The 1,153,433-nt window shown below is 38.1% G+C and overlaps 1 protein-coding gene and 1 long non-coding RNA gene across 2 annotated transcripts; one reads left to right on the top strand and one right to left on the bottom strand.

Moving 5' to 3' along the window:
• The first annotated feature begins 115,393 nt into the window (after positions 1 to 115,393).
• Positions 115,394 to 129,216, top strand: LOC107526914 (uncharacterized). The gene is made up of 3 exons (XR_001602231.2): positions 115,394 to 115,532; positions 124,881 to 125,057; positions 126,993 to 129,216. It is a non-coding gene; the product is annotated as an uncharacterized LOC107526914 (long non-coding RNA).
• Positions 129,217 to 193,899: 64,683 nt separating this feature from the next.
• DPP10 (dipeptidyl peptidase like 10) lies at positions 193,900 to 736,059 on the bottom strand. Its single transcript, XM_087819898.1, has 26 exons — positions 735,989 to 736,059; positions 607,325 to 607,439; positions 586,884 to 586,979; positions 480,864 to 480,958; positions 455,592 to 455,666; positions 315,196 to 315,248; positions 315,013 to 315,094; positions 286,218 to 286,338; positions 275,966 to 276,120; positions 269,229 to 269,326; positions 260,549 to 260,672; positions 250,995 to 251,033; positions 246,302 to 246,409; positions 236,764 to 236,855; positions 236,330 to 236,377; positions 233,360 to 233,481; positions 232,107 to 232,154; positions 223,418 to 223,513; positions 223,241 to 223,310; positions 209,733 to 209,927; positions 208,979 to 209,033; positions 200,995 to 201,094; positions 200,684 to 200,742; positions 200,499 to 200,571; positions 196,493 to 196,566; positions 193,900 to 195,009 (listed from the first exon to the last, which is right to left on the bottom strand). The coding sequence occupies exons 1-26, from the start codon at positions 736,055 to 736,057 to the stop codon at positions 194,875 to 194,877; spliced, it is 2,397 nt and encodes a 798-aa protein (XP_087676024.1). The 5' UTR covers positions 736,058 to 736,059; the 3' UTR covers positions 193,900 to 194,874.
• Between the last annotated feature and the right edge of the window lie 417,374 nt (positions 736,060 to 1,153,433).

Here is a 1,153,433-nt window from a genome sequence, read left to right as displayed (position 1 = left end):
AAAAACAAAATAAACATATAATTGAAACAAGTATTTCAGATAGTTATAACTGTCTTAAAATAAAATAAGTGTGTGTAATTAAGTTTTACAGCAGGTATAGGGTGTTTTGTTTTGTTTTGTTTTGTTTTGATAGAGTGGTAAGAGAAGAGCATTTTGAGGATATGTTTGAAGTGAGAACTAAGGAGATAGAGATAGTCATGCAAATATATGGGGAAATACAATGTAGGCCAAGTAAACACAAAGGCAGAGTTAAAGACACAGAAGAAAAAGCCCAGTGATCTCAGGTGTAGTAGGAGAGGAGAAAATAAGATGGGAAAATTCAGATATAAGTAGGGCCAGATTATGTAGGGTCTTGTAGACCAATAAAATCTTTGAAATTTATAATATAGTGATAGAAAATGTCAGATATATTGTATATGGAGAAATAATGTGACATCATTTATTTAAAAAAATATTACTATGAAAGAGAATAAGCCTGAAATTTGAAGGCCACTTCCATAGATATTGAAGTAGCCTAGGTTTGAACTGGAAAGGTAGTATTGCAGGTGGTGGGACATGGATCTATGCTCACTAAAGAGCCAAAAGGAGCTGCAAATGAATTATATTTGGTGAAGAGGCAAAGAGAGGAATGGCACAGATCTATACCTAAGAATATAATTGCTGGATCAAACATAATTCTATGTTTAACTTCAGTTCTATTAGCAAGGAACTTTCTCAGCTTTTGTTCATCTGAGAAACGTAAAATTTTCCTTCATTTTTGAAGAATAGTTTTGCTGGATATCAAACTTTTGATTGATAGGGTTTTTTCCAGCACTTACATACCATTCCACATCCATCTGGATAACATGGTTTCTGATTAGAAATTAGCTATAAATATCATTGAGAATTTCTTTAATACAACAAATTGGTATTCTGTTGTTTTTAAGATTGTCTCTGTCTCTGTTTTTCAACAGTTTGATTATGATGTGCTGGAATTTTATATCTTTGCATTGATTCTAATTGGAGTTTTTTGAACTTTTTGGATGTGTAGATTCAAACCTTTAAGAAATTTGAGAAGTATGTCATTACTATTTATTGAAATGTTCATTTTGCCCCTTTCTCTTTATCTTTTCCTTTGGAGACTGGCATGTTTTTTTAAATATTGTCCTACAGGTTCCTTAGGCTCTGTTCACTCTTCTTCTTTTTTCCCCTCCCTGCTATCCAGACTTGATAATTCCAATTGACATCTTCAAGTTGGATGATTATTTCTTTTGCTTTCTCAAATTATCTGTTAACTCCCTCTAGTAAAATTTTATTTCTGTCATTAAAATTTAGAGCTCCAAAATTTCTATTGAGATCTTTTATTATTATTTCAATGTTTTAGTGATACTTTTTGTTCATACATATTTTTGGTTTCTTCTATTTTTTTTGACCATGGTTTTCTTTAGCCATTTAATCATTTTTAGGACAGTTAATTTAAATATTCTGTCTCAGGGTAGAAAAAATCACTCAATCAGAGATCCAAAAATAAAAAACACACAATTAAAACACAGAAGGATAGTTTAAAGGAGTTGTGAAACAAGATGAAACATAACAATATTCACCTTATAGGAGTGCCAGAAGGGGAAGATAATAAGCAAGGGATAGAAAATTTGTTTGAAGAAATAATGGCAGAAAGCTTCCCTAACCTGGACAAGGAAAAAGCCACACAAGTTCAGGAGGCAGAGAGTCCCAAACAAAAAGAACCCAAAGAGGCCCACACCCAGACACACTGTAATTAAAATGCCAAAAGTTCAAGACAAAGAGAGAATCTTAAAGGCAGCAAGAGAAAAGCAAGCTGTTACCTACAAAGGAGCTCCCATATGGCTGTCAGCTGATTTCTCATCAGAAACTCTACAGGCCAGAAGGGAATGGCATGAAGTACTCAAGGTAATGCAAAACAGGGATCTGAAACCAAGACTACTCTATCCAGCAAGGCTATCATTCAAAATAGATGGTGAAATAAAGAGCTTCCCAGAGAAAAAAAGGGCTAAAGGAGTTGATCACCACCAAACCAGCACTGCAGGAAATGTTAAAGGGACTGCTGTAATTAGAAGTGGAAACAGAAGCATTGCAAGAAATGTTAAAGGGGCTGCTGTAATAACAAGAAGAAATAGAGAAACATAGGCATAAAGAATTTAAATGGCAATAAATAAGGACCTATCAATAATAACCTTAAGGACTTTAAGGGCGAGATCAACAGCCATACAGTCATAGTTGTGAACTTTAACACCCCATTTACTTCACTGGATAGACCTTCCAGACAAAAACTCAATACAGAAACAGTGACTCTAAATTGCATACTAGATCAGATGGATTTAATTGATATTTACAGAACATTTCACCCCAAAGCTACTGAATATGCATTCCTCTCAAGTGCACATGGGTCATACTCAAAGACAGACTACATGTTAGGCCACAAAATAAGTCTCTACAAATTCAAGAAGATTGAAATCACATCAAGCATCTCAGGTCACAAGGGCATGAAGTTAGAAATCAACTACAGTAAAAACACTCAAAAACATTCAAACACATGGAGGCTAAATAGCATGTTATTAAACAGTGAATAGGTTACCAATAAGATCAAGAAAGAAATCAAAAATTTCCTGGAAACAAATGAAAATGAACACACAACAACTCAAAATGTACGGGACACAGTGAAAGCAGTCCTGAGAGGGAAGTTCATAGAACCACAGGCCTACCTCAAAAAGCAAGAAAACATTTTAATAAACTATCTAACCTACATCTTAAAGAATTAGAAAAGCTCCCCTGTGAAGCTGCCTGGACCAGGGCTTTTGTTTGCTGTTAGTTTTTTGATTACTGCTTCAATTTCATCAGCTGTTATTAGCCTATTCAAGTTTTCTGATTCTTCCTGATTCAGTTTTACATGATTTCACTCATATGTGGAATCTAATAAACAGAAAAAACTGAGGAACAAAAGAGATCCAGAGATATAGAAGCATGGAACAGACTGATGAATCTCAATGGGAAGGCGGTGGTGGGAAGTGGGTAGAGGGAGATTAATCAAAGAACTTATATGCATATATGCATAACCCATGGATACAGACAATAGTTTGGTGAAGGCCTGGGAGAGGGTGGATATGGGGAGGAGGAGATCAATGGCGGGGGAAATGGAGATATTTGTAATACTTTCAACAATAAAGATAAATTAAAAAATAATAAATGTTCTGTCTAATAAATCCAATGTTTGGTTTTTCTGAACAAGTTTCTGTCAATTTATTATTATCATGTGAATGGGCCATTCTTTCCTATTTATTTAATGCCCTGTGATTTTTGTTAAAAATTGGGCAATTTTGAATGTTTTAATGTAGTAACTCTGGAAACAAGTCCTCCAGACAATCAAATTCTACCCCAGAATTTGCTGGTTTTAATTGTTTAGGGCTGCAGTTGTCTAGCTGGTGAAATTTATAGACTATTTGTGCAAAGACTGCATACCTTTGGTGTGTGGTTACTGAAGTCTATGTTTCATTATCTTAGCTCTCATCAGTCAACATGGTACAGATTTCCTTAAACACCTGTAGTCAAAAAGAAGCAAAAAAAATTACCTTCCTAGATTTTCTGATTCTCTCTGAGCTGGGGCATCTCTTCAAAGCTAGGCCAGGCCACATAAAACTCTGTCTTAGCTTTCATTTCTTGCACTTGAAAAACCCACTGATCCTTCAAACATGCATCCCTAGGGTTTTCTAAGTTCTGTTCTGAGCCTGCTTTAAGTCCTAGGGGTGAACATTTCACTCCATCTTTCCTCTAGAAAACTGTGACATTCTGACCCTTATTTTCTTCAAGAAACTTCCTCCTATGCTGCTTGTTTCCCAGGTATTGGAATTGTCTGGTGCTCACCTCATTCACTGTCCCTTGCTTCAGGCAAGTAGAGTCAGTGTATGTCTTTAAACCTTTTGCCCATAAAACTACTATGACCTGACTAGGGGATGGAAGACAGAGAAATACATGTCAGGCTCTGCACTGGTTCCTCATGGAACCACCAGTACTATACACTGAATATTTATATTCCCCCAAAATGTATATGCTGAAACCAAACTCATAATATGTCACTGTTTGGAGGCTGGGTCTTTGGGAAGTGATTAAGTAATGAACATGGAGCCCTCATGAATGAGACGAATGCTCTTACAATAGAGACCCCAAAAGCTCCCTTGTCCCTTGCACCACGTGAGGTTATAAGAACACGGCAACCCAGAAGGGAGTTCTTACCAGAACCTGACCATGACTTCCAGTCCCCAGAGCTGTGAGAAATATATTTTTTTGTTGGTAAGCCACCTCATCAATGTCTTCTGTTACAACAGCACATACTAAGACAACCAGACATGTCAAAACACAAAACCATAGTAGTTTAAAAATAAGCTCCTAAGAGCACCCAGCACCAGCAAGCTGCACCAAGAATGCGGGCCACCATCCCCAGGGCTGCCGTCCCTGCTGTGCTAGAGATGTGGGGTGGTAATGACATGGGTGAAAATGTCCCAGGGCTCTCTTAACAAATTTTAACTGCCTTTCCTCATTAGGCAGTCCCATGGCTGTTATAAATTTTGGATTAGATTAGGTTCCAGAGTTTCACAACAGTTGATTCTGTCAGTCTGTACCAGCCTGTGGTTGCTTCTGTGGAGAGACCTATTATTTAAGGACCTTCCTCTCCCATTTCCTGCGACATCACGCCGGGTCTCATTACCTCTAGGTCTAAGGGCTGCACCTTATCTTTTCTTTCTCTGATGCACAAGGCTTCTAGAAAAGAGAGATTGTACTTGGCTTAGATCAACTGATCATCATGACTTGATAAAGCAAGTTCATAGATCACCAGTGTCATTTCCATATACTGAGATGAATTAAGGTATCATCTAGGAATATTTTTCACATTCCTGCCCAGAGCAATTTCTTTGCATTACTTTATTCTGTCTCATTTTTCAATTTTGGAGTGGCCTGGAAATATGTTTTTGATAACTAATATAATTAAATCTTTATTATTATGCTTTAATTTTCATTTAATAGAAATATTTAAATTCATTATGTATTACATTTTTTAGAGCCACAAAATGGATTAAAGAGAAGTTATCTATTTCCAAATAGAGTATTTACTGACGCATGTCCTCTAGATCTATTTCATTCTTCTAAAATAATTGTCCTTTTCTATATATTATAAATTTTTTCTAGTGTGCCTCATATTGCTTACCAAAGCAGGCTTAAACAAATTGTGTTAAAATAAAAATAAAAAATTTAAGCGAAAGAAGGAAACAACAGAGGAATGAAGGATTTTTAAAAGACAAATTAAAAGCAAAATACAAAGTGAGTTTCAGCCTTTCACTGTGGTGGTATATGACTTGCTTTAACAGACCTGAATGAGATAAGAGCACTTCATCATGGGTATAGAAAACACACACACACAAGGCACACGCACACACACACGGTAACACACACAAGGCACACGCACACGGTAGCTGTCCCGTTTGAAAATATTCTTTAGGTGCTTGCTAATGCCAAGAGAAAAATTCACTTTTTGCATGTTCATTTTGGAAACTACTAAAGCAGTGAACTTTTTGAAGATTTTGAAAATGTCTGAAATATATTTGTTTTTTGTAGAGCATAACTTTGAACAAAAGTAACAGCTTCACCCTCTCGCCACAGATGGAGCTCCTCAAATGCTTGAAAAAGCACCTTTTTTCTACTTTAACAGAAAACCAAGTTCTCATACCATAGCCATGTGCTGCTTTTCAAAGACACGCAGTGACAGTCAAGATTCTTCCCTGAAAGTTTTCTCAACAAGCACAAAAGTCATCAGCTTTATCATTTTAAAAAAGACTGTGCTGAGAAATGAGAGCCGAGTGCGAAAGTTTTTTTCTACCACACAGAAGTGTGTTGGCTTTCAAGAAGACAAGTCTTATTTGAATTACAGTTCAAGTCCAAACCTTACTTGGCCTACAGTCAAGTGTGTCTTTCTTAAAGAAAAAAAAAAAAAAGCTCACTCTTGAAACACTTTTAAAGATACAATTTTATCCATAAGTTGGCTTACCAGACAGATATTTTTAACAATGGGAATGAGTTCTCTCTTTCAGTAAGAGGCCCTGAAATCACTCTTGTTGATTAAGCTCCTGGGATAACCGGCCAATATGGAAAGAAGACAGTCACTCCTGAAGTCCTTACAAACCTTCAGATGTTGAAGGGGGAAAGGGCTCCAGCAGGACTGATACAAAATTACTTATCAATTTTGTTTTGAAGGGAGAAAATTGCAAACATTTTTCTCAAGTTATTTCCAACTTCATGACACTAAAGTTGAAGGCTATTCCATGATTCTCCTCTCACTCCTATAAACTGTATCAAATGTGTTGACTTAGCCAAAGGGCTCGCCCATTTCAGGACAAAAGTTCACTGCTACTTAAAACTTAACTTAGTAATAAAACTCACATTTATTATTAAATTGGAAGCTCTGAAATAACAGCTTGAACAATGCTTAGCATTCCCTGATAGTCCTGGTCTCAGAACACATGGTGGATGATGTAAACCCACTTCAACAATATGCCTGTGAGCGCAGACATCCTCTTGTCATAGAGAGGCCCACACGTGATTTCTGGAACGAGAGTAATTTTTGAATTGAGATTGATGATCCGCTTGGAGATTATTCTTTACATGGTATAAATATAAGTGGGTTAATTCTTAAATACGTTGAAATGGTACTGCTTGTGTACAGAAGTGCATTTTCCAGCCTCCAGAACTGTGAGGGAAAAACCTGTTGTTTAAGTCACTCAGTCTGTGATATTTTGTTTTGGCCGCCAGAGTGGACTAATGACACTCCTAAGAAGAGCGGGGGGGGGGGGGGGGGGGGGGGGGGGCTCTAACAGATACCATGGCTTCTTACAAACATGTATTAAAACTATAAATAAATGGCATTAGGATGGCGCATTAAGCATGTAAAAATACGTAGAAAGACAGGCACATGCTTGACAATACACCGCACATGTAAACCAATTTCAAATTAAACTAATGACACAAACTGAAAAGCATCGTTTGAAGCCTTTTATATGAGAATTTGGGGGAGGGGATTATTTCTTGAGCAGTTCTCAAAAAGTTTAAAATAGAAAATCAAATATTAAGGCTATTGTCTATACTGTAATTAATATGTTCACATAAATAAAGTAAAAAGAGAAAACAAGTATTCAAGATATTTTCAATACACGGGTAGGCAAACGTGGGTTTACAGTTGTGAGTGCCATTTTTTGACTTAATAAAGCTGTTGTCATAATCATAACCTGAATATTTTTTCCGTATGAATAACTGTAAACCTATTTTACCCACCCCTGTATACATGACTAAGAGAGGATTAACATTCAAGTGACCTGGAAAAAAACTATAAGTCAAAAGAAAAATATTAAACTCATATTAGAAAAATGAGATAAAGAAATAAATGGAAAATACATATTACCAGTTAGAGAGGTCTCTTATTTAATTTGACCAGGGTTAGCAACAAAAGCCACCAAAAAATGCACAGAGGTGTTTTTCAGCGAGGTTGAGATTGCTCACTTGCCTTTTTCAGCATATCCAAGAACTGGTCCAGCTTAAGGTGGAATATTCAGGGTTATACTAAAATTTTAAATGTTAGCATATACGAAATGTTGCCATAATGCAAAAAATAAGAATATTCACAAACTATTGATGAGGTTATAAGTTAGTAAACCTAATGTGAGAGAAAATTCATAATCTATCAGAAATTCAACACTTTATTGTTGCATAATTCAAGAAAATGGAAACAATGTGAATTACCTTTAAATAAAATGGATATATAAATTGTAGAATATTCATTCAGTGATATAAAGCACTTAAAGTGAAGACTGCATGTACTAACATGGGTAAGTCTGAAAACATAATGTAAAAACAAAATCAGCAGGAAAATATAAATATCATATTAACTCTTATTTATTAAAAATAAAATATTATAGCCAGGCCGGGCGTGGCTCAGTGGTTGAGCATCGGCCTAGGATCCAGGAGATGGGGGTTCGATTCCCGGTCAGGGCACAGGCCCTGGTTGCGGGCGAGGCAGCCGATCAATGACTCTCTCATCATTGATGTTTCTCTCTCTCTCTCCCCCTCCTTTCCTCTCTCTGAAATCAATAAAGGTATGTTTAAAAATAAATAAAATAAATAAAATAAAAAATTATAAAGCAGCTGTCATGGCTCAGCGGTTGAGCATCCACCTATGAACCAGGAGGTCACAGTTCAATTCCCTGAGGTCAGGGCACATGCCCAGGTTGCAGGTTCAATCCCCAGTCGGGGGCTTGCAAGAAGCAGTTAATCGATGATTCTCTCTCATCACTGATTTTCTTTTTATTTTTTTTATTAAGTTTATTGGGGTGACATTGGTTAATAAGAGTATATAGGTTTCAAGTGTATATTTCGATTATACACGATCTCTATATGGCATTATGTGCCCACCACCCAGAGTCAAATCTTCTGTGACCATATATTTGACCCTCTTAACCCTTTACTACCCCCATCCTTTACTTGGCCCAATATATTCAAAATATCAGTTCAATATATCAATATAAAAATAAGATATTTCACATGATTTTGTACTGTTTTTAAAATCGTGATTTAAAAAAATTCCTTACTTTTTATTTATTATTTTTCTTTATTGTTGAAAGTACTACAGATGTCTCCCCTTTTCCCCCCCATTGAACCCCTCCACCTGGCATCTACTCCTGTCACCCCCCCAGGTCTCCTCCATATTGTCGTCTGTGTTCCTAAGTTATATAAATATATATCCATGTTCTTTGATTACTCTCTTCCCACACACTCTCCATCCGCACCTTCCTTCTGAAATTCGTCTGACTGCTCCATGGTTCTAGATTCTGTATCTATCTAGTTTATCAGTTTACTTTGTTCGTTAGATTCCACATATGAGTGAGATCATGTGGTACTTGCCTTTCTCTGCCTGGCTTATTTCACTCAGCATAATCCTCCCCAGGTCCCTCCATACTGTCCCAAAGGGTAGAGATCCTTCTTCTTTACAGCTGCGTAGTATTCCATGGTGTAAATGTCCCGCAGCTTTTTATCCACTCATCTACTGATGGGCACTTGGGCTGTTTCCAGATCTTAGCTATTGTAAATTGTGCAACTATGTACATAGCGGTGCATAAGTTCTTTCTAATTGGTGTTTTGGGTTTCTTAGGATATATTCCTAAAAGTGGGACCACTGGGTCAAATGGCAGGTCAATTTTTAATTTTTTTAGGAAACTCTGTACTGTTTTCCATAGTGGCTGCCCCAGTCTGCATTCCCACCAGCAGTGTACTAGGCTCCCCTTTCTCCACACCCTCGCCAGCACCTGCCATTTGATGATTTGTTGATGGTGCCATTCTTACAGGTGTGAAGTGATATCTCATTGTGTTTTAATTTGCATCTCCCCGATGATTAGTGACTGAGCATTTTTTCATATGTCTCTTGGCCATCTGTATTTCCGTTTTGTAGAAATGTCTAGTTAGGCCCTTTGTCCATTTTTAATTGGATTATTTGTCTTCTTTTTGTTAAGCTGTATGAGTTCCTTATATATTTTGGAAATTAACCCTTTATCAGATGTGTCATTGGCAAATATGTTCTCCCATACAGTGGGCTTCTTTTTCGTTTTGTTGATGGTTTCCTTTGCTGTGCAGAAGCTTTTTATTTTGATGTAGTTCCATTTGTTTATTTTCTCCTTTGTTTCCCTTGCCCTAGGAGATGTATTGACAAACATTGCTATGAGAGACGTCTGAGATGTTGCTGTCTATTTTTTCTTCTAGGATTTTTATGGCTTCACCACATATTTAAGTATTTTATCTATTTTGAATTTATTCTTGTGGATGTTGTAAATTGATGCTCTAGCTTCATTTTTTCTGCATATACCTTTCCAACTTTCCCAACACCGTTTATTGAAGAGTCTGTCTTTACCCCATTGTATGCTCTTGCCTCCTTTGTCAAATATGAACTGACCGTAATGGTGTGGGTCTATTTCTGGGGTCTCTGTTCTGTTCCACTGATCTCTATGCCTGTTCTTGTGCCAGTACCAGGCTGTTTGGATTACAGTGACTATAGTATAATTTAATATTGGATATTGTGATCCCTCCAACTTCGTACTTTCTCAAGATTGCTGAGGCTATTCGGGATCTTTTTTGGTTCCATATACATTTTTTGAGTGTTTGTTCTAGACCTGTGAAGTGTTTTAATAAGGATTGCATTGATTTATAGATTGCTTTGGGTAGTATGGACATTTTTTTGTTAATTCTACCAATTCATAAACACAGTATATTCTTCCTGTTTATATCTTCTTTTACCTCTGTTTTCAAAATCCTGTAGTTTTCCATGTACAGGTCTTTTACCTCCTTGGTTAAGTTTATTCCTAAGTATCTTAATTTTTTTGTTGCAATGGTAAATGGGATTTCTTTTTAAGTTTCCCTTTCTGTGAGCTCCCTATTGGCATATAAAAATGCCAGGGATTTCTGGGTGTTAATTTTGTATCCTGCTACATTGCCAAATTCATTTATTAAATCTAATAGTGTTTCGGTGGAGTCTTTAGGTTTCTCTATGTACAATATCATGGCATCCGCAAATCATGACAGTTTTACTTCCTCTTTTCCAATTTGAATGTCTTTCATTGTTTATTCTTGTGTGATGGCTGTTGTGAGGACTTCCAGTACTATGTTGAATAAGAGTGGTGAAAGTGGACGTCCCTGTCTTGTTCCTGTTCTTAGGAGAAATGATTTTAGTTTTTGCCCATCAAGTGTGATGTTGGCTGTAGGTATGTCATATACGGCCTTTATTATGTTGAGGTATGATCACTCTATTCCTACTTTGCTGAGAGTTATTATCAAAAATGGGTGTTGGATTTTGTCAAATGTTGATCTGATCATGTGATTTTTGTCAATTTGTTTATGTGATGTATCACATTTATTGATTTCCCAATCAATTGTACCAGCCTTGCATCCCTGGAATAAATCCCACCTGGTCATGGTGTATGATCTTTTTGATATATTGCTGAATTCAATTTGCTAATATTTTTTTAAGGATTTTAACACCTATATTCATTAGGAATATTGGCTGTAGTTCCCTTCCTCTATAGAGTCCTTATCTGGTTTTGAAATTAGGGCAATCCTGGCCTCATAAAAAGAGCTTGGAAATGTTCCTTCCTCTTGAATTTTTTGGAATAGTTTGAGGAGAGAAAGTGTTAGTTCTTCTTCGAATGTTTGGTAAAACTCCCCTGTGAAGCCATCTGGCTCAGGGCTTTTGTGTGCTGGGAGTTTTTTGATTACTGCTTCAATTTCATTAGTTGTTACTGGCCTATTCAAGTTTTCTGATTCTTGCTGATTCAGCTTTGGAAGATTTTATGTTTATAGGAATTTGTCCATTTCACCCAGGTTGTCCAGTTTGTTGGCATATATAGTTGCTCATAGTATTTTCTTACAATCCTTTGTATTTGTGTTGGGTTAGTTGTTATATCCCCTTTCATTTCTGATTTTGTTTATTTGGGTCCTTTCTCTTTGCTCCTTGATGAGTCTGGCTAAAGGATCATCAATCTTGTTTATTTATCTTTTCAAAGAACGAGCTCTTGGTTTCATTGATCTTTGCATTGTTTTTTAGTCTCTGTCATTTATTTACACTCTCACCTTTATTATTTCCTTCCTTCTACTTGCTTTGGGCTTTTCTTGTTGTTCTCTTTCTAAGTTTTTAAGTTGTAGGGTTAGATAATTTATTAGAAGTTTTTATTGTTATTTGAGGTAGGCCTGTAGTGCTATGAATTTCCCTCTCAGGACTGCTTTCATTGTGTCCCACAGATTTTGGGTTGTTGTGTGTTCATTTTCATTTGTTTCCAGGAAGTTTTTTATTTCTTTCTTGGTCTCTTTGGCAACCCATTCATTATTTAATAACATGTTATTTAGTCTCCATGTGTTTGAATGTTTTTATTATAGTTGATTTTTAATTTCGCACCATTGTGATCTGAGAAGATGCTTGATATGATTTCAATCTTCTTGAACTTATAAAGACTTGTTTTGTGTCCTAATATGTGGTCTATCTTTGAGAATGTCCCACTTTCACTTGAGAAGAATGTATGTTCTGTATCTTTGGGGTGGAATGTTATGTAAATGTCAATTAATTCCATCTGATCTAGTGTGTCATTTAGGATTGCTGTGTTCTTGTTGATTTTTTGTCTAGAGGATCTATCCAGTGATGTCAGTGGGGCATTAAAGTCTCCTACTATGATTGTATTGCTGTCAAGCTCTCCCTTAAAGTCCTCCAGAAGGTTTTTTATGTACTTGGGTGCTCCTATATTGGGTGCATATATATTTACCAGGGTTATATCCTCTTGTTGGATCCATCCTTTTAGTATTATGTAGTGACCTTCATTGTCTCTTGTTATGGCCTTCATTTTGAAGTCTATTTTGTCCGATATGAGTATTGCTACCCAGCTTTTTTTTTTTTTCTCATTTGCATAAATATTTTTTTTTTCATCCCTTCGCTTTCATCCTGTATGAGTCCTTTGTTCTGAGGTGGGTCTCTTGTAGACAGCATATATATGGGTCATATTTTCTTAACCATTCAGCTACCCTATGTCTTTTGATTGGAGAATTTAAGCCTTTTACATTTAAGGTTATTATTGATAGATGCTTATTTATTGCCATGCTTTATTTATGTCTGTGTTCCTCTCTTTCTCTACATTTCGTCTTCTTCTTCTTACACCAGCTCCTCTAGCATTTCTTGTAGTGTTGGTTTAGTAGTAATGAACTCCTTTATCAGTTTTTAGTCTTTGAAGTTCTTTATTTCACCATGAATTTTGATTGATAGCTTTGTTGGATAGGGTAGTCTTGGGTTCAGTACCTCATTTTTTCATTACCTTGAATACTTCATTCCACACCCTGCTGACCTGAATTGTTTCTATTAAGAAATCAGCTGTGAGTCTAAGGGGTGCTCTTTTGTAGATAACTCTGCCTCTCTCTTGATGCACTTAATGTGTGCCATTTTAATCATGATGTGTCTAGGTGTAGGTCTTTTGGGGTTCATTTTGATTGGGACTCTCTGTGCTTCCTGAACTTGAGTGACTTTTTCCTTCACCAGTTTAAGGATGTTTTCTGTTATTATTACTTCAAACACATTGTCTAATCCTTGCTTGGATTCTTCTCATACTGGGACCCTTATGATGTGGATATTGCTATTTTGTTCATGTCGTCCCAAAGCTCCCTTAAACTGTCTTCTTGCTTTTAAATTTTTTGTTCTAATTACTGTTCTGATTCATCACTGATGTTTCTATCTCTCTCTCTCTCTTCCTTCTTCTCTTTGAAATCAATAAAAACATATTTAAAAAAATAAGTCAAGATTCCTTGCTCAGTTCCCATACCTAAGTCATATTTCAGATGTGGAGCTGATTGACATATCTTAAAAATAAGTAAATGAATATAAAAAAATAAAATATTATAAAATGTGTATAAGTATGCAGATATAGTTGAAAATATGCATATGGTGTACAACACAAATTTTTTGTAGTGATTGCCTATGAGGAGAAAGGGAGGCATCATAACAATACATACAATTTGAAAAATTTACACCCATGCTTGGATGTACTTCAACTGACTGGTGAGTACATTAAAATTCTGTATTTTATTATAAGTTCTGTCTTTTTTAGGTATTTTTTAAAATAAATACATTTTAAAATAAAAAGGATAAGAAGTGACATAAATGTACAATCATCTGTTTTATAGATTAAATTTTATGAAATAAAGATGTAACATGAAATATTAAGATTTTCCATTTATAAGTCACGTATAAAATCATAGTCTAACAAATCTAGAAATATGATTTAATATATAATATATGCATGTGTATATAGATTATATATAATTCATTTTCATTATGTATCAGTTCTTATATCATTAGTTTTAATTTTGATCTCATATAGTTATGTTTTAACAAAATGTTTTATACCAATAATGATAAAGTAAAAGAAATAACTGTCATAACTCTTTAAAAAAACCCAACCCTATGAGTATCTTTCAGCGACTTTCAAAAAGTACTCATTGACATCATTTAACAGTAGAAAACTTTGCAGAACAGCACATTTGACCTAATTAGATGTTGAATGTGAAATCTAGATTTCCATTTCTGGCAAGAAGCCATTCGCTGGAATTGATTTTCAAAAGCATATCCTTCTCATCACCTTCCCTTGAGCGATATGGATTGATTCCATTAAGCTCCCTTCCCAATCTGCAGCTCCTCTAAACTCATCTATCTATGGATTGTATTTGCGTCAGAATGAAATGGAGCCTTGTAGAGATGGTATTCTGGTGAAAGGTGAGAAAATAAAGGTTCCATCCAGTGACATCAGAAAAACACAAAGCTAGCCTGACTCCTATTCATAGTGAGAACTTGGCTTTAATTGTGGGGTTCTTATCATTCATACTGAGGATGAAAATTTAAACTTGCTAATAAAAATTTAAAGGAAACAAAATTGGGAGACTATTGAGAAGTTATTGAAAAAAAAATTACTATTTTTTTTATGCAGTGCAAACAAAAAGAAATGTTTTTCTGAATGTGTGTGTGTGTGCTGAAAACATTTCTGTGTGTGTTGTTACAGATTATCTATGTTATATTTTATTTTTGACTTTGATTTTCTTGGTATCACAGCAGCTTTTACCATAACAGCATTTCACACAAATCATTTTGAAACTGAGGGCTCTAATTTCAACTTGTCAAGAACGAAGAGTTGAAATGTGAGGAAACTACCTGACAAGAGGCAGATATTTGCAGACCAAGAATAATATTCACTACTCCTATTGCAAATCCGATGTGTAAAATTATGGCTGTCTTGGTGGTGATCAGCCTTTGAAGCACTGTTTCTACAAAAGGATCTCAGATAAACATCTTTAATAAAACTCTTGTCTCTCTATGGGCCTGTTCTTCATCACCCTGTGATTCTCGGATTCAATTTTATACAAATGCATACATAACATATCTAAATTCCAGTTTTTGTAACTGTCTCCTGTTCTATTTCTCAGTACTCTCATGGTATCGTGTATATTGTCTTGCTACTCTAATTTAACTATCAAGGCAGTATGCCCGCTGTAAAAACTACTTCATAGAGCTGCCTAGAGACTTGAAGAGGGCCCAACTGGAACTATGTGCTTGAACAGTCTGCTCTGGTTTATATAATTTCTCAATTACAGTGTTTTTTTATTTGTGAGAAGGCATTAAAATATTGTTCTTTAAATACAAAATATATCTTAGGTGAATAACATTTATTTATTACATCAGTCACCTCCTTCATGTGTATGATGCTTAATTCTATGTGTCAATTCGACTGGGCATGGGGTACCCAGATACTTGGTCAAACATTATTCTGGGCATTTCTATGAGAGTGTTTTTGGGCAAAATTAACATCAAATTAGTAGACCGAACAAGGCAGATTGATCCCATATGTGGGTGAACCCCATCCGATCAGTTTATGGCCTACATGGAACTAACAGGTTGAGCCTTTCACAAGAAAGAGAGACTTCTTCTGCTTGGTGATCTTTGGTCTGGAACATGGGCTTTTCCTCTGCCTTTGAACTCAAATGAAAATATCAGCTCAGCTCTTCCTGGTTCTGAAGCCTCTACACTTTCAGTCCCTCCACTGGAACTATACCATTAACTCTCTGCAGAGGCTCAGCTTGTCAACTGACCCTGCAGATTTTGGGAATTGCCAGCCTCCATGATCACATGAGCTAAATCTGTGTAATCAATCTCTCTATATATATTTACATCCACTTTGTTCAGTTTCCCTGGAGAACCCTGACTAATAGTAATATAGTGTGAATGACTTTACCAATTTAATAACTAGTGAGAGGCAAGTCAAAATTTTGAGTAATAAATTAAGATTATTATATTCTTGCCAGATGTCCAGAGAGAGAAACTCAGAAGACATTAAAACAGATAAGAGTAGACTGGTATATAACAAATTATTCTCTTTTAAATTACTTCAGATAATTATAAATGAGAAACTTGAGATGAATTTACTATTTTGTCTACCCTCTTCATTTAAAATGTTGAGCAATCATTGACGAGTGTTTTAAGGAAAAATGAAATAAATAATATAATCAATAAATACAATAAAGTTTTGATATGACTCAAATCTGCCAGATTTCACCAATATACATCTGCCATAATCGCTCATTACAATCATTTTTTAAAATTTATATTTTTTATCTTAATTCTTATTTATCACCTTAGGCTTAGACTTTCTACTTATCGTTAAAGTTGACTTACAACAAAAATAAGTAACTAAAATTGGATAAGCATTTCCCTTCATTAGACTTTTTTCCTCTCATGCACACTTGTATTATTCAAAGAAATCCCAATTTCAGAAAAAATATAACATATTGTTGGTTTCAACATTTTTTAAAACACAATAAACAAAATGGCAGAAACACAATAAGCATTTCATTTTCTGTGAATTCCAATTTACATGTAAATCTAAGGCTTGAATATACAAAGTACACTTAAATCTCACTACTGGGAGAGGCCACATAGATGAAAAATTAGAAGTGAAGATAACTTGACAACCATTAATAAACTATAATCAGCTTATTATTATTTATAAGACACATATTCCCCAAACAGCAGAAACAGTCTTCAAGTACACACTGAACATGGACTAAAATAAACCATATTTTAGGCCATAGAAGTCTCAATATTTTTAATGGATTTAAATCATTCAATGTATATTATCTGTCTGCATTACAATTAAATTAGGAATTAATAACAGGAAGCTATCTAAAAAATCTCAATATGGGAAAAAAATACCTCTAAATGGCCTATACTATGAAAACATCAACATATTAATTCCTAAGCCCCAGAACAGTGTTTAAGGGAAATAAGTGTGGAATTAAACATACTTATTAACACAAAATTAGAAAGAGCTAAGAATTGTCTGTTTGGAAAACTGAACTCCAAGCAAATTAATGTTATATAAATAATCAAAAGTTTAAATAGAATTAATTTTAATTTGAAATTTTTTATTGAATGTGAGTTATTGATTTTTAGTCAGGGAGTAAAAAGGACCCTGAATCTCTGCATATGAAATAAAAATATACACATACATGATTTAAATTATTTTCAAAAATGTTTTTCTAACAGGTTTCAGCTCAATTAAAATTGACGTTAATTGGATTTGATAGAGAAAAAACACAGGCCAAAGAGAATAAGGTAATTTAGGCCTGAGCCTAGGGTCTTAGAAAAACAATGTGGCGTCATGAAATTGTGCCCTGGTTTTAAAATGATGAGGAGTTAAATTAAGTATCTCTGTCTTCATCGATGAAGAGGTGTTTTAAAGCATCTTCTCCTAATATTTTAATTCCAATTTGGGGATATCTTAATAAATGTCTTTTAGATTTAAATCGTGTTTTAACTAATTAATTCATGATGATGAAAACTTTTATTAATTTACGTTATGCTAATTCTTTGTGCTTATGTGTTTGATCTGCAGGGTAGCAATGTTTCTTTACTACAAAATGTAAAATTAGTATTAAAGTCCACATACAAATTTGATTTTCTCCATTAATCATAAATTTCTAAAGCTTTATGTAAATGTGATGGAAAACACAGAGTGTTAATGCAATGGCAATGGGTTATAACTGTAAAAACTGGCTTTATTTAGGAAATGGTTACACAGGACCAAGATACTCCAGAAATCACATAAATCTACTAAAAAGCTTCCACTTGTACCTTTTCTGCCTTTGGTTTAGCATTTTTCAGTTATTGTATTTTAAATTTAATCAAGCTTATTAGTTATATTCGGGTTGTAGTTTATAACATTCTTAATAGCCTTGAATGATTTCTAAATCCATAAATTATGCAATAATAGATGTTTATATTCAGTCAATGGCCTCAGAGAAACTCAATTTTTTAGCATACTTGCCCATAATTTATGTGGGAATACTCCTAATATGGATGGAAAGACTGGATTTTTACCCATGAGGGAGAAAAAAGTTCAGGCAAAATTTAAAATGCTCGAATTAATATGCTCTCATTGTTCATATGGAATTCAAAGATACTGGATATCAGCTTGATTCTCTGAAGGAAAGTGAAGATTTGATTGATACTGGGTCAAGATAGTGCTAATTGAAGTAATGATTTGGCTTCATGTATTATAGCCTTTGGTATAATAGCAGATAACAGAATATATTAAGTTGGTAAGGAAATGATATATATGTAAAATGAAAAGAATCTTTAGCTTATAAATAAGAACAATATATATAATAAAGCTCTAATATTAAGATAAGATTCATTAGAGCTAAACTGAATTGATAATGAAAATATTTGGGTTTTAATATTACTAAAAATTAAATAATAGGAGGAAGATTTGGTTAATTCATCCAGATACACACACATATACACACACACTCTTAGAAAGATAAACATGTAATTATATATTTTCATTTTAATTATATCCTTTATTAGTAATCAATGTTTACAAAATAAAAAGAAATAAGGTAGGGTACAGTTACATAGTCAAGTATTTAAATAGAAAAAATATATATTGCCTATAGTAAATTAGAAAGATCAATATAACTTTACAATAATAAAAGTAAAAGAAAACACCCCTGTTTTTAGCTTTTTCCACTGAAACGGATCAGAAGCACTGCCATCCACAATGGCCTCAGTGCTCAGATTCTAATGTATTTTTCTGTAAAATTTTTACAAAAATATGCAGGGCTCTCTAGAGAAATGTTCTTTTTTTTTTTTATTCCATACCTGAAGCAGGAGGGCACAAAAGAAAGCCTGATATACTCAGTTGTGCTGTAAACTAAGAGAGCTTTCAGGCTATTCCAGTCATTGCAAAAGCCAGTCCAAAGGGAGCCTCTACTAGTCAAAGTTGATAAAATTTGTAGATGCATACAGTAATGACTAAAGCTAACATGTATATGAAATCTGAAAATCCATAAATTCATACTTATACACATATATCTTTTAAGGGCTATATGATCTTATGATTGTGAAGTAATGGCAAATACCATGAGGCCTAAAGGTCTTTAAGTTATAGTACTTAGGATTCATCAAATTTATTGTTCTCTAGATTAAAAGAAGGAAAAAACCCACATTTATCCACCTTAAAAATTCCTCAACTCAGTGGGAGTTAGAAACTTCTTAATGGACAACTGCAGAATCTATAAAGGACCACAGTGTTTCTCCAGGAGAGTAAAGCAGTGGCGACCTCTTTGTTAATGTAAACGTGTAACTTTGAGAATACAGGGCAGGAATAGTGTGTGTGTGTGTGTGTGTGTGTGTGTGTGTGTGTGTGTGTGTGCGCGCGCTTGCGTGCATGCATGGCAGACTTCCTCATTTTATTCTTCATTCTGTGGATTTGTATATATATACAAATATATTGTACATATTCATGAAACTACAAATGTGCCTTTTCTAAGATTTTCACTTTTATCATCATAGACCCTTGTAGTCATGGATTTCTTTAGAGCTGGGGAAGGTACAGCTGCTAGACCGCTGTACACTGGTAGAAGATAAAAACTGTCACAGTCACGAGTCATGATGTCACTGTTGCCCTGATGGTTTTCCTCCATGGCATTTGAAATGCACCCATTACCTCCCAATGTGGTCTTATCTAGCACTTCCCTGAATTATGATTTACATTATTAGGGAGCACATCAGATGTGACCCTGCTAGATTAAAAAATTGAAGGGCAAAATGTTTGGTTTGTGTGGTACAGACAATCCAGATGAAAAAAGGTCAGGTAAGAAGGGCAAGAATAGGTTTTGGAGTTACTGGGTTATAAAAACTGTCTGAAGCCGAGTTGGAACTTGAGGGAGACGATGATGGGCGGGCAGAATTTGACTCAGCTAAAAAGTCTGGAGGACACTAGAGGTTGTACGAATAGAGTAAAAGCCCAGCTGCACAGGAGGGTAAACCTGAGGGCGGTGGAGAGGCCGACCTCGCCGCAGCCGAGGACGTGGTGTGGGAATAAAGTCTGCCACGCTGAGAACGGGCAGAGGCTAATTATTTGCAAGGCAGCCAGGCTCTGTCACTTAGGTTTGACAGAAACTCAGATGTGATCAGGGGAGTGGGAATCTTTATAGTATCAATGGGGAGAGCTTCAGTTATGTTCTCGTTGAAGATTATTGACATGAGGAAGCTGGCGGTGAGCGATTAAGGGGGTATCACACATGACTGATTTAGAGAGCATGCTCTGCTTTCTTTGGTTGGTCCTAAATTGGCAGTGGGGGTAAAAATGGGAAAGCTGGGAGCCATTGACCAAGCTCTGATGATTCTATAGACGTATGGTTTGGTTCCTGGGCTTCTTGTGTGATTCTGAGTTTTGGGGGCATATATGATCTGGCCACTGTCCATGTGTATATCTAGTCTTTCTATTGTGAATTATTAAAAAATGAGCTTAGAAAAAAGTGAAGGCCCTTGAGAATCAAAGAAGTTAGGTAAAATTAATTTCTTACCTCACAGGTTTGAGTCGTCAACTCTCATTCTATTATGAAATGATCACAATGTTATAGTATAAGAAAAAGAACTTTACTTTTTGACTAGCAAAAGCATTGGGTGGCACTTTGGGTTGTGAGAATAGGGTGAGCAAAGGCTAATATAACTTATAATTTAAGTAACTGAAGCAAAATTCTCTAAAGACATTTGTTTAACCTAAAAGTATAGGAGTTTTCTATGGGTTTTCTATCTAATCCTCACTGTTTCAACTATACAGTTTAATATGGAATTAAAATTTTGTATTTGCTATCTGTTTAATTTTTTTTATCGATCAACAATTTTAGTGTCATCTGAACACTATCAGATTATCTATTTTTCTAATTCTTCTAAAAGCTTAGAATCATTACTGAGTGAAGTACAGTTCACCATAGTTACATCAGGATTTGTTTTATATTTGGTTGATTCAAAGCCATCGTTTGTTTATTTTTTGTTGTTAATTCTCACCTGGGGAGCTAACCACTGAGAACACTGGTCAGGGCAAAGCCATCTTGATCCTTCGTTATTTCCGTGGTTATCAGGTTTTGAAAAATTTTATTTTTATGTCTCCATAGAAGATTAAAGAAAAACCAAAAGCTTAAATGAAGTTTGATACAAATTAAAATTTAAAGTTCTGGAGTAAATCCAATCTGTATTATCTGAAAATTTCATTTTTCTAGGAACGCTATGTTTCTTGTTAATGTGGATAATAATTTATTTTCTAGATCCTGATGTTTTCCTTGAAAAATATAAAAACCTAAAAATAAATGCTTTTACAGAACTCATAGCTGTAGTTTCTAAATAAAGATTTTACTTAATTATTTCTCTTACTAACTTTATGTTTGGTAAAAAAAAGAAAAGGAAAAAATGTTACCTTTATATTTCTGTTTATATTTCAGTCTTAATTAGAAATAACTGCATTTTATTCAGTACTGAGGAGGGTTAGACATGGGGTTGGTTAGAAGCAAGGTCTGGGGAACCCAAACTACTGAAAGTCAAAACTCAGAAAGGAAACCCAAAGAATGCAAAACTTGTGCTTAAAAGAAAGTGACTTTTTGTTGTGGTTCCATTCAGCAGTGGCTCCTGGCAGTGAAAGAGAAAACACTGATCATGCAGACAAAACATGGCAGTTCATGATGTTTCAGAACTGAGCATATTCTAATTTACACAGGAAACTTATCAAGGTTGTAAATAATCTGGTCAACCGAAGCAAAACTCTAGCTAGTGTTGTGAGTAGGTAAATGCAGATGTCAGAAACAGAAAGCCTCATACAAACTTCAGGGTTTAGGTTTCAGTTTTGGCTTTGATTTGTGTATTTATTTATTTATTTATTTATTTATTTATTTATTTATTTATTTAAAGCATTTGTTAAATTCGTACTGGAAATCAAACTGGAGTGCAAAATGGCATGTGCTACTTAGTGCACTCCTGCCCCAGCCCAGCAAGTAATCTTAAGGACTCAATACAGAGCATAAATTTGAAATCCTTCAAATGGAGGTTTCACTGTTAGGAATAAGACATACTTGGTTTAGAAAGTCTCTAGTGTCTTACCAGGAATAGGCTCAGCGAGATATCTTCTCTGACTATAGACAACATAAAAGTTTATTATCTGTAGAGAATATTAAAAAGATAACAAAACTGACTAAAAGTCAGTCTGATCTTGTTATCACCACGCACTGGCAATATCAGTGACCCTAATGGAGCTGACAACTCCTATTGCCAATTCTCCCCACCTACCACCTTTGTATCTCCCTTGGTCCATGGGTGCCTAAAATTCATCTCTGATCGACACTAGATCTGAGATTTATAGGCAGGTAGATTTATTTTAAAACCCTTTAGAATTGGAGGACTGAAGCTGTTTACATATTTCCTATTTTGACATGACTTGCTTTGGATATAAAAATAATACAGCTTTCAATGCCACGAAAAATAAAAGGTTAAAGAAAACAACTATGACATTCTTTTACAGGTTACAAGGAAACCAGAAAAAATATCTGCCTTGTAATTATTTTTAAGTAAATGAACAATAAACATTTGTTGTGTAAAGCAGCTGAGATTTGGGGATTGTTTGTTACAGCAGCTAATGATTTCAACCTTAACTAATACATCCTTGAGTATTGTGTACGGAAGCCCTCTTGCCAAAAATAGATAACCTTTTCTATTTATTGTGTGTGTGTATTTGTGCTTTTATATGTGAATGAGCAATACATGTTTACTGTGTGGTCTTTGACTTTTTGGATCAAATAGGGAAAGCTTGACATCATCAAATTCCATCAGCCACTCAAAACCCAGAAGTTTCCTCCCCACTTGCTTTTTCATTTTTGTGTGAGAGTGGATATGGGGAAGAGATTGACTCAATTTTCAAGATACAGCACAAAATAATGATTGAGAGTACAGGTTCTGAAAACAGCCTGTCTACAGTTGGAACCTGGCCGACTAGCAAGCGAGCCCGCTGACACGCACACCCAAAGCCACCCTCTTTCCACCTTCTCCTTCTTTCAAATATAAAATTCTAGTCAGTAGAACTGCAGGACTGTTTGAATGTAAAGTAAATACTACATATTTTTCAGCACTGGGGCAATGAGATAAACCAATGATAAATAGCAATGTATTCTGAGAGAACTAAACCTTTTTATGTTGCTCGGGTTCAGTGAGTATTACAAGTGAAACCAGTTGGAATATGAGACATAGCTGTAGAACTGCTATAAACACTTCGGGCTTTGCAGTTCAGTTAAAATTCATCTCATTTTCATCTCAAAGCTGGTGAAAATACATAGCAGTAAATCAGTTGTTGATTCTCGCTGTGATAGTCAATAGTACATTTGCAATTATATCAATGCAAATTTCCTGAAAAAATATTTTCTTTCCTAAAGAAAGTACAGATTATTCTTGTGGTTTCTTAATAGTTACATAAACACGTACATATATACGCATGCCTTGGTATCTCCATTGAAAATTGCAATCAAACTCTATTTTAGATTATTAAAAATTGTCATTTTATATTTAAAAAATGATGAATCAACAATCATTTTACTGTTTAGTTGTAAATTAACTAACAGGAAGCATTTGAAGTCTGAAAAGAGCAATATATTTTGTAGTTTTTATATACTTTATATTTTTCTGATATATTTTATTATATTTTTCTATGTTTTCCAATGATTGCCAATGTCAGTAAATAAATTAAGAAAGAAATAACAAGCCTTTTAAGTTTTATATTTTGGGCCAAAAAAATGTAATAGTGCTAACTTATTTAATTTCTTTCATTCACAATGTCAGTAACACATTATGGTTGATCTCACCATTATCATAATAACAAATCAATTAGTAGCCCTTTAATGTTTGTATTATAGCCTTTGATTATAAAGAATAGATCAGACTATTTTGAAGATGTACCTCCTTCATCCCTTCAGGAAAACATGAATATATAACACTAACCAAGATATAATGGTATTTTGAGCCTGGATTATGTTTATATTATGCCAATATGATTATAAGATATAATTTTTTAAAATTTTATAGAGGAAGTATCCCATTTAGGAAAAAGGGCCTAGGTTTCATGACAGTCATAATGTAGCCCTTCCACTGGTTATAAATTTTAAGCATTTATTTGAACTAAAAAATTATTAATTAAAGTTAAATAAATTTGAGCTGTATATATAATGTACTGGGTTATGAATACTGGGCTATAAAAATTTAACTATCTCAAGATTTCATCAGCACTAGTTAGCTTTATGTAAATTAGTCTTTATAATTATACTAAATAAACCTGAATTCACTTAAAATGATATTAAATTGTTCAGAAATGGTTTTTAATAGTCCTGGAATCAAATTCTTATGCAGCATATTTTCTGACCGGAAAAGGCAAAAGCAAATAAACTAAAATAGTGCTAAACAAAACATTGCTTTCTAATTTATGCCCCATAAAAATGAATGTTTGTGTAAGGGCATTTATTAGAACATAATGTTAAAATGTTGCAGTCTCTTTCAAGGAAATTTTTTAGTGCAATATCAACAAATAAATATTAAATTGCAAGCATAGATTAATGATAAAGAATGGATCATGAATACAAGTGCAATAGTAGTAGGCAAGAAATAACTCAGGCAGATTTAAACAGCCATTCTAAAAAGAACTTTTTTTTTTTTAGTACAGCCTAGAGAAAAGCTTTCGGGACCAGACATTTATTTGGCTATCATTTATTAAATAGTATATACTGGTTAGCTATAATCCTATATATTGGTTAGCTAAAATACTCCTCTAATAAGAGATGCCTCATTTTTTAAAGAATCTAAACTAAATACAAGCAGACCTTGACCTTTTTTCAGTTATCTTAGAAAAAGTATTATCAAATTATCAAATTTTAGTGTCTTAGCTTTACAACTTAGAATGATATTTTAATTTATAAAATTAAATATAAAAATAAATTGTTTAATTAGGTAAATAAAATCTCCCTTTCACATTATAAATGTATTCTTAATTTTACCACCTAAAATGCAATATTAGGTCTATTAGTACAAGGGCATAGTATGTGCTTAATAAATTAGATTATCATCTAATTTATGTGTTTAATAAATTAGTTTTATGAAATATATGCAATTGTAGGTTCATTCAAGTTAAAAAATGTTGTAATTCTCATAAGTAACAGTGATTTTTCTGACAATTCAATTATGTATTTTGTAAGTTTGTCTCTTTCACTTTCACCAACAAATTTGAAAATGTAAAAGGGTAGTAAGGAAATAAGTTAGTATAATTAAATACAATTCAAATAACTTGCTTGATTGCTTACTATGTAGTGGTGCCTCAAGCAGAGACCCGAGTTAAGCTTATGCCAGTGTCATGACTGCATTTCAGAATGACTATCATGGCGTTCACCTGGTAAACGGGTGGGATCAAATGAAGACTGGGGTGTTGAAGAGTGTATTTGTAGTAGTAATGAAGAAAAAACTAGTCTCTCTGAATGTTTAAAAAAAAATAAAAGCATTTTATAGCCAAGAAAGTTTACAAATTAAACTAGGTAGATGGATAAGCATAGATAGATAAATACTATCTATAAGTACGTGTATATAAACATGTGGATGTATATAAACTCCATTGGGTATATTCATAATGTAGAGCTGCATATTTCGTTTCACAATTATCTTATAAAGCAGATGCTACATTATTCCCAGTTTGCAGATAAAAGAATGGAGGTCCAGATAAGTTAACTTTAAACAATTACACAATTAAAAGTAGTAGATCTCTCATTTAAATAAGCAGGCAGACTTTATATAAGATCATTAATTGGACTAATAAGAGGCAAGTCTTTTCCAGTCCTCCGCTTCTAATCAGTAGATTTAGTCCTGCTATCCCTTTTCTTGCCATTAAATTCCATTCTGTAAGATTTAGCTTCAGTTTCCCATATATCACTTCTATATCTTTAGCAAGATGAACCTAAAACCTAAGTGGCAGTGAACTTTGGTCTTCTTAGTTCATGCCAGCTTTCTATCCACAGAGTTTATTATTTCAAAACCAGCTGAAAGTCTGAGTGCGGTCATGACTTGGGCAGGTTGGTTTCTAAGAACCATAATTTCATTGCCTGAAATTCCCACTGCTTTGACCTGACCAAAGGGTTCTAAACCCTTGATAATAAGATGCTACATAACAGGCCGCTTACCTTACTCCTCATAGTGATCAGGGCATCACGGAGACAAAGGAATGCTCTTAAATAATATCATACTTGTTTCAAATATATTAACCAACCTGCCCATTTTGAGCAAGTGTTCCGTTTTCATTTGTTTTGTCAGATTTTTAAAACAATTTTCTCATCTTTATATTGCAGTCACCAATCAAACTAATTAAATACCTCAAAATTACCCCATCTGTCTACTGCAAAGCAAACAGGAAGTCAATTCACCTTAAGAGCCTTTAGAGTGACAGACCTACTATTTAGAAAAGTAATAGAATATATTTTACATAAGAAAAAAACAACATCAAAGGGAATAAATAATAAAAGGCATATTTCAAATGGAATTAAAAACAGAATAGATGACTCTTTTTTCCCTTCTGTGAGACAGCAGTCTTTTCATATTAAATGTTAAAGGTTAGGTAAACAATGAAATAGAGAGCAAAAGCGAGATATCATCATTTAGGTACCTGGCAACATCATTGAACTAGGTTATTTTAGCATTCAAATATTTTTCAATAAAAACACATCTCATCACAAGTCATTATAGAGTTTTCCTGCTTTGTGATAGTTGTGGTGATAACAAAGGTAAATCAACCATTTAGAAAGAAAAAGGTAATCTAGATAAATGAGATGAGAAAGATTAACTGTCTAGGTCAAATAAGGCATCTACTTGACACATCTCTTTAGTTAGTGATTTTCTCAAAGATAAGCGAGAAAGCTTTCATCAGGCGGGACTTTTACAGGATTAGTGCGTTCAGCTCTCAGTCAGCAGCTTCTGGGGATGGAATGACTTGATCGGTCCCTTGTCCCTTACCTACCTGGGTGCATGTGCGGTAGCCTCTCTGACAGTCAGATAATTTCAGAAAGGTAAAGAACCACAAATAAGGTAGGGCTTGCTGGAGGAAGCCAACAGGGTCACACAGGACATCTGTCTTTTGCTGGCAGATTTTGCATTTGTGAACATAAATTGATAGTAAAGTTTATCAAAACAATATTCCAAGATACACTATTATTTAGAGGGTAAATATAAGCTTCTTTACCATCTATATTGGAGTAGTTTTGTTTATAAGGAGGAGACTAATGTCACCTGACCATTCTAGTAAATTACTATATATATATATATATATATATATTCTCTCTCTCTCTCTCTCTCTCTCTCTCTATATATATATATATATATATATGTATATATATATATATATACATATATATATATATATTCCCTACCTGAGGACATGTTTATTGACTTTTAGAGAGAGTGGAAGGGGAAGAGAGAGAGAGAGATTGACATGAGAGAGAAACACTGATCAATTGCCTCCTCCATGTGCCCTGACCAGGAATCGAACCTGCAACCTAAGGATGTGCACTGACAGCAAATTGAACCCGCCACCTTCCGGTGTAAGGAACTATGTTCCAACCAACTGAGTCACACTGACCAGGGCAGTGCAGAAGTTTAAGGAAAAAATCAGCTTAAGATGATTAATGTTCTAAACATCAACAATATGTTTTTCAATTATCTACAGCTATTAGGATTAAGCGAGCTTATGTTTGGACATCTTTTAATTCAAATATAAATGTGGAGACAAAAAAATGAAAAGATCCTATAGTGACCCCTTGTATTGTCTTCACCCAAGAGTTCAAATGTTATTGTTCAAGAAATAGCAATTTGAACATGTGGTACTTTTAAGGAATGAATGACAAATAGAGAGCAGTTGATGGCCTAAGACAGAGTTAAGAACAGTTAGGTTCAGATGGTCATTAATCCCTGGAAAGTGTTTTGGGCTAGTTACTGTCTCTAAAGATTGAAATGAGAAATAATGCAGTGCTATGAGTTTTTTTATTGCAAAATTGATAGTTACAATAGCAATTGCCAAATTCATATGAAGGTTTGCCCATGTTAACTTACTTAAGTAGGTTTATTATCTAGCTCATAAATGTATACAAAACATAAAATAATCAGCAGCCACTTGAAGTCCTGCTAGCTATTTACAGGACATAAAAATAGTAGAGATAAAGTACTTAGCAGTTTTATTGAGCATTTCATAAACTGTGATTACATCCAATCTTTGACAACTCTCAGCTGTGCAACCTTGGGCAAATTACTCTTTGAATTTAATGTCTTCAACCATATAATGGAGTAAATAATAAAGGTAATGTAGAAATGCTGCACAGATTGACTAAGCCTACATATATAAAGGCTTTAGCATAGAACATTATGCACACTTAGGCTCCATGAATGTTATCTCAGCTCCTTTAGTTCTCTAATCACTTGGATATCCAAGTGTAATGGATGAAATGGTAACAAATGTGCTCACTATCCTCCAAGAGTTCTCAACATATATGAAAATGAGCTCCAAAGAAAATAGTTTCTCCGAATGTTCTAAAAAAAATAAAAGTATTTTATAGCCAAGAAAGTTTACAGATTAAGCTAGGTGGATAGATAAACATAGATAAATAAATAATATCTATAAGTATGTGTGTATATATAAACAGATGTATATAAACTCCCATCTGGTGTATTCATAATGTAGAGTAGCGTATTAAAAAATCTGAAAAATCTCATAATAAAAAAGTGTATTTAATTTTTAGAGTTGTTTTGCTTTAACCCCATGAAATGTTTATTAACATCTTTTAAGGAAGTGTTCAAGGAACAGACAGTAATAGGTACAGACTTAGCCTTTGCTGAAGTTAGTTGATTCACTACGTTATGTTAATAAAAAGTATCTTGAATTTGTGCAAGATCTGAACCCTGCGTGTGTACATTATCATAATTAATTAAAACTATCACATGAAAGAGGTATTTAGGATTGAATTGTAACAGCAACAGAAAGTCTGAGGTACTGGAGAAGACCTCATGAAGGAGACCCACTGCATCTGGGTCTTGAAGTCCACACATTTGAAAAGTTATCAGGTATCATTTCTTGAGACAGTCGAAAGGCCCAGGTACAAGTCATGGTCATTTCGCCACATGTCTGAAAGAGTTGTGTCAGAAGCACAATCTGCTAGACCTCACTTACTTCTGGCTTCTGTGGTAAGGTTGCAACTCACTCCAGAGTGTCTCAGACATGCTCTGATCCCAGCCCTGTTGGGCAAAATCAAACTTGCTTGTTTTGACATATAGATATATACTGTGTCTTTACCTATCTAAACTTCATTTAGCAGAAATGGATAATTAGGGGTGAGTGGGATTGTTACACACTTTTGACCGAGAACACTACCTTTTATTCAGAATGCACCCACACCATCAATAAGGCTGCTAAGTTAGTAATACTTGTTCTTTAAACCTCGAGTGACACTTCAGGGGGGTCTGAACAGGGAAACTTCCCCAGTAACTCTCTCGTTTTTATATTTCTCAACATCCCTTTGCCCCTCTCCCCTGACATATACACATTAACCCTTGGGTGGTTTCCCTAACCCATTGGAAATATGTTGATAGATTAGTTTAGGCCCCAATTCCATATGTATGTATTCTAAAAAAAGATATAGAAAAAAATTCAATATTCACAAGGTGATGCTCTTTAGTATTTGTCTTATGAGGCGTATAAGATGGGTCCATAGTCTCGGCAAAGGAAAGAAATTATTGCAAGTCATTATGAACATTTTCTCCAGGAATTTGTATAAATTTATGGAAGACCGTGAAATAAGAACGGCCAAGCAACAGAGACACCTGCGTTGCACGGCTGAGATTCAGTTCGCTGTTATGACATCACCTTTTAGCTCTGGCACAGAATCTAGGTCCATGTGAGACAACCTTCATGGTCTCAGCAAGGAGTGGGTAACACAGGATTGGATATGAAAAAGTGGTAGACAAACGATTTCATTTACTCAGGACATTACATTATAAAGGTGCTTTAATAATGGCCCTTGTGGTTCTAGCACTTTCACCCACTGAATCACCAGTGATTTTCAACCTTTTCATCTCACTGGACACATAAACTGATTATTAAAATTCTGTGGCAAACTAAAAAGTGTGTTATGTTTTTTGCCAACCTGACAAAAAAAAATAGGTGTCATTTTGATTTTGTCACAGTGCATAGCTATTTTTGTGTTGGCTGTTATAATTTTTTAAAATTATTATTTGACAATCTAAGGGAAAAGAGGTCAGTTCCCTTGACTAAATAGTCAGATATTGCATGTTTTAAAAATGTTTGTGGCACACCAGTGTTCCTGCCTCAGCGCAAAGGTTGAAAATCACTGACTGAAACAAATACGATTGTGTTAATTCCGAAGCCATTCATACCAGGCACTATTCTGGGTGCTAGAGAGAGGTGTCTTCAGGTTGCCTACAGTTTAAGCAGGTTTAAAGGAACAAGAGGCACACTGAAGGAGGAATGCCTCGCGTGATTGCTGGGTTTGCTAGTTTTCTATCTAGGACATATTCAGTATAACTAGGCAAGTTCACCTTCGCTGCCTCAACCTGTATAATAAATGTTGGCATCATGGTATCTCCAGAACTTTAAATATCATGCCTGATCCATAGATAAGAAGCCAATTTACTTCAATAAGAGTCCAGTGATTCTAGCCACAGTATCTGGACAACCTTTGATAGTAAAGCCATCTCCTTGGCTCCCTATATAATTCCTCTCATCTCTAGGGCACCCTCTGTTACACTGTACTTATATTTCCAAGATTCCATGACTTAGTAGAAACATCTTATAAACTAAATTCCTTCCTTCCAAAGGCCATGCTTTTTAAAATCATACAGACAAGAGCAGTGGCTCCTACTAAGGATGAGGATCTTGTTAACATAAGAAAATATTCAGACTTGTGAAGAATTTTGTGAGTTTATTTGAGCCAAACTGTCGACACTGTGAAGGGAAGCAGAAACTCAAAGGATTGAGATAATGCTCCAGAGAATGGCAATTCTGCACCTTGTCTTATATATTACAGTCAAAGGGGGAGATGTAAGTGGGTTCCATGAAATTCACTGGTGATAGATTAGGGAGGCGGGAGAAAGCAAGGCGGGGAGACCTCTGGGACTGGATAAAAAAAAATGATAGACACACACTTCTTTACTTAGGTGGGTGCAGGTTAGTTAACAGTCAACAATCAACAATGAGGGGATCTGTGGTCTCTGCAGAGTGGTGCCTGTGTTTTCAAGGGTCTGGAAAAAGGAAAATTACTTTGACATCCCAACAATGTGTTATTGTAGATACAAAAAAGACAATAGACAGTCTCAGTTAAGGTAAAGATTGACCTTTGTCAGGGAAGATATCGGCCCAGGACATGACTACCCACCATAAACTGCTTTTTAACTTAAAAAGTTTTAATTTCAGGCCATCCTTTGTGGTTATTTTAATTCTCTGAGTTTGCAAGGTTGCCACACAGGCTTTCCCTGAGCTAGTCAGGTTAGCATGTAGCCCTTTTTCACCCACAACCTTAAATTTCCACTTGCAGAAAAGTGAATTTCATATATAATATCTTATCATGTGTGGTCCTTTGTGCCCACAGCCAGTAGAATTGTCAATTCAAATAATCCAATACACAGCCTACTTACATAAAAAAACTTTTTAAATGCCCAGTTTTCAAACAAAGCTCTATGAGAATGATTCTAGGACTTCCAGGGTGTAAATTACCCTGAGATGAGATTTACAAGAACTCTCGGCATTTAACAACTCCATCTTAGCCCCTGAATTAAGACTTGACCGAACTTTAAGATGACTTCTAGCAACATATGGCCATGTCCCCGAGCTGACCAACTTCCCTTTGAGTTCCTTTCCAGAAAAGCTCAGGGCTGTCAAAAGGATACTTGACAATAGGCCTCTCACCATCCTTTCTTAGAGCATTTACTAAAAAGACCTCACAACTGTGAATGCTTCCTATGTCCCTTTGAGATGTGTATGTATCTCCTACAATGCAGGAGTATTACTCTCAAGGACCTGAAAGCCATTTCTTTACAATATGATCACCAGGAAAGATCCTAGCCTCTGGGGGCTGATGGAATCCTAACTTAGATAATTGCCAGCCAGAGACCCAGCTGACCTAATGGCATTTTTACCCTGACCAGCTCTCTGTAATTTTTCACTTTCCTGACTCTACTTGTGCTCCCCCTCTCTACTCTCTCATCCTCTTTTTAAAAAATCTTCACCTGAGGATGTGTTTTATTGATGAGAGAGAGAGAGAAACATTGACTGGTTGACTCCAGCATTTGCCCCTACTGCACCCCTGTGGGGAATCAAAACCCCATCCTAAGTATGTGCCTTGACCTAGAATCCAACCTGCAACTTTTGATGTCTGAAGGATGCTCTCACTAACAGAGATGCCTGGCCAAGGCTCCCTCATCTCCTTCAAAATGCCCAGTTACCTTTGTGTAAATCAGCTTAGAGCTCAGCTCTTTCCCCTACTGTCAGCAATTTTTGAATAAAATTTGTTTTCACAGCTTTAACTAATGTTTAGTATACTTTAACTTCATCAGGCCCACTACAGGATGGAAAACTTCATTAACACACATAAAGTCTATTCTTGTGCCAAAAAATGTCCATGGACATCAGAAGTCCTGCAGAAAACACTGACAGCCTTGGTATTTACTCCTGAGCAGTTTTCTTAATTTTCAAAATGGACTTATCTAGGCCTAAGATCATATGTTGTCTTAGTGTCAACCAACACCCCCTTCAAGGCCAGAGTTTTCATTTAACAAAAGGGACCACATCATAGTGCTAAAAAACTAGTTACCTGACTTATTGGACTTACCAATATGCTCTGGGCTGTCTACTAGATCTCAAAGTAACATTTGTATTTTCTTACAAATAATCTATTTTTCTTCCAAGTACCTAACCCAGTCCATTAGAGAGAATGGACCATCAATTCTTAGAATACAATGTGTAACTGGGTAGAAAAATGGGAATATGTGTCCACTTGTCATGTATACTTTTTAATATGTCTTTATTGATTTCAGAGAGAGGAAGGGAGAGGGAGAGAGAGAGAGAAACATCAGTGATGAGTCATTGATCGGCTGCCTCCTGCCTCCCCCCACCGGGATCAAGCCCACAACCACTGGAATCGAACCTGGATCTCCTGGATTGTAAATCAATGCTCAACTGCTGAGCCATGCTGGCTGGGCTCCACCTGCCATTTAATTTAACTTAAACAATTCCATCTGCACATTTACCCATCACATGCCTTTCCCTGTCACTACTGCTTTCCCCTGCCCATGTCAATCCCAAGCATTATCCTTATAATTTATTACTGACTTTCCAAGTTTTACACCAAGATGAACTCAGATCACTCACCAACTGAACAAACTCAAAATATCTCTAATTCATGATATTCAGAAGCACTCCAACTGTTTTTAGGAATTTTTTTTTTTACTTTACCTGACATTTTAATCAGTAACTCTTTTAAGAAACCACACAGCATTAGCATCAAGTTTATTCATTACTATCTATAAAGGTGATATTGTAACTTGAGGGAAATATTCATTTATATAAAATGAACCTAGAAAAAGAAATATTGGCTGCCTCAAAACTCTGTCCTTGATGATCTTTTTTCTAGTACACAACTTGAAATTATTATCTCATATAAGAGAAGATTAGGAAAAACAGAAGTATAATAAATTAAAAAGAAGACTCCCTCAGAAAACAACTATAAATTTCACTCACCTAATGCCAAAAGGAATTAATCAAAGGAAGTTTTGAATGGGTACACTTCCATCTGCATAAATTAGATCCTAGTGCCAATTCTCCCCAAATTCTTATAATGCTTTTTCTATTTGACTCCATAGTTGCTACACTCAGTTAACTATTTTTTTCATACTGCTACTCACAAATACTACAGCCCAGGTGTACTCTAATCACCAGATTTTATATTTGGCCCTACACTTAGAATCCTTATAAACTTTCCAGATCCTTTTCAGACTCCAGATTCTACAAAGTTTATTTTTGTTGTTTGTTTTTTATCAGTTTGTATTGAAAATTTAGACTCTGTTTTATCTCTGTTTTCTTATTTTGGTAAAAGCATTTCTGGTTGAAAAACAACATGACTTCAACCAGAAAGTAAGGAGTTGAGGACATCTACAACTGTGGGAAAACAGGACAATCTGCCAGGTAAATTATTTGTGGCAGGTTATATCCGTTAGTAGATATATGTGCCTGAAACAGTTAATTCAGAACAGAGGAATGTTAGACTTATTTTAATTAATATAACATATAGACTTAGACTCATAATTTGTGGATCAGAAGAGAAACATTTAAAAATACCCAGATAGGGCTTTTTGAGCATAACTGGGCCAGTTATTCAACTGTTGATGCAAAAGATTTTAAAGATCTGAAAATACGATGGTATTTTTCATCATCTCTTCTTTATAATGATCACAACTTATTTTGTATTTCTGCTACCTTTAATGGGAATAAAATGTTTATACTGCAAAAACACAAAAACAAAAACAAAAAAAACCCACAGCTATCATCTCTGAGGTTCGATTCTGCTGTTGTGCTTTGTGATGGCAGGGCCGAGGCTCAGCAAATCATTTCCCTTCATGGTCTCATTCCGTCAGTCCGCAGAGCCTGAGAGGGTGATTGGAAAGGCCTTTCCCTTTTTCTTCCCCTTTCTTTTGCGTCTTCTTATTCCTGCCAAGTGTCACCCAGGCACCCAGGCACCCAGGCACAGCTGGTTCCAGCCAGCAGCCTTTTCAGCGCACAGACCGCCGATCGCTGTGTCCACCTGGAGACGTCAGCCCGCCCGCTGCTGCCCCCCTCAGGGCCTGGCGCGGCCTGTGGGCCCGTCCTCTGAGCTGAGCAGTGCAAGCTCCAGCTGAGCAGAAGGTCTTTCTTGTTTTTGTCTTTTCACCTCCTGTGTCTCTAGTAAACAATTAGCTTATTAAATTTTGTATTTTAAGAAACTGGTAAGTTTTCTGTTTCCTGACTGAACTCAAACAGATAAAATAATCCATAGAAAGAAATATATGCTATTCAGTATACACAGGTAGACACACACACGCACACAAGTTTCCTGAAACAATATTCACCCTTAGTGTGCATATATATATATACTCTGTTTTTTATTATTTTATTCTATATTTTGTTTTTTGAAACTACTAGTAACAATGTGCAACATTGATTTTACAACCCACTATTAATTCTTCCTGAAAATATTGATGCATACGAAACACAACTGTGCAGTGTAACGCCAAGATCTTTGCCCACATGGTGGCTTAAATCAAATATTTGATTTGTATGATGGAACTTTATGGAAATTTTCTAAATTTGAATATGTTCAGGAAATTGGAAATAACAAGAAAATAGATTAAAAGATCATGAAAAGTGAAATTTCAAAATAAAACTAAAAACTCAAACTATACAAAGAAACTCTATTGGGGTGATCTGCATTAACCGTCTAAATCTTGCAATGGATGTACTAGAAAGGCTGAGTGCCAAAGGCGATTCTCTCTCTCTCTCTCTCTCTCTCTCTCTCACACACACACACACACACACAGTGGTGGGGACGAGCAAATTTGCTTTCTCTACTTGAGGGGAGACATCCCTCTTCTCCTGCTCGCAGACATCCCTGGCTCACTGGCCTGCAACTCAGATGCCCTTGATTCTAGGCTGTCAGACTCGACCTGAAACAGCACCGCCCTTCCCGGCCCTCCAGCCTGGAGATGGCAGATCCCGGTAATTCCTTCTCTTCCCAACGGTGTGAGTCAACCCCTATCATAAATCTCCTCGGAAATGTGTCCACATATCCTACGGGTGCTATGTCTCTGGGGAACCCTACTACACCCACCTAACCGTCTTTGTCCTTTCCATGCAGCTCAGGGATCATCTCCTGGAGAGAACATTCTCCGCAGCTCCTGTGTGGGTTCAGTAGAAGGCTCGCGCAGCCCCTGGGAAGCTGTGACACGCACCGTAAACTCCCCGGGAATTGCCTGGGTTGCCTGGCTTCCCCCTGCGCCGGGAGTCCTCCAAGGACAGAGAGGTTATCTCACTCATCCGAATGTCACCGCTGCCTGGCCCAGCGCGACGTTCATAATATCTACGCAAGAGCTTTGCCGTTGGAATGAGCTTCCTGAAGACAGATCACCAGCAATTTCAATCTGTTCTCACCGATGTTGGTAGCGCCAGGAGTTCAGAAGACAAACAGCGGGATAAATTTGTCTTCATGTGTCCACCACTCTTAATTTCTTTGCCCTATGTTTTTTTAAATGCCCCTAACATTTAGCTCTTGGGGAAAGTGGCTCATCACGCGAGTCCTCTGGCCCTCGCCTCCGGGCCCCGCTTTCCTGCCGCGCACACCCAGCCCCTCTTCCCACGGGAGCAGCCGGCACGCGGTGCACGCCACTGACTGCCTCCCGCCCGCCCCTGGCAGCTCTCCTCGCAACTGAAATTTAAATGGAAAGTATTCCAAAAAACATTCATGACCTCCAGAAGATTTACCAGTTCTCCTGCTGTAGGTAGTAAATGAAAAGTTATTTTTCTGTCTCCACACAAATTCCGTCTGACAGATGGTGTTTTGTTATTTTAGGAAAGTAGCAGTCCACTGAGTTTTTAAGGGGCTCCTTTAATAGTCCCATTGCAACATTTCCATAAATCTTTCCTTACTCTCTAAGAGAACAATACAGTAAATTCTCCCATAGCATAACTACAAAGAGACCAGCATCTCTTCGGTTAGGAAGATGAGATTAAGAAAACTGATATGAGAGACCTCTGTACGCCATCGATAGTTCAATAATATGTATGCAAACAAGGAGACTTCGGTTTTCCACATACGTTTCCTGAGAGATAATTCTTCATGGCATTAGCATATCTCCTTGGAACTAGATATTTAAAACTGTTCATGTCCGTTAGGGTAGGTAGCTCTGCTTTCCTAATGTGATATGCTTCTTGCTTCTTGCATTTTTCAAATGGGAGCTGATAACGCTGAGTTTTATGGTTAACACTACTCTTTGTTTCCCATGAAGCAAACTGGGGTAGTCAAAACTCATGTCACCTGGGGAGCCAAAGGTCCATCTGAAAATTTGAACCAAAGAGATGATATTACTTTATTGATGAATCCCAGGAGAGAGCAATCGTGTCATAATTGACACATCGCACAAGGACTAGACTTTATGATCTGAAATTAGAGATGATTACCAACAGGGGTGACTGTTTAAGGTCATTATATAATGATCCTGTTCAAGAAAAGGAATGAGAGTTTTGCAAAACCAGAGAATGTGCAGGCAACAGAAATTTACACGTTAAGTAAAAGAACGTCAGAATATTTTTAAAAATATGTTTTTATTGATTTCAGAGAGAGAGAAAGGGAGGGGGGAGGGAGGGAGAGAAACATCAATGATGAGAGTCATTGATCGGCTGCCTCAGGCACGCTCCCCACTGGAGACTGAGCCACATCCCAGGCCTGTGCCCTGACAGGAAATCAAACCGTGATCCCCGGTTCGTGGGTCAATGCTCAACAACTGATCCATGCTGGCCAGGCTGAATTTTTTTTTTTGGTGAGCATAAGATACCCAATGTGTCATTTTAAGTAGATTAAAAGAAAAGTTACTATATTGAATTAAAACATAGGTTGGAATTGGTAGTTTTGCATTGAACATGGTGGGACAAAAGTACATCTACAGTTGTTCATATATAAAATAATACAATAATTAAGAAATAATATTACAAAAATAAACTCTGTGGTTTGCATCGTCACAACTGTTAACCTACTTTTGCTCCACCCTGTATATAAAAGTGTCAAATAATAAGTAAAATAAATGTAAATGAGCTAGACTGGCTTGATATATTATACACATTTAGATCTAAAATAACATCAGGAGTCTTTTAAAATTGGGAGTATAAATTGGTGCAAGCTTTTTGTTGGACATTTTGTTAATTACTAAGTTTTTAAAAACTGCTGGCTAATTTTTTGACCCTACAATTCCACAGCTAAAAGTAGGCTTCAACCCGGAGCTACAAGGTAACACTTAACAACGTTGTTATTGAAGTGTGGCATTAGCATGACAAAGATAATTCAAAAATAACATACTAAGGACACAGTGTCTGTGCTTACACAACCCTAATCAAAATGCGAGTTACTTAGCCCGAGAGTGGCTCAGGTGGAAGGAGCATCGCCCCTTACATTCAATTCCCGGGAGGGGAACGTACCCAGGTTAATTGCTCTGTCCCTGGTCAGGGCACACATGCGAGGCAACCAGTTTCCAATTGATGTTTCTCTCTCTCAAAATCAATAAAAATTAAAATTTAAAAAAGTAAGAAAAGTTCCCCAGGCTGGCTGATAAACTTCTGTTCTCACTAATAGGTGGAGAGTGTGAGGCAGCCCTGTTGGTGATTTACTGACTTGCACTCCGGCCGACCGTCGGGTCAGTGGGAGAATCAGGGATCTACTGGTGACTTGTCTCATGGTCAAGCAAAAAGGCCTGGACTCTCAGACCGCCCAAAGCAGAAGCGCCCCTTCTCATCAGCCACCTCCCTGGGAGCTCGCATTCCTGCCCACACCCGGATCACAGTGGGTTCCGAGTTGATTTTTGTTAGGTTGATTCATATGGACTTCTTAGGCCCTTTTGTGGGTCGGAAAGTGTTGAATATTCACAATTCATGTTCTTAAGCCTATGTATTCACTTTTTGATATTACCTTCCCATCGCCATATAAAAAGCGGTTTGATATCCCAGCTACTCCCCCTTCAAGTATGTGCAGAGCTGCTGAGATCCCAATGATCAGAAATTAAACAAGAAAAAACCACCAGACTTGGGTTAACAGGGATAAACAGAAGGCGAGTGGATAAAAAGCTGTGCTACATGCGCACGATGGAATACTACGTGGCCTTAAAGAAGAAGGAATTCTCACCTTTGCGACAGCCTGGATGGGCCCAGAGAGTAGCGAGTATTATGCTAAGTGAAACCAGCCATAACAGAGAAGGACAAATACCGTATGATCGCACACATATGTGGAGTCTAATGAACAAAATAAACTGGCGAACAAAATGAAAAGAGCGGCGTGGATTCATGCACAGACTGACAGCCGTCAGAGGGGAAGCGGGTTGGGGTCTGGATGCGAGAGTGAAGCACTTGACAAAATCATATGTGCACATAACACTTAGGTACAGACTACAGTGTGGTGACAGCCAGCGGGAAAGGGGAGGGGCCAGGAGGTGGGCAAACGGGGGGACATGGGGACACAAAGAGACTTTGGGGCGATGGGTGCACAATGCAGCCTGCAGATGATCGTTTATTTACTGTACACTTGAAACCTGTATGATTATGCAGACCAACGTCACCCCAATAAATTCAATTGAAAAAAAATAGTTGCTAAATGGGCATATGTTGCATTGTGCTTGCATTTGGGGATAATATTTTTCTATTTCTTTTCAGATAGTTTTTGGTAACTTAAATGTGTCTTTGTTTCCAAAAACAGTAACTAAACGTAACCGTTGAGTTTTGTTTTGTTAATTGTATCTCTCATACTTATGTTCCTAATAGAAGAGATAAATTCATTCACAAAGAGCTTTTTCATGTCCTGATAATATAGGGGTATAGGAAGCTACCGAGGACTTTAGGTATACTTGAAATAAATACTTTCCCAACTAATTTGTCCGAGGAATAATTCCTCCCTACGGGACTTGGACACTAGCTCTCGTAAAGAAGCAGCAAATCGGGCGCTCAGCCTGAACCTTTACTTTCAGGAGTTTTCAATATTGTGAAGAAAGCCTAGCAGCTGAGCCAAGCAGCTGTCCAGAGAGGAAGTCTATATCCAGTAGCCATTAAAGATAAGAACTGAGGTTCTTAAAACGGCTCTTAGACAGCTGTGCCTTGACCAACAGACTCTCTGAGGCCAAATCACTTTCTTGGATATTGGCCAACAAAATAAAAAAAGCCTTTAAGGTTTGTAACTTATATTTGAGAAGGCTTTGAAGTGAATGAAAATAGAAATTGCTGGTCTGGGTTCTCAGTGTTGAGTGAGGGGCAGGCGACCATGGCAATAGCAGAGGGCGCGTGTTCCACAGAGTGACCCCAGCAGAGAGGAGAGGAGGGGGAACAAAGGCAGGGCTTTTTTTTCTTTTTGCTTAGGCAATGTTATGATTTTGTCTTGATTCATCAGTCACTCAGTGACCTTGTCTAATGTGGGTGTCATATGGAATGATGTCAGACAGAAAAATAGCAAGGCCCAGATGAGTGCCAAGCCACCCACGCTCTCAGGACCTGCCTTGCTCTTGTCCATGCCATTTATTCAACCAACATCTAATAAGCATGTCATAGGTATAGGCTCTAAGGTTATAAATATACATTTGAATAGCTTCAGCCCTCAAAAAAGAGTTGAAGTTTAATGTTACAGACTAGAAATTAGAATTACATGTTGAGCAGGTGGCCCAAATGAAGCAAGTTTCAGAGTGGCGGGGGTGTTCAGTGAGAGGCCTAGAGAAGGGGTGGTATTTAACCGAGGCAAAAAGGCGCATAGCTTTTCCAGTTTCAAATAAGGAAGGACACTGGGCAGAAGTAGCCCCTGGAGATGTTCAGCGTGTGAAGTGCGCTCTGATCACTCAGGCAGAGCTGAGAGAGGACCTCGGTGTCATCTCCTTTAACCTTAAGGAACTATGGAAGCATTTCATACAAAGACAGCTTATTCATATTTTTCTGAGTATTTAGTTTGTAGAATGGGGTAAATTATATATGGGTTCCCCACTGGCCTCCAAATGATGTTAATCCTGTGGAACCAAGGGCCCTGGAGGAAAGAAAACTGGTTTTAGGGAGACAGAAATTGTTTAGTGTTTTTAGTAATTTCACTTGGTTTTGTAGAAAGATGAAAACAATTGGGAGATCACGTATTAGTATTTATTAGTATTAGTATTAATATTAGTATTAGTATTAGTATTAGTGTTAGTATTAGTAATGCTCTGGTTTTATATTTTAATGTATTTTTATTGTTGAAAGCATTACAGATGTCCCCCATTTTTTCCCCATTGACCCCCTCCACCCCACAAAGTAGTAATTCTTTCATAATTTTTTATTAGTCTACCACTGAATACAAAATTTAAAACATTTTGTCAGTAAAACATTGTTAAGTGCTAAAAGCACCACCAAACGAAGCATGGCAACTTCTCAAAAGGTCTAAAATAAGATGGTTCTAAATTTTCTTTAAGAATTTAAGAGGCATCTTGTGTGCTGATAAGGAAATGAGGTAGATGACCTCTCAGTGTTCTTTCTAGACTAGAAATTATATGTTAATGTATTCTAATAAGTCCTTGTAGTTAACACAATAGGGAAGGACTTCTTCCTGAACTCTGTGTTATTTAAATTATTTTTTCTGTAGAATTAAGGATAATTTTACTTTAACATTAAATTGGGTGTAAAATTGGTTCTAAGGCTTTTTAAGCAAAATGGCCATCAATGATCTTTACCTTTTTTCTGATTTCAGAAGTAATACATACTTATTTTAGAAAAATTAAAAAATATGAAAAAATTCAAGAAAAAATAAAACCCCATAATTTCACCTAACTATGTTTCTGCTCGAAAATTTGACATTGATTGATCCATCACACTTAAAACATAAAATCACTGCAAGCAACGTTCAGTTCATACCCTCCCCAGATTCAACTCACCCTCACCTAAAGGTTCGAAGGCCCCACCTAAATCTCCACTCCTTTAAATGTCATTGTCTCTCCCTCATCGCACCTGCTCTCACCTGTCGCCACAAGTCAGTGTTTTTAGGTCATTTTCCCATTCTTTTCACCTCATACACAATGAATAATAGGGTTGAGAAAGGACAGCATCAATTGCTTTTTATTTCTCAAACTCCTTTCTCCTCCCCCAAAGCTTATGGACCGTGAAATGCCATCCACTTAAAAGAGTCCACAAATATATTCAAGAAATCAAGTGGTGCAGACGCTCAGGAATCCGCTTAGCTGCCTGGGGTAGAGACACCAGGGTTGCAGACAGCCCTCTAAAAACAGTGAACAGCAAAGGAAAGAGAGTCTCCTGCACAGAACCCAGTACAAAGTAATGCGCTCCATTGTATTACATTCGTAAAGGCAAATTTTTTCTGTCTAGGACTTAATTTGGAAGCAAACAATTTTTAAAAACTTAAATGACTTATAATTCTTTCAACGAAGAAGTTAGAGACAGTGTGGAATGCAGCACAGGCTTTAATTTTAGGCGAGATGCCAGCAATGAGACTAAATAAAGTATAAGAAAGTACAATAATTTCCCTATTAGGACTTTCCCCCCTTGATTAAGAAAAAGAAACTCTTCAAAAGGAGACACTTAACCACGGCACCCGAATGAGATCGGACAGTATTTCAGGGAGTAGCCCTTTGTTCCAGGGTGATCTTCATTTTCTGCCCAGTGGCTCCCCTCCTCCCCTTCTTTCCATCCTTCAGCACCTTCGGGGATAATCGTTAAGTGCCGGGCATGGTGCTAAATGCTCTCCGTGGTGGCAAGACCTTCTCGTACAACATCTCATTTAATCCCCATTATAAACGTGAGGTACGTACTATTATTATATGGATTTTATAGCTGAGGAGACAGATGCCCAGAGAGTCCTTTGCTTATGTCACACTGCCAGTGAGTGTCACCAGTCTGCCTGTCATAAGAGCTGTCATGGGTAACGCCGAAGAGAGGGCCTAACGTGATTCTCTTTAATAACATTTTATTGTGGATATCATATGCATCACTAGCATATTCCACATATGTTTTTAACTCTTGGGGTGATATGAATACGTTCATTATTTTGATTGTGTTGGTGGTTTCACACACTTACCTCAAAGCTTATCAAAATTAAACCTTAAATATATGCTGATGTAGCACAAGGACCTATTCTGATAAGTACAGTGATTCAATTAATATGTCGTTAGGATGACGCGATTGTTAGTGGTCGTACTAGCCGTAATAGTATAGGAAGCTAAAAACGGGAGAGAAAACAGACATAAAAATGCTATTTGCCTTTCACCGAGTACCTGCTTGTTTTCGATGTTGTTTTATACTCTCTGAGGGAGATGGAGAGGGAGTAGGGGGGAGCTAAAAATCTTAACTTTCACCCATGAAACAAACTTACATTAATAATCCAATAACAGGCCGGGCTTGTACGAGGTGCTGTGGGGGGGAGCTGTGCGGATGCAGCTCTGCTCCCCCGGGCGCCCGCCGAGGCTGCTGCAGGGCAATAAAGAGCAAGCAGGGCAGTGTGATCCCCTTCAGTGACTTCCGCAAATTTCATTCTATATCTACGTGGTATTTGAAACTTATTTAACAGAATGTGCAAAGGACATCTATTTAAAAGAGTTATAACAGGGAAAACTAGTTTGAACACAGAAGGTGCTAACATCTCCTTCTGTGAGTGCTGCAGATTTAGTTTCAACATTGAAGATCATTGGAAAATGTGAACCATTTTGAGTGTTTGTGCATTGAAATCTCTTTTCTTAGGGGAATAACATTGACTAGAATTTATTAGTATCTTAGAATCATGAAGCCATGAAACATCAGGACTGGAGAAAAGACGTCTGAAGTCATCAAGCACAGTTCTGTTTATGGATGAGAAATCGTTTCGGCTCACAGAGACCTGAGTTGCCCAGTGCCACCTAATAGGAGAGGACAATTACGATGCTCCTCGGCTACCTCTTAGCTCCGATCTCCTCACTGTCCCCTGAGCTACCTACCTAGTTCACATTTTCAACACCCATTACTATTAGTTAATGGGAAAATGTTATTGATGGTCATTTTTAAAATACCAGCTGAAATTTTCAGCATATAAAAATCACAAGAAGCTGTTTTAAAGCCTTAAAGTAAGACTGACAAGATTATGTGGTAACTTTATGGTTCTTTGTCACAAGTGCAACAAAACACTTACATATTTTTCAAATTGGTGACAAGTGGCAGCATTCACAAAATACACACAGGCTTCTGGCTCGAGGTGGCAGAGTCACTTTAATTTTCCTCTCCAAAGTCTATTAAAGTGATAATAAAGAAATGATAAAAATAATGATAATAGCACTTAAAATGGGAGTTTTGAGTACATCAGGAGGCAGCTGACTGATGATATTGACAAACTTCTGAAAATAGAAATCATGTGGGATCATATTGATGGACAGCCCAGAAGAGAGAAAACCTCAGCTAAAATCATGCCCTGAAAGCGTTGCTCTTGCAGTGGACAGGCCCACCCTTCCCACCCAACAAAGCCTCAGAGTTTTTGAGTTTACAGATGGCAAAAATAAGCTGTCAGGTGGTAAGGAGAGTAGTATGTTATTTAGAGAATCCCATGACAGTTAATCCCTCCAAACTTTCCCCACACCACCATCTCGAAAAATATAGAGTGACAAGAAAGGGCGGCCTTCTGCTATGGAACAGTTCTGAAAAAGTACTCTTTATAGAAGTTGGCTTATTGGATCAGGGATATTAAAGGCCACAAAATGGGTTTGGGAAACTCAGAGCATCGCACTCTTTAAGAATTAGGAGGTTAGGCTTTCATGCCTGGGTGTTTACCACCGACCGAAACCAGAATAGCCCTGGGTAAGGACAAGTCCTGCCGGCTTACAGAGAGCTCACCGTTCACTCTGCAGTTCCAGAGGAAGAAGAGGCTGTTGTAAAAACGGTTACCTAGCAGGAAAGTAAACTCACTCCAGCTCTGATGATTGCCTACCTTGTCTGTCATTTACAAGAGATAACAATGAAAACCCGTTGCACAAGAAAAGAAAGGCTGAGAGTAACAAATGGCTAGCTGTGTCAGTCAGGGTGGGGTAGGGTCTAGTACAACCACAACAAAAAACGGCAAAATCTCAAATAATGATACTTCCATCTTGAATATTCCTTGTTTTAGTGACAGAAGGAAAAAGAGCTAATGCACCAATAAGCACACGCTCAGCCTTCAGGTGTTACACGTTGTTTGCACGCAAATTATATGCACTGGTACTAATTCTACGGCCCTACTAGCAATCAGGAGCCTCAAGCATGTTGATGTGAAACACCCCAAGCAAAGGACTAGGAGGGGGAGAGCTGGAGTCACTTGGTGAACAACAGCGATGACCCTGGAAGAAATAAAAGCTTAGGAAAGTGAAAGTAGTAATTTTAAAATTCTGGCCCTGGCTGGGTTGCTCAGTTGGTTAGAGCATCCTCCTGACACACCAAGGTTGCAGGTTTGACTCCCCGGCACACACAAGAATTAAACAATGAATGCATAAATAAGTGGAGCAACGAACCAAAGTTTCTCTCTCTCTCTCTCTCTCCTAAAAGTTATAAATTATGTCTCTATAGAGCTTTTCATTTGCAACTCTGGATATTAGAAGGCAGTAGAATAATATGTTTAAAATTCAAGGAAAATATTATTGAATCTATAATGTGATGCTCTTAAAAAGTATTAATCAAATGTAATGGTAAAATAAATTATTGTATTGTATGAATGCCCTCAGATCCCTGAATATAAAAAACAACACATATTACTTGAGGGAACATGCTAATAAAGAGAAAGGCATCTAAAAATTTAAAGGCATAGGATTAAATAAGGGATAACTGAGCCATAATTTCAGGGTTAAAACCTAAGGGCGAGAGCCAAGTTATAAACCCAGAATGAGTTAGCTCCACGAAGGATTTTTTCAAGAAGAAAGTAGGTTCTAGGTGACAAATGTTCTGAGTGGGAAGCTGGAAGTTCTTAATGATATAATGAAGCACTTATATTCCTTTGTTCCACAAAGGAGACGAAACAAAGGCAATTTATAAAGTTCAGGAAGATTTTAAAAATGTTTCAAAAGCTATGCTCTAAATATGAAATAAAAAACCTCAAAACCCAACAACCTTAAATAAGATCCATGTCTTAGATTTGAGGGGAACCATTTTGCCTTTGACCTTGAAGTGTTGTCCTTCACAGGTACATGTTACCTAAGCAAATAAGTAATATTTAAGCAACCATAATATTGCAAATGCTATTTATTGATTGTCCTTTTTTTTTCTTTTTCTTTTTTTTTTTTTTTACAAATAATCAACTATATGCAAACATGGAAGACTGAATTATTGTAGAATAAGAAAATGTCATTAACTCAACTGTGCCTATAGTATTTTTTATAACTATGTTGTAGGATCTCAAGAGAATTTAGCTAAACATGATGGAAAAGGTTTATTATTTAACTGGCACAGTAATTTATAAAACAGTAAAAATAATTTAACTGACTATACTTGGTAGAAGAAGGGAATTGGAAAGAAAAAAAATGAATATACATATTTATCACATATATTATATATATTCGTTATATACATATATATTAATTTCACAGGAACAAGGAATATAAAAAAGGACTTGAGATTTTCTAAGGAAGATATCACGTACAAGTTTTAGTTATACAGACTTGATTTTTTTTCCGCCTCCCTCCACAAAACCTACCCTAGAGATGGTATTTAGTACTCTGAGTCTGTATACTTTTGATTTTCTCACTATTGAACTGAAGGTACACGTGGCCTTAAACTAAGCACTCATATTGCTATTGTCAAAATATATTAATCCAAGAATGCTAATGACAACCCTTTAAAATGTCCTTTAAAAACATATATATACTGATTGATTGATTTTAGAGAGAAAGAGAAACATTGATTTGTTTTCCCACTTATTTATACTTTCATTGGTTGATTCCTTTACGTGCCCTGACCTGGATCCAACCTGCATTCTTAGCCTATCCAGTCAATGCTCCAACCACCTGAGCTCCCTGGCCATGGCTACTTATTGTTCTTTACACAAATCAGCATTAACTCAGTGACAGAATCTTAGCATTTGAAGGGGCCTTAAAGATTTCATCCCCTGCCACTACACCATTAGATGTGGAAAATTAGGCACAGAAACACATAGAGAAGGCTCAGAGCTAAGTATTAAACTCAGCCCCCCTGCCTGCGTTCCCATTTCAGTGCATAGAGCCCCCCGACCTATTTCCTTCACAACTCTCTTCCTGACTCTTCACATAACATGTATCCACAACTTCTTTCAAATTAATATTCGAAATATATTTCAAGTTTGCTCGCTTCTTCCCATCTTAATCACAACCTCACTAGTCAGTGAGTCAACAATTATTTGCACCTGTGCCTGGTGCAATCCCATTTACTGGTGTGAGAGCAAGAGTCTCTAGGCTCACCCAGCTTACATTACATTGGGAGCAGCAACTATTTAAAATAGCATGAAATGAATCCAACAAAAAAGTGATAAGTGATATAAAGAAAATAAAATCCCTGTTCAGGTAATCAGTTTTTTTGTAATTCTTAGGGAGCACTTCTCTTAGAAACTCCGAGAGCACCCCGATCGCACTACACGGTCGGCTTTGTCACTGTGGTGTCCTGTGCTACGAGCCCTCCAGCTGAGACAGGCGAAGGCCGGCAGAGGCTGGGGATGATCCGAGCCCCTGCCTTCTGGGGCCGCGCTGGAAGGAGCGCTGAAGACATGCTCACCCGTGAAACTACCATAACTAGAATATTGTGTTTTTTAAAAAACTTTTAAAATCTTTGAAAAATGCCTTAAAGACATACCATAGATGAAACATTTATTAAATAAAATTTACTAAATTCCCAAGAGACTTCCGAGTCTGTGAAACTGGAGTCACAACGGGCTCCTGCCCCCCCCTCCCCCATCACTCTTTAATTTCCCCATTTTGTGTCACAGAGGCTAACGTCCAAATGAATGCTGACCAGTGGTTGGAAGTCCCTTCCACTCAGCCTCAACCTGTGGGGTGAAGGCTTTGCCCAGCTGTGGCAGAACATTGATGGAAAAGCCTGTGCCCCACACAGACATCTAAGGAAACCTATTTCTCTTCCTTGACAGCGGTCACCATGTCTGTCTCTTTGTTTTCATACCCTATCACTATAACTAGACTGAGGTGCTCAAATACTTGTTGAAAAAGAAAATTAAATAAAAACTCTTGTATTTTCAATTACCTAAATCCTAACCATCAGTAATGGGCTGAACAGTTTCCCTGCAGGATTCATTTCCTACGGAGAACCTCAGGGTGTGACCTTATTTGGAACTAGGGTCATTGCAGATGTAATTAGTTAAGATAAGGTCATGTTGGGCTAGAATCGCCCTTCAATGCAACAGGGCAGATGCCCTTATAAGAAGAGAAGTGACTCAGAGACAGATATGGGTGGAGACAGAAATTGGCATTATTCTGCCAAATGCCAAGGAGTGCCAAGGAATGCCAGCAAGCCTGAGAAGCCAGGAGAGAGGCAGGCGACAGACTCAGCCTCTGGGCCCCAAAGGAGGAACCGACCTTGCCAACACCTCATTTTCTCGGGACTTCTAGCCTGAACAGAGAATAAATCCCCTTTGTTCTCTGCTTCCCAGTGTGTAACTTTGTTACCGAAGCCCAGGAAACGAATCCTCCGTCTTTCCAGATTCAGCTCGAAAGCTCTCCCACCCTTAAACCGTCCCTGATTGCCACTGGGCCGCGCTCTCGGGGGGGGGGGGGGGGGGGGAAGCCCTGTCTTGCTCTTATTTGTGCCTTGCTGCCGAGAAGAGCAGCAGATGAGGAAATTCAGCACTGCTTTTGAAAAGACAACCTCTGTTCCCTCTGGAAGCAATCTTCTCCTCTTTTGAATGCTCACTGCGCTTAATAAAGGAATGCAGAGGCTGGTCCAAGCCAGCATCAGAACAGAATAGTGACTCCGCTGAAAAAATGCGGAGCGAAAATTGCAGTTCGTAATAGATAACCAATAACTCTGGACTGAATTTATACACACGCCCTACGGCGGCATTAAAGTGTTTTTTCATGCTTTTGAGGCTCTCTGGCAGGCTTGTGAGCATTGTTGCAGGAAGCACTTACTTTTTCCAGGAACCCTCGAAATGCACAGTGGGGTGGAGAGGGTGTCCTAGGCCGAGAGCAGCCTCCTTCCCTCCCGCTCAGGCCCCGGTGTTGGCTGAGGGGGGCTGATGTTCCCCAGCGCTGCTCTCTCCTAGGAAACCCAGCTTGCGTTCCCTTCCTTGGGGTCATTACAGCACCCTACATCTGGAAGTGCAAACCATGAGAACCGGCGGCAGGGGTCCCTCTGGCCCAGGGGCGGGGAACAGTGATATAAAATACTAGGTGAGAGCAGAAAGTTTGATATTTTATTTGCATTCTCGGAAAACACCTTAGGGACTGAAAAAGAAACCACCTCTCCTTCTTTACTGTTCAACTTATGACAAAATACCATCGTAGGAAATCTTATTTCTTTCCCTGGATTTTCTGTCTCCGTTTGCAGTTTCCCTGGCAAGCTTATTGTGACAAGATAGACCCAGAGAATGGCTGATATTCTCATGAAAAATACAAACCTTAATGACACATTTTACGGTGTATGACTTGAGACGCTCATCTTCGAGTGTGCATTATGCTCAGTATCATCATTGTTTTGGTATCAAGATATGATTGATATTAGATATTATACCTAGTGTTTTGTCATCTCTAAGATGTAACTTTTAAAATTGGATTCTTTCGAACATTTACCAACGGCACATTATTATCTCTGGAGGAATGACTATTTGGATAATTGGGAACTCTAAAACGTTGATGCAGGGATTTATGATTTGGATAAAATTGCCTTCTACAACATGAATTTTTGAGAGGCCGGAAAAATTCATACATCCCCAAAACACTCAGAACTTATGAAGTGTATCAAGATATATTCAGATTTACACTGAGGCTTTATTGCGTTTTTCATTTAACAGAGTTGTGCCTCCTTTGATCGGTGATCCCACAAGACCCAGCCCAGCACAACCAGCACAGAAAACCGAAACGTGTGCATTTTCATGCTCAATGAAATGCAACTTTTAGACGCTCAACACTGTTTCACAAAATGTCTCATGTGAAGTTAAAATATTTTTAAAGAAGATAATTTAAAAATTAATTTTACATTTCAAACAATCTTATCGCTTCATATTTTTTTACAGTGCTAATAGTTCCACCATTCCCATCTTAATCTGTAATTTTTGCTCTGGCTATACTAATAAAAAAAAAATTGTTCAACTTTTAATTGTTATAATCTATTCTTCATCACTGTACTTTATTAATAAATGTCTTCTCATCAAACTTCTGAGATTCATTAACCCAATATTTTTTTCATGGTCCAGATGATATTACTGAGTTCAAAATAGATCGGGTATAAGCCAAAAGTTAGAAATGCCATATAGAGGCAACTCTGTCACTCACGATATCCTCTCACCAATTCCTGCAACAGAGATGGAGATTGACTGAGCTCATTTTACGTGTGTGGCATTGCTTGAAGGACTGCATAGAATTCAAGGAAGAAAGAGGAAGCAACACATCAAAGAGATTAAATTCTGACATCAAGAAGGTGAAACACCTTGCCTTATAAGGCAATTTGTGTTTAAGTTTCCCCTGAGTAATTCAATTACTAGTTGTAAAAGGAAATGGAGGTGAGAGGGTTTCTGTGAACTGAAAACAGTCTACTGTGAATAGGAGTGGCGCTGAACTTCATCCTGTCTGTGATTTCAGAGCCAAAAAGATAGAATTATTGGGGGACCAAGCATTCTGATCTTCGAACGTCTGATCTTTGAGCTTCTGATCTTTGAGCTTATTTCTCTGAAATGGCTTTAAAACGTACAAGAATGTTTTTTTCAGATCATTATGAAAAAAGACAGTAACAGGTGTCCCCCACTTTTTGAAAGTTTGCTTCATATCACTTTGCTTTTTAGGAAGGTCTTCCTTAGTACCTGGTTTTGTTAAGCAAAAGATGCTCAAAAAGGATTTTTGCTTTTAAGACAAAAGACAGGAAGCATAAATGGTATTCGATGGTGTGTTTTTGTGGTTGTTGTTTTCTCAGAAGCCATTATAGATGAAGTGACACATCCAGCAGAAAATGTGACCCCCACCAAACGCCTTCCCTGGAAACAAAACTCAGAATCTCAGCCATCAAGCTGCTCTGGCTTTGAACTGTATCTGTGAGCATGAGTTTTATCTCGATTTATTTGTTCACCCATTAGCAAGATGTGTCCTAAGGGAATTGCTTCTTTACTTTATACCATCAGCTTAGAAAGGTTTCATAGGAACTCTGTACCCTTGGACAGCAAGGGAAGCCTGGAAATCCCTTGGCCCTAGAAAATCTAAGACAAATGGCCACAGACAGTAAGGAGAGACATGGGTAGCTTTCTTAGAGGAAGCTCCAAAGAACAAAAGCAGTGCCAGTGAGGTGTGAACAATCGCTTTCTATTTCCACTCGTGGTTTCCTAATTCCTCTTTTTAAAGAAACCCATCCCTGTGTCATAAATGTCAAGCCTGAAGCAGGAGTGTAGAGGCTGTGCCTGTGAGCAGTGTCCCTGGCCCCACGGTCCTGGGGGCAGCCTGGGCTCCCGCTGGAGGCAGGCGAGGCTGGGGCGGCCCTCGTCTCCCCCGCTCACCTCCCTGCTTCCACCACAGGAGCCTGGCTTTTACCTCATTCTTTTTTCGACGTTGGCCTTCTGTATAATGCTGTTTCCAACAAAAAGATTTTGAAGAAGAAAAAAAGTTTAACTATTGATCTATTCTAATTCATTTTAAAGATGAAAAATATGAAAATTTATAGAGATCAAGTAGTTTCACAAGGTCACAGCTGAGGATTTTAAAAGAAAATTGAGGACAAATTAAATTTAATTTTCACAGTTGAAAAATTATTTTATATAGTCCCAATCCCTATTAGGCTTATCTTTTATTTTTCCTTCTCTTTAATCTAGACCATCAGGAGAAATTATGAAAATAGTCTTCTTGCTTTGCGGCTCAATACTCATAAGTACAACCATTCATGAAAGACTCCAAGATGCACCAGTAAACAAAACCCAACTAAAATAAGTAAATTTATTTAATCATATAAATTACTTGAGAGACTGTACATATATATATACACATATATATATGTTTTAGACAATGTTTTTAAAAAACAAATTCATAAAATACTTTTAAAATAAATTTTGCCAAAATACTTATTAGCATGTGTTCTGATAAGATTTACAGCATGGGAGAAAACATAAAGTTGCCTTAGTTCTTTGTGTCTGAAACTTTTCAGAGCTCTGTTTATCAATAACTGGAAAAATCAGGTTAGTTTAATGTGTTTTCACCATCATTTTATCTTATATTTCAGATAGACAAGATTCTCACCAAGAATATATTTCTAGTTTGTTGGTATTTGATAAAAATGTAGTCCAAGTGAGATATAAAAAACAATGTCATTATGTATAGAAAATTATAATAATATCAGGAAAAACCTGGATCAAAATATGCACTTTGTTACTTGGCAAGCAGTGTCATTTAGTATGCGACATATTTGCAAACAAATAAGCCTATAAACCCCACCCAGTGGGAGGCACAGAGTAGCTCTAGCCTAACATAATAGAATGACTATGACCTCTGTAGTCAGACAGGCTGAACTGCAAAGCTCAGCTCTGAAACACAACTTTCTGAACCTGTTTTCTCCTGTGTTTAATGGAGGTAGCAACACCTGTAAAGATGAGAAAATAATTAAATGAAATGATAAAATACACAAATATAATAACAATGTTCTTGCAATAGGGTCCTGTAAACAAATATTAGGTCCAATTACATGCTAATAGTAAGACCAAAACTAGAATGGATAGTAGTAATAATAGAAATGGGTGAAGTCATATATTTCTAGGAGGAGGCAGGTAAAAACAACACCTTACCATCTCTTCTCTCTCCCAGTATTCCATAAGGAGACAATAAAGGAATTTATAAAATGGCTTACACCAAGACAAATAGAATGGGAAAATACTGATCCATAAATTAAAATTTTTAACAGTTATTGGAAGATGGAAAGGGAGTGATGGAGCTTTCCCCTTGGCCATGCGCACAGGGGCTACAGCCGGAGAGGATGCTTGTCTGTCGGCAGAGCTTGGAGACACTTTACATTTAGCAGTCAGGCTGCACTGTGGACGGGAGTGTGAGCTCAGGCTTAAATCACAGGTCTCATAGGACACAAGTAGGTGGGAGCAGTTCATTCCATGTGCACACACAGAACACGCCTGAAGTCTAGTAGCCATGCTTAAACAAACTGTTCTTCTTTATAAACACACATTTAATACCTGGGGAAAGCAAGATTTCTGGAGGAGAGAGCTCCTAAGCTGCTCTCAGCACAGCTGCCAGCCTCACCCCTGAGCCTGTCAACAAGCCATTTGTAATAGTGAACATCCGGCCTCTCTACTGCTCCACACATGCGCATAAATCCAAAACAAAGCTTCCATAAACCTTTGAAGAAGTCCTATAAAGTGAGAGGAGTTCATAATTAAATAGAATGAAAGAAAAAGAATTTAAGAAAATAAGCTCAGGGAAATCTAAAAAAAAAAATTAAAAAATCTATAGACAAAAACAGGCTCTATGATACAGAAAAATTGAAGAACTAGATATTAAAATTATTATTGCCAAAATAAAAGAAACAATTGATAAAATAGATGACTGAGGTGAAAAAATGTCCTGGGAGATAGAACGAAAAGATCATTCAGAAAATGAAAGAAGAAGTTAAGAACAAAGAGGACCGTCCTTGAGAACATACAGGCAGGTATTCCAGAAATACAGAATAGAAAAAAAATCATAGAATGGGGTGGGAGGGATTATTAAAGAAACATTTAAGAAAATTGTCCACATCAGAAAGGATACTTGAGCATTCAAATTGAAAGTATACAAGGAATACAAGGCACGATGTCTGAAATTAAAACTGGAAATCAAGATGTGTCAGTTTTAAATTGCAGAATTCTAAGGATAAAGTGAAGTCCACAAAACCATTAAAGTAGGAAAAAATAGGTCAGTTACAAAGGTATGAAATAGAGAGTGGCCTCAGCCTTTCTCTTAGCAACAATGAATGTAGGAAGACAATGAAGAAAAAACCTTCAGAATTATGAGAGGGGGAAAAAAATTCAGCCAAGAAGACTTTGACAAGCTACAATAAAGTAAAAAGACAGGATAAAGACATTTTCATCATGAAAAGACTTAAAGAATTACCTTTCTGCACACTTAGGAAATTACTCGAGGATATAGTCTAGTAAGATAAGAGATTGATATAATTAAAAGGGAGACATAGACTCTGGAGAGCGGAAAAGTAAGGGCTGTGATGACAGCTGTGTAGCAGGCCTGACATCCTAAATTAGAGCACAGGGAGGAGCGTCCGGGAGGGATTTCTCTTGAAGCAAAGGGATTCTTTAAGCGGAGATCTTGGAACTTTTTCAAGAGATGGAGAGAGAGCAGTTTAAGTACTTTACCTGAAGCTGCAAACATGGCCAAAATAAAATCATGAATTAAAAGCAAAACAAAAAAGCCACCTTGCAAGGATGGGTATGATAGCCTCGTATGGGGAGGTCACATGGAACCTATGAGCTATTTCCTAATGATGAAAGAAAACAGCGTAAATTAAGCCTAAAACCAAACAACAGCTATTGTGTCCAGAAGAAGGGAGTGGGAAGAAGGGGCCACCCCTGTGGCTTTTCAACCCGAGCCTGTTCTATGATTGTGGTCTTTATATCAGAATTGCATTGATAAAATAATACGTTTAAGTGGCCCTTTTATGTCTCCAAGACAGGTTTTCCATAAGCCGTCCATGACACGTTTCCATGGGCAAATGCTTTATTACTGAATCTTTTCTGGGAGAAACCAGTTACACAGTCTTCTGAGCTGCCCAAGGAAGGAAAAGAGCCAAACAGGGTGATTTCAGATGAAAGTCTCTCCTGCGGCTAATCCTTTAAGATCTGATCTTGACTACACCCAAGGGAACTGGGCTTTTGCACTGCCCTGGAGGTTCCAGACCGTCTCTGCTGAGGGCTGCCCTGGAGGAGCATGAGAGGGACACGGCGGTCTTCGTGCATTTTTGTCTCTCTGGTGTTGCAGGCAAAGTGAAGGTAGTAGTCCTTGGGTAGTCGCCTAAAGGGAGACAGGTGCTCATCTTTGGAAACCCAAGAACAGGCAACTGGGGCAGGGGACCCAGAAATGGACAACAGGTCTGCTGGGATGTTGGTGGACACTGCTGGTGTCCACTGCAGACTGCAACTCAAGATTGTTGGATTTGATAGTCCAGCCTGGGTTTGTAGTTTAAAACTAAGAGAGTCTTAGCCAGTTTTAGTAGTAAGGGGTCATTCTCCCATCTTCCCTGAACACATTTTAACCTTTCCTGTTTTCAAACAACTCAAGCCATTAACATGTACATAATTTACTAAAAGCTGTCACAAAAACAGGCTGTGAGAAAGGGATTGGGCCAGTTAACATGATTAGGTTGTGGCTTGGGAAGTCGGGTGGTCCAGTGTTTCAAGAAACTTTTCTAAGAGGAGCTGATGCTCATGTGGGAAGTATGATTAAGCCTTGTCTAAGCAAATAAGTGAGAGAAAGGTCTTGCCAAGGAGAAGTCACAGATGTGAGCCAGGTGCAGAGGGGGACATCTGACTGAGCTTGGCACATTTTGGGAACTGAAAGTTCTTCAGAGCAGAAGTAAGCATCCACTCATCAACCTATTTTCACAGGCCGTTGGCTAATGACAGAAAGGTCTGATCAGGAAAGTAGGCCCAGAAGAATCTCCGATGTATTCATCTTTACCTGTTGTTTTGATTTCTTTTATGTATTTAAAACCAATAACATTTTGTAATGAGTCACTCAACCGATTACCTTCAAACCCGCAAGCAAGTTGCCCAGTCCACTTCTCATAGAAAGTACAGTGTGAAAGCATTGGTCTGCCACACGCAGCAGGGTGAAGAAATAGGAAAGCGCACTTCAACCAGCACTATCACTCACCTTTAAACACTGTCGCTAATTCTAACTTCGCTATGCTTGCTACTTATGAACCATATTGCACTGGGAAAGTTGTTTTCCCTTTCAGAGATGAATGTTTTTCTGGTTATAAAATAAGGATGTGTGTGTGTGTGTGTGTGTGTGTGTGTGTATTATAATCACAAAGTTATTGTGGATTGAGACCGTATACACAACAAATTAACCAAGGACATGACTCATGTTAGGTGCTAAACAGGTTACTTACAGTTTGTTTCCTTTTCCAGATTCTGAACCCTGCTTACCTCCCATAGCTTCAGGAAAAGACTATTTCATAATTGAGTTTTATGTCCAGAAACCCTGCTCGTGTTATACGCATTACTCATTCTGAGAAAAATTAAGATAGGTATTAGGATTATTCCACTTCACATGAGAAAATTAAGGAGCAAAGAGATTGTGTAGCTCTCCTGATGCCACACACTGGGTAGGAGAGAAAACCTAGTGTTATCCTAGGTGATGCTGACTAAAACCTTGAGTTTCTTTCATGACAACAAAGGTTATTTCAGCATCTGAGGTAACTGAGAATCAGCCATAAGTGATGCTTGGATGTGGAGATTTATTTGAAAGGTTTTCAAGATGTCCTTTCAAAAGATCAGAGAAAAATAAAACATCAGAGCTTATTTGGGCATCGGCAATACTGCCCACACCAGCTGGCAAAAGTGATCCTTTGTATTTTATTAGGTGGGTAGGGTATGTAAATATTATACGTGTGATAATTGAAATGAACACGATGCTTCCATGCTGATACAGGGTGAGTCACCCTAAATTGTTAAAGTTGTAAAAAGCGTTTTACAGTCATGTTAATTTGTTTTCAAGCTAATCCAAGACACAAGATCAGAGTGCGGCACTCTAACAGGTATGAAATTTCCTGTGAGACAGGATTATCTAATTCTGACTCACTTACTGCCTTCGAAAATTAAAAAAGGGAAAAGGCCTTTTCCATAGGACCCGACTGTGGAAGGTCCAGTAGAAGCGGACACTGAGGTGCAGTTAGGAGGGAACAGCTTAGGGAGGAGTAACATCTGTGAGAACAAAAGGGAGGAACAGCATTGGGCTGTGAGTGTCAAAAGTATGACGCAAATATAACAAGTTCCCTGCCAGCACAGAGGGGGCTAGTGAGCAGATATGAGAGTAATCCTGCAATGAGCTGAAATAGCGACAATCTGTATCACAGCCTTTCCCAGGCTTTGGGTGAGCTGCCCCAAGGAGATCAAGATCTCAACTCAAAAGCTTAGGCAGACTCGAAGAGGTTGTCAGCAGGAAGGAAAGCACTCCTCAAAGCTAGACAAGTCTTTCCTTGAAGGGGAATCTGAGAATTACATCCCTCTGTGTTTGCCACAGTCCACCCTTCGTACCCCGTGAATTCACTTATCTCCATGCATTTGAATGACAGCTATTTATGGGGAAGAAATTTAGAAAAGGAAGGCAGTGGCTTCAATTGTTCTCTCCTTCCCATCCCAGGGCCCCAGCTAGTGCTCATCCGTCTCTTTCTTTTCCACCCTCTCAGGTCCCTGTGCCCCTCACCTCTGCTGTCTAAGTGGGGGGCTTACTTTATGATGTATCTCACCTTCATTCTTGATGGATCTGAGTTCCTGGCAACCATAGTCTTCTCAGGTTAATGACCTGCACTTACTCATTTACAATAACTATTGGGCAAGGGAGTACTGAGCGGCACCCAACTTTGTCACCAGGAATTCACACAAATTCCTCACTCCCCCTGTTGCATAATAGCTGCTCTTTACACTTCTTATGATCAGGTTCAGCCATCAGCTTGCTAAGCAAAGCACTGAACCCAGTCCCTGCTCCCTGGACACGGGAGTCCAAAGTGCCAGCTGGTAGTCATTGCTTTTAGCTCAGTAGGATGTTTATTGTGTCTACTGGCAAGAGTGTACTCCTTGCGGATCAGGATCTTGAATCCTGCAGAACCAAGAGCTGAGGGAACGAGAAGCACAGAGTGTCCTCATGCAGCACTGGAACTGGGTATGACAGTAACTGGCACCACTCCTGCTTCCCAGACCTATGTATTCTTTCTGCTGGAGACACAATGCCATAAAGAGGACTTTAATTTCCAGAAGACAATAACCCAGGCTCATAGAGCATTGCCTGCCGGCTGGTATATCAACTGCACCTTCAACAGGCCATTGTGATGCTCCACCAGCTACAATATTATTGGGGTATACTATTATTGAGGTCAGCTATGAGTTTGAGGGGATTCCAAACTCATACGCCTATCCTCGCTCTCCCTTTGCTATGAAGTGGGACCAATCAGAAGCAGCTACCTGGTGACACAGCATAATACTACATGTTGTGTGCTTAGTTGGCAGTGTCTCTCTGGTAGGTGCTCTCTGCTGCATACTAATGTGTGAAACAAAGATCTTTATACTTTGTGCCTAGTCTCATAGATCCAACCAAATGTTTCTACCTTAGCCCTCTTGGTCTTTGATCTTCCACAATTCCTATTCTAGGCCTTTGATCAGCCCAGTAGGACATCTGCAACTTTTCATGAGTCTGTATGGGTTCCCTTCCTGTGTATTTCTAATCACTTCTACATAAAGTAGATGCCAGGTGAAAGATTGGCAATGAGGCTTTTCTTGAAGGGTGAGCTGAGCTGCACATCTTCATGTCTGTCATGAATGGACATTTATTTTTGTAATTTACCCAACATCCCTTCCCCTTTTATTTGGTAACAAGCTTTCCTTTTTCTTTAATAACCCCTTTCTTACCCTTTCCTAATAAGACTTCTGTTCCAGTGGATCTGTTCTACTTCTCCTTGGCTACAGGAACATGTGGTCAGACTGGCCAATAATACTCTCTTCAGAGTATTTAGTTTTAAATGTATGACAAAAGAAAAGAAACTTTAGCTCTTGGCAAATTCTATTCCCTCCCCCCCCCCCTTTTTTTTTGCAGTGGTCCACTGTTGACTGTCCTGCAAGTCATAGTGTTCTATAAATTACCTCAATATCTTTGCAACAAATTCCTTTTCTGTTTCAGAAGTTAACCAAAGTAAATTTCTATTGCTTCTTATAAAATCCCTAAGTAATATGAAACTGATAAATTGCACTAGAACTGATATTCTGGAAAAATGTGTATTTACAAACTAAAAAAGGTGTTTTATTCTAGATGGATGCAAACCTACTAATGCACAGATGGCCTCTTTGTATTAATGAAAGAAAAATAAAAACATTCAAGAGCCCTTCTTGGTATCTCCTTTGTGCAGAATTAACCTTGAGCCCCTTTGCTTGAGTCAATTCTTCAGGTAATTTCTATCACATAACGGACAGACAGAAAATAATATAGCACACAAATATTTTTGAAATGAAGAAACATAATGCTGGTTATGTTATAGACTGGAGTGGGACACAGCCTATAGTGACTTTGAGTTGAGAGAACAGAGTAGCAAAAATAAAGTTATAATTCTCTTGGAAATGACAGAAAAGAGATTTTTTCAAAGTATAGCTGAGAAAAGCTACATATGAATAAGCTTTGCTTTTGAAAAGAAACAATTTAGTTTATTCAGTTGGTTCTAATTGTAAAGTACCAAAGTTAATCAAAGTAATTATTCCAATTTCAGTACTGAAAGAACCATTAAAGGGAAGAAAGACTCCATTTTAGAAGGACACAACTTTAGCATAAACTTTCAAAGGAATTTATTCATACTTTAAATAAAAAGCTTTCTTAAATGCACAATTTTATAGAACTGAAAGCTTTTCACAATTCCTTAGATAATCTGTTTGATAAAAAGAAAGAAGCTTGAATCGAAATGTTATGACTGGATATGAAATGTTGTCATGGGAAAACAGAAATGAAAATTTTATATATTAATAGAAAATACTGTTGACAATGTACATGGCCCTGAATGTGCCTGAAAGGCCTTAAGGCCATCCACTCAATTTCCTAGCACAGTCTTGTCTATCTCCAGGCATATGGGATGTGGGATGTTTTCACCAACAAGCATAAAGGAAAATTCCAGGTTTCCCTTGGAAGCCACTTCAGGACAAGATCACCACTGTGGTAGGATCATCCTAGCACAGTTGATCCTGTGTAAACACTGGAAACAAAGTAGGACACAATTACTGCTCCATGCCACTTAACATACAATCAATTAAATGTAAAAATCTGGAAATGTACTATTTTCTTATTGGACTTTTTTTTTAATTGAATACCTACTATAGTAGATAGCGATTGGTCACCTCCACAATTTCTACTGAAGATTCATACGGTTTCCAGGTAGTAAGATTTACCTCAGTTTCTAGAAATTGAGCATGCAACTAGACCTAATACAAACAATTATCCTACAATGCTGGCTACAATTATCAATTAAGGAGGGGCAGTTAACCTAAATTGCTCTAATTTAGTTAATGTAAGAAGAGTTAATAGGGATATTGAAGAAAACACAAAAAATGCCACTCTCTCTTGTTTTTGGCAGTAAAAGGTCTAGTATTTTTGCAGCCATATATGGTCTGGAAAGAAAGTAACCCTGAGGAGATGAGAGTCAAGAGAACAGCATAGAGCCCTGGCCTGTGTGGCTCAGTTGGTTGGGCATCATCATGCACGGAAAAGTTGCTGCTTTGATTCCTGGTGAGGGCACATGCCCTGATTGAGGGCTTGAACCCCAGTAGGGGGCATGCAGGAGGCAGCCCATTGATGTTTTGCTTTCACATCGGTGTTTCTCTCTCTCTTCCTCTCTTCTTCTCTCTCTAAAAATCAATTTTTTTAAAAAAAGAGAGCGAACAGGAGAGAAATAGGGCCAGAGTTCTGACATGCCAGAAGCCTGCTCTACCTATTAATCCCTTTGAATTCCTTAAAATAAAATTATTTTTACATTTTAATTCAGTTTGAATTTATTTTCTGCACTTAAAGGCAAAAATATCTTAAATCATATGAAATTGTTACTGGAAATGGAGAGTGTTCTAAGAAGATTATCCTCAATTAAGATATAGAGGAGAAAGGTATTGAATTTTCCTCTATTGCATGTGAGAAATTGATGATTATTGCTCTCCGTTGGTGAAATAGTTGATAAATTGTGGTCTGTCTAATATTCAGACGTGGCTTTTCGCTTAGCAAGGCTGCATCATTAGGGAGCACAGCTCAAAAAATCAGCATGCTGTTACTTATTGCTATTTCTACTGAGTTCATTCACCGCATGGATGAGCTGCTTTGAAACTGGCCTGACTGAAAGGAGAAGATCAGCATCTCGAATAAGGGAGGCCCTTCCTGCCATGAACTGAAATTCACGTTAATGAGATTTCAGTATTTTGAGTAATTTTGGAAGTTGAAGGGTTAGATATTCTACCTCAAAATCTAACCTGAGTTCTGGTAGGATTTAAAACTGGGACACAGGAAAAGACTGATTCCTGCATGGAGTCTCCAGTGTCCACCTGTCGCTCTTGGGACATCTTAATTCCTCATGCTGTGGCCTCCTCCTGGAAGGATCTCCTCAACTTTGCTTCCACTTCCGTAAGAAGCTTTCCAGACCTATTGACAAAGCCAAATCCTTCTGGGATTTCCTCTAAAAGTAATATATAATTTGCCTATTCTTCTTAGCCTTTATGATGTTTTATAAGTATGATTTTTTTCATTTAACTGTATGATTATTTAATATTATCAAATAATATTAATATTTCCCCCAGGAGATTTCAAGCATTTTGAAGGCCAATACATGTCTACTTGTGCACAGAATTACCTGAGGCAACAGTGCTTAAAAAATATGTTTTGAAAGAATGAATAAAAACATTCCAATGTGATACTTAAAGCACATTTATGCTTTGATTATTTAACCCCATATGCCTCCCTCATAACGTCATTATAAATCCTATTACAGCCTGGCCGGGTGTGGCTCAGCAGTTGAGTGTCGACCTAGGATCCAGGGGATCGGGGTTCAATTCTGGGCAGGGCACATGCCCGGGTTGGGGGCCCTATCTCCAGTTGGGGGGTGCAGGAGGCAGCCGATCAATGACTTTCTCATCATTGATGTTTCTCTTTCTCTCTCCCTCTCCTTTCTTCTCTCGGAAATCAATAAAGATATATTTTTTAAATAAATAAATAAATAAATAAATAAATAAATAAATAAATAAATATTCTATTGCAAACTTAGAAGCAAAAATGCTTAATGGCTTAACTGTATGTATTCAATTTTGACAAAACCACGATAAAATTGTCTGCAACCCTAGCCTGTTTGGCTCAGTGGTTAGAGCATTGGCCTGTGGACTGAAGGTCTTGGGTGCGATTCTGGTCAGTGGCACGTGCCTAGGTTTCAGGCTTGATCCCTGGCCCGTCAGGGCGGTTGTGGGAGGCAACCAATTGATGTGTCTCTCTCACATCGATTTTTCTCTCTCTCTCTCCCTTCCACTCTCTCTGAAAAGCAATGGGAAAAAAATGGCTGCAGTCTCAAGGAAAAATATGCTATTCTTCCTTATGCTGGTCTAACGTGTGACAGAAAGATTATTCGTTTTTAAGTCAGAGTAGGAAAATCCTAGGTGTCCTGTTGCCCCACACGTAGTTTACTTGTGTCCAAGAAAAACCAGGGCTGGGCAGCTGTTGCAATAGAAAATAAGACCTCAGTACAGAAAGAACTGTGCTTACCCCAAACACAGCATGGGAAGTAGGAATTCAGGGCCACAGGGCAGGCTAGGGGCCAGAGGAGGGAAAATCACTAACAGGAAACATCAGGGGTAAAGGAGTATTTCTGGCCAAAGGGACTTCACAGGATTCTTGCTGACGGCAAGCCTGGTTGACCAGATAACCTGTACGGCATGGTGGGGATCAGACATTGGGGTGAGGGCTCTTTACCAACTGACTTAACATGATTCTGCCCAAGTCGGGCGATGCAGCTTCGACAGGGACAGACACTGAATGTCGAGGTCTGTAGGGCTTAGAGGGGCCAGGCTAAGGTTTAGTTAAGAAGAGAGTGCGTCCATAGTTTAAGAAAAAGCATAACCCTCCAAAACTTCTGTTTCTTCATCTGTAAAGGGGTCACGAAAACCCCATCAAACTCCCTCCACCGGGTTATTTAGAAAATTATATAGTGTCAGTTATCAAAAACTGCAGGCACTTTTTTCAAATAAACTTCAGATTCCTCGCCCTGTTTCGGCGCCCCCGAGAGATCCAACGAGAGGCAGGCAGTTTGCGGTTGGAACCCCAGGAGCGTGTTCTTACCGCTGCAATGACACCTTTACAGCTGCTTATTACACCACACGCTTTCTTCCTGGAAAACTTGTGAACTTAATTCACCTGATCCTATGAAAGCGGCCCACATGCCAGTCACCACGTTGCCAGGTGGAGAATGAAGGGACTGTTGATCTCTTCTATATGTACACTCAAGGATTTAGGGCAGGTGAGAGACACACTGGCTTTGCAGACATAATTTCTGTCCAAATTCTGCCTCTACCACTGAACTGTGACTTCGAACAAATCTTTTCATTCTCAACCTGTTCTTCATGGAGATGCTGGGAAGATTAGAAATAGTGATACAGAATCTGGTACAGTTCCAGTGCCTAGTTAGTGCATAACAAGCGGTAACCGTTGGAGCTGCTGTTGTTATTATCATTAGAAAATGTCACCTTCACGAGATTCATGATATAGAAAAAGCCATACATGGTAAGTGTATGATGCAACTATGTTGCATGATTATGAATTCTTATATTTATTTTTCACTGAAAAGACCTCTGCTTTATAGAGATTATATATGTACTCATAATACTCTTCAGAGAAAGATACTTCATATTTTTCTTTACAAATAGGACATATGTATCCAATTCAGTATAAAGTATGTGATAAAACTGGGCTTCCAGAATATGTTAATAATTATAGTTACCATTCTACAACTCTTGGTAGGTATCCCTTTACAAAAATTAGCCCTATTTTTAGCTATGGATTTATTACCATGGGGCGCTTCAAAGATGAAAGACATAGGTGCAGCTATATGCCATGTGCTATGGAGATAAATAAGACACCTTGTCTCCAACACTTCTAAGCAATACATGATACACTGCATTACATTGCTTAATTATAGGTATGATAATACATATATACACAATGCATTAGAGATGTAAAATAGAAAGTCACAATATTTGTCATTTATTATTTGAGTATTTGCTCAGAACAAATATGCCATAGGTCAGGGACTGTACCTATAAACTGTTGATTTAACAATGTCCCTTAGTGACTATTTTAATCAGCAGAACTCTGAGAAAGATTTTGACAAGCATTACACATTAGTTTTGCACACGTTAGGAATTCTATAAGCAATTGTTAAATTGGATTGCCATTGAAATTTAATAGTGTTATGTAATGGAAGTTACTTTTATCTATATGAACACACAGATAGGTTAAAGAATTTTAAACAAGGTTAATTTAAAATATAGGGGGGAAGTTAAAATAAAATAATAAGTTTAAATTAAATATTAATAAATGCAACAACTAGAGCAGCACATATTTTAATGTTTTAAAGAGGTGATCTAAGGGTCAAAATTCAAATTATTAATGTGTCAACTATGAGAGAGGTGGTAAATGAACCATGAAAAAATTAGTCCAGATCTACTAGTTATAAGCAACATTTGCATGGATAATCTGGCTTCAGAAACATATCATTTTGTTATATGAAAAAGTTTTATAAAAGATAAAGAGAGGGATATAAGATAAAAAGGAAAAAAAATGGTGGAAGGGTATAATAAATTGAGTTGTAACCTTCTAAAAGATATATCAAACTGGCACCTGTAAATGTGATTTGAAAAAGGGTATTTGTGGATTCAATTACATTAAAGATCTTGAGGTGAGATTTTCCTCAATTTAGGATGTGTCCTAAATAGAATTACAGGTATCCTTATGGAGTCAGAAACACAGAGACCCAGAGGAGGAGGCCATGTGAACATAAAAGTAGAGACTGAAAATATGAAGCTACAAGCCCAGGAACGTAAAGAGAAAGGGGCTTGTGGAGATCCCCAAAATTGTAACCAACTGAGACAGAACTGCAGGTGGCCTGGGAACCTCACTTGTGGCTACCATGTGAAGAGTGGTCTTGTTGAGCACTTTGCTCTTTCATTTGTGGAATATGACATTAACTCCGTGTAGTTAGTGTTATAATTGAAGGACTTTGCCATTACCTTGTGGAGTCTATATTAATTCTGGATAGTTAGTGTCAGAATTAAAGTGAGTTGTAGGACACTCAGTTAGTGTCAGAGAATTGGTTTAGTACACATTGAGAGAACCATTGTTCAGACAGTGTGCTCTGGAGAGAAGGCCAAATGTATGGCTGGACAACATTTTGCTGAAGAGATCAGGCATGTGATTTATGGCTACAATTAAGTATCTCAGGAGAAGCCAAGAATAGAAATGAGGTTACACAGGAAATATTTTTTCAGGAGTTTTTTCTAATGACATGGACCCTGAGACAATACATAGGAGACCAACAATGTTTTTGAGAATATTTTATCAGCAAAAACACTAACATATTTGACTGAAAGGGCTGGAAACAGGACATAGTGACGACACATATAATTCAAAAATTCTACTGGCAGGAATGAGGTCATAGAGCTGCTCAGCTGCAAATATATGCTACCATATAGGAAAAGAAAGAATGAGACTAAGGGAAGCAAGGACAGGGGCAGGGCTACCGAATTCTCAGAGGACAAGGCTTCAAGCCAAAGAGGATTATTCTTAGGCCTTGAACCCTAATAAATCGTCTCTCTTAGGTTTTTTTTTTTTTTTAATATCTTTACTGATTTCAGAGAGAGGAAAGGAGAGGGAGAGAGAGAGAGAGAAACATCAATGATGAGAGAGCCATTGATCGGCTGCCTAGCCCGCAACCCCGGCATGTGCCCTGACCAGGAATCGAACCCCGAGCTCGTGGATCCTAGGTCGATGCTCAACCGCTGAGCCACGCCCGGCTGGGCTCTCCTAGGTTTTGAACTTGCTTTTGACCAATGACCCCTTTGTTCTTTCCGTTTCTTTTCCCTTTTGGAATGGGTATGTGTATTTATGCCTGTCCCTGTATTGGATTTTAGAAATAAGTAACTTGTTTTTTAATCCTATAGGTCCACAGATAGAGAGGAATTTTGCCCCAGCCTGGACCATACCCAGAGCCTCACCTATACCTGGTTTAGATGATTGAGATGATGATATTTGGGTCTTTTGTACTTATATTTCGATGAGATTTTGGACTTATGTTATGATAGGTTGGAGCTTTCAAGAATATTAGAATGGCTGAATGTATTTTGCACATGGAACAGATGTAAATTTTTGAGACCTAAAGACAGATCATAATCGGTTGAATTGTTGCTCGCTCCCCACCACCTGCCAAAAGCTACCTGGAAACTGTGAATGTGGCCTTATTTGGAAAGAGTCTTTGAAGACTCAATTAAGAATCCTGGGTTTAGGTTGGAAACTAACTCTAAAAAAATGTCCTTATAGAGAGCAAAAATACAAAACACAGAGAAGAAGGGTTGCCAGGAGCCACCAGAACCTAGGAGAGAGGCATGGAACAGGTTCTCCTTCAGAGCCAACACCTTGGTTTCGGACTGATGACCTCCAGAATCCTGGGGGAATACATTCCTGTTGTTTTAGCTGCTCACGTTGTAGAAATTTCTTATTGTAACTCAAGAAAACTAATCCGTGGGGACAAAAAAGAGAACTGGATAGACTCATTAGTAGTGCATCATTACACTACAAAGGCCAAAAGGTTGTTCCACATTTATCTTCTCAGCAAAATGACCCAAAACAAATATTCAAGGAGAGCTCAACCCACTGATTACACCTCCCACGGCTTGCCAATGCACAAAGAAATAGTTGATGTTTTCAGTATATGCCTTGGGAAAGTTGAAATTTTATCTTTGTCTCTTGATTTACACTAAACAATCAACTAAAATGCTTAACAGGGAACTAAGTTTTTTTCTTGGAGAGGACGATAATTGAGTTATTTCTGAGACTGATACGAGTAAACATTGACAAAAAGAACAAGAGAAAAATAGCAAAAGAAACACATAAAGAGGTTTGAACCAGAGGGATGAGATGGAGAAGTTCAGATACAATTAATAATAAATTTAGACAGAAAAAAATCCCTTCTGTAAAAATTTATAGTATGGATTCACCAAGAAAAAAAGACTGTAAAAGATTTCTATTCCAGCAGAATCATATTCTAAATTCAAATGTGTTTCTTAATTCCTAATCACAGGTACATCATTCTGTATAACACACATTAAGCAGAGAGAAAAGCAAAAGTATAAAACGTGTGAAGTTTATGAAGAGCAACCCAGAGGCCGTTTGTTGTGAATATAAGGACCACATGCATATCCGGCAGGGCAATAAATATTGCAGGTGAAATTGAATAATGATTTCACTGTCTACTTGCTTTCTGTACAAGAGATACACATGGGGTTTGAACACAGCCAGTATTTACAATGCAATATAGAGTGTAAGTCACAGTCTAAGATGGGATTTCTGAAATATCACCGATGCACTAATTTACTGCTATTTTCACAAGAAAACTAAAATCATCAAACACAACCAATCCAGACTGAATGTTCATGGCAAATCTCAATTACAAATCATGTTTTCCTCCGTAAACTTTATTTTGCTCTAAGGACAGCTTCAGAGGTTTTGAAGGAGAGAAGAGAAATAAAAAGGAATAATATTCACTGTTTACGTAGAAGAATGCCATTTGAAAGATTTATAACTGAATCGGAAATTGATGATCCTATATATGCTACAATCTACACAGGCATTTTTTGGTCAAAAATCCTATAAAAGAATGCTGTTTTGTCAATCCTCCAACTATATCTTATTTGTCAGAAAAATAGTTGCAGAGGATAGATGCCAGTTACTTTTATAAACACGAATCTACAAATCTAAGACTCAAAGAAATTTCCAGGCCATTGAGAATTCAATGGATTTTAAGTGTTATGTGAAAAGAACTTCTGTTTCAGAGATCTGTGCCAACCTGAAAGAATCCCCAGCCAACGCACGGCTTCCAAGCTGGTTCCTATGCGAATGTGCAAGGTGTTTGCCCCCTTATTGCCCGGGCGGTGGTGGTTAGGGGTGGCTAGGCAGAGCCTGGCAAAGTGGGAGACGCAGACATGTGCAGGAAAGCAGTGTTTGACGGTGCCAGATGGCAAGTCCTAACCAGCGTGAATATTTACTTAAGCAATGGAGTGTTGACACTTGTTATTTGAGTCGATGAAATGAATAAAATGACATTTAAAAAATTCTCCATGGTAAAGAGGCTGAAAAGAAATAGATCATGTTAACAGTATATTACTTAAGTTTAAATAAGGGAAAAAACAGTCAAGCATATACTCCTATGAGAGTTTGTAATAACACATTCTATTAATAAAATAATAAAATGCACAAATTAAAAAAGCGTATGTTATCTGTCAACATGTTGCTTTACACAAAGCTAGATACAACAAGACAATTATTCTCTGCTTTATAGGAAAGAGATGGTATGATATAGCACTACACGGATTTGTGAATTTTCTAGTAGATTGTGTGCATGGTGTGTGTGTGTGCATGGGTGTGCTTGAGGAAGAACAAATATCATAAAATCAGAAACACTAATTCCTATAACTAACTATCATTTAGCATTTTTTGAAAGTGGTATTAAGTTACTTTGTATGTTTTTGTAAATTTAGGTAGGTTGGGGAAGAGGTATATAGGCATGAGTGATGGGGCAAGTGGAGGTGGTTCTTTGGAAAAGGCAATGGGCATTCATGGCTCCTGCTGTGTGAACTGGCTTTGAAGTAACAGCCTGCTCTGTGTGATGGTTACTTCTATGTGTTAACTTGCCAGGGCCCTGTGGTTCTCAGATAATTGGTCAAATATTATTCTAAATGTTTCTGTTAGGATGTTTTGGGATGAGTTTAAGAGCTAAATTGATAGACTGAGAAAAGCAGGTTGCCTTCCCTAACGTGAATGAGCCTCTTCCAAACATTTGGAGGTCTGAGTAAAGCAAAAACGATGACTCTCCTGACTAAGAGAGACTTGCTCCTGCCCAACTGCCTTTTGGCTGGATCAGTCTTCAAAGAAACTGAAACATCAGTTCTCTCTGGGTGTTGAGCCTGCTGGCCTTTGGACTGAAACCACGCCTTTTGTTCTCTTGGCTCTCAGGCCTCCAGATTCGAAATAGAGTGACACCATGAGGGCCCCTGAGTCTCCAGCTTTCCAACTGCACATCTAGCTTGAGACTTCTCAGCTTCCATATCTCAAGAGCCATTTTTTTTATAATAAATCCCTTGCTATATTAACACATAGCTATATGTCACATATGTATCTCATAGATTATCTCATAGATACATATTTTCTATATAGAGATGTATCTAAAAGGTTATCTATCCATCATCTATCTATCATCTATCATCTATCATCTATATCTATCATCTATCTATATCTATTTATCGTCTATCTATCTATCTATCTATCTATCTATCTATCTAATCATCTATCTATCATCTATCTATCTATCTATCTATCTATCTATCATCTATCTATATCTATCTATCATCTATCTATCATCTATCACCTATCTATCTATCTATCTATCTATCTATCTATCTATCATCTATCTATCATCTATCATCTATCTATCTATCTATCATCTATCTATCTATCTATATCTATCTATCATCTATCAATCATCTATCTGTATCTATCTATAACTGTCTATCATCTATCTATCACCTATCATCATCTATCATCTATCTATCTATCTATCTATCTATCTATCTATCTATCTATCTATCTATCTATCATCTATCTATCTATCATCTATCTATCATCTATCTATCAATCTATCAATCTATCTATCTATCTATCATCTATCTATCTATCTATCTATCTATCTATCTATCTATCATCTATCTATCATCTATCATCTATCATCTATCTGTCATCTATCTATCATCTATCTATCTATCTATCATCTATCTATCTATCTATCTATCTATCTATCTATCTATCTATCATCTATCATCATCTATCTATCTATCATCTATCTATCTATCATCTATCTATCTATCTATCTATCTATCTATCTATCTATCTATCTATCATCTATCTATCTATCATCATCTATCTATCTATATCTATCTATCTAATCTATCTATCATCTATCTAATCTGTCATCTATCTATCTATATCTATTTATATCTATCATCTATCTATCACCTGTCATCATCTATCTATCCATCCCGTTGGGTCTGTTTCTCTGGACAACCCTGACTAACACTGTGCAATCTAATTCAGGTAATTTTTCTTGTATGCTTTGTTTCTTTAAGGTTCACATGCGGGTTGTGTAACTTGCTATCAGAGTTTAATTTTGTTACTCTTCTTGTAATTCTACTCTGTCCAGAATAGCTCTGTTGACCATTATCTGGAAACACTTGTTTAGTGATTATTGCAATCAGATATTCTCTCCTAACTGGACCTAACTCAGAATGTTTTTTTCTTTCTCTGAATGTTTATATGACTAGTATATTAAACCATAACTTTGATTTAATGACCATTAAATCAAGAGTGGGCAAACTGTAACCCCTGGGCCAAATCTGGCCTGCCACCTACTTTTGTAAATAAACTTTTACTGGAGCACAGACATGCCCATTCATGTATCTATGGCTGCTTTTGCCCAACAAGGCTCGAGCTGATAGGTGCATCAAAGATCGTATGGCACACAGAAATACTATCTAGCCCTTTAGAGAAATAGTTTGCTGACCCTTAATTAAATAAGTCTCTAGTTGGTTCATTCACTTCTCTTCAGATGTAATGTATACATACTGAGAGAAATTATCCGATTTTCTGCATATTATGTGTTCCTATTGTCCCTAATGGAATTCATGGTAAGGCAGGTGCTTAAAAATGGATGGAAACCTGGCTTTTTGACTTGGAAGTGAGAAAAAAACAAGTAGAGAAGAAAGAAGAGTTGAGATATTAAAGAAATGTAATATGTCTTCTTGGGTTCTAAGAAGCTGCTATGTTGTATTATAGTGAGGTTTTCTTTGGTTCTTTGAAAGGACTTTTCTTGCTAAATGATGGGCTTTTTAGGGCAGAAGCAATATGTATTTTTTAAATATCTAATCACCAAGCAAGTGCAATGTCTTGTTCAGAGTAGATGTCTAATAAATGTTTTTAATGAGTGAATGAAAACAAGTAACTGAAGCAAATGGCCAAAGGTCAGGAACATCCTAGGATGCTGTTGGAACATAAAAGTGAGAGAGGGGATGGTGAAAAATCAGGCCAGAAAATTAGGCAAACATCACATTATAAAAGGTGTAGTAAGATAATTTAGGGCCCAGCCGGGTGTGGCTCAGCGGTTGAGCGTCGACCTAGGATCCAGGCGATCCGGGTTCGATTCCCGGTCAGGGCACATGCCCCGGTTGTGGGATACAGCCTATTAATGACTCTCTCATCATTGATGTTTCTATCTCTCTCTCTCCCTCTCCTTTCCTCTCTCTGAGATCAATAAAGATATATTAAAAAAAAAAAAAAAAAAGATCATTTAGGGACTTCCATTAATCATCCAGGTGATGGAATGACCACTGGAGAATAGTAATAGAAATTATAGGTCCACTTGTGTTTAGATGGATCACCTTAAAAGGTTCACATTAGCATGTTAGCGTAGATGTTATTGAATAAAAAGTAGAAATTAATTAGATGAAGCAAATAAGAATACACTATACATTCCACAAAACAAATAAATTAAAAATGTTAAAGTATATTTAAAATTCATTTATAAATGTATTTATAAAACTAAATAAATAACTCCCCACATGTGTAGCACAATCAATTTACCAGATGTTTTGGGATCGCATCTCTCTGTAACCTCTACCCAGAGATTATATCTTATTTATATAAGCTGCTGCTTCCGGAAAGTATGTCCCCATAGGAAGCTTTATTAACTGCCACTTTGTCTAGCAGACAGAACTATAAATCTCAAGTTAATAGGGCATATTGATCCAGTTTTGTTTTATGTTTGAAATTTCCTACAGATCAGTTGGATCCCTTAACAAGGTCAAGGCCACAGACAAGCAAAATGTGAAATGACCGAGAGCTGACATAGAGACCTTGCTTAACTCAGCAAATTTTTACATAATGGAGTTTTTCCAATTTATGCACATTTTGTTTTTATGAAAATATGCTTCTTACACAAAGTCACATTCCCACGAGAGATCAGAATAATACAATGGAAAGATAAAGAACATTGGAGTCATTTTTTGGGTGTAATTTCCAGCACCACCAGAAACAAACTGTGATTTTTGATTAATTTTTAACTTTTCTGTGCCTCAGTTTCCTCATCTGCATAATGATGGTGCCATACCTCCTCAACAATATTCTTATGTAAATTACAAATGAGGTGCATGTAAGCAGTATAATTAAACAATAAAATTACGTATAGAGTGTTTGAAAGCATATTTTTAAGTCTATTTAGCTAAATTCAATTGCACATCAGGGTGTAGTTTCACTAGTAATAAAAATACACAACTATATAATACATAGATTAATCAATTTTCATAAACATAAACTCATGTATGTTTTAATAGAAAAAAATCTCATTGTAGTCAGAAAGTGTTTGCCTCTTGCAAAATATCCTAGTCTTTTCCTGCAGTCATATTATGCAGAAAGGAGAGAATGTTGAAAATGATATTTCAAATATTATTTATTTTCTACTTTTTTTTTTTTTTTTTGCACCCTCAAAAGAACAAAAACATCTGAGTTCTCTGGAAGCACTGTCATGTTGTAATTTTTTTAATTCACCCCACCACATACATACAGAGCTCCTCTGACACTTATTCTAGAAAATTTTAGCTTTTCAAATACATTACTAAAACCTACTGGAATTAGTTTCTTTTCTTCCCAGCCTTCTGAGCCATTTGCTATATTGCAGACCTTAAGCTCCTATTTTCATGTGAACTACTGAGAAAACCATGTGTGGCATATTTTAAAAATAAAAATAAATGACTAAACTTGATCTCATTAGACAAGTTCAAACATTCACATAACAGTGAAAATACTCAGAGTGTTTACTCAGTTTCACTTCTTTTAAAAGCCACTCTCTAATTATTTCCATTTTGTTTGTGACCAATTCCCCCAGTAGCTTGAATCGGTGGCCTCGTAATGAAAGCTGATTGCCCATTCAATCCTTGTACAGACCTGCTAAGTTTAGTTCAGTACTGCATCCGTCCATATCACGATCCCCAACCAAATGCTTTCCAAAGAAGTGTCAGCTTATATTTTTTCTCGCTGAGGTAAAATGAAAACTAAAGGAAAAAAGGCATTGTGGTGATTTGCTGTATGCAAGGGAGAAGCTGTTAAACCTGTATCTACTCGCACGTGCATATTCCACTAACATAAACATGAGTCAAAACGACAGTTTCATTTTTTCTCAAGTTGCATCAGAAAAAGAAACAGCTGCAAGGTAATCTTGCTCTGTATTATTAAAAATGTTGATTATATAATATTCGTTTATTTAAATTTGTGATTTGGGAAGGGGATGGTTTTATTTTGTAGAGAAGACAGGTTATAAAGACATAGGGAATGGGGAAACTTTACTAATATAGACAGAAATAATTGTATATTTTTTATTTTAGTTCGAATTGATTTTTTATGTGCCACTGAAGTTTCTTACCTGTAAACACTGGGTATAGCTTCGGGATGTGTGAGTGAATGTTCATGGGTTGAAGAGGGAGGAGGGTGCTTTGTAGCAGGGCAACCCACTTTCCGAGCCCATTTCGCAAGGCAGAGTTCAGGTCACCAGCTTGCTGTGCAGTGGACACACAGGGACTTACCTCTCTTTGACTCCTCCTAAGGGCTACTGTCTCCTCCAATTAATTTTCTCTAACTTCAAGACTTGCTAATCCAGTCTGGTTACAATACCTTCATCAAGTTGCTCTCCCACCATCTGAAAGTGCTCAGTGGTTAGAATTATGTTTTAGATAGGCCACTTTGGCAGCTGAATATTAGAATAAATTTAAGAGGGTCAAGTCATCGGCCAGAAAGACCAAGGAAGCAGCACTAGCAAATAGACATATAACAGAACCACTGAGGTCGTTTTATATTTTTCTAAAAGCCATGTTAGAAAAGTAAAATGAAAGAAATCAAATCAATTTTAAGGATACATTTTATCTAACGCAATATATTCAAATATTGTCATTTCAACAAAAAAATGTTATAAAGTTATTCTTGAAATCGTCTACATCTTTTTAAATGCTCTATTCAACTTCAGGGTGCAGGTTATTTTTTCAGCTGGTCGCTGCATGCGCCAGGCGCCTTTAGAGAGCTCAGTGGCCACAGGTGACGGGCTGCTCATGTGGCACAGTCGGAGCTAAAACTTGCTCCAATGGCCCAGGAGAAAGGATCAGGGCCCCAGCAGATGAGCTGTGGCCGCGGGGAAGGGAAAGTGATGTGTTAGGTGAAATCGGCTGGTCTCGGGGACCTGTTGGGGTCACGGGTGTGTGGGAAGGAAGAGGCAACACATTTTCTTATTTGTTCCTTATTTTTCCCCCCAGTAGATATTATGGGAAAAGAAAGGAAAAGTCAGTTGCAAAATATCACATGATACTTAAGACAAGGAAAGATATTAGATATTTCACAAGCAACTACTTCACCATATGTGTTGGAAAAATCAGTCAAATAAATAGAAAACATGTGGAAAATATAATCATTTTACTACTAGTTTGGGAAATTGTTTATTAATCATTTTATCACAGCACAATCATATATCTATATAAGCTTTAACCAAAGGTCATTTCTTCCATATAAATTACTATTTTTAGAAAACATGTCCCTTTGGAGAGCTTTGTAACTGCCACTTTGTGTCAAGGTTGCAGACAAATAGAAATTGTCCAAGTGGTAGTGTATATTGATCTGTTTTTTGTAGCAAATTTCATTAAGAAAAACAGGTCTTATAACAACTTCAATAAAACAAAAACATAAGAAGTTTCAAATAATCAATTTTAAAATTAGAGATTTTCTTTAGTGTTTTTACATGATGAATTTTTTCAGTTATGTATATTTTGCTTTCATGTAAAGGTACTTATGAAATAAAGACAGGAAATGAATATTGGGACAAAATAAGAGTGGAATCAGAATGAATTGGGCTTATCTCTTCAGCATCATTGCAGCCTACCGGGGTGGCTTTGGGCATATTATTTAACTTCCCTGTGCCTCGATTTTTCCATGTGCAGCACATGATATACTACATATTGTGGAGGATTCTTGTATAAATTAGAGAAAATACATATAAATACCTAACGTATGTAATAATTTAACAAATGTAAAATACATAATATATAATAGGCTCCCAAAATACTGTATAACTATTCACATGAATAATGATTTCTGATTCTATGTAACTTTGTGTATAAGAAAGCATAGATTAACATCAAAAGAAAAACCTGGTGAACATTCTCATAGATAATTTGACGGCTTTTCTATCTCTTCAGATAAATTTTTTTTAAATCAGTGTTTCTGTTTTCATTAGTACTACAGAAATACATATCTCTGCATTACATGGGAGAGTCAATTTTTAAACCCCAGCCCTGAATAACTTCAATGGGAAGGAAAGATATTTCAAGGCAATCAGATAAAATCTGTATTTTTTATTCTAAATAATCAAAGTTCTTCACCAACATTATCGCCAAAGCCAATTTGCTAAAATGAGAGGAACTTAAAGGTGCGCTTTTAAGTCCTGCTCATCCACTTTCTTTGTTAGGTTCTCAAAAAAAGAAATCAAAATTCTCTCTGTGTACCTCCGTAGCCTGAATGCTTTTTCTTCTAGGCCTTCCCCTGAAACAGCCACATGCCTGCTTCCGCGTTGAACTCTGAATCCATTGCTGCTTTTCTGTGGGTCCCAAGCTGAAGTCTTTGTAATAAATGTGTGATTAGCTTACTAAAATTCACTAGGTCAGTATTTACCAAACAGTTTTTGATAAACGGAAAGCATTTAAAAAATCTCACTTCATCACAGTCCAATGCTTTAAAAAATACAATTAAAGTGAATTCCTAGAAAAAGAAACAACCAAGATCACTAATATACAATCTCAAGGTTTTTTCATCTCTTAGAGTCAATAGGAATTTAGATTTTAATATAATCAAATAAAAAATAACATAGGTAAATTATTAAATACGGGGTGTATACTCACTTGGAATAATTATAAAGGCAAAATAGATTTCACTTTCAAAATGTAGCAGAATCTACAGCTATCAGTTGTTAAAGCGTGTATACATTTTTTGGGACACCCTGTATATGCAGTGTTAATTGCAACTATTAATAATCAAGTAATATAGAAAATGTTACATACATTTTTTGTCACTCTATACTCATAACTAAGTGGATATTTTAAAAAGATATAACAATTCTCCATATTAAATACCTGCAGTCACACTTTAAATGCTACATATATTAACAATCAAATATTAATATGATAAATGAGCTTGCTTTTCCTTTGTAATATAGGCTGGATTGACTATTGTCTTACAGAAAATAGTGTGTAGATGAGCTGCTTTAATGTCGTTATTGTAACACCCATAGTGGAGAACCTGGGATACAGTGGTGTGTTCATGGGACTAGAAGGGCTTTCAAAGCAATTTCCGTAAGTTAAAATTATTCACTTAGACTTTTATCCAAAATGTAGCAGGTGATGCTTTATTTTAAAAATCTATTGTCAATCTTTCATCAATAGCTAGTCTCAGTTCATTCTGTAAAAATTGAAGTTAAATTAAGTTGTCTTTTGACTAACAGATTTTGATGATAAACGTTCTATGCATGGATACTCTCTGGATGGAAATGAAACTCAGAATGGTCTACCAGATTGTGAACGTGTTTAGAAATAACTCTTCATGGATAGATAATACCGTGATCACCTACTTGATTGAAAACTATTCTTACATTGTGGAATATCATAATTTTAAACCTCTGTTCTTACAGGTTTCTAAACTTTGCTTTTGGGCCCTTTTAAATCACATACTATTGAAAAACATCTGTTATTTTTTCCTTGCGTGGAAATGTTAAAATCGTTAAAAATTATCAATATAAACAAATAATCAAGCATAGCTGTGGAAAGTATATGCTTATGTCAGGACAAAACTGATGTCCTTCTTTGCAATAACACTTGCAAAACAGTGTTGTCCCATAACTCAAACATCATTGACAGGGTTTTTCTTATTATTACTGTCTGTACCTTTGTACTCAATAAGTTCCTTATTATGTTTTGATATCATCATGTAATAAAGAGAAGGACCTTAACTATAATACATATTTTTAGGTGATTCACAGTTTTTACTAAATCACTACCATATTTTAGTGTAGCTGAGATGTTTTTTATTGTTTGTTGTTATGGCTAACAACACTGGCTAACTAAACCAGGGTGTTTTCCTATAGTTATAGCTGGGTCATAAGAAGTGAAGTCCAGTTTTTCGTAGCAATAATTCCTCCATGAGTAAAGCAGTGCCTTGATTCACATTTAACATAAAATTCTGAATCCGCACGTGGTAGCCAGCCTCCAAGACGGCCCCCAAGAAACCGCGCCGCTTAGTGCAGTCACTCTGTGTGGTTCCTTCCCCACTGTGCCAGTGTTGATCTGCGTGACCCATGGCATGGGGCCACTATGATGGTATGTACCTTTCAAATTAAATTATAGGACTAGAGCTTCTGTCTTGAGTGCATTCTTTCCCTCAGTGTCTCTTGGATCACTCACCCCGAGGGAAACAATTCTATAAGAAGTGCTAGAAAGAGGCCACCTGGCGAGGGAATGGCCAAGAGCTAGTGAGAATTGAGGCCTGTATAACCTGAGCTGTTGGAAGCAAATCTTTTGGCCCCATTTGAGTCTTCAGATGGTTGAAACTTCAGTTTAACCAGAACCTCCTAAAGCATCCTAAGCCAGAACTACCCACTCATAGGTCCCACATTCCTGAAGCATGGAAATGGTGAGAAGATAAATGTTTGATTTTTTAAAGCTGTTAAGTTATGGGTGATTTGTCACACAGCAATAAGTAACTGATGCACTGGCTAGCTAAACCATAGTCTTCTCCTATCTTTATAGCTGGGTCACCAGAAGTAAAGTCCAAAACAACGTAATATTACAGTGTTACGCCCTTCAGAGCTAGTTGTTTGTTAGCAACGAAGCTAAAGAAAGTGATCCTTCCTTCTGATCATCATAATATCAAAAGAACTGCTGTTTTAACAATGGCTAGTCACTGTAAAATGAAATTAAAAATACTTTGATGCCTTTATGTGTTCTAAGAATTAATATTCCATATCCTGAAACCACTTCTTAAGTATGTCAGGCTAGGGTATAACAGTTAACTCAAACCTGACCCACCTTCTTTGCCACAGATACACCCAACATTTATAGGCACGTGTCTTTGATACAATCTTTATCTAATGCCTCAGCATTTTATATGGTTTTTTAGTCTTCAACTTGGTGTACCACTTTATAAGGAGCCTTTGTAGAGCCAATGTGTATATTTGAATTATTAAACATAAGCTTCCTTTGAGTTTTTAAATCAATATATTTTCTTTCCAAATTTCTTTATGGTTGAATGTGTTTCTTTTTATTTTGCATATAAATGTTACTTAAATTATAATAGATTACTTCATTAGCCAGTAAATGCTGTTATTTTAGCTCCTCATTATGAATCAAAAATAAACTCAATATTTGAAGGATCACACTTTTGAGTAAAATTAGTATCATTATTTTGGTTTTTATTTGTTAGGATCAATTGCAAAATTGCCATTAGCCTTATTAATATGGCTGCATACAAAATAACTCATACTAATTCCTGATAAAAATAATATGAACTTGTTTTAACATATATAATTAGGGTGAAAAATAAATAATATAAATTATACATTCCTAATTTAGCTAATATTATAAAACTATTTAAAAAAGTCTTTGTAGCCCTGGCTGGTTTGACTCAGAGGTTAGAGCGTCAGCCCTCGGACTGAAGGGTCTCAGATTCTATTCCTGTCAAGGACACTACCTTGGTTGCAGGCTTGATCCCCTGCCTTGGTCAGGATGTATGCAGGAGGTAACTAATCTGTGTCTTTCACACATTGATGTTTCTCTCTCTCTCCCTTCCACTATCTCTGAAAAGCAATGGAAAAAATATCCTCAGGTGAGGATTTAAAAAAAAAGAAAGAAAAATAAGTCTTTATAAAAAAGTATTTATAAAATGTAAGTTATGCAGATAACTAAATACTTAAGCTTCTTATATTTTTCATACATTTAAGTTTCACTTAACAGATTAATCTTAAAATATAAATGAGTAGAAATTAGTTCAGATCAGATACAATTTATCATGCAAGATTGTCAACACCCAAAGGAATCTGTTTCTTGTTCAATGAGACGAGTCCTTGATCATGTGATTTGAGTGTTGCGGCAATGTTAAATTACTATAAAATTCTTAAAACATTTCCAACTTTTATATCATCTTGTCATGACCTTAGAAACAGTGCATTGACTAGCACCAATCTACAGACAGGACTTGTCCTATATGATCTTTAATAGTTCTTCTGAATTTGGCTCTTTTGTATGAAAGATAGAGAGCCTCAAGTGATATTTGGTGTAGACCAGTAAACATAATTCATATTTAAAATCAACTATTTTTGATTAAATTTATTGGGGTGACATTGGTTAATAGGATCATATGGGTTTCAAATGTACATTTCTATAAGATCTGTATATTGCACTGTGTGCCCACCACTCACAGTCATATCATCTTCCAACACCATACATTAGATTTAGATAAATTCAAAATGTCCATATTAGAATGAAGGGATGTGGGAAACTGTCATTTATCCATTTTTTAAAAAAATTTCTTTGGCATGTGACTGCTTATCCCAGTTGGTTGTGTTACTTTACTAAGGATGAAGTCATTTATTTACTTTTTAATAAACCTGATAAACTCTAATCATACAAAGCATTGGTCTATCCAATGACAAAAATTAAAAAAACTTAGTTGTGAGATTGCTGTCCTTTATTCGATGGGAAACAATGCAAGGACTGGGGGAGTACAGCTCTCTTCCTGAGGGAAGTCTGGGCAAGAGCAAATTTTATACGGAGTTACAAGCAGCCAGGCAGAAACAGGGCCTGACTGGCTGGGGTTGCATATCTGACCTTATTTAGGAAGGTCAAGGAACAAGGAAATAAGTACGGAGTTAGGAGATGGCCTGGTGTTTGGGGATGTCTGACTGAATATCTATATTTCAGGTAAATGGATTTACAGGAACATGAAAGTTCAGTTTGCTGAAGTGGCACCCACCAAAGGAATGGCTCCACCTTGGGCCTAGGCATGTACTTCATCACATTTTTATCATTAACTCCAAAGAACTTTTGTCCAACAATCCCTCAAAAAAAAAAATAGAAGAGCTGGCCTCTACCAGTAAAATGCATTAAAATCCTTATTTAGAATGAATTCATAACATAGTACTCTATAAGCAAGGCTGCATATTGGTAGTCCAAACTTATAATACATCTTAAGGCGATGGTTTTTTCCTGGTTTTGAAAATGGTTATGCAGCTGTAAAAAAGAAGGGTCTCTTACCCTTTGGGACAGTGTGGATGGACCTGGAGAGTATTATGCTAAATGAAATAAGTCAGGCAGGGAAAGATAAGTATCGCATGATCTCACCTGTATGTGGAATCTAATGAACAAAATAAACTGACAAACAAAATAGGTCCAGAGACATAGGAGCATGGAACAGACTGACAGATCTCGGAGGGAAGAGATTAACCAAAGAACTTATATGCATATATGGATTACTTATGGACTCAGACAATAGTGTGGTAAAGCCCTGGGGCAGGGTGGGAACTGGGTGGAGGGGGGCAAAGGGACAGGAAATGAGGGACATCTATAATACTCCCAACAATAAAAATAAGAAAATTTAAAAAAACAAACAAAATTGGTTCCAATCCCAAATTCACCATTCTCTGGCTATGTGGCCATGAAAAAAATTATGTGGTCTGAACCTGAGCATATGTAAGAAAAGCAGATATAATATGTAGGATTTTTTTGTGAATTCAAATGCACATAACATACTTTGATTTGTTTTAAAATATGACAGAAATTCCATAAATGGAAATAATTATTAAAAGAAACTATAATGATCATCATCTCTAGAAATTGCAAGGACTAGCATTTTCTTTCTTCTATACAGTTTTATAAAGTCAGAAGAAAAAAAAGTATAAATTCCTGGCTTTAAAAAAAAAAAAAATCAAAGATCTGGCAATATTGGGCCATGTTAGAACTATTGCATGGTAAGAATTGGTTGTACCTGCCCCCTTTAGATGAGACGTGTTCCACCAAACCTAATTTTTTGGAATCTGGCACATTTCCTCCACATTAATGACCACCTTCACCACAATACTAATTTAAACATTATTTCCCAGTTAAAACCTATATTTACCTAAAGGCTTTGTAATAGTCAATTTTTATTTTTTTGGAACTTTATCTTGAAGAATAATTACCAGATATTGAGTTGATCTGTACTGCTCACAGCAATGTTCAAATGGCTGAGAATGTACCATAAATAATTTTTTCAGGTTAATAATCATCAACTATTATTTATTTCATTTCTTTTGTGAGCTAGTTCTGTATTACTTGCATTCCCTATACTTGCATTATTACTCTACTGCACAACCTTGTAAGAAAATATTATGGTTTTGTCGTGTTTTGCTTTTTCTTTTTTTTCTTTTTTGCATAACCCACATGACAAAGTTTCCATGACATGATCCAATTTGTAGGCTGCTTGACACACTCATTGGTGCTCTTTCCATATCCTAAATTACTAACAGAGAAGAGAGTAGAAATGGGAAAGAAGCAAATAGAGTAGAAATGAGAAAGAGGCAAACAGATTTTTAGGTGAAAGCAACCTTAGACCCATGTAGCATTGAAGCTGTGCTCAGTACAGAGGCTTATTTAATTCAAAAATTCTATCCTTGACATACTGGGGAATGAAATCAAAGTCAAATATATTTCACTGAGCTCTGTCTGGGTGGCTCGGTTGATTGGAGCGTTGTCCCACACAATAAAAGGTTGTGAGTTAGATACCTGGTCCTAGAAGAGGAGACAAATTGATGTTTCTCTCTCACATTGATCTCTCTCTCTCATCAATAAAACATGTCCTCAGGTGAGGATAAATATATGTTGTATTGGTTTTATTATGTATCTTAAATGTTCAAAAAAAGTATGAGGGCAATTATAATTAAGTTATTAATGTGTACATACAAGCCACTATCTTAATAAATAAAACAATACCAATAGAATTTAAAATCTTTGTGTACATTTCTATAATCCAAAAATCGTTCCCTTTTGAATTGGCAACTCTACTATATTGTCATTTGTAATTTCTATATTTTAATATGTAATTATATATATATATAAGTATATATCCTTTTGAAATACAAAAGTATTACGCTGAAAATGGATTTACTCAACCCTAGTTCTTAGCTAATTATCCAATTCTAGATTTTAAATTATTCCTTGCAGTCCTCCAAAGATACGCTACTGCATCTGGCTTCCATTTTTGTGATTGAGTAGTTAGTTATTCACCTTTGTACATTATCTGTCTTTCTCCCCCCTCTGGCTGCTTTGGAGTTGTATAGTTTTACTCTGATATCTCTAAATATTTCTTGTTATTTAACCTTCTTGGAATTAATTATAATTCCTGAATATTACTGTGTTTCATCAATTGAAAAATTCTCAGTTATTTTTTTGAAATACATTCTCTCACTGCTTCTCACTACTATAGTCTTCTTGTATTCCAATTAGATGTATATTGGATCTTCTTATTATATCCCCTGTGGTATAAACCTTCCTTAATAGGTCTTTTTGGGTCTGAGTGTTGCATTCTGCATCATTTCTAAATGTATTTGTCAGTACACTAATTCTCTCTTTTAATGTTTTCTTAAATTGTTTAACATATTGGTTTGTTGTTGTTTTTCATTTTTACATATGCCAATTTGTTTTTGAAAGCGATGTTCAGGTTTTTCATTCAGAATATCTCTTTAAATAGATATTCATAGCATGTCAAGTCTAATTCTGGAATTTGTTCCTTTTGTTGTTTGCGCTTTCTGCTGACTCTTTCACAGGCTGCTTGTTTCAATTGGTTTGTAATTTCTGTTGGTAAGCTCTTCAGCTGATCTTATCCAGTGGAAATCCCAAAGTAGCCAGGTTGAGCTTGAGTTTCCTTAGAGAATATTTATATTTGCTTCTTTAAGGTTCTCTGAGGAAGTGCTTCTCAGTCTTTAATGTGTGTGGTAGACAGAACAAAAGCCCCCAAAATGTTCACAGCTTACTTACCAGACTATGTGCACATGTTATCTTTTATGCCAAAGGATTTTGCAGATAGGGTTAAATTAATGATGATGGATTATGCAGGTGGATCCAATGTAATCACAAGGGTTCGTATAAGAAGGAGGAAGTAGGGTCATTGTAAGGGAAAGGGGCGTGATGATGGAAAGTGGAGAACAAGGGAGAGGTCTGGAGTGTTACACGGATGGCTTTGAAGACTGAGGAGGGGCTGCAAGCCTAGATATGCAAGCAGCCTCTAAGAACCTGAAAAGGTAAAGTGACAGATTCTCCCCTAGAGCTTTCAGAGGAAACATAGCCTTCAACTCCTTGGTATTAGGACTTCTAATCTTCAGTAAGATAATAAATCTGTGTTGTTTTCCCCTAAGTTTGTGGTTACAACAGTCTGTTCCTCTAAATGTAACAGAGCAGCAAAGCAAGGAGCATGCGAATCACCTTGGGATCTTGTTAAAAATAGAATCTGATGGTAGGTCTAGGAAGGAGTAAGATTTCCTGTATTTCTAACAGGTTCTCAGGTGCCACAGATGCTACCATGTGTTTGTAGATCATGTCTGAGTATCAGGACTCTAGGGTAATATTAGCCTGAGAACACATTAAATAAAATTCTCCTCTTGAGTTTTCCAAGACTCTGCAGGTCTTTGAAGTCCAAACCTCAAACACCACGTGAAGGCAAAAATTTTTTAGCACAAATTTTATTGTAGGTAAGGTCCCTAACTTTGTGAAAAGGTCTCATTTAACTTCCCTCCTGGTGTAAACTCAATGACTTGTCTCTGTCTCTTGAAGAGGCCTTAAAACACAAGGCATTAAATTTATGGCCTAAGCAAATACAAGTAAGAAAACCTTTATCTCATTTCTTATTTACTCTGCTGGTTTCAGCTCCTCTGTCATTTATTTTTTATTTTTTTGGTCTTTATACTTTCTTGTTATTTCAGATATGCACTTATGAGGATATCTGTTGCATTGTATCCAGTATTTCTAGTAATTTTTGTAGCAAGAGGTGTGTTTTTTTGGTTTGTCTGTTTGTTTTTATTTTCAGAATGTTTAATCTATAATCCTAGAAACTCAAGTCTTCAATTATATTTGCAAATTCAAAGATTCTCTACTCATTTCTCAATAAATATCTTCTTAACTATTTCTGTTTGCTTTTAGGTGATTCTTGCCAATAAGACCAATTAATTGCTAATTAAAACCTTCATGTCCTAAATAATAGTTAATAGTGGTTTTGAGAAGTATAAGTCAATATCAGAGAGAACAAGTGGTTAATACAATTAATGGGTATGTGGATTGCTTTAAATATTTGGACTAAAAAAAGAGATGTCAAAGAGAAAACTTAGGGAATCTATGTTTTCTGTTAATTTTTAATCACTAACCTAAATCTTTATAGATTCAATGAGTCGTAGACTTTATAGACATTAATTCGTTCAGTTGATTTTCACAACTTTGTAGAGTAAGGATCATCCTGATTTTAGACATGAGGGAACTGAGACTCAATAAGGTAAAAACTAAGACTAAAAATAAAAGATAAGGTAAAAAAAATAAAATAAAAAAATTAAGCTTTTTTAGAGAGCCTTCCTAGAAATGTGAGTAGGAACTTATACATTTCAGATAACATTAATATTTACTGTGAATCTAGTTGTGACAAGATCAGAAGGTGGAAGATCAGCTTGAAAGGTGGAATCAGTAGTGTAATTCAGGTTGTAAAACTGGGTAAAGGACACCTCATTTAAAATGGAATCAGGCGTGAAAGAGGAGCTTTCATGCACTACCACTTGATGTCATTACCACCCCCACAGGTAGAAACATCAATTACAGACTCCAACAGGAACAGACATACCTCGCATTCCCAATCAGAGATATCTGCTTCGACATCCAAGCAGGAGGAAGGAAGATTTCCTCTTTTCTCAGCAACAAGAGCAGCCATTGGGGACCATTGCAACTCAGTCAATATGAAGCCATCATTATTATGAACTCTTGTGTTCCTCCAATGGACTTTCATTTAAAGCACCCTCTTCCAACTTCCTGTTCTTTTCTCTACAAAGTAACATTCCTCTTTTGTTTGCTCTACTTGCATACAGTGTTTGCTATAGCATGCTTGGCCAGAATTGCAATTCTCTGCTATTTCCAAATAAACCAGTTTTTGCTGGTAAAAATAACTGCTGGTAAAAATAACAGTTATATATATATATATATATATATATATATATCTTGGTTTCAGAGAAAGGAAGGGAGAGGGAGAAAGAGAGAAACATCAATGATGAGAGTCATAGATCGGCTGCCTCCTGCACGCCCCCTACTGGGGATCGAGCCTGCAACCCTGGCATGTGCCCTGACTGGGAATCCAACTGAGATCTCCTGGCTCATAGGTCGATGCTCAATCACTGAGCCAAGTCGGCTGGGATACCTGCTTTATGTTTAAGGTCAACAAGGTCTTTCTCATACCAAGATTATCCTCTTTTCACTATTCAATATTTGGTCTAAAGCCATCCAAAATAGAGCTATGCAAATGACTTTGGTTGCTGTGTGGAATTCTACTTACAAGTTACTTATGCAGTCTGATCGTCTCTTTCATATACAGCCAGTTGACAAATCAATTGGGAAAAATATTTATGAAAATAATTTGGCAAAAGCAAAAGTATGTATGTATGTACATGTGCAAATAACTTTTTGAATACATGTACACACATAGAAACAGAAACACATACCTACATACTCTGCTGCTGATTGTTGCTATTAAATCCACATGGATCACAAATTCCTAACCTAAGCTTCTCAACATAGGCTACATCTTACTCCTCCAAAGGGCATTATCTTTGCCCAACCACTCCATCAATCTCAGTAGATCACTTCACTGAGATCCGTCATTAAGCATAAAATTCTTTGATTTCTCCTGCCCAGTCTTACATAACTTTCTAAACCCAGAAACATTCTCCAGTTATAAAGGGTCAAGTACCACATTGATTTCATTCAAAACCATTTCCTCACATGTGTGTTTAATCCCAACACCTTCTATCTCCCAGAGATTGAGTTCTATTTATTATTTCTGCAGCCTTTTTACTTTTAATTCCTCTCTCTGACTACATTTCTTTGTTAATTATGCATAATGCTCTCTCACCCTAAAAAACAAATCCTCCTTTGCCTCCTATGTCACGTGTCCTGTAAGATACTGTTTTATCTTTATCTCTTTTCACTTAAACTTCACATGCACACACTCATACAAAACACACACAAAACAACTATCCTCTGTTATCTCACCTGACATTTACTTTTCAACATGTTTGGTTAGTTATTATTTTCAAAAAGGAACTATTTTTTTTTTTCTTAAAAGAACTGAATTTAATAGATATTTTTCTCACAGTATGTTATATAATTTTCCATTATATTTGGCATCATTAATTACTCCACACTTGAGAAAAAGTCTCCTTTCATAACTACTTCTAAGTTTTTCTTGGGAATTATTACATAGTTGCCTTCCATGGATTTCTGTCTATGAGTCTCTGCTTTTACAGTTTATCATACTTTAGAATTTTAGGTGATCCCTTCCACTCTCATAATTTCAACCTGCTCTTCAATGCTGATTACTCATTAGTCCATGTCTCTTATCTGCCCTCTTTCCACCAAGCTTCAGTTATGCTCTCTCACTCCCCGATGGCCAATTTCCTCTGCATGCCCTACAAGTACTTCACATTGTCCAGATTCAAATGAGATTGATTTTCTTCCCCTACTTGCTCTTACTTCATATATCAGTCAAGAGTGCCACTGTTAGTCAGTCCACATCTCAGAATCACCCTTGGCCACACTTTTCTTCACTCTCACAATTAATTCAACAATGTTCTTTAGTGGTTTATATCCAGTCAGGAGAGAGAAACTACATAGTAATTTGAAATGGAAAAACAATGTAAAGAATTAACTATATCTTAGAATAAAAGGAAGGATAACTCTAAAAAAAAATACCCTAGGGCTTAAGGAGAGTATCTAAGAAAAAACAAACCTGAATCAGTTTCTTTTCCAAGAATGGGTTGGAGACCTCATTGGAACAAGTATGGTGGCAGCTCCCCAGCTGATAGAGAAGTTCTCTGGTTTCAACTAGACAAAAGCTAGTTTATACTTTCCAAGCAAACAGAGAATACCTGTCCAGGTAGGTAAAACTTGTGTTTGAGATTTTTAAGCAGGGAACAACCTCTGAGGTACTGGCAACCAAACCTGGTTCGAAGGTCAACAAACAAGGTCAGGGCTTTGAGAGCTGCTGAATGACTGGGTTAAGTGAGGCCTGACGTATGTGTGAGGTGTTACTTGATACACCTCAGGTTAACCAAGGCACATAGTTGGGTGCATAGAGGGCTGACTCGGGAGCCTGCTCACTGAATGGCTAGTGTAAGTGTCCTCAATGGAAAGACTGTAGTGAGGTCATAACCAGGCCAGAATTGGGGCTGCCAACTTATTGATGGACTGCATGCCCTGGGTGTACAGCTCTAAGGCAGAAGGAAGGAAAAGCCTAGAGAAGCACATGAAAACCAGGAAAAGAAATACCCTCTTTATTCAGATTCCTTCCTATGTCCTATTTACTGCTAATGCCTAATATCATGCTTACTGTAAAGATGAATTATTTACAGGGTCAAACTTTATTACCATACAGCAATATTCATAACTGTCAAATGCATATTATTTTAAGTATATTTTGAATTTGTATATGAATACCCTTTTCTCTGTCATTGTCTTTCTTTATGGCCGCCCAAATTTAAAACTGTCTCTGCTGATCCAACTAAATGACTTGCCTCAACAGGAATTCTAAGTCACCCTTCTTCGTAAACATCTTCAAAAATTATTCATTACTCACACAAAAACTCCAAACATATTATCCAGCAAATAAGCTTCATTCTCTATTTTCTAGCCATATCACTTAGCACGCATTGGCTGCATTTGCCATGCAGTGCATACAACAAGGAGGCTGGTTTTTCCTCAAGCGTTTGTGAGCGAGCTGGTATTGTTTGATCTATGTGAGCATAGTTAGGCTTTCTGCGGCTGTTTACGGCCAGTTCTACTTCAAAAATTTCTTTTTGCATCAGCAGGCTACTGAGATGACATTAGCGTCATGGTAAGGTCAGAGATGCAAGACAGGATATGAAACGGTACAAATCCATCTTCTGGCATCCTTGTCCTAGCAGGTCACAAGATATGTCAGAAATTAAATAGATGGGAGATATCTGTCTCCCATGAATATGATGGTGGTAGAGAAAATATTTCTGAAAAACTTAATCTATTAACCTCTTGTATTATTTCCACCATCACCAATCTGCTAAAACACTATTCTGACAAGTAACATGTAAGATGCATTATGACACCATACCAGCAGAATTCCAAAGAAAACCAAAACAGTAAAGATTTTAGCTAATGTGTACAAACTTCTCCCAGCTACATTCATGATTTGTTACAGTTTTTGAAGTGGTGGAAATAACTTACAGAGCTTCTGATGATTTCATGTTATCTATAAATCTCAGTTCAAGAACTTCTGTTACAGAAAGTATCAATCAAATGCACTCTTTCAGGGTATCTTGTTGTTCTTTGGAAGAAATAAAATTTAAGACTCTAGTGGTATTTTGCATGCTTGCCACAGTCATCGCCCCAAACATAGTTGCCTTTCTATTTTTACCCCATGCATCTCCATCTGCAGCTCCTGTGTAATGCCCAGAATCACGTGCTTACTTTGTAGTCCTTTGTCAGCCTCTCCTCTCCATTTGTTCTCTGTTAGCAGTGGGTCCATGGGCCTCATATTCCAACTCATATCTTCTAGAATCCTTACACATTCCCATTTTAAGAGAATCAGGGCCTTACCACAAAATACGCATACCGAGTGTGCTGCTCCTTGGCTAATTCCTGCTTACCAATGGTTACTGAAAAGAACTGGTCTTGCAAAAGAAACCTAGAAGAACAGACTCTTAAATCATGAAACAGAACTTGAAATGTTGGATTAAATAGTAATTGGCTATTTTGCACAACATCTAATTTAGCCAGCAAAAATAAAGAAGAGCAAATGGAAAATAAAAAAATAAAAGCTTGAAGGAAACAAAGAGCACAGCATCCTTAGATTAAGCATAGTATCCTGACAAAAGAGTTTAGAAAGGTGCTTTCTGAACTAGGAGTGGACAGATAAAAGATGAACACCTGTTGCTAGACAAGCGTGCACCTGCCGAGAACCCTCTTTGATAACAGAAATCTGGATCATTTCGCCTTTCAGCCAGGCAGCCTGTCCTAAGGAGCGCTCACTCCGCGTCCCCGTTCACCCCTCCTCTGAGAGAATCGTCCATTCTATTTTCATCTTGCTATAGGAAAGCTGAGTAGTGGTAAGTGGGGGCTCCTGAGGAATGGTGGGGAGACTACCTCAAATTAGTAGTTCCTAGGGCCAGACCAAATATTAGAGAAATAGGAACAGTGGGGGAGATTTACAACCATTGCCAGTCAGTTGTATTTCTTAGCACCTACTGTGTAAACAGCAGTGAGAACGGATATAAGGTTATCCTTAAACTTAAGGTGTGATCTTCCCTTAATATATTTAGGTTCTTTTTAACTATATCCCAGAGGAGTTTCACTGGGCCTTAACAATTTTCCCTTTTCTTGGCATGCTCACAAACAGAAATGCTAGGGAGATTTTAGAACTAGTTGGCACCCCTCTTTCTCCCTTTCAGCTGACACTCTGAGACTGCTTGTTTACTAACCCAGGGTCTTGGGATGCAAAACCCCTAAGATAGTCATTCCCATTCAGTGCATTCTCAAGTAGGTTCTGCCTAAAATAATGTTTGCCTGGGTCTGCTACAGCCACAACTATAAACAAATCAAATAGTTTGGCAAAATAAATACAGTTTCTTCATATGACAACTGTTTGCACCATTCATCATCAAATTATAAATTGCATGGGAATTGGAAATATAAATCTCCTTGTTCTGATCTATGAGGCAATTACAGGAGATCTATACCTCTATTTAGATGGAAATGTTATGTAGAAATATACAGTCATCATTTATTTATAAAAGGGTGGGTTTTTTTGTGTTAGCTATTTTTACTTACTAAGTTAAATATTACATTAGCAGATGTTGAGCAGTTTTATATATATCCAAATAATGTTTTATTTATTCAAAATTATATAAACTTTGGCACAATCTGACTTTTATAATAAAATATTGTTTTGATGAGTGCTGAGTACCATCAAGATAAAAATAAAATATAACATTAGTAAAATTATTGAGTCTGTTTGTTATCGGAGAATTGCACTGCTGGAATTTCTCTGTTGCTAGTGGGAGTGAGGTTGTTGCAATATCTTGAGAAAAAGAATTTTCTAAGACTCACACGGGAGGGTGAGTGATTTTTATTCATGTGTAGTTATATCCCTTGGCTTCAAAAGTCCCATTTCCCTTAAACCAGTCCTGAAAAATATGTAGTTGGGGATCTAGCAGAGCCCAAAGCAAAGCCAGTGTTTAGAGTTTCTGTTCCATGGTCGAGTTGAGTGTGGCACAGCATCAGGCTAATCACAGTCCATTTGCCCATTGTGCGTGGGTTCACATGGCCATGAACCATGTGGGTGAGTGCAGAACATGAGAGCCCTGCAAGGTAAGACTCAGGTTCGAGCAGCAAGAGAGAGAGGCCAAGAGGGCCAAGAGAGGGAACCCCCTTTGTTTAGGAGTTAAGTATCTCAGATTTCTAGCCCTTGCCATGGCCATCCCTTTCTGACCAATGACTCATTATCAGGTGTGAGTGATAGACAGACAAGCAATTTCCCACGTCACCCAGACCTTACTAGGCACGTGTCTATTGTCCAGTTCCTCCTTCCATCAATCTACGGGAACAGACCTGGAGAGTGTTAAACTGCAGCTTCCTGGCACAAACAGCATGCCTATATTATCTGGCCTTCTCTTCACTTCTTTCCTGTTAATTAATAACCAGATTATTACAACCCTGTCATACTGAATTAAAGAAATGCATCCTCTCTAGGACAGCAGGTATATATTATAAGTCAAAGGATGCTGGTAAACTCTAACCTTTGTTCCAGGCAGCAAGGATATGATATCCTTTAATAGAAAATCATTATTAATCTATATTACAGACCTTTATTAAATATGTTTAAGAAAGTTTATAAGATGTATAGAATAGTGTATAACATTAATCCCAGACCCATTTAGGAAAGACAGAAATTTGGAAGTTTTATTTGAAATTTTTGTCTCTTAGTTTCATCAATTTGTCTGTTTGATATAAACCCTTCTTAAACTGTATATGTCTGGGTATAAAAACTATGATCTGGGATAGAATAGTCTCCAGGAAGGTTCCTTAGGGCTTGTTAATACTCTTAAGAAATAAGCAAGAGTATTTGCTTTTCCTGTGATAAATATACATTGCCACTAATTATCTCAGAAAATATTCCTAACAAACATTGTCTCTAACCTCATATACCAAACATCACCATTCTGTTGACCTTTGTCTTCTTTACATAAGACATTTGAAATTGCTAAGTTTATTTGATGAAAATATAGATGACGTTGGAACAGAAAGTCAGTTGTTTGCCCGAGAAACCATCTATTTCCAAGATAAGGAGGGTTTGGGGCCTCCAGGTTGTACATATAAGTAAGAAAGGCTCTGAAGAATCTTTTTACAACCCAAAGAGAACCTGTAAGCTAAGAATAAATTATATGTCATCCTTTTGTGATTAATAAAGCAAAGAATTATTTAAAATGCTAAATTAAAAACAGCTTTATTGTTATTGTGTACTTTGTCGATCAATAGAATCTGGTTTCTATCATGAGAAATTCAATGAAAATGTGCATTAAAAATAGGTTTCTTAATTCAGACCATTGGAGACTCCTCTTTTTTACCTTGTTGCTCTTTATTCCTGACCAAAAAAAAATGATTGGCTTGAATTATGTAGGGAAATGCCTGGATATGTTCATTTATAAAACAAATATTTATTGAGGGGACCATGTGCAAGGCACTTGATCCAGACACTGGGAACTCAACAGTAAACAAACATGCACACAGCGGCAGATCTTCAGCCATATTCAAGTGAGAGGAGACAAAGAAAAAAAATGAATGGAATTTAGACAGGAGCTCCAAGATTGTGGAAGCTACATTGATACTATCCCAGGACCAATCTGGAATTACAACTAAAACATAGAAAAACCATCCTGAAAACCAACTGAAGATGTGCCGGAGAGCACCCTCATAGCCAAGGAGGAAAAGTGGAGACCACAGAGAGACTGGTAGGATGTGCGGAGGCACGAGAGGGCTGGCTGGGCTCCCACAGGCAGCAGCTGAAGGTCCAGAGGAATATCTCAGCTGTGGGGGGTCCCACTGAGGACTCTGGGGCCTAAACCCCAGGCTGGGCTTCCCAATCCAGAGCACCAGAACTGAGAAAGGTGCTCACATAACATCTGACTGTGAAAAGCAGCTAGGTTTCTGTCTGTCAGGGAGAGGCAGCTGGAATTATAGGTACCCTCTGAAAGAGCCAATACACAAAATTACCTGTGCAGCCACTCACCTTGGGCTCTGGTGGAGGGGGCGGTGGAGTGGACTGGAGCTGTGTGGGGAGAGTCTGGGGTTGTGGGCTCTGGAGCGTGAGATCAGCAAATACCCATATGGATTCCTATGCCAAGTCATTCCCCTAGACTGTGGAGGACATCTTTCTCAGGCAGCCAGTTTTAGGCTTTTGCCTGAGGGGGGAAGCAATTGCCCCATACTGCTGGAAAGCCTCTGCCCTACCCAGAGGAATTTCTATAGCCTGAGGCTTGTTAAGAGACTGATAACAACCAGCTGCCCCACCCTGTGGAGACTCTGCTGCCTGAGGCTCATTAAGAGAATCAGATTAATCAGTCTGCAGGCAGAGGCAGACTTCAGAGTGCTTTGAATCTTTGCTTGATCTGCTTTGAGACACAGGACTTAGAAAAGCAGATTTTGGTGTGCATCTTAGTCCTGTCCAAACACACCCAGCCCCAGAGACTGATAACAACCAGCCCCAGTGGAGGAGACTTCAAGCCTAGGGTTCTTGATAGCTCCAAACAGGGTACTCAGGGCCAGTCACAAACTGCCTCTGACATTGGCCTGTACCAGAAATCCTCCAAAAAGACTGAGAGTCCTAGCAGATCTACTTAATACTTAGAAACATACCCCAAAAATAGCCAAAATGAGGAGACCAAAAAACAAGCCCCAAATGCAAGAACAAGAGATGTCTCCAGAAAAAGAGCTAAATGAAATGGAGATAAGCAATCTGTCAGATATAGAGTTCAGAATACTGATCATGAGGATGCTCAACAGCATGAAAAAGACATGGAAACTATGAAAAATGACCAGTCAGAAATGAATGACATAGCAGAAATAAAGAATACATTGGAAGGAATAAACAGCAGATTAGAGGAAGCTGAGGATCAGATCAGTGAGTTAGAAGACAGGGTAGGAAAATTACTCCATCAGAGACCCCAAAACAAAAAAACAATTAAAAAAAACACAGGAGGACAGTTTAAGGGAGCTGTGGGACAACATGAAACTTAACAATATTAGCATTATAGGGGTGTCAGAGGAGGTTGAAAGTAAGCAAGGGCTAGAGAACCTGTTTGATGAAATAATGAAAGAAAACATCCCTAACCTGGTCAGGGGAAACGCTGCACAATTTCAGGAAGCACCGAGAGTCCCAAGCAAGAAGAATCCAAAGAGGCCCATGGCCAGACACATCATAATTAAAATGCCAAGAATTCAAGACAAAGACAGAATCTTAAAGGCAGCTAGAAAAAAGAAATCTGTTGCCTACAAAGGAACCCCCATAAAGTTGTCATCTGACTTCTTATCAGAAATACTACAGGCCAGAAGGGAATGGCATGGAGTATTCAAGGTAATGCAAAACAAGGATCTGAAACCAAGACTACTCTATCCAGCAAGATTATCAATCAAGATAGATGGTGAAATAGCTTCCCAGACAAAAAAAGGCTAAAGAAGTTTATCACTACAAAACCATCATTACAGGAAAAGTTAAAGGGACTGATGTAATTAGAAATAGAAAAAGAGAATGAGAAACATAGGCATAAAGAAATAAAATGGCAGTAGATAAGTATCTTTCAATAACAACTTTAAATGTAAATTGGTTAAATGCCCCAATAAAAAGATATAGGGTGGCTGAATGGATAAGAAAACATGACCCAAATATATGCTGTCTATAAGAGACCCACCTCAGAACAAAAGACTCACACAGGATGAGAGTGAAGGGATGGAAAAAATTTTTCCATGCAAATGGAAATTAAAAAAAAGCTGAGGTAGCAATACTCATATCAGACAAAATAGACATCAAAATGAAGACCATAATGAGAGACAAAAAAGATCATTACATAATACTAAAGGGATTAATCCAACAAGAGGATACAACCCTGATAAGCATATATGCATCCAATATAGGAACACCTAAACTTATTAGAAACACTTCTAGAGAGGAGTTTAAGGATGTGATCAACAGCAATACAGTCATTCTAGGGGACTTTAACACCCCGTTGACTTCACTGGATAGGTCTTCCAGACAAAAAAATCAACAGAGAAACAGTGACCTTAAATGACACACTAGATCAGATGGATTTAATTGACATCTACAGAACATTCTACTCCAAAGCTGCAGAATATACTTTCTTCTCAAGTGCACACAGGATATTCTCAAAGATAGACCATATGTTAAGATACAAAACAAGTTTCTATAAGTTCAATAAGATTGAAATCATATCAAGCATCTTCTCGGACCACAATGGCATGAAATTAGAAATCAACCACAGTAAAAACACTAAAAACACATTCAAACACATGGAGGCTAAAAAGTATGTTTTTAAACAATGAATAGGTTACCAAGGAGATCAAGAAAGAAATCAAAAACTTCCTGGAAACAAATAAAAATGAACACACAACAACTCCAAATCTATGGGACACAGGGAAAGCAGTCCTGAGAGGGAAGTTCATAGCAGTACAAGCCTACCTCAAAAATAAGAAAAAATTCTAATAGAATCTCTAACCCTATAACTTAAAAACTTAGAAAGAGAACAAGAAAAGCCCAGAGTAAGTAGAAAGAAAGAAATAATAAAGATTGGAGCAGAAATAAATGACAGAGAGACTACAAAAACAGGACAAGAGATCAATGAAACCAAGAGCTGGTTCTTTGACAAGATAAACAAGACTGATGAACCTTTAACCAGACTCATCAAGAAACAAAGAGAGAGGACCCAAATAAAATCAGAAACGAAAAACGTAAAATAACAACTGACCCAAAAGAAATACAAAGGATTGTAAGAAAATACTATGAACAACTATATTCCACCAAGCTGGACAACCTGGATGAAATGGTTGAATTCCTAGAAAAATACAGCCTTCCTAAACTCAATCAGGAAGAGCCAGAAAGTCCAAATTGGCTGAAAACTGCAGATGAAGTTGAAGCAGTAATCAAAGGACTCCCAGCACACAAAAGCCCTGGCCCTGAGGGCTTCACAGGAGAGTTTTACCAAAATTCAGAGAAGAATTAACACCTACCCCCCTTAAACTATTGCAAAAAATCCAAGGGGAAGGAACACTTTCAAACTCTTTTTAAGAGGCCGGCATTAGTCTAATTCCAAAACCAGATAAAGACACTGCAAAGAAAGAGAATTACAGGCCAATATTCCTGATGAACATAGATGCTAAAATCCTCAACAAAATATTAGCAAATTGGATCCAGCAATATATTAAAAAGATCATACACCATGACCAAGTGCTTTATGGGTATCTGGGTGCAGTTCTGTTCTTCTTATAGCTCTCAACTCACTAGACTCTCACAGGGGGCTCAGAAAAGCCACCAGCAAACTCTTTCTGCTTGGCAACAGTGCCCTGGGTAGTGCTCCTACTAGTGGCAGGTGTATTGCACACTCGTGATCAACTAGGATGGGGACTTTCCAGGGAGCGGGCAAAGGAGAATATAGGCTGACGTGGCTGCATAGGAGAGTTAAACTTGAATCCCATGTATAACCTTCATAACCTTGAGTGAATTTAAAAGATCTGAGCTTCACCCTCTTCATGTTTAAGATAAGCGCAGCCATTTTCTATTTCCCTTGGTTGTTGAGATGGTTAACTTAAACAGCATAAAGAGAGTATAGTGGTCTGTAAAGTAATGTGCACGTGAATGGCATTATTTGCAATGATGATGATAATAATATTAATAAATATTAAGTGTTTTTAACCATATAGGGGTTCACTCATGTTCCTCTTGATCTATAAAACTAAAATACCGCAGGTGATTCCAACCATACAGTAAATTGCAATTTCTTTCCTCCCTTTCCTATTTGCTTAACCAATGCCAGCCCCCACCACATTCAAAATCATTCTCTTTCATGTTTTACAAGCTAGACATATGGGCCTGTATTTTGAAGACAACGGTAAAATTAAAATCTACCACTTTGCTTTAAAACTTGAAAAGCCTTAACAGGATGGCATAACATTCACTTCTTTTTTATAAGAGAAAAATCATGCTGAACAGAATTGCATTACTTTCCTTGCGAATTGCCCGCAGAATGGTCTGTCAGCCACATTAATCACTCTGAGAAATGCATATTTCAAAGAGCTCTTTTAGAGTAGTCTAAATTTCATTTTTTTTAGAGTAAATGAGGGAGCAGTTTTTCGCCTACTTAAACTGAAGTATTTGCATTTCAATTGAGCTTTAGTTTTTTCACAAGAAAGTGGCTCCTTAAGTGGATTCTCTTGTTTTTAGATTTACTTACCAGTCAAGAGGATCCACTGGAAGCATGGCATTGAAAGTGATGATTTGATTATTTAGACTGCTGTAATGAAAAGTCTACGTCATGAAATCACATGGTATTGAACCACAAAAAAGAGAGTTCCAATCATCTCCTCCAACAATAAAAGCACTAATGGGTAGATTCTAAGGAACCAGAATATTAAACCACCGGGTTGTCTCCCCTCTCCCTCCTCAGAATCCACTTACAGGAGATATAAGAAAATTGTTGGAAACAAGCCCATTTTGTTTTTGTTTTGTTTTTTTAAATATATTTCATTGATTTCAGAGAGAGGAAGGGAGAGGGATAGACAGATAGAAACATCAATGATGAGACAGAGTCATTGATCGGCTGCCTCCTGCACACCCCGGACTGGGGATTGAGCCTGCAACCTGGGCATGCTCCCCAACCAGGAATCGAATTGTGATCTCCTGGATCATAGGTCGATGCTCAACTGCCGAGCCACACTGGCTGGGCGAAACAAGCCCACTTTAATAACTTGTCTCAAAAGCTGACCTTTAAAAACCCTCTGGCATGTCTATATGCTCAGTCCTAACTCCTAAAACTCCAGGCTGTGGTTTTGGAGATAGGGCTGAGCAGACATATAAAGTATTTCAGTCCTAATGGGTAGAAGATGTCCATTGGTTCTTCAGTACGCTAAGGGGATAAGACTGCCAAGGACAAACATTTTCTAACAATATATCTTGATTAAGAACAGCCACTGACAGTAAAGGAAACACTCATTATTAAGGGAAAGGATGCCAATCTTAAAAGAAATGTTCACCAGGACAACATAAGTTTGATTAACTGATTCTGCCCAATAGGTAGATTGAGTAGAGAACCATTTTTCCTCAGCTATAGGGCCATGTGAACCTGTATTCTAACTTTTAAAAAGTTATATTATAAGCATATGACCTTAAAGCCTTGCTTTAAACATGAAGAATGGCGTGTCGCTCCTGCAAGTATGGTTTGTGGTCGTATTACTCTTACTCTCAGAATTGTTTGGTTAGTAATCTAAATGTGCTTTCTTGTGTGTGTTCATAGAGCAATTTATAGGAGAAATAATTATCAACCAACTAGTTTCAGAGCATAATTGCAAACGTGACCTTTTATTAATGTGTCCCATGGAGGCAGCCCTGTGTGCGCCATCCCCTCACTGTGATAAGGGAGCAAAGCAATCACACTTGCCTGCGAGTCTGCAGAGACTTAGGCTCCTGAAGCCCCTGTGCTCTCTCGTGTCTCTGCGGCTTTGCGATTGCTGGATCTCTACCTAAAAGACATTCCATACTTTTTCCATTTTAAGAAACCTATTTATCTTTCAAGACCTGTTAGGAGAGTCATCTTTTAAATGGAATTCTCTCTGGTTTCCCTGGAGAGTGAACACAGCCTTTCCTAAACTGCTCCGCCATGGAGAACATATTGTTGCATACAGGTTTCACTCAGCAGTTGGCTTCCCCTCTACCTTCTGAGCTCCTGCAAGTCTGAGCCTTGTTTCCACTACAAAACTTCTGGAAGCTCTGCCCCCAGTTCATAATAAACCTTGGAGAAATAATTACTGGGAGGAAGTAAAGGAGGCAAGGGGCAAGGTAGATAAAGGAAAAGTCAGATGAATGACTACTGTAGGCACCAGGCAGTACAGACTTACCTCATTCTATTGCTCTTCACTTGTGCTTTGCAGATACTGATTTTTTAAAATTTTTATTTTATACTTTTTAACAAATTCTGAGTTTTTGGCAACTCTGCATTGAGCAAGTCTATTGGTATCACTTTATAACATGGTTTACTGAATATTTTAAGCCCACTTCTCAGAAAAACAATTTTCTTTCAAAATATTGAAATACTGCTCATTGATAAGACACCTGGTCATTCAAGAGCTCTGATGGAGCTGCACAATGAGATTAAAGTTTGCACACCTGCTAACACCACATCCATTCTGCAGCCTTTGGAGTAAGGACTACTTTTGAGTTTCAAGTCTCATTATTTAAGGAATATATTTTGTAAGGTTATCACTGTCATAGATAATGATTCCTCAGATGGATCTTGGCAAAGTAAGTTAAGAACTTCTGGAAAAATTCACCTTTCCAGATGCCATTAACAACATTAGTGACTCATGGGAAGGGGCCAAAGTATCAACATAAACAGGAGTTTGGAAGAAGCTTATTCCAACCCTCATGGATGACTTCAGGGGGTTTAAGACTTCAGTGGAGGAAATAACTGCAATGTGGTAGAAACAGAATAAGAATTAGAAGTGGAACCTGAAGATGTGACTGAATTGCTGCAATTCATCATAAAATGTTAACAGGTGAGAAGTTGCTTCTCAGATGAACAAAGAAAGTTGTTTCTTGAGAGATGAAATGCATTCCTAGTAAAGATGCTGTCAAGATTGTTGAAATGGCAACAGAGGATTTACATATCACATAAATTTAGTGGTTAAGGCAAGAGGAGGCTTGAGAGGATTGACTCTAATTGTGAAAGAAATCTACTGTGGGTAAATGCTATCAAACAGCATCACGTGCTACAGATAGGTCAACAGTGAAGTAAATTGATACAACAAGTTTTATTGTTGTTTTATTTTAAGTAATTGCCAAAGCCAACCCAACCTTCAGCAACCACCACCTGAACAGTCAGCAACCATCAAACTGAAGCAAGACCTTCCACCAGCGAAGAGATTGCTACTCACTTAAGGCTCAGATAATTGTTAGCATTTTTTAGTAATAAAGTATTTTTAATTAAGGCATGTACACTGTGGATTTTTTTAGATGCAACATTATTGTACTCTTAATAGAGTATAGTGTAAACATACTCTGGAAGCCCAAAAGGTTCGTGTGACTCATTCTGTTGCTATATATATTTACTTTACTGGGGTCTTATAAAACTAACCCCGCAATATCTCCAAAGTATGCTTGTACAAACACAAGAGGATACCTGTTCTGACATTTGCACAATTGCATCACTCACATCACCAAAATTTGGCCACAGTATCTGAATTAACATAATCTTAAGAAACTCGTGTTTTTAAAGAAGTTCAGAACTTTAAGAAGCTGAAGAAATCCTACTATGAGTCAATCTTATAATGATATTAAATAATGTTATAAAACCTGAATAAATATACATAGACGTTTTTACTGTGGAAAAAAATACCAGCTAATGAGTGGGAAAGATTAATAACATTTTTTATGTCTCCCTTAATTATTCTTACGCTGATGATCGTAATGTTAAATAAAAATACATAACCCTCGCACTGGGTATCCTGGAAGACTTGTAACTAGTTTATAATCTAGTTGAGGTGATAATACATATTGTCTTAAAAAATGATTTTGAATAAATTTCCGACTAGATGTTGAGGACAGAAAATGAGACTTTATTTTTAGCCTCGAACCAGTCATGTCTAACTTGGTGAACCATCAGAAAATAGGACCCCTCCATGGGACTCAATTATAACAGAAGGGGCTAAGAATCCTCCAATGAAAATATTCATACACAAGAATATATGATCATGATTGAAATCAAACGCAAAAATATTGAGAAAATGTTAGTAAAGAAGAAATTGAGTTATGGAGGCTAAATTAATAAAAACATTCTGAAGGGCTAGTGCCATGTAGAAACACAAACCCAGAGGCCGTGGTTGGGACTGTGTTCTAATAACTAGCCATTGATGGGCATTGCAGGTATCTCACAATAAAACAAAACGTTTGTGCTGCCAAACTACACAAAATGTGAGGAAAAGTTGCTATGTAGTTAGTTAAAATGAACATTTATCAGATGATGGTTATCTTTCCATTATTAAGTTGGCTATATATGAAGTTAGGGTTAAATTAAGTATTGCCACAGACTTGCCCTCAAATATTTAAATATACACTTTTTAGATGTTAAGAAATACTTGCCTTCATGTTTGAGAATATGCTAACGTTTCTCAAGGCAACCCCAATCCAAATCAGAGAGCCACAATAAACTAATTATTGTCTTGAAAGCTGGCTAGTATTGTTTTCTTCTCAAAAATGTTAAGACATTTAAAAACAGTGATGACCTGTTGGGATACAGTACCATATTGAGCGTTTGTGTGTGTGCGTGTGTGTTTATTTTTAAAGGAAATGATATCTAATGCTTATCTTACTAAATATTGAATTATTTTCTGTTATGCTTATGAAATACTCTCTTTCTGATGAGCTTCCATTATAGATCACGGTAACTAGAATGATTTAATGTGCTATTTTGAAGCTATCATGCCACATACTTGCAGGGTTTTCAAGTAGCAGTGTTTTTCTTGGCCTGAAAACAAAAGAAAGTATAGAGATTTAGATCTCAATTTATATAACAATTAAATTTAAAGCAGTTGGCACTGAAACACAAACTCATTCACATATCTGTTGCTCACAAGGTAACTAGATTTACTCACCTCAAATTCAGCCTTTGTGAGTAAAAACTTAACTACAATTGCATTTCTTCCTCTGCCTCACACATTCCATTTTCTCGAGTATTTTCATTTCCTAACAAAATGCATTTTGTTAAATCCTGAGTTTTCTGAATTCTTAAGCAAAATAAGAAGGCTCATTTCAAAAAATTACCAAAGCCGCTTTTTAACCTTTCCTTCTGGGAAGGAATAAAGGCATCCTGTAAGTGATAACACCTAAGAAAAATCATAGAAATTATCTGAACCATTCTTTGTTAGAGAATTAGCAAACCTAAGTAATGATAATCTTTGAACACTCATATGCTTCAAGGGAAGTGTAAAATAGTTTTTTCATAGCCTATTGTTGTAAAAGTTTCTTCTAACACAATTTAGTCAATTTCCCCGTACTAAGAAACAGAAAGAAAGCCATTATCAAAGAGAGCCCCATTTTTACCACATCAACACAATGTGCAACTGGATTCAGTAAAAAATAGAAATTACTATGACAATTCAAAAATTAATGACTCAAATCTATAAAATATAATATCTTTACATAGATCAGTTCCTGGAAGATTGGGGTTGTTATAGTCTAGTTACAAGATAAATGGCTATGTCATCCATGAGTACCTGTTTCTATGATTACTGATGACCAATTATATAGATTTGACATAAATACATTATTTTATTTATTTTGTACAGTTCTTCTCTTTCAGGTCTTTTCAATTTGTAGATGGAATTAATTATAATTTCAGTAGTGGGATGTTCCAACTATATTCTGAAAAATTAGTATTTCTGAGCTTTCTTTAAAATTGTTGAGCTACTTGGACAGTGGTTTCTTGAAATGGCACTATCGAATTGGAGAGGCCCTTTCCCGAGCAAAGAGTTGTATACCTAATGACGGCTCCTAACCTAACCAAAAAATTCATTTTCACTGAGTGGGCATAATCTTTTTCACTAAATGTCTCATATTCAAGACCAAGTGTCACTGCTTTGGGGTTCCTCAGACAGAGTGTGACACCAAGGAAGAGACTCAACTGTTCTCATTTTGTATTTCGTAAAAATGTGCAATTCTATTTGTTTGGGGGCATCAAACAGCTCATAAATATTTTGCAGGGGAGAAAACCTCATAGGCAGTTGCAGAAAATATTCAGGATTTATCATGTCTATAAAGCGGGACATGGCTAGGACCTTTACTGGTAGAACATGGAAGGCAACAGAGTGGTACTTGATCCCAAGGTTAATGCACCAACTTGAGGGTGTCATTCGTGTTGAGATCTGTGTAAATGCCACCCCTGGTGCTCAGTGAGATTTCCATTGGGAACTCCCTAAATTCCTGAAACAAAGAGGATCTCTACAGAGGGGTGGAGTTCCTATGAGAGCATCTGGTAATCAAAAGAGAGAAGGGTTCCAGCTACACTTTAAATAACAGGTGCTTCCCACAACATTTTCATCCCAAGCTTCAGAAACCTTTCCCCATGGAGTTCGTTTTGTATTTTCTGATGTCTGAAGGTAGAGCTAGAGATGTAGGGAAAAGCACAGCTCTTAGGCTGGAACCATAGTACTTTCAGCTTTTCCAATACAGCCAAGGGGAGCTGGGGCTGAGGTGAAGACATAAAAGCTCAGTTTTGCTTCTGACTTGGTCACACCTTCTTCACTGCCCTGGTAAGTTCCTGCAATCACATCTGGGCATCTATTTTCTTTCTTTTCTGTGACATGCGCAATTACAATACAGTGTCACTGTAAAATTCTTCTTAGCAATTGAAATCACTGTAAGCGTTATAAGATGTTATAAAATGAATGCCATTTTTTATTTAAAAGGCTCACTTATGAACACTGGTTTGGATATTATGAATACATGACTTCTGTAAATATCTTTGTTATGTGACTCCTGGTCAAGGTGATATGTTCAAAGGTAGGAGTCATTTTGTTTGTTTGTTTCCACATACTATTGTGTTCTACATACTATTTTTGAATTGTGAACTTCATCAACAGCTGCTAATTGAAGGAAAAATTTTCCCAGTCTTTTAATGTACTATTTAATTAAATCAGCATTCATAAGAAAGCATTTGTGATTATATTCTGGTACAAGCAGAGACTGTTGCCTTGTTAATTTTCCTCTTCAATATAATCTGATCAAAATTGGACTATGAAAGTCCAACTTATCTCAAATCTGAAGGGTGCAAAGTAAAACTCTTGGATTAAAAATTTTTGAGATTAAAATGCTATTCCTGGTTCACAAATGCCTTGCTGTGTGGTCATAGGAAATGCTTGCTTCATATTAACTTTTTATTTCTTCCATCTTTCAAACTAGCACCATAATGCATTTCACACCTACTTTATTTAAAAAAAAAAAAAGGGTATTCACTCTTATTTCCAACCATAAAATAGAACCTTTAAGAGATTAATTCTTTCACTGAAAGAAACTGTAGAAGATAAATAAAATACATAAAACCATTGTTTCAAGACATAGGAAAGCAACCAGGGCAGGCAGGAGGTGAAAGTACACCAGGGGAGTCCCCACTTTTTGTCTTTCTTCAGAAAAATTGCCAACCACATTAAACATGGTAGCCTGAAGATTTGGGCAGTCACACTAGGAAAGGGAGACACTCTGGAGTTCAGAGCTACCAGTGTGACAAAAACTTAAGTGAAAAAAGTCACTAGAGTCAGGAAACCAAAAAGAAGGAAGACCAGAATGCATAGGTAATTCTCCACTTTAGATATTGTCCAGTTCTAAACTGTTCGTGCAAGCTGAGGCTCCTGAAAAAGCAGGTGAGGAACTGTATCTGAGGAGCTAAAAATCTGAGAAAAATATTTTGGCAGCCTTGCAACTAAGTTAGAATTCAGAACTAGCCATGGACGTAAAAAGAAAGAAATATCTAAGGAAGGGAGGAGCGTGGGAGGAAGGAAGGAAGAAACATGCAATTTCTGATGCTCAATTTCAAATTCAAAGGATCCAAAAAAAAATAAATGAAATAAAATATTCTTCTTGACACAAAAAGGCAGGATTTCTCTGAGGAAGGACTGATCTCTGCTCTCTCAAGTGTCAGGTGCCCCCAAGTAGTACACCGTCAATATTGAATTTACCAAAACTAATTTTAAATTTTAAAATGTCATTTCAATTTACCTTCTCTCAACTCAAAATTATGTGCAGAAAAAGACATTTTGTTTGCCTAAGGAGCAGGTCACTGGAACCTTGCAGAATCCCTTTGAAAGGCAAAAATTGTTTTATATCTGGGGAATCCAATATTTATTTGAGCCAGCAGAGTAGTCTGGGGCATAACAATGAAATATTTGGTTCAAACTGTGTTAAATAAAGAAGAGAAATGAAATACACACATGGGAATCTCATTGAACTTTTTATTTAAGAATGTGACTTTCACAGATATTCCTTATTTCTTATAGGTCTTTTTTCTCTCACATCAACTCAGTAACTAATCAGTGCCCTAAATGAATAACAGCCTCTTTGTGAAATATTAAGCCATATGAACCTATGCTCCCCAACAAATGTTTTCGTTGGCATTTTACCCTAAATCTTTGATGCAGAAAACCATTTTTATTGTATCAAGACTGAAATCACCAATATGATAGATTATTTCACTCTAAAGAATTTTATGACTGGCAAGGACTTAGAAATTTCCTTGTTCCCTACTCTTGTATATTAGAAAAATTATGTGAAATAGGTGAGCTGAGCTGATGAAGTTCACATAGCTTTTTCATGCTAAAATTAGAACCTGATTCTTTTTTCTTTAAATATATATTTTTTATTTTTTAAGTTGACACATAATATTATGTTCATTTCAGGTATACAATCCAGTTATTAGATGTTATGTAACTTATTAAGTGATCACCCCATTAAATCTAGTAGCCATCTGACACCATACATAGTTATTACAATATTATTGTCTACATTCCCTATGCTGTACTTTACAGCCCCGTGACTGTTCTGAAACTACCAATTTGTTCTTCTCAACCCCTCCACCTTTCAACCCATGCCGCTGACCCCCCTCCCATCTAGCTACCTCCAAAACGTTCTCTGTATCTATAAGTCTGTTTCTGTTCCGCTTGCTCATTTATTTTGGTGTTTTATTTTTTTTAATTTTTTTTAAAAATATATCTTTATTGATTTCAGAGAGAGGAAAGGAGAGGGAGAGAGAGAGATAGAAACATCAATGATGAGAGTCATTGATTGGCTGCAGCCCACAACCCGGGCATGTGCCCTGACCGGGAATCGAACCCCAATCGCCTGGATCCCAGGTCGATGCTCAACCGCTGAGCCATGCTCGGCCAGGCTATTTTGGTGTTTTAGATCTGTTTTGTCCGGTGTAAGTATTGCTGCCCCCGCTTCTGTTTTGCTTGTTTCCATTTTCATGAAATATTTTTTTTCCATCCTTTTGCTTTCAGTCTGCATGTGTTTCAATCTGAAGCGAGTCTCTGCAGACAGCGTAAGTAAGGGCCTTGTTTTCTTACCCATTCAGCCTCCATAAGTCTTTTGATTGGAGCCTTTAATCCATTTAAAACCAACATAATTTAAACCATTTTAAGCCAACATAATTGTTGATATATGTGTATTTATTGCCTTTTTATTATTCATAGTTTTTTTCTTTTTTCTTCTTCTTAAAAAGGACCCTTTACCATTTCTGGCAATACTGGTTTGGTGGTGATGAGCTCCTTCAACTTTTTCTTGTCTGGGAAGCCTTTATCTGTCCAATTCTCAATGACAGCTTTGCTGGGTAAAGTCATCTGGGTTGTAGAACCTTGTTTTTCATCACGCTGAATATTTTTTGCCACTCCCTTCTGGCCTGTAAAGTTTCTCTTGAGAAATCAGCTGACAGCCTTATTGGACCTCCCCTGTGGATAACTGTTTTTCTCTGGCTGTTTTAAGATTCTTTGTCTTTAGCTTTTGGCATTTTAATTATAAGGTGTCTCGGTGTGGGCCTCTTTGGGTTCACTTGGTTAGAACTCTCTGCACTTCTTGGACTTATATGTCCATTTTCTTCATCAGATTAGGGAATTTTTCCATCATTATTTTTTCACATAGGTTTTCAATTTCTTGCTCTCTCTCTTTCCCTTTGAGCACGCCCATGATATGAATATTATACTCTTAAAGTTGTCCCAGAGGCTCTATCTACTGTCCTTAATTTTTTTTTTATTATTATTATTTATTTATTTATTTTGCTCTTCTGATTGGGTCTTTAATGCTTCCTTATCTTCCAAATCTCTGATTTGATTCTCGGCTTCATCTCCTGCACTGCTGATTCCCTGTAAGGTAGTCTTCATTTCAGTTAGGGATTCTTCATTTCTGACTGGCCCTTTTTTATGTTTATCTTCCCATTATTATGCCTCCTACCTCTTTGTTGAAGTTCCCACTCAGTTCACTTACTCTTCCCCTAAGCTCCCTGAGCATCCTTAGGACCAGTGTTTTAACTCCACATCTGGTAGATTGTTGGTTTCCATTTTATTAAGTTCTTTTTCTGGAGTTTTATTCTGGTTTTTGTTTTTGTTTTTCCCCATTTGGAACACATTTCTTTGTGTCCTCATTTTGGGTGTCTCCCTGTGTTTGTGTTTATGTATCAGGTAGATCTGCTACATCTCCTATGCTTGGTAGAGTGGCCTTATGTAGTAGGTGTCCTGTAGGGTCCAGCACCACAGCCGCCCCAGTCACCCACACTGGGCACTCCTGGAACACCCCCACACTGTCAGTATGCACACCCTCCTGTTGGAGTTGCACCTTGATTAATGTCGGCATCTCAGTTGGATGGTTTTCCTCACAAGCCAGTTGGCTGCCAGAAATGGCTATGATACACCTTGGAGTATGAGCTGTGCAGGAGCTGACCCTACAGAGCAAGATTTCCTTCAGAGGGCTCTGGTGCCTGCTGAGCCTGCCCCTTGAGAGTGTCCCTTGTAGAGGAGATTGGGTGGCACTTTGACATGGCCTGAAGGTGAATACCGGATCGATCACTGTGGGGCCTCCTAAGAAGTTCAGACCAAGTTCAGCTGCCACCTGCACCCTGCTCAGGAACACCCAGAATGAGCTACAAAGTGGTCTACAGCTGGTGGCTATTTTTGCTAGGCATGGAGGTACCCAGGAGAGGCCAAGCTATGAACCAAGGTTGGCTGCCACTGGTGCTAGGCCTGGGCCATTTAGTAAGAGGTATGGAGCCTGCCAAGGCCGGATGCTAACTTTTTGAGAGATTTTAGGAAAGTCCAAAGCATGAGCCAAAAAAGAACATTTGTATAGAAAGGCCACTGGAAATGGCTTGGGTTGGGCCCCCAAGTTTGGTGGGGTGGGGCCTCAGGGAATCACCAAGGTGAAGCAAACAGTGTGAGCCAGAATGACGGAGACACAAATTTGGCCCCAGACTACAGGCTCTATTGGGGGAGGGCCCATAAAGAGGAACAGTAGCCTCTGCCAGCACTTATGTCGGGGTGAACACTGCCGCTCCAACTCTTGCCCTGATGCCAGACAGCTCAGTTCCTACTCATATGTTCCTTGGTTCCCCAAAGCTGGAGCTCAATTGAGTGAGTCCCAGTAAGTCTGTGTGTGGGTCCTTTAAACGACATGCCTGGGACCTCAGCAGCCTCTGTCTCACTCAGCCACAATCTCCACTTTTTTTCACAGCCAGAAGTTATGGGGGCTCTACTTCCCAGGACTAGACACCTGGACTGGGGGGGGGGGGGGCTGGCGTGGGGCTGTAACCTCTACTCCTCGCAGGTTACCTCTTTACCTGAGATATCCCTCTTGATTTTTATCTGCCACATATGGGTGTGGGACCAGCCTGTTCTGCGTCTCTGCCTTTCTTACTAGTCTCGATGTGGCTTCTTCTTATACGGCTTCTGTTCAGCTAGATTTCAGGTAGTTCTGTAAGGTGGTTGTTTGATAGCTGTGAATTTGATGTGGCTGTGGGAGGATTCAAATACTGCATTTACGTACTCTGCCATCTTGACAGAAACTAGAACCTGATTTTTGACCACTATTTTTTTTTTTCTTTTTCCAGGGGGTTACTGCACAACCAACATAAAAACAGCATCAAAATAGAACTCAAGCCCATTCTCTCTAAGCTCATTCTTCCAGGGCTATTCTACCATATTGAAGTTCCGCATTACGTTTTACATTAAGAACTACAACTTCAGCCAATAGTTTGATAACAGAAATTCTAAAAGCCATTGATTTAAGTAAGAGACAGTTATACAAACTGTCTCTTCTGAAGGGTTTCAGAAGAGACAGATTGTATAACTCTTGACAATCAGAAGTAGCTTGATAGAAGTTAGAGGGTAGAGAAATTTTAGATGGGAAAAATTGTTAAGGCTCGGTGTGGGAGGTCTTTAATGCAAGGTCCAGTCACATGGGCATTTTTGTGTAAATGCAGGATCTTAGCTTTGATAAGCGATGGTGGAAATAAATATTTCTTAGAATATCTCCAATACTCTGGCTAGGCTCTGAGTTAGTGGCTGGGGGAAATTTGTTCCTCACATGGCAGACCAAAGAGTTTTAATATTAAACTGTTTGGCTAAATGCTATTTCAGCGAAAATAAAAAGCATTGACTTATCTGGTTCCTGGGTGGTACTGCTATTTAGCCTGCTCGTCTTTTCCACCTCTATCACCATGGAAATTATATAAAAGGTCACTATAGACTCATTGGCAGTGAATGATGCCTATTCTAGAGGGCACAGCTGGGGTTCACAGCCTCAAAATCACACTCTATTTCTTCTTTCTGTTTTTCTCCCTCCCCCCACCCCTTTGACTGCAAGCTCATTAGCTCACTGAATTGAAAGTCCGTGCTCATGAGGCACACCCTGGCTTTCTTATTGCCTTGCCACACCCCCACCGCATTCTTGCCTTCCTGATTCACAGACTTGACTTTGCCTGTGGAATTTGTCGTATGCATTGCGACCCTAATGGTAGAGTTGAACAGGTCCCTGGGTATGAATGAATCAATACTAAACCTTATTTTTTTTTTTCATTTATTCCTCCTTGCCTTCTCTCTTCTTTTATGCATTAACAAACACCCTTGAGAGCTTGTGCTATTCTATGTATGACTCTGCTAAAGTCTGGAGATGCTAAGAAGGAAGATCTAGTCTCTACTCTCCTGGAGCTCCAGGTCCCCTTGGGAACACTTGAGGAGACAAAGCAGTGAGCACAAAGGCAGGAGACACAAGTGAGCTTTCTGTGTTCAAGAAAACCACAAACAGTAAAGCATGGGCCCAGCATAGGATCTGAGGGAGCGGATGACAGACAGGGGCCTGATTGTAGTGGCCGTTCTCAACTGAACCCTGAGCCTATAGGGATGAAATGATTTGTGAAAGGCCCCTCAGGACCTAAGTGGCTGAGCCATCTCTCAAACTTCACCTGACTACAAATTCTGCCTTCGTTAGAAATCCCACACTACCTTTATACAACCACTTTTAGCACCACGTTGTCTTTGATTTTAATCTTATTTCCTTTCATCCTTTTGAGAGCCTGACAGTTTTAATGAGATTTCTATTACTACAACCTCAAATTCCTAGGCTTGCTTTCCCCTCATAAGCCTAAATTTTTTTGAATTAAAAATCCAAAACAAGAAATATTATTTGCATTGTATATTTTACATGCATAATCCCTGGTTTTCATTGTCTTTGTCATCTTCTCTCCAAGTTAAAGCTCACTGGTACCTCTTATCCACACCTCGCTAAGTCCAGGGGCCCTTCAATTGAAGGTGGCAGGGGCTGCTTCCCTTCCTTGACTCCGACCCTCATGTTATTTGCTTACTCCCCAAATAGCCCCCTGAGCTGATAACCACTAGTGGAGGGCTACAATGTGAGGTCTATACACCTGACACCTTATACAGACGAGGGCACTGGAGGCTGACGTGTCCAAAAGAGAGAGTAGGGGAAAGCAACTTGAACTTCAGACTTCAGGTTTTGTGTTCGTATTACTACACCACAAAATCTAAAGTTTAGTTTTACAGCTTCTCAGCCTTGGCTCCTAGCCAGTTCTCCTGTTGCAAAACATCTTCAAAAACATATTTTGAGAGGCAGGGTGGGGGTGGGCGGCTTGAATTCTGGGTTTTCATTAGGCAATAGAGAGAGTTGGAAAGAGCGAGGATTTCAAACATGGAAACGGCCAGGCAGACAGCAAGTTCAATACTTTTCTTGAATCCCCGAGCACACTGAGGATGCAGAGCAATCACCAAATACAAAATGAGAAGGCAGGTGACTTTAGGAGCAGAGGCAAGAGCAGCACTGGCTTACCCGGGGAAGATGCACGCTTACACAGGGGAGGAGCGTCCATCTAAGGCACTGGTGGCTTGGGGAGAGGCCAGTTTATAAACAGTGTTGAGAGAGGGTGAAATCCCTGGAGACTGTGAACGGAGGTGGGGTCCAGACCCTCTCAATCCCATAATACTTTCCCAGAAAATATTAGGAGAGTCACCAGAAAGTCTTTCTCATATTTCACACTAGAACTGGGGGAGGGGAACAGCAGCTGCTTCAGGAGAGGTGGGAAACCAAGAAGGGACCTCACTTTGCAAAAGCCTTAATCTGTGCAGAGAAGGCAACAGACACCCCAGAGCTGGAAGTGCCAGTGGGAACCCGAGGCTGCCGAGAAAGTGCAGGAAAAATTCTTCTCACTCTGGGGAAGGACAGGGAAGAGCTTCTGGAGTCAGAATTAAGGGGAGAAAAGGGAGCATTGAAAAGACTGCATTCTCGAGGTTCAGGGCCATGGGGTGTGTCTGAGACTGAAAACAACGGAAAATGCCCCACAGTGATAACCCTTCCCCATGCTACAAATATCTTGAAACATGTAACTTGTAAGAGACAGACACTTGCAGAGGTACAGCCGATTGGAAAGCCCTAGATCTGAGAATGAAGAGACACTGGAAAAAACTATCTGACAAACCAGCCCCCATATTAAACCCAAAGTATCCCCTAGGTAATTTAACACCTGTGACACCCGAGGTAACATTACAACAACAAACTACAAACAAAGCAAAAACAACACATCAGACCCAGCCCAGGTTCCAATCAGATTAGCCCAACCCCCGGCCTCAAAGACCTAGTAAAAGGAAAAGTGTTCCCATTTCTAGGTTGTAAAATCTATTTACCTCAGTCTGATCTCTGCTACAAAAGATAACTGGTTTGTTTATTTATTTATTTATTTTTTAAATATATCTTTATTGATTTCAGAGAGAGGAAAGGGGAGAGAGAGAGAGAGATAGAAACATCAATGATGGGAGAGTCATTGACCGGCTAGCCCACAACCCGGGCATGTGCCCTGACCAAGAATCGAACCCTGATCTCCTGGATCCTAGGTCGACGCTCAACCGCTGAGCCATGCCAAGCCGGGCTAACTGGTTTATTTAAAAATAAAAAAGAAAGAAAGAAAAAGGAAAAGAAAATATAAAAATACAAAAAGGCAAAAAACACACCAATGTGCTCTTGAGAGACAAAGCGATTATCAGAATTCAATTCATATATGATTGACACATGTAGAAATTGATAGATGATTTAAAGTAATTGGGATCAGTATGCTAAAGAGTAATGAATAGTAATAAGAATTTGATGCCTCATGTATCATCTGATATGGCATAGGAGAAATGGCACATGACCAAAAATATATAACTTATAATGAGAAAACATCAGACACATACAAATCAAGGGATAGTCTACAAAATACCTGAAAAGTATTCTTTAAAGAATCAATGTTATGAAATATAAGGGAATTGCCACTATTTCTTAGTTCAAGAAGAAGACACACAACGCCTAGTACAATTGGGCTTCATGGATTGGATCCTGAAATGGAAAATTACATTAGTGGAAATCTGCTGAAAAATGAGTCAAGTCTGTGGTTTCATTAATAGTGTATAAATGCTAATTTCTATGCTTTGATAATTATAATGTGTAAGATCTTACCATTAGAGGAAGCTGGGTGAAAGGTATTTGGAAATTCCCAGTACTAGTTCCACAACTCTTCTTTAATTCAAAAACATTTCTAAATCAAAAGTACCCTACTGCCTATTAATATGTATTTATCTATATAGTCAAAAATATTTATTGAATGTCTGGTATATCCTGGACATTCTACAAGGCACTAAAGACATATTTCATAGCTTCATGGTTTTTATAACGTATCAAGTAAGGAAGATAATATACAAACCCACTAGCAGGTATTTTGTTACAAGCCTTGAAAGGAAGCTAGACTATAGCATGAGGAGCTATTATATGGATTTTGTGTCAGGTCAGTGATAGTCTACAAGCACATTACTATGCAAGCAATCCCAGAGCTCAAAAAATAGAACTGATCCCATAACAAATGAAAATGCTTGAATCACATGGTATATTAAAATCAGTTTGAAGCACACAGGAATAAGCAGTGGGAAGGAGATGGGTCAGTTAATGTACTCGAGGTAGAGTAGAGAGGCCTGAAAGGGCCGCACTCTCCACACTACCCGAAATCTGTGTATACACTGTTCCTGTGTTCTGTCTGTTCCTCAGCCACAGCGCCTTTCCCACTGGTGATATTTTTATGAGAACCAGAACTGAGGTTCAAGCAAAGTTCATTGACAGAACATCTTCTGTGGAAGATATCAATGACACTCTTGTTCTCTACAGGGACATCAACTGTAGCTTGCCCATCAACTTAAGGAACATCATGGGCTTTATTTTTGTGCTTGAACAGAGAACATATGGGACCAGAATGGGTGTGACCAATAGGTGGACAAATTAAAACCTTATGAATACGGAGCATTTCATATGTCTTTTTTATAGAATATTCTCAGTGAATACCTCTTACATGCAGTACCTACATTTAGAATATAATAAATATGTAATACCCTGGGGCCTCATGCGTTTAGGTATTTTTCAGCCCTCCCTTCTCTTCCTATCTGTGTGCACTTCTCGTAACCCTCTCTTCACCACTACCTTTGGCTTCTCCAGAAATAAATAAAAAGAAGGGTGGAACAAGTTTAGAAATGGTTTCGTTAGTAGAGTTGCACTGTGGTGTTAGTATTTGGCATACCAAGTTACTCAAGTGTTTCTTCTCATGAGACACTTTTGCGTGTTCTTCAAAGACCCCTACACACTACCAGGTAATCAATACCTGCAGTTGTTTCCATGACTAACTGTAATAGCCCTTAAGCTGCAGGCTCAAGAAACTCTTCACGGGGGGACCCCTCCACATAATCTTGTCAAGGGCAGATCCTTCCAAGATGGGACCCTTTCATAGGGCCAATGCCCAAACTATGAGGAACAAAGTGTTAGCTCATTTCTTGGTAGAACAGTTTGGCTCATTTCTTCTGTTCTGCAATGTCAGTATATTTTATGAGTTATACACAAGTTCCTGCATTCATCTGTTGAAGCCCAAATTCACTAAGCTAGAAGCAGAGCAAGTCAGGTCTACCCTCCCGGGAAGCACATGGCATACTGCCCTCTCCAAAGAGTTTCTCACTTGCTGGAACCTAACCAGAAGCAGAATGAAATAAGGGTTCCCAAATGTGCTTAACAATCTCTTCACCTCCCCTTCCCTGATGGTATGGCCTCTGCTAATACTCCTCACTGAAGAAAAAAAGTTGAATTTATATAAATGTATATATTTAAACCACACACTATTACTATTTTCCTCAGTTTATTTCACCACTGATTAATCCACCACTTACATAATTGATAGATATTCTTCCAGGTTGCCAGTTAAAACAAAAAAAAGTGTACTTTAAGGAAAAAAATATATATTTACTATATTTATTTTCTCTAAATATTCTGTTTATGTTTAGATAAAGTATATTGCAATGACTTCTATATGCTTCCAGATCACTTTGATATAATAAAAATCTCTAAACCTACCCATATTTCCCATTCTCACAAAAATAAATCCTAAAGCTCACTAGTAATACTAAGAATAAACCACTTGAACTTCTACTTGCAGTTTTTCAGGTTATGGCCACCTTGGGATACCATTAAGGCCAAGTTTCCAAGGATGGGGAGCCTGTGTCTCCACTGAGACAAAGCCAGGAGGTGATACGACAAAATGTTACCCAAGCAGGGTCCAAGGGTCAACACAACCCCTTCAACTGGAAAAATAAAAATAATAACAAAAACTCTACTTATGGCTCTCAGTTCATGATTTTCAAGTCTTTTATAGTTCCGCGCTACACAGGTGAGTTTTAAGCGTGGCACTGGCAAGGGGCTGTGCCTTGGGAGAAGCCTACGAAGTGACAACCTGCTGGTCCCCCTTCCCGCAGAGACACCCACCAGCTTGCACGGGGTCGGCCTGATTCGGGCACAGCCGGAGGGGGGGACTGGAAACGGCCAGCCTAAAGGCGCTGTGGAGGCCGAGCCGGCTCCCTTCCCCGGGGGCCAACGAGGTGGCGGGAGCAGAGGGCGCGGCCGGCTCGGCCCCGCAGCAGCCCCCGGGAGCCCCGATGGGCCGCGGCGGCTTCTCCAGGGGTCCGGCGGCGCCCTCCCCGCGGCGCCCCCCGCTCCTCCGGCTCCGCAGCGCTCGGGCCGCTCCGGCTGAGCTGGACCTGGAAGGCTCGCCCCAGGCGCCCCGCACCCCGAACGGTACCATTCTAGTCTCTAAAAGAGGTTTTACAGGCACAGCGCTGCTGCCGAGGTAAGTAAGGAATCGCCCCTGAAAAGCAGGAGGCAGAGCGGGGCGGGCTGACGCCCAGAAGGGGCGCGCCCCGGGGCGGGGGGCGCGGGGCGCGGGGCGCGGGGCGCGGGGCTCGGGGAGCGACAGGCCCGCGCCGGCGGGAACGGAGTCGGGCGCCCTGGAAAGGGCGGGGAGAGGGCCTCGCTCGTGAGAGTGGGAGAGCTCGCCGACGCTCCTGCCGCCCCGGCCGCGGCGGGGCCCCTCCCCGCGCAGCGGGGCCCCTCCCCGCGCAGCGGGACCCCTCCCCGCGCAGCGGGACCCCTCCCCGCGCAGGGACCGCGGCCGCGCGGGCGCAGAGCGCCTGGCGGGGCGGGAGGCGGCGCGGGGCCCGGGGCGCGGGGCGCGGGCCCTCCCCAGGAACGCGGCTCCAGGGGCGCCAAGGGCAGTGGGACCGCACAGCTCCGCGGGAAACAGCGCGCTCGTCCCTGTCCCTCCTCCAGGTAAAAGGACAGGGGCAGGAGCCAGGCCCACAGCTTCACCACGATTAGGTCCGGGGCCTCCGAATGATGAGCGAATAAATAATATTCATCGGAGTAACCGGTGAGGTTAAAAATGCATGAGGATGAAGGTTTAGGACGTGTCTGTTCGGCAGGTCAGCGCTGTCTTTGCTGTGCTCACGTCGGAGCGATGGAAGTAAGTTTAGTGAAATATTAAAGCTATTGTAGTCTTTCCTGCGAGGTTTCCTACATTCTGTTTTGCGTAACAGTACGTCTTATTGTTTAAAAACCTTGACATGTTTGCGGCAGTTTCACATATTTTTTTGAATGTGTGGACACTAAGCACTTGGTGTGATGGGTATTGTCTCCATTGAATTGGAAACATACCGAGACAGAGTTTTAATTAATGGTCACAGAGCTACTAACAGAGCATTCCCCAAACTTAGGGCTTCTCACACCTCAGCCCCTTAACGTAGCCCCAAAGGCCGTTCACTTCACTTCTTTTCAATCCCCATTTCCTCACTTGCGATGTATTACGATGTTGGAAAAATGAAATGCTGTATGTAAAGCGCCAAAAAGGTCTTCAGTAACCCCTGCTATCCTTTCTTTTGTTTCTTTTAGCACCTTTTTGCTTTTCTTAGTGTTTACTGGACTTTTGTTTTTAAATAGGTTAAAAGCCTGTGTCGCTGGAACCAAGTTTAAGTTTTACACTTTTTTACCCACTCTGCCTATCATTACCAAGCATATGTTTGCACAAACTACAATAATAACTTGGTTCTTCCCAGCTAACGTGTAAGGTAGACAAGGAAGATATTAGTATTCCTTTTAACTTCTTTTCAGATAAGAAATCTGAGCCTGGGGATTCCATGATTCACCCAAGCCCACATAACTAAGGACATTGAGCTGCAATTTTAAATTTGGTCTTCTGATTCCAAATCCAGAAGTTTTCTGTGCATATGAGGCTTTCATTTATCTATCTACATACTGATTTTTATTTATTAATTGTTGCTCTCAGGATTTCTTAAGCAAAATCAGAGGTGGAAGCTCAGTGTGTAAAGTAAATGACAGCGAATCTGCTATTGGTGTGAGGACACAGTGGCGTGTGGTAAGGGCAAGATCTCTGGAACCCCAAGGTTTCTGATGGGGTAGGATCGGGGTGACGCCCCACCCCACCCTTTTGTATTTTCACTACTTTCCAGGCGAGGCTGATGCTGCTGGATTGGAAATCAGACTTAGAGAATTCCTGTTCCAATTTCTTGCGACTCACGTGTGGTCTGCTGAATAGCAGCATCAGCCTCCCTTGGAAAGTTGTTAGAGACGCAGAATTTCAGAACTTACCCCAGGTCGGTTGAATTATAATTTGCATTTTACCAAGATTTGTATGTACATAAATGAGAAGCTCTATTTTGACACACTAGGTCTCAGTCCTAAATGCCCATTAGCATGACCTGGGGAGATATAAAAACATACCTGCTTGGGGCTCTGCTAAAAGATTTGATGTGCTTGATCTAGGGTATAGGCAGGCTTGAGTGGTTTTTAAAAATGCTTCCCAGGTGACTCGAGGGTGCAGAGAGGATTGTGAGCCACTGGCCTAGAACGCTTCATGTCCCACACTCGCCCGAGGTCAAGAACCGTCTGACAGCCTCTTTAGAAAGGAGGCTCTCAGGCACCTCGTGAAAGTGTTGGGTAGATCAAGGAGGGCCCAGGCATAGACAGGATAATTTTAACAGGAATTCTGAGCTTTCTTACTGTCGGATAAGTTTGAGAATTCTACTCCAGGATTCTACACATATCCCTAAAATTAGTGAACTGCATTTTGGTAGCATTCTTACCGACAGTAGCATCTTTACAGTGCCTCAGTCAACATTTTGAATTTCATTGAGTAATTTCAAGTCTTATACTTTATAAAAAATATATCGCGTTCCTCAGAGATCTGCATAATTTTAATGGAATGAAACAATTAAGTTTGAAAGATGGGAAATGTGACTCTAGCCCTGGCTGTGTCCTTAATTCCATGTATCAGTGTTGACCGTTCATTTATCATCCTTAGATGTCAGCTTCCTCAGCCATACATAGAAAAAGCCCACGGAATGAGGGTGGCTCTAAAAAGCGTCATCATTTAGGTGATGGTGATGAGATGTGTAGCAGCCATCAAAAGGTTAACTGCAAACATAAAAACATTCGATTTTAACATCTGGCACCTTTTGACCTATATTCCAAAATGTCTTTATTGATGTAGTCGAGTCTCAGCGCCCCCCTAAGACCTCCAGTAACAGCTTTTTCAAGCAAAGCTGAGCAGTCAGGGAGAACACTGTTTTGACCAATTTATAACAGTGTCTTAAAATGGGAAAATTGGGGCCCAGTCTTTTTCAGGTTTATAGCCCAGGCTGGGTGATTTTAAGGGAAGTCTCACAAAGTGAGGACTTGGTTGAGATGAGGCGGAGAACATATACAACCTAAAATTTTGGATTGATGGGCACTGTAACACTGTAAAGTGAAGTGAGGGTTTTGAAAAATTTTGGATTATAACACTGTAAAGTGAAGTGAGGGTTTGAAAGCAAGCCTTGATGGGAAAACTGTTCATTTTAAAAAGTAAATTCTGTAGTTGACATATACAACCATATATTTCCTGGAGCAAGCAACTAGTTGTTTTTTTGGTGTTTTTTGTTTTGTTTTGTTTTTTGCCATGTCCAGTATTATTTAGCAGAAAAGTGAGAAAATACTTTCCCTCCTAGGATAGTTTAGCACAAGAACAAAAAGTATGTTGGTTTAGGTTCTCAGCATTTAATTAAAATACATTTTACAGTTGGTCTTGTTGAATTAATCGTTTGGGTATCCAGAGGGTTTTGTGGTGAATCCTGGCTTCTTTCCCCTTCGACTGTGGCCAGCTTCTCTCTGTTTTGAGATCTGGGCTTTTCTGGCTAGATAACCCCGATTAGGGATCTTTTGTATCTACTCACTAGTAGGACATTCACCAGGTCCATCTCCTAAGGCTTTGGGGATCATGGTTATCCCAGGTCATTTACAAACTACGTTATTAAGTCTGAGAACGGTCTGCCCATTCAATCAGGGGTGAGGGCAGTTCTCACCTGACGCTACTGCTAACCTCTGCAGGAGCTCCCCCCCTCAGGCACCCAGGGGCCTGGCCTCCAGGATTCTTCGTTCAGGGCAGAGGCTGCCCACTGTGAAGCTGCCTGGTGTGGCAGGAACTTTCGTTCTGAGAAGTAAGAATCCAGAAGTATTTCGGATAAAGGCAACGGCTAGGTTAGAAAATGGAAACTGAGCATGTGTGCAAGCACTCAAGCTGAGAAAAAGTTTCGAATAGCAGGGGCTGTAAAGAGCAGGAACTAAGCATCTGCAAGGGAGGGGGAAAGGAAAATATCCTATATTAAACCAAGGCTGTGATTCCACAGACATGGTGAGTCCTTCATACGGTCATGTGTCGCTTGAGGACAGGGGTGCCTTCTGAGGAATGGATCCGTAGGGAATTCATCTTTATGTGGCCATCACAGGATGCACTCGCACAGACCGAAGTGGTACAGCCTGGTGCATACCTAGCTGTGTGGGCTAGCCTATTGCTCCTAGGCCACGGCCGGTCCAGCATGCTACTGTACTGAACACTGTAGGCAGCTGTAACACGATGATAAGGATGTGTCTATCTAAATATAGAAGAGGTATAGTAAAAATGCAGTAAAAATATAACAACTGGCACATCTGTATAGGACACTTACCAGGAAAGGAGCCTGCAGGACTGGAAGTTGCTCTGGGTGAGTCAGTGAGTGAATGGGAAGACCTAGGACATTACTGGGCACTCTTGTAGGCTTTATATATATTGTATACTTAAGCCACACTAAATTTATCTTAATTTTTTTTTAACTTTAGCTTAGTGTAACTGTTTTACTTTTAAACTTTAATTTTTTAAACTTTTTAACTCTTTTCTAACCACACATCATACAACACAAACACATTGCACAGCTGTACAAAAATGTTTTCTTTCTTTACATTCTCATTCTTTGTATATGATTTTTCTTTTTAACCTGTTTTGTTAAAATATAAGACACAAGCACACACATTAGCCTAGGCTGACACAGGGTCAGGATCCATCAGGATCACTGTCTTCCACTCCACATATGTCCCACTAGAAGATCTCCATTGACAAGAAGAGGCATGGGACTGTCATCTCCTATGATGACATTGCCTTATTCTGGAACACCCCTGAAGGTCCTGCCCCAGGGTCTTCTTGAGGAGGTGTCACTCTTTTCAGGAATATGTCTGTGGTGGTTTGCTTGGTTCGTTTCTTTTTTTTATCGTAAATTTGCTTATAAGCAGATATTGCAACATGAACAATCCTCTCTATTAAGGAAAATCGCTTGGTGTTGGGGTCCATGTTTTCAAACATTTTTTTTCCTTTCTCTTTCAATTTTGTTGTTTGTTGTTGACAGTATTACAGATGTTCCCCATTTTCCTTGCCTTTGCTCTCTCCACCCAGCCTCCACTCCAGCCCAGGCCTTCACCACACTATTGTCTGTGTCCATGGGCTATGCGTACATGCATGTATGTCCTTTGGTTAATGTCATGTTTTCAAACTTTTAAGGAGCTTATTGAGGGCTGCCAAAGCTTCTGCTAAACCTTTCACTATGTATTTCCCTGGGGAGGGAGAAGGGGTGTCCCTACAGTTTCCCTTTTTCTTGGTTCCTTTTCAGTTTGTGTTCCTGTTAGAGGTCCAATAAATTCTCATGAGTCAGTTCCTCAGAACCATCTCTTGGAGCTCTTCAATGTCATCTTTATCTACACCCAGGCTGAAGTTGTTTGGCATCTCAGCCACAGCCTTGCTGGTTATTTTCAACCTTGTGCTATGGCATTATATCAGCTATGACATCACTAGGAGACAGGAATTTTTCAGCTCCATTATAATCTTAGGGTCCCAGTATCTTATATAGTCCACCATTGAACTAAATGTCATTATGCGAACAGGGCTGTATTTACACTTGAACTCTCCAAACAACCCTGGCAATACATATCTTGTATCCATTTTATACAAATGGAAGGAACCTGAGATCAAAAGAAAGACCATGGGTCAAATGGTGGGTCAAATGGCAGTTCAATTTGTACTCTTTTGAGGAAACTCCATAGAAACCCGAAGCACCAATCACAAAGAACTTATGCACCCCTATGTTCATAGCAGCGCAATTTCCAATAGCTAAGATCTGGAAACAGCCCGAGTGCCCATCAGTAAATGAGTGGATAAAAAAGCTATGGGACATTTACACAGTGGAATACTACGCAGCTGTAAAAAAGAAAGATCTTTTAACCTTTGGGACAGCATGGAAGGAACTAGAAAGTATTATGCTAAGTGAAATAAGCCCGTCAGAGAAAGACAAGGACCAGATGATCTCACTTATATGTGGAATATAATAAACAAAATAAACTGATGAACAAAATAGATCCAGAGACATAGAAGCATGGAGCAGACTGAGGGATCTCAGAGGGAAGGTGTGGGGGGGGGGGGCAATGGGGAGAGATTTATCAAAGAACTTATATGTTTATAAGCATAACCCATGGACACAGACACTGATCTGGGGAAGGCCTGGGAGTGGGATGGATGCAGGGTGGAGGGGATCAATGGGGGTAAAAAGGGGACATCTGTAATATTTTCAACAATAAAGATAAAGAAACTTAAAACAAGAAAAGAAAAAGAAAGACCATATTTGTTGGGAATCACAGAACAATACGGACAGAGCCAGGCTACAAACTCAATGCCAGGGGCGCTCCTTCCTCCCGGCCGTGTTGTCTTTCTGTGCAATAGGATCTGAGTGCCTGTTCCCTAACTTATGCTGTCCTGAATTCAGTAGACCAGTCGCCTTTGCAGTGAAACAAAAGGAATTGACTAGCTTTAACATTTGTCTCAGAGAAGCCCGAAACATCATCAACATATATTTTGGAACTGTTGGATTCTACCTTGTGGAGAAAGTCCATCTGAATTTAAGGCAAAACAAGCAGAGCTAGGAGATAAAGGGTGTATTTATCCTAATTGTGTTGTTTGTGCCCTGGGCTTAGCTAGTCTATCTCCAAGACATTTTCAGAACATGAGCTAATCAATCCCTCTCATTGCTTAATTTTGCTTAAGTTGGATGTCTAAAAAAAGTCTGACTGATTAGAATTATGTACAAATTATGTTCTTTGGAAGTACATATAAAATAATGTTTTTCTTTAATTATTTTTTGCAAATTTTCTAAATTTGCCTAAATACACAATAAAAACATGTTATGCCAGTTACAGATTGAGTAATTCACTTTAACGGCATGAGTTTGATGTCATGTCCCTCTACTAATCTGAGCTCAAAACGTATTCATTCCTTAAACTACAGCTTAAAAGTTGCATTTTATTAAGAACATCCCTAGCTCCCCTATAAGAACATTTATTTATCTGGCCCTTCCCATAGTAAACTGTAAAGTATTTCTGAGCAGAGTTAGTGGTTTTTAATAAAATTACCCTATTGTTTTATTTTTTAAAATATTTCAAACACAAAAGATCCTACAATTAGGTATAAACTACCACCCAGCAAGAACCATGTTTCCATTTCTTAAGAGCCTGTAATCTTAGGAGTTGTCTATATTTCTAACAAACTTTTTCATATAAATATATCTATTTACTGTTTTAAATAATGGTAAATGAAAGCCAACTGTACACACAGTAATAAAACTTTATGTTTAAAACAATGCCTTGGTGAAAATTTACATTTTGGCATAGGTAGATGAACCTATTTTTTTTCTTTTTAAATTACTTATTCTATTATATGAATTTTCCCATTTGTTTAACCTAGCCCTTAATAATGGGATGCACACACACACACACACACACACAGATTTTCCATATAACACAGGCTACAATAAACATCCTCTTACACAAGGCTCTGCTAACCTGTAAAAACGTCTCTGTGCAATAATGTGTTTAAATAGATTTGTCCTTATGAAGAAAATCTGTCTGAGGGGTCACAAAAGAAAATCAGAGCAAAGAAACCAGGGGCACTGTATCTTAATTGTATTATTTGGGTCTGAGTCTAGCTAGTCTATCTCCAGGATATTTTGAGAACCTGACCTAATAGACCCTTCTCTTTGCCTGATTCTGTTTAAGTTGGAAGTCAAAACATTATAGCCGAACAAAGAGTATGTATATTTACATTTTGTGTTAACTGTTGCAAAATTGCTTTCACTAACTTGCCCTCCTACTAAAAGTTAGTAAGTGTTTAACTTATTTCTTCATAATGCTTGGCAATATCATATATTATAATTTTTTTTAAAAAATGCTGGTATAGTGTGATATGAGCTTATAACTTGTTTTATTTTATTTATGAGTCAGTTTATTCTAATTATGAGTGAATTGTTTCATTGGTTTATACATTTGATCTTAAATTTTTTAACTCCTTGGTTTTCCTGAGAAATAGAATGAACCATATGTGTAAGGAGAGAGAGAGAGAAGGAGAGACTATTTATTATTAGAACTGGTTTACATAGTTACGAAGGCTGAGAAATCCCACAGTTAGCCACCTGCAGGCTGGAAACCCAGAAAAGCCAATGGTATGATTCAATCCTATTCCAAAGGCCTGAGAACCGGGGGCTGCTAGTTTAAGTCCAGGAGCCCAGAGGCTGGAGAACCAGGAGCTCTGAGGTCTGAGGGCAGGAGACAACGAACAGCCCACACCAAGAAGAGAGGCGCAATGAACTTTTCCTTTGCCCTTTGCTTCCCGGTGCCCTCAGTGGCCTGGGCTGGATGGGGCTCACCCACAGGGAAGAGGGCCGGCCTCTAGACTCAGTCTCCTGAATCAAACTCTAATCTCTCCCAGAAACACCCTCACAGACACGCCCAGAACCTAGGTTTTACCCACTACCTGAGCATCTCTCAAGTTCACACATAAAATTATCGATCACACTCCCTACTCATATCCTTTGCCTCTTCTCTTTCCTAGTGAGCTTCTGACATCTTTCTTATTATTAGTTCTTAATTGCTTTTTTTGTGTTTCTCAATACCTTTATTTACTATTTTGACTTCTGGTATCCTTTTTTTTATGTATACATTTTTAATTTTACGTAATAAAAATTTATAAAATTTATGAATTCTGGAATTTTCTTTTTTATTTAGAAAAACCTTTTCTTCTCTAAGATAATAAAATATATTTCTCTGTATTGTACTCTGGCTTTATTTTCTTAGGGGAGAGTGGTATAAATCATCGTATAGCAATCTAGTATTATTTTATTTTTACTTTGTTTGCCAATTGTTCAGTTACCATTCAGTGAATAATTCATAGCTTTTTTATGGTTTTTAAATGATAGATTTATGATATGTTTACTTATCTATCTGATGACTTCTGTGCCAGCATCAAGTGTTTCTATTACTGTTCTATAATGTTTTAATGTATGTAGAAATATTACTATTAATTAAAATTATTTTATCATTATTTATTATCCTTATTAATTTTATAACTACTATGTATGCCTGCTCTTACATATGAGGTTTAGCATTTTTACATATGAGGTTTAGCATTAACTTGTTAAGTGTTAAAGAAAAATAATCAGCCAACATTTTATTTTATTATTATTATTATTTTTTAAATATATCTTTATTGATTTCAAAGAGAGGAAAGGAGAGGGAGAGAGAGAGATAGAAACATCAATGATGAGAAAGTCATTAATCAAGCCCGCAACCCAGGCATGTGCCCTGACTGGGAATTGAACGCTGATCGCCTGGACCCTAGGCTGATGCTCAACCGCTGAACCACGCCCAGCCAGGCCAACATTTTTTCAATCTCTTTAACTTTGAAAGAGTTGAAATGGTTACAACTCTGGTTGATTTTGAAAGAGTTGAAATGGTTACAACAGTTATTCTTATTGACCAAGTACAAGGTATTTAGGTAACTTATTTCATCTCCCTTTGTAAATATAGTAAATCAAAAGTGGTCACAAATTCTGTGTAGTTCCTCCCATCAAGGATGAAATCTATTTCTCTGAACCCTTGAATCCAGGCTGGCCTTGTGCCATGAGCCTGTCAGGGAGAAACACAAAAGAAGTAGCTAGCTTGCTAAATGATTAAAATTAAAGGCTTATATAACTAACTTAGCTGGGAAAAGAGACATGGAAGAGATGGTGTCTATGGGAAGAACAGATAGGTTTCTTTAGGAAAGACAAATGTTTTCTTAGAAGTACTGGGAGATAAGAAACTTATAGTAATGTTTGTCTATGGAGGTCTGAGTGGCCTTTTTTAGGGCCTTGAAACGCCCCAGAGAGGGAAAGTTTAGTGGGTTTACTTTAGAGCCCTCTCCTGGGAATACTACCCTCCCCAAAGAGGGAACGGATGGCAATCCTCATTCCCTAGAAGTTTCAGCTTTTAGTTGGATAAGGGAAGCTCTGAGACCTCCTTCCGCATCTGTTGAATCTCTAATGATTGCAGCTTAAAACAAACTTTAAACTAACTCTCGGGTTCTCAGTGGGTCTTTACAAAATTTTAGGTACAAATTAAAATAACCTGTGGCTTATCCTCATCCTTTTAGGACCTGCTGTGACCATGTGCATAAGCTTCTTAGAAGATACGAGACTCCCTGCAGGCACAGTAAAGGCCCTATCACCACCTGGAGCCGAGGTGAGCGGCTCCGTCTGAGGACAGCTGGCACTGCCAGCCAAGTCATGTGAGGGAAAGTTAGTGTCGCTTTCAGCCCGTAGGTTTAGAGGTAGGTAATGAACAGTAATGAACAACTGGTGGGTATGTACAGTGTCTTCCTCTAGGTCCTGGACCTTTCTTATTCATTTTTTTCTACAATTTATTTGCATGCATTTACCATTGTAAATGAAATCTCTGTTTCCAAGAGGCTGTTGTTTGTAAATATAAAAGCTGTATGTATTAGTTTTGTACTTGTACTGATGCACTTATTTAGAATTTCTAATAGGTTTTAAATGTAACTACTTAACTAAGCAACCATATAATATCATCATCTTTGTATAAGGATAATTTTGACTCTTTCTTAACAAAGATATTTTATGCACATATATACTTTCCTTGTGTATTTACACTAATACATTTTATACCAGATTTTTTAATCATGTTGCATGTTTTTATACTAGCATATGTTTTATACCATATTATATACATATATTTCTTAATATTAAGTCAGTCTTTATTTTGGAAAAAACTCCACTTTTCTACGGTATTTTCTAATTTAGTTTTTTGCTGGAGCCTATTTTATTTGAGACTTAAATCAATATTTTTAAATGAGTTTTCTTTCTTTGTACTTATATGTCTGGGTTTGAAATCAAGGATATGTTTGATTTTTTAAAATAGTTTTGACTTTTCCTTTGCTCTCAGTGCTCCAGACAAGTTTAAATAGCACCAGCATGATCAATTCCTTGAAATATTGATAACACTCACCTTCAATAACCTCTGGTTCTTGGCCTTTGCAGGATTTTAGAGATGCCATGGTGAGGAGGCGGCTGGTTAGTTTTTGAACATGCTCGGTTTCTCTCACTCAACTGGTCTGTTTTTGTTTCCTGTGACTTTGTGTGTTGATTTTAACTGTTTGCACTTTCCCAGACTCATTTATTATTTTCAGCTTTCTATTGATGTGAAGAAACGAATGAATTCTTTAATTTATTTCATTTCCTCTGTACCTTTGATTTTTTTCCATGCCCTTGCTAATCTTTCGTTTCTACTTTACTCCGTATCTCTCCCTGGTTGGACTAGATTTTATTGTTTGTGAAATAAACCACATTTGGACTTACATATTATTACTACATTTGTTTCAAATGTATTTTCTATTTCTTTCTCAATTAATTGTATCGTTCCTCTGCTATTATTTACTTTTCAAAATCCTTGACTGCAGTGCTTAAGTCGTTTGCCTTTTCCCTCTCGCTTTCTCTCTGCCTCTCTCTGTCTCAGCCTCTCTCTCCTTGCCTCTCTGTCTTTCTCTCTGTTTCTTCCTTCCTTTCATTTTCTTCGGGCCTGGTTGTTCAAACATTTTTGCTGCCTTTATGGTTTTTCAGTTTCATGGCCCCCACCAAAAGTGCAGGATTATGGAATAACATACTTAAAAAGACATACTTTACACAGTAAGACGCCATAATTCACATATCTGTATTATTTCTTTTTTTTTTTTTTTAATATATCTTTATTGATTTCAGAGAGAGGAAAGGAGAGGGAGAGAGAGATAGAAACATCAATGATAAGAGAGTCATTGATCAAGCCCTCAACCGGGCATGTGCCCTGACCGGGAATCGAACCCGGATCGCCTGGATCCTAGGTCGACGCTCAACTGCTGAGCCACGCCCGGCCGGGCACATATCTGTATTATTTCATACTTTGATAAAAATACATATTGTACCTCTAAATATACAGGATTTTTCTTTTCTAGTATCAAGGCAATTTCACACAGCGTTTCAAACGAATTGTTAGAAGACTGGCTCACATGTAACTTGTTCAAGTGAAGCCTGCATGTTTAGAACACTTAAAAAGCTCAAATAATTAAATATTAGAAAGAGAAAAGGAGACGTAATCATCCTCTCCAGCACATGTTTTCCTGTTGTTGCACTGATTTGATTCAGTGTGATCGCACTCCTGGCTGGAGAGCTCACAGGGAACCTGGTCCAAGCGCGCGGGCACTTGTCTCTTGCAGATCAGAACTAAAATGTGCCTTCCTTTTGGAATGACGACAACAGTGAAACTAAAAGTCGTAAAGGAAGTCTCCTGGCTGAGGTCTGAAGCAGCAGTTCTCACTCTGCAGCGAAACTGAAAGGGAGGCAGCAGCCCTCAGCCTTCCTCACCTCTCCTTGTGGCCACGTGGGAGCATCACGGGATCGTTCTTGGTTTGGTCTAACACGGGGCGTCACTTTGTCAGTAGGAGGAATCTGGTGTGCAAAAAGTGAAAAGGCAGTCTCTTTCAATCAGGCTTCTGATCACCGGAGAAACTATTTGTAAATCTCTTTTTATTTATTCCATTTTCTGGGCATTTTCAGGCTTCATGCAATTGCATGCATTAAATTTTCCACTTAGCTTGTAAGGATTTTAAACCTTTCTATGGTCACACAGTTTATCACTCACACTCTAAGAAATGCACTTGGGCCTAATTTCTCCCCAGTGAGCCTCAGGTAAAATTTCAACTTAAATTCCCAAGGGTTCCTGTATTCTGTCTATTTTTCCCCAAAGGAAAGAGCAGAAGAAAGAATGGGAGCAGACTCATAAATTATACTCACTTATTTTAACAAGAGAGTTAGATGTTACATGTTCTCTCACAACCGTCACCCGCATTCCTTACCGACATACAGGCCTCTTGCCTTGTGCAATTGGACTAGTCAGTGAATAGTTCAGTAGCATAATATCTCATTACAAGAGCAACGGCACAATTTAACATTCAAACTGGGATAGTTTTGAGAGGGATAAGAATTTCTATTGATAAATACAGTGGTGCCTCGGTTTTCGAACGTCTCCCTTAACGAACATTTCGGGTTAGGAACCCCGTAAACCCGGAAGGAAATGCTTCGGTTTTCGAACACGCTTCGGAAGTCGAACATGCCACCGGGCTTCCGTTGAGGGCAAGATCCTGGGGCCCAGCTGTCGTCTGTGGATCCCTCGGTTTTCCAGCGTTTCAGAACTGGAACAGTCTTCCGGAACGGATCACATTCAAAAACCGAGGGACCACTGTATGCTAGCAGCTAACATTGAGGTCACCAGGCAGTGACAATTCCTTCCTTCTATAAGCTTCTGGAACATTTTAGGTTTCTGTCAATCCCAAGTCTGTTCTCTTTGCCTCTCATGCATTTGGCAAGGTCCTTATAAAATGGATAACAAAATGTATGACAAAGAAATTGATGCTAATTTTTAGTAAAACATATGTTTTATAAGTTAAAACGATGATGTTATTTGTTTAAAAGTTAGCAACATTATACAAGGTGACTATATGGATATAAGTACTTGGGTGATTTTAAATGCTGTGTTGAAATTACATTGGCTAGTAAAAATGAGTTTATATAGCTGGCTGACAGATGTGAGATAAATAAGATTGCACGATTATGTTCAAATTGGGTTCAAACTTGCCCAAATTGTGCATATTTACAACTCCCTTCCAGGCCACATATATTGTAATAAGAAATGCCGCTTGCAACTAAACAAACAGCATCTTTGGGTTGGGTTGCCCATATTTTCCTTTTAAGGAACTCTTAGGGAATTGTGGAAGGTGTTTTTTGAGAGGATGGACAAGCAAGAAGTGGCAAGAGGATGAGCTTTGGATTATAAATAAAGGAAAGAATTCTTAGTTTGAGCATTAAGAACATTTACTGTATTCTGATACTTTAAATAGGGTAGTGTCAACTATCTATATGGCCCCAGGTCTGCCTGGTGGCCTTGCAGTACAGAAAGGAATGTTAAAACTGGAGAAGACAGAGCCATTCTCCCAGTGCAGCAGTTAGTGCACATTGCCAGGGGTTTCTCTGGATATGTCAGCCTGCTGCCTTGCTCCCGCTTGCTGCTCCTGCTGTCACCAGGATTGTTGATAACATCCCCGAGGGTTGGGGTAGATCATCAGTTTCACTATCTGATTTCTAATAAATCATTTCTTACTTAATCTTCCATAGTCAAATTATACTTTTCACAAATAAGATCACTAAGTGTTCTTTTTTTAACTGTTTGGTAAACTGAATTTTGCATTTCCCGAGATCAGACTGTGCTCCTGGAGGCCCCCTTTGAGAGATTCCTTTATAATAGCATCCCATAATGCTTTGAGAAAGCATGCCCCAAACTGGAGATGTGTATAAATGTGTGTCCCATGAGTTACTGAGTACACTGGATATCTAAAAGAATAATTAGCTGTGTATTTATGAATGGATACTAGACTGGAAGGACCAGAGAGACGAGAGCTTGCCCTCCCACATGATCTTGCTCTCAGGTCCATGAAGCTTTTACTTATAAACAAATGAGAAAAAGGCAAGACATTTAGATTCTCCTAGACATGTAAGTAAGATAGAGTTGGTTCCCAAAATCTTTTATTGTTGACTTAATTCAAGATTATTTTATTCATTCAATAAACATGTACAATAAACAGAGAACAAAACAGAGGGTTTCATCATTGAACTTACAGTCTACAAATGAAAATAAACAATAAAATATATATTGCGGATACATTTGAGCAGAGATCTGATTGAAGACTGTCAGCAAAACACTGAAGGTAGTGTGTAAGCAGGCAGAGCAGCACGGTGTATAGAGGCCCCAAGAGGACAATATATTTAACACTTTAAGAAGGTCAAGAGGCCTAAAGAGAGTGGACAGAAGTGTTAGAGATACAGCACAGGGCTTCAAGATATAGCCCAGGCATGCTGGGTTCTATAGACCCACAGACCCACTAAGGACTTGGACGCAAATAAACCGTTCACATGTGGCGCGGGTTGAATTGTGTCCCCTAAAACATGGGTATGAAAGTTCCAACACCCAATGTCAGGTAATTCACTTAATAAAATCATAAGGGTGATCTCCTAATTCAGTAGGGTTTGTGACCGTATTAGAAGATTCTCTCTCCCTCTCTCCCTTTCTGTCTCTAACGTGTGAAGGCTCAGTGAGGACACAACCATCAGCAAGCCAGGAAGAAAGCTCTCCTCAGAAAGCAAATTGACTGGTACCTTGATCTTGGACTTGCAGCCCCCAAGCTGTGAATAAATGACGTTAGGCCACCGTGGCTATGGTATTTTGTTCTGGCAGCCTGAACAGATGCATACAAAGTGCATTCCAAGAATTCTGAATAACTCACTCTCTCTGAATGCTCTGCGTTTCTAGGCAAGAAATAGCCATACCTTCCTAATCATATTAAAATATTGAAGTGAAATGACCTTACCACACCTCACCTGTCCTCCAGATTTTCAATATTACTTTGTTTTCATTATAATTGGAATGACTTTTTACTCGGAGTTCTTTCCTCCCACAGGGTGCCCCATTTTTAAAGAGAACAGATACAGCACATTGAGCTTAATTTTAATGTTCTCTTTAAAATGCTAATAATTATAGCTCAATTATTGCCATGATTTCCTTGTTGGAGTTTTCTCCCTTGAGTTGCTCTAAATTGTAAGTTGTATGAAATCACAGAGCTTGCCCGCTTATCTGCCTGGTCCATTGCCAGCGCTCGGCTTTCTTTCAGGACCTGTCGTTTGGAATGCTTCCCAGATGTACGCACCCCACTGTCTCTGCTAAAGCCGCCTGAACGTCACTCGCTTCCATCCCCTTTGACAGCACGTGGCCCTCATTGTGGCTGCAGAATCACATTTCCCAGTTTTCAAAACTGCTATTGTAAGGCTGCCTAGAAACGTTCAGGGGATTAGCGCGATATTCTTTGGGGATGTTTGGAGATACACTTGCCAAAGCTGTACGTGTAAAATTTCCAGAAGTTCTTATAAAGTAAATACAGTGATTTCAACACCACTCATTTGATGTTATCATTTAAAATCAGCTAAATGAAGCAAAGGGTAGGCAGACAGATCACTGAGACCATGTTTTAAGCAAAAATATATATGGTTCTCTTAATTATCTGTCATTGGAAATTTTTCATTCCTTTTAATTTTCTGAATATATGCATAATTTTTACTACACTGGAAAAAGAAGTTCACTCATTTTTTTATAACTACCCACACTCCTCTCTTATTCTCTCTTGGCACTAATTTCTAATTTCTGGATCAACTGGTGGGAATAGAATAGAAATGTTATGAACAGAATAGAAATTCAATATTATTGCTCCTTCATAAGTATATAACCTAGTTTTCTATCTTCTTTATTGTATATTAATGCATGCAAATAAAAAATAGTCTAATTATTTTCTTGATTCTACAGAATAACTCTTTCAGATAAAGGGATTTTCCAAGTGTTCAGGGTTGGACTTTTCATGTTGAATTAAGGTGATTTTCATCAAACCAGAGGCTTTTTTCCCAAGTCAGCTCATTCTTAAATCAGAATCGCGTATGTGGCCATCAGGTGTGTCCCCTGTGATGCTCACAGTTTGGGGGCTATTTTCACTGCTTGCCCTGGTGAAAACCTAGCTCATAAAGAACTGGGGTTTACCAGGTGACCCAAAGCCTTGTGACCAGTGGCTCTGCATCCAGCACCCCCCTTACCTCATTTCTTCATTCTATCTGCCTGCCCTCGGCTCCGTCTCACCCTCCAACTTAGGGTGGCTGTTGGTGAGGCTTTGTCTCCCTTCTCCACATTTCCAGACTTGCTGTTCTCGACTAGAAGTTACCCTTCATTCTTCTTTCATTCCCGTCTCACCACTGTCCCATATCACTGACATTCCATAAGTCCTGGCATGAGGGTGACAACGCTCCCTGAGCAGAGTAATCACACAGGCTCCTCTTCTCTGTGTGTTTGGCATTTTTGTTGTTGTGAAGTTCAAATATAATCTGGAGAAGCCTGAGGGGGAGGCCTAAGCACCAGAGGCCACATCATCATCGTATCTGGAAATCTGCAAATCAAAGTTATTTTTAAACCACGGAGAGCTTTCAGGATGTCGAAGGCTTAACAAATCTATCTCAGAATTAATATCCTATACATACAACATATAAACATGCTTTTCTAACACAGAAAATCTTATTGTGATAGACGTCTTTACATTATACACACTTACACACTGAATGTGAGATGTGTCCTCTTGGTTCTCAATTTATTAAAATGATATCCAGGTATTTCTGATAAAGACAAGATAATGTAGACCTGTTTTTCCTGTCCCTCTCTAGAGGGACACAACTAGAAACCCTAAAAGGGTCAAGAGACAACCACAGTAGAACTCTGAGAGGCAGTAAAAAGAGTTGATGTAATTGGGGCTGAGAAGAACAGTACAATCAAAGGGCGTCTTGCCTCCCTCTCGCCCCTCAACAGAGAGAAAGGACTTGCAGACCCAGCGTATCCTGGCCTAGCAACAAAAGCAGCTCATTCCTCCCCAAATAGAAGGGAGTTCTGACAGGTTCAGATGAGCTGGACACCACTACCAACAAAGGGGATTATTCAGGACCCCTGCCAGAAGTAGACTATCAGTGGAGGCACTCTCCCTTGGGGTTGAGAGCTCCCTCTTTCCTCTCGGAGATGCTGAAGTGTAACAGGATCAGATAGAGCCGACAAGAGAGAACCAGCCCAAGAAAGAGGCCTGGTTTAGGAATCCTCTTAGTCTTTGTTGGTAAAACTCTCCTCTACTTCTCAGAAACATTAGAGCAGTAGGAGACTGGTGGTGAGGGAGGTTTGGCCCTGTCACACTTGCTCCTTCACTGAAACACATCCCACTGCCTGGCTTGGGGAAAGCTCTTCTGCCCATTCAGGCAGCATCAACAGGGACCAATGGGAGCCCCAGAGATGCCCGATTAACCAAGTAGAGCAAAATACAACAACAAAGATTCTGAAAATCAAACTGCCATTGGAACCAGAGACCATGGAGCCGACCAGCACCCACATGTTAAGCCTAAAGAGATGACTACTGCTAAAATAAAAGATTCGTATAAGATCAGAGTCTCCTCACACAACAGAGAAACATCCAAGATAAATAGAAAATTAGCTATCATACCAAGATACAAGAAAATAACTTTAAGAAAAGACAATCAGCCCTAGCTGATATAGCTCAGCTGTTAGACTGTCACCCCTAGGACTGATTCCAGGGTTCGATTCTAGTCAAGGGCATGCACCTAGGTTGCAGACTTGATCCTGGCCCTGGCCTGGTCAGGGCACGTGTGTAAGGCAACCAATTGATGTGTCTCTCTCACATCAATGTTTTTTTCTCTCTCTCTCCCTTCCACTTTCTCTGAAAAGCAATGGGAAAAATATCCCAGGTGAGGACTGAAAAAAAAAAAGTTAACAACATGGACATTAAGATGAATCAAGTATTGGAATTATCAAATACTGAAATTTTAAGTAGCCATGAAATCTTTGAACAACCCTGTACAAGTTTTCTTTAAACAAATGAAAAATAAGAAACCTCAATAAAGAAGCAGAAATTGTTATTTTTTAAATTAGCCAAATGGAAATTTTAAAACTGAAAAATACAATATAGGAATAAAACTCATTGGATGTGCTTAACAACATAGGAGAAATGACCAAATATATATTCAATTATCTTGAGGACAAAACAACTGGATTCACTCAATCTAAATATCAGAGAGCAAATAGAATGGAAAAAATAAATAAATAGAGCCTCAAGGACAAGTGGTATAAAATCATAAGGGTCAAAGTTCATATTATCATGGAAGGTAAAAGTGGGTGGGACTGACCTGCAGAGTATTTGGAGAAATAAAAGTAAAATCTCCAAATCTGGTGAAAGACACAATCCATAAACCCAAAAAGTTGAGTAAACACAAAACAAGATAAACTGAAAGAAATCCTTGCCAAAGATAATTAAACTTTTGAAAACTAAAGACAAAGAAAAACCTTGAAAGCAGTCAGAGACAAGCAACACATTATCCAGAGAAGGACACAGATTCAAGTGGTAGATTTTTCATACAAAACCATGGAGGCCAAGGAAATAAAAATAACCTGATATTTTTCAAGTGCTGAAAAAAAGAAATCTGTTGCAAATTCTATTACTGGTGAAACTCTTCAGTAATAAATGAGGTACAAACAACTTTCTCTAAAGAAAGCAAACAACAAGAGTTTTTCATTAGCAGACGTATCCTTAGTGATTGGCTAAAGAAAGTTCTGGTACAGAAAAGAAATGATAATGAAGGAGATCGTGAAACATTAGGAAGGGATAGGAAGAACACAAAGAACAGAAAAATGGGTGCCTACAATAGGCTATCCTTTCTTCATCAGTTTTATAAATAACATTTGATAATTGAAACAAAACAATACCTGATACCTGATGACCAGGACAGTAAAACTTGAAAGTTGGGCAGGCAAAATGATCTAAGTGGAAGTGAAGTTTCCAAACTTCATTAAAAGTGTTGATACCAGAGATTATTATAAGTCTAAATGTATATTGTAAATCACATAGCAACCACTAGAAAAACCACGCAAAGATATATAGTCAAAAACATTTGGCATTCCTACACTTAAAAATTTTTAAGTATTCCATAGAAAGACAAAAAAAAAAAAGAAACAGGAAATAAGAACCAGAGGAAACAAATGAAAAGGCAGACTTATGCCATAACACACCAACAATCCCCCCAAAATAAATGTTTCAAATACACCAGTTAAAAATTGGAGATTCATAGAGTTGATAAACAAAAATGACAAACATATGCTGCTTACAAGAATGTCACATCAACTTCAAAGAAATAGGTAGGTTGAACACAAAAAAACACACACAGAAATGATATGCATGCCAAAAGACAGAGAGAGCCACATGAATGTCAAATAAAGTAGTCTCCAGAGCAAACAGAGGTGCGTTACATAATGCTAAATAAATCAATCCCACCAAGAAAGCGTAGCAATTCTAGAAAGCATAACAATTCTACATGTGTATGCACTCACAGTAGACACTCAAGATACCTGAAGCAACAACTGATAATGCTGTAATAAAAAATGGACATGATTATAGTTGGACATGATTACCTTCCAAGCAACCAAGAACTACTAGACAAAAAAAAAAAAAAAATCAACAAAAATATAGATCTGAACAATATAGTCAACCAACAGAATCTAACTTGCATGTAAAAAAAAAAAAAATCACCAACCAACAACAGAGTACACATATTTTAAGGCACCCATGGAAAATTCACCAAGATAGACCATATTCTGGGTCATGAAAAACTTCAACAAATTTAAAATAATTTAAATCTTACAGAGCCTATTGTTTTCTGTCTCTAATGGAATCAAGCTGGAAATCAATAATAAAGTAAGAACAATAAAAATCTATCAAAATGTTCATAATTTTTGAAAATCTGCATTTCTAAATAATCCATGTGACTCAAAGGATATTTAAAACTCCAAAACTAACTGGGGGGAAAAAGAAGCATAGCAAAATATGGAGGATGCTTCCAAAACGGTGATGAGAAATTTATAAAAACAAATGCTTACATTAGAAATAAGAAAAGTGATCAAATGAATGATCTAATTTCCTATAACAAGACACCAGAAAAATAAAAATAAATCCAGAACCAGCTGAAGAAAGGAATTAACAATTGCGATCAAAAGTCAAAAAAATTCAAAATAGTAAAACAACAGAGAAAGTCAATAAAATAAAAAGTTAGTCCTTTGAAATACACCCATCAAATTGATAAATCTCTAACAAGACTGAGGAGTATAAAATGAGAAAAGACAAAAATTGGCATTATCAGGAATAAAATGGAGAATATCACCAAAGGTCCTTCAACCATTAAAAAGTTAACAGGGGAATACTTGAGACAACTTTGCACTCATAAATTTGACAACTTAGAAGAAATGGATCAATTTCTCAAAAACCACAAACAACCATAACTCAAACAAAATTAAATAGACAATCTGAAGGGCCGTATAACCTTCAAAGAAATTGAATTCCTAATGTAAAAGCTCCCAAAACATAAATCTCCAAGAACATACGATTTTACCAGGGAATTCTCCCAAACATTTCAAGAATAATTAATCAAGCTTTACATAATCTTTAGCAATTAAGTGCTGACACTTGGCTCCTGGTGCCCTGGCACCCAACTATCCCCCCATGGAATTTAACAATCTCGATCCAGCGGGAACAAGTCCCACTGTAATTTCTGACCTGCAGGGATGGACAACCACAGGAAGCTGGGACACTCCTCACATATTTATTTCTCACAGTCATGGTGAAAGGTGTGTCTTCTGGACACTTCCAGGTTAGTGGATCTTGCATGATAAAGACCCTCTACCATTCAGCTCTCCCTATGCCTTGGGTACCTGCCTCTAGAGTATATCAGATCTGTTCCGACGTTTCTACTTTTGGTCCCTGCTTCAGCCAAGCAACCAATGAAATTGTTAAGAGTCCCTTCTAACCCCTCGGGCTGCTACATCAAATCCAGATTTTCTGTTTAGTGGCCTCATATTAATTAATTTGGTCCAATCCACTATTTTTTCCTTCCACTAATACCCCATACCCTTAATATTAATTCCCACACACATTCCCCAGATTTCTGTTCAGGTACATTTTTTAAATGTTACAGTGTTTTGATGTGTAGTTCATCTCTCTGTAATTTACACATTGACCTTACCCTTCTGGGCCGGCTGGGATATGAGCCTCGTCATAAGTCTTGAAGAAAAGGGGTGTGGCAACTAGTAAAGCAGCTACCTCTGGGGAGGCCATTATACTTTCTCCGGGCAAAGCTGGGTTAATCTCCTCAGACAGGGGTGGAACCCCTCAGAAAGGGGTTCCAGACTACTGGCAAAGAAGGCTCAGCAGAATTTAAGGGTCTGATGTCCCCATTTTCATTGGGATCTTCCCGTATGTTTCTATTCAAATTACCAAGGTCCCAATCAGTGCCCTCAATTTAACAGCATCTGAGACATTAGGAATTTAATTTGTGTTGTGATTTAGCCACTAATTAGATGACAGTCTGGGTTAGTTTTCAGAAATATCAGCCCTACAGCTGCAGGAAATAAGGTCTTCCTTCAGGGCAGACATAGAAGTTTGCAGATTACTTATGCAAAGCTTAAACTGGAAATTGGAGGTCCTGGCTTATCATTAATGCCCCCCGCTTTCTGCAGCAGTTAGGAGCAACCAACCAATCTCATTATATGTATCAGTTTGACAAAAAAATGCTCTAAGGTTTCAAATGCATGGTCACCCAGAAACTTGTCTTTTATAAGATTTGATTAAGAATATCAAATTGTATTTTGTACATGTCTACTGCCACAGGGACTATTAGTGTGTCTTTACCACCAGAAATAGTCATTAGTGACTTGAAATCTGATCCAATTAGAGAATCAATTAAAAAAAAATAGAAAAAATACAGAAACTCTTCCTTAAGATTTTGTTTTCAAAACAACTCTTTGTACCATCATCTGAACAAGTTAGTGTTCTCCAGAGAAACAATCATTTGGAAATATGGGTGTATTTACTTCAGGAAATTGGCTTCATGATTGTGTCAAATCCAAAACGAGTAACCAGTCTAGCAGGCTGGAAACTCTCAGGCAAGGGCTTATGCTTTTATTTCGAGGCAGAGTTTCTTCTCATAAAAATCTTAGTTTTCTCTCTTAAGACCTGATTAAATGAGGCCTACTCACATTATTAAATATAATTAAGTCAACTGATTATAGATATTAACAACCTCAACTAAATAATACCTCCAAAGCAATACCCGTATTAATGTTTGAATAATTGGTATTATAATCTACTGAGTTGACGACACATAAAATTAATAATTATACCATATGACCCAGCAATTCCTCTCCCATGTATACACTCAACAGAAGTAAAATGTACATTCGCACACAAACTTGTCCAAAAATGTTCACAGAAGCCTCATTCATAATAGCAAAATAAGTGGGAACTTATTATATCCATTAACTGATGAGTGGAGAAATAAATGTGGTGTTCCGGTACAATGACCATATGAAGCAATAAAGTACTGATATGATGCGTCAACATGAATGCACCTTGAAAAATATTATGATAATCTGAAGTCAGAAAAAAAGGCAATATATTGTTTAATTTATATGACGCATCTAGAATAGATTGATCTAAAGAGACAGAAGAGTTGCCAAGGCGTGGGTGAGATAAGAAAAGGGAGACTGCTAATGAGTGCATGGTTTCTTTCAGGGGTGGTAAACATGGTCTGGATTTAGATAGTGGTGACTATTGACAACTGACACTAATAACAATTGTGCATTTTAATGTACATAGGGCACATAGTGTTCAATAAATGGTTTTCCATGAAAAAATAAATAAGAGTATGGAATTTAAAAATACACATATGTCTGCTTCAAATGCCTTATTTTGTCCTATAACATATAAATGTATATTTTTTGACAATTTTTATGTGGGCTTTAAATATTTCTCTATCAATCAAAATTAAAATATTTTTGCATAATCATATGAATGATACACCATATATACTTCTCAGTTACAAACTCTCAAAATGGATCAGGAATTTAAAGAATCTTGTTAATTATTCTTCATTCATTATTCTATGGAGTTAATATTGCTTCCTCTCCTTTTTATATTATTATATCTAAGTCTATTTAAAGAGACTATAATTATGGTAACTAATCTTTCTTAAATTCTTACAAAACACTTAACTTGCTTTTCATAGAAAGAACTCTCTTCATGGTTCTTTTTAAACAGTTTACACCTTATTTAATGAAATTGTATGATTAAATTGGGAGTTCAAACAGACATAAACAGGAATATACCAAATAGTGGGAGGAGAAATACAAATGTATTAGTTCCTCTGTTTTGCAAAGACATGGAAAGCATACTGAACGTAATGGGCTGGTTAAAGGAGGTGAGTTAGAGAGAAGTACACCATACACACTTTACCTGTTGGAGTAACACTGGTAATGTCCAAGGGGCTAGGAAGTTGCAGATGATGAACACAGGTAGGTGCAGAGACAGGCAGTGGTGCTAGTTTGGGCTCCGAGGCTGGCGCAGTTTGAATTGTCTCCCCTCCCCCTTTACCAGTTGTATGTTTTGCACAAATTACTTAACTCTTCTGTGTGTCTGTTTTCTCATCTATGAAATGGTATAGAGTTATACATATATAACCCAGATTTTTATGAGAGTTAAATGTGGTTACAAGTAGATTTTATAGAATAGTGTTTGCCATATTGTCAGAGATCAATAAAAGTTAGAGGGGGGAAAAAAAGACAGTCTGTGTCTTGAGGAGAGTTCTAGAATGTATGTTAAAATGGGGAACTGAAGAAGTCCTGAGACTATGCCCTGTTTTTTTTAACTGTTTGTTTGTTGATTGCTAGATTATGTCATTCAGAGAGATATGTAGTTTCTGTGAATATTAAAACTGAGAAGATATATAAACTGATAAGTTGTGAAGCAACCCCATTCTTCCACTTATACGGAGAAGCAGAAAAAGGCATTTGACTGAGAAAAGAGTTAATGTAGTTCTTATATAGAGACAAAAATGCATAATCATATATCCTTCTTTTAAAATATATTTTTATTGATTTCAGAGAGAGGAAGGGAGAGAGATGGAAACATCAATGATGGGAGAGTCAGTGATTGGCTGCCTCCTACAGGCCCCCGACTGGGGATCAAGCCTGTAGCCTGGGCATGTGCCCTGACTGGGAATTGAACTGTGATCTCCTGCATCATATGTCGATGCTCAATCACTGAGCCATTCCAGGCCAGGCAATCATACATTCTTGAAAGTGGGAGAGTGACAGCTTTATTTCCTGATGTCTATGTAAGAAATGTTGAAACCTGTAGAAATGTTTTTTTCTGAAATCAATAATTTTAATAAGTTGTGAACAAGGTAAAAAAAAATAGCACTGAATATACATTTCATATTTTCCCATTGAATATCTATGTAAAAGGTGAAGGGTGCTGAATATAACAGAAACTTACATATTTATAACAATGCATGACAAATACAAAGAAGAAAATCAAAATGATGAAAAGCTATTTCGAAAAATATTAGCACACCCATTTGAAGGTACAGCATTTAATAAGCCAGCATGAAAATATCTTTGAAGCAACAGTTCCCCATTGACAATATTTCCCAATAAAGAAAATATTAAATTAAATTTTAAAAAATTTTCAGCCGGCTCTACACTTTGAAAAACTCAGCCCAGAGACTGCCAGTTAGAATCAGGGACAAGATACAGGTTAGCACAGAACCACTGTGACAAAGTGTCATAAGACTTTCAGCATGACTGCACAATCCATGCTATGGGCACAGTTGCTGCTTTTCAGAGCAAATGCTTTGTTTTAAACCATGAATCTTAGATCCACACATTATTATTTTCTGCCTTTGAATACAAGACATGTGAGGGAAATGACCTGCTCCCAAATACAATCAATAGTAGGAATTTCAAGTTGAAAGGAACAAGGCAGACCTACTGAGAAAGTCCGAGGTTATGTTATTGATTTAAAGTACAGTCATCACACATTCCTGCCATTTTATTGCCACCAAATGTTCACGAACACTCAAGTATAATGTGCTGTGGAGTGGATAAATTAAAAAAAAAAAAAATTAACAAAATTTCAGTTTTAAGAAACCATATTTCAAACAATGTTGTTATCACTTATATGTCTTTTTCTTTTCACCTACACATTCAGGTGTCCCCACAGTCTGAAGGTAGACCATTTCTAATAAACCTCCCTTAAGCTGAGATGATATAAAGTAAAGAAGCAATTATCTTAGGACACATCATGCTAACACAGACACAACAGCAATGGATATAAAGCCCAGATGCTCACTGACACAGTTCAAAGCTCTGGAGCTTCATGCTGAGTTGCTGAGTGTGGGTCCCAGGGAAATAGCTTGGTAGGGCCCCTTTCGCTGCTCAGGGTGCCACTGTCTCCATAATGGGTCTAATCTATGTCATAGGTGCCCTCACAGATGTAGGAGAGTTAGTTTAGCATGACCCTACGTCAGACACTTGTCTGTGAACCATCTCTGTGGCTGCTGTTTGGCCCAAGCCATGCCTCCCAGAAGGACCAACCTGCCACCGCCACCACAGCCCTTGACCAGGAAGGAACAAGGACGATGCCACTCAGAAAAGATGGAGAGCCAATTGGCACTTGGACACACTGCCAGCCAGACTCCTGTAGAGGATTTTTATGAGTTTATTTCAGCCGAACTGACAACAGCTGGGAAACAAAATCTCAATGGATCGAGAAGATGCTCAGGAGAATGGCAGCTTATTTCATACATTACATTCAGAGGAGGAGATGATGTGAACAGCAAACGGCACCAGGTGTCCGATCGTGCTTCAGCAACCTCAGTTCTTGAGTTCAGCTGGGAAAGAATTCAGCCAAGAAACTCAAATACAAGTGAAAGTTTATTCAGAAAGTCACAGAGGTGGAAGAAACACATTACAGAGGTGATAGAAAGGCCCTTGGGACTTAGGAGAAAGAAAGGCAAAGAAAACACGCCGAGGTGAAGGAGAGTGGGGAAGGCTTGCTCCAGAGAGAGAGCACCTGGGGAAACAAGAGGGTGGGAAAAAGAGGGGGCATGGGGGGGGGAGAGAGAGCCCTCTAGCCCCAGGGAAGAAGCAGGTGGAGAAAGGCATGGGAGTGCTCTAAAGAGGGAGCACACACTGGGTTCTTCATCTTGAGGGCTTTTATCTGCTTTTCAAAGACAGGGACCCTAGTTGTCCCAGGGGAGGGTCTCAATAGAATATTCATCAGCTTTCCGGGCATGTCCTTTCAGGGTCATGGTTTCTACTATCTGGTTGGCATCAGGGCAGGGGTTCATTAATTATTGCAGCTGGTCCTGATGTCAGCCATGGCATCACCCTGCTTGGACTTGCTGCTATTATGGGCCTGGAGCTGAAACACAATTGAGGACTAGATGTTAGTTTGACCAAAACTCTGTCTCTGTGGTCAACAGACTTGAGGCTTTGTTCTTAAAGTTATTTCATGCCTGTCAGAACCTAGTTGTCCTGAGGGCTTAGTGCTTAAGGGAGTGCTCATGTCAGGGCTTATATGGGAGTCATATGAGGCTTTTCTTCCCCCTCCCCCCTAGTCCTCTTCTACGTTGGCCTTCCAGGTGACTAGCGATATGCCAGAGGAGGAAAGGTCAGGGTAGGTTCTGAACAGCATGACCAATGATATGAAAGGTCAGCGAGTCTAAACTACATGACCAGTGATATGCTAGTGTTATCATCATAATTAGCTAGTTTATTAATATTATTTATAGGAAGAGAGCAAAGGGGAAGCCAGGCATTTTAAGCATGATCATCTGGGCAGCTTCACCAGAAAGCTACAGCTTCCCATTCCCCAGGGAACCACTGGTCCATTCCCTGTGGATCACTGGGGGAAGGGATTGAATCAAGGGGGAGTTGAGCGCATGCACAGTTAGTCAAGGTGACATAGGGAAGGTACTTGTTTGTCAGTCTAGCCTGGGGAATAATGGGCTGATTAGAAGGGTAGAGCCACTGCAAGCACCTGAAAAATCGGAAAGTTAAAATCCCCAGACAAACAGTTCCCTCTCTCCTGTGCTTGTTCACTCTTGCACTTGCCTGTGAGTTCCCCTGTTCTTTCTCCATAGCCATGTGGCCTTAAGCAGCTGAATGTCCCATGGCTGTGCAGACACCACACAATGGACTGCAGCTGGGAACACAAGCTAAGCTATCCAGATCCTGGATTGTACTATAATGTGGAACAGAAATTCTGGGCAGTGGCCTTAATTCTGGCCCTGCTGAAGACAACATTGGACTTCTTCCATGGCGAGGCAGATGGAGATGGGACCTTGAAGGGGAACCCCCCTTAATTTTACATTGTCAATAAAGCTTTCCACAAAACCCCATCCTCCAGTGGGGGCCTCAGGAAATTATTTTCCTTGTGGCCACATGATCAGCAATATGCTAAGGGAGGAGAGGTCACCTGAAGGGCAAGGTCCCACCCTAGTTTTGCCCATTGTTAGGTCCCTGGGCCTTTCCGCAGTGGCGGCTTTCAGCACCGGGTCTGTTGTTTCTGCCCTGTGCTGCCTAACATAAAATCCATTTGTAGGAGATTAAGGGGGCGGAAGAAAGCAAAGCGGGGACATCTCTGAGATTGAATAAGGAGTGAAATGGAGACACGTGTTTCTTTTACATCGGTGGGTACAGGACAGGTAACAATTAGCATTTACAGCACCCAGAGATGGGATGTGCTGGAGATTGTGTCCTGAGGGCTTTGAAAAAAAGGGATTTCTCTGACATTCCAAAGGTGTGTTAATTGTAGATACAAAAAGACAATAGAAAGGCTCAGTTAAGGTAAAAAATGACATTTGTCAAGGAAGATACAGGCCTAAGACATGACTTCCGGCCATGACAGGCTTTTGGTCAGGAAGTTTGAATTTCAGACCATCCTAGGTGGTTACTTTCCATCTCGAGGTTTGTAAGGCTACTGTGCAGGCCTCCCCTGCGCTTGTGGGGTTTGGAATGTGGCTCTTTCTTCATCCACACTGGTTTGGGACTGTTTCAGGTCCCAAATCAAGCCTTTTGAGTGGCTGAGGGCATTTATTGCCCTTTCTTTGTTACTTAAAAATCAACTCCCCATTTTTTGTTTGTTTTCTGAAGCTAATTTGAGTGAGTTTGTGTTGCTTTCTACAGAAAGAGCTTTGACCAAGAAAAGCCCATCGTTTCACTGGAGTTGATGAGAAAGGCAATAACTCCTGTGGTCAGGTCAGGTCTCCTCTATCAAATAATACAAAAGAGAAGCAATTGCATGAAAAATTCCAACAGAAAGTAGCTGAATTATTTTGGCCAGAAGTAAAGAAAGGAAAAAAATGACGTTTTTCTAAGTTTAATTACATATTAGATTCAATTTTTCCAGAGAATTCCAGTTCATAAAAACCTCTGGAACCAGATGTCCTTAGATGTTTTCTGAGGTAGATTCTATATTTAGAAAGATCTCATTTATGATTAAGCTAAAATCTCCTGATGATAAAATAATTTTCAATGAGTAAAAATTTATAAAGCCCAAAGCTCCAAGCACCTAACATTTTAAGAAAAAACAACAACACATGGACTCCAAAGTGAAGTCACTTGTGCTAAAGCCCGTGATACCCAACCTAGATTTAGTATCTGACCTAATTGCTGTTTCAACTCTTCTTAGAAATATAATCTTAATCAACCAGTCTTGGGTTTTCTGGCCAAGCACCAGTAGGGCTACCTGACCAGTGGGCCTTCTTCATCTCACTGCCATCCTACCCCCAAGAAAGAAGGGTCAATCTGCATGATAGAAGGTCTTGCAGGTCCCTTCTGCCCAAAAGAAGATTTCTTGCTCTAAGAAATTATCCCTTTTTTTCCCTTTTGTTAATAGCCCACTTGCCTCACCCTTTTTTCTATTTAAAAATCTTATATTTTGTTACACACCTAGCAGCACCCTTATAGTTGCTAGATGGGATGCTGTCTGATTTATGCATTGCTAAATAAAGCCAATTAGATATTCAAATTTATTCAGTTGAATTTTGTTTTTAACACTAAGTAAAGACTAATTGGTGGTGATAGACATGCCCCTTTTACCTCAGAGCCCTCTCTGTTCCCCAGAGCCAAAGAGGCACTCACATTATACCAGGATTTTTACCAGGTCTTTCTGAATACAAAATTATCCAAACCAATAAGAGCCTTCTCAGGGGCAGAGAGTTCTCCTGCCTAATCCCTGGTGTGCTTTAGGAGCCTTTTAATTTCCTAATCTGGTTTCTGCTCACTCTTTCCTTTTACATTTTTCGAGGACTCACTGATTCATCTATTCCACAAAAATTTATTAAGCAATCTCTCTCTGTGTGACCATCTTAAAGCTAGGTTTCTAAGAGGTAGGTATGGGAGGCAGTTTTTCTCTCAAGGAATTTGAGTCAAGAAAAAAGCAGAGAAAGAACTGAAATAAAATGCAAGGTGTGTGGGCACGCAGTGCTTTGAAGCAGAGAAGAAGGGTGCCTACCTTACTTCGTGTAGAGGTGGGAGAAGGAAAGTTTCTTGGAAGAGATAAAACATGAACGAGTCTTTATGTTTAGGACATGAGGGCCTTCCAATTACAGGAAACAGCATGTGAGCAAAGCCATGGAGATACCATATAATACAGCACGGTCGGTTTTGGGAGGCTGGGGTGATAAACACAGGCTAAGGTAAGAACTAGAAGGGTTTTATAGTCTATGCTTAAAAATTGAAATTTTGTCTTCAAGGCAAGTTGAAGGATGTAAACAGAAATGGCAATCCAATTTCATATGTCATGTGATTTTTCATGTTAAATAAAAATGAAAATAACAGCCACTATTGATTTAACATCCGTTATAGGTTAATACATCCCGTGCAGAAAAACTAATATCAAAAAAAAAAAAAAATGGACAGGGAGGTATAGAAAAGTTTGTCAAGTCTTAAAGATAAGGAAACCAAGGTACAAAGTGGTCAGAATTGCCTACGGTCAACATCAAGCTAACCATGCTCGATTCAGGATTTGAGTGCAGGCTGCATGAATCTTTACTGTGCTACTATGTTTATTTTTCCATGCTTGGCATGTGGTAAGTGAGCACAGCAAACATCTGTTGATGAATGAAGGACAAATTAATTAATTAATACATCATATTTTGAAAATAAACAGATTTTTAGTAGTCATTCCCCAGAACAAAGTTGTTCATAAGATTTTTGTAATATCTAAACACACAAATGATTTCAATTAAATTCTAGTACATGCTAGTAAAAAACAAGCTTAATGTATATAAACAATATTTTGCTTGGAGTCTGAGCCTATATTTTATCAAATAATCCGACCAAATGAATAATCTAATTACCAACATTGGTTTACTTATGCACATAGTTGTAATTAAGTATTCTAACCATCGGTCCTGAACCCAGCAACCTCCTCTATACTCTCCTTGAGCAGTCTTCTTGCATATCTGGCTGCAGATATGCACTGGGCGCAGGTCAAACTCCATGCAGATTTAGGAGAGCTAGCTCATGAGCCTTCCTTCCTTCTCACTCACTCTCTCTGAAACTTCTTTCTCCTAATTTTTCCTGTTTTGTTTTGTTTTGCTTTATTTTAACCTACTTTTATCGATGTCCATTTGTCCACTTTTTCTGGATCTCTGACCTCTTGGGTTTGGATTCCTCGTCTGCCTGTTGAACCAGCACAGCCTCTGTATGAGACCATTACATGCTGACCTTCCAGGACTTTCACTTTCTCCTTAAGTATGAGGAGCTCCAAAACCAAGCCACGCCGGCCTATGTCTCAGGGGTCCATGGGCTGGGCCTAGTTTTTTCTTACCTCCATTGTCATAGTAGAGGAAGTATATTAGTAAAACTTTATTTTAAATTATATATTTCTGTTTAGTTCACTTTTTCTATCTATATGATATATAGGCCATGAGAATTCATTTCAGAAAGGTTAGTGCCCAGAATCAAAGCATGTGGGTTTAGTAGGAACTCTGCAACTGACTTACATGCTGACTCAGATCAACACGGAGTTTTCTGTTTGTCTCTCTAAAACGGAGCAAGCAATGCTAGTCCTGCCTGTCCTTGGGTACTGCGATGTATGGTCAAAATGAAAGCATCCTTTAGCGGTAAGGTTAAAAAAATATCAGTATATTTAAGTGTACTATTCATGAATCAGAATTTAAGCAGGCTCATCTTCTTTTAAATACAGAAAATGTTTTTTTTTTGTTAACAATATGATAAATATCAAAGTTTTCGTAGGTCAAATATAGAATTAAAAAAAATAATGAAATAGGTATAAGTTTAAAAAAGAGTAAAAGATACTGTTCTATATTAAATGTCAACTATTAAGAATTTTTGTATAGAAACTTTGTTATATATATATATTGATTTCAGAGAGAGGAAGAGAGAGGGAGAGAGAGATAGGAACATCAATGATGGAAATCATTGATCAGCTGCCTCCTGCACACCCCCTACTGGGGATCAAGCCTGCAACCCTGACCAGGAATTGAACAGTGATCTCCTAGATCATAGGTCAATGCTCTAGCACTAAGTCACACCGGCCGGGCCTTTATAGAACCTTTAAAGCCAAATATATTTTTTGGTACTTCTCACTACTGATTGAAATTAGGCTTAACAAGAATATTGAAAACTGAAAGCAGTTACAATTTTCTTTTTTAATTTGATAAAGGCAATGAATATAATTTTATACCAGTATGTGTATACTTACAACTTTCTCTTTAATGTTGGGTAATTTCCCTTTTTCTTTTTATTAAATGTAGAACATTATTTAAAAGGGAGTTATGAAGTAAAGGCCGGAAATTCTAATAGCTGGAACTCAAGTTTTACAGCTTAGAGCTTAGTGGCTCAGAGCTTGGTAAATAAGCACCTCTTTGAGCCTTTTAAACAGTATTTGAGCTGAGTTAAGTTTATGAGTCGGCTATAAAATTATAATTTGGTTCTGAAAAGAAAACCACATTTAGTGGCACTCAAACGAATATAGTAACATTAAATCCCAACCTGGTTGTTTAGTCATTACAACACACCACTGTGAAGACTATTAGCAGCCCGAATTAAGGCATCAATCATCTATCAAGAACTGCAATAACCCTACCATAATTTTTATGCAATTTGCTCTAATGCAGGGGGGGCCATCTACAAATGAATTGGATATTAGGGGCTCTCTTAAGATGAGGCCACTTGGCAGGCATTCCCAGCCAGGCACTCTCCTCAGCTCCCTGGGAACAGACCCGGCACCTTTGAAGGACAGAGTGAAGCCTGGGCTGGTGTGCATTTCACACCCCCGGTGTGCCGCCGGGTGTGCAGGCCCATGGAGGCATTCAAACAGAATAACGCAGGTCACCGGGCGCTTCCAGGATTATGGACTCTTTCTCATTCAGGCCGTGCCATCAGGAACAGCAGCCTAGGTGGAGCAAGTAGCCTGCACTGTAGCCACTTTTTCAGTGGCTGCGTGGGCAAAGTTTCTGAAGAGCACAGTAACACATTAACACTGTGACCTACTGTGTTAATGGGCCTGACTTCCTCAACTGAATATCTCTCTAATAAATCAAGTGCACTTTAGCAAAACAGGTTTAAGGGCAGGGTATCATTTGGTAAATTTCCTCTAAGTCTCATACTTCAGTTTATCCTAATGTAGGCTTGAGTGTGTTCCAACTGATTTGTAAGTTGGGAAACTTACAGAAGATCAATCCACACCCCCAGTGAAATCATCCCGACCTCCTGCTTCATGCGGCAGCTGGGTGTGCAGCAGGGTGGAGGAAATGGGTTGACAGTTAATGGATGCACTGGAATAATACCAATTTCAAGGTCTCCAGAGAATATAAATAGCACGAGGGGGCAGGTGTTGGGGTAAGTAGCTAGGAGCATGGTGGTGATGAAGACATGACTGGTGGTGAGGACACCGTCCCTAACCTGGTATTGCCAAGGGGTTGTCAGGCAGAAGGCACCCCTTGCCTACTGCTTGATAGGAAGGATCAAAAATCTTCCTAAACTAGTACGCCTTCCAAAAGTTGGTCACTTGATTTAATTTTCTCATATTAGTCATTCACTTGAATTAGTGTATTGGAGCACAAAATATAAAGGTATTAGCAGTTGAGGGGCAATGTTTTAAATCACATTTAGGTACTTACACATTTGAGTGAAACAGTTAATTACTTTTCAAAGAAAAAAGTCCATGAAGACATGAGGTAGGGCTAGGTAAGTTTTAAGAAGAAATATGTTGGTGTTATTGAAAGAAATGTCTAAATTTTTATATTAGGCAAACATGGGTGGGGCACATTTAACATAGATCATTAGGAAATGAAGTGACTGATTTCCTAGAGAGAACTTGAAAATGAGCAGGATAGCACTGAAATAAAGGACTACTAATGATTCTTTAGCTGCTGTAACAAAAAAAATCCACCAACATTTTATATTTTGTTTATTTCTTGAACGCATTAAAGCCAAACAGTTGCTCTTAATTGGCCGGAGCTTCCCTCCAACTCATATTTTAGAGACTCGGTTGTTTTCTGTCTCACGGTCTCATCATTTTTGAGCACAGGGCTTCCCAGGTTAACAAGCCTCTCTCCATCAAGCTGCTGGAAAGGGAAAGAGTCTGGGAAATGAGCATAGAGAAAGCTAACTGACCTCTGACAGTGGCATTTTCCTGAGGACTGGGCCTGGCTCTCTGTCTCCAGGTCCAGTACAGTCATGTTGGTCTTTATAAGAGAGAGAGAGATGTGTGTAAAGTGAGTGATAAAAAGAGAAGAGCTTTTATTGTTGTTCAACTTTGGTAAAAATAAAAACGAAAAATTGCCTGTTGGTGTAGGGGAAATTGATATTTGAGTAAAGAGGGCTTCAGAACCAGATTGGACTTCGCTGCTCTGCTGCTATTTATATAGTTATTATGTGTGGAACTAGGGCTAAAGAATTCTACTGAATGAGTAGAGTGTGGAAAACAGCCTTTGCTCTCCTGGACTCCCTCCTGTCTCCAGCTATGCTGAGTTTATCAGTCCTACAAGTTATCCAGATTTTTCTTAGTTAAAACAACAAAAATACTAAGTCTACTTCTATCCTAATCCAAAATATCATGGAGATTATTGTGGAATTATTTAATTTACTTTTGGGGTAGATGGCTCAGCTGGAATGTGGGCTCAGCAGTCTGCTCTAAGTGCAATGGTCTTTAAAGACTGAATAATAATCTGGAAAATGTGACCCTGAAGTATATAAAGAGAGAGCCAAACTGGATGTTTATTAAGTTTTTTTTTAATGGTATTATTTATTTATTTTTAGCTTTTTAAATTTCATTTTATTTTTTCAATCACTATTTACTCCCTCTGTGCTTTCTTCCATCTCTACCCACCCTCCCACCATCCCTGCAATCACCACATGTTCTGTTTTGGGGGCACCCCTAAGTTTACATATTTGCTTCTAGCAAAGAATTTTTGAAAGTTATCACGTCTGATGTTGGGATCTCAGAGCTGGAAAACAGTCCCACAATGTGCACCCAGTATATTGGTTTGAGAACCCCAAACCCTGTGTCCACAAGCTTCAGGTGTTCCTTAGATTGAAAGTTATAGCAGAAAACCAGAAGCCTGATAAAATGTAATTCTTTATTGGAAGAAACAATGGAGAAAATAACAGTTTTTACTACGGTTAGGTCCTTTTTGGTTAATAAAAATTGTGTTCTGTTGATGTTTTTCTTGAGCATTCAATCTCTGTGGTGAGATATTGTTTCTGCTGAGTAATGTCAGATTGGTGCCTAATGTTGCGTTCCTAAATGCTTGTGGGAAACACTATTGTACAGTTAATCATTAAGGCTTGAGGATCATCATTAATTTTAAATCAAAGCCATAAAAAGCATGAAATGTCCAACAATGATGATCGGCTCCTTAAAAAGATGTGAAGATAATTGTGCAGATTCTTACAACTGCTCAGTCAGTTTTATAAGAGACATAGTGTTGGCGTTTGTCTCATGTTTCTCATAAGGGAAGCATTTATGCTCAGAGCATACGGTGAATCATCAAGACTTTGTCACAGAGAGTGGGCAGAAGGCAGAAGCCAGAGCCCCAGCGTTACCCAGCAGCTGTCTCTCTCATTTGAGGGACCCGCACATCCTCTCCTGGACACTTCTTGGGACAGCTGTTACAAATTCCTCACTTAATAATTGGGAAAACCTGGAAGAAATGTTCTTCAAAATAATTTTAGGAGCTGACTTAACATGAAATGGTTAGCTGGTCTTATTGCCGTTGTTTAAGAACGAGATGTTTCTCTTATTTGGAGAAGTAGTTCAGATTTTGAGGATTTTGTAGTGTCATTTCCTGCTTTAGATGATAAAGACAGCTTTTCTCAGCTATTGCTCAGTCTGCAGTGTGGTGCAGCGTGCCCCTGTGTAAGCGAATAGATTTACTGGCTATCATTAAGTTAAAAGAAAAGCACCTATGCCTCCACGTCAAATGTCTCGGCCTCGCCTTATGGAAAAGGAGACTAGTAATTAATTTCTTCCCTTGAGGAAGAGCGTATCAGGAATTAGAATTCTTCCCCAAGTAGCAGGACACCACCACTTTCTGCAAGAAAAACATTATTTAAACAAATTAGGGAATTTATGTTTCCTTCTAGTAGTAATGGTAAGTCACAAGCTAGGCTATCTAGTATAGATAGGAACCATGCTTCATGTTATCTATAACTCAGGCGACTAGCTCTCCTATCTATTCTCATGAAACTTGCTGTGCCTGCAACGATCCCATCTGAGTTCCCCGACAGTGGAAATAGCAAGGACAAGTATAAAAACAAGTAAAAAAGTTGGTACCTCCATAAAGCGTGCCACTCCTACAGAGAAACTCCCTGCAGCTCCGCCAGGCAGCTTCCACTAACGTCACACAGGCCAGGAGTCCATCCCATGGGCGTGGGCACCTCAGATGGGACTGGTAAATGCTGTTTCCCAACTGGGCACATTCAGTCTCAACAAATTCTGGGTTAGGCTGTTAAGGCAGAAGCAGAGAATAAATATTGATGAGCAGCTGGTGGGGTTTGTCACAGGGGGACTGGGAGAGAAATCTCTGCTCTGCTTCATCGCCCACCTTTCAGTCCATCTCCCGAAGAGAGAGGATTCGCCAACCTGATTGATTAGAGATTAAAACTAATTACGTCCTGTTTTACTAGAAGGCAGAGGTGCTGGTCCTAAAAGACTCAGACTTGCTTCTCGAATCGTCTCCTGCATCCTGTGCCAAACTAGTTGACATCCCTGGGCACACCTCATTAGCCAGAGCTCCACAGGGCAGGAGGAGGGAGACAGGGATTGTCGAGCCTCCAGAGAAAGAAGCTTAAGTGTTGCTTAAATCTTGAAATTTGAGTGATTTAGGAGTGTGGCCTGCTTTCTAGTTTGTTTGCCCATTTCCCTACCTTTTAACACAGCCCTTTTCTCACGCCGGCCCTACGCGCCCCTCCGGTTTTATTCCAGCCCTCAGCCACTGCTCCATCACCTCCTAATTATTCACTCTTCTCCTCCACTGAATGGATAGCCCCTTAAGGAAAGGACCATGGCTAGGCACTTTTTGAATTTTCAGGGACTAGCAGAATATCTGAATTCTTGATAATTATTATTTTTTTTAAATATAAAGGTGAAAACGAATAGCACTGAACCGTAAGTCCTAATCAGGTCAAAATATTATCTTTCATAAGAAGCTTGGAAACTCAAAAGAAGTCATAATCTTCATAAAGCATGTGTGAAGGAGACCCAATGGCAGTGGATTTCATTTTATTTTAAATATGTTTTTATTGATTTTGGGGGGGGCAGGGAAGAGAGAGAGAAGCATCGATCAGCTGCCACCTGCACGCCCCCTACTGAGGATTAAGCCCAGGACCCGAGCATATGCCCCGATCTGGAATTGAACCTACGACCTTTTGGTGCATGAGACAATGCTCAACTCACTGAGCCACGCTGGCCAGGGCGAGGCAGTAGATTTTACACAGGGGTGCGTGTCAGAATCGCCTGTGCCCCGTTGCACTGTCCACACTCAGATTCCCATTCAATAGATTTGGGTGGAACTGAGGCTTTTGTGTATTTATGTTTCCCGGGGATTTGGCTGCACAGATTAGACGGAGCTGGTGTGGCCGCGGCCCACAGGCTCTCCCCCGCCCACCCCTTGCGAGCGACTCCACTGCGGCCAGCTTTGTGCACAGGAGCTCTGAGCCTTGGCAGCTGAGCCATCTGGGAGCTTCCAGGACTCGAGATGCCCAGACTATAATCCGGGCAGCTAAACTGCAATCCCAGGAAGGGTCCCAATCCCCAACATATTTTAAAGCTTTTTGGGTTATTCAAATGTGTAGCCGTAGTTGAGATTCAATGACATATAGAAATTCTGTAAGAATTTTCACTTGAGGCTGCAAAGCAGCAACAGTCATCCCTCGGTATCTGCAGGGGATTGGTTCCAGGACCCCCTGGCAGATACCAAAACCTGAGGACCACGTCCCTTGTACAAAATTTCATAGTATGTGTATAACCTACCCACATTCATTTATATATTTTAAATCATTTCTAGGTTACATATAATACCTAATATAATGTCAGTACCATGTGAACAGTTCTTATACTATATTGTTTAGGGAATGATGACAGTAAAAAAGCCTGTGCATGTTTAATACAAAGCAACCACTGTAGCCCAAACTATGTAGTATACTTCAGCAACAATGTAACTTTAAAAAAATATTTTTAGCCCAGCCGGCATGGCTCAGTGGTTGAGCTTCGACCTAGGATCCAGGAGATCGGGGTTCGATTCCCGGTCAGGCCACATGCCCGGGTTGCGGGCTGCAGCCATCAATGACTCTCTCATCATTGAGGTTTCTATCTCTCTCTCTCCCTCTCTCTGAAATCAATAAAGATATATTTTAAAAAATAAAAGATAAAAAGTATTTTTAATCCTTGGGTGGTTGAATCTGTGAGTTCCAAATTTGGTGGGCTGACTATATGAGCAAATAATGCCATTGACAGTGACATTTCAGCTAGTACTTCAAACATGCTTAAATTCATACTGGGCAGGCATTGCCTGGGCATTACATGCCTACTTCATTCCAGGTGCCTCTTGCAGGCCTCTCCTGCTGTTTGATGCACGCCTGTGCCCCGGGTCTTTGGAGCTCTCAACCTTACCCTGCACCCCAGAATCTGTGAACCGCTGAGTGTCATTGATCTCCGGGGGATGATGATGACCCAGTGGCTCCCCTCATCCTTGTTCACGGTGTCCCTCTGGCAGTGGCCAGCCTCCTTTATCTTTTTCCATGACTTGGTTTTACCTCTGATACTTACCCTCCAGCATCTTCTCTTTGCCTTTTCCAGCTCGTTCTCTGCAGCCTTGATCTTGGTCTCAGTGTCCTGTGTGACGTAACGCTACATTTTGACAAATATTCACCAAAAGTCTGTAGGATTCCCCAGAGTAGATGCAAGTGGTGTAAGGAAATTAGTGTAGGTTTTTAAATAATTAGAGCTCATCTGATTTTTAACACGTTCCATTCCTCAGTCCTGTGTTGCTTTCATGTGCATACCCGCCCGGGGCCCTGGATGGGGCCTGTCCCTTTGGATGTCTCAGAGTCTTGCATCTTTTTGACGTTGGCCGGCCCTCACAATCTTTAAGGAATGCTTCCACATCAGTGAGTTTTTGTCTACAAAATGTAATGCTTAAGTAAATAAAGACCCATCTCGAATGACCCAGACACCTCCTGCTTTCCAGGGCTCATATTTTCTGGCCCATTGAACACCTGCACGGCCTCCACACTGTCATTAGGATGTCTTTCCGCTCACACAGTAGCTCCTCCTTCCAACTCTCGTTTTCTTGTTAATGATTTCACCAGCCTCTCGGAGGGGACAATTGATTTTTCCTGCTCCTCTATGGCAAACATGTTATGGGTTGTTTTGTACGATGCCTTTTTACATTCTTCACAAGCTGTCCCTCACCCAACAAGGCTCTGTCACCGGTCTTCTCCCCCAAATTGCAGGGTACTGTGCCCCTCCAAGAACACCTTGCAATGTGATTTCTCTGCTCAAAGGCTGTGAGTGACCCACCTCAACCAAGGACTAACTCCTGGGTCCTTCAAGGCCCTTCACAAAACCGTTTCCTACCCTTCCAAAGGGGTCCTCTGCTCTCCTCGCAGGGGACCCCACCTCGTGAACACAACTTGGGCTTTTCCAAATCTGTCGTTCTTGTTGGTTGTGACACGCTGTTTGAATATTATTTCTCCTTTGTATTTTTTCTAAAATGTCACCTGCTACATAAACTCTGCAGTCATCACAGCTGAAAGCGTTCTTTCTTCTCTGAGCACAAAATACTTCTGTGCTTTCTCATGGTACCTATTGCTTTCTTTTTCGAACTGTAACTATTTATGTGTACCTTGTTTTCATTAATAGACTAAACTACCTTTGATATCATAAAACTTACTCCTTTTATATACTCTCCCTGCACCATTATCACTAGCTTATCGGCCTTGTTTATAGTAGCTTGTGGATAATTATGTGTTGAATTCTTTTAAATAATTGAATATTGAGTTAATTAATTAATGCAATTAATTGATGAACAAAATATATCCCCTGAATAGAGTCACATGCTTGTATTAGGAAAAAAATGAACTTTTATTTTATAAGATATTTACATCTCTTTCTATATTCCCTCAAATATGTAACCATTTGAAACTGAACCAAATGCTAGCTTTCTGGCAGAAAATTATTGGGTAGCAATGTCATAAAAGTGAGACTGAGACTGTTTAAACATTCAAGTCCCAGAGAGTCAAATAGAACCTCTAGGCAACATGAGTTAGCTGTGAGATACATTTAAACATGATGTGCTTGGGATATTTGTGCAAACGTAATGAAAACTGAATGTTGATTTCCAGGCAGGATTGATATGGGGTATTAGATGCTCTACATTAAGAAAAGCCATATATGCCTTGGCAGGAACTTTGGGACTCTCATTTGAATCCAATATCTGGGGACCATATTTTTTTCTAACAGAATGTGTTGCTTTTATTATAGTGAACAACTGGAAAATATGGTATAAAATGTACTTCATGTAATCACTGAAGAACCAGTGGTTGAGGTAAATAAAACTCTCTGGGGTTGGAAAAATAATTTTGAAAAACAAGATATTATAGAAAACTACAGTTTGGAAAAGAGATTTCATATGAACCTATTAGAAACACACACACACACACACACACACACACTTGCACCAAAAATGATCAATAAATATAAATACATGGTGTCCCAAAAAATGCATACACACTTTAACAGCTGATAGCTCAATTTTGAAAATGAAATGTATTTTAATAAACACCGCTTTTATAATTATTCAAAGTGTATGTGTACATTTTGGGGGGACACCTTATATCATACTCTTTAAGTTACTTAAAATGTATAATACTCCAGTTCATTTCTGTTTTTGCTCATAAATTCTTCTCATCACTCCTGCTTTAGATTTCTTTTTCTTTATATTAGATGCATTTTCAATGGCTCGGTTTATGGGAGAAGTTCTTCATCCAAATATGAAACCTCTTTTATCATAAGAAAATATTTTTTGATAGCTATTGGGTTTTAGAACATTTTCAAAAGTAGAAAATTTTCCAAACTCTTCCTACTAGCAATAGCTCAATATTAGGTTTAGCTATACTATTCTCCAGCCTTTAAAAACAATTTTAAGGTAATTTTTCTATAATATCTCCTCATCATCAACTTTTACCATTCTTTTCATTTCTCTTTTTATCACATCATGTTTCTAAATTTCTATCAATTTCTAGGTAATGTGATTGCATTTATTCTGAATTATGAATTCTTCCAATATAGCCACATATTCCACAGCTTTGTGAAAGAAAGGTCCAAAGGTTGGGGAAAATTTAAGAAACTGCTTTATACTTCATATGACATGTCAGGTCTGTTGGTAAAATTAGGCAAAATTCTAGTGTTAAGTCTATTTCAAATGAATCATGATTCAACTATAAATAGAACTCACTATTTTTCTAGAGTTCTTCTGGAGAAATTTTGTGTGTGTGTGTGTGTTTTTACTTTTTATGACTTATTACAAGTCCCTTTGGTGTTTGACTTAGGGCTTAGCAAGGTATATTATATACAATTTGTGAAAAACTGAGATACCTTAATATAAAATATTGGTCACCATAAAATGGTTTTCTGTAGTTGAGGTTTTATTGATTGATTCTTACGGGTCCTATTGAGCTGAGAATTAAATACTGACAAATAGAAGGCCCCGATTATATTCTCTGTTGAAACAGAGGTAGTGGAAACATTCCTGGACAGGATAATACACGAATGTTTTTTTTCGAGCAAAACCCTTAAAAAATGAAGAAGGAATGCAAGATGTCAGAAAGAAATACTAGATTACTCCAATAAGAAAGAGGAAAGGAATCTTAATAGGTTATATGAGCTTCACGTCTTTGTTGCCAATAGTCAGGAACATATAAATGGTATTAATGGCCTGACAGAGAAGATGCTTTACATCTCTATAAGCAACTCAGAAACTGGTGTTCTCATTCCAAATGTATTGAGATGCTTCATGTCTATAAGATTAACTGGGAAGCATCTCTTTCTGGGAGGCCTAGCAGCACAGATTCATGCCCAGGGCTTTCAAAAAGAAGTCAGTGCACTTTTTTGCATTCTTTGCAGTAGGCAGTGATTATAAAAGCAACAACAAAAATGGTGCCATTGAAATGCTCTCTATTTTCTTTTTTGACTGATTCTAAAGGCAACATGGTAGAGGAGAGGGTGCCCCACCAAATAATTTTGTATCTTTCTGTGTAGCCGTGATGTTATCTCAACAAACTGATTCCAGTATGGAGGGGAAAACAAAAAACAAACAGACGAACCAAAAAACTTACTCTGGTCTCATTCTAAAGCCTTCCAAATGTACACTGTAAACATCCCTTAATATTTATACTTTTGATAATTTTGTAATTTTTTTACCTATCAAATGCCAAAAAGATCATTTCTGAGAGGAAAAGAAAGGCAACACATCATTCTGCAGATGCCAAGAAATAAGTCGAGATGATCCAAGATAAGATATACAGTGCTGAGCATAGAACTTATTCTTAAATGTAAGCAATTTATTTTGGAAAAAAGCATTATCTACTAGGAGGTTTCATTGCTGTGTTACATAAGTTGCCTTCTTTCTCACAAATGCCATCAATGGAGTGTTTTATTGGACTTGAAAGCAGTAGCACTTGACATCCTTGGATTTTGTACCTAGATAGTGTGTCAACCTGCAGTCCCCACATGATAGCGACTAGCCACAAGGGGCTATTGAGCCCTTGAAACGTGGCTGGTCCAAATTGGAATGTGCTGTATTGTAAATTACATGCCAGGCTTTAAAGGCTTAATACAATAAATGATATACAAATTTTTAATAGTGTTTATATTGATTAAATATCAAAATAAAAATTTTGGATGTGTTGGGTTAAATATGTAATTAAAATTAATTTTACCTGTCTTTTAAAAATGTTTTACTGTGGAAACTAGAATGTTTGATATCGCATATTCTCCTTATACTACTAATGAGTATTGATGACAGAAATTGAGCTATCCTTCCTTAAGATTCTCTCTCAAATTGATGTACACAGACATTTACAAACAACTCCTAATTGGCACAATCATCAAAAGAACCATAGTAAGATATTGGCAAAATGGAAGTTAATGTCATTTATAAAAATCTCCATAATTACCTAATGGTTAGAGTTCATTAATATTATTATTAACTGTCACATAATTGGCCATTTCTCCTTTGGTCTGAATTGAACAACTTGTTAATTTCTTCAGTCTGAGGGAAAAGGAACACTGATGTGTAGTGACTTCTTGGAGACTTGCACCAGCACCCTAGAATAAATTGGAAAAGCTTCTCTCTTCTCCATGTTTGGTTTCGTTTGGTTTTCCTAATTGTGTGAACTACAGCCATGTTCTGCCTAAACGTGGCCTACATTTTCTTCATTGCAAACCAGGCTTATGGATCCAAGGAAAATCAGAATACTAAGGAGTAAAGAAGAAATAGTGATAGGAGGTAGAAAGAACTCATTTGGTCTTCCTGTAAATCCAAAATCCTGCCGTGTACATATTAGAGTAAATATGCAAAAGGAAAGCTTGCTGCCTCTTCTGGGTCAGGCCTTGGAAAGACGCTCCCGCAGAGAAAGATAGAACTAGAAAGAGAGAAGGGGTGTGGGGCTCACCAGCCAGGCTGTCTTAGGGATGTGGTTCTGTTCTTTTTTCTAACTCTCCAGTTGTCCTAGCTCATAAAGAGAAAGTGGCTCTCAATAACACCTTCTAAAAACCATGAAAGGATGCATATATGCAAATGCATCAGGCAAAATTTACATAGTTATTTATAAGAACAATTTTCCTTTCTTAAGTGGTAATTTCTGATGGTTAAATCCACAAATTGAAAATGCTCAAGAAAAACGAATTTGGAAGAATTTGAACCACAGAGAATGTACTGTTAGCTGTATTATTTTAATTTTTTATAGGTGGAAATACTGCTCAAGGATGCTCTTAATTTTAGGGAGACTGGTTATCTGCTAAAATTTCCAGTAGGTCTTTCTAAAATCTTTGCTTGAAGGATCGCAATATCAAACCATGTTCCTGGCAGTGACCCACTGAAAACCAAATGCAAATCTGTGGTCCTTTGAGAAATGAGCCTATTTTTCTCCTGAAAATCTTTTTTAGGATTGTGGTTATCTCAGTAATGCTAGGGGATATGAAACCGATATCAATTGGCAGACACAACTCTCTTTTTATCTGAAATGATGTCCCATCAACTTTTCTCTGCAGACTCAGGATTTTTTTCCCCCCAGTCTTGGCACCCACTGCCTGTTGTAGTCCCATAACTGAGCCCGGGGTTTATTGAAAAAGGGATGATCCCAGTTAGCATAGAAGGTCCCAGAAGGAAGCAATGAGGAGCAGGTGTGTGTTATCTCGAGCCCAGCAGGCTGTCCTTCTACAGAGGCTCTGTCGGCAGCCTGGCAGCTATGCAGTGCATATGGAGCGGAGGCCAGATCTATGGCTCAGAACATGTGCCCGTATCACTAACTTCAGCCATGAGCTGCTGCTCACAGCGTCCCTTGCTTTTTGAAACTGGCTGCACCAGAATAAATCTTATTTTCTTATATCCACTGAAACACCTGATTTCTCAGTGCCTCTCTCTTTTTCTCCCCAGCCCCCCTAAGCAGATATTGCAGAGATCCATTCACCAGACAAACAGGTTATTTTGTGGTGACATCCTTGCAATGAGAGGATTTAACTGAGGTATATTTGCATTATATAAAATAACTTGCTCGATTGATTTTTGTCTTTGTGTTCCTCAGAGGTAGACCTGAGGCAAAGGTCTCTCCCAAGTCATTTATTTGAAAAATGAAGGGGATGGGGAACAAGACAAGGTAGGGAAGGCACATTATCAAGCCAGCTGCCACTGTGGAGCACTGCAGCCTATTGTACTGGGAACCCCTAGGAGCCAGTGTGAAGACCGTGCCTCCAGGTTGCACCACCCACGGGACCGGGAGATTGGTGCAATTTTTCATCACCTCCCTTTAGTCGTTGGTTAAGCTCTGCTCCCAGGTGGTCCTGAGGCCTTAACACAACTAGCCCCATGCTTAGGTCAATGACATTTGTTCACTAGCCAAAGACTTCAGTAAAGGAATACAGGTTCTAGCACTTAGGAGTCAGGCGAGCTTGCACAAAATTGATAAAGATAAGGAGATATAGGTGGGGAACATCTCTAACAGTTTTGTTATTCAATGAAACAATTAAATCTTTAGGGGAAAAAACTCTATAGGTTCAGGACTACACTAGGCCATTCTAAGTAGCTATGGCTTTATAGAGCCACATTGAGGAAGTGCAGAATTTTAAAGGGGATTTTACCTACACTCTCACTTTTTCCATCTCTGCTTCCCCTTTCTTATCTGCACAGAAAACATATGGCTTAAGTTGGATTCATATGGCTTAAGTTGGATTTTTTTTATACTGGTCAGTGCTGCCACAGTTCTCAACTTTTCTATAATCTAATTGATTATCCCTTAGTTCCTTCTAGGATCTGATTCAAAACTAACAGCAAAATTCCCTTAATATAACCAGAGCTATATTTTGTGAAAATTTTTCTGGTATCTCTCATTTTCCCATCCTGTGTGTGTGTTTTTTAATCCCTCCTTGATCTCATCCTAAAGATGTCCCTATTTTGGCCTTGACTAGTCACGACAATATTTCTATGAAAGTTTCTTTTTAAAACCTGTTTTAGATTTCTTTTTTACTAATTTAATTTTTTGTTCTCAATTACAATTGACATTCAATAAAATATTAATTTCAGGTGTACAGCATAGTGGTTAGACATATATATAACTTATGAAGTAATCTACCCAATAAGTCTAGTAGCCACCTGGCACCATACATAGTCAATAAAATATTACTGACTATGTGCACTATGCTGTATACTTTATAAGCCTGCTAAGATTCCCCATTTTATAGAGCCGTATTGATATAAAACAAACACATACAAATTCTTCATATGCAATGATTAATGATTCACTGATGCTTACTCAGTTATTTCCCCCATATATTTTTGAGGATTCGGGTATATACTTTAACATTTAAACCAGCATAGGCACATATCTTGAGGCTATAGGGAGCTTCTGTAGCATCTTACAAAGTATAGCATCTAAGTTCTTTCTTTCACATTAGGGACACCAGAGTATACTTCTATGATCCAATACTCTCATATTTGCCTTTACATGACCTTGTGTTGGCCACCAGCTGTTTCATACCATGTATTTTATAGCTCCCATTTCTAAATGAGACTCTTGCAAAATTAAATTTTAGAATGCTGTTTTCCATATGAAAATCTTTGTTTCCCTTTTTGGGAATCCTTTTTCAAAATGATTTATGGCTCAATTTTGAAAGTCTCACATTGAGTTAAGATTGAAATGGGTTGATATGTGTATATTGCTCTGATATAGATTAAGCTGTGAGAGAGCAACAATGGAAATGCCACCATCTAATTTATTTCACTTTCAGGTGATCAAAGAGATGTTCACACAAACAAGGCAATCACACTGTTTGAAACAGCCCTTTCAAATTTCCTGAGGCTTTTCTAGTGAGTCATTATGGTCTCATGGAGTTAAATTTAAGGAAATCAAAGGGAATGATAATGAATAATCCTACGAATGAACCCTTTCTGCATTTCTTTTTAGCTCTGAATTACAATGTATTCTTAGTAGATCCTAAAGTATAGTGTCCCTTTTATTTGTTCCACACACTGCTCCCTGAAGGTTTACAAGACTGTGGCAAGGAAATCACTGAAACTAAGGGCTGAGTAAAATAGATGTCTGAGCCCTTAACAGTAAAGGTAAGGAGGTCAAAGCCTAAGGAATCACATAGATGGCCAACATAGGATAAAATACCTATTAATCTCAGTAACATGGGAAGAAGTTTTTACATTCAACAAACTTAAAATGCAGCAAACTCATTAGGTGAATTACATTTTCTAAACTTCCTCACATGCTTACAAATATATTATTGGGAGAGACAATGAAAAGCCCTAGACATGCTACCAAATATTTCATCCTGTTTTCAAAAAACAAAACACACAAAAAATACTCAAAATAAAATATTTTGTCTTTTGAGATAAAAAAAAGTTAAAAATATACAACAGAGATGTTCAGATTAATTTTTGTGAGGCGTTTGTGTTGGTGATTATGAGTTACATGTGTTTGGATATGGCTGTGTTAATGATGGTCAGAGGTGAGAATGTTGAATTTTATATGATGCTGCAAACAGTGAAGGTTAAAAAAATCCCCTGACCTTTCATGTTCCTGGAAATGGCTTACTGCAAAACAAACAAACAAACAAACAAACAACCCACAAAATGTTTCCCCCTCATGACTTAGATAAGCTTCCTGGATATCTCCCATGTTTATCTATTACATTTTTATCCTAATAAATGATTAGCTTAATTGTTTTGTCCCTTCTGATTCAGCAAAACAAAATGCTTTGAGAGAGAGAGAGTTGCAAATGAACAATGGCCGTTTCATGTGTAAAAATATAAATTTCACCCTTGACACCTGCTTAGGAAACCAACTTTTTGTCTACAACAAAGAACCCCAGAGCCAGCCTGCTCAAAGTCAGACTTGCAGGAAACCAGATGCTATCTCCAGTGACAATCCAGGAAGCTAATCAGTAGCTTCTGTGAAAATCAGCCCACAAATGGCCAGAACTTGATAGTATCCCTAAGTTTTGTTACTATTTTCAACTTAGGACCATCACATGGACACCCTGCTTCTAATTCACCAGACTTCAGCTTCTCCAGGCCAGCAGCCTCCGATCAGGTCACACCTGAAGCCTTCCTTTTTTCTTATGTAAACCTTTCCCAATCCTCTGCTATAGCGAACTGGGAATAAAACCTTTGCTTACCTCATTTTGTTGGTCTTTATTTCCACAGCTTGTTAACCAAACTTCAATGAAGCTTCGTTCTTCCCCCCAGGTCTCTAAACTTTGCCACCCCCAGCTTGAGCCGGCATACAGGCCCTCCTGGGAGCAGACTGGCCTCAGAGAAAGACAGTGTCTGACCCACTCTCCAATCACAACATTCCTTTCATCCCACTCCCCACCCCCAGGTTTTTCTAGCTTTGTTCACTTCTCTCTATAAAAGAAAAACTGTTTTTGCTGAACCTTGATTCACCTGCATCTCTTACAGTCGGTGTTCCCCCTACGCAGTGGTTCCCTCCCTACTGCATCCATCCCTCCTCCCTTGCAGGAATCCTTCCACATAAAGTCTCTCTGTACTGAGTCTGGATTTGACTTTTTACTTGACAGAGGACTTATGGAAAAGTTGCCAATCTGTATGTGTATATAACCTATATTTAAAATGTTATTTTTGTGTGAGAAGACTAAAGATAGTTTCTGTATGGCATGTAGCAAAGTGGCTGACCAGAACCACCGATGATTGTAAAAGCAGAGTGTGGCTTACAGTTCTGCTGAAGCATGTATTTGGCAGAACAAGTTAAAGACAAGGGTTACAAAGGCAATGCGAACTTGGGTTTTATGGAGCCTATGTTTGCTTACTTTTAGGTGACAGGAACCAGGATGATGCACCATCAATGTATATAAACATTTCCATTATGTTTCCCAAAATTAATATTAAGATTAGAGCTGAGGAGTGCTTTCGCATACTAATTCTCATGAGTAAATTCATCTAGAGGGAACAAATTCAGGATTCAGGGAGAAAAGCTTTCTTTGGATGTCGTCAGCCAAATTCATAATTGACTTTTTTTTTGCATGTATTGAGTCTAAGGAGTTATGCACCTTTATTCCACTTTCATTAGAAAGACAAAAAATGTTCAACCTATCAACAAGAGGTGAACAGCTTCTATTTTCTTGATACTCTAAAAAGGATGTTTCAACATAAAAGTATGTTGAAAGCACTATCAGAAAAACTAGTGAGCCTCATTCACTCCTCCAGTCATGTCAGTGGTATTTATAAAAAGACAACCTGCTTGGGCCACAGTTAATACTTCTTTCCATCTTGCTAATTACAATAATATCACTTAACATTTACTTACCTTTTACTATTTGCCAGGCATCATCCTAAAAGCTTTTTGTGTAGTATTTCATTTAATGCTTACAAATCATTTATGATGTAGGTATTATTATCAACCTTATTTTTAAAAAATATGTTTTATTGATTTCAGAGAGAAAGAGAGAGGGAGAGAGAGAAACATCAATGATGAAAGTCCTTGATCATCTGCCTCTTGCACGCCCCCTGCTGGGGATCAAGCCCAAAACCCGGGCACATGCCCTGACCCGGAATGGAACCTTGACCTCTTGGTTCATAGGTTGACACTCAAACACTGAGCCATGCCGGTCACTCTCAACTGTATTTTATTGATTAGGAAATTCAGTCAGAGAAACAATGAAAACCATGTCTGCCCTGGCCAGTGAGAATCAGTTGGCTGAGAGTTGTCCCATGCACCAAAAGGCCACAGGTTTGATTCCCAGGGCACATGCCCCAGGTTTCAGGCTTTATCACCAGTAGGGGGCGTGCAGGAGGCAGCTGATCCATGTTTCTTTCTCACTGATATTTCTCTTTCTCTCTTTCCCTTTTCCCTCCTCTCTCTATAAAATCAATGAAAACATATATATATTTTTTAAGAATTTTATTTTTTTTAGTGTAACTTTATTGATTTCAGAAAGAAAAAGGGAGAGGAGAGAGAGAGAAACATCAATGATGAGAGAGTCATTGATCGGCTGCCTCCTGCACACCCCCTACTGGGGATAGAGCCCGCAGCCTGGGCATGTGGCCTGACAGGCAATTGAACTGTGATCTCCTGGATCCTAGGTCAATGCTCAACTACTGAGCCACACCTGGCCAGGGCAAACATGTTTTTAAAAAAACAAACAAAACAAAAAGCATGCCAAGGTCACACAGCTAGTAAAAGTTAGAGCTGAGAATTAAGCTCATACCAACTGACTTCATAGATATGCCACCCAATCACTATCTAAACTGCATAGGTTACAGAGATCGCTGGAATAGAATGGGCAATACCACCGTTTCAGCTGATACCTCATTGTGCTTGACCGGTAGCATCCAGTCCAAAATTTGCTTTTCTACAGAGTTCCACATCTAAACTGAAAGCCTTAAAATCTGTTATTCACTTGGCACATATAAAATACTTTCTTAATCATTACACAACCTTTTATTTTTGTTCCTTTCATTTTAAATACCATTTGCTTATTGCAAAAAAAATTTAAAAAATTTGAAAGTCATAAAACAAGCAATAGTAGTAATTTCCCCCAAACCAAACCTTACCTTATTCTTTTGTATCTTTCTAGTGGAATAAAATTATGTGTGTGTGATGGGGGTGGTGTGTATCTGTCAAAAAAAAATCAGTGCTTGAACATATTTTTAATACTAAAAGGGATTAATTGCCCACAATACATTGCTCACTTTGTTTTCTTTTCCACTTAAGAATGCATCTCAGACATATCCTCATGTGTGAAAATAATGATCTCCTTCATTCCTTTCAATAATTGCAGAAGTTTCTGCTGTAGGTAATTCACAGTATTTAGAGAGTGACATATTAATATAAATTTTGATTATTTTAAAAATTTTGTCATTGCAATATGCTAGAGTAAAGTCCTCACATATATAACTTGACATTTTTAATAGTGTAACGAGTGGATACATTTCCAGCAAATATTCAAAGGATGCATACTTTTTACTACAGACACTGACAAATTGCTCTCCAAGAGGGTTTAGCAATTTACACTGTCATCAACTATGTGAGTGAAAATTTCCCTGCACATTCTACAATACCAGATATAAACTACTTTTGACAAATAGGTGAAAATGTTATCACATTTTTTATGTTTTTGGTTTGTTTGCATTTTCCTGATAATTTATAAAAAGTAAATATTTTAACAGGCTTATGGTAATGCATACACATGCAGCAAATCTCTTTTGTAGCTAGGTTCTCAAATAAAACTATCTGCTACCAAGGAAAGCTCTTTTGCAAGTAGAAGCGAGCAGCTTGAGGTAATGTATATGCAATAGAAGACTACTTCATATAACAAGCATGGTCTCATGGGATAGAGAAAGGGTTGTTGGGACCTATTCACAAGAAGCTTAAATACAGGTTTAATCAAGAGACATTTCTGCACTCCTGGGTAGGGAAACGTTGCATCATTTGTCCAAAAGGATTTCAGAATTGTTATGAACCAATCTTCTATGTATCTCCTTGTCCCCTTTCCAAATGGAACTGCTATATGTTTGTCCTGTCCCTGTTTTACTTGAGGTGACAGATGACTTGTCTTTTTACTTCATAGGCTTCCAAGGAAAGAACTGCACATAGTCATGATACAGAAAATGACATGCTGAATGTTGAGATTCATGCAGTTATTGGATGACATTGACATTATTGATATGTTTTGGTTGTGATAAGGAATTTGCACATGGCAGGGAAATCAATGCTTGTGAACAAGAAGGGAAACTTTGGTAGACTGGACTGTATGTTCCCAGATCTTCACTTCCTTCCTGTAAATGTTAATATATCTACATACTTTGCTGCATGTCTTTGCAGTGCTTGCTTGACGAATACTTAAAGTATACATCCTTGTTTTTATGACTTTGGTATAGTCTCACGACTAGTTTTGGAGATCGTGTAAACAAAGTTTTTAAATATGTAAATCTTAACTTTGGTTTAGCATGGCCTCTTGGGTTTTAGCCTTTATTATAAAACAATTATCCCTGGTTAGCTATAAATCCCAGAGTAGAAGACATGAAACTAAATTGAACCTGAAACATATCCTAAGTAGAATTGTCCCAGAAGAGGAACTTCGGAGCATTTGAGTAATAAATAAATGCTTCTTGAGGATAAAGGGCTGTTTGTTACACAGCATTAGCTTGGCAGAACCTTGATTAGCATAACTATATAATTAAATGTCACATGGACCATATTATCAGCATTATCTAAAGAAGACTCAGAATCTTTAAGTAACCTGATCAAGATGATATATTAGTGAAGAGGCAGGCAAGACATGAACCTATATTAGAATACAAAAATGGGAAAGCGCTATTTTCCTATTATATATTACTGACTTCTTAAAAACTTTAAAGTCAGTGAACACAGTGGGGTGAGGGCAGTAACAAGGACGTTAATTCAGGAGGTAGGTAATGTCTTAAAGTAGAGTAAAATGAGAAAAGAAGGGTTAGAATTTAAGAAGGGCAAAATAATAGAGTGATATGTAACAGGTAACAAGAAGAACTTCAGGATAATTGAATTCTGAAGTATCGCCAAGACATTCCTTTTATAGCGCTGTGAAGTGGGATAAACCATTTAGCAAGCAGGTACTAGGTATCCCTCACTGTGGTGAATAAAGCAGAAATTATTGAGAAAATTATTTTCCTTTAGACAACACATACCAGTGCACTAAAATCCTTCTAATAGTGATTTTACCTTGGGGAAATAATACCTAGAAAGAGTAGCAGCAAAAGTTTTGAGAATTCTACAGTCTATGCTGTTCCCCAGACATGGTATGCATTTATTTTCAAAGACCTATTGTTTGATTTCTATATGTGAAGTAGGATGCAATTCTTGATCTAGTAAAAAAGGGAAACATTAAGTAAACCATCATGAAACAATGTATGTAGATAGTAGTGACTGAACTAATTCAACATAATGTTTGTGTCCACATATTAGTGATAAGGAAGTAGAATTGCTTAATACAGCAGAATACATAATAGTGTCAAGATATTAAAGAATTGGTAACACACACACACACCACTAACATTTGGAATAAATTTCTTTGGATATACTGATTATTTTATTAATCCTCATTGATGGCACGAGTGCTCAATTTACATAGTTGAATTGCCACCAAGCAACATTATGGAAGCACAAGCATTTTGCCCTGGCCTCCCGTAATGAAAATAACTTGGCTCGTGCCACTGGGTTTGGACTGCCTGTTGCTAAGCCTTTAGGCAGTTGTATCCAATACATGTGCATCAGTCAGAGTCCAGTCAGAAAACAGGAATGTGTGGAGGGATATCTTACACGCAGAATTGTGAAGGAGGTGGTTGAAGGTTAAAGGGAACCTATGAGATACACAGACGTAGCAAATGCGTAGCTCAGCTACTACTGACCTAAGAGCTGAGGGCACGTGAACAAGGAAAGGACAGGCTTAGAATATCTCTCTACCCCCATCTTGCATTCAGATCTCCTTGGAGAGGGTGTGGCTGCCACTAGAACACTTCCAGGGATGAAGAAACTTGCCAGAGGGAGGCCGCCAGGGCTCATATTTGAAGGGCCCGCCATGTGGTAGAAATATGCTGGATGGTGAGAGCCACCGCTGGTCTGTGAAAGTCCCCACAGTGAGTACCACAGACCTCCCATTTACGGATTTGTTGGCTATGGTGACCTCAAAATCACACCCAAAGCAAGAAACCCTTCCTCTTGCAGTGTGCCTCCTCCAGCAATTCCTAGGGACAAAGCCTAACACTGAGCCAGCTGCTAAAGAGGAATGTCTGCAGAGCACAGCTTAGGGACCACAGAGCAGGACAGAGAAGGGGAGATGCGGAGTGAGGGGCAATGGGTTGGGACTGCCACAGCGGGTATTGGGTAGATCGTGTATTTCCCCACCTCCAGGTGCTTTCCCTTTTTGGAACAGAATCAAATGTAGCCTCTTTCGTTTCATTGTCACATTTTACACAAGTCAAAACTCTGCCTGAAAAACTAAAAAGTGGGAAGTCAAAAAGTCTGTCCAGACTTGGCTCTGAGGCAACTCCAGCAGTCTGATTCAGTCACTCTTGCCTTATGCTAACTTATATAGCCATGCCTCCTGGTATGGTGGAGAGTTAGCCTAATTAGTCAAATAACTTTCCATGAAGTTATCAGAAATGCAAAATGACATGAATGTCTTATTTAGCTGCATATGTCTGGAAATACTGACAACTTGAATTTAATTATGCACATCTCTCTATAAAAAAGCAAGATGAATGAAGGGAAATGGAGTGCGTGTCAGCGCTCTTCAGTCCGCGTTGATGGAACAGGGAACATTCCACATAATTTAATGTTATATTAACTTTCCATTTGCTTCATTTCCATATGATTAATTGTATGATTTTTCACTAGAATGGTTTATCCTATATCTCATGCCACGAGAATCAATAAAGATCTCCAACTAATCAAGGTAGCAAATACTTCCATAACATAGATTTTTAATTTTTTTCTAATTCAGTTCATCTCAACAAAAGTACTCTTTTTTTTCAAATTAATAAACTTTGATTTTTAGAGAAGTTTTAGGATAACAGTAAAATCCAGTAGAAGGCCCAGAGAGTACTCATGTACCATTGCTCCAACACACACAGAGCCTCACCCACCATGGACATGTGTTACCACTGACAAACCTACGCTGACATATCGTCACCCGAAGACTATGGTTTACATTGGGGTTTACCCTTGGTGCTTCACATTCTGTGGGTTTGAACAATAGTATAATAACATCCACTGTTTTAGTATTATACAGAGTATTTTCACTGGCCCACCCCAACCCTTGGAAACCACTGACCTTCTCACTGTTTCCGTAGTTTTGTTCTTTCCAGTATTTCGTGTATGCAGTTAGAATCATGCAGTACGCAGTCTTTTCAGATTGGCTGCTTTCATTTATTAATATGCACTTAAGGTTCTTCCATGTTTTTCACGGCTTGATAGCTTATTTCATTTTACCATGAAACAATAGTCCATTGTCTGGATATACCACGGTTTACTTATCTATTTATCTACTGAAGAAGACCTCTGTTGCTTCCAAGTCTGATAATTATGAATAAAGCTGCTATTAACATCCGTGAGAAGGCTTTTGTGGGAACACAAGATTTCAGCTCATTTGGATGAATAACAGGGAATGTGATTGCTGGGTTATATGGCAAAAATATGTTTAGTTTTGTAAGAAACTTCCAAACCGTCTTACAAAGTGGCTGTACCATTTTGTGTTCCCACTGGCACTTAAGAGAGCTCCATGGTCTCACATTCTTGCCAGTGTTTGGCATTATCAGTGTTCTGGATTTTGACCATTTTAATAGGTGTGTAGTGGTATCTTGATTGTTTCCTTATTGTTGAGTTTTATGAATCAAAGTAGTTTTGTATAATTGAGTCTAGTGTGTTCTACAAAGTATAATTTCCACTTTATTTCTCTTGCTTTTACAATAATGTAGATGAAAAGAAAAATAACAAGGAATAGTACAGTAGATCAAACAGTCCTCCCAAGGCATTTGCAGACTTCTGCAGAGAACATATTAGTAAACAACATAAAGTACTGCGGCTACTAATAAGAATAATATTATTAATGATGATAACGGCAGCTGCTGCTACTTATTGAATAGTTATCCTGTGCCAGGCATCATACCAGGTGCTTCTTAATCATTAACTCATAAAGAAGTGAACAGTTTTTATAGATAAAATGAGGGCTTAGATATGGTTCAATCACTTTCCTGAGGTCACATATATAGAAAGCAGCAGACACAATATTCCCACAGAGGCCTGTCTAGTGAGACAAATCCCATTTTCCCACTGTGCTGCTCTGCCCAATCAAATCCTGTTGTATGGACTCTACATGCCACAGGCGTGCAGAGAAGAGCTCGTAGCAGCCACCGGTGCTCCCTGCCCCTAATTGCTCAGGGAACCATTTGAAAGAGGCCCGTATGCTTTTTGTCAAATGAAATCTTAAGCTCTCTGTTATCATCAACTGCGTGCACCTTTGCTCATCTCCCTGAATTCCCCAAACCTCTGTCTTATTACTCATTCCCTGTTTAAGGATTCTTCTCAGGTCCCGAGTGCCATGCGTATCTTGCTAGTCCCTTGGCACCTGTAGCAGAAGCAGCTATATTCCAGCAGCAGAATTCAACTAAACATTTAGTGTGACCAGGTGACAGAACATGCACACCCACTATGAAAGGAGTAGGTCACTGGATTCACGAGATGTGACCTCCTGTCTCCCCTCCTCCACGATTAAATAAACAGCCATATAACTACATACCAGATATAGGCACATTACTCCCTGAACTTTTGAAAGTACCCCTTAGCATATAATTCTCCTACATCACATGCTTTTTCTTCCCCACTCAAAGAAAACATCTCAGTTTTAATAATAATTATTTCCTAGCATTTATTTCTAATTTTCCACTTATGAATTATTTTACTTTTGCTTGCTCTCAAACTATATGTAAATTGACCATAATATGTATTTATATGTAACTTGTTTCTTTTGCTTAATTTTTTGGTAATCTTTATTTGTGTTACTCTGCATAACATTTATTTTTATAGATTATTTTTACTTATTTGTCCATCATATTGTTGACTGGTATTTAAATCATGCCAAGGTTTTTTGTTTGTTTGTTTTATTTGTTTTGTTTTTTGTTATTTATTAAAAGTGAAGTTATTAACATTCTTGAATATATATTCTAATGCAAACATATAATTTTCTCTAAGGCAGGATTCCTCAACCACAGCACTGTTGACATTTTGGTCTGGGTAACCTTTGTTGGGGTGGGAGCTGCACTGTGTGTTGTTAGACGTTTAGCAATATCCCTGGCCTCCGCTCACTAAATGCCAGTAGCACTTTTCTTCCAATGTGACAGCCAAAAATATTCCATAATCTAAATGTCCCCTGAGATGAGAACACCCGCTGCAGGGTATTGTGGTTATAATTAATTTTGCTAACCAGTTATTTCAGAAAATTAACCATATTTACACATGGGCCAGTTGTACTTGCTGTCCCCAAGTGATTGAGTGGGGTATGTGACTAGTTATAACCAGGAATTGTAAGATAAACAAATGTGTCTTCCCCAGGTTAGAACACTTAATTGCCAGTGCAAGACCTGCCTCATCCCCAAAATTGGTTTGGTACCTGACACGTCTGCAGAGGTTGCCAAGATACTACTAGAAGCAGAGCACCCCTGCCAACACTTTATAGACAAAGTGATGTGAGAGAAATCAATGTTTGCTTTGAACAACTGAGGCTTTGAGGGCCGCTTCTTATAGAAACTGTTACAGAATGTGTCATAGAAACTGATACCTGGAACTAGGTACGGTACCATCATAATAAAAAGCAAACAAACAATAAGCTACTAAAATATATGACATTTCAACAGAAAGAAAAGTGTCATTGGGAGTTGGAAAAAGGCAAGCCCATGGAATGGAGAGGCAAAATACTAGCAATATTTTTGCCTGTGATTTGAAAAGAAGATACTATATCTAATACACATTATGGTTTTAGGGAACATTGTATTTTCCTCCATTTATTTAGATCTTCTTTAATGATTCTCAGTAAGTTTATATTTTTGTCCATAAAATTCTTGGATATCTTTACTTAGATTTATTCTTAGGTATTTTTATGTTGATGCTATTGTCAATAGGGTACTTCAATTTCTATTTGTTCATTTACATAGAGAAAAACAATTGTTTCTTTAATATATTGATTTTATAGTTTTTATAAACTTTTAAAATAAAAATAACATTTAACTTAGATTCATTTACATATTATCTTATGCATATCATATAAATTGTGAATAATGACTTGTTTTTCTCTTTTTTAATTCCTTTTCTTTTATTTGTTTTTCTTGCCTTGTTCTACCTGTTAGTTACTCAAAAATGTTTACTATAAAATGTTTACAGTTATAACAGTAGTTCACTTTATATTGTTCCTTTTCTCAAAGGGAATGCTTTTTAATATTTCATCTTTAAGTAATACAGTTGTTATACATTTTTATACTACTAAATTATTACACCCCAATCACAGAAGAAATAGATGAATTTGAGTTTTATGAACGAAGCATAATTTAACTAATTAATTTGGTTAAAATTAATTAAAATAATGTAGAAATATTTCTTGGCTCTAGTCATATCTTGAAAACTACCTTTATGACAACTCTCTGATAAAACTTTTTATAATTATGACCATGTTCTATACCAGCAATTTTCAAGCAGTGTCCCACAGAATTTTTAAAACATGCAATGCCTGACTATTTCGTCAGGGGCACTGATCTCTTTTTCCTTAGAGAGTCAAATAAAAAATGACAACAGCCAACACAACAGCTGCCAGCTGGTTTAAATGTCCTTTCTTGAATCATAAATATATAGGTCATAGAATAAAGTTGCATCTTATTGGTCACATAGCATAATAAGGTGGCATTTGATTGGTGAATTCTTGGTACCAGAAATCCTGGTACCTGGCATAGGCACCTGGTTTTTTAAAAAGTCACTTTGGAATAAAAAGGGTAAGTAATTACTATTATTATTCTTTTTTGGTAAATCAATCAAAATTATACATATTTTTTGTCAGATCAGCAAAAAACATATTTTTTGTTGTGCCACATCATTTTTGTAATTAGCTTGTATGTTCCATGAGATGAAAAAGGTTGAAAAATCACTATTCTATACTGTGCTATCTACAGTGTGGCTACTGAGCCCTTGACATGTAACTTGTACAACAGAGGAACCATGTTTTTAATTTTATTTGTTTAATTAATTTAATTTAAATAGCCACGTGTGGCTATTGACTTTTGTCTACTGGACATCACAAGCTGGGAGCAATTTTCTTTACCAAGTAGAGGCCCTATGTTACAACTGGTGCCAAGAAAATAAAAAGAAAAAATCAGGGCACCATTTGAGAGTCTCTTTTATCTTCTCACATAAATCCCCAAATTTTTGATCATTGCAAAAGCAAGAGGAAGAAGTTTATTATTACCCTCAATAGACTGAAACATTCATTTCCAGGTGTGTTGAGGACACCCAATTGCTTTTCTAGAATATGTGTTATTTACTTTATATCAAGCTCTTCTGAAAATAAAGGTAACCTAGAAGAAGGACTTTGAAATCTCCAGGACTGCCAGGACAGGAAAGAAAAGAGCGTGAGAGACAGGCATCAATACGTATCATGTACTTTGCTTGACACTTTATAGACATACATATTATCTTGTTTATTTTTAACAAGTACGCTGCTAAATAGTTATGCATTTTTTAGCTTCTTATTGAAGTTTAACATACATGCAGTAATGTGCATACATTCTAAGTGTACACAAAGTAAACATACCCATGTAACCATCACCTAAATCAAAGAAGAAAATGTAAGCAGCATCCCAGGCACCACTGCGCATTCCCATCCTCGGCTTCTCACAACAGATGCATAATTTTAGTTGAATTCACAGGTATGAAACTGAAAATTCTCAAAGATAACCCAAGGCCACCTAATTATTGAACAAGGTATTTAAATATTGGCAATCGTTGCGGTCTTGTTTCAGGTCCTTCTGTGATCTGGCCGATGGCTATCTTCTTTCCAACTCTATCTGTCCCCAAATACTTTTGTTTTCCAAAAAAATCAGCAAATTTATTAGCTAGAGCCTTCTACTGACTTTCTTACAGCCTGGAATGTATTGAAGTATTTGTGTCACTCACTAACTCCTGTCATGCAGGACTCTGATCAATCATTTGCTCAGGGAACTCTGTATATAAAACGGCATGACCTGCAAGCGCTCAGTCTATCGTTAAGACCGACTTTTTTAATAGTACTTATCACTTCCTGGCATTATATGATATTTTTATGTGGTTGTCTGTTAATTGTCTGCTACTTCACTAGAATGTAAACTTTCTTAAAGACAGATAATTTGTCTGTCTTGTTACTGATCTAGCATTTTGCAGAATATTGTCTGGTGATGAGTGGGTTGCTCAATTAGTATTGGTTAATTGAATATCTCAGGAAAGAGGAGTGACAACTACAGATCAAATTAAAGTCAAAGCAAATGAGAAGAAATCATGAAAACCTGCTTGTAAAACGTTGGCTGTACACCATTTCCTGAAGTCAAGAATGGGATCCTTAAAACCTCAGCCTAATAGGATCGTAAGACTACAATGCCAAGCAAAATATCATGCTTAAACAGCATCAGAAAGAGAGCAAATACATACAATAGCATTCTTCCCCCCCCCCCCGAGTTCCATGTTTTTAGATTCCACGTGTAAGTGAGATCATACAGTGTTTGTGTTTCTCACATTCCACATATGAATCACAGATGGATTTCATTTACATTAAAAAAAAACAACACTAACGAACACACACATGTGAGCTTTACGATATGACAGATGTTGCCGGATTCACTTCCTAAATGCTTCACATGAAAAGGTGTCGCAGTTCAGGAAGGATGCCATGCTGCCTGACATGTAGCTTCAGCAAATGTTGGCTTCTGCATGGAACACAGGCAAACACTTAAGCTACAGGATCTATTCCGGCTTCAAAGAAATATACCCTTTCAGCTTCGTTTTGCAAGCAGATTCAATTGATGGACATTGTTGATTCTTTCTTTACAAAAACCTTTCAGGACCCACTATGTTGTTTTTGTTCTCTGTTTATTAATTTAAACCTGCCTAAAGTCCAGAGAAATGTAGAGGAAATCTTCAGGGATAACAACAGAAAATATGCACCTAAGCCCCAAGGATGTAATTTAGGTTAATACAATACTTCAGAGTGCATTGTATGTTCTGTTGGAAAGTAGTGATGTTAAAGAAAAATTACAGGGGAACACAGTTCCATGGACCTTATTTGAAGTCCTAATTGAAATATGCACTCTAGTGAGGTGGCCTGAGGTGAAAGGCCCAGCAAAAATCTCTGCCTTCAGCATGCCCCTGGGGCGCTGGACTCCCCCAACCATGCAGATCAAATATCCCCAGACCCAAAGCTTCTGACCAGCGGAGGGAATGGCACGCGGAGCTGAGGACGAGCAGCTCGGGGTCCTGAACCCCAGTGTACTGAGAGCGGAGACTGAAAGGTGAAATAGGCAGGTAACGGGCTGGCTGTGCCTTTTGCAGTTGGCTCCTTTTTTGGCTCCTTTTATTCCTGCCGCCAGGGATTGCTTTCAGCTCTCCTTTGGGAAAGAGCTGACTTAGGAAATGTCACACAACTTTCCAAAAATGACCAGTGACTAAGGAGAACAGAAGAATTTCCACTGCTAGTCTCAGATGAATTCCTACCTTTCCCTGAAGCTGCTCCTTTACCCTGATGGTGACTGCCCGGGAGAAGGGGGTGGGGGGACAGAAGGAGGGAGGGGGGATACACGGCCGGTGATGGAAGGAGACGTGCCTTAGGATGGTGAACACACAGTACAATATACAGATGAGGTATTGTAGAATTTTATTCCTGAAACCTATATAATTTTATTAACCAGTCATCCCTCTAAATTCAATTAAAACAAAAAAGGCTTAATTTGTGTGTATGTTTTATTACTAGACTTTTTTCTAAGTTTTGATTTTACAGAAAAATTTAGCAGATAGTGCAAAGACTTTCAATATGTCTCACATATAGTTTCCATTATTATTATTATTATTGTTGTTGTTGTTTTTAATCCTTGCCTGAGGATATTTTTTCCATTGCTTTTCAGAGAGAGTGGAAGGTGGGGGAGAGAGAGATTGATGTGAAGGAGACACATGGATTGGTTGCCTCCCACACATGCCCCAGGGCAGGAGTGGGGGTGGGTGGGGAGCAGGGAGTGAACTTGCAACCCAGGTACATGCCCTTGGCCAGGGATGGAACCCGTGACTCTTCAGGCGGGGGGCTGACACTCTAACCACTGAGGACACCGACCATGGCAGTTCCCTTATTATTAACATTATCTATTAGTTCACTGCATATGTAACTGTTAATAACCAATTAACAATTAAACATTATAATTAAAGTCTATAGTTGATTCAGATTTCCTTAGTTTTTACCTAATGTGTTATTTGTATTCCAGGATGAGATTACATTTAGTCACCACCTTTCCTTAGGTCCCTCACTGTGTGACAGTTTCTTAGATTTTGTTTGTTTATAATGTACTTGATAGTTTTGAATAGTACCTATCAGGTATGTTGTAAGATGTTCTTTTATTAGAATTTGATGTTTTTCTCATGATTAAACTAAGGTTATGAATTTGGGGAGGAAGAAAGAAGAGCCAAAGACACATTTACGTCACATCATATCAAGGGTACAAATGATCAACATGTTTTATAAATACGGATGTTGACCTTGATCACCTGCCTGTAAAGTTCTTCTTTCCCTCCCTTTCCATACTGTACTCTTTGGAAGGTCGTCACGGCTGCATGTGAACCGTGGAGAGGTGCACCTCCCACTCCATCGGGTGGGAAATCTGCATAATAAATTTGGAACACTTCTGCATGAGAGATTTTTGTTCTTTCTCTCCTATTTATTTATTCAATAGTTGGTACTATTTTCCTATTTCTATGTTGATTATAAATCATCATGTTTTTAAAAATTTATTGAAGTTTAACTAAAAAATCATAAATAATTAAACACATAGCTGAACTCAAAAGAAAGAGAAAGCTGCAATTTCCAAGAATAAAAAGACAAAAGAAAAATGTCCTTTCACATGTTGAGGAATTCCCTTCCATTCCTAGTTTACTGGGTGATTTTATTATAGAAGGGCGTTTGATTTCGACTACTGTCTATTATACAACAATTGTGATGATCGTGGCATTTCCCCCCTATTCTTGTTGTATATTACATAATTTTTCTTATGCAGCCTAACACTTGCATTTCTGGGATAAATCTTTCTTGGTCATGCTGTATAATCCTTTTAATGTGCTGTTGAATTCAGTTTGCTGGTATTTTATTGAGAGTTTTTACATCTATACACATAAGGAACAATACTTTGTAATTTTCTGTAATGTCTTTATTTGGCTTTTATATCAGTAATGTTAGGCTAATAGAATGAGTTAAAAAGATTTCTGCCTCGTGTTTTTGTGTGTGTGTTTTTTTTTTTTTTGAAGATTTTGAGAAGGATTGGTGTTATTTTCTCTTTAAGTATTTGCAATGGTTGGTAAAATTTATCATTGAAGATACCTGGACCAAGACTTTTCTTTGTTGAGGTGGTTTTGATTACTGATTTGATATCTTTACTTAAAGATTTGCTGAGATTTTTAAATTTCCTTTTGGGTTAGTTTAAGAATCTGTGTGTCTAGGAATGTTTCTATTTCATCTAGGTTATATAATTTGTTACCGTACCTTTGTTTAGAGTACTGTCATGATTAATTTTATTACTTCATGGTCAGTAATAATGTTCCTGCATTAATTTCTGATCTTTCTTATTTCTGTCTTCTTTTTTTTTCTCTGTCACTCTAGCTAAGCATCTTCCAGTTTTGTTAATCCTTTTAAAGAATCAAATTTTGTTTTGTTGGTTCTCACCATTATATTTGTATTCTTGATTTATGTTTTCTGTAATATTTATTATTTGCTTTCTTTTACTAGCTTTGGGGTTTAGTTCACTCTTCTTTTTCTTAGGTTTTCAAAAGAAGTTAGGCTATTGATTTGAGATGTTTCTTTTTTCTAGCATAGGCATGCACAGCTCTAACTTTATACTGCTCCCTCCCTTTGCTGCACCCCGTAAATTGTGGTGCATTGTGTTATAATTTTCATTCATATCTAAGTACTTTCTAATTATCCACAGGATGTCTTCTTTGACCCAACTGTTGTTTACAAGTATATTGTTTAATTTTTACATATTTGTACATTTTCTAGTTTTTCTTTCTTTTATTTATATCTATCTTTAGTCCACTATAGTCATAAAAGATACTTTATATGAATTCAACCTTTATAAACTTATAAGAATTGTTTTTTGACCTAGCATATGGGTGGACACTAAAAAATATTTCTATGTACTCTAGACAAATGTGTACTCTGATGTTGGGTGAAGGTTTCTGTACATGTTTGATACTGAGATCTTTCAAGGCCTAGTTGATTTCTAGTGTGGTTTATAACTTCTGTTTCCTTCTTGATCTGCTGTGTAGATGTTTTATCTACTATTTAAAGTGATGTATTGAAGTCTCCAACTATTACTCTAGAAACATTGCTTCTTTCAATTCTGTCAGCCTTTGCTTCATATATTTTGGGTTTCCATTTCTTTCTTGCGTATATCTTTATAATTATTATGTCTTTTTGATGAATGACACTTTTATTAGTTTGCATGTCTTTCTTTTTCTCTTACAACAAATTTTTACTTATAATCTATCTTGTCTCATATTAACTGAGCCACCTATATCAGAGAAGAAAGACTTGAAGCTTATCAGAGCATGGGACAACTCTCAGGGTAAGAAATTAAGGCCTAATCAATAGTCTTCCTTTCCAGGGTAAGGACCCTCACAATGTCTCTGCTGTGGGTTTTAGAGTATTTATGTACTTCTCTCTGTGTTGAGATATTTATTGCAACTCTCTCAATCTCATTTACCATTGCATATTGGATGTGGTGGGACAACTTGTCTTTGTAAGTTAATGGGTCTCGAGACCACAAGGAAACAACTGTAAGGTCAATGAAGAGACCACCATGCATCACTTAGGTAGCTTTGAGCTGGATACTTAAAAATTTATGGGTTGTAGCCTTTGGACAAGATTGAATGTTCACTGAAAAAGGGAGCGAGGGGAGAGTTGGTGCCAGAATGGACAACTATGACAGGAAAACAATGTTCACCATGTGTTTCATCTGACAATTTTTAGCCATCCTAGAGGTTGGCAGAGGCCCCTGATAGTTCTATTCACTAGGCAGTGAAGAAAAGTGACCTGGTTGTTGCAAATTGTAAGATTTAATTCTTTTTTATGGCTAAGGAATATTCCATTATATATGTGTACCACCACTTTTTAATCCACTCTCTTATTGATGAGTGGGTTGCTTTCATATCTTGGCTATTGTAAATAACACTGCAGTGAGCAGAGGGATGCATACGTCTTTTCAAATTAGTGTTTCTTCAGATGTAGGCCCAGAAGTGGGATCACTGGGTCATAAGGCAGTTCCATTTTTAATTTTTTGAGGAACTTCCATCTTGTTTTCCATACTAGCTGCACCAATTTGCAGTCTCACCAACAGTGCACAAGGGTTCCCTTTGTTCCACATCAGAATTATCAGAAAAAGTATGAACCCAATAAATTTGATAAAAAGGAAAAAAAGGAAATATCAAAAAAAGAATATTTTAAACTTGTCAGTGCTTCTCTTAAACAACTGGCAGTGTGAAAAATTCTTTTGTGTCAGAACTGGAACTTTAGAGCAAGAATGAGCCAGAGACATAGAATTAGTACAATCCCACTTGTTTTCCTCCCATAGTCGTGGTCTTATTTCTTCAATATTGAGCAGCACTGGCCACCACCAGGTTTAAGTTTGCATCAGTTAACCCAAGAAAGCATTAATGTTACCAAGTACAGATCACATTATTAACGCACTGGACAGTGTGTCTTCTCCCCATGCACTTTCACCAACAAGCAAGCAGCCAGTGCTCTCAGTGAAATATTTACCTATTTGCTGAACTATTTCATCAAAAGCCCATATAATTCACATTTACTTAATTCTTTCTTGCTTTCCTTTAGAAGATACTATAAAATTCTCATAATCCATTTTTTTCTTTATTAACATGGCTCTTTAACCTTTCTCCCAGGTCCACAGGGCATTCTTGGTAGCCTTTGCTCTACTTGCAGGGATAGAGTACAAGCTGATTTGTATGTTTGAGAGTGTTGGGATTCTCCAACTTCTCAGGCACTTTCAGTTCTTCTCAAATAATCACATTCAAAATTTTGAATGCCTGACCTTTGACTATTAGAGTCCTGGTCTTGATCATGAAATTCTATTACCTGTAGACTTCAGTTTTTCTTTAAAATGCACTGTACATATCTCACATTGCAGTTTTAAGTCATCTCAAAATACCAGATACAAGGGGAAACAATTTAAAATAAGTTTATGTGACAACACTAAGTTGTTTTTCCCCTTTTCTCTTGTGTTTTTCCTAATGTTGTCATTTAGCTATATGAGAAGTAAACCTTTACTTTTACTGTGCCTGCATTACTGAACACATTGAAAGTATTTCAAAGCAGCAGCCAAAGCTCTGCTTGCCATAGAGACATCTTTTATGCAGGAGGATACGGAAAGGTGATAGCTTCATCATCAACTCACCCACCCACCACGAGCTTTGACCTGCTACCACCTCAGTTTGGGCCATTGCGGGTTCCATAATCTCCAAGGCTCTCTAAGGATCTATTACCTGAAAATTAACTCCAATAACTATTTTGGATGATATTCTTTTATTTTTTCAAACTACAAGCAACATGGACTGGACTTGCTTGCTTCAGTTAATGGTGTTTTATTTTAAGAAACAGAGAATATAAAAGGCAAACAGTTTTAAAAGTTGTGTAAGCAAGTCTCTTGAACTGGAAACTCATTCAGGTCACAGTGCTGTCTCTAGCTGTCCTCTATCCCAGGGATACAATGCCTAAACTTATGTTCTCTTTGACTCTTAACAGTCATATATATACATTACACACATGCACACACAAACACATACGTACACACACATGTACTTCTCTTGCTCCATAGCTTCTTATTTCATCATTTTTCTCCTGTGAAGTAGCCTAGATTCTGTTGTCGATGTTCATCACTTTCTAGCTGTCACTTTTACGATAAAACTCACTAAGCCCTGATTATGTCAGCCTAGCCTGTCATAATCAAACATAAAGTACTTTTATTAAGGGGAACTTTTGTTTGAGATATCTCTTAATTTACTTTCTGACCCAAATATCACCATAGCTGACTTAGGTTTAGTATCAACTGATGCAAAATATGAAAATCAAGGCAAAATCACAGGAACTGATGCCCTGAGATGTGGCCTATCAGGAGGGTAAACATGGCAGAAGAAAGGCCTTCTTAAAGAGGTTCAGAGTGAAAGTGGTGAAAAATCATTACATTGTAGATATATTTGGGGATCTTGTTGATTAAGTAATAAATAGAAAGAGAAAAATAAAAGATGAATGAGAGATTTTTGACCTGAACAACCTGTGATCTGTAATTCACTTTACTGTAAGAGAGAATGACTGAGGGACAGCACCAAATGTGGCTTTGGTGTGAGAGGCTCATCAGACATTTCAGTAGATCTGTTAAATCAGAAGTTGGCATATAAGCATGAGGCTGTGAAATGAAATTTATGACTGTTAAGATTATAGGAGACAGGTATGTATTACCCTATATAGAGATATGTGATACAATTGTATAAAACAATAGCAAAAACAAATGAAGTGCTACCTTGCATTTGTATAGTACTTCATAATTTTTCAATAAGTGGTCACAACAATGTTCTGTTCTTATAACAATTGTGTCATAAAGATAGGGGAATTATTATCATCTTTTCAAGCAAAGAGACTGAAATACCAGCTGTTAAAGTTACTTACCTACAGATACATACTTGTGTAGACCATAGGAAATCTGGGATTAGTGGTTGGATTATCCCCACAAGCCTACTTGCTACCTCTACATTTTACACTACAGACAAAATGACATAAAGGAAGGACACAAATAAATTACCAAACATTACCAAGACTTCATATTCTATAAACTTTAAAAATAAATGATTTTCCTAACAGTTTTCTACTAAGAGTAATGATGACATGGGAAATCCGCTCAAACCCCTCGACCTGGAAGAGAGCTCTATGAGGAAGAGAGGCTTGTTTATGAGGTGAGGTGTGATGCTGTTTGCTTAGATATTAAGGTTATGTGTCTCTGCAATTGATTCTCCTCCAACATACATTGCCAGGTATTCTTTCCTTTGCAAATGGACAATCCAGTTCTTACAGTATTTGCACTGATGACACAAAGCCACAAGGCTGAATACTGGAAAAGATGAAAGCACATTTATTAAAAGTATTCATGTGGCTTCTCAAAAGGCAATGCAAAGGGCAGGGCTAAAGCCTAGTTCCTAGGGATATGAATTGAGAAAACTGTGTAAGTAGAAATTTGAACTTTCTTTTTTCTTCCTTTTCTTGTATTTCCTTTGTCTTACCCATTTGTTAATAAGGCAGTTCCTTGACTATTAATGGTAAAGATGAAGATACTGTTCCGAGAGTATTTTTAACACTCTTGAGCATAGTTGCTTACTCTCCCTTACCCCTTCCTTTGATGTGTACACCTTTGTTTTCTGTTGGGAACACCTCCTTCCTCTCTCAGTTGACATGGTTCATGTATGATTTAAGGAGAACCAGGCTTCTGCGTTTAGGGCATATCCTTTCTCCGGCCACTAGGAATACTCAGCATATGACATGAATACAAGATATGAACAATTAATATGTATTAAGATCCTAGAGAAATTGATTATCTTGGTCAGAAAATAAATACAAAAATCTATCATGTTTATAAAACTTGGACTTAAATGATTGTCTTTGAGACCTGATCTGTTTATGTAAATTATGTACTTTTACTGATCTATTTTTTTACAAGGAAGATTGCTCACGTATCATATTTTTTCAGACTAAAGTATTTCATTTGAAAACTGGGAAAGATGGGAGGATACTCTTTTTACTTATAGTCTATCAATTAGCTCAACTGCATTTCCAAAAACATTTTTAAGAGGTGGGATAAGACTATATTGTGGCAAATCACTAATTTTACTCCATCTTAAATGTTCAACTTCACATGAAATTATAAATTATATTTGCAGTATATGTGTTTGAATGTAGTGTTCACTAACTCAAGTAGGTCTCTCATTTCAGAAAATCAAAACATCTTCACAGAGTACCTTCTGATGTCTATTTCTACTAAATTCCAGGGTTTCAAAATGTATAAAGATGATAACTTTACTCAAGGATCTCACAGATTATATTTGCATATTTAAGCTTTCTTTTGAGCTCTGGTGAAAAATATGCTCTCATAATTTAAGATTTATGCTGCAAATTGAGTAGCTCTTTCATGGAGTCTGATTAAATAATGCTATTTCTTTTTCAAACAAATAATTTCTGCTTGCATATGAAAATTTGTTGAAGAGGTACAGTTCTGATAATAACCTTATCTCATTAACAATAAAGAAAAATACTCATTTAAAGATAACAATAAGACAAGCCACTTTCAATTATTTAATATTGTTTTTCTTTTTATGCCTTCTTCAGAGGTTTAAAGTTACCTAAATAAAATAATAATAATATAAAGACAGATTTTATAGGAAAAATATTCAGGATATTTAATCACAAGTAAGGGAAAGTTGTAATAGTACCTTTATTAGTGTATGATATTATATATCTGATAATTTCCTAAAGGAATACAACTTAAAAAAAACACACAACACCTATCTTACAAACTAAACATACTTTATAAAATAGCTGATTCAGAAAATGACATACAAAAATCAATAACTTTCATCTATGCAAAGAAAAAATAGCTACAAGAAAGAGAAGAAATGATTTAGTATAACAATCAAAAAAGAACAAAAATAAAAATATCTTGGTTAAGATAAGACATGCAAATCCATATAAGATAAATTACGAAACACTTCTGAATGAAACATAAATCCAAAAACATGCTGTGTTATTTCTTAAGAAGGCTTAACTTTATAAAGATAATACTTCCTAAGATAATTTATAAATTTAATACAATGCCTCAAAATAGTAAGTATTATCACTATCATAATTTTGGAATATGTGCCAGTAGAAAGCACGAAGAATATGTCCTGATAATCCTATGGAGTGATCTCCAGGATTTATTTTTGAGTAAAAAAATAAATTTAAGTGGAGCAATGTCTTAATGTTACACTATTTAAGAAGGTAGAGGTAAGGATCAATCTATGTACACTGTGAAATCATGCTGTTCCAAATGAATACATAAATCATAGTTTTAAATGCTACATATGGAGGAAGAATAAGTTGAGGGACGAAGAATAGAATCTAATTCGTATTCTTTTTTAATATCTTTAAATTTGAATAGTGAGAGTATTTTAGATTACTAATCCACCAAACTGAGAGTAATAAGCAGAGTTTAAACATAAGAAAAAGGTAAAGCCAATAATTCTAACTTTATATTGAGTATAAAGCTTAATTACATTGAAAGTTTTTTCCAGTGATTTTTAAATACAGTAATTTTTCATTATACTCCAAGGATTGAAAAAATTAAATAAATAATATGACTTACTAATCTTATTATTAGTGGCAAAGTGGGCATGTTTTCCCTGAGACTGTAATGTTGAATTATAGAGTAAAATAAATAAATATTTAGATTCATTCAGAACTAAAATGAGTACTGAAGTCAGGATATATTTAAATTTTATTGTAAGTCATAATTTTCAGTTCTGTCCCTTGAAAGAGCTTAGAAACAATGAACAACCCAGTAGCAATGAGCAATTCTGTTGCTCAAATTATAATGTATAAATACAATTTTGCACTGTAAAGAACCAAAGCTACGAGCCTGGAGAAATACAAAAAACACACAGAATATTTTGTCATGTCACAAAGGAAAAAGCTAGCACAGGCTGCATCGATTATGCCAAAAGAACTCAAGGACCAACTTAAAGAGGGTCCAGCGGTACAAAGGCATGCTTTGAACATCAGTTAGAGTAATTACTTCAATGGATCCAAACCCACAAAGTATATTTCAATTGATTAGTTCAAAACAATTTTTAAACTAAAATAATTCCTCAGTAAATTTGAAGAATGATAGGGAATCAATTTTTTTTGAAAAATTTTAATGAGAGAACTGAGTCACTTGTCATGCTTTTTTTACCATGTACTGTAGGAAAGTGTGTAATAACAATAATCTTTCTTTATAGAAATTTTTAAATTAACTAAGAAGGATGAGATACATGTTTTAAACTTTGGAACATTTAATGAACAAATGGATCAAGCTAAAGGTTATAAAAATTCTGTCAGAGCACAAAGAGACAATATCATATGGGCCTTTTGTGAAAAGACCCACATAAAGGAAAAAAAAAAAAAAACTTATAAATTATATGTCTGATAAGAGATACTAATATCCATAACATTAAAAGACTCTTAAAAAGACAACCCAATTAAAAAGAGGCAAATATTTTGATTCAAGATTTCTCTAAAGATATACAAATAACCAATAAGTAAATGAAATGATGTGAAATATTATTATTTATTAGGAAAAAATAAATTTAAACCATGAGATGCTGCACACCCAAAGAATATTTACATGGAAAATATCAAGCATTGTCAGGCTGTGAAGAAATTAGATTCAGTCTACATTGCTGGTAGAAATTTAAAATAATACAGCTATTTTGGAAAACAGTTTGGAAGTTCCTTAAAAGTTAAACAGAGTTCCTATATATCCAAGAAACTCTCCTCCTCGGTACATAGCCAGGAAAGTTGAAAGCGTGTCCACACAGAAATTTTTACATGAATGTTTATAGCATCATATTCATAAATAGCCTCAAAATGACAAAGCCCAAAATGTCCACCAAGTGATGAGGAATTGTGGTATATCCATACAACAGGATGTAATTTAGGGACAAAAAAGAATGAAGCACTGACACATGCTAGAACATAGATTGACCTTGAAAACAGTACTCTAAATGAAAGAAACCAACCACTAACGTCCCCATATTGTATGATTCCATAGATATTAAAATGCAAGAATAGGCAAGTCCATAGGAAAAGAAAGAGTAATATAGTGGCCTTCAGGAGTAGGGAAAGGGAGGCATGAAGGGTGACTGCAGAAAGTTATAAGGTTTCTTTCTGAAATGGTGGAAATATTCTGAAAATAGTGGTAATTTTTGTATAACTTTGTGAATATTCTAAAGACCATTGAATAATAATAGAGTTTTTAACTCATTAAAAATAAATTTAAGAAGAAAGTCATAGAAAGCATCTAGACATTAGACTCGATTAAATTAGGCTCAGACCACAGTGGCTTAGCAAAACCTTTCCTTTGACTAGAAGTTCAAGATGAAGGTCAAATAAAGGATGTGGTCATCTGTGGCTACGGCTGACCAATATTAGCCCCCAATATTGTGGGTGTGAGGGAAACAAGCTGTCATACCCTCTCTCTCAAAAGATTGTGCACATTCTTAAACTATGCTTTAAAAAGAATCGAGGTGTAGTTTTTAGCTGTAGACCTGTTTGAAAGTGAATGCATAAGAAATATAATCATTTTTTAATATTAAAAATATGAGTCTATCTTAACCAGCGTTTGACTGTTTAAGACTTAAGTCGTTTGGGTTCCCCACTGTCTGTAGGCAGGAGACAGGCTAGGAAAGCTGTGCTCCTCCCCAGAGCAGTCTTATCCATTCTTTCTTTATTCAGGTGGGGCTGTTCACTTGGATTGTCTCTTTATTGTTCCACTGTTTTATGGAGAACAAAAAAACCCCCAAACTGATCATTTTACATTTCAAATGTCTTCAGACCAAAGGAGACTTACATGGCCTTACTGGAAAGACCTGTGCACAACACGAAGGCATCCTGGGCTGTGAGCTGGGAGGGCCTGGGCTTGTGTCTCCTGGTGGGGGGTCAGTTGTTCTCTGCGTACAGAGGAATCAAGGGAGGCCAGAGAAATCACTGATGCCCAGAGTGGTGGGCTGGGCCACTGACAGCCAGTGCTCTCTGTATTCTCCATTTGTTCCCTTGCATGTTGCAGTCTCTTTGCTGCTTGGTGGGGGCCCCGAAAGCTGTCCTGAGAAAATGGGCTCCAAGCAGATACATTGAGAGTCGTTTCTGGGAGATGGCAATTGAAGGCTGGCATTGCCTGTCTCCTTCAGTCTTCTCTTCCCTTGAGGTTACTGCACGGAGTTGTGGGTTCCAGGTAGCAGGTGAGGGTAACATAGTTCTCATCTGCGCATGTGTGACATCATGGGAGGGAGAAATAAAGTTTTATTTCCTTAAAATATTGAAATTTATTTTTTTTCTTTTATTGCACTAAGTAGTATATCTTAATGTGATTAATCCATTGACTTTCAGTAACTCACTTAAGGTTCGTAAGCTTACAGTTTCCTCATGTAAATATTTAGATAGTGATTGTACTTATGCAGATGCTTTAAAAGTGTAATAAATAAGTCTATTAATGAGCTTATCCTAGTTCCAGGTACAAATTAAGCAAATAGTTTTAGCTATAATTATTAGCCTTATTATTATTATCTTCTTATTTTCTTAGCAAATTACGAATAGGTTAAAGTATAATGTAAATTACACATATTAAAAAGTGTACATTATTGGGGTATTATACTCAATGAAATAGAAAATGAAGGATAATTTGGGGTTTAAAGAGAATTAAAAAAATAAGAGCTATATTAGAACTTGATAAAAATATTAATAAAGATACAACAGAGAAAATTGCCACACATTGTACAGAGTTCAGATGAAGTTAAAAATTATAATTTCATACCCTAAAACATTAACTGCCTTTACTAATACCTTTAAACTTGGGGACAAAAGAAAAGCAAGTTAGTTAAGTGGTTTCCTGGGTGTGGGAATGAGAAAAGCATATCGAAAGAATGGTTAATAAAGCACAAAGAAAAATACTGGTTTGGGTCTAAGCTGAGTAGAGACTAAATTGAGTTCTGAAGTCAGCTGGTGAGCTAGGGACATTAGGTAATTTTATTTATTTTTTATTCTCTGGAAATATTTTAATAGGATGTGAATTCTTTCCTTCAGTTAAAACAAAGTGAACATGTCACAAAATAAGAAAACTAAACTGTTTTTTTAAATCAATGTGCCTCTACCAGGGGTGATTTGGATTGAGAAATAATTGTCAGCAGATAGCAGGGCTTCACTACAAATATTCCTACAACTGAGAGTGGAACAGAAAGCTGCATACACACCAACTGCTTTTTTTGACAGTGGGCGATGGAGGCTTTTCAATTTGGGCAAAACAAGTGCATTCCTTAGGGGCTATTTATTCAAGGGGGGTGAAGCCAAGGCACTAGCATATGCAGTGTGGGGAGCATTCTAAATGACTCCATGAATATTAAAACATGATTCAATAAATTGTACATTTTAGTAAGTAATGACTCAGCAAAAACATTTAAACTAAAATATCAAAGTACACATTAGATGTGTTAATCTGTTTAAGTGTAAAAAAAAAAAAAAAAAAAAAAGATCTTGATGCTGTACCAAACAGCACAGTACCTGGCACATAGCAGGCAAAAAACATCTTTGAATTATTTTATGATTTGAAGCCAACTATGAAGTTGAAATTTTCCATTTGTCTTGGCAAGAAAATTGGCAATTTGTTCTCCCCAAAGGCTCAAAATCCAATTACACCATACAGATTATTAAAGTCACACATGCTGTCCTAAAGGGATAGAGTTGGAGTGTAACGAGAACTGCACCCATTCAAAGTGCGTGTGAAAGGGGAGGCTGTGTTACCTGGGTTTCCTTAGCAGAACTTTTTCCCCCCCATTGGAATAGACCTAATGCAATCCATCAATCAGGAGAATTTATAGTGCGACTAGCAATTCAGGCCACACAGAGATCATCAAGCCATCATAAATCGTGTGAGAGCAAGTAAAGCCTGCTAAATGGGACAGTTAACAGAGCAATCAAGCTCCAGAACTGCTTGCCTGCAGTCAAAAGTGTGTCATGATGAAGAGGGGAGGTAAGAGAAAGAAAAAATATCTGCTCTGCTTGGCACCAGGGCAGTAACTCTTAGGAACCGAGGGTGTGTCATATGTTCGGGGTCTTCTGGGAGGAAAACTGTAGACACCATCAAGTGAAGGTTCTATGTAAAACCCCCAACCCACACTGTTCAATGCCTTGAGCTGTGCAACTAGCCAAAATGTCAGCAGTGAGGCTCCTATTAGCCTTGTTTGGGTGCACCTGTCTCTTCTGGGCCATATATCCATTTTCTTACCATTCCACTTGTTTCATCTCCACTAAGGAGGTTGCGGTTTCAGTTATATGACTTCCCAGTGTCCTTTATATCTAGTACAGAAGTTTGCAACCAAAGCCTAGACAAAGGGACTTGAAGGGAATTCTGCTTAAGACTTGTGGAGAAAATTATCTTTCTTGCTAAAAAAAAATAAAAAATCATTGGTTGCCTCTCTAGCCTTGGACATTGCTGTGAAATACAGATTTCCTGGGGTACCTGCAGTTATCTGGAAGCCAACTGAAGGGCACAAATAACAAACTGAAGCTAGAGAAGTGAAAAGGTGGGAGGAGCCTGGGATTTGATTCCCCCTTTGATCTGCTAAGCCACCCCTAGAAGCACCCAAGTTTAGCTCTTTTTTTATGTAAATGAAGTATCTGGTCATTCAAGCCAGTGCTTCTCAAATTTCACATTGTGTACAAAACGCTTGGGGATCTTGTTACCATTGTTTCTGATTTAATAGGTCCAGGGTGGTACTTGAAAGCCTGTGTTTCTAATAAACTCTCAGGTGATGTCCAAACTGCCCGAATATTAGGTCAGTAGTATTTAAAGCACTTTTAAGTTTGCATTCAGTTACTTGAAGCTAGATGCATACTATATGGTAACACAGAAGAGTGAGTAATTGAGTGAGACTTGAATGTTGAATCCAACCTAAGGATATGCACAATGAACCACAGGAATTCATCGTCTAAAAAATTCATAGATGTAATTACTGTGTGCGAGGGCCTTGAGGTCACCATGGTCTGTGTTCAAATCCTGATCTTGTCATTTATACACCGTGTATGAATAATGTTGGAACATTATTTGACCTCTCTGGATCTTGATTTCTTCATCAGAAGACACCACCATCCATCTCACATGGTTGCTTCGAGGATTAGTTGATATATAATGTGATAAAAAGCCTAGACATTGAACAAATGTGATTTCCTTTTTTATGATGCTATAGGCAGTATGGAATTCTGTGCTGTCAAGCTGCACTCACTCCAAAGATTACTTAGTTAAAATGGTGCGAGCCTAGATATAAAAGGACAGATGTGGTCATCAGCACAGACACTTTTTGAAATCAAGATACTGTATCAAAAGTCTGTGATGCTAGTATCAAGCTATCTTAAATTTAATCGAAAGCCTAACAGAAAAATAATCAGAATTGTACTTTGATATGACTTATTATTTCTTTTTAAAAAACTATCTACCTTCCCTTCGATGAGAGAAAAGATTTTTGAATTTGCAGCCTCTCTCTTCCAAAATTGCAGAAATATTGCCAAATGAAATGAGTGTAGATCTGATCAGTGGTCAACAAAACCTATTGCTTATAGTGTTAGAAAATTGGGAGGTAATGCAATTTTCCTAAGCCGGATTATAAATAGGATTGTGGATGCCAGGGAAGCTTTGAAATATCACAGCATGCTTTCTGGATTTGCAGTGTTTGAAGATTAGGTCATCTTTTCATGTTTACAAGACTGGGTGCTTTGATCAACACAATGCTTTGAGTGCCTCTAGGAATGATTTTGGAAGGTACTTGGCATAATGCCAGAGCATGGGATTTTGCTAATGACTTCCTAGACAGAGTTGTGGTCTGCTGGGGAGGGTTCCCATGAATGGGAATGACTCTTACATCTCTAACAGATGTGTTCTCTTGACAGTAGGCAATTCGTGTACCTTCAGTGTAGCTAGAGTGGTACAATGGCTGTCCTCTACCTCTTAGTGTTATTGCTATCGAATAACTCTCAAAAATATCTGGAACTATATGTTTAAATCTTCAGAATCCATCCTCACATGGGTGAACATGAGTTAAAACTCTCCGTATTGAAGGATTACTGAGGAGAATGGCTGAGAGCATAGGCTTCTAAGTTAGCTGGAGCTAGAGCTTAGACTATTCACCCATTAGTTATGCAAATATGGGCAAGTTCCATATTTCTCTGAGACTCAATTTCCTTATCTGTAAAACGGGAATTACAATACCTATTTTAGGACATGTTGAGAAGATTCAATTTGATAATGAGTATGGACACTTAGCAGATGCTTGGTACTTAGTGAGAATCTATAACTTTTACTTAGAAATTGCTGATTTGAACTTGAAAGCACTTCTTTATTCTCATTCTATTTCTTCATTCTATAATAATCACAATGGTAAGCTCCTGTGGGAAGAAAGGGTTTCCCCAGAGTCAACAGGTGATGCACGTGTCATTTGTTTAAGGATGTGATTTTAGGAAATAGGAGTGGGGGACTGAGAAAAGTGAAATGGGAGAGAGAAATAGAAAGTAAAGGTAGGCAGGTGTGGGCAGCTGAGTTTCATGAGCTGCTAAGGACCATGTAGAATGTCTGAGAGAAGAAAATGAGGAATAGATAGTCTTCTGCTCCTGTCTCCCATTAGTTGGGTTTTAATGGGGTATTAACCTTCTCATGTAGCTTTGAGGTGTGTGTGATGAGTCCATTGGTTCCAGCAGACAGACAACTTCAGTATCAGAGAATCCGCAGAACAGGAAGTGAACGGGTGCACAGGCGAGGTGTCAGGATGTATTGATGCAGTGCCCGTTGCTGCAGGGCGTGGAGGTGGAGAGCATGTGAGGGAGAACAAGATAAGTACTGCATACGTGATGATAGAAGCCATGTGCCCTCAATGAGATCTGAGAGCAAATCAATGCCAGGTGCCCACCACTTGAGGACAATGGCTTAAGTAATTGTCCTTATAGTCAAGATCACCTCATTTGAGTCACCTCATTCTAGTAGATCTATAGCTGGCATCCTCAAGACCCCCGATGGTGATGGATGTCTATGCTAAACATCCAATAAAAAAACACATCCTCAGGGCGAGTTGAGATTCAGGTTCTGAAGGGCACCCTTTTCCCTTGGTCATGTCAGGAAACTCAAACAGATCAGCAGCAGCTTCTTAGTGTCTAAAGGTTCAGTCAGGGACCTCCATGGAGGAAATGAGTGAAAGAAAAAATACTTTTGCTTTTCAAAATAGTTTCAAAAGTTATGTGTTTATCTCTGTGGATGATTTAATACAGCTTACCTGTTTTATTTTACAGTTTGGCTTGAGTTTTTTAACTTTAAGGGGGAAATATCACTTGAAAAGCTTGTTACTGGAGTTCTAGGAAACTCTTGGAATGCATGAATACATGTAAATAGTGGGATTATGACCAAAGGCAAATGCGTAAAAGGAAAAGTCCACTTCCACGATCCCTCTAATACCCGGTGTGTATGTGTAGGTGAGCATTCCTTTATCTAAAATGGCCCAGTTATTCAAACTCAAAATATCATGCAAATGAAAATTTTCACCTTCCTACTAAATAGTATGTCTTCATTTGAGATCTATTTAGCCTTTGCTGTGAAAGTGGCTTCCAGACAAATATCTTTCACATTATAAATTGTATTAAATTAATTGAAAAATAGATAAACACTGATGATAATAAAACAAGAGAAGTGATGAACAGTAAAAGGTAAATACGTTTTAAATGTTACTCAAATAGTCATTCAATAAAACCACATCTTTCAGACAACATAATTATATGCATCATAAAAATCTCTAGTGGTTGAAATTTAAAATATTGATTAAAAAGCTTCAGTTGGACTTTAAATCAGCCTCAAAAGAATTTTCCATCTTAATAAAATAGGCAAACTTTCTTTTGAAACATTACAACTTATTTTTTTAATGTGTTTACTATTCTTTAAAAAGAACTGAAATGAGTCTTTCAGAAAAGAGATTCTTTCCCATTTTAAATTGAATTCAATGGAGAAGTGAGGACACAATTCCAACTCATACAGAACAACAGAATATCCTCAAAATGACTCATATATTTCTAAATACCCAGATTTGGGGGTTGATCCTTTGACAAAATAGGAGGGCTACTGAGCAATTTTGTGACATTTTAAAGTTTCCTCCTGGTGTTCAGATGTCATTATTATCCAGCCTGTCCAAAGGAATTTTTAAAAACACAATATATTGCCTAGATTTATGTGAATTTTTATAGACTTTTAGACATCTTCTTGAAGACCCTTTAAGTGAAGTGCAAAGATACTCTGACTTTAGTCACCAAATTTAATATTCTCATGACTTAAATTGATCTCATACAGTCAAATTTAGTTTATACTCTCAGTTACTCACTACTGCACGTCAACACAGCACAGGATTTAATGCATTTTGTGCCTTCCTCTCAAGTTAAACAGCAAACACTGCTGTTTGTAAACTTTTTTTGCCAATGAATAAAAAATATCTCATTTCTAATTCTCACCAGGAGTAGTTAAATTAAACAATAACAGATGAATTGGGCAGGCACTGAATACTAAATAGGAACTGGCAAAAGAAATAATCCAGCTCTTTGCTTTTACAATGAACATGAGAATCGATTCTGCATTGAGAGAGAGAAGTAAAGGACCAAGTGTTTTTAAAAAAGCCTTCTCCACCAAAAGAGCAAAATAGCACTCAGTGGCATTGCATTGTTAACAAAAGTTCTTTATCAGAAACTATAATTTAATATTTAAGTATCTAATTTACATGTGACAAGGTATCATATCCAAAAAATTAAATTGCAACTAGAAAACTATTTACCACTAAAAACGATACCAAACACAACCCAAACATTTAGAAGAAAGCAATAGCTAGAATTTGAACTGGAAAAATGTTTCATCATATTTGGCTCATTAAACAAAGCATCCATTATAGCCTGTAAAAGAGCATTTCTTCTAATTCATCAAAAGTTTATCCTTTGTAGCATGAATAACATGTAAAGATAGATTTATTGACTGCATATGCACAAGTGTGTATATATATTGTGACCCACACACTCGTGTGTTGATTTAAAGATATCATATCTACTGATAACTGGCTGACCTTTGGAAGGTGCTAAAATCCATATTTCTACATGACCTTTGACCCATTTAATAATGTTTTTTTTTGTAAACAGAAATTACATAAAATACTCTGCTTTTTATTAACTGAATATTTTTTAAGCATAATAATAGGCAATGAAGGAATTGCACTTATTGTAAAGGTACAGTAAAGTGTTAGACTGCAGCTCAGCCACCAAAGATCAGGGAGTGCAGTACCGATAAGTTGTGCATTATATGCAAAAATGATGGCGGCCATTAAAATTAAAATGAGAACAACTAGTTACAGAACAAATAGGGGATAACAGAAGAAAACATGCACTATTCCTACTTTAATGCAAAACTAATTTCTCCCAGGAAACCAACCCTTTGACCTTCTTTGCACAAACACGTTCTGCACCCTTGGCAAAACAGTAGACTTGGACATCTGTATTCAAATTCTAGTTTATTGTCTCTGAGTGTGCTGTTCCAGTGTCATCTCCCTAAGCTGCCCTTTAAATTCTGCAGCATCTACAATAGTACAGTCTCTTGGTTAGATTTCATGGAGCCTCAGTATCCCCTTCAGTTCTCTATAAACAGAGTCCATTATTCATCTTCTTCCGGTTCCTGTGGTATCACGGATATTTCTTCCTTTAAACAATCACTGAAGAATCTGAGGATTGTGCTGTAGAGATGATACTTGCTATTCTCAGATATGTTATGCCCTTCATCCGGATAGACCTAAGATGGTGACGAGAAAGGAGATTTGAAGTCACCAAAGCAAGTATTGTTCTTCAGAATTCATTCTTTTACTCCAAATGGCAAAGGAACCTCAGGTAATAATAGCTAACCAAAATCTCACCTAATTCAACTCCAAGTTTTTTATATTAAAACTTTTACTCTTTATTATAATCATATCTTAACATTTGAGACAAAATACAATTTTTATGTATTTAAATTATTTGTTGGCAAAAAATTTCGGACAGTTTTTTCATAACTATAAGCTCTTGATTTCCCTATTCTCAGGCATTTAATTTAGAAAACTTGGAAGTGTAAATTCATTCACTGTCCCTTTGAAATGTATGTAAATCTTCTTTCAGTTTATTGACAGTTTTACAACCCAGGAAATGTCCTTCTCAAGAATGAGAAACCATCTCTTTGAAATATCAACATTGAAGGAGGCAGCACCCCTATCGCCCAGTCTCTGTGGGAGGGAAGAAGCCCTGCTCCAAGCTGTAAAACTACGTCTTGTCATAAAGATACAAGAAAGTTTACGTTGCCTTTTGGTAAAGCCAGTTACCAAATGCAAGTGGACTGTGAGTTCCTCCTCCCCAGCTTCAAAACTTTTGCAGCTCTTTGTTTCAACAGAGTCGAATTTAGCCTCTCTCCCTTATTGCAGTAGTCTTGAAAAAAGTCCTCCTTGTCTGTTTGATGTTGTACAGTCTAATGTTTACTCTGACAATATAAAAAACACTAGTGGCTTTTCCCCCTAATACAAATACAAATGTCCCATCAATTCCTGAGTATAAAGTGTTTAAGTGGTGCCTTGGTACCCTCTGAGTGAAGCCGCATACTCTTTCATGTTGTAAATGGTAGGACCCACGTCAATTTATCTATAACCTTAACCTGTCATAATCTTAACACTGTTCCCTGTGTTTTAGATATGTTGAACTACTTTTAGTTCTTCCAAATGTTAAGAAATTGAAATAACTTTTTTCCCTCCTTCAGACAAAGTTCCTTGAAGGTATGTGGTATGTCTTATCGACCTATCTAGCATAGTGACCTCTGTAAAGTAAATCCTTGATAAATATTTATTAAATATGGTTGAAGGCACAGATATAAATGGTTTTTTACTCTCTCATTTTTTCTTATAACATTTACTGAAACCACTTTTTAGTATAAGAGTGGTGAAAAATGAGGAAAAGACAAAGGGTTTAGGAGAGAAATAGAAAATTGTTCTTTAAAAATAATTCATTGTCAGTGATACAAATAAAAGTCTAGGAGAAAAAGATACTGCCTACGAATATTAGGTAATCGTAAAGCATGGGCTGATGCACATCCTCAGTATAATTAAGAAAAAAGAATACAATGTTTGATAGCTAAAAACACAGTAAGAGTAATAGTGTGGCGGATGGAGCTGCACAGAAGTTGTGTTCCAATTTCCCAACTAAAAACACCTAGGCAGAAAAACACATAAACACATTCTTCTGAAAAAGTGGCTTACCTGCATAGTATAATTCACTTCAGCTTTTATTAAGTGTTTGATTAATTCTGCTGAATGCTGGAAATGAACTTTTGCTGCAAGAAATTAAATTATGATATTTGAAGAGATATGTTTAGAAGGATTGGAACATTTTGTCTCTTTTTTTTTCCCAAAGAGGTTAAGTATTTTACTTTATATACATTGTACATTTCAAGACTTACACCTGACTTTAACTAGGAAGCCAATAGGTACAATAATAATAAAACTTTGAACTTCACATCAGAAAAAAATAAACTGAAATAGGAGCTACTACTAAGGCTCTACATATTGGACAGATATTATTTAGATTTACTTTGTTATCATTTATAATTGTTCACATTTTATACCATTATAACAATTTTAACATAGTAAATACTTGTCTGGAAATACAGCAAACCAGTTTCTATTCCTTTCTGAGAGTGACCAGGGCCCAATCTAAGTTAGATACTGGCATTTTCTTTTATTTTTAATTAGAAAAGAATACCCCATGTTGAGAAAAGAAAGTACACATCTTATTATTCAAAGGGTAAATATTTAATGCAGATCATGCTGGTTCTCCTGTTTTCTTCTAGCTTCCTTCTGCCTGAACCTAAGGTCCAGAACTCTGAAATCAGCAGCACAGCAGGTCGGGGTTGAGTAGCACCACTGGTCCTAACCAGCTTTGAAGACTTAGAAGATTCACTCTGACCTCTGCATCTCTGTATAACACTTTGCTCACATGCTGCCTGAGCTATCCATCCTATTCTGTGTACATCTTCAAATTTCTGTAAATAACCCTTTTTAAAAATTTATCTTTACTGTTGAAAATATTACAGATGTCCCCTTTTTCCCCCATTGACCCCTTCCGCCCCACACCCACTCCCCACCCCAGGCCTCCACCACACTATTGTCTGTGTTCATGGGTTATTCATATATGCTTATAAATTCTTTGGTTAATCTCTCCCCACCCCCCCTTCCCTCTGAGATCCCTCAGTCTGTTCCATGCTTCTATGTCACTGGATTTATTTTGTTCATCAGTTTATTATGTTTTTTAGGTTCCACATATAAGTGAGATCATGTGATATTTGTCTTTCTCTGCCTGGCTTATTTCACTTAGCATAATATTCTCCAGGGCGATCTATATTGTCCCAAAGAGTAAGAGACCCTTCTTTACAGCTGCGTAGTATTCCATGGTGTAAATGTCCCACAGCTTTTTGATCCACTCATCTACTGATGGGCACTTGCGCTGTTTCCAGATCTTAGCTATTGTAAACTGCGCTGCTGTGAACATAGGGGAGCATCTAACTTCAGCATTTTTAAGCGGTCTTTGTAAAACTAAGGCAGGCTTATCAATAGTTTAAAATCCTTCATTGCTCTAATTCTATGATACTAATTAATACTACTACACAGCAGAAAATAACAGCTTCCAAATGATCCTTTCAATCTTTTTTAAAATCTACCCCAAATCTTTTTCAACACCTTCCTGTTGTACTTAATGGGAAATGACCATGCCATAGAGTTTACAACTTGCTTTGTAAATTTAAGCTACTAGAAAATGCTAATGGAAGCAATAACTAAGGTAATGTGATCTCATATAGCTTATTTGTTTCTTGCAGGAAAACATTTTGCCTGGTATGAATGCAGCTGAAAAGATAAATGGATAAATGGACTTTCTCAGTGGATTATTTTCCTGCTTAGTTTCTGGTGCAAAGCCTGTTGACATTTGTCAGTTGTCCCCTTCCTAAAGCTAAACAGGGATGTTAAAGTCTAACTGACTGAGTGAACTGATTTGCTGTTAGCTTTTGAGGAACATATCAATAATGATTTATTATAGTATCATTGACTGAGCCACAAAGCCTGTATTGGGTGTGTGAGTAGTGTATGGATGAGTGTGTGTGTGCCCGTGTCTGTGTGCATGTGCAAATACACAGGTGCATTTCCTCTAACATGGCCAGTGCTGCACCTCTGCTGGCATTTTATCAGATGGGTGAAGCCCCAGGCCATGACTGAGGCAGACAGAAATAACGATTTACCTTAATAGCTGCAACATATTGACAGAGACTTGAATAGCACTAATATATTCTTCGGCAATTGCTAGATGTAAAATAATTTAATCTTGAATGTAATTTAATCCTACAATTGAAGCTTCAGAGCACAATAAGTGAGGGTCTCAATGTCACATTCAAATCCTCCTTCTATGAATTAATACTTGTGTGATTTTTGGCAAGTTATATAAATTCTAGGTATTTATTTTCCCAATTTGTTAAATAAAAAAAATAATGATACCTACAGTATTTTTGGGAAAAATAGGTAAGAGAATATTAAAAGTTTTTGGCATACTTTGTAACATATAGTCAATACTTAATAATTACTTCTTATTGTTATTAATATTAATATACATGTAACACCTTAATACCCTAGAACAGCATTCTAATGTCCTTCAAAATGTTTATGCTCTTTCATCAGGTTTCACCCAACACGGGTAGGGTATCATCTAAGTTGATTTTTTTAGATTTTATAGTAGTTTTAGATTTTCAGAAATGTGACAAAGACAGTACCAAGAGTTTTTGTATATCTCTTACCCAGTCTCCCTATTATTAAGATTTTACATTATTATGGTACATTTGTCACAATTTAGAAGCATTTAGACATCACGTCTCTTTAACTGTTTTTGATCTATGAATTTTTCAGACTTTGTTTTTGGTGACTTTGACAGTTCTGAGGAGTGCTGAGGTATTTGATAGAATGTCTTTCATTCGGGTTTGTCCAATGTTTTTCTCATTATTAGACTGGGGTTATAGTTTTTGGGACTAGGCAATGGACATACAGTGTCATTCTCATGAAATCACATCAGGGTGCATACTATCAATGTGACTTGTCACTGGTGATGTCAAACTTGACCACCTGGCTGACGTGTTTGTCAAATTTCTCTAAAGTTAGTCTTGAAGCAGATCACTAATTTCAGCTGACTCTAAAGTGGGGAGATTTAAGTTTTGCCTCTTTGAGGGGGAATAACTACATTAATAATGCAGAATTCTACCTAAAGGAGATTAGTCTCTTGTCCTCATTTACCTATTTACTTAAATATGTATATTTTATGTAATTTCACCATGGCCAGACATGCTTGAAAGTAAACTCAAGACCTGGCACGATCTTTGCTATAACTTTTTTTTAGTTATCTACTTTGTATAATGTACTAAAAATATTGTGGCAAGGCAGGCTGAACTAACAAAAACAAATTCATGATTTAGGAAATATTGATTCAAGGCTTTGACTGTTTTGCTCACTTGCCAGATAGCCCTATATAAATTAGTTTCCTCCTTGAAATTGATTTTTCTCATCTGTGAATGGGGCTATAACTTAGTCAGCTCTCTGTTGTAAAGTTTCACACAGAATAATAAAAAATATATAAATTCTTTATGTGACTATAAAATGATATTACTCATTAATAGTGGTATCAGTCACATATGTCACCAATGTTTAATGTGATGAATGAGAGGTGATAAAAAGTTTTTAACTTAAGTGGGCAACCACCTCAGAATTTTATCTCAATGCTGGTACCTTTCTGCTATCCTGTTGTTTTTGAGGTTTACTTAGGAGATATGCTGAATAACACCAGATAATAGTAACTAGCCTCATACCATTATTTAAATTTAAATTAATTAAAATTTTAAAAAATGAAAAATTCAGTGGCTTACTCATGCTAAACACATGCTTCTGAGCATATGCTTCTGAACATATGTGGCCAGTGGCTACTGTGTTCAGCAGCAAAGACTGAACACTTCTATCATCCAGAACATTTTATTGGACAGTGCTGCCACTGAGGCTCGTAACATCCTCTATTCTTAGTCCCGACTTCCGTCTTCACTTCCCATCAAGCATCAGATTTTGTGCTGCTCCGCCCTCTTCTTCAGTAGGTTTACAGGGCCTCCTTTAAACAAGTCCTTGAATGTACCCTTTTGTTCAAGGTCAGACCCCATCAATGACTTGCTGCAAATACAATACTTACTGTCAGCAGTCCCATGAATTATTAATATATTTTCTTCTTTTAAGCCATGGATATTATGTAGCACACTTGATGCCTACAAAGGAAAACACAGAAATCTATATATATAGATCTACCTATATTTGCATTTTGAATGAGTTTTTAGAACAGAAATACTCTTTTTTCTTCATTATTTTTAAATTAGTTACCTGGTATGTGCTTTCTTCTTTAGATGGCATACCAAGGTATCTTTCAGAGAAAGCAGAGGCTGGGACCCAAGAAAACAGAAATTTAAGAATAAACTAAAAACAATTGGACTAGCATATTTTGTTATTTAATTACTACATTTCACATTTAATTGTCATGTTCTAGTAAAATTTATTGAGTCAGAGAAAAGATAACAGTTGCAACCATCTCTGATAACACATGATAAATGAGCTCAATTGACCTCCTTTGCATTAAGATTTTGTTTTCTGCAAATCAATATGTTTCATTAGGTCATTCTATAGAAAGTACTCACCATACAACTTCAAGTCTGTGATGGGTGCAATCACTGATCCACATTTAAAAAGCTTTTCATCTGATTTTAAAATCATTGATGCAACATAACCACCATAACCCTGGCAAAAAAATTATATATGTCAATTATTCTTGTAGAGTGTTTTAGCTTTGGTCACTGTGGTTGCTAATATGCATATCAGAATGTCTCATCATGTCCCATACGTGAGCAAAGAATATACTAATAACACCATTGTTATTAACCTAATTATTAATAACAGAAAAGGAGCGAAGGGAAGGCCAAATATTATAGGCATGTCATTTGGGCAGCTTCACCGGAAAGCTACACTTTACACTCCCCAAGGGTCCAATGGAGGGGAGACAGACTCAAGCCCAGTAAAGCTGGATGACATAAGAAAGGCACTTGTCTGTCAGTCATACCTGGGAATAGGTCATTGGCCAGGATACATGTGGCAATTTCAAAGGCATGAAATTGGAAATATTTAATCCCTGGAGCAAACAGTTCCCTCTCTTGGAGCCTTGGTTTCTCTTGTGCTCTTGGTGTGTTGTGCTCTCCTGCATTTGCCCAGCCATGTGGACTCCATGCGCAATGGACTAATGGACTGCAACTAGCCTGACGTTGAACTGGACCCAGCTCCACCTCAGAATGGAAACTGTGGGCACTTGCTTTGCATAAAGCTCTACTGAAACCCCAACTACACTTCTTCCAGAACTGGAGTAAGGGAAATGGGACTTTGGAAAACCAGGGATGTAATTCCATGTAAATAAAAATGACTTATGCTCCTTTCTGTGTAGTCTCATAAAATTCTTTTTCTCAAAATGTCATTAAGTACACCACCTCCAGCACCCAGTGGGAAAAGCGATACCTCAATTTCCCTGATAACACTAAAATCACTTTGTACAGATAAACATTTTGAATGAGTTGTTTAAATTGTTATATAACATTATTTTAATAACATTAAGTAAAATACAAAATTAATCATATATCACCAAGTGTCAAAGGTTTGCTCTTTAATTTCATACCAAATATTTGCAAACTACTTTAGATAATTTGAATTATGTAAATATAGCACTTATTAAATTATATATCATTTTAGGCAAATCATATATATACACATATACATATATTTAGTGGATCACTTAATAATAATGATGGTTATATAGAATTAATAAAGGAGAATTAAATATTTAAAATCTATTATCATAAGCATAGATTCTTCTTTCAATTTCATACAACTAAATATTTGAAGGAAATGAGATACAGTAAATAATGTTACTGCTTATATGATTTGGATTATTGTTTAAATTTAATTTTAAAATATTTTCTTGAAATGTTTTCAACTAACTTAATTATAAATTCTTAGATAACTCAAGATGTTCAGTTTTTCTTTGTAGTCCATGATCTGGCCAGAAAAGTTCCAAGGGAGATTTTAACATTTACAGTAATATTAAGCTAAAGGAATGACCTACTAAGTTATCTATTCATTGTAGAAGTTCATTTTAAGCTGTGCTCTTGGCAGTGTTCTTCATCTTGCTGGATATTACAGTACCTTAGGAGGTATTAAAAATATTAACACTCAGGCCTTAGCACCAAAAATTCTGATGTAATTGGTACATAATGAGGTCTACTTTTGAAAAATTTCTAGATGATTCTAGTGCTTTTTAGTGCTATAAGAATCTGTTATTTTCACTAAATACTTGATATAATAACTACAGAGTTTCATTTATGCTTATTTAGTGCATCATTTAAATATTTGTACATAAAAGTCCAAAACGCAGTCAGATATTTCTGAAGTGGCAGAGAGAACGTATGTAAAGAGTAGCCGAATATTCCGCTCCAAAATATTCCACAATGGCATATTGGATTATATTGAACTATAGGTACTTAAAAAACAACAAATGCAGGGAGAAGCTTTCAATGAACTCCCCTAAAGACAGATCCCCCAAGAGGAACTCAATTGTTATAGATCCCTTCCCCAGGAATTCCATCAACCAGGGAAGACTGACTATTGTCATTAAAGAGGAGAACGGAAGTTGACACTATACCCAGAAAAGATTTGTCACAAACTGCATCTCCCATCTATTGTGCTAACGTCCCATTCATCTTTCTTTACAGTTATTTATCTCTCTTAAAAGGTCTATATTTTTTCTCGTTTCCCTATTAACATGTAAATTAAGCCTGAGTTCTAAGCTGCCTCAGAGAGTTAGTCATTTTTCTCTGGGTATCTCCCATGTAGACATGAGGTATACATGTCAATAAACATCTTTTCATTTTTCTCTTGTTAATTTGTCTTTTATGACAGAAGGTCTCAGCCAATAACTCAGAAGGGAAAAGGGAAAATCATTTTTCACTCCCCACATATGTCAATTTTGTACTGGAATATTTAGTTAGCACCCAGAAGCTTGAGCAAATCTTCTCCAACAATTAGGAGCTAAATGAAATAAAATAATCCTTTATAAGAGCCTTTGCTCAGTCTCTTTGAGGGAGGAAAAAAAAAAAGCCTTTGGTTAGCAAAATTTATAAGTAGCAGGCTTAATTGTGTTAACACATCTAAAGTAAGAAGTGGATGGGAGGAAAATAATTTCCTTCTACCCTTTTGAGTTCTTGGCTGAGATGCCTTGTAATAGACATAAATAAGGGAAAAACAAGCAGAAGTTTATTAGCATGTATAACTCCTATATATATGGGAAATAATCAGAGAAACTGAGTAATTCTGTGAAATAGCCCAGGCCACCATGTTAAATATCATCTGCAGCTAAACATGGTGTTGGGGGAAGTCCATTATAAAAGGATACCAGAAAAGAACCATAAACAAAGGTAAGGCTTGTTATGCAGATTTAAGTCAGAGCCTTTTCCATTGTTAAGAGTTCCTTATGATTTAGCGTCATCTTTCTCTTCCTGGTACAGAGATGGAGGCATGAATGGAGATTTTCTTTATAAATGTAAATGTCTCTTATAAAAGAATAACTTCTATTCTGTTTTCAGAGTAGAAATGTCTATTCTTTCTTAGCTCAAATTAATCCTTCACCAAAGAGGCATATTCTGGTGTGGCATATTTTGCTCCCCTTCAGAGGTGTGAAAGGGTAGGATGAGGCATGCAAAACAAGTAAATAAATAGCTGTCACAGATTGAGAGCATGCTGAACCCTTAAAAGTTCTGTCCCTAAAGAAAGCATTTTTGGTGTATTGCTTCTAGTTCTCTGTCATAAAAATGAACAAAGGTTTTACATCCAAGAGGCTTCAGGTATTTCCCAGCGAGCAATACAATTTCCACTCTGAGAAATGCATTTTAGATGATCACATCTTAGGTGATACTTTTCTCGTTCTAATTCCACAAGTGCCCAAGCAAAGTTCAACTGATTATGATTTTATCATATATATATATGGTTGTTTTGTGGATTGGAATACTCAGTTATGAGAGAATAGCTGAGTATTCCAATCCACAAAACATCTGTATGTCACATATATAAATAATATAAATTAAATAAATGGGTGTTATGGGTTTTTTACCTCAGTTTAACACGATCCTTGGAGGTTACTTATCTCCAGGAATTAAGAAGAATGGTGCTTTCTTAAGAAGGAGCTGACCCTAAAAGAACGCTGCTCAATTTGAATGTTAATTCAAAATACTTGGGAATCTTGTTAAAAATTATATTATGGGCCCGGCCGGGCGTGGCTCAGCGGTTGAGCATCGACCTAGGATCCAGGAGATCGGGGTTCGATTCCTGGTCAGGGCACATGCCCGGGTTGCGGGCTCGATCAATGACTCTCTCATCATCGATGTTTCTATCTCTCTCTCTCCCTCTCCCTTCCTCTCTCTAAAATCAATAAAGATATATTTAAAAAAAAAAAAAAGGGATATTATGAACCAGTAGATCTGTTGTGGGCCCCAAGATTTTGTATTTTTAAGAAACTCCTAGGGCATACCTAGGCTGCTGCTCCAGGTTTTGAATGGCAAATTCTTATAGCATAATAACGTACTACAAACAAACCAGACCATCTTCCTAGATCCAGTCAGCATTCCCTAGACCAGTGGACCTTTGAAAAATGTATCAATGCCCTTGAAAATCCAGTCTATGGAGAATAGGCTGAGGAGCTCTCCATGTGATTCTAGAGTGAAACTAAGGTTTTATTTTATTTTTATTTTATTTTATTTTAGTTTAAAATATTACAGGTGTCCGTTTTTCTCCCCAATGACCCATTCCACTCCATCCCCTCCCCCTCCCCAGTCCCTTTCCCCACCATGGTCCGTGTCCTTGGGTTGTGCATACACGCATATAAATTCTTTGGTTACTCTCTCCTTCTCCACCCACCCACCCTCTTCCATCCTCCTGACATTAGTCAGTCTGATCTATGCTTCCATGTCATTGAATCTATTCTGTTCATCAGTTTATTAAGTTCTTTAGGTTCCACATATAAGTGAGATCATGTGATGTTTGTCTTTCTCTGCCTGGCTTATTTCACTTAGAATAATATTCTTCAGGTCCATCCATACTGTCCCAAAGGGTAAGAGATCCTTCTTCTTTATAGCTGCTTAGTAGTCCATGAAACTAGGGTTTTAAATCATCACTGCTACACAAGGAGTTGTGTAGTAGTTGTGTAATATGAAAATTTGAGATTAATGAAGCTAAATACTCTAAAGCTTAATGATAGTAAAAGTCATTGAATAAGATTTTCTCTGTACCGTTTAAGAACCTAATGCAAAATGTTGCTTTAATTTGATATATCTTAGAGAAATAACTTCTAATTTTAAGAGAAAATCAACACTGGTAGGAATTAGAATAAATTAAACTTTTGCTCACCTTCCTTTCCACCACTTCATATTTATTCACCGAATGCAAAAATAAATCACAAAATTTTCCTGGAAAATATATTCCAGAAGAGGGTAGGCTAGAAATAAAGATGATGATTTTAATTTTCAATAGCTCACATCTATCAGAAAGATGATAAAATTGGTGGTCACCACATTGACTCTGCAGTCAATCAGAGGTTTTCGATTTGATTTGGGGGGTGGGTATGGGGAAGAGAGGGTCAATGGAGAGAAAAAAGAGGACATCTGTAAGACTTTCAACAATAAAAATAAATTTAAAAAGATAGAATGAAAAAATAGTCAGTATAGGCTGCTCTGTTTCAATTGAGCTGTCTTTTTACTGGTTGCTCAGTGATTAGATTTTCCATCCATTACAAATACATCAATTCCATTTGCAAAGCATCTTTGCATTACTTATAAAATTTTAACAAATTTATTTTACTTTTGTTAAATCTTGCTTACCTGTAGAATGTTTGTTAAATATTGAAATAAAATTGGATATTAAATGTCAGAGGTTTTCCATGCTGACTAAAGTTTACCTCTTCTCTAATGGTCATGTGATAGTTTTAGAATGCAATGCATTTATTAGTCATTGCTTTCCTGGTGTTTACAGGCTTAACATTGCAACAAGTAGAAAATCGGTAAGAGTATTGTTTAAAAATCTATATTATTTGACAGAAAGAGCATTCTTAGAAATACTATCATTCTATTTCGTAATCAGCTTACATCATGGTTAGAGAGCATAGATTGCTTGCTTTTCAAACTTAAAGATTGAGCTAGAACAAATTATACACAAAACAAAAAATATCGGCCAGTTTCTTTCAGTTCACTATTTAGCATTATGAATGTCAACCGTGAAATGGACCTCAAAACTTCTAAGTAAGTTTAGCTTCTGCTGGCAAAGTAAATGATAATGGATGGGGTTAGCTAGCTAGCTAGATGTAGATGTAGATGCAGATGCCGATGCACATGTAGACATATAAACCATAAAAAACAGAATACATTTCAGACCAAAAAGAAAACAAAGCAGGAACTTCAAATTCAATCAAATATTGCTGAATGTAAGGGAAAGAAGTTGATCAAAGATGGTGAATTCCTGGCCCCAGTGTTGCCATTCACCTTTCCTTTCCCAGTAATTATATTTGACTATAATTAATTATAGTTAATTACTTTATTTCAGGTTCTCCAAATATGCTCTCCTTCCTGAATCTAGCATCTACATGAGGTTATTCTCCTTTCCCTCTATTTGCTGAAAGAGTTTACCATACAGTTTATGTTCCACTTTCTCCATGAGGCTGTTTACAACCTTCTGAATCTGTTCTGATTTCCATGGCAATGATGTTCCTACAACTCACTTGGTCCTCATGTCGGTTTATGTGTACAGTAAGTAGAGCACTGAGTCTTTGTAAGTTACTACATATATCAGGACCATTAAGGAGTAAATGTTCTCTACTATATGGACTCTTATGGGGAGGGAGGTAAAGAAATAACATAAAATGTTTTGTCTTAGCCACTTTTAATGCACAGTTCAGTAGCATCAAGTGTATTCATATTGTTGAGAAACCCATATCCAGAACATTTTCATCTTGTGAGTCTGAAACTCTATACCCATGAAACAACTGCTCTCCTTTTCCCCCAACCCCAGGCCCTGACAACCATTATTCTACTCTCTGTCTCCATGAACTTGACCACTCTAGATGCCTCACATAAGGGGAATCACACAGTATTTGTCCCTCTGTTCCTGGCTCACTTCACCAAGTACAATGTCCTCATTGTACAGTGTCCTCAAGGTTCATCCATGCTGGAGCATCTGACGAGATTTCACACCACACACACTTTAATGTACCTAGAGTTCCCATTTCTTTGAAATGATTGCTTTCTTAGACATCTTCATTTTTTCACTAATATCTTTACTACTAATGAGGGTTTTTCATTTATTTATTTGTTTGCATTTATGTTGGGGGAATACTGTTCACGAAGTATTTTTATTAATCCCTTGAATATTATTTTAGAATTAAAAACAGTAAAGACATGGTGCCCTGCAGATATCTGAAGGGGGTAAGAATGGGAGTGATTTGTATTTTATTCATTTGTCAAGTAGCTTTTCATGGACTCAGCTGTCAGTGCACACTACTAAAACATATGCCCCAGGAAAATGACCAATTATTTTATGTCATATGTCTCTGGGTTCACTTATGAGTAGTAGAAAATACTTCATATTTAAATCCATGAGCACCAAGAATTTGCTTTGTCTAGAATAGTGCAAGATCTTCCTTTCATCTCTGTATCCTCATAGGGATATGTATAAACTAGGTATTTAATGAATATCTAGCCCAGTTGGATGTGGCTCAGCAGTTAAGCATCAACTTAGGATCCAAGAGAACTCAGTTCGATTCCCAGTCAGGGCACATGCCCTGGTTGCGGGCTCCATCCCCAGTCAGGGGCGTGCAGGAGGCAGCCGATCAATGACTCTCATCATTGATGTTTCTCTCTCTCTCTCCCTCTCCCTTCCCCTCTCTGAAATCAATAAAGATATATTTTAAAAAATAATAAATAACTAAATAAATAACTAAATTAATTTCTACATGAAGTTGACTTTATTGCTCTAAAAATAATGTTAAGCCTGAAATAAAAATTATTGCAATGAGACTTAAATATGGTGCAGGAAACACAGAAGGCATAACTATGCAAGACGTCATATTTCGGTTTCTATGCCATGTCAGTCTTCCCAAAGGCTTCAGGTCCTCGCTGTGCCTTAAATGATTTCTATAACTGGCCTTTAATTATTTATGTCCCAGCTTAAATATCACTTAAGCAGAGGGCCCTTAGCTGACTATTCAATCTAATAACATTGGCCCTTCTTGCAGTTAACTTTTATCCATCGATTTTTTTAAATAAGATTTATTACCATAGGAAACTATTTTCATTTATTTGTTTCCTATCTTTTTCTCCTCTAGACGATAAGCTTCATGAAAATGGAGCCTTTTTTGTCCTGTCATTATTCTAACACCAGGCACTAATTAGATAATAAATGGTTGCTGAATTAATAAATTATTGAATGCATATAACAGTAATTATAATATTACATTTTAAAGAATAATCTAGATAATTTATAGTAAATTGAGGAAAGTAATTATACATACACACACACACACACAATATTTCTACTATTTACCTTTCCAAAAATGCTTAATCTATTGGAGTCAATATACGGTAGTTTCAGTAAAAATCTGCAGTGAAAAAGAAAAAAAAAAGTTATATCTTCCTGAGTTAAATGCACATGGGAATTTGTTCTTGCTGCGCGCTCACACACAACACAAGTCAAACTGGAAGTACTTTTGGGGTTGCAGCTCTACTCATGTATAAAAGTTATATATTTCAAAATCTTGTTAGTCAAAGCAATGGTCCAGCAGTTTGGGCACCACCTGGTAACTTGTTAACAAATGCAGACTCTTGGGTCCCCTTTAAGACCCTTGGGCCCCATTTCAGACCCACTGAATCAACATCTACATTTTAACAATATTCTCATCAATTTTTTGTACTGTTTTAAAGAACCTACTAGATTTCTCAGGTCACTTTTTCATGTCAGTGTGGTAATGGTAACTGTGAAAACTCAGGAATTGTTAATTAACTAGAGAAATAACAGACATTGTTTATTGTGATAAATAAATAACATAGTTGTATAATTAAGGTCTCTTTTATTTTCATAAATCCAAAGTGAATTCTACTTCCACAGAGGAGGTATGATAATTCTTTTATTATGGTGCTAAGAGAGAAAGGTATTTGAAAAAAAATGCAGTAGTCTACATTTAGAAAATTGTCCAATCACTTAAATACAAATCTCTTATTCAACATCAGTCTTATAATATAGCATATGCCTATCTTCTGTCGTCAAAGGAAAAACAGCAGGAATATGTGCAGCCACTTACTTCACAGCTGCTATTTGGTCCTTTACTTCCACTGAACCTAACCTTCGGTGAATCTCCTGCAAAATCTTCAGGCCCTGGAAGCCACTTCCTCTGCCATCGAATCGCGCAATGATGATGTTATCCGTGTCCACCAGCACCGAGTCCCAGTCCACACGGAACTTGTCTGTAACCAGCTGGCTCCCTGGCTGTTCGTCCCTGCAACACCAGCACATTGGGCCAAAACACGAAAACTGATCATCTGGTAGGGATGTTAGCTTTCACCCTTATTGGTTAACCAAAATTATGAGAAAGAGATATGATGGCTATTAATAGTTCTAGTAATTCTTGATGATAAACTTGAAGCTTTAAATTCCATTTTCCTTTGTAAAATTTTAAATTAAAAATTTTTTTAATAAAATGAAAATATGAAGCAAGATTTAAAACTGTGCATGAAAGTTTAGTTTAATTTATTTTTCAAAAGGGAAAAATACACGTATTTTCCACTGGCATTTCTACAGAATGATCATCAAATTGACATACAAGCTCCTCTTTATTGGATTTCTTCCCGAGAGTGTCCTAGAAATGCCTTGCAAATGGTATGGAATTAATAATAATTTAACGAGAAATGTACAACCTTAAACAATGTCAGACTCAAAAAGGAACACTACCTTAATATTTCCTAATTTTTGTTTTGGTGGTGGTGGTGGGATTCTCACTGAGAAGAATTTAAGCAAACAGTGAGGAAGAACTCTTTTCCATCTCTAAAATCGACAGCAAGAAAAGGCAGCAGAGACACGTAAGTTTGAAAAATTTGAAAGTTAAAAGTAAAGGACTCTCCAATTATAAAGCATGGACATTCTCTCCGGAGGTAAAAGGTGATACAAATTTAAATTGTCAGATTCCAATGGTATTCATTATTATTTTTTTTTCCAACTTACAGAAAAGGTAAAAAGGCAAACTCTCATAAAATCCCACGATTGACTAGGTCCAAACTTAAGTATATGGTGAACACAGAGTGAGTGGTCCACGCAGTAGTTTTGAAGAGCCGAAAAACATCTAACTCTCTAAAAAGATTTCCATTTTTAGCTGCACTACAGACCAGAAACCTTCACCCTATTTACTGTCACTCTCCTGTAAGGACACCACAGTCCCCTGCTTCCTGTTTATGCAAATGCGTTACCTAGAAGCACCAATACCCAAGCTAAACATCATGAACAAGCTCTTAGGTTTCCAAATTTGCTAAAGAAAATAACTTTGGGGCAGCAAATGGAACAGAGAACATGCAGGGGTTGTTTGGGACCAGTGAGTCAAGCAAAGGAGGAGGGAAGGAACAGGGCAAAACATCAAACAACTAAAATTTATGGAAGGCTGTTTTGAGCTGAATTGCGTCTCCTAAAATTCCTGTGTGGAATCTCTAAGGTGTTGCACCTTAGAATGTGATTGTATTTGGAAACTGGGTCCTTACAGTGATGATTAATTTGAAATATGGCCATCAGGGTGGGCCCTAATCCAATCTGATTTGTGTCATATTAGAGGAGGAAATTAGGATGCACAGAGAGACCCTGACGGCATGTGTGCACAGAGGAGAAAGACCTTGTGAGAACCAGCAAGAGGGCAACCATCTGCAAACTAAGGAGAGTGGCCTCAGAAGAAACCAAACTTGCTGACACCTTGATAGTGGACTTCGAACCTCCAGAACTCTAAGGAAAGAAATTTATGTTTAAGATACCCAGCCTGTAATATTTCCTTGTTAGCCCTAGTAAACTAATATACATGCTTTCTGTGGTCCAAGCACTTTAGACCATTATCTTATTTACTATACACTATGAGCATTTTTTTAACCTTTGAGGAGGAAGTTACCTGTTTCATAACTTATTACATGTATTATGATTCCTACATCATAAACAAATGAAACCATGCCATGGAAGTTATTTAATCACAACCCCCAAATTCACTCCTAAATCCCATTGGTGACCCTGTGATCCAAATCTAGATCTGCTTTGTCTTCCATAGTATTTGCAATCTTATCTCCTCTTCTTAATTTAATTCTTCACTTTAAAATTTATTTTAGTTTTGGCAACCTTAGCTCCTGATCAGGTTATTGGGATGTCTTCCCACACATGTCCACATGTTCTAACCTAGGATTCTGATCGCCTAGTTCAGGGTGAAGTGGGGAATTGGTGTTTTCTTCCTGTATTTGCTATAATTGTTTACCATTTGAGAGACAGCATGTATCACTATGCCTAGTACAGTTTTTGGTACATAGGGACCATAGCAAATGCTTGTTGAACTGGACCCTTTCAGGGAAGGTAGGCTCAGGCAGAGTTTAAAGTAGAAAGGCCTTAAGAAGCTGTGAGTTTAATTTTTAACAGACACTGTATTTTGAAGCTTGGGGATTTATTGCAAATATTAGAAATCAAAACATGGTTCACAGAGGGCAAGATACAAGAATTAACTTTACCCTTTAAGTTGAATAAAAATATGACAGTCTGCTGGGCCACAGTGGCTCAGCGGTTGAGCTTCGACCTAGGATCCAGGCGAAAGGGGTTCGATTCCCAGTCAGGGCACATGCCCGGGTTGCAGGCTCTGTTCCCAGTCAGGGGCGTGCAGGAGGCAGCCGATCAACAATTTTCTCATCACTGGTGTTCCTTTCTCTCTCTCCCTCTCCCTTCCTTTCTCTGAAATCAATATATCAATATATATATAGACAGTTTGAGTCCTAACTTCTCTCTGAACATGGGCAAGATACAAAAACTCTAAGACTCTGTTTCCTTATGTTTAACAATAGTAAAATTCTGTCCTGTCTCCCTCAAGAAATTTTGTAAACATTAAATGGCATAATGCATTTGAAAATACTTTATGAATTACAGTAAGCAATATAAAACCATTGTTAGATTCATCAAACAACTGAAAGTGTTATTACTATTTTGTTGGAAGCCATTTTTGCTTATGTTGAGCATATTTCCTTACAGGTCAGAATAAAGAACAATATAAAGGATTTGGGCGAGTTGTGCAGAAATTAAATGGACCAATGATATCTAAACACACACACAAAAATTTAAAAGTTAATCAACATCTTTTGGAGCAATTACCACAGTGTAATTAATTGGGCAGGATTTTCCTACTTTAAACACTGGCAACAACTCTAAGGTAACTTAAATGTTTTGTTAATTTGGAAGATATAATTTTCGAATTTACATATGACCCATTGCATTGCACACAGCTATTTTAGGAATTCACAGCTAAGTGTAGACAAAATGTAAGTAGTCACAGACATTTTATGGCAGGCAACTAAATCATTTAAAAATGTACTTTAAAACAAGGCACATTCTTAAACTTTTACAATCCATGACTAGTTGCCGATTTTTTTAAAACAAATCCTTCAATCCTTTAATTATTCTTGAGATACCCGGGGAAAAGAGCACAATTTCCACTCCTTTGCTCATTTCTTTAAATTGTCATTTTTAATTTCAAACTTGTCTTTATGATGTTCCAATGTTATAGCACAAAATAATCTTAACATATTACCAGCTAATGATTTTAACACATTTCTCTTTCTGGGTTTGCTGTCCTTTGTTTTTTGGTGTATAATACTGGCATATCTCTTTCAGGGTGATTTATAAGTGAACATGGATTATAATGCTAATATTGCCATTATGAGGAACAACCAGATATTTGTAGGAGCAGGGTGGAGATTCTTCATAAAATATGAAACAAAAAATATTAGATTTTTTTTTTCTTACAAATAAAGACCAGAAAACACTACTGATTAGGTGAGGTCGGGATGGCTCGGTATTTGGTGGTAGGCATGCCCACGGGGCATGTACAGGACCGGACCACCCACCACGTGATGCACGGACACACAACCTGCTCCTACCTTGGCCGGGTAGACTAACGAGCTTCAGTTCACCCAGTTCCTTTTCGGTTTCTACTCCTGGTGTCTCCCTAATCTCTTTTGTACCTTATTTTGCTGTATTCTCTGTTTCAGAAATCTCTAGGGACCCACAGAAGGGTGTTTTGAGGTTGAGGCAGGGACATGCAATTCTGTTGAAAGCTGTGGTGAAGAGAACAGCTCCATCTTCTTTAAGCACTGGAAAGGTCACAGTGACAGGGAACTTGTCTATTTCCTGACACAGGCAGGGAGAGCGAATTAAGACTGTAAACTTGTCTTCAGAGTTAAGATCCTCGAGGGCCCAGTCCTTGTCTATTTTGCTGCTTTCAACACTGAATGTGTCCTTATAAATAGAGTCCAGGATGTAAAAATTTAATAAAATACAGAAAGATAGATGAGTAAAATGCACAATATCTAATAGATCTTTAAAATGACAGATCAAGGCACCTTTTTATGACATGGAAAATATCATCTGTGGTAAAACTGATTAAGGTGAAGAGATTTGTTCAGACTATTTATTTGGTCAGGTTCACAAAGTGCTATTTAATTTCATGAAAAGAGGGTTGAATTTAGATTTGAGTCCTGACTTTGTTACCAATATGCTGCATTACCTTGAGCAATTATATGCTCTTTTTATCTTCATTTATTGTTTTTATTATTAAGTAAATAATATCTTGTAAATAGTTAAGATTATGAACAGTGCATTTATTGAAAGCCCTTCTCCTAACCAGTAACATTTTGGTGAAAATAAATGGAAGAAAAATGTTTTCCAAGGAGAGCACTTTCCGTGACTGATCTATTGCATGACACTTTGTTTTTATCCTACATGGCAGATTTTTAAAACTGCTATACTATATCATGGATGAACCTTGAGGACATTATGCTAAGTGAAATAAGCCAGTCACAGAAAGACAAATACCATATTATTCCACTTATATGAAGTACCTAGAGAGGTCAAATCATAGAGACCAAGAGCAGAATGGTGGGGGCCAGGGGCTTGGGGAGAGGAATGAGGAATTATTGCTTAAAGAAGACATATTTTCTGTTTAAAAAGTCGAAATTCTGGAGATGGATGGTGGTGATAATTGCACAACAATGTGAATGTATTTTTTAATGCCACTGAACTGTATACTTAAAAGTGGTTTAGATGATAAATTTTATGTTATGTGTATTTTACTACAACAAGAAAAAAGCATAAAAATAGAAAAAATAAATAAAACTGCATATCTCTGTCCATTGGAGGGTGGAAGGAATGAACATAGGAGCATAGGATTGCTTATCTCAGTTCTTTGCTCTTTCTAGGCCTAGAATAGATAAGATACAGCTGCACACGTGCTAGATTAGAGCTGGAGTCACTGAGAACTGTGTTGAAATTTTACTTTAGATATAACCAACTCAAAGACAGTGTGAAAGGAAGGGTGAAGAACTTAATGGAAGACAAGATAAGGGAAAGGAAGCTGATGCTGCAAAGGGCCACTAAATTCTTAAGGAAAGTCAATTGCCAACACTTCCAATTTTGTTCTTTAGAACAGACTTTATTTCACAGTAGAACATAAGTTTTACATAGGGTAGCGGTAGTCTTAAAAATATTTGTCTTGCCTTAATCTGAAATTTACTTTGCAGAAATTCATAGGCAGAGATTATTTACTTGTAACATATGTACATCTAAAGTCTAATGAAGTTTGTCTTCCAATCAGAATATACATACAGATGCACACATTAGCTAAGGGCCTCTTGACCAATTCCTTCTATTTCTCATTTTATTATCCTAAGATTCCTTCTCATGAATGAATTGTCCCACACACAGAATGGCAGAATGAATTTTCTCATATGTTTACTAAATCATATGAAAAATAACATTATTTTTCCTGCCAGAGAACTCTTTCTTGTCCATATCTCCATCTTCTTGCATTAGGAATATTATTAGTAACATTTCCAAATTTCTGATCCATGGTTTGTTTAAAATAAAACTTCGAGCTGGCTTTCTTTTCTTCTGAGTTTTAACTAGGGAAGTGTTTCTTATGGTGAAGGTTGTTTACGCCTCTACCCAGGCCTTTCCTTATAGTTCTTAAGCCTCTGTTTCTAGTAGTGATTTTGATGAGGCCTTCCTGATAAAATTATGCTTAATGAATAAATTCTCAAATTGTATTACTCTCCATCACTTGTGTTCATACACATGCACTCATAGATCGTGTCTATAATAAACCTTTTAGAAAAACTGCCTGTGTTAATGGACTGAACTTTATAGGTATGTGGGAGTGTCACCACGGGCAAGGTGCAGGTGATATGTGGATAAAACCAAACTGAGTTAAGCCCTGGACCAGTGGCTTTTAACTAGTCACTTCTTTACACCTAAGTTTGCTAATCTTTGCTGCTTAGGATAATGACAATAGTGTCCACCTTGTAGAATTATAGTAAGTATGAAGTAAAATGGTAATAAGTATTAAGTGAAAAAGTATTAGGTGAAACTTATATATAAATTGCTTAACAAAGCACTTGTTTCCTGGGAGGTGCTAAATATTATTGACCCAGTTCTGATTAATGCTGTGAAACTGGATCTTTCCTCTTCTCACGGAAGCTGAGATCCCAAATTTTGCCATCAGGGGCAACTCTGCATTGATAATTCCTTAGCCTTTTTATGACAATAATCAAGTTTTTCCTATTTGGCTTCATTAGTCTAAATGAAGGAAACTTCGATTGCATTAAATTTTTCTACTGTTTACAGTGGATGAGTCTTTAAGATAATTTAGAATATAAAGATGTATGTATTTCTGTTCTTTTGTTTGCGTACTTGATTTCTTTACACACATAGTCATGTGTGTTTGTATATATGAGCATAATTTATGTGACTCTGTATTTGTAAGTCCTTTCTTCTGCTTCCACAGCTATATACTTACTCTAGCATGATAAAACCAAGATAATTTTCCCGGAAAATACCTCTCGAGATTATAGAATTTGTGAGAGAATTTCATCTTTATTTTATTTAAAAATATATCTTTATTGCAGAGAGAGGAAAGGAGAGGGAGGGGGAGAGAGAGAAAGAGAGAGAGAGAGACAGAAACATCAGTGATGAGAGAGTCATTGATCGGCTCCCCCTTGCACGCCCTGGACTGGGGATCGAGCCTGCAACCCGGGCATGTGCCCTGACCGGGAATCGAACCCCGATCGCCTGGATCCTAGGTCGATGTTCAACCGCTGAACCACACTGCCCAAGCTAGTCCTTATTTTTAAAGCATTGGTTTTTTTTAATGTGTTTTCTTTATATTTAAAAAGCTGCTCTGACTATACATTTAATGTTTTTTTTCTTAATCAGAGTTTTGATTTCTGGATTAGGAAGGGTATTTTGCATTAATAAAATGAATCTTTTTTCCCCCCTTACTTCCTCTATTCCTCCTTTTACTTCTCCCCCTTTCCTCTTATTTTAATAGAATAGTCTTCTTCATATCCGGGTCAGTTTCTGTCTACTAAGGACATTCTTCCTGGTCTTTGCTCTTTTGATTTCTCTTGACTAGAAGCCAGAGATTGTCTCCTGAGAGTGATACAAAAACTGCATAACAACTACCATTAGATCAGTGAAGAAAAGCAGAATCCAGTTACTCAAATAAAATTATTTATATTGTCATAGGAAGCCAAAAAATGAAAAGCATACCAGAACACAGATCAAAATACTGAACAGCATGGATATTAATGAGCCAGCTATAAAACTCAAAAATGGACTGTTAGTATTAGCCACACAAAATTAACCTCGGATACACATTTTAGCACATGAAAATAGCAGACAAGAACCAATAGAAAGGGGCCACAGGAATATCTTCCAGACAGAACTGTGCAATAAAATGGGAGGAAGCACCAAACTCTTAATGATCTCTGCTGTCAAAGTCCTACTACTGTACATTAATTCCTATCCATTGGCCAGTTTCCACTTAGAATCATTTCTAACAGAGTGAGCGAGGAGGGAGAAAGAGGAAAGGGTTTGATGATCTTTACTTTCAGTTGCTGAGAATGGCTATGAAAGCAGACAGTATTGGATAATAGAAAGAGCAGAACTTTTTAATCCAAAAAATCATAATGGAGGTATGCATAGGATTATGTATAAACACACTTTGAAGGGTTAACAGGACTTTTCCAGTTGGAAAAGGTAACTAAAGGTACTGAAAGACTGTGTAACGAACACAGAGGAATGCTTGAGAAGCTGGTATTTCCCAGAAAAAAGCAGTTTTAAAATGTATATATATATATATATATATTTGGAACACTGACTCTCTCCTTAGGGACTGGGTAGAGTCAGATGAAGAAAAAGAGAGAAGTAGGAAACAGATGAAGACATTTTTATGCTATGCTGGGGAATGTGGATTTCTAACCATTGGAAAAATGAGAGGATTTTAGCTAAGGGAGCCACATTTTCAGATATGAATCTCACAAAGTTTACCCTAGCAGCAGAGTGGACAGGCAACTAAAATATAGATGAGAGAGCAATACACTAAAATAAGGGGGTTGGGAGGAGAGTAGGTAGAGAGTAGGTAGCAGATTAGACTTGAAACATCCAGATAGGATGTCTGCCTGGTTTGGGCTTGGAACATGAAGAGTGTGGACTCTTGGACAACCACATTGATTCAAAGATCAAGTCAAGACACTATGACACCATGAGCACAACGTTATTCACAACTTTCAACAATACCCATATTGTTTGTTGAAAGTGTGTGTATAAAAAAATGTATTGATGTTATCTTGACTGTTTGAGATAAGTAGCTATATAATTTCACTCAGTACAAATGTTAAAAAAAATAATTATATAGAAAAAATATGACAAACAGCTCACTTCCATCAAGATGGCCAAGTTGTAGGGCTCTGATATGCATACCATTGATTGAGAGATGAAAATATCTAGAGGAAAATGAATAATGATCTCCAGTTGGAACTGTAATTGCAGCCACGTTCATCGTTCATCTGGGTTCTGGACATCACCCATTTATTCACTCAACACGTATTAGTGGAGTGACTCTTATTGCAAAAGCTAGTTGCTATAAAAACACAGAAATAAGTCTGGCACTGTTTAATATGTGGGTTACATAAATTAAAGATTTTAAATATTATTATTTTCTTAAGATATAAAATATTCCATAAGCCAGTCTATCAACTAGTTTTCTAAACACTCACATCTAGGCTGTAGATCTTCCCTTAGGAACATTGTTCCAAAATCTAGTGGAAGTCAAAAATTAGATACCATATCAAAACATCCTCACAAATATTTGGGTAAAATGGAATAGTGATAATATGACTGATTTGGTTTAAGATATACAGAGAGCCTTTAGACAGAAGGCTATGTAGTTTTATAAGAAGGCTTAGATTTAGGATTGTCAAAGGATACAGATGGACTGATGAGGCAAGTGAAAGAAAGCTTCAGTAAGGTAAGACTTCCTGGGTAATGATGAATTCATTAGTATTTCAAGAGAGATGAATTTAAGGATAGGAAACCAAGTCACAGGGCAAGATAGAGTGTGCTCCATTCCATAAATTAACTTGCTGAACAGTCACTGCTTCCCTGGCTAAACCTTTATCACCTCTAGGCATAGATAAATTGAACATAAAAGAGTAGAACATGGAAAAAAATGATGATTCCTTGGCATCGAACAAAACTTCCAGCTCAACAATGCTTCTCTTCATGGAAACAACAAACAAAGAAACACACAGCCTTTCATCTTTAATAACAGTACATCTGTCTGGATTGCTTTCTACCTTAGATTCATATATATGTGTTTATCAAGTAAACACCTGTAACTGCAGGTCATCCCACATAATCTCCAGTCTTGCAGTATTAAGAAAATTACAGGTTAGTCTGTAGGTTTTCATAAGATTCCCCTATGCTTACGCACTGGGGAGATATACCTAACCCATCTACAAAACTATCACAGATTTCAAGATTCTTGTCATCTTTTTGTTTCTCTACAGTCATTAGTACAGCTTCTTACGCATAAAAGCAACACAGTAAATGTGCATTGCATTAAATTACATACACATGAGTAGAAAACAAGAGTAACACAAACAACAGTTGAAGGTGATAAATGCTGAAATGAATACAGGTGCACTGTATTTCATATGTATATATGCATAAAGATCAGCTTGGACTCCTGGGTCCGTAAGGACTCCCTCTCATGGTAAACAGAAAGGCTGGAGAGAGACAATTAGACATCTGGAAGGAGCAGAAGTAGGGACGGAAAAGGGCTCATGACCACTGAATACTGAGGCCACTCAGATACATTTGCAGCCACAGTGCTTCTCAGATTTTCCATGACAGTAAAATATCCTGCTGCTATTGTTTCACTGGCCCTTTCAATGTCATGAAGTTAGGTTTGGGTTTTAGATAATATGGATACAAAGAGGTATTCAGAGGACCATTTCTTCTGAGGTTCAATAATGAGTCTTTAACAGAAAGGAGTTTGCTAATTGCCAGTGGTCACTTTCTTCAAGGCCAATTGTCCTTCTAGCTACTCAGGTATTTGCTGGAGCCTGTCTCCAACTCATGTATTTGCCATAGAATTTCCTGGTGGTAAACGCATCTGTGTATGCGACGTAAGAGGAGCATTCTGTTGGGAACTAGATACCCTGAAAGAATAGCAATAAAGTAATGATACCAAACTCCCGTAATCATCTCTCAGCCTCATTTCAGTGATAGTCACTTTACTTATTATTCCTCGCTAATTGCCCATTTAGGAAAAACTAATCCATTAGCATGATCTTCTTTTGTAGAGGGGGAAACCCACTTGCCACTGAAAACAGGGCTTAACCTTAAGGGAAAAAATGCATTTAATTTATAAGCAATCTAAGGAACAGTTATGAAACACTTCACGCGTAAGCCATCCTGACACAGGGGTTTCCGAGCACAAGGCTTTTAGGAATGATCACGCAGCTTAAGACCACAGATCATTTCTTAAGTTAAAACTTTAAAAAGTCCTCAGTTTAATTTTGTAGGTCATATTCTGCTAAACTTCTGAGTATTCATGTCTGAAAACTAAGCAGTCTGGATAAAGTAAATTAATATTTAGTATAATCAGCTTATGAAAGCTAATGGATTAATATTCATTTTCATTCTTTACATCACCAACCAAAAAAGTAACAAAGTAACTAATACAGGCTGACTAAATTGTTTTATCTGCTTTAGCAATGAATGCTTATTAAATAACTTTATGAATGCTAAACAATATATCAGATATATAGTGATAATTTTAAATACTAAAAATAGTGCTATTAATAATAAGTATGAGTATGGTTACAATTTATTAAACACTAAGTTCAAGTGTTTATGCTCTACCAACCCTATGGCGACATGTTCATATAAATTATGCCATGTCATTATCCCCGTTTATTTGTAAGGGAACAGAAACTTTGAAAAATTAAAAAATATGTTGGTAAATCTTTCAGTTGGGATTTGAACCCAGGCCTACCTGACTCCTCAGGCAATGCCTTTACTACCACCCTGCCTCTAAAATAGACCAGATTGTCCCTATCTAACAAGAGAAACTGAGTCTTGTGCTAGTCCTTACATTACTCTTATGAGCTAAAATCACCCACAGCAAAGCCCAAATCTGCTGCCAGGGCCAGCCAGCTGGCTTCTCTGACTCCAGCTACAGAGAATCTGGAACTCTTGTCTACTTTTCTCCCAAACTGTGACACTCCTCTGGAGCCAGTGGGTGTGCAAATGGGAATAAGTGTCTCTTCATCCATCTGAATACGTGAGCCATCCTTCAAGGGATACCTAGTAGGGCTCCGTTCCCTAAGAAACCATATTTTACAGTGAATTAAAAGAACAATCCCTCTTCCCAGAGGCAGATATGCCTGAAACAGAAGATGAAGTTGTTTTTTCCTTTTATGTTTCATTTTTATGCCTTAAATATTTTCTTTGATATATAGCACATGTACTTCAAGTAGGAATTAAAGGCAACAAGGTGGAAGAGAAGAGTCAAAAGAAAAAGTAGGATAAAAAAGAGCTCATAAGAACTGCCCCAGAGAGACACCAGGAACTTTGGGGACCTTCTGGTTGTTAGGGACAAACGAGAAAGATCTGGGCATGAGAAACAAATTGGAGTCAAAGCATTATCGTTTGGAATAAACACTGGGCTAAGGGAAACTATTAAGTATTGTATTTTCTGTATTATTTGGCTTTATTAGAATAAGATGGCAAATTGCCTTTACTTATTAAAACACCTAAATAAAATAAAATAAAAATCTATATAAAAGAATGAATTATAATCACATTAATTATAATCACATTAATTATTAATTAGCCCAGTGTGCTAGGCACTTCATATAATATATTTCATTTAATCTAAAAACAGCCTTAAGACATAGGCCCTATGGTAATGTGTGTTTACATTTGGAGAAACTGAGCCTTACAAGAGGTTAAGTAACTTCCTCAAGGGCGTACAGCTAGTAAATGAGAAAACTGGAACGGGAAGGCAGGCAGTTTGATTCCGCAGACTGCACACCGACGTCCTCTACATCTAGCAGTCATAACAAGTAATGTTATTTTCCTGTCTGTCATTCCTACTGAGCATCTGCTATAACCCTACACTGTCAGAGCGGTGTGCCCCCTGGGGTCTTAGTAAGGAAAATACCATAACTCTCAGGAATGCAGGGCTGCACCAATGCCAGACTCATCTGTTAGGGGCCTCTGTGCCCAGCACCATGTAGTCACAATACACTCACAGAAAGCATGGGCTAATTTAATTCTGAAGGCAATTCCCTGTTGAAAATTCCTAAGGGTCAAGTTTTCTGAGCATGAGAGGTGCTTCCTGCTGACCATGAATCCAGGGTTGGGGGGGTGGGGCGCGGGGGGACTGATAGTACTGATATAAGTGTAACCAAATATTTCAGCAATAAAAATAAATGTTTCCTCAATATCACATAAACAACTGATGAAGACCATAGGGCTCTATGTTGCAACATGGATGTGCCTTAAGGACACTGGGCTAAGTGAAGTAAACCAGTCGCAGAAGAGCAAAGACAGGATGATTGCACTTAGGCGAGGTGCTTAGTACAGTCAGACTCAGGAGCAGAGGCAGAATGGTGGTGGCCGGGCTGGGGGAGAAGTGGGGGTTGCTACTCAATGGTAGACAGCGCGTCATGCGAACCAAATGCGCCCTAGAGGTCTGCTGAAAAACCCTGTGCCTGTAGTAACGATCCTGTGTTATGAATGCAAACATTTAACAAGGTGGATCTCATGTTACATGTTCTTAACACAATACAAATTTGCTTTTATGGAATTTGATATGACAAATCTATCTCCAAGAAACAAAATTATACACCAATCAATATCATTTAAAATATATATAATTTGTTTTATGTCTGGTTGAGCAATCTCTAAGCAGACAAAACCAAATTATTTATTTCACTATACCCATTAGTAACATTCAGTTCAATCTGGGACGCAAGGACTAAAAATTGCACATCCCTCCATGCTGTTAATGGTTGTGTCCTTGAGGAATTCATAAAACTGACAGCTGCCCAGTTAACTACACTTCTTCTCTTTTGCTTTTTTGTTCATTTGTTTGTTTTTAAATCAGAATGCTGTCATGTGAGGCATAAGAAAAATTAGAAAATCTTTAGATTCCTTTTTTTCAAAAACAAATAAAATACTTACATTATTAACAGAAGAGCATACTTGTTTCGGTCCGTAAAGTCTTTGGGAAAGGACAACTGTAAAGGAAGTTCTTTTAAAGAAAGAGCAAAATATTAAAGATGTAGAGTCATTTACACGTAAAACTATAAGATGCAGAGAAAGTTGTTCTTAAATAGCATAGCATGCACAAAACTTTACCATAGTCATCAATATGAAGCATTTTAATTTCTGACTTTACTATCTTCTTCAGGATAGCTTCCTTCAGCATAGAATTGCTTTCCAATATAAAATATTCTACAAATCAAAAAGGGAGTGTAAATTACTAACTGCTATGTGTTGATCAAGAATCAGCACAACACAACAAATAATTATCCAGCTGTTCCATTTGGCAGCACTGTGCTAAGCAGTGATTAAATGCTCATAATTTCTCTTCTGGATTACTACACAAATTTTCTAACTGAATTCTAGTGACATTTTCTCCAGTTGTCCCTATACTTGGAATTAATATTTACATTTTCAAAATGCAAATCTGACCATGTTCCTCCTCAGCTTATGAATATTTAAAAGAATACAAAATTATCAAGCACCCAATGGGATGAAACTCACGAAGCCAGGATTCCCATACAAAATTACTAAGCATGTAAAAAATCAGAAAAATACCATAAATGATGAGTTCCAAATTTAATCAATAGAAATAACCCAGAAATAACACAAATCATACAACAGAAAGATGACGACTTTAAAACAGAGATTATAATGTTTTGTGTGTTTAATAAGATAAAAAAATAGCATGAGGATGTTAGGGAGAAATATGAAAGAAATGAAAAAAGAAAGAGACAAGTTAAATTTCTAAAAATAAAAACTGCAAAATTTGAGATACATGAAAACTATGAGCTCTAATATGAAAAAATACTGGCTGGAATTAATAGCATATTAGATAGTGCAGAAAAAAAATAATGAATCTGACAATGTAGCAATAGAGATTGTAAGAAATGAAACAATAAAAATTGAGAGGAAGAACTGACAAACATGAAAGAGCATCAGTAACTTGCTGGATTTTTACTGATATGTTAAATCTACAGATTTATTGGAGAAATTTTATTTATTAAAAATAAGGAGCCTTCTGGTCCATAAATATGTGTGTGTATATATATATATATATATATATATATATATATATATCCATTTGAGTCTTTAATTTCTTCCAGCAACGCTTGCTTTCATTATAAGGAAGGAATTTGCACTTTTTTGGTTAGATTTATTGAATATTATATGATTTCTGATGCTATTTTAAATAGTATTTTAAACTGCTTTTTAATTTTGCATTGCATCATACTTTATGAAATAGTTGATTTTGTACATTGATCTATACCTGTCACCACAATAAATTCACATGAAAAATTCATAATTTTTCCCCCCTTTGTTTAGAATATCTCTTTATTGATTTCAGAGAGAGAGGGAGAGAGAGGGATAGAAACATCCTGCATGCCCCCCACTGAGGAGTGAGCCCACAACCCGGGCACGTGCCCTGACTGGGAATTAAAACGCGATCTCTTGGATCCTAGGTTGGTGCTCAACTGCTGAGCCACTCCTGCTGGGCTATTTATAATACTTTTGTGAGTGGGTGTGGTTTTCATATTTTTGTTTGTTTATTTGTTTTCTGTTTTATTTAAAAGTATGTCTTCTCCAAATAAAGACAGTTTTTCTACATATATATATATTTTCTTTATTTCTTTATTTATTAGAAGACAACTAAGTCCTCTAATACAGTGTTGCATACAGGGGGTGAGAGCAGGTATTCTTTACTCTTTCCCAGTCTTAGGGGAAAAGCATTCAGTCTCCCAACATTAAATATAGTGTCAGTTGTAGCATTTTTGTAGATACCATTACCAAGTAAAGAAATTGCTTTTCTGAGTTATTAATATTTATTATTATTATTTTTTCAGATAAATCAATGCTTTTTTTCTAAATTCTTTGAGTCTACAATATACTGTAGTGAATTACATTGATTGTTGAATGTTGTAACTATCATGGATTCCTCAGGTAAACCCCACATAATTGCAATATGTAATCTTTTTATAAATTGCTGGATTTTATTTGCTAGTATTTAGTTAAGAAGTTTTGTATCTATATTCATGAGAAGAATTGATTTTTTTGTCTTTGTAATGTCTGTGTTGGATTAGGGATTTGGTTCATGCTGGCATTATATTTTCTAGGAGTTTATGTGGGCTTAGCACTATAGTAAATATTGCACAGAATGTGCCAGCAAAGCTAACTAAAAAGGGAGTTTTCCTTGTAGGAAGAAAGTTAACTGTGAATTAAAATTTTTAGTAGATAACAGGTTATTAAATATTGTACTTTTTTTGTTTGACTGTTTAAAAATTTATGTCTTTTAAGAAATTTACCTATTTCATGTCAAATTTATTGCCATAAAATTACTTTTAATGTTTCATTCCTATCATTCTAATGTCTGCAGAATCTGTTGTTAACATCATCTATTTCATTAATAAAAATGGGAATGATAGTGTACATTTTATATTATGAATCTATCTAGAATTTGATTGGTCTTTCCGAAGAAAAATCTTTCAGCTTTAATTATTTTTCTTTACTCTTTGTCTATGTTCCATATCATTCATTTCCACGCTCATCTGTATCATTTCCTCCCAACTTACTTCGTGTTCACTTGTTCTTTTTCTAGTTTCTTACCATGGAAGCTCAGGTGATTGATTTTAAAGTTTTCCTTTCTGCTAAAGTAACAATTTAGAGCCACACACTTCTGCCTAATCATAATGCTAGGTGTCTCCAAATTTGGATTGTGCTTTCGCCTTCATTTGGCTCAAACTCTTTTACATTCTTTCTGGCAGCCCTTCAGTGACACCATGTGTCCCGGGGCAGCTCCCTGGCCTTCGCTCATGTCCTGCAGGGCGGCCGCTGGGCCCGCTCGCCGTGGGGCCGCTGAGGCCTGGAGCCTGCCGGCGAAGGCGAAGCATCCCAGCGCCCGAGTCCCCGCTCGGCCTCACCTCTGCTCTTCTGCTTGCAGGGTCTGCTTGGTTTTTCATCTGCGTTCAGAACATTTCTCTACTGTCCTCGGGGTTGCTTCCTTCTGAAGGAAAGGCCACTGCCCATTCCTGGCTCTCTATTATGCCCCGCGTGGCATGGGTGGGTGCCCCGCGTGGCATGGGTGGGTGCCGTGTGTCGCATGGGTGGGTGCCCTGTGCTTCTAGGTTTCATGATTTAAGCTTTTGTCCATTTGTTTGTTTTTTATCCCTGGTCTCTGGTTCTCTGTTTGGCATGTATTCTGCTTGAGGTTGAGCGTTTTATATTTGTCATCAAATTTGGATTTGGGCACTATTTCCTCAGTTATTTTTCCATGTCTCCCTTTTCTGACACCAGTTAAAAATATAAATTAACCTAGGCTCTGTTCATCTCTTTCATTCTTTTTGTTTCAAATTCACTGATTTTTTTCTTTTGCAGCGTTTAATTTGATTTTAGTACTTTGCAGTGAAGTTTTTTTTCAGGTATTTTAACTTCAGAATGTTTCTTTTATTTATTTATTTGTTTTTTTAGAGAAGAATTCTTCTGCATTTTATTGCACTCTAACATTAAACAGAAGACATTTACATTATTTTTAGATAATCCATTGTTGCCCAGCTTGGCATACATTTGTAAAGACAAGGCTCATTCATTCACATATTTGGAATTAAAAAGCATTTGAAGTTGACCACAGCATAAGGAATCTTCTATTTCTAGAGTTCTAGAGATGATTATATACAAAAATTCAGTAGAATTTATTTTACCCATTTATCTGTCACTCCTAAGTCCCCCCCCCCAAAAAATATGGCTTTATAAAAAAGTAGTGTTCTATCATTCACAATATGAATTAAAAGCTTTGTTAGAATTTGAGAAGAATGTTTCTTAAGACACTATATTCTATTTTTCTCACCATATTAACTTTTTCTTGATATTTTAAACACATAATAGCAGATTTATTGTGTTTGTCACTGGTTCCATCATCTCTGTCATTGCTGAGTCTGTCTCTAGTCACTGGCTTGTTTTCCTAGCTTGAGTCACACTTTCTGGTTTCCTCCCACAGCCAGGAATGTTTGATTATATTCTCACCCTTAAGATGTTAACATTGTTGAGTTCTGGATTTTGCTGTTCTTTTAAAAATTACTGGGTTTTGTTCTTCCTGGCATGTGTTTTAGGCTCTTTGCAGGTCAGCTTAATCCTTTCAAACCTTTTAAAAACATCTCATTTAGGGTGGGTCTAGGTGCCCCTTGCTGCTCCAGCGGTTTGGCTCTGCTGCTGAACCTGCTTTTTCGGGGCTCCCTCCCGATCATGCCCCAGGCCTGGTGAGCCCTGAGTTTCCCGGCTCAGAGGCTGTCCTCCTCTGCGTGCTCTTGGGTGTTTTCAGCAGCAGATTCCAGGGGATCCCCGACAGCTCTATGCAGGCTTCTGGCGTTCTTTCTCCCTCTCTTCTTCCTCTCCAGTGCATTTTCACCTTCCCAATATTCTAAAAGCTTCGACCTTCTGAACTCCAATTTCTGTCTCCATTCTGACTCTACAATAACGCACTAAATAATTTCTCATGGTTTTTCTTTGTTATCAAATATCAAGGGGAAAAATAAACCCAATTACATGTAAACCAATTACATGAGCATAGGGGCAGTTGAGAAATGTTTCCTTCTAAATCAAAGGCCACTATTTGCTCATGAGATAAAATCCATCCACGGTCATAGGAAGATAGATTCTATTTAAGAAAAAGAAATATAGAAAATTTGAAAGCCATTTTAAAAATATTAAGAGCAGATAGCATTTTTTCATTATAAGTTCAGAAAACATGCTTAATACACATTTTTCTGTAAAACTTTGTGGAGAGAAGAGAGTGTTAAGACATAATTTTAAGGGTAGGATTGAGGAGAAAAGAGAAGAAAAATCAGAATAGAGAATTGAAAAGGGAAGTGACGGACTGATAAGAAAGTAGAAGTATAAAGTGGGGTGAGGAGACAGATGGAATAGGGGAGAAGGGAAAAGGGAGGGGAGACTAACATGAACATAAGGGGAAAGAACCGTATGCCAAATAAAGGAGACACATACAAATGTAAAGAAAGGAGAGGGAACGACAGGAATGTGAGGCAAAGGGCTTTTGAAATAGTAAAGTAAAATTTTACATATTATACCCTGTCTCAAGTCACGGAGCATTCTAATGAAGGGTTTCTTTTTCATCATAAAAGTAATATGTGTTCATTGTAGAGCGTTAGGAGAACACTCAAGAAGAAAGGACCGAAAAAAAATCAAAATCACCTGGAAGGCTGCCTGGTAGATGCAATGATTTTATTTAGCATTTGCTAATATTTTCTTCCTGAGATTCCCTATTCATTTTCAAATAGTTTTGTTCAAATGGCATACACGTTTGGACTCCTTAATTACTTAGAATTATAGTTTAAAAGTTTTTTGAAGAATTTACTTTGGTAAACATGTTTCTATTTTTTATTATTTTTTAATATTTCAGCTACAGTTGGCATTCAATATTACTTTATATTATTTCAGGTGTATCAGGTAGTGGTTGGACATTTATCTACTTTACAAAGTGATCCCCCAATAATTCTAGTACCCACCTGGCACCACAGTTCTTACAATATTATTGCCTGTTTCCCCTGTACTCTACTTTACAGCCCTGTGACTATTCTGTAATAACCAATTTGTACTTCCTAATCCCTTCACCTTTTCACCCAGCCCCCCAAGTCCCCTCCCAACATACTTTTATTTCTAATCCTAGTGGGAAACTAATGGCAATTACATTAGGGTAATTTGATGAAATTTTAATTTTAATAAAGGACTATTTACAAATATATGGACAATGGGCAGAGGAACCCAAGAACCAGAACAATAACCCAGGGCTTGAAGGACAGTGGCTAGGCCTGCAGGCCAAGGGGGGAGAGCAGTTACTTGGAAACGCTGGTGTGGAAGTTCCACAGTGACCTCCAGCCAGGAGCTGTAGCAACCTGGGTGACCCCACAAGGTAAGGTGGGGGGAACAGCTACTACAAACCACTTTCTCCTTTCTTCAGTCACCTCATGACTCAATTTAGCTGAACTCAGTTGGCATCCAAATGACAACAGAACCTAAGTCATCTGTACACACTACTTTTTGGGCAGAGACCAGGGGAAGAGAAAAGCAGAGTTAAGAGTGGTTCTAGAAGAGATTAACCAAAGAACTTATATGAATGTCTGCCTAACCCATGGACACAGACAATAGTGACATGAAGGCCTAGGGAGGGGGTGGGAGTGGCGTGGAGGGGGTCAGTGGGGGAAAAAGGGGGAAAAAGTATTATCTGTAATACTTTCAACAATAAAGAGAATTTTTTTAAAAAAAGTGGTTCTGGGAGGACAAATGGAAGATTTTCAGTACACTAATTTATATTCCATTAAAGTTCATTTACAAATCCACCTCTTGTGTTATTTATATTATGCTTTTTCACTCTCATCAATAGCACTGTTATAATTTTATCTAGAATTATTTTCTCAGTATAAACTATTAAAAAGAAAAATGCTGAATAAATAGAGATAAAAGATTTAAGGCTTATGATTTATTCAAAATATTTGCTATAATTTATATTTCTACAAGGAAGTTAAGAGATTCCTCATTATATCCTGATTAGCAATGCAAATTTTTTGTTATTAATTTGTTAGAGAAAATTACACAGCAGTATTTTACTTTGCATTCCTTTAGTAACTAGTGGGTTTAAAGGTTTTCCATTTTATTAAATAATTGTATTTTTCTGTTTTCAATTTTCTTTTCATGCCTTGTTCCACTTGTGGTCTGCAAATGAGTTATGACCCCTCAGTAGTGTAACAAAGACTAACCATAAGATCCATTAGCCCAAAGATTTAGTTCCAATTGAATGTACATTTCATCTTAATAATTGTCTTTAGAAAGGAAATTTAGGCACCTGACCATTGTTCACAGCTCCCTTTTATTTTTCCTTACCCTGTAATGATCAGAATAGGCTTATAAATGGGAAAATAGGAAAGATTTCCCTTAGATAAAAATTTTCATGATTTGTAGCTAAATTTATTAGAAAAAAATTGCCTTGTAATAGTATAATAAAATTAATTAAAAAATTTAAAATGAATTTTTAATAATCATTTTTGCAAAATATACAGTTGACACAAATAGTTGCCTTTTATTGAGTGCACCCTATGTTGCAAATATATCTTATTTCAAATCCCATAAAAGGTATGTGGCAAACTCATTTTATACACTGATTTTTCTATCTATAAAATTCAACCTACTTGCGATTTTATCAAATACACTGTCTTTATGATCATTATTGCTGCTGTTAGTGTTGATATTGAATAAATTTAATTTGCTTACCATAACCTTTTAAAGATTTATACTAATAAGTAGAAAATAAAAGATGGGCTAAAACATTTACAACCACACAAAACTCAATTATGAATTTAGAGATTTTGTCTTTTTCTAGAATAGGCAGGAGGTCTTCATATGGTGGTATTTGAAGAGTATAAAAGGTCTTCCTCTGTTCTCTAAAATTGACATTTCTAATTCAGCATTGCACTTTTTATGCCTACATCTCTCTTAAGTGTGGGCATCTCAGTAAAACTCCACTTAATATGGAAGTATGTGAGGTGAGAGACAGAAACAAAATAGAATAAGGTGCCGTCGTGCAGTAGTGGTTACAAACTCGATTCTGGAGTCAGACTGTCTCATTTGATTCCTGGCTCTGTCACCTGTTAATATGACTATAGCCAAGTTATTTATTCTCTCTGACTCAGTATCCTCACCTGTAAAATAGGGTAGTAAAATTAACTATCTCAGGAAGTGTCCTGAGGATTAAATAAATTAATAAATATAAGCCAAATTTATTAGATTATAGTGTCCTACAGTAAATCATTGGAGAATAGAGTATTGATTAAATAAATTTTTTAGCCCTACCAGTTGTGGCTCAGCAGCTGAGCATCGACCTAGGATCATGGAGATCGTTGTTTGGTTCCCGGTCGGGGCACATGCCCGCGTTGCGGGCTCGATCCCCAGTCAGGGGCGTGCAGGAGGCAGCCGATCAATGACTCTCTCATTATTGATGTTTCTCCCTTCTCTCTCTCTCTCTCTCTCTCTCTCTCTCCCTTCCTCTCTCAGAAATCAATAAAGACACATTTTAAAATAATAATAGTATATATTTTTTTGATTTCAAGAAGGAAAAGAAATATGAAAAAAAGTAAGAAGAATGGGTTGAAGGAAGCAATCTAGCTACTCATTTTTAAGATTAGCTCAACCATGTATTTATTTAAACACTCTACTATAAGCTCTTAAATATATTGCCCATGTCTTACCAGCAATGTACATCCAGCCTCTGTCATATGGCTTGGTAAATCAAGTGCTCATTCAATAGATGATGGACAGTTGAATAAATATATAAAAGAATGAATGAATGTATAAAACTAGAAAGCCCTGAATATATGGAACAAACAGAATAAAAAATATATAAAATAGTATGTATCTCATAATTGTCCCAAAAGTACACAAAACGTGTTGCTCTAGAGGAATAATTTATATGAGGCCCAGGAAAAAGTGAACCCAAAGCACAAAGGTGTTAGTAGACTGAAATATACTTGAAGAAGCCTCATCAATCACTCCTCTATTAATATAGACACAGTATTTCAGGTATGTAAGATCCAACTACAGTTGTATCATGGCTCAAACCACTTGCTTTACTGTTTTTCTTACATACACAAGGTCAAGTTGATGGTGCCTACACAGCTTTCCCCATGCGGGGGACTCAAAGAGTATGACGCTCAGAATAAATAACATCATACCTAACGGCAATGCCACCCATGACTATTCTGCATTGCTGTGTTCATGTACTTACTTGCTGGGTTGTCCGTGCTATGTAGGCTGACCATTGGGACCCCAGGACCTGGAGTTAAAAAATATATGTATAAACATTTTAAAGATATCTAGGTAATAATACTAAAAAGGCTACATAATGAAACAAAAACCAGACCAATTCCATTCTGTGGATATTTTATTCAGATAAATAAGAACATAGGGTGAAAGAAACTGTTTGCATAGATTAATGTTAAGGTCTCCCTTCTCCAAAATGCCCTATACTTCTATATTTCTATGGTTCTAGCCAATATTATGGCCTTACTCTCTTTTTCTAATTTTTTTATAGAATAGTCACAGATATTCAGAAAGTTGATTCACGACCCTGTGACTCCTCCCTCATCTGCTCAAGCAAGATTAAATTATATTTACCATTCAGCCAAAAAAGAAAGAAAGAATGCATGCATATTAGAATTATTTCATCCAAAAGATAAATAAAAATTAGGGCTAATTATTCAGGTTTAACTGTAAGAAACTTCACTTGTTTAGAAAACTCTATCTAAGGGTCTAATGCTTTTTCCTTGGTGACATTAAACAAGTACTTTTTCGATTACTTCATTTCAGACATGAAGAGTAAAAATAATTTAAATGAGTAAGTGTTGGTTCATTCCTCATGATGTCTTAAAACAAAACAGCCTAGGTTACCAACTGGAGCAGGAGCACTCAATTGATCACATTATAGGAGGACATGTCTCCCATTTTATTGCTGGAAAATACAATATCCTATTAAAGGGACAGGGATTTCTATCACTGTAGCCTAGAAATACTATACCTCCATTAAAGACTATACTATTTACAGATAGAAGAAGTAACTGGGGTGGGTGTAATTTATCAGAATTGAAGGGGACTAGACCCAGAAAATTATATTTCTGTATGTCCTGAATTTTTTAACAACCAAGCCATTATTTTAATGACTATTGTTTTCCTAAAGATAGCTAAATTAGTTTCTTACTATGGCATGACTTTGCTGATGTAAATATGTTTATCCACTTTTCTAAAAGGTCTATGTTCAAATAGCTCTTATCTATCATTTGTACTTACTCCCAACTCCTAGTTCTAAATGAAGTGTATGAATATAATTTGTATCTCAGTAAATCCATAATTTATAACTCTTTAAGAAAACATAAATTAAGACTATTAAATCATATAGCCAGAGAGTAATCATTACTAATGATAATAATAGATGCTGATCATATAAAATCAACAAAATAAACTTTATCGAGAATCATCTCTTACCTTTACAGTGTAATAAGAAATGTTGATTCATGGGACTAAAACTGGCACCAAAATATGTACACTGTTCTTTCATAAAATTACATGAAATGCATTGACGATTCAATAATCCTTCAGTAGAAGCACTGAGAAAAGAAAAAAAAAGTTAGAAATACTACCATTCCAGGCACTTGACTGTGTGGCATCTGTATTTAATTTAACATTAACAAGGGAGCTACAACATTACTTACATCGAGGTTGTTTGTAAGTTATGACTTACCGCACAAATGTAGTCAATTTCCATTCCTAATGTTAAGACAGGCATATTTTTTTCTCTATAATAAAATAAAATTGTGTACACCTGTATGTATGTAATATGTATGCATGTATGCTTATAAATAAAGAAACGGGTTTCCACAAATCTCAATAAAACTTATTTCTTACTGCATTTTCTGTATAGATATTTCTTTGTAGTCTTAAAAAGACTTACAGAGACTAGCATAAAGTCATCATCAATACACATTAATTGAAAGAACTAATAAATGCTTTCACAAGTCACACTAATACTTGCATTAAAATTTTCCACTGAATACCTGCACTGAATTTCTTGGTAAAAAAAGTTATTTTGATATCATAATATATATAATGTAAACAATTATACATACTTTGAGATATCAGGAAGGTAAGTAAAAAGAAAAACAATCAGCCCTTTATTTTACAAATAGTTGTGCTTAAGGTCAGAGGGATTGGGATATATCCCTAAGGTTAATTTAAATAGAGATGAATCATGATTTATCTATGCTAATAGATAAAAACACCATTGATGACACATTTAATAAGAGTTGATATGACAAAATATTCTCAATTTTATTTTGAAATGAAACATGATTTGGGCTATCCATTTGGAGATGAATGGCAGTCATGCCGATCTTGATGCGCAATACGCTGCAGGCATGGGGTGGGGACCAGTGTCGTGGGCATCAGAAGCACCTGAAGCTATCAAGCACTGTTCACAAAGTCACAACCTCATATCTGAAACATCCTGAGCTCAGTGTAATCCAAACTGCCCCTTTACCAGTAAAGGTGATTAATATATACTAGGGACTTTAATATATTAGCCAGTTTCAGCCTTATAAACTATAGTTCAATGTCATTAATTATATTCAGGATGTTGCGCAACCATCACCACAGAGAGGTTAAGAATGTGTACTATTTACATGCAGGTATTTAGTGACATAATTAGGATTTAAAGCCTTTACTCTCACTACTCCATATAACTTTTCAGATCCAAGTTCCCGAGAGGTTTATGTTGGTATTTTCTCATAATTTAGACTGTGGAATTACTGAAATAAGAAAGGCAAATTGTGAGACAAAATTGTAACACTGAAGATGGCAGCAGTTCTGTTTCTGCAGAGGGGTATCTAATCCCATAAATTGTCAGCCAATGATTATTTTTATGGCCTGGACAAGACATTGATTGAGTTTTCTGGATTAAACACTAACATTATCTTACAGTCAAGCCAACTGGCATTTCATGAGCTATTTAAGGGGAAATTTATTGGTACTACATTTTCTTTATAGCACAGCCTGCTCTCCTAGCACCAGTCACAGATATATTGAGTCTTCTGCCTCAATCACTGAAGAGATAAGTCAAGCACACAAATCTAAGAAGTCATTGTGATTCAAACCACATTTTAGGCTAATAAAGGGAAGAGAAATTGAGGAAGTTCCATGGGCTCAACCTGGCCAAGTCTAATCTTCTGACACTAATTTTCCTTTAAGCCTTTTATAAGATGAGAGAAATAAAACATTGGTCAAGTATTTCCACATCTTAAAGGATTGATCATGACTGCCAACGTCAATCATAGTATAAGTGTCAAGGAAGGTAAACTGCAGGTATCCAAAAAGAAAAAAAAGCGATCAGTACTTGAATCAAGACACTGAACCAAACTTAGAATCAGTGTTTTTAAATAAACAGCTGTCTTCCTTTGGAAGTAAGTAGGACCGAGAATATGGGTTCCAGACTCTAAGAGAAAAGACAAAGAAAATGAAAATGGCACAGTGGAAGGAGTGACAGAAAGGAGAGGCTTGCCTCAGATGAAAGCAATATATGCATAAGTCAGAGTATGCGGGTGAAATGGAAGGGTTAGGGCACTTTACACGTGTATTTTTACTCTCAAAGGAGAGTCTAGGCTACTTGGTAAGAATCAGCGGTGACACTGCTTCAAGCATGAATTTCCACTTGAGAATATGCCAGGGCAGCTTTGACACTTTAAAACTGTGGAATGGAATTTAGAAAGGTACATAAAGGCTACAATTAATAAGTTGCTTGTCAGGCAAAAACAAAACTCATTCTTGTGAGTTCCTGCTGAAAGCTTTCTGAGTGAGGAGACATTTTAATACTAAATAGGTACGACCTGAAGCCCCTTTTATGACTATAACTTTCCATCAGGAAAAGCTGGGCAGGTGACAATATTACCCATCCATTGGTTTACTGAATAAACAGCAAGCGTCACTGGTTTAAATAGCAGCCTTAATGGATTTTACACACTATGTGGAGGGAAAGAGAAACTTCCACCTGATCCCGTCTATGAAGAGCTCACAATACTTGTATTTCGTTCAGAAATAAACTGCATGTGTACAATATCAATGCACTGAGCTTTCAAAATGAGGTTTAGCAGAAGGCAGGCCAGAGGGGAAATATGTGAATGCCTGTGATGTTGGTGGTTAAGAGAAGCAAGCCTCAAAAAAAAAAAAAAAGAAAGATATTTTGAGATCATAAAAGCAGATGAAAAAAATAAAGGCGTAGAAAGATGGTCTCCACTCCAGTTCTAGCCCTTGAGGGTCAGAGCCGAGGGACTGGTCAGAGTGCATGAGGGTCTGTCCTGCAGAGTTGGCTCTCCCCTGGCCACGTCAAAAAAGCTTCAGAGTTTTCCGTCCGTCGCTGGGCCGTGCAGTGGCCACAGAGAAGCCCCCAGACACTCGGCTGCTTACCTGTACAGCTGCCTCCCTCGGGGAGAGGACTCGGTGCTCAGAAAGTAGCTGCGGGAGAGAGCGACAGGTCAGGCACAGAGCAGCACCGCCACCCTGCTGGCACTTGAACTTTTACACTGCCCGGAACAGAGAGAGCTTTCTTATTATTAACCACAGGGCTTTGATACAGGACTCTGAGCCACTGGGGAAATATTTTTTTTTTTTTAAATATTATCACACTTTTTCACGATCTCTCTCAATCTCTGTGTGTGTGTGTGTGTGTGTGTGTGTATAAGTATCTCTCTGGGTGAAGGAGAGAGTTTTTAAAGAAAAGGTTGCTATATGGACAAGTTGTTTAGACTAGGACAACAGTCGGCAAAACATAAATCTGGCAGAAAATAGTGCATTTGACAACCCTGACTTCCAACCTGACTATAGAACCCAAAAATGCTCACATTTTTTGAGTCGTTTCATCGTATGCCAAGATCTTTATCACTTCCCAGTTTCCTGATGTTAGATGCCGCACGGTAATTTGCTCACTTTTACTCTGCAAAGAAATACAAAATATTGATTTTTTAAAAAATTCAGAGAGTACCTCTCTGGTCAACACAAAAGCAGTCACTGACTGTGTCACTTTTAATTCTCTAATTCGCAACTACCACTCAGTTTCTTGTTGTCCGTCTCAATAATGCGCATACATTTATAAAAACATAGACCCAGGGAGGGCAGTGCCTTTATTCTTATGCTGTAGGAAAACCATGGAGGAGACACCTCCAGGGGAGGCTGCCCTGTGCCTCACCGGGTCATAGGATGTCAACCTGGCATTTGGTACAGACACAGGACTTTGCTAAGTCTCATCTGAATGATCGAGAGTGGTGCGATTTGGACAGCTTGAAATCAAACATTTCAGAACAAACTGTATTCTAAATAAATACTGAGGGTTGTATACTCTCAACCTTTACACCACGTGCATAGCTATAATATTTGCTATTTCCATCAATAACTTATTTCTCAGCTTAATCCATGTTGATGCTTATAGGTATAGATTACTTTCACTGTTATATGATATCATAATGTATAAATACAGCATAATTTATCTGTTTTTTGTTTTTTTTTTACTTTTGAATGCTTCCATATTTTTGCTTTTAAAAACAAGTTGCCTCTGAACACTTTTGTTACTGTCACCTGATGGCCGAGGCAGGGTTTTCTTGAGACAAGCAAGGAGAAGTGGGGCTGCCTAGTCAGGGGATAAGCGTGTCTCCTACTTAGCTAGAGGGTGATAAAGTACTTTCCAAAGTTATAGGCCACTAGCAATGTGAGTTTTCGTTGCTCCACATCTTTCCCACTTCCTCACCAACAGTTAGTTTCATCAGGCTATTTAATTTCTTGTCAAACTAATGAGTATGGGATTACATCTCATTTGTTTTCTTTTTATTGTGAAAATATTCAAACTTACAAAAAGGTTGAATGAATAGTACCAGAGTACTCTATACAGTCCTTACCTAGATTCTCCAAGAGTCAACATTTTGAATATTTGTCCCTCCTTCTTTTTCTGTTTGCTGAATCTTTTGGAACTAGTAAATATCAGGCAATTTAAGTTCTAAATACTTTAATATACATATCTTAAAATTAAAAATATTGTCTAATACAAGCAAACTGCATACTGTACTTATGAATATTCACATTAATAGCATTTATGTATATATTCTATACTCTTAATTTCCATAATTGCTCCAAGAAACCCAAGTAACTTTATATATACGTAGATATATATAGTTATAAATACACATAATATATGCACTTTATATATATTTTTAAAATATGAAACCCAATCAAGGTTACATATTGCATTAGGTTTGTCATATCATTTGGATCTTTTAAAGTAAAATAGTTATCCTATCTTTTTTATTTCTACAGCATTGACCACTTTTAAGCCTGTTGGTCCAGTGACCTTATAGACCAACAATTTTCAACGAGTGTGCCACAAAAAATGTCAAAACATGCAGTACCTGACTATTTAATCAGGGGCACTGACCTCACTGACCTCTTTTTCCTTGGATTGTCCAATTAAAAAAATGATAACAGCCAACACAACACGATAGACATCTGGTGTGGTTGGATCAAAATTATACTAATTCTTTTGTGAGATCATGAAAAAATATATTTTTTGGTGTGCTGTAGAATTTTAGTAATTAGTTTTGTGTGACATGAGATAAAAAAGGTTGAAAATCGCTGTTATAGAATATCTAGCAGTTTGGATTTATCTGATCGTATTCTTATGAATAAATTGAGACTAAACATTTTAGGCAAGAATATTAGATAGGTGACTGGATACCTCTTGTGCTTCATACAATTCCACCTCTTCCCACGCATTACAACGCTATTTACATAATAACTATGAGATGCATTCATTGTAAAAGTACATTTTGCCTTGTAATTAGAAGCATGTTATGTAAACAGCTTTTTCTCCATGAACTTTTCAGTCAGTAGTTTTAGCATCCTTTCCCTGAATAATTATTATTTCAAGGCAATTTTCTAATTCTAATATCCCTTCTATATTTATTAGGTAGCATTCTTCTGTAAAAATAACTTCCCCTAATTTTTCTCCTCACATGTTAACTCTCTCCCTTCTCTTCATATTACTATAGACTTAAATATTTTTAATATTACTTTCCATTACCATTGTTATTCTTTGGGATAATGAAATTGTTAAAATTTGGTTAGTGGGAACTCTTTCAACACAACCCTTCTATTCTTTGAAAATCATTATATTAGTCTTTGAGCACATCTTTGTTTTCTGCATGATATGTTCCATATCTTGTAGTCAATCATTTATCCAAAGAGTTTTCTTCTACTGGATTATGGTACTTAGATACCAAATTTAAGGTTAGTGTGCTCATTGCTACTCTAATGTAATTAGTTCTGGGCCTTTTCAGAGGATACAGTAATAGATAGATGGTGACAGATAAATAGGTAGGTAGGTGGGCAGATAGATAGATGGCTGATAGATTTCCAAGCTTTCTCTTTCTGTATGTATACACTGTATGTGTCTGGATTTTTAGTAATATCTTCAATTAAAATTCATATCAGTTTGATTTACATTTATGTATTGAGAGAGCTCTTGGTCTCATCACATTTTCACTAATTCCATATAAAAATTATTTATCTTCCTTTATGAGGGAGAGTTGGTATAACTAAAAGTTAATATTTGACCACTATAAATATAAATGTAAACCTATCAGACATATATGTATATATGTATAAATTAGAGAGAGTGTGGGACACACTCTATATTCGTCATAGTCATAGATTTTCCATCTTGCTATTATTACATAGTTCTTCATTGTGTAGATATACCATAATTAATTCAACTACTCTCCAGTGACGCACATCTCAAATGATGCTGAAGTGATGAATCATGTGTATATGCTTGTTTGTTGTTTAATGAGTAGAGAAATATTTTCAGGATATATTCCTCCATAAGGAAAGTATTGTTCGGCACATCTACCAGCAATATATAAGGTACCTGTTTTCACATGAACATGTTATGGAATATATTGTTCAGTGTTTGAATTTTTGCTAGTCTGAGAGGTGAGAAATGGTGCTGTGGTAAAAACCATGCCAACCAGAACTCCCTTCTGAAAGGAAGGACTTACTTTGTCAGTGGCCAGCGGTGTCCCCAGAAGAAGGAGCTCAGCTGTCCGTCTTCTCTGAGAATTGCCTAAGCTGAATAAAATGGCCTCGCCCAAGGTCATACCTCTTTTGAAGGGCAGCCCTGGTCCCAAGATAGCCTGATCAATATTGGAGCATAGCAGCCCTGCCTTCTTCCCCTAACTTGGGATTTCTCTGAAGGGCCATCTCAGTCCAGAACTCTGTGCAGTCAGCTGAGACCTTCATTTAGATGACACTGCTGCTTAAACTCTCCTGCCCAATCTTGATTCTTTCTCACCTTTCCAAAGTTATTAATCTCCTCTATAATAATTGCCCTGCAATCTTAATTTCACAGTTGGCTTCTGGTGAATTTAAACTTGTGACAGGTGTGTTGGAGAAATTTCATTTTGCATTTCTTTAAAAAAAAGTTGAGCATCTTTACATTTATGTATAACATAACATATAAATAATATTCTATTTGCATAATTGTTTGAACTAACTCTGTAAATGTTTTCTGTGCTATCATCGGATTTTTTGTGTTTTGGTCTTTTAATTTTTTAACAGCTCTTTATATCTTCCTATCCTTTTATGTGAGATATAAGCTGAAAACATGTCATCTTGGTTTATCATTTTACGTTTACAATGGTTATGGTCCTATTTTTCCAAAACAGTTTTTTTTTTTAATCTTTAAATGTTTTCTCTTAATCAAATTTACCAAAAGATTCTGTTATTGTTACTAGGTGTTGATGCATAGTTTAAAAGGCTTTCTTTAATCTAAGATAACAAGAAATTTACTGATGTATTTTATGAAGTACATGAAAGGTTTTATTTTTTAAATTAAAGCTTTGATCATTTTAGAGTTACAGTGATAGTATGGAACTATTCTTAACTTTTTCATAATAGATATTCAGTTTTAGCAAAACTATTTTATAAAAAAGTTAATTTCCTGCCCGTGATTTTGAAATGCCATCTTTATTACATATTAAATTTCCATAAGATAATATTTCTGTCCTATCCAGCAGTGTCTTCATAGGTAGGATTTCTGTACTATCTATGCTGTTCCACTGGGCTCTGTTTATTCATGTCTCAGTACCACACAGTGCCAGTTATACATTTTTTTGAATCCATATTATTATACCTTTCACTATAACCTCTATTTGGCTATTGTGTGCATATATGAAAACTTGATTTCTATATGCTGAATATTTATCCTGCTATCTCACTGGATATTTTCCCAAATCTTATGGCTGGCTGCTCATTCTTGTCTAATTTACATGGACTAATCCCCCAAAACAATATTATGTAGTAGAGGAGGAAGCATGGTCCTGTCTTGTTCCTGACTTTAATGGGAATGTATTGGTTGTATTGTCTTTTGGTTTGAGGTATAAATGTTTTATCACATTAAGAAATTATTCACCGATTTCTATATGTTTTTCATTTTTAAAAACCAATATTTGGCATTAAATTTTGTAAAAGGCTTTATGGCCACTATAAAGTAAAAGCCCATGCTGTAGGACAACTTGAATTTTGTTGGCGTTACCTATGAAAGTCTGGTAGGTTTCGCCTAAGAAATCACATGCACCTGGTGCTTCTTTACAGTAAAGTTCTTTGTAACATTCTGTTTCTTCTATGTCATTAGTCAGTTTAAGTTTTCTATCTTTTCTGGGGGCAGTTTTGGCTAAGTGTTTTGTCTCATGAAACTGTTCATTTCATTCAAATTTTCAAATTAAGTGGCATAGATTTCTGCAAAATACTGTCTTATGATCTATTAAAATGTCCTTTGTTAATTTCCCACTAGCCATTTCTAATTTTGTATTTGTCAGCATGTGTTCTTTCTCTCTCCCATCAGTGCATTTTTTTAAAGAGTAAGCATTTTTTCCAACTTATTAGCTCTAAATTGTACATTTTTTGTTTATAACCTATTTCATTTCTTCTTCATATTTGTTTCCATCTTTTTGATTTATGTTTTTTGTTTCTTTTTTACTAATAATTTTATGGCTATCTGAGTTTGGAATTCAATGTGTTTAATTTCATTTGAGTATTAAGTTTATGGAGCTATTTTTATCTGGAAAACAATGCATTTGATTTTTATCTGATCTCACAGTTCATTCAAATTTCTTATATTATATTCTGTTTAACTTTTGGAGCTCCTAGATAAGGGAAATATTGTAGTGTTTAAAAATACATGCTTTAATTTACTGTCTGTTCATCACGTGGGGTGAGCTAATTGTTTTCAGACAATGTGCTAATCAGATACAGCAGTGAAATTTAGTGAAAAATTGTATTGGGTTGATTAGGCCGTAGAATTATGCACTGGGTTCATCCTATTTTCTACAGGATTTGTGATGAATAAATATTCAAAATTGTTTCCAATGAAATCATCAGCTCTCATGAGCAACACTTGATAAGGCTGCATACAGAAGTTGAATGGATTCACCAACATACATAATTTTTCATTTAACACAATTTGGGAAGATGACAGGACAATTGCTTATGTTTATGAATTTAAACCACTTAACAAGATTAAAACACTGCTTCTTCCCCCATATTTGAGAAAAAAAAGTGGCCATGTCTTTGAGAAAGAAAACCTTTCTCCTAACTGTGGGCTGCACTGCAGGATGCAGGATGTAATAGTTTCAGATACTGGACTGCAGAAGTTAGAAATCTAAGTAAGGAATTCTGTGGGGGAAATGGAAGGGGGAAAGATTGGAAATGATCAAAAGTTTAACGGTCTGAGGTAAGAGAAGTTTTGCATCATTTTTTAATTTGGGAGCTACATAAACTGATATTAATACTACAGACTCTGCTCAGAAGAACAATTAATTTAGCTATATAGGTTTTTTAATAAGCCAATATGTATTTTTATTAATATTGTCTTTATAAAATATATAAAAGTAGAGAAAGTGCTCCCGAATTCTGCTTAAACATATTTAATTGAAAGTAACCTAGAAATATACATAACTATATTTATATTTAGAAATATTTACTTTTAATGTAGAGATTCTAGTCTCTTAATTAAAACTAAATGAATGATCCATAATATAAATAAGCTTGATGTATAGTGACATCCATAATTATAACAAATTGCTACTAAATCAAACATTGAATAATAATGTTAACTATGCCAACTAAATATTAATATTCTAACAAATTATTTTTCAAAACTGTTAAGCATTATGGAAAAAGTAGGCTTTAGATTAAAATTGAAATTCCAAATATAAGGATGAAATACTGTAGTTTATATAAAATTATAATAAGAAAACTATAAGAGAATACATGCATTCCTTCTACGTTTATTTTTTTTTAATTACTTTAACAAAAACCATTTTTGTAAAGGAGAATTAAACACTAAAATATCTGTAATGCAAACCATCACACTCTATAATGAAAATAGCCTGAAAGCACAAATTTTTTATCTTGGTTTTTAATTAATTGTTTTCATTCACCTACTGATTGTGTAAGAGAGCAAAGTGTTGACAAATTTTACTAATTTTGTTTAGTAAGATACTTCAAACAGAAAAATATATTCTCAGTTCCTAGGGAAGCTCTCAGATATAGCTAAGCATGAAGTACTTCTAGCTCAGCATCGAGGTGGTCTTCCTGACTGTGGGCTGCCAGGTCCTCTTCCTGTCATTTCTTACTCTCTGAGCACATCCACTCTAAGGGGAATCCTCTAGCATGTCAAGGGAGGGGAGAGAGAGTAAAAGTCATCGATGTTGGTGTGCATTACTCTTTAGACTGTAAATTATTATACTATTTTTGTAAATTATCATATAATTTATGGAGAGCCAATTTGGCACTCCATATCAAAACCTAGACAAATGCATATGTACACATATGCTCTGACTAGGTATCTTTTGATATCTATCAATATATTCTTTTGGGAGTTATTAAAAATAAAAATAAATATTTTTGCATAATAGTATATCTGAATAAATTATAATATTTCTAATATTAAAATATTAGAAATAACTTTAATGATGATTAACATGGATTCATTTAAACACAGTATAGTATATTTACTTGATGGAATGTTGCACAACTATTAAAATCACATTTAAGAATAATATTAAATATAAAGATTACATGTAAATGATGGTAGAAAGTGCTCATAAAAATATTTTTGAATAGTACAAATCTAGATGTGAGCTTTGATTATAATCTTTAGAGAAAAACATTTTTAATGTAAAAATGAATTAGAAATATATAAACCAATTGATAGTGTGAGAGCATGGTGTGATAAGATTGTGTTTGATTTTATTCTTTTGTTTAGTTTATTTTGTTTAGAATTTTACAAACTTTTATATTATATATTTCAATATGGCAATCATATGCAATTCATAAAAGAGCTTTTCTGTTAGCTAATAAAAACTGAGGCAAGGGGATTCAAACTATTTACTAAAGTTGTGTGTGTGTGTGCATGTGCGTGTGTGTAAATCTAGGCATAAACTGTATTTACCTAAGCACTAGCTCTGACTCATTAACAAAGTAAATTAATTTTAGCCCTGTTTCCAAAATACCCACAAGCAGTCAGGCAGGCCTGTTGATTTCTCAAGGCTGCAAAGCAGACTCTCTGAGCTGCAACCAGGACCCATCAAAATGTTTAAGAACAAAGTGGGGGCGTCTGCGCTCTGAGCTGCCCTGGGCCTTTGGGTGACAACGAGCCAGGCCGCGGGCAGGGCGGGTGCTGGGGGAAGGAAGGTATTTCTTCCCAAGACTTACAAAGAAACTCCTGTTCGTGGCATAAATATCTTACTTCCTACAAGCCACCATGAGCAGCCTCCCCCAGTTCCACGCTTTTTAAGACACCATTTCTCTTCATCGGTTGCTGAATAGGTTGCATATCTTGGAGTTGTATGTAATAGAAAGATGTATTATACATCTTTCCCTATCCTTCACTATAGCTTAAAATATTCACAATTTCTTGAATATAAAATACTGGGATTTAAAAATTCAAAAAGATGTCACAGTCAGTTGGAAGATTTGGAAAGTGTGATTAATTTTTTAGGCCAAATATCTCTCTGGTAGTTACAATAACATAATTTATTATTAGTTAGCAAAAGTTAACCAGCTAGTGAAGCTTCTTCCAGTTCACATAAAAGGAAAAGTTTCTTTAATCCCAGCTATCTGATATAATCATTTACTAGTTGGATATTGAATTACCAAAATTTGTACTTACATAAATGCATACATTTATTTAGAACATAAATAAGATCACATTCTACATTGGTCTACAACCTGTTTTTCAAGCTTAATGATATACTATGACAATTAATCTACCCTTCTATTGTGAAAATTACATATACTTCTAATTATTTATTTCAGCTTTTATTAAAATTAAAGTTAAAACATAATGAACTTGGACAAGTGTTTAATTTTAAGCTATTGACATGAGATTTTGAGAATTCAAGGCACTGAGCTGCACAATATAAATAATATAAATATAAATATAAACATATCAATAATGATAAAAGTTTGAGAATATGCACAAGACTTGAAGGTTCTAAGAACATAGAAGTATCCAGTTTGTTTATAGACTTTTAGCCACAATGATATTTACTCTATATTTTATAGGAATAAAGTTCATTCTTGGCTTGTTAGTTTGTACAACTTTCATAGAAGATTCCAATTTATCCGCAATGCTATATCTTTATAAATTCTCTTTTAATTGTGAGACTATGGTGTTAACATATTTAAATTTAAAAGAAACTTGATTTCTCATGAATATTTAAAATTGGCAATTAAATTTAAATTGACTCATTAACCTTGTCGTATTTAAACTATCAATTGTTAATTCACTGATTTTTTTATAATTAGATAAACTGTATAAACTATTTTCACTTGAAGTTTAGAGGAAAAAAAATACCATTTTCCTCTTTTTTTTGTCAGAAAGTCCATAAAAATATAACTTTCCATTATATTTTCTTATGTGGGCGTACCATACTTTATTTAAATACTCAGTTTTTGATGGACATTTAGGTTCTTTCAAGTAACTAAAAGTTTTATAAAAACTTGAATGTATTACTTGTAAAAATAGGTAGTATATATTTGTTGAATAGACAAAAAATATCTCGAGATTTTTCTCTGGTCCTTGCAAAGTAGGGGTTGGGTACCTGTCACTTATTAAATTCTATATACCAAGGCCCTCATCTACTAGCTGACTAACTTGTGTGGAATGCTGAGCCTGTTTTGTGGGAAGGCAGCCTGAATTACGGCTGGGAGTGAGGCTTCCTCTCCTAGCGGGCCCGGGTGCGAGCTGGCTGCACCCGCAGGCATGACCTGAAGGCCCGAATGCGACCAGCATCGAGCGTCGGGGCCGCGGTGCCATGAGGCCGCACTCACCTGGACGAGGAACATGGCTATGTGGTGGAACTCGCCGCGGCCCCCCTGCTTCACGGGAACCGTCATGAAGAATTTGCTGCCGTCCCTGGAAAACACGGGCTCCTCATTCTAAAACAGAAGCGGTGGAACAATCTCAACATGGCATATGGAATTTGGGCTGTCAACCATTGCTAAGTCATGCAGGGATTAGACTCATTTTATATTTACAATAAGTTTGGAAACGGTCAGTTTATTTTAAAAAGCGTATGATAATTTTTTTTAAGTGAACTCATTGCCTCCTGTGTATGTGTGTTTGAGTGATGGGAAGAATGGGGAAGTTTCTTAAATTGTGAATAGAAATGAGTTACAATTAAACTAAAGACAGTTTTTAAATTGCTTCAAAACGGAACTTTCACATCTTTACATAAGATGATTATAGTTAACAATTGCTTCTTTAAAACATAAGGAAAACGTTAAAATCTTCACCAGTTTATCAACATAATTTGTTTTTAACTTAGAAAAATTTATAACACACAATATTTAAAATTTTTTTCTGAAATCTTTCACTCATCAACTCTATTACTTGAAGATACATTTCTAATGATGTATAAACAAATTTATTAGAAATGCAAAAATCAAAAGACCACAAAATGGGAAGGAGTCTAATGAAAAACTTTAATTCATGTTTCCCATCCTCACTGCTCACCCATCCACAAATCCGAAAACACAGTTGATGATTTTTAAACTCAACTCTAGTGGAATGTTAAATCAATAGAATTTCTTTTGATAATTAAGTGATGGAAACTATACATATAGATTGCTTTCTCTTGCTCCAAGGGGAAACATTAAGAAAATGGATTTACCTTGGCAAAACATTGCATTCTTTCTTTTTGGATTATTGGGAGTGATTATGCTTTGATATGGTTTCTTCCCTAGGTCTTTAAATGTCTTCCAACCCCTTTTAGACTCTCTGGCCCTCCACTCTCTCTGATCGCATCTTCTTCCCTTCTCCTGCTTGCTCACTGTGCATGAGCGTGCTTCTGCTCCGGGCCTTGGCACCACGCACTCCCCTAGTCCGGCTCTTTCTCTTATATTCCATGTCACTGCTCTACTTATCAGTGAGGTGTTTCCTGATCACCTTAAATAAAAGGTCATCAAGAAAGCCAGATCATTTAACTCTATGTGAATCTCATCCCCTTTCACTTACTTTTTCCCCCTGTGATGCCTAACACCATTCAATATATTATATTTCATGTGGGTATGCATTTTTTTATATATGAATGTATTTGTGTATGCGTATTTAGGTGCATGGGTAGGTAGGGCTCCTATAGAATGTAATCTCCATGACATGGGAACCCTGCATTCTTCTTTGCTGTATCTCCAGAAGCTGGGACAGTGGCTGTCATAATTGTGCTTAATGATTATTTCCTGAATGAATAAGCAAATTAATAACTATTTTAATAACCTCAAGAGTCTGATTCTAACTTTATTAGTAAGAATATCCATTCATGGAAATATAAGAATAATATTTTACTTGTCTATTTCATGAACATTCATGAAAATATAAGATGATGTTATGCAAATAATTAAAAAATCTGAAGTAATAAATACCAAGGAAGGGGAAATTGCATTACTGGGTATATAATAAATACTTAAAAAGGTACTTTTGTGTAAATTACATCTTTCAACTATGAGAGAATCAATAACTCTTTATGTTTCACCTCTTCCTTCAGGATATATATCTTTCTATTCTTTTTTTTTAATATCTTACTTATTTTTTGCTTAAATACATGAAACAAAAACCATTTCCAAATATTCCTAGTTAGAGTCTCTCATAGTTAAGAAATCTCTTCTCAGAGATTCTAAAAAGTACCCCGTATTCATCTCTTTATGGCTTGGAGTGTACTCTATTATATGGTTGGCTTCTTTCACAAGGCAAGTAATAAATAAAGTAAGTTTGCAATTTTATTTTTTTTAGCTCTATAGCCTAGGACACAGTAGGTGTCCAACTCATAGTTGAATAGATACTGTATGTGTACCAATGACAAAAATATTTGTTATATATATAAGCACTCAATCTATCACATTTACTCCAACCTATTAGCTCGTCCCTTACTCAACATCCTCTATTTGTGTTTTGCTTTAAAAAAAATTGCTCTTTTACGGTATGAGAATATCTGAACATTCTCCTTTTCATATTAGTCCTCCAAATCTGGTACCTTAAAAATAGTTTAGTAAAGGAACAGATGGGAATATAATCTTAAATGCATAGTTGGGCAGGGGACAATATCTGGCTATAAACATACCACTTTAGGCGAAACCTTTCTTACAATCAAATAAAGGAAGTGAAGCCAATCTCACTGTCCATCCTCATGGCCTTAAGCAAGTCAGCGTTTATGACACACAGGGCAGTAAATTGGGGATGTCAGATTTTATCCCTGACCCAACAGTCTGTACGCTGGTCCTCACAACTGCAAGCCTCTTGCAGCTGGGCAAACATGCCTGCTTCTCTCTGCTCTCCCCACTCTCCAGAAAGTAAGGGAATAATGATTACAGCGCTTCACCTCATAACTACCGCCATCCTCACCTTTCCATTTCATCAAACTCTAAGTGTTGCATGAAATGTCCTTAGAGCTTCTGCAGAAAAAGTAAACTCTGACAAACTACCACTTGCATTTTCTTACTGAATAATTTATAACTGGTTTCTTTGCCTTAAAACGTTTCTATTAAAAATTCATAAAATTGGTATTTAAAATGTAGATAACATAATACCAAAAGAGCATGTGTTATGTTGATGTATACTAGACTATTATGAATGTTGCTGACAATAAAAAGATAGCAAAATAGGTTTAATAATTCAGAACAATTCAGAACACATCAATATCCATATATTATTGTTCGTTTTTTTTTAGTATTTAAAGTAATTTTGTGAGAGTCCATTACTGGCCACAAAAATCAAGGTTTCTGCCCCAATTTCATTTTGCCCATTGACTAAGAATAAACAATTCACATTAATACAGACAGATGATAGGTAATGTACACGTAAGTCTATATGTCTATAATTCAACCGAGCAAAAGTTTAGGCTATTTACACATTTTCCTTATTTATTCAGCAAATATTTATAGAACTTTTCTTATAACCAAATTCTATACTAGGCATTTGGTTCACAGTGGAGAATAAAAAATGCATAGCTTTCTTGTTCTTGTGAACTCAGTAAAAAAAAAAAAAAAAAAAAATCACAGAAATAATTGTATAGGTATTACACAAAAATTCCCCTTGACTTTAAAATAAATTGTATTGGGGGATGTAGTTATGTTAGAGTGGTTGGAGGAGGTGGCTTCTTAAGTAGGTGATTTAAAGTAAGGTTTGCAAAATGAGCAGCCTTCACATAAGAAAGTAGCTGAGGGACTTCTGTTCAGAAGAAAGGTTCATACAAAGGCCTTGTGAGTGTGAGAGCTAATGTGCCCAGAATGAAGGAAACAACTGAAAGGATGTGTGGCACCGAGCTGACAGTGCTTCCAGCTTAATTCCTCTAGACCCCTGAAGCATGTTGGTGTTTATCTGTGAAATCAAAGGACAGACAAAAGTTGTTTTAGTCATGAGAGTGAGGTATGAGGATGATGCGGGTAGTGATCAAATGTCAGTTTCGAAAAGGTGTGGAGAACAGCCTGGCAGGTGCCTCAGGGGCTGAGCGCCCAGCCTAGGAGGGGCTGCAGAGCCCGCGGTCCGACCCTGGGCAGTGTTTGTGCCCTGTAGAGAAGTACACTGATGCGAGATCTCTGAAAGTAAAACCAAAGACGTGGCGCACACAGGCAGATGAGCATGAGAAAGGGTTCGAGAATAACTACTGGGTTTATGCTTTTAATAGCTGGAGGGATAATGCTCCTGTGATCAGAAGGCATAAGACTGACTAGAAAAGAGACGTGTTCAGTTCGGACCTGCGGAGTGTGCAGTTACTTTTTTAGATTTAGGAGGAAATGTGGACCATGAACTGAGATGTTTCAGGTATCAGAGAGGTGAGTTGCTTGGGGGTCTCAGGACGTGGGTGGTCAGTGACACCACAGCTATGTACGAAAGCTAGGAAAAGAATATAAAATAAAAGATGACTGAAAATAACAAAACAAATCAAAGCCAACACAAACCAAAGCAAACACTCCTCTTTTCAAAAAGTAGTGATGCAGTTATTGTAAAATGGGCTCAGGCACATGTGGGCAATCTAGTTGGGTTTCCTTCTGCAATGTCCAGTACGAGACCATGTTGTGGAGACATTTGGTAGTTTTCCTCTTGTGATCGTTTAGATTCTAGACACATTTGTGTCACAAACTAGAACTGTGACTTAGCATATATTTAATGGAGGACGTGGCCATCTAAATAACCTCCACAAAACCAATTTACTGGGCAGTCTGAGCAATGTTAATGGTTTCTAGTTTTAACTTTTTCTCTTTCAGCTGAACAAAAGTTTACTTATATGAATGATAAAAAAAATGCATCATTGTTATTCTCCAATTTATATCCTATAAAAAACAGAAGCAATCTTTTCATAAATGATGTCACAGAAAGGCCAAGTCATAAATATTTTCAAGGAAAAGACAAACATGCAAAGCCTTAAAGTCATATTTCTAAAATAAATTCGAAACTTATCACATTCCAAATGGGTGAACTAGATGGGCACAATAGCCAAAATAGGACACAAAGGAACCACCTATACTCTACCTGTTTGGAGAGCCACGTGTCTGATGTCATCTCATATTTCTGAAACAAAACAATTAACTTTATGAAACATTTAAAGATCAAAATGAGCACTCACTGTTATTTCAGGCATTTTTCCCCCTCTCCTCAACTGGTGAAATACCATAATTTAAAATGAATGAGTAATTATAAAATTGGGATTAAACAGTAATCTAATTATAAAGTCTTTTCTTTGGTGAACTCCTTTAGAATTCCCAGTAGTATATCACCAGGATAAAATATCTTTTTCCAGCTCTCTTCCATACCTCACTCAAACTGTTTTGAACCACTAGACAGTGTGTCTTTTCACCTCTGGGCATCATCAGGAAAGAAAATTATTAAGTCCTTCAAAAGAACTGGGCAAATATCCAGGAACAAAATTAAAAGGTAGACATCCTTTCGACATTCAGTCAGATCTTCACCATAGTCATAAACATTTTCAATGACAAAATGTTATGTTATTTTATGATAATCTTGCAAAGAATCAAAAGCAAAATCATATTTCAAAAAGAAAAATTAGATTAATCTAACCTCAAGATAAATATATGTAGATGAAAAAAGTTCAGTAACACTGTTTACATATAGTAATTTATGAAAGACCGTGTAGTTTTCTGGAAAAAGTATTTTATAAGAAAAACGTGAATAAAGTAAAGAGTCATTCATAAAATTTCAATTCAAAACACTTCTTCCTCTTTATTTCTCCTTATTTCCACCTCAGCAATAAGTTCTTTATGTTTATAAAACACAGATACAAAACATATCCATTTCCATTGCTCGCTAGTATTGCTGTTTTATTAAAATCCATGAGATTCCAAAATTTCACATGCAGTTATTTGTTTTATTATTTCATTTATAGTGGAAAGTAAAATATTTTAACTATAAATGTAATTAAATATAATAGAATAACAATAAGGTTTAAAATCAATAACATGATAAGGTTCCTATGTCTATTTCTTTATTGAAGCATTTTAATATATCTTTGCAGAGATCTTACCTATATAAATTATCCTTCTATAGAAGAGATGATAGGCTAGCACTAACTAGAATATGTGTATTCCAATGTTTTTAATTTATTTTAATTTATTTTAGCTCATTTTGTAATTTTTAAAAATTTTGAGACATGTACAAAAATAGACAATAGCATAATAATCTCCCATAGACCCATCTCTCAGATTAAAAAATTATCAAAAATACACCATCTTTGATTTCATTGACTCCCAAATTTTATCACAGAACTATTTTAAAGTAAGCCCCAAATATAATTGTTTCACCTGTAAGTTCATCACCATGCATTTCTAATACATATCTTTAAATAGCCACAAGACAATTATCACACTTCGAATTAACAAATATCCAATAATATAGCCTAATATGCAATCTATGTTCAATTTTCCTTGATCTCAAAAAAATATCTTTTTTTTTAACTTTAAATTATTTTTAAATTTTAAGTTACAGTTGACATACAAAACAATAGTATATTAGTTTCAGGTATGCAACTCAGTGATTAGACTTTACATAACTTACTCAGTGATCATTCTGATAAATCTTGTACCCACCTAACATCATACATAGTTATTAAAATATTATTGGCTATATTCCCTATGCTGTAGTTTACATCCCCATGACTTTTTTGTAACTACCAATTCGTACTTCCCAATTCCTTCATTTTTATTACCCATCCTCTGCCCCCTTCCCATCTGGCAACCATAAAAATGTTCTCTGTATCTAAGAGTGTGTTTCTTTTCTGCTTATTAATTTGGCTTTTTAGATTCAATTGTTGGTAGATATTTATTTATTGGCATTTTATTATTTACATGTTTAATCTTTTTCTTCTTCTTCTTAAGTACATTTCATATAATGCTGGTTTAGTCCTGACGAACTCCTTTAGTTTTTTTCTTGCCTGGAAAGTGCTTTATATGTCCTACAATTCTAAATGATAACTTTTCTGGATAGAGTAATCTTGACTGTAGGTCCTTGCTTTTCATCACATTAAATATTTCTTGCCACTCCCTTCTGGCCTGCAAAGTTTCTGTTGAGAAATCATCTAACAGTCTTTTGGGAGCTCCCTTGTAGGTAACTAATTGTTTTTCTCTTGCTGCTTTTAAGATTCTCTCTTTGTCTTTAAACTTTGGCATTTTAATTATGATGTGTCTTGGTGTGGGCCTCTTTGGGTTCATCTTGTTTGGGACTCTTTGTGTTTCCTGGAATTTTATGTCTATTACTTCTCTAAGTTAGGAAAGTTTTATTATATTTTTGTGTGGATTCCTTGCTCTCTCTTTTCCTTCTGGTAATTCCATGATGTGAATGTTGGTACACTTGAAGTTGTCCCAGAGGCTCCTTATACTAGCCTCATATTTTTGGGTTATTTTTTCTTTTGGCTTTTCTGCTTGGGTATTTTCTGCTTCTTTAACATCCAAATATATGATTTGATACTGTGCTTCATCTACTCCACTGTTGATTCCCTGTAATGTATTCTTCATTTCAGCTAATGTATTCTTCATTTCTGATGGATTCTTTTTATGTTTTCTAGTTTCAGTCTTATGTTTCCTATCTCTTTGTTCAAATTACCATTAAGTTCATTTACTATTTCCCTAAGTTCATTGAGCATCCTCATAGCAAGTGTTTTGAACTGTGCACCTAGTAGATTGCTTGTCTCCATTTTATTTAGTTCCTTTACTGGAGGAATCTGTTCTTTTATTTGGGATATGTTTCATTGTCTCTTCATTTTGGCAGCCTCAATGTGTTTGCTTCTATGTATTAGGTAGAGCTGCTACATCTCCTGGGTTTGGTAGAGTGGCCTTATGTAGTAGGTGACCTATAGGATTCAGTGGCACAGGCTCCTCTTTCACATGAGCTGGACCCTCCATTTGCACACAACGCCTTTGTGTGTGTTGTGTACACCCTTCTGTTGTAGTTGACCCTTGATTACTATAGGAGGGATTTACCCCTGGCAGATCAGCTGCAAGGGCTGGCTGCAATCATCGTGGATAATCAGCTGTGCAGAGGTCCAACCCACAGAACATTACTTAGTTTAGCAAGGCTCTGGTGCTTGCCCCTTGAGTGTGTCCCTAGTGCAGATGGTTGGGTAGTGCTCCAGCATGGTCTGAAGCTCTCTGCCAGGTGTGCTGGTTCTGGGGCCTCCTGGGAGGTGCAGGCCAATGTCAGTGATTGCTGGTGTTCTGTCCAGGGCGACCTGGGATAATCTACAAAGTGATCTGCAGATGGATGCTACTTGTGCTGGTCTTGGAGGTGCCGAAGAGAGGCCAAGTTGCAAACCAAGGTCAGCTGCCACTATTGCTGAAGCTGGGGCCACTTAGCAACAGATATGGGGCATGCCAATGCCAGATGCTGCTTGTTTGAAAGATTTTAGGAAAGTCTGAAACATTACCCAAGACAGCCTACTCAAAGGAAAAGCCACTGGAAACAACTTATGTGGGCTTGCAAGGGGGTGAGGCAGTGTCTCAGGGAATCACCAGGGCAGGGAAAACAGTGATAGCCAGATTGATGGAGACTCAGATATGGGCCCACCCATGGGCTTTTTTGGGGGATATCTCAGAAAAGGAACAATGGCCTCTGCCAGCACTTCTGTCAGGGAGAAAGCTGCCCCTCCAGCTTTTGCCCTAATGTCAGACACTTCGGTTCCTCCCCACACTTCCCTGGTTCCTTTCAAGCTGCTGCCCCAGTAATGGAGCAATTCCAAGTATGTCTGTGTGTGGGCACTTTAAGAGGACTGTCTCCAGCAATCCTCATCTCACTCAGCCTCATTCCCACTGTTTTTTACAGTCAGAATTTATGGGGAATTTTCTTCCTGGTTCTGGAACTCTGGACTGGGGTTTCTGGTGTGAGGCTGGGACCCCTCACCTCTCAGCGGGGACATCCACAGCTGAGGTATCCCTCCTGATTTTTATCTGCTACAAGTGACTGGTTCCAGCCTGTTCTGAGTCTCATCTCTGCTCCTCCTACCAGTCTCCTTGTGGCTTCTTCTTTATATCCTTAGTTGTAGGACTTCCGTTCAGCTAGATTTTAGGCAGTTCTGAATGGTGGTTGTTTTGTAGTTTAGTTGTATTTTTAATGTTGTTGTGAGAGGATGCAAGTACTACATTTACCTACATAACCACCTTGCTGAAAGCCCTGCTACATTAAGTATTAGTAGTTGTTCCTCAAAGGTTTCTTCTCACCTGATTCGAGGTTTCACTCAACAATTCATACACAACTGGCACTATGGTCTTCCTTTCTTGTCTGGAGTTCCTGTCACCCCCATGACTGTCACTGTGCTCCAAGCACACTCACCACTTTCTGGCCACCACAGTATAATTTTTAAATGACTTATTAATCAGCTGAATAAGGAACCCTCCAAAACACTTTAATAAATACATGGTGAAATCCTAGACACCCTATAAACTGTTTAGGTGAAAGAGGATGATTGAAATACATTTTCTAATGAATACAAGCTAAGTGTGAAGAGCATCAGTCAAACTTAAGGAACAGCTGATTCATCTACCTCATTTCCACTTACTCTCATCATTTCAATCAAAGAACAATTTCTTCTTCTTTATTTCTCTCTATAATAGGCCATTAATAACTATGTTTTTAAAGTATTAAAGTATAATTTGCAAATAGTAAAATGCAAGTTATACTTCACTATTTACAGATCTGAAGCATATGTGATGAATTTTGAAATATTTATTTACATCCCATTAAGACATAAGAATTTTACATATCCTCACTCTCCCTCATGCCCCTTTCCAGAGATTCCAAAAAGGCAACCATCCTTCTGAATGCTTCCCCATATATTATTTTCCTGTTTTAGAAACTCAGGGAATTGAAATAATGTATTATGTCCTCGTTTATGTGGAGCTTCTTTCACACCATGTGTTTTTGAGATTCATTCATATTATTGAGTATGTCAATATTCTGTTTCTTCTTAGATTGCTGAGTAGAATTGCATGAATTCCGCTGTGTAGATACGACTCATTTTTTTATTCATTCTTAATGGACAATTAGCTATTGTAAATAAAGCTTCTCCAATGATTTTTTTTTTTTTTTTTTTAATGCATCCTTTGGTGGGCACAGGATTTTGTTTCTCATGTAAATATCTAGGGATGAAAACACTGGAGACCCCATATATATATAAACTTGTGTCCTACCCTGTAAATAACTTTGCATATTTTGAAAAATATTTTCTCTCAGTCTGTGATTAAGTGTTTAATTTCTGAATGGTGCCTTTGATGAGAATTTCCTAATTTTAATGATGTCTAATGTATTATTTTTTTCTTTTATGCTTAATGACTTTTTGCTTTTTCAATATAATAGAAATATCCCATAATATTCATCTAGAAGATTGACAGTATGAGTTCTTACATAGGGCAGCAATTTATCTCAAATTAATTTCAAAATATGGTATAAGATAAATCTCAAACGTCATTGGCTTTTACATTTGGTTATTAATTGTTCCAGCACCTTTTTTCTGTATTGAATTGTTTAGGCACCTGTGTTAAAAATTGATTTATTATACAAATATGGATCTGTTTCTGGAAGCTATTCAGTTCAATTGATATATCTGTGGGTCCTTATGTCTCTACATTTTTTCAGTTTCTGTGGCTTTCTAGTTACTCTTGAAATCAGATAGTACAACTCCTCCAACACATTCTTTTGCACCAGATTGTTTTGGCTCACCAGGTTTTTTTGCATTTTTATATACAATTTATTTTTTAAAAAAATTTAATTAAATTCATTGGGTGACATTGGTTAATAAAATTATATAGGTTTCAGGTGTACAATTCTCTAATACATCATCTGTATATTGCATTTTGTGTTTACCACCCAAAGTCATACCACTTTGAATGCACCTAATCTCATCCATATACATTTTAGAGCCTGCCTGTCTGTTTCTACAAAAAAAAAAAAAAAAAAAAAATTCTGCTGAGATTTTAATTGATACTCTATTAAAACTCTCTTTCAATTCTAGTAGAATTGACATCCACATTAAGACTTTTAATTTAAAAATGTGGCATAGCTTCTATGCATTTTAATGGTATTTTTGTTTATTTTCCATCATAATATTACTAGTACATAAAAATATTTTTTTGGTTCTTAATTCTAATTTTGAAACAAGTGCAAAGTTACAGAGAAGTTAAAGACCAGTTCAAGAATCATCTGCATATCCTTTAGAGATATTCCTCATTTATTTATATTTTGCTCTATTTGCTTAATTATTATATCTCTATATATAGTGTTTCTAAACCATTTGAGAGGAAAGTGTAAGTATAATTCTTCAAAAGCAATTAAAAGTTAGAAAATTGATTTTTCCTAAACAATTTGACAGAAAAATTTGAAGTACTTGATCAATTGTCCTTTAATTAATTCAGTAAGCATTTCTTTTAAAAATTAGAATAATATGTATATTTACATATTTTTAACAGTAAAATGAAGTCAGCAAATGGAATAAACAATTGACATTAGTACACTGACTTGTGAATTGTGACCTATTCTAGTGGTTTCTTGTGGATTTCTTACATTTTATTTATACAGTAATGCCATCCACAAATCAAGATACTTTGACTTCTTTCCTACCAATCATCTCATTTATTCCTTGCCCAGTTGCTCTGATTAAAATCTCTAAGTCAGAATTTATATCCTTACCTTATTGAGAATCTTAATGTGAATAAGAAAAGTATTCCACCACTGAATATGATATTTATTGGGGTATTTTGTGGGTATCCTATATCATATTGGGGATACTTCTTTCTATTCAATTATGTTGAAAGTTATAAATGAGTGTTGAGTTTTGTCAATTGCTTTTTTTTTAATCTTCTAAGATAATTATTTTTCATCTTTTTTTCTCTTAAAACATGTTACATTCATTGGTTTTCAATATCACTCTGAAACTCACTAGATAACCCCCATTTTGTCATGGTGACTATTCTCTATATTGCCAGGGATGATATATTAACATTTTCATGTGTTTTTTTTTAATGAATGGGTGTTCATTTGAGATATAAGTAAAAAATATTCTCTCTTGTAATGTCCTGTTTATAAGGGTAGCATAATCCTGTCTTTGGTAACAGGATACTGCTACCACTTTGATAAAATGAATTGAAAAGTTAGCTTCTTTTCCACTTTCTAGAGAATGTAGAAATAGAATTTATTCCTCCCCCTATTTTATTTAGATATACTTGACATATAACATTTTATAACTTAAGGTGTATAACACAATGATTTGATATATATGTATATTGTGAAATGATCACTACAAGAAGTTTAATTAACATCCATCACCTCACATAATTAGGATTTTTTTCCTTGTAATGAGGGCGTTTAAGATTTACTGTCTTAACAGCTTTCAAATACACAATACACTATTGTTAACTATAATCACCAGGTTGGTGTTAGATACCCAGAATTCATTTATCTCATAACTGGAAGTTTGTACCTTTTAAACACCTTTATCTAATTCCCCCATGCCCCACCCCACCCCTACCTCTGGCAAACACAAATCTAATCTCTGTTTCTATAAATTTGTTTTGTTGTTGTGTTTGTTTGTATTTTTAGATTCCACAAATAAGTGAAATCATACATTATTTCTGTTTCTCTGACTTATTTTATAAGGTCCACCCATATCATCACAAACAGTAGGATTTCCTCTTTTATGGCTGGATAGTATTTACATTGTGTGTGTATGTGTGTGTGTGTGTGTGTAAAACTTTTATTTATTTATTAATTTATTTCTGGAAACGTAGTTATTTTTCCATGTCTTAGCTATTGTACATAATGCTGCAATAAACTTGAGGGTACAAATGTCTCTTTATGATAGTGATTTTGTTTCTTTTGAATAGCCCATGTGCTGAATCACGTGGAAGTTCTATTTTTTATTTTTTGAGTATGTCCCATAATGTCTTCCCTAATGTGTGTACCAGTATACGTTTCCTCAACAGTGCACAAGAGGTCCCTTTTCTCTACTTCTTTGCCAGCCTTTGTTATCTCCTGTCTTTTGGTGAAAGCCATTCAATGGGTGTGAGGTGATACATCACTGTGGTTTAAATTTGCATTTCCCTAATTACTATGTTGAGCATCTTTTCATATACTTGTTGGTTATTTGAATATCTTCTCTTGGAAAAATGCCCATTCAGGTTCTTTGCTGATTTTTAAATATGGTTATTTATTTCTTTGGCTATTGAGTTGTATGAGTTCTTTATATATTTTATATGTTAACACCTTATGAGTGATAAGTTTTGTAAATATTTTAATTTTCCTTTTAAAAGAGTAAACAGTCTTCTGTCAGACACCTAATTCATAGGCAGATGAGCTTGATTGCTTCAAGGTTTAATTTAAAGGTTTATGGAAAGTGTTCTAAAACAGCCCTATTCCTAATGCTTTTTCTTTCTGGGCCCTGAATTGGATGCATAGGATTTTCAGCAAGGGCTTTCTATTTTTGCTATTCAGAAATCCAAAGTTTCCAAGCATTGTGCAACCTGCAGTTTCTCTCTTTGACTCTTTCCCCCTCAGGCATTTCTTGTACCTGCACAGGTAAGCAATGAGTTAAAGACTTAAGAGGTCCTTCATATAGATAGCTGGACTTCCTCTCATATAGCTCTAAATTCTGTGTTACTTGTCTTGCAAATTTCAGCCACAATAGCCTCAAACTCTGATTCCCTCCTGCCTACTTGAAGCAGTGATACCACTGTGCCTTTCTTGGGCATCATCTCCATTGCACTGAGATCTCAAAAATGTAATCAATAAGAAGTCATATCTACGTCCATCTTGTGTATTAACTTTAGTTCACCATCTATTTTCTAATCCTTCTGATGTCCAACATCTAAAAATAGGTTTTTAATATATTTTGCAGTTTCACAGTTTATTACAGCAGACATACTAGTCTGATAACATTTACTCCAACTTGACCAAAGACAGAAATTTGAAGATTCTGTTGTTAGGTAATTGGGGATCCTTTATCTAGTACTAAGTATATAACAATTTAAACTGAATACATCATTTCCTCTTCTCAGAACGTTGGCACATACAAATTTTACTCCAGAGTTTATAAAAACTGATTATAAAAATTTAAATACAACCTAATTTCAAAACAGAGTGGTTTCAAAACCATTTTTTTTTTTACTATTTTTACTTAAAGACAGATAAACTATCTGTTATTTAAGAAGACTAATCTAAATTACAAAAAATTGAATTTTTGGATTGTGTTTAAAGAAAACAGGAAAGAAACATTTTATATTCTCAAGTTAATCAAAGTCAAAATATAAAGAGACATCCCATATTTGAGAACGATACTAACATGGCTTAACTACCCTTTATACTAGACAATAATTCATTTTTTAGTTAGTTTGTTTTCTTCTGCTTATGATCTATACTGCTTGCTTCAAAGTTGGGAAGCTTTATGGGTTAAAGTATATACCAACAGAATGACTCTTCCTACTACCTTTTGAAGATAAATACTAAAGTCCTTGCACAAAGGATTTTTAGTGTCTATCTGAACGGCAGCATGAAGTCCTTCATTTTACGCATGTAAGAAGCAAGATACTCACTCTGCTACAAGCACCAGTTGTGGTCTCACAGACGGTGAGGATGGAGATGTTCTGAGGCCGGTTTAACCATCTGACCACCGTCTTGGTATTGTTAACCCATTTAACCATTGTGATGTAATATTCTCTAGTTGGAAACAAAATTAAAATTTACACTTAGAGCCAGAGAACTTGCATAGCACCAATAATGTAAACTGTTATATGCAAGATAAATGCAACACTGTAAGTATATAAGAATGTCATATCATAAGAATTTCTATTTATGTATATATAACATCGCTTTCTAAAAATATTCACCTATATAAATTCAAATGCATGTGTGCGTATGTATATGTATGTAAACACATCCATATACAGAAAATTTAAGAATAAAATTGAAAGTGAATAACTTCCCAGAAAGGAAATCCTTAGAAAGATAAAGGATGCTGCTAGAATAATCTTATCCTCTACTTATTAGTAGTAGCATTTGCAAATTAAGTATAATTTTTCTAAGCTGTATTCTATTTTATTCTTTTAAAATATAATCACTCAATTAAAAGGCAAAGCTTATTCTTGTCTTAAGTATTTTTTGTGCATGGCCTCCTTGTTATTTGGCTTTATGCATGGGGACTTGGGATACAGAGCTATGAATGGTTTGTTTTGGTGTTTGTCAGTTGTGGGCAAAGGGCCAGTCCCAGTCTTATTTATAGTATTTTTTACAATATTTTATACTCTTATTTATTTAAAACAGTTTAAAACAAAGAAGGAATCAAACTGAAGGAGAAGAGGGGATTCTTGACTATTTGGTACAGTGAGTATACTAATTTGGGGAGCCTACGAAGTCCTCAGGCTAGATTGGGAGTTTCTTTTTTTTTTCCTTTATAGCTTATATTTCTTTCATTGTAGATTCTGTTTGGAAACTTACATAATAGATCCCAAAACCCCCAACCCAAACAGAACAAAATTCAATCGTCAACATTGATTCAATTAATAACAAAAAGAACAAAGCAACAATCTTCCAACTAATTTGCCCAGTTTCAGAATAGATGAGATGCTTTAGCTATGGCTTGAAAAGTGCCATCTGTGAGTATTACCTTGAAATTAATCCACCCGGTTTTTATGTGACTTGGAAAAAAATCACCTGTGGGAGGAAAGCCTTGGGAGACAAATCACCTGCCCTTACACAGCTCTGGGTTAGACATTCAGCTACATGAATCTTACACTTCTAATATTACTGAGTGTCTACTGCTAACTCTGGCAAACCCATTAGCCCATCAAAGTGAAGATGTCAGGAGTAGGGCAAGCGTAACTTTTCATACTCTGAAGCCTGCCATATTTTCTTTACCAATCTCTTCAAGACATTTGGCAGCTTTCACAACCCAGCTAAGTCCCACTTGAAAATTGCCCAGAAACTCAGTCAAATCATAGCTTTCAGTTCCCCAAAGAGAGTTAAAGAGGCAAGGCAACTTTGAATCAAATATACAACTAGTTTAAGATTAATCTTTGGCCAAATCATTGGGCACTGAGATTCTTCAAAGAATGATGTCCTGTTCATTTTTCCTGAGTTTTGTTTTAAAGTTATTTATTTTGCATGCATTATTATATCTGGCATTGTGAGTACTAAACAGGGTAAGATAGAAGTATTTCACTTTAATAGTTTGATCTAGAAGATTTAACATGGATAAAATGGTAGTGGGTAATATAATCAATCAGGAAAGGAAATTAAGAGCCCTGTTAATAACTATACATTACTGGTAATTAGGGACATTCATGATACTTCCATGAACATAGATCCATTTATTAATTAGATTTTCTTGGAAGGCACAGGTATCCTTGGAAGAATAAGAGATGTAGACTAGACATGTGCAAGTGAAACAGAAAGAGAAAGCATGGTACTATCAAGCCCAGAGTGACAGGGCAAAATGACGCTGTTACATCCATGGTACAGGCTGAGAACAATGGGTCACAAAGGTGGGATGACTAAAAGATTTCAAATAAATAAAATATTGTCAAAGACACAGAGTAAGGAGAAACCCAAAACCAACCACTAACTCTACTCTTCAACCTGCAGATTTCTGAAGATAAAAGATAATCACTTTTACCTCTGCCAAATGTGACAAATACCCAGCCTGCAGAAAAATCTACATGATTCATTATCATAAAAATATTTCCTCAGGAATTCAATTATTTTAAATTCATACTTGTAAATTCCAATAAAGATACTAAATGATTGTAATACCTTAAACTCATAGTGTAACAGTTTACAAAATGTTTCTTTTTCAGATGAGATGAATGATCTAACTTCTACTGGGCCTGAAGATATTCAGGAAGGTCATTACCTTGGTCTCTGCGATGCTACATTCTGAAGAACCAACACAGACCTTAATTCAAATAAGGATAAGAGTCTGGACAAAATTAGCACTGAAGAAAAGTTGCATTCATGATCTGAATTTGTTTGATGAAGGCTCTTTAGCTGAGTCATTATTTTTTTTTAAATAATGGGAGTGTGGGATAAGGAATTGGAAAGATAAATTATGCTTTTTTCCAATAAAGTTATTCTTTTAATTTTTTTTTAGAACATAAAAATGAATTGAAATTTATTTTACATTCTTTGACTAGAGTATAAGCATCTGGTTGAAGGGAAGTTCTACCTAAAGATAAGACTACTTTGGGGACTTTTTCTACTATAATTATAAACATTGGTTGTTATAACTAATTAAATCAACCAACCAACCAATCAGAAGACTGAATCAAATGACCTAATACCTTCAAATTAAAAATAAATCTTGTTCTCTGGGGTGAGTGTCAGGGGATACACTTTATAAGGTATCTCAAGTCATAAGAGAAAATCATTCTACATTTATCTTCTTAAACATCTTCCCTATTTAGGTGCACATATATTCAATTAATTATTGTCATCATAGCAGTGTTTTTTAGAAATAAAAAGGCTATAGAGATGGTCATATATAAAGTTCAAGGTTAGTGAAAAATAGAAGAATCACAAAAAGAAAAGTTTATAACTACACTGACTAATAGAATAGAGCTCACTTATTGACTGGCATTGCACAGGTCATGTGAAATAAAAATAAAAATATAGTAGATGGTTAGATAACATACCAAAAAGAGTAAACATGTAAATTATTATAAAGTAAACTAATTATTTGGGTATTCTATTATTGTAAGTTGAAGCAGCATCTCAAATGATACTGGTAGCTATGCTATGAACACAATACAAACTCCAATCAGAAGAGTGGACATTTGATGACCTTCAACAGGGCATAGGAAAAGTATATTGCTAACAAATTAATTTATGTATGTTTATCTTTTTACATTGTAAAAATAACAAGAATTTAGTATTGTTTGGGGTTTATAGAAATACTGCCACTAATAAATATGGAAATATTGTTACTAGTACTGGAATAAAAAATAATATATTTTAAAACTTCAAAAAATATAAAGACTTTAAGTTAGCTTAGAAAAATTTAAGAATAACATGGTAAAGAAAATACAGAAGACAGGTAAAGGGAAATAAGTTACAGAGGGAAGCAAGTTTTACTGTAGGTAAACTTCATGTCCAAAATACACTAATATAAACAATGGAAACACAATCAGTTACATGATTCACAATGCACATAAGAAAAATATGGCAGGTTTTCAGGAGAAGCACAAGTACTACCTAGATAAATCATAGATGTATTAGTATATATAGAGACAGAGGAATTGAAGGGGCACACACACAAAGACAGAGAGAGGCTGAGACAGAGAAAGAGAGAGAGACAAGACACACAAACAGAACAGAGACAGAAAGAACACTTCTCGCATCGCTTCAGAAAAATCGTTGTGTTCTTGTGGACATCTCCAATACATCGCTAAAGTAATAACAATGACAAATTTCTTAAGGTAAATATTATCCTAAGTTATTTGTGTTGAATATTCTCCATTTGTCAGATTCATTCTCCAAATCTTCCTCACAGTTTCCAGAACTGGACTCTGCCACGAAGCTGCCTTCGCAACAGGAGTCTTCCGTAGGAGCTCAAAGCTTGAGGAGGGAGCTGAGGGTGCTTGTCTCCAGGACCCACTCTCTCTCAGGGCCGACTTGGCAACTATTGACCTGCTCTACCTGTGGACAGGTCCTACCAGCTGGTCCATCTGTTCTTTGGCCACAAGCCCTTCAGGTTTCATAAGTGGGCCTGCCCCTTACTTCTGCAGTCCTGGGGCAGTAATAACTTTCCGCTGTTTCAGACTCGATACTGTTTTCCAATTGTTTGTGAGTTTCTCCTTAATCCTGCGCATATTTTTGGTGGATAGTTCCTGAATTAACTACATTTCATTACCTCTTTTGGGTGTGCTACCTTTTTAATTACTAGGACCCTGATCAATAAATTATGAAAGATGAATGCTCTTTTAGATCTCAAGTATCTAACTAAGGATGGCATAATACTTTTCAGGGAACTTCCTTATGGCTAGAGTACTAAGATTAAATATTAGAGATACTGATAATCCTAAAACCAAATCAAGAAAGCTTTGAGTCACCCGGCCAGCGTGGCTCAGTGGTTGAGCATTGACCTAGGATCCAGGAGATCGGGGTTTGATTCCCAGTCAGGGCACATGCCCGGGTTGGGGGCTCGATCCCCAGCAGGAGTCGTGCAGGAGGCAGCCAATCAATGACTCTCATCACTGATATTTCTCTCTCTCTCTTCCTCTGCCTTCCACTCTCTGAAATCAATAAAGATATATTAAAAAAAGAGAAAGCTTTGAGTTTAGTTTCCCTTTGATGTGCATCTAGATGAATACAGCTTTTTAAAAAATTCACACCATGGATATCTCTATTTCTTTTTTCATGTTTGTATATTTCTGTGCCCATTCAAGTAATATGTGGCCTCACAGTGGATAAATGCAGATGATATAAATTTCACTGATTACCTTTTTTGTTTTTTCTATGAATTGGACTAGAGTTTTCACCAGGAACAAACGAGTAAGAAAATATATTTCTATTGGACTGGAGCATAGGACATATTTGAAAATACCAGTTTTGAAACCAATTTTGATCTGGAGTTTTCCAACAAGAAGAGTAAATCACACTTTGGTGCATTTCGCGTGCGACAGTCGGCACTTACATAAGATCAGGAGGCATAAAAAGCAAAATTGTTATGTACATTGTGTAGATAAGGTATCACATGACTTTGCAAATTATAGACCAATACATCTGAATTACATTTAAGTTCTTTTTCTTCACAGGGTTTTTCTCACTCCCAGTGGGATACAGCATATTATTTTGTGTACCGGACTTCCAACAGCTAAGGATACCTGATACCTCTTTGCAATGAATGACTAATTTTATCCCACTGTACCTCAAATATTAAAGAGATGTACACTTAACTAATACTCCAATAATGACAATTGTTTCTGTCTTTAGGAATATTTGTGTTTGATGATATTCTGCTGTGGCCTAGATGGTGAATTTATTATACTGGTGGTGGAAATAGGGCTCTTCTGCAGACTCATGAGAAAAGCATTTTGGGGAACCATGCACCGGAGGATGAGGTGTAGTGGTAAGATTTATTGGGGTAAAAATAAAGAACTGTCCCCAGGTGCCTGGTGTCTCATCCATGACCAGATGGCTAAGCTCTGTTTTGCTGCAGGGGCCTCTGGGGCCTCAAGTGAGCACTTGTCTTCACCAAGTCTAGGAAGACCAGGGCCCGGAAATTCTATGCCATTGGCCCAGCATTGGCAGGTCATCCAAAGCTTTTGTTAAGTTCAGTCCATGGCAAAGCTTAGTCCAGTTCAGTGTCTGCGCCCATCCAGCTGGCTGAGTCTCTGTTCCCAGCTCTGGTCCAGCGGGGGCTGCGCTGCTGCACCCAGACCCCTGCTTGGCGCAGTGAGCTCCAGGCCCACAGGGCTGCTACAGAGGGAGCGTGCACCAACCAACGGGCGAATGCCTGCGGGGAAGGTGTGCTACCAACAGGGGCCTTTGTCAAGCTTTGATTATATTATCTCAGGCCTACGAAAGAACGGGCTTTCTTTCAAACTAACCAGTCTCTTTCCTGGCTCTTCCACACCTTGTTCTGGGCCCTCCCCCTATCCAATCCCTTTCCTAGATCTTGCCAGTTTCACGCCCTCATACAATCTTACCCTTTTCTCCAGCTAGACTCCTCTCCTTTATGGTCACACCATGGCTCCCACTGCACTGGCTTTAAAGTAGAAGGACCTCCCCCTGCACCATCTTTCCCGTTTAATTTTAAAAAAAATGTGTTTTCAATTATTTCAGAGAGAGGAAAGGAGAGATAAAACATTGATGAGAGAGAAACATCAATTGGCTGCCTTCTGCACCCTCCCCCACTGGGGATCAAGCCTAAAACCCGGGCATGTGCCCTGATCAGGAATCAAACCAGCAACCTCCTGGTGCATAGGACTAGGACGATGCTCAGTCAACTGAGTCAAAACCCAGTCACACCAGCGGGCTCCCCTTTATTGTTAATTCCTACTTCCCAAAGTCCGGGTGAGTGTGCTGGTAAGTCTCCCCCAGAGACTGGAAGCCCATCCCTTCCTCCCTACATAGGGATTTGGGGGGGAGGTGTTAATCCCCTTGATGGGGATTTGGCTACCCCCTGGGGCGTCTAAAGCTGTAAATTCCAGACTTAATCCTGATTGTTACTCACAGACTCTATCAGGCCCAGACAGTCTCAATCCCTTCTCTTTTGTTAATTTCTAGCTGGCCACACTAACATTTAAAAACCCTTTCAGGTAACAAATTCAAGGTCAGGAATCACTATCTCCTATTAAAAAGGAACCAGGATATCTTAAAATTGACCTCCATTTTAAAGATTTAAAAAAACTGATGAAAATTATAAATTATTATATGAAGATTAGAGTATTCAGACCCAGAGAGAGGTAGAGTAAATTGCCCAAGATCGCAAAATTAAATGGTGGTAGAGATGTGACTCAAACACTCCAGTCTAGTACCCTTTTCTGTTAATTCAGAGCATCAAACAAATCAGAGAAAAATATAAGCATTAAGGATCACCTACAATATCAATAGTTTTTATAATTATTTCATTTGTGACCAAATCTTTCATGGCTTGTAGACTGAATTCAGAAGTAGAAGTTTCTATCTAATCTGGTCAACCCTACTGCATTCTATATGTCAATTCAGATGGTCTTTTAAGGTCTTCCATAACAACCTGGATGCACTGATCTGTAACTTGATGAAACAGGCTTTGCTGCATTTTCTAACACTGCTGGCAACTAATCCTGAGGTTCTATCTCAACCATTATTTTTTAAATGTCTGGGTCTCATCTTTTCCACTTATATTAAGTATTTAATGAGAATCCTTTCAGTGCAAACATTCCATAAATTTTTATTATCTTTTAAGTGGGAAAATTTTCCAGACACAGCAGGTTGCACTTTCTGTGAAGATCCCCAACTGTGATAAAATTTTTCTAAATATGTCAATGGGACAGCATTTGAGTGGAATTTTTTTTTTTTTGAATCAGTCATTCTGTATTGATTGATTGTTGATGTCATCAAAATAAATGTCAAGCTTACTCCCATATCATTCAATACAGTGTGAAACTATTTTCCTTAAACAGCTGTCTATCTCATCCCATCTTTAAAACTACTTTAAATTTTCAAAGAGCTACAATATAGGGTGTCCTGAAAAATGTACACACACTTTAACAGCTGATAACTCACTTAACTTTCACTCCTTTTAAGGTTCAACTGATTTGAAATAATGAGTGAAGCCAGGATAAACTTTGAACAAAGAAAATTTATCTTAAAGTTCCACTAGACTTTTTTTATAGAGATAAATAAAACATAAAGTTTATGGTACAAAACCAGCAACAGTCAATGAATTGAGGGCGCACAAATACCGCATGAAATGATTCTTGATATTTGCAATTCCCTTGCTTCATGTGATCAGCAGCGCCTGGACCAGAACAGTCAACAGTTTGAAAGCAAGCACTGACAAAAAAAATTTATTCATTTCTGTAGATTCTTTTAAATTTTGAAAATGAACTGTATGCTAATAAACACTGACTTTATCGTCTCTCATAGTGTATATACACTTTTTTGAGTATACCCTGTATTTGAAAGAATCACCCTTGAAGTTTGAGACCACTCTGGATTTCAAAATCCACATGGCTGTTTGAATTGGTTGTTTTCACTGGAGACTTTGCCCAGATATAAAATGCGTTTCTTTTTTCCCCCACTTAAACTTCTTAAAAGGAAGGCATTTTATGTAGAACAAAATCTCACTATTTTTTTCTGCCTGGAAAATAATGCTAGAGAATCATTGGTAAGTTGTGGGGAGAAAGTTGAAAAAAACTGCACAAATGTTAGGGAGATTATACTCTTTAAAAGAAGAAAATTTTTAAAAAAATGGATTGACTATTTTCAGGAGAAAAAAATCAATGGAAAATTATCCTTTGTTCCCATCTGTCTGTCGCATCTCCTGCAAAAGTTCTAATTCTCAGTATCAGTATATTTAGTCTTTTTGTGGTACTGCTAATCACCTTGAAATTTGAAAGTCTTCCTGTGGACAAGAGACTCGAAATGACTTCATTCCTGCACTAATGGAGGCAGCCTCCACCTTAGTTTCAAGTGGATTTGTTGAGCTGATCACATCACTCTCTAAATTGCAACAAAATGATAATTGGTGTTAAACTATCTATTCCCTGGTAAAGTGAAATTGAAATTGCATACCTTGATTTAAAGCTGTCGGGTGGCATGAGTTCCAAAGTATGAGTTGGTCCATATAGGTTTACAACATATAATTTGATTGTTGGGTTCACTTGACCTGCCTTTGAGAAAATGAAAGTTGTAATGCAAATACATCAAGCATTAGAATATATTGTGGAAAGAAAATGCTTTTTGATTATTTTATAATTTTGTGTTAGAATGGGGGGAAAGTTTAATTTCTCTCAAGCAGAAATGATTTTAAATTCAACAACTTGATTGCTTTCAATTGTTTTTGGAGATTGCTGCTTCTCAAAGCATTTTAGTGAGACAATTAAAGGTGCTAGAAAATCAAGATGACTTTACTCATTAGGTAGTGCTACTGTATCTTTTCCTAGAATGGTACCAGAGGGCTGACTTTACAAAAACTAGTAGATCGAGCAGCTACACATGTTATAGGATATAAAATGTAATGGGGAAAAGCTTGGCTAACTGAAAAAACCCAAAAAACAGAAAAAAAAAGCATACCAATCAAGGTGCCACATACTTAAAATTCTACAATACCTAAAGTATTCCATGCATTAATCATGCTAGGTTTTCTTTAAATTTATGAATACTAGATGGGGTACAAGTGACCCTTAGGAGGTGGGCCATGAGCACACTGCCCTCACTTAGTAGTTGGCATGAAGAGTAGAAAGACAGTGGTCAGAACCTGTAATTTGAGCTTCATAATAAAAAAAATTATTAAATAATACTAGTTGTAGAGCAGTTACTGTGTTTTTGCTTAATAATATCTGTTAAAGATTACATGAATTATCTCATTAAATGTTCCTACTACAGAACTAAGATGTAATTAAAGCCTTTTCCAGATGAAAATGGAGACACTCAGCAAACTGTGCAAGGTGAAATATCAGTAAGTGAAGAAGCAATATTTAAACCCAGGATGCTCCTAACTACTGTTGTTTTGCTTTAGTTCATTCTTAGGTAATGGCCACCAGAGTTTTTCTAAATATACTGTGAACTCTTAGGGGGTAGAAGTGGGAACTTTCACCAACATATCTCAAGCGTGTTGAATGAATGAATGAAATAATGTTCATGTGAATAAATAATTAACAGAATAAGTTGACTACTGTGGCTCAATATGTTGCTACCATTGTGGTGTGACTGGTGATTTAAGAGTTGACTGTGTGAGCTATACAAAGGAGGGCAAGGAAATAAAAATTGAGTGGAATTCAGAGACCTGACAAAAATCTAAAGCGAACAATAAAATTGCTTTAAAGATGACAAAGAATTACCCGTGTTCAAGAAATTGGCATCAACAAAATCCAGAGTTAAGTCAGGACCAGAAACCATACAACGCATCCCACCAATAGTTAGCAACAGCTCAAGAACTCTTTTGTTAGGTTATTAATTAGCATGAAGGGAAGGGAAGAAGGGTAGATTAGGGCAGTAAGAGGATTTGTAGGATCGTGAAAACACTCTGCATGCTACTATGAAGAGAGATAAATGTCATTATACATTTGTCCAAATCCTCAGAATGTAAAGCACCAAAATCGAACCTTAATGTAAACTATGGCTGTGGGGTCCTTATCATGGGTCAACAGGGCTTCATCAATTGTACCGAATGCACAGTTCTGGTGAGGGTGTTGATAATGGGAGAAGCTATAAATGGGAGGGAGCAGGAGGTATATGGCAAATATTTTCCACCCTCCCAATTTTGCTGTGAACCTTTAACTGTCTAAAAAATAAAGTCTATAAAGAAAAATGTCTAGCACACCCGTGGGAGTGTTTCAAACACAGGTGAGAAGTCTGGAGTCTTAGAAACAAGGCAGGAAAGGCTGTCACTACAGAAATGCAGTGACTATTAGAAGTGTTATGGAAATTGTTCCTATAGTAAAGGGCTTCCTGGAAGATAGGCTATGAACCTGCCTCATGCAGAAAGCTCTGGTGTCAGATTTTGTAAAGCTTTTCATTGTTCTAAAACCTTCCAGTGCCCAGGAATATTTGTCTTGCGAGATGTGGTGTTTGGCCACACCTAGGAGTTCTCTTTCACATCACTTTTGCTTTAATTAAATTGCTATTTTCCTCCCTGAAAATATTGGCCTTACCCATATATTTTTAGTCTAACCATTTCTCTAGCTTGATCAGGTATGTTAAAATTTAGAGCTGGGACACAGTATTTAGAAGTGCCATTCAAAGTGTTGTTCTCTGACCAGGAGCATCAATCAGTATCCCCTGGAACCTTAGAAACAAATTCATGGGCCCCACCCAGACCTATATTCAGACCCAGAAGCAGAATCTCAAAGTGTACGCCTAAAAATATATGTTTTAACAAGATTTAGATGACTATAATCAGTGTGCAAATATTAATAAAACACTGATATATAAATATTAATACATAAATGTCAGGATTTTTTATCAAAATTTGCATACTGATTATAGTCTTCTGGGACTCTTGTTAAATATATATAAATACAAATATATATAAAACAGTTGAGCAGTTGTCAAAGGTTAACCTGTTCCTGAATCACCCAATGAGCCTGAGGGTTTGGTAAACCACTGATTGCCGAGGCTCATCTCCAGTCTTTCTAATTCCAGATGGGACATGACAAATTTGCATTTCTAAAAATTCCCCAAGGAGGCCGACTCCACTGGTAAAAGAACCACATTTTGAAAACTGGTTTAGCTTTATCTGTGAGTCAGAGAACTTTGCGTTCAATTTTGACTGTTACTTGCTGTATATGGACCATGGCCAGGATGTTAATGATCCTCAAGCATTATCTAATTTGATTATAAAAACTGGGACAACTCTTTGAGAATAATATGTCACAAGTCAGAAGTTTTGAGCCGAAGTAGGTTTCCTTTAGGTAGATTAAAAATATCTCATAGTTTTGTTATATGGACTAACAAAAAAGATGATTTATAAAAGTACTAAAATAGTATATAATAGTGAATTAAAAATGACAGTTATTAAAGTCACTGACTTTTCTACTTAGTGTAAAATTGTGTTTCTGTATTTTTCTTTCAATAAACTGATTAAAGAAAAAGGGAAATTAAATTAAATTTGTTCTTTTTGTGAGTTCTTATCCATGTTACATAATTTTATGATGTACTTTGTCAAAGACATATATGGTTATTACCAACTCTTAAGGCAATTTTCTCAGGGTCACAGTACTATAAACTTTGACTTGCTCAGAACCACTGATATCCCAATTAGCTTCTCCATGAAAACGAATTAAAAGTTGTGTACACATGTGGCCAATTTTAGATAAAAACCAAACATCAAGCTGTTTGCAAATTTTAGCTATTCAGCATTTTGTAATCTTAATTAGATTTTTATCTTTCCAGGGAGTTTTGAAATGAAGTGCACATTGCAAATTCATCCGCACCTTTGAATATTTGCATTGTTTCGACAGTTTGGGATGAGAGGAGTTCGTCTATGTGCTTTCGCAGTCACATTTGCCACAAGGACTGCAAATCCACAGACTCCTTCCTCCATAATTCTGAAACACAAGCCTCAATAATAATTAACCTTATTTTACTGGCAACTAAATTGCCATTAAACCAGATAATGTTTTAATTAAGAACATTAACCTGAGGTTACTGAGATAGAACTGTGCATCTCTTTTGTGCTGAATTGCTAATGAAGGGTATTTTATGAGTTCTGAATCATGCTGAATTAAGTAAAATACAAATATATTTGTTTAGTGTAAGTATTTCATTAGTAAATCTGACTACACTGGGTATTTTCTGCACTCATTTTAATCTAGTTTAATTTGAAACACAATTTAGTGTGAACTCTATGCATTACTTCTTGTCTAAAATACCACGTTTTGAAAGTTTATTGCGTAAGTAAGAGCTACTCAAAACACTTTTGTTAGTGAAAAAACAGTACACTTTTTTTTAAAATCAGAGTAGAAAATAATAAAACTGAAAATTCAAGTACTACATCCAACATGATGGTGAAATTTAGTATGAGAACAAGGGCCGAAACCCAGACCTAGTTTCTTTGAGTCCTATAGTCCTAATGACATAGGTGGGACTCCTACTCACAGCCCCCTAGGACTTGGGATTCCTCCTCACAGCTTTGGCCACTACACTGTTTACTTTTAATACTCCTAAGTGGTAGTCATTAACCACACTCAGGACCTTCATCATGTATTATATACAACATGTATTACATATATATATATACATATACACACACATATATATGTCTATATATGGCAGGTGTGAGGCTTTCTAAGAATACTATTCATATAGGGTGGGGTAAAAATAGACTTACAGTTGCTTGTATGGAAAATAATACAATAAATAATAAATAATACAAGAATAAACTGTGTTTTGTAGACTCACAACTGTACTGTGAAGCTCCTTTTGCCCCACTTTGCACATAGCTACGTTACTGATAGTAAATGGAGCCAACAAAGCTCCGCATGTACTTGTTACCTTGACCAGGAGATATTTTGATTCCAGGCAGGTCTTCTGTGACATGCTAACCTTTGGTAATTTTATAGAGAGGGACAGCATCAATGGATTTATTTCCCTGTTCTTAAATAACTGTGTCTTTCTGAGAAGGACTTGGCCTTTCAGGAGCTCAGTGGGTTTATTTGTGAAAGAAGAGGCAGTTGTGAAGAGGCCCATGAAAGTCTCTCTGAAAACCTAAAGCATATTATTAGCTCACGTGATTTATACAGTTGATAAACATTTGCATTATTTTATGCTTACCGTTGCTATTAAGAAATACTAAATAACTAATAATTAATAACTTACTAAATAATAACAAAGTGTCCAGGTTTGTCAACCCCATATCTTCTGAATTACTGCTGATATATTTAAATTTCCCCAGGTGCATTTACTTGTTCATTTGTTTGCATCAGTCTTGTTAAAATTATGAGACCTAGGAATGTCCACATTCAAGCACCATTGGTCTATAAGTGAGAAGGAAACCTGAAGATGCAGCTATTCATATGGCTCTTAGATGTGAATCCTAAAATCCCCACTTTTTGGGGGGGGAAATGAATTATAAGAAAATCATCCCTTCCCGTGGCTGATTTTATTCTCTTTGTTCTGTGCACACACTGGACAGCTCTGTGTGCCTATCTTACCTATTGACATAAACTTTACACAATATGTCACTAGTTCTTCATTTTGTGTCCAAATGATTAGATGGCCTTTCACTACAATAAATAAATCAAACAGTGTGAGAATTCATAATGCATCTAGAAGGCTTTTCTGTTTTTCTCTGGAAAAAGCAGGAGCAATATCCTGTACAGGCACAAACTGTCAACCATAAAACACGGCTAAATCTATAACTGGAGAAACTGCAAGTATTTTTCTTGGATTACAATAAATATCTCTTAGCGAATATGTTTATTTTGCTGTCAGGTCAAACTGCTATTTTCTTCTGAAGAGTGACTTCCAGTGTATGCCCAGAGGAGACCCCAAAATAATGTTTCAAGATCCTGGGATGCGACTCCTCTCGCTCCCGCTGCCCTCCTTGGGTGGCACTCAGTCATCTAAGGCCACACCCGGCGGAAGGAAGACCGGGTGGGGAGAAAAACGGCACAGATCTCATTGCAGAAACTCTCCTCTGAGTCCTGACTCTCAATATTTAAGCCATTTTTTTCCATGTTGGGAAAACTTCAGTCCGGCAGGTGATAGGAAAATAGGGAAAGTCATACCTTTATTGTAGGTGTAGAATAATATGTGTGATAGGTAATTTGTCTGGTACTTTTCCCAGTTAATGCAATGCACAAATTGAAAAGCATAAAATCTATCGTGCTGGGAAATACAAAATACAGCTCGTTAAAGGAATGCCTTAAAAATGACTTCTAAAAGAAATCAGCAGCTGTGTCTTAGCTAATTAAGAGCTAAAATGTGCAACGTTAAATTTTAAAAGTTTGTTATGAGACATCTTGACTCATAGAGGGCATCACTCATGGGCCTTTTTTTCTTTTCTTACATAAACATGGGGAAAATAGACTTTTAAATAGAGACCTTAAGTAATTAAACATGGTACATACTAGAAAAAACAGCACACTCCCGGTATTTTTGCAACCTGTCCAGTAGCCTCCCTGCCCGCTTGCAAATAGTTTGGTACCTGGGCAGGGTTTCCGTATTTGCCTCACTCAGTCAAACAATTTCACCCTCGCTAAGCCTGGCCGTGGCTCTACCCCAGCATTTCATAAAGCATGTTCCAGAGTTTGCTCTGCCAAAACAGTGCTGGAGTTAATACTAATAAATCCTTTATGCTTAGTCTATTCTTTATTGGTGATTCTTTATGCTTCTGCAGATTCTTTATGCTTAGTCTACTTTTTATAGGAGATTTATAATACACATTAACATATAGTACATTAAGTGCTCTAAGAAATCATCTGAAAGAAGCTAGTTGTGTTTTTTTTCCAACTAAGAATTTCCAACATACTTTACCATAGTGCCTTTCCCCCCTTTATAACACCTGTTGACAACTCACAGAACATACCATTGCCCGGGCCTCAAGTGGGGGGGTGAGGAACGACAAGAATGAGAGCATCAGAGGGAAAGAAACACAGCCAAGTAAACGTCCCTACACCCCAAATCATCTTCCTCTCTTCCTATCCAAGCAGTGTGTACAGACGGCTGCAAGCTCCAAAATGCTATCTGTCCACAAGGGGGGCTTCTTTTTTTCTCCAAAGACAACTTGTTCATGAGCCGAGAAGACTATCAGTGAAATCACTGGTGCAGAGCAAGGGAAAACAAGCTAGCACCAGCACGTTACTTACCTTAGGATACGGGTACTGCTTTCCCTTGGGGTACAGCGCTCCAGTAAACCGAGGAACGACCATGTTAGGCACCAGCGAATCATTGATCATCAGGAAGGCAAGCCTTTCTCCATCTGGTGACCACCAGTGGGCGATGTGAGAATGCAGAAGCTCTTCTAGAATAAATGAGTGTTATTTGAAACCAACTGTAGAGATGTGGGCTCAGTGACCCACAAACATCTGTCCTGGAAATCTCCATTGCATATGTATATTTTTTATACAGTATGTTGTATCAACTTCATGAAGCATCCTCTGAGTTACCCCTTTTATCCCAGGAAAAGCAGATGCAAGGGAAGGAAGGAATGAAGCAGGAAAGTCCGGATCTCATGGCTTGGCAGCAATGTGAACAGAGGCGATGAAAGCACTACCAGAGTGAAAAGAATGAGAAGAGTAAATGAAGACTAAAATGTGGCGTGAAACCTTATTAACGTGGCCGTTCATTCACATACGCATTTAGCCGTATTTCCATTCTCTCACCATTAAACTATTTTAAGTTCTAAGGAAATAGAGAAAGAAATATACTGGCCTTGGCCAGTGTGGCTCAGTTGGTTGGGTGTCATCCCATGCACCAAAGATTGCCAGTTCCATTCCCAGTCAGGGAACATGACTGGGTTGTGGGCTTGATCCCAGTAGGGGGTGTGAATGCAGCTGATGGATGTTTTGCTATCACATAGGTGTTTCTCTCTCTCCCTCTCCCTCTCCCTTCCTCTCTCTCTGAAAATCAATTATATATATATACACATATAATTCATATGTGTGTATATATATATATATATATATACACACATATGAATAAGAAATATACTGGATATCTTTTGTGTGACCCTAGATCCTCTATCTACTTTTCTATACCTGCTTTCTGGCCCAGAAAGTTAACTTATATGAAGTACATCAGGAGGGCCCCCATGCCCTCTAGAGCATGGCCAGTAGTGTTCTTTAGCAAGGGATTGGAAGGAGCATAAAGCCAGAAGGCTTACTCCTTTAGCTCTATCCTGAAATGCCACTTTAGGCTTGCTGTGCGTTTTAAACGACGTCACTACTCCTCAGTGCAGCCACCTCTCCACAATTTTCTGCTTTTCTTGGTTTTCAGTGAGGGGCAAGCTGACATTTAAAACCATCCACCCGTGAGTCGAGGCCCTCCCCGTGGCCGCTCCGTCCCAGGCCTTTCAGGGTTCTCTGCTCGTACCCAGTCTAGTCCCGTTCCCAGGCTAGGCTCCACCCCTTCGTGTTGACATTTTGGTTTCTACTGTTCATGCCTCAAAGTAAAAGCACTTCCCACTGCACCATCTTGTCTTGTACAGAGCATGTGTTCAGCAAAAGAATTTCCAGCCTCCCAGCCCCAGTCATCCTGGTAGCCGGCAGGTTGGTCCTGGGCAGGCTGCACCCTGGGGAGACTCCTTCTGCCTGCTTGGAGGACAAGTCCCCTTCGCAGACAATGCAGCAGTCCCTCAGAGTGTGCGAATGAGCCTGTGAATGCCACAGCTTCCTAGTAAATCAAGCTTAATGGAATGCTGTAATTTCCTAATGAAGGAGGCCCGGTACCCGAGCCAGCCTCCCAGTTTATTAAGCTTAATATCTGATTCCACTTGCTCCCTTTCTTTATTAATACTACCTACCTATGCTAACCTTAAAGCTTGCACAAGGCAACACAAATCGGGGGCTCAAATGCACTTGTTTAAAGTTAAGATAGAGATCTTGGTGGGTAAGTACTGGGACCGTGACAGTTTAAGGGTGTCTGTGTAAACATGGGCAGTATATTTATGCCTTCTGGGCCAGCCTCATAAATAACACGTTTTATAGTGGAATGCAGCTATATGTGTCTAATTTTATGGCTGAAGAGTTTGAACCTCAGAATTCCCACAAGTCTGTCGACAGAGTCAGCCTCTAAAGGCATAAGGTTGGAGTGGAAGAAGAATCCCTCTATGTAGGAGTCTGCATCCTTAGGGAGGTGTTGGAGACCTAGTTGCTTGGGGTATCGGGGCTATCTCTTCTAAAGTGAGAGCAAATGACTTAGAACTGTACTTACACAGAAGTAAAGAGGGACTGAACCCTGGGTTTTGAAGAAAATATGATCCACTTTCGCGTGTGCTGCCTTGTTCCATTTCCCAGGTAAACTGTAAAGCTGCCAGTTCTGGGTAGAGTTGGAGCAAGATGGGGCCATGCAGCATATCGAGGCCGTGGCACAACCTTCCCTAGCACCTTTACTGTGTGACCCAGAAGACGCAAAGGCAATGCAAGCATCCATGACCAACAGATGCTGTGGGGCTTCTGACACTCACCATGCAATGATCAAACTACAGGCAATACAAGCTTCACAGAAAGGCCTGTTTCTCCTGTGCCGATAAATATTCTCTATTTCTAAAGCAGCTCTCTATAGGCCCTGGCGGAAGCAATTAGCCTGGCCGTGGGATAGCAAGTGCTTATGCAACCCAAACTGCCCATCACGAACCAACGGCTCTGATTCACTGACCATAAAACTAGACCCAAACAGCAACAGTCCACTGCAAGCAGAAGTGGGATATATGGGGTTGGACCTGAGCACGTAAGTCAGCTGCTCATGGTATTGCAGCCACTGCTTTATCTCCTCTCCTTTGTCTCACATCTATGCCTCAAGATGGGTTTCTAACACAAGTTGCAGAGGAATAAATGCCGGCCTGGTTAATGGGCAGGTTTGCAGGATATACTTGAACACGCCGGAGATGGACAGGCTCTGCACTACAACCTGAGTCAGGGGTGGCATCACAAGGCTATAGAAGCACAAATCCTCTGAGTTGGCAGACTTCTGAGCAAGATATTTGGTTTTCCACTGTGTGTGGAAGGAGACTTGGCTTGAAGCATGGATCCCTGACTCATGCATAATAACCAGTAAGTGGCTACCTGACCAGGAATATGAGAAGGGTAACATTAGAAAATTAATGAAAAGAAAATTCAAGGGGAAAATAATTGCACAGACTTATCAGAAGGGATAAAAGTGTAAAAACGTGAAGACATAAGTGTTCTGTTTAATGTCCACCAGGGCACATCAGCAGCAGAGGATGCTCTCAATAACCTGAGGGACAGTGTGACTACGAAGTGCACATCACTCTGCCTGGGGCCCCTACCTTACCTGCCAACAATAGTGGTTGTCACTAAACTGCTGCTATGGCCTTATTTCCCAGCAGTTCCAGCTGACTACCTGGTGGCTGACATGGGAACCCTCCATCAGGAAGCGTAGTGTTTTGTCATTACAGACACAGACGCATGTTCTTGGTGTGGATATGGCTTTGCTGCCTGCAGTTCTATCAGCACTGCTATGCATGGACTTACGGAGCAACATCCGTGACTATGATGCGCCTCACAGTGTCACTTCCAAACAAGAACTACTTTATAGCAAAAAGAATGGCAATGGGCTTGGATCCAGGCCATTCACTGTTCTCACAATGCTGCCCATTGGCTATATGTACCTGGCTAGTTAGAATAGTGACACAGCATGCTCCATCTGGGTTTTGGCACTATTTAGTTGACAATGACCTTGTTGTTGGGATGTCATCCTAGAGCATGCAGGTGTCCCTCCTACAGAGCCAGGAAAGCACAGATCTAGGAACTCAGGCGTGGAGTACAGTGTGCTCTTTCACTGTCACATCGCTAACCCACTGAACACATTTTGGTTTTTGTCCTCATGATAATGAGCTTGGTGGTTTTCGAAGTCCTTCTGCCTAAAGGGGAACCATCTCCTACAGAGAATATAGTCATAATTATGTCCCTGTGAATTGGAAGCTGAAATTTCCTCCTGACCATTTTGGGCTCAATCTGACTGGGAAAAATAAACTGACAGAAAAAATAGTCACTGAGCTGGGTCTGATATTAATCACATCTGCCAGGAAGAGATGCGTCTTTACAAGGAGGGCACAGAAAACTATATTTGGAACTCAGCAGATTCACGAATACTGCTTTGTTCAATTCCATCTCATTTTCCAATTTCCATTTCAGATGGATATTGTAGATTCTCATTAAGAAAAAGTGAAGGAACACGATTTGGCAGGGATGAAGTTCTGGTTTCACCCATCAGGTAAATAGCCTGTCTAGTCAAAATTCTGGCAGAAGGTAAAGGAAGAATCAAATAAGTTGATGAAGAGACACATGATTAGCAATTAAGGCCACATGATAAGCTTATTTCTTTTCTTAACTGGAACATTTCCCCCAGAACCTTACATAAAAAGCGAAAGTGTTGGCTATCGTTATAAATCTCAGACAGGTATATATACCTGGACTAATACCACTGTACAATGAAACAGTAGCAGAAGGGACCTTGTGTGCTCCTCTTTTGGGGACGGAAACTTTTTATTTGAATAATAAGATTACTCCCAGGGTTTCTGACTTTTGTTGGGAATGGCCAACCTGAAACCAGACAAATCAAATAAGAGAAGAAAGTTGGGGCATGGTATTTACTATTTGGTTCCTACCCATTGAAATCATGTAGGTGGGCCTGGCTGTGTTTCTCAACCAAAACTCACTGCTTTTATTATTGTGAAAACCACAGGGTTCCCCCTTCTTAGGTTCTGGTGACAGCTGCCTCCCCTTCCCGCTTCAGGTGTTAATGTCTAAACCGTTGTTGGGCACAGGAGGAGGCATATCCCTTGTGTTTCATAAGTGCCCCACTCATAGATAAAACTTCCAACACTATTTGGAATGATTCACACAAGTAACTTACAATGCAGATGAGGAAACCTAAGTCATCTGCATGGGGGAAGAAAGCTAAATGGCAACTGAGTGTAAACTCTAAGTCTTATGAGACTTGATCTTGTTACCCAAAATCAACGCTCAGGGTTTCTAAGAAGCAAAGCGGTTCCGTCCTGGGTGCTGCAATATGTGCACAAGCGCTTCTCAGGAATTAGAATGGCCCAGCTTTGAGGGCATCATTCATTTGAAACCGTATATTGTCTACTCTCATTTATTTGGAGTGACCTATGACTAAACTAGTTCCTCAGAACCATGTTAAAATAGCAGGGGAGCACAAATAAAAGTTATGTGGCTTCCTTCAGGTGCAAAAGCAAGGCTAACTGAAATGAGGAGATGAATAATAGAATCTTTAACATGAATTTTCTTCAGTGTCCTCTTTAATTGCAACTAATAGGGACGTTGCTCATGGATTAAAACTTTCCAGGTTAATTGTATTATTTATAATCAAAGTATTTTTAAAAATTGCATTCCATTCCATTTCAGTGCAGGTTGGACTCTTCCTGATTTAAAAATCTCACTGCCGAGCAGATAGAATTTTCGACACATGTTTTATGTCACAGACACTTCAAAACAGCCTCAACACAAAGGACTCACAGAAAACTAATATACAACCACTGTGTTCTGAAAAGTAAGCTGATTGTATCCATTTGCTGTTTATCACCTTAGACAGATAGGATTCCGCTGCTGATTTTTTTCCCTTTCATTTTCAGAATCTCACTGTCAACTTTCTTGAAAGAACTGCCTATATTCATAGCTTTCTCACTTCCCATTTATACCTCCATCCACTGCAGTCTTGCTTCTGGTGCCAACAATTGACTGATTTCGCTCTTGTCAAGTTCTGGTCGCAAATCCAACGGTAACTTTGGAGTTCTTAGCTTGTTCGCCCCCCAGAGACTCAGCAAGGCCCATTATCCCATCTTTCTCTGCCTTCCGTAGCTGCATTTCTGATGTTTTTTGCTTATCTGTCACAGTCCAGTTTTACTGGAATTTAGTAAGTGCTCAACACATATTTTTTGAATCAGGGAATAAATTTATGTGACTTCCTGTGTCCAAGGGAAGGCAAAATATATGGTGAAAGTAGGCCCTTTGCATTGTTATCAATAAAAAAGTAGCAATCACATTTTGTTGATAAAAATATTGCTTATCCTGTAATTTATTTCTCTCAGTTCTTTAGTCCTGTCATTCTTAAAGCTCAGTGCCAAGATCATTTCCTCCGTGAAGCTTCCTACACCCCCCTATCCTGTCAGACTTAACTCTGCTCATACCTCTGTTCACCTGGCTCCAAAAGAACAGTTTACAGTTTTTGCCCCAATAAGTAGGAAGCACCCGAAACACAGAAACCCCCACTCCTCATTGCTTTGCTCTCAGACAATGCTTGGCAGATACACGTGCACAATAACTGTTGGACTGAACTTCAGAGAAGAGTTCCGTAAAAATATGAGGGATATTTTAATATGCTTAAGTATAAGTCACTTGAGCATTTTAGTTCCATTATTTTATATGCTTAAACAATTGAAAGTGACAGTCATTTTTTGTTTTTATCTAATAGATTCAATACTATGGAAAAGCTTAAAGTCGTAAACTTGGCAACTGTGAATTTTACATTTTTTTAAAAAAACAAAACATTCATCTGACACTTTATGTAGTTAAGTTACCATGTTAAATACACTAACTTATATGAATAACATTAGATGTGCTTTGTGTGAATTTTATTAAAAATGATGTTTCATTTTGAGCATAATGCATTTTTCTTCTGAACTTCATCAGTTCTTTAAAATACATTCTATTTTATTTGTTTTACTTCCCTTAAGAATTGAATAATACCAGAAATAAAGAAGGAGGCTTTAAATGGCACTTTTAAAGGCTTGACATTAGTGACTGTGGTGGGGACAGTACCCGCACTTACATATTGGACTGGTCCTAAGAAGACTAAGCCGTGCCCTTAAAATCTGCCAAACAAACATTTTATTATCTTTTATGTGATTCCTTATCTAATCTTTTTATGACATTTAGGAGGCAAATTTCAATTAAAAAAGCAAGTGGAGCTGTTTTATATTACTCCTTGAGTCTCCCACACCTACTAATTCAGATTGTAATTGATTTCTGTAAAGTAATAAAAGGGAAATCTCCACACTAGATTATCACAGCCAGACTGTTGAAAATCATACGCATTCCTGGTAGAAATCACTGTGTTTTGGGAAGGATTTTTAAGGGAAAAGAGAAGCTGTGGATTCTGGGTGTTCTTGGCACACTGGACAAGCAAAGCGATTGTGGGAAGTTAAGGTACACGTGGGACCCTGGAAGCATAGGTTAGGATAAGGGATAAAATGTTGAGGGAAAATCAATGACATGAGTATGAGGTCCTAAAAAATATGCTTAAATCCCTCTTCCAAACCTTAACATGGATTCCCTTGGTAGGGTCCCTTCTCTTGGAACTAAAGCAGACTTAAGTCCACGAACAGTGGGGTTCAGAGTCCATGGCTGGGGAGAGACCAGTGAGATCTAACAGCTTAGTTGCATAATGTATGCTGTCCTTAAGGAAACAATGAAGGGCAGTGCACTGTGACAGGTGGGGCTGGCTAGGACTCCGCTCTGGCTTTGAAGACACATATTCAAGTGCCAGCTCTACCTCTCATGAGCTCTGAGGCCATGTCCCAAGTCGCTTTTCCTCCCCAAATCTTGGTTTCTTCAGTAAGTGACTAGATGTACTAGCATCACAAGGATTAAATCACACATCACAAATGGAGTTGCCTAGTGTACCTGGAACATAAGAGCCCAAAGGATTGAGCTTAATTTGAATGGCAAAAACTATCATTTTTCCATTTCTCCTTTGGAATGTGTCAGACCTACAACGTCATCACAGAAGTTTTTGCTACTTATTTGTCCTGCCTATCCCCTAGCACACTGTTCACTCATAGCCCAAATATATAGATTTTTAGTTTCTAATTAAAAAAACCCTTACAATTTGTTAGTTAATGATCTTTAACTTCTCTCCTTACAATTTTCTTAAAAATGTAAAACCATAAACTATCTGAAGACATCCCTAAAAAACAGAGGCCCAAGTCATCTTGATCACTGGTCAAGTCAGCACGGTTTACATCGAGCATACCCCTGGTTGACTAAAAGCTCTTTGATGTTGAGGATCACAACTTGCCAAGTGATGCATCATAGCAGCTCACTGTGAAGCACCAATGTTCCCACTAAACTATTTCTCTCCTCCTGATGTCCATACTTTTTATGAATCCCTGCTCACTGTGTCTGTCACCACTCTTTACTAGTGACACAAACCAGAAGCAAAGACCCATCCTTGTCTTCCATCTGCCCCATCCACTTAACCACAAAGATCCAGCTACTTTACTGCCTCATGAATGTGAGAATCCCCCCCCCCCCTTCTTCCTGCTTTAACCAGAGTCCTATCCTTCATTATCTCTGGAGAGAATGTAGAAAACGCCTTATAGCCCCTCACTAGTTCTTTCCGCCGTTCAATCCCAGCTTCACGATGCAGCCAAATGATCTATTTATATGAAACTAATCTTGACACTCCTTTACTTGTAAAGCTCTATTAGTTTCCCCATTTTCTAGCAGAAAATAATTGAAATCCCAGATTATTTTTAGGGGCACTATCCCTTGGTTCTTGCTGCCTTCCCTTTTCTCAAATTTCATGCCTCAATAATAACAAGGAGGCTTTAGTCCCTCAGCACTCACTCTGCGATTTCACCCCACAGGGCCTTTGCGAGCCTGAACTCTTGCTCGGGTTCCCCTTCCTAGTTCCTTCTTATGGTTCCTCTTCATCTTTCAGGCTCACCTCAGGGAGCTTCTCCTTCAGGAGATATTTGCAAATCCCTAGACTGACCTAACTCTCCCTCCATGTTCTTTGCAGAATCTTGGTATCACTGTGACTTGACAGCTTACCACCTTGCACTGATCCGGTGTCCTCACCTGTCAGGGCCTCACATAGCCCAACAATAGTTCAAAGATCAAGGGCATGTCTTATCCAGCTCCTCTGGGCCCGAGATGGTTAGCTCTGGCTACCTAGTTTACCAGAACTACCCAGGTTCATATTTGTTCTTCACCTGTTTCTTCAATTCGCTGGGCCACCCTGGGCCCTTCAAATAATTTATCTTTTTGAAACAAGAAAAGCAAAATTAGCTTCTGACTCTCTTAACCAAAGAACCCTACTTATTATTTTGGTATTTCAATTTTTCAAATTTCAAAGCATAAGTTATGACTATTTCCACAGCAGCTACCACTATTCCTTGAGATAAACTCTGGCCTCTCAAAGCTTTGATTATTTGATGCTGGCATATACACAAAAAATATTTTATATATATCAATATACATTCAAACATACACTATATATATCAAGGGAACATGATTCGACTTTGAGTGGTGGCCACATAGTGCAATATACAGATCCCGTATCATAGAAATGTAAACTTGAAACCTATGGGATCCTATTAACCAATGTCACTCCAATAAATGCATTAAAAATAAATAAATAGACACCCAGGGCTACAACATTTCTTTGTTGATAAAATAGCTCCACCCAGCAAAATCTGTCTCTTAATCTCACAGTACTTTGTTTTGTTCCCGGATGTATCTCAGACCCAGACAAGTGCTTGGGACATAGCAGGCCTGTAATAATATGTGCTGGATGAGAGACGGGGTGAAGAAATAAATGAGCTGAGTAATTTACTTTTCTTTAGAGAATTAAATCCATTGACTCTGAGGTGGAGAGATTGCTTTTGCCAATGTTGTTCCAGAAAATGTACTTTCTGGGGGATACTTAGCTTTATAATTTCTAGTGAAATAAACTAATTTAGTTTAAAGTTTGACATATTTGCCGCAATCGGTTGCAGAGTCCGAAACCTAGGTATTAAACTCGAGCTCTGAGTCTTCCCCAGGAAACAGGTGCCTCTAGCTCAGCTGACAATTGGTATGTAAGAAAACTGGACAGAGGTTTTCCTCTCCTGGTGTTTTCATATTCTCAGTTATTATTAAAAAGTAATTCAATAGATATTGCAAATAACTCTTTAAGCAGGTTTTATTTTCCTCCACATGCAATGGTTTCTAAAATATGACAGAATGTTCTTAATAAGAATGACTAAAACCAAATGGCTTTTTTGAGCAGTAAAGTTTTTTGTTTTTTCTTTTCCTAGAGAGTCAGAAAAATTCAACATCTAATTCCTGAGTGCTATAAGGTGATCACTCACTTTCATGAGTTACGCCTTACCAAAAATAAAATCTGTGTATCTATCTGGCCTCAACAAAATGTATATATACCAAATGTGGAATCACACAAGTAGATATAAATCACAACCGGTCACAATATGAGCACATGCAAAGATATGAGAGCATGAAGGCAATTTTGAGAGGAAATGAGGAGAAGAAATGGTGCTGAAAGTATTGCTCTGGAACGAGCAGATTTGTCTGAGAGATATTGTATTCAACTATGTCATTTGTGTTCTTTGGAAATGAAATCTATCCAACTCACCTTCATATAACCAGTCAGCAATCCCATTAAAAATAATCCCTTCTTTCCCAGAAGATGTCAGGCGCAATGAACTGCTCTTTATGTCAGGTTGATAGTAGATATTATTTTCAAAGATATAAATCTGGATCAGAAAACATGTAAAACAAACCAAAAACCCAACATATTAGGAGACTTTTTAAAAACTTTCTTATTATAGAACAATAGCTGAAGAGCCAAGTGTTTTATTTGTCTGTTTTCAATTTGCCTTTATTTAATGCATATATTTGTATTGCTTTTAATTATGAATAGCTGTCTCTTTCCCTATCATATCATTATCAAATTGTCATTTAGAAATCACATGACTCTCAGCATTGAAACTTTTAAATCCATATTTTCAACAAGTTTTCATCTTTAATAATCTCTTTCTTTTACCTTAAAATTGGCTTGGGTTTGAGATAATATTTTGCATACTTAAGGGACTGAAGACTATACTAGATATCATTTTAGTAAATCAAATGAGCTGATTGAAAGGCTTCAATTTTGGGTCTTTACTTTTATAAAAGTGTTAAAAATGCATTTCATAAGCTTTATAGAATCTCTCTGATTTTATTGAACTTGATACATAGATCCACTGACAAAAGCAAATGAAGTTAAAATTCCTTTCAACTGTTAAGTGAACCCACCTCACTGTGCCCCAATCTCTCTGGCAATTCTTTCCCAAATAGCAGAGCAGTGATAATGACCTGTGCCTTAGGGTTCAAGAAAAAATTTTAATTTGAACACATCACAGAGTCTTCCAAAATAATAACAACAGCTCCAATAATATCAACAATAAATAATATCGACAAAATATCAACAAAATAATATCAACAACAACAGTATAAATTATTTATAACCCACTCTAAAATATTTTTAACAATAAACATGTCAAACTGCTAGCCGATGTGATAATTTAGCCTCCACAGAACCATGTTTCATCCACATGTTGGAGAAATAGAACACTGTCCACTGCAAGGCAAATTGTTATTTTGATTGAAAATTCTACTAAGAAGGTGGAAGCTGGCCTAGCGTCCAAGTGTCCCAGCACGCTATAGGGTCATTACACAAAAGCAAATACAGCAAACCTGAGAACTCCTGAAATAACAGTTTGATTAATTATGAGGTCCTAGGTTTCTAATCTCAGTGTGCAGAGTGATGAAAGCAGTGTTTATATCCAGAAATTTTCACTGATATTCTGTTTTGATTCTGGTGAGTTGGCAAGCATTTAACAGTTGGAGTGTTTAATTAATCACTCCACCCCTACCTGATATTTATATTACAGGTAGGAATGCTAATAGAATAAAAATAATTTGGCAGGGGGGAAGAAAGAAATACACAGCAGTGTGTTTAAAAGTGTGGGCTTTATAATCAGACAGCCAAGGTTTAAAACCTCAGTGACTTGGGCACTGTTTTAAGCTTTCTAAACCTTAGTTCTCTTCTTTAATAAATGTGTATGTCTCACTCCTACCTTGGATATCTGCTGTGAAGAATAAATGAGATGATGGATATAGAACACATAGCACATGTGGCTACTACGAGAAACAAGGCTGACCTCACAGAGGATAATCTGGCTCAAAACCCTGAGCTTTTTGAAAAGTATAAACTCTAAATCAAAACAAAATCTCTATGGCTTCATCCAGTGTGTAAATTTTCCCAAACTATTGGCCAGTTCTAGATATTATGTTGATGTGAAAATTATCTGTTATGAGTAGTAGTAGAACAGTAGCAGCAGTAGTGACAGTGCCAGGCAGGGAAGGAGGAGAGGTATTGACAAATAATACTCGGTGTCCCTCAAAATGTATAAGCACTTTGAATGATTATCAAGTCAGTGTTTATTAACATACAGTTCATTTTCAAAATTTAAAAGAATCTACAAAATGAATAATTTTTCTGTCAATCCCTCTTTTCAAACTGATGACCATTCTGGTCCAGACACTGCTGATAACATGAAGCAGTGGAATCACAAACATCAAGAATCATTTCTCTCGGTATTTGTGCGCCCTCAATACATCAACTGTTGTGGTTTTGTGGTGTAAACTTTATCTTTCATGTATCCCCATAAAAAAAGCCTAGAGGCACTTTAGGATAAATTTTCTTTATTCAAAGCTTAGTCTAGCTTCACCCATTATTTCAAATCAGTTAAACTTGAAAAGGAGTGAAAATTAAATGAGTTATCAGCTGTTAAAGTGTATGTACATTTTTGGAGGACACCCTATATTTACTGCTTTTGCTTCATTTAAGAAGTTTTCAAGTAATAATAGAAAATAGTAAATAAGCTTATTATTGAATATCTATAGGTCAATCTTAGGCAAAAGTTTAAGGACTGTCTCTCAGGTTCTTAAAATTTTATGGAAGTTAATTTTAGTGACTTTCACAGTCCCTCATAAAAAAACCAAAAAACACACAAACAAAACCAACTTTATTTTAGCCACCTAAAGCTTAAGTTTTACATCTTTTGTATACTACTTCCACTTGCCTCTCACAAGCAATGTATGAAACAGTCACCCAAAGTCTTCCTGACTTAGAGGGAACCCCTCTTTGGATCTGAACCTTCCGATTAGGACTTGGGAGTAATGACAGTTCAGATCATCCGCACCCAGGCTACTTAAGCACACTTGACTATTATTAGGAGTAGGAGTGACAACTGAAAGGAACATTGTTCCAAATCCTCTGCTTTCTGAAGGGAACAGGCTCTAAGTCAAAATAATTAATAAAACCTCCACGATTTCATCAGATGTATAAATTATCCAAAATCACTGACCAGTAATTACATTTATATTTGAGAACAGATTGGATGATTTTCAGAATCAATAAGAAACTGACATCTGCTTCAATGCAAAAGAACAAGCACTAGGGAATCAGAATTTTAATGCCACTTGCTCAAAGCTGCAATACCACAGATTGTCCAAAAGATCATTTTTCCATGGACCAAAATTACTTGCTGCCTTCAAGAAAATGTACATTTATAATCTCCTAACCCCCTTTCAATTACCAAGGTATTTCCATGAATCATATAGTTTCAGATAATAATCACAAACTCTGAGCGCTACCTTAACAATATGAGAGCTGCAAACATTTTCAGGTAGGAGGTGGGCACTCTGATGAAATTAAACTGGATCCAAATGGCAATCATCAAGGGCTGTAGCTAGTTTTCAATCACATTGAAAATATGACAAACATTAATGTCATTTATCCTAATGTTACTGATTAAACTGTCATAATATTTTTGATACCATTAATCAATTCTTTCAGTGAGCCACCTGAATAGTGTAACAAATAGAAATGGGTAGCTGTGTGACCATTTAACTCTTAAATCTACAGAGCAACCCAACTACCCAGTTTTTCAAAATTAAGGATGTTAATACATTTACAAAATAATTCAAAATCGGTCAAGTCACCACTAAGGGCAGAGGAAGCAACTGAAATACTACATGCTGAAACATGACAAGTTGAGAAATATGTAAGAAATGTTCCAAGAAATCATTCTAATAAATGTGTTAGTCAACATTGCTAATTACCAAGTGACTGGACACCATATGTGTCACTGTTGTGCAGAATTTTTTCAGAGCTGATTTTCAGTTTTCTGCCACAACCACCAGCAATGCTTCAGATGGTGGTAAATAGGCATGGAGCAAACTCTCTCCCTACCCCCAACCAACTTGTGATGGATATACAGCAAGACATGAGCACTTGATGTTAAAGCTCGTTAAGATTTTTAGATTTTTAGAGTAATCACAGTGTAAATTAGCTTACTGTGACTGAGCCAACCAGAGACAATACCTGATATAAACACAGCAGATTCTTCCAAACTTTTAGCCAGCTTATAAGACAACAAACAAACAAAAAACAGCAAAATAAAAAAATATGTAATTGAATATTGGATCTATTTTAACTGAAATATTACTGAAACACTATTCCACCTTCACTGATTTAAGGGATTTTCATGATAATTTTCCTTTAGAAAACTGTGAATTATTTAAAATCCCCATGGATTGTAACGATGTAAGAGAATCTATAAAGTTACAGTCAAGTTCAGATAGTATTTGGATTGCCCTCTACTGTGACTTGTTTTCTGAGAAAAAATTATAATGAAGAAACCATCTCAGATAACATGTCACTGGCAGAGATGTGGTGAAAAGGGTGCTTTCCTATGTTGATAGTGAAAATACAAAGTGTTATGGCTACATGGGAAAGCAATACAGCAGTTGAAAACAAAACATATTTCATCTCATCAGCAATCCCAAACTTGGGACCTTGTCTTACAGGAAAATAAAAGCACCGATATGTAGAGAATGATGAATAGTGTGATATTTATTTCAGCAGTGTTTACGATGGCCAAAAAGAGAGGTCAAGGTGAAAACCCACTAAAATGAATGCCTGGATGGATTATGACCCATTCACATTATGTTATAACATTCAGGCTTTGAAGAGAATAAATTAATGCCTCATCAGCTGACTTGGAGAAGTTTCACTGAGATATTGTCAAGTGACAAAAGACACAAAATGAAAAAAATGATTTCAACATGAACCCACTTTTGTGCACCAGACAATGACAATACTAATAAAAACTTAGATAAGCAGGAGTCTCACCAACAGATATATATTGGGTATTGTGTATTGGAACTCAACTCCATGCCTGCCCTCTACAATCTTTTATCACCATAGGTCCTTAGAAGCCAGAAATATACATTTCCAAGACTCCCTTGAAAACTAGTATTCTCATCTTCTTTGCTAGATAGGTTCTAGTCTGCAAAAAGAAAAGGGTTGCTAATAAGGAACAGAAAGACATTTGCCTCTGGCAGTGGCTCTAGTACAGCAGCTTCAGTGTTAGTGGCTCATTGGCAGTTTATAAATAGACATAAAAATATAAAGGAGTTACAGTAATATATGTAATATCATGAAGAAATTATAACTATGGAAAAGTATATGCTTGCCTTTTAATATCAGTATGTGTTGGAAAGTAGAAGTCCAATGAGAGACAGAAGTGAAAAACATGTAGTCAAACAGAAAAGACTGGAAAACATACATTAAGTATAAAATATGCTAAAAAGAGTTGATCACATTCACACTTACATGGAAATTATACAAGTTAGTATATTTATAAATACAGTAACCACATTCATTTTAGTGGTAATAAAAATGATGGTAGTTCTACAGAAATTAGTCTGGCATGTGGGTACATGAACAGGTGTTTAGTTTTATTTAATTTGAAACAAATGACAGTAAGATTGTTTTGTAACTTAGAGCAGGGCTTTTCAACCTGGACACTGTTAACACTCAGTTGGACATTTCATTGTTGGAAGGACTGCCCTCACATTGAGAGTGAGTAGCAGGATCCTTCGCTTCTACATACTTGAAGTTGGTAGCAGCCCCTTCCCTCAGTGTGACAACCAAAAATGTCTCCAGACATTACCTAATGTCCCCTGGAGGAGGGAGAGGCGACATCACCCCCAGTTAAGAATACTAATTTTGAAGTAAATAAGTATTTTTTTTACTTTGAAAAAATTATGTATAGTTGGTATACAATATTTTGCCCTGCCCTTATAGACTTTTAACCTTCAGATAACCATCTCTTTGGCTCTTTTTGGATCATCAACCATACTCCAATCTCATCATACACTCTGTTCCAAAACAGGCTCCAAAATTTGTATGGAACCTTTGCCTTTTAATTTACCAAGAAAATATTTTAATTTCTAATCATGACAGCTTATCAATTTATTAATGAATTTAAATTAAAGTAAACTAAATATTTGTTATAAAATTAATTTAATGTAATGTTATTTTGGAAATAAATGACACAAGGGAAGATTTTCAGTGACTGAGAGTCATTATTAGGGACAGATGTTATCGTGTTTCAATAAAGACTTTCATTATATGAACAGTATTAAAACATAAATATGCATATCATTGTTTTTTATCAAGAGAGTGTAAGAATAAGCCATCATACACATAGATGTTGCAAGACATTTAAAAAATTTTAATAAGTAAAAAAATAGTTAAGCCATATTCCATTAATGGACCTGGTTCCAGTGAAGTAAAATTTTCCCCTTTCAGCAATATGCTACATTTCAGTCTAAAAAACATTTTCAACAACTTTTAAAAACATTTAAGTATAAACTTATAAATAAAAAGCCCTTATTTTGATTAATAGCAATTAGATTATTTTGGTAACAGGAAAAAATATAAGTAGACAAAAATGTCAGAGTATTTTGGTTTTACAAATAGAATAGCTAAAATGAAGATGAAAGCCAATAATAAGTGCTGACAAAGAGCTAAAGCAATTGAAACTTTCATGTACTTCTGGTGGGAGAGTAAATTGGTACAATGACTTTGTACATCTCTGTAACACTTTTTACAAAAGCAGAACATACATTTTATATATATATGACTCAGCAACTCCATCTAAGATATAGATGCCTCTCAATTGATGAAGGGGTTATGTACAGAAAAACCCATCATAAGTCGAAAATACCATAAGTCAAAATGCACTTAATACACCTAACTTACTGAACAGCATAGCTTAGCCCAGCCTACCTTCAATGTGCTCAGAACACAATATCCAGAAATCACTACTAATCCAGTACACTGTAGAGTATTGGATGTTTACCCTCATGCTCACATACTTGACTGGGAGCTTTGGTTTGTTGCTGCCATCATCAAGAGAGAGTATTTTAACCAGGAAAAGATCAAAATTCAAAATATAGTTTCTAGTAAATGAGAATCTCTTTTGCACCATTGTAAAATTGAAAATTTGTAAATCAAGCCATCGTATGTCAGGGACTGTCTGTATATACTAACACAAATGTATATGAATATACAGGATGTCCCCCCAAAATGTATACACACACTTTGAATACTTACAAAGGCAGTGTTTATTAAAATACATTTCATTTTCAAAATTTATCTATCAGCTGTTAAAGTGTACATACATTTTTGGGACACTCTGTGTATCCAGATGGATAACATATCAGTATATACCTAACACACACACACACACACACACACACACACACATACACACACACACACACATACACACACACACACACATATATATACATAAACATACATATGTGTGTGTGTGTATATACACACACACATATATATATATATATATATATATATATATAATTTCAAAGGTCACATATAAAAATGCTCATAGCAGTGCTGTGTATAATAGTCAGTTAAGATGTTACAAGTCAGGATAATGATTACCCTTGGAAAGGAGTAGTGACTAGTAAAGGGCAGAGCAAGGCCTTCTGGGATATGAACAATGTTCTGTTTCTACTCTGGGCATTATGTAGATGGGAGGGTTCACAAGGATTAGCTCTGCATATTTGCGGCATGTATGTTAAACTTAAAAGAAAAATGTTATGCAGAAATTTTATTAACAATCATAATTCATTTAAAATATCACCGCAAAGACTATGGATATATTGCTGAATGCCACAGTGCCTCATTCAACATTATAAAAATTCTGTTTCCTTAATTTACCAGTATGCAATAAAATCTGAATGTCCATTTATATAATTCAAAGTAAAGCTATGAACACAAGTTAAATAGTTTGATTACCTCTGACATTTTGACTTTGAATAAATCTCTCTGTAGGTTATTGAGTACTGCTTTCATTTCTCTGCAGGATCATCACTGGGATATAGAACAACTCATTCAAATCATTCATGTCACCTTTGCACCAGCACCTGACATTCTGGAGACATAATCACTATCAGAGGACTCTCATCCCTTGACATTTGCAATTATTCATATCAAGGAAGCCCTTTCAAAGAGTTCTTATTTCTTAAAACCGTTACAGAACATTACGCATTTTCAAAGAAGTGAAATATAACCCTTTGTCTTAAAGTCATAAATATGTAAGTCACTTCTCAGTTCCAAAGCCCTCTTATCCATACTTCAATTTCTGGAGGAAAATGGATACCAGGTAAAAGTTAGCAAAGAAAGAACTGAAGACCAACTCCAATCAATGAAGTTAACAGCAGACTCTTGGCAACATCAGTACATAAATCTCATTTAGAATAAGAGAAGATTTTATGATAAATAGATCATCTTAATAATTGAAAAAATAATAAAAATATTTATTGGCCCCAAGTATTCAACTGGGATTCACAGAAGAGAATCATTAACATTATTATCTCATTAAAAAATATTCTTATGAGCTGATGTATATGTATCAAAATGGATCCCTTTCTTCCTCTACTCCACTTTCTTTCATTTTTCCTTTATCACCCCATTATATTGCCTTATTTCATTTCTTATAGTCCTCCATCAAAAAGTGAATATGTATCTGTCATCTTTTATATGCTAGGCACTGTGCTCAGCCTGAGTTATACAAAGACAAAACCTTACAATCTAATGAGATTTCTAATGCAAGCACCTACAAATCACTGTCAGTGTAGCAGGTAAAGAAAAATAAAACCAATGTATGAGAACTTTAATTTAGGGTAAAATGTTACTGCCTAATATGTGTTATGGCAGAAGAACTTGAAAAATAAAAATGAAAAAAAATGTAGAAAAATGGAATTTCTATCACAGAGACATGGAACCGAACTCTGTCAGTGCTCTTTGAAAAACTGGGCAAAACACTTGTTAACCTCTCTGATATGTAGTATACTCACTTAGAAAGTGGTGGTACTAGCACTCTGGGTGGTCTACAGGGTTGAAGAAACCAAAATCAGGTTATGGATGCTGACCAATGTACCTGTACATAGACGGTCAAGATTAAAAAAATAATAGTTGAAGCTAGAGATTGGCCATTAAAGATATGATCATAATTTGAAGAGAATCAAACATTCTTATCAAGTTATCTTAAAAAGTTAAGCATCTGAAGATGGCAGGTTAATGACTTTATCCCCTTTTACTCCATATCAGTAACGTAGTGTACACATTTCCCCTTATTTGACCATTCAGTTCTGATTTCCCTTCTTATTTTGGAGGATTCTTCCATTAGGTGAGTATTGGGGGAAAGCAGTGCCTAGTTCCCAATCATAAAGACAAAAATCCAGATAAAACATCCCAAGGTGATGACCCCACCTTGACTCTGATTCTTGCAGGAATAAATTATAGCTGAGAAATTATGCACAAGAGCATCAGTGAAACCTCAAGGGTCCAGCAAGGGTGAGGTGAAATGCCCACTGAAGTAGTTGTCACATGCAGCATCTTCATTAATTTTACTCAATACATTCCTGTGTTCAACAATGCCTAGCTCCTCGTGGCTCCTGCTTGTTTTCTAGTCCTGGAGTTCCAACCTTCTCATTGATTCTGAAAACCTTCAGAAATCTTCTTAATGGATTCACTTCCTCCTGAAATAAACCTAAGCCAATTATCTTGCTTTGTTCTCGAAATCTTACTTGCCAGGTGGCATGCAACAGTTTAACCTTCAAACCCTCATAGGTAAGGAAATCCTTCACTGATATTTATATTGGGAGCAAACTGAGTTAACTCTTCTCTCTCATCCATCCAAGGATTAGCATAAAGCATGATGTATATATGCATTTTAGCCTCTGATGTTAAAGCAATTTGGTTTTATATTTGTATTGTAACTCTTTTTATTTCATTTCAAATGGAGAAAATTTTAAAAGAGATTCCATAGATGAATCTCTTTTAAAAGAGAGTTGAGGGAGATGGGAAGAAATTATCATATGCTTATCAATGAGTCTGTGCCTAATGCTTTCCAGTTTATAGGCATGCTGATAAGAAAACAAATTGAAAAATGCAGACGGTGGAACCAGGCTTGGCTATCTCCCATACACATTTTTCCCACAGCTCGCCTCTTTATTCTACTTCATGCAATTTCAAGGAGTCCGTGGCCACAAATGAAGAAATATAGGTATTTTTGTTTATTTTTCTGTTTGTAATGTAGAATCATATGAACACCTTTTACTACATCTTCCAAAAATATTGGATATCAGTAAAATAACCATAGGAATGAGGACTTAGTAATGAAACATCTATGTGTCTGAATTAATTTGTTTATTCTAGTTAATGTTCTTATGAACTTAAATTTAAATGAAGCAATGATGAACTGAGAATAAGAATTATCTAAATTCAAGCATAACTTGGAATCTAGAAGAAAAAAACACTTGAAATATGTCCTTACTATTTTCCCCCCTAAGAGGCTCTTGAGAGGTGGTGATTCCTTGTGCTTCAGTAATCTGACTGCTACAATAGGGTGTAATTAAACCCTCCCTATGAGTATGTGTAGCTACAACACAATCTTCCCTAATAACAGTTTACTTTGTGAATGAAAACATGTAAGAGCAATTTAAAAGGGTAATTTCTGATTCTTAGAAATTCATGATTGGTATTGGCCATAGATTATTACTCACTGTTCTCTCTCCCTTCTTTCTCCTCACTTGTTTATGTCTAAAAAATGACAAATCAAAATCTTCCTCTCAGTGCTTTGACTGTAACATTACCCAATTAAAGAATTATTCTATTACTCATCATTGCATAAAGAATAAAGGCTAGGGGGATTTCATGATGGTGGCAGAGTAGGTAGAAGGTAAACTCACCTCCTCCCAGGACCAAACTGGAATTAAAACTAAATTAAAGAACAATCAACCTGAATAACCAACTGAAGAGTGGCTGAAGAGGAGTATTATAATCAAGAACTTACAGAAGAAGCCATACTGAGACTGGTAGGAAGGGCAGAGACGCAAAAACGGCTAATCCCACTCCCACAGGCAGTAGCTGAGGTTCCAGGGGGTATATTTCAGCTGTAGGGGGTTCCCCTTGAGAAAGGTGGGGCCTAAACTCCATGCTGGGATCCCTAGCCCAGAGCACCAGAGCCAGGAAGAGGTGCTCACATAACATCTGGCTGTGAAAAGCAGCGGGTTTCTGTTTGCCAGGGAGAGATGGAGGCTACTGGAGATGCATGCACACTCCTAAAGGGCTAATGCACGAAATTTCATTCACAGCCACACACTCTGGATTCTGGTGGAGGAAGGGTGAGGAGGACTCGAGTCACTTAAGGAGAGTCTGGTGTTTCCAGCTCTGGGGAGGGAAGTGGGGGTACACCTCCAGAATCCATGTGTTGAGTCATTCTCTCCTACCTCAGACACCACCTTTCTGCAGTGGAGCACTCCTCTCTGAGTGGCATCAGTCTGAGGGAAAGCAATTGCCTCTTTTCCCACCTCACAGAGCTTAGTCCCTGCTGAAAAATCAGCAGCTGGAGTAAGGGTGTAGAGGTCTGGGCAGACTCAGAGGGTATCAATGATTGAGTTGTCTAGCTTTGGGGCAGGGCCATTCCCCCCACTTTCCCATGAAATGGCCTGGTGCTTCCCTTCATGGGAGATCCGATATAATCCTCCTCCTGGCTTCCAGCAAATCTACTTTCTGGTCTCTGGTGGTTCCACAAACTTGACCCCTAGTGGCTCCTCCCTGCTGAGGTCAAGCCAAAATCCAGGACAGACTGAGTCTTGTGGCTCTGGGGCAGATCCATACCCACCATTTTACCTGAAACCTGAACAGCACCTCCACCTCACAGGATATCTACTCACCCATAATCCCACATTTGCCAGAGGCTCTTTCAGTGACTGAGCCTAAAAGGCAGCTGGCAGTCAAAGGGATGTGGAGGGTGGAGGTGGATATTGTTGGAATGTCTTAAGACTTTTGCTGAACTGCCCCTGTACCAGGGCTGGTAAAAGTTGGCCTTGGTGTGCATCTTGGTCCTTCCTGCACCCACCCAAGTTCAGTAGGGACAGCTACAAACTGAGAATTACTTGGAGCTGCAAACAGGTTTCCAAGGGCCAGGCATAAATAGCAACTGACATTGGCCTGCACCAGAGTCTCTACCAAGTGGCCCAGAACCGATACACCCAGTGGCCAGCTTTAGACAACATCAAAGGAGGATCCAACAAGATTCATAAACAGCATATCCAAAAAAGGACCTCAGTAGGCACTAAGCTCTGCTGAGGCAAATTCCACTTCATGTGGTCTCATGCTGTGGTCAGAAATGAGACTCACAGCCAGCCTGAAGGTCCTTGCCACACAAGAATGGACAAATATCAATCAAGACTCAATTACAACAACAAGGGCCACATAACCCACACAAAGAACATTCCTAGAGCACTCAACACAGGTGATCAAGGAGACTGCACAACTGGGAGTCTCCTACTACAGAAAGCCATTCCACAAAGAGTGGGAGTCATAGCAGATCTGTCTAATACATAGAAACAGACACAAGAGGTATCCAAAATACAAAGACAAAGAAATAAGGTCTAAATAAAAGAATGAAAGAATTCTCCAGAAAAAGAGCTAAATTAAATAGAGGCAATGAAATGGAATTCTATCAGATATAGAATTCACAGTAATAACATTATAAGGATGCTCAAGGAAATTAGTGAGAACTACAAAAGCATGAAAAAGAACATAGAATCCATAAAAAGGATCTGTAAAAAATAAAGAATACCATATTTGACATCAATAATACTGGGAGGAATAAAATGATAATTGGATGAAGCAGAATTTCAAATTAGAGATTTAGAAGACAAGGTAGAAAAAATACACAGAATCAGAGAAGCAAAAAGAAAAACAAAAACATTTAAAGAGAATGAGGATAATTTAAGGGACTTTTGGGACAGCATGAAGCATAACAAAATCTACATCATAGAGGAATCAGAAGGAGAAGACAGAGAGCAAAGAATCGAGAACTTATTTGAAGAAATAACGATGGAAAAATTCCCTACATTGGCATAGGAAAAAGACACACAATTCCAGGAAGTGCAGGGAGTAACAAATAAGATGAACCCATAGAGGCCCACACCAACACACAACATATTTAAAATGGCAAAGGTTAAAGACAAAGAGATAATCTAAAAAGCAGCAAGAGAAAAGCAGTTAGTTATCTACAGGAAGCTCCCATAAGACTGATCAATGATTTCACAACAGAGAAGTTTCAGGCCATAAGGGATTGAAATGAAATATTTAATGTGATGAAAAGCCAGAACCTACAACCAAGACTACTTTACCCAGCAATAATGATGTTGGAAATACTTTTCAGCACTAAAAAGAGCTGAGCTATCAAGGCTGAAAAGATATGGAGGGTACAAATGCAAATACTAAGTGAAAGCCAATCTGAAGAGGCTGCAATTGTGTGATTCCAACTATGTGACATTCCGGAAAAGACAAAATTATGGAGACAGTAAAAGGACTGCTGGTTGTCAGGGGTTAAGTGGGGAGGGAGGAATCAATAGGCAGAGCACAGAGGATTTTTGAGAATGAAACAATCCTGTATGATCCTAGAAGGGTGGGGACATGTCATTATACATGTGTCAAAACCCATAGAATGTACACTAAGAGTGAGCTCAAATGTCAACTATAAACTTTTGGTGATAATGAAAATAAATAAATATATAAATAAATACATATGCCAATATATACTTATTACTGGGGAAATTATTTTTAAGTTTCTTAATGAAGAAATTTTAAAAATGAAAAAAGATAAGTTATGGAGAAAGACATAAGCACATGATAGTTATGTTAACTCATTCATTTACAATTCTACTACATTCCTAATATGTACCATGTCTATGAGACAACATTGGCTAAGTCTTAGCCTTTGTTGATAAATTCGCAGTTTAAAATAAGAAAGGTAAGGAAAAAGCTCATTAATTTACAAAATATGGTATCCCTACAATACAGTGGTGCACAAAACTATTAGCATGCGAGTGAAAGACAGGAGATAGTCTGAATCTGATTGAGGGAAACAGGATCAGAAAAGGCTTCAGATGAGACACGACAGTCTAGCTGAGCCTGTAAGTCCCAGTGGATTTTGCTAAGCATAGGAAGCTAAAACAATATTCCAAGCAGAGTAAGATAAGCCAGAAATGGTAGATTTAGAAGATCAGATGATGAAAGCACATGTATAAAAAACAGAAAGAAAAGAAGAAAAATGACAAGGCAAAGAGACTAGTGTAAGAGAGTGAGAGGGGCCAGACTATATATATCAAAGAATTATTTGAGAACTGGAGAAATTTGGGGAAACATATGGAGATAAGGAGATGCTTTCTGAATAGTTTTTCTTTGACTGGTTTGAATGATGGCTCTGCAATGCAGCTCCATCTAAAAACTGAGTAGAATAACATTAATCCATTTGTGGAGACACAAAGATGAATAAAGTGCATTGAAAAAAATTAATCGTCCCCCTACAACCATTCATTTCATTTTGAAAGAATCTGAACAATTATTTTCCATACGCTCTGCTCTGGTTGAGAAGCAGAAAGTGAAGTGGGATCTCAGCGATATCAATGATACTGTCATATTAGCAGCTAAGGCAAAGGAGATCGCAAACTGAATCTCTAACCGCCTTTCCTATATGGGTTTTCTGATTCTACAGCTATAGTACAGCAAACATGTAATATAGCCCCTGTTACGACTGACTCCTTTCACATTAGCCTTTGGTGGGTGGTGGACGTTTCCAAGTGTGATGCACATAATACTTTAATGTTCGAACAGACAATACAGAGACTAATAGAAGTAGAAAAATAGATGTGACAGATAACAGGATGCCTTTGGGGAAAGTCCAAATTCCGTTTCCACCGATGACTTGGTATCAGAACTCCTGAGGAGATGTAATATGATCAAGAAGCAAGAGGGCAGAGGGGTTCTGGGAGGGTGTCACAGCGCCTGCGCATTTCTGGGTCTGCAAGCGGAGGCTGGGATAAGAAAAGATGGACAGAGGTGATGGCTTTATTTGAACTTTCAGAAAGGTCTCCCTGAAAATCACTTTCTGGGAATTTAAAAGTAGTAAGAAGGAAAGGGGCCACAATGCAAAGTGGAGGAGGGGGACATTTGATGTAATACACCCCGATTTATTTCCTCAAAGTCACTTAGGCCACACAGGCTGTAGGTCTGCTGTCTAGAACCCTTCATCACACAGTTCAAGCAATAGAGTGTCCTTTTTTCCTTTCTATTTTTTAAATTTAAATTTTATTTTAGAGAGAGAGGAAGGGAGAGGGAAACATTGATTTGCTGTTCCATTTATTTCTGCATTCATTGCTTGCTTCTTGTATGTGCCCTGACGGGGGTCAAACCCACAACCTTGGTGTATGGGCACAATGTTCTAACCAACTGAGCTACCCGGCCAGGGCACAATAACATGCCCTGGAACAGCATTCATCCTACCAGGGATGACTATCAAGCTTCCTATGGATCACACCATCATAGCAATTAAGTCTCCTTGCCCCACGCTTAGTGATTGCCTTCCTCATACAGACTTTTGTTTTTAATCTTCACCCAAGGATATGTATATATTTTTTTCATTGCTTTTCAGAGAGAGTGGAAGGGAGAGAGAGAGAAACATCGGTGTGAGAGAGACATCAATTAGGTGCCCCCAACATGCACCCCAACTAGGGGACCGAGCCTGCAACTGAGGTACATGCCCTTGGCTAGAATCAAACCTGGGACCCTTTCATCCTGAGGGCTTAGGCTCTAATCACTGAGCAAACCCGGCTAGGGCCTCATACAGACTTTATCAACTAAATCTCTCGTATTACTTATTCCTGTTCCCGTCTGTCACAGCATGATTGTAACTAATGCCACTAACAATTGCTGCTCCAGCATGCTGTCATTCCTAGGATAATGCTCAGTACTCCCCAGCCCTTTATTAAATCAACCTTCCAAACTCTTTCACTTTGCAACTGAAAACTGGCACTGCAAAACCAACCAGATTCCTCCTACTCTGTATCTGCTCTGAAGGTCCCACCTCCCTCTTTGCCATAACTGAACCCTGGTGTCCTTGAGGATGTCATTATCCAGCAGCCCCTTCTAGTGACTCCTGCTTATAGCTCATACCTCAAGATACTCATTGCTCCCTCTTGCTCCTTTAGAACATGATCTTTTCCAGTCCATTGTTAAAAATCCTTCTCATATGAGGGTCATGTCGATCAGCTTTACCATTCTCTGCTCTTCAAAGTAGAGAAGTGATATTATAAAACACTAGTTCTAATAGGTGGCATTATATATAAAACATGAAAGCTCCACCTTCAAGGGCAGGGATGAACAAATCATGGTGCATGGGTGACACCTAGCCTGCCCTGTTTCTGTATGGCCTACGAGCTAAGAAAAGTTTTTGTAGACCAATATTTGCCATCGTTCTGATGAGAGGAGCACTTACTTGGAACCTCAATTAAGTAAAAGGTTTTCTCATAAAATAATTTCATTGTTCACATCAGTAGACATGAAATACAAAACACTGTACTTTATTACTTTATTTTTAATTTCTTCAATAAAATTTTATGGCAATAAATTTTTCCTCAATAAAATACTTGGTTTTTGTCATGTTATTTAAGTATCTACATAATACCCTCAATCTGGCCTACCATCCTACAAAACCAAAAACATTTTCTATCTTGCCCTTTACAGGAAGAGTTTTTCACTGTTGGTCTGGATCCTAGGATAAGACAACTAAGAAACACTGAGATAAACAAAATTAGATCATTTCTTTTTTCTTTCTTTACTTTAGGGTTCTTCAAAGATTTTACTAATTTGATTGAGATCCATGATATTATATTGCATTTCTTAAATGCATTTTACCATCCCGTTTTAAAATCAGAACATCTTGCAGATCAAAGTATTCAGAGTAAAGCTTTTAAAAATATTTTTTTAAAATAGGTCCTATTGCCTGGCCGGGCATGGCTCAGTGGTTGAGCAGCAACCTAAGATCCAGGGGATCACGGTTCGATTCTCAGTCAGGGCACATGCCCAGGTTGTGGGCTCGATCTCCAGTCTTGGGTGTGCAGGAGGCAGCTGATCAATGACGACTCTCCCATCATTGATGTTTCTATCTCTCTTTCTCACTCTCCCTTTCTCTCTCTGAAATCAATAAAGATACACACACACACACACACACATATATATAAAATAAAAAAAAAAAATAGGTCCTATATTTTAAATTAAAATGAACTGGTATATGGATCATTATTTGCATCCTCAAGGACCAATTATTTCATAGTTTTCAAACTGCATAAACTTCTCTAAGATGTGGGTCATTCATGTCAGCAAAGTTCAGTAGCAATAACAAAACTCATCTTGAAGAAATAAAATATTAAGGATTAACTAAAATCAGTGTGATCAAATTAGATCAAGAGTTTCATATTTTCCTTAAACACAGGGGTGAGGATCTCCCAAAGAAATGGATTGACCTTTACGTATTATCCTTACCTTAAGTACATGTCCACTCAAAACTTACATGCTACTTAACAGGGACGTCTTAGCCCTCAACCTGCTTTACTTCTCAGCTTTCACCATTTTTCCCTTGGAGTCACCATTTCTTATTCCTTTCAAATCATATATGAGACACTTATTCGGATCCTTTTTATAATCTGTGCCTCTTCACATGACCATGTTCTAATTTAGCTCAACAAAAATAATCCTTACACACACCACTTACAAATTGTGCAACTTTCCTTTCCATACCCACAAGTGTAATGGGTTTGTTTCAAATCTTTACTCGGGGGGAGTCAGGTCAATGGACAACATCCCACTGGGCCGCTCTGAAATAAATCCATTATACACACACCTGCTGGAGTAACCCTAAACTCCATTTCAGGTGCATAAGACTTCAGTGGCTCTCCACTTATAATCCCATTAAATATATAGCCAACAGTGCTCCAGGCCAACCAATCCAACCTCATTCTATCCCAGCATTTCTTTTCTTTTTTCTTCTTTAGATTCTCTGATATAACTAGCCAAATATCCAGACCAAATTCCATACCACATTTTTGCCAATACATGTCTCTTTTGCAAAGTCTCTTTGCATTTTCTGCAAATAGATGCACATCACGTTTAATCCTCAAATCAAGAAACCATGATTCTAAGAAAACAAACCCACTATTACCTCCCCTTAAAAATATGCATTCAGCTTGCTTTATGTGCATGTTATTGTGTTATATCCATTGCAATTTTGCCCCAAGTATTTCTTGACTTACCACCTTCTGCTTAGATGCCTCAGCAGTTCTTCAGTTTCACTACATCTGAATTCTCTCCAGTGACTAATGCACAGAAGATTCTAAAAACAAACTTCCCATTCTTTAAAAATTCAAGTGCCTTTTTTGTTTTATAAGAAATATTTTCCACATTTTACTAACTAAATTCTTGATGGTCATGATCTCTGGGAGTAAGAACATGCTACCAGAAAACTGAATTACTGAATAAATATTTTATTAACCATGTGAGTAAAACTGAATTAGCTTCTAAAATAATACATCTTAAATTTCGGAAATAAGATCAAAACAACCTAAAATCTCAAAAGTTTACAATGTTCTAGAAAAAAGTTAAAATGATTCTATATCATTAATCATTTAGGATGCACTTTCAGACTGACTTGCTTAAACTTTTCAAATATATTAGGTACAAAAATGTAAAGAAAAACCCACATTGTTTATGAATGCAGGATTTTACCTGGCATTTGACTGATAGAAATAAACAACCACCTATCCTTAAATTCTAAATTATTTAACAGATATATCTACATATGTATACATGTGCATGTGTATCAGCATCGAATATATCTATATCTATCTTCTATACATGCATAGATGATAGATAGATATAGATATAGATGTAGATGTAGATATAGATATAGATATAGATATAGATATAGATATAGATATAGATATAGATATAGATATAGATAGATATATAATGCTGATGCACTTTCTGCCCTCATTCCTATATGCATTTATTTTCCTGACTCTGGAGGAAAACAAAACAGCACCTTTCAAGACCTCACTTGAAAATTCAAGCACCCGCATTTAGGCTGAGCGGGAGACTTGGCTCGGTTGACTCACCCGGCGGCCCTGCCTCTTCCTGGCCCTCAGGGTGTGCCGCTGGCCGCCTGGCAGGCTCGGGCACGCAGGGGGCTCGTCCCCTGGCTGCTGAAAGACGGGGGTTTCTTTCACGGAGTCCGCACCCCACGCCCGCACCTCTGCCTCCAGCACAGCTGGCTGCAGGACAAACCCCTCAGAAACGGAGGGGCAGCCTTGCACCCCGCTGCTCACCTTCCTGTTCATTTTAAATCCCTTCCAGAATCTGCCTGGGTCTCTTCAAGCTTTGGAATCTTGGGGGAGTTTCTGTTTGTTTGTTTGTTCGTTTTCCTTTTTGTGTGTGTTTTTTGAAGTTTTGTCCAGAGGTTACAGCTCAGTTCCACGAGGACTCTTGGTTAGCGGCTCACTCCTCCACAGCAGAGCTGAGAAACCACTCACTCAACTTCAGCGCAAGCTCTGCCACTTGGACGCTGCTCTGGAAGTGGGATGTTACTTCCCAGCGTAAAATGTACCTTATTCCTAGTACAATATTGTTTTCCTTTTTCAATTGTTTCTTGATATCAAGTAAATGACAACTTTAAAAAGTGATAGTGATTTAAAACAAAAAACAACTCTATTTCTAAGAATGTATTCAAAGATCAGATGTATCAGTAGATATATATCATTATGCTTCCAGGGACAAAATAGTGCTTTTTTTTAGAGACATAAAGCCAGTTAGAATAAAAAAAGGTTAGAAGGTGGTGTAATTTTTCCAAGGGAAAGTTGTTTTGGAAGACTGAATATAGATAAACAAAAGGAAGTCAAAAAAATTAGTGAGCAGCCACTGTTGGCTCTGTTCACCCCCATGTTCTAGTTCAGCTCTAGGACATAAAATGTAATTATTAGAATAATTTTGATGGATAAATATTTGGGTGCCAATTTGTAATATAATTACCTTCATTCTACTCTTCATATCAGCGCACATTAGAAACAAAATATTAAATCTTTTAACATTTATTTTAAATGTTAGCCTTTTTTCTAACAAGTGCAGTTGAAGGTTAAAGCCACAATTGAGTTTTATTCAGCTTTAAATATGAATTCTTTATGTTTTTTGTTTCTTCTCAAAGTATAATTCATCTCCTCACATTTAAATAATATTACAGCATCAAATATTTTTTAGACTAAATTACCCATTACCCTACTACTCTCAACTAGCAATTATTAGTGCTTTATTATATGGGGTGGGGCAAAACGAGGTTAGAGTTGTTCATGTGGAAAATAATACAATAATTAATAACTAATAATAGAAGAATAAACTGTTTTTCATGCTCACAACTGTAAACCTACTTTTGTGCACATTGTATTATTCCCTCCCCACTTTACCCTTGATTATATTTCATATCTGTAACACCAGTAAAATCTCTTTCCATTTCATATGACATTTGCTGGCATACAGTTCAGAAAACAAGATTTATCTCTCTCTCTATATATATAAACTTGTCACCTTTTTCTGTATTTTAAAAGTACCTGATGTGCTTTCGTTTTCACATGTTGCATTAAAAGCAATTAATTTTGAGCTTTAAACTTTGTCTTGCTATCCTTAATAACTTTTATAACATATCTTTTAAAAATATAGGACATGTTCATAAATAATATTAAATTAAATACTACGAAAAATCTCTCTCAAACCCTAGTTTTCTGCCAGGAAACAACTACTCTTAACAGTTTCTTGTGAATTCTAGAATTTATTTAAGTTATATTTGTTATATACATATAATATATATTTTATATATTATATGTAATATATTATTATGTTGCTCATATTGACATCATACTAATTAATCATACAGACTTTTATTACTGAATGGCACTGCACATCTGCACATATAGAAGAATCATTTTGTTTTAATGGCTTCCTAATATTTTATTGTTTTGTGCACCCTAATTTATTTTACTAGTCTCCTAATGCTGATCTAAGTATTTTCTAGTCTTTTATTTTGCTTTTAAATTATATTCCAATTAATTTACTTTTTAAATGTCTTCAGGCATATGTGCAATATCTCTACAAGATAAATTCTACATTTGGAATTGCTAGATATATATTACCATAATTCTTATTGGAGATATTCTTAGAGCAATAAAAATGTGTGTGTGTGTGTAATTTGTTTTTGATTTCTAATTTAACTCCTTTGTGCTTCAAGAGCCCACTCTCTGTGATTCCCATTCTTTTATACTTATTGAGACTTGTTCTAGGGCCCAGTGTATGCACCTAAAAACACCAAACGTTCTGTAATTGCGGAGTACGGTGTTCTGCAAGTGTCAATTATGTCTTGCCGGTTGATTGCGCTGATCAAATCTTTTATACCCTTGCTGATTTTCTATCTACTTGTTCTCTCTCTTACTGTAAGAAAAGTGGTGAAGCTCAAATTGTCAATTTCTTCTATTTCTCTGTTTCCCAAAACCTGCTGAAGTATATATTTGCCTTCAATCTTTCCTTGCTCTGGGGAATTATTATTTCATGTTCCTTAGAGATTCCAGCTCCCGCTGTGGTTAAGAGTATCCCAAAAGATGAAGCTTCCTTCCTCATGTTCATTTCCTTTGCTGTTCTTAAGGAGGAGCGTGGAGAGGCTCCTCTACCAGACCATCTCAAGGGTGCCGAACTATTTCTGACACGAGGTGTCTTGACAGTAAAGCAGACTATGGTTCCCCTCAGGGAGTTCTCTTCATGCCATTTAATAAAACACAGTAAATCACTAGAGTACTGAACTTTTCCTAATTGGAATTCTTTTCCCTCAGGGCTGTGCAGGATGTTTCACAATAAACAATGGTATAATCTTATTTGGTAAGTTTTATTTAGACTGTTATGGAATATGACTTCCCATCACCATAGAATATGCTGTATGGTCGCAAGTAAGACTAACAGATGTGCGAAAGTTTAGTTGTAATGAAACACAGAGGAGCTAATACTTGGGAACATTTACTATCATCTCCATTTTCATTCCATGCCAGGTTTTTGCCCAGCAGGAGCTGTCCAACTTGTTCAGCACATTTCATTATGCACGACTTAGATTTATAGTTTAAAAATCTGCGATCAGGGAACTTCCATGGTTCTTTCTCCACAATTTATTATTTAATTCAATGTTAGGAGGAGCATGAGACAAGAAGCACCATAGAAGTTGCTATTTATGCTGGAAAACAAGCAGGGGAGCGAAGATCTGGTTGTTGCATTTACTGCACTATTCCTACGTAACTCAAAATTGCTTAAACATAAGTTAAGGGAAATGTATGAGTTGTCATTAGAACTAGGATGTGTCGGGTCTTCTTCCTAGTACAAACCAGCTTTTTACATTTCTGGTTTATTTTTTTCTTTCTACCTTTTCACATTTGGATGTACTATCTAAGTGAGAGTTTCCTGTTATTAAAAATACAAGCAAAAGAATTAAAGCAGGCGACTCCACGTAAGTCTAGTCTATTTCTTTCCTTATTGAGAATTCACTGCAGTCCTGCTTTGCCCTGATGTGTAATGTCGAAACTCAGCTTGCAGGTCACTTTCGCCAGGAAACTGCCCTGTCACCTCAGGAGGGCTCCCCCTGCAAGAGGAGGCCTATCTTGGGATCCTGCTCTTGCACGTGTTCCCAGAGGTGTGTATCCTCACTTTTAACACCATTTTTTTTGAGTTCCTGGAATACAGAAATTGCACCTTTTACATCCCTAATAAGCACCATGTTCATAGCAGTTAGAATCTGTCTAAACTTTTATAATTCATGCTGGATAAACCAACTAAAACACTTCAAACAGGGACAAAGACTACCACCTCCTCCCAAAAGAGAGAAGTAAATTGCGGATGTCCCATCATTAACGTGGTTCAATGTGTGAGAAAGTACTGAATTTTGTTTTGTTTTTCCAAACGTTGAAGAAAGTATTACACGCCCAGCATCGGTACAAGGTATTCTCAAACAGCACACCCTAGACGGGCAGCCTGCTTTCTTTCTTTATCTTTGTTTTTGCTGTTGTTTTTCCTTCAGATATAAGCCTGGCAACATTTCTGCTCACTCTCTAAATCTCTAGGGCTGGCCTGACCTAGAAACTGTCAGCATCTAAATATGTTCCATTTCCACATGCTGACCCAGGTTACAGCATCTTGCCCGTGGAGCTTCTTTTATTATTTTCTATGGAGAACTGACGCTTGCCACCTCCTCACCTCAGTATACACTTACCTGGGCGGTCAGGATTACGGGAATTGAGCTCCTGCCTTCAGAGAGTTTACTGTCCAAGGCAGTCAGCAATGTGAAGTCAGCACATGCTTAGCAAGTGACTTCTAACAATGCCAACGCAAACACTTCAGCAGCACTAGGAGTGCCGCCAAGAGTAGGCAAGTTGCTCAGATTTTTCCTTACATTGAAAGGTGCAACATTTAAATGGAGGAAAACAACCTAATGAGTGTTTATTAAAAAAAACAAACACAGAATTTATTTTGAAAAGCTTTGACTTTAGGTAGAAATGTCATAAATATGCTATTTACATAATCATAAGACACTAAGAGGTTTCTGGGAGTGCTTAGCTTGTGTGAGTGTGATTTTTACACAGCAATGCAAATTAATCTTCCTTTAAATTGTAGATTCTAATTGCATGTTTTTATTATTTTCTACACATACATAAACATTGTTACGGTATTCTAATTATATGAGAATGTATTTCCTATCACATTTACATACACACATAATCTATTAATGTAAATATATACCTTAACACACTGCAAATTTATCAGTTAAAATGACTGAGATATTTTAAGGGTGTTTTTGTTGTCGATTTTGTTAAACTGAAACATCACTATCTTATAAAGTTTCATCTAACATTTCCGGTCTAAATATTGAATAAAGAAATTATAGGAGCATCTTGATATTGGTTCTCCTGATGTGAAATTTGAATTGAGACCCAACAGACCGTAGGTAAACCTGGTTCTAGAATGTGGGCAGAGGAGTTGCTTTTATTTCCTGGAACTGAAACACAAACATTAGATGTGGCTACGGATTACATGAGAGGGTGACCTATTTTCAATGATCTCCACTAATGAAGATGAATGAGTTTTTCGAAAGTCCAAGTTCATTTATATGGGAAGCGGTCATTGAGACAAGCACCTGAGGATGCTCACGGTGTGAATTTTCTGGCTTCCTTCCCTAGCGAAGTGTGCTTGCGAGGAGCGAGCCCCATGCACACTGCAGCCAAGCGCTGACTCCTGCTGGCCCCCCATCTTCTCTGCTTCTAGCCAACTCAGGGGTGCTAGGGCTCGAAGTCCAAACTTTCATTCCAAAATGGACATGGTGGCAGCGGCCGGGTGTGTGTGACTATGTGTGCATGAGTGAGTGCGTGTGCTGTGTGTGTAATTGCATGTATATCTTATATTTGCATATGCTTATTACATATTTCTTGAATATATCTCAATGATAATTAAAGAATTACTCTTATTCTGAAAAACATGTATACATAATGGGTTATGAAGAAAACGATGTTGATTTTTAGTAGGAAACCTGAGATTTCAATGACATGTTTGAAAAATGCTACCTTAAACACCTACTATAAACCCACGAGGACTAAATTCATACTGGAAATGGCAATGGAATTGTTCAAAATTTCTATTAATGAAAACGCAAACAATGACATCAAGAAAATATAAAACTTCTTAGAGTTGCTAAACCATTGCCAATCGCTTGTTTTAATACAATTTTAAGGTAAAAATCTAGTAATAGTAAAGTGAAAAAAAATTGGAAAGTTTGATAATTTTATTTCTATTTTGAGAATTATGTAAATATTATACTTTCAAAATTATGGGTAATAAAATGTATTAAAGTGATTTTTTTGAACACCTAGACTGTGATAAGTAAAACCCTGGATATTTTTAATGCTTTATGCTATAGAAAGGATGGGTATGATGACTTTATTTTACTCTGAATACAGTAAAAAAATATTAGCAATAGCAAAGGAGTATATTTTATATTGTGTTCTTGTTACAAAAAAATGATACAGGGTGGTAGGACACTTAGAGGTGATGGATATGTTTGTCCTCAGTGAATGTAGTGATGGTTTTACAAGTGTATATCTGCATCTTATCACGCTTTATACATTGAATATGTATAGTCTCTTGTGTGTACTCAATGCAAAGCCTTTTGTCTATGTGAATCTTTTATTTGCACTCAGTAAAGTGGTTTAAAGAATTAAGAGTCTAAAATGATCATTTGTCTTTACAAAATAGTATAGAAATACACTTATATAACATTTTCATAATTTCATTTACTTGAATAAATATTTATAAGGCGATTTTTATTGTTGGTCTGCAATAAAACTTTAGATTTGAGTTTAAAACTTGATTTACTTACCTCTTAAATATGTTATCAACTCAGTTATGGATTGACAAAATAGTTCCCTGCCTAGTTCTCTGCCTCTAGACTCCACTGCTTACAGTCTGTCCAAACTCTCCTGCTAGACCTGTCTTCTCACCCTTGACTTCCTTTCACATTATACCATCCTCAAAACTTTCTCTGGTGTCCCATAATCCACTGAAATAATAGTCGGCCTTTCATTAATTTCTCAGCACCACCAGATACTTATTAAAACTCCATTTTGTCTTTTCCTAAGATGAGTTTTATGGATAAAAAGGTGGAGTAAAAGAAACGGGAGAGAAAGACAGTGAGAAGGGAGAGAGTGAGATATGCAGCACATTCTGGATCATGTCTGCTCTGGAAAGACTAAGTCAGTGGTGGAAAGCAGCAATGCAAATAAATAACAAATAACAACATATTAGATAATTTGAGATAAAATAGAAGAATATTAGAGGCCTGAGAAGTAAGCAATTTGCTTAGCATGTAGAAATGTTGGGGAAAACCTCTCAGCAGAGGAGGGAAAGGTATTTGACAGGGCTTTGATTACAACAATGCCTGGGCTTGCAAAGGGAATGACTGAGACCCGAAGGAGGCACGCAAATGATTCAATTCTAATTCTTTGAGAATATCAAACTATTATTTTAACATGATTTTAGATTCCTTCTAGGCTTGGAGAATAAGAGAGTCATTTAAAACCAAAGTTTTAAAGAATTTCCTCAAGACTCCTCAGGCACAAACATAAATTTATCTGGAGTTTTCTGGGTTCTGGAATTTGTGTCTGTAAATACATGGATCCATGCCTTCCCTGCATCAGTCCTAGCACCTTCATATCTAGTTTCTGCTGATAGTCTTCAGGATGATTATAATGAATAGATCTAGAAACAATTCTACATAGGTATATTAAATACATTGCTTTAAAATATCTCTCTATATACACATGATAAAGGCAAACATACTGGGTATAATCTACGGTGTTTAAACACTTGAATATTTTTTTCACCTTAAATCATTGGCTTTTCTTCATAATTATTAAATCAATTATTCAACCATTTAGTGCAGATATGAGTGGCAGTGCATAAACGGTGTTATATAGGATTCCAGTGTGAAACTCAACTGTAAAGATGCTTAAGCAGCTTCAGGTACAATGTCTGGCAACTCTGTGTTGGCTTCTCTCAATATTTTTGGCAAACCTTTGTTTCCTCAATGGCCCTTTAGTCTGGATCTATAAAACCATGTTAAGCATGTGAGAAATTAAAGACTAGGGATAACTTTTTATTTTACTGTTGATACTTTGCTATATTATAATTAGTTTCTTATTTTAACATTACATTTAACACGCAGTTTATATGTTTATGAAACTCATTCATCAAGACACAATGAAAGCTGTTTTTGCATGTCAAAAAAATATGTCTCCTATTCCAAGACACTAAGTATTGAACAGCTGATTTGGAAATATTGCTGAGTGGCCAACTATAATTAAAAAAAAAGGCTATCTCTCATGTCAATGACTCCTTAACTCTTTTCTACTTTCACATTCTCTTTTCTTTATCTCAATCACTTTGATAATTAAAAACTTAAAATAATCTCAGTTTAAAAAAATAAAAACTATTGATTAGAATTATATTACATAGAATGTAATATAAATAAAGCCAAGAAGCACAGTCAAATGCACTCAGTTTTCTACTCATGAAAATTAGGTGGAAGAGGGAAAATGACTTGGCTACTATCCTATGACCAACCACTGGCAGAGACTCTAGCCCAGGTATCTTCGCTTCCAGGGTATTTCAGGATCCAAACGTTTTCCCAATAAAGAGAAGCATTGCTTAGTAACAGTATATTATTCTACAGTCTTCCTGTGATGTGAAATTTCTAGTACTAGTTCCCTATCTCGCCATTTAGCTTAAGAAAGTATTTCTTAGGTTTATAAAATAAAATTAAAAAATAACAATAATATTCACCATATTAAGAGATATATTTCTTTTTCCCAAATAATTATCACAATGAAATGATAGTATAGATATTTCTATTTTATATATGAGGAAATTGAAGCCTATGGAGAATAAGAAACATACCTCAGCCCACCCAGCTGTTATTTAAGCAGCAATTCTAATTTTTAAAAATCTAGAGAATTTTAACTTCTTTTAAAAGATTCTGTTAAAGGTAAGAGTTAGGGTTGGTCAGTTTTCTACTGATGAAAATTAGGTGGAAGAGGGAAAATGACTTGGCTACTATCCTATGACCAACCACTGGCAGAGACTCTAGCCCAGGTATCTTCGCTTTATTAAAGGTATTATTAAAGGTAAATAAATAAACATATTGACAAGGATATCAAGAAATCTGATTTACTGAAAGAATTATTTAACATTAAAAACCACTCACACTTTAAAATGTAGTTCAAATTATATAATATAAAACTGTTAGGGCACTAAAGAAAAAGATCATATACCCACTATCACTGGTAAAAAAAAAAAAAGTCTTAAAAATATCATCGTTAAGAGATCTAAGAGACAAATACTCTTCATATCACACAGAAAACATTTATAAAAGCTATAGTAAGCCATAAGTCAAATCCAATCAATTTCAAAATCACTATTACAAAATCTGTCTGCACTCTATAAATTGTTTTAAAACTGATTACACATAATTGTGAATTTAAAAACAAACATCAGAGAATGCAAGATGGAAGTTATACCAAACTGGAATTATAACTAAAATACAGAAAAATCAATCTGAACAGAAGTTTTATAACCAAGGATTTACAGAAGAAGCCACGTCGAGACTGGTAGAAAGGGCGGACATTTGAAAAGGGCTGGCCCTCACCCACATGCGGCAGCTGAGAGCCTGGAGGGAGAGCTCAGCTGCAAAGTTTGCCCTGAAGAGCGTGGGGCTGGGTCTTCACTGCACACCGTGCTCCCCAGGCCAGAGCAGCAGCAGGGGGAAGGAGCACCCACATAACACCTGGCTGTGAAAACCAGCAGGAAACCCCACATTGTTTCTGGTTAAAGTGTAAACCATCACCTCTCTTAGAAACCCATTTGGCAATGAGTGGTCCAACTGAGCACACTCGTGCCACATGAGCAATACCACTTCCTGAGCAGTGTTCCCTCGACGCCTTTACGCGGGCACTGGGAGACGTACACGAATGTAGCATTGCTCAAACCGTTTTATACATAAATAATTTTCTTGTTAAGCTTGTGATAATTCCAAAATACGATTTTAAAATCCTCTCTTAAAAGAATATTGTCAAGGATAGACTTCTGTCTTAAATTGTTACCCTGAACAATGCTTTAAGAATACATAAAATTGACAAGATTATGTAATGGAAATGTCACAGAACTAAACCTTGGTATTCTTGACTCTCTTTTAGGTTTCATTATAAACTAGCAATGCTATGATAATAAATTAATAACTAGCATGATTAACTAGTAATCATGCACTACTTTGTAAACTTTTAAAATTACATGATAAAATAGTACTGGTATTACTTGATATATACTTAAATTAGAACACTAGATATAAGATATAAAGGTAAATAGAGAACATCTAATGTAATGACAGTTTTTACAAGGATGTGGCCCTGTGAACACTTCCCCAGGGCCACGCCTACAGTACCCGGTGCATCCCGATGCCCGAGCTTACCAGTTGCTGCCCTTGGACACCCCAGGCCGCATACTGCAAGACGGAGTTTTCTACTTCTGGAGGGTTTAACTCCCAAACTTCCCTTGAAAAAAGGTAAATATTTTTACATGAACAAATTGACGCCTACAACAGTAATTTAGTTAGACAATTTCTCATGAAGACCAGAAAAATCAAAGAACTTACCTAGTGTGTATGTTGTAAATCACATACGAAGCAGTGTAAGAGTAATGAAAAATCTGAAATTAAAAAAAAAAAAAGTTATTGACTCTAGCTTGAAATAAAGGCTCTATCTTAATGTGTACATATATTCTTATTAAATCACAGGAAATCCAAGACTCGGTTTCAGAGAGAAATCAAAATGTGAAATCTTCCAGTTCTGGAGTTCATTACCTTCTCTGAGCCTCACTGCAATAGCCTTCTAACTTTTTATGCAACCAGCAGTCACATCCCACTCTAAACTTAGTATAATTGAGATTATAATTCTATCTTGTTGAGAACATTTAGTGATTCCTCACTACCTGTAAAATAAAGCTACACTGCTTCATCGATGCCCAAGGATTCTGGTGTTTGGAGTCTACCTGTTTTCCCACCCTCACCATCTACTGCTCCCCTTCACCTAGCCTGTACTTCAACCACGTTAGACAAATGCCCCTTGTATATCCTGAACTTTTCCTGCTTTTTTTTCTTTTTTTCTAGACCATCCTACCCAAACTCAGGTGGAATATTTTCCTCTTCTGTTTGGTCTCTCTCACAGATTACTCTAAGTCTCAGGACACTCTCAGCCTGTAGTGTAAAATATATAACTATTTTAAGTAAATGTCTCCTTTTTCCCCTAGAAAAGGTCCAGTCGTGTATTACCTTTGCATCCTGTAAATTACCTATGCAGTGTCATGTTTGGATGCAACATGCAATAGATATTTGTTGAGTAATGATTCTAACGGGGGAAATCTCATAGAGCTTGAGGTGTTTATTGGTAGAAACAAAATGGGATGACCCTCCCCCCAACCCTTTCCTAGTGAGAGTTGAAAATCATCTATTAAGTGTTGCTTGCAAGTATGTGGTCTTCAAGAAATGTTAGTACCATCTTATAAAAAGCCCTGTTTCTTTTTAAAGGCCATCATTCCAAGGATCACAGAGCCCATGATGGGGTGACATTAAATCCCAAAGGTAGGACCATAGTGGATAATGCAAAAATATCTCTACGTTTTGGTTCCTAGCAATTAGAAGTTATGAAATAGTGGAACAGAGAGTAAATGAGGAAAATTGCAAAAGATGGCTTAGGGAAGGAGATGATAAATATGTTGTATTTCATTGAAAATTATTTTTCTCTAAGCTAAGTTGCCTAGTGAAAAAAATTTTTCTCTATCTAGCCATATTAACTTACGTTATTATTTTCAGGATTTACAGAACTTATACATCTATTTTCAGCATATAATTATAAAAGGCTTATTTCATTCCTGTAGTGGATGGCATTGCACAAATATTGTAACACTGCCAATTAAAACTCCCTAGATGTCAAATTGTTATTTCTTCTCAGTGCAATAATAGCTCCAATTAAACAGGATTGGCCACATATTTGGTAAAGTGATACTAGTGTTCTCTCTGCGGTGCAATGACAATCCTTCCCCTATTTGTTATAATACTGTGTTTTCCGGTGAAGCTTTATTTCTTTTGAAATAACTATGAAATTTGAGATTGCCTAAACTATAGAGTTGTAGATGTAAAAATGATTTCTCCTGGTGTCTAGTTTGACATTCACATTGTATTCTATACGATTCCATAATGAATACAAATTTTGAACCTTAAATTTACTACTATAGCTGACAGGTGAGAAATGTGACCACATCTATAAACATTTTTTTTTCTTTTAATCTCAGAAAGTTCCGTTGCCAAAGTGCACTGCCAAGTGAGCACTTGATCTTCAAAGCAGACAAATGTGTAAATGATATTATGGGTAAAAGGAGACCATTCATCCCATCTGTTAATCACCTCGCACTGTACCTGAATTCTAGGCTCACATCCATCTCAAGAGGAAAAATAGCTGCGCATTACCTTTTAGTCAGAGCCTGCCAAAAACCCACTGCGACAGCTGGATATAACCACTGAGTTTGCTCTCTTTCTCTGATGTCTGTCACAGAGGTAGCTAGCTCTTCTCAATGAATGAATCCAAAGGACTTAGCTGTCCTCCCAATGATGTGATTTGGAGAGGGGAAAACCGAATCCACTTCCTGTCTTGTAATTCTCAGCCTGACACAGCACTTGTTCCTCTGAGCTGGCGTGTTGAGGGAGAAGACCACAATAAAGAAGTTAACCTTGAAAGGCCTGCAAGCCCACAGCGGGTTGAAGTAACACATTGCAGGGTGTCAGCCTCCTCTGCTGGTGTCCTCCAAAGCCAGCACTTTGCCATCTGCAGGGAGTTAGAACCTAGCCCTTGACTCCTAGCTGAGAGCTCTCCCCTCTAAGTCCGCTGTCCTTGGGGGGGGGGAGGGTGTGTGTGTGTGTGTGTGTGTGTGTGTGTGTGTGTGTGTGTGCGCGCGCACTCCCAGCAGATCTCAAATACCTCTTGTTTTGTATCTTTCCGTAATTAAAATAGCATCCAATGCCCACCACAGAATATAATGAGTATGGGGTAGGAGGGATCTTCAACAGGGTTAGAGGTAGAGGTTTGTTTTTGTTTGTTGGCAGAGTGTCACGGCAATTTTAAAAGGGGGCTTTTCCTCTGAGACTTGGATTTAGCTTCAGTATTAAGGCACACTGGTCTAAATTCACTCTGTGTTAATTTGCATATCTCTCTCCTCCTTTGGATAGCATTTCTATTGTTGTTGTTTTTTTAAAAAAAATCCTTATTTCCTCTTATCTGAGGTTCTTTATGGCATCAGCAAGGTAAGTTTTGTTTCATGATGAGAGGTTATAATTGGAGTCACCAAGGTTAGATTCAGCCTTTTTCCTTTAAAGTTTGGCTGCTGCATAAGGAGAGCCAAACAGCATCTGATGAGATCCTTGGGGACACAGACATTTCATAGTCAAAAATCACATATTCATCCCATTTTTGCAAATAATATTCCACTGCTTGTTAGAGAGTGTGAATAGTTAATGGCAAAGGTAGTGGGAATGGGTCAAGACTGAGATGTAATATATAAAATCCTGATCAAAGCTTACTTTTGGGAGCTGGCCTTAAAATGTCCAATCATTCCATCTCCTGATGCCAAAAAGTATTTATTGGGATGTATAGAACATATCATATGATCCTGCAATGCAATATGATCCCCATCGTCTCCACATTGCCTTGGATCCCCAAGAAGAGGTTGATTTACTAAATGCTAATTACTAAGAGGGGTACAATCGATTCTCATCATCTGCTGCAGTTCTATTCTATAAGCCATCATGGACATTGAATTAGCAATGCTTGAATACCCATTGCTTCTAGGGGAGATACAAGGTTAGTTTGCTATGAGTCTCTGGTTATAACAGTTTCATCAACCAATCAATACATAACCTTGTTTCATGTATGTTTCTTTCTGAAGACACTGCATCTAAAATTTAATATCGTTAATTAATTAACACTGAACTCATGGCCAACAGCATTGAACTCACTCCTGAGCGAAGTTTATCTAACCCAAGGACTGTCTCTGTAAAGCACGTCACAGCCTTCTAGCACGTAGGAGCCCTAAAAACTACGTCAGCACTATGTCTGGGGGGTATTTTATTTTATTTTTTAAATATATCTTTATTGATTTCAGAGAGAGATAAGGAGAGGGAGAGAGAAAGACAGAAACATCAGTGATAAGAGAGTCATTGATCGAGCCCGCAACCCGGGCATGTGCCCTGACCGGGAATCGAACCCCGATCGCCTGGATCCTAGGTCTACGCTCAACCGCTGAGCCACGCCCGGCCGGGCTGGGGGGTATTTTAAATAGCAAAACCATCAACAAAAAGCATGAACATGTGAAATACACAGCACTAGTAAGATCATGAAAAGGACACTGTTTTACAGCATGAAAGCTGGAATAAGGCAGAGTGTGGCCTTGTTCAGCTGAGAACGTGTGCAGCACACAGCACAAATGTCCTGCTGCCCTGCACACGTAGATGACATAAAGTATAGTGAGTATCGATTTTGAGGTTACAAATGAATTCTAAAATTGGGCAAATTTGCAAATGTAAAATCTGCAAATAATGAAGTTTGACTATACTAATAACAGACATAGCCTGAGATATTACTGGAAGAAAGAAAAATAAGGCATCTTTGTGGCCTGCCAGAACTTGAATAAGAAAAGTATAGATGTTATCCAGAATGGTGGAATTCATGCTGTCTAAATTCATTTATCAACTATTTATTAAGCAACCTCTTTGACTCAAGCATTGCATTAGTGCTATTAAAAAAAAGATTGAAATAATAAAAAATTATCTTTAAAAGAATATAAAATACAATGGAATATCAGTTGATAATTTTTATTTACTCTTATATGTTGCCTGTCAGTTTATAAACACTTATGGAATATTAATCATGTGCAAACTGATAATAAACGTGATCCCTGTCCCCAAGGAGCTCTTGATGCAGTTGGGGTGACAAGGTTAAGAGACATTCCATTAGCAATGAGGCACTCTGTTACAGGTCATAGTTAAATTAGGACTTGCAGATTATAAACCTATAGGCTTTCCGAGAAGCAATTCATCTTATTGGCTTCAAGATAACATCATAAAGAATATAAGAGTTAGGCCTTGAAGGGACTAACAGAGCCGAGAAAAATGCAGCTAGTGTAGCAAACTTAAGTTAATCCTGCATATAACTAACAATTCTTCAAATGAGCTTTTGCTACTCACTGAACTCTTCTGAGTGGCTTACATATATCATTTAATATTTAAGCAGCCTCAAGGGTATATGCTATCATTCATAATGCACATGGTAGGCTCTGGAAGCCCTGAAAGTTTGAGTAGGAAATGAGGCCACAGTCTGCACCCGCGTCTGTCTGACGGCAGCTCATAGCGTGACTTACTCTCTCTGTTAACTCTCCTGGGAGCTCAGACAGGAAGCGTGGCTACAGCTTTGCAAAAGATTCATTCCTGAAAGACCTATTAAGCCACCATCCAAAGATTTATTGACAGGAGTAGGCGTGAGTTAATTGTGATTACCACAGTTAAGAGGGATTTCATTTTGGAAAGAAGACCCCATATATCAGATTAAAAATGTAAATCTCCGTCTCATTTAGCTGTTTTTCACAATTTTTTCTTGGAATATCAGTCACTGCCTACGACATCTATGGAGATTCATGTCAAGAAGAGTTACACTTACAAGAAAAAAGAACAGGGTACGTTAGTGATTTATTCTTGAACCAGATGTTTGTATCTGAGTGCCAAACTTTTTCCTGCACTGCAGTCACACTGCCCAGTTGTTCCAAATAGCATGTATTTTAAATAGCATGCATTTTCATGGCCTGGAGAATATCTGAAGGAGGCTTATGTTCCTCCATGGGCTCAAACAGTGAGGAAAACTAGCCTATGACGATGCAAGTTTCTAAGCAAATAGCATTTATGAAAGAACATCGGTGATGGAAAAGACAACAGAGGCAAAGGGCCATGTGTTTCCTTGGAAGTCAGTGTTACAACGGGGTCAAGCTTGCTCTAGAATAATGAGATCCCTTAGAGGATGCGTGAGCAGCGATTCTGTTGTTTAAGAAAACGGTCTTTATTACGTAGTGGAGAGTTAGATTATCAGGTAGGACACTCTAATGTAGTAAACGCAGTTCACAAAATTGCAAGCTTCAGCTCTACAAACAAATGTTCAAATATATAAAAAAAAGACTGTGAACATTTTGAACATTACTGGTTGAAAGGGAAAATAAATATGACAGGGAATTAAAGGTAGAATTTATACTTGTCAGTATTTTAATCTACTTTCATTTGTTCTCTCACTTAATGCTTACCATAAATTTTAAGATATTATCTATCCAGACACACAGCTGGTGAAACAGAGATTGGAACCAAGGTCTTACAGATTCCAAACATGCCACCACTGTGTCAGGGTGTTTCCACATGGGAGAACTGGGCGGGGTTCTTCAGCTGTCCCCATGCAGTAAGTGGCAGGCCATAAAGATGGGCCCACTACATATAAGTGCTGCTGAAGAAAATAAAGTTTGTGTTGCTTCAATTTGGCTTTATTTATGCCAAAATCTATGAAAAACAAATAAAAGTGAACTTGCTAAAGAAAGAAAGAAGAAACAGACCATCTAGCACAAAACCAACTTAGTTACTGTGTTAGGCGTCACAACGCAAAAATAGGATTTTGTTTTGTTATTTTATCATTCATAGTATATTCCCTGTGAATTGAATAGTGCATTCACTCAATTAAAACACGACACTGGGAGCATGCTATGAAAGCAGGCATCCTAACAAGAGATTGCATGACATAAGCATGTTTTCATTTAAAAAATTTATTAGAAGAAAATGGATAGCTGATGACTCAAGTCTTAAAAACAGACAGACATCAAATATTACCTCGGCATCATTTCTCACGTAGAACTATCGTGTCCAAGATATAATCTAACTGTCCTGCATATTAACCACAGCCAGCACAAGAATATACTTTATTCCATAGCAGGAGATCTTTGAGTTAGCAGAATAAATCATTTTCTGATATATCACTTATTAAATAAGTTAACAGTCATCATAGTCAACCCCCCTTCAAGTTGTTCTGAGAATGCAATGTTGTCTAGAATGCAGAATTTCATTTCAAAGACAGTCATAGCATCCATTTTCCAATCATTCATATATAACGTTACCGTCACCATAATATACTGCTGACTGAAGTACCAAACTCATTGATAATGCTACTCTTTGTTAAAAAAATCATGTTGCAGACCTTTTGCATTATTATGGAATATGAGCTACTTTCACACCAATTGGTGTTAAACTGTTTCCTATGTATCATCATTGAGAATATCTGCTTTGATAACCTGAATCGCACTTAAAGGTCTATTGCTACCGGCGGTGCAAGTAGGCTATCAACGTGAACTGGAATAAGCTTAAACATCATTTAACTACCTACAAACTAGTTTCCCTCTAGCATGTCAATGCAGAAATACATATATTGCAAAGGACAGAGTGAGGAAAGAGCCCTCAACCTTAACTTTAGTGCTAGGACTAGAAAGGCACTGCTTCCAAATATAAATACACTCAGGGCCCCATTACTGGAGCCAAGTATATTCTTTGGGAAAATGGTTACTCCCTTCTACAGTAACTTTGGTGAAATGGTTCTTTCTTCATTTCAATAAGGCCAAATTTTAGCTTGTGTTTTCTAGAGCAGGTAACTTAGAAATTTTAATTTACTAATCAGGAAAATGGAAAAGGCAAAATATTTCCAGCTGTTTTGTTATAAAGATTAGAGGGGAAATTATATGAAAATTATTTTTTATTACATGAACTTAGGCCAAGAGAATGTAGACATAAAAATTAAACAGTATTTCAATTGCAACTTGTTTATTTCTTTAATAAAACTCTTACTATCGAGCAGGAAAACCCCCACAAAACTTAAAATCAGTTGTATGGAATTGTATTAGTTACGTTTTACAAAATTATATTCCCATAGATAATTAAAACTCACCTGTGTTGAATGATTTTTTTTTCAATATTGGAAAAATTATAATAAATGTAATTTTCAAGACTGTATAATTTATATGGGTATTTACATATTAATAGCTACTTAGGTTGATCATATTTTTCATATATTATACAAAATACTGCAATTATTTTTACTGCATTTTTTTTTCACACCTTTAAGACATATTCTCAGAAGTACAATTTGAAGATCAGAAGATATACACATTTTACATTTAATCCATATTACCAAGTAATTTTCCAGAAAGGTTAAAAACAATTTATGCTGCTGTGTGCTACATAAGCGTCTTTTTTTCTTTAATGTCATAAAAAAGTAATATTCCTGATTGTGCTCTTTTGAATTGTTTGAATGGCAAAAAGAACAACACCTCATTATTTAGACTTGCAGTTTGTGATTAAGCTTGAGCACCTCACCACTAGCTTCCAATGCCTTGCATTTCTCCATTTGTGACTTATCTATCAATGTGTTTTTCATGGGGTTATTCATATTTTTCTTGTTGATCTCTAAAGGCTCTTTTTGTATTATGAGTGCAACAAGTATTTTATCCAATTGATGTTTGCCTTTTACTTTGTGTGTGTATGTCTTATAAGGAAATTTTAAATCTGTATCTGATTTTTTAAAAGTCATTTCCTCTTTTGGATCTTAGTAGCATGCAAAGGGAAGCTTCAGTAATAACATTATAAACTTTAAATAATTCTTTTTTCTAATACTTTAAAAAGCCATGATCTGTTCAATTCACTTAAAATTATTTTTGTTTAAGGTGTGAAGTATATATTCAGTTTGGTTCTTCATACCCCAAATAACCAGGCAGTTTTCTACTACAATTGTTTAAGTAATTTATGTTTCCTCTTGATTTTAATGTTACTCCTAAATTCTATATAGAAAGTTGATCATTTTCTGGACTACTTTGGTCTTATTTATTTATATGCCTTTCCTGATGAGGATCACCAAAAAACAACTTTAAGATATATTTTAACATCTGAGATTAGTTCATTTTCATCTTTTTTGTAACATATATGCTCTAAATCTTGACTATTTAAATGTAGATTTTAATATCCTGATTAAGTTCTAGCTAAATTGGGAATAGGATTAAATATTGTAGAATAAAAAATTATATTGTCCATTACCTTTAAAAAAACTCCTGAATCATTTCTTTAAAAACATATTTTTATTGGTCATAAACATAATACTTGCTCATGTTTTTATTTAGCAGCTTCTATCATCAGGGCAGTGTAATAGTGAAGACTGTGGCTTGGGTATAGATATGTACTTTTTTTTTTTTAATCCCCACCTGAGGATATTTTTTCCATTGCTTTTTCAGAGAGAGTAGAAGGGAGTGAGAGAGAGAGAGAGAAACATCGATGTGAGAGAGGCACATCGACTGGTTGTCTCCCACATGCCCCTGACTGGGGCCAGGGATCAAGCCTGCGACCCAGGTCCGTGCCCGTGGCTGGAACTGAGCCCGAGGCGCTTCAGTCCACGGCCAACGCTCTAACCACTGAGCCAAACCAGCCAGGGTAAGGCCGGATAATATTTTAAAATTTAAATACAGTTGATTAAGATAAGTGTTCTACAGCATGGCTTAAATTAAAGATCAAATATAAACATATAATATCAGAGACTTGGCTAGAAAACCAAAAATTACTCTAAATGCATTAGTGAAGATAAATGGTGCTCAACAGTCGCTGTAGAAGAAGAAAAATAGGAAAGAAAAAACAAAAATCTTTCAAGACAGTTTTTAAAGACAACTCCAAGAATTTCACAGAAATTGTTTCTGAAGTTTTATGTAAAAGTCCACTTCAAAATAATATATATATATGGATTTTTCATAGCTATTCCATGGCAATTCATGAAGAAAGGATACTCACACTTTTCAAAAAATGCTATTAGAATACTTGGATATCCATCTGCAAAACAATAAACCTTTCTCTTTTGCAACAGACATTAATCTTAACAAAAATAAATCAGAACTCTTAATGTAAGACCTAAAATGTCTAGAAAAAAACAATACTGGATAAAATCTTTGTAACTTTTGGTTAGGCAAAGTTTCTTGGGTACAAAGCCAAAAGCACCATAAATAAATGAAAAACTGAATTGGATTTCATCAAAATTAAGAAGGTCTGATATTCCAAAAAAATGTCACCTATTTCAAAATGAAAAGGTCAGTAAGAGACTGGGAGAAAAATATTTGCAAATCACATATGATAAAGGGTTTGTGTTCAAAACACATTAAAAAAAACCCTCATAATTCAACAATAACAAAACAACTGCCCCTCCCCACCCCCACCAAAGGGGAAATATTTGGACAAGCATTTATCCAAAAGTATATGGATAGTCATTAAGGCCATGATCCCAGTTTAAAGGAAATCTCATTAGGAAAATTCAAATATCATTGCACATTATTAGACTGACAAAATTAATAATAACAAAGATAATACAAAGTGGTTATTATAAGGAGCAAAGGGAAGTTTCAAATACTTCTGGTGGGACTGTCAAATAGTACTTCAGAAAATAATTTCACAGTTTTTTATAAAGTTAGATGTACACTTACCATATGATTCGGCAATTCTCACTCTAGTATTTATCAAAGTACAATGTAAATCTCTCTATACAAACACGTGTCTAGATGTATATCAGTATTTTAGCTAATCATCATCAACTTGAAATCACCCAAATGTCCCTCAACTGGGGACTGGATAAATAAATAAATAGTGGTAGGTTCTTACAGAATTAAATACTATTTTGTAAGAAAAAGGAACACACTACTGATATATATAACAGCATGTATGGACCTTATCTCATTATGTAAAGTAAAAGAAGCCAGATTTAAAAGGCTACATACTGCATGATTTCATTTAGATGACATTCTAGAAATTGCAAACTTATGGAAACTAAGCAAATCAGTAGTACCGTGGGCTGGGGTTAAAGAGCAGGAATGAGCACAAGGTGCCATATGGTAATCATTGGTGCAGGACACTCTTCTAGCTCTTGATTGTAGCGGCGGTTCCATGACTACATGTACTTGTTAAAACTGGCGCACCTACACACTAAAAAGGGGCAATTTTCTTGTATTTGAACCACATTTTAATATTTAAAAAAAACCCCAAATATGCCTTATTTGTCATCTGAGATTAAAGCCAGATTCAAAAGGTGAATAAAGAAATAGAGGGATATTTTAAGAAATTTCTAAATCCATCTGGACACCACCAAGAACAATTTGCTATATTTCAGTTGTCTTATTCTATGTTGCAAGATACGATTTTGCAAATAAATGGAGATATAGCTTTTAATTTTAGGATTTTTCTATAAATCTAAGATGTGCATTTTTTTCACATTTTAACAACTCTGAAATTGAGATGAGTCTGAAATTGAGATGACTCAAACAAATGGAAAGTCATAATTTCATTGCTTCCTGGAACACAAAATAATGGTGTATCTTTCAACTGATGATATGTCAGAGTGGATGAAGTACAGAAATTACTGTACTTTAGCCAACCTGCTGTGATAAAGGGAAGGACCCTTGCCAAAAGGGGCAGAGGCTAACATGCTGTGACCGCTGCTCTTTGCCGTGTGTCATCCCACAAGACAGCACGAATGACCTAATGGCAACTGCGAAAGGGCAAGGGCACAATCAACATGCGATGAGACTTTAGTATGTCATTGGAGTATTTAAAGCATAATTTCAGGGACTTATAAGTTAAAAATGAAATTTCTAAGTGCTTAGGCCACATAGCCAATAAAACTTTCTGCAAAGATGGGCAAGTTCAATCTGCCCTGGCCAAAGGCCATGTGACTGTAAAGTACTTGAAATGTGGTTAGTGCGACTAAGGAACTAAACATGCAATTTTATTTAATATTGATTAAATTTAAATGGCCATATGTGATTAGTGGCCTTGTATGGAACAGCACAGGTTTAGACACTGGGTCTGATCAGCTTTAGAATTATAAAGGAACGACCAATCAGTTGGTAGCCCTACTGCACAGCTCTGAAAATATCAGTGCTGCCTTGGCCTTGGTGGGCCTCATAGTCATCCCGGTTGGGATTAGAGAGCAGCCATAGCTGAGAAGGTGGCTACCACGGGAGGCAGTTGGGACAGCAACAGGGACACCAACTATCTCTCCTTTCTTACTTTCTCCTACAAGCTTCCAGGTTTTCATGAAATGAAGCAATCACTTTCCCAGCAGAGCTATTTCCACTAGTTCCAATTCTATTTTCAATTTTTTCTCAGTGTGTTAGTAGGAAGAATAACAAAATTGGGAGATATGTGGTAAGCATTATCATTAGTTATATTTTCTAGATATACAATAAATAATGGTACTGTACCCAGATCTGTACTGAGGTTAATCAGAGGTTCAAATCTTCCCCGATAAGGAACAAGAAGTTTGTAATCAGAAATTGACAATATTTTGTATCATTTCTGATTATTCTACTTTGACATTTTCCAGTATATTTTTTTATTTTATATACTATATTCTTTGGGATAAAAATGTAAGTAAATTAAAAATGTTTTCCAGTATAAAATAATTACTAAATTTAGATTTTTTTCCAAAGTATCTTAACATGTTTAAATTGTAAGAAATACACAGTAATTTGAATCCCAGTAAAACTAAATGACCTATCAAAGTTAACTTAAATGTGTTATTTTAAAACCATCACTGGCATACTGCATGCATGTATATAAATGCACACACGTATGTGTTTTATTGTAGATATATCAGGGTTTTTTAATAGGGTTGTTCAATTTGTTCTCTACACAAAACAACACAAAAGAGGAAGCTGAAAGGCAATCTATAATCTGGCTATCCTATGGCACAGAGCTGTGTTCAACCAGAAGAGAAAGCATCTTCCTCATCACACAACTACTGAGTCCTGGCCAAGCAGTGCGCCCATGGGTGCAAGTGCTCAGAAGGGACAAGGTTTCATAATTTGTCTATCGGGAGAGAAAGTACCAATTTAACATAAAAATGCACTAGCCCTGATGTGTTATTAAACATGTTCCGTGCATCTTGCTATATTTGTATATATTTAGGTCTTCATTTATTTGAATAAAGTCTTCAGAAAGGTTCTGTCAGAATTCATTACAAGTAACAAAATTGAATTTTTGTTAATTAAACCTAAAAGGGGTAATTAAAAAGGTATTAGGTATATCACAAAATAGTTGGGAAGACTAAGAAACCCAACAGGGGGCTAAGTTTCTAGGAATGTTGGTAGAAACTGGCTGCTTTTAAAAATGAAAACAATGAGACATTGCAACTGTATGGAGTGGAATAGAAAACTTCCACCTCTTTCACTTCACAAAAGCCATTTTGGTGCTAGGAACATGACTTATAACAACTCAGGCCAGTGAAAGTCAGACCCTCTGTGACAACCAACCTAGCAAAACTCAGACGCATGGCACAGAGCCTTTCCCCTCCTGCTGATCCATTCCAAACTGCAGTCCAGTCCATTGGTGGTCCAGGTTACATGCCTACATCCTAACTCTAGGAGATTTACATGTTGAGAACACATAGAAATATAGGAACTACAGAAAGGCAAATGAAAAGATGATGGGAAGCCAATTGAACATTTTATGTAAAAAAATAATAAAGTCAGTCTATAGCAAATGAATTATGAACTGGTTGCACACATTTCTCATTATGATTATTTTTGACTTTCACATGATGACAGAGAAAACGCTTGGTTTTTAAGAACTCTCTCAGAGCTCATCTTGGCCCAATAATTAGTCAGGAACTTGGTCGACAAATGTGGCTTTTGAAGGATATTACTATTTATAGGGGAAACTTTATTAATTCCAAATAGGTATAGCCCCATGATTAAAATAAAGCAAAACAGAAAAGAAAAAATACCCAATGCAACTATAAAAATACATTTAGAAAAAGATATACAACCAGACAGAAAATAAAAGGAAAACATAAAAACAAAAATTATAATGGGACCTTGGATAAAATGGTAATTTTAATTAGGCTATTGAACTTTAAATAGATTGAAGGCTTGTTTCCCAAGGGATATAGATGATATAAACATGCAATCTGAATTATTAGGTTCCAATACTCTATTTTCAGTAAAGTAATCCCCACCTCCCAGAGACATTTGTATAATAAAATTTTGGACCCAGGAAGAATGTTGTAACTTATTTAGCCTAAGCCTCTCATTTTTCATCCAAATATTTGATTTATTACTTTTTACAGTGACTATAGAAATGGTCACAGGAATGTAAAGAGCAAGGCGAGCAACTTGAAAACACTTCAGCTTGACTGTTGTAAACAGCCCCTCCATCTCTCACCCAATGCCAGAAAACTCAGTTCCTTCTCCTATATTCCTGATGCATCCTTTGAGCCATTGTCCCAGTGCTAAAACTCAGAGAGAGAGTGTCAAGCCTAGCAAGTCCAGGTGTGGGGCCTTCAGGAGGAACACCTGGGGCACCAGAAGCCCTCGGTCTCACTCAGCCACAGTCCCTGCTGGTTTCTATAGCCAGAAGTTCTGTGGACTGTTCTTTCTGGTTCTGGAACCTCCACCTGGGAGGCCTCCAGTCTCTACTCAGGGGGAACCTCTGCAGCCAAGATATCCCTCCCGATTTTTATCCATCACATGTGGAAGGGGCCAGCCATTTCCATGTCTCTGTCCTTCCTACCAGTCTTAGTGTGACTTCTTTATATTAGTTGTAGGGCTTCTGTTCAGCTAAATTTCAGGAGGTTCTGAATGATGGCTGTTCTGTAGTTTAGTTGTAATTTGGATATGGTTGTGAGAGGACACGAGTAGCACATTTACCTACATTGCCATCTGGACCAGACTCCTATTATAGTATCTTTAATGGCATTTCCTCCTGCTTCTTGGAAAAGGGATGTCACATTTTCATTCTGTTCTAGGCCCCACAATTTATGTAGCTGGTCTGACTATCACACTGAGAGTTAGATTTTGTTAGTATTATTTACTCTGGTGTTTTTTCTCACATCATTTTTTTTCAGGCACTTACATGAAAATTAATTTCATTTTAAAATATGTGAATAGAAAATCAGCTTCAGTGTCAAAACTGTTGCAACAATGAAGAAACCTAACACTCAGGAATGATCATGCTATCCACTGACATAGTTTTCATTAGTCCAACTATTTCTGTCAACTGATGATGACCAGAATGGCTAAAGCCACTACCTAAAAATTCTCAGATCTGCAGAGTCAGACTGGTGAAGAGGTAAAAACATAAGATTTGGAATCCAGAGTCCAATAACTAATGCTGGCTCGTCCATTCAGTCATTTAACCTTCGACAATATGCTCAAATTTGCTCACTATAGTCTCTCATTGTATAAAGGGAGGAATTTCAATTACATAATCCTTAAGTAGTTTCCAGTTACAAATTGGAAATGATGTATAGCAAATGCCCAGCTCACCAGATGCTACACAGCAGAGCTTCAACAAATGAAAGCAATTGTAAAATTCTAGGACAACCTATTTTGTAAATTAACCTCCATGCCATGGATTCTTAAGATTAGATGACATAATGACTGATACACTTTTTGCTTGTTTGTAAATACAAATTGGCAAAACTAGAAATGATGACATACAGAAAATAAGTAAATAAATTCTTAAAAATGACTCATGGCTTTATCACTTAAAATATGGTTAATGAATTAAAAGTCAAAACAGAGAAATATGCCTGGGTCTGGTAGAAAAGACAAATAATGAAAACTGAGGAGTTCTTCCTGGCAACAGTTACTGACTGAATTCATTACGCCAGGCAAAGGCTCAGTTCCTTTGGAGGTTTCTCTTGTATAGCAGATGTAAAAAAGTCCTCTATTATTATTATTTAATTATTATTAAGGCCATCATCTTATAACTTCACGCATCCTATGGAAATACTGTCTCAACATTGAATTCATAGTCATTTGGGAGAAATGTGACTAAGTAAAAACACTGACTTATAGCTAAATTAATAAAGATGATGTAAATTTTACTTCTCATATATTAATGCAGCTTTAGGACCTTGGACAAATTGCAGCTCTTCACAGATCTATTTTAATGTGAATTCTATTTGCATTTTGTAGCTAATTGGAAATACATTGAATCCTAAACTGTGCTTTTCAAATTGCTTTTAGTGTAGAGAAAAAGAAAAAAGCACTTTGTGGTAGGTGGGATGGAATTTGGTCAGGAAAAAACAGAGTTCTGATCTCATGTTTGCTAAAAGCTCACTGTACAACCTGGGACAATTTCCCTGTCTAATTCTTGCATTTGTGTAATTTATTTATAAAATGGGAGGTTGGACAAGCTTTCTTTCACATTTAATATCCCCAGGTACTTTCATTCAGCCTGTGATTCCTCATAGGGAGATTAGGAATGACTTTTTTTCAGTGCTTTTAAACTGTCCCAAGTTATAAATAAAGAGATATTCAAAGGCAATTCTTTTTTTATTTTTCTAAATTTATAGTGATCTGCCTCCTTCAGTGATCTTTAAGATTCAGTTCCTACAGCTCTAGGAGATTTGCGGCACCCAAGTTAACTGACAAGGTCATAGCTCTGCAAACATCACATTGATTTGATTGAATCAGCATCAATTACTCCCAAGTGATTGATAACAACCAGTGCCCACCATGGGTCATAATTTATAGACGATATTAACACTTTGAGGAGTGAAATATAGCAAGTCATAACTAATGTTTACTGCCAAATGAACATAAATGTAAAAAGAGAGAGATGTTAAGAGATCTAATTCATCCTTAAAAACAAATGCTGTCAAGTAGACCTAACCCTGTTAGGGAAAGAGATTGCGGTAGAAAAAGAGCAACTGACTGGGTAAACCTGGGACATTATACCGCATAAAAAAAGATACTGATGGGGCTGTGGAAAGGAGCTCTGGACAGAGCACATGAATTAATAATCAGTTATGTTCATTTCGGGCAGTTACCCTGGCCTTTTTCAGATTGCTGTTGCATTTGCTAAGCTTTCAGGATAGACATATATTGCTAGCATTTGGACACGTATGCCTAAACATCACAGCCATCCAGGATACGTGAATTCTTTCCTGAAATAATGGTCTATGCAATTCCTCTTGAAAGACTAATATATCATTGTCACATAAATGTCATTAGTTTGACTATCTTGGGATAACACAACAATTTAGGTATCACAAATAATGGTGAAAACTGGTGGCATTTCAGTTCATTTTAAATTTCTTCTTTGTGTTCTATGCTATCTCACTTTTTAATACACACACACATAATGTTAAAAAAGGTTTTCTGGCAATATTGAAATGAGAAATTAAAAAAGAATAAATCCCTAACTAAAATGTAAAAATTACCTCTTTCCTATCCAAAGATTTACCCTTTCCGTTTAGCGAAGAGGCCAGATGAGGGGAAACCGCATTTTCATATCTTCAGAACATAAACTATTAGCAGTATTCCCAAGCTGCTTCAGCCTCCAGTTGTTTATTACCCCAACATTTAAAAAAAATGAGTAATGTCTACATTTTAAAGTTAAGCCTAAGAAAAAGCAGTTCAAAATGGAGATAATATCTTGCAATGCATCAGCCTTACTGCCTTTCCCATAGTTAACAGCCAATCTCATTTTTTTTTACACTTCTTTCCCAGTCTTCCCCTAGAAACTTACTTGTCTTGAATAAAACCTAATTTTCCAAAGATTATAACCAACTCAGAAGGAAGGTGTTGAGCAATTATGTGACCAACCTCTTAATAATGTGTATATTTATTTTCTTTTGTTATTAATTTTAGTAAATGATAAGAATTATAAATTTGAAAGGAATTTACCAAAAATGACAAAGGAAAATAACCATACGACTTGAGAAATTCTCTCTATATACCTGACCCAACAATGCAGCAGAGCCACCTACAAGGAAGCAGAGGATGGTGTAAACAAGAAGTAAATAAATATAATCAATGAGCAGAACACAAATTGTGACTTTCAAAGTCTAAATTTCTATAATATAAGTGTTATGTCAGTCAGTGAGAAAACTTTCTGAAGGACTTGGCATACCCTGATTAAAGCAAAAAAAAAAAAAAAATATCTTGATACATGTATACTATTCATAAGTGCTTTTTCACATATAGCTCACAAAGAATACCTATTATAGGGGTTGTTTATATTGCTTCTTTTCTTCAACTGAGCCCCAAAATCTCAATTACAACTTTCAAGAATGCTTTTTTGGCCAAATACTTACAATTAAAAACATCTAAAGAAGTTACACATTTGGGATACTGTAAACATTACAAAAAGGGAATATATACTTTCATATAAAGTAATACTGAAATCTAAATTTCATCCTGTCTCTATCTCCAATTGATACATTTACAGAACAAAGGGTAAAATTACAGAATAAAAACTTAATTATTCTTCAAATATCTACTTGGAAGGAAAATTTACAAAGAAATTCTGAGAAAGATATGGGAATTTTTAAAATTGTAAAAGTTGGACTGAATTTCATGAGGAGATCTAAAAGTCAAAGTTGTAGGAATTAACATCAGGAGATGGCTTTTTCTACCCTGATAATTACTCTAATGAGTCTATCAGCTACTTCATCATGTCCATGTTAACATTTATTGTATCTCCTTTGCTCTCTGCTGTCTCAATGGTGACAAAGAGATTACACATTGGGATTGAAAGATATTGATTGGTCTATAAACAATAAAGACCATTATCTTGACTCTTAATGGGCAACCATACAGGAATTTATTTAAGAGAATGTAGGAAGAACCATGATCTTTTCCCATATGACAAGATATTCAAAGCAAATGATTTAATTTACATGCTTTCTGTGACTAATAAAAGAATAATCCCCAACCCCAAATGATACTGTTTTTTTTGCTTAGGCAATCATTGCTAATTTGGTACATTCCTGATCTTTCTATATTTATATGCTTTGGTACTTCTCTTTTTAAAGACATTTCCCAAATTATAATTAAGAAAAAAATTAAATGTTATGCTTATTTAATCTAATGTATATATCTATTGACATTGCAGTAGAGGGGAATTTCAGTCAATTTTTGTCTCTCCTGACCCAGGTACATCTTAAAAGGTCAATGCACAAAATTTTATTGCAGCCACTCACACTGGCCTCTGGCAGAAGGAGGGCAAAGTAGACTAGAGTTATGTGAGGACAGGCTGGGGTTTGTGGTTCCAGGGAGAGAGCTCAAGAGACAGTGGCCATGGTCCCTGTGCTGAGCCCCTCTCCCACACTGCAGATGCCATCTTTGTTGGGTGGAGCACTCCCCTGGTTACAGCATCAGCCTAGGGGAATACAATAGCCTCATCCTTTAGAACTGTTGGCACCCCACACTGCAGTGCCCATGTCCTATAGAGGAGTTAGATGTCTGGGCCCTGGGTATAGAAGTATGGGCTGACTCGGGGTGTCAGTGACCGAGAAGTGTGGCTCTAGGATAGGGGCCATTACCTCTGTTTTCCCCCAAGCCTGACTGGGAACTCCCCCTCTTGGGAAATCTACTAGGCTCATCCTATGAATTCCTAATGGCTTGCCCTGTCAAGTGTGGATTCTACTGGAGGTCTGGGAAGAATTCAGGACAGACTGAGTTGTGTGGCACTAAGGTGGGGGACCGTTTTTCTCTTGCACAACCCACTGGTGCACATCCCTCTGTTCACATGGCCAAATATTGGTCTGTTGGGGCCTGATAAACTCTGGTGGCCTCACCCTGTCAACTCCTTGAGAGAGCCAACAGGAAGAGGCAAGGGAAAGCAGATCTCAGTGTGCCTTGGGCTTTTTGCTGATGTGCCCCTTTGTTTGGTGCTGGTAGAAGCCAGCCATGGTGCACTGCTTGGTTTTTCCCACACATATCCAGGCCCAGCAGAGGCTGCCACAAACTGTGGTCATTTGGCAGCTCCAAATAGGTTGCCCAGGGCCAGTCACCAACAGTGTCTGACACTGACCTGCACCAGAGTCACTCCCAAGAATCCTCAGAACCAAAACATCCAGTGGCAAGCTTCAGACAACATCAGAACAGGATCCATTAGCTTCACAAGGAGTATATCCAAAGGGAAATCTTGGCAGCCACTAGACACTGCTGAGGTGAATTCTACTTTGTGTGGTCAGCACCTGCATAGAAGCTCAAACAGTATGGATGGGGTAGATTCTCAGAGTCAGCCAGCATGTGAGTTGACCCCATACACGGACAGGACAACAGCAATTGACTCAACTAGAACAGGGGGTCTCATGTAATCCACACAAAGGACATTCCTGGAACACCCAGCACAGGTGATCAAGGAGACTGTAGCACTGGGCGCCACAGAAAACTGACTACATAAGGCCACCCTACCAAGACTGGAAGTCATAGTAGATCTACCGAATCCATCAGATCTACCGAATACTTAAAAAAACCCAAAAATATAGAGAGGCAGCCAAAATGCAGAGGCAAAGAAGCACATCCCAAATGAAATAACAGGAGAAACCTCCAGAAAAAACTAAATGAAATGAGGGCAAGCACTCTTCCAGATATAGAGTTCAAAACAATGGTCATAAGACTGCTAAAGGAACTGAGCGAGAAGGTCAACAAATAAACAGCAAGCATAGAAAGGACATATAAACCATAAAGTAGAACAAGTTTGAAATGAAGAATATAATATCTGAAATGAAGAATACGCTACGAGGAGTAAGCAGTAGATCGGATGAAGCAGAGCACTGAATCGGTGATTTAGAAGACAAGGTAGCAGAAAACACCCAGTCAGAGCAGCAAAAGAAAAAAACAATCCAAAAAAATGAAGATACTTTAAGGTACCTTTGAGACAACATAAAGCATAACAGGATCTGCCTCCTAGGGCACCAGAAGGAGAAGAGAGAGAGCGAGAAATTGAGAAGGTATGTGAAGAAATAATGAGTGAAAACTTCTGAAACCAGGTGAAGGAAAAAGACACACAAGTTCCAGGAACAAATAGGATCCCAAACAAGAGGAACCCAAAGAGGCCCACACAGAGGCACATTATAACTGAAATGGGAAAAGTTAAAGACAGAGGGAGAATCTTCAAAGCAGAACGAGAAAGGCAGTTACCTACAAGGGAGCTCCCATAAAGCTGTCAGATGATTTCTCAACAGAAACATTTCAGGCCAGGAGAGACTGTTATGAAAGTGACAAAAAGCGAGGACCTACAAGCAAGACTACTTTACCCATAAAGGATATCTTTTAAAACTGAAGGAGAAATAAAGAGCATTCTAGACAAGAAAAAGCTAAAGGAGTTCATTACCACAAAACAAGTATTATAAGAAATGTTAAGGCCCTGGCCAGCACGGCTCAGTGGCTAAAATCAATGGAAAAATACCCTCACTCCTTAGGAGAGGATTTAAAAAAAAAAAAAAAAAGAAAGAAAGAAATGTTAAGGGAAATTCTTTAAGAAGAAGAAAGAAAAAAGAGAGAAAGATAGTTTTAGAAAATAAAATGTCAATAAGTACATACCTATCAAAATCACTTTAAATGTAAATGACTTAGATGCTCCAATCAAAAGACAAAGGATAGCTGGATAGATAAGAAAACAAGACCCATATATATGCTGTCTACAAGAGACCCACCTCAGAACCAAAGACACATGCAGACTAAAATGAAAGGAATCGAAAAAAGATATTTCACTCACATGGAAATGAAAATAAAGCTGAGGAAGCAATACTTATATCAGATAAGTTAGACTTCAAAACAAAGGCTATAGTAGGAGACAAAAAAGGATACCACATAACAATAAAGTGCTAATCCAACAAGAGGATATAACCCTTGTAAACATTTATGCACCCAACACAGAATAAAAATATAAAGCAAACCTTGATGGGCATTTAGGGAGTGATCAACAGTAATAAAGACATCATAGGGGATTTTAACAGGTTATGGACAGAAATGGGTAGGTCTTCTATACAGAAAATAAACAAGGAAATAGTGTGGCTTAAATGACACACTAGATCTGATGGATTTAATTGATATCTTCAGAGCATTTTACCCCAAAGCAGCAGAATATACATTCTTTTCAAGTGCACATGGAATTTTTCTAGGATAGATCACATGTTAGGACACAAAACAAGTCTCACTCAATAAAGTTGAGAAAACTGAAATCATATAAAGCATCTTCTCTGACCATAATGGTATGAAACTAGAAATCACTCTCAAGAAAAAACTGAAAACAAAATGAAAACATGGAGGGTGAGTTACATGTTACTAAATAATAAATAATAATAAGTAAGGTAAGGAAGAAATCAAAAGATACCTGGAAACAAATGAAAATGAGAACACAACACAAATCTAAGGGAAAAAGCAAAAGAGAGAAATTTATAGCATTACATGCCCACCTCAAGAAATAAGAAAAATCTCAAATAAACAATCTAGCTTTATACTTTGAGGTACTAGAAAAACAACAACAAACAAAGCCTGAAGTGAGTAGAAGAAAAAAAATAATAACAAGGATGAAAGCAGAAATAAACAAAATATAGTCTAAAAAAAAATAGATCAATTAAATCAGGAGTTGGTTCTTTGAAAAGATAAACAAGATTGACAAACTTGTAACCACACACATCAAGAAAAAAAAAGAGAAGCCCAGCTGGCATGGCTCAGCGGTTGAGCATTAACCTATGATCCAGGAGATTGCTGTTTGATTCCTGGTTGGGGCACATGCCTGGGTTGTAGGCTTGATTCCTGGGGGGCGGGGGGGGGGGGGGGAGATGCAGGAGGCAGCCGATCAATGACTCTCTCATCATTGATGTTTCTCTCTCTTTTCCTCCCTCTTTTTCTCTATGAAATCAATAAAGACATATTTGGGGGGAAAGGAGTACCCAAATAAATAAGAAATTAAAGAGAAGTAACAATTGAAACCACAGAAATAAAGAATGATAAGAAAATGTTAAGAATAATATACTAACATATTGGACAATCTGGATGAAATACATTCCTAGAAATACACAATCTCCCAAAACTCAATCAAGAAGAATAAAAGAATCTGAAGAGACACACTACACCTAATGAAATTGAAGCAGTAATCAAAAAACTTCCAACAAACAAAAATCCTGGACCAGATGGCTTCTCAGGTGAATTTTACAAAATATTTAAAGAGGAACTAAGAACTATCCTTCTCAAAAGGTTCCAAAAATTTCAAGAGGAATGATTCCCAAACTCATTTTATGAGGCCAGCATTATACTAATTCCAAAACCAGATAAAGATACTACAAAGAATGAAAATTACAGACAAATATCCCTAATTAATGTGGATGCAAAATTCCTCAACAAAATATGACCAGATCAAATCCAGATATATTAAATCCAATACATTAAAAAGATCACACACCATAATCAAGCAGAATTTATTCTTGGTATGCAAGGTTGGTGAAATATTCACCATTCAATTAACATGATATGCCACATAAAAAATGAAGAATAAAAATCACATAATCATATAAATAGATGCAAAAAATATTTTTTTTAAACCCAGCACTCATTTTTTGTAAAAGCTCTCAGCAAGGTGAAAATAGAGAGATCATATCTCAACATAATAAGGGTCATATATGACAAACCTACAATTAACATCATACTCAATGGAGAAAAACTAAAAACATTTCCTTTAAGATCAGGAACAAGACAGGGATGTCCACTTTCTCCACTCTTATTCAACATAGTACTGGAAGTCCTCACCACAGCCATCAGACAGGAAGAAGAAATAAAAGGCATCCAAATTGGAAAGGAGGAAGTAAAAATGTCATTACTTGCAAGTCACATGATACTGTATGTGGAGAACTCTAAATATCCCACCAAAAAATCTACCAATACTGATAAATTCAGTAAAGTAGCAGAATACAAAATAAATATCCAGGAATCAGTTGAATTTTTATACATCACTAATAAATTATCAGAAAGAGAAACTAAGAAACTACCCCATTTACAATTGCATCAAAAAACAACAACACACACCTAAGAATAACTTTACCCAAAGATGGAGATACCTGTACTCAGAAAATTATAAGACACAAAAGAAAAAAACTGAAGAAGATATAGATAAATAAAAGCATATACTGTATTTATGAATAGGAAGAAGTAACATTATTGAAATGTCCATACTACTTATAGCAATTGATAGATTTAACCCAATTTCTATCAAAAAATCAATGACATATTTCACAGATCTAGAAAAAATAATCCAAAAATATATATGGAACCAACCACACAAAAAAATGTATTCACAGCAATCTTGAGAAAAAGTAACAAGGTTGGAGGAATCATGCAGTATCGAACTATACAACAAGACCATAAAAGTCAAAACAGCATGGTACTTGCATAAAAACACACATATAGTACAATAGAACAGACTAGAGAGCCCAGAAGTAAGCCCACATTTATAAGGTCAATTAATATTTGCTAAAGGACACAAGAACATACAATGAGATAAAGACAGTCTGTTCAGTAAGTAGTGCTGGGAAATTTGGAAAAACGTGCAAAAAAATGAAACTAGAGCACCTGTTTATACCATGCAGAAGAATAAATGTGAAAAGCATTAAAGAAAATGTAAGACTCAATACCATAAAAGATCCTAGAAAAAACATAGGTGGTAAAATCTTGGACATTTCTCTTAGTAATATTTTTTCTGATAGTTCTCTTTGGACAAGGGAAACAAAAGAAAAACGAACAAATGGGACTGTGTTAAACTAAAATAATTTTTACAGAGCAATGGAAACCATCAACAAAATAAAAAGACAACCCAACAAATGGGAGAATATATTCACAAAATAATACATTTGATAAGGCATTAATATCAAAAATTATAAAGAACTTATACAATTCAACACACACACACACAAAAAGCAATCCAATTATAAACTGGGCAAAGTACCTAAATAGACACTTCTCCAAAGAGGACATATAGATGGCTAACAGACATATTAAAAGATGCTCAGTGTCACTGATCATCAGAGAGATGCAAACTGAAACGGCAATGAGATACCACCTCACAGCTGTCAGAATGAGTCACAAGTAAATGAACAAGCAACAAGTGCTGGTGAGGGTGTGGAGAAGAGGGAACCCTTGTGCACTGTTGGTCAGAATGCGGATTGGTGCAGCCACAGTAGAAAAATTAGGGCGTTTCCTCAAAAGATTAAAAATGGAATTACCTGCCTGGCCAGCATGGCTCAGCAGTTGAGCATCGGGCTATGGTCTAGGAGACTGAGGTTCAATTTCCCATGAGGAAACATGCCTGGTTGGGGGCTCGATCCCCAGCAGGAGGGGGCGCTCAGGGGGCAGCTGATCAATGACTCTCTCTCATCATTGATGTTTCTATCTCTCCCTCCCCTCCTCTCTCTAAAATAATATTTTTAAAAAATAGAACTGCCTTCTGACTCAGCGATTCCACTTCTGGCAATATATCTGAAGAAACCAGAAACACTGATTTGAAAGAAGATACGCACCCCTACGCTGCTGAGTCTGCATACAATAGCCAAGAGCTAGGAGCAGTGGGAGGGCTCATCAGTACATGGGTGGGTGAAAAAGCTGGTGTGCATTTACACGGTGGAATACTGTAATGAAAAAGGCGGGGACCGTACTTTTTGCAACAGCCTGGATGGAACAGGGGATTATTATGCTAAGTGATATAAGCCAGTCAGAGAAAGACAAACACCAAATGATTTCACTTATATGTGGAATCTAAGGAACAAAATAAACAAACAATAAAAACAACTCATAGATACAGGAAACAGACTGACAGCTCTCAGAGTGGAGAGGTTTGGGGGTCTTGGTGAAACAGGTGAAAGGATGAAGCAAAGAAAAAAACCTCGCAGACACAGACAATAGCATGGTGATTACCAGAGAGAAGGGGGGCTGGGCACGTAGAAGAAGGTAAAGGGGGGATACGTGGTGGCCAAAGGAGACTTGACTTGGAGCGGTGAACACACAATACATTAGACAGATGATGTATTACAGATCTGTACACCTGAAACTTGTTTGATTTCATGAATCAATGTCACCCCAATAAATTCAATACAAATAAAAACATATTTTATTTTTCCTAATTTTTAAAATAATAAAGGCAATTTCTTTAATTTATTATTTTATTATTCGGTTTGTAGCCTTTGTTTCGGTATATTTAGAATTTATTTTTTTAAATGTGTTTATGGTAATAAAAGTTTGTAAAATACTTATGATGACCTTAACACTGTGCAGGGCATGGTTGTGTAGGAAGAGGCTGGGTGTAACTAAGTTCTAGAGTCAAGGAATCCAGATCAAGTGTACTGATGTGTAAAAAATTCTAATGTAATTAGATATAATATAAAGAGAATATACTGAAGGGCTTTATTAATTATTAAATTTTATTAATAAAAGGGCTCTTAGAAAAATCCATGTTGATAGTTTGCTGAGTGGGATTGGTATTCAGACTGAATTAAAATTGTTCTTATTGTGCTACCTTGAGCAAGTCATTCAATCTTTCTATGGTCTAATATTTACAACAGCAAACTATGAATACCAGAAACTTTGTTTGTTGTAAGAATTAAATGAAATAATGCAGATAAGGCATTCTCTACAGGGCTTGGTCAGAAATAAATGAGAGCTATAATCAACACAAGTCTCCTCCTCTTCTGTACTCTGTCATCATTTCCATTATTTTTATTATCAATGTAAACCCAGGCTCCTCAAAAAATTAAAAATAGAGCTACAGTATGAACCAATAATCCTTCTTGCTGGTATCTACCCAACGCACTGAGAACATTTATTCATAAAGATACATGTACCCCTATGTTCATGGCAACTTGATTCACAGTAGCCAAGACATAGACGCAACTTGTGTCCTTCAGTGATTGATGGATAAAGACAATGTACATGTATATGATGGAATACTACGCAGCCAGGACAAAGGATGCGATACTGCCATTTGCAACAACATGGGTGGGGCGTGAGAATATCACACTAGGAATAGGGTTCATGAGTTGGAAAAGGGGGAACTGAGTTATCTAAGCAAAAGAAGTAGTAGTATAAGCAGTTAATTATGGATAGAATTTAGTGTTTGTAGGGAGAACAGAAGCAGGAAATGAGTCTGAAAATGCGAAGTCAGGAACATTGTTAGGAGCATTTATGGGATACAAAGGCGTTTGAATTTCATTTATACAGTGGAGATTCCCCAAGACATTTTTAAGTATGTGGATGGCAACTAGATTTATAGTTTTAAAAGCAAACTACCGGTACTAATGAGAATGGACTGAAATAGGGTACAGGAGGAGATAGAGTTTTATATCTCTCTTGGGTAGTCATCATTTGTTACTTTAAGAATACTTTTAAATTATTTTTTTCAACTTGTATCAGAAAGATTCTACTTTGTTTTATCCAACTGTCTGATTTCTAAAGTCCATACCTATACTGTAGCTACCTCAAATACTTGACCTAAATAGATATACTTTTGCCTTCATTTCCCTTGCTCTTTTCCTGTATTGTTTTCTCTTTTGACCTTTTTAAGAATATACCTAGGCCTTTGCCCTGGCCAGTTGGGCTCAGCCTGTGGACTGAAGGGTCCCAGGTTCGATTCTGGCCAAGGGCACGTACCTTGGTTGCAGGCTCGATCGATCCCCCGCCCTGGTGGAGGCAAAGGTGGGAGGCAACCGATCGATGTGTCTTCTCGCATCAATGTTTCTCTCTCTCTCTCTCCTTTCCACTCTCTCAGAAAAAGCAACAGAAAAAATACACTCCAGTGAGGATTAAAATAAATAAATAAGTAAATAAGTAAATAATAAATGTACATAGTCCTTTCAATTACTTGTAACTCCAGTCTAAATTGGGCATATCTTCCTAAACTAAATGATAATCTCACTTATTCACTGAATAAACATTTACTGTGTGTGAAGTATGGTCCAGTGTCTCTTCTCACTTGTGCTTTCCTCTCCGGTATCCCTTGTAGAGCATAAGTGTAACCTTCATTTTGAATATTCATTTTTTTAAGTAACTCTTTTAATTTTCATTGTGATGGTGTTTCTAGAAGAGATGATGAATCAGCAGACTGATTGATTGCCCTCCTCAATGTGGGTGGACCTCATCCAGTCCACTGAAGACGTGACTAAAACAAAAGCAGAATAAGAAAGGATTTGATATCTCTGCCTGACTGTGCAAGCTGGGACACTGGTGTTCTGCCTTTGGACTCAGGCTGGAGCTAGAATTTTAAACTCTTGTGTCTCCTGGTCCTCAAGCATTTTTATATGTATATATAAATATATCTTTATTGATTTCAGAGAGAGAGGAAGGGAGAGGGAGAGAGAGACAGAAACATTAATGATGAGTCAGTGATCGGTTGCCTCCCGCACCCCCGCCGCTGGGAGTCGAGCATGCAACTTGGGCATGTGCCCCAACCGGGAATTGAACCTAGGCCCCCAGGATCCTAGGTCCATGCTCAACCTCTGAGCCATGCCCGGCCAGGCTGGTTCTCAAGCATTTGAACTTGAACTGAAACTATTCTGTCGGTTTTCCTGGGTCTTCAGTTCCCATCTGCAGATGTTGGAATTCTCAGTGTCCATAATTGAGTGGTGATTTTTTTAATACTGAATATATCTTTTTCTCTCCATATAGATGCATGAATACATAAATAATACATGAATGATAGAAATAAGCAATATCTGTTTCCAGCTATTGGCTGCCTACTGTATGTCATATCCTGTGCTATACACTTTATTCACCAAATAATTAGTAATTTTCTTGGTTCTCAGTTTCCTCATCTATAAAATAGGTACACTAATTACATGGATATAATACATTTATTGGGATACTTAAATTCATTAAATTGTGTAAACTACTTGGAACAGTGTCCAACATGTACTCTGCACTCCATTAATATTAGCTTTTTATTATTTATCTTATCCCCATAAGACTTTACCAATATATTACAGCTGAGCAAAATCAGGCCTTGGAGATGAAAATGAATATGTCCAACATTGCAGACTAAGTCAATTTGGGGGAACCCATTCACATATGTCTGAGGCTTAAGGCATTCTCTTCACCTACAGATATCATTGACCTGATGGGCTTCGGAGAGGCTTTGAGAAAGGATCATTAATTTTTATGCTAGAGGGACACTAAAGTTTAATTCAGTCTGACTCTGATAGCTCCAAGTATTGAATATACCACTATTTGTTGGTAGAAAGATGGAAAACCTGCAAAACTTAAAACAGCTACTTTCCAATGCAAGCTGCCTGCTCATTCGTACTACGGCAAACTTTTCAGTATAAGTAAAGGCTAAAGAACATGGGTAAAAGACTGCGCCATTTCTCACCTTTTCCAAGCTCTACACAGTGTGGCCCAAGCAGGGGCATGCCTCTTCTCTCTGACCGACATCACTGCTCTATCCCATGAGTTACCCTTGTCATATCCATCCTTTTATCTTGCTCTATGTGAGAATACTTTCAGCCTCCAAGATGGCCATTCCTAAAAATCAGTCTGTTCCTTTCTCTACTTCCAACTATAGGACTTGAAAATGAAAATTACCATTTTCCCTCTAATTGCTTAATAAAAATTAACTTTCTACTTGGGTGCACCATTTTAGAAGATAATTAAGGGAGGGAAAGGGAAAGGGGAACAACACAAGAAATGGAAGGTCCCTGTTATGTTCTTAGAAAGCTTACAATGTGGCACCCTACCTTCATTTTCGGGATCATTAATTTCCTTCCAATTTACCAACTAGGAAGACTAATTTACACGTCTATTTCCATTGCACAAATATGGTTGCATGGATCGGTTCTCTTTCATTGGCTTGTTTGTTTGGTTTTCTTTTTTTAAATTGGAACGTGCAGTTTTCATTTAAAAACAATGTTTTAACCTTACTTAGTACTACGTGATGGAGACACAGAAATAGACAACAAGAATCAGACCCTTCCCCCAAGTTTCCAATCATCTTTAGGAGAGAAAACAAATCCACATGGAAATATGTTCTAATGCCATATGAATTTCTAGGCGGTGAGACAGCACAGGGCCTGGTGGAATAGGGCTCTGTCAGGGGGTCTGGGAGAGCCCCAGGGGGAAGGGACACGTGAAGTGAGTCTAGAAAACTCAGTAGGAGTTCTTTCTATCCCTCTTTTTATTCCTTTTTATCCAAGTGCTGCTAACAGGGGGAATGGTGAGCAAAAGCATTGGCAGGAGGGGAGCAGGGAGGGCCAGCCTCGGGCTGCCTCAGCCTGGCTCCCGCAGGGGCTGCCCCGGGAGGGCGGTGGGCGCGGCACAGCTGGAAACAGCTGGGTGTCTCTGGGGCAAGCGAAAACACTTCGGCTCTCTCGCCACCTTCACTTTCGGGATCATTAATTTCCTTCCAATTTACCAACTAGGAAGACTAATTTACACGTCCATTTCCACTACACAAATGCAGTTGCACGGATCGGTTCTCTTTCATTGGCTCGTTTGGTTGGTTTTCTTTTTTTAAATTGGAAGGTGCAGTTTTCATTAAAAAAAAATGTTTTAACTTTACTTAGTACTACCTGACGGAGACACAGAAGTAGACAACAAGGATCAGGCCCTTCCCTCAAGTTTCCAGTCATCTTTAGGAGAGGAAACAAATCCACATGGAAATAGGTTTTAATGCCATGTGAGTTTTTAGGTGGCGAGAGGCACAAGGCCTGGTGGAAACAGTCTGTGGGAAAGTGGAAACACTCAGGCTCCCGCCACCTTCCCCGGCGAAGGCCCGGTTATGGAAACATGATGCAGCACAGTCAGGACAGACGTCGCGTTAGTTGACTAATGTCCGACCCATCCCTGGCTGAGAGCCACTATTGTCCTGGTTCCTAGAAGCCTGGCCTGGGACTTTCAGAGGTACGGTTTTGCCCCCGGGGTGTGGTTTGTCCCCCAGGAAGATGGTTTTGCCCCAAGTGCATTGGCCCCACCTCAGTAATTAAAGGATGTCTCATCCCCTTGGGCTCCCCAGTTCTTCTTCAGACTGTCGGGATCTAGTGCGACCCTCCGCGGCCCTGATCTTTGCCATTACGGTGCCTTTCTAAGAAAAAAAAATAATTCTGAAAAAGTACAGGTTTTTTTTTTTCTGAAAGTGGGCTATATATCAAAATATATGAGACAGAAAAATCACTGTAGAAGAAACACAGAACGGATAAAAAGAGGAATCATGCTCATAATCAGGCTTATAAACAAACACTTCATTTATCAAAAAATGTATTTATATACATATGAAACCTATATATTCTATTAACCAATGTCACCCCAATGAATTCAATAAAAATTAAATTATAAAAAACAAAACAGTAAAAATACAATGATCCTTACTAGGTGCCAAGTGCGTTATTCCCTTACCACTGCCCCTATGCCAGCATGTATCTTTATCTTACTATTTATTCTTTAAATTAAATTTGTTGGGGTGACATTGGCTAGTAAGATTCCATAGGTTTCAGGGGTGCATTTCTATGATACATGCTCTGTATACGGCACTGTGTGCCCGCCGCCCAAAGGCAAATCTTCCATCACCGTACATTTCATTCCTTCCCCCTCTACTACTCTCCCTTCCCTTCCCTTCCCTTCCCTCTGTGACCACCATGCTGGTGTCTGTGTCTATGAGTTGTCCTTTTCTGTTGTTGTTCATTTGTTACTTTTGGTTTTATACCTCACATGAGTAAAATCCTAAGATCCTTAACTTTTTCTGGCTGGCCTATTTCACGTAGCATGATATCGACAAGGTCCTTCCATGCATCTCTTTATCTTAACACAGTCAAAAAGATAAAAGTTGCCGTGTCAAAAAAAATTACCAGTGAAAACTTGAAGATATTCCCGAAATGATTACATTAGCAGGAAAGATTTCAGCAGCACAGGGATTCAAGCTGAAGTGAGGGAAAGACACTTTTTTGTATCTAACAACTTCTGTGAAAACACCCCAATTGGTAAAATTCTGTGTGGCTAAGATATGTTGGTTTAAAATGTATTCTTAAAGAGAAGCCATCAAAGAGGAAATTGCCTATCATATTATAATACAGAAATTATTTGTCCCCACAAATTAGTACTGGCCACATGAAAAACTACCATGCACTGTGTTTTAGTTTCTGTTTTTTGCTAATATATCCAAATGTTCATTGAATGGACACACTTGACACTACAAACAAAAAATAAATCTTAGTTCTTTCATATCGGAGGAAATGTGATATTTGCCAGATGACCTTAATAGCAGCCAGCCTCCTTTGGAGGTATTAAAAGTGAAAACAAAAGATCATGGCTGATTAGAAGCCAGATATAAGGAGAGGACAGAGGAGAAGGAATGGAGGTATATTTATTTTTTTGCTATTTGAATTAATATGAAAAACTAAGGCAGTATACACTCTGAAAATATGGGGCACATTTCCACTCCATTTAAATAGTACAGGGTATAACACGGGGCACACAGTACTTAAAACTCCACACGGTGAGGAACTGTAAAATTTAATTGGATTCTCTCTTTTTTCATCATTGAAAGCAAAACACTCTTAACCCAGAAGGTTATTTCTAAAGCTAAGTAATCTTATTTTAAAAGGTAATCTAAAAGAATAAAAATATTAATAGGACATTCATCAATAGCTTCCTAAAAACAACATGTTCCTACAAGAGCATTTTGACATAAGAAATACAAAAATATGAATATAGAAAAATTTAATACTTGGTTTGTAAAATGTATTTTATGAAATTAATATTAACCATGGCTCATACTATTCTTCATAATAAACTTCCATCTTATTTTGTTGACTGTCACTTGATCCTGTCAGAATCTCTGATAATCCTTTTTATTGTTAATGAACTCAGGAAAAGTAATGTGAGAGTAGCTCCTCTCTTGTACGTTGAACAAGTGATCCAGGCACTTGGGTCATTTACAAGCATTAATGGATTAATGTCTCCAAGGAAAGATACATCATTTCCTTTCATTAATACTCTCAACCTTGCTGTTGCATTACCAGTTTCCTCTTTGCTCTCCCCATGCCATTGGAATATCTCTAGGCTTTACTATTTTCTTCTTACCAATGCTCAAGAAATCATTATTTAGGAGGAAAATCATAGCACGGACTCACTCAGGACTCACCTGTGCCATTACCTGGTCTCAATTATTGCTTTGCTTTCCAACTGAGTTGGCGTCTCTACTCCATTAGCCTATAAGTCTTGGCTCATTGTACCTTTTCTAGGGGCTAAGGAAACAGATGAATGGCGAGGATCCTCCATATGATTTCAATTATTGCTTTGCTTTCCAACTGGGCTGGAATCTCTACTCTACTAATCTGCAAACTCACTTCACTTTACCTTTGCTTTTATAGGTCGTCTTTATCACCCCCTACCTAATATAATTAATATAAATTAGCTAGTCATCTGAAGCTTCACATAGTTCCTTGGGGTAACTTTTAAATAAAGAAATCATAAAGGCTCACCATTCTTCTAGCTCTGGTGGGTCCTTCTCATTCATGGCCCCTTAAGTGAGTAACTGCTTTAATCTCTCTTAGAAAACTAGATTGGGGGAGGGAGAGGGAGGTCACTTGTTACCCCTCTGGACATACAAAGTAATAGCATAAAATAAGTTATTCTTTCTTACTAAGAGTAAAAGTGATGAGACAGCCTTCATTGGGTGTATGTAGTCACATCCTTACTTGAGATACCACAGTCTTTTTTGTTCATTAAATTATCTTTTATCATGTATTATTTTTAACACAGCATTTATAGTTATATTTTAATACCTTTTATTCCCTACAGTAAAGATATTGCCTTGAATAATACAGTCATGAATCACTTAACAACAGAGACATATTCTGATAAATGTGTTGTTAGGTGATTTTTTGTCAGTGTGCCAACATTATAAAGTATGCTTACACATTCCTAGACAGTATAGCCTGTTACACACCTAGGCTACATGCCATAGCCTATTCTCCTAGGGCACTAACCTCTACAGCACGTTACTGTACTGAATACTATAGGCAACTGTGTAACACAATGGTAAATATCTGTGTATTTAACATTAAAAAGGTACAGTAGAAAATACGGTGTAAAGATTGAAAATGGAACGCCTGTATAGGGCACTTACTATGAATGGGATTTTCAGGCCTAGAAGTTGCTCTGGGTGAGTCAGTGAGTGGTGAATGAACGGGTGTACTGTACGCTATTGAAGACTTTATGAACACTGTGTACTTAAGCTACACTAAATTTATTTAAAAATGTTTGCCTTTCTTCAATAATAAATTAACCTTAGCTTACTGTACCTTTTTCACTTTATAAACCTTTCAATTTTTTTTAACTTTCAACTGTTTTATAATATTTAGATTAAAACACAAAAACATTATACAGCTGTAAATATATTTTCATTCCTTATATCCTTATTTTGTGTTTTTTAAATTTTAAATAAAATATTATTTTTAGAAATTTTAAATGTTCTGTTAAAAACTAAGACAGGAACACACATACTATCCTGGGCCTACAGAGGGTCAGGATCATCAATATCACTGTCTTCCACTCCACATCTTGTTCCACTAGAAGGTCTTCAGGGACAACACCAGGCATGGAGCTGTCAATTCCTATGATAACAGTGCTTTCTCTTGGCACAACTCCTGGAGGACCTGCCTCAGGCTCTTCTTGAGGAGGTGTCACTTTTCAGAACTATGTCCATGGTTAGTTTGTTTCTTTTCTCATCACAGATTTTCTTATAAGCATATCATGCAACTGAACATCCCTCTCTATTAATTAAAACCTTTGGTGTTGGGGTCTGTGTTTTCAAACTTTTTAAGGGATTGTTGACGTCTGCAGAAAATTCTAATAAACCTTTCACTGTAATTTTCTTGGGGTTCCTTTTCTTCTCCTGCAGTTTCCTTTCCTTTGCCTTGTCTTCAGCCAACACATTCCTGTTCCACTTCCAAAAACTCTTCGTTAGTCAGTTTCCCAGGAACCATCCCTAGGAGCTCCGCAGTGTCACCATCAGCCACATGCAGTCTTGATTTTTTCAGTCTCTTCATCTTTGGCAAATTCTTCAAGTTACGGATACACTTCTTGAGTGTATTCTTCCAGATGCCATTCATATGCTCCTTGGTGACATCACCACGCCCAAGCAAGGTTCTTGATGGACAGAGATGTTGCAATCCTTCCAGAATTGTTTCAGTTATAGCCAAGGCAATGGTCTTCCTCACGTAGTGGGCTTTAAAAGCTGCTGTAATGCATGATCCATTAGTTTGATCAAAAGGGGTGGTGTTTTGAAGGAGAAACGCCACTCCGATATTGGAATGAAGGTCACCAATGAAAGAAGTATTTGTGGGAACATTATCAACAATAAGAAAATCATGAAATGTGTGTTGTTCCACAAACAGTACTTCCCCTTTAGCTGACACAGTAACTCAGGAGGGCATCTTGGAAGAGGTCATGGGTCATCCATGACAACTTGTTGCTCTTATAGTACACAGGCTGGTGTATGTACATTGATATGTTGAAAGGTCCTGGGGTTCTCAATGTGCCAGATCACAAAGGATTTCAATTTTGCCCCCAAGGAAGTCTTACTGTGTCCTTAAAAAGCCTTGAAACTTGGCATTGACTTGGCCTCTTTATGGAAGAAACTCCTTTCACGCATCCACTTCCAGAATAGGGAGGTTTCATCTATATTAAATATTTGTTCTGACCAGTACTTTTCCTCCACAATCAGCTTATTTAGAGTTTCCAAAAATTATTCAGCTGTCTTCCCACCAGCACTCTCAGACTCACCACTCACTTTCACATTATGAAATAAAGAATGATTCTTGAATCATTTAAACCAATTCAACACCATAAGTCAGGTCCAACTTTTTCTTTCAACATCACAAACAACCTTTTTTTGCCTTGGCCATAATCATCATGGTGCTGAGAGTGATATGTAAGGTATCTGGTCTTCAATCCAGATAAGTAGAAGTTTCTCCATGTCCCCAAATTTTTATTAGCTTTGTTGCCTTCAATGAAGCAGATCCTTTAGCAGCATTTGTCACTTTGTTCTTGTTTTTCAAGATCAGGACGATGGTGAAATGGGACATGCCTGCTTGGCAAACAATAACTATCACTGATTTTCTACCTTTATAAGTCTAATCACTTTTAATTTTATTTCTGGGTCAGTCACATGACATGGCCTCTTACTTGCCATGGCTACAGTAGATTTTGTACAGTTAAGGGCTGTGATGAACAAAACAACGTGAGAGTAAATCAAGCACAAGAGACAATGATGCAACCAAGAGACATGGTGAACAGGAGATGCATGAGGCTGCTGCTGGCCTAACAGGACATACTGTTTCATAGCAACCTTTTAAAACTATAAGTAGGTAGAGTACACACTAAAATAATGATAAAATTTATAGTATGGTAAATACGCAAACCATTAACAGTTGTTTGTTATCATTATTGAGTATTATGTACTGTACATAATTGTATGTGCTACACTTTTATACGACTAGCAGGGCAGTAGGTTTGTTTTGCACCAGCATCAGCAGAGACATGTGAGTAAAGTATTGCACTATGACGTTATGACGGCTATGTTGTCACTAGGCCATGGGAATTTCCCAGCTCCATTATAATCTTATGGGACCACCGTCATACACGGAGTCCCTGGTTGACCCAAATGCTGTTATTTGGCACATGACTGTACTACATCTGAAGTTTCTATCACAGCGCCTGTAAAATACCAGCCACTAAACTACTGTCTGTAGGAAGAACTAATGCATGACTGCAATCATTGTATAGCTGCTTGGAGAGCTTTAGAAAGCTTCCTAGTTGTGTTGGTATTACATCTTTTACTGCCTGCTTCAGAGCCTGCAATTCCAGTATTAGAAATGCTTTTATGCAAGGAACACTTACAGGGATACTCTTTAAATTGGCCACACTCATGAGAGAAGCAGTCTTCCTTCTCTTAATTCTCCACATCAAGCAAAGCAAAGGTTCTGATGGACCTTCAAACTTCTGTGTTACCTTCTTCCTTCTTTCTGCTCACACCTCTGGAGGCCGTAGAGATTGCAAATATTGAGATACATGTCTTGCATACAGAGCAAGGTGAATGATTTTCACTCATCTCAATTTGATGGGAATACTTTTTATTTTATGGTAACTGTAAAGTGAATATATCTTACTTCCTATTCATTACCCATCAGTTCTGATTAATTTATATACAATGATCATTCTCAACTGTTGAGACTGATCCAAGAGCAGCAGTGTGTATACATAGTGGCAGAAAAGGACATTTATAATGGTACAATTCAACCTCTTCAACTTAGAAAGAAGTAATTAAGGCTCAAGGTTGTCAACTTTATCAGACTTATATGAAAACAATTATTTATCCTGTCAAAATGAAATATTTTGAAAACAAGTTTCATTCAGAAGACCTAAGAATATTTTAAATTGGTGTCAAACAAAATCTATCAGTATAGCCATTCACACAATATTATCTGACCTATTAGTCAAGGTGGGCAAAACAAACATCTAAATGTATACTAAACACACACACACCTACTCATAAACACACACACACAAACATACTCTCCTCTATGGCTTAATGACATTGTATCTTAATCCAATGTATACAACACTGGTGTTTCAGCACAAATAATAGAGCAGATGGGACTGATTGAATTACTACAGCCCTTCTGAGAATCAGCTTTATTTTCTGTTTGTAAACTTGTGTTTCTTTATCTCTTCATGTTGTTGATGTGATTATAGAGTCCCCCATATGTTGAGTCCTCAAGTCTTTTCTTACCAAGAGGCAAGCTGTGCTTCCATTCACAGCACTGATAGCTCCATTGCAATAATCCTTAAAGATCCACGTAGAATGTGGTATTTTGTTTTTCTTGGTCTTCATAAACATATTAGGCTCAAGAGCAACATGCTACAGTCTAATTTCCACTATTCCCAGACAGAAGCAAGACAACTACAGTGACAGACTTACAATAAGCACTCAATAGCACTGTTGAATGAAACAGTAACCAGGAAGAAGGAAAGAGAGCAATGTGTGTGTGTGTGTGTGTGTGTGCGCGCGCGCTGGAAACGTAAATATATATGTTAATTAAATATCAGTTAGGATTATACTTGCCCTATTTAACAAAAGTCAACCATAGTCGTTTAACATGTTCAGGCTTTTCTATTTTTCCTGACTCTGATACTTACACTGTGCCTTTTGTCCCAATACCTGTTGCCTCATGATCATGAGACGGCTGTTTCAGCTTCACCTTAATGTTTTACGTAGGAAAAAGAAAAAAGGTAAAAAGAGTTGGCCAGATTTTCCCAGAAATCCCCAACAGAGTTCAGTTTATATAATACTGAAACAAAGTATGACACATGGCCAACCATTTTTGAAAGGGAGAGTGGAAACTTAAATAGGCTATAGAAATGCAAACTATGATCAGAAAAATCTAGATTATGTACATGTAGCTCAGCTTGTGAACAGGAGAAAAGGTCAATAGTGTACGTTTTCCTGCTACAAAGCACTTTATTGCAATGCCAGTGGACTGATCTCAAATTAGATATCCCTTTAGTACAGGAAGTAAGACTCCTTTATCAAGTATGCTTCATATTGCAAAATGAAAAAAAATCAAGATTCTTTTAGGACTTTACCCTTGCTCTAATGGAGAAAGTTAGGAAAAGAAAAAATTAACAGTGCAGATTTACTTTTGAAACAGTTTTCTTAATAAAATAATTTGTGATAAAGATTTTTATAGTAAAGAAGAAAGATATGACATGATTACTTATTACAGGTGAGTTTCATTTTCTGTGAATTCAGGCAAATTATTTCCCCTTCATAATCCAAATATTTACATGGGGAAATATCAAGGGTTTTGACTAAATAAGGGATGGCAAACACACATGATTACAGAGTCCAGGCGGGGGATCTAAAAAGAAAGTGGCTAGTGGGGATTGTGGGGGTCACTTATCTGAAAGGCGAGGAAACTTCTCAGCTCCAGCTTATCATGGCCATGCAAGAATGTGTACCAGGTCTAAATTTTCCAAATTAATTGAAAATTATCTTTTTTTTGGTCAAAATTCACCATTTTCAATATTGGTAAGTATAATGAAAAATTTTTAAACACAATGCAACAAAGCAAGACACATGTGAGAGTTGGAGTTGGCCTGTCATGAAAGAATTTAGGACTTCAAGGCAATATCAATTCTCAGGGCCCTTTTAGCTAAAATAACTGTGTCTACGCTTTCCATCTGATCCCATTACAGGATACCTTTCACAGCCTCACCAAAGAGAACACTTAACAGGAGGCAAGGCAGTAAGCCCAAGGCAAGTCCCTGTGCAATTTTCCTTTGGTACCTGATGCCTTTGGAATCTGACTTTTCTGGTCTACAGATTTTCCTCTGATTTGCTCAATATTGCAAAGAAAGAACCCAATTATATTGTTGGACATGATTATTTTTAACATAAATAATTACACCATTGGTGGATATAATTTACCCCAAATGTATTAAATTATGATGATGATTTATACTGGCCGCTAAATTCCACCTCACACAAACATTCCTATTCTAGGAATAACTACACTAAGGAAACATTTCTTCCCTGTGGATTAGACATGGTTAAGTTTTTCTAATTTACATGATGATTAACCACAGTTGGTGTGCAGCATGCAACTGGATTTGGAAATGTTAAGTGGATCGCAGAGAGTCAAATTCAACACACCTGGTCAGCCAGTCAGGGGCTGGGGTGACAATGACAGGAGAACCCAAAAAGATGAGCCCAAGAACTGAAGCTCCTCTAAGTAGACTTCTAATACATTTTTAAACCAAATATTCCAAAATGGAGTGTTTAGAAGATGATTTGATTTGTCCTGAGCTAACTCTGACCACATATGAAATACCTGATTAAGTCCATCAGTGCCTGGTACATAGTAAGAAATCGTATTTGTTAAATTAAGAGCTTAACAAAAGCAAAAACCTGAGGACAAGGCTAATGGTATTTCATGGAGACACACGCACACACATACACACTCTTGTCATCAGCTTTCTAAAAGTATGCTGAATATAGCTATATTTGCAAGCCAAAATAATGGTACTAAGAGTACAAGTAATTCTTGTAACTGAAAAAAGCCGTGGTGAACAAACCCACCCACTCAGTCTTCACCCACTATTCTGAGTCCGATATCTTACCTTTTATACTAAACCACCGTATCATGAGTTCATTTTTAAATCTTTGTGTAGGATACGTGTTTCAAAGTTTGTGCAGGTCAACAGACCTCTTGAGGCGCCAGTTTACTGCCTCTATGCAATTTTTCATGCCACCACTGTTCATTAGCAATCATGTTAATGATAAAGTACAATGACTTGATTATTTACGCTCTATGCAGTCAAAGTAGCCAATTTCACAGTGGAGTGTCTTGCGGAATTAAAAAAAAATTGTGCTGAGCATAACTCTGAACTAGAGTGATGACTTGTGCGTGTGTTAACACCTTGTATAAGACTAGCCCACTAAGCCTAGCAAGTTCAATGAACACCAATATTGTTACACTTGCTCTTTCCACCTATTTTCCCCCCCAGAGAATTTTATTGCTAGATCCAAGACTGGATTCAGTTGCTAAACTAGAGGAAATGAACTGAGTTGAGTTTATTCCTTCATTTTACCTTCTTTATGTTAAATAATTTAAATGACATCATACTTCATGGGATTTACTTATAACCTTTTGATTCTTAGTAGTGATCTACTGATAGACTTTCAGAATTGACAGATGGGGCCAATATACTTGATACTGAATATATAATTAAATTAATGACCAAATAAGATTTGGACAACTTATACAGACTTTTATCATTAGCATATTTTAATGCACGTGTTTGTGTGTATAAAGAGAGAGAGAGCGATTGAGAGATTTTATGGTTATGGCTCTGTGGAGGTTTGGAAAGTCCAAACTCTGATGGAATAGGGGGAATCAGGGAAGAGATGCACTTTGAGTCCAAAGGTAATGTGGTGGCAGAATTCCTTCCTGCTTAGGGTAGGTCAGTCTTTGTTCTATTAAGGCCTTCAACTGATTGGATGAAGCCCACCCATATTAAAGACGGTAATCCTTCTCAAAGTCCACATATTTAAATATTAATCTCATTTAAAGCAAAACAAAACAAACAAAAAACTCTTCATAGAAACATCCAGAAAAACATTTAACCAGCTAAGTTGACACATAAAATTAAACACTGCAGTGTCTTATCTGTTACATCTCATCAAATTGTATTTATGAGGCATTGTCTCATTTCTAGTTAAATATGTAACCATTTTGAAAACATAAGCTTGATTATGTTTTCTTGATTAGAGTTATAGCAATATGTAACGTGAAAATATCATTTCTAGTTCTCTTACCAAACCACTGCAAGTCCCATGACTTGAAAACCAGTGCCCTTACTCACCTTTTCTGTGTGTGCGGAAGATTTCTCTCTAAGTGATCAACTTAAATTCTGCATGAGCATTCTGCTCATTACTCCATCTGCCTTAGGGAGAAGTTCACTCCGAGGCCAGCTAGTAAGCTCTGTTTCATTATTTCAGACCCCGTGGCTGAAAAGCATGAGACTTTGTAAAACTGTGATACATGGAATAACATAAAAGAGGCTTTCTTTGGAGCCATCTGTATCCCATAATTTGCCTGAATCTGGCCAGTTGCTGAGCTATCACAGATCAGAGAATCCCTTCCATTTATTCATTCATTTATTCAGCTGTGTGACAGAGACTCTACTGGGAACTTGGAATACACAACAAAGACATCGCCTATATTAAGCAGCAGCAGAACCAATGATGCCCATATAAGTGGGAAAATGAACCCAATCAGGGAGCCCTGAGGGCTGTGAAATAAACAGGCAGGGTGACGGTAGAGGGGGACGTTTACGCTGTTTGACTTAGGCTGATTTTAAAAGGTTCCTCTGAAGAAATATTTGCAGAATGGGAAGAGCGACAATAAAGGTGGGGATGAGCTCGGCGTGTCTGATGCTTAGGAAGGGAGCCTGCGATGCTGGAACATGGAGAAAGGAGAGGAGCCCTGGCAGCAGATGTGGCCTGAGAAGCCCATGAGGACAAAGGACACGGAGGCTTGAGGCCACCGTCAGGCTCCTGCTTATTGCACCGGAATGACAGGATCAGAATGACTTGAAGCCAATAGGACAATGGGGGAGGGATCATTTAGGAGGCTGGATGCCAGGGAGATATGGTGGTTTAGGCCCATAGAGATAGAAAAAGCATTGGACTGGAGATACAGCAACCAGGATTTTTGCTGATGTAAGATTATTGCTCTCCATGCTGTATGCATATCATATCGCTTCACATATTTTCAAAGTTATTTTATAATTTGTATCTTGTTCGTCTTAATAATTCATTAAAATATAGGAAGAAAAATAGCTTTACTCTCATTTGATGAATAAATAGCTAATAGAATTAAATTAAAGATGAGGGACTGAAACTTTGTATTTTATCAATTAATTGGTTATAACACCCAGTATAAAAAAAATCTTTCCTGGAAGAAAAAAGCATATTTCATAGGGAAGGATTATCTAATTATCAAGGCAACTCCAACTGGCTGGGCCAGCTCTGATTGTGGGAAAGGGACCCAGCGATCTAGCAGTCACTGGAACTCTTCTGATGGCACCTAAGTTAGAAGGGAAGGGTCTGGGTCAGAGCTCAGCTGCCGCAGCTGGGTTTACCTGGCAGCTGATGTCCGATTTCACAGCTTTCTTATACTTACCTGCTCCTTCAAAAGCGTGATTAAATAAGCTAGGCCAAAGTGAGAGCACAGTATTGCCCTCACAAAATATGCAAAGAGCCCTGGCTGGTGTGTTCAGTGGTTGGAGCATCACTAGTACACCGAAGGGTTGGGGGTTTGATTCCCGGTAGGTGCGGGAGGCAGCCAACTGATGTGTCTCTCTCACGTGGATGTTTTCTCTCTCTCTCTGTCTCTCTCTCTTTCTCTGTCTCTCCCTCCCTCCCTCTCTCCCTTCCACTGTCTCTGAAAAGTCAATGCAGCTGTAAAAAGAAGGATCTCTTACCCTTTGGCACAGCATGGAGGGGCCGGGAGAGTATTATGCTAAGCAAAATAAGCCAGTCAGAGAGAGACACGTATCACACAATCTCACTCATATGTGGAATCTAAGGAATAAGATAAACTGAGGAACAAAATAGATCCAGAGACATAAAAGCATGGAGCAGACTAAGGGATCTCAGAGGGAAGGGGGGGGGAGCAGGTGGGGAGAGATTAACCAAAGAACTTATACGCTTATATGCATAACCCATGACACAGCCAGTAATGTGGGGAAGGCCCGGGGGGGCAGGGCAAGCAGGGTGAAAGGGGTCAATGGGGAAAAAACAGGACACCTGTAATACTTTCAACGATAAAGATACATTTTTAAAAAATCAATTAAGCATAAAAAATACCAGTGGGAAAAAACCCTCTAGTGAGGATTAACGGCAACAAGGAAAAGATATGCCAAGAAAGTCAGATTTTGTTTATTAACTATAAAGTTAATAGTATATGTATACAAGCCAGAGAGTCTTTTCAGAGAATAAATGTGAACAATCGGCAGGCAAAGGACACACAAAGATGAGGCGGGTCCACGGGGCGGAGGGTGCCTCAGAAACCAGGGCAGGGGCTAAGTTCCCATCTTCTCAGCCCCTCACCCCACCCATCACTTGTTTGTTGTTTTGTTCTGTTGTTTTGTGGGTGTGAGGGCGGGTGGGGGGTACCTCAGCCTCTAGGACTCTTCTTAGACATGCACAGCCGCTTAGCTTCGTGGGAGACCAGCACCTCTTTCCCCCCCGGGGGCCTCGCTGGTGCCTGCTAAGCCCTGGGTGCGCGCATCAGCGAGCCTGCCCGTTTTCCACATTCGGCAGCCTGAGGATGCACTTTGGGGCCAAACCAACCTGAGTGGGAACATGAACCTGGCCACTTACTAGACAAGGGACATGAGTAATTTATTTGCCCCTTCTAGCTTCCATTTTCTCTACTCTAAAAAAATAGCCGCATCCTTTCTATTAGTTTCGTTTTGTGTACATTTTCATCTATTCCTCGGTTCCTCCGGTTCAGGCCCGGGGCTGTGTGGAGAGGGAGCAGGCCCCGGCCTGAGCCGGGGGGCATGAGCCGCCTGCAAGGTCCACGTCTCCAAACTGTCCCACAAGGACTGCCTGAGGACTCTGTGACGTGCAGGCTCCCCGACCAAACCCGCGAGATTCTGATTCCTGGGTCTGCGAGGAGGTTCCAGAAATCTAACATTTTTAACAAGCACCTCAAAAGCTGTGAGGATTAATTTCCTGCTTATTATATTTTGAGGAAAAAGAAAACTGCAACAAACTTGAGCTTCGTTCACCTGTGACCTCTTGTCCACTCAGAGGTAAGTCTTGGTTCACTCTGGGTCCTAGTGGCCTTGTCACCCTTGACCACCCACCTCCTGGCATAACATATACCATCAGGACAGAAGCCATCTGTCGGGACTCTTTTCTTTCCTTCTGCCCTCCCCTGGGTGATACCATTTTTATGTGCATCACCTGACTTATTTCCCTGTTGCTGTCACTTGTCCCTTTATCCCTAGCTTGCTGCTGCTTTAGACTCCTCACTGTCCTAAGCGACATGGAAGCCTCTAGCTTCTCAATAGCGTAGCTGGGTTGCACTTCAGGCGAATATATTCTGAGTATTACATTTCCCCAGTACCATTTCCTCTATAGCTCCAGGTTAGAGTCGGCCCGGAGAGAAACTTGTGAAATATGAACAACAGAGAAACAGAAGCCACTACTTCAGAAGGTGACCAAAGGGAAGGCACAGGGGTGCATGGCACGTCTGTCTAATCTCATTTCTCTCTCTCTCTCTCTCTTTTAACTTGGTTGAAACATCTGACTCATTTTCTTTCCTTTTCATTAAATTTATTGGGGTGATGCTGGTTAACAGAAGTATACAGGTGTCAGGTGCACAATTCCGCAACACATCATCCTTCCAGTGCGTCCTTCCAAGGGCTGGCTCTGCTGACCAACGGCGGCCCCAGACCCACATGTCTGTGGGCCCACAGAGGGGGCAGCTCCTCAAGGCAACATTTCCTTATAGATCTTGCCTCAAATTTCCCCTGGGGAGCTCCTCTTTGGTGGTAGACTTGCTTGGTTTCTTTCATTTCCCTGCAAGCTCTTAACCTATCTGTCTGGCCTGGTGCTTCAGACAAACCTGTTAGTGATTTTTCTCCAACCTTCCTGCTCCCAATTAGAGACCTTCCCTTCATCCGCTGCTCCCATATTTGTGTAAGGTCCCATTCCCATAATAAATACCTATGCCCGCAATGATTTAAGTAGGTCTGTTTTATTGACTAAAATCAGACAAATACACTCACTGAACCAACTGAACTCTCAGTGCAGCCCCTTCATACTTTATGGTCCAGAGGGAGTCATCAAAGGAAAACTCAGTAAGGCAATTGAGACCTAACCTATTCTTTTTTAAAGCATACCGGATTATTTTGAGTGACCTGTGGGGGGAAAATACACAATCCTTCAGACACTCCTATTTTATTCCTAGAAGTCGATATTAGCATTTTAGGCACAACACTTTTACCTGACATTTGGACCTAGAACCCAAGAAGGAAGAAAGGAAAAGGCCAACTTCTGTCTCCAGAAGTGCTTTGCAGGCACTTGGATCTAGCCTGGGAGATAAATGCCAGTGATTGAAATGCATTGACAAAGGCGAGATTACCATTGCAAATTGTGTTAACCTACTTCCTGCATGGTTGGCCATCACCAAAAGAGTTCAGCCTTCCAGATTGCAATCACATAAAATATCAGAGAATTAAATCACCCATTACCAGCCCTTTAAGCACAGTCTTAGTAAAAGTACACTTAGAATTCTGAGTAAGTTTTGACTGAACAAGAAATGTGCAATCAACTGATAGACTTCAAATCTCATGGCACTTTTCTTTCCAAAGAATCACAAAGCAGTACCCATTAAAATTAGGCAGAACCACAGATGCATATGAAACTGCATATATCAGAGATTTTTACAAGACCTATTCAGACGAAGAGTGGGCTCTGCATTCCAAAGGTTTTATTAACTCTCAGTTTTCCCTCCTATGCCCTGTAGTTAAACCTAACATGGAAGCAAAAGTTTGGCTGTTATTCTACATTCCACCTTCTTATTTTACACAGTTCATTGCTTTTACTCTTAATTTACATTTGCATTACACCAACTAAATGTCATATATGCAGTGGTCACAAGACTTATACTGGAGGCCCAGGCTTGTAACATTCAGGCTTAATCGGGCTTCATACAAATTTGGTTTGACTGGTGCATCACCACCATTCCTATCAATCAGTGCGGGCTGTGTGCAGACCCACCTTAAGTAAGTAACATAGGCCCCTCACACTGATTAAAATGGAAATTTAATCACAGCCTTGTGCCTATAAAACATGTTATTTTTCTGGGCTCACTAGTCATTTCAATGATATTGTTAGTCTTAATTCTTATAAAATAACCTGTATGCATAATTTGGAGCTGCTAAATTTCTCCAGGGCTTAGAAATCCTCTCCTAATAATATACTGCATTGATTCTCCCAAACCCTGCATCTTGATCCTGCCATTATTGCACAATCTCCCTCTGTAACTTGCACTGTACTTTTCATGTTTTCTCAAGGCTCAATGTTCTGCCTCTTGTTTTATTACTTTTACTTTGTCTCCTCTAGTTTTTCATGTTTGTGCTTTATATCTCATTTTTTCATAGTTGTTGTAATTTAACTTAACACATTTAAATATAATTAAGTTACCCATTTCCAAACCATACAAAAAACATGGAACACCACTGCTTTACTCACCTCCCTACAGGTGATCTTGTGACCAGGTTTTCTTTTTTGTTTTGTTCATTAAGTTCTAAGAAGATTTTTTTTTTCATCTTCATAAAATTTCAAATTATTATTACTTTATCTAGTTATTTTTTTAGTTTTAACCACATATTTATCAATATCATTCCTCATAATTTCTTCTTGCATCCTTAGTACCATTTCCTTCTGCCTAAATTATACTTTTACCATTACTTTTATTGATAGATTTATTTCGGGGGGTTATATCTCTGCTTGGATGTTCAAAAATATATTTTTTTTCATCTTTGCTCATGAAAGGTATATTACTAGGCATATAATTTTCAGCTACTTCAGCTCACTGAAGATATTATTCCAGTACGTTTGGGTTTCTCCTGGTTGTTGGTGAGAGGCCTGGTTAGTGAATTGCCTATCTTCTATAGTCTGTCATTCCTCCAGAATCTTTGAAGATTCCATTATCTTTTAAATTCTACAATTTTATTATAATATATATAACTTGGGAATAGAAATCTATTTTCCTCTTTAAATTATTTCTCTACAATAATTTATCTTTTTTTAAAAAATTCAGGTATGTTGTGAGTTAATTATGATTTCTTTTTTAAATTTTATTTTTCAATTACATTTTGCATTCAATATTTTTTGTGTACGTTTCAGGTGTACAGCATAGTGGTTAGATTTCTTTAAGAAATTCAATTTTGGAGAAAAATGGAAAGAACAGTATTATGGAGACCTGAATGATCCTCTCTTTGATTCACCAACTCTCAGTATCTTGCCATGTTATCTGTTACATATCTTTTTCTCTGTTTCCACACAAACACACCAAAGTTCTTTTGTCAAACAATGTAAAGTAAATTAAATATGTCACAATATTTCAACATGTTTCTCTCAAGAACGAATGAGCACAACACCATTACCATGCCTAAGAAAAATCTATCTTAATAACATCTAACACATAGCCAATATTCCAGATTTCACCAGTTCCCATATATTCTTTTTATTTATCTTTTTAATCCATGATGCAAAAAAGTTAATACAATTTAATGACTGTTATGTCATTCCAGTCTCCTCTATTTTAGAATAGTTGATCTGATTTCCCCTTGTTTCCTGTAAAAATCCAGGCCAGCTGTTTTGCAAAACATATTATTCTATTAAAAATGAGGCTCCCCTCTCCCATTTTTCTTTCCTCTTTATTTTTATTTTTGGTTAGTATGGACACATGCATGATTTTTTTTTTTAATTCAACATGTTATTTTGTGTATTTCTTATTGATGCTACATGTTTCAAATTAGGTTAATAAATTCCCTATAAACAATATCCGTACTCTTTTGAATTGATCCTGTTAATCTCTGAGCCTTCCTTTGCTTTCTAGCATAACAAGATACTCCAGGCTCACCTTGTTCTTTCCTGTTTCAGACCTGAAATCAGCCATTACTTTAAGTTGCCCAGTTTTTACTACGTGTGAGATGAAGGGCATGATCTGGGCATTTGATGCATGACACGCTTTAACCAAAAGGAAAAACATATTGTTGGGACATAGAATAGTTGGATGGATTCAAGATGGATGAACATGTGCTCATGCTTGAAGGTATGTTGTGTGTGTGTGTGTGTGGGGGGGGGGGGTGTCTTTGCGTATAATATGATTATATTGATACTTCTAAGTAAAACCCAGTACTACAGTGTTTTTCTACCCTATCCTATTCCATATTTGTATCTCCCTTCTCCCCAAAATATCTATTCATTTACTCATTTGTTTTTTCCTATAATAAAGACACAAATAATTTGAGGGTGACTATGCCACTACAACTACTAACCACAAACCCACCAAAAACAGTTCATATTTGTGCAGTTGTCTTGGACTTTATAATATATATTTTAAAGTATATGTTTTGTGAATAACATTATGTAAATTAAATATTTTAATTAATTAGCATGTTTATTAATAAAATAATTATTCAAGTAAAAGTTACTTGAATTATGTATTTCTTAGTGTGGTATTTATTATTTTGATATTCAGTTAAGATCATTTATTTCTAATTGAATCTATTTTTTTTTCAAGCTTTTTAAATTTAATTTTTTAATATATAAAATATTTTCATAATTCCAACATCAAACTATCTAAACAGGGTTTTCAGAGAGGTCACACTCCCATTGCTCTTCCCTCTACCCTTTTCCATCTACTCCTCAGAGGTCACTGCTTCTCATTGATTTGTTTAGTCTTCTTTTGTTCCTTTTCACCAAAAAGGTACAGAGATATACAGATAGCTGGACATACAGGAATAGAGATATTGACAGAGAGATGGTAGTAATCACATATTTTTATTTCCCCTGATTTATTACACAAAAGTTAACATACTATAATCATTTTTTACACCATATATCCTGGAAATCACTTTAAATTGGTTCATAGAAAATATTTCTATACATATTTTATGGAAAAATAATATTCCATTGGGTGTTGAACATAAATTATCTTACCAGCCACTCAGGTTGTTTCCAGTACTTTATCAATACAACTAATGATGAAATTTAGAGCCTAGTGTATATGTTGCTTTTAGTTGTGAAGGAATATCTCCATGGTCAATTTCCAGACAGAAGGCTATTAAGAGAACTAGTTAGATATTTCCAGTTATGTAATTTTCATAGTTGATTTTTAAATCTATGTGACTGTGTTTAGAATATGAATCCTCTTATCAACAGCTGCCACCAACTACTTAGCTTTTCTTTAATATATTAACATTTACCTTTATCCCTCAGAGTGAAGTGAGCACAACTGAATCCAACACTCTAATAACCAAGTGCAAATTGAGGAGGGCAGTAATCACCATTTTTGCATATTGTGTATCTATTTGGGTTAGCTATCATAATCATCATTATATTGGACTGTTTTGGCACATGAATCTTCTTATCACACCATTAACTTTTATTTTACTCTTACAGTCATTATAAACCCCTAAGTATTTTCTACACTTATATCTTACATTTCATAGACGTGTAAGTTGATATTTTTATCCCAACAAGAATCTTGCTCTCATTTGTTTATATTAAAAATTATCTCATAATTTAGATGCATTGTGACATCTGTCAATACAGTATTGTCATCATTCTGTTATCTAATGCATTATCAAACCCTTCCAGCTTTAAGTCCGTGACAAATTTGGTTAAATTGCCAAGACACTGATAAAGGAGCTCACTGGACCAGACTGAGGACACTAACCTTCAATGGATCCAGAGACATTTCCTTCTAAATATTAAACATCTCTCTCAAGAGTACATGTACCCAGTTTGAATATCTCTAAGTCTTCCACGTTCTAGTTCATTATTCCCTTGCTATCATAACAATATCACAATACCTATATTCATTAAACCCTTTGCATTTCACTGGTTTATCCAGCTGGTAACTGACACAATAAGGCAAATGAATCATGCTTCAGAACACTATTAGTGTTTTCTTAAAAAAAAAAAAAAAAAAAAAGTTGTCTTTCTAACAGAGTTTCTTCATTTGTTAGGCCAAGCTATGGATCAGTAACTCTACTTACTGCATGACAACTATTTTGCATGTCACAATAGAGCGAGATAAACATTATCCATTCCCTTGATTACACAAGTGAGGAAACCGAGCTGTGGAGGAAGGCAGCTCGTCATGCAAAGCACAGGAACTTAAAGGCACCGTGGGAAAGGAGGTTGAGTCTCACCCAGTCCAGAGCTGCGACTGGCTGCACCCAACATTGTGGGTGTCCGTGCTTGCTGCCTTCACCCCCAATCCAGGCGAACCGCCTTCACAGTGCTTGCTTTAGATTTAGAGGGGTTGTTTCTGAGGGATTGGACAACCACAACAACAAAAATAGCAAGGGGATTGGGATAGGCTTTTGAAAATAATATCCAACCATTAATTAGTAGAGGAAGAAAAGTATTAGAAGGAAAAAAAGGGATAAGGGATGAAAAGATATTATTGGTATTCAAGAACTAAACACTTTACTTTGAAAAATTTATCTTTAAGCCAATTAAAAAAAGGTAAGAAGTAATCCTTTTAAAAAGTGCTTCAGCTCAAGGAAGAATAATGTATTATATTATCTTTCCTTGCGCTTTCTTCTCCGTGATCCTGAAGTGCTTTAGAACAACTCATATGAAAGGTAGCAAATGAAGGAAAAACTGAACTTCAAAGGGTCTTTGAAGGAGGCATTACGCTAACTAATTTACAGGCCCAATGCCTACACATGGGACTGTTTGAAGATCTGAAAGGTAACACTGCACTAGAAAACCAAAGGTGTAGACGATGGGATCTCATTTTCTTTCCAGGAGCTTTTATGAATGTTTTCCATCTTCAACTCAATTTCTGAACAACAAAAATCTAAATCATTTTTCCCAGAAAATGTTTCATGAAAACCTCATTCCTGCAAAATGCTCTGTCAAACTAAAAGGCAATAAGTAATTTTGGGAAGTCCAACTAAAGATCTGTGATGTACATTTCACATATTAAAGGCCCTGAAAAATGATAGAGAGAAATCTGCTCCTCAGACCCCAAGCCCGAAGGTATTGCACCGGGGGTTTTTTCTCTCTCTTACTCACAGCATTGACATAGTCTCACACTTGGGGAAATACCGTTCTATCAGCTCCTTCGACTAATCCTATCCACTCTCATTCCCCATCTTCCCTCCACCCTCAACTCCACTGTGCACCCTGCACCTCATCACTTCCACCTAGTAAGAGGTAGTCTTCCCATAAATAGTGAGCTCTGTTAGGGCAGAGGCCTTGCCCATGCTCACTGCAATATCCCCTGGGTCTCACACATCTACAGGCACATAGTAAGACTTCAACAGGGATATGGAATCAATGAATGTTTGATAAACATGCTGAATGAATATGAGCAGAGAGAAACTTAACACCAACCACAATACACTTATATCTCTTCTTAAGCACCCAAGGTATGAAAATTCACATGTAAATAAAACATATTTGAGGAGGTAAAATTCTGATTTGTTAAAGGATGGGCAAACTTATTCTATAAAGGGCCAAGCAGTACCTATTTTAACCTTGGCAGTTTACACATTCTCTGTTATAACTACTCAGCTTTGCTATTATACTGTAAAAACAGCCTTAGGTGATAAGAATAAAGGAATGGATGTGGCCATGTTCCAAGAAATATTGTATTTATCCACAACAGTGAGAGGTACTCAATATCATTAATCACCCACTAAATCAAATTCACTCTCTCTCTCTGAGAGCATGCACAGGGTCTTAATCTGAAGACCATGGACTTAAAGATAAGCTACAGAGGTTGTTAGCCCTGAAACTTTTTGCAAATGTGCTTGTTCATGGGCTTATTTGCATTTTCCTGGGTCCATGTTTCAATCAGATTTGCAAGGCAGCCTTGGACTACCCATAAAGTTAGGAACAATTTTTCCAAACTGGTATAAGCTCATCAACATCGAGGAAAAATATACAACATGCTTGGAGTTGAAGGGACTTCTTACCCTTTTCTGATATCAATTTCAGCATAAAGACTGAGTGGAAAAGGGCAATCGCTGAACATTGACTGGGTGGTAGGAGATCCTGCTGCAGTCCACACACACAGAGCATGCTTACACTCAGTGCCCACCGGGCACTTTCTCCCCTGTACTGAAAATGGATTTTCCTTCAGTTTACTTTATGATCAACAGGAAATCTATGTCTGCAGCTACTCTAGAATGACTTGGGTGAAGGATTCAGGAGAGGATTGATTCCATTATCCCAAAACTTAATGACGTTTGGCTATAAGTAGTTTTTATAAAGCTCCATGCACTAATTTAACAGTAGGAGTAAATTATGTGGTTCATTTTTTTGGGTTTCTCTTATGAGATTTTTTAAAAAATGCTCCCAATTCCTTTAAACCAGTATTTCCCCCAAAGTTTTCTGTTTTATATCTCTTCCAGACACCACTAATAGGTGTTATGGAAACCACATTTAACATTTCTCAAACGTGATTGTCCTTCAGAGACAGTAATGTTGTATTATACTTTGAATCACTGCTTTGACTCAAAGATGAAGAATGTAAAATTATTCACAGGTCACCCAAGAACATTAAAATTAGTTTGCCATCAATAAAGATAAAGTAATGTAATAAAAATCATCTTAAAGCAAAATAACAACGAAAAATCTCCAGCATTTAAAGAAATCTTTTTTAGAGGCATTGCCTACCTCTGTCAATGATCATTTTCCTCTAGAATAAAGTTTACAGAATAGAAATAAAAATATCCCAAAACAAATTCAACATATTCTCTTTTCTTCCAAAGAGGGTTAATGTCATGCATGTTAGAAGTGTACGGAAATATGAGGAAAATATTCATGCCTACTCAAGAGCCAGTTCTTGAAGGAAAATATGAGTCAATTGATCTCTAGTGTTTACCAAGTGACTACAAGTATATGGCCCTGGATATGGTACTAGTCCGCTTAAGAAGCCATGTTGAGATTGAAAATATACCTTCATAACCCAGTTGGGTGTGGTTCAGTAGTAGAGCATCGACCTAGGATCCAGGAGGTCGCTGTTCGATTCCTGGTCAGGGCACATGCCCAGGTTGCGGGCTCAATCCCCAGTTTGCGGCATGCAAGGGGCAGCCGATCAATGACTCTCTCATCATTGATGTTTCTCTCTCTCTCCCTCTCCCTTCCTCTCTCTGAAATCAATGAAAAAATATTTTTAAAAAAAGAAAATATACCTTCATAAATAATTTTTTCAATTTAACATTTGCATTATAGATTTTCCACTATAGAAATGTTCTTTACATGTTTCAAACTCCCTTTTGTTACCATCCATGAAGCTTATAGCCTAAAGAAATAGAAAGTAAAGTCAATGAAAAAATAATCTACCTCTAAAATTAATGGGGCTTATCTTCACCTTTTCCAATTTATAAATGTTTTGTGTCAACTTCGTATCATAAAACATTGCCTGTTTATTATCAAGAACAAGTAAAACATCATGCATTTGATTTATAGCCAGAAATAATTACCATAATTAAAATGTAATATTTTGTAATAGAAGGTTAATTGTAAATACAGTATTTATACTTATTTCCACTTTTTGAACACTGTCATTTCAGTTGAAAAGATACCCAAAAGAAAACAAAAAGTATTGGAATTGGTCTCTAAAATAGTTTACAAATTAATTGCTGCTCTGTGATTCAAAGAGATGCTTGAGTACCACCGTGTCAGCACCTTGTTTTCTTCATTTGGTGTTTGGTCCCAACAATCAGATGTATGTACAGAATGGATTGCATGGCATACATCAGTGTTGTCACCATCTCTCTACTCTTGGATGATAACCAGGTCATTTTGAAATATAAAGGGAAAATTATGTTTTCAGAATGGGCTTGAAATCTCTGGAGGTGTTAAACATTTGTGTTATTGGGAAATATCTCTTCTTATTAAAAATGACCTTCATAGAATAGGTTGGCCATACATTCCAATTTATGTCAACCATACTGGTGTAATTATGAATTGAGCTTTTTTTATTCTCAGAAAGTGACCTGACTTGGACAATAAATTACATGTTCACTCTATCCTAATACCATATTTCTCATGGAAATTATCTAAATGGCAAAGATCTGATTAGAGTTGAAGTTTCTGGGAAATAAGACATCACTGATCTTTACCGTAGATGAAGAAATGCAAATGTTAAAAGAGCATGCTCTTAAGCAAATGGATAGAGGATCATGACTCTCTAAGCAGTCCAGAAGTATCATCAACCAGAACTGTTAGTATGGACAGGCAGGAATTATGATTTTTCCATAAAATATGATGAACTTTCTGTCTGGTTGACAGTGTTTTGCAGGCTTGATTTCTAACCATACCATTCTATCTTTGTCTTGCTTTATTGTTCTAGGTGACCTTGTAAGATGTTTTAATCTGAAAAGAAAGACAAACGAATGTCTTATAAATCCTACTGCACACTTCCTGTTGGGGGACTAAAAGTTGGTAGCTACAGCTTCTGAATATGGGCAATCTGATCTCTTTAAGCTAAACACTATGTGTGCTAGGACTTAGATATTAACATTATTCTTCTGAACCTAAATAATAATTTGGTATCTGTGCAGAAAGTGAAAAGAGATAAAGTGAAAAGACAGGGTAGTTCAGCACACAGTGGTGTTGAGAGTACAAGTCTGAACCTGGACCAGTGCTCTGTCTAGAAAGCAAGGCTTGGTTTTCAGGTGGAACCATCCATTGTCCTAAAGGACAGCTGATATATGTCAATGGTAGTGAGCAAAGGTTCAGAAGATGTGAATGCCTATCCCTAAAGCAGTAGTCGCAGAATTTTGCAGCATGCTATATATAAAATATGAAGATACTTTGCTTTGAGGGTAAAACTGAACTCACAGAATTAATCTTCTTTTATAAATTATGTTTATTAAGAATATGGTTTCAGTGGAGCCCATTTCAATATCCTTTCCAAATTTTAAAAATTACTCTTTCATCTACTCAACCAAACATTAACCAATTCTCAAGTGTCCACTCTATTAATTTTTGGAAAATAAAGTTAGAAAAACTTCCATGTTCTTTGAGTTTCTTAAAGAAAACAGAATAATTACTGAACTCAATAAATGATAACAGGTATTATGATCGATGTTCACACAGAGGAAAGCAGGGGCATTGAGAAAGTTGATCTATGCCTAGGTCAGAAAAAAAGGTCACAGAGTATAAGACATTTGACAGAACCTTCATAGAAGGGCAGCTGACTGGAATAGCAAAGGTTTATACACACGATTCAGCAGGGGGGATGGCAGAAGTGTTAGAAAACTGCTGAGTTTGTTCAGAAAACTGTGAGTCCATACTTGAATATTGAGCATTTTTAAAAAATTAGATTTTATTGTTGAAAATATTACACATGTCCCACTTTTTTCCCTGCATTGATCCCTTCCACCCTCACCCACCCCCCAGGCCTTCCCCATGGTATGGAATGGATGAGAGAACTTTAAGGAGATAGCCATGCTAAGGATATTAGACTTGCTATCACAGGTAATGTGGGCACATAAAGTATTTTAAGCAAGGAGCACAAATGTGCAGACATGAATTTTAGAACTATACATAGTATAAACATTAAAAAAAAAAAGTGAGCAGGATCACAATAAAGGTATTTAACCTAGACTTAGGAAGGCTCCTCCCTGTAGGGGATATCTGAGCTAAACTTCAAAGAATGAATTCAGCTACTGAGACAGGTATTATAGATAGGAAACTGAGAGAAACAGGACTGTAAGAAAAGGTTCGGCTAGATCAAGAAGAAAATAGATTGTCATAACATATTTCTTCCTCCATTTATTATTGATGGTACGTAACTCAGGGCCACGAGGTCATAGCACTCTAAGGAGACTGTTCCAATCACATCTCAGTGAGGGACACCCTTCGCTGTTTTGTGGTGCACAGTTGTACAGAGGAATCCTAGAAAGTTTTAAAAACTGAAGTCACATGATTAGATTCGGCTGTTAAGTAAATCAGTAACTTTGGCTGCATAGTGAATACTTGATTAAAAGGAAGAATGATCAGAGCATAGAGTCCTCGTAAGACTAGTGATAGTAGAAAGAAAGAATTTCAGAGATCAAATCTTACAGTAAGTGAAACCAAGAGATGTAGAACAATGAGAGGTGACAACTTTGGCCTTTGAACCTGCTCTTCAGACAAGTCAGGATCTTTGAACATGCTCTTCCCACTGCTCATTACACTCTTCCCCCGACTCTTCATCACTTCCACCACAGCATCAGCGATAAGTCTGCCCAAACACCAGCTTCTCAAAGAAGGCTTCCCTACTCCTGACGGCCTCATGGCCATTTACAACAAAGGTAGTTCACGTCACTGACACATCTCACGCAATGTACATTTTACATAAAAAGTTACCTCCTTTCATTCTTTATCTACTTATCTGTTTAATGCTTTTTTGAAACGTTCACCCCTAATAGAAAACATATTATTTATCTCTTTACAGATTTATTTATTTTTTTAGTTTTCTTTTTCTATTTTATTTATATTTATTTATTTATTTATTTATTTATTTATTTATTTATTTATTCAATTGGTTGCTTCCCGTAATTGCCCTGAACTGGGACTGAATCCGCAACTTAGGTCTGTGCCCTGATCGGGAATCAAACCTGCAGACTTTCGGTGTAAGGGATGACACTCCAACCAACCTGAGCCACCTGGCCAGGGCTCTTTACAGACTTATTGTCTTTCCAACCCTAAACCCTCTACAAGAATATGAGTCTCATGGTGGCGGGAGTTAATCATGTCCATAATTATATCTTCATTCATTGAAAAATACGTTATAAATATTTAAAAATTATAAAAAATAATTGTTTTGTATTTATATGGATACTTGCATGATATACTATACATTTGGTTTCTCAAAAGGTCTTCCTTCTCTCAGGTGCTATGTACTACATTCATCATAACTGATTAAACACATTTCATATGTAAATAAATGTGGACACTTACAAAAAAGAATTAATGAATACAATAAGATTAAATAATGAAGTTAACATTGGGGGCACATGACAAAGAGAGAAGAGTCACATAGGACTTTCTGGGTTCCAATGTGGTTGATTGGGTGTAAGAGCAAGTTCATGGGGCTATAATTCACCAAACGTACATGCACTTCTTGGATCAAGTTTATGTACATCAGGCTCTTAATGGTGGTGTCCGGTTGGATGTATGAGTCTAAAATTCTGAAGCAGTCTGGACTGGAGTTAATAGCATAAGGTGGGGTTTGAACATGCCTAACTGCCCAAGGAGAGTGTGTACCATAAAATGAAACACTAGATAACACCAACGTTCTTCAGAAAGACAAAGAGCAGTCAGTCTCTAAAGGAGTCAGAGAAGGAACCATAGAGGGATGAGAGGTTAACCAGAAGGGTGAAGTTGTCTGGGAAGGCAGGAGCATAATAGGGCCCAGAGAGTGGTGGCCAGCTTGACCAAGTGCTACCAAGACAGTCAATAAGAGAAAAAATCTGAAAAACAATATGTACTAGTGCTGCAAATTATGACTCATATTTTATTTGTAGATAAAATTACAAAATTTATCAGCAATTACAAAATTGCTGATTTAACATTAGGAATCTGCTTTGAAAAAAATTTGAGGTAGAAATATATTTGTGGCACTCAATATGTATAATTTATTATTTATTTATTTATTTATTTTTCTTAACTTAGGTTAGAGCAGGGGTACTGGAGAGCTACAGCAACTTTCATACCTATCAGTTAAATGTCCATGGCCATGATACTTAATTCTCTGTGACTCAGTTATCTCACTTGGAAAATGGAAAAAATATAACAGTACCTATCACGTATATTTTATGAGAATTAAATAAGATAATACACAAAGTATTTAGCACATAATTATCACAAATAAAATTTTGTTTTTTGTACAAAATAATATTTTCATTACCATCATTGTCCAATCCCATCCCACAGCATGATCCACCCTGCTGCACAGAACATGAGCTTCAAAGCTATCTTGGCATAGATAAGGTAAATGAAGTTGGAGGCCCCAGACTGGAATCCCCAAGCTAACTTATGTAGTTTTAACAAACTTACTTTCCTATTTTATCTAAATCAGAACTCATTGAACCTAAGCTGGTTCGAATAATTTAGAATTTCTAAAAATTTCACAAGCCCTATATTAGAAAGGAAAGATCTCTAATTTTTGATATGGTTAGCTTAACAACTCAGAGACAAATTCCAGATATCCTTCACATCTATTTAATTGATACTTATGACATTACATTTTTCTAAATGTACTGTTAAATTCAATTCTCGAATATAACCTCCATATTAATTCCCTTTGAAAAGAGAAAGGAAAAGGAATTCAGAATAAAAGAATCTAATTTTGTGTTAAATAAATGACTTCTATTTTTACAAAATATTAGGTTTGGCATTCTTTTTCTTAATGCCATAAATAATTGCAATGATCTAAAACAGGTATGGCGTTCCAATTTGAAGCAACAGTTAATTACACTTTCAAATATGTTGCTCTACCTTTTTTCTTTGGCGATTATTCTTTTGCTTGAGTTTATATTTTTACAGATAACTGCAGCAACTTGAGAATAAGTTTATTTTGTAATGCTGAAATCTTATGAACAGAATTATATTTGCCTAGCCTGTGGAATCATGGGTCAGGCAGCTCATAACTCCAAATTATCCTATAATTTATAATAGTTAATCAAATGAGATAAACAATGTCTTTTAAAAAACACATGATTCTATTTTAGAGAAAAAACAGTATGAAATAAGACTGAAAAAGTGCCTCTGTATGTATTTGTGCATGTGTGCACTTGTTTAAAATTGACTTCTTGCCCGGCAGGGCATAGCTCAGCGGTTGAGCTTTGACCTGGGATCCAGGCTATCGGGGTTCGATTGCCAGTCAGGGCACAGGGCACATTGTGGGCTTGATCAATGACTCTCTCATCATTGATGTTTCTATCTCTCTCTCCCTCTCCTTTCCTCTCTCTGAAATCAATAAAGATATATTAAATAAATAAATAAATAAATAAATAAATAAATAAATAAATACATAAATACATAAATACATAAATACATAAATAAATAAATAATAAATAAAATTGACTTCTTTTATTATAGTGCATGGCCAGCAAATCTGCAGGTATAGTAAAAATTTAACTAGTTTTATAATTATGATAAATATGATCTTACCATTAAATATGTTTTAGCTTTGTATTGCTTCCTTGGTAGTTTTTATTAATTTTAGTACTAGCTAAAATTATTTAATTTGGTTTATTATTTTTTATAGGGGAAAGGAAAATGTTCATATTTTTATTCTCATTTGTTTAACATGTTATTTAATTTTATCTTTTTTTTTTTTTTTTTTAATTCTTGAAATGTTCTCAATGCCACCTTAAAAGTTTTATTCATTCCTGATTTTCCCCAGCTATTTCTGCGGTTACTTCTCTCTCCTGATGGCTCTTGGCCATTAAAAAAAAAAAAATTTAGACCCAACAGATTTTTACCTCTTCTCAGAACTACTGATGATTCTGAAGGCATTTGTCTGCAGAAGGGGTAGAAAGTACAAGCCACAGGAGGGGGATCACAGCCCCACTCAGACGGGGGGCTGTGCCGCTCTGAAGGGCCGGCGCTCTCAGCATGTCACCCTCCTTACCAAGGACATTCATCTCCTTAACAAGCCCCGGCACGGAGGTCACCACTCACTTGGCTGGGCCAGGGGAAGCACGGGGAGGGCGTGAGCAGTGGGGGTGCTCAGGCGGGGAAGCGCCTTGTCTGCGGTGACCCCCTAGAACGAGGGCAGGCATCAAGCAAGCTTCACTGGCCACAAGAGCAAGGGAGCTTAACAAAATATATGTTTTCTAATGCGCAAATGTTTCTGCTGACTTGTAATAATTTTCACTGATTCTCTTTTCTCTTTGTTTGCTTTTGTGCATCACCATTGATAGTTAAGAAAGGAAGTGAAAAAAAGCAGTGGGGGATTAGTAGGGCTATTTGACTAGTCTACCTAATAATTTAATATTTATTATTCACTGAAATGTTGTTTTATATTTAGATGTGTCCAGTGTTCAGTGCTGCCCAGGTACAAAAATCTCCCAGACTTGGTCATCCTGAAAGGGGTGGTCTCTGTCCTCACTGCGTGGGAACTCAGGAGACCTGCACTCTGGTCCCAAGTGCCTTATGCAAGTCACTTCCCCTCTTCAAAACAGAAATCCTTCCCCTATAAAACTGTGGAGTTCAGAGGCATGTTTATCCAACAGTCATCTATTGTCAGGGGGTAATTAAAAATGTGCTGTGACGATTCCTGCAGTCAGAGTGCCTGGGTGCCTGACACTAAATGGGCGGGTGCTTCCACGTGCACACACAGCTCCACCCAGTGAAGAAGGTCCCACTTAAAATGCTCTCAACAATTTGTTTGTTTTAATAATATGTTTTTATTTATTTGAGAGAAAGGGAGAGAGGGGGAGAGAGAGAAAAACATCAATGAGAGAGACACAGAAACATGGATGGGCTGCCTCCAGCAAGCCGCCCTCCCCTCCGCTAGGGATCAAGCCCGCAACCTGGGCACGTGCCCCGACCTGGAATTGAACAGGTGACCTCTTGTTCGACGCTCAACCACTGAGCAACACCGGCTGGGTCTCAACTATGTTTCTAAGGGATGTAGCTGGTCTCAAATTCTCAAATATACTTTTTTTTTTTTTTTTTGGTTAAATGACCTCAAGCCCAAAGATACATTTTGTGTGAAATTCACTAGAAAATGCATCATTATAAACATAATTTCATGTATTTATTTCTCCCACATGTATAGGGAAGTAGACTGTCTCTCTCTAGTTCCCACCAACAGCCTTTTAATTGCTGATGTCCTCTGCCAAAATGGAGCAAGCGAGAAGCATGTACTTTACAGACAGAAAGCCCCGGCTTGGAATCTTATGTCTATACTTCAAAGTTATAGTAGTTCTGAGAAAGTTAACAATCCTGCAGTTCTAAAACTGCCTAAGAGATGTGTTTTATTTTATTTATATTTATAGTCTCCCAAGGTGGCTTTTTAAAAAGATTTTCCCCTTATTTTATGTTATGTTATTTTATTTTATTTTTCCATCCCCATTTATCCCCCTATAACCTATTTCATCTCCCCCCACCCCCCACCAGCAATCATCACACTGTTGTCCATGCCCACGAGCTCTTTCTCTTTTGTTTTCTTTTTCGCTCAACCCGTCCACCCCATCCAACACCCCACTCCCCACCCTGCCCAGAGCTGTCTGCTTACTCTCTAGGAATCTGTTTCTATTTTGCTTATTAGTTTAGTTCGTTCATTAAGTTCCACATATGACTGAAATCATATGGTGCTTGTTCCTCTCTGACTGGCTTATTTCATTTAGTATAATGTTCTCCAGGTCAATCCACGCTGTCATAAATGGTAAAATGCTCTTCCCTTTTGACGGCAGAGTAGTATTCCATTGTGTGAATGCACCACAGCTGTTTTATCCACTCATCTACTGATGGACACGGGCTGCTTCCAAATCTTGGCTATTGTAAATAACGCTGCAGTGAACATAGGGATGCGTGTATTCTTTTGAATTAGTGTTTCAGTTTTCTTCTGATAAATTCCCAGAAGTGGAATTGTTAGGCCATAAGGCAGTTCCACTTTTAATTTTTTGAGGTAACTCCATACTGCTTCCCAATGGCTGCACAAATCTGCATTCCCACCAACAGTGCACTGGGATTCCCCTTTCTCCACACCCTCTACAGCACTTGTTGGTTGATTTGTTGATGAGAGCCATTCTGACAAGTGTGAGGTGATATCTCATTGTGGTTTTAATCTGCATTAATCTGATGATTAATGATGTTGAGCATCTTTTTATGTCTATTGGCTATCTACATGTCCTCTTTGGAGAAGTGTCTATTTAGGTCTTTTGCCCTTTTTTTTTAATTGCATATTTTGTCCTTTTGTTTTTGTTTTATAAGTTTTTTTATAAATTTTGGATATTAAACCCTTATCAGATACATCATTGCTGGGCATGTTGGCTTATCTTTTTCTTTTGTTGATGGTTTCCTTTGCTGTGCAAAAAATTTTTTGTTTGATGTAGTCCCATTATTATTTTTTTTCTTCTTTCCCTTGCCCAAGGAAAAAAATATCAGAAAAAATTATTGCTATGAGAAATGTCTGAGATTTTACTGCGAATGTTTTGTTCTAGGAATTTTATGGCTTCCAGTCTTACATTTAAATATTTAATCCATTTTGACTTTAGTACAGTGGTGTAAGAAGGTGGTCTAGTTTCATTTTTGCATGTATCTGTCCAATTTTCCCAACACCATTTATTAAATCAGTTTCATTTTTATAGACTACTAATAAACTATCAGAAAGGGAAACTGAAAAAAACAATCCCATTCACAATTGTTTCAAAAGTAATAGAATACCTTGGAATAAATTCAACCAAGGATGTAAAGACCTGTACTCAGAAAATTATAAGGCACCAAAGAAAGAAACTGAGGGAGATACAAATAAGTGGAAGCATATACCATGTTCATGGATAGGAAGATATCATTAAATGTCCATACTACCCGAAGCAATCTATAGATTCAACACAATTCCTATCAAGATACAAATGCCATATTTCACAAAACTAGAATATTCCAAAAATTTATATGGAAACACAAAAGACCCCAAATAGCCACAGCAATCTTGAGAAAGAAGAGCAAAGTTGGAGGAATCCTGCTACCTGATGTCAACCTATACTACAAGGCCATTATAATCAAAACAGCATGGTACTCACATAAAAACAGACATACAGATCCATGGAACAGAATAGAGAGCCCAGAAATAAATCCACACCTTTATATTCAATTAATATTTGACAAAGGAGGAAATACATACAATGGGCTAAAGATGATCTATTTAATAAAGGGATGTGTTTTAAAGAAGATAATGGTAAACACTTGATTTATTTTCTCATATATCTTTGACCTTTACTATTTCAGTACATGCTTTAAATTTTACCTCATATTACCTTTGCTGCTCAGCCTCAGGGATTTCTTAGGCTTTCCCTTCAGCAACCCATAAAATGGTTGGTAATTAATGCTCCTGGGTTTACCTTTAAATCCAGGACTGAGTCCACCCATCTCCCTCCTGCAGACACACATGGCAGTGCCTCTGAAGCGTGTGTTCTGTACCATTTCCCAGAGCCGCTCAGATGGATTAAGCTCCAGCTGCCGACAGTGCTAACAAGCTTGACTATGCACCCTTTAGAGTGTCTTTTCTTTCCTGTCCCACTTTCACATTGGAATTTCTAAGATCATCTCCCAAGTAATCTACTTCTACATAAATCCATGCTTCAGAGTCTGCTTGTGTGGGAATTCAAAATGAGACAATGATGCACTGGTTCTCAGTGTTAAAGAGGCTCAGAGAAGAAAGGTATGTTAGCAGTATCTGTTCACATTGTTGGGAAGGGATTTGCTGAATATGAAGGTTTGGGTTAGGAAAATGAAGTGGTAAAGAGGGAGCAGAACATGGGACTATTGAGCCTACTCTATTCTAGGCAGGGTGAGCATTTGAAACACAGAGCAGATTTTACTTGATGGAGAGGCAATAGTTATGTGAGATAAAGTTGGAGATACTTAGTTATAAAGAACTCATGGACACTGAGGCACAAGACTGATGTGATGATACAATGACACAAAAATTTATATCCACCAAAGACCAAAATGATATTCTATCAGCATATAAATCAGAAACCACAGGTACATTATGCCAATGTGAGCCTTCAAATATTTCCTGTGTGCTTACTAAACATTGGGCTAAGCATTGGGATTTCCTGAACTACATCCGTGAATATGAAACTCCTACCTGGTCAGCCATCAAAATAAAAATAAAAATAAAAATAGAAACCATCATGTCAAGAAAATTAAAAAAATGGGAGATTTATTTCCTGTCTATATAAAAATAGCATCCACACATCTGGCTTTCTTAGAAATCTCTTCAGCATCAAGTAGCAGAAACAAAACACTGAACACTACGAGAATGAAATTCCTCAGTGCCTTGGCTAAACAGGGCTTCTCTCAGCAGCAAAGTATGAAAGTCACAAAGCAGTCATGGTTACAATCATTAAAAATACTAAACACATTCTTTGTTCTATGTCCCATTTTATACAATTGATTTATTAACTTCACTGCCTTGTGGTAAGATTATTCCTAAAATTACCAGCTGTGATACTATTATTGTGATTGCATGAAAAGTGATAGATGTGGTAAAACAAAACAAAGCAAACAAAAAACAAGATCCATGCGTTCAGAATTTTTAATGCATCTAACTTTGTTAGGCATAACAGTATCTCTGTTTCATAATTTCATATAAATTCACAAATATGGTTAGAATATATATCAATACACATAGCTTTATGAAAGAAGTGCTATTAGTCCTATTTTACAGAAGAGGAAACTGAGGCTCAGATGACTTAAGTAACATTCTCTAGATCACTGTAACTTTGAAGTACAGACATGAGATTCCAAGCCAGGGCTTTCTGTCTGCAAAGTGCATGCCTCCCACTTGCTACATTTGGGCAGAGGATATAGCAGATTAAAAGTCTGTTCATGGGAACTGGAGAGATACAGTCTACTTCACTATACATGTGGAAGAAATAAGTAAAATTAAGGCTATAATGATGCATTTTCTAGTAGATTTCACAAAAATATTTAACTTCAGGCTTGACGTCATTTAGCCAAAACACATTTGTAAAATAATCCTGCAAACAGCTAACTAGGAACTCACCGCAGTAAACTAAAGAACTGCTCTATTCTAATTAAACACTTGTGTTTGCAGAATGAATTTCCATCTTTGGTCCAGGGGAAAAATCATGTCAAATAGTCACCAAATGCTTATAGTATTGGATCTTTTATTTTTGTAAATGAGATTAGGTTGGAATATTTTATGCCTCATCAAGATGTTAACTTGGGCATATTAAAAAAAGAAATCAAGTCAAGCATATAGTTAGAAGCTGGTGGGGATGTAAAAATATGAATCTTGGTTTAGACACATGTCTCACTATTTGTGCACAGTTCCCTGATGAAGGCCACAAGGAAGTATCACTTGTGGACGTCATTTACCTTCCATATTTTAATCCGTCTCATATTCCTAAAAATGTATTCTGAAAAGTTACATTTTCTCGACCATATGATCCAGTATCCCATTTCTGAGTATTAATCCAAAAAAATTGAAATCAGGATTTTAAAGAGATACCTGAACTCCCATGTTCATAGCAGCAGTGCTCACAATAGCCAAGATGCTGAAATAACCTGAAAGTCCATTGATGGACAAATGAATAAAGAAAACATGCTAACCACACAATGGAATATTGTTCAGCCTTGAAAAAAAAAAGAAATTCTGCAATATGTGACAATATGGGTGAACCCTGAAGATATTATGCTGAGTGACATAAGCCGGTCACAAAAAGAGATTCTGCATGACTCTGTGTGGTATCTCCCATAGCCAAGCGCATAGAATCAGGGTGGCCCGTGCTTTCCAGAGCTGGGGACAGGAGGAAATCGTAATTGCTAGTGGGCGGGCGTTATGTTTCAGTGAAGCACGAAAAATATGCTCTAGAGATCATTGCATCTGCAGTAAACAACGTGTCATAAACTGAAACATTTGAGAGGGTCGACCTTATCTTAAGTGTCCTTACTATGATAATATAAAATTAATAAAGTGAAAAAATAAAGGACAGAGAAAAACAAAAAAAAAACAAACAAAATCATAAATATAATATCTATGAAGATACCAAACTGCGAGTCAAGAGACATGTATTTTAGGTTTGGTTCGAACCTTAACTCTCCGTTCAACTTTGAGTAATGTCAGAGCCTTAAGAGATCTTGGAAACCATCGAGTTCACTGCTCTCATTACACAGATCGAGAAAAAAAAAAAAATAGAGACTCCTTAATGTGAAGTGACTGACTCGAGGCAACCCAACAAATAAGAGGCTAGCCTAACACAGGGCTCTGACTCCAAGACGAGGACCTTGTAAACGCTATAATATGGCTTTGGCAACATGATTCCAAAATTAAATCATTCTAAAATTAAATCATTCTAAAATTAAATCATTCTAAAATTAAATCATTCTATGATATCCTCATATCTGCAAGTTAAACAGATGATTCACACCAAGTAAATATTTTCTCTGAAGATGTTACAAAGTCTAACTGTTATAAAGGATTTTTACCTGAAGAAGAAAAAAATAGATCAGCCGTGTGCTCAAAGCCTGGGCTAGACACTAAATTCTGTCATCGACAGGGAAAGTAAGGTTTCCGAATCGGGCTTTGCATAGAAACCTTGGCAAAGCCACAATTACCTTGGCATTGGAGCCGGCTCCCTAACACAGTATATTTCATTCCCTTGAAGATATTAATTTACTCTTTGAAACATTCATTGCTTAGATTAAGATTGGGTTTTTGAAATGTGCTCCCACATAATTTACGCAGGGGGAAAACATGCCCTTCTCCCATTGTGCAGAATGTTAATTTGAAAATGATCTATTTTCTATAATCATTTTACATTTCATTCCCCTACTGAAAAGTAAAAATGTTGGTTATTTATTTCCCTCTTTAATTTCCTGCATGAAGTTATTTTTTGTTTTTTGTTTGTTTTATATGCACTACCATTCAAGAATATTAGTCACACAACCAGGCTTTTACTAAAATTCTATTTCCTTTTTACTGTGAGGATGTATGCTACATTGATTTGATATAATATAGATATGCAGAAGGAAAGATCTATCTCTTAAGATGCCAATTTCCAGCCATTGTCAAGTGGGTGAATTCATTTCCTGACAGGTCTGGGAATATCGATGCTCCACTAAGAGGCATGTGGTCTAAAGACGTACATTTTGGCCGCTATTATTGTTTCCGTCTCTCTTTCTTTCTTATTCTTTCTTTTTACTTATATTTTTATTATTATTATTAGCTTTTCTCCACCATCCTACTCAGTACTTGCGGTTTTGCAGTTCTCTTAAAGACATTAATGCAAAGCAGTCAGTTCCAAGTACTTGTATCCTGCTTGGGCCATGTCAGTGGGGCTGGAAGCTGAAATACAAAATTTGTAGGAGGCACATACCTTTTCTTCAGGTAGCTCAAGATCCCCTTCAATAATGAAGCTGCTAAACATTTACAAGCATCTTAAGAAAGGAAGGTCTAAGACTTGTCTTATTTAAATGAATAATCGCAAAATTTGATCTTTTTCAAATACTGAGGTGTTTGCTTCTGCAGTTCCTTGTTAGCTGTGGTGAGGCTGGATTTAGAATTCACCTCATATAGGACACCCACACCCACGCTGCTTGTGGCACCTGGCCTCCAGGCTGTCTCCATGGACTTCTCCTCCTGATGTTCTTACCCATATCCAGTCTTCTCCAACCCTGAATTGAGAGTTGACCTCCATAACTAACAGCTTTTATGAAAGTAATTTATGATTTCTGAGACTAGTCATACCGGCAGTGACATTTCCTCTACTGCAGGCTTTCTCTTGAATCCCTCACTCTGCAGAAACGACAGCTGCCCTATTGAGTCTCGAACAGCCCTCAGGAGAGGCCCATGCGGGGGAGACTGAAGCCTCCCTCCCACAGACGACCTGACGCCCACATGAGGGAATCGTTTTGGAAGCGAAGCCTTGAGCACCAGTCAAGCCTTGATGACCAGAGGCCTGGCTAACCTCTTAACTCTAACCTCATGAGAGATCCCGTCCACACAGGTAAGCCGCTCCCATGTTCCTGGTCCACGGAAACGGTGTGAGATAAACTGCTGTTTAAGCTACTAAATTTGTGGATAATTGGTTATGCAGCAATTGATAACCATTACACAGCATTTTCTTGATTTAAAATGCTTATATATTCTCTACGGATGTCCCAGTAAAGATGAGAATGTAGCTCACACCTCATTCCATGTTATTTCCCATCTATTCATCTGCTACCAGTCACTGTTCAGTAGTGTCACCATTAAGGATTGCATATACTCTATCCAGAGCTGAGCTGCTAAGTACTTTTTTTGACTTGAAACAATTTTGATTTCACTAAAGTAAATAATGTTTTTATTTATTTTTTTATTCTATGTAATGAAAACTAATTTATTTCTAAATTTTCCAAATGGATTTTAAATATTACAATAGGCTCTGGTATTCTATCCGTGTTTGCTTGCTTGCCTTTTATTTATCATTTATTATTTATTTATTTATTTATTTATTTATTTATTTATTCATTTATTTATGTATGTGTGTATGTATTAGCTATTTTTATTTCATCATCTCTGATTCACTCACTTTTAAGGAAGGGACAGTAAAAGTTGATTGTAAATTCTTATCACAGACCTAGTTTGAGGAGGATTATGATCCTCACAGTAACCAGAGTTACTCTGTAACCAGACAGTCATTTTATTTGGGATAACTGTGTGGCAATATCTGGGCACCTTTTCTCTTCATTTGCTCCATTTTCAGATAAGAGCTTTCCAAATTCCTTCTGGAGATAGTGCAATTAGGATTGTTGGGTCCCAGCTGAACAGAGAAGTTGGAGATGTCTCATCATGCAGAATAAAGACTTTAGCTATTATTTCCGGTGGTTAATAAGCACTGGTGCCCTCAGCTGACTTGTATCCAAGTCCACATATGCAAATGTGCTTTACTCCAGCATGCTTAGAAGTCCAGGCCACTCTGTTTTGAAAAATCTCTAAGCTTTGAAATAGTTACAATAAAATATGCATAATTTAATTAACCTCTGCATGATTTCTACATTTTGATTCTGGGCCTGTGTCCTGGGCTGCAATATATAATATACCAACTTGGGCTACAGCTATTTTATATTATACCCATTCAGTTGTCTTCAAACACCATAAATCAAACACTTTGAAGATATACTAGGCATAAGGCGAATATGCATTAGAATAAAACAGGGGTGAGGTGCAGCTTACAAGCTAGTGGGAGAGAGATGAATTAAACAAGAAATTAGATGATAATATTAAGTTGTAATAAGGGCTAACGGACATAAAAGGGGGAGAATGCAATGAAAGAGCTATCTGCATTTATTTATTTTTAAATTTTATTATTTTTTTCAAAATATCACAAATGTCCCCTTTTCTCCCATTGACCCTTTCCACCCCACATCCACTTCTCCCCGCAGGCCTTCACCACACTATTGTCTGTGTCCACGGGTTATGCATATAAGCATATCAATTCTTTTATCTCTTCTCATCCACCCCCCCATCTTACCTCCAAGATTTGTCAATGTGTTCCATGCTTCTGTGTCACTGAATCTATTTTGTTCATCAGTTTATTAGGTTCTTTAGATTCCACATATAACTGAGGTCATGAGATATCAGTCTTTCCCTGCCTGGCTTATTTCTCTTAGCGTAATATTCTCCAGGTCCATCCATACTGTCCCAAAGGGTATGAGATCCTTCTTCTTTATAGCTGCATAGTATTCCATGGTGTAAATGTCCCACAGCTTTTTTATCCACTCATCTACTGATGGGCACTTGGGCTGTTTCCAGATCTTAGCTATTGTAAACCATGCTGCTATGAACATCGGGGTGCAGATATTCTTTCTGATTAGTGTTTCAGGATTCTTAGGATATATTCCTAGAAGTGGGATTACTGGGTGAAAAGGCAGCTCCATGTTTAATTTTTTGAAGAACCTCCATACTGTTTTCCATAGTGGTTGCACCAGTCTGCATTCCCACCAGCAGTGTACTAGGGCTTCCCTTTCTCCACACCCTCCCCAGCACATCATTTGCTGATTTGTTGATGGTGCCATTTTGACTGGTATGAAGTGACACCTCATTGGGGCTTTAATTTGCATCTCTGTGATGAGTAGTGACTTTGAACATTTTTTCATATGTGTCCTGCCCATCTGTATGTCCCCTTTGGAGAAGTGTCTATTTTTTTGCCCATTTTTTAATTGGATTCTTTGTATTCCTCTTGTTGAGTTGTATGAGCTCTATGTACACTTTGGAAATTAGCCCCTTATCAGGTAAATCCTCAGCAAGTATGTTCTCCAACACCGTGGGGTTCCTTTGTATTTTGAGGTTGATTTTTTTTCTGTGCAGAAGCTTTTTAGTTTGATGTAATTCTATTTGTTTATTTTTTCCTTTATTTCTTTTGCCTTAGGAGATGTATCAGTGAAAATTCCACCGAGATGTCTGAGACTTTACTGTCTATGTTTTCTTCCAGGATTTTTATGGTTTCGTGACTTACACTTAAGTCTTTTATCCATTTTGAATTTATTCTTGTGCATGGAGTAAGTTGGTTATCTAGATTTGATAAATGAATTAAGCAAGGTAGATGGATACAAATTAACAAAATCAGTGGCATTCTTATACACCAACAATGAACTCTCAGAAAGAGAAACTAAAAAAAAAAAAAAATCCCATTTAGTATTGAAACTAAAAAGTAAGATACCTAGGAATGGACACAAACAAGGATGTAAAAGACCTGTACTCAGAAAATTACAGGACACTGAAAAAAGAAATAGAGAGGAATATAAACAAGTGGAGGAATATACCATGTTCATGGATTGGAAGAATTAATATCATTGAAATGTCCATACTACCCAAAACAATCTATAGGTTCAGTGCAATCTCTATTAAAATATCAAACCCAAGGACACAGACAATGGTGGGGAGAGGGACTCGAGAGGGGGGTAGGATGGGGTAGAATGGGCCACTGGGAAGATAAAGGGACATTTGTAATATTTTAAATAAAAAAATTAAATTAAAAAAAAGAAATATCTTAAATATATATAAGTATATATATATATATCAACAGCATATTTCACAGAGCTAGAATAAACATTTCAAAAATTTATATGGAATCAAGAAAGACACCGAATAGCCAAGCCATCTTGAGAAAGAAGAACAGAAAGGGAGGGATCACATTACTAATATCAAACTATACTACAAAGTCACTGTAATCAAAACAGCTTGGTATTGGTACAACACCAGACATATAGATCAACAGAATAGAACAGAGGCTCCAGAAATAAACCCTTGTCATTATGGTCAGTTAATATTTGACAAAAGAGGCAAGAGCATACAATGGAGTAAAGACAGTCTCTTCAATAAATGATGTTGAAAAAATTGGACAGATACATGTAAAAAAATGAAACTAGATATGTGTTTATTTTTATATACTCCTTTACAAATGCTCTCTAAAACTACTTGAGGATGTTTTCAACAGCCAAGTCATGCTATCTGGTTCATGTTGTGCTAAATGCTCATGTGTTTTTATTTTATTTTCATATAAACAGTTGTTAAATAGCATCTGTCCCTAGGTATTTGTATAAATATGGTTGTTTTCATTTGTGTGTTTTTACTAAATATGAGTTTTTACATCTATCTACATTAAATTTCCTCTTGTGTGAAGAGACTTAATTTCAGACACTACTGAGATATATCTGAATGAATTTTTTTTTCAAATATTTTGCCAGCTGTCCCATAGTTATGTCATCTCCAAACATGATGAGCATCCCTTCTTTGACATTAGTACCAACGTCATTGAAAAGATGGCAAAGCCACAAGAGTATATCATTTCATTAATCTTTAGGCTTTAGAATTTTTAAATATTTTCTGTGAATCTTTGGTTTTCCTTCTTATAACTATTTTCTGCCTCACTATTATTTTTATTTATTTTTTATTGAACACATAAAAGGAAATATATTTTTTAAAAATTGGTCAAACTGTCCTGCTAGGTATAATTTTAAAGGAATTTACTGGGTTGTTATAGATTATTCTTTTGGAATAATTCAGCTTATAGCAAATGAAGATTTTTAATGTGTATATAATTGTATTAAAGCACCTGTTTTAAGGGAATATACTGTACAATGAAGAAACCAGTTTGGGCATTTGCTATAAACTGAATTATTTTAAAAAATAATGTGCCTCACTTTTAGGTAGTTTAGAGTCACAGGCCACTCAAGAGCCATATCAGCCTGTGATGGACAAGGGCCCAGAATCGCATTGTGGCAGTTCTAATAGAGGCAGAAGAGGGACATTAAAAGCTCTCCTTCTTTCTTTTCTTTTTGCCTGATACGCTTTTCACCACTTCTTATCTCCCAAAGTAGTAAAGGACAAGGGTTTTTATGGGCTTAGAAAACAGGAACACAGATCTTAGTTTTACTGTGGGAATACTTGTCAGCCTCTCACCAGGCAAGCAGAAACCTCCTGAGAGCCAGCCCAGGAAACCTGCACTGACATTCGCATCCTGTGTTTCTAACTTTTTAATGATATCATTACAGCAGGAATGAGTGGAGCAAACAGATGAACCTGCTCTCCTCACTGCTTGAGGGATATCGCTTCAGAAATCCTGGGCTCATTGGAACTCAAAGTCCTCTGCTAATAGAGAGGTTGAGAGTCCTTCAGCCAAGTGTTTATGAGTATCTGTGATGTGCTGCCACATCCAACATTTCAGCTCTCAAGAAGAACGTGAGAGAAACAATTCAAAGGAAATTAATCAGTATGCAGTGACAAGGTACACTGGATAAAGCAGACAAAAAAAAAGTTAAGTACAAATATTGAGATATATATATAAGTATATATATACACATATATATGTATATATATATATGTGTATATATATATATTAATCTTCACCCAAGGATATGTTTTCATTGATTTTTTTAGAGTGAGAGAAAAGAGGGAGCGTCAATGTGAGAGAGAAACATCAATCAGTTGCTTTGCATACACACCCAGACCGGGAGTCGAACCCACAACCTTTTGGAGTACAGAACAGTGCTCCAACCAACTGAGCTATCCGGACAGAGTGGCTTACTTATATTTTTAAGTAGTATTTAGGTTTAGCTTGGTGTTGTCTTCTAGACTTACAATTTCAATTTGAATCTTATTTTCATTTTTTATTATATTTTTAAATTTCTAATTTTTTGTTTTTTTTAAAGAATGTATAATCTTTTATTTATATATCTTTTCTTTTTTAATTTATCTATCATTGAAAGTTTTACAGATGTCCACTTCCCCCCCCATTGGTCCCCTCCACCATCCTCCTGGGCCCTCCCCAGCCCTTCACCACACTATTGCCTGTGTCCATGGGTTATGCATGTATGCATATACACTATTTGGTTTATTTCTTCCCGAACCCCACCCCACTTTCTCTCTGCTATATATCAGTCTGTTGCATGCTTCAATGTCTCTGGGTCTATTTTGTTAGTCAGTTTATTTTGTTTATTAGATTCCACATAAAAGTGAGATCATGTAATCTTTATCTCTCTCTGCCTGGCTTATTTCACCTAGGAAAGCAGCAAAACAACAATAACAGAAACAACGGTGGTGCATTTACACAATGGAATATTATGCTGCTGTCAAAAAGAAGGATCTCTTACCCTTGAGACAGCATGGAGGGACCTGATTCTAATTTTTAGATAAAATAATGCTTGAGATGTTAAAGAAAACTTTTTAATTATATTCTATATTTGTAGTTTTCAAAAATAAAGATGTATGAGAGCACATATTGAGAAATGAATGTCTACTGCTTGAGTTTCCCCTACAGAACCTGAAAAAGCATGTTCTTCTTTCAGGAATTAAGATTACATCTCAAGATGTTATCAGTGCTTAAAAACAAACTTTACTGACCAATTATTCCTTAGACAATAAAATTTTAGTTTTTTGAGTAAACATCAAAAGGTATGTGTTAATTTTAAATGTCTAATAAAATGATGAATTAGGAATCAACATTTTTATTAACTTGTTTGTCAATTTTAATTTTAGCTGGAGATCTTCATGTTACTGATAACTCTATGTCACAAATTTGAGAGACACGATGTCATCTAATGCTATATAAAATAACAAAAGCATTAAAGTCATGAGATCTGGGTTCAAAAGTCATTTATTGTGACTTTTAATAAAATATTTAACCTGTCAGACCTTAGTTGCTGATTCAGCATAATCTATATAATACTTTTAATTCATGGTGTTATTGGTAAAATGAAAGAAAAGATGACTATTATCACATAGTAGGTACTCCATAAGTATTGATTAAACTTGCATTTTAAAAGCAAGGCCAAAGTTCCTATTCTTAAAATAATTTACTTTGGTAAATTTTACTTTCTTTGATCACAAGTTTGGAAATATTCTTGGCTGGAATATGTCATAATTTGACACTAAGTAGAAACTTTGGTCATCTGTTGGCTTTCGCTCTCTCTTCTTCCCTTCCATTTCTCTCATCCAAAGTTTAATCTATACCGAGGATTAGGGAAACAGGTCAAATGCCAACTCCCTCACTTAAATTTTTGAGGAAATATATTTCTCTTCAGCTCAGCATTGGCAGAATTAGATTGTGAGAAAAGCTAGAGTCTCGCAAAACTCAGAAAATATTTACCAAAAGAAAAACGAAACAGAAACCTCAAAATACTGGGATAAGGCCTCTTGGCTAAAGCAAAACAACAACCAAAACTCACAGTTTGGAAGGTTATTCAGTTACTAGGTAGTGTCATTAAGTCACTGAATTTAGTACAATTTCGGTGGTAGTTACGCTTAATTACCATGATGGGCAAAGACCCTACTAAAATCCGTGGGATAAATAAATGGCAAACCAAGTGATACAGCACCCATTTTCTAGAAACAAAGGATGACTGAGAGAAAGCTACAGACACAGTGGGTGAGTCACAAGTCTATTATAAATTCTGTAACCTTTATGAAGATTCTTGGCAAGAAAAAGGGGTTTAAGCAATGATAAATCCACCCTAGCCAGGGGGCTTGGTTGGTCAGAGCATCATCCTGTACACCAAAAGTTTCTGGGTTGGATTCCCAGTCAAGGCACATATATACCCAGGTTACGGGTTCGATCCCCGGTTGGGGGCTGTACAGGAGGCAACTGATCAGTGTTTCTCTTTCTCTCCCTTCTCTCTCTAAAAATCAATAAAAACATATCCTCAGGTGAGAATTTAAAAAATAATAAATCCAAAATTATGTATTTTAAACTACTTTTCAGTTACATATGTGCCAACTTCAATTTCTATGACGACGTTAGAAAGGAAATAAGAAGCAGGCCTTTGTTGTGGGAGATGGAGGTGTGTGGAACTATGGCATACGGTGCAGTTTCTTTACTTGCACAGGTGTCTTGCACAGCCGGTCAGGTAGGACCCAGCATGCTTACCGCTGGGTATTTGAGAATGAAATAATTTTAATACTGGAGAGCCCAAAAATGTGCTCATGTGCCGGACACTGAAACAACTTTCCTTCTTTTTTTCTTCTCTGCCTTATTTTCTTTTTTTCTTTCCATTTTTCTCCTCTCTTTCTACCCTTCTAACCACTTCCATCATCTTTATTTTTTCTCCCAGATTACAAAAAGGAATTGCCCTCTCTTGCTCGGAAACATCACTGGAGTAGTTCAACAGAAAATTACTTTAGGTGAGAACAGAACCTATTTATCATGCCTCCATAAGATTGTAAATACTGCAAAATACACTACAGTTAAACGCTGTATTTAGAAAAAAAATACGAGTGTTTAGGATTCCAAGAGTAGGAAATTAATGAGGATTTGGCCAGATGAGGAAATAGAGTTTATAAGAGAAGCAATGACTTTTAAATAAACTTTTATCTTCAACATTCCGGGAGACAGCATGAGGTGATAAAAACATTGGACCCTCCTGCTCGAAAACTGTGACACTCCTTCGAAGAACTGCATCCTCTTAGAAAAATTATGATACCCAATTTCTTTAACTCATAGTCTTCTCAGCATCAAAATGGGAGACACATGCAACTAGTATGTTTCTTATCAGCATTAAATAACATGGTTGGCATCTCCGACAGTGATTACACCCAATAAATGACTGTCAATCATCATCTGCTCAAAAAAGACAATCCAAAAATTCCTTTATCTTCTACCAGTATATCCATGACCTAATCCTCCATAGCAGGTGAACACCAGTGATTGTTTCTCTCTCTTACGTTATTACCTTCTGCTCATTCTCATATTCTCTTGTAAGATCATGAAAATCTCTCTAGAATTCACCTGTCGGCAATAAGTTATAAAAATTAGTAGTGTTTCATGAAGTCACTTATTAAATTAAAACAAATATTTTTAAAAATTAGAATAAAATACAGTAAAATATATCATAATTGATTAGGTAATTAATTTTTCCTAAAATTTTTGTGGTAGTAATATGAGATGAAATTGGAGACCTTCAGATTTTAAATGACCTGAGCAGTCTTATAAAGTTTTGACAATGGGGTAGGAAAGAGGTGTTTACTCAGTGTTTTCATAAACAAAAGGACCTGATGGAAGAGTATACTGGGCAATAATATTGATATTAGCACATTCGAAGAGAGTGGATAATATTTAAGAGCTCCTGTCAGATGTAGAGTCATGAAATGAAAAAGGCTTGGATTTAGGAGACGGCATCCAAGATGAAGTAGGCAGAATAAATCTGAGTGACATTTCCTTGAAGGAAGAGACAGCAGTTATGAATCGTGACAGCAGCTACCTTGACAGGACAGAACTACAGTGCCCGCCGGTTCGGGCTCAGAGATGTCAGGTTGCACAGAGTGGACAAGTGGTCTAGGTTGGGAGGGCTCCTCTGGGGTCCAAGGAGAAATGACAGGCATCAGAATTGCATTTAGGCAGCTTAATATTAAACCAGAAGTGGGATAGTCCTTTCTATAAGATATATTGTGTTAAGTCTGATGCCAGGAAACTAAAGTTTCTGAAGGATACAGTTGACAAATTCTGAAAAATAGGGTCCCGGCTACCCTGTCAAGAAGACAACCTTGAGAATCAGCTCTTACCACCCCATTTCATGAACAAGGTCTTCAGGTCACACAATATCAACTTGTTCAGAAGGACATCGGTATATCCTGAAAGATCGCACTGTTTCATTGATCGGCTGCCTCCTGCACGCCCCCGACTGAGGATCAAGCCATCAACTCAGGCATGTGCCCTGACCGGAAATCGAACCCCGGTCCCCTGGATCCTAGGTCCATGCTCAACCCCTGAGCCACGCCCGGCCGGGCTCACAGATGCAGATTCTGATGAAGTATTGCTGCTCTGAGATGTTTAAGATTTATTGTGTGCAAAGTGCGGCTTTAAAAATTGGTCAGCCTTGCCCATAGCAGGACTGGTGCTTTTTCTGCTCTTCTGAGTCAGGCTGACATGTTAATCGCTGTCAGGAAACCCAAAGAAAAGCAGAGCCCAGTGAGGGCCAAGTTCTTCCAGCCAAGCTTTGTTATTATGCCCAGAGGCTACACAGGAACCTGAGCAGGCACCTGTCTTACCTTCCTCTTCAGACACTGGGAAGAGATGAGGAAACAGATCACATCTATTTTCCTGGTCAGTGCCACTGTCAGAGTTGAGACTGGACTCCATTTGGAGATTTTTCCAAGTCACAACTCACAAACAATCTGGTACCCTTGTCACCAACTGGAGAATGATAGACTGTACCTTCATCAGGAAAAGTTGATGCAAATCTAGATTTCTCCCTCATTAAAATATATTCAGCTATCAGTTGGGAAATATACATGGATTTTTTTAATTTTTTAAGTAATAACTTCTAAAATGTTGACTAGGGTGAAAGCAATTAGGCCTCAAACATTCCAGGTAGAAGAGCAAATGTACCAGCTTTTTGGAAGGTACTATGTCAGCATGTTATAGGCCCCCCAAACACCAGAAAAGGTGTTCTCAGAGAGCCCCTGAGTTGAAGGGACAGGGTTGTCCTCACCTCCATTCTTGTCAGTCTCTTAGGAGGGAATTCAAACAAGTGACTCCAGATGACTGTATTGTAGTAAAGCCAACTTATTAAAGAAGTAAAGCAAGTAAACTTCTTAAACTACATTTAGCCTAGAGTGCAGGTCGGCTTCTCAGCTAGCCTGGCAAGCGAGTCCGGTGGGAGTTCAAGGGGCTATATACCCTTCAGTCTGTAGGTTTCAAAATTCCTCTGCTGTCCGGCCGGCGTGGCTCAGTGACTGAGCATCTACCAATGAACCAGAAGGTCACAGTTCGATCCCTGGTGAGGGCACATGTCCCAAACCCAGTAGGGGGTGTGCGGGAGGCAACCCATCAATGACTGTCTCTCATCATTGATGTTTCTATCTCTCCCTCTCCCTTCCTCTCTCTGAAATCAATAAAAACTTATTTAAAAAAAAAATTCCTCTGCTGGATATCTTGGTACAGATGAACTCTCAAGGTTTCCCTTTTACTTTGTTTTGGCTTTCCCATAATTTATGAACAGCATCTGGTGATTTTATCTTTAACAAGCCCTGAGACTGCTAGCTTCTGTTTAAATAGTGAGATGAAAACTCCCTTTTCTCTCCTAGTCCCCCCCCTCCCCACCTCCCCTGCTTTAGCAGTTCCAGGGTGATTTACACTATGCATTCTCTGGTTCAGGAGAAGAGGCATTAAAACTCCCCCTTCTTTCCTTCATTCTCTGGTTAGTAATGAGACAGGTCACTAAGCCAGGACAAGAGAACAGGGAAACTGAGATAGATAGCTAAACAAACTGACAGAACAATTTTCAGCAGATACGGCAGGTCACCTCCCTAGAGATAACATCTAGGTCTCAGTTGTATTTCAGCTCCAGGCCCAGAAAAGTAGCAAGGTGGGCGACACCAGGACCAGCTGCAATAACCAAGGACCCAATGCCGTGACACCGACCAATCAGTGAAGACCACGGCCCTGAAGGAGCACACCTGAAAAACTGATGACTATTTTGTTGAAACACTCCCCTGAGACCTCCCCTAAGATTCCCACCTATAAGAGAGAAAACAAGCCTCAGGACCCAGCATGTGCTCTCCTTCCCAGGAGCACACCAGTGCCTCCCTCTCGTCTTCTTCCCCCAGGGACATTCATCTCCTAAACTCTAGGACCCCACTAGGTTTGCAACCAGGGCAGCAATCGGCAGCAGCAGTTTGTACCAGAGAAAACCCCTGAACCTGTCCCCAAGGCCCCTTTTCTCTGACCTCTTAGTGAGCCCAAGCAGCCCAGCCTGGGCTCATTTCCCCAGCCCCTCCTCATTCCACTATTCCTATCTTTAACAAACATCCTGTAAAATTCACTTGGATTCATGTTGTGAAAATTTTCCTGCACAAACAAACCCACACACTCCCAGTTGGCACTAGGCAGACCCATTCAGGCCCAGGTCCCCTTTCCCGTGACAGTGAGTAGAGCCATTTGTCCTCAAGATAAGGTTTGGCAGCAAGCTGGCTGCATGTTTGGCCCTGTTTAATTTTCCTGTTTCAGTTTCTCTATCCCTCCTGCCCTGGGATTTTCCTAGCTCTCACTATCCTGTAACAACTGTACATAAAGAACCTTAATAATAACTATTTCTCTTAAATTATATACTTTTAACCTAGTTAATGATTATATTTCATGGAAATCTCTCAAGGAAATAAAGACAGAGACATAGGTTAATTTATATAAATTTGGATTCATTACAATATTACTGAAAATTGCCAGTGACTAACTGGCTTTTTCAGGATACTAAATGAATCCCTGGCAGGTACAATTAAAGAAATGTGCAAAGCTGTGACTTCCCCACAGCAATTGTTATATGATCTGTGTGTACTAAGCTGTGAAATGGGTGACCGCTGGACAAACTGACACCTTGCAAGCAGATGCCTTTATTTCTTCTCACACAGAACATCGTCTGTGAGGATGACCCTCTTTTCCTTTCAATGAGATCAGCAACTTCACATGAAATGGTAGGAGGAAAAAAATAAAGGCAAAATTTATCTGGCCCCAAAGGGGAAGTAAAATACTAAAGTATTTTGAAATCACGCTTTTAGGGGCAGAATGAGATCATCCTTTTCACTAGACACAAAACTAAAGGTAAACAGAACATAAAGCATTGAAATGAACTACGTAATGGGTGCAAATTTGATCCAAAGGTCTTTACAAGACGCTGTGTAAAAGGCATGCTGCCTTTGGAAACAAACACATTCCTGGAGCACTTTCTGAAGCATGCATCATGTTTTCACATGCAGAATCTTGCCATTCCATAGAAACAGCTCTTTCAGATAAAGACCATGTCTAATAATTCTTTGAGTCCTTAAAATATATACAGATCAATAAGATTAAGATAAGCATCAGTGCTTAGAGCCTTCTATCATAGTGACAAGCAGACTTTTACCTTAGACTTAAATTCCTGCTTGCATTCAGGGGTATTATTTATGAAAATCTTAACTTTTGAGGTAAAAAGAAAACTAAGAGGTGATTTAATACAAAATAAATTTAATTTCACCATTGAAGAAACAGAAGCCCTGAGAGGTCAAATGCTTTGCCTCAAGTTGTACAATTAGTTAGTGCTGTCCAACTAGTTAAGGATTAAGCTTTCTGCCCAGCCGGGCGTGGCTCAGCAGTTGAGCACTGACAGAGGATCCAGGAGATCGAGGTTCGATTCCCGGTCAGGGCACATGCCCGGGTTGCGGGCTTGGTCCCCAGTCGGGGGCCTGCAGGAGGCAGCTGATCAATGACTCTCTCATCATTGATGTTTCTATGTCTCTCTCCCTCTCCCTTCCTCTCTCTGAAATCAGTAAAGATATATTAAAAAACAAAAACAAACTTAGGCTTTCTATCTCCCTGCCTAATGCTCATTAACCCAAATAACAATTCCTTCTTTTGTCTCTATAGATTCCTATTTAATTACATAGAACTTCTATCAGGCGGTCAAAATTTATCATTATGATCAAGTTTAATAGAAATACACTTATGTAATGTGTCTGCATTACAGATTTCAGGTAATAAATCCCATATGTGGCAGTATTTAATGTGAGAAAGATGTAGCCTTTAATCATTGACTTATATGTGGGTAGTTATTATTGTGTAGTGATGTAATAATAACAATAAGAATATCTTAGGATAAGTTAATATCATTTTGAAGTCCAGATAATGGGAAAAGTGAGATACCTCACATTTTACATGGAAATGATTTTACCCGCATAAGTTCTGTGTTAAATTCTGGTCAACATTTTAAGATGATCTTTGGCAAGTTAGAGTACTTCCCATAAAAATCCACCACAGTTCAAAGAATTGGAATTAATGAATGCTTTTCTCTTTTAAGAAGTAGGTAACTGGGCCAAATCAAGAACTATTCTAACCTTCACTCGTCACAAAATGTCTCCTTAGAGTCTGAGTCCCTGTTGCACATTTGTGAAACCTGACGGTACTGTTTTCAACCAACCTTAGGCAACTGAGACAAGGTGCTGAGGGAGGCACTGCAAAGGTAGACTAATCTGTGACTGAACGTGAGTGGTGAAGACGGCTTGTACCCGGAGGTGGGAGAAGGTTACAGAAAGAAGTGGGGGGCATGGGCACCAAAAGTGAATTTCACTGTCTACCGTTTTGCCTGACAATTGAGTTCCCAGGCACCTGCGGCTGTAGAATCCAATTCTTCAGTCATCTTTGGAATTAGTCTGTCTTAGAAGAGGTTTCTTAGAGCCAAGCCCATGGTCCTGAAATCGGGGCCACAGGCCTATTTAATTGTAATTTCTGTATTTCTCAATCAAGCACATCACCCATTCTTTTTAGTTAGTGATGACATTTGAGTGTAACTTCTTATTTTTAGTTTTTTCTTTTTTTATTGACAAATACCAAGGGACCAGATTTCCTGTGCTGCTGGAGTCTGAGAGCGCATGGAAGCCACTATATGAAGAGGGATCAAAGGAGGCTTTTCTCCTAGGCTGTCGCAGAGGATGCATTATTGGCAGCCTAACAGGCTTTAGCACCAGGAAAACCACAGCTGTGAATGCAATTAACGGCCCTCGCATTTGCAAAAACACAGATCCATCAATGGCAACGATGTCTTTTTAAATGCATCCTAGATTTTGGAGGCAAGGTGATAATTTACAGGCAGAGCAGGATTGTGCTTAAAGCAGATGTATGTGTCTTTAATGTGTTATAATATGGGGTGGAGCAAGAGAATGGTTAATTCTACCATTAAACATTAAAATCTAAAAACAAAGAAATATTCTAACCTCATAAGTGCTAAAAAAAGACATGGAGAAGATAAATAAGTGAATGAACATGAAACAGAATGGCTTAAAGTGTTGATTGTATTTCTATGCACTAAGCATTAATTTTAAAAAGCCTGTTCACATCCGAGTGAGGACAAGCTATGACTATACATAGAGACTGGGCGAAAGGGATTCAGATTGGTGTCACTTAAATTGAAGCAATTTTTCAACAGCAGTTATGCTTTTGTGTAAATTTAAATTTGATGGTATCTGCTTATAGATTATTAATCAAACAGAAATATTCAAGTATGGTTTTCCTTCATAATTAAACTTTTATTTTGCATAATATGCCATTTGCACTTCATCTGCAGCTGCAATCTTACTGATATAAAAGAAATGTCAACTTCAAAGTTGCCATCTCTTACAAATTATGAATTCAGCTTTGTGGATTAATGTTATAAGTGGCCTACTCCTATGATAATTAAATGTGAAGGAACCATGCATTAGAGGCAATCAAGCAGAAATTGTTTCCCCAAAGGTGCACAAGAATAGATTACTTGAGTAACTCAGTCCTGTGCATTTTAATACATATATTGAAATCAACTAACACATTTGATAGGATTGATATGTATATAAAAATTTCAAGAAACCATCATTTTTATTGGTTTTCTCCCCAAAATATATGTTAATGAATATGATAAAATTTCTTAAAATCTGTATTATTCATGGGAGGGAAAATTCATTGCATTATTCTTTTAGCTATTAAAATATTACTGAATATGAAGTTTGTGCTTCTAGATGAAGTGAGCTCCTAACACACTTATCTTCACAAAATTACCAGCTATAAATGCTGGGTAAAATATTCAAAAAAAACAACTAAAGGCTTTGGAGACTCAATACAATAGGGTATTTCTGAGGCAGAATAGTAAGAAGCCAGGAGAATCCCTTGGCAAGTGGGATGGGGAAGCAGCCAGATAGCTGATTCAAGCTGGCCTCCTCCAGCTCCCTGACCCCCCTGCCTCCTTCTCCCTGGCACGACCACTGCCTTAAGGAGTAAGCCCTCAGGACAATGAAGTTCTGATCACCATCAAATAACCTCAGGAACAAAGCCTCTGGCCTGTTGACCATGTAGACAGCGTTTGGGTCAAACTAGAAGTAACATCTAGGCCTCAGTCATGTTCACAGCTACAGGCCCAGAAAAGCAGCAAAACCAGATGAAGCAACATCATGACTAATATCAGGACCATCTGCAATGACAAATGACTCTCTACCCTAGTGCTGACCTTAGAGACCAGGATCCTGAAAGGACACTCCTGGAAAGCTGATGAATATCCTATTGAGATCCTCCCCTGAAACCTCCCCTAAAATGCCCACCTTTAGAAAAAAGGTAAAAAGCCTTAAGACAAAGGACCCAGTGTGTGCGCTGTCTCTCTCTCTCTCCTATAGAGTACTCTGTCACCTTCTCCCCCTTCTTTCCTGAGGCATGTAGCTTTGCTTTCTTTCTCCAGGGCCCCCCTTTTGCCTTCTTAACTCGTTTCCTAAGTCCACACAGCCCAGCTGATTCACTTTTTCTGCCTCCATGACTTTCTTTATAAGGCCAAGGCACCATGCCCAGGCTTGACTCTTGCTCATGTTTTGAAAGGGCCAGACAGCTCCACCTAGACTCACTCCTGTTGCTATGATCTTAAGCCCTTCTTTGTTTCACTGTCCCCAGCTTTAAGAAACGTAGTCTCAAAATCACCTGGACATGTTTTGTGGAATCTTTCCTGTATGAAGTCAAGAACGGAGAGCCCATTGCCACTAAGATTTCTAGAAGGGAGTCAAAACTTGCAGAAAATTACCAGCATGTAGTAGGTCCCTATTTTGTTGGTGGTTTACTCTTTGGCAGATTCAGAGGAGATAGGCTAAAATGACTTCTGGTCAAAGGAGCTAGGAGAAGACCACTGGGGTAACAAGTCTTAGAAAGACTAGAGGGGACAAAGGAGAGACTCAGGAAAGAAAATCATCAATCATCAATTCAGTGCATAAACTCAGCCCACGTTACCACGTTTCTCACTAAAACATTCGTGAGAAATGGTGAGCAGAATTAAAGCAACTTACAACTAAAAATTACAAGATAAAGATATGTGAGTCACTATGCACTGCAGGGATGGCAGTCTATAATTTGAGCCTAAACAAGAAAATTGCCTGCTAAATTCAAAAGGAAAAACAACCCTCCAGGGGAAAAATTAAATAGAATATAGAGTCTATACAGAATAACCCTCACAATGTACAGAATGCAATCCATAATTACTAGATATAGGAAGGCCAAGAATGTGGTCCAATTCCAAGGTAAAAGATAATAAAAAAAATGCCACCCAGCCGGGTGGGGCTCAGCAGTTGAGCATCGACCTAGGATCCAGGAGATCTCGGCTCAATTCCCGGTCAGGGCACATGCCCTGGTTGTGGGCTCGATTCCCAGCAGGGGGCGTGCAGGAGGCAGCCGATCAATGACTCTCTCATCACTGATGCTTCTCTCTCTCTTTCTTCCTCTCCCCTCCTTTCTCTGAAATTAATAAAGTTATATTTTTAAAAAAATGCTAACCTGGATGGCTCAGAGCTAGAATGATCAGATTAGGATGGTAAAGCAGCTATTATGTTTGTGAGGTTGATGAAAATGTATTTACAATAAGTGAAAATAGGAAATTTCATCAAAGATACAGACAACATAAAAAAAGAAATAAAAGGAAATGTTAGAACTGAAATAAACATGAAATGAAATCACTGGATGAACTTAAATGAAGAGAACACAGAAAAGAACCAGCACGCTTGAAAATCTCTCAATAGATTCCATTAAATCAAAAGATGAGGGGGGTAAATAAATTAATTGAATTTGACAAAATTATGGGACATTTTGTATCTTTAAATGTCACTAAAAGAATACAGAATAGAGAAGAGCAATATAAACACAAAGTAAATTTTTAAAAGATACATATTAATGATAAAAGCAAAAGTAACAAAGTAGAAAAGATGCAAACAGTAGAGAAAAATCTGTTCATTAAAAAAATGAAGATTAAATTTTTCAACCAAAATACAAAAGCTAGAAATCACTAGTATTAAAAATGAAAGGTCTTTCATGCATTAAAATATTAAGTAATATTACAAACAGCTTTATCCCAAATAATTGTCATTTTAGTTGTAATAAAAAAATTCTTGAAAGATAAGAACAGAAGAAGATTTGACTTTGGGTGATGGGAACACAATGTGATATACAGATGATATATAATAGAATTGTACACTTGAAACCTATACAATTTTATTAACCAATGTCACCCCAATACATTTAATTTTTCTTTTAAAAGTGATACCCATAACTTTTACTTTCCTATCCAATGATATAGTTGGTATGCATCAATGGCATTTTGACAGTCAAAGATTATATAGCATTTTATTCTTAAAAGAGAAAAAGATAAGAATGGTGAAAGATCACTCAGAAAGAAGCAAATAACCTGAATAGCTCTATATTAATTATAAAAATGAACTAATAGTTAAATATCTTCTTACAAGTAAAACTACAAGGTAAGATGGCTTCATGGGTAGATTCTGCAAAGTATATGAGAAATAAATAAAATCAATTGTACGCAAAGCCTTGCATAAAAAAGAGAACTGATCTCAACTCATTGTGTGACTCTGACATTACCTAGAAATGGAAAGAAACATTGTGATAAATGGGATTTTTTAAATCAATAAATATTTAAATTTTTCAAATTTTAAACATGTAGGAACAAATGGAATACCAAATTAAAACCTGAAATGTCATATACTGCTCTTCACACTGTATGACACAATAAATGCCCAATGAATCAGAGATCTAAAATAAAGCTGAAATTATTCAATTATTTAAAAAACAGTGTTTTTTTTTTCTTTATATTCTAAGATATGAGAAATTCCCTATGTCTTATCCCAAAAGCATTAATAGGAAAAATCAACAAATTTTACTACAAAATTTTTAAAACTCTTATACATGCCAAAAATACCTAAGCAAAATGTGACAAATTGGGACAAATATCTGTATTTTGTATAATATATATACATATATATATATTTGTTTGTTTTATTTTTGTTTAAAATATTACAGATGTCCCTTTTTCTCCCCATTGACCCATTCCACCCCATCCCACTAGTATAATATATTAATAATTTTAACTTATATTTCAAAAAATGCTTTAAAATTACATGACAGACAGACTTTTAATATGCTTAATAAATAAAAAGTTTCAATGAACTGAGAGGAATAAAATCAGCAAACAAAGATATGAACAGACAGTTTACAGGAAAAAAATTAAATATCCTTCAAGCATATAAAAAAATGTTCAATTTCTTATAAAGAGAACAAAGTTATTAAAATTATACTGAGAATCATATTTTCCCCTAAGAGAACCACCCAAATTCTATGTTGGGCAACTTGATAAGCCTCTGGGAATAATATCTTTCAGAACAGTTGGGAATGCAACATGGAATGGAATTAGACATTCCTCAACTAACATGTATATTTATGTAGCTTTTGATCCACAAATCCTTTATTACAAAATCTCTTAAAAATATGTATCAAAATATGAGCTAATGTATGTCACTGGCTATTTTTTGACATTATTTTTAAGAGCAAAAGTTTAGAAACAACCCAAATGTACATCAAGAAATGACTGGTTATATAAACTATATGAATTACATCATTACAACAAATTAGTATGGATTTTAAAAAAGCCTGGAGCTATCTTCATATATTGCTATGCAGTGATCTCTAGGATATACGGATAGGCAGAAAAGAAATCAAGATGCACAACAGTGTTTAGAGTGCTCCTTTTGTGTAAGGAAATGGGGAGGAGCGTGCACAGATAGGTGAGTTTACAAACATATATTTAAATATGCTAAAAAAGGAAACACTAGATTAGAAATATAAACCAAATATCAATTAAAAGGTTAACCAATTAAGGGAGAGAAGGAAAAGTTTGGGGAAGACAGCAAAAAAGCTCGAATTTCTCACTTGACTGTGGGCCAAGCTAAGGTACAGGTCTACATCTTGTTGCTTTGAGAAATGAAAGAAAGCGAGAAAGGAGGGGGCAGGGGACCTGGATAGAATATTATTTATTTATTTTGTTTGGTTGTTGTGAGACTCCAGTGATTTCACCCATGAGAAACTGCAATGTTTGGAAGGCACTGCAATTACCAATAATAAACAAGAGTCTTGATGAATTGGCTAAGTAATAAAACATATTCCTATGTCTGTCAGTATGCTTGGGTTATTTTTTATTACATCTCTTCAAGATGTCCTTTATCTGTATCACCCATGACTGCAACTGAAATTGATATCTGGGTTACTCATTGCAATTTATTAAAATGAAAATTATTGGAAGTTCAATAATAGCAATCTTAACTGATTAATTGCCTTTTTAGCTCACACAGGCTTTGGGGACTTAGGAAATATTCCCTGAATGAATTTAATAACTGGCATGCTTCCCCTATAGCCATCAACTGAGTACTTTTTTCTAAACTACTAATTTCTATGGCAAGCAGGCCCATATAATAGTTACTCTGTATTAAGCCTATTGCTACTATATCTCTGCAAGTGTGGGGTTTTTTGTATAATTATGGTCAATGGGACACAAAAATAACAAATGGCTATGTTTTTATAAAACTAAAAACTATTGATCAGATCCCACTATATAGGCTGAAAAGTCTATTTCCTTAAACATTACATCATTCACCTGGTAGACAAAGTCATGAGATGAAGGATTGTGGAAGATCATGTAACCGGTACCTCACTACCTGGAACCCCAAATGAACACCCATCACACTTACTTATGGTCCATTAGTGGGAACTATTCTCAGAGCCTCACTATATGCCAGGCCGTTCGGCAGGGCTCAGAGCTCTGGTCAAAGCCTGGACAGCCGCTGCTGAGCAACAACTCCACACCATGGAGTGGGGGCATAGTGTTTTGTTAGTCACCAAATAGTGTCAAATGTAGCAGACAGTAGACACAGGCTCATAGTAATGCACTGGAGACACAAACCAGAAGAAAGGTGTGGGTTCTAAACTGGGTCAGCAAACTGTCTCTGTAAAGGACCAGATAGCAAATATTTCAGATTCTACAGGTCATATAGTCTCTGACTTCCTCCTTCCCTTTCCCTCTTTGCCTTCCTCCCCACCTCTCTCTCCCTCTCCCTCCCTCTCTCTTCTCCTTTTCTCTCTCTCTCTCTCTCCTTTTAAAAATGTTAACAATAGTCTTAATTTGCAAGTCATGCATAAACAGGCTACAGCCTAATTTGGCCAATGGGCCATATCTTGTTGACTCCTGCTCTAGATCAAGGCTCTCTGAAAGAACCTCCTGTGAAAATGGAAGAGTTTTATTCTGCACTCCCTGTTACAGTGGTCATAGCAATATGTGGTCACAGAGTATGTGAATGTGACTAGTGCATAACCCACAGACAAAGACAAGAGTGGTTAAGGCCTAGAGGGGTGTGAGGGGTGGAGGGGGTCAATGGGGGGAAAAGGGGAACTTCTGTAATACTTTCAATAATGAAGATAATTTAAGAAAAAAAAGTACTATTTGGCCAAGTTTTAATAAGTATTGTGAAAATAAACACATAATAAAAGGCTCCCAATATTTTGGGGAATGCTATAACTGACAACCCATTCTCAAAATTCACAATGTTTATATTAACATATAAAAGTCATAGCTGAATACGTCTTCTTGATAAACTGCAACTTGAGGTCTTATGCTAGAGGAAAAACGTAGTTCTTGCAAATTACAGATTTTCTAGCCCATTTTCAGCCTTGAAATTAAAGCTTTATAATAGTCCACAGTGTGTTTTTCTGAAATAGGCTCAATTAAAGTTAAAAATAAGTTTTAAAATACTGCTAGAAGCACTCTGCTGTGGTTTAAATGATGGTCAGCATGATAGAGCAATTTGGAAACCATTGACTTGGGAAACCTCATAGACACGGCTGTGGCAGAAATCGGTTTCTGGAAAATAATTCAGTTATTCAATGTATTTGCCAAAAACTTCACTCCCACAGACAAGATTCATAGCAAAAATCTTAGGAGAATAGTAAAGACCAATTTTCACTACTTTCCACTTTTTTCCTGGGAGAATAATTTTCCTCACAGGAAAGAAGCATCTTGTAGTGCTCACCGGTCTCCACGTGTCATCTCCCCCTCCCTGTGCTGTGCAGCAGGGACTGACCGTGTCAGATGTTAGCATGCTCAGCATCGCGTGGTAGAAACACACCAGAGGTGAAGGTTAAACACACCCACACATTCTGCACCTTTTCCCACTGAGAGGTGATGTCTATGCCTCTCTCCTTGAATTTGGACAGGCCCTGACTGCCCTGACCATTAGAATATGGTAGGAGTGTGCTGTGAGTTTTTCTACCAGACTCTAAAATATGATCAGCTTGAGGCTTCTCTGAACACTCTTGACCTGAGCCCTGAATGAACTGCCATGTGTGGCATTTAATCACTAGTCCCAGCAGCACACAGCCTCCCAGGCATCTATTCTAAGGCACCAGCCATCCAAGAGACTGTCTCCTCCAAGGCAACAGGAGAAGCCTTCTTACCAGCACATTTGCAACAGAATACCAGCAAGTAATATCTGTTGATGTCCAGTGGACATCAACCAATCCCCTGACCCATAAAATCATGATATATGTGCTACCCTGCTGATTTATGCCAGTAACCTTGGAGATGGCTTTTGTTATGCAGCAATAAATAACTAGAATTGAATGAAAGAGTCCTCAGGGAAAATGATTTTAAAAGGGCCAAGGAGAGACTAATTTGCTTGTAGTCCTGACAACAAAGAAATCTGAGAAAAGTCTTTTTGTTTGTATCATGACCTGGAACATGCAAAACCCAAAGCATGTATTCCTTTTTTAGTTGGACTTAAATCTCTTTCCTATTTAGGTTTAGTTACAAAAGCTTTCTAATCCTCAGATTCTCATTCATTAAAATGGAGATTACCATACTTGATCAGCTCACAGAGCTGCAAGATGATAAAATAATTTAAGTGCAGAGCAGGGATAAAAACAAGAGAAAATTAATGTTAACTGAGTGTCTAGTATATGGCGGGTTTGTTCCAGGTATTCTCCTTTCCCATTGCGGATTGGTGACACATGGGCAGGCTCAGGAGACTGAATGATATTAACTCTGAGATATTAGATGAACTGTTGACATCTCTGAGAAATTCTGTTATAATTTGACAATGAGGGAGAGTGCTTTTTTACCTACTGACCTCATTGAGTCATTTATATTGGGATTCAAATACATCGATTGCTATTAACAGACTTTATGAAGTTAAAAAGTGCTAGAAAATATGACATAGTGATGTTGGCCATGAAGGATGACAAGGAATCTATTATTTTTCTTGCCTGAAAAACCTCTAGATCCACATTTCAGTGTTAAGTCCAAGTGAATTGTGGTGAACACCATGCGATACACTTCTTCCTTGAATTGTACTTCTCAGTCACGCAGGAAGCCATGTTCTGGGATCACAGTAAAATTCAGACCCAACTTACTTAACAAATGCCTACCCTCAAATGACCAGGTGACCTTGCTGAACTTCCTAGAACATTTTAGAGCTGCTGAGTAAAATTAACTAGAAGAATAGGGTCACCTGCAGGAACCATTGAGAACCCTGTTCATGGCACACCTACAATTTTGTATGAATCCATGGTTGCTTTAATCTGTTCAGCAGGGTTATTTTGTGTAACAGAGGTTAGTAGTATGTGTGGCTAAGCAAAAAACTTGGTAGTGAAAATTCAGGTCAGAAATTGGAAACCTGTGCCCAAATTCTAACTCAAGTCCCTTTTTTTTGCTGTATGACCTTGAGAAGATCACTAAACCTTTGAGCTTCAACCTCCTAATCCACAGAAAGGTGATAATAAGCCCCGATTCACTGGCCCAATATTAAGTAAAATGACATAATGCATATAACAGTATAGGGAGATCTGCAAATAGGAGGTGCTTTTATAATACTACTACTAAGAGTGCTGGTTACCTTTTAGTCAAATTCCTTTCTGCAGCTGAGCTGGGCACAGTAGCCAGGAAGGGTCATTTATATACAAACATTCAGCTTTCCTACTAAGATAGAAACTCCACTACGTAAAACTCTAAAACATGAGCCTCGGTTATGGCCCTTATGTTTCTCTCAGGTGATTAGATAACGGAATATTTACAGGTACAGTAAGACTTAAGTAAAATGATGCATAACAAAACCAATATGACCACAGAAAAACTGATATAAACAAAAGTACCTACGGCATATTTCTGGTCACAAAAGCATCACCAAACTTCTAAATAAAGATGTAAAATACTTCTAATATTAAACATTGGGATAATTATGAAAAATACATACACTTAAGAAAGATTCAAAAAAACAAGTAACATCATTCATTTCTCACCCCCTTATTCCAGGTCTAGATTATGGGTGACCAGAGACTTTCCCAACAGCTCAGGGCACAAGGTGGGGCCCTGCTGTGGACAGGACACCCTTCCATCACAGCCCCCCTGACACTCACTCAGAGTGGGACAGTGTAGACACGCTGTCCATAATTCCTCCCATAATCTCTGGGGTGTGGGAGGAAACCGGGGTCCCACACAGACATGGAGAGAACTTGCAAACTCCACACAGGCAAGTGGCCCCAGCTGGGGATCCTTTTATTTCTCACCAACATCACAACCCCATGACGTTGAATGAAGTGATGTCCCTTGAGGGCCTGCTGTGTAAGAAATTCTGCTCTGCAACCAGTTACCTGTATACACATCTCTGCTTTGCCATGTCCCAGAAATTTGACTTTGGTCAAGTAATTTAACCTCTTTGGGCCTCATTTTCTTTATCTGCGCCATGAATATTTGCTCAACAATTACTTATTGAGGACGCCCTATGCCAGGTGCACTTTTCAGGGTGGAGGGCAGAAGTTAACCGAGGAAGGGAGGGAGAGAGTAAGGGGAGAAATAACTGTACAAAGGTAGGAGCTAATGAGCTAAAAAAGCTAGCAGTGGGTGATTCTGGGGGAAGAATAGATGAGGGAGGGCCAGTGGCAGTATTCTGATTCTTGCAACATCTGTGTATCTTTGAAATTATTTCCCAATAACGAAAAATAAAGAGAAAAGCAATAGGGCCAATGCATAAGACACGGGGTGGACGGGACCCAAGGCTGCTCCAGCAGCGCCTGAGCGGGCGGGAATGGAAACGTTCGCTTTGTTTCCTACAGCAGCTGAGCGACTCAGGGCCACAGAGAGGCTCAGTGGGGTTGAGTAATATTCCTGAGGCTAATTTAGGGATTTTCTCTTAAACAGTTCCCTTAAAATGTTTTAAAAACGTTTGGCTATCAGAACTCCCGACGTGAAGTTGATATTCAATAAATGTTTGTGTTTTTCCCCAACACCTGCACATGATCAACAGGATTCACGTGTGTTATGGGGTCAGTTGCTGCATCTGTGTGAATATTCTTTCAGGGAGTTTCTCAAAGTGCGGCTGCTAAAAGTTGGCATGAAAATGCGGTGGCGGCATAACACATGAAAAGCGGGTGGACTCTGAAGAAAAGTTCCTGGGTTCAAATCCCAGCCCTACGTTTACTAGCGCTGTCCTTCGGAACAATGCCGCCTCCATTTCTCTCTTATAAAACACAGATGACGAAATGTGTTTGTGACTTTAAAGAAGTCAACATTTATAAAATGCTCAAATCAGTGTCTGGCATGTAATAAACACTATTATGTGCTTGTTAGAAAAATAAAAACTATCTCAGGGAAGGAAGGCTTGATATGATATGGGTTTCTGGGCCCTACTCATGATCATGACTGGAAAAGTCAGAATCTCCTTGGCCTGGGGCATTTCAACAGCATCTCCAGGTAATTCTTAAAAACTTTCAAGTTTGAAGCCGCTGCTTTGGTTGTTCGGAGTCTTGATGAACTGATTCCACAGGGGCAGCTAATATAATAAAATCCAACTTTACTTTTTATGTCAGAGTCTTAGCTCTGAAAAATCTCCAAATCCTTGTGCGGCATTTCCCCCCAAACCAAATGAAATGAGCCTGTCAAACAAGCTTACTGATTACCACCCCGAATCCTGCTTCTGAGCATGAAGGCTTCCTTGCATTATTTTTTCAGGTGGCTTCTCTTCCTTGCTCTGTTTTCCCAGGATAACTGTTGTTCACTGTCCATTGATTTACTTGTCTGAGGACTGAGTGTAAACGGTGCTCCTGGGAGTCTGGGATGCAGCTCTACACCCTAAATTACTCACTGTGGCCTCTGTGCCTAAATGCAGAGAAGCTCTAATAGAAATGACAATAATGTATGACAATCTTAGTAGTGTTTTTATTTTTTTTTCCTAGAAGGGAATTTAGAGTTGCTGTAGAAAAGTTGCTGCTTTCCATAATTCTTTTGTCACTGGGGTAAATTTCTATAGTTAAAGTGGATGCCCTTATGTAGTACGAATGGGACCATCGTTTGAGGATAGTTTTCATGTTAAAGGTGACAAAGCCACAGAGGCCAAGGCACCGGCTGCAGTGGGCCTTTGAGCAAACGGAGGCATTGGAGCTGCCAACTTTCGCTGACCCTGAGAAGTCGTGACTTTGTGACCCTAAGGCTTAAAGGGACCTGAACTAGGCATTCACTGTTTTTATAGATGAAGTTCACATAGTACATAAAATAGAATTCAACTGCTGAACTGTCATTAATCATCATCATCTTCATCATCATCGTCATAATCACAAAATAATAACTGTTATGGGCTGGATTGTGTCACCCTGACCAAAATTCCATATGTTGAAGTCCTAACCCCCCAGTGCCCCATAATGGGACTGTATTTAGTGATAAAGTCTTTAAGGAGGTAAGTTAGTAAAAATGAAGTCATTAGGGTAAGCCCTAACCCAATATGAGTGGTGCTCTTGTAATGGAGAGGAAAAGGGGACACAGAGCCAGAGGAAAGACCATGTGGAGACACAGGGAAAAGATGGCCATCTACGGGCAATGAAGGGAAGCTTCAGAAGGAACCAGCCCAGCCGGTGCCTTGAGCTGGGATTTCTACCTGCCCATCTGTGAGGAATCAGTTTCTGCCGTGCAAGCCACCCCATCTGCATTACTTCGTTATGGCAGCCCTAGAGAACTAAGACAATAATAATAACTACAAAAATGCTAATATTTCATAGCACTTTACATTTTACCAAAGATTTACATTAAAGATCTCATTAAAATTTGCAAAAAATACATAATGCTTACTCTGAGACACATTGTCATCAGTGCGTTACAAATGAAGCAACTAAAGTGACTGACATGAAGTCCCATAGTTAATAAGCACTGAAGAAGGTAGTTCCATTCATGTTTTCTTACTTAAAAAATTAAACTGTTTCCTTGGGCCACCTGCTCCCCAGGATCTTGACTTTCGGTGTCCCCAGGTAGAAAGAGGCAGGAGAAGCAGTCTCCCTCTAGACTGACGCCCCTAGCTCTGGAAGTCAGGAAGCAGATGGGGCATCATCAGGGACAATTTCTGACAACTGTGGTTCGTCCACTGCCTCGGCCAGCATCCCTGCTGGGGCAGGGGAAGATCAGGGACTGTTTCAAGAACTACGCCTGTCCACTCTCACATTTGGCGGGAAGGGTGGCCTCATCTGAGGAACTCTCCTGACCCCTTTGAGGTTCCAACTTGAAATGGGGCAGAAACCAAAACACTAGTGGATACCTTTCCTGAATGTCTTACAATTCAGGCTCTATCACTGCTGGGTTATGGAGGACATGTGAGAGATTACCCTGTACTCTGACTCATTTTCAGAAACTGTGTGCTGCCAACTGCTGGGGTGAGGGAGATGCGCCTGGGATTGTGGGCGTACTTGGAGTGGGAGGCGCCGCTCAGATTGTGTGGGTGGTTTTCAGCAAATGTGTGTTATACTTAATGTCTCATGAAGTAATGCAGACATTGTCCACTTTGAAGCCCTGATAATTGTTTTACCCTTGTGGAAAGCCTCTCCTGCCCTTCCCTTTGCAAATCAACCCTACCTAGACATTAATGCTTGGTTCCTATTGTCTCCTAAAGGTTTTCTTGAAAAGTTCAACTGACGACTCTGAATCCCTACATTCAGCGCCATCAAACGTTCAAGGTAATCATATAATGCCAGTTCGCATTAAATAAAACATGCTCATTAGGTTACCCGGCAACTCTGCGCTTAGCCTCTAGTGACCACTTGAGGTCATGGACCTGAATCTCATTTCTTTCGTCTTCTTCATTAAGATGCTGCTAAAAACTTAGTGGAATTCATTTGGCAATTTATCCTGCCCTGCTCTGTGGCACTAAAGCAATGACTGTCTCAAAATATCGTTTCATTCTTTCATCACTGCCGAAATTTCCATGTATTTATATCTTTCTTGATAATTAAATTGCAATTTTCCTTAAGGCATTTTTGTCCCTATCAAGGATAAGGTGATCGTGTCTTTGAAGGATCATTGTGCTGTTTCTATGCTGCAATATCAACTTGTCACAAACAGAGCGGCTTAAAACAAAACATTTATTATCTTCGAGTCGGTGGGTCAAATGTCTGACCTGGGTTTCACCAGAATAAAATCAGGCGTGAGCAGGGAGGTTCTCTGGAGGCTGTAGGGAAGAAACTATTCCCTTGCTCACTCACGTTGCTGCAAGAATTCAGCTTTTTGCAGAGGTAGAACTACACGCAGATCACATTTGCTTGCTGCTTTTCAGCTGAGGGCATTTACCATCTTCTAGAAGCTTCAAGGCTGCCTACACTCTCTGGGTCACACCCTTCATCCATCGGTGTGACATCACTGTAAACAACGTTTCTGCCTTCGTTTTCCAATTTTAAAGGCCCATGTTATCACATCAGATTCACCTGGATAATCCAGTATCTCTATAGAGTAATCCAGTATAAACTTCTGTGGTTCCATGTAAATTTGCAGCATAATTTACAACAGCCAAAATTTGGAAGCACACCAAGTGCCCATCAATAGATGAGTAGATTAAAAAGCTATGGTACATTTACACAATGGAATACTATTTGGCCATAAAAAAGAAGAAAACCTTACCTTTTATGACAGCAGAGATGTACCTGGAAAGTTTTATGCTAAGTGGAATAAGCCAGTGAGAAGTAGACAGATACCACATGATTTCACTTAGATGTGGAATCTAATGAAAAAAATAAACAAACTGTATAGAAACAGACTCAGTTACAGAAAACAACTGACAGCTGTTAGAAGGGAGGAAGTTTGGGGGTCTGGGTAAAAAAGGGTGAAGGGATTAAGCAAAAAAACCCCACAAACTAAAACAAAAAACTTATAGACACAGAGAACAGCATGGTGATTACTGGAGGGAAAGAGGGTTGGAGGCAGGTAGAAAAAGGGAAAGGGGGATAAATGTGATGGAAGACTTGACTTTGTGTGGCGAACATCTAATACAATATACAGAATTGTGCACTTGAAACCTATGTAATTTTATAAACCAATGTCACCCCAGTAAATTCAATAAAAATTTAAAATAAAATAAAGATGAAACTCTAAAACAGTACCAAACTCTCATTTCCTTATGATGATGTTTAAAGATACATTTTATCCAAAAAAAATCATCTTTCTAAAAGAGCAGATTTTCTCATCGCAGGGCAAACATAACAAGCACCAACTGAAGAGTTCTCCTGGATTCATGGTCAATCAAGGAAGGTGAAGTTGATGCCCTTTAAAATAGAACCAAGTGTGTGCAGGGGGTGATTTTAGCAAAACCAGCTCTCAGGAAAACCACTGAGGGGATGCAATTATTCTACAGGGCCTCTTTCTAAGCCTTTTTGAGGACAGTGCCAGCTACACAGGGTGGCACAGCAGGTGAGTGAGCCGCCACTGACAGTCCTGCTGCAGAGAAGACTGAGTTCACGTGGACACTGAGAGGGCTCTGGAGGTCTTTTAAAACTAAGGAACTGCAGTGTCCATGATAAGATTATTGGAAAAAAGCATATTGGTCACTGGCATTTTCCAGGCACTGTTCCAGGTGTAATAGAAGCAGCCCCCATGGGCCTGCTACAAAGACGAACAAGACATTTACTCAGTGAACACTTCTGTGTGCTACATTGCAGGCAGCACAGCTATGGAAGCTCAGAGAAGGGTCCAGTGAACATCTTTAAGAAGATTTTTCTAGAGATAATGACCGTTTAAGTGCTGAAGAAGACACCCGAGCAGGTAAAGATGCAGCAGGCATTTGAATCGGAGGCAATGGGCAGGAGTGTTGGAGAAGGTCAAGCTGGAGAGAACCCAGTGAGAGGAGACTTAGTGTAAAGGCCAGAAGCTTATAAGGCTTTCATCATAAGACAAGCAAATAGTCATGGTTATGTCTCATATCAATTACCCTCAATTAAACGTGAAGATGATAAAGAAAGATCAGTGGGACAGAAAGAGTTCGCAGGCTCTCACTAGCTCAGGGAAGAGATGTTACTCCGTGAGAGAGTAGTACCAATGAGGAGGGAGAGGGCTAATCAATCCTGAGAATCAGGAGGCAGGACAGGGGTTGGAAAGGAGACGGGAAGGAGGGAGTCGGTGAAGAGAACAGAGTAAAATATGATTCCCAGGCCCTTGGACTGTGTGATTGACTAGAAGGTAAATTAGCTTTCAATAAACTCAAGAAAATTCTGGTATCTGGCATGGATTGTGCTTAGGATGGACATAGTTTTAATTAAGCTATAATGGCTCAAGGTGTAGAGACGAGACTAGCTGGAGTAAAGAGAGGGTTATTAGAAGATATATGCAGAGCAATAAAAAGATGAGCATCACACTGAACATTCAGAAGCTTAAAACTCCCGGGAGCCGGGCTGCCTGCAGGCGGGTGTCAGGAGGGCTCGCCTCCAGCGAGGACTCTCGGATCCTTGGGCACAGGCCAGCTCATGAATGTGACTCCTCTGGGGCAGCTGCTGTTTCCCTCCCACTAGCCGGCTTTCTCACGCTCTGCCCCGCATGCGATTTCAGCAGCTAGCATTTCTGCTTTCTCGGGAGCCTGCTTAACACACTCTGCTGAACGAACCTCCAAAGGGCCATGAGGACCATACCTGCTTTTTAGGCTCTAACACGCCATCGAGATACACCTCAGGCAATAATCGGTAACCTTATAGTAGGTTGTGATTACAGGTGAAACTCTAGATCCACCCTCTTTACTCTCTTTCCTGCCCGTGGCGACAAGAAACAATCATGGCTAACAAAAGTCAGTTATTTTCCATAAGACTGAAAGGTAACCCCAAAGCTTTTTAAAGATAATTTTTAAAAAACGGGATAACAATGGTAAACTTTAGTCTCATTAATAATTGAGTGGTTTCTTAAAAACAAAGCGACAACCCCAACCGACGCTAAGGCCCTAGCTCCCTAGAGAAATATCTTCAAACTCTCAGACAATTTCAAAAAAATTAGTCTGTACAGGGGCTCTTATATAGGTCAGGTGACCTTGATTCTGTCCCAAGAACACTATAAGAATTTTCATGTTAACACTATGTTCACAAATACATAGAGACAAATATATTTGTTTGCACACATCATGTCTCTATGTGTTTATAAAAGTATATATGTACATATATACTTACATATATGCACATATACACATATTACACACACACACACACACACACACACACTCTTTGCATTAACAGTCTGGCAAGCCAAGTTTAAAAAGTTTAAAGAACATAACTTTTTCACAGGTAATTCTAAACTGAGGGAATATTTCGGTAGAGAGATTGCATCAGAAGAATAAAAGACATGAGATTGGAAAATGTAGCTAAAGGGAACATAATAACTTACACCTGTATTTGTCCCACAAAAGATGAAAGACCTGTTTGTGGGTGTTAAGCTATGGTTGAGCCTTTAGCATACTTCTAAAACAAATGCATTTACTGTTAAATTGTTTTTAAATCTTGATATAATTTGGACATCTCTATAGCAACCCAGGTGTTTTGTTAGATGCTTTGATCTGTAAATATATCAAGCTTTTTAAAGCGTACAATACATAATACTGCAATTAGCTTTGGTTTGTTCAGACAATAGCTTGGTAAAGTACTTTCTATTTAAATTTAGTGATACAACTGTCCAATGGAAGAATGGCCCTTAAAAATTTAGACTAGAAAGGTGAAAATGATTTACTTATTTCCCTTTGGGGAGTGCTTATTTTTATTTTATAAAACACACACATGTGTGCACATGCACGCAAAGATTTTATGGGAAAATAGATAAAAGATTGTTCAGGAGGTTTTCTTTGGGTTTTGAGATTAGGAGTGATTTTTTTTTTGCTTTTAAATTTTTCTCCATTTTTCGTGTTTTCCTTAATGAATACATAGTTTTTCTACAATCAGATAAAAACAACTGTACACATTTTAATAACAAGAAGACTAAGCCATTATGATTAAGGGATAGCAAATTTACACAATATTAGTGCCCCTTTTCAGTATGCAGCTACTCCTAGCATATTTCTACACATTGCATATTTGATTAAATATGTTGGCAACATTCAAGGTGATGCAATGACTAAATGCTTTTATAGTTTTTGCATTTCATTGACTGGTAGTTAACATCTTCATACATCTAATTATTTTGCTTCCTGAGTGAGCTGAGTGAAAATAACTAGGCTGAGAGTGCAGGGATATGGGAAGTAGTCCTGGCTTCCTCAAACAAGCATCATGTGTGTGTGCCCTGCTCAAATAATTCACTCTGAATCTCCACTTACACTGGGGCTCACACCCAGCCACTCCCCTCTCAGCTTGGGGAGGGGGTCAGAGAGTCAACACAGGCCAGTGAAATGCTTCAAACACAGCTAAGAATGATCTCAGGCAGTATGTGAGACAAGTATCTTGAGGGACAATTCTGTGTCATTATAATATTATTATATTTATATTCATATTATCTGTTTTCTCAAATTACTTAGTCTTTTGCAGAATTCCTGTATTCATTTTAGTAGTTAGGTTAATAAATATAATTTAGAGAAAATCATTTCTAAATTTATGCTTTGAACAAAAGAACTTTATTTTCAGCTCCTTTTCTCCTGTGATTGGCATTTGTTTTCCTCTTTGATGATTAGAATAATTATACTTCAGCATTAACTTGGAACAAATACTCAGCATGCCCGGGAAGATGACAAGGCAAGATGGCAGATGGAGAAGGCCTGATTCCTTTAAGAGGAAATTCCTAAGGAAGATTCTGAAGTTTTCATCAAACATGCGGCCAAAGAAAGATAATTGTAGGCACAGATTCTCTGTGTGATCTGAAGTGGAGACTCCCTTTGAAATGCCAAAGCCTTTAATACTAGAAGTTTCAATCAAATATATATTCTTGATAAAATACATGACAAAATTCTAGCAGTGTAAAGAATCACTTTTTACACACCTGTCCTTGAAACTGTTGGGCCAGTTTAGGTGGGTATGAATTTAAGATTTTCTTCTTTATTTTGATTTTACTAAGGTCATGGGGTTAGTTTAAAGACTGCTCATTTTGGTTTAGCAGATATAGTTTCAGAGCCTTATTTATTGCACAGTTTCTATCAATGAACCTATGATAAATATCACCTGCACAATAAGAAAAGAGCAGGCACGAAAGGCAAGATTTCCTCCCAGCTGTCTTGATTTCTCTGCAGGAATGAAGACTCCAGAAAACAACACTTGAATGCTAGAAGAAACCCAATACCTAACATTTCCTCCTCAGACCATGACCTCAGGCTCTATTTCACACAGATCATTGTAGGGTAATTGCAAATGCAGTGAGAATGATTTAAACAAAACTTGGTGATATCAAAATTTGTTTTCTGATTATCTTTTAAGTTATTTAATTTTGAATAATTAGTATTCACATATGGAATATTATTTTATTTCAAATAAATTTTAGTTCATATTTGTGATAAAATTGATTCATAATAATGCTACTAATAATAAACAGGATTGTGATCATGAGCCAGCATCAACTGAGTCTCTTAGGTTCTCTCTGATTTCTGACTGCGACGACTGCATAGGCCCCTAGCCTGGGCTGGTGTTAATGCAACCTGCACGTGCGTGTAGCTATGAACACATATGTACAGTGGTCCATGCCAGATAGAATTACTTCTGTTAAGTAAACTCATCAGATGCAGGTGTAATTCTCCACTGATCATTTCTTGTTAGATCATATAAGTTTTGTTCCAAATAAACCAATAACATCATTCAATCTTGTAGATATGATCTAAGTATATTTTCAAATCAATCAATGCAATCTCCTATTAATGAATTATGTATCAATCGCTCTCCCTCTACAAAGTATAATTAAAATTTGGATATATCTCATTAAGTACGAATTAATTTTCAAAACCACTGATACTACAGAATAGTAATTATAATATATACAAACTCCAGCATACTATTGCCCTTCTAATTAAAATCAGATATCTCAGTTAGCTAATATATTATCAGGCAAACATGTGACATTTTAGAGCTTAAGATACAGTATTATATTCCTCTTAACTTTCAAAAACAATGAAATACATTCGCCCTGTGCAACACCAATGATTGGTTTTGAGTTCAGGTTTGAAAGCAGGCCACCTGGGTCCCACACCTGGCTGTATCAATTACTAGCTATGGGCACTCAGTTGCTTCATCTCCCTGTAATTTGGTTTCTCTTTTTTATCTGTAACTATAAACTAAGAATTAGTGAAAATACATGCCTCATATAGTTGTTGCAAAGTATAAGTAATGCAGTAAAAAAGGGTACTTGAAATACTATTTAAGCACATCTGGCAAAGGACAAACCTTTGTGTCATAGACAGTAAAAACATGAAGGAAAAGTGCTAAATATCCATAATAAAATATTAATACTAAATAAAGAGAAAGGCAGCATAACAAATTATTAAAATGCCAGAAAAGGATCAGTGGGACTTCTCATTAACTATGGCCAGTTCAGAGTCCGTTGTTCTGGCAATTGTCACTCAAGTTTATTCTTGAAAACTGTTTTCCAAGTGACAGGAAAAGGTGTTAAGAGAAAAGTAACAGGATGGAATGAACTGACCCCTGACAGCTTCATCTGGGTGAAATTTAGGTGGAAAACATAGCCAGGTTAGCTGCATGCAAATAAGCAGAAACAGAAATGGAAAAGGGGCGACCTAGGATCCCACAAAGCGCATGTGGAATTTTAAGTGTGTTTGCAGATGAATAGTGATGTCACTGAGGGCTTCTGAGTAGAGGAAGTGACGTGACTAACGCGAGGCTGCTGAGCGTTCTTTGTTAGGACTGAACAGGTAGAAGGTAAGAGATTACAGACAGGGACCTAGGTTAAAAATATTATTCCAAGCAATTTTACAGACTCCTGGTTTCACGAGTTACAGAAAAAATAAATTAAACAACAGCAAATGAGTGTGTGTGTTTAAGACTCAGATCTTAGACAATAATCACATATCCCTTAGACTCTCTAAGAAACATAACAAGAAAAAATATGTAAAACTACAGCAACACACCAACTTGAGCATAATTCAAAGGTAGGGGGAAAAAACAAAGCTCAAAGTATGCCTATGTGAAGAACAGGAGGGGGAGAAGAAAAACGAAAGTAAAGTTAAAGAAAAGCCCAGGCCCCTGAGAGCGGGTCTTTGCCTGGAGGAGGGATGGCAGGGAAGAGAGGAGAGAGCCAGTGGGGCTGTGATACTGAGCTAAAATCGTTGCCAAAGAGAAAGTGAGTGTGTACAGACCAAAAAAGAGTCCTAGTGGCTGAATATACTTATTCAGGAATGCACAAGCCATTTGAGGTTTCAATCTGAAAGCTATGCCTTTGCGAAAGAAGGTAAACAGAAAGGGGGAGGTGCTTTTAGAGATGATTGATGGAGAAAATTGAGCAAATGGGAAATCTAGGGTTTGACTTTCAAAAAACAAATGTGCCCTGGCCGCTTCGGCTCAGTGGTGAGAGCACTGCCCCATGGACTGAAGGGTCTCGGGTTTGGTTCCGGTCAAGGGCACGCACCTCAGGTGCAGGGCCAAGATCCCTGGCCCCAGTCCAGGGGCGAGTGAGAGACACAACAAATCTGTGTGTCTCTGTCACATGGATGTTTCTCTTTCTCTCTCTCCCTTCCACTCCCTCTGAAAAAAGCAATGGAAAAAATACCTTCCAGTGAGGATTAAAAACAAACAAACAAAAAACTCACAAAAAACAAATGCAATAGGTAAGAGGTCATCTACTCTCTCTCCCTTTCCAAAAGTGAAAACAAAACAAAATAAAAACAAGAAAACAAAAAAAGGTAAAGAAATATGAGAGAGAACCATTAGACATTGGGCATTTTTTTTTTAATACTCACCCAAGGACATGTTTTTTGTTTGTTTGTTTATTTGTTTGTTTTGGTTTTTAATTGATTTCAAAGAGAGAGAGAGAGAAATATCAATGTGAGAGAGAAACATGGGTTGGTGGCCTCCTGCACACACACCAAACAGGACCGAATCCACAACCTGGGTATGTGCCCTGACTGGAAATCGAACCTGCCACTTGCCACTTCTTGGTGTATGGGAGGATGTTCCAACCAACTGTGCCACACAGGCCAGGGCTAAACACTAGATATTATAAAGCACCAAAATACTTCCAAATGACTACATGAAAACTGCATAAATCTATAAAACACAATTACAATAAAATGGAAAACAAGAACTAAGGCTCCTAATCTGATGAAACTCCAATTCCTCATATATAACTACAAATACCAACCACGAAAAAAAAAATAAATAAATAAAATAAAATAAAATAAAATAAAAAACAAACAACTAAAACTCGATACCTCAAAATGAGTTCAATATTTGAAATTATGAAAAAATTGACTCACAAATTAAAATGTAAAAAACAATTAGACAATAAATAGGAAGAAATTTTTTAAAGTTTAAACTAAAAAATAAATGGGAAAAAAAGACAAAAATCATCTCAGACCTGAAAATCAAATTTAACAAATGTCAAGGGAGAATAGACTCAAATGAAAATATAATAAGGAGTTGAGGAAAGGCAGAAAAAAATGTGGGTAAGGTAAAATGAATTAAAAATATAAAATAGATGTTTTTAAAAAGGGGCTGAAATAGAATACAGGCAAACAAATATAATACAGAACATTAATAATATTTAAACTGAGATCCAAGGAAAGCTTTTGAAAACAATAGATCTAAATTTTCATATTGAAAGTGTCCCTGAATAACTGAAACAAATTGAGAATGAGCCATTTTAAGATATGTGTGATAAATTTACTAGACTTAATTGGTAAAGAAAATATCCTTGATGCCTTGAAGACTTTTTAGATCACATAACTTACAAGAGCAAAGGAATTAATCAGATATTATACTTCTCCAAAATATATTAAGTCAGGCAATAGTGGAGCAGGAGCAGGGAAAGAGAAATAAACTAACTGGTATCAAGTGCTTACTGTGTTTCAGATTCTATCTTTTTAATTTGCTTATATTTTTTACAATGTTGTACAAGTATTGAGTACAGACAAGATGTGAGCCCCAATCTGGTCAAAAATTCAGCATATTTTCATATCAATACTTATACCTATAACAATATCACTTCCTCTTTTTTCAATTTTATTTTTTTATTTTAATTTTTGAGGAATAATTAGTCAATATAAATGTATATTTTTAAAATGTACAACATGATAATTTGATATACATATACACTGTGGAATGATTAAGATCATCATGATTAAGACCCTAGACTTATATGTCTATTTCTTTCACCTGGTTAGGGAAGTTTTCTGTCATCATTTTTTCAAATAAGTTTTCAATTTCTTGCTCTCTCTCTTCTCCTTTTTCCATTCCCATGATAATAATCTTGGTATGCTTGACGTTGTCTCCTTAAACTATCCTCCCTTTTTTTGGATTTTTTCTTCTTTTTGCTGTTCTGATTGGGTGCTTTCTACTTATATTCCAAATCATTGATTTCACTTTCTGCTTCATCAAACTCTACTGTTGATTTCCTGTAATGTATTCTCTCTCTCTTTTTTTTTGCTTAATTCCTTTACCCTTTTCACCCAGCCCCCTAAACCCCTCTTCACTAACAGCTCTCAGGCTGCTTTCTGTATCTATGAGTCCATTTCTATTTTGTTTGTTGATTATTTTGTTCATTAGATTCCACATGTAAATGAAATCATATGGTGCTTGTCTTTCTCTGACTGGCTTATTTCACTTAGTATAATACTCCCCAGGCCCATCCATGCTGTCACAAAAGGTAAGATTCCCTTCTTCATTTCTGGCTAGTTCTTTTTTATTCTTCTATTTCCATTTTTATGTATCCCCTCTCTCTGTTGCATTTCTCACTAAGTTCATCTACTCTTCCCCTAAGTTCACTGAGCATCCTTGTAACCAATGTTTTGATCTCAGCATCTGGTAGGTGGCTTGTCTCCATTTTGTTTTAGCTCTTTTTCTGAAATTTTGTTCTGTTCTTTCATTTGGGACACTTCTTTGTCTCCTCATTTTGGCTGCTGCCCTGTGTTTGTTTCTATGTACTAGGCAGAGCTACTACATCTCCAGGTCTTGGTGGAATCGCCTAATGTAGCAGGTGTCCTGTAGGTCCAATGGCGCAGTCTTGCCTGTCACTTGACCAGGGCGTTCCAGGTGACCCTCCCATATGGGTTGTGTGCACTCTTCTGTTGTAGCTGAGTCTTGATTGTTGTTGGCACAAATGTGAGAGATTTACCCCCAGGATGATCGGCTGTTAAGACTAGGCACAATCACGTTGGAGGATGTGCTGTGCAAAGGGCCAACCCCTTGAAGCAGGACTGACATTAGTGGGGCTCTGGTACCTGCTGAGTTCACTCCTTTAGTGTGTCCTTTGCAGAGGTGGTTGGGTGGTGCTTCAAAGTGGTCTGAAGCTGTCCACTGGGTGTTCTGGCTTTGGAGCCTACCAGGAGGTGCAATCAAGGCCAGCTGCCACCTGTGCCATGCCTGGGGCCACCTGGCATAAGCAAAAAAGCAATCTGCAGATGGATACTATTGTACTGGGTTTGCAAATGCCTTGGAGTAGACAAGCTGTGAGCCAAAGCCAGCTGCTGATGGTGCCAAGCCTGGGGCCACTTAGCCATAGATACAGGTCATACAGATGTCAGATGCTGCTTGTTTAAGAGATTTTAGGCAGTCAAAAGAATGATCCAAAACAAAAGTTTGTATAGAAAAGCCACTGGAGATGACTTGGGTGGGCCTGTGATTTGGGTGGGGTGGGTTGTCAGTGAATCACCAGGCCAAGGTGGAAGTTAGGAAGGTTGATGAGACTCAGATATGGTGCCTGCCTGCTGGCTCTTTCAGAGGAATGTTCAGCAAAGCAATAATGGCCTCTGCCAGTACTCTGTCTGGGTGAATGCTGCCTTTTGAGCCCTTATCCTGATGCCAGACTTTTCAGTTCTCCCCTGTATGCCCCTGGCACTTTTCAAGCTGCTACCCCAGCCCTGGAGCTCAGAGTGAGTGAGTCCCTCAGTGAGTAAGACCGTGTGCAGGCCCATTAAGAGGAACCTGGAACTTCAGAAGCTCTCTTTCTCAGCCACAATGCCCACTGAGTTTCACAACCAGAAGATTTGAGGACTTCTTTTCCTGGCACTGAAACCCTGGGCTGGGGGCCCTGGTGTGGGGTTGAGACCCCTCACTACTTGCTACTCCAGAGAATTTTCACAGGCAAGCTATTCCTCCACACGTGGGTTTGGGGTCACCCTGTTCTGCCTCTCCACCTCTCCTTCCAGTCTCAGTGTGGCATCTTCTTTATATCCTTATGCGCAGGACTTCTGCTCAGGTGGTTCTGAATGATGGTTGTTCTGTAGTTTACTTGTTATTTACTTGTAATTTTGATGTGCTTATGAGGGGATGCCAGTACCGCGTTCACCTACTCTGCCACCTTGACCAGAAGTTATTATTTGTTCTTCTTTTTCTTATTGTTGTTGAGAAGGCTTAAGGTCTACTTTCAACAAATTTCAAGAACAAGTTATATACAGATTTCTGACTATACGGGAGGTTGGAGTTATTCAAGGGTCAATTGCACACAATTCAGGAATGCTAACTATATCACCATTCGTTATATTACATCCTCAGAACTAATTCTTTCTATAACTGAGAGTTTGTACCCATTAACTAGCATCTCCCACCACTTCCTGGCTATTGGAAATAATGCTGCAATGAACATGGGTGTGCAGATATCTCTTCAAGATAATGATTTTGTTTCCTTCAGATATATATCCAAAGGCAAATTTTTGAATTTTAAGGTAGTTGTATTTTTAATTTTTTGAGGAGCCATAATATTGTTATGAAGTTTGTACTAATTTACTCTATATCAGCAGCATAAAAGTGTTCCTTTTTTACCACATCCTTACCACAATTTGTTGTCTTTTTTTTGTTTTGTTTTTTTTGATAATAGCCATCCAGTTAGGTGTATGTTAACATCTCACTGTGGTTTTGATTTGCATTTCCCTGACAATTAGCAAATTATTAAGAGAAAACCCAGATCTGACAGATGACAATGATTCAGCAAGAGAGACACAGATAAATTAGGTAGTTTGCAGAGAGTGGTTATTATTTTAGACTTGGGAATCTCTGCTGATTAAAGAGACATGAAAACAGAAGGAGATGACAGAGAGTTAAAGCGATAGAGATACTTAACAACATGGGGGTGTCTTAGTGAGATAAAAATTGCTGAAGTGTGGAATTTGGGGGATCACGACTGATCATAAAGGAGTGCTGTTAATCGTGATGAAAGTGCATGGCTTGAGCTTTAAAATGATAAATTGAGTTAAGGTAGAGGAAAACATTTTGGAGACAAGTAAATCAAGGGATTGAAAGCCTAATATTTTAAAAGCATTTTGATGTTGAAGTCAAGTAGAACAGAGACAGGAGTAAACATGAAGATACACAGTGGCTCAGGATCTAAGGCCATAAACGCAGAACGTGAATGGCAAATGTGTTAGCAGATAATGACTACTGAGAGTGGGAGAGACCTGCACAACTACGGGACTTGAGCTTTAAAAAAATCCAGATTCTTGAAAGAGAAAAGGGGAGACGTGATATTAAAGGGGCAATGAGGGGCAAGTAAAGTATCAATTGCACATTCTGGCTCTAGAGCACATAGGGAACGGAAGAAAAAGTTGTCATTCCCGACAGAGGCTTCAGAGATTGTGTTTTCAACAAACAACTGTCAGAGTTTACAGAAAGGAAGGAGATGAAGGATATATTCAGAAAACAGCTTAAAGACATAGGGCAGTTTCGGGGAGCAAAGAAGAGTAATTCTAAAAGACTAAACAGAATGTTTTTGTTTGTTTTTTTTTGCTTTAGGAAAGGTTGAGAAGTGGCAGATTGATTTGGGGCATATATGTAAACCTTAGAATGTAAGAAAACCTACATAGAAACACTTATTTTTCTCAAAATTATTTCCAAAATACTTTAAAAAATTGAGAAAGAGATTAACATGTATTTGTATATTCTTTTTCCATAAGAAAATATAATATCCACTGCAAAATTTAGATAATTGTTCTTTATCTCAAATTAACAATTTTATTTCTAAAAATGGTTTACTTTATATAAAATAATTATTTTCTTTAATTTATTCCTTTATTAAAATACTTCTTACACATACTGTAATAAATTTCTCATAAAATTACTTAATTCTCTCAAAACAAAGTGTGAATATGTCCACTAGTTTTGGACATAACTTGGTGCTGTTCTATCTGCTCAGTGTAGGTGATGGGCTGGGCTCAGTTCAGCTCCTGTTCTAACAAAATACTGAAACGCCTGTACTCTTTGTCTTAGAAAGAACTGCCTCTGCTGACAACCTGCCTTTCTTCTGTTCACTTTCCCTGGGATGTGTGAAGGGAGAGAGTCCAAATGAACAGAGGTGTCAATATTATGAGTCTCCATATTATGACTCAATGAGGCTGATGATGCATTTAAAAACATCCCAGCCATTTTAGATGGAAGAGTAAATGGTTATGACAGCCATGGCTAGATGAATTTAACAGTGAGCATTACAACATCCACTCATTATTCATTCTTTCTTTTACATGCTCAAAGTGTCATTTTGCTTGAATTTTCCCCCCTCTACAATCCCGGTCTCAGCAGGTCACCACCACCTGCAGGTCTGGGGTGAGGTGAGGTAACACACTACTCTGAACAAAACTACCTGGAGGGCTAGATCTCTGCAAACTCTTCTTTTTAGGTACTTGGCAACAACAAACCAATATTTGAAGACTGTAAATACATTTCTAAAAAGAGAACTTGTAGCTTGTCTTATCTAGGAAAGCATGAAGACACTGTGGGCTCTTTTGCAGCAGTGAATTTTTGAACAGAGACCTCAAGCCTAAGAGGAAGAATTCAGAGCATGTGGTCCCCGTTAGTTCACACGGGGAAAGGGCTTTGTCTTTAGATTCATGTGCATTTGCCCAGAGACAGAGCAAGACAGAATTCTAAAACCATAAAACAATGTACCCTTTGCAGACACTGTGTCTGAGGATCACCGCACACTTAAGACAGAACATTAGAAATAAATTGATATAACTTTTTCACAAGAACTTAAAATGTTTTGACAGACTGTAATATCTGTCAAAGGGCCTGCTTGTGCAGTCTCTGCACTTGAACTTGTTAGATGTAGGATGAACTGCAGAATACTGTCTGAGCACTGCGGTTGGCAAGTTGGGGGCGGTCTCTGCCAGGTTGCACATAACCTGGAAAATAACCAGAATGCTTTCCACGCAGTTACAAAAACAAAAATGCAAACCACAAAATAATAATTTTGATTATTAATGGTAACTGAAATAAAGTCTAATGTACCGTTCTACCATTTTAGCATTATTTAAATGCTAAATTAATCTAAACACCAAGAGGTCTTATTCAAGTCTGTAAAATAGAAATGAAACTGCAAAACAAATAACGGCCTCTATTAGGTCACTCAATGATCCCACGCTATGCAGGATATTTTCATAAAAGTCTAATTCTGTCACTAATTGCTATTTTCAGAATACTGAAAAATTATAAAAATGTTAACATTAAAGGCCAGTTTAAAAAATGTTTTGTTCACATTAAATTGGCCACTTTAGAGTATTTTGCAATATTTTTAGGAAGCAATTTCATTTATACTGAACCCGCCTTCCCTGCAGCTTTCATATTTCCATTGGAGCTGGCATCCCCCGGAGCACATTTTTGTCAGTTTGAACAACAGGGAAATGATAAAGTTCAATAAGGGAGTGAATGTTCCAAGATACAGTATCCACAGTGAATCCGACCAATAGCTGAAGGCAAATTAAGGGCAAAAATACTACTTAAAACTCCACATACAATGAAATGCTCTAATGATTTTTTCTTTATCTCCCAAGAGATTTATCTTGTTTCTTAGTCTTATCTAGGAAAATGCCCTGTTTGACCTGGAAAACTTGATCAACTAAACCAGCTCAGTGTGGGCAATTCATTTGCCTAAGTACCTGTCTTTCACAAACACAGTGATTCATTATGATTAGAGCAGATAATGGCACTTAGTGTAACAGAGATACCAGCTGAGGAGGGAAACGAAGTCCTCCAAATGGCTGTAGGTCTCCGCGCGCACTGTGGACTTCCAGAAAAATTGCTAATCTATCCATGGCTCAGTTGCATGGCATCGTGCACCCAATACAATTTCCGGAATAAATAAAAATAACTCTTAATTCCATAGAGTAGATTTTTAAACTATGCAAACCTAACACAACTAATCATCTTAAATAGGGTATATTTAAGCGAGAGTTCTGTGTCATCTACATGACTTAGACAGGTCAGTGCTTTGCACTCTGCAGTGCAGACAGCAGACTCCACTTGGTTGCTTGCTAAGCATGGGCATTGCTCTTCCTCATGAACTAGCCATCAAATCATAATTTCAGACACTGCAGCCAGCATTTTAGCCAGCACTTGAGGTGTATTTGAAAACCTCTGACTGATGGTTCTCATTAGTAATGACCTCCGCCCTTATTCAGTCATTATTGAATCTGCTGTCCCACTGGATCCACCGTCACCTTCACACTGTGTCCCCTGAGGGCCGCTCTCAGGAGGGCACAAGGGCAAGGCCATCTCCGCAGGAGGTAGAATCCCCTGAGGGGCAGCTCTGGCTCAGTATTCCCCAAGGAAAGCCTGTCTGAAAGTTCCTCAGGTCTGCTCCACAGCCAGAGACACTTCCTAACCCTCACTTCTTCACTGTCCTTTCCTTCTTGGTGGTGGGGGGGGGGCAAAAGGGAGGGAGTGGGGATAGAAAAAGACTGCTTGGGGCCATGGGTGCAAGATGCAGTGTGCAGATGATGTTTTATTGAGTTGTGCACTTGAAATCTGTATGGTTTTGTGAACCAATGTCACCCCAATAAATTCAATTTAAAAAAAAAACCCACAAAACTGCACTGAGGTCTGAGGACCCTCCCTGGCTACTTCTGCAATTCCCTTTTATCCTTTGCAAGCTTCCCCTTAATAAACCTCTTGCAGGTCTAATCCCATCTTGCATCTGGTTTTGGAAAAGCATGCACACTATACTGATATATACCATACACAGTATAGTGTCTGATCAAGCGTATGCATTGCTATCGTCACTTAAGTAGCTCTCCTAGGTCCCAGAAGCATCAGTGATGATAGAATGAAGAGCCAGCCGGGTACATCAGGCTTCTAAGTCTCCAAGTCATGCCTTTTTCACTAGGCAATGGTCCCTCTATTGCCTGAGCATTAAACTTGCATTTAGGTTGACACTCAAAAACTTCACAATAAATAAAATCCCCATTCCTCTCAGCACCTGAAAAGGTCTTCCTAAAAATGAGCCCATGTGTTTCAGAATCAATGACACATCAGAGCAGGCTAATCGCTATTTTCTCTCTGACCTTGATCCATCCTGTTTTTCCAAAGGCCTTACAATCCATATTGAACCTGTGACCTCTGGAACATTTGAAATAATATTTTGGGTATCTCTGAGCTTTCTACAATATGCCCACAGATGCTAAACCCAGTCCAATAAGTTATGGAAAATTATGCCCTGAGGAAGGGATTCCTATGGAAGTTAGAAGGGCGATTGCAAGAAGTCAGGGTTAAGGCAATGGAGAAGACACTGAGTGAGGCAGTGCTTTAATTTGCAAACTCTGTGGAAGTTGAGGGTACTGTTCTTCACAGAAAAATCTCAATGATGGGCAGTTCTGTGGTTGTCCTGTGCAGAAATAAAATGGCAGCTGGTTTGGTAGTCAGTCTGAAACAGTGCTTCAGTTTTCATTCAAGGTGGAGGCGGAATAGGTGGAAGGCACATTCATCTCCCTGAATCAAACTGGAATTACAACTAAAATATAGAACAATCAACTGGAATAACCAACCTAAGACGAACTGGACAGAAGTCTTATCACCAAGGGTTTATAGACGAAGCCATGTCAAGATAGGAAGGAAGGGCAGAGACAAGAACAGGGCTGGCCCTGCTCCCACGGGCACGGCTGTGTCTGACACCGAATTGCAACAAAGCCCCTCTCAAGAGGCCCCAGAACAGAAACACCCAGTGGCCAGCTTCAGACAACATGGGAGCAGGATCCAATTAGCTTTATAAAGGGCATATCCAAAGGGAGATCTTGGCAGGCACCAGGCCCTGCTGGGGTAACGTCCGCTTCATGAGGTCAGCACCTGCACAGCAGCTTGTGCCCTGTGGTCGGGGCCCATGTTCACAGTAAGCCAGCCTGACGGTTGACCGCATGCATGAACACACAAATAACAACCAAGACGCAATTATAACAGAAGAGCTCACATAACCGAGACAAGAGACGTCACTGGAGCACCTGGTTCAGGTGATTAAGAAGACTGCGCCGCTGGGTTCCACAGGACACTTGCTACATACGGCTACCAAGGCTGGGAGACACAGAAGATCTTCCTTATACAAACACAAAGAGGCAGCCAAAACGGGGAGACAAATAAAATGTACTTCAATAACCTCTCATCAATCTTCTCATCATAAGTGACATGTTGAAAAAACACCTGCCCTACAACTAGAGTTCTTTTGACAGCATGTTATTACATTAGGTAATTAAGCACATGTACACACATCCTTCATGTGGTAAATTTTGATTTTAACATAATACAATTCCTAGAGTGCTTCAAAGTTGCAATTTTAAGGTTAGTATGAAGGTAATTGTTTACTTAGCAAGGTAGAAAGACAATGGTTATCACAATAACAAAATAAATAAATAAAAAAGTTTGAAAGGAGTTTAAGCATGGCTCTGTGACCTTGGGCAAGTGTTACAATATTTTATAATCTTCACCTGAAAATGGTATAAACATGTTAGCCTTACAAGGCTGTGCAAGCTTTATGTGTTATAACTTTATCATAGTTCATCAAGTGGTGAGCATAAAGCTGTTCTATCAATTTTTGACCCATTTCAGACAATGAAAATAGCTCTAAAATGTATGTTACCTTTGAGGAGAAAACGCTAGATATTAGCACCTTGGTCAAACTAATTACTCAGAATGCCCTTGTAGAAATGGATATAGGATAAGTTCTATTTTTTATTCGTTAAAACAAGATAAGAGTGTATAATGCATGGGATGAATGCCTGAAGGTGAGCACTTTGTCCAAGCAGAAAACTTCCAGTCGCACTATTATCTGGCACACAACTAAGATTCTGCTGTTCATGTCATTCATGGGCAAGGCACGGTCATAAATGTAATGGCACCTCTTCTCTCATCTCGCTAGTTTTCCTTTCTTATTTTTCCTATATTCATATTAAAAGTATACATAAAGACAGGTTTGCTCATCTTTTGTAAAACTGAGTTAAAGGTATAATAAAGAAATAAACTAAAAGTTAACCTTAGGTTATACTTTTAATACTCAGAAAAATTCTCTTTCCAAGATAGAAAAGACTGTGAAGGTTCTCAATTGGCTATTCAAGATTCACTGTGCGCTAATGGCACTAACCTAGAAACACACACAGGAAGAAAAATATGCACTGGCAATAGATTTGAAGAAACTAGAGAGACCCCCCCCCTCCCATGTATCCTACCCACCCCCTCACACACACACACTCGCCACAAAAGCGACACGCACATCGAATCAATATCAGGCTTCCAAATGTCAGCATTGGCCCTGTTTCCTCGTGCTAATATAAGAAGGTAGGAAAAGCAAAGGATAATTTAGGGGGCATATATTATAGGTAACGAAAAGCAACATAATCATGCGTTTCAAATTTCTAGAGAATAGTATATAAAACAAAAAGCAATACCTTTGAGAAAACTCAATCTTTCCTCTGATTTTTAGACTGGGAATAAGTTTCCATATCAACATCCATATCGAACATCAGAGACCAAAGTAAGGGCAGCAAGAACGATACACTGACACCTGGCCAGGCGCCTCATTCTCGGTTTCAGGGGCGGGAACGTCTGGGTGTAAGAGCGGAGACTAGACAGTCCCTGCAGCTCCCAGCAGGCGCTGAAGAGCTGGAGCCGCCGCTTCGGTAGAGGGGCCTTTCCGGAAAGGACACGGACAAGGAGCTCAGTCCCACGTGTGGTGCGTGGTTTCGAGTGAAGCAGGCAGCGTTTGCACAAGGGGCAAAGCCTATCATAAAAACCAATGAGAAGATATTTTTAAAAGATGATTTGATGCAAAAAAAGAGGCCTGCATTTGTGTTTTGTAATGTAAATATATTTTATGAAAGTATTTAAATACAAATAAGGATCCCCGCGGAAAAGCATAGTATGCTAGTCCCTTTGTATAAAAGACTCTAGGTGTGTATGTCTTTGTGAAGAGAGAATTTTCTGGAAGGACCCATGAGGAATCATTAACAATAGTTATCTTGGGGCACGAGATCATGTTAAGCCCCCAAGTTATCAGGATTGATTTGTGAACACAGCCTGGGCAAGGACAGCTCTGACCAATGCATGGAATAATTAGTGAGGGAGAGAAGTGTGCTTGATATATTTATTTTATCTCACCATCATTCAGCAGGTGCTCAAATTGCTGTTGCCTAAGAATAAATATTGGTCTTCACTGCACTTGTAAACCCAGGGAATAACATCTCTTGAGATGTCCTCAAAAATGATAAGTGGCTGTCTTAGTGGAAAGAGAATGAATATAACTGAAAACAAAAGTGAATCTCTTGTCATCATTTGCTTTTCTTATAGTGAACTCATATGAGGGCACATCTGTAATTGACATCTTCTTTTCTCACATGAGATGCAATTTCAGCAATTATGGCAAATTTTATCTCCCCAAGTTTCGCCAAATGTAATTGTCAAAATTCTATGTAGATAACATAGGGAGTTTGGAGGAAGGACACTTAAGCCATCGCTGGCTTTAAACCAAGGTACAGTTTTTTAGTAACCATATTTACAAACCTGGGGAAGCTGCTCATTTGTTTGTTTGTTTTGTTTTGTGTTGTATTGTTTTGTTTTGTGTGTGTGCATGTGTGTGTGTGTGTGGGCGTGTGTGTGTGAGAGAAAAAGAAAGGTGTCAGAGCTAAGAAGTTAAGCTGGGTCTGGTCCTCCCCAGCTACTCATTCCAGCTAAAACATTGAATTCGGTTAGTGGTGGCTTATTTAGGAAGTTGCTTAAGTAGTATAATAAAAATCATCTAAGGCAAAGTGCACCAAGCATAATTCTGGGAGCCAAAATAGCGTCGGCAAGAGCATCTTTCCAGCATAGTCATGAGCTTAAATCATGTACTTGTGGTCACTGTAAAAGAATCAGAAGAGATTATTTTGCTATAAAGGTCATAGCACAGGTAAAATAAATTATGCTTTTTGGTTTTTGTAAATACCAGCTTCAATTTACTCAATAATGCACTTAATCAGTGTCCTAATCCAATTGGAATCCTTTCTTTCTTCCTGTAAAAAGCTCATGCGAAAGTATTATACTCAATGATCAGACCATTTTATGCTAATTTCATATACTATATATGTATCCGTTCAAGATTACAATGAAAAATAGTTACACATTTCTTGAGGAGGAACTATACATGTGTGCAATGAAAGACATGAGATAGTTTATTAAAATATGCTAATATTCTTATTAATCTTAAAACAGTGATGATTCCCATTTACAAATATAATTTATACTGGCTTCATATTATTTAGAAGAGCAAGAGAATAGTTATGAGGAAAGATACGATCTGAATTTGAATATAAAAATTCATGGTAATGTTATTGTGTAATTTCATAATTTATACCGACTCTATCAGGCCTGTGATATCTATAAGACATGCTTTGAAAGTCAAATGACTAGAGACTTGCATATAAAATGATAATATCTGGAGAGCACATAAATAATGCAAGAGTTTACATTGAAATGCTCACATTAACTTTATCTGAATTGCTTTTGGCAAAGTGAATTCCCTTTAAATCCACTCATTTCTTAGGCCAGGCAACAACTATATGGAGGCTTTAGGTTGAGACTTCCACTCTTTTTATCTTCAACAAAGGTGCTTTTATTTTTAATCCTCACTGGAGGACTTGCTTAATGAGAGGGGGAGAGGGAGATCAGTTGCCACCCGCATGTGCCCTGCCTGGAGGTCGAACAGGCAACCTTTTGGTGCACAGGACAACTCTCAACCAACAGAGCCACTCCAGATGGGCAACATAGGTGCTTTTTAAAATTGTTTTTTGACCACTGAATTTACCACACCCTGAAACAAATACTGCCTGAGAAACATCTTTCACCTCCATCAACACAGGCATCGCTTGCCAAAGTCAACTGCAATCCCAGATAAAGATGAAAAATATGAAACCTACAGAGTGAACTACTCAGCAGCCTCACTTATCAGAAATATTGATGGGCTTGGTAATAATTCTTTAGTTGTGAGACCATGGTTTTCCTGGAGGAAGTCTTCCTAAAGTAAAGCCAATTTTATAGTGAAGTTATTTGAATTTGGGGGCAGAGGAGGCTGTTTAGCAGATTTTCCCTTTGTCTTTTCCTCCCATATTCTTTGCTAAGATAATTCTAGATGATGCCTTAATTTCAGGGAGGGAAACAAGCAAACAAAAAACCAAAAAACTATGCTATCCCACAGGGATAAATTATAATTGTTCTAAATGAATCATTATAATGTAATTCCTCTTGACCACAGATTTTGCCTTAATTGAAGTCCTCGAGGTAGGATTAATGTAATATATTGCTTTGTTGATAAAAAGAGGCAAACAGAACTGATACAGTCCTTTAGCCTTTAAAAAAACCTTGAAATTTTATTTTCTATCACCTTCACCACTCTGCTTGGAATAGAGATTAGACACTTAGTCCTATGGTAGCCCTTTTATAACAGCAAGATGCCACACATAAAGGGAAGGTTAAGAGCATTTAGACATGCCAGCCCTGCCATTGTGGAGACACAGAACAAATAACATTAGCTGCCTACTTACAGACCTCTACTTATGTAAAACTGATAACTCACAATTTTTATTAAACAACTGTATTTTAATCTTCTTTTACTTGTAAATGAAAGCATTTCTAGTTTATTCAGTTTGCAATGCGTTAGTCACTTGAGTGATTTGTTCTTAAGTTTGAAATTGATGTTGCACATTGGGCTTCTTACACTGTTCATTGTGGTCAAATCTTTTAAATTAGAGGTTCACATTGTGATAAGTAATTGTCATAATATGAAAATTTGACAGGTAGTATAAATATGTGAAGTGTGCAAGAGTAAGAATATATTAAAAATGATGAGTTACCATGGTTAACCAACCCCTATCCATGAGGCCAGTCATTGTTTGTCTGAGGAAATGTCATCTCAACATGCCAATATTGCCAGATATTCCAAGTTTACAAGAGAAATATGGATTTATACGCAAAATTTTACAATATTTAAATAATAACAACTAACTCTTTTGTGAAATTTTTTGTCAATATTTGAACCAACACCACAAAGGTCAATCTAAACACATCTGTGGGTGAGCCAGATCACTGTATTGGAATTAAATTCTTTAAACAAGAAGATTGAGGCAATGTCTTTTCGATATAGTTCACTTCGGCAAAATGATGAAAAAGGCCTTTCTTAGATTGTTTTTCCTACTTCACAATTACATAAATAGATCTTAAATTATCCCAGGCCATGAGCATTTCAACAGAAAGTCGGAACCAGCTGCAACCCTATATTTAGCTTTTTCACGTTCCTTTAAAAAAGCTTTAAAGTTGCTTCTCATTTCAACTGAAAAGTTGAGAAAGAAAATAGGTCCCATCCTAAACAGATGGCTACTCAGAACTTCATGCAAAAACCAATCATGGGAGTCAGTTCCTTCATGAAAACAGTTAGAAAACTCAGCAGGTATTCCTGTGTTGTGAAGTGCCCTGGGGACTGGCTCTTCATCTGGTTGAGTCATGTGCTATGCATAGTCCTGCGAACATGGAATTGAGCCCATTTTGTAAGTATCATATATTGAATTATAGCTGTCAGGTTTAAAAAATATTTTAGAGATGCGGTGACAATAATGATGCTAAAGAGATTTGTGTTATGAGAATGAAAACTGCTAATCGGGCTGAAGAAACAAGGCGGCTGCATTAGCCTTTGGACTGATCTGCTTCTTGCTGGCTCACTCGTGTCTCCCTAATTCACTATACAGCTGTGTAAAGCGCCTCCGTAAGGATGTGTCACAGAAGCCACTGATGATGATAGTGGAGTTTCCTTATTGCCTAACTACCATCTATTCTCTTTTTTAAAGATTTTTGTAATAACATTTGGACTACCTTAGGAATTTTTCTCTACTTCTTTTTGTATAAGTAAAATGATTTGAGTGTGACAAATTCCACCCAAGCTGCATAGATGGCCTTGATCTCTATACTGAGCAGCCTAGATAATCTCATCTTCATAGTAACTGGCTCAGGGATGTCATGAGGTAGGAGAGAGTAATACCGTTGGGGGAGTAAGCTATATAAAGGTGGGGGTAAGAGAGATTATGACATATAGAAAGACGCATTTCATCTAACATGACTGGAACACACAGTATATAGTAAAGAAGAGCCCTGGAGGAAAACAAAACTAGAGATATAGGCACAGTCTCGAACTTGCAAAGCATTATAGACCATGAAAAAGATTGAGACTTTATCCTAATGTGGTATCATTAGTTGATTTTAAGCACGTGATTGGCAGAGTCATATCTTTGTCTTTAAGAAAATCATTCTGGTTCCTGCGTGGAGAATGAACCAGGGAGGAGGTGAGGCGCCTTGGCCACAGAGCAGCCACTTAGGAGGCTATGGCAGTAATCCAGGTGAAAGATGGCAGAGACTCTGACCAGCGTGGCACTGCACAGGTGGAATTAACAGGCATGGGGAAGTGGCGTGCACATGCTTTGCCTCTCACAAGTCAATGTTTATAAAGTATAACAGAAGAGGTAGATAAGCTTGTAAGGCTTCAGTGAAAAAGCCATCTTGAAGTGAGGGAACAAAGAGACAATGCACGGAAATTAAGATATTTGGTCTAAACTTTGACCAATAAAAACTTTTGATAAATGGAGATGGAGGTGAGAGAAGCAACGTCTGTGAACACAGTAAAACTGGAAAGGACAAGGAGTGTTACGTACGGCAAAGAGTAACTACACACATTTGGGACACAAAGGGAACACTTACTGCAGATATAAAGACCACGTCAGAAAGCCAGTTCTGGGCTCATTGCGTTGGCCTTGACACCAGGTAGACTCATTGGTACATTCTTCAGCAGAAGGCACTGGCCCACTTAAGGTTTGCAGGAAATCAATATATTCAAACAAAGCTACGGTTTAATAGCATGGACCTGCAGTCGTAGGGCATGGCTCCTGGAGTCCCAGCTAAGAAGAGGCCTGAAAGGCACCTGAGTAAGTCTTTGCAGTGGAAATGCAATGGAAGCATTAGCTGGGTTGGTCGACATCAAAACATCACTGGAGAACTGGTAGTGATGGTAGGGCAAAGATAGCTGAGGCTTCACATTCTGTTAGTTAAGTGGGTACTGATAGCATTCACGTAAATAGAAAAATCAAGAGAATATTACATTTTGGTGAAAGAAGGATAATTGAATCAATATTTTAAATTTGTTATGATGTTATTGCCGTAGTTTCATAGAATCAAGTAACACTAACGGTAACTAAGATGGGAACGAACATTGTTTCCAAACGAGAACATAGCTGCTTCAAAGCACACATGTGTTTACACTGTGGACACATCAAACTGGGGCATGCGATTTACTGATGACCATTTTTATGTGTCTAATTCCTGACCTCCCTCCACCATCCATCATTAGATAGTAAATTCATGGAGGCCAGGAGTTGTGTCTTCTTTAGAATCATTAATGTTTGGAATATTAACGGGTCTTGAGATCTGTTGAGAAGGTAGCTAACGCCTTATATACAAAGCTCCTCATGACATCGTTGACTTCTCTGTCCTGAGGTGTGAGAAGTACCCCCTTGCAGAATGCCTTTGTCTCTGCACTTTGTATCCTAATTTGTCTACGTCACTCACTCCCGTACCAGCTCCTCCATGTATATATTTTCAGTACAAGGCCAGCAAAAGCACAAGTTCTGCTGGACCCCTGGTAACTGAGGAATCCTCAGAAACTTCTCTTTAGTCTCTGTTGATTATATTTTATTTGGCTTTCCTGGTTTGTAAGAAGAATCTAATGTACAGAAGAAAATTTGCCTGAAGGATCTCAAAGACTTAAATATCTAAATTTGGATTAAAATAAACAAACAAACATAAAACATAAAAGAATCAGAATAGACGATTATAACCTTCAGCTTATTTCCACCAGATTTTCTATTATTGCTTTCTAAATTCCAGGTACTTTTGAATTGCTTTACAATTTAATTATTTCTGCTTAATTGATATTTCTTGTTAGTTTGTTCGAACTAATCAGGATTTTATTGTGCGAACAATAAAGTGACATTTATTTGAGCACCTTTTTCAAGTCTAATTGGGTTATTAAGTAAAGTGCATTTGAACAATGAAACATAGGAATAGATTTTATTCTAACAAGTAAAGATTCCAATTCTATCCAAGACTATTAGGAGAGTGCTTTTCTTACAAGTAAAGAAATATAAAACATGCCCAATCCTCTAACAGTTTGCCCTAATAAAACCATTTATAAGTCATTTTAAGAAAAGTATATCTGGAGAAAAAAGAGTATTTGACAAAGGCTTATGAAAAAAATTTAGAAATGGCAAATAAGGCATTGTGTGTGTGTGTGTGTGTTTAATATAAACTACTACTATATCATGGAAGCCTTAAACATACTAATGTACAAAGGGATTTTTCAAAGATTTGAAGTTATAATAAAAAGGATTTCAGTGCTATAATTCAGCAAAAGCATCCTTCCAAATTGGCTTTATACATTGAAGCCAGATAGCTTTTAAAATAGTTCTCCAATTATTTAACAAAATGAAAGATAAAGAATGACCTCACTGGGAATTTTATAGTACGTTATCATTCATGTCTTGCTTAGAGTTTTTCTGTAGGACAATATTGGAATGGAAATGAATATGCTGTGACATTTGGTGTCAGGGATAAAGGGTAATATGCAGAACAAAAAATGAGTCAAGGAAAGAGTATCAAATTATAAGCTTCTCAAAGGTTAGGGTCACAGCATCCAAAGATTTCATGTTGGGTCTTCATCAGTCTTTGCAAATATTACTTCTGTTGGCAAGAGCCCAATGATTAACGTCCAAACTAAATCACATTTGTTTTTGTTTGATGAAGCTGCACTGTTGTAAACCTAACAGGAGGAGCTGAAAAGCCTGTAGTCCAGCAGATGTCTGTCTTCCCTGACATCTGCCTGTCGCCCAGCAGACCATCCAACTTTGACAGGTCTTCCAAAGGATTTAGACCGTTAGCTCCTCAAGCAACACTCATGAGTCCTTCACTGTCTGCAAAGAAAGGAGCTGAATGCAGGTGCAGAGCTAGTCTTTGAGAGGTTCAGCTGTCCGTGTCTTCCTTTTTACCTTGTCCCCCGCCCATATTTTATCAGAGCCACGATTATGTAATGCATCCTAGTGATACTAGATGGTTTTCTTTATTACCACAGCCAGAATGCAAAATAAATGAGGATTTGAAATGTTGAAGGAAAAGCTGGTATATAAAACACAGAGAACTGGAAGGAAGGAAATGCATCTCCTACCCTGTCATGAGGGGACCATGGATTTGTTATAGATTTTGGTTTATCCAGACTGAGAACACCTGCCACATACTGCAGGATGGTCTACATACATAAGGAAAAATACATACAAGCAGACATATGTACACAAAATATACATATTTAATATCGGGTTAGAACAGAGCTTACTGTTTTTCAACTTACTGATTTCAATTTTAACCAAGAAATGTTCATCTGACTGGAAACAGCCATTCAGGTGAAATACCAAGGCGAACGCTGTCAGATAACCAATACGGGGCTTCACCTGCCAGCAAAAATTCATGAATTCCTTGCAGTTTGTAAGTGATTGAGGATTTGCTTTGCCTAGTATCAAAAAATCATGTACTAGCATGGGAAATATAGTCAATGACACTGTAATAGCTACATATTATGCCAGGGGGTACTCGATTTATCAGGGAACAATCACTTCATAAGTTATCTGAATGTCTAACAACTTGGTGTACACCTGAAACTAATATAATACTGAATGTCCACTGTAGTTAAAAATTTAAAGAAAAATAAAAGAAAATCTTTTACTCTGTGAGCCTTTAAGTGATTAAAGATTTGGGATTCTTGATTATGTTTCATCACAACTAAGTTCAGAGATGGAAAACAATTAGCTGGTAGATGCATTAAATTTTTCCTGAAGCACTTCCATACTTCATGTCCCACATTCCTGCCAGGCCACGTCTCTCGCTGCTCTGCACACATGCTCGGACCTCCTGGGACACTGATGCTGTACAAGCCTTGAGATACTCTCCCACTTTATCTTTTTAACCCTAGAAAACTCCTACTTAATCTTCCACGTAGAGTTTTGAAGTTCTCTTCTGGGGATTTTCAGCTTTCTCTGACTCTCGAAAACCAGTCCTTGTTTCCATGTACCACAAATCTTGTAATGATACAAATTTCCCTACTAGAGTATAAACTTTTCAAATGAAAGCCAGAAATTATATGTAACTATTTTTATTCCTACTTCCTAGCACATTTCCTGATGCTTATTTTAAAATGATTGAGTAGATGTGTGGAAAAAAATGCAATTAGTTTTTCGAAAGGGATTAAGATACACGTGGCATTTTTAAACACTTTTGGAGGGGATACAATATTTCCTTCTCCCCCTGACATGGAACATTTTAAAGAATAAGATGAAAAAGTCCTTTTCTTGAGAATCTAAAGACCTAATATCTAGGCTAGACTCTGCCACTGCCTAGCTGTATGTCATTAGATTTTCCTGGGCAATAAACCAGGGTGTCCTCAAGTCCCCTCTTTGTCGTTTCTTGGGAACTCTAGCAGAGCACCTTCCTTGATCGGAAAGAAAGGCAACAAACGTTCATGACAAACTTTCAGTGGACATTCTTTCTTTTTATCAAACAGAAAATATGAGATGAAATAAAGCAAAGGGGAACGTCCCCAAACTATAACTAGCCTCATTCCCAACATTCAGTTCACCTCTGGCAGCAGGTGAGGCACATCTTAGGCCTGCTTCCATGTGGAGCCCCAACTTCTAGCAGCATGTGTTTGAACGCCACGTGCTATGCAAATGCAGCTGAGCGCTGGTCTCAGTATAACTGGCCTCGTTTGCGTTGACCCTCCCAGCGAGCCGGCCGAAACTGCGCCAGACCGAAAGCCTTCAGTCAGGCTTCTACTCTGGGTCGGACACAGGGCTTAGTTTTCGGATGTACAGTTAAATTTTGTGCTGTAATGAATACCGGGACGTCTAGACAATAACCCTCTGAGGTTCACAACCTTAACCAAGCTGTCTTGGATTTCCTGTGGCCGCGATCAAGATGACACTCTCACACCTAATTTTTAAAGATGTGAGTTCGTAGACGTTAACACAAAGCAAATGGGAAACTTGATCTCAGCGTGAAAGCACCTGCAGAAACAGCAGCTGCCTTTCATCACACTGTTCATGGACACCTATGTGGCGGGTAGCCCGGAGATTTAAATATGAAAGAAGAAATTAAAACAGTAACACCTGTAATTCCAGAAAACTGACTATATGAATAGTTTTCTAAGGGTTATTTAATATCCTATAATTAAACGCCATGAGTATTATCTTTATTATTGTTTTAGTGACAGAATATTATAAATAGTTTAAAGTGCATTTTAATTTGTCAGCTTTCACTATCTCACACTGAGAAACAAAATAAGCGTGGGAGTGTATCTTCAGCTTTTTTTTTTCTTTTGTCCCTTAACTATACAGCGAGGGGTGCGGGGGATACTTTGAATCCTTTCAGATAATTTTTCCTGTTTGAAGATACACTTTTTTTATTTTTATTTTTTTTAATTTTTAAATATATCTTTATTGATTTCAGAGAGAGGAAAGGAGAGGGAGAGAGAGAGATAGAAACATCAATGATGAGAGAGTCATTGATCGAGCCCACAACCCAGGCATGTGCCCTGACCGGGAATCGAACCCCGATCACCTGGATCCTAGGTCGACGCTCAGCTGCTGAGCCACGCCCGGCTGGGCTGAAGATACATTTTAGTTAAATAAAAAGCCACTTAATATTAATGCCATTTGCTCAGCAGGCATTCAAGTCAACATAATGACTACTTTCGCCTATTGTTTCTTGACAGTTAGGTTTCCTCTCTTAAATCTTTGTTATCAGCACCAGGGAGAGTAATGAGATGTTGGTGCTCATTAAAGGTATTGCCTTGAGTTGTTGACAGCAGTGGTCCCATTTCCACGGGCACCTGCAAGTCATAACTTGTGTTGCTTGATGTAAAAGAAACAACTCCTTTTCACAAACAGTGATGGAGTTCCTACTGCTTTCTACTACATTCGAGGCATGGTAGGGAAAATAAATGAAAGGAAACCAAACCATAGTGTCGCCCTCTGGGAGCTTATACTTGATGGTGGAAATGTAGCATGTAACACTGAGAGCCGTAGGGTTCCAGTGATATGGTACAGACCAGGTTAGAGAAAACTTGCACGGCGAAGCTAGAAGAAATACAGAATGGAAGGAATGAATGAACGTCTATGTACCCGGTTTGTTTTTACCTGCGAGTTTATCGTTTGTGACTAAAGCATGTTTGTGACTGAAGACAGCCTTGCCAACCGTGCCCAGCGGCAGTGCCATTCGGCTGTCAGGAACATCCACAGCTTTAGCCACCTGAACTTTGTTCATTTACTGAGCTGCTTCTGGGCCTGTCAAAGGGACCCTTGCCCCTTATTCTCAGAATAAAAGGCTAAGGCTTGGCTTAGGGCATATAATTTCAAACCAACTGGGTTTTCTGGCAGGCCCAGGTAGTGCCTGCCATCTGTCATGGCCTCAAAGGACCACGGGTGTCACCTGGAAGACTTCACCTCCACGCATTCCCGTCTTCCATGAGATTTTCCTGTGCTGAAGACCCCACCCTGACGCAATGGCCTCTGACTCATAGGAGATGCCCTCTTTGTTCTTCCAGTAAAGTCTGAAGACTCCTGTGTCCCCTGAGAGAGGTCTGCAGGCAGCAGTGGGCCATGGGTGATGGAAAAAATGGAATCTGTGTGCTTCCTGCCTCATGCCAAATATACTAAAGACTTGATAAAATCAACACAAACATTTTATGAATGGAACATAAAGTTCAGGTAGTCCTTTTTAAAGATAAAATTCCAAGAAAGATGTTTTGCTATTACAAAATACTTATTTTTCCTAGACACCATGGAGCAAAGAATTCTCCCACTCTCCCCAGCTTTTGGAAGTAACTTCATGGGAAAATGTGGGGTCACTATAGTTATATAATCACTATAGTTACACAGCCACTGCAGTTATTACACTAACTGTGGAGGGTCGCAGAGCCTTACAAGATCTGTGCCCCTATTAACCCTGACGTCGCCTCGTCCTGCTTGCTGACTCTCTCCCTCAGCTCTGGCCACACTGGGCTGCTTTGATGCTCCAAACTTTTATTCAGGACCAAAGTCTGCACATTCCCTCCGCCTAGGAAACTTCCCCAGGTCTGCACACCAGCGAGGCTCGGCCCACACCCTTACCTGTATGCCATGGCCATTTCCTCAGGAACGACGCAGAAACCACCCCACTGAAAACTGCACCCTCTCAATGGCATCTGCTTCCCTGCTTTATACATCTCTGTCTACTGCTCAGCAACACAAAGGAGTGACCCATTGATAATGCATGGCTATCTGGGTGGCCCTTAAGGGCATTCTACCCAATGGAGAAAAAAAAAGTTTATAAACTGTAGGATCCCACATCCGTACCATCCTGGAGGTAAGAAAATCACAGAGATGGGGAACACTGGTCACCAGAACCTGGGGAAGGGGCACAGCCTAGGAGACTCCTTTGTGGTCGCAGAATCCATGTCTGTGTTAATTGCAGTGGCGGTGCTTGTTACATGTGATAAAATGGAACTAGAAGGGCATAGAAAGGCATGCCAGAGTGAGAGGGTGAAGAAGCTGGTAAAATCAGAGTAAGATCTGTGGTTTACTAAGTGCTGCTGTGCAGGCCATTCTGATACATGCATTATTCCTGGTTTTGATAACGCATTGTTGTTATGCAAGATGTCACCACTGGGGAAAGCTTGGAGATGGACGTTGCAACTTTGTGAGTCTATACTTAAAAGTCAAAGTAAATGAAAAGTAAAAGTAAAAAATGCTCCCTAGCACCTATCACCATCTATGAGCTCGACGTGGACAATGGATCCCCGCCTGTTTTTGTTGAGAGCTATAACCAGGGCACATAGACCAACGCTGGGCACACAGGAAGCTATGAGTAGTTATTAAGTAAATTCATGATTAATGAATGCAGTTCACTTTTAAAAGCATCTTAACATTGTGATTAATATTGTGACCTTTGATTTTGATCCCAGTTCTGCTCTTCTCTAGAAGGTCTTCCTCAAATCTCTTGAACTTTTATTCAATTTTCTCATCCAAAAATTAATAATGCTTAAAAGGTTAAATTAAAATAACACACAGTAATACGGAGCTTGAGATAAACTTCTTGGAAACAAATACAGTAATATACTTCAGTAACCCTTACAAAATTAATATCATTTGACATAGTGATTTATCAGAAATGAGAACATAGTTTTAAGTGCCAGGCTGATCATCTCAGCATTACTGTGTCATGGGGAAATGTGAAATGACCTAAATGTATAGTCACAGGGAAAAGGTGTATACCTTTTCACATATTCTACAGAAATTTGAGGCATTTGTTCTGAAAACAAACCTCATTTTATTTTATAAATGAATAAGTGCAGATCTAATCCACAAGTCAATTAGTCAGATTTTAAATATCTATTCTTTATTTATATCATGACTTTCAGCAACATTCATTATTTAGAAAAATTCCCTATTCACACTATCTTTTGCTACATGGTTGTATTTTGCATAACACCTATAAACGCAGAAATAACTTTGTCAATTATAAGGGAGAGTAAGTGAGCATGTATCCCACTATTTTTGATCTCAAGGCATTATTAAATTCACAAATAAAGGTAATTAAGTTACTAATAAAATGCCCTACTCCCAGGATGTGTTATTATATAAGATAGGCATACATGTTGGGTAAAACGCAATTGCAAAGAAAAGAATAAAAAAAGTTTTCTCAACTGCATATATAAAGGAAAGTTATAACAAAGTGATACACCTATATTAAAATTATTAATATTTTTATTTGAAATATTACAGGCAAATTTTTTTCTATTCAAAAAGAAAAATGATTAAAGTCATTGTCAATTAGACACTTCATAAATTTAAGGGCAAAATTATACTTGCAAGAACCAATTTAAGGTTACAAATTACATGTGAAGAACCTCAATTATTTAATTTATCTCTTATAAGGATCAAATTTCATATGAATATTCTGGCTTTTCGTCATCTTTGCAAAGTACGATGACATATTCCTATTTTTTTTTTTTTTCAAATATATCTTTATTGATTTCAGAGAGAGGAAGGGAGAGGGAGAGAGAGTTGAAACATCAATGATGTGTCATTGATCGGCTGCCTCCTGCACGCCCCCTATTGGGGATCGAGCCGGAAACCCGGGCATGTGCCCTGACGGGGAATCAAACCGAGATCTCCTGGATCCCAGGTCAATGCTCAACCGCTGAGCCAGGCCCAGTGGGCGACACTTTCCTATTTTGAGACAGGATACTAAAAGGTTGTTAAGAAGAAGCAGGGATGATGCATATATCTTTTCAAAATAATGTTTTGGATTTCTCTGTATATATACCCTGAAGTGTTTAATTTTTTGAGGAAATTCCATACTGTTTTCCACAGCGGCTGCACCAATTTGCATTCCCACCAACAGCACAAGGGTTCCCTTTTCTCCACACCCTCACCAGCACATGTTTGTTGATTTGTTTATGGTGCCATTCTGGAAGGTGTGAGGGGATATCTCATTGTGGTTTTAATTAACAACTCTGATGATTAGTGACATTGAGGATTTTTTCATAGGTCTAATGGCCATCTGCATGTCCTTTTTGGAGAGGCGTCTATTCAGGTCCTCTGCCCATTTTTTAATTGGGATATTTGTTTGTTTTGGTGTTGAGTTGTATAAGTTCTCTATAAATTTTGGATTTTAACCCCTCATTGGATATATCTTAAGTGAATATCTTTTCCCATTCAGTAGCCTTTTCATTTTGTTGATCATTTCCTTTGCTGAGCAAACACTTTTTTGTTTGATGCAGTTCCATTTTTTATTTTTTTATTTTGTTTTCCTGACCCAAAGGGATATATTTTCCTCTTAAAGTTTTATGGTTTCAAGTCTTACATTAAGCTCTAATCTACTTTGGATACATGCACCCCTATGTTCATTGCAGCGTTATTTATAATAGCCAAGCTGTCGAAGCAACCCAAGTGTCCATCAGTTAACCAATGGATAAAGGAGAAGTGGTACATATATACAATGGAATATTACTTGGCCATAAAAAAGAATACAATCTTACCATTTGTGATAACATGGATGGATCTGCACAGTATTTTGTTAAGTGAAATTAATCAGACAGAGAAAGACAAATACCATATGGTTTTACTTGTATATGGAATCTAAAAAACACAATATACAAAGAAATAAAACAAAAACAGACTCAGAACAAACTCTGAGTTGCCAGATAGTAGGGGGGGTTGAAGGGCTGGGTCAAAAAGGTGAAGGGATTAAGAAGTCCCAATTGGTAGCTACAAAATAGTCACAGGGATGTAATGGACAGCACAGGGAAGATAGTCTAGTACATTGTAATAACTATATACCGTGCGAGGTGGGTACTGGAATTGTGAATGGGGACACTTTGTAAATTATATGATTGTCTAACCACTATGCTGATACTCGAACTAATATAAAATAATGTTGAATGTCAATTGTAATTGAAAAATAAAATAAAAAATAAATAAAGCAAGGAATCTGTTTTTTCTCCCTGGGTATTGAAGCTTTTACTCTCACCTCCCCCAATCATTCACTTATTCAGAAAACAAACAAATGACAATGGTGTGCACCTGCAGGGTCCTTGCTTTTGGGGATGCTACACAGGTTAAGCTCCAATTAGAGTCTTAAATGATCTCAAAGGCACAAGGGTAGGAAACTGCATAAAAATATAAACTAAACAGAATTAAGTATAAATAAGTAAAATTAAGTATGATTGTACAATACTCCATTACGTTTCAGGTACACTGAATTAAATCTCATACGTAAACTCAAATTCAGCTCTTAAAAATGAAGTCTGAATTGTTTTTACCATAAGCCTTGATCATTTTCTGACTATTTTTAAAAACTCATAGCTTCATTACTGTAATTACATTCTCTCCTCCCTCTTCCTTCAGAAATGCTAAGGTCCTTTCCATTTGGCTAAGTAAGAGGCCCCTTACACCGCACACTACCTCTGAGCTGGTTTATTACCAACACACAAGGTTTAACTGTTTTTCTTTTAAAAATAGGCCACATAATAACAATTAAAAGTTAATTAGTGCAAACTCCAATTAGAAAGAAGACACATTTCTTGGAATAATCAGAAAATACTACTTTTGGATTTCTTTTTAGATGTGCAGTATTCTGTTTGTTTCTACTTGAAGGTTTCTATTTCAGTAAGAATTATTATTGTTATTGTCTGCTAAAAAGTTATCCTGTATTTGATGCTGCTCAAAATGTATATGACCACATAAAGCAAACTCTACTGCTTTTGTTTGAAATTTCCAGCGAGAGGAGCCAGGGACTTTATATTCTGCAAGGTTTCAAACCTGACATATTAGTTGGAGAGTTGCACCTCTCTTTCTTCCTGTGTTTATGGTGTGAGATACTTCAGAGGGAAAATTTTTACCTTACTTGGGTTAATGAAAGGCTCTGAAATTTAACTATCCCAACACAGTTCACCCATGTAAAATTTTTTGCACAATGCCTCTAATGGAGATTTATCCATCCACCTTTTGCAAATTTCTAAAGAAAGTAGATGCTGCCTCCCAGATTGGCCCCTGAATTACTGAACAAGCAATTGTTGGAGAGGTTTTTTTTTTATGCTGAACCAAAATCCACCTTTCTGATGTCATTTAATATCATTGGCCTTAGTTTTACTTTGAGAAATACATCTAATTTCTATGTGTGATGATAGCCCTTCAATAATCAACATATCTATTATTCTACCCATATTTTTCCAAGTTTTCTCATCCCACAGCTACATCCCACAGCTAAGTGCTTCACTATCATTTCTAAATCTCTGAGAATTATGACTATGTTCTTTACCAGTGTCCAGTTGGGCACAGGATCCCAGGTGTTCTCCAGCTGGCACTCAGAGCACCAGAATGTGAACCCCCAGTGTTGTAGAGCAGCACCAGCAACAGAAATATAATGTTAACCCTACATATGTAGGTTTAATGTTTTTGTAGCTATATTAATAAAAAATAAAAACAGGTGAATCAATTACTAATATCTTTTACTTAATTAAATGTATACAAATATTATTTCAACATGTTATATTTATGATTCATTATTAATAGTTTACTTTTTTTCCTTTTACTAAGCCTTCAAAGTCTGGAGTGTGTATTTTTACACTTACAGCACAACTCAATTTAAACTAAACATATTTCAAGTGCTTGGTAGCCATATGTGGCCAGTGGCTAAAGTACCAGCCAGCACAGTTTTAGATAGTTTAATTTGAAGTTGGTCTAAAAACATATCAGTGCTTTTAAAGATCATGCGACAGTCTAAGTTTATATTGAGTTTATGATCAATAAAATACCAAAGTTGGCATATCAGTTACTATTCCTCATCTTATATTTTAAAAACTACATATTTTATAAAACACATGTGTTGACTTGGGCCAGCATTCCCATCTCTAGATTATCTGTAATTTTGATTCTGTAGTCTACTAATTCAACTTTCGATTCTAGCTTGCTATTCAAAACTTTTATAAATATTCATTGATTAATTCGTTTAAAACAGGTTTAATCACATTGAACAGGAAAGGACCATGGAAGATAATACAGACTTTACTGATATACTGATAAAGGCTTTCACACGTAATATTAATCAACCACCTACCTTCACCAGCACTCACACGTAATCTCCACCTAACACTGTTCAAAACCTTCATGCAATCCAATCCCCTCATTGCAGGTGGGTGGCAGCCAGTGACTCTCGCCCCCTGGTTTTCCTGGCCCACTGTGCTCTCCTCCCCCCTGAATCGCAGCTGCCCCTGGGCGATGAGAAGACGATAGTGGCAGGGAAGGCTTATGAGTCACAAACCTAGGTCAAAAAAGGTGTAGCCTCCACCTGCTCCCTTGCATCACCCGCTCTGGGAGAATCCAGCTGCTGAGCCAGGAGGACATCAGGTAGCCCATGGAGAGGTCCACCTGGAGGAAGCCTGAGGCCACAGTCAACAGCCAGGATTAACTTGGCAGCTAGGTGCGTGAGCCACCTTGGAAGCAGATACTCCAACTTCTGGCAGGCGTTCGGACAACCGCAACCCCATCCGACACCTGAGAGGAGCCATTAAGGACACAGATGGGACCTGTACCGCGGAGCCCTTCCAGATTCCTGATGCAGAGTCCATGAGTCTAATCAGCTACTGTTTAATCCACTAAGTGACAAAGTCATTACACTGTATTAGGTTAGTAGAACAAAGCCTTAACACCCAATATGACAGGATTTTGCTAATATAGTGTTTCTCCAAGTATTCTAATGATTTCATCCATAAATGGAAAAAAATATACATTCTATGACATAAAAAAGACTTGAGTGAGATAAATCAATATGCCAACAGTGGTTTTCCTCTAAAAGATAAAAACAAGCATTGTAATTATCTTCATATTTTTCAGTATTTTCAGATTCTCTGTCATAAACATATTATTTTCAAAATCAAAAGAAAATAAATGCCATGTGGGTGAAATAGTGATAAAATGATAAATATATCAATAGCCACTACAAAAAGGGAAAGTTGTAAGTACTATCTTCCAAAACTAAAGTTTTCTTCCTTCCTTTCTTTTGCTTTTCCCTCCTAGGATTCTTCTCTTTAACCAAGAAAAAAATCCAAAATGGATATTAATATATTTTTCATGCGTTATTACCCCTCTTTAGCACTAAGGAGGTTAACTAGGAAGGGAGTTTAGCAGCAGCTAAAACAGAACATAAAAAGTGTATTTTATGGGCGCTGGAAGGCAGCAGGCTCTGAGAGTCAACTTCAAGTTCCATATATTTGAATCAGTCCCTTTCCTACGCTTCAGTTTCCCTGAGTTTGTTATTAATAGGATTATTTGAAATATTAGTGTGCCCAAGAGTATGAATCTTAATAGCTTAGACAATCCCATGACCAGAACATCTACGCCCACAGACTTCTTAAATATGTGACTGTAATTGTAAAGCACTGAAGTATTAAGACCCAGAATTTAATTAGATAATTCACTAGAGAAGAGTTACTTTTTCATGCGGTAGTATCTGCAGGATTTATTTTACAGTGATTATTTCTTAGTTAAAATAGAAATTTATCATAAAGAGGGTCTTGTCTGTGGAGCTGCAGACCAGCAGGAGCATACCCTGAGGTGAGCGCACCTAACTCTAGGGAATGTCCACTGCTCTGCTGCAGAGATCAGCTCTGAGGACGGACACCTGTATTGCAACTCAAGCAGGTTAGACTTGGTTTCTTCCTTCTGTTAGACACAGTTTTAAAAACTTACTCAGGTTTCACTTTTCTATTCAGAAAGAGCTCATTCTCATGACGATGTATGCCCCGTTATGCCTACAGGACAGTTCCAATTAAGCCCAAATAACAGTTTATTTAATTAAAGTGTCTGATCCCAAACATAAGACATAATAAGGAAGTTCACAATATAAAATAAATAGTTAAATTATTCATTAGTCTATTTAATGTGTATCATTAATCCAAATAATAAAATAATTATAAATAGGCATTACTTGAAAATATTTTTTTAAATACTTGTTTCTACTTGTTTGTCTTTAGAAAAGAAATGTATATATCAAACACAATTGCCTTTTCAAAGATGGCTTAAAAATGCAATTGCTAAGTAATTCAAATGGGCTAATTATTTCAAACACTTTGGGGTAATGTATAAAGTAAACTGAATTTAAATAGTAAATACTATTTATGATTTAACATAACTCAGAATAACAGAAAAAATAACTTTTTCTGATATCGGAAATGTCAAATAGTAGATTACAATTCTCAACCACAAATATCCTTATCATCAAAATTCATAATATCTAGGTTTCCTTATATTTGAAATATATTTTTCTTCTGCAAGAATATTTTCAAATTTATGGCATTGTAATGCATTCTACAATAATTTAGTTGGCTATTTTTGAGAAACAACTTCTAAGAAGCAGGTATAAAAATAAAATGAATACATCTGGAGAAGTATAATAAATGCTACCTGAGTGTTGCAAATAATAATATGCAATATAAATTCCATTGGTCTTGTAGTTAGCAAATTAGAATACAGCTGATATTATTTGGAATAAATGGAAAAATAATTATGCTAGAGCAGAGAATGATTCTACCAAGACATGTAAAAGCTTTTTTAAAATAACAGTGTGATCAAAAGACCAGGGGCTTTGGCGCTAGAAAGATGGGTTTGTGTCCCAGCTCTTATGTTAGAGAGCAGCTCTGAGTTTCCTGCCTCTGCAAAAAAATGATATCACTAAAAAAGGGGTGTGGACTCAGGGAGGTTTACATTGACAAACATACTTTCAGGCGGGATTTGAGTTCTCAGCGAAGGTGTGGTCCCTCTACAACAGCCCCTTGTTGGAATAGTTGCCAAAGAGAAACAGGGTAAGGGCTAGGAAAGGGAGACTTAGAGGAATAATCCAAAGCCCAAATCTATTACTTATATAAATATACACTTTTTTTTACAGTGCAACCAGCAGTAGAATAGACACAGGTAGAGGAATAACATCTAGTAGGGAAAGGGGCAAGGGACTGCCCTGCTATTGACTGATAAGAACAGGTTCTACACTTGGCCTTAGTCAAAAGGCTGAGAAGCGATATCCAGCTATCAAACGATGGGGATATATTTCACAAACGTACACTGAATATAAGAAGACACATCAAATCATACATACTGTATGAACGTCTGTAGGTATCTGTCTAGCTAACGTAGGTAGACAGACAAAACTACCCAGGCTGCTTAAAGCTTGAACAGGGGTATCCCCTGTGGTGGGTACCCCTGGAAAGGAGCACAGTGACATTTTGGTTCTTGATCTGGGTGATGCTTACAGGGATGTGTTCAGGTTGTAAATATGCACTGGACTATCTTCATAATATGTGCGTGTGTAACATTTTAACCATAAATTTAAGTACAGAGAGCTTAAATATAAACTCACCTATTTTTCTCCATAGTCCATGCACTCCCCACTAAGCCACATATAACTATAACATGACAGACTAGGCATCAATCTTGAAGGGCAAATGACGCCAGAACAGTGACTAAGTCCAGAAAGGAAAAGTTTTGCATTAAATCCAACATCAAATTATTTTAAATTACTAATGAAAAATTAGTATATCATCTGTCTTAAATGATATTTTTTCTAAATTATTGTAAAGTATATAGTTAAGTTCTGGCTACTTAGATCTTTTCTCAGGTAGAAGACTTTGGATTTTAATAAATGGGACCCTCTAAACAGGTGATTTTCAATGCTAAGCATTCATCAGCACTGCCTGGAGAGCTTGTTAAACCACATATCACAGGCCCCACCCCAGGGCTTCTGTTTCAGTGCTTCTGGGCAGCACCCAGGGACCCGCATCGCAAGCAGCTGCCAGGTGACCCCGATGCTGCTGTTCTGGGACCAACACTGAGAACCGCTGTTCAGGGGGAAAAAGTTTCAATCCTGAGTCATCTTAGGTAAGTTTGGGAATTTCCTTTGTATTTCTTCCAAAAGTAAGAATGATATCAACTCCTATAAAGAGAGATTGTAAGGAATAAAAGAGTACAATAAAGACTTTGGCACAAAGTAGGTGCAGTATGAAAAAGGTGGTATTTTTAATTTTATTTCTAAGCTTTCCCTTCTTTGGAGTCTGGAAAGTCTTCAGTAGGTGGAATTGACCAGTCCACTGAAATTCAGGGGTCTCCAACCCTCGTGGCACACTGCAATCCCCTGGGGAGTTTTTAAAATGCCCATATTTGGGCTGTATCCCAGACCAGTTAAATCAAGATATCTTTAGGGTGGACCCTAAGCATTAATAAGTTTTAAAGCTCTCCAGGTGATTCTATGTTCAGCCAAGTTTGGGAATCAATGCTTTAGTTCTGCAAACTTTGACTGTTTACTATGTCCCATTTGCTGTAGAAAACTCTATGTGCATTAAAATGAATGAAGCCAAGTTCTTGACTTTAAGGGTCCTATAGTTTAGTCAAGGGGATGAACTCATAGATGGAGATGTTGGATATAATGATAGATAAATTACAATGTAAATATGAACCAGGTGCCAAGAAAGCACAGAGAAGGGCCACAGAATAGGTGCTTTCACCTGGCACCTTAAGAAAAGCTTGCTAGTCATTCTGGTTTATGAATTTATATATTAAGGTTTTATTGTTGTTATTGTTTTTAGTAACACTGTGCTAGACATTGTGTCAGACACAATTACAGTTGTGATAAATGTTATAAAGGGAACAAAGAGTCCTATGAAACTTATGATAGTGGATTTGACTGAGTCAGAGAAGTCTGGAACGGCTCTGATGTTTGAGGAAAAGTATGAGTAAGTTGACATCTAAAGAACAGAAAAGTTATTAAGGAAACACAATGGGGCAAGAGTTTACTCCAGGCAGAATTGTAATGAAGGCCCTATGATGAGAGGGGACATGGTGTTTCAAGGGACTGCAGGAAATCCCAAGAGTGGGGAGTGGTGGGAGGTGAACCTGGGAAAACAGGCTGGGCCTTGCAGGTTGTGTTATGACTTTAGATCTTTATCCCAGAAAGCCTTGGGGAGATTTAAACAGATAATGGCAATCAGATTGCTTTATATAAAGATCAGTTTAGCTTGAATGTGGAAACTGATTAAAAGGCACAGGGGTGATTGAAGAACAACCTGCTAGTGGGTCTTGACAAGAGATGATGGAAGCACATTATACCTCCATACCCAGACTTTTTTTTTTAATTGAAATATATTTGATATTTAACATTGTGTAGATTTAAGGTGTACAACCTGTTAATTTGATATGTTTAAATACTGTAATGTGATTGCCATGGTAAGGATAATTAGCACCTCTACCACGTTACACAATTATCCTTCCTTTTAAGTAGTTAGAATAATTAAGTCCTAGTCTCTTAGCAAGTTTGATAGGTAGAACACAATAATGTTGTCTAAGTTCACTGTACTGTGCATTGTATCTCTAAGGCTTATTTACTATTTGTTTTAAATGTGAACCCCCCAAAAAACCTGTCCTTTCTTCCCACCTGTCATCCCTGTTAGACATCATTTTATCCTCTGTTTTTACAAGTTTTGCTTTTTAAAATCCACATATAAGGGATATCATAGAGTACTTGTCTTTCTCTCTACGCCCCTTCATTTTTCCTTCCTCCAGCCTTCAGACATGGTTGGAGATGTGAGAATGCAGGCAGGAAAACTTCCCCTGAGTTACTGTAGATTAACAAGTGCTCATATTGATGGTCACAAGCCAGAGAGAAAAGCATTTCATGGGTTCTCTTTCCTTAGTCAAATAATATATTGTTTATTTTAGAAATATTTATCTCAAATACTTGTTACATCTTAAAAAACAGTTGGATAAACTCAATAATCTCGATATATAAAGTGGGACTATTTTTTATTTTTCTATTTATTTGACCTTTGATCATGCAAATTTTTAAAAAAATCTTCACCCAAAGATATACCTTTACTGATTTTTAGAGAAAGAGGAAGGGAAAAAAGAGAGGGAGGGGGAGGGGGAGAGAGATAGAGAGAGAGATGTGAGAGAGAAACACCTATCTGCTGCCTCCCGTTCATGTGCAGACCTGGGATCCAACCCGTAACCTAGGTATGTGCCCTGACTGGGAATCGAACCCGCAACCTTTTGGTGTATGGGAATATGCTCCAACCAACTGAGCCACCCAGCCAGGGCTGATCATGCAAATTTAACATCTAAAAGAAGAGGGAAATGTTAAAGATTATCTGATTTCTAGCTCCTTTCTCCAGTACTTCAGGGGCATCCATCTAAAGGTTCTCTTTGCTTTGCTTGGAGTCTGTCTCTGTAAACAGTCACCAACCGAGATGCCTACGAGGGCCAGGGGAGCACTGCCGTCGTGAGAGGAGCCTGGGCACGAAGGAGCTGAACTGCCCGGGGCAGGCCCATCTGCCATGAAGGCGCTCAGCAGAGGCGGCAGGTCCCGCACTATGGCCAGCAGCAGCCTTTGGCAAGATGCAGCCAGCCTTTACCTGGGCTTTTCCGGTTCCGTTCATTTGCCTCGTAATGAAGATAAAGACAAATCGCTGTACGATGCCAATTTGCTAGGGTGCAGCTATTGTTTCCTACAGAAAGACCTTGGGTAAATTCCTAAATCTGTCTGATCCTGCATTTTCTCTCTTTTCAAGGAGATCAGCTTTTCTCCTTGCTGAAATCAGGATAATAGCATCTACCTAAAACAATGCTTCATTAATTACAACTCCTATTTCCTTATTTTATGGATAAATGCGGATAAAAGGAGTAAAACACACCAAAATGATTTCAGAGGATGTCTGGATGGTAGGACTCTGTGCAATGGTTCCTTTCCACCTTTGTTAATGGGCATTATACACACGTGCGTGCGCGCACACACGGTAAGCAGGGCATGTAATTACTCTAAAACCATTCATAACCCCAAATTGCTGTCTCCGTAAAAACTGGATAGAAAATAATGACATTTCAAGTTCTTCTATAAAAACTATAAAACCTAAAGATTTATAGGTTTGTTTTTTCCTCTTTTCAAATTGTCAACCTCTGGGCAAGTCTGAATTGACGGCTATCCCTCAAAGACTCACTGCTGCCTCCATGAAGCCCCATGTTTCTGCTCATCTGGAGTGTTTTTCAGTCATATGCATTTACCTGCTCTTCAAAGGCCAGGATATGATTCCCTCTCCCACATGATTATCTTGTCCTACATGGTACATACATTTGGGCCTAGCCCTATGTTTGTTTCTTTCTTAAATGAGGTGCTTCAGCCTGCACATGCCCATGGGCACACACAAACTTACACAATGTCTGTCCCAGTTCACATCTCACAGATGATGGAGAAATACAATGAGTCATAAATGAAGTGGAATAAGATTGTATAATTCAGTTTCATTTTCTTTTTCTTATTAAAATAACCCAGGACCGATGTATCATAAACTATTTTTGTAAATTTAAACAACAAAAAAAGAGACAATAGTAAAAGTTGCTTAAAATGTTAATGGTGTTCATTTATATTTTGGGTATTAATTATGGTCACCTATAATCTTGGCATGTTTGTCCAATTATCCAAACCTATCTTAATTTTATACATTATATTCCAGAGTAGCCCGACGGTTATATATTCCCAATAGCAATGTATGAGTTATCCGATTTCCCTGCATGCTGGCTATCATCTGGTGTAGTCAATGTTTTTTAAATTTTAGCCATGATGCTATGAATATAGTGACAGTACTTGTTTTAATTTGCATTTAATAGCTAATGATGTTTATACTCTTATTTGCCATCTGTCCGCCTCTTCAGTGAAATGTCTCATGTCTTTGCCCATTTTCTGATTGTATAGTTTGCTGTTGTTTTTTTGTAACTCTTGAGTTTGACAGTTTATAGATATTATAATATATATAATATATATAACATATATATTATATATATTAGTCCTTTGTTGAATATCTGAATTACAGATATTCTCTCCCAATCTATACCTTATAATTTAATCTTCATAATAGGGTCTTTCACAGAACAATACTTTTCCTTGTATACAATATAAATTTGATATAGTGTAATAACTGTTTTCATAGCCAGAGATCCCAAAGATCTGCTTTTTTTCCTAAAAGTTTTATAGATTTACATTTCTACATTTAAATCTATAACTCATTTAGAGCTTTTATACAGTGTAAGACTTACGTCAGCGTAGTTTTGTTTGTGTTACCTATGGAAGTCCAATTGCCCTAGGACTATTTTGTGAGAAGTCTGTCTTCCCTCCATTAAATTGTTTTTGTACATTTGTCAAACATCAGTTAGGCATATTTGTACGGGGCATTTCTGGGTTCACTATTGTTTTTTATTGATTTATGTGTCTATCCCTCAGAAAGTTAAACTTAGCCTTAATTAGTGTAATTACTGAAACCTGATTTTTAAAAAAATGTTTACTATCAGTTTAATATAGCACTCATTTTAAGTTAAAATTATTTATAAATATAATATTATTTTTAAAAGGGGGGATGCTATGATATTTTTGTTTACAAAAGTGAAGTATTTTTCTTGGGGTTTTCAAAATGTTATTAAATAGAGAAAACACGGCAAAAGTTGAAGTAAAAGGCCAAGATGCATTATAGAAAAAAAAATGCCTTTGATTGCAATCTCCCTTACTTTTTCAGTGTAAATTAATTATTTAAAAAAAAACACATAAACTCATCTAAAAAATAGTACATGTGTAATCTAAATGACTAAAACCATCAAACAGAAGGTCCTCCGAGCTGTGAAATTTTATGTGCTCAAAAGCTTTCAGTGCATTATATGAGGCTTCCTGCCTTAAGTCTATAAATTTTTATAGTCTGTCCTAAAGCACATAAAACTTTCTTGAATGATTTCCAATCACTGATTTTCCACAGAAACTAATCTGCTGAACTGGCTTTTCAACATTTACTTTGCTTTATAACAGTGTGAATTACATCTAAGTACAAAATACTCAACAACCATACATACTGCTCTAATTGTGCTGTAGAGCTCACACGGAATCATAAAACCCCAAATGCAATTAGAATATTTTATTTGTTCAGAATTCATTTCTTGGCTTGTCCTACTTTCAAAATTTTCTACAACCACAAAGCTTATGCGTAAATACCACCAGAGAACCCATTCACCATGACCTAAACAAATGTCTCCACCAGTCCCTTCCCACTCTCCACACTGCCATTCAGGGCACAGCCGTTAAGAAAATTCCCTACTCTGTACACACATGAAACACTCAAGAACAATGTAAAGTTATCTCGAAAAGCTCAACATCCTACACTTGTCAGCCTAGCTAACCCGAAGCGCTCCCCTCTGAGAGAGAGGGACTCGGACCACCGCTGTATCAGGCAGGTTCTCCCGCGTATTTGATAGCCAGGTGTGGAAAAAAGACATCACCTAGAAATTTCTCTCGTGCAGTACTGGTCATCAGTGACCCCTGCTGCTATTAGATATGCCAAGTTTTCTCTAGATGAGTAGAAAGCCAAGGAAAACCAGGAGCCGTCACCTGAATGCATCGCACAGAAACGTTTTACAAAGGAGATCACTTCTTTACCTGTTTGACATCATACGCCAGAAGAACATATTTCAAATCTGGTGAAACTGAATGTCTTGATGCTTTGAAGGTTCCCTAAAACAAAACAAAACAAAACAAAACAATTATCTTTAATAACAGAGAGAGTACCATGTATTTGAATATATAAATATTTTTAAAAACTCAATTCCCATAACACTGTTAAATAAGCATCCTCATTCCTGTATTAAATGTGCACATGCATGTATGTCTGTGTGATTATACAGATGGGCACCAATACGTAGAGAGGCTATAGCAGATATTTCATTAAGAAAAACAATTGCTGCCATATCTTTTCTAGATGTTATTTTAAAACTATGTTAATATTTTCATTATAAGAAAAAAAAGGAAAAAACTCACTGAACTTCCTAAGTAACCAAAATGTTTTTGTATTCGCATGTTCATCAAAACGCAAAGAAGTAGTGGCATTCTGTGGTGTCATGATTTTATGACTGTACTTTTCCTACAGGTTGTATATTTATATTGAAAGAAGACACTTGTATTAAGGACAAGATCTCTTTAAAGTAAACTCCCAGAGTAAAATAGATTAAAACACAAAACACAAATACATAATTGATTATATATATAAATATATATGCAAAACAACACAGTATCTGATTGATGATGAGCCTATATATCTATAATAATTTTGTATATCTTATGTCAAGGCTGTTTTCACAGGACTGTTCTCCATGAAGAACAGAAACATGTGAAGTCAAGGTTTTCTTACTTAGAAATCACCAAAACACAATGGACAAGGTAAGGAACTCTGACTAATAAGTATTTGGGAAAGTTTGTGTGGAATAATAAAAAATATTTATTTGGCTTTGTTTCCAGGTTCTGGGCACAGAGCTCCTAAAGTCCTTGGAACTTCCTGAGCAATAGGAGTGTCTTTTGTTATTAATAACTAATCCCCTTTGAACATTCCAGGTTTATGCTAATGAACGACTTTCGGTTCGGGGTGCAGGGAGAGTGGCTAGATAGCTTCTGGATGGTGGCTGGCCCCCGGGGGATCCAAACCCCTCATTAGAGGATTAGAACATCCAATCCTGTGTGGAGGTCAGGGTGGGTAGAAGGTCTGGGGATGGAGTTCAGTCGTTTGGCTGATAATTTAATCAATCATGCCTAGGTAACAAAACCCGGATAAAAAAATCTCTCAAGGATAAAATCTGAAGATACTTCCTTATCACCAAACATATCAATGTACTGAAAGGATGGCACAACCCAACTCCCCAGTCACAGAGATTTGGGACCCTCTGAATTCACCCTATTTACCTTGTCATCTGGCTCTTCATTTGTATCCTTTATAAACCAGTTATCATAAATACAACTGACCCAAATTACTGTTTTCAATCCTCACTTGGTTGAATCCACTAATGGGAAGGACCTACTGTAGAGTCAAAAGTTATAAAAGAATGTTCCACTGTGTGTGGTTGGCACCCCCAATCCTGTGATGTTCAGGATTAACTATATAGCACTTTCTGTGAGTTAGTCTAGAGAAATATCAAACCTGAAGGGAGATTGTGGGGATTGTCAGATTTGTAGCCAGGTCCCACCTAAAGGCAGGTAGCCCGGGAACTGGAGATTTGAAGCTGTTATCTGAAGTGTGGCAGTCAGGACTCCTTAATCTGTGTGGTCTGCCCCGAGTCTGGTTAGTTAGTACCAGAATTGAATTGAATTGTAGTTCACCCAGGTGGAGTCAGAATATTGTGGTTGAAATAAAATAGTTTAATCTCGGTCAGATTTGCAAAGGAATAGAGTGGGCTGAGAGAAAACCCTATTATATGGCAATGCTAAAATTTACAGATTCCTCTTATATACAGATTGAGACAAAAGTAGGTTTACAGTTGTAAGGCCATGAAACTCAGAGTTTATTCTTATATTATTATTTATTAATTATTGTATTATTTTCCATACAAACAACTATAAACCTACTTTTGCCTTGCCTTGTCCACGCATCTTCCACAGCCCATGAATAAGGCACTTTATTTATTTATTTAAATATATCTTTATTGATTTCAGAGAGAACAAGGGAGAAAGAGAGAGACAGAAACATCAATGATGAGAGAGTCATTGATTGGCTGCCTCCTGCACTCCTCCCACTAGGAATCAAGCCCACAGCCCAGGCATGTGCCCTCACCGAGGATCTCCTGGATCCTAGGTTGATGCTCAACCACCGTGCCACGCCCGGTCAGGCAGAATAAGGCACTTTAGAAGAAGGTCAAAATAATCCCTGGCAATAATTCATACAATTTTTCCCCAAAAATCCATTTCAGTTTTTTCCTTTATTTCTCTTGCCCTAGGTGATATAGCTGAACATTCTGCTACATGAGATGTCTGATGTTTTCTTGCCTGTTTTAATTCTAGGATTTTTATGGTTTTACAACTTACATTTAAGTCTTTTACCCATTTTGAGTTTACTTATATGTATGGTGTAAGTTGGTGGTCTAGTTTCATTTTTTTGCATGTATTTGTCCAATTTTCCCAACACCATTTATTAAAGAAACTCTTTACTCCATTGTATGCTCTTGCTTCCTTTGTCAAATATTAATTGAGCATAAAGGTTTGGTTCCATTTCTGGGGTCTCTGTTCTGTTCCATTGATCTATATGTCTGTTCTTGTGCCAGTACCAGGCTGATTACAGTGACTTTATAGTATAACTTGATATCTGGTATGGTGATCCCTCCAACTTTGTTCTTCTTTCTCAAGAGTGTCATGGCTATTCAGGGTCTTTTTTGGTGCCATATAAATTTTTGCAGGGTTTGTTCTAGATCTGTGAAATATACCATTGGTATTTTAATAGGAATTGTATTGAATTTATAGATAGCTTTCTGTAGTATGGACATTTTAATTATGTTAATTCTACCAATCCATGAACATAGTATATTCCTCCGCTTGTTTATCTCTCCCTCTATCTCTTTTACCATCATTCTGTAGTTTTCCAAGTACAGGACTTTTACCTCCCTGATTAAGTTTATTCCTATCTTAATTTTTTTTTCTCGAAATGGTAAATGGAATTGATTTTTTTAGTTGCTCTTTCTGTATAAAAATGCCATTGATTTCTGGGTGTTAATTTTGTACCCTGATACATTGCCAAATTCATTTATTAAACCTAGCAGTTTTTTGGTGGAGTCCTTAGGGTTTTCTATGTACAATGTCATGTCATCTGCAAATAATGACAGTTTTACGTCCTCTCTCCAATTTGGATTCCTGTTATTTTTTCTTCTTGTCTGATCACTGTGGTTAGGACTTCCAGTACTATGTTGAATAAGAGTGGTGAAAGTGCCCGGCCTGGCGTGGCTCAGTGGGTGAGCATTGACCTAAGATCCAGGCGACCAGGGTTCAATTCCCGATCAGGGCACATGCCTGGGTTGTGGGCTCAATCAATGACTCTCTCATCATTGATGTTCCTGTCTCTCTCTCTCCCTCTCCTTTCTGCTCTCTGATATCAATAAAGATATATTTAAAAAAAAAAAAAAGAGTGGTGAAAGTGGACACTCCTGTCTTGTTACAGGCCAATATCTTTGATGAACATAGATGCTAAGATCCTCAACAAAATTTTAGCAAGTTGGATCCAGCCATGTATTAAAAAGTTCATACATCACGAACAAGTGGGATTTATTCCAGGGACGTAAGGTTGGTATAATATTCACAAATCACTAAATGTAACACGTCACATAAACAAACTGAAATACAAAAATTACATGATCATATCAATGGACAGAAAAAGCATTTGACAAAATCCAGCACTTATTTTTGGTAAAAACTCTCAGCAAAGTGGAAATAGAGGGATCATACCTCAACATAATAAAGGCCATATATGACAAACCTACAGCCAACATCATGCTCGATGGGCAAAAACTAAAACCATTTCCTCAAAAATCCATTTCAAAACAATGAAAATAACCAAAACAACAATAATGGAGCTACCACTGATATATTGTGTATCATAAGCTCTTCAAAATGCTTAGATTTTGCAGTTCTCAGTAATCCTCAGTTGTCCTCCTGACAACAGTGTGAGGCAGGTACCTTCATTCTTACCCTTTCTTTCTCTGCCTAACTTGTTTTATGAAACTTGATAGACATGAGTTTGTGGGGAATTTAGGGTGAAACTGAGAACTCAAGTTCATCTCTCTCAACAGTACTGCATCAGGTGTACTTTTGCACAGTAAGAGGAGGTTTATTGTTATTGAAAAACCAGTTAAGAGGGCAATGCCATCATTCTGTCCTATGGATATTAGAAAACTCCAATGTCACAATTCTTAAACTTTTCTCAAGTTCACAGAGGAACATACATCACAAAAGAATACAGGAGTAATTCCTTTCATAAATCCTGCATCATCTCACCAGCAGGAGTTTCTTTCTCTCCCCCTCCTCCAAAGAACTTCCCTGTCTGAAGTCTGAATCATTTCAAAGAAAGCTCACCTCCCCAGGCCCCCGCCACTCTCCTGTGATGTTCCTCACACAAATTAACTTCACCCGTTCACAGGTGCATCTGCACCTCCGGTAACAGCATTTTAGTATCTTTTATAGATCCTACATTTACCCAGTCTGGCACTTACTAATTATCACTATAGTGCCTCTAGCTTATTCAGGGCTCACATACTGGGAAACTTTCCAAATACTTTTCCAGGGGGTAAGCTGCTGAACTGTCCCTGACTTTAGAGTTTTATACAGGTCACTGGTGCTGCAAAGAGACTTGTTGATGATCACACATATAAGAAACACATCCTTGAAGCTTAGTCAAGGAACATTGGGAGTCTCAGGCAAGTCCCTCCTGGCATAAGCCATTAACGTTATCATCTGCTGCGTCTGGGAAATTAATTCTTCCCTGCAGCCACAGGAGATCCCTGCGTCTACACTGACCTAAATTACAGATATAAATATAGTTTTGTTGAGTGTCAGTTTTATATGGCTTCAAATTAGGGTTTCGGGAAGTTCATTGTTGCCAATAATGCTATTAGGTTACCTGCATAGTTAATCACCTCATTACTCTTGAATAAATGAATGTAGAAATATCTTGTACATGTGTTTACTGGCATTATACAGCAATGATGTCTACCAGTGTACTTTTTTACACTGAACGTGGTACAAAGGGCATTAAAATGCATGAACTCTGCCATCTAAGAATGTTCAATTAAAGCCAAGCAAGGTGAGAATAAACAGAGGAAAGTAAACATGCAGGTGGTTAACTAAACCAATTCAACAAGGAAGACAAGATGTTTGCTCAAGCTGAGAAACAAACACATGCTTCCAGGAAGCTTAGGAAAATTTTATAGTGCCTCTTCTGTATAATTTCATTCTATTTTGCCCAAACTCATTTATTGAAAATTCACAATATAAAAAGCACCATGATAGACACTGCAAGTGCTAAAAAGTTCAGAAACCAAGTCCACTAGAATCTTCTCTATTTCATATTGGGCCAGATGAGGTAAGTCCTACGTTTCTCTGTAGTCCACAGTAGAGCAGGGGTCCAACATCCAAAAGCCTTAATGCACTAGGTATGTAGAGAAAGAGCTAAGCTCTCTGGGTAAATTTAAGAAAAATGGAGTAGAAAGGATGCCAGAAAGAGGCAGCAGTCTCAGCTCCCAATAATCATTATCTTACAGGAAATGTATATAGAGAAGTTTCAGTTTTCCAAGTTTTCCAAGATAACCTAGAAATCAAGTTTTAATTTAGAATCTCATGATTTTTAAATTATAGCCCAATACTATATATATATATATATATATATATATATATATATATATATATATATGCCAGATTCTGCCTAACAGCTGCCAGTTGCTAATTTCCGGAAAGCAATAACAGCCATAAGAATGAGGGAGGGAAAAGAAGATGATATGGGATTTAAAGAACAGAATGGTATCCTTTTTATGTACTTGGTGATGATATACATAAAAACCTCACAACAAAGTTTTTTCCAGTTAAATAGAATTAGAGACAGCATTATGGGAATAACCTTCACGACACGAACAAGTAGCCTAAAAAGATTCTTGGAGAGCCCTGGCCCAGTGGTATTTTTGTTTAGAGCATCATCCTTACACCAAAAACGTTGCGGGTTTTATCCCCAGTCAAGGCACATGTACAGGAGACAGCCGATCAATGTTTCTCTCTCACACTGATCTCTCTCTCTCTCTCTCTCTCTCTCTCTCTCTCTCCCTCTCTCTTGCTTAAATCAATAAAAACATATCCTCAAGTGAAGATTTAAAAAAAATCCCGGAGAAGGGGTGCAGGCCCCATGGAGTCCTGCTAATATTAATAATTATGCATTATTACCAACATGAATATGGCAGAGCTGATCACTGTTTTCATAAACGGTGAAATTTAAAGCCAAGAAAGCAACAAAATCAGATTTGAATTTAGAACAATGACTCTGGTAGATGAGGGAGGGGCAAATGAGTTGGATCTGTTGCCATCATGAGGTCCTGAGACCTGGTAAGCGGCTCTCATGAGAATCCAGGCCAGCAACGCCAAGGTTCTGAGGCAGACGCAAGGCCACAGAGGGGGGTGTATTCAAGACGAAGGAGCTCACTGAGGAGACCTAAAGGCTGGGAAAGAGGGGTGTGCGCAAAACCAATCCTGGGTTTGTAAGTGTTGCTTTAATATTAGGTGAATCTTGCTATCGCAAGCTAAACTGGGAAAAAGCAAAATAAAAAAAAATTGAAGGAAATTTTAGACATGCACATTTTTGATATGTTACAGTTACAGTCCTTTAAGGATGTCCAACAGGGGTGTACAGGATTTTTGTATAAAAGCCTGGAGTTTAAGACAGACATCTGGGAGTGTCCTCATTAATTAGTTATGTGGAGTGTTAGATGAAAGCGCAAATCCACCCTCATCAGACAAGAGGGCGAAATCTCTCCAACCACAGGCTCTACCAGGGGTCCATCAGTGGCAATGCAGCTAGGATGCGTCCTGTTTACTATTACTTTTGCTCTTTACACTTGTGCCTTTTCTTTCTCTTGTACTTTTGTTCAACCTGCTCACCTGTTGCAATACCTTCACCTCCCCCTGCTCCTGATTCAAACTGTATTTCTCTAAAATATCATTCAAATTCTCCCATTACCCTCCCCTCTCCTTTTCAGCTCAAGTAATTAATCTGACCTCATATATATATGATTATATGTGCGGTTCATCTAATCGTTGATCACTATTTCATGATCGCTCTTCTAGGTTGTTTGGAGCTGCAATTTACATTTTTTATTGCCACAGTAATGTCCCCATTAAGAGGCTCTATTGCAATGATTCACTCTTGTCAGTAGCGTCATAACTAGAAAAAGAAATAAGATGATGGCCTCCCAAGCTGTCAGACATTGAAGATCACAGCAAGAAATTATTAGGCGTAAACTTAAATGTCAGAAGTGCCAGAAGATGTAATATATGCATGTGTATGACTTGAGCCTGAGAAAGGACCGAGCAAGGGAGGGGAACAGAGACGGGGCTAAGGTGCACACAGTTTGGTAAGGACTCTGTTGCCTTAAGACTGAGGAAAGACAGAAGCCCAGCAGCTGTGCAGTCCAGGCGGGTATTGTTTTAGATCTTGTAACAAGCTGGTGATAGAAATCGGTATAAGCATCTCTACCCCCAAAAATACTAGTCCAGAAACTTGAGCTGGATAACCCTCTAAGCCTGAAAGTGTAAGTGGGCACATTTTCAACAGTCAGAGAAAGATGGAAACAAGAAGGTAGGTCTCAGTGGGCACTATGGCCTTTTCTTCTTGCTCCCTCTACCTCCACCTGGCCAAACACTCCCTTTCTCTCTCTCTCTCTCTCTCTCTCTCTCTACACACACACACACACACACACACCCTTATGTTTAATACATTTGGGCTGTAACTTCCATCCTTACTCAATTTCATTTTTAATTTATTGACACCCAACAAAAATATTTAGGAAGGACATCTCTTATTCTAGGAAGGTAAAATAGTCATTTTTCAAATATGTGATTAAGTATATATTATGAATATGTTTCTTTTACTTTGCAGTCTGTAAGTGATCATGAAACAGGCATGAGGGAGGGTGTTAGAAGGTCGCTGAGCTTAAGGGGATGGGGAGAGGGAGAATGGTGACCCCTCAGCAGAGAAAGAAGAAAGAGGGTCTAGAGAAGCCAGAAGTGTGGGGTATGGGGAGTCCTTTTATTTGAAGGCAACGAGGAGTCCCTTTTCTCTGTCTGCCTTCAAATAAAAGGAAAGAAGGAGAGGCAAATAGATTGTTGTCTAGTGTGTAGCACTAAACAAAGCCATCACTGGTTTTGTTTGTTTGTTAGTTTGAAATATATCTTTATTGATTCCAGAGAGAGGAAGAGAGAGAGAGAGAGAAACATCAACGATGAGAGTCATTGATCAGCTGCCTCCTGCAGGCCCCCTGCTGGGTATCAAGCCTGAAACTCAGGCATGTGCTCTGACCGGGAATCGAACCTTGATCTCCTGGATCCTAGGTGGATGCTCAACCTCTGAGCCAAGCCAGCCAGGCACCATCACTGTTTTTATATACAAGAAACTTTAAAGTCAAATATTGTATTCAGTATTTTTCCATGTTCTCTTTTCTTAACTGCCTCTTTACTTAGGATAGTGCTTGAATGTGATTTCTTTGTAAAACCTACAACATTCACACTGTATAAACATAGTACGTGGCCTATTCTTTTTCTTGGCACCAAGCATCTTACTGATACGAGCTTATTTTATAAAACAACTCAGTGCAGAGAATGTCATGGTACAAGTAAGTAGTGTTTAAGACTGTTGAATCAGTACCTACTAACCTATGTAGAGTGGCCCACATATATCTTTCTTATTCAATAAATGTGAACAGCCATATTAATAGTTTATTGATTTGGATCATAGGCCATATACTAAAACATTTAAAAAACAATTTTTATTTTTAATAGAAGATGAAAACTAATGAACTCTGAATTCTATTAACCTTTATAAAGGGGGGCAGGCAAGGTGACTTTGAGAATACCAATATATTCCCACCTCAAAAAGTCAATAAAATATTAAACTTTAGATGAAAACAGAAGAGAAAGGATATTGAAGTTGCATATTTATACAAATAATTTCTTTGAAGTTCAGTTTTTGCTAGTCTACTGATTCCTCAAATTGTCTTCAGGATTTCTAATCGTATTTCCACCATTTCCCTCTTACATGAGGCAGTTACATTCAGGTACAGCTGCACTAAAGAATACACCATATATAAAGAAATTAAAAATTATGGAAGTCCTAAAAAATATCACATTAGAGTTTCTAGATGAGTTTTCTCACCATCTCATGCATTCAACATAATGCTGACAAGTTAAGATGGACGGACTAGAGTTCTCCAGTAGCAAGTTACTTAAGTTCAGTTTTGTTGTGATATTCCGTCAAGTAAATATTAGAGAGTATGACATCATAGACTGAAATAATAGAGTTAATACTTCAAAATATGATATGCACTGTCCAAGCATTTTTCAGTAATATGAATTTATTTCTAGCATAGGTGAGGAGATGGCTACTGCGAACCTTGCAATTCCTATATTTTTAAAAAGAAGGGAAAATGTAATGAGCAATATTTCTTTATGAAAAGAAAACTAAAATATTTTTCTTATGATTCCAGGCCCATTTAAAGTTGGTATGACATCACTAGCTTAGCATTACCACTAGTAATTCTTTCAAAATAAGAGAAATAGAAGTTAGTTACCAAAAAGAATCTTTTTTGTTGCAGATCTGATATATTCTGGTATATTCCTCACTAATATCACGTTTGCTCTTTATATGTTCCTCTCTATTTTCTATCTGTGATGAAATTATTGTATATACATAGTATAACACTTATTGTATTTTTCTATCTTAATGGACATTGGGTGTATAGAATCTGATTAATCATAACTTTTATCTTTTTCCACAGTGACAGTCACAATAAATTTAGAGAATAAAAATACAGAAGGGCTAGTAAAATTTTAATATCAGATAAAAAACAAATACATTGTGAATAATGACAGTGTTGACAGACCATATAACCTTGAAAACAACATGAAAAGAATGGGATATCTTATAGGAGTCACGAACATATGTGAACCAGAGCTAAATCGAAATATGCATAAACCAATAAGAGAATGCTGAAGGACAAAGGAAAAAAATAGGAAGATCGAGGACGGTCTGATGCCTCTATTACAAGTTCAAGGCCAACTAAGACAAAAATATGTTATTTAGGGAAACATATGCAGACCAAAAATAAATAATTCAGTTTGATATATATGAGGGTGTATATTTATGTATATTGTTTTCGGCTGCACATGTGCAACCATCTTCTTCTGGTATATATCTAGGGAGGAATGTGTGGGTAGCAGGACATGTGAATGTTCTACTTCACACAGTAATGACAAACTCTTACCAAAAGTAAAAACACAAATAACACTCCAGCTAGCAATCTTTCCAATACTTGGTAATATGAGTTAAGTTTTGCCAGTGAGATAGATGCAAAATATTATCCCCATTTCGACCACCATTTTTCTATTTATAAATTATGTTAAACGTATCTATTTATTTATTTATCAGTAATATGTGGTTCTTTTTTAAAAAGTTTATTTACACCTTTTGTTCATTTTTCAGTTGAATTGGATGACCTTTTTTTACATTAATTACATTAACTTTTCTCAGTTAACTAACGCTTTTTACCCTGCCTTTATCACTTACTACTTGGCATTCTTTAGTTTCCTAAAATATCTGTACACTCTAATTTTAATGAGGTTAGAATAGATACAGGATGCAAAGAACAAGGCAGAAAAATTAAGAGGAAGATTCTGAATATACAATTCATTTGAAAAAACAGAAAATAACAAGGCTCAGAGTTTTAGAGGATGTTAATAAATGGCCTATTTCACCTATGCTCAAGGTGCATAATAAAAAAAGTTCTCACCCTGGCTGATTTCCTCAGTGGTTAGAGCGTCAACCCATGGACTGAAAGGTCCCAGGTTCAGTTCCAACCAAGGGCATGTACCTCGGTTGCAGGTTTGAAGACCAGCCCCAGTTGGGGCGCATGGAGGAGGCAACCAATGGATGTGTCTCTCTCACATCGATATCTCTCCCTCTCTCTGAAAAGCAATGGAAAAAATATCCTCCAGTGAGGATTAAAAGAAAAAAAGAAGATTCTCCATTTCTTTCTTATTTGTCAGTATTCATTTGATTTGATAAGCAGAGATCAAAAATGTCCCTTCTCTGCTAATTTTTATTAAGTAGGAATTTACATCTCAATGATTTTATTCTACACATTTACTCACAACTCCTCTCATTGTCCCACGTTCTCTAACACTCATTATTCATTCCTTATTCCATCTGTTAATAATAGATACAGGTCTAGTTAGAAATGAGAAATACAAAAAACTCCTTACAGTGGATATAACAAATGGTGGTGAATAATTTCATTAAGGTTCAAGCTAAGTAGAAATATCTAAGGGAAAAATACTGGTGCACATGAGTATCACTATCTAAGTCCCAATTTTAAAAGCTTATGCAAAGAATCTCATAGAAAAGAAAAAAAAATTAACCAACTGCCAGTGTACCTATGACAAGATAATGCTCAATCTCACTCAAAATTAGGTAACTGCAACTCAAGAAACAACTAAGTGCCACTTTTCAATAACCAAACTGATAATAATTAAAATGTTGACAATATTCAGTGACAGCAGGAGTAGACTAACAGGTTATATCAAATACTATTGGTGGACCTGATTAATGCAATTTGACATTGTTGATTAAATTTCAAATTGACCTTTCCTTTGACCCAGCAATGCTACTGCTATGAATTTAACCCACAAATATATTTCAAAAATAGTTTCCCAGTGTATTTGCAGGTATATAAGAAGAAATAAATAAATGGTAGAGCAAGGAAATTCTATGTAGCCATTGACTGATAATAGAGGAAAACAAAAGGGTATAAAAAATCTTCAATTTACATTATTAAGTGGATAAAATTGTAGACCACCCATATTGTTGAAATTAAATATACACACACAAACATATATATTTTTAAATATATTGCTTATGTACAAATGGAACAAGACATACAGACATAGATTTGTAGAATTTTTTACTGGTACAAACGTGTGCATGACTACCTTCAAAAGGAGTACTGAGTAATATGGAGGAAACATTTGTCTTCTTTATATATGCAGGATACCACCTTTGCCCAATAGAACTTTCTGTGATAAGGAAAATGGTTTGTGTGTACATTCCCACTGTGGTAGTCACTGGTTTCATTCAGCTACTCAACACTTGAAATGTGGCTGGGGTGACAAAAAATGAAATTTCTAATTTTATATCATTTTAATTAATTTAAAATAAATTTAAATACCCCTTGTGATGGACAGTCATCACCAATACCTTAATAAAAATAGATTCAGAATATCTGAATTCTGAAGGACATTTTTAAAAGTAGAATAAATAAAAGAGATCCTATTTAAGGATAGTCCAGGAGTCTGAAGTAGTATGAAAGGCTTCATAATGTCAGACAGCATAGCTAACAGGTTAGCATTTTTATAAGTTTCTCCTAATTCCTGTAATTACCTTAACCACTGATGATCTGCACTAATGATTGTGGAGTTGCTATTATTTAGTTAAAACAAGTTATCTATTACCTGGAAAAAAAAGAAAGAAAGAAAGAGGGGGGGGCGGGGGGAGAAAAAGAAAGAAGAAAGAAGGAAGGAAGGAAGGAAGGAAGGAAGGAAGGAAGGAAGGAAGGAAGGAAGGAAGGAAGGAAGGAAGGAAGGAAGGAAGGAAGGAAGGAAGGAAGGAAGGAAGGAAGGAAGGAAGGAAAGAAAGAAAGAAAGAAAGAAAGAAAGAAAGAAAGAAAGAAAGAAAGAAAGAAAGAAAGAAAGAAAGAAAAAGAAAGGAAGAAAGAAAAGAAAGAAAGAAAGAAAGAAAGAAAGAAAGAAAGAAAGAAAGAAAGAAAGAAAGAAAGAAAGAAAGAGAAAGGAAGAAAGAAAAGAAAGAAAGAAAGAAAGAAAGAAAGAAAGAAAGAAAGAAAGAAAGAAAGAAAGAAAGAAAGAAAGAGAGAGAAAGAAAGAGAAAGAAAGAGAAAGATTTAATTAAGGTAAAAGTAAATTATTATACTTAGTTATATTGTATTGGAAAATCACTTATATTCCTTCAAGTTTTAGTAAAACTGAATGTTGCATATAAAATGCATGTAAACACATAAAGCCAGAGAATAGCAACAGAAAGAAAAAAATTCAAAAAACAATGACTCAAAACTTCAATTTGTTAAAAAATGTTAATTTACATATTCAAGAAGCTCAACAAATTCCAAGTAGAAAACATTAAAAAAGATCCTCACCTAAACTCATCATAGTCAAATTGACAACAATCAAAGAAAGACAAAGAAAAAAAATCTCGAAAGTGGCAAGAGAAAAATAACATCACGTACAAGGGATCTGCAGTAAGAGAAACAACTAATTTCTCTTACGAAACCATAGATGGCAGAGAGAAAAATGACACGTTCAAATACTGAAAGAAAAAGATTTCCAACAAATAATTTTATTTTTGTTATTTTTTAATATATATAATTTAATTTATTTTGTTGTTGAGAGTATTGCAGATCCCCCATTTCCCCGCTTTGTCCCTGTCCACCCGGCTCTCCCCTCGCCTCCGGCATTAACCTCACGCCTGCCTGTGTCCATGGGCTGTGCATGTGCCTGTAAGTCCTTTGGTTCATCTCTTCCTGCCCCTCCCCCAGTCGTTCCCTCTGGGATCCCTCAGTCTGTTCCATGCTTCCATGTCTCTGCACCTATTTTTATTCAGTTTATTTTGATCATTAGATTCCACATATATGTGAGATCATGTGGTACTTGTCTTTCTCTGCCTGGCTCATTTCACTTAGCATAACACTCTCCAGGTCCCTCCATTCTGTCCCAAAGGGTACGAGATTCTTCTTCTTTACAGCTGCATAGTACTCCATGGTGTAAATGTGCCACAGCTTTTTTACCCACTCATTTGCTGATGGGCACTTAGAATTTTATATGGAGCTAAACTCTCCCTCAAATATCAAGGAGCAATTAAGCCATTTCAAGATAAGCAAAAACAAAGCATTGGTTGCTACCAGGTCTGTCCTACAAGAAACACTAAAGGAATCCTTCAGGCTGAAATGAAAGGACACTAGACAATAACCTAAAACTACTTGTAGAAATAAAGTGGCCCAGTAAAGGTTAAGTACATAGATATTATAAAAGGCAGCATGAGCACTTTGCAACTCCTACCCTTTTTAGAAGACAGCTCATAAACAATAATTATAAAATTGTGTAGATAAGGTTATGCTATATAAAGATATAACCTGCACGGCAATAATAGTGTAAATAAGAGAGAAATGATGAGGATATGATATGTTGGAACAGTTTTGTATAGTATTTCCATGAAAAAATATACCAATTATAAACATATGTGCACCTAATAACAGTACCCCAGAATACACAAAGCAAAAATAGACAAAATTGAAGGGAAAAGGGGACAATTCAACAATAATTGGAAACTTCATAAGCCAAAATTCAGTAATGGATAGAACAACTAGGCAAAGGTCAGCAAATAAATAATAAATAATAAAGCCAGAGGATCTAACTGACAGGAAACACTATCAGAAGACATATTTCTATGAGGCACATATGGAATATTCTCTAGGATAGACTATATATTAGGCCATAAAATAAGTCTCAATAAATGTAAAATAACTAAAATAATGGAAAGTATATTATTTTATCACAATTGAATTAAAAGTCAATAATAGCATAAAAACTTGAGAAATTCACAAATATTTAAATATTCAATAATACTCAGATAATCAAAGGGGCAAAAAGAAGAACAAGGTAAGTAGGAAAATACTCAGAGAAAAATGTAAACACAAAGTAAAAAATTTATAAAATGCCACTAAAGTAGGATGTAGAAGAAAATTTCTAGTTGCAAATACCTGAACTAATAAACAAGACCAGTGATGTGGCAGGATAAAGGATAATTATGCAAAATCAGTTGCATTTCTGTACACTAGCGGCAAATAAGTCGAAGATGAAATGAAGAAAGCATTCCATTTAGAACAGCCACAAAAGAATCAAATTCCTATGAAGAAATTTAACAAAATAGTACAAGATCCGTACACTGAACATGCCCCTAAATTAAAGACATAAATAAACTGAAAGAAATTTCATTCCATGGGTCAAAAGACTTAATTTTGTTAAGAAAAACATATTTCTCCAATTAATTGAAAGGATCAAAAGAATCCCTATCACAATCCAGTTTCCTCTTGTTTGCTTTTTTGGGGAAAAATTTACCAGTTGACTTTAAAATTCATATGAAAATATAAGGGACCCTGAATAGTTAAAACAATCTTGAAAAGGTGAATAAACTTTAAGGACTTAGATCTTGATATGAAGTCTTATTACAAAACTATAAAATGAAGACTTAAGGATAGACATATAGACCAACAGAATAAAGAATCCAGAAATAAATCTGTACATGTGTGGTCAACTGATATATAAGATTGCCAAAACCATTCACTGAGGAAATAATAGCCTTTTCAAATTGTGCTGCATGGAGAACTAGATACCCATCTGCAAAAGAATAAATCCAGAACCCCTACCTCACATCATATGCAAAAGTAATGCACAATAGATCATAGAACTAAATGTGAGAGCAAATAATACTTTTAGAAAAAACCACAGGAGTAACTATTCATGATCTTGGGCTAGACAACATTTCCTTGGACTAACAACAAAGGACATAAGAAAAAATAGATAAATTTGACTTCATCAAAACCAGTCCAACAAGGAATTTGTATTTTGTATATAAGAAGAAAACATAAAATTCAGCTGCAAAGAGACAAAGAGCCCAATTAAAATAACAGGGTAAAGGGTTTTAACAAAAATTTCTCCAGCAAAGATACAAATGGTCAATAAGCACATGAAAAGATGCTCAATATCATTAGTAAATTAAGGAATTGCAAATCAAAGCCAAAATGAGACACCGCTTTTCATACCCTGAGATGGCTAAAATAAAAAAAGACAAGAACAAGCATTAACGGGGATGTGCAGAAATTTGATTCTTGTTATAACGCCAGTAGAAGAGTAAATATTTGAGATTGCTTTGGAAAATATCACAGTTCTTCCAAATGCTAACCCTAGTGTTACCCTATGACCCAGACTTTCCCTCAAGAGTAGAAATATGTCAATAGGAAGGAGAACATACACCTGCACAAAACTCGCAAACAAATGTTTATAGCGGCATTATTCATAATAGCTCATAGGTCAACCACCCCCAATGACTATTAAGTAATGGGTGGGTAAGCACATGAGGCATATCCATACACTGGAACAGTATTCAGCAACACAAAAGAGGGAAGCATGGACCTATCCTTAAACACGGATGAACCTTGGACACATGATGCTAAGTGCATAAAGACAGTCATAAACACCACATACTGTAGACTTCACTGATCTGAAATGTAGAGGGTATTCAAATCCAGAATGACACAGAGTAGATGAACAGTTGGCTGGGGCTGTGGAGGGGAAGGCAGGGATGGAGATGGCCTACTCACACAGGTGTCTTTTGGGGCATTAGAAAATGTTTTAAAATTGTATTGCTTGCAGCAATGGTTGCACAATTTTGTGAATACACTATAAAGCACTTTGATTGAGTGAAAATTATGGTCTGTGAAATATACTGCAATAAAGCTGTTAGAAGGAGAGAGAGAAAGAGAGCGAGAGAGAGAAGAAAAACAAAATTCAAAAGTAGAGGTGTTAGTGTAATTTCAGGAGTTAGAGTAATAGTCAGGAGTTAGTGTAATTTCCACACTGTCATTTCTTTACCAATTGTTAAAAGTAAACTCTAATTCACCTCTGATTTTCCCATTAGCCATGAACTAGAAAAAATATCAAATATAAAAGTCATTTTTCTTATCACATAAATGTTAATTAATTAACAGATGAAAATATTTTATGGACTAATGTGTAAGAAACGCTTCTTTCAATGTCTAGTAGGAACCAATGAATATATCTGAGGATGAAGAGAAGCTCCTTATCGCACTTACATTCTAATATCCTACAAATCAACAATGTTTCAAAACAGAGCCAAGTTATGAAGGCCAAGTAATGTTTTGTTCTTTGATCTTTGCTAAAAATAGGTATTCATTTCAAATCAGAGGATCTCTACTTGCTTGCAGTCTGATGGGCTCACACCTTTAGAGGGTGGGGAAGTCATTATTTTGATATATAAATTACTGTTTGCAGCTGATTCTAATTTTAGGAGATTATATTAAATCTTTTTTTTTTTCTCCTACACTCTCTCATGGGCTTCTCTGAATCAAATACTTAAATAAATGATGCTCTGTGAAAAAGGAAACAACTATGGTTAATTCATAAAATGTGCACTAGGTGCCTAACTTGTACTACACCGTCTTCACTCCAGTCACTGAAGGCACAAAGTTGGCCGAGGCTTGCTTAGCCTCTTCTCTTAAGAAATTCATAAACCAGTAAGAATTCTAATTAAAGATGTAAAAAAATGCATGTTAATTACTTAGTCAAAATATAGTAAAAAATGCCTTTGAATAAGCTTACATATTTCTGGATTTTGAAATCAATAAGAACATTAATTATATCAACTATTAATGACTCTTTTGAAATTAAAGTTTTAATGTTAACATCTCAAGAAAGGAACATTATGCCCTTAATAATGCTTGATAGATATCCCACTTATTTCCTAAATACTGCTTAATAGATACTTCAGTCCAACCGCAGCCTCAAACTTGATTCTCGCTCAGCATTCCCCATCTCAACGGTTAACGCCCGCTTTCATTAAGCCACATACAAAACCCCAGGAATTATTATCTTCAGTACCTCCCGCTTATAACCTTTCCACCTGCCACCAGCACACTTATTCCATTATCTTCTTGTTATTTTACTTTATTGTACTGTTATATACAGAAAATATATATATAAACATACATAGAGCAACTAAATGCTAAATATAGTCTACTATCCAGATTAGTTGGAAAATATTAAAACAGAATTGCTGACAATGCCATTTAAAAATCTAATAGACAATGTTGATTCTTCTATTTCTGGCCAACAAGAAGCAATTAGTAAACAAAGACCTGTTGACTTTATCCTCAAACAAATCCTCCATTTACCTACTTTCCATCTCCATCAGCACCATTCCAGTGGGAATGGAAACCCTCAATCTTCTCTCATCTGTGATACTGCTGTGGCCTTCAAACTGGTCTCACTGTTTCTACTTTCATTTCCCTAGAACGTATCCCTTGTTTTGTAGACAGAATGTTCTTGTAAAATATGACTCAGATATTGTGACTTTCCTCCAAATGTGAGTATTGCTCAGAAAATAAAACCTACACCTACAAAACTCAACATAATATTCCTCCAAGTTATCCCACTGGGTTCATCTTGTACCATTCTCCAGATCCTCTACTACTTGTATGTTTTCTGTTGGGATAGATCGATGCCGTTCCCACACAAAGTTCTTTCTAATCACTGTTCTTTCAGCTTATACAACTCTTCAGCCTGGCCTTGAAATGTTGCCTCCGCAGTGGGACTTTCCTAAGCACCTAAACATTTGCTGGCCCTCACCTTATGCTATTTTTCATTTGCCAAGGGCCCAATGCCAGCTGCAATTTCTTGTAATTTTGCTTGATATTTGTTTATCGCTGGCTTACCAAGCCTGCCTTGTTCACCATGTATCTCCAGAACTTGGAATATTACCTGACACACAGCAGGGCCTCAATAAGCAGTTGGCAAACAAACGAACAGACTAAGACATATGGGTCATTTCAACAATAACGCAGAAAAATTAGAAAGATGGTGAGGGAGAAAAAGCAATGCAAGATTTTAAGAAGGAAGAATATGAAGTGTAAACAAGATTATTTCAGACAAATCTACCATGGGAAAGAAGGAAAGAAAAACAGAGTGATGTATGACTTGGTGATATGCATGTGTGTGTATGTGTGTGTTTAATGCGGCCAAGGTGTTTTCTCTGTGTTCACGTAGGCAGTATTCCCAAAAGAACTGAAAATATTTGTATGGAAAGAATATATATACACACATATATACACACATATATATATATAACATATGTATGTTTAATTCAAGTGAATTTTGTAAAATGTTTAAGTAGGAAATACACAAATACACAAACTTTTTTTTATGTAAAACACCAAATGATTTTAGTTTATTTTATATTTCTTGACAAGGAATTTTGAATGGAACACTCATCTAGGTATATTAGAAGCAAAACTAGACAGGTAGTGGACAAATTTGTACTCTAGTCTGACTACCCTAGATGCAGTAAGTCACTTTATTTCTCTGGGTACCAGTTTCCTTCTACTTAAACTGAAATGGAAGACAAGGAGAATGCTTTCTAGCTCTATAATGTGCTGCCATTATTGTTTAAGATTTGCTGAAAATTAAAGTTTCGTGAATGTTCATCATGGTCCATGAGTAAGCTAAAATACTAGTCTATTTCTACTGTATGGAATAATCTGTACTCTGTAGTATAGACAGGCTACAAAAGTTCTGCTGGTGCATGGTTGTCCATCAATAGAGCTGCACAGGCCAAGGTGTTCTCAACTCCAAAAAATATAAAATTTTTCAGAAGAAAAAAGAAAAAGGCAGACATATTTATCAGATGCTCAAGGGCATATAACTTGTCTTGAATTAGTCAAAATGAACTGACTAATCCTGGAGAGAATCCAGAGCACTGACTTCTCGGGATGCTGAATTCCAAAGCAATTGTAATTAAATGCAGTATATCTGGCTGTCTGAGAGCTTCCATCACCCTATCTGATACATAGTAAAGCAATTTACACCCCTAAGCAGAAGAAATAAGAATCTTTAAAGAAAGAAAAACTGGAACTGTAATAATTTTATTGTCCATATTTAAGAGGATAAATCAGACAAGATTGAAAGAAGCTCTTTTGAAACGGTGATGTCCAATAAAGGGAAATATATATATACATACATACATATATATATATATATATATTTCAGTGTTTTAATTCTATTCAAAGGAGACCTTTAAATATATTACTTAAGTAATTTCGGTTTCTCTCAAGGATGACTTATTCAAGAATCTGCATAGGGATTTATATAGCCATCATATGGTTTTATTAGAAACACTTACACTGTTGAGAAAAAACAAGTTTTAACAAATAAGATACTTTGTCCCAGTGAATGAATTTGTTAGTAGCATCTCTTCTCCTAGAGCATTCACAGTGGTAATCTGGGGCGAAGCATAACATAGAGTGGTTTCTTACAAAGCCTTTCTCATTCAAGGGGAATGCATAAATAACTGTCGGAATTATAGAGTAATCACACCACACTTTGAAACATGTAGAGATAAGAGTATCTCGTCTCACACTTTAAATTAAAATTTGACCTAAGCTGACTCCCTGGGTGAAGATCAGAACTTTTCTTTCTAATTTTCCTGTTCTGATGACCATCACTTTAAAAACTATGCTGGAATTCATTTCCATACCCATCTACCCTACAGAAAAATGTAAACAAGCTAAAGATTCAAAGTAGATTGCTTTTCCTTCCTAAATGAATAAATATGAGAGAAGTATCCCAATCTTTGCTGAAATACATCACTTCATTTCTATTTACCTGAATGTATATAGATGGTATGAATAAAGTTAGATCCTTCTTTGATTACTAAGGGTTGGAAACTATATAAGTAATATGAAAAAATATAATAATAATTTTCAAAATTAATAATGTGACTAAATTACCTTTATATTTTCAAGATGAATAATAAAAATGAAAGAAATATGAATATATCTAATAATAAAGTGTGGTGGCTGCTACTGGGAAGGGCAGAGATATACCGCATCTGGAGAAAGTGCACCAATGCAAATAATTATGCTGGCTGGAGTCCCTAATGGCCATCAGTTTTTAACCTCTAACTTACAGATGGACACTTGTTTCCTGGGCAAAAAGTTGAAAGTAGTCAAAAAGTGATACTAACATACCCGAACAAAAAATCTTTCCATTGGAAGTATCCCCAGAAAATTATAAGGAAACTGGGCTCGCTCAAACTTTGGGCCTGTACCCTGCACTACCCAAAGGAATGGAATCCAAGACCAAACACCTCTGCTCATGCGTGCCGGGCTTCCCTGCAGAGCTGTCCATTGGAGAAGGGGGGAAGGGGAGACAAGTTTTTTAAAATATGGAAGCTATAAACCGTCCTTGAGGATCCTCCCTGTCAATTTCCCATTGAAGAGCCACTGCTTTGATCCCACCTTGAAAAACCACCTTCTAACCATCACATGGTTTCTCGTGTATGTCATTCTCGAACAGGGTTTCTCAGACCTGGCACTACTGACATTTTCAGCTGGCTGTTTCTTTGCCATGAGCAGCTGCCTTGAGCTCTATAGAAAGCTTCATGGAAGCCCTAATCGCTACTCACTAGCTGCCCTCAACTCCTTCCCTCCAGCCATAACAATTAGAATGTCTCCAAAGTTGTCAAATGTCTCCTAGGGACAAAAGTATCCAGGCTGAGAACCACTGGCCTGGAGAAAAAAGAAACTCGACTGTGATGTACACAGCAACATGCACGAGTGTACAGTTCCCCTGACGTCACTGGCTGATGGATATCCATTACGCTCCTGATGGCAATCACTGCTTGGTTACTGACAGGCACTGGGAAGTCCACATCATTTCCCATTACTATAGCCGGCATGTGAGGCTGCCTGGCCAGTCAGAAATTTATGACAGCCTTTAATTATTTCACATCTAAAAGGTGAAATTTTAGTTGCCTTTATCCGGTGATTCTTTACTTGCACTGCCGTAATTTTTCATAGGACACCTAATACCTTAAACATGAATCAGAAAATAAGTTCCTTAAGTTCAAGCTTGCACATAGAGTTGGATCTATCTTCCAACCCCCATGTACTCAGTGGCAGAACAAATAAAAATTAAATTAAAATATTACAATAGAATGGAAGCCAACTAATGCTATCAATATGCAAGGTAAGTCAATAAATATTCCCTGGATCTAGTCAAACCTACTATGATGTGATGACCTATAAATATATCATTGGACCAAAAAAATGTGTAGCTAATATTTTCCTTGGAATCTTTTTGCTGCCACACATAAATTTCACCTCTCTGATTTAGGCTATTTATATAGCATGTTTTAAAAAGATTACAGATTTTCAGGATCAAAGAAATGTATGATTCACATCTATTAGCTATCTCTTTCCATATTAGTTCATGAACTTCTTTTGGTTTTTGTAACCTGAACAAGTTTTAAGCACATGGCTTGGACCGTGTCTCTAATTCCATTTTAATTTTAAAAAGTGATGTGATAGAACTAATTGTGGCTGCTGGTGTTTTGTGCCAAGACAATTGGTGATATTCAATTTATTGACAGCAGAGAAAGGACAGCTAATACTTGTGAAACATTTTCCTCATTATGTCATTGTGAGGAGCTTTTGTTTGAAATAGTTCTGTCTGTAAGAGATAACATTTCCAAACACTTAGAAAGGATTAAGAGCAGTTTTGGGGCTAAGTCACCTTTTTAAATATAATTCCCCTTCAAAAAGTTATATGCCCTTTAATTTCTCCTTTATTAGAAATCCACCTATGGTCTATTCCAAAGATTGCCTTAGGGCAATTATTTCAGAAAAATGATTTACTTCTGTTTTATTTTTGCCAACCATGGCTATTATTTTTGCAATCTGCTAACCATGATTACATAGCTAAAAGTACCCACTATTCACATTTAAAATGTGTTTAAGCAGGGAAATGACAATGTGGTGTCATCTTAATTTTTAAAATAAATTGACAGTCACATTTTAGCAAGATATGTCTTAATAATAGGCCAATCTGTTATCACATTTTTGTTAATAATGTGTTTATTGTTTCAGTTGACTTGGCACACTTTTATTATAAAAGCTTTTTAGAGTAATCTGATCCAATTAATTATCATTATAATTAAAATATTGATACTTGTTAATGAAAAACCTGCAGTTTGAATAAAATTCTTAAACTCTGATAAGAGATTTTTTTCCAAAAGAAAGGCCTTGGATAGAACATAAATCCAAACTTTAGTCACACATAAGCTTTAAAAACACAACTACTTAATAGTGCTAGCTTGGAACCGGGAGGAAATGATTAAATGAGTTCCTTTGAAATCAGAAATCATGGTAATTTGTATTTATCTTTGCAGTTTTGGGTTAACTGGTTGCAAATATATGCCACACTCTCTGCCTACCCCTCCACTGAATTCTGACACCTCTCGGACTTATAAATTGCTTAATTATCTGTGTTGTGAGATGAATGTCTTTAGGGAGCCTATGAATCTCAGAAGATCAGTGAGTTAGAATATTTGCTAAATATGACTTTGTGGTAATTAAGAGGCATAACCTACATAGAGGAAAATAGAAAAAGATCTTAAAAGGATTTAAAAAGACTAAACATACAGGCACAGAGATAAAATGGCATGAATCAGCATATGAAGAGAAGTGCAATGAGGTGAGGTAGGGGTGGTGCGAAATACCAATAACAAAATTGAGATAATAAAATAATAACCAAAAGTTTTGTGTTTGTTTCTTTTTTGTCTGTTTCGTAATGGCTAAGAAAGCAAGGGATCAATGATGGAAAACATACATACTTTGTGACCAGAGAGAAGACCTCATGGACCCGTGTAAGGGGAACGGTTGTCAAAGAACAGTAACAAGACAAATATTCAGTGAAGTGCTGAGTGTCTACACCTAACTGAAGTGCTTGGCCATTGGCGGCTTCTATGACCCCCCAAAAGTGATACTTTATAATAAGGGGCACAAAATTGAAAATGCATTTAATTTTTTCTCCATGTTAATTTTATACAAAACCAAATCACATTGGCTTTAATCAGCAAATAATTACTATACCCTCTCATCAAAACCAATCCCTGCTTTCTGCCTCCTGTTCTATTTCCAATGGAGGGCTTTTGTTCCCCTGATTTCAGCAACTCACAATGATTCCTTAGCCTCTCCTCTAGTATCCTTGACTACCATCCAATTAAAATTATAGATATTGCTCTATACTGTTTACTGAAGTTTTTCATGTTATAGTATTTTCTCCCATAAGGAAAATCATATTCTTAAAAAGCAAGCAAATGACTTATACACACCCAGCATTCCACAAGTGCTATGAAGAGTTGCATCCAGAATGGGTATTCCTCTAATAGCTGTGTTACCTTATTAGTTTAAAAACAAAACTGTCATTCTCCGTTAGTAGTAACCCAACTGCTGAAGTATATAGGCTGGTTGGTTTAAAGTTTACCTAGTAGATATGTCCCCATATAATGATTTCATGATTTGCAAAGAGCGTTTTCTCTAAATATATAAAAAAAACACTAAACAACAGAATGTTCCACTCTACCTCTTCCACCTGACCTTCCTAATAGACATGAAGACTAACTGTTGATTCTAAATATAAAAGTAAGAATAATTTTTTAAAATGTAGCTGATGATTTATTTGATCATTGCTTTAATTCATTTAGGTCTTCTAAGGCCTCCTATGATGTTTTGTCTATATCATGAACTTATCAAATAGGCAATATGTTGAACCTTTAGTTACATAAAACAGTGAGCAAATAACTGTTCAATGGCGTTTGATAGCTAGATTTTGAACATTTGCAACAGCCAATTTGTTATCGTTTACTCTAAAGGTAGTTGTAGATAAATCTAACCTCAAGATAGGACTGAGTTTAATAGAAAGGCAAAGTTTGTATTTCTTTCTAAGAGTGAAGTACATACTTCATTAGGCTAAACAATGATTCTGGAGTAGAAAAGTGATATTGGTAGACTACTAAATTGTAGAGGGAAACCACATCAACTCCGACAGGTCAGTTTTAGAAAGGCTGCCTCCTGCTTGATCAGGAGAACCACAGCAGACTTGGAAGGAATGCAGAAGGACGGAAAAGTAGAGGGGCGAAAAAGGTAATCATAACTTGTTGGACTAGGCATTAAAAAACAAACAAAAATACCTTGGCATTTGTCTTACTATCCTTACATAAAAAATATTGGAAGAAATAAGGAATTATTCCTGGAAATATTGTTTACTAAAAAGGAATGGGAAGAAAATGAAGCAGACGGTCACATGGATATTTTCCATCCATAGAGATACTGATTCCAATGATATCCCAGCCCTAACTCTTCCCCTCAAATGCTTTGCAAGCGATAGAGCTGAAGAAAAGAACATTCTAAGCAACACTGACGCGCATAAAGTAATTAATTATTAATTACTTACAAAAGTTGTGTTTTCCAGTAATAATGTGGTAGCATTTGTTTCTATATTCAGTTTAATGACATGTCCGTTCTCGCTTTTATACACCACATCTGTATCTGCAACAACAAAGACGTTAACAATAGACGAGCGCATTGATTGGCAACATGACAACTGGGGGGCAGGAGACGTGCATAAAAACAGGCCCCTTAGAGTGGGCCTGGCGGGCTGCTGACCCAGCAGATCTCTGCGCCTGGCTCCCAGGACCCGCTGCAGGGACCTGGGCCGCCTGGCACCTGGCCTATTGCGCAGTGAGCACAAGGGTAGTGACAGGGCTGCTCACATCCCCGGTTTAACAAATAAAAATTAATTAAAATATGGGCAATCGGTGCCGCTCTGAGACAGGAGAGAAGGAACGAGGTGCAGCGCCTCCAGCTTCCGAAGTGGCTGTTAGTGGCTAAAGAGCGGCCTGGACCGCAGGGAGGGCTGCCTGTCACCCACTGCGCCACTCTGGGGCTGCTCCTCCTCAACCTCAGTCCTGCAGGCGCTCTCCTGTCTCCAGTCTTACCATCCTTCAGTTCCTGCTCCGCCTGCTTTTCCTTTGGGTTGAAATTTTGTCTCTGCTTTTGTATCTGGTTTGCGTGATCACAGATCAAAACCTCCGATGATAAGGCCCTTTTTTGTGCATAACATTCTTAAATGAAGACATTTCAAGCTAGACTAATTACCTCCAATTTTTATGAAGTACGGGAAAATTTTCAACAGATGTCTTATATTCATGCTGACCAGTGTTGCCTCCTTTAAAAAATCATGAAGAAGGTTTTGTACATACATGGTTTACCAAGTAGGTCAGTATAATGCCCTTATTTTAAAAGCCAGCTGAAGACTCTACTGATAAAATGTGATAAACATCAGGATTATAAAAACAAAAATTTCTGAAACCATTAGCATCACGTTGTATCTACTCTGTCAGCTTTAGAGGAATGATGTTTTTATTTAAAATAATTAAATTGCTTATAGACAGCTGTGGATTTTAAATATATTTTGAGTTACATTCAGCCACATTCATCAGGAAATTAAATCATCTTAAGAATACCTCAGACTAAAAATATCAGCCTGAGGAAAAACTGCCAGAGAGGATACTCACAAGCTAAAAGTTATATATATAAACGTAAGTAATGCAAATATATATGTCAATGTGTATATATTAAAGGGAAAGTACACAAAAGCAGTCTTAAGTATTTCTTTTCAATAATTATAATATCTTTCCAGTTTTACCCACTAACTTTTCTGATATTAATCAGCCGAAGGCCCTGCCCTTCTTGGAAGAAAGGCAATAATTAAGAAGACCTAGCCTGCTACTCGTAATGAGTGAAGTGACGGAAGCTGTGACCACGCCGATCCTGTCTTCATCTGTATTAAGGTAAACCACACCGCATGGAGGTTATCACTGTTCTATAGAAATGCCTGACACTTTGCCAAGCAAGATTTTCTAGCCTGTTTTCCAGTTACATTATAAAGAGAAACTCCTAAAAATTATATGATGGGAAGCAATCAATACTATAAAAAATGAAGCGTGTTTTTCTTTTTGTTTGTGTCTCACGCAGAGGACTGAGAGGTCAGTGTGACGCAAGGATGGCACAGAAAGCCAGGAGTTCTCCTTGAGCTTATTCACACAAGGACAGTGACATGTTAGACCTGTGGCCTGGGGGAAAGGAGGAAACAAATGGTATTTTAAGAAAGGAGGAAGAGAGACAGAAATATTTCAGAGTTACTCTGGGAGGCAGACTGCATAGACTACAAGATAGTCCTATGTGATCTTTAAAATAAGGCCTTGCAAAAATAAATAAAGAGGAAAATAAAATAAAATAATAAAATGAAATGAAATAAAATAAATAACTGAACACCTGTTGTAAGCTATAAATAAACTGGGTTACTATTATCATTAACTTCACCTGCCATCCTTTCTGGTGATACTGAACAAATAACAGGTTTATGCACATATTAAATATTTATTTTGATTCATATTTCTTTCCTATCTTCCCTTTGTTTTTCATCCAAAATTTATGATCACAGCCTAAAGGCAGCACTAGTCACTGTGCTACGTGTTCTTGTCTGTTGATTCCGGTAGCCTGCCTTCCTGATCTCAATTCATGCTTGTTTGAATCAACAGTCCAACCCCAGTCAATCCCCCCTGTTATTTTTCTTGATATTCTCAATTCTGCATAATTTCTTGATATTCATGAATGTTATCATCAGAGATTAGCAAGAAGAGACAAACAGCATGCCGTAACAAATCATTATTATAACAGTTTCCCAACAGGTTAGGAGCAAAAGGATTCCCCCCTCTCTACTGCACCATGGAGATACATATAGCAAAAAGTCGCTCTGCGAGCAGTTTATCTCCCAGGGGCAAACACACTGCAGAATTCTACACTGGGATGGAGTCGGGGCCGAGGGAGAAAGAAGAGCTGAGAGAGTCATTTCAGTGTGAGCTGTGGTTCTACAATGGAAGGGAGAGAGTAGCATGTGGCCTCCTGGTCTCTCACAGCAAGAGAAAACCCCAGGCAGGGGAGAGGTTGTATAAGAGGTAAAATAGGAAAATTCGTTTTTATTTCCCTTAGCACCAAAATGAAACTTGTTTAAGAAGATAAAGACCACCCTTACTATTTTTTAAAAGTAAATTTTGTTAGATAATTATTCAGACTTGAAAAAATCTACAGGAATTGAGATTTTATAAATGCTCTAGATCTGCTCTCCTGTGAATTCTACTGTCAATATTGCAGCAGTAGGATAATCATTTTTTAAAAAAAAAATCAAATGTAACCCTCTAGCTTAATATTTAATACAGATTTCTGCATAAATTATTTTAAAAGCTTCTAATATCTGCCATTATGAATTCTCTTTATTTTTTTCTGGTCTTTAAAATCTGGTCTTCTCGGTCTCATATTTATCCTACTTTACTGTTTGAGTTACAATCACTAGTGAAGTCTCCCAGTTTTGAAACTCCCGTTACTGCATTTAACAAATCCCTTTTGGGAACTAGATTTCAGAACTGTCACCTCGAATTTTGTTTAATGTTAGGTAATGAAATATGAGTGAATTAGATCAAGGACTGAAGTACATTAGCACAGGGAGATTAAGGTAGGTGTACTTTAAAATATTCTTAAAACACAGTATCATGCATGTCTATACAGTATTTTGATTAAATAAACCATCTTCCTTTTCAGCTCAATGAAAGTTAAGAGTCAATTATCCTGAGTGCACATTCACTTCAGTCAGTTTTTAAAATGAATGGTGTGAAAGATGCAACTGCGTGCCTCCTCTCTCCATCCCCAGCTCCAAGAATGCATTTTTGGTCTCTGTTCCCCTATGTTACTGTCATTTCTGTCCAATCCTTGTTCTGTATTTGTGTAACAAAAGAGAAAACAGTAGTATGTCCTAGTTTAAGATCTTTCAAGTAAATGCAATCTTTAATTGATGACTTTTCCATGCAAAGCAGCTAGTAAACACTTCACATCACCCCCCGCCCCCATCCACATCAACTGTCACGACCAAGGACCAAAGCAGATTTTACTTTCAGTTCTTGAAAAGTCTTGCCCATGAGGCTGTAACATAGGTTATAAATCAGTACAAAAACTCAATTTTTTCTTAAGAAAATTTATCTGCACCATGTGTTCCTAAAACGAAGCAAGTTTCTTAACTATCAAACAACTGTTTGCTTAATACTCACTCCAAGATGCTTTCCTCTCTGTGTCAGGTGCAGGGAGAGCCTGATCTATGTTCCTCTCTCACACACATGTTTCTCTCTCTCTCTGTCTCCCTCCCTTTCTCTCTCTTTCTAAAATCATTGAAAACATAATTTTTAAAAAGTCATCTTCTCGGTTATTGTTGATGTATTTGATAATGTAAGTATGCATTTAATTTTGACATAATTTGCTTTTAATGTTTCAAAATTAAATCTGTCATCTATCTGATAGCATTCTAATCAACCTGGTTATTAATATTACTCGTCTTCCTATGCTAGTTTCAAAAAATCTTTCTGGAAATATCATAAGTACTCCCCCCTCAGCACTCAGTGTGAAAAGGGATAACCTAGCTTCCCTGAAAATATTTATCTATTTATCTATCATCAATCATCTACCTACAGGGGGAGTTTACAAAAAGTGAAAAATATCAATTATTTGAGACATTTTAATACAAATATGATCTTCATCTTTTTAAAAACCTATTTTTGTTATACCTAAAATAAAAATTCTATAACATCATTTTAAAAATTTACACTCAAACAATGAAGTGAATAATTTTTTTAAAAAACTAAAAAAAAATGATGAAATAATTATAACAGAAAATGCTCTAATGGATTTAGGAAGGATATTTGCTAAAAAACAAATTAATATTTGATAATTAATTAAAAATATCAATGGTAAATCTAGAATTCTGAGCTAATCATAACTGAAACACAGCAGGCCCCTCAATCATCTCTCCTAAAACAAGGCTCAAAACTATGGAAAGTTGGCCTCACTTTTTAAAAAGACCTGAGCTCCATGTATTTACTGATCATAAGTGACTTTCTGTCTACCTCAAATCTTACTCCATACACAGTCTTCTTTCTCTCCAGACTTCTGGGAAGAGGTGACTTTTCTCCTTAGCTAAACAAAAAGCTGTTGTGTACCCAGCTCAGTATGCTCCAAGCACTTAAATATCTTTGATGTCTGCTACCTCCTGTCAGCTCCTTGGACTTTTTAACCATGTATATATTTCTTCTCAATATCATTAATGATAATAATCACCTTCATTTAGCTCTCCTGCTCTCCCCCAGGCTCTTATCCTCACACAACAGGCCTCGTGGGTCCTGCCTTACCCCATGCCTGCCTTACAGTCGTGCCCCACCTCCTAGCAGTGCAGCTTCAGTCCCGGCTCTCCTGAGACTGCGGGCTCCCAAACCCCCTGCGACTTCCCCCACACTTCCCCCACCTCACTCGGCTTCACAGGGTGTCGCAGCGATGAACAGAGGGTTTTTAAATCTTTTTCCCTTGACTTTGAACCATTACTTTGCCCTGGAATTCTTTCTTCAAAAATCTCTATATTCCACCCATCCAATTGCTATCTAAACAAAGACACCCTTCAAAGCCCAGTTCTGAGCCTTTTCTCCCCCCCAGCCACTACTCTCTGAGTGATCCTTTCTACTCAGAACTTCTATATCGATTTTTAAACTTTCCACTCAAGTTCTGACCTCTCCTATATGTCAGTTTTATATTTCCAATTCCATTTTAGATCACATATATGTCTTACAGATACATAAACCTCAATAAACTAAAATTAAACTCCTTATATTTTTGGATACACGCCTCCCTCAAAGTTTTATACACACACACGCACACACATGCACACACACACACACACACACACACACACATATATAACTTATGTTCATTACCCCTTTATTTCTTCATCTCTTAATATAGTCCCTTAAATACTCTCACTTGGAAGCTTTATTTATTTTTTTAAATTTTTCTTTTTTTTTTAATCGTCAAGTGACAATTTAGAGAGAGGGGCAAAGGGAGAGAGAGAGGAGAGAAACATGGACGTACCAGAGAAACATGGATCAGCTTCCTCCCTTATGCACCCAGACCAGGGATCAAAACCCGCAACCTGGGTATGTGCCCTGACCAGGAATCAAACCCATGACCAGCCAAGCCACACTGGCCAGGGCAGTATTTTTGTTTTTCTGTTTGTTTGCTTTAAATGTCTGCTATGCCTCTAGCTAATTCTCATCACATACCTTAACATTCTATGTAACATTTCCTAATCTCTCACATGCTCCAGGGACTCACAGAGCCCTGATAATAAACTATAAAAATTAAAGACTGTTACTTAGGTTACTCACTGTGTAACTTCAACATGCATTTGCATAGTATTATCGCCTGATACTCTAAACAACAGTTCATCTGTTGTTTACAGTTGTCCACATATCTCCTACTTCACTCCCACTCAGCTTTGCTGATGACACCCACTAACAATGTGCAGCCCCCATCCAGATTTTTCATCGTTTTCAAAGCACTGTTAAATTCCCCACAATTCTAAAGTTATCACTCGACCTCTCTCTTTTCTGAACTTCTATACCAGCCTTCAATATTTAGTCATATAATTCCTTTCAAAAATCCTTACTATTTTTATTTAGTTTTGATGTGTTTGTTCTGGGTTTTCATTCACTTTATAAACTCAAGAAAGGGCCTATTTCTTGTTCCTTTCAGAACTGAAACTGTTCACATCCTTTAAATCTTATTGTCTACATCGATATGAGTTTACTAGTCAACTGTCTGCAATAATATGACATTAATATTTCAGGAAAGTCTTGCCAGGGAAATGAGGTCGCAAATAACTTCAGTGTTTTGTTTCAGGAATTTGGAAATCCATTTACTTGAAAAATGGACTACTTAACAAATGTTCACTAAAGTAAGTATCTCTTTCTCTAAGAACAATACATCGCTCCACCAAATCACTGTTCACTATTCAAGAGCATCTCCCAAGCCCTCACCTCCCTAAATTCACGAATTCTAACCTCTTACAACACAAACTTCACCCAATCCTGATCAACACTGCTTATTAAAATACCTGTCAAAATAGATCCCAAAACACCTATCAGCATCGCCCCCTTACCCTTCGTTCTCCAGATGCTGCTCACTCATGGTCAAGACAGTGACACCCTGTGCCATAGGGAGCTCTAAACCCAGGTGTGGTTGTCCTGTCCCACAGGTGATTTGGCTGCTATGTTGGGGAAACCAGCCTCCGGCAGTTGTAACTTCTACAGTACACACTGTGGCACCTATTCCACTGAAGGATCCCAACAAATATTTTTCTTTGCTACAAGAGGAAGTATTTTCCCTGTATGTATCATTCACATTTCATTTTGTTCATTGTTATAACTTTATTAAAAATACATTTAGCACTACTGATAAAGATGCCATCCTTATTTTAAATTTAGCCAGGTTCCTGTGATCCCTCTTCTAGACCAGGCCTCGACCTTGACCTGCCTTTAGCAAGAACCCTGCTAAGTCAGTTTAGTGAGGATCCCCCTACCCTTGATAGGTCTGTCCCCTTAGCAATCTTCCAGCCACTGTTCCCTGCACTCTGCTCCTTAGCTGTAAATCTCCAGGTGTCTTTACTGTATTAAGAGTTGAGTTCAGTCTCTCTCCCCTACGGCAATTCTCTTTCCACTATTGTAACAGCCTTAAATGAAGGCTTCCTTACTATATCAACAAGTGTCAGAATATTTTTTTTCTCGAAAACAGTCTTACAAATCTAAATTTAAGTAACCTACTTTCATTATATCTTAAAACTAAATTTAAATTATAAGCCAATAAAATAATTAAATTAAATATAAATAATATACTTTTACAATATAATTAAAATATAAGATGTCTGATATAAGTTTAATAGTTTATATTAATGAAATATAATTTTATATTTAAATATATATGGAAAAACAGAGAGAGAGTTAGGTCTGCTAGACCAGGATTTGACAAACTCTGGCTATGGCTGTGGTCCAAGTCCATGCCCAGCAAATTTGGCCCACAGCCACGTTTATTCACTTACATGTGTCCATGGCTGCTCTCACATGGCAATGGCAGATTAGAGTAGCTGCAACAGAGAACTACGACTCAGAAAGCCTAAAATATTTACTGGCTGGTCCTTTAAAGGAAAAGTTCCTAACTCTGTGTTAGATTATTAATTGTTTGCCTCATTCAAGAACATATTTTTTACTTACTGTGCTTGTGTTAGTCACTACCATTGTAATGCCAGTGGAAAAATGTTCTTTTATCTCCCAAATACCACATACTCAAAAGAGTTTTTATTTTCCTACCTGGAAAGAGAAATATATTTGCCTCAAAATGATTTGAATTTCTGAAAAAATATAAAGGTAAGTATACAAAATAAATGCATTTTTTGTAAAAAAGGAACCAGAATGAAGGCCATCTTCATTGAAAAGTCATCATAATTGTAAGTAATCATCATTAATTCATATGGAAGTTTCAGTCCTATGAATGGCACTTCCGTGATAAAGAGCCCTTTTTAGGCTCAATAAAGACTCAGTTGATGGCCACTCAACTAAATGATGGTGTGTGTTTTTTATTTGTAGCTAAAATGCAAATAGCACCAGTTTCTACTTGATCATTTCATTCTTCATATTATTTGCAAAAAAGTTCACATAAAAGGAAAATAAAACACCCCTCTTGAGAATGTCAAATGTCTCTTCTCACCAGAAGATTTGTTTGCACAGCACAGAAGTAGCACAAGCACCACTTAGAACTGGTTTTTAACTTCCTTCAGTTAAAGCCGGCAGAAGGCAGGGGGGCCTCCCTGAAAGCTGCCTTTCCTCAGGCACATAGTGGAAGTCAGCAGGCAAGGGGGAGACAGAAGCAGACCCCTGCCCCTCTGCCCCGCGCATCTCAGCCACAGTGAACACCAACTTTAGTTGGGTGTCCACGCTTCTAAAGGTGTAAGCACCTGCACTGCAGAGGCCTTCAGAGAATAGAGCTTATTTTAAAGTAACATGTAAACTGCAATATACAGAGAGAGAAAATGAGGCCAGGTAAATATCTAAATCACTCCTCTCTTTAATTTTGTTTTTGTTTTGGTCAGACACTCACTTGTCACCATTTTTTTCTTCTCATTCTGAAAAGGTTCAACTGGGCTGATCTCAGCCTCCAAACGTACTTTTGGAAGATGGGTCACCAGGACTCCTATACAAGATGAGTGCTGGATGGCCAGGTATAGAAACCCAGGCACAGAAACCCAGGTATGGAGACTCACCGGGCAGGAAGCCCTAGATGGCCAGCAAGGGCGAAACTGGGCAAACAAGTACCTTGTCCCCGGGGAAAGCTGTCCTCCCCAACATAACCTGTCCTTCTAGCATATCCCTGGTCATGTGGTTTAAACCCCTTGAGGGTTGCCTTCCTAAAGATAACATCTAGGCCTCAACTGCATTTCAGTTCCAGGACCAGGTTATCAGGGAAACCAGACCAGTGACACCTTGGCTGCCTGAGGACCAGATGCATTCACTAATGACCCTGTCACTGACCAATCAGTGGAGACCACGACCTTGAAAGAGCCCAACTGGAAAGCTGATGAATATTCTCTTGAGAACCCCCCCCCCCAGACCTCCCTTCAGATTCCCACCTGCAAGAGAGATTAAGAGGCTCAGGACAAAGGATCCAGCCCATGCTCCCCACCAAGGGAGCAAACCAGCGCCATCTCCATCCCCATTCTTCCCCCTGAGGGGACCCCACAAGGTTTGCAACCAGAGGAGCAATGGGCAGTGGCAGATCGTTCCCATCCCCTTTTAATAAATTTATTTTTCTTCATTCACTGTCTGAAACGGCTATTTAGCTGCCCGCACACCAGTACATTAACTTTTCAACGGGAGTCGCTTTTTTATTTTATTTTTTATTTTGTGCTTCTGTTCCTGTAGGGCAACTCACTGGATGTGAAAATGCTGTCTGGCCCTTGCCACGTTGCCCAATGGTGATTCGTCTGCTGCTGTGAGTAATAAACTTCCTTTGTCTCTGATTCAAAGGCCACATGTTTATACAGATGTTAGTTTGCAAGCAGGGTGAAAGCTCAGATCCTTCCCAACTCTCAGTTAAAAGCTATCCTTCCTCATTTCTCAACATCTCCTTTTCTCTCAAGGTTTTAATTTTAACATTCATTTTTTCATCACTAATCAAATGTCCTCAAAGTGCACAGTGACATTTCATTAACTTAATTAATCTTTCATCAGACTTGTAAATTAGAAAAGCAAAACAAACAGTAGCTCATCACATCCAATTTATGCTTTCACCCTGCATCTCTGACTACCAGGTAGAGCTCTGAACTCCACTATTTAAATACCTGCATGTGTAGACTTATCCATTAATCACTTAGCTATTTTGTTACCCTCCTTTGAATCTTCCTGGGCAGTCCATGCAATTTATTTAATACATTTCCATTAACCATTGACAATGTCCTACTAAAACATATGAAGTCTCCAGTATCTCTGATAAGGCCACATCCTTCTACTCAGCTTCTTGCTGCAGTGAACACGGGGTATATCTATCTTTGCAAATACATGTTTTTGAGTTTTTCAGGGAGATACCCAGAGGAGGGGTGGCTGGGTCATATGGTAACTCTATTCTTAATTTTTTGAGGAACCACCATACTGTTTACCATAGCAGCTGTGTTACCAGAGAATTAAAATTTCTCTGTCACTTTTGGGAGGGAGGTTCTTGGGGTACCGCTGAAATAAGCATTTTCAGAAGCTCCCACGGGAGAGTGAGATGTGGTAAAAGCTCTATTTCTGTGGAGTTACATTCCTCGGGCTGTAAAGTCCCACGTCCCTTAAACCAGTCCTGAAAGAGGTGCAGCTGGGGTTCCAGCAGAGCCAAATGCAGAGTCAGTGTCCAGAGCTTCCAGAATTTCCATGGTGCAGCCGGGTGTAGTTCAGCATTCAGGCCAACTAAAGTCCACTAGTCCATCGTATGGAGTCCCAAATGCCGTGGGCCACGTGAGCAAATGCAGGGGAGCTTGACCCCTGCAACGTGAGTCCAAGGAACCCGATCTTCCAGAGAAAGAAGAGAGCGCACCTTCTCTCTTCAGAAGTTTAAATATTCAGGTTTCGCAAGTTTACCGTGGCCATGCCCATCCTCGCCACTAATTTGTTCTCAGCTGTGCCCTGCAGACCTGTAAGCACCTTTCCACACCATTCAGACCTTACTGGGCACGTATCTAAGCTGCCTTTGTCCAGTCCCTTCCCCATCCATCCCGGGGAACAGGCTTGGAGGGTGTTAAGTGCAACTTTCTGGCAAAGGTGTATAACGGGCTCCCCTTTACTCCTTTCCCGTTAAATAGTAACCACGTTATTACAACAGCATCATCGGTACCGGTCTGCATCTCCAACAGCACTGGGCGGGGGCTCCCTTTTCCCCGCCGCCTCTCCAGCACTTGTTGTTACTTGGCTTGCTGACAGGAGCCACTCTAACAGGTGTGAGGCATATCTTATTGTCGTTTTCATTTGCATTTTCCAAGTAGCTGGTTCACTGCAACATTATTCCCGGTGGCGAAGACTTGGAAACAACGGAAGAGTCCTCTGTTGGTGACCGGATAGAGAAGATGCGGAATACTACCCAGAAGAAAAGATGGAATACTGACATTTGTGGCAGCATGGATGGGGCCTGAGAATATCATGTTGCTGTCCGTGGAAATCAGACTCTTCCAAGGAACAGAGAGAAAAGCACTTCACAGGCCCACACAGGGGAAACTGTGGTGTGGCAAGGTTTATTCAGGGAGGCTGTCCCTGGGTTTCCAACTTCCCACCTCCCTTCCTCCTGTATGGAAAAAGCCCAGCCTTGCTTCACCGAGGCCCGAATAAGGCCAGAATCCAGAGTTTCCGCTTCATATTAAAGCTTGGTCCTTTGGAGCTTGCTTGGCCTACTGCAGGCCCCAGGCGGCCTAGGCTCGAAAGGCTGCGGGTGTTCCCAGGTAAGAGGGCACACGACCGAAAGGGCCAGTGCGTTACAGGGTGGGCAGGAAAGAGAGAGGGGGGGGAGAGAGAGGGAGAGAGAGAGAGGGAGAGAGAGAGACTTTGTTGAGAGAGAGAGGGAGAGAGAGAGACTTTGTTCCCTTGGGGTTATAACCAGGAGCTTTTCCAAAACAACCAATAAGCTTCCAGGCTTTTATGAGCTTCTGATGGATCCACCCCGACCAAGGATCCCTTCCCCAGTCAGACGGACAGGCCTCTATGGTCCAGCACCTGCCCCCGCACCATTTTGACTTCTTTTGCGCATGTCCTAATCTCCCCCTGCTCCACCCCCGTGGGGGTGATGGATAGTGGGCTGCTCCCTACATGGGGGACAGGGGGTAATGCCCTTGGAGGGACAATGCTATAGCTTCTGGTGAAACAAACAGGCTCAGTGCCCAATTCTCTTTGCTTCGTTCCTAATACATAGCTACCTACAGTAACAATGCTGAGCAACTAAGTCAGACAGAAAGTGAGAACCATATGATTTCACTCATGTAGAATATAAAGCTGGAAGCAACAAAGGAACAAACAAGACAGACAAACAGAAACTCACAGGCACGAGGACAGCATGGTGGTCACCAGAGAGAAAGGGGGACAGGGAGGAGTGAAAGGTGAGGGGCCAAATATGTGGCGATGGAGAAGATCTGCCCTTGGCTTGTAAACACACAGTGCAGCAGACAGACGATGCATCACAGAACCGTACCCTTGAAACCCATATAACTGTATTAACTAATGTCACTTCAATAATTTAATAAAAACATAAAAAGAATAGAAATAAATGCAATTTCTTGCCATTGGTCTTTTGGTTCAAGGCAGAGGTGAATCCATTACTTTTATCTATCCAATGCCAGCTCATCTTAGGCATATTTTCTTATCCTCTGAAATGTTTTTCCAGCCATGCCTAATATCAGCACACTCGACGACAAAAGAAAAAGATGGGAACAAAGACACTATCTTTCTGTGTGTGTTTTTCTGACTATAAATTAATATTTGTCATCATAAAAAAACTTGTATAATGTTAACATATCAAGGAAAATAACTGAATATTTTAATGTGTTTTCTTATAAAAGGCACAGTTGAGATCTCAATGTATAGCATGGTTTGCATCCCCTTTCTTCTCTTAAAATTATAGATTAGGGATTGCACCCCATCATTAGAAATCCTCCATTGGCTGCTTCAAAGGCCTAACACTTTCAGTCCAAACTGCTGTTATAGAAGGAAAAATAAATTGAAACATGACCATTGGAAATACAGAAGAGAAAAAAGTGGCAATATTTAAAATACAGAAAAAAGGGAAATGCAGATATTGTGGTCTTGAATATAGTTTTAGAAAGTAGCACTGAGGAATTTTGTTGTCTGACAATCTAATTCATACATCGAAACGACAGATGCTGTGACTTTCCCAACGCATAGTGGCACACCTTTGTCAATTCTGGCGTTTTCAGTTAAATCTCTAGAGACTAAACTGATCACTGCACTCCAAGGAATATATATTTGAACCATAAGGTGAGACTCAGTTGGACAGAAAATTGACTTGGGTGAATAAAATAGAAGTATTGCATTTATTTAAACAGAACCAACACTGAAATAAGTGACAAAAGGAATGATTAAAAATTTACATACTCAAGGACAATCAGATCCTGGGGTGGATAAAAGAAATATAAAATAGGTGAAGATACTTACAGGATGATTACCAGAATCAGAAAACTGTAGTTGGTTCTACGGGTAAGTTTAGTGGAAATGAGTCAATAACTTTGAGCAATAGGATTTGTTTCTGAATTTGAATGTAATTGTTTCTCAATCATATTCGGGCTTTTTTTTTTGCGGGGGTGGGGGGTTGTTGAGTGTTAAAGTTCAGGAGAAAAACGATGTTAAAATTCATTAAAGGAAAATACAGATGAGCCCAGTTCATATAATGGGTTCATTCATATGTCACATGCCTAGGATGTAACTTATTTATCTATAAATAGCTATAATAGAAATTGATGCTCTTAGAAGATTGGTCAGATAAGGATGCCTGGATAAGTCATTATTACCATTTTCTATTTCAGAGTAGACGGTGGAAGAAATGTAATGTATTATTTGTTTCAAGTATCAGAAGCCCCAACTCAAGTGGACTTAACCCAAAAAAGGATTATACTGTACATCTGGCTTCAGGTAAGGCTTGATGCAGGGGCTCAGATGAAGTCATAGGGGCATGGGTAACATCTCATTGTTTTCTTTGCAATGGCTCCACTCAGGCAGGCTTTCCCTTCACGGCCAGATGATGACTACAACACCTAGAAAGCCTACAACTTATTACTTTCAAGCCCAACAGGAACAATTAAGATTCCCTTTCCAGGATTCTCAAAGATGCATTGCTCTCATTGGTTGTGACTGGGGCAAGTACACATTTGTACCCTGGTGTTAGGGATATGCAGTGTACTAAGAGGCACGGGACTAAATCTCAGGCCCACTCCTGCTGAGGGCTGGGTTGTGCTGATGTTTAAGAAAATTTATTTTGTGAACACCAGAAAAGGGCTAAGATTACCTAGTGAAATAGACAATAGGTCTATCATACAATGTGTGTGCATTGATGATGACTGGTTTTACAACAAAAATGATGCCTCTCCAAAGTTACTGTAAATTAGCATTTCATCATATAGTAACATGCAGCACATCTAATTATAAGTGTGTGTGTGTGTATACACGCGTGTGTGTGTATAAGTGAGTACTTGGTAGAAGAATGGGTCCACGTAAGGAAATATATTTCATTAATTATTAAAATTCTGAGAAAATTTTCCAGTTTGTCTGCAGTCCTGCCATATTTCCAAGCTATGTTTGCCCTAGAGAAAAATGATTTTGCTTGAAGTAATAAGGCTTTAGTGGCCCATGGGGGAAGCTTGCCAGGAGGAATGTTTGCTTCTGCCAGGATGTGTAGTCAGAGATTCATTCTCCTGAGAGGAGAAAAGCATGTTGGCAGCAGATCAGTCTGGGGCTGCTGAGGAGATGGAGATGGATGCCCTGGAAGAGGCACAGATCTCCATCAAAGTTTCCGTCTCCTGTTGAGTTGTCAGAGTTATCAGATTTGCCAGGGAACAGACTGAATTTACAAGTAAGTCTTGTTAATAAGAATAAACTCTAAACATGCTATTTAAAAGTCAATAATGTTGTGCTATAACATCATCACTGTAAATATACTTTTTATACGGTGGTTATTTTCCTCAAATTATTGACCCCATTTCCCCATTCCTACCTCTGATCATGATTAAACCAATCTTGAATATTTGAATACTAAACATCCATCAGTAAGTTCAAGGTCCACCCATCACATCCACCATGATTCCTTTCTAAAGAATACATATAGTCTACGTGTGTATATATAAGCACATATAGTGTAATATAAATCATAATAAGGGGAGGGTATGTTTTAGAGATTTAAGATGAAATTCAACTCTTATACTTCCTAATTTTTGTATGGTTAAATTTACTATTTGTAATTTATTTTACCTTCTGAAATATAAAAGAAAAAAACAAAACAAAACACATGCCCCAAATAAGTTACTTGAATATAAAATACCCTCATGCATGAAAAAAATGCAGTTTCTCATACAGAGCATGTGACCAATAAGTGATCCTGGGTTTGCTGATGATGGAGGGAGCAATGCTGATTATGATGATTTATTTAGCATTTTTGATTCTCCACTTGACCTCTATTTTTCCTTACTATTATCAGACATTGTCATTAGCCTCTAAACTGCACATGTACTTTTTCTAAAAGGAAATATTCAAATTTTCTTATTTACCACATGACTTAGGCTAGCACTGCATACATAGTTGGTATTTATGTGTCTCATTGAATTAATGTCTAAATCTTCCCATTTTGAGCATTGTGCAATCACCATATATACATACACACACACGCACACACACACACACGTATATTATTATTGTTGAAAGTATTACAGATATCGCCCCCCCCCGTTGGTCCCCTCCACCTGGTACAAATCCCCCCCCCAGGTCTTAACCACACTACTGTCTGTGTCCATAGGTCATATATGCATCTAAGTTCTTAATTACTCGCCCCTCCCCACCCCTACCTTCCCTCTGAGATTCGTCTGACTGCCTCATGCTTCTATGTCTCTGTATCTAACTAGTTCATCAGTTTATTTTGTTCATTAGGTTCCACATGAATGAGATCATGTGGTACTTGTTTGATGCCAACTAGGAAAGAAAAACAGAGCAAATTCCCAAGGGTTAACTATGCACTCAGTGATGCTAAGAAGGGAAAAGAGGCAATTAAGGTCCAAAGCCACCGATGAGTGAAAACCAATTCAAAGTCATGACCTGATGAATAGATAAACAAAATGCAGGATACCCTTACTGGTCAATAAAAATAAATGAAGTAATGACACCTGCTACAAGAAGTATAAACCTTGAAAATAATCTAACTGAAAGCTGTAGATCATATAATTCAATGTATAGAAAATATCTTAATAGAAAAGTCCATATAAATAGAATGTAGATTAGCAGTTGCCAGGGATTGGGGAAAGAGGGGAATGGAAAGTGAGCGCTAGTGAGTACTGGGTTAATTTTGGGAGGCAATGAAAATATTTTGGACACAGTGGTGATGATTGGATAACTCTGGAGATATAGTAAAACACAAAAAATTGTGCTGAAAAGGAATTTTATGACATGTAAATTTCTTAGTAAAACATTATGAAAAAATAAATCAAAAAAATGTTGAAGATGATTGAAGAGAAGGCTGAGATGCCAAAAATTTAAAATAGCAACTTTTTTAGGTTCCTTTTGGCTATAATACCAAAACTGTTGATAGAAAAGAAAAGATGCACTTGTGCTATTTACTGCTATGTGTCCCAACTACTCAAAGTAAAGCTGCACACTCAATTTGTTTTTGTGTTATGATTGTTATCTGTAACAGCAACCGTATCATTTCCTTTGTGTTGAACCTTCTTATCAGCACTTCTCTTAATGCAGGGCTCTACACACAGTAGGTCATGAATAAGCCATGACTATTTAAGACATCAGTCATACAAATATACCAGATCATCTAGTTCCTTTATCAGTAACGTGTATACATTATTTCTATAAAAGAGTCCTAAGAAGAAAGTTGACAACACAATTGGTTCTAAAATATTTTGAAGACCTAGGAGGAACCAAAGAGGTCATCTTGTCCAATCCCTTCATTTCATCAAGGAAAAATTAGGCCACAGAAAGTGAGGAGAGTTTCTGTAACTCCTGGATTAAGGCTCCAAATCTATCCCAACTTCTGCAACACTGGCTATTTCTTAATGACTGGTACTTATACTGCTTCCTTAAGATCTGTGTATTCTGTTCCCTTTCCACTCAGTTCCCAAGTTTCAAGAATCTCCTTTATGAAGCTGAGTCACTACTAAGTGATCATTAACTCATGGATGAGCAGTACTTTAGTTATGACATAAGGCGTCTTCTCTACCCCTATTTCCAACATGGCCTCAGTTGACCTACAAGAGTCTGTTGGGGGCGGGACATAGGTACTAGTGCTCTATCTGTTTTTTGGGGTAAACACTGATGATAGAATTACTCTGAAAAAAACTGTGAAACAAATAGGTGCTTAGAGGCATTTTGGATACATATTTCCACACTATCTTCTAACTCGGTAGATGGTTCACAATTATCATCTTACTAATTCTTTAGTAAGAAAACTCTGGGTTTTCTTAAATTCTTCAAATATGATTTTTAAATAGTCAACATCATACTTAATTCAAGCCACCTGTTTGCACAGATGGCAGTTTGTTCACTTTCATGCAAGAGCTAAAGATCCAGGCCTGACAAAACACAAGAGTTAAACTGTCACTTTGCGTGGCTTCCCCAAGTTTAAAGTGAGCTGAAAAATCAGAGAGAACAGATGTCTCCCCTTAAACATCTCACTTCACCTCTTCTATCTCCTGGGATGTTTCTGAAAATGTGAGATGAGATTCATTGCACTGAACATTATGTTTTTGCTTCAAAAAGATGAACCTCCCTGTCCCTCTTCCTAATATGACACTTACTGTACACCTCATTAGGAAGATAAGACCCCAATCTGTGGTTCTTGCATCACTTCACCTGCACTTACCTTCTTCACAGCTGCTCTAGTGAACAGCTAAAAGCACAAATACGATAAACTAGTAGATAACCATGTTCACAGATGCAGATATGGTAGAAAAATAAGCACAATTTTTGTCCTATCAAAGTGTTCTGATTTAAGAAGTAAGATAATATACAACATTTTTCAATATATGGTTAAAACAGTCAGCTATTTTTAAGTGTTTACCACGTTCCTTAGAAATATGAAGGGGGAGACAAAGCCACCTAAAATCTAGTCAGTAAAATATAATAAAGTCACAGGGTACACATAAAAACCCAAAAACATTTTTTAACATCAATAATAGGAAAGGCATTTTGTTAGGCATTTATACTTATTTCATTTAATTCTCACAATAAGGGCCCTTGTACATAAGAGAAAGATTTAGCCTCAGGGAACTTAATTAACAGGCCTAACATAATTAAGAGAATGGTGGAGCCAAAACTCTGATTAGAGACAGATTTTAAATACAATTTGGCAATGGGGTTGAAATAGCTGTTCCAGGGGATGCTTGTACCTGATCTCTACCTTCTCTCAGCTCACACCCTGCCAGTGCTGACTGATGTCCTGACCTGCAGCACAGAGCCTGCAGTTCAAGGGACATCTTCAAAAAGTCCTTGCAATGTCCCAATCTGGGAAATAAGTGAGGTCTGAACATGGCAGATTCAGGAGCGTTTGCCTTCATGTCTATTCTGCAGTATGCACGCTATTGCTTCTTTGAGTCGTCAGTGCCAGGCATCAGAATCTTGTCAGAAGCCAATAATAGCAGCACAGTAGCATCTGGCTAACAGTGGAGCTAGTCCCTGAGTGACTGGTGTACACAGACCCACCTCTGAAGTTCAGCAAGGATGGGGTGTGAACCTCCATTTAATAATCTCAAACTCCAACAGGGTGAGCCCAAAGAGTCGCATTGAAACACATAATAAACCTGTCAAAAGCCAAAGGCAAGAGAGAAATCTGAAAGCTGCAAGAGAGAAGCAACTCATCACATACAATAGACCCTCAGCAAGATTATCAGCAGGATTTGGGTCAGAAACTTTGGAGGTCAGAAACCTGATGTATTTAAAACGCCAAAAAAAAAAAAAAAAAAAAAAAATCTGTCAAGACAGAAGTCTATATTCAGCAAAAGTGTCCTTCAAGGATGGTAACACAAATTTTTCTTAAAAGGTCCAAAGATAAAAAGGTTAAGGCATTGTTAAACAAAGCTACACATATTTGCCTGTTAATGCTTACTGCAGTGGTATTCAGATTTCTAATTATTATGGAATATTTTGCACAAAGCTTATTGAAATTACTTCCACATTTTTTCTTTATTCTCACAGTGAGATTTATTAACATCTCATAAAATAATGGTACACTATTCTTTGGACATATTGCCAAACATAATTTGTAAAGAGTTTTATTAGCTCCTTGAGGGCACTCCATATTTAATAACTATATTTGAGTAAACCAAAGTGAGTGGTTACCAATGTGAGGTGTCACTGTGCTCAAAGGTATTGGCTGGAGTATGGTTACTTCTTATGCTTACAGAATTTTGTGGCTGAATTCCTAAGAAGCACAAGTTCTCTGGTGTCTGTTTTTTAAATTTACCTGTATTGTTGAAAGTTAAAGACATTGCCCCTTTTCCCCCCATGGACCCCTTGCAACACATACTGCCCCCCCGCCTTCACCACATTATTGTCTGTGTCCATGTGTTATACATACATGCATATAAATTCTTTGGTTAATCTCTTCCCCCCCTCCCACTCCCCACCTTCCCTCTGAAATTCCTCAATCTGTTCCATGCTTTTATGTCTCTTTATCTATTTTGTTCATCACTTTATTGTGTTCATTATATTTCACATATGACTTGCTTTTCTCTAACTGGCTTATTCCACTTAGCATAATACTCTCCAAGTCCTTCCATGCTGTCTCAAAGGGCACAACATCCTTCTTTTTTACAGATGCATAGTATTCCATGGTGTAAATGTCCCACAGCTTTTTTATTCACTCTACTGATGGGCACTTGGCCTGTTTCCAGATCTTAGCTATTGTAAATAGCACTGCTATGAACATAGGGGTGCATATCTTCTTTGGTGTTTTGGGATTCTTAGTATGTATTCCTAGAAGTGGGATCACTGGGTCCAAAGGCAGCTCCATTTTTAATTTTTTGAGGAACCTCCATACTGTTTCCATAGTGGCTGCCCCAGTCTGCATTCCCACTGCATTCCCAGTGTACTAGGGCTCCCCTTTCTCCACACCCTCTATTGCACTTTAATAAAGTTCACTTTTGTGGTTATGGACTTTCACTGAATAATAGAAGAGTATGTGTTTATAATTGGTACTTCCCTTGTATAATGTATAGGCAATGCTGGATAATGACAGGATTTAGCCATTCCTGGGTTCAAGGACTTGGTATTTCATAGCACTCTGAATTCCAATTCCATTCCTAACAGAAACTTCAATCCCACTCTAACTTCAAACACACACTCAAGCCCACTGGGAATCCTAAATTCTAGGCTCTAATTGAGCCTGTACCCCATCAGTAAAGGCCTCTCTCTTCCACAGTAGTTTCATGAGGGAGTCAGTGATACGCCGGCCCCCAAGCATTGTTACATAATGTTCACACACACGCAGCTGTAGCTCTGTACATCAAATTACACAGGAAAATAATCTTTTTCCACATCTCACAAAAACAGTACCCTAAAACAACACTGAATAGTTCATTTAGGCTGAAAATATCATTACAATCTAAGTAGACATAAAGTTAACTGCTTTCTAGAGTGTTACATAAAACCACCTGCCCTCCTGTTGCTCTTGCTTACTCTCCATGGCAGTCAGAAAATTCATCCTGGAGCCACTGAGGTTTATTTTTGCCCATTCTGAAAAATTGGCTGATATTGATAACTGTTATAAAAAGTTTACCCCATGAGCCTCCTAGGCTGCCAAGAATGTAACTGGGCCGAATGGAGCGTTGGTGTTTAGCTTGCATCTGGTCCCGAGTCCAGGAGGCCTCACTCTTTGACCAGCATCAAGGGGCGCTTCTTTCATTGAGGGAAAACAGATGGCACATTTTGACTATAATGAAGTTCATTCTGAGAAACTCGCCCAGCTTGTCCAAACTGGTGGCAAGTTGGATAGGATTTCAAATACACAAACACCTGTAGGAGTTCAGTTTACTATCCCTGGCCCAAATAAGTAACTTTAGAAAATATTTATTGTGCATCTACTGCATATGAGACATGAGTCCATTCAAGACTTCACCAAACGTGATGTTGCATTGCTAGTACTGACCCTCTTTTCACTAAGCAAATGTAACAGAGCACAGTATTCTATAATAAATTCTTAGAACACCATTAGATCATGTTTTCATTTATTATGTTCATAATGGTTTTAGCAAAGCTCAGACACTATTAAAGTGGAACCTTAAAATATATCCTTTTGTCCCTGAGAGATACAACCATCTTTTCAAATGTCTTCTCAATATTCTCACATGTAATTTGATTGCAATACTTCAGCAAGGAAATTCAATAAGCATTTCTTATGTTTCTCCTACATATCAAGCACGACTGAGTCTATGCACTAGGGGAAAGAAAATATGAATAACATCCTCACTCAGTAGAGAAGCTCACAGTTCAATGGTGGATACAGGCAAACAAAATGATTTTAATGCAAAGAGGAGTATTGTGATTAAGAGTAAATACTTGTGCTATCAACTAAGGGCAGGGGTTAGCCACATGTATGTTAAAACACCAGCTGGAATGAGAAATACTGTGTAAAATATACGCTGGATTTTGAAGACTTAGTATACAAAATAAAATATCTCATGTTTAAATACTGATCATATGTATATACACGCACATATATATATATAAAATTTACGATATATTGTATCAAACAAAATATATTAATACCATTACTTTCACTGTTTCTTTTTACTTTTTTAAAGGGTCCTTTAGAAAATTTAGAAACTACACTGCATCTGTAACTCACTTTAGATTTCAATTGGAAAGCACTGGCAAGAACTCATATGATAGACCTCTTGTCTGCAATACTCATTCTATCACTTACTAGCCGGGAGACCTTAGGAAAGTTACTTAATTTTCATTGCTTCAGTTTTCTCCTTTATAAAAAGAGGCTGATAATAATTCCAGCAGTTTACCCACAGTGTTGTTGGGATAAGTGAATTAATTCAAAAGGCTACCACTATTAAGTCAGTAAGTACAGAGCATTAAGTGGGCACATAGAAAGAGTAGCCATCTTAGGCTACAAGAAGAAAACTCAGGGATGAATTTTAAAAAAATAAATTTATATATTTATATATGTGTGTGTGTGTGTGTGTGTGTGTGTGTGTGTGCGCGCGCGCGTGTGTGTGTGTGTGTATATATGGTTTCACTAAATGTTAAGAGAATGTGAGAAAACTAGACAGATGTACTAGGAGGGGAAGAGTATTCCAAGAATAAGGAAATAGCATGAATAAAGTCATCAAAACGTAAAAGAACCTGCAAACCACAGCCTATTGCACGAACTGAAAGAGCTTTTCGAGGTACAATAGGACTGTAGACTTCTTTGAAGCAGTGGTTGGAAGAGAGACAAGGGAGAGGGCAGAAGCCGGGTCACGGTGCTGAACTGTGTGCACTATTCTAAGGAATTTATGGAATTAGGAATTTCCTCTATAAAATTAACCATACTGTCCTACAAGACTCAAGGGAAATATACAATGAGAAAAATTGAGGTGGGAGTAAGCGATGTCATGTAGGAGATTATAAAACATTAATTACAGAATTTCTAAGGAGTAAGGCATATGTTCTCCTGCCCCGCTTTGCTAACTCTCAAGGCAAGACCGTAGTGAGCTATCTTATCCTATTAATTTAGGCTGTTAAAGCCAACAAGCCTCTAAATGTTGTACTCATTTAATACACCCACTGTAAGCTACGCTCTGAAAAGGAATTTCGGATTTTGTAAATATCCAAATAAATATTCATGCTCAGGGTCTATTATGATAAGGACTAGACACCCACGCCCAGACGTTATTTCCAGCTTATAGGGCAAAACGGAGTTAGAGGGGCTACCTCCCAGGGGAAAGAGGAAAGGTTGGAAGCTCCCCGGGAAGAGTTTCTTTTGCCATAGAGATACAGTTCTTACTAAAAGATAAAGCAAGGCGTATTAAATTTTTCCAGAATCGATTTGGGCAAACCCATTCAAACTGGACAGCACCAAACCAAATGCGGTGAGGAGCTCCCTGCTGACGGAAGCTAGCGGAGGGCTGTTTACAGAGAAGGCGCAGAAGCGAGACGAAGAAAGTATTTGATTAAAATGAACAATAGCGTAGCTTCAGCATCTGCCCTATTAGCCAAGGCCCAGGCGGCTGTTTGTGATTAGCGTTCACTCAATTTTGTTTTGCAAATTCTAGCACATTGACTCAGTTTTTGCTTTGCTTAGTAGGCGGCTGCCAATGCATTAAATCCAGCACTAATTCCTTCTTGTTTAATTAGTTTAACAGTAGTTACAGTGGTATGAAGGCCACGAAGACAGTGACTCTTCTGGCAGAAACACGGTGGGTTAAATTTGAAATAGGTTAATACAATAAAACGCCACAGCAGTGAAACGCACGGACGGGCGTCTGCACGCGTATTTATACCGACGACTAAACGTGTGATGGGAGAACCTGTAACAGAAAGGGCCGACCAAAAGGGCCTGAAGCACATTTTGACTTTGAGTGGAGGCATCTGGTCGTCGTCTCTGCTAGTCAGAGTCACTGCTGTGTCATCAAGGGCTCGAACAGCCAGGTGACAAGGACAGGCCAGGCCTCCCTCTAGGACGGCCCTGGCTGAGCACCGCCCGCAGGGTGTCAGCGGACACCCGCCGAGCGGTCGCCAGCAGGCTATCAGCACACTGTCCCCTCTCCCTGCCGCTCCCGCCTGGGTGTCGCATGCCCTCTGCCCTCTGCCCTCTGCCCTCTGTCCCGGTGGCAGGCCCGCTCTTCCCCTGGGGCACAGGCTGTCCTGCGCAGTGTCGTCTACACACCGTATTTGCCACGCATTCCTGGCTCGCCATCATAAACGTTCTTCATTTATGCATTTTTCATTAGATTTGTGTATTTCTTGTCCTTCGGGGTTAAACATTAATGCCGCAGTCAACATTACTTTTGAAAAGAATAAAATTACAGGTAAGATTGAGTTGCGTTTTCATGAGAAAGAAAAAAGAGAGCAAATCCTGCACTAACCCGCCTCTGGTATTTGCTCAGGACTTAAGTTCCCGGGGCCTGTGTTTTTCCCGAGCACTGACCAGACGGCTGATCAGACTGTTCTGCGAAGGAGAGTAGAGAAAACACAGTTTGAAAACAAGGAGCAGTTCAGAGAAAAGGCTGATGCAAAAGCGGTGCTGGTGCTGGTGCTGGTGCTGGTGCTGGTGCTGGTGCTGGTGCTGGTGCTGGTGCTGGTGCTGGTGCTGGTGCTGGTGCTGGAGCTGGGCGAGCAGATGGGGAAGCGCTAAGGCGCGGTGGCAGGTGCGGCAGGTCCCACATGCAGCCCCGCACACGCCCTCGGCGCTTCCCGTCTGGACGCAGCCTGGCCTCCGAGTCTGACCTGGGCCCCCACTAACGGCTGCAAACCCCAACCGGGGCCCAGCCGGAGGCCCGGGGGCGCCTCATGACGCCCGGGCCGTGGCCCTGCTCACGGGCCAGGCTGGATGCCCAGGCTTCCTCTGTGCCATGGAAGCCGGGTCCAGGGCGAAGCTGGAAAAGATGGTGCAGGGACAGGATGATAAATGAGGTCCCCGGCGGTACAGGCCGCCTGTCCTCTTACAGCGCTGGCAACGGGACAGGGTCCCCAGCGCGCCTGCCGGAATCAAGCTCTTCTGTCAAGTTTTAAGGTCCAGCAGCCCAGTGCCACAATCTATTGAAGCGCGAACAGGCAAATCTTTTTGTTACACACCCAGATTCAAATTCCTTGCTTTAGAACAGGGGAAGTATATAGTTAAGGATTTTGTTTGTTTGCTGTGATTATAACCAAATTCATATTTTAAAAATTACAGATTGAAAGTACATGCTCGAGTGCAACACTTGTGTGTAGTAAGGACTCTTTCCCCTTAAAACAAGATTTGCCATGTTTCATTTTAAAAATTAGTTCATCCAATGCAGTTAAAAGGCAATAAAATGTACAGAATTTAACTATTATCCAAAATTTGAAGGAACTAGTTTTTAAAATAAAACCTAGGGAAGCTTTTGTAAAGCAATTTAACCTGTGGTTGTAGAACTTTTGAAAGGAGTTCAGTTCTTTGAACAGAGATCCAATTAAGGTAAACCATGTGTTCGTCTTAATAGCAGGGAGGCAGCGCCTCTAAACAGCAGACCTTTAAAGCTGACTATACGCTAAAGTCACAGGGTGAACACTGAGCACCAGCCCCCCGTCATGAGGCTCATTACCTCACTCAGACCCTCTACACGCTGCCATCGAAAACTCAATCAACATGGCACTAGGTTCAACTGCATTTGAAAACTTAGCTTAGAATACTAATTTGAAAATCCATTTAGTTTTTCCTTACTCCTTCTAAATAATTTTAAAAACTGTCACTTTATATTATTTTCTTTACGATTATGTTCTTCACTCTCCTTATTTCATCAAAGTCATACATTTAGCAGAGGAGGAACCCAGGGTTCGAAGAGGGCCCCGATTCTGTCTGTTAGCCATGTGTATGTTTGTAAGCTCTCCTGATCACTCAGGGTCATGATTTTTGTTTATGAACAAAATGAACACACTTTGTGGTTGTTCTACATAATGAAGCTTGCCACAGAAGTCAAAAGTAAACACTTCAAGCACTATTACTCTAATTTTTAAAAATTTCATTAAAAAGGTCTTGTGTCTAGTGCAGTTGAATCAATTCCACAAGAATAGTGGGCACCATGGTCTGTTCTCCCCCATTTTCAATGACATTTCATTGGAGAGAATGTCCCTGTTTTGTGGGATAGGCACATGGCACGCGTTAACATGGGTGCATGCATTTATATGTTCTCTTCATTGCCACAGATGCTGTTTATATTTTAGCTTTTCTCCTTTGGCACTACCCTAAATTTCCCCCACTTTCCAAGTGTCTGAGGACACTTTATGCTTTAAAAACAAAGCTAGGTATTCCTCAGAATAATATTTAGATTTTAAGAAAATGGATGGAGAAAAGAGGTAAACGGAAATCATTGTTCCTGCCACTGCTTGGAAAGGCCAGGCACTTTTCATATATAGGGCATCTCTTTATTTCCACAACACTTCTACGAAAATAATATTATTATCACCACTTTACCTATGCATGCAAATACCGAGAGACATCTAGTAACCTGCCCTAAGGCATACTAATAATTAGTGAAGAACCTAACACTAGATCTTTTAAAATATATTATTTCAACTGCCTTTATGACCTGTTCTCATTTTTAGTCATGAATTAATATAAACTTTTATTCCAAAGTTCACATTGTCACAATAGAATAACAATATTCTTTAAAGAAATAATCAACAGCATTATTTGCAGAGCTGGACAAGTTAGCTGATAAATTTGAGTGCATGTTACTGCAACCTACAAAGAGTCAAGGGCAATATTTATAGAGAACAAAAAAACAGGTACTGGACACATTAAATAACATCTATTAATTTTATCTTTATATTATTGTTTTCTTTTTTTAAAAATTTACCTTCATTGTTGAAAGTATTACAGATGTCCCCTTTTTTTCCCCATTGACCCCTTCTACCCTGCACCCTTCCTTGCCCCAGGCCTTCACCATACTATCGTCCATTGGTTATGCATACATGCATATAAATTCTTTGGTTAATCTCTCCCCACCCACCCACCCCCACTTTCCCTCTGAGATTTCTCAGTCTGTTCCATGCTTCTTGTGTCTGGATCTGTTTTGTTATTTTCTTTAATATATTCTCTAAGATAGCACCAAAAATTTATTGTTCCCATATGTGCTGGTGATTTGTCCTTATTAGAGATATAAAAGGTGAACTAGAGCATGGGATGGTTACAGAGAAGATCACAGAGTGTTAAATAAGGGCAGTGGTAGGTAGGAGCACAGAACTTTTCCACTTGAGATTACAGGGAAAATACCTGCTCTTAGATGAAGAACACATGCCCCTGCATTTGCAGGAATCCTTATCACTTCTCCAGCTGCTCTCCTACTCATGGGGCAAGGATTCAATGAGGTATAGAGGATACCATAGTCATCTATTGGTACCATGTTCATCCAGAATCCATACCTGCTCAGTACTCTGGAAATTCCTACCTGAGCTCTCCTTCAGAGCCTGTGCGTTCATTCCTTGGGTCTTTCCTCCTTAAGAGGATGGTTTGAGCCATTTTTATTGACATCTCTGGCTGTGATGAGTAGCAGGGGATAAAATTTTGTGGGAAAGTGTCAACATCTTCAGCTTGCAGGCTGGGGTATCTACACATGTTTGTTTGAAGCCCCTCAATACACAAAACAACAGGAGCTGGACACAAGGCCAGATTCCAGGCGCTGGCTCACCTGTGCCACTGAGTTTTGGTGCAGACCTCTAAGGAGTCAGATAATTCTCAACTCAAACTTGACTTTCCTCATCATTAGGGAAGTATCTTTGTCAAGGTAAAACGATAAAATGTAGATTATTTTACAACACATCAGCTTGATTGATGAATTAAATATTTAATGTAAAAAGCAATCATTTATATTCTTGCTCTGGTCCCAAAGTCATCGACTGGTCCTGTTTTCATCACATCACCTTGCTAATGGGGAGAGGCACACTGTGTCACTTCAACCATTTGGGATATATGATGAGTAGACTCGGATAAGCAAAGTGGCCTGGAGTTTGAACATGAAGACCTGATGGAAGGCTGAAGCCACGATTCACAATGTCTATAGAACCATCATGGTCAGGGGAAGCCTAATAGACAAAAAGTACCAGCAGTCTCTTCTCAATGCAGAGGAGAGAAGCCAGTCTGGGCTCCACCACTTTAGGAACTCAGCTATAAAAATTAACAGAGAGATATAAGATAGAAATAGGTGAGTCTAGAGATGCTGGAGGGCATTACAATGCCTGGATCTTATCTCAGCACCATGAGATTAGAAAATGAACCCTTCCCCACATGCCACTTGGTGGTGAGAGTCAGGAGAGGAGGGTTAGCTCAGAGATTGAACATTTTTAGCTAGGGGACTCAGCACTGCCTAAAGGGACAACTGAATCTAGTACATTATAGGTTAGTGTAATAGATTAGACATAAATGGGCCAAAATAAATTGTTTCCCCATTACTCAGAAGGTAGTGGCTCTTAAGAAATTCCAAATCACTTATCTGTATATTTAAAATAAAGTACTAGCAATTTTGTGACATCAGCACTCACAGATAAACATTTATTTATATATCACTCCTGTATATTTAAACAGATGGATGATGACAAATCATTTACTCAAGTCCACCTCTCCCCTTCTAAAAACCAGTTCTTCAAGTATCTCTTTTGGGTTTCATTCATCTTAAAAACTTGGTATTCAAATCTTTCAAGCATTGTAATTATGTCAGCCTAAATAAATCACATAAAATACAAATAGCTATCAGTTCCTTGCCAAGGTTTGGTGTTTACCATGTGTCAGATGCCAGGCTAGGTTTGGGGACCTGTGAGATGAATCAGTTCTGGATGTTAATCTCAACTATCTCACAAGGAAAGGTAGATACAGAAAGAGAAAGCTATGGTGGCATAAGAAAGGAGTGTTCAGCTCTACCCGAGGTGAATAAGAAGAATTTCCTAATGTGGTAGACACTTGAGCTGAGCGGCTATTCAGCCTGTTTGGGTAAAACCATTCAAGGTACAAGAACCAGCTTAAACAAAAGTGTAAAGGAGTTGGACAACTCTGCTTTAGGAACTGTCTTAGTTCAAGCTACTGTAACATATTATAACTGACTGGGTGGCTTAAACATCAAACATGCATTTCAGTTCTGGAGGCTGGGAAGTCAAAGGCCAAGAACAGTGTCTAATGGGAGCCTACTTCCACAAGGCAAAAAGCAGAGAGAGACAGCAAGTTCTCCAGGCTCTTTTTATAAGGGCACTAATCCCATTCAGGAGGTCTGTACCTTCATGACCTAATTACCTCCCAAGACCCACCTCCTAATACCATTTACACTGGGGGCTAGGGTTTCAACATACTAATTTTTGATGAACACAAGCATTCAGTCAGTAATAGGGACCAAACTTTTAAATAAACATGACTGGGTTCTGTAATTGTGGAAGAGATGGACAGACTCCATATCACAGAGGACCTTGTGTGTCACACGAAGGGCTTTGGGTTCTAGCCTAGAAGGTGAAAGAGGAGTCAGTAAAAGAAGATTAAGCCAGGCACTGACATAACAATTTTATATTATAATGATCACGTTGCTGCCTCAAGGGGAATGGAGTAAAAGACAAAGGACAGACAGAATAAGCAGTAGGTCAGGCAGAAGCTAAGCGGAGTCTGGATTCAGGTGGAGGAAAGAAGGTGGACACACGGAAGCAGAACTGATTGGAACTGGGTGTCATTTAGTGGAAGGGACCAAGACAAGGGAGTCATGGAGGAACTCTGCATGATTCACAGGTGGGGATATGGTTCGCCATGGTTTGGAAAACAGTGGAGCTGGTGAGGAACAAAAGTGAGTTCAACTTTGAACATGTTGAGCTTGAGGTGCCTGAGAATCATTAAGAATATAATTTTTTTAGTAGAAAATTAGTAAAGTAAAGCAAGGTGTTAAATCCTCAAAATACTATTCAGTTCCTGAAAGATATAATTGAATGAAAGAAATGTCAAAGCATCATGGGGACATAGAAATGAACCGGAAAGGGCATTAAAAATGCTAGTTGTTCACATGGCTAAAGCAGGGACCTAGGGAGGGAGGGAGAAGAGAAGAAAGGGAGGAAAGAAGATTGGATTTGACTCTATAATCAATCATTATTCCATAACCAGAGCATAAGATCAAAGGGAGCATAATCTCTTAGTGCATAAATAAATATTGATAATATTTTTTATAACAATACTCCTGCCTGAAGTAAACATAACACATAGTTGTCTATTAGAGAAAGATAAAATACTATTTTTGAAATCAACTTCCTTTGGGTATAATTTATATTTAATAAAATTTATACAATTTAACATTATAGATGAATAAGTTTTGAAAAATATCAGCAGGCATATAACTACTATCACAGTGAAGATATAGACTATCTCATCTACTCCAGGACTTTCTCACTTAGTCACTAGGATTTCATTTTTAATGAAAAAGGGAAAAAATGTGCAAACATTACCATGCTTAAGAGTAGATGGGGCTTTTAAGATGACAAAACATAAGGACATACTTGTTTCATTCTCTTTGACATAAAAGGCATAGGTGAGTCAATCAATAAAAAAGTGATTAATAATGAATTTCGCATCGTGAATCTATCTCTGTGGCATTTAATTTGATCTTTCCTTTAGGGTATGCACTCAAAATGCACTCTCCAGTCAATCCCCGTGACTCTGACACTTGGTCTGAAACGGTCTCTTCCCTAACTCCGTGTGAGAAAGGTCCCTGCGCTCAGGGGTACCCAGGGAATCCCCTGGGAGTAAGCGACTTTGATTAGGCCACACAGCATCTCCTGGTCAGACTCAGCCTGAAGTTTATCTGCTCATAATGCACATCCACTCTCCTCCCCTCCCATTCACAAAACCTAGCAGGGGCTAAGTCAGGCTTACACTCACTGCAACCCGATGTCACCTCCCTGCGCCACTTCCCAGGCTTCTGACAGGGCAGCATGAGAGAGGCCAGGGATGGAACGGTGCCGTCGCCATCCTGTAGCTCCTACCTCGACAAAATGCTGCAAATTTTCTAGGGGCATGTACAGACAACTGGTCAAGTAAAACAGCTAGTTAAAAAAACAAAGCCTGAATATATTTGTAAAGAGAAGTGATTAACTTTATGTTAAGCATTTTTAAATTCCTGCAAGAAAAGCGTCATCTAAATCAAGATCTAAATAAGTGTGTTTTAAAACACAGAAGCAAGGAGACTGCCTGGTTAGCCATGGGATGTTACCTTGGGAGATAGTACTTGAGTTCAAATGGATAAAAATCCTGGAACCTCATTACGTCTCTTCTACTTATGTGCCAAAGAGAATAACTAATAGAAAGAGGAAGATAGGTTTTACATTTTCAGGTCATTTTGAAAAATGCAATCCATTCACACCACAGAATGTGTGATGACTTATGCGGACACCAGGCAGAGTTAATGGGCCTCTGAAACATATTATATCAGTCACTGGAAAGTACCTATAAAGCTAAAATTTGAAACCCCCATCACCACTAAATACTCAGATGAACACTATGGTTACTAGTTCTAAAAAGGAAAATTACTAAATTTATTGCGATATGCTGAAAAGAAAAAAATAAATGTAGTTTTCCATCCTTGAGGACAAATTCCATACCCGATCTGGCTTTATTTCTGCATCACCCAGCACAGTGCATGTGAACAAAGATGCTAATGGATATGTTTCCGAATGTGAGCCCTGCAGCCCAGGGTGGCCTGATGGCAGGTCTACTGTTCACATTTTTTTTCTTTAAACTCTAGTCATGGGACTAAAATTAAGTCTCAGAAGTTAAAAATAATCCCAATTATCCATTGTTGGAAGTTAAAAAAATTTTATTCGGAATATCCTTACTAATTTGAATTTATGCTATATTCAGCTTTTGTTCCTCGAATTTTTATTTTGTTGATCTTTATAGGGTACTTCAGGCCCACCTTTCCTCAGGTTGCCCTTTTCATCCATAGAGAGCATTCAGGTAAGGGAAGGGCTGGTAGGCGTTCTGGGAAAATTAAGTTTAATACTATTTTTTAATGTTTTGTGATGCTGGCACTACATTCAAAGAGGAATAGAAAGCTCAGTTATCACCATGATAATAAAACCGTAGAAACTGGATCTCATGTGGCTTAAAACTTTAAAATCAAACTTATTAAATAAACATTAACTTATTCTAAATTTTGACAACTGTCTGCCCCATGTCCACCCAAGTCACCAAGTTACCAAGGTGGCCTCCAAGAAGTGTCACACAGGTGCTTGTCAGTGGTTTGCAGTGGCCATTGTCAACCGCCGGCCTCTACCAATGCACACGTGGGGCACACGGGTCGCCTCCTGGCCTGTCTCTGCTGTTAGAAAGTAGGCATAAAGGAAAGGGCCGTGTCTTCATTGGGTTCATATTTCATGAGACTAGAGGAGAACCCAGCAATATAAAAACCAAGCACATATTGTTTGCATGTATATTTTACACTTAATATTATCAGGGTTTTCATACTATATTCAATAAAAATAGTAACACAAGTAATATACGTAGACAGGCTACATATATACAGGGTACACATAGTACAAATGCACTTTGTCTTATCTCCTTTCACTTTAGAAAGTTACTTTTCTTTCTATTGGCCTTCTATATCATAAGTTACTTTAATATCCCAATAGTTCCAAAAGTTTCAACATTCTAGCAATGCTCAAAATGGTATATAGACTGCCAATTAGAGAGCTCAATTAAGCACACACACAGAAGTCATGGATGCTAGGTCAGTACGGTGGGAATGTGTTTTGTCTCTTTGAGGACATCTCGGATTCCATTCTCCATGACAAATTAAAAATAAGCCTAAATAAATCAGTGCTGAGACCTTAAAATGACATTTACCTATGAAGTTTTAAACCTCAAATGTTGAGATTAATGGGAGGCAAGTTAAATTTTCAGCAATATTCCCAAGGTAGGAATGTAGTCTGAGTGCTGGATTAAACACAAGTGCTGGGGGAAATCCAAGGCAAGGCTAAAATTTAAAAAAAAAAAAAAAAGCAGATTCCTCAATGTGTCAATAAGCCTCAGCTAATCATCAAACTGCAATGCATTATTTTTTCCCAGTAATCACCAAAGTTACCAAAATAATTGATTTAATGAGAGAGAAAGGTACAGCCCTGACAGAGCTGCACAATGAGATTATTGTTTTCATGCCTATTCACACAACATACATTTTGCAGCCAATGGAACAAAAAAAGTAATTCTGACTTTCAAGTTACATTATTTAAGAAATACATTTTTTAAAGCTAGGCTTGCCATAGATAGCAATTCCTCTCATGGATCCAACGGATCAAAGGCAAAGTAAATTGACAGCCTTCTGGAAAGAATTCACCATTCTAAATGCCATTAAGAACATTTGTGACTTATGGAAGGGGGTCAAAATATGAACATAAAAGGAGTTCTGAAGAAGTTGATTCCAGCCTTCATGGATGACTTGAGGGGTTCAAGACTTCAATGGAGGCAGTGACAGCCAGGACCACGCTGATCAGTCCACGGCCATCGATACAGAGGCCACACCGCTCATCAGCAAAATGGTTACAATTCCCTGAAGTGTCAGGTGATGGTTAGGTTTTTAGCAATAAAGTATATTTTGATTAAGGAATATACATTGTTTTTTCAGACATAATGCTATTACACACTTAATAGAATACAGTGAAGTACCTACATAACTTTTATATGTACTGGGAAACCAAAAAATTGTGTGACTTGCTTTATTGCAATCTTTGCATTATTGCAGTGGCCTGGAACCAAACCAGCAATATTTTTGAGGTATGCCTGTAATTAGTTGAATAAAATCTCTTCTCCCATCATATTTTCCTCTTCCCTTCCATTCCGTTTAATAGTAGAAATAGGGATGTAGAAAATGGTTGTAGGATTTACTCAATTTGATGAAGCTTTCTACATATTTCTGTGTCTCTCCCTCTTTTTTTTTGTTCAGTCCAAAAACACTGCCAAAATACATTGTTTCAAGCAAAAGATGTTTTCCTAAAGAATTGTCTATTACTTTAATACATAAATGAAACCAGAGCCTTTCCTTAAAATGTTTTCTCTACTCTTTAAAATTCCCTTGTTCCTGTCACATGTAAAATAATCATGTTCCTAAAACTGTCCTCCAATCAACAGCCTCTTCCTTCTCTCAGGTTTAAGAGACTGAGATCACATCTGGAAACGTCCCTTAAGGCTCCTTCATTGATAATAGCCTCTCCCTCTCTGTCTTTCTCTCTCTCTCATTTTTTGGTATAATGTATATTCTTAAAATTTCCCCACTGTATGTGTAAAATTCAAAGATCTGTAATGCATTTACAGAGTTGTAAAATCATCACCACAATTCAGTTATAAATATCTTCCATCATCGCCCCCAAATTCTCTCCAGCCTGTTGCTGTAATCTCCACCCCATCTCCAGCATGAGACAATCTTCAATTTTCTCATAAATCTATCTTTTCTGGACATTCCATATGAATGAATCATACAATGATTCACACCCGTCTTCAGGGTCCATCTGTTTTGTAGCATGCATCAGGAATTTGTTCTTTCATTATTGATTAGTATTTTACTACAGAGATATAAGGATCTTGTTTATCCATTCACCAGTTGTTAAATTTTTGGATCGTTTCCAGTGTTTGGCTATGAAAAGAAATCTCTATGAACATTCCCTCATACATTTTTGCATGAATACGTCTCACATGAATATATACCTAAGCTGTGAAATTACTAGGTCACCTGATTAGCGTATTTTTAACTTCTACAGTTACTGTCAATTTACCCACCACAATGAGTGAGGGCTCCTGTCTCTCCACATTTTTTGTACACACTTGGTAATGTCTTTTTTACTACAGCCAAACTTACAGGTGTGTACTAGTATCTCATCATGGTTTTAATTTGCATTTCCTTACAGATGAATGATGTTGACCACCTTTCCATTTGTTCCTTATGCATGTGTACGTATTCTTTGAGGGAAATAAACTGTTATAATCTTTTGCCCCTTTCTTAAATTGTATTGCTTGTTTTCTTAATATTGAGTTTTGAGTTTTTAAATATATTCTAGGTAGATACAGTCCTTATAAGATATAAACTCTGCAATATATTCTCCTTTGTCTTTTCATTCTCTTAGCAGTGTTCGGTCAAGTTATTCATTTTTACTTTTACAGATCATGCCTCTGTTGTCATATTTAAGAAGTTTTGTCTAAATCAAGGCCTTTGTAGGCCTTGATCTACAAAGTTTTAAAGTGCTACTTCTCATACTTAGGTCTTATATCTGATCCATTCTCAATTATTTTTAATCTTGTGAGATAAGGGTGCACATTCATCTTTTTGCAAGTGAATAGACAATTTGTCCTATCGCCATCTCTTGAAAATACTATCATTTCTCCCATTGAATAGCCTTGCCACCTTGGTTCTGTAAATCAATTGACCATAAATCTAAGGCCTTCCTTCTTGACTTGCAATTTTATTCCACTGATTTATATACCTATTGTTATGATAGCACATTACTCTCTTAATTACTGTAGTTTTATCAAGCTTTAAAATCAGGTAGAACGATTACATTTCTTTCTTCATTTTCAAAACCTCTTGGCTATTTTAGGATTTTCATTTAAATTTTAAGAGCAGTTCGTCAAGTTGTGCCTCCAAAACTGCCTGCTGGAATTTTGATAGGAATTGCATCAAATCTTTAATTTGTCTCAGCAATAGGTTTTAGTTTAGCTTTCAGGCACAAATTTTGCACTTCTTTTGTTAATTGTAGTACTAGGTCTTTTATAATTCTTTTTTTCCCCTCCCTACTTTGTGTATATAGAAACTTCTCTTAAAAATTCCATAATGATTTACCCTATTTCTGATTTATGCAACCAATAGGATATTTTTTAAATTATAATAACATTGACTCATATTTAATATTTATTGAGATCTAACTGACACATGGTATTATATCAGTTTCAGGTGTAAAACAATAATTTGATATATGTATGTATTGTGAAGTTGTTACCGGGGAGATGAGGAGACCTCGGTTCTTATCTTCTTGAGGGAAATATTTCAATCGAGACAAATTGTAGAAAAGAAAGCAAGAATTTATTGACCATAGCAAAAATATACTTAGGACAGTGAAACAAGGAAGGTGCATGGAAGAGGCAACGAGAACCCTGGCTGGGCTGCTTTGGCCACTGAGAAGTTAGAGAGAGAAGGGGGACCTTGGAGACAGGCTCAGGGGCTTAGCTCGGGACAAGCTGCTGCTGCCCATTGCTCCCCTGGCTGCAAGTCTCATGAGGTCCCTTAGAGGAAAGAAGGGAGAAGGAGATGACCCTGGCATGCTCCCCTGGTGCACTGGGTCCTTCGTCCTGAGAATATTTATCTCTTTCTTGCAGGTGGAAATCTTACGGGAGATCTCAGGGGAGTGTCTCAATAGAATATTCATCAGCTTTCAGGTGGCTCTTTCAGGGTCGTGGTCTCCACTGAGTGGTCGGTGCCAGGGCAGAGGGTCATTAGTCAATGTATCTGGTCCTGAGGCAGCCACTGCCCACTTGTGTGGTTTTGCTGCTTTTCTGGGCCTGGAGCTGAAATACACCCGAGGCCTAGATGTTATCTCTAGGGAAGAAACCTCAGGGGGTCCAAACCGCATGACCAGGGATATGCTGGGGGAGGTGACCCTGGGGATCAGCTCCTTGTTTTCCCAGTTTTGCCCCTTGCTACGCATCTGGGGCTTTCTGCCCTGGTGAGTTTCTGTACCTGGCCCATTGTGCTTGCTCTGCTCATGTCTGTCTAACTTACTAAATAACAAAATGTTCACCACAGTAAGTCTAGCTACATCCATCCACTCAGATAGTACAAATGTTCTTCTTGTTATCAGATAATTTCTGGTTTTAAGATAATTCTCTTAGCAACTTTGAACTATATAATACCATATTATTAACTATTGTCACCCCAAGATTTACTTATATTTTAACTGTAAGTTTATACCTTTGACCAGCTTCCCCCATTTCACCCTCCCTCCCCCACATCCCCTGCCTCTGGAGCCCACCAGTCTGCTTTCTCCATCTATGAGGTTTTCCTTAGACCCCACATATGAGGTCATATTGTTTCTGTCTTCACCGTCTGACAGATTTCCACTAGTGTAATGCATTCAAGGTCCATCTATGTTCTTGCAAATGGGAGAATTACCTTTCCTTATTATTTATCACTTTGTATTTTATTATTATTTATTATTTTTTATGCTAAAACATCCAAACATTTAGAGTTTTGATCCACAATTTTGCAAAAGTGCAAACATTTAGAGGCATTTGAAAAGAGTTTTAAAAAGAAAGTGTCTATGGGAACAATGAAAATCTACAAAAGAAGTCAGACAGACTGGGGATGCCAGGAGCTATGGAGGCAGACACAGAGCCTCTGCAGGGGGGACCTCAGCCCATTTCAGGTCTGAGAACAGGGAGGAGTCCAATCATCACCTGTCATCAGTATCCTGAGCACCTAGAATGCAAGACAACTCCGGGGACAGTCGTACTCACAGTGAACCAAGTTCATTCAGCTTTGACGTACATTAGGATGGAAAAGGAAACCCTCACAGGTTAAAAAGTGTGTTGGGGGGGGGAAATGCACAGGCCCTATTCAAAGTTGTTTCAAGTGAAGGTCCAGCTTTATAAGCATGTTACTGAGATTTCAGGTGGTCACTGAGAGTCAGCATAAATCGATGTTACGCCTAAATGAAACTTTCTGCCTTTGGTCAAGTCAGGTTTGCTCATACAAAAAAACCCTTCAAGATCAAGCATAGCAGGACTACAGATGTTTCATACACATTTCAGCTCAAAATGAGTATAATTTAATATTAAGTAAAACTAAAGAGCAGGCAGAGCCATGAGAGAGGTGAACTGATTGAGAAGATCTGTGTCCTCGCCTTGGCTCTGCTACCAGCAACAGTTCTCCTGGCTTCCGTTCATTAACCAGTAAAGCAGTCTAGGCAGGCTGGGCAGATTCTAACCTCACTCTGGTTCCACCTTTCTAGGACTTAATGAGTGCCCACCACACACACACACGCACGCACACACACACACAGAGGCACACACAGGCACACACTCCTAGGTGGGTGATACTTCATTCTCTCAGAAAATACATTTGTTCCAAATTTATCTATACAGAAACATTTAAGTGTTAGCATTGAATAATATGTGGATTTTATCATTGTTTGTTACTTAATACACAATTGTTTCTTCTTAAATAAATAGCATTTAAACTTAGCCAGTACACAAAATGAATATTCTGTAATGAATGTGAATGGAATACATAAAAGGCATAATTGTCATGGTGCCTAAATCCAGGAGACTAACTGTGCTTTCTTAATTTTCATCTGTCTCCCATTGACAATATTTTTAACTAACTTATCTCACATATACAATAATACAAATAATAAACTGGAAATCATGACTTTTGTCAATATATCCCCAAATATTTTACCATATAAGGGGCTAGAGGACAAGTGGCAAGATGCTTTCAAAGAGCTTGGCATGCTGGTAAAATCCTTGAGGAAGCTTATTAAATAACATTGAACATTTGGAAGTTATAGTCATATTGAAATAGAGCCTCTTTCATTAAAAGTGTCTTAATGACTAAATCATACATATTTAAACTCTGAATTTTTTAGCTTTTCCCAATTAATTATTCATCCTCAATAATTGAATAGTTTCTTTATTACACTGTCAACTTTAAATGAACATATGTGATGTGATAATCCCATTTCAGCAGAGGACAGAGTTTTTGAACAACAGTAATGCTCGTGAGCATGCTACAAGAGATCTGGTAGGAGATCCACTGGCTTCCGAGGCTGAAATCCCTGCCCTGTTCTTTGCCATTTAGTAGGTCTGTTTTTTGTGTCAAATAAAAATCTATGAGCCCCTTATTTTTCATGAGAAAGGTAATCCTAAGAACACTGGTCCTTACTGCACAGGATTGGCTATTAAATGAAAAATAACATTTTCTAAAATAGAGAATGCTATGTTTACATTTATATTCTCTCCATTTTGAACATTACAATGAATATAACCTTTAAAAATGTGCATAGACATGTGGCTGAGTTGAGAAAGGCAGAAGACGTGGATAACTTGGCCTGCCTAGGAGGCCCAGAGAGCAGGCTTTTACTCAGGGGGAAGAGAGGTGACGTTTTCCCCAGAAAGAACCAAACTGGCAGCTGCTAAGTGTAGGGGCGATCGGAAGGAGCCGATGGACCCCAGGTGGGGACAGATCAGTTGGAAGATTGTCAAGCTCCCAAAGGAGGGGCTCTGGGAGTCTGCGCTGCTGGCCCACAGACCCCGCGGCACGAACGCTCGGCGGGGCCAGGCCTCCGGCAGGGAGAGATCTGCCTGGGACAGCATCACTACCGCCCCCTGCCCTTCCAGACCAGCCAAGGTGCACCCCTCTCCTGACAGCTTCAGCCCTCCCACACAGTCAAGTTCAAGTTCCCCTCTGACCAGCGGCCCCTTCCTTGGGCTAATCCTCCCCACCTTTCCTCACCCGCCCAGAGGTGGAGGTCTCCCTGCTCCAGCGAGCACGGTGCGGGGGCAGTGCCAGCCTTCCAACCCCTGCCCCTGAACTCACCTCTCCCTTCTTGCCCTGTGGACACTTTAGACACGAAAGAAACACACAGAGAGAGAGAGATCTGGAAGAGAAACAGAGGGAGCAGAGAGGGGGAAGAGAGATGCCGGATAGGTGGCTCCCTGGTCCTGCCTGACCCTCTGCTGCCACCACCGTCGGACAGGAGGGCTCCTTGGGTTCTGCCCCCTGGTGTCTTCGGGAGCAGGGTGGGAGGGTGGGATGGACTCCCCTGGCTGCCTGCTGGCCCTCTCACCTCCCCTCAACTCTGGGGACAGAGGGGTGGGAGTGATGTCGCCTTTGGGCTGGTGGAAAAGGGAGTTAGCAGTGGGTTGTGGGGTAAGCTGGAGTCCTCCCCAGAGAGGCCCAGTAATGACATGCCACACCCTCACCCTGATATCTCACACATCCTCCCTTCAGTTGGGTAACTAGACTAGTTATGCTTCTCCCGCGACTTAACTTATTTATCTAACATTTCTATGAAGTTAGACCCTCCTTTGAATTCAGCCGCTTGTGAAAATCTCCTTCCTCCACCCATATTTATTCTGAAATGTCAACCACCCTCCTGGTGTCCAGCTGCTCTCTCCCAGCAAAACTGGCTCTGATTTTAATTCCTCACCTCCTAAGGATCCCTTGGCACCCCCATATCTTCTCCAGAATGAGAGCAAGGGGAGGTTCCCGTGGCCTTGATGTTCTTCAGGAGAAGATTCAAGGGTTCCGCTTTGGCCCCCAGCCCCCAGCATCCTTGGCTGCCACCCTTGAAGGGATCTGGCTCCCATGATCCCAGCTTTTCCTCCAGCAATCTTGCCCAGCTCCAAATCTTGGTTTTGGCTTCCCCACACTGCCTTACCTTGTGTTTCACCTCATGAAAATTGTATTATGAGGCGAACTGATAGTTTTTAGCATGGGGCTGGGGTGGGCCATCCTCCCTCCATGCCACAGAAAAAACATTCCACATGTCCATAGTCTGAGGGCCTGCCCTGATCCCAGACCCTTCCCATAGCTCTTTACCCCTTTCCTGGTATCCAAAGGCACTTATATCTATTATGTATAAATAAATAAACTACCTACGGCCGTGCCCTCATGGGAGTGTATGAATGCTTCTGCAACCTCGGCCTATGTCACATTGGCCATCAAAGGATGCCCTTGAATTAGAAACGCTGCATCTGAAAGCTGATTTAGCCTGTCTCAGGCTGTCTTTTCTCTGGCTCTGAGTGTCTCCAGCTCTTCCCTGACTGTCTTGATGCCTCTGGTTGTTTCTGGTAGTCTCTGGAGGGCTCTTTCCTAAGTGTTCCTCCCTCTTTCTTTCCTCTGCCTGCTTTTCATTTGACCATTTCCGTCTCCTTTCTGACATCCTTGATCCTGCAGCTGTCTTCTGACTCTGGGTTCATTAGGACATGAGACGTTATTTTTGTGAGTAAGCCTGAGGGACCATAGATTTTTATAATGTGTACGTTTGAGAATTCTGGAAGTTACTGTGAGGCTGTGACCAGGGCCTATCTCTGCCAACCAAGATTTATTAACCCCCCAACCAAGGCTGTGTTTGTGATTCTCACTTTGTATTTTTGCACCTGCCCTGAGAGGTTGGGGCTGGCTGACCCTGGGCCTAGCCTCCCTCCATGGTTGTGCACTTTCACCAATAAAAAGCTCTTGGGGAAAAATCTGGATGATGTTATGTCTAAAATTTTCTGCCCAATATCTAGATGATGTTACGTTTATTCCTATTCCAGCCATATGTCACAACCCTCTGTTCTCTTTGAAACACACCTGTCTATAGCTTGTTCCAAATACATATTATTTGTTATCATCATCATCATCATCATCATCTGTACAATCTTTTAGTATATAGCGGTATTACTACCATCCTGCTACAGAATCTATTAATAGAGAAAAAATATCCTTGACCCTCTCTGACCCTTCTCTGTAAGTATCAGCCAAATGTGGATGAGAATTGAGTCCTGTTAAGGGCCTGCTAGCATAACTACCCTGTGGGAATGCCCAGGTCTGCCTATTTTAGCAAGTGTGCATAGGTTTATGTACCTATCATAATGCATCGCCGCTACACTGGGAGTGACCTCAGCTTTTAGCTGCAGCTCGTTTTATCTACTTGGCACCCAGGAATCTGCCCTCACACAGGACCTCCTATGATGTGAAAAGCAGGAAATAAAACACTTTGGGGTTTGCCTCAGAGGCACAAGGTACCGGGGCATCTTCCTTCCTCATAACCAGGGCTTAGGGGTTGTTTTGACATAGGATGGATGAATAACCACATAAAAGACTTGAAAGAAATAGATTCCCAAGGTAATCTATGACTGACAGGGGATTCTACGTAACATAATTCTTCAAAGAGAATATTTCGATGTATTATTAACACAAGACAAAATGAAAATTACAGCCTTCATTTTCTTAATTATGTTCAAAGAGCAAGTGACTCCGTTTAATTTATATAAAAATAAATCCTAGTTTAATTATATGAGATTTCTCAAATCACTAAGTTTAGAACATAAACAGAGTGTATTACTATTTAAGGTCAAAACGGCAGTAATATGTGAGTATTCATTCACTCCCCATTTGGAAAAAGAGAGGGGAAAGAAAAATATAGTTAGGGAGTGGGGGAAAGAGAAGAAAAAGAAAAGTTGAAAACAGGAAAACATAAATAAAATGAGAAACTAAAGTGGCCAGAAGTTAGTTTTTGTCTGTTTATACTTGAGATCAAATTTCTTTAGGCCTCCTATGTTGAAGAAACATGGTAAAATCCCTTTTTACTTGTTTCAGAGAACTTTACCATGCCCTGTAAGACAACATAAAGGGCAGAGTATGATATTGGGACATTATACGGTGTGTGTGTGAAGGTGTGTGTGTATGTGTGTAAGGGGAAATTGAATTGGTGAGGGAGGGAACCGACAATAAGACTTTGCTCAGTGGTTGAGCTTCAACCTAGGAACCAAGAGGTCATCAGTCCAGTTCCAATCAGGGCACGTGCCCTGGCTGTGGCTCGATCCCCAGTACAGGGCGTGCAGGAGGCAGCCGATGGATGCTGTTTCTTTCTCATCGATGTTTCTGTCTTCCTAACTCTCTCCCTTCCTCTCTCTCTAAAAATCAATAAAAACATATTAAAAAAATAATTTGCCCCTAAAGGATACTTGGCAATATCTGGTGACAATTATGGCTGACATAAATGGGAGATGCTCCCTGCACCTAGTGGTAAGAGGCCAGGACAGACGACAGCGAACACCACAGGTCCCACAACCAAAATCTACCCATCCCAAATACTGATAGTGCCCATGTTGAGAAAACATGACATAGATTAGTTGTTCTCAAACTTCAGCCATCAGAACTACATGGTAGCCTTTGGGGGGAGGGCAGGGAAAGAAAAATACAGGTAGGGAGTGGGAGAAAAGTGAGAGGGGAAAAAGGTTGAGAGCAGGAAAAAAGTAAAATGAGAAACTAAAATTTGAGAGAAAGAGAGAGAGCCATCATTGTGAGAGAGAAATATCCACTGGCTGCCTCCCCGCGCACCCCAAGCAGGGACTGAGCCTGCGGCCTGGGTAGGGGCCCTGGCAGGAACCAGAGCCGCAGCCCTTGGCGCATCAGGTGATGTTCAGCCAGCTGAGCCGCACCGGCCGGGGCGCGTGGTAGGCTGTTAAAATGCAGATTGCCCTAATATTTCTGACACATTAGGTCTGAGGTGGGGCTCTAGAATTTGCATTTCTAAGAAATGCCTTGGTGTAGGTAATGCTACTCGTCTGGGAACCACAGTTTGAGAACTATCGCCTTAACTTAAATCACTTTCATCTAACCACTCATAAAATCCTATACCCCTTATATAAGCTATATCATATCTACAATCACAAATTAAATGTTCTTCTTCCCTCCTAGAATCTCCACTCAGAGCAAGGGCAATGTCTGTTCAGTTGGTGACTGCTTATTTGCACAGCAGCACTCAAATTTCCAGTGGATAAAACATTCCCGAATTCAAGTGTTTAGAATACTACTACAATATTTCAAAATCTTGGAGTGCGAAGACCATTTCCTTATAGAACAATCAAAATTCTTGTTAATCATATATTTTTAACATTAAGATATAAAAGTCTGGGAGGGTAGCATTGACTGAGTCTTGCAAATTTCTGACTTGAAGGTTGAAAGTGTCAATCAGTGGTGCTCAGATCGGTTTAAGCATTGAAGATTCACTTTAAAATATTTACAAGACATTGATATTAATGAAAATCATGTGAATATCTCATAACTCAGGTTCACCAAATCAAAGAAAAGACTTATTAAAAAATAGTTAAATATTTAAAAATTATGTTAGCAGGAGTATAAAATAAAAAAAAAGATAAACTAAAAAGGATAAGTAGTACAATAGTTTGTAGTACAGACCAGTAGCCTCGATCTTTGTTAAACCCTCAGTGCTTTAATGCAGAAACTATTATCCCTAGCTCTGTACCCCTGCGCTCCCAGATAAAACTGAAGCCGCACAGTGTGCGGAGCTGAGAGTGGCAGCTCTTCTTTCACGGATAATGGGCCCAACGTTGATAATCCTGGCGAGTGTTAAAGGTTCAATTATTCCCCTAACTTTCTCTCAATTACGAAAGCCTTTTGAGGAAAAGAAGTCTGTGATAATAGTTTATAATACAGTTGCAAGTGATACATTCAAACAAGACAGACTGCATTTAGTAATTTTTTTAGATTTGCATTCAATTTAAAACTTGGTATCTCTGGGTAATCATCAAAGGCATTAAAGAAATAGCATCTTGATAGACCGTCTTCTATTTTGTAATCTACTCACATGCAAGTAATCAAAAAAGGCTTCAAAAACACTTTGATCTCCTTCCTCTCTTATAAATCTTAAACAGTATTCCACTGAACAATGAAGACTATACAGGAAAAATGCCTGACTTCAGAAAATCAAGATTTAGGCGAACACAGAAACGCTTTGCCAGTAACACCTAGAAATTCATGCACACACACACACACACACACACACAGCTACAGTCAAGTTGCGCTCGCAAGACTGAAATAAAAATGGGAATCTGGAGCAGTAGCCAGCCCGGCCGGCAGGACACTAACGCAGTTGCATGAAGGCGCTGGGTTCTGATGTCCATACGGGCAGAACTGGAGCCACGGCATCGAGGCTAAAGCTACAGCAGGGCGAGCCCAGTGAGGAAAACCCTTCACTTCCCACGGCAAGAAACTAAGGCGAAGCTTGTCTTGACCTGGATGTCAGAAGGATTCAAAATAATCATTGTAATCGTTTATCCTAAACATGAACAGGTAGAAATAGAAAAGTTTCCTAGAAGAGATAATTGTTCATCTGACTTCAGATTGCAAATAGACCTATATTGGTCCTAGAGAGAAGCCCTTCCCAACTGCATCCCTCACAACTTCACACAACGAAGTCTTTGTCTACTATCAAATCCCACATCCAATAGCTAAACCGAAGTCACATAAACCACAACACAGGACAGTGCCCAGAGGAAGTGTATGTCCCTAGCTCTGGATTCGCAGAGCATGCTGAGTTAACCGCACCTTCGGTTCTTAACATCACATTATTTATTTTCCAATTTTTTTTCTGGTGACTAATTTTATGTTTTCATTTCATCGGATTTGGCTTTACTAGTTACCTCAAATTATTTTGGAGATAAAGTAAGGAACCGAATTGTGAAATAATAAAATATGCATAACACTAAATTACAGATAAAAGGAGAATATCTTTTTAAAAAGGGGAGAAAGAATAAAGCAGATAAATGAAGCTCTGTGTAGCTCACAGAGTTGAATATGTCATTGCACTTACTGAAAACCAATCCAAGAGATAAACAATGTCCATCCAACAATCTTTATAATCTTAATGAAAGGAACATATTTTTTCTTTAGGAAAGAAAAAATTTTCGTGTAATACAGAAAGATCACACACACACACACACACACACACACACACACACAAAATCACCTATTTTTTCTGAGCGACAAATTCTTCCAGGGCAGGTGGTTTACTTCATGGGCATTAACACTAAGAAAAAAATGATATGCAAAGGAAATAGTTGATTTACAAAAAGAGGAAGAGTTAGAAAAAGTAGCACCTAGAGTATTGGTTTTGGAAAGTGTGCAATTACTATTGTAACAATGCGATCCAGCACCTCTGCAATTTGATGGTGGCTACTCCTGGAAACTAGAGCTTAGAGGGGCAGCACGCGTCTCAAATGTAGTCTGAAAAAGTTTCATTTCAGTTCTCTCTTTATAATGTTTGGTCTAAAGATTTGATATGTTTCAGTGGAATTTATTTCAGATCTTTAATAAGACCTCCATTTTGTACTCAACTCAGAACAGTGATCTGGATAAATATATGCATTATAGTTTATATTTTATTTAAGGTTAATAAATAAAATCATTCTACCCGACTGTTTGAAAAAACGGATCTTATTTTAATAAGAATCTCATTTATTTCTAATAACTGCCACCTAGGAGAAAGACAAAGGTAACCAGATTGAAGGAAATTGAATCATATCCCTTAAACTCCAAATAAAACTAAATTTATTCACATGCAGTAAATGTTCCTGAAGTTCTGTTTTGTTAGCTGTGTTTTGTAGAGTATATTTTCCAAGATAAAACATTTTCGCTATTTTTATTGTGATAAAATATACATAACACAAACTCTCCCATTTTAACAGTTTTTAGTGTACAGTTCGGTGGCATTAAGTACCTTCTCATCTCTGGCAACCATAACCAGGATCCATCTCCAGAAGTTTTTCATCAACCCAAAGTAGAATTCTATGCCCATTAAACAATAAGTCCCCATTACTCCCTGCTCCCAGGGCCTGGTAACCACTATCTGACTTTTATACTGGGAATTTGACTATTTTAGGTACCTTGTATAAGTAGAACCATACAATATTTTTCTCTTTGTGTCTGGCTCAATGCTAGCTTTTTTTTTGTTTTTTTTCAAAATTCATTCATGTTGTTGCATGTATCAGAATTCCATTGCTTTTTAAGACTGAATAATATCCCATGTACTATTTTTGTCCATTTTTTAGAGACAGCTTTTACAATACCACGAAGACAGTCATTCATCAACTCAAACTTCACACCTATTTCCAACTGAATGAACTTAAACCTACTAGTATATTCCTAGTATGCTTCACATACCTTAGTGCAAGCGATTGTTTACTACCTGATTAAGGTCGACGACACAAGTTATGAATATTTAAGTTGCCATCTGCTTCCCCATCCAGCATAATTTCTATTTATATAAGTACCACAGAGACTTTTATGTGTGAGGTTGTTGCAGTCATAAGTTTAACTTCATCTTAAGTCTTTGTTTATCAATCTGAACCCTTGGGGAATGAAACTCTGCTCTGCTCTCTTAGACTCAACCCAGATCTATACATACACTTCACTTACACAATTAATGTAACTGAGGAAGGTCCTCTTCTAATTGCTTCAGCCCACTGTAGGGGAGAACATATTTGCCAATGAAACATTTGATAATATCCAAAACATACAAGGAGCTTATGCAACTCAACACCAGGAAAACAAACAATCCAATTAAAAAATGGGCAAAGGACCTGAATTGGCACATCTCCAAAGAGGACACACAGATGGCCAAGAGACATATGAAAAAGTGCTCAATGTCACTAATCATCAGAGATGCAAATTACAACTACAATGAGGTATCACCTCACACCTGCCAGAATGACTATCATCAATAATTCAACAAAGGACAAGTGCTGGTGAAGATTTGGAGAAAAGGGAGCCCTAGTACACTGCTGGTGGGAATGCAGACTGGTGCAGCCAGTCTGGATATGGAATTTCCTCAAAAAATTAAATATCAAACTGCCATTTGATCCCATGATCCCACTTCTGAGAATGTATCCTAAGAAACCCAAAACACCCGTCAGAAAGAATATATGCACCCCTATGTTCATAGCAGCACAATTTATAATAGTCAAGGTCTGGAAACAGCCCTAGTGTCCATCAGTAGAAGAATGGATAAAAAAGCTGTGGGGCATTTACACCATGGATACTACGCAGCTATAAAAAAGGCTATCTAACCCTTTGGGACAGCAGTGGAAGGACCTGGAGAATATTATGCTAAGCAAAATAAGCCAGGCAGAAAAAGAAAAATGCCACTTATGCATGGAATCTAAGAAACAGACACACTTTTTGAATCTATGTCAAGATTTGAAATTCCAGGAAAGAACTGACATGGATTCCAACTCCTTGAGCCAATAAATACTGGACATCAAATAAGTAGTGGGTGCAGAACAAAGTATCTGGGCATGAGATGAGGCTGGATACAGCTCAATCTGCCCTAAAATGTATAGAAACTGACAAAATATATTTTTTCCAAACAGCTGGAAACCTATCTAAGTGGTTAAATCAAAGGGTGATTTGCATTTGCAAAGGAGCTTACAGCAGAAAGAGTTAAGTTCTCTGCCTTCTGAATGCTGGAAAGGTGTAACTCACCAAGGATCTCCACAGTAATAGAGAATGCATAATTTGGAGTTAATTCAATCACTTTTTCCATGAAAATTTCTCATCAGGTGGAAGCATGTAGGGGACTGGATTAGACAACATTTATGATACTAAAAAGTATGCCTTTTTGGTACAGAATTACCAATAAATATATTCTGATTTAATTCATGCAGTTATATATTTAATCACCAATGTGACTCCATGTGTTCTTGAAGAAATGCTGAATCTTGTACTTTGTAAAATTGTCATAACTGATAGATTTTTAAATCTGAAATTTGAATTGATTGTTGGTTGGTAAAATAAATGAGTTATTTTGGGAGAAAAGAGTATTAACTGAACTGAATACAGTTCGTTTAGAAAGTGTTTCGTATTGATCCCAACCCTGGCTTCAGAAGAATTGTGCTCACAGACTGAATAAAGTTTCAGAACTAGAGAACTTTAAACTAGACAAGGAGCTTTCTATGTTTTAAAAAAACACTCCAAGTATTAATTTTTCCCTTTTCCATTTGTATTGTCTTTCTCAGTACTCCCCCACTCTATCCTCTGCTATATCCAAACATCAAAAACATGTCCAGGCTCTAAACAGACCCCAATAAGTGGTGTTTAAAGTGGCTGATGTACTACATCTAATATTTGAGCACTGATGAGTGTGCCCAAGAATCCGTTATCTAAAATCTGGTGTTTTCTAACTGAGACCTAAAATCTATCACTTAACTCAATGTTTTAATCATTATATCACACAAGTATTTTGACACAGTGCTTATTTAAGTCATATTTAATAACATTTTATGAAAATATATTGAAATAATCTATTTACAATTTGTCTGAAGTTCGAAAGCAGTTAATAATCACATCAAACCCTAAGCATTTACAGCAAAACTTTTAGATAGGAATTTAAAACAAATACCATTAATTTTATCCACTCTACTTACTTTGTATTTGATGCTGAACATAGAGGTAGTGTCATGGAAGAAGTTCAACATGCTATTATTGTAGAGTGATCGCTTCTTAACTGAGGTCCTAGATATTATAACAACCCCTGCCTGACTAGGCCTGGCTCAGCGGTTGAGCATCAATCTATGATCCAGGAGATCAAAGTTCGATTCCAGGTCAGGGCACATGCCCGGGTTGCAGGTTTGATCCCCAATGACTCTCTCATCATTGATGTTTCTATCTCTCTCTCTCTCCCTCTCTCTTCCTCTCTCTGAAATCAATAAAGACATATTTTTTAAAAATTCCACATCCAATATATTCATTTTAATTTGCATTGCAATAAATTTTGCACTGATATCTGTGAAAAAAAATTGTTTTTGCTCTAACCTTTCCACTGTCTGAGCTGTTTTGGAAATTATATATATATATATATATATATATAGTTACTTCTAATAATATCAGTCTAAATGCTTTTATTAAAAAAATTAAAACTCATCTGTTAAATAAAAGGAACCCCAGAATCGCATCCCTTTTAATATTTCACCTCATATTTTCTATGACTTTGTCCCTCAGTGTTTCCTTTGCTCAAGCCACAGTGATGTGATACCTTTCTGATTTTTGTCCATCTGTCTAGAATGTCTGTGTCTCATAAAAACTCAAAGTTTGGGATCACTGCTAATCTCTATACCCTGTCACTTGTGTTTTTTACTGATCCAAAGAATTTCATTTACTTTCTTGCAAACTCAGTCACATCATATAAATAATACACAGGCAATCCTTGCTTTATACAGTATGCGAAGCTGCGGCAATGTAGAAATGTTCACGAAATCCGAGACTACACAAACATTTTAATAATCAATGGGAAAATTATGATTGCTGTGTGGACTTTGAAAAAAATTTCAGAACATTAAGAACTCTCTAATCATTGGTTATTAATATATGAGGAAATGAAAAAAGTAGTAAAACTAATATTTATTTAGGACAATGCAATTTAAAACATTAGAAACACTGAGGTTTAATATTTTTTGTGAGTTTTTTTCGGTAAGAAACTCAATCATATTTTGAACACTGCTTGTCACTTTTTCTCATTCTATAATTTAATGACACAAACTATATCCTCTCTATGTCTTGGTGAATTACTACACTGCTTTCTGCTTCTAACACTTTATTTTTTGTGCCTAAAATATTATAAAAAATATCTGAGAGTCCCTTTAATGTGCAGGTGTTTAGGCCATGTCACTTCCACTGGGACACCTACGCCTGTCCTTTCAAAGCACTTTCCTCATGTGTGGCAGTAAGTTCCCCTCGGCCGAGCTGCTCTGGCTTCGGATCTAGAGAGTGCTGACTGGCAGGGATGTCAACCCCCCACACCAGCGGCTCCTTGGACAATTCCACCTATATTCCACTCCCTTTTCACGTCAGGCATTCTCAGTTTCCGCTTGTTTGGTGCACTTTTATCTTTGTTGGCGTTTCCTTCTCTTGAGTGTTCATTTTTATACAAGGCCACATGGGTGCATCAATTTGACGCGAGGAGGCAACATGAGCACGTGCTTTGCTGCCTGTCTGTGAACAGAATAAACATGTGCGGCGACCCTCAGAGGCTGGGACGAGGCCGTGGGACGGGGCGGCGATCGCGACGCACACCTTTCATGGGCAGGGTGATCTGGGGCCCGGAGAGCTGGCCGTAAGCTGTGTGTTGGGCCCTTTACTCGCTGCTGCCGTGGTAACTAACGCCTGCCCCGCGGTTTAGCTGCTGAGCTAATCGTGGTGACTACACCACGCAAGTCAGAGCGGCGCTACGAGGACGGCCCTGCGCATCCCAGCATTTGTGTGTGTTGTGCCAGAATCATCACTTAGCCCGTCCTACTATTGGAAACAGGACTTGGGCGACTTTTCTGTCTGCCTCCTACATCTTTAGCTGACCCAAAACATTATCAGTGAGGCTGCTTTCTTCTTATTTAGTCCCCCCGATAACAATGGGCTTGAAATAAGTGTCTCTCTCACCCTGAGAACTAAACTTGTGCATTTCCCTTTCAGCAAACTAGAAGGATAAACAGTAATGACCAAATACGGAAAGTAATTGAATCCATGAACAATTCAACTATTGTAGATTAAATAGGCTATTATTTAAGCTAGGAAATATATAATATAATATATTATGAAATATTACATAAACATATATATTTCTGACCATCATCCCGACTGAGGATCAAAACCTTTGGGCCCAGGTTCAGGGAGGAGTGGTCAGCTCTACACGGCTGGGGGAAAAGAAAGCTGCAAGAGGACGGGAGGCTGGAAAGGTCTGATCAAGGAAACGGCCTGAGCAGTCGTGAAAAATGAGTGATGGCCTATGAAGGAGCTCAAGAGAAGAGGGGCCATTGCAGGGAGAGACAGCCACGTGAACAAAGGTTCACCTGTGTTTTCAACCAAAGGCAGCCGCCCTTCTCCCTTCCTGCACCCCCTTGGACATTATGTCCTCTCCATTTCGCACACCCTTCCCTTCAAGGTTATCCGGGATACGCACTGTAAACGGGTGACATTCGTATACATCTAGAGAAGGGACTGTATTACTTCTGCCCAAATATAGACACTAATCCAGCAGCCACCCCCCTAAGCCTGCACACACACACAATCTTCTTAACAAGTCTTTTAGAAGGTATTACTCTTAGTCTGACAATACTGAGTACCTTGCTGAAGATTTAGAAGCTAAGCAACATGCCACCACATAGTTAATCACAGAAGTGGCAGGAATTCAAACGTACGTCCATCAGCCTGCGGAGTCTGAGCTCTTAAACACTTCGCACTCTGTCATAGCGATGGGCTAAGATTTGAAATTCGATGGATGCTCTTGGCTCCGAATAGAACAGTGTCCCAAATATTTCAGATGATACTTGCAGAGCATGTTTTCTCATTTTAAATATTCTCCAAAGAGCTTCTATCTGCCAAAAACATCATTTTATGCATCTTAATTTTTTTCAGTAAAGTTAAAACATGAGGGTTCCTTTTCTTCCCCAACCTCTCCAACCCTTGTTCTTCCCTGTCTTGTTGGTAAGAGCCACTCCAACAGGCATGGGATGGCACCTCACTGTGGTTTTGACTTGCATTTCCCTAACAGCGAGGCAGGTTGAGCATCTTTTCATATACCTGTTGTCCATTTTTATGTCTTCTTGGGCAAAGCGTCTGTTCAGGTCCTCTGCCCATTTTTAAAGTGGATTGTTTGTTTGATGTTCAGTTGCCTGAGTTCTTTATATATTTTGTATATCAACCCCTTGTCAGAGCTGTTGTTTGCAAATATCTTCTCCCATTTGGTTTGTTGCCTTTTGGTTTTGTTGGCAGGTTTTTGTTTACCTGTTTGTTTTGCTGGGTAGATATAGTCCCATTCATTTATTTTTGCCTTTATTTCCCTTTCTTTTTGGGTCAAATTCATAAAATCTTCTCTAAGACCAAGGTCCATAAGATTAGGACCTATGTTTCCTTCTATGCAATTTGTTGTTGCAGAGCATATATTTAGGTCTTTGATCCATTTTGAATTCATTTTTGTGCCTGGGGAAAAACTATAGTACAGATTCATTCTTTTGGATGTGGTTTTCAAATTTTCCCAGCACCATTTACTGAAGAGGGTTTCTTTTTTCCATTGTATGATTTTGGCTCCTTCATCAAAAATTATCATGCCAAGAGAAACAGGTTTGTCATAAAAAGCTAAGAAGCATATGATTTCACACACATGCGGGGTATGAAACTGAAACTCACAGATGCAGACAACAGTGTGGTGGTTACCAGAGGGAAGGGGCTTCAGGGCAGGTAGTAAAGGGGACCAGATATATGGTGACAGAAGATTATTTAACTTTGGGTGGCGGGCACATAATGCAATATACAGATCATGTATCATAGAAATGTACACTTGAAACCTATAAGATCTTATTAATGAATGCCACCCCAATATATTTAATAAAATAAAAAAATAAAGTTAAAAAAACTTTGTACTTTTGAAGTTGATGCCAAATTTACTCAGGAAATGGGCAAAGAAATTAAACATAGGATTATAAGAGACACATATCTAAATAGTGTAACAGTTTAGATGTAAGCATAAGGGGAAAACACCAATTGGCAAAATGTGTTATATTTCTACTCATATTATTGATTATCTTAAAAGGAAAAAAATAAACTGAAATTTTCTACATATTTCCTAGAAATACAGAATATAAATCTGTGCTTACTAAAGTGTGTGTTGTATGTGTGTGTCTGTTTAACGGCAAAGCATCTTTTCTTGGTGACTAAAACATTCCACTAGAAAAAAATACATTTAGTATTACGTATGAAGGTAATATTTAAATTGTTTTAAATATTCATAATCTCTAATCCCAGGAAAACTGTTATTACTTTGTGTACAGTTTTTCAAATTGAGAATGATCTTAATGATGGTCTAGGTAAACCCACCGCCCAGAAAGTGTGGGCAGAAAACATTCTTTTGTTTGTTTTTGTTTGGCTGGTTGGTTGGTTTTTGTTATTGTTGTTAATCCTAATCCAAGGATATTTTTTCCATTGATTTTTAGACAGAGAGAAAAAAAGAAGGAGAGAGAGAGAAGCATTGATGTGAGAGAGACACACTGATTGGCTGCCTCCCACACACGCCCTGACCAGGGCCTGGGATGGAACCTGCAACCCAGGTATGTGCCCTTGACTGGGGATCAAACTGGCAACCCTTCAGTGCAGAGTCCAAAGCTCTAACCACCGAGCACACTGACAAGCGTGGCAGATGACATTCTTGAGTCTAGAGTCATCAATAGCAATATCAGCCCTGTCTCCATAAATAGTGTCTAAAGCATTTACCAAAATGACCCTTGCTTGAAAAATGGCCAGAGATTCAAAGTGTTTATATGTTCTTGAAGACAAGCAAAAACACATAAAATACGAATTAGACCATCTCCTCCCCTGGGACACTTGTCCTGAGCCATACTGAGAAGTGTTTCTCAGCGTGTGTCTGCTCCACTCCGCTGTATGCGGCTGTACTATGGCCTCTGTCCCTCCACTTCACCAGAACTAGCTGCCCCTTGAGGACAAGGGACCGATGTGATTCACCCTGGTGTTTCCCAGGATATATTTCAATGTGTGGGGAGCAGTAAGTGTCCAGTCAACTTTGTTTAAAGAAATAGGACACAATTTACTTGGTCTTGAAATGAGCCAGTGTTTCAAAGCTTTGGTGATAAATAATTATTCAAACTCCCAGTTATAAATAAAAAAAAATAATATGGTCTAAATGTAAAATTATCCAGGAAATTTCATACCATAAATGTTTACTTGCTTGGTCAATTTTGTGTTTTTGTTGCTCTTGCTACTTCTCTCTAATATCTACATAAAAGTCTAATAGATACATTAGACTACCACCACCGCCCATATAGATATATCAGACATTAAACCTTTTCAGAGTCCATTAATATTTATTATTGCACCTTATTTCTTAGGCAAATTGAGCAGAAAGCTATGACTAGATTATTAAAAAAGAAAGGAGCCACTGTATACAGATGGTATTTATCTAAAGATACATGGAAGAAGACTGTCAGAGCCAGGCAGGAATTCAAGTCTCTAGAAACTTACAAAATCTCATAAGGCAGAGATTTGAATTTGGATATAAGCAAATCAGTTATGCTAGCTGAATAATACATGAAGAATGGATCTTACTCAAATAAAGTTAAATGAGAAGCTCACTTAGAAAACTTCATCTTTTTTGAAAACTCTAGTCCTTTTGTTTAAGGGGAATAAAGAAATAAATGGAGTTAATAAAGGAAACAGGAGCAAAATACTGGGTATATTCCATTTGTCAGGCCCTGTGGGTAGCCTTGTGTTAGCTTAATGTTCTGTCTTTAAAGTGAAATCAAGAGAATAGAAAATATTTAGTAAATGTGAATTTTAACTAGAAAAAAATGTTTTATGCAGAAGAAGACAGGATCTTGCTAATGGAATTAAGGATATTATTGAAATAGACTCTAGTTTTGTTTTGCTTTTATAAATTTATAAATGCACTTTGGCTCTTGTATGTGTGTATATGTTTCCGCAGACACACAAAACTAGCTAAATCAGCCCTGCCCAAATAATATTATTAAGATAACAGAAGTCAATTAAAGTCTCTTTGTTGGTTTTTAATTGGCTAAAATGCACAGAAAACCTAAATGCAATCCATAATATCAATTGTATTCATAAGTTTCTAATGCAATAACATGAAAATGGAGAATGCAAGTCTTTCACTGCCCATGAAACATTTATGAAACCTTATACATTAGGACACAAAGGATATATTTAATAATAAATAGAAATGCACAGAGCGAATTCTTTAATCATGACTGTCAACCTCATAATGAGGCTGGGTCTCAACCATGGGAACAAACATGGGTTCCAAACTTAAGTGCTTCAGGCAAAAATACAGAGATACTTTCCCCATGGAGGGAAAGAGCAAATTGTGCTATGTCTGATTTAGAAGACAAACCACTTCGGGGCTGATCCAGAGGCCACAGCTCATTGCAAGATTTCTCAGCCTTGACAACTACTAAAATTTTGAATAATCATTCCTTGTGGGGGGCTGCATATTAAGATGTTTAGCAGCTCCCCATGTCCTCTACCAACTCGAACCCAGTAGCACCCCATCTCTGACAATTAAACACGTCTCCCACCATTGTTCAATGTGCCCTCAAACACAAAACTGTCCCCCCATTGATAAGCACTAACTTAAAAGATACACACTCAGCCTGGCCGGGCGTGGCTCAGCAGCTGAGCATCAACCTAGGATCCAGGAGATGGGGTTCGATTCCCGGTCACGGCACGTGCCCGCGTTGTGGGCTAGATCCCTAGCCAGGGGCGTGCAGGAGGCAGCAGATCAATGACTCTCATCACTGATGTTTCTGTCTCTCTCTCCCCCTCTCCCTTCCTCTCTCTGAAATCAATAAAGGTATAGATATATAGATACAGATATAGATATAAATCTAGATATAGATATAGATATAGATATACATTTAAAAAAAGATACACAGATACAAACACACTCACTTGTATATGCCTTTTAAACAAGGACCCCTCAAAAGTAATTCAAATGACTTCAATACCCAAAATTAAACTGTAACAACCAGTCATCATTTTGTCTCTGCATCAGCTATCTGTGGTATACTTGAAAGGAATGGTCCCTCTACATCATCAAGTCTAATCCCCTGATGTCACAGGTGAGGAAGCAAAGGCCCACATCAGTTGAACGTCTTTCCAAAAGTCTGGAATGCAGCTAGAACGTAGCAAAACCAGCCAGCCAGACCCTTTTATTTACATATATCTTTCTTTTTAAAATCAAGTCTTTAATTACAGGCATTATTTCCTAGAAAAAAATTGCCTCTCCTTTCATTCAGATATTAGCAAAGTTTATAACAGTTTAAATAAAAGACCAGTCAACTGGTGAGGCCTGCCACAGAGCTGAGCTAACACAACGGGGTACCCGTGTCCATAAACCCAGTGTTTGCTGAGGAAGAAAACTGAGTACAAATGGTGACTACATCGTCCAAAATCCCTGTTTTAGTTAATGGTGTTTTGTCTACTTTTCTATTTGGAGGATGCATAATTTATACAGCCTTGATTATTACGCTTACTGGCCTGATTTTCTCAGAATAAACTATGGGTTTCCTGCTCAGCTTTGAAAACAGCTTATTTGCCTTATTAGCAATAATTCTGACAGCATTCTAATGAAGTTCCAAATCCAACCTCATAGATATCCTGCAGTAATTAAGACTCAGAATATTAGAGCTCAGAATGGAGTTCACATGACGATTTAGCATGAAGATTTAGGCAGATACAAGTGCCTGCCTGTCTTACTTTTATTTGCTTATTTATTTTCTCACCATCCTAATCAGACCTATTATTCCAATGGCACTAATACAGCTGAAGGTGCTCATGGTGATACTGCACAAGATCTCCTGTCTTCTAGTGCTGGTCCTATTTTTAAATTCGAATCTCCAAGAAGTGAAGAGATAATGTCGGTCTTAGAATGGAGGGTTGATAACCAGAGCATGTGCACTGGGGGCAAGTTGGGTCACAGGCACGAGGAAGGCTCAACCACCAAAATGTTTGAGACCAGCAATGGATATGATTAGCGAGGTCAAGGCCCAAGGAAGAATAAAGAAATTCCTGTGATTTTCCTGTATCATTCAGATTCCAGGTCCTAAAGCTATGTATTTTTTGTCTGTTCCCACTCAAAGACCACTGGCATCAGGAAAAACAGTTTAGGTGGCACCCTCCCTACATCACTTCAGTATCAAACTTCATTCCTCCCATCTAGGTGGACCTGATACATAATCTAGATCTTGACCTACTAACATATAGTATGTTTTGCTGGTGATTCCATGAGGTAGTAATCTTGTGCTAGGGTCACTGATCCCATTGTAGTCACTGACCTTTTATCTCTGGGTCCCTTCAGGTCTACTCCTTGTCACCAAAACCCATACTCAGGTGTTAGTGTTTGTGTTTCCTCAGGATGAGTGACATTCATGGGCTTGTCCCTAGGCTCCTGAAAGCTTCTCCTGCTTAGCTTGATCGCTTAGATCTCTCCCAGTCAGGCCGTATAATACAATCACAGTATCCCTGTGTCCTTTCTCTTGCAAGATATCAGTTTATGAAGATTCACAGTGCGTTGGCATGAATAACAGTCCTGAATGTCTACTTTGAGGTCATCTGATTTTCATTACCTTAAAAAGCTAGTACGTATCTGTTTAAGCAACCTAATATAATGTGCCTGGCAGAGTTTGCATGCAGATTGGATCTTAATAAATGAGGAGGAAAATTTATGCCACCTTTCTCCTGTATGTTTCATTTAAGTTTTCAGAGTAACTGCCCCTTTTAAGGAAAAAAGGAAGAAAGGAAATCCTACTTGTAAAATGCTATGGATGCGTGAGTCCACTGAGCAGTAAAGCACAGAGCGATCCGTTCATCCACCAGCCCATGGATCTTGGCACTGTGCTGTCTTTATTAAGTCATATCTCAAAAGAACACCATTCTTGAAAAAGTACTGCCCGAGGCTTTTCAGTTAGAAAATTCACTAGAAAGTACAAACATAGGATTATCAATTTAGCTGGTTCTTCATTCACGTTGTAAAAGGAATGTTATTTTCTAATTTGTTTCTATTGGAATATATTAAACTGTTTTGTTTGCTTTTTTTATTTTTGGTAAATAGTTAAATTCCACAAATAACTTAAAAACTTTGATTGACAAAGACCTTTAAAATCTACCTAGAAGAAAAGGAGTCACAATGTTTTCAAAGCTAAACAATCTCATTTTCCCCACCCTACATCAATAGATAAAAATATTATACTTGCGTTTATGTTTCATAATGTTTCATATTAATTTCCTATCTGTCAATTGCTAAGCATGGGGAGAAAAATATTACCGTAGATCTGATAATATTTTATAGTCTTAGAATTGTCTACTCCAGGAACTTTTCCAGTATTTGAGCCCTGATCTGCAGTCGTTCAGTTAAAGCTAAATAGCAAGTGTCACTGTCGGAGACAAGTAATTTCACCAATGGACAGATCTGGTGATTCTTAAACCAAACCCAAATCTACCGCCCTCTAACTTCCAACTGCAGGTCCTAGTTGACTCATTTATTTAATTCAGTTTCTACACAGCAATGTATTTTTAAGTATTGAAAATGGATAGACACAGCCCTTGCGTGAATCTCTTCCTAGACCTCTCCAACAAAACGCTTTCTTCAGCCCTTTGTCATATGTAACGCCCTTACTATTCCAGACACACTCCTCTGACCATGGTCCAGGTTGTTTAGGGATATATTTTAAAAATGAAAGAACCGAACACACTACTACAAGCATGGCTGTTTCAAAAGAGTGGTGTGATAATTCTAAGAATCATTCCAGATCCTGTATGACTGTTAGTAAAAACCTGCACCACTGCCTCCCTTACCCTGCTAATGCCCTCGACCTGATTGCTCACTTGTTTTGCTGAGGGGAAGTGATGACAAAGTGGACCAAGTAAAAGTTCCAGACAATACTGATGCTGGCGAAGTGGGCATATAAGAGAGTTGCTTAGTTAATACTTATTCTAATTATGAAATACTCATGAGATTTTAGAAGTCCTGGAGACACTATGGATGTTGTGTCTGGGAAGTGTCATCTGACTTCTATTAATATGCACATAAAATAAATATCTTCTTTATTGAGCTCTTCTTATATGCCAGGCAGCATGGAGCTAAGTTATTGGACATTACATGATGCATTTTGAGCTTCATTACTACTCTATTTTATGATAACATCATTCTGCCTTATTGTTTATTTTTCCAAACACTATATTTATGCTAGCTTGTTGAATTTTATATATTGTTGTAAACCTTAATTTTTTATTCAAATAAGTTGAGGGAATATACTGATAAATAAAATTCAGTATAAGTATCATAATAATCCCACATAAGAAAAGCATATGCATGTGTAAAATACTTATTTATTTTATTCAATATACTTCAAAAAGTATTATTAGTATTTGGGAAAAAAACACACCTTAAATATATAAAGAAAAAATGAAATTTTCTCTCTTGTTCAGAATAATTTAATTCACACAAATAACCACCAAGTTTATCATGTATCATTTCAGTTTCTTTTTATGTATATTTCCTTTCTTTCTTCTGCACATTCATCAACCCTTCCTACCTGTCCATTTTTTCTGTTACTTAACTACTTAGCTAGCAATCAATCATCTATTTTTTTTTCATCTTGTTATATACATGATATTTTTTAAAGCAGAATAATAGTCTGTTAAAATAAGCTACATAATATTTCAGCAACTTTCTTATTTGTAGAATGTTAGTTTTATTTCATTACTATAAATGATGTGAGAAATGCCATTTTAAAAGTTTCTAGAAGTGACATTGCTAGTTCAAAGCTTGCATATTCAAATGAACTGCAATATTAGACCATCCACTCTCCTCAAAAAAATATATATATACTTTTACAAAAAGTATACAATAATGTCTTTATCGTATACATCCCTTATCTATGGATATTCTTAATCTCCCTATATTCTTAATTAGTCTTAAATTGCTCCCCTTTTTAACAATATTTATCCCCTCAACTTCTCCTACAATTCATTATGTGGATGAAAAGATTCAGGGCCCGCCCTATTTATTGCTTTCTTTAGTCAAAGTCTTGCAGAAAAAGATGTGGCCTGCAGCGAGCCCTTGGAGATAGAATCATCCCCCTTCCTTCACCATGATCTCTCTCTTTCCAGCACTTAAGGAAGAACAAAACTAACAAGATGTAAGACAGAGAACCTTTATTTTAGTTTAGCTTTTGCTAACAAAATTTTAAGACAGGGTAAATGATCTTGAAGAAATTATGTAATTTCCAGAGGTTTCAGCACGAGAAACAAGATTCTCTTAAATGGCAGTCACCATGTTAAGTAAATATTGTCATAAGAATTGGCATTCAATTTAAAAATCATTTTTAATACCTAGAGCAGTTTCTGGTCAAGCAGGTTCTTTTAACTACCCTTTCCTATGTCACCTGCCACCCCATTCAATATGGCAAACTCATCACTCCTCTCCTGCAAGCAGTGGATTATATAATGGCATAAACCCCTTAGGGGCCAGCTCCTCCTGTCACATTGAATTTCTCCTAAATCCCTGCTTCCATTGTCTCCTTTGCTCTCCATAGAAATTAGTAATGGATTTGTTTCCCCACAAAGCAAAATCTTCATCTTCCATTCCCCTGCTATAACACTTGCCCCTTCTAGTCAACTGAACAAGTGCGTAGGTTGCCTTCGAGGCATGTTAGGCAATCAGGAGTGGCCCTTACAAATAACCCCCTTCCACAGAAAATTGATTATATCACCTATCAGTCAGAACCTCAAATCACTTTTATTGACTTTAGCAATAAATAATATGGCTTTTGTCTTAATGACTGATGCCAATGAAGCCAAGACCCAGGTCTTAATCATTATATGAATCAGAAACCTCTTTTCTGTCATTAATAGATTTCTTTAATCATATATATGTGTATATATATGAAATTAAAATTTAAAATATTAAGGCACATTCCTTCTATACCCAATTAGTTGAGAGTTTTTATCATGAAAATATTTTAAATTTTGTCACATGCCTTTTCTACATCTACTAAATGATCATATTACAATCATCCTTCATTTTGTTAATGTGGTGCAGGTATCATATTTACTGATTGTTGTATGTTGAACGAGCTTTGCATCCCAAGGATGAGTCTCACTTGATCCTGCTCTACGATCTATTTAATGTGCTCTTAAATGATTTGCTGTTATTTTTAGAATATGTGCATCCATATTTATCAGGGATAGTAGCCCATAATTTTCTTTTCTCATACTATCCTTATCTGGTTCAGTACCAGGTTGTGCTGGCCTCATAAAATTAATTTGGAAGTGTTGTTTCCTGTTCCATTTCTTGGAAGGTATTTAGAAGTACTGATATCAATTCTTCTCCAAAAGTTCGGTAGAGTTCACCTGTGAAGCCATCCGGTCCTGGGTTTTGTTTAGAGATTTTGATGACAGATTCAGTCTCCTTGCTTGTCATTTGTCTGTTCATATTTTCAATTATTACTTCACAATTTACTCTTGGTAAGTTGTATGTTTACAGGAATTTATCCATTTCTTCTAAGACAGCCAATCTGTTGGTGCATTATCGTTGTTGGAAGTCTCTTTTGGTCGTTTGTGTCTCTGAGCTGGCAGGTGTAATGTCTCCTTTTTCATTTTTAATTTATTTGAGTCATCTTTTTTCTCTGTGTAACAAAGATCTGTCGATTTCTTTTTATATTTTCAAAGAATAATCCTAGAGAACGTCCCATGTGCACTTGAGAAAAATGTGTATTTTGCTGCTGTTGGATGAAATGTTTGTATATGTCTGTTAAGTCCACTTGCTCTAAAGTATAGTTTAATCCATTATTTTCTTATTTTCTGTCCAGATGATAAATCTATTGTTGAAACTGGAGTCCTATAGGCCCCTATATCATTGTATTGCTGTCTATTTTCGATTTTAGATCTGTTAGTAATTGTTATTCAACAATTAGGTGCTCCAATATTGGTGTGCATATATTTATAATTGTTTTATCCTATTGATGAATTGACACTTAATCATTATATAATGACCTTTCTTGTTGCTTGTTACAGCTTTTGCCTTAATGTCTATTTTGTCTATTTTAGTTAACCCAGCTTTCTTTTGCTTTCCATTTGTTTGGAATATCTTTTTTAATCCCTGTATTTTCAGCCTAAGGGTGCCCTTAAAGCTTAAATGAGTCTCTTCTAGACAGCATATATTCCAGTTTTAGCCTTTAATCCATTCAGTGGCTGTTTTAATTAGAGAATTTAAACCATTTACAGTTAGAGTAATTGATAGGTCAGGATTTACTGTCATCATTTTGTTAATTGCTTTCTGATTTTTTTGTGGTTCTTTGTCCCTTTTTCCTCTCTTGCTGTCTTTGTGAGTTGGTGATTTTTTGTAGTGATATACTTTGATTTTCTCTTTATCATTTGCATATCTATTAAAGATTTCAGTTTTTTGTTTACCATGAAGCTTTCACAATACAACTTATAACAGCCTATATTAACCTTACCCTAACTTAACTTCAATTGCATAAAAAGTTTTACATATTTACTTTTCTTCCACCAATTTATGTTTTTAAAGTCCCAATTTACATATTTTATGTTGTGTATCCATTAACAAACTATTTTAGTTATAGTTATTTTTAACAGTTTTGTCTTTTAATCTATATGTTAGAGTTCAAAGTGATTTAACACCACTATTGCAGTAGTAGAATATTTTAAATTTGAGTACATATCTATCGTTAGCAGTGAATTTTATATTTTCACATGTTTTCATATTACTATTGTCCTTTCACTTCAGCTTGAAGAGCTCCTTTTAGAATTTCTTGTAAGACAGGTCTAGTAGTGATAAATTACCACAGCTTCTGTTTATCTGGGAAAGTTTTTATAGCTCCTTCATGTCTGTAAGGTAGCTTTACTGGTCCAAGTACTCGTGTTGACAGTTTTTAGTTTTTTGGGTTTTTTTTGTGTGTGTGTGTATGTTTTCTTTTTTTCCCCTCTGAGTGCTTTAAATATACTCTCTCCTGGTCCACAGTTTTTCTGTTGCAAAATCTGCTAATTCTCTTATAAGGAATCCCTTGCATGTGATAAGTCCTTTTTGCTGCTTTCAAAATTCTCTCTTTGACTTTGATTGTTAAGACCTGGATTATAAGGTATCTTGGTGAAATTCTCTTTAGGTTGAATCTCTTTGGGGATCTTAGAGCTTCATATACCTGGTGGTCGTATCTCTTCCCAGATTTGGGAAGTTTTCAGCCATTATTTGTTTGCTTATTTTTTATAATTTCTATATCTTTTTAAAACTTTTTTTCATGCATTGGTTTTTCATGTGCTCTCTTGTGTCTCACTGATTTTCCTTAAAATAATCATTTGAAATATTTTTGGGGTAACTCACAGATCACCATTTCTTTGGGGTTTGGTACTAAAAATTATTATGTCCCTTTTGTGGTATCATCTTTCTTTGTTGTTTTTTCTTTTTCTAATTTAGCAACGGTGTCTGTATATTTGAGAAAACATATATTTCTTCCAGAATTTTCAGACTGGCTTTCCTGAGGAAATGCTTACTTAAATGTAGATGAAAAGGCATCGGGTGGAAGGGGCGCAGTGTTTTGGTCCCTGGGAACACAGAGCAGCATAGTCTCCATGCAAATGTATCAGCCAAGGTCAACATCAGTGCAGACTGTGGGGTCTGCTGTGGTCAACTGGAGGTCCTGTGAATGGCAGTGGTGGCCAGAGCTATAGTAGTCCTCAGATGGGATGGCAGTTGGGATCCTCCTATTCTCTTTTTTTGCCCAAGGGAGGAAGTTCTAGTAAAGGGGATCCAACTCCGTGCCTGATCTGGTATTATGTCCCTCAGAGAGGTGGCGGAACTGGAGTTCTGGGATCAGGCGCACGGAGCTACCACACTGCCTGCGTCCCGGGCTACAGGTGCATTTGCCGTGGCAGTGGATTCCAAAGTGCAGGGATACACAGGTCTCCCGTCAAGCATGGTCTGGCGGTCTGGGGTTCACCACAGTGACTTAGGCTAGGGGTGGGGAGGAGGCACGGCAGTGGCCTGAACCCTGAGATAACAGACTGCAGTGATGGCTCGAGCCAAGGGTACAGGGTATACTAGCAGCACAGCCTGAAGGTGTGGGTTAAAGACCCAAATGTGGCCCAGGGGGCGGCAGAATAGCATGAGCATGTCCTCAGTAGTGGGCTCTTAAAGACGCGTGTTGAGACCCAGGAACCCAGCTGCAGAGCGGAGGAAGCACCGCCGTTAATGGTGGGCCAGCTCTGTGGTCTAGGACCTGGGGGCAGGGCTCAGAGCAGCAGCGGCTGCCCCAGTCATGCTCTAAAGCTCTGACCGGTTGTGAGGAACAGAGCAGCAGCAGTCCACTCCTGTATGTGGCAAGGCACATGGCACCTTATCCTGGACTGTTTGGCACTGGGAACCCTGGGGGCAGGTCTCACTATATCCTTAGCAACAGCTCTAGCCTGGGGAGCTGATACATCAGAGGGTGCCCTGTGCAGCTCCCTCCCTCAGCTGGGAGCAGCCCTGGGGGAGACTCTGGGAGTCCTCGATAGCCAAGGCCTCAATAATCCACAGCAGGGGCTTGCTGGGCTCTTCTGTCCCCGTCTCCTGTGGCGTGAATTCCTCTGAGGGAATTCCTCCTGGCACCAATCTGCTGTAGGCTAGGGAATGGGTTGACACAGATGAAAAGATTCCTGGGCTTTTCTATGTGACCATCCTCAGTTTTTTAGCTACCCATGGGTTGTTTTGTTTGTTTGTTTGTTTGTTTTCTGTTTCTTCCTTGAGCTATTTTCATCCATTTGAAGTTGTTGTTTTTCATAGTTTTTGTAGGAGAAACAGGCGTTGAGACCTCCTAAGCTTCCATCTTGCTAATGCCACCTCTCACTATATTCTTTAACGCCCCACTTCTTCCTCCCTGCTAAAAATTTATATCAATCCTATACCATAAGAGGAAAACCTGTGGTAAACAATATTTTAGGACGCAATAACATGAAACGTTTGAAAGCTTTTAAGCTGGATATTCTAATTCCAATTAGGTATTCCATGATAAAGAAAGTAAATTAACATTTCCACACACACACAAAACAAATGCTGGTTAAATGTCAAAACCACTGCCACAGAAAACTCAAATCTTAACTGCAGTGATATGGTGTTTTTATCACAGTGACAAGTGAAAATGTAATGACATTTAGACTTTTGTTTAACGTTACTGGTCACTGGCTATTTGGGCTGTCTTTGTAAAGGGTGTTTCCTATTGTAATGTCCCAGCACTTAACTATGGTTCTGGGCAGAATGGAGTAAGATTATATAGATTCCTGCCAAAACTCTGGTTAGATTATGAGTAATCAGGTCTTAAAGGCACTGGGTACCAGAGATGATGGCATTTGATAGCTGTGCCTGGGGAATCTGGCATGCCCAAGAATGCAAATTACACATTTGTTTTTTCAATCAGCTTTTGCTAAGAACAAATACATACAAGTTAAGTAAAAACAAAGCTAAGCAAATATAACAGGCACTATATAAGATTAGCGTACATTTGGTCCTGCCCAAAATGTCCATGGAGATATTTGGGTAACAGTTAATATGAACCCCACTGTGACGCAAAATTCGAACCTTGACCCATCTACCTGAACCCAGCTAGGCTACAGAGGCAAGAAGGGTTATTATTGGTAATACAGCCACAATACAATTATTTTGAACAATAAAGCATGATAGTATTTTTATTTATTAATTCTGTAAGTCAAAACAGAAGTTAGCATTATGAGCTAATTGAACCCAGGGACATTTTCTAAGCATGGAATTTTCGACAGGACCAAATTCCAAGGACCTTTTGGAGTTGACCAAATGTCTCTATGGACATTTTGAACAGAACCAAATGTCCTCCAAGGCTATATAAACTTTTCTTGCAGTTAAATATAGTTATAATACAACAAACACTCATACTTCTCAAATATTTTTTATTTAGTATCAAGCAGCAAATCCATGAGGCATTGCCACAGCACATGTAATTCCTGATGTCCAACATCTAGGTTAAAATGGGCTTAGAGAGTGGCTCAGTTGGCTGAGCGTCACCCTGTGCACTGAAAGGCCGCATGTTCGATTCCCCGTCTGGGCATATACCTGGCTTGTGAGTTGGATCCCTGGTTGGGGCACATACACAAGGCAGCCGGTCAATGTTTCTTTCTCACATCAATGTTTCTCTCTGTCCCTCTCTCTAAGTATGTGCTCAGTTGAGATTACTTTTTTTTTTTTTTCTTAAATTGCTTTGGGACATCTTTTCCCTCAAACAGTCCTCTCGGCCACTGTCCCAGGCCAAGCCACTCTTTTCCTTATCTCCCAGTTCTGTCCTCTGCAGAAACTTTCCACAGATAGAGATGGCCGTCTATTCAAACACAGCATCGTTTAAAAGATAGGGCTTTGTTCTTTTTACTTATATTGTACAAAACACAGTACGTGTAATTTTTAATAAACACTTTTAAAAAATCCTATTTTTTATAATGCTTCCATAAAATAATAGTTTTCTATATCAAAATACACATCTGGGAACTCTTTCCAAACAGCGTCGACACCCTCGCCACATGTGACTATTGAGCATCTCATAGGTGGCAGGTCTGAGTTGAAATGTACTTTGGGTATAAAATACAAACCAGATTTTCAAGAATGTAAAATATATTGTCAATGATAATTATCCTGATTACATGATGAAACGCTAACATTTATGAGTTTAAATTGATTATTTTATTAAAATTACATGTACCTGTTTCCATCTTTCTACCGTGGCTGCTGACAGTTTCAACCTGCTTGTATTCTTTGCTATCCAACACAAGGGAGTGGCATCTGAAGGAATGTCATTAACTCAAAACTAAATGATTAAAAAGTTTGCTATTATGTAAATGAACCTGAGCAAATGGTCCCAACACTGAGAAAGTCATGGGGACACGAACAAATACATGACGTTTTAATTCATCTTTCTTAATTGAACTAGCACAGTATCTGAATTAACATCCCTGGAAATTATTTTTCTCATTATCAACCAAAGTTTAGGATGAAAACCGTAAAGGAAGTCAGGAGTATACAGTGTGATCACTTACTAAGAATGTATCGAGTCATCCTGTAATGCGTAAGGACAGAGTGACAGTCACGGGAAATTACAACCCACGGGCGGCACGGCCTTCCGTTTGCAGTCTCGGTTTCCCGCAGTGTCTGCTTCTCTGCAGTAAGTCACTGTGCCACGCGCCTCGCAGAACCATGCGACCTTATCACACACAAACACGCCACTGGCAGAGGCACCAGGCTTCTCACCCAGCCTTCAGGCCAAGGTCGCCCCCAAGTGAAACTGCTGCTCGCATGCCTCTGGTTGAAAAAACGCCACCAAACGTTTCCAGTGGGAGGAAGATGACATCAAACTAGGGAACCCGAAGCCACCTGTTCTATAAATATCAATATGACAATTTATAATATTAAGGAAGTTTCCATTCAGCCTCTCCCAGCGAACAATCCCACGGAGGACTCAGGACTCACCTCAAAGTAACAGAATTCCTTTAACAACTCTGCATCCACAATTTTCTCCCTCAAATTCCTGTGAGTTCCCTAAGGAATCTCCCACAGAGGCGGACCCCAGGGCAGGCACTTCTCATCTGCCTCAGGAAGAAACCCAGTGAGCTGAAGGGCCTGTTTGTATCACCTGATCTGCAAAGGGCCTGGGGTGGGGCAGGGCTTTAAACTTGCGAGATGAAGGGAATTTTGAAGTAGAAAGCAGCCACTGAATTTGACATGCTTACATTTCATGAGATGTGAAAAAACGTATGCAGTATGTTTACCTTGTCTCATCATGGAATCCCCTTCTGTATTTTCACTCTTAAGTCTAATTGATTCAGATTAATATAAATAAATTGATGTTGCTAAAGATCAATTTCAGGTTTGACGTTCTATGAGTATATGCAGGTATAACGTTCTTAATGGTAAGAACATAAGGGTTTAATAAACAATTGGTAAATTAAATGCAATTGAGGAGGAGTAACCAAAAAAAGTAACAAATTTAAGTAGGGCCACTACATTATAGACTAAACATGTGACCGCTGCCCCCTGGTGTTGGGGCGGCAGCAGCCCTGGGCCTTTGCCACTTTTAGATGAGTCCCGGGGAAAGCTTACAAATTGGCTCATACTAACAGTAAAATGAACGATGTATTTCTCCCTTTTATTTCCACATGCCATGGTGATATGTCAGTACCCTCTGACGCATTTCTTATTCATCCAATATTTTCTTAAGTTTCTGATATTTTCTCCCAACTTCTGCCCTGACCCTCCCACTGATATGTTCCCATGAAGCCCCGGCTGCCACAGAGCTGCTCGCTGATCCTCTTGATGACCTCCAGCCTTCTTTTGGATCCCAGAGGAGGTTTTCATCTAAGAGGACGTATGTACCAGCCTTTACTTCCAGGAGCTCCTGAGACCCTTGTCCATAAACCTAAGTTACAAAGCTGCACTGTAATTTCAGAAACCTCCAGCATGTCCAGCCAACACGATACCTTGCGCCAGAGAGAAGACAATCCTATTCTACTTTTATTGAACTGTTTGACAGAGACCAACAATGTAGCTTTTGAGCCCTGTCCCCCACTCTTTACAGTGAATACAGTTCTTTGTCACTGTTACACATAATTTCTGTTACACATAGTTTCTAATTCCTTGATCTTTAGAATATGTGGGATGTGACAGAAATAAATGGGAATCACAGATATTCAGCTGCTTGGACAGTTTACTTCCTGACCTCACCCCACCCCCTTCTATGAAAGGCCCTATCAAACTCAGATTTAGTTTTCGGGCAAAGCCACAGAAGAGCTCGCCTTACGTACGGTTGTCCTGCAGGACTCATCTTAGTCCTTCATGTGAAATACTCTCCTGGTGGTATGTTCACACCAATTGGCCAGACATTTCTAAAACCTACAAAAGCAGTCAGAGATTTTATATGTGAACTGTAAGAATCAGAAAAATTTACAAGGGAAGAGTCTAATTCGGGTTATGGTTCTATTACATTCCTCTGAACCTCTGAACAAGTCACTGAAGCCCACTGGATTTCCATCACCTCATTGATACTACCAGTGAGTTAAGTAGACGTCCTACAAACTAATTGCCATCTCCCAAATACATCAGTGGAGGTCTAAATTCAAAGAGGCCCAACATCTCCAAATCATTTGGCTTCTTGCATACCTCTCAAACTAGTCCTGGCTCTACACAGCCCCTTTCCAGATTTTTCCGTGAAGGCTGAGTCACAAATCCTATGGGCCAGACTATAAGGCACGGATTAGGATACAACAGTTCCATAACAAGCAATCATCCACGATTCCTTCCTTCCTTGCCCTTGCTTTTCCATTTCAGCTCTACGCTGTGCTATCTGTATAAATGAGTACTTTTTGGTTCAGTCTTGGCTCTCTCTTTCCTGCAAGCATGTCGTGTATGCCAGTAACAAGACACATGTTAAGGGGGAAACAGAAAGTTCTCCTCAGGCCTCGAGTCTAGAGTCTAGACTCTGTGCCAACTCATGTTTGTCTTATCTGACCTGCAGCATAGGACTTCGGCCTGGCTGTTGTTAGGGTGATACTTTGATATCCATCTGCACAGCTGCTCCAAATGTACAGGAACACAATGGGGAGAATCTAGGATTGGCAGGACAGGATTTGGGTTTTTTAAATATCAGACCAAAATCATCTGGAAAATCACCAAGGTCTCACCTTTACCTCTAGTAATTTGCATTTGGCATTTCACCTAAAGTATGTTAACCTGGGTAAAGACTAGGTCATAAGACATCCTTGATCTCTCAGTTAACAACAATACATGTCATCTATGGATATATACAGTTTCAACAGGAAAGTCCCAGAGCCCAAGTAGAGAGGATTCAACTCATTTCCACATTATTAATACACTACTTAAATAAGCAGCGCCCTAGTTCTCATTTTAAATATCACCAGGGGACATTTTAATGGCTTTAGATATTTTTAAAAAGTACTCCAGTACTTTCTTTTCTATAGAATTCAAGCAGCTCATACATTTTTGAGGAAAAATTGCCTCATTTAAGTGATAAAATAATGGAAAAAATGGCCTATTTTTAAATAAATGTTTGAAAGCTTGCTTTAATAATTTGGACACTGTGCTACATTGGGCAAAAGATTAAATCCTTAAGCTAGCGGTGGGCCTTATCTCTTAATCCCACTCCTAATATTGGTATACCTCAATGAGTAAACTGTAAGTATAACCTTTGTCACTCATTTCAAATTAAACAGATCTCATTAGTTTCCTTTCAAGGGAATTAGCTTCTTTATATTAAGTCACTCATGAATACTAGGCTTCCTTACTATAGTAGCACTGGCATCAGCAGGTATTTGTGGGGCACCACTTGGCTATAGAGGGCGCCCTTTACATTCACAGTCATTGTAAATTTGTGTATTTAAAAATGCAGTGTTCTGAAAATCTATTTCTAAATCTTAGGACTGCACTACTCTCTTAGACAATCAATTCAGATATTTTCCTCTCTCCTCAAATATGCAACACCTCCTTTCTTTCCTTTCCTGTCACCAGATGTCATTGCTTCGCAGAGAAAATAGAAGCTTTGGGGACAGCACCATCTCATCCCCCCAGCACCCTGTATCTAGCGCCTGTGTGTTTCGCTGTGCTCTGCCTTTCCTCTTACTGTGGACCAACTGTCTGGCTCCACTCTCTGAAAATACCTCCTTTTGAGACGAAAGTCCTAATCTTTTAATCTCCTCCAGGACAAACCTCTAGCAACTGATCAATTGATTAATGGAATTTTGACTGTCCAATCAATATCTAGGGAAGATTTCCCAAGTTCTTTTTCTTTATTACAAGCTTAAATTCATAGTTAAATATTCGATGCAAGGAACAGTGAACACTGGGAAAGGCTACACAGCAGTAAGGCCCAGGGTCTTCCAGAATGTGTACCAGTCTTTCCAGATGCTTTGTCGGGCCGGACTCACCTATGATTTCACTGCTACCAGTGTAAAGCTGTTTATTTTTCACTTGAAGTGGGCATGATGGTAGCATCAGCAAACTGTGAGGCCACAGTGAGGAATATCCTGACTCCCCCGCCCCGCCACCGAAATCCCAAAGTGCACTGGACTGCACACCAGGGAGCCAGGAAGCATGGGCTGGTTTTTCATTCTATCAACATTGGGTCTACCTTGTCTCTGCCCCCTGGGACTTGGCTGAGAAAATTGTCAGCTAGATGGCCATTAGGTGGCCGTTCCATGGCAACATATTATGCAGTGCAACCCAGCTGCAAGCAGCAAAATATAACTTTAATTTTGGAGGGTCCATCACTGTCTAATCAGCTTGATATTCTAAGAAGACATAATAAACACAAAAACATCAAGTTTACTGTTTTGCTTTCAGGTTTTGTAATGATTCCTTTTGAAGCTACACAAAGACATAGCAACAATTTTGGAATTAGAGTAATATAATATTAAAAGCATAGTACATATTCTCAAATATTTTTGTCATTAAAATAAATGTGAATGCACATATACTTACATAAACATATCAGTTATAGAGACAGGCTCATCTACAAAATCAGAATTGTTTCCATCAGGCAGCAGGTCAGGAACCCTACTTTTTAAAACATACATATGCCTTCTCCACTTACGGCCCACGTGTGTCTATCATGTAAGTGGCAAGTATGAAGCCAAGCGGGGCCCTCATTTTACACATTAGCACAAAATTAAGGGAAGGTCATATGTTTGAGAACTACAGTCAATAGTACTCTTGTTAAAGAAAGGTGCAATTAAGATTCAAGCCCTGGGCATTTGGCAAGCTTTCATCTATCCAGCTTTTGGCATTGAGCCCTTAATGGACTTTTCCATTAATACAGACCTCGTTACTTCCTATTTTCATTTTTAACAGAGATCATATACACAAGGATAGACTGCAGAGGTTAAATCTTTAGAATCAACCATTGATAGAATGTTAATATGTATGGACACAGATACCAAAGATAGATATAGATGCAGCTGTTAGTGTAAAAGCCTGGTCTACCATGGGGCCATTTCATTTTTCAGCAGAGCCCAGACTTGCACTGAGGACACAGGCAAACATCAAAAGCAATCTTAAATGAAACTGGCCCAGGTACAGCCAGACAAACAAGTGCTGAGACAGAATAGTAATAAACAGAAGGAAAGATTAAGGCCAACTGGACAGTCAAGAGGAGAAATTCGAGCTAAATTAACAGCTCTTTTACTAGGCAAACAGACTGGTAAAGTTACATTAACAACAGGACCACATCTCATGGCACAAGTGAGATTTCAAGAATAGAAAGGAACACCAGAAACGCTAAGACTTGAAATAAGGATGGAGCTTTTCAATGACACGGGAAGGCGCAAAGATGATCTTGACAATAATAGCACTCAGAGAAACCTGTCCCCGTCTTAACAAACATGGGAATCTGGAGAATGTGGGTCAATGGCATTGCTTTCCTTCCAAGGCTCTTCCTAAAGACAGTGTAATGTCTTCAGGTTGACTTGCAAAATAGTGGTTCTGCATTTTGGCGTTTGATACATGCTTTGACCAAGGTACTCAAGATCTCAGCACTTTCCTTGATATTTCTCTCTCTTCCTCCTCTCTCTCTAACTCCGTGCCAGGCATTAAATATTCAGAAGGGCCAGGCTAATTTTACAAAATTTTCTTTGGACAGATCCTGGCAGAGTTCCAGGTACAATTTCATATATATTAATGAATACTATTTGATGTTAAATATATATCAGCCGCAAAACTGCTAGCACAACATACACTGGAGAAATAAAATCTCCCAAAACAAATAATATATGACTTGATATGCATTACAAAGTGAACTCAGTATTAAATGACACTAATTGACTTCCTACTATGTGTCCAGAACTATACTAAGTGTTGGGATAAAAGATGAATGGGGATGTGCCTCTCCTAGAGCGGTCAGGAAATTTGTGTATAGTCCTGACAAGTCAGTCGCTTGTCTTGGACTACATTTACTCATCTCTTCAATAACGGAGTTAGATTAAATCATTTGTAAAGCCTAATTCTGAAATGTGGTCCTGAAATCTGGTCCCACATTGTAGAATCTGGGCATGGTAATTATATGTCTTTATTAATCATCCAGGTGACACCTGGATAAGCCTGGCACATGCTTGGTCTCCACTAATTGGAGGGAGAAGCTCAAAGCTCTTTGAGTACCTCTAACACCCTGGACTACCGAACCAAAAGCATACATCAAATCCCTGAAGCTGCCGTCAGAAAGTCAAAGACATCTTTAGACAAGTCAAATGGTTAAAATCATCAGCTGGAGAATTAAACTTGTTGACTAACATGTGGAAACTCCCCACCATCCATATCTGGCCTTGAACTGAAATATAAAGTAGAAACCTATGTGTGACATTTACTCAGAAACTCGGCTTTTTACAGTGCCCTAAGTATGAGGTCCAAGAAGCTGTCTTTGACCAATCAGTATTTCATTCATAAAGCAAAAGATGCAGTAGCTTTTGCAGAGTCATGATAATAAACAAAGAAAAATCTAGTTCAATCAAGCTAGTGATCCCCTCCGCCGAAATTTTAGATGCATTCATGTCATTGAAATATATTGTTCTAATCATGAAAGTAACATTTTCTCATTGTAGACTATCTATGAAATAGAGAAAATATAAAAAAATGAAATCTAATTTATACAAATCTCAGTATGCAAAGGTAACCTACTGTGTTCTGCTGCTGTGGGGGCTCTGCCACTATTTTCTGCTTTTTGACATTCACGTCCCCGTTTCATGAATTTTATTGACTCATGGTCTCTGCTTACTGACATTTTCCTGTGTTCCCCTTTGCATCTGTTTCTACATGCTCTACATTCAGATGCCACAGAAAGAGCAGGTGAACAGCTGCCAATTACTAGTCCTCAGAGTGACCTTGTGGGCAGAGCTGGTAGCCTGGACCACTCTGTGATTTCCTGGCCAGCCTGCTGAGAAGAGCCTTTCCCCTGATGCCTTTCTCTGCCCCAACCTGCTGTGTTCCAAGTGGGATGGCTCAGCGGCAAAATGCTGGGTGGCCCACATGCAGGGGGCCCATTAGACAGGGGAATGTGACCATGGCACACACAGTGAGACATCTGAGCAAAGAGGAATCACATGTGACAAAATGCTCCCTGGCATAAGAGTTTTAAGGGCATTTACCTACAGTATTAATATAAAGACATAAATCAATAATCATGATTACTCCATTGAGCCCTGGTACAACAGGGACTCTCTATTGAACCCCCCTAAATAATACAGTGGAAGCACCCATCTATTTTATTTAAACACAGTGGCTATATGCTAGGATTAGGAAATTTATCTGCACTCTCAATAAAAGTTAAAGGTTTTGTTTAAAAAAAAAAAAAAATGTGAGAGAGTCCTGGCTGGCGTGGCTCCTTTGGTTGAGTGTCACCCTGTGCACGCTCAACCAAACGGTGCCATTTTCAGTCAGAAAACATGCCTGGGTTTGGGGCTCAGTCCCAAGAAGGGGGTTTTCAGGAGGCAGTAGACTGATGTTTTCTCTCATTTCAATGTTTCTCTCTTCTCCCTTCCTCTCTCTCTAAAAATCAATAAATTATTTTTTTAAATGTGAGAGAAAAAGCTGCTCAGTACATAAAAGAGACAAGAATGAATAATCCCAGGGACTTATACTCCATTGAATGGATCAGAATAGCTTAGTCCTGTGCCAGGAAAACCCCTGATGTGGTCACCCAGAGTCACTATACAGGAGACAAATACAACTGTATGCCAACCCTGAGCCAATCATGCTGCAAGTACTGAGATGAAAAAGTTTTTCCAAATTCATTGTGAAGAATTCAGAACAAGTTTATATTTCAAACACTCTACAAGGACACACCTGTCTTCTCCATGTGTGTTTGCTGTTGTTGTTTGTCAAAGTCTGGCCTTTTTAGTCAAATGTCCACCAAAGGTGATCAATTCTCCAAGATTCTAGAATTTACATTTTAACTAATAGGTGGTTTACATTTATGTAAATATTACATGTGATCCTTTTCATTTTTTCCCAGCACAATGATAAAATGTTTACAGGCAGCAATCTGTAATCAGCTAGTTAAATGTGAACAGAAGAGGCAGAAACTTCCCTCTCCTCCCAAACCCTTACCAACCCGACAGTCCTTCATTCAGTTTACGTGCCTTTACAATCCAATTTGTAACTGAGAATGAGTTTTTATTTGGAACAAAAAGCCAGGTTATTTTCTTAAATCGGTTTTATCTCTAAAGCCCACACCATGCACGGTTTATATTAAGTGCTCAGGTGAATGTGTGGTGAGTCTTAGTGAGCACCTGAAAAATAACACTATTTCCGCTTTTTTTTAAAGAATCATGATTTTTAAAAACATATCTTTTTGCTTTCAGAGAGAGGAAGGGAGAGGGAGAGAGGAAAACATCAATGATTAGAGTCATTGATCAGCTGCCCCCTGCATGCCCCCTACCAGGGATGGAGCCTGCAACTGGGCAGGTGCCCTGACTGGGAATCGAACCATGATCATCTCCTGGATCCTAGGTCAAAGCTCAACCACTGAGCCACGCCAGCTGGGCTATTTCTGCATTTAAAAATAAATAAATAAGTGCCTGATGGGTGGTTCAGACACTAGGAAAAATTATAACCTACAGGGGGCAGGGAAAACTAGGGTAGATGGTGAGAACCAAAACCATCTACCCCCCCACAGCTTCCAGTCTGCATTGTCATGATTTCACGTTCCCGCTACTGGTGTCCCAAATTTACCCTCCCTTTTCCAGGACTCTACCCAGACTGCCAAAGAAATGTGTTCCTTTACCACAGTGAGAGGCCCCAGCTTCTTCCAATCCACCACCTCTTCTTATGAGAGTTCTGAGGAGGCATCAATTGACAGGGAATATAACAAAATGAGTCTTTTCTGCATGCACTTCTTTTTTATGATATAGTCTTTAAAATTAGAAATATGTATAAGTTATACAAATTAAAACAAATGTAATTAAATAAGAAAGGACACTCATAAAATAAAAGGCAGATTAGTCTAATTTTATATCAAAATATTAAAGTGGCCCCTGATATGTTATTTTATTTAATTGACTTTTGACTGAGAGTATTCACTGAACTTACTTACATTCTTATATACATTCTAAAGCCAAAAAGAACTATAAAAGTGCTGTATTTCACAAATAGATTTATTTTTATTACTATGCTATATTGTAATTTTGAAGCTAGTATGACTATCGTAGGATTACAAAATCAGCAAATATGTCAGTACCTTAGGAACCAAAGTTTTCAGTCTAAAAAAAGGAAATATACACGTACAATACACTTTATGACAAATCAAGTAAATAAATATATCAGCAGATAAGTGGTCAGGGATGACTTCTTGATCAAAAGGGAAGGACAAGACATAGCTCAACACAATGCAGGAGCAGAGATTTGAGAAAAACTCTAATAAGTCTAAGTGTGGATTTTAACTATTGTAATTAACTTATGCATCTTGTTTTTTAAATGCTACCCCCTACTCCCTACTGACAGGAACCAGGAATTTTGGAGAAAGGGGTAATTCCTTGGGACCCCGGAACCGTGAATGCCTGTGAAGAGGGAAAGGGGAAGAGAAACGGCGAGCGACAGAGGCTCACGTGCTGTCATTCTAACCTCTTAATAGAACGACAGTTAGAGAGAGAGGAAGGGACAACGCTTTTACCCGTCCTTCATAAGGGGAAACGTAGTTTGCCATCTGATGAGGAGAAGCTCACTTTATAAAATGATGGGTAATAAACATAAAATGAATAGTAGAATTATGAAAACAGTCACTATTTGTAAACCTCAAATTAAAATCAACATGTGTAAACGTTGCAACTACACGCTAACACCCTTAGGTGAAAGGCTGAGGGAGAAGACACGGTGCTGCCGTAACCTACCACCCCAGAGGCGGCTGGCTAACTGCAGAAGAACATTCTTTGCAACTGAGAGATCTGGCGATCACCCTCTTAATCAAATGATCAAACTCAGCATCCCTAACAAATGAACCACCCGATAAAATGCGCTTTGGGTAGGGAGCAATATGATGGCAGAAACCTTCCAGTGACTCTTACCAAAACCAAGAATCATTAAAACTGCCCCGGCTGGTCCGGCTCAGTGGTTAGAGTGTCAGCCCCTGGGCCAAGGGTCTGGGGGTCTATCCCCAGGCAAGGGCACGGGCCTCGGTTGTGGTTAGCGGTTCGATACCAGCCCTGGTCCAGGGGCTGGTGGGAGGCAAGCAACTCATGTGTCTCTCAGGTTGATGTTTCTCTCTCTCTCTCTCTCTCTCTCTCTCCCGCCTTGACAAACTTGGGCTAACAAAGCTTAAGGGTTGTTTGTTTGTTTGTTTTCTATTTTTCATTTGTTACCATCAAACTTTTCAGTTTTAGCAGCTGAAGATGTAGCTTTTCACTCACTACTACAAGCTGAGTCAGTCCCCTACAGCCTTACAGCTGTTGGTTTTCGATGCCAACTGATCAAACAACTGTCTGCTGATCCTTGGCTTATGGAAGAAAGATGAAAGTCACCCAGGCTGCGGGTACTTGGTCATCTAACCTGCAGCGCTTACCTTTATTACAAGAGAAAATTTGGACTAACATATTAGCATCTAATACCCTGAACTGTTTTTTGTGACAACTTTCCCCCCAATTTTTTTTTGGGGGGAGCATTTGACATCTTTATGCTCATAACTGAAAGCCTATTATAAATTAATTTAGACAGGAGAATTTACTTCTAGTTTCTTAAAATAATTAACCTCAAATCCTTTTATTTACTGAGATTTATTCACTTCTTACATTCACAACTGATCTGGTAAATTCAGTCACTTAAGAAAATCATTTGAGAATTTTTATTAAGAATTTAGATGGAATTGTGATAAAATAAAAATTTTATTTCCTGATTTCAAGTTCCATTTTTACTCAAAAATAAGACTATATAAACAGACCTTTAAGCATGTAAGGTAATATACCACAAACTTCAAAAATAAATGATAAAGAAATACATGAAACTGTAGCAAGTAGAATATGGGTTGAGTTTAAAGCAAAATTTCAGGACTCTTTCAGATGTAAGTAAATTAAGTATCCTCTGGAAAAGTAGAGAATAATGTTAAGATTATCCAAGTAGTTTACACAAATCATAAAGAGTACAAATTAAATATGTTCCTATTATATTATAAGTACCCATTAATAAGATTTTGGATAGTAGTTTATAATACTATCATTCTGTGTTCTTGGCTTACATATGCAAATTATCGAGAAAAGGAATTATCCTCCAAGAGATTCCCTTCGCGTTTTTTTTGTTTTTTGTTTTTTGCGTGTTACTTAAACTCACTGGATCTCAGTTTATCTGTAACAAGGCTAAAATAAAGTGTTTTTCTTGGTCTCAGTCACAGTAGGAGTAAACTATAGTTATTAGAGTTGATGGCAGTAGTAATAATAGTAGTAATAAGGCAAGGTGTGGTTTTGATGGCAAGGAAGGGAAAAGCAGGAAAGATGAGACTGGATATCAGTCTTATGGTTGGGTAAAGGAAAATTGAGAAAGTTACATCTGTTTTCTCTCAAGAGTCTGAACATGCACGTGTTTGATTACTCTTGTTGTGACCCCAGGAGGCTTAGAAACGTGTTTTCCCAAGCTTGGCACTCAATGGTTAAAAACAAAATAAGCCTTAAGGTTTCCATAGCACCATAACTGTATGTTATAAATAATATATGTGATATATAAAAATGTATAGCATAGATTTTGCCTTATATACAGTATTTCATATATTGTACGCTATACATAAAAATATTGCACATATAACCACATTTATCGTATAAAACTGCCATAATCATACATTGTATATAGTTTGTTTTTGGATGAACAGAATTGCAGGAGCCACATTCTTTGAAAAACATATATGGATTGTGAAGCAAATGCCCATTAAATTGAATCTGCTCCGCACAATGCGTTGAGCACCGAATATGAACATGATGCTGTAAGCAGCACACTTTCTTCTGGCCTCAGGAGGTTTCTGGTGTGGCGGGCAGGACAGTGACAGGATCCGGGACCCCCCCAGAGCTGCTCGGCGCTGCAGGCAGCTCCCCAGGGCTGTGGCAGGGCGCAGAAGGGCGGAGCAGGGCCAGCGCACTGGGCTCGGGTCACCGAGCTGTCCCAGCAGCTTCGGGCACACGCACAGCTCTGGCTGCAGGGCTCCAGCCCTGGTCTGAACCTCCCCGCGTCCTGCCTCCCCTGGAACCATCACCCCCTGCTAGCCAGCCCGTGTCCCCTTGCCCTGTGGCCTCCTTCCCCGGCCGTTATCCGTGTTGTTCTCGCAGTTTAAAGCTCGCCTGGTCCTTAGAGTAAAACCCTGATGCCAGCCCACAGCCTAAAACCCGAGACGAAACCTCCCTGCCGCTCCGACTTGATCTCACAAAGCCCTCAACACACCCCAGAGATGCCTCAGTGCAGTCCTCGGAAAAAGAATTACACTTGTTCCCGCCGCAGGAAGTTTATAACATCAATCCCTTCTTCTTAAAAGAACATTGGTTAATATTTGCAAACGTGCGGTGCTTTCCGCAAGGTCACGGCCAGGTGAACCCCGCCCGCAGGGAAGGCCTCCTTAGTGTGCGCCAGGCCCCCTCCACACTCTACAGCTTTTCTCTTTTCCTTCTGCGGGGCCTTTATCAAGATCTCCTTCACTTAATTCTGCACTGACTCATTACCATCCTTAATTATAAAATGTAACTTCCACAGGAGCTTGACTATCTCATTATATTTCCTACTGGCAACTGACGCGGAGCTTGGTAAATATCTCTCACCACAAAAAAATAATAGCCAGGTGAAATGTTAGTATGACTGCCAGGTTCATCAAGTAAAAGCACAAAGCATCTTGCTACATTTTAAATTCAGGTAAAAAATATAATTTGATATAAATATGGCTCTGGTATTGCATAAGGCATGCTGAAATGTGGGGATCTTCACCGGTGCGTGCCTCAAACAAATAGATTATAAAGGAAATTTTGGGACCAGTAGGAATATGAAAAAATCTGAAATGCAATAAGCAAATGCAATAAGCAAATGCAGGAATCAAAACTACAGTAATTTATTATATACTCAAAGTTACTTTTCTAAATTATAAATCAAATTACTGTTTTTAATATATATGAATTAATACTGTGGCAAAACAGGCATGTTGACATAAAACTGGTAAGTAAAAATTAGGACAATTCTTACAAAAACTAATTTGGTAAAGTCGCAAGTGACAAAGGCCAGCTTGAACTAGTGGAAGCAAAACAGGATCTTAATTAATTTGAGGAATTCTCCTTCTATTCCTAGTTTACTGAGTTTTATCATGAATGTGTGATGGATTTTTGTCAAGTGCTTTTTAAAAAAATTGTATTTGTATTGATTTTAGAGGGGAGAGTAAAGGGGAGAGAGAGAGAGAGAGAGAGAAACATTGATTTGTGCTCCATTTACTTATGAATCCCTTTATTGATTCTTGTATGTGCCTTGACAGGGGGATCAGCATATCAGGACAATGCTCTAATCAAATAATGGAGGTTATCAGATATCAATTCAATTTCTTTTGCATAGGCCTATGCAGATTGTTTATATCTTATTTTGTGAGCTTCGTCAGATTGTGTCTTTTAAGGAATTCATCTATTTCACTTACGTTATGAAATTTGTGGACATAAAGTTATTCATTGAATTCCTTTGTTATCCTTTCAATGACCTTGAATCTGTAGTGATGCTCCTCTTTCATGTGTCGTTAGTAATTTGTGTCCTCTCTAATTTTTTCTTATCATGGCTAGAGGACTATCTATTTTATTGATGCTTTGGTTTTCGTCGATATTTTCCTTTATTCATTTCTTGTTTTTTATTTCATTGATTTCTGCTCTAATTCATACTATCATTTCCTTTCTTCAGATTATTTTTCTTTTTGGATTTAAATTGCTCTTCTCTTTGTCATTTGCTAAGATGAAAACTTACATTATTGATTTTCCAACATTTTTGTCTTCTCTTTATTTCTCGGTTCCTTCCTATAGTCTCTTTTAAAAGTATAATTGAATAGGTGGGAATAAATGGACAGAAAGTGAAACTGGAGCAAAAACTCTCCTAACGCATACTTATTTTTTACATCTAACTCAAGCTCTGCTTGACGGTGAAATATCCACACTTTTACTTCATACTTCTTCTTCCTTCAAAGGGATCTATTTGGGAGAGGAGACCTAATAACACGGAGTTAACACAGATACAGCATCGGAAATAAGACCATTATAACCAATGCGAGCGCCTTACTGAAATCCAGGCTCTGAAATGCCAGGTGGCAGAGCAGAGCTAAAGAAAAAAAAGACAAAATGATATGCGGTGGGTAGACTATCGCCCTGGTGATATTGTAAACGTAAGTCTTTCTAAGCCCTGAAAGAAATGCTGTGAGATCCCACCCTTTCCTAACACTGAAGACGAAGCTCAAAATACTTTTAGGTGTTTGCACATAAGTTCACTCATTATATTTTTCACTTCAGAATTCATATTCTAGGCAATACACCCCCATTCCCATCAGATCTCAAAAAAATTAGGACAAAATGGCATAAAACGACAACGAGAGAAGCAATCTTCTTTAAAGTCTTCAGTCTGCACACGAACAAGCAGACCCAGAAAAGAGTCAGCTCTGCTGGAGCTCGGCCAGTGTCCCAGCAAGAGCAGCTCTGCTTCCAGCCTGGCTCCCAGGGCCAGGGCCCCCGCTTTGTTCCAGGCCTCCGCCCTGCACCTGCCGCGAGCTGCTCCTGTAAACGCTGCTGTGAACCGCAAGGGGCCACGTCCAGGACACTTCTACGTTCGCCTTCTGACTATTCTTTCTGGAACATCCTTCCTGCTTCTCCTGTCTCCGCTTATCTGTCCGGCTCCGTTCTCCCATCCTCACGCCCGGGAGGGATGGCAGGGAGCCCCCGGCATGGCTGGCTCTCCTTCCCCTCCCTCGGTTCCCCCTGGCTCTCCAGTCCATTCCCGCAGCTTCCACGGGGCCTTTGCCTAGGGCTGCCGCTGCTGCTCGCAGGGTCCGAGGGCATCCCTCTGCTTGGGCTCAGCTCAGCTGCAGCACGGCCCATGCCACCGGTGACGCTGGGTCACCCACCGAGACATCTATGCTCTCATCTGGACGGAGAGGAATGAGAAGACTGCCTGTCTCGCCGGGCGGTCCTACTAAGCTGCATAGTTAATTTATATCGTTAGTACCTGGGTGTTTGACAAATAGACAAGCGCACACAGATATTTACTAAAGAGTTATGATTTCTACTTTTCCTGCTAAGTTTTCTGGCCGCCAGGAAACTTCCCGTTTTCTTTAAAGAGTCAGGCAACGCCCCCGTGGCTTCCAAGGGCTGATGGTACCACCCCTATCGTAGAACCATCAACTCTGTGATATTCACCTATTGTACAGATCACATATTGTAACATCAATAAATTGATATTTGGTCATACAAATATGTTGGTCATACAAATACGTTGGTCATACATTTCTTGAGGGCAGGCAGACACTACGTCTTACTTGTGTTTGTATTTCTAGTGCTTAATATAAATGAATTAACTGGCATAAGGTCAAAATAAAGGTCTAGGCTAGGATTCCAACACAAGCCCTCTCACTCTATGGCTTGGGTGCGGGGATTACATTACTTTCACTTAAAGGACGGCTACATGTGTGCTCCATACTCCAGGTTATAAACTCCAGGGACTGGTCAGCTAACCTAGGCTCTGATCAGGGATCATTAGCAAGCTTTTCCTCCGGTTCAGAGCTGAGTCAGTAACCAGTAATCACCAGTAATGTGATACTACAGGGCCACTGAAGGGACGTGGGCAGGTAAGAGGGTTTCACACCTGCTAACTAACAGCTTCATCCTGCTGAGCTTACAGCAGAATCAATCTTGGCTTTACATTGAATGTGGGATACAGCAAAATTACAAGACCTTTTATATTTATTGAAATCAACTAGGCTCTATAAAACCTGCAGAGATTTCCTTACTTCCGAAGGGTATGATTACCTTTTTCATTCACCATCCTAAGTGATACCCAGAAGCTAAAGAAATTGCAAAACAAGAATTGGAATTTTCAAAAATACCACCAGAAATTGGTTGTTGGTATTTCTAAACCCAAAAAAATCTTACTCGTACTATTTTCCTTCTTTTTAATGCCTTTTATGCAATCATTTTCCTTCCATAATTCATGGTGAAAATAGCATTTCGCCAATTTATAACTCCATGATTTAAATAATACGATCAACAAATGACATGTATTACTGAAGAAATATTTTCAGAATTCAAGATTCTAATTTAATACTCTTAACTGCATGAATTTTAAAAAGACTTAAAAAGCTAGTTATGTTACAAGGAAACAAGCATTAGAGAATATTAGCATAAATTATAAGAGGGTCATTGTTAGAGCCATAAGGAAATCAAGACCCAACACTCATCCTCTCTGAGAACCTCTTGTGCAATATTTCTTATAAGCATCCATTCATAACTTGAAGACGTTTATGGAAAGTAGCAACCATATGTCATTGTTCTACCACTCGGTTTCTTTAAGTGTTTTTTCTTTTATTAGAGTGAATTATGGTTCCCTATTACTTTCTTCCATCGAGCTAGGCTCAATCAAAATATACCCTTTTCCAATGGTATTTCTTAAAATATCTGAATATCAGGATTCATCTCCCTTTAGTGCTTTTCTATGAGAATCACAGCATCTCAGTAAGTTTGGATCTTTGTCCAAATAATAATTCTCAGCAAATAACACTCAGAAAGAAAAACATTAATTAAATAACTGAGTAGGTTTATGGGCCAGAAAAACAAAACGCTATTGAAAACAGCAGAACAACGTACAGCATTGAAAATCTTTAAGGAAAGGAAAAGGAATGTGATATGGTAAAATTAGTTTCTTTGTAAACCACTCATCTTTAAATGGTGTTTGATAAGAGAGCTTTATGTTCATGTATTTTCACGAAAAAGCTTGGTTTGCTGTATTTAAAAATTTGCGTTTGCAAATACAGGGTGTCCCAAAAAAATGTATACACTCTTTGAATAATTAATTCCAATGCGTTAAATCTGAAAATAAAGAAACATCAATTGAGCTAACATCTGAACACTGTGCATACATTTTGAGGGGATCACCTAGACACCCTACATTTTCATGAGATGTTTATTTAAGAGACCACTTCTGCCATCTGGTGGCTATTTACTCAAATTACAAGAAAAGTGTTGGACATAAAGAGCTCAACTTGGAAGGTCACCTAGAAAATCTAAATGAAACGCACACGACAGGCATACTATGACGGCAAAGGTAGAGAGTAAGTTAAAATTACAAACTGATCCAACATAGCTCAAATTTGGGGAGAAGTATTAATTTCCAAAATATTGAGTTAAAATTATAGTAAATAATGTCATACTCATTTGGATAACCTTTATAAGCTTTTAATTTCCAAAACAAAATTAATTTAATTTGTTCAATAACAAAGGCCTCCACAACTCTTCAGGAGGAACAGTCACCATCCTGTCTTCTTATAATTCTTCAGGAATTCTAGGCATGGGCCTTGTTTATCTTAAGGATTCTCTTAGCCCTGGAAGCAGCAGCATCACCTGACACTTGACAGATGCAAATTTTCGCAGCTACTGAATCAGAAAGTGGGGATGTGACAACCCAGCAATTCCTGATTTAACAAGGCCTCCAGGTGATTCTGAGGCATGCTAACCTTTGGTTTATCTTATATCTTCTGAGCTTATATGTTTGTAGCACATGATTTAGACAGATGAAGGGCTCCAGGACACAGATTGGTTGTTTAAATTTATCTTCCTGTTTAAATCCATCTCCTCATTTTACAAAGCACGCAGTGTAGGACTTAAACCTTAACTTTCCTTGTTCATTTGTTTGTCGGGGCAGAACTGGATCGAGTCCTTGACATTCTGCAGCTCCTGCTCCATGTTTATTTTTCTTTCTCCACGCTTTTATTTTCTTTCCCTGCAAATCGTCATCCACTACAGTTTTCAAGATAAAGCTTTCAGTTCTTTATGAATTGAGTCCATCCTCATATGATCAATTACTATGTCTTTCCCCCTGACCTTTGCTAAAATCATCATGGGGCAAAAATGAATGATCTTAAAGTAAATAAATATGAATTTCAAGAAATAAGTGTTTCCAGGCCTATACACAAGCTCTCAATTTTCCTGTCACATAAAACAGATTTAACAAGAAAAACAGCCACCAGGCTAAGCCTTCGATAGGGGATTTCAGTTAAATGCCTCTTGCTTGTGCAGTTACTTTCTCCAATGAAACCCTTTATTTATTTATTTTTAATGTGAGAAAGCCCAACATCAAAACCAGCTTAAAGTGAGACAGTTCTGGGTGAAGCAGGGGATAGAAGAAGCTTGTCATGCAGCTGGTTTTTGCAAAGCTCCAGACACGTCTTTGGACCAAGTTTTCACATGGTCAAGTCTGAAAACTGTGTTCTAAACATTTTCTTCCCTGAGCATCTTTGTATGCATGACAGGTAGGTTTATAAGGATTCCTATGGACAAATAAGTATTGTTTTGCCTAGGTAGAATAATCAGCCAATAAACTGAACAACAGGAGAAAAAACAAGACATTTTTCAGATGTTGAATAGGAAGCTGCACTGTGCCAGTGAAGCCACCATTCATTGTTTCTTGAGCCTGAAAGCTCTCCGAGCCAGCCTTGTTAATTTAGCATCTTCTGTTCCTTCTAGAAAACCCCCTAAAGCTCTATCTCTTTTCTAAAGGCTCCACACAAGAACTAAATCTTTGTACTGCTATAATTTTTATCTTGAACAGATTTCTAACATTAAATGATACCCAGACATTTTACTAAAATCATTTGCTTATTTCTCTCTCTTTCCCTTGAGTTAAGGTATATGCCCTGATCTTTCTGTTTCCAACACCAAATAGAGGTGTGGCATGTGATAGAAACTCAATACGTGTGTATTTAGTCAAACTACAGAGGAAAATTAAGGTAATTATCTATGTAAAACAGTTTAAAGGCTCAAAAAAACAGCAACAAAACAAAAACCAACAACAATTTGATTAGACTTAAGTCAAATGCTATTTTGTTCATAATAATCCATACTTCAATTTTCTGCTTTATTGTGAGCATATAGATTACTTTATAAAATAATTTTGATTTTGAAATACCTCTGAGAACATTCCTTTTCCAATCAATATTTGTGTTGATTTATTTGATTATACTTTTAGTCCAACAAGGCTACAGATAAATCATACTGTCTGGATAGTCATCTGATCATTTATTGTTACCTATAAATATACAGAAATATGAACTTCCAACTATTTTAGGAAAAAATTATCTCTGGTATGCAATCAAATCTCAAAGAACCATTTCAATAACACTCTACCCTCTGTTAATGTACACAGATCCTATGCATATTTAAAATAATTGATATAGCCCCGCTGGACATGGCTCAGTGGTTGAGCATCGACCTAGGATCCAGGTGATCGGGTTCAATTCCCTGTCAGGGCACATGCCCGGGTTGTGGGCTCCATCCCCAGTCAGGGGCGTGCAGAGGGCAGCCGATCAATGACTCTCTCATCTCTGATGTTTCTCTCTCTCTCTCCCTCTCTCCTTTCCTCTCTCTGAAATCAATAAAAGAGATATTTTAAAAAATAAAATAACTGATATGATTAGTAAAAACAGTCCATTTTCATCAGCAAGTAAAAAAATAAAATCATATATTTGACCAGATAGCTATCATAGAAATAATTATATATAAACGTACCCTATACTAATATTACGATATGAGGGCAGTTTGTTATATAAATTTCAATAACAGTGTCAAATTCTACTCAAAGGAAATACTTTAAATTACTTTGAGTTTAAAAGAGAAACACTCCCTGACCACCACACATCTGCATAAACATGTAATAGCATGCAGGCCTTCAGTGAAAACACTGTATTGCATTAAAACATATCCACACGTCCACTGACCATGCGCTAGTGATACTTATATTTCTACATGTTAATATTTCTTATCTTTTTGATCAAATTCAATTAAAATTAATGACAATCTAAATATTGCAAAAAAGAGATAATTAAGAATAAGCAGCCTGGATGGTTTGGCCCTGTGGTTGAGCATCGACCTAGGATCCAGGAGATCAAGGTTCGATTCCCGGTCAGGGCACATGCCCGGGCTGCGGGCTCCATCCCCAGTCGGGGGCGTGCAGGAGGCAGCCGATCAATGACTCTCTCATCGCTGATGTTTCTCTCTCTCTCTCTCTCCCTCCCTTCCTCTCTCAGAAATCAATAAAAATATATATATTTTTAAAAAATAAATATAATAAGATAGGCTGTTTCAAATGTTTAAAAGAAATAATAAATCAAAAAAGGGGGATTGTGGGACAGTCAAGGGTAAACGGGATTAAAGATGTGGTGAGGGGAGGAAACTTGACTGTGGGTGGGGGGCGCACATGCAATATACAGATGATGTATCAGAGAAATGTACACTTGAAACATAAGTATTTTTATTAACAAATGTCACCCCAATAAACTTAATAAAAAATAAAAAAGATGATGGATGCATTATAATAAAATAACAGTAAAATAAAATAATACTGAGCATCATGTTTGCAGGCTCTGCACATCACTGGAAGTGTTCAAACACATCCTTTGATCTCAAAACACGGTGTGTTGTCATTTCGGTCCTGTGCCCCGTGGGACAGCCGGGAAGGAGGGAGAGGAGCGCGGCCCACTCCCGACGGCCAGGCCCCGGTTCAGGTTTTATCGGAGGAGCCATTTCCCGTTTCCTCCCCCATCCCATGCTCCCTCCCCTCCTTCCCTCTTTCCATATGTGATTTTGTTAGAACAAAGTCTCATGACAAAAAGAGAGAGAAAACCAGCATTGTAAGGAATTCAAGGGAATTTTCAGGAGTTACCACAGACCTTAATTTACTGTGAGGGCAAAGAAAAGGTAAGTTGAGCATACTGATGACCTTGAACTAAGTGATATCCCTGAGATTAAGTAACTTCCCCAAACGTGTACGTCAGATAGAGGCCGAACCAGATGAAGGGTTACGGAACTGCATACATGAAACCTGTATAATTTTAGAAACCAATGTCACCCCAATAAATTCAATTTTTTAAAAAGCCCTCCATATTTTATCACCAGGCTAGGATGCAAAAAACAACAACAAAAAACAAAACAACAAGAAAGGCTAACCAAAAAAATTAAAAAACAAAAAAAGCCCCCCAAAAGTCCCCATTTTACCACCATTGTCTGTCCCTTGGATCTAAAAGTCAAGTGGTTATTTTACCCAGATATTCAGGCCAGCCAGCTGTCGGCCACTTAGGTGCTTCCTGAAGTAGCCACCTACCGTGCTTTACTTTCCAGTTCTCTCCTCTCCTCCCTACAGTATCACTCTTATATCGTCCATTAGAAATGTCTACTTCCAGAAAATACCGTGGAATGGAATGATTTTTCATTAATACTATTTAGAGTGTCAGGGAGACAGGAATTGAAGAGATGGGAAAAGATGCAATCACACTGCTCATAGGACCCCTAGTTGGAATCTGCATGAACACTGAGAAGTGACCCAGGAACCCAACCTCTCCGCCTGCTGGGAAGACCCAGCAAAGTCAAGATGAATTATCCCTGAGTCCTCCCCAGAAGATAAGCAGGGAAACAATGTTTATGAGTAAAAACATTCCGAACACCATCCCGAGGATTCGGAGGGAGAGGCAATGACTGATTCCCACCTACTTGAAGAAGACAAGATATTTTTCTAAAAAACAATAGTTTAAAATAATCTGTTGGGAGAGTTAAAGGATCTTTGAAAACATGCATTGTATATATCATAGCATAGAACTGTAGGGAGTAAAATGGAGATAAAATGCTTACAGGAAGATATAAGGAAGAATAAATATAATTAGATCTTCAAGGATCGTAGTTTCTATAGCAGCTCTGAAAGCACTAATGTGGAGAATTGGTGCCTAACAAAGGAAAAAGGAAACGCACAGGTAGAAGGTAACTTTGGGACACGCTCGGGACATGCAGGTTAGTCAAGAGGTGGAATTAGGAAGGGACAAGAGGACAGGTTCAAAAAGCTGGGAGAAAACAGGCATCTGTTTTTTCATCTTTTTACTCTTCAAGATAGTGGTTGCATTTATTTATCTAACCAGATACAGGAACTGCTGGATCTTACAGTGGCCATGTTTTTAACTTTCTGATGAATGGCCGTCTATTTTCCTTAATGGCTGTACCAGTTTACAGTTTCACCAAGAGTGTACAGGGCAAAGGGGGGAGGGGGGCGAAGTCTGCAATAATGTCAACACTCAAAATTTTAATAAAAAAATAGTCATCTTAAGCATTATAGATTTATTTGGGGAAGAAACAAGGTAACTCTATTATCACAGTGTCACTTCTCAGCAAAATCCCAGGCACTGACAGCCAGTCTCTATTGGCGCCTCTTCCTTTAAAACTGACCATTTAGACTGCACGGGGTCAATAAATCTATAATTAGAAATTTTCATTATAGAAGGTCAGAAAGGCAGAAATATATTAATACTAATTAATAACAAAAGTAAGAATCACTTGGTTGATGTTAAATCTGGCTCTGTGCCTCTGTGACCTTGAGAAGCACAAGTCACCTAGAATTCACTTCATTTAACTCTAAAGCAGGGCTTGTGGTGATGACTGTGGGTGGTGACAGTTAATGATATGGATCCAGTTTATCTAAACTAAATATTAATAATTACCTAAAAGGTGACAGGAACTGAGCGGGGAGCTACAGGATTAAAATAAAAATAAACAACATGGTTCCCATTCTCAAATACTTTATGGTAAACTGAGGAATCCCTCTCTAAAACCTCTCCCAGTACTGGCTTTCTAGAACTAATTGCCATTGTATTGAGAAGTTTGAAAAGTCAAGGAGAAAAAGTGAATTAATATATAAATATAAACTGAGTCTTAAAAACAAAAAATAAGAAATTTATAAGCGTGGAAATTCTGTAGGCACCCATGAAGGTGTGATATGTTTTGAGCAATCCATTATTTCCTGCCTGACCCCTTTGCTCATGCTCAGCTGATGTCTGCAGGCTCTGGCACTGCTTGGTATCCAGCCTGGCTCTAAGGAACCACCCTACCCGGTGATTCCAAACTTTCCTCTTTAAGGGTTTCATATTATTCCTATTTTTAAAGTCTCCATGTTTGCATTTTATCTTTTATGGCACATCTTGAACTAGATAAAGATGGACTTGAGCAAAACCCATTGCCCCACTGGGGTGCAAAATACCTCTGTCTAGTTCCAAAGATTTGGTTTGCTCAAGTGCATACAGTTCCATGACACAAATGATTATTTTGGGGATTCCAAAAGGAACAAATATATTTTTTACTCCTTAGAACTTGTCCCAGCAATTGTAGAAAAACAATATTAGTTAGATGTTACCTGATACAGGAGTTTGCCCTTCAGCAATCACACCATACTCTATGACCGTGTTGGTCATAGTAATTTAGTTTTTGTTGAGCTTTAAGCAAATTGATATGCTTCCTTTTAATAGTTGAAAGAAGAAATAATGTCCTCTACTATATATATTTAATCTAAGACTACAAGGAAACATTGTAAAGTTTACCTTCACAATTGTGTCTATTTTCAAATTAAAATGAGGGTCTGGGGCTTCAAAGTGCTAATTCATTGGCTGAAATAACTACATGGCTAGACATTGCTTTTGACACTGGATATACAAAGACAAAATGTAACGTCCCTGCTCTGAGAAAACCTAGGTCAGCAGTGTGGGGCCCAACACAGCTGAGCTTAAGTTCCTTAGTCCAGGGAACATGTTTTAAAAAACAGAGATGCCTGCAAGAGCCATGCTCCAATTAGAGCTGAACTGACGTTTCGTAAGGAAAAGCAGGAATTTGTTTCTGGTACAGGAAGGAAAGGAGGTTTGGGAACATAAAAAGAATTAAACAAAAACCAAAACTAAACATCAAATGTTTCACTCGCTAACTTTTACTTTTTTCCAACACGTGCCTCATTCACACAAACTTTTTTCAATTAATTTTTAAATTTTTTCTCCCTCCCCCCCATTTTGAGATATAATTGACAACTAAAATGTGGCATATATTTAAGGTACACTACTTGATATTTTGATACATGTAGACATTCTGAAGCAATTACCGCAAACTCATTAGCATATTCATTACCTGACAGTTACTGTTCTCTGTTTTTTGTGTGTGTGCCCACAGCATCTGCAGTAAAATCACTTGACGTCTGCCCTCTATTGAATTCCAAGTGTAACAATAGAGTATTAACTAGGGTCACGTTGTCCTGCATTGGACCCTGTGATGAGAAAACTATTTTGAGTTGCTGCCCAGCACTGACAGTCTGACAACCCTGCTCACACCCAGAGTCTGGACATATACATAAGGACTCGAGTTTAAGATGTGGGCACAAGTTTCAGCTTTGCTTTTTGGGGCCCTTCATAAAATAACCACTTAAAACTGAGCCCATGAAGTTAGTGACCTCTGCCCAAACCACCTTATAACTTCTAGGTACTTGCTACGCGGCTCTCCCTCCTACTGGCTGGTGACCTAGGACAGAGGACTGCCCCTCCCCAGGCTCTCTGTGGCCACCCCCCTCCCTCATCTGGCAATAAGTCTTGGGACTTTACTTCCTTTGCATGAGTGTAAGGAAACTAAACGTTCAACCAGATGACCCCTGGGTTCACAGTTCCCCATCATGGGAGCTCTGATGTGTTGACGAGTGTGGGTGGCTTGTGCCTGCTCATGCAGCAGGTCGTAATCTGCATATTCATAATTTAATATGCCAGCTATGGCCCCCAATGCAGATCTGCAGAATTTATTTAACTTTCATAACTTAAAACATTGCACCCTCACCTGACCAGTGTGGCTCAGTGGTTGAGTGTCCACTCATGAACCAGGAGATCACAGTTCGCTTCCTGGTCAGGGCACATGCCCAGGTTGTGGGCTCCATCCCCAGTAGGGGGCGTGCAGGAGGCAGTGGATCAATGACTCTCTCTCATCATTGATGTTTCTATCTCTCTCTCCTCCCTTCCTCTTTCTGAAATCAATAATAATTAAAAAAAAATTTAAAACTGCATTGTACCCTCAATCCCTCTTCATTAAATAACCTAAGAAATCTTCCTCCAGCTCTGCTTCTTACTAGCTGGGCAAATTACTAAACTCTCCAAGCTAAGTTTCTTCAGCTGCGAAGTGGAGATCATAAAAATAATTCATAGGGTTGCTGTGAAGATTAAATAACAGTGTGCATTACAAGCAGTTAGCCCAGTGCTTGGCACATACTCAGCACCAATGACTGGTTGTTATTGCTGCTCTGATTCTCACTCCGGTGCGCGAACAAAAGTAATGCCCAGGAATATTGGCTGACTTGCCCATAGCCATACAGTCTAGGGAAGTGAAAATCAATTCTCGATCAATAAATGCATAACCCAGGGATGCAGACAACAGTGTGGTGAAGGCCAAGGGAGGTGGGGGCTGGAGGCTGGGGGGAGGTAGGGCAAAGGGGGAAAAGTAGGGGACATCTGTAGTAGTGCCAACAATTTTAAAAAAAGAAAACAATACAATAAGTATAGAGACAAACATTTGTAAAAGGTTTAAAATTTTTAGAGAACTTGTACCCCTTGTGCTGCTCACAATGGTTATAGAGGAAGGAATAAGAGAATTATCCTCTCAGGCTACGGGATGAAGACTTGACCACTTAGAGAAGTCCAGTGACTTGACCACCAGGTCGACCAGCGACAGATCGAGTTTTAATCCCTGTGGGCCTAACCCTTCCATTGTCAGACACTCTGTCTTTCATACAGAGAGGATGGACATTGGGGGGGCCACAAAGAGCAACACATCTGATTGGTCCTGAGCAGCAGTCACTTAATCACAGCACAAGAAGATTATGCAGTACTTCTACTATACAAGGCCTCACAGTTTTTGTAATTAAGAGATTATATAAAGTTTTTCATCTTTTGAATATTATAGGATCTTGATGGAATTAAACTCCAAGGAGTGTGATATATTCTGTCATGGGTGTGGGGTAAGGGTAAAAAAGTTAACTTAGTAAGACTGGCCCAGCCGGGCGTGGCTCAGCAGTTGAGCGTTGACCTAGGATCCAGGCGATCGGAGTTCGATTCCTGGTCAGGGCACATGCCCGGGTTGCGGGCTCGATCAATGACTCTCTCATCATTGATGTTCCTCTCTCTCTCTCCCTCTCCTTTCCTCTCTCTGAAATCAATAAAGATATATTTTGAAAAAATAAAAATTAAAAAAACAAAACAAAAAAACTTAGTAAGACTGATAATGTCAGAAAACCAAATAAACATTTACACTCCTAGGAAAGGGGCAAATGAACACATGCAATGAATGAATATGTGTATTTTTTTTCACTTACAAATTGAATATCATCAGAGACCAGGTAGGTGCAAGCTACCTGCTTTCAGATGCTGTTTGCAAGTCCATGGCAGTGACAGGGTAATGGCCTGGGTACACAGCCCAGCAATGAAAGTTAAAGCTCACTCAAACTGGCACCGGTATTGACAGCAAGAACCATACAGCAAGGTGTTATCAACTGAAAGTGCAAAATGAGATCAGCTTTTAAGTTATTTTTCAGCAACTCTATGTGGCCAGTCAAAACCAAGAGACAAGATCTTCATGTCATATAAGGGAGGTTTATTCTGTGGAAATAAGAAGTCGAGAACTTTCTGTGAATGCTGACACCATCTCTAGGAACTGTTTTAGATCAAAATATCCATGGTTTCCTAAACTAAATAACTATTAAAAGAGTGGTTTTAACCATATCTTTATGGTGACTTGGAGATAAAATAATAAAATATTTTTTTCATTTATTTTTATTGTTGAAAATATTACAGGTGTCCCCTTTGAAATAATAAAATCTTATAACTAGTTGAACTAAGAGGTCATTGTTTACAATCTTACATCAATTATATGAATCTCAATAAAGTGTCCTTATCACATGATCTATAATATAAGCAAGGATAGAGAACTTACTACTTCTACCCTAGACTAACCAAAAGTCATAAAATTGCACTTGCCAGATATGACTTATTGCAAATGAGCAGACATGCATCCCCACTGATTTCCCTTTCAGTTAATTCTAAAGCCTACATGATAAATCTGAGCCATACTCACAGGCTAGCCTTCATATCCAATGGTGTTTCTGATAACTCTAATTACTTGCTTCTCTAGGTCTGACTTTCTCTAACCATTTATCAGGATTTCTAGCTCATAATTCTGGTTTACTTCCTTGCATAGACTCTTAATAGTAAACTGTGTCACTTAGAACTAACCCAATTCCAGAAACTAGCTACGATCAGCACAGAATCTTCCCCTTGACCACATCTCTAATAACTGTTCTATTTCTTCTCTCAGCGTTAATTAGATTAATTCTTTTGGCTGTTCTAACCCTTAGAATCCCACACTTATAGTTTCATCCTTGGATGAAACAAGGTTCATAAGATGTTGGTAAATCATTCACAAATTGGTAATAATTTCTTGGAGGTTCATTATACTGTTCCTTCCACTTTTATGGTAAATGGACAAAGTTCCATTAAAAAGTTGCATAAAAGATGCCATGACCAGAATATCACTTTTTTAGACTTTCCATATAGCCCCAAACTCTCAATTCTCATTTGAAACAGGGGCTCTAATTAATAGTTTAACTCATAACTAGGTGTGTAGGTCACTAAGTGCATTAAGTCATGAAGGGTGACTAAAAACTCTTTGCATCTTACTTAACAGCATAAACTGGGTTATCAATCTACCTCTAAGCACTTAGCAAGTCTGTTAGAAGCTGAAAAGAGTTCAATCGAGTTTTCAAAGTGATACCAGAGAATTGTGAAATACTGATATTAATAGTACTGTTACAACTAATAAAGTTCCCCAAATTCCACGAGTACCAGGTGCTATGATGTTATCAGAAATGGCAATGTGTTAGCCATACTGTCGTTTGCTTTCAGGTCTATTGCTCTACAATACCCAAATCTGGATTGTTCCCAGATAAGAAAATGGAGCTATCTCATGTGTCATTCAGTCAAGCCCTCTAATTATGCAGATGAAGGATCCTAGGTTCACAAGGATGATGAGGTTCTCCCAAGGTGAATATTCAACTACGAAGCTCTGGTTCCTGAATTCCTGGATTACTGGACTGTGTTTTCTATTCCACATTAAGTTTTAAATTCCAGTTCTGTGTGCGTCTTATTTCAGATTTATTGTATAAATTGGTTTTAGAAGTTTAACCTTTTCTACATCAATTATATAGTATATGCTTAATCTAATATCTAAAAATTAGTTATTGCCTCTTCATGTTATTTGTCTTTCTTTTAATATGATTTTCCTTAATTTATATTTGTTCATAGTTGCTATGCTCATTGTTACCTGAAAGTAACAGAATATGTGAACTTAAATTCTAGTTCTGCCACCTTCTAGCTGTGTGGACTTTAATCCAATGAGCATATCTCTACTTTAATTACAGAACTATAAGCATTAGATATAATAAATCAAAAACGCAAAGCATAGATCCTGGCAACTGTTAGATGCCTCCCAAACATCACTTTTATTAGCTGAATTAATAATAAATTGATGAAGGTAGATATCACAACTTCATTTTTTTTGCACCTCTAGTATCAAAATAGTATTTAATTCTTATAAGGAACAAAAATAAAAGGTAAATATCTGAAAAGGTGAAACTTCTAAAACCAATTTATACAATAAATCTGAAATAAGACGCACACAGAACTGGAATTTAAAACTTAATGTGGAATAGAAAACACATTCCAGAAAATAAGTAGCATTAGGTCTGTTAGGTCTATTATGGTGTGTGCCTCTATGAACACACGACACTCACCACTGTGACTAGGATGGAAAACTTCAGTTCACTAAACGCTTGTTCATGAAATGACTTACCACAGAGAATCTTAGCCATTTAATGATAAAAAAATCTTATCACTAGCAATTCTTCTACCTAAAGATTTTCTGAAATGCACCTACATGCTTGGTACTTATTTATTCAATGTAAAAAAATGGAATAGTTGATTCTGCTTTATCTAAATATTTCAATGGGTCATTTAAACTGACAATATGACCAAATTGATTAGGTAAAATTAGTCCTTCACAAAGAAAGAAATAAACACACACACACACACACACACAGAGAAAACATGACTCAAGAAAAACAATTTGTATTATAAGCTTAATATGTAAATAGGAGTTTATTATTATGGTTACCTGCACAACTTTTTTTTTAGTTACAATAAAGGATATAAAATGATTACATTTTCCCCAAATCACCTAAGAATTCTAGTCAAATTCAAAGAGTCCAATATGAGTAAAAGAAAAGATTTCCCTGGAGAGAAGTAAAGAAAACCTTTTTGTAACCCAACTTACTCATCTATAACACAAGATTAGTACCCACCTTGTCTCCCAAACAAGGTTTTACAAAAAATTGCAAACAAATGACACATGTTGAAAAGTAAATGTGAATTCTGTCACACTATAAATACATGAAGTGAAGCGCCTATTACCAATATCTACCATCTTAATTCTAAGGAAACTAAAGTAGCCAACAATCATCGGAGCAACTTGAAATTTTTCCCTCCAAATTATGCTCTAATGTAAAGGTGAATCTGCTAAAGGAGATCAAAGCCTAACAAGCACAATAAAATAAGCAATATTAATATTCTATCTCTATGCCAATACTGAGTGGACCAACTTTTTCACCATTAATTTTACACACACACACACATTTTTCTTAGCGTCCTTACATGCTGTGCTAGTCCCTATGCCTCTGTCCTAATAAATCCCTGCTCTCCCAGTGACACCCTCTTTCTTCCCCGGGTTCCTCTGGCCTCTACAATGAAACTGAACTTAATTTATTCTCAACTCAAACTGATCTTTTACACTTCCAGTGTATTTTAAAAAATAATAATTGAAACATGTAGCGCCTAACTGCTGTTTAATAGTTTCAGGTCTATTATTTACAAATCGTTCCTAAATTCTCTAGGTGCCATTTATCTTTTATTCCCTTTCACCATGTCAGAGGCACCTGCCTGTATCAGTCACGACTAGTCATTAGCCTGCGACTTATACATAATGTAGATCTACTGAAAGACTCTATCAAACAAAGGAGAGGCAAGAAGAAGACAAACAAGGCCAAAGAACAAAATGTGCGAGTGTGTGTCCTTCCTCAGAGGGAAGAGAGGCGAGGGAGGTGGCGCTGGGTTTTTGATTCTGGGCAAAGAAAAGTCAGTGACACCCGCCGGGTTTGGGTTAAATATTTCCCGCCTCTCCGCCCATCTCTGCTTCTTGCCCTCCCCCCCCATTAATTGCCCCGCCTTCCCCCACCGCCACCTCTCCCCAGCCCCTTTCCTTCTGGCTCGAACCACACTGCTGGCTGTGTCGAGGTGTTATATGGAATATTTTTTTCCCCGCTTAATTCCTCCTTTTAAAAATCAAAATATAGTTTCCTTTTCTAAAAGTAGGCTGTAACACGGAAGTTGAACTACGCTAATCTAAAGTTTGTTTTCTATGCCCAACTCCCTTTCAATACTTTAAAGTAATCATATTATTTCTAAAACATAAAAATATTGTTTTCCTGAAAACATGTTTCTCTGAAATGTTAACATGCAACTTTATGCGTAACTATGTTGCCCGACCCTCTTTTGTGTTTACTATAAATATTGTCATTTTTAAGGCAAGCTGAAATCTTAAAAACAGTTTTTAAAGAAAACGAATTAGATTTAAATTTCAAACAAAAATCTGAATATTTGCAGTTACTATAGAAGATTGCCATACTATTATTTCAGTATATTTAATATAGATTAAACTTAATTTAAAATTTGGTAAAGTACAATGTAACATATAAATCATATAGAAATAAAAATATATTTTTGGTAATTTGGAGAAAAGTAAATATGCTTTAATGGTTTACTTCTTTAAGCATTTCTTTATTTTGGGCAGAAAATGATCCATTCTTGATAATAAAATACTTTGACACACATTACTCTAAAAAAGGAGGCCAGCCATGATAACAGCTAATTATATTCTTAACCTAATTTTCAGTTCTCTAAGGTATGGATCAGGAACTAGCAGTGTCATAATTTCAACAGCCCTTTATGTGTTTATATTACTGGAGAGAAGACAAAGTAGTAAAGTACAAGGACTAATCTGTCCCAACCTCTTAGGAAACATGGGAGTAAAACAGTTTTAAGATCCCTGGCCCTTAAGAAAGTCCATTGCTGCTCTGAGAACATTCTGGGTCTCCCGGGGTCAGTAACAGCCCTCTGTTTCTCTCTATCCCTCTTTCTCCTGTTGATCTTTGAACAAAAGGAATATTGTCTGTATTTCATCCCAGCATTGGTGGGGATGGTGGGAGAGGCTCTTTTTTAGGGCTTCCATAGAAAAAAGAATTAAACACATTAAGTCTATCATTCTATAAGAAAATCAGTTAACATATTGACATATTCAATTTTGATATTTTTATATCTACAGGAGTGTATATGCATGCAAAGCAATTGAGAATATACGGTGCATATAATTCTATATTCTATTTTCACTTAACATTTAATTATGAATATGTTCCAATGTTATTAATTTTTTTCAAAAGATCATTTTTAGTGGCTGCATAGTATTTCATTAACTAAATGTAAGATCATGTATTTAACCACACGCTTTTGCACATTTAGTATCTATTCAATAGTTTGTCCTTATAAATTATGTTGCAATAAAAAGACAAATTATTTTTTAAAATCTCTTAGTTATGAATCCAATTCTACTTTATTTAAATATCAGCTGTGTTGATGGTTATAAAAACATTTTGTACAAGAAAATAAAATATAAGAGTTCAATTTCTAATTCTGAGCTGAGTACAGACTAATGGGAGGGTGATAATACCATCAGCTGTAACCAGCTCTCTGTGCACAGAGATTTCCAACAGCTTTGGCAACACAACCAGAGTGAATTCATGGACAAAAACCTTAGCATGAAAAGTAGTGCCAAACAAACAAACAAAAACATAAAATAACAAACTAGGTTTATTTGATTCCCTTAACTTTGAGTCTAATTACCTTAGTTGTAAGTTCCCCTAATTATTGTAAATATTAATAATATCATTTACTATTATTTGTTTTATAGTTTATGAATAATACAATGAACTTTCACTTTCAATTCAATATCCTACATATGATTCATCAAAATGAGACTGCCAGGGGCATTTAAAGAAAATATCAGGTGTCCAGAGCATTTCTAAGAGCAGTTATCAGGCTCCCTATCATTTGAATATCATAAGTGTCCAGACTTTTGCTGATTTATTCATGTACTTTCTTACCTTAACTCTGTTGCCCTCACCTTTTCTATCTTTGCCTTTTCCATATTTTGCTTACTTAGTGTTCACTGCGCTTCTCCCCGTGGGAACGGTCCTCTGCAGTTTACATGAGGAAAACAAGCCTCAGAAGGCTTCCCACATTGCCCAAAGGCCTTGGCTTGTCCCATTTTAATGACCCTCCCATTTCATCCTGTCATGGCCTTACACGTCACTTAAAGATAAAGGTTTACACCTCTATGTTGGAATACCATGTGGAAGATGAGTTCAGTTAGCTCCAACAGGAGTCCCTTCAGGACGCAAACCCAGGGCCTCCCACATTACCATTCCCCCCAGCTGGCCACGCTCCCAAAGCAGTGGGTGGACACTGGGTGGGCAGGTTCGGGGGGTCAGGCAAAACCTGTGCACACACTGACCAAAAGAACCGAACTGAACCCTCCACGGGCTGTGGACCACGTGGACCCACCTTTATATATCAAGGGACTTAAAACAGCTTATCTCGTTGTGCTAACTCAACTGTTTGTTGAGCACGAGCGGAGTCTAGGCAGGGTGGTGACTGCTGGAGTGACACAGACACGCATGTGCCACACGAGTCCTGTTCCTCAGGGTTTATTACCATCCCTCAGAGCTGCTCTAAGAGTGATGTTGGCACACGATAGCCAGGGGAGATGTATTGGCCACTGGTCAGAAGGGGTAAGTTTAATTGAGAGAAAGAATTTAGAAACTCTCATAGCAACTTAACATTGCTACGAGATCCAAACCATGGCAAGTAGACTAATGTCACTGAGCAGGTGAACTCGTGAGAGAGCCAGTGACAGGCTAGCTCAACACAGTAGAACCTCACTACGTGGTGTTACCATTCAACGTTAGTCTGTCCACCGTAAACCAGGTGCGACAGACCTGGTAGATCCAGAATCTACTTTTGATCAAAAGATCATTTAAGTGGTCTATACTCTATGAGATAAATTTTGAAATTGGCCACTGGTAAAGGGTTGAAGATAAGATGAAAAATACAAGATCACTTGATTCATTTGGATAAAAGCTTAAAGTAAATACCCTGAGATCGCTAAAATTGCCTTACAATCTCTTCTTCCATTATATTCACCCTTATTTTGGAGACTGATTTCTTCTCTACCAGGAGTTTTATTAAAATAAAAACAGAAACTGTCTAGTTATGTGTGATCCTCTATGAGTAGTGCCTGCATCAATATAACCTAGATTAATTAACTTAACAACTTAATAAGCACACTCGTTTATTACATGAAAACCTTTAAATATTGATATTCCAGTTTCTGTTCAAAATCTGAGAATAGGCATTCAATGTGAGTAATCACTATTTCAATATTTGTTTAATTCTAATTTGGAAAAAATGTTTGTGAGTATAATAACAATTTTATTTAATTGCTTGTAAACACTCTTTCAACGTAATATTTGAAATCCCTTTATTTTTTCCAATATTATGTTTCTACTTATTATATTTTTGAAATGTAATTGTAGATCTGTTGAATCTAGTAATATAAAATGTGGGGTTGTGTTTGGAATATCTATTTATCATTTTATTTTTCTAGTAACTTATTTTTATTGTATTTTTCAAAATTTTTGATTCATCCCAAATTGGAAATAAAACAAACAAATTAAATTTTAAAATAGTCTTTCACAATAGTGTTTCACCATAATTTTAGAAGCACTCTCTCAGAGGTGATTAGACATTATTATTATTGTTGTTGTAGAAATTTCTATGGAAGAGTCAAACTCTAGAGTTTAGAGAAAGATGATGTCTGTCACAGCTACAGAAAAAGAAAAAAAATCATTGATTTTTCACCTAGGCATCAGGTTTCAAGTAGGATAAAATCTGGGCTTTCAGATGGGGGAAGGAACTCCAGGTAGAGAAAATAATGTGGCAAAGTCACAGAAAGAAGAAAGATTTGAGGCCTTCTGAGGAATATCAAGCAGTTCAATGTGGACCAAATATAAAGCAGATTAGTAGGAAAGAGTCTGAGCTTGATTCTGAGAGGCTTGAAATACAAAGGGAGGAGTTTGCAATTTATTCAATTGGAAAAGGGGTTCTTTTGACATTTTTAGTAGTGCATTGATGGTTTCTAGCTGGGCCTTATAAGGTTGTATTTGACAGGAGACCCCTGGAGGAACTGGAGACCCAAGAGACTAAAAAAGGGGAGAGAGCAATTTGTCTTCTTAATTAGCTATACAAACCAAATAAACATACATATATATATTTGTTAAGGAAAATTTAGATAAAGGGAATAGGCAAAAAGGAAAGAAATCAGGTCAAAACCCAACCATCTGGAAACACTGGTACACAAAACAGCAATGTGATATCACACACAATCAACACTTCTAAAGACACATTTGTTCACTTTTTATACCATGAACATCTGAAAAAATATGCTTATACATCTTTCTTTTAGTGACTATGTAAGTTAGCATGATATGGATACCTGGAGAGATAAAGACATGATTGCAGTATTCAGGATGAAAGTATTAATAGCAATGGGATCTGTGACAATGAGATGTCAAAGAAGCAGTTGACATATGTGTCAGGTATTGAGAAAGGCATCTCAGAATGAAACAGTGAAAGAGGGTAGGTTTCAAACTCAAACATAGTGATTAAAGCAGACTCCACCTCTTATCAGTTGTGTCTTTGGACAGGTATTCTACTTAAGAATCAGTTTTCTGGGGTTAATAACTTTAACGTTATATGCTACCATATGAATTATGTATATAAAACATCTAGAACAAATACTAACATAGAAGGCACTCGATTGGTTGATCAAATGCATGTAGCCTGGTGATATGGCTCGGCTGAGTGTTGTCCCATGTACCAAGAGGTCACTGGCTCAATTCCCCATCAGTTCACATGCCTGGCTTGTGGGCTGATTCCCAGTAGGAGGCACGTAGGAGGCAGTCAATTGATGTTTCTCTCTCACATCAATGTTTCTCTCTCTCAAATCAATAAAAACATATTTTTTTAAAAAATGTACATGGGCAGGGGACCTCAGGGAGCCTCGGGCCATTAATAGATCTGCCCCCAGCTCTAAGCTGGGGGAAGCTTATACACAGATTGGCTTCTCCCATGCACACTCAGGCTCAGGAGACACAGCCACAAACAGTGAATAATGTGGCAGCTGCAGACAGGTAGCCCAAGACCAGTTACATACAACATCTGACACTGACCTGTACCTGAACCCCTCCCAAGGGGAACCAGAACCAACACAACCACCAGAGCTCAACCCAGCTAGCCATACAAGAAACACACTGAAAGAGGGAGTCTGGCAGGGACCAGGCCCTGCTGGGAACAACTCTGAGTCAGGTGGCAGCCCCGGTACAGTGACTCATACCTGGTGGTTGAGGTTTATCCTTATAGTCAGCCAGCCTGAAGAGTAAACTCAACCCACGACAAGGGCCAACAGCATTCAAGGAGTGTGCACATAACCCACAAGAAACATCCCCGGAGCACCCAGCTCAAGTGATCTGCAAGGCTGTGCCACTGAGCCCAACAAGACACCTTCATCATAAAGCCATGGTAACAAGTCGTGAGTCATAGAAGATCTACCTAATACACAGGGACAAAATGGGGAGACAAAGAAATATGCCCCAAATAAAAGAAGAGAAAGGCCCAGAAAAAGAATTAACTGAAATGGAAGCAACCAAGATTATCAGAGGCAGAGTTTAAAACACCGGCTATAAGGATGCTCAAGGACCTTGGGGGATATGCACCCCTATGTTCATAGCAGCGTTATTGACAATAGCCAAGATCCGGAGACAGCCCAAGTGCCCATCAGTAGATGAGTGGATAAAAGACCTGTGGCACATTTACATAACATACTACTACTTGGTGGTAAAAAAACAAAACAAAACAGAAATCTTACCTTTTGTGACAGCACAGATGGACCTAGAGAGTATTATGTGAAGCGAAATAAGTCAGACAGAGAAAGACAAATACTATATGATCTCACTTATATGTGGAATCTAATGGATAAGACTGATGAACAAAACAAAAACAGAGGCACAAACACATAAAACAGACGGACAGCTGTCAGAGGGAAGGGCTTGGGGGCTGGTGAAAGAAGGTAAAGAGATTAAGGAAAAAAATATATATATATATGGGGCTAGGTGGAGGTGGGCAAAGGGGAATAATTGGGGACAAAAAGTGACTTTGCTTTTATCAATGGGTGCACGATGCAGTGTGCAGATGATGTTTTGTTAAGTTGCACACTTGAAACCTGTATGGTTTTGTGAACCAATGTCACCCCAATAAATTCAATAAAAATGTATGTGGGAAGATGAATAATTTTAACGAAGATGGATTTCTAGGCTTCAAGGTGACATAACTAGAAAAAGATGCTATAAAAATGGAGATTCAAACTTCTCAGCAGATACGAGGGAAGGCACTTGTTAAGCTAACCATGAACACGAGGACCCGTGAAAGGCTGCAATGACATTCAGTTATTTTATTTGAGAACAGGCATAAGAAATGACATTGCTGCACTACCGTCAACCTATGGTGACCTCCAAGACTAAATGAAGCCTCCAAATAAGCTTAACTTAGACTTCTTCAAGAGACTTACATACTAAGAATACCTGGTGAGACACCTCATGAGAATATAGAAAAAAATTCACATTTTATATTTAGATACAATCTGTGACAATGAGGCCAAGGTTACACATTCTATTCATATAGCTCCCACTGTGCTTCCTGGCTGTGTGAGGAACCGGTAAATAGGCCAAGTGTCTAGTGATCGCTGGGAAAGTGATCTGGGTTGAATGAGAGGAATGGATGAGCACAAATCTATACCCTACTGGAAAAGCAGCCCGGAGCCCCAAGCTGACAGTGAGGGGATTTCTCCAGTGGCATTTATAAAGCCTCTGAGAGCTTAGGGTCTGTTTAAGTCCATTTAAAGGATGTTTTTATGTCACATTTTAAAATAGATATTATAGCCTACGTTTTTTCTAGAATATAACAGTAACACTGCAGCTTTGTCTCAGGATGTTTCTCATGATTAGGCCTACCAAGAGTTAATAATGAAATCATTTTTAAAAAAGCTTAAAATGATTAATTCCACATATATGATTTTGGTATGTTGTGAAGTGTTCGAGTAGAATGTGTGCCCTAGATAATGAAATGGCTTAATTAGCATGTAGTTCACAGCTTAAATATCCATTCAGCCCTTTGGCATTTCAATATCAAAGTGTCAGTTATACGCAGGAGTGAATGTCTCTAAATAATCCAAGCTAATCTGAGAAGGGAGATGAGGCCCGTGATTTTTGCTTGCTTTCCAAAGTCAAAGGCCACAAATGTCTAACGTTTTTCCAGACTCATGGTGAATAAAACAGAATGTAATTCAACATTTCAAATCTAACAACACATTTTTTTCACAATTTTGTTGTCTTCTTCTCCAATAGAAAATAATTGTTAAAAAAATTAAAAGATGACTTGTGAAATTACTGCAGCACATTTGGAGGGTGGTTTGTGAGAGATCAGTGTGTTAGAACAATGCTTGGTAACGATGCCTCCTTTTTATTAGCCTCCTTTAGTTCCAGTGCTCATCTGAAATAATCATAGTGCAAAGGCTATGGTATGGCAAGTCCTCAATTTATACCAATTCAAATAAAAATATACAAATAAATTAATAAAACTGCCATCTTGCTTTCTCTCTCTATAATACCAGAAATTTTCAACCCTTTACATCTTATGCACACATAAACTAATTACTAAAAGCCTGCAGCACACCAAAAAATGAATTTTTTTCTATCTGACAAACACTATGTATAATTATGATTCATTCACAACAGGCAGCTATTGTTGTGTTGGCTGTGGTCATTTTTTTTAATTTGACAATCTAAGGGAAAAGAGGTCAGTGTCCCTGACTGAAGAGTCAGGTATCACATGTTTTAGCAATTCTTGCAGCTCACCCATTAAAAGTCGCTGCCTAATACCATCAGCATGATACACACTCATCTTCCAACTGATTTCAACTGAAACTTAGTTTATTGAAATATAACAGAGAACTTCAGTGAAATGCATTAATTCATTTATTCAAAGACAAATCTTGAGTGCCTGCTGATCTCCAGGAACTGTATCAATGCTAAGTAAACAGTATGATCTGGCCCCTGCCCTCATGAATTAACCTTTCTTCTTTTATAGTTTCCATAAATTACCATTTAATTTTCAGGCATAAATGCAGTTAATTAGAATATTAGAGAAGAATGGACTATAAGTGTGATCATCGTTATTAGATAAAAGGCAAAGCTCCTGTTATTTATCATAAAATAATCTACTCTATGCCTTGAAAACAAGCAAAGTTATTATGTCTAAATAAATTGAAGGGCAAAGACGAACAGCGATCAGATCACAGTGATTAGCATGGTCAGGCAAATTGGAATATTCCAGGAATGAAAACCTCATTTTCTGTTCGCCAACACATTTCTTCTGACTGGATTACCCAATCGCTTTCCCCATTACCTTCCATAAAGAGAAACCAAAGCCCATGGAGCCACTCAGCAACTTTATTTCTGGTTGTTTCTTTCATAATCTAAATGCTTTTTAAAACTCTTTGAAAATAATAAAATCAGAAATAACCTAAGGAAAGCTGAGGTGGCGTCCTTGCCAGGGCAGAGAAAGAACAAAGGGCAATATATTTCCATGTCATCTCTAACTCATTTGAGCTTTGCAGAGAGTCTCCCTGGTTTGTAGCATTTAGGATTAAAAAGAAAAGCCACCAAGAAGGACAAGAAGTTAATTTGTCTGTCAAATTTGAAGCATATACATAGGTAGTCTCTCAAACCCATACTTTATACCAAGAAGGATAATGTAGAGAAATGCTAGAGATGTAACACATCTTCAAAGTCACATGACTAATATCAATCAGGGAACCACTGATGGTAAACAATTGACCTAATGTTTGGAGGATATTTCTATTGATGACCTACCTTACATGAGCAAAGTTATTAATTGCTGATTAAATAGGACGTGTAATCTTTGAAGAATCATGTCGATTAAAATATTCACTGCTAATACCATTATTTGCTTTGATGTTACTTATATAGAACTCACTAAATATAACATATGGAAAGTGCACACATACCGTTGATCCAGCGAGCTTCTGGATCATGAAGCACAAGGTCTTTCCTGAAGAGGTCTTCTAAGGACAACCTGGTTTCTGATGAATTTCCAAGTTCATCTAAAGTAAAATGAATCTTGGATTAGGCACTTATTTCACGCTTATTTTTAAAACGAATGAATCATAGCAGTTGAAATATTTTGCTTCAAAAATATGTTAACTAGATGAGATTATAAAGTGATCATTTAAACATGGGTTGGTTTTTGCATTTGAAGTTTGTCTGCTTCATAATATTTTTCAATATATTAAATTATTTTTAACATTAAAATGGTCTTGATCCAGTATAAATGTAATAGATCGATCCCCTGCTATGTACTGATGTATAATATGGAAGCACTTAAAAATTCCCATTGTGTATCATGCTCCCAAGGGCATATTTTTCACTGGTATTCATAATCCAGCCAATTATTTTACAAAATCACTTTGTCATATTCTCATTAATGATAAATTTACAGTATTGTAAATACCAAATATGAGAGAGAGAGTTGAAGACACTGGATATATATTAAGAGAACTTCCAACCTCAGAAGAAAATTCATCAAATTAACAGAATAAATACCAAGTTCCACCAAACAAATACCAGCTAACAAATAATAAATCGATCTAAGAGTTAAATATAAAACTTCAAATAATGCAATGCTAGATTGTTAATGAAAAGCACATATTTATATTAGTCCCTGTCACATAAACTACGTTTACCCCCTTTTTAAATTCCAAAGTCTAGGACATGGAAGGACAATCTAAGTACCAAAATTAGGCAAAGCAAACACACTTTTAGAGAGCGAACGGCTATGGATAAGTTAGCAATATTTCATTTTCTTTGAAAAATAATAGCATTGTTTATTTACTGTGTAAAATCATCTTTGTGACCTTTCATTTCTGACCTTCACTCTGGTTAAAAATAAAATGTCAAAAGTTTATACCAACCTCATTAGATATTGTTTTTTAAAGGTCCAGCACTTATTGCAGCCAGTGCTTTATCTATTTCAGCTGAAAAGCTGGGCCAGAGAATCAATATGTTCAAACGCAATTTCCTTTAACATGAATCATTCATGTATTTAAACCACAAAATAACTGCAAAGGATCAAAAAAGAAATATTCCTAGTAGAAATAGTGTGAAATGTTTGATTCCAAGTCTTGCAAAGGACCTCGTAATTATATACAAATTTGCAAAACATAACGCTCCATCTGATAGTCTGACACACCAAAGCTTGAACTTTCTATATTCAGTGAACAAATACTGGGACCTTGAATTTGTAAGGTATTCAGTGAAGCAGTGTAAGGGGCTCGAGACATATCTAAGTGCTGCTCTTAGGGGTTCATACTTGCAAAGCATGAAAAATATGATAGATGTCACAATAAAGACACAGTGCTGGGGGAGTTCAGAGAAAGAGGCAAACATCTTGCTGAAGCACTTTTAAAAGGCCTTAGATAAAAATCAAATGACCAACTTTCATCCATTGCTGTTGGGAATAAAAAGTCGCACAGGCCCTTGGAAGACAGTTTGGCAGTTTGTTACAAAAGGAGGCATACAAGCCATTGGTCGCATTCCTCGGAATTTACCTAAGTGAGTTGAAAACTTACACTTACACAAAAACCTGCACACGGGTATTTAGATCAGCTTTATTCATAATTGCCCACATTTGGAAGCAAAGAAGTCCTTCAATAGGTGAATGGGTAAACTGGTAGGTCCAGACAGTGCAATGCTATGCAGTAATAAATAAATAAAAATGAGCTATCAACCATGAGAAGACACGGAGCAACCGTAAATGTATGTTACTAACGGAAAGAAGCCTGTTGAAGGGGCCGTGTGTGCGCCGTGCGACTCCAACTGCATGACATTCTGAAAAGGGCCAACTACGAAGACACTAGCAATAGCAATACGTCACGACATATGTGTCCAAACCCACGGAAAATACACCACCAAGAGTGAACCCTACTGTAAGGTGTGGACCGTGGGCAATGAGGTGTCAGCCCAGAGTCATGGATTCTCACATTTACAAAGCTCGGGTGCAGGTGTCCGTAGCGGGGGAGGCCAAGGGGTCAATGGGAAACCTCTGTACCTGCAGCTCCGTTTTTCTGTGAGACTAAACTTCTCTAGAAAACAAAGTCTATGAGTCATTTTCTTTAAAGTTAAATGACTAGGATTTTACAGGTTTAAAAAAACAGAGAAAGGGGCTAGCAGGGACAAGACAGGCATTTTAGATAATATCATGAGTAATTGCTGTTTGACAAACCACAAACCAGAGGAGCCTTGATTCTAGAATTCAATTTCTGTCATAGGAGTTTGGGATTTTAGTCAAATGAGCTAATTTTATTAGGGTTTCAGCAATTTACTTATTCTATGAGATATCTCAAAAAGAACAGGTTCGGGTATAGATAAATTTTAAATTTCATGAGATTATATATAATGCACCATCATTTTGTCTAATTCAACCCCTTCAGTTCTTAAAGAATTATATTTTACCATCTCTATTTGAAATACATTTATTTATATACATAAAGGTGAGAGGTAAGAGTCTAACTTTATTTCAGGGGGAGATATTGTGCTAACACAATGTATTACATAATCCTTACCTACTGAATTGAAAAATTAACTGCATGCATTACATATGAATATCCCTTACATACATACATCTGCTTCTCTTTCAAAAAATTTTTTTTCTCTTTCTAGATAAATTCCACATATTTTGTTTACTGTATATTTTAGGCAGATATAAATATTTTTTAAAAGTCCCTTGTAAGACAAATGCACACAACAAACAATATTATTTTCAAATAAATTTTCAAATTATATTTCAGTAATTCGCAAACATTCAAACTTTCATTTGAGCTTTAAAATCACATTTCAAGTCCACCAAATTGATGTTTTAAAATAGCACAATAAATACACAGTAAATTGGAAAACTTTAGACGTTTTATAATATTAAGGTATTTCATTCAGAACTACGTATTCCCCTCTCATTTTATGCACATTAATTATATTTGATCTTCAATTTTTCATGTAGATTCATTACTTTTTCCTATTAGATACAGTCTTAAGTATATATGTTTTGTGTTCATTGTAAGCAGGACATCTTCCATTCTGGTTCTAAATGTTAAGCAGTTAATGATTAAATTACCTAGCATACAAGATTTCCTTTAAAATTCCAATGGTATTTCATTAAATCTTTTATTTTTCTATATATCCAATTATATCATCTGAAATATTTTTTTATTCTTTCTGTCTCAAAGTTTAAACAATTCATGTATATATATATATATAATATATATGAAGTATTCAGTTAATTGCAAATTCACATGCAGTCGTGAGAGAGATCCTGTGTACCTGTCATCCACTTTCCCTCAATAGCATGTAATTTCCTAAATAATCGTATCACAACAAGAAATTGATGCTGACACTCTCCATCAACTTCATTCAGATTTCACCAATTGTATATATATTTATTTCTATATGTATGAGCATGAAGGCATGTGTGTGGTTAGCACTATGCAGTGTCCCATATAACGAGCTCCAGTCAAGGCACAGAAAAGCTCCCCCCAGGATCTCCTGGGCTGGCCTCTTACTACCATAGCTCCCTCTGCAACCCTTGGCAACCACGAACCTAATCTTCACCTTATCATTTGGTAAATTCCAGGATGGTATGTAAATTAAACCATACAACATGCAACCGTTCGAGATTGGCATTTTTCAATCAGAATAAGTCCTTTTGAGGTCCATCCTAGCCGTTGATTCTATCAGTGGTTCGTTCCTTTATCATTACTTAGTAATGTTTCAGGGTAGGAAAGCAGCACAGTTTGTTGAACTGTGTACTGTTGAAGGACATCTGGGTTATCATTTGTCATTTTGGGTTATTATGAATAAAGTGCTATGAACATTTTGTATAGATTTTTGTGTGAACATAAATTTTTCTGTCTTTGAGATAAATGTCAGACTATGCAATTGCTGGGTCACATGGTGAGCACATGGTTTGGGTTTGTAAGAAAATGTTACATGCTTTTCTAGAGTAGTTGTGCCATTTTACATTCTCAACAGCACTGCATAAATAATCCGGTTTCTCTTCACTTTTGCCATAATTTGGTGTTATTTTTTTAAGTTAGTTATTATGATATTCATGTAATGATATCCCATTGTGGTTTTAATTTCCATTTCCTAATACTTAATAAACATCATTTAATGTGCTTATTTGTGATCTGTATATAACCTTCATTGAAATACCTATTCATGCCATTTCCCAGTTTTCTAATTGAATTGTTTCTGTTTGTGTGTTTGTTTGTTTACTTTCTGAGTTTGGACAGTTCTTTATTTATTCTAGATAAATAATTTGTCACACACATTAATTTAAAATATCCTCAAAATCTCTACCTCACTGTTTCATTCTCTTAGAAAAGACTTTTGCAGAGAAAAAGTTTTTTTAATATTGATGAGGTCTAGTTTATCAAATTTTCCTTTTAGAAATCATGCTTTTAACGACAAAACAAAATATGATTCACCTGCCCAGCCAGGGGTCGCTCAGCGGTTGAGCATGGACCTGGTGTGCAGGAGATCGCGGTTTGATTCCCGGTCAGGGCACATGCCCGGGTTGCAGGCTCCATCCCCAGTCGGGGGCCTGCAGGAGGCAGCCGATCAGTGACTCTCTCATCCCTGATGTTTCCATCTCTCTCTCTCCCTCTCCCTTCCTCTCTCCGAAATCAATAAAGATATATTTTTAAAGATTAAAAAATTCACCTAATTCTGTGTCCTAAAGATTTTCTCCTATATTAATTTTCTTACAGGGTCAAGTTTTATATTTTACATATGAGTCCCTTATCCATTTTGAGTTACTTTTTGATATATAGTGCGAGGGTTAATTATAGGTTCATATTTTACTTTATTTTATTGCTTATTAAATAGCCAATTGTTCCAGCACCGATTTTTGAAAAGCATTTATTTCATTTTGTTGATTTATTTCATTAGCTTAAATATTTAAAAAATGTTGAATAATAATAATGACAGTCTTTTTCCTCTATTATGGCAGCATCATTACTATTTCATTATTTAATAAGATTTTTTGTAACTTTTGCAAAAGAATCTTTGTCATGCTTAAATAATGTGTTTTTATTTTTGTGTCACTCAGAATATTTATTTGAAATTATTACTATGTCATGATATAGTTTGAGTCTCTTTTATATAAACATAGTTCCCCCTCTAATGTGTTGATATAAAAATCGTATAAATGAAATGTCCAATTTCCAACACCCTCTATTTACATGACAAAAATCCAACTGCTCATGATGAATTATTATTATTTTTATATTGCTATATTAATATGCTAAATTGTTTTTTAAATATGTAGGCATGTGTTGATGAATGAAATTACATGATCCAAGGTTTTTCAGCATGCATTTTATTGATCAATTAACATTTTAATATTTTATTAAATATTTTTAAACTTTCATTTATTTTCTTTTATCTGGAATTGCTTAATAAATTTAGTAATAAGAATTTTTCTTTAACTCCACCTGTCCCCTAGAATTTATTTTCAAAATCAACCATCAAAGTAATTATTATAATTAAATATGCCCTTTAAACAATAATCAGAGAGAGAGAGATGTATATTAAGGATCCATTTCTTTGGCTTCCTTCATTACGGAGAGCGTGAACTATATACCTCATTCCTTTTTTTCTTTTCTTGGTTTTCTTTAGCTGCTAGCACCTTCCCTGAGGTTTCTTGAAATTTTCAGTCCTAGAATAAAGACTTCTTTCTTTTACATATAATGAATATTTAAGCTTCTCTTTTAATAGCCTCCCAGGCTAGCTCCTATCCCTTATCTCCTTTTATCTCATCATAATATTTTGGGGTGTTTACCCATTGTAATCAATTTTCTCTTTTCCAGACAGCCCCCAAACCCTATTGGATGTTACTATCTTTATTTCACAGAAAAAACTGAGGATCAGCAAAGTTAAATATCATGGCAAAGGCCAAGGCCAAATGGTTACTAACAGCCAGGACTGAAACTGGAACCTGAATCTACCTGACAAATTAAGCTACCCAGTCACTCAACATGTCCTTGTTCAGCATTCTCTTTAATACTGTTTTAATTACATCTTTTTAAAAAGAGATAATATATAGTTTTGTAAATGATATTTTAAGAATAGTCTTAATGAGGTCAGCGGAGAACCCTTCATGCAATCGAAATTACGCCCCTCAGTGTACCCTCTCCAGACCTTACTAACACCCCATTATGCTCCCGATTGCCCATGAAGGGGCACTGCCTCAGCCCTTCCTTTCTGAAACAGCAGTGTCACAGCAGTCACGAGAAAGTCGGGGGTTTCGTTTGTTTTCTTCAAAAAAATCATCTAGATCGTGCCAGCCTAAAACTCCAATTCACCCTCTGGTTCTTGTGGCACACTATTTAGTGCTGGAACTGCAGTATCATTCCCTAGCACACTTGATTGGCAAACATTTATAACTCACATTGCAACCTGATTGCTCGGGAAATTCATTTATGTTGGATCTTACTATTTGATGCATTTTAATAACTGTCTCTATATTTTAACTCCAAAGCGACACTTATCAAAAGGAGAATCCTGGAGTATCACACATTCATCCCAATAACTCACACTGACCCACAAGAAGGTAGCTCAGAAGAAACGCATTGTATCGTAAATAATTATGATATGATCCCTCATCTAAAGCTCCTTTCTGGTAAATCGTTGGAGAAACAAATTCTGAAATTAATACCTGTTCCCTAGTATCAACAAAAATATATCTTAAATGTAATATTCACCTCCCATAGCCTAATCCTTCACTAGTAAGGAGCTCAGTAACATAGCTCTAGTCATCTTGTGGCTAAATGTGAGATACCTCTCTGAGGTTTGCAAGTGTGAAAGCCTGAAAACTGAATATATATTAATAGTTGCTATTAAAAGGCTAAATATTTGCTAACCAACCAGGACCCGTGATGATGGTTTTAATTATAAATAGCAGCACAAAAACCCAATGGGATTCACAGCACAACAGTAATCAAAAGTATTTAAAAAACCTGAAGCACAGGAATTATTCGTTAAACAGTTACAAGATTTAGAATCTTAGCTAAAACATTTAGTTTCCGATACGCAAATGTAACAGAACTGAACTTAAATCATTCACTCCATGTCCCTTTCTCTGTTCCAGCCATTTAAGATCATAGACCGCTTGCTATTGATATTTCTGTTCTTTCTGTCCAAAATCCCATCTTCCTTTTAAATGGCCTTTTGAGATAAGTTAGTTGCATAATCTTAAAAGAAAAAAAAAGTGTGCTCTTAGGTATTATATCAATGAATAACTAATTTAAGTAAGACTCAATTCTTGGTTTCTCTTTACCAAAACTAATTGTGTTACTTTATCTAGTTTACTCTTGGCATCAGAGGTTCAAAAGTATTTCTTTTCATTTAAATCCTATTTGAAATAATTTCCTGTTAAAACAGCAGTAAAAAGAAAAATCTAATCAGGTGCATATTCAAACTTCCCAGGAGAGGAACAAGGCCATTAGTCCTGTTCAGGAGATTCCCTCTTCGGTCAGGAGGCCCAGTGTACCACCATCTCCCCTTCCCTCTGCTATGTTTAAATCCGAGATTCATTCTAAACAGTGACTTTCACTTTCCCTGTTTAGTGCCAGTACAGACTGTGGTCTAGTGCGTTTCCCCTTCAAACACTATTAAATGTTTAAAGTTCACTGAAAGGGCAACACCCCCTCTGTTCCTCTTTATGTCACTGGTTGAACTACAGCTATCATGGCGAAATTCCAGATTTTTTCCAAATATTTGTTGTTTGTATATTCCCTAACCAGTCAACAGGCAAACCTTGAAATTTTATTTTACTACATAACAGCTACATAACCTCTTATTTTCTACTCCCCTCCCCTTTCTTTTCTTTCACTAGGATCTGAAACCCTACAGAGCAGCCTAAATATGGTCAAAATTTATGTCATTTCAAATCAGAAATAAGATCCCCATTTCTTTTGAATGTTTCCTGATTTATCACCTAGACAATAAACAAAGGTTTACTATTTACCAGTTAAGAAATTACATAGTTTTGAGAAGTAAAAGTACATACTATTGAAACAGAAAAAAAAAAAAAAAAAAACACAAGATATGTCCTGGTACAAGCTATGTCTTGTCTTTTTTGTTTAATAAGTGAGGACTTACATAGAAATCATTAGGCAAAGTAATCCGCTCACTAAATGTCAGCCACTGTCATTACTAAAACATTCAAGTGAGCCCTGGCTAGTCTGGCTCAGTGGTTAGAGTGTTGGCCCTTGGACTGAAGGGTCCTGGGTTCGATTCTGCCCAAGGGCACCTACCTCAGTTGTAGGCTCGGCCCCAGTCAGGGCATGTGCGGAGGCAACGAATTGATGTGTCTCTCTCACATCAATGTTTCTCTCTCTCTTTCTCCCTCCCTCTCTACTCTCTCTGAAAAGCAATGGAAAAAATATCCTCGGGTAAGAATTTAAAAAAATAATAATTACAAAATGCATTAAACTGTATTAAAATGTGTAGGTCTTTATAAAGCACTTTTTTTTTTTTTTTAAATAAAGTACCTTTGAATTTTACAATTTCAGAACCACACACACAAAAAAAGTGTTTTGTTCTTTTGGAACATTGGTCTCTTTCATAGCTGCCCCCTTCAGCCAAAACTTTTCCATTACGTTCCAGTTTCACCCCAGCAGAAGCACCCTGTGGAGCTGCTGCTTACAGCTAATGAAAACATTCACTTATAAGTGTCTTTTTGAAGGAAGGGCATTTGACCACATTGAATTGATAAGGTCAAAAATGTGAATCTCACAAAAAATAAAGTGTAAATCAGTCTTGTCAATGACAGAAACATCAAGCGGCTTGTTCCCTAGTATTGGGGCGCACGGCTCATCCATTCACACAAAAGCGCAGACAGAACAGCGCGCGGCCTGGCCCCTGCTCCACAGGCCCAGCAAGTCACCTTTGTCCCTGCGGGCATGATGCCTTTCCTTCCTGCAGTTCTTTCTTTGCCCCTTTCTTACTCCATCTAGCATCTTATCGTGCCAATAGCTAAGTTTCTTGGACAAAGAGGCCAGCCGATTCTTAATCAACTCTACTAACTAGAACTAGTTCTGATTCAGATTAACTCCGTATCTTGTAAAGTCTATAATATATACGCTTCTAATTGAATTTACTTCTTAAATCCGATTATCTTCCAAATGATGTTCTTTATTTCTTGAGCATATTTCCAGAATGTGACTTTCATATAGAAAGACATTTTAATGATAAAGAAAAGTGTTTTAAAAATTTAATTATGAAGGAAGTAGCTAAAATCTGACCAAAGCTGTGTGTCCACTGAATAGAATGGAGGGGGCAGCTGGCAAGTAAGTTATTGTATATGTATTTATGTATCTGCTTCTCCCCACCCCTACCCTGCCCTTTTCTCTTTTACCACACATGGAAAGAATATTAGGAAATTGACATTAAATATGAAAAAGCGAAATACGATTTGCAGGAAGCCTGCCTCCCACCAAGCCTTGGTCATCCCCGACCTCCCGGCACTCAGCTCCGGACCAGCCTCCCATCTGCTCTCGGGCCGGAGCCAGCGGAGCCGCCGCAGGAACGCCCTCAGTTAGGAGGGCACCGCCCAGTCCTAATCCGGCGCCCTCCCGGCATATAGGCCCTGGCTAGGTCTCTCAGTCCAGAGGCCCTATGTTCCTCATTTGTAAAGAGAACGGCTTGGATGAAGTGACACTATTGCCACTGTGTTCTTGGGACTCTAACGGGCCCTCGCAGGACAAAGGAGGGACAAAGACGGTTGCTGTGTGGTTGGTCAGTGCTCTTCAGCCGGGACAGAGAACAGCTCCTCTTTGCTGTGTTGGACTTCTCTATACAGAATTTTACTCACACTCACACACGCACACACACACTATAATAAAGCTGCTTGCATTTCTAAGGACCCTTAGTTTCCGTTACAGATTGGACTAGTTCCCCTGGTTTTCAGAAGAGGCTCTAAAGTGCTCATCAAATAAGAAATGCACTTGCGGGGTCTGAAGGGCTTATTAAACTCTACCTCAAACTTGTCATCTTTTAAATAAATAAATCAAACTTTAAAATTTATTCCTAGGCTTAATTGGTCAAATTAGTCAATTATTCAAAATATGCTAATCATTCTCAAACCTCTTCCTGGATCTTTATTCAAATCAAATCCCCTGAATTTTAGTAGAAAACCTAAATATGAGAAATGTACTTACACAAAGGCTTTTCACATTCTGAGAAGGAAAATTACACAATAGCACACACACACACACACACACACACACACACGCACAGGAATGATAAGTAGTATGGCCCTACTTTGAGCCTTTGAGCCCTCACATAGTCGTGTTTAAGCTGCTTCCTCGGATATACTATTTGTTTCAATCACTTTACCATGAGCAAATTTTTGTACCATATCTTTATAAGTTACAACAGAGGTTTGCAGGGTGTGGCTCATGGAAAAATGGTGAACTTGGGTCCTAAAAGTCAAAATTTTATTAATAATAATACTATAATTTTTAATGATACTACCCTTTTACAGTGGGTTAAAATTTTCACTCAGTACAAGCCAATGGTGGATGAAACTGCAGGCACCTTATAGTCAACATCTGGGCAGGAAATTATACTCTGTTATTCTCTCTTTCACTGCCATATGTGCTCAATTAAAAAGAAATACCATGCAACAAAACAGTACATATGGGATGCAGTGAAAGCATTACTCAACCGATATTTACAGCTTTAAACATCTCCATTAAAAAAGAAAGAGGTTTTCAAATCAATAACCTAACCTTACAGGTAAAAAAAAAAGTTAAAAATAAGAAGAGCAAACTAGCTGAAAATTAGCAGAAGAAAATAATAAAGATTAATGATAATGAAATAGAGAAGAAAAACAATCTATCAACATGATAGAAAAACGAGAATCGACATGATAAAAAGTTGGTTCTTTGAAAAGATCAACAAAATTGACAAACTTGTTGCTAAGATGAAGATGAAAGAAGATGCAAATATTCAGCCAGATATAAAAGGAGGAGAATTACTGAAATATCTTACAGAAATAAAATGGATTTTGAGAGAATCCTATGAACAATAGTATGTCAACAAATTAGATAACCTAAATAAAATGGGCACATTTCTAGAAACACAAACTACCAAACTAACTCGTGAATAAATAGAATATCAGAACAGACTTATAACAAGTAAAGAAACTGAATCATTAATTTTAAAAAATCCTTCAAAAACAACAAAAATTCAAGAGCAGATGGTTTCACTTGTGAATTCTACCAAATATTTAAAGAAGAATAAATACTAATCCTTCTTAAGTTCTTCCAAAAACCAAGAAGAGGGATAGTTACTAACTCGTTCTAGAAGGTTAGAATTATCCTGATCCAAATTTAGACAAAGATAACACAAGAAAAATTACATTAATTTTCCTTAGTCAAAAATCCTCAATGAGCTATTAGTAGAGAATCTCAGAATAGTTTGTTCTCACTTTTAAACGTGCACACCAAATTTGTCAGCATATTGCAAGGATTATCTATCATTAATAACGGCCCTTTTCCCCAGGAATGCAAGGGTAACTCACCAATAACGACAGGAATCAACCAAATGTACCACGACATTAAGAGAAAAAGGGGGAAAACACATGCTCATCTCAACAGATGACGAAATACATGTGAGAAAATCCACCACTCTTTTTTTATAAAAACATTAAAAATAGGTTTAAAAGGAAACTTTCTCAATTTGATTTAAATCATTTATAAAAAAAAAAACAAAACAAAACACAGTTCAGATGACAGTCAATTATGAACGACTAAAAGCTTTCCTCCCTCCTCCAATGATAGTGAACAAGATGATGAGGCCTACTTTTACCATTTCTATTCAACATTTTATTGGAAATGCTAACCAAATTAATTAGGCAAGGAAAATAAATAAAAGGTAGCCAATTGAAAATGAAGATGTAAAACTCTCTCTATTCAGATACGGCACTAGCCTTTCTATATAGAAAAGCCTGAAGAATCTACAATAACCTACTACATCTAATAAGTGAATTTAGCACAGTTAAGGGTAAGCACTCAAAGCTCAAAAATATGTTGTATTTTTATATAACAGTAATAAGCAATTAAAAATATATTAAGTAATCAATTCTGTTTACAGTAGCATTCGAAATGATAAAATACTTAGGAATAATTTAGCCAATGAGGTAAAGACTTTTATACTTAAATCTGCAAAAATTACCGTAATGTGGCAGTGTGGAGGAACCTCTAAAATATTATGTTAAGTGAAAGAAGTCAAACCCAAATGTTGCATATTACTTAAACTGATCCATATGAAATATTCAGAGTAGGAAAATCTATAGAGACAGAGAGGTGACTGTCGGGAGCTGGAGGAGGGGGAAAATTGGGAGTAATTGATTCATGGACTTCCTTTGGGAGTGATGAAATGGCTTTGGCATGGATGGAGGTGGTGAATGCACACAGAGGAAATGTACTAAAAACCATTGAATTGTTCACTTTAAAATGGATAACTTTATGATATGTGAATTTCATTTTAATATAATCGTTATCAGCACCAAGCTTTGAGTCAGAGAAGAAAGATAATGAATGTGACGGGAGAAGTAAGGTAATTTGAGTAACTAGATCTTCTGAACGCCGAATTATAATCCAAAAAAAGTAAATTCCTTGGCCTTGTTCCCCTAATATTATATAACTATAGATGCCCCAGAAAAAGTAAGGAAAGTTGTGAGCTTAGGATCAGAGATATTCGACAACCCAAGCAAAAGCTAAATTGTGCTGCACAGGTTTAAGGCACAGTCTTCCACCTAAGTAGGATGTTCCCAAGTCTACTTTCACTGATTCCAGGTTTTCCAGAGTTGACTCAGTTGAACTTTATGCTCACTTGAATAATCTTAGACCAAGAAAAGTACTGTGGAAGAAGAAACCAAAATACTGAATTTTTTTTCAGCAATTTTTTAATTTTCCATAACAAAGGCAGAAAGTGATATATTATTTAGTTTAAACTAAAGTGTTGTTTAACTAAGGGTAATTTGTTTGTTTGTTTTACAGACAGTGTCTCTTCTTATACCTTATAAACAAACTCTGGAATGGGGTGACTTAAGTTACAGTTCAGAGCCAAAGAATTGGATGTTAAAATCTCTGGCAAATAATTATATATTAAAAAATCCCCTCGCACAAACACAAGGGCAAATGCATGTTTAAAAACAGTATTTTTCCCCCAGGAAGATCTAACTTCTCCTTTTAAGAAAACTTTGCTTCTCAAGGATCCAGCTGCCTTGCTCTCTCATTATTAGAGGTCAGCCTATCATATTTATAAAGTATTTATATTAGTGAGAGGAAATAAAAAGTATGACAAAATAATTAAAGTTGCACAGTGACATAAGTAATTTTTATACAATGTGGTATAGAGTAAAAAATGTGTACTTGTATTTTATCAAGGGGATTTGTTGTCCCTGAAAAAATTAGGAGAGTTGGAATAAAAACCTACATAGAAATTGCAGGCATAGTTTCCAGGTGCCCACTCCTCTCCTTTCCTCCCTATCAATCTCTTGTCTACCCAGCCTAATTTCTTCTCTGCTGTGCATTCCCTTTAAGAAATATACAGAATCAATGCACTCATTTTAAAAAATCAAGAGGCAGAATAAAGCAGGGCTCTTTTTTTTTCCTGATATGTTTCTTGCCCATACTTTGCTTGGGTGCAATCATGTATCTTAACATATATTTCAAAAATTAAGACATGTAGTAAAGCCAAAAGGCCTGGGATAGTGACCCCGCTCCTCCATATTCCAGCTGCCTGACAGGCAATTTACTACAACTGTAAGATTCAACTGAATAAGGTAGATTATGAACAAATCAATAACTGCTATTTTATTTCATGCCCATGGTGAGAGAATAAAGAAAATAGTATGTGGAAAGCACTCGGGACAGTATCTGGCATGCTCAAAGTAGTTAATAAATAAATGTTACTCATTAAAGCAGATCCTCTTCCAACACTTATAAAACTAAACACTTTATAATGTAAGCTAAGTCCATTATTTATCTGATTAGAGAATACCAAAAGGTGACAATAATGGAATCAAATCTGAGTAATTATTGAAATGTAACTGTAAAGCAAAGATTAAAAAAAACAAAAACAAGAAACAAGAACTACTCTTACTTTACTAATGCCAGAGAAAATTATTTGTCATTCAACATCAGAGAGAAATTTATTAGAAAAGTAACAACAGTTCATGTTATCCAGGAGAAACTGCTAGAATCTGTCATTGATTCTCTTTGGCAGCCTGATGTCCGGGTAATACTATATTCAAATTTGTTCATCTGTGCTGCTCTTGGAAAAACAAGCAGACTATTTAGTATATCCCTATCAATACAATAGGCCTCCTTTTTTAACTCAACAAAATAAAATAAACAATTTGCATCTTGGTTGATGTCGATGTTTACAAGTGAGTAATGCCAATCTCGCAATCTGTAAAACATTATTTCCCCTTCATAAAAAGATAGTGGGATAGTTCAATTGTTGCTTTGACATTTTAAAACACAGGTCAGATGTTTAAATGACACCTTTTAAATCACAGCTGTCAAGAGATTGCTTGTAACAGAATATAATATCATGACATTTCAACTAACCATAACCAGGAGCAGTTATTTTGGTAGAACGTAATAGTAACCAGAATAAATTCATTTTGAGTTTTTGCATAACCATAACAAATCAGCTGTCACCTGTCAAATACAGTATACTTAATTTTACCAAATGCTTTCTGGAAAATGATTTCTTTTTATAAATGGGGACAGATTAAACTTTTTAAGCCTTGTGTAGAAATCTGGTGTCTAAGACAATGGGAAGAGACAGTTCTTTACTATACAGTCACATTTGCAGGCACATGCTGAAGAGAGAGCACGAACTCCAGTCAGTCTGAAGTCAAGGTCAACTGAATCACATCATCTGCCATGCTTTCTCCAAAAACCAGGCACCTAAGTCATTCAAATTCTCCAGGCCTTAACCCAATTATTTAGAAAACTACCATTTTTTAGGTAGGTATGTTATGAGGAGTAGGTGAGATAATTCTGCACTCTGTGGAAAATACAGATGAGTTGGTAATTCTTCAAAAAAAGCCATGCGTCCTTCGGTTAACGTCCAGCCCTGGTCGGTGTGGCTCAGTGGTTAGAGCACTGGCCCGCACACCAAAGAGCCACAGGCTGGATTCCCAGGGAAGGCCACCTACCCGGGCCCCAGGTTTGATCCCCTGTCCCCCTCAGGGCATGGGCAAGAGGCAACCAGTCACTGTGTCTCTCTCACATGGATGTCTCTCTTCCCCCATCCCTTCCTTCCACTCTCTAAAAATCAATGGAAAAAATATCTTTGGGTGAAGATTGTCAAAAATAAAACAATGCAAACCTCTAGCTTTTGGTTTGTTTGCTTGCTTGTTCCGGATAGGGCTGCATACATTTCTCTAGTTCCCGCCACTTCCTCCATGCTGAATCTTGGTTCAAATGGACTGTTTGAGCCTAACTTCATGGCTCATATAATGTGTCTGACACAAAGATCTACTTAAGCAGCATCACAGGGGCGAGCTCACCTGTGTAAGTTCTTCCCCCAATGGCATCTGACCCTAGTGTAAAATTATCACTAGTAGAGATACTTCTAAGAGTGGAAATAAAGGCATTTATGTAAAGGAACTGAACAATCCTTATTAAATTCTTGTTTAATGAGGTCAAGCAGAGTTCTGATGGCTTATACACTAAAGCTCGGCTTATTTTATACTCTGACAGACAGGCAAAGACCAGCCCAGGATGCTCACCGCGACAGGAGAGTAAAATAAGGAGAAATTGTCCAAAGAAGCAAGAGCTGGAGCTAATCGTGAAGACACAATTTCACCGCTTTACATTCTCTTTCGTCAGTCATAATAGGAAATTAACCCGATGACCCTGTTTTGACACTGACCGATTATACACATCAATCAAAGGGCAACGGGTCACCGTTGCTGAAGGACTGGGGTAATGCACACAGTCCCCCGGCAGCTATTGCAAGGGACCGAAGGGCTGGGTCAATATCCTCCAGCAAAAGCTGTGTAATTCATGAAAGAGGCGTCTCTCTCCTCGGACAGGTCCGAACAGGTAACTGTACTGGGCATGAACTGTTTCCTGACCAGGATTACTCTCACTCTCATGTTAAATATAATCATGAGGGACTGCAGAGTGAATGCCTAGCTACATAAGACCGATTTCTACAACTTTAGGCATGAACAGACACTCGTGTATTTGTAGAGTATAATTATTGATCTCCTAGGTATATATTATGAAAATAAATGCAGGTATTCTTTTTTCTTTAAACAAATTCAGCACAACCCAAAAAATGTGGATTTGATCAATGCATCTAAAAAAGTCTGGTTTTTAATCAGAAAGAAATGGAGTGAATAATTTGTTCATTTCAGAAATAGTCCCTTATTAAGGAAATACATGAGTAGTGAACCAACTCTCAAAAATAATTAGGCCTTCTCTTCGAAAGGCAGGGAAGTTGCTGACAATTCGGAAAATAAGACACCTGTGTCAAATTACTTCTGTAATAAAACTTGCCATCAAACCAAAATTACAATGAACATGTGTTTCTCTGGCTATAGGCTTGAATTCCTTAGCACTTAACCTGCAAAATGTGATGCTATTTTGAGCAAAACAGTTTTTAAATCATGTCTTAGACTAGATAACTTCTTGTATGCATCCCTCAAGCCCCCTCCCCAAAAAGCACACTAAATATATCTTCAAGGTAGCAGAGGCTTAGTGAAAGAGCTCACCAGACTTAATCGGTTGCTATATCTGCTATCAAACAAGCTACTATTATTGCTGTTTTTGTTGTTGTCATTATTATTATACTAGGTCATTAATAATAAACTTTAAGAGATTACTTCCCATTGTGGGAAACCAAAACACCCTTTTCTTCAACAAAAAATTTGAAGTCAAAGGAGGTAAATGATTTGCCCAAGGTCGATACATATGAATTTCTGACCTCCACCCTAATTGGAAGGATTGTTCAAGAGTCGGCCCTTTGTCCTAAGGCTTAGTTATCTTTTTACCTTGCTGAATAATTTCAGAATCAGAAGTTTCCTCTCCTGATGTGAATTCCCCTTCCTCGTTGAAAGTTTCTACCTGCCTGAGTGGTTTTACCTAGAAAGCTGGGCCCTGGGAACATGCTGGTAGACAAAGGGTGGATGAGAAAGGGGAGGGGAGGTGTTGCACCTTAACTTCCAGCTGGAGGTTTTCCCTTGAGCATCTATTCTAGCCCAGCTGAGGGCAAGAAGAGGAAGGCTTGGTGCAATTAGAGCACGGCGATCTCAGCACAGACAAGCACAGGAACATGTGCTAAATCAAAAGTGTACGGTAATGGTCTCTATGCACATTCTAGTCCTCAGAACTAGAGCTTAAACAAAGTCAGATTTTTTTCCTAATTTGATAACTTCTAAGAGTGTTTCCAGGCTTATGACCCAAGTCTTGGGCCACATGTTATTAGGTTTCTGGTTTTATATTTCACTGATATGTTTGGTCTGATCCCTTCATGAAGGCCATGTAGCTGGGCTAATAGATGCTTGTTCATAACTCAAGCACATTCCTAACACTTCCAGGCCTGGTGGCATGGAGTTTACAGAGAGTATAGAACACAAGTTGTCTGCTTCCTATAGCAATACCTTCCCACTCCAGCATGCCAACCTCTATTTTTCATTTCATAATATCCCTTGCCTGGCCAGGCATGGCTCAGTGGTTGAGTGTTGACCTGTGATCCAGACGATCAGGGTTCGATTCCGGGTCAGGGCGCATGCCCGGGTTGTGGGCTCGATTCCCAGTTGGAGGCGTGCAGGAGGCAGCCGACCAATGACTCTCTCATCATTGATGTTTCTCTCTCTCTCCCTCTCCCTTCCTCTCTCTGAAATCAAGAAAGATATATTTAAAAATAATAATAATAATAATAATATCCCTGCCAAAATTAATAGTGAATCCTAAAGACATTTAGAGGTGTGGCATGTGAAATGCACTTAGTAAACTGTAAGTCTAAATAAGAATTGCCACTTCCACTTATATGATTAATCTCATATGAAATGAAGTCCTTAGGTTGGGGAATGTGTGTGTTGATGTGTGTTTGTGTAGTTGTGAAAGAAGAGGGTTAGAGGTGGTTCATATAATGCAAGGGGACATCAGCTAACTACCAGAGCACCTAGAATGTAGTAAGAACTCCATACTTATCTTCAGGAATAAATAAATGAATGAACAAAAAGATCACTGGAGACTGACTCCAGATTTCTACCTGTCATAATCTAACATGAAAACCACAGAAGATCTATATCCCTGAGAGATCTTATACTTTCGTTTGGAGCTCTCTCTCATGTAGCACAGTGCTTGTGGTCAGTAAGTACTGAACAGACACAGTCATAAGAGAAATAGCAGCAGCAGTGTTAGACACAACACTGAACACCTGAAGTATATTATCATATTTATTCCTCATAATAACACTGTAAAGTTGGCATTATATGTTATGCCCATAATACAGATGAGTGAAGTAAGAGACAAGGCCAAATAACTGGTCGAGTTCCCTAAACAAGTAAATCATTGAGCGTGAACTCAAACCAAGTTGTGCATCTTGCCCAAAGCCCTTGCTTTAATAAACAAATAAGTGTATGACAAAATGAGTGCAACTATACTGTTCTTTTATGTTAGGACAGTATGAAAATGGTTGAATAGAGGAAGTTTAATTTAATGAATGGCCAATTCTATAAGGTTTTTGTTATACCAACATTCAAGGAACCCTAAGTATCACTATGGCCTCGTAGAGTAAAAAGAAAATCAGAGAAAGAGAATCACCAGGAAAAGAAACTAGAATCAGGATGGAAGGAAGCTAAGGAGGAACACACAGGCATCGTGGCACCAATTTCCTCCATCTGGTTAACAGTCACCAATAGAAGGCAATGAAAATGACTCATTCATTTTTTTAATAATTGTGCTAAAATTCTTATGTTTAAGTGAAACATTTTTCTGAACATAAGCTCATCTTCCATTAACAAAAATTCTTGGCATTCTGAAGCAACTCGGAGCCATCACATTGCTCAATTACACTGTACTGCAGATGTACAAATGAGGCAATTAAGACAGTTCCTAAAGAGACTGCTGGATAAGCCAGCTCTTACCAAGAAATGCTTCCTTTCTCTTTTAAAATTATTTTTCTTCCCTTTCCTCCCCCCTGACTCTCTTAATTTCCAATTTTTTCATATGTTAAATAAGAACTATGAACTATATTTTTGAGGAGTTATGCATTTCAAGTTTATATTTTTATAAAGATGGTATATTTTACAAAGTTTCACACAGAAACAATTGATATTGCCATCTGTATAATTAGTCATCATAATTAGTTAACTAAATGACTCTGAAAAAGGCCTATTGTTAATTGTATTTTGTACATAAGTCAACACATTTAATGAATTCTCAAATAAAGCTGGGGCAGGAACTACATAATACAAACAGAACAGAAGAGCAAACAGCATTCAACAACAGGCTACAACTTCATAATACCAGTTGACTTTTGAACTAGCTCAATCCTACCCTAGAAATGACTATGTTTTATAATTCTGAGTTGTATACGGTGTCCAGTCTTTGAGGAAGCCACTAGGTGGGTTGGAGCAGCATGCCAAATGTATTTGTTCCTTGAAGACAGTTTGGGGAGTTTTAAAAAGGAAGCAGCTTTCTCTGCCTTCCATATCAGCGCCTACTCAAGAGTAGGAAAACTCCCAAGGACTGACATAATCCCCAAAGAAGAATTAAGCCTGTTGAAAATGTACATATGTATGTTAAACATTGCAAGCTAAAGGGCATGGTCCAAAGATCATTGCAAGGGCAATCTGGAGTGGTTCTTCACACAGAGAGACACTTAGAATGTGAAAAGTACAGAGTAAGAAGGGAAAGGAGAAAAAAGCATTTAGAAACTTAGCTCATTCTCTTTGGATCTAATCCCCTTTGTTCCTCAAAGCCCCCCTTGTCACTGTCACTACAGTTGGGGTATCAAGTACATATGGGGACTTCTGACTCTACTTTTTCATCTTCAACCCACAATAAAAGTCCAGTGTCCCCTGAATTTATTAAACAAGCAAACATAAGTCCCTAAGTAGCAATGGAGACCAAAGATCTCCTTGGCATTCTCAATGTATGTATTTTACATTTCAGCTTCCCCAAAATATCTTGCATGATATTTAAACAAAATTACTATGTCACTTTGCAAAATGTCTGGTTATACATTTTTTTAATTCCAACCAACAGTAATGTACCCTAAGATACCACATGGCATTTGAATGTGAAAATATCACCCACAATACCATCGTAAGAGAGGAATAAAGACAGATTACCTGGGGTTAAGAGGATGACTGACATAGTGATGAGTGAGCATACAACTAAAATCACCAGCAGGGCAATAGCAATTCCCTTCCAGTTTCTCTGTGGAGGGCTGTTACTTCCCAGTTCCTACCGAGATAGAAAGAAAAGTTTCATAATTATACATGCTCCAAGAGAAATGTGTTCATAAAGAAATGATTCAGTGCAGGGCACAGTCACAGTGTGAATGCTGATTAGAACCCTTTTCCTCTCCGGTAGCTCATTTATTTATTCAAAGGTGCATTTATTATAAATGGTTATCTTTGGAGGGGGGCAATCTTATTTCTCTAAGAGATACACCAAAAGAGCTTTATGCCTATTGTCCAAAATGTAGATTATTTTAAATGCACTAACTATAAACACTAGGATGGCAGCCAAAATACTCCGCAAAACAATTATGAAAATAAAGTGTGCCCATTTACACTTCCTTCTTGCAACAATGGAACTTACAATAAAGATTTAAATACAAGCAATCCGAAAGCACTGTAGACTACGATTCTAACTGGATAAGGGGAACAAGATGAGCGGTGGGGAAATCATTGAACACGCTGCCCACTGCAGAGCAGTGCACAGTTGTCAACACAACAGGTCCTTTTTAAACAGTTCCCCCACCACTCATAAAATCAACAGGGTGTAGTAACTAAATTAAATGAGGGCCTCTGTATCAATGGTTAACAGCATCTTCTCCCTGGGAGCAGGCATGATATTGTCAGGGAGGTGAGACTGATGGGTAAAGATAAACTTGAGCATCTCTCACACGCACAGAGTAAAGCTCTTCATTCTCAGATGATCTGTGTTCTGCTCTTGACTAGAAATGTGCGAGCATCATTCACCAAAGCACAGCATAAACCACACTGGTTTGAAATGAGTGCCAGATTTTCTTTGCAATAAAGTTTATAAAATACTGAGCCTCCTGTTTCTTCCTAACCCACCCCCAACCTCTTTCTCTCCTTCTCCAAAGAACTTTCTTTATTCAGAAACATTTAAGCAATTTGGGGACAAATAAACAAAATCTAAAGTTCACTATGCATTCATAAATCACCCAAGAAGCCACAGAGCAGCACTGATTTAAATAAAGATAAATGGCATAGAAAACATTTAATAAACTATAAATGGGTTCCTGTGACTCACATATTAAAAAGCACTGAAGGCAATTTTCATATAGTGAAGTTGGCATGCAATTCTGCCATAAATGCTTTGGACTTGAACTAGGCTCTAAATAAGTTCAAGCCCTGGCTTGTGTTGCTCAGAATTGTCCTGTGCACCAAAGTTGGAGAATCGTCCTGTGCACCAAAGGATTTCAGGTTTGATCTATATGGTCAGGGCACAGAGCTAAGTTGCAAGTTTGATTCCCGGTCAAGGCATATAACCAGGTTGCAGGTTCAGTGCCCAGTTGGGGTGCATATTGGAGGCAACCGATATGTTTCTATCACATCAGTGTTTCTTTCTCTGTTTCTCTCTCTCTCTCTGTCCCTCTCCCTTTTTCTCTAAATCAATAAAAATAAATAAAAAATAAATAAATAAATTCAAGAAGGAACTTTGCATATGAGGTATTTTGTTCTTGTTTGTGTCACACCAACCATCTGAGATCAACCACTTTAAGTTTGTCGGACAGGCCATGAACAAATCCAGAAGGCAATCCCACTTTTTTAAATGATTGGACCCAAACCTCTTTTTCATGCTTATAAATGCTTCTTATTCAACACCTATATTCTTCTTACATTCTGGTTATAATTTCCATTCATAGTTTCCCCATAAATCAAGATAGTAGTTCCTCAAATCATCAGTGTTAGAGTAACAACACTGAGACAAGCAATAGTTGTAGTAAGGCCATCGAGCATTTTCTGGATGCAGTGTTACTGCAGGTTTCCAGGTGAGTTTTTTCAGTCAGAATCTGCATGGTGATATGATCAATTTTTCTTTATATAAAGGCGCTACTTCGAGAACACTCAGAAGTCAGAGTGACAGACTAGAGAGATCACTGCTGCAAATCAAAGCCTGGGATGGTCAGAAAGTCCCAAACCTCTCATCTCAAGAACTGGGAGAGAATGAAAGAAGGGCAGCAAATGATGGGAAGGGGGTGTCTGGCCACAAAGAATAAACACTCTTGTATTTATTGACTCAAAGGGAGGTGAGCCAAGTCCTACAGCTTCATCGTGTAAGGAAAACAAAAAGAGAATAGTAAGATGAAGACGGTGGAACTGACTTCTCAGTCCAGTAAACGAATCAAGAGTAAATATAAATTTAAAAAAACTAATGCTGACCTTGATTCACTCTTGCTTGAATTTAAGGCAAATTATTAGAGAAATGACTTCAGATTATAATGTAATCATCCTGTGCTGACTACCAGATATTAAGACAATAATTATAGCTTAGAAATCTTACTATGGGTTTGGTATTATACTGAGTACTTTTTCATAATCTCACATAATCCTCATAAAGACAGTGTGAAATTACTATTATTTTCACAGATTTACAGATGAGAAAATGGGATTTAGAGAGATATTTATTTAAAAATAAATCCACTTAGTGTTAATAAGTAGGAGATCTCAAGGCTCAGTCCATGGAGTCTGACTTCAGGGGACATATTCTTAACCACTACAGTATGTTGATCTAAAAGGAAATATTTCTGGGATAAATACATGAATCAATCAATAAATCAATGAATCAAGGAATGATTTGTGCCCCAATGTAATAACAGTTGCACTTTAATACTCTTTCTTTAAGAAAATGCAGTTATATAAAAGCTTTCCTGAACTCTGTAATGCTCTCAAATTAATTCGTTTCCCAAGTTGCACCAAATTGAGAAATTATATCATTTTTGAAATGATAAAACATGTTTGAATGATAATCTTTTTCTTCTTAAAAGATACACATAAGAATACTTGGCTCCTCTGAAATGACCCATCAATGCCAGAGGCTTGTACCATGCAAGTCCCTGGTCAGGAGCTGGGGCGGACTTAATGAACCCTGACTGCAATTCTCCCCTTTCCATCCACCATATGTCCTATTACCTAATTCTCCCCCATCCAATGCCTTTCACGTGCACCCAGTTACAGACACTCAACCATTCCACATCCTGCTCCACTCTTCTTTTGGGAGCTCCTCCTAATTTTAAAAGCCAGATATAATTTTCCTTCCTCTGGAAAAAAATCTCTAAAATAGATTATATCCATACGTTGTATCTGCTACTTAATAGCGATGAGATTGCAAACATGCTTATTAATTTTTCCAGCCTCAGATTTTTTTAAAAACTGTGAACTGTAATAATAATGATGGTGATTTTAAAATCTTGCAAGAATTAAAACAAATTACGTAAATAAAACTCTTACTTCAATGTGCGATAAAGAAGTTCACCCTAAGTGAACTGCTTGGGACGCTTTCCCTCCACCTCCCTCCTCGCACTCACACAGGCCACACTCATTCAGGCCCCACCTCAAATGCTCCTTCCTCGAAGCCCTGCCCGACCAGCTTCTCTAAAATCACATCCCATCTTCCCTTCTATTCCCCTCGCTCAGCTTAAATTTTCTTCATAAAGCTATCGCTTTGGGACATATCCTATGTCATGTTATATTTAATCATATATACACATATGATTAACATACATATGATTATATATAACTATATATATAAATACATATGTAACAATGCGTATTATGCTGTTTGAATGTTCATTTCATCTGCCTCAGCTCTCTGCTATATCCTTTGCACTTCGAAGTGTTTGGCACCTGCTGAGAACACAGTAAACAATACAAAATGAATGAGCGAGTGAGCGAGTGAATGGTAGCTTACTTAGCATGCTTATCAATCTCTGGTTCTCTAATAGGTACTTAGAAAATGATCGCCCAGTTAACTGGCACAAAGAGAGTCCTGAAAGGGTAAAGTGATAAACCACCACTAGCTAAGAGGACATCAATAGTAAAGTTTTAAATGTAGCCGCTTGCTAAAGATGAATTTGACCACAAATGTTTTATGCTGGCTCATCTGATGCTTGGATTCCAAAACACAGTCCTGACTGGCTTTGCTTTTCAAGGGCTTCCTACCAGCCAGCACCTGAGAGCAACCAGCCGCACATGCCAGGGCCAGGGAGCGGGGGAGGCCCTGTGCCGGGGCCTGGGATGGACACGGGAGGCGCCTGCAACATGCCATCTGGGTGCTTGAGAGGCAGGACAGAGCCGACGCTGGGATACTGTGTCCCCAAGAGAGGTTTGGAGCTAAAGGACAAATATTTCATACTCCTGTACAGGTGCTGTTGAAAGCCAGTCCTCCAGAGGGTGGATGCCTCTGTTGAAACACTTGCTGCAATTGTCAAGGGACACGTTGGTGCTACAGGCCAAACTAAACGCCACCAGTAACCTAGTTGGTTGTGATGTAGTCACTGCAGATCAAAAACCTCATCACCCTTCAGAGGACAGTTTAGTTCATAAGACATAAAGTCCATGACACACATAGTTTACCTAAACCCAAGTGAATTTTTAACTTGTTCACATGCAAAGGACAAACTGGAGCATCATAAGCAGAAAACTGACACATTTTATATACAATTTCATTTGTCAAAATAAGGAAAAAAGCCTAGCCACCAGATTCAATCTTCTTAAAAAGAAGCTTATCAAATTTTTGTAGTATTTCATTTGCACTTCCCTTAGAAAACTCCATGTTCACCTGCCATATGCATCATGAGAAGAAATATGAACCCTCCATATTAAAATAGTCTCAAAAGGATAACATTTAGAGGAAGATACAAGAGACAAAAACATTGTTATGCTAAAATTATGTCTGTAGATTAGATGTGAATACAGTGTGTTTTATTAAAAATAGGTTTTCTTCAACCACATGTTTACTTTCTAAGAACCACAGGGAAGGTTCTTTAAAATATCTTTATTGCTACTTGAAAAGGTAAACTTAGATTTTCAGGTTAAAGTAGTAAGTAACATTTAACAGATTTTTTCGGTTGGTTCTCAACACAGTCACATCCATCATTCAAAAACTCATCTCTTCACTTTTCTTACACCCCCTACTTATTTTTATCTATTGCTTCAAAACCCTTCTGTTGTGCTGGAGTCTTCACAAAAACAGACTGTTAATGTTTTCTGAAATAAATTTAATTAGCTCCTCAAACTTAAAAAAGGGGACAACACATTCCAGAGTTCATTTTCTGTTAAACAGCTCAAAAGCTTGAATTTCTTTTCATTTAAATGATTTTATTTTACTCATGGTGTTCACATTGACAACACTGGGTAGTTTCAACTGTGAATAGGTCAGAAATAAACCAAAGACATTTATACTGCAAAATTGGAAAACATCTTAAAGGAATTTAAAACACTTTTATATGGTCTATATTGTTTCATATTAAAAGAATAAAAATTAAGGCTTTTAATGGCACTTGGCAAAAATTCCAAATTGATGAAAATTGTTTTTACATCATTCCTAAGAAATGTTTAGCCAGTTCTGGCTTGAAAAACCTGGAGGTATGGGGATTCAACAGTTGCCTAATTTTCTTTAGATAAACCTACTTAACAACCTGTTAACTATTAATAATTACCAACATAATAAAAAATTAAAGAAGGAAAGGTAAAATAGGGAATCACAAAAATTTTATATGGAAATGAGAGAGAAAATTATTAATTTCCTTGTATTGATACAAAAATTACTTGGACCATAAAATCATCATCTTCTAAAAATATGAGGTGTTGCATCTGGTGGGATTATATAACTATGCAAAATCTGGAATAAAAAAGGAATAAAAAAATTTTTTTTTAAATAAGTGGAGAGTATGTATAAAAATACTAAGGTATTTGGGAAGTTCAACAAAGTGCATGTTTCTTCTTTCCAGCGACAATAATAATTGACAAAATTTACAATCTGAAACAGGCCAATATACATAAAAGTAACTGAGATCATTTTAAGGAGCTCTGCAAAAGTACAAAACCACAAATTTTGCCTCCAAAATACAAATAATTCCTTTACCATTTAAAACATTTTAGAGTATATTGAAGGCAAAAACAAATATTCTATTTTATTAAGTTCACATTGTCTTGACAGTGTATCTGAAAAAGACAGCACATTAAAAATATAAACTTTGCTGAAATAAGTAAAAATACACTAAATAAAATTTAAGTGAACTAAATGCAAGAACTCTATATAAATAAATATTATGAAATTATATCCACCATTAAGAGACACAATCATAGTTCCCTCCACATATCAATTAAAAATATCAGTAAAAAAATACAACCATAAAGACTGTTTCTTATATTTAATTTGTAGCTTAATATTTATAACACCTACTGCTTCTTAATATTGTTGCTCATTCTACTCATGGATGTTTACGGTTTCCTCATTTGAGCATGCTCCCCTACTTTTAAGACTATGCTAAGCAAAACACATATTTGTGGAAAATAATTTGCAAGCCAGACATTTTTCAGGATTACATCTGTTATAGTCTTGTGCTGTAAATGTGCCTGAGGAGGTGCTGAAACGGTGCTATACGTGTATGAGTCACAGACAGCAACATCTCCTGGAAGTCTGTTTAAAACAAAATGCAAAGCAGGAGTCTTTTATTGCTATTTTCATTATTTTTAATCCCTATTTGGTTTTATTTGTTCACCATCAATGTGTTTATAAAATAACATTTATCTCAACTGTAATTTGACATTTATCAAATTATATGTTGATTGCTTGGGACACACTCTAGATGGATTACCATTACATTAGAAATAAAACAATGATAACAGCTATCATCCATATACTATGCAGTAATAGTTTTACATTTCTAGTATCATGATTTGGAGATCTAGCTAAACATCTGTGACTCTGAATCCATTTAGGGTTCAAAACCACGACTAAAACTACAAAAAAGCAATTAAAAAACAAACAGATCTGATATCAGCAAGGTGGCAAACTAGGAAGTTGTAGGCCCTCATTTCCCCCATAGAAACATCAAGTAAATAACGATAGACTGATTAAAATAGCTTTATGGGAGATTTTCAAACCATTGAAGGACCTGCAGCAACCAAGCCAATGTCCCGTCAAGAGAAAGCCACACGCACAAAGGTGGCATTTGATAGAATTTCTCGGTGCCCCGCCCTGTCCCTGGCACTGTGCGGCAGGATCAGGAGAAGGTGGCCCCAGCCCCAGTTCATTCTCTCAGATGAAAGAATGTGAGTGGGATTCCCTTGCGTGTTCTGCCAACCTGTGGGCTGCCTGGGGTTTCTGTTGCCTGACTTGGAGATCAGGCAGAAATGGCAGAATACTTCATGTCTAAGGTTGGAAGCCATGGAAGGCGGCATCAGTTTGCAAGATGTATGAAAACTGCAGGGGAACTGTAGACACGCAGAATCTGAGGACAAAAGATTATAGGCAGAGGGACAGGGCAGAACACCTAAGGCCTCAAGAAAAAGCAGGGGGAAATTTTTAGGAAATTAAGATATTTACAAACAGCCTTGTATACATGGGAACTGGGGCAGAGGGGGAGTGCAGACACAGGCCCAGGGAAGACAAATGCTGCAAAAAGACCTGATCCCCATGGTAACCACAAAATCCTCTATAAAACACATACAAAAGGAAATGAGAAGGGAAGCAAAGCATGCCACACACACAGTCAACTGAACACCTAGGAAGGTAGTAAGAGAGGAAATGAGGAATCAGAAAGCTATACGACATACAGAAAACACACAAAATGTCAGTAAGCAGTCCTTTCCTATGACTAATTATTTTTAAAGTTAATGGAATAAACTCTCCAATCAAAAAACATAGATTGGCAAAATGTATTAAAGAAACAACAGAGGCCCTGGCAGCTTTGGCTCAGGGGCTGGAACGCTGGCCTGCGGCCTGAAGGGTCCAGGGCTGGATGCTGGCCAAGGGCACGTACCTAGGTTGGGGGCTTGGCCCTGGTTGGGGCGCGTGCGGGAGGCAACCAACCAGTGTGCCTCTCTCCCATCCATGTTTCTCTCTCTCAACCTTTCACTCTCTCTGAAAAACAATGGAAAAAATATCCTCAAGTGAGGATTAAAAAAAAAGAAAGAAACAACAGAACTGAACTACCTGCTTTCCACAAAAGACTCACTTTAGATCTAAGGGCACACATTCATTAAAAGTGAAAGGGTGGAAAAAATATCACATGCAAATAGTAACCAAAATATAGCAGGGGGCTATGAAACTATGGGACAATTTAAGTCTGAGTCAAAAACTGTCGCAAGAAACAAAGAAGGATATTATATAATAAAATCGTAACAGGTAAAATAGTTTCCCCCTAAAGATATACATGTGGCCCATAAGCACATGAAAAGATGCTCAACATAACTAATCCCTGGGGAAATGAAAGTCAAAATCATAAGATAGCACCTCATGCACAGGAGGACCACTATTACCAGGAAACCGGGCATAACGAGTGTGGACCAGGGTACGGGACATTGGAAACCTACGCACTGCTGGTGGGAATGCAAATGGTGCAGCTGCTGTGGAAAAACAGTAGGGCAGTTTCTCAACATTTAAAAGTAGAATTGCAGCAGGATTCAGCGTTTCTAGCTCTGGGCGTATTGCCCGACGGAAGCATGGAGTTGAACAGAGAGTTGTACACCCCTGTTCTTAGCAGCACTGCTCCCAACAGCTAAAAGACAAAGCAGCCCGGTGGCCTATGGGTGGAAGAATGGAAAATCAAAAAGTGCCTACAATGGGAGAGTATTCATAATTGAAGAGCAAGAAAATTCTATGGATCCTGAAGACATTACTAACTGAAATAAGCCCGTCACAAAATGCCAGGTATCGTATGATTCCACTTATACAAGTTACATTGATGGGTCAAACTCAGAAAGGTAGAAAGTCTCTCTCTATGGTTGCCAGGGACAGGGATAGGAGGAAACGGGGGGCTCCTGTTTAACGGGTACGGAGTTTCAGTTTGAGATGAAAATGTTCTGGAGATGGGGGGGGTGATGGTTGCACAGTAATGTGAATGTGCTTAACGCCAATGAACTGTACACTTAAAAATTGCTAAAATATGTTATGCCTATTTTGCCACAGTTTAAAAAATGTATAAGCAGCAACATTCACAGTAGTACCAGATATATTAAATAACTTTAGAAAGTTTTAGTGCTCAAAGAAAGAAAACCACTCAACTTTCCATAGGAAATCACTGAATTTCTGTCAAGCAAGCTTCAATATCGTAAAAATGCCCATTTTCCAAGATTAACTTAAAAATGTAAAGTAATTCCAAAGAAAATCCTAACAGAGCCCCGTTTTGAACTGATAAAATAACCTTGACATTCATCTTTTAAAATAATTTTATGAAAATAGAATCATTTTGAAAATAAAACTAATGATGGATGTCAGATATTGAAATGTAATATAAACTGTGCTAATAAAAAAGTATGGTATCAGTAAGAAAAACATTAAAAACCCAACTATATTTCAAAGAGAAAAGTTCCATGCACACAAACACATACAGACGCATTGTTTATACTTCGCTCTCCACTATGTCACTGTCGTTCTTCCGGTAAGGAAGGGCCATTGGGTTTCACACACCTCCAACTAGACATCTTATGATCTCGTGGTGCCACTAATTTCCCACTACGTACATGACTCCTTAGCAGCATTTTAAACCACTGACCATTCAGTCCTCCGAGAAAAGTATTTCCTTGGCTTCTGCAGCACCACCACCCCTGATCTTACCCTGTAGTGCTAGCCACATTCCGTTTCCTTTACCAGTTTCTTCTTAGGGTTACCTCTGAGCTGTGGAGTTCCGCCAGCCCTTGCCCCTGGCCCACCTTTTTCGTCTACATGAACACTATTTCTAGTGATATCATCCAATGCCACTTCTTTATAATTCACATTTTTAATCAATTTTATATATTAACACTAAAAGAATGCATGCACAAGCTATTTTTAAAAGAAAAATAAGTGACCTCTAAGGAGACAGCTAAAAGTATCACCACATCCTTCAAGCAGCCTGTTTTTTCCCTCTATATGTATATCTTCCCTACATATCATCATCAGCAGATACAGTACCCACTGCTTCTTAAAACTGACAATTAGATTCAAGCTATTCACGATTTCCCACTTTTTTTTTTTCCTTCTGTCATGGGAAAATTCCATACTGAGTACATATTTAGATCCAATATTTTACATTTTTTTAAAACTGGGTTTCTGATTAGGTCGTTTCTATTGACCTATTTACACAGTTCCTTAGCTCAGTGTAGTCCATACCTGCAGAGTCTAAAACTGGCCTTTCCATGCTAATCAGCATCATCATCTTAAAGCCTCTATAAAATAAAAATTATTCAGCTCCATCCCAGACCTTCTGAATCTCCATGGCCAGGATAGGCCCAGGAGCATCTTTTAACAAGCTCTCCAGGTGACTCGGCTGTGTGCTAAAGTCTGACGGACGTTCCCCCGAATCAGTGATACCCAAAGGATGGAAATGTCACCTCTGAGATCAGATGAATGCACATTAACCCCCCCACAGAAGTACTGAGTTTCTGGGGAAAGGCTGAGCAATCTTTGTTTTAACAGGCTTCCAGGCGATTCCTGTGCACACTAAAGTTTGAGAACCTCAACCACAGAGATCAAGTCCTAGAGAGACACAGTTCTGGAGCTGCTAAAATGACCTGCCCTGGCCTCCAGGAACTTGGTAGACATATGGCTTTGAGGCCTTGGAGTCAGTATATCTGGATTTTCATTTCTAATTACCTACTTAATAGCTCCATTACATATAAAATTGGCCTAATGTTTTATAATTATAAGCCCAACTACTAAAGTCTGAGACATAATGGTCACTTTGATGTTCTTCCTCTGCGTTTGTCATGTACCAAATCGAGTTTAGCCCCAATGGCGTTCCACCTGGTCAGGCTATTTCACACTCATCTCTGTGTCCCCAACACCTAGTAAAACACATAGTCAGTGCTCACAAAATATGTGGGACCAAAGCTCTACGCTCAGCCCTAGGCTTTACAAGGTAAGAACAGGGTCTTTCAACTTGACAGATGCGTTTCAGCCAAGTGAGAACCTGGAGATGAACTAGCTCCCGGCCTCTGAAATCTAAAGAGAAAAGACACCCAGGAGTGTCGCTCTCAGTTCACTTCAGGGGCTGTATGCCTGTTGTTTAAAGTGAAACAGGACAGATGGAAAAGGGCAAGAACCATATGATTTTACTCACATGGGATATAAAGCAAGCAACAGATGAACAAATGCAGCAAACACACACAAACACAAACAGTACGGTGGCCACCGGCGGGAAACAGAGAGGGTAAAGCAGGTCGAACACACGGTGACTGCAGACTAGGCTGTGGGTGGTGAGCACACACAGCCATGTGCAGAGGATGTATCACAGAACGGACGCCTGAAATTATACAACGTTATTAACCAAAGCACCGCAATAAATTTAATTTCTTTTAAAAAGTAGCTCAGTGGATGTAAACTGGATCGATAGCCCTAAATTCCCTGGGGGTTGATTTGCCAACATGAGTTCCTAACAAGCGAAACAATCATCTTCGAGCACGATTTCAGGAGATGAGAGAACAGCAAACACAATCTGCTAAGTCTTCCCCAAGTTCTAATATGGTGCTGAGCAAACTCACCTCTTGCCTCTGAGGAGGGCAAGGAAGCTAGTCTTTCTCACTGTATCTGCAGGGCCCAGCACACGGGTTGGTACACAAGGCAGCCACCTATATTTATTAAATATTTAAATGTAACAACCTAAGAAACTCTTATTTTGGCTTTTTATAATACTTAATCTTTATCTTTACCTTGTAGGCACTCAGAATTTCAGTTCTTTATTTTCGGTACTCTTGTATCCATAGACATAAAGCTAACTTTGTATCAAGGTGTGATATAAAACTAACTTCAAAACAGATTATCCACGTTCAATGTGGAATATTCATTGTAGAGAGACAGAAAATAGTAAACCTCACAGCCTGCTCTGCCCACATTAATAATTACTTGTGTGATTTAAGGAAAGACTTTCACTCAGGCATCAAACAGAAAGAACAGTGTCAGCACAAATAAGGCCAATAGCTAGGCACTGCCTGGTGCAGCAATAACATCGCAGACCCATCCCCACTGTTCTACCTGCTAGATAAACCCAGCCCCGCCCATTCACCTGCAAAACAGAGGTGACAGCACCCAGTTGCATATGATACTTGTGAGTCTTATAAAAAATTGCAGGTGAAAACTGTCACAAAATGTTTACTCTGCGTAAATTTACGTTCTGCGGCCATGCATCTCAAATTTGAAGGATAACAATACTAAGCAGTTGCTCATGAGTACTGTCACTGAGGCGGGAAAAGTAGCTCCTTCAAAACAGACGGTTTTATAAAACTTCAGTAAACTTACATTCTTGAAGCCTAAATATGACCTCAGCCGGTTGTTAAGATAGACAAACGTCAATTTACAGGTTGAGACAAAAGTAGGTTTACATTTGTGAGGACAGAAACAGGGTTTATCCTTGCATTAGTATTTATTATTCATTGTATTATTTTCCATATGAACAAGTGTAGACCTAGGTTTGCCCCATCCTGTATATTGAATAATTAGGGCGGGAGGGAGGGAGGGAGGGAAGGATTGGGAAGGAATTCAGATGGGTTTCCTTCCCTCACAGGAATGACAATCTAGTTGAGCAGGTCAAGAATTCATTTAAGAAAAAAATAGTAATAATTCAAAATTGTAGTGTCAGGTGCTAAACGTAACAAGAGTCCAAAATAGAGAAAAACATCTTGATGGTGTTAAATGTTCCAGATGCTAAAGACTGTATCTTTTTTGACTCTTTCCTTGGTTTATATACATTTCAATCAGGAAGGGCTTGAATAGAAAGGCAGAAGGTCACACCCCAGGCTGAGGGAAACCCATTCCTTGTTGCCTCTTCCAGGTAAACAATGTGCGTTTAATTAGCTTTCTTTTCTAGTGGTTAAAGGTTGCAAGTGCCCAAGAGTCAAGTAAGAGTCCCAACAAAGGTTAAGGAAATAGTAAAGCCATTGGCAAAGGAGGGCTGCTTGAAAAGATCAAGTGGTGCGATCGCTTCCAGCCAAGCGCAAAGCCAGCTTTAGTAATTGGCTCTTCAGAACACTGCTGACCTTTAGATGCTGCTGGGGGCGGGGGGGGGCAATTCATCGGATCTTATTTTAACTAACCGCGTGTCTACACCACCACCCCCAAATCCCAAGCCAAAAACCTTCCCCTACGTGAGCATTGGGTCGGATCTGGAAATCCCTTTTCTCCTCCCAAGCAAGTGCCACTTCTCAGGGGGGCTCCCACAGGAAAACATCCGTGGCTGGGAGAAGCCACCTCCTAAGACAAAGACCTTTGGGTTTCTCAGGACTACAAACCAATATCAAAATAGAAACAGACACATGTGATGTAGCTCAGAACAATATTTTCACATATTTATATACTGAACTTATTAACTCTAAAAAAATAGAATGTAATAAACTTTAAAAATTCAGCATCTGCTTCACTAAAAAATTTGGGGCTCTAGCTTTTAAATATGAGGTATGGAGGTACAGCCACTTGTTTCAAGTTTAAAGATAGCATGCAGTTGGGAGAAAAATCTTCCTAATTCCTTCTTTACATACAGAAATTTAATATTAAAAGGTAGCTATAGCTAAGACACCAAACTTACTATTTTTACTTCAAAAGAAAAAAAGCATAATTAATGAAATGAGGCAGAACAGGAACTAAATGTGCTTTTAATTATTTTTATTGCTTTGGCTATTAAAATGTTAATAAGTACCATATAGGTATTTAAAAAGGAAAGAAGTAACAGATTATATATCCACTGTGATAATCAATATTCCTATGCTCCTTTTAATTGGAAACGCTAAGAATATATGTGTTTTAACTTTTCCACTACTCGGTAATGTTTATAATGAATTCAATCGCATATACACTATACAGTGAAAAAAATTAACAGAGATTCGGACTTTTTTTAAAAAGCTGCGGTAAGGTGGTAGCCTGGCCATTGTTCAGAAACCACTGTCCCAGGGATAATTAAATAAATCCTCGGTAATCTACACTTTCTGTGCGTAAGTAAACATCATGCATCACTTAGGCTGCGCCTGAAGGAGGGCTCCCCGGGCTGAAGTTTTTTGTGTGGATGAGCAAGGCAATTACTTGCCTCAAAGCCAATCAGTGTTCCCATTCACGTGCTGAAGACAGTCTCCCTTTCCCGGGTCTTTGTGAAAACAGTCCCCTTATCTGCAGCAGTTCTCAGAATGGCCCCTCAGCACTGCTAGTGAGACACAGAACATCCCCCATACACCTTCAAAGAGGTTTGCTCTAAGGCTTCCTATTGCCTGAATCATTAGAATATGGGTAGTTTAAATCTAAATTAGAATTTTCTCTTTTTTTTTTTTTTTATGTCTTACATTTTCATTCTGCGAAAGAAGAGTAATAAAATTCCATTAACCTCCTGTTAATAGAGGGGAGGAGATGGAAAGCGACAATCCCCGGGGTCAGGAAGAAGTCACCACGGTTGTGTCTCTCCTTCTTGTAAAATCATCACTGCTTTGGCCACCTGATAAACAGGGACTTATTTTCTGGTGATGCTTATTAGCACAATAAAAGCATTCTGAGAATGGGGGGATGTTCAATAGTTGTCTCAAGCTAACAGTAAACTCTCCCCTAATAAAATACATTGATATAAAGATTCCTTATTAATAGTCACAGTGATAAGCTCAGCAACACAACACAAACAGAGTCATTTTTCATTTTGTTAAGCTTTTCAGAAGAGATTTGAGAAAATAAATTTAGAACAGTTCAGAACAGTTCTTTGAAGAAGAAAAGCTGTAAATACTATTTTGGAATCTTCCTTCCTCAGGGCTGCAAAGAACAAGGTTGGGGCGCGGGGGGGGGGGGGGGGGAGCAAAACAAGCAATAATTCTTTCAGGCACAAATTTACAAAACAATCCAAAAATTAACAAAATCTACCTACTAGCATATGAACTCCAAAGGAGCTAAATCCTGTTTCTTTTGGTCACTGCATCCACAGTGCTAAAGGAGCCTGATATCTAGTAGAATCTCATGGACATTTGGTAAACAAATAAATGCATCTCTACATCCAGAAACACATTCTCTCCCTACAGCAACCTCCTAGTCAGCCTGTGCCCATCTCCACCAGCGTGGCCTTCTGGGCCTCCCCAAAATGATTCAGTGATGGCTCAGGGCTGCACAAGGCCCCCTCCAGCAGACTCACGGCACCTGACATATTACCCCCATGGTAGCACTTACCAGACTGCACCTGACTGTCCTGTCTTTATATGTCTCCTCCCCTAGAGTGTATCTTTAATCAACAAATACTCAATGAACAGGATGAGAGTGACAGTGAGATTGTCTTCCTTTTCAGGAGAGATATAGTTCCTCTTTCTTTCCCCAGGTTTACTGAGGTATAATTGACATGTAACATTGTGTAAGATTAAAGTGTACAAAGTGATGATCTCATACACTAACATACTGTGAAATAATCACCACAATAGGGTTAGTTAACACCTCCATCGCCTCACCTAATTACCATTCATTATTTGTGATGAGAACATTTAAGATCTAACTCACCCAGCAACTTTCAAGTATGTAACACAGCACTGTTAACTATAACTTATCCATCCGATGAGTGAAGTTTACACCCTCTGACCAGCACCTCTCCATTTCCCCACCTCCAGCCCCTGACAACCACCATTCTCCTCCCTGTTTCTACAGGCCTGGCTTTTGTGGATTCTACATAGTAAGTGATATCGCGCAGTATTTATCTTTCTCTCTCAAACTTCTTTCACTTAGCATAAGGCCCTCAAGTTCCATCCATGTTGTCACAAACGGGCAGGATTTCCGTCATTCTCATGGCTGAAAAATATTCCATGGTAAAAAAAATATATACTAGGTCATCTTCATCAATTCTTCAGTAGACAGAAACTTAGGTTCTTTCCATATCGTGGCTGCTGTGAATAACACTGCAGTGAGCATTGAAATGCAGATATCTCTTCAAGATTCTGATTTCCTTTCCTTTGGGTATGTACCAGAAAAATGACTCTTGCATCACATGGTAGGTTTATTTTGAACATTTTGAGGAAACTCCATACTGTTTTCCATAAAGACTGCACAATTTACCTTCCCACCAAGAGCGCACAAGGGTTCCCTTTCTCCACAATCTCGCCAACACTCGTTACCTCTTGTCTTTTTTATAACAGTCACTGTAACAGATGGGATGTGGTATTTCATTAAGGTTTAATTTGCATTTCCCTGATGATTAGCGATGATGAGCATCTTTTCATGTACCTGTTGGCCAACTGTATGTCTTATTTGGAAAATACGTCTACTCAGGTCTTCTACCTATTTTTAAATTGCATTGCTTGTTTTTTGCTATTAAGTTGCATGGTTTACTTATATATTTTAAATATAAACTCCTTGTCAGCTATACAATTTTTAAATATTTTCTACTAAGGAAAGGTGTATTTCTTTCGGTGTTATGTTTCACATTAGAAAATCGCTTATTAGCTTAACTCTTTCCCTTGATTTGGCTATTAGGGAACAGACAGTGGGCATCAGAGCAAAGAGCTCCTCTACGCTGGAGTTTGCTCCTTTAGCAAAAGCAGAGGTTTACAGACGTTTGTGTTGATTTAGTTTTCAACGGTGAAACAAACTTTCATGGGATCACTAGGACATAGGAATTCAGCAAAACTGCCCTTCCTTCCTCTCTCCCCTTTTCCCCCCTTTTCTAAAATCCATTTCTGAATCCCCATTCTACCTACCTCCTCACAGGTTGAATGCGTACTTTAATGCTCCCCTGTGTTAAGTTCCAGAGTTAATGAATAGCTGCACATTTCCCTTTATTTTTTCCTTACCAGAAGCTTATCTGCACTACATGGTGGCACCACAGTGAATTTGGGGGTGGAGGGAAGGAAGTGCTGCTTTCTCAGAGTTGACTCATAATACATAGAACTGATCCCAGTCTACAGGGAAAGATGCTGCTTATTCTAACCCATGCAGCAATCAGAAGATAAACAGGCAGTGCCCTCCCAGTTCCTGACTGCCCTAATTCCCAAAGCACATAGATTTCTATAGAAGAAATTAATGTATAAGGAAATATTAGGCTCAGATCATTAAATATCATAATTATAAAACTGATTTTCTTTACTCGGATCCCATGATCACCAAGTAACTTCTAGCTGTTCATTTAGCTTCCCTGAAATGCCTCCAATAGGGACAGACAGGCCTGAACAGACTGACCTGAGCCTGGCAGGCTCCAAGGCCATTTATCTTTTCTTTATCAACTTATCCTTAGCACTGCAGTTTATTTGCTAGTTTCTGTGACCATGGTTAATGTGAATCTTCACCTAAGAGATGGATCCACTTTATGTGATTATAAATATCAAAGTATCTGCCCTGCACTTGAGCAACAGATCTTGTACCTAGGCTATTCAATCAAAATAAATGGATGTTATGAGGAATGTGGACAACTAGCCAGTTGACTTTGTTGAGTGATAGCCTGGCCTTGACATTCACCTGTCTTTCAAAGGTTCACAATAGACACATTTCCAGGGTTCAGTCAAGCATCCCCAGTTGGGTATTTAGCAGCACAGCCCAATATAGATGTGACAATGCTCAGACTCTCAGTGAAAGTATAGACTTCAACTTGATGCCTACGTGCTTAGCGGTTGCAGGGAACAATTTTTGGTAAAGCAATAGCACTAAGTATATTATAAACCTGTGATCTACTAAGGCTGTGCTCCCCACGGTTGGATACACAACACCCTGGAGGACACAGTAGCACAACAAGGATATGATGAGCTGCAGAATAAATTCAAAGTCCTTTCGCAGACAAGCCATTCCACCTGAACATTTGATATGAAATGTTCTATCCAATTCATAAATTAAGATATGGTGTTTTAAAGTAAGCAGAGATTCGGCATGAAGTAGTAAGCAAACGTCGTGGTATATTTTAAAGACAAATCATTGAGATACCAAAGATATTTCAAAAAGTAGTTTTAATTGAGATCCTAGGCTTTCTTATTACTATTTAGCAGGAAAGTTTGAAGAATGTTGTTCTAAAATAAGATCAAAAGAGTTTATACTGACATTATAGATTTTATATATGTGTATATAAAACACTGGTTTATATGCAGTTATTTAGTTTTATATTATACAAAGTCTACTATATGAAGGGTACTACTAGGAGGGATTCATTCCTATGGAGGTAAAGTTTAGATGAAGGTTTAAGCAGCACTAAAGAAATACTAGACTAGTAGCTGGACGTAATAAAAGATTACATACATATATGGTGTCGTCTAAATGGAATAAAGATTTTTCCAAAAATATTTTGCAACAGGACCTCATGCTGCCTGTTTTGAATAGTGGGGGGGGGAAAGTTCTATAAGGAAGCAAATGTTTGACCGCTTAAAACACTTAACAGTTCTAAATTTTTTGATTACGTAAACTTACAAGAAAAGGCATCAATTTTCCTTGTCTTAAGTTTGGAAACACATAGTCCCTACTGCGTAAGAGATTTGGGGGACTGCACATTGGCACACTGCTGTAGATTTGCAAGTCCAGCCACTATCAAGGTCTTGGCATAGATGAATGTGTTGAAAGGTAATGAGTCAACGATAAAGATCTGGTCAGTGACCATTTCATCATCATAAAAGATCTGAAATTCTCATGCCTATATAATGCACAAAAGTTTCCCAGTGGTAGTAATATCATTCTTACTGATAAATGGGCTCCAGAGTCAACACATCTATCATTCACATAAAGGTTATAGTGGGAAAAATATGAGAATAAATAAAATATACTGATACAGTGGCCACATAAATGTTCAGGAAGACAAGTATTATGGTATCAGTATATAGCAGGACTGTTCTTCACCCAATGTTTAATGAAGAAAAACAAAACACCTCATTAATTTACCAGCTATTGGAAATTTGCGCTAAAATTCAATGTGTTATGTTGGTTAGTAAAGCTTAAGGTCAGAATTTTTATGTGTCAAATTTAATAACATTTTAGTAATGACCTTGAATGTTTATTCTGGGAAATAACGTAGAAGTGGTAAGTGATAAAGGGGGAGAGCCTGATCTGGGATCGTATAAAGAACATTAGCGTTGCCCTTGTAGATTATAGTAGAGAATTAGGGGCAGGTCAGCAGTGATACCCTGCCTCAGAGGCTGTCAAGTTAATGATTTGCTTTACCTTCATCTCTTTTAAAAGGACAGAGGAGCTGTGTTTGCTGACCAGAGAGAAAGGTCTCCCTCACAAGTATCATGAGAGTGTTGGAGAAATCAGAGACACTCTCATTGCATGTGCATGATTACTGATGCAACATTTAGCAAACAAAAGGAAGCGTTTTCCCCAGAATATATATTTTAACACCTCAGAGAGATGCTGACTACACCAGTGTCCGTGATATTTTTAGGGTTAAGACAAGGGTCGCCACTCCTGATTTGCAGTACATCATGTACTTAAGGAAATGCTCTGCCAAATATTTTCATATAATGATTCCTTTTGTATCAAAATTATATCAAAATTGGATATTTTGATAAAACACACTGCTTATCCACTCCAGGATTTCAACGAGGTCACAAGAACATTGGGGTCTTCAGAAAGGTTAGCATTGTTTAAATAGTCCATGACTATCAAAACTTTTTGAATAATTTCATTTCCAACTATCATTACCTGAACAGGCCTTATGGATGTTTTTACCACTGTCGCAGGTAACTTCACATTTTCCCCAATATTTTATTATGAAAATTTACAAACACAGAAAAGTAGAGGAAAATGCACTGTGAACAGCTATGTACCCAGCAGCTAGATCCCAGAATTTTGCTGCTGCTATATACAGCATTAACTATTTTAGGTAAAAATTACATTGAGTAAAATGTACAAATCCCCAACTGAATCGGGTATTGTTACTTTGCATTTGCCTTGATATCTGTCCCTTTCAAATGTCAGCGGAGTCCCCACTGGCTCCCACCCCTAATCCATTTTCTGACACACTGGGACCTGCTCACTGCATTGTTCAATTTACGCGCATCCTTAATAACCGCACGACTGCTGACTATACAGTCCTACATTTGCTGCCATTCCAGAGTAAAGGAATCCATTTATTAAACTCTCCCCAATTCTTCTAGTTCACAGATACTTGCATCTGTACTCCAAATGTTTCAGTAAGACTTTAGCCAGCTCCGTGACAGCCCGTTACTGCTCACTGGGTTTGTAGCATATCAGCGTAATGGGAATAAAGGCGATTTCCTGACACTGCAATGCCTTTGCTACCACAAGCGCAGCAAAATTGACTTCGTCCTTAATTATCTTATTTGTGTTTTATCAGATTTATTGGGGTGACGTTGATTAATAAGATTATGTAAGTTTCAATGTAGGATCCGATGATACATCACCTGCATATTGCATCATGTGTTTACCGCCCAAAGTTCAGTCTCTTTCGGGCACCAGATATTTGACCCCCTTTTTCTCTTCAACCTCTCTGCCCCCCTGTATCCCTCTGGTAAGCACCATACTGCTGTCTAAGATGTTTTGTTGTTTATTTGTCATGTTTGTTCCTCTGTTGTTTTTGTTTTATATCCCACAAGTGAAATTATAGGTTCTTGTGCTCTCCCATCTGACTACGTGACTTAGCATGACACCCTCAAGATCCTGGAAGTCGGAGCAACAGCCATCATCCTCACTTCGCCTTCCCTGCCACCTCATTCCCGGGGCCCCCAATCCGCACCCACCCCTCGGCCCTCCACACCCGCCCCCTGTCCCCCTTCCCAACATCTTTTCCAGCTGACATTGTTACGGATGGGTCAGGGCTGCTTCAATTCTTAGCCCTCTGCATACAGGTTTTTCACTTTAAATTTTACAGGCTACCTGGCACAGGAAAATAAATCACATTCGAAAATGTCAAAGTGTACAAGATGTTACTTTACGTGTATACCTTAAAAGAATTCCTTTAAATGAGTCTAAATATACACTTAGGAATAACACTGCCGTTTCACAAGATTCCCAAAGGATTACACCCAGTTTCTCTTATCTTGAAGCAGAAATATTAGCACAAAAACTGCATCAGCCCAAATCTCTCCAAGTGTTATTAAAAGCTACTGCTGTGTAAACTTTAATGATATCTGCATACCAGTATTAGGACCTATAATAACTCTTTTCTCAGAGTATTTCATTATAAAAATAAAACACTGGGGCTTTTTTCTCCTGCAGTAATGAAAAAGAGTAAATATAAATAAAGTAGAGCAAAGATTATGATTTAAAACCTAAGTTTATTTATTACAGCTAATGTAAAACTTTCCCTAAATAATATATAGAAACATAACTGCAGCATGCATAAAAATTAACATAAATGAGTTAACCTGTAGGAAAACACACACAAAGGCAATGAAGAAACAGCACATAAGGAAAATGCTTCATTAACTACAATATACCATTACTTTATTTCCACTAATACTTTAATCACCAGTGCAAATGTAACTACAGGGCAAAGGGAAACAGCTGTAATGTAATTACACATGGAAAACACAACCCCAAATTGTCCTTGGGTTTTATTTGCAGCAATCGTATCCCAAGGTGCAAGGCTCTGAGACAACAGAGAGTCAGGCTTTCTCTTTTTCCATTCTTGGAAAAAAGCGAGAGCCAGAAGGAGCACCGACCAATTTAACAATGCTTTTTGCTTGCTGAGATCAATCGATCTTTAATCCAGCGAGTGCAGTGCTTCTTACATGCTCGAAATGAAAAGCGTTGCATCCAGCAATGGAATGCCTTCCCTCACGGAGGGAGTGCTGGGTGGAAAGGTCACCAGCGTGTACCCTGCACACATTCCAAAGCGTTCACATATAATGCAAGAAACTGTAAAATAAATCAACACATATATAAGTATCCTTCCTACTCTACCCTCGCTTTTACTCATTGTATGTTTATTCTTACCTGCGATGGGATATATGGCAAGTTATATCACAATTCCAATATTATACGCAATATATCTTTCAGCTTAGGAAACAGGTATTAATTCTCTTTAAAGACAAATAGCCCTATAATGGCTTCATGGTTGATTTGTGAGAGAGGAGTGGTTAAGGACCTAGGTGACACTGTGAAAAGGTATGAGCACTGGACCTGCTCTGCCACTTGCCTAAATTTATGACTAAATTCCTGAGGCCTCCAGTTCTTCATTCATGAACGGAGTTCATGAGAGAACCAACCTCAGCGATGGTTAGAGGTTTAACTAAGATCATGAATTTTAAGCCCTTCAGAGAGCCAAGCATGTTATGGGTACACAGTTAATGTTACTTAGTTATTATGATAATTAGTCACAAATCCACACTTCAGATGTTAAAACACAATGGATAAACACCATTTAGAAGCTGAGGATTTGATATAATTATGGCAATGGCTGCAGTTTTAGATTCTGTTAAATTTTAAAGGAAATAAAGGGACATGACCTAGAGGGTAAAGTAGAAAGTAATCCAATGATGACAGAAATCCCTTTATCTCATTGGTCCTACTTGTAGCCTGTCCCTACCGCTGGACCCCTGGACGTGTACATTTATAAACCATACAATTTAACTCCTATGTTTCCTCCTCCCTGCATAGCTCGTTTTTCTATAGTAACAGGTAACACGGGTCATTTTCGAGCAGCAAAAGAATAGATTTACTTTTCCTTTCCCCACTGAGCTGAAAGCTAGTTTTGTCCTGTTTTTTCATAACTGTTTAACATAACTGCTTCACAGATAACATTTTGTGCCATTAATTAAAAGTGTTGGGAAAATTACTTGATGCCTAAAGGTTTGACAGTTGAGAATATGAGGTCATGTTGTGACCTACTGCGGCTACCCAGAGATTATAAACAAAAAAGTAATAGAGTTTGAAAGATAATGCATTATTTATAAGCTGACAGGACATCTGTTTTCAATTGCTTTAATATAATATGACCAGGTTAAAGATATCAGAGTGTTACAGAGCGGGCATATTGTACAAGTAATTTCCATTCGTCTCCAGAAGTTAACAGAGTATGTCACTAACAGCCACGATTTCATAGATGCTACACAGAAATGTTCAGCATGCTGATGTGGATTCCTCTTCCCCGAATTCTCTATATAGGATTGCTTAAGTCTGATGCTCTGGAGAAAGTGAAAGTTATTTTGCTTGTAATTAAGAAATAATCAAAACCCGTTAATATACATACTGGGGGAAACACAGTTTTAGCAGAGGTTAGATCGGTCAGAAATCAATGTTAGTTACTTGGCCCCTCCCCTACCTGATAACAGCATCCTTCAGACTGAGTTTAAACACTTGGCTTAGAGTGAAAACAATCATTAAAACCTCCAATAAGATTATATCATATACGTCACACCTAAGATAAATAAGCAATAATTATCAAAAGTGACTACTTATTATTTGGACATAAAACGACAAAATAATCGGGACGGTTCTAATAAGTAGGGGGAAGGTAGCTGACATACTCCTTCAGCAGAAATCCCTTCCTACCTGCTACTATTTCAATAAAGTCATCAATCCACCAACATAATGCTCTGTCAGAGCTTTGCACTGACATACTACAATCTAAATATGAATTAAAGTTTAAGTTACTAACCTGGTACTATTATTATTCTATGCTTAAAAAGACTGTTTATAATACTGTAATTGAGTGATCTGCATCAGCTCTCGGCAGCCCTAAGATACACAAAGTACCACTGTTAAAATTTGGGAAAGAGGCCAGGGCCAGAAGTGAAATTAGGAGTGCTCTAGTAACAGGACTGCAAGGAAAACCATGGCCAAGTTGTAGGATCCAATCCAGGAAAGGCACATGCATGGGGCTCATCAAAAGTTAAGAAATATTCAAATGTCCAAATTAGATTGTGAATACATATGTGTATGCTCCTTACCCAAACATTTTAGGAGAGGGGCAAAAATAATGTATATAATTAAATACTGACTCAAGACTCTGTTGCTCAAAGCAAGAAACAGGACACAATAATAATATTTTGCTAAGGAGACAAACAAAACCAAAAAAAATCTTAAAATCAGCAAATGCTGTTAGTTTAAAAGAATACCTTAAAAGCAGATATTATCTTCTATCCCCAACAAGAGGTATCCAGCCTTTTGTTTGCTATTGAACTAGGCTCTGGCCAATTTTAAGGACAGTTAGGGTTGAGACACTACAGTTGTGGGTGAGGACCACTGGAGAAGCTCCTCTGAGGGGCACAGTTTCTTGCTCTAAATCTCAAATGAGAGAACTGGTCTTTGAAAGGCCTGATTCTATAAGTTTTTGTAGGTTAGGCAGTCTAGAAATAAAATGTAATAAATATAACTCAACAATATTAGTTGGAGTAGGATTCAGAGGGCGAAAAAAGGTGTCATATATGTGTTTAATTCTACTTTCAGAAAACAGAGAGCAAATGTCATGCACAGGGGGAAAATATTAATACTAGCCATTTAGACACTAGAACAAAAAATATAAAGCTGTCTCTATTTACCGAAGACGCGATTATCTACACAGGAAAACAATCCCAGTGAATACAGAAAAATGTCCTAGGATTAGCAAGTCGGTTTAGCAAGGTTACAGGATACTTCCTATATAAAAATCGGTCGTGTGTATACATTATATTTAAATGTTAAAAAACATTGCCATTTATAATAGCATCAAAAATATGAAGAATTTAGAAAAACATTAAATGTAGTATGTGCAGCACTTGTTTACTGAAAACTGTTCACTGAGAAAAAGTAATGGAAACCAAAATAACTAAGATATATAATGAGATACATACCATGTCTATCAACGACAAAGACTCAATATTATTAAGATATCATTTCCTCCCATATTGATCTATAGATTCAATGAATCTTCATTAAATTACTAGTAGGATGTGTTTTAGAAATGGACAAGCTGGTTCTAAATTTATATTTAAATGATATGAACCTAAATAGTCAAACCAACTTTAAAAGAAAATCAAACCTGGAGGACTTGCACTACCTGACTTCAAGACTTGCTACAAAACTACATAATGGAGACTAATGGAGCCAGTGTGGTGCCGGGGTCGAAGGAGACACACAGATGAGTGGAACAGAATGTAGTGCAAAAAATAAACCCACATAAAATGGCCAATTGATTTTAAACAGAAGTGCAAAAGAAATTCAACAGCTAAAGGATGGATTTTCAACAGATGATATTGGAGTAATTAGCTATCCATATGCAAAAAAATGATCCATAATCATATCCATATACCATGTAAAAACAACTGGGAAAGGTTATAGAGTTAAATATAAGAATTATACTGTACACCTTTTAGAAGAAAACATGAAAAATCTTTGAATGATGGAAGTGCATTATAAATGATATGATTATGGTTATATAATTATAGACATTTGTCAAAACCAATCAAATCATGTATTCAAAGTTGGTGACTTACATTGTATGTAAATTATATATCAATAAAGCTAACCATAACTATGTCATGCAATTGGGTTTGATGTGTGTTCATCTTCTTAAACTCACTTACGAAAGTATCTGTTACAACTTGACAGATCTCATACCTCTTTTTAAATAAATACTAAGGTGATTCAGGTTCTCGCTTGTTCATACAAACTCCTTAGCATCAAATATATTTCAAAATTGGATTGATTCTATTCTCCTCCTTTTAAAAACCTACCCACCTTCAACACAAAAGAAAAATAATACTGGAACTAATCAAATTTTATAAATATAATAATAACAACAGTAATTGTAAAGTACATATATAAAAAACAGTACTAAACTTAAAGATTATTCGTAGGTTAAGACTCTAGTCACCTTAAAATGTCCCTCTGGCCTACAAGCATCTTAGCATTTTTTAAAATGTTATTGTGGACATGCCTTACTTTTATAATAATAAAGCTCGGCAAAAATTGTCCACATTAAACTTAATGATGTTTTAATGTATCCAATGGCTTTTGACTTGGGATATTGATCATATGTATATTTATATCCTATCCTTTATACCATGTGGACTAAAGTATTCATTAGTTCAACTAATATTTAGTGAGTGCTTTCTCTTGCTAGGCACTGATACAGACAAAATATCATTAAAAACAATCTCAATAATAAATCAACAAAAAGTTGTAAGATCACATGTACTTTTAAAAAATAAGTTCTATTTACTCCTGCAGGCACATCCTAACCTGGTGGGCCCGTGTGGTTTTTCCAAGAGCACAGCTACACTGGGAACTCACTTCAATCCAGGGCGGATCATGCGGCACGACATCTATTAGCAAATGAGCTCCGCTGAGGAGGAAGCGCCGTTTTCTGCAAAGTTTTTGTGCTTGTGGTGTCTCAGGTACAATTACTCCATGGGAATTGCCTCACTTCTAACTAGCAGACACAGAGAAGAAAAGGAAACGAAAAGGAAAGAAAAAGCAACCAGCAGCAATCATAGGGGCTTACCTGTGCTTGTGAGACAGAAAACCAGAGTTTCACTCAGTTCAGAAACGGAACCTCATTAAGGCACCTACGCTCCTGAAACAACATAAGATCCACTTCATCCTCAGAGGGAACAGGGAGGGAAAACGGAGCTGAAGCCTAGGGGAGGTGGCGGAGCTATGTTTAGAAGCAGCCACATAGAAAGTGAGAAACTTCTTGTTTGTGGCCTAGCTGACTGAAAAAAGCAAACACAGAAAGTATGCGGAGTATTGTTTGTGAGCCCGAATTCCAGGGTCCTCTCTGTGGGACTAACCTCTCCACGTTTCATGGGCACAGCTATTTCCATTATAGCTTTTCTAGGGGGTAGGACAGAGTCCTTACGTTTAAATGAGTATGAACCAATCCGATGAGAACAAAGATATAAAGTTAACTATAGGAATTAAATTAGGGTTTTCAAAGGCATTCCCTCATATGCGCTTTCCTAGACAACCAGGAGCAAAATAGGTAGTAATCCTCTCTCACAAACCCAGAGGTGTAGGATCTGTACAGAACTCATGGGAGAGAGAAAATGAAGAGTTTTTCAAATCTTGCAACAAACCCTAATTATCCAAGGTTAACTAATGAAATCTTCAAGAGATATAATTTCTCAAAGCATGTGTAACAAAGGTGGCATCTTGTTTTTAGTGGGTTCATTTCCCAATGCACACTATTTCAGGAGTGTGCACCTAGTGAGCATGATGCTGCTCACGTGGGAGAAACTGGGAAAGGTGACCAACCACTGAGCGAGGAGACTGAGACGTACCTGTTGTTCATAGAATATGTCTCATGGAGTCACAGTTCTCCCAGGAAAAGCCTGAATTCTCACACCTTCGATTTAAGACTTGCAGGAAATACAGTTTTTGTTTGTTTGTTTTTGTTTTAAATAGACAAAATATCTTTGTGTTTTTACCAATATTTTCACCTACATGCCTGAAGACACAGGTTTTAAAGGTTTTCCATAGCTTAGTAAGATAGTAATAACGTTTTCATTACTAGTTCCTATTTCTAAGACAATGATAAATGTCAGCTCCTACAGAGGCCCACTGATTCTAAAGACACGCCTTTCACTATGTCACCTTTTTTGCTTCAAAAATCATGTAATCCCAAATTCAAGATCGTTGACTCTATTTTCTCTTCCACAATTCATTCAACCTATGTTCAGTGAGCACTATTAGGACAAGCAACATGCTACCACTGGGCATAAAAATGCTGTAGTACCTTCAAAAAGATTAATGTTCCAATAACCTAGAAGAGTGCCATTCAAAAAGCTAGTCCATAATAGCAACATCATGTAAAAGGTAAATCAACAAGTGATTTTTTAATTGGGCAAATCTTGCTACTTAAAGAAAATGTCCACTGAACTATGATATTCCAGGACTAACTCCTTCCCTTGTAGAGACCACCAACAAGCAGTTTGTGGTCTGATACCGACTCGGGCTCCACATTTTCAGTAGCTTCCAGACCAGACTCTTCTCTCCTTCTCCCTCTCTTTCTTCGTTGACCTTCTGGCTCCTCATTGCACAGAATGACTGAAATATGGTAAATGAAGTTTTTTAAAGTTTGCAAAGTTATAGATTGGCAGAGATTCTCTTTGTGGTATTTCCCTGTGTTTGTCTCAAACTCCTACATAAGAAAAACTATGTCAGCTTACCATGGGTTAAATGATATTTCCAATCTAATCAATTATGGTCATGACCATGGGGAATTCACAGGGTACAAGAATGGGTTCGGATGGTGTTCATTAATTTTGATGAAATTAATCCTACCTATTTTCTTTCATCTCTAAAAGAGATATGTGTCTAGTACTTTTGATGTTAAATCTTAGAAATCATTGTACAACCCAAGATAACAGAGATCTACCTACTGTTATATTTCATCTGAGCACGTTACAGTTTCATTATAGTGAAAGAATCACACTCTGTTAATATGCTAAAATACATTGAATTGTGCACTTTAAACTACATGGTATGTAAATTATCTCTAAAGCTATTTACAAAAAATGGTTTCTGAGTGGTCAGACTCCAAAAGGCATCTGTTACACTGAATTTAATGGGCAAATAAGTGGTATAACCAATAATTGTTCCAGGTGAAGGAAGAGCTGGGTCTCCAGACAGAGCGCACAGGACCTGCTTCACACCAAAGGCAGGGAGTAAGAGCCATTATCATAAGACAGCAATCATGATCTTTGGATTTGCAGAATATTTCATTATGCACATACTTTGTTCTGTATATATTCAACAATAAAATTTTAAATATATTTAGAAATTCTGTCATATATTGTTCTCAACTTATGCTATATTTTAAGTTTAAACTACTGAAAGAGAAAAAATACGAGGAATCCAACAAAATATTCATTTATCACTAAAACTGTCTTTATTACAAAACTAGTTATTCCTTATAAGTATCCAAGGGACACAGTGAATGAAGTGCTCAGATGACTTTGCTATAAAACGTTTTATCCTGTAACATAATGTCAGGTATGAAGTACAAAGAAAGTGCTATTGAGTACAGAAAGAAATAACTGGCAGGGTTTAAGTATCATTAGCATTCTCTCAGATCCCTTGAGTGGCATGAAGGCGCGCACTGTGCTGAAAGGCAGTGCAGTGCTCCAATCTGAGTGCCCTTCAGAGCTACACGTTTTAAGGTTATTCACAACCACTGCACTGTACTTTCTGCCTAGGTCATGGGCTTCAAAGGTCTCCAAGAAATGGAGGCTCTGCGAATCCAGGACCCCCGACCGGTAGAGAATTCAGGGTGCATTAGCTCCATTAGTTCACAGTGGCTGTGTATCCCAATTGAGACAGGAAAAAGTGGAAAATTATCTTTATAGGAGCTGACTTATTTTCTTAATCTCCAAGCTATAAATACTATGAAAACTACACCTGGAGTAATTTTCTTGTATAAAAACCCAAGATGCATATTTTTTAATCATACTGAAACTGGTCAAAAATTTTAAACTAGAATCTATTTTGGGAAAACAGAAATCAAATATGACTTTGTAAAAATTTAAACTTTAAGCTTTTGTTGGCAAGTATTTCTGCGCTGAGATGTGTTTTGGATCAACCTAGAAATGGAGGAGGGGCAGAGGTCAATAGCAGGACATCTTAGCCAAGAGCCTTATGAAAACTATCCTATTAGCACAACCCTGGGAGTGTAACAGCAGTGAATCAGGAACGTTATTAGCACCTACTTAATAAAGGAGGGACAAAGGAAAATGATAAATGTGTCTCTCAGAAAGAGATAATCTTGCCAAAAATCTCTGCACTTGCCTTTATAGTGCCAAAAATAAAGGTGATTGTATCCCACTGAATATCTTACAGAATTCTCAGAGTAATCCATCTAAATGGGGGTGCCCCAGAGCACCGGGAAATAAATGACGTCATTAACTTGCTCTCTAGTTAGTCTCTTTCTTACTAATGTACCAACTCCTGTGACAGTCTCCCCTTGGACACTCAACTTCGTTCTTTCCCTGGTACAAGTGGCTTCAGATTCTGGATGTAACCCATATTTAGAAAGAAATATGCATTTGCCTGTGGGATTATAAAAGCATATTTTTAAGACAAAAATCCAGGGGAAACTAGTTCACTATAATGTGTTTTCAGCTTCTCAGAGAAGGGGGTCTCTCCTGGCCCGTTTCTCCGCCAGCCATTTACAAATTCCCCTCTCGAGCGGTGCAAGTGGCAGGACGCACTCGGCCTCGGTGAACTCTCCACTTCTCTAAAGGTGACTGTCTCAAAGTGGCACCGGCTGGGCTCCATGTGCCCTATTCCTTCTTCCCCACCTGGCGACACGCCACCGAGTGTCTCCTCATTATCAGTGACTATGCTGAAAGCCAAGAGGAAGGCAGAGCTGTAAGTGGCCTCTCCAAGCATCTATTAAGAAAAAAAGAGATGAGCGTGCGATTCATTTCCCGGTGAGCAACGCAATGGGGACCGAGGAACCGTCCTCATGGCACGGCATGGGTTTGCGAAGAACACTGAATGCGTGACTTTTACACAATATCCAGGAAAAGAAGAGAAACTGGCATTTGCTGTTAAAGTGACGGATATAGTACCTCCTTTCCCTTATGAGGCGAATACGGGAAAATCCCTTAAACTCTTGGAAGCTTGGTTTGCCATATCAAAATTATTAACACTATTTTTTCATAGGTTTTTACAAAGTGTATATGAAATATCATGCCCTAAGCAAGTGCTGGATACATAGTTGTTACCTGTTAATATGCATCAATAGATAAATTATGAAAAATATATTTGAGTGTGTTATACATGTATACACATACATGCAGAAGGACAGTTAGACAGAAATTATTATTTAATCCGGAAACCCAACGTAGACAGTGCATGATTTATCCCAGAGTACTTCTCAAGGCACAGAGCAGCTCTCCTTCTGCAGGAGAGGTCAGCCTGCAATTTCTGAATGTCCTTTCATGATGTGCCTGCATGAAGTACTTTCAATTACAGGTGGCTGTTAAAATTCACTTCAGAGAGCCAAGAAACAACACACACACACACACACACACACACATATGCTTTTACTAAAGCTTGTTTAAATCATTGACCTTTCCTCTTTGGTTCATAACACCTTGTCAAGATGCAACAGACCATTTCTAATATAAAAGAAAACAAAATAGGATTCTATTCTGGGAATAGAGCTCTGCCCTCCTGAAATGCAGGTGACTAGAGATCATGAGGGTAATATTAAAGTTAGAAACCAGAGCTTGCTGATTTTACACATATTCTTATGCGTTTGGAGGTGGGGGAAGACAAGAAGATATATGCTACAACAAACTGGCATCCAATTATATGTTCATCAACTAATGAGGTGCACAAACAGTTTGCAGTCTCCCTCAATAGTCTGCATTGAGTCTGTGTGCATGGGTTAAAATTCTGTCTGAATTTCAGACTTTCCCATTTAAAAAGCTGTTGACTGGTAATTTTTCTTTCTATTTTCCACAGCCCATGTTGCCATAAACTTCTAATTCCCTAATGGATAGCTGTCAATGAATAATTCATTTAGCCAAGGCCTCCGCCGCATACATTTTGTATTAGATCATTTGGCAGGGGATACACTCTACATTTCTTCCCATCAGAGCTCTGGGGTGGGGGGGTCTCAGAAGTTCTCTGTAGATTAAACAAAAATGAAAAGACGGAAAAAGATTATTCTGGACATACATCCAGAGCAGTAACAATCCAGATCTCAAATGTTGCCTAAGAATTACGGAAAGGAAGAGAGGGGATGGAGTGTGATAGTTTTAATATCAGTGTTGGAATTAAGTCTGCAGGCTCTAGTGTCAAAGAACTTCAACATGAACTGGCAGGGCTCATAATCCTGAGATTTTAAAATCACTGTTAAAAATAAAATGGAGACATAAAACAGGCTGTATTTTCAACTATAATTATGTAATTATGTGTAATAGGAATATCCTTCAAATGCAAGACTGATTTAGATAATGACTATTAACTGCGGGTCCCAAATGTACACACAAGAAAACGGGTCCCTGGGGGTACTCTCCGGAGGGAGGCAGGAGATGACAATACCACATGCACCACCTTTGTCAGAGGCAGATGCTCTAGGCACCCACACAGTAAAGACACTGAGCAATCTCCCCCACCACAGCTACGCGTGGTTCAACTCTGTAACCCCCAAATGTATTTGGCCATGGAATCCCAATAAAAGCACAGCACTAGTGTTCTACTAAAAACAGCTTAGAGAAACTACAAAATTGGCCTCATGGTCCAAATTCAGTCTTCAGAATAAATGTTCACTATTGAGCTTCAGAAAAACAACAAGTTCAATGATTTTTAAGAACATTATTTCAAATCTCTGGTAATATGTTCTGAAATACCACATTGTAGATCAGAAGGCAATCGATCATAAATGCTAGCTGCTCGTGAGAGCTCTTTAAAAGCAGATAGTTTAAAATAACTGTAGAAAAAAGTATTGATAACCCTGGTCAAACAAAAAAGTAGTAAGAGTAAATTCAAGTGGGTATTTAGAGAGAATCGAAAAATAAAACCAGAAAAAAAATTCTGTCTTTTAGAAAAACAAATGTGCTCTCCTCTGAACATCCAAGCAACTTACACTGAAAGGGGAAAAATGACCGTTTCCATAAAATCAAAAGAAAGCTCACATTCATCCAGGTTCTTTCTCTCATTTCTCTGTCTCTCTAGATCTATCTATCATCTATCTATCCATCACCTATTATCTCAAAAATATTACCTTATATAAAAAAACATGTTTTCAATATAGGGTTTACTTGTTCATTTTTACCAAATAACCCTAATCAATAACCATGAGAGCACAGAGCAAGCCCACCCTGCCAGGTACTTCAACACCACAGTGCAGATGCAACAGGCATCCGTCTCCCTTCACCAGTGGGTACGCATCTGCGTCAGGACAGATCTTGACTGGGAGGCATCTCCCATCTACGAGAATCTTGATTCTAGTCTCTTCTCCTTTCAGCAGCTCAACATAAAGACCAGTTCAAATTAGCATAAGTTCGACACGCTTATTCTTTAATAAATTCATGTGTTATAGGTCAAAATTAGAGTTTTTGTATTCATTTGTAATATTTCTACAAAACATTAACTTGATAATGTAAGACATAGGATGTTTTTTCCAGGAAAAAAAACTGGAATGAACCATTTTAGGCACCAAGAGCACAGCAACATTTCTCTGAGTCTAAAAATATGTATCACTATGCCACACTAGGTGCTCATTTCTTCATCTAACAGCCCCAAATCAAGCTTCTACTATATATTCTACGCACTGAGGTTGAATTACTTCACAGAAAACAATTACAATAAGGATATATTATACGAAGAATGATTTATAAAAATACTGTCTGTACAACCATAACATCAATTTACTTGAGGACATTTTTAGTTCGATTTTATTATGTAAGTATTTATAAAGCACATTTCATCATTCACAGATCATTTCCAAGGCATATGAACATAAGGAATTGTTTGAATATATATGCTTACATTGATTGCATCTATTACTAAACTCCAAAAACATTATCAAGTTAATGTTTTGCATACATATTTGATTAAATCAAAATATTGTTCTCACCAAAAATGGAACTCAAGCAAACTTTTTAAAGTATGGCCAACTTCATCTTTCTCAATTATAAAATAAAAATGTATAAATATACCTATCTCTAATTTTCATGTTTACATTTCTGTTAATATTTTTCAAATTTTAATAAAAACACCTACACTATGAATTATTCAACTGGAGCCATCAAATTTTCATCCAAAGCTCTTGCCATTCTTTTTCATATTTAAATTCTCAAATATATATTTTTTTAATCTATGGTTTATTTAAAACCTGTTTTTTTCCCCAACTTATATTTCTGCTATTAGGTAGACTTTGAAGTTTCTGGTTCAGCTGAATAAATATTTTCAAAAGACATCAGCGCGGTTCAGTGGAACCTTGCATCTCTATTGCCTACCCTTTCTGTGAGCACTGAGAGCTGGCCACTACATTTCTGAAAGCAGTAAGGGATGGAGGAAAAAAGCATGAACAAGAAAGTGTTCAGTAGTAAAGAAAAAAAATGTAACAGCTTCAGAGCAAAGACTCCAGAAGTCAATTTTCAGCCTGATCCCTTGTGTGACTTTAAAATCTACTCTCAGGAAATAGTTTCACTGTTTGAAAGGGTAACGAATACACTTTTCAAAACTTCTGTCAAGATTCCCTTACTCCAAAACTCCATCAGCTAGTAAAACACACAGCTATCTTAAAAGTGTCAGTGATCATTCGTGACTATAGAATATGGTTAATATTTCTTTTAATTCTGTCCAAACCAGCACAATCAAACCAATTTCCTCTAAGTAAAATGTTGGGTGCACCTGTAACACCAATGTGTTGATATTTTACACATCCCCAAAATGCCAATCCCTTTAAGCTGCAATAAAGTGATGATGAAAGTGCTGTAATGAGGTGGAATGGGCTTGAGCATTTTTCAGTGTGTTGAGTGGATTTGAGAAGAGAGAATGGCAGGGGAAGCACTGTGGTAGGCAGCCTCCAAGGTGCCTCCCAAAGTCCCCCCCGGCAACAGCGCCCCTCTTAATCTCTCTCATTACCCTTTCAGGCTAAACACTGAGGCTTGCTTTAAACCAACAGAATGTGGCAGAAGCGATGAAATGCTGCTCCAAATTTACCTTTTAAAAAGACGTTGGCTTCCATCCTGGTGTCTCGCCCCCTCTGTCCCTCCCTCTGTCCCCCCTCTCCCTCCCCCTCTCTGATTGCTCACTCTGGGGAAACCAACCAGGTGTCGTGTCATGAGAAGGCCCTGGGAAGCGTGGCAAGCAACTGACAGGAGGCTCTGGGCCGCAGCCAGCAAGGATCTGAAAATCACAGGAGCGGACGTGGAAGGGATTCTCTACCAGCCTTCTGATGAGACTGCAGCCGCTTCCAGCAGCGTTGCTGCAAATCCATTAGAGGCCTTAAATCTGAAGCCCTGGACTCCTAATTGAATACATAACAAGATAATAAATGTTAGCCATTTGAATCCATAAATTTTGGCATAATTTGCTCTGAGGCCATAGATAACTAATACAGGTGCCCTACATTCTTACTCCTGGTATCCTACGTGCCTCAACAGGGACTCAATAAATTGCAGCCTCTATTACGTTTTAAAGAACAATCTTGAGTTGCTCAAAATCCTGAACTTGAAATCAGGAAATGCTTAAGCCAAGTGAAATTTCGTGCGCATCTGTGTCACGCAGGGTGCCCTGTGCAAGTCTGGCGGGTGGGAAGATGAATAAATAAAGAGCCTTGCCCTTCTGAGTATATCCAATGAAGTCGCAACAGAATGGAAAATGGAAAGACTAACGGGAAAATAAAAATTTAAGTACCCATAGCACATAAGTAATAAATCATTTAAATGTATAATAAACAGACCCACTGCCACTCTCCCACTCCATTTTCCACTAACATCTTTGCCTCTCATTCATTCCAATACTTGTTGAATAGAATTAAAGCATCACATTTAGGAAGTCACATGGTGGTTTCTCTCTCCTACTGGACACATATCATAACTATGAAGTCATGATTGTTCATTCATTAAACTGTTTATGGTTTAAAGAAGGTGATGAAGCTCAAATCAGAATTCTCTATGTTTCAACCCTAGTTCTGTCACTTACTGCTCTTAAGACCTTAGGAAGTACATTAAACACAGAGCCAGAATGTATTTCCCCTATAAATTCAAGATATTAATGCGCATCTATTTAAGGGGGTTATTCTGGAGACCAAATGGGTTAAATGAAGAGCAAAGAGCCTAGTAGTGAGACTATAACACAATTAGAACTTAGTAAATGTTAGCTGACACATGGGGATACAAGGATGGGTAAGACTACCAACACCAAGGTACACACAGATTTTTAGAGACTTCTAAATGAATGACATCATCAGTAAAGTACGGCTAAAGCCACTTACATGATTGGAAACTGATTCATAGTCAAAATTCTACTTAAACATCTATTGAGTGTCAAATGTGTGCAAATCTATGTGTCAAAGACTAAGATGTGTGAGAGCGAGGCAGAGCCGCTGACCCACAGCCCAGCGCTAGGAGAACCCTGGGCTGCGGTAATCACTGCCAATCAGCCCAGAGGGTAACTACACTTTAAACAGCACAGGCGACAGGGAAAATGAGGACAGGATGAAACCTGGCGGAGGCTTTGGGGAACTTCTTGAAGGCGCTGCGATTTCAAATGATTAAAACATGGCTGAGAATTATATTTGCCTATAGGAAGAAAAGAGGCATGAAAGGCAGAGGAAACAATACGGCCAAACCTCCTGTAACAAGATTAAAACACAGACAGAGGAGGGAGAGGAGAGGGAGAGGGAGGGGGAGATTCCTGGGCATGCATCACAGATTGCTAAAAAACACTGTTGAAACACAGTTATATGATAATGCAGGTGCCCATACTTTCAAGAATTTGATTCTTTATGTGCCTGAAGATATCACTTTTATATATAATAGTGCTTGCTAATATATAGATTTCCTTCCTAAAGATAATTCTCTGCTACTTCAACATACTCCTATTTGCAAAATTAGAAAATTCTTCAATAATTTTCTCTCAAGGCACAAAGACATACCTTTCTATAGTTATTATATAACATATGTTGCATACATGTTTATATGTTAGAAATAAGTTAAGCTAAATTCCTCCACAGAGTCAGCCCTATGGGAGCACAGCCTTATAATCTGTTTCTGATACAGGCACTGAGGGATATCTCACAGAAACATGATTTGCTTCTAAGACAATAACCTAAAAAGTACAGGAACAGTTCATCCAAACATCCCTTGATTCTCTCAAGTGTATAAACATTAGTACCTTTTTAATCTCTAGCAAAGTTTTTAAAGCTATATGGCATTTAAGGTGTTTCTAGCTAGTGAAGCCCTAGGGGTGGCTATGGAAACAAACAGCAGCTCTCTGCCATTGCCAGTGACCAGGCCTGTGAAGACTGAACGCATTTTTATCTACAGTAAAACAAAAACCAGTTCTTCAAGCACAACATAATTAATCCACTTGATACCTTATGAGGACAGAAAAATCTCTCTCACTATTTTCCACTACATGGTCAATATTAATATTTCATGTTACTTAGTCTTTCTAAGTACTCTTGTTAATTAATTTCTTAGAACATAAAAGTTGACCAAATTATTATCATTCTCAAATCTGAAGCTGAGTTGCACAGTCCTTAAAAAGATTAAGACCACAGACAGTAATGAGCAGAGTCAACATATATTGGATACTTGGAATAATGCTTTTAAGAATATTTAAAATTCTCAGGATAAGCTTATGATGAGACATGAATACATCATATCCCCCTGGATACATTCTCAATATTGTACCTACTTTTCCTTCACCAGAGTGAAATCACTATTCAATTTAATTCCTGTTGAAATGCAGTAAATCCCAGAGAGATATGGTAGATTAACCTTGTTAAGCAGTAAACAACATCAACACCAAAGGGTTTATTGGAAAACCTAAGAAAAATATGCAAAAATACAAGAGCAGATAGGTGACCATACTATAAGTCACCTTGACCAAATTCACCTTTTTAAACATTTTTTTACATTCCGGCCTCCAAATCAGAAATTCAAAGAAATTCCTCTTGCCCAAGGAATAAAGTTTAAGATCCTTGACCTGAAATTCATGTTCAGACATATTTCACACTAATTCTCAAAAAGAACCAGACTAACTAATCCATCTCATAAAATTCATGGTCTTTCTCCAAATATGTCTTGCTGAAAGCCATGTCAATCTAACAATTAAAATGCTTTTTCATGTTAGTCCTCTTGAAACACCAATAGGAAATCTAGGTCTCACCTCTTATCCTTAATGAAGCCTGGTATCACTATTTTAACTAAAATTAGCTTCTTCCTTTTCTAAACATGGTTAGTAGATATGATCTGAGTCATTTTTTTAGCATTTAATGATACCAGAGTGTATCTGTCTTTTAATTCTGGCAATCAGCTAGACCTAGAAATGTTAAAGGATCATTTTAGAGTGAGTTGAGACATATTAGTGGGATTGATGTTCATTTAGTGAGCTGCTATCAGTACTTACCCACAATGAAATGTGATAGATCTGAGTGTATCACTTGTATTAAGGGTAACTATCATTTGTGAAAATGTTGTTTTATGTATGTGTGTAGATGTATGCGTTTAGTGGGTTGCAATGAATATCTATTTCCTATAGTGCTGCAAGATTAAAAATAATTGAAATCACCATCCTAAAGACCATGTCTCCTACTTATTTAAATAGCGTGTCTAATAAAAAATGATGTATTAAATAAATGTTTAAAATGGGTAGGACAGGAAACTGAATGAAGTTAAGGGAGAATCAGGGGAAGTTAAGGGGAAGCCAAAACTAAAGAACAGAATGAAGGCATTGGGATCATCAATGAATAGGTACTGAATGAGAAAAGTGGGGAATGTAAAATGTCAAGGTCGAATTTCATTTTCAGTTCTGCCTGGAGTTGGCTCTTATTTGGCACAAAACTATATGCCACATTGACTACAGTGCTCAATGAGCACATCTTTGTGGATTGTCATAAAACTCAAGTGTAATTTACAGCAGGTAAATTACAATATGCAATTGTAATATGCATATGAAAGGAGGGCTTATTTTTCTTCAGTGTGTAAGACAGAACATTTGGCTCCCTTAATAAAATTCATAAATGGTGCTTCTCTAAATTCATAATTTTCTTATGCCCATTTCCTTTCTTGTTCTATTACACAGCCCAGAATAGGGTATCTACTTTTTACATACATTATGTAAATAAAGCTTTACATTTTCAAACAAAGATGACATATGAATAAACATTAAATAGCTTACAGAACTGAAACAGCACCATCTGTCTAAACAATATCCTTCTAAAATACATGACATCTTTGTCTACTGTATATCTCAGAATACATTTTGAATTTGTCATGTAATATATTCAAAAATGATACAAAATATTACCAAGCATATGTCATGTGACAGATAGTATTGTCTGTTCACAATTCTTCCTTCCTTCCCCATCTTGAAATGGCTTTCTTGTGGGGTGTACACAATGTCTGTGTACCTCTCCTCATCACTGACTTGGGGACTGGTCTTGTGATTTTCTTTGACCACTGGATGTGATTTGATATAATGAACCATATCAAACCAGGCTTTAGATGTGCACGTACGGTTTGGTTTGTATATGTGTATACTCTCCCGAAACTATGCAACTATGACTCCCCAGGTAAGCATCTGTCCCAGGATGCAACACACATGGAGAAGTCATGAACCCAACCAATAGTCTGGAGAGAGCCATGCCCGCAGTCATTTCAGTGAATACATTTTGTTGTTGTTAGTCATTGAGATTTTTTGATGGTTTATTATGTAGCATCATTTTAACAAAAACTGACTAATACATTGCATGCTCAGCATATCATGATATGCTAATCAAGTTAAAGTCCTAAAAATCTATCACAAAAATCCATTAGCACTCTTGAAAAGCCTCAGTAGTTCAAGGTTTTCAGCATAATTTTCTTGGGGTATATAGTTGCTTTTTTTTTTTTAGTTTATAGTCCTGTTGAATATTTAATATAAAATATTTTTTTACTACTTTCCATTCTCTTTTTATTAATTAAGACCCATTCCTCTGGTCATTTCAAATGCAGCCTAGTATAATTTATAATTTCGTGAATTTGGACATATAACAATGATTAAAATATGGAAATCAATATAGACTTATTGGCTGTCATCTAATGAATGTGTGTGTGTGTGTGTGTGTGTGTGTGTGTGTGTGTGTGTGTGTGCTCTGAACATCCTCAGGATTTTTGCACTACCATTTTTCAGATAAAAAATAAAGTTTTGAAAGAAATCTCAGAGAACAAACCTATCTAGCATATATATCAGAAAGGCATTTGGAAGTAAATACTCTACCAATAAAGGAATCCCTGATTTATTAATGAATAACTCTGCTAAAATAGAATATTTTTGGAATGTCTTTTATACAAGAGTAGGACATTTATGGATTTGTATTTGTTAAGAGGATAAAGTCTTTAAAGTAGCCCGTTCAGCTATCATTTTGAAAGATGTCTCTGGGAAGATCTTCAAAAGATAGACTATTACACATTGTCGTGTGCTGAACTGAAAGGACAATGCTTGACCAGATAAGCCCTGGTGAAAAAGTCAATGCAAAGGCAGCTTTAAAGCATTCCTGGGATAAAGGATCAGAGATATCATGGCTAAATATACCCTTAAAGATCATCCTGGGTCAGGGACCAAAGGCTGCGCTTCTTACTAAAATGAGCATTTTAGTAAGACAAGAGATATATGACTTCTGTTGTAGGTAAGTTCTCTGTAATATTTTGTAGAGCATAAAACTATGCCCAGGGAACTGAAATGACAGCTCTAGGACACAGCTATTATTTCCAGAGTCCAGAAAATGCTAATATTTTGTTGGTTCCTTAAATCATTACTGTGGAAAGCACAATCTACAAACTGAGACTTCACGGGGAATGAGGTACAAATGCAGGATGGTTCTACTGCTTCTACAGAAAGCACCATGACTTTGGTTTAGGTTTTCCTCCTGTGGAATACATGGAATTGGGGGATTAGCACACAACGTGTTGCAGTAAGTTTGTCTCCTTTATAGGGGCCCTGGGAAAAAGTAATTTACGAAAGCAGAGCATATGGAGATGCTAGCCCAGCAAAAGGGTGATGAATTATATATTGGAAGAAAAGCTAGATTATATTAAAGTGAAATGTCTATGCATACAATTTATCCAAGAAGTGTTACTGATTTCAACATTAAGATTAACTTATCTTATTTTTGATAAGTGTGACTTTGTTAAAAAAAAAAGGATTTTTCTTTATACCAATTACTGATTAACACGTTTGGAACAGAAACAAAAATGCTGTTTTTTTTAATATTATGATGAAGTTTAAGTGTAGATATGCAGTTGACCCTTGAACAATATGGGGGTTAGGTGCCCAAACCCCTGTGCAGTGGAAAATCTGTATGTAAGTTTTGACTCCCCAAAAGCTTAACAACTAATAGCCTACTGTTCCATAGAAGCCTTATTAATAACATAGTTAATCAACACATATTTTATGTTATATTATATATTATATTCTTACAATAAAGTGAGAGAAAAACTGTGATTAAGAAAATCATAAGGAAGAGAAAATGGGTTTACATTACTGTGAATATTTATTGAAAAAAATCCGTGTATAAGTGGATCTACACAGTTCAAACCCATGTTGTTCAGGGTCACAATCAACAATGGCTTTAGATTATGTGCCTATCTATACATAGAGTCAAAATAAATACTGAGCTATATCCATTGACATCTTATGTTTCTGAAAAATATATATTTTTTTAAATAGTGACATATATATGAAAATGATTATAGTAAATAACTGTCAACACATGAATGAAATCTGGAGATAGAAAACAAGAAGAAAATGGGAGAAACGGGTGACAAAAGATCAAGTGCTAAACTAAACGTGAGAGACTGAAAATGACACGGCCAAGAAGTTAAGGAAATAACGGCCCAGGGTTTTTCACTTGCGGCAAATTGACATACTGAACTAATATGTGCCCTCTTCCTCCTAAAAAACACAATATCCATGTGCTAAAAACATAAATGCAGCCTCAAAAATGAGAATGAAAATGATAAGCATGGGAATTAAAGACTCTTTTCAGAGGGGTTGAGGTACTGTGTATGGAGATTATGTAAATATGCTAGAAACTGGGGTTTTAATATTATTTTGTTGTTGTTGTTGTTGTTATTTACTAAAGGCATAACTAATACATAGGAACAAAAGAGAGATCAATCAAAAGTAAAATACTGGAAATTCAGATGACCAACCAGAAGAAAACAACCAAAAGAATGTCAGAATAGACATTATTATGAGGCAAAAAGGACCTTCAAACAATACACAGCTCTGGACACTCAGATGGGCATCACTTAATAAAATAAGGGTTGAATATTCCTGCACTAATTAAATGAGCTCATTAAGAGATTTAAAATATTCTCACAATCAAACACTTATTCCAGACAGTGTTACAGGTAAGTCTGACTGAACTTTTTAAGGAATAGGATAGGTAATTCCAATTTTACACAAAATCTTTCAAAGACTGCAAATTTTTTTTAAATGAGAACACAAACTCTAACTCATTTGATAAAGACAGTATAACCTTAATACCCAGCCTTAACAGCAGTAGAGAAACAGAAAATTAAAGCCAACTTCATACATAAACATAGACTCAAAAATCTAAACAAAATATTAGTAAAATAAATATAGTGTTCAATGTAGGAAAACAAGATTGGTTTAATGTTAAAAATTCAATTAAATTAGTTCATTTTATTGATAGGTTAACTTTTTACTAAAATTTTTTTTAAAAATCATTCTAAAAATAAATAAAAGCATTTGATGGAATCAAATTTATTTTTTAAATGGAAATATGGCTTTTATCACACATCTACATCAAACATCTTAATTGTGAACTGCTTAAATAATGCCCTTTAAAATCAGGAATAAATAAGAATTAGATTTATTGATGCTTCTGTATTATAAAACATATGCAAAAAAACCCAAACAAACAAAAGGTAAAGGGATTAGAAAGAACAAAACTGTCACTATCAATAAATAAAATTCCTTTATATATAGAAAATACAAAATAGAAATTTTAGAATCTATGAGCCTCTAGCCATCTCTTGCATTTGTAGACAAAAACAAAGAAACTTCTATAAATCAGCAATGAGTCAGCAATAAGCATGTAATAAAATTTAAAATGATATATTATATGTGCATATATACGTAGATATATCTAGAAATACATTTTAAAAGTTAGATGGGTTTTTAGAAAATTATAATGCTTTATCTTGTAACTTAAGCATAGCCTGAGTAAATTGAAAGTTGTCTCTTATAATTCTCACCAGTTTGATCAGTAGTTTCTATGAAAATCTCTAGTTTTCTTTAATTTGAAAAATGTTACTGTGATATGCATATGGAAGAACAAATGATGTTGAATCACAAAATTACACTGAGTCAAAGCAAGAACAAGACAAGGGGGTAACTGTATTACAAGTTATAAAAACTTTACATGGCTTTAACAATAAATATTGTCTGGTCTTGGCACAAGGATAGAAAAATAGATCAAGTGAACAGAAAACAGAGGTCCCAGCACTCATATATGGAAATGTGATTTATTATGGTGCTAGTATCACAAATACATCAGAAAAGATTGGTTATTCAATTAATTATTCTATGTATCTATATGGAGAAAGTTATTCCTATCTCACTCTCTAAACAACAATTAAATCCATATGAATTAAAACTTAGATATAAAATTATAAAAGCTCTAAAAGGCAATTTGGTGATATATTGAGGACCTCAAAGTAGAGAAAGATTATATAGACAAAATATAAATAACACTATAAATAACAAGTGAAATCATAAGAAATCTGATTAAATTAAGATTATAATCTGTTGGTCTAATAACACTACAAAGAACATGGAAAGGCAAGCTACAAACTGAGAAGACACATTTTTAAAGCATATAACTGAGAAATGAAATAAAACAAAATTTGTCCTACAAATAAAATTCAATGAAAAATATTCTGAATGAACTCTTCATTCAAGAGGAAAGTAGAAACTGGACAGCTATAAGCAAAAGAGCAAAATCGGACCACTATCTTACACTATACACAAAAATTAACAAAATGGATTAAAGGCTTGAACATAGGACTTGAAACCATAAAACTCCTCGAAGAAAACATAGGCAGTAAGCTCCTTGATATACGTCCTCAATCTGACATCAAAAGCAAAAGCAACAAAGGCAAAAGTAAACAAGTTGGCTACATCAAACTAAATAGCTTCTGCACGGTAAAGGAAATCATCAACAAAATGTAAAGGCAACCTACTGAATGGGAGAAAATATTCACAAATCATATATCAGCTAAGAGGTTAATATCTAAAATATAAAGAACTCAAACAACTCAAGAGAGAAAAAAAAACAATCTAATTAAAAAATGAGCAGAGAGCCTGAGTAGAAATTTTAACAAAGAATACACACAGCCAACAGGTACATGAAAAGATGCTCATCACTAATCATCAAATAAAACCACAATGAAATATGACCTCACACATGTTACATTGGCTATAATAAAAAAGCCAAGATATAACAAGTGTTGGCAAGGATCTGGAGAAAAGGGAAGCCCCCCCTCCAGTGTTGTTGTACATGTAAATTAGTATAGACACTGTGGAAAGTAGTATGGAGGTTCCTTAAAAATTAAAAGCAGAACTATTTATGATCCAGCAATTCCACTTCTGAATATTTATGCAAAGAAAATGAATACACTAACTCACAAAGATAATGCACAGTCATATTCACTGCAGCATTATTTAAAATAGCCAAGATATGGAAACAACCTAAGCATCCACTGATGGGTGTATGGATAAAGAAATTGTGGTTATGTACATAATGGAATTATTCCGCCATAAAAGAAAAGAATTCTTACCATCTGCAAAGACAGGTACGGACCTTGAGGGCATTACAGTAAGTAAAACAAGTCAGACAGAGAAAGACAAGTACCAGATAACATCACTTAACTATGAAATTATAAAACAAAAATGAAATTAAAAAATACAATCATAGTTAAAACAACAGATTGGTGGTTGCCAGAGGTGGGAGAGGGGAGTGGGAGAAATGGGTGGAGGGGTCAAAAAGTACACACTTCCAGTTATAAAATAAATAAGTCATGGGATGTAATGCACAGCTTTGTGACTATAGTTAATAATCTTTTATTGCTTATCTGAAAGTTGCTAAGAAAGTTGATCTTAAAAGTTCTCATCACAAGAAAAAACTGTTTTCTGTAACTTTGTGAGGTTACAGAAGTGAAATAGACTTATTGTAGTAATTATTTCCCAATGTATACAAATACAAATATGGAAGCATCATGCTGTACACCTACATATAACTAATACGATGTTATAGTATGCCAATTACACATCAATTAAAACTTACTTATTTTAAAAAGAGGAAAGTAGGGAGGGTCAAAGATTATATATGTATGTGTGTGTACATATACGTATATGAATGTATATGTATATTCATCCTCATTAGTAATAAAAAAACATGAACCAAATTTTCAAGATATAGCACACACATCAATCAGATTAGGAGAAAAGAGTATTTACATTATCAAATGCTGACGTAGAATTAGGCCAACTGAAATTCTTAGTCCCTTCATGAAACTGTTTGGTAGGACCTGGAAATAATTTAAATGTCCAAAGACAGAATAATGGATAAATTGTAGAATATTCATTCAAACAATGGGACACTCCACTGCAGTAAAAATTAATAAACCACAGCTAAATACCAACATGAATGAATCTCAGAAACAATGCTCAAAAGCAAGGTACAAAGACTAAAAATACGTGTGACTGTGTTGAAAATATAGAGAACAGATTCCTTGTTCATTTATTTTGATTTTTGTGATGAAAAAAGTAAAACCAGAGGCATGGAAACATGGAACAGACCGACGAATCTCAGAGGGAAGAGGGGAGGGGGGTTGGAAAAGATTAACCACAGAACTTACATGCACATGTGCATTACCCAGGCACACATGCATTGCCCTGTCTCAACAGGGTGGCGAAGACCTGGGGGGGGGGGTGGAGTGGGATCTGGGTGGAGGGGGGCAATGGGGTGAAAAAGGTGGGGACATCTATAATACTCTTAACAATAAAGAATAAATAAAGAATAAATAAATAAATATAAAATATATGGGAGAATTATAAAGAAAAATACGTAGAGAAAATAAGACAATTAAGTTTAGCGGTATATCCATATGTGAAAAAAGTAAAAGAAAAACCAGATAATTATTTACTCAAAATGCAAGACTGAAGGGCTCACAACATTAATAAAAGTATTTCCTCTCTCCATCCAATTTATTAAAATGCATACATTCTAGTCAAATATACATTAACATTTATGAAAATAAGGAATATATGCCTAATTTTACATCCACTTTAATAAAATATAAATAATCAATATAATGCAAAAGAAACGTCTGATGACTCTTTTTAAGAATAATGAATTTCAATGTGGCCCATCTACTGCCTCACTACCGTGGTTCCATATGTCACAGGGATGTGCTCTGAGGATTTAGTGCTCTTTTTAAGAGTAATCAGTAAAACCAAAAGCAAAAAAACAACTTGATTTGGAAAATTTTTTTTTAATATATCTTTATTGATTTCAGAGAGAGGAACGGAGAGAGAGAGAGAGAGAGAGACATCCATGATGAGAGAGTCATTGATCGGCTGCCTCCTGCAGGCCCCCGACTGGGGATCGAGCCCACAACCCAGGCATGTGCCCTGACGGGGAATCAAACCCCGATCACCCGGATCCTGGGTCGATGCTCAACTGCTGAGCCACACCCGGCTGGGGAATTTGGAAATTTTTAAAAGTCATTACAAATATATGTAGGGAAAAGAAGAACTAATCATGGAAATTTAGAAATATTCAGAATTGAGTGAAAGCAAAAATACTTCATATTAAACATTAGAAATGCAGCTAAGGGGGTACTCAGAGATACATTTAGTACCTTAAATGCATATGTTAGAAATGATAAAAACTGAAAATCAGCAAGTTAAATATTTTATTTAAAAAGTTAGGGGGGAAAAAGAAAGAAAAGAACGAAAGATAGGGAGTGTTTTTTTACCATAGTATCAGTAAAATAAATCATGTCTCTACTGATGCTCTGCTATAAATACATCACAAATAAGTTAAATGAGATATCAGAAACCATTTTGACAAATTAGTAAATAACACATGCTACTGAATAATAAACATGGAGACCACTGCCTTCTTTCCATCTTAAGAGTTAGGTAGATTATTACTCTCTCACTTGCCTAAACTCTTATTACAAGATACTTTTTAGGTTAAAGAGTATCATTTAAGTAAAATTTAATTAAGTAAAATACAGAGATCTGATAATGTGATTGCACTGGGTATTACTTGGCTTATTCCATCATTTCAACATTTTCAAAACTGGGGACTGAAAGGATATGAAGAGTTTGAAAAGAATTCATATCTGATTCTCATTTAAAATAAGGAACGCAACTTCTCCAATTTCCTCTGAAATGCTGACCAAGTAGATCATCATTTTCCTTAACATAAAGGGGACAATATCAGCTCTTTGTGTCTTGATGGCTTTGAACACTTTCTAAACTTGATGGGGTTTTGTGAGTTCTATTGAACATCAATGTGATCCATCTACTGCCTCACTACAGTGGTTCCACATGTCACAGAGATGTGCTCTGAGTATTTAGTTTCCAATCAAGGTTAGATGGCAGAGTGCTATTATAGTCCGGAGGTTACAATGTCCCCCTAGAAAAGACTGAAATCAACTAACTCAGTGACCCTAGGATTTCCCTCTCCATTCGGTGAGGCTGGGGCTTTCCTATAGAAAACAGAGCATGTTCTTCAAGCACCGAAAGGAAGGCATCCTAGTTACAGGTTATTCATTTATATTCTAAACCTACTTGTTCTGTCTTGGTTCCTTTGCCTCATAGCTGGTTTCGACCTACCTGCTCAGCATTTTCAGATCAATGTTTCAAGAAGACAGTTTTCAGTTTCGGCACCGAAGCTCTCCTAAAGATTTCCTGAGCATTAGCTCCGAGGGCTGCCTGCCAGATCCCCTCTAATCCCTTGTCAACTGCTTAGAGCTGAAATCCCAAACTGATAAGACATCCCAAGACCCTGTTTATCTGAGGTCAAGTTGAGACAGCCACTAGCTATTTAGTAAAATTTGATTGGGAGGCTGCCTGTTCCTTCTGAGTTCCAATAATATAACTAAATATTGGAAAAGACTTGATTATATAGAGATAAGTTAAATACGTCTGCTGCATAGTTGGTAGTTTATGGGAAAGGTTAAAAAGAGAGATGAGAAAACCTTTATATAACCACTGAATGTAGTACAAGAGAACCACACACTTTTCAAATCATTCATCACCTGTAAACATTTGCTTCTGATTTTATAAAAGACACAAAATGTTGGCATCCATACAAATTAACTCTCACCTTTTCCTCTCTAACATGAGTCCTCAAGAAATATGTGACAATTTTATTTCCCTCTAACAATAACAAAAAGCAAGTGATAGATCGGATTGTAGAAAGTGCTGGAACAGAAAAGCCAACATAGATTAAAATGTTCAAGGCTATGGGGATCCCCCAAGGTGCCAAGGCTAATTTCTGACATTCCGGGTCCACTTAGTCCTGCTTCTTCATGATGAGTTTCTTGTAACAGCCATAGGGTTCACACCAGAAACAGTCAGAATGGGAATGACCCTCTAAAGTAACTGTATGACCCACTGCCCTTTAGGCTCACCAAAATTGGTAATCTAGAATTTTTAAAAATGTAATTCCTATACAACTTTAAACTAGTGGCAATGAAATGCTGAATGGTTTATGTTTGACTGATTGCACGATGATGCCAGTGAGAAATGTAGAGCAAGATGTGCTCTGCTTTTTCCAAACACAAAGATTATAGACTCTGCTCTTAATTATATTCTGCTAGGGTGGTTGGGATTTATTGGCTAGAAAATGCACTGTTTCCAGCCAATATTTCTATGCAGTATTTTCCACTGTTCCACTTCTGCTAACAAGGACAATCCAAGGTCAAATACTAATTATGATTTTGACACAGTTTTACTTTCGTGTTTAGCTTTGAAAGTAATTCCATGGTATGCCCCAATTCCCTTGTCAATTTCCTCTTCTCCTAATTTCTAATTGAATGAACTAGTGAACTCAAGGACAGGCTCTGACTTTTAAAGTGTTTCCCCTTCCCAAAATGTGCCTCACTTTTCAAATGAACACTTCCAATGAAGATTTATTATAAAGAAAAAACTAAGAAAATTTAAAACTTTAAAGAACAGCACTACAAAAGGCCCTTAAAATTCTACATCCATCACTTTTGTCTCAGTAACTACACACTATTACTAATTAGGTTAGACATTTGAGGTCCAGTTCTCTAAACTACAAAATATATTCATGAACAAAAGCACCTTACATTCAAGAAGACAATGGTATTTGTCGTTGAGATTATGAGAAACTTGTAAATCTACTTTCTTGAGGTCTATCAGATGTTTATGGGATCATTACACAGCAGACGGATTTGTTTCATGCCTAGTGTTTGTGGAATCGGACATCTTACCCTCAACTGAAAGGCAAACAAGTTCACATAGTCTACACATACCTTAGTTCAGAAAAGATAAAAAGTAAACAGTAAAATAAAAACTGCCATAGCATAAAAGAGAAAGCAAGTCCAAATTACCACCAACAGAACGATTCAATCCCATTTGCTGCTTCCAACCATATAAGATATTCTGATATTAAAAAATCTGAAAATAATACCATGGTGTATAAATATGTGATTTATAAAAAATATAGTAACTGATGCTAGTTAGTTAATTTAGGGAAAATAAGTGGGTTAACATTATGAATTTTCAAATAATACATCATACTTGTTTTTAAAAGTATAGATATATAAGATAAAAATATTTTTAAATTATAAATTTTAAAAACGTTCCACTGATAGAAAATTATTTTTGTATATACTAAAGCAAGTATGACCAAATTAAACATTTCTAAATATAGAAATATGTGCACAGATAATATAACTATAATACATCATATAGGGTTTGTTTGTATTTGTGTATGTGTAATTTTTAAATTATACATTCAATGCCAATAAGCCAGGACAGAGACTGCTATTTGACCATCCAAGAATTATACTTAGGTAGGTAAGTCTACTTATGTTCTTTAAATTATCCTTATTAATTGTATTATTCTCACCAAGTTTGTACCTACTTAATAAGTCAATGATTGAGAGAAGCGTACTGAAAAGATTACACTTTAATGGGGGATTTTACAATATTAATTGTATTCTGAGCTAGAAAATATTGAGACTATGCATAAAACTTTATAGTCTTATATTTAACAATATACATTTGTGATTTTACTGTTAAAGATACAACATCTGGTAAAAACTGAACTTTTATCTTTACACAGTTACCTAGATCACTAATGATTCTTTTTGCTTTAAATTGTAGTTTGTCTCATGTGATCTACCCAAAAGTGATCTTTTCACTGCTGTTTTTAATATTTGTTTGATGTATTTTTCCCATCCTTTTTATTTATTTTTAAACATCTTTTCTGAGACATGACTTTCAAAACAATGCACATATTAAAAGTGCTTAAAAAAAAAAAAGAAAAAATATACTTAGGGCACCGATATGTCCAGGTCCCGTAGAGACTATGCATTTCCTAGAGCCACCTGTAACTAAGCCGCCCATGTCATAAAGCCCTCAGCCGGTGGGCAGTAAGCAAACGTTTTTCGAGGCTCACTCCAAGCAGGCTCTTCACGGGGCCCAGGGAGCTGAAGCGCTCCTCGCGCTCTCGCCTCCCCGCTGCAGGATGCGGGCACAGTGAGTTGATCAGCACCAAGTGGGAAGACAAGTGTCAACAGGGGCGGAGAGCAGGAGGCCTCTGCCCATTCCCGCCCCGGAATGCCAAGCTCTGCATTTCTTTCACAAGACAATAAATGTCCACTTTACTTACGACGGTGTTTTTTGCGGTGTTCTGATAAATGTGCCTAAACTTAATTTTCAATTGTGATATTCTGTTTTTAAAAATAGAATACCCGTACCTTTAGTGTGAAATCTGTTTTCCTTTTATTTTAAATACTGAGTACATGTTTATTTATTATTAAATGTTATTCTATGTATAATTTAACTTAATCTTTAATTGTAATTTATGTAAGTAAATATTATGGAGATTTAATTTGCCAAACGAATTCTAGAGATTTAATTTGAAAATTATTCAAATTTGATTTATTCCTAGATTCTTCTCTCTCCTCTCCTGCTTTCCAATCAATTATTTAAAATATGAATAGTTTTGCCACCTGTAAAATAAGATGGTACCTATTTTGGTGGGTTGCTATGAAAATTAAGAGACCAAAATGCATATAGTTGGCACACAGTGAGTGTTCAGTAAACACCAGCTACTGTCAGCATGTTCACTGCAGACTTGCTTAAGTCTCTCTTTCTAGTCCTTTTGTATAATATTCTAATTTCAGACACATAAAATAGAAGAAATTCTATTTCAGTGTACCTGCACAATAACAAAATTCCCGTGAAAGCACTTTCATTTTATTAATATTTCTGGCACCAATAAATCATATTTACTTTTTAAACAGAAATATTTTCATGTTTTAATGGCAGCTGTTTCCATTTAAGGATAAAGAATATTAATAGAGTAGACAGAAGAAGAAAAGTCAGGTTTCCCACTTTTCAGTTCCAACTAAAATTCTACGCGAGTTTCCTCTTTTCACAGTTTTACTCTTTCCCCAAAAAGAAACCTCTTCTAGGCCTCTTTGTAACGTTAAATTCAATTCCATTGGCACTATTACCTTGAAAGCATTCTATTAAATAATTTTAAACCTGAATACAAGATAGAAGATGCCATGAAGGCAAACATATGTATGTATGAGTAAATTAATGTAACAGAAGAAAAAGTTTTATGAAAATTGTTTCTTTTGAGGGGGAAAAAAACCTCAACACCTATTTGAAAATGATAGGGTTTCTACTACAGTTTTTCACATTTTTTAAATAAAATGCTATCTTGAGATGCATTGCATTCATATAACTATTAAAATGGAAAGAAAGCTGGGACCATAGGTCAGAAATAAAAATCTTTGTTAACAACTTCGCCTTGGGCAAATCCCTGTAGTTAGAGCTTAGAGGAAATCTTTTTCACTTGGAGGAGAGCGGTTAGGAAAGAGAAGCATTTCATCGAGAGAAATCAATTAATCTAGACTTGGGAGATTTGAGGAACTGAAGCAAACTCCACTCAAGTACATAACGAAAAATCTGACAACGCTTTATTCTTAGGACTAAAATTAAAACAAAATTTTGATTAATTATGCAAGACCAACAACTACCGTGGACATCAAATCCATCAGGGTTCCTCTCCTATAGGCTCAACAGACTGAAGGAAGTACCAAGGAGGAAAAAGCCGCTTGCAATAAATTATGATTAATTAGATGAGAAGAATCAGAATACAGTTAACAAACATAATGAGGCATCAGTGTCTCTGAGCTAAACTAGGGTTAAATTAAGCAATAACCTTGACAATTACTTCAGATGTAGTCCTCAGGTCTTATAGGTCAAGAGCCTGTGGAAGTCAAGTTTGAACAGATGCAATTATCCAAATAAATTAAGTAAAAGCCACTCAATGGAATTATTTAAATAATTAAGAGGAGTCACTTGTAGGAAGAAAAAATGAGTTTTGTTTTCTGTAATTGTTACCTATAATATTAAACCGTTATATATTTGAATCGATATTTTACTGATCAAATTAGTATTAGAAGCAAGCTTCAGGCCATAGTATGTTCGAAAAGGATAGTCTAAGTATATTTTTAGGGGGAAAAATCCTGGGTCAAGTAGTAAGTTGGCTTCTTTAGGACACATTAACACTGCATGTAAAAGGAATGGGTTGAGTGGTGTAATGCAGAAATCCCATTTCATTCTTTTGCAAGTAAAAAGACAATTTTCCAACACCATTTACTAAAGAAACTATCTTTCCCCTACTGAGTACTCTTGGCTCCATAGTCAAACATTAGCTGATTATACATACACAGGTTTATTTCTGGGCTCTCGATGCTGTTGCATTGGTTTGTGTGTTCATTTTATGCTAGGACCACGCTATTTTGATTAGTATAGACCTGTAATAAAGTTTGAAATGAGGACATGTCATGCATTCAGCTTTGATTTTCTTCTTTAAGGTTGCTTTTGGCTCTTCGGGGGTCTTCTGGGATTCCATATGAACTTTATGATTTTTCTTCTATTTTTTGTGAAAATACCATTGCAATTTTAATACAAATTCTATTGGATCTATGTCTTGAAATTTTAACAATTTTAACTCTTGCCCTGGCCTGTGTTGCTCAGTGGTTAGAGTATAGGCCCACCGGTTCCTTTCTGGTCATGGGCACATACCTGGGTTGCAGGTTTGATCCCCAGTCCTGGTTGGGGTGCCTTCAGGAGGCAACTAATCGATGTCTATCTCTATCTCAAGGTATTTTTTTTTTCTCTTTTGTTTTTTTCTTCAATCCGTTGGTTGTTCAGGCATGTGTTGTTTAATTTCAACACATTTGTGAATTTTCCATTTTTCTCTTGTTACTGATTTCTAGTTTTATACCATTGTGGTCAGGAAAGATACTTGCTGTGCTTTCAACTTTCTTACATTTGCTAAGGCTTGTTTGTGACCTAACTTATGATGCATCCTGGAGAAAGTCCCATGTGCACTTGAGAAAGATGTGTATTCTGTGTTTATTCAGTGCAATATTCTGTATATGTCTGTTAAGTTCATAGGTCTAAAGTATAGTTCAAGACCATTATTTCCTTATAGATTTTCTGACCGGATGATATATCCACTCTTGAAAGTGGTGTATCAAAATCCCCAAGGATTACTGTAATGTTGTTTATTTCTCCCTTCAGATTTGTTAGTGTTTGCTTAATATTTATAAGTGCTCCAATGTTGCCTGAATACACACATAACAAGTGTTATCCTATTGATATAGTAACTTTTTTATTATAAAATGACCTTTTTTTATCTCATTACATTTTATTATAAAATGCCCCTTTTTTCTCTCTTGACTTAAGCCCTTTTTTGTCTTTAATAATTATAGCTAACCTTGGTTTTTTTTTTCTTTTTCATTAGCATGAAATATCTTTGTCATCCATTCATTTGTCCTTAAAGCTGAAGTGAATCTTTTTTTGGCAGCATATAGTTGGGGTCTTTTTTAATCCATTCAGTTACTGTATGTCTTTTGATCGATAATTTGATCCATTTACACTTAAAGTAATCATTGTTAAGAGAAGACTCACTATATAATCATGTTATTCATTTTTTCTGTTTTGTATTCCCCTTGTTTCTTTATTCCTCCTTTGCTCTCTTTCTTTGCGAATTGATGAGTTTCTGTAGTGGAATATTTTGATGTCCTTCTCTTTACCTTTTATGTATCTATTGTAAATAGAACATATCAATTGGTATAATATCTATTTTAAACTGATAAGTCTGATTGCATACAAAAATTCAACCCTTTTACTGCTCTCCCCACATTTTATGTTTTTGATGTCAACATTTCCCTCTTTTTATATTGTGCATCACTCAACACATAGTTATATAGTTATTTATAGATCTCTTGTCCTTAAAACCCTCATACTAAAGTAAACATACCACCATATTACAGTATTTTTAATCTGACTATATGATTACTTTTACTAGTATATTTTGTTTTCTTTTTGATCTTTTAGTTAGATGATTTCACATGACCAGATACAGTTTATTAATTCTTTGATCTGCTTGGTCAACTTTGCCGTTGAAGTTCTCTGTTAAATTCTTCAGTTCAGTCACTGTATTCCTCAATTTTAGGACTTTTTTTTTAATGATTTCTACATCTTCATTGCACTTCTCATTTTGTTTATGCATTGTTTTCCTAATTTCATTTAGTTGTAGTTCACAGAACTTTTTAAGAGAATAATTCTGAATACTTGTTAGACAGTTCATAGGTCCCATTTTTCAGTCAGTCATTGGTATCTGTTTCCTTTGTTGGCGACATGTCTCCTTAATTATTCATGATTTTGTGGTGTTTTGTTGGTGTCTGTGCATTTGAAGAAGTGTCTCTTCCAGTATGTAAAGACAGGCTCCAGCAGGTGAGTCCCTTCACAGTCAGCCCATCCAGAGACTGTGGGTGGGCTTGCTGCTGGCGTCTTCAAGAAGGCGGGGCTGGGGGCTGGGTCAGCAGGTAGGCAGACTCGGTGCTTGGGTCCATGAGAATCAGTTTAGTGCCTGGGTATGTGGACTTAGAGCCTGGGTTTATCAGGGTAGGTCTGGTGCTTGAGTCTGCAGTGATATGTCTGGTACCTGTGTCTACATAGGTGAATCTGGATCCTGGATCCAGAGAATCCACCCATGTGCCAGAGATCACTTGGCTGGGCATGATGTCTGGGCCTGCAGGCCAGTTTGCTACTAGAATGGGCTTCCCCTGGTTTCATGGGGGCAACCAGAGCTGGTCTGGCCCTACGGCAAGCCTGGAGTCATGGGAATAGGCCTTAAATTAGGGTCTGGCCTGATGGTTGGTTCTATAGGAACCAGTCTGGCTAAGAGGCAGGCTGGGTGTCTGGGTCTGAGGGAACTGGGTCGAAGCTGAGGCCATGTGGGCTAGCCAGGCATTGAAGTGGGCCAGGAGCCCATGTCTGTGGGAAGCAGTCTGGATTCTAGGGCAAGGAGGGCTGACTTCTTGCTCGCATGAGTGGGAGGCCTCATGCTGCGCAAGCTGGGTTGGTGCTGGGATAGGTCAAAAGTTTGTGTGTACGGTATTTGGCATGGTGCTGGTCCTAGATGCCCAAGCGGAGCCTGAGTTTATGAGGGTTGATTGGGGCCACAGAAGCCACCTGGGGCAGTGGGAGCCAGTCGCCACTGGGATGTGCTAGCAGCCTGGATCTGCAGGCATCTACTGGTAGCCTGGCACTATGGGAATCAAATGAGGCCATGGGAGCACCCTGGGGCCACTGGAGCTGGCAGGCATCTGAATGAGCCAAGGGTCTGGGTTTGAGGGAGCCTGAGGGAGCCACCCAAGGCTTCAGGTGTTCCTCTAGTGCTGGAGTCGGCCAGCTCTGGGGTTTGCAGTAAAGATGGGCACTCCAGTCTTTCTCCCACAAGGAGGGTATCTCTTTCCACACTGGGCTATTGGGATTGGGAGAGGGGTGATGGGGGTAATGTGAGTCTACCTTTCCTACGCATCTCAGTGCACCCTTTGCTTTATTTCTGTGCAGCCCTCAGTGCTGTAGTTCTCACCTAGAATCCTTAGCTCCTGTGAAAGTATTCTCATGTTGTTTGTTTTGGAGAGGTGAGCTCTAGAAACAGCTCTGCTGCCATTTTCAGACATCCCTGCTCTCCTCATTTTTGTTTCTTTTTTTTTTTCTATTACACTTTTTCGCGTCAGTTCACCTCCACAGACATTTGGTAAAGAGACTTCAAGCTAAGAACTGGGGATTTGGGGTTCAAGTAAAAGCTTCTTAATAAGAAGATTATATTAAGCTCACTCTTTCCTAGTGACTGAATTTATAAATCAACAGAGACACTGGAAATCGCAGAATAGGTGGCAGGAGAGAGATGCGAGTGTGTGTGTGAGGGACAGTGTTTAGAGAAAAGAGGTGCTGTGTTTAGCGGTGATAGTCTCAACCTCAATATACCTTAAAACCATCGTTAATAAAATTAGGCCAATCACACCTAATTCTCAAATTTTTCTTAGAGAAAGCTGTGAATCTTTTCTTAGTAAAGCCTTTGGAAGTGAGACAGAAGTGCTTCCCAAGAGCCGTGGGTTCCAATCAAGATAAAGCAGCAGATACAAGTACTCAGTTCCCAAGGTACAGGGACCTGCCCTGGATAACCTACTGCAGTTACTATTATTCCTAATTTTGTTTCCTATAAGAACTGCAGTGGCATTTAACCTCCAAAGTCCCTGGGGAAGAAGTCATGGGACATTTGTCCAGACCAGACCTCTGCCTCTCTCTCTTGGTCATTCTCTGGTTCACTGCTGCAGGAGGAGCCCAGCCTGTGGAACTTTCTCCAACAGCACCCAAGTGTCACAATTTGGACATACAGTATGTTGGCATTTCACTAGAGTTTATTATATATGCCCCCATGGAAACCATGCTTTAAATAGCAAATAACTACTATTCGTGAACATAATTCTAAAAGTAGATTATAAGAGAAGACTTAGGTATGCCAAAGTGGGAACCTCAAGACCACACAGTACTTTTTCTGAAGTGAAGATTTCCTTAGTTGTCAATAACTATCAAATAAAATTTTGGAACATTAGGTTGGCATCCATAACATTTTTTTCTGGGTAAGTTTTCGAGGAACCTAGAAAGAGCGCATGATGGAAATGTCCTGAGAGCTGACTCATGGCCATACCCCATGGCCTCACAGTGCCCCCTGCTCCTCACACTCTGATCCCCTATTCCCTACAGGCTCACCCCCACACCTCTGTTCCATCCTGCTCCCTTTTGTGTAGAGCCGTCTGCTCACACATCTTGAACTTGGTCCAATGTGCCCGTCGGTGAATTTCTCTCCTTGACACAAACTTTCAATCTCAACCTCTGCCATAAAAGGCACGATCTGTGTCTTGGTTAAGATTCATGGTAGACAAGCTGCCTCATTAACCAGATGCAGTGGATCCATTGATCTTGGGTATCTCAGTACATTTCTATTTTACAGAAGAATTAAACGACAGACATTGCTTGTAGAATCAGACCTTGCCAGGAAGGTGTTTAAGTAAAAGATCTGGATTGTGTGATACGCTCTAACATAAGCAGCTATCCCACCTGAGGCAGTGAGCAGAATAAAAACTCTAGTGCCTCTGGGGTGTTCTTAACCAGAGAATTCAAAAGCCAAAAGCATCATTTTAGCATTTGATCAGCTTACTGGACAAAATCCTTTACTCTCTGGAAACTCACCCATTGCAAAAATTCAATAAATACAAGATAATTATAGTCCTACCCCACAGCTATAATCCCCATCACTCAGGACTGTCTGATCATTTTTAGAAAGCTATTCTTTTGCCACAACAGCCTTCCTGACCCTAGAGATTTACCACTTCTCTCCTGAACCTGGCTGACCTCTTTCACTTCCACTAGGGGGTGGAAAGCAAAGTTCCTTTGTCTTTGATGGTTTGTCCATCGACTTAAATTCTCCTTTTTCTGTAAAGGTGATTTTAAAAAGATACATACCTCAAAACTCTTGATACCAGCAGTGCTTTTTTTAAAAATTTAAAATTCCTGATTAGATTGTATAACAGCTTGGCTTAAAAGCAACCAAAGAAATTCTTTAAGGTAAAACCCGAACTCTTGAGTACGCTATGCAATGACTGGGCCTCAAACACACTTTCAGATTTATTTCTCTTAACTTTGTCTCATAAACCACTTGCCTCACTAAATATAAGGCACACTTCCTATGCTCACTGCTCACTGACTTTTGTCACTTTGTCTATAGAGTTGTTTTTCTACTTGGAATCCACCGTATGCAACTCCTCACTTTGCTAAGTTCTACCTATTATTGAGGTCCAGTTAAAATGTCATCTTTACAAGGCTTTTTGCAATTACTTTATTTAAACATAATCTGACATTAGTTAAATAAGAAAAACACATCTGAGATTCCTCTGTGTATTACTGCAGTGCCATTTATTTTACATATTAAATGTTTAAAAGCTATCTATTCTCTGGGGGGCGGGGGGATAAGTCTATGAACAACTAGCTTTAATCTCTAACATATTGAGTACCAAAAATTACTGATCAACTCCCAATAAAATATACTAGCAAATTTCCAGCATGATTTGGAAGAATTTCCATTTTCAAATTATGTCATTTTTGTGCTGTTCATGTGCAGCAAAACTTTAGTTATTTTAACATCCTTCTGCTCCAAATATCACCAAAATTACTATCATAATTTTCTACTGGTCTTTTCACTGATTTAATCATTCATCTGGTATTTTTCATCTTCTAAAATCACGGTGCAGGGACAGAAGTATGATTTGTAAACTTGTACCCCACAGCACTAATATTCATCATATTGTCTACCTAGTTTCTTACACACAGGGAAAATTACGCCTGCTCTTATTTTTAGATATTCATGATAGTAGTACCATTCCTCCCTTTCATTCTCATTAGGATTTTGCTCCATTCTTACTGCAATTTCGAGCGTTATTCGTTGTCAAACAAGAGTAAAGCAACTTGGACTTGAGCCCTCCGCCGAGCCCGGGGCAGGGTGTGCAGCAGATGGCCCCGGGCAGCCTCCCCGGTGCGCACTGTGACCCACTCACGCTGCCCACTCCGCCTGGGCCCCTGGCACTGCCCGCCAGGGAGGCATCTGCCAGCGGTGTCAGAGGAGCCCCTGCTGAAAAGCTCACTCTGGGGAAAGAGGGCGAGGATCGCCAAGTGCAGCCTGAAACCGTGAGTCGGGTCTGACTAGACCATGCCCACCGCTTGTGGTCTAGCTCCTAACACAGCCATTCCCCTGCGGGGCTCACCCCTGCATCCCAGAGACAGGGGACCGCAGGAAAGCGGGAAAGCACATGGCGATGAAGGGCTGCTCCAGGGGGACGTCTACCAGGCACCGAAAGTCCCAGGCCACTCGGAATATGCCTGAAGGGCGATCGCACGGGGTCCTCCTGCGGAGAAGGCATCACCCATTCAGCAGGTGCCAGGCCTGCAGGGGAGGCCCCTTCCATCCTCGACACCTTTGTCCCAGACAATGTCAGGACCCACCGCTACACCCCCGAAACTGGGGTCAGAGAGGGAGCATCCAGGACCATTTGCCTCACAATGGCCAGCTGGCGAGGCCTGTGAGAAGGCTGAAGAGCTCTGAGCGCCTGGAATGGGACCAAGGGGGAAGGCCAAGCAGCATCTTCGTTTGATGTCTTTGCATGCGAACTTCGCACGGACCCAGCTTTCCGCTCAGACTCTATCGTCTCCTTCCTTCATCAGCAAGCTCCCTGGAAGTGTCAGCTACCCCTGTTTCTGTCTCTGCCTCCCATACATGGCCTAACCTCCTGCAATATGATTTCATCTCCTCCCTCTCCACCGAACTGCCCAAACCAAGGCACTGTCAGCTCTTCGGGGCAAGATCAGCCTCTATTTCTCAGCTCTCGTTATATTTCTTTCCCAGGTGGTGTTCACACCACGGCACCTTTTAAAATCTTTCCCCCCCTCTCGTCTATGGCTCCCTTTGTTTGCTGGTCAACCTCATTTAATTCATAGTCTCCTCTGGTTCTCTGAGGTGGACACGGTCCGTGAATTTACCTGGCATCATTTATTTGCTTTCTCCATTCAACAGTCGAGGTTCAAGCACATGATGTACCAGCACAAATTCTTGGGCATCACATCACCTCCCATGAGCATAACTGCCTCCTGTACATTGACGACACTCAAAATCATGTACCTAGTCTTGGTGGACTTCAAAACAAAAGTTTAGTTTAATAATGAGGGCACGCAAGCAGTTCACACTTGAACTGTCAAGACACAAAGGGAGACCCCGTCTGAAACTGCACCTCTCCTCCCCTCTCTCCATTTCCCTCCTCTGTTCTCTGTCTTGCTCGTAGCATTACCATCCACCAACAATTTATGTTATAGAAAACAAACAACAAAAAACCTGGGGCAGTTCTCAATGTCTGCCTCTCTTTTCCCTAATTCTAGTCAGTCGCTCCCACTACATTTTATCATTTTTAAATGCCAACACTGGCTTTATTACTAATACAAAGCTGTGCGGTAAAACTGGCTTAGGCCTTTGACAATAGCAGACTCTCTGGCGCCCTTTTCTCGCCTCTTCCTTCACTGTGCAGCTGGACAGAGGCAGCCTCCCTCCCGGAGCAGCATCTGCCCGGCTTGGTTTCCTCCATGGGCAGAGGGAGCTCTTAGGTAGGTCATGTGGACCCTTCACCTCTCTCCATCATATAACCATGGTAGGTATTGTTATAATCATTTTGCTATCAGAGTATACAGAATTATACAATAAGTAAAATAAGTATAGATATAGTTTATATATACATATATAAATATATGTATACATAATATACATATAAATATATGTATACATATATATATATATATGTATATATAAACTGTAGTAAAACAAGACTTCAAATCTAGCTCCAACATCCTGTGTAGCAACCAAGAACATGTGTGTGTGTGTTCCAAGCATCAGATTGACCCTGTTCCTGGTCTGAAGTGCCTCCTCTCTCACCTGTTTTCCCACCTCCATGTTACTCTTCTAGTTCAGTTCCTATCCACGGTTCAACCCAGACAATGAGAGCAGGCTCCTAGCTCGTGGCCATTTCTCCTGCCTCTGCTAGGCCACTATGGCCCATGTTTATGTTCACACTGATCATTCAGTTTTGAGTGATCTCAGCAAAGTCTCTACTCGGAACAAATCCACCAACTTTTCAAAGCTTGGGCCAAGAGTAACCTATCTTTTTGTTGTTGTTGCTAATTCTCACCAGAGGATATGTTTTCCATTGATTTTTACAGAAAGTAGGAGGAAGGGAGAAAGGGAGAAAGGGAGGGAAGGAGGGAGGGAGGGAGGCAGGGAGGGAGGGAGGCAGGGAGGGAGGCAAGGAGGGAGGGAGGCAGGAACAACCATGTGAGTGAGGCACATCCATTGGTTGCCTCCCGCATACATCCCGACCAGTCCAAGGATGGAACCTGTAAACCAGGTATATACCCTTGACTGGGAATTGAACCCATGGCCCTTCAGTACACAGGCTGGTGCTCTAACCACTGAGCAACAATGGCCAGAGCAAGAGTTACCTGTTCTTGAAAACCATACTGATCTCTCCAGGCATAATAAAATCTGCACTTCTCTACACCACCACAACACTTTGGCAATTCCACTGGGAAACTGTTCAGCAAACTATCTGTGCCCCTAATTCTATTGTGAATTAGCTTTACTATCTTTACATAGTTTGAAATGTAATGAACTGAAACAACTGAGCATTGTGACCCACACAGCTATTCACCTCAACAAAATATCCAATGAGAGGTGGGCTTTGAAGGCTATTAATGTAAACAAATTGGATCTCTCTATTCCAAAAGTAGTTTTCCTTAGGTGTACATCTTTCATTTCAATATTCTATATTTAATACCCAGATTTTTCTCACTACACATATAAGAATAACTTTTGGCTTCAATGAAAATGTTTCCCTAACAGAAACTAATATCAGTACAAAATTCAATTAAAAGAAAAACATAAACTCTACCTTAAATAGTTAATATCTTTAGACTTAAGATTCAGTTAATTAATACTGCAATTTTAATTGTTGGTCTAATTAAGAATCTTATAAGAAGGTCATAAGAATCAATCCTTTTTTGACTGCCAGGGCTTTATTTTACATAAGAGAAAACCTGCCATGTATTAATATGCCAACTGAATCTATTGCATCACAGAAGGTTGACAACTCTGTAAAATATAATCTGAAAGCAATAGTAAAGACAGGCATGCAGACTAAAGAAAATAGCATATATGTAATTATGCTAATACTTTCTTATTTATTTTTTTCCTTTTAAAATCTATACAGTATTATCAGAATAAAAATTTATTCTGACAAGATTTTTCTATGTATTCCTTCAGCTTTTAAATACATCTCCTCTTACACTATCATTTTATGAAGTGTTTGAAACTATTACATTGAAGAATTAAGAAATGCTTTACATTACCAGGCCAAATATTTACCACAGACAAAGCTTTGTTTCAATTATGCAAGCTATTTATTTTGGCTTTAAATTCTAATTTCTCCATTGCAAATGCCTGAAACATTTTTATATTTCTTTTATCCTGGTGAAATATTTTTCTATGCCTATAGCTTAATTATAGTAGTTGTAGAAATAATTTTAAAAGGTCAATGTATCAAATAAATCCAGAGACATGGAAGCATGGAACAGACTGAGACTTTCGGGGGGGGGGGGGCAGGAAGAGGTTAACCTAGGAACTGATATGCATCTAGCACAGCCCATGGACACAGGCCACAGTGCAGTGAAGGCTCCTGGGGAATGGGGAGGGGGTCAATGTGGGGGAAAAGGGGACATCTGTAATATTTTCAACAATAGAGATGAATTTTTAAAAATAAGTAAAAAATTTAAAAAATAATAATAATAGTAAAAAAAGTCAATGTATCATATTGGACATTCATACATATACTATAGTTACTTATATATTAATAGACTGCCAGGGCTTTATTCTCAAATTTGACACTAATGTACTCGAAAATAAATGTCACAGAACTTCCTCTTAATGTCAAATGGTTTCTTGATAAATTTATTTGTAATGGGTATTTATTTTCTTATTTTAATTTACCATTTTCTTTAGATTAGTAAACAGCCCACATCTTAAAAGATGATGACAGATGACATAAAATATTTTTCTATTTCAAAATAATAAGACCGATTCTATAAGCAGTCTACCAAACTAGAATATTACTTTGAACTGTAGAATATCCATTGCAGCCGATACATTTCACTAGGTTTTGCGTAAATCCTTCTATCAAGCTCATATACTGTTTGAAAATAATGTCTAATATTTCTCTAAACTGCCCATAAGCATTCTCTGGTGACTATGGGGAGAGAAATGGTCAAAAGATAAACAAGAAACAAGAAAAAAAATGAAGAAGAGAGGTCAACACCCTGAGTCAGGATATTATTATACAAATTTTGAAAAATCAAATACTTGGTGGTTACCTGGCTTAAGGTCTTTTATATAAATTGTTTTCCATACCAAACACTAAGTCAAAGATCATGGTGAGATTTTCTACTCAGTTATTTTCTGTTATCTTTAGCAGTGACTAATTTTTAGTTTATTGTAATTCTTACAAAAATAATATATAATTAGTTGAAAGTGTGAGGAAATGAAAATACAGAAAAGTAGAATTTTTGCTGAGCCTTTTTTTTTTTTTTTTTAAACATAAGCATAGTTTTATTTTCGGACTGTGAGAGAACCTCCAGCCTTTGTGTGCTCAGTCACTGAAATGTCCAGGCACTAGGGTGAATGTGCCATGATTGGCCTTATACGGAAACCGGTGCCAAAGTGGGATACTGCCAGAATTAAATAAAAATTTCTGTCTTGTGCCCTGGCCAGGTGGCTTAGTTGGTTGGAATATCATCCTTTACACCAAAAGGTTGCAGTTTGATTCCAGTCAGGGCACATGCCCAGGTTGCGGGTTTAATCCCCATTTAGGGCGCCTAAGGGAGTTCAGCTGACTGATGTTTTTCTTTCACATTGATGTTTCTCTCTCTCTCTGTCTCTCTTTCCCTTTCTCTGTCTCTGTCTCTGTCTCTCTCCCCCTTCCTCTCTCTCTAAAAATAAAAATAAAAAATAAAAAATAAAAAATAAAAAATAGTTGTCTTGCCTTAGCAATCAGGTAGCTAGTGCCAAGGCACTCCTATTGGAGGTTGGCAAGATTATTTTCCATATTAGGCCAATGCAAAACTTGGGAAAACTCTGAACATGCAGTCAATTGGAAGTCAACATATATGCCCAGCAATTAGGAAAACACAAGAAACATCACACAGGAACACATATACAAATATATAAATATGCATATGCATATGTTACATTATAATTAATAGAGAAATAAGGGAAGTTCATGTGAAGTGACAGAAACATCACCAAATACTGTACAGATTTACATAATATTACTATTCATTTTACTTAAATATTTTCTCATCAAGCTTGTTTTCAATATATGGGGCTATAGCATGGCTCATTTATAAACAACTTAAAAACTGTAGATCCAAGTGTTGTCTACTTTAAAGTAGTCCCTGTGATAGTAATAACAGTCAGAACACTTGTAATTTCAAAGGAAGTGCTCCTGAGTGTATTAAAATATTTATGACAACCCTCTGACTTGAATTCACCCCCATTTTCAAGATAAAATTCTGAAGCACAGGATTGACTAATCTGACTAACTTCAAATAGTTCACAGTTGAAGACTAAACTCTAGTTAGTACAGTTCTAGTTCAAGGTTTAAGGTGTTTCTGTATTTTACGGAGCCAAAATAAATGTAATGACAATTCAGAGATAACTGTCAGTGGCTTGACTGAGAGCAGAAGACCACTGTGCACAGCTCTCATTATGATGCCCGTGGCTTATGAATTCCCTGCGCAAACATCGCCAAGGCCAGTGGAAAGGAAGGAAGGCCAAGGTGCTCTAGCTCATTCACTGCAAATTCCAATCGCCAAGAGTATATTCTATTTTACATGGAAGCTCATTACTGTTTTATATCAAAAATGTGTACAAAACGAGACCTGAGGATGTTGAAAATAAGGTAGTGTTCTTCCAGAGAAAGAGAAAAGAAGATACAGGAAATTTACAGCTACCAAGGACAATCAAAATATTAGTCTAACAGAGCGTCTGAAAAGGCCCCGTGTAAAGGTTAGTCTTAGGAATCCGAGAGACGTGGCATATTTTTGTTTTCCGTGATCTGTGCTGTCATTCGGGCCTGTGTTAGATCACAGCTTTAGGGATGGCGAGGCAGACCTGGCGCTCAGGAGGGACCTGACAGCTAACAGCCGTGTTGTCAACGAGCAAGTCACTGAAGGGTGAACAGAGCTATTTTGCTTCTATTTAGAAAGGAGGACATTATTTTACAACTCTTGTGTGGAAACTGCATTTCAGGGTATAGGGAGGGCCTGGTACAGAGCCGAGCTTCAGAGTAGGGAGCCAGAAACGTTTTATGGTCACCCTGGTGGTTAAAGGGCCGCAAGGAAAACAATTGTTTTTTTTAAGTTCCTTACCTTGAACATAAGTTGTCCATATCAAATTCCAAAATCTGGAGTGAAAATGTACTGCCCTTCCCTGAAATTCTCAGCTCACTGTAACACTGGAATGTTCGAGTTGTTTCCCTACAGGGAAAGCTAGACTACCTTAGCTCCAGGACAGAGAGTGTCCTGGGAGTTAACTAGCTTATTCTGCACAGTGCATGAGACCTGTCTCTTGCAAATCAACATGTGTCCTACTGACTAGAGTAAAAATTCAAGATTGTCTTCTCAATCATCAAAGTAGGAGAGCCGTAAACTGGAAGAAGGCCAGAATAGCACAAGAGTTTTAATTCTGATGCCATCAAAGATGGATTGGTGGAGGCTGGGTAGAGTGCTCTTGGTGATTTTTCTGGCCACTTTTGTTCCACTGAAAAGAATGCTATGGTCAGTTGTGATGTCTGCCGTAGAAGAAAGAAAATAAAAATACTTTAAGTTGGGTTAGGGAGCTTATTACTGATACAAAAATGTTTGGAAATAAGGCGTCAAAAAACACTGCTCCCCACTTTGATAGTTATTATTAATAACAAGACGTCTACTGGATCCCCATTCGATGCCTGAAAGGCAACCTCCCGGTAAGTTACAAAGGGCACCTCTACCCAGTACACTTGCCTGACGACCATGCCCAGAGGAGGTTCATGAGAACTGGGGTTAAAAGCATAATGTTAAATAAGAAAGAAACTTCTTGAACGTTTTTATTTTAAGTATAAAATGTTGATAATATTTATCTCAAAGTTTTGTTTGGAGAATTCAACAACAACATTTAGCACAATGTCAAGCACACACACACACACACACACACACGAGCGTGCGAAGCACTGGATGTGTAGCTACAACCATGGTCATGAACACTGCAAGACAGCTGTGAGTGTGTGCAAATGTGGGGGTACCTGGGCCGGCTGGCTGATTCCACTCCTTCGAAAAGAGTAAAGCTTTATATCAGCCATGAGATAAGGAACTAGAATTGGGGTTTAGACAGCAATTTAAACATTTCACTGAGAAACTGCCCACGATGCAGATTCAAGCGAAGAGCCTACACCCCACTAACTCAGGTGACAATTAATTAACAAATAATTGAGACAGTCTTTATTCTTGTTTTCACCATCCAGATCATTACCTCTACTCTCCTGCTCTCAGGGTATGTGCATTCTGGGTCCCAATAAACCATTTCCAGCCCACATTATTTTTACAAAAAGAAGTCTATTTTTTGAACTGTCTCACATGGAAGTTTTCGAGAGTAATTTGCCTTTCCCTGTGGATATCAGAGAGGTCACACTGAGAATAAAATTAGCAAGTGTACAATGAAAGCTAAAAAAAAAAAAAGAAAAATCTAAGCATTTATGTTAAACATGAGAGAAGCTGGAAAAAAGCTAAGCATTTCTGAAGATCATGTTCTCATCCCAGAGAGAGCATAAATTTACCCTTCAAGGCAAGAGGGAGGCATCAGTCTAAACTTTCCAGAAAGAGCTGACTTTGGTGCCAAGGTCATAGTATATGCAACGATCAACTTCTAGAAGAAATAAAGCCCTGGAAGAAATAGAAAGACGACTAAAATATAAGCATGCGTGAGTATGCGTGTGCGCTGTGTAGGGCCTGAAAAACATCTGAAACAGTGGGTACTCTGCAGGAGTGTGAAAGGGTGGGTGATTTCTTTATTTATGTCTTTCAGAACAGCATGTGTTATTTTCATATTTAGTGAAAGCATTAAAATTGGTCTAATAAACATAAGTGCAAACGTGTGCACATGCACACACAAACACACACACACACAGCTATCCTCTGTTCAAAGCATACACAATGAGCAGTTGGCATGACACACTGACTGCTGTTTTTCTTGTCTCCGAATGTTCCCCAGGAGTGCAGGGATTACAGCAGAGAAAATTCCTGTTGAGAAGAAAGATTCTAAACTGTTTAGGGCCAACTTTAGGAAAGTCCATCTATTGATCTGAGAATCCACTGTACTTGGGAGAGAAAGGCCAACATGTTTGTTAGTCTTTACCTCCTATGCAGTGTTTGATGAACCGTAAGACTTGATCCTTCCAAAGGTTAGCTAGCAGTTCAGTGGGTCAAGACAAATGTGTTTAAAATTGATAGGACTGAATAGACAAAAACAGAAATTATAGCTCAGGACATGTGGTATAGAATAATATTGGTTTTTAAAGAAATTAGTGGGGGGGAGAACAGAATTTGACTGTGATGTATTTCTTATGTAAAATGTATTTCTTATTGTGGACTAGAGATAAAAAAAAATTTAAAAATACCAATCTGGAAAATAAAACTGGGAGATAATTGAATTGAGAGAAAACAGCCTTTTCTTCAACTTCATCCTACTACTCTTAGAATTCTTCCCCATTCTTTGAAATTGAAGTGTCCTGAAAAGGATTTCCACCCCCTTCACTCAAATTCCTACTGATTTGAGGACTCTATTTCACATCTAGAGTATTCTGTTATAAATCCATTTGATACTGCTGGGGCATGAGAAGTCTCGAGAGAGATGGGGTGCATGCGTGGGGGTAGGAGACAGCCTGCATTCCACCCGTGTGGCAGATAAGGGAGGTTGGCAGGAGTCAGTGTATGCCGTAGAAGTTGTGTGGGGATTCACACCCTGTGCATACGCTCAGAAGGACAGCAAACTGGGGAGGAGTTCCCATCAGGGGGTCCCATACCTGCTACTGATGGCTCTCGGCACAGACTGAGTTGCCATGCCAGGAAACCAGAGAAAGGAGACCCAACGCCCCTAAGAAAAACTATCCTATGTACCCCCAGAGGGAACTCACATTGGAATGCTCCCCACAAAGTGGAACACCAGGAGGACTAGTAAGGGAGAGAGGAAAGGGGTGGACAAATAACAGACCTCAGCCCCCAAGTTGCCAATGGCATCCTGTAGCCTGCACTGAGAAGCTGGCAGGGAGGGAGAGCTAGTAATAATCACACATGGCACTGCCTATTTAGTCTACATTTTAGAACCAGGTCTTAAAAAAATAGATGAGATTCTTTAAGTAGCAGAAAGTGCCTGAAATATGAAATCAGATTTCCTTTCAGAAAGCACAGTGGGAGCAGTTATTGGAGAAGATAATGCTACCTGTCTAGCTTCAATTGAACCGCATATAAACACAAACACACAAAAACACACCCATACATATGCACAAGGTACCTGCACAATTATAAAACTTCTCTCAATTGCTAGAAAGATCACCTTCGATTTTGTATAACAAAATAAATTGTCATTGTAAGCCTTTACAATATGACAAAGTTGTCAGATATTTGCTTTGCACTCTAAAAATACATTTAAAATACATTATATAATCCAGATTAAGCTGATTATGGACACTATCAATAAAGTTGCTAAAATTTTTATATTTATGACTCAGCTCTGGTTCTTACTATTTATTGCAACATTTAAGTTATTTAGCTTTTCTCTGTCTCAAAATGCCCCATATATTGCCCCTACATCTCAGGATGGTTGTTCTAAGGACATCTAATGATGCTGATATGCATAAAATACTTAGCAAAGCTGGTACATGTTACTACTGAAAAAACAGCAGCTGTTATGATTAGCAGGAAATATTAATGCTATACAGATTAACAGCTCCAAATGAGTATATTCACTCCATTCAATGTGCATTTTAGGAAGCTTGTCATGTGCAGGGGTTATGAAAGGAATCAAATCAGCTTCCCTGCTTTGTGGGAGTGTGCTGCAAGGTGCACACTGACCGTCGCTTGAGGCAGAATGTCTTTCATAGCAGTGGCTGCGTGCCAATTTGCACACGTCCAGAGAAACAAGCAAGCACCTACGCTGGGGAAAGAACTAGGGAAACAGAAGTAACTATGAGTTCAACTCCAGTCTCTGAGAGCAGAAGCCACACTTTTAAAAACAAATGTTGAATTTACTGGGGTGAGAAGCCACACTTGTAACATTGCCTCCGAAAGAGAAGGAGTTCAGTGGTAGTGGAGTGGACAGACACACAGCCAGCAAGCTGCACTGGGGCCCTTGAAGGCTAAGGTGGAAAGTGTGACTCAGTCCGTGGAGGCCAATGACACAGACTTAGAACAGCAACAAAAATGGATTAGACACTAAGAAGACTTGTGCCAGACTAAGCAGTTGTCTTGATTACAGTGAGAAAGGCTGGAAGTGGGGATCCCTGTGGATACACATGCAGGAGTCTAGACCAACTAATCTTAACTTCACTGGGTATCAAAATCACCCAGGGAATTTGATAGACATGCACTTGACCAAGCCCTAATTTACTCTGACCAGCCTGGGACTCTGCATATATTATTAACTCTCCAGATGATTCTTGGCCCCAACACAGTGAGGACCACGGCCCAACAAGAGGTGATGTGGGCTTGATCTAGAGTAATGGCAGCTGGCGTATGCGGAGGGAGAGAGAGGGTCACAGAAAAGAGGGAACTGCACGCCTGGCTTTAACTCATATATCTCTACTTTGGGATAAAAGACTTTGGGGCTAGAGTTGGTTCCAAACAGAAAGTACAGAAAAGTATTCCTAGTGGGAGTCACTGCCCGTAGCGATGCCATCAATAAAGGGGAGCCCTCCTGAACTGAGACCCGGGGCCTCGGGCCTCGGGAACACTGGCACTCACTCCATCCAAGAGCCGGGGTCTTCAGGGACACGAGGCACTGGGGCTGGGGGGAGATCTGAGGGCCCTTCGGGCTCAAAACGCATGTACGAATGACACAGACACCTTAAAGAGTAAAGTGAACCATCCTGTAATATAGGTGCTTGGAGTCCTTCGTGGGAAAACGTGAGGAGCGTAACAATAACAACAGGATTACAAACACATGTACCATAAAATAAGCATACACGTTTACAACTAGAGCGAATGCTATTATATTTTCACATAGAATGGAATAAAGATAAAATAATAGGTCCATTCTTATTTTTAGCTATTGGGTTTTAAATTATTTTTCTATACTTCACAGCCTTAGATGGGTAATTTTGTGTAGTTTATTTTTTAGTCTTGGAAACCATATTACTTTTTTCTCCACTGGAGAAATTAAAACATCTTAATTTTGACTCTACTTGAAACATAGTTGATATAGATTAATAAAAGTAGAGAACTCCCTGGAAGGATATGGTCTAGTTCAAATAATAAATTATAGTTGTCATTCTTATTTTTTCAGTTTGTTTTGAGCATTAAAGCTCTTTTCTCATCCAACTTCATAGCCTCAGCTCACTCCCCCTAATTTAGTTAACTAAATTTAATTTTGGTTTCACTTTTAAAACTGCCAAGTTGAGTATAATTAGTTCTCAATCTTTGAGTCTGAATTCACAGACATTATGCATTAAAAATACTTATTGTGTTTCTTTTCCAGAAACATCTAAGCAGTTAGAATTCCACAGATTTTCCTCCTGATAGTCTTTTATATGTATCTGTAGTTTCAAATTTTTCACAATTAATTTAATACCAAAAATAGCATCCCAAAAAAGGATAACAAGTACATTATTACCAGATTTTAGGGGCTTTAATAGAATTTTTAATATGATTTATTTTTCATTAATTGCAAAAGTTACTAAAATGTAAATGTTTCCAAATAATATAAAAAATAAAAAAAGGTCTCTTCAGAAATACTAAAATCATAAGAGCTTATAGGAAAATCCTAAAAAAAATAAAAATAATGAAAGTAAACAAAATGATAATTAATCAAAATGTTCATAGAATGCTAGTGTCCATGGCAGGAGCATTTCTCATAACATAAAAATAAATTACAAAATGCTGAAAAAAACTGTGGCATATCCATATAATGGGATGCTACTTGGCTATGAAAAGTAATAGACTGCTGATACCCACAACAGCATGAAAGAGTCTCAAATGCAACATCTTAGGTTAAAGAAGCCAGTCCTGAAAGGCTGCATATTGTATGATTTTCTTGATATGACAACCAGAAAAGAACAAAACCATAGAGACAAAAAAATATCAGTGTCTGTCAAGAACTGACAGTCAAGTAGGGGTGACTAAGAGAGGCAAGGGACAGTTCTTGGAACTCATCTATATCTTAGCTGTGATAGTAGTTATATGGTTGCAGGCATTCGTCAAAACTCCGAACTATTCACTAAAGAGAATGAATTATGTTGCATGTAAATTACAACTCAGTAAATATGATAAAATAAAAAGAGAGAAAAAGGAAATTTGAATTCCAGCTGGAATAGTCAGCATATCCTGTACTGAAGGATAAATGGTTTCATGGACTCTGGAAACCAACCTCACCCTGAAAAATAATTTGTTACAAAAAAGAGTCTGCACTAAATGAAAAACAATTTATTTATTTCATTAACTCCCTAGAATCTTACATATTCACATAATTCAAATTATTTAAAATATTTTATTTTATAGAACTTGAGAAGGAAGCATATATATACTTTAGATAGAAATCTAAGCAACAATTCAAAATTAAATCTTGAGAAGATCAGTCGCATCCTAATGTCATGATGTCACAATAATGCAAAATGTAAGGTCCGTTTGCATTCATAGATTACAAGAGTTTCCTAGGACCATGACTATTTGAAGGGAGTTTCTAGCTACTTATCTGAAATGCTTCTGTGACTTGTTTTGGTGATTTCTTGTTTTGTTTCCATTTACTTGAAATGTGCAGGTCTTCAAACAGGAACACATCCATTATGCCACATGGATAACTAAACCTATTACAATTGGTTATAAAATGGTAACTATTAAGAAGAATTTGAGGCCCAAGTAAGTAATGTAAAATAGCAACTTTTGCTCTGAAATCAATCTCTTCCTTCCAGATATTTAAATTGTGCTTCCTCTAACTACTGTTGGAAAAGTTAAATTGATGCAACTGTTATAAGTAATAAAAATGAGCATTTTAATAAACTCTATTGCAGATAGAAGTGTTCTGTAAAGTATCATTTCAAAAGTATTAAGTATTTCATAGGTGAATATCATTACCTGGCACCATGTTATATGACAGTTCAAAGATTTTGTTCATTCTTGTTAAGTTTGATTTTGCTACGTGGATAAATTGCAGTCTATTTATAAGTATTAAATTTTAAAAATGAGTTTACTATATCTCAAATAATTTTCATGTAAATATAGAATAGAACCACATGATGACTAAGTAGCAACTTTTCCGACTTAAATGGAAACAGAAGATCTTATTGACTTATTTTTCTCATAGTGTCTCCGTAGAAATTTATCAGACTCCTCACAACAGTGTGACATACATTCATATGTACAACTCATGCCTCAGATGTAGAGAGAACACTCAGTAATTAAGTTTTTTAATAGAATGCATCAAAGAGGGCATGATAAACATATCTTGAAAGAAAATAATACTTTGAGAGAGAGCATAGCTCACCCACTACCTGAATTTGCTCGATGCATCATGACAACCAAATCTGCAAGCCAGACAAATGACAACAATATTCTAAGTGACAAGACGTTTAGCATACACACTCTACTGAAGAGTCATCTTGAATTTAAGCTTTGTTGATAACAGTTTACGTGGCTGTCGGATGAAATATTTGACAAATCGAGTTTTGATGACGATGATACGACCAGAAAGCATTAGAGAAAGTGGTCATCAGCTGAGCGGGGCAAGCAGCGTAAAAGGATGAGAGGAGAAAAGCCTCTTTATCCAGACAGGAAACCCTGGGTCCAACTTTTCTCTCTCACCTCTTCCCTTTGCAACATGCACATGATATCTATTATATCATTACAAGTTTAAAGTTTTTCCCGACATCTTTTAATTTGCTTACGTAAAATAAATGTATTTACCTAGATAAAATGTGTAAATTCCTGAAAATATACAAACTACCAAGACTGAATTGTGAAGAATACAGAGTACTGGATTACTCTATGTAAGAGCGTCTTGCCTTCAGGACCATGGACAGAGGGGGGGGGTCAGTAATAAAAAGTATGTGTCTGCTGCCTGAAAGAGACATAAAATGAATTTATAAAAGTACTTAGAATCAGAGCTAGAAACCTTAAACCATGTAGATCTGACCATATGCTCAAGAATCATATACAAAAATTAATTGCATCCCTATTATGTAATAAATAGTGAGGAAATAAACGCAATATAGTTTTGCTCATTTTCAAGGGAGTATACAGTTTAGAAACCAAAATTACTCAACCTAAAACCTCAGGTACAAACAGGGAAATGCAAGCATGTGTATGAGTGTTTATTATCTTAGGCTAAAGTATTAACATCTACTTCCACTTTCTGACACTATGTAACTTTGTACTCTCTATGTCCCTGATTTTCATCTATAAAGCAGGAATAATAAGAGTTACTTAGATACGACGACAAATTAGCTAATGCATGTTCTCACTGAACACAGAGCCTAATTCATAAGAAGCACACAATGTGGTTTGGTTAACAAGGATCATGATATGGGGATGTGTGATATTATTGCTTCTAACATTAATTGATTAATCAATTTCATTTTGAACATAAAATATTGGCCTTCTTTAGTAAAATAAAACATATTTTAAAAACTACATTGTGTTTCTCTCCATTAAAACATAAATTAGCCCAATCCAGGTGGTTCAGTTTGTTGGAGCATCACTTGGTACACCAAAAGGTTGTGGGTTTGAATCCATGTCAGGGCACATGCCGAGGTTGTGGGTTTAATTCCCTATCAGGGCACATACAGGAGGCAACCGTTCAATGTTTTCTCTCTCACATGGATGTCTCTCTCTCTCTCTCTCTCTTTTTTCTTCCTCCTTCTTCCCTCTCCCCCCCTTTCTCTCTCAAATCAATAAAAACATATCCTCAGGTGAAAATTTTAAAAAACATAATTGAATTCAATAGTATTTATTTATTTTTAATTATGGTCAGAAACACAATCATTGCAAAACTGATTTTTAGCTCATAATCATTAGAGAAATAAATATTACACATGGGAAATCAGATGCATTTTTATTACAATTATTTCCAGTATATACTTCTCTACTGAGGGTTTCTTTGGCATGGGAAGAAAGCCAAGGTAATTTTACTCAGAGCATTCTCAAAAAAAATAAAAAATTATCTGGTATATAAGTGGAATGAAGGGGAAAAATATCTTGCTGTCTCCAATTAATATATTTAAAGGAAACCAGATTCTTTATAGTATCAACCTCATTTACATTATCCCGATTTGTTTTGAGGGAGTAACTAGAGGAATCTTGGGAAAATCTTCCAAGAAGTCAATTCACTTTTTGGTTTATTAAAGAATATTTTCTTTCATCACAAAATATGACATGGCCACTTCTTTGAATCCAATATCAGTACAGTAACTGGAAACTATATAGCTTAAGAGAAATACATTTAAGGTATGCACTTAATTTAACCTTTAAAAGACGGCATTTAAAAGACAGCATCATACAAACTCCATATATTTTCCAGGATCAACTGTACAAATAATGGTTTCTTTCCTTTTGCCTGTAAAAAAGAACATATATGCTTAGGTTTCTGAGTATTTAAATGTCACACTCTAAGGAAGCCAGGTGTAAGTAGAAGAAAATAAAATTTTTCTAGAAAATGCAAGAGTCCAGGAGAACTTTCTTGCTACATACTGACAGAAATCATAGGAAAGATATATCAGGCTAAAAATAAAGATCACACTTTAAAAAGAACCAAATCAAACAGCCCAAGTGCCCATCAGAAGATGATAGATAAAAAAGCTGTGGGACATTCACACCATGGAATACTATGCAGCTGTACAGAGAGGGCCTCGTACCCTTTGGGACAGTATGGAGGGACCTGGAGAGTATCACACTACGAGAAGCCAGGCAGAGAAAGACAAGCATCACATGATCTCACTTGTATGTGGAATCTAAAGAACTTAATAAACTGATGAACAGAATAGATTCAGTGACATGGAAGCACAGATCAGACTGACAAATCTCAGAGGGATGGAGGAGGTGGGTGGGGAGAGATTAACCAAAGAATTTATATGCATAAATGCTCAACCCAAGGACACAGACAATAGTGTGGTGAGGGACTGGGGGAACAGTAGGTGCGGGGTGGGAGGGGTCAATGGGAGAAAAGGGGACATCTCTAATATTTTTAATAATAAGTAAAAAAAAAAAAAGAAATATACTCCGAAGAGATATAATGCATGTATTACTCTATGGAATAACCTAAAATCAAGACATTTGTACATGCTACTTGCTAAGTCTTTTGAGAAAATCTATTTTTTGTGTTTGAATGAGTTTTGTTTTGCAGTGTTTAAAGCTCTACCAGTTTATGTACACTCTTAGAATGTTGTATACACAAAGTATTTGGAGACAATGATTTTTGCACAAACTACATGTAATACATGAAAATCCAAACTATGTAATATGTGCTCAAACATGCTCTTTCAGTAAATGCCTGCAGATGATAATACTAATCAGAAAATATGAGCATTTTACAGAGTAATTCACCTGTGTACTATCAAAGATTTATTTCAATATGTTCCAGATAGTTAATGCAAGAATTAATCTATGGCATACCATGAATTCCACACATGTGGACATGTTCATAGCAAAGACTGTGTAGAAGAGTATAGTTTTAGTGCTTCAATTCGCCTTGAATTGTTTCAGCCTGGAGTGAAGTGTCTGAACACACCTAGAAAGGTGTACACAATACAGATGTGAAACACTGTTTTTAAAAAAAGAGGGGAAAAAACAAATATTTTTCTCTTGTCTTTCCCCAAACCTCAAACCTACTTATCTCTGGAGTTGAATATTTTACATAAATTTAACAAATAACATACAAGGGCCTTGAAGTAACACTTTACACAGTCAAAAGCAAAAATAGAATTGTGTCCTTTTGAATGCAAGTCAAGAAACTGTATTGAGAAAGTAAAATTCTCTATAAAATATTCAGTTCAGCTCAACACATGTTTACTGAATCCTCTTAAAGAACTAAGAACTCTCTGACAAAACATTCATAATTAATTGTAACGCTGGAACTGCACCTGCCCTTGAAAAGAATACAACCTCATGGGTAAGGGACAGAAACAATAATAACAATAAAGGTTAAATGACATGTGACAAGTAGGCAAAGCGGAGCATGGAGTTGCACCTAAGCCTAGGAGGAGGCGTAAGGGAAGCTGATACTTGAGCCTTGGAGTAAGTAAGTTAAACAAATAAGGCAAGGACAACTCTACACATAAGTAACCAATAATTGTGCAAGCAATGGCAAAGCATATTTGAATGAGTAGGAGTTTAGTATAACGACTGTTGACAAAGTGACCCAGAGCCAGTCTCAGTGATGTAGTTGCCAAAAGTGCTTGATTTTTGTGGGCAAGAGACTAGATGCTTCAGGATGGGTGATGGGTGGTAGTAAAATAAAATAAGATAGAACGTGTATCTGATAAGTCCTCCTGGCAGCATTTTATAAAGGAATCAGATTCTTTCTTCATTCACCCTAAATTACTTAAGTACCAGCATGTTTAGGACACATGTTAAGCTACTCAGGAAAGACTAATACTTACCAAGTCATTCCTGTCCGGAAAGAGTCCGAATATAATAGAGAAAGTGGTCATATAAGCAAAGACTTAAAATGTCATAGTCTTAAGTATAAAATACTAACAACCATCATTCACAAAAACAGAATTCTTAAATGTGACAAGCTCTCTATATATGATGATAATTGAGGAAATAAAATGGAACAAATATTGCTAAGAGACTCACTTAAAAATAGAGTCAGGAGGCTTTGAAGGAAGTGGAGTCTACGCATATCATGTGCCTCAGTTCCCAGGGCTGCTATGAAGTTGCTAAACCTGTAGCTAAATTTAGTTCAAGACCTAGACAAACATCCTGGAGCAATTGCTGTATGGACACACACAGACTTCAGTTCCTTCTCTGTACTTCTTGCCTTTCCCATTTGCATACTGGAAGGAACCAAGCCCTGTTAACCTAGCCAGCAATCTTTCATCTGCATGGGAGAATTACTTTTATGTTTCTCTTCTATTTTTGTGTGTGTGGGTTTGTCTTTATAAATCTCTGCCTTATTTTGTTCTCTGCACAGCCCCGTTTGGGTGGCTTCCTGAATCTGTATCTCTTGGATTATAATCCTTTGGCTCAAATAAATGCTTTTCATTGTTCATTACAGCCCAAACTTTTTTGATTGACATTGTTTACCACCCACACATTATGTCATTTATCATCCACAAAAGAGAGCCAGTTGCTATTAATAAATAGGTACTATTTTTTAAAATTTACCTTCATTGTTGAGAGTATTACAAATATCCCCGTTTTCCCCCACTGATCCCTCCACCCCCATCCCCTGCCCCCAGGCCTCCACCACACTATAGTCTGTATCCATGGATTATGCGTATATGCATGTAAGTTCTTTGATTAATCTCTCCCCACCCACTACCCCACCTCCACCTTCCCTCTGAGATTCATCAGTCTGTTCCATGTGTCTATGTCTCTGGATCTATTTTGTTCCTCAGTCTATCTTGTTTATTAGATTCCACATATGAGTGAGACCATGTAAAACTAAATCAGGAAGAACCAGAAAATCTGAATAGGCTAAAAACTGATGAAATAGAAGCAGTAATTTTAAAACTCCCAGCAAAAAAAAAGCCTGGTCTGGACAGCTTCACAGGGGAGCTTTCTAATTCTTTAAGTTGTAGGGTTAGAGAGTTTACTAAAAATTTTCCTTGCTTTTTGAGGTAGGGCTGGAGTGCTATGAACTTCCCTCTCAGGACTGCTTGTGCTGTGTCCCATAGATTTGGGGTTGTTGTGTGTTCATTTTCATTTGTTTCCAGGAAGTTTTTTATTTCTTTCTTGATCTTATTGGTAAGCCATTCATTGTTTAATAAAATACTATTTAGCCTCCATGTGTTTGAATGTTTTTGAGTGTTTTCACTGTAGTTGATTTCTAATTTCATGTCATTGTGATGCTTGATATGATTTCAATCTTCTTGAACTTGTAGAGACTTGTTTTGTGTCCTAACGTGCTCTATCTTTGAACATGACACATACGCACTTGAGAGGAATGTATAGTCTGCAGCTTTGGGGTAAAATGTTCTGTAAACATCAATTAAATCCATCTGACCTAGTGTGTCATTTAGAGTCACTGTTTCTGTGTTGACTTTTTGTCTGGAAGATCTATCCAGTGAAGTCAGTGGGGTGTAACCCTGACTATGACTCTATTGCTGTTGATCTCTCCCTTAAAGTCCTTAAGGTTATTATTGATAGGTTCTTATTTATTGCCATTTTAATTCTTTATGCCTATGTTTCTCTATTTCTTCTAATTTTTACAGCAGTCCCTTTAGCATTTCCTGCAATGCTGGTTTGGTTGTGATAAACTCCTTTAGCCTTTTTTTGTCTTAGAAGCTCTTTATTTTACCATCTATTTTGAATGATAGCCTTGCTGGGTAGAGTAGTCTTGGTTTCAGGTCCTTGTTTTGCATTACCTTGAATACTTCATGTCATTCCCTTCTGGCCTGTAGAGTTTCTGATGAGAAATCAGCTGACAGCTTTATGGGAGCTCCTTTGTAGGTAGCAGATTGCTTTTCTCTTGCTGCCTTAAAGATTCTCTCTGTCTTGAATTTTTGGCATTTTAATTATGATGTGCCTGGGTGTGGGCCTCTTTGGGTTCTTGCTTGGGAATCTCTCTGCTTCCTGCACTTGTGTGACTTTTTCCTTGACCAGGTCAGGGAAGTTTTCTGCCATTATTTCTTCAAACAAATTCTCTAACCCTTGCTTACTTTCGACCTCCTCTGGGCACTCCTATGATGCAAATATTGTTACGTTTCATGTTGTCCCATAGCTCCCTTAAAATATCCTCCTGTTTTTTAATTGATTTTTCTTTTTGGATCTCTGATTGAGTGATTTTTTTCTACCCTGTCTTATAATCCACTGATCCGATCCTCAGCTTCCTCTAATCTGCTGTTTATTCCTTCCAATGTATTCTTTATTTCTGCTATGTCATTCTTCATTTCTGACTGGTCATTTTTCATGGTTTCTATATCTTTTCTCATGCTGTTAAGCATCCTCATGATCAGTATTCTGAACTCTATATCTGACAGATTGCTTATCTCCATTTCATTTAGCTCTTTTTCTGGATAATTCTCTGGTTCTTTCATTTGGGGCTTGTTTTTTGTCTCCCCATTTTGGTTGCCTATTTGGGTTGTTTCTATGTATTAGGTGGATCTGTTAGGATTCTCAGTCTTTTTGGAGAGTCTCTGGTACACGCCAATGTCAGGCACTGTTTGTAACTAGCCTTGAGTCCCAGTTTGGAGCTATCAACAATCAATGACTTATGGTTTCCTCTGCTGGGCTGGCTTATTGTTGCCTCTGCTGGGGCTGGGTGTATTTGGACAGGACCAAGATGCACACCAAAGTCTGCTTTTCCAAGGCCCGCATCCAGAAGAAGATCAGGCAAAGACTCAAAGCTCCCAGACGTCAGCCTCTGCCTGCAAGCTGATGGATCATAGTCTCTTAATGAGCCTCAGGCTGTAGAAACTCCACAGGGTGGGCAAGAGCTTTTCCAGTGGGTGGGGCAATTGTTTTCCCCCAGGCAAAAGCTGCCTGGGTATCAAAGGTCTTCCTGAGAAAGATGTCCTCTGCAGTATAGGGGAATGACTCAGCACAGGAGTCCAGATGGCCACCCTCTGAGGTCTATCTCCAGAGCCCAAAACCCCAGATTCTTATCACACTGTTCTAGACCACTCTGCCTTCCCTCTGCCTGAGCCCAAGGTGAGTGGCTGCACAGGAAACTTTGTGTGTTGGCCGTTCAAGAGGGTGCCTGCTTTTCCAGCTGTCTCTCCCTGGCAGACAGAAACTCTACTGCTTTTCGCAGCCAGATGTTATGTGGGCACCTTTCTCAGTTCTGGTGCCCTGGGCTGAGAAGTCCATCCTGGGGTTTAGGCCCAGAGTCCTCAGTGGGACCCCCCACAGCTGAGATATTCCTCTAGACCTTCAGCTGCTGCCTGTGGGAGCCCAGCCAGCCCTCTCGCACTGCCCCACTTCCTACCAGTCTCTCTGTGGTCTCCATTTTTCCTCCTTGGTGATGAGGGTGCTCTCCAGCTCATCTTCAGTTGCAGTTGATTATTCAGTTGATTATTCTATATTTTAGTTGTAATTCCAGTTTGGTCCCGGGAGAGTGTCAGTGTAGCTTCCTCTCAGTCCACCGCTATCTTCTGGACTCAATAAATAGGTACAGTTGTACCATTTTATAGAAGAAAATTTAATATATTTAAAGCCATTACATGATTATCCCAAGGTCAAAAAGCTCTTAAATAGCAGATCCAAATTCAAAATAAAGTTTTTTGTTGCACTGTCCCTAACTATGAAGTATCTTGGTAAAGTCCTGAAGTGAAAACAATTCACTTGGAAGACGATGGGAAATGAATATGTGAATTAGGTCGTGAGGATGAACAGAAGCTTATCAGTAAAGGGACAAACACACACAGATGACACACAGCAATCTGAAAGGTATACTGCTATTAAACTCAACTATACAATGCTTTGATTATGCTAAATTAAATACATGTATATTTTTAAAATTAGTCATTGAAATTTTTGAAGTTCCATGATCTCTCCATAAGATTGGAGGATTTGAATTTTCCCATGTACACATCAGCTGCAACAACATGTGGCCTGTTTTGAAATTTAAGGTTCTTCCATGAACTCCATAGATGTAAAATCATATGGTGTATTTTATAAAAGCCTTCTCTGTTTCAGGGTTAAAAATCGTAACTTAATTTGTTAACCACACTGGTCAGATAATTTAAACTTTTCACTATGGAAGGAAATTATGTGAGTTCCTATTAGGTGGGGATAAAAATGTGCCTTAATTTGGTCCAATATTATAACAAGTCCCTCTGATACCACACAGATAGAGGCATCGCAAACATACCAGCCCAGAGAGTAGCACGAACACTTTTTTTCTGAGGCAACTCTGGATAGTCAACATTGGAAACATCCAGGAAATTCTTACCGTACAGGTATATCATGACACAAGTAGTCTCATACGGAATAAAACCAATTTTAAAAAGCAAACCTACTGGGTAATAAGCAGGTTAAAATTTCACCCCCGTCTTCCAATTAGTGTCATGTCTGCAATGCAGATTGCAGTTTTGCTATCAACGGGGCAGTGATCTCAGTAAGACACCATGAGTATGGGAAAAACAAATGAGGGCCAGAAAGGGTAACAGTCAGACGGAGTGGAGTAGAAACCTGAGGTCACAGGAAAGCAAGGCGTGGGTCACAGTCCTGTCAAACAAGCAAGACTGTAGTCAGGAGGGAGGTGGGGGAATGGCAGTTCCTGTGATGAGCTGACAGAAACTCAGGCAAACCTCTCACATTTCTGCAGAGCCAGAGGACAACCTCACATTACGGCCAGTGCAGGCACACCAAATTACTCAATAACGGAAGAAGAAGGGACTCAGAAGGAAGGACAGATCCTGACACTCTCATATAACTTCCAGACAAATTCACGCTCGGTGACACAAATAATTATTTCATGTAGAAAATGCTCACCACATGACAATACTGATCAATATTTTTCTCTCTGCTCCCTCTAGTAGGCCAAAGTAGAAATTAATCAAAAATAAACGCAGTGTATCTTAAAATCACTTCTGCCAATACAGATGATTTCAAAGGGCCCTTTAAAATCCACGGGTTTAACGATTTCATACCATCCATCAGAGCCTGGTACTTAGACTTGGAAATGAGGTAATACTCTGGGGTAAGCTTAACTCCCAAAGGATTCCTGCCATTGCTGCAGGACTGGAATAATAAAGCTTTTCATCAACTTGCTGAAAGCCAGGGTTGTCACTAAACCGTCCTCGTGGGATGTAGCTTTCATTCCTTACATTGACTTGGCACCCAGACCAAACCCCCATTCATTCCACATCCACAAATGTTCTCAATTTGCATGGCACTCTCCAACCCACTGGCTACATTTGCCAGGATATTGTTATATTCCCAAATCTGCTTCCTTACTCAGTCCATGGAAGGCTTGCATTGCAAACACAGAATTTCTCTGCAAAAATGCCTAAATGTTAAATGCTGGTTAAAAAATTTACTTTATACCCAAATTTTTTAATTAAAAAAATTTTTCTGATTTTTTAAAAAATCTGTAAATCCTGCCTTCATTTCAGTATAATACAGGGTGGGGCAAAAGTAGGTTTGTAGTTGTGAGTACACAAAACAGAGTTTATTCTTGTATTATTATTTATTAATTATTGTATTATTTTCTGTAAGAACAACTGCTAACCTACTTTTGCCCCACCCTGTAAACAGTACCTCAGGGACCTGAATCAATTTATTAAGCACATAATATACCCAAAAATGTATTGACTATAGTAAGTACTAAAATAATATCAGTCAACATAGTACAGACATAAACTTAATATTATAGTACATAGGACTCAGGTATCTGCTGGTCATATTGATATAATGTTCAGTGTAATGCATCATATTAGCATTCACTTAACATTAAGCATACATATGTCAGCAAACAAAAATATTAGCAATAAAATAAAAACAATATCAAGGAGTAATCTGGAAGAGACTATAAACAGAAATGTAGATCTTCTCTCTCCTGCTAAAAATCATCCAACAACAAAATTGCATGGAACAAGAATGTCAGAGGAACCACTTTTGAGCAACAATAAATTAAATAAATAAATAAATAAATAAATAAATAAATAAATAAATAAATAAAAATAAATAAATAAAATAAGATTTTAGTCTGGAGAGAGGAAAGGTGAGTGATGTATGATCGATCAATCAGGATGGGGACGGATAGAGTAAACATATATAGATTAGTGAAGACCTGGCATGAAACAAACCATGAAGCCTTAAGGATGAGCACTGAGCACTGAGCACTTCTATCACCCTTTCAGGGAAAACTATGGCAAATTTCTTAAAAGCAAGAGATTTGTAAAATGGGCCTATAATAGGTTTGAGTGTACAATCTCTGTCTTTTGTAAATGAATGCTAGTCAAGAACACTGCTTACCACTCCAAGAGATATCACTGATTCTGAGACAAAATATGCGAAATAAAAAAGCACTGCACCCTGACAGGGCCAGGGTGCGTATGTCCCGGCTTAAAGTGAGTCTTTAGCAAAGACTTTCTCACTGTCTTCTTGGAATTTCTACTCTGCTATAATTGCTGGTCATCCCTCCCACTGTATTCTGGAGACTTTACAAGTGTTATTTGGAAGAACTCATTTAAAGGGCAACAGAGTGGTGAAAATTAAATATTAATGGTCATGGCTAGTCATGTGGTGGATCTCTATTTTATATTTACATTAATGAACTCAGTTTGAAGAAACTGGCTTGACACTGTTACAGAACATTCCACCAAACACAAAGAAATCATTTCATCTCATACGTTAGAAGAGCATGCGACTATATTGTGACCCCCGAGTCAGCATGGACTTTTTAAACGTATGCTGCACAAAAGTTTATGTCGAATCTAATAAGATGCAGATCAAAGTGAGGTACTTTGCTTACAGTAGCTAAAGGCAGTGTCTGATCTGAATGACTGGTGTGTGTCCTTTGGCAAAGGAAAACTCTGGTAGATGTAATACAGGAAGGGCTGACTTTCTATAAAGCAGGTTGCTCTGACCATCTTTGCTTAATAAAGGTCAGGACATAACAGATCCAGGCAAGGAAGTTCATTCCAATGTGTTTTCTAAGTACTGAAGTGCTTAGGGGAACAATAAGTATTTAGTTTAAAGGTAACATACATAAAGATTAACCTCACAACTTGAAAATTAACTAATTTGTAGGTGAAGTACAAGTACTTAACAAAGGCATCGGCAGAGCTTTATGGAGAAGTAATTGCAGGTTAAGGTCAGAGCTAAGCCACACACCGTGGGTTATTACTTTTGCATAATGCTTATTGCACAGTTAACAAATCAAATGATTTTGACCGATCTTTTGCTTAAGGAGCTAAACAGCCATAGCATCAAATAGCTTTAACTAGCTAGCACTTACTTGTTTATCAAGAAAAAATAATAAATTAAGAAAACATGTCACCTACTAAAATGAAGTATTGTGGCCTCCCACACACCAAAAAAGAAAGACTTTATCTCCCACTCAATTTGATATTGATATCATTTGTTTCTTAAAGAGATTATAAACAATATATGGACAAAATATTTCAAAATATGAATGCACTGAAGTGTTAATTTTATTGCTTCTGAAGATATATATGACTATCAGTTGGTATATTCCTACCATATTAAATAAAAGAACATAAATATCTTCATATGTCATTATTCTGAGAAAAGAAAAAAACTTTATGTGAAGAGATTCCTTTAATTATATATTATATACAATATACAATACCATATATATTATATATTAAATATAACTCAATAGCCAAAACAAGACGACGTTATTAAATCCAAAATTTGTCTGCATTGATGATGGATGATAGATGGCTAATCTCATAAGCAGAAACCAGTAGAACTTATAGAAGTAATAATGATACTATTAACCAATGGCAATTGATTCAGTCCTTCCTAGGGGCTGGCACTGCTAAATGATTTTCATGCATTGTCTCACAACTATCCTACCAGGTGGGCACTGGCTTGGGGCCATTTTACACATAAGGAGCCTGATACCTACCTGTCTAATATCATCATTTTAACTTATCTAATGCACACACTTAGGAAGGACTGGAACGTTTCAAAGCCCATCCACTGAGTCACCGCACAAGGCTCTTCTCTGTTCCAGCAAATTCAATGGTTTTAAGAGCAATGTAGAGAAAAAACTAACAATTTATCCCCCAGTCTATTTAACACTGACATTCCAGAGACATTCTAGAACATGTCCATAAAAATCTTTATTTTTCTTGTTTAAACTGGTTCTTTCTGGCTAATATATCCACACACGTCAAAGTTTAAAGCAAATAACACCACTTAAAGAAAACAATTTATTGACTCTAATTATCCCACTGCAGTTATGACTACATTGTTCTATTATGGATACATTACTCAAACATAAGGAACAATAATGAATTTCCAAAAAAAAAAAAAAAAAGCGACGTAATAAAAAAACGACTTTTGGAATAGTCAAATGTAATGTCAAATAAATAAGAGCATTGCTTCTTTTTAATTTTTTTAATATATCTTTACTGATTTCAGAGAGAGGAAGGGAGAGGGAGAGAGTAATATCAGTGATGAGAGAGTCATCGATCAGCTGCCTCCCGCTTCCCTCCCCCCCCCCCCCCCCCCCCCCAGGGATCAAGCCTGAAACTGGGGCATGTGCCCTGACCGGGAATCAAACCCCACTATCCTGGGTCCTAAGTCGATGCTCAACTGCTGAGCCACACCCAGCTGGGCAAGAGCATTGCTTCTTTAGTCAAATATTTTCAATATATTGGTAAACTGAGTGTTTGTGGCTCACTAATAAATTATCATTTAAAAATTCATTCTCATAGGAAATTTCATGGTCTAAAATAAAATAAAAGGGCAACAAAACATTAATAAAAGAAACTAAACAAGCAACTCATCTTTCACGCATACATTTAGCAAAATGATGCTCAATTTAATGAATAGTACTATTCAAGGCAAGGTACATATTAATCCGTAAAGTATAGTGCAAAATAGTATCAGATTGATACCACTGCTCAAATGGTTGTGAATTGCTATTTGTGAAATAAACAAACTGCATTAAAATATAAATATTTTAAACATTTCTTTTTTGTGGTGCTTGGATTTATTTAATCTTCCTCTCTATATCGTTAGTATCAATGATGAATACATTGTAGAAATGCAGTGCCTTTTATCTGTGTTTCTAGCGTGTCGCTAAACCTGGGAAATATCTACTTTGAGACATCTGTAGTTCTTCCCTGTCCCTGCCAGAGCAGCTTCTTCTGGCATCTGCTCTGGCACCAATTCATCTCCAGGAAACACGGTTTCTTCCTTACAGTGAGCGGGGTATTTATTTTTTCTTTGTTGTTCTGAGCTGCAAGACCACATTGCCCAGAGGCTTGTTTGCTTGCTCAGGAGATGAGCAGGAGCAAAAGCAAGATGATGAAAGCAAGGCGTAGCAGAAGAGAGCTAGCCCGGACAGAGAACAGTGATAAAAAAGCAAAAGCAGAGACGCAAAATCCACAGAATAAAGTTCACTTTAGCAAGAAGGCAACTGAAGGAGATCACTACCATTTCACAGCCCCCTTTCCATGTCTCAACCTAGCTACAGAATATCATATATGCATTATATATACATTACATATATAGATGCACAGATGTGCATATTTTCAATGTTCCTAAGTAAATTTGTCCAATGAAAGCAACTAAGGAATGAGTGAGTACAGAGCATAAGGTGTGTAAACACTCTTCATTATCAGCCAAGGTGCTCATGTTCCCCGTAGAGGCATATTTAGCCCCTTGGACAGAATGTGGGATTTATGAAGGCAGTAACATTGTCCCCCAAATGACAATGTCTGACTTTTATAACTCAATCACTAAAGTTAGAAAAAGGTTCTAAAGACGAAGGGTATCTCCTTGGGATCAGGATGGCATAGTCTAGGAACCGGAGGGACTGCCTCAGAGGTGAGTATTCTTGTCATTCCAGCTAACGAGCGAGGGCTGCCCCAAGTAATCCAACACGGTGCCACTTTAGGACTCCCCTCTCCGGTCTGAGACCTAGCTGCAGTCGCACAAGGCCAGTCCCGGACAGGGTTTCAGAACGAACACGTCAGAGCAAATCAGAAGGGTCCGCTAGAAACATGAGCTATGAAGAGTATTTTTATAACTTTGTAAATTTTATTTCCTAGACTTACACTCCCAGACAGTTTGAGACTCCAAAGTCGGCACAGCCATTAATGAAGTTTCAAGCCCAGGGAGCCATTGTTAACTCCCCACGGAGGACTGGATGTCCCGCTGCTGGGGGTGACAAGCAGCCTGTGCTTCCGTCACCTGCTGGCTGAGTGTTGCTTCCGTTGCTCCTCCCGCTCCCATCGCCCCCACGCTGCATGAGCCTCAGGAACAGAGCTTTACGTGTAATGCACACCCCACACCTATGACAGCCCCAGGAACACCGGCGGAGATCAATACCGGCTCGCCGAGCGATGGGGACAAGTGAGACTGATAGGGAAATACATAGAGCCGATTTCGGGGCTCAATGAATGCATCGCTCAGCGTCAAGCAGGGAGAGGCGGGGGGGGGGCAGCCGCCATTGCCCACCTCCCCTCTGCTCGAGGGCCTCATGTTAGCCATCTGTAATCGTATTAAGAAACATTACTCTTTCACTCAATACTATGTTGTTAAGGCTAAATGAAGGTAATAAAATACAAAACAAAATAAAAACGGAGAGGTAATTTAAAGCAGTTTCCCTAGAGGTTTGGAATCCAACCCTAGCTTTAAAAGTTTTAGCACGGTAGTTTAATTGTCATGAAACTTAGTTTCCACATCTTAAACCAAGTGCTTTTAGTGGATCTTCCAGGCCTAAAATTCTATCATCCATCCTCTAGCTCATAATTGAATATATCAGTTAAGAGACGCATATCAGACAACTACGGGGCTCCCCACCTCCATTGCCCCCTTCTTGCCAATCCACTGTTACGTTAGTAGGAAATAGCATTCTACAGTTTCCCAGCATCCAGTCCCACACTCTCTAATTCACTGTCCACTACACTGAGTCATCTTTGCCTAGAAACACAAATCTGACCTCGGTAATCCCCTGCTGAAAACCTCCAAAGGCTTCCCATTATCCCAGGCTCGGTTCCAAGAACACGGCCTTCCACAATCTACCCGCTATGTCCCACATTTTACCTTTAGATATTCTGACTTTGGACCAGTTGCTCTAGCCTCACTGGGTTTCTCTCATACGTGTTAAAGTAATGTGCTGTCTCTCATCTCTGGAATTTTGGTGTTCCTTAGAACAACCTTCCTACCTAAACTTTATGCAGCTCACTTATAGTATCTGTATACTATTTACTGTGCAATGGCTGTAAAACATTGAGCAGAGTAATCTTAAACACAATAGGCACTCAAATATTTGTTGAGTAAATAATTTTAAAATGACTCAAGGCAGGACAAGTAATTTCTTTTGCCTCTTTTTTTGTTTTTGTTTGGTTTTTGGTTTTTTGTACAGTAACTGCTCTTTAAAAACCTGCAAGTCATTACGCTGGTCTGTAAATGGTCCACAATACAGGGCACCTATTGCACTAAAGCAAAGCTGGAGCTAGAAAAGCACTAATTGCCAAGACTGCTGGAGGGAAACAAATATTCTTCTGTAACTGCACACAAGTCACTCAGTGAAACGCGGTGCACAGCTAACTGAAGAGACAGCTGCAGAACACACAATGGTAGAATGTGTTTGCCGATCTGCAAAATCATTTGGAAGTTGCTGCTTCAACAGCTGGTATCTGGAAAGTGTAAGCATCGTTTGGTCTAGTTAAAATTAAACAGAGCAAGAATGTTTATTATGCACACAAAAAAGGAGGTTCGAATGTTGAAATTGCAGCACTTTTAAAAGTCTGGAACCGTCAACGAAACACTTGTTGGCAGTTGGGGAAAATCTCACAGTCATATTTGTCAGTCATCTTCTCTGTGCAGTTCTACAAATCTTGTGATTATCTTTGCAGATTGTTAAAGAGGCAGCTCCCTCAGCCTGGTTCGGGTCGCAGAACTCTTTGAGCCTGGCCTGCATCTGGATTGAGCGAATAACACGCACACGCCTAACCTTAGCATTATTATTTAACATTGGTTGCCATTCACAGAATAAATAAAACACTGAGTGGTTCTAGCACCGCAGGAAACGAGGTGATTGTTCCTCTGGGCTCCAGGCAGCCGCTAAACAGAGATGTAAGCCTGGCTGAGTAACGGGACCACCGGCTGCCTACAGCCCTCCCTCTGCAGAAAGCGTTTCCCTAATCACACCACGATGCCCCAATTTGCCGGAATTTTCCAAGTCACTCCGTCCTTCAGTCTAGTGAAACTTGATAAATGCGTCCTGCAGAACTGACATTAACAGGTTGACTTTGGGAGAGGAAAACACACACATAGTTGCACACACATTGTTAAGTGCAAGAAGAGTTGTCTTAAACAAAATTAGACATTTTCTCTACCTCTCAGAGCTCTGGGCAGGAATGATCTAGTGGAGAGTATCCCCCTCATGCACCTGTAAATAGAACTCTTTGTTCATGCACGTCTCCTTCAGAGAATACTGACTAACAACACGTGGGAGACATATTTAAAAATGCCAGTTTAAGGTGTCAGAAAGGATTTAAAAAAATAAAATTGGGCCCTGGTCAGGTGGCTCAGTTGGTTGGAGCATCTTCCCATGCACTAAAAAGTTGTGAGTTCAATTCCCAGTCAGGGCACATACCCAGGTTGTGGGTTCCAGCCCCAGCTGGGGCGTGTATAGAGGAGGCAGCCGTCTCCATTTCTATCTCACATCAATCTCTCTCTCTCTCCCTCCCTTGCTCTCTCTCTAAAAATCACTAAGAACGTATCTTCGGGGGAGGATTTTTTTAAAAATGAAGCTGTTCCCTATGGTCCCCACTATAATATCTCACACTAACCCATTATCTAACTAACACTTCCCACAAGCAGCCCGGTCACCTGGGAGGGAAACACTTTCTCCTGCTGGTGCAGCTTCAAGAGAACCTGAGCCCTGGCCTCCCCCAAGAAGGGGACACCGCTTTTTCCCTGCCGGGGTTCCTCTCTGACTTCATCACTGGGGAAGCTGTCCCTCCTGGTGGGGGAGACAGGCAGAAGCTTGCCCAGAAAGTGTGGCTGCTCTGACCTCAGGTCCTGCAGCCAGGGTCAGGGCCCGAGGTTTCACCAGGTGGGCCACTTTCCTGAGCCTCACCACCCTCATTTGTAAAATGCGCTTAATACCTGCTTTTTGGGTTGTTTGCAGATTAGAGTTTATGTGACTTACAAAGGGGGCTTCATAGAGTTCTGGCGTTGTCTAAAAGCTCAATAGATTTTCCTGTTACTATCATAAACCTCGCCACAATTGCACTCTGGATGAACACAGTCCACGCAGTAGCTATTGCTCCTGTGAGCCCCCAGGGTTAGAGGCTTGTCTTTTTCACTTGGTGAATGCTCAGGCCAGGGTCTGACATGTGGCCAGTTCTTGGTACACATGTAGAAAATTATCTCCATAGACCTAGTTAAATGCCTTCTTTGTTTTTATATCTTGCTTAAATTAGAAGTAGTCATTTTGTGTCGTAGGAGGCAACCAGCTTATGTATAGCTTTATAGCAGGGGTGGGGAACCATTTTTTTTTTTTTTGCCAAGAGCCATTTGGATATTTATAAAATCATTCTGGGCCATACAAAATTATCAGCTTAAAAATTAGCTATGATAACAGCTCTTAGATTTATTAAATTTCAAGTCCCACCTGTGGTTGCCTTGGCAGGGCCAGACCCAATGATTTCTCAGGCTATATACGGCCCGCGGACCAGACGTTCCCCACCCTGGTCTTTATAGCAAAGACCGGTAGATGAGGCATAATGGATTTTTAACTGTAGAATTTCACTAAATTAGCTTTCTTTTTTCTTTACAAATAACCAAAATAAGGTCAAATCAGGATAACTGAAGAAACTTCACGCTAATGAAGGGAAATCTCTTCTGCTCAAGGTCCCCCAGCCCTGGAGAATCCTATCCTTTAGATGTTCATTTGAACAACAGAATTTCTGTGTCATGTATATTCTTAACCTGAGTTTGAAATGCTTTACTATGATAATTAGGAAAACTTCTAGAGGTAGGAAAAGAGTTTTGATTAGATAGCAAGGAGGGAAAAAATTCAACCATCAACAAAATATACTGCAGAGCGTACTACTGCGTTTGGAGAGGGAGGTTGAAATAAGTCACCGAGAGGTTCAAGAAGAGAAATGAGACACCGAAGATAACATGTCGACTTCCTAGTGGGGGGGGTGTGGGTCTGTGTGTGTTTTATTTTTCCAAAAAAGGGAAATTACTACATTAGGTTGATGAGGCTGAAAGTAAAATACTTAGTAGTTTGAAAGTATATCACCCTAGCTCTCATCAATGCAGCTCAGCCCAGTATGATTCGAGTCAGCATCTCCCTCTACAATCTACTCACCCCAGAAGAAGGAATGGAGGAAAATCATATAAACATGCAAGACAAGCGTGCATGAGCATGGCCCTCCATCTCTTCATCCAATGGGATATTCACATTTACAGAGCTGACTCTTGTAGAGATGTGAGAAATGCCAAGGATTTTTCGAATTTATACACACTGTAAACAACTTGGAGGAAAACAAGTTGACTCAAAATAAATTAAGACGAGACTGTAAGCGAACCTCATTTCTTGTACTGAACATGCATCCATTCTTGCAGAAAACATGAGTTTGGTCATTGCAGTCCAATTATTGCTCCTATTTGGCTGTCCTAATGCCCTCTCTATCCCTCCTTCCATACCATCCCAACCCAACTCTCTCTTGATTAATTACCATACAGAATTGACTATCGCCTAAACTAGAGTTGACCATATATTGCAATTTTCTTTATGCTGTACTTTCTATGCAAAAAGTATAATTAATACCATTTTTTTCTCAAAAGTTTGTGAAAGAAAATTGTGTGGGTAGTATACTGTCTGTGAGGCAGTAATACAAGAGGGTATTTTCTTCTCTGCCCTTGATGGAAGCAAAATTTCTAGAGCCACACTCTCCAAACATGGTAGCCACTAGCCATGGGTGACCATTTTAATTTAATTTAGCTAAACTCTGATTTAAACTTTAGTCATTCAGTCACACTAGCTACATTTCAAGTGTTCAACGGCTATGTGTCAACACTGGATAGACAGAGGACACTTCATCATCGGAGAAAGTGCTAATATATGCTGCTGTTCTATTGTCAACAATGCCCTGCATTACAGAGAAATAGTAACGTAAGTAAAACTATTAAGATTTCAACTTAGACTTGAAACAATGAAACCCTCACTGTCCAAAAAATTTTTAAAAATAGAGGCAAATAGGTCCATTGGAAGTATTTAAACCAAAAATATGCAATTAAAAGAATCCTCTATAAGGAGCTGAATTAGATGAGTATTCAATTCTAAGGGTGTTTAATCAGAAAATTGTGATCAGTTCAATTTCACAAAACCATAATCTCCCATTCTTAATTAGCAGGTATTTTTCATTTAGTGATGAGCCTGGGAAGGTTGGACTTTAAGTTGCTAGGTCATAGAAAATTGCTCTATTTTAAAAGCAGCAGCCTTTATTTCTCAAATTTTTAATTAATTAAATGATGGAAATGGATTATGAATCTGTGCTGAGTTTTGACCAAATATTAAATGATCTTGGTAATTAGCATTTTAAGAATGCAAAGCACTAATTTAACATAAAACAGAATCCTTAATGACTCAGAAGTCGTATCTGAAAACCTAACAGCACTCACTACATTGTAAAGAAAGGTACTAATGGAAGAGGCAGTGAAAGATAGTCTCATCCTCTAACCCCTAGTATTTCCCTTCTTCAGATAAAGATTTTTTAACCTCAAGACTTCCAGATGGAATAGCAATTGTGAATATGTGAAAATACTGCTCCTGAGCACACATCAAGCTTCCACTCTCCTCTTAGTGCTTCACTGTGAGGGAAAGGGCTGGGGCTGAGTACAGAGCAGAAGGTGGGACAAGTAATAAAAAAGAATTTCCACTCATCTCTAGGATAAATAGGCTCTTCAAAAGAAATAGTTTCCTCGCCAAGGTATCATTCTTGTATTCTTGTTTCCTTTCCTTGCACTGACCTCCTATGCTGTTTACGCATAAACACAAGTAGTAGGCCCTACTTTAAGACTTCATAACTCAGAGAAGTGCTACGAAAAATGTGAACTGTCTTCAAAGTGGCCACCATAATGGATCTGTGTTTTGAAAACTGTGAGATGTGTTTAGGTGAAGACCGATAAAATATGGTTTCAAAATAGTTTTTAAATCTATCAGATTTTCTTATTCTTTTAGATTTCATAATGGCTGAGGTCCCATTCTTTCCTTTTTAATTCATTTTTTTTGTGTACAGTGTTACAGATGTCCCCCAGTTTTCTTCTGAATAAAATGACCTAAAATAGAACTAAGGAAACACTATGAATTGAGGGACAAAGAAGTTTCTCTCGTTTCCAAATATCAACTTCCTGTTTTCTCCCCTTCCTAATGAGTGACAAGTATTTCCGCTTCCCCTCTCTTAGGGTTATTTCTTGGGGCTAAAACCCTGAAGTCCTCATAGATTAGGCAAGTCAGTCAGTAGCATCTTAGTTTAAATTAGTATAAAAAGTAAGCTCCCATTATGTAGAATGACTCAAATAGACAAATATAAAGGATGAAGTCATGATACATGAGAACAGGACTCAGAAAAGTCTAGATGCTGACCCCTGTTCAGCAGGGTGGTCCTAGCTGGAGTGTTCTAGGCCAAAAGGACAAAAAGCATTGGCAAGAGGAACAGGCCAAGAAGTAGGCTGGCAATATAAACACAGGGACTTGGTAACCTTCGTAAGTACTGCACCTGCACTCTTCTGCAAAATAAATTAGTCATTTCCACCAGAGACACCAACGAATATGCCACAGTTTTCTTCTGAATGAATCTTCCTTTGTTGTTACTTAATCAACGTTTATTTTCAATCTGCATATAGAAAAGATTAAATGCTAGGTGCTTAATGACTTTGGGAAAAACCCATTAGCTGAATGCTTTCTCTCGCGGCAGGGCTGCTTGCTCACCTGTGTGAAAATGCAAGAATTACAGCAGAGATCGGCAGCAGTAATGGTTATCTGAAACTGCTTCTGTACAACAAACGATCTGTCTGGCTGCTTCCATTCTTCAAATATAGCGCAGCTCCAGAGAGAAGAGACGCCCGGCCGAGCCATCCGCCGGGGAAGACGGAGTTCAGCGGGAAAAGGCCGCTGGTTCGGCTGCCCTCTTACGCTTTTCGGCTTCAAACGGAATGAACTGTCGGGGGCCCGAAGGTACTGTGTTCTCAGGGCAAGAAACTGACGGGCAGGAGTGAGGGACGCAGAGTTGGTGTCGTGTTGTATGATCCAGGTTCGGAATGCAATTGCGCCGCCCTGGGGACGCGCCCTACACCTCCTGCTGACGAAAGGTCAGCTGAGCGGGAGGCCGGCCTCCTGCCTTGTTTTAAAGCACTGTGGGTGTTTTATGGATTATGCAGTATGTGCTGTGTATGTGTTATGAATTATGTATTACGACCGTGTGAGATCTCAGGATGGTTAAGTAGACGATCTCAGATACTATTTGACGTGTACTCAAACCCAAATCTGTAACCTGTAAATTATGCCTTATAAAATCCAGATATTTTTAACCCCATGAAGACAATGAATGAAAAGGAAATCACAACACAATGACTATCTTTTCTAAACCGTCCTCCAGTCTAAGTCCAAATTTAAAGGAACACAGTGCCACGAACAAAGGTAATGAATGGAGATGGGAACAAACACAACGACAACCCACCAGACCCAAGAAACACTCAATCCGAAGTGATTCACAGATTCCCTTTCAGATACACTTGGAGATTAATTAGGATATTAGAATGAAAATAGAGCAGCATGGCTCTGTTTAGACAAGAAACGTCCTCTCAGGTATTTGCTGTGTCCCAACCTAAGGTCTACAAGTTCAAATGACTAAAGAATGACCGCTAGTGTAGAATCCAGATGTATAAATCAGACGATAGTAACTAATAGCTATTTAGAAGAGTTTTTCATTCCCAGTGTTTGAAAGCCAATAGATTCCAAAAGAAATAACAGAACTCACCTGTCCTGATGCTATCTGTACTACACATGGCTAGTGTAAAAGCCACATACAAATATGCAACATAGTCTAAGTTAAAACAACTACATATATACATAAAAGCACATAAATAAGTAAATACACAGACAAACAAATACATAAATACATAACAGATTAAAAAGTCCTGTGCACCCTCGTGGCTAGACTACATTAAACACAGTAGTGGTTAACAGTGGTCTACAGCAGGGGTTTTGAACCTTTTATATCTCATGCACACAAAAACTAATTACTAAAATTCTGCAGTACACCAAAAAATAAATTTTTTGCCCATCTGACAAAAAAAAGTAGGCATAATTATGATTCATTCACACCAGATGGCTATTGCTGTCTTGGCTGGTGACATGTTTTTATTTGACCATCAAGGGGAAAATAGGTCAGTGGCCCTGACCAGTCAAGTATTGCATGTTTTTAAAATTTTGGGGTCACATCAATGTGCCCTAGCATACCAGTTGAAAATAGCCAGTCTATAGCATATTGGTTAAAGCAGGGACTCCGTTTTTGATATCTGGGATCTTTTCTTTATAAACTGTCTAACATTGGACAAGTAACTTTAAGTCTCTATGGCTGATTTCAATCATACTTAATACAGACATAATAAGGTTCTCATCTAAATTGCTTATTAAAAGGTTTAAGTTTGTTAAAAACTTCATATTTTATTAAATATTTTAATAGAATATGAAATTTAATAAAAAAATAATTTAAAAAACTGTGCCTGAGATTTAATAAGCCTTCAATAAATATTAGCTATTGTTATTGTTTCTACTACTATTCATATTATTTTCTACATCATCATAATTAGCCTCTGGCATGTTTTAAGATGAGTTGCAAATGTTGCTTAGAGATGTAGTTAGTTCCACTTAATGTTTCAAGTATGAAAAGTGCTTCTTATTTGAAAAAAAAACAAGGAGAGCTTTTCCATCAAAAGATCTCCTTCTTGAGAGGTGATATGGAGACACTTGTTTAGAAGAGGCCCCCATTCTTTCACTTCACATGCATTTAATACACGCCTGTTCCACCCTGCCTGGCCGTGAAAAGGAAATGCCCTGTCCTCGCTGAACTTAGGTTCTGGGTACGTGGGAGGGGCTGCAAAACAGCAAAGACCATAAATACAAATAGCACATTAGGCGCTGGGAAGTGCTGTGGAGAAAAATCCAGACTGCTTGGAAAGAAAGTGCTACTCATTTTAAGTAACTTCTTCTGGGAGAGAATCACTGAGAAGTAATTTGATCTAAGTCTTTATTTTAATTAGTCTTGACGCAGTTACATGAACCATTTCCAAGGAAAAAAGGCTGAGAGGATCACTAAGTTGTGATGAGAAAGTGGTAGATGAGAAATACAGAGAAAGAGTTTGAGGGGAAACGCTCTAAATCAATTAGCAAACCTCAGCAAATACTTCAGGGGAAAGCACTGCACAGATGAGCCATCACGTATCACAGAGAGAGAGTAGCAAGTGTCATGACTATAGAGGCCACCACCAATTACCAAATTACCATTTGGGGCTGCTACAAAATTGGGTAGCAAGGTCTTAAAGGACACGCACGCACACTACGCAGCTCACCCAGCTGAATTCTTACACCAGCTACACATGTTGGAGTATATTCATTTTCTTAAACATACTTCAAGACCCCAGAGTCCTGCTGCTTCATCCAAATGGGATTTGGATTGAGCCAACTCCCAAATTTTATGGGCAAGGTTTTCCAGCATCCATCACCATCCTGGTGATGAATCCGGTCATCTGCTAGGGTTTATGGTAGATTTTTAAAAGCAGTAGGGACATAAGATGCTAACCCCCGAAGAACCTGAGGATAGAGTCCATAAGATCTCTTACCCTAAAATTTGAATTCTGAGCTGAAAATGGTTGAAGTTGACTGACTTCCGGTGGGGGTATCCTGACTATACCTCTCTGGATGAGAAACTTCTGGTAACTCTTCAAGGGACGTTTACTAGGCCATAGTCCCAGCGCCACTTATTCAAGTCTGCCCTGTGTCCCCAGGACTTCATGATTAAACCTTTGCCCATGTCATAGTTATCTGTCAGAACTGTCCACCATCTCACCCCCACCAGGTCAAAGATGTGACTTAAAATCCAATGTTCCTGCAGAGCAGCTCCTGATAGGCAGCTCCCCTCTCTCAGCTCCACACGTTTTGTCACAGTGTGTGGTTATATTCAAACTTATGCTTCACCTCGATTGTGCTTTGTCTTCCAAATGTCCTCTGACAAGCTCCTTCGGGACAGTTACCTTGCATGCCGTGCTCACACCTCCTTAAAAACTGAGAGGTGAAAGAAGAAAGTTCAGAAAAGATTCATGAATAACTTAACAATTTCCAAGAGGACATGGTCGGAAGTCTTGCCTGATTTTGCTTATAGTGTAATAAACGTAAAAGGCAAGCTTTTAAAAAGTGTTCTCTTTCATGGGGAGAGCTACCCGCTCCAAGGATGGGAAATATAAAAAATAGTTTCAGTTTTAACTAATGTGGACCAATACAATTAAAACAAGATTGCAATATATTTTAAAATAGGAAACTCTGAAACCCCAATTATTTGGAGAGTGTTTAAAGTAAATCGAATGTTACAGAATAATTTTAAAATATGAATTCCTAAGAGAGAGGAGAGGAATAACTAATCTGGTAGGTCGCTGTCAGCATGCAAAGCCCAGGTAGGAGAAGCAGGCAGATCCAAGAGCCGAGCGAGGCAGACGCTGCTATGTTGTTAAACACCTGACATCTGAGGGTAGAGAGTGCTCCACTGATCAAATACACGTAAGGCGAACTCTAATTCTTCTTCCCTGGCTGAAATCTTTTCAACTTTCAAATAAATTAGAAAACCATAGAGGGGAAAACCTCCAGGAAAATATTGCTGTGCTTTATGGATTTTCCACAATTAATAAATAAAATGAACATCTGGTTCCCTAAAAAAAATGGCAGCATTGATCATGACAATCACATAAATATATTAACACAAGTAGACATGAGAGTGTGAACATGTGCAGACGCCTTGAGTGCAGAAGTGCGCAGATTTTAAAGCAAAAGCTCAAGCTAATATATTCATACTTTTATAAGAAAAATGTGTAAAATAAGCTTCTTCCTTCTATTTCTAACAAAATATTCATCTTTACAGGTGTGCAGGTGTGTATGCGTGGTCTTTTTCACCATACTAGAGCATAAATAACATTTACTCTCCACATCTTTAAGAGTACCCAGCCATGATAAAACATGAGAGGGACAATCAGCACCTCATGCAAAAGGCACATCTTTCTTGAAGGCCACTATGAAGCAGAATTAGAATCCCCTACAATGTCCCATGAGTATAAAAAAAGCTTTTGAATTACAGAGAACCCCTCACTTTTCAATTACATGCTGCTCTCCAATACAGGTTTGCCCCATCAGCGATGATGATCAACATGCACTGAATGCCCCAAATATACCACCAAAGTTCCACCAGACACTGTGGCAGTTCAGCAAACTACAACACTAGGAAGCTGACCAACACTGTTCCCCCAGGCACAATACAGGGAACAGTCTTCAGAAAGTGCTGTCTCACTGAGAGGACCTGAGATCCTGTGTCTACCAAGACTAACTGGCAAGAACACTAAACACCAAGTAATTCCCTACTGCATAAACAGCTGGTGTTAGTGCGTTAAACTTCATACATAGACGCCCTTTCTGGTCCCCTGCCACCTAGGCCACAGCAAGTGTTCACAGACTGTTTCCAGGTAGGTCACAATGGCTTGACAATCACTCCAGGCTCTTACAGGAGCGGCGTGGAAGAATGAAGAGCGTACCAGTCAGAAAGCCAGACCTTCCTTCGAAGGCTGGCTCTGCGTGTTATATTCCACAAGTTTACAAACTCCCCTAAACCTGTTTCCTTACCAGTACATCGGAAATCGCAGTATCTAGCTCACATTACACACAGGGTCCCAGGATAACAAAAGCAATGCTCAAATGTATGATCACTGAAGAGAGTTACTTTTGTGGCAGTTCTTTTCTTTTAATCTACGGATATTCCACTAGGCATATAATAGTCAAATTACTCTTTTAAAAGTGTCCTTTCTGTGTGACTATGACACCTGTTAAATATATGTTTGCTCTGTTAGTGTCTCTTATGTTTAATATTTAGGGATTCCTTTATTAATTTAGTTGTCATAATTAAAATTATGTGAATTATTTATAGAAGTTTAAAAATCACTTCTACAAGATAATGCATATTCAGAGAAGAATATACTTTTTTTTCTGTCACCCACCACATTTTCCTCTTCCTGTTACAGGTAAATATTTTTAAATGTTATGGAAACAAAGAAGTAAAACTGTCATTTGTTGCAGATGACATGATTCTTTATATAGAAAAATCCTAAAGGCTCCACCAAAAAACTACTAGAGACAATAAACACAAATACAGTAAAGTTGAAAGTTACAAAACCAGTGTACAGATATCCACTGCATCTCTACACACTAACAATAAAATTTCAGAAGAAATGAAAAACCAATTCCTTTTGCAATTGCAACCAAAAGAATAAAGGATGTGAAGAACTTAAATACTGGAAACTACAAAGCATTATTAAAAGAGATTGAAAAAGACACAATGAAATGGAAAGATATTCCATACTCATGGACTGGATGAATCAACATAGTTAAAATGTCCATATCACCCAAAGCAATATACAGATTCAATGCAATCCCCATTCAAAATACCAATGACATTTCTTAAAGAAATAGAACAAAAAATCATCAGGTTTGTATAGAGCCACAAAAGACCCCAAATAGTCAGAGCAATCCTAAGAAAAGGGAACAAAGCCAGAGTATCACACTCCCTGACTTCAAATTGTACTCCAAAGCAACAGTAATCAAAACAGCATGGCATTGGCAGAAAAACAGACAGACCAATGGAACAGAATTGAGAGCCCAGAAATAAACTGTATATGGGCAAGTAATTTTTGACAAAGGAGCCCAAAACATACAATGGAGAAAAGAAAGCCTCTTCAGTAAATGGTGCTGGGAAACTTGGAAATCCACATGCAAAAGAAAGAAACTAGATTACAGTTTTTCCCCAGGCACAAAAATTAATTCCAAATGAATCAAAGACCTAAATATAAGATCTGAAACAATAAATTACATAGAAGAAAACAGGCACTAAACTTATGGACCTTGGTCTTAGAGAGGATTTTATGAATTTGACCCCCCAAACAAGGAAAGTACAGGCAAAAATGAGTGAATGGGACTATAGCAAGCTAAAAAGCTTCTGCACAGCAAAAGAAACTGCCAACAAAACCAAAAGGCAACAAACCGAATGGGAGACGATATTTGAAAACTACAACAGCTCAACCAAGCTACTATTAGGGATGGAATGCAAATCAAAACTACGAAACACGAAAAAAATAAAATAGAGAGAACTCATAGAAATGGACAACGGCATGGTTACTGCAGGGGGGCAGGGGTGGAGGTAAGAGAGAGCACAGAGCGGATAAATGTGAATGGAAAAATAATAAAATAATAAAACGGGGGGGAAAACTACAACGAGATACCACCTCACACCTGTTAGAATGGATATTATCAAGACAATAAATATTGGAGACGTTCTGAAGAAAAAGGAACCCTCATTCACTGCTGGTGGGAATGTAAACTGGTACAGCCCCTCTGGAAAGCAGTGTGGAAGGTCCCCAAAAATTAAGATTAGAGTTACCATATGACTCAGCAACCCCTCTTCTGGGTATCTACCCAAACATTGTTAAAACATATATTTGCAAAGATACATGCACCCCTATGGTTCACTGCAGCATTATTCACGGTGCAAAGACATGGAGACAATCAAACTGTCCTGTGATAGGGGACTGGGTAAAGAAGGTGTGGGACATGCACACGATGGAGCACTACTCAGCCCTGAGAAAGGATGGACACTGTCATTGGCAACAACATGGGTGGGCCTTGAGAATATCATGGTAAGCGAAATAAGTCTGTCAGAAAGAGCAAAGAACCGTATGATTTCACTCATACGTGGGACATAACACTGAGAGCCACAAATAAACTAAAAAGAAAAAAACACACAAAAACAAACACTCCTAGACACAGACGACAGCACAGTGGTTACCAGAGGGAAAGGGTCTGGGCAAGCAGTAAAGCGTGAAGGAGGTCAAATATATGGTGACAAAGATTTGACTTTGGGTGGTGGGCGCACAGTGCAATATACAGATGTATCAAAGAATAGTACACTTGAAACCTGTACAATGCTACCCCCAATAAATTTAATAAATAAATGTTACGTTTATATTTTTGATCTTTCTAAAAAATATAAACAGATACGGGTGTATGTGTATCCAATTACACACACACACATATATATACACACATATGGCAATACAGTAATAAACAGGTATATATCTTAATCGTTTTTATAGCTGCAAAATACTACATTTGTACAGATGTATCATAATACTATTAAAGGAAATTTGGATTTTTTCCAGTCTTTTCTATTATAAATAGACATACAGTGAAGAGCACTGGGTGTATTTATGTTTTTTTCGTATTTTGCCTGCATATTTTGAACCAGATTTCTAAGAGTGTAGTTTCTAGGTCAAAGAATAAAAGTATACATAATTTTACTAGATACTGTGAAATTCCTCTCCATAGGAAATTGTACCATTTTGCATTTCCACCAGCTACAACAACAGTATATATTACCAAATTCTTTGGTTTTTGTCAATCCAAGTGTGATCGTTGCTACTAAAGTACAGTTTACCCCTGACCAGTGTGGCTCCTTTGGTTGAGTGTTGTTCCATGTACCAAGAGGATGCTGGTTGGATCTCTGGTCAGGGCACATGCCTGGGCTGCGGACTCAATCATCAGTGCGGGGCATGCAGGAGGCAACTCGTTGATGTTTCTCTCCTCCTTCTCCGTTCCTCTCTCTCTCAAATCAATAAAAATATATATATATTTAAAGTATAGTTTAAATTTGTTTCTCTTTTTATGAGAAAATATGAGCATCTTTACGTATGGTTAGAAAGCATTTGCATTTGTTTTTCTACCAATTTTCTATTATTAACCTTCCTTGGATTTTCTATATTTTATAACTTGGTCTACGAATTTTCTGAAGAGACGTTAAAGTACTGCTTGTTTTCTTAATTCATCTCTGTAGGCTTAAAATCACTTGAGTCATGGTTAATTTCAATGAAATTTTACCAGCCATAATGCATTATGTGGTTATTAGCCCAAACTTGACATAAAAAGATCCAGTTTTTGACATTCCCCCAATACCCTGTTTCCTTAATTATAGCCCTATATCTCCAATTACAGTCTCAACTGACTCTTTGCCTGAAGTCTATAAACATTTTTCAATTCTTTTTATCCTAAAAAATAAGAAGGAAAATCACACAGGTAGTGTAAAACAAAATTGAAAAACGGGAAATTTTGCTGAGTTCTATTCCTCCTCCATGCTCAGTCTTTCTCCTCCCTTGGTGAGCAAACGCTTGAAATTTTACTTCCCATCTGTTCTTTCAAATGCTTCAACCCACCAAATTATTTTTCCCTTCCTGAATGCTACAAAAAAAAAAAAAAAAAATGTTTAATTCCAATTCAATGCATTTGTGCTTTTTTGAAATGCCCCCCTTGTTATTGAAATCTCATGTTTCCTTGGGTTCCATGGTGCCTTTATCTTGATTTTACTTTGACGGCTCTTGCCACGTGATGTTGGTGACCCTCATGGGCTTCTCTTTCCCCATATGACCATCGTTGGAACCTTTTTTCTTGAGCACCACTTTCCCATTATATACACTAAATCTAAAAACATCAATTTACTCTCCTAGTTTTCACAAATACATATGCTGGTGGCTCCCAAATTCATGTCTTCTTCCCTCTTTCTTCAAGATTGAGTCTTAGATCTTCAATGGGTTAAGTATTTCAAACTTTATATATCAAAAACTAACTTCTCTTCAGCTAGATTTGTTATTCCTTATATATTTTAGGAGCTTCACACCATCGCCCTAAATCAACAGAACTAGAAACCTACAGCCATTCTGGACTCATGCTACCACCTCAAAATAGGTCCACAGTCAAATACGCAGCCCTGGTGATCTATCGGTCAACTTGATTAGCAAGCCCTGATGAACTGACGCTGTATATTTCAATCTCTTTCCTCCTGTCCTTTCCTTACAACCACAGCTTTAGTCTCGGTGCCTTGATATCTCACCTGAGCTTTGCTGTCATCCTCTGGCTTGACCCTCTGCCATAGTTTATTGCAATTCCAAGTCCATCCTCCATACCATAGCCGGCACGTAACATCTAAAATTCATCATGTCAGTCACCGGGTTGAAGCCTTCCAGTAAGTGTCCCATCTTCCAGGGTAGAGCCCAAGCTGCTGCGAATATCCTACAATGACAATGATTTCTGACATGGCTCCTCCAACCTCATCTGATACCATTTCCTTGAACTTTACACGACAGTCACATAAAATTGCTTACAATCCCCCCGGCAAGTGCTAAGTGATGGGGATCTATACAATTTGTGCATGACGCTGCCTACTTCTCGAAATGATGACCACCCCACCTTATTTATCATATTTCCTGTTCATGTTTCAAGTCTCAAGTCAAAGTTCACCTCCTCCTGGAAGTCTTCTTTGACTCCCCCACTTCCACCACCAAGAATGCCACTCATAGCATCCGTCGCAAACATTATTACATTCACCAAAACACTGTGCCCATCTGTTTCTGCCTATATTCCACTTCAGGCTCTGAGAGTCATAGCGTATCTTCTTCAGCAAAGTAAATTCAGCAAATAGCAGAGTTCCTGGTGCATAAGTTTCAATCTGTACATGTCCGTTGCCCCAAGCATCTAACATACACTCTTACTCCCTCTACATAGGAAAACATGCATGTAAAAATATTTCTATAAGGAAAATAGAACCAAGCAAAGAGAACTGAGACCAGGAGTAAAGAAAATAAAAACAGTGGAGTGACTGAGTGGTGAGAAATAGAGAAATAGGGGAAGACATAAAAGAAGCTTTCTATTCAATTGCAGAAGAATTAGGAATAAGTAAGGTAATATCATAGACTTTTTAAAAATTCCGCCAATTAATGACTTTTCTGAATTCCATAACTAACACAATAGGGCGTATTTATTGTAAAGCAGAGGTGGTGGGGCGTTGCTCTATTATATTATAATCAGCTTTATACTTGAAAATGGCCTTAGTATCTCACCAGAGAAGCAAGAATTCCTGGAGAACTCTAGTAGAACACACTTGTATTACAATCTATGTTAATAGGTTGGTAATTACAGCAATTACTTCTAAATATAGTGCCCTCCATGTGTATTGTCCAGATTATATCCTTTTGCTAAAATTTGCCTCCTGGAGCTCACGCTACACTGAGTTCGACCACATCCACCACACCCATCTGTGCCCAACTGGATAACATTAAATACCTACGTTTAAGTTACTTTCCACTTGGTCTGTTAACCATAACTCTAAAATATCCATGCATGCTTAGCGCAGTTTTCTCCAGACATTAGCAAACGTGCAGCTTTAATATAAATGGACACAAAGTAAAAATATTTCTCATGAATAACTTAAAGATTACATTTTTTTTTTTTTTTTAATACCCATTGGTTTTTAGGACTCTGGTGATAATTTTTCTGCATAATGAACTTGGTGAAATGGTTAGTTAAACTTCCCTGGGTTCTTTTTTTAGTACAGACTCCATCACAACACTTTAAAACTTTTGTCACTCCATTTCTTTCTTTATCAAAATGTTCTAAATATGTTAGTGGGTGTGGAAAATTTAACTTCTTGACTTTAGCTTCTTCTTCACTATACAATGCACTTCAGCCTCCAAAGTTTCTGAGCAGGTCAGAGGCTCCTGTAATTCACTGCATGCCTAGTTTAGAAGTTAAAATAAAAAACATTCCTATTAATAAAAGCAAACTCTTGGGGAAAGGCAGTTAGCCCACTGGGAATTCTAAGCACGGGATACTTTGGAAACAATGTCATAGTATTTATAAGAGTTGAGAACTCAAAAGTTATAATCTGACTGTGACCTACCTCATTTTATAGTCCTGATATAATTCTAAAAATAAAAACATCAAGCAATGCTATTTTCATACAATAACTTATTTCACTATTTTATTAACATAAGAAGATTGCTATATAAAATATTTTTTTTCAATGATGAAACTTGGCAATAAAGTATCCTTTAAGGTTTTCAATATCCTCTTTGACTTTCATATTAGGCATTATTAAAAACTGGTATTCATTTTTCTTAGCTATGTTTAGCAGAATAATATTACTTAAGGTCACAATAGCTTTTACTAGATTATTCTGTTTCATTGCAATTACTCAAGGCAACCTGCTGTCACCGGTCACAATTCAGAATTTCCAACAATGTGTGAGGCTGCAAATGTTTACATTACATCTATCTATTGTACAAATGTACTGGGTGAAGAGATAAATAGCTGTCTTTCTTATCTAACATTTATTAATATCCGACGACTTCGAAGACCAATATCGGCCTGGGCCATTCATTACGGCTGGCTTGGCTTTGCCAGTTGTATCTTCCCACGTATAACTCCTGTACGGTTGTGATAAATGGGCACCCCCCACACGGCAGCTTCCGAAGGGAATGCTGCTCTTGTCAAGTCCCTGGCTGCTGCTGCCATCATCTCGTAAAAGTCCAAAAAGCAGAAGAAATCTACAGGCTGCCCTGCCACCTCTCTCTCCCTTGTCCTCTCCGAATTCCCTCTTCTACCCCCCCAGTGGGGCCTCCCACAGCCAGCTCCGGGGCACAGTCACCTCACTAGAGCACCGAGCTCCTGCCCATCGCCTGCATGAAGGTGACAAAGCAGCCAACGTCTGCCTCATTCAGGTGACTGCCACGAGCGTAAAGTACTGTGTCCTCTTGACCCATGATGTCCCTTAGGATAGGCACTGCTCTTGGGGCCGTTACTCTCAGGTTTTATAGACTATCCTGAAATGGCGTAGTCTGCGCCTCAAGTCCAAAGACACTGAATGGATTTGAAATTAAAACTCATGTTGCGATACACTCCCGTCGGTTTAGCTGAGCTCATCGCTGCCTGGTCCCCAGAACCTCTAACGGGCACTCTCTTTCTAGGGCCCTTTACAGGCTCGCAGGAAACACAGCCCCTCCCAGTCTACACCCTCCAGTCTCTTTCGCCCGTTTGCCCTTCGACCTTCCTTGAAAACTCTTTTCATCTAGCTTTTGGAGTTCCTGTCCTTATGCTGTGCATCACTCTTGGTTACTTTTCTATGAGATTAAGTACCGAAGTCTAAACACTCATTCCCCCTGTCCGAGTTAGTTCAGCCAGGCCTCATCACCCACCTTGCCTAGCCCCCTACACCAATCCACAGGCTGGGGCATTTTAAACACTAGTCAGCTTAACAAAGACCCTGAGGGCCCCTTCTAAACGCGGGACTCCTTTTTATTCCAATTATTTCCACTACAAACACAGATTCTCAAATATGTTGTGAAACGTCGTCATTGGTGATTCAAAATTAACAAAGCCCCTCCTGATACAGCTACCCTGGAGAGAGAAGCTGGCTGGAGACACAGCAGCAGGTGGCAGGTGCAAAGGGTGACGGAGCCGCGAGAACGTCTCCGGGACGGCACTTGGAGCCCTCAGCACAGGCCACCAGGACAGGAAAGCGCACCAGGCCACACACAACTGCTCCCCAGTGGCCCAAGTCACGATCGATCTGGAAGAATGGCTTTTTTTTTTTATATATAAGAGTTTGAAATGTTAATGAAGAACCATCTCAACCAATTTAATGCAACTCTTATGTGTCATTTTAGGGTAGAGCAAAACCATAGCAGAGCAGTGGATGATTTTCTCTGTGTTCTTTACTGCTTTGAGTAAGAGAAAGATGGTTTACGTATGGTCACAACTAGTTCTGTAGGACTTACATTATTGTACGAGAAAACATCAAGTAAATTTTTTTTTTTCCCTTACTTGATGTGTGTGTGTGTGTGTGTGTGATGTGTATACATTTTTCACGTTCCAAAAAAGGACTGGTGGCACTGTCCACGTGGTGCATGCCACACCCGTCCTCTGAGGTGGCAGAGCAAAGCGTACCACCCGGGATATCTTTGTTTCTGTGTCCCCATCAACCAGGGTAACGAAGGAAGATGGTGGGGGAGGAGGTGCTGGGGGGATGGAGGGATTAAGCAAAAAAGAAAACAAACGAGAGAGAACTCCTGGACGTGAACAACAGTGCGGTGATTGGGGGCGGGGGGGGGGGGAGAGCATGGAGGGGATACATGGTGAGGGGGAAAATTAAATTTAATTTTCAGATGTTTTTAAAAAGGAAAATGAAGGCAGATGAATGTATTTTAAGCAGAACAGACAGTATGGAGGACTGGGAGGCACCAGAAAGGGACTTCCCATCACCTGGCATCCAGGGTCTTCATTCTGAGATCGCCTCCCCACCCACCACCCCCAGTTAAATACCTTTCACTTGAGCCAAGGGGGGAATGAAGAAAATTATCATAAATAGGAGCATACACAATGGACAGAGGTAGCTACACGTCGCATTGCGGTCGACTTCAAAACGTTATACCACTGAGAACAGGGCACTTTTCACGCACTGCTTATGCTTAAGAGGGCACAAGATCAATTTTCAAAGATATTCCATAGAGACTACATTACATTCCCGAGAACCCCAAAGCTTATTTTCCAGATAATTTTATCTCCATCTGAAAAAGCTGACTTTGGAACCTCCCCAATCCCAGCTTAGCTGCTGCTTCTAGCATGAAATGTGCAGCAGAAAGTATCTCACCGTGGCAGAGCTCACTGGCCTAATCACACCTCCGAATAAAGCGGCCGCAGCCGCAATCACCAAGTTCTATGGACAGCACTGTCCTCTCCCTTACAATCAACGAACGCCTTCTCAGAGGTTTAGCTCCATGCCACCGCCTTACTCCACATGGTCATAACTTCCCTGAAGTTAATCATCTATTTAGAACATATTTTCAACCAAGCAGTACATTAAATTTATTCCCAACTAAAAACGTTTCATGACTATACCTAGAGAAAGTGATTGTTTTGCATCTATTTATATTTTACGATAAAAATATAAATTCTTGTCCATTAAGCATCACTGCATTTGAAGGACTGTTTTCTGTCAATTATAACTTTCAAAGGCGCCTACGCTGATGGATTACAGCCAAGTACGGCGCTGACACCAGGGCACCACTTCTGTCCTGACAATATTTTCATCGTCTAAAACACCTCGAAATTCCCCACATGCTCATATGGTGAATACTGATACCCAGAGAGAGGTCTGTTGTTTTGCCTAATGTTGTTTGAGTGTGCGGTGGATTTGAAATGATTACAAATTCTTTACCCCGTCTCTTATGGAGACAAGGATCCATTTTGCCTCCTATCATATTTAGGTTGACCTGTGTCTTGCTTTAACCAATAAAATGTGGTAGAAGAGGCATTCTGTAACTTCTAAGGTTGATTCCTGAGAGATCTGCAATTTTCCCCTCACTGCTTACAATGTTTCCTTTCAGAAGGCAAGTGCTTGCTCAGGTTAGCACAATAATTGGCGACACTTTCCCTTGCAACTGCTTAAAAACAACAAAAGCTGCTCATTTTAAGTACTGTCACACGAAAACTGTCCGTCGTAAAATCATTTTTCAAGGTCCAGGATAAAGGAACAGATGTGCCTTGCAAGGTGTTAGTTTAATGCAGTGTCATGTTAGAAACTGGCTCCCAAATTTCCCTATTCACAAGTCAAAACAAGGTGAGGTGGCTGTGTTGAGTGATACACATTTTCAGGAAGAAGGAAATTTTTTTTATTTACTTCTTTATTTCCTCTTGTCTCTTTATTTGAAAAGAAGAAGGAAGGAAGGGGGGGGAGGCAGGGGGGGGAGGCAGGGGGGGGAGGCAGGGAGGCAGGGAGGGAGGGAGGCAGGGAGGGGCTGGTTACTGGAGATATCCTTAGCCCTCCCAATGTAAACACCTCTGAAAATATCAAGGTGATAGGCAGAAAGATCCCCCATACTAATTTAGAGAGCTTTTTCAAAGACTAAGCCTGGGTGTGTCTGGGTGTGTGTGTCTCTCTCTCTGTCTCTGTCTCTGTCTCTGTCTCTCTCTCTCTGTCTCTCTCTCTCTCTCTCTCTCTCTCTCTATATATATATATATATATATATATGACTATTTCTATTAACAGGGTAACAAAGTTAGAAGTATGTAGTAAGACTCAAACAGTAGCTGGGAAAACAAAGGATTTGGCATGCCACAGAACACACAAACATTTGTGAGGCCAGGGGAGTCCTGCCTTCCTAATAAAGTGCTCTGTCTCACTATAATCACATTATCTAACCTAAGATTTCCAGGTTAATTTGGAAAAGCAATAGCTCTAATTTAAGGGACATTGGATTAAAATACACAAGAGGGTTGATTCCTCCTGATAAAATCAAACGGTGCCTGTGTGTGTGACTATGTAAATAGAAACTTAAAACTCATTTTAAGCCATATTTATGACATAAAATCAGGAATTCGTCAGGTGTCATTTCATATACCTCTTCTGTCCAGGTCATTTGAAGTGATCAAGTAAAAGAAATTATGAAAACCCTACTTGATTTCTAGTAGTGTAACCCCCTAACCTGCATTCCCATTCTCCTAATATACCAATGCCAGGCAATGGTAGAACAGATACCTGCAGGTATATATTCCATGATGGATGAGATGATCTATTTCTTGACTGGCAGTCAAAAAAGTGAGTGACAAGTAAAGGAGAACTTACATGTCTTAAATGAGACTGTGTGGGTGGCTGTTCTCTCTCTCTCCTCCTAATGACAGCTCTGGAAGAAGCCATCTCCAGGACAACCACCATGAAACTTGGCCTGAAACCTTATTCTGCTTAGTCGAATGGCTTTTCACCTCCTTCTATGCAATTATGCTATTTCATCTTCTCCACAAAGAGCTATGTGAAATCACCGGATTGTTTTCTCTTCTCATTCAAAAACACCTGGACCAATTTGTTGGGATGAACCCGACAAGCAGTGGTGGCTGCCGGGCTGTGTTCCAGGACCTCACCGCCGGTGAAGGGACCTGACACTCCGAGCTCCAGAGAAAGCTTGATGAAGTTGCTGAAGAGGTGTGACATCAAGTGTCGGCCCACAGTGTATCTTTTTTTTTTTTAATTTTTTTTTTTTTTTTGAGGTTGGGAAGGTTAAGAATATTTTTGAGAACTTGGAAATAAAGCTTAGGTATGCCTGAACGTGCATCTTCTTCAATGTCAGACTGAGGGATTGTCTAATCAGCCCGCACAAGGACCACTCTCTAGACACTGTTCCTTTCTTGGATTTACCATTTACGACTGGCATAGGCCCAGAATCTGTAAAGTTAGATGTTAACTGTAGAAGATAGATACATCGCAAAAACTTTCTTCCTGCTATAAAAGACAATCCCAAAAGCTAAATTTACCAGTTTGTATCAATTTTGAAAACTCTGTATGCCATTCCTTTCCTGACTCTATAAATATCTCTTCCTCAAATGCTCTTTAAACGAGCTCCACCATCGCGAAGTTTGTTCCTTGACTAACGAGTTAGATTCTTGACAGATGTTCGCTGTACATCCACCTGAGAGCTGGGATCTCATCCCTGCAAGCGCAGCTTTGACAGGGATCGGCGCTGCCTTGCAGATCACGGATGATCCGCAGCAGGTCTTCCTATTCTCTGCACCTCACCCGACCAGTGAGCAACTTCACTCCAACCATGACACATGTGACCACCTGCTCCTCGATGCCTCCAGATAGGATCGACATAACCAACTGCCTAGAAAAAAATTAAAAACTAATCATAAAGACAACAAAATATTTTAAACTAACTGGAACCTTCCCATGTCAATACTCAACCACTTTTTCTTTTTATGACATCAATATCAAGGACAAAAACAAAAGTAGGTTTCTGTGAGCCCAGTGATTGAGTGAGGCTCCTTCTACCAGTTCCAACCCAGGAGCAAAGAGCTCTGGTTTCTAATTTACCAAATTCATCAGTTTTATGACCTCAAGCAAGTCAGCATTTATCATTCTCAGTTGGCTTATCAGTAAACCAGTTGACTTAAACACTTTGGTTATTTCTAACATCCTTTTAAAAGCATTGCTTATTTTAAAGGGGCAAAACTGAAGGAAAATTTGATCCTATTGTTTAAATCTCTCAATCAGAAAAATGGACACATGGTGCCCGTTACTAATAATCACCGTCTATGGATTTTATGCTGTCGATTCAACCGTTACTTCCCATGCTCGGGTCATTTAACATGTGCTCCTTAGAGCAGACCCATAACAATGGATCTCTCTCCTTAAAAACTGGCTTTAAAAGGAAGCCAGCAGATGGTACTGTACAGCAGTTCCAGGTTATGATAACTACTTAATGTTTATCCCCCGTATAACCTCTTGCTACTTGTGACCTCTCTGAAGCACCTTTACCTCGTTACACAGTGACTAGCTTTGTAGTTTATATAACAGTTATGGGCTTGCTGTGTTGCATAACTCCAAGGCAGCAATTTTATATCATGATGCTTTGGTCCTGGGTTTTCCCTTAACTAAAATTGCCTTGTGTGACCAATAAGCAATGCGAAGCTGACATTTCAGAGCCCAAACAGCTAATCCTAGATTGTATTTACTTATTTTCAAATATTTGCACCATCTGTGATTCTATATTAGCTTTCTGGGATTTGCTGCTACAGGTCAAGGACTGTAGCTCTGAGTAGGAATGAAGCAGCACTCCAAATGAAGAATGCATTACATGCATGAGATGGAATTTAACCATGGGATGGGGGAAGAAATAACAAATTCAGGAAAAGCAAATGCATATTGAGTTCTCCACCTTCAAAATGCAAATTCTTTTGGTTTCCCTGAACTTATAGGAAATATGAAAACGGATGCCATATATTTTCTTGACCAATCCCTAACCCATGTTTGCTCTGGAGCCAGGATGATCCCATATAATCCCTGTATCAACAAAAATAAAAGCTCAATATTAAAGGTCCTCTGAAGTTTTTTCAACGTAATAGAGAAAGGGGCTCTACAGCTGGTATTTCTAATATCTGGAGACCTCCACACACAGCATAGTTTGTTTTCCCATCACTTTGCCTAATTCATATTAATAACCAAAAGGAAGAAAGACAGAAGCACCACCATTCACAGCACCCTCTGGATAACAGACCTATCTCATCACTAATCCTCACAATTCTGCAAGGTAAGCACCATCCCATTTCCAGGTAAAGTATTAGATTCAGACATCGAGTAACTTGCTCAAACTAGTAAGTAGAATTTAAACTGAGGTTAAAGAAACAGAAAGCCCTAGTTCATTCCACTAGAAAGAATTTTGTATGACTCAAATATTCTTCTTCCTAATATATTTAGCATGTAAAAATTTCACAGATAACTAAATAAACATGTACATCCTAGAAATACTACTGACTCAGAAATACTCCTGATCTGGTACTGGATCCTGCTACTCTGACAAAATTATCACAGCTTCTAGAAACAGCTGTACTTTCCAAGAATCTAGTTAATTTAAAAAAAAAAAAGTGTTTTGTTTCTCTCAACTCTCCAAGAAGGCTCCACATTCACCTTTGTGCTTTCCAGAGTTCCTAAGTGCATCCTTCCTTTCTTAAGAAGGGATTCATCCATTCACTAGCCAGCCCCTCGACTACTGAACTGTGATTTCAAATGCTGACGGCAGAGACCAATGGGTGCTCATTCCTGCTGAGGGAAGACAGGAGGCTTAAGAACCCTGCTGCCTGCCTGTGTGGTGGGAAGTGCCGTCATTTCCTTGGAACAGCGGATTGTTCCAAGTTTTGCGGCTCTGGCCTGGCTTCTTGCCATGGCAAGTTGGAAAAGAGGCATATGTGGTTTGATGAAGTCTTGTGGACAGGTGCCAAAAATCTAAGGACCACTGGCCTAGAACCAATACATCACAAAGGAGAAGCCAAGAAATGTCAGGTGAGTTTTGCCTGCAGATTCAAAGCTCTTAAGACCATAAATGCTTTTGAAAGTGACTCCGGTGTGAAGTGTTAAGGAAGGCAGGTAAGACACGAAGACACCAACAAAGGTCTAGATCAACAGCTGAATCTGGCGGCACAGACATGGGAAATGGCCATAAGGGAAGAGAGAGATGCAGTAGGTTGGCGATTAGAACAATTTCTCAAAATTCTACCATCATCTCTGACTGAAGGAAGAATTCTGAAAGACAAGACCACTGTGGACATCACAGTGGTATAAATGTCAGGGACTCAATCTCGGACAGGGACCTGACTTCAGAAATGTAGAGAGGGAGAAGGAACTAGATTTGGATTTGGAGGTGGCACAGATGCAAAGAGAGACCAAGGAACCAAAAGTGTCATCCTATAAAACGAGAGGCACTGAATCTGTGAGCAAACAGACATTTTTAAGAAGTGGCCGATGCAGAAGAAGCTCTCATAATGCCCCAGTGGCACTAATGCTGGGTAAACCTCATTTCAGAGCAACTGTAAGCAACTCCCATAATGTGAATGAAGGTGGGTCTCTTCCATTTTATCTCCAGGTTCAATTCACACCCACTTATCACTACTAATATGATTGTCAAAAGCGGAATAGACATATTTCCTAGGATAAAAGAAAAGGAGTAGCTCTGATAAAGATACTGGATGTAGCTTGAAAATGTATTCACTTTATTTCTTGGAACACTTATGTTTTATACTGCTCTAAAAAGAAAAAAACAAGTGACAAATACCATATGATTTCACAGACTCACATAGACAGGGATCAAACTGATGGTTGCCAGAGGGGAGTGGTTGGGAGACTGGAAGAAAAAGGTGAAGAGACTGAGAATTACAAATTGGTAGTCACAAAATAGGGGGATGTAAAGTACAGCATAGAGAATACAGTCAGTGATACTGTAATAACTATATACGGTATCAGGCAGGTATTTGAAATATTGGGGGGATCACTTTGTAAAGTATATGATTATCTAACCACTGTGCTGTATACCTGAAACAATATAAAATAATATTGAATGTAAACTGAAATTTTAAAGACAAAAACAAGTGAAATGTACAGTTTTTTCCCCTTAAAATCCCTAAAAACTATTGAAACAGATTTTAAAAATCTATTCATAAATTCACAGATCCTAGGACATGTAAATTATGTATTAACCTAGCCAAACAAATTACCTATTTCAGACTTTTCCTCTTGAAAAGATGTTCTGACCTCTGTTCAAAAGGTGTATTGATTTCTAATCTTTGATTCTGTGTCAGAATAAGACGTAATAAGAGAGAAGAGCCCTTATGCAGGTTTGTGAAACACTGGTTTTTAGAAGCCTGCTTCACTAAAAAAGAAAGGCTTTCTAGCACTTGTTTCCAAACATGTGAATGGAAAACATATGGCTTTGCCTTGCATTCATTAACTCATTCAAGCCTTTTCCAGGGGGGGAGGTGGTGAAGGGAAGTGTCAGTAGCAGGGTTTTCACTCGATTCCTCTTTGCCAAAAGTAAGCCCTGTACCAATAACAGGAAAGCCCTACTTCTACCCTGGACAAGCATTATTAATGCACCTTCAAGTGGTCTCTCTGGTCCATTGTGTGAAAATGAGTAGCAGGAGAGCCTGCCACTCAAGTTCTCAATTATACAATTCAGATTCGTCAGAGTTGTGTTTTCAGAGCAGAGGCTTCCAGACGGAATAAGAAATTGAATCTTCATTTAGCTCTGAAAAAGAGGGTGGGGATAAAGATAATAAAACTTGCTTTTCCCCTCACTTTTCTTCCTTTTCTATCTTGTAACCTGATACACGGGGTTTTGTACTGACCTGGGAAAATCGATACGTATGATAAATTACAATAATATTAAAGTCAGGTAGTATACAGCTTCGTGAGGGAATACACAGCTTGGCTTGGCTCTGCTCTCCCAGGTGTAAAGTCAGTTTTGATTATACACTTAATTAAATTTTCTTAAATTTCCACTCAACATATCATCAGGTCCCAGTTGCAAAGAATTTCTAAGTCAATCACGTCTGAAAACCAAACTTCTGGAAAGAGAGTATTAAATCATGACTACTTCTAAGAAGATCTTAAGCCTTTTGGAAAAACAGGTTATCTAAAATAGCAGTAATCAGTCAGGTTGTTATAAATTTACTATAACCTAATAATAATAAAACCATAATAATAATCTATAATAATCTAACCATAAAATACTCAGTATCTTTAGATCACATATGGTATGTGTACATCTGGTAATGTATACACACACATATATGGATTCAGCATTTTCATTACTGTAAATGCAAAATTACCCTCTAAAAAGAATGAAATAATCTCCTCAAATGATTTAGAAGCATAGTAGCAATAAGAATAAAAATGCTAACTTCTAGATCACAGGCTCAATTTTACACAAACACATTCACACAGACTGTCTCTATGCAACATTCTCACCATCCCCTTCCTCTAACAATGAAGAAGGTTTGAGAGGGTTGAATAGTTTGCCCTAGACTGCGCAGTAAATGGTAAAAGGATTCAATGTGAAATCTGCCTGACTCTGTCCCCAACATATACGTCATGTTGACTCTCCTTAAAATACATTAACTATGAAAATTATTTGGCAATTCTATAAATAGTGTAGAATGTACTATTCTGGTTAACTGAATAAGCACATTATCTGAAAATTGGTTTAAAAGTAGTATTACAGCCTGGCCGGTGTGGCTCAATGGTTGAGCATCAACCTAGGATCCAGGAGATCCTGGTTCGTTTCCCGGTCAGGGCACATGCCCAGGTTGCGGGCTCCATCCCCAGTGGGGTGTGTGCAGGAGGCAGCCGATCAATGACTCTCATCATTGATGTTTCTATCTCTCCCTCTCTCTCTCCCTTCCTCTTTCTGAAATCAGTAAAGATATATTAAAAAAAAAAAAAAAATGGAAGTTTCACTTTCAAGGAAGAGAAGGAAGGAAAGAAGAAAGGAGAGAGGGAGGGAGGGAGGGAGGGAGGGAGGGAGGGAGGGAGGGAGGGAGGGAGGGGAGGGAGGGGAGGGAGGAAGGGAGGGAGAGAGAGAAGAACTGGGTGGAGTGGATCTGGAGAGAGATGTGGAAGGTCAGCTACTGAGATCCAGGCCCTAAGTCAGCATCCCACACGGCCTCAGGCACCCCCTTCCAGGGCGGGGCATTCCTATACTTACAGCACCAGCTGGAGGAAGTGCACCAACCCAGTCCTCCAAATACTGGCGACACCACCTTGTTAAATTCAAGTCCAGCAGGAAAGATTGTTGGATGTATCCAACAGGGACCTGAGGTGAGCTCTTTTTCAGGAGAAACTATAGACACACTCTCAGTTGTCACTGAACTCAGTGGCTTTGGAACAAGGGTCAAGCTCTCTTCCCCTTCCACAGGTTAGGTAGGGACCACCCCCAATGGAAAATGCCCTTGTCAGGTCCCTGGCAGTGTGCAGCTATGGAGCCAGGGGCAGGCACACAGCTTGCTCCCCTCCCACAGGTCTCTGCCACCTCCAGTGGAGGGTCACCTTGACTTGCATTCCCAAATCCTACTAGCCCCATCCCACTAAGCGCAGCTCTATGGGGGTAAGGGAGCACAGTTCTGAGCTGGGACCTTCAGTGCCAACCCTCGGAGCCTTTTGACAGGGTCTCTGGTGGCTCTCTGCAGAGCTAAGGGGAGGTGAGGCAGCTCGCTCCTCTCCCAAGGGCTGGTGCCACCCCCAGCAGAGGGCTGCTTTGATCTGATCCTCCTAGCCCCATTGGCACTGTCCTGGGTACAGCTCCACAGGGGAAGGGGCACAACTCGGAACTCAGACATTCGGTGTGACCCCTTTGGAGCCACTCATCAGAATCGGTGGTGCACTGCCGAGCTAGGATAAGACAAGCAGCTTGCTCCTCTGCCAAAGTCTGGCACCACCCCCAGCAGAGGGCTACCTTGATTTGTACCCCCAAGTCCCACAGTGGGGAAGGGAGCAGGGAGCACAGCTTGGAGCTGGGACATTTGGAATGTGACCCCATCAGGGTCTCTGGCCATATAGTTTCCAAGCTAGCAGGAGGCGGCATGCAGCTTTCTCCCTTCAAGTCGACCGCTGCCACCACCACCAAAAGACTGCCTTGATCAATTTTTATGAGCCCCACGGGCCCTGCCCAGCTGGGCCCTGTTTCACGGTGGGAAGGAGGCTCCACTCAGAGCTGGGAGGTTCAGTGTACATCAGCCTCAGAGGCTCCAGTCGAGGGCTCGAGCAGGCGTGGCTGCAGAGCTCAGGGGAGGGCAGCTCATCCCACTCACACAGCCCAGCCGGTGCAGCCACCAATGGAAGCCTCTTTTCTATCTGTTTGCCCAAGTCCTTGTGACCCGTTCCTATCCTGCAGAGCTTGCACCAGCAATGGGACAGCTGGCTGCACCCAGCCTCTGGCAGAGGCTGAATGGTATGGCTCTGGAGTAGGGGCCACATTCCCTGCATTGAGTGCCGGATCACACTGCCCCAGTCTGGGACCCACTAGCCCCATCCTCCTGACCTGGCTGCTCTGAACTAAGAAGCTTGAGCCCTGTGGAGGGTCTGTGGGGTGTGGAAAGCTTGGGCCCACTCTACAGTCTTTCTTCATGCGACTCTGGAAGAAGTCCAGGCAACCATGAGGCAGGGTGGAGTACTGACAGGCATACTCAAGGAGCCGACCTCAGGGAGCCTTGGAGTTTACTGATCTCCCCCAAGCTCAGAGCTCCAGGAAGGCAACCCCTCTGCACAGACTGGCCACTCCCAAGCACACCTAGATCCTGTAGACACAGACACAAACAGTGAACAGCATGGTTGTTCCAGACAGGTAGCCCAAGGCGAGTTACACACAACGTCTGACAGTGACCTGTACCTGAACCCCACGCAAGTCAACTCAGAACCAACACAACCAGTGGTGGGCTTCAGACTATGCCAGAGCTTGACACAACTAGCCACACAAGTGGCACACACAAAAGGGGATTCCAGTAGGTACCAGACCCTGCTGGGAACAACTTGGACTTGGGGGTAGGCCCTGAACAGCATCACATACACTGAGATTGAGGTTTACCTTTATAGCCACCCATCTGGAAGAGTTAACTCCACCCATGAAAGGACCAACAGTATTCAAGACGCAACTATAACAGGGGTGCACATAAACCACAAGAAACATTCCTGGAGCATGATGCTCAGGTGATCCAGAAGACTGCTGTCACTGAGCCCAACAAGTCGTCTACCTCAAGACTACACCTGCACAGCAGCTTCTATCCACGGTTGGGGTTGAGCCTCACAGTCAACCACCCTGAGGGTCAATCCCACCCACAAATGGGCCAACAACAATTAAAACCCAATTACAATAGGAGGGCCCACATAATCTACACAAGGGACATTCCTAGAGCACGCAGCTCGGGAGATCAATGAGACTGCACCACTGGGTCCCACAGGACACCTACAACATAAAACCACCCCACAAAGACTAGAAGTTATAGCAGTTCTATCTAATACATAGAAACAAACACAAAGGACAGGCAAAACATGAAGACAAAGAAACAGGCCCCAAATGAAAGAAAAGGAGGAATCTCCAGAAAAAGAGCTAAATGAATGAAGGCAAGTAATTTATGAGATGTATAGTTAATAGTAAGAATTATAAAGATGTTCAAGAAACTTAGTAGGAACTACCACATGAAAAGGGACACAGAAACCATGAAAAAGAACCAGTCGGAAATAAAGAATAGCTTATCTGACATCCAGAATACACTGGAAGGAATAAAAAGTAAGTTGGATGAAGCACAGGATTCAATCAGTGATTTGGAAGACAAGCTAGAAAAAGTACCCAGGCAGAGCAGCAAAAGGAAAAAAGAATTTCAAAGAATGAGGACAGTTTAAGGGAATTTTGGGGACATATGAAACATAACAACATCTGCACCACCAAGAGAGAAAGAAGACAGTGAGCAAGGGATAAAGAAGCTATTTGGAGAAATACTAACAGAAAACATCCCTATCCTGATGAAGAAAATGGATATAAAAGTCCAGGAAGCACAGGGCATCCCAATCAAGATGAACCCAAAGAGACCCACACCAAGATGCATCATAATTAAAATGGCAAAGGTTAAAGACAAAGAGCGAGTCTTAAAGGCAACAAGAGAGAGACAGTTAGTTACCTACAAGGAGCTGATTTATCAACAGAAACACTTCAAACCAAAAGGGATTGGCAAGAAGTACTCAAGATAATGAAAAGCAAGGACCTGCAAACAAGACTACTCTATCCAGCAAACATTTCATTTAAAATTGAAGGTAAAATAAAGATCATCCAGACGAAAAAAGAAAACTAAAGGAGTTCATTACCACCAAACCAGTGTTGCAAAAAATGTTAAAGGGACAGCTTTAAGAAGAAATAAAGAAAAAGAGAGAAACAGGTATAAAGAAAAAAATGGCAATAAATAAGAACCTATCAATAATAGATTAAAGGTAAATAGATTAAATGTTGTAATCAAAAGACATAAGGCAGCTGAATGGATACGGAAACATGACCCATATGTATGCTGTCTACAAGAGACACACAGCGGAACAAAAGATTCACAAAGGCTAAAATGAAGGGATGGGAAAAAATAACAGGCAACGACAAAATAAAGCTGGGGTAGCAATACCTATATCTGATAAAATAAACTTCAAAACAAAGGCCATTACAAGAAACAAAGAAGGTCACTTCATAATACAAAAAGGATTGATCCAACAAAAGGATATAACCTTGTATATATATATGCACCCAATACAGGAGAGCCTAAATATACAAAGAAAATCATGGTGGAATTCAAGAAGACTGAAATCATATCAGTCATCTTCTTGGATCACAATGGTAAGAAACTAGAAATCAACTACAATTAAAAAAACTCTGAAACATTCAAACACGTGGAGGCTAAATATAAAACAATGAATGAAGAACCAATGATTCAAGGAAGAAGTAAAAAAGTACCTGGAAACAAGTGAAAATGAACACATAATAACCCAAAATCTATGGAACACAGTGAAAGCAGTCTTCAGAGGGATGTTCATAGCTTTACAGGCCTAAATCAAGAAGCTAGAAAAATTTCAAATAAGCAATCTATCCCTATACCTGAAAGAACTGGGATAAAACAACAAAGGCCAGAGTAAGTAGAAAGAAGGAAATAATAAAGATCACAGTGAAAATAAGTGACACATAGACTAAAAAACAGCACAAAAGATCAATGAAACCAAGAGCTTGTTCTCTGAAAAGATTAAAAAGATCAATGAACCTTTAATCAGACTCATCAAGAAAAAAAGAGAGAGGACCCAAATAAGTAAAATCAGAAATGAAAGACGAGAAGTAACAAGTGACATCACAAAATACAAAAGATTATAAGAAAATACTATGAACAACTATATGCCAACAAACTGGACAACTTGGGCAAGATGGAAAAACTCCTAGAAACATACAATCTTCCAAAACTCAATCAGAAAAAAATCAGAAAACCTGATTACAACTAATGAAATTGAAGCCTTAATCAAAAAATTCCAACAAACAAAATTCCTAGACAAGATGGCTTCACAGGAAAATTTTACCAAACGTTCATAGAACTACCCCCCTCAAACTATTTCAGAAATTTCAAGAGGAGGGAATACTTCCAAGCTTTTTTTACGGGGCCAGCATTATCCTAATTCCAAAACCAGGTAAAGACACTACAAAGAAAGAAAAGTATAGGCCAATGTCCCTGATAAACACAGATGCTAAAGTCCTAAAAAAAAGATTAGCAAATCAGATTGAGCAATATATTTAAAAGGTCAAACACCAGGAGCAAGTGTTATTTAATCCGGTGATGCAAGGTGGATACAATATTTGCATATCAATAAATGTGATAGATCACCTAAACAAAGTGAACGATAAAACTCATATGATCATATCAATAGATGCAGAAAAAACCTTTAATAAAATCCAGTACCCATTTATGATAAAAATTCTCAGCAAAGTGGGAATAGAGGGATCATACCTCAACATAATAAAGGCCACATATGACAAACCTACAGCCAACATCATGCTCAGTGGGCAAAAACTAAAACCATTTCCCCTAAGATCAGGAACAAGACAGGGGTGTCCATTTTCACCACTCTTATTCAACATAGTACTGGAAGTCCTAGCCATAGCCATCAGACAAGAAGAAACAAAAAAGACATCCAAATTGGAAAGGAGGAAGTAAAACTGTCATTATTTGCAGAAGATATGTTATTGCACACAGAAAACCCTAAAGAATCTACCAAAAAACTACTAAATGTAATGAATGAATTTGGCAAAGTCACAGGATACAAAATTAATATTCAGAAATCAGTGGCATGTTTATAGACCAAAAATGAACTACCAGAAAGAGAAACTAAGTAAACAATTTCATTTACCATTGGGGAAAAAAAAAAAATACTTTACCTAGGAAAAAATTTAACAAAGGAAGTAAAAGACCTATACTCAGAAAATTATAAGACACTGAAGAAAGAAACTGAAGAAGATACAAAGTGGAAATATATACCATGTTCATGGACAGGAAAAATTAACATAATTCAAATTTCCATAAAACTCAAAGTAATCTACAGATTCAATGCAATTCCTGTTTAAATACCTATTAAGGCCTGGTTGAGTGGCTCATTTGGTTGGAGCATTGTTCCGTACACCAAAAGACTGTGGATTCGATTAGAGGTCAGGGCACTTACCTAGGTTTCAGGTTTGGCCCCCAGTCAGAGAGCATATGGGAGGCAACCAACTGATGTTTCTCTCTCACATTAATGTTTCTCTCTCTCCTTCTTCCCCTCTCTCTAAAATCAATAAAAATTATCCTCAGTGAGGACTACAAAAAGAAACCATCAACAAAGTGAAAAGGGATCCCACTGTATGAGAGATCATATTTGCCAATGATACATCTGATAAGAAGTTAATTTGCAAAATATATAATGAACTTATACAACTCAACACCAAGAAGGCAAATGATCCAATTAAAAATGGGCAAAGGGCCTAAATAGACACTTCTCCAAACAGGACATACAGATGGCCAAGAGACATATGAAAAAATGCTCAGCATCACTAATCATCAGAGAGATGCAAATTAAAAACCATAATGAGGTATCACCTCACACCTGTCAGAATGGCACCATTAACAAATCAACAAACAACAGACACTGGCAAGGATGTGGAGAAAAGGAAACCTTAGTGCACTGCTGGTGGCAAGGCAGATTGATGCAGCAGCTATGGAAGACAGTATGGCGTTTCCTCAAAAAAATTAAAAATGGAACTGCCTTTTGACCCAGCTACCTCACTTCTTGGACTATATTCTAAAAATCTTGAAACACCAACCAGAAAGAATATATGAACCCCTATGTTCATAGCAGCACAATTTACAGTAACCAAGATCTGGGAATAACACAAGTGCCCATCAGTAGATGAGTGAATAAAAGTGGTATATTTACACAATGGAATACTACAAAGCCATAAAAAAGAAGAAATTCTCACCTTTTGTGACAGCATGGATGAACATGGAGATGATTATGCTAAGTGAAATTAGCCAGTCAGAGAAAGAAAAATACCATATAATCTCACATATATGTGGATTCTAATGAACAAAATAAATTGATGAACAGAATAGAACCAGAGGCATGTATACATGGAACAGACTGACAGCTGACTGAGGGGAGGGGTTTGGGGGAAACTGGATGAAAGAATGTGGAGGAATTAGCCAAGAACATATATGTGTAACCCGTGGACACAGACAACTGTGTGTGGGGATGGCCAGAGGGAAGGGTGGGGGAGGGCTGAGTGGAGGTATGCAAAAAAGGGGGGGCACCTATAATAGTGTCAACAATAAAAATAAAGTTTCAAAAAATAATAACATTGAATTAAAAGAAATGATGTATTGAAACACTGAATAGGAATAGCTGTAGAAAAAGTTGTGTAAAAAAGGTTCTCTTGAATTATGCTGAGCCCAATACTGGATCACTCACTCCCACTTCTAATGGCAGCAGGCACAACCACCCTGGGGTGCTGGGGCTCCTTTGCTCTGCACAGTCTCCTGCCACACTGACTGAAATCGCACCTCCTGAGGCAATTCTATAAATTACACCTGTCTTCTGCAAACATCCTCTTTCTCCAAAGCAATTACCTTATGAAATGTATCACACTGAAAACAATACACAACTTATCCAGGAACTAATTCACCTATTAGTGAGAATTAGGTCATGTTTACTCTCAGCCTGGCCCCTTACAGCATAGGGCAGTAGAGAAGTAAGTTGACTGAATGGAAGTAAAGATGTAACAGAATATCCTAAAGTCTGCCTGTCTGCCAAAGCAGGTCTGTTGTCCAAACCAAATGATAGATATTATATTACCAATATAATATTTATATGCATTCAAACAAACATGTATACTGAACAATACAGTGTTTCTATAAAATGCTAAAATAATAAGCCATCTTTAGATGGCTTAATGATCTTCTAAGCTTTTTTATAGTTTGTTTGTTTTTGTCTCTCTAGGCTCCTATACCTAGACTATGCATTTAATGAGAGCACTTGGCGTGAGAAAGGCATTACTCAAAAGCTTTTACATAGTATTTCATTTAATTCTTACGAGCATGTAAAGATCTACAGTCACCTCCATTTACAGATAAAAGACAGAAGATGAATTATCCTGCCCAAGAAAACACAGTGATGACTGGTGGATCTGGGACATGAACTTGAATCTGTGGTTTCTAGTGCATAACCCATAGACAGGAGTGAACAGTAATTTGTTGTTGATGGCACAAAAGTTCACAGTCCTAGTTGTAACATTCTAGTGCTGTGTATGCTACATGGTACACTGTAAATAATTAACATATGCCTGTAAGTACTGAGGCTTCAAACATTATGTAATCATAAATGATTCAAGAAACCAAAATTTTGAAATAGGTTTATTTTTATTCAGACTGAGAGAAATTTGGTTTCAGTGTTCTGTTTCCAATGTAATGCACTTCATAAGATAATCCAGCATTAATATTTAATGATACAATTTTCTTTAACTTGTTTTTATATAATTTAATCTTTCTTAAGTGTGCAATTTGCTCACTTAAATAAACAGATGGAGAAGGGATGTTCTGTGGTATGTTCTAAACCCATCAGATTAAATGTCATATATGTATGAATTTATACAGTATGTGTGTATATACATATTTGTATATATATGTAATAATAAAATTTAGAGATAGTAGAGAATGCCTATCTCCTAACTCATAAGGACTTCTACATAACACCTATACCCAACCTAAATTATCTTTTATAACCAAATCAGCTAGAACTCTCCTACCAATTAGATAATATATATATTTTTTATGTTGAATGTTTAGAAGAAAAGTGATAAATCTTCTATTAACTAAAGTTTTCCAAGCTATTTTTGAGGTTCTGTGTTGAAAACAAGTTTATAGAATAAATTATGACACGTTTATATATTAGTCAAGGCAACATGGAAGAATATCTTTTTTTCTAAGTTTTCATTAACTATACATTTGAAATTTTAATCAGGTTTGCTAGACCAAAGTTGAAGTAAAATTACTGAATCCTAATTTCTGTATGGAAACATTTTAGGTTAATATTACCTAAAGGTCAAAGTGCAATACATATTTTACAAAAGGCATTTATACATTACATATTTAATAACAATTCTGTCCATAAATTACTTCATCAAGAGGCTGCTACATGTTCAAATGTAAAGACATTGGTTTTCTACCAGAATTAGTTATTTAAAGAAAAATGCATAACTAATACTGTTTTTCCAGCATAAATAGTTGCTTATAAAAATACACCTTTTAGTCATACTTCTGAAAGTGGGGTTGTAGTTTTTCTTTATTTGTGTGTTAATTTATTTTTGTTTTATTTCTGGTTTTGTTGTTTGGCTTAGCTTTTTGGAGCTGAAAGGACAAAAACATTTTAGGAAATATTTGTACCCACTGGATTCAGCAGAAGGGTGCCACCTGGTGGAAACGTGGGCAAATTCTAAACTAGATCTGACAATAAATTGTACTCATTCAACAAACCTTAAAAGTCTTGTAAGTACCAAGAGCAAGTGATACAAAGACATTTCTAAAACTCAAGTTCTTATGTACTCATCAAGATCTATCTGGTTCTTTTCATATTACTGCTCTAAAAAAATAAATAAATGTTAACTTTAAAAGTTTGAGAGCTGTTACTATTTGTTAAAGATTTAAAACAAATTCTTAATCCATTTTACATTCAAGGTAAATCTGTACACACACGCTCTTTGCAGTTATTTTGGATTCTTCTAATAGAACTGTGTTTAACTGTGGCTGTGTAAAAATTAGAGGGTAGGGCTTTAGACTTAAATGAATTTATGTTAGACTTAAGACATGAATTTATGACTTAAGTGTCACAGAGCAGCACTAAGTTTCACCTCTACCACCTATGAAGACAAGCTTGATCCGGTTGCTTAGTTTCTTCCACCCCCTGTATTCTCATTTCTAAAATGGGAATAATAGAACCTACTTCAAAAAGTTGCTTTGAGGATCAAGTAAGAAAATGCATTCGGTGAACATTACCTCGCCAGCCTGGAGGACAGTGCTCTCTGCTCACGGCAAGCACTCTACAAAGTGATTTTAAAAAATACTAAGTTACAGCTACCAACTCAAGATTTTGGATCCCTTGACATAAAATGGGATATTAGATCAAGTTAAGTGGGAATTACTGTATCTAATCATATCAAAGCATTTATTTTTAGGCATTTTGTAAATGTTATGAAAACAACAAAAGTAATTGTAATAAGCATTTATTTAATCAATGAAGCTTTAAAGGAAATACTACTAAGATGATAAATATTTCCAATGGTTCAGAATATTAATAGAAGTATACAGTCCCTGCTGTTGCTGCTGCTGCTCCCTGGGGGAGGGGTGCCTCTGGCCATGGCCCCCCGGCCAGAGGACAGCAACAAGTGAGATGGAACAGGGAGGCCGAGCTCTCTAAAGGACCATAACAACAGCAAGTTATATGGTCATAGCCATCTCAGGCAGAGAAAAGACTATGGTCTTCTATTGTGCTGTAAGTGGAAATAGGTGTCTAATGGCTTCAGGACAAGGCTTTTTTGAGGTTTCATAAAATGAAAAACCTTTCTGGCAGCAGTCAGAAGCTTGAATCACTCGAAATCAATCCACAGTGTGTGATTAGCTGGAACACGCCCCTATTTCACCATTAAGTAGGAAATCATAAAGCTACACTTTTACCTAAACTTGTGAATATTTTTTCAGAAATATCACAGAAGCCTGAATAGCCAATCATGTCTACGTGGAGGTATTATATCTAGTACCACATGGGAGTTGTGTGACAACTGTAAAACTAGACCACAATGACTAATACAGTTAATAAAAAATGTAGTAATCTTACAGCAAGTAGTTGAAGCATTCACAGCCATCTGGCCATCATTTTATACGTCAAGCTTCAGACAAAGCATATACTAGAGATAGGTGTTTCCTGGGAGCCCTTGAAAACCCCCAGTGTTGGCATGCATATTTCAACCTGGCTCTCCTTCCCCTTGCAAAATTAATCTCTCTCATTTTAACTCAACCATCACATGCATACCACTGACATTTTAAAATCACACAACTACTCAGAAAGACACTTTAAAAACTCAGTTAAATCCGGAGCTCTGCAAATGGCCACTCCCTGAATATTTGGAAAGGCCATGAACAAAAATGCATGCTAAGAGGAAAAATGGACTCAAGCTTGAACGTCTCTCTTCATAGGAATTTGAGGTAGCAGAGCAGTCCTGACAAAAGGTCTGGCTGTGCACAGACAGCCCGTCCACTGTTCACAAACATGCATGCCCAGCTCCCTGTGCAGTGCTCGGCCCTGCCTCCCCACCCCCACCCCCACCCCACCCCACCCCCACCCCCACCCCCACCCCCACCGAGCTGTTTGCAGCACCTCCAGTAACCAGCTGGTGTCACAGGTTAGTGAGCAAAGATTTCATGGGGGGACTCTCACCCGACTAATCGTTCTTATTGGTAGCATCGCTCCCAAAGCAACAGAGAGGCTCGGTGGCATGTTAATGAAATTTAGGTGCTGTCAGCCTGAAAGGAGATGTTAAATCCTCGCTCCACTCCTGAAATTATTTTTATAATCTGTTAGCCAGTTGCTACCTTGTAGTGTGTTGGAGGGAGCAGGGAAATGAGATATAAGGGGAAGAGATACGTAGTGTAAATGCTTTAATACTTTCATACTTATCTCAGAAAAGGGAGCAAAGAGGGTGGTTTGAGAACACAACTGCTTTGTAAAGACTGCAACATTCACACGGGGGGGCGGGCTTTAAGACAGAGTAACACTCATCACCTCGGTGCAACCCGAGAGAGGGGACTAGGTGGGGGAGGGAAGGGGGGAAGAGAGAGGCCACAGCCCGAGGAATCGCCTCCTCCCCTCGAGGCCAGTCCTGGGCCGTTCAAACAGCTCCCCTCCTCTGGGTCCTCGGTGCTTGGCACACGCAAAGGGCAGAGCCGCCGCTGGAGCCTAGCTGCTTGCACCCCCTGCACCCCCTGCACCCCACTTCTAGCAATCAGCTGGGAGTGCCTCTGCCAGGAGGGCGGTCCGGAGCCTTCAGCAGCGCGCGCGGGCGAAGCGCGGGTCCCCGCAGCCCCGCAGCCCCGCAGCCCCGCGCCCCGCGCCCCGCAGCCCCGCGCCCCGCAGCCCCGCAGCCCCGCAGCCCCGCGCCCCGCGCGCCCGCTGCCCCGTCGCCCGCCGCCTCGCCGGGCAGCCCGCTGGCGCGCGGTCTCTACTGGGTGCCACCGCGACAGCGCCTGCAGCCCGCGCGTCACACCTCCCTCCCCCACCCAGGGCACCTCAGCGCTCCAGACCCGGCAACTTTGGGGAAAGCGGCCGCGAAGTCCCCAGTCACCCCGCCCAGGGCCGGGGACGCGAGGGCGATCCCCAGCACGGTCACGCTCCAGATCCCTAAGGGCGGAAACGACAAGGGGGTGGTCGGTGCCGAGACCGGGAGGGGACAGACACGCGCCTCGGCCGGCGCAGGGCCCCGCAGCTCCGTAAACACCACATCTGGACCCAACGATTCCCGAAAGCCGGGGTCTTCCCCGCGCCCCGCGCCACTGTCCCCCTGCTGCCGGGCGCCGCTCCCCTCGGCCCCCGCTACACGTACCTGGGGCGCCTCTTCCCTCCGGAGCCCCGCCCGCTCTCCTCCGAGGAAAACAGACGGGAGGGAAAACTCCGCCGGCCTAAAGGTCACTCGCCTCCCGGGCGGCGCTGGCCGCGTCCCTTCCCGCCCGGCGGGCGCGAGCCCCGCCAGCGGCCCCCCGCGGCGCGCCGATCCTCCCGCGCGGGGCCAGGAGCCAAGAGGCCCCGATTCCTGGCCCCGGACCCCTCCCGCCCTCGGCGGCCCGCGGCCCCGGCTCCCGGACGCCCCGCCTTTACCTCTCTGCCCCCGTCCCCGCGGCTCTCCACCGGGCGCATCCTCTCGCCCGGCCGCGGAGCGCGCCCCGAGGCTCAACTTCCCGCGGAGTCCATGGAGCGGCGAGGGGGAGCCTGGGACGCGGGGGGGGCGCGGGGAGGGAGGCGTGGGAGCGGCGCGGGGGCGGGGGGCGCCCCGGGAGCCCGCCCTCCGGGAGGCCGCCCGCAGCTGCCGCTCACCTGGTCCGCCGGCTGCGCCGCGCTCGCCCTGGCGCCCGGGGTGGGCTGCTCGGGCTTCATGGCTGTCATCGCCCGCAGCCCGCGCCGGCGCTCACTTCCTCGCGGGCACTTCGGACTCGGGGACCGTCCCTCGGCAGCGATGGCACATCACAGGCGCTCTCCGAATGGGCGGAAGGGAAGAGGCAGCGGCGGGCTGGGGGAGGGGCGCGGAGGGCGCAGCGGCGGCACCGCAGGCGCCCCCTCGCCGGATCCCTCCTCCGGCTACCGCGAGCCTCTAACTCCCCGCTGCCCCCGCCCCCACACCCCGAGGCGGGGGAGCCCGGGCGCCGGGACCGCACGAGCGGCAAGTTAGCGGCGCGGCAAGCGGCCCCCGCCCGCGCTCCAGCGACGTGGCGCGGCGCCCCGCAGCCCGGCGCGCATCCTACCGCAGCCCGCGCCCCGCGCCCGCCCTCGGGGCTCCCCCGCGCCCAGCGCGCCAGGTGCAGCAGCGGGGCGCCGCGCTCCGCATCCCCGGGGCCGCCGCGGCGCCGCGAGCCCCGCACGTGCGGCCGGGGCGCTGGGTCCCGGCCCTCACCCCGCCCCTCGGGCTCCTGCTAAAACCCGGAGAGGAGGCGCGCGCCCGGGCGAAGCCCTCGGTGCTCCCGCGCCGCCACTGGGCATGCTCCGTCGCTCCTACAAGACGGGGGGCAGCGGGCACTCGGGGGTGCAGAGCCCCACGGACGCCACCAACATGTGCCAGGACCAAAGCGGTCGTTCCTAACTGTGACCGGAGGCGCTGCCCCTCGTGGTTGGGGCAGCGGGCAGCCCCCAGCGGGGCCCTTGCTGCCTGCCTGGTTGATGCCCGTGGAAATCGGAAAAGGTTGATTTAAAACAATTGGTGATGCTACTCCGGAACTCGGGGGTTCTTGTTTTTCCTGGACATATAGGAAAACCATCAAATTCTAAGCCCCTTTCCAGCCTTCTCTTCACTCAACACAGTCCTGTCTCCTTCAAAGTTCGTGCACTGAGCACTGAGCACGTGCCCCGCGCGGTAGGCCTGGGGCTCGGGGAAGGGAGACGAAGCCGGCAGAGGGACCGCCCCTGCCCGCGGGGCCCGTGGCACAGGGGGGCGCGGGGAGCCTGCGCGGGCACGCACACCGCTGAGCCAGCCGCGCTCCTGGGAGCTTGCACTCCTGTGGGTGTAACGGACCCAGCCCGCCAGGCTCCCCGGAGGAGCTAGCACGCGGCTTCCCGGGGCGGGAAGGACCTGCCGGTGGCTCGGCGTCCGCCTGGGACCCAGGAGGTCAGGGTTCGATTCCGCTCAGGGCACATGCCCGCTGCGGCTGATCCCCAGCAGGGGGCGGGCAGGAGGCAGCGCATCGATGACTCATCGCTGACGTTTCTCTCTCTCCCTCTCCTCCCTTCCTCTCTCTGAAATCAACAAAGCTATTTTTAAAGGCCCTGCCCAAAGCGGATGGGCAGCAAGCCTTAGGCGCAGGTGGCTGGCCATTGCTCTGGAGAGAAAAGACAGGATGGGCGGGGTTCAATATCCAGATGTTGGAGGACTCGGCGCAGAGGCTGGGATTGCAGCGGAAGGCGGGGATGCCAAGGGAAGCGGGAGGCAGTGCCTGGAGTTGTTCTGTTGGCCAAGGACCAGCTCCCTTCCTGGCTGAGGAACTGGGGTCAAGGCCTAGACACTCCCCGCCCGGGGGCTGCTGCGGGACAGCGCGAGCTGGGCGGTTGTGCTCCCGCCTCCCCGATTCCTAAAACATGGATTGCCACCCTTGTCCTAAACATTAACTGTAACAATAGTTCCTCTAAAACGCATTTTTTTCAAAAGAAATAAATCGGTTCACCAGGTCTGTTTAAATTTAAAAATATATAATGACTTTTTCCTTTAAAAAGGTAGGATTTGGGTAAAGAGAGAGCTTGCTTTTCAAAATTAGGTAGTCGAATTAGGTAGTCAAGTGAATATTGGAAGTGACCTATAATAGTGTCCTGTATTGGTCTATTTCAACAGAAATAACTTTTTAGTAAAAGTAACTTTGCTAGTTAAGAAAGTACAAAACAACGTTTTAAAATGAAACGCTGGTAAAAGAGCTATTGGGTGGTTTATCCAGCAAATTGACAATCCAGAATTTCCTTCACGTGTAGTTTTTCTGTCTTTATATTTTGCTCTTCTGTTCATTATTTTAGTATATTCATCCTCTGAATGCCATTTTGGACAATTGACTTCAAGGAATTCACTGTATGTGCAAAGATTTCTGTTGACATTGGACAAGTATACACAAGAGGGAATTACCCTCCTCCTATTTAGATTACTGATTTGAACAAATTCAGTGGAAAATCCCCTTTATTTACAATTCAAGCTATACACTGTTATATGTTTCATGTATAATGTGATTTGTGTTATGTGTTGTATTTTTAAAGAAAGGCTTTTTCGATTTGAGCCTTTGTCTTTCTGTTGGGTGTTATTTTTGTCTAAGCTAAGAACATTATTTTATAGCTGTTGGCATCTAAGTCAAGGTCATTAATTAAAACTTAATCACATGTAAACTAAATTTTTTTCCAAATTAAATATTCTATTTTTTTAAATTCAATGCAATTCAATTACAATGTAGGATTTTCTACTTCTTGTTGAAGAAAAAGTTTTAATGATCAAGAAAAAAATTAAGGAACTCCTTACATTTTAAGAGAGGATGTTTGCAGCTCGGTTTTGTATGGTTCCTGATTATAAGTTATCACTTGAAACACTAAAACATCAATTAAAAATGAAACATCTACAAAGGTTTAAAACTACTCAAGTAGATATAACCCTACTGCAGTGAAGCCAAGAGGACCTGAGTCTAAGTTAGTGGGTTGGCATTCTTGCCCCAGCTCCCTCCAGGCGCAGAGGCGTGGACCAGAATGAAGTCACGTATGTCCCGCCTCCTCTTCTTCACCTGATAAAATTTAAGAGTATATGAGGTGTCTATTAAGATCCCTTCTTTCTCTAAATATTTATGAGTATATATTGATTTTATGAATCAAAACCTATCATCTGAGTGGTAAAGTACCTCTATATGTTTACAATTTAGTGGGAGGAGAGTCAATTAACTGCTTAGAAAAATACAAAATAAAACCAGTAGCTAAGTTAATTACTTCGCAAAGGATCCTTATGTTCTACCAGACTTCCCCAGGCTCTCTAGTTACACATAAGTGTAGAGTAACAATTTTTGTCTTGATGCTATTTTTAAAATTCAGAAAATCAAAAATTTATTTACGGAGTATCATTTCTGAAATTTAAAGATCTAGTAAAGGAGAATGTTGTAGAGATTTACAGAATATTTTCGAGTATTTTTCTTATATATTATCTTTGATGAGCTAACTCATGGACAACCACTCAATTTATAACATACAATGATAAAGGAGATTTTCCTAAGTTCTGGAATGGAACCAAACTTTCATAACTGCAAAAGACCCAGAGAGATTGTCTGGGGTTATAAATGTCTAAACAGTGCTTGCAATACATAGTCATATTACTGCGGAAGGTTTCTAGGATTAGACTGGACCACCCCTTTCTGAAAATTTGTATTGCCTCAAATCCTCCTTTCAAGTTCCCGTAGAGACACCACCCACCACATTGCTTCAATACATTGACTGTGTTTCCGAAGTCACTCAGAAACTTTCTCACATGCAACATTGTGAACATGTACAAGCTCTTCCTTCCCTTGGTACTTGACTCTTTAAAAGTGAGATGCCAACACAGTACATTTCATTTTACCTAGGATTATTAATATGAGTAACTGAGGATAATTTATGAGATTTAGATAACCATTAACTGCATTCAAAATTATCACTAACACATTTATGCATCAGTGGCAACTGTGGGTTGTCCCAGAATATGTGGGTCAGGTGTACTGCATGTTATTTTCGATACCTAATGCTAGACCCAGAACCCAGAAACCCCAGGTTCATTTCAACAACAACCAGTAACAAGCATGGCCTGGCAGAACTCTGCTGTTTGAGGACAGAGTCCCGTGACATTTTGTGAAGCGGGGTAGCCCTAAGAGACAAACTCTTCAGCTTCAGATACGGCGCATAATAGGACTCTGCTGGCAGCTAGTTGCCTTGAATCTCTCCCTCCTTCCCCCCCCCCTTTTCTCTCCTTCCCAAGGTACGTCTGCAGTGTCATGTAAAGGCCACCCTGATGGAGATTTCCCTGGCATTAGCCAGTCCTCTATTGAGTGCCTGTAATGAGCACAGCATTCTCAAGACAGAGTTCATGAGCTGTGCCTTCAGAGACCTGGCCTGAAATGTGCCCAATTAGCTGTGTGCAGATCAAGAAATAGCTTTAGTTCACATCTCCTGCTATCATTGGCTTTCGATTTAGAAATCACCTCAACTCACCTCCGCTGGTTTCTTGAATTCCCCAAAGTGTGTATCCTGTCACCCGGCAGAAAACCAGTATGCTGAGAAATCCTCAGAAACAAGCTAGATTTCAGAGGCTCTAACCAGGAAACTATATTAAAATGTTATTTTAAAGAAAATAAAAGAAGGACACGCACTGCATATTTAAGCGATATGCTCGTATACTGTTCTGAGATTCTCTTGGCATTAATTTAACTAAACTTTGTGTCAGTCTCTGTCTATGGCAGGAAGACTTTCCTGCTGTAAAAATTCATAGCCCAATTATGATCTCTGGTGGAAGCAGGCAGAGTTGCAATATCCTGAGAGCGTTCTTGTTGCTCACTGGAGACCTGAAGATATTGATGAAGTGCTGATTCACACTGAGCTCTGGGCCATACAGTCTCCTCAGTTGTTAATTAACACACCTCACATCTTCTTTTAACCCTACAGCCCTTCTATGACATATATAAATAGGGTATTAAGAAGGAAAGCAATGTATGATTGTTCCCTTGTAATATTTTCTCTCCATATGTATCACTGAATTGCAACCCAAAACAACTTGAGAATGTGGGAAATTTACCTGTTATCATTATTTTTACTCACTAGATGCTTGACAGAGGGTCTGTGTTTACCTATTTGATTTTCTAAGAGTAATTGCACAATGAATTGGTTATGTTAGTTAGCATAGTAAAGAAAAGAAAAAAAAGACTTTCTGTCTCTTTTAGCTGATACTAGTGGTTATTTTTCTCCTGATCTTTACATTTCTTTAGAAATACAACCAAGTTTTATACATCAGATTCTGTCCACAAACATCAGAAAGTCTACAGCCAAACCACCCTGAACTCCCCGGATCTCAAACCATCTCAGAAGCCAAGCAGGGTCAGGCCTGGTTAGTGTTTGGGTGGGAGACACAAATGTCAGAAAGACTGTCAGATGGGAGAGAGTTTTTAGAAACACTGGCATAACACTTGTACTTTTTGGATAATGAGTCTTTTTTTTTTTTTTATGAACAAACTTCTTTGAACCTGACAGTTCCTGTTCCCTTAAGCAACCTCTTTAGCTTTGTCTTGGAAAGTACATTATTCCTGAGCTTTCTCTTACACCAGGACTTCCTAATGGATACCCGGCTTCTCTCTTCATATAATTCGCAAACCGCACAGAGCACCCTTCCCATTCAGGGAAATCCTTTATGGACTGAAAGAGAAAACTCTGCTGTGGGATCTCGAGAAGGGAGGGTTTCCATCTTTCATAACAACTTCACTGCGCTTAATTTATTTGGAAGAATTGAGCATTAGATTCAGGCTGCCCAAGAATTTTCCTCTCGAAAACAAGAGATAATCTGGTCTAAGATTTAGGTGAAACAGTTCCCGACTATCCCCTGACAGCAAAGGGCCCCTGGCATTTGTGTCCACCGAATTAACTTTCTACCACTGGGAACTATTCCTCTGCCATTTCCAAAGAAAATTGAGGCCAAGTCCTTGCATTCACAGCCGGTCCTTTCACCATCCAGAGTCCTCTGTTCAGATCATACAAATACAGTCTCAGGGCCTCTTGGGATGTGACCTCTATTGAAACAAGGCACTTAAAACACATCTCTCATTACCCAACACTGTTTAACTTTGTTTAACCTATGAGCCCAGATGGGTGGCTTGCTTTTGATATAGATCAGTTCTTACAGTCTTAGCTCCATCTATCTATCTATCTATCATCTGTATCTATTAGGGAAAATAATTGATTTTCTCAATATCTGTCTTGTAAATCTAAATATTTATTCAAGTCATATATCGTTTTTCAAAACAAAGATAAAGGAGGGAGAGATTAAGGAGGAGTGAGGGGATAAAAAGAGGGGGAAAAGTTAAAAGAATGCATCCCGAAGCTGTGAGGGATTTAGGGTGGATTGTCTTTTATATTTTTATTAAAGCTCTCATAAAGATTATGAAATATCTTAATTCCTATTAGTTAGATCCTAAGTATAGCCCCTGTCATTGGCTATATTCTATGTATTCATACAATTTTATAAAGTCAAAATTTTAATTTCTAATTCCTCTCTTGATCATTTATATTTGATATTTTCAATAAATATTAAGCTTACATTTTCTTGTAATGCTTTATCATTTTTGCACTTAATAATTGATCGCAAGCATTAGTGGAGGAGGTGGAGAGAACCTATAACAAACGTCACAGAGTATACAAATCAATGGCTAGAGAAATATCCTTTAATTTGCTATTTTATTGAGTCATCAGTGTTTGTACGAGTGTTTCATCCTAGGTGATAGGACATCGAAGCCGCCTGAGAAGATGGATGAGCAGTTCTTCAGCGGTTCTCTCCCCTCCCTGTGGAGAGGCTGTTCACTCCTCCTCCAGTGTACCCCTCACTAAACAATCACGCCTCCTTTCTGCACTAGTTTGCTCAGCATTCTGATAGTCACAAGTGACATCTTTCCTGTCAATCTCTAAATTCTTGGGGGTAGAGCAAACGTGTTGGAGACTGGGGTGCACTTTGTGCGTGTGCAGGGGTGTGAGTAGGGATCTGTATCAGCCTCCTTGCCTAAGCAGTGGTCTTGGAGGAAATGGGCTTTAAAAAAAATAATAACTCATCTCCTTACTCCCTCAATATTAGCTCCTCTCAGAATCTCCTATGATCCTGTATTTTTTTTCTTTTAATTAATTGAACAGGGTCACCCAGGGGAAATATCTTTCCTCTGTCTCTCCATTGCATTAGAATACTTCACTTTTCTCTGTTTGACATGTAGACATTACATAATCTTGATATTCCTCTGATCTACTAATGCTGGATATAGGTAAAGGCTCACCAGTTTCTGCTGAGTTCCAAAACATTAAGTAAAGGCGGATAAACTTAGAAATTTTTACTGCTTAGGAGCAGTAGCATGAGTTATAAAATACTAAGTTTCTAGTGCTAAAAACTCACAGGGAAAAATAAATTTTGAGATAACAGTTATACTGGCAATACCACTCCTAATGCATTCTATTTTCCCTCTAATGTATAAATTGTATTCTGAATTTGAGAGAGGAGGAGCTATACTGGGTAAAAGGATGAAGAAATGTTGAAATCGAACATGCTATTTTAAGTTTGCACAGTGACACGAGTGGTAGAACTAGTGGGGTGATCCCATTATAAGGTATAAAAAACGTTTAATCACTGTATTATACACATGAAACTATTATAACTGATAAATATTGTATACCAACTATACTTAATAAAGCTTAAATATTTATAACCTGCCTATCTAATGCCCCAAATATCGCAAGATCAATAGAATCTTCTAGGATTATGCTCAATCTCAGAGAATAGTTATTTTTGCTTTGCATTCTTGGCACACATTGTAAATAAACTCATTTGTCTGATTTATGAGTTGTTGGACCACATATTAAAAAATAAGGTAAGAGAAATTGCTATCAGATGGGATATACAAATAATAACGAGACTGGAAGATATACAATCTTATAGAAAGAACGGAAAGAAGAAAATTGGACCCCTATTTAAAATAATAGAAGAACTTAGTACCATTTAAGGGGTGAGGGAGGGAGGCAAACATCCCTATGCAGCTCTGGAGGAACTTAGATTATAACCGTTCATAATAAATTTAATGTTCAAATAAAGACTTTTTAAAAAGTGAAACCAGCTTACTAAACTTCTTTAAAAGACAAGGTTATTTTAGGAAGATGGACGCTAGTGATGTGAGCTTGGGTTTAGGCCAGATGGAGAACTAGATATCAAAACCAAAACACAACTTTCACAACATATCTAGATAACAAAATAGCTCTAGAAGTCCACACAGTTGGCATGCCCTTGGTGTCTATGTGGGAGAAAGCAGAGGGAAGCACTAGTGGAAATGACAGAACTGTCAAGATATGCAAAGACAGAACCCCCAAATAGTCAGCGGGTATTCACCGAAAAGAACAGTGGATCAACATAAGAGCTCAATGGAACTTGGAGAGGTTTGCGCATTCCTATAGTGAGTGAAAGGGGCCCTGTTGAGAGTTGATTTTCCATTGATCTCTCACATTTCGGCATGTCTTACTAGCAAGAAATGATCTTTTGTTTGAAAATATCTTTTAAAGGATAGTTGTGTAGCAGTTATCCTGGAAGAAGGGAACAGTGCCTCCCTCTGGAGCAAAGAAAGTATTTCACCATTTTGGAAGATAGATATTGTGCCCGCTCCACGGCAAGGGTAGGCATGCTTACTCTTCGGGATAAATAGGGTAATATCTTCTCCTGGAACAAAGGGAAGGCATGCTTACTTTCCATTATAAAAGCTTTGGGTTCTTTAAGCACGGAGGCCCTCTTCAATACAGCAACCTACAGTGCCAACAGGCCTCGATCTGGGTCCAATCACTCACCCCCATGGGACTTGGGGCCAAGGAGAGCTCACGCAATATGGTGATGATTATGCCACTTGCTGTACCATGAGTAGTAACATTCTTTGTTTCTGACCCAAGAGTTTCATGTCTTTTGAAAATATTCATAAAACTGCTAAGTTAACTTGTTAGTTGGGAAGACTTATACAATCTCAAACACCTCACTGTTCTTAATAGGCCAACATCAAGGTCCACAGGGGCTGGAGCAGCCTAGATCCTGTGAACTCTTGAAATGGACCTGCCAGGGCTTCTTTCCAACACAGGACCCCATACTGAGGAAAAACTAGAATTGGAATCAAAAGTGAGCAGAATAGAGATAATAGAGATGAAGGAAAAAGGAAAATCCAGGCAAAAGGTGACAGGTCCAGGAAACCTAAGAGCACAGGCCATCATATATTTTTTTAATACTACAGAAAACAAAGAATATCTCTTTGAAGTTGAAAAGCCTACCTGAACTTTTAACTACCTAAAAGTTTAAGAAAACTAAATTCACATAAAAGGAGCAACAGAAAACTATCACAGTTAAATACCACATATAGTTTAGCCTTAAAAACAAAGTTGTTATAAGAAAAAAAGAACTAGATCCCAATAGACCAGGGACTTGCAAACTATAGCCCATAGGCCAAATCCAGCCCACTGCCTGCTTTTATAAATAAAGTTTTATTGCAACATAGCCATGCTTAACCATTTATATTGCCTATGAATGTTTTCAAGGTACACTGGCAGTGTGAAGCATTTGTGACACAGAACATGTGGCCTACAAAGCTTAAACTAGTTACTCCCTCGTACCTGAAGGAACTTCGCCAACTTCTGCTGTTGACAAAGAAAGCTTGCCAGAAGTCACACACAAAACATCTCTAAAACTATAACATATTTCAAAGTGAGCTAAAGTACATTAAGAAAATAATACCTTGTATGAAAGAGCATTAATCAAAATTAGAAAAAACTCAGAAATAAAGGGACAGAACTCAAGAAAGAATCAGAAAATTTTTTAAAATGCATGTTAGAAATAAAGTCTAATTTAGGAGCAATATAAGAACAATTAATCACAACAATTAATCAATTAATCCCCCTATGGGAAATCAAGACAGGAAGGAGAAAAATGTTAAAAAACAAAAAGAAGTGAAGAAAGAAATAAAGACATTCAAGTGAAAACAGAACATATTATAGATGGCAAAGAAGGTCTAACTACAATATTATTATATTTTTTCACAGCAACACTTTATCTTGGGGAGAATGAAGTTATATATTTAAGATATTCAAGAGAACAAAATGCGGACCAGGGATTTTTATATGTTTCTAGATATTTATATTAAACTACAATGTGAGGCCCTTCGGATCTAATTCTCTTTTCTCCTCTCTGCCCTCCACAGTGGCCAGTCCTGCATCTCCACCTGAGAACTCTTGTTATTTCTCCACATCTCTCCCTTTGTCCCCTCGCAGGCATCTCCTCCACTAACTCTCCTGCATAGCTAATTACACTTGCTTTGCAGAGGACCTGGGTTAACACAGTATAGAAATAATCACCTACCTAGTTGTCAGATAAAATATAGGGCATCCAATTACATTGGACTTTCAGTTAAACCATTTTTAGTATAAGTTGTCCCATGTGGACCTTTTGGGACATACTTATACTAAAATTTATTTGTTGTTTATTTGAAATTGAAATTTAACTGGGTGTCCTGTATTTTTATTTACTAAATTTAGCAAAATTAATAGCGATGGTTATTACTTTCACCCAGACTGTGGTCATAAAAGAAACCAGGCTTCTTGGAGAAATAGCTGAATCTGTACTGGGGATAAAAATATACCATATAAACCTAGAACTTTTTGACATAAACTAGCAAAGGCAATTAGGATAATGTTGAGAGGAATTAAAAACCACCCTTGAAAAGTCTCCATCTGGCCACAGAAAAATTTGAACTTCAGTAAGAATAAAATTTATAGTAGATGGGAATCCATCAGATTTATTTAAATTCTAATTGGTCCCTTCTAAGGATGACAGAAAACCGATTTATTATCATGAAATCTAGGTGAAAAAAAAGAGTCAAACATTAATTCAGCCTGCTTTGGAACCGCAGCACTGGGTAAGCACTTGTAGATGGGAGAAAGCATCTCCTAATAAGTAAAATTATTCAAGTTAATGTATACAAATAATGGGTACAATTAGAGAATTACCAATTTTGAGTCTCCAATAAAAATAATGGATTGATGTGTTAACCATCAGTATGCCTTCTGATAAAAGAACACACTGGTGCCTATAGTTTTGCCAGAGACATGGAAGTTCCATCTAACCTAAGGCCCTGAGGTCCATGTGCAGGAAATACAAAGAGAAAGACATGGGAAGCTGGGCCATGAGCGTTCAATCACACCTCTGCCCAGGCCAGACTCAACAAGGCAAGTGGCCCAAGTTCACCAATAGATACATTTTAAGGAAGAGAAAAGGAGGAGCTTGGTTGGGGGTTAGAGGTTGGGGGAGGAACAACTTGTAGATTAAAACGGAGTTTAAAAAAATATATCAGTTTGAAAATTAATGACGACTGATGAAAACAGTGTCTCAGAATGAACACTTAAGTGATACACTGTAAAGTAATACAAGGACATTATTACTATAAAAGCTTGGACAGTGCTTACTTTTGGAGGGAGAAAGGACAGAACATATGAAGGAGGCTTCTGGGTGGCCAGCAATGTTTTATTCTTTGACATGGGTGGTGGTTAAAATGGCATTTGCTTTACAATAATTTTGCATGCTTTCTTGTTATCTGTATTTTATTTTAAAATAAATTTAATAAGTGCCTAATAGAGTTCTTGGCTATTAGGAAACACTCAATAAGGGGTGGTTATTGAATTAAAAGTAAAAAGTAGGGACTACATTTAGAACAATTTCTTCCAAATGATTTATTTTTATTTTATTTTTTATAAGTGATGGTAAACATTCAGCCCAGGCTCATGCTCTCTTTCCAGTGTATGTACAGCTACAAGATTGTCCCTGCCTTTCCAAATTGTGTTTATAGCATTGAAAGTGGAATGCTAACCTTGCTGATGCTTTAGAACTCCTCAGAATTAGCAAACACCAAGAAAGACAAGAGGTTGCAAGGAGAAAGGCGCTTTATGTTTTGCTGGGGCTCTTCATTGGAAGGCCATTAACTCATTTGCATCCTGTTATATATGGCACAGACTTAGCCTGCTTTGGCATCATGGAGAAAACTGGAGATTATGGTCTATTTGTTCATTTCCAAATTTATGTGGAAAAAGCAATGAGTCCCAGTCAGATCTCGCTCTTTCTCATTGATTGCAGAACTGCACAGGCTGTGTGATTTAGAGAACATTTAATGCTCCTCCTAGCAGGATTTGTGGCTTCAGGCGGCTATGCCTCTTGCCTTCCTAAACTCGGTGACATGCTTCTTTATAGGGCTATGGTCCTCAGTCTGCGATTTTCTAGCTATAAATGGGCATGTAGTTGCAATTCAAGCTGAGCTTCAATTACTATTAGAAGGATGCCTTCTCCTTACTTGTGTCCAAACTTCTGTCTTCGGTAGCACCTGCCTTGGAACTATCCTTGCTCATATTGTGAAATCTTGGCACAGTGGGCTGTGTCTGAGGGTCCATCGGGGTTCCTTCATCTGCCAAGGAGCAATAAAATCTCTGAATTTGTGAATCCCTGTAAAGACACGCTCTCCAAATGCACATTTTCTCCACCTAAAAATTCATCTAGCCCAGTCATTGAGGCCATCCCTGCTGACTTCAGTGAGAAGTGACTTCCTCTGTTTTCTGTGCCTGGAGTACTTAATTTCTACACCATGCACCAGTCACATACCATTCAATCCCTTGTACCAGTATCTTTCCCACTAGCACTCTAGCATTCTTTCCACTCTGCCACTCTACCGAGTCCATTCCCATCTTTGAATTTTCCTGTGAATAATGATAATAGTGAAAATAATAATAATTCACATTTATTGACTGCTTAATGTGAATCAGGCACTGTCTAATGCTTCTAATGCAATAATTCTACAGGGTAGATGTTATCCCTACCTCCATCTAGAATCATGTTAGCCAAGGCTTAAAAGATGATATCCAAGTTTCCATGTGTACTTAGAGGCATAAGAGGGATTTGAACTCAATCCTATTGCAAATACCCTTAATAACACCTTGTCTTGGATCAAAAGCCACAAAGAACAGGTGTCTATTTAATTCACTCCACAAGGCTTCCTAGTGTGCCTGACTTGAAATGGCTGTTTAATCTACAATACACTGTGTGTGTGTGTGTGTGTGTGTGTGTGTGTGTGTGTGTATGTGTGTGTGTGTGAGATTTGAATGGAGACTGCAGCCAAGTAATCAAGAGAAGGCTGAGACTCAGACTGGCAGCAATGGAAGAATTAAGAAAGTTCATCAAAAGCTAAGATGTGTCTTTGGAGACCAAGGCTAAGATCACCCACCCTCATACGGATGCAAAAGTTGGAAAGTGATAGGGAAACACTGATTCATCTGAAATATGGTGTTGGAGGAAAGAGCTCTACAAAAACCCTCGCCCACCAGAACGATAAACAAGGGGGTCCTACAGCAAAGTAAGCCTGAAACATCACTGGAGGCAAAAGTGGCAAAACTGAAGCTGTCCTACTTCGGGCCCATCATCAGAAGGCAGGGCTCTTTAGAAAAGACAATGATGCTGGAAAAATAAAAGGCAGGGGCATAAGAGAAAGAGCAACTATGAGATGGACTGACTTTATAAAATAAGCATTAGGCATGAGTTTACAGGATCTGAGCAGGGCTGAGGTCAGGACATTGAGGACATCACTTATTCACAGAGTCGTCAGGAAATCAGAGCTGATTCAGCAGTAGGTAACATACACACACCATACATACATGAAATTTAAAAAGCAATAAATTGATTATATAGGGAGATAAATCTGTCATAACACTAGCAGTATTTTCTATGGTCTTTGTCCAATTTGCCTAAGATAGAGGGATACATAGTAGTTGTTCAATAGGATATATTTTATTTTCCTGTTAGCAAAATTATCTCTATGCTCCCATGATTTTTATTATAAATATTAGTTTCATTCAAACTTTTTCATTCAGCTTTTTATTTTTAAATCTGTATCTAAGTGAGAAGACCCTTTTTATAATAAACTGTACTCACATGCTTACATTAATAATAAGAATCTTTGATAGAAGTTTTCAGCTACAATGTGGTGAAAAGATTTTATAGTAATCTCTAATCAGGGGACACAGTGAACTACCTATTCATCTACATTTAAGTTATTATCTCATTGCTCCCAGTATAATTTATTTTATATAAATAATTGTGGCCTTGTAGATATGATTCAAAGAGAATACATGAAACAATATACAAACAAAATATGGAAACTTCTACATGGATTTTGAGTAACCCTATTATGACAGTGTGGTGGTTCTAATCTTGGGAGGGCCTCAGAGGCTTCCACTCCAGTGTCTCACTGTGAAGATTCTGATGGAACAGGGTGGTACCCAGGAGTCTTCATTTTTATCAATGCCCTAGTTGGTTCTGAAGTAGGAGATTAAGGGATCACACTTCAAAAGGAAAAAAAAAGGCTAGATAATTTGGAGTCAGAAAAAACAGTGTCACAGATTCACCATTTCTTTGCAATGTACTAACTTCTTTAAGCTTTATTTTCCCTTTCTTCAAAATGCCTATTAACAATGGCACTGACTCATAGCGTTACGAGAAAGTGCATGGAAAGCGTTTGGCCGGTGCACAGAAAGTAACAAGGAGAGCTGGCGAGTTGCGGCGGGGGTGGTATTAGCAGCTGCTGAAATGTAGTGTCCTGCACATCACATAACATTGGGGGGTTCCCGCTGAAAAGTGCAGCGAGGTTCTTCTACACGCCTATGAGAACGGCGAACACCCACAATGCAGACACCACCAACACCGGCGAGGACACGGGCCGCGGGGACTCTCGCTCGTTGCGGGTGGCATGCAAAGTGGCGCAGCGGCTCCGGGGGACGGATGGGCAGTTTCCTACAGTTACCATACAGCCCAGCAATCACGCTCCTTGGCACTTAACCAAATGAGCTGAAAACTTACGTCTATACAAACAACCTGCACACAGATTTTTACAGCAGCTTTATTCATAATTGCCCAAACTTGCAAACAACCACGATGCTGCTTAGTAGGCAAATAGGCGAATAAACCGTGATATATTCATACTGTCAATATTATTCAGTGACAAAAAGAAGCGAGCTATCAAGCCATGAAACACAGTGAGGAACCTGAATTGCCCACTGGAAACTGAAATAAGCCAATCAGAAATGTCTATATGGTGTGTCATTCCAACTATGTGACATCCTGAAAAAGGCAAAGCTAAGGAGACAGGACAAAGATCAGTGGTTGTTAGAGGTTTGGGAAAGACAGAGAGAGGGGTGATTGGGGCAAGAGGTATTTAGGGCAGTGAAACTCTCTACGATGCTGTATCAGTGGGCATAGGTCACTAAACATTTGTCACAACCCCTAGTCTATACGACACAAAGGCTGAACCCTAATACCAACTATGGTAGTTAGTTAATAATGATAGAGCAATATTGGCTCATCAGTTGTGACAAAGGTACCATATTAATACTGGATATTAATAATGGGGAACTGTGGGTATTTGGGGCAGGTGGGGGGCGTGATGGAACTCTCCATATTTTCCACTCTATTTTTTTATAAACCTAAAATTACTTTTTAGAAATAAGTCATTAATTACAAAACAAAATAAAAAATTAGGTGTTTTTTTGTTTGCCTAAATATCAAAACTTGAAATCGAAAAAAGAAGACTGGCTTCAAACTAAGACTCTGCTTGCTCTAGGTGAAAATATACAACTGGATTTTGAAGACTTAATAGAACAAAGAAAGAAAGGAGGGAAGGAAGGAAGGGAGGGAGGGAGGGAGGGAGGAAGGAAGGAAGGAAGGAAGGAAGGAAGGAAGGAAGGAAGGAAGGAAGGAAGGAAGGGGGAAAAAAGGGAGGGAGAGAAGAAACCTATCTCATTAACACAGGTTTTTAAATCCTCATGTGAGGATATGTTTTTATTGATTTTAGAGAAAGGGGATGGATAGAGGAGGGAGAGAATCATTGATGTGAGAGAGAAACATTGGTTGCCTCCCGTACGTACCCCAACCTGGAATCAAGCCAACATTTTGGCATACAAGATGACATTCCAATCAACTGAGCCACCTTGCCAGAGATCATTAATACATTTTATATTGATTACTAATCAAAATAATATTGTGTTGGATTAAATTAAAATTAACTACTTTTTTGTAACTGTTTTTAGTGTCATTACTAAAAAAATTTAAATTATACACGGCTCACATTGTATTTCTATTGGACAGTGTTGATCTATGAAATAGTTAGCAAAGTTCCTGTCATATAACAGTCCTTCCAAATGTCTCCGAGACACTCATCAGTGTCCTGACTTCCTTGTAATGATCTGTCATTATTTTTCTTAATTATAGACAAAATTTCTTTTTTATTATCACTCTTTTTCCTTGATGAGTTCTAATAAAAATTTAAGGCCAGTTTAATCCTCTGGACCTCACCCCAATTCTCCATCCACTCTTACAACTGAACTTTCCCAATCACCGCCTCTGGACTTACGTCACCTACAGAGCCCGTCCTGGAAATTTGCCAGTATAACCTTGAGTCCCAGTCAGTGCTGCCGGGTGTCTCTGACGTGTACACTTTTTCTCCTATTCCTGGGTATCCTGATCAGAGAGCCATGTCCCTGGTTTCCTTTGAGATACTCAACTTTCAACAATAAGCTCAACTTTCAACAACAGGTATGTTTTTGTTGTTGCTGTCCTTTGTTTATTTAACTTATATCCTATATTAGTTTTCTGTGCTGTGTAAAAAAAATTATTAAAAATTTAGGGGCTAAAACATGTTTATTATCTCAATTTTCATGGATTTGCAGTCCAGTCACGTTTTGGCTGGGTCTTCAGCTTTGGATCTAAATTACTGACCTCAAGATGTTGTCTGGGTTTGTTCTCATCTGGAGATGGAACTAGGGAAAAATCTGCTTCTGAGCTCACTCAGTTTGTGGTAGTTCACTTTCTGGTAGCTGATGTGTGAGGACACTGGTTTCTTACTGATCCTTGGGTAGAGGCTGCCCTCAGGTCCTAGAGGCCACCCACTATTACTCTCTGCCACCTGACCCTCTTCATTGGCAGTTTACAGCACTGCTTCCTGCTTCTGCCGGTCGGCAGGACAATATCTCCCTCTGGTTTGCTGAACTGAAGTCTAACGTAATGTAACATAAATAAGGGAGCGGCACCCCATCGCCTTAGCCACATTCTACCAGCTGAAAACGAGTAATGGATTCTGCTTACACTCAAGAGGAGGGGTTGCATAAAAGGGTGTGATTCCTGGAAGTCATGGTTGTGTGTCGGTCACACACCTCTTACTAGGGCCTGGGTGTCGTCTTTTCCCACTACATCTTTTCACTTTTCTCTCTCACTCAAGCCCATATAAGCTGGCTGTTCTGTTTCTTGATGCCATTCACCTAGATGGACTGGATCTCCAGCACCTACTGTTGGGTCTCTCCAATGTGCTCACTGTTGTCTTGGAAAACTTTCTTATTTTTCTTTTTCCTTCTTCCCCTTCCCATTCATTTTTCTTTCTATCTTTCTTTTATTTCTTGAATAAGCTTCTATCAGATCGCTCTTCCCAAATATAGAAACTATGTACTCTGGACAAACTACAAAAAACAGCTACCTGAAGGCAATAGAGAATGACATAGGCATTCCAGGCACATTCTGGAAAGAAGTCAGCACTTGGAAGAAAGGAGCAGCACTGGGTGAGTTTCCAGTTCAGAGCATATGGCTGGAGGAAAGACTTCAGCTTGTGCCTTGCAAAGCAGCTGGAACACCATTTAAAAACTCTGCTTAATGAAATACACACACTTAGAACAGATTCTTATATTCTAAGAATATAAAAACTTAACTGAATTTTGAGCTTCTACCAAAAAAATAGAATTTGCAGTTTGAGTCCAATCTAGTTAGTTGCTTCATAAAACGAAGTAAGATGTCCACTCTTTGGAGGCATATCATAGACTCTAAAGTCTCCATTATACATCACTGAAATGTTTAGGATATATTAGAAAATTATTCAACACGCAGAAAGAGAAAAATGTAACATTTTGAGGACAAAATACAATCAATGCTGACCAACTATATCAATAATTACAGTAAATGTCAATGGACTAAACATATTGATTAAAAGGCAAAGATAGTCAAAATGGATTTTAAAAAATTTCAACTATGTTTATAAAAGATGTACTTTAAATATAAAGACACATATAGTTTGAAAGTAAGAGCAAGCATAAGAAGGCGGAGTGCCAAGATTAATATCAGATAAAATATATTTCAAGACGAAAAGTATTATCAGAGATAAAGAGGGACATTTCATATTGATAAAGTTAATTCGCCAAAGGCATAATAATCATAAATTTATATATGCCTAGATCTGTTTGTCAGAGCTGCCATGACAAAATACTACAGACAGGGTGGTTCAAACCACAGAAACTTATTTTTCTCCCAGTTCTGAGCTAGAAGTCCAAGATTAGGTGAGAGCGGGTTTGATTCATCCTGAGGTCTCTGTCCTTTGTCTCCACTTGATGTTCCTTCAGGGTCTGCCCGTGTCCTAGTCTCCTCTTCTTATAAAGGTATCAGCCACGTTGGATTAGGGCCCACTCACAAGACATAATTTTACCTTGATGGCCTCTTTAAGGGTCCAATCTTTAAATATAGTCACATTCTGAGGTACTGAGGGTTTGGACTTAAAAACATGAATATTTTTCAAATTATTCTAACATATTTTCACAAAATCATTTTTTTATACAGTTGGTGTATCTGTGCAGTCCTTGAAGGAGAAATTGTGTTGCTAAGTTTTGTATTTTGAGCACTTGGAAGTTGCCCAGAGTGAGTGTACAATAAATGTTTAACTTGAAAAAAATATATGAATTTTGAGGGGACACAATTCAGCCTATAACAATGCCTCATAATTCAAAATACATGAAGCAAAAATAAAATAATTTAAGGGAGAAACGTACAATTCTGGTTGGAGAGTATACCAGTTCTTTTTCAGGAACTGATTGACCTAGACAAAACAAACAAACAAACAAACAAAAAATCAGTGAAGGCCTTGATGAGCTACGAAATGGCCTCAACACGGTGACCTAATTAGTATTTATAGGGCATGCACTCAGCACCTGCACCTTCCTCCTCACACCACTCCCCCTGAATGTAAAGAGTCAAAATACCTATTTTTTAAAAAATCAAATTTAAATTGGTCATGCTTTAAAAAAAAAAAAAGCCTACATAGGAATGTTGGGCCAGGGTGAAATTAAAGTTTAAAATAAATCAAGGTTCTGGACTCTAACCTTTCTCCATAATAAGTGCTAAATGACTCCTTGTTCTGAATCCTAACCTGTGCACAGGGAGGGAACAGTCTATCCATGTGAAAGTGGTCAAAGAATCAGATCTAACTTATCGTAAAGAGAAATCCCAGAAAGAGGAAAAGTGGTCATAGCAGCACTAGAAGCATGGGTCATGCTGAGGTATACTGGTCCCAGGGTAGCAGCAGTAATAATGCATATTTCCTTTGTGCTGGTATTTCTAAGAAAATGTTTGAGTTCCCAAGTACCAGAATTGTGGGGGCTGAGTTTATACAGCGTTTCAGGGGCTTCCTACCTTCCTTCGAGTAACTAACTGAGTGGGACAATCAAATGGTTTTATGTTAAAAAGGTTTACTGCTTTAGGTGTTGAAAATATACATGAATTCTACCCACGTGATTCTCTGACAGTGCCACATGGAGGACCTCAGCCTAAAGACACCTGCCATTTCTTCCACCACTTTGCCGGATACAGTGCAAAATGGATCTGGCCCCAGGCTGCGGAGAAACAGAGCCCAGCCCCCTGAGACTCCTGGAAGGTCTGTTGAAGAAATCAACGTTGACAGAAGCTGCATGGGAGCAGCTCACTGCCCTCTGCCGGGACTGTGATATAAGAACAAAATGAGATGTGCTTGAGGACCCTTGAGGGAGAAGATTGCTCCAAAATATGTTCCTTCCATGATGCCACACGCCTCTGTACCTTCAGATCATATAAATGACCTGAAGTGTAGAAGACTAAACCCTGCTGAGGCACAACCATGCTTGGCAAGATCAAGGCTAGTGGACGCTGCAATACATGTGGCATAGTTAGCATCTCGGTGCATTTTAAGCCAATTGTGCTTTTCTCGCCATTAGAATCCGCAGCCTTGTGGAAATTATTCTAGAGCCTGGATAGTGCTCCATTCATTCATCCATTCATTCTCTGCCATGTATTTCATCTCATATTTTATTAATGTTTCAGGTCTGTTGAGCAAGTGTGTTCTACCTAGGCATCCTACAATACCTTAAATATCTCCTTAGCCTGGGAAGTCGTTGTTGTTGTTCTAATAATCATAAGAAAGCATCACTTTCAGCTGGCTATGTATCTCCTTTACTTTCACAACTAATGCCTCAACCTCCAGCCTCTGTAAGGAGCTACAGCTATCCTCTCAGCTCTGAGCTAGCAAAAGGCTATCCCATTGGGTATAAATAGTGCCCCCTCTGCCCATTGTTTCTCTGCTTCATCCAGGGCAACTCCAGCCAGCCTCACAGCACCACACGCATCCATCGCTGTCATAGTATGGACAACTGTCCCTCCCAGGACCAGGCAATATTCTAAGGCAAGCGAATCCAGCAGGAAGAACTAGGGTCTATATGCCCAGAAATATCAAGCCAGTTATAGAGAGCTCAACCTGGGTTTTGTCTGTAAGCACCAGCATACCAAAAAAAAAAAAAAGTGAGTTAAGACCCCTGCCCCTTAATAAAAGCTCAAGTTCAACTCCGGAGTCTAGCCCTCAAACTCACATAACTAGTCAGATCTAGGACATCCCACCACCATGACCGCAGGTGGAGAAAGCACTACTCAGAGAGGGGAAGCTTTAAAAGAAGAAGGACTGAAGTAGACCAGGGACTCTCAAGGACCTCTGGAGCCAGGGACCTGGAGGAATGTTATGTCTCTTCCTCCTGGTGCAGAGGTGAGTACTCCCAAGAGGCAGCCCCTCTTTCCCTGGGCGCCGAGGCCTGAGCAGGTGCACAGGGCGGTGTCCCAGTCAGCCCTCTTTCTCTGGGAGCTTCTGGGCCCTGCCACAACCTCCCTGATTTTGCTTCATTTGTTTCAGCAATAAATTTCCTCTTTGAAACAGCTGAAATTCTGAGATCAAATTTCTAAACTTGGCCTGCCTCTGTTTAGCCCGGCAGTGCTGGCTCCACCTGATCTGCATCCCTGTGGCCGACTTCCCGGGTCCAGGTCTGCTCGGAGCCACGCTGTGTTGTTCCCAGCCTCTGACTCTGGCTGTGTTTAGAACCCTGGGCTCTGGCTGGCAGAGGCTCTCCCTGAATTCCAGATCCAGACTTCCGCCACCCTTGCTGGAGCCCTTTTGTGGCCCTGCTGATGAACTGATCACTGCAGAAAGCAGTGAACGATTTCTGCAAAGCCAGGATTACAGGCAGTAGGTGAATTTTAAACAGGCAAGAGGTGTACAGCCTTTAAAGCAGAAACAGTGTGCTGTTATCTGACTCTCTTGATAGGCTAGGAAATCCTTAGAGAACAAGAACTGTGTCTTACTTAGCTATGGAGTGTATGGCTCCTTACCCATCATGCACACTAAATGAATTTTGGATGAACAAAGGAATACAAGAATACATCTCTCTATAGGACAGCGAGGTCTTTATCCTCATGAAGCTTACAGTCTTTAAACTGTTCCTTTCTAGAATTTAATATATTATTGTATAGATAGTATGCACTTAAACAAGTTACTAAATACCTATCTATGTCAAAATACTTGGAAGCTTCTTCATCTTCTTCAGGTAGAAATGACTATAGGGAAGGCAAAAGCTTAGCTCTACCCCAGGCTAGGTATGTTACCCAGGTATAAGTATTTAGTTTTCTCATCCCTAAAATGGAGCTGAAAGTCTCCATCCCAAAAGTGTGTTGGAAGGATCAGTTAAAATAATGTGTGTAAAGCAGGAAATAGGGTCCTGGGATGGAACGTGCATTCTGTGAATTTTCCTTGGCCTCCCTTCATAAATTTCACTTTTTGGGGGGCATTATTTTGAGAATGCTCCTGAAAGAAGCTAGGAAACAATTTTCTCGGCTGTGTTGATGTTACTGATTTCCAAGTTGCGAAGGAGCTATGAAAATCAACTAGGGAACTTTTCCAAGTCACCCCCCCCCCCCATTACCTCTACTGTGATGCGTAGATTGCAAAATATTTCCAAGTGATTTTGATAGTCTTAACCACTTCACCAAACAACCATTCCTTCTTGCCCTGTTCAACGGTTCAAATTCCTGGCTGACAATTAGCATTCCTCGGGGAAATTGACAATTTCTGGTAGATTTTTAGGGCTATCTGGTAATGTTCCAATATTTCTCTATTCCATTCATTTCCCTGCTTTCCAAGAAAAACACTTCTCTGTCCTTGAACGTCTAATAAGCACCTCAAAGTTCTCATGACTAAATCTGGACTCCTGATTTATCTTCCTCCCATAACTTACCCATTGCAGTAGATGGAAGCTCCATCCTTCTGATTACCTGGGTTAGAAAACTTGGAGTCATCAATGACTCCTCTCTTTACTTCTCTCCTCTCACACACCATATCCAATCCATCAGCAAATCCTGTTGGCCTTCACTTCAAAATAGGTCCTAGATCAGCCACTTCTCACTGCTCCCATTGCTGGAAACTCAGTCCAAGCTGCCAGCACCTTTCGTCTGGATGGCTGCAAAAGTTTGCTGCTATCCCTTCCATTTCCTCAGAACAGCCCAGGCGAGGCATTTAAGAGAGAAGCCAAATGACATCATTCTTCTACTCGAAAGTGTGCAGTGGCCTCTTGTCTCGGTGAAAGCAAGAGCCAGATTTCTTACACTTGCCCCAAAGGCTCCCACGGCCTCTGAGCCACCATCCCACATCATTCCGCTGCTCTGTCCCCTCCAGCATCGCAGGCCACCTTGATCTTTACACAGAACTCCCCAGGCATCCCTGCTGTTTCCTCTGCCAGGAGCACACTTGTTTCTAAAATTCAGATAGTCCATTTTTCACTTCCTCCCTGTCTCTGTCAAACGCCACTGCGCCAGGAAGGTCTTTCCTGACTATGTTCTCTAAATAGTGTCCTTATTACTCTCCACGTTCCTTACTCTGATTCGTTATTTTGATAAAACCCATCACCATCTGGAATATGTTCATGTATTTGTTTATTTGAGTATTATCTCTCTTTTCCTGGTTTAACACAAACTCTACACCTCACACTCTATTTTGTTCAGGCACATGCCTTAAGTACCCAGCATGGGGTCTGCCCCTGGGAGGCGTTTTATAGGTGTGGGTTATGATGCAGGGATGCCCTGCCTTCCCTACAGGAGCCGGTGTCCTTAAACTTAGAATATTGTCTGGGGCCGAGAAGTCCCTATCAGGGCCAAGTCACTGACCAAGCTCACTGTCTTGAAAGTAGGAGATTGCGTCATGTATCATTAACAGAATCATCCAGTTAGTTTATAACAAAATAGTCTCAAAATTGTGTTTGTTATTTTCACTTCTCAGATTTATCTTCCAATTATAGGCTGTTCTGTTAGATCTCTAGATGTATCCCAGAAGCTCCTTCCCATACTTGCTTTCCACCTCCAGGCTGCATTGAAACTCAATTTCCTCTCCTGCCTGACAGAGCTTAATTTATTAAAACTTTGATACTCTGCCTAAAATGTGCATTTTATAACCAATCTTTCTAGCTGATTATTGTTAGATTTACAACCTGATGCTTACTCTACATTTCACTGTCTTAGTAGTATTTGCCTGGACTTTTAAAATGTGAAGCTTTTAACGTGTGTGTGTGTGTAGAAGAAATTAAGAATGTCTTCCCATAGTCCTTTGCTAATTCACACTGAATAAGTTAAATTGAAAATAAAATCTATATCTTTCCCTATTATTTTTATCCCTGACACTTTCTTATCAAGTTTTATAGCAGCAATATATTTTTCACTTATATGATTAAAATGTTTGAACCCCAAGTCTCCTGAACCCCTTTTCTAATACACTGTACTATAAATTAAATAAGATAGTTACCCTGTTCTTTTTGCATATATTTTTAAGTTCTTTGTTATAATTACTGGAATAGTTTCTATTTTAATACTACTATAATGTCTTTGCAGGCGTCCTCTTGGAACCTAGAATTTTCTAAAGAGAATATAACTCCTGATCATCTTTGAAGGAGGAATAAAGACATTTAGATAATAAATCTGTGCATCACACATAGCAGTTTGTTTTCCTTTTCTATCAATTTGAAATCTGTTTTTTCTTTTTGGAAATCATTGATAATTTTAAAGACATTTTACTCAGATCTCAGCAATACGAATTTAGTGTAGATTGTGGATCAAGGAAATAGACATAAATTAAACAGTGCAATGAAGTCATGGAGTTTAAATCCTAATAAACAGGTATTGATCAAGGATTCTGATAACACCTTCAAATGCAACCCTAGATGTGAAAGTTATTAATATATACTGCTTCCCTCTACTTTATAAAACTGTCAATTAAAAATATTAAATCACTTTGGTATCTTTACTATGTGTTCTATTTAATAGAAATACATTTGTGTTTTATTTTCCCAAATGAAATATACAGCAATCTTCTCAGTCATAAGAGCTATTTTCTTTGTGAGTAATCATTTCCATGTTCATCTTATCTTTTAAAATAATGTTGAGTAAAAACATCGAGTTAATATGAATTAATGCAAACTATAATGTGTTCTAGAAAAAAATATTATTCTTGTTAAATGTGTACGCCACTATTTCAACACAAATGCAAATCAGCCCTAATATTATTTTCCAAATGCCACTCTTTGGCCAATATCATGCACAATCAATTTTAAGTACCAGGCTGGATGCTTCATAATGCTGCTCTAGGGAAGACACATACTTTTTCATTTCATCATCAACTCGGTGGAGCCGTGCCCCCGAATAATCTATGGACCTCTGATTACCCAAATGCCATTTTCACCCTCTGTCCCAGATTAAAATGCAGTCATGTGTTCAATAGGGCACTAAAAAAATAACTGATAAGCTTCTTAGTTTTGCTTCCACATATCCACCCTACCCCCCTCCATGTAGAGTGGTAATGAGGCATGGTGAGTATTTATGTACATAACTTTTGGAAAAACACATTAGAATAAAAAACGTATTCGTTCCAGTTTTATAAGATTCATCTTAAAGGCAGGGCAATGCGGAGCAGGGCCTCTGCCGGTCCCACATCACATCCTCAACTGCTTTCTTCATAAGCCCCGAATCCCTGTATCTCTGCACTGGTGACGAATTGGGGACCCCCACCCCTCCGTGGAAGTCTGGTCTTGCCACCTGGGACACTGTGGGGAGTATCATAGCCTGGGCCTCATGGCTGAGTAGCACTTTGAACTAGCGCTTTGTCCAATAGTCTAACGACACTTGTGTCTGGAATGTAGTTGGTGTATAAGCTCCAACTGACAGAACTCTCGTACCCTGCCTTATTTGCCCATTTAGCTAGTCTGTCCCTTGGCAGGCTTTCTTAATTGCAGCCCTGCCACGCTTTTAACCACTCCTCCCACGGGGGAAGGGTGTCTGCCTCACCCACAGGGTGGGCCTGGGGAGGGAGTCTGGGGACGACAGGAGCAGGGACAGAAGCGGAGGGAGAATAGGAAGTATGTTACCTCTTGTTACTTTTTAAAAAGGGGTTTTTGGTGGCAGCAACCTTTCTGTCCATATCTCTGTTAGAGGCCTAACTTTATATCTCTAAATATATTAAAAAGCAAGTCAAACTTGAAATACATGTCTCTTGTGAATGGGGAGTTTTTTCCCAGACCACAGTGCCAGTCAGTGTCTTCTTAACTGGAGCCTGGCTTCCCTTATTGCCTGGCCCACCTGCTGCTGGGCATTCCTGGGTGTTGAGCCTGGGCACCTTCCTTACCTGGCCTGGCCACTCTGCCCAAGGTGGTGCAGGTCACTCATTCACTCAGTTCCTAGCTTGGGCGGTGGCTCCGCTGCCTGGGTAGCTGGCCGGCGTCATCGGGACACTGGTGCACTTTCTCAGCAGGCTGCTTGCTCAGGAGCTGGCCTGCCTCGGGCTACACCCGCTGCGGTGCCGATACACTGGTTCCCTGCCAGATGGCTCAGCCAGATAGATGTGCGAACAAATCGAATCACTGGCCAGGGCTCGGATTCTTTTGCTGCACTCCCTAAAGCTCTATTTATTTATTGTATTAGTTGTAATTCTATCACTCCCTATCAGAAAATGAAAACCCAAATAGATGCCCTTCACAAACGAAGGTGAGGCCGGATATGCACTTGGAGTTGATTTTCTATTAGCACAGACGACCTCCCCTTCCCACGCCCCCCTCCCTCCCCCCGCACACACCTGCACGCGGCCTGCATGCTAACCGCTCCGCAGTCCTTGCTGGGAGACAGGAAAGTCACCTGGACTATAGAAGGAGGTAGCCACCGCCTGCGCCTAATGCTGAAGTCACAGAGCCAACTGAATCTCAGCCCCAAATGGAATAACATCAGATTAATCCCACATCGATAGATAAGGAAAGTGTTCTCTTTAAGTGAAATTATTTTTAAATCTATTTTGGATGGACAGTTTTCTAAAATTATATTATACTTTGCTTTCTTACACTGAGGATTTTAAATAGGATCACTTTGGTCAACATTAGGAACATCCATTTCTGTGGTGTGCCCCCAGAGATTATTAGCATAAGTGTAATTGTTGGTTTCTAAAATCGGTGTCTTCACAAAGCTCGGCTCCCTAAATCCCTCTGTCCGCTCCATGGTTTTTCCATCCATCCCTTTGCATTTTTGGCCTTGCTGATTGCTGGCAGCATTTCCCCCTTGAATCTGTTTGGACCTGGGAGATGAGAGAGCCACGTTTGGTTGAATAGCTCACAACATAATACTACGTTGGTTCTGACTGGGTGCCTCAGGATCTCTCTCGAGAATATATACATGAGCTTTTAGGGGGAACAATTTTTGAAATATCACAGCCTTACTATTGCTCATAGCTGCAACTCTGCCCAGCTGATATGTCCCTGCAAATACTGTGAGCATACATAAAAGCTAGAAAAACATTGCCATTTATTCCGAATGTCTCTACAGCACATCCACACTGTCGCAGAAATACTGAGACGGGGCTCACACAGGTGCACTTTGCAGCCACGGACTCCCCCACATTTTCTCTAATATGTCATTGAATACACACAGGTATGCTTAGAGGGATCTAGGTGTGTACAGAATCCTCCTCAGAGCTTTTCCTGTAGCGTGCTTTGCATTTACATTTTTTTTCTTTTCAGGATAAACCGAGTAGCTGCTGTTTCACACTTTCAAGTTTCATTCCTGAAAGACTCCTCAAAGACACAAGACATCTCTTCTATCTCCCCAGTTCTTCCTACTCCTTAAAAAATAAATAATTAAAACAGTCTCCTTACCTAAGTGCGCTGCCTCCCGCTTCTTACGTCACTCTCCGGGTGGAAGATTTTGAATGACAGGAGGAGGCCAACTCCAGCAGGCCTGACTGTTGCAGTTGGAGAGGGAAGAGAGAACAGCTCTGAGACCTGAACCCCACACAGCCATTTAGAGCAGAGGGACCAGAAACCGTGAGAAAACCTGCCTTTCGTTCTTGAGAAGGAATCAAGAAGACTCTTTGCAGAACAGTTTGGAATTAAGTGCAACACATTAAGTACTGACCCTCCAACTCAAAGACTCGCAGGAAATGGTCCCCTGGCCGATGTTCGTTGGTGATTGGATATCACCACCCACATTCATGAGGGGATCTAAAGAGATCCCCGATTCCTATGTTCAGGTCAACCTCCTCAGGAGGTGAGAAAACAAAGGTTCACTGTCCTGGGGGCCACACACGATTTCACCCAGCTTTTCAGTGCTTCCTTTTAAGTCAGGAGCAGTGTTTTAGCAGGGAGGCCCAGGACCTAGCTGCACTCTCACAGTGCCTGCGCCTTCTTTTCTTTGGGGGGCACTAAAAATGAAACGTCAAACCCAAGTTGTTTTTAATAAAAGAGATGAAGCAGGTGTTATTGATAAAAAAAAGCCATAATCAATATATTCTCTAAACCTGGCCAACATACAAGGAGGCAGGTGGGAAATCCACGCAGGATGCACGTATTTGGAAGGAAGGGGGGAGGGAGGAACAGCTATGAAAACGCCTAAGCTCCACTCACTGTCATTGCGGCTGCACTCTCCTTTTCACAGTCTGTAGAGCGTGTGTCGTCATGAAAATTATAGCGAGAAGGAGCCTTTCTCCGGGAGCTGTAGGAAGGAGGACCCTGTCCCTAGCTCTGAGCAGGACCCTCTGTCCCACAGCTGCTGAACTCACATCACTGTTGGCAGTCTTCCCCCCAGGGGCTAACGGGCTGCCTGCCTGGTACCTTCTGCCTACTCACTGCAATAGTACAGTCTTCTCAGGGGTTCCCCTCTTCCCTGTCTTCACCCAGACACGGCGACTGGGCCTACCCTGGGTGTGAAATGCGAGTGTGATTCACAGATCTGTGCCAGCTGCCCTGGTTTGTGTTTGGTCAGACAGCATGGAAGGTTAGGCCAGGCACGGCCATGCAAGGCTCTGTTCCCAGAATCCCTCTCCAATGGGACATAAGGCCTCCTCCTAAAGTACAACGTATCCTGCTTTTTTATGAACTTAAATTTTCCATTACTAAAATAACAAAATGTAACATAATGCAATAAAACCACCGGTCCCATTGTGGTGTGTTTCCTTCCAGTCGTTTTTTTTCTTCTCTCCAAAAATGCACTTATCCTTGACCCCAAAGTTATTGTAAATATTTTATTATTCATTATGCTTTTACTCTGGTCCTTTTGGATGAAGGCCCTGTTTGTGTCCCTGCGTCTTCCTTGGGTTTTGAGTTGCTGGAGGTAGCCTACAATAATTAGGGTAGTCACAGAGTTAGGAATCACAGGCAGGCTTAAACTCTGGCCTTAACAAATGAGGTGTGTGAGTTGGGCAAATAAACCTTTCCCTGACTCAGTTTCCCCATCCAAATGTGATTATAGTCAGGCATTGTTTTTACTATCAACATTCTATGGAACCATCTACCAGCTGCCTAATGCAGAGCAGATATAATAAATATCATCTTCTATCCTCACATCTAGAAAAGAGGGTCCAAATTGTTATACTAATGTGTGTTCAATGATGAGTAGCATGTATATTAAAATTGTCCATTAAGAGATGTTTTGTTGGATAACCAATCATAGGACAGTATGTCAATTACTTCTTTATAAGGATTTCTGTGGATTTGTACTTAAATCTATATGTCAAAGAATTATTATTCTTTATCAGGTCTCATAAAGGAACATTTTTTTCTAATCCTATATCCATTATTCTAGTTACTTAACTAGGTGCAAGAGAAATACCCTAAAAACAAACCAAATAATAATAAAATTCTCATATTTACTAAATGTGTGTTCACAAGAGAATCATTTAATTTTCTTTAAAAGATTCATCATAACCCGTTGTTTATTAACATGGGGGAAAAAATCAGTCCCTGGAATTTGATGAGTGTTCCTTAATAACACACTAAAATCTTCCATCATTTTGGCAAATATTTATCAATTGTCGAGTATGATAGAACACACTGTTAAGTATTGTGGAACAAAGACAAAATAGCTGGAAAACATCTTCGCAGACAAACCTGATTAAAAACAAATTGATAAGCAGCTCACTAGTCTCCAAAATGGTCTTCATTTATCATGAAGATTGTAGGTGCTCATAATGAAAGCAGCTCGGGCATTGAAATCTTGTAGGCAAAGCTTCGAATTCCCCCTTTACCACCTTAGAGTGGTGTTTCTGGAAGCAAGTCTCCTTCATCCCTGAGCAGGAGCCCTCATCTACAAAACAGGCCTTAGATAATACATAGCCCACATGCCTAATAAAGTTTTTGGCATTAAGTACTTAGTTGCTGTTATTTTCATTTATTTTTTTTTCTCATTTTTCTTTATTGACAACACCTACATATAGACTTTCTATACACATCGAATGAGAGAACCTATCTAAATGACCTTGAATAACAGGCCTTGGAATCTAATGTGCTCAGTGCCAGCTCAGTTCCTAGATCTTTAAGTTCCTAAAGAGAAACGTCCCTGGCCAACTTGTGTGTTTAATAGTTATCCATTAATATCGATTTTCATGTATGAACTTAAATTTACCTATTGGCATTGAGGAAATCAAAGTAAAGCATTAATGGATTGAATGTTAGTTTCCTGTATTCAATTTTGTGGCAATGATACAGGGACTCATTAATAAGGCTCTTCTGAACCTGATAAATTTTGAACATGTCCCCAAAGCTGTCCACGTGGACGGGTTTAACATGTGCGTATAGAAATATCTGCTTGTCTACTGGCTTGATCAGATGGACTGTCAAGCTTGCCTACTAATTCTTCTATTGATCACGTAGTTCACAGTTACATTTAAATTTTTTTCATTTACCAAATGGAATCCAGTGACACGACATTTTTGGTTGATGGAAGTCCTGCTAACCAGATGAATACTGGAACAGCAACTGCAGCTAAATCTGTACAAATTCCATATTTGTTCTATTTGTTTCAACTATATGATCATTCATATTGGTTTCTGTACTTATCCTAGGTTTGTTACCCACTAATTACAGAAACATACGTCAGGCCCTGGGAACACGGGTTTAAATAAGACAGTGCCTCATCTCGTGGAATTGCTTTCACCCTTTTTATTAGCTTAAAGAACCCCTCTGCATCCTCACTTATGTGAGATTTCTCACAGAGTCACATTTCTAATGTAGAATAAGGCACACAGAGTACTAAAAAACATTTGTTCCACATAACAAGAGGATAGGGGAAGGGACCTGACCGATCAGGTTCTGTAAGCATGGCGGGATGGCCTGCACCCACCAAGTGCTTGAACGTGAATGCCGACCCCAGGTAGCCTCCCCTACCCTAGGCAATGGCCCACAGTGGTTACAAGGGGTGGCCACAGACATTTCTCCCTATGCGTGCTTTTGTCTGGCAGGATCTTAGCTTGGTGCTGACATTATGAAGGTTTTTTTTAAATGATCCTGATCTTCTTTTTTTGGCTCATAAAATAGTGACTTATTTTTTTAGTTATCTCTCGGTTCAGATTTTGGAATCCCTCACAAACTCCTGAATAATCTCCTTTTCCTTAATCCAGCCCATGAATTTAAACTATAATAAGTTTCCCAGACTTCCCTTCAGACCAGCAGGTTTGAGATCAGAACACAGAAACGAGTGGAGAATTCAGGGAGAGAAGGCTGCCCCTGAGCAGGGCTTCCAGGCGGCAGCCAAAGATGTAAGTGGGGAAACGGATGCACCGTACCAATATTAGATGCGCGGTTAGCGGAGTCTGTTTCCAAAATCACCAGCTAAAGCCTAAGACAGCAAATATTAAGGGCAATTTGCAAACATATATTTGACCCAGAATCAACTTAAACGTCTGCTTTATTTTCACTTCTACATAGTCAAGAGGGAGTGTTGCCTGACAAACCACATCTCATTCGGGTGATTTACCTTCCTGCCCTTTCCCACTGGGGTAACTCAGGAGGCCTTCCCTGCCTTTTGGGGATCTGCACTGGGAAACCCAGCGAGGCGACTGCAGTCTGAAGGAGGCAGCTTTTCGACCCTGGAGGAAGCGAGGAGATTAATTAGGAGGAACACTGCAGGGAAGAGCAGCACAGTCTGGGGGGCACATGTGAAAAGCTACGTAACAAAGCCAGTGGCAATGTGATCAGACACGGGGATGGATTCGAGGGTTGTTAAGACAGTCGCGTTGGCAGAACCCAGAGGTAACTGGCTCTGGAGCGTGATGGGAAGGAGGGGTTGGAAAAGGTGTTTTGGTCCCACTGGCCCAGCTAAGGAGCAGGGGATGGAATGAGGGAGGAGAGTAAGTTCGGTGCGAGCACACTGAGGGGTGGCGGCCCGTGGAGAGATGCACCGGCGCCCAGAGGAAGGCGTGGGAGGAAGAAGGGAGCTGAGGACCGGGGCTCTAGACGACGGTTTCACAAGAAAGCAGGGCACGGGAATGAATGAGAGTGGGAGACCCGAATCTTTGTGAAATCAGAAGACGATGATGCCACAGAAGCTGAGGGACACGAGAGTTTTAAGAAGAAAGGCATTAACTGCAATTTGGAGACTGCTCACTGTGTTCAGCAATTTTAAATAACTGTGACTTTAAGAAGTTTCAAGAGAACGATGGAGCAGCCAGACAGCCAGTGAGCCAAAGAACCCCTAGAAAGGGGTGGCTCCCCTGAGAGCACCCTGGGGGAGGCGGAGCTCCGCCTGAAGCAGCTGGCCCAGGGGAGGCGGGCTCAGAGGCATTTTTATCTGTGGAGCGGTAGCAGGGGGAAGATGGATAGGAGGGTTTTAATTGGGAGAAAGATTAATTGTAAAGGTGTTTTAGAGAGTGTCAAGCAAGTGACTTGCTAAAAAGAGGAGAGAGAAGAGTTGCAGAAAGTTGCCATGATAATAGGAACAGCTGAGAAAGAGGCGTCGGTTAGCCATGAGGCCACAGTGGAAATCTAGAAGAGACTCAGAACAAAGCTTCTCAAGCTCAATAAGCACAAGAATGACCAAGGGGTTTTGTTTCAATGCGTATTCAGATTCAGTCTGTCCAAGGGGAACCCGAGATTGCGCGTTTTGGACAAGCTCTAGGCCCAGGCTACTGGCCCTCTGACTCCCCACCCCCCGCCTCCCCAAGAAACAAGGGCAGAGAGGAAAGTAGAAGCTAAGGCAGGTCAGTGTGGGGTGCAGTAAGTGTAACTGCAAAATAAGGACACAGTTTGACAAAAGACAGAAAATGTGATGATTAAACAGGCAAAGAAGGACGACAAGAATGCGTTGTCCAGACAGGGCCTGCGTTCATTAGGAAGGGACTGAGCTTTGATTTGACCTGCATGTGCCTTTTCTTGGCAGAGCATGAAAGAAGGCACATCAAGTCCAGTCTCAGAGTTTAAGGATCTCATAGTATGTGAGAGAAAACATTAACAAAAATGCTACTGATTAATACATAGACACATCAAAAATTCAGAAACAAACAATGGTCAAACCCTGATATAGATGGCAGGTAGACAGCTCGGATGTTGTTCTGAATTAATTTCTTTGGGCCAAGACTTTATGAGGGATATTCCTCTTCCCATTCATTTTGAAACTGAATCAGTATTGAGTGTACCATCACCCACCTGCCCTACATCCACCTGTAGAAGAAGATATGATAAAGGTACAGCTCCTATCAATTCCAGAGTAGTAGAGGGGAAACTGAGGCTGTACCCTGAAGTGAAGTGATCTTATCTCTTTAAGTCTCTTTCACAGTGGAGAACCACATGAAGCATGAGTTTGAAATAATTTGGCCCAAACAGAAAAGACACAAGAAGTAAGCGTCACAAAGAGAAAAACAATGTTAGACCTTCGGATATTACCTGGAGCTCTTTGGGTGCTTCCTCCTGCTTGTAGAGCCTGGGGCCGCTCCCCCAATCCTGGCCAATGGATATTGCATTCTTACTGCTCTTCCCACCTCCTCCCGGTGTTGTGCATGTGCGAGGTACTCGGGGCAGTTTGGGGAGTTTGGAGCACGCAAAGATGGGTAAGAAGACAGTTCAGTGTCTTTAGAAATTTGGTAGCTGGCTTGGAAGTGTGGAATAAACGTGTAACTACATTATGAACTAGCATCGCCCAAATAGTTCTCTGCAAAATAAGATTCCATAAAGTTCTACTAGAAATTAAGGACAAAAAAAAAGAGTTTGAGACTGATAAGCAGGGGTAAAATACTGTATATGAGAGCCTCCCCTTCAGTATCAGTAGGAGAGCGTGCACAGTTTCATGGTTCTGAGAATTACTGCCGTAAATAAGCTTGCTTAATTTTGTGTAAGCTAAAATTTCCTGAAGATTTTTGCTTTGTTTTTAAACCATTGAACTTTTCTATCATGGTAACTATGAGTATATCAAGGACTTAGTATTTCTCAGAGGAAAAATAAGGGAATATTAATGTAAAGATTAAACTGCTTTAGACAGCTTGGTGAAGCTCTAATTAGGGACACCCGTGATCATTTCAGAAATCTAGGAAGGGCATTAATGAAGAGTGTAGCTGGCACTGAACCATGTGAGTATTTTTGTAATTTATCTTTATTGTTGAAAGAATAACAAATGCTCCCCTTTTTTCCCCATTGACCCCTTCTACCTGGCACCAAACCCCCTGCCCCATGTATTTCGAGCATTCACAGAATAAGATACCCTCGGTTGGGATGGAAGTCGGAGGGTTAACAGAATAAATAAAAATGTAGAGGAGGAAACGGTCCAGGGTTCAGGTGTGTTTAAACGACAGTGAGAAAATCGATATGCCTGGAGAGGAGGGTTTTGATTGAGTGAAAATCAATTTGGTGAGGCTGATTATAAAGACCCTTGCATTTTGGGTTAGGTTCTATGAAGATTGAAGAAAGCATTAATTGCATCCAGAGGGGAACAAATAGAAAATATGTCTTTAGCATTCTGACCAAACCATTTCTTTAATTTTTTTAAAGATTTCATTGTCGTTTCTGTTTTTAAAAACGACACAGACACATGGTGAAAAATATCATAACATAAAACAGTAAATAAAGGACAGTTAAAATTATTCATAACCCCACTGACCGGGTATAATGTAGTTGCTACTGGGGGTATCTTTTGCCAGTTTTTCCTAAGCATACGCATGTATACACCGATTACAGAATCAGCTCAGCAGACATCATGGTGGCCGTAAACTGAACTCTTAGGAGGCGAGTAAGTTCATACAAACGTGTGTAGCAGCATAGAATGGGTGAGGTGTTGGAGATGCGGTCTTTCACACAGACACCGCCACACATTAAATACATGGAATTGTCTTTGCTTCCTCAAAGGCATATACTATTTTCTTGCATTACATCCTGTTTATGGGACCCATACAGCCATCTAGGTCCATTTTTAATTTTACTGCACTTGATGGAAACTCAGGTATACAAAATTTTATTTTTTTCAACTCTAGCATTAGGAAAACAATAGGTAAATGGTACCTGACTTTAGGCCTCGGTGCGTGGGGGGTAAAGGCAGACTGGAAGGGTGCTGAGCTGGAGAGCCCACCTCCCTCTGAGGGGCAGCCCCCTGCAGAAGCAGCTGCTGCCGCCAAGATGAATGGAGCCCAGATTTGGCAGAGCTTCATGGTTTCCAAGAGAAGACAGAGATCCAGCAGGTATGTGATATTTTCTGATTTTTCAAAAATAAGAATTATTTAAACCCTGGCTGGTGTGCTCTTAGAACATCAGACCCTATACTGAAGGGTTACGGGTTCAATTCCCTGGTAGGGGTGCAGGAAGGAGGCAACCAATCAATGTGTCTTTCTGTCTGTCTGTCTGTCTCTTCTCTCTCTCCCCTCCCCCTGTCCCCTCCTTTCCATTCTCTCTTAAAATCAATGGAAAAAATAAAATATATTTGGGTGAAGATTAATAAAAAAACAACAACAAACAGAATTATTTCATAATTTTAACAAGAGAATCAGAATTCAGTTGTGAGGCAAAACATACCCAAGACCTTATGGTTTGTGCTTTTCGCTTATACACACATACCCACAAAACAATACAAAACAACAACAATAAAACTTCTTGGTTCCTTACAGTTAAGAGATGTTACCACTGTGCGTCCTCTCTACAGAAAATCTTAAAGCCCCAGGATAATGGGCACTTTTACTTACTAGACTTTTCCATCCTTAGATACAGCCTGGCACAATATTTACATTGTATTAGCATATCGTGAATCTTTCATTGTAAAAAAACTCATTTAGAAAGTGTGTAGCATTTCAAAAAATGCTTACTGAATGTATATTTCGTTGATCTGAATATGTATTTACCCGCTGGAGGAAGATCTGTTCCCAAATGCCACTTAGGTTATTTTCAAGAGCTCCCTGCTGAATATCGATGCAGCTGTGTGTCTGCAGAAGTGGGAACCAAGCCCCCACCAAACCCTGGAATCGGAGTCATAGTGAGCAATTAGCACAATGACTTTGATCAGGCAAAGGTTAGGTTAGGAAAGAGTGAGATAAATGTCTCTGACACACAAAAAGCAACAATGGGGAGCAGTTGGCCTATATATATATATACATTCTCTACTTAAATATATATATATTTTCTCTCACCTGAAAATTTCTATCCAGGTGATACTATGCTTTTATCTATTTATATTATTAGTACTGCTTCTAAACAAATATGCTTTAATTACTCCAGGTTGACAAAAAGAGAGTATTCCTATTCAGGAAAGGTTGCCTAAGCACAGAAACTGCAAAATAACTTGAAATGTATAAAGTGCCATATAATTTTAATCAACAGCAATGATGGTGCCGACTAGAACAAAATTAGATAAGACAGAAATATTCAACAGATGAAGCTCTCTCAATGGAATTTTGTATTTGGTCATTATGAAAATATAGATCAAGTTTCAGCATGAAACAGGTACCCTTTACTTAGCCTGATAATATGGCTTTTTAAAGATATGATCAAAATACTTTAAAGATCAAACTATGGGTCTAATGCACTGAAGTAGCTCACTAATTGAAGGAAAATAGAAGTGAAATATTTTTAAATATTTTACATCGACTTACAATTTTCTGATTTCCAAGTTTGCATTTTATGTGTTTGGTTTTCTTTGAATTGGAAACGCCACTTTTTTCCATATTGGCAGGGACAACAGGTTAGGCTGTAAGGCACCTGTCAAAGTCCAAGTTTCTACCTTTATTTTGCCTTTCTCTGTTTAGAATTAGTTTGAGAACATTTTTTAATCTTCATCTCAGGATATGTTTATTGATTTGAGAGCGAGAGAGAAACATCGATGTGAGAGGGAGCATCAATCAGGTGCCACCCCAGGTGCCCCAACAGGAGATTGAACCGCAGTGAAGGGATGAGCCCCGAGAGGAAATCGAACCTGACACCTTCTGGTGCACAGGAGGATGCTCCAACCAGCTCAGCCAGGGGAGTTTGAAAATTTAACAATATCTATCACAACTAATATTTCATGCCCAGGGTATATTTTAATCATAGGAGGTAGAGGAAACACTTGTCTATGATTGCAAGACCTTTTTTATCCTTGTATCTTACTGGTGTTTCTTCTGTCTACGATTTGAATTGGGACCTTTGCATTAACACTCTTGGCAATGTGCAACTTTATAATTTGGCCAACTGATCTCCACTAATGACCCCGTTGATGTTTGGAATGTCTTGCACAATGACAATAGATAGGGAGGCAGTTGAACTTTTGATAGGAGAAAAGTGGAAAGAGCTTTTTCATACCACCACATAGACTTGGTGGGTTGATCTGTAAAATGGGTGGTTAGGACGGACTATCTCTAAGGTGTCTCTGACTTTCCTCCTGGTAAATAGATCTAAGATAAAGCCTCTAGAAAGTCCAAGAATAGAATCAGAGTATCTTTATAGTTATTTTTTTATCTACGGAGTTATTCATTTAATAAGGATTATTAAACAATAGCTAGATGTAGACACTGTATTAGACACTAGTGATACACAGGTAACATACAGACATTGCCAATTTCACTATAAACTTAACGCAATAAAATTTACATGATAGAAAGGAACAAAACCATATAATTACACAAGTAATTCATTAGTTGTAATGCGAGGTGTTATAAAATTGAATATAAACCGAGACTTGATCTAGATGAGTAGGCACACAGTAATAGCACATTATAAATGTCCATGAGGAATGCTTTTTAAGTCTGGTTCTGAATGAACATCAGGAGTTAAGGGAAGATAAGAGATGGTACAGCCCCCAAAAGTAGAATAACATTGCATGTGTTAAGACTTAGATCAAAACGAATCCTGTATGTCTAAGAAATATGCAAAACAAACAAACAGTAGTGGTAGAAATCAGACAACGAATGTATAAATAGCAAAGATGTGGCTGGAGACATGTGTAAGGGTGAATCAAGAAAGCTCATTTGGAGATACATTAACAATTTTGGAACTTATTGCAAATACAAGGTTAAGTCCTTGAATGGTTTTAAGCTAGAAAAGGAAATAATCAGATACTTTATATATCACTGGGTCTGTTGGGTGCAATAATAATGAACAACATTTGGTAAAAACTTTCTGTACACCAGGTCTCTTTAAGAGTGTTACATGTAGCAACATATTAATATCCATAACAACTCAGTGAAGTCGATACCAGTATTATCTCCACTTTACAAAAAGCTTAAGCGATTTGCCCAATGTGACAGAGCTGATCTGTGAGCAGTGTGACGTGAAAGCTAGCAGCCTTAACCTCTGTTCTTATTTGATGGGAGAAAGTGATGGGAATTTGTTTTGAAGGACTGAATATTTTAGCTAAGAGATGGTGTTGGTTCAAACTATTGTGACAGTAGCAGGCTGGAGAGAAATGGAAAGAATCAAGAGGTATTTGGGAGAATCAACAGAAACTGGTGGTAGATTGGACGTAGTAGGTGAGGGAGAAAAAAGCATAGGGGGTAATGTCTAAGTTTGGTGCTTGAGCAACTGGGTGGATGGTGGCGCCATTTATCAACATTGGGACTTCTCCCAGAGGAAGAATAGGTTCAGGCCAAAAAAGCTTTGATAAGGCAACAGATACTATAGTACAAAATCATCCCTGAGAAGCCACCCTAGAGGATCCTTGCATTTGGGGATCTAGTGTTACTTGCTATTCCAATATTCCCCCCCCATGTTCTTCCCCCCTCCCTCCAACATGGTTACTCTGAAGGTCTTAGGCAATCATTACACAACGCAGAAGAGGGCCCACAGGAAGAGAGGGCATCCAGTTCTTTGTCTCTCTGTTAAGCTCACTTATCTGAGTGTACCCACTTGTTTCTATACTTCCATAATCTCTTTAACAAGGTCAGGCCCGTCCCCATCATATTCCTTTTTATCACATGTTCAACTTCCAAAACCTTTTCAAGAATCTATGCACAAGTCTGTGCTCCAAAGGTGGGGAAAAAATGTGAAGTATGGCTTTGTTTTGAAATAGAAACACTAGCAGTTATTTTTTAGATAATTGATGTTAAAATACCGAGCTCCTTGGCCTGACGCACACAAAAGGAAAAGCTGGCTGGTCGAATTCCTGTTTTGATTTTCCACCTCCATGGTAGCAGGCAGCAAGTTTCCAACCCCTGTAATTCTCTTTTCCCTTTTCAATAATAAAAGCTCATATCATTTTATTTGCTGTACCTTATGAATGAAGTAAGCGAAGCAATTCACTCGCTTTGACGAAACATCAAATCCTGCTTGAGAACCTACATGGAAAGTCAACACACCGGGCGAGTAAGGACTTACAAGTGTTTCCTCCAGAATTTTCTGTCTAGCTGGTGGGACAAGCTCTGAATGTGTTTAAGAAAGGATGAGTGGTTACAGGAGGGATAAATAAAAAAGATACTGCAAATAAGAAAAGATTAATTGTACCATGTATACATTCTATTGGTGCCAAGAAAAGAAAAAAAAAAATTGTGCATTAGAAATTTGGTAAGGATTTAGGGAAAATGAAGGTTTTGGGCTCAGTCTTACAATATGTATAGATTTTAGATAGAAGGGGAATAAAATGAAAGAAAACGACGGTATGATATTCCAGTTATGAGCAGCTCAAGAGGAAAGTGCGGTGTGAGAAGTGTATCAGCAAGATGAAAAGTTAGGAAACTTGTGTTTTGACTCAACTTTAGCAATAATTGTATGTACGTGCAAAGCAGTAATGTTCTCTGGACCTCTGTTTTCTCACCTTTAAAATAAAGAAATTGAATTAGGTGCTCTCCATGCAATCTTTGAGGTTTAACAATAGTTTAACATTAGTTTTTATCTTAAAGAAAGAGCAAACTCTTCCTACTTACCCCACATTATATGAAACTAACCAAGTGTAGAGTGCTGGAAATATGAACACTATAGTTTAAAACAGACAGACCTGGATTCAAATCTTGGCAGACCCATTTGTTATCTAGGAAACTGGACAAAATGCTGAACTCAGATGAACCTGATTTTCTGATCAATAGAAGATAAATAGACAGATAGATTGATGATAATAAATACCTGTTATAGGTATAAATATAAACATAGATAAGTAATTAGCCTTTTCAATAGTACAGGTAGTGTGTAATCTTGCTATGTGTAGTAACTGGTTATGTGGGAGGCACTGAAACTTTCTGGTTACATCCCTCACTATCCGAGGGTGAAATAGTCCTGGGTTGCCGTCATGAGATCTGAGTTCAAATTTCTGCTGTGGATTAGACTCTTTAGTTCAAAAACAGGGTTTGAACTAGATTACTGTTTACACCTACTTCAGCACCACTCAAACATTTGAAAGGAAAACAGTGGGCCAAAATACATGCTGGGGCAATATGAGCTGTGTAAAACACAGCCACGGAGGGTGCCAAACAGCTAGAAAGTGTTACAGTTACCCCTGGTTTCACATGATTTTTAACTTTTAACTAAGTAAATATCCCTCTCACAACCCCCACCCCGATACTTTTGATAACTTACAATTTATTTTCAATGGGCCATGAGATTATTGGATGCTGTTTAGGTCTAGTGATGTTTTCACTCTACTGTGCTAATTAACATCACAATGAATAATATCAGCAGCTTCATCAATGCCTCTAGCATGCTGTTTTTATTTTATTATTTGTATAGATTAGCAGGAAAGCAACAAAGAGCACACTACCAGTTTTCATGCCAAGAATATCTCATCTAACTAAGAAATGCCATGCTATCCATTTCAGAGACAAATGTCACTTATAAACATGGTATTGTAATGCATATTGAAGTTTCATGTACTAAAGATTGGAGTAGCTATCGGTAGTCAGTGACTCCTGGGGAGGAATGATTAATGACGTAGTGAGATAAAGGATAATTAAATCTGGCATGTGCATCCACCATTTAAGCAAATTGGTATGTGGAATGCATAGCTGAAGGAGATACAGGCAAGTGACATTAAGCTTCAATGATTCAAATGTGTCTCCTGAGAATAGATGATCCAAATTCTTTTCTAATTTCCCCCCAACAACTCAGCACAACCATAAAGGTAACCATGGCTCTTTTCTTCTGCATGCAATGGTTGCCTCAGCAACAGAGTGACAGGCTCTAAAGCCCAGGCAAGTCTCTTCACACTTCTCCACCTTCTGGTCACTTACCCTTTTCCCAGAGCTCTGTCATTTGCTCAAATAGTGCTCTACAGTTACACTATCTCTGGACACAGGGATGTTGGGGGAAAACAAAAGCTCTTAGCAAAACTGTGAGAAGGAACAGTTATCTTCAGTATCTTCCATGGCTCTCCCCTCCCCAGTGCACACGCACAGCCACACGCATAGGTACAGAGTACCTGTCCCTTGTAGTTGCCCAGCCAGCATCTTACCCTGTGGCTGCTCACCCCTTCTCAAAGTGGCACATTAATAAGGACTGTCTTTTGCAGGTAATAAAATTCTGTGGACCCTCTTTATTCCTAACAAACCATTTATATTCCACTTTCCTCGTTTGACTTTTCTAGGTAAATCAAGGACTTAATCTATGACAATGTGTTAGAAACACATTGGTATGTCATAGTCAGGAGGAAGGCATGTCAAAAGTGATGTGTTACTAATTCTAGTATTAGTTACTAATATCAGATAAAGTGCAAAAGTTGTGTGAAGAAAATATTATTTAAATTAGACTTTCTTCAATATTATCAGGATAAAATATACTTGTATTCAAAAGCGCCTCTATTTTCTCCTATTAGGAATGAAATAGCTGGAGTTACAATTACAATTCAGAATCCTTAGCGGTCTGGGGAGTGAAAGTGGGGTAGTCTGGTGGCACAAAAAGAGGGTCTAGAAGCCCACGTGGAACCTTGTATGTTGCCCAGATGTTTACCTCAAGAACTTATCAGCTTCAGCCTTCAACAACACAGTGAGAGGAAGCAGGAGGTGGCCAGTCCTGGAAGCCTAGCCCTGGTGAGCTCCTTCATCTACATGTAAGCACCAAGGAGAGAGAGGGAGATTGGAAAGGAAAAAAGGGAAAGAAGATGAATGTTTATACTTTTTAAAAATATTTTTATTGATTATTGTTGAGAGAGTGGAAGGGAAAAGAAGAGAAACATCCACGTGAGAGCCTCCACCGGCTGCCTCCTGCAGGCCCCTTACCAAGGGTTGAGCCCCAAACCCAGGCAGGTGCCCTGACCAGGAATTGAACTGGTGACCTTCTGGTGGATGGGACCATGCTCAACGAACTGAGCCACACGGCCAAGGCCAGAGTGTGTATAATTTAATGAACAGTCATTAGAGAGAAAGACTTCATCACTGTGTGACCACCAACTAATCAGGTTAGAAGAGTCTTCCTCGGGCAGTGTGTGGGATCGGATCAAAAGTAAAAGCTCGGATGGTTACCGGAAGAAAAGAGCAAAAAGCAGGACCCAAAACATGCCTTATAAAAATATTAAAAATACTGAGAATTTGAGGCTAACAGAGGAGACATTCAGGGGCAAAAGAACCACTCAGGACATTTAGACTAAAAAAAAAATTACATGCACACGTAGTGTACACATACATATAATATATGTATATATAGAAAACATATGCATCATACATAACAAAACATGTAAAACAAATAAAACAAAACATAAAATAAAATGCAGCATATGTAAAATATATAACACAGAAACTGTTAATATATTTAATATGTAAATATATGAGTATATGTTAAATATACATAGAAAAATATATATAGGGTATACCAAAAAATGTATACACACACTTTTGGAATAATGATAAAGGCAGTGTTTATTAAAGTACATTCCATTTTCAAAATTGAGCTATCAGCTGTTAAAGTGTGTATACATTTTTTTGGGGGGCACCCTGTTTATATTATATAAGTTGACCCCTAAACAATGTGAGGTGTTAGGGGTACCAACCTCCCCACACAGTAGAAAACCCTTGTATAATTTAAGTCAATCCCCCACGTACAAGGATTCACAACCACCAATTGAAAACTTAAAAATCCACGTGTAAGTTGACTTGCACAGTTCAAACCTGTGTTGTTGAAGGCTCAACTGTACATACCCAAATTTCTCCTGCTACCTGAATGTGCAGCATTCCTATGAAAACTTTGTAAGCTGAAATGGCATAAGGCAAAGAAGCAGCTACCTCAGGACACATCTTGCTAACAAATGCACAAAATAAATTGAGGTAAAGCACAGATGCTCTCAGACACAGTTCAAAGCTAGGGAGCTTGATGCCGAAGTGCCCCAGGAAGGAGCTGGGCCACTCTGGTTGCTGGGGGATGCAGTCCCTCTATAAGCGCTCACTGAAGAGCAGGTGCTGAACACTATTTTAGCTTTCACTTATTTTTCTAAAAGCAAAAATCCTCTTTGGATATGTTACTGTTAGCAAAAACATTATATAAATTATATATGTATAATTTAGCTCACAGTGACACACATGCGTGCGTGCGCATGCACTAGGGAAACAGATTTATATGTATCTACAGAGTAAACCTATGAAAACAACCTATGATAATCAAAACAGTTTTTATTTAAAAAACAAATAAATACCTAGATGTATCTGAAATTTTTAAAAAGTCAGCATATGGAATAAAAAGTAAAATGAACAAAGCTAAGGATCTAGCTGATGATCTAAAAGGTAAAAATTGAGAAAATGCCCCAGAAGACAAAAAAGAAAAAGGAAAATGGACAGATGGCAAAAGGAAAGATTCTTTTACGCAGGAAAGACCCAGGGTTCTAGATCTTATGGAATAAGAATTCCAGGTGAAAAGAACTGCGCTGATGAACGGAAACAACGATTAAATTAATAATCACTAAAAACATTATCTTTAGCTAAAGAAAGCACATCTTTACATTAAAGACACATAGATATTTTGATTCGAATGAAAAAAGAGCCATAGCCTGTGAAGTTTCCGAACCTCAAGGATAAAGAGAAATTCTTCAATCTTCCCTAGAAAGAAAAAGTGGGCACAACATACTACAAGAACCTGGTTGGCGGACTGACTTCTCATCAGAACACCGTGTCTGAAAAAGACAATAAAGAAACAGCTTGAGGAAAATAATACCGACACAGACAAATGATCAGTGAAGCCTAAAGAAAAAAATCTCCAATTTTTCAAATGCTCAAGAAAAATGACTCCTTGGGGAGTGTTTTGGATCCTATCGTGTGCTGCCCAGATTCCTCTCCTCACTGTCACCCCGTTCAGTTTGAAAAAGTCCCCCCTCCGGGAGTGTTGGAGGTGGACAGCTGGCTGCTGAATTCCTAAGCGCTGGCCACCCAGTGCGGTCCTGTTGGTGAGAGTCACCTGCCCAGCATCACACTTGGTGTAACCTGTGCCTAACACCTATTCCTTTGTCCCAGTTCTGGACAATCCAAGGGGCATGCAGCTGGAGAGTGCCTCAGGAGCTCCGCTGCATGGCCCAGCTCTCTCCTGTGGCCAACCCTGTTTCCTTTGTTAGGGCCCCCCCCCTCAATTCCACACCAAGTAACCCCTAGGAGCAAGGCTCAGGTAGGTTCCTGAACACGAACCTCTGTCCCAGGAACCCACAGAGCAAAATTTTTTTAAAAATTCAAGAAAGAAAATGGTAAGATGATTATGAATTATGAATTAGTGGTCCCTAAAGACACATGAAAAAATGCAAGGTCAAAAGGCAAAAAGGAAAGCCACTACGTGGGGAAGCTCGGGATGTCCGTCTTTGAGCATTCAGATGCCAGTATCGTGGGGCGGCATTTCCTGCTCTGAAGTTTTAATTTCCATATTTGAGTTCCATAATTGCCTATGTTAAAATAAGCACATAATTTAAAAACTACAAGCTTTTAAAAAATATATATACCTTTATTGATTTCAGAGAGAGGAAGGGAGAGAGAGAGAGAGAGAAACATCAATGATGAGAGAGTCATTAATCGGCTGCCTCCTGCACGACCCCCACTGGGGATCGAACCCGCAACCCGGGCATGTGCCCTGACCGGGAATCGAACCACGATCGCCTGGATCCTAGGTTGATGCTCAACTACTGAGCCACGCTGGACAGGGCCAAACATTGTTTTTATTGTGCTTACACTTTTAGAATCAAGCCACAGGAAAACTGAAATGCAACTGGTCACATATTAAGTGTGAATTTTGTAAACTTGAGATTTTAAAATAATAATATAAACAATAAACTTTAGGAGAGGAAGGAGAAGACAGGTAGTTGGGTAAGTCACTATATGATTAATCTCTTGAGGGGAGGAATCAAGTGATACTGTCTAAAATCAGTAAATTATATAAAAGATAAAAATATTTATTTTCAACGTATAAAGGAAACTACCTAAAGAAATGAAACTTGGAAACTATAAAAAGAAATAGCTATCCAAAGTGAAATGGATAAGGGTGTGTGAGAATTTTGAACTTTTAATTTTTTATTTATCTAAATCTAGTTTTTTAAAATATGTAGATCGTTCTTAAATTTAAAATATAACTTAAAAATATTAAAGAGCACCCTTATCAACAAAACATGGGGTAAATAAATTATAGTGAAATAAATTTTAATGGCCACTTAAATCCCTCAATTTAGATAATGCTCATAACTTCTGAAAGTGCTTTCACATGCTGTTAAAGTAAAATCATTTATTGATCACTTCTTCTGGGCAAGCCCATTGCTTTCCCTATTAGCACATTTGTTTTCATTCCTGAGACAGGTAAGGGAAAATGTCTTTTCATCATTTTGATAGTAAAGAAAACTAAAATGCAGAGAGTAAGTTGCTTTGCCTAAGGTCATAAAACTGATCCTGATGATTCTAAAGCTCTCTTCTCCGAAGTTCCCCCAACCCCAGATTCCTGTGGTTTGCCTCCACCCAGTCACTGGGAAACGGGTGATTACAGAAAAGGTTAGCCCAGAGGAGCCGGTGTGAGAAATAGGTAAAAGCAGGTACAAGGAGAATTCAGAAGTGGATAAGTAATTAATATTTTCCATCCGAGTTTTCTTTGCCAGGCACTGTGGTAGGTGTTTACACAGATTCTGTGTCATTGACCCTCACAAATCAATAGTATTGTCCCCAGTTAACATGTTACTCATGAGCACCCACATAGCCAAAATCTGGCAGAGAACTATCCAGTTCTCACACTTGGGTCTTTTCCCCTAGGCAGAGTTTCTTAAGCTCGGCATTATTGCAACTTTGGGCTGGATAATTATTTCTCGTGGGACTGCTCTGTGTATTATAGTAGGCTTAGCAGTATCCCAGATTTCTAGATGCCAATAGCATCTTTACCTCTACTTGTGGCAACCAAAAATGTTTCCCGATGTCCCAGGGAAGGAGAGAAGGGATCAGCCACAGATGAGGACCACTGCCCTACAGGTATCGGGAGTATCTCCTTGAGCTATGTTAGGGAACATCCCCCAGTGGGATTCTAGTTCCTCGAACTTGGGTTTTCTTTAGTTTTTTCGTTTTTTTGTTTGTTTTTTTATACCTCCTTGTGAAATTGTTATTGATAATGTTGGATTTTATCTGAGCCTTGTGATTCTGGAAAGTAGCCAAGGTTAAGAAATCCCCTGCCTTTTTGTGTTTGGTAAAAGGCTCACTGCAGGGAGCCCACCCCTCCCCATGTGACTTAGATATGAGGACAGATGTTCCTCTTGTCCGCCTCGGACTGGATGAGACACACTCTCCAAGTTCCCAATATTTGCCCATAAATGAGTAGAGGAACTGTTTTGTCCCTGCTGATCAACCAGAGCAGAATGCTTGTAACCCAGTCTCGGTTAAGCCTCTCCCTTTCCCAGGCCTCTGGTCTTCGATCCACCCTCCAGCACATACAGTCCCTTCTTAAGGTCCCGTGCTGGGAACAGAAGGACCTCAAGGTAAAAATTTTCTGGCCTATGGTCCTCACTCCTGCTCATCCACTTCCCCAAGTCCGGTTTACAGTGGTTTTGTCTATTCCTCCATATAAAGAACATACCTTTTTCTGGCTAACTTTTGGGAAACTGGCAGATCTCGTAGTTACAGGTTCTTCGTATTGCAATAGTCTCCCTCCTTCTGTTCTAATAATTCCCTTCTCATGCGTCCTTTGCAATAATTTTTGAATAAAGTTTTTCTTTACCTACATCCAGACTTATTTTCTGTTGTTGTTAATTCTCAACCTGAGGATATTTTTTCCATTGCTTTTCAGAGTGGAAGGGAGAGAGAAAGAGAGAGAAACTTCAACTGGTTGCTTCCTCCACGGGGAGCCAACCTACAACCAGGTACGTGTCCTTGGCCAGGAATCAAACTGGAGACCCTTCGGTGCACAGGCTTATGCTCTAACTACTGAGCGACACTGGCCAGGGCCAGACTTACTTTTTATTTGACATTATAATAACATAAACAAAAAAGATTGGCAATTTCTTGGTTTTGTTGCCATTTAGGACAGAATCAAAGGCTGCATTTAACCTAAAATATAATTTTAATTTTAAAAAAGTAAATGGAATATAGACTGTAAATACATAACAATTAAAAAATGAAGGCATTGCATTCAGTGACTTCAAAGGTCACTAATAATCACAACTTTCTCAGTGGGCTAGTTTGGAACCCTCAGACCAGAAACAAGAGAAAATAGCTGCCCAAGAACTAACATCTATGCCTTTGTCAGCATGGAACACATATGACATGTCAGTTGAATATTAAAATAGCCAAGGCTTGGCTGGCAGGATTGAGTGACTCTAAATGAGAAACCATGTGATGAGATTCATTGCCTGAGGCACAGAACCTTTGCTTAAACTGCCTCCCAAAAGTCTTGATTCATGAGAAGCCCACTTGTCTCCAGGACAGTCCCATGACTAAGGAATGGCTCACCACTGACAGGGTTAGTTCAAGGGAGCGGAGGTGGAACAGAGCTAAAGCAAAACGTGATCCGCCTTGTGGAGGGTACCTCTGATTGTCCCGTGAGGATTATCCCAGTGGGTATCTTCCATCCCCAAACCATTTTAATTCATTCCACAACACAGCAGGGAGCAGAGCCTTGTGGAATTGGGGGTGAAGGAAGGAGAAGTAGGGGAGCAAAGTTAGTTCCACCATCAGCAGAATTTTGTTTATAATAATTTTCTAGCCATTTTTTCATTTGCTTATTCTGCTAATAATTGCCTTCCAAGGTTTTGGCTTTTCATTCCAAATTTTGAACTTTGTTCCAATACTTTTTCTGTTTCCAAAAACTGATATTCTAGATAAGAATTGTCTGTAACCATTAGGGCATAAAACACTCTTAATGACATAAATTCATGTTTTTTCACATAGCTAGTGATACTCATGTGAATGAAGAGGTCCCACACCTGATAGAGAAGAGGAATTGCCTCAGTTTCCCGATACAAGCTGTCAACCCATCTCCTAAACCTCTCATGCCATTTCTCTATAATACACCCGCCCTCACTTCCGCTGATACTAATCACACTAATGTCACCATTAAGCCTTTTGGATCAACATGGATTACAATCTCAAGGAGATTCAGAGACCTAAAAGCTAGCAAATGGATAAAGAGAACAGGTACGAGATACAAGAAATGGCAGAACCCATGTCTAAGTAATGTTGAAAGATATTAAAATTCAATTAAAAAACATTTACAGAATTCTGTTACAGCAAATTAGTAATTCTTACATAAGATCTATATATAAGTTCAAAATTGGTTGTTGAAAAGCAAGAGAGATAGATGTTCTTTGTATGCTTTATATGTTGTTCAATAATTTGAAATAGATACTATATTTAATTGAGACTTGATGTAAAAAGCAATGGATTTTTGACTTCTCTTCCTATGCTGGTAATATCTAGACCACATTTTCAGCAGGAAAACACTTATCTGACCTTTATAGATGTTCTTCCTTTTTGAGGGGTGATAGGCTTTCATGTTCACCACAGTCTATTGGATTATACCTGTTTATTCAAACTATTTTTATTACCTGCCAAGCTTCTGCTGGCATCAAGGTTTGAAAACTCTTGCTTATAAATGCTGATTCTTTTATTCTATTCCAGATTTGTAAATTCACAATCTCCTTCTGCATGTTTAATCTACACTAGTTAAGATACACATATATTAGGAATGGGTAGATTATTTTTCCCAGGGATAAATATCCAGAAAGGATCCACATGTCACCCTGGGAAATAGCCTGGTGAAAGAGAAAACCAGAACCATGAAAAATAATGGGAGAATCAGTGTTTCCCTGAATCATCAGATTAGCAATAATAATTATGAAAATATTAATCTTGTTGAAGTAAACTCCAAAGCTTATGTTGATCAAGATATGTATACATTCAATAACTTGCAATAAAATAAAATGTTCTTCAATTTCCTTTCTCCTTCACAAATGAAAATGTATTAATATATGCTTTTTAAAAAGAAAATGTCTTGTTTTAAATTTTTCGTGTTCAGGTTTTCTGAAGACTGACTAGGAATATTCTATAAATCTTTTAAAATTATAATAAACAAGACAGTAATGGCCCAAAACCTGAGTACTGTAAAATTGCCTTAGGAATTATATTTTCTAGAAATTAGCATTTTAGAGTAAATTTTGAGTTTATGATAAAATAGTAATGCATAAAAGCATTTTTAATTAAATAGGAAAAGATGTTGTACTATATAGATGTATATAAACGTGTCATAACATAGATGTGTGTATCTATCTATCTATCTATCTATCTATCCACATATCTAACCTGAGTCATTATTAAAATAGTATCTGTCCAAATTTGTGGATCTGGCTTTTAAAATATGAGCTTTAAATTTCTAGTGATCTGACATATAGTCAACCTTATGAACAGCCCTTACAAAATAAAATAAAGTAAAAATAAAACTGTAACCGATGCAGAAACCTTCTGATTTTCCTTCTTTATTATATCTTACCAGCTCCCCTGTTTTCCCTTTCTCTTACTAAATCTACAGTTTTAATATTTTAAGGATATTTAACTTACTAAACACTTAATTAAGATAAGCAATATATTGTCAAAAAAAGTGTTTTCTAGCTCCTTCAAATTATAATGCACGGATGAAATAATCTAAAAATTATCAAGACAAAAGGCTTTTACTGTCTGTTACCTCAAAAAATTCTGTTTGGATTTATGACAATCTTTGTTAATTGGAGTTTATAGAAAAATTAGTTAAGAGAGAATGGATCTTCCAGGGCAGCTCTATTTTAAGAAACTTCCCTCATCTTCTTCTAATTTGTGCACAGTTTTCTCTTAGGACTAGAGTCCTTGCATTGGATGCCAAGAAAGCCATCTAGTAGGAAGTCACTGCAAGACACTTGCACAGAATAGAAAGATATTCTTGTACTACTTCGCTACAAGGAGCTGTCTGAGGAAATTATCAGTAATTCTAAGCATTCACACAATCACTGCTCAAAGTGACATTATCAGAGACTGGCACTGACAGAAAGAACTGCAGAGCAGGAAGAAGATAAAGCCATTTGCCAAAGTACAGTAGCCATCCCAGTGGGGCCAAAATAGCTTTAGGTGACGGGAATTACATGTATGTCCATGTCTTTCGAATTAGAAAACAAAGTTTAAGAAACTAGTTCATGTCAGGAGTTAATCTGACCTGGACTTTAAAGCATCCAAGTTACACTAAAAATAAAAATATAAATAAAAAATAAATCAAATGAACTCTGTGTTGCCAACAGTATGTAATATGTCTTTCAAGAACGTTCACTTGTTTGTGTGGAAACTTTCCCCTCGTATTTTTCAATATAAGCACTGAAAATTTGTGTAATTAAAAAGAAATTAAAGATTAAATGGTTGACTAGCTATGTGTGCTTAAATTGAGTACATAGTTTGTTAGAAAATATAAATATTTTGTTTGCCTAAGATTGATATTAACTTAATAGACTTTGGAGCTGAGTCAATGATCTGTAACTGTGTTAACCATTTTTTTTGTTGTTGTTGTATAATATGGTTTATGAATCACAATTTGGCCATATAAGAGACAATTTATAAGAAAGCACAATCAATACAGAGGTAAATTTAGACCTGAATACGTGCTAGAGACAAATGGAAAAATATAAATCATTTCTAAGTCATTTTTGGCAAAGTAGATTCTTTCCATGTAACCATGGAGGAATTCAATCAATTCAAGCAAACAGCCATTTTATAAAACATTTTTTTTTTTTCCCAAGAAAAGGGAAAATTGAGTCATTTTTTATTTAGTGATCAGACATTTTTGGTGTTATATAAAAATGTTGGAGGGCAATGGTACCCTCACTGAATTGATGGCAAAGAAAAAAGAAAAGAGATAAAGACTGCCTTTTCATCATTCTGATAAGACTGCACTTAGTATGAAAAACCAGAGAGATCATGTACTGTTACTAAGGAAATTATAGATCGCTACTGCTCTATTGCCAATAGATATATCAGTTCCCTTGCTGATATATATATATATATATATATATATATATATATATATATATACACATTCTCCAAGATCTTACACTATGGTCACATAAAACATTTGCAAGACGTGTTTAGTTTTAGAAATACAAACTTGACTATGAAACAGCACAAAGCAAACTACTTAATTATTGATGTATTAAACAGTAATGTATTCAGTTTGTGCTATAGCCCTGTTCTAGATACAGGGAATAAAGTGATGACAGATAGAACATGAACTCCTAAAACTTATGTATTGGTAGGGAAGGGAAGAGAATAAACAAGCAAAACCAAGAAATAAATATAATTATTTCTGATAGAAAAAGCACTGACAAACCTAAAACAGAGGTTGGGAGGAGAAAACAGGGTACTGGTTGGGGACGAAGCAGCGAGGGAACTGTAGGAAGCAGTCCCCATGGGAACCGGTTCTGCAGTTTAAGCTGTTTGGTGTAATTGTTATCAGGTGCCATATGAGCCTGGGGCACTAGGGAAAACCAGTAGAAAGGGTAAGAACAAATGTGTGTATTGAGATAGGTGTATAATAAAAAGTTTACCGGGGAAGGAATTGGCTGAATAGCTGAAAGAAATAAAACTAAATTAGAGTTCAGATTTGCGAGTGCCAAGTGGCCAACAAAGCTTACTGCATGGACAACTCGCAGAAACAGATAAAAGCAGATAAGACAATTTCAATGAGAAAGGACAATTCATATGCAAAGCTGAACCTAAGACCAGATGAAAGCTGTGGCCTTATCACTCAAAACCTTTATGTCAGAAAGCCTGAACATAATCATCATTAACTGAAATATAAAATGTGAAAGCAAACAAGTAAAAAATCAATCAGGCTTGAGAAATGTGTCTGGGCAAAACTCTGAGTGTGATCACAAGTATATACAACATGACTGGAATAAAATAGATCATATGCCGCCTAAGTTTTTGAAGGAATATAGCCAAAACTTCCATAATCCTAGTCTTTTTAAAAGGCTTTGGCATTTGAGGCCTAAAAGTAACTCTTGGACCCATAATCTTTCTGGAGCAGGAAACAGGCGGTGAGAGGTGTTGTCCCTCTACAGGTATTTTCAGAAAATACTGCAGATGTCCCTGAAATTAGGGGCCACGGAGAACAATGGAAAAAAAGAATTTCCAAAAAGAGTAGAATCTGATGAAGAATTTCCCCCAATTTAGGACTCCTTCATGACTCATACACGAGATTTCATAAATGCTATGGACCAAGGGTTGTTCTGTGCATTTTTCTTTCCAGAATGAGATAATCCTTTCAGTTATTATCTGAGGGTTCATTATTATATGTTAGGTAAGGACACATATAAGTTTTATTTTGGTTGATAGTTTGCTACATCAAGATGAGCCACATCTAGATCTCAAAGAAAATGTTATACCTCACCTGGAAATTCTGAAATTTGAGCTGCAGGTAGTAGCTGGGTGGGATTTTGGGTTATCTCTCTTCAGAGGGAATAAATGTGTTTAATATGTGGTATAAAGGACTATTTCAGTCAGATGAGACTGGACTGTGACATTTCAGCTAATCATACCCCTTTCTACTTCCTGGAAAAAATAAATTCTTCTTTTCGTTTGCAGTTAAGATAATCATATGCTCTAGAAAAGGTAGGCAATGTGATATATTCTGGCTCTAAATCTAATTAAAACCTCTCATGCATGAACTTCTATGTTCTTTCTCCCATTCCTAAGGCTGGAAATGAGGTAATCCCTAAGGCAATTTGGGAAGCCAAGTTTTGAAAATCGGTAGAGCCAAAATTTGAGAGAAGCCTTGTTTCCAGAATTATTATTTGGAGGAGAGTCACCCAACTGGAAACACTGGGTTTTAACAGTTATTGTAAGAGAGGTGTAATTTTTATGGTATCAAGCTATTGATGTTTTAAAGTTTATTTTTATATTTATATTTAGTTTATTTTTATATTTTAAACGATTACAACTTTAAATTAAAAAAATCTTCTTAGCATGATAAAAACTCTAAGAACGTTTCGTAGCTGAAGGATATCATCAGTATCCCCGGAGATGTTCATCCGTTCATCATTTTCAGTGCATTGCCTCTTTTGTCCTTGTGTTTAGTGGTACAGGGCCACAAAGTGGTTGTCATAGTTTCAGACACTATGATCACAGGGAAGGATAAGATATGGAGGGGGCAGGATCTGGAGGTGATTCTGACTGGGCTGCAAAATGACCTTTCACTTTATGACTATTTCTTTCAGTCAATAAATGAACTCTTTACCAGATTAACTCTATATTTCAGACTGAATATTTGTGCCTCTCCACCCTAATTCATATGTTGAAGCTCTTCCCCCCAAGATGATGATATTTAGAGGTGAGGCCTTTGAGAAGCGAGTAGGTTCAGATGAGGTCATAAGGGTAGGGGCCTCCCTCATGATGAGATTAATGTGAGGATACAGAGAGAAAGCAGCCAGTAATAGGCCAGGAAGGGAAATCTCACCAGGAAACAAATCTGCTGGCATCTTAATCTTGGACTTAACAGTCTCCAGAAATGTGAGAAAGAAATGTCTGTTGTTTAAGCCTCTCAGTCCATGGTACTTTGTTGTTATAGTAGCCAGAGCAGACTCACACACCACCATACATTACTGTCTTGGCCCAAGGCTATGGTAACTCCCCTTTCCTCCTATTTATAATTAGTTGGAAGAAAATGGAACATGTAGACATTCTGCAAAATTGGTTCAGGTAACCAGACATGTTGCATATTAGTCCACTACATCAAAGTCATTATGTTAATTGGACCAGAACTGCAAGAAGTTACTAATGCATTGGGGGCCTTGAAAAGACATATGTTCCTCCAGAAAATGGAAAATATACCCTATGGAGATTTAGGGGCCAGCCACATCAGTGATATTTTTAGGAATCCAATGGTCTGGGGCATGTGGGAACAATTCAATCAAATGAAAAGACAAAGTATTGCACAACTTTGGATTAAAGAGGCAGCATATTTCACACTTCTTTGATCCATTAGCTGGGTGACAGCAAAGGCTGCCAGTTTTTTTCTGGGATCTAGAGCATAAAATAGCTTTGCAGCAGGTCCAGAATACAAGTGCTTCTACTGCTCGGACCATATGGCCCAGTGGGTTCTATATTATGACATGTATCAGAGGTGGGATAGGATGCCATGTGGAGTTTATAACAAGCTCTAATAGGAGAATCACAACAGAGACCCCAAGGGTTCTGGTACAAGCTGATGCTACCTACAGTGGAGAATTGTGCTTTATCCAAAAAACATTTTCCCAGCAGGTATGGATCAGCTTATTATGAGATATTCATGTAATCATTCAGCCAGATCTTTCCATCATTAACTGATTTCTAAGAGACCCATAAAATCATAAGGTGGGATGGGTCCCGGTGGAATTCATCATGAGATGGAATTGCATATTTGGATTGAGCAACAGCAGGGACAGAGCACACACACAGGCTGCCCAAGCTGGTAGCCTAGCCCCGCATGGCATCCATCGCTATTACACTGGTATTTCTTTCTCAGTTCACACCTGTGGCGCACAGCTCCAGGAGGAGGACCATTATGATTACCTGACAGGACAAAAATGACTGAACGCAGTCAGAGGTAGTTGGCTCATTGTGTGGGTGCAAACTAAAAATGACAGTGATGAACAACCGTAGGAGTACTTCTTCCCAGTGGACAGAGCTGCCAGCGGTGCATCTTGTTTTCCAGAGAAATGGGCCAAGATGAGACTATATCTCAGACTCATGGGCTATGGTGAGTGAACTCATTGGTCAGGAGCCTGGAAGAAGAGATTAAATGACTGAGATAAAGGAGGCATATGAGGTGTAGGTGTGTGGGTAGGTCCTTAGAAGTGGTCACATAGTGGGAACATATTTGTGTCGTAGGTTAGAACTCAGCAGAGGGCATCCAGCCTAGGAGAGGTACAGTCGTCCAAGCGGAAGCGAGCCAGTTCGTGTCGGTGGCCTCTCTCAGCGCCCCCAGGGCTAGCACACGGGGCAGGCTAACAGAGCAGGCAGGTGGCAGAAACGGAATCGATGCACAGGTCTAATGGGCTCACATTCACTAAGTTTAGTTGAGTTAATGCCCCTTTCAAATATCCAACTTGCCAATAGCAGAGACCAGAGGTGTACCTCCAGTATAGCACCATTTTTTGAGACGATCGACCAGCTGCTTGGTGGCACACTGATAGAAACAGATCTCTTTCACACTGGAAGAAGAAATTTTTCATCTTGACTGGAATTGTCCATATACCGAAAAGTAGATTTGCCTTTCCTGCCCATGGGGTCTCAGTAAACACTATTATACAAAGGATTATAGTTTATTGTTTTGTTTTTTTAACTTTTAATTACAGTGTAATTGGCATACAATATTCGTCTCAGGTATATAGTACAATGATTAGACATTTATTTATGATGTCACCATGGTAAGTCTGTTAACCCTCTATCACCATTCAAAGTTATTAAGATGTTTTTATATTCCCTGGGTTGTAGACCACATCCCATTGGCTTATTTATTTTGAAATTAGAAGCTACTACTTCTTATTTTCCCTTCACCTTCTTCACATATCCATCCCCATTGTTAACAGGAGCCTTATGTTCTCCTGATGATACCAGGTAAACTGCCTTTCCGAGGTAATGACTTCTTTCTTTATCTGCTGGCCTAATGGTATGAGAAGCCCAAGGTAAGCTGCTGGCAACTGCAGCTTGAACTTTAACAAGACTTTTGTGAGTCTCTGTGACCTAGGTCTTTAAAACTACGGAGTCAAGATTTGTGGGTACAGGAAGCAAGAATTCTCTAAGTGGGTCACAGGGACCAATGTATAAAGAAATCATAAAACTCAACCTCAAAAACAATCACTAAAAAATGAGCAGATGACCTGAATAAATGTTTCTCCAAAGACGATATACAGATGGCCACCAGACCTATGAAAAAAGTGCTCAGCGTCATTAATCAGCAGGGAAATGCAAATCAAAACCATAATAAGATATCACCTTACACCTGTCAGAATAGATATTATTAAAAAGTCAGCAAATAACAAGTGTTGTCGAGGATCTGGTAAAAGGGAACTCTTGTGTGCTCTTGGTAGGCTTGTAAATTGGAATAGCCAATTTATGAAAAACAGTATGGAGGTTCCTTAAAAAATTAAAAATAGAAGTACCATATCACCCAGTAATCCCACTTTTGTGTATTATATGAAAAAAAATGAAAACTCTAATTCAAAATGACACATGTGCCCTCATGCTGATTGCAACATTAATTACAGTAGCCAAGATACAGAAGCAACCAAGGTGTCTATCAATAGATGAATGGATAAAGATGTGGTCACAAAAATATTCCTATTTGTGACCAAATGGATGGACCTAGAAGGTATTTTGCTAAGTGAAATAATCCAGACAGAGAAAGACAAAAACAGTACAATTTTACTTATAGGTGGAATCTAAAAAACAAAACAAACCAGACAGACAGACAAAAGAAAACATAAAGGAACACACAGATACTGAGAACAAACTGACGGTTGCCAGAGGGGAGGGGTATTTATTTTTGGCTGACAGCTCTCAGCCAGCACCTTCCCCTGGGCAACCCCCTCAGCCAAGGAGAGCTGACACACCCACAGTCCTGCCCTCACCCCTCATTCAGTGGCTGACTCTTGAAGTATGAATGTCTACTCTTCTCAACAAGTTGGGGTCACTCTCCGTATCCTGATGCAAGAGCTCTTAGAAAGATGGCTCTGCTTGAGGTCTTAATTTTTACTGTATTTCCCTGCCCAGACCAGTTTCCTTCACTCCTCCGTGAGAGTTAATTCCAAGGATAGTGCCCAATGAACTTCCTATAAGCACATCTCTGTCCCATAGACTAGTTTCTAAAGAGCCCTAACCTAAAACAGTGGTCAAAGACGGCCTCTCCAAATGTGGTATTTGAACCGAGACTTGAGTGATAAGAAGGATTCAGGCATAAGAACTATTTGGAAACAAAACAAAACTGTACCACCCATGAGGATAAACTGTATTTTTCTATTCTCCTACTTGAAGTGACCCAATCATACCTCTATTTCTTATCATAGGAAAGCCAAATAAGGTTTCTAAGAAGTTCTGGAGTCTTGTTGTGCTTTAAATATTATACCCATATGAACTGTGAGCAAGAATTGGACATTTCAATAATATCATAATTTAATCAATTGCAGGCAGAAAGCAAGTGATACCTTTATCATTTAGAGATGTCAGGTCATGTTTATTGAGAGATTAATGTGTTAAATGTTTGTGATATAGTATGTTAACTATCCCATAGGGGTCATTAGCTAAAGAAATCCTTCATTAGTGAGATTTTGGTGATCTAAGAGTACTTAAATGAGAATCAATATTTCTAATCTCTTTCGAAGCATTCTAACAAAGACCTTCCAACTCAATAGATACAGATCTGAAGTATCTATATTTTAAAAATTTGATCCCTAATTGAGATCAGAGTCACAATCTTTAACATGAAATTAGGAGAACATTTATTAAGTGGAAAAGATTTTTTATGGTCTCTGTTAGCAAGCTTGCAATAGTCTTTTGACTATTACCACCTTTAACATTATAAAGAAATTGTTACAATATCCTGGGTCTTAATAACGTGGCCAATTGAATGTTAGCCACAGTTACATAGCTATCTCCATTTAATCTCCACCAGAGTGGCTATCTCCTTATATCTAAGTGGCTATTTTCACTAGAGTATAATGTCGAGACTAAGCGGACTTTAAGCTTGAGCAAAACCTTTTATTACTATTTAAGAGACAGCCCCAGTGAAATCAGTTTAAACTTGAGAAATAGATTTAAAATGGACATTCATTAATTGATTAATTCTAAACACTTCGAAGTTTTAGAGTAATGTAATCTAGATATCTATCATATTTGAAATGATCTATTGCCACAAATAATTAATTTGCTAACAATGTTTCTTAGAGAAACTGACATTAATACATGAATGTATGCATGTGTGTATTTATAAATATATATGTGTATACATATATGTGTGTGTATGTATTTGACCTTTGGGCCCAGGCTATCACTAACATACTGTCTTCCTTCTCCCCTTTCTCCACTTCTGATTCTACCTTATTCAACAATTCGAAACACTTCAGATATTTGTACATTTCTTGAGAGCATATAAACACACATATTCAATGCACACAAGTAAATATATATGTGTGTTTACCAACGCTCAGCAAACTACAACTTGTGTGATGGCCAGCCCTTTTTGTAAATAAAGTTTTATTCAAACATAGCCACCCACATTTGTTCACATATTATCTGTTGCTGCTTTTGTTTTACAACAGCACAGTCAAATAGTTGTATAAAAAACTATGTGACCCACAGGCCTAAAATATTACTATTTGGCTATTTAAGAAAATGTTTGCTGACCTCTGCTACATACTTTTTTGGGGTTTTTTGTTTTTTTTTTTTTTTGGTTGGTTGGTTTTTTTGCTTTGTAACTAGCCATCTTGAAACTTCATGGATTAAAAGGATAGTGATGTATTAGTTACGAATCCAGAGTGCTGGCAATTTAGGCTGAGTCTATTTAGACAGTTCTGCAGGTCTCCCCTGGGCTCACTCACAGGGTGGCAGTGGGTTGGTTGTTAGCAGGGGGTCAATGGTCCAAGAAAGCTTCACTTCTGGGCCTAGTAGTCCATGCTATCAGTTGGGACCTCTACTACTTGGTCTCTAATTCTTAAGAAGGCTAGTGTCAATTTTTTGCTGACGGAGCTATCAGGGCAAAGTTCTAAGAAAGGAAGAACAGAAGCTGGAAGGTAGTTGAGTTCTAAATTTGAACTATCACAGCCATCAAATAGTAATGGTCAAGTTAAGTCACGAGACCAACCAAGTTTCAAAGGGTTGTAGAAAATGATTCTACTTCTTGATGAGAGGATCACCAAAATCACAATTTAAATGGTTATTATGTAGAAATTGGAGGAATTTATGACCATTTTCTTTCAATGTACCACTGTCATATATGCTTTAGGTTACATTATGGCCATACTGTCTGGCAATTGTAGGAAATAAACTACTCCATATAAAAAAATACCTTTCAGGACTTTAAATACAAACCTATGAAAATTTGGAAATGTTCGTGGTATGACATTTTTACTACTTTCTGGCATTTCATCCTGTCTTCCTATTTAGAATATGTTGATTATAACTTTACCTCTATTGATGGATAGCTTTGTCATTCTCTGCCCTCAGGGGTTATTGATGAGTGTAGTTATATGGCATGGTTGTCACTAAACCAAACGATCAAATAGATCTGTTATATTCTGTAATTGTTTAGCAATGTCCTCAGATTTTATTTCCCCTTCCTAATTTTCTGTTTCCAGGTACTGGCTAAAAATGACATTTAAAATAATGTTAGGATTGTGTCTAAAGCAATATATATATATTTTTTATGAAAGCTTTCCCCAAATAGTTTTAACTTTTAATGCAACTTAATTTGATTAAGACACCAAGAATTCTCAGATGAAGGTTGGTCCAGGTTTAGAGGTCCTAACAACCTGTCAGTCATTGTGCAGCTTCTCAGACTTTGGAATGAGATTGTATGCTATTACTCTCATTTCCTGTTCCACACTGATTTCCACATGGTGCCTGCTGTTTGTAACAGTGATTGGCAATGCACCAGTTCCTAAAAGGCATGCCATGGTTAAACAAAACAATTTGAAACTGAACTGCCTCTATGTAAGTTTGTACAGTGCCTGACAGATGGCACGTGGGGTCACTGGGGCTCCCTAGGGGACTTTGACACATAGTTTGAGAACCATGGCTCTAGATATTGATCAGTACACAGTTGCATATCTGTGTACCTTGGGTGGTTTGGTGAGTAATTTTTCACTTTAGATATTTAACTTAGAGAAAGAGCATGGATTCCTGGCATTTTGAAGATAGCTAGATCTTTAGTGGTCATTGGGTAAAATCTCTTCATCTGACCCATGAGCAGGCTAAGGCTCAGAAAGGGTAAGGGCCTTCTTCATAATTTTTCAGGTTTTTTTAAAAAATTTTATTTTGCTATTATACCACTCAGAGGTACTCTGTAATATATTTTACAGTTTGGAAAATGGCATGTGACTCCTTTTATAATGCAACTCCGTGGACCACAGTCTAGTCTCATTTAAAACACAGAAATAAACTGATTAAAGTGCAGAATTCCTGTGGCAAAGGGTAGCACAGTTTCCTGAACAGACCTCACTTGTGTCTAACTTTTCCAGCGCTGGATGCTCGCAGGTCAAAGGGAGGCCTCCAAAGTGGTGTGTCCACAGAGGGCGCGGCTACTGCTGCTCCACGAAACACATCCACCAGGTGCCCAAAGCCCATTTGCTTTCACCTTCCTTCCACTGCCAGAAAAAAATATTTCCCATTATCTAAATCCATTCCTTCTCTGTGGCACACTTTAAACTCCATTGATTTTTTTCCCTCCTGATGATGTCATTGTCAGTAAAATCTCCACACTATTAAGTCCTATTATCCACATCACATACTTGGCTCCCAAAATTTGCTAACCTCTGTGGAGAAATAAGGCATAATTAAGCAATTCATTTCAGTTGTTGACTCCAAATTCACAAGAAACTAATTTCAATCCATCACCTGACTACTTTTTTGTCTATAAACTTGCATCACAAAGGACCAAATCTATAAAAATATTTAGGTCAACTGTGAACAAAATCTTCAAATTTATTGCACAAAGGGTTGGCAAACTATAGCCAATGGATCAAATGTGCTATTTGCTGTTTTTTTATGGCCTGTGAGCTAAGAAATGTTCTGATTTCTAAAAAATTTTTAAATGATTATATTTTATTATTTTTTTCCATTTGTATTTTTAATGTACCTTGTGAGCTTGGAAGATAGACATGTAAAATACATTTTTTCAGGTTTTTAACAAAATGATCATTTGAAAGTCTTTTCTCATTCTGTTTGCCTTAAAACAAATGTGAACACTAAGAGCAAATTGCATTACTTAATCACTTTTTCCCCTACACAAATGTCAAAAGTTTCTGTACTTGTTAGTCACGTGTGTTAAGGTCAAAAGCTGTATTTGTCCTGTTGTATTTGCAGAAAATAGTTGTCAGAGTGGAATAGCCTCGGGCTTTATTCTGACTTAAATAGGTATACAAGTACCATAAAATATTCTTGAGTTTGCTTTTTGATAATATAAAATTAAAATATTTACCACCTTTACAGAAAATGTTTGCAAGACTCTGGCATAGTTATTTTTGTGCCCATTTTAATGTTATGTTTGTCAGTGTCTGCTAAGCAAAACTACTTAAGCTAAATTAATTGCTTAGGTAATTCAACTGCATTTAAATTCAGATAATTGAATTCTGTTAACTTCAATAAACACTCATGGAGCTTCTCCTTCAAAATAGGCATTACACTAGGTCCAGGGGAGATAAAAATTAGTAAGACAAGAAACTCACAACTCAATGGAACCTCCTCATTTTACTTCTAGAAAATCACCTTTACACTTAATTTTTTGTATGACAATGGAAGTAGTTGTACTTTGGAGAGTTTAGGCGATTGAGGATTGCCTTTTGAGTCTTTTGATCAATGAGAAAGTTTGCTGAAGGTCAGAAAGCAATTTTTCTATCTCCCAAAATGTATGCCCCAGTCAGATATTTGACTCTTTTATCACTTTCAGTCAATTCACATTAGAAACTGAGCAACATCCACAGAGCCTTTGTTGCAGTAAAGCATAACAATAAAGGCCAGCAGCTGTCATATTTCTCACTCTGAATAATCTAAGCTTATTTAAGTGACATGTTCTCAATCTTAAATTGCACATCATTGTGATTAAACTTACTACAGGATTTACTTTCCTTTACATGTAAGTTTTAACGGAGACATGAACTCCATCATTCACAATTCACTGCTTAATGCTTCAAAGTTACTTGATGCCCCTGTGATATATATGATATGTTTTATCCCTAAATTACCCATTCAGTTTCATAAAATATGTTTGAAACTGTATATTTCATGGACACAAAAAAAGAATTTCTCCATTTTCAGAAAATTAAAAAGAAAAAAATTATTTGTTTAAAGTGGCTCACAAATGTGTCCATACAGACAAGATACAGTAATTACACTTTCATAAATGACAATAAATTCATTTCATTGAACAATGAAAATATTAGGTGACATTTTATGAATTTCCCTTAAGTCTAAATTTTTTAAGAGTTTTGTTTCTTAAATACAATTAGCATCCCAGCATTATGGGTCAAGAGAAGCATTGCTTTAGCCTATCTTTCACCCAGAGAAGTGGTTTAATTTGTATGCCAATGACTGTCATTCATTGATTCTCTCAACAAATATTTATAAAGAAGGTGCTACTTCCTAGATGTTAGGTAACACCAAATTATTGTTAGTTTTCCAAAGCAACTACATCAACTTTTTATAACTACCCATTTAAAAGTCTGGATTAAAACTTTTTAAAAAAATTTTTCTTTAAAAATTTTAACTATTTTTTATATTGGCAAGTAACGGTACATAATATAGCATAATCATTCATTATAGTATATTCTTTATACTAGTCGAATGAACATCTAGCTCATTGTTGGTATTTACAATATTGCTTGAGATGCATATGATATGTGAGGCATATAATTATGTATATGTGACTCATTTCACCTTAGGTGATCCATTGGGAGCACCCGTATTTTACATGTTTTAAGCACCTCTTACTTCTCTGGTTAGTTCGTCACTGGAACAGTTTCCACAAACCTGCCCCAAGGCCAAGGTGGTCTTATCTCGGTTTGTTGCATTTTATCCCAGCCAGACTTTTACCTTACATCCGCCTCTGCAGTTTTTCCTGCTGTTTATCTTCTAGCCTTGTATCGTACTGGGTGGTGAAAAAGCCCTGAGGCAATGCAGAAACCTGTACCTTGAGCTGAAGGAAAAACAGTATCAACAACCTCTACAACTGTATTTTAGGTTCACAGTCTCAGCTTTGAATTTTTTTTTTTTTTACTGCTTACTATATATCTGTCTACAAGTCAGTTAAGTAATCAATCAACTTTTTTATTAGCAATGATAAAATACAGTCACAGAGCACTTTCTGTTATAAAACACTTCCACATCCATTATTGTATTTGAATCTCTCTTAAAAACTCAGTGAAAGGTAAAACAGGTAGTTTTATTATTACTGCTGTTTTTCTGGATGGCAATACTGAGGTCCACTGGCCACCTGTCGCATTTTCTAACACCGTACAACTAGTAAATGCTAGAATCTGAAGCCTTTTTATATCAAAGGCTACATTATTATTTTTAAAATGTTTATTATGCCTCCTCTTTTCACACTATTTATTGAAATCAAGTGCTGAAAACAAAAACCAAAAAAACACAAAACTGCCCTGTACCAGACGGGGTGGGAAACACTAAGTACGACGCTAAGACCTAAAGGTGGCCCGTGTGTTTCTAACGTGCGCTGGACAGTAAGTGTCTCAAAGGGACATGCTTTAGGAGGAGGGAAGAAACATCCCTTCCTGCCGGATAGTCAGGCGAACAAGTTACAAGGCGAGAAACAAACTGGCTCTTCAGAGACGAAGGGAAGCTTATATTAAAAGGGATGGCAGGACTATTGTGGCAATGAGCAACAAAATGAATGAATTAATGAGGTGATAGTGTGAGAATCACAGGATAATAGATGCAAACTGTTTGGAAAGTAAGTTATTTAGTATTTAGGGTGGGTAATGTCCAGAAATATAGACTGGGGTAAGACAGAGAGAGTCCGCTACTCATTAACTTGATGAAAAAGCACAAATTATTGAAGCTTTCTGAGGTTCGTTTCTTTATTTTTCAAAAAGGGTGTATAGCAGCAAGTGCCAGGGAGCTGACATGATTCGGCGTCTGCGAGCCCTCAGGGGAGCGCCTGGCAGGAGCGCTCACCAGCAGCAGTTAGCAGTGGTCCGGGTGAGATCCTAGAGTCAGGATGAAGGATGATTACCTAACAGGGGGCCCTGTGACTGTCTTCAGCTTCCACTCCTAACGGGGTGCTATTCTGGGCCTTAAAACGACTTAGAGGCTACAGCTGCAGGAAGCACAGTGCCTGCAGGAGGGCCGAGCAGGCCCTCCCCAGCCCTCCCCCAGGAGGGAGGCCGAGCTGAGCTGCGGTCAAAGGAAAACCCAGTGGAGTCTTTCCCAGAGCCAGGGACAACCTCAAACAGGTTTCGCTTTTTTCTTTGCTAATTTTGCCTCTTCAGGACATTGTTCATAAAGACAGTTTCACAGTGAATGGGCCGGCCTTTCAGTGATAAATGGCAGTTAAGCCATTTTTCATTCTGCCCACTTCCCTGGTGCCTCACTGAATATACAGGGGGGCGGGGTGGTAAAGTCAATGTGGCAAGAAAGGGTTCTCGCTGAAAATCTAAAACTGAAAAGAAAAAAAAATCTCTGGGGCTGGACAGGCGAGCAGCTCCTAGGTGGCTGCATGGGGGGGGGGGGGGGCAGGCAGAGGGAAACAGCGGTCATCTGCCCACATCCCAGGGCTTCACTGTGCGCCACACTCTTGCCCTAAAAGCCAAACACTGAACGTAGCACTGCTCTTATGCCAGAAGTCAGCCCAGAGTTGGTGAGAGGGTATTTGAAAGAACAAACAGGAGCCAAAGTTGTAGGTGGCTCCAAGGTGAGTGCCCCCCTTAATCTCCATTCTCCTCACCCTCAAGCAGCTCCTCCAGGTAGAATTCAGGTGGCCCCTCTCCACTGGGAGAGCTAATAACCAAAAAATAAAGTGTAAGACTCAGAGACTGAGAACTTTAAATGTGCTTAAAGTTGTGTCCAGAATGTCATTTAACAAACACCAGCGAAAGTTTCCTCTGGGAGAGTAGAATTTTTTTGCATTTTTATCTCTGTCCTTGTGGGAAATGGATAAACGAAATGAAACATAATATAAAAAGTAAGAATCAAGAAGAAAAAGTAAGGGGAAATATCTTTGAAGCACAAAGTCAAGATCAGCAGAAATTAGACAACTCAGAAGGAGGAATGATCCATGGAGTCATTCACTGAGCAGCCCTGGGATACACCAGGTGAGCCTGAGTCACCCCTGTGAAGCACCAGGTACTGAGCCTGAGTCACCCCTGTGAAGCACCAGGTGCTGAGCCTGAGTCACACCTGTGAAGGACCAGGTACTGAGCCTGAGTCACCCCTGTGAAGCACCAGGTACTGAGCCTGAGTCACCCCTGTGAAGCACCAGGTGCTGAGCCTGAGTCACACCTGTGAAGGACCAGGTACTGAGCCTGAGTCACCCCTGTGAAGCACTAGGTACTGAGCCTGAGTCACCCCTGTGAAGCACCAGGTGCTGAGCCTGAGCAGCCCAGTGAGGCACCAGGTCCTGAGCTTGTTGTTGAAGACAGAGCTGAAAGGCAGGAATCACAGGGACCCAAAAGCTCACAGTCTGCTTGAGACAGCCAGGAAAAATTATTTCAAAAGAGTTTTTATTTTATTTTCATTTTTAAAAATGGTGAATAAAAGCGCAGCCTGCTGTGGATGGGCCTTGCCTCTGAGCATCTGAGTGTTGCCCACTTTCCCAGGTGCTCCTCAGGGGATGACACCCAGTGAGAGGGGGCTCCCCCAACATCCCCTGGGTGCGGGGGCTGGTCTGGCTTGTTTCCCTCCAAAGCGGGAACGGGGAGGCGCAGGTGATGACACCAGTCCCAGCGTGAAGAAGCAGGAGGCTGACTGGTGGCTGATCCTATTACTACTTCCAGAGTGCCATGGGGAGGCGGTAAGAAAGGGCTTCAGCGATGAGAACCTGAGATACTGTGGGAAGTGGCGGCGTGCTGTTTAGGGACGTGCCCAGCTCCTGCTCTACAGTATGGGAGCTCACGCTTGCAGCTGCCAAGGCCCTGGGGGCCACACCGCACTTTCCTGCAGGCGATCAGTGGCTTGGAAGTCAGAGGGGAAGAGGTGACCGGACTGGGTGACTTGGGCGGTGAGGACAAGACAGCCCGGGCACTTCTAGGAGTAGGCAGGAATGCCATTTCTTGATGACTGTGACGACTGCCACAGGTCTAGTTACATTTAGGAAAACAAAGAAGAGGGAAATGGATTAAGAAATTGAGAGAAGAGGAAAGAAAGGAAAAGAGGAAATCAGAGCCGGGAACTCCGAGGGGGCTGCGAGAGGACGGTGGATCAGAATCTGAAACATAGAAAGTGGTGAGTGAGGACAGTTTTCCAGGGTGTCACTCTGGGGGTGAATGACCAAAAGGGGCAGCAGTAATGAGTGTGGAAGTCTACCGTGTGCAAGAACACAGATTTTTTTTCTTAGTTATTTCGGCTGAGCTTACTCAACATTTCGCTAAGCGTTCCATGGGATAGGAAAATGGATTAGTATAAACCTCATCACACACACAGTAATAGAAACCCCAATACATCACACACACACATATATATATATATATATACCACACACATACAAACACATAATTTTTTTTTATTACTTGAGTAGAAGCTAGGTAGGATCATTTTTGTTTTTCTCAAACAATTTAAAAATATTTTAGTAATTCTAATTAAATCCAAATTGAAAAACCCCTGAAGTACCCAAAGTACCGCGCTAAAGATAGACTGGTTCCCAGGTCGGCTCTCCCTCTAACAGCAACAGCAGCAGCAGAAGCACCCGGGCCCTTGTTAGAAATGAGTGTTCTCAGGCCCCACCCGAGGCTCCCTGATAAAAACACTAGAGGTGGGGCCCGTGATCTATGGTTTATCCTGACTTCCATGTGATTCTGATGTTTGCCTGAGTTTGAGGCCCACTGCTCTAGAAGTTGTTTATACAGTTTGAAGTTTTTTTGACACCCATAAAACTATTAAAGTATTTCTACCAATTTCTGATAGCCATCTTTTCCTTCAGCCATTTCCTTAAAGGTATCCAGCTATCTTAACATTACTATTTTAACATCTAGCATATTCAGCTGGGTGTTTCATTTTAGCAGATTCAGCTTATTTCAACCATTATAGATCAAAACTGTTTAAGAGAAGATAAACAGCAGCACCAGGAGAGAGTGCAAGAAAATAAATATACCCGTGGCCTCAACTTGGTACACAGAATTGTGCTCCCTGGTTGAGGACATTTGTCCTGTGACCTGCTAACACTCCTGGGACTGGAAAAGGCCACACCCTTTGCAGGGGCTACTCTCCTGATTGAGAACAGTTTGGAAGATGATGTATGTGAGGGGAGGGTAGATATGTGTGTGAGGTACGTATAATGCATTTATTTTTATACTGTAAGGCATGATGTTTTAGCTGTTTATAAAACATTTTATAAAATAGTTTGAATATAAACAGCATTATAATGAACCAGAGCCAGGAAGGTAGATTTAAATAGGATATATACATCTTTTGGAAGAACAGTTTTTTGTTTGTTTGTTTGTTTGTTTGTTTGGATGAGGGTGTGGGGAAAACTGATAATTCCTATCTTATGTCTAAATGGCATGAGCCAAATATTCAGGTTGTATCTACTTCTGAGTTTTTAGTTTGAAAGTTAGTTTTTAGTTTGAAAGTTACCTGATCAGAATGTTTCCTTTTAATTATGTATTTTATAAATATAGTACTATAAACTCATTTATTCAGATTAAAATGATTTATTATAATTTGGGGAAATGGCTTGAAATTATCACTTTTATTTTTTTCTGTTAAATGGTTTTCTAAACATACCAGAATTTAAGGGGAACTATCTATTCTGACCTAGCCAATGAGATGCTTTCAGTCCTTATAACAGAATGAATGTGAACCTAACATACACACAAACACGTGCACATCCCCAAACTGCAGCATTCACAAGAGAAACCAGGGTACCTTTCCATCTAGAACATGCCTCTCCTAATAAGCTAACTGGGAATTAGTGCTATGAATGTAACACTAGTTTTTACTCTGTCAGCCCCTTTAAACTTTAAGCATGATCTATTTAGATTAGAATAAAACTCGTTTTAGAAATCATTAAATATTTAATTGGAATACTTTCTATTCCAAAGATTCCTCATTATTCATCCAGTAATATAACTAAATATGCGACATTCATGTAACACCCTTCCTCTTAGTAGAAACCTAGCAAACACTTTTTCTGTCCTTTTAAGTTTGCTGTTTCCCCCCACTTTTTATATGACCTTTTCTACTGTCAATATTTTCTTGAAACTTCCTTCCCTGGGCACAAAATACTCACAAGTTTACTCGCCTTTCTCTGGGAAGTGCTAGAAAACTACCTTAACTCTTCTGTCTGGAAGACACCTGAGTGTATCAAATTTAAGTCATGAGGTCTATTGTGTTCACTGACCAGAGAGTCTGATTTATTTTGAATATGTGTATGTGCAAATGTTATCTATTTGTATATATGTATAGATATTTATATACATATAGAACTATATAGTTAATTGAGAAAGAAGGGGGGCAATGGAATGAGAAGGAAGAGGCAGAAGAGGGGAAGGAAGGGAAAGGGAAGTGGAGGGTAAGAGAGGCTGAAGAATGGGGGCAGAGATTGCTTGAATAGATGAAGCAAGTAATTCCAAAGAGTGCATTAAATAAGTCAAGTAAGAATATTGTTTTTATTCCCTGGGCAAACCGTTGGCTCAAATTCAGTCTGTTCTAATGAAATAATAAATCATAGGGTAAATAAGACTGAACTTTCAGGCTGTTCTATGAAGAAATGATTCAGTGGGCCTCAGCCCCGCTGCAAACTCCTCTAAAGACAACGCATTCTCTCTTAACCGCATCCTGTGCCACGTGCTCCCCCCAGAAGACATGTCGCATCCAACTGAAAACTGAAAAACAGGGCTCTCAACAAGCCAGCTTGCAGCTCTGTAACCAGGGAAGAGAAAGGCGAACTCTCTTCCGAGAAATGCTAATGGTTCTTCTCTGGCGGCGCTTGCTAACGCGGTGCCTCTGGGAGGCGCGTTTGGGCGGTGCGCCTGGGCGGTCACCTGGGCGGTGCACCTGGGCTGGGCACCTGGGCGGGGCCTCTGGGCGGTCACCTGGGCGGTGCACCTGGGCTGGGCACCTGGGCGGGGCCTCTGGGCGGTCACCTGGGCGGTGCGCCTGGGCGGCCACCTGGGCGGGGCCTCTGGGCTGGGCACCTGGGCGGTGCCTCTGGGCGGTGCGCCTGGGCGGTCACCTGGGCGGTGCACCTGGACTGGGCACCTGGGCGGTGCCTCTGGGCTGGCCACCTGGGCGGTGCCTCTGGGCAGCGCACCTGGGCGGTAACCTGGTCAGGGCATCTGGGCGGTGCCTCCGGGCGGTGCCCCTGGGCGGTCACCTGGGCGGTGCGCCTGGGCGGGGCCTCTGGGAGGGGCACCTGGGCGGTATCCCTGGGCGATCACCTGGGCGGTGCCTCTGGGCGGTGCACCGGGGCGGTGCCCCTGGAAGGTGCCCCTCGGCCCCTGGAAGCTGCGCGGTCCGGGGCGATCACTCTTAGAAGCGCAGCGGCGCCGGGGGGCCCCCCGCGCGGACCACCCGCCGGCCCGCAGCCCGCGCTCTCCCGGGAAGGGCGCCAGGGCCCGCCGCCCTCTCTTGGCTGCTGGGAGAGATTTCAGCTCTTCAGCAGTTTCTCTTCCTGACCAGCTTTTCCCAGGATAAATCTGAGCCAGCACCATATGTTTACGGAACAAAAATAAACAGCTTCTGAGCGATTACAGCGCAGCGCGCTCTTGCCCAGGAAATTCTCCCCGCCCGGGCCTGCGGTCCCCGCGCGGGCAGGGCTGCGGAGCGTGGAGCCCGGGAACGGCGTCCCGGCCTCCTCGGACCACGTGTTCACACACAGCGGGGCCCCTTGGGATGTGCCCGAGGCGAGGAAACCTTGCCCACAGCCTCAGCCCTTTGGGGGTCATAAGTGTGGCTGAACGACCAACTCTCAGATGATGCTGAGTCCCCAAGCACTGTTGGAGTTTGGGGCGGTCAGTGTTTTCCTTTATGTGTTTTTTATTTTAAAGCCCGTGAATGGCTGTGATTCTCAGGCACGGTGCTACATGCTGAGGATGTAAACGCATTTAAGATGCCTTTAAGATTTTATAGAATTCTAATGAGGTAAAATAGACGAACATATCATCAAAAATCTGCTAAATCGTAGGCAAGTGCATTTATAGAGATCCTCGTAGGGTCTGACAGGCTCACAAAGGGGAGCATCTGGATGTTTCATAAAAGAATACCTGAAAAATAAAAGTGAGTTGAATCTTAAAAGAGGTGTGGTGGGTTGACAACACAGCATCAATAAAAACAGAAGCGAAGAAAGTAAAATGTAGGAGGACAGCAGTTGGATTTTTTTTTTTCCCCATAAAATGTTCATGAGAGAATGGAAAAATTAATTCTGAAGGTCTAGACAGAGGACCGTTAATAATCTTTCACTGACCCCATTCATTCAGGGACTTAGCATGGTAGGTTAAAAATGGGCACATTTTCTTTGATGCTTTTCTCATAAACAGGTAGAACCCCTTCCTCTTAAATATGGGCTGGCTTTAACACTTACTTGGGCAATAAAATATGATGAAAATGACCTTCTGGGACTTCTGAGACTGTGTTCTCAGAACTGTTTAATAGCCCAGACCTTTCAGAAATCTTGCTCTTCCATTCTAGCCGCCATGCTGTGAGGAAGCCCAAGCAGCCCTGGGCAGAGCCTGCCCTAGAGACAGGTGAAGCTCCTCAAGGGCTGCCTGCTGAGCTCCCTGCACACAGGCAGAGCCCTCTTGCCAGATATGTGAATGACTCATCTCGGAAGTAAATCTCCCAGCTCTAGTTGAGATGTCCCAGCTAATGATGCTTGCAACAGAGATGAGCCTTCCCCTCTGAGCCCTGCCCGAATTGTAATTCCAAGCGCAGCAAGTTATTATTATGGTTATAAGCCACTGACTTGGGAGGTTAACTGCTATATATTAATACGATTCATTGCAACTATCATTAAGTATTTACTGAGTGCTTACTCTATTCTTATAGCATAATGTTATGGTGGAGTTTAGATTTAATCCTGAGAAAGTTTCTCTCCTTGACCAACCTATAGCCAGGTTCCTCTCAGCCCTCTTATTTACTAGGTCTCAACCTTGACCTATAAAACTATAGACTGTCAACATGTCCACTCCCCTCCTCCCACATTAAAAGAATTAATCACTAACATCCTTTCTGACAGTTCAAGGCCTTACCCCTAGGATGACTCCCTTGAAGTGCCTGTCTGAGAAAACTCAAGGCTCCTAAAAGAATTTTCTATCTGTTCTTGCCAACATCTGTAGAGAGGCCCAGAACTCCCTTTCTTAGAGCATTTACTAAAAAAGGCTTTCAACTGTGAATTTATTCTCTGTCTCTTGGGAGAAGTGTCCGTAACTCCTACAATTTCTAAAGGACCTGAAGGACCTGAAAGCCATTCCTTTGAAATGTGATATTCAGAAAGGATATTGCCTCAGTCTCCCAGTCTCTGCAGTAGGATGTAGTCCTAACTTCTGAATTTGCCAGCTGGAAGATACAGCTGGCCTAACCAGCATTTACACTGATCGATCCTTTGTAAATTTTTGCTTCCCTGACTCCACTGAGCCCCGATTGGCCCCTCTTCTGACTTCCTTATTGCCCCTTTAAAATGCCCAGTCACCTTTGTACCTATCAAAATTGAGTTCGATTCATGCTAAACCCTCTTTCCTGTTGCAATAGTATATTACTGATTAAAGTCTGTTTTTACGTTAGTACCAGGCTTTGTTTATATTTGACAATCCTAAGGCAAGTAGATTTCAACTTTAAAGCTATCTTCTATCCAATCACTGCCTGTGCAGAGTTGGATTCTAGGCTTAACATGAAAACAATGCAAAACATTACTCAGTGGTGACTGTCAGAGGCAGAAAAATAACTGTGGTAGCATATGTGCTTATGACTGATCGAAGCTGCTACAGTAAACGCTAAGCCTCTGAAAGTTTTTATTTTTTAATAACATTTTGGCAGCTAAGTTTACGATGGCTATAAGAGAAACAAAGTAGAGTTGGGGAGACTAGTCAAGAAGCTATTTGTGTTTCAGGAGAGAAAAAGGAAGGCCAACCTGGGCAGGGTGATAGAAATAGAGAGGAGACAAATACAGTGAAGAAGATGGAGTCTGGCAGAGTCCGGGGCTGTGCCTTGGTGACTCTAGCAGGTGACGGGGTGACTCGCTGAGACACTATGTGAAATGGAGGAGGCGCCAGCCAGCCAGCCGATGGCAGAGCAGAACATGAGTTCACAGTTTGGGAAGTGTTCAGTCTTAGGGCCTGGGGGCGCATATCTCCCTACTAACTGTCAGATTACATATTCAAGTCTCTAATGCAGGGAGAGGTTTTGTTGAAGGTACAGATTGTGTTATCATAGCCACATAGATGGTAGTCGAAAGGAAAAAGGAGAGCCAACTGGAGAGCTTGTAAATGGAGAGGAAGTAGAAAGAATGCTGTCACCTGGCAAATGCTAACACGTAGAGTAAAAATAAAATAATAAAATAACAAAATAAAATATAAAATAAATAAATAAATAAATAAACAAACACAGAAGAAATAAAATCCACAAGGGAACTGGAGAAAGATCTGGTAGAAGCAGGAAGGTATGGTGTCACAGAAATCAAGACAGTACAGATTTTTAAATATTAATCTACTCTGCCAGGCGATGAAAAATGGTCTCATTAGAGAAAGACTGAAACATACTCACTGATTTCACAATTAAGAGGTGACATCAGAATCATTTAAATAAAGTAATAATGGATTAGCTTTTTCTGCAAACCTCTTATAAATTTAGCTCAAAACACCCACCAGTTGCATTAGCTCCTGAATCCACAGGTTCGAACTCTTGACTGGATTTGGCTAAGTGGTCCTTCTAGTCTGGGCCACAGTTACTGATCTCAGGTGAGATTGCTCATGAATCAATGGTCAGCTGGTAGGACCTCTGGCTTGAGTGAGTGGGGCATCTTCTCACATGGTCTCAAATCCCCTCCGGTCTGCCACTGGCTTGCTCCTCTGAAGTTCACGGCCCGGGTTCAAAGGGTGAAGAAACAGACTGCACATCCCAATGGGAGAAGCGGCAATGAATTACCATTTTCACCACCTATCACAGCACCGGCGAGGAGCTCTTGGGATTCTGGTTATTTGCCATGGCCACCATGCTTTATCTACAAAAAATGGCTTCAAGCAGTTATTCTACCACAAGCTTTGCGTAATGTTGAATGGAAAAAAAAAAAAGCAGAAAGCCTTATGACTGCCCTTGAAGCCCACAGAGAGCTGAAGAGTGAGACACCTAACCCTGCCCTACCAAGGCAGGGAGCATGCTCCTTAGCACGGAACTAAGCCATCATTTAACCTCAAATCCTCCTCTTTAACATGATTATTCAGAATATGTCTTGCGTTCAGTAATGAGAGGGCCATGTTATTAGGATATACCCTCCTGTTGAAAACAAGTTTAAAAAGCTGCATAAAATATTACAAAAGAGCTTCTTACTGGCATGACACAGACAGCAGAACAGTAAGGGGTTATGAGGGAAATGGGAGGGATAACAGAGACACAAAGATTTATGCCAGCAGAGGAACCAGCTCTGCCCTGAAGGTATCGGCTCCCTGGCTGGGGCCTCCTGAGGGTGGGACCAGAATCAAAGCCCAGAATTCAACTAAATCGGGAAGTCTAATAAGGCTCCTTCTTGGTAAGCTGGGACCCTAAAGAGTTTACCCTCCGGCTAACAGTGAGCAGCCAGTGGCAGAATTACGGTCATATCCTGAATTATCTGAATCAAGTCTTCAGCTTGATGGGAGGATGGACTTCCTCCTTGAAAAGTTGTTTGTCAATTGGTCCTAAAACAGTTTTTCAAATAGAATTTTGATCACATTAACAATAATAGCTAGATGCATAAACATGATAGACTCTATCTATAAAGATAAGCAGAAAAGGCAGAACTGAAAACCAGAAACGCAAGGCAAAGATTAGCAGATGGTGAAATAATTAGATATCAACCATAAAACAACTATGCTGACAATTTTTAAATAAATGAAGGCCCAACTTAAAGATATCTGCAGAGGGCTGGGAACTGTAAAAAGTGACAGAGTAGATTTGAAAAGAAACAAATAAAACTTCTTGAAAAAATACATCATAGAAATTAAAATCTCTGTGAGGTGGGCTTAACAACAAACTAAGGAGAGCTAAAGACAGGTTTGGTCTATATGAAGATCAGTTGAAAAGAATTATCTAGAGCTCCATCCAGAAAAACCAAAGAAGGACTATGCGTGAGAAAGATTAATAACCTTGGGGGAGACCATAGCAAGGTCTGGGATGTGTAATCAGAGTCCTGGATGGAGAGAAGAGAGTCTGTGGAAAAGGGGATATATTTGAAAAGATAGTGGCCAAGAATTTGCTAGATCTGACAGACAATAATCTGCAGATTCAAGAAGCCCACAGACCCCATGCAGATTATCAAAAGAAATCTGCAATTAAATGGGTAACACTGAAAATGCAGAAAAGAAAGAAAGAAAAATGAAAGAAAGAGAAAGAAAGAAAGAAAGAAAGAAAGAAAGAAAGAAAGAAAGAAAGAAAGAAAGGAAGAAAGAAAGGAAGGAAGGAAGAAGAGAAAGAGAGAAGAGAAAGGGAGAAGAGAGAAAGAGACCAGGAGAAAAATCTTAAGAGAGGCCAGAGGCAAACAAAAAAAGAAAAATTACATTCAAGAGTTTGACTGACAGTTGATGTTTTAACAGCAACAAAGTAAAACAGATGATAGAGGAATAATCTTCTTCATGCATCAAAGAAAATAATTACAACCCAGAAAGCATTTCAAGAACATCAGTGAAAAAAAGGGTGTTTTAGTCAAACAAAAGTGGGGGGGGGGGCATCATGGCAGACTCTCGCTAAAGAAAATCTAAAGATTGTACTTCAGGCAGAAGGAAAGTGATCCCAGGTTTGTCTGAGGTGTAGGAAGAAATAAAGAGCAGAGAAAGTGGAAATACGTGAAGAAAATACATGTTTGGGACTGAGTGATCTCTTACGTTGGGGGCTGGCAAGTTTTTCTCTATAAGGCCAGACTGGAATATTTTAGGCTTTGTATGTCATATGGTCTCTTTTATGAGCATTCTGCTCTTGTAGTGCAAAAATAGCCATAGACAATATGTAAAAACATGAGAATGTGGGCCCTAGCCAATTTGCTCAGTGTTTAGAGCGTCAGCTCTCACATCAATGTTTCTCTCTCTCTCTCTCCCTCTCTCTCTCTCTCTTTCCAGCCCCTTTCACTCCCTCTGAAAATCAATGGAAAAATTATCCTCAGGTGAGGATTAAAAAAGAAATAAGAATGTGGCTGGTTCCAATTAAGCTCTGCTTAGAGAACCAGACAATGGGCCCGATGTGGCCTACAGGCCAAAGTTTGCAGACCCCTAACTTTAGTGAACTTCCAGGTCTACTCTTGAGCTCTTTTGGTTACCTCTGTGTTTAGGAGAAAGAAACAAAGGGCTAAACAAGTTCACATCCTTTCCCTGACTGTTGCAGTGTAATATGTACTATAGGCCAGTGCCCATCAATTTAGCATAGCCTACGACTCCTCCCTCTGCAGTTACAGTAAAGCCCTTAGACGTCCACTTAACTCTTCTAAATTGTAGGCAATAACAACAATGAGGCAAATAGAATGAGCTCTCTGAAACACAAATCTGACAAAGCCATTTCCCTGTTTACGTTTTCTTAAGGACGTCTCTGACTGCTGTCAGGCTCTAACTCCTCACAGTGACATGAGGGCCCTTGCGGCCTGGCGTTTACTTCCCTCTCTAGCTATTTGTCTCCTACTCCATCCGAGCTCATCTCACCACTTAAGTTGAGCAGAATAGTCTCCTGAGTAGGACTGGCTGCTGCTGTGTGGGTACATGGGCTGTTTTTACTTTCCCCTTCACCCCCACTTTGTCTAGCTGGCAAGCATTAGTCTTTTAAGGCTCAAACCAGACCACACTTCCTCCAAAAAGTTGCTGATGCCTCAAATTCAGCACACAGAGTTCTTCCGGGCTCCTCATGCTCTGCTAATGTCCCCAAGCCCAGCAGGACACACAGTATGTCCTGTTTTCCTGTCTTCCACAATAAGCTATGATTTTTTTAGGACCTCTTATTTCTGTGTCGCAGCAGGCTACAGACTGGGCACTCAGTTAACAGTGCACGTGCTTTAATGAATTATTGGATGAAGCAAAAACAGGAATAATAACAACACAGAAACCCTCCAGAACCGGATAACCTTAAGTGTATCATAGGATTAAATTAAATAAAAATCACCCGTTAATCAAGTAACCCATAAGCATCTATTGAGTATAATTATAAAGAAGCCAAATTAATGAAAATATTATTGTATAGTCATTATGGTATAACTCTTTCAGTAGTTTAAACAATCTGTAATATTTAAATATGTCCTTAATTCAAATAAATGTTTGGAAATAATAGGAATGCGTATAAAGACAAACTTTTAAAAAAAATCAAGTTCATAATTTAAAACAATTTAAATGTTCATATCGGTTAACCAGTCACATGTGTATATTACAAATTCAGGACTGCTTGGTTTAGTAATCCCTTCAGTTAATTATTTAACTTTTAGTTTTGAAACATAATTCTAAAAGTTAGCATTTATAAACTCTATATGCTATTTAAATTTTCAGTATACTACCTAAATAACCTTTAATATGGTTTGCATTACACAAATAGCAATTTGTTCATGCCTGCCCACATTTTAGTGTCTCATTTGTTCATTGATTTAAAACACAACTAGACTACTGGTGTCAAGTTATTGCCCTTTAATTATTTTAAAAATAAATGACCTTAAAACAGTTTTACAATATTTGCCCTATTTTTTTAATAACAAATTTCCAACCATAATCTGTTTGTAAGAGTACAGAATAATTTTCTTTCATTGCTTTTTTCAGTAATGTCTAACATTTTCATGTAATATGGAGTTAATTTAATATTGATTAGTGTGAAATGAAATCACTTAAGTGTTCATTTGAATGTCACATATATTTTCTTAAATGTTTCTTTATAATTTAACAATATTTAATAAGCATTGAAAACAGACTGGTGCTTACGTATTTGCCTTAGTTCCATTAGCAAGCTGTGCTTATGTCTTTGATTGTAAATGGTGAGTGTGATTATCTCAGGCCTTTATGGGGTGGATGCTGCTGGAGGACTTTTCTTAAAGGTACCCAAATTAATTAAAATAAAAGATTCTCAGATTATTTCTGTCTCCCACCCCAACCCTCACACTTAAGAAGCTTAGTTTGATGCTTATAGAGTAATATTTTGAAAGACTAGAAAGTGATTGAAAAGTTCTCTTTAGGACAAATATTTTCAAGGGTAGATAGGACATTAAGGCACTGTGAGTACTGGTTAATTAGCTTACCAGATTGGTTAGAAGGTTAATTCGGTTTACCTGAACTAACAGATAAGTAATAGGTGAGATGTTAGAGTAAATCAGTGGTGCAGCAAAGTCTTGATCACTTGGACTGTTCTTCAGGGCAGGAGGGTCAGCGTGTTCGGGCAGAACCCCACACTACAGGTCCTGGGTTGCCAAAGGTCAGGCAAAAGAGGTAAAAGTTCAAGGTCATCATGTGACTTCCTTAAGGCATTTCACTTCTCTGCACCTCATAATTTGAGGTTAAAAATCGTGATTAAAAATTGCGTATAAAGTTTAAATAAACAAGTTGGGTAAACTTGTTATTAATTCTTTGTCATCTTAAAGTTATATAAAATTAAGGGATTTGATGGGGAAATAGAGAGAGCTGGAGAACGATTTGATAATTTGATCAATTTCCTAGTTCCCCAGTGCAGTCAGATGCCATGTATCTGACTCCAGCAGGAGCAGAATTTTGTGTTTCTCTCCTTGAAGTTCATAATGGATCTGGTATGTTCTCATCAGTGATTGCATAATCCCTTTATTTTATTATTATGGGATCAGAATTATAATTATTCTCATTGTCACTAGCTAATATATGGTAAAAGAAATAGATTACAGATTGTATCATGGTGCTTTGATGACTCAGTTATATATTAGATTACAGCAGCCAATTACTTCACACAGTATTTGGCCCATTGCATTGTACATGTGTGTGGGAACTGCTCATGTGAAAAGAACCAGGGAGCAGGTGGTGTTTACGGAGAGGACCACGGTGACTATGGCGGTGGTACCAAGACTTTTCATAACTGTGAAATTCTGAGGTAACATTGCGCCAACATACAAAAAAATAATATACCAGATTTTGGTAAAGAAATGAAAGAAAATGAACACCCCCACTGTTGCTAGGAGTCTACATTTTTATAACAACTCCAGAGAGCAATTTAGCAATGTGACAGCAAAGATGAACAATTTCATAATGTATATCAAAAAATAAATATCCTATATATATAACCCCCTAGCATCCAAACACAAGAAGGCATGTGCCAGAACAATTATGCTCACCGCTTCAGTATTTATAATAACAACATTGTAAACAACCTAATGCTCATCTATGGGACATGAAAGAATGAACTGGGATGTGCTTGTAGATGGAATACTAATGTTGAAGGGGACAACATTTTCCCCACCCTCTTAGGGTTCCTAACTGAGTATGGCAATTAAACCAACAAAAACAGACTAAGGAGATAAGCATACAAATTTAATATACATTTTTAGTGATATAGGAGCCTTCGCAAGGCAACAGGCCCTCAAAGGAACAGTTAGGCCTGAGTGTTTGATGCCAGGGTTGGAAGAATGACCAGTGGTAGAGACTATGACAAGGCCAGAGCATGAGGAACCGGCAGTGAACGGGAAGCTTGGCCGAGCCTGCTCATTAGGATTCTGCTCAGCATCCCCTTGCCTTCGGAAAGGAAGGTGCTACTTTTTGTGGGTGTAAGAGGAGCAGTTTTATAATCTGCTTCAGAGCAGAATGGTAGGGTGAAGGTCAGAATGACCTACCTCCTTCTGCTGTTTGCTCAAACTCCTTCAGTTTAAAATCTTCAACAGGCCAAGTTGCTGTATCTGGGGCAGTGTGGCCTGAACGCTATAACTACGCACCAGCAGGAATGAGTTAGAGTTACTTTTCAGACATAGATAAAACTAAAAAATAAATATTGAGTAAAAGCAAGGTGTTCAATGTTCCATGTAGTTTACATTTAAATAGAGATTCTGAAAACTGAAACACTACGTGTGTTTATGGGTACATAATTACACAGTGAAAGTATAAAATACCTATAGAAATTGTTGTAGCTTTAACATATACAGGGCCATTACCAAAAGATTTAGCACACACTCTGACCCCTCCCTCTGGAGTGACAGGTACGATATGGGAGACCTTCAGTGATAAAAAAGAAAGAAAGAAAGAAAGAAAGATTTTATTTTATGTGCATCAAATTTCTAATTGTGAATATTCTGCAGGAGGAAGGGAATGGAATGGCCTAGGGGAAGAGTAGAAAAGAGGCCTCAACCTCAACTGTATCTGTAATGTTTAATTTCTTATAAAAATCTGAAACAGTTGTTTCCTTGCTATGATGAAGCCTGATGTCCATTATAGTACTTTTTATAACACTTTATTCTTACCGGACTGTCTGAAATATTTCACAATAAAATTAAAAACTCCAACAATAGCAGAAACAACAAAAAGACTAAATCTTTATAAGACATGGAGTTAGGAAAGTTAAGAAATTTCTGTTGCCTGTTGCCACAGAGTTCAGTTTACAAACACACACGGGGCTGGAAAGGGTGAATGGAAACCTAGATTTTTTAACTCTGAGCTCTGGTGCTTGATTCACAACAGGGCCCTCCTTTAGTTGCTTCCTGCAGGCTATTGAAATCCAAATGACAAAGCATTCTTGACCCTGAGAGGTAAGATTAAATTTAAGAAATGGGGGACTAAATTTACTTGTCAGACTTTTAAATTGACTCACTGTCCCCAAGTAGTAAGAATGCACTCTGCGTAAGGTGGGTGAAATAGAATTTTAACTAAAGATCAGGTGTTTTCTGCACTATGAAGTAGAGCACGTTGCTTAACATAGAAAAAACCCTTCCTCACTGCTTCCCTTACTCAATTCCTTGCAGTAAAATGGACAGAACCAGTAAGCCTTAAATATCTTCAAAGCTGCTAAGATGATTTGAGGTTCAGAAAGATTTAGAATCCCTAATTCAATTCTAGATTACAGACTGCAGCTGGCAAACATGAAAATTATTTTTTAAAAGAGACTATTTTGGTAAAACCTTTATGGGTAACTATTTCTTTAGGGACTAAAAACCATCTCAGGATTCGGAACTGGATTCTAATCTGAAATAGCAAAGATCTCAGTCTGGGATTTCCACTTGACCGTTCTACACAACCACTGTTTTGAAAGAGAAGCCTGTGTGTGATGCTGATATATATGGATCATATCCCTACTACCCTGCAGTTGTCGTGAATTGTCATCAAGGGCCATTTGGAAATTTTGACTTGTCTTGCTAAGACTTCCATGTATATGCAAAAGACATTTCTCGAGGAGCAACCTTGCTTTCACTTCTAAATAAGTTCTAAGAAGAAGGATCTGTGGGTTAGAGTATGCTGTTTTACGCAAAGCACCAGCATGACAGGAGTCAGCGTTATCAGGGGAAGTCCTTAATAAAAACACATGCTATAGGCATAAATACGTAACCATGGACACAGACAGGAGTGTGGGAAAGGTCTGGGGGTGGGGTGGACGCGGGGTGGGGGGGACCAATGGGGGGGAAGGGACACCTGTAGTACTTTCAACAATAAAGAACTTAAAAACAAACAAACAAATAAATAAATATACTGTGAAGGAAAAAAACCCTCCAAAAACCCATGCACTCTTCTCACTCTGTGCCCTGTGGCTATGATCTCCCACACTCATGGCTTCATTTGCCCATTGATGTCTCACCACTGCCTACATCTCTTCTCTCTCCACCTGTTTACCTGGCATCGCATCTTGCAGAGTCGAAAGGAATCTTAAACTCAGTGGGTTCAAAATATGATCTTCCACCCCAAATAAGAGATATATTTCCTACACACAGTTATATTGAATAGTAGCATTGATATCCTGGCTGCCAAAGTCCTATGAATAGGTATCACACACAGGCTTCTCTTTCAAATCCTGATGACTTCCCAGCTAAAATAACACACTAAATCTGCCCTACAGGCAAACCCTGCGGGTTCTCTCTCCCCAACAGTCCATACACACCTGCTGTTCCCTACCACCCCCTCCAGCGGACCAGTCAGGGTACGGCCGTCTCTGTCCCCCGGATGGCTTTCATTACCTGGTAAATGGTCGACTGGTATTGTATTGGCTTCCTCCTATCTGTAGCCATGTTCATTTGTTCCTGATATCTACACATCACTTCATAAAAATCGGCCTTCTCCTGAAGGTGAACGCCATGGAGTCAGGAAGTCTAGCTGTTTTTCTCAGGGCCATATCCCTTCTACCCTGCAATTATACTGTATTGTCATCGGGCCTTATGTGCTCTAAATTCTGGAAAACAAATTCATGTGTGTGGTTGTAATTTTTTTTTTAGCGGCAGCATCTTTGGAATAACCTCATAGCTCTCCTAGGTACCTAGTTTAAGTTTAATAGCACTTTTTAGGACAAACCATTCTGCTTTGTGTGTTTAAAACAATCATTCCCTCTCTTAAAACTGAAAAGCGCCAGCCTTCTCTCCAGCCTTTATGGAAATGCCGCCCAGGTAGTAAATGGGCTGACGGGCTTCGGATCGCTTTTGCTTGACTTTGCCTGTTCTGCACTGCAGGAGCCCCAGAGGGTAGGAACGGTCACACGTCATTAGCAGAGAGGATGTCGCACTGAACTTCCCTGTGTGTTAATTCCTACACACACTGTGTTTCATTTAATTGGAGCAGCCTCTGGGTTGTTGAATCTATTTTTCTTTATAGATGAGGAAACTGATGTTCCACGACATGCAGTCATCTCAGCAGGTAAATGGCAGAGGCAACACCCGAGTTGAAGTCTCTGGTAGCCAATCTCCATTTTTTCCTTCCCCCCCCCAACCTGTTTTATTGGTAGGTTACTTTGAAGAAGAGATGTTTGTTTTCTGCCAAACATAGGCACTAATACAGTGTGTCGCTGCCTCGAGTGTGCATGAGGTTTGCCAGGGGGAGTTATTTTAAAAATCAGGATTTCTCAAGGTGAAATTCAGGGTCCAGTATTTTTAAAGCTCTCTAGAGGATTTGAATAGGTGGATAGTGTTGAGAAGCACAACTCTAATACTTCTTAGGGATGTATTATTATGTCTTTAAATTTAGTGGACAAATGAACATTAAAATTTTGACAGAAAACAATTATGCTTTGACATGAGAGGTAGAATCAGGAAGATCATGCTTTGTTTGTATCTGAAAGAAAATACATACTTTTACTTTCTATTTAGTATGTATCACACCCACGCATGATTAACACCCTCCCCCTTCCCCACAACTAGGGGAAACAGGAATTCTTAGACACTATAAATGCTATTTATGGAGTATGCCTTTTTGCTGTTCCTGAGTTGTTGACACATTCTCCGCAAGAAGTGTGTGTGTGTGTATCCATTTAAGCAAAGTGTTAATTCACTGATAGCCCACGAACACAGTTTTCTGAAAGGAGGAGATTTATAATAGGCTCACAGAAAAGGCAGGGGAGCCGCAGTCAGGTAACTATGTTGAATGCACTACAGGCTGCTGCTTCAAGGACACAGGTGAATTTAAAGCTGCTATACTCACATCTACACGCAGCCAAAATCACTCAAGGCAATAAAGAATGGCTTCTATGAATAAAATATAAGCCAAGAATGTTTCTCTTAAGAAAAAAGACATATCTATGCTAAATCGTAAAACCTGTTTCTAGGGCTGTTCCCTGCAGCGATGCCACTTGTCGGCTCGGCTTAGTCTGATTGTCTTCCCCTTCAGCGGCTCTCCCTCAAATAGGCATCGCTGATGCATGTGCTTTTTAAAAAACAGCTGGCACGGAATGCGGAAAGGGGCACCTATTCCATTTCTAGCCCGCGGCTCACCTCTGCCCTTTCTCCAGCCCTTGGCCGCGTTCTGCGGTGCCTCCTGGAATGGCCTGTGTCCCTGCTCTCCCAGGTGCCCCGCTTCTCTCCTGTGCCAACTGCACCCTCCTTGCGGGTCCTATTCCATCCAGCCCTGGCCTTGCCAATGACACTGAGCAGCTGGGACACCTGATCTTCTGCCCCTCTGAGAGAAAGTCATGAAACTTTTCTCTTTGAGTCCCCAGATTGTGGACCAGGAAATGTCCCCCCTCTCCCCGCTCAGCTTCTAAATGTGTCCATGTGAGGGGACCAGGCCTTAGGGCCCCGGCCCGCTGCTCCCTGCACAGCTGCTCCCCGCGGAGGGGACGACAGGAGAGCCCAGGGACGGAGGGGGCACCGAGGGACAGAGGACAGGGAGACTGATAAGGAGGGAAATAAAGACTAAGGAGGGGGAGGACCGTTTATTCAAAACAGGACGCGGGGAAGCCCTCTGCTGACGCCCTCGGAGGCGAGGGCGCTCACGGTTCTAGGACAAGTGCTCAGCCGGCAAGCTGACAATCGCAGGAACATACTCACTAATTTCTATTTACGAAAAGAAAATTGCCGTCATTGAAAAGTTAGGAAAGTAACATTTTGTCCTTTATAAATACTAATTTTCAAAATAATTAGAAAATTATTGGCCTTGATCTGGCAGACTTGTTTTTGACTATCTGGAAAATTTTCTGCCTGAAGCCAAACACACATTTTTTTATTAAGTGAAGGCTAAATGCACTGATAAATAAATTTGAGAAAATTCTAAGTTATTTCATGTACTTTTATATAAAAATCAGGTAGGGAAAAATAATCAGCCAGTCAGTATAAACAGCTGTGAATTTAAAACACATTTAATTAACACATTAGTATTTCTCCACTTATCTTTATGCGTACCATTCTTAGAATAAACAAATCCATATGCTGTAAAGAACGCCTGTATTTTTTATAATCATATACTGTTATCTGTTTGGTAGCCAATACTATGCTAATCGGTGGGTTAGCTACTAACAAATGGATCTGGTCGGTGACAGTTAACACTGTTGTACACTCATTACTAGAATTCAGGAACAAAACATCAGCACGCTTCTTTATTGTAATTTATCATATCTGAATAAGCTTATGTCGTCTGACATGGCACTAAATAATCTATTGCCCTCTGGAAAGAATGCTTGAGGTACTGTTTAATAATTCTCTGCCATATATTTATTCTGAACATTGATCAAAGAGGGTAGGGTGAGCTTGTTCTTTTTAGTTTTATCTAAAAAGCTACAATACTGTAAGGGACCAAGTGAGTGAAAGACAGAACCCGCTCCTGTGCGCCGCTCAAGCACCAGGGGCTGTGAAGAAGCAACGAGGAGCGTTTGCACGGCTCACAAGCACATTCCCAAACCCGGGGAGATGTGTGATGCCACATTTGCATGAAGGATGATCTCTTCTCGCCACATAATGTGCTTCCATTAAGCTTTTATGAGCCTGTGGGGTTTCATTGTGTGTGTTTGTCTTAGAGCATCCACATATTAACCTAATAGATTATGATGATATAAATCTACCTGCCGGCGTATTAAACTCAAATCTATTTTATTTAAATTTGGACACTGTATAAACACACAGTAGATTTGTTAACACCGCATTGAACACTTATAGGTAAGCGTGGTTACTTTATGCTATATTATGTGTAAATATATAATTATAATGTATATAATGATATATATATAATCATGGTTGCTATGTGCTGAATTATATATACCTATAAACATATATATGATATATTCCTATATATAATGTATGTGTGTGTACATATATATATTCCTCAAAATAACCACTGCATTGCTCTTATTATGCTCGTTGGCCAAATGAGAGAAAAGAAGATTCACAAGGAGCTGAAGTAATTTGCCTAATTCCCCAGCATGTCATTTAAGAGACCAGAACTGGTATCTGGATCCGCCTAATATCAGAGCCTGTACCCTTATCACTGTTAAAACTGAGTGAAGTCTGAGGAAGCGCATTTCCAGCAAAAGCAAAGGAGCACTGATCCTTTGGTTCGTGCAGCCTTGCTGAGGACACCGCAAGCAACACTGTGACTTGTGTCAAGGAATGACGGAGGGCCTGGCGGTTACCATTCTGACCTTCACAGACCACGCAGGTGTCTGCGCCTGGCTGCAACCCTCGTTTCTACACGTCCGTTAACTACTTTGATGCTTCCTTATTTTATTTGGATCGTGATACCCTGTGATTAACAAAGTAACAGCACCACCATCATTATTCCTTATCTTGCTAAAAGTTGTGAGAAGTGCAACATTCAGGGTTATAATTTTATCCTTTTATTCATCTTCATACTTTTATGTCTAGCACAATGCTGAGCGGCAGGGACCCAATAATTACCTGCAGAGGAAATGATAGATATTAGGAACAGGTGGCAATTTAAAATCAGTTTGGTTAGTGTTATCTGTTATTCTAACATTATGTTGTTACCGTTTGCTTTAAGTTGAAAGTAATTTTTAATTTTCAAAATTTGATTATTTTTTATTGTTCAAAATATTACAGATGTCCCTTTTTCTCCCCAATGACCCATTCCACCCCATCCCACCCCCCTCCCAAGTTGCTCTCCCCACCATGGTCCGTGTCCTTGGGTTGGGCATATATGCATATAAATTCTTTGGTTACTCTCTCCCCCTCCACCCATCGGCTCTTCTCCCTACCTCTGACATTTGTCAGTCTCTATGCTTCCATGCCATTGAATCATTTCTGTCCATCCGTTTATTCAGTTCTTTAGATTCCACGTATAAGTGAGATCATGGGACATTATAGTTTTAAACCAATTATGCCACATAATGAACCCCAAGATCCCACTAGATCCCTAAAGCACGGTCTAATTCTATACTTAGGTATGCAAATGAGTACATTACTTCTTTTTACATTTGTATTTTCCTCATATTTTGAATATCCTTGAACAACTCCCTAGTAATGACATAATATATAAATATAGAGATATAAATGTATACTTATGCATATAAAAAGTATGCACACATGCAGCTATGTGTGTAAAAAATTTGAAATTTGTATTTAATCCTAATAGCAATAATCTGTAACATGATTGATAAAAGGTGAGACTCACATATATAAATACATATTTATTTGTGATGTGTTTATTAGATAAGACTAATGCAGACAGTTTATACCTTATAATGTTTGCATATTTAATGTTTATCTTAGGCTGTAACATGCAACTTGCCAAGTCACATAATTTAGAATGATAGTAAATCTGCATACTTTATTGCTTATTAATGTATCAGTTTAACTATTACTCTGATTCTGCAACTGCGTGAGCTGCAGGATGGCAAGCAATATCTGTGCAAATGCTAAGATTAACATAATTCAAGATTAAAAAGATTTTGTATTAAATAAACTCAGATGCACTCACTCAATTAATCTAGCTTTTTATCTTTTTGGTAAATATGTTTTAGTGAAAACTAAGAGTAACAGATGTGTCTACTTAATTAGAAAGTGTACTGGAGATTGGACCAAAAGGTTAGCCTGAATGCTCTTCTATTTTTCAAAATCCTGTAAAGTGAGAAAAAGCCAGAGAACAAAGTAGGATGGGGGAGAGAAAGAGGGAGAAGAAGAGAGAGAGGGAGACCACACAAAAAGAGGTTCCATGCACACGCACACACTTGTACATCTCCAAAATGAGCATCAGGTATAGTGCCATCAACGAACCAGGAATGTTGAGGCTCCCTTGACAGTAAGAAGGGAGATTGAAAAGAACTATGAAGGTAATATAACAAACATAAGAACCCAGAGCCCCAAACTTCTGTATCTTAAGACCCCCTGCGAACGCTGCAGCAGCCTAGGAGGCCTCGTGACCAGAGCCAACGATGCTCAGCACGGGGCAGGCCACCTGGTCGCTCATCAGGGTAACTGTCGGAGAAGATAGGCCACTACTTCCTTGCCCCTTCCCAGTTTATACCAGTCAGCTGCCATTAAAGGTGTTTGCTTTATACTTTTAATTTCCAATCAAAATAAAACAGAACATTTTATTTGATGGGAATTAAAAAGCGGATAGAGTTATAAAGGAAACCTGTAAGCTCAGGAATAGAATTTTTCCAGGAATTTAGGAAATAAATATACAGCACAGTTATGTGTAAGAATCCAGGAATATTGCAGAAACTTTATTAACACTAAATTAAACCTTGAGAATGTCACTTAGGAGTGACTGGTGGAGACCCGGCACATAGGGCACCATGAGAGTGAAAACATCTTATGGTCATTTTTTAAGTGGATGCTCAATTAAATTATCCTTAAAAATCATAGTATAAACATGTATATTAAACATTTGTGAGTAACTGAGGCATACGATGCATAATGCTTAAAACAAAAACAAAAAAAATGGAGAAGAATTTTAATGCAGCAAAATAAAAATTAAAAAAATTAAGCCAATCAGATGTCAGGAAGACCATATGGAAAACCTCTTATACACTATCCATTTAGCGGCTCTTTGGTCAGCCACCTCCGTAGACTAGGCCAGTTGCATGGATCCGATGCACAGCATGTGCCTCACTTTTCCAGCGTGTTGTTTCCACATATAAGTGCAGGGAGCTAAGGATCCTTGCTCAGCGCGCATCTATCACCAACCAGAACAGGGGGTGGGAATCCATACCCCATAGTCCGAGTTTTGAGCATTGGGAACCAGGAGTGTGTGGGAAAGTTCTCACCCCTTCCCCTGGGCATCTTGTTTTGAGTCCTAGGGCTCCTGGGAGAGTGATTTGGAAGGTCAAGCAGCAGTTTTACCTTGTGGCAGGCAACTAAGTAACACGCTGTCCACTGGCTCTCCCCTCTCCCTGCAGGTGACCTCACGTCTTCTCCCTCTCAGAGAAGCAGAAGCACAGACCCTGGCCTCTGGCTCGCCTTTCTGTGGACCCCAACCTAAGACATGCTAAGTTAGTGGGTACAACAAACAGAAAGGAGTTAGTGCAGGCCAAAAGTCGGTTTACAGTTGTTTCTATGGAAAATAATACAGTAATTAATAAGGAAAAATATAAGAAAAACCTGTGTTTTGCATATTCATAACTGCAAACCTACTTTTGTCCCACCCTGTATTTTCTTATTATAAAGCAAAGACCTTAATATAAGGAGAGAGAGTGAAAAGAGAGATGAAAGAAAGAAACCAAATTAACAACCACGCCAAATCCAGCTACATGCTGTATGATAGTGAGTTAAAAATATAATAACATAAATTATGATAATAAAATAATCATATTCATGATCATAAAAAAAGTATATGGGGCAAATTTAAATACCAATATTGCACCATCACTATGAAGCCAGTTATAATAGAAGAAGATAAAATGACTGGGACAAGCTAAGCGTATTTCATATTGGTAAAAGTAAAATTGTGAAATCTTGGATGTGTAAAATATTGTATCAAACTATATGAAAATCATAGAAATTCAGGAGAAATTTACTAATCCTTAAATATTTGAGCCTTTAAGATATGTTATTGCAAATATATTTGATAATAATATTAGATTCAAAATAAAGAGAAATAGTAAAATTCAAACAATTAATAATTTGATTTAATAGCTATATATGTAGTATATATATTTTATACATAATTACATATATATACAGAAAGAGATGAACTCTTAAGACACCATGATTTTTAAAATGCTCATGAAAAAAATATTTAAAATGTCCATGTATTGGATCACAATTAAAATCAGAACAGGTGATATAACTGAAGGCCACAGTCTCTGAACAACATAGTTAAAAAATAAAATGAAAAGTATCCAATACAAATAGCAAATATTATTTTTCTTTGAAATTTTAATATATTTTCAAGTAACTTAAATTAGAATAAAAATGTAAGCTGAAGCTGTGAACTATAATTATGTGAAAGATATAATTATTAGCATCTGACCTTCTTTTGGGTCCTCCAACAAGCTGCTCTCATTCTCACCTCTGACCCTTGACCCCTGCTGTTTACTGTGTAAACTGTGTACTATGTTTTTCCAGTTCTCAAGTAGAATAATCATTCCACCTGCCTCAAATGGTATTTGGGAAGTGAAATGGATTAATTTGTATAAAGCACTTATAAGAATGCCTGGCACACTCGTAAAACTAAAAATCTATTTTATCAGTGCTATCTAGCTAACAGCATCATCATTATTATTTTTCCTAATTATAGATATTGCACATTTTATTTAATTAGCATGCATTTAAAACATTTCTTAAGTTTGAACTCAATGTTAGTGCATATTTACAAACTGCAACTGGCTTAGCTTTTGCATAGAAATAATAAATGTGTTAGCTGTGTGTAAATTGCTGCTTAAATTGCATTATTGAATACCAGTATAATGCCTCCCCCGCCAAAAATTGGTAGCACTTTTCCATTGCAAAGAACAACTAGAAGCCATCAGATTGAAAAGCCATTTAGCTAATTTTGGAATGACCAAAAATAAGTAAATGATTTGCTTTTATCTGCATTTATCTATGAATTTTTAATACCAAGTAGACAAAAGATAAAAAAATTTCCCAGAAGTTTCTGCAGACATCAGATTCTTTTTAAATAAGTACCTAAAAAGGAGGGAAATCTCTGTTTGCTCTTCTATTGTTTTTATGAAGTTGACTAACGGTTCCTGGCATTTAACAATAGTGTTAATTGTGCTAATTCATAACCTTATTTCTATAATGGTTGGGGGGAAAGACAATGGACTTTAAGAGTTTTAAAAGAGTCTTTAAGATAACCAAGATCCTGACTAATTGTTTAAAAGGGAGTAAGGTATCACAAGGATTTTGAAATTCATCTGAGGCAGCAGGAGGGATAGACCCTCCAAGAGACGATGGAATGTAAGGTTGTGGATACAGTGTCTGTTCTCCCAAGTGAGAGGAGCAGCATCTCCATTCATTACCAGGAGCATTTTCAAAGCTGTAAGAGTTTGAGGAACATCTCTCTGAGCTCAGCTTATTATTAGAATAAGGTGAACATTCCTTTCACAGGACATCTAACAGTTCAGGATGAAGTCATAAGGGAGAAAAAAAGATTTCAGGAGAGCGTGTGATCAGAAGGCGAAAGCTGTTAGGATAATACAAATAATACAAGATGTGAATGAGTTCCTGAAGGATACACTACTAACTGTGAAGAACAGGAGAGTGGACGGAAAGTTCATTTGATTCTTTCTTTTTATCTGTCTCTCTTTATTTATCTTTCTATCCTTATCATCTATCTATCTATCTATCTATCTATCTATCTATCTATCTATCTATCTATCTATCATCTATCTATCTATCTATCTATCATCTATCTATCTATCTATCTATCTATCTATCTATCTATCTATCTATCTATCATCTATCTATCATCTATCTATCTATCATCATCTATATCTATCTATTATCTATCATCTATCTATCTATCATCTATCTATCTATCTATCTATCTATCTATCTATCTATCTATCTATCTATCTATCTATCATCATCTATCTATCATCTATCTATCATCTATCTATCATCTATCTATCTCTATCTATCTATCATCTATCTATCATCTAGCATCTATCTATCTATCTCTATCTATCATCTATCTATCATCTATCTCTATCTCTATTATCTATCTATATCTATCTATCTATCATCATCATCTATCTATCATCTATCTATCATCTAACTATCTATCAATTGATCTATCATCTACCTATATCTATCATCTATCATCATCTGTCATCTATCTACTATCATCTATCTACCATCTATATCTAATCTATCATCACCTCAGTATTGATGGTGTACTAACCAAGTGCCCAACAACAAAACAAATGATACTTCTTGCTCTCATATAACTTACAATAGTGGAGGAGAGAGCAGTTAAACAAATAATTAGACAATCAATACATCACATTAAGGGTAAGGATTGAAAATATAAATAGTGCCAAAGACGTACACGCATCATCTTCATGTTTTAAACTGAAAATAGTTGATTTTTGGAAACTCTTGTGAAATTTGATGTCTACTCCAGAAATATAAATGATAGTTATCATGCCTGTCGCAAATAAAAGAAGCAGATCAAAGTGGCTTAAATAAAAAATGTCAGTAACTGAAAAGTTCACTGGCACAAATGGCTTCTGGCCTGGTGCGTGCCCTGTATTTCCAGGTTACCAGGAGCTGGTTCTTCTCTCCTCCCCCCCCCCATCTGCTTTTTTCCTACTGGAGCCTCTACTGGCCTCAACCTTTCTTCCAAATCTTGTTGAAGTAGAATTTATTTTCTTTCCTTTTCAGTGAAAATCCTGAGGTTAGTTCTGATTGGCTCTGAATGGCTCAGATGCCCATCTCTGTACCAGTCATCATGTGGGGAGGAATAAAATATTTTCACTGGTCAGAACAGAATACTATGTGTTCTGAAGTTCACATGGGGCAGAGTTCTCCCAGGCTACTTATCCTGGAGATGGGAGGGCCTGGATCCACTTAAAATTAGGGCAGTGTTATTAGGAAAAAGAGAATGGGTATGGAGTAGGCAAATGCCAAATATCTACAATAATATTTATCAAATAGTTTCTGAGAACTTAAAAGAAAAGGAGGGAACTCTTTAAAACTTGTATGACTGACTGAAAACATACCAACATAGATTAATTTTTAAAATATTATTGTTCTTTTTCCCCCTCTCTCCCCATCTCTTCCCCCTCCTATCTCTATTTCTCTCTCCCCTCCTTCTTCTCTCCCTCCCCCATCCCCTTTCTTCCTCTTTCCTTCCTTCCTTCCTTCCTTCCTTCCTTCCTTCCTTCCTTCCTTCCTTCCTTCCTTCCTTCCTTCCTTCCTTCCTTCCTTCCTTCCTTCCTTCCTTCCTTCCTCCATTATCAGTGTTGATGGCATGATCAGTGGAGTTTCTAATCTAGATATGAATGAATCTTTGGTAGAGACATGATATCCTGGGAGAATGATTGGGACTCAGCTGGGCTCTGCTAGAAAATCTACATTTAAAAACTAGAAGTGACACATTGAGAATGTTCTGGCGAGTGCACCAAAAAAGCAAAAGTGTTTGTCTTATGGGAGAAGATGTATCAGAATTTGGAGGTTAGAAAAACAAAGACCAAGGTGGGAAGCAGCTGTGGAGTGGAGATCATTCACTGACATCTTTGAAGAGTTGTCCTGCAGAAAAGATTGTTGACTTTTCCTGTGCTGCTTCAGATTATAGAAACAAAACAAAGATTTGGAAATTTAAGCAATGGCTTTCTTGTTTCCATGAAAAGAAGAAGTTGATGAAAGAGCTGAAGAAGCTGGGGGTGTTTAAGGACTGTGTTTCTTGCCATGTGAGATTCAAGCCCGGCCTTGGTTTCAGCATGAAAGCTGTAGAAGCAAAGCAGACAATTATGTTTCCCAAATTGGAATGGAAAACACTATGATGTTGTCAACCTACTGTGAGTGATGTTCTCACTGAGTCTGGGATATTTCTTGCGTTAGGTCATGGAAAGTTCTGCCCACAGTAAGCCCCTAGTGAAAGGGAAAGTTTCCCAAGCCCTCCAGAGCAGGTGAAAATAAGAGAAGACGGATGCAGGATGAACAAGAATATGAGGGCCCCAAACATTCTTAGCCCCCGTTTAGTTTTGGCACTGTGCATTTGCTGCTTTGTGGATGAACCAAGGAGAAAGCAAGCTTGCCCTGAGTCCAAGTCAAAATTTCCACACAAACTGGAATCCAAATCAGGCTAGGAGGTCTGGCCTATCCCACCTTTTCTCGGAGATATTGCAGCAAATCACCTCTTAGGAGGCATTGCCCTGAATGACCTCAAAAGCCCTATTCAACTCCTAAATTCTATGACTTAATTATGCCCATTATCTATTGATCTATGAGATCACTATCTGTAAAGTAGAAGCTCTTTGAAATCATAAAGTGAATAATTTAGCACATCCTGTGTACTTACTGTTTTGTTCTTGGCCATCACAGCCACATTTATTAAAAACAAGCAAACAAAAGCCTCTATCCCTACTCTTTCCTCAGAAAGATAATTGCACTTGGTATAAACAGTAACTCTGCACTTTTTACCAAGTCTCCGAGTCCCAGTTACCTCCTCTCATAAATGGGTCTGGTACATCTAGCTACTTTTATAGGTTTGCTGTAATAATCAGTTAAAATATTGAATGTCAAAAAGCAAGAAACTTAAAATCCTTAGTTCAATGTAAAGCTTTCGTTTTATAATCCCTCCATTCCACCATCCAATACAAAAATCATTTTTTTCATGGATTGTGAATGTAAGAAGAACACACTTGTGGTGAAAACGCCAGTCCCATCTCAGGCAGCAGAACAAGAAGATTGGCACATGAAGTGGGTAAGGGGCAGGGGTCTACTGCTGGGATAGGCATGTCCTGGTGTATTTTCTTTTAGCTCATGTCTGAGGGAGTCGAGAAAGGGCTGAGCAGGAAATAGCTTCAGCTGTAAAACCATTTCTAGGTATCAGCTTTGGAAAAAAACCTTTAAAGAACATGCAGGTTACTGTTGTCGTTTTTCTTGCTTTCTGGGGGTGGATCTCCTCTTTTAATCTTAAGTTGAGAAAATAAAACTTGTGCACGGAGTGATTTCTATCAATACGCTTTCTTTTGTGGACATAACATTAGATGCTACAATGGTAAGAAAACAAATGAAAATATGTCCCCGTTCTTGGTTATAAACAGCTCTACGCAAGTTTGTTGCCGGCGTAAGGGAGGAAGGCCGCTTCAGTGAGCAGGATGCTGGACGGTTGCCATGACCAGGGACCGGCACCCTCCTTTTAGCTGCCTCTGCCCCTTCTTCCCATTCACCTCCCTGTCGTGGTGTCCCACTGCTTCCCATTTTGGGCCATGTGGAGAGAGATCATGGTGCTCCTGCGTGACCCACATTTTCCAGGCTCCGGGCATAAGGGCGCCTCGGTGCCCCCTGGGCTTTTCGCTCCTGCTGGCCTGCAGCTGCTCTCCGCGACTCACGCGCCCTTTCTGTAAGCTGCAGCCCGCGGGCCCGCTCCCCAGCCTCAGGCTGTGGTGTACGGGCCCACACATATGCAGTAAACTATAGGGGCATCCAAGGGAGTCAGCTACAGGATCATTTTTACTTCTGGGGGAAATGTTCAGGAAACAGGAAACCAAGATCTGACTTTGGCAAATTTTATTTATTTTTTAAATATATTTTTATTGATATTTTAGAGAGAGAGGAAGGGAGAGGGGTAGAGGGATAGAAACGTCAAAGAGAGAGGAACATAATCTGCTGCCTCCTGCAAGCCCCCTATAGGGGACTGAGCCTGCAACCTAGGTGTGCGTGTGCCTTGGTTCCTGGGTCGACACTCAACCATTGAGCCACAACGGCCCGGCGGCAATATTTTATTTACTAAGCTGGGCAGTAGATATGGCTACTCATTGTGTCCTTTGTAAATTTTATGTCTTAAATGCTGCATGATGAATTATTTTATAAAAGAGTGAGTCTAATATGACACATTTTTAATATTACATTAAAAAAACCCCTACACTTTTATGTGGCAGAAGAGTCCAAACAACAGCAAATATTTATGAGTAAAAATGATAAAATATTAAAATATAAAATTATGAACAAATTCTCCCTTGCAGTGGCTTGGGTGCCACACGATGCAGTCGGCCCTCCATTCTAGAAGTGGGAGGCGACGTATTATGCCTGTTCTACCAGCAATTCTGTAGAGTCACCTTCAAATCATTCCTGGAAAACTGGCTGAAAATAAACATTTTTCAGATAGTTTGCTCATAAAATACTCATTTTACTTTGGAGGTTTAGTATAAAATTTAGGAGCTTGAGAGAATAATAGGATTTCAAGTTTGAAAAGCTCCTTAAGAGTTACCTGTTCAAGTAGTTCTTAGTCTGCTGTTTATCTTCTATAAAACACTTTGTCAAAGAAAGTGAGCTCTAGCATCATCGAAAAAGAAAGCCACTTTGTCCAAAAATGACATTGATAAGTTATTTGGAATTCTGTAATATCTATCACTCCCAGAAAGTATCAAAACAATAAGAAATTTCCAGTGGGAGTTTGGGAATCAGTTTTATTTGTGAGACTACCCGTGTTGAGTTGCATAGCTTTATAACTTATAAAAAATAGATTAAAACCAGGACAGGCTGTATGGAAATTCAAGATAATAATGGAAAACAGTTTACAGGGGTCTGGAGCAGTCAAGACATTAATAGTTTGTGTCAAATTTTTGTTTTAGTAAAAGCCAGACTCAATGAAAGGAAACAAGCTCAGTGATAGATAGTAGACAAAACAGACCAATAGCATAGTTTTACTTCAAGTATCACAAAAATATATAGCAGCACTTTAGTAAAGAAAAGTGGGCAATTCAAAAAGACTGTGAAATAAAATAATAATATGTAAGCAAATAAAATACGCTAAAAGGTAGAAGTTAAACATAAATATTTTGAAAAGAAATTGTTATAGCAAGTATGATAAACATTTCTAATAAAGATCAGGCATTAGAATAGCATAGACCACAAGCTAAATTTAAAAAGTAAATTTTAATTTTAGTTGCTTAGTTAACACTTTAGCTTAGGTTGCTACAAGAAACTATAAAAATTAACCCAACAGTGCATTTTCCCCCCAAGAATATTAAAGAGACAGCCCACTGTGTCACTTGCAATAAAGCACCATGTATGGAAATGATACTAGAGCTGAGTTCAACAGAATTAAGCTTTTAAAACTGGCTGTTAGGAAGCAAAAGTCAAGTATGATGTTCATCAGTGTCAACTATATAAAGACTTGACGTTCTCAGTGACTGGAAAGGGGGCCACTTCTCTATCTGCCTTTACATTATTCTAGGACTCTGAGGAGCCACAATGCATTTCATATGGAAGCCAAAGATAACAATTACACAAGGTGAAGTTTTCAGAAAATTGCATTACTTTACCTAAGTTAATGTACTAGAAAATCAAGTTAACTGAAATTTTAGTATTATGTTTATCAACTGAATGATCTTCGTGAACCTAGCATGTGTTGGTGGCTCCATCCTAGTAACTATGACAAGAAACCATGTTTTTTGGTGTGCGTTTGATAGAAGACAAGAATTGGACAATGCACTGTCAATGATAATATATTAGTTTCCTTTTTATAAGCCAGAACATTAATTAATTTATTCAACTATTTTTTTATATACCTATCAGTTGCAAGTGACTGAGCTAATAATTGCAAATAGTACACTGATTGAACAAAGATAACAGTTTCTCTCCTCAAGTTGCATATTGTCTACCAGGAAAGATAACATACTCTACTGCATTCTACAAATAAACAGTGGGAAATTCTAATGTGATATGCTACACATTTCAGAGCAAAAGTCTGAAAGGATGGAGTTTTCACTTGACTGAACCTTACAGTGAACACACAATATGCCATGAGATATACTCTGCTTTCTCTTTGTATTTATCTTGAAATTTTCTATAAAAATTTTCCTTTTTAATTAAAAAACATTGAGATAAAGAGTACAGTTTTAACCATTTTAAAGTATACAATTCAGTTATCTTTAGTAAAATCTCAATGATCTCCAACCACCACCATATTTAATTCTAGAACATTTTTGACAACTCCCCCCCAAATCCCATATCATTAAGCAGTCACTGCCCATTCTCCCAGCAGTGCCACCGTCCCTTGCAACCACTAGTATACTTTCTGTCTCCATGAAATTGCCTTTCATTCTGCACTTTTCATATTAATGGTATCTTACAATATATGGGTATTTTTACTTAGCATAATGTGTTTAGGGCTCATGCATGTATCAATACTTTGTTCCTTTTTATGGCTGGAGAATATTCCATTGCATGGATATAACACATATTGTTTGCCAGTTCATCAGCTGACGGGCACTTGGGCTGTTTCTAGGTTCTGTCTGTTGTGAATAGCATTGCTCTGAACATCCATGTGCAAGGTTTTGTGTAAACATGTTTTCCATTTTCTTAGTTACACCTAGGAATATAATTGCAAGATCATGTGATAACTCTATGTTTACATTTTGGAGAAATTGTCAAACTTTTCTCCATGATATTACATAATTTTATTCTAGCACCAACAATGTACAAGGATTCAATTTTCTCCACTTCCTCAGTAACACTTGTTATTTCTGATTTTGTTTTTGTTTTTTTATAGCCATCCTAGTGGGTATGAAATGTATCTCATTGCAGACTTGATTTGCATTTCCCTCATCACTAATGGTGTTGAGAATCTTTCCATGTTCCTGTTGGCCTTTGGCATGTCTTCTTTGGAGAAATATCTATTCAGATCAATTTTTTCTATTTTTCTATTGTGTTTATATATTTTTGTTGCTGTGTTGTGAAAGTTCTTTACATCTTCTGGATTCTGGGCTCTTATCAGATATATTATTTGCAAATGTTACCTCTCATTCTATGAGTTGTTTTTTTACTTTCTTGATAATTTTCTTTGTAATGAAAAGTTTTAAATTTGATTAAGTTCGGGGTATTTTCTTGTTGCTGTGGCTTGTGCTTCTTGGCACTATATTTAAGGAAGATTTGTCTAATGGTTTCAGAAAGATCTACAGCTGTTTCCTTTTTTGATATTCATACTTTTTGGCCTTACATTTAGGTCTTTAATTCATTTTGAGTTAATTTTCGTATGTGCTGTGAAATACGAGTCCAAAATTATTATTTTTCTTGTGGATGTCCAGTTGTCCTAGGAGTATCCTCTCCCCATTGAGTGATCTTGGATCCTTGTTGAAAATCAGTTAGCCATGAATATAAGGCTTTACTTCTGGAGTCTTACTTACCATCTGCATACATATATTTTATGCCAGTACCACACTATTTTAAAAAATACAGCTTTGGGCTAACTCTTGAAATCAGGAAGTGTGAATCCTCCAACTTTGTTTTCAAGATTGTTTTGGCTCTTTGGAGTTACTTGTAAGCACATATAAATTTTAGACTGAGTTTATCCATTTCTGAACATAAAAAGGATGGTGGGATTTTGATAATGATTGCATTAAATCTGTAGATCAATTTGGAAAATATTGCTATCTCAACAATCTTCCAGTCCATAAACATGAATCTTCTTTGATCTATTTATATATTTAACTTACTTCAGCAATGTTTTGTGGTTTTCAGTGTACAATTTTGCACTCCCTTGTTTAACTTTATTCATAAATATTTTATTCTTTATGATGCTATTATATATGGAGATATTTTCTTAGTTTTATTTCGAATTGTTCATTCCAAGTGAATACACAACTGAGATCTCATATATTGATCTTGTATTCTGCAACTTTACAGAACTTTTATTAGCTCCGAGGCATATGTTGTAGGTTATTTAAGTTTTCTGTAGAAAGGTAAATTCTTTCAATTTATTTAATCTAAAACAAAACAAAACAAAAACAGCTCACCCATTTTTATATACAAGATCTCGTCATCTGTGAATTAAGATAGTTTTGCTCCTTATTTTCCAAGCTGTACAACTTTTATTTTATTTGTTTATTTATTTTTTGCCTATTTGCTCTGGCCAGAACTTCCAGTGAAAGTTGAGTAGGAGTGGTGAAAGCATGCATCCTTGGCTTGTTACTGATGTTAGCTGACAAGTTTTCAGTCTCTTGCCATTAGTGTGAAGTTAGCTATGGGTTTTTCATAAATGTCCTTTGTCAATATACAGAAGTTTCATTATATTAATATTTTGCTGAATATTTTTATCATAAAAATGATGTTGGATTTCACCATATTTGTTCTGGATCTTTTGAAATGTTTGTGTTTTCTCCCCCTGCTACATTCTATTTATATAGTGTATTACGATAATTTATTTTCAAATGTTGAACTACCTTTGGTTTCCTGAGATAAATCTTAATTTGTCATTGCATACAATCTTTTTAATATGCTAATAGGTTCAGCGTGCTAGTATTTTGTTGATATTTTTTCTATATTTATAAGAAATATTGATGTGCAGATTTCTTTTATTGCCTAGTCTTTGTCTAATGGTATCTGTATAATAGGTTTAATATAATGAGTTAGGAAGTGTTCCTTGCTGTTGTATTTTTTGGAAGAGCTTGAGAAGTAATGGTATTGTTCTTTAAATATTTTGTAGAATTCACCCATGGTCCTGGGATTTTCGTTGTTGTGAGGTTTTAAATTACTGACTCGATCTCTTTATTTGTTATACGTCTATTGAGATTTTCTATCTCCTTTGAGTCAGTTTGATAGTTCGTGTGTTTCTTCATCTTACTCTGTTTTATCTAGGTTATCTAAGTTTTTGGCGTACTTTTGTTGTAATATTTTTATAATTATTTTATTTCTGGAATGTTGGTAGTTATATCCCCACTTTCACTTCTGATTTTAGTACACTGGCTCTTTCTTGGTGAGTCTAGCTAAAGATTTGTCAATTTTGTTGATACTTTTAAAGAACCAACATTTGGTTTCATTGATTTTCTGTTTGTTTTTTTCTCCGTATCTCCATTTCATTGATCTCTACTTGAATATTTATTGTTTACTTCCTTATGCTTGCCTTGGATTGAGTTTGTTAAGATGGAGTTTAAGTTATTAGATGATTTTCTAAAAATGCATGTGGTTTTAGCTATAAATTTCCCTCTGAAAACTGATTTTACTGCATTCCATAAATTTTGGTATGTCTTGTTTTTGTTTTGTTAATCAAAGTATTTTCTTTCTTTCTTCTGATTCTTCTTTGACCTATTTGTTATTTAAGATTGTGCTACTTAATTTTCCAAATTTCTATATATATTTTTTGGCTTTCTAATTTCATTCTATTGTTGTCCGAGAACATGCTTTGCATGATTCCATATATTTAAATGTACTGAAACTCATTTTGCAAGAAAACATATGGTCTATGGTGGAAAATGCTCCACATGGGCTTGAGCATGATGTGTGTTCTGGTGTTGCTGGGTGGTGTGCCCTACTCATTTCTGGTAGGTTTAGTTGGTTTGTGATGTGTCCAAGTCCTCTATTCCCTTGTTGATCACCTGTATTTGTCTTTCTATTGTTAAAATTTGGATTGAATTCTCCAACTCTTATTGTTCAATATTTTCTCTTTTACTTCTGTTGGTGTTTGCCTCATGTTCTTGGGGCTCTGTTCCTAGGTGCCCCCGTATGTTTTTATAATGGTTCCATCTTCCTGAAGGATTTCCCTTCTTTATCTTTTATATAATGACTTTGATTATTTTTTATACAATTTTTGTCTTAAAATTGATTTTGTCTAAAATTAGTATGCCACTCTAGTTCTCTCTTAACTGTTTGCGTGAAACATATTTTTCTATTCTTTTACTTTAACTTATTTGTATTTTTAAATTAAATACATCTCCCACAGCCAGCATACAGTTAGATCATGTTTTATTACGTAATTTTCCAATCTCTGATTTATAATTGGTGAGTTCATTCTTTTATATTTAATGTACTTATTTCTGATAAAGGACTTATTTCTCCCATTTTTATATTTATTTTCCATATGTCTTATCTATTTTTATTCCTCAGTGTCTCTGTTACTGCCTCCTCTTATGTTAAATACATATTTTTAGTATACTATTTTAATTCTCTATTGTGTCTTTTATCATATACTTTTGAGTTATTTTCTTAGTGGTTGCCCTGGGAATTATAATTTCTAACAATCCAGTTTGGATAAATACCAACTTAACTTCAGCAGCATACAAAACTTTGGTCTTATAATGCCCCTTCTACCATCTTTATGTAGTTATTGTTATAAATTATATCTTCATAAATTGTGTGTTCATAAACATAGATTTATAATTCTTTTCTATGCTGGCTATTGTACTTTAAATCAGGGAGTTACAAATAACAAAGGCATTTATAATTTTATAATTACCTATTAATTAACTTTTACAGGTGTGTATATTTCTTCATGTGGATTCAAGTTATTGTCTTGCGTCCATTTGTTTCAACCTGGTTGACTGTTTTTATCATTTTTCTGGGACAAACGTATTAGTGAGAAACTCTGTGTTTCTTTATCTTGGAATATCTTATTTTCTCCTTTATTTTTGAAGACTAGCTTTGCCAGATGTAGAATTCTTGGTTAACAGGTTGCTTTCATTTTTATTTTTTAGTACCTTGAATATGTAATCCCACTGTCTTCTGACCTAAGTGGTTTCTTATGAGAGGTCAGCTCTTAACGTTATTGGGGATCCCTTGTACATGGTAAAGCACTTCTTTCTTGCTGCTATCAAGACTTTTTCTTTGTCTTTTGACAATTTGATTGCAATGTCTCAATGTGGAACTTTTTAGGAATATTTTACTTGGGGTTTGTTGAGGTTCTTAAGAGTCAAGTACCGCATAACAATTTTTTGGTTAACGATCGGTGGTCCCTTAAGACTATAATGGAGCTGAAAAATTCCTGCTGCCTAGTGACCTTGTAGTCATCTGAAGGTCGGAGTGCAATGCATAACTCACGTGTTTGTGGTGATGCTGCTATAAACAAAGCTACTGTGTGGCCATCGTAGAAAAGTATAGCACACACAACTATGGACATTACTTGAAATGATAACAAAAAACTTACTGGTTTATGTACTTACTATGCTATAGTTTTAATTGTTAATTTAGAGTAAACTCTTCCTACTTCTAAAAAATAGTTTGCTATAAAACAGTATGCTGTGTTACACTGGCAACAGCCTCATACATATGGTGTTTACCACATCTCTTCATTGTATCATTTTCTCTTGTGCATGATTTAATATTGTGTTGATTTGGACAGTAACATGCTGCACAGGCTTGCATCCTAGAAGCAAAAGGCTATAATATATGGCTTAAGTGTGTTATAGGCTATACCATATAGGTTTGTGTAAATGCACTTTATGATGTTCACAAACCAAAATCACTTATCAATGCATTTCTCGGAATGTATCCCACTGTTAAGCAGTGCATGACTGTACGTAGATTAATATTTTTCATCAAGTGTGGAAAGATTTTTGACTATTATTTCTTCTAATATTGTTTCTCCTTTATTTTTATCCTTTCCTTCTGGGACCCACATTATGTGAATTTTAGTATGCGTGCAGGTGTACCACTAGTCTTTGGCTCTGTCAATCATTTTCCTTTCTGCTCCCAGACTTTATAAGCTCAATTGACCTATATTCACGTTTGCTGATTTTTTTCTGCCTGCTCAAATCTGCTGTTGAGTGCCTTGAGTGAGTTTTTTATTTCAGTTGTACTTTTCAGCTCCAGAATTTCTATTTTATTCCTTTTTACAACTTCCATCCTTTTATTGATATTCTCTACTTGGTAAGACATTGTTTCTTTTGTGCTTTAGACGTGATTTCCTTTAGCTCTTTGAAAATACTTAAAATTGTTGATTTAAAGGATTTTGCTACTAATATCATTCAAACTACAAAATGACTGTTTATATTAATTATTATTTTCCTATGCATGGGTGATACCTTCTTATTTTTTGCATGTCTAATACTTTTGTTGTAGTAAAAAAACTGTTCATTTTAAATATTACAGCGTGACAATTATGGGATTCAGATACCTCCCCTTCCTTAGGGTTTATTGTTGCCACTTGTTATAGTAGTTGTTTATTGAGTGGCTTTTCTAAAATAAAATTAGAAAGTTTGTAATCTTTGTCATGTGTAACGGTAGTGATTGGACAAAGCTTTCCTTACATATCTGGAACCAAAACCTTGTCCCCGGCCCCGGAGGTGGGCTCTGTGTACGTGCTGGGCCACTCCTTCAGCACTGGCGAGACTTCTTCCACCTCGGCCTTAGTCCTGACTTCTGCAGGCAGGGAGACTAGGCTAGCCAGAAGGGGGAGAGCAAATCCTTTTGAGGTCCGCCCTGTGCCTATCTGTAGCCTTCCAGATTTCCTGGAATATGTTGGAACTTTTCAAAACCTTCATTCCTTCAGGCATCTCATTCTGTGATCTTTTATCCTAAGCATCTGATTAGTTTATTGTTTGCCCCAACTGTTACTATGGCCCCAGGCAACAGGGAAAATATATTTGCCTGAAATATTTTGTTACAAATGTCTCTTTGATAGAAACAAAGATAGTACTGAGTTGTGAGAGATTAAGGAAAGTCCTTTGAGCCAGTCCTCCAGGGAGCTACCAGTCAGGCCAAACAGCTGCCACAGTTCTTTGAGGATGGGCCTGTCCTGCTCCCTCCAGCGCTGACACCTGTTCTGGAAGGGCAGGGTCTCTTCTTTCCCACCACCACTAACCTGGGGACTAAGGGATGAAACCAGGGGAAATTAAAGCTCATTGTCCTCACCAAGACTCATCTAGTGTTTCTTGATTAGGGGTTCACCTGATTTCTGCAGGATTTGGGTTCCTTTACAGCATCCTGAATAAGTCAATGCAGATACCTTTTGCGAGATTTTTTATTGTTTATAGGAGAGATGGAATTTTGGAGTTTTGTCTTTTGCCAGTTTTGTTCTGTTGGAAATTTCTTTGGAAATAAGTCACTTTATAGACTTATCTGAATCCTGATGTGGTGGTTCATAGTAATATAATCCCATAGCTGAGACAATCCTCATGCCTTTCCAGTTATCTGATAACTAGCACTTTATTTTTATGATTTCTGGCTCATTTTTTTCCTAGCCTACTCTGAAAAAGATTTGAGGTGACTTACACATACCCATATGTCACTTTAAAGTGTTATTAAAAAAATAAGTTAGAACCTGGCTGTCATGGCTCAGTGGTTGAACATCAGCTTGTGAACCAGGAGGTCACGGTTTGGTTGAGGTCAGGGCACATGCCCAGGTAGGGGGCGTGCAAGAGGCAGCTGATCAATGACTCTCTCATCACTGATGTTTCTATCTTTCTCTCCCTCTCCCTTCCTCTCTCTGAATTCAATAAAAAAACATATTTAAGAAAATAAATAATTTAGAAAAGGGAAACTATCAGAGCCATACTGTCCTTTGAAACCAGGAGAAGAGAGCAGTTGTGTCACTGTAATGCACATGACATCCAGGACTGTTTGGAATAGCAGGAGTAGACCAGGTGGTCTGGAATACAAGATTCAGATGTGCAGTGCTTCTGATATGAAAAATGATAGCATGATTTTCTCATGCTGGAGAAATATAAATTGCAATTGAGAAAAGTAATGGCCTTATATCAAATTTATGTAGTCTAAGATTTTAAAATTATTTCTAACATCTTGCTTCACTTCTCATAACTATCGAGCTATCAAGTCAGCAAATATTGTCTCCCTTGCACAGATAAGTACAAAGAATGAAAAATTGTACATAGATCGCTTTGGTGGTGAAATAGAAACCAGAGCTAGCTTTCTATAGTCTGATATCCGATGTTTCCTTGAGCTTGGTAAGAAAATCAGCAATTAAGAGTGGCACAGATGATGTTTGTATAAATGAACAAAGTGAATGTCGGGCATACAGTAAATGTTCAATAATGTTACTTCTTATGATCTTTGATGCCCAACTTCATCATTACTATCATCATTTCTATCATACTAAAATTAATGAGTTATTAAGTGGACTTAAAATACAATTTTACAAAGTAAATAATGTTATTGTGTCTAGGCTGTATACATTTTATTGCTCATTGCTTTCACACATTTATTATGTATTAAAACTTATTTATCTAACCATTTATCTATCCAATTATCCATTTTCTCATTAATGTATTTATTAAACCTATTTTTAATGGTTAGAGATAAAACTGGAAAATACATAGCTTTCTGAATTTAATTTACTTAAAACTGGAGGAAACAGAAAACTTCAAGTACATCCTATAAATCTTACTGATTTATTGGACTAGGGAAGATGACTTTCCTTTTCTGGTTTGGCCAATGACAGGCATGCTGGAACTAATCAGTGGAGAAAAATGAAAAAAGTGAAGAGACGCTGATGATGGGTAGAATTTTAGATATCTTGGGAGCATCCCAGTGTAGACATACAGTAGGTTATTAGTTATGACACAGATGTCTTGGGCAGTCCAGAGAATGCTACGTGTCCCCAGTCCTCCATGGCTTTACATTCTGGTCAAGGGAATAAGGCATTTATATGTAAAAGTAAATTTAAAGGATGAGATCTCACCAGAAAGTAAGAAAATTATGCACCTGAGCTATATACACGGAGGCAATTACTTTTCTCGAGGCCTAGAGTAAATGAAGGAGCAATTCATGAAGGACGGAGGGCTAGAAAACACGGTGAGAAAGGCGTCAGGTTGGGGTTAGCTGCCAGGAAGCAGCGTGAGAACAGAGAAATTTATTGGGAACTTGTGGGGGATTTTGGGGTCTATGAGCTGAGGTTCAGCAAGAAATGCTCGAGCCTCTCTTTAGTCACTGACATATAATATGCATTACTTTCAGATTTCCTAATCTTAGGTACTTATTGTTTATTCTTTCTTATTTGGAAGGCAAAAGTGTTTCTTTTCATGTCTAATATTTCTCTGTTATTAATTTACTGCTTAGATGTCAAGGTTGCTGCTCTTTCTTACATATTAAAATGTGTGTATGAGTCACATGCTTGCTGTTAGTCTACAACATTTAGGCTCTCATCAAACAAGGATGGAGGGAAAAACTGAAGTTTTACTGATTTAAAAGAATGAAAGAGGTGGTTAAAATCTGATTGGAAATAATTTTTACTGATGTAAATATGACCATAAGGAAAATTTTTTCTGAAGTTTAGGAACATTAAGATTAGACTGAATAAGCGGCATTTTTATTTTTATTATTATTTTTTTAATATATCTTTATTAATCTCAGAGAGAGGAAAGGAGAGGGAGAGAGAGAGATAGAAACATCAATGATGAGAGAGTCATTGGTCGAGCCCACAACTGGGCATGTGCCCTGACCGGGAATCGAACCCCATGGCCTGGATCCTAGGTTGACTCTCAACCGCTGAGCCACGCCCGGCCGGGCATAAGCAGTATTTTTAAATGACAATGTAATAGTGATTAATATAGTGAAAATTTACTTAAATATTTAGTATTGCTGGCAAAGAGCAATGACATTATGATGGGCTTAAAGGGGTACAATGTGAATGTATCTGTAGAAATGAGATAAGTGGTTAGAAGAATTGAGAGAATAAAACATGTAATTTATTCAACATTAACATGAGAGTCACCTAGCTATTCAGCATATTTATAATTTATAAAGTTTCAGTGTGTTTTGTGGATCAAAGATTATCTTCATTGTTCAAGAAAATGGCATATACACATGTTACTAATATTAAAATTGTTAATTCTCAAATGATTGTAAATAACAATGAATTTGAAAATAAGATAGAGGGACATCTCTTCAATTTTGGTTTCTGAACATCAACCCGATTGAATGATGATATGATTCATGTTTAATATGTACCAGATGTTGTTTTGCTGATGGGGTTTATATAATAACAACAAAATTAAAATATAAATATAGCCACACATTTTAACCTGTAATAATATTAAGGAAATGGCTATTCTGATTTTTAAAATGGCAATTCTGTTCAGCAGACAAGAACAGAAAGTATAAACTAAAATGATTAGAATTAATATATAGTAAATATTAAAAAGAACTTGGGCAATAACAACAATATAATAATAGTAAGTTCCTGGACGAATAAAGTGTCATCATATGTTTAAGTTAATTATGTTTGGATACACCTTTCCCTGTATTTTTGGACAATTCAATGTTTTTGTCCTCAGGCTGTAAGAGGTACTTGCTGATGCCGCCTAGATCAAAATAAGTTAGCACTGCCAAGCACTGACCATTCAAGTTACAATCTAAGGTGGATTCTCTGCTTGGAAATGAAAAACTGTTATCACCCATTCTTATCAGGATGACTGAGAGGCAGGATAGTAAGAAGCTAGGAACATTCCTGGGCAAGTGGAAGGGGGAAACTGAGACAAGGTAATTAAACAAGGCCAAGCAGTTTGAGCATTTTACAGCCAGCCGGTGAATCACAAGGCCTTATCTTCCCAACCAAGGGCACTTGAGAGCAAATGGTTTATACCCTCCCCCCTAACCAGAGAATACATAGCTTAAATCACCCTGCTTGGGAGATAGAGGACAGAGACCCAATAAAGCCATTTGTGCCAGCTAAACCCAAGGAAGGATGAAGTCAGAGGAACAAATAACAAAAACCCCATTAGGGCAGACAGACCCAACATAAAAGTAAAACAGTAAAGCAGACCGAAGAATAATCCCAAACTCCCTTATACGAGCATCAGCATATTTAAAACACACCTGGAAAGGTGATGAATATTTTGCTGAAGACCTTGCCTAAGGTTCTTACCTGCAGAAGAGAGAGAAAACCCTCAAGACAAAGGATGCCAGCCTGGGCTTGCTCTAGAGCACACCCATGCCCTCTCTTGGGCATAAACTTTTTACTTCCTCCTAAACCCTTAGGGTCCCCATGAGACTTGCCACCAGGGGAGCAGTGGGAAGCGGCAGCTCAGCCCTGGCTCACCTCTGATCCTGTCTCCAAGGCCCCTTTTCTCTGACTTCCCGGGGAGCTAAGAGCAGCTCTGCCTTGGCTCACTTCTTTCCTGTAACATTTCTAGGGAGCCTAGGCTCTCTCCTGCTGCTTCTTCTACCCTAAATTCTTCCTTTGTTTCACTGTCCCCATTTTCATAAACATAGTCTCAAACTCATCTGGACTTAGGGTTGTCAAGCCTTTCCTGTGTGAAGTCAAGAACCCACAGGCCCGCCCGAGGCAGACCCACTGCAGGCCAGTTCCCTTTCAGTGACAACTACATGGAGCCAGCGCAGACCTAATTGGGCATAATGTACATAAGGATCCTCCAGAGAGAGGCTTTTATTTTATTTCGTCACCTGAGCTGAGAATCCTGCTTTGTGACATATTAAAAATGTCCATAGGGTGAGGAGTGGGACTCTGTTTAGGCTTTAAAGTTTCCAAGAATTCAAATGGTGTGGTTTTGAGTAGTTATCTTTATTTCATTAGATAAGATTTTATATCTTTTGTAACCAGAGTTGGATTCTGTCATTGCTTTAAAACAATATCATTTGGCCCGGCCGGGCTTGGCTCAGTGGTTGAGTGTCAACCTAGGATCCAGACAATCGGGGTTCGATTCCCGGTCAGGGCACATGCCTGGGTTGCGGACTCTCTCATCATTGATGTTTCTCTCTCTCTCCCTCTCCCTTCCTTTCTCTGAAATCAATAAAGATATATTTTAACAAAATAAAAATAAAAATAAAACAATATCATTTGTGAAAATGATGGTTTTTACAGATGGAAACAATTTTAAGTTCCTTATAACTTGATTAATTGCTACTGCCTTAAATTCTCCTTGTATCTTACCAAAATATCTGTTATCATTACTTCTACATGAAAACAGCTGGTGAATTCAAAATTACCAATGGTTTGTACTTTTTTGACATTAAACAAAAGTCACATGTGCACACACTCAAAACTGCCTCTCTCAGCACACACCTAAGGTGTCTGTTGTGCAAACACAAACTTGAGGAAAACAAAGCAGAAACCATGAAGTCACAGAAATGATATATTGAAATTCTCATCTCCGTTATTCTTTATCTGGTTGAAGTATATCTCTGATAACAGAAATAGTGAAGAGGAAGAGCTTTGATACACAAAACATGTATCAAAACCAAATAAAAGCCAATGTTTTAAATATTTTCTCCATAAATCTTAAATTAAAAAGATAATTTGCTAATAAAACATAATTTAATTTGGATTTCATTTTGTTTCCTTTTCTGACTGAAATGGCAGTGAGTTCTGATATGGTCATAAGACAGGTAGGAAGGAGAGGGAAGGAAAATTCAAGAACCCAGTTAATACTGTTGGTCAACCCCTGAGCAACTGACAGTTCACTATCTTAACTTTGATTGTCATGTATGATAGGTGTTAGCCACAGAGAGATACGAAGCTTGATGTGTCTTTCATGGAAGAAGACAATTTATTTATTTATTAATTATTATTATTATTATTTACCCTCACCTGAGGATATTTTACCCATTGTTTTTCAGAGAGAGTGAAAGGGAGAGAAAGAGAGAGAGAGAGAAAAGCATTGAAGTGAGAGGGACACATTGATTGGCTGCCTCCTGCATGTGCCCTGACTGACCAGGGCTGAACTTGCAACCTAGGTACATGCCCTTGGCTGGAATCAAACCCAGGCCCCTTCAGTCTGCGGGGCCAAGCTCTAACCACTGGGCCAATTGGGCTAGGGAGGAAGAAGACATTCTAAATAATAGCTACCCAAATGGTTAATATTTGTATGTCTACATATTGTGATAAAGGCACTTGAAATAACAGCTTAGAAAAATAATGAGTTCTCTCAAATTATGTGATACTGGAAAGTGAGTTCACTAAAATCCAATCAACTGATTTTTCAAATAAATCTGACATTTTTAAGATTCATGTGATTATGCATCACTTTCTAATATTCAAAACTGGCTAGTTCAGTCATATAACATCACATTATAGCTTAAAAAGAAAAAAATAAGCACAATAAAATATTCCCTATCTGCACATGAACTCTCAGGTAGAGGCTCTCAAGAAAATAGTTTGACCCTCAGAACTTTTTAAATGAATTATTCTAATGAGTTTGGCCCTAAAGGCTTCAATGTGTTGCAGCATCATTGAGTCAGGGGACCCTGCTCCGCCTCTGCTCTGTAAGTATAGGTGTGGCCAGAAAATACTCCTTGGTGAAGTAAGTTTGTATAAGCCATTTCTAAAATAACCTCTTAAAACTATGAAATTATTGAATAAGCAAAAATACAATAAAGTCCAAGTGTTCTAGTGAATTAAACAGAGTCCCTGATTATTAGGTTCAAATTCAAAATGGTCCACAAGCTCATGGTATGAAGTGAGAAGAGGAAGGATGTTATTCGTAGGAGAATACTAGAATATTAACAGGGCAGACATTGTAAAATAGACATGGCTTGAACTAAAGCTAAAGTGTCAGGATGCTTTGAGGAAAGCTAGTTCTATTTGGGTGCCCTGTTCTTTGAGCAAAGCCTTTACCCTTTCTATGCCTTGCTTCTCTGGTCTGCAACCCGAGGGGCCAAAATTAAGAAATGGTTCCGTTCGAACACTCCAGGAGTCAACGGTCCAGAGTAAAATGTGTTTAAAATATTATAGTGGCACCTACACTGTGTATTTATTAGAGCTTAGTCTATGATAGAGAAAATATTGGCTTATTACTGGTAGCACATAATTTAAATTTCACAGCATCCTTTGGGGATGGATTATTGTATCCATTTCACAGATGTGAGAACTGAGCATCATTCAGCAGGTTGGTGGCCAAGCCAAAATTCAAACCTGCATTTTCTTGACCTCAAATGCTCTTTTGGCTAAATCATAGTTTCTTAATCGAGAGAAGAATAATGAGACAGCAAGAAAAACAGCTTAATTTGAGAAAAGGAGGTGGGAGCTTCATCATGACGACCCAGCTGCTGGAAAACCAAGCAGGAGAATGGCTTATTGGGAGCGACCTCATGGCATCCTCTTAGTATAATATGCTTCCTTAAAACACACCATTACTCAAACTCATACCAAATCCTCATGCAAAAATGGTGAACAAGGTCAGGAAGATATTTCCAAGCATGTGGACACTGTAGATTTATAACTCTCCTTAAAATTCTCGAGCCGGCAAGGGTGTGACCTAGAAAGATACACTGCGTGGAAGAAACAGCGAAGGGGCTCCACTGTGATACAAAAAGGGGAAAGGGGAAGAAGAGACAAGAAAAACAACACAACAGGAAACAGCACCGTCACTACGAAACGCATACAAAGAATACAGCTTGTTAACAAATAAGGGCAGAGATCCCTAAGTTAATATCTTTATTGAGTCATAAAAAATTACTAAGCTGGAGATCTTGTCTACTTTAAACTCTCATAAAGCAGCATCTCGTGGTTAGAAAGAAAGGTGAACAACCTGCCTCTCCTGTTTGAATGTCAGGCCAAGCTCAAAGCAAGAAACCAACGATTATTTGTCTCATATGATACAAGCGCCAGATACTGGAAATCATATTAGTGGGAGCAGAACTGGTATTCCCTGAAATCGACTTAATAAAAAGTGGTTGCATCAGCAAGTAATTTTATTCCATTGGCTAGATGATCACAAAGTACAAAAAAGAGAAAAGTATCTGCTACAGACATGATTATATAAAGTCTTCCCCTTTCCTCTTGGTTTGCACAAAATTGTAACTAAATTTACTGAATTAAAAAAAATTAGTCCATTTTAAGTAAGTCCATTTGAAAATCTAGTTGAAATTAGAGCCTTTAAAAATATTTATTTATTTTTATAAAAAGAGAGAGTGTGTGGCTTGAATGGACCTGAAGGAGATTGAAAAGAGAAGATTCTAGCATCATCTATGTTTATATTTATATGGCCTTTGAATGGTTAGTTAGATGGCTTCGTCAGATAAAGTTTTGTAAGTATCATGTTATGGGTAATAGGAACTGGAGTTGTAGTAAGGCATTGATTGAAAATGGCCCTGTAGACACTTGTTGGCTAATGGGTATGTACATTTGTATGTCAGGAGAGCCTGGCACTATTAGTTGTTGTGCCCAATAATATGTACTCTCTAGAACCCCAAAGTCCCAAATGACCTAGACATGACTAAGAAAATGATGGCCTAAAAATCAGCCATGCTCATGAAGGTAGATACAAAATAAATTTTTTAAATGCACCTAACCTACAAGAGCAACAACTAAATTTTCTAATTTCTGGGTGTGCACACGTAATTTGCCAGGTCAGAAAACTACTGGAGAGGCGTTGCTCTCTGGTATAAGAAATCATGTCAAGCTTATGTTTCCTCAGGGCCAGAATGCCCACCAACTCTCAGCAGCAAGCTGTTTCCTTTATATATTACCTGAAACACTAAAAAGCACTGTAACCAATAACTTGGAATCATTATTATCTATTACTTTACACCATTAACTACCATTTTTACTAGCATTGTTTAAAACTTAATTTAGCTGAAGTGAAATCTTAATGATTTATCTTTTCAAAACTATAAAACTATTCAGTAGATTTGTATCCACTGTAGGATAAATCTGAGATTCTTGGCATCATACAATTCTCTTGGATATCTGGCCCATTACTTTTCTGTCCATTTTCTACTCTCCCATCTAAAAACTTACACTCCAGCAAAACCAAGAAATTTATAGTTTCCTAAACATGATGTGTTCTCGCATGCTTTGTCATATTGTATGTATATGCTCTACCTTCTCCATGCGTGTTACAGGAAAACATCTTCTAGCCTTCTTCCACCCCTCCAGGTAGACCCATGGATATTGGTTCTCCTCTATGCCTCATATGTAGCATGTATATCATATGTATATGTGTGTATGTATACACACACACACACACATATATACATATATATATATATATATAAAACCTGTGTGTCTAATTAAAAACTTGGATGATCTAATCCCCAGTACCTTGCTCAGTATAATAGCATAGAGGTTAAAAAGGAAGGTCTCTGATGAAAGAGAGATGGATCCCAGTTCCAAATAAATTTATTGTAGCTCCATGACTTTGAGCAAGGTATTCGTACCTCCCTGGACTTCAGCTTCCTCACTTGTAAGATAGTCACTCCGTCAGGATTGTGACGATTAACTGCAATAACACATGTGATAGTTAAGAAGAGTAACTGAAGTGACATCAAAGGAGTGGCGGTGTGAGAGATGCCCTTGGTCTCTCCCCCTGAAGTGCCAACAGTTTGAACAGCTATAACTCAACAAAGGGTTCCCTGCTCAACACACAAACATGCTTGAGAGACAGGTGCATCGAAGCATCTAAAGCTGGGCAAGTGGGAGTAAACCGGGGAGGTGAGAAGACAGAAAAGCTGAGATGAGCGAGGCAACCACACAAAAACCCCCAAACTGCTTCATAAAATTATATAGATTTCAGCTGTACAACTCTAGGGTTTTTATGGTTTCGAGTCTAACATTTAAGTTTTTAATCCATTTTGAGTTTACTGTTGTGTACGGTATAAGAAGGAGGTCTAGTTTCTTTTTCCTTTTTTTGCACATATCTGTCCAATTTTCCCACACCATTTATTGAGTGGGCTGTCTTTACCCCATTGTATGTTATTGCCTACTTTTATTACTATTTTAAGTGTTATGTAAATCCCTGGCTCATAGGAGAATCTGAATAAATATTTGTTGAGTAAAATGAATGAACGGATGATTGAAGGCAGGCTGCTCTACTACAGGCTTCTGCTGTTTCTCTCAGTTTTGGGATCCGGGCTTTCCGCCTGTGTCCATGGCCCATAGGCGCCTGCACCAGGCTGACAGCAGGTCCCCAGGCACTAACTGAGCAGCTCAAGCAGCACGTAACTGCTCTTCAAATTTTCTTTGCAAACTGGAACGTAAAAAACAAACAAGCAAGCAACCTGAGTACAATAGTTTAAAAAGATTCATCCGAGAAATACTAAAAATAGAATAATGGATAATGGTGGAATTCAAAACATGTTCAGTGGTGTCTCCTACGTGACCTTTGATCTTGTCACATAGCTTCATCGTGTGGCTGACTTCAAAAATCATACGGACTAGACCACGACTTTGACTTCATAGTGCACATGAACCTCCTGGTAACAAGTTAACATGCAAACTCTGATCCAAAAGGTGTTAGACTGGGAACTTCATGGCTGCTAAATGTATATTCATCTTATAGATTTAAAAAAAATGGAAAAACGAATCACACTTAACCTGAAATTTTAGGAAGAATGGAGAGAAAGCAAAACAAAGTATTTTTGTCGCATAAATCTGTATATAATACACTCGAGTCTGCACAGATTTTCCATAACACCTTTAGAATATTTGTTATTTATCTCTTTCTTTCATGATCCTGTGGTTCATCATTGCAGGTAAATGCTAATATTCAGGACAAAGTAAATGATAAGGCATAACCATTAAGGAAATTGTAATCACACAGGGTAGCTTTTAGGTTTGTCAGCAAAAATTGCTGCATACACTGAGCACTGAGTCTCACATGTTTAGCTACTGCGTCCTGGCCTGTGTTTGGTGGACAGATGACCCCTGGCAGCCTAGTCCACTTGGAAAGTGAGAATAGAGGCAATGGCTCCCCTTGCTGCTCTCCCTCAGAAAAGCATCGCCTTGGCCCCGTCAGAGCTGGTTTCATCTGAGGTGTGGAAAAAGTGAGTAATGAGAGGTGGTTGTTCATATCTTGCAGGCTTGGGTTAGCTCAGAGATAGGTCTTTTTTTCTACATTTTTATGTGTGTCTATTATAGATTAGGGGGGCCTTTAATTCTCCCCAAAAAACTTGCAACAAGAAAAAGCTTGCGATAGAAACTAAGCGGGAGTTCTCCAGGAAGAGAAAGCACAGAGTGAATGCACAAAGAGGGCTCGATCTGTGCGGGCTGGTCAGTCCCCCTGAGAAGCAGTTCTGGGCAGTGCAGGGCATGGGTGTGTTACGCGGTGAACGGCCGCCGGTGTCACTGGAACGGCGCCTAGTGCTCAGAAGGAAAAGGGCCTTACACAGAACGTGAGCCCAGTTGAATTCAGCGAGGACTCTGTAGGCCCTGGGAAACGGGGCGGGGGTGGTTCCTATTAAAGTCAGGGAGAGCAGGTCAGTTGCGTGAAAACGAGGGGGAAGGAGAAGTTCCAGAGACTTACTGGTGAAAGAATTGTCATGACCGAGGATCAGCTGGATGGGGCAAGTGAGAAAGAGAGATGTTAATGGGTAATTTCACTATTACTTAATAAATATTGAGAGCTTGTAATGTGAAGGGACTCTAATATTTTAAATGTCTAACCCATTTAGGAGGGCCTTGAGATCTGAGCTTGGACAGCTGAGAGCTGGTTTGCATTTCATATATAGAGAGAGGTCGAGAAGGGGGGGATGCTGAGGGCAATGGGGGAGACTGTGCTTGGGTTTGGGGGTGTTTGCGAAGCCTGCACAGCACCCGGGTGGTTACCTCGACCACGCCATTGGGAACGTGGGTCTCAGGCTGCAGAAACAGGTCAGGGCTGCGGAGATACCGTAGGAATCTTCTGGTCCATGGACTCATGATGCTTTGTAAAGAGGAGAGTCAGGGTTGGAACTATTGAAACATCAATGCTCAAGGGGAGGCAGAGAGGGAAAAAAGATAAAAAAAGAGCAAAATGAAGTAGAAGGAAATCAGGAGGAAAAAAGTCAGGAAGGGGAATATTTAAAGAAGGGTACTATGGTAAAATGCCAGTTTTTGCGCACAAGCTAGCTAGGATTAAACTGGAAACAAAAGATTTGGGAATTAGGAAGTTGTTGGTAAATTTTAAGAATACAATTTCAGTTGTATTGTGAGTGTGATAAAGTGAGCGAGAAGTGAGCAAATGGGGGTCGGGTGGACTGCCGCCTTGAGGATTTTGTCACAGGTAGAGGAGTCGAAGGGTAAAGAGCACGGCATTATTAAAGTTTTGAGAAAGTGGGAAAACTGATGTACATATAATCAGAAGAGAAGGAGCCATTGCAAAGGTCAGCAGGATGCAGGGTGATTACTGATGGAGCAAAATCCTGAGAGAGGCCACAAGGTGAGAGGATGGGTTTATCTGGCACAAGCGAAATCTCACAGTGTCTGGGACTTCAAGCTTGATTCCAAACAGTCCAGTTGTCATCCGGCCTTTCCCACTTATCAGCCTTTTTGTGCCTCAGTTTCACACCCACTAGATGTGAAAATAATTGTACCTACACTCAGTGTTGCTGGGAGGACCAGCTGAGATAAGTTTTACGAGAACATACAGCCACCGGTTAAGTGCCCTGAATGAATTAAGTCATATTCAGGACAGAAGTGCTCAGGGCCAGTGTGGAAAGGTGCAGAAACGCTAATCTTTGTGATGAAGCAAGAAGGGCAAGGAAACCGAAACACTCTATAAAGAAAGGCCACCTAACAACGAACCTTTGTTATACATCTTCATGGAGCATTCTTTCATTATTTTATATTTTTACATAAAGTAACATAACCATTCCATGTCTCTAAGGAAAACTAAGGCTCAGTTATTTGTTGCTAAGGTAAATAAATATCTTTCAACTTATTCTGAATAACTCTAATCATGAATCATTTCAGAGGTTTTTTTTAGTCTTGATGTAGCCGTGGTTCACGGCATAGATTTACAGAATCCTAATCAGCTCTTTCTAATAGCTGCACAGAAATGCATAACATGAGCATTGTAGTTTTTTTACCTCTGCATCTCTTTCTGCAAAATGCCAGCTGCAGTGGTAAAGTCTGGGAATCGTTTCTCTGCTTGGCGTGGTCTCTGCTCTGCTATATGGATACTCTCGGCATTTTAACAGGAAGAAGGGTAATTTCCAGGGTGGCTATGGCTTGAGAAGGCCCCTGCCCATTGCTAAGAAAAGTGAAGTCCATAATATTTTCTTCTATTGCTAGCAAGCACTGCCTGTTTGTTTTACTTTATTCTCACTCTCACGCAGGCTACATTGAAGTCAAAGAGCAATTTGTTTTCCTATTTGACTCTTAGAGAGCTTTATAAGAAAATTACTTATGATAGACTCAAGTTTTGCATCCTCCCATTGTACTAAGCATTTATAAAGAAATAACTCAGCAGTGGGACACATTGTGGTTGTATATTGTGTATGTAATGGGTAGTCTCTGTTTCAAAGTGATTTTTCAACTATTATCTTAAGTAGTCTATACAAGAGCAAAACACATTATGGCTATATTTCAGGCAAGAAACCTGCCACGGAGAAGCAAAGACATTTCCCCCTAAGTCAGATAGCAAGGTTTGAAACGCTAAACTGCTAGAAGCTGCACTGTTCACATCCTAAACAGCAATTCATAAGGAGGTTTTTGAAAGCTTTTGTAAAGACTTACACCTCCGTCAAATCACTGAAGGAAAAAAATATCAAAAATGTTCACCTTTTCTGTTTCTTTCATCACCACTCGAAACATCTGCAATCTGCTTATATTTAATATGCAATCTGCTTCCAGAGACATAACTTGGATTTAGAGAAAGTAATAATTCAATGACCTAGGAAGTTTCCCACGGTTAGTTTCTTAAAAGTCAACACAGGTGAAAAAAGTATTAATTAATTAGATTGCAATTGCATCCCGATTAGACACAAAAAAGTCAGACAAACTAGTTATGTTCCCTAGTAAGCCACTTAGAAATGCTGTAAGATTCATTCGCTACCAAAAAAGGTAGAGCAATCAGTGCCATAGATGCTACCCAGAGTCTGTATCTCATTAAATTTTTCAGGCTCTTTTCCCTACCTCAGAATACACATTGAACTGACAAGAGAAATCATTCCCCCTAAAATATATATTTTTTAAGTTTAAGATCTTGGTAATAATAGTCTGGAGAAATAGAAGTTATGAGACATCTTGGGACTGGCTTTCGAGAATATAATCAGCCTACGCATAATGTTTAGACTTCTTCCAACTGAGAGATGTCTAAGTGAGAAGAGTGCCAATTTCTTTATGCCAAAGGGACCTCCAGTCAAAGACTACATATTAAAGAGTTTTATTGACAGTGGAATACCCAGAATTGTGAGGACACGTTATGAAATGATAATCACGAGAGCTATGAAGAAAATTGTACCAAGGCACATTTTAAGCAAATTGCTTAAAACCATTGATAAATATAAAATCTTAAAAGCAACCAGAGCTAAATGATACAATACCTAGAGGGGAACAAAGATAAGAATGACAAATGACCTCCCAGCAGAAACAGTGTAAGTCAGATGGCAGTTGAGTAATACTTTTAAAGTATTCACACAAAAAACACTGTCAACCTAGAGGTCTAGATAAAATGATGAGAGAGTCATTGATAAACCCGCAACAGGGCATGTGCCCTGACCAGGAACCGAACCCCGATGGCCTGGATCCTATGTCGACACTCAACCGCTGAGCCACGCCCGGCCAGGCCAATGTTGAATTTTATAACAAGAAGACTTGTGCTACAAGAACTATCAGTGGAAGCCCCTTGGGCAAAAGGAAAATGATACTAAATGGAATCTTGGATCTGCACAAAGGGGTGAGAAACACCAAAAAATGGTAACCATGTGAGCAAGTAGACTAATTCAAATGATCTATTTCTCTGTAAAAGACAGTTAACTGTTTAAATTAAAGTAGCAACAATGTATTGAAGAGTTTAAAATGGTGTCAAAATAAAATGTATGGCAGCAAATAGTGCAAATACTGGGATGGTATAAATAAAAGTATAGTTTTGGAAGATTTTTATACTATATGTGAATAGGTACATCACTTGAATTAAACTAAAGTGTATGAATGCTATAAATCATTAACCAATCACAAAAAGTAATTTCAAAAACCTAAAGTTACAGTTTATAAGCCAAAAATGAATATGAATTGAAATAATTTTAAAAATTCACTTAATCCAAAAGAAGGCAGAAAAGAGGAAATGAGAGGAAATAGGATAAATAGAAAGCAAATAGCAAGCAAATTAATATTCACATTACATATAAATGGCCTCAAAATCTCAACTGAAGATAAGAGATTGTCAGATCAGATTAAAACCAAGACTCAACTCTATAACGTCTACTGAAAAAACCCACTTGAAATATAAATATTGAAGTAGGTTAAAAGTGAGATAAAATCCTATTATGTTAACAATAATCCAAAGAGAGCTGGAAGAATTAATTATACTAATGTTAGCGAAAGTAGACTTCAGAGCAAAGCATATTCACAAAGATAAAGGGAGTCCATTTATTAGGACGACGTAAGTATCTTGAACGTTTGTATGCCTAATAACGAAGGAAAACACATGAAGTACAAATAATAGAATTATAATGAGAAAGAGATACATCTACAATTATAGTTGGAAATTTCAGGGCTCTTCTTTTACTAACTGACAGAGCAGAGAGAAAATCGGTGAGGATATCACAGCTGTGGATAACACTGCCGCTAGGCCTGACCCGACTTACGTTTGTAGAACTTGTCACTGTACAAGAGCAGAAGGCACATTCTTTTCAAATGGACAGACATTTACAAGGTAGCCCATATTCTGAGCCACCAAATAAGTCTCAACAAGTCTAATGTTTCAAATGATGCAATGTATGTTCCCGGACCACAATAGAATTAACTTAGAAATGTGTAACAGAATATATGCATAAAATCCCCAAATGTTTGAACCTAAATAAAACGTGGGTGGATAACCTGTTACTAAAACCAGAAATCAAAAGGGAAAGCGAAAGAATTTTGAACAGACTGAAAATGAAAGTACAACATAGCGATGAACTCTGAAGGCCCATATTTGCCTTGAGACACTACCTTAACTGTGGACTTTGTAATGGGATCTCTTCATCTTTCTCTCCATTAATTGTATTTCCCTCCATCAGTTTTTCAGCTGTTGCGTCTCCTGTCTGGCTACTACTGCTTATAACAGTGGAGGGCATGTCGAACATCGAGGGGTTGGGAGAAATAAAAAGATCCAGCCATGCAAAATTTATTGCCATGAAATTGCTAAACATAGTAACTTAGTGAATTTTCTATTAACGAAATGATGGATTTTTGGAGCTTCTGTTAAAAAAGTCTCTCATATAATATACAAAAATGATACACATCTCATTTTTAACGTTTATCACATTTGGGCCTTTTAGCATCGTTTAAATTATGTAGAATAATTTGTATTCATGATCATGTTCTACAGATAGTAGTTTATATTAATTTGACCTTCTAATTTTCTATTAATTCACATTAGATGCTAGAGAATAATAATGTTTTGTGACTGACACCTGAGCTTTGTCACATTTGTTTTTATTATTAGCAATAAAAATTGCATCGTTTATGTTTAAACTATGCCCATATTTTCTAAAGATGTTACCTCTGATTTACATGATTAACTTATTTAATGAGGCAGAAAGGTCTCACGCACTGTGCTTAGTTACAATGTGTGAATGGATAAACAGCAACCCCACATCCGTCCTCCTGACTTCCTGTTGTCTACCAGTAGGAATAAATTAAAACTCAATCCAGTTGTTACATCCTTGTGTACACATTTTCACAGTGTGTCTCCACCTACTGCAAATTGTGTGCTTAGGTTTCTGGATTATCTTTACTTGACTGGCCATAGAATTTTTAAACTAGGATTTATGAAAATCATAACATTGCATACTTTATAGAAATCAAACATGAACAGCAACATTATCAAGTAAAACAAAGATATTCTACTACATTTTATGTTAACAAAACAAAGTAGATGGGAAATGAAGATAGATAAGCTGGAAAGCTTTAGAAGGCCTCTCCCACCCACCCTCAGAGTAATTATCACACTATGTTTTAAATATCGATTTTATTTTCTTTAAAATAAAATTTCTGCAGGCCAAAACTGGCCTTGCTAAGTTTTATACTGTCAGCTCATAGCATACACTGTGGACTAAGTAAATATTTGTTGGATTGATGTATAATCTAATAATATATTATATATTAATAATACACTATTATTATAATTAAGTAATAAGTCAAGTCTATAGCTTTAAGAAGGTCTTAATTTGCTATTAAAATGTGTTTTTAAGTTTATCCATTAATGTCTACATATATGAGAAAACGTTGGTGAATGTCTACATGAATGTAGAATGTTTGTGTTTTAATAATTTGTGCTTTTTGAGAATTATGTATGCTTTGAAATTTAGTTGTTTACATACATAAATAATGTAATTGTTCTAAAACTCTGCATATCCCTATGTTAAACATTTAACCTAAAAATTAAAGATTTTACACAATTTACTCATAATGACATTAAAAAGAATTCTTCAAAGTAAGTCAAAATGTCAAAATCTATCATTAGTTTTTTAGATATTAATGGTTGGTACTAAAAACGAGGGAAAGCATATCTTTAACATAAATAGAAGTAACATTTTTATGAATATAACAATATGAAGAATGTTTATTTAGCTCTATAGAAAGTGTTAGAGGTGGAGTCGGACAAAGGTTATTTGATGGTTTCTACTTATTTTCTTGCTCCCCAAAAGTCAGGATGTTGCCAAATCAAGATCTGAAATGTGTGTTCATTTTCTCAGCTCTGAAACAATGTATAGTAGAGAAAGCAAGGGTGCCTTATTTCTTCTAGCATAATGGCAATGGTTTGATTGGTTTCAGAATTACTCATAAACCTGAACTAGTTTAGAAAAATTGGGGATATTTTCAGCTGTTAGTGTTTTAGTTATTTTAATGCTTTTAGGAACATTTAACATATGGGTAAGAAATTAAATTATTTTGGCTCAACATTAAAAGTGTTGAAATATCCACCAAAGATACTGTTTAATAGTACTATTTTGTTTAAGAAGAGTTGTATATTTTATAACCATAGTAGCAACAAACAGGAACAAAGAGCTACTTACAGAGCAAGTGATAAACACAGAGCAAATGGGTTTTATGAGCAACAGAGTGGGTTATAACTATCCAAGGCTCTTTACTGTAGCCACAAAAGGAACCAACATAAAAGATACAAATTTATTCTTAACTACAGGTACTGAAAAATCTTCTGAGAGAATTAAATAGATTTGTTTTTCTTTTCCACATTAGAGAGCACAGTTCTTTTGGAAGGATGTGTGTGGTTTTTTGTTGTTGTTGTTTTTCTGGAATTCTTACTCCTCCAAAGAAAGGAAGTTTATAATAACAATTCTTCTAGGACTTAAGTCTCCTAATTTGCACGAGCATGTTTATCTCTTTCTCTGTTTGTCTCAATCAGTCCTAGATGTACAACAAATGAAAACTTAAAGCTTGATGAATTAGATTTTTAAATTGTGCGTTTTCATATTTCTACAAGTTATTTTAGGCAACTTATTTCTTTTACATTCAATATTATTCTGTGTTAGTTTCAGATGTACATAAGAGTGGTTAGACAATCATGTACTTTAGAGAGTGGTCTCCCCAATATTTCAAGTACTTATCTGACTCCATACATAGTTATTGCAATATTATTGATTATATTCCCTATGCTATAATTTACATCTCTGTGATTATTCTGTAACTACTAATTTATAGTAATTTGTACTTAATCCCTTTGCCTTTTTCACTCAGCCCCCTAAACTCCCTCCCTTCTGTTAGCTGTCAGGCTGTTCTCTGTATCTATGAGTCTGTTTCTATTTTGTTTGTTTATTTTGTTCATTAGATTCCACATATAAGTGAAATCATATGGTAATTGTCTTTCTCAGTCTGACTTCTTTTGCTTAGCATAATACTCTCTAGGTCCATCCATGCTGTCAAAAATGGTAATACTTCACTTTTTTAAGGCCGAGTAGTATTCCATGTGTAAATGTCCCACAGCTTTTTTATCCACCTATCTGTTGATGGGCACTTGGGTTGCTTCCATACCTTGGTTATTGTAAGGAATGCTGCAATGAAAATGGGAGTGCATATATTCTTTAGAATTAGTGTTTCAGATTCCTTCAGAAATATTTCCAGAAGTGGAATTGCTGGATCATAAAGCAATTACATTTTTAATTATTCAAAAAACCTCCACAGTATTTTCCACAGTGGCTGCATTCCTACCAATAGTACACCAGGGTTCCCTTTCTCCAACATCTATGCCAACTCTTGCTGTTTGTTGATTTATTGATGATGCCATTCTGACAGGTGTGAGATTTTGATTTGTATTTCTCTGGTGATTAGTGCACAGTACTGGCATAAATACAGACACGTAGAACAATGAAATGGAATAGAGAGCCCAGAAATAAACTCACGCCTACCCGGTCAATTAATCTAGGACAGAGAAGGCAAGAACATGCAATGGGGTAAAGACAGTCTATTCAATAAGCTGTGTTGGGAAAATTGGACAGGTACAAGCAAAAAAGATGAAACTAAGCCACCTTCTTACACCTTCTACAAGCATAAGCTCAAAAATGGATTCAAGACTTAAATATAAGACCTGAAACCATAAAATTCCTAGAATAAAACATAGACAGTGAACTCTCAGACATTTCTCTGAGCAATATTTCTTCTGATATATCCTCTGGGGTAAGAGAAACAAAAGAAAAAAGTAAATAGAAGCAACTTATTTGTAAAGTATATAAGCGTAATGAATTAGTAAAAACAAGAAAAAACTAATTGAAATTGGGGCTCTAATAAGTCCTTGTATAGAAGAGAAGGATGGTAGGAAAAGAAAATACAAATGTGAGAACCGTGAAATATACTAGATTAAATGCCATTGAGAGGTAATCTGACTCTTGGTTTGGGGATGAGGGAGAAGGGAAAAGAGACTGATTAATTACACACACACACAAACAATTTAAACAACAGGAAAAAATATATATGCGCACATACATATGTGCATACACACATAAATAGCATGTCCTCAGGGGAAATTGTATTGTGTTAGTAGGAAGAGTAATAAACGTCGTTCCAGTCACCCCTTTGCTCACTCTCTGGCAGGCACTGAAACAGTTCAAAACCAAGAGAACAATCCTTACAATAGCTCTTGAAGCACCTATCACTATGGCTGTGAATAATAGAAAAAGTCCTTCAGTCCTTCCCATTTTATTTTTGAAATCTACTTCGTTTAGATATAATATGTATACCATAAAATGCACCCATTTAAAGGTATAATTTGATGAGTTTTGCTAAATATACACACCCATGTAATTTCTAACACAATCTAAAGAACACTTCTATCACCGCTCAAGATTTTGTCATTTCCCTTTCCAGTCAATCATACCCCCTGCAGCAAGTTTGACCATTTTAAACGTTATTTTAAGACTTTATTACATTTTTTTTATCAAAAAGTAATATAATGCTTTTATAAAAAAATTATTAAATTTATTGGGGTGACGTTGGTTAATAAGATCATATAGGTTTCAAATGTACATTTCTATATACATATCTGTATATTGCATTGTGTGTCCACCATCCAAAGTCAAATAATCTTCCATGACTAATATTTGGCCCCTTGACCCCCACCCTCCTCCTTCCCTCTGGTAGCCACCATACTCTCTGTGTCTATGCGTGTAAGTTTTATATGCCGCATATGAGTGAAATCATATGGTTCTTAGCTTTTTTTTACTGACTTATTTTGCTTAGCATGATATTCTCAAGGTCCATCCATGTTGTCACAAAGGGCACTATTTCATGTTTTGTTATGGCTGAGTAGTGCTCCATGGTGTGCATGTCCCACACCTTCTTTCCCCAGTCCTCCACTGAAGGACACTTTGGTTGTCTCCATGTCTTGGCCACCGTGAACAATTCTGCAGTGAACATAGGGCTGCATATATCTTTGTGAATAAATGTCTTTGAGTTTCTTGGGTAGATCCCCAGAAGGGAGATTACCGGGTCAAGAATAGAGTCATATGGTAACTCTATTCTTAATTTTTTTGAGTAACCACCATATGCTTTTCCTTAGTGGCTGCACCAGTCTCCATTCCCACCAGCAGTGGAAGAAGGTTCCTTTATTTCCTCAACTTCTCCAGCACTTGTGATTACTTGTTGATAGTACCCATTCTAACAGGTGTGAGGTGCTATCTCATTGTAGTTTTGACTTGCATTTCCCTGACACCAGTAAAGGTGAGCATCTTTTCATATACCTGTTGGCCATTTGTATGTCCTCTTGGGAGGAGTGTCTGTTCAGGTCCTCTGCCCACTTTTTAATTGGATTGTGTTTTTGGTGTTGAGTTGTGTGAGATCTTTGTATATTTTGGATATTAACCCCTTCTTGGAGCTATTGTTTGCAAATATCATCTCCCTATTGCTTGATTGCTTTTATGTTTTGTTGTTGGTTTCTTTTCCTCTGCAGAAGCTTTTTAGTTTGATATAGTCAAACTAAATGTATTGTATTCAGTTTGCTAGTATTTTGTTTAGGATTTTGGCATCTCTATTCATCAAACATATTGGTCTGTAGTTTTCTTTTATTGTGTTGTTCCTACCAGGTTTCCGTATTAGGGATATGTGGGTCTCTTAAAATGGGTAATAAAGTATAGCTTCTTCAATTTTTTGGAAGAATTTGAGGAGGATAGGTATCAAATCTTTGAATGTTTTGTAGAATTCACTAGTGAAGCCATCTGGTCTTGGACTTTCAGTTTTTGGGAGGTTTTGGATGGTTGTTTCAACTTACTCACCATTGGTCAGTCTATTTAGATTTCCTGGTTCTTCATGATTCAGTCTAGAAAGGTCATATGTTTCTAGGAATTTACCCAATTCTCCGAGGTTACTGAATTTGGTGGCATATGGCCTTTCATAGTCTTCTAGTACAATCCCTTGTATATCTGTGATGCCGGTGGTGACTTCTCCTTCGTTTCTGGTTTTACTTGAGTCTTTTCCCTCTTTTCCTTAGTGAGCCTCGCCAGGAGGTTGCCAATTTTACTAATCTTTCCAAGGAACCAGGTTTTTGTTGTATTAATTCTTTGTGCAGTCTTCTTGTTCTCTGTTCCATTCAGGTCTGCTCTAATTTTTATTCTTTCTTCTGCTGACTTTGTGTTGCTTTGCCTTTCTTTTTCTAGGTCTTTAAGATGGATGTTAGGCTGGTTGTTTGTGATTTCTCTTGGTACTTGAGCGAGGCCTGTCCTGATATAAACTTCCCTCTTATTACTGTTTTCCCTGCGTCCCAGAAGTTTTGCCATGTTGTATTGTCACTCTCAATTGTCTTTCTATATCTTTTTCTTTGAAACTGTATTATTACTGATTTCAGAGAGAAGAAGGGACAGGGAGAGAGAGATAGAAACATCAATGATGAGAGAGAGTCATTGGTTGGCTGCCCCCCCTTGGGATGGAGCCCGCAACCTGGGCACATGCCTGACCTGGAATCTCCTGGATCCTAGGTCGATGCTCAACCGCTGAGCCATGCCGGCCGGGCTCTATATACATTTTGATCTCCCTTTTTATTTTTTCTTTGATCCAGTCATTTTTTAGTAACATGTTGTTTAATCTCCATGTATTTGTGGGTTTCTTTACTTCCTATTTGCTGTTGATTTCTAATTTCAAGGCATCGTGGTCAGAGAATATGCTTGGTATAATTTCAGTCGCCTTGAATTTGTTGAGGGTAGTTTTGTGACCCAGCTCGTGGTCTATCCTTGAGAATGTTTCGTGTTCAGTGGGGAAGAATGTAAAATCTGATGTTCTGGGATGAAAGGCTCTGTAAATGTCAGTAATGTCCATTTAGTCTAATGTGTCATTTAAGGCAGATATTTCTTTATTGATTTTCTGTTTGGATGATCTATCTAGAGCTGCCAATGGAATATTAAGGTTCCCAACTATGATTGTGTTTTTGTCAGTTTCTCCCTTTAGTTCTGTGAGTAGTTGCTTTATATGTTTTGGTTTGAAATATACATGCTCTTGAAATTGAAAACTATAATAATTGAATTTTTTAAAGTAAATATTTCCTCTAATATTCTACTCATGCTTACCCACTGAGGTAACCCACATTAGAAGTTTGATACATATAATTATCCTAGCCTACTTTTTTATTGATTCAAACACTTAACACACATAAAACTTCTATTTCTTTAAATGTAATTTTACAATTTACATTACTCTGCAACTTACTTTATCCCTTTGTTCTTTAATTTTTTCATTTCTCAGTTGTATACCATAGACATCTCTGTAGATTATGCTCATACATTTTTATTTCTTTAAATAAATATAACTACCTTAGTTCATCAACTTTTTATTATTGATGAAATATGCTTCACTTCAGATATTTTGTCTCCAAACAATATTGCAGCAAATGTCTTTTTATGTAATATGATTAATTTATACTTGCATTACCATGAAATTGATTCCTCAAATTGGAATTGCTGGGTAAAATGCTCTGTACATTTTTAATTATAACTGATATTGTTAGGTTGTAAGGATTTGTATTTCTGCCCAAAGCTAGAAGAGACTTTGGACTCTAAGTACATAAAATCTTATATTATCCCTTTATTCCCATATATGTAATTTAAATTAAAACAAAAATTAACAATACAACACACCCTGGCTGGTGTGGCTCAGTTGGTTGGGAATCGTCTTGTGCACTGCAAGGTTGCCTGTTCAGTTCCCGGTCAGGGCACGTGCCTGGGACGCAGGCTCGGTCCCTGGTAGGGGGCGTGCAGGAGACAGCTGATCAGTGTTTCTCACATCTATGTTTCTCTGTCTCTTTCCCTCTCCCTTCCTCTATCTCTCTAAAAAATTTTAAAAAACCCAATATAACAAATGTAAGAAAATCCAACACAACTCTGACTTCCCATGATGATAACTCTGTAAATCTTTTAAAATGTTAAGTAATGAAAATTTCAAAATAAAATTTGGGAAGTCTTGCTTCTTTTAGAAATATCACAATACTGTTCCCATCAGCAATAGATTCCTGCTTGTGGTATAACTTTCTTACTAGCATGGGATCAGTCTTCAAAAATATTTAACATCTGGAGGATATATATATATATATATATATATATGCACACACACATATATATATCATATTTATTTTACATTTTTCTGACTGCTAGGTATGTTTGAGAATATTTTCATAAATTTATTGGCCATTTTCATTTATTCACTTGTGAATTTGCTATTTAAAAATAAATTTCAGGGGCTATATGCACATCATATGAAGCTAATCGTTAAATACGACTTTTTAACTTTCTGAAGTATACTATCTGATCACAATTCTGTGCCTTCATATACTATTATCCTTATTTGGCAAATGAGAATACCAAAGTTTAGGACATTTACAAATCTGCTCAAAGCTACACTGTAAATTGTTTCTGCACCTAGAGTTTATTTTTCAGGAATCTCGGATCATTGAACAAATCTATCCTGACTTCCAGCTCTGAGGCAGGCATAGGCTTGGCCCCAGGGCAACAGAGATGAACAAAAACCCCCATTACGTGCATTTAAGGATCTCACAGTCTCCGACCTTATTGTGCTTTCCAGAACACGCTTACTCTCCTAACTTCGACTGTCAAATTTTTTGATTTTATAGTAGCCCTTCAGGCTTCTTCCCACCAAGGGAAATGGTGCTGAATGGCAGAGAGGAGAGAAGAAATATTGGTTGCTGGACTCCTTCCCCACTGTGGACGAGCTCACACGTATGAAGGAGAAAAGATCCCCAGGTTTCCTGCAGCTAGTGGGTGTCTCACAAAACTGTGGGCTGGGGAGAATGACCTCATCTCCATCACTCTTTCCCCACTTGTGTGTGCTGGGGCACCAGCAGAATTATGCCCTTTGGACCTCTATGTTTTTAATGTGTGGCTTTCCTGTTGTCAAAATGGGATAGCTGTTGTTTGGTAGTTCTTAGCTCATTTATTGTTCAGACTCTTATTACGTGCTGAGTACAAAGGGACAAAGGGAATACAAACAGAAAAATAAATAAATGAAATTATGTTCCCTGCAAGGAGTCGATCGGCAAGAGAGCCAAGTAGGCACAGTGTCCTCTGGGGTAGCAGAAAGCTACACAGAGGCTGCTATAGGAGCAGCCTTGGGGTTCAGGTGTTGGGGGACCTTCTTCAGGGGTGAGGCACCTGTGTTGAGAATTAAAACCAAATGAAGATGCCAGAAAAATGACGTCTTGATATGGAGGGAGAGGATGTAAAGAAGAGGAATTGTCATGGCAAAGGCTTCAAGGTAAGTAGGGACAAGAGGCCAGCCAGGGAAAAGCAAACTTGTCCTGCAGATGCAGAGCGGAGTGTGAGGAAAATCATGATCAGGGCCAGGGATCTTCAAGGGGGTTGCAGGAACTTGGTTTTATACAACAGGCAAAAGGAAACCCAGCTTGGAATTGAACCGGGAAGTGAGTGGCGAGGTCTGGCGAGAGAAATCTCATTCTGGCTCTAAAATGAGGAGTGGGCTGGAGCGGGGTGCAATTCAGAACCCAGAGGGACTTTGGGAGGAGATCTGGGAGAGAGAGCGCAAGAGCCTTAGGGAGACGGCCCTGGCGATGTTGCTGAAGCCTGCCTCCTTCCTCCCGAAAACACACGGCTGGTTTTGTTTTTCTTCCCACTCATCAACTCATGCCTTCACTCGCACAGCCATGCCTTCACTCACACTTTCATTCACTCACTCACATCCATTCATTCACTCACACTTTCATTCATTCCCTCACACATTCATTCATTCACACATTCATTTATTCATTCAACTAATATCTGATTTTGCTCCATTATAAACAGTGAGGATACAGCTGGAAGCAAAATAAAGTCCGTGCTCTCCTAAAGATTATGTCCTCACAGTCAGCTGTCCCTCTTTATGAAATGTCCACTGCAGGGCTTAGTTATACGCGTATGATTTGCATTTTTCAGCCCCCAAAGGAAAACCTGATTTTTGGTGACATCTCAAGTACTAACACAGAAGGTGAGGTATTTTGGATCAAAACCCCAAAATAACAAAAACACTCCGTACTTTTGAAATTACATCACACAGGTAACTAACTGCTTTCCTACTCACAACATTACATGTACTGTCACAGTTTCAATATTTATTGACAGTCTATATTCTGGAAAGCTCTATCCTGAATATTTTACATGCATTATCCCATTTAATCCCTATAACGACATAATAAATTCAGGATTGAAATAGCCAGAATAATGATTCCTCTAAAGATGTTCACGCCCTAAACCCCAGAATCGGCGATATGTTACATTACATGACAAAAGTAATTTTGCTGATATAATTCACTTAAAGATATTGAGGTGGGGAGATTATCATGAATTATCCAGGTGAGTCTAATAAAATCACACGAACCCTTAAAAGTGGAGAAATTTCCCGGTTGGGGTCAGAGACGCAGATGTGACAATAGTAAAAAGGTCTGAAATGGTGGCTTGGGAAGGACCCCTGTTGTTAGTTCTGTGATGTAGGGAGCTGGGTGTTAGGACCAGAGGAAGGTCCCTGGGAACCAGCTAAGCTAACAGCCAGCAAGAAGCACAGGCTTCAGCTCTACGGTGCAGGGAACAAATCCGCCAAGAACCTGAGCGGACAAGCCGCGGATTCTGCCCTAGAGCCTCCAGAAATGGTGCGGCCTTGCCCGCCTGCGGATTTGAGCCTGTTGGGACCTGTGCTGGACTCTGACCTGCAGAATACAGCAGTGTCGCTCAAGTCAGTACATTTGTGATAACTGTTTTCTAGCAATAATGGGAACCTAAGACAAGGATCATGATGGTTTTGTTTTTCTTTTAAATGAATGAGGAAACTTAGGCACAGAGACTTAAGTTACTGTGCCCATTTGCAGCAGAGGCGACTGAGCTGGGATTTGAACCTGGTGTTCTCCGATTTCAGTGCCCATACTATTGTTTCTATCACAGCCTTTGCTTGAGTTTGAGCATTGGGTTACACAGTTATACTAAGTAGTTGACATTTCAGAAGGGATGCTTTATTTGAGAAACTGATTTGTAGACACTGTGTTCTTAGGAAACAATGGGATCGACGTGTGTTTCATGGAGACAGGACAATTCCCAAATCAAAGATAACCTCCAGACCCTAGATGCAGGAACCAAAAAAAGGAACCCCACGCCTTAAAAAGAAAATTTAGAGGGAGATTGGTTCTTTTAAAGTTTTACTAAGACAAGATTTTTCTTTGTAAAGAAGAGAAATGTAAAACCTGGATTTCAAGTGACTTGTTTACGGTCATTGAACAGTTTGGCTGAACTGGGACCAGAATGCAAGTTTTCTCTAAAGCAGGGCCCCCTTAGGGAGAGGTGAGGGATGGGAGCCGCAGGAGACGCGGCGAGCAGGCTGTGCTGCTGAGACGCGGGCAGGGCCCGCAGCCGCCGTCCCCTGGTGCCCGCCTGTGCTCTGTGTCCCCCTTAGCCCAGAACAATGAGGGCTTCCCCCGGACTTTAAAATGAAGGCCTGTTTTATATCGAATAGCTGGGAAATATGAATAATTAGAAAGTATAAGCTATAAGCTAGTAAATGCTTTTGTTTGTTTGTCCTTCAAAATCACCTGCTACTCTTTTACCTTTGGTTCTAGGCCCTGGGAAGCTGACCCTTATCGATGTATTGGTAGGTGTATTGGTAGGATCTCTGGTTCTCTGCTTCTGATTGGTTCCAGTCCCCGGAGGCATGGGCAGGACAGAGAAGGTGGCCATAAGGAGAATGAGGTGAGCAGAGCTGGGGCCCTCCATCTGCCGGGCGGCGTCCCCTGCAGCTCCCTTCTCATGTCCCGGGGCTGGTCTGACTCCCCTTCTGCAGGGCTGGACGGGGCCATACTCCCTGCCCTGGGGAGCGCTAGGGTGCTCCACTGGCCTCGTTAGCTCCGCAAGTTAGCCTTCTTTGTTTACTTGCAGCTAAAGCATACAAGAAATCCCATTAAACACAGCACAAAATCCCATAAAATCCAAAGAGTAAAATGTATCAAAAAGTACTGTCATTAACCAGGAAAGGACTTTGGTAGGATTCAGAGAAGTAAACTATTAAAAATGCAGTTATTTTGAAAGTATTAGGTCCTTTAATACATGTATCAACTTTTAAATCTAACAATGTAAATATTAGGTCAGAGTTTATATGAAAGAGAAGAATTTATTAGAGAATTAGCTGAAAGTACCATGGATCTCTCCAAAGGGGCACAATGAAATATCATATTCCAGCATGTACCCTGGAAACTAGTGCATTATCCATGGAAAATGCTGTACTATTTTCAAGAAAACTGCAAACTGTCTTTTGCTGACTATTATCAGTCCAGGATTCTCTTTCCATCCACCATTAAAGATATTGGCAGGCAATGTTCTTAATGTCCTATCTAATTAGATTTTGACAAAGGAAGGAGAGGTCCATTATTCAACAGAGCCTTGGTGATAGACTAAAGAATCACTTCTTACCTTGGTCAAGGCAACTGACTGCTCAGGCTAAGTTTTCTCATCTATAAAACAGTTTAATTTTATGCATCCTAAGTACTGACATATAAAGTTCTAGCAAAGCTCAAAAGAGAAAAAAAAAAAACCACAGGAAACTGAGAGTTAGTGTTCTTGAGGTAAAACACATACGGAAGACAACAGATTTTGGGTTGGATTATGAGCCTACTGTCCTACGCAGGTACCACGAGACTGTATCTCTAAAGCCTTGGAGGCCCAGATGGGGGTTAGAGTGTTTTCCTATCATGAGTCCCCAAAGAACTCTGCTCATGTTGAGACATTTGGATAGTAGACAGTCAAGTACAGTCCATGAAAACACATGAGGCATGAGGCATGAGGCATGAGGATCTCAGGCTGAGACTTATTTGTGGTTTCCAAGGAAGGTGTTGCCAACCTTACAAGTAATAAATAAAGATTCTCAAAGCAAGGACTTGGTGAACACAGGCACGCAGTTCCCTTCTGAAGCCAGGACCTGATCAAATTGACAAATTCACTTGGCTCTTTGTAAATACAGACATGGTTTCAGCTTGATTTTCCCAAATATTGAAAATTAATAAAGTTGCTCCATGTCACTCTTCCTATGTAATTTTGTTGTTTTGGATCAGGTTACAGTTCTTTTCCATAAACTCTCACAAATTAGTTGTTTTGCACTTAAAACTGAGGATTTTCTGTCAGTGATTATTGCTCCTATTAGAGGGAGGAAGCAAGTTGTGACTTGACAAGAGACCTCAACATTTAAAATTGTTCACAGCATAGATCCAGAGACAGAGGCATGGGACAGACTGAGGACGCTCAGAGGGAAGGCGGGGTGGGGAGAGGTTAACTCCCGACCTTATAGGCTATATGTGCCTAAGCCATGGACACAGGCAATAGTGTGCAGGCCAGGGGTGCAGGGGCAGGTGCCGGGCAGAGGGGCCAGTGGGCATAAAAGGGGACGTCTGTTATACTCATAACAATAAAGATAAATTTAAAACAAAAATCATTCAGCAGGGTAATGCCAACCCCCTTCAGGAGACTTTGCCCTCACGACTGTAGGAGCAGATGAGGCCTGTGTACATTTTTCTCTTTCTCTACAGACCCCCTCCCTCGTAAATCTCACCATTCCTGTTTCCAGAATATATGATTGATTTATCCCAGGCTGCTTTCATATTGACTTCTTTTATTTGCCATTTGACTAGTTCTTGGTTCTTTGTAAAATATATATAAAATGGAGTATTGTTATAATTATAATGTCACAATTTTTAAAGAAGGTTAAGTTTCTCACAAATGTGTCTGCTTCACGATGACCCTCATCCAAGTTGACATCTTTTGCAATATCTAAATTTCTTATAAACTGTTGAAAGATTAAGTTTACTAAGGTAAGCAAAGTAACCCTTTATATTGGAATAACAAAAATATCTTTCTATCTATAACTTTTTTGGTAATACATACTGTACCCTGTGACTTACTTAGGAAATTGGTTGTGAGCTAAGGAAAGTAATAAGAATCAAAATATTAAGGTAGTATATACCTGGAAAAATTCAGTTTGGACCATGAATCTGTCCAATTCATAATTTGAAAATTCAAACCTGTATATTTAAAATCATGGAGTTATAGATTTAAGGTACCAATATAACCTAAAATTTAAAGGCAGTAAAAAATACAATGCCTGGTGTCTTTTAAATTAAAGAAAATTAACAACTATCTTTAATCTTTATTTCATATAATTTTATTTCCTTGTAACTGAAGTAAGAAAAGAAAAACTTAAGAAAAGTGAATGTCTTAACTAATGCATGTATTTTGTCTCTCAATCATCTTTAAAATGGATACAGTCCCCACCCCTTTGGGCAATTTATAATGTCATCATTGTATCGATACATTACAGTCTATGACAAAGAAAGTAGAACGTGATTTGCAGGTAGGGAGATCAAAGACTATTTCAGAAGTGGGGGGATAGGATTTAACTGAAGAACCACAGATGATTACATCTCCCTCAAGCCACCTGTGATATTAAACATAAATTAAATCCCGGGAAGAAAAGCAAACCCATTGTTTTCACACCAGTCCGTCAGCCTGATGTTTATTACTTTTGCACCAGCAGCTTAGAGATATATCCCTACACAGATTGATTCTTTCAAAGCCTGAAAGAAAAGCCCTTTGTGACGGGGGTCAGAGCAATCTTTCTAAATAGATGAACCCAAGAATTTCTAATTTTCCACACTCCTATCCTGAGTGCATGGTTTTTATTATTTTTTCAAAAGTGAGAGCTTTACCTATTTGTTTATACCTGCCAGGCTTGAAAATACACAGGTAATTTTTATTCTAAAAATGTATATAAAAATATTACCTTATCAAGCACACGAAACAGGGGAGACACTTCCTTTATACATATGCAGTTTACACTGAAAATAGACAGAACCTATTATTTTCATTAGAGGAAACATGAAATAAGAACACTGATGATGTTTCCAAAGTTTGTTTCCCCTTTTCCCCCAAACAAGCACAATTTTCACAATAATTTTAGAGGAATGAGGAACACTGCAGGAAGCCCAAGGAGAAAAAATATATAATTTTGACGTTCTTTGCCAAGCTGAAGATTGGCCATAGACCTAGGTGAATTAGTCATCTGCATATATTGATTACTTTAAGAAGATTATACAATTCTTTTCCCAATATCTTTATTTTTGTGTAGAATCTCTTTAAGCAGGAGACCTAATTTTTCAGTTACTTATTAGAAATAAGATATGTAATTCACTACTTTTGTGAAAGAGAAAATAATGGCATTTAACAAGTTCAATTTAACCAAAATATATAGGTCAACTCCTGTTCTACAGATGAAAGAGAGAATTAATCAAGGCACAGAGTCCTCCCTGCCTGGTATTCAGTGTGGACTCACATTAATCATCTTGGTTACATTTGCCACAAAAATGTTGTATGACAAACACGTCTGTTGGGCAGCTGGTTGTCTGTCAGCCTAAACCGGCCACAGCTGAGGTGACTTCCCAACAGGATTCTGCTCCATGTGTCCTTTACTCCCCAGCAGGCTAGTCTGGGCAGGTTCACACGGCAGTGGCAAAAGGCCAGGGCAAGCAAGCTTCCACGTGCAAGGACATTCAAGCCTCCGCTTGCATCAAATTGGCGAACACTCCATTGGTCAAAGTAATTCACATGGTCAGGCTCAGAGCCAAAGTGAGGAGACACCGCAAAGTCACGCTACAAAAGGAAACGGAGGGGTAAGGAATTTCAGTCTCACATTTTCTCACACCAACATAAAAGTATACAGAAATAAATGCAGCGTCGTGATTACCATGTTAGCGTTGATAAGGAAGACAACAGATATAATTCAACTTATATTCAATTCAACCAAGTAAAAGTGCCTTTCTTTAGAAGAGATTTTCTAAAGCAGGTAATCTCAGAGGAACTAGGTGGTCATTTGCCAGGTCTCTGAGAGAGAGAAGGGCATTTAATTTAATTTATTTATTTTTAATATGTTTTTATTGATTTTTTTAAAATATGTCTTTTTATTGATTTCAGAGAGAGGAAGGGAGAGGGAGAGAGAGAAACATCAATGATGAGAGAGTCGTTGATCGGCTGCCTCTTGCAAGCCCCTGACTGGGGATCGAGCCCGTAACCCGGGCATGTGCCCTGACCGGGAATCGAACCGCGATCTCCTGGATCCTAGGTCAATGCTCAATGGCTGAGCCATGCCAACTGGGCTGTTTTTATTGATTTTAGAGAGAGAGAAAGGGAGAGGGAGAGAGAAAGAAACACCAATCGGCTGCCTCCTGCACGTCCCCTACTGGGGATCTTGCCCTGACCAGGAGTCAAACAGGTGACCTTTTTGGTTCATGAGAAGATGCTCAACCAACAGAGCCACACTGGCCAGGGAAGACAGGGCTTTTTAGAAACTGTAAATATGTGGAAAGCAAACACCTGGAGAGGGTGCTATGGGTAAGTGAAACTGCAGGGATGGCATTCTGTCGTATGTCACCGCAGCTGTGTGGCAAGGACAGCGTGGGTGCTGGAGGGTGGCAGCTGAGGATCTGAGGGACAGGAAATTGGGAGCCACACCCTGGACAGCGTGCTGACGATGGCGGACAAGTCTCATTAGAGCAGGTTTTCACAGGGTGGGAAGAGGGGGAAGAACTGAGACACCCAGAGGGCAGCATTGCACCAAATGGGACAGGCAACCATGAGAGTTCCCAGTATAAATCCTACTGCTTCACAGTATTTTTGAAACTTAGCCCTGATCACAGTTATTTTAAATTTATACACACACTCACACACACTCTCTCACACACACACGTGTGTGTGTATAAAGGATTTTTTCCTAGCTAATTTTATTGTGCAATTTCAGAATATGGTGTTACTTTACCCAGTAACTACATTTACCCCACATCTTTGACCCAAAGTTTTAATGCACCTTTTAAGTGCATTAAAAATGCCCTTTTATATGCTTACCAATAGATTGTGCAAAGTCAGAAACTGATTTGAGGGGGAGAGAGAGAGAAACGTTGATGTGAGAGAGAAACGTTGATAGGTTGCCTCCCACAAGCACCCCGACCAGGTACTGAACCCACAACCGTATGGTGTATGGGGTGACGCTCCAACCAACTGAGCCACCTGGCCAGGGCACTTTTCCTCTTTTTCGTTGTTTTCCCCACTAAAATAATTAAGTCATGAAACCCTGCTCGTTTCTCATCTAAATGTCTCTTGGATCTGCTGTCTAGACTAGGATCTGAAACCTGCTATTTGCTTTCAGTTGCTTCTCCGTTACGGAAATCTCATTCCAGGTGTGGAGAAATCTCAGCTGTGTGGGGGTGGGGAGGGAAGTCTTAATTCTGCTTTTTTGGTTGCAAGCCACAGAGGCTGCTCCTGGCTAACCTAACCCCCCAAGAGAATTTATCGTAGGTAATAAACAAGAGTGCTGAACACAAAGCGGAGGTAAGGCAGGCCCTAGGTTGGATCTGGAAGCCGTAGCAGCAGGAGTTTGTAGGAGTTTCTTGAAGAAGCCTGACATAATTATATCTCAATTTCAAGAATTTCCCATTGGGGAGTGCTGGACAGGGAGCCAAGAGTGGTTAGCTTGTGAACCAGGCAGATGTCTAAAATGTTACTGACTGTAAACTAGAAAAGCTAGATTTGCTGAAGAATGTGTCTTCACCCTGGCACTCGCAGTGGTCCTCTGAGGACCTCAGAAAGTCCCTCCTCTTTGATACATCTTTATTTCCTCAACCACGATTCCATTTTCACCCCAGCGTCCACAGACTTCCCGTGGGGCATTCATCAGTTTCCTGGCCATTGATTTTGAATTCATGTCCCTTAGACCTGACCCGGTTTTCACTCTGCACAGGCGCTGCTGGTCTGTTCCCAGGCACCTCCACACCCCTTTCCTTGTTTTGGCTCCAGCTAGGTCCCCGCCAATCAGTAGACTTTCCTGAATATAAGCAAATTCAGATACTGTCTTTTGGGTTTTTAATAGTCATCACCAAGCCTCCATACAACTTCTCCCATCTGCTGACTTTATCTCTATTTTCCCCATGCTTATCTCCAAAAAGCCTCAACATGATTCCTACCTCTGGGTAATATAGTCTGTTAGTTTCCTTGTATCTGCATTACTTTTTCCAGTTCCAGATAGTTTATTTATACTCATCAAGCCTGGGATGCCTCATCCTTAATAAATGTTCTCTCTTCCTTGAACACTTGCTAGTAATTCCACCTACATTCTGAGATTCGCAGCGACATAGTCAAACAAAGCTAATGCGGCGTTAGCACTAATGGCGAGGTCCGCTGTAAATCTCACGGCAGAAACGTCCAGGCACCGTCTGTTTCTGGATCTCAATTTCCATGGCTCCTTGAGGAAAGTATCCTTTCTTGTCCTTCTTGCTGTTCACTTTAGTGAAAACCCATGAATGCTTCTGGCTAATGGTCTTGTGGGTGAGGTAACTTCTATCAGTTGTAGGGCAATACCTCAAATTATTGCTGTGATGTCTTCAGAACTTCCCACCTCTCTCCTGATGGTCTGGAGTCAGGCCTGCTTGGGCCTCAGCTGAGAACAGCTGCCCTGGGCAAGTTGGCCAGGCCTATGGCAGACTTTGGGCTAGAAGTAAAACTTTTTGCTTTAAGGCAGTCATATTTTGGGGTTGACACTTCACTGTAGTATAACCAAGTCCCATTTATTGATGAAAAGGTGAAACATTCTAAAAAGTTTCTAAGTTACCTCAGTTCCTATAATTATGATTTGGTCTTATCTCTTTTTCACTTAGAGACATCATAAAAGTTTATGCTTTAACAAAGGTGTTCTTCACCTTGTTTATTATGTAGCACACATAACAGGCATGCCATCGGCTGGTTGTTATTATAGATGTTAGATATTAATAAAATCCTACTAAGGTCTTTTGAGATTAACTAAGACTTTGAGTCCCCGCGGAGCAAGAGAAAGAGCAATGGAATGTGAGCGGCGGTCGTGCCGGAGGCAGCAAACTCAGTGCATCCCTGAAGGCTGGTCCGCGGCCAGAGAATTTGAGGATGGAGGGGACACTACCTTCAGGAAAGAGCAAAACGTTACTTCAAAGCGGAGTCTCATCTATGACCAGAAAGATCCCCACGTCAAAAGTGCTCAAGGCTGTCACCGATAAATGCTGGGAGGAAAAGAAAAACGGATACTGCTTTAAATACTTGAATGAAGAAAGGGATACTAATAGAAGGAAGTCACCCGGTAACTGTTGGGCATAAAAGTAAGTGTATTTAGAATAATACAGAAATCAGAGCAAATTCAAGCTCCAAATCTCAGTTGTTGATAAATGTGATGTTTGGGGGGGGGGGGGGGGAGAGAAATTGGAGAATCACAGATGAATTTAAAGTAAAAAAAGCAGTAAAATAGGTAGAGAGATAAGTAGACAGACAGACACATGTATTCAAGTACTTTTTCTGACATTTTAATTTGGATTTAAATAAGACGTCATCACAGAAGATTTAACACCTCCCCGTTTCCAGTTCTATGGAATTGTGCTGAAAACTACATTGTTAATACGTCCAAACTATGAGTATTTGTTCATTCACACATGTGTTAGTTTTACAAAGAAAGAAGCTGCTTTTTTGTTTTTTTAAATAAGACCTCAGTCTATTTAAATTATGCAACAAAAGAAAACTCATTAGCTTTGGTACCAGCAGCATTAATAATTCACACAGGTGTGTTCAGCTATTCACCTTGATAGCAACTAATTAGGAAAAAGAAAGAAAAAAAAATACAGTTTACAAGAAAAAAAAATACCAGGGAAACACATTGCTGGTGGAAACAAGCATGATCTTGACCAGATGAGGGGAAGAGAGAAAGTCATAGGAGATAAATGGCAAATGAAGCACCTCCACTCCACGTGTCCCAGCGTGGTCGGGGGCTAGGGATAAATAACCTGGTAACTTTCGCTCTCACATTTCCGAAGGCAGCCCAGAACTCTAGCAGTGGTAAATGATCATAAAGAAAACACAAGATTCGGGCCGGGTCCTTTGTCAGGGACCCCCGGCCGAGGGGAGAAGAGCAGCAGCGTTGCACTGGGTTCCATCGCGTAGCCCGTTTGCACGTCTGCAAATATCCATTGATGTTCCCTCAGCTCAGCCCAAGGAGCTCCTCAGGTAACTGAGAGGTGAGCTCCTCCAACACCAGACAACAGCAATGACAACCCCCCAAAATAACAACGACAACCACAAAACCCACACCGCCAACTGTGCCGGGGGAAATAGTATCTTGAATCCTAATTCGCGATTTTGATTTAAATCATGGACCATCGGCAAACGAACATCTCTGTCTCAGCGCCGCATATAGATCTTCTATCCCTCTGTTAGGATGATCTCACACAAATCTGATCTAACTCACAGGTTCCACATGATTCGATGAAGCTGTTTGTTGTATTAACACAAGATATAAAGTCTGCCACAAACTGGCCGCGGCGACCTTTCCAGACACAAATGCCGCTCCTACCCCAGACGTGAGCAACGATCAGCTCAGGTTCCCATAGTCGCCGCCTCTCTGCTCGGAGCATCCCTCGCTTCCTCCAAGGGGGGACGCCCCGTTCGCCCACCCAGGGCCAGCGCATAAACAATCTCCTTTATAAAATTTTCCTCGGGTAGAGTGAGGTTACAGGGAGTAAATAAATACATAAAGCATCAGAGAGCCTTGCGTAGATCCATGATGATAATGCTCCATAGACTGAGAAGTGTGATTGACTCCACCTTAATAATGCTAAAAAGGAAATATGAAGGAGAAAAAGAAATATGAAACACCCTCTGCCCGCCAGGCCTCCCAGGCAGAATTAATGCTTCTCTCCGAAACACACCTCTCTGCCTTCTATCATCACAGTCTGGTTTGTAACATAATTTAGTTTGTGTTTGTTTTTACCACCATATAATAATCTATTTAAGGAAAAAAAAAATGCTGTTTGGTTCATTAGTTTGTGATTGTATTCACGCTACACCTTTTATGTAGCAGGTGGTTAATAAATATCTTTGAATCTGAATTGACTGTTTCTCTGTCCGCTCAGGCTGAGGTTTGCTTGCCAGTGAAAGTGAGCAAGTCCAACACTGTCAGAGAGATTTATGGTTCTATCTCAATTATCACAGATTCAAAAAAATTATTCAGTTCAAATAAAATAGAAGGAAAATATGTATTTTCAAAGATAGAAGGGCTGACTTTAAACCATACAATTTAACCATAAAGAAGTCCTATGTGAACTTTTCACAAGAATTTTCACAGGAAGATGTAGACAAATCCAGATAGAAGCTGACAGGTGAGAAAGTGCAGATACTATTGGTAGTATGTCATTGATAAAGGAAAGAATATTGAAAGAACTGTCTCATGGGGAAAGGTGTCAAGGAACACTTTTTAATTAAAAAACAGAGCTTTGAGTATGAATGCATGCTTAGATGAATCGAGTAGGAACATATGAGAAAAAAATATAATTTGTGGTGTTAGATGCTGTAGAATCTGGGCCCAAGGCCCTACAGGGACAGTCGTGGCTTTTTGCCATCTCCTCTTTCGCACATGCGTGGTCAGCCAATTGGCTCCTCTCGGTAAGGGGACAGAGATTATATACAAAATGGCCATTTCATACCACACAGAGATGCCTCATTAGCTATAGCACTAAATGAGAGGTAGGATTATGTGTTGCCATTTTTTTAAAAATAATTTTTATGTTTCAATTGCAGCTAACATACATCATCATGTTCGTTCCAGGTGTACACCCCAGTGATTAGACTTGACTGACTAAGTGATCATCCAGATAAACCTCACACCCGTCTGTACATAGTTATTAGATTATTGACTATATTCCCTATGTTGTGCTTTACATCCCCATGGCTATCCTGTAACAACCATGTTGCCATTTGAAATTATTGTTTCCATGAACAACGCAACAATAAAAACAAACAAACAAGAATTCCCTGGAACTGTTGAGTTCATAAGATGTGGTGAGCGCTGTTTCCTGGGGTCCATGTCAGACATTCAGTCATGGCGATGGCTGTGGAGAGAACGGGGACCCAGCGCAGGCTCAGCCGGCTCTGAGGGGTGACACCCCATAAGATCCAGTGCATTTCCCGCTCCTTCTGCACGATCGAGGCGATTGCAGTTCCTACGAATCTCAGCATCAAGAGAGTGCTTAACAGCTCGCGGCCATCCAAAAGCAAAGGTAACTTCGAAGGAGTACAGGGATGAATTATATAGAAAGAAATAAAATAATAGAAAAATGGAAGGAAGGGAGGGAGGGAGGAAGGGAGGAAGGAAAGCACAAGAATGGAGGGGAGGAGAGAAAAGTGAAGAAGTGAAGTTCCACAAAGCCACAGCTTAGAAAAACTTGCTCAGCAGCGAAGAGGCTGGATCAGATGTCAGGTCCCAGAAGGGACTTATTTAAACAGTTGAAGAAATTTGGGATCAGGAGGTTGGGAAGAGACGTGTGAGTGTAGGGGAAGTTCTGTGACAGAGTGAACAAAGCTGGGGATGTGCACTAGTGATGGAGCTGGAAGAAAGTTCTGCCACATGACTTTTCCAGCAGCTTCACCGAAGCATAATTTGACTACAATAAAATTCACCCAGATATGCGTACACTTCAATGAGTTTTTGACATCCAAATTTTTTTTCAAAAATTCTTTAAGGCAATTAGGGAGTCTGTCTGACAGCAATGAATTTATAAAAGTCATCTTTAGTCTTTTGCAGATACCCTCAAAGGCCTAGATTCTCGCTCCTTCTTACTATTTAATTATGCTATTTATTTGTTTTATTTACCTTTTTGCTGTTAAGTGATAAGTTTGTACTCATTAAATAAGTTGTTTTTCAGATCTGATGGGTCATGGCAGTTAAAATAAAATCATGATCATGTTCTTGGGGTAATTTGCAAAGACTCTCCTACTCCTCACATAGTCCTATCTAGAAGGAATTTATGAGGTGGGACCTCAGGGAAGGGACTGGACGTACTATTGCTGAGAATTCTGAAAAGAACATGAAAATTATGAGCTCTTCCTTAAAAGCTTGCTGGGCCTTAAGTTTAGTGGTAATTCCCATTCAAGGCTCGCCCCAAATTGGAAAGAGAGCCTATGCTTATAAACAATAGCCATTTTGATGTTTGTCACATTTTTATGCTTTTAAAGGTTTTTGAAATTGGTTTACTGGATTTTAAATGATAAATAATTAAACTTTTAAAATAAAATATGTATTAAAAGTATAATACTTTATCACTTTAACTTTTAAAAAGATAGAGTCACTTTTTATCTAAATTATTTCAATTGCTGCTGTGGGTTTATCATCTCAAACTATGACACACAAATTGAGTGCAAGCATTTCAAGTACAGATGCTGCTTAACTATATAATTTGACAGCCACATCACAGAGCATATCTTTAGGAAACCTGACTGAGGACCAAAGCATCCTATTCAAATTTTCAACTTCTGAACCCTCAGAAGTGTATGCATTTATTTTTAAAATTAAGTTTATCAATCTATTTTCCTACTTAAATTATGGCCATGTAACAATTAAACTTGAATACTATTAAATACAATGTACATGTTCATGAACGGATATAACTGTATATACTATGTACACATATCTATATCGGCATCTGTATGGAGATACATCAGTGTGCGTAGTATATATAGGAATAGATATTTGAATGTGAGGAGCAGCCATTCTTTCACTATGGCCTCACCTTTTAGTACGTTGGGGAGATGCGGCCCCAATGTGACTCCCCCCTGCCTCTTTCTGTTCTGACCAACATGCAAAGAACATGTTCACATCATGGTCTTAGTTCTTGGCTGTTTCCCTGACCTAATTCACCACCAGTCTCACAACTGCTGTGAAAAAAGTAAACAGGGTGATGCAATAAAAAGTAATTTGGGGGCCCTCTCTGTGGAATCTAACAAACAAAATGAAGTAACAAGAAAAATAGTGACAGACGTAGATTGAGAGCAGGCTGACAGCTGTTGGGGTGAGGGAGTGGGGGAAGGGGTGGAAGGATTGGGAAAAAAATAAAAGAAAAGAGAAAACTCATGGACACAAATAGGGGGGTGATTTCTTGAGGGAGGGAAGTGGAGGGGTGAAGGAGGGTATGGGGGGACAAATGGTGATGGATGGATACTTGGCTTGGGGTGGTGGACACACAATACGGTGTACAGATGATGTGTTGTGAAAATGTGTACCTGAAACTTGTATAATTCTGTTAACCAGTGCCACCCCAATAAATTCAATGAAAAAGGGGGAAAAAAGCCAATCAATCAATAAATACATACATACATAACTTCTCAGCAAAGCTTTCTCTGAGGGGTGAGGCTGAGCTAGGCATTTGAAGGGCTTGGGAAGAGCGTCCCCGAGTGCAAAGACCGAGACAAGAGAGGGTGTGGGCCAACTGGAGAATCAGAAGAATAGTATCCAACTATTCCACAGGGGGTTCATTCCAGGACCCCAGCCAGAAACTGGGTTCCCTACTATCTGAAACCTCGAATAGTAGTGAACCCTACATATACTATGTTTTTTCTTACATATACGTAACTACAATAAGGTTTAATTTATAAATTAGGCACAGTAACAGATTAACAACAGTAAATAACAAAATAGACAATAGTAACAGTTTTACTGTAATAAAGTTATGGGAACATAGCCTTTTCTCTCTCTTTCAAAAATTCTGATTGCGCTGTGCTCACCTTTTCACTTAACCGAAGCGCTTTGCCGCCTCTCCGGGCACATCTGAACTGCCCTTGGGGATGCTATTAAGTAAAATAAGGGTGACCTGAACGCAAGCACTGCCGTGCCCCCGTTGTCGCTCTGATAACCGAGAGGGCGACTAGGTGACTGGGGACGGGGAGAGTCTACAGTGTGGACACCGGACCAAGGCCTGAGTCGCGTCCTGCGCAGGAGAAAGGGAGGCTCAGGAGGTTTCTTCAGGCTGCTCAGCCTGGAAGCGAAGCTGGGCCTGGAAGTGAACATTCATGAATCGCTTGTCTGGGGAACTTTCCATTTAGTGTTTTCAGACCAGAGTGGAAGGGGGCACCTGAAACCACAGATAAGGGGGGACCACTGTAACTCAAGATAAATAAGCTGGGGCAGGAGGAGGAAACTGGGAACAGATGAGACGGGGTTGGGGAGCAGCAATTCAGAGTCATTGCGTCTTGAAGTTTGGATTTTATTCTCAGGTCTATGTGAATACGCTGACTTGTTTTTCCCACTAAAATAGGGTTTAAACAGGGGAGTTATATGATTTTATTTATAATTTAAAATTCTCCATCATGTAGCATAATTTGGGGGAGGGCAAGCATGGAAGCCATGAGGACCTACACGGTGGCCATGGTGATAGAGGGTCACCGCTGGGACTGAGGTGCTGGGGAAGGAAACTGAGAGAAGTGGCTACATTTTCACTTTATTTGCAGAATGAACCTGGAGAGCTTCCTAATGGCTCTGATGCCAGAGTAGGGAAATAAGAGAAAGCAGAAACTAAGATAATGCTAGGCTTTTGATAAGAGCAATGGTGTCTGATTTTTTTCTTTTTTCTTTTTAACCCTTTTATTTTTTTGTGCATAGAGAAAAATATTAGCGGAAAAATGTGTTGGACAATACAAACATCATTTAAAATGAGTTTGGTATGACTAGCAATTCAGAGTCCTTTTCATTACCATGAATACATTTTATGTTTATGAAGTGATTTGTTTTTTGCTAGTAATTTTCGTATCATTCTTAATATGCTGTGGGATTGATACACTCTGCTGACTTCCAGCTATGATCTTTCTTTTCTTTTTCTCTTTGCTCAAATGTGTTACAAACTCAGTCGCTTAGCTAATATTCTCCCTGGTTCCACATGGCCTTCTGAACCCCAGAGCAGCAGTCTAAAAGGTGCACCAGCTCACCCCACTCCACAACCCAGCGTTTGGATTTTAAATGAGATAAACATGTTCTAGCAAAAAATGTGAGAAAAATGAGACTTGTCGAAGAAGACTCGGCATCCCTGGTTTTCATGAGAAAGCTTATCCTGCTCTGAATTAATTGTCTGGCAGGCGTTGAGAAGCAACCAGTTCCATCTCGTTAGGATTTAACACTCAGTGGCAGCCAAATGCAACCAAATCTGATTTATTGGTGAGGCCTGTTAAAATATCAAATAAGGAGAGGAACCAGAACTTTGAAGTTCTGGCAAATGGGTTTGTGATAGCAAATGAAAGTGATACAATTTGGCTCAGTGGTTCGAGTGTCTGTCCAAGGACCGAAGGGTCCCGGCTTTAATTCCGGCCGGGGTCACTTACCTCGGCTGCAGGCTCCACCCCTGCCCTGGCCCAGGAGCCCGTGGGAGGCAATCGATTTGTGTCTCTAGCTCCCTCTCTCTCCTCCCTTCTCTCTCTCATTTAAAAGCAATGGAAAAAATATCCTCAGATGAAGATTAAAAAAATAAATAAATAAATTTATAAAATCTTGGGTCCATTTGGCAACTTTTTAGGTCACTAGATTCCAACTACCTATTTTGGTCACCCGAAGTTAATTTACACAGAGAAGCCCTGTCGCTTAATGGTTAAGTCAGGGCAAGGCCTGTGGGGCTGCCCTGCCTGGGCTTCCACTCCAGCTTCATTTCTTACTAGCGTCGTGTGGCACCAGGCAGATGACCTCACCTCCCCGAGCCTCAGTGTCTCCAAGCCTACAACCAGCAAGACCATAAGATCAAACTCTTAGATTGTTATGAGAATTGAATGATTTAATATGGGTAAGGCAATTTAAAAAGCCTTACCTGGTATAAGCTCTCTAGAAGTATTCCCTGCTTTTAGAATTATTTTGCTGTTTTCTCCACTTTTTTAGTTATTTAGTCTACTGGGCAGGTCCCTACTAAATAGTAAAATTCATTGACAGCACTCAATTTTATATAACTGATGAAAGCCTTCAACCATGTGTAAAGGCTAAAATGACCCCAGGGGAATGCAATTTATATTATAATGGCTTAATGGAACCAATCATATTATATTGGCATAAAAACTTTTAAATAGAAAATGTATTTGCCAGTAAAAATGTCCTATATTTCAAGAAGGATGTTCATATGCCAACTGTTTATTAGTCAAGATTCAAGAAATATTCACCAGTTATATTAATTTTTATGATTTTTAATTCAATATACATTAATAAGTTAATTCAGAAGCAAGAAGTTTTTTTACAACATGATATTTAATTATAAAATGGTCTTAAATATAAAGCAACTGGGAACTATGTTAAACTTTTCAACAAATATAACTAATTATCTTTCTAGGAAAAAATTAGATCATCTGGTAACTGATTCGAAAACATAAAATGAAATCTTCACAGCAATGAAGATCATTGGCATTCTCTTCATATCCATCTTTTTGCATTCACTTAAAAATAACACAAAATTTGTAATCAAGTGTATAATGCATCATTAGCTCTGAATAGTGTAATTAACATTGTTTCAAAGAGAATGAATTTTGATATCAAACCTAAAATCCCTGGAGGGTAATTAATGTACAGAAATAATATTTTAGTAGGACAATAATGCTTTTTATTTAAATAATCTTTCCGATTTAAAAGTTCAGTTTGAAAAATTGTATTATATTTGAAGTAAAAATCAATTTTGATTTTCCTTAATATTTTACTTTGCTAAAGTTTTATTTTTAAAAAAAGAATGTCTGTACTTACTATAATTAGTCACTTTCACTACAACTACCTCTATCACTACAGCAACAAAATGTGTGGGATTAGTACAACAGGAAAATTATAAAAGGTTTTATCACAATTCACTGGCTGTTTCTGTGGGGATTTTATAGGCCATTATAAACTTTGTGTCGAGAAGAAACAGTTGAAAAATCTCTAAAAAAAAATTAGAGTAAATGGTTGAAATAGTAGAAAATGTTAATGGTCCACAATGGTCTAAATTAAGTTCTATTTTAGTTCTAATGCTTAAAAAGTTAATAATTTAAATTAATATATTACCTTTCCTTTTAAAGAAAAGTTTGCTGCATATTATTGAAAGTTTTCTTGATTTCACATATGTGATAAATGTCTGATTAGTTATTCAGTTCAGACAAAAAAAATATTACATGTTTAGATAAAACTGGGTTTATTTAAAAAATTTTTCTTGAAATAAAAAGACAAAATTATTGTCCTATACTACAGAATACAAAATGATATTGGTACTAAGTTAAATTACAAATATAACACATTCTTATTGTAAAAAAAGCACACAAACAAGATAAGTAAATAAAAAGTCGAAGTGTCCCGCTTAGCTACCCAGTCTCAGGTCCCAGAGGTTACTGTGTTTGACAACCTGGAGTACACCATTTTGACCTGTTCCTTATATTTATTAAAATATATGGGTTCATTCATATATATTTATACATGCATTTATCTTTTCTGTAAAAAATAAATTATAATTAGACCTGTTGTCTTTCAACTCGCTTATTCCAGGAAAAGATAAATTTTCTTATTTTTAATAGCTGTAGTAATCCATTCTATTGATTTTACATAATTTATTTTACCAAAGATTGACACTGAGGTTGCTTCTAATATTTCACTGTTATGTGCAACATTTCAGGGGCCATTTGCACAGACGTGTTGGAGCACCAGTTGACGGTCTTTGCAGGGCTGATTCCTAGAAGCAGAATTAATCAGCTAATGGATTTGAGCGTGCAAGTTTTTGAGAAATGTAGACAAATTGCTGTCTGAAACGGCTGGGCCCCTTCACTCTCCTGTCGATAGCTATGATGGTGCCTGATTTCCTCGGACTCTGAGACACTGGCTGTGGCTCATCTCTACGCTGTGTCAGTCTCACTGTTAAAAGTGCTATGTCAGCATTGTTAGCACTTGCATTTCTGTCACTGAGACTGAAACTGGGTCTGGGCCACTTGAATTTCTCTTTTAGGAAATTTCCTGATCATGTTCTTTGTTAATTTTTCTATAGCATCCTCCTGCTCTTTCCACATTCCAGAAGCTCTTTATAAAGTGCGGCATTTTCTTTTTTTGTATTTTCTATAGGCCACAAATAATATTTCCAAGCTTGTCACTTGCCCCTGAAACTTGTTTACAGAATGTTAGTAGCTGCAGGGACACTTAAGATTTATTGTGAAGTATTTGTAGATATCATTAGAAAGCATAAGATTTGTGACTACATTAATTAGTAAAAGATAAATAAGATCAAAGTCATAGTAATTCAGCCAGGCTGGGTGTGGCTCAGCAGCTGAGCATCGACCTAGGATCCAGGAGGTTGAGGTTCGATTCCCGGTCAGAGCACAGGCCGGGGTTTCGGGCTGGATCCCCAGCAGGGGGCGTGCAGGAGGCAGCCGGTCAATGACGACTCTCCCATCATTCATGTTTCTCTCTCTCTCCCTCTCCTTTCCTCTCTCTGAAATCAATACAGATATTTTAAAAGAAATTGTTTTTAAATTCATGATAATTCATATGTTACTCTTTACATTTGCTCCCATATATTTTTTTAGATATTGGAAATAAAGCAATAAAACAACACACAGACACACTGCACTCACATCTCTGCCCTCAAAGAGGTGCGATCTGATTGAGGAATTATGAAAAATGATAGAAGTTAAGGGAATAAAGTTTCTTAAAAAACTAAGATTATCCTCATTATAGTTGGATAATGGAGAGTTAGCCCCCCCCACACAAAAATCACTAAGTCGTGTGTTAGTGGTTACAAACACTATAAACACTGACCAAATTTTCTTAAGAAGAAACTAGTTGACAGTTGTGCCAGAAGGCAAAAAATTAATATGTTTGATTGTGCCTTCGTATATTATAAAAGAAATATAAACACATAGCTTACAGAATTAAAATTGTATTTTATAAGTTTAAATAATTCTTCTCTAATTCTCTAACATATTTAACAATGGAGCTAATTCATTTTTATTGTTTTTCATTTATTATTTAAAGCAGTTCAGGCATGCATGGGGCAAACACTTAGAATGAGCCCTAAATATATCTCACCTGATGACTCTTTTCAGAGCTAAACATGTGCCTTATGTAATAAAAAGTTTGGAAACTATGAGATCCTATATCCATAATATCTTCACACTATTAAGCATGATGGGCTGTTTAGTAATCACCACCAAATATCAAGTGCTTTCACCCAACTAGTAATAAAAATCTAAGATAACTGAATACAAACCCATTTCTAGAACAGAAAAACAAACTCAAATAATAAACTCAAACAATAAAAACAATAAATATAAGAAACAAAACAACACTGGCAATTAGAAAAAAACATCAAAACTGGCCCCCCAAACTGATGAGATTTGTCATATCATCAAATATAAAAATTTCTGAATAAAACATTCAAAATAGTTGCCCTGATCATCTTGATTCTCTTGCCCCATTAGCATTGTTAACATTTTAATAATCTCCGATAAAGGAATTTCCTACTTTAAATATTAAAGCTGGCGTGAATCTCTGTGCAAAGCACTCCTGAAAAATGGTCCTGAAACCTACCTGATTTATGAAAAATAACAATCTGCTGGACCAATAAAACGATCTAATGAGATTATTTCAATGGAAGAAAATGTTGCCAATTTTATTTATCTAGGAAATACAGGGCTGTGTTTTTCTCTGTGTCTGGATATGACAAAATGTCCTAATTTGTGTGAGATGAGCCATACAGCATTGTGGAAATGTCAACAATGTATTTAGGATAGATATGTGGGGAGGAAATGATTACAATCCCTACATTGTTGGTGATGACTGGCATGCACAAAATAAAAGATTCCCTGTTCTCAAAAGATTTGCCTTCACTGAGTTATTGATAAAATAATCTAGCACTGTCCTGGAGAAATCATTTGAATATATTGAAGGAAAGCAGAATTTGCCATGCTAAAATATGACTTTTGGGATATTGACTGTTTTAAGTTGGTTATTTTCAAAAACAAAAGACTCAGGAAAAAACTTTGAACTTCCCCCCAACTGCTTATAGGAATTTAGAAGTAGGACCTGCTCCAGGAAGAGCGCTATTATTGTAGATAACTACAGTCTAACATTTGAACTAAGTGTGACATGGAGGAACCACAAGGCCCTTTGGTCAGTCTTCTCTGGGTCCCATTGTCAGAGATGGCCCAGCAAGCATTTATTTAGGAGATCCCTGGCAGGTGAGCAAATAAGTCTTTGCGTGTGAATCTGGGTCCCTAGAATAGGTAAAGCGCCCTCATTGACAATCCTTCATACTACAGAAATAACACACAATTACCAAATACATGCTTGAGTGTAGTTATAAACTACTTAGACCAGGAATCTTCAATCTTCATGAATTTGTAGAACTGAAAACTGAATTTCTGAAATTCAGAGGCCCACCCTAATCGAATGTTTCCCTAACTTCAAATTAATTTAGTCACATTGGCTGTGAGTGTGGAATTAACCATCTCTACGTAAACTAACACATGTTAGAAAGCTGAATTTAAAAAGTTCGAAGATGATGACTCTCAAGGGCAATAATAAAAAATGAAGTCCAAAGAGCGATTGGAAATTAGCAATGAGTTATGATTACCTATCGATCCCATTCTAAATGGGGTTTTAACGAAACTGAATAAACTGTGGAGAGAACCAACTTGTTCATAGCAGTCTAACTTGGTTTTTAATTGTGCTCCTATAATGAATTACTACTGCAAGTCATGGAGGTGACAGAGAAACTTCATTATCTTAATACGAAAAATAGATATAAGAATGATCTGGAAAAACAGCTGTTTTTAAAGGTTGACTATCTTCTTTAATAATGAGAGATTAAACATCTAAACAAGTTGTGTAAGGAAAATGGGAGTTAGTCTCAGATTTTTACTCATGGCCCCTTGTCTCTTCTTCCCTGTGTTTTTCATGAAACTTTATGACATCTTTATCTGTTTCTTTAGTGTCTACTTGCTCTCTCCAACGTTTACTTTTTATTACCATATAGCTAAAGTATAATTTTGTTTATGTCATAGAAAACTAAATGAAAGTTCCTGTGAATCTATTTTAATGGCTCACATTTTCCAACAGTGTTTTTACAGCTAAAACCACAACTCTAATAATAGAAAGACTTATTGTTTCTAAAGCAGATTTAAAATATGTCTCACATGCTAGTGTTTTATTTATTTATTTATTTATTTTTTACTGATTTCAGAGAGAGGAAGGGAGAAAGATAGAACATCGATAAAAGAGAACTTTCAATTGGCTGCCTCCTGCACGCCCCCTACTGGGGATCAAGCCCGAAACCCAAACATGAGCCCTGACCAGGAGTGGAACTGGTGACCTCCTGGCGCATGGGACATGGGACAATGCTCAGCCAGCAGAGCCACAGCAGTGGGGCAGTTAGTGGTTTTAAGAGGATATGAACATCGTTTTCCAAGAGACTAATAATGACACCACGTGGTTATAATCTAGTTTATCTCTTTGCCAAACGGGAGGTAAATAGGTAGATAAAGTACACTAGCATGTTAAATTATGGCTGTAAGAAGTCAGCTTCTTAAAGTGGCCAGCATACCACAAATTGTGGCATCCAAACATGACCTCAAAATTTGACATGCTTTCTTATCTCTGAAACTGAGTGTCAACTCTGTGGAATTACTCTGAGTTCCAAATGTGTTAACACAAGTAAAACATCCAGCACCGTGTCAGGCACACAAAGAGTGCCCAGATTTCATTCTTTTATTCTAATTGAATAAATATTAAGCCCCAAGTCTGGTTTACATTTACAAAATACGTGTTCCAAAATAATGTTTGTCTGAATGATCCGGTTGGGTTGTCTCCTGTATGCTCATGACAAACCCTTCCCTTTGCTCTCCTTCAACTGCCTGGCCCACCTTAGACGCACACCCTGTGTGCTGTCTTAATAACCTGTGTTTCACTCAGTCATCCATCACTTGCCTGTCTATCCCATTAAGGTCTGAATCCCTTGAGGGCTGAGATCTAGTTACTAGAGATCAATAATTTTGGGACTGGATGGAAGAATAAACAAGTTGAATCAATTTGTTTCTAAATCCTGATTTAATTTGGTGTGAAGGAAACAAAGCTGCGTTACTACTTTGGTACTAAGATCCAATATTTGCTAATATGTACAGTTAAGGGGGAAAACTTCAGGTATGAGGAATTCTGTTTAGCTGCCATGGCTTTAGGCAAAACTCAGATGTTTGGACTTCACCCCTTGTCCTGAGAAAATAATCTGATGACAATAAGCTGGTAGACTATCCACTATCAGCCCTGCCTACGAGATGTCCCTGTTGCTAGTTTCTCTTCAATTTGCGAAGGCAGCTTATGACTTTCATCAAATGCATGTGGGGAGAATGGAGATATGACAATACTACCAACATAGGAAACAGTTTTCACCCTTAAGGGGAGGGCAGAGGGGGGGGCTTTTAAAATTCAGTTGAGTTACACAGGCTCGGAGCTGCTAAAATATTGCTTTGATCAGTAAATCCTGCAGTACAAAACCTCTAGAAAAGATTTCCATCATTGCTTCTGCGATATTGTGATGTAATAGGAAATATTTATTCGGTTTTTGTCCTCAGATCCTTAACACATTAGCTTCTAAAACTCTTGTAATTTACCAAGTAATAAAGGTGACAGAGGCATCTTTTGTTTTTCATAATAAGCCCCTTTCATTATACCTGAGTTTATGCTGATGAAGGGATTCTTGTTGGGCTCCAAAATAGCTTCAGGATGGGGGCTAGTTGTCAGGGGAAATAACTATGTGATTAGAGGGTTGGAACTTTCAGCCCCTTTCCCCTGGGACTCCAGGTAGAGGCAGGAGGTTAATTATCAATGGTCAGTAGTTTAATTAACCATGACTATGTAATGAAACCTCTGGAAAGATCCCAAACAAAGGGGTTGGAGAACTTCCAGGATGGGGAATGCACGTGCCAGGAGGGTGGCGGTCCCCACACTCCTGCACTTGGGCGGCTTCCAGACCTCATCCCATGTACCCTTTCACCTAGCTGTTCATTTGTATAGTTTATAATATCCTATATAACAAATCCTATAGTAGTAAGTAAAGTGTTTCCCTGGGTTCTATGAGCCATGAGAGCAAATTTTCAAACCTCAGGAGGGAGTCATGAGAATCTTGGATTTGTAGTCAAGTTGGGAAACCTGGGGACCCCCTACTTGAAATTGCCATCTGAAGTGGGGTAGTCTTGTGGGGCTGAGCTCTTAGCCTGTGGGGTCTGGCTAATTCTGGGTAGTTAGTGTCAGAAGTGCTTAATGTGAAGGAAAAATCCACACAATTGAGTCAGGAGTATTGAGTAGAGAAACAGTTTTTCCTTTTAACCTGCAACTATATTTTCATCTAAGCCATGTCTAGACTCTTAAGTCCTGATTTATTTCGCCATTTAAACTTTCCACTCATTTCACCACAAGGCTGTAACTAAGCCTGCCAGCAATCACGTTGGAAATGTGTGCCTGCTCCACGATGTGCTTGGCCATCCTCTGTCTTCATCCATCCATGTCCAGGTTTCCAGTTTTGCTCTCATGTTGGTTAAATCATTTTTGCCAAGCAGGACAGTCAACCACACTTGAGGAAGAGTCAGAGTGAAAGAAGACTAACTTTTAGCTGTAGAGAGTACATTCCAGAGATATTAAGTAAGGCAAATAAAACTAGAGTCTATAAAATATAAATCCTGAAATCTGAGTGGCTTGCAGCAATTCAAATTTCTCAATCACTTTGCAATTTAATGAGTGTTGGTGGGAACTGGGAAGGTGGGCAATTTCTGTTCCACGAACCCAATTTAGAGCCAGGTGTTTCCCCTAGGCCCATAGAGTCCTGTCCGCTCAGCTAGATAATATGAAATGATAACTAAAGATTTTTTGGGACCTTGCCTGGAAGAGGCACATATCACTTCCAGTCACAATACGGTGACCAGGACTTAATCTTATGGTCATGCATTACTGTAAGGATGCTGGAAAATGCAGTGGAGCTTGTGCCCAAGCAGAGAGGACACAGGTATCAGTGAGCACTGATATAATCTGCCATATGGGAGATCTCAAAATGTCAAGCAGATAATCCTCAGAAGTATCAACTCAGGGGTATGTAACTTTGTAAAAGAATCCTCCACAGGTCCATTCAATTGAGTGTGCACATGAATGTGTGTACATCCTGGCTGAAATTTCTATATTATTGAGGAAAATTTTAATAATGAACTTATACAAGGAGGGCAAAAGTAAATTAATGGTTGTCATACAAGTAAATAATTAATAAATAATAATACAAGAAAAAACTGTTTCGCACAACTGTAAACTTACTTTTGCCCACCCAGTGTTATAAAAATACTTCTTAAGGAAGCTTTGTGAATCCCTTTTTAAAGTTAGTTGTCCCATAATTTACATATCCCTTTAAAACAAGAGTATTATGTAATTCAATTTCTTAAAGAATTCACACATGCTTTAATAATTCAAGGTTAATATGAGTCCAGATTATTATTTGAAAAGTACATTCCATGAGCCAGAAGTATTGAAACTAAACCAAAATCTTTGGTAGTTTACCTGTCAGAGAGAGACAATTCTATTAACCCGCCAACAATAAATGAAATGTCTTCGTTTAAGCTATGTTACTGGATATAGATACCTCCTAACATCATTTTGTCATTTTCTATCTCCATTGCCTGAGAATATCTTCTTAGTGTAAATGTGCCAGTTGTCCCAGCTGTTGGAGATTAACGGTAAAGTGATTGCTTGATATGAGCCCATGAAGTGAACTGTATGGCAAATCTGAATGGGCCTGTTTGGCTCAGTTGTCCAGAACATGAAATTTATGAGGTCATTATCAAGGTTTCAATCATTGTTCAGACTGGGAAACCTTGCTACAAACCCACCAGACTAGTCATATTACCCTCACAAAGTAACAGATAAACATTTCCAGGCATCACAAGGTACTCTTGGGGAAAGAATCTATACACTTGAAACAAATTCTATATAGTTCAAGAAAAATAATTCACTCATATCACAAAGTCTTCCTGAAAAATTAGTAGATGTTGGTTTTACCATATGAAGAATAAAAGTATGATAAATATTTTATTATTTAATATAGGCATACATGACCTGGTGCAAAGAAATACATTCTATACACAGATTGTTCATTATTTTTGGCTGTTTATAACACATAAGAAATTGTTGTAAATCAGATTTAGACATGGCATTGTATCTACAATAAAAAACCAGTTGACACTGGAATGAGTTAATAACTCATCCCCCAAGATTATATAGTGGATGCCTAATAACTATTTTAGATGCTGGACTACCTACAAAGAAAAGAGGAAAATATCCTTACCATCAAGGACCCTTCTTTCTAGTGGAGGGTAATAAATGCAAAAATTACGAAAGTATGAGACACCTATTAACACAGAATTTATACAAAGTTCAATGAGAGCAGAGAAGGAAGGTCACTATGCTGACTAGGGGAACCAGGAAAGGTCTCAGCTTAAATGTGAAGACTGAGTACTATTTGTTTCTGTGTGTGGAGCAAGACAGTAAAGACCATTCGGAAAGAACAAGAGAGCAGAGGTTAAGGCATGAAGATATAAAAAGCAATGGAGTGTAAGGTGGGGTGGAGGCAATAGAGTAAGTAAAAAATTGTAGATGTTGTGCTTTAGGTAAAGAGAACCCGATGAAATATTTTGAGAGCAAAATTACATAAATCTTATTGGGAAGGTTTGCTTATTTGGAAAATCTTCTGTGTGGCTGTGCAAGAATACACTGCAGCAGGGACAGTAATTTTCACAGGCTTTGTGCATAAAGAGCCATGTGAGCCCCACTCCTAGAGATTCTTAGTTAGGGTGCCTACATCAAGGAACAAGAACTTGAATTTCTTATAAGCTCGCAAGTGGTGCTCCTGCGGCCGGCCTGTGAACCATACTTTGATCAGTACTGGATTAGAGGCCAGGAAAATGCCCCAGGGATATTGATAATGGAAATTTGAGATAAGGTGGTGGCAATGTAGATTTAAAAAAAATGCTAAGGGCACGGTGGCAGGTGGAATAATGAAGACCTGTGGGTCTTAAAACAAATAAACGGCCTTGAAAACTGAGATAATCCTTCCACCTCCCTGGAACATACCAATGTCATTGCTTTTCACTCTCCTTCATTTCCATCCCACTCCCTCCACGTCTCACTTCCCTTCTTGCCTCGCCTAGATGATCAGTCATGATCACTTCATTGCGTCCTCTCACGCCTTGTCCCCTACTCATCCTTTGTATTTTGATGTACAACACTCCTGGTAAAACCCAGCCTCCTGACTACATGTTATGTGCACTTCATAGCTGCGAATAGATAACTGGAGAAAAACACAAAGCAGTGATGATAAGGACACTTTAAATTTACAATTATGTGCTACTTCCACGGGGTCCACAGTGTATGTGTGCCATGAGATGAAAAAGAGTTGAAATCGCTGCTCTGGTCCATTCTCTCTCTCACTCTCATACTATCTACTGTATCCTTAGACAGTCAGTACCAACTTTATTCTCAGCTACATGTTCCACTGAGAACCTAAAACCCCTCTGCAGAGACCCACTGCAGACCCACCACCTCCATCTGTGCCCACACACTCTGCGGGCTCTCCTGCCTCCATGAAGCATGGAGCAGAGCAAAAATGTGCCCATCCATGACCCAGAAGCAGGCGCTCACTCCCCATAGAACCCGCCAGCGCCTTGATCTTGGACTTCCCAATCTTGAGAACTCTGAGAAATAAATTTCTGTTATTTGTTAAGCCACCCAGTCTGTGGTATTTTGTGATAGCAGCTGGAACTAAGACAAAGCTCTCTGCAGATTCCACCTCTGAAGCCCCTGCCTGGGATCAGCTCCGTTAGGTCTCTAAACGCTCCAAGTCTCATAAGGGTTCTGCTGGGCCCTTAGGATTTGATCCTCAGGAATCCTTGAGACTAGACCTGCTGAGGGAAGCCCTCCCCCCACTGGTGTTTTTGGAACACAGGTCGATCCTGAAGACTCCCAGGTGGAGCCCAGCTCCTGCGAGGCAGCCGTGGTGAGCGCTTAGGGCAGCATTTACCCTGAACCCCTTGGCCTTTTGTTGCACCGGGAGCTTTAATAACTGGGTGTTTACTTAGGCAGAGTGTCAGCCTGACTATGGAGGGAAGGGAATCTACGATGTGGTTTTCAGTGCCCCACAGAAATTTTACATCTCTGGTTGTGTGTGTGTTTTGGACACACCCCCACACACACACACACACTTCTTGTATAATTTAACAGTTGGGTCAATGGGTTTTCTCTTTTTCCTTAGGCATTTTTCTCACAACAAATTATCCTTCAGATTTTTTTTTTCCCCAGAAAAGATGGTAAATCTGGGTTCTTTAATGGACTCTAAGTTGTGATTTTAAACACCATTTACTAAAATAGTTTGGGTATTTTTCATACTTAAAAAAATTCTCATCTGCTGTTTTAACTTCAATTTAAAAAGTTAAATTATTTTAAAAAGAGATATGTTAGGAGCCTCGGGAATATTTCATCTCCAATTTACACAGTGTTTAGAAAAATGTTATTTTTACTATTAAAAGTTAACTAAGAAATCAATTACTATGATTTTATTATTTATTTATTTATTTATTTATTTATTTATTTATTTATTTATTTATTTTTATTTTAAATCCCCACCTGAGGATATTTCTTCCATTGCTTTTCAGAGAGAGTGGAAGGGGGGAGAGAGAGAGAGAGAGAAACATTGATGTGAGAGAGCACGTCGATTGGTTGTCTCCTGCATGCACCCTGACTGGGGCCTGCAACCTAAGTATGTGCCCTTGGCCAGAATTGAACCCAGGACCCTTCATTCCTCAGGCCAATGCTCTAACCACTAAGCCAAACCAGGTAAGGTTGACCATTATTTTTTAAGAGGGAATGAATGAAGTCAATGTTTTTACTTGTCAGACTCAGTCAGAAGCTGTTTTAATGTATACCACGTGGCATCTACATCAATGTTCACAACTACCTATTATTAAACAGATTTTACAGAGTAAGGAAATAAACACAGAGTGTTTTTATGGCTCCACACAAATCCTAGTTGGTGATAAGGCTGGGAGCTGAACCTAACTCTCTGTTCTTGGTCCCACATGCCCCAACAATATTTGTGGTGACTAGGCTGAGCTACATTTTCCAGAGCTCTCTTTCCATTATGTTTCCAGTTAGAAAGGGCCACTGGAGAGATTCTTGTGGGGTATTTACAGAGCAAGAGTGAAAAGCAGTCCCTTTGCAGCTCCATACATTTTCTCTGACCTGCTGCTTCACGGAGTTGGCGTGAGGCAGTGGTGGGCTTGTGACTGATCTACCTTCTCTTGAGCCCTTTTTCAAGTTTCCTGCCTTTGAGCTAGCTGTTTGTTTAGTTGTTAAAGACCCCTGCTTCTGCAGATATAGATAGATGGACAGATAGATGATAGATGATGATAGATGATAGATGATAGATAGATAGATAGATAGATAGATAGATAGATAGATAGATAGATAGATGATAGATAGATAGATAGATAGATGATAGATAGATAGATAGATAGATAGATGATAGATAGATATAGATAGATAGATAGATGATAGATAGATGATAGATAGATAGATAGATAGATAGATGATAGATAGATAGATAGATGATAGATAGATAGATGATGATAGATAGATAGATAGATAGATAGATAGATAGATAGAGATAGATAGATAGATAGATAGATAGATGATAGATAGATAGATGATAGATAGATGATAGATAGATAGATAGATAGATAGATAGATAGATAGATAGATAGATGATAGATAGATAGATATAGATAGATAGATGATGGCAGAGAGAGGACAGATGAGATAGATAGATAGATAGATAGATAGATAGATAGATAGATAGATAGATGATAGATAGATAGATAGATAGATAGATATAGATAGATAGATAGATAGATAACTGATAGATAGATGATAGATAGATAGATAGATAGATAGATAGAGATATAGATAGATGATAGATAGATGATGATAGATAGTTGATAGATAGATAGATGATAGATGATAGATAGATGATAGATGATAGATAGATAGCTAGCTAGCTAGCTAGCTAGCTAGATAGATAGATAGATAGATAGATAGACATAGATTCCATTCATGGATTTTATATATAGATTCCATAAATATATAGATTCTACACATGGAATATCTATTTACAGGTATACATAATCTGTATTATATATATGTAAGGATTAAAATATCCTAGCGGTTCAGCTTCTCTAATTGAACCCTGAGTAATCTATCACTACATTATAAATCTGATTCTGCTGAGATACTAAATATCATATGGACTTTTATTCATTCTTTGAGGTTGAATACTTCTTTGAGGTTGAATACTCTGAGGTTGAATAAGCCCCAGGAGCTACCAGTGGATCTTCTTGCACAACACTGCCCATTGTTCCTTTAAGTATCTTTACCGCATAGTCAGTAGACCACAAGTCAGTCTTCCGGAATCTTAACCTGCACAATTATCAACCATTCTTCCTTAATTTGAAAGGGAAAATATGCTGCTTCAAACATATTCTTATACCTCCATTGAGACCCCTATTGGGAACTTAGTCTTTTTTTATAAAGGAAAAGTAAATGAATAGATGAATGAATGAATTTATGAAAATCTTTTACATTCAAAACAAGCATGTTTTGTCAACATATGAAATACTACTGCTTTGTTATCTTGATACATCATGAGCAAAACAAATCCTTTCCATTTAGAAGAGTCATTTGAATTGCAGTCTCTCTCCATTTTCATCACTAATACAACTTCAATGAGAAGTCAAGGGTCAAAGCAAATCTTGTTAGCTGTTCTCTCACCTTCTCAACATCTAACCTCTGGGAACCTTATCCAGCTATAAATTAGTTTTCTCAAGAGGACCATGTAATAAAACATTGTTTCACTTCTGTGGTGGCAGAAACCTGTTGACTTTCCCTTCCTCTGCTGTGTAGGCACCATAAAGCCCCAGGAGCTACCAGTGGATCTTCTTGCACAACACTGCCCATTGTTCCTTTAAGTATCCTTACGGCACAATCAGTAGACCACAAGTCAGTCTTCGGAATCTTAACCCGCACAATAATCAACCATTCTTCCTTAATTTGAAAGGGAAAATATGCTGCTTCAAACATATTCTTATACGTCCATTGAAATATTTATTCTACTCAGGATTCAAAGAGCTTCCTGGATAATGTGAACAAATAGCTGTAATCTATAAAGTCATCTGCAAAATCATGTTGGTACCCAAAGGTGAAGCACTGAGATATAAGCTGAAGGGTGCAAATAAAAATACACACGTATAAGGCTGTCTGGACACTCAGCACATATAGAATACTTATCTTGGTCTCTGTCTGATTGAAATAGAATAATTCATACTGAAAGTTCGATATAAATTATAAAGTGAGTTGAAAATGAAGAAAGCATATTTCTCCCTGGAGCCTTTGCATAATTGGTTTCATTTACACTCAGATTTATCATTTCTACCATCAAAGCATATGAGCAACATGGTTTGCTTCCCTCTACGGCGCTGTTACCACCCCAATCCATTCACCATCTTCTCGTCACCTGAATTATTTCAAGTAGCCTTCTGGTTTCTCCCTTGACCTGTGCTCCACAAAGTCAACAGAGAATGTTTATTAAAACTGAGTCATGGTGTGTCACTCCTCTATTAAAAGTGCTTTCACACCAGCGTCTGCTCACTTCACTTGGAGCAAAGACCAAATGTTGGGCAGTGACTTCCCTGGCTTGTCTCCCTCACTAGAAAATAAGCTCCAGGAGGGCAAGAATCTTTGTAATTTTTTGGTTTATTGCTGCTCCCTCAGAACCTAATGCCTGGCACACTCTAGATGCTCAACAAATATGCAGTAAATAAATGAATGAATGTTTAAGCTAAAGTGAAATGAGACTGCTCTTGGGTATAACAAATTACACATCTCTAAAGATGATGGCTCTGCAATGTCCACATGCTCAGTGGAGCACCTGGAAGAGTGTCTGGTCTAGTTGCTTCCCCGTTGCCAATACACTGAGGCCATGTTATAGAACGAGTAGCCCTGTCCTTGCATGTAAGCCTGACCATCTTTACGTTGAGAAGAATACCATTTAAAATATTCAACATGTGAGTAAACGTACTATATTAAATTAAAATAAATAAATCATAAGGAAGCCTTTCTTTGACCTAAAACTTTCTCTCTTATGAATGAAAGGAGATTCTAACAGTTATTAGGATATTCGTGCTGAATTGTGTTTCTTTTGGTTGAAGTCTGTGTCCTTTCTTGTCACGTTTACCCTGAGACCGATGACATCATTTCACACCCGCTGTCTAAAACTACAGTGCCCTTGCGAGTGTGGTCAAGCCTTTGCTCTGCATAAAGCAATCGCACTTCAGATGAACCTGAGAGCTGGGTCTCATCATTACCAGGTGTTAAGTAGCAGTTTCAGGAATGCCATCCTGTCCTCATGTGTAAATAGATGCAAAGACAATCCATGGAACTTGCTTAAAAAAATACTGTGGTTAAGAATGTTTTTAAATGCTAAGGTTGTTATACTCAGAAATATGTCCTGTGACATTTTAATTCTTTCTATTGCACAAATTTGTAACAGCATTGCTCCAAGGAACTTAACAAGACTCAAAGTAATTATTCTCATCCATCTCACCAAAGATATATGTTTTACCTTAAAGATTTTGCAAGTTATGGAAATATATTGTCCCTATAAAGTACATTTAGCATCAGAAGGATTCAGATGAGGCTTTGGAATAATAATTGAGAAAACCAGGTAATTTAAATTAGGGCTTAACAATAGGGCCCAGCAAATCATTTTGCAGGCCTTCTGCTCCACGTTTATATCTCTTCCAAGAGTAGATTATGCTAATAGGTGCCAAGAGATTCATATCTCCAGCAGACGAAAATAGGCCGTGGGTACTTTAAATTCTCTTTCTCTCAAGGGGCAGACATCATAACCCAAAGTATTTTCATTCTGACTCACTTAGCAAAGATGATGTGTGGCAGGTAGACTGCCTGTCAATAATATTTAGTGAGTATTTATTTTGGACAAGCTTTGCAATGTGGGTTTGGAGCAGAAAATCAAATAAAAGAAGATGTGATCTTTCCTCATAGATACTTGAACTAAAATATCATGTGTGTATCCCCACTCGCCTTCCCCTAGCAACACATGTGAGGAATAGAGTAAATCCTGTGCTCGAATCCCACTAAGTTAACTTATTCTTGAAACACATGCTAGAGCAACTCTTTGTCTCCATATTTTCTGAAGAAACTGTGTATGGAAAGCACACAAACCAGTAAGCAAACACCAAAACAAACCAAAAAAATCCATCTTGATAAAGGAATATTTAATCACTTCCCAGCATTATTTTCTCTGACTCATTTTTTTATTGGTATTATTAGGATAACCAAGGTACCAATATTATACATACAAGTGAAGATAAATGAGATGTCACAAAGATCATAGCATATGATGAGAGCTCAATAAATAATAGGTAACAATAGAAATAGTAACAGCAGCAGCCCTCTAAACAACAGCAGCCTTAGTTATCAATTTATGAACTAGGATGTGTACCTCATATGCCAGACACTCTGCTAGGTGCTGGCAAAACAAAGATAAACCATGTATTTTACACCCTTAATTATTTTTTAGTGTTTTATGAAACACACACGTACACACACTCAAATGTACAAACAGACACAAACATCCAAATACAGTGTGATAAATGCTCTGATTACATTTTATAAGGGGTTATAAGAGCACATGGAGGGCCATTGCTTGGCAGATGCCACATATTTTCTGGCAATTCAATACTATCTGCTTAAATCTAAACAAAATTTTAATTAGAATTTATTCTTGTCTGTTGTAGGTAGAATATCAGCCACTGTTACCCAGTAAGCTCCTCTGAGCTGAACAGCCAGGAAAGCACATTGGCCAACTGTCATGTAGAGAATCTTCCTCAAAGTCACCTGTGCTTTAACATATGTCCACTTGACAGAGATTACAATTCATCTTGCTGATACAAATGACATTCTATTACAATGAATGTCCAGCCAGTAAATAGCATACAGTATTTTCTCAAAATGGGATTTCACTGGAGCAGAAACTATATGGATGCAGCCCACCACCACCACTGTGCAGAGTGCTATGATTGCAGCCGGTTTCCTATTTAAATGGTCTGGAGGCTGGATAATGAGATTCCACCTGTATAAGCTAAACAACTTAAATCATATTTTAGGTTCCCCATGGTCCAGCTACTTGAAATAAATGCATGGAAAAAATGTTTATATTTTCTTAAATGAGTAAAATTAACAGCTATAAAAATATTAGCTTTGCAAAGAATATTCTAATACCTTAATTTTTCACCAGTTACCCCCTCAAATAACTTGTCATATCCCATCCAACAAAAGTGTATATATACCAACAAAAGAGTAAAACATATTGCACATTCAGAGACGCTGGTGGAATTACTAAATAAATAATCCTCCTTTGTCCATTGTGAACATTTTTCTTTTGAAAACAGGGTTTTGTTAATGGGATCCATAGTAACAACATCTTTGTTTTTAAGTTTTTTTTTATTTAGAGTGAAAGATTATAAAACAATAATCACCTTGCCTCTGGGAAGGCACAAAAACGTCAGCTGGCAGAAGGTGGAGTTATATATCTTCAAATAGAATTATTAGCAATTAAGGAGTTACATATCTTCGAATAGTATTATTAGCAATTATGGAGTTATATTGATTATTCACATATATGATGAACATTGCTTAGCACTGGTTAACTTTTTTCTAATTAGAAATTAGATACCTAATAATAAAACAATAATTAAAATGATTAAAAATGGGCAAAAGACCTGAATAGACATTTCTTCAGGGAAGGTACCCAAGTGGCTAATAAATACATGACAGCAATTTGATGTGATTAGTAATTAGAAAGTGCATATCAACATCATGATGCCATACCAGTCTTCACCCCTTGGAATGGTTACAATACGACACAAAATGTGAAGAACCATGGGGAATAGTATGTGCAAATAAGGACTGGAGGCAATGGAAGCTTCATACATTTGGTTTGGAAAACAGTTTGGCAGTTCCTCAAATTGTTAAACATAGAGTTACCATAAGACCCAGCAATTCTGCTCCTAAGTATATACCCAGGAAATGAAACCATGTGGCCAAATAAAACATAAATGTTCATAGCGGCATTATTCATAATGGACAAAAAGGAGAAACAACCCAAGATACTCAACAATTTATAAATAAGTAAACAAAATGTAGTATATAGTAACAATGGAACATTACTTGACAACTAAAAGGAATGAAGTATTGATACATGCTGCACAGATGAACCTTGAAATACATTAGCTAGAAAGTCAGGTACCAAAGGTCGATATTGTGGAATTCTATTATATGACATGTTCGGGATAAATCCATAGAGGAGAAAGTAGATTAGTGATTATGAATATACTAATAACTATTGGATTGTACACTTTAAATGAGTGAATTGCATGGGGTCTGACTTGTATCTCAATAAAATTATTAAAAAAATAACTATACAACTAACTAAATAAGAAACGAACTAGTCTGTAGAAGTCTGGGCAAGTTTCTTTTCCCATCTGAACATTAGTTGCATTACCTCGAACATGGTTGGGATGAAGAGTAGGATGATCCAGCTTAGTGATTTACAAACTTTTTTAGTTGTGCTAATTTTAAAAAGCATTTTTTTATAAGAAACTGAAAAATGTAACACAGATCAGCAAATTTTAAAACTATGAATTAATCTCAGTGTCAAATTTATTACATCTGTTTATTTAAAACATTCAATACAATAACCTCACAATTTAAAAAGTAGATCGCAACTATTCAAATTGGAAAATTATGAATCACAAGTTACAATCATATCAGCATCAAAAATATTTTATTTTTATGTCTCATTTTTGTTGAACAAGCCCAAGAACTCCTGATCCTTACCAAAAAATAGTTGCGAATGCTTTAAACAATTTTATTTTTAATTATATCTTTTCAACTAAATGATTCTAGGATTTGAAAATTTCGTTGTTTCAAAATTCCAAAAACAAATTACATTATTTATTATAAACACAAAGTTTGAATCAAAGTATACCAAAAAAACAAACAAAAAATTTTATGGAATATAGTCTTATTAAGATGATCAATGCTTCATATTTACTTACTGAATAATTTATTACTAACTGTAATTATAGCACACATCAAAAATGTGTGTGCAGCCTTCACCTAGAACTCAAGTGAGACATGTGAATGCTATACAGGGATATTCATCTTCATGAGTTTATGGGAATAGACATGTGTAGACCTTGATCTGGAATAATACCAATACTGAGTTGCAACCTTTCTAAGTAAATATTAGTACTGAGCTTGACATACATGCCCACGTGTGTACCTACACAGGCACAGAGATCAGAGAGCAGGAAACATTGTATTCTGAAGTCCTCATATTCAGAAAATGTAAAAGTGAAACTGGAGGAAAGTAATTATATGATGGTGTCTAATATGTTAACATTTGCATTTATAATTTATTTGAAGTAGTGTTATTTTTAAATTACAATTTTAAATATAATGAAAAAGAGATTGTATTAATGTATTTCTAACTAACTGCCCGATGTGTTTGCTACATTGAGCTTAAGGGCCACAGTTATACAGATGTCTTTGCAGGTCTAAAATTCTGTTGTTTCACTCTCTTAAGTAAGAGTGCAATATCTTTTTTAAAGTGTGCGTAATCATTTAACATTTTAATGTTTTTTATAAAAGATTTTTGGATTACTGAGTTCTGATGCATTTTTTCCCCATAGCCTACCGAGACAGAAAACAAAATAACAGCCACCAGCAGAACAACCCAGCAAGCTCTGTTCTGCCCCACACATTTGGAGCTGCTGTTTCATTCGCCAGAAAAGCTTTACCTGGTGCCCAGAAATGACTCCTTTACACAGCAGGTTAGATGGCAACCACTTCCTCGAAAGGCTATGCCCGACCAGAGAATCTACAGAACTCCAGGCAAGTCATAACTACTTTTTGGACAGGTGCTATGCACCTAGACTTATGACAACAGATTGCAGTGCCTTAAGGACAAAGTGTATCTTGCATGTGTTTCCTATGTCACTATCCCCTTACTTACGTTGTATTTACATGTAGACACCAGGAGCTCTTCCCACAGTGCTAATTACATGGTAGCCTTAGAGACGTTCTTAGGGCCAGACCAGACTTTTCCATTTGGCATAGATATTTTACAGATCAGAGAGTCTTATACACTAATTTTATAAGGCAGGATATCTGAGACCAGAGAAAATAGATTATTTTCTAAACAACTATTATTATAGCTGAGACTAAAACTCAGTTCTCAAATCTTATGGCTGTTTCGCTCTCACATCATACTATCTTTAAACATGTTTATGTTTTATCAGGGAAACAATATAGGATTGATGTGTTTGTGTGTTTGTATGGGAATGTATTGCTGAATATAAAAAAGATGTGTTATATGTGTTTCTTATGAATGCATTTCTATTATTTCTATATACATATATGTGCTTATATAATAATATAATTTTTATATGAACTTATTTTTATAAACTTAGCATGGAAACTTCATCATATACAATGTATATTTATTATTTATTTAGATTATTTTACAATTCTTCAAAATATCTTCCACTGAGACGTTAGCATGTTAGTTTGGTAACTAATATGTTTATATCTCAAATGATAGTAAACTACTTGTATCAGTTAATATTAAGGAATACAGTTCTAATGTAATAATTATTCTAAGCCAAACATGCATTTGATAAGATTTTAAGTTCTATATTTAATATTAGATAAATATTAAATTACTAAAGAAATATGTTGAAACTTTAAATCTCTCTTAGTGTATTAGAGGAAACAAACAAACAAAAATAGTGGTATTCAAATTAATCAAGTATGCTTCCCACTCTCAACAGGCAAACAGAACAGTAGAGGAGAAAGGTATGTGAAAATTCCAATATGAGCCAAATGACTTAAGAGCTTTAATAAATGTAAAGCAAAGTAGTAAAGTCCAAAAGAATGATATTAATTCAGATTGGAAAGACCAAAAAAGACTTAATAAAAAGAGGAAGTACTTGTGTTGGAATAGTATAAGAAAATAAAATTATCATTTTATTATTTAAAAAACTAATCTGTCTTTGCATTTATTAAAAAACCTTTATTTTCAGTATTGCTTTAGGGACTCTTATAATAGTTATATTTACATCTAATAACTTATGGTAATTAGTTATGACAGCACCCTGGGAAATAAATGGAAAGTTGGTTGATAACAATCACTTTTTAAGCTTATATAATTAAAAGTCAAAAAATACTGTTTATTAAACAAGCACAGAAAAAGCTCAATAGAAATCTTCAGGGATCATCATTTTATCATTCAATTACCATGTTCATCTTCCTTATAAAGTTTTTTATACAAGAACCAAATACAATAAACATGACAATAGTATGGAGCAAATTATAAAATGAAATACTAACCCAAATATGATTGAAGGTTTAGTTTACTTGGGCTGAAATTCATAAAGAATACAATTGCCCCTTCCTGTGAGTATTGTGTACTAAATCGTACCTTGATTTATGGTGTTGAAAACTGACGAAGGCAGGCTTTCTAAACATACTCTCAGTCACGGCTGAATAGTTCACTAATGTACTTTATACCCCGATGAACCAGCCAATTTAATAATTTTGCTGATGCCAGCTTTCGAACAAAGCAGCTCCTTATTGACATTCCAGCGCAATAGCTAATAGCAATTAGATTTCATTGTAGCTTTGTATCTTGCTATTGTTGTCCCAACAAGTGATGCTTTCCTTAGAATCCACAGACTTGACATAAATGTCAATGTTAGTCCAACCCACAAATAAGTGGCCTATGAACCCTCATTACCAGATACGAAAGCACATCTGTCTCATTAACATATATTATTTTTCCATGTCATTTATTTTCCATTCTTTGAAACAACTCCAACATTTTTCAGTTTTTGAAACCCTGTCACCAGTTTGGCAAATCTTTCAGGCTCTGGAGAAACGTATCCTTCCTTTGTTGATTTTGCCCCCTTAGGACCTACGTAACTAAAGAGGGTTCCAGAGGCATGTTGTATGGATAGAAAACTCAGGGGTTTTCTAAGTAGTGTAGGTGTTAAAAATCTAAAACTTATTCAAAGTACTTCATGCAAAAAAATTCAAATCATCATTTTTATTCTTACATATAGCAGTCATCTTGACAATTTGACATCAATGGCAAAAGGTTTCCAAAGATGTTGAAGACTTAATAACATTGAAATACATGGTTTGTTGTAGATAAGATAGGGTTGATTTTACATTATTGTAGTTACAGATAGCTAGGAAAGATCATCTTGCATTCCAGTGGTTATCAAAATAAGTCAATGGCACATGGGTATGTAAATTTGAACTAAAAAGAACTTCTGTAATAAATCTGACCAAAAGTTACCTCAGTTTTGAAATGTGAGAGTAATCCTCTCTTTCAAACACCTCAGAAGCGTAACCACCCTCAAGGGAGCACATCCTTTTGTCAACTAATCTGTCATCCAATGCTAGACATTTTCCCACCTTGTTTTCTCCCACCTTCATACAATCTTCCTTCTTTTCCCTCCTGAATTCCAAATGTATAAAATAAACTGCAACACTGTCATTTGAGTTCATGCTTCCTGGCATGTTGTCAGTTTGGCTCAAATAATTTCATAAAAATTCTCTATATATTTGGACATTCTTACATTGACTTGAACATAGTGCTCAAAAGATTCTTTTTTAAAGATTTTTTTAAATTAATTTTTAGAGAGAGAGAAAGAGAGAGGGAGAGAGAGAGAAATGTGAGAACAAAACATAGATTGGCTGCCTCTTGCACTCCCTGAACTGAGGAATTTAGTACACAATCTGGGCGTGTACCCTGACCAGGAATCAAACCAGCAACCCATCTGTGCAGGGACAACACCTAACCAACTGGGCAACACCACTCAGGGCATTCAAAAGATTTTAAAAAATAATAATTTTAAGTTATATTAGTCTTCAGAGTTCTCAAAAGATGATGAGCCAATACAGGCTGCTGGAACTGCACCCTGGAATCTAATCTATGGGAGACGCCACAGAGAAATTGGAATCTGGCAGATCATAGACACTAACATTAAAACTGTGAAAAAGCCTTTGGGGAGATTAAAGATAGCTGAGTATAAACAGAAAAGAAACTACCCAGCCCTCCAGAGCTGGGATAGAATTCTCACATGGTTTCCTTGTGCCCTCAATCTGCCAACTCACCATTGCCCTAAGTGAATCAATGTCTCTGTCATTAGCCCATAAAGATAGAAAGCAAAAAGAAACAGAAACAGTAGGGGGAGCCTAATTCAAACTAGAGAACTTGGGGTAATACATTAAAATGCAAGCGTGTGGGGCCCCAACTTCTTGGGCTTTTGTGAATCAAAACCTTTGAGGGTGGGGCTAAGTATTCTGTGTTTTAACAAGCCTGCCAGGTGCTTCTGATACACACACAAGTTTGAGAAGCTCTAGAGTGAGAAACGATGAACAACAGATACAGGTATGTTTCTAGCAACACTCTCTCCTTCCATGGAGAGAACTGTAGTACAAGAGAACTGTACTATGTGATAGGGCAGTACAGAAAAGTGAAGAGTAGAGAAGAAGACAAAAGAGAAAAGGAGGGGAGGGGAGGAGAGGAGAGGAGGGGAGGGGAATTGAGGGGAGGGGAGGAGAAAAAAAAGGGGAGGAAAGATCCCTGAGGAAAAAAGATAGTCAATCGTATCTGGAGTGCAAAAAATAGAAGTGGTTCAGCCCTCATTTTGATATTCCAGGCTCTCTGTTCTGAAGAGTTTAACTCTTCTTAAAATTACCAGAAGCATTATAAATGTCCTTATAAGATAAGAAGCAATATTGGAAATATACAGTAAAAATAAACAATTTTAAAGAAAAAACAAATAAAAAAATTGGATATAAAAAAAGAAGAAATGAAATTAGTAAGTTAATTAAAGGTTTCAATGGCCAGATGAGTTAAACTAAAGAAAAAACTAGTGAGCTGGACAGTTAAGCCTAGGAACTCTTCCACAAGACAACTGGAAGAGATAAAGAAATAAAGATAATGAGAGGAAAGGTAAAGTAAAACATATAAAGGATAAACATAAATGTTTATATTTATTTAATAATAGTCCTCAGAGATAAAAATAAAAAGAATATTGAAAGAAGTAATATCAAGTAAAATCAAGATATTTTCAGAACTAAGGTCTCAGATTAAAGGAGTTCATAATATGAAACAAAAGATAAGGTTGAAGGAAGACCTGTGAACATACTAAATTAATTTAATAACATTTTCTAAATGGAAAACAAGAGCCAAAATGGTGTCACTTATGCCAAGCCCCATGTCACCAAGCCAAACTTAATAATTATCATTTCAGTTTCTCCCAGGGATGGAATTTTAAACCCTTTAGTTTGGAATTACCTGGTCAGAACTAATGAGGTCATCTGCCTATAGACTACAGCCATACATTAATAGAAGGGTTTTTTTGGTTTTTTTTTTGCCACAATCAATCCACTCTTTGCCAGTATAACTTCCTTGCCTGACTCCCTTCTGCCTATAAAAAACTTTTATTTTGTGTAACTCCTTGGAGCTACTTTCTATCTGCTAGATGAGATGCTGCCAGATAAGACATTTAAAGCCAATAAGATCTCTAAAATATACTCAATCAAATTTTGTTTTTTATGGGCACATCAAAATCAAAAGAAAATCTTAAAAGCTTCCTGAAGGAAAAAGTTTACATCTACAAAGAAGTATATGCCAGGAAGGGAAAAAAGACTTTGAACTTAAAATATACATCTATTAGAATTATCATTTATTTAAAATAAAGAAATGGTTTAAAATTATGCAGGCTTAGAAACTTCATCTGATTAAAATCATCTTTGAAAGTGCTTTTCAAGAAATTATTGCAGTAGTACAGAGCTGTATGGAGATGAGGGTGATGAAAGATGATCTTGGATTTCAGACTTTCAAGATGGTGGCAGAGTAGATGGTTTTTGCACTCTCCTCCTCCCAGGATCAAACTAAAAATACCACTATATTAAGAAACAGTTACTCTGAATAACCAACTGAAGACTAGCAGAAGAGGGCTCTTATAACTAAGGATTGCAGAAGAAGTTACTTCAAGATTGCATTTGCACAGTAGTTCACACTTCATGGTCAGGGTTGAGCCTCACAGTCAACCAGCCTGAGGGTCCATCCCATGCAAGAATGGGCCAACAGCAATCAAGACTCAAGTATAACAAGAAGGCCCACAAAACACACATAAAGGACATTGCTAGAGCACCCAGCTCAGGGGATCAATGAGACCTCACCACTGTGTCCCACAAGACACCTACTACATAAAGCCACCCCACAAAACTAGGAATTATAGCAGATCTATCTAATACATAGAAATAAACACAAAGAGACAGTCAAAGTGGGGAGACAAGGAAATAAGCCACAAATGAAAGAACAGGAGGAATTTCCAGGAAAAGAGCTAGCTGAAATGGGAGCAAGCAGTTTGGCAGTTTGGTAGATACAGATATCAAAGTAATGGTTATGAGGATGCTCAGGGAAGTTACTGAGAACTGCAACAGCATAAAAAAAATGACGAAAAAACCAACAACAAACAACAACACATGAAAAAGAACGAGTCAGAAATGAAGAATACCATATCTGGCATCAAGAATACACTGGAAGGAATAAGAAGTAGGTTAGATGAAGCAGAGAACCAAATCAGAGATTTGGAAGACAGGTAGGAAAAACACCCAGAGAATCAAAAAGAAAAAGGAATTAGAAAGAATGAGTTTAGTTTAAAGGACTTTTGGGACAACATGAAATATAGTATTCACATGATAGCAGTACCAAAAAGAGAGAAGGGAGAGCAAGGAATTGAGAACTTATTTAAAGAAACAAGGACTGAAAATTTTCCTCATCTGGTGAAGGAAAATACACAGAAGTCCAAGAAATGCAGAGAGTCCCAACAAGAGGAACCCAAAGAGGCCACTAAGACACATTATAATTAAAATGGCAAAGTTAAAGACAAAGAGAAAATCTTTTTTTTTTTAAAACAATATATCTTTATTGATTTCAGAGAGAGGAAAGGAGAGGGAGAGAGAGAAATAGAAACATCAATGATGAAAGGGTCATTGATCAAGCCCATAACCGGGGCATGTGCCCTGACCGGGAATTGAACCCCGATCACCTGGATCCTAGGTTGATGCTCAACCGCTGAGCCACGCCCAGCCGGGCAACAAAGAGAAAATCTTAAAAGTAGCAAGAGAAAAGCAGTTAGTTACCTACAAGGGAGCTCCCATAAGATTGTCAGCTGATGTCTCAACAAAAACATTTCAGGCCAGAAGGGATTGGCATGAAATTTTCAAAGTGATGAAAAGCAAGGACCTCAATCAAGACTACTTTACCCAGTAAGGCTATCATTTACAATGAAAGAAGAAATAAATAGCTTCCCAGACAAAAAAAAGCTAAAGGAGTTTGTTACCACCAAACCAGTGTTATAAGAAATGTTAAAAGGCCTGTTGGAAGAAATAGAAGAAAAAGAAGAAAACAAACAAACAAAAGAAAGAAAGGAACAGAGTTTAAAGAATAAACTGGAAATAAAGTTATACCCATCAGTAATCATTTTAAATACGCATGGCTTAAATGTTCTAATAAAAAAGACATGGGGTAGCTAAAGGGTTAAGAATACAATAACCATATATATATATGGTTATTGTATTTATATATATATATATATATTTGAGACCCACCTCAGAACAAAAGATACACACAGACTAAAACTCCCAACAAATAAAAGTCCTGGACCAGAAGTCTTTACAGGTGAATTTTACCAACATTCAAAAATGAACTAACACCTATCCTTCTCAAACTATACTAAAAGTTCAAGAAGAGGGAAAAGTTCCAAGCTTATTTTATAGGCCAAGATTATCTTAATTCAGAAACCAGATAAAGACACTACAAAGAAAGAAAATTATAGGCCAATATTCATGATCAACACAGACTGTAAAATCTTCAACAAAATATTAGCAAACTAAACCCAGCAATATATTAAAAAGGTCATACACCATCATTTAGTGGGATTTATTCCCAGGATGAAAGGTTGGTAGATTATCTGCAAATCAATAAACATGATATAGCACATAAACAAAATGAAGAATGAAAACCACATGATCATATGAGTAGGTGCTGAAAAAGCATTTAATAAAATCCAGCAACATTTATGATAAAATCTCTCAACAAAATGAGAATATGGGGAACATAGCTCAATGTAATGAAGGCCATATATGACAACCCATAGCCAACATCATACTCAATGGACAAAAACTAAAAATGTTTTTCTTAAGATCAGAAACAAGACAGGGATGTCTGCTTTCACCACTCTTATTCAGCATAATACTGGAAGTCCTAGCCACAGCAATCAGACAGGAAGAAGAAAAAAAGACACCTAAATTGGAGGAAAAAGATAATAGATGATAAATAGATGATAGATAGATGATGATAGATAGATAGACAGATGATAGACAGATAGATGATAGGAAATAGACAGTAGATATACAGATATACATAGATAATATGTTTATAAACTGATTGCAAAAAAACAAAACAAAACAAAAAATGTGTGGGCCTATAAAACTTGAGTCAAAAAAAGGAGGGTAATAAAAACATAATATATGAATTGCAATTAACTGAGGACAATTTGTTTTAGTAGAGAAAATATAGAAAAGATACTGAAATAAAACAACAGAACAGAAAATACAATATTTGAAATAAGCTAACAGAAATAAAGATGACAATGTAATTATAAGAGAACTGAGATCCAGGCTCACAAATGTAAAAATTGGCTTTCAGATAATTTTATAAAACTTCAATTAAAATGATACCACCAAGATATTCATTGATTGCAAAAAATGTATATCAGATCAATGTTGTATAAGAAAGCCTTAAGGTATAATTTTTTTATCAGGAAAAATAGAAATTAAAGTTTGCAGTATCAAACCAGATATTATATTTTGATAAATTAAATTAACAAAAAAGGAAGTGTTTAATAAAAATATATTTAGATCACTAAGTAGCCTTGGGAACTACAGAACAGCAATCAATCAACTAAGAGTTAGAACTAAAAAAATTCACTGGAATATTTTGACACTCTCAGAAAGAGTTTAAACAAAGAGACAAAAAATCATACAATGCATCTGACTATTTAGATGAAATGTTCATACTCCTTGGAAAATACCACTAATAAAAACTGGTACAAGAAATAGAAAATCTGAATATTCTTAGATTTAAGAAATTTAACTCATATTTTAAAAGTCTTCCCAGTAATAAAATTACAGACTCATAAGTCTTCATTGGAGAATTCTAAACATTTAAGGAAGAAGTTATACCAATTCTCTTTAACCCTGCAGCAAGAAGAAGAGGGAACACTTGCCAACACAATTGTTGAGGCTAGAGAAAGCCTTTATAAGACCCTTCCATAAAAGAAATGAGAACACAACCCCCCATATTTCACTAATATAGACACAAACAACAACAACAAAAACACACACATTAGATTAGTAAACTAAATCTATGAGTATACAAACGTTGATAAGGCCTGTCTTTATTTCAGGAATTTAAGATTGTCTTAACACTCAAAAACCAATCAATGCAATTCACTACATTAACAATACAAAGAAAAACTATATAAATAGGTAAATTTTAAAATTCATTTGAGTACGCTAATAAACTGTTGATTTGGAAACTGGATAGAAATATTACCAAAAAAATCTAACAAAATATCCAGTAGTTATTAAACTTCCTTCAATCTCAGCATCTATAGCCAGTGTTGAGGCCTATACAAGAGAGTATATGTGAAGTGCCTTGTAAACACCTGTGTGCTCATACAGCGGCCGTCTTTATTGCAAGACATTTTTTTTCCAGTGAAAAGAGGAGCATCTAAAATGCTGTCTTAAGGCTCAAGAAAACTTCAGGTAATGAGATAAATGATTTCTGGTACAAAGTATAATGCCCATGTATTTCCCATGGTTGGGTAAGAGGAGCATAATTTTAAAAACTTAGTAAGAAAAAGAATGCCTAAAGTGTAGGTAAAAAGTAGAAGATGTAAACAATAATGGGTCTTTAATTGAGATAAATGTTTAATAAACATGCTCATGAAGCAAACTCACTGATATCAGAGACAAAAACATGCTTATGGAATGGGAATATCATTCATTTCCTTACAAATTAGACAAATTGTCCAAAGCTGGTAAAAGCTGAAGTGAAATTGGAATCGACATACACTGCTGTATACATATCACTGTGGTGGTGTTATAATGAATCGCATTATTAATAGCAGAGCATTAAGAAATGTGATTATAAATTGCATTATTAAATATACCAAGAAAATATGTTGCCTAAATTTACATACCCAGGGAAAACAACTTATTATTCTGTGTCCAAGAATATTTTTAATGTACAAACCCAAATATTCTACTCATGGAAAACTATTACACAGAAATTCAAATTAATAAGCCATATTTCACCCTAAGATGTTTATTATTAAACTGTATCATGATTAATCAAAACCTACATAAATTATAGCATTCTAACACAATGGAATGTTGTACAGTCATAATATCTTATATTGAAGCAAAATAATAACATGGGAAAATATTTGTGCCATAAAGTTTTATGTAACTACAGTAAAGAAATTTTCCACAAAGCATTGTCTCAACAATTTTTAAAAACAATGAAAAGAAATATAGCAACATCTTTATGATGGTTTTCTCTGGAGCAATGGCTGATTTTAAAAATATGTTTAAAACTTCTATATTTTTTATTATATGCATGATTTTTAATTATATTCAGAAAAAAGTTTGTCTTACACAGAGTGCAAAAAAATACCTTGATTTAACTAATTATCTTCCTACTTTTTAGAAAACATGACTTGCTATGTTTTAAAATAAATGCCCATAAGGACTTTGATGTCACATATGTAATTTGTATCACACAGACCAAGATAGAATGAGCACAGATGTATTTATTTAAAAAGAGAGTGATAAGAAAAATAGATATTAGAGCTAAAAGAAGGCTAAATCAATTAATTTAGAATTTTTTTATGTTTGCTTTATTTATTTATTGTTCAAAATATTACAGATGTCCCCTTTTTCCCCCTTTGACCCCTTCCACCCTGCACCCACTCCCCACCCCAGGCCTCCGTCACACTATTGTCTGTGTCCATGGGTTATTAAAAAAAAAAAAGTGTTTGTGGAAAATAATGCTGGGATTGGGGCATAAGAGCCTTTCGACTATAGTAGCAGGCCCTAGGTAACCTTAGAGGCACAGCTCCAGCCAAAGTAGTTTAAAAAAATAGTTGATCAGTTTAATCAGAAGACAGATTTGGCTTCTATCTCCTGGCACCCATTCTCCAACCACCCTCCCCATATAGGAACTGACCAACGAAGTGGTCAAAATGTTAAATGATGGTATAGTGATAGGATAATCTTTGATTTGACAAAATGTCCAAGACTGATGTTATTTGAGCTGCATTTATCACAAGCTCTACATTAATTACATTTTGTTTCCAAAGGGGCTCTGCACAAGTCTTAAAAATTCTGTCACTTCCTCACATTTCTCAGCTCCCCCGTACAGGTCCTCATTTGTGTGATACAAGCTTAATAATTAATGGCAACTAGAGGTGTGCCCTTTCAGACACCTAGAGAGGTGTTTGTCAACACTGAGCCTATTAGTTGGTAAAGATGGTAAGTGAATGACAGCTAATTATCACTTAAGAGTGTATTTTTCATGACATTGAATTAATCTCTAGAATTTAGCATCTCCTGCAGCACAATACAGCAACTTTTAAGACCGCTGAACCATATTCTCCAATTATACAAAGATCAAGATTTATCTGGAGAACCATGAAATGTCTAGACATTTTAAATAATAATACGATGATGCTTATGATTAATGTATCCCTTATAGTGTAATACTTAGAAAATAATATTTCCTCTAATGTGCAGTACCCAAGGACTAACTAATTTCCTGGGCACATCTGGTTTCTTTATGGGATAAATGCTCATGGAGAGGCCCCTGTGAGTAGCTGTTTGATCTTCAGACTTTAGAATTGAATGTTATCTAATTGGGGCAAAAGAAAATAGGAACTTGGAATCATTAAAGAAAATCTGGACCTTTCAGCCAATACCCTGGGAATGGAGAGTTAACAACAGGATTGGTACCTAAGATACGCGAAGCCCACAGAGATTCGAGTGGTGTCTATATAGTCTCTGACACCACGCACACCACAGGCACCATTACATGCTTTTAAGCAAAGCAGCTCTAAATTTGCTTAAGAAAAAGGAACACATTCTTTGGATTCCCATTTAGCACTTTACAATTAAACCTTTCTCAAGTGGTCGATAAAACAAGTTTGGAGAAAAAAGTATTTAGCAACGTGATTTAGCTTTGAGAGTCTGTCCTTTCCTGGCATTACATCTAGATTGTTGAGCTGACAACAGTCCCTTTGTAAAAATACAAGCAATGGTAGCATGAATAAAGTTGTAAGAGTCTAGAGAATGTAATTAGTGACTTAGGAGATATATTTAAGGAAAAATTACAGCTTTTAATCATTTTAAGAGTCCAGAGACTGGAAGGCACCGGCAGAATAAAATGTGTGTGGCACAGAAGTAAACACAAGTCACAGTAATGCACGATTCCGTTAACATAATGCTTTGCTGTCTTGGCAGTTCAGTTTATCACTTAATGCTATATTACCAAGGCCTGGCATTTTAATTTCTTTTCTACCTAATTGAGATTCCCTTAACACGAGGTAAAGACAAACCTTGTTCTGGGGTTTGCTATGCTGCGTATTGGCTTAACCAATGCAAACATGCAAAAATCTTATTAAAATGTCACTTTTTCTGAGTGGTCTCTGGTGGAGCTTCTGATATTTAAATGTAAACTGACTGTCCCAGCACTACCTGCTCTAGCTCACAAAAGTTTTCATTTCAGATCAGTCTGGTTTCAGAAGTCTATGGCTGTCAAGTCTTGTATCTTTCTCTCTCTCTGATCTCTGGAGAAGATGCACTCCGTTTACTCTCATGATCAAACACGTTTCTGGCCTCTAGGTGATTATGTATCAACTGGAATATAACGAGATAGTCAGAGTAGCCACAGGGCTATGTGTCAGAGAGCAGCTTCAGCTTCTTGGTGGAACAGAGCAATTCCTGGGAGTTTTATAGTGTAACAGTTAACAGGCTTGATCCAGAGAGGACAATATTAGACTGTACATAAACCTTTGATCATTCATACTTCTAGACGGAAGGCATTTCAGAAATAATTATTTACACATATGTTATGAATGTTTAATCAACTGCCAGGGGTTAAAATAAGCTTAAATATACTGGGAGAATGCATAAGTAATGTGAGTAATTAAATGTCACGAGAGACCACTGGTGAGTCTTTTACCATGGAGGCCAATAAAATAGGTAGAGTTTGTGCAAAGTGGTATTCACATGTATTATGGAATTGAAATGATTTGAACAGTGTGAAATGAGTGTCAGATGACTGACAGAAATTATTCAAATTAGAAAATGAAAGAAAAGACAAATGTAGAAAAATTCAAAATATGATAAAAGCAGTACACACATTAGAATAAGTAAAATTAATTGGTGCTAAGGAAAATGGATAAGTTTATCTAGAAATAAATAAAAGGATGCCTAGTTTATTTATTATACCATATTCTAGAAAAATTTAAAGATACACACATGCACATATCTCTTTATGCATATTCACTGACATGCGTAGGAAATGATATAAATCATATAAAGTCACAAGAGAATTAAAAGATAAATGAATAAATAATTATCTTAACTTGGATTAGGAAAGACAAATATAGTATGAAAATCAAAAAGCCCAAAAGAAATGATTGGTGGCTTTGACTAAATAAAGTTTTATTAAAATTATAAAAGATGTGTTGTGGGTTTTTTTAAGCATAGAGGGGAAAAGCATGATGCAAGGGAAAAAAAGAATAATAAACTTAAGAACACTTGTCATTATAAGGATCTCAAACAAATTAATGAGTTTAAAAAAATTACCCCCGCCCCCCAAAAAGACAGTTTAAATAGACAGTTCTCAAAAGAAAGAACTATATAAATGCCAAAGGAAAGAGCTCACATGCAAATTAAAACAACTAGGTACAAATTTTACCTGGAAAATCAGCCACTTAAATGTGTTTATAAAGAATTCTATTAATGACACAGGGAATTCTATACATTTTTTTGGTAAGCTGCTATCATATTTCTGAAGAGAAATTCACTCAGAAAACCACTTCTAGTTAACCGGGAAATAATCACATGTTTTATTGCACCATAGAGGAAGAGGCTATATTATATGGAAGAGGTAAGCAATTTCATAATACTAGAAGATGATAAGTAGTGTGTGCAAAATTTTATGTATAAAATATTTATGGTGGCCTTATTTATAATGGGAAAACATGAAACAGTTATCTCAGCTAAACAATTTATTACACCCATTAATGGTGGGCATTCTTTAAAATTATATTTTAAAAATATATAATGACATGTAAAAATATACACTTTATATTAACAGAAAAGGCATATTATAATAGTATGTAAATGTAAAACTAGTTTTGTTGCTACCATCCAATAGAGCAAAATATCTATTTATTAAATATAAGAGGAAACTGGCTAGAATGAAACAGATCATAGTGTTGAATGTTGACTTGATGAGTGACTTTATTTCCTTTCCTACACTTTTCAGTATTTTCCAAATTAATATTTATTACTTATATGATCAGAATTAAATTGGAAATTAGTATTCTCTCAATTTAAGGGTCCTCCCCCCACATTCTCTGTGGAGGAATCATGCATGACTATATTCTATGAATCTCTTAAATTAAACTGTGCAGCAGTTCTCAATCCTGGCTGCTCATTAGGGACACTCAGGGAGCTGATAGAAAATACACATGAGAGAAACTTCATCCTCAGAGATTTGAGTTAATTATTCTGGGATATATATGTTTTTTAAACACTCCCTAAATGTTTCTAGTGTACAATCCAGAGGTTCCCAAACTTATTTCTTTATAAGATTCATTGGAGGCTCTTGTTTAAAATATAGATTCTCTCAGGCTACATTATTTGGAAATTTTGAGATATTTGTTCTTGAGTTAAGATTTGAAGACACACACACACATACACACACACACACACACACACACTTCATATGATTATTTTCTATCACCACAGCATTTGGAAATGACTAAATTTGCCTGTTCCTTTAAAGCCAGACACCAAAATGAAATCATAGTGCCTAAGGAAATTATTCAACTTTAAATGACGCTACTGTGAAAAGACAATTATATGAAGGGATAGCAAATCTTATCCATAATTCTGATGAGTTAAAATCTAAGGGGAGGGTACCACTTACACATAATATGGATCAATACAAACTCAGTACTTCATACATTTAAGTGCCTAATGAACCCATGAAGTCCTCCAGATATTGAGAGAGAGAGAGTGCTGAATGAGGATGGGCTCCAGTGGAGGTAACAGGCTTCAGTAAAAAAGACAGTGAATATGTACCTTAAAGGATGGGTACAGGTGAATCAGGCTTAAAAGCAATGAGGGGAACTTTCCTTTTGACAGGAGGGAAAAAATGAACAAAGAACAAGCAACATGGCATATTGATCAAGGCGGTGGGGAGAGATAAGAGTAGAACAATGGGCTGTAACCAAATGTAAAGGGACTATAATGAGAGGCAACAGGGTAGGATGACAGGGGAATGGGTGCCACCATAAAATATTGTAGTTAAAATAAATATCCCTTTAAGTACCTCTGGTAGATGTACCTCATTTATTAGTGTAGATCTTAGATCTGTACCAGTAGCTGGCACTCATTAAAAGCTAAATAGATATCTTCTTATGAATGAATATGATTATAATGATTATGTAATAATTTATCAGTTAAGACTAATGGAAAAATACATTAAAATATTATTTTATTAGGGCTTGGAGGGAGGATGTTTGCAATGTGAAAATGATTGCCATGACATTCTAGCCCCACTATTTCACTAACTTCCCCTCCTCACCACTGGAGGGCACTAGAGGGCCCTAGCTTCTGCTACAGTAGGTCTTTCATGCTCACCTCCTATGTGTTATACAGCCTCGTGGCCCTGGACTGACTGGGCCAAGTTAGGTGAGTGGCAGCTTTAACAACACATAGTAGGGGTGAGACATGAATTTTTGTTATTTTAGCCCCCAAGATTTATGTTAATTATATATATATATTTTTTCCTTCTGAGGTATAACATACATCAAGTGTGTCAGTCATAAGTATACATATCTATAAATGTATAGGAATGAATACATCTGTATAACCATGATGATATCAAGATACAGAACATCTCCAGCACCTCAGAAGATTCCTTCATGTTCCTTTTGAGTCAATACAACCTCCCACCTGTCCCCCACTAGTCACTATTCTGATTTCTATCACTATAGGTCAGAGTTACCTGATTTATATTTACTTAATATAAATAAAATCATATGGGACATTTTCTTTTGTGTTTTATTTTTTCACTCAAAATTATGTCTATGAGATTTGTTCAGATTGTTTCACATATTGGCAATTTGCTGTTTTTATTGCTGTGTTACAAATATCACAGTTTATCCATTTTCTTGTTGATGGCTATTTTTGTTTCAGTTTTAAGCTATTATGGCTAAAGTTATTGTGAAAAGTCCATATATGCATTTTGGTGGAAAGTGCATTCATTTCTCTTGGTATAATCTTAGTAATGGGGTTGTTGAGTCACATGACAGGCATATGCTGAGGCTTGGAGGAGTCTGCAAAAGTGTGTAGTGGTTCTCTGCATACCTTTACTGTCAGAATCACCTGGAGAGCTTGCTGTTGACAATGACACAAAGTGCTGGGCCTCACCCCAAAGTTTCTGATTCAGTAGGTCTGGCAAGAGGGAAGATTTGGCATTTCTGAAATGTTGAGGTCATGAAACTTCTGGTCCAGGGGCGATGCTTACAGAACCATAAATGGTTTAAAATATCTGCAGTTGAGATTTCAGTTATATGTTACTGTAGCTTAAAGTAGCCTTTCAGTTAACAAATGACAATACAGGATTCCAGTTAAATTTGAATTTCAGAGAGACAACAAATTAATTTTAGTATCACTATGTTCTGTGCAATATTTGGGACATACTTATTACATCGTTGTAATTAGCTAGTTATTAATAATAGGAAAGGAGCAAAGGAAAAGCCAGATATTATAGTCATGCCATTTGGGTAGCTTTGCCGGGAAACTGCAGATTCACACTCCCCAGGTATCCAACAAAGGGGTGGTAGACACATGCCCAGTAAAGCTGGGGGGACTGCCCTAGCGGGTTTGGCTCTGTGGTTAGAGTATAGGCCCTTAGGTGGAAGGGTCTAGGGTTCAATTCCAGTCAAGGGCTTGTGCCTCTGTTGCAGGCTTGATCCCAGGCCCAGTCAGGGTGTGTGCAGGAGGCAACCAATCGATGTCTCTCTCTCACATCAATGTTTCTCTCTCTCTCTCTCCCTCTCCCTTCCACTCTCTCTGAAAGGCAATGGAGAAAATATCCTCAGGTAAGGATTGAAAAAGAAGTTCGGGGGACTAGGGAAGGTACTTGCTGTCAGTCATACCTAGGAATAGAAGTCATTGGCCAGAATGGGAGTGGCCAATGCAAGCGTGTGGAAATTTGGGGATACATAATCCCCTAAACAAAGGAATTCACTCTCTTGGTTCTCTCGGTTCTCTTGGGACTTTTGTTGTTCGGGATACAGTCTCTTGGTTCTCTTGCATTCGTCTCTATGGCCCACAGCCATGCAGATCCCCCCCCCCCCAAATGGACTAGTAGACTTCATTTAGCTTGATGCTCTATTGGTCTATGAAAATATGAAGTGGAAACTCTGGATGCCGGCTCTGATTTTAGCTCTACTGAATCCCTAGCTACACTTCTATGACTGTCCTAAGGGAGGTGGGACTTTGGAATCTGTGGGTTGTAATTCCACGAAATGAAGTTTTCTACCATATCCCATCCTCCATGGGACCTCCCAGAAAGGCTTATTCCAGAGGTACCCCAAGAACTCCACCCCCACAGCAACCTGGGGCACACGAGGCACACTCCCCTCTGATAACACTTATACTAGAAATTATTTGTTTTTCTGAAGTTCAAATTTAACTGGGTTTCCAGTAGTCTGTTGAGTAACCCTAACTGATATAGATATTACTTCCTTTTTTCACAGAAGACCCTGGCACACAGCTTTGTTATCATCCAAGGACACACATTTAATCAATGGCAGCAGCAAATTTCTCACCTCAGTCGATCTGACTGCAGCCCATGTCCCCTCTACTCCAGCCATACCACCTTCTGTGCCACCCAGTTGCCCAGCCCCGAGTGAGAAAGCTTGGGTTCCAGGGCTGCTCATCCAGCACCAGATGAAGTGCTGCATTCATGTGGTCACACTTTCGCCTGGGGTGCTGCTTAGAAACGTACCTTCCCCAGGCTGCAGAAGAAAATCGCTTCATCACTTGGTGCCTCTTTCAGCTCCCACCTGCCTTTGCATCTAGATCCAGCTGCCTTTCAAGGCTGAAATTAGTGGTCAAGGACTCACCTGTCCCCTCCAGGTGTGTGATTCCATACGAAGTCACCTGCGAGGGAGTCCATGAGGGGGACACATGGCTTACCTTTCTCTCCCAGAGATGGAAAGTACCTGTCACATCTACAAATTGCTCGTTTGTAGTTGGACAGGGCAGAAGGCAGTTAGTATTTCCCTGATGCTGTCTCCAATCCTGAAATCCGAGGCCAGGCCAGGTAAAATGAGCTCAGTCCTGGAGGAGACCTCTCGCTCCAGGGAAGGTCTTACACGGCCGGCTCTGGCCCCTAATAAATGTGGGCAATCATCCCAGTGGTGTGATTTTCAGGTTCTAGGATAGACCCCGTAGTCTCCCTTCCTAAACAGGTGACGGTCTATTATTACCAATTTTTCCTTTGGTTTTAAGAATAGCTGTCAGTGGTAAAGACCTTTGGAAGTTCAAGTTCATTATCTGGACCAAGTACGAGAGGATATGCCACCCGCAGTAATGCCAGGGAAAAGAGTTTCCTCAGGCCCCAGACTCCCTCTCCTTGACAGGAGAGTTCTTGGGCTACACAAAGGCACTTGGAAGAACAGACAGAAAGGAAGGGACAAGTTCAAGCTCTACATCTGAGAAATTACGCCTGAGCTTTCTGCCTCTGGAGGCTGAATTGGACTTCTCTCCAGCTGTGCTTGACTGTTTTACCACCTGAATTACTGAGCTGCAATTGTCTGTTTAATTGTCAGTCCCCCCGTCAGGTGTGCTGCTTTTGAGGCAGAAACTGGTTAATCTCTGTCGCTCAGGACTTCAACAGTGCGCTTAGTACATGCAAGACGCTCGGGACAGTTTGTCAGACTCTCTACCTGAGCAGGCACCAAGGACAGGCTTCTTTGATTTTACAATTGGGCTTTAGACTGTCCTGAGGATGCTTTTAGGAACACTTCTGAGAATAACCTTTTTCTTAGAGGCAGCTTTCGGATTAGGGTCAGGGCCTAAAACCTGCCTCCCTGGTGGACCTGAGGGGCACGCTGGGGCTGCCTTTGCGAGCCTGCCTGTTAGGAGGTGGTTTGAACCTGCGAGTGTTGGATGCTTCTGGATGGGATGCTCTCTAGGCTATTTTGTAGCTTTTGGGTTCACTTAGGTAATCAAAGCCTATACAGAAATTGCAAGAGGAACAATTCCCGCACAGCTGCTGGGAAGGAAACAGATCTGACCTTTAAATTTGAACTCACGAGAAAAAAAAACAGAGCCTGATTGAAAAGTGAAACATTTTCCCTTCTGAAGGAGGGAATGAATTAACTCTTTGTTCCCTTTTGCCTTTTAGAGCTTTGACAGTCCTCCAAGCAGCAGCCGCAGCAGCATGGGGTGGAGCTTGTTAAAAATATAGGATTCCAAGCTTTCACTATATCCTTGCTGAATTAGAACCTGTGTTTTTAATAGGTGATCTGTGCATGCATGCAAGTGTGAGAAGCACTGCTCTTCAGAGACAAATGATTGCTATTAATTTTACTCCTGTTGCTTTGTGATTTGGTGTGTTTTGCTGGGTTACCTGAGAGTGGAAGGCAGTCTGTCCATTGAGAATCCCTTCTCATGAATAATAAGGGATGTCCCTGCTCACATCCCCCAAAACAGTTGGAGTCCCCTCCATCACATACTAGCTGTATCCCCACCCCCCCAGACATACTATGCTCTCCAATGTCCCTGGGCTTTATCTTAATACAGATATACTTTGCTTGGGCAGGCACTCAGCTTTTGTCTTCTGAGTTGATTTTTTCTCTCATTTTGTTTGCATTTACTCCCTTCCTTCCTTCCTTCCTTCCTTCCTTCCTTCCTTCCTTCCTTCCTTCCTTCCTTCCTTCCTTCATTCCTTCATTCCTTCATTCCTTCATTCCTTCTTTCTTTATTTCCTTTTTTAAAGCAAAAAAACCAGCTACAAAGTGCTTGCACATCTCAACGGAGCAGTGGGAATGGGGTTTTGGGTGAGCCCAGCTCTGCAGGGACTGGCAGCTTATTTTGAAGAAACCACAGGGCAGTTCGAGCTAAAGGTCTAGGAGGGTCTGTGGGATTTGCACTGTAAGTGAAGGAGCCACAGAAAGCAAGTGAATTAGGATAGGAGTGATTTATATTGATTCTCAGTAAGGCTAATTAAAATCAAATAGTGTTCTCAGATTGGACACCAAAAGTACAGGTGATAGCAGAAAAAAATAGACAAATCAAATGCTATCCATATTTTTAAAATTTATACTACAAACTACACCAGCAAGAAAGAGGAAAACAGTCCAAAGAATGGAAGAATATATTTGAAAATCATATATATGATGAGTGACTTGTGTCCAGAATATAAAAGGAACTCTTGCAACTTAATAATGAAAAGACAAATAACCCACTTTTTTTTTTTTTTTATAAGCACAGAATTTGACTAGTTATTTTTCCAAATAAGGTGTATTATAAGATCAATAAGTGCAAGAAAAGATGTTCAGCATCACTAGTTATTAGGAGAAGGCAAATCCACTAGGATGGCTGTAATCAGAAAGAGAGACAATAACAAGTTTTGGTGAGGATTTAGAGAAAATAGGACTCTTGTCCATTGCTCATTGGATTGTAAAATGGTACAACCACTTTAGAAAAACAGTCAGCAGCCTCTCAAAGTGTGAAACATAGAGATACCACAGGACCCATCCATTCTTCCCCTTGCTATATACCTCAGAGAAATGAAAACATATATTTATATTAATCTTGTACATAAATGCTCAGATAAACTTATTCATAATAGTCAAAAAGTGGAAACAACTCAAGTGCCCATCAACTGATGAATGGGTAAACAAAAGGTGGTCTTTCCATACAATGGGATGCTATGCAGCAATTTTAAAAAATGAAGTACTGACATATGTTATGACATGGATAAGCCTTGAAAACATTGTGCTAAATGAGAGAAGCCAATCACAAAAGATGTTGTATGATTCTATTTATATAAAATGTCCAGAACAGGCAAATCTATAGAAACAGAAAGAGGTTAGTGACTACCTAGTGTGAGAGAAGTGACTGCCACTTTTCACAGTGCTGAAGTGTTATAAAATTCATTGCAATAATTATGCAATTCTGTGATACACTAAAAAACACTGAATTTTACACTGAAAATTAAAAGAGTTAACTTTTAGCTTTATGCTATGTATGTTAGATCTCAATATAGCTGCTGTTAAAAAATCAAATAGCAAATGAAATACATGCAACGTATACACTATTCAGCTATTGTTTCTAGCACTTTGGAAAATGGGTAACAGCATTATGAAAAAGGCATTTAACCTGAAAAAGTATTGGAGCATGTGGCTCAGACAAAAATCCATCAAAGTTTAAATAAGGGAAAGAACAATGCATCCTCTGCTCATGTATTTACTCATTCATACGTACATTCAATGCACTCACTGAACATCTACTAAAGGTGAGGCATGGAAGTAGGCACCCGGGATGCAGCTGTAATAGACAGACATTATCTCTGCTACGATGTGACCTACGGCCCAGGGCTAAAGTCAAACTAATAACAAATAATTCAACAAAGCTTGATAGATAAAATTATAGGGACGAGAGCAAAGGTGATCACATTCATTTTGCTTATATAACCCCTAAAAGAATTCTGATAAACTGTATTTTTTACACATTCTTAACTTGACATATAAATATTTTCATTATGAGATAAAATTAATACACCTTATTTATAGTATCTAGAAACAATTATAAGATGAAACAATATTAATGAATATAACTGGGATAAATATTTCATGATATGATTTGATAAAATAGGCTTCAACTATGTATTAAACTAAACACATGATATCTGAAATACATCATGTAGAGGTTTTACCCACGGGTTCTACATAACATACTTTGAAAAATGTGGCCGCCCTTCAGTGCATTCCAACTACATTTCAGCTTCACTAACCTAGAGCTTCAGCTGTATGCATTCAGTGCATCCCCAAATAGGCTAAAACATTTTTCTAACAAGCTTCATTCCTCATAGAAATATACCACAAGGCAGGAAAAGACAAGAAACTCTAAGAATTTATGTTTCCTAAATTAAATATTAAAATGTACTTTGTTTAAGCCAATATTTCAATTTCTCCTGTTTGCTGCCCCAGTGTATTTTACAACGTGATGAAGATTTTAAAACATCACAGTAAGATTTGGTATGGGTGAGGAGTTTTGTTTGTTTATTAATTATTTGTTTATTATTGATAAATTGGAAAAGAGAACATTATTAATGCTGGTTCATTCTCAAGCAGATAACTTTTACCAAAGATCATATCTGAAAGTTGAGGATCTGGAAATGAGCTAACTTAAAACTCTGAGCACAGACTGGTCACTGGAAAGTCCTTCTGTGTCACCATGAGTTCATGTGCCACCACAGGTACTCAAACCAGTTTGAAGGTCACATTCTAGAGTAGACTGAGGAGTTTGAGTTTTGTGGAGTTAGAAGTGAGCAAAGCAGCAGGAAGTGAGGAAAAAATTAAAAGTGTGGTAGAGTTTTTTCTTGCAACAAGCAGGTGATAGCATACATGAAGATGGAAGAAGGCATGGCCAAAGTAGGATGCCACTGCATGTGCCAGCCTCTTGGGACTTTTAAGGACTATGAGTCAGAGGTGAGTGAGAGCATAGCCTTATAAATTTTTTCTTTAGAACCTCTGCTCTAGCTATCAAATTATTAATTTTATTATTATTATCATTATTATATGTGGTCAGCATCCTTAATTGGGAGAAGTTTGAACAACAATATTCTTTTCTATTCAAATCAGATTGTTCTCAGGGGGATGGAGCAGATTGTTTTCCAGATAGGTGCTACTGATCCTTTCCATCCCTTTGTAAGCAAGCCATTCTGCCTTTGAGAGATGGAATCTAGTTCTCCAACCCCTTGAATCCAGGCTGCCCTATGGCTGTTTTGACAAATCAAATATGGTGAAATTAATACTGTGTGACTTCTGTAATCAGACCAGAAGAACATTGCAGTCTCCTCTGAGCTCTCTTGGGCCATGTGTTCTGAGAAAAGCTACCCATCATGAAGACAGTCCTTACCCTGAGATCTCTATGCTGTTAGGAAGCCCAGCCTAGGTAGATGAAAAGTCCATGTGGAAGGATGCCCAGCTGGCACCCATTTCTTAGCCAACTAAGATTATAACCACCAATGTCAATATATGGGAGCTTTCCCCCACACATACAAACAATTCTTCACACCAGCTCATGTCTTACAATTCAACTCAAATTGAATTGTAAGACATGACACTTTCTATCTGGAGATAGAAACAGATCCCACAAGTTAAACACTCAGTCCTACAAGATTGACATCCTTCCAATACTTGTGTTGATCACAAGTACAGGTTGTCACTTGTGCTTCTGACTCACCGGTTATAAGCTGGGGGTTCCCATGACACCCTCCTTGGGTTTGATTTAATATGCTAGAATGGCTCACAGAACTCAGAGAAACATTTTACTTACTAGATTACCAGGTTATTATGAAAAGATATAAGTCAGAAACAGCCAGATGAAAGAGGTGCATAGGGCAGAGCGTGGAGAAAAGACATGGAGCTTCCAGGCTCTCAGAATGCATCACTTTCCCTGCATCTCAACTTGTTCAGGAACCCAGAAGCTTTCCAAGCCTAGTCCTTTAGGGGTTTTATCGAGGCTTCATCAAGTAGGTATGATTGACTAAATCATTGGGCATTGATGACTGAGTCAACCTCCAGTCCCTCCTACTCAAAGCCATCACCATTCTTACTGAGGCTGCTCCCAAGTCTTCTTGATTGCTCACTGTCTCCTCCCATCCATTCTCCACAAAGCAGCAAGCTTGATTTCTACAAGCATTAATGTCATTGTCACTCACCTAAGAGGTTTCAGAGACTTCCCACTGTAGAAGAATGAAGTCCAAACGACTTATTTACCATGGCCCACAAAGCCTAGCCTTCTCTCAGTTCCTTCACCACTAAGCTGAGTCCCCACACAGGGCCTTTGGGGTTGCACTCCCTTTGCTGGTTCTGGTGTGGCTATCTTCTCCTCTGCATTTGGGCCTCAAGTTAATGTCACTGCTCTCAAGAGGACTTTTTCTGAATACTCTGTCTAACATAGCTGCTCACCATTCTTTTATTCTTCATCGTGATACCCAGTTTATAACCTTCACAATGATGGTTCAATTGTTCTATGTGTCACCTGTGTATTGTTTATATTCCCCACTATGATCTAGGAGAACAAAGACCTTCTTTGTCTTTTTATGTTTTATTCTTAGTGTTAAGCACTGTGCCTGTCAGAGAGTAAGGTATTCCATAAATTTCTATTGAAGAGCAGGATAGATGAGTAAATGCATTCATTGGAGCTATGCACAGAAAATCATTTAAAAGCAGATTGCATGTGCTCCTAGAGGTTGCTACTTGTCACCTTGATACTGAAAGGATATACAAGACAATATTTTAAAAGATAAATTCAAATGGAAAAGAGAACATAAAGCTTTCAATTCAGGAGTAAAGATTTTCTATAAATTGAGGACAAAGGGAACTCTTTTGATATCAAATTTTTATTTGACTTAGAGCATCTGCTTAGACCCATACTAGTCATTTGAGGGAATGAAAAGACCATATTAGGCATTATATTTGATTTATAAGAGCTTCATATCTACTCAATGGGCATACATATATATATATATATGTATGTATATTTATATATATACACACACATATCTTTATAGCCCAGATAGTAGTCACATTTGCATGTTCCAGAACAAGGAAAAGCCATACACTTCTTCAAAGGCCTTCTTCGTTCATGGAGGAAACAAGAAAAAAATAAAAAAATAAATGACTCCCTAGATTACCTTAGAAACTAAAGATCAAAACTAAGTTGAAGACTTATTAAAATTTAAGTACTATATTTCCAATGGTATTTTATTTTGTTGTGCATGAACCATTATATTTTAAGGGATGTTTTTTAGGGTCTATATTTTAGAGATTTCCTAGGCACAACGTTTTTTTGAATTTTTCGAAGGGAATATATATATGTATATATTCCCCCAAAAGAATACGCACTTTAAATAATTATAAAAGCAGTGCTTATTAAAATACATTTCATTTTCAAAATGTAATAGACACTACAGACATAATATATATACATTTTTTGGAACACCCTATAAACAGGGTGGAGCAAAAGTAGATTTACAATTGTGAGTACAGGAAACATAGAGTTTATTCTCATATTATTAATTAATGAATTCTTGTATTATTTTCCATATGAACAACTGTGACCCTACTTTTGTCCCACCCAGTATTTTCTTTGGCATCCCATCATACAATATAGCACAGGTCTGTGTGCAAAATAAATGACCAACACCTACAAATTGACCAGTAAAAAATAAAAAAAATAAAAATGTTGTGAAAATATTATCAGATTGAAAATAAATACATGTATTTTAAGTTTGGATATCCCCTAAAATACCAGGTAACTTTGAACAAATGCCCTCATCATTCATTTTAACAGATGTAAAATGGGAAGGTTAAACTAAATTATTTCTGAGGTCTCTTCCACAGTTACAATTCTGCAAATAGGTAAACACACACTAAAAGGCAGGAGGTTCTAAGAAATTATCAATTTTCAAGGAAAGAAAATTAGCCTTTTTGAAGTGTGATTGACAAAAGGATAAAGAAGGCTGAGAAACAAAGCTGATGTTCTCTGCTAAGAATAACAAGAGAGTATTAATTCCAGAATAAAGGGCAGACAGTTTACTCAGAGGCTTTGGTAAGTATGAAGAGATGCTTTAAGCAAAATAAACCTTTGCACCATCCAAAACAAGCAACAAATGAAAATATATTGAAACTACCTCTGCCAAGAAAAATACCATGACTCAGGTATTAAACACTGCAATTTAAATAGGCATAGAAAAGTTTGCAGGAAAACCTGGCAAAATAAATTATCTCGGTTTTCATACAAATAAATCATAGTTGGTATGTCTTATTTTCTTTAAAGATAGTCCTCAATACTCCCTTAGACTATATCCAGCCCCTGGTTACCATCTATTGATGATTATCTAACAGACTGTGCCATGCTCGCTCTTTAATTCTCAATATTATAGATTATTCACTAAGCTGACCAATAGATTATCACATTGTACTTGTAAGTTTGAGCCATTTATGTACTTGTTGAGGGCCCCAGAGATACTAAGGACATTCTTCCCTTTCAGTGCTTAATTACTTTTTTTATTTTAAGAAACTCAACTTGCCATTTGTTTTGAAAGGATTATCTCTGTCTTATTTGAGGTCTTCTAGTACATCCTCGGGGTTCATTGATATTCCTCAATATGGAGATTTCTTTAATTCATTCTGGAAAATTCTCAGCCATTGTCCAGCCCTATTTGTGCTAATCTATCCTTTTGGAACTTTGTTTAGATGTACTTTAGACATTCTCACTTTTTCCTGCATGTCTCTTAATTTTCTGTTCATATTTTCTTGTTTTTATTTTCTCTTTCTCTGTTGCATCTTAGCTATTTAAAAAATCTCCATCTCAGTTTAATTTGTAATTCTTTCTTCAGTTGTGTCTGATTTGTATTAGGCTATCTATTAAGATTCTTAATTTTATAATTAATTTTTTTAAAATCTAGAAGTTCTAGTTGTGTGTTTTTTGTTTTTGTTTGTTTGCTTGCTTGACTTTTTCTAAATCTGGCTGTTGATAGGTTCCTGTTGTTTCCTCCAGATTATCCATTAGATGTAGGCATAGTGCTTTCTGCTCAGGACACTTTTAGGGACCTACAAAAATGTTTTATGTTATTTTAAAATCAGAAAAAAATTAAGGAATTTTAGGTTAAAAAGTATTTTGGCACAAATTATTAATATATTCATCTTTATACCAGTTATAAAATATAAATTTATAGATGTATACATATATGTGTATATGTGTGCATATATACATGTATATGCATGTGTGTGTATATACACACATATGTGGAAGAAGGGCAAAAGTAAGTGCCGAGGGCTCACCAAAATCATGACATCATGGCTTCTTCATACTATCTTCTAATTCTTTAAGAATATATATTTTCTTTCAATATTGGGTGGTTCTATGAAGTTCCAGTATATGCAGTTTCTGCAGTCTGTGCTTTGGATTCTGAGTTTGTCGTATCTGCTGACTCTTGCTCATGGCAGGTTATTTCCTTAGTTATTTCCTAATGGGTGTGTGTATATGTCTAAATTTATGTCCCTTAGAATTTTTTAGGACTGAATACCTTTCCTATAACATCAGGAACAAGACAGAGCTGTTCAATTTCACTACTTCTATTCAGGATTGTATTTAAGATCCTAAAGAGGATAATATGGCATGAAAACAAAATAAGGGGCATCCAAATAGGAAAGAAAAATGTAAACTTTGTACTGCAGATAACATAGTCTTATATGTAAAAAACCCTTAAAAATTCATGGAAAACTATTAGAATTAATAAACAAGTTTAACAAGGTTGCAACATATGTAGTCAATATAAAAAATTAGTCATAAATCTATAGACTACATCCAAAAATAAAATCAATTCTGTTTAAAACATTAAAAAAATATAATACGTGAAAATAAATTTAACCAAATAAGCGTAAATGTGTACACTTTTATAACCAAAGAAGTGAAGATATGATATTGCAAAGTATCAGCCTAAATATTTAGCAAAGATACACAAATGGCCACTGAGTGCATGAAAAGATGCTCAACATAATTAGTTATTAGAAAAGTTCATATAAAAACCATGCTGGCATATCATTTCACATTCTCTAGGATGCTTATATAAAAAGGCAAAAACAGCAAGTGTTGGTGAAGATGTGGAGAAACTTGAACACTTATGGAATATTTGTTTGAACATAAACGAGCACAACCTCTTTGGAAAACATTTCAACCGTTCTTCAAATGTATGGAACTTTTATATGACCCAGGAATCCTGATCCTTTGTTATACATTCAAAAGAAATAAAAACCTAACTCTTTATTTAAAAATACTTGTACACAAATATTCACAGTAATATTGTGGAATGAATCAACCCAAATGCCCATCATTGATGAATGGATAAAAAATGCAGTCTGTCCATAACATGGAATATTATTCAGGAATAAAGAAGTAAACGAAGTACTGATATTTGCAACAAAGTGCATGAACATTGAAAGCATTATGCTAAGTGAAAGAAGCCAATCACAAAAAACACAACATGATATCATTCTACGTATAAGAAATAACCAGAATAGGTGAATCTATAGAGATAGAAATTAGATAAGTGGTTGGTTAGAGTGGGGGGGGAATGACTCACGAGTTTCTTTGAGGGTTGCTGAAAGTGTTCTAAAATTAGATCATTTTGATGGTTAATTAACAATATGAGTTTTACACTTTATTTTTAAATTTATTTTTATTAAAATATAGTTGAAATACAATTACTAGTTTTTAAAATACAAATAGCTGAAATTCAAATATTAGTTTGCAGATGTACAATATAGTGGTTTGACATTCCCCTACTTTATGGTGTGATTACCACAATAAGCCGAGTAACCATCTGTCGTATAAAAGTTTTTAAGATATTACTGACTATTTTTCTATGATGTGCATTATATTCTTATGATTTTCATATTTTATAACTGGAAGTTTGTATTCTTATTCTTCTTCACCTTTTTGAACACATCTTCCTACCCCGAGTTGTACACTTGAAATGTGTGAATTATGTGATACGTGAATTATACTTCAATAAAGCTGTTTAAAAAATGGAAAGGGGCTTCATATATGTTTTTGTAAAAAAATATAGTAAATATTATACTTGATAAAATATTAAATGTTTAAATGTTAAATGTGTTTTGAAATAATAAAAAAAATGACATCCTCTATCACTATTTTCTTCTGCAAAATTTTACTGGAGGCCTTTGTCAGAAAGGTAAAGCCATTTAAAAATGAAAGAAAAATGCCCTGCTGGGCGTGGCTCAGCGGTTGAGCATCGACCTAGGATCCAGGAGATCGCAGTTTGATTTCCGGTCAGGGCACATGCCCGGGTGCAGGCATGATCCCCAGTGGGGGACATTCAGGAGGCCGCCGATCAATGACTCTCTCAACATTGATGTTTCTATCTCTCTCTCTCCCTCTTCCTTCTTCTCTCTGAAATCAATAAAGATATATTTTGAAAAAATGAAAGAAAAGTGAAACCAGTTATTATTATAAGATGATAAAATTATTTGGGTATAAAATATAAAACAACTTCAGGTAAATTGTTATAATTAATAAGGGAGCTTGTTAAAGTTTCTAGATAAGTCCACAAGAAAGTTTCATTTCTATATTTCAGCAATAAACAGAGAATAAGATTTTACCACATATATATAATAAAATAAGACAATCCAATATCTATAAATGGAAACGAGTGGTTTTTCTGGGTGGTCCCACCTCCATTGGTGCAGCAGGAGGCCATTTGTTCTGTTGAAACTGAAGGGGTGGCCTCATGATATCTGAATCACCTTTGAGGCCATGTCCCCCTCTTTCTAAGAATAGCATCCTTCAGAGGCAAGTAGTTCTCTCAGCCAGTCCTGTCACTGCTAAGGAGTCTGACAGCTTTGCTTCATTTTGTCTCTCCATCCCCTTAAATTCAAACGAGGGTGTTTCTGCTTCTATGATCCCATAAAGCAGTTACCAAGTGACAGTACAGTTACACCCTTAGTGTTCTCTTCGGAACATGCTTTCTCATTTTTGTGCAATACGGACAGGCTGAGAATTTTTCAGTATTCAGGTTCTGATTCCTTTCTGCATAACGGTTTCTTCTTTAATTCATCTCTCTCTCCTTGCATTTTACTACAACCAGGCAGGAGAAATTATTGTTCCTCCAATGCATAGCTTAGAAACCTCATCAGCTAAATATCTAATTTTATCCCTCACACATTTTGCCTTCCACAAAACACTAGAATATAAATACAACTAATCAAAGGTCTTTGCCACTTTATAACAGGGATCACCTTTCTTTCAGTTCCCAGTAACGTTTCTTATTTCTGTTTGAGACCTCAAAAAATTGGCCTTTAATGCACATAATTCTACCAACATTCTCTTTAAGAAAGATGACTTATGTATTATCTAAGAAGATAAAAGCATTCTCTTGCCCAGCTGGCATGGCTCAGTGGTTCGATTCTGGGTCAGGGCACTTGCCCAGGTTGGGGGCTCAATCCCCAGTGGGGACCATGCAAGAGGCAGCCGATCAATGACTCTCTTGTCATTGATGTTTCTATCTCTCTCTCTCCCTTCCTCTCTCTGAAATCAGTAAAGACATATCTAAAAAACAATTTAGAAAGCTTTCTCTTCAGGTATCCTCTTTCCCTTAATCTCGATGTTCCTACCATGCACCCCTAAGCTCCCCTTGCCTTTATCCATGACCCAGCTCCAAAGCCTTTCCCATCATTTAAGGCATTTGTTACATTACTCATGCCTAATACCAAAACCAGTATTAGTCACCTCAGGCTGCCGAAACAAAATACCATACACTGGTGGCTTAAAAAACAGAAATGAGTTTCTCACAGTTCTGGAGGCTAGAAGTCCAAGATCAATGCGACAACTAGGTAGGATTTTTTTCTCTGTTTCAAATTATAAATATTATTTTTCAATTACAGTTGACATTCAATATTATATTAGTTTCAGGTGTATAGCATAATGGGTAGGCATTTACATAACTTATGAAAGGATCCCCCCAGTAAGTCTAGTACCTACCTAGCACCATACGTAGTTATTCCAATATTATTGACTGTATTCCCTATGCTGTATTTTACATCCCCATGACAATTTTGTAATTGCCAATTGGTACTTCTTAATTTCTCCCTCTTTTTTACCCATCCTTCCAACCTCCCTCCCATCTGGCAACCATCAAAATGTTCTCTGTATCTATGAGTTTATGTCTGTTTTGTTTATTTCTTTTGATTTTTAGATTCCACATATATGTGAAAACATATGGTATTTGTCTTTCTTTGTCTGACTTATTTCAATTATACCCATCTATCTAAGTTGCTGCAAATGGTAAGATTTCATCCATTTTTATGGCCAAGTAATATTCCATTGCATATATGTACATCTTATTTTTTCAATTGTCTATCAGTGAACACTTAGGTTGCTTTTATATCTTAGGCATTATATATACAATGTCCTTCTTTGTCACTAGTTATATCCTTTGCTTTAAAGTCTATTTTGTCTGATATAAGTATTTCTACCCAGCTTTTTATTTTCTTATTTCCATTTGCATGAAAAATATTTTTCTATCCCTTTACTTTCAGTAGGTGGTTTGTTTTTATCTGAAGTGGGTCTCTTGTAGGAACCATATACATAGGTCTTGTTTCCTTCTTCATTCAGCCAACCCATGTCTTTTGCTTGAATCATTTAATCCATTTACATTTAAGGTAAATAATTGATAGATATGTAGTTATAGCCATTTTATTATTCATAATTTTAATCTTTTTTTCTTTTTGAAGAAGTTCCTTTAATATTTCTCACTAAGCTAGTTTGGTGGAGATGAACTCCTTTAGTTTTTCATTATCTAGAAAGCCCTTTATTGTTCCTTTGAGTCTAAGTAATAGCTATTCTGGGTAGAGTAATTTGGGTTGTAGGTCTTTGCTTTTCATCTCTTTGAATATTTTGTACTGGTTTCTTCTTACCTGCAAAGTTTCTGTTGATAAATCATCTGAGTCTTATGGGAGCTCCCTTGTAGGAAACTAATTGTTTTTCTCTTTCTGCTTTTAAGATTCTCTCTCTGTCCTTAACCTTTGGCAGTTTAACTATGATGTGTCTTGGGGTGGGCCTCTTTGGGTTCCTCTTGTTCGGGACTCTCTGCACTTTCTGGACTTGTAGGTCTGTTTTCTTTGCCAGGTTAGGGAAGTTGTCAACCATTATTTCTTCAAATAGGTTTTCAATCCCTTGCTCTTTCTCTTCTCCTTCTAGTACCCCTATTATGGAAATGTTGTTACCTTGAGGTCTCTTAAATTCTTCTCTTTTTTCTTTTGATTTTTTTTTTTTGTTTTCTGTTTTGACTGGGTGTTGTACAATACCTTGGCTTCTAAATCACAGATTTTATTCTCCGCTGCATCTAATCTGCTGTTGATTCCATCTAGTGTATTCCTCATTTCAGTTAATGCAGCCTTCATTTCTGACTGGTTATTTTTTTACGGTTTCTATCTCTGTGTAAGTTCTCACTGAGTTAGTCTACAGTTTACCTAAGTTAGTTGAGCATCCTGTCACCAGTGTCTGAGCCCTGTGTCTCGTAAATTGCTTGCTTCTATTTTGTTTAGTTCTTTTTCTGGAGTTTTCTCCTATTCTTTCCTTTGGGACATGATTCTTTGTCTTTTCATTTTGGCTGTTTCCCTGTGTTTGTCTCTATGTTTTAGGTAGATCAGCTATGTCTCACTGTCTTAACAGGGTGGCCTTATGTCCTAGGTGCCCTGTGGTCCCCAGTGGTGAAGACTCCGTGGTCACCTGAACTGTGTGCTCCAGGGGTAACCCTTAGGTGGGTTGTGTGTGCCCTCCTGTTGTAGTTGAGCCTTGATTGCTGTTGGCATGTCAATGGGAGGGATTGACCCTCAGGTTGACTGACTGTGAGGACTGACCAAACTACAGCAATGAGCTGAAGGTTGTGTGAAGGTTAACCCCATAGAGTGGGATTCATTTTATTGGGGCTCTGGTATCTGCTGAGTCTACCCTTTGAGTGTGTCATTTGTGGAACTACGTGGGTGGTGCTCTGGTGTGGTCTGAAGCTGGTAACTGAGTGTGTTGGTTCTGGGACCTCTATTGCAGGCCTACATCCAGACCTGCCCCAGTCTGTGCCCACCAGATAGGAGCTACAAAGTGATATGCAGCTAATAGATGTCTGTGTTGGACTTGGAGGTGCCTGGGAAAGGTTATGCTGCAAACTGAGTCTGGTTGCCACTTATGCCAAACTGGAGGCCCCTTAGCAAGAGGCACAGGGCATGCTGAGGCTAGTTGTTTCTTGTTTATGGTCTTTTGAGAGATTTTAGGAAAACCCACAATATAGGCTGAGGTCAGCAGCTTGTGAAGAACAACCACTGAAAGAAGTTTGAGCTGGTCCATGGGTTGGGTGAGATGAGGAATCAGGGAATCACCAAGGTGGGGAGAGGGATGTTATCTAAGTTAATGGAGACCCAGATATGGCACCCACCTGCACAAAGAAACAACAAAGAAACAATGTCACATGCCAGGACTTTCTCCAGTCATAGATGCCCTCGCATCCTTAGTCTTAAATCGAGAAATTCAGTTTCTTCCTGTATGTCCCTGGTGCTTTTTGAGTTCCTGCCCTTATGCTGGAACTCAGAGACAGTGAGCCCATCAGCAAGTATGTCTGTGTGTGGACATCTTAAGAGGAACGCTTGAGACTCCAGCAGTCCTCTGTCCCACTAGGATGGTATCCCCACTGGTTTTCACAGCCAAGTGTTGTGGAGACTTCTTATGCTGGCTCTGGTGATCTGGGCTGGGGACCCTGGAGGTGAGCTGGGACCCTTCACTCTTCAGGGGAACCTCTGCAGCTCAGACATCCCTCCTGAGTTTCAACTACCACACATTGGTTCCCAATTAGCTCATTTCATGTCTCTGTCCCTTCCTACTAATCTCTACATGACTTTTTCTGTATATTCTTAGTTACATGACTTCAGTTCAGCTAGTATTCAGGTGGATCTCAAGTGTGGTTGTTCTATAACTTAGTTGTAATATTGATGTAGTCATGGAAGGAGGAGAGCACAGCATTTACCCACTTTGCCATCTTGACTGGAAGTGGTCAGTTTCTTTCTGAGGCTCGTCTCTCGGACTGGAGGTGGTAGCCTTCTTGCTATTTCCTCAATGGCCTTTCCTCAGTGTATGTGTGTGAAGACATCAATCTGTCTCTCTCTTTTTCTTAAAAAGTTACCAATCCTATTCTATTAGGGCCACAATCCTATGACCTCATTTAACTCAGTTACCTCCTAAGGACTAGCTCCAAATACAGTCACACTGGAGGTTAAGTATTCAACATACAAATTTTGAGGAAATATAATGCAGTATATAACATGTTTATTAACTTAAAATATAAGGATGTCTTTTTATTTGGGAATGGAGTGGAACTTAACAAGAAAATTCAACAATTTATGTGAAAATAACAGGCAAATAATAGCCAAGACTTAAAAAGAAAAACATGGGAGATTCTCAACTTGATATAAAGACTTATTTTAAAGAAATGGCAATCAAAAAAATATACTATTAGTGGAGGGATTGAAAATTTGATAACCAAACAGTTACAGAGTCTAGAAGTACATTATTTCATCCTGTGCATTTGATTTACACAAAGGTAACATTGCAGAGCAATGGATAAAGGACAGGTTGTTGTTGTTTCAATAAATAGTGTGGGAATAATTGGATATCCATTTGAAAATATTGAATTTGACACCTACATCACATCCTATAACTAAATCGACTTCAAGTATATTATAAGCCTAAATTTGAAAGGTATTTGGCTACAAAACTTCTATAACTTTATATAATAGAATACTTTTTTTCCTTCAAGTTTGAAAAAGACATCTTAAACAGATCTCATAAAGCAATAGCTGTAAAAAAAAAAAAAAAAAAGGTTGGTAAATCATATATTACAATTAGGGATTTTTGTTGGTCAAATGAAATGAGGAAAATGAAAAGATAAACCATGAAATGAGGTAATATTTGAAACATAAAGAAGCAAAAGATTGCATCCAGAATAGACATAGCACTCACATAGATGTATAAGAGAAGGATAAACGACCTAGTCGAAGATCAAAAACTCAAATAGGTGCTTCAGAAGCTAAGAACTCCAAATTTTTAATAAACATGTGAAGATGTGATCAATTTTATTACTAATCAAGCAAGTGAAAATTAAAACCACTCTAAGATGTCATGAGAACACTCACCAGGTTGCCAAAATAAAATGTTTGACAATATCATGTGATGGCAAAGAAAGGGAGCCATTGGAGGTCTAATAATCTATTGATGGCAATGTAACATGTACTTCTCAGCCAACAATTCTACTTTTAGGTGTACATCCAATATAAGGTGTACACACGGCCACTAGGAGATATGCACAAAATGTCAATGGCAACACAATTGTAATAGACCCAAATCGAAACAACCCAAATGTCCACCAATAGTAAAACAGATATAAAAAATTGTTACATTTTCAGCAATGAAAATGCACGAACTAAGGCTACATGAGGCAAAGAAGACAATCAGAAAAGAATAATAGTGATAATTCCATTGTATACCCTTCAAAAGTTAATAAAAATTAAACTATGGTGTTTAAGGATGCATATTTAGGTGGTAAAAGTATAATGGAAGAGAGGAATTCATTACAATGAAGGTAAAGAGAGTGGTTTCATCCAGGGGAGAAGGAGGGATTTTACTTGGGGAGGGGCACATAAAGGGCTTCTGAGGGTCTAGAACTGTTGGATTTCTTGTTCAACGTGATAGTCACACAAATGCTTATTTAATTTGCAAACTGTTAAGCTTTACATCAATGTTTAATGCATTTTTTCTGGTTGCATATTTTATTTCCCAGTAAAAAGCTTAAAATAATAAACTAAGTTTCCCTTTATCATTGTTTAGCTGACTCTAGAAAATAGATGAAATTAGTTGTGAAATGTATTCATGCATGAAAGCATTTTCATATATAGAATTTTTATGTTGATTAAACTACTATGTATAGTGTTCCTTGGCCAGCTATGTGTTCATGACTGTTTTTTAGAAAAATTCTGAAAGAAAAAAAAATTCATCTAAATAGTTAATATGCATTTTTCCTGTGTCATACCTCTCTCTCTATGTAATAAATTAGATGAGATTCCCAACTAGCAAAACTACATTAAGATTCTAGTCCGCATCCAGGGGATTGATTTAGGAGAGACTTAGGGAATTAATGACCTGCGGCTGTTGTGCATATTAAATACAGGCTACTCTATTAGAGAAGAGATGGGGCAAATTGTTGCAGTGACATCAGGAGGAAAATAAAACCTTGTTCTTTACTTCAGTGTGCCAATACCATGTATCTAAAGAAAGCATCTATGTAAAACCAACATACACCTTGCTACTGAAAAGTAAAATCTACAAACTAAATAGTTGTACTATTGTTTAAAAACATGATTTAACCAAGTGTTCTATGCAGCATAGACATCCACATGCTGTGTTAGGATGGACTAAGTTATTACTGAATTTAGATTTAACTCTCATTTACAGGGTCCTTGATCTTTTCTAAGTTCTATAACTATACTCTTTAATTCTTACAACTTTTATGATGGGAATTTTACAGCAAAGAAAAAAGAAATTCATAGAGATTATATAAATTATCTGAGGTCACATAGCTAGTAAATATTAGAAGTACAGTTTAGACAGAAGTGTCCTAAATCTTATTTGAATAATTCTTTACTATTGTATCAGTTACAGTAAAACTTAGCCTACAAACAACCTTTAAATATGAGTGGCTTAAAAAAATAAATATTCATATTTTTTTACGCAATCTAACATTTTGGATGCTAAGTTGAGGAGTGCTGCTGTGCATTCATAATCATGATGGAGCTCAGGTGTTCACCAGCTCCTATCTCTTCAATGCTAGTGAAGTTTCCACTGGAGCCTTTGACATCTGTCCATCGTATGAAGGGTGAGAAAGACCATGAAGGGCCCTGTGGGACAGTTTGAATTTTCCTTTTGGAAATGGCCTACAAATCTCTTGTTCATATTCCATTGTCCCACACTCATCAATGGGCCTCACCTTACTGCAGTCATACTGAGAAATGAAATCCTACCTTTGCCCACAGAGAAGAGAGAGGATGCTATGAGTTTCTATTCATTACAATGGGGCCTCTTTTCTCAGGACGAGGGCCAGCCACGTTTGTGTAATTTCTCATTGATTGTGGATTTTGCACACCTCTTTTCTCAGGACGAGGGCCAGCCACGTTTGTGTAATTTCTCATTGATTGTGGATTTTGCACACCTGATATTTTGGCATGAACACTTCATTATTTTATGTTCAACCAATATGCTAAATACTCAGAGCTGTCATGTTCAGGTCCTTTAGTAATATGATAGTAGACAATACTTAGGTGGCTTGTACTATATTAAGCACTTCTTAACTTTTTAAATAATTATTAACCAGTTCTAGCTTCTCAACAATTTTATATGAAGTAGAAATCATTATCATCTTCTGTAGATTAGAAACCTGAGGTTCAGAGTTTAAGTTACTTGCCTAATTGTCATATTTCTAGTAAGTGCAACAGGAACAACAGAATTTTTACTCTCCTTAGTTGGCAGCACATTAATCTTTCTCTATATTTAATTTTTCTTGCCATAAACTGTGTACTTTTCCATATTTTACATACTATTAATTACTCATTTTGTCTTTTTACATCTTTTTATGATGCTTAATTTAAGGCTTTAAAAGTAATATGATATGCAATCACATATTTATTTTTAACTTGATTCTGATAAATGACGGGTAGGTTTGAGACTTGGTTCATTATTTATTAAGTCAATTTTTCTAACCTTTATGAAGTTAGTATTAAAATATCTGTTAAACAATTAAGAAAAGTTACCTGTGCTGATTGTTACTCTAAAAAGTAAATACTCTATTTCAGTTACTATTCCTCTGCTTTCATAACGATACTTCATAAATATTCTTTAGACCAAAAAAAAGGGAACATTTAATATTTTTCAAGGGATAATGGTCAGTAGGATGGATTTAGATTTAGCTGATTCCAAAATTATTAGGCAGAGTCAACATGAAGAGAACGGGTGAACCTCCGATGGCCTATGGATTCTCTTAAGGCTAAATTTTCGTCTTCAGCCTCCTTTAAATGTTACTGTTTTCCCAATTAGAGCTACTTAAGGGTTAAGCAACACTGTCCCTAGCAGAAATGAATTGTTTCCAGAGAAGTAAAAGTGTGCACAGCTTTAGTAGTCTGCAGGCATGGGCTGGAATCCATGCAGGGTACTGTGCAAAGTATTTGGACTTTTTACATTCACCTGTCCAATGGAAATATTAATGTATAGTTCATGGAGGTCCTACAAGTGTAAAATAAATATATGGCAAAAAAAATTTTGAAAGATAGCCTCTCTCATTATGTAAAGAGCAGCTGTTATTGCATAAAGTGCACCAGTTGGACACTCTTCTCTCATGGGACTCAGTTAAATATGAAGAATAATTGAGAAGTGGAGAGGTGTGGAGAGAGTGGCAGAGAGGTGAGGAAAAGGGCACACATCCATGGGGAAGCGGACTGAGGGGAGCTAGATTCTTAGGTAGAAGGGAGCTAGGTTAGTCTCTGGTCAGAGGACAGAACCAGACCTAACCCTGGTGAGGTTGTACAGAGGAAGAGCAAAGGGCAATGCAAAAAAAAAATCCCCCCCTTTTCTTTCCTGTTTCACAATTTTAACTGGAGGGTTGATTTTAAAGTACTCATGGATACAATGTGATAACATTTTAACATTAATATGTTCATTTGATGAAATGAAGTTCAAGCTTTAATTTGCTTATAAACCTGAAGGGAGTTGTTATTACTTCCAGGGAGGAAAGATTCAGCTTCTTATTCTGGAATTCATGGCTCTCTGTATCTTGTCCCGACCACCCTCCTTCACCTTGATAACTCTGTTAATCTGTCTGGGTTCCCCATTTTACAGCCAGGAGCAGCTGCTTCCTCTCCCTTTCTCTCTGCCGTGACCTGCTAGTTCCTCATCCTGGCAAAACCTCTCTCCGCCCCCACCTCCTAATGTCTCAAAGCTGCCTGATTTCTAAGACAGGCCTAAATGCCGAGTCCTGAAATCTCCCCCATCTGCCTTCGCTGGAACCAGGTTTTTCTCCTTTGGACCACCATAGCATTCGATCTGAATCTCCCTTAAGGCTCATGTGGCTTTCTTGTTTATTATTTTAGATTCCTATTTAACTCATAGTACGTGTGCAATATATTTGATGACGAATACGTGGTTCGCAAAGCACACCGCATGAAGCATTTGTATACTCTGAGACTGATGGGTTTGGCCAGTGGGCATTGGTTTTACCTCTGCCCTAGCTCAGCGGAAGATCTTTAGTGAAACCCCATCTCCGCTAGTTGTGGGGACGTATTCCTTCCTGCCCCTGCCATTTTTCTTGGCTCTATCTTCTTTCTGTCCTGTGCTTCGGAAAGGAGTCTTGTCCCCATAGGAAGGATGTGGTGGTGGAGGGTGAGGGTCCGAGCAATCGCTGTGATGAAAGAGCCACATGCTGCGGTTGGTTGGCAGTCGTCATCAACGGCAAGAAGGATTTACTGGACTCCTTGTCTCAGGCAGTGTACAAGGTTTATCTGCATAAAGACATGAGGTTCTCAAGGAGTTGGACGGCTCCGCCGGCTCTGGGGCTGGTTTCTAACCCAGCCCATGGAGCAGAGCTCAGAAGGCCGTCTTGACTGACTCCATGCCAGCGTGCGTGGTCCCAGGCCTCATTCTCTCACCCAGCCTGTGGATCCTTTGTCTAGTTTTGGGTGGAAGGTAACAAAGTGAATCATAGTTGTTTTTTTTCTTTTTAAGATTTTTGTCTAATAACTCAGTAGATCATAGCTTTTGAACTTAAGAGCCAAGAGTTTCACTTTGTCTTTCCTTTGGTCTTTGAGAAAACACTCATGTCCAAAACACAAAAGATCATGTCTGACCTTCATGGTGGGGTCATTAGCTTCCAGCTCACAGAGGTGGTAGGGGTTCTCGTTCTAAAGGAGGCGAAGGATTCTACCTCATGGGAGCTGATACTACGTCCAGACAAAAAGGCATGAGTTATTTCTACAGACAGACATCCTCAGCAAGGGCACGTTCTGCCAAGAAGGAGTTGAGTATAAATCATTGTTGGATATATCGTGTGAAAGAAAACTGCAGATTTCCTCTTCTCTACATTATAATTTTGACTCAATGTCCTTCAATCACTCATAACAAAAGGAGATTAACAGTCTACTTAATCATCCACCTGGAGAAAAATATATTTAAAGATGTTACAAAATCACTCTTCAGTAAGGTCACGTGACTTTCTTGCAGTGATCTGAAACTGTCTGCTAATGACTGATTATGCTCCTGTGGATAGAAGCACAGCTGGTGGCAATGGCTTTGTGTGTGAGCACAATTAAGACTTAGGTTTCATAGTTGGTACATTCCCCAGAAGCACAGGCTTGAAGATAACCCTTCTGTACTTTTGTCTACTTGTGGCATTTCTCGAAGCAGTTAAGCTTAATTTTTAATAGCAAACCTTTCCGTTTATCTGATGTTTAACATTTCTGAGATACTTAACACCTGTGTGCCATATCAAATTTGTAATAGCCCTAAGAGGTAAGGAGAGCCAGAATTAGGTTTCTAATTGCATATTAACTACATGTGGCAAACAGCATTTGTCACATAGTTTGTAGCAAGGCTTATTCATTCTGTGAACCTCTCGTGCCTTTTTCTCCCTTGAATTTCTACTTTAAAGTACCTTTCGCCTGTGACACGTGGCTCTTTCCATGTCCAGGCTGCCTCATCGACACACAGTTACTTGGGCACTTGGCTGCCAATCACTCTCATAGATATTCTTTCCACAGAATTGGTTGGGATGGGCATTTCTGAAGGCTTTGACATTTGTCTAGGACATATGTTTTCCTCTGTCTCCTTTATGAAAAAATCAGTTTTGATTTTACACAGTAGCGTCTTTCATCAGGATATGATTTTCCAGAACTACTGGCAGCTAAAAACAAGTATCAGATGTAAGTTGGTCTGTTTTCTTGAGTTGGACGACAGCAATGGTCCATAGATTGCCCTGCAATAGTGCTCTCCCCTGGCATATACTCCATAAATAGGAGAAATTAAAACATTGTTTTTTCTAACTTGATATGTATTGCCAATGCCTCACTTTGTTCCAAAGTTGGTTTAATTGGTCAGTGAATTATTAGAACATAGTAAGATCCTGATTAATGTTTCAAGAATAAATGATGCTAATAAGTATCCAAATGTTGGCTGCAAAAACAAGTGGGTAATAATTCAAGTTGTTCTAATTGTGGTTTATTTTTATAAACTTTTGAGAAGCTGGCTTGGGTATATTGCGGACTGTTCTGCACTTGTGGGTCAAATCCAACGTTTTCTCCCTTGTGGATGTTCTATTTCAAGCTCTCCTCTCTCCAAGACTCCCTCTCTGTGCCTTTATCGGAAGGGGTAGTTTTATACTTTATTTCCTATCCCCATTTTCCCTCATTATTGCTTCTTGTACCTTTCAAATTGCTTTCCCCCACCTCGCTCCTATTTCTTGAGCAACATGTTTTCTCTTTGCCTTGCAGCACACAACATCGTTTAGAAAATGTGTTGCTGCCTCAAATCCATTTTACTACCTGCTAATGCGTCACTCAACCTTCTTCTTGCTTGCTGACCAGCACTGGAATATTCATGTGCCTCTCTTAGCACATCTTGTACTAAATGACATCAAACCGCGTTTGTCTCTCCACCAGCCCATATCTCCAAATACAGTCAAATTTTAAGGTACAAAGGGTGAAGGCACAATTCGTCCCTCAATAAGGAATATGAATTATCCCCAAAGCAGAGCTGACTGTGTAGTCTGTGCAGAATTGGACGGCTTCTGGGTGAAGTTGTCTCTGGGGGACTGTCTCATGATGACACCTCGTTACAAAATGGGACTGAGAGGAGGTCCTTTGTCAACTGTAACCCAAAGAAGAAAGATCTTCTTCTGAGCCTTTCAGTACATCACTACAGAAGAAAATGCTTGAGTCATCAACAAAGTGACACATTCTTTAAGCAGGGAGGTTGCTGTTCTTTGAATTCCATCTTGAGGACTTTAATCCAATCGTAAATCACTCTCAGAATGAACTTCAATTTCTATCTACAAACCGAATTAAATTTTGAATCTTAATCTAGAATTTTTTGTTTTCTGTTAGTTACCACACTCAGTGTTTAAAGTTAAACTTTCTAAAGCATAATACAGACACAGGAACATTTTTGAAACTTGTCACTTTGTGTCAACATCCTAATTAAATGTATCTTTCTTTTCTTTGACCTACTACAGTCTCATGACCTAGTTAGTATTTTTCAACTATGCATTCAAAGATATAGGGATCAATCAATGAACTTGTTTGGTGAGTTCTACTGTGTGCTGGGGAATCTTTCTCAAAAAGAGAATTAGAGGATGCCACTCTGTGCTGAGCGCTGGTGTTGATGTCTTACAAAAAAGAGACAACTCTTGTGATATTTCTATATCAGAGGCCTGGTCCCATGGTACAAGTGACACATGTAAGATCAGACCCCTAGAATGTTCCATGAGCTAATGCTCAAACCCCAGCTTTCCCTGACTCCAGTACCTGTTACCTGGGCTTTGTAATATGCCACACAATTGTTTTCCCAAATGTGAAATAGGAAAGGCAGTCACATTTATGGAAGTCCCCTGATCTTGATGATGTGATCCTTAGAGGCCTCTCTGAAGTATGTACAAAATCACCATTTTATAAATGAGTGATATCTACTTTAGAGGAGGTGACCAAACTGCTATTCATGGTGGTACAAGTGCCGAAAGACAAGATGACACAAACCCTAAGACTCTGTGGGGTCTTCTCAGTGTAAGACAGTAATCTTGCTCTTAAGAAGTTTTAAATTAATGGGATAGTTGTAAAATTATAAAATTAGAAAAAAAATCCATATTTAAATCCAAAAGGTATCCTAGGAAAAGTAAATATGTTCTAAGAGGACACAATAATCCCAGAGCAGATTTCTTTTATAGTTAGGTTTATAACTCTTCCCCTTGAGCCTATCTTGAGTAACCTAACTTTTAGTCTTCACTGAGTCACTATCCCAATCACTTGAACTAACTCGTTTATATGTAATCATACAATAAGTCCTCTTTAACCTGAAATCCCAATATCCAAGGTGTTCACAGGCACCAGTCATTACTCAGGAGACCTAAAGTTCAAAGCACTTAAGTGCCCTAGCAAAGTAAGGGAGAGCCTGGGGGACTGGGCATTGGGAGAGATTTGGGAAATGTGAGGAGACAACGAACAGAGAAAAAAGAAATCAAAGGGGAGCAAGGGAAAGAGAGACTACTATGAATGCAATTAAAGCAAAATAAAATAATTTGCCCACACTAGTGCAGAGAGCATGGGAGAAAAAGAATCGATCCAGGGAATGCTGGATTAGAGGAAATGACAAGTCATGAGGGGAGGGGGAAGCCAAGGAGGAAGCATTCGTTAAAGCAGCTCAGCTTTGTGTGCAATTGAATAACTCTTCACACACAGTGTGGAGCAAATGTAGCTTTACAACCGTAAGCATAGGAAACACAGAGTTTATCCTTATATTATTATTAATGTTTTAAAATATATCTTTATTAATTTCAGAGAGAGGAAGGGAGAGGGAGAGAGAGATGGAAAAATCAATGATGAGAGTCATTGGTCAGCTGCCTCCTGGATCCTAGGTCAGTGTTCAATGGCTGAGCCGAGCCCTACTGGGCCTTATATTATTATTTATTAATTATCACATTATTTTACATAGGAACAAGTGTAAACCTACTTTTCCCCCACCCTGTGTTGCTTGTCAGTGCACCCAGGGTGAGGCATCTGGCTACACCACTGAAGAATTTGTGTTGCCCTGTGAAAGGGAGAAAAGTAGTCACAAGGATTCTCAGGGAGGAGTGTTTATACACATAGACAAAATATATACATACAGACTTTTAATAATTTGATACTACCACAGATGTAATAGACATATCAAAGCCTATGTCTTCAATAGATAAGTACTTTTACAATCACTGCCAAAGTTATTTCAACCTATAGAATATAAACTTCTATACACATGGATTCCATGAGAAAGTTAATCTATCTTGTAGACACTGTCACGGGTCTTCAAGATCATTATATTAATAAAAATATATAATGTTCAGTGGCAAATTGAAATTTTTGTACGATAATCAGGTAGCAAATAGAGCTTAGAAAATATTTTGCTACTAGTGTTATGTTTGGAAAAAAAAGGATGCCTATGATGAGTTGCTTTTTTACTCATGAGGTATGAAAAAGAGTTAAAATTGAAGGTAGGTTGAAGAACAAAGTTGGAGAACTGACACTGACTTCAAGACTCACTGTAAAGCTACAGTAATCAAGAAACTGTGGCATTAGTAAAAGAGCCAACAAACAGGTCAATAGAATAGAAGAGAGCTCAGCAACAGACCCACATAAATAGAGTCACCTGATCTTCGACAAATGAGCTAAGGCAGTACAATGGAGCGAAGACAGTCTCTTCAACAAACGGTGCTGGAACAACTGGACCCCCCATGCAGAAGAATGAACCTCGTCACAGACGCCATACTCTTCACAAAAATTAGCTCAAAATGGATCATAGGCCTAAGTGTAAAACACAGAAGTATAAAACTCCTAGAAGATGACACTGTAGAAAACAAAGACACAACCCATGAGAGAAATAATTGATAAGCTGATCTTTATTAAAATAAGAAAAAAACAAACACAACTCTGCTCTGCAGAAGACAATCTCAAAGAATGAGAAGACAAGCCACAGACTGGGAGAGAATATTTGCAAAAGACACATAGGATAAAGGACTGTTATCCAAAATAGACAAAGATCTGTCAACAATCCTATTAAAAAATGGGCCAAAGGCTTTGAGAGACACCTCAACAAAGAAGATATAGAGATGGCAAATAAGCATGTGAAAAGACGCTCTTCACCCTGCCCGGCCGGAGAGGCTCAGTGGTTGAGCATCAACCTGGGATCCAAGACATTGAAGTTCGATTCCCGGTCAGGGCAGGTGCCCAGCTTGGGGGCTCGATCCCCAGCGGGAGGTGTGCAGGGGGCAGCTGATCAATGACTCTCATCATTGGTGCTTCTCTCTCTCTCCCTCTCCCTTCCTCTCTCTGAAATCAATAAATATATATTTAAAAAAAAAAAAAAAGTCCCTCCACACCCTAAGTCATCATGACGACAGTGAGGTCCCACTGCACACCTATTAGAGTGGCCAACATCCAGAACACTGACAACAAACGCTGGTGAGGAGTCCCGGGTGAAGGACCTCGCACACTTTACTGCTGAGGATGTGAAATTGTACAGCCACTTTGGAAGGCAATTTTGTGGCTCTTTACAAAACTAAACACCTCTTAGCATACAATCCAGTAATCAGGCTCCTTGGTATTTACACAAAGGAGTCAAAAATTTATGTCCGCACAAAAACCTGCACACGGACGTTCATGTGAAAGAAAGTAGAAGGCTAGACACTGTATAATTTTAACTGTATGACCTTATAGAAAAGGCAAAATCGTGGAGCCAGTAAAACGATTAGTGGTTTCCAGGGGTGGATGGGGGAAGGATGAATAGGTAGAACCCAGACAGAGGATTTTGTAGGGCAGGGAAAGTTCTCTGTGTGATATTATAATGATAATATGTTATATAATATTATAATGATGGCTATATGTCATTATATATTTGTCAATATATATACAACACTTACAGTGAACCCTAAAGTAAACTGTGGACTTAGGGTGATTATGATGAGTCAATGTAAGTTCATCTCCGGGGAAAAAATGTACCATTCTGGTGAGTGATGTTGACAGCAGGGGAGGTCTTGCCTGTTCGGGGCCTGGGAGTGTGTGGGCAATCTCTGCACCTCCCTCTTCATTTTGTTATAAACTGAAAACTTCTTTAAAACAATGAAGTCTTTAAAAAATTGAGGGTAGGAGTCTAAACTTAAGAATATATTTATTTTTAATATAAATATATTTATTTATAATATATTTATTAATAAAAATATATTTATCCAGATATTAAAAATAGTTTTTCCTGAAGATTTTCATATAAAATATAGTTTTAAAAGTAAAAGTGTACATTCTCCTAGAAATATTTTATCTCTCTCTTACCTTATCCTTAACTTTTGTCCACAAGAAAAATAATGTGATTAAATTCATAGACTGAAAGAAATACAGGTATATAATGGCCAGGACATTAATAGCTATAATTTATTGAGTACTGGGAATGTGTTAAAATACATTTTATACATTATTTTTAAAATTTCTTATCGCAATGCTTTGAGGTTGAAATTATCATCCTTATTTTCCAAATGAGAAATTTGATGCTTAATAATGTTAAATAATTTGCTTGTGTGACACGAATAGCAAGTGGAAAATTTGGATTGCTACTAGGGAGTCAGATCTCTATTCTGTGTGCTAAACCACCCCATGGACTCTATTGTCTTTATTTATGCTGTACTTCTGAGTGTATTTTCATACCTCCTCCATTTTTATGGAGGATTTAGATGTTCAGACATCATCTAAAACATCTGTGATGAACACTATCAATTTATGAGCAATGAAAAAAGAGTACAATGAAGGCAAATTCTGTTAAAAGGTTATTTACAGTGAATGTGCATAAACCCCTCATATTTTAATAAAGATAAATATATTCCAATAGAAAATAAGTTTCTTCTCATGACCACTAAATGTTAAATGTTTGAAAAATGTAAGTGTGAAGGGGAGGCCACAGGTAGGATGTTTCTTTATTATTGATCCCCCTACAGCAACACTGGATTTGGGGCACTGGGTTGTCAGCATGCAGTTGCTTTGCCCCTTCCATAAGCAATGGTCTTCCAGTTCTGGAAGAATAGTTAGCAGAAGTAGCGTTTCTCTTTTTCAATCTTTGCCCTATGTGTGAAGAAATTGATCTGGTCAAGGAGGCCACCATGGTTTAAACTAATTGCTTGATGGAGGGGCCCTTTTTAAACCTCCCCTATTACCTGGTGCAGTGCCCTAAATAGAATAGCTCCTCAATGCATTCTTACTTATTTGAGTTATAAGAATCTTTACTATAGTAACAGAAAAAAAGAGCCAAGTCAATTAAATAACTCATTTGTATTTTACAAGGTAATCAGAAAAAAAATTAAATGAAATACAAGGCTGAAAAAAGAAAAAAGAAAAAAAAAGACCTCAGCAATTCTAATTACTCCATTAGCAAATGCTATGCATGCAGAGGCTTGTAAAGTACTTGTTTTTGTTTTCCCTTTTGATTTTTACTCCCTAGACTTTCTTGGAATCCAAATGCCATGTGAAGAAGCCTAAACTATATGTTAGATGACTGAGAATGGGGTCCCATTGCTCCCATTACCCCAACCACATGCCAGTCCTGTGAGTGAGGCCATCTGAGCCCGGGTGAAGTCAGGCTGGCCTTTGGTGTACCTTAAGGCATCGTTTGATGTTCAGTTGCTTTATAATAATGGATTAGCGTTATAGATATGTCTCTATTTTTTTTATTTTCCTTCAGACTACTGCTCTAAGGAATACACTATCATCACTCAAGTGGATAAGGAAGGATTTTACTAATGCATTGAAAGAGGCCAAGTAAAACAGACAAGATTATGTCCAAATGAACTGACATGAACATGTTTAAATAATTCATGATATGGTTATTCATATTTACTCCTAGGTCGCTGAGAATGAAAGTTTAACTGCTCATGGGAAGAATAATATCCTTTCCTGGTATCTCACCCTACATAAATCATAATTTATGTTGAAAATTATGATTGATTTAGGAGGGAAACTGTATTTAATCAATCAACAAACACTTGTTGCATGGCCACTGTCCTCTGTAGAAGCACAAGCTCTTGTAACCTGTCCATCTCTGAATCCCTTGACCCTTGGGAAGCAAAACCAGGCTCCTCTAATCCAGACAATGTGTGAGTGCTCCTCATCTCATCCTCAAAGTAGGGATGAGCCTGTGGCATTAGAAGCAGTGTACTTGACCAGAAACCAATATACTCGATTTCAATCACAAACTTTCGGTAAGTAATTGTATGATTTGGGATTTGGCGTCTAATTTTTCTGAGCCTGAATTTTTTTCACTTAGAGTTTGAAAGATAAGACCTTGTCTTCCTAGTCTCAGAGAGCGATGAGACATGAAATTTATCATTTAGAACTGAACAGCTCAGATAAAAGTTTATTAACTAGAACAACAGCTTTTTCATTGTGTATACTTAGAGAACACTTGGGTTGGTTTACTCTTCTCTTAGCTTCACTCATCAGGAAAGTAAACTACAGCAATTGTGTGAACTTCACACTTTTGAATAAGTTTATATTTTCTTCTTTATTTTATTTGGCTTTTGAGTATAATTAATATTTTTCTTATCTTGATTTTTAAATATTTTTCTTTTTATTTTACTTTAGGTATTTATTTTATTGTTTATTTTAATTCTTTAAATGCATTATTTATAAATGACCCAAACCTTTTGTGAAAATATGTAGTAAATAAATTTTTTTTATTTATTTATTTTTAAGTTTCTTTATTTTTAAAATTAAATTTTTTTTCAATTACAGCTTACATTCAATATTATTTTATATTAGTTTCATGTATATAGCATAATGATTAGATAATCCTGTACTAGACAAAGTGTTCTCCCAGGTATTTCCAGTACCTAACTGACACCATACATAGTTATTACAATATTATTGAATATATTTTCTATGCTGTACTTTACATCCTCAGGACTATTTTGTAACTACCCATGTGTACTTCTCAATCCTTTCACTTTTTCACCCAGTTCCCTTAATCCCCTCCCCTCTGCCAACCATCAGTCTGTTCTCTGTGTCTATGAATCTATTTCTGTTTTGTTTGCTCATTTATATCGCTCTTTAGATTTCACATGCAAGTGAAATCATCTGGTATTTGTCTTTCTCTGAATGACTTATTTTACTTAGCATAATACCCTCTAGGTCCATCTATGCTGTTGCAAATGATAAGATTTTTTTTTCTTTTTTCTTAAACAAAAAAGTTTATTTCTCACCGGGCCTAAAAGAACTACACTGCATGTTTCAAGGGGCTACAGATTCTTTTTTATGGCCATTTATTATTCATATTTTTATCTTGTTTCTTCTTAAAGAAGACTCTTTAACATTTCTTGTAATGCTGGTTTGGTGGTGATGAACTCCTTTAAACTTTTCTTGTCTGGAAAGCCCTTTATCTGTCCTTTGATTCTAAATGATAGTGTTGCTGGTAGAGTAATCTTGGCTGCAGTTTCTTGCTTTTTATCACTTTAAATATTTCTTGCCAATCTCTCTGGCCTTTGAAGTTTCTGTTGAGAAATCAGCTGACAGTCTTATGGGAACTTCCTTGTAGGTAATTAAAGGCTTTTCTCTTGTTACTTTTAAGATTCTCTCTTTGTCTTTAAACTTGGGCATTTTAATTATTATGTGTCTTGCTGTGGGCCTCTTTAATATCATCTTGTCTGGGACTTTCTGCATTTCCTGGACTTGTATGTTTATTTTTTTTACCAGGTGAGGGAAGTTTTCCTTCATGACTTTTTGAAAATAGGTTTTCAGTTTCTTGCTGTCTCTCTTCTCCTTCTGTAAGTCCCATGATGTGAATGTTGGTACACTTTAAGTTGTCCCAGAGGCTCCTTATGCTATTCTCATTTTAGGGGAATTCTTTTTTTCTTTTTGCTGCTCTGGTCAGGTGTTTTCTGCTTCCTTATCTTCCAAATGGCTGATTTGATTATTTGCTTTATCTACTCCACCTGTTGATTCCCTGTAACTTATTTTTCATTTCAGTTAGTGTATATTTCATTTCTTACTGGTTATTTTTTATGGTTTCCATGTCTTTTACTTTTTATGCTGTTGAAGTTCTCACTAAGTTTCTTGAGCATCCATTGTTTTGAAGTCTATATCTAGTAGTTTGCTTGTTTCTATTTCATTAGGTCTCTTTCTGGAGATTTCTCCTGTTTATTTTCATTTGGGGCTTATTTATTTCCTTGTTTCCTCATTTTGGCTGCTTCCCTCTGTTAGTTTCTATGTATTAGGTAGAGCTGCTCCATCTCTCAGTTTCGGTAGAATGGCCTTAGTAGGTGTCCTATAGGGCCCAACAGCACAACATTCCCAGTGATCTGAGCTGGGAGCTCCAGGTGTGCCCCTGTGTAGGCTGTGTGCACAGTCCTCTTGTAGTTGAGCCTTGATTGCTGTTGGCATGTTACTAGGAGAGATTGACTCCCAGGCCAATTGGCTGTGAGGACCTGCTACAACTATAGCAGAGGAGCTGCTGTGCAGGGGCCAGCCAACTCTATAAAGTAGGATTTGCGCCAGTGAGGTTTTGGAGCCCAACAAGTCTGCCTCTTGAGTGTGTGGCTTGTGGAGGTGGTAGGGTTGTAATCTGTCATGGTCTGAAACTGTCTATTGGGTGTGCTGGCTCTGGTGCCTCCTGGGAGATGCAAGGTGAGCCATCACCTGTGCCCTGCCTTGAGATGTCTAGCATGAACCACAGAATGATCTGCAGGTGGCTGCTACTTGTGTTGCACTTGGAGGTGCCCAAGAGGGGCCAAGCTGTGAACCAAGGTCAGCTGCTACTAATACCTGGCATGGGGCCACTTAACAAGAGGTACAGGACATGCAGATGCCAGATGTTGCTTGTTTGAGAGATTTTAGAAAAGTCCAAAGCATGCTGCAAGAGAAGCTATTTGTATGGAAAAGCCAGTGGAAACAGCTTGTGTGGACCTGCAAGTAGGGTGGAATTGAGTCTCAGGGAATCACCAGGGCTGGGTGAACTGTGTGAGCTAGGTTGATGAGGCTCGGATATGGTGTCTGCCTACAGGCTTTGTGGTGAAGGGCTCAGAAAAGGAGCAATGGCCTCTGCCAGTGCTTCTGCCTGGGAGAAAGCTGCCTTTCCAGCTTTCACCCTGAAGCCAGACAATTCAGTCCTTTAGCTTATGTTCCTCACACCTTTTGAACTGCTGGCCCAGCAATGGAACTCAGAACAAGTGAGTCCAAGTAAGTTTGTGCATAGGCCCTTTAAGAGGAATGCCTGGGACTCCAGCAGCCTTCTGTCTTAGCCGCAATCTTCTCTAGGTTTTAGAGCCAGAAGTTATGAAGACTTCTCTTTCCAGCACTGGAACTGTGGGCTGAGGATCCTGATGTGGGCTGGGACCCCTCATTCCTTAGTGGCAACCTCTGTGTCTGAGATATCTCTCCTGATTTTTAATAGTCACATGTGGGTGTGGGAACAGCTCATTCAAGGCTCCGCCCCTTCTATCAGTTTTGATGTGGCTTCTTCTGCATATCCTCAGTTATAGGACTTCTGTCCTGCTAGATTTCAGGTGGTTATGAATGATGGTTGTTCTGTAGTTTAGTTGTACTTTTGATGTGGTTGTGGGAGGTTCTGAGTACTGTGTTTACCTAGCTGCCAGCTTGACTGGAACTCCGATATAAGCATGCATATAACATATACTTGTTACAGGGGGAAATGATGGGCCACATGATAGAGCTTTATGACACCATGAACTACCTGTCAATTTTTGGATTTTAGTAATAATTATATATACCAACTCAATGTTTGCTCTCAGCATGTGTGCAAGGGACGGTTAATGTACTGTGGAGGCACTCTGGTGCCTCTCTGAGTTTCCCTAAAGAAAATACTCCCCGGAAAAAGTGTGACATAATAACCAATGGCAAAAGGGCTGGTCTCATAATCTCTATAATTTTATTTGTTCATAACCTAGGTCACTCAATTACTCCTCATCATTTATTAAATTTCTCTCATTATTTGAACCTATTAGTTCATAGATAGATGATAGATAGGTGATGATGATAGATAGATGATAGATAGATAGATGATAGATAGATGGATAGATAGATAGATAGATAGATAGATAGATAGATAGATAGATGATAGATAGATAGATAGATAGATAGATAGATGATGATAGATAGATAGATAGATAGATAGATGATAGATAGATGATAGATAGATATAGATAGATAGATAGATAGATAGATAGATAGATAGATAGATGATAGATAGATAGATGATAGATAGATAGATAGATAGATAGATAGATAGATAGATGATAGATAGATAGATAGATAGATAGATAGATGATGATAGATAGATAGATAGATAGATAGATAGATGATAGATAGATGATAGATAGATATAGATAGATAGATAGATAGATAGATAGATAGATAGATAGATAGATAGATAGATAGATAGATAGATAGATGATAGATGATAGATAGATGATAGATAGCTAACCTGTCCAGATGGCTTCAAAGCTGATTCAATATAATCAATTAGAGCAAATGTACCAAAGTATTATGATATTTTGGAGTCTAAATGCTATGGGAAGAAACCAGAGCTTCTTCTACATACTGGAGATAAGATATCTGCTAAATATCAAGGACAAAGGGGCGGTTTCTCCCTTTACTCCAGTCAAATACCAGATTCGTATGTGAGGCATGGTAAGCAAAAGCAAAATGGGCCTCTCACTGTCCTCTGCATATTCAGGTTTCTGATTTCATTTTGAAGTCAAAATATATTATTTTCTAGGATCTTTAAGTCTATGAATACAGACACATGAGTCATCCACAAAGTATACAGGTGATACCGGCTCCATTTCCAATACAGATGATCTAATGGGAAGTAAAACTAAGGTGCACTAAGAAAAACCTGTGTCAGAATGAGGCACTAACATCACAAAGATAAGCAATGAATGACCTCCAAGAGCTGTTAGTATACATTTCTGCTCAAGTTCCGTCCTTTGCCTAAATCTTCTTGGAGAAATTAGTTTCTGAATTTCTCACTTTCATATGTGTTTTCAGTATGAATGCGTACAATCTTTCAACATTTGCATTGTATTTGGTTTTGAAACTGACTTGTCTCATTCATATCACTACATCTTTTACTTTTATAAGTATATGTTTAAAATTTCATTTTAATAAGTTTTGTATACTTTCTTGCTATTTTATCTAGTTATATTCGGAGAAAATTCAGTCTTTGGAAAGGTCCTCGAATAATATTGCTCACTATGACTGACCATTGCACTTAGAATTCAAACAACAAATTACGCTGCAGATTTTTCCCCTTTTTAGTGAGAAACTCATTTATTTTTAAGAGACGGTTTTCATTAATCTTATCTGGCATGTTTCTTTGTGTATGGACTTCCCACAGTTAATACTAAACTCTGCCCTCCCAGATAATGCTCACCGAATTACATGCTGCAACCTGCTCTGTTAATGAATATTTTTTAAGCTTCTTTGAAGTCTTGAATATGAAAATAGAATAAAAATGTGATTAAAACACTGCCAAATTTGTTAATGAGGCAATATTCTTTATTTTGTCTTGGGCCAGATTTGATGGTTGTTTTGCAAACAGCACAAAGCAACGATGAACACACAGGTAAGCTAAGCTGCTCAGGTGTATGTCGTGGGGGTCTTTCATGTAGATTTATTCCACATTTTCCCCTTAGTGCTGGGGAGGAATCAAATTTCACAGCTTCGACTACTTTACTTATTCAGTACAGATCCTAGAAGCAGGTAAAACGGAGGGGAATAAGTATAATCTCTTCTGTTATATGTTGTCATAAAATACTTTATTCGGTGGCATTTGTCATCTAAAGTGGGGTTTCTAAAATCCTGAAATCCCATTACATATAATAATCTTCCTCGTTATTATCGCTAGAGTCTCTAAGTCCCTGAGCATGGTCCCTTCTGCCCAACCCAGAGGCCCCAGGTTCTAAGGCCCCCGGAGGAGCCGGTAGAAGCACAGGGACGCCGGCCGGTGGAGGACATGGTCACTACATTTTGCCACCTTTTCTGTAAAATTATTCAAAGTCCGCTTGAACTATTGACCTCTTAAATGAACTATAAATTACATTTTCTGTTTTTGTCAAGTATTTCAGTTGCCACAAAGACACCGCCCCTCCTCCCACTTCCATGGAGGCTGCGTCACAATATTTGAAACAATGTCTAATTTCTCCCTCTCACTACAATTTCAGCTTTCCCTTTAGCATTTTGAAATTATTTGGGAATTATGCAAACCACTTGCTTTTTTAGTGAAAGAAAAGGTACACTGCACATATAAAGATACTAATTTCCATTTTTTCCAGCTCCTAATATTCCTCTCAGGCTGTCAAGTTAAATAGTTTCCAAAGTTTAGATAAATTGGTCAGATAGCTTTATAAAGGACTGTTTACAGGAAAAGAGGGAATCTGTGAGATGATGATAATAATAACAGTAATAAGAGCAGAAAACTAGTGAAACAACAAAAACATTAATCATTGCTAGGTAGGACATTCCCTGAGGACAGACACTGTGTCTCCTAACACCTTTGGCACGTGAGCCCTGCCTGCCCTGTGGTTAAGTGGTCAGTAAATACATGGGCGCTTTGGTTTAATGACTAGAGAAGTAGGAAAAAAGATACATGTAGGAAAAAAAGTGATAAAAATGTACCTATAATGTCATCTATTGTTTTAATCATCTTCCAAACAAAGGATATGTACAATATATTTGCCAAACTGCCACTGACTCCTGGGAAAAAGAATAATTCACCCTCATGGTAAATCCCATTCCTTCCGCACCCACATACTGGTATCCACGACGCCAATGAAGGGCTCCTTGGCCAAGAACACTTCGTGTGTAAGAGGACGGCTTTACGGTGGATCATCTGCATGGTGTCTGCAGAGAGGAGTTTAACTCTCTGAAGTGGATCCAGCTAATCAATCACTCTGACTTTACCACTGGCTGGTGTCTGACCAAATCATTTTAAAATCATCTTGATGTTTCCTATTCTGAAGACTATATCGATTAATTTATGAGAGATATTTTTATGACTTGTCCTTAAAGTTTCTTAGTAACATAATTCTCATTTATTCCTTAATCTGTGCACAAGTAGAGGAGTGACAACCAGCAGCCTTCTCTCTCCATATCTCTCACTATTTCACTATTAAGTACAGCCACACAGACATTGGGGTTGTAGTGCTGTTCTCCTGAAATGTTCACCTTGGGTCAGAGACACACATGATCAAAGAGAGGGGTAGAGACAGGACAAAAATACTTGCAAATACACACAAAAGGGAAGGGAAATAAACAGGCTGGCCAATAAATAGGCAAATGAATCTGATTTTGTTAACGTTGTCAGCAAGTACTCAGCAACTACTCAAAGACACATTAAATACCACACAAAGAACAGAGACTATGAGTACCAAAAGTCTGGGATTTAAGGAAACTTTACAGCTACTTAGCTAATAATAATCATAATAGTCATTGCAATGATTTTGTTAATGATGATGATGATGGTAACAATGATAACTTTCTGGGTCTGGCATAGGCAACTCTACATACTTTAAATCAATCAATTGAATTTAAATGTCACAAAATCCCCTTTAGGTTAGTAAAACTCCCATTAGGTTAGTTTGATTGAGCTACAGGTAACAGTACTGATCATGGCCCAGTTGCTTAACCTGTTTGGTTTTCTTTTATACTGTCTGATCTCTTACCTTGTTAAACTGGGACTGAGGCCTTGGGCCTTGAGCCTTGAGCCTAAGACGTTAGGAAACATGTGCAGCCTGAGTTTACTGTCCCACATGAAGTCGGGGGCTGGGAGAGGGAAAATCCAATGGACACAGTTCAAAAGCAGAACCTCTATTTAGACGGATGAAATGAATAAAAAATTTGTGGCTAAATGGATTTGAAAAATGAGGGGTGTCAGAGTCAGCATTAAGGGGTTCAGAGCAGGCAGGAAGAAAGCTGGATCTGAAAGAATTTCACAAGTCAGAATTCAGGTACTTGGAATGTTTTGCATACATGTCAATGCTGTGGTCATTAGGAAAACAGCTTTTTCTTTTTTTAAATATATCTTTATTGATTTCAGAGAGAGGAAGGGAGAGGAGGGAGAGATAGAAACATCAATGATGGGTCATTGATTGGCTGCCTCCCACACACACCCTATGGGGATCAAGCCCGCAACCCGGGCATGTGCCCTGACCGGGAATCGAACCCGGATCGCCTGGATCCTAGGTTGATGCTCAACCGTTGAGCCACGCCCAGACGGGTGGAAAACAGCTTTTTAAAAGAAGATAAAGCAAAACCCATAGCAAAACTAGGGTATTGATGGTACTTACTCTACATACCCAAGGGCTACTGTATGGACCAAAGAAAGGACCTGTCAAAGCAAATTTTACTCATGGATATATAGTACATAAACATTCAATTTTTTCTAGAATTATTCAGATAAAATTATAATGGGTTCTTGAAGCTAAAGTTGTGTGCTTTAAAATGTATCATCCTGAAAGCTCTTTATTTAAATAAAGTGTTGATCTTCCCCCTCTTACACTTTGCTGTCACCTTATAACTATTAAGTACATCATGCATACGTTTGGCAGGTTGATTTTGCACATGATTTAGTCATTTCTTCATCTAACGTTCTTAAAGGAACTTTTTGTTCTTGCCGCCCGCACCCTCAATGGCATAGACATCCACTCAGCATAGTAAAATCACGCACAGCCCCAGTTGGGAGTGGAAAACCTCATCAGTAGTCTTTATCATATTGACAGTGCTGTGTTCCCCATAAAACCTCAGATATTTTTAATTCTGTACTGCCACAAATTCTTTCACATACCATGACTTTTATAAATTGTTTTATCATCAGGTCAACCTATTCTTTCTCTTCAAGATCATTCACATAGGAATGGAAAGAGAAAGGACATGTTGGCTTCCCAACACCCCTTTGTACATACACATTTTTCTACTGTCTCTCTTTATCCAAGAACTCTGAACTCTAAACCTATAAACAACAGTTGAAGAAAATATATTTAATACAGGAAAGACAAAATTCTGCTTGGATGTCATAAATACATAGAGAACATAAGCTGGAAGCATCAACAAATGGGTAGGCTAGAAAACAGAGAATGGTTTAAAATTGAGTCAAACTAAACAAGAGCCCACTTTCCCATTTAAATGTGGAGGCTGGCCTTCATTTTCTGTAAAATTTTTGCCTATGAGACCGTGAGCTCAGTATAACTAAAATGTCTCATGTTTTAAGAGGAAACAAAAGTCTTGATTATCCTACAGAAACTCCTGTTTTAAAGGGTGCAGCATAGCATTCTGACTCAAGAAGCATGAACTCTAAAGCCAGTTTCCCTGAGTTCGAATCCCAGGAACATTAGTGATTTGCTCCCTGCTCCTTGGTTTTCTGATCATTAAAAGTGGAGTAGTAATAAAATAATAAGCCCCTATTTTATGGAGCTACTATGAGTAACAAATGAGTTAATATTTGTAGGACATTTTAAAACCTGACTGACACATAGTAAGCAGTTATATAAGATAATTAAAGAGAAATAAGTCCAGCAGACTTTAAAATAAAGAGCTTGGGCATCGTTGTATAAACCAAAGCGTGATCGTAAATTTCATTCCAGCTGTGTTATGAGTTTTGAACCCCTGGTTTTGGGGAACATGATAAATAATCTGATGCCTAAGGAAAAAAATAACCTGATTCTGTGCTGCTTCAGATGACACAGAACTGAAATCTGTGAGTGGAAGTCAGAAGGAAGTCTAATTTGAGTCAAGATCAGAAGCTACTTTTTGCCAATTAGATGTGTCTAACAGTAAAATGAACTGCCTGCAAACCAAGTGAGTTCCCTGTCACTGAATGTGGCTGGAGCAGAAACTATAAGATAGATCGTCTTTTGGAGATATGATAAAGAGAATTTCTGCAGTGTGTAAGGCTTTAGAAAAATGACCTCTAAAATGCTGTCCAACTCTAAAGTCATGAATCAAAGATGACAAATATCCGAGAACCCTGACAAATAGAAAGCACGGTAACTAGGGGCACTGCTGGTCCTGTAGACAGGGTGTCCCTGAAAATGTACACTCACTTTAACAGCTGATAGCTCAGTTTTGAAAATGAAATGAAGTTTAATAAACACTGCCTTTATAATTATTCAAAGTGGGAGTATACATTTTTGGGACACCCTAGATAGCTCACAATCAATGCTCAAGAAGGCAGAGTAGAGGAAGATGGCAAAGCACAGCCACAGGTGTTTGTTAGGACTCAACAAAGGTCCAGTACGGGGCATGAAAAAGCCATAGGCTGAGAAGGGCGATGATATCAGAGCCTGGTGCACAGTCAGGTGAGGGGAAAGTGGAGTGAGATAACCAGAAAGACAACTTCTCAAATAATGCCAACCACCTCCTTCTGTCCTCTTTAGCCCCTACTTATATGACAGCTATGGCCCTGAAACACCTTCCAGGGGCTGCTTGGCTTCTGACAATTATAAATCTTTTCCTTCGAGTGGAAATTGATGGCGGTTGAATGAAAGGTAGATTGGGGTGAAAGAGAATTGACAGTATGCCACCAAGATAAATGTCAACCACAATTCTGCCAAGGGCAAGTACTACATCTTGTCTTCATCAAAGCTTGAAGGAATACATTTGTATACACAGTCCCCTACACCTTTGACTCCACACACACAAAAGTTTGAGAAATACACTAGAGACAAGGTTTTATTTGTCTAATTTTTGGAGTTTACTTTAGCTAGACCTGCCCTTCCCAAATAGCCTTTCTTAATAATGTGGTCATTAAAAAGGAGATGATTTTTAAACTCAATTACTTTGCTTTTACTTTGACATGCCTGGCATATTTTAATTAATGTTTTAATTTCCAATATAAGTTTTCTGAGTTTCCGAAAGTTCAATTTTAAAGAAGATTATGTACCAACCCTAATGGATTTTATAAAACAAATATATTACCAGAGAACATTTCTTATTGTTTACCTATCATAGCCTCTTTCTGATAATTTTACAAATTTTTATTACTCTAAAACAATACTTATAAGTTTTCTAAATGCTACAGAATTTTAGAACTTGGAAAATTTTAAAGACCTTAGCTCATGTGTAAAGGGGGAAAGGGTGAAAGCCAGAGAAGGAGCTAGTCCAAATTACAATGGTTAGTAAATGGCAAAACCAAGGATTTGACCCCAAATTTTCTGATTTTTAGTCTAGTATACTGTTTATGCCACAATAACATCAAAAATGCCTCTAATGACACAAACACTAGCTGAGTTTCCAGTAGAGCCTGCAACATTGAAATGACTTGGAAGCTACAGTAGAGTAGCTTCCTGTAGCCAAGGTCTGTCAAAGCTAAAAGGTGAAACAAAATAGCCTTCAAAGGGATTAATAAAACATGTGAAGAGTGGGTATCATAATCTATTGAATAAAAGGGGACTCCTGCATGGGCTGGGTTTAAATATCAAAGTGGTGAGTCTCCTGTTTGTTTATTTTTTTCTTTTGGTTCACTTGCCTGAGGAGATATATCAGAAAATATATTGCTATGAGACATGTCTGAGATTTTACTACCTATGTTTTCTTCTAAGATTTTTAAGGTTTTGAGTCTAACATTTTAAGTCTTTAATCCATTTTGAGTTTATTCTTGTGTATGGTGTAAGAAGGTGGTCTAGTTTCATTTTTTTGCATGTATCTGTCCAATGTTCCCAGCACCATTTTTTGAATAGACTATCTTTACCCCATTGTATGTTCCTGTCTCCTTTGTCAAATATTAGACCATAAAGGTGTGGGCTTATTTCTGGGCTCTCTGTCCTGTTCCATTGGCCTATATGTCTGTTTTCATGCCTTGCTGTTTTGATTACTATAATATCGTTTGATATCAGGTAGCATGATTCCTCCTAAAAAGTTTTTGCACATTAAAGGAAACCATTAACAAAATGAAAAGACATTCACTGAATTTGAGAACATGTTTGTCAATGATACATATGACAAGGGGTTAGTATCCAAAATTTATAAAGAATTCAAACAACTAAACATCAAAAAACAACAAATAATCCAATTTAAAAATGGGCAAAGGACCCGAATACACACTTCTCCACAGAGGACATACAGATGGTCAACAGATACATGAAGAGATGGACAATGTCACTAATCATCAGAGAAATGCAATTTAAAACCATAATGAGTTACCATCTCACACCTGTCAGAATGGCTACTATCAATAAATCAACAAATAACAAGTGTTAGTTAGGGTGGAGAAAAGGGAATTCTTGTGCACTGTGGGAATGCAGATTGGAGCAGCCACTGTGGAAAGCAGTATGGAGTTACCTGAAAAAATTAAAAATGGAACTGCCTTATGACCCAGCAATGTCACTTCTGGCAAAATAACCCAAGACGCCTAAAATTCTAATTCAAAAGAACATATGCACCCTTATCGTCATTGCAGTATTACTGACAACAGCCAAGGTCTAGAAGCAGCCAAAGTGCCTATCAGTAGATGAGTGGATTAAAAAAGCTATGGTACATTTACACAATGGAATATCACTCGACTGTAAAAAAAAAAAAGATGGAAATTTTACCTTTTGTGACAGCATGGATGGACCTGGAGAGTATTATGCTAAGTGAAATAAGCCAGTCAGAGAAAGACAAACACCGTATGATCTCACTTATATGTGGAATCTAGTGAACAAAATAAACTGACAAACAAAATTGAAACAAACTCATAGACACAGAAACAGTATGGTGATTATCAGAAGGAAATGGGGTGGGGAAGGTAGAAGAAAGTAAAGCGGGGGGGGGTAAATGGTGATGGAAGGAGACTTGACTTGGGGTAGTGAACACACAATACAATACACTGATGATGTATCGTAGAATGGACACCTGAAACCTGTAAGATTTTATTAACCAATGTCACCCCAATAAATTAAAGAAAAAAGTGGTGAGTCTAAAACAATTACATTACGTAAGAACAGAAAACAGATATTACCTTTCAACATTTTATATTTTCAACAACTAGTATGTAACAGGCATTGTACTCTTATCCCAAAGACATCCACCGACTATTTCTTGAGCACCTGCTCTGGGGTTTGAAGAACAACAAGTAGATAGGTCTCTGTTCTTATGGAACTTTATTTAATGAAGAAGAAAGATGGACAACTGATGCATAAATAATTAAGCAAGAAAACAATAATAAAGGTAAGAGTTATGCAGAAAATACAAATGTGGTGATGCAACAGAGAATGACTAGATAGCAACATTATATTGATGGTCAGGAAAGCTCACTTTTTTTTTTTTTAAATTTGAAAGGTTAACTTTTTTTTCTTTTATTTTTTTTAAACATGTCTTTATTGATTTCAGAGAGAGGAAAGGAGGGGGAGAGAGAGAGAGAGAAACATCAGTGATGAGAGAGTCATTGATTGGCTGCCTAGCCCCCAACTCAGGCATGTGCCCTGACCGGGAATCGAACCCCGATCTCCTGGATCCTAGGTCGATGCTCAACTGCTGAGCCATGCCCAACCAGCCTGGAAAGCTCACTTTGAGGAAATAATTTTTAAGCTCTAAAACATAAGGAGATTTCAGCCATGCAGAGATCAGTGGAGAGCATCTGTCACAGGCAACAGTTAGTACAAGGTCCTGATGTATGTATTTTGAGAAACATAAAGGTAACTGATGGAGCAGAGTTTAGAAGGCAAGATGAAAGAAATATATTAAGAAGGACAGGTAATCAGGGAAAAGATTTCAAAGGGTTTTTTGAGCCAGGGTAGGGAGGTTGCATTTTATTACAGATGTGGAGATGGATGTGTGTGTATGTTTGTGTGAGATAGGTGTTGGGGGGCATTCTGAAATGTTTTAAAGAAGAAAATGACAAAAATCGTTTTAAATCTCACTCTGGTATGTAGTCGATGGAACCTGAGACAAAAATCTTGAGAGCCAGGGAGGCTGGTTAGGAGCAAGAGACAAGGGTGATTTGGTCTAGAGCAGTGATTCTCAGCAGGAGGGTAGGGCATTGCCCCCAGGAGACAATCCCAGTGTCTGGAGATATTTTCCATGATCATGACAAGGAAAGGGAAGGTTGCTACTAACATCTAATGGGTAGAGGCCAAGGCTGCTGGTCAGCATTCTACAGTGCACAGAAAAACTCCCACAGTTATCCCATGTTAACCCATGGGATAACTACAGGGCACAGAACAGCCCCCACAGTTATTCCATGTTAACAAGAACAACTGTGTGAGCTTATGACCTGAGCAATCTCATGATCCCAGCCCACACTCAGAAGGTGGCCACACTAGATTTATTGCTCTGCTGTCACTGCCCTGAAATTCTTAATTTTATCTTTGAATTTGATTTGTGAGTGAAGTCCTTTGGGACAATAAAGCATGTGCAATAGGCAAGTCTCCCAATCCTTGCTGACCTATTGACACATAGGGTTTGCCATACTTGAAGAGCACAGAACTCTGGTGGACCTGTGAAATGTTAATTAGACCCAAAGTGAGTACAAGGTGACCACACTACATCTATAATTGAGCAAGTGGATCCTGAGAGCCTCAAGTGTTTGCATGTTCTGTTGGGAAATGTTGCTGATGCAGAAAGGAGGCAGTGACTTTCTTGGTAACATTCATGATCAAGAAATCTTACATATTCTTTTTTACTCATATTACTCATGTTTCACCCAACAATTTATTTGAAAATGAGGTTACTGATGGACAGTGAAAGAGGGGGCCATCCTTGTTCCCCTTTGTTTCCTCTTATTATTCAGAATGAATTTAGATTGTGTACATATCCAGAAGTGGGTTAAAAGTAGATGAGATTTTTTTGCAGCATTTCCATTGTTCTGGTAAGAACAAAATACGTATGCATGCATAGGCTGGAAAAGAGTAATTGTGTAATTTTGATGATTCTTCATGAGTTAAATGTTCTTATATTTGCATTTAAAGCTACCATGGTACAATATAAAGGTGAATGGCAAGATTAATGCTAATAATTTAACATTTTAATTTTTCTTTACTGGGAAGACATTAGCTAGAAAATTGCCACCACGAGAAGAAAAGAGACTGCAGAAGAAAGGAAACATTTTTCTACTTATTTAAAATAAAGATACTTAATCTTTCATGTCACATTGTTCTTGCATTTTGAACAAAGAATTCCAGGTTTTCATTTTGCAATGAGCCCTGCAAATTATGAAGCTGGTTCTGGCTCTAAGGTTTAGAATCCCTGGTCTAGTGGGTGTCAGGGAAGATAAAGAAAAGCAAACAGAGACGAGGTTTATTCTGGAGTTGAAGTTGAAAGCACTGAGCAAAGGTGAGGGGCCCAGGGCAGCTAGTTTGGGGCTTGAGTAACCGGTAGAGTAGGGGGAAATCATGTGATGATATAAGTCATCTAACGCCATCCTTACATCAGTGATATGAAATATATGTCATTTCACAAAAGAAGGATGAGACTAGTTGTCTAAAAATCCCAAAGCTACTAAAAGTAATATCCAAAACACTTGGAGTTCAGAGAGCATGTCCTAGTGGTTATTCTGCTTCCCATAATTAGAAGGAAACTAACAGGCTGAATGAAGCTCTCCTGCAAAGCACGGAGCAGCTTGTGAATGGAAGCCCGTGGGACAGAGGGCAGAACTTGATTCCTTGTCTGCTCTGATCTGTGGGTTTTCCTGCTCTGCTAGCGAAGCCAGTAACGAATGTTCCTTTCACTGTGTCTTGCAATTCATCTGTCTCCCGATATTGCATAATATCTTAGAGGGTAGTTATAGAAATTGAGAAATATGAGCGTATGGAACAGAAAGTATTTGCTGAGGCTTTTCATTATAATATGTTCTATATTTTATATCATTCATATTTTTCTTTATAAACTTCTTGTCAAATATTTGAACAGTCATTTACTCTATCTGTAGTTTGCAAGAATACTGAATATAGTACCAAAACCTTAAAAAATCACCCATTCTTCTTTATAAAAATCCAAAGGACATAAACATATTGGAACTTGTGAAAACTCATTCTCAAATGTCACATTCCATTAGGCATAAAACGATGATGAAATTTCCTGCTTTAAAGAACCCTTGTTTATTTTTTATAATTTATAAATATATATTTGAAAATAATTGATATTCTAATTAAAATATCTCTTTAAATTATACATGAATTCCTTCTATTAGAAACAATAAAATAGCATATGACATTGAAATGTGTTTATGCCAAGAATTTCAGCAATTCAATTGTCTGGTAATGAATGTTTCATTATTTAACTTATGCTAATTTCTTAACAGTCTCCACCTGCTTATTTAGATAACCAGAGTCTGAAATTTTCTCTGAATATTTGGATCAAGCTCTAGTAACCTGAACTCTCTTTTTTCTTTTCTTCTCAAAATTTGTTATTTCTCATCAAGCACACTGCTGAGAATTTGGGCTGAACTTATTACTTTCTCAACAGAGCTTTCACGGTCCCAGAAGGCGGAGTAAGGTTTATTCCGAGTCAGAGCCAAAATAAAGATATTAGTTTTAGTTCTGAAATAAGCTGAAGTAAGAAAAAACCTAGCAACTTGCATTCATGGTACTCAGTATGCCGTGTTGTCATTTATTCATTTGACATGTCTGCTCCCCGCTTGGCCGTGAGGCCTCTGCGAGTGGGTGCCATGCCATGCTTCTTGCTCTGTCTCCTCTCCTTTATAGCTTCCTGCCCCTTACAGGGCTTCACTAAGTGTCCGATAAATGGATGAATATTGAAGAAAATCATCGCTGGCATAAATAATTCAAAAACCTTTGACAGTTATTTCTTCTGACTCAGGGTGATGGAGATTGAAATGAATTAAAGGCAAACTACAAAATTCCAATTCATATCGCTGAGCCGCTCTGCCTAACAATGCTCTCAAGGGAAAATAAGACTTAACATTCAGATTACAGGCTCATGCGTACCCGTGTTTTTGCTTTTGTTGCAATAGTTGATGGTCCAAAAAGGTCAGGTCAGTTAGCTTCTGATATCTGTGCAAGAAAGTCCTATGAGTGGGAAGACAGAATAGCCTGGGGACCCCCTGGGACCCCGCAAGTGCCCCTGAATGTGAGAAAACAGTAGCAGGTCCTTGGGTTTCTACCTTCTCTCACCCTTTCCTTCCCTAACTGTCACCTACTCGCTCCCTCAGTCAGGGTTAGGCTCCTGGATCATCATAAGCTTCTTCTGTCTTCCTACTTATCACCTACCATACAATAATGGCCCATCTATTAGTGTTATGAACTAAATTGGGTCCTCCAAATATTCACACATTGCAGTCCTAATTCCCAGTACCTCAGAAAGTTACTTTATTTAGAGATAGGGTCTTAAAGGAGGTAATTAGCTTAAAATGAGATCATTAGGATGAGCTGTAATCTAGTATGACTGGTGTCCTCGTAAGAAGAGGAAATCTGGACACAGTTAGGTACAGGGGAAAGACCATGTGAAGACACAGGGAGAAGGCAGACATCTATAAATCAGAGAGTCCTAGAAGAACCCAACCCTGCTGACATGTTATCTTGGGCTTCTCTGCTCTAGAATTTGAGAAAATAAATGTGTGCTCATTAAGCCTCAGAGGCTATGGCACTTTGTATGGCGGCCCTAGAGAACTAGTACAGGCGCTGACCACCACTAGAGCTGGAACATCTCCAGGGAAAAGAGTGAGTTTTTACCTGTCATTCACTAGCCAACTAGTAGAGGCCCTGAAAGTGCTCAGTACCTACCTGTGAGTGAATGATTGAACAGCTATCACAGATATTATAGTTCCCTCCTCCAACAACTCACAAACCCACAGAAGTGCCTAGCTAGCAGCCCTGGAACTTGGAGATTTTCTGCTTATGTGCTTAATCTTTTCGACTCTTCTTCATTTTCTTTAGATGCAAAAACAGGTTCTCAGATTAGCAAAGATGGGGTGAAGGTTGGGTTCTGGAGTCTGAAGAGTTCCTGACTGCTTCTCCGCTTATGGTTGGAGGGTATTATAGGAAATCAGGAACTTGGAAAAGGCTAACGGACACTGAAGAATTATGATGAGAAGTTCTGTTTTGGCTAGAAGAGGAAATAAGACTTTGGAAAAGGAGGTATAATGGGAGATCCAATTTATAGTGAAAACTGAGCTCTACATATTGCCTTTGTTAATTAAAACCATCCCTATGATAATTGGCTCCTTTATGTAGTACTTATTATGAACCAGGTAATCTTTGTGATGTTTTATATTTGTTAGCTTATTTAATTCTCACAAACTTTAGAAAATTACAATCATTATTTCTATTTCCATTTTAATTATAAGGAGAATACATAACTTGCCAAAGTCCATACAGCCAGCAAGGGGAGAAGCCAGCATTAAAACCCAGGCACTTGGGCTCCAGAGTCTGCGCTCTCAACTGTTTAATCTCTATGGCGTATATGTTCATTACACCTAGTCCTGCCAATCAGTTAAGAAAAATATTCTTGGATTTCAAATTAAATATGATGTGTGTGTGTGTGTGTGTGTGTGTGTGTAAAGCCTAAACTCATACATTATTACATATACTTATTTTATAAATAAAGCAGAGTGTTCCTCTTAAGCAATCAATTGATAATTCTCAAGTAAAATAAAACCAATATCTAATTCCAATAAACATAACAGCATCTTTTATTAGCGGAGCTCTCCCTATGGTGCAAACACTGATCTCAATCTTTTCATGAACTCTCTTTGTTAACTTCCCCTGCCTTGTGAGGTAGGCATTATTTTCCCAATTTTGCAGTTGAGGAAACAGGGACTCAAATTTATTATTGAAGTTAATCAAAGTCATAGAAGCTAAGAAAGTGGTAGGATCAACTCTGGTTGAGACTATAACTCATGATCTTAAACACTGCACAAGATTCATTTAGCAATTCTTGTCAGTTTACATCTATTTTAAAGTTTGAGTCCTAGAACAAGTGCCTCTGAAATTTCTGTCAGGTCCAGGTGTAGGTTTTGTTTTTTTTCCAGAAACTTTATCATCCAAATCTACCTTGAATCCTAGAAATCATCCCAACTTAACCTTATATGAAGCTGAATGCCCTGTTATTTGTCTGACCGTCCTAAGAATGTGCCTTTGGCTTATTCCGTTGTCTCCTTGTGTCGGCCTCTTGGCCCCTACGTGATAAAATAAACATTTCCAGCACTCCGTCAGGGACTGAACTGAAGGTAAAGGCAGTACAATGGGGAAAATTAAATTTCCCTCGGAGCATTAAACTACAAATCTACACCTTATAAATGAAGTCACAATCAGCTTTATATATAATGTCCTTTTTACAAAAACCTCTTAAAACATAATTTCCCCAAAGGCTAGCAATACTTAACTGTGACCACATCAAAATCTGTATTTTTTAAGTCAAGTGTCTATCAGAAAAATGGATTAGTTCATAATAGAACGTGGGAATGGTAAGTAGGCAGAGACAAAATCTGGCAATGTTCAAGCAGTGCCCTGAGAGAAGGGTCCTAATCAAAGACTCATCTGTGTGACTGGGTAACAAGTAGTCTTTTAGATAAGTGTATCAGGTTATAATATCTTGAGGCACTTGAGTATTGAAATAAAAATTAATTCAGTTTTCTTTTTTAATTGAGGTATAATTGACATATCACATCATATTAGTTTCAGGTGCACAACATAAGGCTTCAATATTTGTATATACTGTGAAATGATCACTACAATAAGTTTAATTATCATTTGTTACTATATGCAGTTTATAATATTTTTCTTGTAAAGAAAACTTTTAAATTTTACTACATTAGCAACTTTCAATATGCAATACAATATTATTAACTATAGTCACCATGCTGTACATTGTATCCCTATAACTTATTTTATTTTTTTAATATACCTTTATTGATTTCAGCGAGAGGAAGGGAGAGGGAGAGAGAAATTAGAACATCAATGATGAGAAAGTTGTCACTGATGAGCTGTCTCCTGCACATCTCTAAATGAAGATTGAGCCCACAGCCCAAACATGTGCCCTGACCAGGAATTGAACCTCAGTCTCCTGGATCCTAGGTTGATGCTCAACCACTGAGTCACACCCAACTGGGCCCCATAAGTTATTTTAAAACTGGAAGTTTGTACCTTTAGAATCCCTTTATCCATTTTTTCCATACCCCACCCCCAGCCTCTGGCAACCACCTATTTTGTTCTCTGTATCTATAAGTATGTGGTTTTGTTTTTTAGAGTGCACATATAGGTGAGATTATGTGGTATTTGTCTTTTTCCATCTGACTTATTTCACACAGCACAACACCTTCGAGGTCCATACATGTCACAAATGATAACCTTTTATTCTTTTATGTGGTCCAATAATATTCCATTGTGTGTGAATATGTATAGCACAATTTCTTTATACAGTTATTTGCTGATGACCACTTAGGTTGCTTTCTTGTCTTGGCTGTTACAGATAATGCTGCAATGAGCACTGGGGTGCATGTATCTTTTCAAGTTAGTGTTTTTGTTTTCTTCAGATAAATACCCAGAAGTGGAATTACTGGACCATATGGTAGTCTACTTTTAAGTTTTTGAAGAATCTCCAAATTGCTTTTCATAGCGATTGTACCAATTTAGATTCCCACCACCAGTGCACAAGGGTTCCCTTTTCTCCACATTCTCGCCAGCACTTGCTATCTCTTGCCCTTTGATAATAACCAATGTAACAGGTGTAAGGTGATATCTTCTTGTGGTTTTGATTTGCGTTTCCTGGAAGATTAGTGACATTGAGCATCTTTTCATGTACCAGTTGGCCATCTGTATGTCTTCTTCGAAAAAATGTCTATTTAGTTCTTCTGATCATTTTTTTAACTGGATTGTTTGTTTATTTGTTACTGAGTTGTATGAGTTCTTTATTTTTGATATTATCTCCTTATTAGATATGTAATTTGCAAATATTTTCTTCCACTTGGTAGGTTGTCTTTTCATTTTACTGAGGATTTTCTTTACTATGCTTTGTAGCTTGATATAATATCATTTATTTTTGCTTTTAGTTTCAAATCCAGAAAATCATGGACAAGATTGCTATCAAGGAACTTACTGTCTGTGTTTTCTTCTGGCAGTTTTATGGTTTCAGACTTGCATTCAAGTGTTTAATCCATTTTGAGTTATTTTTTGTCTAGTTTTATGTTTTACAAAATGCTGTTTAGTTTTCCCACCACAATTTATTTAATAAACTCTCCTTTCTCCACTGCATATTATTGTCTCCTTTGTCATAAGTTAATTGACCCTATATGGGTAGTTTATTTCTGGACTCTCTATTCTCTTTCATTGTTCTATATGTCTGTGTTTATGCCAATACTATACTCTTTTATTTACTATAGCTTTGTTATATAGTTTGAAATTAAAGACTGTAATTCTTCCAGCTTTGTTCTTTTTTTCTCAAGGTTGTTTTAGCTATTCAGAGTCTTTTGTGGTTTCATAAAAATTTTATTATTGTTTTTTCTATTTCTGTGATAGGAATTGCAATAAATCTGTAGATTGCTTTTGGTAGTATGGGCAGTTTAAAAATATTAATTTTTTTCAATCATTGACCATAGAATATATTTCCATTTGTTTATATTTTTTTCAATTTATTTCATCAATGTCTTATATAGTTTTTAGAGTACAGATCTTTTACCTCCTTGGTTAAATTTATTCCTAGTTTTTTTATTCTTTTTGACACCATTGTGAAAAGAATTTTCTTAATTTCTATTTCTCATAGTTTGTTATTATGCATAGAAACAACAGATTTCTGTATATTGAGTTTTGTATCCTGCAACTCTACTAAACTTGTTCTATCAGTTTTTTTAGTGAGGTACTTATGGTTTTCTATACATATTATCATGTGATCTAAAAATGGTGACCTAAAAATAATGACAATTTTATGTCTTTCTTTTCAATTTGGATATGTTTATTTCTTTTTTTTTTTTGCCTAATTGCTGTGGCTAGGATTTCTATAATATACTGAATAAAAGTGGTAAGAGTGGACATCCTTATCTTGCTCTTGTTCTTAGAGAAAAAGCTTTCAGCTTTTCATTGTTGAGTGAGACATTAACTGTGGATTTGTCATATGTGGCCTTTCTTATACTGAGGTACCTTCCCTCTATACCCAATTTGTTGATTGAGAAAGTTTTTTTAATCATAAATAGATGTTGAATTTTGTCAGAAACTTTTAAAGAATATATTGAGATTATTATGTTGGTTTCTTTTATATTTTATTTTGCTAATGGGATGTATCGCATTGATTAATTTGTGGATGTTGAATAATATTTTCATCCCTGGAGTAAATCCCACTTGATCGTGGTGCATGATCTTTTTAGTATATTGTTGAATTTGGTTTGCTAATATTCTGTTGAGAACTTTTGGATCTATGTTTTCAGGGCTATTGATCTATACTTTTTCTGCTTTGTTCTTGTCTGTTTTTAATATCAGGGTAATGCTGGCATTGTAACATGAGTAGATAAGTATTCCTTCATCTTCTATTTTCTGGAAGAGTTTGAAAAGATTGGTATTAATTCTTCCTTGAATGTTTGGTAGAATTCCCAGTGAAGCCATTGGTTTTGGACTTTTGATTGTAGGCAGTTTTTAAATTATTGATTCCATCTTCTTACTAGCAATTGGTCTCATCAAATTTTCTATTCTTTTTTTATGATTAACTCTTGGAAGATTGTATGTTTCTAGTAATTTACCCATTTCTTCTAGGTTATCCAATTTGCTGATGTTTATTTGTTCATAGTAGCCTCTAAAGATTCTTTGTGTTTCTGTGGTCTTAATGTCTCCTCTTCCATTTCTAATTTTATTTACTTGAACATTTTCTTTGTTTCTTGGTGAGTTTCTGCATACAGACTTACAAATGTCATATCCTCATTGTTTATTGACCACTTTTTCATTATGTTTCATTGTGCAATGCCCTTCTTTGTCTTTTACTACATTCTTTGTTTTAAAGTACATTTCGTCTCATATAAGTATAGCTACGCTGGCTGTCTTTTGGTTTTCATTTGCATGGAATTTCTTTTTTCATCCCTTTACTTTCAGTCTGTATATGTCTTTATATCTGAAATGAGTCTCTTATAGGCAGCATAAAAATGGGCCTTGTTTATTTTTTCTTTTTACCCATTAAAGCACTGGATATCATTTGCTTGAAGAATTTAGTTCATTTATATTTAAAGTAGTTATTGATATTTATGTACTTATTGCCATTTGAGTAATTGTTTCCTGGCTGTTTATTGTTTCTCTGTTGTTTTCTTCTTTTCTTGATCTCTTTTTTTGTGTGTGATGACTTTCTTTAGTGTTATGCATAGATTCCTTTCTTAGTGCCTTTTGTGTATCTACTATAGATTTTTACTTGCTGGTTACCATTAGACTTACATATAACAACTTATATTTACATATAAGTCTATTTTTAGTTGATAAAACATTTAAAGTTTGAATGTATTCTAAGCCTACATTTTTACTTTCACCCCCATGCATATTTATATTTTGATGTCACATTTCATATATTTTTATCTTCTATATCCATTAACTAACTATTGTATTACAGTTATTTTTTACTGCTTCTGTCCTTAAACTTTTACACTACTTTTATAAGTGATTAATTTACTGCCTATATATTTATTTTTATTAGAGAGATTTATTCTGTCTTGTTACTAATTAATGTTCCTTTAACATTTCTCATAAGGCCAGTTGATGGTAACAAAATCCTTTAGCTTTTGCTTATCTATAAAACTTTCTATCACTTTTTCCTGGATCCCAGAAACTGTAACAATTAGAGATATAGTTCTCATCAGACTACCACTCCCAGGGAACTGCATAGACCTGAGACTGAAACACATTCCTAGTCCTTCTATGAAAGGGGGCAATTTCCTAGTCCTGGAAATTTGGCCTTAGGGGCTGACTCAAGGTTTGGTACACACCTAGAGGCTACAGAGGTGCTCTCAGGGAACATAGGCCAGGACATGCCATTTTTGTACTCCCTATTTCTTTACTGTAGCTCACTAATATCTCACAGAAAGGAGCTTATATAGGTGACTGGTGCCACAATTTTTTAAACTGCTGACCAGGGGATACTTCTTGATTACCCCACTCTTGAGGCCAGCAAGGCATGTGTTTGCAGTCCACAGGACTGGATATGTTTATATTCATTAAAAGCTGATGTCTGAAGGTCTAGCTTCTAATCAAGCTGACTCTAGGTGCTATGATCCTCCTCTTTAGGACACTTACTGGCCTTAGCATACCCTTAACTACTGTGAACTGTCAAAATTAAAATAGGCTGTTTGGATGAGTACAAAGTTTTAAGATAAAACCAAGAGTTAGGGCCAGGTTGAACAATAAATTCATCTCCTATGGAAGACCAACCCTTCAAAACTGTGAGAAGTGATTGTTTCATCTAATGCATATAAACTAACACAGAGAGTTAAACAAAATGAAGAAACAACAAATGTTTCAAACATAAAAACATGATAACATCTCAGGAAAAAATCTTCATGAAATAGAGATAAGTAATTTACCTAAGAAAGAATTCAAACTAATAGTCATAAAGATGCTCGTTGGGAATAGAATGAATGAACACTGTATAAGCTTCATCAATAGATATAAAAAATGGTTTTAAACAAAAATCATAGTACTAACAAATACAATAATGGAACTTGAAAATACACCAGCGGGGTTCAACAGAAGTCTAGATGAAGCAGAAGAAAGGATCGGTGGATTTGAAAACAGGGCAGAGGAACTCATTCAATTAGAAAAAAACCAAAAAACAAAACAGTAAACTAAAAAAAGCATGAGGGACTTATAGAACAACATCAAGTGGACTAACATTCACATTATAGGAGCTCCAAAAAGAAACAAGAGAAAGGGGCAGAAAATTTATTTTAACATTTAATGGCTGAAAACTTTTCTAATCTGGGAAAGGAAACAGACCTCCATACCAGGCAGCTCAGGGAATTCCAAATAAGATGAACCCAAAGATACCCACACCAAAACACACATAATTAAAATGTCAAAAGTTAAAGACAAGGAGATAATCTTAGTAGAAACAAGAGAAAAGCAACTTGTTGTGTACAAGGGAGTGCTCATAAAACTATCAGCAGATTGTCAGAAATGTGCATGCCAGAGGGGGGTGGCTCGATATATTCAAAGTGATAGGGGAAAAAATCCCAACCAAAAATACTCTATCCAGCAAAGTTATCATTCAGCTGGGGATATGCTTAAGTCTGATGTGTGTACAGTACCCTGGGAATGGTAGTCTAATGAGAGATGTCTCTCTGATTAGGATCCAGAAAAGCAAGCCCCTGGCTACCAGATACCAGATGATCAGAGGTATCCCCTGGCCCAGCTGGTGTGGCTCAGCAGTTGACCATTGATCTATGATACAGGAGATCATGGTTCAATTCTAGGTCAGGGCACATGCCTGGGTTTCAGGCCCAGTCCCCAGCAAGGGACATGCAGGAGGCAGCTGATCAATGACTCTCTCATCATTGATATCTCTATTTCTCTCTCCCCTTTCCCTTCTTTCTCTAAAATCAATAAAAATATATATGTATATATATTTTAAAACAGGTATCTCCTGGGTATCAGCCACAAAAAACTAGGGCACCAGGTTTTCAGAGCCAGGAGATCAAGGTGTATCTCCTGGGTGGCAGCTACAAACACTGGGTCACCAAACTTAAAAACTGGGATACCAGACAGCTACAAGAATTTCCCTCTGAGAGAATCTGACGCTCTGCAGTGCAGCAGAGAAAGAGAGAGAAGATAGTGCCCACCCTCCAAGGCCTCATAAAAGGTTTACAGTCAGCCCTTAGATGTGTGTTTAACTAGAAGCCTGTTTCTCTGTGTACAGCTATGATAATAAGCTAATGAGCCTCTTCCATAGTAATATTGAGCTCCTGGGTCTATTGCTTCTTGTTGTGCCCTCTGGGTGGTAGCTGTTTAGGAAATCTTTCTCCGTTGCTTACAGTCCTGTGAGTCCTGCTGTATAAGCCCTACTGGTCACCAGCCCCAGGCAATGGTCACCAGCAGCAGCCATGAAAGTCAGGGCACCTGACAAAGGTGGAAGCACCTTTCTGAAAGATATCAGTGAACTGAAACGAGACAAAGGGGGAAAGTAGAAAGACGACATCTGCTATTCTCCATTCCTTAAAAGCATTTTCTTAGACATCTATAAATTGCCAAACCAGAAGTCTGTCCCTCGGGACAAAGCTCCTGGACAGGCAAACAGGATTCTTTCTCAGAAAAGCTGGAGGCGTGTTTCAGTCTGTTTTCTGTGCCATGCCCTGGGAGTGATGGTTTACCCACAGGTGTCTCTCCTATTGTGACAGTCCCATGGGACCCAGGAATGAAAGCTCCCCTGGCTTCCAAAACCAGGAGATCAAGGGGTATCCCCTGGGTGGTAGTCCCCTGGTGGTGCTCACTGGCTGGAGCAAGGAAGGCAGAGGGAGAGTGCAAAAATTACAGAAGGAAGGGAGTGAGAGGGTGGGGGGTGAAGGGGATCTTAATATATAGTGATGAGAGAAGACATGATTTTGGGTGGTGGGCCCACAGAGCAATATACAGATCTTGTAACAACATAGAAACCCACACCTGAAACCTGTATGTTCATATTAACCATTGTCACCCCAATAAATTTAATAAAGTGTTATTAAAAAATTACACTGCCAAAAACAAGGGAAGAAAAGAGAAATAAATGAAAAGAAGAAAAGTGTTTAAATGGAAAAAAAAAGAGAGAAAGAAAAAAGGTGCCTACCGGCCTTAGCAATATTGAAGGAGTGTGGGAAACGATGTTCATCAGCCTCCAACCCTGGAGAGTATCCCAGGCCCTTTCCCTCAGACCAGCTCTTTAAAATTAGTAAATGATCTCATTCACATAAAGTCTAGGTGCTTTTCAATTGTTGGTTCTGAGCTGCTCCCCAGGGTGGGTGAGCCTGCATGCCAGTGGGGAGTGAATTGAGCCCTTCCTCAGGTCAAGCCATGCCAGTTGTGGGCAAGAGGCTCATTGGTCTTCAAAGTGAGATACTTTGGGGATTCATTTCAGGTACTAGTCTTAAAAGTCGGGGTGTGGGGCATGAACACTTTGCTCCTGAGGGAGAAGCTTCGGGTTTTGAGATTCCTCCTGACTGTGGGCCACTGTGCAGGAGGTGGGGTTTACAGCAAGATTGTGTCTAAGCATTTCGGACCCACCTTCCTGTGGTTTCCTTCTCCTTTGCTCGATGTGAAAGGGTCATTCCACCAGCTTTTAGGCATTTTCCCCCCCCAGAGGACGTTGTTTCATATATAACTATAGATATGGTGCGCCTCTGAGGGCAGGTGAGGGCAGGATCTACCTATGTCACCATCTTTAACTGGAACTCAAATTCACCTGTTTAAAGGCTAAACAACTTTTGACCATGATTTGGCTTTAACGTACTGGGCCACAAGGAAAGAATATTGACTAGGGGATGTATTAGATTCCTCTGGTAGTAATCTCTCTAATTGCAAATTAATAACTAGCCATTCTTGCTTTGAACATCACTTTATAAGAGCTGGGTTAATTTGATTCAGTGCTTAGACCTAATCAAGTCTGAGATACTCTCCAAGAGATAAAGCTTCTGAGCCTTGGGGGCTGAGGGTCAGATGTGGAGTCTGAGAAATCCTGATCCAAAGGCCTTTACTGGTGACACAATGACCTCTTTTTCCTTTGGATGCCTTCAGCGACGTTGTGTATGTCAGGAGAGCCTCCCTTCCATCCATGACACAGAGTAAGCATGAAAATGGTTTCAGTTTTAGCAAGCTGTAGGCTGGCGCATAATGAGACATCCAGTCATAAATAAATACTCTCAAAATTTGTGCAAGATCATATTAAGACAGATGCCAATGCTCGTAATTGCAATACATTGCATATTACTGAAACTTTTCATAAAATCTAATGAGATTCTAACTTATAAGGAAAGAGGCATAAGGAAACTTGTAGCAACATAATTGAATGACACTTTCTGCCCAGAGGGCAAAAAAAGCTAAAATGCATCACTGGTATTTGTGTTTCTAGAAGAAAGGGACTCGGGAAGATGGCATTATTTTTTAAAAACTAGGATAAAAATTTTTGAACAAAGGGTTCCAGAAAGAGTAATTAAAAAGCTCCCACCAATCAAATTCTATGAGTAAGATCATTTAAAAGGTGAAGACCTGAGATGGAAACGAGAAGCAGGAGTGAGCTTGAGACGGTCTGTCCCAGATTCCTAACTATGTGCCTAAACTATCTCAAGAATTGTCTTGTTTTAGACATAGCACCACAGCCTGGGGAAACTACTCTCCTTTATTTAAGCAAGAAATAAACAAAGGTTTTGAAGAAAGCAAAGAAATTAATGAGTTCCACGTTTCACCTTCTGTACCTTGCTCATTAATACAGAACACAAAATTCTCATGAAAATTAATGACAGTTACATGTTGGGTCGAGGAGGGAACCTGTGACAACCTCCCCTAACCTAGAGAGCTGCTCAAAGTGAATATTAACAAGCCAGTAAAGACTAAAGACTGCCAGTGCAAATGTGATCATATTTGAGCTATTAATGAGACTTATCTACACGTAGGGAAGTCTCCAGTCTTCCCTTACAGCCAGAGATCAAAGGGAATATCCGAGACGTTTAGTGCAGCGTATTTCCCCTTTCTTAGGCCACAGGCTACTAAATGCTGGGGGGGAAAATTTATTGAAGGAAACACTTGTTCCCTTTCTTGCATGTGTGACTAAAGTACAGGCTTCAAGTTTTGTTTTTCAACTTCACCACTTATTAGTTGTGCCAGTTACTCAATATCTCTAAACCTCAGCTTCCTTGAATACTAAATAGAGATAAAAATATTTACATCCTAGGGTCCTTGTGAGAATTAAATAAGATCAAGTTTCTAAAGCTTCCAACACATTATTGTTAATATTTCATAAAGCTTCATATTTACTAGTTACAAGCTGTTTAATCTTACTACAGGCAATCTAAACACTGCAAATTACATAGTGCCCTTCTTATATTACACATTCCACATATAATTACTTTGCATAGAGTACATAGTACATAAGGGATATTTTACATGTATATTAACTTATTAGATAACAATATAAAAAATAAGTACAAGCCCCAGCACAAGATCTGAATATAAATAGCTGTTTTCTTTTTCTTTCCTCATTAGCCACCATATGCCTCAAAAGTAAGTGAAAATCTAGAATGAAATTAATGATCATTCTTCCTTTGTCATGATTTATAAGTGTAATTATATTTTGAATAAGCCAGCATAAGCTTTAGAATAAAAGAGGTTCTATTTACTAGAACTGGGCAGATGCCAGGATTGACTTTGCTCTGGTTAAGTTTTCCTAATGGTTCAGAAAAGACGCTTGGAATAATGAAGCAGAAATAGGTGTATCAGAGAGTTAATCTCCCTTCCAGTTTCCTGCCCATCGCGCCTAAGACAACGCCCAGCCAAATGGAATTGCTATTTGGAATAGAACGTGTTCCAGCATCTTCTATCCCACTTGAATATTAATATAAAATGATTAATGAACCTGCTGTTCAACATGTTAAATAACAGTGAAGAGATTAAAGATGCCATTTCCATTATTGAGTGCTGCATTTCAAGTCCTAATGTGTAAACGAGACCATTAGTTTTCAGTGAGGCTTTATTTATGAATTTATCTCACCTCTTCCGCAAGCAAATCAGGCAGCAAATATTTATTTTTTCATCCTACATAAAGAAGTGAACGGCTTGCTCCACCAGAAAATAATGCAGATCTCTGGCCCTGAAGTTTTTACAGAGCTGTCATTTTCAGACCAATTAGTGTGAATAACAAATATTTTAGGGACTTAATGCATCACCCTACTTCTGAGGCCTCTGCAGTGAAACTGCACTCTCCCAAGATGTGTAAAAACCTAGAGGTCCTCAATATGAAAATATAATTTCTACTCATAGCATAATTTTAATAGCACCTGTTACTATCTCCATTGTATCAGGCATTCATTCAGTAATTTCTGCTTATAATTAGAAGAGATGTGAAAAATGCCCACCCCAATCCTCAAGTTTAGGATGAATTATTGTTCTTTATATATTTTTCCAGAGTTTATTGTATCTTAGGATGACTTCTCACTTTAGAAAGAAATCTTACTTTTTTATAGAAAAAGAATCTTCTCACATCGATGCTTAGAATGGCCAGTTGTCTCTTATGAAAACTGTGAAATTTGTTTTTTGAAGGTTGAGGTAAGAAATTACCCATAGAAAAGTAAATCTAGAGATTTTTTTTCCCAACTTACATTTATAAGAAATCTAATAAAAATAAGATACATTAGGCGTGCTATATGTTTCTCAATATATTGGAACTAAAGGAGGTATAAATAAGACTAATAAATATGTTATCAAAATGTGTGTTTGAGAAAGAGAGAGGAGAGAGAGAAGAAAGAAAGAATATGAGACATTGGTAATCTCATTTTGAAAATTTTTAAATGTTTCTCTAGGTAATAGATTTTAAATTAAGTACTAGGTATTTGCCACTTAAATTAGGCTTTTCAGTGCATTTTTGTCAGTAATTTACTTAACAAATTACATGTGGTGCATGTCTTCACAAAACAGAATCTTATTACAATTTCTACTTTGTTTAAAATAATATATAATATCAGAAAAAATTAGTTTAAATATACTCTCATCCACTTGTCTAGGTTGGGTCCAAACCAAATTCCAGTGTTTAATAAAGGTGACCTTCATAATAACCTAGTGGATAGGTCACTGAGCAATTGGACAACATCATAATATAGCTCTCTAAATTAAATTTGAGTGATTCTGAAATTGTTCCGAGAATTATTTCTGGCATTAACATCTTTATGCCAATCTTCAAATTGTTACATTTGAAGTGCTGACAATAGAATAGTATATGTCCACTCAGGTCCTAGGCTGGATTTCAGCCATTTCCCTATGGGACTCCTGTTGGATAAACAAAGCTGTCTAGTGATTTTATGAGGTAGCTGAATGCTAGCAGTGGTTCATCCTTCAGTTCTCTACACTAACTACCCAAATAATTAATTTCTTAGAAAATAACTGCAGAGGGTAGGTAAGTCTGAATGTCCCTAAGACTACCTCTCATCTACCTTTAGCGAAAAGAGCAGACAGAAAAGGTCCAAGGTTCATAGCCGATACTGCGCTGGCACACAGGCCACCCTACGAACTGCGATCTGAACCCTAGATATTGCTCTTTCCAGCAATGTGTTCTGCAGGCCACACAGCTCCTACTGTTTCATGGCTGTGTGATTGCTCCCTGGCTCCCCCCACCTTCCCTGTCAATAAGTAAAACAGCCCAAGAGTGGGCTCTCTCTCCAGGAGCACAACCGATGCAGTGTCTAACTGTGATGAGTTCAAGCACACTTCTCAGTGGCTCGTTAAGATGTTGTGAGACTGTGTGTACTCTGTTGATCTATCTCCTTCTTTGTTTCCTTTAATAACTTGTTTTTTTTATGCCTGGACTGTGAGTTGCTAATGATGTCCCTGCCCCCTCGGTCTGCATGGTTGTAGGGTTTGTAAGGAGGGGAGATGTTTCTCTTGTCCCAACATCATATTTCCTGTGCTAGAGCAGTGCCTGGATGAACACGAAAGAGCCGTTTATCCATCACTATGTTCACTGCAAATGCCACATTGATAAAGTAAATCTGTACCACAAAAGAGTAAGAAATGTAGATTTTATTGCCTTCCTTAGCAAAATGAAAGAGAGCTTATACCTCACAGAGTACTGCAAGCAACTTCATGAAAATCTCTATTGGATATACTCCTTCTTCCTCTATATTTCTCTTTTATGATTAGCCCATCCTTTCTTTTTAGTTCCCTTTTCCCCCAAAACAGTATTTCTAATATTCTCTATTATCTAAGTATTTTAATTCTGTCTCCAAATTGCTTGTCCCAGGAGCAAAATAAGAGTCTTTCAACAAACTGAAGTCACATTTCCTTCACTGAAGGAAGGTCAATGAACAACCAGCTGCATGACTATAATTCAGCTCCTGTCCCAAATAGCTGATCAGGTTACTCATCCACACTCCCCCTTAGTGCGCAAAAGACAGGCACGGGATGAGGGAGGCACTGGAGGGAGTGCGGTGCTAAGAAAAATGTTTTCTCCTTTCAGCTATAAAAACTTAAATGCAAATGTGTTGTCCTCAGCAATGGCCACAGCTTTCCAGCACCTAAGGAAGTGGTTGAACTTCAGCTCAATTTTGTCCGTATCAAATCACACAGTTTTACAGGCCGTCCGGTCTATATTCCTCAGGATTCATTCAGGGAAGCTGAGCCACCATGATTTCTAGGAAATCGTGAATTTATTTTAGTAACTCAGCCTTAGAAAATTGTGAGAGGAGCCACAATTATAAAGGTCCTGAAAGGGGAGTAAAATCACTAACCAGCACAAAGGCCAGTGACCAGGTGGGAGCTTGCAGGGAAGGCACATGTGCTGGGACGGTGAAAGGGTGGGTGCAGAAGTCCGTAGCAGGCTGCGACGCTTTGTGGCCGTGAGTTTGTATCCAAAGCGCTGCTGCACGTTGCCTCCCCAATCTCATGCAACTTTACGTTCAATCAGTTCCAACCTTTGAAGTAAAGGAAATCACACAGGAAAGGGATCTCCAGAAATGACGTGCCCAGAATAACCAAGTTCATGAACCACCCAGAATACTGCCCCATGAGGAATCAGATTCTGGCTAACTTAGCCCTTGCCATTTAACCTGGAAGCTGGTCAATTATCTTAAGTTGAGAGTAGGTAACCATCAAGGCAAAGGATACCTGTTTCAAGGGGAAACATGGAGCACTGAGAATACCTAGTCAACCCAGAAAATTAAGACAGGTGTATTGATTTCAAGATGCTCATGAGAAGCCTATGCATGCTTGCTCTCTCCTCTCTCTCTCTCTTCTAAAACTAGCTACTATAAACCCCACCACAGAGTCTTTGGCACATACAAGGTGCTTAATTTATGTTTATTGAATAACTGAGGGAACCACACAACAAGTCTATAAAAGCGGGGTTTTTTAATTTGTCCTAAAATAAAGACTCTCAACTTACACTATCAAATGACTGGGTTTAAAGCAGAATGTAAAATGAGAAACCTGTTTATTACAAAGAGTAAATAAACTTCATGCATCATAGCCTGACTTTTGCCAAATATCATTGCTTCCTCTCCATTTCACCTGTTCACATAATCTTCAGCCTACATTTCTCCTTTCCCCTTTCATCCGAATGGCTCCTTTATAGCTTTAAGATTTATTTCTGATATATTTTTTCTCACCTGTCTTTATCTCTCCTTTTTGCTCCTTTTTGGTTTTGTTTTAACTCTTCTATCTGCTCCTCATGTAGCTTCTTTTTCCTTTTATCGTTGCCCCCAAATCAGAAAATCATTTTAATTGGAATGTTTGATTTCACAGGAGAGAAAAATCATAGTCTATTTGCCTAACAGGTTGTCAGCATCTGGTTCTCGGGTGTGAGATTTAGTTTCTTTTCCACAGTGCTAAGCAAACACATCACCAATATTGTATCACAGTGTTCTAACACTGGAGGAAAATAGCAAAAAGCAATTCCAGCATCTTATGAGGGAGAAAAGAGTTATTTTTATCTTACATGAGCTGTGACTTCTTAGTCCTATTGTATTTAATTTTGTTACTTGGACAGTTGTATGTGATAACTTTCCAGATGGAGTTGCATCTGCAGAGTTTACAAAGTCTATTTTGTTTGCCTTTCTTCAATGGGCTTTGCAATCTCTGTCTGGTGATATTGTCTGTCATCATGCCACATTGAGAAGAGGAATTTTGAAATGAGTAATAAAATTCTGGACTTGAGAGTCTATGGATTTCTGGGCCTTTTTTATTAAAGATTCAAAGGTCATTGGGCCTAGAATGAAAATATTAATCAAACCCTTGGTTTCTTAGTACATGCACATAAACCTGAACCAATGGATTTTCTTTCAATTACAGTTGACATTCAATATTATCTTATGTTAGTTTTAGGTGCACAACATAGTAGTTAGACATTTATATAATTTACAAAGTGATTTCTCAAATAAGTCAAGTACCCTCCTAGCACCATACATAGTTATTAAAATATTATTGCTTATATTCCTTATACTGTACTTTACATCCCCGTGAATATTTTGTAACTACCAATGTGTACTTCTCAATCCCTTCATATTTTTCACCCAGCCCTTAAACCTCCCACCCATCTGGAAACAGTTTGTTCTCTGTTTCTTTGAGTCTGTTTCTGTTTTCTTAGTTCATTTATTTTGTTCTTTAGATTCCACATATAATTAAAATCATATGGTATTAGTGTTTCCCTGTCTGACTTATTTCATTTAGCATAATGCTCTCTAGGTCCGTCCATGTTGTCGCAAATGATAAGATTTTATTCTTTTTTTGTGGCTTTTTAATATTCATTATATATATGCGTGTGTGTGTATAGTATATATATTCATTATATATACTATATATATTCATTATATATTCATTATATATATTATATGTATATAATCTCCAACCATATATATAATCTCCAATCATCTATTGATGGACACTTAGGTTGCTTCCATATCTTGGCTACTGTAAATATTTCCACAATGAACATAGATATGTATGTATTTTTGAATTAGTACTTCAGCTTTCTTCAGATAAATACTCAGAAGTAGAATTGCTGGGTCATCTGACATAAGTATTGCTATCCCAGCTTTTTTGTTGTCATTTTCCATTTGCATGAAATATCTTTTCCATCCTTTTACTGGTAGTCAGTGTGTATTTTTAGATCTGAAGTGGGTCTCCTATAGATAGCATATATATGGGCATTGTTTTCTTCTCCATTCAGCCACCCTATGTCTTTGGATTGAAGCATTTACCATTTATATATAAGATAATTATTGGTAGATATGTAGTTAGTGCCATTTTATTTTTCATATTTTTTAATCTTTTTTTCTTCTTCTTAGAGAAGTCCTTTTAACATTTCTTGTAATACTGGTATGGTGGTAATGAACTCCTCAAGCTTTTTATTGTCTGAGAAACTCTTTATCTCTCCTTTGATTCTAAATAATAGATTTGCTGGGTAGAGTAGTCTTGGCTATATGTCCTTACTTTTAATCTCTTTGACTATTTTGTACTGGTCCCTTCTGGCCTGCAAAGTTTCTGTTGAGAAATCAGCTGGCAGTCTTATGGGAGCTCCCTTGTAAGTAACTTTCTCTTGCTACTTTTAAGATTCTCTCTTTGTCTTTAACCTTTGGCATTTTAATTATGATGTGTCTTGGTGTGGGCCTTTTTGGATTCATTTTGTTTTGGACTCTGCACTTTCTGGACTTGTACATTTACTTCCTTTTTCCAGTTAGGGAAGTTTTCTGCCATTATTTCTTAAAATAGGTTCTCAATCCCTTTCATTTGGTCTCTCTCTTCTTCTTCTGGCACTCCTATGATGCAGATGTTGTTATCCTGGATATTGTCCCAGAGTCTTTCAAACTATCCTCATTTTTTTAAATTAATTTTTCTTTTTACTGTTCCCATTGGTTTTTTTCTGCTACTTTGTCTTCTAGATCACTGATTCAATGCTCTGCTTTATCTAATCTGCTTTCAATTCCTTATAAGGTATTTTTCATTTCAGTTGTCATATTTTTCATTTCTGACTGACTCCTTTTTATTATATCTATGTCCTTTTTTTATGTTTACCATCTTTTTCTTAAAGTTATCACTAAGTTTCTTGAGCATCCTTATAACCAGTGTTTTGAACTCTGTATTTGCAAGATTACTTGCTTCCATTTTGTGCAGTTCTTTTTCTGGAGTTTCTCCTGTTCATTCATTTGGGATATATTTCTTTGTCTCCTCACTTTGGCTGTCTCTCTGGATTTGTTTTTATGTATTAGGTAGATCTGCTACTTTCCCAGACTTGGCAGGGTGGTCTTATCTGTGAAGCCCAGTGGCACTGTCTCCGTGGTCACCTGAGCCAGGTGCTCCAGGAGTGTTTCTTGTGTGGGTTGTGTGTGTCCTCCTAATATAGATGAACTTTGATTGCCTTGGCACATCAGTGGGTGGGGTTGACCCTCAGACTGGCTGTGAGGATTGGCCACGTGCTGCTGTGTGGGGGCTGACCCCATGGAATGGAATTTGCCTCAGCAGGCTTTGCTGCTTGTTTATGTCACTCTTTGGGTGTCCTGCTTATGGATCTAATCAGGTGGTGCTCTGTTGTAGTCTGAAGCTGGCCACCAGAGGTTTTGGTCTGGGGCCTCGTAGGGGGGACTCTGGTGCAGGCCAAGGTCAGCACTGTCTGTGACTGGCCCATAATCATATAGTAGGAGCTACAAAGTAATATGTGGCTAGCTTCTTGTGATGGTGCTGGAGTCATGTGGTCAGGCCATGCTGGGAACTGAAGCTGGCTGCCATCAGTACCAGGTATGGAGCCACTTAGAAAAGGGCACAGGACATCTTGAGGCCTGCTACCACCTGCCAGATGCCTATAAGGCTCAGCCGCTTGAAAAAGCCTTGGAAATTCACAAGGTGGGTTAAGTAAAGTTTCAGTTAGTAGCCAGGGCAGGGCAAGTGATGTTCACCAGGTTAGTGCAGGTTCAGATTTGGCTGTATGAGGGGAGAGCTCAACACAGAAAAGATGGTGCCTGCCTGCCTGCTGACTGTGCTGGAGGAGGGCTCCACACAGGGACAATGGCAGCTGTCCCTCCAGCCTTTGCCCTGAAACTACAAAACTCAGTTTTACATTTTGTGTCTCTAGTGCCTCCCAAGATGGTGTCCCTGTGCTGGAGCCCAGTGTGAGTGCCTGTGAGCTAAAGTCTGTGCACGGGCCCTTTAAGAGTATACCTGGGCTTCTAGCAGCCTTCCATCTCACTCAGAGGCTTTTCATAGCCAGATGTTGTGGGGGTTCCTCTTCCCAGCCCTGGTTCTCTGGGTTGGGAAGCCCAATAACAACTGAAAGCTCTTTCAAATGAAGCAATCATGTTACTTAAAGTGATCTTCATAGAACCTTGCCTTTCAAAGTGTAGTCCAAGGACCATAAGACATAACATAGAACCTTATTAAAAACTCAGAATTTTGGGCCCAACTCTAGAACTACTGAATCAGAAGCTGCATTTTAACAAGAACCCCAGATGATCGATGTGTATAATCTTTTAGAAGTCTTGGTATAGATTGAAACTAAAATAGTTCTAATTGATGGCAAAATAATAAAACAATTCCAGGAATTCAGTTAAAAATCAATAATGTTATGTCAAAACAAATAACTGAGAATTGAAAAATGCCCCAAATCACTTGTGAGACTGAAATCCTAGACAGGTGGATGGATGGGTGGATGGATGGATAGATGAATGGTCAGATGTATGGATGAATGGCTAAACAGAGAGACAGTAGACACAAAGAGAGCCACATGAGTGTATTTCTGTGTTGTGTGTGTGGGGGGAAGTATTGGACTAATTTTAAAGGATGTGAGTTCTATTTCAAATCAAATATAAGATGTTATTTCTGTATCTAAATCAAATAACTAGTTTGAGTATTTCTTCCTATGCAAAATCTGTAGAAACAAATTGACTGGTTGTTATAATATAAATTTAAACCTACTTTCAATTAAGTAAAATATAAAACCTGTCAAAAACATGGTGTGGTTACATGAACACTTAATAATCTACTGATTCACTAAATAATTTATTTCTCAGCCAGTTATTGTGACATTGTATAAACACAAGTTGAATCTCAGATACTACTCCTGTTGATATTTAAGACAAAAGATAGGTTTTGTTGATAGACTGTATGCGGGGACAAGAGCAAAGGATTCAGAATCACACAAACTCAATATAAATCCCAGCTCTGCCTCTTATTAGCTGTCTAGTTTTCTATATTCTCCTGAACAGTTTTCATAATTTTCTACTTGTGTAAAATGGAAATATTAAAGAGTACCTCACAGGCTTGTTTTGAGAAATAAAAACTCCTATAAAGTACATCATAAACACCTTAAGACTGGTAGGTGGAATAGCAATTCTAGCATTACTCTATGTCTTATTAAAACCTTAACTGAAACTCAATTTTCACAACTGTCACACTCATGAAATAGTCTGATCATTTTCAGAGTTTCAAGGCATAGTGCATGTTTCAATCATGGCTCTAAGTGAAGCATAGAGGATATTGCCATTTTTGCACAGCCTTTTTTAAGAAAATTTAAAATGCTCAGCCCTGATACAATGGATATACATTTCATTAGTAACCTATTGGATAGGAGCTAGTGCAATTAACTTCTGATAGATACAGAGAACTAACTCAGAAATATAAAATACTCTGAATTATGTGGTTTATTAAAGAATAAAAATGGAAAGAAATGAGAAAATAGAGTACTTAAAATGTATCATCATATCCTAGAATTTCAGGGACGAGAAGCAGATTTTAAAGCTAAATAATAATATTAATTAAACTCTTATATTTTCAGAGTTTTCTCTAAGTCGCACAGCACTTCCATACTTTGCCTCATTAAATTGTCACTGAGCTATGAGTTAGGCATCTTTATTTTTATTTTATATATGAGGAAATTGAGATTCAAAATGTCAAGTTACTTTCTGAAGGTCATGTGGACAACAAGCAGGTCAAATTTACTATCTTGCACTTGTCTCACAAAACCTCGGGAAGCAGCTATCAATCTAGGGTGGAATGTAAACCCAGTGATGCTGATCAAAATAAGGCCAACTGCTCCTTGGAGACTGTTCACCATTTTCACCTCTTAGTGTCTTTGTGCACCTATTTCAGTTAGGTATCTTTCTTTTAACCCAGCAGCTAACTTCTCCCTACCTGTGTCTTGGGTTTTGCATGTTTTTGAAATTTTTCTTTTTCTTTGTATTTATTTTTTTAAATATGTCTTTATTGATTTCAGAGAGAGGGAGGGAGAGGGAGAGAGAGATAGAAACATCAATGATGAGACAGAGTCATTGATCGGCTGCCTCCTGCATGCCCTCTACTCAAGATTGAGCCCCGCAACCTGGGCATGTGCCCTGACTGGGAATAGAACCACTGTCTCCTGGATCATAGGTCGATGCTCAACCACTGAACCAGGCCAGGGAGGCATGTTTTTGAAATTTTTATACAAATGTAGATATCTGTACAACTGTCTTCTTTTGTATTTAGCTTCTTTCACAAAACATTACACTTATAAGATCTATGTTACTGTTTTTAACAGTAGTCCATTCGTTTTTGTTGCTACATTATAGTTGTTTTTAATGAATATTTATACTGTCAAAGAACATTCAAAATATTTTCAGTTTTTAGCTATTTACAAACAGTGTTGCCCTGAAAATTCTACTTGTCCCTGTGACATATGTACACCCTTCTGTTCTGTAAAAATTTAAGAATGAGATTGCTGGTTAAAGGCATGTGTATATTTAATTTTAGGAAAAGCTGTAAGGCAATTGCCCTCCCACCAAAATCTATAAGAGTGTCTATTTTTTTGTGACTGCACCAACACTTGTTATTTTTAATTGGTTTAAGAAGTCAGCTATTTCTAGTGGGTGTGTAATGACATCTCATGGGATTTTCATTTTCATTTCACTGAAAACTAATAGTGTTGAGCTCCTTTTAATATATTTCTTGCCATTTAACATTTTCTTATGTAAAGTGCCTATTGAAGTATACAAATCTCTCTTATTTTTATTTCCTTACTTGCCTAATTTTTGCTGGTTCATTAATTTTTTTTATATATTCAAAATATAAATACTTTGCCAACTGAAGAAAAATATTAATGAGGTGACATTTTTGCTGACTTCAGTGATGCCTGAAAATGTGACCTTTGTCAAATGCCACACTAATATTCAAAAAATTTTCAGAAGTATATTCATGTAAGATCTAAGATACCAGCCCTAGCTGGTTTGGCTCAGTGGTTAGAGCGTTAGCCCATGGACTACAGGGTCCTGGGTTCGATTCCAGCCAAGGGCACATTCCTAGGTTTCAGGCTCAATCCTCTACTCCAGTTGGGGCTCGAGCGGGAAGTAACCAATCCATGTGTCTCTCTCACATTGATGTATCTCTCTATCTATCACCCTTCCACTCTCTCTGAAAAGCAATGGGAAAAATATCCTCCAAAAGATGTAAGACACCAGAGCATCCCATCCAAAACTATGTACTAAGATAAGTCACTAAAAAAGTGGCATTTCCAGAAAGAAAATAAAATCTATAACTTGTATAACTTATGGGATTTAAATTTTTTCTCTTGTAAATTATTTCTCTGGTATAAGATGCTGATCGTTGGCTGTGGTAGTAGTCTGGTCCCTAGGCAGCTCTGTGTGTCATATGCATACTAGACAAGAGAGTCACCTTGGTCTGTATATGAAGGGAAAATTGTTTTGAGATTTATGCCATGTTGTAACCATGCAGAGAAGAAAACTGTGTTCATAAATGGTGTACAAATAGTTTGGGGAAGTTTTATGTCAAATGGTGTCTTCAGTGAGGTTCTACAGTGAAGATCTGTATTACTGCCATTTACTCTAATATATGCCTTGTTAAAATCCCTTTTTCCCTCCCTCCCTCCCTCCCTCCCTCCCTCCCTCCCTCCCTCCCTCCCTCCCTCCCTCCCTCCCTCCCTCCCTCCCTCCCTCTCTCCCTCCCTCCCTTTTTCCTTCTTTCCTTCTTTCCTTCTTTCCTTCTTTCCTTCTTTCCTTCTTTCCTTCTTTCCTTCTTTCCTTCTTTCCTTCTTTCCTTCCTTCCTTCCTTCCTTCCTTCCTTCCTTCCTTCCTTCCTTCCTTCCTTCCTTCCTTCCTTCCTTCCTTCCCTCCCTCCCTCCCTCCCTCCCTCCTTCCTTCCTTCCTTCCTTCCTTCCTTCCTTCCTTCCTTCCTTCCTTCCTTCCTTCCTTCCTTCCTTCCCTCCTTCCTTCCCTCCTTTCCTGTTTCTTACTCTCCCCTACTCCTTCCCCCTTTTCTTCTCTTTCCCCTCCTTTCTCTCTTTGACTGAATTTCAAATTGGATCTACCTGGAATGGTAGAAAAACGAGTTTGTTGTATTATACATCAATAGATACATTTCATCTTTTTCCTTTCTGTGGACTCACTATAGGCTGGAGGTGGAAGCAGACAAGTGATTTCACACAGACAGTAATCTTTCTGCATTAAATTATTTGTGGGTTATCTTACAGCATATAGAAAATGGATTGAAGACTTTAATATAAGACCTGAAGCATAAAACTCCTAGAAGAAAACATAGGCAGTAAGCTCTTTGACATCAGCCTTGGAGATGATTTTTTTGGATTTGACCACAAAAGCAAAGGCAACGAAAGATAAAATAAACAAGTGGGACCACATCAAACTAAAAAGTTTCTGCACAGCAAAGAAAACCATCCACAAAACAAAAAGGCAAGATACTGAATGGGATAAAATATCTGCAAATCACATATCTAATAAGGAGTTAATATCTAAAATATATAAAGAATTCATGCAACTCAATAGCAAAAAGGCAAACAATCCAATTGAAAAGTGGGCTTAAGATCTGAATAGACATTTTCCCAAAGAAGCCATACAGCAACAGGTACATAAGAAGATGCTCAACATCACTCTCAGGAAAATGCAAATCAAAGCCACAGTGAAATATCGCTTTACATCTTTTAGAATGGCTATCGTCAAAAAGACAAGAATTGACAAGTGTCGGCAAGGATGCGGAGAAAGGGAAACCTTTGGCACTATTGGTGGGAATGTAAATTGGTGCAGCCAAAGTGGGAAATAGTACAAAAGTTTCTCTAAAAATTAAAAAAGAACTACCATATGATCCATCAATCTCACTTCTGGGTATTAATCTGAAGAAAAGGGAAACACTAACACAAAAGTATATCTGCACCCCCGTGTTAGTTACAGCATTATTTACATCAGCCAAGGCATGTAAACAAGCTACCAGTCCACTGATGGAGAAAGAAATTGTGGCATATTGCACACAGTGGATTTACTATTCAGGCATGAGCAGAATAAAACGTTGCCATATGTGACAGTATGTACGACCTTGAAAGCATTAGGCTAAGGGAAATAAATCAGATAGAGAAAGACGAATACTATATGTTCTCACTTTTATGTGGAATCTAAAAAACAAAACAAAAGCTAAATGAACTCACAGTTACAGAAAACAAATTGGTGGTTGCCAGTGGTGGAGAGTTGGTGTGGGCAAAAAGGGTGAAGGTGGTCAAAAAGTACAAATTCCCAGTTATAATATAAGTAAGTCATGGAGATAAAATATACAGCTTGGCAACTATAGTAGATAATACTGCATTATATATTTAAACTCTCTAAGAGAATAAATCTTAAAAGTTCTCATCCCAAGAAAAAAGATGTTTAACTCTGTGATTGATGTTAACTAGGTTTATTGTGGTAATTATTCTATATATATATATAAATATTGTATACAAATATTGAATAGTGTTATAAATCTAAAACTAATATAATATTGTATGTGAATGATGCCTTAAATTTAAAAAAAAAATTAAAATTGTAGATTAAAACAGGTTTACAAAAAAAGCACACACACAGGTGCGTGCATGCTCTCACACTGAAGTAATCAGATATCCATGTCCCAGCTCTCTTCCTCAAATGAAATACCATGAAGTGTGAGTGTTTTTCAATGACAAATTAAAGAACATAAAAGAAACAGAGGTGCCATATAGCCGATGCCCCCATGGTTTAGCCAATACCTAATTCTATTTTTTGACTTCTCAATAGCAATATTCAAGAACCTTATCCTTGAAGTCTTTACAATTTCCATAACAAAAGAAAAGGCAGCTTTTCTCTTCTGAGAGCTTCTTCAAACCTTGTTTCTTTACCACTCAAGGTCACAGCTGCCCTCCGACTACGCCACTTACTCTCGTTCCTCTGAGATTGTGAAGTCTTCCTGAAGCTTTGAGTATCAACAGGCTTCTCTGCCGGAGGTGCTTTATGCTTTCAATCAGTACTCATCTAAATTGAACAGTCTTAGGCTTTTGAATAGCACAGATGGAAGATCGTTTTATCCATCTTTCTATGCAAAATACTTAAGGGCAATTCAATAAAGGTGAAGATATAAACTCTAACATTTATTTCATATTGGATTATAATTTGAAAGGTCAACGGTGAAGGATAATAATTAAATTGAAAACCGAGCATTGTTGACAACTTCCTGCGTGTGATTCCTGTTCTAAAGGCTTTACAAATGCATATCTTCTAAGGTTCCCAGTCAGAGTTAAGAGAGGAATTTGGATTCAAAACTTAATTATGATCTTTTCTTTTTTAAAAAAATATATCTTTATTGATTTCAGAGAGAGAGGAAGAGAGAGGGGGAGAGAGAGAGTTGAAACATCAATGATGAGAGAGTCATCATTGATCTATTGCTTCCTGCATGCCTGCAACCCAGGCATGTGCCCTGACCAGGAGTTCAACCTCTGTCTCCTAGACCCTAGGTCCATGCTCAACCGCTGAGCCAAGCCTGGCTGGGCAATTATGATCACTTCTATGTGTGATTCCATACAAGAGACTAACCCTCTTCAGGCCTTATTTTCCCAATGTGTATTAGTTATCTATTGCTAAGTAACCAGTAATCTCAAAGTTAATAGATAAAAATGAGATGCTTATTACCTTATAGAGTTCCTGGGCTCATGAATCCAAGAGGGACTTAGCTGGCTGGTTGTGGCTCAGGCCCTCTAATGAGGTTACAGTTGAGATATTGGCCAGGACTGTAGACATATTGAAGGCTTGACCTGTACTTGACAAGCTCATTCATGTGGTTGTTGGAAGACTGCTTCAGTTCCTCACAAGCTGAGGAGGAAGCCTCAGTTCCTCACCATGCTGTCCTCTCCATAGGCCCTTCACAACAGGGCAGTTGGCTTTCTCCGCTATGAGTGATCCCAGAGAGACTGAACGAGCTAGAAGCCTTGGGGTCTTCATATAAGCTAGAGTCTGAAATCGCACTTCATCATTTCTCACTAGCTTTTTTCTATTTAAAGAAGCAAGTCACTAAGTGCAGCTCACACTTAAAGTAGAGGGAAATTAGGCCTTACTCTTGAGGGTGACATATCAAAGAATTAAACTGTCATATCACCTATAAAAATTAATTGGGTGAGAGCCATGGTTTGAGTTCAGTGAGTCCTTAAAACCCTTGAAATTTTGCAAAAATGGGTTTTAAGCCTTCTAAAAGCAGACTAACCATGTCTCCCATTTAGTCCTAAATCTGAAAGGTGGCCTTGCTGATATATGTCATATTGAAAATCTTAGAGCCAGCCTTACTTATAAATATTATTACTAGTAGCTATAGTAGTAATAGTATTTCATTGGGAGCTTCATACATTTTTACATGTTTACATTCATGTAACTACCAGGTAGGTCAAGTTATAGGACATTTTTCAACCCCCCCAAAAGGCCTTCTCAGGCCTCTTACCAGATACTACTGTCCCCCAAAGATAACCACTATTCTGATCGATTACCACAAATCAATTTTGCCTGTTTTTAAGCTTCATTTACATAGAATCATACCATGAATGCTTATTTATCTGCCTTCTTTAACTCAATACACTTTACTTTTAAGTGTTGTGGATGGTTGTCCTGAGTCCAGACAGAAGGTTATCTGATCAAAATATAGCCTATATAGGTGTTTGGAATTCTTATCACAAATATTCACAAGAGATCAAGCAATACTTCCTGGCAGTAGCCTGAGGAGTAGTGTATTTGGGAGCTAAAGAAAACATCTGGATTTTTTCTAGAATAAAGAGCCTTGGTTTATATCAATTCATTAAATAAATATTTATTGTGTCTTTCCTATGTGCCAGGAATTAAAATACATGATTTAAATATAAACATCAGTGAGTATAGTTTGAATTCAAAAGCATCTTCAGCCTACCGATACAGAGCCAATTATAACACAGTGTTACAACTACTGTTATGGAAGGAAGCAGACCAAGACCGGGAACCCTAACCGTCCAGATGGGCGAGAGAGGTGAAGTTTGAACTATGCCTTACAGTCCCCGTAGGAGTAACTAGGAGTTCAACAAAGAGACAAAGGTTGTACTAAAGGAAAGATGCATGAGCTATAAAAATTTGCAAAAACATAAGCATAATATATTTGAGAGATGGCGTGGGTGAAACGATGAGGGAGAAAGAGGCTACCTAGATGAGTGGTGTCCAGATCTGGAATTCTTGTGCACATAATGGCTATGAGCTTCTATTTTACCCTAAAGGCCATCAAAAAGCCTTTGAAAGTTTTAAAGGAAGGAAGTGGCAGGATCAGATTTGCATGAAAATAAACCCACTAGCCATTTAGATAACAAGTTGGGAAAAGAAGAAAATGGGAGCTGGAGGGCCAGCAAGGAGATAAATGACGATGTAAATATGAGATAATAGGGGCCTAGGCGTGCCCTGGAGTGGGCATTCAGTGGGGTGAAGGCATCTCAGAGGTGTTCCTGAAGTTTCCACAGCTGCTGAAGGCAGCACTACTGGGATCGTTTGCCTCCCTTCCCTGGGAAAGTTTGCAGGCACAACTCTCATGGCTCAGAGAGGTTGTTTCCAGCCACCACTGAACGCTGAGGCTTCCCAGATGGCACTGTAGAGGTCCTGAAGTCTCCTGACATGGCATGAACAATTGTGTTAGTCACAGGCATTGTGGGCATGGGGAACATGCTTTTCCTAAGCTTAAGTTTATGACCCATATTTAAAATCATTGCTTAAAGGATCATTAATATAGGTTGAGTCAAAATAGAGATTACATAAATTACTGTGTAACCAAGCCTTATTGTTGTTTACCAAATAATTTAGATGTTTTATACGACCTAAATTGTATTTTGTTTCTTTGTCAATAAGCCGAGAATGTTTAGAGTTCGATTTTACTTATTTGTACTTAAACTCCTAAAATCTAGTTTAATGCCTGGCAGATATTTGGTGCTCAAAATCTTGTCAAGTGCATGAAATTAGCACCCCAAAACCCAAGCTGCTCCTGAAGAGCAAGTTTGTTAACAGTGTTAAAGTGAGGGTTAAGTTAAAGTAAACTATAGATTTAACATAATTGGTACTTCATAATACAAAGTAAGAATTCAGTACATGGCAGATGTTAATTGTATTAGCCTCACCTTCAATAACACTCATAAATGCCTGTCTAATAATTTTCCAAACATTGATTTAAAAATGCTACAAATGATATAAGCCAAAATTGCTGTGAGGAATAAATGTTAGAAAGAAGAGTATTTGATTACTTTTAATTAGCTTTTGATCTTCCCTTCACCAGCCTGTTATCCTCTTTATAATAAAAAAATAATGAGGAGAAAAGTGAGTCAAGGTACTAAATCAAAATGAAGCAGTTATATAAAATTCTGTCTAGAGAATGCATTCACATCCCATAAACATTCCTGATTCTAAGTGTTATAAATGGTAAAAAGTGCCTTTCCTACAAAACATTCTGAACAGAACACTCTCTGGAAGGTTTCCAAAGAAACCAAAAAACATATGGAACAAATGCATTCACATAATACTGCTGGTTACAGTTTAGGAAAACAAAAATATCCTTAAGATTAAATAAACATTAATATGAAGTATGTGAGTGTTTTGGGATTCTTCTTATCTGAGGAAGAGGGAGCCCCTTCACAGTGTGTGGTCTCTCCTTCTTGAACCTCTGTGGTCTGGCAGCAGAAATTCAGGAGATGCAACTTGAGCATCTTCTGTAAGTTCTCACCCATCTCCATCTTCTGGTGTTAATCTCCAGGATCTGTATTGATTCTTTTACCAGCTTAATAAAAATGAGTCATTATTGAAAACAGTGAAATGTCTTCCTCCTAAGGGATAATAATAATTTTTTTATGATTTTTTTCTAGTGGTGCAACTCTTTAAAAAAAAAGAATAAGTAGTAGTTCATTTAATCCCCAATGTTTATTATTCATATTAAGGGATTCTGTTCCTTAAAAAATATGCTACTTTAAGAGCCTTTCAATTCATCTGTTATTTTTTTTGGTGAATATTGATATATATATTTTTTAAATTTTAGGATAGGACAACTGACTCCCTAAAAATAAAAGGTGCCTGGACTCAGGGTCAAGGATAGTAAGATTAAAATGCTGTACTATCTAGATTACTTTGGGGTATATTGTGACTACACAGAATATTAGTGCTGTTCCTAAACTACCTTTTGGGCTTTCCTAGTATGAAAACAAATGTATTTATTTGTATTTTAATATCCTTTTTTAATTTTTTGGTGGAACATTGATCTCTTTTAAGAAGTGACTTTAGGAAAACAGTGTTTATAAATGCTCCTGCTCCTCCCCACATACATAAGAAGAAGCAGTAAAGCAAAGAGAGCAGAGACTGAGACCCATCATTTCAGAGAGGCTGAGGGCTGGGGCATCACTGTGCCAGATAGAAACCAATAAGGGCTTGGTAGTCTGAGAAAATGTATATGCAAAGAGCCAGACTGAAGCCAGAACCCAGAGCCAGCCAATTCAGTACCATCTGGGCAACATGAACATAGGCACCAAGAGATTTTCGCCCGATGCCATATTACGTAGCTACTATTTTTAAATGTCTTTGACATCACTCACCAGTAGGCACTTTTGCTCTAAAAACATTCTAAACTTTAAAGTCCTTTTCCCCTAAAACACAACCCTTTTCAATTCTCTCAAATGAAACAAATCTCTGATAAGACAAGCCTGACTTGGTCATTGTGGCATGCAGTTAATGATAGTGACTTGATTTTCTTCAGCTTCGCAAGGAGTAATGTTCACTGAAAATCCCTGTATTTGAACCTCAAACTTTTGGAATATCAAGTAATGTTCTCTTTTTTATACTCCTTGGGGCATCGTTTTCCCATCTTTCGCATCTTCGGACTCTCCCTTGTTGTTACTCATCTCAAGGGGACTGTAATTTTTATTAGATCTCATTTTTGTTTGGAGTTAGTTTACTCTTTGAGAACCACATACTCTGATTGTGAAAATGTCCCTGTAAAATAGTTTTAAATTTTCTTTGTCAGAACCCCAAAGGTTTTGTGAGTCTCAGATCCATACCTATATTGCAGTCTTGGCTTTCACTAGTATAGGGTAAATCTGACCCCATTTCCATGCACAGCACCAGGCAGGGAATTAGTTTTTCAAAGGAAAGTTTCTTCTTCACAAATAGTAGATGGCAGCCTTGTTTGGTTATCTTTTATTTGTTGGCCAAGTTCATCTAGATTCTGTTTTATGGGCTTAGGCTGTCCTTTAAAGATCCCAAATCTGTTCCAGCTCCCTCCCTCACCTGGGTGCAAGGCTATGTATTTCTACCCCTTTGGGCTTTAATATTCTAGATATATAAGACCACTTCTCAGGTCTGGATACTTTCTGGAAGCATAAGTCAACTACCTTGATATTGACCTTAATTAACCACAGCACCTATCAATTTCCTTCTCATTGCCTTTAAGCTCTTTCAGATGTTGTTGATGGTGTTATTATTATTAGTATTACCATTATTATTATCATTATCATATTATTATGCATTAATGTTACTGAATACACATAAGATTGGTTTGCCCTGTTGCCTGAAACATGGTTCAGTCTTCTTTTCCTAACCATAGCAAGGGCCTACCATTTATTTTGTGCATTTCAGCTAGTGAAACCAATGTCTTTATGTACAAGGGTGATTATTGTATAAGGCCCATTAGGGATACTTTTATGTAGATGAACTTTTACCAAGACTAATCAAATTATAAACTAAATAAAAAAGGTAGCTGCTTATTTCACTTATGCAAAATGCTGTCCCCAGATGCACTCACATAATATCTATTTTCTATAGATAAGCTGCTTCTCTGTTCATTCATTCATTAGGACAGTCTTTCTGGAAATATTTATCCATAGCCATGATTGTGTTAGGCACTGTTGTAGGGATTGGAAGTACAAATATGAACAAGAATGTGTCCCTAAGGGATTTAAAAACTAAATCAAATACAGCAGTTAGGACACAAGGAGGAAAAAGAAGGAAGATGTCAAGAAAGTTGGACACCCGGCCGGGCGTGGCTCAGCGGTTGAGCATCAACCTGGGATCCAGGCGATTGGGGTTCAATTTCCAGTCAGGGCACATGCCCAGGTTTCAGGCTTGATCCCCAGTCAGGGGCGTGCAGGGGGCAGCCGATCAATGACTCTCTCATCATTGATGTTTCAAGTCTCTCTCTTTCTCCCTCTCACTTCCTCTCTCTGAAATCAATAAAGATATATTAAAAAAAAAAAAAAAAAAAGGTTGGACATCATTCTTGCACTAGAACATAAAGAAAATAGGCAGGAGTTCATCAGGCTGACCAGTGTTTGGAGGTGGGGAATGGAGAGGTAGGTAATCCAGGTGTGAAACTGTGAAGGAATTTATCTATAATAAAGCTGTTAAAAATTTATATGCAAGGAGCAGGGTTTGAAGCAAGGCCCAGAAAGACTCAAAGTACTGAAAGTCAGTAGGGACCACACCATACTAGTGTTCAGAAGCAAACAGGGTTAGCAATCCTAATGGAAAACATTAAGCAAGAGATTGTACAATAAGACTGTGTTTTTAGAAAGAATTTTTGGCTCCCATGATAATCAGACTGTAATCTCTGCCCACATGAACACGTGTTATCAGTTCCTTTCCTCATCTTGACCCCCGTTAAGCAAAATTTGAAGACAACTTAGCCAGAAGTCACTAGGGTGGTCAATAGAGATGTTTCTTCTGCTTTGTATTTCTACAGATAACTCTGAGATTACACTGCACTAATAGAGAAGTGGTGCTTGATGAAATCATGAGGTCGCCACTAGACTCGGTTTCGTGTTGGTACAGAGATGCATCCAGAACACTAAAACTTTGGCCATCTTGAATCCTTGAAACAGAGAAATCAGAATCTGAGTGTGGAGCTCATACTTAAGAAATAGTAAAATTGCACTTTACCTATTCAGGTCTAAACTGTAAAAGAGAGAGAAGAGGTTCCTATGTAATTAAGTTTGCTGCAAATTATTCTGTCGTAGACTTTCAGATCTGCTTTCACAATTGAAAGAGGACTTTTCCTTTCTAAAAACCCATATTTCTAACATTTTTAATCAGACTCTCAGAGCTTCCACTGGGGTATTCCTTGAGTAATTGATGAGCATATTTAAATTCATGAAAACAGCTTCAATGAGTTGGCTTGATGTTTGGATTTCTAAATGTAATATGTGATAACATTGGGACAGCTTTAGAGAATGTAGATTCTTAAACAGATGCAATTCAAGGTAAACTTACACTATTAAGAATTTTTTTAAAATAATGATTGATTTTATTAACACACTATTAAAAGCATAGCATGCTTATGATATATTATGCTGAAATTAACAGGAAAACACTGAGTGAGCTGCAATGGCCCCAGCTTAGTTATGTTAGAACAACCTGTTCCTTAAGTTTGTCCTCAGTGAGATGCAATATGTAAAAATATATTTCTATGAGAGAAAAAAATACCTGCAGTGAGACAGAGGAAGATGTCATGTTTACAAAAGCAGCTATGTCCCCAGAACCCTCATGGTCTATTCTTCAAAGTCTCAGCTAGGGAAATAAATAGGTTCAGATGGAGTTTGCCTCTCCTAATATACTAAACTATTGTACATTAGCCTTGCCAGAGAAGAAAGTGAGAAACAAGAAAGGAAACATGCTTCCTGAAAAAAGTGCCCATTTAGAAGTGATTGGCAATATTCTGATGGCTAGATTTTTCACACCTCCTGACAAGTCAAAGATATTCTTCACACCTTTTGCAGATGTCAACTTGCAAAGCTGCTGCAATTCATTTGGTGGTTCACATATCACCCAGCTGAGTGAGCCAACACTCTGGGGGAATCCACAGACACAGAAGTTGCTGAGAAACAACTAAAATGCTGTTAAAATTTGCTTTAGTCCCTGGTGACCCTCTGTGCCTAACAGAGATGTACTATATACGCTGGGTTAGATTAGTGATTCTGGTAGGACCCTTATTGGAGGGAACTGTAAGAATTCTAAGGAATTCTCAACTCTGCCTATTTATTATTATTAAGAAAGTTAATTTTTAGAGCAGTTTTAGTTTCACAGCAAAATTGAATGTAAAGCATAGAGTTCTTAATACCCCCTGACCCCACATATGCATATTATTAAGTTTTTATACAGTGTTTATTAATCATTTTATATCTGTTATTCTTATCTTCCCAATGAGGCTGTAAGTTCCTTGATTAGAAAGATTATGTCTTGAGCTTCTCAGCTTCCCATGTGTGGGAGAAGCCTGATGTACTTTGGTTGACTGATCTAGATGTCAAGTCCCTATAGAACCTTGAGATTATCTATATGATGATATATCTTGTCACGTGAAGCCATTTGATATGGTGGGAATAGCACTGACTTTGGAACCAAACATACTTGGGTTTGAATCCTGCCCCTTTAATTTATTAACCAAATTTACTCCTCAGAGCCTCTTTTTGATCCTTATAAAATAAGTAAAATATCACTGCATAAGTATTATAAGAGAATATTTCTACTGAGGCTGTGTAAGTCATACATTTAATATAGACTTTGGTAGTAACTTAGTGAACATTATGTTCCTCCTACTATTTCCTCCCACCCCATGACTCTATTTATGATTAATTTTATATCAGTCATTTCCTGGAATTCATTTACTTTTATCTTGCTTAAGTATTCAATTAAAATGTTTAAATATGTAAATAGATAGCACATATCACTGAAGCTAGTAGGAAAAAGGTAGGAAAATAGTCACAATAAGGGAATCTCTCAACTTTATCAAGAACTTTGTAATACACCCTCCCCATACTCAACTCATATTTCAAAAATATCTCTAGTTTTCATGTTATTGGCTTAGTTGGAAAAGTAAGAGTTGGGAGATCCAACCTTTCATTTTGGATCCTATAATCTATCATTTAATCTTGGGCAAAGGGCTATCTTTGAGGAAGCTTCATCTTTGAGGTGTTAATGCCATGCTGTCCCTTTCAGAGAGCTGTTCCAAGAACCAAGTGTAAATCATACAAACACTGCACAAATAGTGTTTTGTACAGTATACCAGAGCGAGTGGGCAACTGCCTGCTGTGGGTTACAGGATTATGCCCACTCTAAGGAGTGAAAGAAAGGCAAAATAGAAGACATAAAGGGACTACAAAGGAATCAAGGCAATATCCACCCTAATAAGAAGTCTAGGAGGAATGATTTTAGAGAACACAGAGTAAACTAATCCCAATTAGATCACACAGCTGAGCAGTACTGTTTACTCCAAAGACATATTTTACCCTGGTGTTTGATGAAAAGGAGATTGGGTAGTTTCATTGCAAAATTAGGTTTGCTTTTAAGAACAATAAATTTATGAAATAGGCTACAAACATGTCTTGGGAAGCCAGACACTGTAATGGTGACTGATTAAATACAGTCGGTGACTTACCATTTGAGACAATTTCCCTCAGTAGGGAGAGAAATAATGTTGCAGGAAATACATTGAGGAGGCAGAAGGAATTGAAGGGATCAGAATGACAAATGGGAAAGGAGGTCATATGACTTTTGAGAGCTGGAAAAACTGAGATTACAATAGTTGAAGAAAAGACATTGAAGAGCAGAGATATGATTGAAGCTTTTAAGATGTTAAAAAGGATAGTAAAGGTCAATACAGATAAGCTTTGCCAACAATAATGACAAACACTGAAACTTAAGGACACATTCTAAAAATAAGTAGTGGATAGAAGAAGATTGCTATTTTTGTTCAGGAAACAACTGCAGATTCTGTTCACTCCTAAATTATCTTTATTTTGTTGAACAATCACAGCACAGGAGGGCATGGAATCAAAAACATAATGTATCATTGTAAAAAAAAAGGGCCAGAATTAAAATAGCAATCTATACACTATCTCTGAGGCTGCACATTATTTCTTCAGAGGACCAATGACAAAAACATGAGTAATACATAGATTTGCTTGTAAGTCCTATGGATTTTGTTCCTTTCGCAAGGCTTTGCGTTGGTTTTGGCCAAGAGAGATGGGGGTATTACCATCCTGGGTTTACTCTTAAGTTCACTTATAATATTGGAGGGCTCGGAGCCAAACAAGGGCCTGGTGTAAATTAAAAGTACACGTGCTATGAGAGCACATTTATGACATGAGCCTCAAATAACTGTTTGTTTGTTTGTTCCCACCCCAGTGCAGGCAACTTTATTATCTCCCTGACAGGGGGCTGGTTTTCTCAAGCATATATGTCACTCTTTTAGGGCTCTGCCTTGACAGCCGGAACTCATTTCCACTGTCCCTCTTTCTCTTGCTCTGGGCCTACTCTGCTGTGCCTCAGGCTTTCAATGACCTCTTCACTTTTGTCTTTGGGGATTTCCCTTCATTTCTAGCAGTTTAAAATAGCATTAAAAGGGAGTTTCTGATATTTTATTCAGCATTTTTAGTTTTTTTTTAAAACAACCTTCCATATTGCTTAGAAACACAAATTATTGAACTTCTAGGGAAGTTCCAGTAAATAAGATAAATAATAAAATAAAATTGATAATTTTACCCATTATATGGATTGATTAGTAATGACAGAAAATTCACAAATGTCATTGCCTCAAATATGTATCCTCAAGACATTAATAAAACAACAAAAATCAACATGTTCTTGTATAGTCCCTTCAGAGATTTTGTTGGGGAAGGGAAGACCTCTAATCTTCTTGTTTCCTGATCTGATGCACTAGTTTCATTGCACTTGTCTCCCTATTTTAAATAGATGAAAAAAGAGTACATTTCTTAAGTGTTGGGGGTATGAATTGATTTTAAAATTTGAGATCTATTTACTTATATGCAGAAGAATATAGTGAAAACTGTGAGTCACAGAGCCAGAAAATTCTGAATTTGGCTCCCAATTCTGGAACTTAAATTCTACAACCTGTCCAAGACAACCGGCTGAACATAATTCCTCTTGCCCTCTCTATGCACACCTCTTTTCTGAGCAACACTTTCCTTAGTCTTCCTATTTTCTTGATTGTACTTCTTTTTCATTTTAAAAATTATTTTTACTGATAGTTTCATCTGAAGAAAACCAAGCCAAACCAAACAACAACAATAAAAAAACACCTCCTTGTTTTTATACATTTAATTCCTAACTACTCTTCAAGGACCAGCTCATATGTTTTATGAATATTTTCAAGGGATTTTATTATAACTGGTACTGGGCAATGACTTACTTACAACAGACATTGGTTTGCTGTTTAACAGGCTTATGTGAATGTCTAAAAAGGATTTTCATAGGAGGACAGATATTACTCTAAGTCAGCTTTACATAAACTTATAGAGAACCATCAAACCTCCTGAAATGCTATGCAGACCAGCAGGTCTCTCTTGCATTTTTCATGCATAAAGTTGCCCAGGTTTTTTTTTGTTTGTTTGTTTTTTGTTAGTGGGTCCTGTGTGCAATGCTACCCAAAAGTTTATTAAAGCTAATTCTTAAAATCCTATATCCTCTCTTAGTCTTTTTAGATTGATTGGAATTTTACATCATTTCTTCTAAATGTTTATTGTAAACAAGGACTTTGAATTTTTAAAATTTCTCCTGTATGGCCTTGAAGTCCTAAAATTGATTTTCTCTCAATCCAGATACAAAGAGAACAAAAATAAGTTGGGAAGAGAAGGGGCAACGTTGGACACAAAATTGCAGAATGACAGTAGAATAAAGTATTTCACAAAGAAAGTAATATGTATAATAGTTGCTAAGCATCAGAATTTCCATGGAAGACATGAAAGGAAAATCTTGAGTTGATTAACAAAAATCATTAAGCTGACAGAGTTTATTTTCTTCATCATACTATTTTTATTCTGAATAAGCAATAATTAGCTTTGAAAAGGCCTGATTATTTTGTCTTAACACCTTTTGTTTATGATCACTAATAGAATTTGATACACAGAGTAACTCATGTAAATATTATATGTGCTTAGCTGAATAGAGTCACTTAAATTGATGCCACTTCCATGGGAGCTATTGCAGACTTATCTGAATCTAAAAACTCTCTAAGGTCACAAGGAAGCTATTTTCCAACTTAAATCCATCTCTTTTGCCCCATATTTTAATAAAATGTATCTACTTGCCATTTATCTAGATGTTACCCATGCGGCAACACAAATTATACAATTTTGCCATCCTAGGTATAATTGCTAAGATAAGGCAAGAAACTATTAAGTTGCAGTGAAATAAATTAATGCCTGTTAATTATGAGGATGATTTTAGTAGTATACTTGTCAAAATTATGTTATGAGAACAATCATGTTGAAGCATTAAAATATATATCATAATATAAAAAACACAGAATGTGTTTCCAAAACATAATTAACATTAACAGAAATATCTTCAAAATATTTGTTTAAACATACAATTACATTTAAATGAAAAGAAATAAGGAAAGGCTGAGAATGTATGAGATAGGGAATAGCCAACGCAAGCTTAGAGCCATATGGAGAGGGGTGAAGCAATCTACACTGATGGAACATGACAGGTTCCATGACCCAGGAGAAATCCGCTGTGATCAGATGCAAGGAATTCCCATGGTAAGCCTTGAAGTATGCCTCTAGCATCTGGACTGACATAAGGCACTATCTTGGGAAGAAATTGGAGGCACAGAATTTTTAAGATCAGCCTTGTCTTAGGAATTAGGCAGACTTCTTGTGTCACTGTAGGATGTGTCAGTGGCTATGATTGCTTACCAAGTACCCACGTGCTCCTCCAGTTTTCCCTGATGTCAGCATGCATGTGACTGAGCTCATGACAATTAATTTGTTGGAACTGTGGTGGCCACACATAGGTCTGGCCCTTAAAAAGCACTCCCTGTGTTCTTTCTGCTCTCTCATCCTAATTGTAGGGACCTCATGGCCACATATTTCAGATGGCAAAGCCCGTAGAGGAGAGCCATTGGCTCACTCACATGGGACTTTCATGAGTAAGAAAATAACCTTTGGTGTGATATGCCAGTGAGATTTTAGCATTGATTTGTTACAACAGCACTTCTTATTCTATTTGGACTAAATAGACTGTTGCCATAAGTGGGCTGTTGAATCCAAAACCTACAAGAGGTGGCATTGTGTTGGGACTTGAATAGTTAGGACTAAGGAAACTGATATTAGAGGAAGAAAAGTAATGAGTCCTTTATTGGTGAGATTGTCTCCTGCAGTAATGTGGGTGGCGTATCATGTGAGAAATTAATATTAACTGCCATTGAGATTTAGGGATTTATGTGTTACCATGGCACAGATTAGCCTAATCTGGCTAACACTTAGCTACTTAGCTGCTCCTTTATTTTCCTCAATTGTTTTTTGAGACCTGTTCTCCTTTGACAGAAAACAGAGATTTTCATTACAAGAGTAGAACTAAAGTATTTGATAGTCCAACTTGAAGTACCCAAACCACTGAAATGTATTCATGGGTTCACCTGTATTTTTAAAATACTTGCAAGTTCTGGGACTTCATTAACTGTTGTGTAGGATAAGTTAAGGACAACTGGATAACTATAATATAACTGTAATTATGAAGCAGCTGCAACAGAATGTACCATGTGTCACCAATAGAGTAAGTAGTTCCATGAGATGTTGTGGAAGCACAGAATAGAGAAATTATTTCTAAGTGGGGATTCATAAAATTCCTTCTTGAGGGAGTTTGTTTGGTTGTTTGGTTGTTAGGTGGCCTTGCATGGAACTGCCAGAGAGTTGAAGAGAAAGTTAGGGGTTGGGTGGAAGGATAGCTTTCCAGGTAAGAGCAAACATCACACCTACAAGTATCCAAACTCAGAAGTGACAACAGATGTTTTTATAGTTTAATAATGAAAACGGGGATTTAAAATAAGAAGGTAAAATTACTAGTCATTCAATAAAAAGGGTTCTCTCAGTTTCCTAAATTAGTCAGACAACTGATTACTAATTATATACAGTCTATATTTAATTTTTTTTCTCTCCCTCTGATAGGATTGTAAAACTCAGTGAAAGGGACCACATTTTTTATTTTAGAGTTTAATAGCCTATTGGGGACATGACAGGTATGTGAATCTGTCAGATGACAAGAATTTTCACAAGTGGTTCTGAGTGGTTCTGGTGTTTAGTTTTACTCTTAGAAAGCAAAAGTAAATCTGTTCCTATTTTCTGTTCACTAAGAGTAAATCTGCTCTTAGAAACTAGGAACAAGATCATAACCTGAACTAAGAACACGCCAGAATCCCTCCAGGGCTGATTGGATTGGCTGGATTAATGCAGAAAGTGATCAGCCTGACACCAGAAAAACCGGGCTATGCTGGTGAAAACTAAGCACAGGAGTAATAAAACTAGTGCATATTTATTTTGTCATTAACATGATTTGATTAAAAACTAATGTGATAAAAATTAGTAAACATATATGTATGCATATACTACATACATTTGTGTATATTAACATGTACAAATATATGGATATGTATATACATATATATTTTTATTTTTTAAAATTTTTTAAAAATATGTTTTTATTGATTTTTAGAGAGAGAGGGAGGGAGAGGGATAGAGAGATAGAAACATCAGCCCGGCTGGGCGTGGCTCAGCGGTTGAGCGTTGACCTTGGTTCCAGGCGATCGGGGTTCGATTCCCGGTCAGGGCACATGCCCGGGTTGCAAGCTTGATCAATGACTCTCTCATCATTGATGTTTCTATCTCTCTCTCTCCCTCTCCTTTCCTCTCTCTGAAATCAATAAAGATATATTAGCATAATGAGATAAGGGACAGTGGTCACGCTCGCTGATGTGAAACTGAGGTTTAGAGAGATCAACTGGCAGCATCAGGGTGCAAACCTAGAGCTGCCTGACTCTGAAGAGCATAATAGAAGCAAGAACAACCCAGTGCCCAAAGTTATTGTCACAGAATAATCTTTGATATTATATAATCTCCACCTGGGTATATGGAAAAGAAAGAGCTATGCTCACTGCTTTCAAGCTTTCCTTAATTCATTTCTTGGGGTGTCTCATTGCTGAAGAAAGATGTTTTAGTATTCAAGAGGAAATTTTTAATTAGATAAGAACGTTATTTACTAAGGAAGAGATATAAGGTAAAACCTGGGACACATGTAGACCATTAATTTTGGAAGAGTCAAAATTTTCAGGCAAGTGGTACATTTTCCTAGTTTGATTTGCTTAGTTTTCCCTTTTAAAAAAAAACAATTAACTTATTTTGAAAATATAATGCAACCCTTACATCATAGATTTCTTCCACAAACTTGGTATCTAAAGTTTCTTTAATAGTCTTAGTAAATCATGCAGCTAATATAATGTTATTTCAAAACTTATAGAAAATTATGCCAAATGAATATGTCATAGAAAAATCTGCCTGGAAGAGCAGGATGCCAAGTTTTCATCGACAAGTCTAAGAATTTGTCTTCCTTGTTTCCACAACTTTAAATATGTAAATTTTAGTTATTTTAGCCAGACTTATAATTAGACTATTATTATTAGACTATTATTTTAGCCAGACTTATAATTAGACTATTATACTGTATGTATGTGTATGAGTGTGTGTATGCAAATATGTGTGTATATATATATATATATATATATATACATATATATATATATATATAATTTTAAAGTGGCAAACATGGGTATTCAAAGTATAAACATTTAGATCTCTTGAAATTTCTTACAAAATAGAAATGTGCTTAGGTAGATTGAGGCTAATTCTTAATTGGTGTCACCATTTTTGGGAAATGTGTAGAGCCTAACACCGCAGCACTCCTCTAGACTGCTCTCTTATTAATTCATCTGTCTCTACATATATTGGATTATAACTTTGATTCAAATATTCCTAGATATCTCTGTAAAATAGGAAAATGTTTTCTCATTTAATCTAAGTTATAATTGAAGTCTTGCAATTTTGACAAAGGATTTTTCAACAACCCAAGATAGTGTCACTAAGTTAAGGGTAAATGTACTGGTAGGATTGTCTATCTAAAGCCGAGTCACTCTTAGGCAGGATTATAGACCAAAGTTAAAAAACAGTGTCAGCTCTCAGTGAGTAGGTCTCCAGTTATAACTGATTGGTTTTAACTCCAAGCGGGAAAGTGGCAGGACACCTGCAACCATTTGTAGCCTTTTTCCCCAGAGACTTTGGCAACGGTAGGGCGATGAAGCGCATTCTTGAAGCTTTACTCTGAGGAAGAGCTGAGAAAATTATATTCTGTTTAAGAGCATACCTTTATATGACCTTATTGTAATTGTGAAATAAAAAGCTATTTCAAAATGAAACACTTTGAGTGTTTCATAACGTATGACCAACTAAAGAACCTTAGAAAAAATGAGAAATCATCAAAAACAAATTTAAGCAAACAATGCCACTCCTTTAAATATGTTGTGTCTAAATGATGTTCTGAAACAATTTAAATCTTAAAGAGCTAAGAATATGTTAAATATAAATATATGTTTATAAGGAGGAGGAGGGGCATAGGTCAGACAGCATTAATAAAATAGCCTCTTATATTTTGCTCTGTTAGTTCCATGTATATTTAGGGATTTTTTTATTTTTTCATTTTTAGACAAAGAGGTTGAGAGAAGCAAACCTTAGCTGGATTTTAGTCTTCTTGTGGGTAAACTATTCAAAGTATCCATGTGATATTTTAGCAAAATTGTACTTCTTTGTAAGTTAATTTCCAATTCCATTAAACAGACTTTTGATCTCTTCCTTTAATCAGTTTAAGGCTTTGCAATTTACATGCAGAATGTCAAACTCTGTACATCTTGTGTGATTTTTCTCTTGCTTTTTCTGCAAACCCTGCTTTCATACTGATACACTGCAGATGGAGAGCTTTGGCAGGAGACACTCGTTGCTTGAAAACTTAGGTAACTTTTTTTTTGCCACAAGAAATAGACACGTTTTCTGTAAATTGAGTCATAATTATTTGCTTTACAAAAGTCTTTATTTCTGAGTTAGTCTTAGATTAAGAACCCATAGCTAATTTTCAACTTGGTGGCTCTGTTCATAAATGTGAGATACTGAACTGATGGATATTTGACCTGTTTTTTATTGCAAACATATGTTACAAACATCCCCTATGGTGACATATGGGACATGAATATGTGAACCTATCATAAGGAGAACTATTTTTAAAGATATATTAAGAAACTTTTAGTGTAAAAATTTGAGAAAGAAATAATGGTGTGTTAAAATGATAACATTAATACTTTTTATTTTCCCCATTTCTTCCATTATCACATAAAATATGCCTTTATTGCCATATCATCTATTTTTAATAAAACCTTTCTGATGCCCTTGAAAAATATGGCAAAACTATCCCTGCAGAGTCTAAATTTTCCACAGCAGGATGAAAAAATAAAACTTTTTATTCAAAGCTATGCAGATTGCCTAACACTAAACACTTGGTTTGAGCAGCGTTTCTTACTGATTTTTTTTTTAATAATGAATTAATTATAAATTTAAGAAACAACTAACCAATTTGGTTAATGCAATCTAATTATGTAATGCACAAAACAGTTGCTTATCTGATTTAACAAGTTATTTATTTTTATGTTAAAAATAAATCTCTATTGGGCCTAATAAAGAAATCATGTATAAATCTTTATATATAGCAGAAACATAAGAAAGTGTCATTTGGATGAAGAAATTAACCGAAGAGGAAAGTGGTTTTAAAATAAGAGGTGGCTGTATCTGCCTCAGTTTTAAGCACGCCCATTCGGCAGCTCACAGGAGTGTACTGTGTGCCAGGCATTGTGTGAGGGGGGTGTAAGGAGAAGGGAAACAGGCACAGTCCAGTAAAATATTCAGTGTAGTAAGTGGTATATAATTAGAAAGAGAGACTACACAACAAGAGGCTGCCATATTGTATAGTGAGTGACTGAACAGAATATGGCATTTTGAGCCCTGAAAGGTGAGTAGGAATTTTCCAACTGAAAGAAGGAAAAGGCAATGTTCTAGGCAGAGAAAAAGCACAGCTACAGGGCACACGGGGGGCAAGCACACGGAGTACTTGGGAAGCGAAAAGCAGGTGGACCGAAGCTCAGTGTAAGTCAGATAGGCAAGTGGGGAAGGGTATAAGAACGTCGATTGATGGCCACGTTACGATGGTTGTAAGTCCCTTATTAGGAGTTTGGCATCATCTCTGGAGCAATAAGGGGTGATGAAAGGTTTGTAATAAGAGACAGTATGTAGTCCTATCAGAGTGTATGAAGAAAATTCCGGTAGGGCTGTGAAAATTGAATTGGCAGGAGAAATCTGGCTGCGGCAAAGAGATCTCAAAGGAGGCATGTTCAGTAGCCAGCCCAGGAGAGGACAGAAGTGGAAAGCAGTGAGAGGTTGCTGGTAACAGGCCAAAGACAGCAGGAGTCAAGACGGACTGCAGGACGACCTTGAACTCAACTTGATTTAGAAGTAGGAGCGGGGAAAGGAAGAAGTGATAATGTGGGTTCTGAAATGGATGTTTTATTGGATAAAGACATCATTACTATTTCAATATTTTAATAGGTTTACAAATGGTATAAAACCTGAAATATTTTAAAAGACATTGAAAAATTTGAAATAAATAAAATTTATTTCTCTATCTAAGAAGACATACATCTTGACTGTGGTCATTCTCTAAACAAGAATGTACTGTGTGTCAATCTGTTAACGGCTACACTCATTAGTAACCAGCCTGTTTCTATGGAAGACCTTGGATTAGACATTTTTATATTCTGGTTTTCCCCTATCTACAAGCCCCTGTTCTTTTCAAGTCTATTTATTGTTTTCCCTTGAACATATTTTTTTTCAGCCTATTGCACAAAAGTTTTTATACCCTGCATTATTTATGCACTGCCTTTCTCTCTTAAAACAAAACAAAAAAACAGATCTCTCTTGTCTCTCTCCTCTCGGCCTCCTTGCCCCAACCTACATACCTACATCCCAGTCCAAGTGCCCCATCTTAACCTTAGGCATATCGATGGCTAACTTTCCTGTGAAAACATCAGCGGTTGCCTTGGTATTCAAGCTTCTTTTACTGTTGTTTTTATTTAACTCTTGAACTTGCCAGTATATTTTAGCTCACCAGACAGTACATAAAGCTTTGTACTTGTGCTGTTTTATGCATTCATTTATTCAACAAATACTCAGCGAGATCCTGATCATAGAAGACTCTGTTCTAAAAATTTTATGTGAATTTTTTAATTCACTTCCATGTAAACCACAAGATCATTGAGAAAAAAACTGAGACATCTTTGTAGTTCCAATTAAGTTAGTAGACTCTCAATAAATACCCATTCCCTATTTGTGTGCACGTATAAATACGTGGTGTTTTAGTTATATATGAGTCCAGGTGGGCGAATATAGGTTTCTGGCTGTTCCTATGGCAAATAATACAATAATTAAGAAATAATAATACAAGAATAAACTGTTCTGGGTACTCACAATTGTAAACTTACTTTTTCCCATCCTGTATATATATATTATTAAAAACAAGACAACAAGCCCAAAATGGATAAAGACATCATTACTTATTCTAAGACTCATGTCATCAGAGACTTAATTTGGTTTCTTTCTCCCAGAAATGGAATCTTAAACCAGTTGGGAATTATCTGATCAGCACTAGTTAGGCAATCTACCTTATTGGCCTCTGCCATTCCCTAAGCCAAAAGGAGAGTAACCTTGGAATATCCAACCTGCTTTTTTGCCTAATTAGACTTCCTTGTTCCTGACCTTTCTGTCTATAAAAGTTTTTCATTCTGTACAGATCCTTGGAGCTCCTTTCTATGATTTAAATTTATTTTTTGTTGAAATAAATCTTAAAAAAATTTTGATATGCCTCAGTTTATCTTACATGTGTTTAACTATAAATTTCTATGACGGTGACAGAAAGAAGTGCTGAAGAAAGAAGTGCTGATCAAAATAAATTATAATGAATCTCATAGAAATATATAATTGCATGTAAAATTTATTTTCTCTCTCTTAAATCAAACATTTTAAATAATTAGCCTTTTGAGAATATCTGACCACTATCAAATGATGCAACTTTCCCTGCTCTCTGTGTTCTCTGTCCTTTATCTCCGAAAGAACTGTTCATAGGATTATGCCACTTGGTGTGTGTTTTTTTTTTGTTGTTTTTTTTTTTTTTTTTTTTTTTTTCAGAAATAGCACATAGGCATTGAAATGTCAAAATAAATGGAAAGGCAAATTTCATTTTGACTGTGACAATAAAAACTGAATAAATAAATGTGGCTTTTTTTATAATATGAGAAAAAAAGCCACAGTAAGTGTGAGTAAAAAATCTGTTTTTTATCATTGTAAAATAAGAAAATGGCAAAACTCAAGGTAATGTTTTTTCATATCTGAAAGCACTGTTGCCAGAGGAGAGAAGTAAAGTTACATGTTGACCTTTGAAAGGCAGAAAGGCTCACCAGGAAATGAAAACACTGAGTGCTTTAAGTACTTACAAAATTGTCAGCTAGTACTTGGTCAACCCTTCTCTCCCTCCCAAGCTACCCTCTCAGGCTAAATAGGTATGTATCTTTTTGCAAAGAAAAACAAAAACAAAAAACAAACTCTTTGATGTTCTAAGAGACCCAAAGGATTGAACAATTGCTTGCATGCCACACACACACACACACTCAAAAAATTATATTATTAGCTAACAATTAAGATGTGAAAAAACTGTGGTTTGGGAAGATTATCCAAAGTCCAGGCATAGGAAATATTTACTGGATATACACAGTTATTAACCAGCTGATGACCTTTAGCCATAATTAGATACAGAGCTGCAACTGTGGTCATGCTAGTGACCCAATTTTTTCAATTCATCCATAGACAAATCAATATCTACAATTGCTTTTCCCTATGTAAAGCTTCCATAATTGAAACATTAATGAATCATTTCCCATAAACCTCTCCTATCACCTGAAGGGCATTGATTATGGTTAAGGTGGTTTCATTATACAACAGTAATGATTACACATCTCTCCAGAGTACCACATCCTGGTCACCCTCCTGTTCTCTGCAATCTTTCCATAATTCCAACTCTGAAGACTGAACACATATTTTTACTTATTTTATAACCTTTTGTTTAAACCAGTTTAATGAAGACCAGGTTTCTACATTTAAAATCCATTCAATTAATTAAAACTTGGTCAACATGGGAATCAAACGGGTTAAGATAAATTTCTGGAAAGAATGCCATTTACCTAGCCTGTCTCTTCCAGGAACCATAGTGCTTATGGGTTAGTTTTCCTAGGTCAGATATGCATCTTATAGAAACATTTCCCAAAGTATATATGCAAAAGCACATGCCCCTTTAGCCTTCAAGGAAAAATACTTGCTGGCCTATTAAGTATGGGTCGTCCCACATATTTATCTCTGCTTTAATGTTTTGCATGTCTATGAAATGCTCCACAGCATCATTTATCAACACTGTAACTAAGTAAATTGTTTTTATTATATATTAGGCAAGCCTAATGTACTTATTTTATTATCTGGCTTCTTCCAATTTATTTTCCTCTAATGGTTGTATCCGTATTTAACCACAGTTTCTTCTCAATCTCTTCTCTGCAATTTCCCAAAGTTCAGACTGTAAGCACTAAGTTTCAGGTACAATTTCCATGGCCTTTCCAATCTCTCTTCTTAATTAGTAAAAAATTTTACCCTGTACCTTACATATGTTGTAAAATGTTAGGTAGTGGATATTTATTAATTGAAAAAGTTGTTTTTCTATTTTTTGAGACAGAATTTTGATGCTATGAGCTTTTATGGATGACTGCAGCAATTGGAAAGTGTTTTATACTCCCCATTTTTTGGGGGGGTGTGGAGAGTAATTTCTAATTTGATGCTGAAAATAGTTTTATAATAATAGAAATATCATAATAATTTCTTTGCCTTCCTCACCCTTAGAAATGATCATAATTTTACTTGTGTTACCCTTTTATATCCTTTGTTATTTAGGCTACACAGCTTCTCATGCAAACTGTTCATACTTGCCACTACATACTTTAAGCTCACTGAACTGGGTATCTATTCTTCTAGACTCACAACCTATTTTTAAAAAGGCGAATCATATTAAGCTGCATACATCTATTCATCTCAAATCCTGGGTCTGTGTTTGGGGCGAAGGGAACATGAAATCCAAAGAATGCTTTAATGAATCATTATTTTAGGCAACATTCAATTGAGCATCCCTTTTATTTAGGCCTAAGTTGATCAGGATGTAACCCTTTAGGAAAGAAGCAGGAGAAATAACCTTTCTTTATATTCAAGAAAATCCTAGGACAGTCATATACATAATTGAAATAAGTATATTTGATTGGGTGGTCACCCTGCGTGTCAGTTGGTCAGTGACTCTGTCAGCAGCACATAGAGGTAAAGGAAAGAACTCGCAGTCATACAACTCACAGCAAAGACAAAGCAGGCTAAAAGCATCCCTCTCAACTTTAACCTCATTCCTTTCCTAGCTCCCAGTACTTCCCTCTTTCGTGGCATTTTCTGCTGTGAGGAAGTCCCAGACATTAAATGTTAAACTAATTATATTTATGGATGAAGCATTTGGAGGGGGAGACATGTACTCTTTCTTGGAGCCTCCTAGGAGACCCTTGATAGATTTTATGCCAGCAGGTGAGGTTACCAAAGCTCCCAGCAGAAAGTGTGCTTCTCTGAAGTTCTTGATGGCCGCATTCCTGTTGATCTCTCTACCTCTGATTGGATGATAACTTTTATACCTTCCACAGCATTGAACTAACTGCACAGAAAAGATTCTCAATAAGTACTTGTTGAGTGAATCAAACTGTTGTAGGCAACTGGAATGGCTCTGGGTGTTAGGCCAGTGGGGTCACACTGGACCTGGGTTCAGCAACCTTGGTACTTGGGTTCTGGCTAGACAAGAATTCAGAGCCAAGACCTGAACTATAAGAGAACATTTGTTTGGTAAATCACAGAGGTAGAAGAAGCAATTACTAGAAGAAATGGGCTTAGGAAATAAGTTATAAAGGCAAAGAAAAGGCCCTTGGAGGTTGGGAGTGAGGAAGCTAATGCTAAAGCTTCTGGGGGAAGGGGGAAGGAAGGGAAAGGGAAAAGGAAAGGGAAAGGGAAAGGGAAAGGGAAAGGGAAAGGGAAAGGGAAAGGGAAAGGGAAAGGGAAAGGGAAAGGGAAAGGGAAAGGCTTGGGAATGCTCCCTGGAAGGAGAGCGCTGGGTCCTCTGTCTTAATGGTTTTAAGTGTGGAGATCTTAGGGAAGGTCCCAGGGAAAGATCTTATAATATTCAGCAGTTTAGGTGTGTCCTTTCAGGGTTGTGGTCTCCACTGATTGATTAGTTGGGGCCAGGGTGAGGGCCATCATTCAATGCAGCTGGTCCTGAGATCAGTTGTAGGTGGTTTTGTTGCTTTTCTGGGCCTGGAGCTGACACACAACTGAGGCCTAGATATTATCTCTAGGGAGGAAAGGTCAGGGGGTCCAATCCACAGGACTCATGCTAGGGGAGGAACTCATGCTGGCGGTGAGGTCTCATCCTACAACTGTCCTTTGCTAGGCACCTAGGACTTTCCACCCTGATGACCTTCCGTACCCGACCCATCGTCCTTGCTCTGCTCATATCTGTTTAACTGCCTATCACAGAACTAAAGCCTACTCTCCGAACAATTTGCTAGAGGACACCACTGCAGAAGGCTTCCCAAGCTTTCATTCTATTATTGGAGCATGACGCTCCTTTATCTACAACAACATCTCTATTAGAGACAATATAGAGATCTTTAAAAAACAATTTCCTCCTAGTCTTCTGAAATGTTATTAAATAAACATTTTTACATATTTATTAGGCATTTGGGTTTGAATACTAAAAGTCAAGGTTTCTGACAGTATTCATTTTTTAACTTATGAATGATATTTCCAGAGTCTTCTTAACAATCATATAATTTCCTAATATTCTTTTCATTGAGCAGCATTCAAAGTAAGCTTCTTTCTAACAATTAATTCTTAAAATAAATAAAAAATTAAAAACCCACAGAAAGCTAGTTTACCAAATATTTGAAAGGAGAAAACTTACTGAACACATTGGCTCTGAAAGCCATCTGAAAACGTCGCAGATTCAGCTTTTGCCTGAACTTCCCCTAAGGGAATTGTGTATTTATTTCTTTGCCTTGCATAAAACTGAGTCAAGGTTGGAGACTTTAAAGAATCCTCACTACCAATGTCATTTCAGAATCTCATCTTCAATTCTGATGGGCCATCAATATCTCAAGTCTTTCTCTCAATCTTTCAAAGGCACACGGTCCCCAATGTTATCTACAAATTTATTGACAGCTATATGCTATTATCTCAGTAATTGAAGAGGAGTCAGGATTAGAATTTCTACAGCAAAATGAAGATGGGCGGTATTTCTTTCATTTCTTACTCTTAACACAGATTGGCTAGAATTCACCCTATTTTCCCTAGTCCCATTGTATCCCCCCAGCATCCCACCTGGAGTCTGTTCTAGCTAAAACTCCATAGAGATTTTTGATGTGTAGAAGCTGGGAAAAGAAATCAATTAAACACTTCAGTCAGTTACTCTGTTCTGAAAGAAACGAAGACATGACTTTATCTTTGAGGCACAGCATCCCTTCATTTTGGAAAGCCGTCTGGTTGCTGACTCCACATGCTTCCCACAGTCCACTTCCCACGGGCCCCCGCCTGCTCTAAGCCCCAGGGGCTGGCCATTTCAGACGGAGATGTGAGATGGCCGGTGTCTGGTTGGAGTCGCTGTCAGGAGAACAGAGGATAAGAAGGTCAGGGAATGAAGTATTTCTTCCTACTTTTCTCCTGGCCAAAGCATCTCATTTTCAGAAATAGCTGAATCCTCCAGAAATATTATTCCTACTGAGTAGCCCTTCGTCCACTGTTCCACTTTTTACTGGGCTCCAGTAGCACTGTTTTATTTTCATGCCCCTTAAAATCTGGACAGAGGGGGTAGGTGCCAGTGCCCCAAATTTATCGGCTTTGGGTGTCTCATCATTCCTTAGGTGTCCCCTTAACCTTAAACTGATATACTCCTAGGCGATAATCTCCTTGGGGTAGGGGCTTTGGTCTTGTTTATGACTATATCTCTAGAGGCCACCAAAGAGTACCTGGCACCTAATAAGAGATGTGACTGCCGGAAGTTCAGCCTAGAATAAAGTAATATTTTAGGCTGTTCACTTGTGTTTACTGCACATTAGATAGACTTGCAACTTTCACAACTTCAAGGCCGTGGTGCTCTGAAAAGTGCATAGATAGACCGCGGTCGCATAGAGTCCTGGGATTACCGCTGCTGCTCCCTGCTGCTTAGAGGTACTCTGGTAAGTTCTCTGCACCTCAGTGTCTTTTTCCAATACTACCATCTCATAAATGATGTGGCGAGGATTACATGAGAGGAGCTATGTCAAACGCCCAGCACTGTCTCTGGCACGTGGAAACTAACTCCTTCTCTTGCTTCAGGATAAAGGCAGTGTTGAAACCTGGCTCTCCTGCCTGCTTCCCACAGAGACAGAGCAGTTAAACAGGCTCCAGTGGCCACTCCATCAAAATTACCACGCGTGGGAAAGGTCACAGCAGCACAGCACACCTGTATAATTCATAGATTATTGAATGCATTAACATTCCAATCTCTCATTCTCAAAGAAAAGATTATAATAAGGACACAAATAGCCACACATCAATCCTCTCCTGTGACAATAGTTGTTCCTTTTCTGGGAAATGTACGAACGGAACCTCAGCTGACACCGAGCTTCAGTTTAGGTGCCACACTGTGCTGCAGGTTTTCATAACAAATGTGTACCCAGGAAGAGAGCAATAGGAAATATGCTAGGTGCCCACAAAAGAAAAAGGCTTTCAGATATGCAGTGGGTTAATTTCAGCCGAACTGCCAGGTCTAGAAAATTATGTAATTGACATCTCTGCTTAAGAATATTTTGAGCTTTTGCAAGGCTGCGCTGGGCTTTTCACACAGGCTTTAAACAGGCAATCAAGCATCTGTTTCCCAAGTTAAAGAGCCAAAGACTAAGTGATGTGAGTGTCAAATATTTCTTTGTAACTGTTGGATCATTTTCAACTCAATCAGTTTTATTTTTATTTTTTGTGGTATTTCCAGGGATAGCATAGACTCATAATCACTGACTGTTAGAATTTTAAAGGGCTTTAGGGACCTCTTAGCCCATCTCTCTCATTTTCTAGATGAGAAAACTGAGGACCTCAGAGGGTAGGTGGCTTGTCTAAGGTCAAAAATTTAGTTAGTAGCTAAGCCAGAATAACACTGAAATCAACTTTAATTTCAAACAGCCAGCTATTGAAATTATTTCATGCAGATTCTTTTCTCTTCTAAATTTCTCTTTAAGAAAGAGTTTAATAATATACATGATGAGAGAATGACAAAACAAGTTGTTTGGGTCACTTGACAACTATGAAAATCATGAAGGATAAACGCCTTAGAGTTGTGTTTCTGCAATCTCCTCCCCTCCAGCAGCCACTTGGACAAAGACTTTGCAATAAGGTTTGGCAACATGTCACTTAAGTCAAATCGAAAAGCAGCTAGCCTGGCCAGGTGGCCCAGTTGGCTGAACATCTTCCATGTACCAAAAGGTTGTGGGTTCGATTCCCGGTCCGGGCACATACCTAGGTTGCAGGTTCAGTCGCTGGTTAAGGTGCATGCAGGAGACAGCCAATCGATGTCTGTTGCACATCAATGTTTCTCTCCCTCTCCCTTTCTCTCTAGAATCAATGAAAGTATCCTCCAGCGAGGATTTAAAACAAATTCTACACAGCCCTGGCCGGTTTGCTCAGTGGTTAGAGCATCGGCCTGCAGACTGAAGGGTTCCAGGTTCTAGTCCTACCAAGGGTACATACCTTGGTTGCAGGCTCCATCCCCTACCCCAGTTGGGGTGCTTGAGGGAGGCAACCAATCGATGTATCTCTCACATCAATGTTTCCCTCTCTCTCTCTCTTTCTCCCTTCCACTCTCTTTGAAAACGCAATAGAAAAAATATCCTAGGATGAGAATTAAAAAAAAAAATCCTATACAATTAAAAGCAACTAGTATAATATTTGGGAGAATCAATTTATCGTTTGATAATAAGGGTTCAAAATATAGTTACTTGAAGAAATGTGGTGCCATATATGTGATTTATTTTATGTTCATGTATAAAGGCATGGTGTTGGCATAACATGAGGTGGACAGAAGGAGTGCACATGGCAGAAAAGACTTATAGGAACAGCGTGATGTTTATCCTCGAGGCAAGTGTATAATCTGTAAAAGAGATGCATCAGCATTATCCACGTTCACTCCTTGGATGTGAAAGCAGAACGGCCTTCTGTTAGAGATCACAGTCCTATGACGCTCTTTCAAATATCCGGAAGACAACTTATAAAAGGCCTTTTTTTAATAATTTTTCTTTTGGCAGAAAAAAACCCCAGATTTTATTTTCTTTGACAATAGTCTAAAAAATATTACTAACAGTTGATTAACTTTGACTTCTAGGAACATGGCAGGTCTCTCTCTTCTCTGTTTTTGGCAATAGTGAGGATTTAGTGTTGTTCTGGTGATCGAGGATTTTACTCTGTTTTTTTCTTCCCAGGCAAAAGATTATACTTAGTTCTGGATATTTCTTCCCCAGGCGTCAGGGTAGAAGGGCATTGTCTAATCCCGCCACACTCTGGCGGCCTCCGAATGCATTGGCTTGAGTTGGATAAACTGCTGGTCTCTGAGGGCATCACGCTCCCTAGATGGTTTCTTTAGCCCTGTCCTCACTGCCGTACAAAGCACCCCACAGCTTCAGTGACTTCTCTGTGGTCAGGCCTTGTGTGAGCCCTTTGTTTCTTGCCAGGACACTGACTGACATGCTGCCTTCACTATGTATCTAACCTTTGTCTCCTGTTACAATAATTCCTTCTTTTTTTTTTTTTTTGAAAAAATTATTTTATTTTATTTTTTTAACCCTCACCCAAGGATATTTTTTCCATTGCTTTTCAGAGAGAGTGGAAGGGAGAGAGAGAGAAACATCAATGTGAAAGACACATAGACTGGTTGCCCAACATGCTGCCCGACCAGGGCTGGGGATCGAGCTCACAACTGAGGGACGTGCCCTTGGCCAGAATCAAACCCAGGACCTTTCAGTCTGCCGGATGACACTCTAACCACTGAGCCCAACCAGCAGGGGCACAATAATTACTTCTGATGGCAGACAAGGCAATAACTGCCTCACTTTGCTGGGGTCCTCAGCATCCACTGCAAAGCCATGCAAACGGCATTTGATTGAGAATGCGGATTGATAGCATAGGATATAGACTGCCTTGTCTTATTAAAAGCTGCCTTTAAAAGCCTTCGTCAAAACCATTTCAACTCATACAGCTGCTAATGAGCTAGAATTACATGTGCCTTTGATTTGGATTGCGATGACCAATGTATTTACTTCATAGCCAGAAAAAAATAGTGATAGTCACAGTTTACATTATGTCCAGATACTAACAATAAAATTTACTTTGTTTCTCATAGGCCTGACTTTTATAATCGTGTGTGTGTGTGTGTGTGTGTGTGAGAGAGAGAGAGAGAGAGAGAGAGAGAGAGAGAGAGAGAGAGAGAGAGGTTATGTGGAGCCACTCATAATTTGTAGGAAACCCTGATCTTCATGTGCCTGTGACTGTCCCCAAAGGATCTTGATTTTCTATACTAAAATTTGGATTTTCTATCTGGAATTTTATTTCTCTGGGGAAATTATTCATTTTTGCAACACAGTATTTTTGGGACACCTACCACCTACCTTGTTCTAGTCCTAACTCTAAGAAATGAGATTATGGTGGTATGGAAATTGGACTTGTACAATAAATCAACCAATAAATAAATAACATCATTTAAGATATAAATATGTACTAGAAAGGCAATAAAACAGAGCAAATAAAGTCAAAGGATGGGGCACAGAGACTCAGATAGTGTGGTCAAGGAAGACCTTAGATCCTACTCATCTAAGAGCCAAAAATAACCAGAACAAGCCAAGTGTGGAAAGATGTAAGTGGGCAGGGTTCAGCAGATTATGGTGGCCCATGGACCAAATCTAGCTCATCACCTGCTATTGTAATTAAAGTTTTATTGAAACAGAGGAGCAGAGCCCTGCTCACTTGTCTGTGTATTGCCTATGGCTCTTTTCTGCTACAATGACAAGGTTGACCAGTTGTGGCAGAGACTACATGGTTTCAAAGATGAAAATAGTTACTATCTGGCCTTTTATGGTAAACTTCATTGACCTGTGGTCTTTGGGAAGAGCATTCCAAAGAGAGGGGCTAGGTCAAGGGCTTCCGGCAGGAACAAGAGACAGGAGTTCAGCATGTAAGGTGGAGAGTGGCTAGAGGACCTTGTGTGGGGTAAGTAGGGTTAAGATCTTGAATAGCAGACCAGGTTTTATTCTACATGAGGACTGAAGACATTTATGGTTTTTATTCTGAGAGTAAACTGATCTATGTTTAGTTTTAAAATGTTGATCAGCCCCCAGCGTGGCTCAGCTGTTGAGCATCAACCTATGATCCAGGAGACTGGGGTTTGATTCCTGGTCAGGGCACATGCTTGGGTAGCGGGCTCCACCCCCAGCAGGGGACATGCAGGAGGCAGTGATCAATGACTCTCATCATTGATGTTTCTATTTCTCTTCTTTTCCCTTCCTCTCTCTGAAGTCAATAAAAACATTAAAAAAAAAATGCTGACCATATTCTAGAAATGTATTTTCATGTATAGCTTTGTCTCTCATTTTTTTCCTAATACAATCAAGCTAAGTAAAATTACTGGTCCCATTTTAGAGGTGAAAAAAATAAAAACAAAGAGTGTTTAAGTGATTGGTCAGAGATCGAAAGGCAAGTGGATGAGATGGCACTGCCCAAATGCAGAGTCCAGTGACTTCATGAGAAATGAAGTCCCAATTGCTGGTTCTCAGTGTGCCCGCTGCACACTTCTGTTGTTCTTACATATAGCAATGATATCATCGAGGGAGTAGAAAGTTAGACTCTCCCCTGAATGCATCGTCTGTGTGTTTACTGATGCTTGAAATCCCACCATTAAAAGGTCACCCATTTGGCAGCTCTACCTAGGTTGCAGAATAATTGCTCCTATCACTTTGTTCATTTAGATGTTAACTATTCTGATAAGCAATTAAAGAAGAGCATTGCATTCAAGTAAAAATAAGGCAGAATAACTGTAGCCCTTTTGCCCAGAAGATGCCCTCCTTGAAAATCCTTGAAAAGTCAGTTTGATGATGCCCCCAAACTCTCTGGCCAGTGTGCGGCTGAGACCCTTAAGGGCAGGGACCAGCTTCTCCTTTTCCTTGTGTCCCCAGCCCTTGGCTCAGTCCTTGTCAAACTTTAGATGCCGGAGGGGATGTTTTTGAAGAAAATGAATGTCTTAGACACAAATAATTCCAGATCAAGCACTAAAATAAGTTTTTTTCTCAATTCAGAACTTGTATGCAAATTGTAAGTAAAATTATGTGGTAAAATTGAAAATTTCCAAATCAAAATCTCTCCTCCTGACTCCCTGACCCAACCGCCTGCCAGCACCATCCTACCTGGGGAAGTGCAATTCAGCAGATCATGTTAACGGAGCAGTGACGTGAGAGAGAGCAGAAGGGCAGGAGGACCCTTCTGTTCAGGTTGGCCACCTGTTCCTGCCACAGAATTCCTTTCTCCCCCTCATCCTCAGTCCTGATGAAATATCCACTGGGTCCCTCTGGATGTTCTGCACCTGAAGCCTGAGTCTACAAAGCATGTGCTAACTTCTCCAAGGCAAGGCTGAGAACCATGACAAGATTCTTGCCTGGACAAATAGAAAAAATATGAAAAATAAGCAAGCCCTTGACAAGAGAATGCCCTTCTGGTCAACACAAAGCTGAACCAGCTCACAGGGAGTCAGCATGATTTGTAATGAGAGACACAGTGAAGCTAAGGTCTCCCCGAGGTCGCACAGTGGTGATTTTCTAGAAACACCGTATCTAATGCAGGGGCCACGCATCACGTGTGCCTACTGAACACTAAAGTGTACTAGTGCAATATGTTGAAATGATAACACTTTGGATTAAAGAGAATACATCATTAAAATGAATTCCGCTTGCTTATTTTACTTTTTTTTTAAATGTAGCTATTAGAAAATTTTGTTATATATCACATATGTGGCATTGTACAGTGCTGCTGTACAGAGAAAAAATAAAGCTGGAGATAAAGAGAGGTGAAGAGATAGGACATAAACAGAAGAAGAATAAAATAATCCTTACTCGATTTCCCAATTCAAACCTAATATAGACTCCAAACATTATAACATTATTCATTTATTAATTCTTGTTTTCAGAGAGAATAGCACATTAACCCACTGACTTCCTGTGAAAGTTCAAATCACTAAAAATCATCATCATTCAAAAGCATTAATTATCCCTAACTGGTCTCAAATTATTTTGTTTTGCCCCCTTAAAGACTCTTGTGAGCTCTTTAAAAGCAAGGAGCACAACTTAATATTTTTTCTTTACCTATCATAGTGTCTACCAAAACAATGACATAAATAAACACTCAATAAATGTTGATCATCTGATTAACCAAAATAGGAAGTAAAGTTCAAGAACAGATAGTTATTGAGTTAATAGCCAGCTTTGTGTGTGTGTGTTTTTATGTATGTAAGCCGCACAGTCTTTACCCTGAAGTTATTGAACATGACCCCTGCTCCTCAGCTATTGTTGCTAGAAAATATTTAATGGTGATGCACTGTGTCATGACAGCCACATTTCTGACAAGGACTCATATTCAGTTTCTACTCCAAACCAAGAAAACCTCTTCCCACTGTGCAGGACACAGACACCAAACAGAAATACCAGACCCGTTTCTTAGGCGCAGTGTTGTTGAGGAGAAACAACCCATAATAGAACCCCAAGTATGTATGGATCCAAGCACTTTGCACATATTGTCTATAATTTAGGTATTTTTATTCCCATTTTGCAGATTAAGAAAATGAAACTCTGAGAAACCAACTCATCAGAGTTCATGTGTCTAGTTTATGGTTTGGTTAAGATTTAAAATCAAATATAATTGTTTTGCATAATTCCTCCCTTTGCAATTTTTGAACATGTTTATCTGTAGCAATTTGTGTACCGTTCACCTTCCAGAGTGCTTGTCCACTCACTATCATAGCATCTTTTTGTTTGTTTTAAGGTCTACAGTTAAGGAGACAGGGTGGAGGGACCTGGAGAGCACTATGCTCAGCGAAATAAGCCAGTCAGAGAAAGATAAGTGTCACATGATTTCACTTATATGTGGAATCTAATGAACAAAATAAACTGATGAACAAAATAGGTCCAGAGACATTGAAACAGGCAACAGACTGAGGAATCTAAGAGGGAAGGTCTGGAGTGAAGGTGGGGGGAAAAGGGGGTGTGAAGAGATTAACCAAAGGAGATTAACCAAAGAATTTATGTGCATAGCCTGTGGACAAACAATAGTGTAGAGGAAGAACAGGGGAGGGAGGAGGAGGTGGGAAAGGGGTGCCTAGAGTAAACAAGGAAAAAAGGGGACATCTGTAATACTTTTAATAATAAATATATTTTTTAAAAATTTTAAATAAAATAAATAAAAAAGATTCTTTCAGGGACTGTTGTGCTGTATCCAGACTATTTCAGTCATGATTGTGACATTTGAAGTAGGAAAATCTCAGATAAGTAGCTTCCGATATGGAACCCAGTTGTCATGAGGCTTAATTGTGTGTAACATGATGTGTGCTACATGGTGCATGGATATAATTCCACTTGGATGCTCAGGGGGCCTCAGCTCCCTAAAGAAAGCAGAGCATCACAGGTGCCATTCTATCCGGGGCACTGGCCCAGCATGCGTTGCTTTGTTCTATAAACTGGAGCTCTGGCCTACTTAACCCACAAACCATGTACTTGTGAGAGCAGAGCTGTGAACATGTTCATTAAACTTTTATAACAATCATCTAGTTTTTCATCTTGGAATTTTTACAATAGAAAACAAAATTGTCTAAAAACTGGGGGTGGGAGTGCCAGCTGAGAAGGTTGGAGCCTCAGATGGAGAATAGACATTGATGCTGCATGGGTTTTTTATTTGAGTTATGATTTTTGAGAAAAAGATATACACTGTCATTTAGAGGGGAGGAAAAACCCTAGAGTCTTTAAAATACAGCAAATCAAAATCTTGAGGCTTTCTAACTTCAGATTCCCCTTAGTGCTGACCCCTGGTTCCTGCAAACAACAATCCTGCAGAGTATGTAGATTTGCATGTTTTTCTATAAAATATTTAAAAATTAAAAGAAGGAGCTACTTCTAGGCAAAATAAAGCATCCTTTGATATCGCTTCTCCACAGAGGCTTTGATTTTATTTTAAACAGGCCTGATTTCAGTTTGGAAACCTGCGGAAAGGAACCCAGGGCAGCACAGAGTGGTGCCCAGGACAGAGTGCATGGGCTGGGAATGCAGAGCAGGGACTCTAGGCCTCTGGCCATCTTCTACTGAGAGCTTTGGTTCTGGAAAGCGTGGCCTGAGAAAAGTTGGAAATTGGAATCACCCACATGAGTCTAGAAAAAAAATGGGATCTCTTCTGCTTGGGGGTAGAGAGAACAAGTGGTCATAAATTATCCATTATTTAAATTATAGGTTAACGAGGGCTTTTCCTCAGACATGGGATAGTAAGCGAGCAGGAAGGGACTGAAAGGCAGGGGTGTCAGGGTGGTGGTGGCGGAGTCAGGGGCGGAGGGGGTAAGGGGTGGTGGTGGTGGTGGTGGTGGCATTGCCTGGTGGGAGAGCTGGAATTGGAGGTTATTCTAATGACGATGGTGGGGGTGAGGCTGGGGAGGGTGGTAGAGGAGGAGATGGTAATGCTGAGGGTGTGGTGGTGGCAGGGGAGGTGGTGGAGGTGGTGGCAGTAGAATTGGTGGAAGAAAGGTATGGAGCAAGAGATGGCACTATATTTGCAGAAGTTTTGCATTACCCACTCCAGTCAACTACAGTTTAAATATGAGATGCTGTCCTGTTGTTTTTATCTTGGAAGAGAGACAAAGAATCTTCCCCCAGCCTCTTCTGTGCCATGAAACTTCATGATAAAGGGGACTGTTCAGTTCCTCCGCCATCACACACAGTGCAATATACAGGTCTTGTAACATAGAAATCTATTCCTGAAACCTATATGGCCCTATTAACCAATGTCACCCCAATCAATTTAATAAAGTAAAATAAAACTTCATGATAGGCCACAAAACATTGGCTTGTTTTTCTCCCTGCTGGTTCTCCCTTAGAAGGAATCTCAGGGGGTTGGGGGTGGAAGTACATCTAAAGCAGAAACCCAGGGATGATAAAGGCATAACAGGAGGGGACAATCATGTTGCCTGGAAAATATTATCTTTTCTATTTTTAACACGATGCCCTTTCTGTTGTGCCTCTTTGTTATCATAAAAGTCTTCTGGGGAAAACCCCTAGGCTCGTTTCATTGACAGACAGAGATACAATCAATTACATGAATAAACTGCTGTGGCAAGCCTGAGGAATGCCAGCAGAAGAGGCTCAGAGGGGAACCAAGGTGAGGACCCTTCTCTGTGTCACATCATTACCCATGTTTTCTGCATGCAGAGCTCCAAAGTAGGTATCAGCAGGGAACAAAGAGGATAACACCAATGAAGCAACATAAAACTAACATCTATTTGTACACACACCAAGGGAATGTTAGATAAAGGAGAGCTGGAGATATTGATGTTGCTGGAAAATATGACTTTTGACTTATCTTTAAAAGCTGAAAATACTTGAAATATTCCAGGCTTGAGCAAACAGCAATGAAATACCTCATACCGCTATCCAAATTAGTGGTTTGTAGGAGTTGGCCCAAAGGCCTAGTGTTTAAAATGCGAATTCTTTGGAATCATCCTCACAATTTCTGATTCAAAATTCTGAACCTGCAGTGGGCTTAGCAATCTTTATTTCACTTTTCAACTCCTCCAGGAGTTTCTCTCAGCCCACCACGATGGTGGACCAGAATTCAGGGAGAGCTGATTTGGTGTTCTGTCTACATGATAAACTTCTGTGTCATCAGTAACTATTACTCTAGCTAGAAACCACTCTTCATATTTATGATAATCAAATAAACCAAAAGTAAAGATGGAGAGAAATAAAATAGGTGGAAAAAGAATATAAATCTGGACAACATGAGAATGAGGGAACATTATTTAACAAAATATGGAAAGAGAGGAAGAAGCTGGATTTTAGGGGATGTTCCCAAGGTCAATGAGTCTGAGCCATCAAAATCTCATCCACTTAGAAGTGTCTACAGGTAACTTAGAAATATGGGGGTCTCACCCCAAAAGAAGTTGGGGCTGGGGGTAAAACGGAATGATTTTGTATAGGTCTTTTGAGCCTTGGGGAAAGATCAAAGAGCAAGAATTCAGGGATTCAGAGAGAAAAGAACACCTTATCTTGAAATAGCAGTCCTCTGAGCGTAGCACTCAGACCAACAGCACAGGTATTATCTGGGAACTTGTTGGAGAGGTAAACTCCTAGGCCCCTCCATTGACCTATTAGGTAAACTCTGGCCCAGTAATCTGTGTTCTAACAAGCACTCTGCCATTGAAGCTTGAGATCACCACACTGAAGGGGGCACACTCTGCTTAGCTATGACTGCCTCCAACTAAGATGACCCTTTGTACCTTCCTTCAGAGAAATGTAATTTCTTCAAACACAGTTCCTCAACCACCTTCATCTCAGAAGTTTTAAATTCACATAATTAACTGACCCATTCATGTGACGGTCACACAGAATGGGACAATTTCCAACAAAATCTTTTTGTCTCCACTTATGGGAAAACAAAGAGCTGCTTGCTGTATTGAAGACAGTTTTTTTAGCATCTGCTACTTTTATCACATTTTTAAAAATATTAAAGCCAAATTTCAGCATATTTAAACAATATTTTGTATTTTTTTAAATTACAGTTGACATACAATATTATATTAGTTTAAGGAGTATAACATAATAATTAGACATTACTATAATTTGCAAAGTGATCTCCCCAATAAGGCTAGTTAGCGCACATCTGACACCATTCATAGCTATTACAATGTTACTGCTATATTCCCTATGCGGTGCTTAACATCCCCGTAACTGTTTTCTTTCTTTCTTTTTTTTAAAATATATCTTTATTGATTTCAGAGAGAGAAAGGGGGAGGGAATGAGAGATAGAAACATCAATGATGAGAGAGTCATCATTGATCAGCTGCCTCCTTCACATCCCCAACTGGGGATCAAGCCTGCAACCTGAGCATGTGCCCTGACTGAGAATCGAACCACAATCTCCTGGATCATAGGTCGATGCTCAACTGCTGAGCCACTCCTGGCCGGGCCCTGTGACTGTTTTCATAACTGGCAATTTGTACATCTTAATCCCTTCACCTTTTTTACCCAGGCCCTCAAACCTCCCATCTGGAACTGTCAAAATGTTCTCTATATCTATGAGTCTGCTTCTGTTCTGCTTGTTTCTTTATTTTGCTTTTTAGATTCACCAGTCAATGGGTGGGATCCACATATTTGGACCCAGTTGGACTTGTGGCAACTCTGACCAACAGTTTGGTGGAAATATCGTGTTTCTTCAGAGTCTAGGTCATTAAAAGTCATTCATTTCTGCTTGTCGCTGCTAGAACGCTTGGAGTCCTGAATTGCCACGTAAGAAATTTCATCACTCTGACACCGCCATGTTGTAAGGAAGCCCAAGCCTTATTGAGAGGACACTTGTTGGTACTCTGATCTACATTTGTCCAGCTGCCAGATCTGGGAGTGAAGAGCCTACAGGTGATTCTAGTCCCCAGACATTTGAGTCTTTCCAGCTGAGGCCCCAGGTATTATATAGCAGAGGTAAATCTCCAAGCTGTGCCTTGTTGAATTCTTTGTTTGAACCCAGAGACTCTATGAACATAATAAAAAATTTTTTAATGTGTTTTGGGGTGTCTTTGAGAGTGGGTTTGTTACCAGCAATAGATAACTAGAACAGTTATATCAACAAAACCACAGAAACACTACAAGCCACATGGATAAATATAAAAAAAGCTAGACATAAAAATAATACAAATTATATGATATGGTATATAAAATATAAAATTCAGAAAAGTTAGAAAATGTATATTATTTGAGGGTGCATATAAAGCAAAGCAAGGAAGCAATTAACATAAAATTCAAGATCAACATTATAGCTAAGGGACAGAAAAATGGTTTTGACTGGGGATACCTATTCTGATGCTTCCGGATATAAATAATGCTCTATTTCTTGGTCATATTTTAACTACATGTATGTTCGCCTTACAATAATTGTTTCAGTATTGTAATTTTGCTTCTCTGTATGTGTAGCATATTACATAATAAAAAGGTGTTTCAGAAAATGATTACTCTGTCTTCTGGGTGAAAAATGACCCAGTAAGCCTGTGAGGAAGAAGGGGAATAAGATGGAAGGCTGTTTCTATATTTCAAGAGAAAGATGCTGGCAGTTTGAACAAGCTATACAGATGGTGAAAGAAGGTTGGTTTTGATATATTTTGAAATGAGAGCTAGTAGAATTTCCTGCTAATTAGATGGGAGTGGGAGAGTTAAAAAAAGGGGAGGGAGAATCAGGAGGGATTAGAAATTTTTGACTTGAGTAATTGGTTATATTGTGATGCTATTAACTGAGATTATTATGCACTTCAATATTACCAATTAGCATTCAATTTTATTATTTCTCTGGTATGTGATTTTGGGATTAGTAAATATATAAACTTAAAAATTTGGTGATCACTTACTGTCAAGCAATTAAGACCTTTACAACAGTTCATTAAGATTTAGAATTAAATTCTTCTACTCAAACACCTATCTATCATTCCCAGTTATTATGGGGGGGGGGGGGGAGGTAACTAAAATGAAAAAAATTCTCTATAGACTATAGGGTATAATTCATGTTTTCCAAGAAGAAGTTAAAATGGGTCAGTAAGAAAAGAATAGTTAAACCTAAACTCCTAAATTATAAACTAAATTTTACTATTAATTAGCTAAGTAGGGTTAAGAAAGCCATCCAGTCTTCCTGTGATTTAGCTTCATACTGTCAAGCAAGCTTACTTTAATAATAAATGTGCTTGTGAGAGTAAAATAAGCTTTTAAATAGCTTGCAATGTGAACATCTATGAGAAATAATACTTTGTTATTCTTGGGTGTCCTAGCAGAGTCCAAATTAGATTAGTTAGTGAGCCTAGAGAGTAGGGAAATTCTGAAGGTGTCTTTTTGTATTACTTAATTTCCTGAGATGGACTGGTGATTTTATTTGTTCCCTGAAGAAGGACTGGCCTGGGTTAGAGGTGCCTGGGAAGGGGGTGGAAACAGTGGTGCATAATGTGGGCAACAGGCTTTCAATTATTCTCATTCAGCCTGATTGTGAGCCCATTTGCAACTTGGTAGTGTGTTTGTCAAATATTTCCAGTTCTCTTTCCATCAGGGCACATGGTAGGATTGACTTTCCCCCTTCCCCTCAGTGGGGTCATGTGACGATAGGACCAATAAATTATAAGCGAAAGTGACTTGTCACTTTCAGATCCAGTATTGACTTGTCCATTAAAAAGTGAGGAGCATGATTTGAGATGAAGGATAACCTTCCTACATTGGTCTCTGAGTGCCTCCACTAAGCAGAGATCCCTTGCTGATCTGTGGAGACATCTTGTGGGAGAAAAAAGAAGAAACATTTTGATTTTAAGTCACTGAAATTTGGGAGTAGCATAGCTTAGCAGATTCTTGACTGATACATAAGAGAAGGGCTAGAGTGGGGACTAAAAGAGTTTGTTCATGTTAGATTTTGTATGTGTCTGGGCCAAGCGTCTGTTTCTGGGGACAGGTAATCAATAACAATCCAGTTAATGAGAGGAGATGCCCAAGCCTCATCCCCATCATCCCAGACTGCACAGAACTGCATGGGTACCTTTTGACACCAGAGTGGTACCAAGGAGCAGCCCTATGCCCAACGGAGAAAGTAGACTGGTGGGAACTTCAGAACCAATGCCCTTGAGTTCTCATGAGCCTCAGGAAAGACTGGGAGGTGGGCTATATATATGAGTGGGCTTTTGGGCAACTCCTGGAAAATTTGAGAAAAACGTTAAGTATCTCAATGTTTTAGAGCTATCATACTTTGAACATGTCAGTGTGACCACGTTTGAACTCAGTAATAGCTGAAGCTTAGAATAACTGGATTACAGTACTATCATTTGCTTTTGAAAGAATCATGGGCTCACTCAAACGGAAAGAAGACTCACGTCCTCTTCATTATGACATTGGTGAGAACACAATGGTTTGATGCACAAAGCGAGCTAGGAAGAATGTGCCCAAAGTGAAAATGAGGCAACCAGCAAATTCCTCAGCCCCGAGGTCTTTTTATTTCACTTATTTCCATTCAGGGACCATTGATCTAAAATCCAGGAGCCATTATTGTTCATTATTGACCCCACGCCACGCAATAGCCCCAAAATCCAGCCTTGGCTATTCCATCCCTGCCGTTAGATTTCTAAGTGGGCTGTGGATTAATCCAGATAAGGAAGAGTGCAGGTAAAAGTTAGGATGCCAACCTAATAATAGTGAGGTGATATTTGTATATTTTATTTTTAATACAAGAGGCTAATTACCCACTGAGTAGATACATCTCTGATCTTACCGAATGCAAGGCTATATTTAATTATACCAGATGGCAGGGCAGAAAAAGTTGTTCTGAGATGTAATCAAGTCACATTTAAATATTTTAAAATTTAAATACCTTCATCTTCTATTACCTAAATTTACACTTGCCCTCTTCTTTTAAATTATGCACAACTGTAAAAATACCCTTCCTGGAACTTCATGCCTGATTATATTCACAGTTTATGTATTTAAGATATTGGCTACTTGATAATTTATATTCTTTACCTCCTGTTGAATTTACATAAAATATTTGTCTTCTTCAGGCTGACACTTCAAATGAGAAACGAGTGATGATGGACTGATTATTAAGCTTATTTTCTCTTCTATTTCTAACACCATGTTAATACCTAGAATTAGAAAAATTGAATGAACTGCTGACACCTGGAGATATTTCCACAAAAATCTCAACCTCTCAGCAAGGTAGAAGTTTGAAAACTGGTGCATAGGATCCACATGAACAAGAAAATCCACTTTGAATATTTCAGTCCTTGGTCCTTAAGCAACAAGTAACTCCATGTACATGAATCCAAGCATCTGAACACAAAAAATGGATAGAACCAAAACTGTATGGTTTATTCTCATGATGCTGAATAATTGAAAGGGTTTTGCAATTATTTGCCCGTAGACAGTGCAAATAACGCCAGCCCTTGGCTCTCACTTTCTGTTATTCTATTAAAGAGAAAGTTTATCAGGTGAGGAAGGAAGAACATTTAAGAGCCTGAAGTGGTCCAGATACCGTATTCAGCTCTTAATGTTCAAAATGCACCCCAATGATGCACACATTATACCTCCCACTTCGTAAATTAACACCGAAACAGACAGGTTTCAGGCAAACTCACACAAGTAGCCATGTAGATAGAGTTAGGCTCCAAACCCCAGGTAGGATGACTCCAAGGTGAGCCCCTGAAGAAGAGGCTGGGGTTGGGACCTGGTCTCCTACAGCGGCCCCTTCTGTTAGGATCAGTGGCACCCTTTGGTGTGACTGTTTGTTTTTCTTCTACCTATCTTCTGTACCATCGCAAGGACTTTTCAGGGAAAGAATGTAATTTAAAAATTCCCAATTTCTTCTTCATGCCCCTAAGTGAATACTAAAATCCCCCTGAGGTTTCCCTAACACTTGCATTTTCACTGCTAGTCACGAAGAAAAAACTGAGGGCCTGCAAAGCTGTGTCCAAAGCAGCAGCTTCAGGCTCCCAGAAGGCCTGGGTTCGAATTCTAGTGTTGTCTCTAGCTGCCTGGGCCTGAAGTGATGTATTTGTCAAGCTTCAGCTCTTTCATGTATAAAACTGGAATGGTAACATATACCTCTCAGCATTATGATGTCAAAGTGTGATAATACAGGCTTGACGCCAGTTCTCTTCTCTAATGTGAGATGCAAAAATACACACAATGTGTCCCAGACCCTGTCTGCCTTCCCACATGCCTGTCAGGCTGTCTTGCTCACTAGATCCTTCTGCTCCCCTCTCTTTGTTCTTTGACTCTTTTTCATCCTAATTTCAATATCCCTTGTATGTGAGGTGTTTGTGGTTTTGAGATGTGTGTTTTCAGAATGTTGACTGGAACAAAGGCACAGATTCCACGTTCTGGTGAAATAAGTCGCATTCTTCTCCTGGATCTATGCAAAGCACTTTATGCATTCCTGATGTCAATTATATTTTCCATCCGCATATCATTCCTAAATAATTAACCTTTACCGGTAGCATAACTTTATTATTAATGACTGTCCTTTAAGCCCAGTTTAATTTTCACATTATGAATATTTCCCTTTCGATCAATCACAAATAAAGGTTTCGTCTTTTCTCTTGGTTTCAATATCTTCGTTGAACAGAGCCACATGTGATGCGGACTTTTCTGTATTGCGGTGAGAGGAATAAAAACACCTTGTTTTTTTTTCTAAGCGTAATGAAGGGCCCTGTGTCAGATTGAGCTGTGCACAATAACAGGGGTTTGTCCATTCGTCATGGTCAAGGTTTGGCTTTGCCTCTTCAGGATGTAAGACTGTCATCTGCCTCATTCAAATTATATTAAATGCAGAAAGATTCAAATAGTGCCAGCTCCAATTTAAATTTCACATGAAGACCTGCTCGTTTGCCGGCCCTTCGTCCATTCCTACTCTCCCTCCCTCCCGCTTTCTTTTACCAATTTCTTTTAAAGCTACTCGGTAAGCATTTCCATGGGAGAGCCTGCTCTAGGTGCGCAGCGCCCTTTTTTTTTTTTTTTAAATATATCTTTATTGATTTCAGAGAGAGGAAAGGAGAGGGAGAGAGAGACAGAAACATCAATGATGAGAGAGTCTTTGATCGAGCCCGCAACCCGGGCATGTGTCCTGACCGGGAATCGAAACCCAACCCCGGCCGGGAGCGCAGTGCCTTTGAGTCATAAACTATTTCCACATATTTCCCTGTGCGATGGCAATATTTTCTAGTTTCCTGCCACTGCTTAGGGACAAACCTTCAGGAAACTAGATTATGCTAAAAAATTCTCTAATTGGATTGCTCAGAGAGGGGGAAACGCCTTTCTCTTGGATTCCCTTGTGGCATTTCAGCATAGCTGAGGCCCGAGAGAAAGCGTGTGGGGATCCAGGAGGTGGGCCTGGGGTCAAGCTCTCAGGAGCTGTCTTTACCATCTGGGAGGGGCCTTGTCTGAACCCTGTGCTCCACTGTCAACCGGCAGTGACCAGAATGCTCTGCCAGCTCCCGAGAGCTCGGGTGTGAGCCAGGCAAGGAGGTGGCCACGCTGCGAATCCTGACCCGGACCGGGATGCCAGGGAGCCTCTGCGGGCTGTGCTACCAGTCACACCGGGAAGGGGCTGGAGCTGGTGAGTGAAGTCGGTAGAATACAAACTGAAACTCGGAGGAGAGGGCTGGTTCAATCTTTAAGTGAACTCTAAACCTGGTCTCTCCATTTCCCTCTGGCATTTATTCTTTAATGTAAACTTTAAAAAAAGAATAAAATTCAAGTATCTATCATGCAGACAGAAAAGTGAACAAATTCTAATTATGCAGTTAGATGAATTTTCACAGAGGGCTCACGTCCGTGTAACCAGCATAGAGAGCAAGAAACAGAACATTTCCCGAACCTTCTCTTACCTCCTCCCCATCACCATCACCCTCCTCAAGGGTAACAGCCATGCTGGCTCCCAAGCCCACCATGAAGCTCTGCTTGTCACTGCGCCCATGCACGTTCAACTGCAGGCGTGTACCTGGCACGTGAGAACACTTCTTCTCAACAGACCCCTGTTCCGTGACCCCTCTCCTTCCTCTCCTCCTTCCTTCTCCTACTTCAACAAACCTTTTATTTTGCAATAATTTTAGAGTTACAGAAAAGTTGTAAAATGTGCAGTGATAGCACATGCCGGGGTTGCTGGCTCGATCCCCAGTCGGGGCGCGCAGGAGGCAGCCGATCAATGACTCTCTCATCATTGATGTTTCTCTCTCTCTCTCTCCCTCTCTTTTCCTCTCTCTGAGATCAGTGAATATATATAAATATATTTAAAAGTACAGTAATATACTATTCACCAGTTTTTCCTAATACTAACATTTTTGATACTTTTGTCCAAACTAAGAAAGCAACACCGTGCGTTAACCTGCAGACTTCATTCATATCTCAGTAGTTTATCCACAATGCATTTTGTTCCTGTGCTAAGATCCCATCCAGAATAACACATTCATCTAGTCATCATGTCTCGTTAGGCCCCTGGTTTTGCCTTGATTTTCAAGACTGTGACAGACTGAGGAACACTGGTCAGATATTTTATAGGGCGTTTGTCCATTCAAGTTCGTCTAATAGTTTTTTTTATTAGTTTATGGCTTTTGGAGGGAAGACTATTACAAAGGTAAAGTGCCCTTTCCTTCACATCGCATCAGGGAACACATGATATCATGACTTTGGCCAGTGATGTTAACCTTGACCACTTTGGTTACCTTAGTATCTGCCTGTTTTTTTCACTGTAAAAACACTTCCCCTCCCTTTCTATGCTATTCTTTGGATGTGAGTCGCTAAGTCCAGACCCAACTCAAGGAGTATGAGACATGGAAAACATTTTCCTGCCTGGAGGGGACAATATCTACCTATATCTTTGCTTTGAATCCTCCTGTAAGAACGATTTATTATTTTCCCCCCATCTATTCATTTATTTGGTCATTTGTTTATATCATTATGAACCCATGTACATTTATTTTATACTTTGGGTTTTAATCTAGTGTGACGTTATTAATTTTGTTGCTCAAATTGTTCTAATTGGGGTCTTAGGGAACTCATTTCGCTTGGTTCTTGTGTCCCTTTGACATGGTATCATCCATTTTTACTTATTTATTCATTTACTCCCTCTTACTGTGTGGCATAGGTATTTGTTTGAATGTTCCAACATTACCTGGTGATTCTGACTTTCATTTTAAAATAGAATTGAGGCTGGAAAGAGTTCAGAAACTTGCTCAAGTTCGCCCAAGGAGTAAAGAGTAGAACTAATATTTAAACCCAGGCACTCTATTGCCCAAATCCTTAATTTCTTGACAATGCACCACCTGTCTAACAAGATAATCAGGGCTAACATGCAAGGAGAACTTCATCTAAACATTGGGGAGTGGATGCAGAAACAGCTCCCTGGCCTTGGTGCCTCTGGGAAAAAATGGGCTTTGCTGGATCCCCAGTGGTACATTAATTGTGAAAGCTAAAATAATTAAGACACGGGAATTTGCCGGCTCTGCTGCCAGTCTGGTGTTCTTGTGGGCAAACTGAGATCATGGAAAACTAATCTTGCTTTTTGGTTTTTATTTTGTTTCATGCTTTTAGATGTGTAGATTTTTTAGCTATGTATCCTTTCAAATAGAGTTCTGTGATCATACCAGCTAAGACTTTTTCTATTTTTTGCCACTCCTATACTTTCTAGCCAAGAGAAGGGTTGTTAACTTTCAGCAGGTGACCTCCGGGAGACTCTGTTCTATTGAAATAGGTGTTGCTTTTGTATAGCCGAAGCATAGCAACTCAAGTCAGGTTCATCAAACTGCTGAATTATAGTCATAAGGAAATCTATTACTTGTAAACAGAAAACAAACATTAATGTTTGTAGCACTCAAAATACAGTTGACCCTTGAACAACGTGGATATGCTGGTCCACTATATGTGGATTTTTTCAATAAATATGTACAATACTATAAATGTATTTTCTCTTCGTCACGATCTTCTTAATAACATTTTTCTCTAGATTATTTTATTGTAAGAATACAATATATAATGCATATAACATACAAAATATATGTTACTTGACTGTTTGTATTATTGATAAGGCTTCTGGTCAATACTATGCTATTACTAGTAAAGTTTCAGGGGAGTCAAAAGTTATACACAGACTTTAAACTGTGAGGGAATGAGCCCCCCTCCTGAACCTTCATTTTATTCAAGGATCAACTGCACTTTTCTTTTTTAAAAATATATCTTTATTGATTTCAGAGAGAGAGGAAAGGAAAGGGAGAGAGAGACAGAAACATCAATGATGAGAGAGTCACTGATCAGCCACCTCCTGCATGCTCCCAACTGGGGACAGAGCCTGCAACCAGGGCATGTGCCCTGACTGGAAATTGAACCCCTATTGCTTGGATCCTAGGTCGATGCTCAACCACTGAGCCACGCCTGGCCGGGCAACTGCACTTTTCTTAAATGCAGAAGGAAAAATGATTATATTGGGGTATGTATATAAAATTGCTGTATTGGTATAATGGTATACTTGCAAATTTAGAACAGTGTAGTATTTAAATGAGCACAGGACCAAGGACTTGTAAACACATCAAGATAGCAATTCTTTATCGTGTTCTTAGTCACTCAGTTCTAGATAAAAGTTTTTTATCCAAGAGAAGAAATATTTTAACAGTTGTGAATCCAATTTTTATTTAACTCATAAACATTGGGGCAAGTTGTGAAAAATAAATTTAAAAAATTTTTAAATCAAGACCAGGCAAGTAAAAAATAGATAAGTGAATAGTATACAAAGTACTCAGACAGTACCATAATATCAAAAATATTAATTACTACTATATAACTCCAGATTATTAATAGTAAGATATGACTCAAGCAAAGTACTTAGAAATTGTGCTATCATTCTTTGACATGTAATTAATCCAGTCCATCATTCTGAAGGCCAAACAATGTTTAATGATGCAAATAAAAGGGTAATTAAAACTATAATTTTGACTTAAGACTGAGAATGTGTTTATAAATGTAGCCCAATAAAGCACTGATTGATCTATATGTCCTGCTCTAAAATACATTCATCTCATTTCTCACCCAATGACAGGAAATTACTGGAAAAGGAAGACAGTACCTGAAACAGATTATCTAATATTTGACAAAGACACTTTACCCATTAATTTTGTGTGGATCTTGTTCAAATCATTTTGACAAGTGACTGAAAGTTTCAATTTCCTCTCCAGAACTTCACTCCACAAATGTTTTGCTACTCACTGCTATCTCTTGACTTCTCAGCCTAAGATTATTTTTGGATTAAGGGGGTTATAAACAAGCAACACCAATGAAACAGAACACCGTTCCTTTCTCTGAACTCCTAAGCTCTATGAAATCTGTGTGACCATGCACTCATGAACTTTGCCTCAACTTTATTACACTGAAGAATGCAAAGCAAAATCCACAAAGGAAAGGACACATGGATTGAAGCCCAGAGAATACTAAGTGCAAGCTTCTAGATGTCCTCTCCCAGTGAAGTCACACGGAACATGCTTAATTCTTCCAGCAAGGAGTTGTGACAACGTGTGTGAAATGCTGTCTACTCGGGAAGCTCACTAGACACCCAGTTCCTGGAGGTTTTAATGGGGTCTGTTCACAAAGGCATCCTTTTCTGAGCATCTACCAAAATTGTAGACACCCAGAAGGAAAGCATGGGTTCAGCATAAAGTATAATTTTTGCTTAAGTAGTTTAGGCACAGTGAGCAGTTCTTACCAGGGAATGACCCTTGTGAAATCTATGTTCCCATCGCTGGCCAAGGGCCAACCTTACAAGCAGGCCTAAGGAGAGCAGACACAGGTCTGCCACATTAACTCTTCTGCACAAAATTTTATCATTTCATTTTTAGGAACATCTAACTGTGAACAGATGACAACTCTAATGAGAAATTTGGTAAATTCTTAATTAATGTCATTGTGTATAACTTTTCAAAGTGGGAAGACTTCAGAGAGGTGATTTATTTATAAAATAAAGTCATCTCACTATCTCCATCATCGCCCACTGTATGCCCTGTGTTAGTTGCTAATGTACATTGAGTTCAAATGGTGCTCCATGAATTGTATTCCCATATGAAAACAACGTCCTAAAGATGTGATCCATTTATTTACTCACAATCATAGCTCTTCTTTCATGTACATAATGAAAACAAAATACAAGCCAAAATAGATATCAATTGCCAATAAGTGCAAAGTTATCTAAAATGCCATGGAAATAGATTGTATCAATTTAAAATTATCTCTTCTTTTGGGGACACACATTAACAGAAACATAATGACTTGAAAATATAATGGGTTGTCATTAAACACTGAATGAAAAGAAAAATATTAATTCATTGGTATAACTATTCGGGTATCCATATGTTTAACATTTTATCTGAGGCATTGTTTTCTAATTTTTAAATGATAGTTTTAATACCAAACACTTTTGCACTTTGCAGCAAATATTCCTGCTGCCTACGTATATTTGAATGTTGCTGCATGTTATTAGTGTTTTCCTCCACTTGACTACAGCCTAAACCATAGTGCCCATTCAAAAATCCACAGTCATCTCCTCTTCTCAGTGAGGACAGAGTGGGCGTGTTCGGGAGGGTTGAGGACCTAGCATATTTCCTTACATAAGATACTAAGATAGGTACTGTAGTTTTTAATTAGTTTTTAGAGAAAATATAATTTTAAACAAATTTTTACCTGGAAGTTCATGTAAAAAGTAAAACTCAGGAGTGTGGGTGGGGTGGGGGGGAGAGATTAAACTAAGAATTTATATAACCCATGGACACAGACAATAGTGTGGTAAAGGCCTGGGGTAGGGGATACTGGGTAAAGGGGATCAATGTGAAGGGAGGGGACATCTGTAATACTTTCAACAATAAAGATAAAAAACATTAGAGGTGCCAAAATGCAAAAAATGGGGGAAACCCAAAGCTGTACTTACTTCCTCTCTTTATTTTCCTGCCCCAGCGGTTCCTAAGTGTCAATGACATCTTCCTAGAGAGTCAGCTGAGCGCTATTCGCTCTGTTCAATCTAGCATTCTCTTGTTTATTAATATGTAAAGACACCAACTTGGTCACAGCCACGGAGCTAGTTCAGTGGGTGAACCAGAGCTAAGGTGACTTGACGTCAAGACCCTTCTCCTACAAAACATGAGGATCCTGAACTTCTCTGTTTTTGAGGTGAGCTGGGCCTGTCTGCAGTTTCCCTATTGAGAGAGAGGGGACAGGAGAGGTCAGGCTACAGGGACACATCTTCTTTGCTGTTCGCTGTGGCCTCACATGAGGTAGGTTCGTTTACTCCCAGGACATCAAGGGGCTGCTATGCCAGGCCCGGGGCTTTAGTCTTCTTCACGCTGCTCTCCGTTCTTCTTAGAGCAGCTTTTGTCCATCCCATGCCTTCCTTGTACCCTGCCCTCAAGCTCACGCCTTCGGCCTGTGAATCCCACTCCCAGCGTCGGTCCGTGAGCAGCAGCAAGTCCTTCCTGGGGCATGAATTATCACTCATAAAACGTTGCAAGGAGCAGAAGAGCCTCCTTTTGTCTGTCCTGTTGTCTGATAAATATATGTTACAGTAAATTACCTAATTAAACAAGCATAACGTGAAAATTAGTTGTTTGTTTCTATAAATCCCTGAGAAAGCAGCCGCTCCCCTTCCATAGGGTTTGCTATCGCCTCAATTTGCAGGAGCTGAGTAATCAGGATCCGCACCGCGCTCTAATTGCAGCGCCGCCGCGAAGTGCTGACGTGGGATATTCTGTTGCTGAGCTTCTTAAAAGGAACAATTTTTTCTCTTCTTTTCTATTTTGGTAGTAATTAAGGTGGCTTATATAATCACGCCCCCCCCTTATCAGCACAGCACTGTTCTCTAATATGTATATTTTCCTTAATAGTCTCATTACTTGACAAAAATGAAAATGATGGCTGTGATAATAACCATAATAATAGGTAAAGCTAGTTGTCTACATAAGGTGCCAGGCATCGTTGTCAGTACTTGAAATGCACTGTTTCATTTAATAATGTCAAGAAAATTGTTTAAACGTTCCTGAATGCTTCAAAGACAAACTGGTCTAACTCCTGGGCACCTGCCCTTCTCTGGAGCTCCGTGTCGCAGAGGCTGGGCTGCATACTCATTTCCTGCACATCACGCCAGGAGGGGCCACTGTCACACCTCTCGTCTCCACCCATTTGTGCACGAGCTATTAAATAATGCATTTATTTATCAGGAAGACAACCTCAGTGGTTTCTTTACCCATGGTTTCTCTCACTATTTTATGTCTTGCCCACCACCAGGTTCTGCAAATTTTATCTCCTAAATCAGGGCTCTGGCACTTTAAGGTGAATACAAATACCTTGGGGACCATGTTAAAATGCAGATTCCGAATGGGCAAGTCAGGAGACAGTTCAGAGATTCTGTGGTTCTCAGAAGCTTCAGGTGATGTTCTGCTGCTAACCCAGCAACCTCATTTTAAGTAAGAAGGTGAGTGATTCTGGAATTGACCGTTCACCCTCCATCCTCAGTTACTCTCCTGACTGACTATGTGAGAGGAACTGATGGCCTGATCTGTGGACAAGTTCATAAAAATAAATCTCAACATACCAAGGTTTTCTGATTTTGCTCAGTAAACAATTACCATTACTCTTCCTGTCCTTCCTCACAAGGCTTGTACAGCTCTAGTAGGGCAAAAATGTTTCCTTCCAAAGCTTGAGCAAGAAAGAGAGTGTAGATTTCCCAGTCCCTGCTTTGGGGTAGATGATCATGAATGCTTATGGGATTTTCAGATAAACTATTCTCAGATATTTGTATCTGATGGCTCTTACCCAGGTGTTTTAATGTCTTAACCTGGTGACAAGTCTGTTTCCAGAAAGTCTCTGAGACAAGAGCCTGATGAAATCTATATTGTGGGCTGGTTGAATTTTAGTGACACTAAAACCTCAGTTAATTTTCCAGAAGTATGATGGTGGACCTCCTCTGACCCACCCCCCAGTCTGTTTCATTTACCATAGCACCTGCTTAACCCACTGTCTTATCCTTAAAAATGACACCGCCTCAAGTGATTAGTGAATGGAACGCTGTGTGTGGCAGTCTGTGGAAAGGTGTGGTGAAAAATATTATAAAACTTGCTCAATGCTTTTAATTAGTAAGTTAAATAAATGTTAATGAACATATTTTTTTTTGTCTCTACCTATAAGATTGGCCAGTAAAAAAATAATATTCAGCATTGCTGAGGATATGAGCAATCTCAGATATTACTGGTATATAAATAAGTTTAAGAAAATTTGGAAATATATATTACATGCATTAGGAATGTGCTTGCTCTTTACCATGCTCACCAGTTTAACTACTGAGAATTTATCCTAAAGAAATTATTAGGCAAATGTGGAAATATAATTTACATATATATTTACATAAACACAAGGATGTGTATAAATGGCATTTCTCAAGATATTGAAAATTGAAGATATTGCAAATGGTTACATTAGTATGGTGAATCATATTGAAATAATTGGTATTTGATTACCTGTGACCTAATAAAAATGTACTTTTATATAGTTCAATTTAATAATTACAGTACATATAAATAATAGAATACCAACATACAATTAAAATGTACTTATATGTGTATATTTGTAGATAGAAAACATATTATAGAAGGCTTTTAATCAAATGTTAATAGCACTTCTATCTGAATGTTAGGATTATAGTTACTTTTTTCCTATTTTTATAACTTCTCTCTCAGTGAACACTGGCGAAGCAGTAATTTTGAAATAAATAAATTAAAAAGACAGCGTTTCTATAACCAATTAGCAATTTTTCTGCATTGACAACTTTAAGCTCATTTTCAGTAAGCCAAAGTTGGGGGTACTTCAAAGTATTTTCTGCTGATGGTGACGTGATAATATATGTTATTAGAAAAAGCAATTTTCAGTTATTGTATTGAAATTCAGTAATTACTTTTTCAATAAAGCAAGTGAAAACTATTAAAAGCAAGAATGTGAACTAAATTAGCTTTATATCCTACTCTCAATTAAACTATCATAGCAAGAAGGTAATGAATTAAGATAATTTGAGGATAGGGGGAGGCTTTTACAAAGCAGAGATTTAACACTTCTAAAATCCATTAAGATGCTCCAAAAGAAGATCAGAGCAGAGCGAGCAGCCCACGAGATGCTGCAGAGAAATTGCAGCTCACGTGCCAAGCAGGCAGAGAGAGTTTCCTGCCTCTGAAGCCTGGGGGCCGGCTCAGGAGCCAGCTCAAGCACGCAAAGGACGGCCTGTGGCTTGCTGACAGTGGCCCTAACAAGAAAGGTGAGTTTTCCACAGGTTTCACCACTTTACAGATCAGTAAGATAGTCTGGTAGTTCTGTTTTGCTTCTTTTCTTTAATCTTCACCTGTGGATATGTTTTTATTGATTTTAGGGGGAGAGAGAGTAACATCAGTGTGAAAGAGAAACATCGATGGGGTGCCTTCCCTGCTTGCCCTGACCAGGGCTGGAACCCGCAACCTAGGAATATGCCTTGATGGGGAATCAAACCTGCAACCTTTCTCGTGTATGGGACGACCCTCCAACCAATGGAGCCCCCCGGCCAGGGCGATAGTGCTGTTCTTCAGGCACGTGTTCTCTCAAGGAGTCCACACACTATTTGAGCAGTCATTAATTTATAAGCATTTAATTTATTATAAAAGGTGTGCTCAAAAATTGTAAGCTCTTGCTACGCCCCTGCTAAGAATTCTGCCATGGCTCCCCACTGAGGCCTACAGGGCACTGCAGGCGCCGGGTTTTCCCTGTTGGCAGTGTCGCTCTCTCTCAGTCACACTGGCTTTCTCTCCATTTCTACAACAGGCCAAACTCATTCCTGCCCTTGTGACTCTGTGCTTGTTGTTCCTCCTATCGGGAATATGCTTTCTGCTGTTCTTTGCAAGGCTCGTTTCTTGTCATGGGCTCAAATGGCACCTCCTTAGAGTTCTCCAGCCACCAGCCAGACCAAAATCATCCCCTACTCTTGCTCCAGTAATTTCTTATCATGCCACTGTATTATGTTCAGTTTTCTCTGTAGTACGTGTCGCCACCTGACACTCCTTTTTATCTGTGAGCTCCATGAGGCGCCCTCAGTTTTGACAACCGTGCGTCAATGCCAAGGCCACCCTGAGAGGGGTTTGAATTGCTTCATTTGTGTTCAGTTAGATTGTTTCAGTCTAACGAGAATAGTTGAGGGGAGCAGAGGTGAAGAGCTGGAGAGCCCTGGACCCAAACTTCCTACAGAGTCCCAAGAGGAGCTGACCCAGGCAGCTCTCTTGACAAAAACGTCTCATTGCTTTGGTCCCTCCTTCTGTTGTTATTTGTTTCTTTCACTTCGCTTTGATATGAACTAAATTACCAGGAATCAGTCGGGTGCTTACCTTTAATTTGTGTCAATTTGGACACATCAAGCATCTGGAGATTCTAGAATAAACCCCTAAAGAGGCATTTACCTACCCGAGAATTATTGTATTTTTCGCACTTATTCTCAATGACTTTTAGTAAAAATTTACTTAATGTAACATAGATTATAGATTTTTTCTTGTAAACATGAGGCTACACTTTAATATTGTTGCAGTCTTTTCAAAACACACCCCAGCCCGATTTCAGCATGCGGTGCCACCTGCCCGCGTACCTTCCTCCTGCCCCCACCCCCTACCTCGAGGATCACTGGCAGAGTGGCTTCTTCATCACCCTCTTACCCTTGAGGGTGTGCAGACGTATTCTCAGGAGACCTTCACAACGCATCTCCTTCCAAGGGGTATGATGCACCAAACACAAGTTTGAGAATCACCGAGGGAAAAAGTTAAGTGCAGGAGGACTTACATTAAAAATGCTAATATCTCTAGAACAAAAGCCCCATCGGTCATTTATGCTATAGAGTGATTTTGCTTAATGACCGTATTTCTTCCTATTGCACAGCCGAGACTAGCCACTGTCAGAACAGAAGCCCTGCTAGAAAGATGAAAAGGAGCAGTGATTTTATATCACGAAGCTACTGCTCTTGTCTCCAAACAGGAGTGCCTGGGGGCAGGGTCTTGACATAAGAAGGTGGGTGAAAACCACAGGGGGCTTTGGATGCTGAGATAAGCCACCACTTTAAACCTTGCTTATTGCCCTTGAATTCAGAAAAAGAAAATTGAGATTACCTTCTTTCACCTTTCCACTGCGGCCCTAATCTGTAATTTAGACTATACTCCTGAGTGGTTTATTTAATTTCTTTACAGTTTAAGGCAACATCTGTAGGTTAATTTGGGAAAGCTAGTCTCCAGACCTGATGGTATTAATAAAGCATAATGCATTCCGAATTTTAAACCCAGTCTGTGAATTCCTTAGCTCCTTGGACTGTAACCTCTCAAGTGTGGGGCTCCATTTTATCCATTGCTGAACTCCCAGGGCCCCACATCCTGCCGCTGCAGTAAATCCTCAGGGAACGCTTTTGAGCACAGGCATTGTGATTTGGGGACACAAATGCTCATAAGTTGGGACCTGTGGTTCAGGTTTTCTAACTTAAAGAGCTGCTCATTTCTGATCAATTAATACGGCTCAAAGATGGTATCTAATGTTCTTTCCTCGGTGACTGTCCCACAGGGCATAGGCCTTTTCTACGCTGGAAAACATAGGATCACATCGGGTGTCAGCCTCCCAGCAAGTGACAGTAAGGACTTAGTCAGGGGCTGAGCTGCCAGCAGCAACTTACATGATAACAGGTCACCTAAGATAGCGAGAGACGGCTGTTTCTCACTTCAAACCAGGTGGCAAGTAGGTATGGGAGACTCCAGGGGAAAACACACACACACACACACACACACACACACACATATGCACACACACACCCCATGCCCTATTTTCACTGCCATGCTCTCAATTTTGTGAACTTTATGAAACACACTGGACTCAAAATACAACAGGGAGTTGGGGGTGCGGCGCACAAGGTGTGTGTAAAGAGTTCAGCTGTGTATTTCCTTCAGTCATTCAGGGACTAGGAAGGGGTTGGACCCCACTTTCCCTAGAGAGGCATCAAGTGGTTGCAGCAGAAGGGTGACTGGATGAAAAGGCGAAGAAATGAAGCGCAAATGCAACTCCCGGAGTGGAAAACATGAAACGAGTGTAGTAAGGCCAAGAAAAAAAGGCCTGGCTTTCAGCTCTCACGCGCATTGCGAGGGCAGGGAAGAGTGATGGGAATGTCTGCCTTTTACAGCGCAGTCAATTTGGCATGCCATTATCATTTCTGGCTCAGTTAGCAAATGACTGGAAACACTGCTTTCTGCGATTTTCCCTAAAATATGACAGTTCTATAAGTTGTTCTACTGATGTACTTGAAACCAACCCAAGATGGGAGTTACCATTATTCTTAATTTTTACTACCAGGGAGGTTTTAGAATTGGCTGTGTGAAACTACCGTCTATATTCTGTGATTATGAACTTGGGGAGAGACCTGACCAATTTCAAGAATGAAGATGCCTAGAATTCTACTATTAGGGATGAGCTCCTTTGGATCAACCTTCTGACCTTGGAATTATTTCTTTTATATGAGTATACTTGAGAATGTTATAATAAGCAATTACTACTGACATCCTCACATCAGAAGGGGCATGAATGTCTTGTAGTCACTGGAGGGGCAAGAGAAGAAGGCAGACTTAAGAAAATATACAAGAAGAAACATTCTTAAAAACTGGCTCAAGTTCTGATAATCGGCACTTAAGACCTTGATAAATCAACTCTTGGAACCTTTGTGATTTGTATCTGTAAAGCGAGAGATAACAGAGGAAGTTGTAAAGGATAGAAAAGAAAGTCGGATTAATGCTACTGACCAGGCTGCCCATCCCTGCAGGAGGCTCTTGATCCCCAGGGGCCTTCTAAGATCCCTTGTACAAATAAACATCTGAGACAGTGCTGGGTGCTGGGTTGGCACCTGAAGGTGCCGGGCGGAAGCCTTCGCGCAGCCGGTCACTACAGCAGAGGCTGGAGGAAGAGGGAGGGTGGGGGCATTTTAAATGGCACAAAAGCAATGCCTACTGCATATATTTGATGTTTCTGTTCTAGTGCATATATTCAATGTTTCCTGCCTCTATAAAGGAAGCTTTCTGAGGGCAGGCTATTTGTTTGACTCCCTCTTGTCACGCCTTGTTCTTAGCCAGGATTTGTTGAATAAATGAAAGAACAAAAATAGTTGCCATTATATTTTAACTAAGGCATTTTTTGCTTGTGTTTCAGATCTCAACTGCTTATTTTTGTTGTTGCTTTGGCGTGTTATTATTGGTTTTTAGTCTGATTCTCTTTAAACACCTTTCCTTTTTCAATTATCTCGGTTTTTGCTTCAATGCAATTTTATATACATCCAATAACTGAGTTATGGGTCTTTTCAAATTGTGTTTACTTTTAGATGTTTTAATTTAGGGTTTATATTCTGTCACTGAATTTCTTTAAATCATTACTAAACTCTCTTTTAATTTTAATGATTTTGCTCAGAGATCCTTTTTGTTTCCAACCCACTTTATTTTCCTTATAAAAGAAATTTGGTTTATGTTTTTGAATTAGCATATTTTATCAATGTTGCCTTATTTGCTAAGCAGATACACACTGAATGGCAGAAATGATAAGGGAAAACTACACTCCCTCCCTGTTCTTGCAACCAGAAAGCTGGGGGGTATATCAAGCTGAGGTCCACTGGTCCTCACTCTGTGTTTTCTCCACTACACTGTGTGGGGTGCATTATGTGAAATTATTGAAACAAGCTAATTTGAAATCACTGAAATTACTCTCAAGAAAAGCTGAAATATAGTAACATTTATTTTGAGAATGCAGTTAACATAAAATGCTAGTACAGTATAGTCACTACCCACTTAATTACTTGCTATTGCATAATCTGTTTACCACGCTCCAAATGCTTTAAATCTGTAAATGTTACAATAAAGTGAAAAAAGAAGTTAAGCTGATCTTGGGGACTACACTCAGTGGACCATGTGATTTCCATGTCCCCTCAGAAGCAGTCAGTATAACTCACTTTTCTTCCTACTCAAATGATTGCCTAAAGATTCTGTAAACCCAATATTCTAAGACATTTTCTTTCTCTGACTGACATTTCGCAGGAGCCAAATGTAAATATAAGAAAGTGACATGGTTTTATATATATGTATACACACGCACATATATATAACACATACACACAACTCAACTATCTCTACTTATCTACAAAATGAAAGGAAAATGGAATACTGGTAATCTTCATAATTCGTATGAAGATATAATGGAAAATGTGGAATGCACATACACAATTTTAATTTGCATAGAGGCTGAGATGCAGCTTCAATATCTGGTTTTGAAAAACTGAGTGGCTTTGAGCCACTTTAATTCCTTTACTTTCCTCAGTTCTAAATCAGGACTTTATCTGCTTGGGACTACTTATAGTAGGCTGTTGTAAAAATACAATGGAATGATGCATTTGCTAAAGGGATTTAAAGAATAAGAAAAGCATCATATAAAATATATGTGCCTTGTTAGAAACAAGAAAATACATGTTTTCTTATTAAGAAAGTGATGCCTGAGGGTTATGGAGAATTTGGAGGGTGCAGGTGAAGAGAGACAGTGGGTAGCCCTGGACACTCATCCCCTTCTCCCTTCCAGTGACTGAGCAAGAAGCTGGCTCTGTAGACCTGAGGTAACTCAATGCAAAGACAGGCACATACCAGGGGCCCAGCTCCTGGCACTTGATGCTTTTGAAAGACCATTTTCTCTATCCAGAAGATTCTGTTATTATATATTTCCCTGGATATTCCCTGCACCCTTTTCTGACACAAGTAGATTACACAGCAGTGGGGTTCTCTCCACCAGGATGGTGTCCACAGCATGTCAAGCTCTGCTGCTTCCAGCATATCTACCGATGGGAAACAACGTGGGTTTCGGCATCATTGGCTCTGAGGTTGCTGTCAACGAGCCTTTTCATGTGCCTGTCCCTGTGTCACGAAGGCTGAGCATACCTGTGCCCATTTGCATAAAAATAAATTAATAGATGCATAAATAAACATTAAGCCAGCAATTCCCAGTCCATGGGTAACCATTTACTGGTATTTTAGCAGAATGTTGAATTCATATGGAAACATTCACGAATTTGGAGATTCACAGATGAAAGCAGCTTGCCTCTGTGAGCTTTTCCAGTCATCACAGAGATGTAACAAAGAGTTAGAAACACCACAGCTTTGCCCCTGTGTGTGGAGAGATTTCACTGGTTAAATGGAAGTCTCCCAATGTTGCTACACCCTCTCTGTAAAAAATTATTTTGTTTACTCATTTATTTTTTTTATTTTATTCAACTGTTCTTGTTAACTACAAATATATAGCTCTATGTGAGAATCTAAGAGTGGTTAAGTTCTCCTGAATCTAAATTGTCTCCTGTACCCTAAGGAATGAGACTATAACTCACATTTGTGGAGTTAGATTGCTACTTAGGTTGACGCTTACTTTGACTAATTAGGAGTTTTCAAGATTTTTCAAAGAATATATACAGTTCACATATAAAGGAGCTTCCATGGGGAGAAAAATGAAGTAAATTAGACTCCTCTTGTCTGCAGTTTTGCTTTCTGCTGTTTCGTTTACCCCTGGTCAATCATGATCTGAAAATATTAAATGGAAAATTCCAGAAATAAACAATTTATAAGTTTTAAGTTATGGGCTGTCTGAGTAGAGTGATGAAATCTCAAGTTATACGCTCCGTCCCAGGCAGGACATAAATGATCCCTTTGTCCAGCGTCTCCACACTGTGTATAATACCCCTGCAGTCACCTGGCAGCCCTCTGGGTTATTAGATTATCACAGTATTGCAGTGCTTGTGTTCATCTCCCTTATTACTTAACAATACCACATTCGCATACACTTTATTATAATATATTGTTTCAATATTTCTATCTTATTATTAGTTATTGCTAATCTCTTACTGTGCCTAATTTATAAGTTAAACTTTATCATAGGTATGTATATATAGGAAAACCATAGCATATATAGAGTTCAGTACTATCTGTGGATTTAGGCATCTGCTGGGGGCCTTGAAACATATCCCCTGCACATCAGAGGGGAGTACTGTATGATTGTTTGTCACTTGCTTATTTTCTTAAAGCAAAGCTATACTAATGGCTGATGGAGTTAGGTGATAAAGCCATCCTATATTATCACAACAATATAATCTGCATTATCTCATTTAATCCTGTGATTTAGGCAGGGCAGATCAATTTTTCTTCCCTCCCTCCCTCCCTCCCTCCCTCCCTCCCTCCCTCCCTCCCTCCCTCCCTCCCTCCCTCCCTCTCTCTCTCCTTTCCTCCCTCCCTTCCTTCCTTCCTCCCTCCCTCCTCCCTCCCTCCCTCTCTCCCTCCCTCCCTCCCTCCCTCCCTCCCAGCCTCCCTCCCTTCCTTCCTTCCTTCCTTCCTTCCTTCCTTCCTTCCTTCCTTCCTTCCTTCCTTCCTTCCTTCCTTCCTTCCTTCCTTCCTTCCTTCCTTCCTTCCTTCTTCTTTCTCATGTTATCCTCATTAAAAACAGCTTTGGAATTCTTGATAACCATGGTCACAGAAATGTGAATAGCTCGACTCCACTTGATGAAATAATAATACTGGCAGAATTCCAAGGTGCTATGAAATGATTTTAGTACAGTTCTGTGCATCCCTAATGCCAGAATATGGTAAGGAGGATGTTATCACACATAAGGGTAGTCATGAACAGTCATGGAATCAAATGGGATGTTAGTGAGACTTATGCAGGGATATAAAGAGTGAACTGATATCACATTAGACAGTGTGTTTGAAAGGATTTAATTGTGAGTCAAGAAGATTTCTCTTCTTTTTTCATTTCCCAGTTCGATTAGTTCAGATCCAGGGAAACATTCCAAGATTCTAGATCTTAACAAAGCCATCAGATGGAATGAGCCCAGAACCCCAAATAACCTTCCTCCCTATACAACTTAAACTGACTGTAATATGAGTAGGAAACGAAACTGCTTCATTAAGCCACCCAAACTAGGGATTGTTACAGATCGACCCACTGCAACTAATGTGTGACTCAACAGGTATTTTAAAATATGATTTATATGATCAAATCTCATTATATGAAAGTGAAGGTTTCAGCCATGACAGATGACACTTGTATTTTAATCAGCCAGAATTTTTGCATATATAATACACTTTAGCATCTTGCATTTTGAAAATCAACTCAAGTCTTCTGAACCCAAGGCTAAGACTTAGTCTGCTGTCACAAACATAAACCTTTAATATTACTTAAATATATATGGTGATGATTATGATGGCTGATGGAAATAATGATGGTGATATCAACAATACCTTACTGAATTAGTCATCTTTATAATATATTTAATTTAATTACCTTCCTCTCAGACATATTGAGGATCAACAGTATTTTTCTCATTTTAAAGGTATTGAAACTGAAACCCAGAATATGTTAAGTAACTAATAAAATCAAAATTCATATCTTCTGATTGTTGTCTCTAAAGCCCATGCTTTACCACCACCCTCCAATTTCTTTGGCGGAACCTGTCACCAGACTGTGGAAGTGCATGAGTCCATTTAAAGGTAGAAAGCTCTTTGGGTTTGTCACTTGACAGAAGTTACTATAAAGCATCTTGTTACTGCAGATCAAGCATTTCTGTTTAATGATGTCATTACCATATAGCCAGGACATTCTATTGCACTTAAGAGATATATAGTCATCATTTAAATATTTACTGCTTTGGGCCTCAGATTTATTACTGATAGCAGCTTTGAGAGGAGCATTTAAATGCTACTTTACATTTATTTCTTAAGCTCCGTCCTAAAGGATTTCTGCACAAGACAATCAGCATTTTTGAAATGGCTGTTTTTTCCTAGCCAATTGTAACTGGTCAAACTCCTTTTTGTACTTGCTGTTAATAACTGTAATAAGTGGCTTCATATCAGGAATTAAAATGAGATAATTACCAACTTTCTACAACTTTTTATGGGAGAAATGTAATTTTGTGGGGATGATATACCCAAATTCAATAACTTTAAAAAGGAAGTACCTAAAAACTTGCTATAGGCTGAATGTTTTTGTCCATCCAAAATTCATGTGCTAAAACCTAATCCCCAATGGGATGGTGTTTTGAAGTGAGCCATTGGGAGGTGGTTAGGTTATGAAAGTGGAGCCCTCCTGAATAGGATTAGTGCCCTTATATGATAGAACCCAGAGAGCTCCCTTTCCTCACTGTGTGAGGGCTCAGTGAGCAGATGGACAGCCATCTACAAGCCAGGAAGTGGGCCCTCACCACACACCAAATCCAGCAGCTCTTTAATCTTGGACTTCCCAGAAGTGGGAGGAATAAATAGTTACTGTTCAAGCCACCCAGTCTAGGGTATTTTTGTTATACAGCCTATAAAGACTCAGACAGAAGTTAGTAGTGAGAAGTAGAATGCTGCCATAAGAAATATCTAAAAACATGAAAGCAGCTTTGGATGTGGGTGGTTAAAGGCTGGAGACTTTTTGAGGCACATGTTAGAAAAAGCTTACATTGTTGTGCATGGACCTTTAAAGGTGATTCTGGTGAGAACTCAGAAAGAAAAGAGAAGTGTAAGAAAGTTTCTATTCCTTAGAGAACACCTACATAACCACGAACAGAATATTGGCTGAAATATAGGCCATTCTGGTAATTTCTCAGACAGAAATGAACAACATATTATTGGAAACTGGTGGAAAGGCAATCCTTGTTATAAAGTGGCAAAGAACTTGGCTGAACTGTGTATGTGTTCTAGTGTTTTATAGAAGATAGAATGTTTACGGGGTGAAATTGGATATTTTAAGGAGATTACTAAGCAAAAATCTTGAAATAGAAGTTTGGCTCCTTCTGACTGCTTATCTTATACTAAAATGCCAGAAGAAAGAAATAACTTATTAGTAAGCACACACACACACAAAAGCAGAAATTAAAACTTCAAAAACTTCTCAGCCTATCCATATTGCAAAAAGGGAGAGCACTAAGGGTGTGACTGGGAGCCTATTAGATAAGAAGATTGCCTTGAATAAACCCTCTCCATAGAGGTCAGGTGCTGTTCTTAAAGGCAGTGAAAGAGTGACCTTGAAGTGATTCAGAGATCACCAGGGCTGCCATAGCCAGTGTACAGAGTGCACTGCCCCCCCTTAGGTTTCAAAAGCCCGGGTGCCTGCAGCCGCAGGGCTGTGACCTCAGCCCAGAAAATCTCAGGTGCAGGATGCCTGCTGAGCAGAGCCTCAAGGCCCAGGCAGAGCTGCTGTGAAGTCTCCCCACCAAGCCTTGGGGAGATGATGCTGTCACCCCAGTGGGCTTGGAATTCAGAGCATCAAGCCAAAGAGGATTATATTAGAACCTTAAGTTTAAATTCTGTTTGCTCTCTTAGGTTTTCCTCTTACTTAGGACCCGTTTCCCCCTTCTTCTTTCTTGTTTCTCCCGTTCCTTTTGGATTGGAAGAGTTTGTCCTTTGCCTGCCCCACCATTGTGTTTTGGAAGCATGTAACTTGTTTGGCTTCACAAGCTCACATCTGGAGTGGAATTTGACTCAGGGTGAATTGTGCCTTGAGTTTCACCTATATTTGATTTAGACGATATTTAGATAAGGCTGTAGACTTTGACTTTAAAGTTGGTGCTGGAAAAAGTTAAGACGTTTGGGGCTACTGGGGTGAAATAAAGGTACTCTGCATGTGAGAAGACACAGGAATTTTGAGAGGCCAAGGCTGGTGTGTTATAGACTGAATGCTTGTCCCCTCCCCGCTCTCCCATCTCCCTCCCTAAGGTTCATATACAGAAACCTAAACCTCAGTGTGATAGTATTTGGAGGTTGTGTCTTTGGGAGGTGATTAGGAAATGATGGTGACACCCTCATGAGTGAGATTAGCACCCTTATAAAGAGACTCCAGGGAGCTCTCTCACCCCATCTGCCACATGAGGACACAGTGAGAAGATAACCACCTATGAACCAGAAAGTGGATTCCCATCAGACATGGAATCTACTGGCACCTTGATCTTGGACTTCCAAGTCACTAAAACTACAAAATAAGTGTTTGTTGTTTAAGCCATCTTGTCTATATTATTTTACTTACAGTAGCCTGCAAAGATTAAGACAGAAATCTCTTCAGAGATGTCTGTGGGCAGCACATTTCTAAGGGTCGTGATTTGTAAGGTACAAAATCCAAGGGAAGTCCTAGGGAGAGCCGGGCAAGGAGAGAGGCACCAATTCCCACACTGGCAGTATGGGCTAGGGCATAGAATTACTGGGCTTGGATATGACATGTTGCTCTTCTCTTTTTCATATTAAAAATAATTTTAAAAATAGGTGAGAGTATGGTCATTAGAAACAATACAATTTGCCCATTCTCAAAGAGTATGTCTTCTTTGTTTCTGAAGAAAAGAACACTTTTACATATTTTACATAGCCTACACCAACTGTTTTTAATCCAATAACCACAAAATTTTGTGTAGTGGGGATTATTATACTTATTTTTAAAAATTATGTGAAAACAAATCCTTAAATAGTCATTTATTTATTTATTTATTTTTACTTTAAGATTTTTTAATTGATTTCTTTAGAGAGAGGAAGGGAGAGAAAGAGAGGAACATCAATGTGAGAGGAAAACATCAATCAGCTCCTTCGTGTATGTCCCCTACCTGGGATCCAGAGCCCACAACCCAGGCATGTGCCCTGACTGGAAATTGAACCAGCAATACACAGGATGACTCCTAACCAACTGAGTCACATAGGCCAGGGCTAAATAGCCTTTTTGACTACCATAATGTACTCTATAATTATTCTTTTGTTTCCTCTCTGATATTTCAGATCCTTTTTTAGAATTCTCAATGCCCAAAGAGGTTTCTTTATTCACCTCCCTCTCTAATACTCATCGTTCTTATATTTTGCACTAACTTTATTTAATTTAAATAATTGAAACTTGAATGTGTTACTTTAAAACTTGCTCTAATATCATTTACTTTATCCAACAACATTTTTGAACATTTTTCTGTTTTTCCTAATGAGCAAGACCCAAGAAATGTGGTTATAGATTATAGATTGCTTGTAAAGTGAAGCTCTAAAAAAAAAAAAAAAGTTTTGATTTGTAGTGTTTGCCAATTTCCATGGTATAAATACTCCCATCATAATGATTTCAGCTGCCAAAGATTTAGCAAATGGCTCACAAAATTCTCGTATATATAAATCAGTTCTCCTGAGTTTATACATGCCAACTGCATTACACCACTGGCAGCGTGCATTAAAATTCAGTGCCAGTTCCCAAAGAGCTTATGGCATAGTAAGGAAGACAGGCACTCAATTTAAGAAAATTATTAACCGTTAAGTAATAATTGCTATAATGAAAGTGTTTACTAGAAACAGACATCACAAGGGAAGGAATGATCAATTATTTGGGGGTGAAAGTTAGGAAAGGTACTTGAAGCTCTGCGACCTTGAGGATGAGTGTGGGGTTTTTCCCTCGACATACGCAGTGAAAGTCATTTAAGCAGGTGGAGTTGTGTGCACAAAGGCACTGATGTGTCACCATGGCATGGTTGTTTACCCCTGGTGTAACAGGAGGAGCTGCCAAGCAGGAGAAGCAGCTGGGCTTCAGATCATGGAGGACTTTTGGTGCTCTCTCTAATTATTGTCTAGGGGTTCATTCAATTAGGTAAACCCCATGACAACTAAGAAGTATCTGCATCTAATTTTTTCTCTAAAACTTTGTCTAACTCTCTCTTTATATTTATATATAATACACATACATATACATATATGTGTGTGTGTGTATAGCTATGTCTCAAATCAATGTGTTTTCCCATTGTGTCTTCAAAACTCATCTCATTTGTCAGCTCTTCTGGGAAGACATTCCTGATCCCTTCTCCTTCCACTCTCATTCTCTCCTGCATTGTACATTCGATCACAGTGAACTTTCTTTCTTTGGGGCAATTCTCATGTGTCTCTGTGCATTTATTAAGTATAAATTTATTTACTTGGATATCTCTCTCTGTAAGCCAAAGTGGTGGTTCTTTCAAATCTAGGACTTCCCATCATTGTTTCTATTGACAGAGCCTAGACTAGTGTATGATATATCGGAGACACCCAGTATTTATGAATTGTGTTGAATTAATGCTGTGCCTCTTTTTTTTTTTAAAATATATTTTTATTGATTTCAGAGAGAGGAAAGGAGAGGGAGAGAGAGAGATAGAAACATCAATGTTGAGAGAGTCATTGATCGGCTGCCTCCTGCACTGCCCCGACTGGGGATCAAGCCCCACAACCCGGGCATGTGCCCTGACCGGGAATCGAACCCCAATAGCCAGGATCCTAGGTCGAAGCTCAACCACTGAGCCACATCCTGCCGGGAGAATTAATGCTGTGCCTCTTAAGTGTATTTCGAAGGTTAAACAAAAAGTACTGGGATTCTACTAGTTGGAAATGTGAATATTCTTTGTTTTTTGGCTTCACCATTCTAATTAATGCTGCCATATACTCAGATGGAATGCATTGTAAGAGCCTATACTAATATTGCTTACTAGGCCCCTTCAGCTTGATAAAACTTTCCCTCAGTCTGAAATCCACCCAGCTTAAACTTAGCTCAAGCAAGATTATAGTACAGCTGATAAGAAGAATGAAGGATTCCCATGATGCCCAGAAGTGGCATAGAAATGCTGATCCTTCAATTTCTGTATATGGCTTTAGGACATTTCTAAATGTGGCACTAACAGAAGTCTACCCCAACAGCTACAGAAAACAAAATTTTCCTTTTAAAATCAGTGAATTTCAGGCTGCAAAGGACTTAAATGTCTACATTGATACATCTTAGTTTGAATAATACACTGGTTTGGACTCTAGATTTCCAGTCTACTGGACATGTTATAACCTCTAGCTGCTACATGTATACAAGGGGGGTAATAAGTTAATTATAGACTGATTGTGAGGACTGAACAAAATGATGCATATATAGTGTCTGCCCACTAGTTATATCTCTAACCCTGCTCTTATGGAATCATTGTATCATATGGAGTCAAGGGTGGGAATCAGGACCCAGATGGGCTGAGTTCAAATTCCATCTCTCTTACTTACCAGTTATTATCATCTTAGGTAAATCACTTGACCTATCTGGCCTTTAGATTTCTCCTCCTTATAATGGGAATAATAATGGTAACTACTACAAAGGATTGTTGAGAGAATTAAATAATATGATATGAAGAGTTTAAAGCATGGTCTGGCCCATAATTAATAGGAGATGAAGTTGAGCAATAGACTAACATTAGATCAAATAAGTGATTGAATTTCATGCTTCAGGAAATTACTTTTTAATTCTTGTGAATCTTTGGCCCACTGCTGTACTCATTTGTTACTACTGGTAATTCATTACCATCCCCAATGCACTTATACAGCATATACTATTATTTGCAATTACATAAATATAGTCATTTCTGCTTCACAGTTAACTTCTGAACTTCAAAGCTATGTCCAATGGTTTATAAAAGTGGGTTTTTTTGCAAAAATTTAAGCTAGTTTTAGGGTGTAAATCTGTTTTCCTTAAAATAAAATTTATTTGACTCTAACAGAGTCTCCCCAAACCTCCCGCTTCTATATTCTATTTGTTCCTCTAATAGGTAAGTATGCCTTAAGATTACTTTTCTGTAAGAGGTCTACATATGGCAATAAAAACCACGTGCCCAGGGCCCGCTCACTGTAATGCTGAGCTGCTTATGGGGCGCAGCACATGATGAACATTTGCTTGCCTAGAGCTGTGTAGGCTCACACGAGAGCTTCAACCTCACTATACAGCTATTGGTCATTATAAAGTACAAGTTCCTCCAGGACAGAACTTTTATTTGGTCATTCCTGAGTCCCTAACTCCCCACACAGAATGGGGCCCACACATATTCGATGCTTCTTAGCCACTGGATTACAGCGGGTTGCTGATGTTCACTTTTCTGTTTGGTTCTGTGTGTGTGTGTGTGTGTGTGTGTACTGGTATATGGCTATTTAAAGAACAAGCCATATATACATAGGGATCATATCTATATGAATCACCCCATGAGTTCATTGTATATGGATTTTAGTACATTTTAGATCTAGGCTTTTGTGGTGATTTTCAAGGGCCAATTATGTTCAGATTTCTAAAAGCAGATCTCAAGTCTGCATTGCTTCTTTGTGGAAATGCAAACACCTTAGAAATGTGCTAAGAATAAAAAATGCTTGCTTTGGCTTTCAATTATACTACATAAAGTAAAGGATATTAATTTAAGCCCCTTTTGCTTAAATCTTATGGAGAGTAGCTATAGAAAGAATATACATTTATTGGCCCTTCATTACATATGAAGCCATTACATATGTTCATTTTGAAAAAAAAGTAGGTTTGTTGAGTTATAATTTACATAAAGTAAAAGTCTGTGATGAGGTTTGACAAATGCGCATAGTTGTATAACCACCACCACAATTGAGAGAGACAGCAAATATACCACCGCCCCAAATTTCACCTCTGGCCCTTTCTAGTCTCTCTTATTAATACTGCCTGTCACTGGCAACGATCCATCAGATTTGTGCCTAAGATTTTGCCTCTTTAAGAATGTCACATAAAAAAAATATTATACATTTGTAGGATTTTGTCTGGCTTTTGCAATACAATCTAATTTAATTATTACTAAGAACCATATTAGGTAGGGGTTGTTATTCCCATTATACAGATAAAAAAATTGAGGCTCAAGAGTTTAAGCAAATTACCTTCTCTAAGTCAGGTTTTAAACCCATATCCAAAGATGGTGATACTTTTGAGATAATGTTAATCAAATTCCCCATTATTTAGGTTTCTGCTCATAACCAGCAAGTGCTGGCTCCCGGTTCTAACATCTTAGCTTCAAGTTGAACAAGTGTTCAAAAAATTGATATAGAAAGCTATTGATTGCCACCATAAGATAGGCCCTCAGGTTCTGGTTCACCAGGGTTTTTCAAATGAGACTGGATCAGTACAATAATGTTTGTTTTAGCTGAAAATAAGATATAAGGTGGAAAATTTAAGAAACACACGTGGAGATAGGGAAGGATTAATCCACAAAGTACAGTATTTACAGAGAATCTTCTCATACTATGAGTGAGGATGACATAATTGCTTATCAGTCAAGGTATATTAATTAATGCCTATATCTGATAAAATCCTTTAAAAACTGTGTTGTTTTGGATTTTAAAGAAAATAGAAGAAATGAGACCTCTATTTGGGGCAACATACTACAAAAAATAATTTTAAGTTCCTCTACTGAAAAAGATGATTTTATGTCACAGCAAGGAATAGTGGAGAAATCCTGATATAATGTGAGAATAGGGAAAAAAAAACTTCTACCAGGAGAAATAATTTAGACTCTAGAATAAAGACTTTTTTCAATAGTTAATCTTACTTGATGTCTGTTATTGACTCTACTGGCCTCGGGATGAAGGGTGTTATGAGAAGTAATCTATCTTCCTGCAAAACTCACTGGTACTTACTAAGCACTTGCTATACACTTAGGTCATGGGACTTACATATATTTTAAAAGTTAGAAATGTTTACTGTTTAATTAGCCTTAAATCATATTGACATTATCCATCACTAAGGGAAAATATGCAAATTTTGGAAGTGTTCAAAAGATTAAAAATCACATGCTCCCCTTTCCAGTTCAAGTCTGAAGGTCAAGTGCATTTCCCCCGTGCCACGATGCAGTCTCCTTTCCTATTTCCATATCGATTGGCACACGGATGCTATCTCTAAGACAAAGGGAGATCCTTACAGAAATAATTACTGTTTTTGCATCCAAGCTATTATCTTCCCAAAATCTATTGCATTGTTTGAAGAAGCCACACACACTGACTTTGTCTTTCTCAAGTCATTTATTCTTATGAGGAGGGACTCTCTCTGGGGACTCCGGCTGCTGAATCAGGAACCAGTCAGCAAAAAGAGGGGCCTTCCGGTGGCTTAGCAGTGAGGGAGCGGCCCAGGTGAGGAAGGACTTAGTTCTGAAAAGGGACTGCCACCCATCTGAGCACCAGCATCTGCGGGTCACACTGCACATAGCACTGTGGCTGGACTAACTTCCTGAGCAACCAAAACCTTCCCTGAAGCAAGCGTAGGATGTAGCAAGTTGTCAGCTTCCTCTTGGTTAATATATATGATGTGCGGAGCCAGTTCTCCGACAAAAGTTCAGCAATTCAATTTTCCTCAGTTATTGCTGCTCACAGATTTTTTTTCTCGATATATTCTAAATGAATTAGCTCTGAAGAATGACACTTACCAGCCACGATGGCCACAAAGTGGGTAAGTGTTTAGACTAATACGTAAATTAAACATAACATTGATACCCAAAGTTCTCTAGTGCGTCTGACACTAAAACATCTTCCCTATCACAGTGATCCTTTTTTCATTTAATTTTATAACTATTTCTTGCTACAGGCTATCAAGGAGACAATGCTGAGGCAGAACATTTTTTTTTTTTACAATTTTTGAATATGCGAGTAGTTCCTGGAAATTCCTCTTAGTCTTTGTAGAGCAATGACCTACCAATGAAAGAAAAACAGCAAAATCTCTCTAAGTGGGACCTGGGTTATAAAATACATTCAGAGCTGAAGAATAGCATTGCTGTTCAAGGCCAAAGTTATGCTTTACGCAAAGATTGTTCTATGTCTTATAGGCCGGGTGCTCCCTTTTTTCCTCCCTCAATTACATACACTTGCAGATATTATGTCTTCCTTTCATGTTTATTGGCTATTTAAATGTCAGTTCTGTTCATTGGAGTGAGATTACTAAATCAAGGGGAAAGCATATTTTTTGGTTTTAAATATACTACTCTTTTTCTTTCGCAAAAGTTGGGATCAGTGGATCCTCTTACCAACATTGTGCAGACATTGTTTCTCGTGGCTTTCACATTTCCACGTAGTTGAATCATTGAGACTAGCGTGTATGTGGATTTCTATGCTAATGTAAAAACCAATTTCATTCCTAAAAACAAATTAAAATAACACTACAAGAGTACTGTTGGGACTTTTTCCTTCCATAATGTAAATCCCGCCTTTCCTCCATCATGAGGGAGCCCCCTCGTGTGTAAGGCCCCATAGCTCTCACCAGAGGGGCACTCGGTCTCCTTACCTCTCCCACCCTCACTCCCCCCAGGGAAGGAGGAGTGCTTTCCACAGGATTTGCTGCTACCTTTAGGGGCAGGGGCCTGGCGTGAGTGTTTTGGTGTATTTCCTCTTTGTCTCTTAGAACCAGGCTGATAACAAAAACAAGTCATTCTGTTCTGCTCAGAGCGAAAGGCTGTGCTCATGTTGGAGAGGACTGTGGTTTCCCAGCATTGCCTAAAATTGAGATCAGTTGGTTGTTTGGTCTAATTCAGGGGTAGATGATGCTAACTCCTTTAGCCAAAGATCTATATCCTTACTTTCCAATCAGCACATCAGAATAACACTGATATTTTAATATCAATCTCTATCTCTTTTCCAATCTCTAAACTGACTACAGACTCGGAAGATCAAGAGAAAGTTATGTCTCCTTAATTCTCCATGTGTGTTTGTGTCTGGTGTGTGTGCATGTATATGTGTGTGGAGCCGTGTTCTGTTACATAGGTATTTCTGTTGGTAATCATCCAAATGAATCTCAGTCTCATAATGATACCATTGTAATTACCTGGTTATTATTTAATGGGAAAGAAGCAAAGGGGAGGCTAGATAATGTAGGTATGCCATTTATACAGCGTTGCCAGGGAGCTGCATTTAACTTCTCCAAGTTGCTTCCCCTCCCGTAGATCGCTGGGGAAGGAACTGGACAATAGATGCAAGCCCAGTGAGGCCATGCTTACCTGCCAGCCACGCCTGGGAGCCAGTCAGCCACCAGAATGGGCATGGCCACTGCATCTTGGGGAAATCTGAGATACTTAACTCCTGAACAAAGAAAGTTCTCTCTCTTGGCTTTGAGCTCTTGGCCTCTTGCCCTCTTTGGACCCCTGTTGCAGGCTCATGGTCTCCTGCACTCGCTCGCGCGGCTCATCGCCACGTGGGACCCACACAGTGGGCTGATGGACGGAATCTAGCCCAATGCTACGCTGGATTCAACTCCACCATGGAACAAAAACTCCAGATACTGGCCCTGCTGTTAGCTCTACTGAACCTGCAGCTGCATATTTTCCAGGACTGGTTGAAGGAACATGGAACTTTATAAACATGGGAATGTAACTCTACGCAAATAAAAACCAGTCATTCTCCTGAGTGAGTCTTAGGAAATCCCTTTTCTGAAGATATCACAAGAAACCCACTCCCACTAGTGACGGAGGAATTTCACTCACCCAGTCCTCCAGCTACTGAAAATTATTAGCGACATAAAACTTGACCTGTGTTCTATTCATAGGATCCTACTAGTAATACTATTTTTCTTTGACTGCAAAAGCGTGAAAGCAAAATTTAGCAAATTTCTGACCACCTGCTCCCTCATGCATTGTGCCTCATTTTCATCTTGAGCCTTAAAACAACTTTATGAAGGAATGAGCAATAAAATTAATTCCCCTGTTTAAAAGATGAGGCTTTTTCCATATCACTCTATCACTAGTGTGCTGGGAATCTGGTCCTGGGGGAGGAAGGGAGAGGGAGAGTGAGAGAGAGAGAGAGAATGTACTTGTAGATTTTCTGGAGTAACTACTCCCACCAGAGCTCATTTTAAATTGTCAGCAGTTATCAATCAGCCCACAGAATTCCTAAGTATGCAATAAGCAGCACCTCATGCAAAACAACCACTAACCAAACCCAAATTCTGATGCGGATTCCTGGGTTTTATCCTTGCACACTTCTTTGTCTCCTCATGTGGTCCTCTTTTACTTGATCTACCTTAATGTAAGCCTTCAAACTAGAATTCTTAACTCGTGTCTAGATTTCCCCCTCTCAATCATTTCTCAGTGGCAAGCGGAGAGATGGCTCTAATCTGCAACTCTGATTTGGTCTTGTTCTTGATGCATAAAAATATGTCAGAGGCCCCCGTTGCCCTTGTGAAACAATTCAGACATTTTAAGCAGCTTGTAATGCCTGCCAGGATCTGGAATGTGAGTCCCGCTATGATCTTACACCACTGATCTGATTCAGATAAAGTCACTTTATTCAAATATTGGCATATATTATTATCTCGCCCTTTTTGGTGTCTTCATTCAAGACAGCCGGGTAAATTTGCATTATCCTGCATCCTTTCAATCAGACCCTCTTTCTCTGCCAGATGTTCCCGTGGTAGGCAGGATAATAGCCCCATTGACGTCTACATCCTAGCCCCTGGAAAATGTGAATATGTTACCTCACATTGCAAAAGGGGCTCATAGATGTGATTAAGATTATGAACCTTGAGATGGGAGAATATCCTAGATTATTCTTGAGTCGAATTCAGTAATATGAATCATTAAAATTAGAGAACCTTTCTCGACGCTGTCAAAGAAATGTGATTTGAAAGGACACAAATCACTGGCTTTGCTACTGGAGGAGGGGCCAGGAGCCAACTAGTGCGACATTCTCTAGAAGGTAGGAAAGGCTTTCACTCTGCAGCCAGCAAAATAATGGGAATGTGGACCCCCACAGCTGCAAGGAGCTGAATTCTGACAATAACCATAATGAGCAGGAAATGAATTCTCTCCTCCAGCCTTCAGAAAAGAATGCAGCCCTGCTGATAGTTTGATTTTAGCCCAGATACTTCTGGACTTCTGACCTCTGAAACTGCAAGATAATACATTTGTGTGGTTTAAGCTGCCAAGTTTGTAGTGATTTGATATGGCAGTAATAGAAAACTAATACAGGCTCCTTCATCAGATGCTGAGAACCAGCTTTGGATAGTCCATGTAATTCCCATACTATTCAAATTCAACCCATTCTTCAGACCCTCGCCCCAAAGCTATCTTTTCCAAGAGATTATCTCCGTTCTCTATCCCACAGGGCTGTCACTGCTATCTCAATTTGTTATCTCTGTCATTCATTTAAGCAATTCTTTTATTTAATTGTTCATTAGAATGTGCTTTTTCAAGACAGCATATACTATTAAAGAAACATTGTACTATTAATTCAGATTTTTTCATTTTGCTATTTTTCAGTGTTTTGTATTTCTTGTTATATCCTTATTGAACAAATCATTTTTCTTTTTCATTTCTATTCTGTTAGTGGGTTTTATGGACTGAGCTTTTGTGTGCCCCCCCCCACACACACACTCACATACACACAAATTCACATGTTAAAACCCTAATCTACAGTGTGATGCTGTTTGGATGGCAATTAGGGTTAAATGAGGTCAGAAGGGTGGAGCCCTCATAATGAGATTAGTGCCCTAATAAGAAGAGACCCCAGAGAGCTTGCTTTCTCTCTCCACCTAGAGAGGACACAGAGAAAGGTGGCTGTAAGCAAGGGAGAAAGAGAGCCCTTGTCAGAAGCCTACCATCCTGACACCCTGATCATGGACTTCTGGCCTCCTGAACTGTGAGAAAGTAATTACTGTTGTTTGACTGCCCCAACCTGTGGCCTTTTGTTACGGCAGCCCAAACATACCAAGGCAGTGTGGAGTCCTGAGGGTTTATCACAGACTCATTACTGTCTAAAGTTCGATCAATATACGATCATCTCTCACTCCAAGTGACCTGAGTACTTTAAAATCTTCTAACACTGATCAGCCCTTTCTGACTTGCATGAAATATTATTTAGCACATATCTGTTTTTACACCTCACACAGAGATTTTTTACTGTGGTGGTGGTCATTTATTTTTAAGGACAATGCATGTTGTATTTACTTACATACTTATCCATTGCTGTGCTCACCACTCTTATTTAACTCTCAAGCCTTTTCTGGAATAACTTTCTTCCTTTTATACTAAAGCACTTTGGAATGTATTTGATAAAAGCCTGTTGTGTTAAAAACACTCAGTTTTTGCCTACCTGAAAATGCCTTTACTTCAGTCTCATTTTGTTTTGTGTAATTCTGAATTGGCTTTATTTTTCTTCCGAGAACTTGGGAGATAGCATTTCATTGGTTTATTTCTTACCTGTTCACATGAGAAAATCTTGCTCAATGGTTCTCAACCACATGGGGAGTATTAAAAAAATACTGATGCCCAGGCCCACTCAGGTAATTAAAATGCGCAGCCTTCTTTAAAAACCATTGGCCTAAAGGTTCTTGCTTTTTAGTGATCTCACCTTCTCCTAATGCTTTTTATATCCCCCACCTCCCCACTTCGTTATTCTACAATTTTCCTACAAAATGTCTATATCATGAAAGTCCTGCTACTTATTCTGTCTGTGGAAGCATACCACCCATCATTTTTTGTAACTTATTATATGTATTTAATACTCCCTCTCCTCCATACTTCCTCCTCCCTTCTCCGCAACCCCCATTTCATTCTGTCATATACATCTCAACATCATTTTTGTGTTCTTTAATTCTTTCTTTTTAGTTATTTTCTTCTAGTCTAACAGATGTTTGCTTTTTTAATTTATGAAAATTTTAGCTGGTTTCATCTCACTCACGGAAGATTTTTTTTTTTAGTTTTCATATAATTTTAGATCCATAGAGAGTTAAAAGAAAGGTACATAGGGTCCCATAAAACTTTCACCTGTTTCCCCCCAGCGTGACATGATATGATAATGTGTGTGGAGAATGCTCTCAGCTTTATCCCACAGATGGATTCATGTAACAAGCACCAGCACCAGGACACAAGACTGTTCCACCATGAGGAAGGAGCTCCACTGGTATTCAAATCCTGCTTCATGCCTGTGCCCCGGCAACCACCAATGCGTTCTCGGTCTGTCTCTATGATATTACTCTTATTATTTTAAGAATGTTATAGAAATGGAATCATATGGTATGTAATTTTTTTGAAACTGACTTTTTTTCCAAAAGCATAACACCCTTATAACCCATCCAGGTCATTGCATGTCTTCATAGCTTGTTCCTTTTTATTGCTGAAGAGCATTCCATTGTCTGAACCACAACCCATTCAACTATCCACTTGTAGAAGGATATTTGGATTCTTTCCAGTAAAACTGCTATGAACATGTATGTGCAGGTTTTGTATAAACCTAAGTTTTCACTTCTCTGAGGTAAATGACTGAATGTGTGAGTCCTTGGTCAAATGATAATTCACATTTTATTTTATAATGATGAATACTTTTCTAGAGAGGCTGTATTATTTTAAATACCAAAAATGTATGTGAAATCCAGTTTCTTTGCATCCTTAAAAGCATCCATTATCACTATTTGTATTTAAGTTGTTCTAACAGGTGTGAAGTGACCCATAGTGTTATATTTAATGTTTCAGTTTCTTATGTCCTTGGAAGTCTAGATACATTTGTATTTATGCAGACTCTCAGTTGTGGTGGTTTATATCCTATAGGTTTATGACTTTGCTTTTTTGTTGTAAGATCATATTTGATTGAATTGAATTTGTGCAATTCCTGAGATGGGATTTTGACTGCTCATGCTGGCAGGCAAGGGTTGCTGCTGACCTGACATCCCTTTAGACCTCTTCGAGGGTCCGAACCAAATGCAAGAGTCTCAGTTGAGCCTGCAACATTTTAAGGGAGACGCCCGTGTTAGTTTCCCTATCTCAGCACTTACAGCACAAATGGCCCAAAATAAGGTGGGATTTCTAAACTGCTTAAGACTTTTTAAAAGTTTTAGCTAACTATTATTGTGACTGTGCTTAGGCCATTGGAGAATTCCTTTTCTCTCTTGAAATCTTAGGAATTTAATACAATGTCTGTTTGTTAGAATTAATCTAAGATTTATTTTTATTTTTATTTTTTGCTGTAGAAGGATTTTTCTAAGCATCTCTCCCACCATGTTGCCAGAGGCAGATGTCCTGGCTCCATTTCTCACATCTGTTATGGTTGCCTCTTTGTAGTCTTTCATTATTGTTCACTTGATGAATGAATGAGCATGATAATAGTGAAATTAATGAAAATCAGCAGATACATGACTCCGTTCATAGCCTCTTTGAAAAGTATCAAAGTCATATTTAGATAGAATTTTCTTAGAAAATGTTCCTTCAGAAAAAATTGAGTGAAGCTATAGTGTTTTTAACATCAAAGCTTTTTAAATACTCCCCAACACACATATCTGTACTATTCTACCACAACAATAATACAATTTTTGTTGTGGTAAAAAAATAGATCAAAGCTGTAAAGTATAATTTTTAAAGGCCCATGATGGTCAGAGGTTAGCCTACTTCTGAAACAATAAAACATCAAAAGGAAAATGTGCCATGTTACAGGCCACTAACCTTCTGAATATATAGAGTTGGAGGCTCCTGATTGAAATAACTGACCCAATATAGAAACACCATTTCAAAACACGTTCATTCAAAGGCTAGAATTGTACCACTACAGTCCAGACTGCGTATTTGTTATATTACAAAAGCCCAATCCTCAAGGTCAGAGCAGATAGGATTTTTTCTTTCAATATTCCTGTTATCCTCTGTATATGTGAAACCTTTTCTTCTCTAGAATTACATACAGAAACCAAAAATTGAATCAGAAGTATTACATTGATAGGTATGGGGTTGAAACACTTTCATACTCAGTCTAATTGGTGATTTATTTAACTGTCATTTCCTTTCTTAGAAAGGAATTTTGATGCACTATTAACCTTCATAGGGACAAATACCATTAACTAAATAAACCTTTACATCTTCAAAAGAAATGTCAGCAACTTCTAATTTACTGATCTCGACACATTAATTTGCTGACAAATTTAAGCAATGGTATAGACCTAAGGAAATTCAGTCTTATAAAAAGTTTAAAAGCATTCTAATTCCTCTTTAGGCATAAACTTTAACTTTTTTTAATTTTACAGATGAATCTTTATGTCAGTAAATTTCATATCAAAATTGGTTTTTTTTTCCCCCTCAAAATAAATCAACTACAAAGAAATCTGGATGTAATAGAAACATGATAAAAAGAAAGCAATTTAGGAGGCTGGCAATTGCAAGGAAGTGAGAAACACAGTGAGATATGTCAAGCATTGCCGAATAAATACTATAAAAATATGCAGTTTTTCAGACTAAATGAACTATCTTTCCATTTCTTGATGTTCACTGCAATACCATTTAGTAATACAGTCTGAGGCATCCGAGTAACTATTTAAGCAGTCTCTACCAAAAGTAGTTGTATAAAGAAGCAAGCCTTTGATGCTCACAAAACAGAGTTTTTAGTATTTGATGTGCTCTTTGGAGTGTTCCAGATTTCAAACTGTCTGTTTTGCAAAAGAGCCAGTTCTGTGGAGACAATGGGGAAAGGGTAACTGGACTAACCTTTTCGTCGGGACCCTAGGTCTTATCAGACAAGCGACATTGATGAGACCACCTGAGAGAATAACCTGCAGAAGGGGGATGGGAAAGGAGTTGCCAGGGCTGCGCACACGCAGGGCCGCGATTCATCAGTTAGCCTGGGGCTGGGGACTATATGCCAAGCCCTAAGGTACCCGCGGCCAATTCCCCGTCCCCATTGCCATTGCCATTGTGATAGGTGCAGTTCGAAACACCACCCTTTCTTTGGTTTTTCAGGATCCTTTATTCACACTACCAATTTTTTTCTGACTGGAACTTATCTCTTAAAATGACCATGTAGTCTTCTCTCATTAGTTTTTGTTTTGGTGTGGTTTGGTTTTTGAATCTGTAAAATACAAGAACTATTATCTTTACTTCTAAGAGCATCATTTAAATAAGAAAATATAAATTAGATCAGGATGTGGAGATACTATATCCAAAAAAAGTTTAACCAATTTTAGAATTTATTGTATCAGAAGTGAATATTTTGATCAATTCTGATTTGGCCATTTAGCTAACCAGTGCCTCCTGAAGGCTATAAGAGGGGGGAAAAAGAGGGTGATGCCTGATACTTGCCTGCCAGTCTGGGAATCATGTCGGTGGCTTCTTCCTAACTCTCAGGATGAAATCCAGCTCCCTTAGCATCACACACAAGACCTCTCATGATTTTGCCTCTTCTCGATCCTCAGGTTCATTTCTTAATCTGATCTCATGAGATCTCAACACTCCACTCGCACTGGCCTGTAGTATCTCCAAAGCACCAGCCCTTTCATAGCCTGATGCCCTTGAACACAGCGCTACATCTTCCTAGAATCTCCTCTCTCTAATTTTTTTTTAACTTGGAGAATTTCTACTAATGCAGAAAGACTCACACCAGGAATCAACCCTTTCATATACCCCATTTATGCATAACACGCCTCCCTCCTGACCTCCCAACAGCAGGCACACGTTGCCTTCATAAGCCTTACCAAGCCAGATGGTATTAACTCTTTTACGCCTCTGTTTCCTCCTCTAGATTTTGGAAAAACCTGTCTCTCATCTCAGCAGCCCTAGTACACATCAGACCATCAGGCACATCAGAGATGCTCAATAAAGGGCTACATTCCACAGAGCTCTTTTCTATTTTGTCCCAGTCAGAAATACTCTCTCATTCCTGGCACCATTTTTATTCAGACAACGGTTAAGTCTCCACACGTAATGTCATGTTATGGATCTGTTCTGCTGCTGCCTTGTAGCATCTAATTGCTCTGTCTGGTTTGTCTGTCTGGTCATTGGCAGTCCTCTGGGTGTTAAGAGGGAAACTCAGCTATTTTAAAAGCTACCTATTGAGTCAGCCCTGAAAGTTCTGTTTGTCTTTTTCTGAATCCTGCTCCCTTTTATATTCCTTGGGACCACTCAAAAGCATTTAAAGCCATCTTCCAATTTACTTTTCCAATGCATGTTTCCGGCTGGGTTCTTCTTTCTGACGTGGCGCTGGTCTTGCAGAATTCTCAGGCAGGCTTCGAGAGGAGCTCGCATCCCATGACTTGAGCTTCTTCGTTGCTTGCCCCACTAGGCCCAGGCATGCTTAGGAGAAAGGCAGGCTCTCTCAGGGCCAGGCAGTGGGGCCTGGCAGTTGCAGCCAGTGGAGGACAGGGTGCAGGAGCAGCAGGGACCCAGGCGGATCCTTGATCTGGTTCAGGGCCTCCTCCGGCACTGCTGTTCAGGAGATCTCTGTTGTGAACTCATCCTAACCTCAAGAATGTGCCAAGACATGTAATTAACGCCAGGAAGGGGGTTGATCCAGGAAAAGCAAATAAAAGCAGTGACTCCGAGGAGGGGCAGCGTCTGCCTCGGGAAGTCTGCTTGTGCTTGGGGAGGGGGGAGTGAGCCTTCGGGGAGCAGGGACAATAGCAGCCAGCGTCAGGCTGGTCCCGAGCCCCCTGAAAGGCAGCTGGTCTACCTGCCTTTCCATCCCTGTGGGGTCCCTTCCATGTGAGTGTGCATAGAGGAAGACAAGTGGCATTAGGTAAAATAGGAAAGGAATGTGCTTCCCTGTTCGAAGGCTTCTGGGAGCCCTTCCCTTGAGCTTTGAATTGCTGGGAGGGGGAATATCAAGTGGCCATGGAGTCCTAAGCAGTAGTGTGGCGGGAACTACTCAGTTGGCTTTCAGACGTCCACTGATTGGGCTATAAGGGGACGATGGGCTCCAATGGAAGTTTATTGTCCCCATCACAGCAGGCAACGGGGGCTCCATGCTTTGCTTGGTCCCCTTGTCCCACAAGTCCCATAGGGGTGATACATGGAGGACCCAGGAGTCTTTTGTCACACTGGAGGGGCACTAAGCTTAACAGATCTCCAGTCTTATAAGAGAAATGATAGCATAGCCTTCTCTCTTCCTTTCCTCCATGGAGAGAGGCATTCTGTTTATTTCCCAAGAATACAAGCAAACCTCTCAAGGAAGGGGCGGGAAGTATGTTTTACTATCCTGGAATGGCTCCTTATAGTATAAACCTTAAATGACATTCTTAAGTTCTTAGAATGCTTTTGCTCAGAAGGTTGTATAAAAACATGAAAGACCCAGTGAGAATTGTCTCCCAACAGGGATGTAATATACAGTGTCTTCCAAGTTTACTTAAATCACTAAAACTACACGCCTTCTTCTTTTTCTCCTCCCAGCCTAAGTATTTTGTTCAGTTAGCACTTTTCAGACTGCTCTTTGAAATACACTGGGGGCGGGATTGTACAAAGGGCTTGAAGCCAGATGCCTTGGATCGAAGGACAAGACAGCTAGTTATGTGATATTAAGCACTTTTTATAAGTCACAGAGCCTCAATGTTTTCAGTTGTAACACGGGAGAAATAATAAAAATTTAAAAAAACTGAAATATGGTAACAATTTATTTATGTATGTGATGTACCCAATAAACTCAAAATAGCCAACAAGAATAGTTAGCTACTCTTTTTTAGTGTTTTTAAAAACTTTTGTTTCCAAAATATCTTCACTTTCTCAGGGTTGTATGTATTTGTTCATTTTCAGAGAGTTCCTCAAACATTTTCCAAAAAATCTAGTAAGAAACAAGGTAATATTCAACCTCTATGTCAGAAACTGAGTTAGCTCCTTTTTTATTTTAAAACAAATTTTACTCATTTTAATGATATGAAATTTCTCCTCACTGAGATGAAGTTAAAAATACATTTGGACATATCATGTCGTTACCCTAAGTTAAATAACCATGGTTGCCTGTGCTGTCAGTGTGCCTAATACCAGATTTCCCAGGAGCAGGGCCTCAGGAAGAGGAACTTGTATCAGCAGGAGAGAGCTCAGAAGAAAGCCCTGTGAGGAACTGGGGACGCTGGAATCCTGCCAGGTTAGAAGCTCCGTGGAGGCCTGGCTTAGCTGACATCCAGTCCCACTCAGCCTGGTCCCACAGGAAGGTCTGGAGTGTGCGGAGCACCACAGATTTATCTCAGCTCCAGGCAAGGGAGCTGGCCTTCTGCATGTCAGAATGGGTTAGACACTGGCTGCAGGATGCATTCAGGGGTGAAGACACACTCTCCCAGGCATTTCCCTGAATGCTGAGGATAATTCTTAGGGAAGGATGCAAAGGCAGGCCATTAGCAGCCATGTTCACAGGCGCTGGGGGTGGGCGCACCTGCCAGGTAAAGAGGGTCTAGGTGGGCCAGCATCTCCTGCATGGGCTGATTCGTTAAAGAGACTCAGATAGTAGTAGAGTTTGTGGATGAGATATGACAGCTCAGATTAGGGGGGTGCAGAAGGGAAGAAGTGGGGTGATGCAGGATTTAGAAAGTAATGAATGTGAAGCTAAGTTATATCAGTTGGGACTTTGTAAGTGTCTTTTCCTTACATCTCATTCCAAATATTGTTTTTCCTTTTCAAATTCTTCCATCGGCTTCAGTGTCCACCAGTTTCAGTTGCTAATTATTTTGCCTGGAACTCAGACATTTTATTTTGTTCTGACCCTCTGATTCTTGGCAATTCCCCAGGTGCTGTCTAACTGCATAGCTCTTAGAGGTCTCATTTCCTACTCTCGATCTCACCTTATTTCCCTGGCCTCTGGCCTATTGCTGTGCTCTGCTTTTCTGGTCCAAATTCCTTCCTTGTCTCTACAACTTTCTGGTTGTGAAGTTGGATAGGCAGAGCCATTTTCAGGGTAGGCCCCAAATAACTTTGTAGAAAATCTTGTTCCAGACCACAGTGGCACTCAGAAATAGTTGGAAGAGAAGGAAAAGCTAGAGTTCCCTTCCCTTCCCTTCCCTTCCCTTCCCTTCCCTTCCCTTCCCTTCCCTTCCCTTCCCTTCCCTTCCCTTCCCTTCCCTTCCCTTCCCTTCCCTTCCCTTCCCTTCCCTTCCCTTCCCTTCCCTTCCCTTCCCTTCCCTTCCCTTCCCTTCCCTTCCCTTCCCTTCCCTTCCCTTCCCTTCCCTTCCCTTCCCTTCCCTTCCCTTCCCTTCCCTTTGCTCTTCACTCTCTCCTGACTTAAAGATCACTAGTCTGGGACTATTTAGTACAGATAGAAACAAAAAAATATACTGAGTTTTACTATTGGAAGAATAAGACTATTTTATAGCCTAGTCACTACTGTATCAACTGTGCTCTCATGAATGACACCAATGCCATTAAGAACATCTAAAGAGAGACATCATCCTGTTATGAGCCCATAAACAGTTTTATCACAACCAAAAGGGTTAATTTATAAATGTTTGAGTACTTAATAAAGAAAACATCAATTTTCTGGAAACAATTTTTCTGGGTGACTCCCTCTTTCTTCTAAGTATGATATATGTACGTGTGTGTGTGTGTGTGTGTGTGTGTGTGTGTACACATAGTTACTGCCCTGGCCAGTGTTCCTCAGTGGCTATAGCATTGGCCTACGGATCGAAGTGTCACAGGTTTGATTCTCGGTCGAGGGCAGGTTCCTGGGTTGCATGTTCCATCCCTGCCCCCATCAGGGAGAGTGCTGGAGGCAACCAATTGATGTGTCTCTCTCACATCGATGCTTCTCTCTTTCCTCCTCCTCTCTCTCTCTCTCCCTTCCACTCTGTCTAAAAAGCAATGGAAGAGCATTCTTCAGTGAGGATTAACAAAATATATATATATTTTACTATAATAAAGGTTTAATTAAGTAAGGTGCTAGGAAAGTGGTCTTTTTGATAACTTCAAAATTAACTCAATTTGTCTCAATAGTCCAGGTAAAAACCCTTTGAAAATGCCTTATTCCATAAATGCCCTGCAAATGGAACCTTTGAAAACTATCCACTTTTTGTTTCATAACTAAAAACCTTACTGGAAAACAAATCTTACTGTTGTTCTTTTCTGAAGAACAATTTTCATGTAACTAGATTACCAATGTAAAAGGCATGAAAGGTTGTTTTGAATGTTTTTGAATTTTTTAAAATTTTATGAAACTTTATTTTCCTATTCTTTATGCCATTTCTCAATAAGTTAAATGCAGACAACATACAGTTAATTGAGGTTCCTGCTACTTTCCAGCATGGTTAATCAAGATTTTGCTCTAAAATAATTTATTTTTCATACCTAACAACATCTCTAATTTAGCCTTATTTTGTACATAGTTAGAGGGAAAATTTGAGCCCATGCACTTACTTGAAATACAATTAAAATAATGAGAACATCTATATCTCCTTAGCATTAAAGACTGTAGAACAGACAATTAAAAGCTATCCCAGATTAATCCTATTAAAATGTCATGACTAATAGAGGCCTGGCCATCTGATTTATCATTCATCATTACTATATAAGTTACTCAGAAGCTATGTAATGAGGAGGGATGCTGAATTCACACAGCTATGAATTCTTAAGTAGAGGAGAAAAAAAATTCTCAGATTAGACTGCTTCTCAGAATAACAGCTTCAAATGTCAAATATGTGACTCAGTGGAATGGCAGCTTGAGAATCGTTCAGCATATGTGCTCTCAGTAGCCCTTGCAGCAGTGTGGACGGCCAGCCAGGAACGCTGCAGTGTTAGAAAGGATTTGTTTGGTAAAAAGTGTATAGGGTTGAACTGGTTGTACATATCAAACTGGTAACTACTTTAACTGTTTATTTTCAGGCAAAAGTTCTGGTAGTAGTCATTAGACATGTAGTTGCATGAGTTGACAATTCTGGATCTAAAACTAATCCATAGAAATGACTCCTCTTGAAGTGCACATGCCCAGAACCATGGGAACTCTGGAGTCAGGCAGCACAGAGAAGTGTGTTTAACACAGACAGGGACTCAAACCCGCAAATCCAGCTTATTCTGTGATAACCTAGGTCTTATTCTGTGATTGTCTAGGAACTCTGTGGAGAGGGTCCCCACTGAACTCTATTTAGGATATTTGGCTTAGATAGGGTGTGGGGGTTGTCAGCTATTGACCAACCATGTTTCAACCAAAGTAACTCCACCTGTATCAATGCCAGTGGTTTAAAACCTGAGCACACATTAGTGGCACTTGAAAGGCTTGTAAAATCAGAATGCTTGGTGCCACCCTCAGATGTGCTGATGTAGTAGATTTGGGGTGAGTTGTGAGAATTTGCATTTCTAACAAATTCTATACTTGTTGGTCTGGGAACCACACTTTGAGAATTACCAAACTCAGTTATGTATGTGTGGCCACCTAATAAGAGTTTATTTGAAGAAAGCATTCTAAAGCTAAAAAGATCATGTACACTGTAATAAGTTAGAAATGTCAAAAGCACTCATATAAGTAAATTCTTTCCGACATGCTTAATTTTCTTTTTTATACCCTTTCTCAGAGGTTTCTGGTACCTGCATACTTCTGGCTGCCAAAGGCACTTGGTATACAAACTAGTTTATTCATTCTTTCACTCTTTCCCTGCTTCATGTATTCAAGACTTAATATTTTGTAGACCTCAGGCCAGGTGCTATGCATTATAACACAACTAAACCCTTGAGAAGTTTATAATCTCATATGTAAAGTAGCCACATGATGACCAGTGTGAGAACTAGTTCAATAGAGCCTTCTTCATACTGTTTTGCCAAGGAATAATTCATTTTTCCTAGGAGTATGAATAAATATTTGACTTAGGAGATAATATTTGAACTCATTGTGTAGATTTAAAGAATGTGTAGGTTTTTCCCATTCAAGAAAAAATAAAAAGTGATGTTTCAGGCAAGGAAAATGACATCATGAGAATTTGCTTAGAAATTTCTGAATGTGTGAAAATTAGAAATGAAAGTGTGGCAGGACAGTAAGAAGCTAGAAAAATTCCTGGGCAAGTTGAATGGGGAAACTGAGACAAGAAAGTTAAGACCAAACAGTTTGGGCAGCTTGCAGCCAGCTTGTGAATCACAAGAACTTATCTTCCCCAAGGGCACTTGAGAGCAAATTGTTTATACCCTCCTCCCTAACCAGAGAATACATAGCTTAAATCACCCTGGACTGGGAAAATAGAGACCAAAGACCCAATTAATGCCATGCGTGCCAAAGACACAATAAAGTCTAGGGGACAAACAACAAAACCCCCAAAGCATTTGGATGGTATCACTTGGGGGATGTTAAGCAGAAAAGATAAGTGCTAAGACAGGGAAGAGGAAAGGAGGGGGAGTTTATCTCACACACTAAACAAAGAAGTCAGCCGTCTTATGACTTGCCAAACAAGATGGCCTGGTGTATATTCAAACATTCTGAGATAAGCCACAACAATGCAGAAGGGGACTTTGAAACCTAATCTACTACCCAAAATATCTGGCATGGGAACTTTGAAACCTATGGGGGGGGGGGGAGTATAAAACCCTTGAACCCCCACCAGGTAGGTGGCTCAGACTAGCTGAGTTACCTGCTTGTGCTTTATGCCAACTTTATTCCTAATAAATTAACTTGCTTTGCTTCAACACTGCTGTCTGTTGCTCACCTGAAATCTTTCCTGCGAGATTGAGAAGCCAAAAAGGGATAGCCACCCCCTCCAACTCAGGGGGGCTATCCAGTAACAAAAGGAACTAAGCAAAGAAGAGCTCAGGGAAGACACTGTGTTCCTGCCATGTGGGGTTGACACTTTATGAAGGCTGATGCCCTGTCAGGGCAAGGATGGTGATTTATAATCTTTCTTAAATGTATTCCCAATACTCAATGTCATTCCCTGGCCCTACCCCATAGAAATTCAGATGTATTTGTCTGCTGTGTAGCTTAGACCCCAGTGTATTGATGAAGCCCCCAATGTTACTCTAATATGCAGCTAGAATTGAGAATCACTGTGATATCAGTTTTGATTATGAACTATTTTAGAAGCACTCAAATAAGTTTACAAACATGGAGAACTGAGTTGGTTTTCTAATTTTCTTATCGAGGTGAAAACACTTTTTTTCTACTTAAATGCATGTGTTTCTCCCCTCCAACTTCAGTTGTTGTCAACCAAAAGACCTTGAATCATGAACATGATTCACCAGAGCCCACAAGGCTTTGCTCATGGATAAGTCCCTGCCTAATTCTCTGTACTCTCAAATCATGCTAGACACCTACCTTCCTTTGCCTTTTTCTGAACCAAGATAGTCCTTCATATCTTGTATGTAATGTCTCTCTTACATCATAATTCTTGGTCCTACCTGTTTACATCTTCCTTGCACACTCATAGTCCATTTTAACTCATGGTTTGGGAGAAATAATAAATACTGACTTCAATGATGCTAAAAGGAAAAAAAGCATGCAAAAGATGTAAAGAATACAGTTGGAAAATAAAGTAAATGATAATGAATGGATGCCTGTGACAACTCTCTATTTTGGCATGTATTTCTTTCACAGCCTGGGACATCCTAAGGTCTTTCTTGCCTCAGTGCCTTCTGCCTTGCAGCTCCCCACCTCATCCTGCAGTCTTGGTTCAGAGGGAGGAGAAGACCTTTAGGTTCTAACACAGTGGAGACTCCCTTCCCCCAACATGCACCCAGTTTTTCCCAATCAATACATGCTGTGTGTTTTCTTCACTGCACTGAGTTCAACCTATCATCTGTTTTTCATTCACTGACTTTCTTTCATTAGATTGTGAGTACCAAGAGGTCAGAAACCTAATCTGTTTAATCACTGACAGTGTGACCATCTCCTAGTCTAGTGCTTGGTACCCAAAGACAAGGATTTAAGAAATATTTGGGGGGGGGGGGGATGAGTGAATGAATGAGTGAATGAATGAATGAATTGAAAATATGAGGCTGGACACTAATACAGATTTATTTCCTAGTCCTGCAAATTTAAGTAAGATTCGCCAATATAATTATTTAAACTGCTACACCTTAGCAACAAAAATGACCGATTTGAGCTATTAATGATTAAAAAAGATAAATTTGCATTAAATGACCTCATCAAACTCAGACATATCAATGTTTTTGTTGTTACTGCGTCCCCAATCATTTTTTTTGCAAAACAACTTGTACAATTTGCTAACATCAAATTCAGTCTTTTATTTAAACAGTCACTTTGTTTGCCAGACCATTTATTTTGCACACAAATCAGAATCTCTGTTTATATTTGAAAACCTGTTTTATTTGAAATTTTATTTCCTAATCCTATGCAGGTATTGTTCTTACCCATGAGATCCTCACAGTCTGGTTAAATGTTGTTAATTGTTTCATAATTATTTCTGAAAAAAATCAATGTTAAAATGCCATCTCTATACAAGGGAGCAGGCTACCTTGGCCTCTAGCAGATTTTCCTAACCAGGCTGCAAATTAGAATCACCTGGAGAGCTTTTAAAATGACTACAGATGCCACACTCCACCCGCTGAGATTTGAATTTCATTGATTTGGGGTGGAGTCAAGGAATTTCTACTATTTTTAATGCTCCTGGGTGATTTTAATGTGGAGCCAAGGTTGAGAATCAATGATTTAAAGAAAGAAAAATAACTATGCTCAAGCAGAGAATGGACTGCCTGCTCTCCAGACTTTGCGAATTGCCTTGACATTGAAATCAATTGAACTATTATACATAAAAGGCAGAGAAATTACTGCTACTTGTGCTCTCAGTGCTGGCAAACTAAATGGGCAATGGATATAAAAGACTCGGTCTGGGGGACCTGTTAAGTCTGGTGCCTGGCTCAGGACTGAAACTGGTTGTGAGCAAAACATGTCTGGCCACTCATTGCACCGGTCCTTGAACCTCTGTGCTAAACCTCTGATCACCCAGCCTTCCCTCCCTCCCTAAAAAGTCCTCCCTCTTCTGCTGTTGTCAGGCTGTATGGTCCCCTGTAGCCAACCAAAGCCACAGTGCTCCAATGGAACCGCACCAGGACAACTTATAGTCTGAACTATGTACGTATATTTAAATCATGAACTGAGAAACTGCTCCATGGTAAGCATCCCGTTAGGTATTTTACGTATTTCCCGTAGTCTTCACACTAATCTGTTTTGGAGCATCTATACTTTGCCTGAACTGTACTGATCTTTTATATTTGTGCCTTTTCTTCAAGATTATGAATTCTTCAAGCTCAAGTACAATATGAAATATTTCATTGTATTAAATGACAAGACCAACAGATGAAGAAGAAAGAGAAAAAAATTGCTATATAGCAAGTCCCTTCCAGATGTGAAGTGATACATTCTCTAATCCTCACAATAATTTGTTGGAGATTTGATGTCTTATCCCAATTGTGTAGATATAAAACGGAAGCTCAGAGAGGTTGAGTAACTAGAAGAGAGGACAGAATTTGAAATCAATCCTGTTACTAATTAAACTCAATGGGGGGAAACAGTCTATTTAAGGTGAGAGCAGGTTGGCAAACTTGAGCCTAAGGTACTTTTTTTTTGGGGGGGGAAGGGTACTACTAACTCATTGCCCGCTTCTGTGTCCAGGGAAGGGTACCCATTAGCTCATCATTTCAGGCCTGTTTCTAGTCCCTCACTTTCTGCTTTCCTTTGGAACAAGAAGCGACTTATCAGACTGGTGGCCTTGATGGAAGGAAGGGAGCTTGCTTAGCCCTTGCCCTTCCTCTCTTCGTTTTCTTCAGGAGCTAGCTCCTGCAGGGAACACACATTTCCCTCTGCTTCTCCATGCCACCAGCCTGCCAGGGGCAGGCCCCCTGAGTGGATGCTGATGGGGTGCTGTGCTGCCTGTGAATGGGTGTGCATGTCCCTCTAATTCTGGATCAGCCTTAAGAAAACCATGGTTGATTTAAACCTAACACGTATTCTCCAGTATCAGTTTCATCATCAGAAGGAACATTTTAGTTTTATTTTCTGTCTTTTCTTAATTGGTGGAAAACATATGCACGTAAAACAGGGATGTCCTTTAATTTGACCACTTAAAACAGTGCTTCTCCAAGTTCTCCAGGACCAGAAGCTTTACTAACATCTGGGAACTTTTTAGAAATGCAAATTTTCAGGCTGCACCCAGACCAAAATCTGTGCTTTAACAGATTTCCACAGAATTCCGATGCCTGCAAACGTGTGAGAAGCGCTGCTATGGGTGGGACCTTGAGTCCGGCCTGGCTCTTTGGGCTCTGACAGTAGGTAACCAAGTGATGCTCTGGACTGTGCAGCTCCAGGCCGCAGTGTGAGTCTGCGATCAGATACGAGTGGGTGAGATGATGGGCGGCACTGAAGGAGCAGACTGAGATATCACAGTAACTAGAGACATCTCACCCATCAGTTTCCCCTCCAGGCTCTGATCAGAGTGGTTTTTCTTCCAGGCTGTGATCACAGTGGTTGCATGATTTTATTTTGCTTTCTCTTATTTTATTTTTCTTCTCTATTGCTGTAGCATTTCAGTGCCTAACAGGTTGGGAGGCTTTCTTTTACTTTCTATTTTACAGGTAGCTGAAGAGTAAAAAGATTATTATCTTTCCACTGTCGTCCCTGAATAAAGTGCAGAAGAGGAGGAGGGACGGGTATGTGCTCAGCGAAAGTTGAGGGCAACCTGTTCTCCTGAGTAGTTACAGCCGAATTCATTTGGAAGCAGCATAGCCTAAGATAGTGGTTCTCAAATTGTGGACCCCAACCATTCGCATTATTTGAGAACTTACTAGAAATGCAAATATTGGGCCCACCCCCAGAGTGCTGAATCGCAGACTCTGGGGGTTGGATCCAGCAGCCTGAGCTTCAACAAGCCTCCCAGGGGGTTCTGGTGCACTGATGTTTGAGAACCTCTGCCGAGGCCTCGTTACTCACAGTGTGGTCTGGCCCGACAGCGGAGGCCTCACCTGGGAGCTTGTTAGAGAGCCAGGTCTCAGGCCCGTGCAGGAGCCGCTGATCTATTCACAGCCTGCATCTTAGCAGAATCCCCAGGTAAGCACATTAACATCTTAGAGCCCGTGTAGAGTGAAGGGTGCAGATGTGAATCATGGAACAAGAAAGGGAACAGGATTTTAGTGAGGTTTTCAGCCTAAACTACAAACACGTACATTACAATCTGAGGCTAGAGCCAGGGAATGGACTAAAATCTGGAGAGAGGGAGCTGCTCAGAAACCTCCTTGGACCCTGAGGCACCTATTTCAGCCTGGTTGCCCTCATAACTTCATGCTCGCTTCTTGGTTCATCCTGCTCTGTCAGGTACCTGTGTGAGCCTAGACTACCTCCAGGGACTTACTGTGTCTCATCCCACTACATGAATTATCACGGGCCACCGTTTTAGATCTGCATTAAATTTCCAGCCAAGCTTTTTTTGGAATTCTTCTCACAACAAAGCAGGTCTCCCTAGATGTCCATAGAAGGTCATGTCTCAGCCCAAACAGGTAGTGGTCTGGGATCAATAAGAACCAAATCAACTGTGAGCATTTAAACATGAGGCTGGAGTGTGAATAAGTAGTTGGAGAAATTGTAAAAAGGTCAAGTAGCAAGTACCACCAGCTTTGTAAAGAGCAAAAGCATCTGCACATAGACTTGGCATTTCACAGTACCTGCAGGCTGAGTTTGATTAGTTATTAAAATTATGAGTGGCTGGTGAGGAGAATCATGATAATTGGTATAGGTCATAGATAATCAAAAGTGTCTCTCCCAGTGGGATGAAACCTATTAAAATCTGTTATTTAAATCTCTTTGTCATTTCCACATTCTGCTCACCTGAGCAATGGCTTGCTCCCATCTTGTTCTCCAAGGAAGCGAGCAAACATCTTCCATTGTTCTTTGTTTGGTGCTAATTAACATTTTCAAGAGGATTGACTTAGCGGCAGCTCTTTATACCCTAAGGCCATCTTCCCATTCAACTTCCAGACCATAGCTTTACCTCATTAAAGAATTAGCTTTTAATATTAAGCATACTCAGATTATTTCAACCGGTGTTTCCAAACTTGAAATCACACACAAATGACCCTCCTCTTTACTCCACTAGCTCTGAGGCGAAGAAGTGCTTTTGCGAGAGGAAAATTTCTAGTCTAAGCCTTGTGCTTTGGAACAATGCAACTCCAGTTCCTGAGAGCCAGCCAACCTGGACTAATTTGGTAAAACAGGTGAACGATATCTACCCTCAGGGCTCTGAAACCTGGTGGCATATTGGAGTCACTTGGGGAGGTGTTAAAAATACTGATGTCTCACCCTCCCTCCAAAATACTGGTTCATCTGGTCTGAGATTGGGCCCAGTCGTCTTTTTTTTTTTTTTTAAAGCAGCGTCCAAAATTATGGCGTCATTGCCCAGATCGGTTTCTTCTCCACTCAGCCTCCCACACACTCTGCCTTCGTCACGTCCTTGTCTTGGCTACTTGATGCCTCATCTTTCTCAAGGGTCCCATTACTCTCATCACAAACTTCCCTAGCTGCCCCATCCATTCAATTTATTTCATATACATTAAACGAAAATGAAAAAAAAAATCCAGTATTCAATATAAAACACAGAAAAGCATAACGGGAAAACAATAAACAATCTTATCACCCAGGGATACTTATTGAGAACACTTTTATGTATGTGACTCTTCCCATATGAATATACATGTTTCTTTACCAAAAGTTGTCATACTGTTATCTGTGGAAGTGAGGGATCCCTTTCCCCACTGGGTGCTGGGGGTTCTGGTTGTTACAGTATCTTGAGAAAAATAATTTTCTAAGGCTCGCACAGGAGGATGAGTGATTTTTATTTGTGTGGTGTTATATCCCTCAGTTTCAAAAGTCCCATTTCCCTTAAACCAGTCCTGGAAAAGGTGCAACTGGGGATTCAGCTGAGCTAGGAGCAAAGCCAGTGTCCAGAGTTTCTGTTCCATAGTGGAGTTGGCTCCAGCATAACATCAGGCTAATCACAGTCTATTAGTCCATTGTGTGGGGTTCACATGGCTGTGGGCCATGTGGGAGAGTGCACGAGAGCCCCGCAAGCCAGGAGTCAGGTGCACATGGCAAGAGAGAAGAGAAGGGTTGCTGCTTTGTTCAGGAGCTTATGTATCTCAGATTTCACTCCCTTGCAGTGGCCACATCCATTCTGGCCAATGGCCTGCTCCCAGGGGTCACTGACAAGTAACCACCTTTCCTAAGTCATTCAGACCTTACTAGGCAAGCAACTATTCTTCCTTTATCCAGTCCCCTCCCGTGGGGAACAGACCTGGAGAGTGTTAAACTGAAGCTTGCTGGCATAATTGGCATGCCTATATTGTCTGGCCTTCCCTTTGCTCCTTGCCTGTCAATTAATTAATAACTGAGTTAGTTACAATGGTATCAATCCCAAATATACACTTCTTTGTATCTTACATCATTTCCCTAACACAACATTATGTAGAGTATCCATGACAAATGATGATTCTTTCACCACAAGCATTTTGGATGACTGAGGGGCTGCCATCATTGTATGCACCATAATTTAGTGCACTAATCTTGTTCTTTTGCGTTTGTGTATTTTTTTATTGTTTATTTTTGCTGTTAAAAAACAGTGCTGAGATAAGTCTCCTTGTTTTGATATATCAGTGTAAATCTCATAACTCTTCACCACTTCTCATGGGTTGCTGGTCAGGAGCATAGAAGACACTGATTAAAGCAGTCCATTCTTACGGCAGCTGAGTCTTCAAAAAGGATGTGATGGGAATGCCATGTTCTTCTGCTCAGTTTAAAAAAGTCCCATTGTCCCAAATGAAGAATTTCAGATGCCCAAGGTGTGTCTATATCTCACAGGATCCACTAAGTGAAAAGTATTCGTTTTCTGTCAGCAGTTTCTGTTCCTTTACAGCAGTGCCTCCAAAATTACCCTGGTGAAGGGCAAGATTTTTGCTTGTTTCATTTTGTTTTACTTCCAATTTTTTTATGTATATATACTTTTGGAATATAGTATACAAATAAATTTCTGGAAAAATGAAATAAAATAACATATAAAATACAGAGCCCAATTTTTATTGCTAGATTCAAGACCTCACAAAATTTCTCTGACAAATTGCCATAAATATTTTAAGAGCATACCCTCAACCTGTACACTCCGTTTCATAGAAGGCCAGTAACCAACAGGTCACAGCTCAGTACTAATGGACCATGATTGGAGTGGCACTGGTTTAGACTAAATTCTTAAGGAGGTTCACTAGCTAAGTGAGATAACCCAGAGTTTGAATGGGGGAAAAAAAGTTTCCTAGCAAAGGTGTAATAGAAACGCAAAGTCAAAGTAAGTATTTTTGGTAACAATGAAATAACCAAGGGAGACTGTAGTAGTCAAGACCAGTACTAAACTCATACAGAGCTGGAAAGCACTGTGTGATCTACAATTGGAATGATCCAGAAAAGAGAGGAAAAACTGCAAGAATGACATGCAAACTCATGTTGACATGCAAACTGCACAAGGATGACATGGAAACTCATATTTTTTCCAAACTTTTATTTCTTGACCAAGCAATGGTTTTACAGGTTTTCTCCTTAGAACCATTTGTTAAGTGTACCCATAAATTTTATGCACTTCCGTCTACTCTATAATGAAACATTGCTACATATACGCTATGTTCTGATGCTCGCTAAAGCTGTGACAAATGCTTCTATATCAACACAGCTGAATGCAACTAAGTGATGGGAAATGGACATTGTAGGTGACTTTGGTAATTCGTATTTAAAAAGTACAGTATTTGTGTCTAAAATTCCTTTCAACAGCCCTTAAATAAAGGATCTCATACTTATCTGTCTTACAAAGAATAAACACCTGGTAAAAACAAAGACTGACCAAAGACTCATTTTGACTAGTGAAGGGCATAGTTTATTATTCTGAAAAGAAAGTGGTCAGGTAAGATGCGTCCCAAAGCAATAATGCTGTGTGTGTGAGACTAACATCTAAATACAGGGAGTGGGGGTGGGGGAGGACTGTCTTATTACCATCCCTCTCTTACTTGATTTCAGTTGCTTGATGAGAGAAAGTGGGAACACTCCTTTACTTGCCTTTAAGATGGCAGAGCAAATCGTTCAGAACTATGACACCTAGAGTGTATTCTCGCTAAGAACATATGCATGTGCATGTATTGTATATAAACATGCACATGCTGAGATTAGCCTAGGAACTCTCTCTTCTGTTTCCATTTGAGTTTCAGGAACAGTGTTTCACTGATGTGAGTTAAGCTTTGCTTTTCTGATTTTTACTCAATTTATGCTTAAGTGATGAGTGGGCGTGAGGCAGCTGGAGAGAGATAATGGCACCTTGTTTTCATCAGCTTCAGTCCCATTTTAGTTTTCATTTTGTCATTTCAAAGCTCCCAGAGCAGTTTGCCCAGAGTCTAAACAGCACTGTCTCTCCTGGCTCCTTCGGGTTTGCTCATTAAACACAAAGGAGGCCAGAAGCTCGGGGCACTTTCTCTAACGATTCTCAGGTCACCTCCACAGCCCTCCAAGCCTTTGGCCCCTTCTCTGGCACAGGCTGAGGCTCCAGAATCAAGCCCCATACCACTGGCTTCTCTCTCCTGAGGAGAGCTTGTTCATGACTAAATTCTGTAGCTATGAGCAGGTCTCTTATCCATTTGGGGCTTTAGTTCTCTTATTTTTTGACTGATTTTGAAATTCCCTTTTAAAATTGTTAAAAAATATTGATATTTTCTGCCATAGGAGTAGAGGAAGGAAGGAAAAAAAGAAAGACAGATAATGGGGTCAGAGCAAATAAGTATATGGATTAAATGCACTTGGCTCAGCAGAAATAGAACCAGTGGATGAAGCCAAAAAGAGCTCTGCTCTTTGAACTCCTGGGACATCTATTGAGCTCTGTGTCATCATGGTTATTTTTATTGGAATTCTGCAAGACACTTGGGTAAAGGATCAGAACAAGAGAAATAGAATGAGAGAGAAGAAAAGAGAAAGGAAATGGGTACTGGGAAGAGAGACAATTGTTCACTTCTCTTTGGTTAATTTCCTGTTGGTTGGAAACAAGAGACAGAAATAAAGCAATGGGAAGGTAAAATGTTAAGTGCAATGGGAGATGGCATAAAAGTAGCCAGATATGACAGCAAGGTCTGATATAGGTAGCCTAGCAGGTATCTCTTGCTAGTCATGACTAGAAGTCTACAGGACTTCCCAATCACGGACTGCAAATCAATGGCCTTGGGAAAGGAATGGGTGATGTAAATAGGTGAAGTTGGCTGGGCAGGAGACAAGGAGGAATGGGGAGAATGGTGTGAACACAGCAGAGCATATTGACCATGTGAAAGCGCAGCTACCATGCAGTACCAAGGGCTCCTAAGTCACTATGTGTCGCCAGGTCTTCAGATATTTCAAGAGAAATCTCATAGTGTAGATAAACCCCAGACATTATCTAAAATTTCCTGATTTTGAAAATATCATAGTTTTTATGGACACTTGTTTTTGTTCCTAACTCTAAGGAAAAAAGAAAAGAAGGAAAAACATGAAAATTAATTTTCACATTAATTCTTCTTCAGTAGAGTCAGTGCTGCTTTATATTATTTTCATTTCTTTTTTCATGTATGAACATTTGCTTATGGAGATTTAATAATTTTTAAAAAATTTATCTTTGTTTTTGAAAGTATCACAGATGTCCCATTTTTTCCCCCTTGACTCCTTCTACCCCACACTTGCACCTGGCCCAGGCCTTCACCACACTATTGTCTGTGTCCATGGGTTATGCATATATGCATATAAATTATTTGATTTAATCTCTCCCCACCCACTCCTCCACCCCTGCCTTCCCACTGAGATTCATCAGTCTGTTCCATGCATCTATGTCTCTAGATCTATTTTGTTCATGTTTATTTTGTTCATTAGAGTCTACATATGAGTAAGATCATGTAAAACTGAATCAGGTAAAATCAGAAAACCTGAATAGGCTAAAAACTGTTGAAACCAAAGCACTAATAAAAAAAACTCCCAGCAAACAAAAGCCCTGGCCCAGACGGCTTCACAGGGGAGATCCAGCAAGCATTCTACTTCTTATCACAGCAGTCCCTTTAACATCTCCTGCAATGTTGGTTTGGTGGTGATAAACTCTTTTAGCCCCTCCCCCCCTTTTTTTTTTGTCTAGGAAGCTCTTTATTTCACCATCTGTTTTGAATAATAGTCTTGCTGGATAGAGTAGTCTTGGTTTCATATTCCTGCTTTTCATTTCCTTGAATACTTCATACTATTCCATTCTGGCCTGTAAAGTTTCTGATGAGAAATGAGCTGACAGCCTTATGGTAGCTCCTTTGTAAGTAACAACTTGCTTTTCTCTTGCTGCCTTTAAGATTCTTTCACTGTCTTGAATTTTTGGCATTTTAATTATGATGTGTCTGGGCATGAGCCTCTTTGAGTTCTTGCTTGGGGCTCTCTGTGCCTTCTGAACATATGCGACTTTTTTCTTGACCAGGTGAGGGAAGTTTTCTGCCATTATTTCTTCAAACAGGTTCTCCATTCCTTGCTCACTTTCTTCACTTTCTGGTTCTCCTATGATGTGTATATTGTTATGTTTCATATTGTTCCACAGCTCCCTTAAACTGTGTTCCTGTCTTTAATTGTTTTTTCTTTTTGAATCTCTGATTGAGTGCTTTTTTCTACCCTGTCTTCTAATTTGCTTATCCAACCCTCAGCCTCCACTAATCTGCTGTTTATTTTTTCCAATGTATTTTTTATTTCTGCTATGTCATTCTTAATTTTGTCATAGTTTCCATATCTTTTCTGTTGAGTATCCTTATGATCAGTATTCTGAATTTTATATCTGATAAATTTCTTATATCCATTTCATTTAGGTCTTCTTCTGGAGAATTCTCTTTTTTCATTTGGGACTTGTTTTTTGCCTCCCCATTTTTGCTGCCTGTTTGGGTTTGTTTATATGTATTAGGTAGGTCTGCTACAACTCCCAGTCTTTTTGGAGGGTCTCTGGTGCAGGACAATAACAGATGCTGTTTGTGACTTGTTCCTGAGTACCCTGTTTGGAGCTTTCAGCAAACCATAGCTTGTGGTTACCTCTGCTGGGGCTAGGTGCATTTGGAAAGGACCAACATGCACACAAGTTCTGCTTTTCCTAGCTCTGAATCCAGAAGCAGATCAGGCAAAGACCCAAAGTACCCAGAGATCCACCTTTGCCTGCAGATTGATTGCTATTCTCAGTCACTTAATGAGCCTCAGGCTGTAGACCACAGCAAGGTGTAAAGTTCATAGGGTGAGATGAGAGGTTTTCCAACAGGGTGGGTCAGTTGCTTCCCCTGAGGCAAAAACTGCCTGGATGGCAAAGGTCTCCCTAAGAAAGAGGTCCTCTGCAGTCTGGGGGAATCACTCAGCACAGGAATCTGAGCTCTAAACCCAGAGCCCCCAACCCTAATTCTCCTCACACAGCTCTAGTTCACTCTGCCTTCCCTCTGCCAGAGTCCAAGGTGAGTGGTTGCACCCAAAATTTTGTGTGTTGGCCTTTTAAGAGTGTGTCTGCATTTCTAGCCATCTCTCCCTGGCAGACAGAAACCCCTGCTGCTTTTCACAGCCAAATGTTATGTGGGCACCTTTCTCAGTTCTGGTGTTCTGAACTGGGGAGACCAACTTGGGGTTTAGACCCCAGAGTTCTCAGTGGGAACCACCCACAGCTAAGATATCCCTGCGGACCTTCAGCTGCTATTTGTGGGAGCCCAGCCAGACCTCTCGCTCCTCAACACTTCCTACAAGTCTCTATGTGGTCTCCACTTTATGTCCTTGGTTATGAGGGTGCTCTCCAGCTAGTCTTCAGTTGATTATTCAGGGTGGCTTCTCTACATTTTGGCTGTAATTCCAGCTTTGTCCTGGAAGAGTATCTGTAGCTTCCACTTAATCTGCTGCCATCTTGGAATCTTGAGATTTAACAATTTTTTTTTTTTAATATATCTTTATTAATTTCAGAGAGAGGAAGAGAGAGGAAGAGAGAGATAGAAACATTAATGATGAGAGCGTCTTCATTGATTGGCTATCTCCTGCATGCCCAGGACTGGAGATCAAGCCCCAACCCAGGCATATGCCCTGACTGGGAATCGAACCTTGATCTCCTGGATCCTAGGTTGATGCTCAACAGCTGAGCCATGCCCAGCTGGGCAAAATTTAACAACTCTTAATGGCAGTCACCATGTCACGTACTTCCTTATTCTTTATGTGCTTTCACCTACATGGGCTAGAATTCAGGGTTGATGAAAAATTCTGCGACTGAATAAAATTAATCTAGTAATGCATTTCTTTTATTTTCCTCTCTCTAGTGGAACAAACCCAAACCTATTATTGCTTAGTTTATGTGACAGCCTTTTGTCAATAAAGTAGAAAATGCTTGTATGAAGCAGATGTACCTTCCCTCCATGTTTTTCTTTTAAAAAAAAACTAATTCCCAAGCTCCTAATTAAAGGCTTTGGTTGAACTTTCAGAAGACTTTCAGAGGGAATAGCAATGTGGTGACATAAACTAATTCAGTTTCTGAAATTTACCTCAATATCAGGATACTCTGATTAGGAGGCAGCAAAGGTTTTCTGCAAAGGTACAGAGAGGGAATAGTTTAGGTTTTGTGCCCATTTGCGCACAGTTACTCAACTTTGCCTTTGTAGCACAAAAACAGCCATAGACAAAACGTACACTAATGCGAGTGACTGTTGCAATATAACTTTACAAAAACGGGCAGCAGACAGGATTTGGCCAGTTGGCCACAGTTTGCCCACCCTCCCCCCATATGAAAATTCTTTCCTTAGCCTGTACTTTCTGTTTAACTGCTCCTGTTTCAAATTTATTTCTAGTATAGGCAACACTCTTTATTTAACATTTTCTCCTACTTCCTTGGTGAAAATCATCCCCTTCCTGATCATTATGTGCCAGTCTAATCCACCCGTTCGTGCTTCTGACCCTTGCAAATCGTTATTGTTATGCCATCCACTGCCAAATCCGACTGCTATTCAGTCTTTCCTGATTTTGTCTCTCATTTGATTGTTGAAAATAGCTTCCAAATTGTTCTCTCTGTATGTAACTTCCTACATTTTCAATATAGTCTACTTAGATATACTGATTTTTTTTACAAGTGAAACTATAATCTTGTCGCTCTTGGTTCAAACATCTTCTATGGCTCCCTATAGCCTGTAAAAATAAGGTCCAGTCTTCTCAGCAAGGATGTGACTGCCATTAGACCTTCCCAGCTACGAGCATATCCAGTTATTGATCCCTGTGTATCCTATGCTCAGCCAACCCCGAATCTTTACACTGTTTTGTGCTCCTGAACTGTGCTTGGTTAAATCTCAATTTGCTTCAAGACCAGTTCAAATGCCAGCATCTCTAAGACATATCCTAGGTTCCCCTCAGCCAACGTACCCTTTCCTGCATCTGCAGTCTAGAGTTTTGTATCTTGCCTAGAATAATTACCTTTAGTAATACTCCATCAGCTGCACCAAGTTCTAGATGAGCAATCCTACTCATAGGAGACACTGTCAACAGAAGTTCATATTAACCAACCACCTTCTATGAGTCACTATGAAACTTTGTATTTTATACATTTTGAAAGTATTAAATCATTTAATCCTTATAACCACATGTTTTTACAGATGAGCACACTGAGTTGATTATATAGTATTTTTTTTACAAATAGGATAGTAGGTACAGGGAGATTACACAGTAGGTACAGCTCTACTTGGTGGCAGAGCTGATATCCAAACCCAGCAGTCAGTCTTGGGAGCCAGCTCTTAGATTTTACACTGGGCCAACTTTCAATACATTTTTAAAAAACTTACATTTTGCAGAATTTGGAATATATCTTGCTCTTTTCACTAATAGAGTTTGTAATAATTGTATCTATGCCTGAATGGCATTTCCTTGGTCAGAATTATGATGTAGTTGATATTGAGTACACTGTTTATAAACAAACCCCCTAGGCAAAGAATTGTTTTTGAAAATTAAAATCTTTTTAATAGTATTCTGCTTGATTATTACTGAAATAATGATGTTTCCTCAGGATTTAAAAATCCCGCTTACCTGACCTTACTCTTATTTTTAACTTAACAAATTACATTTTTTCCATTTCTATGCAATCTTCAGGTTTGGATATGAAGACAATTAATAGTAAAACAAATTCAACTTTTCTATTGTTTTCTCCTGTTTATCCATAAACTCGCAACATGGCATTACCCCCTTCTTGCAGAGGGGTGGGGAATCACTAGTAAGGATCATAGGAAACCTCTATAAGCCTGGGTTGGTTTTTGCCATATTTCTAAACACAAATCTGCTGAGATTTTTGGCAATATTAACTCACTTACATCTGTTGTATCGTAACTTGTCACAAAGACCACTCTCAAGAACAAAGCTCCAAAAAATCCTCTTGGAGAGTCAGCACACTTGCCTTGATTGTATGTTACTGGACTGGCTGGTTGAGTTCCCAATATCCCTTCTCTAGCCAAAATAGTCCTCCAGTTTGGTGGTAGCTAGAACTACCTTTCTTTCCCTGCGCTTTGACCTTGGGCTACTTATGCATTATACTCTCCCTTAATACTTTAGTAGGTACAGAGAAGGGTCTAGAATTAGTAAAGGGTGAGAAGGGAATGCAGATGAGGAGTGTGTCAGCTTCCTAGGGCTGTGTGACAGAGGAAGACAGAGTGGGTCGCTTAACACAAGAGAAACATATCCTTTCACAGTTCTGAAAGATAGGCGGTCATAATCAAGGTGTCCTCAGGGCCACACACCCCTTGAAGCTTCTAGAGGAGAATCATTTTTTGCTTCTTCTACTGAAGCAGATAGAAAGAAGCTAGGGGAAATCCTGACAAGTGGAATGAGAAAGTAGGAGCTGGCATCCTCTCCCCAGAGCCCCCACCTCTGGGCAAGATCAAAGAGAAACAGGTAATGGTAAGAAGCTATTGTGGTGATCTTGGAAGCCACAGCAGCAAGGCCCTCTCCCAACCAGAAGGGGGAGTCAGAATTTGGTGTCACAAAGCTGGCAGACAAGCCCCCTTGGAAACAGATAAAAACCTAACACCTAACCATTGTGAGAAATTCTCGAGTTGGCCGCACCCTCTCAGACACATACTTTTTTTTTTTCTTTCCCAGTGGCGTTAGAACCCTGTCTTCTTTCTTTTTCTTTACCTAAGTAAAATTTGCTTTATTTTCACTCAGATTCATCAAAACACCTGGATGGAGGTCTCCAGACACATGAAAGATCGCAGATCATGCTGGGGCAGGGCCAGGCCCTGTGTAGAAGCAGTTGGGTCACACAGTTTGTGGCGAAGCCAATCAGGAGGTCACTTCTTCTCCTTCTGCCCCTTTTCCTCTCACTATCGTCCCTGTGCAGTTGAGTCCCCTGTCTTAGTGGAGTAAACCCAATGTCAGAGGGTCTAGCCACTGCTCCCTTTGGTAAGTCTGCCCTCAGGACACAGGTGACAAGGTACCACCATGAGCTAGGAACTGATCCCTAGAGACCAAATGAACCCTCCCTGTTTTGCTCCAGCTTTCTACAAGCACAATTTCTTTTTATATTTCTCTCCCTTCTTTTAGGGACCAGATATCCTCAACTTTCTTTAGCACTTAGCCTCCTGTTTAAACAACTCTTTGGACTGCTGCAGGTGTAGTTGTTTGAACTGGACCTGAGACTGTCTTTGTTTCCACTCTTCATTCACTTGCCATTGAAATGTTCATTGAGAGTCTGGGCAGGTCTTCCTGCTGGGTAATTAGAAATGTAAACTAGGCTGAGGTAATTGAAGAAAAATAAAGCGACACTTTAAAATTCAAATGGCTAAAGTCACCCATGCTGATACCCTCCCAAAACCCTTCTCTAGCCTTCTTAAAAGTTGTCAAGGGCAAATAAAAGATCTTGCATCTTCTCTAAAAATGTTAGTGATTTGGGTTATGTGTATGATCTTTCTTGTGTATGGTCTTTTTTGTGCTATGCGTTCATCTCTATATTATATGTGGTGTGTTTTCTGCCTCTGGATGGTATTACTAGGGTAAATATTTATACCTTACAAATTAAATGCTTATATAAATTAAGAAATAAAAACTACCCTAATTTTTTTTCAGAATCATGTTGTCTGAAAAATATTTGGTATTAAAGCTGGTTTAGGCTTGATTCATGTTTTTTAGAGTTATTAGCATAAGATATATGTTTGTTTTGCCTGGGTTAAAAAAGGTTTATGTTATTTCCATTACAAAATTTGTCAAGAAATGGCTTGTGTTATAACTGACTTTAAAAATCTCAGACTTGGTAGGTAAGTATTAATAAATAGATGGAACTAAAGTAAAGGTTTTTTGATAAAGCTTTTCAGTAATAATTACATATATACACACACACATATATATATGTGTGTGTGTGTATGTGTGTGTGTGTATATATATATATATATATATATATATATATATATGTGTGTGTGTGTATATATATATATATATATATATATATATGCCTAACCATAGTTTTCTAAAGTCTGTTGGTAACTTGAAATTTTAGAGTTTACAAAGTTAATAATTATTAAATATCTATATATTTTGAAATAACGTGAAATACTGAAACAATGGTTTCTAGACAAGTCTTAAGTTCACCTATCTTTGGCTTTTTATTGTAGAGAAGCTAGAAAATAGATTTGGAGCCATTAATGGATGTCTTATACTTTAATAGAAGTATGTCTCTTGAAAGTGAGAGTGTGTTTGCCAATGGAGGAGCTTATGGTTCTAGAAGTTATGAAATGTATTTGCCAATCTAAATGCTAATTGCTTACTTTTTAGTTATCACTAAAAATTAAGGTTTTTAAGAGTTAAAAATTCTAATTAAGTTGGAGAGAAATTGTATGATTTTGGTAATAAAAGGTAAAATGTATGGAGATACATTTTTCTAGGAAATAGGAAGAAAGTAAGTTGTTCTAAACTTGGTTATTACTGATTGAGATAGGAAGAGATAAACTAGAAAGGACTAAGAAAGTTGTGGAAGGTTTGTGAAAAAAATAATTTGAGAGGAAATTATATGGTTAAGCTGAACAATGAACTTAACTAAGTAAATACATTTAAATATCAAAAATAAGCTAATACAGAGTTTGGTTTGGTTCTTTTTCACTCTGTTAAAAAGATAAGAATTTCCCTGTACTTACTGTTCTTCTCCAGATAAGATATAAAAATATTCTATCTATAAACCAAAAATAGTAATGTGTCATATTGTGTTAATCAGTTACCTGATTACTTAAAAACAAACAAAAAAACACCTTCTCAATCCTAAGAACTAAAGTTTTGCTAGCCTGTACTTGTGTTTGATACCTTTTATTGTCATTTTGGGTAAGTAAATAATTTAATATTGTTTCATAATCAAACATGATCTTTAGGTAAAGTATGTTTGACAACCTTTCCAAAGTTTACATTTTAAGAGACTTTTTCTTAACTCAGAAATGGCGTTGAGTTACTCCAATGGGTCCCCAAATACCTCAAGGATTTGTTCTCCTTCTTGACAAAAGATAAATTTTAAACTGATCAGGACTATTTGGTATGCTTGAAGTACATAGGAAGCTTTTTCAAATAAAAAATAACTATGTTGTATTTGTAAACATATATTTTATTAAAGTGGATGTTCTAGAGATTACAATAAAATTCCCAAGAATCTATAAAGTTCTGATATACTTTCATTTGTAATTCTGTTATCTTAAAATGTTCTTACTGCCCAGCCGGCACGGCTCAGTGGCTGAGCATCCACCTAGGACCCAGGAGATCGGGGTTCGATTCCCAGTCAGGGCACATGCCCGGGTTGCGGGCTCGATCCCCAGCAGGGGGCGTGCAGGAGGCAGCTTATCAATGACCCCTCTCATCATTGATGTTTCTCTCTCTCTCCCTCTCCCTTCCTCTCTGAAATCAATAAAAACATTTATTTTAAATGTCCTTACAGAAAAGCAAAGTTCTTTATCAATTGCACTATAATCAGAACTATAACCATGTCATTTTAAATTTTTGTCATTTACAGACAGTAATTGTTTTACTCTGATGCATTTACAAATAGGTAACATCTTTGGAAAAATATATGGAAAAACTGACATTCTAAATTATAGATTTCTAAAAATAAAATTTCAGATCATACCTTTAAACTAGATGAAGATTAATGGAACTCTAAGAAATAACTAGATTCACGAAAATACTGGTGAAAAATCAAGATAAACAAAAATTGATTATGAGACTAAATAACTAAAGATGACTATAATTTTTATGGCTTTGTTAAAATATTATGAATTTTTAATCTTTTGCTTTCCTGATAGAAGATAATGCCTTTTTCTTAAAGCAGCTTGGTAAATTATACCTTTATAAGCAATACTGAAGCATTTTTATTTTTTCCTACCTGATATCTCCAGAATTTGGAAACTCTTCATGAGTAAGTATTAATATTTTCACTGCAATATGGTCGTTTGCATTAATCTAATAAAAATCTGTTTTCTTTATAATAGGATGCAATTGGAAACTGGTTTTATTAACCAAGACTGACTGGAATGTCACGTTTGAGAGATACATGTCCAGAGAGACTCTGGATGTCCCCAGAAAGCTTTAAGGAATTAAGGGTGACTATAGAAGCCAATAGAAACCCCTTGAAGAAATGGCCTGGTACCTTGCTTATTTGCATGGCTCATGGCGAACTTTCCAGAAAAGGAATGAAGGTTGGTTTCCTGGGAGATGGCAAAAAAAAAAAAAAAAAAAGAAGCTCGAGACATTTTGGCAGACCTTGAAAACTTGAGGAATTCACCCAAAGCCTGGTGTCAACTATGTGGCTTGGCTTCCTCACACTGAAAGGCTAATTGGAGTGCAGTCGGGAGGTTCCTTATGAAATGCCAGCAAAGCAGATTTAAGAGGGCCTACATGATCAATTGCTATTCTTGTGTTTATGCAAATAATAAGGCCAAATTGAAGCTAGGCTTAATGCAGTAAATAAGTTGGTCTTAAGTTGGCTCTTTGATAAAAATGTGGGCAATTTTAGGAGGAGAAATTGTGTTTTAATGAAATCTATAATACCCAGTTGTGGACATTAGACTGGAGTTCAGTTAACTGCCCACAAAGTCTTATTTTTCACCTAGAAACTAGACTATCCTGAATTTTTTTAGTTTTCTTAACTATTTAGATGCAACCTCCCAACCTAATATTATATTTTTCTCCCATCCTTTGACTAGAAATTACTGAGAACTAAAATAGTTTCTCTCTCTGAGCTTTGCAATTACAAATCATAGCCAAAGGACTTAATATAAACTTGAGAAATTGCTACAACAGCTTAAACAATCTTAGTGACTGATGCTGTGTAAACCATGTAGAATTTACCTGAGCACCTGATGATATCACCAGAGATATTCAAAACTGCAGATAAGGAGGGTCTGTTAGATTGTCACTGGTGGCTTCCATTCCAACGAAAGAAACTTTGAGCCTTCCAGACTCAGAAACTGGTTTATAATTTGCTCTGATTAGTAAGCTCTGTTTTTTCCCTTTTGTTTTCATAGGCATACCCCTTATTAAATGCTTGGTTGCTTGTTTACACAATAAAGACTTCACTTTGGGAACCCATGTTCATCACCAACCACCTCCTGAAATGAGACTCAACAATTTAACTGAACTGACTTTATCTTCAGGATTAAATAATTGAGTCAGCGGAACATGGAGCAACCTGTCAACTTTGCTTCTGAAAAGTAAACCTTCATTATTTAAAAGGCAGGACCAAAGGGACCAAAGTTTTGCCACCTTGGAGCTGTCATATTTGATTAGGGCACACCCTAAGGGTCACATTTGAACTCGATTATATTTGCAAAGTCTATTCCCCAGTAAGGTCTCATTCGCAGGTACCAGAAATTAGGACTTCAAAACATCTTTCTGAGGGACACAATTCAACAGGTAACAAGGGGTTAGACTCCTCCCTTTCTTCTTGCATCCATAGGCCAAGAGAGAGGGTGGACTGTCCTCCAGCAATTTAAGCAAGTCTCTAGTCCTTACTGGCACTTTTTCCCTGGCTTTATCTCTTACAGCCTGTAGCACCAATCCTGCTCTCTACTTATATCTCTCTTCTGGCCTTTGTTACTGCCCCAAAATCACCGTGGACTACAAGCATAGTTATGGAAAGAGGCTCGGATTATCTTTATTATTCTGATAACCAGATTTTCCTCTATTGTGTATAATCAGGTAAAAATTGTTACAGATGTCTGGGAAATAGCTTCTGTAAGTAGACAGAAGAGTTCCAGTTTTGCAATTAAGGAAAACTGAATTCCTTTCCAAATCTTTTATTTATAAACTCAATAATTCTTGAATATTTAGGTTTGCGTTCTTTATAACATAAAAATGAAGATAAAATTACCTCCCAGAATTATTGTAATGATAAAAATGCCACAATATATAAAATGTCTGGTATCCAAGTATACCTTAACAAATTAACTTTTTAATTTAAAACCCTGCATAAATTTTTAAAATACTGGAACTTCGTATGATTTTCTCAATTAAGAACTACGCAAGATGACTAGATTCCATAGTGTCATGAAGTCATTAGCTCAGGTATAACATATGCTGCAGAAACCAGCCTATGAAGGAAACGGACCCCATGTTTAAACAACTGACCTAGCACCAAGCTTTAGGAAGACAATCTGATCATTCTTTCAATAAAGGTTTTAATTAATTTATAGCAAGCCCAGTGCCATAGTTGGTCGCTACCTCCAACATCACTCCTTCAAAAATGTGCTATATTTTCCTTAGATATATTATGTAGATTATTTGGTTGCAGGCAGTAAAAATGTGTTCTGGTTTAGAATAAAAAATAAATTTATTAGGAAGAAGGGAGTAGCCAAAATAATCAGAGGAATTGTTGAAGTGCCAGATCATAGAAAGAGCAAAAACATATCTCTGAATATCTAGACAGAAAAACAGCTGTACATCTGAGTCTTTATGATGAATGACTAACTCAGCTCAAAACTCTGTGTTATTTTGAGAAAAGATCATCTGAGCTAGTTTCACCTGAGAATGTCAAGCCCTAGTTTGAGACTCAATAGGACTGCATGCACTGAGAAGTTCCCCAAAAGACAATCTGAAGCTGTTGTCACTAAAGAAATGTAAATGAATGCTTGACAGGTAAAACTGACAGATGTCTACTATGTTGTCATTTTAAGAACAGAGATTTACCTTGACTTTCAATTGTCATTCATACAGTTAATCGAATGTACCAACTGAGTGAATGACAGATTGCTTTGTTCCAAAAAGGACTTATGAATAGGTGGAAAATGTACTGGAGGGGATGTTAGGAAAGAAAGACTCCTGCACCTAAAACTCTCAAAGGATTTCTCATATGAAAATTCCTTTATTTTGATTAATGTACCTTTTCCTAACATGTAGAAAAACTTTGTAGTACAGCAGCCATTTATCAGATGCCCACAAAGGATTACATCACTTTGATGTTTTAATCCTGCTGGCAAATTTTAGATTCTAAACCCTCAAACTAGGAAACAGGGAAACTAAACTGGAGGTGAGTTGGAGGGGAGCCTGTATTTCTCAGGACGAGCACTGTGGAACATCCCTGTCTCGCCTTTGGATAAATAAGGGCTGCAGGGTGGGCTTCTGGGCTTCCAAAGGACACACTGAGCATCTCACACATCCAGAAGGAAGGGCAGACTCAGAAGAGGAGAGGGACAGGATTAGTGCCGAGATTCAGGACAATTACCCCAAAGATTAATGAATAGGTGCCTCCTTATCGGACCTCAGAAGTGTGCAGAGCAGCCTCTGAAAGGCCAGGGGCCAGTGTGTTAACTACCTGTCCTTCAGCTTTTCCATCTTACTCCAGCTCAGGTCTTCTACCCCACATTTCTACCCCCTTCATTTTACAAATAAGGAAACTAAGGCTCAAAAAAATGACCTCACCTGCAAGTCCGTAGAGCTGGACAGTGACGGAACAGCTCGAGTTCCCCTTTTAAGCCTGCGATATATGGCCACTCTGTTTCCCAGGCCTAATTTTTTCCACTAGGGGTGGAATAAACAGTTCATCCCTTACACAGACAACTAAGCAATCAATCGAGAAGCTATATGTTTTGGGGGGGTTACCATAGCAGTGAGAGGGGGAGTCCTTCCCCTCCTGAAACCACCCAGGCAGACAGCCTGCTGCAGCACAGGAAAGGTCTTCAGCTATGATTGGGGTGGTAATTCTTATGTGCCGAACACTGTGTGGGGTGCTTTTACATATTTTATCTCATTCTGTAATCACAAAAGCTTTGTCAAGTGGGTAAAACAAGCTGCATCATATAGCTGAGGAAACAGGCTTAAATGTCATGCCCAAGGTCACGGACGAGTCCTTGCCAGGGCGAAGAGCAGAATCCATGTCCCTTGATTCTCAGTCTCAATACTTTTGCTTGCCCTGCGCTGTCCTTTAGGGCTTTGGGAATTGCAAATCACCATGTGACTTTCTTGGATGCCAGCCTTCTGAAATAAGAACACACAGATCTCCGGATTTCCTGAGATGGGAAAACGATGTCTCCTATTGATTCCCTCTCTCCACTGTTTCTCCTTGAAGTCTTACAGATTTCCATCTAGCTTTGGTTACAAATGGGGCTTAGGAAAGGCTGGAGGGATGTTTATCTGTCAGGCAGATTACTCTCTACTGCAGAAATGTTAGCCTTTTCACAGACCACTGCATCCTTCCTTAAAAACTTACAGTAAACCAAAAACTGTCTTCTGGGATCAGACTGATGAAGGCGACTCCTGTGTGCATTCTTCAGTCAGGCACAAGTTGGTGCTACTCTCAAGACCCTCCATGTAGTTCAGGAGAGGACACCGCCTGATAGCATTTTCCCTGATGCATGAAGACTTGTGTGATTAAATTCAATGAGTTGAATTAGATAAGCTGGCAACAACTAGCATCTAGCATATCATAAGCACCTGTCCTAGTCACTACTATGAACAGAATATAATAATACTATTCTGCTTTATTTTTTTCAGTTTGCAACAATTCCTAAAGACCGTAACCATTTCATTTCTGCCATTTCCTTTTTATTTTACATCTATTGCATTTTGTTAATCAATGTAGATGGCAACAAGTATGGAAGGTGCATTCATACAGGTCTCCATGTTCTTTGTAATACTTAACAGTTACTGCGCCTTTAGGGAGAGCTCAGCAAGCACTTATTGATTGAAAGATCGACTCACTAGATAGTTATCCAGCCTAGGGTCATCATTCAATAAAATCCTGAAAACTCCTGGAATCTCTTAAGCCATGACTGTTTCTATACCATGACAAAAATCCAGGTTATCAGACACAGACAAACTGCACTGAAATGTTTAGGCATTTTTTTTCTCACTTTGCACCACGTAGTACAGAGCCAAAAGCAAGAGGAAAGTTGCATAATTTTTGCAAATATTTATGTCCCCACTTCTTTCCAAGTAAAATGAAAGGGAAAGTAAGCTTGACTCAAATTCTCTGCATTGGCTATTTTCAGAAATTTTATTATCTAAATTTTATTATCCAAATAATTAACTATAAACTATTTTGATTTTACAGACTTTATCTTTCATGAAATCAAGCATCCAACTTTATTTTATTTTTCTAAATAGTATCCAATTATTTGGCATCATTAAAATGTGTTCAACTAACTATTCAACTTTTGCCTGGAGGATGTTTGTTCATTTGTTCATTCATTCATTCTTCAGATATTTTTTGAAAAGCAATAGTAAGCTGGGAACCATGCTAGGCAGTTGGGACACAGGTTAAGTATGACAGTATTTATAGTTGAGAAATTCAGAATTTGGCGAGGCATGTATATAGATTTGTCATAATTTTATGTACTTGGGAAGAGGCATGAGCATGCTTGTAGTTTAGGAGGAGGGAACCAGTGGAAAAAGAGGTGTGATATTCCCTAGAGAGGGGTAGTTGAAAATGCAAAATCCCCGAGGAAAATGATGAAATCCTGAAAAGAGCTGAAGGAGACTTAGAAAGGACCAGAGATACTTCTCCCCAAACTAGTAGGGAAGAAATCAGTATAAGAGCAGATCTAGAGTGGTTTTGGGAGGTGGTAGTACCTGTGGGAGTGAACCTTGAGAAAATTCCTCTTCAAAATACTGAAAGTCCTTAATAATTACTCTAGTTAATATTTTTTCTATCTTAATAAAATTAACAAACTGTAATTTATGAGTAAGATTTTTGTGGTTCTTTCTCAGAAATTCAGATTTTACATTTGGCAACTCAAATTCCTGCAGAGTTCTTCCTGGAAGCCACCATGAAAGATTTTAAAGGAGCCAGGATATTCTCCCCTTTGATGGGGAGGCCTGATTCTAAGCAAAATCCTCTGTCACTTTCATGAAAAGGTGATTTTTTTGAACATTTTTTTTAAAAAGTAGAGGGACAAAACTAATGTAGATAATCAGTATGTTTATTATTTCTTAGAACAGAGAGAGAAAAGAAAGTGAAAAACGCCTGAAAGATTTTTACTTTACTTGGAATCTGGAAACTGTTGGACCCTTACTTATTTTAAGGAAACCCAAATAGGGCTAGAGCAGTAGAAAAAGTTACCCCTGCCTTTTGTCAAGTACTGAAAACCTTCTGGTCTCCAAGGAAATGTTATCAAAATGGGTGCCATTATTGTAATAGTTCTGTAGTTTTTCTGGGTCAGAGCTCTTTTTCTTCTTAGTCTTTTGTTGTTGTTGTTTTTGGATAACAATGAAAATAAATACGAGGATGTGTTTTTATATATTGCATTGTATCTTCCCTAAATTCATAGGCTGAAGTCCTAATGCACTGTACCTCATAAGCGATTGTATTTGGAGACAGAGCCTTTAAAGAGATAAAGTGAAAAGGCTGCTCTTAGAGTAGACCTCACCCACTCTGACTGGCGTCCTCACAAGAAGCGGGAGCGATTAGGGATGGGCATGCACGGAGAAAAGGCCATGTGGGGACATGACAAGGAAGGCCACCTGCAGGCCAAGGAGAGAGGCCTCAGAAGGACCCAGGCCTGCTGACACTTTGATCTTGAACTTCATCTTCCAGAAATGTGAGAACCCTAATGTCTGTTGTGTAAGCTGCCCAGTCAGTGGCATCTTGTTATGACAGCTCTAGCAAAGTAATGCAAGCACCGTGCCACAGAGATTAGTCTTTCCATCCGCTTCAAAAAACAGCAAGGACTGAGCAGTAAACTATTTTAGAGACCTTCTTCAACATTTTCCTGTGATAATTCTTCCTGTATCTGGGAAGAAATTGGTTTAATAAACTAATATTCCTGAAGTGTGGTACAATAAGACCTTGTCCATTTTATCTCAAGAAATAATTCATAGAAGTTATTTCTCTGGAAGGAAATGGAAGCACCTGGATCTTTCTCTGGAATTATTATGTTTGCTACTCTATGACAATTCTATTTGAAAATAACAAAAGCTAGCCTCTCTGGCCCTAAATGAGAAAATACGAGTTGTGACAGGATGTCATCACTATCAATCATTTAAAATATAAAGGAGAAGGCCAATCAGCCTCTCGAAACTTCTGGAGAAAGGAGTGGCCAACGCCTACCCACAGGGTTCTCTAGTGGATGAACTGTTTCCCCTCCCTCTTTGCGCCTCCTGAGGCTGGAGGCCTCATCAGCTTAGACACTTGAAGCAGAAAACAAACCTCTCTAGCAAAAGGCTCAGAAACCAGGGCTAGAAATGGACGCTATTATTTGATATTATTATGAGCAAGGAAAAAAGAGGTCATGTTTTTCATTAATTTCTATCACTTCATATCATGTTCTAAGTGGTTTGTTAAAGAATCAGTCAATTAATTTGGACCTGACAAAAAGAAGGACATTATTGCCAATTTTCGCCAAAGATATAAAAACAAATAGAAATATATTCAGCTACTGAAGTTGGGGAGAGATGGGACAGCACAGAGTCACAGAAGGTTTAAGATGGTTTCTGTGAAGAAAAAGAGATAAGACCAGTAAATAAGTAAAAAGATTGTCTGAGGATATAGAAGGTCCAACTTAAGAGCAAAACTTGTAGAGACCCTGAGCCAACCTTAAAATGACTTCATACCACCTCCCTTTCCTTAACCCACCGCCTAGCTTTCAGCAGTCACCAAGGCCTGCCCTTTCCAGCGCCTCCAGCGCCTGGCCTGCTCTGCTCGCCGCCGCCACTAACGAGCTCAGGCCAGCTTGTCCTGCGGCAGGAAGGCGGGTGCCGCCCGCGAGAGCACAGGCTGAGTTCACATCCTCTCTGGTAAGACTTACCTGTGTGTGACCTTGGGCAAGTTATTTATACTCCCTAACAGTTCTTTTTCTTTTTAAATATGTTTTTATTGATTTCGGAGAGAGGAAGGGAGAGCGAGAGAGATAGAAACATCCATGATGAGAGTCATTGATCGGCTGCCTCCTGCGCGCCCCCTGCTGGGGATCAAGCCTGCAGCTGGACATGTGCCCTGACCGGGAATCGAACCGTGACCTCCAGCACTCAACCACTGAACCACACCAGCCAGGCACTTCTTCTTGTCTGTACAATTAGGATAATACTAGTACGACCTAGCTTATAACTTTATTAAAAAGGATGCATATAAAATGCTCGGTATGCAGTAAGAGCAGACTATCAGCTGCTGTTATCAGGTATCATATAGGACTATACTGAAAAAGAACAAAAAACATTAAGGCACTTTTCCTTCAATTTTTGCCTCTTTTCAATCCATAGTATACCCTGTATCCAGAATGAACGTCTAAAATCCAAATTATATCGAGTCAGTCTTCTATTCAGAACCATTAACTGGCTCGCCATCACCGATAAGTAACACTCTCCTTGGGAACACGCATGAACCCCTTCCCTCCTGGCCCCGCTGTGTCTCTAACATGCCCCTTCCCCGTTTCTCTCGTGTCCTCTGCTCCTGCCGGAGTCCTGCTGGCCCATTGGGCCCGTCAGAGGGGCTGTGCTCTGCCTGCCTTTTGGAGCACCGCTTCGGCCCCGACTTTGCCTAGGAGCCCCCCCCCCCATTCCCTTAGCTCAGACCCGGCACAGGCGCTGCCCCTGAGGAGGCCTTCCCTGACTCAGGGACAAGGTCAGCTGTCCCCTGTGTGCCGCAGCCCCCTGCTCCCGCTTAGGCAGGTCCCGCTGTCAGGCTGGCTGTGCCCTCGGCTGCCATGTGCCTTCGGGGGACCTAGACGTGAGCACTCTGGTGCCCAAGGCTCTGGCACAAGGCCCGCTCAACCGGGGCAGGTCTCACAAGGACGGCGAGCTCTACTGTGCTGCTAATCGGGGACAAAAAGGAGAAGCTATTTCCCAGGCCAAAAGCATTCTTGGAAATTTGATTGCACTTAACTAAATCCTAATAAGTGATATTAACATACTTCAAAAAAGAAACTGTCAGCTGAGGAGGGAGGGAAGTTTAGCCTAAAACCTAAAACATGGGCAGATCAGTCAGAGAAGGGGAGGAAATTAGCTGTGACTCCGGAGCCCAAACAGCAGGTTTATTTAAGTCTATACCTGCAGTGCAGATGGACGCATTCGGGTGTTAACCCCTCCTGCTAATTTCTTCTCATCTGATATGATGTTCATCAAGCATATTTCCAATTTTAATTTGACTCTCCATTTACATGCGCCAAGAAGACTACATGTGGATCAGCTGACAGACTCTATAGACAGATCTTTACTTCTGTTGCTCATGGTAAATTGAAAAGAAAAAAAATTGGCGTGATAAGGTCATACTGATGTGAGTCTCTTATAGGTTTGGTTAAAAAAAGACCATCTCTGAGAGACTGATCAAGCCTCGATGTCATGCCAAATGAACTTTATGGATCTGCCAAATTACAATGGAACCTTAGAAATTTGTGGTGACACCAAAGGGCTGCTTGCCTTGAGGTCCTCTGAGAGTAGCTAGCCAAAGCATTGGTTGTTTTGTTTGTGGTCCTGTTTTCTAATCTGTGATCTTTCATTTAATGCAATAATGGCCCCGTTATCTACCATCCACCATAACACTACACAATTAATAAGTAAAAAAGAAATAAATTTTTCTGGATTAAACTTTATTCGATGCCTATTAAAGTGGCAAAATTACTTCTTCCAAGAGTCTTTATGCTTCTTAAGTGTAATTGACTTTTCACTTTCAGCTTTTTTCCCCCTGTTGAGACAGTTAGCTTGCGTTATATTTTTATTACACATTTATTCTATATAAGAAAATTAAAATCATTCTAAAGTTTTCTTTCTCATTGTACTGAGGAATAAATTGTAAACATTTCTGATAGAGAAAATTACTCTAAACTAAAGTTAGTTTTCTAAAGATTTTGTGCTATTGACAAATAGGCAGAAATCCAAATGATGTTGGGGGGAACCAATTTCTTTCAGTATTTATCACGAATTGTTCTGGTCAGTTTTTAAGGGGTTACTTTCTTTCAGGTTACCCTTCTTTGTCCACCTCTACTGTTCAAGCTTATTTAGGCCTTAAAGCTATAATTAAGACCAGGCAATTGGATAATTGGTAAATCCTGCAGCAAAGCATTATTTGGGGATTTGCCCATGTTTTGAAATATAGATAACTACAGTAGTCTCAACACCTACACCTTTAGTTCTCAAAACTGGGTGTGCATCAGAATCAACTAAAAAGCTTAGAAGACACAATATCTGAACCCTACCCCTAGAGCTTCTGATCAGTAGGTCTGAGGTGAGGCCAGAAAACTAGCATTTTTACAAATTATCAGGTGTTCTAATGCTACAGATCTGAGGTGGGGCTTTACTTTCTTTTCTCATGAAAAGACGTTTGGCCAAAAGCCAGACACTGTTCAGAGCCTCACTGTGAATTCTGGTCAGCTTCTGGGTTCATTGCACCCTTGGAGGGGAAAGCTGTCCATGACTCCCCCAGTATGCCAATCCCCCCAAATGCCCAGAGTTTTCAGGGTGCATCTCACCAATAATCATTTCATTTTTAGCAGTAGACTCCGAGCTGCTGTTTACAGTTTACAAAATGGCTTGTTCTCCACATGTTTCCTTGGAGCTGTCATCCCAGTCTATTCAGTGAGGAGTGCTGCCACCTTCTGATTTTCAATGGAAAATGGATATTAAAAAGTTTTGCTCTTTGTTGAATATATTATGTACTCAGCAAGTACTTATTTTAGTGTTCTTTTCTTCATGAATTCTTTTTCTTCTTCAGGCCTCTTATTTTACATGCTGCTTATTGTTTCCTGTTAGCACATTTCTATACAAAGCCCAACGCTGTCATCACAGCGCCTCAGAGTTTTAAAAACTCTGTCCCCAGGAAACCTCCCTCCTTTCATGGGTCTGGAGTCATGTGCCAAAGAACAAAACCACAGCTTGCTCTTTGTGAGTGGGTTGGTTTCCAAAGACGATTTCAAAAGAGACTTCCAACCCCTCAGTGCACAAAGTCTTTTTGAACAACTCATTTTAAAAAAAACTTTTTGTTTTAGCTATCATAGCCACTGAACAGTGACTTTTGCCTCAAAACAATGAAATCCCTCCCATAGCTGATATTTTATAGAACTCAACCCATAGTAAATGAAAAGCTGGGAGTGTATTTTCCTTCACATGGAGTAGGAGACAATTAAAACTTGTTGGAATCTAATCTAATCCAACCCCATAATTTTACCTCAGAGAGAAAGGTCAAATGCTGGCTCAAAGTCATATGTATTTAGTGACAAAGCTAGACTCTTTTCAAACACAGTCCACTTCTCTCAACAGGCCTGGATTGTAGGAGCTCAAAGGCCATGTCTGGACCATTTTTGTATCCAACAGAAGGGGACACTGTGACTGACCAAGCCTGGTTCAGGTACCCACACCTGTGTGGGATGGTGAGTGTATCTAACCAGCTGAGACTCAGGGTATAGTAGCTCTCCTGGTTCACATAATGAGAAAAAGGCATGTTGGGGCTCACACCAGGTTTGAACTTTGAAGCCCGGGAACTTTCAACAATCCTTCAGGTAGGGCATGAACTCCTGGTCTTGAGAGGAGTCTTCTCATGACCCTTCCAGTGTGACAAGGGCGCTGTGACCCTTCCCCCTGCCAGCCTCCCACCTCACCACCCTTCCCCTTTAGTACACTGCTAGCCAGTAAGTCTACTGAGTGCGTTCACTGCTCAGGCTGTTCCACACTGTGCTCTCAGATTTTCAAAAAGATGGAGAGTAGAGGAAGGAGAAGATGAGATGAAAGACTGATATCCATTTATATCATTGCCACTTATCTAGTAGCACAGAGAGTTCTTTGACCATGGCAAATTAAGCTCTGTGTCTCAGTTTCAGCATCTGAAATTGGATAATCGTTCTTCCTCATGGAATTGGTGTGATAATTAAATGAGGTTTTATAAGTGAAGTAGTGACCACAGTGACAAACAGGTGATAGACAATAAATAATGATTCTCACTGTATTTGGAGGTGACTGATCCTAGCTGCTGTATTACCTTAGAAGCACCTCCATCCCCTACTTGCTAGAGTATATTACTATACAAACCCTGAATAATTTGGGCTAAAAAAAGCTGATTGAATTTGTACAGCCATGAGGGAACAATATGTTGGTTTTTCTAAGAATATTTAATTGAACTCATCTATTAGAAAAAATAACTTAAAAAATGCTCTATGTCCGTTTGCAAAGCCAACAGCGGCCAGCGGCTTGGGCAGCATGTTGGCACAGGCACAGGCCTGTCCCTTATCCTAGGGCTCCTTTTCAGTTTTATCCTTTAAAAACTACCTGCTGGATTATACATGACATCCAATCCTGCCTTATTAACTAGCAACTAAATGAGCATTCAGGAAATTTAATTGAAAGTGATACTCAGAATGTTAATAAGCCCCTGGTCAGGAGGGAGATTGATGTTCCCAGCTGCACCCCAGCCTGGAGGAAGAGTCTCCGAAGACCCATCACCGGAGGCAGGCTAAGCTCCAGGCTGCGGCTGCCGCCTTCCTCACAGGCTCGCTGCCACCAGCCTCCCCGCTGCCCGCCTGTTCCCCTAATTCCTACTTAACCGTCTTCCCCACAGAGGGCCCTGCCTACTGGCTCCATCATCAAGCCCAAGATGACAGTGCACTGTTGCTGCTAGGAATAAGACAGTTCTCTGAATGACATTTTAAGAAAACAAAATGATGATGTTGGGAAAGTGGGGGGTTCAAACATTTGAATGCCTTTGTTTTCCATGCAGAAAACCTGGAAAGCCTATGTCCTTCACAGGAAGTAATAATGTCTTGCCCTGGCTGGTGTGGCTCAGTTGGTTGGGGCGTCATCCATGCCCTGAAGGGCTGTGGGTCTGACTCCCAGGTAGGGCATATATCTAGGTTGCAGGTTCAGTCACTGGTTGGACGCCTACAGGAGGCAACCATTCGATGTTTCTCTCTCTGTCTCTCTCAAATCAATAAACATATCCTTGGGTAAGGATTAAAAAATTTAAAAAATAATGTCTTTCTGAAGACCTGCATGAAGATAGGCTGTACATTATTCAAATCATTTTTCCATATGTTAAAAGGAGAGCTTCCATTTCCAGAGCTTATAATTTTAGAAAATCCTAATCATACTTTGATCTTTGAGCAGGTTTTCATGAAATATTTCGAGGACTATGAGCATACTCTTGAATTTTTATTTTTCCTTCATAATTCAAAACACAGGTGACCTGCATAAATTGAAAGGGTGTCCAGTTGAGGCTAAAGCATGGCTATTGGCATGCCCAAAGATTTCCATTGCTGCTTCTGACGCGAATATGTTTCCTTACTTTTACTTTATAATTTCCTATATTTGAAAGTAAAAATAATTCAGAGCCCAGAAATAAAACAAAGTAAAATTTTCTAATAGTCACAGAAACAATTATTTGAGTACAAACAAAAGCAGAGATCAGGATGAAATAGAACTGCTGGTTGAAAGGCAGGGCCACCAGGTCAAGTTTAAAATGTTGATTCACCCCTTAAAAACATGTAAACAAGACACTCATTCTGTGCCTGAGGATGACCAGCTTGCTCCAGCCCGTGCTTCCTCTCTTCAATAACACTGTCATCAAACTTTCCCTCATCTTCTCTAAAAGAAAGCTGATGCAAAAATGTTTCCCAGGGAGTGAGGAACCTCAACCGTGCTCTCTTTTTAAGTCCCCTCTCAGCCATTCCACGTCACTGGGTCTTCTAACAGGAGATTCCTGCAGCTTGAAAATAGGCAGAGTGGTCCTGACCCTGATTTCCTAGGTGGTGTAGATCTCCTGCCCACCCCTCCTTCTGAGGGTCATGGATATCGAGGAAGCTGCTGGGTGGCCTGTAGGGGTCGCTGTTGATTCCTATGCACCAGTGAAGTTCTAATTTTCATACACTGCACAGAAACTGGGGTAGCTCGCCTTCAGCTACTGACACTCGTGCTCTGTTTTGTTTTGGCAGCTGATAGGAAGTTAATTTGCTTTAGTGAAATGCCTCATTCCAGCCTTTCTCTGTAATAGCCCTTCCTTGCTGTGTTAATGTGCTGCACGGGATAGCCTCACACACCTGTTCCAGCAAACCGGCAGTGTCCTCACTGAAGTTACTGACCTGGTCTTATCTGCACAGTTTTGTGTCATGCTCGCCCCCTGACTCTGATTAACTAGAAAATTTCTCTTATCCTTTTGTAGTGTGTGATGTCCTTGACCTAACTTCTGTGTAGGAGCACTACACTGCTGGATGCCAGCACCCTACATATCAGACACACGTTTTTAAGCAGAAAGTATCTTCCTTCAGGCTTGTACTACCCTTCACGTGGAAGATCAATGAGGGAAATCTTTATATTCTGTATAAAAACAAAATCAAATTTACATACTAAAATCATTCATCTAAAATTTTAAGTTGTTTTTAAATAATAAAAATGCATTTATGATACGCCAAAAAAAAAAAAAGTTTATTCACCAGTGTCTTTTGGAGGCTTGCATTTGGTCTACAAAAGAGAGGTTAAAAGTATCATCCTAACGCAAATAAGAGTGCAAATTGTATAAAAAGTTGAGGAGGTCAGTATTTAAAAGCACAAACTGCTCCCTATTTCTGCTTGTCATAGGGCTGAATATTGACATAGGGAATCACTAGCTCATCTGAGCTACTTGGCTGGCTAGTTTCACTTTTACTAAATGAATTGTAGGATTTTTGCTGAACTCACTTTGCTTCAATTACACACTGGACCTCTTAAAAGATAAAAAGGAGTCTTTCTTCTTATTTGTCCATTTGGTTTAGGAGTGGCAAGGAGGTGTAATATAGGAGTTATTAGCACATACTTTGAGGAATTACTGACTGTGGATCAAGTCTCTCCAACATTTACTAACCAGGCAAATGGATATGGTGGGTATGGATCCCACTCCAAACTACCTGAATGTAGTTTCTTCTTCTGGAGAGAGGGATAATAATATCTATTCCAGAAGAACAGATATTTTAAGAGATTAAGTGATATACATAAAAAACATCTAGTGGAGTGTATGTATCTGGTACAGTAATACCAAGTAAATGTTAGTCATCCTTCGCATCTTCAGCATCATCCTATCATCAAAGGCTTTGGGTGCCTTGGAGAGGAGCTTAGCCTTTCTTCTATAGGAGACGAGAAGTTATTGAAGGAGCAGTTGCATCATTAGATGTGGCCTTTGAATCCTGGAAACTGGAAGATGGAGCTAAGCGGGCCAAGATTGGAGGCAGCAATAACACATTAGAGACTGTTTTGCTAAAATGAGCAGGAGAGAGCTTGATGTAAAGTAAAAGCTGTGAGGATCGAAAGGGTGGGAAATTGATTCAAGAAGTATTGAAAGAATCAAAATTGGAAAAGCCTGGTACAAGTATTGATGTGGACAATGAGGTGGATGAGGGAGTTAGAGAGCGCGTGGCATTCCAGCTTAGATGATTTGGCAGAGCCATCCATCAGTCCAGGCCAGTCTTCATCTGCCATGGCCATGATCTTCTTAAAATGTCCAGATTCTTCACTTTTGTTGAGTTTATCCTTCTATATGAATATGCAGAAGGGTGATTTGTCTATGGGCTAAAGTCTGTTGCTTCTAGTATTCAAATGCTATCATTATTGTTGTGAGTTTAGTTATTAAGAATTTATTTATTTGGACATGGCATATTAAGTCATTAACTAATGCTTATTGTGAGTTTGCGGTTTTCTTCCTGAGGTTCTGTAAATCCCTTGTTGGAGAGAATGGAGAGCTAAATAAATGAAAAGTCAGACAAAGAAAAGAAAGGCAGCACATACCCAAGAGGATATGTGGATATGGATCCCACTCCTCAGTTGGGGTCAATAATTCTTCAAGGAGGATTGCTATCAAATGGAGACATAGATAGGTGTGCTTTAATCCTCTCAACTAAGTTGTTCTAAGGTAGTGGACCTTTTACTTTTCTCTCTTTACAGTTTGGAGCTAGTTGAACTAAACCAACGGTTCACTAAACTGGCTGACAGGAGTCTTGTCCACCTTGGTCCAAAAAGAGGTCAATGCATTTTTCTTTGGTGCTCTGCATCTGGCCAACCATCATTCCATGCCTTGCACCTGTTTAATTCCCTACTTCCAGACTCCAGCCAGGCTTACTATTCCCCCGTGAGATACTAGTGCATAAGGTTAAAATTTTGCCAGGAATTTGCATTTTAACAAAGTTCTCTTGAGAATAAAAGCTTTTACGATCCAAAGGAATTGTGAGCTTAGAAGCAGAGAATGCTTATCTTGAAGGTGTTGCTCAACATTTCATGTCTTTCATGGTGGAGGCTAAGAGGTTAGATGATCAGAAACCCTGCACAAGTGTTTTGGGAAGCTGCTTAACATTAAAACTAGCCTGAAAGAGTCGGGGAGCATCCCCCCCTCTCCCACAAACATGTACACCAACACTTCCTTCTTGGTTTAGGCATCCATTGATTTTTCACTCAGAACCTCTGCTTGCCTGCATTTCAGCACTTATGCTAGACTGAATTAGCATAGGGATGGGCTAGGAATAGCCTACTGACTTGGTTGTTTTAAGACCTGTGTTTTCCTGTTGGTTTGGATACTAACTGGTTAAATGACTGAAAAATTCTTCAAACTCCTTATGGCTTATTTTTAAAATAGGGTGATATTCTTTCCATATTTCAGATTCTTAGATCTGCTCTCCTTAAAACTCAATTGGGAAAAATCTATAAAAAGCACTGTGCTAATGTAAATATTTTTCATTATCCTTCTTGATAAATAGTGTAATGCCGGTCCAGGACAAATTCTGAGTTCTTGTTGGCTTCTCCTCTCTGTGCTCAGGCTCTTTACGATATCCTCACTCTTACAATTAATTCTATCTAGGCATTTTTCTTTGAACAGTACCATCTATAGTCTTTCCTTCCCTTCCCTATGTCAAAGAAGTGAGAGAACTGGCATTTGTATCTACTTATGGAACTATGCATTATTCGGGGTACCTTACATAAGTTGTCTTATTTTACTTTCTCAACTATACTATAAAGTAGCTGTTATTAACTCATTTTATATAGCAGAGAGCTGAGGTTTAGAAGTTAGGTAACTTGACAAAAGTCACCCAGATATGAAGGGACGGATTCATAACTGAAGCCTTCAGTTGTTCTGGGTGAAAATCATTGGATATTCTCACCATCCCACTGCTCTTTTCAAAGCTGGGAATTACTGGATTTCAAAGGTGATATTTCGTCTTTCTCTGTGTCTGAACTGACATGTGCTACTGACTGTGAAGGAGTGAGTAGGTTCTTCCCCATCATGACAATGCCTGTACGTTATAATATAAGCATACTTATGCAAGTCAAGATAGTGACTCTCTTATACAGTCACCTTTGCGTAGGACTGACCTGTAGATTCTGGGCACTAGCAAAGGACACCAGAGGTAAGATTCACAATGGGTGATAGAGAAAAATAAGGAAAGAAAAGCCATAACAAAGTAAACAGACTTGCTCAGTCAGTTATGGTCCTCTGCACTCTCAAAATTGCACTTTCAGCTACTAGCAAAACAAAGGGGGAAAATCTATTCAAATCTTCCCACTGAAAAGAAAAGAAAAAAAAAACTTGCATATAGCCAAATTAAAAATTAAAATTAATGGCATTCTAAATGCTTAATTCAGAAATAACAAGATCTCTTTGGAGCCTGTCAGTTTTGAGAGCAACATCTTTTGTTTAGAAGTATGTATTGGTAAGGCTTTTGTTACTTTTCAAAGCATCTTCTCAGTAAATCTGCGAGATAACTAGGACAGGCCTTAGAGAAGGGTTATAGAATGAATGTGCACCCTGGAAGAGTCAGTGGAGGCCAGCTGGCCTAGCTTTCTCCATTACACACATGAGGGTGTCAGCCACAGGGGAAAACGGTTACTTCTTCAGCAAGGCATTGGGACTTAGCATGGTCAGAAGAGAACAGGCTATGTTGTAAAACATATTAACCCAACATCACCATGGCTTAGCCTTTAAACGTGTTTCTTGCTTGTACAAACTCTGCTGCAATTTGGGCAGCTCACCAGGATAGTTCTTTACCAAGACATGACTTTTTTCTAAGACATGATTTTAGAGACCTTTGCAGTTTCCATCTTATGGCTTCATCCCCTCATCATGTTTCTTTTAGAATCACTGTGCTAGATGAAGGGGGCTGATGGGCTGCCAAGGCTAGTCATGGCCTCAGCTCAAAAACGACATATGTAAATTCTGTTCAGCCTACTGGCCAGAGCTAGTAACATGCTCTTGAACAAAGGTCTGGGAAATTAAGTACTTCTTATGTCTGGAAAGTAGAGGAGACTCAGATGTAGGTGGCAGAGAAATCTCTACCACGGCAGTGGCTTCCTGAGGACCCCTTTCTACTAACACATGGGCTCTGTGCACTCTTTATAATGGATGCTGGAAACTGAGGAAGACTAACTGGAAATTTTGGAAAACTCTAACGTTATCTTAATCCTAAACATTTTTAAAAACATGCTTTTGTTGACTTTAGAGAGAGAGGAAGGGAGAGGGAGCCAGGGAGAGAAACATCGATGTGAGAAACACCGGTCGGCTGCCTCCCCTACTCCCTCTACTGAGGATCTAGCCTGCGACCCCGGCAAGCGCCCTGACTGGCAACTGAACGGGCTACCCCTTGGTGCACAGGACTATGTTTAACCAACTGAGCCACACCAGCCAGAGCCTAAACATTTTTAAAAAGTAATTTTAGGAAAATAACTTGTTTGATCTAACCTCATTGCTTCCAAATATAATTAACTACCTTAAAAAGAATTATCACATTTCTAAGGGATGCCATCTTTGTTTTCTCTTAACCCTTGCAGCAAGCTGTTAAGATTAGCACTGTTAGCTTCAGTTTGATAGGAGCCTTTTTGTTGCAAATTACAGAAAATTAATAAATTACCTCAAGTTAAAAAAAAGAAACTAAAAGGAAGAAATTATATTAAAGAGGTCCATAAGCTCATTGAAACTCAAACAGGAAAAGGCATCAGGAAACCAGACTCCTGACACGTTGGAATCTGGCCTCATTCAGAATCTGCAGCTGCTCCCTCAAGGGCTGCCTTGTCACCTGTGAGTAATTTCCAGCTTCTCTGGCTGTTCTTTTCTCATCTCTCTCTTCACATGCCTGTCCTCCACCCCTGCCATTGCCTGACTTCCTCTGCTTTCAGTTTCTGAACCCTTAATCATTTCTGCTTGTAAATTGCTCAGAATCATTCACCAGTCCTCTCTGCATCTCAGAAACCCTCAATTATAGCCACTCCCCTCACTCCTAACTCGCCTTGTCTTTTAACATCCTAGTTGCAAATTTCAAAATCCACATACTTACCTGGCTCATCCTTGTGAACCAGGCCTTGGAAGTCCTCTCATTGGATCTGCTGCCCTTGGATCAGGCACCCACCTATCCAGCAATGTATGCACTTATACCTGGGTTAAAGGAGTTGGAGAAGCTGTGGACATGGACACCCTGACTGAGCGGGAGAAAGAGCAGAGTAGCTTCCTACAGAAAGGGGTTTGGGAGAGTAGGTAGGAATGGATATGCCTAATCTTGTGCAAGGTCACTGCTATAGTCTGAATGTTTGTGTCCACCCCAAATTCATATGTTGAACTCCTAAATCCAAAGTGATGGCATGAATAATTAGGTCCTTTGGCAGGGGATTAGTTCAGGAGGGTGGATTCCTGATGAATGGATTAGTGTTCTTATAAGATAGACCTCTACAGAGCTCTCTGACCCTTTCTGCCATGTGAGGATAGGACAAGAAGCCTGTGATCTGAAAGGGAACCCTTAAGCAAGCCTCCAGAACTGTAAGCAATACATTTCTGTTGTTCATGAATCATCCAGACTGTAGTATTTTTTATACAGCCAAAATGGGCTGAGTCACAGTGCTAGTAAGTGTTAATGTGAGATTTAAATGCAAAATTGCCTGGCACCTCGGTATCGCGCTGAATGAGGAAAAGCATAGGAGCAGCTCCTAGGCTGGAACTTAGTAGCCTCCTGTCTCAGGGCCTTTCTCTCTGTAGGTCCTCAACCCTCAAACAATCACAAGTATAAATAGATACTTCACAAAAGTTAAATGTTTCTCTAAAACTGAAAAACGTATTTTAAGGCATATTTAGCAGATATTCCTGGTTGAATCAACCAAACCCTGGAATGAAGAGACTGGATAAAAATAATAAATGAACAGTCCTCAGACTGGAACTTTGAATTTGGTTTCCTGAGGCACATTAGCCAGGTTGGATCTGCTGCAGTGGCAACTCTCTACCTGGTTTCAGTGCAAGAATTTCTTTTATAATGTGTGTTACCAGCAATACTGATGATTAAACTCTGTCACAAAATCCTAGGTTACATTACGCAAAACACTTAAGCTCTCTGCACGTCAGCTTCCAAAACAGGAAAATAAGAAGACTTATATTAAGTAGACTCCTAGGGTTCTTACAGCTGTAAAGTTCTATGACTGGCTCACCTGACAAGTTTAACATGCAAGTGTCTACATCTACTGATTACAACCTGAGACAAGGTCATTTTCTTCAAAGTTCATTTTAAATACCATCCAGGAACTACTCGACTAGATATCCTTTCTATGAAACTGCAGCACCCACCAGTAGAAGCTTCTGTGAGGGTAGAAACCGTCTGTATCTGTCTTGTACAGCAGCTTCCTGCCGTATGTGACCAGTGAGGGCCTGAAATGCGGCTAGTGCAACAGAGGAACTGAATTTGTACTTTCATTTAATGTAAATGTAAACAACCACATGTGACTATCTGCTACCACGTGGAACAGTGTAAGAATGGCAAAATATATAATGTGAATGAAAAAATGGGAATCAAGAAGTGATGTGATTTTAATGCACGGATTGATATTTGAAAACTCCTGGCTTTCATTTTCATGTGGAACAATCTATTCTGGGGTGATACAGGCCTTTCCAAAAGCAGGGGAAGAGACTGATGATTTCTGAACCTCTTGCTAATAGTAACTAATTTGCTTGTACAAATATCAAAATTTTCTTGAAAAAAATAGCAATGGGACTTTTACAAGATGTCTCATCAAAGATTTAAGGTTTTTTCCTTAAGGTTCTTTGAAAAGATAGCAGCAGGACAAATGAATAGATAAGAGTCTTTACTTTACTAGACTTGAAATTTAGAGCCCTGAATTTTTAGTTCTGTCTTTATCATTAATTACTATTTTCTTTACTTCTAAGTTACCATGTAATGTAAAGTTCACCATGGTTAATAGCAGCTTTAGGAGAGAGTAAGCGGTGTTGGGGAGAAAAACCTTTTTTAATCTAAATGATTATAACAATCAATACATAGGCTACCACTTTTATTTTCATTAGCAACTTTTAATTTTCTTAAACTTCTCTACATGCACAGTCTAATAAGCCTCATAACTGATTTTGTCATTTGTGGGTTTGTAAAGTTTCGGAAAGAACTACTTTTTATTCTCCAAGCTCAGGATCTTAGCTCCTTCAACCTCTTTTGAAGTGATGGTCTAATTGAACAATAACACGGTTTCATCTTTATTTCCTATTTGCTTAAACTCATATTTTGTCATTTATTTTTCTTTGAATTATACATTTCAAAAATCAAGTTAAATAGCGTTTCTAGAAAACCAGCAAGATGCTTTTGACAGATGATATTCTATGCCTAAGTGATAGTCTTTTATGATAATGGATCAATCACAAAATCATCTTTGAGAATTCTCAGACTTATTCTTAAGGATCGAGCACTTTCCATAGCCTTTAACTGCTTTGCCCAGCATGTGGCCCACTGTCTATTTTATATGCAGTAACTTTTCATTGCAAAGTGGTCTCCTAATGAAAATTTTAAAAGAAACCTTAATAGAAAGTTAAGAATATAAAAATGAGTTCAGATAGAATTGTCGGTGCTGATAATTGAATGAGCCCTCCATGCGGGGCTTATTGGCATAGGCCTAGGTAGCAATAGCTCTGCACGACTCTCATCTCTGTTTCTCAGCTGGCAGGTGGCAGTCGTTGTGTTTTTAAATGTGTGCCATGTCTTATATCTAAATAAATAGGGCAGCTGTTACTTTAGGCAAGTTTCTTCAATATATTGGGTCACCTATAAAATGGAATTAATGACACTAATAATCACCCTTTCTTAAATAGTGGAATTTTAGATGTTAAAAATGTTTCTAAAATACTACGATTTTTAGAGACATTATAAATTATCCACTTTTTACATTACTTTTGAATAATGAAGATAAACAAGCTTGGGACATAATCAAGAGTACAATTTTATTATACAGTAAAACATACTTACCCAGAAAATGCTCAAGAAAGGGAATTTCCCAGTGTCCTGAAAGTCGCTATGTAACTGAGATGTGGTCCATAGTCCTCCTTGTACTATGTTATGTGTATTACTAAGTCTTATTCTGTATACATAGTTCAGTGTAGGGGTAAAGCCAGGTGAGAAAAGACTACCTAGGATCTCACAATTATTGCCTTGGAGTTTGATGTGGAAGGTTAAGGAAGAGATGACCCAAGGTGTCACCAGGACACATCCTAGTTCCATGTCTTATATTTGACTGTAGTTATACCAAAAAAGCAACAAACTTCTTTCACCAAGTCGCACGTTAACTAAAACATTGATTCTTATGTCAAACACACTTCAATATGTACTTCTAAGCAAGCTAGTTGTAACTTTATTTTCTTAAACATGTTGGAGGTCAACTGAGTAGTAAGAGTATAATTTTAATTAGAGCCTTAAGTGCTTTCATTTCTTTAGGACAATAATTTTTATTAAGAATTTTGCTACTATTAGCATACTGTTTTTGATGTACCTCTAGTCCATTATGAAAATCGGGCATCTATACCACTTATTTGGTAATCTCACAGCATCTTGACTTATTTCTAATTTTATCATTCCGATTTATCATCTCCATAAGCATACTATATGACAAAGTAGTCCCTTAAACTCATTGTGTATTGAGAACTTAGTGATATATATGGATATTTAGTGATATATAAATAATCATCCATCAATTAATATAGCAGTCTTATTTGTTTGTGTGTCTCTGTGCTTATGTATGAATATGTGTGTATTCTGCTTTTTGTACCAGAATAAACTAATTTACTAAATTAACTAAAAATTCTGATTAGTTGCATTCTGGTTAACAATAGCTTTGCTCTAATAATCAGCTTTGAGTTCAATTTTTAACATGCATTTTTCAAACTAAGAGGTTCAATATAATGCCAGTGATACCTAGGTTCTAACATTTTTCAGATTGTTAATAGTTAAAGGTGTTAAATTTTTTTCTGGCAGAATAAAAGATTTGTCTTTCATAAGGCATTCAAAGTTATTTCAAAGAAATATAGAAAAAATGTCTTAAACATATCAATATTGAATTTTTTTTGCACTTTCCACCAAGGAGAATGATTCTTTCTCATTTGACCCTTTTCAATGAATAAAGCATAAATTTTCCTTTCACTGACAAGTGGGCCATTAAAAGATCATACATCATTCAAAAAAATTGTGGAGGATTATTTATATCAATACAAATTGAATTAGTGAGAATGTTCCACTAGAGGACATCTTCTCCTCAATTGTTACTGTTATTTTGGTGCTTAACTATTGTCTTAATTAGGCGGGATCAGTGTACCTTGCCATCGCTTTCCCAGAGCCCATTCTCAGCTCACAACAACACAAAGATTTATCTTCCGTATTTCTTTTTATTCCCCTGCTATCAAATCTCTACACGTTTCTCAGGAGCTCAGACAGGTAGGGGCCAGAAGAGGTACAATAATATTACTATGTTCATAATTTAAATTGAAAAGGACTCTTACAAGTGACTTTTATCTTTCTAGAGAGACTCTTACCATCACGGATTAAGATAAATATTTTTTTCTTCATTCTTAGTTGCTGTATTTTTTTGTCTCTTTGTTCTGTCATCTTAATTATTAATGCTGACACTTGGAGTGGGGAAAGGCTTAATATTTCAGAAATCATTCTGATTTAATTTTGCTTTATTAGTTTATTTCCATTAAAAAAAAATAGAGGCTTAGTCAGATTACATCAAATAATAGAGATAGTGTCATCCCCAAATAATAAAGATTTACCATAACCTGGGTCTCAAAGGAACACAGAAAAAATCTTAAAAATATCCTCAAAAAAAAAAAAAAAACCCAACAGAAAACAATGATCAAATATGCTTGAGTTTACAGAAACTGGAACATAGTTCAAGAGTTGTCCAGGAGTCAAGCAAGGCCTCCTGGTGAAGGAGATCCATCACTCTCTTATGGGTGTTATTCTGCCTTTTCTCTGTTGCTCAACCGTCAACTCAACTGATTTACTTTCTGTCTTCTCTGCTTCTCCCCATGACTGCTATGGGGTCATGAAGTCAAAGGCCCATCTCTGATACCCTCAGTTCTGACTAGGGCAACAGGGTTACGTGATCCAGAACTTCCTGATCTAGTTCCTTCACATAAGTATTAATTTAGTCAAGTACAGATTTGTGAAATGTTGCTTTAAAATTAATTTCTATATTTTTAGGAAGTGGATTATTGTTCCCTAAAAACTTTGGCTACTGCTATACTGCTCATCATATCCATAGGTTTTATAAGATTTTAGAAAATTCTTGGGAATGTTCCACATCCCTACCTCTACCTAAACACACACACACACACTCAGAAACACACACACAACCTATAATGTTTACCTTTAGCACCTAGCCTTACTATTTTCTTTTTGGAAATGGTGGGCCATCAACAAATATTTATAGAGAGAAGGGCTAATAGTTTGAATGATTCTTTCTTGGGTTATGTGTTATCTTTGGAAGGTGGTAGCATGTTGTCTTGGTATTTTTATATTGTTCAGTTCTGTTCCAGGTATAACCTAAAAATTAATATAGTTCCTGATGATTAAGGTGGGAAAACTACGTAGATGTTTCTATACAGATAAGCATTAAATGAATTAGCATTGACCTAACTGTGGTTTCTGAAAGACAATTTTTCTGTAATATTAAGAGTCTTAAAATAATTTTACCCCTAACCCAGCCATTCTACTTATAAGAATTCATTAGAAGGAAATAATCAGAAGGTCAAATACTGCATCAAAATTTCATTAGAAAATTATGTATAACTGAAAAATCAAAAGCATTTAAAGCACCTGGTTAGATGTTATTGTGCTATAGACATGCAAATATACTATTCAGATATTAAAATGCTTTTTAGAAATAAAAATGACACACAAAACTCTTAATGACATGTTCAGTAAAAAATCTGAATTAATAAACCATTTAGAAGTATGTATATGTGTATTGTGAAAAGACAGAGAGAAAAGTTTAACAATATATAAGAACATTAATAATGAATATTTCTGGTGGGTGAGATTATGGTTGATATACCTTCATACTTTTCTAAATTTTTCAAAATTCCTGTAGTAAATATGTAATGCTTTTATGACTGATAAGTGATAGAAAAACATCATCTGGCTTATTAACACCTTGCTATTAAAAAAAGATATTTTAGGTTTTGTAGATGTTTACTTTTCAGTTCATGTATCCTTCAGACCACAGCACGTAACAGGGTGGAAAGACCATGTACAGAACGGTCAAGTTTTTCAAGCTCTGTTTCATGCCTTACATGTGACTCGGGAATATCACCTCAGCTATCTGCCCATCTGAGGTTTCTCATTTGGAAAATGAGGATACAAACATTAAATTTATGGAATTTTTATGAGTAATTAAAAGAGTTAATAAATATATTAGACCAACTTCTATGACTGGTATATAGTCGTCATTCAGTAAATATTAGATTATGATGATTATAATTTGCTTTTGCTAGCTTTCATTATTCAATGGAAAATCATATATTTCAAAAAAAGCAAAGCACAGTTTGGGTCTTTGAAAGCAGTAGTCTGAATATATGGTGTGAACTATTCCGAGTGAAGTAGAGAAAGTATAGCATACTAATTAAATTATAATTTCATGATAGCTTGATTTTCTAACCCTTATGTATCTTTATTTAAAATACAAACAACAAAACATTTCTCTCTTTTCAGACTTGTTCATTTATCCCATCAGAGATACACCAACAGATTCTTGAAAAATAACCAAAATGTTGGCAGTTTTAGAATAATGAGATGCCACCTCACACCTGTTAGAGTGGCTACTATCAACAAGACAGGTAATGACAAGTGCTGGAGGGGCTGTGGGGAAAACCCCTCATTCACTGCTGGTGGGGATGTAACTGGTACAGCTACTATGGAAAACAGTCTGACGGTTCCTCAGAAATTAAGAATAGAGCTATCATATGACCCAGCAACCCCTCTTCTGGGGATCTACCCGAAAAACTCGAAAATATTTATTCACAAAGATATATGCACCCCTATGTTCACTGCAGCATTATTCACGGTGCCAAGACACGGAGACAACCAAAGTGTCCTGCGATAGGGGTCTGGGTAAAGAAGGCGTGGGACATGCACACGATGGAGCACTACTCAGCCCTGAGAAAGGATGGACACTGCCATTGGCAACAACATGGGTGGGCCTTGAGAATATCATGCTAAGTGAGATGAGTCCGTCAGAAAGAGCTAAGAACCATATGATCTCACTCATATGTCGATGGATATAAAACTAAAACTTATAGACACAGACAGCAATATGGTAGTTACCAGAAGGAAGAGGGCGGGGGGTTGTAAAGGAAAAAAGGTGCCAAATATATGGTGATGGATGATTGCACTTAGGGCTGTGGGCACACAATGCAACATATGTCTCATGTATCATAGAGTTAGAAATGTATGCTTGAAACGTGTATGATCTTATTAACCAAAGTCACCCAACAAATTTAATTAAAAAAATATTTAAAAAGGAAAGGGTCAAGTTATTCTTATATTAACAAACCCTATATAGCACTTACTATGTGCCAGCACACAGTTCTAAGCACATTGCTAACATGCCTTCATTTGAACCCTACAATAGATTTTATATCATCTACACTTTAAGGATACAGAATCTGAGGCACGGAAGTGTTCAGTAACACTCCCAAAGTCACACAGCTGATAAGGGCAACCTGATGCCACCCTAGGCAGGCTCGAATCCTGAACCTATGTTCTCCAACTCTCAGCTCTCCTGAATCATCAACGCTATGATGCATTCTCCTTGTGCACGGATTTGAAGGTCCTCCTAAAGCTTCCTCTGGATGTCTTTGGGAATCTTTGCCAGTTTGCTGAGCTGAGGGTGCAATAGGGCCTACCCACTAAAATCTAAGCTCTCTGGGGCAGGGGCCTTTGCTGCCATGTTTATTGTCTATTTTCAGCCCACCATACAGTGCCTGGAAGAGAGGGAAGTCAAATATGAAACAGTAAATAGATGAATGAATCGATGAGAACCCAAAATTGTTTTTCCCTCATTTTAATCCTTCTAGTGCCCTGCTTTCCTTGGAAGTATGTAAAGTTCAGTGAGCTGAACATACAGCACAAATAAGTGTGCAGTTCTGTGTTTTCTCTGTATGTTCAAGGCCTTGCATGTACTTGGTGTGGAAGGAAAGGAAAGTTCTTGCCTGCGATGTTTGGCCTCCGTCTTAGAAGGAAGCAGCCTCTTTCTCCTCTGAACAGTCCTTGTCTGCATCTCTCTTGCAGCTGTTTTACTCTTTCGTCTTCCCTGTGTGTACAGGTGTCACCTTTCTTCTCCTACCTGGTGAAATCCTCATCAACATGAACATTTATTCTGTGCTTTTATTCTGCATAGAATCTAGGGCAGTACCTGGCACATAGTAGGTGCTCTAGAAATGTTTTTTATAAATACAGAGAGGGCCAAATGACCTTACAAAAACAAGCCCTTTGTTGTATAGCAGAGGTTGACAAACTTTTTCATAAGGGGACTGATAGTAAGCATTTTGGCTTGGCAGGCTTCACTGTCTCTATTGTAAATACCTTTGCCTTTGTAGCAGGAAAGCAACTATAGACAAAAAGCGAATGAATGACTGTGGCTATGTGCTAGTAAAACTTTATTTACAAAAATATACTGTGGGCTAGCTTTGGCCCACAGGCCATAATAGTTTGCCAGCTCCTGTCTTTATACTCCTGATACTGTAGTGCTCTTTGCATTCCTACTGCAACCCAAAGGGTAGATTTGACAGGGATAAAGAATGAATTTATTGATAAAATTTTCCCATTACAGGAAAAGCCCAAGAGAATGTGGCCTCCTGAAAACAGGTCAGATGCTTCATTTGCATATGCAAAGACCATACTATGGTTTACTTTATATATCTTTCTTTTCTTGCACAAAATCCATTTCTAATCTCATCTTCTCAATTTCCCCTTGAAGCTCTTATCCTTCCAAACTTTTAAAAGATAATAAATAAAAAATTTTTATTAAAGATAATGGGCTTTCAGGGATCTCTTTGAAAAGAGGAAATTAGGGAAAAAATCTTATTAGGATCTATCTCCATCATATAAATTGATCTGCAATTCACCAATTATAAATTTGTATTTTGCTTTATCAATCAAATTCATCTATTTTCTTATAATATCCTTTAGGATATCAAAAATGAAATTAGTTCTTGGCAGTGTCCTACAACAAAGGGGAAAAGCGTATAGAAAATATCTCAGCTGAAAATAAAATCATAGGCAGATGCAAAACACCATGCAATTAGGGGGTAAAGTAATACATTTCCCTGATGATCACCTATTTACTTCTAATTTAAAAGGTGTGTTCGTGTCCAACCAGGGAAATAGAAACTAGTCTTTGTATTTAAATAGAGGGAATTTAAGGCAGACCATTGTTTACACCGGTAATTGAGAAGTTTAAAGCTAAAAGAGGAAAGAGACCATGTTTAGCAGCTAGTGCTGAGCTGCCCATAAGGCTTAAGAAGAGGGAGAAAGTGCCCTGGTTTCTCCCCTCCTTGGGCCTACCAGTATCCCAACAATGCCTCCTCTTTGTTGAACCCAGTAGTAAAGCAACTGACAAAGGAGTCTGGGAAACACCCTGAAGGGACAGCCGCTGTGATAGGGGCAGAGTAGAGAGAGAAGAAGTAATCAGTCTAAGGGCCCACAAGCCTGGACCAGCACAAAAGGAAAAGGTGAGAGGAGAGGAAGGGCTGCCGCGACACTGGCTGAGACCCACAAGGCTTGGGAAACCACAGGTGCCTTATTTATGTGTGCCCTGTGTCAGGGCCTGCCCATAAAGGTCCCTCAGTGAATATTTACCAACTAAACGGCTTGAAGAGGAATGCTGCTAGGGACTGTCACCTCACACAGCATTAGCTTCAAACTCTCCCTTTCCCATTTTCTTGTCTCTTCTTTCTTCCTGCCTTCTGTCACTGCAGCTATGTATAGCTGAGCCATAATTGCCATCAAACGATAGATATTCGTCCTCTGGACACTTGCCATCATGAAGAGCAACAGTACTCAGTTTTCCATGCCCACAGTGTTCTTAAATAAGTACCAGTGGTAGGAATGACAGAGGAATTTGGGAGGCAGAGATAGCGAATTGTCACAGGAGTAGAGTCTGTGGGGCCACTACTCTGGCTTTTGCTGTGCTTGATTGACATTGGGCAACATTAAGCTGGACATTTAATTTCTGAACTTACCCTGGGCTGCTGACCCACTGTTCTGTGATCCAGCTATCCAAAGGACCAGTCATGCTCCCATGACCCCAACTTTTTTATCAGAGGGGTTCTTAAGAAGAGCTATTGGATCCCACACAGTGTAGTTATTAAACAAGTGCCTCCCCAAACTTTATAAATTGTGTTCTCTTAATAATAAACATCTTTGAGCTCACATTTCCAAAATGTGTACATTTAAATAACTAATGTCTCAAGACACATCATAGACCTAAGATGAAGATCACAACTAGTAAATGGATATAAATTCATGAAAAAGTTCCTAATAATTTAGAACTTTGTAGTAAATTGCTTTTTAGATCTGATTAGATTACTATGATTTGACCTTATCTTTGGGCTGATAAGGGCTCTTGCTAAGAGCAGAAGTGCTAGTTTTTCCTATTTATTCTAGATCACTCATTCTTAGTACTATCTTCAAGTAGTAGCAGTATTTCAAGACATTTGTTCATTTGGTGAGGGTCATCTTCATTAAAAGTAAAAAATATTCATGATTCCACTTAATGAGGCCCATGTAAACAGCAATGGGTTGTAATACATAGAAAGCAAGTGGATAAATAAGTATGATTGTCAGCCCCTCATCAGTGTGGGATCCCCTTTCCTACCCAGAATGCCTCTTGTACCATGACAGGTGCCTGCTTGTGTGACCCACAGACCCAGTGAAAGCCGTGCTGTCAATCTATGTGCTCAATATTAGAAACTCTTCATTCCTCTTTTCATTTCCTTAGATGAACAAAATTATAACTAAAAGTTCCAAGATATTCTCACCTTTCCCCAATGGGAAGCTCACTACTTTAAACCACAACCCTCTCTTTGCCAGAATTTAAGGCATAGACTTAAGATGTGCCCAGAACTCTGTTCATCTACCACCTGAAGTTTTTACTCACAGTGATTTTCTCAAGAATTCTGTAGTGAGTTGAATAGTGGACCCTCATTACATCTGTGAATTTCACCTGTTTGGGAAATAGGGTCTTTGCAGATGCAGTTAGGTTATGGACCTCAAGATGATATCCTCAGGATGGATTGAGAGTGGGCCTTAAATTCAATGAGTGTCCTAATAAGAGACAGAAAAGGGGAAGCCCCAGAGACCCAGGAGGAAGGCCACATGAAGATGGAAACTGAAATTAGAGTAATGTGTCTATAAGCCAAAGAATGCCAGTGGTTACCAATGGCTACTAGAAGGTAGAAGAGAGGCACAAATACATTTTCCCTCAGAATTTTCAGAAGAAACCAACCCTGCCAACACCTTGATTTTGAAATTCTGGCCTTTGAAACTGTGAGAGAATAAATTTCTGGTATTTACAGCCATCAAGTTTGTGGCATTTAGTTATAGCGGCCTGGGGAACTATTGCAAGGTCCTATTGCCTCTCTTCACAGTTTAGCCCCTTCAAGAACACATCCTCCAATACACATATTCCACAAAACAGGCTTGTATATCTCTAAACCAAATTGTGAACCATGTCCAGATTCTTTGTTACACAACTCTAACGTCAAAGGATATAGCCAGTCACCTCTCAGTGACCCAGATGTTTCACTGACAGTTAAGATAGTAGGAACTTTAAGAGGCTAGTCTGCACAAAGTTTAAAATATAACCTGTGGGGAGAACAGTATGATGGTTACCAAGGAAAAGGGGGCGAGTAGGGTGGTAAAAGGTAAAGGGGTCAAGTATATGATGAGAAAAAGAGATTTGACTTTGGGTGGTGGGCACACAATGCATTATACAGATGATGTATCATAGGGTTGTACACTTGAAACCTATATAATTTTATTAACCAATGCCAGCCCGATAAATTTAATAAAAATAACATATGACCTGTGGAATCAGTGTGGACAATTTCATAAATCCAGTTAACAAAGATGCTCTCTCCTTCCTCTCTTTGTACAATGCTCGTGTGAAGGCTTCAAATTGATACAGTCACTAGTTACCAGGAGAGAAGCCAACCTAAGGATGAGGCTGACACATAGGCTTAAGGGAATAGCATAAAAATAGAGTTGGTGCCCTGATCAAACCACACCTGAAGCACACAACACTTTCGATTCTCTCAATAACTAGAGTGTAAGGACTTTTATCATTTAAATCTGCTTGTATTGGATATTTTGTCACTTGTCACTAAAATATTCCAGCTGGTGTACTCTTTTAACTTGTCCTCTCTGTTTCTTTTTCTTTTCTTTTTTTTCAGTTATAAATGCAACAGTTATTAAGCCTTTGTTGAATTGTAGGCCTTTATACTCCCCGCTGTTTTTAAGTGTATTATTTTCAAGTTTGCCAAAATTATTTTTAGTATAAACATAAGATATGTTGGCAGTTTCCATTTCCTTTTGTCCAATGATAGACTTTATGATAATTAAGGAAAGTGAAACAAGGATATAGACATGAGTTATAAATTGTTTATAAGAAAGTTCTTATGTATATATTCTGATACTTTTCCTGGGAAAGTTATAAATAAAATGGAGTTTAGAATAACTACTCACTAAAAATGATGAATTTAACATATATGTATAGTGTACCCAGTATAACCAAGAATTAAAAGGTATTGGGAAGAAAAATTATGTCAGATCAGGATTAAAATTTTTCATTCCATTCACAAAGTCAGTCCTCCATCTGGATCCAGGAGGAGACCTAGCTCAACCTGCTTGCTGATTTTCTGTCACTGTCTAGTCGCTATTTGACCATAACCCCCTGTATTTATGCGCTCTGGCTGTCATAACAAAATACCGCAGACTTAAACAACATAAATTTATTTTCTCACAGCTCTGGAGGATGGCAGTCCAAGACCAAGGTGCGTGCAGAGTTGGTTTCTGGTGAAACATCCCTCCTTGGCTTACAGATGGCACCTTCTCTCTTTCTTTGGCCTTTTATCTTAGTGTATACACTCCTGGTATTTCTTCTTCTTATAAGGACAACAGTCCTATGACCTCATTCAACTTTAATTACCTCCTTAAAAGCCCTATTCCCAAATAGAGTCACATTGGGGATTAAGGCCTCACCATAAGGATTTTGAGGGGGGTACAATTCAGTACATGACACCCCCCTTCTTTTTTGTCAGCTACATCTCTTCATCTTACAGTCATACTATGTATTTGAATCCTGTCATCTACTCCCACACACACTAACCTAGAAGGGAAAGGAGAGATTTTAATTTGCAAAAGAATATCTCTACTTACTGAGGGACACCAATGGTGATGTTCCAAAGTTTTAGTCACAAGGACCTTGCAAATAGTTGAAGTCAGCCAACATCTTATTTTGAGATGGCTGTTATTTGTTTGGGTTATATATCCAGGTCCTGGGTTATATATCCAGGCCCAAATTCCCAACACATACCTGCACACTACCCGAGCAGGTTAGGCTAGCTCTGCACAGCTCCATCACAGTATCCTGATCTCTGCCTCTCTATTTATGGCCTTGCTCCCCAGGGTCTGGAATTGTCATTCCAGCTCTGTCAGCCTGTTCAAATCCACTCCTCACACTACAATTCGTGTTAAGAACTAATTCCTTCCTTAACCCTTCTTATACTATTCCAGACCACACTTGTCCCCTCCATTTTTAACTCTCTATCACTAACATATCTATCACCAGCATTATTACAGCTCCAGGGCCTGATCCCATCTTTATCTGTTTTGTATTTATGGGAATGAATTACTTTCTCAAATGCAATATTCTGAGTGTACCCTATTCCTAACTCTCATCACACCATAAAAGGTCAAAGCCTCCCCTGGTGCCCTCATGGTCCCTGGCATTATGTGGGGATCTAACTAAAAACTTAGAAAAACTTGTGGTGTAGCCCTATTCTGGGACAGCAGCAGAGAAAAGGTCGAAACCTCTTCTTGGGGATCTCTTACCACCAGGTCCTTCCCCCATGGACGCTCTCCAGACATTATGTAACTGCTCTGATTCACAGCCCAGACAGTGTGCTCAATCAATTTCCCTCCTGGCATTATAAATAATGAAGATTGCAAATTGAAAATGCTCTTATTAACCTGCCATCTAAGCAAGCGGCTCTTCTAATTTAAACATTTCTATTTTATGGAACAGGACAAATATGCTTTATTAAACAATATTGTCTGGAGGACTTTAGGTTCAGGCATATTTATTGTACCTGTAAAACAAGTCACCATTTCTATTTCCCATGGACATCAAGCTAAACTTTGTGTGAACTTTAACAATGAATGAAAATTGATTGAAATCATACATGATGAATTATGTTTTTCCAAAGGATAGCTAACAATTTTCTGAATAAATTTGACCTTTTCACTTCCTTTAATTTTAATATAACGATAAACGAAAATCACATTCAAACAAGTATATCAAACCACCTGGGCAAGCCAAGAAACAAACTTCTGTCTGTGAAAAATGTAAAGTAATTTACTCTTTTTATTAAGATGTATTATCGTTAAGTCACTGTTGTGATCTAATGCGTTTTTAGTAGCTCTGTGCACCTATTTATGATTTTCTGAAATTTTTTTCTTGTTTGTTTTCTTTCTTTTTAGAAATGATTTATTTGCTTTTCCCAGAATGAGTAGCATAGCTCTTAAGGAGGAACACACTTAGATCTGTTTTGTTTGTTTTTTATTTATGAATAAGTCTTTAATGAAAAACCCTATGTCAATAAAACCACCTAGTTTGGCCCTGCTGGTGTGTCTCAGCGGTTGAGCAATGACCTAGGATCCAGGAGATTGAGTTTCGATTCCTGGTCAGGGCACATGCCCAGGCTGCGAGCTCCATCCCCAGTGGGAGGCGTGCAGGAGGCAGCCGATCAATGACTCTCTCATCATTGATGCTTCTATCTTTCTCTCCCTCTCCCTTCTTCTCTCTGAAATCAATGAAAAAAAAATAAAAATAAATAAAACCACCTAGTTCTGACACTTAGCTTTCAGTACAACATTTTTCACAGTGATCTCACGTATTTTTTAGTTATTTGATCTCAGCAGCAATGCAATGGCATTTTTGGTGACACACATCAATCTTCAGGAGACGTGCACCTCTCTGCCAATGCACATCCCCCCCTTCCCCACCCTACTCCCCAGTGCAGAGGGACTTGGATATAGGCCAAAGACAAATTGAGCTCCAAATTGTTCAAGGTACAAAGAGAGAGACTGTGGCGAGAAGAGCACAGATTCGAGCAACTTCATTTTCTTTGTGAAGTCTCTTTTAGGGGTTTCCTTTGGGTTTAATTCTTTACTTTCTACCCACACTGCTGGCTGATCTGGGGTTGCCATCCATTTTACAGCTTTATCCTGCTCTTTAAAAGGAAGGAGAATCCAGGATGGGTCCAAGGAAGTAGGGATGAATTAGGCTGCTTCAGCCTGCTAAAAGCCAGAAGGGATTGTGTGGTGAGCAGGTCACATTATCAGCAGTGACTATGACAGGAAGATGTAAGGCCATAGTTCCAGCCAGTAAGGAAATGGACATTTATTTTGAAGTGGCCTCATGGACCAGGGAACAGAAGCAAAATATATGAGGAAACAGAGTAGAGTTTGATCATTCAAGATTAAGGCCAAATACCTTAAACTGTATAATAATGCCTTTTTTACCATTATCTGAGTTGAAGCTCAAAGACATTATATGAGTTGTCCAGAACCATAAACTAAGATAAAGATCCGCTCAGACAAGACCACAAGTCTTGATTATTCCTGTAGGTATTTTTCAGAGTGCCTTATAGCAATCCCGGAGCTGTGAAGAGATTATCTAGAATCTAAGGTTCTCCCTTTCACTCGGCTTTCACCTGTGACATCCTCTGGTGTCTGTGCCCTACTCGCAAGGCCGTTCCAAGACAGGGACGGCCACCCACTACCAGTGGGCTAGGAAGATGCATTCATTGTGATTCTCAGCTGACTCCATAAAGGGGCTCAAACCATTTGATTCTCCTGGAACACCTTTCCACACCTTAAGCTATCAAACACCTTTCCTTACTTCAAAAATTGCTTCTTCTGTGATAGTTTTCTTGATCATGTTCCCATAATTGAAGTGATGGTGGACTCATGCAATCAACTTTTACTAAATATCTACCAAAAACTGTACTACAAATTGGGCCAAGTTCTGGGAACAAAGATACAATAATACATGGTTCTTACCTTTCCTCAAGTAACTTACAGTCCAGTGGACTTGATCCCCAAAGAAACTGACAATCACATTACATCGCAATGAGGTCGCCTATAGTCTTTCAGAGGAATGGCTTCCTCAAAGAAAATGGAACTTGAACTCAAATTCCCCACCCCCAAGTGTCTATAATTTAATTATTCGTCCAATATCCAGAGATACTGTCTATCCAGAGATATATTTATAAGCTTGTACTAAATTTCTATTTAAATATTTCATTGATATTTAACTTTTCATGTTATTTTCTTAGGTGACTTCAAATAGCCATTCCAATTCTGAGATTTTATAATATTCTTTACCTTCTTGGCATGCTATACGTCCCTGTAAGGCAGAGACTTCTTTTCATAACAACCTCAGGTTTACACACACACACACACACACACACACACACATGTCCTTCGATGTACCCAGCACTGTCTTCCTGGGTTTTAATTGAAAACTGACTGCATGTACTCAGGAGTAGAGCATATTGACTGCTCACGTGTGGCTCTAACATTTGTAGATTATGCTCTTTTGGCAAATTCAGTTACCTTCTTTAAACCTAAGTTTCCCCATATTTAAAATAAATTTAATGATTCCTACATTGCAGGATTGTTATGAGATAAACATTTCATAATAAAATATCTAACACTCAGACAGCCTTGATACATGATCTTTAACGTACCTTCAAGGGCTTACTTGTAGCTGTAGTCTTGAGTTCAGATCCTATTTCCTCTACTTACAGATAGTGTGAGAGTAGATAAATCATGTAGTCTCTGTAAACCTAAACATTCTCATTGATAAAATGGAAATAATAATAATAGAACCTACCTCCTGAGATTTTTGTAAAGGTTAAATGAAACAATGTTTGTAAAACACTTAGCACAGTGTCCGGCATACAGAAAGCACTCAATAAATGTCAACTTTTAAGATTCATATTTGTTATCGAGATCCAGGTGCATGATGTGTAAATTCCCAACACCTTAAATGGAATCACATCATTTATCCAAAAATCTATCTTTACTCAAGTGTCCTGCAGGTACTGAGGTCCCAAGTGAGGAGTGGAAAAGACTCTACAGTCAACAACAATAATAATAACGCAGCATGACCGAGCTCCTTCATATTCTCTCCTGCCACTTCACTGAAAACAAAGCCTACAAATGGTTGGGTGTTTGTGGATTGAGGGTTTAACAAGCCAGAACAGCTAATCTAAAGATGAACAGTAAAGACACAAATCCTGTGCTTAAATTGCTCATGATTTAATTCAGTGTTCGTGATCTAATTCAGGAGCAGGATGTGCAGACAGAGTACTAGAGCAGCAGGATATGTATTTATTGCTATGGGGCACTTAGGGTACAAAGAGGTGGACCAACTCTATTCCCAAACAGACCAACAAAGAAAAGCTCCACTAGAGAGGCTGGATGTGAAATAAGTCTTAAAGGCAGAGTTAGGGTTTACTGGGCAGAAGAGACAGAAGATGAAATGGTATGATCAAAGAACCTGAGGCAAGAAAGGCCTGGGATGACAAAAGGGAATGGGTGGAGTGGCTTTTGTGTGGGTGATGTGGATGTAAGTGGGGAAACACTAGAGGAGAAACAAGAGCTGGTTTATATAGAAACTTTACCTAAATTTCAATGATTCTTGACATTTAGGGACCACAGGTTTATTTCAATTTCCAATGAACGTTATGCACTCTCTCTTCAGGAAAAGATACATATACACATATTTTAAAAATACCCTTAATACTGGGAAAGGTGAGAGGTCTAGTCTATAGCCAGGAAAAAGTAAATTTACTCTCGCTCCATCAGAAATGGTAATGGGTGTGGTGACTGGTTCTCCAACATCAAGAGCTTTTTGGTTTTTGTTTCTGTTTCCTTGGAGGCTTGCCCTGTTGTCATTTGAACAGCTACACCTTCTCTCTATAACATAAAATGTTTCGAGAGAAACTGACTCAATCTACAGGTAACATGTGTGGTTCCAGTTCAAGATATTCATTGGTTCAGGGCAGAGTATGAGGCACTTATTTGACCAAGTGATTTACTGAAATGGTTTGCTGCAGGCTCCTGGGAAATAAGCACCCTTGGTTTTCCGGGAGGACTTTCAGAAGCAAATTGCACAAGTTTTCTTTTCATGTACATGGTTAAATACATAGTAGCCCCGGAGGTTACTGCCAGACATATTCGGTGATTGGGTGACTGATGGGGAACCACACTTTAGAATTAAGCTGGTACCATGGGAGGCAGGATGAAGATGTGGAAAGGAACATGGCTCTTGCTGATAGTTTTGAGCCACAGAATCAATAAGCCTTGATGTCTTCCTACCACTGGGTCTTCCTTTTGGTAGCCACTAAGTCCCTTATGTGGTTAAACAAATCTGAATTAGATTTCAGTTGGCTGTATCTAACAGTATCCTAAACAATACTTTGCAAGAACTCAATATATACTCTCTCATTTGTCCACACCCAGAGCTTTATTTGCACTCTCCTTTACCCCTCTCCCTCTTGGTCCCTCTGCTCTTCCCACACTGCATGGACTCAGCTCTGTTACTGAACTGCATTGGCCTTGAGAGCTAGGAGAGTAACAGGAGACCTTCAGGTCCTGCATTTAGTCAGTTGTTTCACTCACTTGCCTTAATAGACAAACCTTCTTCTTGCTAAATCTAACTTTCTCTTAAAACACAATTCTAAGGTTTAGGATGTTAATTAACAACCTCTGCCTCTTTGCTCTGCCTGTCAACGACTGCTAAGGTTTCCTTAGATATGCACCAAGAGCTCCAGAGAAAGACAGCAAATTCCTAATAGGGACATGGAGATGAGAAGGAAAAATTTTTATTCTACCATAATAGTGTTTTTAGTGTGATCAGAGATTCCCCCAAAAGCCATGGAACTTGTAATGCTCCATATGTGCAGGCAAGGAATACTTACTTCTTGTATTAGGGAGCTATTGAAGGATTTTAAGGAGAGCTATAACATGATCATATTGTGTTTTTCAAAGATCACTATGGAGCAATGATGCTAAATGTGACGAAGTGGAAGTCTCTTACATCTGCATTTCATTTTTATGCCTGGGAGTTAATTTATCATAATTCGTTTCTCTCTCTCTCTCTCTCTCTCTCTCTCTCTCTCGATACACACACACACACACACTCACAGAGAGACACATATCTACATATACATTTGTATTATATTATATACATAAGGTGTTTTAGACTTATCATCATTATATGATTTGTAGTTTGATAGCCTCCTACATAAAGCAGCCTTTATGCTCAAGAATCATAGAACTATAGGTTTAAAGTGGATGGTGAGGTCTAACTTATTCAGTTATTTTTTAAAAAGCTGTTTGCCTACAAAGAAGCATGATGTCTGGTAAGTAAGACCTAGGATTACTGAACACATCATGAGAGCATTTAAAGATAGAAATTGACTATTCCTTTCCAATGGAACTGATATTTTAAAGTAGTATGACATTTAGATTATAAACCTAAGAAGCCAGTAACCAAGGAATTTAGCAGAAGAGGAACAATTGTTTCTGGAAGTCAACTGTAATTTATACAAACAGTGTTGTTATGATCCTCTTGCCTTCATTCATTTGAATGTTACCAAGCTCATCTTTCCATAGGCATGCTGGGAACTTGCAAAGAGGTAGGTAGGCAATTGAACTTGATCTCTGGAATACTTTAGACCACAGGTCACTTTTAACATCTTTATTCTCAATTCTCCAAACTTCCACTCCCCTTTCTAAGATCCCTTGACTGACCTAGTCTTGTTCTTTTCACTTTGAGTTAATTAACACTTCTAGAGAGGCTATTATTTATTTTCTGACTTTACGTGTTATGAGTATAGCAGGAAGCACCTGATCCCTTCATCCCCCTATATTAACTATCTATTGCTGCATATTAAACCACTCTAAAAGTTAGCCTCTGAAAATAACAAACATTTATATCACACAATTTCTGAAGTTAGGCATCCAAAAGAGTCTTAACTGGGTGGTTATGGCTTGAGGTCTCTCATGATGCTGAAGTTAAGACATTGGATGGGGCTACAGTCATATGAAGGCTTGACTGGGAGTGAAGGATCCATTCCCAGGACTGGTCACTTAACTCTTGGCACAGGGCCTCAGTTCCTTTCCATATGGACTTCCTTTTATGACACGGTAGTCAGCTTCCCTTAGAGCAATGAGAGGAAGAGAAAAAGAGGAAAGCTACAATTTCTCTTCAACCTAATCTTGGAAGTAACATACCATCACTCCTGTCATATTCTTTTGGCCCCGAGACTAACTTTAGTACAGTGTGGGAGGGGAATGTATGAAGATGTGGTCATCAGAAGATGGAGATCATTAAAGGCCTTCTGGGAATTTGGCCACCACACACCGTCAGTGAGTTCAGAACTCCTACCACACAGGCCCACTATTCATTACCCAACTGCCATTGCCCTGTGCTGGGAGGAGAATGGATATCTCTGAAAGGTGTTTTTTCTGCAATAATTTTAAAATATCCCTGACGAATGTGTTCATGTTTTAGAAACACATGGTGGATTTGGGTAAAATATAAAAGGCAAAATGTTGAACTTTCAATTGTGCTATCACAGTGAATTAAAGCAGAGTTATTATTATAAAGTTATATAATGTTTTAAATGCTTTTTAAAATGTAAGATTATTTATCCTCTTGAATTCTAAAATAAAGAATGGCTAATTATATTCTTTCTCTATTTTGGTATTTTCCAACTTTAATATCTTTGTAAAAAATAAATATAAATAAATAAAAAAGAGGTAATTAAGAGGTTTTGTTTGAACTATAAATATACTATCATTAGGGCTATCTTAAAAGAAAAGCTGCTAGTATCCAGAATTCTTGACTATAAAATATATGGGAAAGGAACAGTGAGTTATGTAATCTTTAAAAGCTTACAAAGACTAGAAGATGAAAGACTGATTTTTTAAAAAAGAAGGCTTGACTGGGAGTGAAGGATCCATTTCCAAGACTTGTCACTTAACTCTTGGCACAGGGCCTCAGTTCCTTTCCATATGGAAGTATGAAGAAAAATAGATGAACCCCAAAAGTGTGCATTAAGAAAGAGGTGGCAGTTTGGCATCTTCTAAACTAGACACTCAAGCAGACTAAGTCCTTGTGAAGCCATTTAGGAAGCCTTGATACAATACCTAAGACATCATGTTAGACCAAACCCAGAAGGAGTAATGATACAGTCTTCAAGGAAAAGAAACAAGGCTTAAGTGTAGAGTGAGGGCCCATATCCAGGCCAAAGTCAGAGGTTTGATTGAATTTAGAACCAACACCATTCACAACACACAGTAAAGTCTAACTTTGGTAAAGGTCTACTATTTTTGTCCATTTGCTTACTTTCATTAAAAAAAAAAAAAAAAAAAATCCAGCCTTGCTAGAGGAAGGTTTGGTGGATTCCCAGGCACCACTGTAACTAGTGAAGCTGAATGGTGACAATGAGTGTTTTATATCTGATCATTAGGCTCCTGGTGATTATGCTAATGACACTTTAAGAGCAGAGTCACAAAGGTTCACTTGCTCTTTGGGGCAATTCCTGCATATTTTAGAAGTGCTGCACACCTATTTTTATGTCACAAATGCCCCTCTTTTAATTTTGATTTGTAATCCAGGTATCCCCAGAAAGGGTATGACCTTCCGCAAGAAGACATTTATTTTATAATGTTTATTTATAAATAGGACAGATAATAAAATATGCAATACATGAAATCAACTACATAAATAGTAAAACAAGTCACAGTGAAATTGTAAATATTTATATAATGTTGGTAATGTAGAAACCAAACCCGAAACTGTAAGATGTATGTTTCAGAGAGGTCTATCATGGCCTCTGCTGTAATGGCTGGAATGTGACTTTGTTAATAGAGAGCAAAGAAGCATGTTTAGGTGGGACTTACTGCAAAGTAGGCTCACTTCTACTAGTCTCTTTGCAGTCTCTCTCTGTTTAGTTAATTATTTGTAATATGATCTCTTTTACCTATATAGCTTACCGTAAGTTTACTAATTTAGTTTTATTTCTACTAACTAACCTTGGTACTTTTTCTTTTTCTGATGTATTGGATTTCTTTTCTGACCAATGTCTGCAACTCAACATCACTCAGTTCAGTAGTTACTAATGTGAACCAGAGAGTCCCCACTAAGTCCCTACTAGGACTTTTAGTTTAGGCCAACTAAGGTAGTCTGGAAAGGCTATCTCTAGTGGGTTTTCTACACATCAATTGTGACCCAGACGTTCTATCCACCCTAAGACAGATGGGACACATTCACCTGAAAGAGACATCAACCAAGGACCATTATCTCAAAAGGTGGCTTGAGAGGATGGACAAGCTATCTTCAGAGTATTATACTAAGTACATTTGGCTTTGTCAACAGCTCCCATAATTAAAAGACAGTGTGAATGCAGTTTTCTGAGTGCCAACAGTGCAGCAGGTATTTTTTTCTGGGCTTGATTTTTATGGTTTCATTTGATTCTTAAAACTCTGTGAGCTATTAGTATGATTATGCATCTTTTTATTGAAGAAATTAATGCTCATAAGTTAATAATACACTAAAAATGCCATAATCCAAACCCAAGCTTGCCAGCCTCCAAAGCCTGTTCTCCCTCCTTAATGCCATGCTGCTTTTTCAAGCTAAATGGCTTTTACCTCTCCCCTGATGACTTGCTTCAGTCACCTCTCCAACTTGGCTTACGGTGCACACACACGCACACCACTTAGATTAGCTAAGCATTATTTTTTTAGCACCTGTTATTTGATTCTTTGCCAAGAAGCCACAAACAAACTGTTTGACTGAATTTTTCATAGTGCATCTATTTTGCTAAATGATAAGGGACATGTAGTAATAAAATAATGCCCCAAAGGACATTTTCACATTTTACTCGCTGTTTCTCTTTTAAAATTTCCATCGTTAAAAGCACCAAACAGCCATAGGCTCTGAATATAATAGCTTCAGCTGCAAATAAAGAACCGTCTTTATGGGTGAAAGGTGTGAAAAGGACCATTATATCAGTCCCTCAGCTACTTTTCTACAGAATATTGCAGGATGTTCAAACAAATGAAGGCAGCCATTAATAAACCAGTTTTTTAAACTTGTGTATGGTTTTCCATACCTGGATTTCAGACCATTTTGGAGGCAAGTATTAGTTTATTCTTTCCTTACTTCTAAATTTTCATATGGACAAATTTAAGCACCAAAGAGATCATAAGCGTTGCAGAAGGTCAGGGGCAAGACAATGAAGGGAAATGGGCACATTCTGTAGGATGCCGATTTCCCTGCTTCTTGCCTGCATTTCTCATAACGGAAGCACAGCCATCCCTTTACACTGTATTTTATGGTTCAATGAACAGCTGCAATAACAAATTTTAAATACCTATCAAATGTCATAAAATGTCATTTAATATTGTTCTTGGTTTGTAAAGAGAAAAAGAAAACTGATAAAGTTCATGTATATTTTGTGCTGGTTCAATAGCCTAAATACCATTCTATAAGACTTTCAACAAATATATAGCGGATTGTGGTAATGTGGTAATATTAAATAAGAGTGTGCTACATTTTTTCAGGACAGTGCAGTCGTACTGAAAAGGGTTCTTTTAATGATGCTCTAAACAAGGCTGTTGTCTGCATCACGGCATTGGTTCCGTTGATAATAAAAACTGTCTTTGAACAGAGCACTGTAAATTTTTACGACTCCAATTCTCCTGTGCGATTATGGAATTTGAAATGTAATTCTCCTCAGAACCATAAAAGAGTTAGACCTGAGAAACAATGCTAAAAATAAGGTAAGATAAGTAGGAATTGCTTCAAAGGTCCTTTTTGTTTTACTATTTCTTGGTGTCATGTTATATTCCAAGCCACCGTGTTGTTATGGAAAAAGGCAATGAGAAAAATCTACTCTAGACAATTCAGCATTTCTAAAATGTTAATTTGGTGATTTTTTTTTCTCTTGATAATTAGATATTCATTTACTATGATCATCTGTCTATAAGACACACAAAGAATTTCCAAAGTAATGGATGTTCAGCCAATGTCCATCTGTTTAGGTATCACGGTCATGCAAATAGTGTACAAACTAGTCCAAAGAACTGAGGTGTGTTGTTCACTCAATCCTAACTTCTGTCTCTATTTCTTATCCAATTAGTCACCAAGTCCCATCAACTTTCACCTCTTTAATAATCTTTCAAATCTTCCCGTTCTACTATATCCCAATACAATGGTTAAGAATTATCACAGTGAGTTCCTAACAACTTTGTCCACTTTAATTTATTCTGAGCTACATTTTGGAAATAAAATTATGATTATATCACATTTGTACTTTAAACTGCTTCAGAATATTTATATTTAACTCATGATGAAGTCCAAGACTATTAGAATGATTAGGCAGTGTCTCCATGAGCTGATTCTTCTTACCTTTCTAGTTTGATATTTTTTTACTCCTTTCCCAAATACTTCATCCAAATTAACATCATGTAGTTATCTGAACCAGAAAATCTATTCTCTTTCTCTCTCCCCCAAGTCTTTTTTTTATGTTTCCTCTTCCTAGAATACACGTTCCCTCAGCTTTTGTCTGAACCACTCAACTAATCAATTGAGACTTAGTTCAGTAGCCATATCTTCCATTATGCCTTCCTTTCCCTTTCCTCTCTTATTGATTAGATACCTTTTCTGTGTAAACTCTTAGCTTAAGTACTTATGTTTGATGCTGCACTTATGTGGTTCTGCTATCTCCCATGAGGCATCTGTCAGATCTTTAAATACAAGGATCATGTTTTACTTGTTTTTACTTGACCTGCACATTGTTTCTCATTCACCAAAGAAATGTTTGTGGAATAAATAAATGAATAAACTCAAAATGGAGAAAACATATTAATTCCACCCTAATTTACTAATGTATCATGTGTTTATCTTTTACTTCAAACTGTACCCAATGTGACGGTTGATATATGATTCCATAGTGTTGATTTCTAACATTTTTAGCTAAATGTGATGCTTTAATGATTAATTGTATATTTAAATAATAATACTTCATCAACTGTAAGATTATAAGACACCATTAATGGTAAGACAGGGGAGGGCAGGGAATCTGTGTCTTATAATCAGTGAAGTAAAATTCCTTGAGGATTTTTTGTGCTTGACTTTGTGCTGTTTTATATTAATAATTCTCTTAATCTTCACAACAGTCCTATGAAAAGGGTATTTTTATTATTCTCATTTTGAAAATTAATAAGCTGAGTTCAGAGAAAGTGAGGTAATTTTCCTGACCTTTCCCAAGGTTACACAGATTGTGGTGACAGTGCTCAGATTCCAGTTTCTCTTACTCCAAAATGTATGTTCTACTGTCTGAAATGATCCTGATAGTCCTTTACTAGGGCTCAGCTCTGAGAGGAAAATCAAAGAAACTAATATTATTAACCCCCCATTTTAGAACATATTTCCTTGGCTCCATCACACACCGACCAACACACACATAGACATACAAACACACTCAGAATTCCTAAATGATGTAGTAGATATCTTTCTTTAAATGGCATCTTTAAGCATTAAAATTTGTTTTGCATATAAATTATAAAGTACCACCTGAAAAAAAAAAAATAGAGACACTTCAGGAATTGAAAAAACAGTCCTGGACTGAAGGATGAGTATTACCCAGAACTGTTAATAACATCTTTGGAAGACACATGGTAGCTTCATTGAAGGGAAGGCAGGAGTATCCGCATAAATGTCATCCTATTAAAAATGTTATACAAATATTTTACATTTTAAGATGCCGACAGAAAATAAATCCACCCCTATACTGAAGTATAAATAATGCAAAAACATTACTAAATTTTAACATGCTATAAAATAATTAAAGCAATAAAATATTGAAATCAATACCATAGTTTTGAAACTAATTTAACTGTTCCTGCTTGTTATGAAGGAGTTCCAATGTGATTCCAGAACCTCCAACACTAGAGAAAAAGACATAACTGAATAACTTTTGTCCTTTCTAATTGCTCACTATTTTCCATTCCTCAATAAACACAAGAGCACATGCACAGGCATTTTCCACATCCATGATTTAGTGTCAATTCTGCAGAAATCTGAAGTAGATGAAGGGAAATTTTGTCTCTTTCACTTCTCTTTCATCATGTTTCCCAGAGGCTCAACGTCACTGTGCTCTACCTGGTCCACCAGGACTTCCTTTTCCCTAGTCTTCCCCCGAAGCTCGCTGTCTACTCATCACCACCACATAACTGATTCATCCATCACCTATTCTCTCACAGTACTGATCTCTGTTAGAGATAATTAGATCACCCAAATCAAACACAGGCTGATATTTTAATTAAATATTTCTTTTAGTTACTGTTTTTATTTTAACTCGCACTAAAACTGGCCCAAATCAAAATTATAAGGAAAATAAACTTCATCTTAGAAACTTCCAAAGTCCTTGACATGACACTTTATTTCTGGTCCTCAGAACCTCCTTTCCCTTCCCATCAGACACCTAGTAGCTTCCTTAGCCTCCCCAGAACTTTTTCAAAACTATATGTCTTACACATACATATTTTAGCAAACCAACCACAATAAGGCAGTAGTTGAGTTGATGGCTTCAGGTCTTTCAGCAGAGATACTCTGAATTTAACATACCAGCATATGTTCTTGATAGCCCAGTATTACCACCCAGGTTTCTGATGTAGCTAAAATACCTTAGCATATATGTCCTACTATAATTCTATTTCTTTACCTTTATTGACAATGGAAACTATTAATATAGCATCCTTTATTAAACTCAGCCCAGACATGGCCTCCTCTAAGAAGCCTTACCTAATTCTTCTTCTCTGACCCAATGCACCTGGCACCCACCTCTATCATGGGCCTTGTTTTTCTATATGCATTTGTCGGCTCACCTGGACTATGGGTTTCTCACACACAGAGACTAGAGCTTGTTTACTCCTGTATGCCCAGAATACAAGAACACCTCACCATAGGTCTAATTTTTTCTTCCAGTTTCCACATTGATCTAGTTATTTAGCTTAGTGATTCTCAAGTAAAAGAGAAAGCACTATTCCCCAAGACCAAGCATCAGAATCCCCTGGGAGGTTTCCCCAACCAAGCACAGATATGGTGTTTTTGTTGTATTTCTTGCAAGAGGGTAAGGTCTCCTCCACATCTCCTGGATGAATCACCGTTGCCCGAGTCATTACACAAAGCAGCAAAATGGAATATGTTCTAATATTCAGGTGCTTCTAGGTAGGAAAACTAGAATAGAATCATTGCTCAGATTCTGCAGAATTGCATCTAGATCTTTAAATGGATGTGCCTCTGTGGCTTTCCACATGCTGGACTCCACCCTTTTCTCTACTTGACTACTTCTTATGAGCCCTTCACATTCTAGATCAAATACTATGCCTTTCATGGACACTCCTAAGGTCTTATTTTGCTTATTTATATAGAGTTGTTAGGATTCTCCTAGTTCCCCCTATGTACAGCCATCACAGCCAAACACGATCGTGTTTACGACATTCGTCCACTCCAGTCATTGTCTTACCCACTACATTGAAGTGTCTTGAATTCAAGAACTGTCTTTTTAATATTTCTATTACAAAGCTTTATCATAGTAACAGGCACACAATATGTATATAATAAATGATGCCTGACAGATGAATAACAAAGTGAGTGGATTAATATTCAACCTTGAACTAGTGCTGTATAGAATAAAATAGAATCACACAACACGTTCCTCCCTTTGAATTTCTTTGAGATGAAATGACACGTAGGAACAGAGAGCAGCAAACATGCTGTGTAATAAAATGCTAAAGTTATATTTGGGGGATGTTCAAGTGGAGAGAAAATTATTTTAAATAGAGTTAGAATAAAATGTTTCAACTGAGATATGAAATTGAGACAGATTGTAATAAACAGACAAGAGAAGAGAGGACACCTTGTAAAGATGGGCGACCGCATGTTCCCAGGTGTGGTTGTAGAAATGGCTTAGCATGTGTGCTGCAGAGGCCATGCATAGAAATGGCAGACATTCGGGGCACGGCAGCGGCCAGAGAAATGGGGAGGCCTGACTCCCCGGTATCACCTTCTGGCATATGCCTATCTGACGGAGATTCTATTTCCTTCAACTGAAAAGTCCAGTTCTCAGGAATTCCTGCGGGTCGAGGGCCATTGTTAATTCCACCTTAGTACCAACCTGAGATTCTGGGACAGAAGCTCAGATAACTCTTTTTAAATGAGTCTTTTAGTAATAGAAAAATCCTGCAGACTGTTATGAAAGGTATAATTTACAAAATCGCAGAAGTTTTAGAGCTGAGATGAGAAGTAGGGCCTGAGACTACGCTCATGGTGCGCGCCTTTTCCCTGCACTGCCCAGGCCTCTGAAGGCATCTGGGAGCTGGCGGGCAGGGAAGGAGGGGAGGGGGCACTTGCTCTAGGTGAGAGGAGGCACGTGCTCATGTCCTACTCTGGGAACGGTAAATAGCACCAGGAAGGGAGGGTGCACTGACGGAGTGTCTGCGAGACCTGATGATGGGAACGATACTGAGAACACGAGCAAGGGACAAGCAGGGCACATTCATTCTTCAGAAAATCAAGTTTGGCTCATTGGAAGGCAGCAGCAGCAGGAGGAATGACAAGACAGGCGACTTCTATGGTCATGTGGACAAAGAAGGTTGGACTCCAAACCAAGGTGGGGGGGCAGTGACAGTCAGAAAAGACTTCCTCCTATTTAATTAAGTGTGTAGGTAATGTCGACACTCACTGAAGGTGGGAATATAGGAATGAGGGCTAGCGGTGGGTGAGGAAAGAGCGTGTCCTTTTGAACATTTGATGATAGGATATCAAATGGGAAACCCTAGCAAGGAGACAGCTAGTCTGGGGTTCGGGAGAGACAGGCAATGGAGAGCAAGTAGTTACAGCCTGAGAAGAAAAGTTTGTTTCAGGGTAAACGCGGTCTTGCGCCTATGCTTCCCCATAGCCAAAAGTCAATTATTTAATTGTTGGCAAGACAGGGACAGGGGGAGTCTAGATTAGCAGGGACTGAGTGGTGATTCTTGAGTCAGCAGGGAAATAAATAAAGGTATCCTAGGCTGAGGAGTGGCTTAACACCCAAATCTTGTTTTTTTCTTATGAGTTGTAAGAGCAGGGAAAGCAACAGGGAAGTAGTCAGAAGGCAGAGTGCAGAGATAAGAAGGGTGAAGTGACAAGCCTGCTAAATCATAATATTTCAGAACTGAACAGAAGACGAGGGATCCAAGGTAAAGGCTGAGAATGGGCAACCAGAGATTTAGAAGAAGGAACACTAGGTATCTGAAAAGAAGGAGTGACGATCTGTGTCCAACGCTGCACAGAATTCTTGTGAAAACAAAAATAAACCAGCTCCTCTTGATTCAGTCAGTGGGAAATTCTTGTTGACCTTGGTAGGAACATATTTAGTTAGAAGATATTCATGAAACGGTTAAAATTCAGTCACAGCCAGCCACAGCCATTTCATGGGTTTCTGTGGGCTTCCTTAGGCCAAGTTCACTTTTATAAACACAACTTTCAGTGAGCTGACAGCGTAACAGGAATTAGTAAAAAATACCTATGCGCATGAATCAAAGATGCCAGCTCGGGTGTCTCATAATGGAAGAGAGGGTAGGTTCTCTTTGCTTTCTGTTAGTGAAAATGATGACCGTTTCCATCCTTTGTGAAACAGATAACTAAGTGTCTGGAGCAAAGGGGACTCCTCCTGCAAAATGTGAGGAAACAGAACCCCAGGGCCCTGCTGGCAGCTAGGCAAGACCAAAGGTTTGCTGGGTGTTTGATGTCCCCTAGTACAGTCAAGTTTCTCACCCAATCGGAAACCTTTAACCAAGTACTGGAGAAGGCAGCCCCCTGGAGTGTCAGCATTGTGGAACCTGGCCCCAGGGAGAGAAAGAAAACCTTTCATGTGTTAACCTCATTCTGTTTTACCCTTTTCTTTTGCCTCTGCCTCTGCCTCTTTTATTTCTCTCTGTACTGCAGGATCCACTTCTTTCTAACTTTGAACACCCTATGAGCATGTCATATTGAGAGCTACAGCGAAGTAGAGGTAGAGTGGAATCAACTCCTTTAACATCCATTCTCATAAAGTGGCCACAAGAGGAAAGAGAAATTCCTCAGTGTTATCTCTCTCTGCAACTCTCAGTGTTATCTCTCTGTGCACTTGGCTCCCCATGCCCCTGGGCCTGACTCAGGGTTACCTGAAAAATGAAACCAGTCAAAGCCAACCTAAGCTGGAAATGGCCTGGCAAACATCTTCCCTACCCGGAATGCAATGGATGGTTTACCTGGTGCTGGCACAAGCTTTCTTCCTGCCCAGGATGGCCAGAAGATGTGTGGCAGCTGGAAACTTTGAACCTATTATCACAGGCCCTGAGTAGCTTTGGTCCTTTGCCTCATGGTACTAAACAAATATGAGCATTTGCATTTGTGTCATGATGTAGAAACAGTGGCACTGGTCACCTCTCACTTAATTAGTGGGTTTGAACATATTAAGGGGGGACTTCGGAAAGTGAGGATATCTGTGAGATTCAGGAGAGTACATATGAAAGAGAGAATGTCACACTAGAATGGGCCTGTGTTCTCGGCTTGCTGCAGGCCAGAGGGGCAGGGGCAGGGGGTCTGAGGTAGGAGAGCTGGACTGTCATCCAGGAGCAGAGGGGCATCGGTCAACTGGAGACAAGGTAAAACTACTCTCACACTCTCTGGGCCTGTTACATTCTTAGCTGTGACGCAGGAAGAACAAAAGCAATTTTTAAAAGGGACACTGGGTAGTGAAGAGCTCATCTCTGGAGACAGTGACAAAGATCCTATTTTCATCACTTGTTAAATAGCTCCATCAAAACAGGGATCAATTCTGGTGTTGCCCATCCTTGTGTTCCTGGTGTTCAGCAGAATACCTGGTACGTAATAGAAACTAGATAAATAGTTGTTGAATAAGTGAAAGGAAAGACATACGAATGATAAAATAAGATAGGAAAAAATGATTTTACATTGAGTCAGTTGCTTAACATCTCATAATCTGTTTCTTCATCTGAAAAATGGGAAAAATATTGTGTATCTGTAAAAAGTGCCTAAGGGGATTCAAGGAGATAGAATATATGCAATGGTGCTTACAGCATGTTTAGTCCGTAAAATTCACTTAATGAATGTTATTTACTGCAGTGATTAACAAAGCTTTACAAATACAGGATTAAAACAAAGTTTAATAATTTATTTTTAGAGAGAGAGATTGAGAAACAACGTGAGAGAGAAACATCAATCGGTTGCCTCTCACATGTGTCCTGACCAGGGATCCAATCAGCAACTTGGGTATGTGCCCTGACCAGGGATCCAATCAGCAACTTGGGTGTGTGCCTGACCAGGGATCGAACCAGCAACTTGGGTATGTGTCCTGACCAGGGATAGAACCAGCAACTTGGGTGTGTGCCTGACCTGGAATCAAAACAGCCACCCCTTGGTGTACTGGATGACACTTCAACTAACTGAGCAACACCGGCCAAGAACAGGAGTTTTTAATTTACCAAACGGAAAACTTGATTGAACTACTGGGACACGAGTCTTATGTAATCTGGAGATGACCTTACCATAAGTTTGAACAGACAGAGCACAGCATGTGAATGTTCTTTCCACTTTATGAATTTCTATACCTTGGAAATATACCTCCACCCCTGGGAAGATGGTATCATAAGGAAGGCTAAAATGACCCATCTTAAATATTTATATAGGCTTTCATTTTAAAAAGTGGTGGAGGAAAACTGGATACTTGATTGTAAGGAACTATTTTAAAGCCTAATTATCATCATCATTATTATAATAACCTGATAATTGCAATTTACAATTGATTACTGGGTAAATATCTGCAACTGTGGGCTTATGCAAAGTACAAGATAGCGTTTTAAGATTGAATAGTTGATAGGGATTGTGGCATACTGATAGTGTTATTTGATTTAAGATTTTTTTAAAAAAGGAAAGATCAAGGTGAATGAGAATATCATGAAACCGTAGAACCTCAGGACTGAGTGAGTTTCTAAAACCATGTTTCCAAACTCCAACAGGCACCTGAATCCTGGGAAGATGTATGCAGTCTAAAGTTTTGAAGAATGATTTGGATTTCGGCAGATTCTGAAGAGAGAGACAGAAAGAACCAATCTAAGAGTCCTGTTGACTCTTCTAGGATATCAGTTATGCCATCCTGGAAATTAGTATAATAGGGCCTAAGACAAGAGCCTTAGTTTTCAGCACTTCTATTGACGAAATGGGAATGAACAACTGAGAATCCTCTATGTCATCTTTTCCAAGCTTCACAACTGTCCAAAAACCAGGTCAGGCACTTGCTAAATTTCCCGGGCTGAGTGGAGTTGGAGATCATGTAATTTTTTCCTAAGCTTTGTGGTGCTATTCATCTCTTCTTATCATTACAACAAAATGCCACAACTCTGTCTCACAGCACAGATTATAACAGGGACATAAAATACAGCAAATTAATTGTTTCTCATGATAACAATGTTGGATGACAAAGAAATAAAAACAGGCTGTCCTCTTCCCAAAGCAATTTTACAACTCTAACATCAAGTCATGCTCAGTCTACTCTGATCACTACAGGCTTCATAAAACCTGTTCTTTCAAAGCGTTTTGTTGTGGGTTTTTTTTTTGGTTAATGCACAGATATCCCTGCTGTGGCATAGCAGAGTCAGCTGCGCAGAGCCTCCATTTATCACTGGAGGTGATTCTTTTAAAGGGTATTTTAGAAATCAGAAGTACAGTTATTGCAATAAGCATCTCTCAACTAGATCTTACTGGGGGATCTAATGAAAAGTAACTGTTGTTTTGTTCCTCATATAAACTTATAATTTTATCTGGCCCCCATGAAAGAGATGATAAATTCTATTATAGGAGTAGAACAGTATAAAGAATCAAGGGAGAAAACCTTATCATATCCATAAAAATAACAAGTGGAAAACCACTGGTAAAGCAGTACTCATTTATATGTTAGACTGGAATAGACTTTGCTCTAGATACTATGTGATGTTTTCCAAAATATGGTATTAGAACAATTCAGAGAAAGCAACATGGTTGGCTGATTTAATCAAACATTAGAAAAAGACTTGGGAGAAAAAGTAGGATTTAAACTAAGACTTGCAAAATGGGTAGGGTGGAAATAATTTGAGCATGGCTGGGATGGACATCTGGGGATAGAAACAGCTTAGTTCAAGACTAATTATTATGACCTAAGTTTAGACCAATATGGAATATATTTTATAATATAAACAATATAGAAGAAATTGACTCCTAGAATCAGAAAACATTGAATGGCTTCTCTGTTTATGCGGGCACTCTACTAGGTAGTAGTCAAAATTTATCTCTCTAACTATGTTCCTTAAATGTCAGGACCATGTTCTTATCATGGCTGCTTCTCTAGGGCCTAGCACAATGCCTTGTTTGTAGTTTTAGTTTAATGAAAATGTAGTCCACCAAGTGGCCCCCAAATGTAAAAAATTTTCTGTGGTAGAAACAGAGTTTTATTTTTAATCTAATCTTGGCAGTAAGTTTCAGAAAATACTCCTTAATACTATACCACTTATAGCATACAGTGTTTGCCATAGAAGAGTAATATTCATTAATATTCCAGTGTGCCAGGTATAGGTAGGTCCTTTTGTGTGTGTGTGTGTGTGTGCATGTATGTGTATATATATATATATTCTTACATATATATTCTTACATATATATATATATGTTCTTCACAACTGAGGCAGGATATAAATAAGTTAAGGAAAAATCCTGACAGGTGGAGTGAGGAAGTAGGAGCCAGCATTGCCGGCTAGTAAGCTGCTAGGTCCTCTCACCAGAGCCCCCACCTCCACCATGATCAAAGGGAACAGTTCATGGCAGGAAATCCCTGCAGAAGTGTCAGGGGTCCAGAACAAAAAGGACCTAAAACCAGATCATTCCAAGATGGAGGAAAATTGACTAGAGACAGATCCCAAAGCTCATGACACCATCAGTATGCTGAAAACTGACTCCACAAGCAGAAGAGGGGCCAAGGGAGACAAACACCAGGACACTTCCAAACAGACCATATTACAAGCAATACTCTCCTAACCAGAAGGTGTAGACAAATGAGGCGCCACAAAGTTCAGAAACAACCCACCCTTGGAAAGACACAAAATCTGAAGATCTGGCTGACCCAGTGCAGCACCCTGGCGAGTCCGCCCGCTCGGCCGCGAGCTTTCGCCCTTTCACAGGCGCCTGTGCAAGTGCAACCAGGGGAGCAGCAGGCACGCAGTCAGCACTCACCCCCGATCCCGTCCCCAGGAACCCGTGTCCTTTCCTCTTTCTCCCAACCTAAATAAAACTTGCTTTTTCTCTCACTCAGACTGGTTCTTGAATTCTTTCCAAGTCAAGAGCCTGGAGGTGCCAGGCAGGGATGCCCCAGCTCGGAACTGATCCAGTGGCAACAACCCCTGAGTAAATGACTATCTTCAATTTACAGATAAGTAAACAGAGGCCCAAAGGGTCTATAAAAATTACCTAACAACACACAACTGGAATGTCGGGCAGCTGTGATTTGATTCTATTTCTATTTTCTTCAAAATCCAGTTTCTCCCTAGAACAGAATAAAGCCTTTTTTAAAATTATTTTTTCACTCTAGAGGAAGCTAACTGGACAAAGCATGCACCCACCTCATATCCTGGATTGCCTCTCTAGCCTAAGAGTCCTCTAATACTTAGTTCTAAATAAATACTATAATACAAACAAGAGGGGCCTAAAGAATACCAGTTAGTGCATCACAATCACAGCAGGACCTTTTAGAAAACAATTATTTTACTAGCATACTCTGTGGAAAGGAATCATTGCACAGACCATTTACAGTTCTCCCTGGAAGTGCTCTCTGCATTAGAAGCCAAGATGCTTCTTCTCTTTGCAACAACAGATCTCAGCCCCGCCTCTCTGCATTTCAATCCCTGCTCAAAGCAAATAAAATTTAGAAATCTCATTTGAGGTGCTCACAAATAAAATGCTTGAAACAACTGACCTGCATTTAGAGTTTCATGAACCACTGAGATATAATCAGACCTTGTTTGAAAACCACGCTCCAACTCTGTGTAGTTATTATCGTGGCCACTCGGAAAACCTGCACTCTCAGGCAAAATGAAGGTCTCAGATTGTTTGAGGACGCAAATGGATTCCTGATCAGAATTGACCTGCTGAGAATAGACTCCTTCTTATTTTAAAGAATAGTTTATTGAATTTTTATTGAATAGGTTATTGAAATAGTTTATTTAGAGAGAGAGGAAGGGAGAAGAGAGAAACATCTATGTGAGAGTGCAACATCCATTGGCTGCCTCTGGCACCCCCCCCCCGCCAGGGATGAGCCCACAACCTGGGCATGTGCCCACCTGGGAGTCAAACCCACAACCTTTTGGTGCATGGGACAGGTGCACAACCAGCTGAGCCATACCGGCCAGGTTGAGAATACACTTCTTTTAAAGAGATGTATCCATGTGCCTGAGCCAAATAAAAATAGAAAGAATTGCCCTTAAAAATGACAATGTTTATCCTGCAGAGTTAATTTCCCTCAAAATCATATCCTCATGATGAAAAATTTGAGAGCAAGAATAGAGAAGAAAAAGGGAATTACCATTTTAATATTGTCTAGCCTAAATTAGAGAAAGTTTGTTAATAACATTCAATCACTTTTCTGCATGGGCATTTTATAGTTATTAATTTCACCAATATTTACTGTGCTTATTGCAAGCTTATTATTGTGTTATGACTGAAGTTTCAAATACTAAATATCTCTATCTATATCCATCTATATCTATATATCTATATTTATATCTATATTTATATCTATATATCTATATCATCTATATCTATATATCTATCATCTGTATCTATATCTATATCATCATCTATATCTATATATCTATGTCTGTTTCCTGCCCTCAAAGACTTATATGTATAGAGAACTTTTGTAAATAGTAATTACAGTATAGGAGCAGAAATGAAATAAAGGTGAAGAGGAGAGGAGAAGAGAAAGGACCACCCACCAGGACACATGCTGGGGGTCAGACCTTGGCAAACTAACTCACCTTCAGCAGGTGAAGTCAGGGATGCCCAGATTACTAAAGTTGCAAACTATTCCATAGCTGGAACACATAACTTTTATGGGAATATGGGGTTGGAGTAAAAACAATTTTCAGGGAAAACAAAACAAAACAACAATAACAACAACAACAACAAAACCACTCAGATGGAAAACTGACCTAGTCCAGAAGGAGCAAGATAAACACAAGCTTTAGATATTTTCATGGTTTTATCATAAAGTAGAAGTTAGTTATTACTGAAATATATCTGCCTTTTAAAAAATCTTCATGGCTACTAGTTGGAATCATAAGATATTTTCTATTGTAATTAAGCCATTTGTTTAATTTCCACTCTTGGGCATAATCGTTTAGGAAGTAAAATGAAAACTGACTGCAACAAAAACCTAATCAGTATAACCTGATTCATTTGTCATGTTATGGTTTATTACAAATGTTAAAATATAAGAAATAAAACACTCCATATCTTTCATCTTAGGAAGCTTTTATTTTACAAATTACATGTAAAAATATGGGTGGTTGGGTGTGCCTTTTGCAAAATGCTACTTTATCTTCCTCACATAAATAACCACCCTCATGAATCTCAATCAGGCTGAAGTAATTGCAGTGATCATCAGATTAAACATGTTTCCTTTGTTCTAAAATAAAAACAGATCAATTTTAGCACAACATATTACACGTCCACTTAATGCATTCCAAATTGTTATCTGCAGTTGATATAGAAACAAACACTATATTCTTTTAACTATATTGATTCACTAAGAACACAAACATCGCAGTCATCATTTAGCAGCTGTTAACTGCAGGCAAATTTTCAATCCTTAATTTTCAAATTTCTTCATCTGTAAATGCAGAAGATAATAATTTAGTGGCCTGTGAGGACCAAGTGGGATAATCAATGCATGAAGTAATTAGCACAATACCCAGTAAAAAATAGAAGATCAATAGGTGTTAGTTATTTTTCCACTAGAGGAAAAGCTTTAAGATCTATTTCAGCCCCCCAAATAACCGACCATCCATTTCCTTTATTTTCTTATCCAAAAATAAAGATGGGGGGATAATGTCATTTTTTTTCTATAAGTCCAACTCCAGTAAGTATAAAAAGACTTGAGTACAAGAGGGAGGTGCTACCCAAATGTGCAAGAACAATGGTACGTTTTGCTTTTTTATGTATTCCACAGTGATGTTAATAATACAGTCTCGACTAGACAGCCGTCTTCAATGAGCAAGGTGTAGCCTGTGATGGAGCTCAAACATTTATCTTTGATCATTACCAAAGAAAAAAGAAAAAAGAAGTAAAAAGGTCAGATTGAAGGGGGTGGTAGGGAGCAGAGGAGCCAGAGCAAGATAAAGAGGTTCAGTAGTGAGATTATAGACTCCAGGGTCAGACAGCAATCAGCACAAAAACTCTGGTCCTGCCCATTCAACCGTGTGGCCTCAGGCAAAGAACTTTTTCTCTCTGAGCCTCAGTTAAGTGGGTCTAAAAAACAAGGTCATGTGTTTGATGTTTGATATTTAAAGTGCTCTTCCCATGGAAAGTCCATAATAAATAGTAGTTAAATATATTTTCCAATTGTGTTTAATTATGAAGAGGTTATAAAGGGTTAATTTCAAGAGAACGATCGATACTATGGGATCTAGTCTGATGACAAAGATATATAAATGCCTGGAGCTTTCTTACTCAAATTTTGGTTCCAAATTTAACAGCATTAGCAAAGTCTGGAAGCTTGTTAGGAATCCTGGATGGTAGGTCTCATTCCAATTATATGAATCAGAATTTTAACAAGAACTTTAGCAAGATCCTCAGATAATCTGGATGCACAACCAAGTTGTAGAAGAACTTATGTAGAGACTCTGTTCATTGTAATTGTCCTATTAGTTATGATTACTTATGGCTATGACACGTGGTTGTGCGTGTGTGTGTGTGTGTGTGTGTGCATTGGCATACCTGTGCACCAATATTTGATTAGTTGAGCTGAAATCTTTTATAACCAACAATGTTCACCATAAATCAAGTAAAGTAGATATGTGAAGTACTTTTAGTTTTTATCTACAGAAGTATCCACTTTCTTATGAAGATCTGAAAATAAGTGTTTGATGGTAATAACTGGAAAATAAAAAGTAAAATTTGAAATGAAATAATTTAGTATTGCTATTCCACAGGTTCAGCATTAGACAATGCTGATCTCCAAGACAACTTACATCACAAACATATGGGTCCTAATTATAAGTGGGGATGATCAGACAACAAATTCCCAAGGGCACTAATCAGAATTCTTAGGGATTGGGGGTACAGGGGGTGGGAAACACATGCTCATATTTTCCTTTTAAAAAGACACTAAAATACTGATGGCTGAGTCCCACCCTTAGAAATTCCAAGTTAATTTATCTGAGTGTGGCTTGAACAACAACAACAAAAATGTTATAAAGAGCTTTCAAACGTAAGATCAGAGAATGCTTATGTTTCAATGGTAGGTGAAGGAACAGGATATATATTATTTATTCAGTGTAATTTTAACTATATTATAAAAACATGTATATAGCAATGATATTTTTAAAAGCTCACCAGACAATTTTAATATGAAGCCAACGCTGAGAACTGTTATTTTCAATACAGCTAAGATTGATAATTAGTGTGACAAGCTTCATCAAGTTGTCC

The sequence above is a fragment of the Miniopterus natalensis genome, chromosome 8 (assembly GCF_054644295.1).
Source record: "Miniopterus natalensis isolate mMinNat1 chromosome 8, mMinNat1.hap1, whole genome shotgun sequence".
NCBI classification, from domain to species: Eukaryota; Metazoa; Chordata; class Mammalia; order Chiroptera; family Miniopteridae; genus Miniopterus; species Miniopterus natalensis.
The sequence above is the reverse complement of the archived record's forward strand: the minus strand, read 5'-3'. Positions and strand labels throughout refer to the sequence as shown.

Excerpts from the sequence above, each read along its gene's own strand:
- DPP10 (XM_087819898.1), bottom strand. The coding sequence starts at position 736,057 with ATGACAGCCATGAAGCCCGAGCAGCCCACCCCGGGCGCCAGGGCGAGC. Across the intron at positions 209,034-209,732 it reads GACCAAATAGCAGCTGTGAA|ATTTTTACTGAAACTACCGT; the intron begins GTAAGTGGCTGC and ends TTTTCACTGCAG. Across the intron at positions 195,010-196,492 it reads AAGTGAATTATACTATGCAG|GTCTATCCGGATGAAGGGCA; the intron begins GTAAGCCACTTT and ends TCACCATCTTAG.